The sequence below is a fragment of the Phalacrocorax carbo genome, chromosome 8 (assembly GCF_963921805.1).
Source record: "Phalacrocorax carbo chromosome 8, bPhaCar2.1, whole genome shotgun sequence".
In the NCBI taxonomy this organism is placed as follows: Eukaryota; Metazoa; Chordata; class Aves; order Suliformes; family Phalacrocoracidae; genus Phalacrocorax; species Phalacrocorax carbo.
The window spans coordinates 15,550,039-16,557,906 of NC_087520.1; the positions used below are offsets into that span (position 1 = coordinate 15,550,039).

The window sequence follows — 1,007,868 nt, forward strand, 5'->3', positions numbered from 1 at the left end:
AGTATCAAATTTAACTCCTGCTCTTGAAAAATGCCAGCGTGGATTCCCCACTCTCAGCCCATCATCACCCCATGCAAGATTTCTTCCTTGTGGGAACAATGAGGGAGGAAGACAGTATTAAGGAAAAGAAGGAATTACAGAATTAGCAATGAAGTTTATAGCAGGGAAACTACCCCGAACATATCCTGCTGCCCTCGCATAAAAGATAAATATGCACTAAAAAAACATTACACAGGGAGGGGAAAGAAGTGTGAACAGCAAAAATATGTACATGTGTTTTAAATAACTTTTTTAATTGTTGAGGCAGTAATACTTGGTTCATGGAACTGCAATATACAGAGAGGTGAAATAAATAGCTTATATATATATAATATATATAATATAGCTGGTTTTAAAATATTCCCTTATCATTGGTGTACTAGGTCATCTTGTAGTCACTTGAATGTATTTAGCAGCATTCTCCAGAACTGAGCATAATGCAGGATCACGTAGCCGTGACACCTTATGTCGTCAGAAAGGTTACAGAAGATCGATGCGTTGAGAACTCCATAGAAACTCAATCACTGCGGCACACACCATCTTGTCTTGGGCCAGCGTGCAGCAGACAATAAATAGATTACTGCAAAACCGGCACTTTTCAGGGTGGGGTCTCAGTAACTTTGGGAAAGAACTTTGGTTTTCTTTGGTTTTATTTATTTATTTTTAATAATTACCTTTTTTTTTTTCCTCTGGGGATATGCTTGAAAAGTTGTCCTTTCCAAAAAAAGCAAAATAAGCACCTGTGTGTCATCAACAACAAGAAGTCAATTAAATAGAGCAGTTCATTTTTTTTTCAAGTCACAATAAATCCCTAACAGCTTTTCCCCAGCGTTTGCCATCTAGTCTTTTATTTTTTTTATTTTTATTTTTTTTTAAACACAATGTACAAAAATAGAGATTCTTCCTTATTTTTAATGTAAAAATATTCCTCTGGTGCAGTTTTTTTTTTTTTGTGGTTTATTATTGTGACACTGTTTTTGTCTATTTTTAACTGGGGTTGGTGGGTCGTATTCTCTTAGTCCTCTTGGTGACTGTTGTGTACTTGAAAGGTTTCTGTATCTCCACTTGCCCCTTTGGGTACCTCTTCATAAAATGTACATCTTGCTGGTTTTCCCGGGTCTTGGGCCCTTTCCGTGGCCTCCCTTTTTTGGTGAATCCAACATACCAGCCTGAATATTTTGCAGACATCAGTGCTGTATAGTTGTTTTCTAGGACTTTTTCAATGAAGACACACTCCTTGCTGGTGCCATCAGGCTGAAAGAGGGGAAAAAAAAATCATTATCCAAATGCAAGATTAGTGACCAAAACCCAATTTGGCATAAATAAAATCATCACATCTGGACCTTGTTTTTGGTTCAAACATTGTTAATAGGAGCCATTATAAACATCAGCTGAAATAAAAATGAATTTTTAAAAAAGCACAAAGCATGAGGTCATAATTTCTTCTTTTTTTAAACACTCCTATCCAAGGAAAGAAAGATTTTTCAAATACAACAGTTAAGTTTATCCAGTCCAGCTCCTTCAACTGCAAGTTAAGAAAGACATTTAGCTTTGCTTTTTCCACTAGGAAAGGAGGATGAATTGAACTCACGCCAGGGAAACACCATACTTAATCAGAAAAAAATTTTAAAAATCAGAATCTTGTATGGGCCAAACAACAGCAGTGCCACTTCTACCGCTCTTTTGATATGTTTTCCAAAATACCTTATGGGCCTGCACCCGTAACTACCCAAATCCCACTAAAATCATAACTAAGCCTTCCCAATGCTTTAAAAACTCTCCCCCGCAGCATCCCATTCTCAACACCTGGCAAATAAACCGTGCATGGAGCTCCAGGGATGAACCAGAAGGGTGCTGTAGGCATCAAGGTCCCCACCCCCACTCTAGTCCCTGAATCCAACTAGCTATTTCAGAGCCGCATTGTACATCCCAGGCTTGGCTCCAGCTCATGTCACTGAGTGACATCATCAGTGGAAAGGGCTGTTTCCACACTACAGCAGCTCCCTGGATGGCCGGCATCCTGATGCGACTGCAGCTGGAGGGCTATGGGGCAGCAGTGTCCTCAGCCACCAGCCCCAGCCCAGCTCCACTGCCAGAGGGGGTGACACAAGTGCGTGATTTTACACCTCTGCTCTCTCAGGGTTGGTTTGTGTTTGGAAGAGGGTTTTGTTCCTGGTGGCAGGGGGGATGTGGTCCTTTCCCCACCTTTCTATCTCAGCCTAAAAGCAGCCACCCAGAACTCAAGTACCTGGCTTAGAAAACCATGTCCCTAAACAACATTTTTCCTTGCAGAGCGAGCCAGGATTAGATGCAGAACTGGAGGTCAGAAGCTCCTGAGCACGACTGCTGCTCCCGACCACCCTGCAGCAAGATGCCTGCCCTGCTGGGACTCCTTCCCAATACAGGGTTGTGCAAACCCATCTCCCTGTCACTGACATGTGCTGGTAGTTCCCCAGCTGCTCACCAGTTCGAGATTTTGGCAAACAGGCTATATTGGGTCTGCGTGGCAAGGTTTTGGTAGCAGGGGGCCTACAGGGGTGGCTTCTGTGAGAAGCTGCTAGAAGCTTCCTCTATGTCCGATAGAGCCAATGCCAGCCATTAGACCCGCTGCTGGCCAAGGCTGAGACCATCAGTGATGGTGGTAGTGCCTCTGGGATAACACAGTTAAGAAGGGGAAAAGCTGCTGTGCAATTGCAGCCAGAAGAAAGGAGTGACACCACATGAAAGAAATAGCCCTGCAGACACCAAGGTCAGTGAAGAAGGAGGGGGAGGAGGTGCTCCAGGAGCCAGAGCAGAGATTCCCCTGCAGTCCGTGGAGGCTAGTGGTGGAGCAGATATCCACCTGCAGACCGTGGAGGACCCCATGCTGGAGCAGGTACATGCCAGAAGGACGCTGGGACCCCGTGGGAAGCCTGCACTGGAGCAGGGTCCTGGCAGGAGCTGAGGACTCATGGAGAGAGGTGCCCATGCTGGAGCAGGTTTGCTGGCAGGACCTGTGATGCCGTGGGGGACCCACACTGGAGCAGTTCGTGAAGAACTGCAGCCCATGGGAAGGACTCTCGTTGGAGAAGTGCATGGAGGACTGTCTCCTGTGGGAGGGACCCCAGGTTGGAGCAGGGGAGGAGTGTGAGGAGTCCTCCCCCTGAGAAGGAAGGAGCGGCAGAGACGACATGTAACGAACTGACCACAATCCCCATTCCCTGTCCCCTCTATGCCACTGGGGAGGAGGTAGAGAAAACTGGGACTGAAGTTGAGGCTGGGAAGAAGGGAGGGGTGGGGGAAGGTGTTTTAAGATTCGGTTTTTATTTCTCATTACCCTACTCTGATTTTATTGGTAATAAATTACTTTTCCTGAGTCAAGCCTGTTTTGCTTGTGATGGTAACTGGTGAGTGGTCTCTCCCTGTCCTTATCTCAATCCATGAGCCTTTTGATATATATACTCTCCCCAGTCCAGCTGAGGAGGTGAGTGATACAGTGGTTTGGTGGGCACCTGGCATCCAGCCAGGGTCAACCTGCCACACAGGGATTGGAGATCTAGACTAACAGACCCAGAGCTGGACTCTGAATGTGGCAGAACATGCATCTTGGGATTCAAGACACTAATTTACACAGCACATGCAGCACTGGAGGGAGTTGCAGCATCACACAACAACATCTTTAAGTGGTTCAGCACAGAAGAAATTTTTCTTGCCTATAATCTTCTGCCAGAAAATGTATTTAGTCCTTTAATTGCTGAGTTACCGGTGCTGCACCTAGAACGTCATGCATTGCTGTGTGCACCAGCACTGTTCTATGTGTCAAAAGATATCAGGGAGTAGATACAGGCTCACTTCAGTCCTGGATGTTGTCTTAGCTCTGGGTGTTTTATGGATTCCAGACAGGAATAAGCACAGTATGGAGCATCATACAGGACTTAATCTAATGCTCAGCAAAGCCAAAGGAAGTTTTCCATCATAGTATTAGCCCAATCCAACTCCCCACTGAAGTCAAATAATGACCTTTTCAGTACTGCAGGCCTATGCCTACTGCTATGCTGACTATTAAACTCTCTCCATGCAAACTAAACAGTATCAGACCCTCTTGGTCTTTAGTCATTTCACCCATCCCATCCCAGGGGGAGCGGGGGGCAGGTAAGCCACAGCCGCATGACCAGCACAGCACCTGCAGTGATGGTCGGTCCCAGGCTGCAGCAGCTCTGCTCAGGGCATGACAGCTGGGACAAGGAGCCCAGCCCTGCATGCTTACCTCCCCCTCCCCAAGGCCAGGTCACAGAATCACAGGTGGGAAGGGACCTCAGGGATCATCGAGTCCAACCTTTCTAGGAAGAGCACACTCTAGACAAGATGGCCCAGCACCCTGTCCAGACGACTCTTGAAAGTGTCAACCACCTCCCTGGGGAGATTATTCCAATGGTGACTGTCCTCACTGTGAAAAATTTCCCTCTTGTGTCCAATCGGAATCTCCCCAAGAGCAACTTGTGTCCATTCCCCCTTGTCCTCTCCGTGTGACTCCGTGTAAAAAGGGAGTCTCTACCTTCTTTGTACCTGCTCCTTAAGTACTGGCACATGGTGATGGGATCCCCTCTAAGCCTCCTTTTCTCAAGGCTGAACAAACCTAGTTCTCCCAGCCTATGCTTGTACGGCAGGTCAGCCTGCTCTCTCCTAGAAGCCTTCCTAAAAAGTCCTGCACAGTCACAGCAGAGTTTGATGCAGTTTGTGGGAAGGATGGGGATCATGGGACAGGAGGGAAGCTCCCTGGGCTGAGCTGGCTCAGGCTTCCCTGCACCTCCGATCCCCAAATAACCATGTACGAACTACAACCAGAGCTGCAAGATGGGAACCATCAGGCACAACAACGCAAGTGGGAGTCACACAGGCAACAACAGGGAAAAAAGCTTCATCATTGCCAGCCTCCAAGACCAGCCATCCCTCCCTGGCTTAATACCAGTTCAATCAGTGCAACAATATGTGATGTTTATGTGTGGTAACACAATATGTGATTAATGCACCATCCTGCCTAAAGGTTTTGTTACCACAGGTAGGTCCCATTAAGACGACGTGAAGATCATGGCAACTTCTGCATCAAACATGCCAATCCAGTGTCCGTGTTCGCTATACATGCCCCTATATGGGGACTAAGCCAGCTCTGCCATAAGACTGGCAATCTCCATACCAGGCTAGGCACAGAGGTCCTAATTTTGTCATCTATAGTTGGAAGCTCACAAATGCTTTAATGAATGGCAGAACTGGGCAAAGCTCAGTGGTTCCAGTTCCTGGGGGGAGTCGTTCTCCAAGCCCTGGGTTTGATCAAAGCCACATGAGTGGGGAAGAGGGAAATCAGTCAACACCACGGGGTTCCACCAGGTTTCAATGGGAAGCCATAAAACCAGCCCCAGGTTTCTCAGGGTTCAGCCCACTACAAACCCTTCCCCAATGAATGGAGAATTTTTAAACAATACCATGGCTGAGTTTCAAATCCACCCAAACCCAGGTGCTGATGAACTGACCGGATCCGTACCACAGGGGGAGCAGGTAATTGGAAGGGCCATTTCCCCCACACTTGTGGAAAGGTCCTGGATTTGAGCCCTGACGTTGTTGCTAGGAGAATTAAGGTGTTTTCATGCAATTTGGGACGTTTCCGCTTGTACTGCAATGTCAGTTTCTCATGGAAACTGAAGGCTGGAACGAAAAGAAAACATGTGTAGGAGGGTGAAGTTATTCTATTAATAATAAAAATGTATTTACTTATACTTTCAAATTTGCCGACAAAGCCTAAGATGGAGACAGGAGGTAGAGTAATAACAAGGTGCAACTTCAGGCCAACCTCAGGGCTAATTTGAAGTAAACAAGGAGCATGAGATAAAATCACTTTGTTCTGGAAGAGGAAGAGCTAAATGATTTGATAACATGAAATTACAGCAACATTCACAAGCACCTCAAGATAAATCAGGATAAGGACCTCACTTCCCCAAACAGAGCATTCCTGTACATGCTAAGACATGTCAGAGACAGACAAATGATTGTCAGATACTTGCAAAATGGTTTTACAGCATCTGTTATAAACCCCAATAGAATAAATTACTTGCACACATTACCTAACGCCATGGAGAGCTATTAGGGGAAAAAGAAATTTATAAGAGTTTTCAATAATTTTTAACTGTCACCTTGTTTTCACCATATGCCTATCACTTAAGTTCTAATCATGTCCCTGTTTAAACAACAGCAAAACACTCATTGGGTCTGTCACCCATCCCCTTGCTCCTCCAAAGAGAGGAGGGTGGAAGCGAAAAGAAACACGGCTTTGGCCAAGCATCACTACCTGCTCCAGCCACCTACTTGCCCTTCCCCAGGAGCTCCTAGTGCAAATACTTGCTGCTGATACGGGGCTGCGTCCTCTGCCGCCGACATCAGCCAGGAGATGCTGCCAAGCCACATTTCATACATACTTAGCTGTCAGAATGCACCTTGCAGAGCGCTCACCCTTCAAAACTTGGAGGTTTATGTTTTGAACTGATTCTTTAAAATAAAGAAGAGTTCTTGAAAGCATCAGAGCTGTGCAGGAACCGCCCGGCCCAGAGCGATGGCACTGCCACATGGTGGGGCAGGACCCACACCCGGCCCCACACTCCCATCAGCCCCACAGATCAGGGATGGGGGCAAGGGCTTTGCAGCTCCAGCGTGTTCCACACATGCTCAAGGAATGAGCTGCTCCAGCATTTGCTCACTACCGTCCCACATCAACATCTCCAGCCAAGCTCCCTGCTCAGAGCAGGGCAAGAGCTGTTGCAGAGGCACAACTCTGCTCCTGTGAAAGGCACAGGCTCTCTTCAAGTTGGGACCTCCTTGTACCTCTGATGAGCCATCCCCAAATCACCAATTTTGCTCCTGGGATCTTCTGCCTGACTGTGACGGGGCCATGCCACTGCACAGGCAACAACTTGCAGTTCCGTTCTTTGCATAGAAATAATCCAGAGCATTTTTTGTTTAAACACACCCCTAATAGCCACGGGAAGATGCAGTTAGCCAGACTTCTGATATACATCTTATAAAATGCCTGATCTAAACACCACATTCCACAGAAACCCCTCGGGCATCACCCATGTCTGCACAGAGGCGAGGGAAAGCACAGCCATGCTGGTAAAGCTCGGGCAGCACAAAGCACTGGCTCAGACGGGACATCTCCGGTAGCTAGTAGCTGGGGACCAGCCCAGGACACAGTGAGCTGCTGCCCAGTGACAAGGCAGTGAACCCAAGTGGTCCCAGTCCCTTTACCAAGAAGGTTTACCAAGGCTTCTGCTCCGGAAAGGGCTATCTCGAGTGTGAGACTGTTCATACACCATGGGCCAATTCCATCCATGTGCAGCTGAAGGCAGTGGAGCTGAAGGAGCTGTGCTGGAGCCAGGGGCTCTCCGAGTGCCCTGAGCTTACCAAGGAGCAGCACCGGATTGTTTGTGCAGAGCATTTGGCGACAGGCTCTCCAGTATTAAACACGAAACATGTTGAACTGACACTAAAGCAGAATTAAGTGCCAAAGCATTTGCTGCTTCTACAATTACACTCCGGAGCGCTTTGGTGCTCCTGCTCTCCTTTTTATGACCCAACTTGGTCTTATTGTAGTTTGGCTTTCTCGTTTTAAGTTCTCCAAATGGAAAGGATCAAAGGACTCTTTGTTGTCATAGCAGGAGCACTCCTCCGAGAGAGGCATTACTGCCACTAACAGCTTGCTGCTCAGGGGGAATTCGCGGCAGCCTCTGTGCCACCAGCCTGAGCCAAAGCATTAGCAGGTGCAGCAGCCGCCTCCGCCTTCTCCCTATTAGCCTGCTACACTAAGCCACCTGAGCAGCTTTTTATGGGAAAGGGAGGCCAGGGCAGGTTTCCTCATTTATGCTTCACAAATCTGGCTCAGTGGGCACCGACAAATCCAAACTTCACTCAGCTTTTACGGCAACAATAAGCTCACGCAAGCAGCTCCGGTAACACCACAGTGTGGGGACAGATGCCTCCAAGACTGAAAGGTTTCTCTGTTTGCAAAGATCAGGGCACAAATTAATCCCTACAAGTGATGCTGTGTTAAGCTGTTGTTAGCTAAGCTTATGTTAAAACACTTCCCCTGCCTCAAACGACACCGCAATTAGAAGCTCTCTGGGTAAGGCGCCTGAATGCACTGGTGATGTGCTGCAAATAATAACAAACACCAAACCATAGGAAACATGTCTGTGACATCCCAGGAATGCCAGCTTGGCACAGGGGGCAGCAAGACTTGACCTTTCAAGTGAGACAGGCATGACTCTCCTGTCTAATTATCACCTCTCTGCAAGTTCAGACCCCAACTTCAAAGTCAAATTGTGAAGGTGCAAGCCCTCCATACAAGCAGGATCGCTTCCCTCTGCACAAGCCACTCCATCCCAACAATCCTAGAGTGGGAAAAGCTGCCGCTCAAACAAAAGTCTTCCAAGAGGTGTACGCACCTAGGTTTTTTGCAAGGAAAAACTCTGAAATGGACCCTTTCTGCATCCCTACCTCCACCTCCACAGACAGAGGGGGTTCCTGAGAAATGGCACCCCACTGTGCTGAATCTCACACCACCCCCAGCTGTGAGGTACACCCACTGAGCTCAGCAATTATTTCAAAGGCTTGCTGAAAATTTCCTTTGAACACTGGCACTGTTAGATTCACACACTGCATTATACAGAAGAAATACTGCCCCGAATTTCCTAAATTTTGGAGCAGTGACAGTGGGGAAGGCTGGGGTTTTCAGGAGATGTGCAGCTCAGGAGTCCCAGTAAGCCACACCTGAAGCATCCCCAGCTGAGGACCAAGGGCTGGTACACTGAGCATCACTGATAAGCCCTATAAAGCCCCAGAGCTGTTTTACACAGCATGTACCTAGTGACATATGATTTTCAGGAAGCATATTATTTCTCTGTGGTTTCGCACAAGATCAGGTCAAAGTCAGAGCACAGACTCACTCCACATGGCTTGGAAAAAAACAAGTGGAAGAAGGTAAGGCAGGAGCTATGTTAACGTCACAGCTCTTAGCACTGCCACCTCTCCCCCTTCACACACACAGCTTTTAAAGGTAGGTTAAAAAGTGTGACAACAAAGTGGGTATGGCACCTGCCAGATCCAGCAATGCTGTGGGAAATATTACCCCCTCACAATATGGCAAACCTGAGTGCTCTGGCCGCTAGTAAGCTGGGCCCAGCCACCCTCGCACACTTTACAGGCATTATCAGGACAGATCCATCATAAGCATCCTGATGTTCAGCATCCTGGATTTACGGCAAGGCATCCTCACCACAGAGACACCTCTTGACCCAAATGCACATTCTTCCCCCTAGACCAGGCTGTAAATCAGGGAAGCTGCATCTATAACTGCCAAGAGTTACTCAGCTTCATGTGTGTTTCCTCCAGCTCTCTGGCCTCTGAACCTGTACAATCCTCCGAGGAACATACTTAGAAGTCATGATGAGCAGTTCAATAAAAGTGTCTGCCAGTGCAGTGGAGAGGTTAATTACGTATATAGGACATCTAAGTGCATTCATGAAGCAGGGGAAGTAATATAAAACCCACGCGGAGGAGATTCTCCAAAGAGAGGGTACACCTCCATTCAAAGGCCCAGTTTCAAAGTAGCATTGCCCATTTTTGCACCCACCTGCCCATATGCACTGGGGGTATACCCCGTCTCTCCTGAGAGCATGCAAAAATAGGCATGGTCTTGCATGCATGGGATAGGACCTACAGGCTTTGCAGAGCCCTGTTCCTATGCTGGGCACAGCACAAGCTGCAAGAACCAAGGAAGGAAAAGAAGGGTTTAAAATTTTTCTTTCCTTGTACCTTTCATTCAAAAATGTCACTATTCTAACCAATATCTGTTCAGTAACCCTCACACTACCCTGGAACAGCATTTTGTCACAGGATTAAGAGGTGGATACAGAGATGAAAGGAGTGTTTCTGGGGATGAACCAAGCAAGGCTGTGGCTACACCAGGACATGCCTCCTAACCTAATCCTTCCATCACAAGCACATTGATTGCCAACAGAAAGGCAGGCCCATATCCATAACGGGGGCAAACTAGCTTCGCTTCATTTGGAAAGATATACATTTAGTTAATAGAAATTCCTAATTGCATCTCAGAGAACTATGTGTAGTTACTATTAATGATGAGAAACGTCAATCACTTTTTAAATGGAATTTATGAAACCAATAGAAGATTTAGGAAAATTTAATTTAAGTCAAAACTGTTGGTTTCCTGCAATAGGAAGCTACTGCTTCAGGAGATCTGAAACCACAGACAGGTTTCAGGCGTGACATCTGAGCAGATCTATGACATCTACTATTACCTGCACCCACCCGATCCAGTTGCATGTATGCTTCTAGGTGCTAACTATGGTAAGAGCTGTGAAGGCATATTTACCCATCTGTACAAAGCACAACGTGCTTGGTTAAATGCATTGCCGGGGTTTGCCGTGTTTCCTTTTAGAGCAGTCATTTTCAGCCTCCACCAAGACTCAAAGGCTAGTCCTGAACTGTCTATAAAAGCCAACTAAGAGCAGTAGCATATTTTGTGTAGGCTTAAATTCATTATATAGGGATCTATGCCACTATAGGAAAACTTAAAAAAAATGGTTAAAACATCAGGTATAGACAGTGAGTGGAGCAATAACACGGGACTATAACAGTTGCTGACCCCATCGCAGGTCTGGTAAATCGCAGGTTTATATGCATTAAACAAACATACACAATGACTTTTTAAGTTATTTCAGATGAGTGCAATCTCATTCTGCAGACATTCTGACAGTGACACCAGCTTCCCTGGGACAAGTTGAAATCAGCGGAATTCAGGACCAAGAAAGGCCATTGATTGTCTGCAGGATGGCATTAGTTCTTTTCATGTCAAATTAGACAAGGCTACATTGCTTTGTTGCTTGCTGCAAGTTAAATGCATCAGTGTATTTGCAGCATTTAGAAGAAACATCAAGATCAACAAAAATCACACTTGGGAGATAAGATGCTCTGAGGAAAACAATTAAATTCAACTTAATACAGGTGTCAGCACAAGACATGCAGCACACCCTCTCCACCCAAACAGGGTGAGGCATGATGAGGGCTCAGGACTCCCCTCTCAATAACTTTGATTAACATTTAACCTTAGAGAACTGAAATATTCCAACATGATACACAGCTTCAGCCACCAAGAAACACAGGGAACAGGATGTTAGCACCTTTATGGTGACACTTGCTCCTTCAACACAGAAAGGATTAAATTAAATTATCATGTAGCTTTCAAGAAGGTGGTATGCTTTCCCTGGAAGTGGATATAGAGCTTCCAGCCATGGGATAAGAAAAAGATTTAGAGGTCAAGCTTATAAGCTTGGTCTGCCATGTGAACCTTGACTTTGCAAAACTAATTAGAGAGACAATTGGTGCTTCTTAGGAATATCCAAAGGAAAACATGAAGTTTGCTAAAGAGGAATTGCAAGAAATCCATAAACCTGTTACACAGCTCTCTGGTGACCAGACACAGCCTGGAAATAAAGGCCAATTATCACATCCTCAGCTGAGCAACTGTGACTCCTAGCATAAAAACAATATCATGAAGAAAATTATTTTTTAAAATAAAAGGATATGGGACCTTAAGCCACACAAAGTATTGTGGCTGTGCCGAGAAGCTTAAGGTAACTGGAGGTGTTCATATATGGCTGAAACATGACTACAAGGACCTCTTGACTGCCTGGCCTGGCCTGTGAAATAATGTATTAAGCACCAGTCCAATCTCAGATGTTCCTGCTACTATCAAAGAAAGGCTCATAGGATTCACAGCTCATGTCATGCACAGCTCCTCTACACAGTTTGGTTAACACAAAACCTCCTGTCCTTGCTCTGCCTGAGAGGAACAGCATCCATCCAGGGTGCTTAGAAGACTGCAAGAACTAAAGGTAGCATAGAATGTCTTAGCATAGACCTTAGATATTCACATTATTCTTACAAGATGTTAGGTGATGTCCAACCAACACCGTAAATGTTCTGCCTCGCAAAGCAGCTAAATATAGATCCAACCCCAGCAGCACTGCATGTGCTTAAATGTGCTTAGTAATGTGGTCTAGTTGTGAAACTCATGACCTAAATCCATCAGACCATGAAGGTAAGATGCACACACAACAGTAACAACTGATCGGCAAAAGGAAGACATTGGTAAATGCCTCTGTGGTGGCATAAGCCCCCCTCTCCATTCAGTGCCATGAATACCAGTCTTCAGGCTCAGACAGCCTTCAGGGCTTTGGCATCCAAGCTTACATGCACACAGAGACTTTGTTAAGAATTGATGCAGTGTTTAACCATTTGTGAAATAAAAGGATCTTTGCCATATAATTACTTTTCTTCCATCTCCTCAACCTCTTGTGCAACACATGAGCTCAAGCACTGTCAGTATTTCCCATCCTCTCTGCAAACTCTCCTGTCTCTCCTTCTCAAGCCTTGCAGCCATTTAGTGTTTATCAGTACCCAAACTGCTCCCCCTCTTCTGAGCACACAGAACTTCAAAATGACCTCTGCTCTTCTTGCAACACCAAGATCAGCTGCCTGCTATCCCACACCACCACAAAACATCCAAACTCCTTCCACAAAATTCATTACCCACATTCACATCATTTTCCCCTCTCCTTCCTACCTCCAGAGAAACTTCTGTGCAAAGCACTGCTGTAAACAAATCATCACAAATACAGAACCAGGACAAGGCCCATTGCTCATAGCAAATATTAACACTGCAAAGGTCCAGTGAGCTCACACAAACTCCCACCACTTTGAAGGAACCACTGCAGCATCAGAGCCTATCCACTTTTGTGCCAAGGCAGCCTCAGTGCAGTAAACACTGGAAAGTAGTTTCACTGGGCTCAACCATGAGTGGCTTCTTGGGAATCATTACATGGCTCTGCCATCCAGAGTGAGGATTCCTGGAAAAGCTGGGGAACGCTCGGCATCTGACAGCTGCCTCTGCTCAAGGACAGGAGCCTTTTCAGCAGGGCTCCTGCTCGCCAGGTGTGCAAAGCCAGCACAACCATACCCACCTCAGACTGCAACATCTCATCCCTGTGCTGCCTACAGCTTCACAACAGAAGGCAGAGCCCTCACAGCCCCCAGGGAAGGTGCATGATAGGATCTGGCCAGCTCTTAGCACAATTACATCTACCGAGAAGTAACATGATAAATTATTGTGTCCACATACCCTGAAACAGCGTGATAACAACATCCCTACCATAACATCTAGCAACCCCTCCTTGGATAATTCTTCTGACACATTTCCAGCACTGTAAAGATTTGAAACTGCAACAAATGAACCAGCTGATACAAATTCCACCAGCATCCATACAAGTTTGAATGTGATGCTTCAGGTTGCTCAGCAATGGGAAAGGAGCAGCTGTGAAAGGTTGCAGTTTTACCAAAAGCCCCATGATATTTGGAGGCTGAGAATGGAGGAGGGCGACTGCTGATTTTAGCTTCCACTTCTGCTTTCAATTTGATGAGAATCTCAGCTTCTAAGTTTTCCGAACAATAACTCAAATTTTTTTCCACTGGTTGCAGGAAAAAGCCTGATTAGGTGAATGCAGAAGATTCTAATGGCTCAACTGAAAGAAAACTGGCTTTGTCATCTCACTGCTTTTAAGACCTTTACAATCCTGCAGGCCCTGATTCAAGGTTTTCAGACACTTGAGGCTGGTTTCCGATCAGGTCCCTGTTCAAAGTATGACAAGGTCCAAGGTTGCTTGGCTCCAGGTTCCACTGAGGTGTTTATCTAGATGACTTAAACTAAAACAAACTCACAGGGGAGCAAAAGCCTGGGAACAGTTCACTTTAAAAAAGGACCAATCCCACCCTATATGAAGAACCAGACTGCAGTTCAAAATGAGATCTGAGCAAGATCCAGCAAAAGCCATGTCAAGTTTTGCTTCCACATGAGATGCCAAGTCAGAATAGTTTATGGCTGAACATGTCACAGAGATCTGCAAAACACACGCTATTAAACCCGACACCCCACTAATTCTGATCGTGTTTTTGTTGCAAATTCAGCATTCAGCCCCAGAAATTGTTAGGTTTTACAAGCCCCTTTCAAGCAACCCAAATACTGTGCAACTCCAGGAGAATTCTGGATATACATCAAAACCTTGTGAAACTCAGAGTTCTGCCCCAAATCCAATATGCAGTTAGGCGTGGTTTTAAATATACAAGCTGAGGAGTGCAAACACCTCATCTACTGCTTCGAAGTTTCAAACTGCAAAGCTCTGAGTGCCCCTCTGCCCTTGCCACCTCCTGACATCTTTGCAGCACATTTGGCTGTTTGGACAGACCCTGGTGCAGGCAGGCACCAGGGAATACTCACTGCCAAATGCCATGCAGGACTTGAGCACATGAAGGGCATCAGGCTCAGAGCTCATCCCTCACTCTCCTTGTCTCAGGCTAACACAGACCCCTGGCTTTACATCAAGGCACTGTTTTCCCACCATCAGTGTTTGAAAGGTAGCTTTTCAAGAAAGCTCAGCCTTGACCAGAATCAACTGATGACAAAGCTGGTCCAGATACATTGATAAGGCTTTGGAGAACCCACCTGGTGTCTCCTGCCCAGGTAAGTCCCCTTGTCCTGCAAAGGGTGGCTCCCACTGAACCACCTAGAGCTCCTGTAACACAATACGCTCCTTCTCTTGTAAGGCCAGAGGTATTATAAAGGCCAAGACTGCATGCATGGGCCATAGCGAGCGCCTTCACTCTTTGATGCTGTCAGAGTTTTTTTAGCCAACTTTCCTGACTACACACACACATGCTTCAAGAAAACCCCTATTTTAAAGCTGTAATGTAAACAACCCCAAATTATTACTATCCCCTAAAGGCTACTGCTGGCAGGCATCAGTGATAAAGCTCTGCCAGAGCAGTCTGGCATCTAGCAACAATTTGTTTGTTGTCCTGCAAAAATACAGAGAGCCTTGCCATATGGTACTAGCAACTTTCTGGTAACATTAAGAAATATATTGGCTTGGAAAGCAGTTATCACACCAGAAAAAATCTTATGTCTCAGAGGCAGGTCTATGCTGTAAGCGGTATCAGCACAGCAGTGATGGTCAGGGATGGGGGAGAGGTGATGGTGGCCAGCAGAGCCATGCTACCTCCAGCCCCTGGCACAGATGACGTGCCCTTGGCACATCCACGCTTTGACTGGCAGAGCTTTTCTTCAGGAGCTGGACTATGCTCAAGGGCACAAGCTCAGCACTGCTTGTCTGCTTTGTGAGCGCCAGGAGGGCTTGAGCACTACAAACAGCGTCAGCAAAGCTGCCCCCAGATAGCACCTGAGTTACCTGTCCTCGAGCTGAAGCAATGCTTCAGCCATCTGGACAACCCAGGGGTCCTACCTTTCAACCAACAGCTTTTTCCCACTGTTCACATTAAGCATAGAGAAAGGAATAAAAAAACCCTAAACTCATTAAAATGCTTTTCCAAAAATAATGCGTATGTACCATAATGATTTTCTGAGAGTGTGTGTATACCAGGTCACTGAAGGTTTTTGAAAGAAAACCCAAGGAGAGATGGTGCAAGTCAGCATGTGGATTTGGTGGGAAAACACCTATTTTTTAGTATCACACGCTCTCAGGCTTGAATTCCTAGAAGGTGCTGAACTGATGTATTGAGCAGAGGCTGCTCAGGATACAACTTAATGGCTCTCACTTTCTGGAGAGCTGGCAGGGATGATACTTGTGATAGACCCCATTCCGTGGATCGCTCTTCTAACTCTGCCTGTTTCTGGAGTTTTCTCTGTATCCACATCCTACCTTGGAAGGACTCACCCCTGTTTACAGTGGTGAGGGAGTTTCCTGCAGATTCGCAGTGTCAAGATTACAGCTTCATTATGTGGAGCAGCATCACATGGGAGCACAGCACACAACTGACAGTTGCTACGCTGCCCCAACTCTACCTGCACTCTGACTCCCATCCCACCCTGAGGAGATGGCTCCAGCACTCACCACCTGCTTCTCCTTCCTGGAAGAGCTCAAGGAGTAACTTAACACACTGAGAGATGGACCTGTTCTCAAACAGAACCAACAGATAACAATAGAGAGAACCAACAGGGAACAATATTGCTGCTGGATCTGGAAAAGTTGTAATCCACCTAATGCCATGGAAGAACATTAGTAGGATTGCTCGGAGCATCTTTTGAAGAAATTTCTGGATCAAATTTAAGACATGCTTAACTCTTTGCCCATTCCTCTAAAATCTTCTGGACTACTTCCAATCACTACTTACCTTCCCTGCGTCTATATCTTGCTCTGAAAACTGATGTCTCCCTTGCCACCATCTGCAATAAGCAGCCTCTTCTCCCACTCAGCAGCTCTGCAGGAAGCCAAGGTTCATTCTCCTCTGCCCTTGGTCAGTTCAGAAAAAACAGGCCTATTCTCTCATCTCGCTTTATAGTTGGGAGTACAAAACAGTCCCATTATGGATACCTCCTATAACCTGAGCACTAGTGCCAACCAGACTGCGTGGTCGCATGGGTGGCTGCTAGAGAACCACGGGACATTGCCTGGCAACAGTGCCTGGGGATTAGGAGATGTTCTGATTGTCACATACCAGACACTAGCCTTAGCAGTGCCTAAATGAAGGGGCAGGGCTTTGGTCACCTTGTAATGCTGCTGACAGATCCAGTTTAAGCTTCACAGATCTCTGACCTCTTCCAGATGCTCTCCTGATGAGGGGACTGGGACAGGGCAGGGAAAGAAAATCTCCACAGCATCCTGCAGTCCTAGATAGCACAAATTTGCTGCAAGGACAGGTGCAGCAAGAAGAGTTAGAGGTGGCCAAGCTAATTATCAACCACCTGCTCACATCCTGGACTGCTATTCCTTGCTCTGGATACTTAAAAGACTTATCCTTGACAACCTTTTACAAACATGAAATCCCCACTTTATTGATGTCCTTATCTCAATGCATGAGATAAGAGAAGCTGGGGCAGAGAGAAAAACCACAGAAGGACTCCCCAGGAGAACCACAGTTACAAACTCAGAGCTCCTCTGAAGATACTATTAGCTCCTCTTCTCCTCTAACACTGAATTATTGCAAATATTCAGAGTTCTTGCGTTCTAGGTGACCAGCCACATGCCTTGTCACAAGTGGAGAAGTCACATTGCACCTCTCCTTGGAAGGAGAGCTGAACCTTTTAGAGTCGCCTTCTCCCACGTGTTTGTAAGAAGCCTGAGATAAATAAACAGTAATATTAAAGACAAAGAAGTTTTTAAGAAAAGCACCTGGTATTCCTGTTCTGAGTTTTCATATTTTAATCTCTCTCCTTGTAACATAACCCCACCATGTTCAGTGGTCCATAGAAAATCAGCAAAATCAGAAAACTCAGGGCCTACAACTTTTACATGTCCATACAGAGAGGCATCAAAAACCCACAGGCAAAAATAATATGGTTGGAAGGAAAAAAAAAAAAATTAAATCTTTACTGGGTGTTCTTCAACATAACACCAAGAATCAATGATGAAACACGATCCAATTTGTTTTCCCCAAGTGCTGGTCACCTTTAACAGAAAAGTCACTCCCTGTACAACACCTGCCCTGTCTCCAGTTTTCATAAGCAGCACGTAGAGCGTCGGTGACCTCAGCAGTTGCATGCTGTGACAATAAATAAAGTTAGAAGCCTGCCCAAAACACCTCCAAGCCCTTTGGCCAACATTGGCTGTGAACACTCATGGGGTAACAACCAAGCAAGGAGGAACACACAAGGTCTGGGGCTCCTGAGAAAGCTCCATCGGATGGCCTCCACTCAGAAAAGCTGGCGTAGGTGCAATTTCTGATAAATAAATAAAAAGATACAAAGGCTGCTCTTCTCAGCCCTGTGGGTTAGTCTGTTGGCCTACAACACAACTGGCTCCAAGGCGGGGAGCAAGCCCTAGCTCTGGAGCTCTTGCATTCGTCACCAGTTCCAGCTGAGAACAACAACAACCTGCTCCAGTCTATAATACCCTTTGTAGGTGATTATGGGAAACAAAAAGGGCTAAATTCAAAGCAGGTTTTCAACTGGGGGGGATCCAAAACTGCTGACTGAGGAGGAGAACAAAGCCAGATGGCATATACTGGTATTGTTAGGGATTATGCAGTGTAAGGCAATAGGAAATGAGCATAGAAAAAGACCCGTTTTGGTCCCATGGTTCCGCTCTTGCCAAATGAACATACCGGGGTGACCATGAAACAATCAGTTTATGGGTTTCATTTCCCTGAACCCCCAGACTGAACTTAAATATTTGTATAAGCCCAGGCATAACTTTTATCTAATGTTTTCCTTGGGGTTTACTAGCTGTTTAGAGCATTCAAGCTAAAAAGCATTCCCTCAAACTCTTGCCACAAAAAGAGCTGAAACTATGATACTAATTAAAACCACACTCTTCGGTATCAGGAAGACATGCTATTATTTTCTTCTTCTGCTCATGAGAAGCTGTTAATATGGGCAACGCGTCTGGAACATTTTCCTTCCAAATGCCATGCTCTGTACCCCCTCCTGCTCAAGTCGGCTGGTTTATGAACCTGTCAGCAGTCTGGGGTGGGAAGGCTCCCATTTACAAGAATAGATTTATTATTCTTTTTATAACAAATCATTTGCCGTCTTAACATTATGAAAAGCACATCAAGAAAAAAACAAAAGCTTTACGCTGCATGAAAGGTGACACACTAAAGAACTGTCCTACCTCGGTGCACAATGGGCCAAATCAAGGGATGAATCTTGCCAAAATACACTACATGTTTTGAAAAACAGCCTCTGACTTTGCCAGGACCCTCCTGGACACCCAGTGCAGACCACGAAGGGATGTGGGTTGCACTGTGTACCACTGCGGATCCACCCTGGGGTAAGGTCTATTAAAGGAAAAGGTATGGTTTCATGCCTATTTTACCCTATCTAATTAGGATATTTCTAAGGTCTCCATTACTGTGGTATCAGCACCTCATAAATATTAACAAAATTATCCTTATAACATTTCAGGGAAAAATGCCATTATCACATTTAAAGGACGGAAAACTAAAGCACAAAAAAAAACCCCCACCAAAAAAATTGAAGGCCCGATTTGTGTTCAGTGCAATATTCAAAAGCATCCATGTGTATCCTGGAGGTCTAAGTCCAGTTAAAAAACTAATTTCCTTGTCCAAGATCAAACAACTGTGTCTCATCCAGAGCAGTAATTGCACCGCAGCAGTGCAGGAAGCAGAGAGAACGAGCTGCTTTGGTCCAATCCTCCTGGAGCACCAATTTCCAAGTCTCCACTGATTTCAAGCAGCGTCCTGGATGCTGCCTGCTTTGCCAGCACAGCTCCGCAGTGAGTCAGGCAGGCTGCCACAACTAGCGGCCGCCTGTGAAAGATCTGGACTTAGGCTCAACACAAGCATCTGTACTGCTCACAAGGAAAACAAAAGTGGCAGGAGGAATCCTCTGGGGAAGGCACTTGTCCCACAAGTGTCACTCTTGGGACCACAAAAGTAAATAATGTTTCATCAGAGCAATTTTATTTCTGGTTTCTGTTTGGGAGCGTGGCTTTTGCTGCGTTGACGCAAAACAAAACTCAGCTTCCCTTTTTCACAGCCACAAAGATGCCAGATTTTAATTCCTGGTGGTGCAAAGTGCAGGCAGTGAAGGAAGGGGCCTTTGAAGGCTGAAATTTTTTTTTTTTTTTTTGGTGATACTTTAGCTTTGAGCAAGCTCCTGCCTGGTTAGCAAGCTTCTAGGTTCGCCAACAATACAGAAGAACTGCCTAAGTTACAAAAACAAGTTAATACATAGAAAATATTACTTCAGCAAAGAAGTTAAGCTAGATGGGTGAACACACTGTAATTTGTTACATGCTTCCATTGTACAGGGATCCAAAGTAATAAAATATTCCTGTAATGCTAGAACTGTGAGGCCCAGCCCCAGTACGATGTTCGGATTCCAGTATTAGCTCTGCCACACCATCCCCTGGCTCACCACTGAGAGGAGCCTTATGTTGCCTACCTCCCCAGCACAGTGCTCCACTTGCACTTTTATTTTGAATTTCACTCCAAAGAAAGATCAAGTAACAAAGTTATTGTGGAGGTGGCCACGACACTGGGATGCCAAGATGACATCTCACATCAATTTAATGCAACTATAACACACAAACCCACCCACATCCAAAGCATCATCAGAAATCCCAGGGCTGGCTGCAGAGATTGGGTTTATGGACGCAGGGGAGGGCTCAGAAGGGCACAAGCTGCCTTGCAAACCCCACATCCCCTCTGTCCTGCTTTTCATTTGAGGCTGACAGGCAAAGCTCGAACACATCATTACAGCCTTGAGGAGGCTGCTAAAGGTAACACTCATGTTACAAATGAATTAATAGGAAACACTTACCTTCCCCACTAGCTTGCCTTTCCTGTTCATGCAAAGGTAGAAGTCTGTCTCCTTCCCTTTGATCCGGACTTGACTGCCGAAAGTGTCTGTTTCCACTAGAAGCTGGGCTTGTAAAGGAAGAAAAAAAAGCATTTACCAGTGTGGTCCCATTAAGTCAGAGTGTGCAAAGCTCATCAGTCTCATTGTCCCATTACCTCTGCCTGAACCACACCACAGCGGGATGCTCTGCAAGGGAGCAACCCAAGGAACCACCCGGGGGCTGAGCTCCAGGCTTGGTCACAGGTGCAGATCTGACACACCTCCACTGACTCTTAAGTGGATGCTCCAGATTTAATGCCACTTTAGCACAGAACATACATAAACACACGTGTGCTCCATCAGTCCACACCAATCCCAGCACCCCATCTGCAATATAAAGCTCAATGCTAATGCTCTCCTTCACTCTGCAGGAGGGTTCCTGGAGGGCAAGAACATGGATTTTATTCTCATGAAGATAAAAGATTAGCATGACAAGAGTGAAAACCCTTTCCCCACAGCCAGCGGCCCTCAAACACTTCACAGAAGTGGTACAGCCACAGCTCGTTGCGCAAAACATAGCAGTGATCTCCTACAATCAATGCAACAGCTAGCAGAAGAGAAATTCGGCACTGCTTGTTCTGTCTGATGAATGCCTGCCCTGCAGACATCCTCTGTGTGTCTAGCTATGTTCCCAGGAGGACACTAATTGCTTTCTGGCAGTCCAGGCCTGTGACTCCTACTCTAGCTGGGAGAAATATGGCCAGCCTCATAGTGCCTCATATGTTTATTGAAGACAGAGCTGGTACATGGCTGGTACATGGCCAGGAGCCATGGTACAGGACAGATTTCTGCTGCATCTTCATAAGCCACCTGCCCCGTCACAACTCTATTTGCAGAAGTGGCTGAGCTGCCACCCATCAGCATCTCAAAAACCTAGACATGTCCGAATTCAGCATTTTATTCCATCTCTGATCTAAACATGAATTCCAGTCATGCTCGAGGTTCGGATTCCAGGAATTTCCCCAGAGAGGCACAAGCACACAGACTGGACATTTTGGTTCAGCTCCATCTCCGATATGCAGGGGGAGAAAGGAGACATGGTCGAAACACAATGCAAGAATGTGTAAGTGTCAGCAAGTGCAAATCCACGATCCTGCTCTGGAAACACTCACACTTGTAAGACCCGAGCCTTACCGTAGAAACATGGCTTTTGCCAAACTCTGGAGAATGTTTGATCTGTGCTGCAAAAAGTCACATTCTTTTTGGCATTCATATTTCAAACTTTAAAACCCTCTAAGAGCAAATATGTTCACTGTAAGGATTTACCATGGGGATAGAAATAGGAGTTTGTTTCATTTTAAACACATTAATATTTTTCCCACTTGTAAAGTCAGCTTTTGGCTTCTGCAGCAGTGCAAATATCACAAACCTTTAACTCACAAGGGCCCTAAATGGAGTTTTCCCCCTTGCAACTCAGTCACATATGAAAGTTCAGGGTTTTCTAGTTACTAGCTGCTTACATTTATTTAGACATATTTGTTAAACCTTTATCACAGAGGATATTTAAAGAATAACCTCTTTCTGACAGCAAGTGGGATAATGCCTGTATTATAGCAGTATATTACTTGCAATCATGCATAAATATGGATATTTATCTAAGTCTTTCAGAAATGCACCACAGTTTTAGGTATCTGTGATAGAGAGCAGCTTGCCAGTGACAGCCGGGTGCTGCAGGCTTTCTCTCCACACCTGCCAAGGTAGTATCGAACCAGTGACTACTTAAGTGAGGAAGGGCCACATGAATGAAAAATATCCCATTGGAGTAAGGATATAAAGATGAGCAAAGCCAGGATGGGGAGGATGGCACAGGGTCAAAGATGAACCTTCAAGGGCAAGATGAGCAACATGGTATATAACTTGGTAAATGCCCACTGCTTCAGTAAGTTCAGGGAGGCTGCTCAGATGCAACACAGCATTAATAGACAAGGGAATAGCCAAAGGTACAACTGTCTCTAAAGAGGCAACGGTGAAAGGTCTTCCCCTCAAATGAGCAGGGGCTTTAGAGAGGACTAACAGTCAACTTCAGACAAGGAGAGCAGCAGCCCTCACATGACGGAAGGTTATGGAGCCGGCACGAGAGGTCCCGAAGACTGTCACAAGGACCGCAGCCAACACCCAGAGTGCCAAGGAGTCACCCACAGATCTACAGTGTCAAAGCCACCCAGGCGCACAAATGGACCTGGGGCCACCTACCAAAGGGGTCAAGTGAGGGCTCCACAGCTTGCACACAAGCAAGAACAGGACACAGTAAGTCCCCATCTAAACTGCAAGGCATTCCCCATCCATTCCAGTCTCAGCACTGCGACTAAAGCTGCTAAGAGTAATGCTGAATATCAGATATGGATTTTGGCTGGCCAAAGTAGGAGCTAGTGTTGATAAAGCACTCCAATGTGAGAGCCTCGATCTGTGGTCCCACTGGACAGTCGGCACCCCGTACCTCTCTGACGCAGGTCCCCTCCAGCAGCCCACGCTCAGATGAACAAACATGGGGCACGCCGGCTCGTGTTCCCACCCCCTTGCTCTGCAGCCAGTATGAGTAATATCCAAGCTGATTTTAATTTGAAAAATATCACCTTAAAAAGATGCCGGTTCCCTGCTGTGAAAATTAAAACCATCTGGATGGAGTGATTTCAAATAATTAATCTAGGTCTCCTTTGACACTGCTACTAATTAAAATATGATACCTTCCTCCCCCTTTTTAAATAAAGAATTTAAATAAAGTTTAAAGATCTAATAAAATAATGTCATAATTTAGAACTAAATGGAAGTCACCTTTCCTGTGGGCTGCAACAGTTATGCCAGTGCTGAGATTCCTCCCAGGCTAGTGCCACAGCACAGGCCAAGAAGCAGCAGATGGGCAAGCACCCAGTGTGACACCCACACCAGTAAATATACTGGCATACATACTCCAGTGCCCCAAGGAGGCTCGCGAGCCCCAGAGATCATCCCTCACCCAATGTCTAGGAGTGGGGAGCAGAGGGAAACAAGCTCAACAGATGCTGCCTGCTCCCCGCTGTGATCCTACCTGCTGAAGTACAGGCCAAGGCCACCCATAGGTTCCTACTTCTGAAAAACCTGACTCTTAAGATGCTGGTAACATATTCTTATTTCTAAGGATCTTTCACCTCCTTTCCTACGAGAGATCAGTGTGGCTTTAGGGCTGGGTTCATAACTCAGTTGGCTTCCATCCTAAAGCACCCCTTACAGCTGATTCTCCTTTTTACAGCAGGCATCTAAATGGGGGAGGATTTGCCCCTCTCTCCCTTACATCGCTCAGGAGTCCAGACAGGGACCTTGGACAACACATCTAGTCAGCTATAATCAGCTGGGATTATCCCGGCCCTGAATGCTGCAACAAGAGTTTCTGGGTTATGGAGATGGCCCAGCAGAAGGGGTCTCCCACCCCACTCCTATGTGGCAGAAAAGCTCAGTCACCACCAACAGGATTTAAATTAATGTAAACTGGACTTGGTTTGCTGTCTTGTTTCTATGATAAAGAAGCTATGGCCACAATGAAAGTGCCAGGGAAAGTCTAAGAGAATTTCCATTGCGACCTCCAGGTAAATAAACCCCACCAAGCTGGAGCAGTGTCCTCACGGCACTCTGCTGCTCAGGACACCTGCCTTCCAGCTCCATTAATCCCTGGATACACTGTAGAGAGATTACAATCTTTTGTTTTCAAAGGCCCTGCACTCTAGCCTTCAGATCAGGTATTATTGTTTAAATTCTTTGACAGCTAGATATTCTGATATATTTTCCGGGGGGGGGGAGGGGGCGGGGGGGGGGAGGAGAGAAGCGCTAAAGAGAAAAGATGTCTTTAGAGGGTGAGATCTTCTGCAACATGCTTTTGCCTTATTGGCCCATTTAACCTAAACCTTCCTGAAAACTCCCACTGGAAGAGATTGGAATTCCTCACATGTCTAGGTGAAAAGGATTATATATATGTTGAAAAGCTATCTTCCAGCTAAGAAAACATGAAGTCAGGGAGATATGTGAAGGTGGCAGAAAATATGCCAAATTATCTTTCAGATATTTCCTGGGAGTGGGAGGACGGGAGCCAGAAAATCATGGGGAAAGAAAGGAGAAAGAGGGCACCTGAGAAGTGTGAAGTTTACATGTACCTATCACAAAAGCCTAAACGCCAGGCAGTTTCAAATAAATAAAGAGATAAAAGAGAAAACACAATGAAGGTGCAGAAGGACTGGATACTTCAAGTCTATCCTTCACTGCCTTTTGCTTTTTTCAGGTATAAATGCAGAGAAAAAGAAACTACAGCCATTTATGCTGCCTACCGGCATCTTGAAGCAGGCCAGCTAAAACATATTTCCTGGAGAAAAGGCTTGCAGAAGGCACCAAGATTTTGTTGCTTTTGTTGCACTTTTTTTTCTCATGCAATTACAAAGTTGGGGAAACTATTTTTGGCACTTTAAACCATTTCCAGTTAATGAAGAGGAAGGATGTACAGATACGCTGAGGCTGGGACCACAGTGTCTGTGGTAGAGAGCAGCTTTCTAGTTTAGTAACTCTGATGCTATGAAATGAGACAAAGTGCATTACCATAGTTCACAGCATATATTGCATCTGATGGGAGAGTAAGATTTACACTCTGGTAAGACTGAATCTTCCACTGAGAACCCCAGCGTGGCCAAGGGTGCTTAAAACAGTTGAAACCTGCTCAAACACAGCCTACTCCCTACCAAAACCATGTGAATCCCTTACATGACCACAACATAGGAGGGAATGACCCTGTCTCCACTTCACATTCATGACGTAATGATGAGGGAATAATGCCAAAATTAGGTAAAGTCTGGAGGGTCTAATAAAGCCTACAGACTATGAACAAGTGAGGCAATACAGGCTGCATCCTCAGGTTTTGTTTGCGTACTTATATATTCCTCCAAACTGTAGCATTTTAAATAGTTATATCCCATACAACCCAAGTCCCTTCTCAATTATTCAGGTCCAAACCAGGAGTAACCACAGAAATCAATGAGGCTGGTGCTCAGAAGGGCAGAGCTCTGACCCACATACCACTGCAATTAGGTCATCAAGTCTGTCTTGAGTGAGCATAGGATATGTAAGTCAAATTATTAATAGGGATGGTCATGGGGAGGAGGAGTAAGAGCACCTCCAAGATCCAGGCTCAGGTATTTTCTTTTTTAGGTCACCCCTTTGCACAAGCAAGAGAACTACCCAGTGTTAGAGAAGGGGGACTGCACAGGGAGTAGCGCACCCAGTCTTAACCCAGGCTTTTAAAAATGCCATCTCTCTAAATAAGGTTTTCTTTTAAACATTTAAACATCATATCTTTTACTCGGCCAGCTGATGTAGTTAGGGAAAAAGACATGATTTGAAGCTCATAAACCCCTCAGAGCGTCAACACATCAATATATGCCAAATGCCAAGTCCCCCAAGGCCCAATTTTGGGGCAGGAAGGGGAACAGGACAGAGGGCTCTGTGTGAACAAAGGAAAGGCTGCAGAAACCTGCCACCTGCGTAACAGCATTAATAGCTCTCAGGAACCAGACAGGTTAAATATTTGCATGGGAGACATCAGAAGAAAATCTATAATGCAGCAAAGACCTCAAAGGCACTTACACTGCAGCAACCTGATCTTGCAAATACTTTCACACAAAGGACTTCACACACATCGGAAGTCCCTCAAGTGCTGATAAAGACACCTACATGGGACCTACACGGACCCTTCAGGGTCCCACCTCTGCCACCAGACACATGATTGGACACGTCAGGAGCATGGCTTTGGACATGGAGGTGCAAGCTTCCCTCCTCCCCAAGGCTGTGTCCTCACCCTGCCTACCTGCAACCACTCCAAGGGCTGGATGTGATGGAGGAAAGTGCAGGATCCCAGCACTTTTAATGGAGAAATGAGGGCTAAAGTTCCTCTTTCTCATGTACTCTGGGACACCTTCCCTCTGGGTTTCACCTCTGCACCAGCTGATAGGAGCTTCAGTCTCTGGGAGATGCTTTCAGGCACTCTCATCTGCAAACAACCACCTAACACCAAGAAAGCATCCTGTCCCGTTTCCAGGATGCTGAGCTACCCCTCAGCACTCACTGGGCATGTCTACATGACACGAGGCCAAGACATGCAGAAATATCCATGCTGGTGCCAACCACGTCAGCCTGAGTACCCAGTCCAAGGCAGATGTGTGAGCATGACACACTGCTGGCAGGCACTTAATCTCATGGGGTGCACAGACTGAGATCTTCAGGTACTAAAATATCACTCACACACTAGTGAAACCTCCACTATTCAAGCCTGTCACACCATTACAGTGGTCTCACCTGTAGGGACACCCACCCAAAAAAATTCCACTACCAGTTCAGCAGTGGCTAACAAAATGCACCCAGGGAATGATGCTGAGCTGCTGGTGTTCCCTAGGCATCTCAGGGACCATCCTGGGGAGACTCTGCCTTCCCACCCTGTAAGAGATGTGTTGCTTATGCCAGAATGGCAATACTGAGGAAAAAAGAATTTTCTGAAACAAATGCCCACTCTGGCTCCTAAAGGATGGCAAAGCTTCCAGACATGGTCCCTATAAAATAACTCCATTCACCACATTTTGGAGGAAGCTTAAATGAAAATTTGTTAATTTGATGTCTTTGATCAGTCTACATGCACGAAAATTGTTTGGTAATTTAGCTGATGTAAGACCAGAATAAATAGGAAGGTAGATCTCACTGATTTTGCCCAACTTTAAGTTATTAAATCACAGAACCTGAGATTCTGTCAATAACAAAAACTAAAAAACATCTGAGGACAATATTAAGATTGTGAGTACCATGTTACTGGTCCAAGCCTGCACTACCCAGAGGCTGGTCATCGTTCACCCACGTGAAAAATGAATGTAAAATACTGTCATTCTGACACTGAGCCATTTGCACCCTTTTGGAGATCTAAGAAAACAGGATTAAGCAGCAGGGAATCAGACTTGGCTTCTTGCAGATGTTTTATACATAATTCACCATAAGAGACACTAAAAATATTTTGGCAGTTGTTTCAATGATGGTGAATAAGCTTATTTAGACAAGATTCAGTAAAACTGGAGGCAATAGGTTGTGTGCTTTAAAATCGCCTGGGCGGGGAGCAGCAGCGGACAAATTCTGCACTGGTCTTTGCCACCTGCACACTCGCAATGACTAAGAAGTAGGCCTGGAAAGAGAAACTTTAAAAATGTTAGCACAGAAATTCCTCTATCTCACCAGGGTGTCTTGCTGCCTCCAAACACAGCTCAAGTGGACAGTATTGCTACAGAGGCAGGAAAACTGCTTGACAAGCTGCCAGGCTCTGAGTCTGGAATTAGTGAAGGATGAGCCTCAGAAAAGTTCAGAAGCTCTGTAATGCTTGAAAAAGCAGCTAAAATGGAAAATAAAGGGCCGAACCCTGATGTCTTTGATCATTCTCATTTGAATAAACTCCTACTGACACAGTCAAGCCCAACAGACAAGGACTTCAGAACCTGGCCCAGGGTGCCTAGCTGAAATGAATCCAAAGCACTGGAAATAGTGTGAACCTTTCCTGTCCTGCAGAGGGTTAGAATTACCGCAAGAACAAACCCTGCTGAAATTACTTTGACTCTTCTTCCCAGTCTCAGCTGAACCCAAAAAAAATACTGTTGTACACAAAAATAACAATAAGCGGAGAATGACAGCTATGGGAACCCATGCTTCTCCAAAGCTGCTTTATTTGTCGCCAGAAGCGTAAGACAGACCACATTTACTATGAAGCACTCACCCACCTCTCTTGGGCAAACTGGTGGTTGGCTGCTCATCCTCAGCAATGAAGTAGGTGGTATGTTAGCACCACCATATCCTCTTACGAGGAGCCCCAAACACAAAAATCTCTACTGTTTGCCAACACCGTGATGGTTTCACATACTCCAAAAGTTAATCTATCCAGATTCCACTGTCATATACATGTGAGTGCTCCAAAATGGCGCTAATCAGGAGAAACGTAGAGTATTTGCAGTGTTAGATAAATTAAGATTATCAGCTGTGCCTGATATAAAATGATGCTGCGTTCTACCATGCAGGTTTTATTATTCTGTGCCCTCCACTAAAAGTTGAAGTTATGACAATTAATTTTATGGATAGGAATACAAGCACGCTCGTGCATTTTCTCAAAGGGCTCATTGTAACTCTCCCTTCTTCCAGCACGTCAAAAATATGCTAAAAATGTTGCAGAATGCTCCAGTATTTTCAATGTGATGCTTGTGGCTCTGGTACCCAGAAAAGCAGAGGCAGCAGCACAACCTACCAAATAAAATATTCTGGCACATGAGGAAGTTTCCTCTACGTTTTATGATTTCAAACAGGGTTTGCTTTTACAAATGGACGCAAATGCAGTTTCAAAAATATCTGACTTTTTAATGCTGATGCTTACTTTTGCCATATAAAAGATAACATACTATTAAATGAAGTATACACAATCGTCACACACTGATAAGAGTACAAGCGTGCTACTATTTTTGGGTAAGGGTTGAACGGGGTGGACAAGAACTGATCTTTTACAGCACCTGGGGAGACATATCCTCTGGAACCAACTGTAGCCAAAGCGAGTCCCTCAGGTGAAGCACTTTGGAGGAAGGTCCTCTGCGGTCAGTCCCTTTGAAAAGGTCTCTCCTTACAGACACAGCACAATTGTTTCAACTGTTCTCAGCGCGGCAGCAACAGAAATAACAAAATTCAGCTATCACATTAACTCTGCCTTTAGCAGCTTTGGTTTCATGTATTTATTTTTGGAAACACATTCATCACAAGGCTTTTCTTAAACTATCACCCCCAGTCCACTGCATAGCTAAGACTATTTGCTCACCTTTTACTGCATTTTAATTGCAGGAGAAGTTTTAAAGGTGGTTGGTTTTGGGGTTTTTTTTTCACATTTCTAGAGTCATTTGGGACAAAAGGCATCTGGCACTAGGTATTTAAATAAGACTTGTCAGAACTGTAAAATTAGTTTTATGTTTTAACAAAGGTACTTTAAAAAATCTCAACTATAATTCTGCATTCAAACTATAAGTGTTTGGATTAAGAAAAGGAGATCCCATCTTAAATCTTAATATATAAAGTAAATCAAGTACAGAACTAAGTCAGTCCTCATGAAGAACAGCAAAGGAAAGAGACAATATCTGTAGCAGCTTATTTTGGGGTATTCTGGGCTTAAAGAATCAGCATTGACAGTGTAAAATCTGTATTATATTATTTGTTCCTTATCCCAGTTTCAGTTTATCTAGAGACCCACACCACCTATAAAGCTCAGCCTCCTGCCCATGTTTCCATCCAAAGTTTTCTCAGCCCCTTTCTCTCCTCCCTGCACTAGAGTATCCTTCCCTCCTCTCCCCACCCTGGAGGGGTGGCTTCATGCATCCACAAAGGGGACAGTCCCTCAAGGCAGCGGGTGCCACGTGGTAGGTGAGGCTGCTGCTGTAGGTGCAAACTCTACCCATCCTAACACAGATAGGCAGAGCTCATTTAGATTGGAGGGCTCTTTGGCCAGCTCTGTAATCAGCACATAATTCACTTCAAAAGTCTTCAGACATACAAAGGACAAACCCCACTTCCAGCACTCACTACCCTGTGCCAGTGAGCACAATCCTCCTCCCTGCTGGGACACCTTGCTGCTCTCCTATTTTATCTCCTGCCACAATCTTTGGAACAGACAGGAGAAGGATGCTCCCCACTGCTATTTATACATAGCGGACATGAAATATTTAAAGGCAGCCCTGATGACCACATCTCTATGCCAAACCCAAGGAGCAGGGCTGTCCCTCATCTTTGCCATGGGAGGATGAAGCCACCTTCGAAACCTGCCACGGTGGCCAAGTCACCCCATGCTTGCTGACCACCTGAGCTCAGCTGGCCAGTTTTGCTGCACAAGGAGCTGCCAGAGCCCACAACACCCCTCACCACCAGAGCCACCAGCACAAAGGAGCCCGAGGACATGCCACACAACCCATGGGGCAAGAGACAGTCCTTGGCAAACAAAACCTTACCTGCAAGGGCTTTATTGCCCAGCATAGAGTTGCAGCCACCCTGGGACTGACCCATGGCAGAAAAGAGTAATTTCTCCATCCAGGACCCCAAAGAAGAAAAGGAACCAGCTAACTTAACTTAGGAGCTTCTGCACAAGCTCCTGGTAGGGAAAGCCCTCCACTGAGGTCATGAAGTGAGCAGAGACCCTTTGTCAATCGGGGGAGCGGGAAGGGAAGAGCCGCAGGTGCAAGCAGGCTCAGGCCAGCCTCCTCACAGAAACTGCCATGCTGCCCTCCCTGCCTCCCGCTGCCCTGACCTGGTGTTTCACTGCAGGTCCACCTCCGGTGTGAAGAGTTAAAGCTCATCCCCCAACAGGCACGAATGAAAAGGAGACAAAAAAGCAGGATGCTGGTGAATGACAGCAGTGGGTGGCCGATGGCCCCTGGCTGGCGTGCTCTGCATACAACAGGCACAGCCAAGTGTGTCTGGCACCAGACAATTATTTCACTGGAGGTGTGTGAGGCGGGAGCGCCGAGAGCCATTCTCACGGTGAAGCAACCAGCCATGTCAGCTAACAAAACCACTCGCCAGGAAGCATCCTTCTCCTTGCTCCCATCTCCTCACCAGTGTTTGGGGTTTGTTTTTTTTTTCCCGTGTTGTCCTTCCTGCTGGGGCATTTGCAGCTCTGAAAAAAAGGCAGGTCAAACATCCTCAAACAGTTTATTTAGTGCTTTCCCTCAGGTTTCCACGGCTTCCCTGCCATTTTCCTACTGGACTTGGGAGCGCAGCAGTATTTATGGGGTAGGGAGCTGACCCCTCGGCTGCGGTGGGCGAGTGCCTGACATTAAGTGCTGCTAATGCGTTTTGCATTTGTGCTTGGGGGCAGGAAATCTCAACTTCCAGTGCCAAGGGGTTAATTATAATTTATATAGCAAGATCTCAGGCTGTGGGTTTTTTTTTCCTCCAGCTAATTAAGAGGTACAATTACCTCTGAGAATCAAAGGGATATTTTGGTACCCAGCCCTTAGAAGCAGATTACAGGCACTTAAAACACAAGGACATCTTTGCTTTTCTACTCGTGCTTAGTTTTTTATTTAGATCATTATCAAGAAACTGTCATATTCCTGATTCACCATCACAATGTACTAGAGACCACCTATGAAAACCATTGCAATAGGGAAACTTATAGCATTCCTGCTTTCCCAGCGATTACCTACGTTTCCAACAACATGTTTTACTGATTCATCACCTGCCGCTCAGGGCTGTGGCAAAACTTTCTGCTTATCAATAAACAAAGCTTCATGATAACCTTGAGGTAGGTAATACCTAAACAGACCAGTCTGTACTCAGGCTGTAAGCCCAGGAGTACTTACTCCCAAGACAAGTAGCAGGTTGATTAATATTATTGCTGTATTAGTAATAATTATTACTAAATCATCCCAGGCAGCATGGCAGCCCCCCTGCATTGCCCTCTTCTGCCCAGTGGCCTAGTGAAAACAGTGGGGACCACTCATCATGCAGGCCTGGAGCTGATGGATAATTAGCACTGGTACTGAGGGTAGACACGAGCACGCAGCATGACTGGGCAGACAGGGAGGCCAGCAGGCAGCACCCATGGGACCCACCTCCAGCAGCTCCAGCCATGGGGATGTGCAGGGCAAACAGTGCTGGGCTCTGCTGGGCAGCATTGGGCAGGCTCACGTCCTGCCTGGGGCTGGGGGATCGCTGGAAGAGAGTCCATCACCTCCTGCAGTCTCCCTCCATTGACTCCTTGCCTTCATGTTTGTGCACAGGTTTAAGTTACAGGTGTCTCTCTCACCACTCTTGGAGGTGTTTGCTGATCCATTTGCAAAGGGTTAATGTAATTGAATATTCAGATGTAGGGGGCGGGGGTTGGGCTAAAGACAGCAAGAAAAGATTCTGGGGAACCATTAAAGTCCTGCTCCGGGGAGTCACTAGAGTTACACGCGCGATGCAAGCTGCAACCTCAGCTTGATTTGGCACAGGCTGAGCAAATACATCTTCTACCGTTCAGTATTTTTAGGGATGCAGTGGGCTATTACTCTCTGTAAAATTAAGCACTTAAGTTAGAAACTGATGCTGTATAATTGTCAGCAGACCACATTTGCCACAGGATCTCATGCATCTGCACCAGCAACATCCACCCTGATCCGAAACACAGCTAGAAGCAGACAGGAGGCTGGCAGCAGCAATGAAGACCAACCCTTTCTCTAAAGAGAGAGTCAGCATTAGGACTGAGAGGAACATCTGTCCACGTGGGTTAGAAATGAAGCTCATGCTGCCAAAGCCAACACAGGAGCTCAGCAACTGGTATCCAACATCAGCAACCCTCCATCTACAGCTTGATTACATCGTGGTGGGTTTATCGGGCTGCCCTTTGATGTCCCGACAGCGGCAAACTTGCTGTGTTGAATTTGCTGCAAAGCAGGAGGAAGCATACAGACCAAAAACATGCCATGTGAAGCATTTTTTTTTTAATTAGGAGGAGATAACGGAGTCAACACCTCGGCATGGAAAGCTGCCGACTGGTACGGCTCAGCTCAAAGGAGTTGAGCTGTATGAGCAAATTTAGAAACCTGACAATCAACACATCCTACAGGTATTTCCATCCCTTAAAGCTACTCTGATAGGTGATTGCCAGAGAAAGGGCACCTCAGTTGTCATAAGCCATTTTACAAGAATGTCTACAAAACTATGCAAACCTGTACTGAGCAGAGTGTTTCCAGTACTGTGGGAGTCACCATACAGAAGATTCCGTTTCACTGTAGGAGGCAAAGTACAAATCAGGAAGGCTTTCCTATGTAGAGGCTGAGAATAATCAGGGCAGAAGAAGGGATGGTATTTGTTAGAGGATTTATTACTGTGTACAGGGAGGCATCTCTCTCCTCATGCCAGGTACAGCACCGGGTGCTGGTGCAGGCAAGAGGCTGGGAAAGGACCTGGCTCAGCACTGGAAAAAGCAAGACAGGGATTACAAAACTGTTCCTTGTAGTCCCGACTTAAGCCATTAACCTGCATGACGTTCAGTGAAAAGGACTTGTAAATGCTTAATCAGCAACATGGCCAAGTTATATATGAAAGAAAAAGAAAAGAAGGGCAGATCCAGAGGGAAATACATATATACCAGTGTTACCTTTCCCTACAGCTTGCTATTTATTGAAGAAGCAGCAAAAGCTCCAGTGCACTTCAGAATACAAACGCTGACATGGAAATTCAGAGCCCTGAACCACTTCCAACAGGGAAAATATACTGACCGCAGTCTGTTTGGAGGTCAAACAAAATCAATAGCCTTTCTCTCCAGTCTGTCTCTAAACTAAGCTTCTTTCAAAGACATCCAGAGAAAATGGATCATCTTTTGTTGTCATGTGTGGTTTTGGGTTGGGCTTTTTTTGTTTTCTTTTTTTAAGTGGTCAAACATTCGCATAAGAAACTCCTTCCTCCCTCAACATACTGAAAGGATTGTATAGAGGTCAGAACTGCCCATCAGTTTTACTACACGATAGATGAGTTATCCAGTTCTGGGGAGGAAACCAAGTTGGAGGCTGCTTAACACTTGGTAAGAGAGGAAAAAATAAATCAATGTATTTCCTTGATCGGGGTAAGTTTAAAGCTGGTTGTCAATTAGTTCAACACAGTTTGCTGTTACAGAGCACAACAATTTAGCCCCAGGAGCTGAAGTTTGCTGCATTTCCTCAGATTGCTCCTGCTGAGAGAGAGATATTAGCTGCAGCCAGGTCAGGCACCGAGGAGGAGTGAGGCTGGAAGTCACAGCCGCTGAGTGGGAGCCAGTGAAAGGGAGCCTAACATCAGATACAGCAGGACTGGGGACTCCTTCCTTCCATTCAAAGTACACAGTAAACCAGATTTGTGTTCAGAAAAGAGTAGAGAAGAAAACTGGTATTGCACTGCTACATAGTGTGCCTCTCCACTCTGCAGACCCCACCTTTTAAGATAAACTACAGTTTATGTACCCTTGTGCAGATGGTATCATCTCTACAGATATAAGTGGGCCACCCCAAGCTGAGGGAAAGGGCAGGAGGACTAAAATGGTAGAAAGGAAAACTTTCGCCTACATCCAGTTTTTTAAAATAATATAAATCCTTAAAAATCTCAATACAAAAATCACAAGGAGAAAAGGGAGGGACAAACCACAAAAAGATAACTGCTAAGGGTCCAACTGAATGCATCCAGAGGAGAACCACTGCCTTCAAAGCAACGGATCATGGACAACTTTATCTGCCAGCTCTGTTCTGACAATCGGTGTTGAAAGACACTCACCAAATCACAAAATAATTTAGGCTGGGAAGACTTTCCGGAGGTCATCCAGCTCAAACCCCTGCTCACAGCAGGACCATCAGGGCTAGAGACCATTGCTCCTTAGCTGTGCTCCAGCTCCCCTGCAACAGGTTGCTCTTCCCACAAAAGCTGACATCCTTGTCTTGATTTAAGCATACCTAAGGGTAGGTATGTGGTCACTGCATTGGAGATGTGGCTGGAGAGGGAACAAAGAACAGACTTCAGCAGAGCAAGCTTCCTATGGCCATGACCATGACCACAAGCCTCTGCTGTCCCCGCAGCCACAGTCCACAGAGCCACACTGATTCACATTTACCTAATGGGCTGATGTTTACTGCTATCAGTACCTATACTAGCTATATTAAGGCTATTATATGTCTCTAGCTCCCCTTCCGAGTGCAGCACACGTGCAGCATGCCAGCACCAGCAGCAATGCGCATCCTGACTCATCTGCCACCCTGCACTCACATATGCCGCAGGAAGAAGGGTTTGTTCCACCAGCTGCCGTAAAGGGCACCTCGTTTCTGAGTGAACATATTTAGCATCTTCTAATTAGGATCTTAGCTTCTTCTTGTGCCCACACAGGTCTATAGTTCCAGCACCAGAAAATACTGGCGAAGCTCAAAACAGGTTAACAGCAATGGTGACCATCAAACGTTCACCCAAACTCATCATGGTTGCAAGAACAACCAAGGCTAGTAGCTAGAAACAAAAGTGCAATTTCTTTGCAATGCTTTTTATCTCCCCTCCTCCAGTCCTCCCAGGTGGAACAATTTACCCAGTGACTATACAGCTTTTACATTGGCTTGTTAGCACCCCCGAATTAGTGGGTGTAAAGTCAATATCCTTTTGCCTATTTACTCCTAATGAGTCACCAGTCAGAAACTTAACTTGAAAAAAAGGTTACAAATGCAGATGCAAAAGCAAATGAAATAAAGGCAAGAATCACCGCTGAGCAAATGTTGCACAAAGGCAAGGGGCTGGGCACACCACGCAGCACCCTACCATTGTCACTGGATAAAACCTAACAGCTTTGATTTGCCTCCCACCGGCTAAAATGGTTTGAAATGCAAGGTCTTAACAAAGGTGCAAGACACAGGAGGAATGGGACGCACTGCTGGGCACTTAATCTCCTTTCAGTCTCACACAGGAGCTCCAGGAATGGCTCTGCTGAAGTCGGTAGAGTTTCATGAGTGTAGGAAAGAGGATAATCAGGCCTCAGTTGTAACAGAGATCCAGCCCTGTGATCCCTCCGTGCAACCAGCAGAAATGTTATTTCGGATTTATGTTGAAGTTACCTTTAGGCAAGCTCCTTTGCTGCTGGAACCTGGGACAACATCACTGATTCCAACAGGACAAAACCAGCTTTCAGCAGCTGTGGAGTTCACCCTCTGCCTCAACACAACGTGCAATTTGAAGCTAGGAATCCAAAGCAATCCTCAGTCTGCTTCAGCACTCACCTCTGCAAAAATCTGCCAGAGCAGTAACGGGGCACGGACGCACTCTGAGCCTCGTGACTGTCCCTGGCCAAGCATTGAGGCCATTTGGACATTATAATTTTTAGATTTATCTGGTGTTTACATGCCATCCTACTCTTAGCCCTTCCCTGCTGCTTCTCCACATCGAGGTCTTCACCACCTCCAGCGGCTGTGGGTGATGTGCCCTGCTGCTAGAGCTCTCCGCTCACAGCCGAACACCCATTTCGTTTCCTGCTTGTCCTTCCAAAAGCACTTGAGAACATCAGGTACAAACCAAACCATACCAGCCATGCCAACTCGAAGCCAGGATCCCAAGCGTATGTCGCCTACCATATGCTCACAAGTCAATGGCTTGTGTCACCATCGTGCTGCTCAGGCGCGACATCCGCTCCTCCTCCATCCCACCAGCCCAGCTCTTGGATGAGGAACAGAAGCAGCTGAGTGGTATCAGAGAACAAGGACTCATCTCCATGGCACTACCTGGGGCTGGATCCTTCCAGACAGCACAGATGCCATCCAGTTGTGATCACTGGGAAACTGCTCATTGGAGGAGACCCAAAACTCATTACAGTTAGAAGAAGGCAGGGTCATGGCAGATGGCAGGATTTTTTTCATATTGCTTTAGGAAGAAAGGCACCCTTTTTGGCAGCTGCGAACGCAGAGGAGGAGACAGCCTTTTAGGCACATTTCAGCTCTCAATGAAGAGGGCAAAATAAATCTGAGCACTACCCAGTGATTCTTCAAGTTCAGCCACTCCAGGTAGCATCAAAGGACAGGCACATCCCCAAAGTGACTACACCAGAAGTCAGGGACACAAAGTCAGAGACATTTAGAAGGCCTCAGCTCCTATGTCGCCATAAAAGCATGAACTGTCTGTTACGGGCATTCAGAAATACTTAAAATTCTTCAGGGACCAAAGTGTGCAGTATTTATTGCTGGCAGGGCTCGTTAAAAGGGATGCTCACAGAGCGCAGCCATGCAACTATCTCCCTCCAACCCCAATAGCCCCTCTCTTCCTCACAGTAAGGAAAAATAGGGGTTTTTTTACTGGGCCTTCTCACTCCTGTTACTTCCAGCTTGCCTTCCCCTTCTTGCAAGCGCTGAGGCCGCAGACGCTCTACACATGTTCTCCTCTGCATCTGACTGGCAGGCAGTCTGGAAAATGCCAGTATTGGAACGGCCTGAATTCAGCGGTTTCTGAATGCTGATCGGACACTATTTCATTCAAGCCGCAGATAGTCATTTTTGGGGGGTATTTTCAGCTCCCTTTTTGGACTCTCCCAGATTTCCAAGTGCCGTGCATCAGCAATTTCTCCTCTTTGGAGCTTCATTATTTTTCACCTTTCCACCGAGCCTGAGGCTCAGTACAGTTTTGCAGGGGACCAGGCTCTTCCCTCTTCCAGACGGCCACGCAATGCTACTGGCGTTGTTAATGTTTGCTGTGCTCCACCTCGCAGCTGCGGAAATTCCTGACTATCTGGTTTTCAAAAGAGCTGAGGTGAAATCTGAGCGATTAAAGTGCCTTATTTTTTTATAAAGTCTAACACCTTTCTTGAGGAAACCCCAACCTGAAAACAAGAATGGTGTCTCAGCACCTAAAAACACCAAATAATTACTTCTAACCAGGCTACTGATGTGGTGTCTGTTACCACCGTCTCTTTTGCATCTCTCCATTTGCAATGTTTTTATCCTGACAGCACACCTACAAGGCGAGGGAATGGTGCAATCCTTGTTTTGGAGATGAGGGAGGGACACATGAGGAGATGGAGAGAATTAAATTTGTGCCACTTCATTACACATGAAGAGCAAAAGTCCTTCTCTCTCCACTGTCTACAGGGTCCAGCCCCAGTGTCCCACCACCTAACCTGGGCAAAGTGGATGGTGGGAGATGCTCCAGCTGAGCAACCTGGCTAACACCACCAACATTAAATCTCCAGCAAAGCAAGCTACTGACTTTAGGTCTCTCAAAGGGCAACTTAGTAAGATCCCATGTTATCTTCAAGCAGAAGTGTGCTCTTTACACACCAAGTTTTGAATTTCCCATCCTGTGTTTAATTAGGCATGTTCATAATAGAGTTAGCAACATTTTTCATTTCCTCCAAATATTTCTTGTGAAGGACAAATCTCAGTGGCCACTTGACAACATGCACGGTAATGAACACAAAAGCCAAAATTTACAAGATAATTTGCTGATGATTTTTTCCTTCCTCCTTCTCCAAAGTAAAAGCAATTAAAAAACCCTTTCAGAAACGTAGACTAGTCTATTCACAGGATACCTTTAATTGCATCCCAAGAACCCACTTCAATTCATGACTGGCCAAATGCTTAGATATCGGAAAACCTCAGATACCACAATACAAGGCTTGATAACAAACACTAACATGAAACAACTGCAGTAAACTCAAAGGCGTGCTCAAAGTGTGCACAGAATCACTTATGGCCTAGAAATATATTTAAAATTATTCAAACTTCTTCCAGAACTTCATCATAGAATCAGAATCATAGAATGGTTTGGATTGGAAGGGACCTTAATGATTATCTCCCATTATCCGCCAGGCAGTCTACAAATTTCAGACAAAAGTAATCTTTGTACTAATACACACTCTGCGTTTTCAGAGTCACAGAGGAGAAAGGGAAGCCTTAACTTTGTTTCTGTGTTATTTCATCACAGCCAGGGAAGAACATTTAGCAAAGCAGCTGCTTGAGCTTCATGGGAAAAAAACACATGATCACAGCAAGGCAGGAACAGATAATATCATATTGACCTGTCTTCAGGGTCCAGCATTCACATTTTCGCAAAATGTCTCGGAAGATAAATCACTATACTAATAATATTTGTATTGATTATCTAAACTGAAGAAGCAATCGACTCCATTGTCTCACTTCCTCTTAAATTGCTCACAGATGGGATCCTATTTCCTATTCTGCATTTCTAATGGCGACAGTTAAATCACAGCACAGAATTATATACACACACAAACTGTTAACAAAAAGCTTTTTATGACTTGCATGAAAATAAAGATTTTTTCACTTTGTAGCTCACTTTTCACTCTACACAGAAATTAAAAACGGCACATTATCAGCAGACCTCTAAATTACTTCTCCTTGTTATTTCTGGGTCCCTAATATTTACTGACAGACAAGCCTATGTTTTTCAAACCCTGATCAGTGCTTATGGAGACTTGAAGTTTGAACACAGAGGTAAAAGGTGATTTTTTTTTTTCCCCCCATGAAGGTCAAGGGTCTTTAAGCTATCTCAAGGTCCAGAAGCAGGGAAATCAAAAATCACTGCCGTGTCAGAGGAAAAATAAACAGCTTCTGCTGTTACTACAGGTACAAACCAGAGACTGCCTCAGAAAGCTGAACTTCAGGTGCAGAGCAGACCACAGTGGGAGATTGGGGTAGCAGCTATCAAAACCAAAAGTAAAGGAAATTGGCAACAAATACATTGTTTGAAATAGGTTTGTCATGAATCAAAAAGCAAAAGGCTTGCATTTTTCTTCCCAAACTTATCCTGCCTAAGCAGAGCTTTCCCCTACACTGGCACAGGCACAGATTATGGCAGAATAAAAAATGAAAATGTCTTAAATGTACAGATGGTTTGTATAAGACGCTTACAGCACATTTCAAATGGCTGCCGAACCTTTCAGAGTCGCCTGGAAGGTGAGGGCACCCAAGGCTCCTCGCTGCCTGGCGCAGCCTGGGAGCTCCAGCTCCAGCCGCCCCGCGCGTGGTTCAACAAAGCAGAGAGCCGGCTGCAGTGCTTCAGTTCATCCCCACACCTGCTTTCAAAGGAAAACTTCACCACTGCCCCACTGCTGATGAGAAGGGGAGATATTTTAAGGAAAAAAAAAAAGATGAAGCAATAGGGGATGTTGGGCAAGAAGGGAAAAAACACTAGAGCCACAACACAGCAGCTGGACGGCGAAGGCTTCTCTGGCTCGGGCCAGTCCCCAGGACCCATATGACTGTACAGCTGCCATGGTGAATGATCATCCCCTACGCTGAGGTCAGCTCTGCCCCCGGGCTAAGTAAGTGAAAATAAATGGTTTAGAAGATAAAAGGTCTTTTAAAAAAATTATTTGTCTTGTTGTCATGTCAAAACTGTAATGGGAAGAGACTGGAAGCAGCGATACGTCCTTTAAATAGGAAACAGCCATCCTGATGGTTCAGCGGAATAAATTACAAAGCAAATCACTGTTCATGTGGGGTATCAGGCTGAGCTGCACCAGGATCGACAGGCCCTTTACACATACCTGGTTCCTGGGAAGAAAGGCAGGTTTCTGAATGTCCAGCCTGTGTCCAGCTGTGGAAATACAGCTATATTTAACTAACCCCAGTTGCTACTCAGGCTACATCTCCCATCTTTCCCGCAGATTAATTCTGCATCTTCCAGCCACAATGAGTTTAGTGTTTTTTCTTCCTGATCTTCCCAGGAGAGGGATCAAAATTGATTTTAACTATTCTAGGAATGTAAAGGGTTAATCAGGTTTCCCAAGGCAGCTTGCTGTCAAGGTGCCAGAAATACTGAGGGGAGAGAATGACTTGCTAAAGATGGGACAATGGCGCTGGTATTTTGCATTTGTTTCCAGGCTTTGAGATAGAACAAATGGGAGTCATTAGTGAAATGAGTTTAGGGAGTTCTAAATTAGCTGTCAGGCTGCCAAACCCGAAGAAGTGCTATGTCAGCTCATTAATTCTGGAGAGCAGAGGATTACCCAAACCTAGGAAGGAATCCTGCAAAATTTAGAGTCAATTAAAAGAGGCTATTTTACTGTAATAATATTTTCCGCACATATTACACCTCCTCATGGAACAGAGCCCGCTTCTACCACAAATGAAATCTCTGGCAGGATGGAGTGTGGCTGATGTCTAGACAGCTGTAATGTGCTCACCATGGGCTTGTCCACTGGCACCTCCGGGAAGCCCCAGCTAGAACAGAAGGCAAGGACCACAAGCTGCGCAGCACATCACCCAGGCTGGGGTGGCCCCAGGAAGGAGGCACCTGTCTCCGAGCTCCTTGCTTTCCCTGTTCCACCCAAAAAAGCACATCTGTACAGGGCATGATGTTCCATACCAGGAATGGCCATGACACGTGGAGGTAATGCCTGGCATCATGCACGCACACCATCTCTTGAATTTGCTTCCCTCCTCGGTCTGCTGGACCCCAGATTTGTCAACACCCTGCCAGCATACCCATGCTTTGTTAACCTCCTCAAACCTCCTGTCTCAGGAGCATCTCCTAAGTCCTGAGCTAAAACCCACCAAACTCAGGGGGACTCTTCAAGAGGACTTCACTGGCTTATGGTCCATCCCACTGGGTGGCTGAAAACGCCAGCAGAGATGGGATGCTGAGAGAGAGAGATGTCATACTTGTGTGCTCCCCTTGCGTGGGGTATCCTCACACAAAGCCTCCTATGCTGTAGACTAGGTTTATAAACAAGAAGGTTTATAAAATAGATAAGGACCCAAGAGTTTTTTTTAAACTGTGATAGACTAGGTCAATGGACAAAATACCACTGGATAGCAACCTGGAACACACTGACTAATAATCTACCTACATATACCGCATCCCAGCTTTCAGGACACCCAAGCTCTCACTGCAAATAAAAGTTACCTCCACAAAGAGTGCAAGTCCAAAAAATCTCTCACACTCCCCTTGCCTCTCTCCTGATGGCTATCACTTCTCATCATCCCACAGGACAGCAGTAGCCAGGGACAAATTAAAACAAAAATCAGATGGCTGTGAAATACAAATGAGGCAAAAAATGCCTTCACCCATCCAAGAGAGCTCTGTCTCCCCAACTGCGCCGGATACAAAGATCGTGAACAAACAGGATAGAATGTCTTCTGCCTTTTGTGAAATGAAAATAAATGAAAGGATCTAAGGTTTCAGGTCACTGATCCCTCTCTTCCCTATCTGTACCATTTATCGGAGGTAGCATATAAAGGTTCCAGGTCCTTTTCTTTTTTTTGTCAGCACTTTAGTAGTTGGTTTTTTCTCCTTCCCCCTTTCATTTTCTGAATGAAAGGACCACTTAGGAATCTGTAAAGTAATAAGCTTATAACAGGAATATTGTTTTTCTGGGCCAGTGCAAACTCCTTCTGAATAGGTTGAAGGCATTAAAGTAAAAATGCAATCTGTAAATAGATCAGTCTTCTAATTAGTTTATAGTCTGTTAAGAGAATATTTTGCTCGCATAGATCAACTGTTATCTAAAGATCTCAGAGCACTTTAGGAACATCAATTAAGCCTTGAAAAAAATCAACCTTGGGAGATAGGTAAGTGTGTTTATATTAATTAGTTTTGCTGTGAGCTGCAGGCATTATTATTAGATTTAATTTAGTCCAATAATTGACTTATCTGTTAATGGATTCTAATTCATCTAAGAAGGGATCAAATCCATCTGATTAAAAGGATTACATCGACTCAATTAATTCTGTTAACTGACTTAATTTGCCATTTAATAATTTGACACATGGGGCCAGATCTCGGCCCCAAAGAATGCACAAACCAAAAATTACATACCAGAATTATTATGCCAGCAAAACTATGCATTGCAGGGCATGCATTTTTCCTTGATCATGGCATTTGTAGGCCTGGATAAAGCATTCAAGGGGACTTCCTCCAGCCAGATTGCCTCAGCCCTGTGGTATCTTCTCTCCCTGAACCAAACATGGTCATTTTGCTATACTCATGGTGGCTGCCTGGAAACGGGCAATTCACTGCCTGAAATCTGCCACCTCTCCTCTTTTCTGGGTATTCTCTTCAACCAAGAGGTGAGAAGTTTTACAGAAGTCAATAAAGCCTTGCAGTAAAACTAACCTCCCTTCAAAGGCATGACAACCCTCCAATGCTAGCCATTTGGAAGCTGTCTATGTGCGGAAAAAAAAAAAAGAGAAAAAAAACAAATTTAAAAAAAAAATCTCTTCACTTGGACACTGTTCTTCAACTAGTTGTGAATGCATGGGAGGAGAGGGGAAAGAGGTGCTAAAATGTTATTAGCTCCCCCATCCTTAAAACTGGCTAGTGCTAATTGCTGGTGATGAGCACTATGGACCTTAGCCACAGCCACCCCACTCGACAGAGCCTCCCACATTAAGGCTGAGTCTGCATTGCCCTTGCCTAATGTTTCCTTCTCTTAATGGCACTGAGTTGCTGGGAGAATTCAGGGCTGGAGCCAGCTCAGGGGCAGCTTTTCCCTCATCTCTTCCCTTTCCTCAGACATTGGCTCTTGCTCGTCCTCCCAAAGCCGTCCCCAGGCTGTAATCCTCAGGACATCAATCCACATCACCTCCACCATCATATCCCCTGTCAGTGGGGACAGGGTTAAGACAGTGGAGAAGCTGTGGGAGACTGCACCGTCTGCAAGGGCGACACAGCCAAGAAATAAGCTGGGCACTCGCCGGTGCTAAGCCCGGCTCTGATTCACTGTGCCAGTGTAAAGGCAGTAAAAAAGGGAATAAGAAAAAAAGGGCAGGAGGAAAAACAGCCATCTGCTGCATGAGAGGAAAGGTGACTTCCTTCAGTGGCAGATCCAACCAGCAAGATGGAGATGTGGATCAAAAGTCTGCAACTGTCGAGATCCTCAGACCTGGTTTAAGCCTCTCTCTGGTCTTGATCAAAGGTTACTCCATAATAATGCCTTGGGGGGAGGGGGTCCCAGCACATAATGAATCCTGTGTCATTGCCTTTGTATCCAGTTTTGGCTGTAACACAGATGGTTCTCACTTCAGTAACTCTGACATATCTCCCTCCTTCATTATCACAGCTAGGAGCTCTGCGTGGTCACATCCTGGACCTCCATGTCCCACCGCACTGTCTCCCCGATTATCATGCTCTAAGTGTTCCTGTGCCAAGCAAGATGATGAACCGATTTCCATAACCTTTCAATACGGCTAGGGATGGGAAGGCTTTGCAGCCTTTTATTAGGGAGCACAGGGGAGGGAGCAGGTGGGGGTGTCAGCAAATGGCCTACATGAATGCCAGCAACTAGAAGCAGAGAAGGTTTGGTGGTGAGCGGCGACACAGGCACCGGGGAGCTCCCCAGTTGGGAAATCTCCGGCTCTGCAATTGTGCAGCATTGACACTGGTCACAAGCATGCTCCTGTGCGAGGATATGTTGTTCAGACATGATTGCATATGTATGAAGGGGACAAGATGGGCTTTGACACATAAATTAGCACTTGTCAGCTGCTCACGGGCACACTTCCCTGCTGCACTCCACTGTAAATGCTGCCTTCTTTTATGGAGAGGAAAACTACATCACATTACCCAACAGCCACTGTGGGCAAGAGCTTTTCCTGGGAAGCCAGCAGTGAGCATGCAGCGACTAGTTTACATATCAAACCTGAAGAGGATGAATGCAACAAAATGACACAATAATTAGCAGGCAAGTGGCACTTTCCACTCCTGTTTTATCTGGAAATTTGGGAATGACAAAAGATAAGGTTGATGAGACCTCTGGGCAGAGCTTTCTCTGAGAGATTGGGTGACTCTACACAACAGCCATGGGAGTTCATTTCACACCAGCCAGATGCCTTCTAGCTGTCACCTCCTGTGGCACAGCAAACACTGCTCCTCCACCCATGTTGGCAGCAGCAGTAGCTGCCCCCTGTGCTAGGTATGGCGTGTACCTCGCCCTGCCTGAAGCTCCCTGAGGGAACAACCATTCCCATATTTTGACCTGCCATCATCATAGCCCACCTCCACCTCACCAGTGCTGCACACGAAGCCAGCTGTGCGTGCTAGCCAATGCATACACATCTTTGCAGCAATGTATGAACACATGGGGCTGTACGTCCATAGAAGAAAAAGGACCAGTTCTCTGAACATCCCTAAAATCCTTCCAGCAACCAACCTGAGCAAAAGCATCTCTGCCACAAACATCTCAAAATGTACCAGAATTAGAGTTTTTTCATAATTCAGCCTGCTAGCAGCATTTCTAGCATGTTGCCTGTGTGCAGATCACAAGGAGAATAGTTGAACATGCTGCCAGCCCGCAGGAAGTCCAATTATTAATGTTCCTGCAGAATCCACATGCTGCTAGATTCCACTTAAGCTCTGGGGTACTCTCAAAGCTCAAAAGTCTGCTTATTTTCAGCTCAAACCAATATCCCCCCCCACCTAGAAAGATGAGAGTGCTTCACTGAAGCACTGGATTCACCCAAACTCAAGCCCAGAGTTCATGGGGAAAGAACATCCCAATCACCCACCTGGATGTTGCTTATGAATTACACTAGATGCACTGTGACCTCATCTGTTGGGCAGAAAGATTTTTCTCTTCAAATACCGTCATATACTAATAAACTGGGGCATGACACTACTGTGGGAACTGCCTGCAGCTGAGAACCAGCTGACAGCCTGCTCCAACACAACAAATCCATGTTCTGGAAAGGATTTTTTTCCCCTTTTATCCTGTTCTTTATTGCTGCTCTTATTTTTCTCCCAAGAGGTTCTCAGCCCAACAAACAGGATTAAAGCCTTTGACCTGGAGTCTGGGGGATCCCAGTAAATATTCTTACCATATTTATCTCCATCTTCTCCTTTGGCACTGATCCTCCTACCGAGCACTTGGATGTGTTTCCCACTTGTCCTGCTGTAGAGCTGATAGAGCCGAAGCTGCTTCCTGCTCACGTCATCCCTCGCTCGTGTCTGGTTCTCCACGTGTATCCGAAAATCTACATTCTCCTCAGCAGCAAACATCTGAGAGCGGACGGGGAGCAGGGGGAAAGAACAGAACAGACCATGAAACAAAACAAGCATCCTGAACAGAAAGACTGCACAATAACCTGCCAATGGGCACGTGGCGCAAGAGGACTCTGATTTGGCTGCCCTTCACTTGACAGCCGTGGCCATGGTATCAGGCACTCAACATGTAATTCTAGCCAGAGCTGGCTCTCAACAATAAACCAAACCTGGGTTTTTACAATCAAACTGTGGGGGTTTTTTGAGTAGAAACTTCTACTCGGTCCTGCTTTGATTTAATCCTGGTCAGCCATGCTGGCCACAAATTAGCCTCTCCTTTGCATATGCATAACTTCTACCAGGCTACATGGACACATATGGGAGAAAGAGAATGAACATCTCCATTGCAGAGAATTTGTGCTTCACCTTCAGCAGCTGCACTGATTCCCCAGATTAACTGCAACGAAGAAGTCAAGGGAAAAAACTATTTATGCTGACATTAGCAGACTGGACACTAGCTTCGCACACACATAAAATCTACTACTATGAAAGTGTGATTTGTACACAGGCACTTTTCAGCCTAACTTTTTTGCCAGCTCTGCTTTTTAGTGAAGCCAACTCATTGGTCACCATCTATGGATGCACCTTTGTCTGCCTCAGCAGGACCATAGCTTGGGGAGAGATCATGAGGACGAGCAAGAGCCAAACCAGCATGTCCAGCCATGAGGCCATTATCAGCAGAGGTCTGATTGCTTGAGCCACTTCATCTGTTTTTTCTGGCCAGTGGATTAAATTAACCTTAATTCACTACAGCCTTGAAATGCTACCAGAAACCTTCTAACACATCTGCCCTTTTCTGGAGATATTGTTTCTTATCTTAACTGTTCCCTAAGACACACTGAAACAGGATTCTGGCTTTTGCTTCCAGAGAGTCATCCCGCCTTGCCCAAGGTCAGAGGACCAGACAACCCAGATGTTTTCAAGATGCCCTCCCAAAGGGGAGGCTGGGCAGCATGTACCCAAGAGCACTTCACACTCAAACGATACTAAAGCCCAGAAATCACTCCATGTTCTCTCCCCGAGAGTGTTTTCACCACAACAACCACACTGCCCACTCCAAATTCACAGATGGACAGTATTTTGGTGGCAGACTCCCTTCACAGAAACCAAAAGCAAAAGATTTTCAGGTGGCATACACATGAAACCACTGCACAGTAAGCAATTTTTAATTTGACTGCAAAAAAGACCATTCAAAGTCTACACTTTGTTGGTGAGCTCTAATGCCATGTACCACTTGCATGTAAGAGACAAACTCCACCACAAAGTAAGAATCACATAGGAATTTAATGATGCCTAGGTTTGGGACTGGTACAGGAATGACATTTACTCCTAGTGGGGTTACTACTTCTCTTAACACATTCCCACTACAGCCCGCTTGTCCTCCCAGCCTGCAAGCAACAGTGTCCTGATATATTGGTGTGGGGATGGAGCCAGCAATGCAAATGAATAAGGGTCAAGAAATCCTCGTTCAGGTCCATTCCAGGCTAAAACACATAAGAGCAAGTGGCCACAACATGCAAAACAGCCCTCCTGCATATGTCATTCCACACCAGCAAATATTTTGAAGCCAAATACTCCCTGAAAGTCAAAACCTCAAAAGAACTTTTTAGTGTTTCCAATTATGAAGTAGACACACAGATCAGCAACAGAAGGAAAACTTCAGGCAGGCAGTGCTGCTTAGCACCAGACCTTCACTAAGCAACCCAAACAAAAACATTATATTCAACACAGTAGCAACAGCAATGAGGTTCACAGGGATGTTGTGGGATCACCTTTGCTGCCCTTATTAAATGCTGGGATTATGCTATTTGAATCCCAAGTCCTAGGAGAGAAAGCAGTTTAACTCTCTTATTTTACTGTCTGAAGTCAGGAGGAAACTGCAGAAGCTAAATGCACAGGCCAAGCAAAAGGAGATTCAGGGCAACTCTGGGTCTAAACAGACATTCAAGGTGATGACAGAGGTGACAGACAAGAATTACACAATTAATCGTAGCAGTATTTCCCATTCTCAGAAAACAGCGCAGTAAGAAGCCACGACCCAAAGCTAAGGACACAAGAGGAGAAGCAGCAATGGCACCTGCCAGGAGAGCACTATGGGATGCTGATGGAGCTCACTGCCATCACTGATCCAGGCTCTGCTCACTCTCCTCTCCCAAGACACCACAGCTACGTCTAAGCACAGCAAGCAGGACTTGGCTTTTGACATGAATAATATTAATTCATTTTTTTCTTCCTATATCCCTTCTTGCTTTCTTTTCAAATGATATTGTTGCAAAGGATGCTAAACTACTAAAACCAGAGATGCTCAAGTAATGTTGACAGACTGCCTCATACCCAAAAAAGCAAGGCTACTTGCAGTTAAGATTCTGGCTAATCATTTTAAGATTTAAAACAGATTTTAAATCAAGATGACGTCACTACATTGCTTTCACCATATGTTAATGAATTTCACATTTTTCTAGGGAAAAAAACAAAACAGGTGGGATCTGAATTGGGGGGGAAGAGCAAGTTGCTTTGCTTTCTTGGAAACTTCAAACAGAAAAAGTCAATCTGTTTTCCCAAACATGTCTTTTAATTCTCTCTTTCAATAGTCTCTCAAGCACTTACACCACAGAGGCCCCAGCCCACAGCCGCAATGCCCAGGTGGGCTCTGGAGCACCCGTGGAGCCATCCTACGCTGTGGTCAGCTCCGATCATGGCACAAACCCGCCTGCGCTTGCTTGTCACAGTTCTCCTGCCCACGATCAGCTAATTAAGTATCTCCTCCCTTCACAAGAAGGGCACACTGCAGTCCAGAGGGATGTCGTCTCCTTCTCCCCCAGACGAGCACCTGGCTGGCATCACCCACAACCCCAACACCTTGTCTGAGCCCAGTGGTAGCCTGGCATGGGGATCAGCAGGGGGCACCAACCTCTGAAATAAAGTCAGCCCAAGCATGTGTCCCTCCATCACTTCTCAAGTAACAGGCCCAGCTCTAACCCAGGGAAAGAAATCCTGCAGGAGAAAAGTGCTACAGGTTCTCCTTGCAGCTGACCTGTCCCCTTGGTCAAGAAGCCGTGATCCAGAGGAGCAGTGAAACCACCAGGATTTAGCTGCCTGCTTAAAGATAAGCACACACTTAACCACTCTCTTGAAACAGGATGCTCTGCTGGAGTGTGGCCAAGGTGAATTAGCTGTGCCAGCCTGGGCTGCATCTGGCCCTCAGCAGAGAGTATCAATACGCTAAAATAAAATTTCATGCAGTGGTGATTTTGTGAGATAAAAACCTATTTGATCATTGCTGAAATCCATTCTCACAGTACCCCTGCCCTAAAGAGTACAGTCCCTTAGGCAGCTAACTTTACTGAGATAAGAAAGTTAATTTATATATACCATAAGAGAGAGACTCTTTCACAAATCTCAAAAAAATTAGTAACATATGCCTCTTTTGGTAACTGATCATCAACACTCACTCAAGAAGGTCAATTAAAACCAAGTCCATCCACCCCCAAACACATTTCTGTAACAATCACAACCACACAAAAATGAATGCAGAAATGTCTTTCAGTTCCAGCCCCACTTGAAAAATTAAGGGCTTCCACTTCTGTTCACCAAAGCAAAAGGAAACAGTTTTCTCTTCTTTTTTTTTTTTTAATTATTAAAATGTGATTACTGTATGTAAAAACACAATACACAAAATTACCACCTTTTTTTCTGGCCTTTCAATCTGATCATCTACGCATCCATGCTGTAGGTAGCAAAACCTACAGACTCTGGATCCAGAGTTAAGCACAACAGGTCCCTGAAATGAATGGCTGCTTGTACCTTCTAGCTTCTGACCAGCAACATGCCCTGTGGGACAATCTCTAGGGACAGGAAAAGGATTTGCTGTATTCCTTTGTCTCCTCCAGCATTTTGGTGAGATTTGGGGTTGTATTGTGGTCTATTTTGCAAATATATCCAACTTGTATGGGCCACTGTCTTTGAAGGACAACTTCGGCGTCTCAGGATAGCGGGTTTCATGTAACTCCACCTCATTCTTTGCCAACAGTTTATAGTCTGCAAAATCCCAGTCATTAAAACAGAGCATCAAATTTGGTTTCATTTTGATTCTTCCTCTCTTTTTCTTTTCAATCAGTTCCTCATCCATTTCTTGTTTGTCACTACATCTTTCAGTGATAATACACAGCTACAAAGGCATCCTACAAATACGGTTGGCAATACAGAGCTTATGCAAGGGAATAAACAGTGTTTCTTTTACAAAAACCCATCACCTCAAGCAACTGATGCATCAGAAGTGCCTCACTCCTGAAAAGAAGCAGCTGTCCCTCCTCTCTGTTGTACTTGCCCAATCATTCAGGGTGGGTGCATGTAGTCCTACCTCCTTTCCAAACAGCCACAGAAACCAGAAACATCTGTCTTCAAACAACCCAAGCTGGGAGATTGAGTGCTTTTTTGCCGAATGATTCTCAAACAATGAGTGGATTTCATTTTAAATGGCTTTACAATGATCCTTCAACTTAAAGAATGACTCTCCTATTTGTTAAATCCCAGATGGAGGGCGAGTGTAAGACCATTTTGCTGATGCAGCCTAAGGTTTCACCATTAAGTAATCCAAGAAACACTCAAGAACGGCAAAAGCCTCTGACAGCAGCACTGCAATGTTAGTCCTACACAAGCTTGTGTCACATCTCTGCAAACACTGATGCCTTATTGTGAATGGAACGGAAAGAAATCACAGCCTCACCAAGGTCAATGAAACCCTCACAGTGCCAAGCCATGTTTATGGGATTTGGCTTTCCATCCAACCAACCTCTATGCGCTTTGAATTTTCTATTTTGAGCTTTCCAGTAAAAGGGGATGTTAATCTGTTACTGTTCATGTCATAAAGCGTTACAGCATGAGATGTCCAAGGCCCACAGCATGGCCAAGTTAGCTGGGAGCTGGACTTCAGGATTTCCTGATTTTTTTGCTTTTTATCCTACGGAGCCTCCAAGCCTCAGGGGAGAGCAAACCACATGTCATTCCCCAAACTGAACTAGGAATACAAAATCCCTCTTGCTAAGGGCCATACCGACTGCAAAAGATAAACAAATCAAGCTATTCAAAGTCCTTTCAAACCCCATCTGATAAGCAGGAAATACTTATTACCTTTCAGCCATCAAATCAACCTAATATTAATGATTTTCTCCATGACCTTCTAAACACATGAAAGTTAACTCAATAAGGTCAACAAGAGGATATCCAAGACAGATCTCTCGCAAGTCCGCAAAGGCAAGTAACAAACCACTTTGCTTCTATGACTTTGGCAGAATTCCTCTATGCCAATTACAGCAGGATTTGCAAGCTCACCATGACAGCCATCCTCGACATACAGTGAAACACAATGCACTCCTTATTTGATGCTTTTTCCTCCTTTTAACTGCAAAGTCCATCCGTCATCAAGATATTGTTACCTTCAGGTTACAGAGCCTAGTTCGAAGCCAGACAGAAGTGGGTGTGCACTGCTTTGACGTGTGCACTGCTTTGGGTTTAGGAGCACATCTGGAAATTCGTCTAAAACAAAGCAGCTCCATACTCAGATGAGCAGCAGGAACCCAGAGCAAAGGGAGAGGGCACTTCAGAGTCAATCTCCGTGCATCCAACGGGAGAGAGGTTATGGTGTGACAGTGCCAGAATTGCACAAATATACCTAAGCCTTTCAAAATAACAGAATTTAGACCTTTGTTTGGGTGTTTATTTCTTCCTGCTATCAACAGAAAAATATTTTTTCCTTGAAAAATAAATATCCAAAAAGCTAAGTTGCACTCTCAGTCTTGGGAGTTGCCACCTTGGATGAAGATTGTGTAACCTCCAGGATGCACCATGAGAAAGGGCAACACAGTGCACCATGGAAGTGGTTGTTCAAAATGATGGAGGGGTGAGACTCCAGAAAAGACTCCACCAACGGTGTTTACAAAGTATTTCACTTGAAAAGCTTTTTGATTTTTTTGGGGGGTGGGAAAAAAAAATATTTCATTTGACAAGCATGAATGTCCTATTTAAAACCCAGATGCCAAAAGATCTCACTCCACAAGAGCTGTACTACTCTATAGCTTGTTCATAAATCAAGTCATGAACCATCACTTGTCTTTGCTTCCTTAGAAGGCTGTTTCAGAAACTGAAACACTTCCCTAATATTCTCTGCCTTAATTTTCTACCTCATATATTTACATCTGTTTATGCTTGTACCAACAGTGTCCTTCAGCCTGAAAAATACTTTCCCCCTTTGTGCTTCTCCTTGCTATGCATTCAGGCTATTCCCCTTCTCTGCTCTCTTCCCAACCTCCATTTCACAATGCTAAGAAAGGAAGCCAAGCACAAGACCACCTCCACCTCCCCTCCTGTGCCTGCCCTCATCGCAGAGGAGCTCCTGTCTGCACCAAGGATGGGTGCTGAGCCCTCCTTTGGCATGGGCCCATGCAGGAGACATCGTCCCATCATGGGGAGAAACCCAGAGCTCGTCCTGCTCCTGCAGAGATATGCTTTGAAATTGAGCCCCTCATTTCCTTGAATTGAGCACTTTCAAGTTGCTGCAGTACATGAAATTCAATGATGTTTGCTCTTCGTTTAAAGCACTTTAAGTGAAGTGGATGTAGGGATGGAGCTAGAAAGGAGAAGGAAACAGGGTGATGAGGGGGTCGAGCCTGCCCATCCCTTTGGATTTCAGAAATGTTAAACAAGACCCAAAGAGAAGACATTTCCAGGGCTTGGAAGAGGGGACATACAGCTCAGCAAGGTGACATATACTTGGATCCAAAAGCTGCTCTGCAAGCAGAGCCTCCTTTTCTCTGGAGAGCTGCCTGCCACTTTCAGAGAGGCCACATATTAAATCTCCTTGGGCTGAGTCAGACCTTTATGCTCTCTGAAACACACAGCCCCTGAGAAATAGGGCTATCGCTCAGCCAAACTCCCAAGCATCTCCCTGAGATCCTGCCCGCTTTCCAAGCCATGTACCACTGCCATCCAGCTCCTCTAAAGCAACATGCCCATCTACCTTGGATGGCAGACAACAGTGTTACTGAGCCTGGTATGAAACCATGAGGAAGGTGGGATGGAGTGCCAAAAAACTGGAACTTGAGTTTGAGGAAACAAATATTTTATGGCTCATCAGTTAGTGTTTGGCCATTTTCTAGAGAAAGATTACGCCGCCTTTGAGAAAACCAAATTTCTCCTTTTGATGATGGAGTGAGCCTTAGCCAGAACTGTGAAAATGCATCATTTGTGAGCTGGTGACATTTTAAACTTGTTCTACCATGGGAAATGGTTCAGTCCAGGGAAGAGCAAGGTTTCAGCCTTGATTAATGACTTTTAAAACAGCAGCTGTGCAATCAGAGGAAGGGAAGGTGCCTCCAGCCATTGCTGCCTGCCAGTGCAAAGCCCAGCACAAGAGTGCTGCTGAAGCACTGCAATGGAGTTCTCTTAAACAGACTCCAACACCTCCATCCTCCACATCTCCACCTGCATCTGCCCATTCTCAGCAATTCAGAACCAGGTCACTGGCTGCAGCCCCTAAGTCACTTTAATTACCATGAGCAACAGCAGCTCAGCAGCCTGTAAGAGGGAGCCCAACCCTCCAGTGTGCACCTTCCCCCCCCATAGGAGTCTCTGTCATGCCATGGTGCAGCAGCACCAAAGGGGCCAAGACTGAGCCACCTCCCTGCACCAAAAGGCATCTCTTTTCCCAAGGGACCAGTTCCTGCTACCTGTGCTAATCAAAGCAAACCAATCCCATGCATCTCAGCTGCAGGGGTATCTGCAGGATGCCACCTCTCGCCACAAGCTCTTGACAGTTTTGATTCTCTGGAAATACAATTCAGACCTTAATTCTTTTTCTTATTTTTCTCCAGCTGTGATATACCTTTTTGTTTTTAAATTCAGGGCTGGTATTATTTTACCACAGCTATCAATTAGGCAACAAGCAAGCAGGGCTTTTTCTTTCTTCCTTTCTTTCTTTGTCTCTCTTTCTTTTTAATGCTTGTTATATCTCTGCTATATACTTCCTCTCCACACAGAAATATCCCTTCAAAGCTTGATATTATTGAGCAGCTTTCAACCATGCCCAGCAGAGCCATGTATTCTCTGCATTTGTCTGGCCTTTGTTTCTAGGAATGAAATACCAATGGCTGAACAGTGTGACTTCATTTCACTCCTTCATTCCAATACTTGTTCTATTTCTATCCCACTGGGTCAAACTCACCTATTGTGAGACCTCACCGATTTCAATTACATCAGGGATTAATTTGTTCCATTGCGTTGAAGCTGTTAATACAATCCTTGCTGGCTCTAGATTAGAAAAGGCACGGTGGAGACCTCCCTCGCAGGCAGTGTGTTTAACAGCGGTCCTGATCTTCATTTTGTTCAGTGGTGGGGGGTTTTTTCCTTCCCTTTGTGCCCCTTTGCCCCTCTTTTCACAATCTTCCCCTTCCTTTCTAAATTGCCCTTATCAGAACTGGGTGGTCCTTCTGACTTCCACTGCAACTGGCAAAACGTTGCCTTCCAAAGCTGCTGCCCAGGGCTTGCAAGGGAGGTCAGAAGGTCCAATCCGAAGCCACCCGACGCCACGCAGATGTGACCACTCCAGCTTTGGCGCCTCATCTTTCCCAGGGTGATTTTGAAGGGTCACCGCAAGTCCCCCCATACCCAAAGGGATCTGCAGGTGCTTGGTTCTGCAGCTCCAACTGTTGGCTGACTGTCAGTGGACTGAGGTCTCAAGGGGAAAATGGAGATCCTCCATGTAGCAAGTGGACATGCTGAAATGTGCATTTGTCAAGTAACTCTGGTTGTCCTTTCTGGGGTTCCCAAACTGGGACACAAGATCACGACAGAGCTTTAAAATGTCCAGCCCTGTGGTCTTGTAGTACATCTGTGAAACTAGTTTAAGGCAATCTCAGCAATCCTCACCCAAAGTTGTCATTTATCCACATGATTTTTTCTCAGGAAGAGACACTGATGCAGGAAGACTTAGGACCACATGGGTGAAAAGCAGTTTAGCTTTGCTCAAGTGTTAAAACTCTGTCCCACAAGATCCACTGCCTTTCCATTTAAAAAAATCCAACCACATCTTAGTGAAACTATATTTTTAGGAAATAGTGTGATGATTCCTGAATAATATGAATGGGAGTTTCAAAAAGATTAGTAGGGAAAAAAATAGAGGGTATTAAATTAAAACCAAACAGCTCAACAAACAGATTCCTCCCTTACTTATGGAAACACACTAAATTTCCATGGCAGTTTCATGAGGTCACCTCAGGCTTCCATGAAGCATCTAAGTGCAGCCTGGGCTGCAGGAAGTTGCAAGCGTTAATGCCATAGCCGTCAAGCGTGCCAGACAGAAGTTGGATAGACTGGGTTTCAGGGCTCCAAATTTGTTCCTATGTTCAGCACCTGCTTTTCCAAAATGTACAAAATGTACAACATTCCCATCTACTACTGCACTAATTTTTTTTAATTTCTTTTTTTTTTTACTGGAAGAAACATAGGAATAAGCTGGACTAGTATCACCCAACTGTTTATTTAGCTCTGCCACTCACCTTAGACCTTGGCAGAGCCATCCAGGGACATCCAGTGAAGTGCCCATGTCCCCTCCAGGCACTGCCCCACCTGCCATCTCCCATTCCAGCCACCCACTCAGGTCTCATCCCCTTTGGTGCCTGAACAGCACTGCCTTGTAACTACATGGCCTGGACCTGGACTGTGTATGATCACAGCAACCCAGACCTTGGTGCCAGCAGAAATGCTTGCACCTCCCCAGGACCAAGACCTCAATGCACATATGTTGTCCTACCATGCCAATCAAACCCACCCTGAGACATACAACCCATGGAGAGCAGACAGGATCAACTCTGGAGGATGTGTTGCACTACCATAGCCTTCACCACAGTCCTGACCTGCAAAAATCACTGCTTCCACAAGCCTAAGCTTTCCAAAATATTCCCCTTTACAGTTGAAATCTCCCACCATGGTTTCTCCCCAGATGGTTTTGCTGGGGAAGAGCTAAGCTCCCATCATTGCCACTTCACCACAGTTATTTTCAACACCATCAAGTTCAATGAGGGCAAAACAAAACCCAAAACAATTCCCTTCCTTCCTGCTGTGCATCCCAAGAGGTGCATTTTCTGCTGGGGGCGGGGGGGGAAGGTTCAGTATTCATTAATTCCCCACATGCTCTGCTGACTGGTGACAACATCCCTCAGGCTTCACACACACCATGCATGACCCAGGACCGCTCCTCACTGCTAGCACCAGGACATGAATACTTTTCAGAAATAGTTTCATGCCTGTGTCCCTCCTCGCAACATGGGTATCGCTGCAAAGAAAACTGCAACAAGGCTTTGCAGAACAGCCCCATCCAACTTCTGTGAGATCACGGATCCACAAAGCTAGCAGTTGGATTCAGGGAGCTTGGCATGCTACAACTGCCTTCACTACCTTAAAAAAAATGTTCCTTTTCTTTATAAAGAAAATACTCCTGCTGAAATAAACTGCCCTGATATGCAGGAATTAAAACTATTCAACTCAAACTGTTGCAAGTAGTTGTCTATTAGTGTTTTTGAGCAGTTGAAACAGGCATTCAAGAAACAATCTCAAGAAGAAATGATAAAGTCATTCCAGCCCAAAACACATTAAGAGCAAACCTGGTCCCCAGCAAGGCAGCAGCACAGTAACCCATGTCTGAGCATATATCACCTGCACAGTGAGCCACAGAGGAGGTCCCTTTTGAAGCAGACCAGCAGCAGCCGCCAACTTGCTCCCAAACAAATTAAAAGCCTTTGCACAAAGTACCAGGAGCTCTGCGAAGGTGAGAAACAAGGGTGAGGGGGCTGCCCCTCCCCTATCCCCACTTGTCCCCTGGGTGCTGCCAGCTGAGCACACGGTTTGTCCCCATTGCCCTCAGCTCCTTGTCCGGTTTCACACGCAGTGGTGGAGCCGCCCAGCTTGGCCACACCAGTTGGATTGCAGCAGAGACCAGGGCAGTCCTCCCCGCAGGGTGCTCCTGGGACAAAAGCTGCAGGCACCCCCCTAAAAATACTTACCAGCAATTTGTTCATCTCTTCAAACACGAGCTGAGCCCAATTACTGGAAAAAAAAAAACTGCCAGGTTCAAAGCACTCCTGACCTTTTCTCTTCCCAGCAACTTCCTCCCAAAGCAGATGCTCCAGGCACAAACACATTTGGCCACAGCAGTAGGGCAGAAACCCCAAGCCCACTCCCCTGAAACCAGTCAGAGGTTTTCCAAACCCTAGAAGAAGGCAGAGTCATTCACCCCTAGGACTTACAACACCAATTTAAAGCACAGGCCCATCAGGTTCACGGTGACATCTCTAGTTGTTCTGCTCAACATCAGCCCATTGAGGACCTCCATGGAAACAGGAGCAGAAGCACAAGACATAGGAAACCCAAGCAATACTCAGGAAAACCAGAGACCAATCTCCCCGTAAAAGAAATAAACATTTGCAGTAGCACCACCACAGCAGTGATCCAATGGTTACTCTGGTAATTCCTTTCATCCCAGTCCCCTGACATTGTCCAAGGAACACAGAGATCCCTGCTCCCACTATAGAAAAGCAACCCCCTCTAGGGTAAAAGATGGCAACTGCCAAGCAGCACACACGTGTTCAGGGAAGGATTTCCAAAACACCTTTTTTCCATGCATTTGCAAAGGAAAAAAGAGATGTGGCTAACAGCTGTCTCCCTGGACAGCAGCTCTCAAGCACTGATCTCACGTAAAAGGTGGCTTCTCCAGAAGCACACAGCTGACTCAGCAGAGATGCCTGGAGACCCTATCGAATTATCTCATGCCACTTTTCCTCTGCTGAGTTTCTTCTCTGGAAACATTTTACTAAGTTCCAACTGGTCCCGCTCCTGGGGACCTACTCAGGTGTCACTGCTCACTCATCCCATGATTTGGCAGCCTCTACACAGTGCTGAGATACAAGAAAATGGCTGTGACCAAGGACAAGGAGGTTAATCCATCTAACAATAACTGGAGGCCAATCAGGGGATTTACTGAAATTGCAGGAGTCATTCCGCTGGGAGTGTTTTTGCTGCTGATACCTCATTTCTGCCTTGCATTCATTCCCACTACCTCCAGTTTTTTCTTGCCTGCTTTTAGTACCAGCTGACATTAGCTGTTTGAGACCCAAAATCCCTGCCATAGCTTGCACCTTCCCCTCCTACATTTAAACTTTGTCTTCTCCATCATTCAGCTGAGCATCTTTACTCCCACTACCTCCAACAGCACCGCTCTGAAGGGAGACGTTTGCAGGTTCAGGGCAAGAATCAAATCCACGTTATGGAAACTACCAAAACATCACTGGAAACTGGTATATACACAGCAGCCTCAACGGTTAAATCTTTCCTGCCTACCAGCCTGCCAATATTAGTATTGAGGGGGAAAAGTCCTGTCTCTCTGGGCTGATGTCTCTTTCAGAGCTTAATTACAATACCTGATGGCGATGTCCAGCGTGGGGGACAGCCTCTCACAGCTCTTCATCCTGACCCAGTGAAATAAAGCCTGTGACAGCAGGACTGGTGTTGCTGAACACGGCTGATGTATGGCAGCATTATGAGGTGTAACTGTGGATCTGCCCTTCCCCAACTGCCAGGCTGATCCAAAGCTTTTAGTGTCAAAACAGGAAAAAGTTTTACGTGAAGGAGATCTCTGCAAACTTCAAGCAATGATTCACAGAGACAGTGACTTCTCCTCAGGTCTAAAAACTCAACAAAATACCAACCAACACTAGGCATCTCCTTTTCTCCTTCCAGTTCCCACTTGTCAGGGATGCTGGAAATATGTAGTGACATATTCTCTGTCCTTGGACTTCACCCACCATATCCAAATATGCTATGAGATGAGCCCTGATTTGGGATACTGTTGGAAGAGCCAGGTGCACATCCTTGCTTTTTAAAAAAGTAAAGTACACAGCTGTTCCAAAAACCAAAATTCACAGAAAGGGGACAGAGGGGACATAAGATTCATCTGCCCCGTTCATGCAGGGGCCCAGAGATGCCCAGCGCTGCTGTGCCACAAGGAAGGCTTAAGTTGGAGGCTCCTGAACATGAAAGAGCAGGGAACTGGGACAACAGCACAGCACAATCCAGCAGGAGACCAGCTCCCAGGAACAAGACACTGGAGGTTTCCAAAGCCACTGGCACTTGTAAAAGGAAAGGTCACAGAGTAACTGTGTTGAGGAAGAGCAGCCAGAGTGAAAAGTGGAGTAGGCCAGCAAATTACCTGAAAATAAATGGCAATTTGTGAAATCACAGACATGGAGATGAGCACCCCCTTGTCCTTCAAACAGCTTTTCCCCATTTCAATTGGACACTTTCCCATCGCATTGCTGATAAGTTTCCTTCTCCCCAGGTTACCATGACCAAGCACCTGCAATATTAGAGTTATTCCTGCATAGTTCTCTTCCCATGTACATGAGAAGCACCTTTATTTACAGAAGTCTTGCAAGCTATTTCTGGAACAGGGCTTTCCAGAGATGACTTTGTTCAGTAATTCACTTATTTGGAACATAAGATGCAAAATTTCCTTTGTCTGTGCAAGGGAGATATTTTCTTTTGATCTTGCTTTATGCTTGCTCACCTTGCAAAACCTATTTCATGAACTGTAAAGGCAGGATGGAGCCCTCTGGATGTCCTCTGAACCCCAAATACATCACCATGGGAGCCCTCCTGATGTCAGAGGTGAACAGAACCAATTTCGATTTTGGAAATGTGCTCCTTATTTTAAATAAATCTCTTCAAATCAACTTACCCGTGAAGACCCACTTTTATTTAGCAAAACTGAATTAAAGTAATAATTAACAACCACCTTTTCATTTTCTCTCGTGTCTCCAGGGTGGCCCTACCTGAAACCACGATCTGAGATGTCACACAGTAACATGCTGCAGAGCTTCCAGGAATGATCAGCAAGACAAAATTTCATACCAAAACCATCCCCAGAGTAAGACCAAGGTGCTAAAAAATGGCTTAGAAATTCATGTTCAGTGAACAAAATGTATGTCCAGCTCCAAAAGCTTCAAGGGAAAACAGAAGAGACGGGAACCACCTCTGTTTCAGTGTCAGCACCCAAGATGCTCCTCATCAAGCCCGGCGCTCTCACAAGCACAGAGAAGCTGCCAACCCTTTCTCCCCATGCCCTGCCAAAGGTGGTCAAACTGAGGTCTGAGGGGCAGGTAGGCATGAAACCTGGGCATCCCCTGGACCTAGCCCAAAGGCACGTTTGAGGAGATGTATTCCTGCACCTCCCATTCATTAACACCCTCCCCAGAATGATGCTTCTGTACCATCACTGCTGCTTTCAGCCTGCAGCATGCTGCCATGTGTGGTGGCAGAGTCCCCTCAGCTACACGTGGTGATGTGCTGCAAGACCTGCTGGCACCATCCCAGAGATGAGAAAAATGGCTTTGGAGCAGTAACTTAGGACTGCCAGTCATGCCAGCTCGGTACCTGTTAACAGAAGGGTTGAGCATCTATTTGGCAGTCCCAGTTTCCCTTTATAAAAACCCTGCTGCCACAGTGTTCCCTTTCTGAGGAAGCTGGAGGATACTTTATCACTGCCTGCTCCTGCTTGCAGACACTAGTGGCTGATCAATTCTGCTTAAACAAGGTACCCCCGATGAAAACACCAGCCTGCTGTCTTGGGCTAACAGGCTCCGCAAGCATTTTCACTCTGATTTATCAACTGTGCTCCAGGCTGCTCCACGGAGCACCCACAAAATCCATCCGCCATTAAGAGAGAGCAATAAAAAAATATCCTGGCTGGGTTGGTCTGTAAAGGCTCTTCCTCCACCACAGCCAGCCATCACTCCATACTTGCCAACAGCCATGAAACTTTTCCTTCCCCAAAAGTTCGTTGAAATACATTCTCAAGCCCTATTATCTCTCTTGTTTATACCACACTCCCTCTATTATCGAGAAATCTCCAAGTAATTTATAAGCCCACAAGCTCCTGCGCTAACAGGGCAATAAATCACATTTATATACCCCGTCACCTACTGTTCAGAGGGCTGCGGTGCCGAGCCTGCCGGCCGCAGGGCCGGGTAAAGCAAAGCAGCAGGGAGCAGCCACTGCCTTCCCGAAACCCTCCACAGCACATGATTTGTTCAAAGAAGGCAGTTTTGTCCCGCATCAGCCACATATATCCAGCTGATGGATCCAGAGACAATTCCCACCCGTGCCCTACCTCACTGCATTTTGCCCACCCGACACCAATACAAGCACAGAAAAAAGAAAACCCTTTTTACAAAATCAAACCAAGGGAGGAGGATGTTTTGGGCTATTTTCCTTGAGGAAATAAGTTGTCCATCTAATAATCCCTAAATGGGCAGTGGGTTGTTGGGTTTTCAATGTGTGCCTCTGAGTCTCCCCTCACTGTGCCAGGTCGCTGGTTTGCTTTTCCACGGAGTTGCAAAACGCCTGAATAACAAGGTTTGTGCATGGAAGTGCTGACACAAACCTTAACTACAGCATCCTGAACATGATACCAGAATAAGGACGCTCCCTGTGTGGCCCAGTGTATGGATAAATAAAGCATTTCAGCAGCTAGCACCGACAGACCATAAACCTCCACAAGCATAAATACCAACAACAACCCAAAAAGATTAGAGGCTTAAGGGCAAGGCAGGCTGGGATGATTTAGAGTTGGGGTGGAAGGGTCATTATTGCTGAATAGGTGGGGTTGAGCGGGCCAAAGAAATCAATAAACCATTCTGCTCCCAGGGAATGAAGGGGCCACTCTAATTGTGCAAACACACATTTTCCGTTTGAGACTGGAGATCTCCAGTTCATCCAACACACATAGATATAGGGAACTCGCATCATCTTGCTGAGAAACAAGGACTTTATCCCAAGACATGTGCCCCAGGAGCTCCATCATTCAGGAGTGCTCAACTAAGCATCTTGCTGGGTATAACTTGCTGCTGGAGGCAGCTTCAGATGAATGCAGACACAGGCAATGTTCATCTCCAGCTCCATTAATTTCGTTTTTTACTAAGCTAATATATAGTTGGGATTAAGATCTCAGTTGCTTTCAGCATAACCATCAGGTCAGAGCTCTTCCAATGCCCAGTACTAGCAGCGTACAACCAATCAACAGGTTCTGCCAGCACCGGTTACCTTCAAGCACCAAAGACAAGCTTTGGGACCAACTTCACCCCTGATAAAACAACTATGTTTGCAAGTTGCCACACTTGCATCGGAGGTGGAGGTGGCCCCAAAATTAGCCACAACAGACCACTGCATCCTACAGCGATGATGGACACAAAGCTTTGCAGCAGGATTCCAGGCACACAACTGCTTAGCCACAAAATTCAAAGGTGACAAGAAATTCCTCCTTTGCCTCTCCTCTCTTCTCCTTCAGTCCTCCCCATCCCCAATTCTTCTACCTTTTTTCCCCACTTTCTTTCTAGGGAACAGAGCAATGAGAAAAGACACCAGCTTTGGAGAGTGAAGCTCATTTATAAACGGAATAAATACATACTATACAAATAAATAACTATTTGTACCTAATGGGCCAATGTACCTAAAAGCCCATCTCTGAGACATACCACAGGAGATCGTTCAGGGAACCAGCGGACAGTGGCAATGCCCATTATTCCTATGAAGATACCTGAGTTCACAAGCACATACAGGTGCAAATGGTGACAATCTTCATTCCTGACTAACCAGAACTGCGAGCTGATGCTGGTGGTAAAAGTACAGGATCCTCCTGCACGATCCTTTCTGTTCCTTCTGCATGAACAAGTCTCCTCCTCTGCTGCCTTTCCAAAGCTATATAAAGAAAATGCTCTTTACATCAGTTAATAAAACAGCTCAAAACCTGCCCAGGTCATGTCAAGCTTACTGCTTGCAGTTAACAGATTTCAACTTTACTTGGGATCCGGGGAATTTTTAGAATCAGTAATTTCATTGTCCCTCCAGAAGTAAATTCTTCAATGGTTTCACTGCAAAAATATTCCTAGGAACAGACAATTCTGCTGCTCATGTACTAAAGACTGCAGAGAAAAAAAAATAGATTAATACTGAGCCTTATCAAAAGCATGGCATAAACCATGTGTTGAATTTAATCCAAACCAAACTGTCAATCTGCCTTCAGGATCAGATATAACAAACGTATGAGCCTAGGGCCAGAAATGAAAAGCATGGTTTGTTTTCTAATAGAAGATTTGTACTGATCTCTTAGCTGCGCTCCTGCATGGAAATCTTTACACTGCAAATGCTGGACAAATAGGATCTCTTATCTTTATCTTCTGTTGAGCTAGAGAAAAGTTTCATCTGGTTTTAATTAATTTAGATTGCAGGTTTCCCATTTTCAGGGAACAATTCTCAGTTTTGGAAAATAAATCCTTTTTGAAACATTTTAAATAGGTGAAAAAGAGAAAGAGGATTTACAATCACTAAGTCACCTTCTGAGGTCTGGGCTGATGCATCTCCATGCAGATCTGGGTACCAGGAAGAGCCCAACATGCTTTGCTGCATCCATCACCAGTCACCAGCAGTGGGAAAAAATGTTGCTGTGGGGAAATTCAGTCCAACCATGGGAAACACGGAAAGGAGACCTTATGACATGAAGCTGGAGATTCCCCAACAGCCCTTTCTTTGAGCCACCAGCATTCGTGCCTGCAGCACTGGGATGCTGTAAAGCACTGTGCCTCAGTCCAGACATCCCCATTCCCCTGCTCTCCAAACATCCTTCTGCAAGGGGACCTGCAAGAGCCGGCCAGAGCCCCACAGGCACCTGGCAGACAAACGGTGCCAATGAAACAGTACGAACAGTTCCCTGTTTGGTCTGGGAATGCCTATAGCTCCTGTTTGGTCTAGGAATGCCTGTAGCTCCTCACCTCCCTGGGCCCACCACCTGGCTAACAGAGCAGCTTTGCTGGCCCTGTGTCAGAGTTAGCACAGATTTTCTTTAGAAGTGAAACCCGGTGACTTAACCTGATGTTGTCCAGCTTCTTGGCGTGCATGGTGATGGGGCACGCTGGGGAAATCAGGCTCACAGAAAGACATGAAAACTGCACAAATAAATTCCATTTTCTTGTTTGCTAATTCAAACAGTAATTAAATTCATATTACCTACTCTTTCAAACACAAACAGCACAAAAGCAAGCCCTCTGCCTCTCTAGCAGACTACTCCTATTTGTTTGCTCCCTCTCCAAATCAGCAAATGCAGCCCAGCTGACCCAGGAGCTGCAGCTATCACCATGGCACTCATGCTAGTGGGGTCAGGATGAGGATGATGCTGTCAGGGTGCCTCAGGGGCAGCCCAGTCCCATCCCTCACCTTGCCAGTGCTTTGGTGGCTCAGCTGCACCTATGCAGGTTAGGGGGACAACCCCAGCAAAGCACTGGAGCAGGCACCTCATTCACCACATTCGCATCTGCAGGCACCTGCACATCTCTAAAAATTCAAACCTGAAATCTAGCTGTCAATTTTGCCACAAATCAGTCGGTTTGGCTTGCAGGTCAGAAGAGTTCTTTCGCAGGGGCTGAGATAATGCTATTTCGAACTGGCAAAATAAGTACACAATATAACCAGGGCAGACCCTCCATGCCTGCTCTGCAGATTGGGGCTGGGGCTGGCCAGCACTGCTGGGCAGAGCTGCCCTTCCTCCTCCCTTCCAACCTGAGACGTACCAGTTTTGTTGGTCATTGAAAACCCCAATGTGAAAATGTGCACGCTCTCTTTTGCACTGCAAAGTTTTCCATCCCTGACTGCCCTGTGGTTATGCTGGCTTGTTGCACAGCAAAACACCCAAAACACAGTTTCACATCTCATTTTAGGTGAAGTTTGTAGAAGAACTGCCTGTTCCCCAGGATAAAAATGCGATGTGTACGTAGCATCGAACATTATTCCTGTAAAAAGCCCCAGCAATCAGACCTGCTGTTTTTCCTATTGATTGCTGGGGGGCTGTTTGCTATTCTGATCTCAGCTGGTTGGAAGTCTCCCCAATCACCGCAAGGTCGTGACCACGGGGTCAGAAACCTGCACTACATACATCATAATTTATTTTACAGATAATCAATACTGCACTGCACCATGCCGTCTTACAGTACAGCCTCACACTGAGGCACTGATGCTACTCATACAGGATTGTAACCTTAAGGCCTGGCAGCTTAAAGAGGTCAAAATCAGCTTTCATTTTATAGTTGGAAATCATGGCTGGAAGTAGAGTACACATCCCACTCGCTGTTAGTTTATACATTTGTATAACTGAGTCAAATCCTACCTATGGTTTGAATCCCACTTGGGAAAATAAACATTAGCATCTGTTCAGGTTCGTACCTAGCAATCCGACAGGAGAAGCCCAAGGAGCAGCACGGTTACCGGATTGCCCAGGGTTTGCAGGGAAGGAGGTGACCCCAGTCCCACCTGTGGGTGAGGGAGCCCATGCAATCGCAACATTGCAGTGCCAGCTTTCCAGACCACCCCTCTCTTCAAATGGATTAACAGCAACAGAGAAGCAGCGAAATGCCCTTTTATCAATAATGTCCTTCATCCCATTTTCTAATTTATACTCCCAGGGCTTCATATCTGACCATCCATGCCCATGGTCACCCAGCACACACACTGCAAGCCTAGTTATTAACCAAGCTTGCCACTGCTCCCTGCATTTTTCTGTTAATTCTGGATTTCTGCGGAAGAGTATCTCGGGGTATTCCAAAAGATACAACAGCTTTTTAACAAGCTGTCCTTAAAAATGATGCCAAAGATAGTATTTTAGCAGGAAAGGAAGGGATTTGAAATATGCAGGAGAAAAAAAAAACTGAGAGGAATAAGGAGTGCTGTAAATACCTTGTAGGAAAAGCAATCCGTGATTAATTAATTGCTGTATTCTGGTATTTGTATCCATGCAATATGCAGTTCCCTGGGACCTTCACCAAGGTCTAGCATTCATCAATCTCAATGTGATTTGGATTATAAAACATGAACAGAGGAATCATAGGGCACAGTCAGTCCCTCACCACTCTGCTTTCCCTCAGTGCCATCCCCCCGTTGTTTGCAGGATCTGGCCCCCACGTGGGGCTCTGCCTCCACGCAGGGCAAGCCCCAGCCCCCGCAGTCTGCCCCAATGAACCCAGGAAAGCACTGCCTCACCTTCCACCTCAGTGTGGAGCGAGCCTGAGGGCTGGGCTCTGCCTCATCTCCCATCATTACCAGCCACATGGCAGTGAGCAGGACCTGCCAGACTGTTCCCCACTGCCTGCTTTTTATCCCATTTCAACTGCCCCCCAAGGCAGGGGCTGCGATAACCCAACAGCCTCAGATCTTCCCCGTTTCCTCCCAGCTTGCCTCCAAAGCAAAGTTCACCTCAGCTGACATCACCAGTGGGTTCGACAGGCAATCACTCAGCTACAGCCATGAAGCAGGAGCAGCACCACTCTGAGACAGGAGCTATATGCAGGAGGATGCTGTTAGATGTTGTTATTGCACTCTAATACCAGTATGTTAAAGGCACTTTGGATTTCCCAGCAGCACGACCCCTTTTCCGCTGGCTGCAGCAGAATAAAGCAGATAACCTGATGAAAAATCAAATGCATGCAGTGAGCAGGGTGTAAGTGGAGTTTGGCAAAGGGCACGGTGCTGTGCCGGGGGAGGAAGCGCTGTCGCTACATGGAGAACACTGCCCTGTGGTTTAGCTTGAAATCCAGCTGTTCGTGTGGGCAAAACAGGCTAGGAGGTGTTGAAATGCTGCCTGGGGAGCCCAGCCCTGTGTCAAAGCAAGCTGACAAGCCCGGCACTGGGGGCACGAACCCCACAGCCTGCCCCTGGCCAAGCGGGGAAGATTGGCATGTCGGCCCCCACCCACCGCAGCCCCCAGCACGGCAAGGGGCTCGCACAAAGGGAAACACACAGACCATGACAGGCTAAGCCTCCTCCTTCCTCTCTCTGTTCCCCTTTCTTTCTCTTCATGCTATGGCGAGGCTGCTGAATGTCAATAGGAAAATACTTTGGCAGAGCCAGACAGTCTTTTTTTTTTACCTTCTTACTTTCCCTCTAGCTGCTTTGCTGGATGCCTAATCCTCCATGGACATTGGGAGAAGTACCAGGACACAGAAGCAACATACCAGGTAGGAAGCATAATGCACAGCTCTGTAGAATTTCTGGTTCTACCTGCTTTTATGGCACAGCAGGTGACCAAAACACAAAAACCCAGGGAAGGGAAGGAAAGAAAAAAAAAGGTTTGGACCTGTCAGGGTCGCAGATTCCCACGTGGGAGCCCCCCGGTCTCAGCAGCAGAGGTTGGGAAGGTCACTCTTTGCAGCAGAGCATCTCTCCCTGAAGCATCTTGGGGGCTTCTGCCTGCCAGCCCCATCAGGGCTGTGTGCTGGGCTCATTGGCAGGAGGGTATTTAGGTGCCTCCCTGTACCCAAGGTTTCCATCCCCCCCAGCACATGTGGCATGACATACCCCAGCCTTCCCAGGACTGGAGCCTAGGCAAAGGCCCTGGCAGCAGGTATCCACCCTCACATACCCCTGCCCAGACACACCCAGCAGCCACTCCCTTTTTTTTTCCCTTTTTAAATCATGCTGTTCACTGAACACGTTTTTCACTTGCTTTTATCACAACTGATATCTAAAGTGTCCATATCGGGGAAAATCAAAGTGAAAACAGCTATTGCTCAGTGAGGGTGGAGGGAAGAGAGGAGCGAGCATGACAGGTGTTTTCCCAGCTTCTAAGGAAAGGAAGAGACCCATAAAAATACTACCAAGGTTCCAGGAAATAGCTTTATAGATAAAAAAAAAATTATTTTCAGCCCCAGGGGAGTCTTTCTCTTGAGCTCAGACTCCCACAGCAGAGGGAGAGATCCACTCGTCCAGCTGACCAGCTTGGCGCTATCAGCTTACAGCAAAATCAAATATTCTGAGTGGCCACCTGAGTCCTCCCGATGCTGTTCATCCTACCTGACCGCCCAAAAGCCCTCAGCAGTCACCCCCGCCTTCCCCTTGCCAAAGGACCTGTCACTGGCTGCACCACCACACCCCAGATGCACCCACAGAGCTTGGGAATCATCACCTTTTGCCCGTTCTGCTCTTTTCTTTCCTACCTCAGTATGCTACGCCCAAGCTGCTCTACAAGCAGAAAAGAAGTGGGGTTTGATCAGGCATCCCTCCTGTGAAACCCAGCACTGCTCCAAACCCAGCACTGCTCACCTCCATCCAGTCTGGGATGTGCCAGCTGCAATAAGGTAAATATAACCATGATGCATACAGCTATCTCAAACCGAGGAAATCTGAACACCACACCTGCTATACCCTTCTATGTGCTCTCCTCAACAACGCCTGAGTCCGTTTCTCTGAAGCATCTCGTACACCTCTAGATCTTTGAAAAGGCAAACTACAATACATGCAGGTGTATGGATCAAACCCTCCAAAGAAGCAGCTCTGCTTTGCTGCCCATTGCCACAACACACTCAGAAAATGCCAAGCCCCCAAATGCTGAAGGAGTTCACGTTTGTTTCTGCCTCACTGTCTGGGATGGGAATTTGAAAACCAGCTTTGTCCTTGCAAATCTTCCTGCTAAACATGTGTTTGAGGGGTTTTCTGGCAGGGGACCTGTCCTGGCACATTGAAGGGCTGGGGACCATGGGAAGCAAAGGTAGCATGTGCCCAGGGCAGGCAGCCGACAGCCACCATGGGGGGCACAGGCTGCATACCCCCATCTGCATAGGAGCAAGACCCACATCTGCACTCACCCCATGCTAATCTGTCTCGCTTCTCCCATGGGAAAACCAGAGCGTGCATCAGCACAGGGCACTGCTGCTCAGCAGGGCCAGGTTTCCCTGCTCCAGCCCAGGCAACTGCTCCACATGCCTCCTCTTCCTCCATGAGCCTGAGCTCTCCAAAGACTGGGAGGCAGAAGCAGGGCGCGAGGGGCAGCTTCAGGACACAACACTTCATAGTCTGGTGCAATGAGTCAGCAGGGGGGAATAGAAGTCCCTTGTGGCAAGCAGCATGGTCATTTCCTGGAGAGCAAGGGGGTTTTAAACAGGAACAAATGATTTAATATGCAACCGAACCCTGCAGGTCACAGAGTAATGGAACCACACAAGCAGGCACTGCATCCACTGCCACAAGTCCAGCAGCAGCACAGACCCAGAGCCACGGACCATCTCAGCAACTCCAGCCCATGGTGGGGTCATGCACCTCATCAGCATCGCTGAGCATCTCCTCCTCTAATGAAATCAGGCTTTGCTTGTGAAGTTTCTCTTGTCTTCTCACTGCCTAATAATGAAGTTGGCTGAAATCAGAAAAACCAACAGAAAACTTCCCAGTCTTTCCCAAACCATCTTTGCCATATTTTGTCCTTCACAGCATTGCTTCTACAACCTGTGTGTGAGCGGCCTCGCATGAGCGCAGGGTGGACCAGCTCAGGTGGGTATTGCAGCGCAGCAGGAACCACAGTGAGACAAGCAGAACTCACTTCACACGTTTTCATGGAGGAGCACTACCTTCATCTGAGGGGGTTCAGACACCCTCACAGAGCAGGACTCAGTGGTCCCAGCCCAGGCTGAGCAGAAGTGGCAAGCACAGGATCTCCCGGCCTGGGAGCCGCAGGGCACCCAGCCCCTGCTGAGTCTCAGCACGCAGGGCTTTGTGCGAGGAGCGGAGCGGCATGCCGCATCAAAGTAGCACTTTCCCTATCCCACAGCGTGGGCTTCAAGGGCAATGCAATGATGCCCAAGTCCCTGAGTCTCCCCCCGGCAGCACATGCAGCCTTGGCTGCCATCTCAAGACAAATGCTCATGCCACCCAAGGAGGGTTAGGGCATGTGAGTGCCCAGCAGCAGGGAGGGTAGACATGCAAATAACCCCGCTGGGGCCACACAGTCCAGAATGCTGCCTTCAGTGCCAGCAACCAGTGCTGCTGCCAGGATGTCGAGGGCAGGGCAAGCAGTGACCCTTGGCTCAGCACTGCTTTACACCCGCAGAAGGCACGGCCAGGAGCCCTGGGACAAGGACCACGCTCTGGCTTGTCCACAATGGTGTCCCTGGCACCGTTCAGTGGCACTTGTGCCCAGCCAGCCTGAGGGAGGATGGCTGCGGAGGAGCAGACAGGGAGAGGAGAGGGAGGCGCTCAGCAGGCTCACGCCTCCGACATGTGCTGCACACAGCTTCGCCAGACCGCAGGATCTGGCTCACTGAACGTGTGGAAGCAACACTTCTCTGTCTCACTTTACAAAGCCCCAAACAATAACTGTCTGTCACTGCACAGGAGCTTAGAAGTAACATAAGCTCCTATTGGCATGGCGCACAGCAGCCTTCCTCCTACACAAGACCAGCAGATGTGAAAATGGCCCGATGCTGCCTTGAGCATTCCTCTGACCTCCTGTTTGCTTCTGGATCAGAATCCAAAGCTGGATCTTAACCTACAAGAGCCATAAAAGCAAAGGGTTTGGCCCTATGAGGGACCTCTTCATAATCTAAGACAGATGCACTTCATGTGCCAAGGTTTATGAGGGCAGGGAGCAGGCTGAGGCTGCATCAGCCTCTGCTCTACGGCATGGCTGGGGCAGCCCGTGCTGGCATCACCCCATACTCCAGCTGACAGTGCGCTGGAGGTGGACCAGGGGCATAAGAGCTGGAAGCTCTTGCAAACCAGGGCAGCACCCAAAACCTTGCATCCTACTGCTCAGCCTACACTGAAGCTGCCTCCAGCCCCCACCTGCCCTATTGAAGCGGGACCCCTGAGCTCCTGAGGTTTCAGGTCCTGAAACCTGATGTCCTAAGGGCCACCTCTGCTGCCAGAGCCAGCACAGCATGGGAGATCTCCTCCATCCATGCAAGGTGCTCCTGGAGTTTCTCACCTGCGTGCAGAGTGGGGACTGACTCCAAAGTCAAACCCGAAACCGCTGCGGAACATATGGAAGGAAAAAAGCACATGGAGGACAAATTATTCCTGGAAATGTGAAAAGGCAAGGGGAGAATTAAACTGAAGTATGATGAAGATAAGCGATAGAGGGAGAGTTTAGTAACCAAAGGTGAAAGGACGTCCCTCAGAACAACTTGCATAAATAATCTCTCCAGTGTCCCCAAGGATATCCAGTGTCTCTGCTGCCATTGGGACTGCAGCAACCCCAAGCAGCAGAGGAACTTCCCAAGGTTCAAGAGAAAAAAATGGGGCATTGCTGCCATGGGGGAAGGGACTGGAGAACAAGCAAGGTACAGGACTGCTCTCATGGCTGTGCTGGCGTGCAGCCTCCAGCAGCCATCGCCTCCACTCCAGCAGCGCTCCCCTCTGGCCTGCCACACGCTATTCACCAGTGTCCCTCGGTGGAAATGTCACCCAAAGGCAAAGCTCTGGAGGAGCCTGACCCATCCAGGAGTTTAAATCCTGCTCCTGAAAACTCCCGTCCCTCCAACCTCCCCGCAGCCCTAGCTGAGGAACACCTCTCCGGTGCTGCCACAACCCGCCCACGAGTGATGCTACACCTGACAGGGTCACCTATGAGCGGCTGCAGAGGTGGGCTCGGTGCCTACAAGAAAGCTAGCATACCACCTAATTGCAGCCAGCTTGCTCATCAATGCGCTGCAGTCTTTGTACATGAGTAGCTAATAGAAAATACAATACCCAAGGTATTTTGCCCCAGAATACCTCCAGCCCCAATGCATGCTGGTGGGCTTTTTACCTTTGCATGCACAGCCACAGGGTAACAAGTCAGCAGCAGAGGAGTGTAATTCTGAGATTAACATGTGGGACAACCTGCTGATCATGGCTTGCACGGGAGGGTAAAAGGCGGCCTTAGAGTGTAATCCATTTCAGGCACTCTTAAATCTCCCCAATACAACACAGAGCCCTTTAAGCAAAACTAAACAACTTCCTTTAGCCTAAATAAATATTAAATCTAAGTGATGCATTAATTTACTCTAGTTCACCAAAGGCTAACTCCTACCCAAACTGATCATTATAAAAGAAATCCTATAATCCCTTGCTCCCATTCAGGCTCAAAACATGTAATCCTGTGAATAAATCCAGAAAGAAAGTGTAACAAAATGGGCAATAAAAACTTACAGCATTCACATCTTTTCATCTACCATTAATACTGTAAACACTCACTCGAAGGCCCTTGAGTATGACTAATCTAATGTTTTGGCTCCCAACGCTAATCGCCGAAAGAGCTCGCCTCTCGGTGTAACACCCAGCAAGATCTGCCGCCCCTCCGGCCGCGACCCAGGACACCTCCTCAGTGCCCATCTGCAACAAAACCTGGCCTCAAATCCTGCAAAATGCTGCAAAATCAACACAAAATGGAGCAAGTATGGTTCTAATAGCACCAGAGCGCAGAGCTTTTTTTTATTATTATTATTTTATTGCTTTGGAAGCCTGCAAGCTCCAACTGTATAAATGCCAATAACTTCCCAAGTTTTAAGGCTGCTGAAGTAAGAGATCAGATTTTAGCAAGTGCTTTCCAGGCAGCCAGCCAAACTTTTTCTGATTCACTAAAAGCACCAAAGGGAGGGGGAGAGGGAGGGGGCTGGAGGGCTGATTAACTTCAGTTACCGCACAAGCACAAAAAATGTCTCCCCGCTGCAAAGGGTGCCGTCGCTGCGAGTCCTGCACAGCCTGTTATTCCTTGGGCTTGAAAAAAAAAAAAACGCACCGGAGAAATACAGCAAACGCCTTCCAACCGCAGAGTAATTTACAGCTGTGGATCCTCTCCTGCTCCGCCAAGGGGAGGCTCTGCTGGTGTTAGGTTCAAGCTGCAGTTTTCAGAGGAGATGAGAAAAAAAATGCAACTGCGGATTTTTTGGAGGGGTGCAGGAGAAGGGGATGGGGCTGGTTTGGGTTTTAGCTTGGCCAGAGGGATGGAGCCTCCTCCAAGGCTGTGGCTGTGCTCATCCAGGACCATCCCTCGCTGCTGTCGGGCATCTGAGAGAGGATGAGCAGGTGCAATCCTGACCAAAGCACCATGCAGGGCTGAAGGGGTGGCATGAGCGGCCCCCAGCTCCAGTGGGACGGTGGGCTGGAGCCACCAGGGCAGAGGCACCTGCTCTGCCCGGCCCCACAGGTGGGTCTGCTCCGGGTTGCCCTGCTAAAATCCCCATCCCAGGGAGGTGCGAGGCCCCAGGGCTGCTGGGTGGCAACAGCTGCCCCAGGACCCCCAGTCGCCATCCCCATTCCGCAGGCGCCTGGGCTGCAGAGCCTCGCTGCCTAGGGTGTTCCTCCAACAGCTTCATTCCTGCTGAGGCAGGATCAAAGGCAGGATCTGACTTGGATGGTTTTCTACTGAATAATGGGGAGGGAGCACGCAGCCTCCTTCTCCTGGCTAGGGAAACTTGTGTTTTTCAAAGTATCAGTTTTTGGGAGTAAGTTCCCTGGGAGGGGAAAGAAAAAAATTGAAAAAGGAAAAAAAAAAGAGGGCGAGCAGGAGAGCGCCTGCTCTTCCAAGGCAAGTGCATCAATCAACATTGTGCAAGGAGAAGAGTCCAGCACTCCCTCTCACATCATTAGCCAGGCTAATGCACTCCAGAGGATCCCGCTACGGCAGGCTACCGGCGCACCCGGCTGCGCCCCAGCCCGCACCCGGTGGCCAAGCACCCGCAGCGGCTGCGCTGGAGATGCCTCAGCGCTAGCGGTCATTGAAAAGGAGCTTAGCGAGAGGGGCAGCCCCTTTCCAGGGCCAGTGACACTCCAGCATCTGGCATGCGGATCACTTTAATATGGCTATAAAAACTAGAGGGGAAAAAAGTGAAAGCCCTAGCCAAAACTGCCTGGCACTCCGAGGTCAGCACGCCGCCTTTGTTTCTATTTTACAACCAAAAGTGAAAGAGGACAGAAAGGACACGTACCTGTACCTGAAAGCACAGCAGCAGGAAATGTAAACATCTGGAGAAGAGAAAAAAAAGCAACAAAAGATCAAATGATGCGGTAAAATGGTTAAAGTTGATTTTTTTTGCTTTGTTTTTGTTCGCAATTTTTTAAAAGGTGCAGAGCGATGCTCTACTTATAAGAAGGCTCGGGTCCCGATTACCACCTGATTGCAAGGAAAATGCAACCGGAGCCTCCAAAATGAAAGTTTATAAAAATAAAACCAATAAAACAAAAAAAAAATTAAAAATATGCCATAATCCTTACAGGCAAGTGCAGGCTGAGAGCAGTGAATACATCGCTGGGCGAGAAGAGGGGGGAGGTCAGTGGCTTCACGCTAGCGGAGTGCAGTCCCCCACCGCCGCCCTGACATGGGAGCGATCCGGCCGGCGAGCTCCGCTCCGCGCCGCTCCGCGCCGCTCCGCGCCGCCGAGAAGTTGTGGTACCGCCCGCTTTGCCTCCTCCGAGTGACTCGCTTAGGCATCAGCTCTCCTCTCCCCCTGTCTCTCCTCCTCCTCCTCCTCTCCCTCTCTCTCTCTCTCCGCCTTTGGGGGGGATGAAGGTGCTTATTGTCAGTAACTTCCGATCATCAGCAAGTGCCCCCCCGCCGCCCCCCCGGGCCAGCCCTGCGAGGCGGATAAAGCCTCTCCGCGGCCCCGCGCCCACAGAGCGCCGCCGCCGCCGCCGCCGCGCCCCGCTCCGCTCCGCTCCGCCGCCGGGCGCGGGCGGCATGGCGATGCGCGGGGCGCGGAGCGGGGGCGGGACCCGCCGGGCAGCCCCCGCGGGGCTGGCACCGCCTGCGCCGCCCGGCCCGGCCCGGCCAGCGGGGAAAGTGGATTTTGAAAAAAATTAGGAAAAAAAAAAGAGAAAAAAGGGGGGAGGGAGAGAAGCGAGCGGGGCTCCGGCCCCCCCCCGCGCCCTCCCCTGCCCGACGGAGCGGGCAGTGCCGTCGCTCGCCCAAAACGCGAGAGGACAACCCCCCCCTCCCGCAACAGACCCACCGCCTCCCCACGGCCGGGCCGCCGCCCCGCGCCCCCGGGCCGCCTACGCCTGTCAGCCGCGGCCGTCCCCCGCACCGCGCTCGGTCGAGGCGGGGGGTGGCGGGGGGTGGCGGGGGCCCAGCCCGCCGCACTCTTACCTCCGAGCGGGCGGGAGCACGTCCCGACCCCGGCCGGGCGGCAGCGGGGTCCCACCAGCCCCGCCGCGCCGCGGCCCCCCACGGGCCGGGGCAACCCCCCCCCCCCGCTGCCGCTCGGGCAGGGCCGGGCCGGGCCGCGCTGCGCCCGCCCGGGTCCATTAGCCCAGCACCGCTCCCACGGAGGGATATTTACACCGGGGTCAGGTTGTCGGGGTTCGCCCGGCACTTCCCCGGCCGGCGACCGCCGCTGCCCGCCCCGCTTCGGCACGCTTCGCCTGCCCTCCAGCGGCCGCTCCCCGCGCCGCACCCGCCGCCCGCCCGGCACGGCCCGGCGCCGCCGAAACGCGCCCCTGCACCGGGCAAGGCCGGACGGGCTTCCCCCTCCTCATTTTCTTTTAGGCAAAGAAAAAAATTCACACGCTGAGAGCGTGCGGTAACTCCTTCCCCGTCTCCGAAAGCTCGTTTATAGCAGACAAAATGCCAGGAACTGTTAACCTCCATGCATAGTCTAACTCTCTGAAGAGAGCCTAACGTCAGTTAACACCTTATTAAGTGAGAATATAACCATAGCTCATAACTCTGAGCTTTCCAAATTCTACACTCGAATAATGGCACACATCAGCACAGAGCGTTCAGCCCTGCAGCTCCCGCATCTGCGGGGACCAAAGCGCTCAATCCCCCTGTGCTCTCAGCCACAAATCAAGCAGCATCTTTAATCTCTGGAGTTCATCACTGGGCACCCTCTAGACACAGTGTTTTTCAGCCCATAGTTTCACACCCGAGAGACACAGAAAACATTAAGAAGTTTGAAAACCATGTCAAAGGCAAGTTCTTATAAACCCTCCGGCACTATTTGCTTATGTGATGCATCTAATGGACTTCACACTTCTGGTCTTATAGATCCACAAGTCAAAAAAAAAAAGGTCCAAACCACTCTCACTGATGCCACCACCATCAGTGGCACCACACATTCCCGACACAGCAGTCCCACAGCACCTTGCCACAGCTGAAGGCTGTTTCCAAGGGTGGCCAAGACCATCAGAGCCACTTTCCTGAGCCCTGCAAGTTGAGCTCACTGATGCCCGTGGAGAAATGGTACAAACAGAATTTGGGGACTTGCAGGATAAGAGCACTTAGCTTAGATGTTAAAATATTCAATATATTCCTCATCACCAATATCTATTTTTCCTCAAAGCAGTCTGGGTGGGGAGGAACACAGCCTACGCCACCTTGTGCTGTTGGGCACTGCTCAGTCACCCACAGGAAAGGGACCCTGTGGCATGGGGTCAAGCCCAGCAATTCCACATGCATCAGCCCATCACCCACTAAGTCCAGTATCTGCCAGCCAAGGAGGCCCTGCATAATGCACACAGCAGTTCTGCAAAGCCAGAAGGCAGTAATACCTCCGTAATGCTCGCAGCCACTCATAGTCATCTGCAAGCCTGAGCAATTGCTCCTTCTTGGCTTTCCTGACCACCAAAACTCAGAGCAATCAGAAAATTAATCTGAACTGTCTCAGAAACAGCCCCAGGGCAGGCATCATGCCCCAATGGTTTTCTTTGGCCCTCCTTAAGTAACTTTTTTTCCCTTTAATTCTTCTTTAGGCACAGATGCAAGGCTGTAACATTAATCTGCTGTAAATCACATGCTGAGGGAGAAGATGGTAGAGGTTGGCTGTGGGAAGCCTGCATGACCTCTCCTCCCAGCAGAGCTCCTGAAATGGCCACAAGGGTCTCCCACAGACAGACAGCACATCACAGACCACACCAGACCAAGGATGTCATCCTCAGCTGAAACCGGATTTCTCCTGTTCCACCAGCAGCCCATGTCACTTTTCTTCTCTCTTCCCAACCCCAGAGTTATCCTCGAGGAAGCAGGATCCATGCAGAAAATGGGAAACAAACTTGGTCCCCATCCTTGCTGTGATGGGGCCAAGCTGCTGCACTGCTACCATTAGCCACTAGGTTCATCCTGCCAAGCCTAAAAGCTCAACCTTTCATACAGGTGACATTTTGTGCCAGTTGAAAGCATTGTGTTTTCCTCCTTCCATGAGAAAATACTCAGCAACCATAATGCAGAAGTCAGGACGACTTGGTGAGGCTTTCAAATCCAAAGCATCTCACACATGACTTGCCTCCCTCTCCCACACGAGCAGAGCCTTCAACACACAGAGCACATCAGCTGCTTTATGTTACCAACACACGGGCTGGCCTGGAGGACCTCAGGGCTTCAAGTAGGACAATGTTTTACACTTGTGCGCCCCAGTGATGCAAACGGTATCTGAAGGAACATTCATGCTTTTGTACTGTGTGCCTTAGTAAGACAAGTCTGATGCAGAAATGCTACTGATGATGCACTGGATGGAAGGATGGAAGTTCCTACAGCCACCAGCACCCACCCCACCACTTCAGGGCTTTCCATCAAGGCAGCCCCATCACCCATCCCTGAGAAAAGACTCCTTAGACAGCAACTGATGGCATTGCCCAACACTCAACCTGGTCCAGGGCTGCTGCACCCTGATGGACGCAGCACAGCTAGAAAAGTAATTTGTGAAGCTGCTGCTAAAGTTTATAATCTCAATTCCCCCAACAGAAGGGAAAATTACAGCAACTACAGCAGAGCTGCAAGTTATACATGGAAAAACTCATCACAGGCAACACTGGCCCAGGCCATGCCATATGCCAGCAGTACAGCTGCCTCCCACCGCCACATCCTGGCTAGGGCTTGGGCTGCCAAAGGGACTCAATTTGCACAGAGCAAAAGGCACCTGGACACCTCAGTGAGAACTGCCAGGGCAACACCTGCAGGATTGTTTTCAAGACAGTACATTGGATTTTTCTTTTTTCAACTATGAAAACATTTCATTTGCAATCACAGACAAGTTTTTTATTTAAACTAGAGCCATGTTTTGTGCCTCAGTAGTCTGACAAAGCCCTTTATTCTTTAAAATCCCAAGAGTTACCTGGAGAATAATACCAATATTAAGTGAATCTCAGGCTACACAGCTGAGTCTAGAAAATAGATGAGGCAGCTCACATGTATCTGTGGAAAAACAGAACTATCACTTAGCTGCATGGTGTTATGAATGTGTGTGTAAGTATATATATAGTATTAAGAGCTCTGCACCCATGCTTATTGCTTCACCCTTGAAGGCTGCTATTTGATCTGATTCCCAACACAAACCCAGCCACCACAGCCAATGCCTACTGGAAAATTAACCCCTTTATTTGAAGCTGTGTATTTTTCATACAGCATACTCGCTGCAAAGGCATGTTCCTGAGAGCTTGATGTTCACGACATTTTATTAAGCAAGATGCAGGCCAGGTAGGATCTCTGCACTGCAGGGTGCTCCCTGGGATCTCTCAGGGTTACTGCCTTTCACTCACCCATGCAAATGCCTGAATTAAGACTATGTCTTACAGTGCCTCAGTGGCTTATTGGATTAGTAACTGCTCTTCAGCAGCTCAAATCAAAGTATGAGCAGGATGACCTTTCGCTTGTAGGGCTGTGAAGGTGCCCCCAGTGAAATGAGTTTCCCTTGCCCTGCTCCAGTGGTCCATATCACCCAACAAGCAGACATTTCACAGAGCATGAAGCCCATTCAATGGGGCCAAGGACTTAGCAGCATGCTTGAGTGGGAAACCTTCCCCACCCACTGGACACCCCTTTAGAATGTGAATGAGAAGCCAGCAGTAAAGGCTAGTGCAGGATCCAGCCCCGCTGCACCTGGCACACTGCGCTGCTGGGGCTCTTTCTCTTTTAGATCTGAGATTTAAAGGGGAAAAAAAAAAAACAGTCTGACTTTTTTTTACAAAGACCAAGTTCAGCTCTACATCTCAGCCCTGCCTCTGGCAAGTGAACCTGTGCACGGTTTGCTGCTGTCATCTTCTGCATCTCCAGCCTTTGGTCATTTCAATAAGTAGCTTTTACTGAAAATCAACTGGAAGATGATTTCTACATTTTAAACATTCAGTGAAAGGAAAGACAACTTTTAGAAGGGCTGTGGTACTTATTCTGGCAACTTCATCCCAAGGTAAGAAGGGAATTTTAGATACACTTGTGCCACGTAGCCTGGACAGGCAGGGAGGGGATGCTTTGCAGTTACTGCCATTTGACAGAACAGCCACCTCAAAACAACCCTGAACTGATACGCAGAAGAACACCACTACTTAAGCCTTAGCACCATGACATTCAGCCACAACCTTGCAGAAGGAACACAGTGAAGAGCAAACAGTGAGGACTTGGACTCAGCCAGCCACAAAGCACCAGGCTAAAGCCCTGATTTGAAGCACTGGAAACACAAAACAAAGCCATATATATAAAAACTTGCATAAAAATTCTGAAAGTAATATAGCAATTTGCAAGTCAGTGTGGTAGGTGGCAGCATGACCAACAGCCCTGCTGATACTCACATACAAGAGAAGAGAAGGAATGGCTGTACAAAAGATTAAAAATTCTAATGAAATTTCTAAATGAAAATGCATCCCGAGACAGAGCCCTGCAAACAACTGCATGAGAAAGGTGCTTAGAGTGGGGTAGATCAGAGCAGCCAGGAGCAGCAGAGATGGACAGCTTTATTCTGTAGCCCTCTTCAGCCCCTAACACTGCTAATATACCCTGCAGTGCTTCCCCCACATCATACAGGTAGCAGCAGCAAGCAGCAGCTTCACATTCCTGCATCAGCACAGTTTAACACAAGAGCGGCATGAAATGATCTGGTGTTTAGCAGTTTTGGTACTTCACACCCATGGCTGGTACCCAGCACTTGCTTCACCACGGGCCATCAAACAGCAGCTGCGAGGCTGGAAAGCTGCTGGGTGCTGGTGCTCAGCCCCTGAAACTCCCAGATTTCACTGCATACCAAAAGGCATAGGGAAGGCTCACTTATCAGTTAGCCTAAATTCCATCTGGAGTTTTTGCACACTGAGGTTTCTCCCTGGACATAAACAAACCATGCATGGAGGAATAAAAGCAATCCAAACCGTACATCGTCAGCTTTTACAATGGGATTTCACCAAGCCCCAAGACAGATGAAGAGCCAGGGAGATCAGCCCAGACCCAACGTGTCTGCAACCGCTCTGCTGGTTGCCTGGACTTTAAAAATGCATGGAGGCATAGGAAATGAACTGAAACACCAAACAAAGGCATAAATATAGTGAAAGCAGAAATGCTGAATTCCCACACCAAGCATTTGAAACAGAGCTTTCCTTTACTATGTTAAAAAAAAACCAAAACAGTGCTTTTGCTGCTGGGTGCCTCATGCTCACTGATTTTTTAGCTTCGGACTGTTGAGCTGTGCTTTTTAAGCCCCACAAATCAGATGCCAACCTGGAATACCTGAACCACACCATGCCATGCCAGCAGGGATGGCACTAAGAATTAGACACAGTAATCCTGCAAATACAGAAGCATCAATCCCATGTGGTGACCCGGGACCTGGGTGGGTTAGGGTCTTAGTCAACAGACCTGAAGACTGGCACTGTTGAGACAAATGTGGCATGACCCCTTCTTTTTGGCAAGAAGTATTTACTATTTAATAGCTGCTAGGAAGCCCAGCTGGAAAGAGGTGAAGGTCTATCTGGAGCCTGGGTAAAGACAACACATCCGTCATTCAGCATTAAGGAGAGAATAGCTGTAAGGAATGATCTGAAATCCCTTAATAGTGAGCAAGAGCTTATATCAGCACAGCTCCACTGGACGTTTCCCTGCCATGACCACGTGAGGCCACTTTTGGCCACCAGGAACTCCTACCTTGGAGAATGAAGACTGAAAAAACACATAATGCATGCCAAATATAAACATAAAATAGCAGAATAATGGAATAATATAAACACAAATAGGATATCAAGTATGGTAGCTTTCATTCTTTAATGAGAGGGGCAACAAACTGGGACAGCCTTCTGCAGACTGGACGGGGAGGGAGCTGGGGCAGGGCAGGGAGTCCTGGGATGACAGAGGTGACCAGGAAGTCCCAAAAGGTGCCACCAGCCAGCTCAGCACTGCAGACAGGCCGTTCCAGCTCCAGAGAGTGCAGGGATGCTCCCAAGAGCTTCTGCAGCCAATGGCCCTTTCCCGGACTTCTTGGGAACAGAGGCGAGCAGCACCTCTTCCAGCTCTAGACAATATGCATGTCTCAACCCATGCAAACGGAGAACCCAGCACGCTACCCTTACAAAGTAACAATACACAGAATAAGAAAAAACTAACAAAGCCTCTTACACAGCAGCCACGGTTTCAGGGTTTGTAAAGGTTTTTCTCTATTGAAATACCTCCTGAATGTCAATGGGATTTAGGAACTGAAACCTCAGACTCCTCTGAAAGCTCCAGGACACTCATTAAACAAATCTCAGTGCTTTATTAGCAGAGGAATGAGGAAAATGAAATCACTGAAAATTATGGACATCAAGCTAGAGGAGAGGCCAGTGGACTAGTTCTCCTGGGTAGCACACCTTCAGTGTTCTGAGCCCTTCAGCCAGTGCATGCCCCCACCCTGTGCCCCCCAGCATGGCCAACCCTGCTCTGGTGTCCTGCCTGTCCTGCACAGGGAGGATACCCATAGGCTTTCCTTGGTCCCACCACCCAGCAGCATTGCAGCTCCCCTCTGAAAGCATGTGGCAGCTGCTTGAATGCTTCTGAAGGAAGGCAAGAACAGGCAAACCTCCACAGACAATCCTACACAAACTAGTGGGAAATTCCACTTTCCAGCCTTCCCACTGCATTAAATCCTAGGGCTTGGCTTCTTGGATTTATATTCCTCCATGGTTTCATTTTTTCCCTAAAAAAAAAAAATCACAAGCTGTTAAGCTTCAAAACTTAATATTTCCTTAACTGGGAGCTTTTCAGCTTGACAGCTCTTAAACATAAAGCTCTTTAAGTGAAGTCTCCTGAATTAAGCTGTCTCCAGCAAATCACCATTTCAGCCCCCATCTGCAGAGCCTCCTTCTCTCTGGGATGAGCCATCCCTTCCCATGCCACCGTTGTGGACTCCTGCCCACTGCCTCTGCACCCCTCCCGGTACTATCTCACAGGCAGGACCTCACATGGAGGCTGCATGACCACACATGTCCCCAACAGTTGGCATGTGCCACCCCTGGGGCAGTTCAGGGTTGATGCACACACAGCTGCAGGCTCTGAACCAGTGACATCCTGGACCTCTCAATGCCCCATGTCACTGTCCTCAGTGATGGCACAACTGAATGAACAACCTAGAGCAACCTTGGTACAACTCAAGTTGGGTCTTGAGACAGACACAGGACAGCTGTCTTAAAACCACACTGAAAGAAGTGTTTCTACTAAACCTTCTGAAGAGGCGCTGTAGGCCACACCTCACTTTGGAACAAGAACTCAAAAATATGTAATCAGTGGGTCATCTTTGCTGTTTACACAAAAATATACCCAAACATGGCCTTTTTCTGGAAAACCAATGTCACAGGTCAGCAAGGGGACATCTTCAGGAGTCCCACTCTCCTGGGGCATGCAGAGGCATCTTGCAGCCCTACAAGCAGGTAAGGCTGAACACACCATCCACTCATGCAGGTACAGCATGAGGTACAGCAGCAGAGCAAGGATGGGCTTTTATCAGTTCTTCACTGTGACCAATATGATGGCACTAGCCTCTGATGTGCTCTCAGGGACACTCTGCCAAGCAACACAGAAGGAGGAATCGATTCATGCAGGAACACCATGTTTACAAGGGAGTTCAAGATTTTTCTAGAGACAGCAAGACTGACCAGGGAAGGACAGTGTTCCTCACAACAGCAATGGGTAGAAGACATTGGAGGAGGAACTGTTAAGGATCAGAAGACAGAGAAGAGAAGCCTGAGGAGCAGTGATGGACTAAGTTAGCAAGGAGAAGGCTGTGGCAAAATGTAGAAGTGGGAATAAGCTGGAAGGGACTATCTAGAACCATAAAGCTAGAAGGAACAAGCAGAAGCATCCCTCCTAGTTTGAGACCCTAAAAAAGAAGCCAAGATCCCCCATTCTTCCTGTCCTTCTGTGGCGTCATGAGATCACAACAGCTGAGCCCCCTTCATTATGGTGATCCCATGACACATCATTGCCCTTAGCTACGGGGGGGTCATTTAGTTAAAATCTATTTCCACATGGAAAATTTGAAGGAAATGCTTAGAAGTATAGGAAAAAGGGCAGGAAAGAAAGTCCTGAAGGCCAGAGGTGGCCTTATTACTTACTACATTGAAAGCTTCACCTATTAGCTGTGGTTGTCCACTGTTCTCAGTGTCCACACATACACATTTACACACAGGGAACACCTAAGGCAGCAGGTACTTTGGGCAGCAACACTCAAAGCAACGCTGGAATATACACTGCCTCAATACTGCATGATCTGTGTCACTAGAAGCCTCTCATTTAGGATGTTCTTTGGAAAGTATCACAATTATAAACTATGGGACAAATATAAGGAGTAATGGGAAGTTATATGAACCAGGCATGGATAAAGATGGTTACAAAAGTGAAATGCCAACTACCCTGACAAGCTGCAATATACCTTCAACTCTCCCTGCAGTTATTTCTCACGGAAAAAATCAATTAAAAACCTCAGGTTTAATTTGAAAATACCTTCAAACATTTATATCCTAATTGAAGAGGAACTTACTTTCTCTTAAATACCAGGTAAGTCAACATAATTGCATGGGTCTTAGCAGGCTCAGGGCCCCAGCAATTAGTTGAAGGGATCTTGAGTAAGACTGCAGGACCCTTCTAAGAAAATTGCCTTCAGTTTGACTGGCCCTAGTACCAGCAAATGCCAAACACTAAGTCTAAGATGAACCAGGTGAATTAACTCTGTGTTGAGTAGCCTAGTTATGCTCCCTCCTTTTGCCATTTGCTGTTCAAGTATGCCGATTTCCATTCCCTTGGCTAGACAAGTCTCTGGGCAGCAGCACATCGCTGCCTGCATGGCCACCTCTGTGGAAGTGGCAGGCACTGTTAGAGGTCCCCTGCTGAGCATCCCACTAAGCATCTCCATTTTTCCCATTCTTACTTTTGATCCTCAACTGCCTTTTTTAAAATTCATTGTCCTTTCTCGTTCTTTGCTTTGTCCTGGGATCATTTTCCTATACAGGATCTTCTGGCTTGGCTAGGGAGAGCTGATAGGAGTGGTAGAAGGGGAGAAGAAAGTTTCTGAAGAAGGTAAGGAACGGAGCAAAAGTCATCCCAATACAGCTGACCACAGACCATGCATGCAATTAGGAGAGTCCAGGGGTCTCCATGGGACTCATATCTTAATTAACATCTAATATTTGACTGATTTATTTGGTACAAATTAGGCACGGCTTAAAATCCACTTGCATAAGACAACCCAACAGACAGCCACTGAAGAGCTGCTCCAACACAACACACAGAATTGCTCCCAAAAGTGTAAATGCAGATAAAAGACAAGCAGCAAGTAGAGAGCAGGTGATTCCCTCCGCTGTCTGCAGTAGGAAGGGCAAGTCAGGCCCTTTCAGACACACCTCAAAGGCTGGTAACCACTTCCCCTGTGCCCAGTCACACAAGCCCAGCTCTCCTTCAGATTACAAGAGCCAGGACTCAGACAAAGCAACCCTTAATAAATACCAGATCACAAAACCTCCAAGCCTCACTCAACACAATCAATTGCACTTGCTGCTGCTTGCCAGGACCTACTGCCCATTAGACAAGGCCAGGGAATAAAGGCACTCCATCTAACACTTAGCTCCAAACCACCTGACTCAGTTGCAGCTCTTTCTACATTTCATTAGCAGGATCCAGTCTTTTAATTCCCTTTTGGGAAAACAGGAAGAGGACTAAGGATCTATGTGCTTGTTCCACAAGAAAAGAGTGAAGGAACAGTAGGGAGAGTTCTGGCTGCTGGTCAGTCTCCTTCCATTCAGTTGTAAGGAGGCAGGACATAGTTTGGGGTACCTGGGTAAGATTTCTAGAGAGGACAGAATGCTCCAGCATGAACTTAGCCCCTGAGGGACTGTCTGGGTGGCAAGAAGCCCAGAACCACCACCCATCCTGGCCCTGTTTTCCATTACCTCAGCCCACACACACTCCCTTCCACCCTCCTGCCAACCATGCTAGAGTCGTTCCTCTCCAAAGGCTGCAACAAGCTGAGCACAGGCAAAATATCAGAGCCCAGCACTCATCATACCACTTGGGCTCTGAGGCACCATTTTGGCAAGCTAGTTTCATTCACAGGAGCAAACAGAACCCTGAGACAGACCCCAGAGTGGCCACAAGCACTTTTCTTGAACACCCCAAGGAATAAGACACAGACCAAGACCTCCTGAAGCTGGAAAAGGGTGTTTTACTGCAGGACAGTATCCTTTTATCATCATCTCCTCTGAAACACTATGTCCAGAAACACCAGAGGCTTGGAGACAAAACAGATCCATGTGGAGCGGCTGTAGCTGCAGCCAACACTGTGCAGAGGACAGTGCAGCCACACACCCTGCATGATCCCACAGCCCTGCTCAGGTGAGCAGCCTCCCCCTTGTCCTGTGCAGGGGAACACCACCAGCTATCTATTCACCATAAGGAATGAAATGCTTATGGGATGAAAGCACAGAAAAAGCAAGGAACAGGAAAGGCAGCAGGGCGAGAAATTAATGGAGAAAGGAGAGGTCAAGGAACAGCCACTTGCAAAGGTATTTTATCATCCTGTAAAAGGAAGGTGAGTTGTTTTCCTATAGTAGAGAAAACTTGCATCTACATCAAATGCATTTGCCTGTGACCTCTTAAATAAGCCACCCTCAAGGACTACGACCACACAACCCTCAACATAGCTATCAGTATTACAGCTTTGTTGCAATCACGTATTACTACCATGATAAAAACATGTTTTAATTCTGCATTAAGCCAAGAACAGTAGTTCAATAAGGCACATTGTTATTTGGGATCTTCTCTTCAACAGGTATTTTAACATCTGAGCTTAAACTAACTTTTTTGAATTCAACCTTTGAGTCTCTGTTCAAAGAAGTGCAAGAACTAGCAGCTGCATGTGAATATCCTACAGGTTATGGCTGCAAAGCCCAGCAGTCCCACAGGAGTCATTGGATGGCCAGTCCCAACAGGAGAGAAGTGTTTGGAGCCATGACTGGCAGGAACAGGCAAGGTCTGTTCCTGGGAGGGATAGGGCAGGCCGCCATGCAGCCAGGAGCAGGGCAGACAGCCACACCGACCACTTTTCATAGCTAGAGCTGTAAGAACATAAACTGGCAGAAAACGAGTAAGCTAACCAGGACCAAGTTATCATTTTTATGCCATGATGCAGATGCCTCAAAAGACACTTCATGACACTTAATGGCAGCCTGACAAGAGATTTGACTTACTTTATACTCAGCTACAGCACAGGAATACATTTTCCTTTAGAACTGCCCATATGGGCTCCATCTTTACCCTGCAAACCCTGTGCTGAGAGTGGCTGTGCCCCACAGACCTGCTTTGGTCAGTGACCTATAAACAGACAACACCCTGTGCTATTCTTAAAAAACTTAATACTCAATATTTTATTGGCTAGATAACCTCTTACTGAAATTACTGTACAATTTTCACTTGTTTCAGCCGAAATTGAGGGCAATTTTGCTTAAATAAGCCTGTCTGTGCCATTAGCTCCATTTCACCAGGGAAATTTGCTCTCACTTGTGCATATGACATAATCTATTTACATAACCCCACTGAAACAGACATTTCAAACCCTTACACTGCCATTTCACATACTGCAGTTATATTCAAGCTTAAGTGAATCTTTGACACTAGTCTTGCACTGTGTTTCTCTACCATGCACTTTGCTTGGCTTTGTTTTTCCAAAAAGAAATATTTGCTTCTGGAGATTTGGTTTCCATCATGCCTAGAATCTCAACTATAGAAACAAAGATTTTTATAAGAGCAAACCTTAAATATTTCCAGTGATGATTTTACACACCAAATTACACATTCTGCTTCTATAACTACTTGGAAGAAAGAACATCCAGTAAAAAAACAAGAGACCCCAGGCCCAATTAGCACAACTGTTCCAGAACACCAACTGTGCAAGTCCTTCAAGTGGAAAAAAACCCCCAACCTGCTAAAGTCTGCTTTAATGGCTTTCCATCCTCAAAAAAGATTTTTCTGCTCTGGAAAACAGAAGCCAGTTGCATTAATTCTCACACATAGCAAGGATTAAATCAGTTTAATAGTTACCATACAACTGCTTATGTTTTAAGTATTCGTCTTCATACCATTACTGCAGTTACTACACATAGATAAGCATTCAAGCATTTGAAATGATACAGCATTTAGACAAGAGCATTGACGAGGAGTTCAGTGCCAGGCACGATATCTATGTTTTCCTTCCCCTTCATCTGAAGGAGCCCTTATACCTTGGCATTTCTACTTCATAGGACAACCAAGAATAGTCCAAAAACTTGTTTTAACTCCACCTTAGTAACATAGGCAATAATCAGAAAAGACCCAAGGAACTGAGACAGGACTACCTGCCCATCTGAGCTTTTGGGATTTGCTGGAGATTAGCTCCTCATCAGTCCCAGGAATTTATCCACTGGCATTGATCTTGCTCAGTGAGCTCTCTAGGCACACCCTACAGAATTCAAGCTAATTCTCTTCTCCACAAAACCCTCACAGGAGTCATATGTGAGACAACCTCAGAGACTGTAGACCCTCAGAAGAACAGCACAGCCAGCAATTCCCAAATCAAAAGTATTACATTTTACAAGTGGAGTCACAAGCCCTACCAACTCAGTTGTTAGAGAGAAACCATAAACCAAAGAGCAATGAAGCAGGTCAGAAACTGAGATGCAGGAAAGGCTGTTTTAGGCAATTATATAATTAGTGGTCACTTCCAGACAAGAATAAAGTCCCACTTACCACTTAAGTCTTCTCACCAATCATCTGCTCAGTAGCTGTAAAGCTCATGGAATTGGAGTGGTTGTTTTTAAAGTTGACAACATAAATGAGACTATCTGATGTGTACTGGGTAAAGAGAAGTAGCTAATACTTAGCAGTAGTTCCTATGAGAACTTTAAAGCTCTTATGTTCTGGGTTCAGTACGCAAACTACCCCCAACCCATAAAAAAGAAACGATAGTACTTTATTAAAATACTAAATTTTATTTTTTCCACATACATTTAGTCTCCCCACCATTTCCATTTGTCTGACCACCACTACCACCATGCCTTATCAAAACATTCCATACATACTTAAAATGAAGCTGAGGGTGGAGTCCCGTCTTTAAAAACTAAGCAGGCATTTTGGACAACACATTCTTGGCAAGGTAATCTGGATGACATTTATCAGACATGGTAGGGAAAGCTCTTTCAGCATTTGTAAAAAGGACAGCCAAATAATGGTTACAGAAATAAGACTGCAGATTTTAATGAACTGGTTAAACTGTTTTCTTTTCTTACAGAGTCTGTCTCCACTGCCAGAGAGCTTGAATGACCTGGAAGTGTACACAAGAAGTTAGAAATTGAAATCCATTTTTCTAATTATTTTCAGTCTACTATTGCCAGTTAACTCCAAAAAATATTGACATTAAATTAAAATTTAAAAAGCATTCGTTTCAGAGAAAACTCAAGTTCAAAGCAAGACCTTAGGCCCTTCTGCTAGAAGACTGTTATTCACTGTAAGTCACAATAGTAAGAATTCAGTGAAGGTAAGTGAGAGGATGGGTGTGGACCAGCTAGGCAAATATTGGCTGAACTCTGCCTACCCTGGCTAATGTCAGACCAACTCCAGTAGCTGAGGCTAACTGCTTTTAAATGTTCTTTCAAGAACCTATCAATTTGTCTATCAGACAAGTTTACTCTGAACCACTGAAGGAAGCAGGAAAGCATAAGGAATTCTGTCACTGGAAGAAAGTTTTGACTTACAGGAATCTTGATAGGGAAATCAAGACATTTTAGCCTAGTATATGTTGAATAATAACTAATTCAGAAACTTGCTTCCTGATACCACCTTTTGGCTTGCCCTCTTGCAAGAGTTCAGTTGACTTTGGGAGAAAGTTTAGTAAGAAAGCCATAATCTCAATCACAAAACAGCTCCCCCTCCCAGACACCCTCCCCAACAAAAGGCTGAACAGCAGACTGGCCTAGGTGGCCAAATTCAGCAGCAAGGAAAACCACAGCTCATTTCCTTGGCCAATATGGTGCCAAAAGGAAAATTCTGTGGGTTTAGTAAGCAAGAGATAATTTACCAACCATATAAAAGCTGGAAAAATGTAATAAAATATTAGCTTTCCCAACTTAGCCAACTAAACCCTTAAAACTGTTCCCATTTATTTAATTTGAAGTATTGTTTGTGGTTTGTAACCCTTTGAAACATACCAAGGCTTGTAAAGATTAAGAAGTGGAAAAGAATCCCCTAAGTCAGGTTATAAAAGTTTTTGGACTTTATCAAGTTCCAATAAATTCAGTTACCTTCTGGTCCTCCATCCTGAAGCAATTCTTAACATAGTTGGCAAATTTGGGCTCCAGCTTAGGAAGGGAAGAACCCTATTTTGAAAAAAGCAAGATTCAGCGTATGCAGGTCATTTAATTATTCCAGTAAATAACTCATTTATTAAAGCTTAAAACTCTTACAATACACATGGGATTTTACTGAATTCACCTTATAACATCCTGAACAAATCTGCTTTTAAACCATTTTCAAGACTTTTCTTCTCTGCAGTACCCAGGTATTACTCACAAGAGTGACTACACTAAAATGGCTGTACAAGCATCTTTGGTCATGCTCAAAAACTTAACAGCAAGCACTGACCACTTAAGATAACATTGTTTGTAGTCAACATTCATGCACTATTCAGACAAACTAGAACTAATTCTGTATTTATGGATTCTTACTACAGCTATCTTTTATTACTTTATTACTATATGATCTGTACTCTGATTTATTTATTACTTTATTACTATCCTACCACAGGTAGGTTTTTTATTGCAGCTCTCCAAAGCAAAAAAATTAACTGATCTCCCACCACCCTTTAAGACTCATTCTATTAGTTCTATCAATTTAAATAACCATTCTAGAGACATTTGCTTGTATTTTTGAAAAAGTCTTTGTACATACTCAAATGTACAAAGCAGATTCAGTAATTCATGGATCTAGGTTTACCTTCATGTCTTCTCCTATCTCCAGGCAAAATACAGCCCCACTATTTTAAGAGACATCAATTTACTTTCACATGCCTCATGAGTAATATTTTTCCCATTTTTCAGGTATCTGACTTGAAATATACCCAGCCAATTATGACAATACACTTAGCTGCTACTCAGCACATTGCAGAAGACAGCAATTTTATGTTCTAAGGAAAGAAAGCTCTGTTAGGAATACCTGAAACTGCAATACTGCGACCAAAAAGCTTGGATTTAGACAATGTCTTCTTACCCCTGGGTTCTGTCAAGTACAGATGCTTTTCTATTAACCTGTTGACATCTACTTACTACATAATACAGCAGCTCCACTCTAGCAGCTTTTTAAAAATCACTTCATATTTTATGAAATTCTTAATTTGCTGGCTGTCAGCCAGAAGTGCTGTTGTATGTGGCAACACACAACCCTTTTGCCTAAGGTATGTTCTAGCACCATCTTGGAATACATTAAATTAAGCTGCCTGCTATTGCTTCTACATATTTGTGCTTACACAGCATTTCCCAGTAAAAACTCTTCAGCAACAGGCTACTTGCCAGTTATCTGGTCTGCATGCTTCCCTCCACAGGGACATCTGTCTACCCTGAGCAGCTCAGCCACTTCTGCTTACGCTGCAGAAATAACACTAATCATGGCTCCTCTGAGTCATGTAAAAACCCACCCTAGCATCCCTAGATCCAAGAGGTTAGTTTGACCTAGTAGAATGATAGTATCTATCACTGTCAGGTTCATAATTTAGGGATATGCATTTCAATCCTGATCATAATCTGACTTTGGACACACTGCATTCACTCTATGCTGAAACACTTGCTGTCTTATTTTGCATTCCTGGGACAAAACTGCCTCAAAACATCAAGAATCTGAGAGGAAAATCATCCTAATTCTTTAAATTACTTGATTGCCAGTGTAAGGGGAAGAAGTTTATCATCTCAGACCAAACTAAAAAAATACCCCAAATTCTTCACAGAACCGACATCAGCGTAGTTTAGCCAAAAGTAAGTCTCCAGACAAGAATCTGGTTCAGTCACAAGCATACGATCTATAAGCATTCTCCTGAGCTAGTGAAGTAAAACCAGAACTCAATCTAGATGTCGAGTCCTCACTACCACCTATTCTGCAGTACATGTGTACTGAACTGCACCCCTAGCTAGCACACAGGTTTCCAAACTTGGCTACGGGGGAGAGAATTGCTATTACCTCCTACACGTTTACCCAACCAGCCTGTAACTAAAACACAAATTTTTATACTTAAATAGCAGCCAAGAAGAATACGCATATGCATAACCATGAAGTCCTAGTCAAAGCTGATAGCAAGCAATGCCTGAGTGACTGCTCTGTGACCTCCAGAAGATGAAGCATCCAATGAGGGGAGACTCAATTATCCCCAGATCTCCAGTTCAGAAAGCAAATGCTTTCAGGTCTTCAATGATTCACAAATGCATATCACAGGCACCTGTCTCCCCCTTCTGGAAGCTATAATGCCTTACAAGCATCCAGATATCCAAGTTGAATACTGCATTAAGACCAAGCAATTCCAAGGGTGTGAAGAACTCTGCTTTACTCTAGTTGCCTAAACTAAGATGTGTACACTAGTTAAGACAACTTAGAATAAGTATCACCCAAAGTGTGTTCTTTCTTTATTGTTTTGTTGTGGGGTGTTTTGGGATTTTTGTGGGGGTTTTTTGTGGTCACTAAGAAATACCAAATTACTAAACACCACTACTGGGGGAATACAAAAATAAACTAGGTGGTTTTGTTTCTCATTAGTACAGAGGCTTCTTCGTCCCAAACAAGTTCTCATTTCTCTAAGCTTCAACATCAACATACTCTGATAACAGCACAGCAATCAGTGACATGTAACCATTTCTTAAAAACACCTAATTCTTCTGATCTGTGGAAGTATAGAAGTAAGGCTGACAAACCCGAAGCTTCCAAAAACTCACCTTATCTACAGACGCCTGCATTTTTGCTTTGATCTCCTCTAACGACAGAGGGACTTTTGGTGTTTTTGGAGTTAGAGATTTATCCTTCTTGGAATCTGGAGTCTGAAAATTATTAATTTCATTAGGAACTTGCACATAAAGCTGGTTAGTATACAAGATCATGTTTTCTAAAAACAAGACTGTTAAAACCTACAAGAACTAGCTATTGCATAGATACTTCAGACAGTTTTCAAAAAAAAATCACAGAAGTTAAATTTGTGCTTCCAACACATTCCTCAGAGACAAGGAAAAGAACATTTAAGTTTGGAGTTACTACAGTTAGCATAGCTAGTATCTTAGACATTTGGACAGGTGCATACACAGCTTTCTCCCAACTGAAACGGAACTGAAAATAGCCCAAACATTCAGTGGTTTAGTTCACTCCATAACTGCAGCCAGATTAAGACATGCTTTAGAAGGTAGACAACTGCACTGCTTTTCAGATGCTATCCCCTGCCATCCATCCAATCCACACTAATTTTTGTATGAACCTTCCTTGCATGCATGTTTGAGTACATACAGCAAGGAAAAGCTGCATAAGGAAGCTTGACAACTACAAAGCAACTGAAGAAAACTGTTAGTTCTCAAATGGATCAGTTAAGCCAGACTTCCATATTAGCAGCAGCCCCCTGTTGTACTGCAGTGGCAACAGAGTGGGCACTCATCCCTTTGTAGAAGCAGCTACACAAAAAGAGAGTTGTATTTTAAACCATGGGATCACCGATACTCACACAGGACAGCATGTCTGATTTCACATCTTGGCTGTTACAGTTATATATTGATCACTGAAGAGTTTCACAGGGCAACATGAAGCAATGAAGAATATCCCCAGCATGCTTCATACTAAGATTCAAAAACCTAACTTAATGGTTAGTACATTATTTGAAGTTACCCTTAGGCAAGAGAAAACTAGGTTCCACAGTTTTACTCATTTGTCTTCACTCACTTTCGATTTAGATGCTGGTGTGGGCGGCTTAGAATCTTTTCCATTCTGCTTTGCCTTCTGCATATTTTTCCCTGAAGCCTCACGGACAGGCTGAAAAGAAAGCACTTAGGGTCATTTGCCATGAAAAACTGCTAGTAAATGTTAAGCTCATAAACATAATACTCAAGACTTAGTGACAAATACATGATATTTAAATCAAACAAAAACACGTTCTTATTGCCCATGCAACATTATCAATGTCCACTATTTAACCAAAAAGCATGCATGCCACAGGAACTCAAATGAAAAACTGTCAGTGCAACAAAATACATAACCAAGATCAAGTTTTGTTATGATGCCACACAACTACATGGGACCTCCACTACATTTTCCTTACATATTACCATGCAGACTTTTGGGGGCTGATATTGCATAAGACTAATTCTAGACGGCACTACAGTTCTGAGATCTGACTCAGTGCTACTTGGTTTTTTGTGGCTGTTTGTGTTTTGGGTTTTTTTTTTCTAATACAACCATTATCTCTTGTTTGGCATTTCATACAGAAATATCATCTGGGATGCACATGGGCAATACCACATGTATATTTAAGAACTGGATTCTTATATTCCTCTATAAACCACAGGACCATTTCGTTCAGCCACACTAAATTGATTATATGGCAGGAAATCTGCAGTTCAGGCCTTAAACTGTTCTGCACTATCACCTATCGAAATTCATTAGGACAGAGCAGCATATAGTGAAGTAAAACATTAAACGTTTGCTTCTAAACAGCAGGTATGTAAACAAATTCAAGCCAAAGCACCCAACTTTGAAAAAAATTACTACCTTTAACCTCCACAGTTGCTAAGTTGTCTTACAGTTTATTTTACCACCAGATGGCACTCAAGGGCTGATGTACTTTCACATTCAAGCATTTGGCTACCTAAAGTGAACTTGAACCTTTTCCAATGGGCTCACACATTTAGATTTTTTTCTTGAAAGTTAGGTTGCTAGAAAGACCTTTTTCACAGCATGCAGGACTAACTGAAATGGCAAAGCACAAGCCACATCTTTGAGCAGGATTTTGTTTGCTGCCCAATGGCCACATACAACATCATACCAGTCTGACAACTGCGCACATGCACACTGTTAAGAACCCAGCCACCCCTCTGCAGCAACATAAATAAAATATGGATTGGACATACATTCACACTGAAGTGTTATAATGTTCTATTAGAATTTCTTTATACAGACCAAGCTAAATCAAGAGCATCCCATTCACACATTCCAAATAGCTGTGCTTAAACTCATTGGTTTAAGGGACTATGTGCCCAATTACTGTCAGCCCTTGTATTAGTATCTAGTCCATTATGAAACAGAACACTGTGCAAAGAAGAGGACACTTCAATTAGCTTCTGCATTACAATAAATGCAGAGTTCAAACCTTAACAGCTATCTCATTTATGCAAGCACAGCTCACACACAAACTTCTGCTTTAGGGGTCTTCATATGAATCCTCAAAGACTCAAAATCAGGACAGTTAACTAGCACCTATTAGTACATTAAGGGGTGTTAGCACTTGCTCCCCCTGTCTGAATAAACTTAGCTGCAGATATTAAGTCCACCTGGTGTTATCACTCCAAGTTCATTGAACAGGCTGTTTAACCCTTGATGGGTGAAGAGGGTCACAATGTGCATATGTGCCACTTACTTTCTTCATTGGTGTTTTCATTTCTTCCTCATCATCCTCTAAGTCATCCTCATCACTACAATTAGAAAGGTAGTCACCATAACAAGATTCATACCCACAGCTTTTAACACATCAGAAATTAGTCTTCCCTCTCCACTCCCACCCCAGATTTTTTTTCATGAAGGTAGCAAGTAATCATCAAGTCTACCTTATACCTTCTTTTAACACATGGCAAGGTGTTAGGCCAAATAATCCGCTGTTAAAAACAGTTAAATGCATTCCTTTCTGTTTTAATACTGAAGGCACAAATCTTAGGACTTCCACTACTACTAAAGATACTCTAAATTTATAAGCTAATTAATTACATAAAACCAAGTTTTATAACCCTGTATAACATATTTGAATAACACTAACTTAGATTGCATTGTGAGATAAACTTTGAGGTAATTCTGTGTTTTTTGTAGCCAAGAAAAAAGTAGCTTGCTCACTTAAAATCCAGTTATGTCACACAATTCATATTCTGAAACAGTTAACCCTGTATTTCAAAATACATTATCAAAGCAAGAATACATACTCATCATCATCCTCCTCATCTTCATCATCATCCTCATCATCTTCTGATAATTTTGCCTTTTTCTTAAAAAAGATCAAGTATGTGAAGTGTAAATACCATTTTGACTTAAACAGCAACCTTGACCCAAAACAATTTGTGGCATAATTACAAGACCATCTTCCATCAATTTCACTAAAAATCAACAAGTTACAGCTGACAAGTCAAAAGCTACTGACAAATATACAGCCTGATCTAAGCACACAAACCTTTTCTTCTACACTACAGAGCTTCGATCAGCATTTAAACTCTTGCAGTACGCTGATTTTTACACTAGAATCTGCACAAACTCTGCAGACAGGTGCAGACTCCACAAAGCAGTCTTCATATTAAACCCTCCAGCAAAATTTTGGAAACTCTGTACTTAACTACACTTCCGTTATTTAGTATTTGTCAAGATCCATATACAAAACAATCCTTCCCCACAGATGTCAATAAACCACATACTAAGTAAATCGTAGCAAGCCATCTAACACCTTACTCCTAGAGGCAGGGTTAATAGAAAATTCAAAAGAAAATTCTGCAGACAATCTGATTGTAAGTATATATACCTGTGGTGTTTTAGCTCCTCCTCCACTTGCTGGTCTCTTTGTTGAAGTGTTCACAATTTTTGTATCATCTTCCTCATCATCTGATTCTGGTTCTTCCTCTAATGCTGATAAAATGATGGCAATATGTAAAAACCCACCTCATTTAACAATAGCTAAAACAAGACTGCTAGTAAGAAACAAACAGAAGAATATCAGCCACAACTAAATAGGCATGATCTTACTGAGGTGCTGAGCTGATAGAGGAAGCTTCCCACCAGCAAGCTAACACTGAGGTCAGCAACTTTTCCAGCTGACTGCATGCAGATACTACTACACTGAAATACAAAACGGGTGTATACCAACCATACACTGCCTTCTGTGCCATACACAGAAGGCATATAGTTAAGAATACAATTCTCTCCAGTTCTAAGGAGACACATTCAAGAGACCTTCTAGAGAGAAAGATCAGTTTCAAAGAATTTTACAAAGGAGAAGGCTGGTCCTAGCTTAGGGTGAGTATGCACTAAAAACTATTTCATGGGCAGTCTTTCTCACTCTCAACTGGTAAGCAAAAAGCTCACAGCTTTCTGCTGTGAGACGCTAATACCACCAGGAACCATCACCCATTTTTAAGGGGAGAAATTAGAACTAAAATTGCAAGGCTGACACACAACCCTTACGCATACAAAGCAAGAGGCAAGAAAAGGTATGCAAGCATTTCTCTGAAGTCCTTTGTCCTCCAGTTACCTCATGCTTCTGAGGACAGTGAATTGAAGTTTCAGAGGGCCAGTATCAGACAAACTACTGCTTCAGATACCAGACACATCACTCAAGTTCTGTTGGTGCTGACAACAGCACAGTCAAAGATCAGTAACTAGAGTAACACATACCTACGAGATGTTGACCGCTGACGTAAACGGGCCCTGAACCACATTTCAACCTCAAGACCACTGGTGGTGTGATCTCAAAGCCACCTAATGAAACCTAAGGAAAAAAGCATTGTTATTTATTCAAATATTAAAGGCAGTGTATGCTTAAACAGACAATTCATGCAAATGAAACGAAGAGCTCCAATATCTATAGACTCCAAGGCTAATACAGTTACTCCAAGTTTCCATTTGTGAATTCAGGGTCAGTAGGCCACAACAGGGTTCACTACACTCATTGCTTATCATAATTAAAGCACACTTCTCAATGCCAGACTAATCCACATTTGCTTCTACTCATCTTGGCAGCAATGTCAATTTGAACATTTTTCCATCACACCTACCCCCAGCATTCTGCAGCTCCACTTGTACAACATGTGCAACACTGCTTCAAAATTACATTCCAGATTGCAGGAATGACAAGCAGGGTGCCCTTAAATAAAGGGTAGCAGTCACCTTTTGAATCTCTCAAAGAACTTGGGACCTACAGAAAAACTAGATTTTTCTCATCCCAGGCTCAAAGAAAGCAACACAGGCTATAGATGCATCTGCTTGCAAACATGTACATTTGTATACATAGAAATGTCATGCATAATTACTATAAATTCTGTAAAAAAGCATAATTTGAACAAAAATCCATCATCTCCAGATGACTAGAGTAAGTCCACTAGGCACAAAAAATATATTACTATTTACCTTGCATTACTATACATGCTAAAACTGACACTTGTCTGAACCCACTAACCACTGTAGTTTCACTAAACTTCACTAAACCCTTTTTTAACTTGTCTTTCTCACCTAAGGCGCAATTTGTAGATTTGTCCAAGTTCCTGTACTTACCGTAGGCTGCACTGACATTTTCAGAGATGCCAGTACTACTTTAATAGGGTTGCCTTCATAGTCCAATGCTTCTGCTTCTACCACATGTAATTCATCTTTGGCTCCAGCCCCTAAAGTAACCTGTGAAGGAAAGAGTGCACATTCTAAGAATCTTTCCAAATATTCTGAGTTATTTTGAACTCACTGTTCTCTATCTTTCTCTATCTCTTAAGACTGAAGTTCATTCTTCTGACTGCCAATGACTCAGTTGCACTCCTTCCCAAGCCAATAGCCTCTCTCCCCGTAACACTGGCACTTGCAAGGTACAAGCCAAGGCATGTGTTTTGACAAGAGTGAAAAGGAGACCTTTTGCTATACTGGACCATTGCATTGAAATGGGTCAGTGACAAGTCCAGTCAGCACTGAAGCTGGCCCAAGGGAAGAAGTACAAACACATATCAAAAGGAAGGGAAACAACTGCTATCACTACTCCAGAATCACAGCCTTTATCCTCTCCCTTCCCACCATGTTTCATCTGCCAACTGCTTAACTATCACTTACACCACACACTTTTTGCTCAGTTGACATTCAGTGAGGAGTTAAGTCTTAACTGCTCAGTTCAGTACTGTCATTTATGCATATGCCTTCTGCACTAATTCACCAAGGACTGAGAGCTGCTGTCCCAGAGCATTTCAAGACTCAAGTGCCAGGATTCCTTACACCACGTGCAAGTCTGGCACTTTCTGAAGATTCAAAAACCATAGCTGCAGGGAGGCAAATGAGAGACTAGACAGGGGACAGGCCTGAAATTCCAGTTCTCTGAACCTCTGGCATCTGAGTCAGGATTACACATCAGGGATGTGAAAACCAGGAATCCCTGAAGTACTACAATTATTCCTGGGACAAGTGAACAAGGCTCTCTTGTTTCCTTTCCCAATGCCCATGAAAAGAAAGCTTTCCACCCTCCATGGAAGATGTGGGCGTAAACACTTCAGGCAGAGGCATACCATTCAAACTGCCATTCTCCAAGAGCTGAGTTTTAGGCACGCTATAATGACCCAGACTAGATATATCAGACTGAAGGCTGAGAAACAGGATACAGAATTCACTACTACTGGCAAGTTTTGTTAATGTAAATCTGAAGATGTTAAATTGCTGCTCTGATCTCACTTCTCAAATGGGTTAGCAACAACACATTATCATTCAGCTGGTGGGACTACCCAACAGGCCAAGAATTTAAGAGCATACCTCCACCCCAGTTACTCCTGTCATTTGCATCTGTTCAAGCAATACTATAGCACTTACTATAAATTTATTTACTGAGTGTCTGGCAAATATCCATTCATGCGCTTTCATTTCTACACTGAAGGTATGCATGCTGGCAAATAGATAATGAAACAGTGACCACCCCTCTATGTTCTCAGCTATCATTACTAAGACACCTACAGAAACCTTCATGCCACTTTTTACCTCTACATCAACCTCTCTTCCATTTCTTACCCTTTTTTCTCCCCACTTCTTTCTGTACCTCATACCCAAGTCCATCACCACATTTTCATCTTAACTGACACATGTGAGTCAACCTTTATACATCTACTCGTTTTATCAGGTGCACAGATCAGTCACCAGGTATTTGCTGCCTTCACACATCCTTCATCAACTCCTTCCTCTGCTTGCCAAGGCATTTGCTGTTCATGGCTATGTCTAAGATCTTCCAAGCCTCTTAGACATTTCTGGTTTGTCAGTTATTTCAACCCCCATTTCTCCTGTATAGCATCTTTTTTCTTTAAAAATATAGGTTGTTGAATTAAGACTTTTTCCCCACAACCCTAAAAACTAAGTACTGGGATGCATTCAATGTGCTTCATCACCCATGAAGAGTGTGCAGCATCAGAAGACATTCTACAGGTAACTTTCCAAGAAGAGGCTCTCTGGATAAAGCATATAACTCAAGTTATCACTCAGAGATTAAGTTCATCTGCATGGCAAAACATTCAGATATGAGAACTATCTGTATGAACTTGTCCTATACGTAGTTTACTGTTATATTCTTCTCTCAAAAGAAATTCTAATTAAGAACAAATTAGCCATTGTCAAGCCCAGGCTGCAATTTTCACAAAGTGCAAGCCCTGAAGACACATGACTCTCAAAACTGTAATGCCTATATTAAAGTGTTGTAAGTATCACTCTGAATAAGTTGGGAGAGCATTATTATGCAAGTCTCCCACAGGAAGCAATTTTGCTGTAAGTAACAACCCACAAATTTAAGGCTCAATTTCATTTCCAAGTACCATCAACATATCTCTTGGATTTCAAGTAAAAACTGGTTATCAACCATAAAGTAGAGAGATAGTACATTTCAATTCCTTGTCTGTGAAGTTGTGGCATATTATCTTTCTGCTAACCAGAAGTAACATGCTCAGCCCAGAACAAAGGTCTTGAAATAGTGTCTTGCTTGTGTGGCAGCAGAAAGATCTAAGGACACATCTAAGAACTCTCAGTGTACAGTTCATGATTTCCAGGAGTATCCTCGTCAGTGAGGAGTCTCTTAGATGAATTACCTGAATCAGAGACAGTGCTCCCAGATACATCCTTACAGAGGAAAGCACTAATGCAAATAAATCAAAACATAACCCCTCAATACACACAATTTCAACGTGGTTATTAGCTGCTTATGGAAAAAAAAAAGGACTGAAAACATGTTTGTGGAATATATGGAAAAGATTTCCAAAATAAGGGTTCTAATAAAGTCTACTAAAATGTGCCCATCCATGATTTGTATAAATCTATCCTCCCTCTGTGCTCCTGCAGCATCTGAGCTATTGCGTCAGAGATGTCAGAAGGTATGTTCCGGCCTTTAACTGTTTACTATACATTAATTAACCTACTGAGACTTAATATTTCAACTTTTGCAGCTTTGCATTGGTTGCTGTAAAGGACAATGCACTACTGGAGATTTTAAACTTTCTTTTTTTCAACATAGCAAATACTTCAAGTGACAAGGTACATTCCACTCCAACAGTATCTTATTATTTAAGAGATTCACACACTACTAAAATAGAAAAGGTTCAAGGAAATAAATTTAAGCATTAAAAACTCACTTCTCACAACATCGCACACCACTGATTAGAAATAAAAAACTAACAATACTTGCCGTTCTCAAAGACAACTGATGTTCATTTTCTTCATCATCTACTTTGAACTGATACTCCTTATCTGCTTTAAGCTCGCAGCCTGTGAAAAGACCATTTACTTGTAAGCATACCGATCTACTTAGAGGCAGGCATTCGCTAACCACTGATTATTTTGAAATTTACTGCTCCAAGGCCCCGAGCTTGCAGCGAAACCCAACGGCGCTGCAGGCAGACGAGACACACGTGGGGTGGGGAAAACCCCACGCGAGGCCGCGGCGCGCGGGCCGCCGACCGCGCAGCTCCCGCTCGGGCCCCCAGCCCCAAGCCCCGCCCGGCCTCCCCCGCGCTGCCCAGGGGACGCCGCCTCCCGGCACGCGGTGTAGGGGGCTCCCCCGTGGCCTGCGGTGAGCGAGGCCCCGCCGCCCCCCCCCCCACGTGCTCCACCTCCCGCCGCGCTGCCACGTGCTCTGCGGCCACCCGCTGCCTCGTGCTCCGACCGAGGAACGGGTGGGGAACAAATGCGGCCTGGGCCGGGCCGCACCGCCGCCACGTGGGAGCAATGCGCCACGTGGGGCTCGCGCCGGGTAACGGCCGCGGGCGCCGCGCGCCACCTGCCCCAACAAGCCCCCTCCCCCCCCGTCTGTCACCCCTCCCCGCCCCACCGAAGCGCGGCGCGAGGCCTACACGAGGCCGCAGTCCCCCATCTGCCTCGGGCCGCCTCCCGCTCGGCACCGCGGCTTGAGGGAGCGGAACGACGAGGCCAGCGGGCGCCGAGCTGTTACCGAAAAGGAAGGTCTGTGGACGCAGGGGACCCATGCTCTCCATATCCATGGCGCTATCCTCCATCTTCTCGGCCTACGGGTGGCGCGGAACGGGATGCAGCACCGGGTGATATGCAGCGCGGCGGGCAGACGCGCACTAAAGGAAGGCCTGTGCCCGCCCACTCCCAGAAATAGCCCGCGCGCTCTCGCGAGACTCGCGCCCCGGCCGCGCCCCCTCAGCCCGCCGCTCCGCCTCTGCGCACGCGCCGCCCCGCCCCTCCGCCGCGCGAGCTCACGCGGGGTGGGGGTCGTGAGGGCCGCCCTGGTGCGCGCGGGGGGCGGGGGGGTGGCCCTCACAAAATGGAGGCGCTAGGCGCTGCTCACTCGCAGTCACCGCTGAAGCTGCGGGCCCGTAGGACTGGGCAGGACCGCGCCACCCGCCCGCTGGTGGCTGGTCGGTCCCTCATGCGTGGGGCTGGCACAGTTCGCCAGCACGGCCGGCGGGGAGAGGGCAGCCAGCGCCGCCCGGGCAGGTGCCCGCTTGCCGCCGTAACCTGAAGGGACGGGCCGGGCGGTGGCGTGAAATGGCTGTCGCGGGAAGGGCCTGATGCCGGAGGGGCCAAGCTGCCCGCGCCCCTCGGGTGCCTCCCCCGGCCGGCTGGCTTGCTGCACCGTGCGAGCGAGGGCGAGCCGCCCTGCCTGGCGGTGAGCCGGGCAGGCTGCCCTGCGAGGCAGCCCCCCTCGGGAAGCCCTGCGCCCAGCACACCCGGCGGATCCCAGGTGCTCCGTCTCGTCCTGCGCGCCAGGGGCTTGCTGAGGGAGCTACGAGCCAAAAGGCTTAGTGCTGTGCCGAAGTAACAAATCCTAGTGAGAAATGGGGTGTGTAAGGACAGCGCGCGGCTTCCGGACCCGAGCTGTAGAGGAGCTCAGGCAAGGTGAGAAGGTGCATCTACCCATAGGGGAAGGCCCCGTTGCAGTTAAATGTACTCTCCCTGTTTCTCTACTGTGTGTGCCACGAGCTGGCTGCCCCAGTCAGCTTTGGTTGGAAAAAAAGAAAAAAAACCCACCCACCTTTTCCTGTCTCCATACCTATGAAGATAACCCGCCACTCTTAGTTAACTGCTCTCTATGCCACTGGGTTCCGAGGACCAGGGAGGAACAATATTTTGGGAAATCCGCTTTCAGCTGGTATGTGATGCAAGTGAACAACTCTTTCATGTCAATTGGCATGTGGGGCATCTGTGTGTCGCAACAGAATTGAAAGGGGGTTTTTTGTACTGAGACCCAGAAGCCCTGAAAAGGCTCACATGTGAATTAGAACGGATAGTTCCTCACTGGCGCTAGGCAGGGCACACCTTTGAGTTACTTTTCCAGGCTGTCCTTGTGTCCAGGGGCTGATGTGTAAGAGTCTTTGGTGCTGTATATTAGCTAATGTCAAAATTACTTTTACCAGAACACCCAGTCTTCAAAAATAAAAGTATATAGCCTCTTAGTTTTCCATCTCTCAATTTCAAGTGATCTCACATAGTTTTCCCATGAATTTGAAATGTGTAACTTGTATTCATAATACCTGCATTCATATTCATAAAGTAAGAACATTAAATTCTGGTGCTGAAAATGAGACAAACAAAGAAGCGATGGAGTGCTAAAATGGATCTTGTCTGTCAAAACATGGCATTCACCTTCTGCCTCATTCTCCCGCAAAGCTCACCCCATTGAAAAAGAATAAATACAGTTCCACAGCACGTACACATTGAGCTTATTTTCGACTGTAGTCTCCTATTTACAAGACACAACCAGTTTTCCAAACACAATGTGATTTGAGCCATGGGTTCACCAGGATACATCCCTCTACAATCCTGTTGACATTAAAGCAGATTGTCTACTGAGGTGTTTTCAAATGGATTGCCACAGGCTAACTGAAATACAATAATAATAAAATTGACTTGTGTGTGAAAACAAAGTATAGGAATGAATAGCAGTGCAGCTTACCAGGTGAGTGAGGACAGGATTTCAGCTGTTGTGAGAGCCCTCTTGTAGAGTCACGGGATAATTTCGGCTGGCAGGTACCTCTGGTCCGGCACCATGCTCACCACAGCACCAACATGGGTCATGCTGCGAGGGCTCCATCTCTGCAGTTTGAGTCAGTTTGCTACAGTGGTGCAATAACTAACCAATACCAGTTACAGCTGATCTGGAAATGCTGATACAGGTTAAAATCAGTGGGATTTTTTTCTATTCCTCTTCTCATCTTTCTACCAACTCTTCTCTGTACTTAAATACAAGATCACACACTTGTAGCATGTGGCAACAGTATTTCAGCAAAACCAGAAAAACTAACAATCTTTTTCTTTTTTCCTTCCTTTGCATTCTGTAGTAGAGACATTGTTAATTTGCAACCCGTGCACCACTTGTAAGTATAGAAATAACACCCTGATGGATGATGAAGTTAAAAAAGAGGAGAACAGAGAGATCACTTAAGCACTATGAACCACCCTTCCCATTTACTCCACTTAAAATCTCCCCAGGAAACCAGAGAAGGAACAGTGTTTTTTTCATTTTCTAACCTTTGGTTTGGTTTATTTCTTACTATCTTTAAGAAGCAGTTACTTCCTACTTAGTGGAAGAAGAGCGGCAGTTTGGCAATGCAGTACAAAGAAGGTACGTGCAGGATTTGTGAAGGTCAGGGGCAGGAAAACCCACCAGGTGTGGTAGCTGATGCCACTGGCAGGAGCAAGGCATCATTAATTGATTAGACATCTCAGCCAAGAAGAGCCGTACAGATGCAAATAGGATGTTTATTTGATTTGGCTTGAAAATGGGAACTAGTATCAAAATGTAAAATGAAGTTTTGGCATGACCTGAATGACAAACAGACTGGACCGGGAAGGTGAATACTACATGGTAATAGTAATAGACGCTGCAGCTGTTTGCATGTACATCCACCCGGTGTAATGCCAACAGGAGTACACAGCTACTGGGCAAAATCACTCAAAAAGCTGCTCCACAAGCGCTCAGCAGCTCACAAAGCAGATTGTGGTTACAGAAGTCCACCCAGTGCTGTTGAAGGGGAGCGGTGCAGCCACAACATATTCTTGTGTGTACAGAGTCACTTTTAATTCAATTACAGTCTTCCATTACTGAGGAAATAAATGTGGGAGGAAACAAAGGACAGACACAGAGAAGCAAAACGGGTAGGAAGTAGGAGATATATGCTTGCTGCATCTTGTTTGGCTCCATAGGGCTTTAGAAGGGCTGTCATACATCATGACATTTATTATTTCTGTCATGTACTAGGATGAGAAGTCCATTACAATATCGATCATTTTAGCTCTGCTCAACTCTGTGCTATGTAATACTCAGCATAGCTGAAAAAACTTACAAGTGATTTAGAAGTAGCTGTACAGGGAGAATTGAGGAAGAAATCGGAGTCAACATGGCTTCCCTTAATGGAATTCTCTTTTTAGTAAGCTTTTACGAAACTTAGGAAATCACATTTTAAACACGGTTAAAGCCACAGCACAGTTGCAGTCAAGCAATCACAAGATACAGACACAATAAAGATTCCCTATGCAATCTTAATTTACATGGTGACATAATGACATAGTCTTCAGCTCTGTTGCCCCATAGCTGTCACATAACACCTCCACTGGGCTCCTCCTCCTTTCACCAGTCAATAATTTCTGCCCCAATGAACTCAGGGCCAAAAATCTTAAAAGGCATCAAAACACTTACCCCTCCTTGATAACAAAAAGACCACCTGCAAACCTGAAAATCCAAGTATTTCAATTTAACCTGAAATAACCTCAGATTGCAATCATCAGATGGGAGAGCACAAGGGAGGTGCCAGCTAATATTAATATACCATTAGCAATAGCAGGAGGCATGGCATCACAACACTAAAACTTGAGATAGCCTGAAATTTCCCTTTTTCTTCTTTTTTTTCCTTAAATACTCTAAAAGCCATCCCAACAGACACAGAATCTAAATATTTTATATAAATGATCAAGCCTTGAGTATGGGATAATTAGCTCTAATTTAGAAATAATACAACATGAACCTGAATATAGGTCCCTTAACAAAAGGATGTCAAAGCTGTACACTTGGGGTTTTTTGCATGCAGCTGAGGTTCAGATACGGCTCTGCTCAGGCCCAAATGGGTGGTACTAGCTTCGATCTCAGTCAAGTGTTTGCAGTAGTATGCAGTAAAAGTTGGATTTTTGTGGTGGATTGGACCATATCAACAGGCCATGGACTACGATACATGCTAGGGTCAGGGTTCTGAGTGTCAGAGGAGCTAGATGTTTGAGTACATGGGTTAGCATTGCCACACTCTGGGGAGGGAGGGAGGAAAGAAAATAGGGTGTAAGAAGGATGCTTCTCCCATTGAGTTACACAGCCTGATGCAGGGATGCAAAGATGAGCTGTCTCCACTTGCCTGCCTTCATGAGAGGCATGTATTAGAAACATACCTTTGAAGAAAAGAGGGAAAAACTGTGTACCGGATACAATCCAAGGGGAAAGAGCATTCTGAACATTTTCACCAGCCCTTGCCAATAGTCAAGACAGTCCTTACCAAAATAGGGTCTCTGGTCCTTAAACAGGATATAAGCAGCAGATAAACGGAATTCTACCAACTTCTGATATTGTGCACAAACACTGCTTTGCAGCAACATTTTAGATCAATGTGGCAGATTGACCCTGGCTGGGTGCCAGGTGCCCACCAAATCACTGTATCACTCCCCTCCTCAGCTGGACTGGGGAGAGTATATATATCAAAAGGCTCATGGATTGAGATAAGGACAGGGAGAGATCACTCACCAGTTACCATCACAAGCAAAACAGGCTTGACTCAGGAAAAGTAATTTAATTTACTACCAATAAAATCAGAGTAGGGTAATGAGAAATAAAAACTGAATCTTAAAACACCTTCCCCCCCACCCCTCCCTTCTTCCCAGCCTCAACTTCAGTCCCAGTTTTCTCTACCTCCTCCCCAGTGGCATAGGGGGGACAGGGAATGGGGATTGTGGTCAGGTCATTACATGTCGTCTCTGCCGCTCCTTCCTTCTCAGGGGGAGGACTCCTCACACTCCTCCCCTGCTCCAACCTGGGGTCCCTCCCACAGGAGACAGTCCTCCATGCACTTCTCCAACGAGAGTCCTTCCCATGGGCTGCAGTTCTTCACGAACTGCTCCAGTGTGGGTCCCCCACGGCATCACAGGTCCTGCCAGCAAACCTGCTCCAGCATGGGCACCTCTCTCCATGAGTCCTCAGCTCCTGCCAGGACCCTGCTCCAGTGCAGGCTTCCCACAGGGTCCCAGCGTCCTTCTGGCATGTACCTGCTCCAGCATGGGGTCCTCCACGGTCTGCAGGTGGATATCTGCTCCACCACTAGCCTCCACGGACTGCAGGGGAATCTCTGCTCTGGCTCCTGGAGCACCTCCTCCCCCTCCTTCTTCACTGACCTTGGTGTCTGCAGGGCTATTTCTTTCATGTGGTGTCACTCCTTTCTTCTGGCTGCAATTGCACAGCAGCTTTTCCCCTTCTTAACTGTGTTATCCCAGAGGCACTACCACTATCACTGATGGTCTCAGCCTTGGCCAGCAGCGGGTCTAATGGCTGGCATTGGCTCTATCGGACATAGAGGAAGCTTCTAGCAGCTTCTCACAGAAGCCACCCCTGTAGGCCCCCTGCTACCAAAACCTTGCCATGCAAACCCTTGGCACTCCCAGGTGCTGTTTCCTCCCTGGGAACCATGACTCCAGGGTGTGTCTTACACACAGACTGCTTCTCCACGTGCACTGTTTTCTGGATATTTTTCCTGGAAAAAATTTGCCCTAAAAATCAACATACTCTGAAACTCTCCATGCCCTGCTGGTCCCAAAGATGAAACCATCTCCCAGTAAAAGGAGTAGTAAAAGTGTGGAGTTGGTGGGGCTGAGATGTCTCAGGAAGGACTATGGCAGTGAAGAGCTCCATAGCCATCTGCATGTAAAGCTGGTGAGGCAGACTACACATAACCTTTTCAGCTACTCTGCTCCAGCGATGCCAGATACCCTTGCCCCTTGAGCTTGTCTACAGTGCCTCCCCCTGGAATGTTGTTTGCTGCTGTGCACTACTACTATACCTGCTGCCAGCTCAAAATGCTTCTTTGCTTGTTAAACCCAATGAACTTGATCCCAAAAGATGCTCTGCAACACTGCAGCTGTGCATGAGCTCTGCTGACCACCTGCAGGCATCCAAGGCCATGGAGATGGGAGAGAATACATTGTACTCCACATAAATTTAGCCTCTTCTGGTGGTCACTTTTCACATCTACTTATTCTGCAGTACAGGGTTTAAAATATTCTCCCCCGTACCCCATGGTTCCTGCAGGCTCTGGGAAGGGGAGAGCTAAGGGTGGGGCTGCACTTGTCCAATTCCTGATTTTCCTGTGTCTGTTGTACTCCGTCTATATAGCTTCACTGTCAGAGCCTGAAGTGCGGGTCTATTTGATGTTTGGGAAGCATGTAAAACCATAATTTTGGGCAGATGCGCTGGGTACAAGTTCAGGAAAGTACCTCGTCTGAGCTGTCCTCATTTCAGGATCAACAGCACCATCTAGTGAGCCCAAATCGTCTTCCTAAATACCTGTCTGCCTTATCTCCCACATTTCATACATTCCCCCAGGTCTCCCAGATGAGGTTTGTCTGGCTTTGCCTATCAACGCTTTTCCTGCTGAAGAGTTCCTTACTAGAAGGTTTTGCGTGGTGGAAGCTGAGCACACTCAGCCACAATCACAGGCCTCTGAGCTGGGATGGGATGATCCAAATTAACTCACAGGGCAAAAAACATCACTGAGCTGTGTTCCAGACCCCATTTGGCTCAGTGAGGATCTTTTCTGCCATCCTGGACACGTCTCACAGCTTCCACATTCAAAAGAAAACTGCTCAGGGAAAGAAAATAATCCTCCCTTATCTTTCCCTTGGCTCTCTACTGTGTTTGACCTTACTCATCTGCCGTGTAAGGACCTCAAGCACACCAGTCAGGTCATGTTTTGTCCCCTGGATCTCACTACCATATGTAGCTGGTAATACAGATGTCAAGAGAGTCAAAAGCATAGCCAACATTATTTCTGGTCTTTCAACTTAGAGCAACAGGCAGACAGGCAGCTCCACATCTCCAGCATGCAACAAGCCCTTCTGTTCCTCTCCCCATCACCTCTCCCTGAAAAAAAAAAGAACACATAAAAGAAAAAATCTGCAGAATCTACACACAAACCTGCAGAGGCCGATGTCTCCTTAACATCCTGTCTCCTGCACTGCTGCATTTCACCTTCTTCACAGCAGTCTCCAGGGCCCCCATGCTGGGTATAAAGACAGAAGGATGTCATGTTGACAGTAGTATCATTTTGTGCCTCTTTTTTTCCCAGCCAGGACAATGTGCAATTTTCAACCATCTTCACAACAGCATTGTCTCAGTTCCTTGACTCTTCATCAGAGCACCTTGCAGGCTGAGGATGCTTCAGGGAAGGGAACAAAAAAAACCCCAAGGTTTTGACTGTTCATGGTAAGGAATTTTGATGCATCAAGTACCTCCTCCAGTCTCAAGGTGATGGCCAGGAAAACCATACTATGTAAGATATGCGTGGTGATCTCTTATATTTCTATTTGCTTATCAGGCTAAAACAGACCCCTGTTCCCAGCTTGTGCTCGGACACTTTTGGAGTCCAGGAATCTGGAGCCATGTGGTTACACATAAGGATCTGGATTGCAGCTCCCAAGTATGCAGAGACAAGCCTGGGAAAGGTCTTTCAAAAGAAACTACTTCAGAATCATGAAAAAGAACAAGATGGATGTTTAAAGCCATCTCCATAAATCAGTTACTCTCCTGGACTTTACTGAGCTTATCTAATGTAAGCAATAGTATTAAACCATGTTTCATTCTGGGTTATATTTGTCCAGCTGTGGAAACGGCATGGGGTTTTTAGCATTGCAGCAGTATTCCAGGGTGGTTTACTGACTCCTGCACATCAAATATCCTCAGTTCACCTTATATGCTTATATGTGTAGGTGCTTATATGGTTATAGGCTTCTGGAGGATTTTGGACAAAGATATTTACTGAACAAATGAACATTTATCACATTTTCAGACTACAGCTGTGAAAATTTTATGGATGAAACAATGGGCTCTGGTCTGATCACTGATCACAAATGTGACTTTAGAGGTGTAATACAAGCTCTATGATCTGTCTGAAGCACTGCAAAGGTCAAAAAATCACACTGAATATTAGGAATCACTGGGAGAGAAACAGAGAATACTATTAGGTCAGTGTATGAGTGCAGGGTACAACCACATCTTGACTACTTTAGGTAGCAACAGACCTGTTGTGAAAAAAAAAAAAACAAAAACCTAAAACACAAAGTAAAGGGCTATTCAATAACAAGAAGCATGGAGAACAAGAAACAACAGTCTGCTGTCTCTCCTAGTACAAGAAATAGTGAGCATAAAATGAAACTTGTAGGTGGCAGATTAAATTTAAAAAAAAGAAAAGGAGGAGGGAGATCCTCACCCAACACACAGCAAAACTGTGGAAGTCACTGCCACAGGATACTGGGCGCACCAGAACTGTATGTGCATTGGACACACACATAAAAGAAAAATCAAAGGGAGGCGTCATGGTTCAGTCCCAGTCAGCAACTAAACACCACGCAGCCACTTGCTCACTCCCCCCATCCCTGTGGGGGGAGAGAATCGGAAGAGCAAAAGCAAAAAAAAACTTGTGGGTTGAGATAAGAACAGTTTAATAATTAAAATAAAATAATAATTATTATAATAATGATTATAATAATAATGGTAATATAATAACAAGGAAAAGGGAAGAAGGGAAAACAACAAAAACACAAGCAATACAACCGCTCACCACCCACCAACTGACACTGCCCATCCCCAAGCCGCAATTGCTGCCTCCCTCCCCCAGCCAGCTCCTGCCAGGTAACATACTGGGCATGACATTACATGATATGGAATATCCCTTTGGCCAGTCTGAATCTGCTCTCTCATCTGTGCCCCGGGAGGGGCCCGGCTTCTTGTGCACCCAGCAGAGCATGGGAAGCTGGAAAAGTTCTTGACTAGTTCAAGCCCTACCCAGCAACAACCAAAACATCAGTGTGTTATCAATGTTGTTTTCATACTAAGTCCAAAGCACAGGACCATGCCAGCTAGAGTGAAGAAAATTAACTCTGTCCCAGCTAAAACCATGACAGGAGGGCAGGCAAAAGACACTTTCTCTGGCTCTAGATGCCCTTGAACAGTTTGGGTAGATATTCTGGGGAAAATATCACTGTAATCTTAACCTGCTGTTACACATTTCTTCCAGTCATGGTTGGCAGCCAGACACTGGGCTGGCTGAGCATTTCATCTGAGGCAAGGGACTCCTCAGCCCACACTTAATGCCAGATGTTCCAAGCAGACCTGCAGCTCAAGAGCCCTTTGACCCAGGCTTGACTCCGGCCCAATGTACACTGCAGTGCTGGTTACAAGACACAGATCCAGAATCAAGCTCAGTTTTGAGGCTGCTCACACACTGCAGTGGGGTTTCAGGTCTAGCAGCAGAGGTTTAGGATATTTTGGCTGTCCATTTCCATCCAGGCATATTCTCTGACAATCCAACAGTGGAAAACTGTTCCGTTATAGCAGGGGCTCCTAGATGCTTGTACTATCACCTACATTGGAAACCTACTTCAAATGTAGTCTCTATGTTTTACTGCTGGTGGTAATTTGCAGTAGGACAAGATGGAAAGGTAACATAATATCACATTATCATCTTGATGCTCCTCTCACAGTTTCATCCTATAGTGAGGAAAACTGATCCTCACAGCAGTTACATACAATGGCAAAGTTACCCAACTCCCTTGATTCCTGGATGACACAAAGGAAAACCGTGTAGACCTCCTGTTTAATTCTCTGCATTTCCTATACCAGTTAGGAACTCTGGTGATGAATGGTGCATGTCTGTGTGATCCAGACTTTTAAAAAGCAGGTGATGGGTAGGGTTCTTATGGGATGTTAGTTCTCAAAAGAACGTAGAACTTCCTTTACAAGAAAGGATTTCCAGCTTCCTCAGGAAGAAAGACATGATTTTTCGATACTTCTTCAATTTCATCTGAAATTTGGAAGCCTGAGTGCTAATAGCAACCTCAAAATAAGAGCTCCCATCTGTCTTGTACTGTACTTTTCAGACTTTGCTCTCTATTTGCAAATCTCTTACAAGTTGCTGCAGAGCTCTTTTTGCCAACATCTTTGCTTTGCTTTGTTAAGCAAAAACATTAACTGGTCTGACACAACCAGATGTACTGTACACATCTCAGCACCTTCCTGCTGCTGCCAGCTTGGGCTCATCAATATTATTTGCCTTCATTGTGGTGCCTTTTAACATTTAATTACAAACCAGAACTTGTCAGTCACTTTAGTTAGCATCTGCCATTTCTGTCACTTCAGCAAGAGCCCAGAATCCCTCCAGCTTCTTCCCCAACAGGGTTTTAAGGTGGGAAGGTCTGTCCCAGAACACCTTTAATAGCTAGCTGTTGACAGATCAATTAGTACTTGGCAATCCCAAAATTAGCATCGCCCGTGTGCTGTCACTGTCACGCTTGCAGGATGGTTCATCACTCTTGTACGTTCCTGTCTAGCAGACACCGCTGGCACATGGCAGGGACATGCCTGGCATGCCTGGACATCCCTCAGAGCAAGCAGCACATGGCTATGCTGGAGCTGAGCAGGAGACCAGGTAGATCAGCTCCACAAGGTCCACGATGGCAACCTTCTGTGCTGTGTCATGGTCATCATGGTATCCACCAACAGGTTGCGTCAGACCCAATCTAAAGGGAAGCAGTCATGATCAGCTGCAAACCCACAATGTATATGTTGGCCATAGGGGAGCAAAGGTCAACTGAGGGGGTCCCAATCTCCCACTTAGACCTGACATGCCTTATTGTCACCTGCTGCCAGCATCCAAGGTCCCTGTAGAGCCCTGGTACCTCCACTAGTCCTCCCGGCACCATCCCATAATGTGCCTTCTCCTCCCTGTAGTGCTGAAGGTTCATAGTCTCTGGTCCACAGAAGCTCTACTGATTTTGTTTTACAAGACATAGCATCATTGTAGACTTAAGCTTCCAAAACCAATAGATGTTAAAAAAAAAAATCACTTCATGTAAAGAAAAAAAGGATCAGATAGAACTTCATCCTCCAGGTACGCTAAATCTGTAGGCAATAGAGCAAGGATTATTTTGGCACTTATGTCTTGCTAATACATTGGAAAACACAGATCAGTTCTGCAGCCACATTTGTGCAGTGAGGCTCACCACCTTTTGTGGCACCTCACCAAGAAGTGTGTCACTACTTACTCAAGGTGCTTCTCAAATTCAATTAAGGACCCACACCAGGTGTTTTTCTCATCAGTGGCAATATGAATCATAGAATCATTAAGGTCAGAAAACATCTCTAGGATCATCAAGTCCAACTGTCAACCTACTACCACCATGCCTCCTAAACCATGTCCTGAAGTGCCACGTCTACACGTTTGAACACCTCCAGGGATGGTGACTCCACCACCTCTCTCAGCAGCCTGTTCCAATGTTTGACCACTCTTTCAGACCGTTTTCATCAGGGTTTTGGGCTCCGATTTTGCCATCAGGGAGGCAGAACCCTTTATTAACTAATGTGAAGGCTGGGAGCTCCCAGGGTACTCAAGCTAAGTTCATGTCAGTGCGTTTACAGGACAGGGACTCACATTTGGGTCTGATGCCCCCTCATAAGAAGCGTGAAGAAACAGGGATAAATAAATGTAAAGTGTTAGTGCAAGTGGATTTATCAGAGAAGAGGCATGAGCGAGGGCGCTGCATTGGAGATGTCTGTACACCAGAGGGCACTCTGAAATTACATATGTTGAAGGGAAAATTTATCGAATTAAATGGGGCTGGGAAAAGATGTAGGAGAGCAGGAGGAGTGGGGATTTCACCTGTAAACAAAGAGTTTTTAACCTGTATGCCACTACATAAGGGTAACATTAAAATATTAAAGCCTGTGTTAGAGAAACAATATTTTGCTAACAAAATAGTTTTGAAGTCTTGGCATCAGCATCAGTCCTTGCAGTGTTTAGGTTTTGGCTTAATTTATCTTTCATTTACCAAGGTATAACTTAGCAGCAACTTTGCTGGAGTCAGACCCATTTAATCAACATTACATATGGTCTTTTGGGTATCTTAAGCTGTTGCAGACGGCTCTTCTTTTCTGAAAAAAAACCCAAACAAAACTTCACAGTGCCATCATCTTTCCTGGAAAGCTATGGAAATATGGGGACTCGAATCAGGCAGGGAGCACCAGCAAATTCCTTAGGGTAAAACCTCGGTGCTCTCCAAGCAGCCTTGAATAAATAAATGCCCACAATTGCAGGGACTGCAGCAGCTGGACCTTTGCTGGCAATCTCACTGCTAGAAGGCAAAAGCAAATATACAGAGGACCAGATGAGCTCTCTAAAGCCCCTGCTTCCAGCCCTGGAAACACTCCCCTGGGGCACACAGCATTGCCACCCTCAGCTCTGCTGACATATTTCTCCTCTATCGTTATGCGTACAGTATCTTTCACCAGTGTTAGCATTTAGGATGATTTCCTGCTTGCACTCCAACAACATAACCCTGTAACAGCAAACCCAAAAATGATGTTTTTCGGCTAACACACCCAAAAAGCATTAAATCTGCAGGAAAGTGCAGGACTACCCAGTGGGTTCAGGCAAGCCCTGGAGCAGGTTGAATACTGCAGGTTTTCTGGGGAAGGGAATCCTGGAGGTGGAGGGATCTCTGTAAGTCAGTCCAAGGATCCCAGCTCAATAACAGAGAGACAGATAATAGCATTTGAACACTATCTTCTCCAATTCAATTGTATTGATTTATTGCCTGTCCAATGAAACCATCAAGTGTACAAAATGGTTAATCTTATATTTTTTTTCCTGCTGTCTTCTCAGAGGAGTGAAGTTGTAAACACAGACCCATGCAAGGGCAGTGGGGGAGAATATTTGACTTTTTTCAAGGCAGATGCTGCAGTGTGTCTATGCAAAGTGAATCCTGTTTTAGCACAGGGCAAAGGAAGGACAGAAGCCCTTCCTACTTAGGGCTCCCACTGCAAAGCCGCTCCACCTGAATGGTTTGGACTTGCTGATAAACCTCACCAGCGTCGCAGCGCTTGCTCAACCTCTAGGAGCCAGCAGGAGCATCAGCATCGCCAGCCTGGGCAGAACCTGCCCCAGCACCGCCCTGCCAGACCCCAAACCCAGCTGGGGGGATGCTGGACTATCTCCCTCCGGTTGATGCATGGGGCTTAGCAAGGCCCATCTGACCTGCACAACTTACCTAATTCAAAGCCTTACCAATCTAAGTGAGGGAAACAATATTCCAGCCCATACAAGCAGACCTAAAACATGCAGGAGTTATGCTGTTATTTGAAACACACCACTTCAAAATGGAGGGCAGCATGTCCAGCTGGGGCGAGTAGGTCCCTAGCTCCAGTGCTGGATGGCTGGGAGAGAAGGAAAATTATTCATTTTTTTAAAAAAGTATTTTCTTTCAAAATGTACATTTGCAATTAAAGGCTAAGTATGGTGTATATTTTATTAATGATGTGGGATAGTGAGGCATTTTAAAGCTCTTTTGTTTTGATGATTTCTTTTTTTGAGGAAGAGGAGGGGAAGGCATTGAAATGGAAAGCTTAACACTTATAATTTCAAAAATTTGGCTTATATTTTAGGTTCTGGTAACATGCAATTACAGGCACTTAGAAAGAATTCCCTTTTTTATACTATGCCCTAGAGCATAAAATTAAGAGGCCAATTCAGGCTTTGTACTGCTTTCAGAGGCAGTTTGCTTCAGCATAGATCAACATGGAGACTGACTGTCGCCTTTCTATTGAATTAGGTCTATATTTTTGACAAGTATGGCAGCAGTATCATCACTTTAATCACCAACAATCCATTGTGTCTCTTTATGCTAATAAATAAAACATTCTGTGTTAAATATTTCCCAGTAAGCACTTGAAGACCTGCAATCACCACTCCTTCTATATGTTCCCAAGTAAAATAATATAACGGTAATAAAATCAAATGATGTCTAGGAGTTTTATAGACAACTAATAGCAGTTATTGCAAAGTGCACATCAGATACCAATTGAAGGTTACATTTCTCTTTAATATAATATAGCATGCATATTTCACTAACTGTCTCTATATATCAACTAAATTAAACAAAATGATGATATCGGTCAAAAACAGAGTTCTTTAGGAGAGGGCTTTAGGCAGAAGAGTTTTACAGGAGCTGTTTTTTAAGAGTGGGAGCCTCTGGACCACTGGATGCAAAACATGGGAAAACCATCCAGAGTTACAGCGAAATTTCCAGAGAAACTGCCTGACCTCCCCGGCCAGTCTGTGCCCTCCTGAGGGCAGGGCCAGCCCTCTCCATGCGCTGGGGCTTTGTTCAAGGGGTGTACGGTGGCAAGGGTCTCACAACCATCCCAGAAATGGCTGGGAGGGATCCCCAGCCCAATACCATCCTCTGATCTGGAGGAACACACCAGTCTAAGACTGACTCCTGGAAATATAATTGCAAAGCAAAAATGTAGGTCTTAGAGGAAATACAACCAGATCAACAGTGAGCCAATGAACGCACCCAAGCATCCTGCCACATGTCATCCAGGGGGGCTCAGCCAGTAGGTCAGCCAGTGCTCAGGGATGGGCTCCTGCAGCTACCAGGGACACAGGGTGTACCCCAGGGACCCGCTGTCTGCACTACCCCACCAACTTCCCCTTCTCCCACCACCCAGGTTACCCTGGACTCCCCAGATCCTTCTCCCCCTTGCTGCTTGGCTCTCCCAGGGCTGTGCAAGCCCTGCAGCCCACTTTGCCACTGAAGTGGCTCCCACACCAGTACTAGGACCGTGCTGCAGTGTAGGAGCTCCAAAAGCATGCCTCAGCCTCGATCTCCCTGATTTCCCTGGCTTCATTCCCACAGTTCACTCTGGAGTTCAGGAGCCTTGGAGTCAACCTAAAGAAACCTTTCCTAAACTACAGATCAGCTTGTTGAGAGATTTTTCCCATCCCTGTTACTAATATACCTAATATATTCAGGGGGCCCCGCCTCAGTCAACATGAATTGTAAACCATTTCTCTAATCCCCTGAACAATACCCTTCCCCAAACCTTTTTTCTATCTTAATTAGATATTCTACCCCTTTGGTTTAAAATAGTATTTTATTTCACTTAATGATTTCAACAAAAAATATTAGGATTCCCCAAACAGACATGTTCCCTCTGAATTCTCTCATTCTTTTTTCAAGGGCTTCAGTTTCATCTTTTTGTTGCTTTGTCAAAACATAGCTAATTGACTGTCCTAAAAGTACAATTTTAGTAATTTCTCTCAATGAAGCATCGCCGCCTCCTCTATTAACACTGCCTAATTGGACTTTGAATCCCCAGCCAGTGACTTCACCCATGCTACAGGCCCAGATCACTGCAACAGTAAATATCAGCATCCCAGTTAAATGTAGGTTGGCTCACATTCCCCCAAAATTGGCTTTCTGCTCCTCAGAGTCCAATCTGATGTAATATTACATTAACCATCTTTTTTTTTTTTCTAGGGGAATTGGAGGAATGGAGGAGAAGCTGAAGCACAGATCTGCATTTCATCTCCTCAGTAAACGTGCGTTTGTTCCCCGGCGTCGGCAAGGAGGGAGCACTGCGGATCCACAGAGCCTGGTGGGAGACTTTACAGCCTCCCCAGCCTCCCAGCCATCGTTTCCAAGCTTGTTTCTAGCAGCTCTGACTCTGGAGAGCACACCAGGTAAGAAGATGGTAGAGCAAATCCCCATGGGACCCCACAGCTCCAGAGCGGTACCTGCCTCCCCGTCCCTGGCACATCACCTGGAAATGGATCCCAGGACAACTCTGCTGTGGGCAGCAGAAACCATTTCCCATTCTTGCCCCACCTTCTCCAGAATGCACGCTACATGGCATGTGGCTTTCAACCATCGAAGACTTTGGCACATAACTGGGAGGGCCAAAAAGGTTGACTGGCCATGCCACACTGCGTGCGGCAGCAGATCACCCCCAGTATTATCTGCAGTGGCTCTAATTATCTCACAGCATCTGCTATTAAAATGCAAGCATCAGGCCAAGCTACAAGTAGAAAACAGAAACAGAACTCATTGATGCCTGTAATAGGCTCCAAAGGCATATAACTCTGCATAATTGCTAATTGTTATTACTATTGCAGTTGATGCCAGAATTGCCCAGAGATGCCTCTTGCTGCTCACTTCCCTGCGGGATTTGGAAGGGCACTGAATCCCCACCACAACCAGCGGCGTTTCCCTTGGCAGAGACCCCCCATGGCAAGGGAGGACGAAGCCACCCCACAAGCTTGCTGACCCCTTTCAGAAAACATCAGCGCCTGCTGCACCAGCAGCAAAAATTGCAAGGGACAAAGTTAAATGCAAGTTTAAGTGTGAGATCAAAGTGCGTGAGGATTTACAAGGCACAGGCCTTTGAAGCCCCAAGCGCCAGACAAAGTGCTCCCTGCCACGCCATGCTCTGGCTTTCAGCTCCAACAGCAAAATCCTCTGGGGCCTAATGAAGCCACTTGACCTCTTGCTACCCCCATTCTCCAATCTGCAAAAGAGGATATTAACACTTCTGACATCCAGGCAGTCAAGGGGACTCAGATGGGTTTGACAAGGGCTGGCAGGCCTGCTTACAGTTTTGCTGGGGGACCCAACTGTGCAGCTTAAAAACACCGTAAGATACCCCATTATATAGGGTTTGGAGAGCTCTTTAAGATACAAAACCCTATCAAATGGGGTTTTTTCCCCTTTTCTGCTGCATACCTTTGCCCTTAGTAGGGATCAGCCACAACGTAAGTCTGTATTTCTGAAATGCACTGAATTTTCCATCACTCATGCTCAGACGACTCTGCCATCTGCAGTGCTCTGGGTGTGAAGCCCTTACAAATCCTACCAAGAAAACCCATTTCTACTCCGTACTTACACAATCCACTTACAAATTTACAGCCAGCCGATCACTCACTCCTCGAAAGAGCTTCACCAGGCTGCTTCCCCTTGCCAAAAGCCTAGCATGGAGGCACACAGTTTGAGCGGGGGGGAGGGGGTGATTTTTAGCCTGGTCTGGATTTGGTCCCAAGGAGATGGGGCTGTGCAGCACAGCAGAGGGCACTCCAGCCCACTGCACCCGCCCCGCTGAGCGGGAAGGGCTCCCCTTAAAAGATGTTGCTATCAGCTCTTTCCTTATTGCAGGCAAGTGCTCCAGCGATAAATGTTTTCTTGTAAACATGCCATAGATGGAGGTAGGAGCCAACAAAATGGAGATGCCAGAAGCTTTTTGTCTTCGTGATTTAGTTTCTTATTAGAACATGCTACTGGGAAAGAGAAGATATCATTGATAAGACTGACATTAGAGCCAGCCAGTAAAATTAAAACCCCAAGGACTGGACTGGCCCTTTTCTTGTCAGGCAGGAATACAGATCCTCTGCCAAACTAAGACTTTAAGATACTCATAAATGTTAAGGACGAAACTTTCAAATAAAGAAAGAAACTATTTTTGCTGCCTTCAGTTTTGGCAAAATAGTTTCAGATGCTTTAAAGGGCCTGGCTCTCTACCTGAGTGCTCGCCCTCCTGCCCCAGAAAAGGACCCAGCCCAGGGAGGTGCCAGCAGCTGTGGGCTTGGGGCTGGAAGCATCTTGTGTTCCTGCATCCTTCCAAAAAACTTTGGTCTAAATGATGGTAGAGAAAGCAAGCCTTGAAGCACCACAGTGAGCTTGTGGTTTTATCCAAAACTTGAAAGGGCATGTGCACAGGGTGCTAACAGATAAAACTAATTCAAAAGCCAGTTTCTCTTGACATCTGCAGGCTCATGGAGCTAGAGCAGGAGGTATCACAAAGTCTGAGCTCAAAGGTGCTGGGAGTTTTGTTCCTGGCCAAATCTCCAATTACTTTTCAAAGTGCAGATAAATGCTCTGATCTAGTCTCACTGGTCTTATTCTCCTCTTTCATTTTTACACAGAGAAAACCTAGCCCAGAAAACACATTTTTGCATGACGGTGTTTGTGTCTGGGTCCTTTATCTCAGGGCCCAGAGGGTTGAGCTTTTAAATTCAGCTGTCTTGTGTCCAGCCCTGCTACCAGCAGTGCACACCAAGGCTTCAGCTTACACCAGCCTTGCATGGATGGCCCTGCTGCCCATGAGCACGAGGCCAGTGTGGACAACAGCCGCCCCCTTGCACAATGCAGTTTGGCATCATTTGGGCTTCCTGGTGCCCCACCGCACCCTTGGTGCCCCTCTGCAGGAGGGTGCCTCAGGCAGCTCCAGGTCAAACAGGGTTCTGCTGTGAGCACGGGAGCCTGAACACTGCAGGGCAGAGCTCTGCGCATCTCATCTCGTCTAGCTACCACTTCGTCTTTTGAGAAGAAAGGGGGAAACAGCAGGTTGATGGGGAAATATGGAGCTATATGTGCACTGCTTACATATGGAGCTGAGTACTGCTCCTTGTTCTTGCACACTTTAGGGAAGTGTTTATCTTATAAATAAGTCCTTACAATAATCTTACAGCAAGCACTTAAAATAGTCTTACAAATAAGCACTTCTATATGTGTTCAATCATAAACACAATCCCTTGTGATGGGCCTTGACCCACCTCTGATTTTGCAGCACCAGCCCTGTGGCCACACACTGGGCCATGAAGGAGCAGCAGCTAGCCAGGCTCGCAAGAGGGCTTCCTTAATAAATTCTGATTAATAGGTAACAAGTTCCTCCTATCCCTCCTCCTTTCACAGCCTTTCTACAACCAGCAGCGCAAGGCTGCTTTGACATGTGTGTACCACCTGAGTCTTACACCAATGTTACATGTCATTAACAAAACATCAACCAACAGTCATATCTTAACGGGAAAAGTTAAACCTCTTTATGTCGTTAAATAAAGATACCTTGTCCAGTCATTAAGAAGTGATTAGCTTATCTAAGAAATAACAGCGCTAGTGCTGTCAGAGTGGCACACAACCACTAAAAAGAGCAGGGATCAGATATCACATTATGCTCATTATAAAGAGAAGAAAAGACAAGCAGAAGCATAAAATAGCCATGTGGACAGTATTTTGCTGGATTTTTTCTTTGCATGGAAAAGGCTAAACACATTCTGCAAAAGAGAAATCGGAGTATTGAAAAAATTCTTCTTCTGGTTTTATTCATTTAGTACTGCACATAGGAAGGCAGCACACCTGCATGCAGTCTTCCAGGTTGTGTGAAGCAGTGGCCAAATTCTGATAAGGACCGAGTTTCTTAAACCTAACAGAAATCCTTAAATTGCTGCACAGTCAACCTGCAGCACAATTCCAGATCTTGGAGTCTTTGCACTACAGAAGGAGCAAGGCAGCACAGCTCATCCCGCACACATGCCACTCGCCCCCTTGCCTTGGCCAAGTTCCCCCTCCTGCACAGCCACAGAAGCTCCTGAGCATTTTTGAAGATTGGGTACACTCAATTTCTTGCCAATTGTGGTTTCACCTTGTCACCACAGTCACCTTGCCCAGCCCTGAAGTCCAAAGATGCTTAATTTTCATCAGCAAGAAGCTAAGCACCTTTCCTGCAATTTCTACCCTATTTACCCTCCTAGAAATAAGGTTTACCTTCCCACTGCTATCCACCAGCTGGATGGTTTCTACCTGCATGTCCCCCTTCCCACCACATTCAGTGGCTTCCAGTGCACAGACTGGGCATCAGTTCTGCAGCAACCACATCATCCTTGAGCCCCATAAGGCAAGATTTATGGGCCGGCTGTCCTGACACCTTATGCATTTCACTCACAGGTTATATTTAGGAAAAAGCTCAAATTTCTAAGTCCAGGAGACAAAATCCAATATACCAAGCCAGAAGCTACCCAAGAGGAAGAAGCTGCAGCAGAAAGCACCAAAGCTCTCAGGTCCTTGATGGAGAGAGGAATCTGCTCCTACCAGGAGTGATGGCTGTGGCTGCTCTCCCTGCTCCCAGGTTTGTAAACCACATGCATCCTTTCTCATTCAAAAGGCAGAGAAGTGATGTTGTCCTTAGGATGCTGAATACCCAGACTGAAGTCCCTCTTCTGCTCAAATTACAACAGAAATTTGACCCTGTTTTCTGAAGGATGCCCTAAGCACTCATTGCCTTATAGAGCCAGTACCTTCATCTGGTGAATACAGGAAGTCCTTGCTCTGTGCCCACACGACCTGCAGACCTGCAAGGTCCAGTCAGCTTTTTTGGGACACAGGCACTGAGCACCCAGCAGATCCTACACCAGGGGCCACCCTACCACCCATGAATGCCATCGTGAACGCGGCTGAACGCCTGCTGCTGGAGCAGTGCTCAGCCAGCGTGCAGTTATCTGTGACAACGTTTGAAATCTGCAAAAATCTTGGTACTTGAGAGACTTTGGAGGCAGAAAGCTGGGTGCCTGGCAGTGTGAGGAACCTCCAGAATTAAGGGGGGGTTGTGAGGATCTCGATTTTTTGTTTAGGCTTAAGACATCAGTTTGGTGGGAACAACCGAGGTGCAGACACAGCTGTAGGCAGGCAGCACCTTGCTCCAACACCCAAAGCACAGAGCTGTGCTCCCCCTCCAGCCATGGCCAGAGACAACCCCCCAGTTCTGCAAGAGATGTGCCAATGCTGATGACAGACCCATCCTCTCATGCCACAGGTCAGGACATCACCCACAACAAAGTTTTGCAACAAAACTAAAGTACTGGCCAAATAATCAGAGGTCAAGACCTGCGTCTGAATGACTGGTACAGCTAGCAATATCTAGTCACTGCTGGGGGAGAAGGGAGGTGTTTTTCCATTTTTAACACTTGCATCCTTTTTAGATCTTTGTTTGCCAAAACCTAATATTAGTAGTGATGGTAGATCCCACTTTCCTTGAGGTAATGTCAGTTGTAATGCTTTTTTTTTACATAATTATAGTATTATTGAGGAACAAGTAGTAAGTGATAGTTACTTTAATGTAATATGAGTCAATATGTATTTATATGTGCTTTATGACTTAATCAATATTGCTACATTAGCAAGAATAAATATGGTGTTTCCTTTTCTGGCCTTGGAAAGAGCAAATAAGGAAGGAAATAAGGAAAGTCACATTATGAAGTTCAGGAATGAATAAAGTCTTTGTATTTCCCAGACAATTCAGTGATTCTTTGATATTCATTTATTCTCCAAAGCAGAGCAAGGACCTCCTGGGGCAGGGCAGTGGGCAGGCAGCACCCGGAGACTCCAATTGTGAATCTGGTTCAAATATTTCACAGGCAGCTCCCTAAGAGCAATTTTAAAAAAGGAAACAGGCCCCAGCCCAGAGTGTAAATCCACTTCAGCACCCCAAATCTTAAGATGAAGGGCTTTGCACCCTGAGCAAGGAGAGGTTTTACCACTGAAGAACAAGACCGCACAGTTCGCATTACCCCCATGCTTCTGCAACCAGCACCTTCCTGAGCTGCGCACAGCCCAGCACCCTAGCAACAGGGAATGAGAAAGTGCTCCTAATTTAATACAGCTGAACCCATTCACTGCCTCAAAAGATATAGGTTGTGACAGGCATGGGACTTCCATTTTTGTTATGGACAGAAACTTTTCCACCAATTGTTTGTACTGGGGTACTGGCCTCCCCCAAGTCAGCAAAGAAGCCCAGCTCCACCAGCAAGGCATTCATCCTACTTATCCTACATGTTTGTCCTACCATGGCAGACCTTTGGCTGGAGTAAACCCACTGGGAAAGGTCATCGCCAGCTCCTCTCTGCCCTTGCTGCCCCTGAGCTGGAGTTATGCTCCTGACTCCTTCTTGGGTACATACCTTGCTAAGGAGTTGTCTTTGCATGGTGCAATGCCATGTGACCTTGCTCCTGATGGACCAATGCAGGGAGTGAGAGACAGCACGTGCAAACTGAGTTTGAGCACCTTGATGGGGTGTGGATCAAGACTGGCTTCTAATATTTCCTTTGAGTATTCCTAAACCATACCAGAAGAGAGAAGCCCACTCCTATCAGTACTGCTGGAAGCAGGCAGCATCTGAGGAAAAAAATAAAGATCACAGCACTTGTTCCTGCCCCAAAATCCAAGCAAGCAGTATGTATTTCTACTCGGACTTCCAAGAACAATGGCCCTTCTGGGTGGAGCAGAGTATTTAGCACTTTTTCTTACTTATGATCTACCCTCTGGGATCTAATGAGAGGGATGCAGAGCAGTACTGGTCTAAAGAAACAGCCCTGGGAAGCAGCTTACAGTTCAGCCTTCTCTAATGGCACTGAAAATGGCTCAAGCTCCAACTCTTAAGGCTAATGATTCCAACATCACTTAAGAGCTTTGTCTTGAAGACCCCAGTGAGACTTCTAGCCGGGTACATTCCAGGGAGTTTAAGGCAGGATATTAATTTATATCATCGGACTAAAGACACTCAGATCAGGTCTTGGCAGTAAGTTGCCCAGCACACCTCCTGCCCACATGGCTACAGAGGGTCGCTCGTTTAGAAACCCCCTTCCAACTTTAGAAGACCTGTGTTTGAGACAGTCAATTCAGTGCCTTCACCCACCAACACTCACCTGACCAGCAGCAAGCAGCCCAACTCCACAAGACTCGTCCATCTTTGCTTCTGGTCGGCCCCAGGCTCAGCCTTTGGCAGAGACTGTCCCTGTGCTGCACAGGGCCGAGCTGCAAGGTGAACCTGAGATATTTGTGACTTGAGGTACCATTTGATGTGCTCCTCCAGAGGGATTAACCTCTGGAAGTTCAGCTGCTGCTTATTACTTCTGCCTTTGTCTGGAGCCAAGCCGGTTCTGTCCCCATCCTCCACCGTTGGCCTTCTGAGCTTCTCAAAATGGGCTTTTTTCCCAGAGCTGGGCTAAATATTGTGCCCCACAATGCTGAAGCTCCTGCTAGAACCACCTTGGGCTGGCTGTGGTTTGCATCTCCCAGGCAGGAGCTGCCTGCTCACATCCTAGTGGCACCAGCTGAATTAAATGCAGCCTCTTCACCACGGCAGGCTTCTCCATCCCCTCCCATCATACCAGGAAAACCCCCCATGGCTATTCTCTTGCCATTCTGGATTTACTCTGGTTTGTGTGGGGTCAGAGCCTGACCTTACAGATAACTGAGTTGGGACTCACATAAGGACAGGAGCAGGAAAAAAAATCTCCTCTGTCCACAATTTGAAGAGTTTGGCAGCATTTGTTTATTTTTAACGGATCACCGCCGCCACATTTTAGACCTTTTCCTGTTGTGATCGTTAGAACTTTTAACTGGATCATAAATCTTTTATTAACATTTGGTATTATACTAATTAAAACTGTTCCATATATGTATTATTAATTTCTCCAGCAATTCTTGTGAGGGTGACGTTTTTAGCTGGCTTAGCAGAATGCACCATAGTAAATAAGGAGAAACTCATTTCCAGGCAATTAGGCTTGCAGAAAAATAAGTTTCTTAATGGAGGGCATGATCATTACAAATTTTACCTAAATAAACAGGGTTTCTTAATGGTAACTCTTCAAGCTAAGTAAACAGATTGGTGTGGTAATGTCCTAAGCAATACTTAAATGTAACTGTTTAATAAATTGGTAAATTACTCATTTCATCTTAGAACAAAATGGTAATACTGTAGTAATAACCTAGTATATATTCTGTAAATATGAAGCATTATCACTTTAGCTCTGAAGAAATCACCACAGTGATATGTCAGCATTGATCTAAAACTGCAGCATTTTATCTCAAGTTTATTACCCATTTTTGAGAATCGCTGAGATTTTCAGAGCATAATGGCAATAAAAGAAGAATTTAAAAAGCGCTTAAATGTGCATAAGTTAATCAGAGGTATCCTCGGGGGGAAAAGGAAATTTGGTAAAACATGAATTATAAGCATCATTTAAACTTACTTTGGACACTAGAGATAATAAATGGCACCATAATTTAGAAATAGCTTTTAACATCAATGACTGTAAGTAGCACTTTACTGTTCATAAGAATTGCAAAGCAACGGTGCTGAGGCCAATTTTATTAGCCATTTTTTTCTTTATAAAAGCAATCCAACCATTTCCAAACTGAGCAGACAGGAACAAGAGTTACGTGTTAATATGCAAAATGCATTTGGGTTTTTTTTTTAAATAGCCAGCAATAAATTTACCAAAAGATACAGTCTGGAGACAATTGAATGATCATTGAAGAAGAATAAAGCTTCCTCAGAGTTTACATATTTGGGAAAAGCAGATGAGAGGAGGAAAAGGAGGGAGACAAAATCGTCCATACATCCCTATTTACTCGGGAATGTCGCGGCACTTCCGAAGCAAAGGGGAGCGGCAGTAAATCAGAGGGAGGCGGCACCAGAGGAACAAGGCTTCTCCTTGCTAACTTTTCACGACTGACAAAGCATCCGAGGATCACAGGGGTCCATACAATACCCCATTAACACGCCTCCTTTCCCAGCAACAGGATAGCCTACAATGCATCTTTCAGAGCTATCAATTATCAGCCCTCGCACCAATAAATTTTGGCCAGGCAGGACAAGAGCCCCCTTGACCGAGCGGCCGCACACGCGTTATTGGCAGGGGGGAGCTCCCTGGCTGCTGTGCTGTGGGGGATGCCGCATCCCATCCTGGCCCCTGGGGAGCAGCAACCCGGCCCCCTCAGTATCTCGCTGCAGTATCTTCTTCTGACACCCACCTCCCCCGGTGCCGTGCCGGTGGGCAGTGAGCAGAGCAGGCTTTACCCTGGTGGTGCCGTGCGTGGGCGCTCACAGAACTGGCAAGCATACTGAGCTCAAGAATTAAAATTTATTTTAATTGTTTTCAGACTAATCCTGTGACTCAGGAATAAGAGAGATTAATATTCTTGAGACTTTCTGTGTCTGAAGCATCCGAGATCCTTGACACATGAAGTAGCCCTGCTTGGCAGAATGGGTTGTTAACTCTGAAACTCAGGAGAAAGCAAATATCTATATTTTAATTATTTCACTCCTGGCCACTTTAGCATAATCAAGATCTAACTACAGTCGTTATCCCACATTGCCAAACCGACTCCTCTGTGCTTTCAGAGCTGCTGGGAGTCTCAGCTCTCCAGTTTGCCCCCCAATACTTTCTGGGATGTGATGTGGTTATGCACCATCCCTAAGAAAAAATAAGGTCATTTGTATTACTTCCTAGGGAAACAAATTCAAGCCATACTGGTAACAGACTGTTGCTAATTTTGTGTCAATGCTGGGAAGATTAATTCAACCACTAAAAGAACAGCCTCAGCACAGAAACTGAAGCTGTACAACAGAATATGTAAGAAGGAGGGAGCACCACACTGATTCATGAGAGCATCCTCTGCTCCAGGTCTTTGCCTTACCCTCCAGTGAAGCACATTTCCAGTGGGAGAGACCCCTCTGGAAGTAAAGAGAGAGGATGGGAGCACTTTTTGTTAGGTTGGACAAATGGAAAACCAGGAGGTGAAGCAAATCTGAATCTCCTATGTAGGACTCTGAAATGGCAGCATCAAGCAAACAAGTGTGCCACCAGTTCCAAGGGCTAGAAGCTAAAATTATAAAAAATGGCGGGGGGGGGGGGGAGGAACAACAACAACACCCAGAAAGAAACAAACAAAACCAACCCACAACCCCCCAGAAAAAACACCAGGAGCAAGACATATATTTTTACTGTGACTGTGATTAGGCACTTCAATTTCAAATCAATTCACCATCATCAGGAACGTTTCATTCAAGAGTGGATTACTTTTTAAACAACATCTCTTAACTAAAATAAGGCTTTATTCAGGAGAAATGTAATACCTGTGTTATTAGGCACTGAATTAAGATGAACTTGCCATGAAACAACTATATTTTAATTTACTCTTCATAAATAAAAGCAAACCCCTAAATACCTTTTAAGCATCTTTTTAAACATTCCTGTTTTTTTAAATGGCCATCTTAGAACACCAAAGGAAGGTACCAAAAAACTTCTAACACTGAGATTCCTTGAAATCCGGCAACACATTTTTAATTAGAGCACTCAAATGCTGTGCTCCATGAGTTGGGAAAGCTCAGCTGAAGGGGTGAATCTTGCAGCCCTTTTTAAGACTGGTTTAAGATTGGAGACTCAGGAGGACAGACTGACAGGCTTCCCAGAGATGCTGTGCCCCCCAGGAAGGTGCTGCACTGCCTTCAGCTCCCAGCAGCAGAGACTTCTATGAAACCAGATCTGCCCTACAGTATCTGGCACCAAAATGAGCAAAGTGGAGCTTGGCTTTTGCATGAAGACAGAAACATTTTCAGCTATTCTCTTTGCTTCCACATATTTTGGCTTGTCACATGAGAAGCAAGCCTACTATTTTAATGCAACTACAGAACCAGTATCTTTGCATTCAGGTGTGTGTTTACTCACTGCATCCGTAAGCAGTACAAACAGAAGGGATCATCTTCAGCACTGCACTTGAGTGGCACACAAAGACCATGCAGTGGGGGGAGTTAGGTGCAAGGCTAGCTAGTCAAAATATACAGATCGGTCTGGCCTCTTAGTGAAATCTGCAATCCCACTGCCTTTCCTGGCTCCCCACATACAGCTGTCAGCCTAGACAAGCATTTGTACATGCAAACAGGAAAACTAAATGCATGCAGTTATGAAGATGAAAACTCAAACCAGAAACGTGTGCTGAAGCATTTGGCAACAAGCAGGATTGTTAAATGGCACCCGTGAGCCAGATTTTCAGTAAATCAGAATGGGTCTATGAATGCTCCATCCCAGTGTACAAGTAAATATCAAAAAGCTCAGAAAACAGACTTGTACGGCAAACATCAAGACACGGTCAGTTCCTCATGCTACCCCAAATCAGACAGACCCTGTTGTTCCTAGCTGCCACTTACAGAGAGAGAGGAGAAAAAAATCCCTATCTGTTCTCCCTGAATTACGGCAGGGCCGATCAGAATTGAACAGCCTGAGTTTATTGGTCTTATTCTGAATTGACTTTGGCCTCTAAACCAGAGCTGACTGCTGCACAGATACTTACTTAGCACAGGCACAGGAGGCTGGATCCTCGGCTGCTTTCAATCGCTCTCAGTCCATTCACTCCCCAGCAAGAATGATGCCAATTCAGATCAAACCCTATTGTACAATAATGACATTCAGATAGCACAAGCCAAGTGCTGAGAGCAGCTGAGCTCTCCCACTGCCTGGTGGGTTCAGGAAGAGTTACAGGTGTAGGATTTGGCTTGGCTGCTTTGTTTTTTCCTCATCTATTTTCATACATGTTTGAGCCTTCCATCACACATTGCTAAATTCCAGGCACAAAAATTATCTTAAAACAGATTTATTTTTTTGTAATGAAGAAAAAACAAACATACTGCTCTCTAACCAAGTGAAGTCTACAAAAGGTAAAAGCACAACCCTTCCACAGCTACTTTAAGAGCCCCCCCTCCGATATAAACTCCAGTGGCGTGTGTCAACCCCTCACCCTACCTGGGCACAGCACACTGGCCACCCCTTCCCTGGGTTGAGGATGCAGCGAAGCATCCGTGGCGGCTCATGGCCCCGGGGGACAGGCGCACAGGCGGCCGAGCAGGTGGCTGTGCACGCTGCCTCTCCCACCTGCTGCCCCGTGCCGAGCTACAATGAACTTGTCAGGCCGTGCTATTGTCACTGAACACAGATGTCGGCTGGGCAGCCATCGCCCGCGCCCCTCTTCGCCCGGGTGTGCTCCAGCCACTCGCTGCGAGTCACTGGTGGAGCTGTTTTTAGGAGCATCCTGTTGTTCAGAGGGGCATTTGCCTGGGTTTCCTCATGCACAATTTCTCTTCTTTCCACCTACCTTCTGCTGCTGTTCTTGTAACTGCTGCTTTCTCCACTCTACAGGATTTTCAAGTCATTCTTGCTGTGTTTTAGTATGTTTGCTGGGTTCTGGCTTGCTCAGTGATATGGTGGTTTCACCACAGAGCTGTGCCAGTACTCCTATCTGATGGGACCACAAAACACTGTGCACAGAAATTACTCCCTTTCACCCCTCTGTGTGGGCTCACACCAAACTCTCTCCATTCCTAGGGCAGTACCTGGTTGCTTGCTCACATACTGCCCCGCTGCACTGTGGCTTCAAACACAAAAAGATTTCCAGCTGAAAGACCCACAGAGACCCACAGCAGAGCTTCGCACTACTCTGGACATCCCTGTGTCCCTTCCCCACCACTGTGACTCTGCACAGCCCTTCCCCTGCTCTCTCCCAGCTGTTCCTATCACTCCCACTTCCAGCTTTGATTTGTGTTTCCATTCCTGGCTTCCTCCCTCCTTCTCAGGTTTCTGTGCATGGACAGAGGTCTGGGATGTCTCCTCTTACTGATCTTCCCCTGCACCTCTCCCACTTGCTGGACTTCCATCACTCCCTCCCCTCCAGCCCCACCAGCTCTTGCTCCATCCACCCTCCATCCATCAGAGCTTTCCCGCATCACTCACCATGCCATGACCAACATGTCCAGAGTATGAATCACACCTCGCATGCATTTCTGCCTCTGCCCTGGTGATGGCCATAGCTAATTTTAAGTAATTAGAAGGAAGAGTCTTGGCCAGCAGACAAAGAGCAAAGCAAAAAACACCCTTGTAAAGAGGAGCCAACACTATGGGGAGGCGTTCAGTTTACAATTGGAAAGCTGCAGACTGGCAGCAGAAGCTGGCAAGGAGGCAGAAGTAAACCATGATGGACAAGGCTGAGGCAGGTTCTCTTTTTTTCCATCTGAGATAGTGAACAATGATTTGTGTTGTGCGCTTCGACCCGATTTCCTCTGGTTTAGCCCCAACTCATGGAAGTCCCACCTGAGCTGTAGGGCCACAGCCTAGATCTGGATGACGGACTGAAAGGCTCTGCTGTGGGTGGCATACAGAAGAGCGGACAACTGCCTTCGCAGATCTGTCAGAGTATATGGCAGAGTCACAGGGGAAAATTGGTTGTCCATGTGAATTTTGAAGAGCACAGAAAGAGAAAAGCTTGAACTGGGGAACGGGAGGTTTGTGTCAGACAGGACTTTCCTTTCCCTAGGAGCAGTGTGAGAGGCAATCACGCAAAGGTGGTTGGAAGCTCCATCTAAGGTTTTTGGACAACTGTCTGCAGTTTGAACGAGAGTCTTGACATGAAGAAGGGACACAGGCTGCTTTGTTTTCCCTGCCTTATTAAGTATGGCAGTGAAAAGAGTGCAGTGATTTTACCCCTACCCCCAGTACAGCAGAACTATATTCTTTCCCCTCCAAGCACTTGGCAGAGATTGAAACAGAGAAGGGCAACTTCATAAAGATCAATGTAGGAAAGCCACAAGCATGACAAGGCAGAAAAAAAGACCTAAAACCCTATGATTTCTACCCTTGACAAGTTTAGAGGAGAATCACATTTCAGGTCTCCAAAAAGGTCCTGCAAGTGTCTTTTTTCCTGAACACTTCATTTTTTTCCAGGTACTCCAGAATATTTCAGCCTGGAAGGGGTGGAAAAGGCTTTTTCCCTGCTTGGGCTCTCAGAGACAATCTCCTCTTGCTGCACGGAGATGTAGCACAAGGTATGTATGCATTGGGCTTGGTGACTCTAAAATGGAGTTTCAAAGTGAAGCTACTAACCCCTATGTGGCAAATTGGGCACAGAAAAGCCTCCTTACTCATCAACCCATGCTCGCCGTTGGTGTCCTGCTGAATAAAGGGGTCAAATTCAAGTTCAAAGCATTCCTGATGAACAGTCTGAGGACATGGGAACCTCCACAGCTCGTGACAAGCTGGAAGCGATGCTGGGTACAACAGCTGCTCCACTGGAGCACCGAAACAGCAAAGCTCCCCAGTGCAACGCGACAGCTTCAGCGAGCGAGTCCCCGACTGTGCAAACTGCTTTCAGAATCAATTACCCATCTCAGCCTCTTCTGGGCAAGATGCAACATCCCACTTTTTTTTTCTGCAACCCTACAAAAAGGAGACAGAGTGACATTAGGATGTCATTTTAACAGTAAAATGCTAAAGGGGCTCTTGGCTCCAGGCAGAGAGCAAACCTGCACCTGTTCAGAGAGGAAAGCTGGGAGCAGGGTGCCCAGCAGCTACCGAAGGACTGACTGAAAATAAAGGCTGAGGAACTGCACGAGACGAGAAAGGCACAGGCTGTGACCTGAGGGAGGGCAATGTGTGTCGCAGCCAGGTGCGGAGAGGCAACACGGAGACAGGGATGCCTGCAGAAGACACAGACACCATGAGGAGAAAGAATATTTCAAGAAACTCCAGGAAAAGCATGGCCAAGAACTGCTCTGAAGCTCTGCTCAGAAGCACAGATTAGGAGAATCTATGAAGCAGGGTGCAGGGCTGCAGTTCCCCAGACCTACTTTTAGATATCAGAACCAAAATGAGATGAATTACCAACAGGTCTCCGCTGCCTGTGAAGGAAGCAGCTCCTACACATCAACCCTGCAGATAGTCACATCTTGCTGGTGCACCCACCTGCCTGCCTCTGTGCAAACCTCAAGGTCATAAAAGACATAAGACTGGAAGTCTGACAAAAAGGCCTGAAGAAGCACTCTTTGTCTTCTTCCAGACCTGCAGCTCTATGACAGCTAAACCATCCTTGTCCTCTCCGCTTCAGCTCTGCTCCCAGAGCCAGTGCTGGGCACACATTTGGAGAAGACAGGCGAAGAGCTGGTGTGGAGCAACAGCACAGCCTGGAGCCTCTGCCTATGGGCTGCAGGCTGGAGGCTTCATCCCCGGCTGCTCCTGGGGTGCCTTTTGTCTGGACTTAGAAACATTTTCTGCTGTGGCAAAATTTCCTATTTTCCAGATTTCCAAGGAAAAGACAGCTCATGCCATGGCTACCCACTGCGATGGCACCCTCTGCTCCTCCACCCAGCCCCAGGCCCTCTTGTCAGGGTGCTGGTGCAGCAAGGGCTGCAGCACGCACCAAGCCCCAGTCAGGCGCCCTCAGAGCTCTCACTCCTTTCCCTCAGTCCAAGGGAAAGATTTGAAGGCTTCTTTAATTATTAACCGTTTTGCTTTGTTTTCCCTCTCCACTTGAGAGCACCGGCTCTTTGGAGGCCAGAGAGCAGCTTTACAGAGTGCCAGCCCTTATGGGACCAGCCATGGGACCGGCACCAGCCGTACCCACCCGCGGCTCCATATTCCCTTACAGGCTGCTCCCATTACCATTAATGGGAACGACATGTGCAGATGAACGAGAGAAGAGAGTCTAATGTCTTTATATTATACCACCAATTAAGTACTCGAGGTCATGTCCTCAGCTGATGTAAAGTAGATGAGATCCACTGGACTTAATGGATCTCTGCTGATTTACACCAAATGAAGAGCTGGCCCTCGCTTGCTTGTATTAAAACAGCCAAACCGTTCCAGCAGTCTTCGTGTTTAACAGCCTCATACTCTAGCCAGGCTTTGCTATCACTCCAGTCCATAAACCACAAGCTTTATTAACTTATAATTAGTTTTTCAAGTTAAGTTTCACAGCCATGTTTTAAGAACTGCTGCCCTTAGGGCAGCTGGGGAATTCTGAAGAGACTTGAAGTAGTGGGAGCGATGCAGAGAGCCATTGCCAGGCTGCTGGGAGGGTTCAACTCCTGAAGATGCAGGCTGTCTTTTTACAAATACGTTAGCACCTATTGTCCCATAAAAGCAAATGGGAGTTAAAGCACCTCAACAGGTTTTAAATTCAAGTCGAGGCATTTCTCTTGCAAACAGAGTTGATTTTAATGGCATGACCAGCCTCAAGGCCTCCCAGCTGTGCGAAGGTAAGCCAGGGTGCAAGTATCTGCCGAGAAAGGCACAGTATAAACACTGGGGATCGTTCAGTTCTGAAGTACCACCTGGATACCCAGAACATTTCTGCCACAGGGCAAGCAGGATGATCTGAAAGGACATACTGATGGCTTCCCTAACTTTTTTCCAGTTGAACGTAACTGATCATTGGGCAGAAAAATAGTGTGATGCTGGGCCACATCCTTCCCTTGTGTGCTGCTTCCTCTGGATACTCAGGTGTCTTAAACACACTAGCCCAATAAAGAGGATAAGCTTGAGAAGCATGCCGGATTAAATTATAAAAAAAATACTGTTTTTCCAGTCATAGTTAATTGACTCTCACATTAAAACACAACTTCCCAAACCGGTATACTTTAGCTTCAGCAGGCGTGTGTCTCACTCCTTTTTTTCCTTCTGTAACTGGGTTGATTAAAGAACATTTAGTGCATTTCTGCCACCAGAAGGAATAATAGCAGTGTGCTGTACAGAACTGGGGGGGGAATCACGACAGCCTACTAACACAAATGTTCTCAATGAGGAATGTAATATGGACAGCTCTTACAGAGACAGTTCTTGTGCAATAACTTAAACAGTACAGATTACTACTTGGGGAAATAAAAGACAACATAACTTTGAAACTTGAAAAGCTCTTTCTTCGTTGTAATCAATTGCAATAATCCATGTCAGTGATTTAGATGAAGATCAACTTTACCTTTCTTTGCTGATGACACAAAACTAAGAGCAATAAAAAACTTAAGTGCATTTGTGCACAACTAATGGATTGGATGTGGCATGTGCCAATGGAAGTCGGTATGTATAATGCAGCATACACTGGATGCCAAATTAATGGGATCATTTGGGCATTCTGGAACACTTGTGGCATCGAGCTTAAGTCATTTAAGGAGCCTGGCAAGGGTTGATGACCTTCCATTTTCAAAAGGCCGAAGAAGCCCAGTAATACTGTAGGCAAAACATTACAACGAATTCTATCCCCTCCATCCAGCTGCTATTTACTGCAAAGCTGAAGGACAATAAACTCAAGACAATGAGTCTGTGCCTGGTATCCACCATAAAATATATATAAAAATACAGATTCACCTGGACAGGGAGCTGGAGGTTCAGGCACACAGATGATGGATCAGACACTGCCAGTCATGCATGTGCAGTCCGACCTTCCTGCTAAGCTTGAGGACCTACACGGGGCTGCAGAGCTCACACCAATTTTCTATGGTGTCTGCTTCCTACCTGGATTAGTTCCTGAAGGAAGCCAGTCATAGCACAGAGGAAAACACATCTCACTGCCAACATATAACGTACAGATTTACCTGAAGAGGGGCATAAATTTGTTCAAACACCTTGGAAGAGTTAAAGAGCTGGAGACACGGTAATTTTCTCCCACAACCCCATTCCCCTCCTGTGCACTACAGCACACTGCTCCCAACAGGCCCAAACTAGGATGAGGCACAGGTACAGCTTTGCAGACCTGGCTGGCACAGGCACAGAAACAACTGGATCTAATCCCCATGGTCCAGCCATGGGACAGAGCAGCAATGGAGGACCCAGCAAACACCACATGCTGGTAATAATGAAGGTCCTGCTCCCACTGATTCTGACATGTGAAGGTGAGTGATGCTCCACAGTGAAGCAGAAACGCTCAGCTGGACTCCCAGGAGGTAAATACTTGGAAGGTCAGGTTGGAAAGTTCACTGAGGGTCAGCATGGTACCCTTGATGCCTGTATAGATACTCCAGGTGTTACCCAGAGATCTGCTGTGGAACTCCACAATCCAGAGGCAGATTTCACTTTTTTAAAATTTTATTTTATTTTTTATTTTGAAGGTATTTTGAAGAATGGCCTAAGGTCTGGATTGGTGAGGGTGTTTAGAGACCTCAGCACCCCAGCCAACTCTGGCCACCGCTCAGTGGAGCACAGCGCCTGGACATGCAACATCACAGCAGTTCACCAGGCTCAGACTGCCTAGTGCAGAGTGCAGCAACACATCACTCCTGCAAAAGTGCTGAAACATTAATCCGTGGCACCTTAAAGAGCATGAGACCCATCTCAAACATCTCTGCTCCATGATCCCCAGCATTTCCAGGTCTGGACACACCCTACAAAGGATGTGTGGATATTTCTGGATGCATGATGCAGAGATACCTTTAGGCAGCTAGCTCGTATTTTCCACTATGACTTGGAAGGAGTATTTTATCTCTTACCTTTAAACAAAATTCACAGGAATAAAATATCTAAATAACATTGCAGTTGTAACCTTAGCAGCAGATTTTTACAAGTACTGAAATGCCTAGAAATGCAGAGGACCACCCCCCAAAAAAGTGGGGAAAGCACATAGGTGCCAAACTGCCACCAACTGTACTATAGCCCTGCCCGTCAAAGCTACCTGGGTGCTTCCAGGAGGCAAACTCAGATCCTCAAAAACAAGTGGGCACCAAGTAGAAATATCTATTCTGCTGCTGTGAGTCAGGAAGAAGTTAGGAGCTTAACAGACTCGAGAGAGCAGGCAAGGGAAACACACAGCATTGAAGGGAAACGCCCCAAATAGCCTAAAGCAAATGGTGTGTACACCCCCTCTCCCGAAAATGCCCAGCTGCCCAGAAGGCAGATACTTTCTTCCACTCGGTCCAACTTGCTCAGGCAACACACGAGGAGGGATTCTACCAGTAGAGGAGAGCTATACAAGCAAGTGCTCACCTGGGTGAGTCACAGCCCTTAAATGACTCCTCATCAGCAGTGGTGATGATTGTGGTGCAGAAATACATGCTTCAAGGAAAATTCATAGGCGTGAGATGTAAATCTCAGTATGATTTATGTTAGGTATAAATGACCTAAATGATGACCCAGCTGAGCAAAACACTTTGGTAAACCAAGGTTTTGAATATTGTGTAGTTTGCATGTTTAATGGGACTGGGGCTTTCATCACGGAGTGGAGAAGGAGAGCTAATAACCCATTGATTTTAAGGCCCATTTGGGAAAGGAATTGCCTATACGGATCTGATCACCATGCATTACTTCGTATCATCTAATACCCTGGGCACGAAATAATGCTGAGAGATGCAAATTACAGAGCCATTTTTATCCTGAGAGGGATTGTGCCTGTGCATGCGAGTGTGGTACGGGGGTGCTTTGGGTTTGGGCTTAAAGCAAAGTCAGGAGGGACTCCGAGGAAACGGCTGATGCTGCTCCGCGCGGCTCTAGTTAGCCCAAGCTCTGCCCTGTGCATCCACCCACTCAGCTGCTCGGCCCTATGTGGGAAATCACTTACATACATGATTAAGCAAAGTTCAGAAAGTGATCTACCCAAAGTTAGGTTCCACTGATAATTTGATAATCCTTAACTCTCATTAATTTTTTCCATCCTTGTTCAGCAAACACGAGTTTTCCAGGGCTTAAAACTTCCAAACAGGAGGGAATGTGAGTACACAGCATGGGCTTTCCAGAGCGCAGGCGCATGGAAACAACATTTCACTTGTGGATTTAAGACTGCTTTGGAAAGATGATCCAAATGCTAAGAATTATCAATTTCATAGCAGCATCAACATATTACAACTCAGCTTGATCGGATGTGCAGCATCTTCAGCATTCTCAGACCACATCTCTATCACAAGACTCACGCTGCCTACGCTTGGATGACTCCCCCTGAATCAGCCGTGCTGCAATACGGTTGCAGGAGCTGCTGCTGCCCTCACGCTGCCTGCATGCCACTGGTCTTTATCCTCTGCTAAGTGGAGTGTTTTAAGAAGTCTCCCATGAAGGTAAAGGAGTGTTTAGTAATGAGTGGGAGGGTGGGAAATAAACCACGTTCCCCTGGCAACTAGCCAGAGCCCACGCTGCAAGAAGGCTGTTTCAGAAATTGGGAAGTCAAACTGCTGCCCGTACATGACAGCCTGACTCGAGTTGTCCACCATGCAGCCCAAGTGCAGTACGTGGACAGGACAATCAACAGGATCAGCACAACAGCCAGCCCACTCCCAAAAGGTGCCCTCTCCTCCACGGAGCACCCGCATCCCCCAGGATTTAATTCCTTTGGACGGAGAGGCTCAAACTGGTAGAGTCTAAAGTGCATGCAAGCCCCCATGGGTGGCTTTGTCTGTTGATGGACCTTCAAAGATACACAGCAGGGACTGTCGGACAACCCTGTCGCACCTCATTCAGGCTGGCAGGGAACACCGCTGTCATCCACGGAGGGGGATGTATTGTGTATTTGTTCCCACTGGGGTTTCCCCGAGGCTTCTCTAAACACTGGGTTTACCGGACCAAGTAATTGGAGGTAACCCCCACTTCTGTCCCCTTCAGCATGACCACTCGCATCCGTACCCCCGTACCGCCCACACAATCTTGTCTTACATGACGTGGATGCACGAGGCAGCCTCTCTCCCTCGTACTCAGCACATCTCAAAACCTCGAGAGCAGCTCCTCCAAAACAAAGACACCAGCAATAACCCTGGCAAGCCCAAGTGCGCAGCTCCCGCTACATAAGCCCCACTATTCGGTGAATATTCCAATGGCTGCAACGGAAGCTACTGTTTTCTGAAGTTCTTTGGAAAGTTGGCGCGCCCCGAGGCTCGATCCCGCAGCTGCAGCCCGCAGCACACCCCCCGGGCAGCAGCGGCGAGGAGCGCCCGCGCCCCGCCTGGGCCGTCACCGCCGAGCCCAGACCCACTTGCGCTGCTTTTAATAGCAGGGCTGTAAGCACTCTGTGGCTTTGCACAAGACCCTCGCCTGCCACGAAGCCGATTACTGCAATATGCAGCATAGTTTGCTCTCTGCAAATACACAGTTTCTGGCTTACAGCAGTTTGGGAAAAACTGCAGGGAAATCAGGAATGCCAGAAGCTTATGGTCATGGGATGCTCGGACAGTTAAAGAACAAGGCTGTCTTGAAAAACAATGCAGTTTGTAGATGTTAGGGGGTACAGATAAAACGTAACATCAAACGCACATGTGAATATGGACACCCGTTCATTGCAACCCCTTTGCATTATTCAGAGCTTGACTCTTCCACACTTTAGCTAACACGCGGACTTCTGGCTGTTCTGCATGCGGTACTTCGGCTTCTCCTCTCCGCCCTGCACACGGTGCTAATGCGGAGAGCAGCGCAGCCGCATCCCCAGCCGCTCTGCCCACGGAGCGGCCACCAGCAGGTGACAAGCCCAGCGCAGATGACCAGGGCGGGACCCGCGGCCGGGCTGCGCTGCGTGTCCCGCCGCCCGCCTGCGCAGGACCCCGCGGCGGGGCCGGCAGCGCCCGCAGACCGGCGGCTCGTCGCCGCGCAGCGAAGCGCGGCGGGGAAACGGACCGGACAAACGGGGAGAGGTTTGGGGCGATGCACAGCAGCAGCAGGGCTCTGCGTGGGGACAGTGACAGGGCCGCGCAGCGCGGGAGCGCGGCCTTTCCCCGGACCCTGTAGCCAGGTATAGATTTCCCCGTTGGTTTTGGTGGTTTTTTGTTTGCTTTTTTATTTTGTTTGTTTGTTTAATTCCCGCCAGACACCTCCCCTCGGTGGCTGTTTTCTAGCGCAGGCTGCATATTCCCGGCTGGTGAACGGTACCGGTCGAGCAGCTGCACGGTCCCAGCACCGTCACCCACGGTGTGACAGCATTTGGCCCTGCCTTTGGACCTCCACAGCCTTCCCCCGACAAACCAAATCCCGGCTACAGCCCGAGCCTGTGCCCTGGTACTGCCGAGAACGGGACTAGCTAGGGAAATATTTCCTTAATCCCTCACCCTGCGTGATTGCCTGCCCCTGAAATGCCCTTTGCCGTGGCCGGGCTGGGGGAAGAGAGAGCCCAGCACCAGGAACGCCTTTCAGCTTGTGCAGACTCACGGTGACCGGGCTGCGCCGCGCTCCTCCGCCGGGGGAGAGGCAGAGCCCCCGCCCCGCAGGACGCGGCCCTCCGCCGTCACGGGGTGCTCCGGCTCCGGTCCGCGGCTGGGGGAAACTCGCCTGCATCACCGCTGGTTGCTAAAAAATATCATTTTTGCAGCTTCCCCCCGTTGCTGGAGGACCGCGGAACTACACGGGAGTTTGTTCTTAAAAATAACCCTCCCGCAGCCAGGTTGTTAAACGAGCTCTGCTGCTGGCGAGCACGCGGGGAGCCGGCACCCCGGCGGGCCACGGCCACGGCCGCCCGCCGCCCTGCTGCCAGCGCGGGGGCGCGCAGCGAAGGCAGGGAAAACGAAAACCGTTGGGTGCCGGCCGGGAGGCGTCCCGGGACCGCGGCGCCGGGGTGGAAAAATGACCGAGGGCCAGTGGGCCCCTGCGCCGGCGAGGCCACCCGTCCCGGGAGGCGGCGGGCGCTGCGCCCCCCTCCCGCCCGGCCGCCCGCGCGGGGTTTCCACCGTTGTCCCAAACCTGAGGCTCTTCCCCGCCGCTTCCCTCCGGCCCCGGCGGAGCGACCGGCAGCAGCGCGTACCACCGCCCCCGGGGCCCCGCTCCGCGCCCGCCCGCCGCCCCAGGCGCCCCGCTCCCGGCCCCGCTCCGCCGAGCGACCGCGGCCGCCTCCCGGCTGCTGCCCGCGCCCCGGCCCCGGCCCCGGCCCCGGTTCTTCCCCGGCGCGGCGGCAGGCAGGGAGCGGAGAGGCGTTTTTAAAGAAAACGTTTATTTACACGTCTCGGCAAGTACAAAGTATTATACATGGTCTGTGTCAACCCCAAATCTTCTTTATTATGAAACATAAGGCGCTTTCTCTAGAGTCGGTGGCAAAAGGAGAGGGTGCGGGTGCTGTTTCGGTGCGCTAAAGCTCATCGGCTGGAAGGGTGAGGACAAAATGGAGTGTGGGTTTCTGAAAGGAGCCCTTATTACTACGGTGAATAAATTACAGCTGACATTAACTTCACCTGGGACAGATGGAAGCTACCGCTTTTCAGCTTAATAGGGTTTCCTAAGCTAATGAGTTATCACCGGCTCCACTTAGTCCCCTCCGCTAAGTGATAGGTAGGTATTTTTTTCTTTAGACTATCCTCAGAACAGGAAAAAAAATAGCCTTTTGTTCCAAAGCCAACACAAAATACCTATGTTCAGATTTCGATATAAATAATTGAGGTTTTATATAATTCCATATTAATAGTGCCCAAAATCTCGATGCATAAATAAATTAAATTATTAACACTTCTTACAAAAAGTGACATATTTCCCTTCCTAGTGGAACATCGACACGAATATACAAGCGGACCGCGGGGCCCCGCGACGGCAGCGCCCGGCGGCTCCGCTGCGCGCCGGCCTCGGGGAAGCGCCGCGGCGGCCCCTGCCCCGGCCCCGGCCCGGGCTCCGGCTCCGGCTCCGTCCCCGGCCCGCTCCGGGCGCCGGCCCCGCGGGCGCCGCTCGCCGCCTCCGCGCCCGCCCCGTCTGCGACGAGCCGCGGCCCCGGGGGCGGGGGGAGCCGCCGGCCCAGCTCCGCGGGCGAGTCCGCTGCGTGCCCGGGCTGCCGGGCTCAGACGAGGGAGGTGACCGGGGGGATCTTGGCGCTCTCCTCCTCCCAGGGCTGCAGGTTCTGCAGCGCAAACAGCGACGAGTTGTGCAGGCACAGCGGGTCGGGCTGGATCGACTCGTTCAGCGACTTCTGGAAGGCGTCGTGCTGCAGCTGCAGCATCAGCCGGCTCGCCTGCTGCCGCTCGGCCTCCCGCTCCTCCGCCGTCTGCCGCCTGCCGGGGGACACGCTCAGCCCGCGCCCCGGGACGCCCCGCCGGGGCTCCGCGGGAGCGCCGTTCGGGCGGCGGGGGGAATCGGGCGCCGCCGGGCCGCGGCGCGGTGCGGCCGGCGCGTCCCCGGCGGGCAGCGGGACAGCCGCCGCTTCCCACCGGGGCTAGGCACCGCCGGGTCGGCGGCGGCCGCTCGGCCTGCGGCGGAGGGGCCTGGGGCGGCGGGAGACCCTGGGAACGCCCCGGCACCGGTAATCCCCTGTTTCCGAATATTCCCGTTTTCCCAAGGTCCCCCCGTTTTTGTTTTGTTTTGTTTGGGGGTTTTTTTGTTGTTGTTGTTTTGTTTTCTGACTAATTCCCCGTTTTTCGAATAATCCCTCGTTTTTACGAATAATCCCCCGTTTTCCGAATGGGGGACTATAAAAAAGAAAAATAGAAAAATAAAAAACAATAATGATGATGATAATAGCACTATAGTAGCAACAATAATAGTAATAGTAATGATAATAACAACAAGTCACCCCCGACCACTGCGCGGCTGGCGCGGGGTGCTCTCCCGGCCGGAGCCGGGGCTTCCCCGGGGGCGGCGGCGGGACGGGGCGGCCCCGGGGGCGCGGGACTCACCGCCACTTGGTGCGCCGGTTCTGGAACCAGGTCTTCACCTGGGCGTCCGTCATCTTGAGGGACTTGGCGAGGGCAGCGCGCTCGGCCGAGGCCAGGTACTTCTGCCGGTGGAAGCGCTTCTCCAGCTCGCAGATCTGCACCCGGGAGAAGGACGTCCGCGGCTTCTTGCGCTTCGGCGGGGTCCGGTTCTGGTAGGGATGCCCGATCCGCCGTGTCACCGTGAAGGGCGTCAGCGCCGCCGCCGCTGCCCGGGTGGGAAGCACAGGGGTCAGCCCCGCGCCCGCACGGTGCCGGCCGCACCCCCCCGGGGCCGCGGCTCTGCCCGACGGCCGCCCGCCGCCCCCCGAAGGGGGCCTGGCTCCCCGAGGTCCCGCTTCCACGTTTCACCGAAGGGCTGCGGGGTCGAGCGGGGCCCAGCCGCCCCCCCGGGGCGCCCCGCCGCCAGCCTCGCGGCGGCCGCGCTCTCCACGGCGGCGGGAGGGCGGTTTTTCGGATCGCTGCGAGCGCGGGGGAGGGAAGCATCCAGCGGGCCGCCTTTGATTTTACTACTGGCATTAGCGATACTGTTATTTCGTTTTCTACCTTTTATCCGCCTTTCCCTTCGTTGTCGGGCAGCAGGGAGGGGGGTGGTGGTTGCGGGGGCGCGGCGCGGCTCGCCCGCTCCGCCCCGGCGCCTTACCTGTGAACCTGTCCTTGACGAAGCGCCTGCTGCTCTCCATCCAAGGGAAGTTGAGGCTGCCCAGGCTGGGCACGGCGGGCATGGCCGGGATGGCGCTGGAGATGGGCGGTGGCACGGCCCCGGGGATGGGCCTGTGCGCCGGCACCCGGATCACGCCGGCCGGGGCCAGGCTGAGGTTCACACTGTAAGATCCAGAGTCCTCGAAGGGCGCGGCGATGGCCGGGAAGGGGGCCGGCAGGGCCGGGTAGGGCGCGCCGCCGCGGCCGCCGGGGCCGCCCAGGAAGGTCGCGCCGTCGGGGCCCCGGGGGGGCGGCGGGGCAGCGCTCTCCTGCTCGGGGCTGTTGAGGATCTGGTCGATGCCGAAGCTGATGGGCTCGTGCTGGTGCTGGTGCTGGCCCTGAGCGCCCGCCGGCGGATCCATCCTCCTCCTCCTCCACCGCCGCCGCCGCGCACCCCTCCGCGCCCGCTATAAAGGCGCCGCCGCTCGCCGCGCTCCGCCGGCCCGGCCGGCCCCGCCGTGCGCCGCGCCGAAACTTTGCCGAGCGCGCGCCGCCCCGGCAGCCGCCCCGTCATCTCCTCGGGGCCGCCGCGCGCCCCGCGCCGCGTGCGCCCCCGCCGCCGCCATTGGCCGCCGCCGCCCAGCCTCTGCGCTCCCATTGGCTCCCGCCGCTCGGCACCGGCCTCGCGCCCGGGCGCGGGGGCCCGCCGCCGCCGCCGCCGCCGCGGTGACATCACTGGGGCGCACGAACAATGGGGCCGCGCGGCGGCGGCGGCGGGCGGGGGCGGGGCGGCGGGGGCGCCGTCGGGGCCGTCGGGGCCGGGGCGCGGGGCCGGGCCGCACGTCGGGGCCGCCGTCCCGCTCCCGTCCCGCGCCCCGATGGGCCGGCCCGGCCAGACGCCTCCCCGCCATCCCGCCGCCCCGCTGGAGTCGCGACCCCCCCCGACGGCCGCTCCGCCGGGTGCCCGTCCGGCGGCGGGGCTTGGTCCCGGCAACCCCGCAGCTGCCCGGCCCCCGCGGCCCCCGCGCTTGAACCGTGGGGCCGGACCGACCGCCCCGACGGCGGCGCGAAGCGGAGCGGCGGCCCCAGGCGGTGCCCGGGGCCGGGCGGGGCGGGGGGAGGCGGGGTATCCCCGCGGGGCCGGATTCCGTTCGGGCTGAATTTGCGGCCCGGCGGCGGGAGCCCGGCGCGCGGTCGCCGAGCGAGTTTGCAGACGCTCCCTGACGTCCAAATTGGACTACAGGCGTTAAAAATTAAATAACGTTCAGCCGCATTTACTTAGTTCCCCCCTTATAAAGGGAAATGAAAACAGGGAATAGAATTTCCCTGTTAATAGAATGTAATGGCATTTGATCAGCACCTGGCAGGGCGATCCCGGGATGCCGGAGCGGTGACGGGAGGGACTTGATTAGTTTTTAAACCTTAGGATTCAATTACTGCGACGCGCCGAGGCGCTCCGACCGCCGCGCAGCCGGGCGGGCCGGCCCGCCCAGCCACCGGCCCCGCCGGCCCGCCCAGCCACCGGCCCCGCCGGCCCGCCCAGCCACCGGCCCCGCCGGCCCGCCCAGCCACCGGCCCCGCCGCCCCGAGCCGCCGCGGCCCCGCCGCCCAAGCCCGTGGGGGCCGGGGGTGCCTTTCCCGCCCCCTTCCCTCCCTGCCCGGGCTGGAGCGCAGGGTCGGGCCGGGCCCCGACGGCCGCGGCGGAGCTGCCCGGAGCCACTGGCTGCCGCTTCCCGGTGCGGCGGGGGCGGCCGTCGGGGGGGACTCCCCGGCTCACTTGCACAGAGGGGCACCCCCCGCCCCGCCCGGCGGCACCACCGCGTCTGTTAAACACCCCCTCCCGCCCCGGGGAGAGCGCCCGGTGTCGGCTCCGGGCGGCGTAACCGGATTGTCCCCGCTCGGTGCGGCGGGTGCGAGTGGAGCCGCCATCAGCCGCCGCTATCCCGGAGCGGAGCTAATGGGATTGACACGATGCCGGCGTGACGGTGCGGGGTCGCCCGGCGCCACCGGGAACGGCGGCAGGACCCCAGCCCTCGGGGCCCCGCTCCGGCCGGCCCGGCGGGGAGGGCGGGGAGGCGGCGGGGCGGGGGTGGGAGGTGGGGGGGGGGGGAGAAAAGGAGGGGAAAAAAGAAACAGGCGACCGGGGGAGGATAAATAAATAAATAAAGTGACACCCAGTCCTGAATCAGGGCAGGCTTTGTTAGAGAAAATTGCAGCTTGATCTGCATAATGGGAACTCGGGCTGCCCAAGGCTATCTTTTTATTGCATGTGTGTCTGCTGTTATCAATTTTGTGAACGATTTCACAGGGAGCCTGGCAGACTTGAGCTGGAATAATATGCAAAGATGAGCTTTGAATAATGAATGATGTGCTTTTAAACCAATTCCAAAGTGTCTGTGATAGTACAATATGAAAAGGGGTGGTAAGTAATAGTATATTTAAAAGGCGCTAGTATGTTTTTATTACTATATTTAAAAAGATATCTATATTATTTTTGTGAAATGGATAATATATCACAGAGTCTTTGATAATCAGCTAAACAATACATTTTTCTTTGGGAAAACTCTCCCGGTTTTACACAGTTAAATATAGAGTATCGGCGTACAGCTTTGTAACGCTCGGCTACCTTATTAAATATTAACTCTATTTTAATATTAGCTTTTAAATTTAATATGTTGACGTTCTGCAGTTTTACTTTAATTATGTTTTATAATTAATAACCCGGGACGTATGGTATCCTTAAATGCAGCTCTCCCGCAGCCGCCTCGTCTCCCTCGCCCCTCGGCGGGCGGGGGCGCGCAGCCCCGCGCAGCCCCGCTCCGGCCCCAAAACCCCCCGCCGCTTTGCCGAGGGCCGCGTTTCTTTGGGGCCGGGCCACGCTGTCGGGCTCCGCTCCCCGCCCCGGGACCCCCGCCCCCGGCACCCCCCGCCCGCCCTGCGCGGAACGAGAGAAGCTGCGGCCCCGACGGGGCGGCCGGGCCCGGAGCCGGGTCCCCGGGTCCCGCCCCGGCACAGCGCGGCTCTGCGACCCCCAGCAATGACCGCGGCATGGCTATGAACCCACCCGCCCAAACCCGCGCTTCTCCGTGCCATCGGGGTGCCAGACCCGGCTCTGGGCTGGCCCTGCTGGGCGTGGGGGGCCGCGGGACTCCCGAGCAGGCACAGGGCACCGGCAGTGTGTCCCCAGCACCCTGTACCAAGGCAGGCTCCCCCAACACAGGGCCACAGCTGAGTGCAAAGAGCCCTGCACCCAGCAGGGCTCTGGCCAGGCACCAGGCACGGCACGGCACGGCACGGCACGGCATGGCGCGGCACAGCACGGCGTGGCGTGGCGTGGCACAACACAGCATGCTGTAGCCTTTGCATGGCACAGCATGGCACGGCATGAGGTCAGCCTGTGTGCCAGCTGCAAGCAGCCGGCCGCAGGGGTGCCTCTAACCCAAGCACGGGCAGGTCGAGCGGGTGCAGCACCAGTAGGACAGTGCCCATCTGGGTGGGGGGTGCACAGGCAGGCAGCCCCACAGGACTAGCAGGGCAGCCACCAGAGCCGTGTGGGCAGGGGGAGGCCAGGAGGAAGAGCTTTCCAGGGCGTGCAGGGAGGCTGCTGTGGAGCAAGAGGTGAAACATTGTCATTCACTGTAAAACTAAGACAGCACATTGTACAAGTATTAACTGAGATGTAGTGCCGAGCGCACCATGCTGGCAGAAAGAGGCACGGCGCTGCCACGCTGCGGAACGGCTCCTTCGGCTCTGGTGGGGAGCACAGCTGGGCTGGCTCTGCTGGGCTGCGTGGCCTGGGCCAGCATGGCAGTGTGGTTTCAGGGCATGCTGCACCCAGCCACCCGCAAAGGCATGGGGGACGCAGTTAAGAGAGGGGGAAAAAGTAAGTAACACTATGTGAAAAGAGTGGCCACCTCCCCAGCACCACTGGGCAGAAGGGACACCTGCCCAGTTTGTCACTGAGAGTCACTGGGGGCAGAAAAGCAGTGTCCACCTCACCTGTCCCCAAAACCCAGAGCTGTTCCCAGGCCTGGCTGCCATGGGGAGACATGGAGGGGAATGTGCCACAGCCTGCTGGCACATACACTCCTCTCCCCTGGGAATGTCTTTGCGCTTGAGACACAGAGGGCCCTGCAGGGAGGGTGCCCTCACAGGACCCGCATCCTCGCAGGACCCGCCATTTGCCCAGCAGCGGCTAATGCCACCGTTCAGCTCTTCAAGCGCTTCCTGTAGGATGGGGTAATAAAAACACGCAATGAAATGCACACTGACCCAACCGCAAATGCCTCTGCCTTTCCAAAGCAAGGCAGATCCATCACCCCTCTTCCACTGTGGCACCAGGCATTTCTGTGTCCGCATTTGGAGTGGGTTTGCCAGCAGTGACCCCAGCTGTGTCGCTGGCATGTGCTCCTGCATGCTGAGGCACCAACGTGTGCCGCATCCACGGCCAGGCCTGCGGGCTGCACCGCACAGGGAAAGAAACAGGGCTGCAGCTCTGGTAGCGGCAGCCATTCCGGGAAAGCAGAGGAGTGATGGGGACGGTCCTCTCTCCGGGACAAGTCCCAATGCCACGGAAAATTAAATCCCTGTTGGGAGGAGGTTGGCAGTGCCAGGATGTTATTTAGTGCCTGGGACTGGTGAGGACAGGGTGGTGGCATGGGCTGGTGGGTAGCGCCATGCAGAGGGTCTTCAGCTCCTTCCCACCAAGGGGCCCTGAAGGTTCCCCAAGGACAAATACAGTACACAGGAGCAAAGACAAATGGTCCCTGGTCGGACCAGACCCAGCACTGAGCAGCTGGAGACCAGAGAAGTGCCATTCCCCAGAGTGGCCTCAAGGATCGCTCCTGCCCCGTCATCCTCCCACAACCTTGGGGCCAATGATGGATGGCACAAAAGGGACCCATAGCAGCCCATAGATTTAAATCTGGCTGCACCCTGAGAGGGTCCCGTGCCACTCGTGCCAGCCCCGGCACAGCACAGAGCCCCCCCCAGGAGTGGGCTCAGCCCCATGGGCCAAGGAAGACGTGCAGCCCCAACGGCACATGCAGCATCCCTCCATGCAGCCCAGCCGCTCTGCTGTAAAGTAGCCTCAGTTAAATGTTTACTGTCAAAATTTAGCATGGGCCAAATGATCCATTACACTTTTTTGTTTTAATGTTTACCATTAATTATTTTTAAAAAGAGGCATTTTGTTTCTAAGGTGAGAGGGACAGTTCTCTGGGCATGAGACCAAGAGAAACCACTGTGGTGCTCCTCCAGTGTTTTCAAAACAGTAGGCAGCGTTTTATAATAATGGCCCGTTAATTGATGGTGCATTACTGTGCAGTTCTACTGAGCTGCCTAGCGCAGCCGCCCGAGAGCAGGGGGCTGCAGCGTGATTGACATTCTTGCAGGAAACCCAGGGGCAGGGCGGCCCATTCGCACGCTCGGTTGGGCTCAAGCAGCCGCTGTGAGGCTGCACAGAGGCCAGGGGGCTGCTAATAACCCCCCTGCATCCACCAAGGCTGCTCACATGTGGGCTGCAATGCTGTGCCTGGCTGGAGAGGAGAAACCACCCCAGAGCTGGGGACCCTTCCACCCCACACACTTTTAAACAGCCATAGAGCCCATAACTGCTGTTTATGCAATATAGGTGCTGTGGGTGCACCCAACCAGTCATGGAGGTGACCAGGAAGTGCCTCCACCATCCCTGGGTTTGTGGTGCCTGGCAGTGCCCACAGAGCTCATCCCAGGACATGCCAGTAGCAGCAGCGAATTCATCTCTGACAAAGCTGTGGAAATACAGGCTCAGGGTCTTCAGTGAGCCCAGGCAGTCAAGGGGCTGATCACACCCGAAACAGATGGGCACATGTGCTTCAACTGCTGCTTAACTGCTGCACTGGGGCTTTAGTCCAGCCGAGCGCTGGACCTCTACTGCCTCGAGGAGCTCCACGGAGCATTAGCCAGCCCACTGCATCTGTTCTGCTGCATTTCCACATTTCCAGCTCCTCTCACGTTGTCCCATCCCTGACTTTCTGGCTGTGCCGTCCTGTGCTGCCCACCCTGGCACCCTGTCCTGTATATCCACGTGTCCAGAAACTCAGATTTCTCTGAAGGCTCCTTCATTTGGGGCCTGGGACCGGTGATGGCTGCAGCAACCCTTGCCTGAGGTACTGCCTGACAGGTGGAAGCCAGTGCTTAGAGGAATAGGGGTTCGACCAGTGTCTGACCTGCAGCTCTGGTCTTCAGTGGCATCTTTGTGCTGTCTCTCCGGCTGCTGCACTGCCACAAGTAAATCCTGTTTCTTTAAAGGATGCTAATGTAATCTCTCACACATCAAACTCCTCTGTTTTCCTCAGACCCTCCTTTAACACACAGGAATTCACAGGTTGAGAACTGGTCTCTGTCCTTGGCAGCTTGGAAGTCTTGGGAGCCTGAGACTGCAGCAAGTGGCTGTGCTGCCAGAGCCCAGCACAGGGCTGCAGGAGGCACCGGTAGCTGCCTGTTGCTTTAGGTTTTGTCTCTTCCCATAGGGTGACAGAGAATGGTGATATCTTGCTTCATGAGAAAGTAGCAGCAACACTGAGGTGTTTCTGCTATAGCTCCTGCTTTTGGAAGTGGATCTTGGAGTGGGCCAGTCCTGTTCTCCAAAGCCTTTTCTAGATGGATATTGCTGCATAAACTGAACGCATTTTTGAGTCTTTTGCACATCACTGATAGCATATGATTTGTATGGAAGTCAGCATGACAGAGGACACAAAGAAGTTGTTCCCCAGCTGTAGCTCCAGAAGTAACATCCTTGCAGGGCCTGTGGGGTGACACCGGTGTTCAGGCCGGAGAGGGACACACAGGTGCTCTGCATCCTGGCACGTGAAGGAGAAGGAGGAGGGAATGGTCAAAAGCAGCCTATGCTCAGCAAGCTGCCACCTGAGCTCTCTGCCTGTACCCTCCAGAGGGGACACGACACATTGGGCAGGCAGGGGGTGGGGTGTGCACACAGAGACCCCTCATGGGTGTGGGCCACTGCAGCTCACAGGCCCCAGGACAAAGCCCTGCCACGTCCCAGTGATGGAAAGGGACCCCATTCCAATCCGGTCAGGGTGTCGTGCCTGCGGCTGTGCTTTCCCAGGCAGGCAGCTCGCTCCCGGGGAGCAATGCTGGGGTAGGGCACTCAGTCCTTGGTGCTCAGCAGAGCACAGCAGCAGTTTTTTGTCAGCCCACAAGGGTTAAATCAGCTGCTCTTTTTCTGAAGCAAGAGCTCTGGTGCTGTGGAGTGTAAAGGTCATTCCCCTCTGCCCTTCCTTTAGTCTCGGGAGGGCTGCACCTCTCCTGGCTCCAGCTGGGGAGAACTTCACCCCACACAGGCAGAAGGGGATGGCCGGGGGGAGCTGAGGTCCACCCTCATTAGCCCTCTCCCCATCAGCCAAGGTATATTCCCTGTCCCCCTCCACGGAGGAGCTCGAGGCAGCAGCCCCGTGAGCGGAAGCTGACCGGCTGAACACGGACGCAGATAAACCTCCTTGCACTCCCCATCCCAGTGGGTGGAAACAGTTAAACCCTACTCACAGAGCAAACAGTTAAAGGTGGCTCACAACCTCTGACAGACGAACGTGCCTTAGTGGTTTCAATTCACACTTCAAAGTGCATCTTTATAGGGTTTGGTAACCTTAACCACTATATTAAAAAAGCTGAAACTTCGTTTTAGTTCAGAATCTATGCATGCATCCATGAATGCCTGAGACTGGATGAGATGGGGAAGGTACGAGGAAAGCGCTGAGGAAGGAACCACCACGGAAAGGGAAGAGCGCAGAGAGGATGACGGGCAGATGCGGCTCCATTTCTTCCTGCAATTGCCGATAAAAGCAGGCAGTTGCAAAGCCGACAGAGAATGTCCCGGTACCAGGGACAAACCCTGAAAGAGGCATAGACATCTGGTCTCCCTGAGCAGCAGTGCCAGCCCCAGTTTGAAGGAGAAGGCTGGAAGGTATCGCAGGTCTGTGTGTAAACCCGGGAAAGCAGCCAGTGTTTCAGTGTGGCTTCCTTCTCTCTTTTATTCTTATTTTATATAACAACAAAGAGCTGCTGCTAAATTTTTCTACTAAATATGACTTTTGTTGAGCAAATTACATTAGGATGGATGCTGCAGGTATCCATTAAGGTTTATTTATCGTGATAGTGTTTGGATCTCACACTTATAAATAACTTATGTTATGGCTTTTGTTTGTAGAAATGTAACTTACATATTTTATTATGCTTTCTGTACAGCTCAAAAAAATGTTGTCAAAGAAGCACCTCTTATCGGCAGTCTAAACTATGCTACATAAAATCTACACTAACATTATTTTTTAATACGGCAAGGAAGCATGTTATCCCTCCACAGTTTGGAAGGTTTGCTGTCATCATGAACTCGTACTACAATAAAACATTAACAAGTCTGAGGAATTATTTTGTAAGGTGTGCATATACTGATGGTTGAGTTTCTTCAAAGGCTCCTTATGTGAGCAGGGCAAGGTATTACAATTTTGTGTTTTCCCCAGAAAGCTGACTTTGCCAGCTCTAGTGAGCAGAACCTGACTTGTGGAAGGCTGCTCTAAGGATGGTTTGCTCTCCATCACACAGGGGCAGACACTTACCTGAGGTTCAGCGGTTGGTGCTTTTCACTGTAAAAACATAAAATTCATCTGGGGGAAGAACCAGACCTATTTTACAGTCCCAAGTCATTTGCACTATCAGACAGGCTCACATCGGTTTCTTGAGATCAAATCACTCAGGGACCAAGCAGCGCCTCTTTTCTGACATTTCCCCTTCCATTGTTTCCACTTTTTTTTTTAAGGAAAAAACTTCTACCCCCCTTAAGGCAATTATGTCTTTAAAAAAATTATAAGGTATTACACGTGCTTTGTAAACACGAGGAAATTCTGGGCTGCACCCCCTTTGACAGCACCCTTTTAAATAGCTGACAGTAAAGACTCTCAACAAAGAATCTGGAGTCATAAAACACACTATTTGCTACGCTATCCATTTCCTAACCTAAACGCAAGCATATTTATATGGCCAGCTACTCTAAATAAGTTCCTGTTGTCAATTTTTAACTAAGGTTGAAATGCTGCTCAAACACACGTCTTTAGTTTGCCCAGTTTATAAGATGCTCTTCAGAATCTCACCTGTAAGTTACAGCAAGGGATGTTTTAGAAGGGAAATTTCAGAAACATACCTGAGTGGTCCGGGGAGTCAGTAGCCATATACTAAAGCAAGCCCTAAAGCCTGACTGCCAAGGTACGAGGGCATGTCCTCTCCTTTTCAATACGCTAAACTCCAGCTTTCAGCAGAGCAGCTAATTTACCAGTAAATGGGCTGGTTTGCGAGCAAATGCTGATGGTACGCAATCACTGTTTATTTCCACTGTATGACAAAGAAAACGGAGTCACAGAACCCATTAGCTTTCATTGGAGCTTTCAGTGCCAACGCAGGGAGCTGCAAGGTTACGGAAGGGTTTATAGAGCTGGAGAGAAGGCGGCACTGCTCGGCACCGAGCTCTGTGCCCATCAGCAAGGTGACACGGAGAAACCCTTCCCCAAACCCAGCTCACAGACCTGCACACGCATTCGTGAGTTCAGTTTTGCAGCTTTTAAAATCTGAGTTAACAGCAGAGATTCTGGTTTCCTTTAAGGATCAAAATTAGAAGTGAAGGACTGTACTAATTCGTACACATTCAATGTGATGATAACGATCACACACTTTCTGCAAAGTTTTCAAACCTCGGCACATAGCATTGGTCACGTGTAGAAACACCTCTTGAGTAACCTCAGTTGATTTTCTCAGGTACTCGGCACTCTTGGAAACCAGAGCCTTTAGCTGCAGATTAAATATTTTCTCCAGCTGAGCCTAAATCTAAACAGGAAACTGCTTCACAAAACGACTTCCTTTCAGATTTAGTTCCTGCAATTTAAAAATATGCATAAAAATAACACTTGCAAAGAAAAAACTGGAAAAAACCTGTAAGAAATACAGGTATGAACTTTGCCTCCCCATTGGCCACAATTAAAAATTCCCATCCTTATCTAGGCAGTTGTGAAATACTACTAAATACACAAATGTAAGCAAGCATGAAAACCACATGAAATCAATTATTTACATAAGGGGAAGAAAAAGGAAAAAAACCAACCAAATTCAAAACCAATACCAAAAGTTGTAATTGCATGTAATAGCTCTTCTACACGTCAAACTAATCGGCTTATTGCTTAAATAGTTCTAATTTTTGTTAGATCTTGCTTCAGTTCATTTGGGTATTTCCTCAGCCCACACAGTCCCTCCTGCCCACCACAGAATGATATTACTTGTTCCCCACAAAACCAGAGTGGTGAGTGTGAGCTTTGGACTGGAGGAGGGATTTTGCTCCGGTACACACCCAACTCTCTACGATCTCCAAGAGGTGAAGACAAATCTGCTGAATTTGCCATTTCAGGTGCGCACGTTCATCTTCATTGTGCCACACGGCGTCTAAATATGGGCAGTAAGTCTCTGTAACTTATCTGCTTTCCATTTTGTAGTAATGGATAGATTTTATTATTTTTAAACAGTGTGTTAACAACTTTATTTTCTTCTGTGTTTTTTTTTTTCTTCAATTTCCAAGGACCTGGAAAATATATACTTGTGAAACTAAAATATCATCAGTACTTCATTAAGGCTTGCTCCTTCATCTCTTATTTTATTACGTGCAACATTCTCAGTTTTCCTGCTATACTTATAGCCTAAAATATTCATTTTTAGTCTTCTACTTCATTGTCCACATTGTCATTAACCGCCAGTGCTGAAAAGAAATATATAACGTTTTGTAGAAAAATAGTAATTTTATTATTTCAAAAAGATGTAATAAAATTTGTACTGGCTTTCATCTCATTCTCAAACAAATATGACCTCAGAATGAGCTTGGAGTTTTTCACTGATGAGATATTATTTACTAGTATGTGTAGAACTGAGAATCATTAACTGATACATGTTTAGAAGGAATGCATATTTATTTTGTTCTTTGGTTAAGTACTGTTTCTAAACTGTTTCATAAAGATAAAACAATAGGATAATAAATTTTGATAAGAAAGGCTGAAAATGTTCTTCACACTAAGGCTGATTTTCCATTGCTTTCACGATTATAAATCTTTATGTTTAGACCAGAGATATAAAAAGGCAGAAGATATCTTAAAAAAATAGTTTTCAAAAGGGTCAAAACCCTATCTAACAATATAACAGGGTCCCAAAACTTTCAGAGTTGGTTTATTAGTTGGTGCTCTGTTTCCAAAGTCTTTGTCAACTCATCATATCTAAACTGCTGGGATCTGAGGCCCCTTCGCTGCGCAGAGCTTCAGCCATGTCTCTTCGAAAGACCGACATATTCTGAGTGAACCTGGGAAAAAGAGAACCCAGATGTTTGGTTAAAGGAGACCTGGTATGGAGAAATGTATTTCAAGAATCAATAAGAAGAATAACTATAATGTAAATTTTCAACTGAAAGAAAAACAGAGGAAAACTCTCAAAAAACCCCACCAGCTGCCCTCAAAAACCAGTCCTTTGAGCATGTAAACATGTATGGGCAGCATTATAAACCTAGCCGACCAACAGTGTGAAACATTTTCACAGTCAGCTGGGCAATGAATGGAATGAGAAACCTTTCCCTCTCACATGACTCAGAACACGTCCTTTCCCCCAAACCTCCAGCAAAGGGCTCTCTGGGACCTGTCCAGATGGTGATCAAGACCAGGCTCTCTCAGACTTACCTTCCTCCCTCTTGAGTGGTGTCAGAGTTCAACCTGTCTCTCAGTGAAACACGGTACCATCACCCATCTGGCACAGAATGAATTCACAAGAATATTCCCCAACAGTTCTCTACTGCAGGTGTAGGACGGGAAATCCGTCCGCTGTCATCACACCTGAGACTGAATGATGACTCTGACTCAGCTTGTACAACAGCCCAAATCTGATCTACTCCCTTGGTCTATCCTTATCTGAAATGAAGAGTTGAATTGCCATTTATCACATCTCATGTATTTATTTAAAAAAACTCCAACAACCAAAAAGCACACAAAAAAATGATTCAAAATGTCAGAAACATATTGCACCCTACATTTACAGTTCTTCAAGTGTTCTTTGGTTGCCTCAATGCTCTTCGCTTTGATTGTGTTAGACTTTGCTGGCTCACTATTGCGAAGCTAATATAGTTTCCTGAAGAACAGCTCCTTAGGGCTCCTTCCTGCAAAGGACTGGTGGACGGGTGGTTGCAAAACTGATGTGATCTCAGCAAAGGTCTCTTTGTAGGACCAGGGGTAATAATCCTTCCCGACTGCCTCCACTGTACTCTAACTTTATGGGTACATCTAACAGCAGTGTGGTAAACTGGGGCTTGCTCTGTGTGGAAATAGAGGATGCAATTATGAGTTCATTCTTTATTCTATTCAGACTTTTTTATGTTTGTGCTTATTTCCTTACTAATGGAAATTGATTTCTGCTCAGTTTTAAACAATCACAGTTAAAAGAAGCCTCCTGTTCCACAGAATAAATCTGAGAAGGATTACAAATCAAGAGCTGAAAACAAGAAAAGCCATCATATTAACTCATGCTGCTTGTTGGGGAAGTGATGGCTTAAAAGTCTTCCCAAGTTAGACAGGCAGATGCTACTGAGACAGACGAGCTGCTCGTTCGACCGAATTATCTCTATCCCCCTCACACCTGCACCCATCCCTCCCTGCCTGCACTTCCACAAAAGCTCTCCGAGAGCTTCCGCACCACTGCCCGCCTGAGAGTACTTCACAGCGCTTCGAGATGAAAATCCCCCTTTAAATCCACAGATATTTGAATCTAACGCGTGCCAAATCTAATATTTGCTGGCAGCCCAAGGGACGGAAGCCTCTCCATGCCCTGAACTGGGAGAGCAGAGACAGCAGAGCTGGATTCCTCATGCTGCCCAACTACCGTGCCTCGCTGCCTGCCTGGGGGTGACAGGGGAGCTCGGCCTCCTGCCGTCCATCCTCCCTGAGCCTATGCTAGATCTCAGAGTAAGGCAGCTCAGAGAAACTTCACATCAAAGTATGTTTTTCTCAGAAACCAATGTTATTTTAAGGACTTCTTGCCTTAAATAAATATAAATAGAGAGGGAACTAAGAAACTTTCTAGTTACAAGAATGAGTTTTACTCAGTTGTGTGGTTTTTTTTTTTTCTTAAATTCTGACAGACCGTTGAGTCAAATGACTCCCCTTGGCATTAACAGCTCTAAGGTCAGACTACATCCTACAGCCTGCCACTGTCAGCTCAGTTTTTCTTTGTTTTCACAGGCATTCTCCTCCTTCCCAGTGGCTCTCTGCCTTTTCCCCAGGTTTTCTGCTGATCCATAATACAAGTTACACAGAAAGTCTGTCTGATTTATTAGCACCATGGATGTGATCTCTGTGCTTCTCTGGGTTTGCTTCCAAATTGCCCTGTCTCTGGCTATCATCCACAGTCAGGCCATAAGGAACTTACGCCTTTAGTACCAGAATTCAACAGAAAAATGAAACAAAATGGTGGAGACCATAATTAACACAAAACTATTTAAGAATTAAACAAGTTCAACATAATTTTCACACCAACAAACAGAATTCATCAGAGAAATAAAATCACCACATGGTTTTAGCCATCGCTTCACTCCAAGCCCTTTTCAGTTTGTTCCAAGCTTTCCAGGAAGTTCTACAGTCTGGACTTAGATTGTGTCTCTACACTTTCCAGGTTTGCTTTGGTTGAATAATGCACATGGGAGAGAAAATGTAGCTAGCTAGTAACAAATTGTTAGTGTGAACATTAAATGTAGACAAACTTGCCATTTCTTTTGTGAAGGCTTCTATTCTACTTTTAAAATGAGGGCAAGGTTGGGTGAATTTGTTCATGTTAAAAACCCCCAAATCCTTGCCTCGTTTATCTACAACGTGTAAGTGGCCCCACTGGATCCCTTCTTGTTCTGGCATTTCACAAGCACTTGCTTAACCCCAACACCAGCACGAAAAGCCTCTGCAAGAGCAACAACACCTCTGGAGGCTGAAGCAAGTGTTTTATCAGAGGGGTTTAAGGCTGGAAAAAGGAATCTCTGAGGCTCACCTGCTGAAATAAGGCAGTTTTTCCCAAATGAAAATGCAGCAGCTGCAGCCTGGCAAACCTTGACTTTAGGATTAAATTAGCAAATACATTTCTGACCAAGAAAATACATAACTATCAAATGTTCAGGCTCTAACTGTGAAGTGTAGGGATGAACTCTTTGATAGGATTTTACCTTCCTTTCAAAAGGAACTGCAGTTTAAGGCTACTGGGAATACTTCCTATGTTATATTTTTTCCAGTTAAAGTTTCCATTTGTCTTTTATTCTTTCAGCTTATTTATGTGTTATGAACTTACCTGTCTCTGTTCTTTACCAAAAGGCTTTGCTCGACTCCCTCCATAAGATTCCTGAAGCACTGGTCAAGGGCTTCACGTTTGTTGTCAGGCTGGCTGGCTATCAAGGTTGCCCGTAGTTCACTGAAGTACTATGATAGCAAAGCACAGAATATTAAAAATGAGGTTTAAAAGTTTAAACCCAGAGTTACTCACCTACATCTGGAGCACTCTTGAGCAACTGTTTCATACGTTGCCCTCTGGGAGAGCAGTTTGGCAAACAGCACAGAGGTCCATCTGAATCAGGTTTCAGAGGCTGCCTTCCTGAAGTGTACCAGCTTCAGCTGTGCATCACAACTGAAGTTTAGTGCTAACAGGTGACATGCCACTTGACCAGTGGATGTTGATCACCTAACCAGTTCCAATACAGAAAGCAACCTAAGAGAGGTGGCAGAAACATCCTGGACTACTTCACGTGTCTTTTCAGAACGGTGCAAATCTGTGCACTTCACTGTGGGCTCTAATCACTTCAGTGCTGTGATGAGACAGACTCGCTTTTGCTTCTTTAGAAGCTAAGTAATTGATATGATTTTCTATACACTATTTCCATTATATTCTGGCAGGTTTATAGACTAGGTAAAATAGAACTTTTTATCACCTTAGAAGAATCTCGATTTAGTCTAGATATACTGAACAGAAGGGGACCTCCAGTGTTATCCACTACCCTGCTACTACAGCCAAGCAAGTCCCATAGTCCTGTTTAGTCTTTTGTATATTGGCTGTGTCAATCAAAGCCTCATGGCCTTGGGTGTTAAGCACAGTCATGGTATAAGCACTGATATATACAATTATTCAGAGGAGAATGAACCATTCTGATGAACTTGCACCCAAGTACCTGGCAGAGTTTCTGAGCAGTCTCTTCTTGCAGTCAAGAATAGTATTACTGGTATTCCCCAAATTTCAGATGTATAATTAGAGACCTTTTTAAAGGTAGGATGAAGATCAGTTTTTAGTATGCAAAATTTAGTAGACTTTTGAAAAGAATGTAACTTGTAGGGTATTGTACAAAGTGTCAGAAAGCACAGAAGTCTCTGGTTTGCTAGATTTTTTTAAAACCTTAACAGGTTTAAAGCTGTTTAAACCTTAAATAAATCAAATTAGACACAAAACTTTTCCATCAAAACTACAGTTCTCCTGTACACGTGAAAAAATATGGGATAACAAAAAGAAAATGTAGTAAAAACCATAGCATTCTAACAGTAAGCCCTGACAACTCAACAGGATTATAAGAAGTGTTTGCTTTAATGTCTGCTTGGCAAATTACTTGCCCTCAATCCAGTTCCTCTCAAACCAGAAACATCCTCTGTTACGCATCTTTGCTGACCACTGCAGCAGTACTGGAAGCAACGGCCGTAGCTGATCAAATAGCTGGGTCCCAAAATACTTAGGAACTCAAAACTGAAAATCACCTGGGAGCTGGTGTGAAAGATGAAATATCTGCCTGCAACAATCACATTCCCAGAAGCCCTGTCTCAAGGTGACAAATGCAGAGTTCAGTGTAGAGAAGGCTACAACCCCGAGAGCTTGTTTGGTGTCCACAAGTTGTTTTTAGAAAAGAGGCGCTCCAAGAACTACTTCTGTCAACACCATAATGGAAAGTATTAACAACATCCTCAAGTAACAGCAAGGAATAACATCTCTGCCTACCATTAATGAGTACAGCATCCCCTGGAAGACTCCCCCTTGGCATCACTGTTTCAACACTATGGAGCTGTTCTGAGCCAAGGGGTTCCATGGCTTCCCTGCTATAACATCACTTTTGCCGGTACACTCAGATGCCTGTGTTCCTTGGTTGAAGGACAACACCAAGGAGGGGATGTTGCTACATTATCAGGATATAGAGGGCCTTTTCTGCCAATCTCTTGCCACTAGGATTTAAATTAAACTTGCAGCAGCTTTTCAGTATGGGAACAGTGTCAGGAAGCACCTGTAACCACCCCATTTCATACTAGAGCTGATGCTGTCTCAAAAGATTTAGTGTAGTTTTAGGGTAGACTCACAGTACAGTACCCACTTTGGCATAATAACCCCTACTGGTGCACGCATGGATGAATCCCAATTTTTCTGAGTCCCCAAGCAAACCTGATTATGGGCAAAGAAGATTTCATTAAAACAAAAGAAGATGTGAACAAGCAGCAAAACATGGTAAATGTGTGGTTGCTCTCTCAGGAACTGTAGAGACAGAGACCCTACATGAAATAAAGGAACCCATTTCCAGTAAATAAACCAGCAGTACACTGAAATGAGCCAAGAAAAGATTACTTTTACAGCCATATATAAGTATGTGTCCTACTTTTTCTGAACACAAAATAAATAACCTTGATGCAAAAGGGGCAGTACAAATATTGTAAATTCTATTTCCTGTTCTCCACCCTTCCAAAAGAAATGTAAGCCATGTTCGTAAGTAAAGGCGCTTGTACATATCCATGTCTGCTAAGCAAAACACATAATCATTAGAACTAGTCTAATTTCAGTAAAAAGAATATTCTGCCAGTCACAAATTTATTCCTTATGATTTACAGCTCCATGGTTCTATCTTCAAGTGAAGTATTTAATTTCTTCTTATACTGAAGCATCAAAACCACATAATTAATATGTAGTCAGGCTAATACTTAAACGCTATAAATCAGAAGCATTATATAAACAAAAGTGTCGTCTTGAACAAGATTGGGAATGCACAAAACTACTTATTTCCCACTTTTATAATGATGCAGTGACTCAGAGCAGATAGAAAATGATTAGTTTTCCTTCCAAAGTAGGAAATATTGCTTCCATCTGTAAAGTATAATATTGTGATGTCATAAAGTTTTCCTAAACACTGAATTTGCCCTTATTCCCTCTCAATCATTTTAAAAGAACTGCTCTCTCTTATAGAGCTTGGATTTAAATCACAATAACACACCAAGAAGATGAATGACAGTGCTATTGGATATGGCTAAAATTGGATCCTTCAGCACAGGTGAATGATGAGACAGCGCTTCTCTTCTTGATATATTTTCTTCTTCTATTAGTTTCCTTCCATAGCTGGGATTTCAGTTTGAATTTTAATGTATGCGGTTGCTGCTAATCTTAGTGTCTTCTTTTTTTTCAAGCACCCTCTTATTGTATAGACAATTCATTCTCCAAAACAGTAATACACTGAGGCTTGTGACTGCCCAAGAGATAAAGCAATTCAGAATAAAGTTAGAGCTAGCTCTGAAGTATGGCAAATACAACAGGTCAATATCTTCAGAAACAATGCCTTGCCATAAAAAAATGCACACATTTAGATCAACTCGCATTCATTTACTCAGACGGTTTCCATTTCAGGCAATATTGTCTCTATTAAGTCACCAGGGAAACATGATGGGTATATCCAAATTCATAGTTTGAGATTTTATTGAAAGGGCAAATTGCAGAGTATTTCCTGGTTTACAGAATCTGCCACAGATGCACACAATCCAAATTGCAATCAATGCGAGTACTTAAGCGTAAGCACTCAGATAATACCCCCAAAAGCTAGTTGCTCCTGTGAAACCTTTCAGAAAAAGAAATTGGTTAACTATTTTTCTAGGAAGCAATTTTTCTGATGTGATTTCCACAGTGTTCTTGTTTCATATTTCTACCTAAAAGCTAGATAAGCTTGTATAACTCCTATTCCTGCTTAATTCTGGAAAAGTGAAGACATAAAACTTATTAAAAAAGGTTATTTATACACTAGCATGACCTAAGGTTGGGTGTAAAAGTTGGGGTAAAGTTTTGAGAGGACTATTCATCAAAATGAAGCCGCTCAGCCTCTCTGAACTAATCTGTGAAATACCTATGTGGTACATGAGCTGAACCTTACTCTCCACTCCTAATGTCAGCATAATGGAGCAAGGTCCCAAGGAAAGAGATGGGGGATTTGAAGGGCAGCAAGCAGCTTTGTTCTATGTGAGATAATTACTTCAACTATTTGGGCATGTGAAGGGTGAACCTGGTAGAATTTCTTAAATACTCACTTTCTCATTGAGAAGTATAAGTCCAAGAAGCGGCCTTGATACAGACCATTGGTTTCTGCAGTCTTCAAAAATGATGGTGTTCATTAGGATCGACATCATCTGAAATAAAATCAGACAGTTTACATGAATATGGGTATTGTTGTTGTACTGTGTGATGTGGTGAGAAGGAAAAATTAATGAAACCTTTACTAACCATGCTGCAATCACTGAGATTTCATATGCGCATGGTATTACAAAGTCATTCTTCCAAACAAACATTTCCATAACCAAAACTAGCAGGTGAAGAAAGGTAAAGAAAACAAATGTCAAAGCTCAGCTCTAAAGAAGTTGAAGTTAAAACAAATATGAATTGAGATTTAGAGCTATGTTAATTTAAGGTACAGGCTTTGACTTTACTACAGGGATTTGCCCCCTAGTCACACTACTTCTTAGGAGAGCAATACAGGTGCAACCAGTAATCTGTATTAGTTTCAGATTAACCCCTACCTGCTCTTCAAGATTCTGGTTTTCTCACATCCACCTTTCTTTAAGCATGACGCTGCAAGGCATTTGAAGGGAGCAGAGCACTCCCTATTTTGATGAAGGCAATCCCGATTACAGCAAGAAGTCTAGAGATCCATACCATTTCCACTGCAGTTACCAATCCAGCCTCTGATTTTAGATGTTTTACTTTACTTCTGTGACTTTCTTTGCAGAGCTCTACAGCAGGGATAAAGCCACTTCTTCAACTTTATAAAGCACTGAAATCTATCAATTCTTACAATTAAGTTCTACTGGCACCCAAAGTGAAGGTCACAATTCACTTTGCTTGTTGCCTGGCATGTAACCAGTGCCTTCAGCTAACACCACATGGCGTATTCTCCCTCTGGAGCCTCTTCTGGTCTTGCTGTGCCTCTGTACCTCTGGTGTGTCTAGCTAGGACGGGCAGGACTTATTTACGGATTGGTACAACTTTTGTAAAAAGAAATTACAACATACCTATAGAATCCATTTAAAGATAAAATGCTCTGTGATATCCTTCAGATACGTTAGTCCAAAGTGCTGAAGGCCGCAACATATATGAACATAGAAACATTACTTAAGGAGTGAAAATTTGTAAAATGTCACCAGTAAATAGTTTGACTCATGTTTATAAAATATCTACACCCCAAAACCAAACAAAGAGGAAGTACAAAATCATTAAATCCTTTCTTCTAGGCCAATGAGTAGCTATGAGCAGGGTCTCCAGAGAGCTGCCCCGCTGCAAACTAGCCTGTAAAAAATGATGAAGGCAAAGTCAAACAGCATGTTTCATCCTAGCACTACAAATCACCTGGAACAGAGATACCCACAAATTATTTGAGCTTTCAAAGTTAGGAACATACAGTCTGGTGTGGCAAAGGCCAACTCTTTACCTGACTTCACAGTTCGTATATCAGGGAAATTATTTTTCATTACTCATAGGACAAAACCAGTGCTATACTGCTTTGGAACTAATGCAAACAATTCAAGACTTCTGCACAAGCACTAATAGGGGCTTGTATTCCAAACATGAACAACCATTGCAACTCCTTATAATTCATTCATCATCAGGTTTTCCTCTCAGTAGCTTGCAACAAAGCCAGCTGTTAGAACAGAAGCATTTTTGAAGTAATTAAACAAACTCACTCAAGCTGTGATTTCAAGCACCACAACTGACATACCATATTTCTTAGAAAAAGTGCAATGCATGCTGAAAAACTGTCAATGTGATGCTTAATCTAAAAAAAGGCACGCTCAGTGACGAGTTCACAACTGACCCAGAGGGAAAATAGCACCTCTTCAACCCCCAGCTTTATGAAAAAAACTCATGAGGATGTCTTTAAGGTCTCCAGCCCAGAACTGCTATTAAATTGCAAACAATCTGCAAAACAAATATTCTAGGCAAGATTTTGGTGTAAATATGGAAGAAGACCAAAACGTCCAAAATTCACCTGGGAGACACTTATTTGTCTCTGTGCATAAGTAGCACAGACAGTACTGAAATAAGCAAGGACTATGATGAACATTATGATTCATAAAAACAAAGCCAATATAAAACAATCTACATAACCATAACTACTAATTTTGTGTTTTTATATTAGCCAACCAGGAAACAGCAAAAGCGTCCGCCCCCTCCGTCCCACCTCCAAGCTTTTCCTCTGACAAGACCCTACTGTCAAACATTTTTAATTCCACTTCTGACTCTAAGTGCTAATGAAAGAGAACCGTTTTAGAATGCAGGGAACACCACTGCATTCAAGAGTTAGCTAGGTCTCATATCTGGACATGTGTATGTCCATTTTCTTTATGGTCAACCCATTCCTTTCAATTAAACTAGACAGTTACCACACCACCAGGTGCTAATGCTTTCACACAAAGTTGCCTCTGTTTAAGGAACTACTGGGACTAGTGGTACCACTGCACTAATATGAACAAGGTTGTAACATATGCCTGTGAGCTCTCTGGAACAGTGAATAATGCCTCTCATGAAGTTATGTAAGTTTATTACTTGCAGAGGTGGGCAATTTGGAATCCTATTGTGTTGCCTTTGCAGATGTCTTAGACATCCCACTTCTTGCAAAGATTAAAAAAAAATAATCAAGGTGCATGGTTTGGCATTAAGAGTTGCACGCATAAAATCAGGGCAAACTTATCTACCATATCAAGATCTCTGTCAGAGGTTGTCAGGAGTGCATTACGGCATAGGAAGAAGACAATCAGCAATTACTGAGCCTAATTCCACCAAGATGAAGGGCACCAAAATCCATGATAACAGCCTTAAACTTCCTTTTCCTGTTTTCTGTGTTTCTCTCTCACTATTGCTGCTGCTTTGTTTTACTCTGTAGCTTTGGTTTCCTGGGCTACTTCTGTATGAGACTACAGCAAGCTGTTTGCATTCCAGATCTTTCTTTGTCTTACAGTGCTGCTGACACACTCCAAGAGAGATTCCACCCGCAAACAGGCGCCGCTAGGAGACCACCGCTGCTGGAAAGAACTCGTCTACGGGAGGCAGCCTGCACAGATTCATCTGCAAGGCAACAGAGCTTATCGAGGCACTACTTTGTAATGAAGCTTTGCCTCAGCAAACAGCACATTTACTGGTGATGTACCAGACTAACTCTTTCTTGGCAGAGATATCAGGCTTTCATTCAATTTCACTAATTCTCCCTCTCCCACCTCTCTACTCTTTTCACATAATATAGAACAGCTTCTTCCTACACCGACAAGTGACATCCGCAGCTTCCTCCTTCAGACCCCACGTGATCAGTGATTTGACTGTTGTAGTCAGGAGAAACAGGTTGACCCACACAGGAGAGAATTTCTAGATACTTGGCACACAGCTCCATATATATGCCCATTTTTGTTGCTCCCCTACGCTGTTCAGGTCATGAGGGAACTAAAACTCTTTAAGCTTCTGAAGGAGGCTCTGAAATAATGTGCCTTCTTCATATCTTATTTGCTGACACACATTTACATATATTTGTATTTATGAAGGCAACATGTACAGAAATGATAACCGCAATTTTCTGAAGATGACATCTTGCCCAATAACATCGACAAACGAGATGCATGCAGTTATCTGGCCAGCACTGCTGCCCCAGAGTGACCCTGCTTGCTCCCAGGCCATCAGCTGGACCTAGGTACCCAGTTCAGCAGCCAACAGCAGCAGCACTGTCTGCATTTTTATTTTACTTCTTCTGAGAACTGCAGAGCATTTCCCAGATGTTTGTTAGCTTCAAAGTGTGCCACTGAGATACATCAGCATTGCCATCACATTTCACAGAGGGGCTGATTGAGGAACAAAGTCTGCATGCAAAGCCACAGTGATACAGACTGAGCCTGGGGCACTCCCTCAGCCTCCTCAGCTCCTTCCAGCCATCACCAAATCCTGGTTGTGCTGTTGCTAGAGACATGCAGTCCCTCTTACTGGGCAGCAGCAGAAGCTTGTAGGGTTCAGGTGGACTTGCCCATATTTAGTGTGCAGATGTCAGTGGGAAACCTGTGCTATGTTACACCCTCCTTGCTCCACCTTTGCCAAAAGTCTCATCATCTAATTGGAGATCACAAAGTAATTCAACGGCAGAACAAAACACAGTACAGAAGCAGAATTGAACAAACATACAGATTTTTTGTTTTCTAGGTGGAAAAGACCCTATTGGTAGAGACAGAAACGTTTTGTTTCAGGAAAACGACTTCTCAGATCCTGCCACAGACCCACTGCAGTGCAGCAGCACTCCAGCAGCCGGAGCAGCTGCCTGAGGCATGGGGCAGACTCAAGTCCTCACGCTGAGACAGGCTGAAATCAAGGTCTCAAGGTGGGGAAAGAGACATTAAAAAGGAAGGAGTTGGGGGAGCAGATAATCTTATTTTCTACTTAGTTCAAAACAGCAACCTTGCATCTGTTCTCTTATCTTAAACATAGGGTATCACTTTATCTTGTTCAATAATGTTTCTCCTGACACATTTGTTCTTTACAAAAGGAACTATTGACAGAACAGGCAAGAATAAAGAACTGTTCTTCCAATAAATTAATTCTTCAGAGCCTCTCTCCCTTCAGAGCCTCTTTCTTTCTTGGGTGGGGGAAGAAAATGTTGGTCAAGATAACCCTCACTATGAAAACTGTTTCTAAAGGAAGCTGGAAAAGAAGCTGCCTTTCCGTTAAAAAGGCTTTTTTTTTTCCCTTGCTCTACGTTATCAATAGAGAGCACTTATATCATTGCAGGTCCCATAAATAATTTCTCTCTCCCATATGTTGGGATGAATGTTTTATTTTGCTGCAGCTAATCACATTTTAACATAAAGAGCGTTAACACCAGTGACAGCAGTATGTATTCCTTTACAAAAGATTTAGAATGGTCTCGGAACATACACAACTTTTAACCAAACACTTGGCTGGTCAGAACACTTGTTTTTCTCATTGAGATCTGAAAAAGACTCAGATTTTCATTGTTTAGCTTATGAAACTTGGTGGGTTTTTATAGCTCTAGCTTCAGACAGTCTGCTCTTAATTTAGGAGCTGTGATTACTAATTTAAACGTCCTTTGGAGTTCTCAGTTGTTTCATCATCAATTCTTCCTATATCAATAAATGGATCATCATTTACTAATAATATTAGGAAGATTTAAACGCTCCAAGATTATTAAATAACTTAAATTTTAATCTGTTGTTTTAAAATATTTATTTTACTAGAAACCCTAACTTTCAGACTGATATTTTCCATGTTAAAAGCTAAAATTTTCAAATGAAATAAGAAAACTAAAGCCTTTCTTGTGCAAGTGAGAACCAGCCCATTATTCCTGAACTAAAAAAAAAATATTTAACTGCCAGAAACAGCAAATCAGTTGAGATTTGCAATATATAAGAGTTCAAGAATCACACCTCTTGTCCCCCTGGCATTATGAACTTACATTAGACGAACACAGAATTTTAATCAAGTTGTTCCAGAGCAGTAGAAGCGTGGAAGGCTGGTGCTGTGGCTGACATGGGCAGCCTTGACCTCTGGCACTGAATAATGGGCTGAGTGACATTACAGCAGCTTTCCTTCTGGACACCCTCTCAACTCTCTCCCATCCTGTTGCTAATCCTCATTACGGGCACTGGAAGAGGGGAGGAGTTGTGGAAGAAGGGAGGGCAGGAGAGAGAGAAGAGGACATCAGACAGAAGGCACAGGCAGTCTGTGAAACCAGGCTAGTGCAACCACAGAGCTCTTTTGAACAGCCTTTCTGCTCTGAGCCTTCTAAGTTACCCTCAGACCAAGCTTTTCTTTCAGCCTATATAGCCTAGATTCCTCCAGATTTCTGTTCACAGAATATAGCATTTCACCCTATTTATACATACTTCCAATATATATATGTAAATAAGCATTAATAACTAAAATTTCATGATTCAACAGCTGAAGTTTAAAGAAGCTGCTGGAATTATAAAGAGGTAATAAATTGTGAGGGACCCAATCTCGTATGTCGATTTGGAATAGTTCAACTGGGTCTGTCTGGTCTTTTTGTTTCCTTTTATGAAAAAAATAAGGTATAAATGGCTGAAAAAAACCAATCCTGATGTCAGACCAAGGCATCTGGGTGACACACTGCATACCATGTACTAGTGTATGCCTGCAGCTGACGGACTGACATGATTTAAGTGCATCTTTCACAGGGTATTCCCACTGGTTGTATGTTACATCCTGCTGGGAGAGTCTTTTCTCCCAGTGTTCAGAAGGGATGGAAACAGGATGGCTGCAGCTATGAAAAAGTAACAGTTACAGAGAGTGTGGAGGTTGGCTTTTTCGTGGATATGTCTTTAGAACTGGCCAAAGGGCTGAATATGGGAGACTCAACTTGAAGTAGGTCCAAACCATGAGCCAGCAGAAATAATCATAAAATAAGACTGTACTAACTTATGGCAAACCTGACTTTGTAGCTGAAAGAGAAAGATGAGCACATACTCAAAAGCATACAGTTAAGATGATAGCTTAATGCTAACGACAAGCACCTGCAATGTGCCCATTAAATTTACTACATCAGATTCACTGCAGTCTTCTATTTTTTCACTGTTAAAACAAATGTTGTATGTTAACAGCACAATAATATAGACCAGTAGTGCAAAGTGGACTTCTCAAAACTAAGGCTTACATTCATAATTTCCTACCTTTAGCCAGTAGTGAACCGCCTTTCAAGCAGTCGAGAGGATCACAAAGCAGCTGTTGGTGTTATGCTAGGGAGTAACTGCGACACAGCTGGAACATGGGCAGCAGCTACCTCCCGCACACGAGCTGTTCACAGCGAAAGATTTTGCCCTACACTAGCACATTTTCAACCAGCAATTTCAATCTTTTCTCTCTAATTTGAGGGCAGATTCTAACATGACAGAACACATTATTTTCAAATTATCGTTGTATCTGAATTTTTTATGTGAAGGGCTATGATACTCGGTCCAGTCTCGCCTATCAAAACTGGGTCCATCTATCCTAAGGGAGACCGTGCTCCTGGGTGAGTTGGCATCCATCAGGGGTGGAGAATAGATGCCAGCTGGCTGGTACAGACTCACCTACAGTAAAGCTGTACATCTCATGGGATGGAGCATATTTGCCTAGTCTAAGGGTTGGCTACATTAAATACTGGAAGCGGAAGAGTTAACTGCAGCAACACTGAAGATGCCTGATGAATGAAATACCTGCTCTTTCTGCAGGGAGGAGGGGATACATTTCATTAATTATTACCTTCCAGGGTGTGCTGACTTGCTTCTGTCTGTGCTGAATTTCATGTAAACCCTCTGTTGAATGTCACATACTCATATGCTGCCTGAAGTGCTAGATTTTGTATTTGGATATCTGGTGTAGCTGACAGATGTTTACAAACTCATGTAATCTGCACAGCTTTTTTTGCCTATCCATCTGTGGTCCCTGATAGACAGCAAATTATTCCAACCTCAGGCTGGAATAATTTAAGATTGTGACATCAACCCTTAATCTGCCTTTTTTAGCTGGTAGCATTCAGAGATTTTCAGTTACAGATCCTAGAGTATAATTTTAAATTAACTGAAGCTGTTTATTTAAGATTCCACCATTTCTAAACAAGTGGCCATGACTATACAGCATTACAGCGTGACAGAACCATGATTAACCGGGACTTCTGGAACATACAACTTGTCATAATTTGTAACACAAACTTCAGGTTGCTTTAGTGTAGGAGAAGGCTGAGCTCTTTAAAAACCTCATAAAAAATTAATACACATTCCCTTCTGCTTTTAGCAGTATATGAAGAGGCAGCTAGGTTCAGGTCTTTGTAAACCCAGTTAGTCTCATCTCAGAAGAAGATCCTTAAGCATTTTTTCCAGTCCGCATGGTGAGAGCCTCTTTCTTGCACAGCCAGCACTCTTATCTGAGAGGTGACACAGGATGAAGTCAGTGTCTACTACCAGCATTTCTGACCAAATGATGAGTTACAGATTATTTAATCATCTTGGGAGGGGAGAACAGCAGTTTCACCTACACCAAAGCCTTCCAGCAAGTCTGTCTTCAGGAATGTAAACGGTCCTATGTCTAACTCTTTCAGTCTTCCCCTTAACTGACACTAGGACTTAAGAGTGTGCATCAACCTTAAATTCCTTCAAGGTGAGCTATCACTCCTATCTCCAGCTCCTGGGAAATTCACCGGTGCCTTCCCTTGTACCAACAGCTGGGGATTTTCAATGTTGCACCAGGATTTCAGCATAGGAATTGGGATCTTTACCTGCTGGATCATTAGTTTTCTGAAATCTCGATTACAGGAAGGCCTTCCAAAATGTCAGTCACATGAGAAGGGAAGATGAGGTCAGAAAATGCTATTACTGGAAAAATAAAATCATTTAGTCTAAAACCAATCTGAAGCAAATCTCAAATGTAATCTATAGAAATGTTCAAAAAATGTAACAAGCTGCATATGGAGGGAAAGGCTGAGCATGAGATGAGCTCTAAATCCTTCTTCCAAGGAACTTCAATGTATCTCAAACTGAGCATGTGTTTATCCCTGAATCTGAACTAGACTCATGCTGACGCTGAGCGGAAGTGTACTCAGTGCAACCCTCAGGGATGCAAACCCCACACGCCACGGAGCAAGTCCTTAAGCTGGGCTCAAGCTTGCACTCACCTGCAAGTCAAGTGCAGCCTAGCATCTATCACATAATCCACCTGGCCTTGCAGCAACACTAAGAGATTTGTAGATCTCTTTCACAACAGCCCTGATGTTGCTTGCCACAAGGCAGCTGGGATTTGCAGGCAGCTTCATTCAGCGTAGGCTCAAACCGCATGGATGTCTGCCAGCAGCAGACCCAGAGGCATCCCCCACACAGCAACAGTAACCAGTAGTATGGAGAAAATTGGAGCCAGGGTAATTATTTTACCCACGTTTACCTTAGTTTAGCACTGATAATGGAGATAATCATCAGGAACAGGGAGGCAGGCTGGGCCTTTAAGCCACACCTTGAAGGAAATCAGAGCAGAAGAAACCCAGAAGCTTGGCTCTAACCGCTGTTCAAGGATCATCCATAAAGCAAAGTGACCTACTCTGCTCTACTGGAGCAGAGCAGCGTACTAGCATAGAACATAAAAAAGGCTAATCCAAGTATTAATTACTGATTGCCTAACAGATCTCATTCCTCTTCTGTTTTCAAACTGTTCATAAATTGATTCTAATTTCTTCTGTAGAACAATTAAAAGTGTTTTTGTTATCCTGATGAACTGAACTGTAACCACAGCTATTGCAAATAAACATAAAAGACAGATGATAAAGATGGTAATAAGCATATTGCTACTGTGTCCTGAATAGTCACCAACACTTCTTAGTGAATATCATCTTTCACAACAACAACAAAGGATAAGAGCACAAGGCTATTTCATGCAGTCATCAAAACAAAATGCACTGAATATTATATTTCATACTAAATACATTACCCTGGCAGTTTGACACTCAACATTTCAATAGATATTGCGTCTCTCTAACATTCTGCCTGAATTTCTGCAGATGGACTTTTAAGTATCAATGGAAGATTACTTTACTTGTCACGCTAAAAAGATTTTAAAGAATGGTTGCACACACTTCATTTTTAATTTTTTTTATTTCTTTTTTTTTTAAAGGGAAACGAATCATGAATTCAGAAACAGAGTTATACTGAAAAGCCAAATCTCATGTTGTGTAGTAGTCCTTTGTTTGTAGTGCTCTTTCAATAGCTACACTGTCTCATCTCTGACATGCCCATCAAAGCACTGGGAGGATTTGCTGAAGTTAAACTAAGCTAACCTAAACTATGCTAAAATAAGCTGACATAAACTAACAGTTTTCCCAAATCTCATCAATCTGTTGTGATATTGGGATTTTTAAAAAATGTGTTTTATTTTAATTTTAAACTGTGCAGCTTCCTGGAGACATGTAAATATACAAGAACCTCAATTTTCAGTAAAAAAAACCAACAATAAACACCAGGGAAAAAATGCCAACAAACTAAGTTTCTGGATCTCATGATTTCAGAGGACACCCTGAGCACACAAATATATCTCAGGATCACAAACAAACAAAAATGACAGCACTTTATTAGCCTAGGAAAATTGTGGATTTTGAGGTTCCATTCCAGAGTCCTGAAAATCGAAAATCTTTCAAGATTAAGTGGGACACGTGTTTAATGCATGACAGTCATTAGAAAGTTTTCGGCAATTAAACAGCCCTCTTCACCTGACAAATACCTTTCCACGTGCTCAAAATGAACACTGACTAGGTCAGAACGCTGCAGCAATTGCCTCATCAAGCACTGGATCTCTACATAAGCATCATCTCATCTGCTATAACCTTTGATGGGCCACTACTGTCATATCCAACAGCAATTAAGCATCCTTGTAAGCCACTGCTATTCCAGAATTTTAGATTTGATTTTTTTAAAAATGGGGGAAGAGGAGGGTGTTTGTTCACTGAGAGAGGGTTTCATTACTCACATGGCAAATCTGCCAGTAGCAGATCATGGAATGGATTGTTACCTTTCCCTATCCATTTTGTAAAGATATTGCTTTCTTTCCAGACTGCAAGCATCACTTCTAACTGGATTTTGAATTATAATGTGAACTTTACAAAATTATTGGTGCTATTCATATCGCTAGTTAGATTCTATGGAATGACAATATTTTTTGCCCTTCCCCAAACCAGCACCTTTTAGTGCTTTATATAAAACAACCATGGCCAGCAGAAATCAAAAACGTTTCCAAGTAATGTAAAGTATTACATTGCACTGAGTAAACAAGGAATAAAACATTTTTATACTTCTCTTTAAACTCATATGCTTTTTGAAAATATTTATGCAGCAGGGAAGACACGAGGTTATTGAGAAATACAGCCAGTTCTTCTTTAATTGAAACATTTATGCTTTTTGTTCTGCTAGCAAAAAGCAATGAACAGTAATAATGCAAGATAAATATACAAGAAACTTATAGATATGATTGTAAAACAACATCATCCTAATGTTTTCATTTAATTACCCTGAAATGTATTCTATTTAATATTCATTACTCAAAAGCCAATTTAAAAGAGAAAGAGGTGAAGGGACTTATTCAGAAAGACGGACTGTCATTCACTGCAATAGTTATCTAATATACAGAAGTTAATAAAGCAGATTAATCTACAAGTCCCTTTAAGCCATCACTGAGTTTAGAACAACTGCCTCTTTGACCTCTAACCCTCCCGCTGTGCACCAGTAGCAGGTGCCAGCTGCACGAAAATTATGGCTGACGCGTTTTAAGGCAAAGTCTTTTCTTACTTTGCTTCTGACCAGCAGCTGACCCTGTAGGAACGATTGTTTCATGTGCTGGCCTAAAGGCTACATAAACCAGTAACTGATAAACAAAAGCATACATACACCAGCTGCCTAGCCTGAGGGCGCACATCCAACACTGACACCTCTAGCAGTTTGTGCTGCAAGCCGAATCGCTGCTTTTTGTTTCCATACATGAATTCTGTACAATACTTGTTACTTCATGGAACTAAACTTCTCTCCATCCCCAAAACTGTTTGTGTAAACTACAGCACAGCTTGGATGATTAAGAGGAGATTCCCAATTTGATTGAGCACCATTATTAAGAGCGTGAAATCTTCAGATACATCACTAATGATGATGTATTTTAACATTAAAAGTCTTGAAATTAAATTACTTGATTCACATGACAACGAATCACAACAAGGCTTTAAACAAAGCAGAATTAGAGAAGACACTAAGCTCATTAATTTTTTTGATTTCTTAATTGACAGCACTCACGTAGTGATAGCTATACATTTAGCAATATACTTGAGACTTGAGGCTGCTGCTGCCTTTATACCTGGTGCAGTAAGAAGTACATATAGAAGAGAAGTAACCATATTTTTCATTAAGATAAGATGGCTTTGACATAGTTATTTTGCTGATACAAATTACACAACCACAAAAACAATCAGAGTAATGATTAAACGCAGTTATGTACATGGGAGACTACTAGTGCAAATGTTAACGTATTTAAATGGGTTCCCTTCATTAAAAAAATTATATATGATATTAAACCATCAATCAAATCGAAACACTAGAGTCTAAATGTATTGTCACTGGTTGAAATAAATGACTTTGAGACTGAATTTTGGCTCACTCAATATGGTGCCTTTTCTGTTGCTTAGCCACCCAAGTCTCTGCTGGCTTGGGCTACAGCTGGTATATTTCCATCCCTTTCAATTAATAAAGAAAGTTATGATAGTATTGGATAACATTTTTAAATTGTGCTAAGAGGCTGAAAACAGATGTCCCAATGAAAATCCCTCTCACTGCTGTATCACATCTTTCAAGGCTCAAGCCGGCAAAAGCTGAGCGCTCTGGTCTGATTCAGCTGAGCCTTTAAAACACATTTAATTTTAAGCATAGGAGCAATCACACCTCTGGGTTTGATCTGCTCTTAAAATTAAGCATATGCTCACATATGTGGTTCAAGGTGCTCAGGTACTCAATGTCTTGCACAGCTGACCTCTGTCAGTACAATTCATATTCTTTTTTGTGATGTGCTTATATGCAAGTGCTTCTGCAGGGGCCACGAAGCATGCTTTATAAACATACTTCCTCTCCGTGTTTTTGTTTACTTCAATTACTGTGCATAACTCCACACTAGCTGTATATGGCACTGAGGTTTATCTGAAAAACAAAAACATCACTGATTTTACTACATAAAAGGGAAAAAAGTAAAGTAACAGTTTATAATACATTTTTATTTTAGTAATTTCACTTGATTTTTCATTGCAGCTGGCATCTTTACTTTCTGTTTTACAGTTGCCATGCAGTGCTGCTGTGCTGCTTCTCTTAGTGCACCTTCGTCACTTGAAGTTCTAAGTCATAAGCGCTCAGCTCCAGTGAGCAGCCTGCTGAGGTTTTCACCTGTCACTGTTAAGCCACGCATCCTCCTATTACCACAGTACTGCCCACCCTATCCTTGCTCCCTTTTTCAGCACTACCACACTCACCATTATCCACGCCCTCAAAGTTCTTTGTTCATCCACATACCTTTCCATCCACTTAGTGCAACGCTCCTTTTTTTCCTAGAGATCCCTCTCCAGCCCACGTACACCACCGCATTCCCCTACAGCAATAAACGCCAGCTCTTCCCACATCCCTGCCAATTTTCCCTTACTGCAGCGCTCCCCATCCATTGCCCCATAAATGCGGAACCCTCAGAAGGGCTCAGTGCAGGCACAGCCTTGTTCTATGGCCACCCAACCCTAAAACAACTGTTCACTTGAACAGTCCCCTGCTGTGGGCCCACCGGGGCTGAGAAGCAGAGCATACCTGCCAGCAGCCAGCCGGCCCGACCGCTGGCCAGGAGGCATGTGCCTTCTGGTTCCTGGCTGGCCGTGCCACGGAGGCATGCTGTGCCGCTCCACCTCTGGGCAGGCCAAACAGCACTCTCCGCTGCTCCTACACCAGCGAGCCAGAGGCTGATTTGGCTGCACGCTGCATCTTGGCGCGTGCACTGCACAGATCTAATCCAAACATTGGTACAACATTCAAACTTACAAAAACCCCCTCCTTATTCTTATCCACACGATCCTCCTGAAAACGATGCACCGAATGTAGTCACCATGCAATTCCCTCCCTCATTCGTTACGCCTACACCTAAGACACCTCTCCAAGGAAGGCCCCAGAAAGGAAGTGAACACTGCAATGTCATGGAAATCCTCTTTCTGTTCAACCAACCGTTTATCCCCTTCTACATCCAGCAAAGAATTATTTCAATGATGCCTACGCAAACAAAGTTCTTTACCTATTGTGTGTGGCTCTTAGGAACATTTGTCAGAACTGCGGGTGAAAGATGCTACAGAAGTGATTGATTTTTGGAAAGAACTAACATGAATAGTACCTTACCATAGCAAAATTGAACTAATAGCCTAATGTGTACAATTCAGCACGATAAGCATTCACAGAAGATAAAGGTAGCATCTGAAAAATTACACTGTAATTTATGAAGTGGGGCCAACATCGGCCTCACCTGACAATCCTGGAATAGGAGCATAGAAAAGTAGGAGCCTTTAAAAATTATTTATTAAAGTACCTATAACACAACATAATGTAACAGCAATAGTTGAATGTAATAAACTTAATACCGTTTTCCATCCGTATATCTCAAATTACTTTACATATGTTAATTCAGTCTAGTGTAAGACACCCATCATGAAAAGCATTTGTTTGCAGATTAAGCAGCTCACTCTGGGCAAAAAGAAGGGCCAAAGCCAACAGCAACTGTTACACTTCAAAAGGATGCTGTAAATTGCTCCTAAACATCAGAAAGCTGTTTCCTCTCTGTGTTTTCTATTGCTCCTGGCTTTGTACCGTCACACCTACCTATTAAAAAACCAGAACTGCTATGGGACATATGTAAGCAAACAAAGTAAGAATCAATAGGGTTTAACTGTACAACTCTGCTACTCTAGAGGCTGAAGAAGATGAAAGCCCCAGTCGTGGTTACACTCTTATTGACTGAATTGCGTAAGCTTACCAAGAGAAAAGCCATGAGATAACGCTGTTGCTGGGGGTCGAGAAGTCCCAGAGCACCCCGCGCACGGGGCAGCGGGGCGCGCACGGGGCAGCGGGGCGCGCACGGGGCAGCGGGGCGCGCACGGGGCAGCGGGGCGCGCACGGGGCAGCGGGGCGCGCACGGGGCAGCGGGGCGCGCTCTCCCGGCGGGCGAGCAGGGAGCCGGCGGCTCCACACCGCACCGCGGACGGCCCCGGCAGGAGGGACCCGGGCGCCGCTCCCGCTTGCCACCCTGCTCGGTGCCGCCGCGGCCGGGACGGAGGGCGGCCGGTGGCGGGGCGCGGCAGCGCGGCTCCCCGCCAGCCCCCGGAGCCCTCCCGACGGCAGGGGGCGGCGGTCCCGCCCCGTCTCGACCCGCTCCCTCTCCCCCGGCCCCGCCGCCGCAGCACCTACCCGCCCGCCGCGCTCCGGCGGCCGCTGCCTCCTCGCCTCCGGCCCGGCGGCCCCTCGGCCCCGGCCCCCCTGCCCCGCCGCCGGCGGGCGGAGCCGCCCGGCTGCCGCGGCGGCGGCTGTCCCCGCCTCGGGCCCGGGAGGGCGGGAAGCGGCGGGCGCGGCTCCCGGCCGAGGGTGCTGCCACCCCCGTCCCGGCGTGCTGGGCACCGTCCTGCAGGGGGGTCCGCACCCCCCCACCTCGCGGCAGGAGAGACCAGAGAGATTCCGCGTCTAGAGGAGAGAGAGAAGGGCAACGCGAGCCGTTGTGCAGCTCCGCGGCGAACGGTACGACCTGAGGCGGGCTATTCCTCAAGTCTGCTGGAAATTTTAATTATCCGACTACTTCCAGAGATCCAACTTGGAAGAAATGTTCTAACTAGTAAATAATTGCAGTTATCATTGCATCAGTTTAGTTTAAAGAGCTGACAAACCTCTCTAAACTCAAAGCACAATTAGTCATTAGGGTCTAGTTTTTCAGCACTGTTAAGCAATTTGTAACCCATTCCTTTTAATAGGGTTATGCATTACTTAACCGACACAGATGTCTTGAAAACTGAAACCGCTGGTTATGAAGCAGCAACCTTGTTCATTAGCTTCCATGATAGTCAAATCATCTATAAAACCAGTGTTTAATGGCCAGCCGATGAATAATCAATGTCTCACTTTTCATCTGAGTGTGAAAGTGAGAATAATCTAATACACCGTCCCCCTGGTAAAATGCGAGGCCTTGGGTTCCGTTTCTATTCAGGGCTGATTTATAACCCAATGGAAACCTGATGTAAACATATGATCAATGAGTCCCATCATTGCTGATAATAACCCCCAACCGGCCCACTCCCTCATCTCAAAAGCCATCCCTTTAGGCTATTAGTTTCGTCCAGCTAATCCTCTCTACTATTTCTGCCTGCTGCTTTTACCTTGGCCATCCGTTCAGTCCAGAAGACTCAGAAGTAATTTTATACGCAGCAGAGAGCGGGTGGAATTGATTTTTCACTCAGTGCTCAGTTCCCATCTGAATAATTATCAATTTTACTGCCTCATAAAGGGAAGAGTCAAAATTTCAAATCAATTCAAAAGAGCTTCTGAGACTACAGAAACTGTGCATGAGAATAAAGGTCAAAGTTGTCAGTGACCTCGGGAGATGATGTCAGATATTAGTACACTGAATAGTTGACATCAGAGGCACTCAGTATGATATGACTAGTGCTAATGCAAATCATATTTATGCTGACTACTAGAGACCAGCCATTAATATTTAAAGGAGTATGTGAAAGCCTGCATTCAAAATAAATATAACGTATTCCGCAGAATCTGAAGTTAATAAAGACAGATCACCGCCTAGTCATATGCTGTGAAGTGAAAGATTACTGCACATTAACACGAAGTATTACATCAAGATTGCCACAAATGCAAGAAAGTCCAGAGCCCCGGTTACTGTTTTGTCCTTTACATTCAAACCACTGTGTGCACGGTACGACACTGAGCAATCTGACATACCCAAATGCTGACTGACTTCATTGCTAGTTTCCATGAAAGCCCTATTAGGCAAGTAAAACATAAGAACATGTAATATGACAAGGGAATCATCATATTCTGATAATGATGTCAATAATAAACATCATTAATATTCTCACAATATGCTATATACTGCCAGGAACATATTAGCTACCATTAGTTACTTTTCACCTTCAATTAGAACAGTAAAAAAATGACAACAATAACTGCGGTGACTGTATGCCAAGCGTTTTCCAAATGACAGCGTACCTATTAGGGAAACACAAAGACGACCACATGAGTCATTTGCATTTTGTTAATAACTTCTGTTTTTGTTAAAGCCCTCAGACCTATGAAACACGTCTCCTGAAACGGCATCTTTGCAACTGCATTAGGAATCCAGAGATTCATGTAAATATGAATTTTTAAAATAGTCTAAAGAGATTTTAAGGGAATGTGGCATGGAGTAAATGTGGAGACATGCAGGCAGAAACTGGAACACAGTTAGTTCCACCTGAATGTGAGGAAACACTTCTTTACTTTGAGGTTGTGGAGTCTCCTTCTCTGGAAATATTCAAAACGCACCTGGACGTAGTCCTGTGCCCCCTGCTCTAGGTGTGCCTGCTCAAGCAGGGGGGTTGGATGGAATGATCTCCAGAGGTCCCTTCCAATCCCTGCCTTTCTGTGATTCTGTAGCTATGAACATCCTCACCTCCCCGTAATGTACTTGGGCTGGGACAAACCTGATGGAGCTGGGAAATCTCTCTCTAAGCAGTACAGCAGCCACTTTTCAGAAGCATGAGATTTAATTTCTATTGTATTTACCGTTAACAGAAAAAAAATCCCACCGATTCACCTACTGCAAAATAAAATATTCAAACTCTATAGCATACAGCCATTCAATTTACACATTTAATTACAAAAATGTGTGGTTCAATGCCACGATTTGTTTTTCTTCCTCCTAAAATGCCTTGGAGAGCTTTCCTTCCCACTTGTCTATAGAAATATATTGACGATCTCACGCACCTCTTTATAAGCAAAAATGAAACATCAAGTTTTAAGATACTGTTCAGCCAAGTAGTTTCTACGCTTTTCAGTATGATAAAAACATCTTCAGTCTTTGGTTGTCCTGAGAACATGGCTGAAGCTACTCAGGGCTGCATACCAGTGTAGGGAGGTTTGTTCTGTTACTAAATAGCCAATCCTACCCTGGTGTTCAGTACCACAAAAAAATTAGGAAAATTCAGAAATTTAATAATAGCCCATAGAAAAGACTGCTAATTCACCTGCTGTAGAACTTCTGGGTTCTGCTGCATGAAATGAAGCAATCTCTGTCCATCCTGTGAAATCTCTCTACATCTTAGAGTCTTCTTGCGTTCTTTAGAGAGGTGCTTGAAGAGGTAGGTGACAATGTAGTCTAAACTAGCGCAACAGCTGGAGGAGACAATTGTATCTGTGTAAAAAATGAAGCAGTTTTGAAATTGTTTCCATGAAAGAATAATTAATAATGACATTTTATAGTACTTGAGAGTTCAGCTTTAATAATCTCTTTGACATTAGGCTAATCGATACATTGACAAGTCTATTTTTGATTCATGAGCTGATTGGCTTTGAAGACTGCTTTTATTAACAAGCAGCAGTACTAAACTATGCTTTGAATAACTGGATAGCTCCATGTACTAAAGACCCTATGAACTCCAGTGAACTTCATTCACAACCGTGTGAATGTGTCTGCCCCTCTGCGTACTGGAAAGTGCAGGATGAGGGCTGACATTTTACTGGTATTCAGTTTCACATACAGAACGCTCCAGATTTCCGGAAACGAAAATTCTGTTTTCATCTGCTTACTGAAAAGTCAAGGTTAAATCACTAGAGCTGTTGTCCACGTTTTTCTCAAGTAGTATTTCACGTTCCTCTGCCCCGAATAGCTTACAATCAATGGCACGTGGCAAACAATGAACAAGGGCCATTAAAGGTAGTAAAAGGACGATTACAGAACAGCCACTTAGTCCTTTTGCTTAACTACTAATAATTCAATTAGGTTAAAGTACATTAAATATGGCTGGTGACAACACGACAGCAGTCGCGACCAAATATTCCACAAATGTCTCCAAAACTGAGAGTCATGACAGCAGAGGAGGATATTGTTGAAAAAAAAAGCAAAGCAGCAGCAAAAGCCACTTCATAGCTTTACTTACTGTTTCTATAAGTAAGGGAGATTAAAAGCTTAAGCCTATTTGCAGAGTAAATATGTCTGTCTGATTTATATAAGTTATTTTGTTGTTAGGTGTTGCCTGCTGTGCCGCTGCTGTGGAAGAGGATTCTGCTCACTTCTGTGCATCAGCATGATGATAACAGTGAACTGGTCCTTGGTTCTCATGCACACTCCTCTCATCTTCCTCTTGAAAACAGTGATGCAGGTGCACCCTTCCCCCTGCCCAGCTGCTGTCTCCTGGTCTGACACCTGAGATACTCCTTGGCCTCAAGACTGCGACTTAGACATTTAAAACTGCGCTGCTTCCCAAATCTGGTTCTGTAATCCTGGCCACATGTTTAAACAACTGCTGGTTCTTGCGATACCAACACCAACTGAAGCTCCCTGTATACATGCAGTGGTTTAAGCTGCTGGGTGCAAAGTTTAGCCCTAACTGATATTCTCTGCACTTTCAAACATGAGATCTGAATGAGTGGAGCATTTAGGACTCCATCCCATTGCCACTGACTTCAGCTAGAACTTGTCTAGGTCTTTTATAGTTCACAGTATTTATCTTAGATGGGCCACTGGAGTAAGGGATGTGTGGGGATTGCAAAAGGAATTAAACTGTTAAAATGCTCATTCTGAGGGAAAAGGGATTGAAGGATACAATTAAATGTACCTTGAATTCTTTAAACTATGCTAATTTGGAGGCCTGCCAGCCTTGCAGTGTTCATTGAAAAACATCCCTCTAGACATGGAAGTATTTTGATCTGTGTCTGTTTAAATCCTTAAAATCTGTGCTGACACTATTAACCCTTCACCGTCTAAAAACTAATTGTATTGAGTGTTTTGAAGCAAACGCTGAAGAAATATTTATAGGCAAAGAAGATACAAGTGGTCTCCTAAGAACTGATCTTCCAAAGCAACCACCTGACTTAGCAGCAGGAGTTGAGAGCGAGCTAACAGCTCACAGAAATGAGCTGGAGCTTCTTAACCCCGTCTCCACTGGACCAGTGAGCTTCCTAGGACTGAATTCAACAGGGCAGGACGTTAAGAGACATTGCTGGAACAAAGCTGAGTTCAAAGTTATGAGTCTTGCCAAAGTAGAGACTGCACAGTCTGGCACTCATTGTGTTCTCAACCAAAACAGTCCTGCATATAAACTAGAAATGCAATTCATGGTGGAATTGAATCACCATCAATAACAACAAGTGAGAGATTTGAAAATACATATTTCATAGGAGGGCTCTGCTGTATTTCTAAACCAGTGCTTAACTCTATTTCTTTTTAAATTGAATAATACAAAGTAAATCACTATCATCAGTTTACAAAACAGCAGTAGTTCTAAACATGCTGATACTGTACAAGTAGATATTTTACATTCGACAGTAAGTGATTTTAGCAGGACAGCAGACAGGTCTATGCTATCATTTGCTCATGAGAATCTGATATGAGTGTTAAGAGCTACTTAAATTTGCCCATAACTATATATCAAATATGCTTCCCTATGCTCATTTTTCCTTTTGATTGCACAGATATAACAGACAAGGAGTGTCAAGCAAAATCCCTTGAATGACTCTTCTGGGCATGTGGAACCTTGTGCTGGAGCAGAAAAGTGTTCTTACTAAATCTTAGCGAGACAAGCCAGCCAACCAAATAAACAGAACAAACAAGAGCGACAAGGAGCTACTAATTCTGGGCTATGGACAGAAGAAATGGGTGGAGATGATAGAATAAAGATAGAATTATAAAACAAACTGAGATAAAAACTTGGGATAATCAGGAAAAATGCAGTCAAACCATGTTTCTCACTTCTGGTCAACTCAGCTTTATCACTTGTGAACTAATCGTTTGCATCACAAAGCAAGCTGTGGTTATAGGAAATGCCAAAACCAGCTCCATGTGTGTCAGCACAGATCCAGTAACAGCTCAGTAGTATTGTCAAACAAAACTGAGCTCTCTGGACTTACTTGACGGTGAGGTCGGGGCTGGTGGTGGGCAGGCGACAAGGATGATGACTGTGGCACCAGTCACCATCACATTCAACTAGCTCTTTTGGTTTCTTCTTTGCCAGTATTCATTCATTTCATGTTCTGGGGACTAACTTTACACACACTTTTTTATTATCTGTGTGTTTTTGCCTTATGTAGGCAATTCCAATCAGCCATTAGCTCAAGTAACTGGAAGTTGAGTATGTATGTTCGAATGGGTTATACTGTTTTTTAAAAAAGCCAAGAAACCCCCCCACAAAAACTTGAGGATGCCTTTTGGTCTCAACAATATGACAACAGCATGCTGAAGGGGAATTATTTTTTAACAGTTTAATGATGTTGCTGAATCTCTCTGCAAATTAAAAGATTTTGTTTTGTTTTTCACATAAAGGCAAGGAGAGGGAGTTAAGTGGTATTTTCCTTGTCCGTCAATTCCTTACAGTTCAATACTGGCATTATTTGCCTTTGAGACTAAACCTGGAAAGTAAATGGATTTAGCAATTTAACATCTAAATTAGGCAGCAAGACAGAAAAAATGTTTTACTTTTTCCTCAATGAATAGCATACTATACTATTAATCATACAAGAATTAGAAAAGCTTTGCAGAGATTAGTGACAACATGCCAGGCAGACTACATTAAAAGGCTCTGATCCACTGAGTCAGCTGTGAAAAAGCCAGGTAAACATTTTAGAAGAGAACTATTGGAGTGTTTATCCTCGCAATAAAAGCTTAGATGAGGGCTTCCATTATAGCTGATTTACAGCTAGGTGCTTCAGAAGGAACACATATTCTTTCACAGTGTTTATAAAGCATGGAATCAAGCAAGGTATTTACTCAGCAACAGAATGAACACTCCTCAGAAATAAGGATTTGGAGAATGTTTATCCTACAGCTGACAACAATGAGAGTCTCAAAGGTTTCTACGTAAAGAGAATAGAGAAAAAAGTCAGATACTTTTTTCCTTGTGAAAGAGAAGTGATCTCCTGGTATTTAATTTTTAAAATAAAAAAGACAGCTATTTCATTTTTATAAACATTTCTGAAAATGACTTGTATGTTCTAATCAGTTTAAAACACAATTCCCCCTCAGATGGCTTATAGCCCTGAGCCCTACTATTCTGAGATGTTCTTGTGGCACTGATATAATTCAGCGAAAAAGGCAATGCTTGGATCTACTTACCCATTTTCCAAGGGCAGAAGGATGTATGAGACCAAGTAACACATAAGAAATAAATCTGTATTTCACTGTCCGACAATTGGTAATGCCCCAAATACCAAAATTTCAAAAGGGATAAAACATTTAGAAGAATGACTCTTACAAAAATGCAGTGACAGGTAACTAACCATTGAGATGATTAAAAATAAACACATTAAGAGCTATAAACTGGCTTAAGAATATCAGGCATTCCACCAAATAAAAGTTTTCTGGCAGAACATCCATGTTACTGAAAATTAATAATTCTTCATGATTAAGCTCCTAGATACCCAAACTGCAGAAGTTTAAAGCTAAAATTGGAAATACATACTTTTCTTACTCCTCCTCCTCACCTCAAGTGAGAGGTTAATGCTTTTTTGAGGAGGAGAAGTAAACATAACACATGAAAGCTGAAGGTTAAATACCTTTTACATTTTCTACTCTTTTACACGAACTCAAAATGGGTTTCAAAGAATGGTTTAAGTAAACTTGGTATGCTAGTGAATTATCAGAATGAATATATCCAGTATGTAAAATGGGAGAGATGTAATGTGGAGTGGTAACAGAGACCAGGAACAGGGCTTGCTAAACTGGTAGCTGTTAGTCAAGCTAATGTTCAGTACAATATATCCATTTGCAAACAATCAACAGGCAGATGCCCAGCAGAACCAGCCTATAGGTGGAAACTGCTGTACCATCATTGCAGCTGACAAAGCACTCAAAATATCTGGCAGAAGATGGATTTCAGCATTATATAATAAAATGACCTGAATACTACTTTACTACTGTTGCTTAGCTATTCAATACCCATTTTCTCTCTAAGAGTGGTTTCCCTCTTGCAGCAAAAATTGCTGAATGTGTTTAACATAGCAAATGCTTTGTGAGTCTCGGTGCATTCATGCATTCCTATGGGGCTTGACTGACACTTGGCGGTAATGAGAAACACCAGCTATTATAGAGTAACATCTATACACACTAATGTTACAGGTTGCTATTTTTTTCCTTAATAACCACCCTAATCAATAAATACTGCTGTAAGGTTTTGAACAGCTTCTCAGTCAAAAACTATACAAATGCAAGGCACTCCTGGGTGATCAGAATTTAACTGCACGATTTATCTTTTCTTCCCCCAGATGCTCAGTCTCCTCCTTCACATTCCAAATTACTTTAGGCTACCACCCCCCAACCCCAAATGTCTGGACAGTCATCTGGTAAAAAAGCATAAATTGAACTCTGCAAGAGAATGAAATAACATGCAGACTGCTGTATTTTTATCATTACTCCAAGTATGCTTCTATTGCACTGATTTGCCTCTAAAGTATATTCAGGAAGTACTAAATAACTAGTTTATTTTTTCAATGGATAAAGATACCTTTAAATTTCTCAAATCATACCACAGCTGTGCATAACAAGCATTATTCATACAACAGCTATGCTGATCAAATGAAAACAAAACCCCACAGATTCCTGTACACATATTAATACATATTACTTCCGAATAACAAATGCATGAATTTTTACTACAATCCTAGTACAGGCACATTAATAATTTTAGCAATTCTGGCTTGTAAGAAAGGACAATTTAAAAATACCATCTGTAAAAAACTACAGGTTAGATATTTAAAAGAACTTAGCTCCATTAACTGAAGTAGTCACATTCTTAAAACGTTCAAAAGCCGGCATCTTCCATTGTCACTTGATATTAATTTTTTAAGATACAAATGAATGTGCTTGTTTGAAAATCCTAGATAACTAAATATTTGAATTCTTTTTTTAGCTGAGTGTAAGTAATTCTTACCTACTGCAGTAAGTCCTTCAGATATTGAGGTAAGAATATAGATTAGGACATGAGGTTCTAGACTGGTAATGAAACTCATATGATCTTGGGTCAGACACTCCAAAAGTGGGTAATAAGACTGGCTTAGTTTTCGATATTGCTGAAAAAAAGAGTACACATTCATAGAAAAAACAGATATTACCATTGACTAATATTAACATTACCATAATAGAAAAATGGTCTTATATTTTTTAAGATGTGATAAATTCTAATTTAGCCATTAAATCAGAATATTGAGAGAGAGAACATATTTTCTTGTCTTCAGTAGATTTCAACTTTTCAAATTTACCATAGGATATAAACTTGCGATTAGTTTAAAATGAGCTCGGTATAATACAATAACGCTATCATGCTTTGACAATCAACACAGCTATCAGTCTAGTAAAAGCAGTATTGCATTCTGTCCAGGGTGTCAGTTTGACAGGATTACGTCCTGTATCTTACCTTCTGCAGGAAATGTTATTAAGATTGACCGCAGATATCCCCAAATCATCTCAGAGATCGCCTTTTTTTGTACTTAAGTGAGATCCTGTAACAGGATGTGCAGGCAAAGGCACTTGCTTGAATTCATTGGCCCAACCAGCACCTTACTTGTAAGGACTCTAATTTAGGGACTTTATTGTTGGATGGCTAGGAGTATGCCAAATATGCACACTTTACTATACAACCAATACACAGATTTTACTTGAGAGCAACTTTTCAGTTCCAAGGACTTACTTTATATGGCAAGCATAAATCTGGGTATTAACCTTTTAACTATCCCAAATTTGTCCCTTCCTACAAGAAAATGATAGTTCTGAACTAAAGTGTCATGAAGAAAACGTCACAGTTCAAATTTTGCGCAAGATCTGTTGTCTTCCCACAGAGAACTGGGAACGTGGTGTACTTTAATTTTAAAGTTTTAAATTTTGTGGGGAATACACAGTGACAATTTACAGATTGAAACTAATTGCAGAGTGGCTGAATACGTGAGAATGTTTTACAGTGCATGCAGGCAAACTAAATGGATTTGCAAGTACAGAAAAGAACAAAATTTTGCATTTCTCTTATGACAAGCCTAGTGAAAATTCTGGAAAAGCTCCTGTTTCGCAAGGCAGGCCCATCATACATATATTTTAAATGTTACTGTATAAATAAATTCAAGTAATTGAACTGAAAACTGCATTTGAGCTCTTCTAGTTCCCTCTGTCTCATTATAACAACACAAAGCCTGTGGTGGTGTTATTTCATATTTCACATAAAGACTCCCAAGATGAGTAATTGCTTACTAGCAAGTCACTGTGGGATACTGAAAGCAGCATTTTGACAAAGGCCTGAAGTACATTGTCAAAGTGGTTGTCCCCGTACAACTTGAAGACGCCAAAGCTGACATAATTTCCACATAAGGCAGATTTGAGTGCAGAGTAACAGATGGAAATGCCCTTGAGTTTCAACGGATAAACCTGATCTTTTGACAAAGTCCCAAGAGAGAGGATCTGATTACCTGTTTTCATAAAAAGAAAGAAAGAAAGAAACTTACATAAGCAGCTGCAAATCTAAAATATTTTGATGGCACTATCTAAACTTATTGTCTTTATTTTAATTACTTTTTGGAAGAAAAATTATTTCTGCATTTGATGTAAAAGATCTGTTAAGTAAGCATGACTAGATCTTAAAAGCCACCAAGGAATTATTACGCAAAATTTAAAATATAAGCTACGGAATTCCTGTCATTGATGAACAGCCAGATCATGATTGGGTCTATCAGCATGAATTCCTCAATCTGAACAGAGTTGCAACACGTGGTTTTATAGTTTCTCATGCGGCAGCAAAGCCTGGTTTTGATCCATTACCATGACAGTCTCTTGGGATGGTTGCTGATATACATACACACTAAATATATCCTGCAGCAAACAAATATGTCCATTACAAAAGCCTCTATTTTACCGGTCACAGATGGGAATGACTTTTTAATTAAAACCCATATTTATAATGTAAAAATTACAGCTAACAGTAAATATTTGTTGTTGCTATTAACAGGCAATAGTGACTTTGGATCCACTGTGCAGCAGCACAGTAGATCCCGCTGCAATCCTCTGTACAAATCCAATTATTCACAAGGCCCCATTACCAAGTTTTGTAAGTATCTTGTAATAATTTAACACTCATCTTCACAGCACCCCAGAGTTAGCTTGTCTTCACGACAAATTTTTTTTAACCTGAAGTAATTAATGAAAGTGAGCTAAAACAGTAGAATGAACACAGCAAAGATCAGGTACTTCAGTTCTACCATGAAGTAGCCCTACTAGGCTGAACCCATCTGATGTTGACCTTGGCAAGCTTGGCCTGCACAAAAACCAAGTGCCACACCTTCACCCTGTAACTACTCATCATTCTTGGTAATTTCAACTAGAGGAAAATAACACAAAACTGTACATTTTAAAAAGCATTCCTACAGACAAAAGCACCATAGTCTACAGATCAGATGCTCAGCTCGTTTGCTTTCAGTGTCTAACCTAGTTGTCATGGCTATGTTGACAACTTGGATCAAGGAGCAACGAGTGAACAGGACATTAACTATTCACATTTCCAAACATTGCCAGTTAGGAGAGGTAGTTATGACAACTCAGTTTTGCTTTTATAATAGGCAATTTTAAAATGCCCCTAAAAACTTGCCTGAGATAACACAGATCTCGTAGATTGTGTAGTATTATTTAAGACATACTGAGGCCTAATATTAACCTGGGCCTGTCTCTATACAGGTCTCCTTTGTACCTATACAAATTTCCACCTGCAAATCATATCCCTGCCTTATTTTAATTCTTTCTCTTAATGTTATTAATTACTGGCAATGAATAACTTACATCATAAAATTAGAAAAATGAGGGGGGAAACCTTGTTTCTAAACACCTAACACACCAAAGTATCACCTATTTGGTATCATTTGATGCAAAGAGGGAAAGACATAAGTTCCTGTTTAAAACACTGATGATGTTCACCACTTCTAGCAAGTACAAGGCAATTTATCCATCAGGTTGTAAAGGAAAAGTAGATTAACAAAAAAAGACTGGGAGTATTATCAGGGATTGCTAGGAGAAGTGGCTGGCGTCTGTAAGAAGCCAAATGGCTTCACTAGAATTATGGAGGGGAGGAGAGTCAAATATTAAGCTAGGAAAGATGGTCGTTTACAATCAAAATCAGCCCTCTTAATTAAAAAAATTATGAATTAAAATACAAAATGTTTTCTATATTGAAATGGTCATATCAGCACCTCTACTACCCCAAATGCTGTAGTCATGAACACAGTGTAACTGGGGAAGAGGGTACAATTCCAGTGATTGTTAGTGCATAGAAATTAATTCCAAATGATGTTAAATCTCTGTTATACTAAAAGTGACCGGCATCCAAAAGATCCGCTTTGACAAGTAAAACATAGCAAAAAAAGAATGCCTTCCAGTATACTTGAGTATTCATTTATTGTAATACTTTACATTACTGAGAAATTACATTTACGTAAAATTAAAGATAAACTCATTTCAGCTTCCTACAGTGCCCCATTTAAGATATCCCAACCAGTTCAGCTTAATTAGCATTAATCTTTTTGACAAGACCTAGTCTAGTTACTGAGGATCAGTGAATGTCAAATTCCGTGAAGAAAATAAAATGAAATACCAAATTCCGTCTGTGAGATAAAGTGGGCAGGCGCACACTATTTTTGAAAGCTGCTATGTAAGCAATGTACAATTCTTAGGGCAAAAACAATTCTTAGGTTAGCAAAAAGCTAACCTTATCCGGCCCTCTCCGCCATTAAATTCTCTGTAGAAAGTCTCTACTTCAATAACGCAAATATGTATCTGGCTTTGGAAATAAGCAAAGATAAAGTTCTGGATCCAAGAAACAAACAGCCTTGAGTTTACGGCTGAGCTCTGCAAGCACAAGATTGTGCAATCCTAGGTCCTTGAAGTACTTGGTGCAATATGCAACAACAGATGGAAAGAGCTTAGTAGTTGTCAACAAGGCAATTATGTACTTAATATGGAAATTAATTGGAAGTCGATGGAAAAAAAACGGATGATGAAGGAAAGAAGTTGGAAAAACCCTAGGAAACCCTTAGCATGGGAACAGGAATTCTAGGAGGTATCCACTAGTGCTGACCTCCTATCATTTTTATTACTTCACCCCCACCCCTCAAAAAAAAAAAATCACCCTTTAATTAAAACTTTAAATCCATTGATCAGCATAAAGCCTTCAGTACAGGAAGGCACAACCCCTGCTCCCTCACACTGCCTCACCCCAGGCAGGCATAGCAGAAGTGGAATTTGGTGCCTATCCCTTCTAATGAAAACACTGAGAAGAGTTTGGGTCTAGTGCAAGATTAAAAGCTGCATTTTGCAAGTGGACAGAGTCCACAGAGAACTGTTCCGTGTTCATGGACTCATTTTAAAAGGGCCTAAGAGTGGGAACAGCTGATTTCAAATGAGCAGCAGAGGTGAAAGACCACGCAGTGCCTGTTACCAATGCCCCAAGCCATCAGCCTATAATTCAAGTGATGCGGTGCTAGAACAAAGTCTAGTGTTTTAGCATTAGTTATTGAAAAAAATATGAAGTATGGTGCTATGCCTGACTAGATAAAAAAAGAATGATCTACTTGTAACATTTAGCACGAGCTTCAGGGGAATATTTTTACACACCATGGATACTACTGAACATAAACTAATTTACTGAGGTACTTGGAATCAGGTCAAGAACAACAACTCAGCTACTGAGGATAGGCGTACATTTATAATCCCTGCAGTGGAGGACCAAAATACAGTTTTATAAACTCCTACTGTTAAAAGAAACAATTTAAAGGAATTAAATCAACATAAAAGTGACCTTTGACATGCTGAATTTAAAAATTGTGTTTGAAATTCAGAGCTCCTGTCCAAATGAAAACTGTAGAGAGTAATCAGTGAAGTTTCAGTGTTACTACTGAGTTAAAAATCAAATAAAAAAAAATAATCTGACTTGCACCAATTTCTTCTTAATGTGGGAGAAATTGTATCACACAATCAAAATATACTGACTTTCAAAATTCTCAATAATTACGTTTAATACAACTTTTTGCCTTGCATTTGACAGCAGTGTCACTTAGAAAAAGTACAATCTTTCTAAGCCTCAGAGGTGATACAAAATTCTGACAGGAATAGGAAAAGAATTTTTAAAGATATTGGGCAAAACTACTAGAAAGGAAATAAGGGCTTGAATCTGGCCGACAATTTAAGCATTTCATTATTGAAAGACTACTTTGCACATAAACAAAAAGCTGGAAGAAAAAAGTGCGTGTATGCAGAGCGGGAATACAAAGCCAGCAAAAAAACAAACTGGGATGCTCTGACCAAAGATAACATCACCATGCCTCAGAATCCCACAGGCAATATGCACCAGAGCTCTTTGCACAGCTCATTCCCTCACTCCCTCCTAGATGTGGGAGCATGTCAGGACAGGCAGCTTCCCTTTCAGTTCTCCTCCTTAATTGCTTTTACAGTAGAAGCTATAATACAAAAATGATTACTTTATGGCTGAGTTTCATTTAAGCAGGGCTTGTTCTAGATTTCAGTCCAATAAACGCTATGTATAATAATACAACTAAATCATGTTTTAACATGTGTGAATTAGATGAAGATAAAAAAAGACTTTGGTGAGATTAAACAAAGGTTGTGAAAATTTATCACGTTTATAGAGGAAAAGTGTTTTTTGCCTTTTCCCCTCTCCTATTTTTATTATTCACCACTGCCCCATAAAGATGGTTTTGAATGTATGCTTTCCAGGCATTCAGAATGCTAGGGCAGTATAAAGAAGTAGCCATATATAGAAAATGAAAGGAAAACATGAATCATAAAGATGAGAGTGAGCTTCAAAAACTAATTTTTAAAGCTTCCACAACAACAAAACATGCATAAAATCTCTCAAATCAGCACAATGAGCATGCATAGTGCCAAGATAAATATGCCAAAAGAAACTGATTATGAAAGCTGAGTCAGTAATGAAGAGCAATATATTCTGGAACCACATCATGAAAGAGGATAGCAGACCAATGGCAACCAAGACCAGTGAGCACTCCACTTTTAAGCTAAGATGCTGATTATAAATACCTGTTCTACAGCAAGAATCACTTTAACCAAAATTTTGAAGAACTGTTATCTTATGAATTTGCTGGCACTGAATGGATTACCACACTAAGTTTTGAAATACATGTTCTAGAAGCAATTTAAAGCTCATTAGAAATAATTGTGTCTGACTACTGGAAAAACCTGGTAAAATTTAATCCACATCCAAATGCTACCTGGGCTGTGAGAACAGGAAATTGTTTTGTGCTACTGTGGCTAACCTCATTGCTGACCTTGAGCAGTAACTGCTACAACAGCTGAAAGCTGAAGCAAAATTAAAAACTTACATCAAAGTATATCATGACAGAATGTAGATAAATAAAAACAGCATATTGAAAATATTATTTTTATGTCAGTGTCCTATAATGAAAGGGAAGAGGTTTACTAAAATGTAAAGAAACCACAGAACAAAAATAGATGGTCCCAAGATGCACTGAAACATTATTCCTATACAACTGGGAGTTCAAAAACACAGAGTAAGGAGACTTGTACATACAGAATTAAAAGTGAAATATATTGGGGATGAAGAATGGTGGACTATACTATTCCAACTCCTTTCAATTTTCTCCTCTCAGTTGTTTATTTTAAAACACTCTATCACTCAGTCAGACTGGCTCTAGCCATAATGGACAAGACACAACATCCCTTGCCAAGCAGCTGCAGAGTCCTATCAAGGATAATTGACTATCTAAGTGCTTTTTGCATTCTGTGCCAGGCTTTACATCTTTTGAACATATAGCATTTGTAAAGACATCTTAGAATTGTCTTCAGCACTGTATCAGTATCAGTGATAAACGAGCAGAAGGACAGGTCACACTAGTACTACCCTAATCGCAAAGCTGGATCTGCTAAGCAGAATTCAACACTCGCTGAGATGCTAATTTTAAAAAATAAAAATAACTTGTATTTTAGATTTTATTCAGTGACAACTGAAGATGCATAGCATATCTTAAAAGTAGGCATTTTGGATTTTTTTATCCTTTGCACTCCAATATATGAAATCACTATATGCTAGTCTAGAGGAAAAAAGAGTGTATCTTTAGTCTAGATTTAAAGAGATTTCAGCATCCATACTGACAAGCGTCCACATACATTCACACCCTAGAAACACAGTTCTACTCTTTTCTTCCCCTTTTTATTTTTAGTCCAAACACATCTTACAGAACACAGAGATAGTAAATGGAGGTTCCATTCAGACATAAATGGACATCACAAACTTTGGCAAAATTTAAGATGGAGAGACAGTAACATGTTAGGTTACCAAATGTTTGTTGCAAAGTTATTCCCACGTAAACAACAGTACAGGACTTACACAAAACAAATCCACATATAAATTCTAGATGATTTATCACCTGAAGAAGGCCATATTTCCAAAGTATCTGTCTATTATCTCAAACTGCTTCAATCAGTGTAGTTCAGACTTCAGAAAAATCAACATTATGTCAGTAATCACCAGTGCACTGTGCTCTGGTGTTGGTGAGAATAATCACCTGATGCCGCCTCGCTTCATTTCCTAATTCCTTGTCTAAGTGTTGACAGGACAGAGATGTATTTCAGATCACATTTTTATGTAGCTATAGGTTCATATAGCAAGAAGACTCCCCGTGGACCTAAGTCATAACTGGAAATTTTTGTGTTTAATTTGGTGCAGGTGAAATTTCTGAAGACAATACTTTTACTAGCATTTTCTGAATATCATTACATGTGAGAGAGAAGAAGGAAAAATCCTGTTTTAAAAAAATATAAGTTTTGCTTACCAATATAATATATTGGTAAGTGTATTATACCAATGTATAATACAATTAAGCCATATTTTCATTTATTGTTTGTATGTATCTTCTAGAGAAGGACCAATTCCTTTCCTGGAGAGCTACTGAGCTATGGGAAGGAAATTCTCATTGTCCATGGCAAGGCAGATGGGTGAGAGGCAACAAGCAGAGTTGGAATTCTGGGGTTCAGATAGGGATTGCCACGAGGAGCAATTACAGCCACGTCTCCAGGTGATAGAAAGAACAACTTCTCAAGGATGAGAGAAGGTTGGGAGGGTGGGTTATGGCAACCCACTTGGTCAATGGATTAGCTGAAATGAGACTGAAAGGAGGGATCTTCCCACAAGGGCAGTGTGATGAAAGAGATGTTTGCTTCTATTTTTTCCCCTCTGTCTCATGTCATCACTTTGTGTTTTTATTAGCTTAAAAAGGCAATTATAGTATAGATTTCCATCATATCTATCTTGAGTTTCAAGTGCCTTTTTGATCAACTTTGAGGAGCTCACTATGAGCTGCAGGCATATAAAAGAGGTTTGGCTGACTTAGTAAGATAAATGAGCATATACTGTCTGTTGTAATCTCTTGACATTTACTGTGTGTCTTCTATTTTTTTCTCTAATGCTTCAGCCATAAAATCATGCTGAATGTGAGAATCTCAACTATTTTCAGAATTTTACATTACTTGCAGTAATGGTACAGCATAAAACTAGAAAACGGAACCCAAGGATTAGAAGGCATGTACGTACTCATTCTTTTAACTGAATCACTCTATTTTTCAGAACGTGGGGCTGGAAATGTTGCTCAAGAATGCCAAACTGAATTTTATGGTCATCACTTGGTTTACTTTTTTCCCTCCCCGATGTCTGCCAATATTACATATACTTAAAAGACAAATACACTTAAATTCATAGAACGCTGTGGATTAAAGTTTTCCTTAAAAGCACAATTTAGGTATTAAGATTTTCAGGAAGGCATTTGAAATTAATGCAAATTCCCTTAATATCAATATTTTTATAGGAATTTGTATGGTCAAAAGATCATACATAACTAAAGTAACGAACCCTTGTAACACATTTCCAAAAGAGTTATATCTTTCTGTACACTGGAATGGAAATCTCATAAACTAGTAATTGGCGATAAAAGCTAAAAATGTTAACAGCAATTATTCAAAGCTGATTAATTGTAGTATCTTGAAATACTTATAGTGGGCAATAAAACCCTCCCAGACTGTAAGCCAGTGACCACTTCAGAACTAGCTGTAGCAGTTTGAAATAGCACTAATCTAGGATGTTTATTACAGTGCCCCCAGCTGAGCCACGGTGATGGTCAGGCCAGTGCTGCCCATCTGTGGCAGAGCAGCTGGCTGTGCAGAGCCAGCTGGATTATCTGAAATCTCTGCTTGAAGCAGCCAATTCATCTGGCTGCACTGGGAGGTCTTTCATGTTGACTTTGCAGTGAGTCCAGTCCTGGAATAAATATTGGCAGTCACAGAAAACAAAACCTCGACAATTCCTCTCAATGTCACAACTAAGTAATGGAAAGGTCACTGATGGGACCCTTTCAGACACTGATGATAGTATGAATGTGTTTTAAAAGCAAAATGAATAAGAAACCAAACATACATATATTGAGTGGACGCTTTCTCCCATATCTACGTCTTTCCTTCACTTTTAGTTGATAGGTGATTTTAAATTTTTCTTTTGGAGAATGTTAAGAACAGTTCTCCTCTCAAACCTGTGTGGAGCAAAATGTCATCCCTCCACAGGAAAACAGTTGTGAAAGACATGAAAGAGAAGCATGAGAGAAAGCTCTTATGGTTGTTTCACTTCTTTCTGTGGCACACATCTCCAGATAGGTGCCACACATACCTAAGTATCTTTTGCATAATTTACAAAGAGGGCAACAGGTGTTTGGACACAGACTTCAACAGGCTCTATGGCTCCACTGCTTAGTTTTAATTCTTAAATCTGCACCTTCCTGAAATTTCCTTTTATGTGGCATAATTAAATTCTAGCACAAGCCAGAAAAATGTTGCTTGGTCCTATGTACAAGAGCTACCAATACTTTAGGGCTGAGAATTTTATGAACTACACATACACACCATAAAACCCGCAACTGAAGGCAAAAGGTTTCTTTACAAAGCATTTTTTGAACATGAATTAGGAATGAAGCAGGCTGAAACCAGCTAGTGTGGTTTACTCAGCAAGGTTTAGAGTTTTGATGCCAACAGCTGAGATGAATGTATGCCCAACAATACGGTATGTTTGTCCTAAATGCAGAAAGGATGGTAAAGGCTGACTGAAATAAAAAAAAAAATTTAAAAAGGAAACTATAACTGCAGTGGGATCAGGTACCATAAGACAAGTAGGGCTAAAGCATCATCATTATGACTACATTTGATTCTTTTTTTTAAATCATCAAAAGAAAGCTTATAGCAGTTAAGTACAAAGCCTAACAGATATTGAGCAGTAAAATCTAAACGTTTACCTTTTATCTTTTCATACACAGAAAACCTTATTTTGCTTAACTGTAATCACTCTAAGAAATTTACTTAAGAACATAGCTGAAAAATCATGCTAGCTTACTACATGGTATTTTTGAAAAAGAAACAGAAACATGATTTTGCAAGAAGCGAGAGTTACTTGGGTATCATTTTTTGTGTCATAAGTAAATGTTTTATGCATTCTGCATATACTGCTTCCATGCCCTACAGATCAAATGCAAAATTACATTTCAATTTTTTCTATACAATCATGTAACGCACGGTTTCCAGATCCAAAAAGCAACCTGAATGCAGTAAAAGCAAATTTGATGTACCAATTTTCTTTCTTTAAAAGTAAATGGACATTTATGGCCCTTCCTGGTCACACAAACGACAAATGAGGTTGCTCTGCAAAAACTTGATAATGCTCCTTTCAAAATATTTAGAAAGCAAAACTGCCAGGTACAAAGTTAGTTGTAGCGTAATATAAACTGCTGGTGTCAAAGACCTGTTGCAATTGCACGCATGAGTGGGAGTAGTAAAATGGAAGAACTTATTATAAACATTTTTTGACAGCACTCCAGGGTAAAGCTGTTATGGTCCTATTATGTTTTGGAACTGCTGGAATATAATTTGAATACATAAAATCAACCCACACCTATCAATCAGTAGTCTAGATCAAACACCTCATGAGTATTTGCGTCTTTGCTGAACTACATTTACAGTTGCTCGAATATAGACATTCAAGTTAAAAAAAACCAATACAAGCAACAATGCTACATGAATGACCCTGATCTATGAAAGTAAATGGACTCCAAAGGTCTGCCATGTAAGCTCTGCACTTTACAAAGGGATGGTACTGGCTGTAGCAAATTACAGTCCTGCTACGTATTCCACAAATCCATCAGTACTCAGGAATATGAACTAACAGGATTTTAATATCACAAGACAGGCAAAGAACAACACCGCAGAGGAAACATTAATGAATACCTACCATATGTACAAATCATTTTACTAGCTTCTCTGAAGAGAAGAATTCCATTTGGAGATGATACATCAAAATTTAAACGTTGTGATCTAAAAAATAACAGCAAAAATATTCAGATGGTCATCGAAGAAGAAAACTGCAATGGATTCATTCCTAAAACAAAAAAAAAATTTGCTGATTACAAAGTACAATTATTTGATAAACTAATCCTATCTTTCAGTCCAATAACATGTACTCTAGTTATCTCCATATGTTGCCAAAGAAACAATCCTATGACAAAAGACAAAATAATTTTAACCAGAAAAGGTGACAATACTTACACAGCTTTCAGTGATGGGTGAACATCTTGTGCCCGTATACAGTTCAGAAGAATACTATAAAGGTTCCATAATCCAAGTGGTTAAGCTAACTTCTACCCTGCTTCTGCATCTGTATAGCTTTTAAAAATAAACTAATCCCACTGGTTATTCTGCTACGTAAAATCTGTGGAAACCACAAGCCAGCTCTCCGAGTGTAACTTGTAATATGCTTTTTATGAACAATCAGACCCAAAGAAGATTGCACCATGTTGTCTTGCCTAATGCACAGGTATTACAAAAGCCAACAAGAACCACTCCGTTCCCACAATCTGGAAACACAAGAGAGTCCTTGGCAAAGTCCCTGTTGTGTCTTTCCACTCTGTCTTTGTGATAAAGAAGCCTAACTCCTAGTTCAGGCCTGTAAGTTAACTTTGAATATAGGTCTTAAGCTTCCAAGTAACATTAGCAAAACTTACCCTTAGTGTTTATTTGGACTGGAAGGGAAAGGAGTCATCACTGAGTGATATAAACCAGAGTACCTCCTGGCTGACCTATTTGGTAGTCATCCACTTTTGATCAAATGTGGAATCCTTGTATCACCCCTATCACAGCGACAACAGTAGGTGTCTATCTTTGCTGCAAGTCAAATTGCTTGCTGTCTGTGTCCCTGTCTGCAGGGTCCTTTGCTGCAAACTCTGGAGTAGATCTGGGTGTTTATAAATGAATAAAACGTGCCTTGTATAAAACATTTGTGTGTTCCATATGCACAAAATGATAATGGATGGCATAGGCAAAATTACCAAACCCAGCACATCATCTCAATATCAGAATGGCATAATGCACAATCTGATACTCTGTAACATATTTTAACCATGTCAAAGTATATTGTATAATGCGTTCTAACCTGTAAAAGCTAATGCAGTACACAACTCTTGAAAAAACACCATCCCAGATGATGTTTTCTAAAGGGAACAAGGCAGATTTTCTGAATAGCAATAGGTAGAAGAATAACATGAATATGGAAAGTAGCTTGAAGAGCTGTCTTTTGCATAAGATTTATTGTTCCAGTTCCTCTTTGCTTTTGTTTACCATTATTGGAGTTCTGTGTTTATGCTTTAACAATCTCCTCCTTGAAATAAGTTGCAGCACTATTAGAGTATACTGCTTGTGCATTACATCATGAATGAAAATAGGTTAAACTCTTCCAGGAATTTATTATACTAGTACCAGGATAAAAGACCTAATTAGCCTACACAAACGAAAGAGGGTGGGGTTACTGGAGTCACAGCAAACAAGTCAACACAAACAAGAAATGGGGAACTCTGCCTTAAGGTTTGTGTAGCCATTCAGGGATTAAGTGCACATCATACACAGTAGCATCTGACTGGGAGCCAGGTCTGAACTTCAAGGCACCAATTTCCTGTCACTAGATTAAACTAAACTTTTTTTTTTTTCAAATTTCAAATATTTCAACTTTTTTCCTTTTAAGTTTGATTTGCAAGGCAAAATGAGAAATTATGAGAACATACTTTTTCGCTGAATGCTCTAATTACTTTGGTCATGAAGATACCCAGCTCAGAGACTTTAACTATCAATTTTCATTTAAAAAATCTTTTTTTTCCCCTTGGGCAGTACACTAAAAAGTTCCAAGTGTAATGATAATTTCCCAAAATACATTGTTACATTACTTGTGGCAAAACAGGAATTTAATTCTAACTACTGCAATGTCAAGTACCGAAATAACCTCCCAGAATCTTTCTGAGGCCTTTTTGGTTGGCCCACAGAGAAGATTTTAGATGTGGTAGAAGTTACCTACATGCTGGTTATAAATATTGCTGTATTAGATACCATTCTTTCCTATTTTAGCTGGAAGAGTTGAGTTGCAAAGGAAACTGTAAAGGGAGTTGCGGTTGTACAGGCACATATGTATGCTGCTTGGCTTAAGGCAAAAATTCAGCCTGCAGCAAATCCTGACAGCAGACAATTTTCCGATACTTAATTATAGAGTCAGTATTTACCCCTGGTTAAAGCATAGACTTCCACTAATATTGAATATAAAATCACAGAGTCTCTCATATATATTCCTGCAATTAATCCTTACCAACTGATTTTGTAACATCTACCATTTTGGTAAAACAATACAATGACATTGAAAGCAGAGTTCTGCTTGTGAATTTTGTTCCAAAATACAAATGCAGAAGTCTTTGTCAGACATCACGAGGATAAGCAAAGCATAGAAAGATGGAACAGAGAATGCATAGCACTGCAGTATTCATCACTTATCTCATTCTCACATGCTTCTTACCTGTTTTGCATGAATTCTGCCATCAGCTTCAAGATAGGGGTTGTACACGCAGGTTCACGGTACCACAGTTCAATAGCTCTTTGCAGAACAGAAATGTATGCAGGGTATCTTCACCAAACTGAGTTAAAGAGTACACTGATAAAATAACATCTCGCAAAACAACTTCCTCAAAAACTGTACTAACCATTAGATGGGTGGGCCAGATATAGACCGTGGCAGCTCATTCTGACAGAGGGACTGCCAGAAGCTATAAATTTAAGCAAATCTCTGCTTAGAAGACTAAATGCTTTGGAAACAGCAATGGTTAAGTAGGAAATAGTTAACATACCAGAGCTGTAATGAAGGAAAAGGAAAGTAGTTTGTATATGTGAAGCTAACCCATAAGTACATATATAAAATGAGCTTGGATTTTTAATGAATGGCGTAAGTCACAAATGGCAATTTAATTTAAAACCACCACAAAAGGTACATATTAGGAAATCCTGGCCCCCAAATTTCAGTGCCACCTCATATATATTATATTTGCTACATAAATGGTTGGGAACAATTTGATTGCATGAAGTTGTTTCCAGATCATTCAAGAAGAGAATTCAGCCAAACGGTGTGTAGAAGATCAGCAAAGTTAGATTTTTAAGAAGTCTTTCAGGAGTGCTCATCAGTACCCAAGAGATATCTGTTCTTTTAAAGCAGGATTTAGAAGAATGCAATACAGGAAAAAAAAATAAGTTCAGTAGACTGCAATGCAACTTAAAAAAGAAAATTTATGAGTTACTGACTGTATCAAAATATTTCATGCAACGATTTGATATAAAGCTGACCCCTAGTTTTCCCAACAAGCTGAAAAAAAAAAGGTTTTTTGGATAAGAATGCAGACTGATAAACAGAAATGAGGTAGCACAGCCTGAATGGCAAAGAATTAAACAGTTTTTAAATATTGAACCAAGAGATTTTTAACTATACAATTTGCTATTAAAACATGACCATGCTAATCTACTCAATGGTTTTGTTTAATAATAAACTTATTTTTAATTTTTAACTTTGCTTCATATCATATCATTCTGCTTTATTTAACCACACAAGGAATAGTGACTATTCTTAGGAAAATGCTATTGCCTATTCAGACAATAAAGGCAACTATTGTACATCTTACAAAGTAGAATACAGGCCAAGCACTCAACATGGGATTGCAAAATAAAAGTCTGAAATACATAAAGGTTTACATCCTTTGAGGATATGTAGACACAGTCATGTCTCAGTTCGCTATAGCTCTTCTGGTGGAGGTTAGAGCCGTCAGACATAGCGCTACTGATGAATGACAGCGCTGTGTAGACAGATGGAAGGCATTCTGGCTACTGCTGTCCGTCTGAGCCATCTAAAGACCTGTGCATTTTTGCTGCCAGCTGCTTGAGGCGCTGCAGGCATAAACTATATACAGCAGAAGAGGCTGACATGAAATATACTTCTAGACCTTGTTCCTCTCTCCTTTATGGGGTTCTTTACATTTTAAAACACGCAAACTAGAGTTAAACATACCATGGAGAGTTATTGCATAATAAACTGGGATTTAAATTCAAATCTTACATGCCTACAATACCTTCAGAGGGCACAGATGATCCACATCCTCCTGTACCTTTGAAAATTCACTAATGCCAGTTCATTTTTTTCTCAGGTGGACTTCCAATCTAGCTCACTCTCAGCAGAGGATGGTCGTATGCTCAAAATGCAGCAGAATACATGTAAGGTACAGAACTGAACAGTGCTATTAATTCTACTAAGTCATGCCTCTTCCTTAGTGCTCCTCGTAGCATCATGTACACAAAAGGGAGATGTTGCAATGCTACAAAGCCCCACCGCGGAATTTTGCAGTGTGGAAAGCAATTGCCTTTTCAGATTTCACGGCAGAGAGAGTAACTTCACAGCCAAACCCTACAACCAAAATGTAAGTCAGCCGCATACCCGATATGATTAGCTATCTTAATTCAAAAGCTTAAGCACTGCGTCCACATTCATTGACAAGGAAAGACTGGAGACACTATAGTAAAATTTTACAAAAGCTAAGGTCAACAGGAAGGCTTTGGCAATTTATTATTTTTTTTCAAAGAAAGTGCAATAATAAGTTGGTTTTAAACAGAACATTATTTTTAAGTGTTTATAGCCACAAGCTTCAAGGAATCTGGCTAACTGATGAACTTAACCTGACCAGTCAGTTCAAGCTCAAAGGTATTAAAACTGCAAAGAATGATACTGAGGTTTGATTCAATGCAACTGGCAATAACGGCTATTACAAACAGATTACCGCTCAGGTAGCCTTGTTTCATAAGAAAATGTGTTCTTTTCTCTTACGATTAAGAAACTTCAATCCTACAGCTGTTTGTTAGGCTCTTTAAATTTTGTAGCTCATCTTGAATCCTTAAAACATATAAACTTTAAAATTCAGTTCTTCAAAAACAGAATCACTTGGAACAAGCCCTCTTATTGCTCCAAGTGCTTTTATTTTGTTAAGAAATAGGACATGAATTTGGATAAATAAGTAACAATAATAGTTGGGTGAAAAGATTATTTTGTTTGTTCTAGTGATCCACATCTGAAGCAGCATACGAGCAGACATCCGAATATCTCAGTCAACTGGAACTTGTAAATGACCACTAGGTAATCTAAATGACATATCACTTTTCTATAAACTTAATGTCTACGTATCTGTACACAGATATTTTTATACTGGCAGACAATTTCATGCACTCACACAAATACACTGTATGCTATCTAGCTGACTGCAGCTCTGAGTCAACCTAATAATTTAATTCTTGCCACCCATTTTCTCTTGCAACCTCCTCCTTTTACAGACAACAGAAGTCATTAAATACTGAGAATCAACTGGGAGGAACACAGGGAGAATTGCCTATGGGTTACCACCTAACTGTAAGAAACACTAAATGAAAGTAACAAAAAAGTGGATACTATCCTGAACTCATGATCTCCATGGACATATCTGACTGCGAGACCAAGGACTTCAGACTACAGTCTGATACTAGTATGGAAGAAAAAAGATTAAACATTCAACAACTTATCCAGGCAGTCCTGAAGCAAACAGCAGAATGAAATACACAGGGAGAATCATCACTGTTAAGAAAAACAGGTTTTGATTCTACTCAAATTGGTATACGTTTTTTTTTCAGGCCACACCTGCATGTTCAGGACTGACCTACAAATTATAGAGGCCACGTGTTATGAATACAAAAGGCAAATAAACTTTCCAAAGCTGTGGTACTGGAATTGTCATTGACAGCTTGACATATCAATATTTCAGGAAGAATAAATGACTTTCATATCCAGGCTTTTGGGTTTGTTTTTTTTTTGTTGTTGTTGTTTTGTTTGTTTGTTTTGTGATGTTTTTCTTCATCTTCCATTACCGGATACTTTGGTAAGATGCTACAGTTAACACCTGAAGCTGCTTAAAATATTTGGAAATATTTTAATTTAGTCTTTTGAGACATCAACTAATACAACTTTAAAACAAATTTTACTAGTATTATAAGTATTTTCTCTTCATCCCTTGCCAGAGGAAAACTATAAATCTTGTCTCAGCTGAATGAACGCCATTTATCATATTCATTTTCTTGTCAATACAATTATGAAAAGCCTTTGGCCTTTTTCCAAGGAGCCTGATTTGCTAGAGAAACTCAATTAGTATAAGCAAGCCTGCTACAAACAGCCCTATTTGGCAATCCAGCACAGCTTCATCATACCTGACGATTCACCTCTAAACCATGATCCTAATAACTCAATCATAATGGTAAAATACAAGATACAGTGGTGTCCCCCATGCGTCCCCTCCCCGGACCAAAAGGATTTAAAAGACATTATTTCTGCTCATTTTTGCCATCTACTGGACAAAACTTAAATCCTAAACACTGCAATCAGAAAAAAGAAGAATCTCTCAGGTGAGAGATTACTGAGTTTTATTTGTTTTGTTATGGACAGGGCTTAGACCCACAATATTCCCTGCAGTCATTTGAAATGTTTATCAGTACATTCTTCTACAAAAAATGTACAGGTGACTATTTCTGACAGTCTTCAATATAGAATAAGCATCATCTCATGGTATATTAGAAGCTTAGTCTTTTATCCCTTGCCTCTTCGTATTGTTTATTTATTGAACAAATGCAAGTAAATCAGATTTATTTTGGCTAATACTCTGTATTTGCCATTTTCAATATCTAAATACTAGGGCTTCAAACATATCAGAATAAAATCCGTTTGAAAAACTGCTTTCCTTTCCTATTAAAACTATTTTCTGATGATATATTTGAAACTGCAAAAGAAATATGTTAATCAAAGGATATTTAAACTTTAAATTATAAAATTGCCATATAACCCTCCCTTCTCCTCCCATTTACCTTTCTGTCTTTATATACAGTAAATAAGAGTTGCGATAATAGAAGCTTATTCTGCTATAATGCTTTGAACCAATACCTGGATAAAGCTGGACTCAACCAAATGAGGTGAAATCCACTGAACAGAAACATGCACTTAACCCTTTACAGCCAAAGGTGATGAGGAAAAATAATTTTGAACCTGGGCAAGAGAAAAGAAACTAAGAAGACCTGAGCTTTGAATTCCACACAGAGCTATACCACAATGTTGTTAAGACAGAATAATGAAATCTGAAAGTTGAAGGCTGGTTTTATTTATTTAAAATGAACTTAATTAATAAACTGGAAGGAATAAATTAAATAAGAAAAATAAGTTCAGGAAAGGGTCCGGAGGATTACATATCCTGGATCCTTGTATAAAAAAAACATCTCCATGAATGAATCCATTTCTTTCAAATGGAGAGGAGGCAAGCCTCTGTTATGTCTCCTCCTAAAACTGGAGATCACAGTTCTGCACAGAAGAGCATGATACTCATGCTGTATTAGGAAAAACAAAGTAAAAAGAATTTTAAATGGAAGCAGCAATAATCTGCTTTTGCACATCTTCCTGATTTTATTATTAAGTTTTAGGGCAACACAAGCACAAACAGTACTAATGAAGTTAAATGTACCCAATGGTGCCCACTAGAAAATGAGATGCTAATTCAGAGTCTGGCGTCAGTAGGTTGGTTTTTTTTTTCCTCCAGTCCTCTAAAACTGAAATTAAGGGATGCTTTCCACTGATTTTAAGAGAAATAAAGATTACACTGCTTTATTTTTTGTACTTTACTTTCTGCAAGCTGAACCTGCACATAGACAGAATCACTGTAGGCTTGTGAAGGTCTTAAATAGGGCTTGCTTATCTGAACGGTCATCAGGATCCTACTACCCACCACACAAGGACGTCAATCAGATCATACCAGGCTCTGCTGTAGAGCCTTTCAGTCCTTAAAGGCTAATTTCCTAGTTGCAGCTCGATATTGATGCATTCCTCTTTCTTAACCAGGAAGATGATTAGAGAGCAGTAGGGTTTAATTATTTACTTAAAATAAAAATATTTTTAAAAGCTTCATTTGTAGTAAAGCATGTAATTGTACTTGAATGATATTTCTTCTGTCCATAAAATAAACAAATACATAATTAACTCCCTCAGCTTCATAAGATCTAAATTAAAAAACAAATATTTTCATAGTTACTTCCCTATATATTTCAGCAGTTTGTTACTAATATGACTGTGTGCCTGAAGAGAGAATTACAGCTACTGTATTTATAAAAATAAAACATATTTCTCTATAGTATTAAGAAAATATCCATGAGTATGACTGTATTTGTTGGAATAAAAATGTATACAATATTTAAAGCAAATAAGCTCCATTATCATCACTATTGAAGAAAACTACAACCTAATGATTTTGATTTTGTTTTCAGATGTCCATTTTCTTCTGGATCAAGAAGACTGCAGGTGTTGCGGTATTAACAGAGCTGACATAAATAGAAAGTAACTGACTAAATTAAAGACATGATTCATACCAGAGAGAGAAATCTCCCCAGATAGCACTTGTATAGTATTTTTAAAGCACTTTTGATGTTAAACCAAATGTAGGTACATTGTGTTGTAGTTAAAGACACAACTTTTTTTTTTTTTATGACAACATTATGGATTTATGAAGGGAGGAAAACCACTTGGATATTTTTTCTAGGTTAGTAGTGTGACACAACAAAAAAGTGACCTCTCTGTGGTCCTTCCCAGTTAACTGCATGGTTGCCATTGTGCTGTAATTTTAGCTGATTACACATTAGTTCATTTAGCTTTGTTTCCTCTTCCCCACTGTGCCATACTATTAAACTAATGCAAGGGGCCTGGTATCCCTCTGTGCACAGAGCTGGTATTGTCATAGTGTAATAAGGATACATCCAGTCAAACAGCATGGTGTAGCTGGTCTTTGTGTTTAGTGCAAAGGCAATCCCTCGAAGATCCCTTGCCAGCCCGATCAACATACGCTGTCAGTGGGAAAGAGACACAGTAATTGATTTTCACGTTAGCACAGAGCAGATGGAGTAATAATCAGCCAATAATGACCACATATCTGATTTTGATTCATTAGTTTAAATGTCTCGCTCAAATCTTTTTTTTTTATAAAACACACAGAGATTCTTTTAACACACAAGATTTCCACAAGTTTTATACTGGTAACACTAGCAAAATGCTTTTGATTATTTGATATGCTCTCCTAATGAATAATGCAAATTAAAATGTAATCTATGAATACTGTGTATCAAAGTTTAAAAGTGCTTCCTGTATTAATATATTTAAAGTAACAATAACAATAAAACGTTAATTTAATCTTGTAATATTTTGAACAAGGTGTAAGACTGATTCTCATAACAAGCTACAATTAAGGTTGCACTGAGATTCCTATTGTACTATTATTTTAACGTATCTTTTGTGTGTTTTTTTTGAAGTAATTTTCCAAGTTAGCTTTCTTCAAAAAGTGACATTTTTGTTTACAGAAGACCATCCAAATATCTATGTTAACATCAGTTCTGAGGTGAATGTTTTCTCCCTTTAATGACTGAAGTGTGGCTTCAGATCCTTCCAACACAAATGCAGACAACATTTTATACATAGGTAATTAGCCCCTACTAAAGTGATGTTTTCAGGATAATTAATAGACATCAATAAGAAACAATAGTGAACAAAAATATTTTAATAATATAAACATACTTTTAAATTTACTTAATATAAATATTCTTTTTTGATAATTAACTAGTTTTAATAAATTTTATCCATGTGTGCGGGGGGGGGTGGTTGTACTTCCCACTCCCCTCCCCTCCCCTCCCCTCCCCCCAAAAGAGCACAGTACTGCAGAGGCTGGTAAAAAAAACCATCATAGAAGCATGGCAAAAAAACCCACAACCCAAAAACCAGTAAGGAGTTCTGTCTTTAAAACCAGAGTTTTCAATAACGTACCTCTTGGTGCTAACACTGTAATATTTATAGTGATGAGAAATACAAAAGGTAAGATTCACATATTAATTTTAACTGATCACATAAAGAGCAAATTATGGCTGACACATTGTTAAACTGCTAAATGTAATCCTACACAAGGGCTAATTTCTACTTTTCATATACAGAGCCATTCGTCCAACTGATTTGGATGGCCGCACATAGATTTATCCAAGGATAAATTGAGTTCTCTGCAAAACACTGGTGAGGTTGCTAGGAGTATCTTAATATTTGCATTTCCTTTCTGTTGTGCACTGAAATGGCCTGAACTTGCAAGATGCTGAGAGGTCTCAACTCTCATTAACTTTAATGGAACTCTGAAATCACCAGAGAGGAAGTGTTCAATACTGAGAAGATGCAATATAAAATTGTAACTTTATCTTTATATTCATCTGTATTTTCATACTTTGTGAGCTGTTTTGTCCACACAGAAAATAACTGTTTAGCAGACATGCTGGCCAAAATGTAAAGAATTAAAAGAACTTGGCAGCAACACCTATACTTCTTTCTGAAGGGATATAGAGACGCAGCAATATATACAAGGAAGTGGAAATCTTCCAGATTGATTTGGGTTCCTTTGCCCATTCTAGCCACAAAAAAGGAGACAAGCAAGACTGCATAAAGCAAAGGCTGGAGCAGAAAGAAGGGGAGCCACAGCCTCTGGCAAGCCTTGAACTTGCCTTAGTTTGAGGATGTGCTCGGAGAGCAAGAGCTCACCGTCTTACTGTGGTCTCTAGAACATGGATTAGAAAAAGACAACCAGCCCCAGCCAAACCCATATTCCTATAGCATGCTTATTCTGTCTTTATGAAAACAACTGGCTGTAAGAAAACGCTCTTTTGCAAATATCTTCAAGAAACAGTTTGGTTGTGAGACTTCATTAATAAAAGACGTGCAACTTTCTTTAAACTATGGTCCCAGATTTCTGGGAACCTACACAAACACCAGGCAATTTTAGACACCATTTGACCTGGAACTCTAAAGAAAGGAGAACAGCTACTACATAAACTACATTTCTTGGTTTTCTATTCTTTAAATTCAGGTAGTGTTATTAAAAAGCCCATACCATTAACCACACTGTGCTTAAAAAGTGACCTCTATCTTACAAGGCACCATAATATTCTTGTCCTGTAAAATCCCAGCAAACTCAGTGCTTTAGATATTATCCATTGGAACACAACTTTATAAAATAATACTCCCCTACAGTTGGCAAGGTCCAGACAGCCTATATAATAGAGCCTACAGAATCCTCAGATAAATCCTGATTTAGTCACTGGTAAAAATACCTTTAAAATCTAATAGGAGCAAAAATCACCCTAGATTCCATGCTTGCTTAAGTCACATTTAGTAAGAACCCCCCCCAACCCTAAAACGCCAAGACAGTCCAGTTTTAGTTCATCATGAGTTTTCAACCAGCACTTCTATGCATAAAACTTAGTAATGGCAAACAACATGATATGCTTATACATCTACTTTTTGTCTGTCATCCTGTGGGATTCGAAGTGCCTTGCAAACTTAACAGAGTAATTTGAAGAATACATGAAGCTACTGCTTCATTCATAACTGAACACCAGCCAGTTCTGGGGCAAAGCAACAGTTAATAACATCACCAGCAACTGCAAAACGACTAAGATGAGAAGTGAAGAACAGTAAATACAAGAAACATAGCAAGAGAAGCTTATCAGCAGTATGTGGGTTTACACATTGCTTTTCTTGCTAATGAAACAATTTTATTCTAATTTCGGTTTTGAAATATCCTTCCCTGAATGTCAGGGATAGGTTTACTGAAGATTAATTAAAACACAGCAATTTTAAAAACAAATTCAAGTGTTTTGTTTTGAAGTCCCAAAGAAGATTTTTCAATGGATTTTTCAGAGGAAAGGAGTTGAAGATTTAAATATTCACAGGAAAAAGCCCTGTGACTTGCCAACATGTGCCAAGTGTCTGACTAACACAATTTAAAACAGACGAGACTACTCACGCCACCCACCCCCAAAATGGGTCTTGTAATGGAAAGTCTGACAGACCCTTAACTATAGCGGCACTACTGGGTGCAGCTATAATATTACCCTCATAATTCTACTATATAATAACAACAAAGGAAAAAAAAGGTGAAGGGTCATTGCGCTTTGTCTTTAGAATTAAGATGGCTGTCTTCATCCTTACAGCATACTCTTAATTCTGGAGACACGTCTTAATAACCTCTAAATAGTTCCAACAAAAGAGCCGTGTCAGAGGAATGAGCAGGCCCCAAGGTGTTTCAACTGGAGTGTTTTCATCTGCCTTTATTGCTCTATCCCTCTCCAGAATTAAGGCAATAACCTGTGATAAATTATTCAGGAACTGCTACAGGGATCAAAGCAAAATCATTCTGTTAAAGTGCTGTTTGCAACATTTGGCACTTAGTGTGAAAACTTTTAATGTGTGCAAGCTGAAAATCAAGGATTTTAAATAATTTAACAGCATGGAGTTTCTACAAACCAGCTAAAGATAGCATGTTGCTATTTAACTGCTTTTTCCTCAGATCCTTTTTTTCATGCATTTCTAGCAAATCTGATGATGTCACAACTACAAACAAAGTACTACTGAGATTCTGGCTACTCGGCCAATACATTACTTAACTGGATTGTCAAGAGAAACCTTGACATTCTTAGAGAAAATTAGCCTGTTTTAATACTGGATATTTTTCCTATTAATATAAAAATGTGAAGAAGGAAGTAGCAAAAAAAAAAAAAAGACGACAAAAAAGGAAAGCAAAGCACATAATTACTTCAGCCATCTTCAATTATATTTGATCTCCCTGGAAAAGGAACCTAAACATATGTCTTGTATGCAGATTTAATGGTTACAAATGTATTTTAAAAAGAAAGAGCTCCCTTGCTGTGACTGTTTTTAAATGGTGTATTTCAGAAATACTGAAAAACTAGAAAAACCCTAGTCAGTTAGAAAGTCCTAGTAAAAACCACAAATTAAATGAATTTGGCAGTCCTGGACCATTTTCATAGTGATATTTTAACAGTGTCAACTCCCTGTGGATCAGAATACTAAGCATTTTATTGAAGAACTGAACTGTTTTTGTTTTCAGTACTTGCAAAATGAAGTACCTGAAAGCACTTTTGCATGTATTATTTATTCATCATGATAGAAAAATAGCTTTAACCTAATAAATTATGTTTAAGAGAATTTAGAGCAAAAGTTTTGTTTATGATAAAGCAACAGATTTAGTCCTTTATCAGTAGCTTAAAGCACCAAGTTTTCTATATACAAATTAGACAGATGGTGCTTACAGTAGAATTTACTAAAGGTCTGTCACAACAAATGCAGCCAAGCTGCATATTTAATCACTGCAGAACCTTGTCTACCTGCAGCTGCCAACTGCTAATCCAATTTCCCTGATAAATGTGGCAAGAGACACGATCAGCAATAAAGAGCATCTAACTCCATTTTCCTGCAGGGCGTCTTTTGATGAACATTTAGGACGGAAGCACGGAGTGCACTGCGTGGCCCTGGCTTGTGGCAGCTGCATGCATTTTGAAGACACAGTTCTCAGGTTACTCACTTAATTCTGCCACTATCATTATGTTGCTATTGATCTCAGTAGCTCTTGTCTACACAGCATTACTCTAGATGAAGCTGAATCAGGCAGTTATCATGCATCAAACTTGCTCAAAAGCCTGGAGATTTCCCCTTAATTACTTGTGATTTTATTTGCAAATACCGTTAAAGTGTAATCAAGCAGTCACTTTCCAGGGTCGTTAAGAACTTGCTAGTTTAGGAATATATCACTGGCACTCCATTAAAATTTCTCTACTACGATGGTTACAAGCAGACCAGACAGGACAACAGCAAAATTATTTTAATAAACTGAATCCTCACGTGAGATAGATACAGTTTCCTACAGAAAGGGTAATGCCATTGAATGCCCGCTTTGTTCTAATTTTTACGATTTATAACTGGAAAAATGTAAGAAATGAAACCAATACAGATGAACTGTGGCTATTTAATGAAAAGTTATTAAAATTAAACACATAAAGCAATAACAAATAAGAAAACCAGAATTAAGTAATTGTTGAAATAACCTTAAGTACTATTTTGTAAAAATACATTAGCTTAATTCAAGTGATTGTTGTGAACTGTGCATCTTCTGGTAATGTCAGATGTACTGCAGACCAATTCTTTACTCAATATTTCTAGCATATCTGTTTATTTTCTTATGAAATGAAGTGGATAAATATGGTGATGTAGTATTTAAGTTTCCATCATATTTTGAAATAGCAAATTAAAAATTACTGTTAGGGTTTCTTCAAAATTACCCTGTGTAGCTGAAACGAGCACCCCAGTGTGCGTTGCTGACTATTTATGCAGTGATGGTAGAAGGGGATCTCTTCAATGCAATAGTTCTCTAATATATTATCATTCCTGATGATGCAGCTTGTATCTAGCAAGTCTTTTTCTTCCCTAAAATATACTGTTGTTTTGACACAAACAGCTTGCTACACTTAAGGATTTTACTAATAAAACATAATGTTGTGTTAGATATTATGACTGTTGCCACAGCTGAACTGACTTGTCAAATCAATCCTAATATGGCTCCCACAGGCACATAAAAACCTTATTTAGCTATCAGTTATCCTAATCACTTTGTTCAGTTTAAGGGTGCAATACTTCAAGACCAGTTCCTATTTATACATATATGCCCAGCCATTTAATAAAGTCTTGATTTATATAATAAATTCTTGCTTGAAAAAATACTTCAAAGCAGCAGTGTTTTATCAAGTGTATTAGAACATGTCTACTCATGCCCCCAAATAAGTATGTTAATATATACAAACAGGATACTGGCATGGCAAAGGGGGATATTATATATGAAACAGATAAGCTATCACTGAAGACAAATTTGTCCCTTGGACTACAGATGGGGATCAAATGGGGTCACTTGATCTGCAAAGCACTGAAAAATCCCAAGGCCTTTATAAAATCTTTGTTCGAAGTTTATTTAGGACAGTCATTCGTAGTCTTTGTAGTTGTACTGTCTACATTCCTAGTTATATACTTATGTATAAAGGTATAAATATACATAGAAGTATACAGGTATACACATGCCAAGAGAGATAGAAGAGATGACAAGCTTGTTGCTAAATGCTTGCCCCACTATTAGTTTTTCCTATCAATAATTGCTTTCCCTATAATTGAAATAAACCTACCTTTGCTTCTTCTTGTTCAAAACTACTGTTGAATATCTGCGTCACATTTTCAAAAGAGACTGTGAGGGGGAGCATGAAATTCTCAAACTCATCCTCATCTTCACCTACAGGAAAAGAAACCAAGACAAACAGCAAAAGCATCACATCATATTGACGCTGCTCTTTGGGAGGGTCAGTCTCTTAGGCTTTTATAGAAAAATCTCACTGACGTCATTGAAACTTTTATATGACCTACAGGAACAAAAACCTGAGGTTTGATATATTTTTATTGAGCTATAAACAAAGACAACAGATTGTTGATTGCAAACAACTTGTATCCGAGACCGGCATGTCTTTGCATTTCACATCTTTTTGTTTTTCATATTTCTGTTAATCTGACAGCATTCGTTCAGTACTCTGGAAGAATATTCGCATAAGAAAGTCAAGACTCAACAGTTAGAAAATGTTAAATTTAAAACTGCAACAACAAATTAGATATCACACAATTCCCATGTGTACTTGTAGTATGATGTTTAAAATCACAATCTTTTATGATCGTATGCTATTTTTTATACCTCTTACCTCTTTAGTATACAGAAGGAAGCTGCCATGGAAATAAATTTGAACTGTGTTTGGGGTTATTCATGTGACACAATTGCCTCCTTTGTTTCACAAGGTGTGAATTTAGAATAAACATAACATGTTGTGGAGTAGGGGAAGAAGAGATTGTCTTGGTTAGACAGTTGAAAGATAACCTGGAAGTCTGGATTGGTTTTGTTTTGTCATGATGCTGAACAAGTAACTGTAAACAACAACTTCTTAGAAATGACAATTTGCATGAGGATTGGTACTCATGCTACTTATCTTTAGGCCCTTAATGAGGGCAGCTTGCCTCTCGCATGCAGATTTCCCTGGAGAGTAATTCAGAGTAGGAAGTTAATTTATGTTCTTTAAAGAGCTCTTTGCTATAGGGCTTCTCTCTCTTCATTGGCAAAGTCTGGCAAACTAAGTTGCAACTGAAGTGAGGAGGAGTCTCTTTGCGCCGAACTGGTTGTGCAAAGTTAGCATAACCTTTACAGTTTAGGGTCTACACTTCACATACCCATCTCTAAAATGGGCCTAATTCCAGCCTCTTATCTCTAGGGATACTGTGAAGACCAAATCGCTCACCCCAGTACAGCAGTAAGAACGACAGACAAGGCCAAGAAAAAAGGCCTGGAAGAAAAAATAGTCACAACAGAAAGCAAAAAGTGGACTAGCACATAAATCCAGGCGACAACATGGGGTGGGGGGGAGGAAATCAAAATACTCCGTAGCTTCTCATTAAGCTAGGATGACGTATATTCTGAACTGAAAGAGGCAAATACCCTCTGAGACAAATAATTGTGATCCTGCAGTTAAAACTGCCTCATAACAACGTAAATATTTACAATGGAGAGGAAAGGAAAGTTGCACAGGCAATCCCAATTATGTTATTTCCTCATTTCTGAATACTCGGCTTTGTGACCTGAACTGCTTCCCTTTAATACAGGGCTTTCCTGCCCAGGTTTGTTTTAAAAGCAAAGGAAATACTTCCAGTAACTTACTGCTACTGCACTGGTCAGACACAGTTACGGAGCCTTCAAATCGCAATCTATGCTTGAGTACTTTCTTAAAACTAGCAAAGTAACTGACCAAATCTGTGACTTGCATCCTGCACCTGCAGCAGAACGGAAGAGGGTGAGATACTTTGTGCTAGATTTCAAAGCGGCTGCTGGCAGCAATAAGATCTGGTAGACTTGGTAAAATCTGATCTTGTCCATCTTTGCCAGTCTCTTCTGCCATCTTCTCTGTTCCTTTCAACGGGAGTCAGTCTTTTTATTTGTTGTTTCTGGACCCTTGTGTCCTCTTCCAATTACTCAGAGTAACCCCAGACTATTCATCCAGCTTTTTGTTTCTATCTCCTTCCTTTGCCAACTCCAGATCCTCAGGCAGTTCCAATACCGCATTAGTTTCTGTGCTCCCAATCTCTTTGCTCGACCAGCATCAGTTTCCTCCATCCTAGGAGCTAAGCTATTTCTATATGCATTGCATATCCCGATGCTTTTCTCCTTTTTAATTGCTTATCAGATTTTCCTCAGAGCAAAATATTAATAAATAAAGACCAATCATTTAGAAAGAGTCCCATGCTGGTATTGTCCCACACCAGCACACAGACTAACGGAAGTCATTTGGATACTGCTCTATGCAGGATCAGGGCTCAATTGCCATTTATAGAGTTCTCAAGAGAAACCTGAATTACCACATCGTAGCACAAGTAATACTCCCTCTCATCTAGAGTGCTGCATATCATTAGAAGACAATCTCCACAAAGATACTATGTACACATCCAAACTCAAGAAGAACCCTTCTTAAAGGTAGAATCTCAAGCATACTTTGTTGAAAAGTTGAGAAGACCAAAGAACTACCAGAATGTCCGATGTTGATTGGGACCAACACTTCAATGCCAAAACAGCTAGTTCTGGAAATGGGGTAGGGGAATCTCATGTACTATTTCTGTTTTAAATTTCAGTGTAGGCAGTCAAGAAAGAATACACAATTAGAGTCCTACATAGTATTGCCCTATTAATAAAATAATTTATAACTTTTAGAAAAGCAACACAAATTACTACCTATACTTTTGCATTCCTGTACATGCCACATTCACATCCCACGAATAGTACAATATTAATAACAGAAGGAAGAAACTATCCTGAACAAACCTACCATAGTAAATTGTTCATTTTCTATAATTCAAACTATGCATACACATCCTTATTATGTCCTTTGAAAGAAAAGAGATGCCTCACTTATTGTAGATCTGTGTGTGGCTTACACCAATAGTGTTCTAAACCTCCTTCACTTGGAGAGGTTTGGCACTGAGCATGACTGCATATACCTGTAAGTACAGGACCCTGACAAATCATGCTGAATAGCTCCTGAAGGCATTTTCTACAGCTTAGATCTACTCCTTTTGGTAGTGCAGAAGAAAAGTGATTAACATCTATGAATCCTAGTAAAACTTTTATTTAAACATAACTTTTACTGTTGTTCTTGTATTAGTTTTGGTTACTATATACTTCACATAAATATTTAGTTTACTTTAGAAATCCTGGACTAAAAATCTCTGACAATATATTGCAATTTCAAATGCCAAAAACATTATTAAAAACACAACCTGGGGAACATAAGGAATTCAAAATCTTATTAGATTCCTATCAAGTAATTCAACAGAAACCAAAGTGCATTTTGAAGCAAATACCAATTAATATATTACTGTCCTTTCCTACAATTACATTTTGTGAGTCACCCACAGCACATTGTTCAAAATGTAAATATTTTAAATTTACTGTACTCAACTTATCTCTAAAAATATTTCTACATCAATTACTTAAAACAACCCTGACCATTAAAATTCACCTTAGTTTTGTTCTCATGTACATTGTTTATCATTCATATAAAAGGATTTTATATAAAGCTCTTAATTTAATTTGAAAAAAATCTCAGGGAGGACAACTGGTACAATGTTTTTTGTCTAAAAATGACAGTTTGCAGTTTGAAAATATCTTTTGATTCACAAGGTAAGAATACTGCCATTTAATGCTTGCAGAAACACATAGAAAGGACAGTTTGTGTACACCTTACTTTTAAAATTTGGATTCTAAATGCAACTTATACCTGTTTGTGTCTCTAGATGTGCTTTTCTGTCAGTTCGAACCCAAACACATTTATTCCAGCAGGAACACAAAGGACAACATGCTTTTTCCAGATGTTCCTAATAATTTCAGATCTTGTAGAGATGTTGATCCAGAGGAATCACAACGACCTCTATCAGCTTGTAGCCAGTCATAAATCACGTGCCTGCATTTTATCTGACATATATTTACACAATCTCTACTTTGAGATGTAATTTTTAACACCTGTGATCTTGTTTTTACCAAATTTTTTTTTTCCTCCCTGTAGGAAAAGTTACTGAAACTGCATGTGTAACCCATTTTACATTAGAAAATGTACCTATTGCTTATGTTATATGACACTGAGCCAGTACTGAATGCAGTTTAACTGCAAGTAAATGCAGGTCCAGCTCACAGTTGCCACTCTTTAAGAAAAAGCTGATAAATATGCTTCGGTCTTACCTCAGATTTAACTGTTTCACCACTGTTCAGCAGTAGACAGTACAGGCACCCATTATCAGCAAGAAGGGTAACAACCAGTGTTGGCTTATGACTGTCTGTGTCAATCTCTTCTGCACACATTGCCCAGTTAAGTCCTTGTATAAGGGTTGGAAATGAGTACACAAAAGACTTGCCTTATATTTTTGAAGGCCCTCAGCAGTGGCACCCCTTGGAACACCTACTGGCACCCATCCTCATGAAAGCAGTCTGTAAGGCTGATCCTCAGCAGACATAAGCCCACAACTCTGAATGGCCTCTGATCAGAACAGAGGCAATTTGAGACGTGCTGCATTCTTCACCATCCGTTTCTTTAATGTATGATTTGTTGCCAGTGTTCATTTTGACAAGCCCAGCCTTTCCCATTTAGACAATGGGGAGCTAAACATGCAGACAGAGTTCTGCATTTTACTTCATTGGCCAAGAGCAGCGCCTGGATTCAAAGTGACCAAGTCCTTCATCACATCCAGCTATTAAAGCGTGCACTGGGTTTTACATGTGTCTAACCTCCCTAAAAGGACAACTTAACAGGTAAGCCCAAGTGCACATTTAAGTACTTCTGGCTGAACTGTAGAAATCTTGTCAATGTTTTTTCTAAACTTGGATGGTCTTGTATATTGGGAACTTGCATGAATAAGTGAAATTAAAAAAACAGTCCCTTCTGCTAGAAGCTGGAAGGTTCTGGCATAATCACTATGTCACCTGAAAACTCCAAGTACTTACTCAAGCACTTAATGCTGTAAATCCTCATACTTTACAAAAAGTGCTCCTGTGAAAAAAATAACTTGCCTTGCATATTTCTCCAACAGAAGGCAACAAACAAATATAGTGTTATTGCTTAATGCCACAAATGTCAAAAGTTGATAGGCAGTGATTTAAATACCTACTGTAACATATTTATTGTACAATTAAACTGCTGTTTGATTGGTTTAATAACCTTAAGAGTTCATAGTATTACACAAGACAGCAAAGTGTCTCAGGGACACAGGAGGAGGTTCTTACCTAAATCTACCATGAGAAGACGAGTGAGAGCAGTGTAGAACACTGTCCGGCACCTAAGGTCGCTGAGGCTGTAATTATCACTGATGCCCAAGAATGGGAAGTGCTTACTCTGTTGAAACATAAGTGTATGAAAAGTTAAGTGCTCTACAAAATTTATTACACACACTGTTTTTTAATGTAATAAGAAACTTACTGTGTGATTCTGAAGCATAAATTTCACAGCCTCTATTTTCACAAGCTTTTTCAGGATACTATAAGTAGCAGGTATTAAGGAAAAATCAGCCTTGCAGCATTATGATTACATTATCAAGTTGTACAAACTTTCAGGAATTTTTAGTGAGAAAAAATAATCCTTACTGAAACCAAAACAAATGTACATTAAAAAATATCTGAATTTCATCTAGAAGTATGTGTCAAGGAGATATTCTTTAGAACATTAAAGACCATAATCTATTAATAATTAAAGCAATTTCTTTTCATGGCATATATTGTAGTCACAAAAGAAACAAATTAACTAAAGGACTTTTATAATTAAACAGAGAGTTTCTGATAATAAATGGTGCAGTTTTTCCCAGGTAGACCCATGTTATCAGCATGTAAAAAAAAAAAAAAAAAAGTGGTTTTGCAATGCCTGCGTTGAAGGCAACTGGCACTTGGCAATGGGACTGGCAGCATCCCTAAGCAGCTCTGAAGTAATGGCCTCAAAATCACAGAGGTGATCTTCCAGACCTGTCAAAAATTACATTTAATTTGTTTCAGTTACAACAGGTAAAATGCAGCTCATGCATACTAAGCTATGTTAAACACTAACCAAAGTATCTTCAGATGTATAAGAACTGAATGGAAATTTCTTAAGAACATACAAAATCTCAGAGCCAGAGCAGAGTCCATAACAAGGTGGTACAGCTGGGAATTTTGGATGTATCTATGGATACTTCCACAGGAATCACAGTTTCTTCAACTTTGTACAATATAAAGCCAATCTGACTATTGCTAAGCATGAACTGAAATCACCCACTCCGCAAACTGGCTAAATTCAAGCCAGTGACAGTTCAGACAGCAGGTAACTACAGTAGTACAGTGTCGGCCCCAGCCACCACACTCTGCTCTCAATGCAGCCCCCCAAGGTCTACTGGTCTGGTCTGCGCATTGGACTAGCAAAGCTACATGCCTGCTGGGCTGAAGCTCCTGGCCCTGGTCCAGCAGGATAAGCTTGAATCTGTTTGCCCCAGCTTATATACAAAGGCTGCTGGGGAGATGCACATTAAATGACACAGAAGCAACGTATTTCCTGGACTGCATATATCTGATGGATCACATATTCTAGCATGACTTACTAGGCAGTTACACCCGATGAAACGTAGTACTTTTCTTCAGGTTTCTTTTAAAAAGTACAAGAAATCGTAATAAATCAGAAGCTGTGTCTGCCAAATATACGTTACAGAAAGTTCAGATGGCTAAGACTTGTTTCACGACTTCAATCCTTTCCTAGCTGTGTGAATTACGAACATCTTTCATAGCATGAGGACACACTAACTCCCTGCCTCAGATGATTCAAACATTTGAGGTTGGGCAAAGGAGATAATACTGTGTATTGCAATAAGAGCCATGCTGACATCTTTGTGAGCTTTTGTACAGAGGTAACCGCTGCCAGGAGGGATGTTTGCAAACAAGGAGTGAGAGAATGGCCGAGGGAATGGCCTGGATTTTCTGACTCCTGCTTCTCCTTCAGTTGATACAAAAATTGCTGTATGACTCTCAGCAAGTCAGTTAAATTCCACTGTCTCAGTTCTGCATCTGTAAAATGGGGATATAAAAAACTTTGTGATATCCAAGTATACTAATACACTTTTTCAGGAATGCCACAATAAAATTCAAAACCCAGAAACATTCATAAGCACTGAAGGCATCAAATGAATGAAATGACTTACGGGCTTGTACACTCTACAATGACTATTATAAAAACAGGACTCATTAGTTTACTGAACACTGTTGATCCCTGGCATTGATAAAGTTCTTTAAGAAATACGCAGCATGACTGCATAATTTAGACAGTACAGTAGTGCCTACAGACCTGCACAAACACAGATTTTACAAATACCCATAACACTTCTTATTAACTTTTGGTTTTTTTTTTTTTTTGAGTGCTTGCTTCACTCTGCCATTCCTGCACATAACTGATTGAAGAGTTCAGTTACTTTTATGGGAATAAACAATTTCCCTTTTCATATTAAATTCTTTATAAACAGTTATAAGTGTAAGAATAGGTTTTATAGCTGCTATTGGAAAATCTCCTAATCTAGTTTTAAGCTGATGCTCCTTTGTCAATCTATAACATTTGACATAGCATTACCTGACTTTATATTGCAAAGCTTCATAGTTGGGTATTTTTTTCCTGTTACAAGGGAGAGCCTTTCATAACATTGTAAGGCTAACAAAGACATGGATAAAGAATTTCTGAGAGACTACTTTACCCCAAGTTATTGTATAAAATAACAATGAAACTGTAGTTATTTTGCTACAAAAATATACAGTGGGAAAGTTAATTATTAGAAAGAACTAAACATGCATGAGGGAGCACTATGGCTTCAACGACATAAAGGAATGACTAACATATTCCATTATGTAAATGAATTCAAAGATATTTCACAACTGATCAGCTAGGAGGGACATAATGATTTATAATTCAAATAACTGAGCTTTGAAATCAAATTGGGCTACTATATTTCGAAATATGCAAACCTGGAATAATTGTGAAAGTAATGTAAACCATGACACCAGCTCCAATCATTTGTTGCCTTTGTTGTTAATACTGTCTTATATTTTTATTTCCCCTGTTATATAGTACAGTTGCTGGAATTACGGTTTGCTTTTAATTCTAGATTATGCTTTAGAAGACTATTATACACATAAAAAAAGAAAAATACCAGTTTATAAGACTGTGTAGAAGCTGACTGACATACAGGAAAGTACTGAAATTAAATAAATTATTATTTTAACCTTTCAGGCTAGCCACAATTTAATCTATATCCAATACTGAAAATTGATCCACTGGATCCAGCTTCTTAACAATACACTCTTTCAAAGCAATATGTACTTAATGCCTTTTAAAAAAACCCTAATGTAATGTGAAAAGGCCAAAGTTTGCAATGCCAGGAAGTAGTTATAAACTACTTCATATGTTTGAAATAAAAAGTACTTCAGTATTATTATTAAAAAAAACTATTGGTAGAGTTTTTTATAGGAAAAAAATACATATCTTTAAAAGCCAAAATGACCAGTGAAATTGGGTTGTACATCATTTTCTGGGAAAAAGGAAAAACAGCCTCGACAGGTGTAATTTATCATTTTTCTGATTTAATACCAAAGAAATATATTAAAATAATAAAAAGAATCCTGAAATCCTCAAAATTTGTAGTGATAAATAGCCCTCCCTGTCTTTATTGCATTATGCCTACTAACAGAAATATTGCATGGTGGATTTTGCCAGACAAGGACGATTATTTTCCAATAAAAAGTTGCATATTAAATTCCAGCACAAAAGTGGGTGTCTAATACTTTTGAAATCTTTTACAGTTTGCCAGGGAACACAATTTTAAACTTAACTAATACAACATCATGGTGAGTGAACCAGCATTAAAGCTGCCTCTGTACAACCCCACCCCTTTAAGCAGAAAAGCTACTGTTATCAGAATTTTTGTTTTAAGTATTTCCATTGAAAAATAATTGAATAAATTTTTGTAATTTATTTTTTGGCTAATCTCTCTTTTTACTAGCCATTAAACATTTCACATTACTGTTTAAGATGTATATTTACGAAGGCAGTGCTGCTTTACATCCTTACTATGCACAGGGGTCTGAAACTGCTCTTGCAACAGTTAGCAAGTTTCTGCAAAGGAACTTCTTCAGGTGCACTTAGCTTATTAAATATCTACTTTTTCATCCTTTCTAGGTCCTGGTATTATTATATCCATTTCATGTGCAGAAACTCATTTATTGCAAATATAATTTGAGTAATTGCAAAACTAAAACTATCCAGACATTTCAGCTTGGAAAAGTATTATTTGCACCAATACTTTATACTGAGCTTCATTTCTGAGAGCTACTATGTGAAGACATGCCTTTGAAAACCTCCAGAAGACCATATGAAATGCTGGATGCTTGTTGACTTCAGCAGTAACATGAAAGTGATTATCTCAGCAAGTATACATACATAAATAAGCAAGCACTTAAAGTTAGGTGCACCATGTTAAATTTCTTGGTTATTTTGAAAGTGTTTTGAAGCCTACTGAGGCAATAAGCACATAGTATAAAAGAGGAGAGAGCTCATGAGTCTCTCCATAAATCTTATTAGTGAAATAAATGTCTCTTCTTCTGTTTTTGTCAAATTCCTTAGCAATGTTTCACTTTCAAGTCCTTTCCAGTCCTATTTCTGTGATGCCATGAGAACATAAACACATGCATATTTAAAATATCAAGTTAGCTGCTTAATGGTATTTCAAGTAAACATATAGAAGTACACATTGTATGATTTTCATTAAACTAAATTCACTTATGGAATGTGGAAACGCACACTCATCTTTCAACCCACGGAAATATATTAAAATTCTTCTTATATGATTAGAGTTCTATGCAGAAATAGAATTATACCAATTGTCATATTCCAGGTGCCTTCCCCTCTGCTTGTCTAACAATCTCCTCTAGAAAATTACTGAAAAGTTGTTTTTATTTTAAAATAGCAAAGGATTTCAGTATTGAATGTTTTCATGAGCTCTGGTGGTTTATTATCTGTCGTATACCTTTACATATTGTGTCACATCAAAACCAGCTACTACTTTTTTTTATATCTTGCTCAATTGACTGAAAATTCAAACAGCAGACATTCTTCTCCAACTTACAATAAGTAACTGAGTATTAGAACAAGATATGAAAGGTTTGCAACAGATAGCAAGTTAGCATCCATCATTTGGGTAAGAATTTCACAAAAATACTTGAACCTAGACAAAAATCCACATGCAAAGTCACGGCTGTTTTACCAGCAGTAAAAGCGACACTGACACAGTGAGGAACTTAGAATCAGGCAACAATAAAGCATGTGAAGAGGCTTGTGTTTAAAATCTAGTACATGCTTTGTATGTTAGTTGACTTATCCTCAAAGTAGAACAGTTCTGTTCTCAACTGCTAACAGAATCAGTCCTGTTCTCAATATTGTTAAACTCATCAGTTGTATTGACTTCAGGATTAGGAATGGGATAGATGACACTAAGCAACTAGCTATATGATTTCTCTTTTGTTGATAAGAAGTAGGTGGAAATGAGCACACCTTTTAAAAACCATGCACAGAAAAAGATGAACCAAGATGAATATTAATAACCTAACTGGTTTAAAAATTTGCCATACAAAACAACACAAGCCTTATATTAATTTTTACCTTATTATTTTCCAACAATATGTTATGCCCTATACAATAAAAAGGATATCCAACAGAAAGGTCATTTAGAAACTGAAGAGTTCTTGAAATCACAGGCTCACATCTTCCCCGGTATTTAAGATTTGTAACACTAGAATAAACAAAACAAAAGTGAGATAACACATTTTCCTCCTTTCGAGAAGTGCACTACAAAACCTCATAGTAGTAGCACATTATCCTACATACGTATTTCTGTGATACATCTTAGGATTTTCTATTTGAGATAGAAACTGCTTTGAAAATATGCCATCTCTTTTTCCTGAACAAGGGATTCAAATGTTTTTGTAACACGGTAACAGATACATTCATTTAAAAAAAATCCATCCTCTGTGATAATGAAATAAATTATCTGAAGCTTACCCCTACTTATATCTATCTTACTTTGCAACACAATATCTGGCCACTTCACTTCTGTAGTATTTATCTGCCCAATTCTTCACAAGATAAAAACAAATTGCTGTAAATTCTTCAGAAAAATTTCCATAGGAGAAATGAGGCACAGAAAAACTAAGGGCCAATTCAGAGAGCTACTGACATACCCAACTCCCAGTGAAAGTCTACCTTTTAGTTCTTGTACTAACCCCTATTTTTACTCTTCCCTACACCAAACACTTAACTAAAGCCAAAATACACATGGGATACTGCATTTCCCTAATTGGAACCCCTCTCAGACGCAGGCGTTTAGGAAGCATACTCTGATTAATGAACCAGTGCATACATTATGATATAGAATAATACCAGACCTATTATGAATCCTCTGGGAACACCACATAAAACAACTTACCATTTTTGACAGCAAACTCTTACAGTTAACCTTCCAGTGAAATCATGCAGCTAATGCCAGGCAATGATGACTTGCTCTACTACCTTCCAATAGGTTAAGCATGACACATGGAGCACAGAGGACCCTCTACAGCTTCTTCTGTACTGTGTGCAGGTCAGTGCAAAGACACCTAAGTGATTTGGGATGGAATCTGTTGTGTTCACCTACTAGATTTATTATGAAGTGAAGAGGTGGCATTAACCTTCAGAAGAAAGGGGTAAATTGAAGCTAGTAAAGTGGAGGAATGTAATTTTTTTTTTCAAGTGATGACTGGTTACAATAATAAGCTAAGAGTCACTGATCTTGCAGTCTGTCATTGCCTAGCTTTCTGGAATGTCATGTAGGCCAGTGTCAACAATCTTACTGGAAGTCCAAATGCCTGATACTTAGTGTTTCTGTTATAAACTCCAGGCAGTGAGTCCAAGAAGAAATTACTCGCCCCTCCCCCAAGTATCCCAAATTCATTTATCACGTAATTACACAGTGACCACTGGTAACTTTGTCTTGTACTCCTTTGAGAATCCAAGTTGGGCTGGTGAGCCTATAACAAGTTCCTCCCTCTTAGTTTCCTTCTTTGAAGGCAAGTGCCTTTTTTGTGCCCTACTCTTCTAGGACATCCACCATCACCCTCAATTGCTCAAAAACCCAAAAGAAAGTTGAATGCCCCCTTCCTCCTGACAGGGAGATAATGCTGCATGACAGATTCACAGCAGAATTTCTGGTATTGGGTTCATCTGGAGAGATAAGAACAGGTCATCACAGCCTTTTGAGACATAGCCCATTCAAAGAAAAAAGGCAGCATGACTTCCTGGCTCAGAAGCCCTGCACCTATTCCTGATCATGGTATCAAATTGCTAGGGTGTATCTCAAACTGCCAGGTGATCAAGAATAAATAATTTCAGATTTATATGCCTCAGTTTCCTTGTCTGTAGAATATTCATTATGATTCTGACTTTAAGCTGTCAGATCTATTGATGAAAGACCACAGCCTAAGCGGTATAATCAGTACCAGGTATTTATACCGTGAAGCAACAGGATTTCAATTTTGGGAACATAGAACTTGAAGAAGAGATGTTAAATGCCTTAAAATCAGCACTGATTATTGCTTTTACATGTTCACAGGCTAGGGAATATACTACACCACATAAACTAAATCTCTTTTTCAGGAAGTTATAAACTCAAGAATGCAGTTTAAAGCATCTAACTGTTTAGTATTACTTGCTCAGGAAAAGGCAAATAACAATGCAATTACCAAAGCAGTATTCCTCAATTTAGATTTACAAACAAACATTGATTTACTTTATAAAATCTCTGTGAAGAGCTACAGAGGTTCAGATTGCCTTAAAGAAATAGCCCATTCTAGCAAGTCCATAATTCACAGTTTATCCCTACTATGGGGAGCTCTGGAGATGTTTATAGTTGCACTAAATCCTTAACAAGTATATACCATACAAAGCAATAAAAATGAATTTGGACTATCCAGATTTGACATGAATATCAAAATCATAAAAATGTTATTTTGCAAAATCTTTGTCCTTCAGTAGCCAGATGTAAGACATTTAAAGAAAAACAAGAAGTCAGAGTGACAGCTTGAAGGGAAAATTAAAACTGTATAAGGAAGGCTCTCCATCCAACATTCAGCATACTTCTGTATACGTCTATTATTTCAGTTCATGGCTGTATATGGATGCTGAAAGATGGAGTAATAATATAAAAGCTAGAAAGTACTTGTGAGTGAACAGAGGCTGGAAAATTTCAATTATAATTGTAGCAATTCCCATTTCTGTTTCTGCCTTATCAATATCAGGCAAGATGAAAGACACATAAAATGTAATATTTTAAGAAACATCTACAAAACATTATAAGTATCTGAGAAAGTTTGTAAAGATCTAGAGAGGGACCTCATAATATAAAAAGCAGTTTTCCACTATGTAAGGAAGAGAAGCCAAGGAATGAGAGAGGAGAAAAATTTACAGCTCTTTGAGAAATCACAGCAAGACAGCACTTAAATCCAAGTGTTAGTGTCCTTGCCTCTTTCTCTCTCTCAAGTAGCTTATTGATTTAAAACATGAACTAAATGAAACAGACTCAAAGGAACCAATCATAAAGTTTCAGATGAGTCATGGAAAATAAGAGCTTCATCATAAGCTACACCAATGCCAAATTCACCAAAACATCTATGGTAGATGAGCACTGAACACATTTTAAAGGCAAGTACAAAAAAAATGGAAATAAAAAATGACGCAATATTTCCAATTTTGGTAACAATACGGGTATCAAAATACTGAACACACACACACCCCAAAAAAACCCAAAAAGAGCAACAGTAACACTGATCCATGCTGAAAAGCTATGAGAATATAAAAAGATTAAATGAAACAGTATTAAGAATCCAGTACACTTTCAAATATTGGCTTTTAGTTTGGCTTTAGTAAGAGTTTGCCTTCTTGCCTGGCAGAGAAGGACCTGGGGGTGCTGGCTGACAGCTGGATGAACATGAGCCAGCAGTGTGCCCAGGTGGCCAAGAAGGCCAACAGCATCCTGGCTTGTATCAGGAATAGTTTGGCCAACAGGAGTAGGGAAATGATCGTGGCCCTGTACTCGCCACTGGTGAGGCTGCACCTTCATTACTGTGTTCAGTTTTGGGGCCCTCACTATAAGAGGGACATTGAGGTGCTGCAGCATGTCCAGAGAAAGGCAACAAAGCTGGTGAAGGGTTTGGAGAACAAGTCTTATGAGGAGAGGTTGAGGGAACTGGGATCGTTTAGTCTGGAGAAGAGGCTGAGGGGAGACCTTATTGCTCTCTACAACTACCTGAAAGGAGGTTGTGGTGAGGTGGGTGTTGGTTTCTTCTCCCAAGTTATTAGTGATAGAATGAGAGGAAATGGCTTCAAGCTGTGTCAGGGGAGATTTATGTTGGATATTAGGAAGAATTTCTTCACTGAAAGAGTGGTCAGGCATTGGATCAGGCTGCCCAGGGAGGTGGTAGAGTCACCATCCCTGGAGGTGTTAAAAAAAAAAAGTGTAGATATGGTGATTCAGGGCATGGTTTCGGAGACATGGTGGTATTGGGTTGACAGTTGGACTTGATGATCCTAGAGGTCTTTTCCAACCTTAATGATTCTATGATTCTAAGAAGAAAAGAATAAAACCTTAGCTTCTAAAAGCTGCAACAAGAAAGCTTGCCAGCTTTCCAACCTCTGAACCATCTAGCTTGCTATGAGACTGTCTGTCACCATGACTGCTTACTAATGCAGTTCCATCAGCACAGCAAATATCCCTTCCCTTAATACAGTGACTTAGAAGTATTATTTTCAGAGGCTTTTATTTTTAACCTGAAAGCTAGAAGGGGAAGGTATATGGTTATATACTCCAATTATATTACAATGATTAGAAGATACTCCAATCTACATCTCTCTGGGAGAAGGGTTAACACATCAACAGAAGAATCAAAATACTCTGCATATATCAAGTTGTGATGATATTTGGGCAGGGAAAGAATCAAGGCAAAGATATCAATTTCCAGCCTCTTAAATCCATTTCATGACTTCCCCCCCCCCCCCAAAAAAAAACCCCATTCTACTGTCCTTAATTTCCTGTCCTGTCCTCAGTTTAAAATTTGGAGAAAGAAAGACCTTTTCAGACACATGGACTGTATCATGCTGCTCTTAGAAGTTTCATGTGGTGCACAGCACAGGACAGCTCTTCATACAGGATGTAGCAGTTCTTATGGCAGTGGTGGATGGGAAGTGATACTGCTGGAACATAGGAGTGGAATGCCCAGCTTAGAAGAGAGAACTGAAAAACATGTGGTGCAATTTAAAAAAGAAGATTTCAGAGGAGGAAGCAGAATCAGGGATGCAAGGCAGAAAAGCAAAAAGAAAGCGTAGTCAGCACAGAAAAGGGAGTGCTGAAGAATGAGTACATACTGTACAAAGAGAGAAAATCCATTTGGTCACAGGGATGGTGAGTACCTTCTCCGTTTACCATTGCATGCCAAGGTGCTCAAATATTGCTTACAGGTCATTTGTAAGTGCCCAAACAATTCATCCATCCTCCTTCCAGGAAGCCTTGAACCTCTTCTCTGAAATGTAATGGGCAGGTACGTTACCACAATAAAGCTGAGGAATCCCAGGAATGCCATACTACCTGTACATACGTAGGTTATTGTACCTCACATGTACAGAAGATTTGGTAATACGACAAAGAAGCAGCTGCAAAAGTTAAGTTGCTACTAGCCAGAAGAGATGACAACTGCTGCAAATCAGCAAGTTTGGGTGTGGTGGTTTGTTTGGTTGTAAACCATGTAAATTTAGGAATAGTCTTGGTCTCAAGTAAAGAATATTGCAAATATACTTGCATTATAGAAATCATGAAGTTAAACAACCCATACATTTTAAACAAAACTTTCAGAGTTGCTTAAGGTGTCTGCTATCCAATTTCCATTAAAGTGCAAGAAAAATGTACATCCCAAACCCCTAAAGAGACTTTGAAAATCTCTTCCTTAAGTGGTACTTAATTTTCAGTAATAACAAAGATACCAATTTGTTGGGAAAAAAAGCTCTGTATAGACATGTTTTAATTCTTTCTTGTAGATTATCAGAATTTACTATGAAAGCTCTCTGTGGCTCAATGACAGTGATTGGATATATACTTTTCATTAGAGCTGGACAAAGGTGAATAGTTAAAAAATGCACATTATGTCGTGAATAAAAGTGCCAGGTTTTAGTTTGCTATGATTCATGGAGTCATACCAGAACAACTGTACAGAAAAATATTCAGAGATCCAGATTTTTATATTTATGTATTACTTTAACTCTGTCACATGGAAAACATCTCTCTATATATGCATGTATATGTGCATCCACCATAGTGAAATAATTACAGCAGGGGAAAAAAAAAAAACAAAACAAAAGACCAAAAAAATCAAACAGCAATGTTTGAATATGCATCTTTCATTCATGTTTCAATTATTTTATCATGACCAAAATACTAAATATTTGGGCAAATATTTTGTGAATCTACCTCATGATAAACCACTTCCACATGAATTTGATAGTAATTGAAAGGAACAGAAGAGACTCATAAAATGTGAAGAAAAGGAAAGTTGCTTGCAGCCAAAATAAATACAAGACCCTTTTGGCCAAATGCCCAGGACAGGCTCAAGGAGCAGATGGGACTAAAACTACTCCAGTCTAGATGTTTTCTCGCCTCCTACATATACAGGGAAGGACCAAGGCAGGAAGGTAGCTGCTGCTAAAAGGGATGACCAGTGGAAGCAGAGGACTACTATTGGTTTTGGGTACAGTGCCTCATTCTTTGCTTGAAGAGTCCTGGCCTTGATCCACTTACCAGTAGGACAATAGGCATAAGAACATGTGACAGGGCTGCTTTGGGAGGAAGTAGGAACAACAAAGGTAGAGAACTCCGGAGAGATGGAGGAATAGTCTGTGCCTTTGAAAACCAATGCCTCAAGGCAACAGGCTAAGAAGAAGAAAGTCTAAGGAGACAGGCTGGGACCTTAAGTCATAATCCTCCAGAATCTTGTCATCCCCTGCAACCACAGTAGCTCCTTCAAAATCCCATTGCTCCCTCTTGTCTGTCATCACAATCATGTAACTCCTCCCAGCTTATCCCTCCCTTGAACCTACTCTACTGTTGCTATGATGCTGAACAGGACTGAGAAGATTTAAGATGCCTTGCATATTACAAAAAATTAATATGAGATTAGGTATTTTTCAGTTCGCCTTTCCCCTTCCACACATACACACCCTATAAGGTGATGGTCAAAGCAAGCAAAGACAGTGGGTGGTAAAAGAACTATCCTATAAAATTTCTGGTAAGACTGTGATGAAAACACAGCCATTAATGGATATTCTGACTACATAAAACTCCATCCCTTCAGAAATGATTTAACAGGAATTCAGTAAAAGGCACATTCATTAGCTTCCAATGAAAAGGTGATAAAAGGTCTAGGATCTGATGTGACAGTAGTACTTTAAACCACAGTCAGAAGGTCTAAAGGACACCTATTACATTGACAATCTCAAAACATTTTTGTACTTTGAAGAATATCTATTTCATACAGCCCTTAATCCATAAAGTGAACAGTGACTACTGCAGCTACTAGTAGCTATGACATGGGTATTTCAGATTGTTTTCTGTCAATGAAAGAACTCAGTGAGTTTCTCACCAACCCTCTACTGCAAAGCTGCTACTAATGAATTCAAAAGAACAGATTAAAGCCACATACATGGAAGTGAACTACTGAAAACAGAGATCTGGAAAAGCACAGCTCAATAGAAAATGTGTTCAAAATCTTAAGAAATCAAAGAAAAATGCCATTTATCCATCTAAACATTACTGCACTCACATCGGACTTCAGGAAACCAGAACACCCTGTGTCAACCAGTAAGTTATCACAAAAAGAGGTTAAGTCTCCAACAGCAGAACAGAAGACTAATTAATCACAGAATCACAGAATGGTAGGGGTTGGAAGGGACCTCTGGAGATCATTTTGTCCAACCCCCCTGCTTGAGCAAGTACACCCAGAGCAGGGGGCACAAGAACGCATCCAGGCGCGTTTTGAATGTCTCCAGGGAAGGAGACTCCACAGCCTCCCTGGGCAGCCTGTGCCACTGCTCTGTCACCCTCACAGGAAAGAAGTTTTTCCTCACATTCAGGTGGAACTTCCTGTGTTCCAACTTGTGCTCATTGCCCCTTCTCCTGTCATTGGGCACCACTGAAGAGAGCCTAGCCCCATCGTCCTGACACCCACCCTTTAGATATTTATAGGTATTGATGAAATTCCCCCCCACCCCAGCAGTCTTCTCTTCTCCAGGCTGAACAAATGCAAGTCTCTCAGCCTTTCCTCATAAGGGAGATGCTCCAGCCCCATGATCATCTTGGTAGCTCTCCGCTGGACTTGCTCAAGGAGTTCTCTGTCCTGGTAGATTATAATTTGCTTGATTAGCAATTTAATTGCTATGTTTACTCATCACACCAAGTATAAAATGCTTCCTGCATGCATCCTTCATTGGATCCTTTAATGGCAAAGTAGAAAGAAGTAACCTGACATTGCCTTTTAATCATCCCTTTGTGCTAATGGCAGATTGCGATAAGGTAGTTTCTCCAACACTTTCTGATTTGAAAAACCGGTTGCCATTAACCAGGCAACAATATTTTTTCACATAATGCTCAGCATTAACAAAACAGAAACTATACAGTCTCAGACACTGTTGTGCAGTTACTATATGAGAATACCACCACTTTAACAAGCAAATGCACACTAAAAATTCCCTAGTGTTTGCTTTTAAGCTAATGTTAAGGAACACTATATGACAAATTTCACCTACTTAAAGAAAAAAATGGATCGGCAGGGTAAGATGAGCAGTAGACTAGTGGCTTTCTAAAATAACAGCGTTGTTAAAAATACTGACTACATCCACAAGAGGAAAAGGCAAATGGTCTCACAGCCCTGTATCCTGTCCACTGCTGTTACGAATGTGCTAAGATTGTTTTCAGTAACCAGAGCACCAGAAACACTGCCAGACTGGACTGCCCCATCAGACCCTAGGTTTCGGATCATATATCAGTATGTTTCGATTTCACACCCAGATTTTCCAATTGGCATGCTCTCACTGGGAAGAAGCTAGTTTATTTCAATTGACACAAACACGAATGTGTTTATACAGCAGTTTCACAGCTAACTCTTAAAGCCACTGACTGAATTGTCCATTTCAAGCTGAAACATCCATTCTGTAAAATGAAACTGATCTTCAATCTAATCAATGAACAATTAAAGTTTTTACGAAAATACCATAAGCCATGAGGAAAGAGGAAAAAAACACAGTGTGTAATCTAAAAAGCAGCACTGATTTTTGCTTATGTACATAGTTTTCTTTTTAAATCTCCCATGTAACATTAAAACCCTATGGGTTTTTTTCTGAATTTACAGTACTTGTGCAAATATAGCCCTACCCAATCTAAACACATGTAGTACTTACCATACAACTTGTTAAATGATATACCATTATTTGCTCAATTGGCAAAGGCAACAGAGATTTCACCTCAATGACAGTGACAAGTAGAAAGAGAGAAGGAAACTGATGCATCTGGTCTCTAAACAACCATCCTCTTCCCCCCTTTTTCCTCAGTCATTCACGTTTCACTGTAGTTTGAAACAACAAAATAAAGTCTAGCTGTCTAGTACCACAACATGGACTGTCATGTGTTCCAGAAACTGTACAGTAAGTATCCATCAATATTCTTCCATTCACCACCCTCAATTTACCTGTCTTTAAAGCATACTCCAGATAAATATCAAGGTTTGATAGGTACTACTGTTACCCTAAGGCAAGATATAACACTTTTATAAGCATTTATGCCTTGTTTTTTACAGAAAAGTTAAGTCATATTAGAAAATTACTTTGTCTTAATTGCTACTATTTCTCAAGGTTGGTAGTCATGGTAGCAAAAGACAATCCATGTTTAATACTGTCCGAACGGTCATGGCTAACTTGGCAACATCAGTAGAGATATTTCTCCAGTAGGTCAAAGTCTACTGAAAGTATTTGCAGGTCTTATAAGTCAGATTTAGAAGACATGAAGTAAATGACAGGATGCAGCATCTTCTTCACTGTAGAATAGTGAGGTAAGTTACTTGCTTCTTTTTCTCCAGGCACACACAGAACTCATTGTCTCCTGGGGACTCCCAGATTTTTTTCAGTGGATATTCACAATTTTTCTGAGGGACCATTTTGTTTTGCTTCAAGAGCAAAACTGATTTTAGATGAAACTCTTTTGAGTCAGGAGAAACTATCAAATCTCATGAAGGATAAGTAATAAAAGACAAAATCCTGCTAGTTTTGCTGGCACCCAAGGAAAGTGGCTGTGGCAGAGGCATGAGAAAAAGGTAGTTTGTCCAGAGTAATTTTCTAGGATTATTTTTAAGAGCAGCATTGCAACACTTATCTGCCAGAATAACAGACCATCTTATTCTGCCAAATGGGCAGACAGCTGATAATAATGCCCTTTGTCTCCTTCAGTATGAGGTCTTAAAAATCCTCCTCCGTGAATCTGTTTAACTTGGTCAGTTCCCCACTGTAAGTTACCATGAAGCTTTGCAGGCAATTCCACTGACATCTGAGGGTGCCAGGAAAGAGAAGTGGGGAAGGATGGGGACTGTTTATGCCAGGCTGTCACTGTACATGAGTCTATGAAGACTCAGCTCTATTCTCCCATAAGCCATCCAGAGGTGATGCAGGCACTGTGGAGGACATATCCAGCTGCATGTGTTTATTTAAGGGCCTGCAGTACCTTCAGAAAATAAAATATGGGTGCTTCTGAAAATGGTTATCCCGTACTTCAAATATTTAAAATGTACCAAAGACATTTTTCTAGCAAAGAGCAAACTTAACGACAAAATAAAACTTGGATTTAATGTAAATGTTAAAGACAAAACAAAATACAAACAGAACAGAACCCAAGCACAAACTCACATTTTTGTCATAAATGTTTCCAGAACATGGTTGTCGTCTTTTATTCCTAAGACTTCTGACATTCGGGCATATACCTGGAAATAAACATTTCAACAGTAACATATTATAGATATTTATAAGTACCAACATTTTCATTTTTTCTAAAACTTCCCTATTTTGATTTTGCAGGACAAAAGTACAAGCACAAATGCCTCTCTATCCAGCCTAGCTGAAGCATTTTTAAGAGGTGGCTTATACATTCTCTGATAGTGTTTTGTAAATTTGGGATGGAGAGGTTTTTTACTTGCCTTGTATACATTTATTCCCACAAAGGCGATGTAAATTTTCCACATTAATTTTGTTGTTTACCTAACAATACAGTCTCTATTCAGAAAGCCTGTTTTTTAATAAAAAATTGCAAAGGGATGGAGAAAACATTATTCTGTTGGTCTCTGTCCTCAGTGGGATGTGATTCAACACTGTCCTTCAGCTTGCATTTGCAAGTTCTTGCACTGCCAGGCATAAAATCTGGTAGATTAGGTACTCTTTAGACATTCATTTTTGTGTTCTCAAAGTGAGAACAAAGGCTTTGGCAACGAAGTAACGTATAGTTGTATATTTTTTCCCTTAATTTCAGATCCAAGACATATATTACCAGCCACGTTGTCCCAGGACCCTACCTATCAGATCAAACTACTGTTATGATGCAGTAATGAACACACAAGACACATCAAGTACATTTTTTCCTTACTGTGTAATCTTCATAAAATACTTCTGTAGTTTTAGTAGCTGAACATTTAGTTTGTATAAAAACATTTAGCTGGGTTAAATCAACTTCAGAAACAGAGGGGAGACATGAACTGCAGTATTTCTCTACAATCCTCTGACAACTCACTTTACCCTGAGCTCAAGTAACTGCTACTTGCTTACGACTGGGCTAAATGCAGATCTACCAGTCAGTACATTTTATTTCAGTCATTCTAACCTTTAGTGATAGTAAAGCAAATATTATGGGTTATACATAATTCTTCTATTTGATGTGATCATGTCAAGTATCACTAAGGTCTGAAATGAGAGCACCAAGCCCAGCACTCGCAGCTCCAGTTACCCAGCGGTGAAAGCCTGGTGCCATCTAGCTGTCAATTTTGTTTGCTGACATTATATATTCCACACAAATACCAATGGACTTTAGCTAATTCAATACTTCTGTTACTGTACCTAAACTTGTTTGTACCAATTTCCTTTCTGCTAGTGATGTAATCCCATTACTTTACTTAAAAGCCAAACCAGCAGTATTCTACCTCTGAGGAAGTCAATCATAATACTATGAATAATAAATAATACAATAAAAATGGTATTTTCATGTCCCAAAGTCTTTAGTTTTCAATCCAAGCATAATAAAGGCATGAAGAGATAAACTTGCAGCTCTAACCAGAAATTGCACCAAGACCAAAGATAACTGAACTTGTAAGCTAACTTATACTTTAAGTGTATGAATATAATTTATTGTGACAAAATTGATAGTGAAAGCTCAATCTAGATATGAAAAGAATTGTAATAAACAATTCTTCAAACATTGCAAAATATTATGTTCACACTGTAAATGTGATGTTATCATTTAGAGTAATTACACATAGCAACAATATAGTCCAATACAAAAAAAAAGTCTTCTAATTTGAAAAGTAATCTCTCTAAATAGTGCACTGCTAAAATTCTGTAGAAGCTGCAATTTGAGCAAAGTTTAAGAATTTCTGTATTTGACAGGAGGAAAAGAGAAAAAGAGATAGCGAGGAATGTAAACATCTCAGCACACACACATTTATGTTAAGATCTCTCTGCCACGGAAAACCAGTTGGAGGAAGGGAGTGTGAGCGAGTGCATGTCTAGTAGCATTGTGCTCTGTTGTCAAACTAGGCTCTCCCCACATCAGAGTTTAACAAATAAAATACTAAAACAGCAGTCAGTGTTGACAAAGAGCAGTGCTTTAATCCACAATTATCGTTGTAACTCTTACTACTCCTTTTATCATCCATTAGCTTTGATTCCCATTATCCCATCAAGAACTGTGTCAACGCTTTTGTCCCTGGGGATTTCCCACAACTACTAGGATCTGACAGCCAAGCTTGAGTGCTAAGCAGGATCATTACCTCTTAAATCCACTTATCTGATCCACTGAATAGTAAATTGAAAAGCTCATTAACAGCAACAATCTGATTTGTTTTCACATGTGACAGGGTCATTTCAAGTCAGCATGAATACAGTGCTTGTAATAAAAACTACTACCCGTTTGGTAATGTGACAAATTGTAAGCTAAAATAAATGTGATATTTTAAACACCTTCTTCAAAACCATTTTCAAAACCAACACACACTCTTAGCACGTAAAAATAGAAAAGCAAACAACCCTTAACCACAACAATGAAACGCCCTTAGACTTTTAAGTACTATAAAAAATTAATGATAAAGCATTTTGGACGTATAATAATAAAAAACACTTCAACAACAAAGACCGTGCTACATATTCAAAAGGCGGAGAAAAACACTGTTGAAAGGGGTCATAAAAGGATGTGGAATTGCATGTGGAAATGATCTCATCTTCAGCTTCGTTCCCATCACAGAGCCATGAAGGTAAAGGCAGCCCAGGGCCTTGGGGGGGCCTCCGGGACCTCAGAGCCATACACCTACTGGGCTTCCTCCATTTAAGACCTCCTCTTCCTTCTTCCAGCAGGAAAAAAACCCAAGGCTTATGTTTTTAGTTCCCTCCAGACACTTCAAGTAAGGAGCAGGATAATTACCGTCCAGTAGGAAACAACCACTTTAAGACTTCCGGAAAACCTTCACAAAATCATTCCCAAATCCTTACAACTGCAGGTTTCATAACTTCCAAAACAAATCCTGCATCAACACGCGGCGCTACACAATCACACCATGATGTTACCAAAAATGTAAGCTTAACAGGAAAATATCCCATCATCACGATCTCATCCTTACAACAGTTATGAATGTAGGTAAAAAATCTGCAGAAGAGATAACATTAGGCTACAATGTTTGATGAGCTTCAGAGGTACAAGTACATACTCGAGGTCCTTAAATCAAACTCGGGCTTATACTGCCATCACAACCAATACCCACGTGGTGTTGCTGTATTCAAAGGTGACAGCAATGGTCATGACAGTGAAGAGAAAGAAGAGACTAGCAAAACACCTTCAACAATAATCAATAACAATTTCAAACACGTTAAAGCAAGTGTGAATGCAAGGGATCCAGAGATTCTTTTCTTTTGCCCCATTAGTACCATTAAATCACCTCAGTGGAATCAGGATGTTTAAGGAAGACAGCAGGTTCACAAGCTCTGGTGCCAGGGAATTCTTTATGACCTAGCAGATTTATCAGTGGTTCAAATTATGTAGGCATATACATCGCAACTACTTGAACTGTACCTGCTGCATTTCAAAAGGATGAGAAAATAAAATTGTGGAAGCAATGTTTCATAAAGGAAAGTACTTGTATGTAAATACAGTGCAAGAAAACAGAGAAATAAAATACAGTAATCACACTAAAACTTATTTCTCTGACTCCTCTACTCTTTGGCCCTAGATATGTTTAACTTGGCTTTGTCTTCTGAGGTGTTCTCTTTTTGGTACTATCATTATAACTTTGAAGAAGCTAATTATGTCAATTCTTAAATGTGAAGCAGATTACAGAACTGGGAAGCTCAGAATATGAGTTCCTAAAGGTTGTATGGCTATATAATGACAGTCACAGAAATTCAATAACAGCACTGTATGGAATGTACTCAAACGCACCCCATGAAACAAATTAAAACAGAGCAATGAATCTCTCACACTGTGCAAATAAGAAAACACAAGAAAATGTTGCTTTCTATATGTTTCATAAGAGCTATTATAATGAATTAGGATTTTGGATAATGAATCTTCAGAAAATTACAGTAAAGTTATTACCCGTAGGCACAGCGTAAATGCTTAAGATATTATAACTTCCTTGAAGCTCTCCAGGCCTTGCTGCAGAGAACTATTACTGCAACATTAAAGTATTTTGTCATGAACATTGAGGGCAAAACCAGACCTTAACCGTATTTACCCCAACCTGACAGAAGCTGAGTGAGGACAGCTGCTACAACCCAGCCTGGAGTAGCTGGGCTGGAGCACACGGGGGAGGTCGAGGAGAGCACCTACTTCCCCACTGTCTGTTTGGGAATTCACGCAATGCAAGGGAGACTACAGCAAGTTTCTGAAGCTGCCATCCCACCTCTCTGACTAATGCCCCTGTGTATCACCCACTAAAACTCCACACTAATCACAAATTTATTTCTCAGTGTCAAGTACCACAACACATTTAGTAATTTCTACTGCTTTTTAAATCAAAATCAGGTATTTGAGATTTTCAGCACTTAAAAGCTCCACTACAACACAGCGGAAACCTAACTTCCAAATCCCACAGACAAATTCTGAAAATCTGAACTGGATCCCCTAATTAGTATATCAGGGCGCCAGACTGTTCATCTTTGCCTTCTGACCAAACTAAGGGCTTAAAAAAAGCTTTGGCTTCTCTATCCTCTCCCTAACAGAGGAAAAAAACTTGGTCACTCATAAAAACTCATTTCTGACCAGCTGTCTTAAAAAGGTAAGATCTCAAAGCACCCTTATCTCAGTCTAAACCAAGAGAATGGGCTAATCTGTTGTTTTATAGTTAGGTCCCTAAATGAAAAAAAGTTCCAAAGCAGGCCATAAGAAATTGCCTCTGTTTCAGACAGGATCTCTGAAGATTATGTTAGGCTTTGTGCTACATAAAAAGCAGGCTGCTCCCCAATTCACTGCTACATGTGTTTGTAAGCAACCAGAGGAACTACACCGATTATATAAATCATATACTATCTACTGTTACCTATAAACCTAGCTTAATTAAAATCCTGCATAAAGCTATTCCTCAATTGAAAGAGACTTACTATAAAATAACATTTTAAAATTAGGCTATTGCTATAACAACAAAGCATAACATTGTAGGGGAAAGGGTAAATCTGCTGTGTGGCTCAGAGTCGTTATTTCCTTCCTAGTCTGTTGAAATACTCTGTCACCACAAGTTCAGGTAGCAAGAGGTATTAACAGTTTCCCACAAAGGCCGGTTTCCAAGCCCTCTTCCCCAGTCCCTTCCCTCTTAGCTCCACAGCAAGGGAATTCACAGGAGTCTGGGGTGCGGGCATGATTAACTCCCCACCTCTTGCTCCACAGAGTGCCCATGAGATGCCAGCAATAAACCTTTTCTTAAATGGAAAGTGATCCCTATTTCAATTGCTTTCGCTCAGCTTTTATTTACTAATATATTTATCTCTTCCTTTCTTAATTCCTGTTTTCTGAAAATCTTGAAAGATGGATGTACAATTCTGGTGAACTTACTATGGGAGACCTACTTTGAACTAACTGCTGATGTGGCATGAGAAGCATTCTCTGAAGAAAAAATAATAAATTGGTTTATGTGCTACATCTTCAGTTAGCCATTTGTTAAAAAGGTGCTTAGCTTTAAATGTCTTTAGATTTTCATTTTTGTTAAGCACCGTTAGAGATTTTTTTAAATTCCACTGTATCTTTTGTTCCCCTCTAGGGCTTAAAGTACAAATATTATAGTGAAAACTGAGAAATACTACTAACAGCTATTACTTTTTGAACATCATCTGGAAGATTTTTAGTTTTTGAAGCACAGTGCTGGCCTGCACTTTCCATCAGAGCTATACACTGCACTGCAGAGATTCAAACCATGTATGCAGTCAGGTATTTGCTTAACAAGAAGCCAAAATGTTGCTTTAAAATCCTCTGATGATTGAAACAAATAAATTTTATACAGATTACAAGAGTAGATTTCTGCCAGTCAGAAAACTCCAAAAGATAAAGTATTACAGGTTCTTCAGTAGCAGTAATCAACACTCTTACTTGCCCCTGTAACTATTAAAAGTGTCCAGCTTAATGTTACTGAGTTGCTTAGTTGTATCTAAATGAGTGGACCATTCAGCACATTTATGGGCAACAAACCTCAATGCAAAAGCATCAACATTAGTTTGGCACTTAAAAGCAAATAATAAAAATCATAGCTACTTATCATAGTTCTGAAATTTCTATATCAAAAACTATTCCATTGTACTGACTAACAGTACAATGCAGGTGTTCCGCATCTCTCAGGATGAAGCCTTAAGCATATGAAATTTAGCGATATCACATATTTTAGAAAGGTTTTGCACCAGGGTTGTACATGAGAGTGCTTTTGCACATTTATCCCACGGCATAAGGAGAGGTGTTACAGCCACCACAGCTAATACTAGCAATTTGAACAACTCTCTTTGGCAAGCCAGAAATAAGATAATTGTTCAACATAGGCTGGCTCTTCTGAAATACTGGAAGCATTGCCTGTAATTATAGACATCTGTCATTGCTAGCCACTCAGTAGTAACCCTGACATCAATATACAACTATAACACTAAACTGCCTGCAGGCACAGCAATGGAAGCCAGATACGAGAGGCGGGCAATCATCTGCCTCATCCAAACTATCTGTCAAAGGTTCCTAACCACAAATAGCTCTTACGTTTTGTATCCTTAGGATAATATGTTGATTTATTTTAGATCCTCTAATATTTACAGTCTAGGCCATCTACTAAAATAAAGAAACAAACCTTATGGCTAATGGAGGCAGTTACCGTTCAAAATCATCAAGGAAGGTCATAGCTCACTACTCCAATGTTAAACACTGATGTCTGCTTTGAACATGCACCTGTGTATAAACTTTCCCTCCTCCAAAATCATGCATGCTCATTTCCAGCTACAATGTACACTGATTGCTATTCTCTCATCAGCCAACATTTTATCAAACACCCCAAAGAGATATTTACATTTTGAACCTCAAGAGTACCTGTGCAAAAATGTGCACAGTAAGTTCCAGTATCCTGGAGTTCACTGTGTCAGTACGGAAGAGAGAGGTGCTCTGCAGAATTACCTTCAACTTAGTTTCGAAAAAGGAAGTGCATTAATGATATGAAGTATGGTTACAGATTAAATGCTTCATCAGTTCTCAGCAGGAAGCTGACGTACACTCTTAACCAAGAAATAAAGTTTCTTGAAATCTACAGATAAACATGGATAATTTCTTTTTAATTCTAAGCCAAAGATCATGCTGAAACCCTCAATCTCTATTTTTTTGGTCTTCATTTGAAAATCAATCTCAGAAGGGTCAAAAAAGATTGTAGGTTTAAACTAATTAGGAATTAACATCCTTACAATTATCATAATTTGTTATTAACAAAACTGAGATTTCTTAGTATGATTCACAACAGCCTCTGCTGAAGAGAAACTATTAATTACTAGACAGACAGTTAGCTTACAAGTGAGCTGCATTTTAAAAACCTCCTTTAAAATACAATTGCTAAATGCCTTACAGTGCTGTAATGTGAGACAGGTTCAAATCTTATTACTTCACTGAAATTAAAACCTAAGTTTTAATACTGTTCAAGTCGAACAATGATTCCACACTTTATTGCTTTTGAAATCCCTTGATGATCATAGGAAAAAATGCCCTCGAGAAAAAGAGACTCTGTTTTCGATAAACAGAAAATACAGTTTGCACTCTTAGCCTCTTTGTCATCACAAAAAAAGGATTTAATGCCAATTCTTTAAAAAAAAGACTTTTTTCACAAAATGTGCACCTTGTGTGCCATTTGTAAAATCAGCTCACTTTCTTTTATTTATTACTGCAGCGCGGCAAGGCAATAAAGCAGCTACTGATAGCTAATAAATTACATGCCTTTTAAAACAATTCTCCAGCTACAAAAACTTGTAACTACAAAGGCTTACATTTACATGGTACATCATGTGAAATGTCTATATTTATGTTCTGTTTAACCACATAAATAAAATCTGACCCTTTATTAAACAGCCAAGTATGAAAAAGGGGCTATGTGTGAAATTAAACAAAGGGTAACTTTTTAAGGCTTTTCAACAGATTTACATAATTAAACATAAAATGTAACAAAAAATTGGCCTCAGCAGTTCAAGTGCAAAGTATTCTTAAAACACATTATTAAGTGTGCCCTTCAAGCCACCTTCAGAAAAAAGCTATCATCAATTTTTTAATTATTGCATGATAGCAATGATTTACAGCTGAATCTAAAAATTACATAGGGTTTTCAATGATAATTGCAACATATTACTGTAATATAAAACAATAACTCTCCATCACATAACATGAAAATCAGGATTTGTATTTTCAATTAAACTAAATATCAAAGCTTTGGGAAAGCATTTTTTGGTTAAAACAGATTTAGAACAAAACTCCCCTGCAGTCTTGTACCATCACATATCTCTCTTCAAGAAATGCTTTAAATCCATACGTATCTATTAAACTCATTGAACTGCTCTTAAAATATTTTCTCTCCATGGCTGGCCCAGCAGTCATAGCTAATCTGCACAGACTGCTGAGGTGCATTGGCTTTTACTTTTGTACTGCATTATTTTTAGGCTGATATGCTAAACTATTTTCATACATTTGTTCCTTACAATTTGTTTGTCTCATAAATCATTAAACTAAGCATTACATTATTTTAAATAGTCTCTGTAACATCATGAATCTAATATTAATTTCCTTCACTCACTCTTATTTTTACAGCATCCGTGGCTTTGGTTTTGCTTTGCTCACACAACTTGCTGTAGTTCCAAAATGGCAGTTCTTTAATTAAGCATGAAAACAAACCTTAACTCCCCACTAAAAAAAATAAAAACATTTAAAATATTGCTATTCAATTTTAAGATAACAACCCATGACATGTGAGTAAAGACGCTACATGATTCTGAATTCCTCACCAAGCACACCACCACTATGACTATCAATCATTCTGAATGGAGATGCTGTGGGGCAGATCATTCAGTCTGACTGAGCATTGCTCCATGCAAAATGAGATGGGAAATAGTTTTCAGACTCTTTTCTACTCCCCTAACCCTAATCCACTTTTCCCTATGGTAACAAAAGGCTTACTTCAGTAATATGTGTTTTCTTGTGTTTTGCATGTCATCAGTGCTTAAAATATCAAGACAAAAACATTCATTATCTAAAGCAGGCCAAAACGAGGTTTAACAAACCAAGTGGCCAGGACAACAAGCAAAGCAAACCCCATGGTTTGCTAATTAAGGTCTGTCTGCTTGTGGGGATGAAATATAGGAGCAATTTTGAGATGGCAGAGAATGAAGAGTGAATGGAGCCTGGTGTGTCTATAACAGGAGACTGTCCTTTGCTGAACTTCAACGGGACTCTTAAAAACAACAGTTTGGTTCAAGAGGGGCTATAGATATATTTAAACGCAAAAAGAAATAGTGATACTCAGACACTGAAAATTCAACAACCCCTAATATCACCCAAGAATTTAAGCTAAAACACAGGATGCTGAAATCAAGTAAGAAGCTTAGAAGAAAGCAGCAACATGAACACTGAAGGTATTTGAGAGGTGTATTTTGAAGAGAAAGTTGTCAATTACAAGGTTTTATTGCAATTAAGCAACTATAAATGTTGTCAACATTTGAAAGAGCATATTATAAGTTAAGGAATTCCAAACAGACTGTACAGATAACATAGAAATAGATCCAACTCTGGATCACCAGCAGGGAATAGAATTATGGTTACAGGAGTATTTATTGAAAAGCTTACAAAACTAATAAAAACTAATGAAACTGATCAATCAAAATTGGTCAAGAATCTTGATCAATAATTATTCTCAATAACACCCGGGAAGTGTCAGACTTCATCCTTTCATGTTAAAGTCTTCCGGAAAAAAGGGTGACACCCTGAAGCTGCGCAGATCAAAACATACAGCCTAAACTGTCTTGGCTCTGACTGGAGAAACACAGGCTATCATTCAGGCTAAAAGTATGGAACAAAACAAAACAAAAAAAAGCCGTATCAACCAACATTTTAATTAGTCACACTAGAGTGAATACAGCAAAGGATACAGTGGTTCGTGTTACAGAGTCAAGAAGCAACACCAGATGACCTACCAGGCAGCACCTGAACAGCCAGATGTCATACACACACAACTTTGGGTTCTGCACAATTTGGAAGTGTGGCCTTATCATCTACATTCTTCATGCAGTCCTTCATGTATTGTCATCTTTTTACAGTATGACTGATAGTAATGGCCTTTAATAATATACAGAACAATATTTTGGTTAGTTTTGCTGACCTCTTAAGCAAACAAGATAATCAAATCTATGCAAACATGATAGATAACAGAACGCTGTCGGACACGACTACTCTCTACACTCAAAGAATTTGAAACACTTAAGCAGCAAAGCAATCTGGTAAGGCGTACAACCAAGTGCTGACTCACACTTAAGGGATATTGCAAAACTGATTTTTTAGCTCCAACAGCACATACATTTAGATGATTGCATAAAAATCTAAATAATATTCTAAATGTTATTACTATTCAGCAGATTAGAATGAAATTGGTTATTAAAGTCAATGCATAAACTAGACTGTGCTGTTAAGAGCCCATTCAAAGATGGGCTATTATATTAATGCTACTTAAATAATCAGTTCCTGGGTGTATTCTTTTAAATTTGTATTATTTTAGATTTTAAATCAACTTACATACAAAGTTTCTACTTATCTTGTGGTAAGCCACATTATTGTGTAAATTATATCTGTACAAATAATTTAATACTTAAATTGATATAAAAACCCTGCTTCAGAAATAAAACTTCTTCCCAGATGACTTCTTTCTCAATAGAGCTACATGCCTCAAGAAACAACTCATCTGTAGTGAGAATGCTCTGGAGAAATAATACGGAACCTTCCTCATGGCCTTCCTAACTGCAGTTCCTTTGATCCAAATTGATGCCAACTACCAACTCTTCCAACAAAGGAGATACAGATAAAACTTATGTGGAACAGATCACTGAAATACAGGTGTTTTTTTCCTCCTTGCTGCAGAAGAATGGGAAGTGGCAGAAAACAGACAGCTGTTTGCCTTCCTATGATGTTTAGCAAAAGTGCATTTAAAAGTCTCAGAGTACTTTAAAATATGTTCCTGTATGTGAAACAGATCTATACCAGGATAACATTACTAACAATTTGGCATTACTCTATAAGCGCACAAAAGCAAATGTCTGGAACAGCTCTGAATAGTCTGATAAAAATAATTTTGGGAGTATCTGCATACCTAATGAAATACGAAGTATAGCCCAAATGCTGTATGTTCTGCAAATATGATTTCAGGATACAGAAAATGCTTATGCACAAGGTAAGTCACCACTGACCCAGCCCTTACATTGTCTGGGTGAGGCAGCTGTATCATTGCTCTTTCACCTGTCAGACGCATGAAGATGAACTGGTTGTTCTGCCTTCTACTAATGCAACTAGGTATGAAAATCACATGCTGCTACACAAGACACTGACCAAGTCTAACACAAACCTGAACCAGACACTCCGGAGAAAATACTTATATGTATTTTTCTTTTAACTGAAAAAGAGATTTCCTTGGGGGTGGGGAGGAAACCCCAAATATTTTCCTAAATCAAGCACTCCACATACAAAACCAAGTCACAGTGCTTTAAATATTAAGGATGTCAGCATCTCCCATTTTTTGAATATGTTACACACAAGCTGAGGAAGCCAGGTGGCTCCTGTGGTGACTCCAGATACTATAAAAAGGAATATTCAACAATTAACAATGAATTAGCTCTTGACTTTGTTGTATGAAAGAAATGGAGCTCCGACAGCCTTAGAACAGCTGTGAATAAAGGAGACAGTTGGCTGTAAGGTGTTCCACTAAGTCATCATAAAGCATGTCAGTAACACTCAGAAAATGTTTCTCCCTTCTCTCACCCAACTTCATATTCAGTGCTTTTGGCAAAATATGTTCAAACAAGAAGAGTTTCCATACTATTACTTATTACCTATCTTCACTCATCTGTTATCAACTTGAAGACAGCTAGAGATTTTTTCCAGGGTGAAAGAGCTGCTATGATGGGTTATATTCGTAAGGGCTGTTGAAAGAAATTTATGAAATGTCTTAATTCTGCCATTTTAGTTACAAAACTATAGATTAAAATTGAGAGGGGGATATTTTTCTTTTTTGACCCAAACTAAACTCACACAGACTCTTCTCACATTATTCCCCAAATCTATTCCCACAGCCAACCTTATATTAAAAAAGGGGCCAAGACTTGAATTATGTACAAGTAACATGACAGTAAAACAGGCATGACTAAAAACCTCAATTCCAGCCTTATGAACTCCAATTCAAGTTTGCATGGCACTCTAAACCCCAGAGTAAGGAAAGACACCAAGTTAGGAATGCCTAAAAGTATGTGTGATTTCAACTGAGAGGGGACTGATTTTTAAGAAACATTTTTAAGTACTCTTTTCTCCTTCCCATCAGCATCACAATGTGATTTAAGACAGCTTTATAGGCTTTTCTTACCTTAACATCTGAATGTCTTTTAAATGAACCAATACTATACATCAGCCAGCACTGAACCCTCACAGCAAAAAGAAACAGCATGCTGGGCTGCATTAGGCAAAGCATCCCCAGCAGGTCGAGGGAAGCGATCCTTTCCCTCTGCTTAGCACTGATGAGACACACCCCGATTCGGTGATATACTTGTATTTTCTTATAATACTTACTTTTAAGGTAGTACTTTTTTAACCGTTATGAATTTTAAATTTAAATCACTAATGTAAACTCAAATTTAATTATATTTTAAGTTTTCGCTCTGAGAATTGTTTTAAAAACTAATTTACGTGCTAAACCTTTACATTAAAAATTGAGCCAGAAAAAATGTCAATATGGATTTTTTAGTAATTGAAGATACACACAAATAAGTAAGAAGTGGTTTGTTTTTTTTTTTCCTCCCCACTTTCAAATGTAGATTCACAAGTACAAGATTTTACTGGAGGATTAATCTGCATTTTCAGCTTTGTTGCATCACTGGAATGGCACAAAAGAATTGAAGTAGCATCACTGTATCATTTCAGAAGTCTGTGTTGCTAAGAATAAAGTGGAATAAAATAAAAGGTTATGGAAGCCTGTTTTTACATAGCTGTACTTTCAGGATTCCCCCATATGTCCCTGCTTCACTCTTTCCAGCACTGTCAGCAGGACGAAGGAACCGGCACCAGTCAGCCTTCCGAATGCCAGTGCCCAAGCCAGAGTGCAGGTACAAATCTTCAAATGGTACAGTGAAAAGACAAACCTATTAATACAACATGACACAAACCCCTCCCCGTCATACTACTTTCCCTCTTAATATCAGTCTTTACAACCAACAGGCTAATGGCATACAAATTCAGTGTAAGGGAAGGAAGGTAGGTAGTTCACTCTGATGTGAAGGAAACCACGTACTGCCTGTAGCCTATGTACACACAGAAGCCACATTAAATTGCTAATGGCTTACTTAAAATCTACGTTTGTCAAGCTCAACCTTTGTGCAAAATTTTTTCTTTTACTTCACAAGAAGTTTGGGTTTTTTTAATCTTTTAATCTTTATGCAATGTAGCTTTTAATATCTGCAGTGTTGCCTCTTTCAATCTAAATATGATCAAATTGGGGAAGATGGGTCCTAATAAGCCCATTTACTGTATGCAAGTCCCAACTACTGGAGCTGGTTAGAAGTTTTACAATTTTTCCCCTTGCAAAATGCAACTCCATCAGTATTAAAAGATTCATTGCGAATATCTCAATTGCCTGGAGAGCTGCATCAGAAGCCTGGTTTCCTGCCATCCCTCTACCGAGGCTAGCAAACTTGTCTTTTCCTCAGACTCCTTTCACAGAAGGCAATTCTGTTCTACTGTTAGATCTCCTATCTAAACATGTGTGCTGTTGTACGCTCTTGTACACAATTAGCTGTCTAAACTTCAAACATAGAGAGTGCCACTAGAGGGCTCACATATTATTATAAAGATATCACATCATTTCTATGCATTATGGAAATTTAGAGTCTGCATTATTCCATTACTAAAATTCTTTTAAACACAGAAAAAAATCACTGTTGCCAAATATGTTATCAGGCCATGGTTTAACTGAAATAGACTGAAAATGGTCAACAATCAATTGCATAGCTAGAGCGTTAAGTCCGCAGAGGATACCTGTATTTTCTGTGAAAAATAAACAGTTGCAATCCTTGCTTTCTGTACAACGCAATTCACTTCAAATGCAGGTCAGAGTCAGTGTCACACGATGTAATGCGATACTATAATAACACACTATAGGTAGCCTTACACACATAATGGTGACTTAATCTTGGTATTTTTTTAAAATGCAGGTTTAATTGGAACGATTATATTCAGTAACTACATATGTGACAGAGATGTTGTCTCTGAATCAGTTCATTTAATGAGAACCATACAGAACTCCAACCTGCAACACGATGATGACTTCCTGTACTGTGCTGTTAACTGTGATTTGAGTAGATGGTATGAAGTCCCATGGTGCGTCAGGCCTTAACTGACCAGCAACCTCAGTTTTCCACTTAAAAGGCCAACACCCAAAACAACTGCAGCAGTAGAGTAACCTCTAGGACTAACGTTACACTCCTCTCACAAGAATAAGAGAGGAGATCTAGCTAAACAGGAATCAACAGGAAGGAAAACAAATATATTATGAATGCAGTAGATATATACAACACATTTTTATTCCTGTCCACATTAAACTGTGCTCCAAGACAACAAAACCATGGGAATGAAATATATCTATCAGATATTAAAGGAATTAAGTTGAAAATATTTTGATGTCAAGTGATAGGCTCTAAAAAAGTATTTAATTTTAGCGCTAAACACCAGTACTGAACATTTTAGACAAAAGTATTAGTTGACAATGCATCCTGTTTGACTTAAAAATCAACTAAATAAAAATTAGGATTAACACAAGACTGCAAAACAAAATTAACAGTCTATGGCAGATGAATCCTCTATTGCACCTGTCCTCCACTGTGCAAAAGAACATCAGCCTGCCACTGATTATTTCTTTTTGACATGATTTATCGCCTACTATTCTTTAAACTTGATAAAGCAAATTAATCTTTGATTGCAGGAGCCACTGGAGGTTGTCATTAGTCATGTAGTTTGGTGAGGCTGCATGTGTTTCATTTACCAGTCACAAAGAAATGAAAGCCCAGCAGCCATCACTGGCTGCTTCAACCGTTTTCCTGATCCACCCAAGAGAAAAGATAACAGAATTCAGTACATGGGATTTTAAGCAGCTACTCTAGAACTGACCCACATAAACAGAATAGAGTACTTGCTTTTCCAGAAAGGGTGCTGATGCCCTAAAATTTATGTTCATAGGAAGAAAATAACTGTTAATGAACAACAATTTGATCCGATTAACATATATTTCATGCTAGCAGTCTACTGAATTGTATGAATAACAATTTTATGTATTAAAAGTGAAAATGGATTCCTTAAATAATTGCATACTCATCTAGAAGACATATTGGAAAAATCTGAGCAAGTCTAACAAACGTGCACAGATTGAATAAAAACCAACACCCCACCTTAAATTTATGACTAATGCCAGACTGTCCACATCAGATCCCTTAGCCCTCCTGCCCCAGTGCATCTTCAGCTGTCTTTGCAACCATGCTCAATCTTTCTATGTCCACCTCCCTCTGTGCCCACTTCCTCTCTTCAACTGGTGAGGGTGGCAGCACCTCAGATCAGGGACAAATGACAAATCTGAGTGATTTTATTGACCAGCCTTCACAGTATTGAGAAAAGCCATTCTGGACAGAAAGCAACTCTTTCAGATTTACCTCCACAACAGCAAAAGCAGTTAGGTCTGAAATGTGCCTGCAGTGGCCAGGCAGTGCCCTGGAGTGCACCTGCGAGTGAAACAACCTGAGTGTCATTTGGGGGATGTTGGTTCCTGTGTCTAAGTAACAAAAATGAAATATGGTACAACGCTTACCTGAGGAGATATTTCCCCAGAAAAGGTCAGTAATTATTTCAGTAAAAAACAACAAGAAGAAACAGTTGTCCAAATCTGAGAAACTGTCCCACACCAAAACGTAACTGTATGTTTGGTAATCCTACTTTATGAAGCATGCAACAAAAGGCTACTGGTTGCTACTCCAGATTATTAAAGGACACTTGTCAAAACATAGTTTCAGATACCATGTGGACACAGACATAATAAAGACAATATTCCTAAATTAGACAGTAATACAGTACAGTATGTGTGTTAAAAATTTTCCAGTTAATTTCTTTATATATCACTATATTGAACACAAAACTCAAACTGTCTTTCCTTCGGCATCTATTATAACTGCAAGTTCTACATTTTCAAGAAGTTCATTAACTGATGACACACAAAACTTGCTACTTTTGAAGCAATCAGAATTTCAACATATAAACCCCAAACAATTATGGGGCTATGCTGTCTACCTTCCTTAAGTTACATATTTAGAAAAAAGTAGTTAATGTGCTAGGAAGTTTGCAGAACCAGGAAAACAAAGGAACGTGATGAAACAACTTAGGGTGCACCTGATATTTAGTGTTGCCATTATTATTTGTATCAACACTTTATTACTGCAACTTCATATATTGAAGAAAAAAAAAACTCTCAAGCTTTCTTCCTATCTGCAGCTTGAAAGTTAAAGCTTTACAAATTGTTACAGGGTGCTTAATTTGATGCATTACTAGAGTTTTTTGTTTTTTTAACAGAGTAATTTGGAAGTGTTTATACAAAAACTACATTTTGCTACTAGAGATGAGTTTTGTATTCTAGAATTAATAGCACCAAGGACACACAACTACTCTAGGAAAAATCCTCAAAAACATCGCCACAGGATTCTCTGTAGATGCTTGAGAAAGCAGAATAAAAAGAAACAGTCACTTAACTGTGAATTATGAATAGTAGTTTCTCATATAAAAATGCATTTTAAAAAGGTGAAAACCTCTATATTCAGTAGACGTTCTGTTTTTTTCCTCAGTTGCACAGATAATTCTATGTTTATTTAACAGAAATACAAGTACAGTAACTTACTATTCATATATAAATACACACTTACTGTTTGGCTCCATTGAGAAGCTATAAATTTCATCTACTGAACATTAGCTAAAAAATTACATGTGTTTATCATCTGGATTATTCTCAGATTAATAGAGATAAATGACAAAACATAATCAGCACCAACTCTGCAACTTAATCATTGCATCTGAGCTATAGGAAACACTTAATTACTCTCATTTACTAGGTGCAATCTAATGAGAAGACATTAGCCAAATGAAAAGAATGCAGTACAAACAAACAAAATAGTTATACCATCATTAAAAAGAAACTCTGACAGTGCAGGTGACAGCATATGCAGGATAAATTACCATAATGTCCTAAATGCTGAGCTGTCAGCATGCTAATGCAGTGATCAGATACCCTGGGAATCTCAGCACTATAGCTGTCAGAATCAGGTATCATAAATCACCTCTCTCTACTGTACTGCTCATTATCACAGCTTTCTTATACATGTTTCTCAGCACAATTCAGAACAGGCAGGAAAGAAAGTCACTCTCATATAACACTAACACACAGCTGCTTTCAGCATCCTTCAGAATAGAAAGAGAACACTTTCTACACAGAAGTCTACGTGCTAAAACATAGACAGAAGTCTACCTGTGCCTTTAGACTCAGTTTCACACTAACAGACTAAAATATCTTATCGCAGATTCTGCCTTTTGCTAAGAACAAACTAAAACCATCAAACCACAGCGAAGGAAAGGATATTTTCCCCTACTTACACAACCACTTATTTTACATTAAGATCATTACTTGCACATATTTGTATCTTGGAATCTTTAAAGGAACACACAGATTAGGAAACAACTGAGCTAGAATCATACGTCCAAACATGCAGGTGTGACAGTTCTGCCTGCATGCATTCCCCATGTGTGCCAACTACGTGAATATAAGAAATAGCATGCTTATTTTCTTAAAAAAATATTTTTTATTCCTCCACTACATCACTGGAAATATAATGAAAGGATGAAACGAGGAAACAAAGGTATTTGTTTATGACTCCCACAGATAGTCCTACATTTAATGCTGGGTAATACATACATCTACTGAAACCATCATCCAGGCTAGGGGACAGCTAAAGAACATCTTAAAGTGGACCAAAAATTCACCAGAGGGGAAAAAAAAAAACCCAACCCAAAAAAACCAAAACCCACCACCAGTACCTTGGGCTATCGATATCTGAGCATATATAGGTTAAAATATGCTTTAAGATCTTTCCTTTTTTTACTCAGAGAGATGGGCAGATGTAACATATTCATGGCTCAAACTGGAGATGACTTTACTAGGTGGGAGGGCGACTGGCTGCTGTGGGAATCATGCTGGGCATGGCACTAAATCACGCCTTGAACCTCAGACACTAGTTATGGGATAGCCAAACAGGAGGCAATAATATGAGAACATATGGTCATCTTGCACCTAGTATCTCATAGCTTTGATAGCAGCAGAGTCAGAGTGAAAGAATTTTTAAGTCCTTCTATACAGCTTTTGAAGACCTGCATGTAACGTAAAAAACACTAGAAAGCAGATCTTGAGAACAGGGAACTTGCACTTTCAGTCAGTATCTTCTCCACGATGGGGTTTTATCTGATCTCTGGAACTAACTGAACCCTCAAATATTGCTTATGATTCTACTAAATTTTGTTTAGATTATACTAAGTTTGCATTACTCTAAATGCACACTGAAGTCAGCTGTACTACTAGAAGGGGACAATTCACAAACAGAATCTCATGATTTTTCTACAGCAATCTTCTACAACAGAACACAATTTTTTAAACCACACTAGTAACTACACTTCAAATATCTTAAAAATGATGACTTAGGATTGAAAAGTCCATTGTGAAGGAGCAAATAAAGATATAGTGCAGAGTTCTCATAACTGAATGCGCACACATCTGCACAAAACACTCCCCATTCACATTTTGTGAAGCATAAGCAGTTGGGTGGTAGCAACCACCATTCTGCAGGGGTTTACACAGTTCCCAGCACAGGAACACCCACCTGAATTGTCGATAAAGCCTTTTGGCCATACAGAATTACAAGTGGTGAGTAAATTCTTATTCACAGTATGGATGCTCGAGTTTAAGACTAGGGCTTGCTTTTCTTTCCCTTTAATAGGACAATGCTACTTTTGACAAAAGTTTGCTTCAGATTGTTTTACATAGCACAAAACCACAGCATCAGTCACAAATTTCTGGACACAAGGATTTATTTCCTTTTATTTCTTCTTCTCCTTTTTAGCGAGAAAAAAAAATCAGTGAAAAAAACAATAGACAATACTTTTGGTTTTCAATTGACCTTTCAGATTTGCCACGCTGAGCACTACAAGCATTCATTAAACTTTGAGAACTGAAAAGTTTCAGATACCTGTGGGTGGGTCCAACTGAGAGTTCTTATATACACACACATTCATCTTATCCTGCCTTTATTTTGAGAATCCAAGTCGTAAGTGAGAGAAATGCTAGAGAAAGTGCAGCAAGTTGGAAAGATGAAACTATTTGATCTATAACTGAGCAACCATAAATCACCCTCAGATTGAGGGGAGAAATGAACTTTGAGAGCCTGAAATGATAAATCTGAGAATTGAAGAATTTTTAGGTTTCCAAATGCAAGAGAAGAGATCCTATTATTAAGCAATCAGATTTTCAGGTATGTTAATTCCTGCTGATTTCCATGGCGTTAATAATGCTCATTGCTTCTAAAAATCAGACAAATGGGCTTTTCCATTCATGTATCTTAAATATTGCAGCAGAACCCTGATACAGAAAATAATGTTCAGATATGGAAGCCTACTTTGTATTTTATACACTTACACTTCTGGTGAAAACTCTTCCTGTTTCCTAATTAAGATGTGGGGGAAAAAATAAGCACTTTAAGGAATCCTGCTTATCCAAGATTTTGAGCTTGATTCTACACAAGCTAAAAAACAAACTGGAAGGTTTTTGTTTGTATAATGCAGATATCACCTATGTACAAATGCGTTTGAGAGGATAATTATTTTAAGACTGCATTTTATACATTATTCAAGCAACTCATCACAATATATTTTAGCAAATATATTATGATATCATTCATTTATCAGAAAGACAGAAGGAGAAGACAGAGAAAAGAATGACAGAGAAAGAATTTCAATAGGTAATAAAATATTTTTGAATTGGTTTCAAAGATTCAGAATTGAATTTGGGTGACATTTCCAAGCACTGGTAACTGGTAATTACAATCTTCTGAGAATGCTTGCATACAGCCCTTAAGAATTCTTGCTGGACATATAAAAACTTAACTAACAAATACTGATTTCCCTCAACAGACTTCAAAAACACCAGTTGCACAAGATATATCATGTGGTCACATACTTAATGTGTTTGTTTTAAAAAAATAGAATAAAACAAACCTCCCTGAATTTACTGCTGTCACCTCATACCCAACGCATCCCTTAATTTGCTCAAGAAATCCTGCAGCACCTTATGCAAATTGTAATACACTTCCACTAAATGACAAAGAGGACATAGCTGAAGTTGGAAAAATAACATTCAGAGTGGGCAGTGAACTTCTGTGGAGATAGCAGAGTATGAAAATTTACATCATTAAATCCCAACTGAAAACAAAATTAATTTTTTTTTTCTTTTAAGTAAAAACTTGTTACTTGAATTTCATAGTTCAGATGTTTTTCCTACATTGTACACAGGAGTCAGTGATTTCTTTAAAGAGAATGAAATACATGCCCCCCCTTTTCAAATGTAACAAGTAAGGATACAGAAAGAAATGTAACATTTTGAATTTATGAACCATGGACAGACTACTCTTACACAAGGTTCATACTATTTTTAAATAATACTATGCTTAAATTGTGGGCTGGTAAAAAAAAGCCCAACTTTATAAGGCTCTTTTCTTCTGAGGACAAATGGTCTCCTAAAGGCCCTTTACTTGTTTGCTGATGGACAGCCTTAATTAAAAATTTAACTAAAATATCTTCAAACCAGCGAACAAATCCATACTTAACAGAAAATCAAGTAAGGAAAGATTAAGGGAAGTTTCAAAAAAGACTGCTCATGCATGGAATATGGGTATTATTAGAAGGTAAAGACAATAACATGTTAAAGACTGAAAGTATGTTATAAGCCTTCTCAAGAAAGTAACATTTATTGCCTTTCAAAGATGACATATTCTAGTAATTCTGTGTTTATTTGTTTAAGTAGGTTTTAAAAATCAAATTTTCAGTACTAACAAGAGAAAAAAAGCAAATAAGAATTATTGAAGCACATGCTAAAAGTCTTCTATACAATATGGACATGTAACAGGATTTTTTTCTCTATCATAAGATATTGCAGGGGTGGACAGATAAATTACTGTCTATATTCATAGAATAATAATGAAAAACTACTCTTAAAGGGGAATCCTTCCAGATCTGTAAAACACTGGTGACAGCAGCAATCAACCTAAGAAAAAGCAGTCAGTCCTTGACTGATAGCCTCATTCATTTTTATGATGAATGAAGTATATTACAGGGAAAACAAATGTAAAAAGTTTGTTTAAAAATACTCCGCATATTCTTACTGTTCTGTGTAACAATAAAAAATTAAATCTAACCAGAATTTGCGTTGTATATAACAAAGTAGCTATAAAGCATGATAATTGAGTACCAACAGAAATAAATACATAAATTCAGTTTATCTGAGGAGAGTTGTAAGATTCGAAGGATAATAATCTCAAATATTGTTTTTAACCAATGAATTTGTTTAAAAGCTACAACAAATATATGGACTCTGAAGTCCCTAAAGTATGTAAAACTAGTTTTCCACAGAGGTGTTAAGCATTTGCAATATGGATCAAAATGTTCATATTAAAGTCTCAAAACATTGATAAAATTCTCTCATTTTAAAAAATGTGGATTTCTTTTTTATAAAATATTTCCTAAATCAGGTTTATAACCAATTTTTTTGTGAGCCCTGTTAATGACAGACACAGCACTTCCTGCAACCGTCTGCATATAATGCACAAAATAACGTGATATTAAAGCATTGAATTAGGTATTACTTATATTTATTATTCAATGAATCGTAAGCACTTTTGTTACTTTCTGAGGAAATGAGCAAATTATAATGTCTTTCTCTTCATAAGAAACCCTCTTTGGGCAACTATCAATTGAGTGTGACTGTAATTGATAACCTAAGCTGATTTTACATTCTGTTACAAATCCAGGTTCAAAAGGTTAATTATGGCCCGGCCACAGCTCATCCGGAAACATGAAGCTGCTTGCTGTATGCCTATTTAATGAAGATGTACTGCATGTATTACAGCAGCTCACTGACAAACGATCGGGACCTCTAACATCACTGCAACAAGCATTAACATTCGCTCTGTCAGTTTAACTGTCAATGTCGTCAGTTTACAACCCTGTCATTCTTTCATTCAGAAAATACATTGCTGTTTGCCCTTTCAGACACCTTTTGCTTCACTTTTTTGTTCTATTAAATCCAGGGATCAATAATAGTGTGTCAGTCCAAAAGGTGTTACCGATTAATATCCAAACAACAAAATTAACATGAGGAAGGATCAATGCTTTGCTACTTTTTCAGCCACCTTCCTCTGTAACACTGAATTTAACCATGCATCAATGTAGTCTCAGTGTCTTTTAATGATATGCACACACAATAAATACAGACTTTAAAGACATCTGAAAATTACCGCAACAAACCACTCATAAGGCAAGCAATGATATGATAACAAGCATTACACTACAAATGAATAAAGGATTTAATCCAGAAGACCAGCAAAAATAAGACATATTCCTGCATCCTCCACACACAAAACAGTTTCTAGTGCAGAAGAAAGAGGCTCACAATTTAACAAAAATCTAAGATGACAGAGCAGAAAAACAATACTGGACCAAACTCTTTTCTAACCTAAACAATTCTATGCTCTATGATCCCACTTAGCACTACAGTAACCGTCCCAGATCTTACACTTCTAGCCACACATCCCATTTCATTACTCAAAAAAAAGAAGCAAGCAGAAATTTCCTGCAGATGAAGAGTGTGCTTTTTTAGTTTTTCTTTCCTCGCAAACTGAAGATGAGGCAATGCAGTAATGTCATGGAGATCCTGAGCATCAAAATTACCTCTTGGGATGCACTGGAGAACAGTAATAGTATTTTCAAACTTAACTTATATTACAGAGCACAGATTAATAAAATAATCTTTTGACCTACTGTATTGTACTCCTTATGAAAAAGGCAATCATGGACAGTAGCTCAGAACGTAAAATAGGCAGTGAAAAAATAATGCCAGTCAGTTGCATTTTTCCAGCTAACTCAATGAGGATGTTCCATCTGCAGAAACACTACTACCTTCTGAAGAAGTCCTACCTTCTTTTCCTCTCCAACCTGAAAATCTTTGAGTTTGACATTATTTTAGTTTCATTTTCAGACGGAAAAAGGAGACAAAAATCTCATTAGCTATACTCTATATCCATAGATTCACAAGTAGTAACACAAGATTTTAAAAGGGAAATCTAAAATTAACCTCTATACCATTCAATCGTGTCAAATGGTTAAAGTATATAAAGACCTAAAATATAAAGAAGCGACCTTGTGGAAGCTGAGTACAGTGACTTACCAATACAGGCAACCACGTCACTTAATCCCTCCGTAAACAGCTCAAGCTTCATTTTTAAATCTGTTAATAATTTTCCTTTCATAAATCCTCCTCTGGGAGGATGTTCTGGAACCTTGATCTCTGGATGAGTAGAAACCATTTTTTAATTTCTAGCCAAAGGTTATTGATAGCCATATCCATTTGGTCCTGTGCCAACAGCATCCTTAGTTTAAAAAGTTCTTTCACCTCCCCAGCATTTTAAGCCCTCTCCCTTCCCTTCTCCTGTACATATTTATGGTGATCAATCATGTCCTATCTCAGTGCTCATTTCCACAGCTAACCAAAGCAGTAAGACAAGGCCTCCATTTCATGTTTATGACCTTTCTGCACCTCTATTCTATTTTGAATGAATCTCTCTCAAACAGACATAACTGTGGTTATGACAGAACCTCTGACATTCCCTGTTAAGATGGTTAATGTTCACGCATTTTTTACTTCACATTTGCAATGGGACAGAAAGTCTTAGAAAATAGATTGCCATACCTCAGGTGCTATGCAATTAAGCCGCTGGAACACAATCTTTTGCCATCATCTCACCATGCCACTATTATAAAGATAAGCCAAATGAAAATTCTGAACCTCCAGACCAAAGGAGGTGAAATTTTTTAAGATGGCATAATCACCATAAATGGATGTAAAAAGGAAAAAAAAAATTGAGAAAAATAAAGTTTGCAGCTTGCTACCGAGGAATTCAATGGTAAATCAATCCAGAGAAAGCTTATTCTTCTTTAGTAAAAAGACATGAAATTGTCAAAAAAAAAGCCAGTAAAGAAAATCCATATTCAGCATTGATATATTGAAGATATTAAAATGCTAAAAAGTATATGATGATGAAAGGTTGGAAAACATTAAGAGAAGTGCTTGCTATCCAGGGAAACCTTCCAAAAAGTCCAGACTTCTGGCCCTGAAAGAGTCAAGGTGTCTCTGGCCCAGAGTCAAGTATCCATGCGTTTCCTCTTAAAAAAATGAAAAAGAACTAGAGGCAAAACTTAAGCCTGTCATCACAGAGCAAGAATTCCCTGAATGTATAAAATCTACTACAAAGTAAGCAAAATTATCTACTTAACAATGGTGAATCTAGGACATGATCAGCAAAGCTACTTAACATGAGCTGAAAAGCTGGTATATTGCATGCATATTTCCCTTTCTATGCTTCTTTTCTGTGTATTATGAGTTCTTAAAAATAAGTATTTATATTTAAAAGCAAAGACATCTGCAAATAAGGTTCCTGTCCTGAAATATCACTGCCATTTCTGTTAGCTTAGAGATTAGTTTTATGTTAAATGAAAGTGCGACTGCCTACTGCCACCAATAGAGCCGTCCTATAAGGAAGATTTTCCGTATCTTCCATGCACTGTTCTCAAATCTGGGTACTCTGCTGACAGTTTGCTAGCTAGCAAGAGACAATATTAACGTACATTGCACACACCTTCACACCCACACTCTTCAAGCACGTAAATAATCCCACAGATTTTAGGAGCACTACAGCCATGCTTAAAAATAAGCACATGCTTAAGCAATCTGCTGACTGAGGTCAGATTTGTCAGTACCCTGCAGAAAGGATGCATTAATCTGATCTGGCTATATTACAGCTCCACCACTATGCAATACAAGGAAAAGCAGAAAGCTAAACGCAATGCAGGCAGAGACAGGCTGCTTCACAAGAAACAAGGAGGAACTGCTTTAAATGTTTTTCGCCACTCTGTACTCAATATGGCTAATCAATTGAGATAAACTACTGAAAATATTCCATCAACTTGTTGCAATAACTTGAGTTTAATAATCATTGAACACAGTGTAGTCAAACTACTGCAACCTTGTATCAAAGATCACTTCATAACAGAAGGTCTTAAGGGACGATTTTGTCTAAGAGTATACGTGGCATACTTAGATATTAGCATAAAACTACAGTCACTACAGTTATTTTCAATATAAAAGGTTGTCTACAAATCAAAATTAAATCCCCTTCACTTTATTCAGAGTAAATGGCTGCATAAGGATGCAAACAGATTAACTGAAAGCTTGAAAGTCAAGTTCTCAATTACTATTTAACAGCAACTTTACTATATTTGAATATAATTTACTGTATACTTAGCTGTTTTAAAATGGAATCCAATACTGTATAATAAAAACCCAAATAGCACAACAAATGATTGATGATGATGCAAATGTATGAATACTTGGGTCTGAATAGTGCTGTTTGTGGATATATTGCTAAATACTGTACCATTCTAGCGTCTAATAAATCATTCATGAAAAGCAAAACTATACGATTTGTTGTGCAACTGTTCAAAACCCGCATCATTTCTAAATGACTGCTGATGCAATGGCTTTAGAGTAGCTTTTATTCTGTTATTAAAAGAAGTTGAGAACTCTCACTTCAATAAAGCTATTTTTATTGACATGGGGAAAACAGCTAAAACTGAAAAAGTTATAAACAGCAGCCATTATAATGACAGAATAAAGACATGAGTTCATCGGTTTAAATATCAAATACACATAAAATTATTTTGCTGACCTACGCCATCCATTAATTAGCAATGTTATGAAGCAGCACCACATTTCTATATGTAAAAATACAAAACATCTGCATTATCATAGAGAGACATATACAACATCATCTTTATAATAATGATGAAGTGTTCTATTTGCAGTGGTGATTCATTGTGCTAGGGGAAAAAATGCTGACACTTTGCGAAGATATTTTCCCGTAAAAGGTTGAAGTCCTTAAGCAGCAAAAAACACCAACGTCCATCATCTTTAAACTCTATTGATTTCTGGTGAAGATTTAAAAGGCTGTTTACTTATTTCCCATCATTTCTGTCAGAGCTGTAACAGTTCTCTTCCCACTGAATAAACCTCTCATGATCCTCTTGGTGATTAAGGTCAGACAAAATGTCAAACTCCTAATGCTAAGTGCTTTCACATTAAAAATTAATACCAAATCACCAAGTAAAATCCAAACAAGAACTCAGACATGTAAACAGTACACAATAAGGATAATATTGACCATTACAAAAAAGAGCTATAATGCATACATGAACAAACATTTGGCAACAGGTAAGAGCACATTCTTTCACTTTTGCATCTTTAACCCCCTTTCTTATTTTAGAGTTATTGTACTATGTTTGACACAATACTTTTAAAAATCCTTTTTCCATTAAAGCCTGCAGTCATCTCCTCTATTTACCCCCAAATGCCATTTACTATATGACTGAAGTATTACAAGGATTTTTTTTATTTTATTCTGAACTTCATACAAGAAACAAGTATTATTTTTACAGCTGCTGCTGAATACAAAGCCAATATACAGGTAACCAAAAGACACCCAAAGAACCCGTAAACCAAACCCAAATTAATTGCTAATTATCTATACAGTATTTTAAGCTAGAAACCATTGTATGCTTGAATATATACATACATGAACAGAGGAATACAGAACACAGCTTCCCACGGCTTTTTATCCAGACTGCTGCTACTTCAGGCAACCAGACAATATTACTTCATTCATAAACTTATCAAGTTCAATCCTAAAACTAATTACTTTCTTCAACCTTTTAAACAGTTACTCGTATCCTGAGGAAAAGCATGAAATCAACATGTGTAGAGCCAAACTTCCAGGGTGATCGGAACCCTGCAAGTAACTACATAATAAACTGTGAAGGTAAATCTTAAATAAGGTAACCTGTTTTGTATAACTAACTCTGAGTTTATTTAAGCAGGTAACTTGAAAGTTTTGGTCCGGCTTGACAGTCTAACTACAGAAGATTGCTCTAGTTTAGAACACGCTCTAGTTTAGAATCCATTAACAACGTAAATGAGATGTTCAGAGACATTAGGATGAGGAAAGAATCTCTTTATACTCAGTGGGTTCTAAATTACAAAACTTAAGCCATTTTTGCTTTTGTAATGTTGTCTATAAGCAGTGAGGGACTGTTCAGTCTTCTCGTCTTTGAGTTCATCTGCCAAGCACTTACACAGTATTCCCAGCTTGTAGTGGAAATAGCTCAATTTATTTATGAACACATCTTACCTATATAACTATGCATGTATCTTGTGCACCTGCCTAGAAATTGATGAAGAAAATAAGAGTATTACACATGGATTTGCATAAGCAATATGGATTTCCTTAAGTCTTAGAAGAGTTAGCTCACTTATCAGCAAGAACAACTGATTTAAGGCAAGTCCTTGTCAGAGCTGTGCTATGTATACTGATAAGCTACCTAACGGTGCCTGCAATTTTACTGTACTGAAGGATGATAGGAGGTATGACATGATGTCCTATTGGAGAAAAAAAAAGGATGATTCTGTGATAGGCTTTAATATCAAGCTAGGAATATTAATAAAACACCATCAGTTTTCACCATAGATCATGAAAAATCACAATGCATAGTAAAACCAAAGTTGTTACTCTTTTAATTGATAACCAACTGGTTATCTTTTAAAATCAAGATAACTACATAGGTAATGATGGTTTGTCATATGCCAACTTTTTTTTTTTTTTTGCATTCTGCCTTGATCCCATAAGACTCTGATGGGCAGAGATGTCTGTGAAGGGTCACAAACCTGGAGTGTAAAATACAATATTAACACAAGTTGTTCACTTCATACGCTTTGTTTAGCGGATATGAAAACAAGAATAGATTATTAGACATGCTTATGGTCTGGCAGTGATATAACAGAGAAAATAGAGAATGTAGAGAACCTGTAAGATCTGCACTGGTTCTGTGATATATATTTAACAAGGAATTACATGTTCCCATAAAATACTCCTTGGGAAGCACAATGAGCATCACTCCTCTATGTAAGTGTGCTGAAATTCTGCAGCTGAAACTATCAGAATAAAATAATTAAAAACCTTGGAAAAAAAAAAAATCACCATTACTTTTGCTATACATTATGGATGGTATGTTAACAGCAACACTAACAGAACACGAAGTTTTATACATGGTTGTCTTACTATACACAATACAGTTGGATAAACATCTCGATTACAAATATTTTGCCTGTGTCACACCTTAAGAATTTGTTGGTCAATGAAGTGAAACATGCCTATTCAGAATACTGACTACAGTAATGAATAGCATATAACCCGAGTTAAACACAGTACACACCTCTCTTCATTATTACAACTTTAAAATTTGATCTGCAAATTGTATTCACCCTTGCTTAAAGATTAAGCATTACAGAATACAAGTAATTTTCATGCTCTATCCTAAGAATTTTAGAGATTTCAAGATCACTTCCTATATAAACATGTATACCGTTTACTATTTCTTAAATACTCATTTCAGATATCAACACCTAAATGCTTTGGGAAAAAACTTGCACTTCTGATCCAACTAAAAATTTTCCATTGTTTATACTTGTTCTCCTTTTTATTAAAAATAATAATTATCTAGCTATTAAAAAAATAACTACCCTGAATCTTAAAGGTTTTCAAAAAGTCAAAGAATCTTTTATTTCCTGCTTGTAAGGCCCAAATTTGTATACAAGGGGTGCTTTTGGTTTATTTCAGGGGGAGTAAAATTGCCTAATGAAATAATGATTTGTGTAAGAAAATGTTATAGTTTACTAAAAAAAGGAAATCTTTGGTAAGAATCTTTAAAATTACAAATATTAGTTGAACTGCTATAAATTCTTGCTACACTTTTTCTCAATATCCTTGCCTTCCATGATTGGCTAGTATATTGGTTATGATCCCTATCTCAGGATCATTTGATTTTATTTGTAAATCAATGAGTGTTAAATATAGACGTATAAATATTGTGCAGTGCAAAGATGACCTCCCTCCACTCCAAACAAGATAACCTCTATGTACAGAGGTACTTTCTTGCTCTCCTTCCAATCCATCATTCTTGTTTGCATAATGGCATTGATTGAACAAGAGCAGAAGAGGACATTTTATCACAGTGCAACTTGCAGTCTAGCAGTTAAAGCACCCTCTTCACGGGTAAGAGATGCAGACCTGACCCCTCAACAAGCTTACCACAAACTAAATAGCAGCCCTCCACTTCCTGGGGGACATATTTTAGCTGCTTACCTGTTACATACAAAAGGGAAGGTACAGAACATGCTGTGAGGTTGGGAAAGAAACTAATATTACAAGGATTTCAGTCCAAAAGAAATATCTACTGAGGATGGATCAAGAAGTCTAAATTTTGGCCTTCATTTTCACACTACACGCATTATGAAAATAAACTGCTGCCCTGCAAGACACCCTACTACCTTTCTTTTCCTGGCATTCACAGTCCTTGAAGCTTGCAAGTCATACTATGGTAGGCTGTGAAGACTTCTCAACTTTTTTGAAAGACTCAAGCTCCTGGTCAAATTTTCTAACAAGAGATTTAATGGCCTTGCATGACAGGGCAACATCACACAGTATTTTCAGCAGACAGATGTTCACATAGTCAAGAATCTGACATTTGGATTTTATTTGGTGGCCACATGATCTCTCTACTGCACTGTTGAGTACATGGAATGAAGTTTAGTGCTTCTTAATTAGAATATACTTGATGTTGATATTATAAATAAATTAAACCAAAATTTAAAAAACGTAATGGTGAATTTTTTCCAAAGCCACAGGAAGAAATTCTGTTGAACTGGTATTGTTCTGGTCCTTCAAAACTAACATAGAATTCCTGTAGTTCCTGGGGCATGAGGAATTCTCCTGCCATCATGAACAAGGAGACATGCTGTATAACAGGAGCTCCCAAAATCCTAAAGTGAAAATGCTGGCTAATCCTCAAGGTAGTTGTAAGACTCACTGACATTAATGAGATTTAACTGATAACGTTTGATACATAAGTAGAGTCTAGGGACGTGCTAGACTTTACTTTTTAAGTTTATTTTCATCAATCTACAGTAGTCCAAAGACTATTATATATTCTCAATATCTTGTTCTCAAAATCCTCTTTGAGACTTACAGCGAGCCGTACTAGTGATAAGTAGACATATACTTGCTAAAGGACTCTTCTTTATATGGCTGGATAATCAGGAGACGAAGAAAAGTAAAGCAGCCATATATGAGAAAGAATTAATGAGAATATGTTAGTTGATAATACCAAAGTTCTTGTTTGATACTGTTCTACTCCAAAGATATGCCTAACTTGCCATTCTGTAGCAGTCTTCTGTCACTCAAATAGATGAGACAGGACACTCATCTTCATAGCAGAAATTTATGCACGTAAATCTTAACTTTTCAAAGCCAGAATACAAACCTACACTCAATGACTATGCATACACAAAACAAAAAAGACTGTCCTTATTTCCTCACTGGATTTTCATTTGTCTGTAGAACTAAGTTTCCTACACTATTTACAGCAAACTAAGGTAAGAGACTGTCAAAATGAAAACTTCATGTGTGAGAAGAAACAACAGATTAATTTCTGCTTTTATAAGGGTGAGATTAATCTTGAAGGAATATAATTAAGACCACCTAAATTACTCTTCACTAATAACGTTTTGGCTTCCACACTTAACACAGCTTCAAACAGCTGCTCTCATGTACATTTTATATTAAAATCTTGTATGCCTTCTACAGATGTTTTGAAATTTCTTTTTTTTTTAGTTTTGTAAGGGAAATAGGAAAGTTTTTAGACTAAATTAACTGGAAGCCTTTAAGACCAACACTACTTAGTTTGAATGTGCAGTTTTCATCTACTAATGCAATTAAGCATATGCTTAATCACTGAAAACAGTGACATTTAAGTGTATTTGTGTTTTATATTATACATGGATAATTTACTGATCTGGAACCTCAAGGAATTATTTTACTACATAAAAATGATTTATGTTGAGTTTGACCCCATCTCTGAGGAAAATAAAGTGATTTTTCCTTCACTTGACAAACATTCAAGAGTCTTGAACCATATCAACTTTTCGGAAATTGTACTTTTCAGAAAAAAGTTATTCTACCTCACATTTCACAAATCTTTCTATGTCAAGAATTTCTTCATCATTTGAATATCTCAAAAATAGAAATGTGTTTTCCAGAGAGGAGTCCATTGTGAGCATTATAAAACTGCTGAAACTGTTTAAGTTATATATTGTAATTATTTTGGCAGAGCTAATACAAATTACATTTACAGACTAACAATAATAAAATTGAAGTACTAGTTAAATATCTAAAATAATTAAAGGAATCATTTTTAGCCTGGCATAATTAGCTAATTCACTTTACAAGCATTTATTAAAATGAATTCACATGTTATATTCCATAGGTAGTTACACAATAGTGTTTATACAGGAAAAATATAATGAACCAAACTCTTTGTATCCAGCCCTCCACAATTAAAACGAAGACTCCCCAAGTAATATCAATCTAGGATAGACTAATTAAGTTTGGTTTGATAACCATTCATTTCTTCTATTGCCTCTGAGCAAATTGTTTATTAGAGAAAGTTATTTTACACAAATCAAATCAAACTGGGTAAACCATTATATTTGAAAGAAACCTTAGCCATCAGTCAATTAATCCATCATTTTCTCCAGACACTTTTGTTTAACGAGCAGATCATATTATCAACAATTTAGATATCCTATGATTCAATTATGACAGAAAATTTATTGACAGCTTCTCTAATACTTTTGTTATGAATAAATATTAAATGTTCTCCACTTTTGATGAGCAAACCAAATACAATCATGTGTTAAATCTAATAGTCAAAACCTGAGTGACACTTCTAAATGTTTTAGAAAATATTTTAAACCAAAATAATTTAAATTCTTTTAAAAAAATAAAACATACCTCACAATTTCTAAGAAACAAGCAAACAAGTTATTTGATTTCCATTAGCTGACTAAATTAAAACACATATATAAGAATATTACCAAATATGTATGAAGAGACTTAACACAAATAAATGGCTTCACATAGCGTTCTGTAAGGCAAAAGGCATTATTATATAAAAATGGTATTACCACAACATAGAGACTCTTTCTGCAACTACATGAAGGAATTGATCCTTATGGATCCCTTCCAACTTGAGATATTCTATGATCCTATGAATTGCTTACATGTTAATAGAAATAGATTCTCCAAACCTAATACGAAGATATTTGCTGTTAGGAATCACATCTATTAAAAAAACAATTTGTGAGATGTTTATAATTACAACTGTCTTAAACTCAAGAAAAGAATTGCCTAATAAAGATTACTCCCAGAATAGTCAAGCCTCTTGACAGATATCTCTCTTTGAAGAAATAAGATACTGACTCATTTACAACTGAGCTAACCAATTCATGATGAAAGGACCAGAGGACAATGGAAAAGCTCTGCCTAAACTGATGTCCATTAAAGAGATAATGGAATTACGCAAACTTCTATCAATATATTAGAACATCATTATTACTTCAAAGTATTTTTCCTTGAGACAAGGAAGTTGCTTTTATAATGAGGGGGACTGTAAGTAGGTTTACAGCTGCAAAGGGAAAGTACTGCAGCTGAATATCAGAGAGCTAAGTACCCACATAATGAAAACACAGTACACACTTACTGCCTGTCAGCATCTGAACAGGAAAAACTGCTTAACAATGAATAAAAGAGTTGTTCACATGAACCTCAGACAAAAGCTCTTCAGGTCTAACGCATCCTATTCATAAGAAGCAAATGTGTTTTTGTATGTAGATTCCATATCAGCAGTATCTTCTGACCATTTCTTAACATGGAATGCTCTTATTGTATATATCCTAGTTAAAAGTACCTTAAATACATGTTTTATGGTCAAACATCTGTAAAATACAACAAAACCATAATTTCCTACCCTATCTTTACCTCCCTTCTATTTGGACTCCTTACCTCCATTCTATTTGGACTGGTATATAATAATGCATTGTGGTTTACAGACATTGCCTCTACTTTAAGAACTGAAATAACGTTGTGGATTTATGCCAAATGGAAGCATAAGAAAGGTCAAATGTACTTTATTAAAAAGCACATATTTCCAAAAACCCTGGCAAAAGTGATTTCACATCAGGTCACTTGCTGCCTCTCAGTAATTGCATACTCTACACTGATGGTTTCACTGGTATCTATTAAGAAGTCTAGAAGCCATCATGCAGAGAAATGGAATATTACTATTATTTTATGTTCTGAAACTGGAATTGTCAGGTACATGGCAGTACATTAACTTACAGTAAAGTTACTGTTTCACAGAACTCAACAGGGCTCTTCATGTACTTTAAGGCCTTTACTTCCATATAAATACAAAAGTCCTGATATATCAGTGCTGTAGCACACCTTCTAGAAAATGGGCACCTCAACAATATTTTTGTGGCAATAGCTGCTCAGGTATGAGGCATTCAACAGGAAGAACTGCGTGAGTTCTTTCAATATAACTCCCAAATTAAGATCTGTTGCTTTAATTGGAAACTTGTAATTAAAATTACAAAGTTATAAAATGAGTGAATGTATTTTAAACATTCCTTTCCAACAGCTGCACATGTGCCTGAGAACAGTAGTAGAATAGAAATAAATAGTAAAGAAGAATGATTAATCAACATGTTTTTTCACAAAACTGCTTGCTAGCAAGACAGTCACATCTATGGTAGCTCCCGCTTGCTTTCTTGCGAGGACGCTAGCAACTATGCAGTCAGGACCAAAAGCCAATCCTAAAAAGAAGAAACAGTACTAACTACACAGCCATACAAACTGCAATGACAACAGAAGCAAGACAGAAAAAGGGCAGAATTACCTTTCCAGCAGCAGAGTGGTTTTATATCAACTGAAATGGACCATGAAACCATACTGTCAAACTTCATTAAGTGTGATTTCTGGAGCTGACATCTACATCGATTCCCCTTCCAACTGATCCTATTTCTACCATATGTTCAAGTACAAAATTAGCTTTTTTAGCCAAATGAGACCACTTACCAATACCCAGAACTCCCTGCAGCGTAAGGTCCACTTATGTTTCTTACTGCAATTGTAAATATAGCCTATTACTTAAGGATAGGGATTTTTTTCGCTTTGAAAAACATAGCTTATCTACAAGATTAAACTTAAACCCTGACTGCTGCATGCATGGCAAGACTATTTAATGCAAAGTATGTCCAGCAACATTTGACTGAGTGCTAGAGATAAGTGAGCTTAAAAAGGGAAGACAGACAGGAAGTAGATGTATATTTGGACTATGCATCTCAAAGATTCGTTTTACTGGCAAGTATTTAGTCTCTTTTTTTTTTTAAAATAATAATTCAGATAGTTATTAATACAGTGAGAAAATCCAAGTAATAACACAGAGATTCATATTTATGATACAGAAAGCTCCAGATAGCTGCTCAGCAGATGAGAAGAATGAAGAAACTTCTGTGTGGACACAAATGCAGATTTATCTCTGGAAGAAGCATTGGGATATATGGACAAGGCTTTGTTTTGATAGCCTCTGAGAAGTTTTAACATTGCCTGTTACTTTTTTCAGCAATCTCTGCATGGAGATAACCAAGCCCTAAGGAGCCTGCCCTCCCAACACCTCAGCGTCCAAATGCTTCCAAACCCTTGCTCATGCAAAAATTCAGCTACTCATAACTTCCAGAAGCAACATGTTTCTACCTCCCTAAAATGAGAAACAGTTACCACATTTTGCTTTAATATTCTAAGTAGTCTAGATGGGAAGAACAGAATATTAATGAAAGATGGCACAGACTACAGTACAAATTTAGAAGGGTGTGAAGATTTGGATCCTTCTGAGGAGGCTATTAAAAAGGGCGGTACAACATCACTAAAGGATGTTGACACCTTCTTGTCACCATAACAGACTATTATGGCTTTTCCTCTTTCAGAACCTATCTTTGAAATCTCATGGTAACAAATGAGGAGTATGAAGATAAGCTTCCCTCTCTGAATGTCTCATGGCCAGAAGGGCTAAGTACCAGTCACGAATAAATAAGGAGGACAAATTTATTTTACTTTTTGACCTTGTCATGCCAAGCCAGATAGGTGAAAACACATCCATCTCCATCCTAAAACACCTATTTACAATCAATACTGCCCAAACCGGCTTTGCCAGGGCTTAACTACCCACTATCCTTGATGTGAGTTTTCAGGAAAAGCAGTGGGAAGCATACTTTAGGTCTCAGATAGCAAAACTTCTCTGATTAAAGACAGGAGAGAGAAATTTTTTGCTGTAACCTGCCATCTGGGAGAACCACCAAAGGAACGCAAGTTCAAGACGTGGACGTCAATGTGCCTGTAGTATTATAAATGAGCACACACATGGGCAGGGATTTAGAGAGTGGAGAACCACATCCATGTTACAGTTTGGACAGTGCTGAATAATATTCCTTCATTTAGTGATGATGGGGAAGGATTATCCTAGAAAACAGTGAGGTTTTTTTCTATGAGATCAACAGTCATTATTCTGTAAGCAGATTAACAATCAATTGAGCCTACCAGGAAATACAGAGCTAATCTCATTTTTTCACTTATCTACAGTAAAGCATATAAACACTTTTCTAAGAAGAAAATCCCAAAGATTATCTTTCTGCTCACAGCAAGAACGTGGCTTAATGGACATGCAGGTATTAAAAGAGGAAAGAAAATGCACTTACATTTCAAGGGATATGTCTCCCACAGAATGGGCAGACAAAAATTGCCTTCAGTTGGGTTGTCAGTTCAGTAGAGGTGACCAAGCTGAAACACTTTAATGATATGGAAGGACAGAGGTGGAATTGAAAGAATACATGAATAAAAGCTTTGTTATAAAAAAAGAACTTAAACAGAGCTAAGAGTATTTTGCCTTCACACTCACACAGTGGGGATGACAGAGAACAGCGTGTGAGAACACATACACCAATGTTCTACCTGTATGACTAACAGCAGAGGTACTGTCATTAACTGTTCTGGTGAGACCACACTATTTGTTTACACGATAGAGACACATGTAGAAATGCAGGGAGTTAAAAGGCTATGTATACTTTCCCTCTTTAACAACAAACACTCACAATGAAAATGTAACATCTATTAGGTCACTTACATGAATACATTGGTAAGAACTATACAGGAACTTTCCCATTATTGGAAAAAACCCAAAGAAAACATTTACTTCTGTAGAAGACTTGCTTACACAGTCAAAGCCTTATTCACACTTGCTAAATCTAACTTCTAATAAAAATGGGTCATAAGTCACCATTAAGTGACTGACAGGTTAAATGTTATTTTATTTAAAGAAATTTAGCTGAAAGCCTTAAGAAATCTCATTTACCTCCAAAATGTACCTACCTGATCTTGACCATTAGAAAAACTGTTGGACTGACAATGCTAAAATCAGAAATGTGTTTCACAAAAACAAGAAATCAAGCAGCTGTGCGTGGTAAGAAAGTTCTGAATAAAAATATATTTGACTCTAATATCTTATATAATCACTAATCTGACTTTGGCCTTCTGCCTAATTATGGTGTTGTCCAAGCTAATTGGAGTATACTTTAGAATGGTTAAATATCTACATGAACAACTGAATTAACATTTAAATACTCTCACTCATTCTGTTCTGTAGTTTTTATACAAAGAAAACGGTATGAAAAAAGTCAACATTTATAGTTTATAACTAAGCCTTCTGACCAAAAAGTTAGACTATTTTTCAAATAGAACATACAATGCAAGAAAATTGGAAATAATTACACATATTTATTCTCTCACACACTTTACACATTTATATTACACCAGCAGTAGAGTTTTAAAAAATTAGCTTTGCTTGTTTCTGTTTGTCTCCCAGTTCATTCAGTTCTGCACAGCTAATGGGACAGATGGTAATAAAGCTCTTGTATATAAAAGCAAGTATTAGTACTGCCCAGTGAAGTTAATTTTAAGCCTAATTTTAGATAATTCCTCCAAAAGAAATAGATTAAATGGTTGTTTTTAATAACAGTTACTAGAATCAACACACCTACTGCTACTTGAGAATTAAAAAAAAAAAAAAAAAAAAGAAAGAGAGTCAGGAGCACACAACTCCACTGATTCTTTGGGATTAACACTGGCTGGTTTATGGGCCTAAATTAACTCCAAAACTTAGAAAATTAAAGTAAACCTGATTTTTCTTGTAGCTGGAGAAAGTAACACCTTGAGCGTACCCTGCGATTCCTGGTGTTGTACAGTAAAGCCCCCAGTTCTCTCACGAGACTTAAAATTCCCCAAGTCCAAATTTAGTGTGTTTTTTCAAGATCAAGATATCATGAATTCTTTCACTACAGGTCCTAAAATTCCTAATGTATACTTTGCATCTGTCTGGAGAACTTAATCACTTTTTAACAGCTGATGTCTGTTGATGCAGTTTTTCTTCTCCATTTCTTTTCCGCATGATACAAGTGTGCATTGCTATGGATACCCTATCACCCACCCTGCCACCTCCACACTACGCCAGTACTTCAAAAGCTGTCAATCTGTCCCTGGAGTTGAAAGTTGCAGTGCATCTCCCAGGTTTTAAATGCTTAAATATAAAAGAAGGCCTATTTGAAATACGAAAAGGGTATGATTCATGAAATAAGGAAACAGTAACTTGATCATAACAAATATATTTGACCTTTAAAGTAGTAACAACAAACATTAAAAACACTCAAGTTCTCCTTTGCTGCCAAGTTTATTTTCCTCATAAGTTGTTCCCCATTATGCTACAATAATCCTTCATTATTCCACTACAATAATGCACAGTCTATCGTCTACCTATAGTTGTCTGGTGTCTATTTAGTTTTATAGCAAGCAAGCAATTTGAGAATATGGTAATAAAGCCTCAATCACAGTAATGATGTATGATGGGCTGTAATTTCTGTGTGCTAATGGTTTACAAACAGTATCACAATGATGACGGGAATCTCATTGATTCATTATATGAGTGCAATAATATCAAAATGACTTAATATAGATCACTATTTACTCATGCACATACTGATAACAACCTCTATATATTTCTATATACAGATATATAGAAATAAAATTAGTATTAGTCTTTCCACATAAAAGTTCACACGGCACAAAACATTTTGTGTTGAGTTTCCTAAATCAATGTTTAAAGTTGAAATTACTGCACTGAACGGGTTCTTTGAAAAGCAACCCATTGATTTTAATCTGCTTGAAGCAATCAATTACTCCCTGTCCTCTTTATTCCAAACTGTAATGAAAACTAAACTGCGTTGTCTTGAAAACTAAATGTGAAGATGATCATAAACAGAATTTAAACTCCATGGATTATTCATATCTACCCATTTAGATTTGCCATTTCCATTATGAGTACATTTGCCATGAGCATTTAATGGACATCTAAAAGGGAATTCATTAAAGCAGGAGCTGTTGGCAGCACTTACGGGCTTCAGACTGCTTTATGCTGGCCTTTAATAGCTCACTATTATAAAAGTGATATATCGTGTTCATCCCATTAGTAGTTTGCAGAAAGGTCTGTAAGACATAACAAATCCTTTTGAGTATTGTCAGAACCAAAACTAAATCACAGGATATTTTTTTTTCAAGCAGCATATTACAACTCCAACAATGTACCATTTTAGGTCATCTAAGCTTTGATGATCTTAGCCAAGTTAGAATTTAATGACCCTACGGACACTTTGTTCTGTCTTTAATGAAACACACACAAATTATTGATGTTGTCTCAAATGTGCAGATTTTTAAAAACTTGTTGTAACTACTAAGGTTAAGCATGCTTAAAAATGAAACATGTTTTCCTCAAAAGTATTTTCTCACTTGTTTTGTGCCAAAGTAGAGTCAAGGCAAGTAGGAAGCTTAGTGCCACCAACCTGTAGATGAAGACACTGAAGAGCAAGCAGCCACCTGTTTCCCTCCCCCTGGCCCTCCAGAGATGAACAGAAGGGATATATTTGCACAAGGTACTTGCTTATTGGCAAATCAAGAAAACAAAAGGCAAACTAGACCAAAGATGGACTGCCTTGTAATCAGCTGCTAAAAGTAATCCAAGGCTGATGATAGAAACACTGCTATGTATCATAGCTCAGTTCCACTTGACAGTTCTATATGCCTCTAAAAATAACATTATACAGTTTACCATCTAGGTGTATTCAAGCCCGTAGCGTTGAAAAGTGTTACTGTAATTAAATCTTTATAGACTACAAAGCAAACAAGTATTTGATTATTCATTGCTTGTTCACCAGAACCATTACCACCACCAGTCCATCACACTGAATACAATCCTGCTTGTTACCTTGTGCTCCCTCTGCTGACTTTCTAGTTGTAAGACATATTATATCTTTCCTAAGAGATGCTATTTATTTATGTGTAAAGAAAATGGTGGATTTCACAACACGTACAATTAAAACTCTCTACTTTTAAAAGGATTGCCACAAGGACTAATAATAAATATGACTCATATATTGTCTCTCTGATTCCAGATATTACTTTGCAAAATATGAACTTCATTTAAATCCCAGTTTTTTAGAACACCTTTTCTCCTTAGCTTCAAAGGGTACAGGCAGCTTTACAAAGCAGTCCTGGTACTATACTAAATTTAGCCACAGTACCATGACAGTCAGAAATCACTTATATAAGGGCTGTATAAACTGAAGTCAGTTGCAAATCCTATGTAGTTAGGAAAAAATCTCTCATGTGACAAAGACAATATCCACACTTTCAGCAAGCAACTTGTATAAAAGATGATGAGGAGGAGTAAATAAGTGGCATTTATCACCTATCAATGAATTTCAAAAGTGATTTACACAGAGCAACTAACTTTACATTGTTTGGAAATTCCTGATTAGTAGGAGAATAATGAAATCATTAGTATTTGGAGAGAATCCAGAGAAGAAGCTGGCCATTCTCACTTCACTGCATTTGAATTTCCAACAACCATAATTTACAGTAATTTGAAGGATAAGTTAATAAATATATCTGACTCAAAAAGCTACATACAGTAATATACTAATATAGGCATCTTCAAGGAAAGATAACAGATACCTGTATCTATGGAATAGGTATGTAGAAGGAAACATAATTGCTAGTGAATTATTTCCTCTGTGGCTGTTGTCTAGTAAGAAGTTCTAAAATCCCTTCCTTGACCTAGGAATGACTAATTGACTTCAGTGAGTTGGCACATGATTATTTTAGATAAATGTTCATGAAATCAGTATTCTTTTACAATTCACAGGATGTGTGCGTTTGTTTAAACACATAATTAGTTTGAAATTTTTTATACCAAATTCCAAGAAAATGTGGAAGTCTAAAATGGTAGAATAGATATATATGAGCTCCTCAGGTCCGTATTAGACCATTAGAAAACGTGCATCTGGGACTTACATCTCTATAACAAAAGATGGTGTTTTCGTAACAGCAAAATCAAGCAGTACATCTTATTCTTGTGCAAAAGAGCAGTAGATTTGGAATGAGTCTCAAGAAGTCTTTGAAGAGGCTCATTTGGGTGTGTGGCTGAATATGGGCAACAGTATACATGAAGAATGATATATTTGTGCTGCAACTACTAAAAGTGCTGGCATATCTAGTTCATGGAAGCTTACCTGTAATTCACCTTCTACAAGAAAATTACAAATTGTCATACATTCTACTTGGAAAGTTATGCAGTGCCCTGTATAGACAAGATCATGGACAGCACAACCAGAAAAAGTAGATGCTTCATTTTCAGTCCTGATCTCAGTTGAAATCATTGATTTCATAGCAGGCTATGAATACCTTCAAACGAGTCACATTAGTCAAAGACACAGAATCCAATATTCCGTTTGAAGGAAGAGCAGAAGACTGTATATTTAATCAAGATCATAGTAATTCCTAAACTTCAACATGTTCATGCTGTCAATGTATTCAAAATGGCTGCTGAGATGAGAAGGGGTTTTGAGCCTAAGCAGTTAGGCCTTGCAAAAACAAGTTCATGTCAGTGCCTTGAAAAAACTTTTGAAGAAACAGCCTTCTTCAAAATATCTATACCAACCCTACTACAGATTCCTAAACTGAAGTTGCTCATCTCTCATTGCTTAAAATAATCCTCACTGGCTTACCTTACTTGGATGGAAAGCACACTTAAAGACATTGACCTGTCACCAGAACCTTTATGAGTGGTCCTGGATCTGAATGTGACAAGCCAAATCTTCCCTAAGGAGAAGAATGACTCAAGGTAGGTTGGTTTGCTACAAGACCTTCCATCTACCTTATGAATGATTCAACATCTTGCTTCCGCCTCCACTTTTACGACAGTTACAGCTGTGGAGAAAAAAAAAAAACAACAAACAACAAAAACCATCCCTATCCTACTTTTTTTAGCAAATGACTGCTGTTGCACCTCAGTAAATACATCCACTGAGCACTGAAGCAAGAACAACTCTAAAAAGGATGAGAAAAATAGGTTTAAAACACCCAATTAAAATTCAGATGTCCATAAAAGTCACTCAATTTCTTTGCAGTGATCTCTGCTTTTCTTTTCCTCATCATTTCATTGATTACTTTTAATGACGGGAGCAAAAGGAATTCAGTTTCTGAACTCCCTGGGCTTTCTATAGAAAAAGCAAAGCTTAAAAGAGTAACCAAGAAGAACCTCACCAAAGCAACTGACTCAAATGAAAGATCCCACTAGTGTATTGGGGAAACCTGCACTTAACTGATGTTTGGACAGACATTTTGAACTGCTGGTTTCATGTGCTCTTAGCCCAAGAAGTCCATTGTCTCAGAAAAGTATGTTTTAGGGATTTCATGTGTCCACCATGTAATCAAAAGAGGGACTAAGTGCAGAAGCCAGAAAAGTTAAAATTAAGTTGAACCTTTCTGTCATAGACATTCTCCAATTACAGCATGAACCTTTAAATCTTAACTGAGAGGGGGAAATTCCCCTTCACAGAATTACCGATCATCTGATTACCAACTATCAAACAAGTTTATTTACTGTCTCCTATTCCTATTAGGAATTAACAGCTACTGTTTCTTCAGCGTTCTTAGATCTCTCTAAGCATAAGGCTGTCTATTGCAGTTTTGCAGACTAGTACAAAAATATTTTCAATATCTTAGAAATTTTAAAGTGCTGAAAAACTGCACTGAGTCACATTAAAGGTCTAGCAAATATCCATCTTACAGCTGATGACTAGTAAGTCCTCAAGACTGAAAGGCTATGGCTGACCTGCTAGTTATCAGGAAGCAATGCTGCTGAAAGCATTTGGAAAGATAGCTGTAAACCCTGAACCTCATCATGTTTGAAGTTTCATTTATTTGACATTAGTAACAGTATACACAAGATAGGTGGATAACAAATGATAAAAAAATTGGACTGTCCGTATTTACATTAATGGAAAAATGGCAGGAGCAAGCTAAAACCCTCTAAAATCAACGGCAGAGACATCAAGAAATGGTTCAACTCTTTTCTTCTGTATTTGCAAACAACTTCCCCTAAATCCAGTTTTGCCTCGAACATCTTAATTCACTGGAGTATATCTATAATTTGCTGAAAGCACTGGGAAAAGACAGTGCAGGCCTTATCAAAACATTTGGATGAGCCATGAATTGACACATGAATAAGCACAGGAATGCATGCTGGAAGCCCTTTCCTTGACTGTGCAAAATGCAGTTTCTGCAGGGATTTCTGTGCAAACTTTTCTTGGTAAAGTTATTTTCATAGAGATGCAAAAAGAAGGACATAGGTATGACACCTCATCTGTCTCAGAGTACATCCTCAGCAAGTTTGCAGATGACACCAAGCTGAGTGGTGCAGCTGACACACACCAGAAGGATGGGATGTCATCCAAAGAGGCCCAATCAAGCTGGAGAGGTGGGCCTGTGAGAACATCATGAGGTTCAACAAGGTCAAGTGCAAGGTCCTGCACCTGGATTGGGGCAACTGCCAGTATCAGTACAGGCTGGGGGATGAAGGAATTGAGAACAGTCCTGCAGAGAAGGACTTGGAGGTGCTGGTGGATGAAAAGGTGGATACGAGCCAACAACGTGCGCCTGCAGCCCAAAAAGTGAATTGTATCCTGGGCTGCATCAAAAGAAGCATGGTCAGCAGGTTGAGGGAGGTGATTCTGCCCCTCTACTCTGCTCTGGTGAGACCCCACCTGGAGTGCTGTGTCCAGCTCTGGAGCTCTCAGCACAAGAAGGACATGGAGCTGTTGGAGTGGATCTAGAGGAGGGCCACAAAAATGATCTGAGGACAGGAGCACCTCTCCTGTGAAGAAAGACTGAGAGAGTTGGGGTTGTTCAGCCTGCAGAAGAAAAGGCTGAGGGGAGACCTTATTGCAGCCTTTCAGTACTTAAAGGGGGACTACAGGAAAGACCAAGGGGTCATGGTTCTAAACTAAAGGAGGGTAGATTTAGACTGGATATAAGGAAAAAATTTTTTACAGTGAGGGTGGTGAAACACTAGACTAGGTTGCCCAGAGAGGTGGTAGATGCCCCACCCCTAGAAACATTCCAGGTTGGATTAGACGGGGGCTCTGAGCAACCTGATCTAGTTGAAGATGTCTCTGTTCACTGTGGGGGTTGGACTAGATGACCTCTAAAGGTCCCTTCCAACCTAAACCATTCTATGATTTATCATTTTACAGTAATGTGGATGTTTTCTTCACTGTGATAATCAGACAGCATATCAGGCCATTTACATAAGGCACATGAACCCAAGGGCAGGCAAAAAAAAAAACCCCACAACACTCCCCCCCCCCCCCCAAAAAAAAAACCCAACCACTCAACAAAAACCGAACCAAAACACCAAAACCAACCTTGATTCAGAAATATGATTACTTCATCAACCTGGAAAGTTTCCATATCAAAGGAACTGCAAAACAGAGGAAGTAGCTGAAGCCTCATTTAAATCTGAAACCCCAAAAGGTTTCTTATACTATATCCTGGATAAGACTGCTGCTGTTCTGCAGGAAATAGTCCTTAGCAATTCAGGTCCATTGACTTAATCTCTTCTAGAGGGAAAGTGATGTATTGCTGGTTAGACTGGATGGTTAGGTGTCAACAGCTTGATGAAGAGAGACGGTTTTCTGCACATGCTGCTCTGCAAATGCTTGTCATCCTTGTGTTTAAAGGATCGGGTCAACATTGATCATTCAATACAAATACTTGTAAACAAGTCGAAAAAGCATGAAAAAAATGAATAAACCGGAATAGGAATGCAAACTATGTAATCCTGTTTCATTGAAAGGAGTAGTGATATGAAAGGAAAAGGTAAAAGGAGAAACAGAATATTCTTTGCAATTCTGGATAATACCAGAAGTTGCACCTGTAACAAAACAAGCAGAAAACAGTCCAAGAGACTGACAGTTTACGTGCAATGTTTAACAGCGGTCAGAAACAGCTCTTTTTTGTAAGGTCAAAACCAACTGACCTTGAGGTCACAAAGAATGAAATTTTGTACTTTATCTACTCAATTATCACATTTGTTTCATGTGTAAAAACAGAAAATGTCAGTGCATAAAGCTACCTGGAAACATTATTACTTGGGTTAAATATATTCTCAGGGGAAAAAAACCTACAAAACTTTAAAATGAACTTAAGTTAGTGCTCTAGAACAATTCCTATACTGCTATACAAATCCATATTATCCATGTAAATCTAAATTGACAACACTATTCTAGAGGAAAAATCTAAAGGATCATTTTACTAATATACTAGTCACTGGTAACTAAATTCTTAAGTAATTTTGAAGAAAATGCTAAACAGCTGATCAGCTAACACCAAACAAAATACCTTTTAGCATTGCTGACCAGCGCAGACTATGAACACAGTACCTAAACAGATTCATGTATAATTCAACCACTATCAACAAGAGTAATCTAACCTCCTACGATTTTACTGTTTTGTTCTTTTTTTGACAGATGTACTTATCATGTGTTATTTTGCATATTTTCTCCTCTCTAAATTACACAGATATGCAATAAGCAATTTCATAATTAAGTTTAACCTGAGTCATAAAAATTGTGGTAGTCTAATATTAAAGAATTATTCACTCTGCTCTGAACTCTGATGGTTAATTTACTTACGGCAAGGTCTGGGAAATTAATTCATTAAGGTACTTAAATAATGAGGATATAAGGCCAACATACAGCAACAAAAGCAATATATTTTAGATGAGTAAGTCACAAGATTGCCTGGGTTTTTTTTTCCCCCAAGATGCCCTATCTGCTGTTTATTCGTTCTTGCTAAGTTTGTAGGGATATACAGCACAAGTGGAAAGGTCCAGCAGTTAGAAGTTACTCAGAGAGGAGAATCTGCTTGAGGTGAAATAACTGAATTATTAAACAGAGAACATAATCAATATAACAAATACAAGCTAGTATTTAGTGACGTGGACAGAAAACACAAGTAGTGTCCCTACAACTGAGTCCAGTCATCAAAGACAAAGCAGAAGCAGGTAAGCAAAAAAGCAGACATATGTGGAAAGCAAAATTTGAAACTACTTTAATAAAACAGAAAAAGGAATTATATTAGGCTATATCAGATAAAAATCACTAAGCAATGTAATAGCTCCTCTGTACTACAAAAAATTTAAATACACTTGCATTCAAAATAAGATTAAATATGCTGAAAGACTGATTCTCTAACATTTATTTCTTCCCCCCCCCCACCCCGCATTGCCTAAATCTCAATTTCTAAGACAGGTAAGCAAATTAAACAAACTAATGGCCATCACTCACATACCAAGGGAAGAGAACAGAAAATTAGTTGATGCTACCATGCCTATTTTTTATATAAAACCAAAAAGTGGAATAAAAGAGCATTTCATTATAGATCCAAACATCTCCACATGTGTGCAATTACTTACTAGTGACTTGGCTAGTTTTACAAGTGAACTATTCACCTAACTTCACAGGAATTTTCAGGTTCTTCTATCAGCATAAATACTAGAAATTTTCAGAAAGCAGACCAATGAACAGACTCAATCTCATTCCTCTTTAAAACATACTTGTAACATTATTAGGAAAGTCTTTTCCTTGTTCTCTTCTTAGCATGCAACAGGTTTTTTTGGTAGTTAAACTGCTATACTAAATTGTCTGAAATGTAGCTCTGCTACAGGAAAAATTAATCATGTTTGTAGCATTCTGTGAAATACTGTACCACTATTTTATCAGCATTTTGCTGTTACCACAGCTTCTCTCTTTTGTCACCTTCAATTTGTTCTGGGCACTTGCTATTCGAAAAATAGTACTCTCTCAAATCACAGATTATTCTCACATCCAAATAAGGCAATAATATATTTGCCAAGCACTTAAATCAATAATTTGGAGTGGAAGTAGGATTCGTTTTTAAGTCCGCAAGTGATGTTATCAATTCTGAAATCTTTAAATATTAGTTTACAAATATTGCTTATAGCTTAATAGCATCATAGATGTAACTTCAAAGATATTGGCTCTAGACAGTAATTATATCCTCAGCCTAATGTTGCAGTTAATGGACATACACATTTCAATGATAATTGCAATGCCTGAACATGATAATGTGCCTTTATTAGCAGCTACAAAATAAAGCTCAGTTACAGCCAAGTGCAGAATTGAACTCTGCTAATTATTTATTTTTAAGATTGCCTGATTTGTGTCATAAAATTCTAAAATAAAATAGCACAGCACTTAAACCAGTGCTTTACTTGCAAATATGTGATTAAATAATATCTACATTCATACAGGTTTTAGTTGTCACGAGCCATGAGCCAAAAGATAACAAATTAGTAAGATAAAGGTGTAGGTAACTGAACAACAAATACACTGCACTTAAGGAAAAAAAGAGGAGATTTTAAGGATTTCATGATTTTAAACAGCATTGCAAGAAAAGGAGGAAGACTAAGAGTACAAAGTGTAACATCTGGGAGAAGAGAAAGCAAAGCAAAAATTCCCAAGCAACACAGAAGACAGAAGAAAAACATATCGATTCATGCATAAAACAACCAAGTTAAAAATGAAAGAATTGAGGATATATAAAATGAAGAATACTTTACAACTCAACCTGATGAAGAACCTAACATTTATGACTCTGCAAAGTTCTTAGTGTTTGTCTTTATGTCCTGGTAGGTTCTTTGCTGTACAATATTTCCAAGTAATGAAGAAATTCAATACAGACATTTCTAAAAGCAGTTAAAGAACAGGCACAGTGTGTTGTGATTTAAAGTTTGCCACAGCATTTTAAATATGACTTGCTGTCTAGTCCCATGAATTAAAATGTCACAGATTCTAGCTCTCTTGGTTTTGGTTTGTTGTTTTAAGTTAAAAACAAAAGTTAGAAACAAAAAATTCTACACTGAGTACTTAAAGAATCCTTCAAAGTATTAGATTTCTTCAAAGGAAATCCAATTATTTTTCACATGAAACAAGATGGTTGCCGGTGCAAGCCGCAATCCAGAGTTTAAGTTAGTTTAAGAAACATTAAATATTCTCCTTTTTGCTCTTTAAAACTTTGGAAACAAGGTTTTTCTTTAAAGGTGTGACTAAAATCACCAGGAAAACACTTGTCAAATACTACACATATATTTGTCCATTTCAGTCTTATCTTCCCAGCATTTTGACCATACTGGAAGCTGAGGGTACATAAAGAGGCTTAAAGTCTCTTTGAAATTTAAGTTGGAACCTTGTAACCTCTTAAGCTCTGGAGCTAAGCATAACAACTTACTTCCTCTATTTTAAAGCTAAAAATGTTTAGAAGAAAAAGTCTGCAAAAAAGTCATTAATCAGATCTCTTAGGATGATTGTATCAGTTCTGCAGATTTGGAAAAACCTTGCAATACTGTAATCACCCATCACAATACTACGTACTTATTTTGATTTCTGTACTTAACAATTACATTCTATTTAATGCAGCACGGACCGTCAAGTGAATTTGGAGGCTTTTATGACCAGCACTATGCAGTGTTTCCCTCCCATCATTTATCTAGAAAAAACACGTACCTGTGGTGCTTGATACAAACCACGTTCTGTTTGCGACATTCCTTTCCTACACATACAACCACAGAGGAAAGGCTACACACTGCCTCAAAAGGAAAAGAATTTCGCAACAGCTGTTAAAGCTTTTCATCAGTACGAGATGGATCCAAGCCCCACTGAAGTCAATCCCTACTTTCTTTTCCTATATGAATTGCAAGGAGATTGGATGAAGACAGTGTGGTAGCTATGAAACAGAGTAAAAATGAGATTTGGCCCAGTGAAGTGAAAAATACCAGTGACAATATTTTTCTTTTGAAACAACTGTTCTTTATTCTTCCTAAAACATACCATAGAAGTAAGTTGCAACCAATTCTATGATGCTTCCTTAACAAACTCTAAATGTTAAACTTAAATGAGAGGCATTTCATGCAATCTGAAAAATATTCAGTTCAATTAAAAGTAATTGATGCATGGTGAAATAATTCTTCCCAAAGCTGCTGTAAAATCTTCAAAAAATAAAGCTACTTAATAATTTTCATCTCCTACAGGCTAGAGAGAAGCATTATTGCATATTAAAAATTGGAGTGTGGTTTTCCCAGAGGTAAAAGAAAGTTATTAAAACAACCTATTTATTGTTGATATAACTATCCATTTGTGCTACACAAAAAGTAACAATTTCAGTACATTAAAAGAAAAGCTAATTAAGGCATAATTAGTATTTTCTATGTTTTGATAATTAAGGGTTAGTTGGCTATTTCTTTTCAAATTTCTATTTGATGTACCCCAACAATGCCTTTAATGAGCAGCTAACACTATTGAATCCCTGATGGCTGAGGAGTTTAGTGACCACTACTACATTACTTTCATTTATCACTGCCTCTTTACCTATAAATTAAAGTAGCCCTGTAGCTATGTTGATCTACTTTATATCAATTTCTTCATCCATATCAGCTGAATATGTATGGCATTAACCTCATTTACTAGTTTGGAGAAGCTGAATTAAAATGAGATCTAATTTCTAGTGCACAGAACAATTTCAAAACTGCCTGCTAATTTCCAGCACCTGTCAGTGTTGTGATCTTCACCTCATCGTAATGAAATAAAACAGTATATATATTTTACAGCTCAGACAAGGATAATAATTCATAAGTGTTAAGATATCATTAATCATGAAGACGCTAGGACCCAGAATCTTTTACAAGACACACACAAATCAAGACCTTTTCTTGCAAAGATCCCCACTAAAGTCAGTGGGACTGCTGCAAATCTCTGCGTCTTATATTGTGCAGGGTGAAAAGTAGTCCCATTCTGCACAACTCTGTTGGTTTTGTTTGGTTGGTTTGTTTTGTTGTTTGTTTGTTTGTTTGTTTTTTGTGGTGGGTTTTTTTTGCTAGGTCATGCTTCTGTATCTTCAGGCAATGTAATCAAAGAAATATACATACTCTGAAGAAATATCAAAATAACGTAAATCAACAGAATACACATTACACATTAGAAGACAAGGCTGTGTCCAGTGGTTAGATGATACCTGGTTACATGTGGTTTTTGCTTTCAGCTACTGCAGCAACATATAGCAGGGAAATGGTATTTTTTCCTCCCCTCTAAACACACAGTAGTCTAAATTCTAAACCCTCCAGATATTTTTTTATCATAATGCAGATCTACCTCATATGCCAAGTCTATAATTTAAAAGCTTTAAAAACAAATATAGATGCAATCCTAAATGTTAATATAGTAACTTCTTTGTATCAACCACAGAAACAAATAAAATATGTGTAGCATACGGTATGAAACCCCATTTGCATCGCCCCACCGCACTTTATAGTCATGCTTCAACTTGTATTTGTAAAGGCTCTTCATGAAACATTAATCCATACTCTTACTTCTTCACTTTCACCTGCCCTAGATTGAAAAACAGACCAGCTTCCCCAGATTTCTCAACTGATGTACCTAAAGAAGGTGAGAGCTCTATCTCTTCATTTGTACATGGGGCTGTTTCCCAGAAACAGAAGAGCTGAATTCTAACTCCTACTTTTCTACCTTGTGTCCCTATCACTTTTACTTAAGACTGGGGAAAAAAAAAGTTAAACAGGGAACACCCTGTTGCCAGTGATCTTCACTTCTGGAGGTATCCCTCAAACTAGAGCCACCTGGTACAGATTAAAATTACCTCCAGACCTCCCTAAACAAATTCAGAGCTACTGTTTGATTAGAAAGAGCAGAACACAGAACCATTAATTGCTTCACAGTGGAGCAAAAGATTTTACCTAAATGCATTTTAACCAATAAATTACTTTTAATATACAGAACAAACACCAACCTTCCAAGCATAACTATTCCGGTTAAGATTATGGATGGGATTTCTTAAAAGTTTCTCTGCTTATAAAAGCTGAGAACAGAACTCCAGAAATGATCAGTAATCAGGCTCTGCTAAAAAGCATAGCACAGTCTCAAATACTTGCCAGTACTAATATTGTTTTCACCATGCCACCCTTATCTAACATGTGAATAGGTTCCAGTTTTGACCTCTATGTTTCAGGAATAGCAATAGTAAACTAAAGGGATAACTCTAGTTAAATAGCGCCACATGCTGTGGAAAGTAAACATGACAAGTACAAAATTAAGATAAAGTCCTTAAGCTCAGTTAGAATGCCACAAGAAAGCCAGGGTGTAAATCAGTGACATGACAGGGAGTTCTACACCCTAATTCTAAACTCTACTTAACACTTTTTACATTAATATTTTTAATGCAATTTCTTTCTCACATATAAAACCGCTGTAATTGTCCACTAAATAAATGCTTATATTTTCAATCACAAAACATTTAACAACTAAAACCATTCCCCCAAAAAACTGAAGATGCAAAGGAACAATAAAAAGCCTATTTCTGTACATTTTTCAAGAGCAAACTGTAAGAATAACTCTCAGTTGTATGTCAAGAGAAGTCTTCAACCAAAACCATCTTTTTTATAGAATCCTTATAAGCTGTACAGATATGAAAAACTGAACTGAACACTGTTAGAAGTGTCAGGACTCCAGATTATGAAGACCCCTTACTGTCAAACTGTTTTCAAGTTAAAGATATGATTCTAAGTTAATGTAAGAAATTTTAGTAATTAACATAACTAAGTTGAATTTCCCATGATATATTCGTCGGTAAAATTTATCCAACAAGTTGCAGTTTGATTTACTCTTGGCAATCTCTCACTACCAATTAGAGACAGAGAGCCAAATACACCCACCCATGCCATCAACTGCTGATCCAGCTGCTCCCCCAGGGGGTAGTTTGGAATAGATGCCGTTTGAACCACTCTAGGGAAGGCTACAAACCCCTCCTGTTGCTTTTTTTTCCCCTCCAAGGACAAATTTCTGAGGCATCTGGAAGCAGGGAAAGGTCCTGGCTAACAAGTCTTGCCTTTTTATCCTTGTTTAGCCCAAATTAGTGTCCCAAGTGCAAAAAAGTTGCGCTCTTCCTAGAAAGGTTGGACTAGATGACCCCTGAGGTCCCTTCCAAATTGGGATTCTGTGATATATTATCTGTGTGAACAAATACACTCTGCAACAACACAAGCAGCATTCAAACACAAGGAGACAACCTCAAGATCTGGTCTATCTGCCACAGCAAGGTAAAAACTTGCACGTAACTCATGACACACCTGCTCATTAAGTGACGAGAAAGCTCTAACCCACAATAAAAAAGGCAGCTAAAATACAGTCTTAGTATCCCAACTTATTTTTTGCACTTGCCATGGGAAGTTAGCAGAAGCGTCACCAGGTAGTCTCTCTAAACTGCAGGCTCTCCAGTGAAAGTCCCACCTGTGGCTGGATCACTAAGAGATCTTCCTTAGCATGGATAAATGAGTGAACTCATGCTTTGAGCTAGAAAAGGAGTTAGGCTCCTCTGCCAACTCTCGATGTTCAAAGATACTGCAATTCCTGTCACTCTGAGTACTCATACTCTTTTTCCTTTTCAAATGGCTGTAATGAGTTACTTGAATCATGCCAGGCTAAAATAAAATCCTCAAATAACAAAAAAATTCCTTATCGGTGGTGGATTGACATAACTCACAATACAAATAGAAGGGCTCACTTCCCCCCTAAGCATGCTTTTACACTGGCTAAGCCATAGCAAACAACCGTGACCATTTATAATAGTCTTATTAGGAAGCATGAGATTAGACTGGTAGGACTTCTGGTTTATTCTGTACTTTAAGGAAGAAGGAATTAAGTATATTCTGGACGTAAATCAAAAGCCCCCATAGCATCTCGGGTAGTACGTGCCAGTACTCCCTTACCGGCATAGTTAAAAAGCTTTCCCTAAGTCTTCCTTGCTATAAATTAAGCCAATTAGCATCCTATCTTTCCCTTGAAGGGCACTGAAGACGTCTGATCACTAGCTTTTCTAAAGCAACTCTTGATATCCTTGATTTTTGTCCTGTCCCCCCCCCCCCAATATTCTACTTGCTAAACTAAACCAAAGCAGTATCTTCTGCATCTTACTGGCATTGTTGTACTCTCCCATTTGTCTACAGTCTTCTCAAACGTATGGTGCCCAAAATTGGGCACATTATTCTAGCTGAAGCCCAGTCAGAACTAAATATTCAGAATTGAATAAGAAATTCCAGCACCTGAAACAATATTCCTACTACTACATCCACAAAGATATTTTATTTTACTTGTGTGCAAAACCAACACGTATGCTTGTGTTACCCGTTTGGAACACATTCTTAGCAGCAGCATTTTCTGAAATTATGCTGCCTGGTCAGAGATTCCTCAGTGGTATTTGTAAGTGGGAATTTTCATTCCTAAGCATGGTGTTTCACCAGCATTTTAAACTTTCAGGTTATTGCTCCAGCTTATGAAGATCTTTCTGAACTCAAATTCTGTCCCATGGGATCACATTTCCTCCCAGTCTAGTGTCACTTGGAAATATAAATAAATAATTGTATAGTTGTTATGTTAAGAATATTGGCAAAGGAAAAGCCTCATTCAAAACAGCAATGTTTTCTCTAATAAATAACATGGCTTTGATGTCAGGAATCAGATTTCACTGCAATATTACGCTACTAACAGTAGTGGCTATCAGTGGCACACTACAGTAATGCTCGAGCTACCACAGACAGAAGCTGAGACTACAATTTCAGTAAAGCACAGTGCAGTGCTTTTCCAGCCAACTTTTCTACTACCCTGCTAGCATCCAAACCAGCAACATGCCACAAAAAGATGACTCTATGAAGGCTAAGTCATATCATCATTAAAACAAAATATGTATTGATAGGCAAATACATATTAATAATGCTGTACAGTACCAGAGAATCCAGTCTAGTATTCAACGGAAATGAAATATATATTCATTCAAAGGTCTATCTGTTCCAAAAGACAGTATCTTGATGTATTATTTTTGTGTTGGAAATGCAATGCTACTAAAAGTATATTACAGTATCATGGAAGAGATCTCCAAGGTTTTCCTATTCTTCCTTAGACAGCAAGCCCCAGTGGACTGTTTAATAAGAATGCATTAATTTTCTTTCTAGCCAATTTTCTTCTTCTATAATGAGTTTGCTTTTATTATATGCACACTCTTAAGAATATGAGTTAATTAATGAATAAAATTTGTATATTTATACAGAAGACATTCTACAATTTCATTAGACTATTCAGTCTGTTTTTCTGTATGCAAGCATAGGATCACATAGAGAAATATTCTAAAAAACTATTTCAACCTGGCTGAAGCACGCAGAATTTCCATTATCCATTCTGTAAATAAAACAATTCAAGCAATGCTGAATATTTATATTAACGTGTATTAACTTAGTCATTTGATATATGTCTGATTTTTCTGCTTCCAAGTGTGAGCCTTTTTTATTGCATATTTGTAGATAGCTGCCAGCAAGACACAGTATCAGAGGATTTACAACTGTGAGGGTAGAATGCCATCTGCTGCTATACTTGCTGCTACAGCAGGATAAAACAGAAGAATCATGCAAGTGCTGCCTTCTGCCTTTCTCTTAACTGTAAAAATGCATACAAACATCTCATTTTGTTTTATTAAAAATTAAAAAAAACCCAACACCACTAAAACTGGGAGCTCAGATGCCTTTACACACAGCTTCTGTTATAGGATCTGGTGAAAATGTGATCATGGGATTCTATCAGTGCAAACGAGAGGCTGTTGTATCAGGCCTACTACAGCAAAACAAAAAAGAGTGTAATTTGACTGCAAAATAAGTTATACGGGTAGATTAAAAAAAAAGCACACTTTGAAAATGCATTAGCAACTCCATAGTTCATTGCAAGACTGGGAATGGAGTTTAGAAACACTCCTTGAACTGTTATGCACCATGAAAGCCTTGCAAAATTCCTACATTCCCAGTCTGATTACACACAAAACATGTCACAAGCAAAGGCAGTATGTAGAATATGATATATTACCAGTTTGATTCATGTCCACTTATTGGGGTGGGGGGAAAATCCAAAACAATAAAACAAAACAACGCAAAAACGTTTTCTTAAACTCATCCTACAGTTTCCCCCATGTCCTTTCAGTAAAAGTTAATTCTTTCTGTTCAAAGTGCTCTTCAATAAATCAAATGGAAACATTAGCCAGCATTTTACTCAATAATTAACGGTTTAACCTTACACACACAATGCAATTGCAGAGGCAGTCTTATGGTTATTCAAAACACATTGCTGAGCTGGATAAATTAATATGTATTGAATTCTGGTGTAGTTGGCAAATATTCAAGTTTTACTTTTTTTTTTCCTACTGACAACGGAGCTCCAGGTGATTAGGTATAAATAATACACTTCAGGCTTTTTTCCTTTGCTTCACCCACATACAAATGCTTCTTCCAGCTTTCTATAAAGATGGACATAAAAAGCTAGGCTATATAATCTCCTAATAACAATGTGTTTACATTGATAGGGTTTCTTCACACACCTACAACAAAACCCTCAAAATTAGATAGAAAGAAAATATAATCCAGGAATTATGAGTGCTGTACAGCCATGTTGCCTTTGAATTGCAATCGACAGGAGTTTTGCTAATAAAAATACCAGGACCATGAGTACATTTTTACTGAGTACCTTCTGTTACTTAGCATTAGAGCACTGCACCATATTCAAAAATAACAAATCAGCTTTGACAACTGAAAGGAACACATTGCTTTAATGAAAAAGTAATTCAGTATAGCGTAAAACTTTATTTTTAATATTAAGTGAGGAACTATTCAATAAAGTTGAAGTACAGTTCAAACCTAAAGGGATAAAAGAATTCTTGAGATTGGGACCATTCACCAGAAAGCAAGGATAGAGTACTACACAAGTAAACCCAAATCTCAGTCACTGTCACAATTCTTGCTAAAGATTTGCTTGGGGCTCCAACAGAATTCTTTCAGTCTTTCTTGAGATCAATTGATCTCATCTTACTGACATTCTCTTTACAACATCTATATTACGACTGTCCCCTACAGTTAAGGTGAATTAACTGCTGCTTTTTCAAAAATGCATCTTACTTTTCCCACTTCCCTATTTAAAATGCAGAAAAGCCATGTAATGTGAGAAATGCAGTGGAAACCACATAAATGAGTAACTGTCAAAAGAACAGAACTATTAAAAGAATAAATCTTGTGTACCCAGCTGTGAAATATAACACAATATAGCAGAACCCAGCTAAATGTTTCAAATAAAAAATTGAAATGCAAAGTATCCTAAAATTGTTTAATGAACATAGCTGTTAAAATATTAACTCCTCGCATGCCAAAACTCAAAAGCATACACGATAGGAAGCCTGCTCAGATGAACAACACGTTAATAAGTTATCTGTCTCTCCATCTATCTTTCCACCTAGACAATCAGCCACCAGCTAAGCTCAACAGCTTTTACATGTAAGATATATTGACAGGTCAATTTCTGCACAGGCTTTTTTCTTTAAAATGTTGTGGTTTACAGCAAATATTTACCTTTGAGGTGTGCTGAAGCTGGTCTCCCACATATGTTTTGCGGAACTGATCCAAGAACCACAGAATTGCCAGTTCTACTTTTTCATTACTAGACTGTGGTAACTGGGCATCCATCAAAGATATCAGCTGAAAAACTCTTAATGACAGGAAAAAAACCATTTTCAGGAAGAATTCTCAAATTGAACAATATTGTCACACCTTATTTCTTTAGGAACCCATCAGTCATTTTTTGTTTGCCTAAGTTTCTTCTAGGATTTTATTTTGTTTAGATGCTAATTATGCTAATTGACCATTAATAAACATAAACATCAACATAATGCTTTTCTAATTACTTCATCACTTGAAATTTTTTCGGATATATATGTTATACTGTGGTGAGTTTTTAAAATGGTTTTTTTTTATTTCTTAAAGCATCAATTATATGATGAAAGAAACAAAGAAATCTGAGAAGCATGGGTCTCAAACTGCAAATGCAAGATAAGAGCTGTTCAATTTCCCTGGAAATTGAAAATATTGTACTTAGAAATAAGTTTAAATATGCAGTATACAACACACTGTCTGCCTCACTTCTTCCCACTTATGTGTCTCCTAAAACATCTGAACAAACATATATTTTCTGACCTAAATCTTTACTTGGTATGTATCTCTATATTACCAGGACTGATTTCAAAGAATCAATTTTAGCCTATGTCAGCTATGAAAACTTAACACTTTTTTCTTTAAAGGAATTTTCCTTTATCTAATTTCCCATGTTCTTCTGCTATCTTGTCTTTGAAATCCTAATTCCCTAGCAATTAAAAAACTTATTCTCACCTTTTGCCAATTCTGAATTATATAGTCACTGGATTAGAAGTCAGTAGCTACTTCATCTCTAAGCCTGTATATTAAAACCTCTCACTTTTAATAAAAACATAGTAGAAGATTGCTAACACCACAGAGCCCCAGGGTAGATTAGGAAGGCAAGAAACAAAGCAGAAAATATAAGTCTTTTGTTTCATTCTAAGTTGCATACCCTTCTTCATGTGTTAGCTAGTGGATGTAAACAACAGGATCAAATATGCACGCCTTTGTTAACGTACTTGTGAGTGAAAACAAGCATACTTTTAAGTCTAGAGCCTTCTCTTTTATTTCAAGCTTTAGCCTAAAGATAAGTTTAAATTTTCAATGCTAACCAGCAGTTCCTCTGCACTTCTTCACCCACAATAATTAATATAAAGTAAGTAGTCCAGAAAATAATACCCACAACTCACAACTACTAAAATTAACACTGGTATTCAAGTATAATGCACAAATGAAAACAGGCAGGGGCACATCTAAACTCTGCTTATAGTAAGAGACATATTTGCCTTTAATCCTCTTCCCTTCCTCTGAAACATAGTTTTGAAATGATAGCCTTAACTCCTTCACTGCTTAGGATGATGAATCAGGAAAGATCAAAGACAGTGGAATGGTCTCAACCCACAGGAAACCAATATAGTCCTTGAGCACTCACCGTCCAAGAACTGGACAAAATTTGAGACATTTCAATTCAAAATATCTGCTGATACTAAACGTCATTAAAAAAATCAAAATAAAGAATTCAAAATAAGTCATACTTACCGACAGGATAGTTCTCCATCCATTGCATCATGTTCATCAGTACTAGTGTATGTTAATCGTCCTCCCACAAAAGTACCCACAAAATAGACAAGCCATGCCAGACATCCTAACATTTAAAAGAAAAGAACAGTTAATGATTATAAACCATTATGCTAGTACAATACGCTTCCATAAGGTATTAGCAGTTCTATAAGGTATCAGACTGTAGAACGCTGTCAAGAGAATGGTTATGTTTCTCCCTTTATCGTATTTAAAACCTACTCAGACAAATCAACTAACAAAAAATTCCTTGCAGAACTGACAGATAAACTAGAGCAGCCTATTAAGCTTGACTTGCTTATAAATAAAAAAGAAAAGAATTAACCTAAAATACAAATTAAGCAAACTCAGCCTGGTAAGATTAGATATACCATTAATCTACTATCCCTCACTTGCCTGCCACAAGTTACTTCAAGGCATGGAACAATTTTATCTACAGTGAGGCTGTTACATCTACTTATCATAGCATTAGGAAGTAATTGAGACTCACTATAACTGACTTGTTTCTTAGTTCTATTTCAAATAAAGAATTCCTAGTAATATTAAACTAGTATCTAAAGTGATTTGCACATAGAAATTATTTTTGTCATAAGTCCGACATATTCTTCAATAAAAGAGTTTGTAAACTACCACATGGTTTTGAAAGTCTCTGTGGACTGTTTTCCAACAGGGTTTGAAAGACAGAGCTCATCCATTTCAGGACAAGCTGTCATGCCTTCTGATCCTCCAGATTATTTAGCTGTCAGTTTCCACTAAAGCACTTACAGGATCCACTGGCAAAGTCCTTATTAAGAAAGTACAACGTAGGGACCACAATTTCTGTAAAACTACAGTTCCATAAATAACTCCTTGGGTTTGTGTATGTAATGTATCCTCCCTCAGGAAAGATGCAGTATTTTTCCCTAAAGTGAAGTAAAGACCAAAACCAAGACCTGGATAGCGAATTAACGTAGACCTGTTAAAACTTCAGGATACCTCAACTGAAACGCACCGAGACTATAGAACAGTATAGCTACTTTTAGACTCCACCTTCATTTGGCAAAATACACTTTGTAATTAATTAAAATTAATTGCTTGAAAATAACAACACAGCAAAGACAACTTTTAGTAGTTTCCATGTAAGTTATTATAAGTTACAAACAAGGTTTCTCAATAAGTGCTATATTTACATAAACTAGATGATGTCTTGCCCTCATTACTAGGATTCTACCAAGTGACAACCATATAACTGACAAGAGTGAAGATAATACCCTGCTGAATAAAGTGTCTTCTGAACACAATTTGAAGTTTAACATAAAGGATGAACTACAGATAAACAAATGAGGTCACATTATCACTGTAAAACAGTATTTTATTTTGGATATTTCTAAATATGTACCAGAACATGCACAGTATCTACCAAAAGTCTTGAGGTTTTATTTCATGTTTGTTTCAAATACCTGATAAACGACACGAAATTAAACTTCACTTAATTCCCTCATGTGTTGCATTGTTGTATTTTGAAAAACCCAGAACTCATAGCACTGAATGCTCTACTTCCTAAGCTCCTTCAACCAGGGATGATTAATAGTTCTGAGGTGTTTCAGGACCCTTATGGCCCGAATCTGGTGACTATACATCATAAATAATTTTGTTTCAGTACAGTGTGTTCTATATATTAAAAAAAAGCTGAGATCAAATATACATTAAAAGATAATGCAGAGTATGGAATAACATGCAGATGATTTCAACGCAAGTACAGGAAAGTATTCAGGTTTATCTTAAATCTCAGCCTTATTTAAAAAAAACAACACAGGAATATGTAACAGAAAATACTTTGTGACGGGAACAAGTGTTGACTTTTGAGACAAGAAAAGGTATATGAGGAAGACTTCCAAGTATCTTCTCATATTGTTACTGTTCCATGCCTAATAATCTGGAAGGACAGTATCAGCTGTCCTACAAGCAACATATTTCCCTGTTTCAAGACCTGCGCATCTTCACCCACAGAACACTTTCAGGGAAAACCCCCATCAGATACACTGCACATTGCAGTACAAACAGGTGTTAATTTAGGACACTAAGAGATTGCGCCATCATTAGGAAAGCACTGAGCTGCTGAAGTGTCTAGGAGAACAGACATAGTTCTAATAAATTTAGCATTAACAGCTACTAAAGAATGACCATTTGCAAAAAGCAACTGTGAAGTGTTGCTAGCTGGTTCAAGGAGCAGAGCCACCGCTTTGGCCAATAACCTTTTTAAAATAAAAACCTGTCTTCATTTTTACAAATTACAGTAACTCATTTTTAAGTACATAGTTATTTTTCTGATGATAGCCCTCTTTTCTTTGCACGATACCAATTAGTAGGTATGACTTCTTTCCCACTTTTATACCTTCACTATTTAAAATTTTCAGTGCGTTTGCAATTACTGAGGCAGACAACATCTTTTCTTTTAGAAAATAATTATTGCTGTAATAATCTGTAATTATGGTTTATAACAGCAATAATCCCAAAGAAATCAGTCATTACCATAGATCACGAGTAATCATTAACTACTGTTAATGACCCATTTCTTGGGGATTATTGTTTTAGTAAACCATGACCGCATCACTATTGATACAGAGAGCAAGACAGTATAATAAAATGAGATCCTAATATTGCATTAACTTATTTTGTAACATTAAAAGCCATTAAACATCTAAATTTAACTATGTATATCTAGGGGATATAACAGTTATTGTTCGATATGAGCACAAATGTTTAGTTTGCAGAAAAGAAACACAACATTTAAACTGCATCAAATGTTTTCTAATGCATAACAGCAATCCCCAGAGCACTGACACTGAAAGACTCCAGCTGACTGTTTCCCTTTGGCCCCCCATGACTGGGGAATGCAGTATAAATTCAGACTGCAGCTGGTCAGTGAAATCAGGACATTAATGAAAGTATCTTGGTATAGAATGACATTGGTATAGCAGCCAAATAAAAGTTGATAGGTGCATGGAAGAAAGTGGAATTAATAAAAAAGATGAGCAGGAGGTCTTATATAAATTAGTGAAAAAATGGCTCCTACACAGGGGAGAACTGGCATATTCAAACTGCCAACAATAGAACAGCAAAATCAATCACAGACATTTAATAGCATGCAAAGAAATAGCTGTATTATAGGGTAACCTGTCTCACCTTTTCAAAACAACACCATTTATCCATGTAAAGATGCAACAGCCATAAGATAACTATATTAGGAAAGAGCCAGTAGTTATAAAGACAATTTAAGTGAGACAACAGAGGACCAAAATAAGTATATGAAAAAATATCCCCAAAGTACTTATTATTTTCACAAGTTACGCTACAATAAATAACGCTTCTTGAAAATTAGCTAATTCATCTTAACAGAGCTGTATAAAATAAATTAAGGTTTTCAATTTTACATTAATTTTTACACACAGATAAATGCAAAAAGAAAAGTTAACATATTAATTTTCAAAAAATATTCATCAAGTTGCAGCTGAGTCCCATGAGGGCACCTGAGGCACTAAAATGTTGATTTTCAGAAATTAAAAGTTTTTACAGCTCTCATGCCTATAGTCTAAAGATGTATCAAGATGCTAAAACAAACACAACAATTGCCAACGTATATTATTTAATACAAAGGCAACTAGTGCAAATGTGGTGCAAGGCGACTTGGATCATTAATTCCTAGTTCAAGAAAAGGTCTACGTATATCTGCCGTAAGATCATCACTCTTTTTTTCATATGCAAGTATATGGTTTTTGGCACATAAAACACAGTCTAAAAATTAAATTAAATACTAACCTTCCTGAACTGTGATTTCTAATGGATTCCTACTAGAAGAGTGCAATAGTTTTTGGTAGTTTTGTGCATTTTGGTCAAACAACTGTACAAGAAGTGTACAGGTCTTTTCGTATTCACACCTGCTAACTGTACACAGTTGCTCCAGCTGTTGGAAAACTGTAGCTGTATCATCCAGTGGATCTTCTAAGCCATCTCTGGAATAGAAATAAAAAGTAACCACTTAGCCACTACTGCTAAAAACCTGATGCTGTTTTTCCATTCAGATCTTGAACAATCACTGAACTGCTGAACTACAAAAGCCTTAGCAGCTCGTGCATACAACAGACAGACATAAGATCTAATTTTATTTCCATACATACACATACACACAAACACAGAGCAGTATTCTATTTGTGCTTTCCTCTTAACAAGTATTTTGAAAAGCGAAGAAGGAAGATTAGGTTGGCAGTATGAACACAGAAAGGCAAAGTCTAAAGAACTAAGGTCTACTGTACCTGAACAGAATATTAACATGCAGCATCTTTCTTAGAGAATGATGGGAAGAAAGAATGGAATACTTCGTAGGAATGGATTTTGCATGTTCATCAAATTAAGCACAAGACCATGATACCAAAGCCAACAAGCAAGCTTCAGTAAAATTCCATGCAACTGCTTTATAAATCTTTATTTTATTCTGCTGTAAACAAGCTGTGACCCTATGGAATGCCTGTAACAAACAGACCAATAGGTCTTGCCATAAAGTGTAACTATACTCATTACACAAATCACAATAGGAAAGGTTTATTCATCAGAGGGTTACCCTTTCGTTGCACAGGGAACAATCAACCTACGGATAAAAAAAAAAATCCAAAAAGCTAACAAAGCTAACAGTGCTAACATCCAAACTTTGAAAGATATACACTGGGTGAAAATCCCAATGTTCAAGATGGTCTGAAACAGACCTTTTATCAGGTATTTACAAATATTTGAAATAAACGTTCTCCTCCTACTTTGTAGAAAAGCATCCTACTGTAGATGCCTTGTAGAAGGTGTTTCCCAGGGCTCAGTTTTGGAGTCAGTCTTGTTTAATACCTTTATCAATGATCTGGATGAGAGGATTGAGTGCACTCTCCGTACATTTGCAGACAACACCAAGTTGGGCAGGAGTGTTGATCTGCTTGAGGGTAGGAAGGCTCTGCAGAGGGACCTGGACAGGCTGGATCAATGGGCCAAGGCCAATTGTATGAGGTTTAACAAGGCCTAATGCTCAGTCCTGCACTTGGGTCACAGCAACTCCATGCAACACTACAGGCCTGGGGCAGAGTGGCTGGAAAGCGGCCCGGCGGAGAAGGACCTGGGGGTGCTGGCTGAACATGAGCCAGCAGTTTGCCCAGGTGGCCAAGAAGGCCAACAGCATCCTGGCTTGGATCCTGAATAGTGTGGCCAGCAGGACTAGGGAAATGATCGTGTCCCTGTACTCAGCACTGATGAGGCCACACCTTCAATATTGTCTTCAGTTTTGGGCCCCTCATACAAGGAGGACATTGAGGTCCTTCTTGGCATTCAGTGGCTCTGTTGAGAAGGACCTGGGAGTGCTGGTGGACAAGTTGACCAGAGCCAGCAATGTGCCCTTGTGGCCAAGAAGGCCAACGGTATCCTGGGGTGCATTAAAAGGAGTGTGGCCAGCAGATCAAGAGAGGTTACCCTCCCCTTCTACTCTGCCCTGGTGAGACCACATTTGGAGTACTGTGTCCAGTTTTGGGCCCCCCAGTTTAAGAAGGATTTGGAACTGCTTGAGCAAGTCCAGTGGAGAGCGACCAAGACGATCATGGGGCTGGAGCATCTCCTTTATGAGGAAAGGCTGAGAGACTTGGGTTTCTTTATCCTGGAGAAGACTGAGGGGGGATTTCATCAATACCTATAAATATCTAAAGGGTGGGTGTCAGAATGATGGGGCTAGGCTCTTTTCAGTGGTGCCCAATGACAGGACAAGGGCCAATGGGCACAAGTTGGAACACAGGAAGTTCCACCTCAATATGAGAAAAAACTTCTTTCCTGTGAGGGTGACAGAGCAGTGGAACAGGCTGCCCAGGGAGGCTGTGGAGTCTCCTTCCCTGGAAACATTCAAAACCCCACCTGGATGTGTTCCGGTGTCCCTACTCAAGCAGAGGAGTTGGACAAGATGATCTCCAGAGGTCCCTTCCAACCCCTACCATTCTGTGTTTCTGTAATTCTGTGAGGTGCTGAAGCGTGTCCAGAGAAGAACACCAAAGCTGGTGAAGGGTCTGGAGAACAAGTCTTATGAGGAGCAGCTGAGGTAGCTGGGGTTGTTTAGCCTGGAGAAGAGGAGGCTGAGGGGAAACCTTATTGCGCTCTACAACTACCTGAAAGGAGGTTGTAGTGAGGTGGGGGTTGGTCTCTTCTCCCAAGTTACTAGCGACAGAACAAGAGGAAATGGCCTCAAGCTGCATCGGGGAGGTTTATTGGATATTGGGAAAAATTCCTCCACTGAAAGAGTGGTCAGGCATTGGAACAGGCTGCCCAGAGAGGTGGTAGAGTCACCATCCCTGGAGGTATTTACAAGTTGTGTAGACATGGCACTTCAGGGCATGGTTTAGGAAGCATGGTGGTGTTGGGTTGGCGGTTGGATTTGATGACCCTAGAAGTCTTTTTCAACCTTAATGATTCTAAGAATCATTAGTTCCTCATTCACCCTTACTCAAACAGGAGAATAGCTATTCAACCCCCTAAAGGGGCAGAAGTGACTTTGCTTCCATGGTTCCAAGCTACTTATTTCTCTGTCTGAAGGACCAGCAGGATGGCTCCTAAATGGAGGTTGATATTATTGACTATACTGGTTTTTAAGAAAAATGGTCATTCCAGAAAACAGTATTTGTTTGCAAAGATATCAATTAACCTCCTTGGAGCAAACAGAAGAAGTCTTATGAAATCAGCTCCCAGACATCCCATGTTTCTCAAGAACGGTCTGGATGTTTGATATTGAAGTCTACATTTTATATTGCTGTCTACAGAAATGCCACAACTGATGATATTTATCCCGTAAGAGAATAAGACAATACCACAGTGGTATACAAATCACTCAGAGCTAGGAACAGATACATGCCAACAGCATTACCAAGACTGTTAAGAATGACACACCCTGGTAGAAAAGATGATCAGTACCTTCCTCATTTGCTCCCTGTTGGCTTTTTTCACAGATTAGAAAGCTCAATCCTCCACAACGTAACAAGGACGTCCAGAAAAATCTCTCATCAGTGCCAAACAAAGAAACTGCATTTTCAGTGCTGATGGTGATCCTGATGAAGACAACAGCACATTTCAATGGAGCTGGTCATGCCAGATGGTTTGACCCAGAAGCTCAGCCCTGCTGAGTGCTCCAAGTCTGGAAGCTGATACAGAATGTACCACTCAGTAGAGAAGAAAGCTGAGACATGAAGGTTCAACCCTGAGATTCCATTACAGAAAAGCTGAATGAGAAGATAAAGTGAAAATGCCAAAAGAAGAATAGGCTGGTTGAGAGAAGGCCCAGGAAAACTGGCTGCACCTGCAATCAGCTGCTCATCCTTCCCTGTTCTAGCACTGGAACACTGGAAGCACCCCTAGGTAGTATTAATTCCGGTTCTTGAGACAATGATAGAGAAGTTCACTATTTTGAACTGTTACGAAGTCAGCCTTTAACATACCTATGGTGATAATATAAGGCAAATAACACTAACTACAGCCTAGTCACTGAACAGTAAGATGACAGATTACATAATTTGCAGACATGAGATTTTGGCCAAGTTGAGACAAAAGGACAAATATGGTGAAGCTGAATGCGCTTCCTCACACAAACTGAACAAATGACATCACCTCAGTAATGTAAAATTGAAAAGGAAAAGCAGATGTGGCTTGTTCTGCAGTCCCATGGTCTGACAGGAGATCCTACCAGTAGGAATTCATATAAACCCTTTGAGAAAATTAAATCCCAGCAATCTAAACACTTTTTTCCTATTTGCTATATTATGGCGTAAACTATAAGGTCATTTACTTAAACTATTAAGAAGAAGATTTGAACTAAGAAACTTTAAATTGGCCAATTTCAATCTTGCCACTCTCTAGCTTGTTCTATTTAGTCTCACCCTTTCTTGTGCATGGGGTTCATTCTGCTTTCCCCCATTACTCTACCCTCCATGGCCCTAGAAAGTGACTCACTGAGAAAACATGTCACAGCTGAACAATATATTTAAGTTAGATAGTCTTAAAAAAAATGGGTGGGAGAATAGGCTTTTTCCAAAACAAAGGCCCATGAGAGGAAAATCAATTAGAATTTACATTTGATTTTGGCATCGATTTAATAAGCAAAAGGAGTAAAATTATATCAGCCAATTATATAATCTAAAGAAACTGCCATGGTAATCAGAACCAGTGTACATACATTTTAAACATAACCAAAGTATATTATGCCAGCAAATCAGAAAATTAAACATTCCGTATTACAGTTTTAAAGTTGCAATTACAAGTTTACCTTATAACTACAGGAACACATTCCAGTCTAGAAGTAATATAAGCTTTTGTTATCTCAGGTGCATATGTATCTAAGAGGTGGGGTTCTGCCGTTTTCACAAAAGGTACAGATGCTACCATTCTTTGCCACAGAGTTAGCAAATAATGAACACTATTTGGAGCGAACTCCCAGTGCTATAAGAAAACAAAACATACTTCTGTTAAAGCATCCCAGTGTGAAATTTTAGTTGTGAAACATGACACCTTTATGTTAAGTAGTCTTATTCATTCACGTAACTACTGAACTGAGTAGTTAGAACTGAGATATACTATGGCACACATTTCTAGAGTAGATCCAGAATTACTTGTAGGCATTCTTTCCTCCTTCAAGTGAAATCCACGATTCAAAACCCAGATCTAGGCCTAGATTCTTACACAGTTGTCCTGGTTTTGGCTGGGATAGAGTTAGTCTTCTTCCTAGTAGCTGGTATAATTCTGTGTTTTGGATTTAGCATGAGAATAATGTTGATAACACACTGATGTTTTAGTAGGTGCTAAGTAGTACTTACACTAAGTCAAGGACTTTTCAGCTTCTTATGCTCTACCAGCTGAGAAGGCTGGGGGTGCACAAAAAGCTGAGAGGAGGCACAGCCAGGACAGCTGACCCCAGTTGGCCACGTGATGTCATGCTCAGTATATAAAGCCGCAGAAAAGCTCGCTGGGGGGCCGCTGCTTGAGGACTGACTGGGCATCAGTCGGTGGGTGGTGAGCAACTGCATCATGCATCACTCACTTTGTATATTATATTATTATTATTATTATTTTATTTTATTTCAATTATTAAACTGTTCTTATCTCAACCCACAGACTTTCTCACATTTACTCTTCTGATTCTCTCTCCCACCCCAGTGAGGGGGAGTGAGTGAGCTGCTGTGTGGTGCTCAGTTGCTGGCTGGGGTTAAACCACGACAACAGTGCATGATGAGATTTAAGTGCTATAAAACAGCCATCCAGAAATCCTAAATGTTGAGTGGGAAACTGTCTACAGCCACCTAACAGGAAATGTAAAGAACAGAAATGCATCTCAACTTTCTTTTCTGTTCCAAGCTTATGGAGTTACCATTGGCAATTCAGGAATTCAAAGGCCAAAATCTTCTCCTAAAGCTCACTATCTTCAGCTGTTATCCTGAAGACCAGAGAAAGACTCTGGAGGAAATGGTAAAATAACAATTGTAGTATTACTCGAACAGTGTGCGTGCCTTTATCTTGGTGTGTTTCAAAAATAAATCTGTAAAATTTTTAGCACTCTGAGAATCTTGATCCCGTGATACGTGTCTTTCTCATACACATATGCATCCCTCAAAACTTTAGACAGTATTCCACATAGCTACTGAAACCAGCTCAGATGGGAACTTAGTACTCAGCAGCTCAGCATATAGGCAACTCTGTGTACACACACACACACACACACATATATATATATGCACAAAAGCAAACCACAAGAACCTAGCCAGTGTAGGCACTTTGAAGTTTACATGGGAGTGTAGCTGTAAGTATTTTGGGATTGGATAAAGGGTTTAGTTTGTTGGATTTTTTTTTTCCAGGGTGGGGACTAAGGCTGAAGGAGTAACATCTATCTATCTCCTACTTCAGTGGTCATTTTCATCTTTAAATCTGCTCCCATTACAAAACTTCATAGGAGGAGTGGGAACTAGCTCTAGAGAATTTAGAAATCTCAGATACATCACTGACAAAACATATTTTTACATAAAGACAAGCCTCACCACCTCCCCAAAAAACACCAACATGCAGAACCAGGGTCAGCCCTCTTTGTCGTTCAAGAGTTGAAGACTTCTGCATATATTCTTACCTGTAAGCTAGTAACAGTAAAATTTGCTATAAGTTGGATGACTTCTGGGTAATCTTTCACCATTACTAGCTCTCCTAGTTGATAGTTTGTCTTTAGCCGAGCCAAAAACCGACAGAATTCATGGTAATTACCCGGATCAGATAAACCCTAAATTTGAAGAAGCAAATTTTAAAAAGTTAACAGCTTAACCTAATAGAAATATTTAAAGCACTATTGCTAACTGGGTGACAATTCTATTTGCATATTTGCTTCGTTTTGGATAGAAAAGTCAAAGCAAACAGATGTCTGGCTGAAAGTGGTTTTGATAGAGTCAGTAAATTAATGAAGACTAACTAGAAAAACAAATCTACATCTGTTTTAGCATTTTAAATAAATAAAATGAAAAATAAAAAGATACCTGTGGATTTTCAAGTATTTGTTTCACTCCTTTGATTAGATTACCAAGATACTTGGCACGTTCTGGGTTGCTGAATAAAGATCTCCTTGTAGAAGCAAACTGAACTAAACAAGAAAGTGCCTGAAGAATAAAAAAATACTCTAAGATTAAAAAAATATAAACTTTCAGAAGTAATGTTTGGAGAAATACAACCTACTGCTGTATGTAGTACATTCTGTGGCTAAGGATTATTTTTGCAGCAATGTCTATATGATCATTGAACACCAATATGGCTCAGTTTTAAAATTTCCTTTCACAAGAGCTTTTGACTTCATCAAAATAATTAAGTGGATGTTTTCTATGTCGCTGAGTAGTGCTGAATTTGGGGAGGAAAGATTTGAATGCTTTCAGATTCAGAAATAAAAACTAGGGATGAAGTTCAAAGAAAAGACATTGTGACCGGGCACTGAGCCAGGGGACTCATAACATGCTAATACACAAAATAAAATAGGGTCTTTTGGACAAAGTACAGATGTAAAAAGACTATTTTCCATGATTACTTGAGTGTAAATCACTACATGTCACTTACTAACTGAGACAGCATTGGTGGAAGGGAATGATATAAGTCAAAAAACAGGTCCAAGGTCTCTGGCTCCAGGAAAACTACGGAAAAAGATAAGTTGGTTTTATCACTCTCTACAAGCAATAATTATGTATCCTTATTTTAATAGAATCATCTTCTTTTTAACAGAAACAATAAGAGTGAGATATCACTGTAGTTGAGAATAAGCTATGAATAGATAAAATAATTAGTTCATTGTACAATATTAAACAAAGCACTATTCTCTCTTCATCACATTTAACCTATCCTATAGCTCAACAAATACTTCCCTTAAACTGCAGATGATGCAATAGTTTGTCAGTTGCTTACAGAATGCTGTTCTGTAATACATATAGGTAAACTCATTTATTCAGTTTAATTAATTAATTACTAATTAATACAGTAAGACAAGACAGATCCCAGATACTAAGGATTAATTTAGTCTGTATTTAAACAAAAGTTTTTAACAAAAGTTCCAGATACTAGCCTGAAGTCTACAGACCAATAAACAGGAAAAATCCCCAAACTTTAAACACCAAGTTACCAATTCACCATGTAATCACATCAAATGAACTATAAAATTACCCTATTTTATGAAGGGGTAACAGCAGGGTAGAAAAAGTTCACCAATAATTCACAATTAAGTAATCCCACAAATTAAGTAACATTTCAAAGTTGTTCGATTTAGAAGCATTATTTTATATGAAGCCTTGTGTAAAATAAAGCATCATATAACACAGGTTGATTTCCTTAGGCACTCTTTGTGTTTAATGACAAAAGGGAGATCCATCCATGGACAATTTAATGTACCTAAACTAAAATCTTGGGAAAACCTACGCGCTTCACCTTCCTAGTGGGTCTTGGGAAATTACTGTCACTTGCCCAAATTCAATGTTTTGTCAGTATTCTCCTGCTTGCCATATATTCTTGCTCTTCATCCCTCACACTGCAATTAGAGGCTACTGTACATTAATGGAGAAGGAATGGAGTTATGCGTGGGCACTGATGAGGAACAGAATTGTTGAAATAAGGAGGAATATCAAACACTACAGAGTATCATACTATATAGGTAAGTCCCATCTTGGGTACGGGAAACTGTGTACCTGCTTTAGCTAGATGTAGCAGACTTCCAGTCAGACTCTGATTTTGCTAAGAGGCAAGATAAATTAGCCTACAAGGACCTCCATGCTGCTAGTGCTAAACTGCGTCCATTACCCAAGGTAATTTCATTAAAGCTAGCTTGGACATATTTATACCAGACCACAGTCTGCACTGTATGAGCCCAGAAAGTCAAACCTCTGGAGTCTAAGAATCAAGATGCAACCCTTCTGCTGCCTTCATTAACAAGCCCACATACTAGAGCAAACAAGCACACTAAAAAAAAAAATTCACACAGTTTTCTCATCAGGAAGAGGACAAGAGAAAACAGACATGCTACAAATGCTGTACCTCTTCAAGGTGTTCGTTTGTCAGGGGAGAGAATAGTACTCAGTGTCTAATTAGAATAATTTGATTTACTGTGAATATCTATGTTATAGACTACATTTATTATTTCTGTCTGTAAAAATAACAATAGGAAGAGTGTGAGAGAAATAAAAGACGACGTTTACCAATAACTCACCAGCAAAAAACTCTACTCCATATTAAAAATTATATTATATTTGCAAGTATTGTGACAAAAGTTACACAGTCCACAGGGTATAGACTTCAGACTATTAACAGTTATGATCTTTTCTTACTTGTTCTCCAGTTTGTTGGAATCTGCACAGTGCAGAGGTCATCTGCGGATTCATCAGCTGAATTTCCAATGAAATCAAAATTAAGACAATTTAATACAAGCTTCAAGAGTTGCATTGCTAGACTTTGTTGCCGTTGGTCCTGAAGGGTTACAGGTTTTGCCAAGAGCTAAGGAGAAAGAAATCTTGTTAGGTCACCTACACAGAACATGCTTTAAAAACAATTTAGAAAAGGAAAATATTTGGATGTAAAACTCAAAGTTCAGAGCAAGAGTACACATACTAAGAGAAAAATAAATCCTTCAACAATAAAAGGTATTGCTTTTCCTTAGAGGCAAGGTGAAACTCAGTATTACCACCTCAGAGACAGCTTCCATGTCACGTTAAAGCTCCCAGACTTATAAATAATTTTTAAAAGCCAGGTGAAATAATCCTTTTGGATAAAGTACTTATAAGGAGAACTTAGCGTGTCACTGATACTGTCTGTTAACACAGTGCTAATGTTTGCTGCAGAAATTAAACTCTAAGGTTCCATGTTCTTGTCTTTCAGTTACTCCAGACCAGTGTGGAGTATATGCCATATACATCATATGGGTAAAAAATATCTCAACAATTGGTTATTTTTCAGTTTGATGTCCAGGCTACTAAACAGTATGAGCTTCACAGTATGCGTACTCAAGCACCGTTCCTTTGGCAAGTTTAGAAAAACCTGGCATTAAAAAGCAATGCAATGAACAGTCTGTAATCCGAATGCAACTATTTACAACACCTGTTTAAATACAGCTGTCAGTGTCTCCACTGCTTTATAACCCCTGTAGTGTCAGAATAAAAAGGTACTTTGTAAGCAAAACAATCTGTTGGGATTTGGAAGTCTATACTCAACATACCGTGTAAGAACACATTTTTATCAATCCCCTTCTGTAATTATAATTTAAATAACATTTTATCTTAAAGAAATTACTACCTCAAAATGACACACACAATATAAAGGCACTGAAAACAAACCTAAAATTCGTTAGTCACTGATGCATAATTTTGTCTGGAAAAACAATAAAATAAATGCAAATGCAACAACTTTATCTAGTTCATCTGTTCCTTATTTAGATTCAAAGTTGCATCTCAAGTTCATTAACAAAAATGTTTTAAATTCCAATTATAGGAATTAAAGTCAACGGTGTTTCATGTCTCATTAACTTGATAATAACTGCTGCACCACATTAGAATTGACACTAAATTATAAATTTGGCTTTGAAATCAATGTTGAATTTCTGTATGTCTTGTATAAACATAACCTGTTTTGCCACCAATCCTCTCTGTAACTTTTAAACTCTTGGAATTATTTTAGTTATTCCACATTTGTTAGTTGAGTGTATTTTTCACTGTATTATAGACACCGAAATATTTCTAAAACCAGCTTCATATACTAAAGTTGGCATTATAAAGATACTAATTATAATTTTCTTATATTTCTGTCTGGAAATCTGTGTGATGTCATTCAGACAAACCTTTCAATGTATGAGACACTAAATAAGGACCTGTAGACCAGCTGAACCTGAAGAAAGCTAGGAAGTGGCTGCTGCACCATACAGGTTCTCACAACTACATTTATTGTTTTGATGTGTAATGGGGTTTACTATATCAAAGAAGGTTCTTTCAAAAATATCTAATTCTTCTTTAAAATTATGTGTGATTTCTCCAGTAATATGCAATTACAACACTGATTTAAAACATCCTGTGTACACTAGCAGAGCATTTCCTTTTTAGAGGTAAGGGCTTACACATTGTTTAATTACTCTGTATAATAAAAAAAATACACTGCCATCTGAGCAGTGGCAGCTGACCACATGTGCCCTTCAAACTTATTGCAAATGTGAGGTAAAACATGCTAGTTAGACTAAAAACATACTGTGAAAGAAATTTAAGCTAATACAGTTTATCTCCTATTTTATAACAGTACCTTAATCACGCACCCTGAGAATTATACCTCTAGCCAAAAAAGCAATTGCTACTATTATCTGCTGACCCACTCTCATGGCATCTGTGTTTAAATTCTTAGCTTACGTGCCTGTGTCCAAATTTTAGCACCCAATTAATTTGTTTTTCAGAAAAACAAAATAAGCCAGCACTCCCAAATAAGTCAAAGAAAAGAGATTAGGCAATTTTAAAAAAATAAGCTGCTCTCAAAAGTACAGAGTTGCTTGAGCTTGACAGGAGCAGAATGGTACCTCATGGTGTCACTTCCACTGCTATGGAAGGCCTTGATTAGCACAAAATAGAAAGTGCAAATTCTAGCTTTGGTCTCCGTTCAACCTACCTGATCCTGAGAGACCTAGCTTACAGCATGCTGTTCTTCACCACCTCCTGTCAAGGCTTTTGAGAAGCTGCAGCCTGAATCACCCCAAAATGTTACAGAAAGGATAAGGGAACTAGTAACAGAGAAAACCACCTTGGCCAGATTTGACTGTGCTGCCATACCACAAGATAAAGAATTTGTCTTTCTTCTTAGTCGCTCCTAGTTTAATAAATAATTCTTTTAGCAAATACTGAGATGGTAGGCCCAGCAAAATTGAGATACAATTAAATTAAGACAAACATCAAAAAAGAAGACAAGCTTAGAATTTAGATATTTCACCCTTTACGGCAACACATATAGAGAGATGGCACAGAGGGAAAGACAGAGAGAGCAAGAGAGGAGGAAGATCAGCATTATTGTCTTTGAATGTTTTCTTTGGTCACCTGAGTTTAATCGGTGCCATGTAATCCATTTAAATACACAATTCATCAATTCAGAAAATATTAAGGACTCAAACTGGGATAATTATGATGGTAACAATTTAGGTTCAATTATAAAAATCCTCACCTCCTTCAAAAGAGAGCACGCAAGCATCAGTATGTCCTTTAGAGAGGTGTCACGGAATGAGGTAGCTATTTTACGATGTTTTGCAGAAGGTCTTGAATAATCAACCTAAGAAAAGTTAGGACATAATAAACAATGCTCCCTTCTTTGCTAAACTAGATGATAGGTATATCTGGCAGATTAATTATTTTATACTAGAAATTAAATATAAATATAGGTCTTGACAGCTTCCTGAAGCGCCTCCTTTTTTCCCTTTAAGGCTATCTGTCCTTCTGGTAGAAAGGCCTGAGGAACTTCCTCAGGTTAAGATGTAGGCAAAAGAAAATCATTAGCAGAAATACAATTGCAAAAGTTGATCATTCAGTTTGCTTTACTAGTTCTAATGACTGTGACAAGAGAAACTTTAGCCCGTATCAGATATGGTATGCATCTGGTTCAGGCAGAGTCCCTACACTAAGAATTTCTTCTCTCTATGTATTTTGGCAGGCGGAGGAAGGTGTTAATCCCTTCATGTCTAAGAAATGTTTCTCCAATCATTTTTATGAAGGGCAGAAACATCCAACACTGCTTTATCAGTAATACGTACATCCCTTGCAGAAGGAAAAAAAAAACCAAACATGCTTACTAGATTCATTTCCTGAGTCAGTTCTGAGAGAATCATTACTCCTATTATATAATGGTCCACAGTGCCCTACAGAAAAAAAAAGATAAGATTGCTCAAACATCACAGCTTTTATTTAGTATTTTCCAATATTTCTAGAATCAAAAGGAATTTTTAGGCTGAGATATCCTAAGCTGTTTAGAAGACTTACATGCCAAATTCTATCATTATTAATAGAACTAGACATTCCAACTGCCTAATTAGATCTGAAAAAAGCCTCATCATAAATTTAAAGAATTGTATAACAAAACCCATCCGAAAAATACACTCTAAATAACCGCAATTTAGAAATTCACTATTACACATTTCTCAAAGGTCTGTTCAGTATTCTAAAGCTGGTAAGACAAGCAGCATGAAATTCAAACCACTAAAAAAAATTAAGCTATGCACAGATGAAAAAGATCACAGGGCACTCAGGAAAAAAAAGTTTTGAAATGCTACCTATGCAAAAAACCTAATTCTTCTCCCACCACAGTAATATACAATGGATTGGTTTGAACTGAATGGTATATTCCATCTCTGAGATCTTGTGTCTAAAAAGTGAGGCAGTACGTGTCAAATGTTTGCATCTGAGGGTACAATTGGATCATCAGTATTTAAGTTTCTTGGAACATTTCAAAATTCAGATACAATGCAGAATTTTGCATTTAGTTAATAAAATTTAGCTGTCTTCACTGAGCATTTGTAGAAAAATCTGCTTTGTTAAAAACAATTAAAACCAACTGCAGTTAGGCCTTGTCACTGAGTCGGGGGAAGATGTCTATGTCTACTTTCACAGCTGCAGTTTGCAGCCTCAGCTCCCCCAGTGTCCAAAAGAAGTGTCATTCTTGTCAAAATTTTCCTGATATTTGTCATAACCACACTCATTTTCACAACTCTGAAGATCACCCGGAGTTCAGCTAATGAAGAACCTGGCTACTTAGCAAGTGGCCTAACTTTTCACTGTCACCTAGTTTGTATTGTCATTTGCACCAAAGCAAATCAAAAGTGAAAATTTCAGAGAACTAGAACTCTCAAGCAAAATTTATATTGTTGTCCTATCTGCATTCAGGAGGATTAAACACCTTATACTGTAATTTGAACACAACTTTCTTTTATATTTCAAATTCTTAAAATAGTCTATACGAATATTCCTTAGACGACACAAACCTGCAAGAATGGAAAAATGCAACGTCTCCTTTTTCACAGGTCTGAAAACCTGTGTGTTGAATTATGAAGGAATTCAGAACAGAGCTGCAGACATAGCTGCTAATGTCTTTTTCTATATTAAATCACACTCAGATTCACACTGGATGAAGTTCAATCTGGAATGCTAATGCATATGTATTTGAAACCTCCATATGCTAATTATTAACATATATTAGTACTGTTTAGGGATTTTTTTTTCCCCAATTTTTATCTACAATTTAATTCACTAGTAGATCTACGGCTTAATTTTCTTTTCTACAGGAATTCTTAATTTAACTAAAGAAATCTCTTAAGAAGCTAAATTTTATACTTAAATCTCTATTTTTAATGAGCCACACACTAAAGAGTCACACTGCAATCATTTTAATAATAAATGCAAAATCCAATTACAGTACATTCATAAAAATAACTGCAATATGGTGGAGAAGTGTACTTGAGTTTGTTTTTAATAAACAGAATATTGCAACTTATCTTTTATTAGTCATTCCCAATGTAACTCAAAAAGTACATTAACTTGAATGGTATTGTAAACATAGTAAGACTGAAAAACAAATGAGAAACTCATTGACAAGAAACATGAAGTGTTAACTTGACATTTTCCTGTTGAGTTGCCAGGATCACCAACACAAACACACATCATGGATCATTTTGGAAGTAAATCTCCAAATAGCTTAATTTTTCTAGTTATTTTTTCCTCAAAATAAGTACTAGGCTTTACATTCACACAGACGCTGAGAAAGATTAACTCATATTAACTTTTTAAGCAGATTACCCATCTCCCAGAAAACTTTTAAAGAACCTTTTTATACATGTTAAATGTACGAAATAACATGTTAAATGTGTGAAATAACCAAGTCTGGCTAACAACTCATGACATCTAATCACTTTCTCCAAACTTACTTCACAGAGGATGCTGTATATCTTTAGCCACTGTGTCTGACAGTATTTACTCTAGATCTGACATGTAAATTTGCATAGTGGACAGTCCATAGCTGTGGCGATTCATAGCCAATGACTGCACTTTGACATTAGGAGAAATTATTTCTGATTTTCAAATACTATGTACCAAGATCACCTCTATACCCTGTAATGCATCTTCTTTATAACAGTGACCAATGCAGTAGGGGAACAGGAAATAATGTGGAAGGAAACGTAAAACAAGACCATTCCTGCCTCATCCAATTACTGGAGAGGGAAGATGCGTGATCCTTCCACATTCCTACCTAGAATGCATCATTTTTGTGATATGTTAGATCTAGACACATACGCTAAAACAAGCCAAGTTATAAAAACACTTTAACTTTATTATCTATCTCCCTACATTGTACACCATAATCCTAGGAGACACAGAATGTATTTTTTTTTTCCTTTCACTCCTCATTACATGTATGGAGAGAGAACATACATACGTGCAGGTATTGAAGTACCCACGCACACAAATATGAATCATCAATTTCTCATAAAGTGAAGAAGGAATGGGGCAAACAAGGACCACAACCACATAACAAATATATACACAGTGTCTTGCAATTTTGAGTACCACTATTCGAACTTTACACAAGCTTTCCTCAGTAACTTCAGAAGCAGGGGTATCTAGCGGTATCTGCTAAAGTGCCGGTGAAGTCCCACTGCTTAGACAGAAAAGCAACAATATAAGACCATAACAGTGAACACTCCAACAAACAGCATATAAAGGTATCTTTTTTGATCAACCCTCTATAACAGGCACTTGAAAAAATACATCTGAACTAATTCTAGAACTGAACAGTTCAGCACAATTTTAGCTGCCATCATTACAAGAATCACAATCAGACTCATGCTTTAAAACATTTCAGTCTTACTCTTCAGATGGTGCTGCACCAGTGTTTCTAACCAGGTAACTGGAGGTAACGCTATCAGAAATGTATCTCCACATCAGTTGAAAAAAATTAAGGCATTAAATAGAATGGCTTGACAACAGGGGCTGATGTTCTACAACCACACTATGAAGAAGTGCTTAGAAAAAAGAAAGCCAACAAGAAAACATGTCAGCTCTAAGAATACTGTGAGGCATCAAAATCCACAAACTCACACAAGTATCAAACCTGCCATTCACTGTAGGGCTATCTTCTGTTTAAGCAATGCTCTTCACACTTTTTCCCACCCAAGTATATAACAACTCAGTGACATAACATGCCGATCACCAGAAATGAAGAGGTCCAAACAGAAAAATATGGCAGAAGTGAACAATTGTTTCCTACCTGCAAAAATTTTTTTACATCAGTAATAACGTCTCTGAAGATGAGCTGATCTTTTAGTGCCTCAAACCATCCTAATTTTGTAATTTTAGCAATGACTTGAACAAGAGCTTGGATGACAAAAGGAGCCAGTTTGGGTTGAGATGCTACATAGTGCAGAATGTAATTTCCTGTAAAGAAGCATTTTGAAATGAGCAACACAATTCTTCTGCAAAGAAAATGAATTAAATGGTTCTAATAGAAACTTAAAGCATGGAATTAAATAAAAAACAACAAACCAACTATACTCTTATGGTTAGTATATTTAGTAACACAAAGCACATTACATACATGATCATTATTCTAGGACACATATGACAACAGTTTTTTAATTCAGAGAACACAGGCAGGTAAAACAGGGTAATTTTTCATTACAATCCCATATACTGGGCACTGATTATTTCACTATGTAACAGCAGCTCTCACAGCCAGCTCAAGATACACAAAAGTTTTTTTCAGACAAGAGTCCTTACTGAATGTTCTCAATTCAAACTAGAACATCCCCTTGGGTAATGCACATTGCAGCTGCAGAAATTCCTCTCTAACTAGAAGGAAGTTAACCTGTTCCAAAAGCTGTTGAAATACATAAAGTTGATTGAAGTTAATTTTTACGTGAAAGAACATTGAAATATTTTATCAGAAGTGGATTCTCGGCAACACATTTCATAGTACCACTATCCACAGAACTGATAAAACAGTGCAGATTTTCTAAAAATCCAAATTGAACCATACATTCCTCATGCAACGCCTTTCACTCTTCAGGACTTAACACGTACTTGCTTACTCTTTTAGGATATTGCAACTACTTTTAACATAGATCCTACAAAGTATGGAAAATTTTGTAGGATCTTAATCCTCCAAGTAAGAACTGCCCTGGAATGACTTCTACAGATGTTAAGAGCTGCTCATGAGCAATGTTAGATGTAAGTGACTGGCAGATGTACTAGCAGTATCTGCAGCTTTCATCCTTTACAACCATGAACTAAATCTCTAATGTCTTGTGGGACAAATACCAAACGTCTATCTTGACAAATGAGTATTTTTTTAAAATATGAAGTAATCTGAGCTAACATATTTATTTATTTTAATTTTGAAACAAGGAAATGTTATATGTGAGCTAATTGCAGAGAAATGATGAGAGCGCTCACAATCGCCTCTCTCACAATGACTACCTTATGAACAACAGGCTTGGTAAATGGAGGGAACTAGAGAAAAAACTGAATGGTTACTGTGCCAACATGAAGTTTTAGATACAACAACTATAACGAAAATTTAACCACAAACTTTACTCACGTATGTCAATCCTTTGTTCAATAGGCAATGGAGATGCCCTGCTTACAAGCTTAGATAGGCATGTTGCTGCAAGAAGCTGAGCATAGGATGTCTACAAAAACACACCAAAAGATATTATTCAAAAAAAGGCTAATTAAAGACAGGGACAATATGTCAAAACCTGATTAATAATCAATAAACCAAAGTGGTTATCAGGTGTTGGTTATGTTTGTTAAGTGTACCAAAAATTTACAAAAGATGTATTTTAGTAATACCTTTGTTTCATTATTAATAAACATAAATTACAAAGCACTAATAAAATACTGGAGACCTAAAAATATCATCCCCCTTGATGGAAACCATTCATCTAAGAATAATTTCAGTATTCAGTGGAGTTCTTTAATTTTGAAACCTGTTTTAAAATCACTTGATAATTTAGAACCATGGGATGATTACCATGGGTCCAGCCCTGGATTAAAGGTATTTTTAAATCTGTTTCCTCTTTTTCATTCTCTCTCTTTCTGAATGATTTGAAAAACACAACAAGAATTATACTGGACTTAGCTTAGACTATCAAATCTGAATCAACTCCCCCACCACTTTATCTAGAGTTAACTATGTAATTAAACATCAAAAATGAAACTGAATAATGGTAAGAGAATGTTTTAAACTAACAGACAACAGAGAAGCAGTTTAAGGATTTTTTAATACATTTTTTTTTCATTGTAGCTAATACCTAGAAACTAGAACAAGGTGATGTTCAAACATCAGGTTATACCACACTGTTTCCCAACACTGCTCTACAAGTGACACAAACCCTGATTAGATCCCTTCTGAAAGTACTGAAAGCTAAGATACTTTCCCTTTTTGTCCCTGACATCTCTAATGCAAGGTATTGTCAATTCTACAAAGACCACCTCCAAATGAAAAGAATTCTAGAATCATTTATGAAAATGTATACATATGAATATGTATTAAAAAAGGAAAGCATTTTGTCTTTAGTAGCTGACATGGTAATGACCAATGATTGAAAAATCTATGTGAGGTTCCACAAGCATGATTACATTTATGGAAAACACATCTTCCACATACTTACTGTTCCTCGTTCCAATAGAAGTTGGCATTGGCTAAGACATTCTGGGCTATCAATAAGCTCCAAGAGTACCTTCTCAGCTTGCATTCGCTGTGCTAGATCAGTTCCTTCATATAGGTGGTTACATAGTACTTCTAGTTCTGCCAGACTCTGTTAGGAAAGAACATAATTTAAACTTCCATGAAGACTTTTCAAACACTTAAAAGATTTCTTTAAATCTACATACTATATCAGTAACATGAACTGTTACCTATGCTAAGCTTTCCAGTTGATTCACATTTAAATTACCAAAATATAAGAGGCTTTCTGTGACAAGAAGCCAAAAATAACTTGAAATTAAGCTGCCATTTCTTATTCTCTCAGCTATCCAAGTTTTTTTTAATATGGCTCAATCCATCTGTTTTTCTGAGTCTTCAGATGGGAAGTCCATAGCTTTTTCAAAGAGAGATGAAAACATGGAGTACGGTGAACAGTTTGAGCTATGCTACTTGTAAAACTTCTGGCAAATTTATTTTAAAAGCTGTAATTACTCATCAAATTACTGCACCCAGAAAAAATCAGCATTTGTCTCTATCTGGTAATACAAATATCAGTGAAAGATGGGACAATTCAGAAGCTATAGTAGCAACAGAAGAGCTAAAACTCCTCTCTGCTTAGAAGCTGAAAAAGTTCTCATTGGTAAAGAAGGTGGGAGGGGAAGTATCTCACCTATGTGAGGGACATGATTTATATGTACTAGTCTCTGTCTCACAGGAGAGATGAACCCTTTGAGCACATTTCAGAATTATTATACAAACAGAAATTTTAGCATCCAACAGGTTCCTAAAGCCTATGAAACTCTCATCAAGAGCCAGCCATGTCATTAGAATGTACCCAGTAAATATTTGATGACTTGAGTGTGGCCTAGAAAGAAGAGTAAAAGAGAACACCCCGTATTTGACCAAAGTTTTGAGTCAAAATACTGTTCACCAGCCATTCCAAAAAGATGTTTTGTACTGGAAATAAAAGGTTTGGTTTAGTACAATCCAGCATCACTTATACTGTAGCTCAGATGCCTTTTAAAAATCCAAGACAGCAATAGTGTCTTTGGCAACCCAAGTACATTTGGTTTTGCCAATCAAAACATGTCACTTCCTAGAGACACGCTTCTTATCATTAAAAAAAAAATAAATCATGGCCTTTCCCCATTTTTTGTTGTTGTTGTGCGTATGGAGTCCCTGGTTTTGGTCACCTTTTTCTGAATTTCAATAACAACATTTTAAGAGTCCCTGATTTTCAGTGAAAATGTAGTCATGTACTTGTTCCTTTGGAGAAATTTTAAGAAACAACCATTTTATACTGCAATTAACAGATCAAATAAGCCCAAGATTAAGCTCAGCAGAGATATTCTTTGTTTTTGTTTCCCCTCCCCCTCCATGTTCAGAGATTGCAGAGGTAAAATAAGGAACAGGTAACAACCCCGCACACAATTTTAAAGGAACCAAGATCCATGGCAATTAAAGTGAAAATGAAGACTCATAAAACACAAACGTACACAATAGGGAAAATATAATACAACACAAAAAACACATAATTGGGGTAAAACGTGGGAATAAGGACATCTAGCAAAGATAGTCTTCAGACATAAATTACAATGCATCTTTCCGTAAGGGAACAATTCCAATACAATCCAAGAAGCATGAACCAAATTATCGCATCATAACCAGCAATGTTAAAGACCCTCCTTTATTTGATCTGAAATCTGACTTTCAAGTATGGACAAACTTGGCTACAAGTTTGAGAATAAAACTGGGATATCAACCCAATCACCAAGGTCTAAGTCATCTGCATACTAACTGGCATTAAATTAGCAAACCTCTGAAGGACATTGAGTGAAACTCACCATAAATTGTTAAAACAAGCCTGAACAAAAACTAGCTAATAATCGTCAAAGAAAAGTTGGTTTATTGGATATCGAGACTGATGGACCTTCAGCACTTTGAAATGCTTAACCTCGACCTGTTTGGTCTCAAGAGAATGTTATAATAAAGTTTCTTATTGGTAGATTTGAGGTATGGCCATAAATTGCTCAGAATTCTGAGACTGCAAAACAACTTGTTAGATGTTCTCTGGGCTGTATTTTATGTGTAGCACTGAGAAAACATGCTGATTTTCCTTGATTCAGAGAGTGAAACCAAAACATACAACTGGAAATCAGCAAATCTTGTGTATGACAGCAACTCAGCTGAGCAACAGAGATATTATTCAACTTTATTAAGGAAAAAAAAAAACTTGGAAAAACCAATGAGAAGTCAAAACCTAGCTCTCTATATTAGATGTACATTTTCTTCAGAAAACCAAAGACTGCCACAATCCCTTTTTTATTGTGAGACGAAACATTTGAAACTGATGCCTTCAGGTACCTCCTTTACTCAAATCCTTATCAACAGCTGAAAGGTGATTCCTAAGCAAACAGTGTCAGTGAAGAGGATCTAGCAGTTAGATGCTAGCTGCTTTAAGTGAGTCAGGAGTAGAAACAGACCTGTATAAGAAGTAGCACTTTTGATCACAAAGAAGTGTAACTTTTTCCAAGAAAGAGATTCACATCCTAATGAAAAAGGTTAGATACTGTGATTTTTCTCCCCCCCCGTCACTCTTTCATAGTATTCCAGAATAACCTAAATAAAGCTCTCCAGATACTTCTGGTCCCACCTCTCCAGCTCGCAGAAGTCCCTGGCAGCTCTCCTACTAGCCTGTGAAAGAGCCGAGGGCCAGAAATGCTGGGGGCCCGGCTCCGCAGCAACCCACCAGGCAGGCAGCCAAGGAGCCAAGCAAACTGGCAGGAAACCAGGTAGGTTCCTGATTAAAGTTTTGCTGACACTGACGAATTCCCACAGACATTTTGATTTTAATCAGCATTTTCTTACTGAAAACATTCTATTATGAAAGTTCCAACAGGATGGGCATAACTGCTGAAATACCACACTGTAAAAAGAAAAGCCATTCGGGTACGAGGTGGTAACAAAAGATATTTTAGTGGTTCTTTTAGGTGGCATGCCAGGTGCCCAAGTATTTAAATGCCTAAAATGGCCTCTCTAACAGTGTCAAAGACTGCTACCGCCGACCCAGGGATGCCCCAAGGGACTCCGGATGAATGCTTAACACCTCAGCAAGTGCCTTCGGGGGCCCTTTTCCCGCGCCCCCTTCCTCCGCTGTTTCAGACACAGTTTCAGTGGCCGAGGCTCCTCTCGGACAAGCCCCGGGGAGGGGCTGCCGCGGGTTTTCGGGGAAGCGGTGGCGTAGGGAGCTCACCGACGCCTGCAGGAACAAGTGGCAAAAGGAGAGCAGGTGCGGCTAGCCCACGCAGGCGGGGAGCAGCCATAAACTGAGCGTCCGAGCGAACACACGCTGCTAATGCGATGGGGAACGTGAAAAGCCCCCCACCCACGGCAGAGCAGCCGCCCCATACCCCCTCCAGCCCCGCGGGTACCGGCACCACGCGCCACACAGTGTGACAGCACCGCTCCAACTCCCACAGCCAGGCCAGCACCACCCGTGTCCGGCCCCGTTCTCCGACACCAAACCCAGCCCGCCGCTCCCGCCTGACCACAGCCCACCCGAGACCGCGACCTTGGTTCAGCACTCCGGCGGAGCCCGCCAGCTCCCGCTCGCCTCAGCACCGCCCGCCGCTCCCCGGACAGCCCCCGAGCACCTTTCGCTCCCTTGCCAGGGCGAACCTCCGCACTCCGCGGCCAGCGCGGCCCCACGCCGCCCCGCTCGCCCACGCCGCCCCGCGGGCTCCCTGGCCCCTCACCCGCGCAACTCAGGACAGACCTCCCTCCCTCCCTGTGCTCTCCCGAGCTCCCGGCCCGCCGCCCCCCACGACAGCCCCATGGCGGCCCCGTCCCCGCACGGCCGGTCGCACCCCAACGGCCAGGACAGGTCCCAACCGCCCCCACCACTCCGCCTGCCATGCCGCGCCGGCTGCACTGACCTGGACGGGCAGCGCCATCTTCCCGAGCGGCGCCGGGCGCGGGCAGCGGGGAGGGGCCGCGGGCCCGGCCAGGGCTAGGGGGCAGTGCCGAGCCGCGCCGTGCCGGGGCCGGGGCTGGCCGGGGCCAGGGGCGGGGCGGGGCGGTGCCGGGGGCGGCCGTTGGGGCGGGGCGGGGCGGCACCGGGGGCGGCCGTTGGGGGGGCGGGGCCGCGGCGGGTGGGGCCGGGGTGGGAGGGGCGGGGCCGCTGTCGAGCGCTGGGCCCTGTCGCGCGAGTGGTGAGTGGCACGGGCCCGCCGAGGCCAGGGCCAAAGGGCGCCATTTTGTCAGTGCAGGCACCGCACGGGCGGCGGTCCTGTGGCGAGTGGCTGTGCGCGGGCTTGCTTTCTTCTCCCGGTGCCAGCAGCCAAGTAGGGGAATCTTTCCTGACTGAAAAGGCCATGGTTTTCAGTAGTTACCGCATTTTGGTGCTGCTGTAAATCTATATTTGGCTTTGCACAATGCAGATTAAGGCAGTTTCCAAAGAATTTACTCTCAGATTGTGACAGCACCAGTGAAAGGAAAGCTTTCCTCAGTGAACGTGGGAGCTTCAGACCACAGAGTCCATGAGAGCTTACAGGAATGTTCCCATTTTACAGCTAGCAATTCATAAGTTGCATGGATGTAGTTCAATGTAGCATCAGTTTCCTACCTTTATAAATCAATAGTAAATGAATAGGGGCCAAGCCTTGATGCTGCTCTATCTGTGTTTCTTGAAAGGTCCAAACCGAAGCCTGTGGTGCTGAGGCAGTTTTTGGACCAGGGCAGCAGCCAGGAGTTTCATTCCGCTTTGTAAAGTGCTGGAAGGTTGCTGAGAGCGGAAAAGCCCAAGAATGCCCCTTCAGTCCAGAGACCAAACAGGTGGCACTCAGGTGGTTGCAGCTGTGTCCAAACGGATGGATTGCTCAGTTATCCCAGAAAGGGGGGAATCCCCCCTCCACGGGTGCCTATAAAGGTTTGAAGAAATTAAATCTAGAGGATAGAGTTGTCTCAGTTTCCAGCTGCATGAGATGAATCCCATTTTTGCTAACAACTGCAGGTAACAGGCAGAGTTTGCGATTGCGAACACTGAAATTAACACAGATATCTTATGTTGTAAGTTCAAGTACTGAAAAGACACAGTCTGTTCCAGGACATTCTTTCTAGGAATTAAGAATTAGGAATTAGAATTAAAGGAATAATTCAGGGTTAGTGAGGAAAACACACCATGTGAATTAGAGACAGAAGGTCAATACGGAGATTATCTAAGATAAGGGCACAAAGGGACTTGAACAATGTCTGCAAGTATCGGCATGGGAAAAACCTGTTTCAATGCAGCCAGCTTCTTTAGAGGAGAAGGTGTAACTGATTCTAAGTACTATAAACTGAACAACTTCAGAACAGAAATAAGCAATACTGTCAGTCCTCTGCTGGAACTCACACCCAAGGATGGTCATTCCCTGTCACCAGATCAAGAGTGGTCATTTTCCTAACAGGTGACTCTGTAGGTACATGAGCTGTCTTGGGCAGAAATTGGGGTTGTATGCTGTAGGTTACAGAACTTGTCACAGGCTGTGTGCATGTACAACTTTGCATCATATGCAATCAGAGAGCAACAAGCTTTTGTCACTAATTAAGAAACCTAAGAAAGGCCAAAGCAAGAGAAGCATCTCTGTATTCCTTGACCTGCTAAAGGTGAGCAGTGTGCAGTGGTGCTGCACAGCATGGAGCCAGAGACGCAGGTAAAACTCAGCAATGTGTATTGGTTTGGGCTTCACAAGACACTTCAGGAGTCAGTGGCATGGGGAGGAAGGAGGATTAAGTAACAATAGATAAAAGTGTAATGGAGGGGAGGCGGCAAGGACTGCTGCCATAGCTCGCTGTCAGCATTTATGAATATTACACCCAAAATGCTTGCAATTTTTGTTGGGCACACTGCTGTTTGATGTTTTAACACAGTAAGAAGAATTTTTGCCTTGACCTCCCCTGCTCTGAACACCATGGTGATCAAAAGTCCATGTCATTTTATTCTGGTTAACAGATGATACAGGGCCTGAGCAATTTGTGTAAAATTATTAATGTTTCCTTGCTGCTCAATCACCCCTGTTGCAAAAATTCCCATGTGGAGCCTGGTAGCCCCAAAGGAGAGGCCCAAAGTGGTAGAATTCCTCTGTAAATGGAAGCTGCCATAGACCTGTAATGAAAAAAATTAATTGGGTGTATTCCTAGCTGGATTCACCTTCTAGCAGCTGGTTTGAGAAACAGTAACGACAAGAAAGAGTATCTTGTACACGAACTATCACAGTTGAATGATGATACTGGTTTTGGCTGAGAAGGGGTTAATTCTCCTCACCATGGGGGTCGGCTACCTTTCCAGCTTCCCGAGCTCTGCCGCGTGGCTGGGGGGGCTGGGAGGGGCAGGGCCGTGGCGGGGGCAGCTGACCCCGACTGGCCAATGGCAGGTTCATTCCATACCACGTGACACCATGACCAGTATATTGAGGGGGGGCAGTGGCGGCGCGGCGCCGGGTCGGCGGGTGGCTGCGGCGCGTGCGGTTTGTTCCGGTGGTTCGTTCCCCCTCTCCCCTCCCTTCCCCCCTCCCCCGGGGCTTTGCGCCTCTCGTTGTTGTCCTTTACACTGCATTTCTATATTTGTTTCTTTTAATTTTAATTATTAAACTGTTCTTATCCCAACCCATGAGCGTTACCCTTCTGATTCTCTCCCCCATCTAACGGTGGGGAGTGAGCGAGTGACTGTGTGGGGCTGAGCTGCCGGCTAAACCACGACAGATACCATCACTGAACCATATGCTTTTGTCCAAAATACCTTCGTTGATTGTTGGAGAATGAAGCAAAATCAAAATGGGAAATAGCTTCAAATGGAGCTTTTTGTTTGCTTGCCCTCAGAGCTGACTCTGGTGGCTGGCACTTCAGAAAGTCTAATGGATCATTCTTGAAAAGCTGGCTCGGATTACCAAGTCTCCTAATGACTGCTGCAGTCCTGGAATACGCCTTAACCCAATTTTTCATCCTTTACCCTGTGAAGAGATAGAATTATTTATCTATAGCCATAGTCTAAAAGAAAACAAAAGTCACAAAACATACCAGAAGCAGAATAGAAGGGCTGGTGATACAGAAGAAAGGGAACAGAAAAGATTTAAAAGGAGAGCAGAGGGACAGATCAAAACAGAGGAATTTGCAGGACTGAGGAATAGGGAATGAAATGGTGACTCGGGGGTGAGAAAAGTCAGCCATAAATTATAACGTGCAAAGTTTGTGAGACTTTCTGATGCAATACAATTACAAACTGTCCGAAGAGCCAGAAGCAGCTTGCTGCTACAAGTCAAAAAGATAAGAGGAAGCTCTTGCATATCCTTCAAAGACCTTGACCCTGTGAGCAGAGTATCAGCTCTAGCAATTGACTGAATCCTGCTCTAGGTGACTGGCCATTGCCCAGGCTGTGCCGCTAAGCTATGCAATGACATGCAGAAATGAGGTTAATAAATAGTTCAGGAGCTGAGCATGAGCTATGGACAGCATATGTAGCTAAGTGTGAGCGAGAGCTTGTGGCTTCTACAGCAATAAGCCCTTTCCACCTTGTCTGGAGCAAGTGTGTTTCTTCTTAGCCAGAAACACATGCTTCCCTCTGGCCTGAGCCTCCTTTCCGTGTCGACAGATGAGCATGGGCAGAAGTTGAGAGCACAAAGCTTGTACAATGAGGTAGGCAGGGAACACTTGCTCAGCTGTGTGCTCAGATGCACGGTGCAGCCATGTCACTATTTGTACCTTATTTAATCATCAGTTGAATCATTTTTATCTCTGAGACAGCAGCCAGTTGAATTTTCTATCTGATTTCTGTCAGCTATAGTCTGATTACTTTAAGGGGAAAAAAATTGGTCTAGCTAAAGAATTAATGGATTCCTAGACTAATACCTGACAAAACTTCTGAGATTTAATACAGCAAGTAAGAATGTTAGATTATAAAACTACCCCAGACTATATCAGTCCTAGCCCAAAGGACAAATCTGCATTAAGGACTGTAATTTATTTAGGAACTTTTATACAGTTCCTTTATATTTACATGGGAGGGGGAAATGACACAGTGAAGATCTTTGTGTGACAGGCATTGACAGGAGGGAAGTTGTGCCATGAAATTCAGGCTTACTTCCGTGGAAGATAATGAAATTCTTGCCGTGTTCAGTGGAAGCTGAATTACACAGGGGTTTTAGGTCTGCCTCACTCAATACAGTACTGAGGCCTACCTGCAGTATTAATATACAATTCCAGCTCAAGTCTGTCTCATTTTCTGCTAGGTGGAATAAAACCAACTTCCTGATCTTGGATTATGTGAATAGATCTGTTGCTACAGGCAATGCATTCACAATTAGATCCATTCATTTGCCACGCTGCTTAGAGAGGGCTGAATCTGCTCCATGCTTTTTTTATTTAATTTTAAGCAACTTGATTAAAGCATATAAACAAAACCAGCCATTTCTGTTCCCCCAAAAATAGAACTGGCAAATATTCAGGGTATCAGTGTTCCTTCTTTGTTTTGCAGCACATCAGGATTTTTCCTAAAATGCAGTTTTCTTAAAGTAATGGCTGGTAATTTACAACAAATTATTATGTAAAAAATACAGAGACTAATGCAGTATATTTAATTTAGAACCCTTTGCTCTGGGAAGGTTAGGTTGTTTTTTTTTTTTAAATAGACGTAGTCCATCAGGCCAAACACTCACAGACTGGTATTTGATACAGTTCTGGAACACATTTTCTTATTCAAACATTCTTTTCTTTCTGTTATTCATTTTACATTAACAACAGCAAAAGGCCCTGAAGAATTCTGATTAATTTCTATGGCTAATAATTTCAAGATTATTTTCTGTGCCATGTACTACTCTGTGCCACTAAATTGCCACAATTTAGTGATTGGTTAGTAATCTAGTTCATGCATTTTCAATGCAGAGCACAATTGATCTTGAATATATGTCTGCAGATTAAATAATTCCATAAAAAATACCTGCTTAAAAAAATACACCGATTTGTACCAGGTAATTTTATGTTCAAGTTAATATATAGTCGATAAGCAAAAAAAGTTATTAGACGTATCACTAAGAAGACCAGGAAGAGCCCATAACAACAAAATTGGTAGTTAAATATGAAGCCATTTCATACTCCTAATTAAAACTAATTAATCTTTTCAATGACACAATGGCATGCTTTCTACTTATATGTTGACAATACTCCAGGAAGTCTGAAACAAAATAAATTATTCTTTGCTTGTTTGCTACCTGGCCCAAAATCAATAATACCTAAGGGCAAACACAGTCTGTAGGCAATCTCTTAATGTAATTCAAATTGAAAGGAAAAATCTGCCTAATGGCAAAAAAGCACAGAACAGCACATTAAAGGAGGAACTTGTGACGCGCTGTATATACATTAAAAAATCTACACAGTATGTGTATGCATACAGTGAGATTGACCTTAAAGCTTCTTTACCATAAACTTAACTTCGAGTTACTTCAGTGTGTGCAGTGATCACTACATGGTTTTGTGCATTGCATAAAGAAGACTGAACTTTTGTTTCCTTAGTCATTAATGTTGTTCAGTAATTTACTGCTATTCATCCGTCCTTAGCCAGTGGGAACTAGTAGGTGTAACTGCCTCCCAAAAGTGGTTTTGTTAGTTTAGTATCTTCCATCACCCGTTAATTCAGAGCCGGCCTTCATGTAATTAGTTAACAAAAGCAATTTGAGAAATTTTTCAGGGTGATCACTTCACACTTTGAAGTCTTGCATTTTTGAATTGCATTTCATTTGCTGTCTGGTTCATGCTGATCAAGAGGTGGTTGAGACAATCTGAAAAATGTGCATGTGTTCTGGAGGTTTTCAGAAAGAAAACAATGCCTGCTTTTCTGTCTGCTGTTTCCAGAAGTGTGGCAATGCTGAATGCACTTTATTTGGACGTAGTATAGATGGGTCAAATATAGGAGCAAGTCTTCGACAGTCTAAGACAAAGGACAAACACCTGGTCTGGTGTGCAGACTGCCATGTGTTTAAAGGGCATGCACTGAGCTACAGACCAGCCACCTTCTTTAGACTGCAGAAATGCTTGCCAAACATAATGCTGTTCAGAGTAAAAAAAAAGATCCTAAATCTTGAAGTGTTGCCTAGGCTGGCGGGAAGAAGATGACACTGTTAGGAGTAGTGCAAGAACTGCCACAAGAAGAAGGCAAAAGGTGTGCTCATCTGAATGCACAAAAAATCTTTTCTGGGTATTTTTTAGTATTGCTATTAAAACAGCACTTACTTGCTATAGATGATAATTGCTTCATATTATGTATAAAAAGTACACAAAATAACCCCCCAAAAGACAGATAATTTGCCCTTGATGAGACTAACCATGGAAAATTTCAAATAAGGATAAAAATCTTGCTGAAACTTATGAGAAAATGTGACCTAAGGAGATTAAAAACTGTTTTGCAACCTTCATAATTAGGGTTGTTGCCATGTGAACAATCTCTTGAAATTTCTTAGTATGTTATAGAAAAAAAGAAATTGGTACAAGGTAAAATTTTTGTTTAACTATGGACATTTTTGCTAGACAAACTAGAATGTTTGAAAGAAATTATAACATTATTTACATTTTAAAAATTAATACAAAATTTGATCCCTTCAGTATACTTACTAGACGGGTGCATGTTTAAGAATTTTATTTGACAGTCTAAATGCCTGGATTTACCACTGTTCTTATTTCTGGTAAGTAGCACAATACGCTTCAGCCGAAGTTGAATTTCAGGAAGATGGATACACAAATGAAAATGTCTGTTATCAGAGGAGCCATTTATAGCACAGAGACTGCTAGCAAATGTAACAGAATGTGAAAGGTATTGGACAACAGACATATACTAATTATTATTCAGAATTGTTTCAATTTTCGTAGTCCCCGGATTCATATTCTTCCTCATCTTCATCATCAGAATGGTCATAATAGTCCCCGTATTCAATGCTGTAGCTTGCACTTCTACTGCCAGCAGTAAATGCAAATGCAGGAGATGAGCCTGCAAGACATAATTGAATTCAAGTTAAATTAGCTGTAGATAGGAACAAAGAGGAAAATATGGCTTTGGATCTGTAGAGCAAGCTCAGTGTTTCTGAATCCTTGTTAAGTCATCTATTAAAAGGAGAGGGTTTTTATCAGATTACTTCACCTCATACTGTCAAAGTTCATGATATATGAGCAAATTTCTATGCCATTCACATTTTAAGATGTTGAAAATACATTTAATTTCCAATACAAGTAAACTACGAGTTCAGTCCTTTGCAGATCCTATGCAGCTGAAAATACAACCAGAGCCAATAAAGCTTTGAAAACCATTTGCTGAAACAAGGTCAGTGACAAACTATACCAGTGGAAAACTCCCCTAGTCCAGGGGGCAAATAAAAGACAATGCATCTTTATACTGCATTTGCCAGGAAACCCCTTTCTTCCCCAAGGAAGAAGGATGTTATTCTGCAGGACTGGGCCCAATGCAAAACAATAGTAAAGCTATTTCTTAGATCTTTCTAAACACTCCCATTAAGGAGCAACAACTGTTTCCTTCCTAACTTTTTGAAAAACAAACAGCTAAGCAGAACTGCCATGATTCAAAGAGTCACTCTGGTACAGCAGCTGTTGTTCTGGGTGCAGAGCTTTACTAACATCAAAGGACTTGTAGGATAAGGTTGGTGGAATAATATGTGTCTTGGCTGTGTGGCTATAATCCACATCTTTTTCTTTAATTTGAACCAAAATATTAAAATATTATCATGTAAGTTTTTTTTTTCACAATTCATAAGCATTTCTGACTTTTAAATACCTAGGACTAAATCATCCATTAGGGGATAAAGTGAAAGAAAAGCACACAGAGAAGTTAAAATATGGACATATTTAGGTAGTTTCTCATATCCTTCATTTGCTTTCTGACAAACCCACCCTTTGCAGCCTCCTTGTATGCATTTTTATATACTACACATCCCAATAAAAAAAATATACCATCAATGACTTTCAATCTTGCAGAGGCGTATGTTGCACCATACTTATTTTTGGTGTGGCAGATGTAAACACCTTCATCTGATTTTTTGAGGCCTTGGATCTGCAGCCAGCCTGTCACACCATACTTCTGAGGCCCACCTCTTGCCTTTGAGAAGAGAAAGAAATAGTTGAAATTAAGTAACTAGGCGACATCATGATATTTCTCAAAATAGTTGTGGCTGGATTAAACATCGTTACAGTCTTTGCTTTTTGTTTATTGCCATCATGCTTTGCTTTGATTCTCTTTGATTCTTCTGCCTTATATTTTAACACCCTACTGTCTCTGTGCCTCCAAGTTCATGCTTTCCCTGCTCTGCAAACTTCACTGCCCTTCACAGCGCTCTGATTCCTGGTCCTTCCAATGCTTCAGCTTCCCAGTGCCCCTCCTTTCTCTTGTCCCAGCACCACTTCTTGCTGCTGCTTCAAAGCTTTGCCACCTGTTCTCAAGCTCATAAATTTCTTCAGGATGAGAGTGGCAGGTGGTTCTGGGTGAGTTCAGGGCCAAGGGGCCTGACCAAGCTGGCACTCAGCATCCAGGTTTTAATGGATTGGCATAAGACACCATGGGCTTTGACACTTCCCGACAGTTTCAACTAGCTCAGGCTAAAGCCTCTTAAAGGGGTGGGCTTTCTTTTCCAAACAACATAAAACTTTTAACAAATGTGATCAGAGATGAGCTCATGCTGACTCTATTAATAAGATAGGGTAACAGGGTTCAGTTTAGCCTCTGAGGTGATCAGCATTTGGATGTAGCTCCTCGCGCCATTTTTTCTGAGCAACTTTTAAGTCCACTAATCCCTGTTGTGTTTATGCTGTCTCTGGAAACATTTCTGAATAAGTTAGGCTCTTAGTACTTTTGGTACTTTAATTAGCTTTTTGTGTGCTTTTTCTGCCCACCTTTTTGTTCAGGTTATGCCCCCTGTCCACTGCATCTTAAATTTTTTTGGTTGTGTATCCAGAAAGCTAGATTTTCCCTGTATTTATCTGCACAGCCTCTATTCATATTCTTGGTCCATTAGAGAAGGCATATGGATGCAGGCTTCAGCCTTACTGCAGACTGCCTGTACATCTGGCTTTGTTAGCTCATGTCCCCAGAATGTCATTTCCATTTAAAGACTAGCATTTTGATTTATGTAACTTTATCTCAAACTTTCAGGCAGTTTCTAGATTTACTTGAAGCCTATACTAATGCCATTCTACTATTTCCCCTCCCCAGATTAAAACACAGTGTCCTCCATAAAATGAGCAAGTTTCTTTGCTTTTGTTTTGAACGCCTCAGGGACTGAACCCAAATGGCAGGTATCCAGGAACAGCATCTTGCAAAGGAGAAGTTTAGATACCTGCCAGAACTGTGCTTCTGCATTGAGAGTAGAAAAGCAGTTGCCAACAGCCATCCTTCCCAGAATGCACCTTCCTTTAGATAGTAGCCTAAACAGATCCATTTATAAGTTCATTCAGTTTTTCTAGTATCATAGAATCATTTAGGTTGGAAAAGACAAATTTAAGATCATCAGGTCCAACCATTAACCTAGCACTGCCAAGTCCACCACTAAACCATGGCCCTAAGTGCCATGTCTACATGTCTTCTAAATACCTCCAGGGATGGTGACTCAACCGCTTCCCTGGGCAGCCTGTTCCAATGCTTGAGAACCCTTTTGGTGAAGAAATTTTTCCTTATACCCAGTCTAAACCTCCCTTGACACAACTTGAGTCCATTTCCCCTTATCCTGTCATACCTACTTAAGGAGAATCTTCCATCTTTTCTTTCCCTGAAGTGGGCCGGATGGTACCCTCCCTGTTACTTCTGCTTGGACTGCCAAAGTAGGGATCATTGCACTGACTGAAATCAGAATTCTTTATGTAATTAGAGGGCCCCTATTGGGAATCTGTTTATTTGTAACAGTATTGTATCCTGTAGGAGGAATTAGCTGATTAATCCCCCGACTTCTCATCCCAAACCATACAATGTGGGAAACTCAAGTTTTACCTGTACTGAGATGTGGGTGTCATCTCCTGGCAGAAACATATTATTCCCCTTTTTTTTCCATTCAAGGTGTGGCATAGGATAGGCTGACACCTCACAGCCAAAAATGACATCATTGCCTGTGAAATTCTGGGCATCCTGAGGAGGCGTAGAAATAACAGGAGCTGCAAAGAACCAACATAACGGTGCTTTAAAAGAGAGTGAGCAACAGAGACACAAACAAAAAAGCATATAACATTAGTTTCTGTTTTACATTATAAAACCAGTTTGCATTTTGCCATCTCACACATTATGAAGATTCCAAGCAGCTTTTAAAGCTCAGAACACCTTGTGTCTTATTAAAGGGTGAACAGGCTTTTTAAAAGCACTTATTTCAAAGGACCCATCTGTCCTTCCCTTGCACATGATTGTGAAACTTAAGCTGAAATTAAGTTTAATTTGTGTCCCACGAGCCATCATCGTGGACTAAACTCAAGGCCCACCAGTCTAACAGCCAGTACTTAGACCTTCAGAAGAAAGTACAAGAAATTCTGTAGCAGAACATCAGAAACTTGATTGTATGTGACAGTTCTTATGTTGCTACATTTTGCTTAGCTTAAAAGTTAAAACACCGAGATTGCTAGCTTGTCAAAATTTGTTTTCTGAGTACATCATTGCTTTGAACTTGCTAAAATCTTGTCCCCCTCTGTTACCCCCTGCAACAAGTTGCAGAATAACAGCATTAATGCATTTCACATTTAATCTCAATCGCTATTAATTTCATCTAATGTTCTTGTTATGAGACAAGTAATAAACATGATTGAAATCCATTTATTTTATAAAGTTTTATGTTTATTACAACTATTAGATTTATACTTATTTGTTTCCTATTGTTCTTTTACCCTCATCACCCTCCATTGTTTATTTATTGCTTCTGAATTATCCTCTCCCACTTTTTCCCAAAGAAAAAGCTGACGTTAACCACGAGAGGGAGCCAGTCCAGGGATCTGAAGACATTGGAAAAATAAACTATCACCTGATGCATTTGTACATGATTTAAATAGATATCCCTCTGTAAGCATGTAAGATCATACTGAATGTTAACAGAAGATGATGATATTTAGCAGCAGAAAGCAAAATAACATATTTACTGTTATCATAACTTTCCTGTTTTGGAGACCTCTGGTTTTTTCCTGATCTATTTCTCCTCAGCAAGAAATGTTTTTCCTTCTAAAGTCTGTTTCCTTTCTATTTTTAAAAATGAATGCATTTTCTGGGCCATTATACTTGTATTTAATTATTGCATTTATTTTTGTACAGATCCCAGATGCTCAGAAATAGAAACTTATGGAATAATTATTATATTTTTACTTGCAATAGTTGAATCAGTATTTAGGTACAGCATTTGTGGTTCAGCATTTGAAATTGTAGGAGCCTGTTCCAGGTTTTCAAGCAAAGTTTCTAATACATTTGTCAGTTTTTCAGGATTGAACCGTGCAGAAAATATCGAATGCATACTGATTAAAATTAACTGCAAAAAAATTATACAGCGAAGTACCAATTTCCCCATTTATGAATGCCTTATTAAACAATCCGGGTACTTGTCAAAGGTAAAATTTTCAAACTAGGATACTTAAAACTTTCAATGCTTGGTCTTTCATGAGAACTGTACATTCAGAATCTGTATATTATTTCAAAAATCTTGTCTTCAAATCAGCATTAACTGAATATCTTGGATGAGAAATTTTGTGTCTGTGAACTTATCACATAGGGTCTGATGTTAAAACATACTGAAATATTAACACTCTGTAACCACACTCCTTTTAATGATACATCCACTGTAGTTAAGCTTAAAGTGTAAAAAAGAAACCAAATGTCTACATTGACTCACATGAGTTCTTTAAATTATTCCTGTACAGAGACAACATGAAAAACTTTTTAAATAGGCAGATATGGACTTGTTAGTACTTTCGTTCCAGTGCTAATACAGGTGTCCTACAGATACATAGACAACACGGAAGTATTGCCAAGAACTGAGTCCTGCTTATGTGACTGCCCACAGCCGAGGCTCGGCTGTGCGAGGCTGAGGGCTCTGGCTTCACCATGCCATGTAAAGATGTCCATAGCTTCAAGGACATAAGGGTCTGAATTACAAATCTATGTTATAGCTGCTCACATACGAGAAATTTGTTTAGCACTGTCTACCATACACCAAGACAAAGTCCATGCTGGAAATACCCCCTCCTCTGTTAACTGTAAGGAGAATCCAGATAATAGCTCAGATGGAAATGTATAGATAAGGTCTGAGTCCCAGCCAGCTGAGTACTTCAATAGAGGTAGTTAAGGCTTTGCTGGACCAGGGCTGACAAGGACTGGAATCATGTGAGATCAAACTCATAGCAAGTAGGAAGAACCACAGTTTTCATCTAACCAAACTGCCTTTTCTGAATCTGAACACACAATAAATACTTGCATTATGTACTCAAACTTGAAGTGCCTCCAGAAATAAAACATGTCTCACAACACCATTTTGCTGAAGTAAATTGAAGTAATGATGTAGCATTTTAACAGAAATTTACAAACTTCATTTCTGAGTGTTTCAGATTTTGTGTTCAGCCAAATTCTCCCATGCATAGCTGTGTGTACTTTTTTTGCATAACCGTGTCTTTAGAAACAGATCTTTACTGTTGTGATAACCTGTCATTTTGATTCCTGGAGCAGATAAATTTTTCTTGATAGCTATAGAAAGCATTCTGATGGCTCAGTGTCTGGAGGTGAATGTGCAGTAGTTGCTTCTTTCCTTTTACAGTACCAGTCATGAATTATCCTTGTGTGCTACAGAAGACATATAAACCAGAAGCCAGGAAAAGTCAAAATACCGCTTCACCTTTCATAATCAACATTAACCCAATATCACACCAAACTAATGAATTAGATAAATCAATTTTTTTTCCCTTAACTCATATTAAGTTTTGCTAATCTATGTCTGATTTGATGAAAATAGCAGAAAATTTTGTGGATTGTTCATTTGTTTTTTACTTCAAAATTTACATTTATAATAAATTATGTGACACAGCTAAATATAAAGAGAATCACTTCTGTTACTTCATTAAATCAACAGCAAGAGAGGTTTGAATGTGAATGGGGATGGATTAAGTGTGGACAATCTGTATATAATCAGTGTACTTTGTAACCTTGGTAAATTATTAGATAAACGGATCAAAACTAGCTTTCAGGAAAAGAAGGGCTTTTTTTCAGTGTTTCTTTAAGGAGCTAGGCCTTTTTCTTCCCCCTTTTCTGGTGATAGATGAAAGATAAAAGGCTATACTTTTCTGATGAAAGCAGTTTATTGTTATTTATTTATTCATTGGTTGCTGTATACAATTAATCCATTTTGCATCAGTAGGAAACAGCAGATGCTTTGAAGGAGAAATAACAAAACAAAGTACTTTGAGTTGAGTGAAGGTTATATTTATAGCTTGGTACCAGAACCCCACAGTGTTCAGTGTTTTTTTCTCATGCAAATTGGAGCCAGCAGAAAGTGAGTGCCACAGCGAGGTTGCTACTCTTAGAGCCAGACTCCCTGTTCCTTTTGTCATCAGTTGCAGCCATGAAAACCAGTCTAAACCATGGTGCACTTTCACATGCCCACTCTGCTGCTTCAGATAGCTGTCATGGCAAAGAGGGGACTTGCTGGTAGACTCTCATGAGGGACCAAGACATGGTGCCTCTGTGGTAGCACCTCTGTGCCCTGCTGCTTGCTGAAAGGCCCATGCTTCTTCCAGGGTCTAAAACACAATCTACAAACAGCATGGTCAGCTGCTGCTCAGAGAGGTTGACAAGAGGGGCACTTGTGCTCACCACACCCCCCCGCCCCCGTGAGCCTGCGCCTACCTCAGGCTCAGGTGCTCTGCTGCATCTGGGTCATACATCAGCTGGGCACTTTCCTCAGCAAGAGCCAGGGAGATGGGCCCCATTTTTCTTGATTAACTCTGCACAGCACTGACATGGCTATGAACTTTCCTCCAGGCTTCTGTGCAATTCAGTAAGCTGAGCAATCCTAGGAAATGTCTCTGCATTTCTGGATAGAGGGTCCAGCCTTTCTGGGGAGCTGGGGAAGCAGTGGGAAAGCACTGGGGGGGGATGCCTGCATGCAGAACAGCTGAGCTCATTCCTCCTGCTTGGTGAGCAGTGTTATGCACCTCAGGGGTGATTGCAAGGCCTGGTGGATGACAACACCAGCAATTAAAAGTGATAGTACTTCCAAATTAAAGCTTTTTGTACCTGGCCAATTCTGTTTAATTAATTAGAGCAGACCATTGCTTTAAGCCTGTTTGCCTGAACAGCTACCTCTGCTGCAAAGTTAATATCAGTTGCTACTTGAGTGGCACTTCTAACTGAAATTTTCCTGAAGGGATTATGCTGCAAGAAGTAGTCCTATTTTAATCCCAAATAAGAACACCTACCCAAAGGCTAGCAGGCTTTCAGTCGTACTGTGGACTGGTACTTATTGAGTTTTCTGAATGTCTCTTTACTGACAAGCCTCAGTTCCCAACTTAATACCCTAATGGCAAATAAGGGATTCTTTAACTGATGTTTCTCTTGCAACTAGAGAAAAAGAAGTCTGGTATTAGCTGTTCATCACTTTACCTTTGAAGTATTCAATATCTAGTGTTCATTCAATATAAAAGCACAGCGCAGTCTAAATTGGAGGCAACAGATTGCTAGCAAGGAGTGGGTAAAATGCACCTGAATTACTCTCATATATGGACCTTTGCCAGAGGTGCAATTTTGGATTCCCAGAACTGTGACCCAATTGTGACCCAGAGACCTCTTCTACTTAGTTCATTTGAGAAAATATTTGATTAGCTTTAAAATAAACCAGTATTTTTTCATTCAGAAAACAAAAGCCTGTTCTTTTTTCCTTTTCATTTTATATTCATGTGACTTGGGTAAAAGGTGCCTAGGAGTAAATGCTTGTAATAATGTGAGGAATGGGAACAACATATGAGCAGGAGGCAGGATTCCCCCATACAACCCTGCTAAGAATTCTTCCACTGACAATCATTGCAGAGAACTGTTCATGCACTGTAATCTTTTTGGGGAAAATATTTCAGTTTGATTTTGCTCTAATTTTGGATTTCCATTTCATGGGTTACCTAGATTTTATGATGATTCTGAAATGTGATTATTTTGGACTTTTTTTTTTTAAAAAGAACAGACCTGTTAAGCCCTATCTTCTTCTGTTACCTCTACTTCACTGATTACCATATATGCACACAGGTGGATACACATATGCATACATACATATATATGTGTGTGTATATATGAATGAGATCTGCCTTGCTATCACCACTTTAATATCAAGTCAGTCTTCATAGAATAATAATTATTATGTCCAGTACTCCCAGACTACCCTATCTGTTTACCAACTCCCAACTACACATAAAATTTTTTGTAGAAAATATCTCATACTCTGCTTATTCAGACCAGGGCTAGTCTATAGATCTATGGCTTATTAATCAGCATGTGATTTAAATCCAGTAGTCTAATATGGAGGCTTATATCTTACAAGATTAAGTACCAGCTGCTAAACCACATGTTTAACACAAAGTAGTATTATAACAAAATAATGATGATTATAACAAAAATGCAGTATTAGTTCAATAAAGTTAGACTAGAGCATCTAGTGACACATCTGAAAATAAGAATCAGATCTTTTCTTAATTTGAAAGTGCCTCTGTACATGTTACCTGATTCACATGGTCCTTCATGCTTCATGCTGATATTTCTTTTTGTAGCATAAGCCTTGTTGAATTGACAGATATTGTCGTAGGTTTTCCCTTCAGGTCCGCAGATGCTCTCTTGAGACTTGCACACACACTGGGGTTCAGGGACTTCCCCAAACCTTGCTTTGTCAGCATCCAACCTGCACTCGAGGTTGTCGCCACAGTGCCCGTAAAAATGATTGCCCTGGTCCAAGTCACAGATCTGACCTTCCACATTCCCACATTCAGGACAGCAGCCGCAACGGTCCAATACAGTCCCAGCTGGACAGTCTTTAGGCTCAGAGCAAAGTGCCAAATCGCATTTTCCGCAACTATCTTCTTCCCTTAACAGCCTCCACCAACCTCGGTGGTACAAGGCAGGGAAACTCTGAGAAACCTGCACCAGTACTACCAGCACTGCTGTAATCATCGGGTGCTTCATCTTGAGAATGTAATGAACAAGCAGAAAAAGTCCTTGGAGTAAAGCCGGGGTGGGGAGGGGGAAAGAAAATAAAAGAGTGAGCTAGTGAGAAAAAAAAATCACAGTCTTTTTTTTTTTTTTTTTTTAGAATATAAATTCTACTGCAAACACAGGCTTTAAGAAGAAATTAGCATCACATTCCTAATCTGGAACTGATAATAAAAATGCATACAAACCCACTGGCTTTTCTCTAATGCAGTCTGGAATGCAAGTATTGCTTGCATAGAAACCAAACTGCCCCTTCTGACAGCTCAGTTGAAGCTCTCTGAAAAGCTGTTTGCTCAGTGACTCCTTGAGCCAAATTTGCAAAGCGTTGCTCTGCTGAAAGAACATTATATTGCAGCTATTGCAGAAAGGAGAACATGGTAAATTAGTGTAAAATGAAGAAATTACCTGCTATGAGCCTTCCCCCTCCCCCCCATTTGAAAAAGATGGTCACAGAAAGATAAACGTGGGTACAAAGTAGTACCCAAGATACAAGTACCCTAGAGCTAAGCCAGTGCTCTAGGGACTGGAGCGAGGTTTAACACCAAATTTCATCTGTTAATGATCAAGCTAGGGGGTTCTGAATTAACAGTTTACTTACAGGCTCTTTACAAGCAAGGGACAATCCAAGAGAGCTGGAATTGACTTTAAACTCTTGGATTTGAGACTAGAGGTAGCTAGACCCATTAAAGAACCCATTGGTCTCTCTACTTTTAGCTTCTTTTCAGTGTTCATGGGATAAACTTCTGCCAATTCAGGGAGATGGGTTTGCAGGGTCATATCTCACCAGGTGTTGCACTTTTCTTTGTACATGTCAGGATTTAGGCATGATCCCTATCATCCTACCTCATACCAGAAAAATCCTCTCCCTCTCAGTGCTGCAGAGGTTTCTTGTCTATAGACCATAGGCTGTGGTTACCATTGTTCAAACAACCTGAAGCTCAGTGGAGATACATCCTACTATCTGTTGGAGGTAGAAATGAAGTATAATGGATTTACAGACCCTGCAAGTATGGCTCAATAGCATGGGTCAAGGATCACCACTCCATGCAAATGAAACATCTTTGTACGTTTGTTAGCTTAAAATAACGCTACATGCATCACGTTTTCAAGACATACGTCTAAGACACTGTTAATAAGATGAAATAAAAAAGAAATCATGCTTTTTCTACAAGCAGCTTTTTCTACTCCTTTTATATTCATGGTGCGCAGCTGCTTACATAAGCTCAGTGAAAGATGCATTTTGTTGTACTAGCCTTAAGTTCTCTGGTCACGTCCACAAAGGCAAATCTTTTGGGTTGTATATTTACTTTCCTCCCCAAACATCTCCATGGCTCTTCCCAAGTTCAGATTCATACCTTCTGTACCAACTGAGATTACCTCTTGGTTTGAGTGAAGTAGCAGGCTGCTTCAAAATCACTTCCTTCTTCCAAACTGCATATAATGCTGTTTCCCTCTGGCCTGCATTGGTGGAACACTTCTTAAAGCCAGCCCGGAGAGACCTACAGGGCACCCCTTATTTCTGTGTGATGGCTGGGCTAATTCATATTCTGTAATGCATGTTTTTGCTCTGAACACAGAATCAGACTGTAAAGGAGTAAATTATATGTGTAATTGATACATTTAACATTGAGAGTCAAAAAAAAGTAACATCTTAATTTAATTGAAAATTGATTTCTTGTCCCAGCTTCTTATTCTGTTTGATGTGTTTTAGTTCACACTTCCTCATCAAATTCTAATTTGACATTTAGTTTTGCATTATAGGGTCTACTCATCACTGTCTATTTTATTATTTGTGCCTACAGCTGTAGGGGATCAGTTTCTAGAGGGCAAGGGTTTGCTAGGCTCATACAAGGTAAAAAAATATTTATAGTGGTGAAACAATATACACAAAGTCGAGCTAAAACGGAGGGGATGCAAGCCAGCACTGCTTCTGTTAAGGCTGAGCTTTGCCTGTCATCTTCCAGGAAATGTGTGATTTGAGGGCTGTAAAACAGCTGTATACGAGGAAATACCTCCTGTGTCCTGGCACTGAGGAAACCCATCATAAATATCCTAGAAAGCATTTTGGCATTTGTTTTATTAATGTAATCTGAGCTCTTGGTGGATGCAGCCTCTAAATTAAGAACTGGATATGCCTGTGGTCACGTTTGAACCGCTGCAGTTTGGCAGGTGATCTACAGCTGAAGGTTATTTGGCCAGTGATTCCTGAGCTCACCTGGAACAAATTGGGGTTGGAAGAGGTTAAAGCACCGTGGTATGACTTGGAGAAATGGCCTGATAGCTGCCTAAAATGTCTTTCATTAGCAAGCCAGCTGTGACAAGCTGAGAAGAGCATGGCTATAACTCTCCACGCTGGATGGATGTGCGGCAGGGTCAGAGCAAGGGGAAGAAAGAGGGAGCAAGGAAAGAGAGCAGGATGTGCAGCTGGGTTTGAAGCAGTACATCTAAAGGCATAGTCCCATCTGGTTCAGCAATAAAATATGCATTATTTCAGTATGAAACTTGCTTTGGTGGGTTCAGTGGAAAAAAGTGTTGGTTTTCATCACAAACCTTGAATGATCTTAATCCTAAATATCTCCCAGAACAAAACGCAAACAGCAGTGGATTAATGTCACTGGTGGAGCTGCAAAACAAGCACCAAAGTACACCGTCTGCTTTTCAGACACCATTCACCTAAATGTGGCCTGGAGAGCTGACAAGCAGTGCAGACAAGGCCTCCACAACCCCTCCAACGAGGGGAGGAGGTAAGCAGCTGCAGTGTATGAGGGAAGCTTTCTACCATCAGCTGTGAAATAATATTTTGGTGAATAATATCTTTAACAGGCAGGTTGAACAGCATTAGCGTACCTTTGATCTCAGCAGGCAGGATAGTGCTAGCCGTATAGCAATTTCCTTGCCTTTTCCTGGGTGTTTCCATATGGCATGACCAGTGCAAGGGGTTCTGCCACCATCTCATGGAATGGGCAGTACCTAAGTTGGATGATGGGTAGTGAGGGGACATGGCAAAATGGCACAGAGCTTCCTGTACCCTCAGACTACATCTTACACCAGGAAATGGGCATTGTCTTGCAGAATAATTCTTGTAAGTGAATTGTTAAGGAAATTGTATTCCTATTAATTTCCTGCCTTCTTGGGGCCCGGTGTTATGCTAAGCTGCTGATTTGTATTGCATTATTCTACTTTGCATGGTAATAGATAAGGTACATGGCTGATGCAATTTGAAATCCTATTGCTAGTGACTCCTGAGGTACTGCTCTTCCAGACAAAATGTGGTTCAGCTCTTTATTCTGTTTTTATTTCTGTCAATGTGAGTTTAACTTCAGTAAAGGTTTCTGAATCTGGCTTCTGCCGGATTTGCAAATCTGGTTCTTAGACAGACATGCAGAAACTCCGTGAGGAATAATAATGGCAAAACACAAAAATTCTGAAGTGTCCCTTCTACCTCTCTGTCCTGCAATGGCTCCTCTCCTTGACTGGGCAAAGTCAAGTTTGGAAACCATAGTGTTCTGTCTCTTAGGCTGTATTAAGTACATAATCTTGAGGCTCCTTTAGAGAGAGTAAATCTTGGCTAACTCAATGTGTTTCCATCCAAGAAATGTTATTTTTCTATTACATGCAGAAAAGAAGCATTAAATAAAATTAATGTTTAGTCTGTTATACTGGGTAATAGCAGACTACAGGTGGCTATACCTATTGGGTACATGCATTACCGGATGCTGTACTCCTAGGATAATTCCCCCCTTTTCCCACTCCCAGTATCCAGCATTGAGCTTAAGTTGAGGTGCTTGGCTCACCTGAAAACAGTATTTGATTCTGTAGAAATAAGTGGCAAATGGTGAAGATTAATGACAGGTGAGGCAAAAATGGCTGGATGGCATTTGCAGGTTCCTAATGGAACTGCTGACCGCCAGCGATACAGGCACAGGCAGTCCTGGGATCTCCAAACATTTCATTTTTTAGTGCCAATCCTATTTGCTGACACATTGCTTTCATGAATCTCATCACTAGTGCTGTAAGCACATGAAGTATAAGTTAATTCTACTGTAACTTGATTATTAAATCCATTAATCAAAGGCAGGAGATCCATAATTAACTTATTCTCCAGCATCAAGTAAATGATTCTGCTGTGAGCTTTAAGACAGCAATTGTTCACTAATATGCAAAATACAGTAGGGCTATTAGACTATAAGGCTCTGTAATTACATAATTAAATTCTAAATTTTGCATACTTTAATAACATATATATTTTAAATATTTTCTTTGTAAAGTTAAAATGGAGTACCGTTATTTTTGCCTTCTTTTTTTTTCTTTAAAGCTTTTACATGTAGTTTACCAAAAAAGGGGGGGGGGGGGAAAGAAGTTAGTTTCCTGCCTGAAAGTTGACTGTTTTCATATAAGGCTTTGGCTGGGCTTTTGGCGACTCACCTTAGACCTAGCTCCAGCAGTGGCTGACTATTGATTTCTTCCGTTTCACATTTCAGCATCATAATTGTTGGTGACTGGAGGCATTCGCATTTTAACTTGCAAAGACAGAAGGGTCTGCTAGCACTGTTCTGGCACCAAATGCTTGGGTTTGATTTAACATAGCCTTACTGATTCCTTTTCACAAAACCAAGTCTGGAAATCCCTTTCCCAAGCTAGTATTTCTTTTGAAGGGGCCAGATATTTCAAGGGTTCTCTTCAATCCTACTTTGCATTTCTGCTCTCCTTAAGTAGACAAAATTTCTGAAAGCTTCATAGTTTTACCCAGAAACACCCAAGCCTCTTGTCCTGTAAGAGGGAGGTGATACTGGAAATGTTTAGGGAGTCAGCAGTAGGTAATCGAGCATTCCTCTGACACCATTCTTTTGAGAGGTGAGAATTACAGTGGCATCTCAAGGGCATTTCCCCCCACGTGTCGTGTTCACGTTTCCAGCCCAGCAAATCTTAGTTGCTCATTTTAACCTTTCTTTATACACTTTAATTGCAAATGCAATACAGAAGCAATGGCCAGCATTTTTCCCCTTCCTCTTGAGGGAGGGGGGTGTGAAGGTTTGTTCACCTTCTGCCTTAATTTTGGAGAGATCTAATAGAAAACCATCCCCATGTTTTGTGCAGACCACGGTATTTTCGGATGTCATGTTTTACTGCAGCAGATGCTGAAGTTTAATGCAGGGTGAAACAATTTGTGTGTCAAAGGCAGTTGCTATCTACATCAACAGTAACACAGTAGAGCTGTCAGGTACCGCAGGGCTTCAAAGACACTGTAGCTTGGGGAAAACGTATCAGACCTCACCACATAAGAACAGGCAAAAAGTGAAGAGTACAAGAAAGTGTGTCTTGCACACACTGCCAGCTGGAAGCAGCAGGACAGAAATGGGGCAATGGGCTGGGGCACCTGGAGGCAGCAAGAAGGAAGGGGTGGGAGATACAGGTAAGGCCCTGGGATCCCAACCTGTCCCAGGGTTGTGGGTAGCACCCACTTACCCTTGTCACCAAGTGACAGATAGTATGAGTGTGAGAGTGGCTAGCAATGCCCGTGCCTGCCCCTTGCTATTCTTAACCCCTCTTGGGTGCAACTTTCAGCAGTGTGTTTGAAGACTGACCTGGTCCTTATTGCGGACCTGCAACAAACATTCTCTAAACATTTGGAGAAGGGCTGGAAGAGAAAAACCAAAAAACCGCAAGCCCAACAGGATTCTGGCTCTGCCAATGTTTTGAGGTGCTTCCACCTAACAAGGACTGAAAAGTAATATTGGCGCTGACCAGTGGCTGCTGAGAGCCAGGTGTATTTGTGTGTATCTGTCCCTCCCTTTCCCACCAGAGAGACAGTGAGAGGAGGCAGACAAGAGTAGGTTTAAGCCCAAAGGTGACGCTGCTGGTGCTACTAGTTGCCTGTACCAGCAAAGTTCTTGAAAAGGGCAAAACACAGTGTTTCTTGGGAAAGCCTAATCGAGAGAGGGAAATCTCTGAAACTTGCAGACAATGAATATAGAGTCATTTTTCTTGGCAGCCTTAATGTTGATGGATAGGACAGTTTGCCTTGTCCAGTTTATATAAGAGCAGCTGATATAAAATGACTTCATAGCTGGATATTTATGAGAAGTTTCATTTCAAATAATATAGTTTTTGCCTCTGGCAGTGCTGTGGTTTAGCCCTGTTATTACTGGGAACTAAATCTTCAGGATATTCTAACTATAACTGCAGGGCCTGTTTGATCTACCCAGCAAAGTTAATATTTTCCAAAGCAATGGAAACTTTATAATGGAAAGTCTCATTAGCAAAAACTACCTGTCCCTAAAAGCAGCCAGGAAATCAGGCACAGAGAGGAAACTTGTGGGATTTTTCCTTCTCCTTCACCTGCTTTCTCTCACACAGCAATACTGAAGAAAGTAATGTTTTCCATTACAGAAAATGTCCAGATAGACTGTAATGATCCTTCTCCAGAAAAGCAACTAGAAACCAATTTCTGATACAAAGCAAAATTCTTGTCTCTTGCAGCAGCTTGTCTTTGCTGCCTATGTATCTTGCATAAAATACTCTTAGCTCTTGAGGGAAATAGGATTCACTACTGGTACCAGGCCCTCCCCCCAGGCCAGCATTGCTCTGACATCTATGCAGAAGAGCTAAGGAGGGGGTACTAGTACCCCCACTGGAACTTCCAAGGTTGTTTTTTAAAGTGTGGGTCTTTCCTGGTTTGTGCCAGAGCAGTGGTATAAATGGAATATTCTCAAATGATTTGCTCACCCCTTTGGAGCATGCAGAGCTAAGGGCTGCAGTCGGTGAGGCTCACAGCCACACATGGTATTGGTAGGGCCCCTGTAGTCCCACAACAGTCTGGAAAGGCAGAATAGGACCTTCTGGAGCTGCCAGCTGAGCTGAAGCCTCCCTTTCCTCAGGCTAAACCATCAATCAGACTCCAAACCTTCTTCCCAAATCTCCTTCAAAGACATAATTAGCTCTGACCGTTGTTACAAAGGGAAGTAAGTCTGCAACAGACATAGGTTCAGGCTGTGAGCTCTGGTAATACAGCTTCCAAATAAGACTTCCAGAAAGCCTGGGCAATGGTGGTCATATCAAAATGTCCCTGCAAAGAAGCTGGAGAAGAGAGCAGGAATCTGCCTCCCACCACTGTGCTTTGGTTGGAATTGCTCCATAATTTAATACTTCTGACAAACATTTATGTTATCTGCAACCAGAAAGCTTGAAGAGATTCGCTGTGCTGTCCACCAGAGAGGACATGCAGGTTGTGTGTGTGGAAGGGCAACTTTGCTGGATGTAGACTGGGGTGGTTTGGGCACCCGTGAGTTATGCAGCAGTGGGAGGTGGAAGTTGTGAAAGAGGACAGGAGGAAGCTTCAGAGTGGATAAGGACAGAAAGCAATGCTTGAGAGAAGTGCAGAGGTGCAGCACTTACCCCTGAAAGAAGGGCTGAGTGCACAGGCATTGCCTCTTACTGTTAGATTTCCTGCTGTTCTCAGGACTTTGTGTGTTGTCTACAAACAGGACTGCAGCAAAGAATCCCGCAGATTGCCCCCTGGGCTTTCGGGCTCATGCCTCCAGTCAGAAGAATTAATCTCCAGACATTCATCTAAATACTTGGAAGTTAAAAAAAAAAAAAAAAAAAATCAAAAGTGGATCTCTAGCATAAATGCTGAAGATGACATTGTGCCTCTGCGAAGATGAGGCTTGTCTAGGAATATTTGCTACTCTTACTTTTCATTAATGCTTACACTTTTGGGGTCAGGATGAGGCAGCGATCAGGATGGGGCAGGACTCTGGGCTGGATTTGCCAGCTTCTAGAAGCCCAGCACCAGTCCTGGCCTGTTTACTATCCTGCTGTTTCTGAGGGTCACAGTAACATGGATAGTTCATGTGTGATAGATCTTAGCTTTGCATGTTTCTAAGAAAAGGCATGGAAGCTGAAAACTGCATTGAGGGGACTATGAATGAAAACTGTGAGTGAGCATGTGTTAAGAAGTAAAGGCCTGGGTCCGTTTAAATCAATAGCCAGACTCCCATTAACTTAAATGGGCTCAGAATTTCACCCTGCACTTTTAGCTTAGCCGGCTTCCTGTTTGAGTTGGCAGGGCAAATGTCTTTGTCCCTGTCCAGCAGGGTGTACTTGGGATTGTTTTTCTGCCCAGGCTGATGGAACACTCTTAGAAGTCACAGTCTATTCCAGCCGCAGCATGGCTAGGGATACCTAACACAAACATTTTGCATGCACTGAAAGTCGTAATGTGTTTGCATTAAATGCTGACTTATTTGTCCTAAAGTAGATGTCTGAAAGCACAAGCTGTCTTGAAGAGCTGGTCTGGTCTTACATTTGTCATTACATTTCATGACAACTGACACGAATCTAAATCTGCACAAAAGAGGACCTGGGGGTGCTGGCTCACAGCCGGCTGGACATGAGCCAGCAGTGTGCCCAGGTGGCCAAGAAGGCCAGCAGCATCCTGGCTTGTATCAGGAATAGTGTGGCCAGCAGGAGCAGGGAGGTGATCGTGCCCCTGTACTCGGCACTGGTGAGACCACACCTTGAATATTGTGTTCAGTTTTGGTCCCCTCACTACAAGAAGGACATCAAGTTGCTGGAGCGTGTCCAGAGAAGGGCAACGAAGCTGGTGAAGGGTCTAGAGAACAAGTCTTATGAGTCAGCAGAGGAAGCTGGGGCTGTTTAGCCTGGAGAAGGGGAGGCTGAGGGGAGACTTATTGCTCTCTAGAACTGCCTGAAAGGAGGTTGTAGTGAGGTGGGGGTTGGTCTCCTCTCCCAAGTTACTAGCAATAGAACAAGAGGAAATGTCCTCAAGCTGCATCAGGGGAGGTTTATTGGATATTGGGAAAAATTCCTCCACTGAAAGAGTGGTCAGGCATTGGAACAGGCTGCCCAGAGAGGTGGTAGAGTCACCATCCCTGGAGGTATTTACAAGATGTGACATGGCACTTCAGGGCATGGTTTCGGAGACGTGGTGGTGGGTTGGCGGTTGGACTTGATGATCCTAGAGGTTTTTTCCAACCCTTATGATTCTATGATTCTATTAAGTGACTACCTCAGCTTGTAGAAAATATCACTTAAATGGTAGCCATTGATGCTGCCAGAGTGGATTGCTCTTATTATCTCAGTAGACTGAAAAGGATACTGCTGTCTTGCTGCTCTCCTGTACCGCAGCACATTGCAAAGGTAGACCCACTCATGTTTGTGCTTCAGAGCTGGGGGTGGTGGACTGCAGGGAGTGAAAATGGCAGGACATCTCTAGGAAAATCTGAACTGATAGTATAAAACCAAAACTTACTGTCTTCTTGGGTGGGGGGGAGTAATCTCTATATTTAAAAAAAGGCACTGCAGGTAGGCATATGTCTCAAACTGGATAAACTTAAAATTCTGGACTGGTGGGAGTACTTGGTCCTACAGCAGTGATGAGAGTCATCTGCATGGTCAGACCCTACCTGTGGACCTTTAATTCCATGTTCTCTGAAATTTGAGGATTTGTTTTCTTGGGGTTTCAAACCAATAAAAACATAATAGAGTACCAAATTAATAAAAATTTACATGTTTTGTAATTTAGTGAAACTAAAAAAAACATTGAAACAAATACAGGCCATTTCCATCCAAATCCCTCTTCTGGTAGAGGTTTGGGTAAATGGAGGGACTCTGCAGTATGACTGAAAACAAAACCAGATGAATTCTGGATTTGCAGGCTTCCAGAGGGGCAAGTTCTCAGGTCATGCCTCCAGACAGTTCAGTGCTAAGCAGATGCAGCTGCTCAGCAGACCCAGCTGAAGCCCTGTCCCTGTAAAGGCCGGAGTCTGGACCTCATCTTGCTGGTACACCCTGAATCTGAAAATCCCTTCTGTTTCAAAACTGTGCCAGTATACACGTCTCTGCTTAGGATCTAGGACCTCCCTGTAGAGTACACTGACGTTATACAAAAGCCTGTTTTTGGAGGAGGAAAAAACAACTCTGTGTCTAGAACTAAATTTGCTTCCTCTTCTCAGTTCACAACTCATAACTGCTCTGTTCATTTAGCTTACTGGCAGGGTTGATCACTCAAATGTTAGCTCCCAAAATATGGATTTCTTGTTTGCAGACAGAAGTACCTGCACTGATCTGATTAAGAAACTAAGACATAACACAGATTTTTGTGTCCAACCAAAGCAGCTTGCAGTTCAATATTGTGTTCTGCTGGTGAATTTCTAAGCGAGTAAAACACAATTAAAAAGAGTTTAAAACCACAGGAACTTTGAGGAAAACTACAGTCTGTTTGAGACACAGATCTCAATAGGGTAAGGAGAAAGAAAGACAATGCATCCAATTATTCATTGCAGATTTAACACTCACCTCAGATTAACAAGAAGCCCATTGTCTGATTCCAAGTGTAACAACAGGCTGTAATTTAAAACAGCTTTTGCTCATTAATGAATAGAAAAGTTATTTCAGTGAGAATTTGAAGAAAACCTATGCCAATTACCAGCACTTAGCAGTCTTTCCTTGTAAAGACATGGCTTGCTGGCTGGCTGCATGTTGTGACACTAAATACAGTAAGCAAATGAGAGTGGTTTCTCCTACCAATTCAATCAGTAGGTTTGAAACGGAATTAACCTTTTAAAAATGCAAAGTATTCCTTACAGCAGATGGTAGCATTTACATATACAAATACCTCTTGGAAATCATAATGTAAACCACATGCTCTGAAACAATAGGATTCCTGGGCTGAACCTTTCATCCTCCTGAAAATGAAAAATAACACTCTCCAAGCTCAGACTGGTGGCTGCTGCAGCAGGACCAGCTCCTCCTTATGCTGGGGTGAAGTGAGTACAAGAAGAGTTAGGGGAAAAACAAGGGTGGGGGCATAGACGGAAGCAGGATAATGTTGGGATGTACTAAAAGGTGGTATTTCTTTATCACTCACTGCTACACTCTTAAGACATATATGTATTAGCTCTAGAGGAGGGCTGCAAATAGGCTGTGTTAGCCTGTTTTGCCTCCTCTGTAGCACAGCTCCTTCATATTTTAAACTGGATAAATTAATCCCCAAAATGCTTTATGCTGCTGTGGCTAGACTGCTTTTGGTCCCTGTGCTAGCTAGGGTGACTCCATAGCATATGATGAGGCTTTATATTTCTCGGGGTTGCACCAGATACAAGCATGTGTATCTCTTGAAAGTTCCTCAGGTTGCCTGACTGCTGCTCATTATCCATCATGCTTTTCTATGCTAATAGACGGTCATAAGCATTTGTCCACAAAGGCTTAAAGTGAGTGCAAATGTTCTTAAAAGGAGACAATGATTTCAGAAGCTGCAGCTTTAGGAAATACATGTAAGGAAAGGTTACAGCAGACCAGAACATCACTACAAAGCAGAATTACCTCAAAAAGCAAGTCAGTCTTTTCCTCCATACATTCACATTCTGCCAAGAGCACAAAGTGGCACCATAGTGGAATAATAAATGTTAGAGGTAACTCTGTCCTGTGGCTTGTCCAGATCCATGGTGTCGAGTTCTCTCATAGCCATAGGGCAGATGTGGTCAGTGGGATGTGAAACAGCTCCTAGCGCAGGAACCATCAGCCTAGAGGCTCTTTCAGAGGGTAGGCTGCTACTCAAAACCGCTCTGTTCCCTGTAGAGCCTATGCAAGACTGAACCCTTAAGCAAAACAGAGCTGTGTGCAGTGCTTTCCTGTGGCTTTGTTCTCATCTGCAGCTTACGTGTTACATACCAGGCCTATACGGGAAAGGCTGATTTTCAGTTGGTGTCTGTCAAGATATCGGGGCTTATTTTTGTACACCAGTAACACAGAAACTGCTCTGTGCTCTACACCTATCGGGATATGAAAGTCCCATCTTGAATTCAGTGGTGCTTCTAGTTTGCGTTAGACAAAACCTGAAAGAGACAGGAAGGACTTGGGATTGTGCAGTGTATCATCCTGACTGCTTTGAAGAACATATCTGGGCTCACGATGCTTATCTGTCACTGCCCTCTGCCTACTGTCGCGTGTGCAATGACAGCAACGCCAGTAATAACACCAGGCTGCTCCAGGACATCAGTGCAGCTAAGCTGACTTGTTTCATTGGAGGATGTATTAGCAAAAATTAATTTTGGTCCCTCTAACATGCCTGATGTACCTGAAGTAGGATAGAGGCTAGGTGGTTTGCTTACTTTGTCTGTTACGTTCCATATCAGGTCCTTGCTGAGCATCAGCTTGACCCCTGAAATGGCCTTAGGACAGCTCTATGTGAACCCCGCTGAGGGACGAATTAATATCTTGTGTTACAGCAGGGCTGTATAAGGAGACAGTCACATGGGAGGTGTATTAAAACAGTAAAGTCCATCAATGAGAGAGAAAATTATATGTAGGGGCAAATAAAGCAGGGGTCCATACTATCTAGATTTTAAGCAGTTCTGAAGTAAGATGGTTCCCCTCACCAAGGTGAACAGCTCTTTAAGAACATTCTCAGAAGGCATCTGAAAAAAAAAAACCTTCTTCCCCTACTACCTTCTATCCCTCCCTTCCTTCCTGATGTTACTAAAATGGACAATAAATTTGAATAGACAGAGCTGATGCTTTTCAAGTCAACATGCTGTTCGCTAGGCCGGGTCAATAAAAAAAATTTTGCTGCACAGAGGTATAACCTAGCAGCAAAGTTGTAATGAAAGCTGCATCTAATGAAAGCAAGCCTTGAGAGTGGCAGTCTACTGTAACGTACAAAGAAATTCCTTTTGTTAACGTTAACATTTGGCAGCCAGTGTAGAACATATTAGGGCATTTTAGTTGGATTTTAAAGAAAGAAATTGACACAGAAAGAAGGTAATGATTTTTTTAATAGAGGACCTCTCTGGGGGTTTGTGTTCATATCACAAACATGCACTTTATTACATTTTATGGAATGGACTTTAAATGCCAGTATATACAAGCCAACATTTCATTATTGGAGTTTCTGTTTATTCACTTGCCATTGTCAGTCTGTTCCCCTTTGTCTTCTTATGCTGCTCTTTGTAAAAACTGTGATTTATGAACATATGGTTTAGATCCTTCACAATATAGTGTGGTGAAGTGGTTCGATAAAGAGTTATTAAAGTAAAAATCTATAGTTTTGCATGATTTGCCCACCTTGTATAGGAACCCTCATTAAGAGACTCTTCTGCTAAGCAAACACTGCATGCATGAGACTGTAATATAAGCTACATGCTGAAAGGGCTCACTCAGCCAAAACTCCTACTGAATAGTAGCCGCTGCAGGCAATTACAGTTTTGCCTACATAACTGCAGGATTACGCCCTCAAAGTTATGAAAGTCGCATAGATCAAAAAGGCGGGTGGTGTGTGGGGGAAATCTGCCATAAAGCGTTCATTTTGAAATCAGGAAATAAAGACTTCCAGTAGCCTTAAGCTGCATAGTACCAAATGGCATTTGGTTTGCAAACATAAGTGTATGCGTGCCACATATTTAATTTATTTTTTTAAAAAAAGCTCTCAGTCCTGCTGATTGCAGGATAAACAAGGCTGACTGGCAGTTTCCAGAGCCCACTTAGAATCTGAGTTTCTGCAGAAACATAACACTGTTTCAGCCTAAAATAGAGAATGAAAGGCTGATAGAGGTCATTGTACCTCAGCCCACACATGGGTTTTTCACTCAGCAGCACTTCTGGCTTGCCACAGCTGCACAGCCACATAAAAGAGGCGATGACAAATTGGCCACTCTTGCATATAGCTGGAAAGGAACGAGAGCTGCTTATAGTAGTTAAAGCTGAAGGAGGCACTGTCCAGGATGAAAAATAATTTGTAAGGAAGACACGGGAGGTGGTAGAGTCTGCTCAATGGCAGCACAACGGGAAGAGTATAAGAGACGGGTTACAAAACAATTCTGCTGCCTATAGTTCGTGTTCCCAAATCTCTGAAAAAATTCAGTTCTACAAATAAAAAACCCTCCGTCTGTCTCAGGGATGGATAACTTCAGCAAGTGAGGATTACCTCAGTGAGTCTGACACGTATTAAAAGCAATGAGGCATACCACTTCACTGATGCCAGCAGCACCAAAATCACTGGTCTGGTACCACATCAGCCCCACGGCAAGGAGGCACCATGCACAGGAGCCGTTCATCTGTGCACAGCACACTGCTGCCTTCGGGTTCTCTTACTTGAACAGAGGAGCTATTGAGACAGCAATCACGGTCCCTCTGCTACTGTTATCTCTGGCAAACAAAGAATAACAGCTATTATCCTACATCCTCGTGGAGATCTAAACTAGAAGGTTCCAACCTGCTTCAGAGTACCAAGAAAATTTTGCCACATGTAGTGCTCTGTGGCCTGCCACATGCAGTCCTACGCACGCATCTCTGGCCAGGTGAGAAGCTGGATGCTGGAATGAAAAGCAGATATGAGCGCAAGAGCCCAGCATAGCCTCTCAGCTGAACAAGCAGTTGTCCAGAGTCAATGTTGCTAATGCTGAAGCACCCTTTGCATCATCTCGTACACCCCACACAGTCGTCTGCTCTGTACCTCAGGAAACACAACAGAGTGTTTTGTCCATGTTGGATGCACTGAGGTTAGATACCTAGATGCCCATGGGCAAGATTCCACTCCTGCTGAAGTAGGAGAATTAAGCAAATAATTTCTACTAAAAATATAGGTAATAAGCCCAATAAAACACATTGACCAGCATGAAAAACAAAGGGAAAAGCAACTTGGAGTAGTGGTCTACATTGCTGGGGTTCTGAATTGTGAAATAACCAATAATCCTGTGCATTTTGTTTCTCAAGACACATTTGATTTTCTCATGAGTTTTCATGGTCAAGTCACCGCAGTTAACAGTATCACTGGAAATCTCAATGCTTGTAAAGCTGATTTTCCGTTTATAGCTGGCAATGGAGCTGTTAAGGATGTTAGTGATATTGACTTCCTCCATTTCTTTAGTGAGTTCATTTGGAGGCCTCTAGGAAACAAGAGTGTAAAGTTAGTTTTAGGGTTTGTCTTCTCCTGCAGAGAATAAGTGCTGTAATGAAAAAGGAGACTGTAAGGATAAAGAGAAAAAAGCACAGCTTCATATATGTTCATCCCATTGTTCAAACATGCCTTTCAGCTGCTGCGCATTTTTAGGAGTGCCTGAAGTCCCCGAAATGCCTGTGTTTCCACCACTGTATTTCTAGAGGTGTTTTGAGATCTCTAAGCAAGTCTCACTCTGTCACTGAGCAACCCAACATCCATCTCCTACAAGACGTCCACCTCTTCACTTCTACACAATAACTTAATGGCTGGAGAACTCAGCATCAGGGTGGGAAATCTCTTTTCCCTCTGACAGGATTTGGACCCTCAATGACCGCTGGACTATAATCATACTTGACTATTTAATTTCTTGCACTAAAGCAGAGCACTTTGGACAATTCACTCTCTCTCGCATCCCCCACAGAACACTGCGGGGCTGATGTTTGGTACTGTCTCTGGGAAGGGAGGAAGAAGAGTTCAGCTTTCCTCTGGTAGAAGAAACTACCTTCCAGATCAGTGTTCTAATCAGAGTTACACTGGCTCTTCTTTGGCTGCATCTTGAAAGGCTCAGAGGTGCATCATGCTCTAACATGAGGTCAGCTCAGGGCTACAGACCTGATTCTAGTGGTAGGCCAAAGTACCTTCCTGTATGTGGTCCTAAGAATCTAACATGACTGTCAGCTAAAGCTGCTGCTCTTTCAGCTGGTATGCAGAAGTCTATGTCAGGGGCACAGCAGTCTAGTGCTATTCATGCATTCGTTGCACACAAAAATTAATTTAGTGACAGTTAGGAGAAGCAATTGTTACTGTATCCATAACAGGGAGACCATTTGTCTTATTCAGTTAACGGAGGACTAATTATTGTTGATCCAAGGTAACTAGGTTTATTAAGGTAGATCAGGCTTTACCTCTTGAGGTGCTTTAGCTGCACACTTTTGTGATGAGCTGTAGTGAGCCACTGCATATTCCACAAGAGCACCAAATATGAAGCTGAAGCAGATTCCAAGGTAAACGTCGATGGCCTTAATGAAACAGTTAGTTTTCGAAAGTGAACTTCGTGAGCCAATCATCAGAGTTGTCATGGAAAGCACCGTTGTTACTCCTTGGAAAGCAGAAAAGGAAAGACCTCTTTTGGACACTTTGGAAAAGGCTTGGCCTATTCTTCTGCACATGTTGTCACTCTATTGCTAGCCAGATAGAACATACCACTTCTTACCAAATCCAGGTCATCCATCAACTGAAATGATTTTGTAGTGCTATCTTCTAACTTCACAGAGGCTCTCCCTGCCTTTGACAACATGGCTCCAATAGGCACCTGACTCTTATTTTTCTTGCTTTTGGTAGAAAAATCCCACCTGCCCCTGCTGCCCACTCCAAAGCACATCACAAAGAACATGTGCTCTGTCCTCTACACTCTCGGCTGTGAATCTACCATAAGCCGTGGCCATACACAGCTCTGCAGGTGGGCAAGTGTGCCTGCCACAGTGTATCATCCATGCTTCATACTGCTAGCTGAACTCTGCCACAAGTAGAAGCAGAATGTGAGCAGACCATTTATCACTGAGCAGAGAGCTCAAGAAAACTACCATCTATCCAGGCCTCAGAGGCTCCCCTGCCTGCTTAAATCTTCTCCCTTCCTCAGGCAATAACTCACCAATGCAGGTTCTTGCAGGCACTGAATCCAGTGTGATCCAAAAAGAAACCCAGGACAACATGACGAGCAGAGTGGAGGGCACGTAGGTCTCCAAAATGAAGTAAAGGACATTTCTTCTCAGCTCAAACTGCAATATCAGTCGTGGGTAACTGCCTGTTCACAGAAGGAAGGAACTCAGTGAACATGAGATTCCCAAGGACACTTGAACTGCAATTGTGACAGCCCAGCACCAGCCCTCCAGCTGATTTACATCGGCAGAGCTGCAGTGAAATTGTGGGAGATGCATTACTTATACAAGTTGACATCTTGCCTCAGAGGTCTTACTTATCTAACATATCCTAGATGAGAGGACACATACGCACTGCACTGCTGGACAAGAGACATCTAAAACTATGTGTGGCTTGCAAAGGGGCTGCTTAACTTAATCCACATTTTATACCAGTGTCTTAACTCAGAGTAGAGAAGGGCTGATGCTATCATCTATTCGCTCATACTCAGCACGGCATGTTTTTCCCAATAACTGCTTTGAAGGGGTGTTGCCAAGTTCAGTCTTGTCTGATGGCTGAGAAATAAACAAAAGATTTTTCTCTCGGTTTCAGTGGGCTCTGGCTCACGTCCCAGAGCATCCCAATATCTTATCATCACAGGGAATTAGACCCCTATATTCATTAGTAATTTGTGATCTTTGGTAACTGTGTCTTTTTGTGCTCAGAAAAAATTCAGTCAACTTTTTAAAATCAGTTTGTCGTAATACTGACATAAGGGTTCTGGGGCTGGATTGCTAGTATTTTCAGGAGCTATTTCTGCTGTTTAAACAATAGTTCCCTTTGAAACACAGAAACAAAACCTATGTTGTTCATGGTCTGGGTACACTACAGTAAACAACAAAACATTGTTATTTTTAAAACCTGGTCGTTCTAAGGAAGTTTTGCTCCCTTTCATAGTGTCTGTGATTGGAGAGAAGAGTATTTACACTGATAATGAAAAAGACATTGAATTCTGATGTACAAAGGGATCTTATTCCATCATGAGAGAATTCTAATTTACAAACAAAAGTATATTTTAAAAGTTAATTTTGCTCTCAGTTACTGTAAACATGGCTCTCTGCAGTGTTTGTAGTCAGCACACCTGGGAGGAAGGGAGAATTTCTTCAGGTATGTATGGAGAAGGAAAGAAGTGGAGAATTAAAAAATAAAAAAAATTGAAAATCCATCAAGTGAATACAGTGTAATAAAACCCCATCTTTCTGTCGATTTCTGTCTTACAGAATATCCTGATTACAACTAATTGGATTTCACCATCTTTCTGTCCATCTCTTTTGGTAAGATTAAGATTTGCTAAAGACTTTGCTCGTTCAGGCTTGAGTCAAAAAATACTGGCCTGTAGAAGGGAAGGGAGGTGGGAGGGGAAATACTTGAGAGCTTTTCTTGTTTTTCCATTCACCAGTTTACCTGTTTCCTGCTGTGACTTTGAGACCAGGGTATAGTAACGTTCCACTGTGTACTGAGAGAGCCGCAACTTTTCTATGCCGTGGACAGAGTCATTTCCTCTCAACCACATGAAGATGACATCATTTTCATCATATCCCCCTAAGAAGAACATAAAAAACCATATTACTGTGGTTTAGCCAATAAAAGCCCAGCTATTGCCCTGCCCTGTCTCCTGGGATGTGGGCACAGAAACATGATCCAGGCATTTTAGGCTGGACAAAGACTCTCTTAATTGTGTCAGAGTATGGGTGGACATTGGCTGTTCCTTCACTGCTGTACTTTCAGTCTGCTGGTCCAGATTTCAACAGAACACATGCCACTGTGAGTGATGCATAACGTGCAAGGCTGCCGAGAACATGGGGTATTTCTGTTTTAAAATACATTACCATTTTAAACAGATTATATATTCTTGTCATCTGCAGTTTAATTACATGTAGCAGGATAAAACTACTGCAGCAATCAACACTCAAACATAGCCTCTTCAGTCATGAGAGGAGAGCAGGAGAAATGCAGTGGTTAAGAAAAGAGAATACAGATCCCATTGAGCCCCTTACCACATAGCAGAAGCACATTTCACTGAATTGTCTATTCAAGTGCTTAAAAATACCAGAAAAGGCATTTTCAGTTAGTCAACTAACTCTTGTTTAAGTTGCAAGTAGCAAACTGGAGCTGAGACGGCTATGTGGTTATGAACCAGGCTCTTCTGACTGGGTATGTGTTGTCCAGAAAACTTGCTAATAAAAGCAGCTTTTTCTACAAATCATTCCTCCTATCCCCAAAGGCTTTAAGTTATTGAGGACAAATAAATGCATCCGACATTTAGGTAACACTGAATTCCTGCCTCAAAACAGTGGGACAGATAGAATCATAGAATCAAAGAATTATTAAGGTTGGAAAAGACTTCTAGGATCATCAAGTCCACCCATCAACACAACACCACCATGCATCCTAAACCATGCTCTGAGTTGCCACGTCTACACGTTTTTTTGAACACCTCCAGGGATGGTGACTCCACCACCTCTCTGGGTGGTGGTGATGAGATGAGATGATGACATGAGATCAACAATTCAAGCAGTTATCAGTAAACTCCATATATGCTGGCCGAGTAATTGCCTCCAGGAATGTAAATGAAGGCATAACGACCTAAGGTTGGACTGAAGGACACCTCAGTTTGAGGGATAAAGGTGCCTGCCATTCACTTCAAAAATTTCACTTAATTTAGGAAACAAGCCTATCAATCTCACTAATTTGATTCTTTTATTAAGTGCCCTTCTTTGAGAAAATGGGTAGGAATGCTTTGATTCTGATAGTACCCTGTTCGTCGTGATAGAAGAAATAAGATGTAGTTGCAACTGTTTTTTATCTAATTGTGTTTTCTTATTAGACACAAATTACCAGAGCTTGAGTGTGATGAACTCCTAAATTAGGTGTCCAGGGTATGAATCCCTGCGTAGAATCCTAAGCATGTGACTTTTCAAAGTTTCTAAGCAGTTTTATAAATTGTGGTTACTCAGGAAAATTTTATAATAAATGATAGATTGTTGTTAATTCGTCTGGTGTATATTTAAATAGCATTATTTCTGGGCACTTATCCTAATGAAATCTCCAGTGAGCAATGTGCATGTAATTTCATTGGAATTACAGAGCAACTGAGCATGATGTAGGACACAATCACTTGTAAAACAGGCCCAAACAAGCTATGCTTTAGCAGAAGAGGCCAATCATTATTATTTCAGGAGCTATTCTTTGTAATAAAGTTAACCACGGTGAAGTAATATGATTTTAATGTGCAAATAATATGTGCTTCCCTAGGTGCTTCGCGCTGCAACCCCAGAAGTTAAAATCTGGTCTTTTCAGTATTGAGATTTTTGATGTTCCTTATTGTGACTTGAAGTGGGAGATGGTTGCTTGCTTGTTGTGGAGCTTCACAGACAGATAGAGAACAACAGCACTGCTGTTGCTGAGCTCCTGGGGAAAAGCCCTGTAGTGTCCTAAATTTTTCTGGAGTCTTTCCCAGCCAGCTTTGCCATGGATGAGTTTTTAATTTAACTGAAAGCAGAACTCACTGATTATTCCTTTTCTTGAGACTTCCAAGGCTGAGACCCCTCCTGTTGACGAGGGTCCTATCATCTGCATCACTGTAAGAGACGGCCCTCGTGGAGAAGCAAATGCCACAAAGTTGGGCTGGGCCTTAGTTTCAGTTCATGAGTTTGAGAGGCACGTTCAACTCATATTCTAGTAACACCATCTTATTACAGTGGAAGTTTGGGAGGTGCAACAGGTGGTAGATAGCTAAAAATGTGAAAAGTTGTTCCTTGCTGTACTCCACCCTATGCACTTACCCCACAAGTTAGTTTTGAAGGAGCTGTGTGTGCAACAGGGACCGAATTTGGAAAATCAGCCATTATTACTTCATCCTTTCTGTGCAAAATTGAACTCTCTACACTTTAATAAAAACATTATTTATTACCACTCTTTTTTATAGAAATTGCACAGTGACAGGAATGCTCTAAACTGTGGATTACAACACAAGCATTTGAAGAATGATGAAGCAAAGTTTTCTTTTGGACATTAGTGTTTGCAGGATTAAAAGTCTACCTGAGAAAGCCACTGTGATGAATGCAAATATTCAAGATGTGTAGTTACATATAAATAAACAAATTTAAACTAAAGTCAGTTTCTTCTGGAATGTTATACTTACAGCTTTCTAGCTGCAGTCTGCATGTTTGTGTGTCCATGGGATATTTTGATAAGTCCATGTTACAAGCAACAGTAGTAGTGATTCTGTAGGAAAAGAACGAACTCCGAAAGTTGCAACAAAAGGACATAATGAAATATCTCTGTTTTTCATAGCAAACTAGATGGCAAAGACTCTGCTCTGTCATTTAGATAATTGTGACCTATGAAATGAATGGACTGATATAATCTGAGAGAACCCTCCTTAAGAAGATATGCTCTCTGCAGCCACACTGATGAAAATGTAACTGAAGGAGGAATTTTGCTTTGCTGTGGTGGGAGATTTGGTGCAGATTCACATGTTTTCCTGTGCTACCGTTTGCATATCTTGAGAAGTCACCACTTGTCACCTGAGGTACAGTAACTACACTGCACACATCTGATGTGGAGGGTAAATGGGTCTTACTTTGCAGCTTTACTTTGCAGTTAAGGTAACTGGGACACAGTTACTGTGAGCTGAGAGGAGATGACACTGTATGAATTGCTAATGCAATTACAGTGCACATTTCTGCAGTACATGTACAAACATGCCTTTTGCTAAAAAGCACAAACCATGGCTACATGACACTGGATAAGCAAATAGTTTCCCACTGGCTGTTCAACTTCTACTGTTATGATATCCTCTCTCCATTCCTCCTTTGCCTCCATCTGACTCTGCTTGACTTGTCTTGGGTAACACCTAAACTTGTGAGCTTTCTGAGCAGGCACTGTGCTCAGGACACAGCGCATACCATGATGGGGAATCCTGATCCTCGACTGGCATTTCCAGGTAGCCAGAACGGGGGGTAATGGATCAGAAGAGTATGATCACAGTTGGCTTGTTGACCCTAAACTCACTACCTGTGACAGCTGGTATCTGCTTCATTTCAGCATAATTCTGGAAATCAGTTCTGAACCAGCAGCAGCAAAGTCAAAGGTTGGTTTACCTTAAGGCATACAAGATAGTGCCATTAGAGAACAATCTTATTAGGCGGTTCCCCACAGTGACATCGTGCAGGAAAGACCTTTTTGACTCCACAATGTATGTGTCTGGTACCCAGAGCAATTCCACTAGACGAGCATCTAGTGTGAAGCTCTTGTTGCCATGAAAGACCAACCGGGGGTCTGTCCAGCGCTGCCGCAAATATATAGTAGCTGTGTAATCCTGAGAAAGAGAGGAAAACCTGTGAGGATGCATGTTACAGTGTAAGTTACGCTTACACGGCATAGCTGGGGGAATGCCATGTGCAACAAGAGGCAGAACACGCATTTGTTCAACCTGTTGAAGCTCAGCTTCAGATGCATGCAGTAAATGTCTTAGATGTTCATCATAGTTTTATTTACTCTATCACATTTCCCATATACTTACACTCTAAGGTGAAGTGTTTCAGGACTAAAGATTATACTCACAGTACTTTTTTTTTTATATGAGCAATTATTGTAATTGATATTTTTGTGTACATTTGCAGGTAAGAAAATACATGGGAAGTGCACACATGAGGCCACTGTGCAAGTCACTGACATTAAAAAGCAGTCATAGTCTAGAGTTGGAAAATGACACACGTACTATAAATGTTATCGTGAAAGAGACATTGGTACTTTAGAGAAAAAGGTAAGCAAATCCAACCTGTTGCTTCACTGAGGTCTTAAAAGAAAACCCCAAACAAATTAAAAAGTGAAACTTGTAGCATCTTTTTAAATAGGAGTTTTGAACCTAAGGACACTAGGATTAACTTGAGTTTAGGCTGCCAAAATCTACTTGCAGTGACTGGAGTATTTTCACCGTGCCCCATCACAAAAGCATAAGGAGTACGCAGCTCTGAAGAGAAATCTTTACTGAGCCTTCTGGACAGCACAGGGCAATGTTGTACTATATCACTTCCTTCCCTATAGAGGAATAAATACAACTAAGTAATGCCTTTTATTTTCAAAATATCTCTGTCACAGACAGACTGATACTGGCAATTGTGTTAACAGCATGGAGTTGCTATGTTTTACCACAGATATGCTGCCTGTCTGTGGAGGATGAAGCAGTTCTGTTTCATTCCATCTATAATCTTTAAACGCTTTAAGAAAAAAGGTGTAAGTACTGGGTGTCAGCATTAGCTTTTGCAACTTTTAAAATTTTACTCTCAGCCTGCGACAGAAAAAATCATGTCAAACACTGCGCTGTTATGGCTTTCGATACAGTGAATTATAATAGTGACAAAAATGAAGAATCCTAATTGATTTCCAGCTTTTATCAAGGCACAGAGTAAGCCTCTGCAATGTTTTCCATGTGGTCGAAGCAATTTAGCTGGACCATCAAGAAGAAAAACTCCAGAACAGGAGCTATTTTACAAAGCCCTTTAATTAAGTTAGAAGTATGTGAAGAATTGATTTTATTGGTTCTGCTCCTTCCCCAAAATGAAGAGCTTTATCAAAGTTACAATATTTTATTTCATGAACATGTTTAATTTGAGGTGGGTGAAGGAAGAGGAAAAATAAAAAGTCAGCAGTGGTCTTGAAAATGGTGAAATTAAGTGTTGAAATTGTTCCTGACTAAACTTCTGACTGTTTGGACTGAAACTATTTGCTGAATTTACCCAAGCTGCTCATAGTTTTGGTCAGCCTGAAACAGCATTTTTCAGTGATCAGTGTTTGAAATCCAGCTGTTATCAGAAGTGGAGGGAACCAGACTCGTCAGTGGTGGGAAGATGTTCTCTAAATATTTGAAAACAGTTTGGGTTTTTTTGTGTGTGTGTGGTTTTTTTGTTTGTTTGTTTTTTTGTTTTTTTTTTTAATTCGGATGACCAGCCCTTTGAGCCTCCAACTGTGTTGCAGCTCAAAACCTCATTTCTCCTCCTTGGGAAGAAACCCTATCTGCATGCCTTCAGTCAGTGCCAGCACATTCAGTACCACACAGGACTGATTTTTTCCATTTCAAAGGGGCCTGATTTCCAGGAGGTGCTGAGTTTTTGATCAGTAGGACCTTTGGAGCCATCGCTATTTACTTACAAGCCAACATTACCATGGCAGCTACATAGTTTGCAGTATTAAATGAGCCCTGTTCTCATCACACCTCCGAAAGTAGTCAACAGACACAGAAAAGCAAAGCAGCTTGAATATGACAGTTAGTTTCTGTGCTGAACACCCAGGAATGACAAGTCTCTCGGGCAGATCCTACTCTTATCTCTTATAAAAGTTCTTTCACTTACCATATCGCTCTCGGATATACTGGAAATACTTGCAATGTCCAGACTCATTGCAATTTGAACAGGTTCTCCTGTGGAGGGAAAGAAAAGCTTAAGCAGAGAGAAAAGGAAGAGTGAAAGGCACAACAAAACTGTTCAGGATGCTGTGCAGCATGGGCACTGCTTGCGGTGTCTCATGCACACACCTCTCTCTGAAACTGCAGAAGCCCAAAGGGTCAGACACAGTTTCAGAGCATTAGGCTCACAAATAACGTCATGATCTAAAATAAAGTTTTCACTGTTAGGGAGCTGGAGTTTTGTATTTGGTGATGGTAGCAGAGAGCAATTATCCATCAGCACTAGCTATGAAGATCAGCAGTTTAGGTAAGCAACATTTCAGTGGCATTTGCTGAGGGCAAGCAGCCAGGGCCAGTTTATCCCTTGTCACCCTGGCCACAACACCTGCACAGTGGAAAGAACAGTGACCTTTATACAAAGTAGTTCTCACACACAGATCTCTGAGGACTTTCCACATGAAGCTAGCAATTGGCATCCCTGTTTCTCAGGGAGGAAAAACTAAGAGGCAGAGTAATTCGGTGGTTCCTGAGTCCATGCGCCAGGTAACAAACCAGAAGCGCAACAACCTTTGCCTCTTTTTATTTATTATATTACTGTTCTATTTTCAAACAAATTTTCAGCATTCAATTCCTGAGTCTTGGTAGTCCCCCATTTTGTGACACTCGCTCTTAAAATCTACCACAAGAGGGCAGCTCCTGCCCAGGAAATGTCAGAGCTGGGGGCTGGAGAGGGCCCACCACGTCCTGCCGCGGAATCAACAGCTGGCTTTGAGGAGAGGAACTGTTGTAGCAGCAGAAAGACACAAGCTTTCCCTTAGGCTGTGCCTGGCTTGTCTAATCCCCAGTCTGAATTTGGGGCTCTGAGTAGGGCTTGGTGCTTTCCAACACAGCCCTCTCTGCTTAGGTGACAGCACAGCAATGCCTTTCCTCGTGGGAGTTGATGAAACTCCTTTTCATCAACTAAATCACACAGTGCAAGGGACACAGTTTCTAAGTCTCCTTCCACATGGTTTTCATTTTGAGTGGGGTTTTTTGTTTGGTTTTGTTTAATTGTTTTAAACTGTTCCAAAATATATCTCATTTGCAAAATATGTATTTTTTTTGAAGTAGAATCATAGAATCATTAAGGTTGGAAAAGACCTCTAAGATCATCAAATCCAACTACCAAAGTAGCTGTCATTCATGTCCTCCGTCTTCTTTTTAGATGTTTGGACACTTGAAGCCCGCTTAAACTAATGACCAGGGGGTAGATTTGTGAGGACCCCACAGCCTCTGGCGGAGGTCAAACTAGTGTCCTGACCATTTTCATTTAACATTTATTGCTGTAGTAGGTGTAGGCTAGTGTAGATGCAGTTAATCTCCGTTACATAATTCAGAAGCATCTGTTCACTGATGTGACGGGATCTAAAAGAGCTTTTCTGTTCCTGCAAGAGATCTGACATTCTAGGCATAACAAGCTGGTAAATTTTGTATTGTCCCAGAAATTTGGGAAAGAAATGGTCAGAAAAAAGAAGCAGCTCAAAGCTGGCAGTAGCAGAAGGTCAGTCTACAGGAGCTACAGTGGGAAACATCCAAGTCCTGGTGAAAGCTGGTAGGAAATTTTTCTGTTGAGCATAGTTTCATTAATGGGTTCTGGCAGAAAAGCAAAATTGATAAAAATTTTCATAGCTGTTTTTAAACTTTCATTGATATTTTTCAGGTGCTGAATGTCATTCTGAGAAACCCTTTCCTCTGCAAGGGTGGGAGACCTGACACCCAAATTGGACTACAGTCTCAGGTAAGTTTCTAAATACTTGACTGTCCTTCAGGTGCTCCCTGCTCCGTAGAGTTTTGTGAGGGTTTAAAGCAGGTTTAGTTTGTGTCTCAGCATGAAGTGAAAGCATGTGTCAAAAATCAGCATTTCTGGCAAGAAGAACAGCTTTATTCCTCTATAGCCACAATCTACTAAATAGATAGACATGAACAAAAATAAAACAGAAAATCACAAGGGTCAGATTCTAAACAAAAACATGTACAATTAGAGCAGAATTTGGTACTCTGACAGGTCTTTTGCAGCAGTATTGAAGTTTAGAAATTCCCTATTCTTAACCTCATAGACAGACATGTTCTCATGTCCCACATGTGCATGCACAATCTATTCAAGGCAACAGTAGATACACAGAAAGGACGGCAGCCCTGGCTACTAGCTAATTTAAAAGGAACAAAACCTTTTGAACTGGGGCATCCTAAAGAAAGCTTAAAGCATGCTCTCCCCTCCCCACAAACCTTATAGACTGTTCTTCAAATGGTCAAATGTATGCAGCCAACATACCACCAAAATAGGGCCGGAGGTATTTGTTGTATCCCATGGTGAGGTTCTTAAATCCAGGGAGGGATGTTGTGTCACTGCCATGCAAGTCAGATGTGTGACCCAGGGAGCACCTCCTAGGGGCATAAATACATACTGTTACTTGTGGCCAGGCATGCTGGGCATATCTGCTCTACAGCTTCAGCTGTGTTTCCAGCTTGTGCTCAAACAAGCAAACAAACTGCATAAAATGCTTATTACAAATAGGGAGATCATTGAAATCACAAGCACTTGCTCACATTGTTTATCTTGGCTGAATAATTGGCACCTTGAAGAGGTGGGAAAACAGCAAACAACCTCAGCTGAGAGCTATAGGTTTGCACACATGGTAACTTAAGGATGTTCTTAAAATGTTCCAGACAAATCAAGCAAGGTCTGTATATCACAGGTCTTAATAATAACCTGCAATCTCCCCCTTCCCACTCATCCTCATACAGTCTATATAAGGAACACACATTTATTTTTCCTCCTGCTTATGACAGCCTGAGACAAATCTTACTGACCAACAGCACCTCCTCCCTAATTACTAGTCCCCTTAAGAAGTTTTCATCCTCTTTTGTTAGTGTCAGGCAGTGTCCCTACAGTACTGGCAGGATAAAACCTCTGAGTACACCGCAAGGGGAAAGGTAAAGCACTGAGTACTTCACAGACACCAACAAAGCTTTGCAGGCTGAATCACCCCTAGCTGCTGTACATACAGAGGATTCAACTCTAATTTACAATGTCAAAATTAATGATTTGTGGATGGACAATAAAGCCAGTACCTGACATTATGAGGCTTACAGATCTGTACCGTTATATAGACAACTAGAAGGAGAGGGGTTTTGGACTGTAAAAGGTAAGTTTTATGGTGCAGTGTCCCTGTGTGGTCAGGTGCTCACTTGATGAAAATTTAAATGAGTAAATTGTTAAAGAGTTTGTCACTGCTTTGTGAAGGGCTGAAGGAGGTGGAAGGCAGTGCCTCTGCCTCTCCCCAGAGCTTCAGGACCACTGGTCTATGGAGTAAGAAGCTTAGCAATGTAGTTACTCAAAGCTCTGATGATTTTTTTTCTTTTGTCCCCTTTAAAGCTAGGTTAGTGGTCCTTGGAGCTTTGCTGCAGGTTTTAGACCAAAAAGGGCCTTACAGCAGAACCGAACCAGTTAGTGCACAGTATAAACACAAATCATTCGAGAAATTTAGGACTTGTAGTTCCAGGGATGGTAATAACACAGTTGGGAGTCCTGTAGGGGACATTTCCAGCAAAAACTGCAAACTATTCTGGTCCTGAGCAGGAAATAAGGGGTTACGCTGTTCATGTACGTACTGTGTTTTGGGGACCTATACAGATTGCTCTCTTCTATGCCACATCCCTCACTGCACCCAGCTTTCTTTGGATGGGCTCAATAATTGGAAGCATAGTTTCCTTTTGACCCATGTTATTTATATGAAACTTAATGCAGATGTGCCCTGTAAACCAAAACAAACACTCTGCTTACCTTTGGGTTGGAAGGAAAAGACAGCAACTGAAGAAGCAAAAATATTTGCAGAACATCTCTGGAGATTATTTCTGTGTTTGCTTTGCTTGTCTGTGAAGCAGAAAAGAAAGGCAAAGTTTTGTGGTTTAAGAAAAAATATTTTAAGGGAAGGGGACAGGGAAAATAAACCCTGCATAGTCAGAACCACACACTGTGGGATGTTTATCACTCCCAACACGTAGTGGCTCCTGCCCTTTTTTCTAGCTTGTGTCATTTTCAGAACCGTGCTATCTTAACACTTTCCACATAAAAGACACTAGCAACAACTGAGGTCCTGAAGTCCTTGACAGCGTCACCAGATTTTAGCTGCCACTTTGTTTTTAGATAGGGCTTTTCATCTTTCAGCGTGGGATGGTGATTAGCTGCTGTTGAGAATGGCACCATGGGAAGGGGTTTATTAAATAGGAAATGTTCAGGCAGTTCCTAAAGACAGACAGACTCTGAAGCCAAGTGAGATCCTGCCCACATATGACAGATTCAGCATCTTTTAGTCCAGGGCTCCAGTAATCAGCTATGCAGAAATATTGCAGCTCTGTGCTCCATTAGCTTGTACCTGGGATAAACCCGTGCTATTAATAGTAACATAAAAGTCACTCAGCGTGCGGTACAGGATTAAATCATTCCACTTTAAATAGGTTTCGTTGACTTTTCTGGGAGTGGAACCAAATCTTGGCCTCTGGCCTGAGATCCCACAGGCTTGTGCTGGCCTTGGAGCAGGTGCCTTGATGGGCAACTATTAACTGTGCACTTCTCTGCAATTTTGCTCCCTGCCTGAAATGCTGCATCAGTTGCACACCTTTTTTTGAGTGGATGGATGGTGCTCTGCCACACACCTGATGTGCGTTGCCACAGCAAGCTGCTGCAGGATGGGCTGGTGAGTATGACTGCCACAGCTGCCAAGGGGAGATCTTTTCTCAGCTGTCATTAGTTTGAGCTGGAAACACAATACTGCTCAACCTGCTCTGCTACACTATTTGAAGTGTACCCCATGTGTCAGAGTTTTCCTACAGATACTGGCAAGATAACAACATTCTTGGATACAAGTCTTCCTCTTTATTATACTGTTACAAATTAGGAACGACTGTGCAAATCTTTAGTCCCCGTGCCCCTGGCACCAGTGAGAGCAAGATCCCAGCTTCAGGTTCAGTGCCTTTCGCATCATGCATGGCCATTAGGGCCTCAACTTCAAACCTGGCTGTTCCATAGTAACCCAAATATCAGGAGTTTTCTGCTTGCATTAGATTCTTCCTGCAGTAGTTTGCCACAGCCCAGAGGACACTCTGCCTTCTCAGCTAGTTTTACAACTCTGGTGCCATGGGACAGTGGGATTCCAGGCAAGGTGAACATCTTCGCCCATACACAGCCAGGAGAAACACCTGAACATTCAAGCGCCACAAATGCAGGGCATCCCACTGGAGAAAGGATGTTTTTAAAAATAAAATAAGCTCTAATATCTGTCCCAAATCTGAATGCTTAACAAGGCTTTGCACTTCTAGCCCTTTTACTAAACATGGTGTTCAGATGTTTCCAGATGTTACTGAGTGATCCTCACTATAATGTGATCATGCAGAACTACAAAGGGAATCATTTACCTGCTCACAGCAATGTTAGACCACAATTTTGGTGGGAAAGAAGAAGGATCAGTCCAGATAATTTAAAGAAGAATGTCTAGGAAGAAAGGATAATTCTACAAATTAGTATTTAGTTAAAGTGTGAAAATTTATGAACTTCAGCTGAGGAACACCTCATGAGCATCTGTTTCACACAAGGGCTGTGATCACTAGCATTTTGGTGCATCAGAATAAGTTTCTAAACAGTTTTATTCTATCTGATCCTCGTTACGAAGACATTATTTTGAAAAAAGCAAGACAAATTCTATTTATTTTGATGACTGACTAATGAATGGCGACCTCCTACGTGGTGAAAAGCTGCCTTGGGACCCTGTTGTGTCTTCAGTTAACGGAAGTGAAGTGCGCACTGCAATGTGTGCTACCACTTCCTAGTCAAGACAGTTGAAACAAACTAACTCAGATAAATTTATAGCCACTGCTGCCACAGACCTGAGCGAACTACACAGTCTAAATTTCTCTGTGACTCTGCTAATTCTTTGCCAAACAAGGAAAATCTTGTTTTCCTCCTTCGGAGGATGGCTGTGAAGATAATAAATACTTCAAAGACTGCAAGACAGTGAAAGGGAGATCTGTAAGTAACAGAGCAAGAAACTAGGCATACCAAAGTACTTGTGGGCAAGAAAAAAGTGATACCAGCGCCCAGAGCAGAATATATCCAAAGCATTTCTTTACTACTCAGTGTATCAGTTAATACACTGGCAATTCTGCTTTTTTAGCGCGAGAGCTTTCATCAGAGGTTACCAGCTTCATTGGTACAGTATACTGGGAAGAAATTATTGTAAGATTGCATGTAAGAGAAACAGAAATATGTTTCTCTATCCAGTAAAGAGTTTCAGATTACTGTAATAGGAAAAAAACCCCAAACCTTAACACACTTTAATTGGGACATTTTTTTGATGGTCAGTGAAAGCACCACACAGGCAATACCAGATCAGCAGTAGTCATGGAGGCAGTACTAATACAACTGGTGGGGAGATTGCTTCCAATGCCAAAGTTATATAGAAATCATTCATTATGTAGACTCAGAGATAATGAAAACCTTGAGAATATAATAGCTTACTTGCTCAGCATTGTATTCTCCCTATTGGCTGTGAAAATTATAAGAAGATGCAAGTATTGCAGTAAAATAGATCCAACCAGAGTCCTCTGTGGAAGCCTGTGTCCGCTCCCAGAGAATTTAATGAAAGAATGCTTCTTTGCACCAACCAACAACAGCAGTATGCATCTCCACTACAGCTCAGTCTATGCTTCCCCAGTTCTGCTTTATTCTCTCTCTGTGAAGGGGTGGTAAGAGTGAAGACAGAAAAGGAGGAAAAATCACTGGCAGCTTCAATAACTCTGTTTATAGAGAATGGGGTGTGAGGTAACAGAGATGTACACTGTCTCCTGATGGGGCCCGAGATGGTACCCAGGCTGCTTTGCACCACTGCCAGGGTAACCCATAGTGACAGGCTCCTTCATCTCCAGCAGCGATAAACTGTGATGAAGCCAGCAGGAACCACTGCAGTCCTGCATTACCTCCTGCTTCACCTCTGAAATCACCGTCTGTCTCTCACTGCACAGAGCAGAAAATTAGCATATTCTCGAATTTTCTACTGCCTGATGATATCCCAACACCAAGCAATAGAAGCATTTATGAGAGTCTAAAAAGCCACCCAGAGGACCAAACCCATATGACCAGTTTACTAAGCTTAGGGTAATAATTCACAAGGTCAGATTTTACTAGAGCCAAATTGCTGTGGCAGCAGAACATGCCACACAGGCAGGCATGCACCTCAGAGTAACACCTGGCTAGGGGAAGAGAAAACAAAATAAATGCTGAAATTAAAGCAGATTGCATTTAGTTTGCCCGTTTAGGTGTTGCCTCTATTTATTGCATAAAGTTAAGATTTTTATGATGAACTCAGGCATAATTTGTCTGTTCTATTTCCTTTGCACTGTGAAAGCTCTGCAGGAAACACCATATGCTGCTTGTGCTGTGGGCGGGGCTGGTTCATGAACACTGCTAGGCACAAGCGGTCCAAGGGCAGCCTGTGTCCCACATACCAGGTCCTTGGATAGACCCCTCAGCACCCAGGACTCCCTTGCACCTGAAACCTCAGCCTGCCTGAACCAAACGCAAGTGAGTCCATATCTGAAAATTTTATGCAGCCATTTTCACTGGGGCATTTTCACAAGTGCCCTGATTCCCAGGCCAGGGTTTGGTGGACATCACTTGAGGACACTTATTTTCGTCTCAGACAAGGAGAGATGTGGATTGTTTGGCTTTGCCGTGGCTTGGCTCTGCTGGAGGACCAGCGCAGCCCTGGCAGCAGTTTCACAACCTTTTCTCTGCCCAGGCCCAGGTGTGTTGCTCATTCATGGTCAACACGACCAGCACACAGGAATGGTGCTACAGAGAGAGAGTGGACAGAATCAGAGGCTCTGCTGTTGCTCCCTGTATTCGCTCCTGAGGAATAACTTTGCAGGAGAAAACATCACTATACCATCACCAGGAGTTTCCAGCTTCACGACTGACCCTTTGCTGCACCATTCTGTGCGGAGCTTTCTTTGGCCACTGACATGAATGCAATAGCTGGCAAATAAAATTACAAAATTGTGAAAGAGGCAAAAAGCATCACACACCCTGGGATCAGACTTCGATGGCTTTGCCAAAATATCACTTCAAGGTCAATATATTGGTTTATCTAGAAGAGGTGTTGAGTGATTTAAGAGAGATATAATCTGTCTTCCCTTTTTTAATACTTCTTTTTTCTTCTGCCCAGCCTGAACTGTGAGCAGTTGCCTGATCTTGAAAGATGACTACTTTGGGGATGTGCATGGGCAGGGGCTTTTGTAAGGAAAGGTTCATGGTGTGACAGCTGCTGTGAGAGTCAGGTATTTTGATGATTTATGTTGAGAGCTGTTCAAATTTTAACTTACTGACCAAACAAATCATTAAAGGCTTTCATTTTCAGTTGATCTAAAATTATTTGCCTCTCAATTTCCTCAACTGTAAACTTTAATGTGAAATAATTTTTTTAAACTTCAAAACTTGTTCTCCCCCCTCCCACCCCAATTCAATTGCTTTCTTTTTAATTTTTGAATGTTGAAAACCTATTTTGTCAGGCCAGGAGAAAATCTGAAGCGACTGCAAGGAAGAGAATGGAGTTAACTACAGGGAAACACTTCTGTGCAATATTTTTATGCAAGCTACTCTTACTGAAAACCTTAGTTATTTGACACTAAAATCCCTTTACACAGAACGAATCTCATTATTACAGAACTAAAAAGCTAGTGGGATCCTGTCATGTGTCAACAGAGACATGAGCTCACTCCTCGGCTGGTCAGGACAAAAAGGGATATTAGAGGCTGGTGGAGGAAAAGGGGGTGGGAGAACCTGGAAGCAGTGCCTGTACCAGCGGGTGGGTAATACTGAAATTAATTGTTTCTGATCTTTTAGCTTCAAAAATCCCTTGCTTATAATATTTGCTGACTAAAACAAGAAATTGAGAAAAGACTTCAAGTGTATTAAAGAAGAGAAGGTAAAACAAAGCACATAATTTTGGGTTGAAAGGAATGTCTCATATTGACTTAAGTCTTTCATGTGTTTGTATTCTGGCAAAACCTCAGAAAGTTTCTGTTTTGGTTGGAACTCAAGCTATTTCTGACCTGCTTGTTTCCGTGTTTGAGAAAATCTGAATTCAACCAGGTTGTTTAACAACTTGAAGGTCATTAACAACTAGGAAGTCACTATTGGCCCGTTTTTTGCCTGGAAGAGCAGGAGATGTATTTCAAAGCAGATGCTGTGGGAGCCCAGGCCCCAGAAAGGCACGTGCTGGCTGTGGTGGGATGCGACACCAGTGCCAAGGGCTGGATGCTCAGTGAGACGCCAACTGCTTCATTCTGCTTTTGATTTTTCCATTTGCCTTGAGTGGTTATCTGGAATCATGGGCAGTTAAACAGTTGCCCTCATGGTACTTGTAGAAATTCTGCAAGAACCTTTGTGAACTCCTGCTCCGGGTAAAAAATAAGATTCTCTCCATCCACATCACTGTCATTACATCACATGAAAAATTACCTCTCAATTCCAGAAATGGCAGGCACTGCTAGGGTGACTCGCTGAGGCCATAGCACACACCTACACTTGCTCAAGGCAACCCTCACTGCGTTTCAGTGCTGTGTAGGGACCAGCCCCACGTACGGGCTGGTCTCCTACAGCAGGCGACAGGGAGCTGCACCTGCACCCACAGGCCATCAGCAACTACCCAGAGGGAGTCCCAGGCTGCGTGGGACAAACCAACACTGGTAGCTTAAAAATACAAAGCCCATTCCTAATTTCATATGCGCTTTATACATAAGTAAGTGGCATGTACATTTATATACATAGACTTTATACATAGTACTGCTCTTGGTATGAAAGAGAGGGGAATCAGACCTATTATTTATGTGACACCCCATAAACTGCAGTCCAGATTCCTATCTTGTTTATTCCAATGAAAGTCAGAAGCAACTCCAAGATATAAGAAGGGTTTCTACATAACATTAGATTCAGTCCTTATGTAAGAATGTTAAAACCATGCCTGAGTAATGCATTTATGTTTTCAACATGTAAACTCTCATCCTTTAAGCTGCTTGTGGGAGGTGGCAGCTTATGCTCACATCTGCCCACCCAGCATGGTACACAGGTCTCTCTGCAGTTTGCAGGACTGAGTTCTTTAAATACCTACAGAAAGTCTTAAATTATATCAAAATGAAGGTTTCTGAGATTTACTTACGTGAAATAAATTCTTCCTCCAAAATGTCAAGTTTGGCTTCTGTTTGGTCAATTCATTTGCTCTAAGCAAATACAATGTACATAAAATCTATAAATCATCACACTTTTATACAGAAATTTGGCATGCTCCAGGCAGCTCTTTTTCTCCTGCACTAGATTCCTTAACTCTAGCTGTAATCTCAACTTGCCTGCAATTGTCAATCTCCCGTGGCTGCGGATCCGTGAGCTCACAGCTGCCTGTGCTCAGGCATGTTGGGCAATTATTTCAGGTTTCATTCACTCGGCAGACCTGCCCCTCGCTGCAGGCAGGGATCCAGGGCTGGGTGCAAGAAGTTCATCTTCCCTCCTCTAACAGGCAGACAGCTCACAAGCCCAGCAACGTTGCTTTCTATGATTTTTGCTCTCTACTTGCCAACCCCGTAGCTGTAACCCTATATATATGGTCCCTCCCACCTCAGCAGTTCTGCTCACTGAGTCTCCTCTATTGTGTATGTGCAGGTATTTTATGTGAGACGTAATTATTCTTGTTCCTATCAGCTGAGACAAGCATGCACATGATTAACTCCCTCGCGGGACACAAAATGGTGTACCCCAAGTACCTTCCGAACTGTACACACAGAGAAGAGGATAATGACCTTAGGTACTTGTTACATTAGTGGTAAACAAAGCGAAGGTGGATTACTGAAGAGCTTTACTGAGTGCTCTGCTCAGTTCTGGGTGTGCTGGAAGAGGAAGTGGGAAATAAAGGGGAATCGGTATGGAAAGATTCTCATGTGAGCAGAGTTTGGAAAGAATGAGTGTCGTTTAGACAGAAGGGAATTGGAGGGGCACAACGCTAAAATAAGACATTCATAGGGAAAATACATCAGATGTTTTGTTGCTGATTATTCTCACATTCTATCAGACTGAGGGCATGGTCGATACACCAAAAGGCTACAGCAGACACACAGCCACAAAGTCCACAGTGAACATGTGAAATTTTTTCTTCCAAGCTTCTAGGTAACAGGTAAATGTAAATTAAGAAACCTGCAGATATACTGGGCAATTTTGGATTGCTTTCCTCGGTCATCTTTGATGGCCACGACAAAGGGAAAGTTTCCCTTGTAGCACTGTGCTGGCCAGTCTTCATCGCAGTTTTCTGTACCATCTCCCGAAGCGTGCGTTGCAGGCAGACCCGCAGGGCTGTTAAGCAATGAACGTGATCTAGTCAAGCACTTGCTACGTGCTCTGGCCCACTCCTCCAGGAAGAAAAGCAGGAGGGACTTGCTGACCTCTCAGAGGAGGAAAGGAGCGATGGACGGAATCACTGTCTTCATTTTGTCTTCATTCTCGCTGAGCACCTGCCTCCTTGGAGCAGGTGGGTGTCGTGGTGCCAACCTCAGCACCACCTTGCCGAGGAGGGGAAAGGACCCAGAGTGGTTGAAGGGAGGGAGTGAGGGTGAATAGAGCTGCCAGTAGCTCATTAATTGAAGGCTTGACAACACACTGACAAATGATCATGTAAGAAAGAAGTATCAGATGGGGCCCCTGGGAGCACAGTTCAGACATAATCATTCATCTTACACATATATTAGTCTGAATTTCTGTAGGGCAGTGAAACACTCCTCACCACAGTAAGTTTTAGGGGAAAACCAGCCATGTGATATCTTGAATGCCTCCACAGCCCACTTTTCCCCCAGCACATTTATTTTGCTCTTGCAGGCAGTGCAGTCAAAGCTGCTCTGCAGCTGCATGCCCTTCCACACCAACGTTCATTTTTCCTTAGTAAATACTCAATATCCACAATAAAGCCATGCAGTTAGAAACAAAGGACCAGAATTTGACTCAGAGCAGAGTTTAGCTTTTACCAGATAAATGCTTTTACCTATTGCATTAAGAGGAATAATTTAAACAAGAATAAAAAATAACTAAAAGCCAGTGAACACCCAATAGGCCACTGCCACTTAGTACGAACAATTTAGGATTTTTAGAATGCTTTTAAAGATGTCACAATGCTTTGGCACGGCAGGGTTACCAGGCTGCAGTGACTGGCCAGCCAGTCCCCCATGTGCCTATTAACTATGTGACCTTGCAACCACAAAGAGCTTATTACATGGAAAGAGTCACCTCTGGACAATTATTAGAAGCAGACACAGTACTGAAAAAGTGTGACTTACTTGCCCACAGTAGCTGCCACTAAAAAAACCTGGATTTGAAACCAAGTGCCCCACATGCTGTTTGCCTTCGGCTTGCTCCATGCAGCAAAGGAGACACGTGCTGGTCCCAGGGGTCCCAGGAGCAGAGCTGTGGACCATCATAGAACCATGTTCAGACACTATTAATTTTACTGAAGTCCCTGCACTTAATGCTTCCCACCAACTAGGCGCTCTGTGGGTTGTAAGAAAACTTAAAAGCTAGACCACCCAGAATACCAACCACGAGGTGACAGACTTTGAAGACACCTCGGAATCCTTTCAGGTTTGTCAGCTCTTGCCAACAGTTTGGTGGCAGCTTTGCACCACTTGCTCACATCATCCCCCTTCCCAGGCCACTGTCTTACCATGGCTCGGTACCCTGAGCCTGGGCTGGGAGGGTTTCACCATGCCCCATCAGACTCTGCCTGGGCCTTAGTGGTCCCATCATCCCTTCCCTAAGACAGGCTTTACATAAATGTATTTAATCTGGATTAGTTTTTATGTTACCTTCTTTTTAAAGGCCATTCAGCATCAGGTTTTATAGAATCAGAGAATCACAGAATCCCAGGTGGGAAGGGACCTCAGGGATCATCTAGTCCAACCTTTCTAGGAAGAGCGCACTCTAGAAAAGATGGCCCAGCACCCTGTCCAGACAAGTCTTGAAGGTGTCCAATGTGGCCGAGTCAACCACTTCCCCAGGGAAATTATTCCAATGGTGACTGTCCTCAGTGTGAAAACTTTTCCTCTGGTGCCCAATCGGAAACTCCCCAAGAGCAACTTGTGTCCATTCCCCCTTGTCCTCTCCGTGTGACTCTGTGTAAAAAGGGAGTCTCCATCTTCTTTGTAGCTGCCCCATAAGTACTGGTACATGGGGATGAGATCCCCTCTAAGCCTCCTTTTCTCAAGGCTGAACAAACCCAGCTCTCCCAGCCTATCCTCGTATGGCAGCTTCCCAGTCCTTTGATCGTCTTGGTGGCCCTTCTCTGGACCCCTTCCAGCCTGTCCATGTCTTTTTTGTATCACGGGGACCAGAACTGTACACAGTGCTCCAGGTGTGGCCTGACAAGCGCTGAGTAGAGCAGGATAATGACTTCTTTCTCTCTGCTGGTGATGCCCTATTTGATGCAACCCAGCATCCTGTTGGTCTTCTTGGTCGCAGCAGCACACTGTTCGCTCATGTTGAGCTTTCTGTCCACCAGGACCCCCAGGTCCCTTTCCACAGAGCTGCTCTCCAGCCAGGTGGATCCCAGTCTGTGCTGCATAGTGCAACATGCCATTTAATATAGCAGTAAAACAAACAAGAATGTTTTTATATTTGGACTTTTCATCATCATCTTAAATCACTCAAAAAATAACATAAATATTCCCCATTTCTAAAAATAGAGAAATTAAGGTAGTAAGAGGTCAAGTTATTTGCCTCTTGTATCAATAAGAGACTATCTGCCAAGACGACAAGCCTCCTGCAGAACATGTGCTGACACCTCCTTGCTTAGACCAATACCTGATTTCACATCTCTTCAGGAAACCCTGAGCTGCAGCAAGACTGCTGTACACATGAAGGCATCGCGGGCTTTCCCCATGCTGCTCTCCGAGCCTGGGGTTGTGGGAGCAGCAGCCACCCTGCAGATTTGCACTCTATTATTTTTCCTCCTCATTTCATTCATACCCATTTACTCAGACCATGAACCCTCTCCCAGCTGGCGTGGGCATGCGGCCCTGTGGCAGGCACTGGCCTGCAGAGCACCAGCTTTAAGATAATCCTTCATATAAGCAATCATCGATAACTGCTAACCTACTCCCTAAAAGACACAGATCAATTGACAGGTTATTATAACCCCTTAAAATATTAATGCCCTAGCAGGGACACAATTTCACTGGGCCTAGAGACTATTCCATTATTAGAAATTATGCCCCAGCCTTAAATAAATTAACTCAATAAATGTCTTACCATGAATACAAATTCCTGCTTAGGGCTTGCAAATAAAATGATTTAGAGCTGTTCTCCAAGGAAAGATGAGGTGTTTAAACTTGCAAAAGAGGAAGGGCTACCATACTCATTAGTCTTTTGTTTTAAATGGGCTTCTTTTTTTAAAGTGAAAGCATCCCTTTCGGAAGGGAGGGGGAAATCTTTGGAAAACTAAGTTGTTACATTTTCTTACACTGGGCTGCACAGTTTCACTTCTGCAAATACACACATCTCTGCTCAACTCCGAAGGCAGCTCTGGGGCCGAGACCACACCAGCCTTGAGCAAGGGCTGCCCAGTGCTTTCAGCACCACAGCCCTGCGGGGTGCAGGGGGGTACATCAAAGGCTGCCGGGAGGAGTGGGCTGGTGCCCCCAGCCAGCAGCACTGCATTGCTGCCTGCTCGCAGCAATGCGTGGGGAGGAGGCAGAGGGTGCTGGCAGCCTGGACACAGGCCACCAGCTCCGAGAAAGCTAATCTGGATCCCTGAGACTGGAGGGAGCCATTCTGCCATTGCCCCAAGGTTGAATTTTGGCAAAAAGGAGCTCTTTTACTTGCTTCCTGCAGCCGTGACCGTGTCCTGCTGGTATTGCGAGGACATCTCAACTCCCAGGCAGTGGAAGCTGAGCCAGAACTGCCGACCAGCAGCACAGAAGCTGCTAACGGGAGTGCAAAACTTAGTTTGTGAAGAAATGCAATGCAGTGCTGCCTGCACTGAGCAGAAGCCATGAGCTGCTCTGAGGGCACGGAGTGCAGCAGCAGCCGCCTTTCAAACCTGAAAAACTGCTTTTATGCTCTAGCTAGCTCAGTTGGCCATTTCTTATTCAGGGTTAGATAACATAAGAAATGTTTAGTGTAACTTTTTCTGTAATATGCCCTTAATGATGAGAATAGATGCCAGGCTTGACCACTGTGCTACTGTTTTCTCACCTGGCCTCGGGTCACCTAAGGTTCAGGCCATACCACATAAAAACTGTGAGGCTTGACATGGCACTGGTTCATGCAGTAGGAGTCATTCAGCCTGTGACTCGCCATCTTCTACTTACATATGCCCAAAAGACCCCACAGTTCATAGGGTGTCTGTTAATAAAGCTTCAGCCTTAGCAGGTATTTGCAATTGCAACAAAACATAACGCATGTGCAAGACCGTTAATCATCCCAAGCCTCCTGTCAAAGCCTTTGCCCTCTTTGAATCAATGAATTGACTGTAGCAACGTGAAAGCCACTCTGTCACATTTAATTAGAGCTGTATTTCACACCAAAGGCCCTTGATGTTTCAAGAAGACTATTACAGCTTTGCATTCTTTTATGAATCTGGAGCATCAGCAGAGTAATACCTTGAGTGGCCACAGTATTTTGGAGAAGTGACACAGGCACACACACAGACAGACACACAGACAGACACCCCCTTTTCTGTGCATTGTTGTACTGCTACCAATGCATCACCTGAGAAACTGATTTTCTCAAGTGAGCACAGCCTGTTTTGCTCTGTCTATACTGTTCTTAAGAACAGACAGCCCTGGACAAGTAGTCTGCAATGTCAGGAAACAGATGTGTAGGTAGCACCCCACGGCTTGGTTATCTGCCTGGTAGCAACTGCCAGATGTCGCTGCCCGCCTATGGGATGTCCAGAGCCATGCCCATACAGCCAGAAGAGGCACACCTAGACCTATGCTGCAGCAAGGGACAAACACGACAACATTTCCCCAAAGGATATGCCTTGGCTTAAAATACAGTGTAAAGACAAACACATTCCTAAGACAGTGCAGGTAAACAGATGCCTTCTGCAGCTACTAATGAACAGGAATACCATAGGGAAGATAAAGTCTCTGTCTTTTCTTTGTGCTCAGGTATCGATTTGATGAGATTTTAATTTTTGGTAACCAAAGCACTGTTTTTTGCTGTTTAAGAGCTCACATGACTTTCTCAGTCCTGGCTTAAGAAGATCAGAGTATGCCTTGAAAATGGGTGCAATGTTTCCAGTTATTACTTTTCATTTTGTACACATATGAACAGTTCAGCCCTAAACTGGAAGATACACGTAAAAGACACAAGTCAGGATGAAAAAATAGCCACACTGATTCCACTGGACTGAATCAGAAGGGTTTGTAAAAGAGACCATAGATTCAACTTACTTGTTTTGCCTTGAGAGAAATTCCATCAAAAGCCACTCAAAGAGATACTTAAACACAGGGAATTTTACAAGCAGATCAGGGAGAGTGTCTTGGCAGCAGCCTTCTCCTCAGCGTCTCCTCTTTGCTGCATTGACTTTGCACTGGTACCTGTTGCATTCCCAGCTGATGCATCAGTGAGCTGTTGGACTGGTGACATGAAACACTCCCTGTCAGGAATGCTTGCTTATGTGCTGTAGTGTTTAACTACAGCATCCGAATTCGTTTCTTAGCACCCTTGAGGGCTGGGATAAATATAACCCCAGCTTTCACAAGTGAGAAACTGAGAGAAAGGGAGCGTGTGGGCAGGGAGAGGGGGTGCAGCCTGCTTGAGAATGAGGGGGAAAAGGCAAGGGTAGGAAAGAGCAGCTCCCCGTTTCCCCTCCTCCCACCTCACTGAGCCCCCACATCCCCAAGACTGGGAGCCTGCTGCTGTACCTGTGCTCCCACAGGGCTTTTGGGCACCCACTGGCGCCTGTGGGCACCACTTCCCAACCACTGCTCCCAGGTCAGAAAGATCCTGTCTGCCTCAGTTTCCCCACAGACCTCACATTTAGCCGTAGTATGCAGCCACCAGCTGCAGCTACCCCCAACACGAGATGCCCCACATGCTGGCCCCATTGCCCAGCAGCCAACCCTCATTCATGGACAACCCATGCAAACAACCAGCACAGGGCTATATTACATTTAGGGCCACCTAGCTCTTAAGATACTGGGAAAGTGTATCTGTGCAGTAATAACAAGTTTCAAAGCAATTTGGCAAAAAGTCAGGTTAGAGCAGTGACTTCCCAGCTCTGTGCAGCAGGTTGCAGCCTCGTGACATCCTGGGAGTGTGGCAGGTAGACGGCCACCCCCTCCGAGCCCCTGCTGCCACCTCCCTCCCATCCCCTGCACCTGTGGCTTCCTGCTCTGTCTCCAGCCGCCAGCCAGGCTCTGCTCTGCCATGGTGCAGCCTGTGGTGGTGCTTGCTGAGGCCAGCTGATGCGTTGGGAGATTATTCCTTAATAGGCTGATGTCTGTGCTAGTGAAATACCAAGGAAGGGAGGAATACATTATCAGCTCTGATCTGGCATCACAGCATGCTTGCTCCTTTGGTTCTGCCTCCCAAAAGCAGATTTAATTGCTGGGCTAGAAAATGCAGATAAATCAATCGTCATATACCACATTTATTTTCTGTAGCTACGTGTTGGGCTCCTGGCAGCTTAAAAGAGCAGTGACACCCACTCTTGCTACAAAGAGAGATAAAGATCTTGCCAAAGACTACCTGCAGCAAGGAGTGGTTGCCCAGTGCGCAGGCAGGGCAAGGTCACAGCTACAGCAGTGACCTGGAGCTGGACACCCCCACACCAGCAGTATTTCTGCCCCATTTCAGCATTTAAGGCAACCATCAATCCAGACCCATTGTGTAACTTATCTTTCTAGCTTTTCTTAAAAAATGCCTGAAAGACAGGCTAGAAAGAGGAGGCAGAAAACTGATACTGTGAGAAAATAAATGTCATTTTATACTGTAGACTTACTTACAGCAAACACCGTGACTTGATGATGGTGTCTACAGCAACAAAGAAAATAAAACACTCAGTCGTTACCAGTATGCTTTTCTTAGATGAAACGATAAAGCAAACAGAAACCTCAAACCAGCGTCCTCAGTCTGCACACAAACCACCTTCTGGTCCATGCTTTCCCGCCCAGGGTTCTGGGCCCTGGCTGTGCTCCCCAGCCCTGGCTGCAACACAGGTCAGCCATGACCATCAGCTGAGGCCTTTTGCCAGGGAATGACTAAATCCAGGCAACGACCCTTTCTTCCCACTTTCCTTTACTTCACCTTGTGTCTGATGTGAGCAGAGCAGGACACACCAACACCCTAGCGCACCACGCCTGTCCCTACATCACCTCTGCTCTGCAGTTTCCTCCTGTGCTAGGAAAGGGGCTTTAATGTAGAAGGTACCTTCCACAGCTCAGAAAACCAAAGGTCTGGGAGATGTGATTAGCGTGGCTATATTAATTACAAGGCAGATCCAACACAGCAATTTTTTCTTCCAACCTTTTCATGTGTTCTTGATTGATTAACTAGAAAACAAGCGAACAAACAGCCCTTTTCTCCCCGTGCATCAAATGCAATTCTCATTGCTAATGGGAATGGCAGGAGGAGCGGCCGGCCAGGCTGACCTAACACAGCTGTCTGCTGCAGGCCCTGCCCTCCCAGGGAGCCTGTTCCCCTGTCCTGGGCCTCGCAGCCCTGTGTCCCAGCAGTGCAGTGCCCTCCACGCCTCCCAGCCCAGCCCAGCCCCCTGCCGAGAGGTGCCTGCACACACTGCACCCCAACACATCACGGGACAGAGACATCCTCCAGGAAAAGAACAAGTTAAAAGGGGAACGTGAGCTGCTGAGCAATGTCACAGGTTGGAGCAAGCCTCTGTGTTACTTTGAAAAATTCCGTCACTGTGTATGCCTTAGCTACCCCCGTGAAAATGGAGATAATAGCTGCTCACACTGTCTCCTAGGGACCTCTAAAGACAAAGATTCATGGAAACATGCTTTTCTGATGATCTTCTCTTATTTTGACTCTCAGTTGTCAGGATTTGTTGCTCGTTTCTCTGGCAAACTGAAGGGTCGGGTAAGCCAGGTGCCCCATCCAGCCTTGGTGTGAGTCCAGGCTGCCCATGGATGCTGCCTGCAGCAGCATGGCATTCTACTCCAAAACAGAATTTATAACTCATGGAAGTAGTAGGTGACATCTAACCTTTTATCCAGTATTTAAAACCCTTGTGATGTGTGAGCGCGTTATGAACTGCCAATGAATGGAGACACATGGCACGGGGGAACTGAGCTGCAGGACAGCTGCACATCAGCATGGTTTCCTCGGCCAATGTGTCTGCGCAAGAGCAGCCGAACACACTTGAGCAGCTCTGAGCCAGCCTCGCAGCAGCTTGGTGTCCAGCACTCTGCAAAACCCTACCCGATACTGTAAATTATTCATGGCTAGGCAGGTATTTGTTGTAAAACATATTTCAGGTTCCAGCTGCTCTTTGAAAAACAAGCAATTCTAACAACAAATTCTCTGTCACCAATACTGTCTTGTTCTTAACAGGTCTAACGTGCCAATACTGCTGATACTTGAATGAAAGAAACATTTCAAGTAGGAACAAAAGTTCTGGACTGGTACCAGGCATTTTTTTTTTCCAGTCTGAAAACCCATTTAATTATTTCCATTATGACACTGCCCTTTACAACCTGAAAATGTTATTTTATCTATGTGCACATCAGCACCCAATGTTCATGCCTAGATTCTTGTACAGTTTTCTAACATCGCTTTAAAGAATACACTTTAAAAAGTAAAAAAAGGTCAGTGTAACCTCTTGTCAGATGCAAGAATGGGTTTGGGAACAGACAATTAATTGGACACTCAGTTTCAGGTGCACAACATTTTGTTATTATTTCAGCTTAATGCACAATTGTGGTTTAATCTTTTGCCAAAACTCCTACCTGGTATGAAGTAATTCCTTTCTGCTTCCTAACATTAAATATATATTTCATGCATGGAAGTGACTTCAGCTGTCAAAAGCTGGGCAGATATTTTAACTGGCACTAGACTAGGATCTATGGGAAAGTATTGCTTATTTTTATGTTAATAGGATGAAATACACTCTGAGACAGTAGTTCAGATCAAGACGTACTTACCAGACAAGCTGTAGCCTTGTTTCTGGCTTGCATGTTCATGAAAAGGAAAGTTATCTCTGTTGGTAGTGCAAGTATTTTTGGAACTGTTCCAAACACCATAAACATAAAAGAAGCTTAATTAAAAGATGTCTTGTTTTTGTTTTTGTTGTTTTTAAATCAAGAACTTACCCTGCCAAAGGATCTAGCCCTATATTGTGTTATTTTGTTTTCTTTCAAGGGCTGGGGTGGTAGTGGGACATTTATTTAAGAAAAAAAAAAAAATCCAAAATACTTGGATGAACACTTTAAATTACAACATGAATGCTTTATGATGCTTTCCAAACGAGATGGCGCTTATCCATGGGATTCACCCCCTCTGCAGCACAGCAGTGTCTCCACTGGAGCAGCCGTAATTGCTCAGTGGGGTGACGATGGAGTAGACACCCCCAGCACCTCTGTGCCTCTCATGAACCACTGCAGCAATGAACCCGATTCAAAAGCTTTTGGTTTTTCATTTTGTCCCAAACAGTCGTGGAGAGCTGACATGGGCACACTCCAGTATTTTGCTTCTGAAGTGGCTGAATGTTGGTTTTAAGGAGACACTCAAGAATAATAGTTCTATTCAAGAATAACTATTCAAGAATAATAATTCTTGCTTTATGTTATTTTGGAGCTGAGGAGTCCTGCATAGTGGAATACATTAAATTCACCTTATCCACATGGACTATGAAAGGAGCAGTGCACGCTACCATCAGATGAGTAAAAGAAAGCAGATAAATGTCTTACCTGGAGCTCTTCCCCTTCATTACATGCTGAGTCCCAGTCCCACAGCCGCTCACCTGAGAGGAGCTCCAGCACAGCAGGCACGGGAACTGCTCCCTTGGCGAAAAGCCATTCAGGTACACGCGTGTCAGCTGCGTCGGGCCCAGGTGTGCATGCGTTTGGTATCTCCATTGGAAAGGACCTCTCTGAAAAGCTTACTCATAGAGCACTTAAGTAATTTCCAAGATTAATTTCCAAGGAACGAGTATTTTCTGCTTTTGGGTGAAACAAAGGGAGGTGGTAAAATCACCTTGAGGTTCACATGGGTTTAGCTTTATATTTAGCTTATAAAACAGAAGTCGTAGGTTTGCCAGCAGAAAGACAGCTTTCATCACCTAGAATTGGTTGAGGCTTAGCAATCTTAAAAATGCCTCAGCAATAGGCAGTGCAGTACAGAAACATATTTTGTGTTTAAAAATAGTCTCAACTGTTGTTGGAAGGGATTAAGCAATGTTTTCTTCCTTTATCAGCACAACATAGCAGTGCGGACAAAGTAAAAGGGTAGCTGTTGTTACTCTGTGAATGAGGAAATATTGCTTTATCTCATTTACTGCAGCCAGAGGTGAAACATTAACTTAGCTTTGAATTATGATGGGATGTAAAATAGCCTGAACAAAAAAACTGCTGGGCTTTCATTTGAGGGCATGAACTTACAGGTCTTCAAAACTGAGTTTATGTGGTATGACAACACACACCTTTCATTTTACTGAAGTATTCACTGAAATGTTTATCTTTGGAGTAGATTATTTTGAGCACTGTGGAAATAAGGAAAAGGAAAGAAATGTTATATAATGGAGGTTTCCCAAAGGACTATGAAAATATTTTAAAGGGATATAGAGAAGTAATTGCAGACTTACCTTTAGTTTTGCATTTCAAAAGATAAAGAAAAGGTCTTAACAGCATTTACATAGCTCATTACATGCTACCTGCAAAGTTCCCTGCCCCGTGTGTGTGTGATGGAGCTGGCGTTGGCTTCCCTTGTGCTCTGGGTTGGAGCCAGATCCATGCTCCTTGTGCGTCTGGGATAAAGTAGGTTTCAGGCCACTCCTTCTCAGGGTCATTCTTGACCTTTAAAATGTGTCACCGACATATACCTGTCCCCCAGGGAATGCACACACCAAACCAAAAGGGAAAATTAAAAAAGGAGGAAGAAATTGGTCATTTTTGCTCATGTGATTATTTACAGTTTACATTTGTTACAGTATAAAGTACCTTCGTCCCTGGCACAAATAAAGTAACAAGTTCCCATTGCTGAAAATCATTGAAACACTTGTGAGCTGATGGGGAACATGACCTTTGGCATGACACTGATAATATCTCACAGAGATGATGTCTGGTGTCCTTAAAGACCCTATAGCGTATATAATGCTACATCTACGGTCACGTCAGACCATCACACACCCCTGAAGAAGTTATGTGGCACGTGGAAAGATACTGACCAGTGTGTCCCCATGGGACCATTGGCACCCAGGTGTCCTGGCAGAGCCCCAGCACCATTGTCAGAGGGAATCTGCTTATGTTAGGGCTGTATATCTGCCTGCCAGCAAATGCGTGCACTATACCAAAAAGGAGATTGCTAAGAGGAGGAATAAAACTGACATCATTACTCATTAAACTATTTACAATTTATTTCTGTTCCCGCATTACAGTAGCTACCCACTGGAATGAAAGCAGCTAGTGAGAGAAGCTGCACCACCACTAACCCAAAATATGCTGCGCAGTTTTTGTTTCAGCCTGGCAGCCCTGGTGAATTGTAACCATCGTTCAGAGTTGCTGGATTGCATTACATTGTACGAACGACAGAGTGACAGCAGTGTCCCCAGCCGCTCCCGCCAGTGCCTCGGGTGCCACCTTGGCTCAGGTTAGCTGGCTCTCTTTAAGTCTTGCCTGCTAAAAGGGCTTTGGGGAAATTAATAGCTACTTTGGGAATGCTGCGCACTCTTCTCTGTAATGTCCTACAAAGCACACTCTTGAGACAGAAACCTGATGGCGTGTCACATTTGCAAGGGAAAATTTAACTCTAATAAAGATTAATATATGGGGACTCACCACCACATTTTTTCTAATTGCCTTTCATTAACATTCTCACCAACCTTGAACAAACAACACGGCCTTTTGTTTTTCTGTTTGCGAGACAGCGCCTGTATGAGGCATAGCCAGCTCTTGCTCTATAGGAACAACACATTTTCACTGTAGACTCCTGTACTGAGGTACTCCAAACTCTTTGATCCCCAAATGGCCTCTGATCTGTAACGGCCTCTGCCTAGAGGAAAAATCTGCTTTGCAAAGTTGGAGAAACACAGCGTGAATTATTTGTGGGTGAAACAAGAAAAGAAATTATCCTTTCTCCTCTGTGAACACCCTCCCGCACTGGGGCCATCCGCACAGCAGTCTGGGAGCTGCTGCCTGGGACTTGGCAACAGGGTCGGCCTTGTGCTCCACAATCACGGTGTCTTGCCTGGCTCCTCCCTGGCCAACTCAGCTCGCTGCACTTTCACTGAGGCCCCTTGAAGATGTTTTTCGGGACGTGGGTCTTCCTTATGGAACAGGCAGAGGGTAGAGTGCATTTGTGACAAAGAAAATAATAGTACGTAGAAAGGAAGGGACTTGTGAAAGGCCAGACAGACTTATTGTCCGATTCTCATGTTGTTAAATCAGTCCCCTACAACTTTCCAGCAAAAGCCTTATCATTTCTTCTTATACTGTTTTGCTGTCACTCTTCCGATCCTCCCTCATCCATTGCTCTGAAAGCCAAAATACATTTTCATAACTGCCCAAGAGTCCCTATTCATGGCCAAAGACACCACTGCACTGGCAGGCCTGTTACTTCACCTGACCATCAAACATCAACAATATCCCAAAATATCCCCAAATGTTGGGAGACTCGGCTGCAGATAGCAGAGGGCTGCTCTGGCAAACTCAACACGAGCAGTGCAAGTAAAGGAGCCTTTGAAGGCTGTTTTATTTTAATGAATGACACTTTGCTGTTAAGAAAAAAACATTGTATTGGGAAATTCAGACTACACTGGCGTGTGGTGATATTTTCTGGACAATGTTGGTGACTTTAAAAATCTATTACATCATCACAATAATGCCAGTACTGGATATTTTGCCCAGCTCCAGGCAGAGAGTAGGAGAGCACTCAGAGGTGCCTCGAGCCATAGGATGGGTGCACCCTATTCCCCATGGAGATCTCAGACCATTTGCTTGTTTCTGTGCCAATACCCCAACGTCTCCGTGCCGGCTTCTGGGTTAATTCCCGTGGGTGGAAGCTGAGAGTTTGGGAGAGCTGCAGTGCTGCCTCTCAGTGAAAACAAGGAAGAAACCCTCACAGCCAGAGCCCAGGTGCCCATATATCAGTGCACAAAAATACCTCGAGAGTGAAACCATAGACCAGCCAAACATCTATTTCTCCCCTCTTTGCCAAGTGCCAAAAAAAAAGCCAAAGGAGAAAAATCCCAGCACGGGGAACAGGTTTGACCAGTTTTGTCACATTTTTGTGCTCTCTCTGCTCTCTAACACAGACCCAGGCAGGTTTTGTCTATCCCTTCCAGGCTTTGTCAGTACAACGAGGCACCCCTGGCCTGTTTCCCAAGGGAGCTCTAGCCTGCTGCCATTAACCTTCTCCAAACCTCTACAAGGCACCTATTTACTTCATGGACCTGTCCTTGGAGGGAAGGAACAGCTAACGCACATGACCTCATCCAGTATGGGACAGGTTGGCTTAGTTCCCGGCTCTGTCAAAATTAGCTCCACAATCATATGGCTTTTCTCAGCTCCTACACAAATGCAGGCACAAGGCACCACCTCCCAGCCTCACTGGAGGCTCTGGAGATGCACACAGGAGATGGCACAGTGTTCAGACGCTGTCAACATAGAGGTCATACAAGTATTATAAATCCTGCACCAAACCCATAGTAAAGCTACAGTAAAGGAACAGTACGTCTCTCCTTGTCTATTAAATTTTTGAACATGGCTTTTACTGTATCTAAAATTACCTACAGGTCTCTGCAACATCACACCAATTTCTGCAATGTTCTTTTGTTGCGCTGCTGGGCAGGGCTGCCTGAGCCCTGGAATATCCTCTTTGCAGGCTGTAATAGGATTTCTGTTCCAAATGGAGATTAAATGTGCTCTCAGAAATGTGAATTTTCAAGTTCTGAAATTCTGCTTTTGGGCTTTGAAGCTGCCAAAATCTAGACCATGTTTTCCTGGTTTTGGCATTCTTACACATTACTTTATGGCATAGACTAAGTTTGCATTGCTACAGTAAGACACAAACTAAAAGCTTAAATATTCTGTTAGTTTTAATTTATTGCTAAAATCACTGCAAGGCATTGATATGATTGAAACCTCTTACCTTCTTTTCATTTCAGAGTCTCTTGTTTGCTTGCATCCAGCTGTTTCATTTGAATACAAAAGGAGACTGATCTAGAAAACAGTTCAATAACTTATTCATAGCAGATGTTCTTAATGATTTTAGCATTATGATATCACAGCTTAGTGCAAAATAAAATAAATATAGGGCAAATTAACTACTTTAAGATAATTTTTTAAAAATCTGAAACAAAATTGAGAACAATTAGAAGTATTTTTGCAGCTTAGTTTGGTGTAGAAACAAATGGGTTTTTCCAAAGTGTATTACAAATTATCAATTACAGCACAATTAATTCTTCTCTCCTATCAGTGCAATGCTCACTTACTAAAATTCATGTTATTTTTCTTACATACAACTATGATTGGTAACATAATGGTGAATGATTTTCCACAGCAGCTCATGCTGTGTGAAGGAAATATGTCTCTTGTACTACTTCACGTTCTGAGTTCTCTAAAATTTAAAACATGTGGTCAGACAGAATATACTGTTGACTTGACTCCTTGCATATTGACGTTGTTATATATTTTCAATTTATATTGATTTATAAGTAAATCAATAAAGTAATTAGAATCAAAATCATAGGATAAGTTTCTGTGAAAACGTCAACAAAGTCAATCTTTGATTTTTTTTAAATCCACACTTTCCAATAACTTACTATCCTTCTGGAAAGTTCTGGGCCAGCACTAACTTTTCACAGACATTTTAACAAAAGAGTTGACTGTACATTAGTAGCAGCAGTCCTTCCATCTCTGTCCTTTACATCAGTGTACACACTCCTTGGCTTTCCCTGCAAATATAAAGACTAAATATGTACTAAAAAAACCCAGGAAAGTGGCAACATGGCTTTATCATTCTTACGCCCCCTTCAGTCGCAGGCAGAGGAACCCGAGATGCGGCTTGGGTTTTGGAGACAGTGTGGACATGGTCGCAAGAAAGCCTGTGGTGTAGGGAAGGATGGTCACAGGGTTCCGTGAGGAGCGCTCAGGCTGACCAGAATGGCTTCATTCTTATATTTTACCTGGATTCCTGGCCCTGGGTGATGGTAGTAACCATCTGGGCTAATTTTCTTCTGCAGCTAGACCAGATCAGAACTGATTCCTACGAGTGAAACATTGCTTTGTTGTGCTGCAACCCTGTTCCCATTCTCCATTTCATGGCAGCTGGCTGTGGTTGCAAATCCCAGCAAGAAATAACTTTAAAGGTGTCCCAGGTTTTAAAGGAAATAATCCCCTCTCCCCACTACCAGAAGCATTGCCAGCCTCTTGCAGAAGCCCTTGTCCTGAATTAGGGGCACAGTTTATCCTGGTACCACCTTGGCTTTTCTACAGGCCTCTGCGTGCAGGACGGGGAGCTGCCGACACTTGCCAAATGCAACCCCAGGACAGGACAACAGATGAGTTCCCAGGGGGATTTCACAAGCAAATATGGAAACTTATTCTGTGCTGCCAGGAGGCACCTCCCCCCTTTGCCCCCCAGTGATTCTGAGTCCGTACAATAACAGAAGGAGAAAGACAGACTTTCCTTTTACAAGACAAAAAGGAAAGTTTAAACAAAACGTGCTGGAAATAACCACATCACTTGAGGATCTAGAGATCTGCAGTTCATTTCCCACCTCTTGGAGAGTGAGTGGGACAGGTCTCCTGTTTGCAAAGAACCAGCCTCTCCCGGCAAAGCAGTAGGAGTAGGTCTATTGCCAGCTCTCCAATCAATTAGAACATGCAGGATTTCTGCTTATGCATCTCCCACGCCTTATCCCATACAGTACACACCTGGTGTGATGAAAGGACATAACATTTTGCTTCAGTTCCTCTTCTGTAAATTAGAAATAATTAATTTCCCCTAGATTCTGTTCTTCAAAGTTCATTTTCCCTACTCATAGATACATCTGCTTTTTAGACATATCTTTAATGACTACATTTATAAAAAAGTATTACACAGCCCTATTACTTTAATTAGTTCTCAAAGCCAGCTGTTGCAGGTATGAAAGTGGTTAAGTGAGGACTATGTGACACCTGACGTCTCCTGCCCCTCGGATAATTAGATGTGATCCATGCTGGAATCTGCCAGCTCTGTTGGCTGGCCCTGGCTGCGCACGCCAGGAGGGATCCCGGTGACATCTAGCGTTCCTCGCGAGAGCCCAGCAGGCAGCACATGCCGCAGCACACGCAGCTTCCTCGCTACTCGGTCAGATCCTATCTTCTGAAATCCAGACACCTATTTATTTGCTGCACAAGCACAAGTTATTTAAGCAGGAGATGTAAATTATGATAAGGGTAATTATTTTTTAGAGAAACCAAACCCATTTTCGTAGCTGAAAGACAATGCATGGGATAAGTGCTGCTGAGAGGGCACCTAACGTTAATTCTGAGAAAAGCAAGAATTGTTATTGAGACAGCTCCTGTTAGCTAACCTGACACCAAGGTCTGTGCTATGATGAGATACAAACAGTATTAAAAGTTATCATGGTAATATTGAAAAAAAAAGGCACCATAATTTAGAGCAAACAAGAGGTTGCTCAGTCCCATTTGATTATTATACTTTTTTTTCCCAAAGCTAAAATCAGAGTAGTACGCATGTATACAGGTATGATATACCTGGATTTTTTAAAGGTGAACGTAGGTGAATGGTCTAGACCTTTTATGTACATACATATTTATCTTAACATCCCTTTTTTCTTTTTTAAAATATTTGAGAGCTATCCCACAGCTAGGTTATTTCAGGGGCTGAAAATGTGGCTGACTCTTCTTAGAGAGCATCTGGTATATATGAACAGGAGAACCCCATGGGGGGGTGGCTGTACCTGACCCTTTCCATCTAAACCACCCTAACTCTAACTCCTGACTTGCAAGATGCACATTTTTGGGACAGGATTTAAAGCAAGAAACTGCCACTCGAAACCAGTATGTGCTTCCCTGTGCTGTGCAGACTGCAGTGACCGTCACCCGGACACATAAGGAAGGACGCATCACTGCAGCTGGCCTCAATGATGTTAGCTGAAGACAAGCAAATATCAGGCTTCAGCTGACACCTGATTTCATTGTACTTACTACATGGGTAGTTTATAAAGGGATGTCTATCCCTGGCTGGCCTGTTGTGGTTGATAACCTCCCATGTAAACCCAATGATTTAAATACACTGAGGATTTAATATCACTATTATCAATACCTTGCCAATTTGTTTTTACTTTAACTGCATTTTTATTATTCTTTAACCCTTAATTAGTGTCACACAGACAATTAGCAGCTACATCTTCAAATTTGTCTGGTCATTTCTGTTTATTTTTAATAACATGTATTTATAAAGACTTTCTTACGTATTCCTTTCATTTAGCCTAAATGACTGAAGACCATGCTAGACACGAGTCACCTCGTCTCATGGCCTCATTCACATCCTCTGTACTTGTCTGCTGTCACTTTATTGCCTGTCACCAGTTTGAATTTGCTTCACAAATTTTAAATAATTGAGAGGCACATGCTCTGGTTTCAGACAGACTGCAGCTTCAGGATGGAAGGCAGGAAGGTAACAAGCTGCCCTCTCTCCAACAGGAGTGGTCAGATCCATTTAGGCTTGGACCTCTCAGAGTTGATCCCAGATATTTGGCTTTAGAGCCGATGATAATCTGGGATTTCTTCCCTTAAAACAATTAGTTAAATTAAATCTAGGTTGCAGACCAATGGATATCTGTTATCCCGCAGTGCTCCCAGGTACATCCCACTCCAGCAGGATACAAACCTCATTTTCCCCAGCATGCTGCGTGGTTTCTCCATGTTTCTACATCTCACATGCATCTTCTGGCGCCAAATGCAAGAGAACTAGGTAGCCAATAACTTCTACTTGTGCAGAGCTTTGCTGGACCTGCATGGATAAGCAAAGACTACAGAATTAATCTCACAGTAAGTAAAAGCTATCATTGCATTCAAAAGTAACCTCTTTCACATGCTGAGTTGCAGCATGTGCCTCAGCTTCACCCTACTATGCTCTGGAGAACATTCCCAGAGGTGCTGTGGGGACAGCCTTTATTGCCAGTGCATACCTGCCCTCTGCCCCACTGTCCCTTCAAACCATCAGATGCAATGCTCCAGACCATGTAGGCAGCAGGACGAGGTGATCAGCCTGCAATGGTGATGGGCTGAGAATAAGATCAGATGTGTTACTACCTCACAGTAGTAACTAAGGCTTTGGACAGCCACTTGGGCAAACCTGATGCTGAAAAATGAATAAAAAGCATAAGCACATGCCGGTGAGCCAGTGTCTACTTTGCCTACCAGCAGCTGGGTGCACTTTGGAGCTAGTGAGGCAGCTTCAACACCTTTTCCTTGCAGGGACAGCAAGAAGTCAGGTTTGGCGTTTTCCGCAGGGAACCGTCGTCTCTTCTGGGCAGGCTGGTGCCTCGGTAGCAGAGGTGGCCGTCCCCAGGCCACTCGCTCCCTGCCTGCGCAGCCACGAGCTGGCCGGGGGGAGTGGTCAGCTGGGCAACACAACCTCTTTAGGCACTGGAGTGAGACCACTACCACGTTCCACACAGACATCTTTATTTTCACATTTCTGCGCGTATGCAAGAGAATATTCTTTTTCCTGGGATGTGCTGGTTGATATATTATACCCTACAGAATGGAGCTGAGCAAATTTTTTTTATGTATATATATGTACACACATATATATAGTCTCGCAAAATTTCTTCTGCATTTCTCCCTGTGTCAGAATGTATGTTTACAACAAACCAGAGCTAAAGGGACACTGTGAGGCTTTGTTTTATTTTTCTTATCTCTAAAATAAAATAGCGCTTGCATTTTTCTTCAGTTTGATTGCCTGTTCTCCTGGTTATACTTAATAAAAATGCTGAAGAGAAAAGACGCCTACAAGCTTTCGATTTTTACTACTTTCAGATAGTATCAGTGATGTAGGCGGAATATTTTTGAACTCTTTATTTACACAAGGGCCAGACTATCAGTTAAGTGTATGTCACCGCACCAAATGAATCAGTGATGCAAATAAATCATTAGCAAGTAAATGTTACACTCACAGCACAGTTCAGCAGTTTGACAGCCTCTATGCAGACAGCTATGTGTTTATAAGAGTCCCGCTTCTAAAAGCTTCCCTGTAAATTTTTAACCTGACAGTGTCCCTTAAGAAAAAAGTACCTACTGGGCTTAAGAAAGGACACCCTCCTATAGATATTTTCTTTTTATTATTAAAACCATTCAACAAAATTTAATACAAATTACCATTGGAGAATAGCATTTGTGAAGCTATGCATTGCTGCTCCATTAACATGGCTTTAGTTATCACAATTTATGTTATTTGCACATTTCCTTAGGTCTTTCATGGCACTTCCATTAAGGAGAAAAAACGGTTGTTACCCAGCTGCTACCATCTTATCAGAGGTCAGACATGGACACAAAGATGTTTGTTTTCAACATGTGTCACAGTCAGGCAATGCCACAGTTCTGCCCACAATGCTTGAACCTTAGGATATCCACACCCTCAGGTTTATATTGACTTGTGATTACTCACAATACTGCAATGCATTCAAAGTAATAGGAAAACAAACATCGACAGTAACAGGCACATTACTTTTTTTTTTTTGCATTATCATTAAACACATTCCTATTTTTCAACAGATTGTTGCCTAAAACGCATGTTAGAAAGGCTTTTTTTTTAGAAAACACTGGCATGAAGATGCAGACTGACGTTTGTAACTAATGAAACAGTCAGACTAATGATTCAGACGTTATTTAAACATTCACAACTTTGAGAAAATTTGCACAGCTGATAGCACTGACAGATAGTCTAACTGTAACTTAGAAGTCAGCACGGTAACTACCTTCCCCACACTGGCAGTAGGATTTATGACGGTATGAGATTAGAACAGCATACTATGTTTTATTTAGAAAGCTGTAGTAGTAAGTATTCGCCATAAATATTGCAAGCCCCATTTATGAGCGATGGGAGGCTCTGCAAGTATACGAAGTAACATTCACGGAAAACATAAAAAACAAATGCAAAGACATTTCCATGCAGAGTGTGATTCTCTCACAGTCACTGGATCTCTGTCATTTGTTGGCTGGAGCACACAAGCCATATACACATATGCTGCTCATGGAAAACCCAGAGGCCTTCTATGCACTGATGTATACCAGCCTCTGGCTGATACCAGCAGGATCAGAGACAAACACAGGATAATAAATGATTTCACAAAGGTGACGACTCTGCCACAGAGAAAATTTACAATTAGAGCTATGTGAAAATACAACTGTTGTGTGTCACTTTGCCAGTCCTCCTATCTCAGCTACAATGGACTTCTTGGACTTCAAGTGGAGCAGAGAGGTAGCAACCCAGGGCTGAACATCAGGCATACGACCGAAATCGAAGCCAGTTACGCCTAAAGGGCAGAATCAGGACTAGTACAGCTTTCAGCATCTCCCTCTCTGCCTAACACACCCTCATTGTTACTGGGAGCTGAAAAGGAGATGCCAAAACTGCAGGGTCACTGATGGTAGCCTGATTTCAGCAACACACTTAAGCACGTACTGAGAACAACATCCAACTGTTTGAAGCATGCTGCCAAACCGGGGCCTTGCTCAACAGAAAGCAGTTATAGCCCCTGACACAGGCATGCCTGCGCCACCCATATAGCGCTTCTGCTAGTGGAGACAGAGAAAATGTATGTGAGGCTGAGTTCATCACAGTAACTCCAGAAATTAATTTAGCTTCAGGGACCATGGTGTCACACAACTAATAATTTATTTTGAAAAGGGCACATTCAAATTTTGCTAACTTTTCAGGATGTAGGTCCCATCTCATCAGCATGTCGGGAGCAACACTGTTAGAGGAGAAAGGCACTGTGCTAACCCAATGCAAATGCTTGTTTTCCATTATCTTGACCACCTTTCCCTCAGCTGAAGTTAACTGCTTAGACTGACAATAGGCAGATACTATTTTGGCAGGTTATTCATATATTAAATTTGGCCATTTGCTAAAGTGATTGCAGGAAGAATCAAGAAGGAACACTGCAAACATTGTGCATCATTTCAGCTACAATGGATGTCTTTATCAAGTGCTTATTAAATAATAACTAAATAGACAATACCGGACAACAGGAGGAAAAGGCTACTGTCACGGCATCACATCAGTTCTGTGAATCACAGCACATTATTGGAGTTGCTATGCTCTGCATCGTTGCTAGGAAGGAATTAATTAATGGTATCTATATGAAAGGCTAGACACTAGAGTGTCATTCCTGTGTACATGTAACTTCCCTCACTTGAGCAGCACTTTTGATGACAAATGGCAACTTAAAGGAATAAAGTTAAGACTACATAGAAGAGTACGGAGGAGCACAGGGGAAAAGGGGAAAATGTCCTGTCTTGGGGAATAAGCATAGCATTACACTAGTACTGATCAGACCTACTTCTATAATGAGGAATACTTCAATAGATTAAATTTTTATAAAATATAGGGCTACAGAAATGAGGCATTCTATATATTTTTGTATTATAAAAAGCTTCCACTTACATAATTTTTAAAATATATCTTCATTGCTATCAGTATATTTGTAATATAATATATCTAATATAATAAAAATATATGCTTACTGGATGGGAGCAATGCTGCACTATGGCAGGGACTCTCCTTTCTGTGTGGTTTGAGCAGCTGGAAATGTTGGCTGTTTCCTCCTTCCCTTGGTTTCTCAGGCATCAGCTGCCTGGAGACTGTGATGGCATTCTGGTGTGTTAACTTTCCTAAGAGTCCTCTGCAAAGCAAGCTCTGACATGTTCCTCAGCTGATAAATAATCTACTGGGCAAAATTCAACCTTGGTGTAAATTCACTATATGATTCTTTCTGTTTTACCTATTAAAAAAACCAAACTCCCAAACCAATGCTCTATTTGGCATTAGTAAAGAAATGGGACTTGTACAAATCATGCAGTTGCCTTGGAGGAAACAAAAAGATTTTTCTACGGAAAATGTTTAAATTACCCAAAGGGACATATGGACCTGGCAGCTGATTCTGCGATTCTAAAGTGGGCAAGATTTTACTGTAACTTCCAATGGAAAAATACAAACACTCAAATGATGAGTCTAGAATGCGTGTGCCAAACTACATAGGAAGGACCGTAGCAGATGACCACAGTGCTGCTGGGATGCACACTGAAGAATCACATGGTGTGATTCACATGGTGTGACACATGGTCACACCATGGGACACATGGTGGTCCCATGTGCTGGGACTGCAGAAGGTGGCTGGGACTAGAGCAGGTATTCATCTTCCTGTACCAGCCCTTATAAAATGCCCAGTCTTGCAAGAACTTACCATTGTTGAGCAGGATTTGTTCTTTAGTTTGAAAATTTATACATGCAACTCATATTGTGCTCCTTTCTGGCTCACCCTGGCATGAAGATCCTCTAGTTAATGTGTTCAGGAAAAACTCCACCAAACTCAGCGTGGTGGCACCAGTGCCTGTGAGAGGAAAAGTGGGATCTCTGCAGAAATGGAGATATTGGCTACACAGCCTGTCTGCTCAATGTCCTAGGTACATTTACTGTTCATTTTTTACAAATGACCCTGGTAGATTCTACTTTTGTCAAAGCAGATTAATGTCAAGGCATTCATAAAACATTTTGCCATATGGTAGTATGGACTGAGCTTTTCACTTGCAATAGATGGCTGAGTAAGCTACCGACATGTGCTATCGTATCTAATCAAGCTTGCTAGATTAAAAGCAGGACTTGTGCCTAGCAAACAACGCTGTATATTACTCATTGAACTTTGAGCAGCAGTCGTCTCTTGTCAGGTTTTATTAAAATATTCACATGCTTCCAAAACGAAACAAAGCTCCACCGGCACCTCTTGGGAAGAAGAGGTGGGATTGGTTGCATTCAGTTGCCATTTGGTTGGAGATGTCATACAAAATCCTCACACACTGAACATGGCTGAATTGTAAAAAGCTTTCACCCAGAAAGGAGGTCTTTGTTACACAGAAAGTGTCTGACTCCTCCAGCGCTCACCAGGCACAGTTACATCACATTCTCAAAGAGCTGTAAGGATCGCATGATGTTGTCGTCCTGAAAGCAAAGAGAAGACATTTTCATAAAACCAGCACTGACAAGCACGACTTGTAACTTTGCATGGCACAGGAGGGGTTCTGCAGCTGCCACTGCAGGCAACAGACTTGCTTTCATAAAGCTTTTCATTCTTGATGAGCTGGAACTGATTCAGTGATCAGGTCCTGATTCAGGTAAGCAGTTGTCTCATACTTTGGTGCCTTGGTTGGTTTGAGGCATGCAAGCACAGGATCTTTGCATAAGCTTGACATTCAGCAAGGGCTGCGCTTTACTGAAGAAAGCAAGACACCAGCATTGAGCTCGTGACTGTACTGAGCCCTCAAACTTCAGCCCTTAACTGCATTTCATTGACCCTGAATATGCAAATATGCACTTAGCTAATATGCTTCAAAAGTGCGAACGAAATTGCAGGTTTTGAACTGATAAGCAAGCTGCCTTGAAGGACCACTTCATTCCAGAAATACAACCAGCTCAAACCCAAAATACATGCCATCTCAGCCTCTTGGAAGTTCCTAGATCCACATGAGAAATTTGGAGACAGACAAGGGAAATCCTGGATTGTTTCTCATGAATTCTCAAAATTCTACTTCAAGGTAATAACCAGAGTAATATTAAAAAACATGATGATTCCCCCCCCCCCCCCCCCCCAAGAATTCAGTTATTCCAAATGTTGAATACCTGTTTGCCTGTAGCATGAAAATCTGTTGCATCTTATTCCTCTATTTTATTTTGAGGCTGCATCCATCTATCTCACTTCTAACACAGTTTGGTGGGTACTAGCAGAGGATATTGGCTTGTATGGGAAACACATCATCCTCTCCAAAGCAGTGCTAGGAGTTCACTAGCCATCAGCCATATCCTCAGAAATGGAAGAGGTAAGTACTATAGTGCACTTTGGTTTCTTTTTCATAAATTAAAAAAACAAAAAACCACCAAAACACCTTAATGTTACAGGGCTCACTCCTGTCTGCCAGGAAAGCACACATGACAGTGCATCAGACTCTACAGCTCCTAGTGCAAGTATGTCAACAGAAGGAACCAAACCTAAACTAGGGCAGAGCATTAAATGAACTCTAACAGTTAAAAGTAAATAAAGGTGCTTCAATACTGAGACCACTAATCATACACACGCATCCAGCCTGAAGGCAAATTATGAATGTAAAGAATAATACACAACAGAAATGATCTAATTAAAGATGAGGCCAAAAATAAGCTAAACAATCAGGAAGGACCAAGAATGAAGTAAACCTTGTATTATGTATCTGCAAAGAAGGATTTTGCCTCCTGAAGTTCCTGACTGAGAAGTAATCTGGATGTTTCCAGAGCCAGACTTAACACAGAAACAGCGGGAAGCCAGCCTAGCCCTCCACAATGAGCATCTTCCCATTGCTCAGGTACGGAAGTTGTCAGTGCTGTCTGACTGCAGAACAGGAAAGATTTTCCAGGGAAAGTAAAATACACAGGAAGGCTGGTATGCAAATATTTACACCAATATAAACTTTCTAAAATGCAGATGCCATTATTGTACTGATTAAATATTAGAGATATCTCCAAGCAAACATTCACATAGTTAATTACAGTGCAAGACAACAGACACTTGGCCAACTGCATGTCAATGCAGATGCTTGTCTTTGTGCCAGTGTTAAAAATACCAGCAAATATTTATTACAGCCAACCTAATATATGGAATTTGCAAGAGCAATCTTATTTCCAAAACAGAAAAAAAAAAAGATTGCTGTGATGACAGCACTTGCTTTTAATATTTGGCTGTGAAAACATCAACTGGTTTTATAATTCAGTGCTGTAACTACAAGATTTTTAGAGACCTTTGGCTCTGGGCAGTTCCAGCAACACAGTACCTGCTAATGACATCCAGAGGCAGCACACAGAGACAATATCAGCCTCTTAAAAAAAACAACCCAAAACCAAAAAACCCAAACCAAAAAAAAACCCACTAAGGAAGGTTGAGGGCATTATGAGCTTTCTCTAGAGTTATCTGCTTGTCTACAGAATCAGGTACTGGCCACTAGCACTGGTAATGAAGAGGCCCTGTCCCATGATTTGCCTGACCCTACTTCCCTATTCAGTCACAGACTTCACAGAACACCACCAGAAACTCAGTCTTGAAGCTGGCTATTTCACAGAGGAAAGGAAACGTGGAATACTGAACAGCATCTTGTTTCAAATGGAGTTTGTCCAAAGGGAAAGCAAGTGCTGTAGCATGAGCTAGACCTTTCATTGTAGTTATAATTTTGTCCTTACCTCCTGACACGATTCAATAAACTCATCTAAAGTTACAACACCATCTTTGTTTTTATCCATTTTCTGCAAAATAAAATAAAAAAAATATTTTTGTTTCCACAGGTAACATTGCAGTTAAAGTATAATATCTTATTTGATGCAACCTCAATAAACCCAGGGCACTTTACAAGCTTAGATTACAGACTCAGCATCATTGGATAAATTTGCCAACTGCTAAGGACTTGTTTACTCTGGTATTTGGAGCACTTTTGAGGTCATCTCCAGCTATTCCTTCCTTGACATACACAGCAACCTCTGCCCTTATTACATCGTTTATTTATTCACTGCCTCACCAACCAGCACCCATATTCCTCTCTCTCTTTACGGGCAGTTGAGAGAAGCAGCACAGAAGGACAGCAACACATGCAGAGGCTTCAGACTTGCTGGATGGGGCACATCCCACTGCAAAGGGTTGGTCTAAGAGATAAATGGGATACCCTGGAGTCAGGAAATCAGCAGATACTGGTAGGCTGAATGGCTGCTAGTGTTTATATTGGAATATATAGCGGGGCATAGGATTGAACTTGAAGCTAAACTTACAGTAAAGTATATCAGTGCATAGCTCAAGTGTTAAGAAAAAAACACATAAAAAATCAAGTACCTGGAAGAATACTTCTACATGCTGCCTTGGAGCATCTTCCTTGAGCACTGGATATGTGTACTTTCCCATCATATCATAAATTGCCTTTACAATATCCATCATTTCCTGCAGTAGTGGCATGCCAGCACAAACACAAAAGGGAAATTAATAGAAATGATAGCACATTTCTTCCTTTTACTACCCTTCACCCTCCTATTACAGAACAGCACGAGGATGCCTATACATGAGCACGAAGACAGACCTACCAGCATATACAAGTTCATCTATAAAAACCATGTGCTTCTTTCTGACTGTGCCATGACTTTGCCATAGCCGTGTTAGAGGTGCCTGCAGTGCTCACTTCGCTCCTCTGGCCAGGCGGCACTGCAGGACGTGTGCTCTGACACAGCAGCTGCTGGGGACGGTGCTGGGCTGCAAGCGGTATGCTCGGCCTGAGCACTGTGGCGCCAACCTTGTCCCACAGCCTCCTCCTGGGCCAGGGGCCAGCTCTTCTCCACACCTTGCACAAACTGCCACACAACTCCATGACCAGTAGCAGTAAGCACAAGCCCTCAGGTATGCACAATAATTTTTAAAAGATAGACCGAGATGTATTTGCAAAATATTCTGGTTGCCGTGCTCAAAACCAAGGCTTCCCACAAAGGGAACAAGCAATACCAGATAGGAAGATAAAACCAGATAATAATGCAGGATTTGGGAGTGGTGTTGGGGGCTTGTAGTTCTTTGGGTGAGCCCACGCCATACCTCCCCAGAGCAGCCAGAAACCCCTTGTGCCTCAGCCACCGAGTAGCTATTGTCACTGTCACTCTCCCCTTCGCAAAGGTTGTTGTTCACAGCTGTAACTAGGATTTTGCTCCTGGCTAAAGCAATCCATTATAAGCACTTAATATAGGGAAATACATCTACAAAATCATGCAATATAAGATCACTGTGCACTTTCGACACAGATAAATGCTCAAGTGCAGTCTGATTTGCATTTAATTGGCTGCACGCAAAATTAATTGTGTTCGGCATCAGAAACCAGACAGCTGTCTTCAGAAATCAACCACATCTGTGGGAAACAGCCTTACCTCCTTGTTTATATAGCCATCCTTATTTATGTCATACAGATTAAACGTCCATCTTAGCTTTTCATGAACAGTTCCCCGCAACAGAATGGACAATGCCATCACAAAATCCTGGTTCAAGGCAGAGAGAGAAATGTGAATTTGCATAACATCCTCTTCTAAGTCACCTTCTGCAGGAATGGAAGCTGATGCTTTCTTAACCCCAGACCCAGAGTGCTAGTGAAGGAGGAAGAAAATCCAGCATTTTCTCTGTGTCCACCTTGAGAGAGACAGAAAGATCCCAAACTCCTTTAACACAGGGAGCCTCAGGTTTTGTTCTCTGGCAAAATCTGTCAGACTTGACCAGACACGATTCCCACCACTAATTACTCAGACTGGAACACAGCATTTTAATTGTAGTTTTTGTTTACAGTAAAGTTATTGCTTCTAATACCTTTGATTTATTGTTTATACTGCATGGTGGCTCAGGCATTGTAGGCAGCATTGCTACAGGGATTTATTAGTACAGGCAGAGCTTCAGGCTAACAGAGCTATATGATTCCTGATACCTCGTTTAATGTATTTATTCTTCCTATGTTATCTCCATTAGCTCTGCATGGGGCAGTGCATCACCTCTTAGAAACCATTGTCCCTTTTTCCCAAGGCTCAGAGGAATTTTAATTTGCTGAACAATAAAAAAAAAGGGGGACAAAACACTTGTGTTTGACAACCACTAGAGAGACAGCTTTGCCAGGAAGGAAAGCTCAGCTTTTTTGCTGCGTCTAAGTCTGTTTAGGTTTCTGGAAGTCTCTAACTACTGAGTAGCTGCCATATGCAAAAGTCCCACTGCAGCCATCTCTACAGACACACACATATACATATTGTAACTTTCCCATTTTACATTTGATAAATTAACTGATTTCTCAGTCTTACCTGGAAATTATTGGAGTTCTTAGCCATTTGATGACAAAGGCAAGACTGCCTATGATGTCTAGTTTTATGATCACAGTAAACTGTCGTCAGAACGATGAAGTTTATCCTTTACAGGTGTATGAGTTAACAAATCCCTTTGCTGCACTCCAACTATGTGCGTGGGCTTGAAGGATGGCTATTTGTAGCCACAGCAACAAGCCTTTTAGTTAAAAGGTGGATTTGGCTTCCCTAGGAACTAAGTACCTGAGATGCTTGTTCAATATATCAAACAAGCTAAAAATCCTCCATATTCCAGGAACATACAAATGTAACCCTGCAATGCATGATCACTGAAGAAGATATACAATGTACTGGCTTTTCTTTGACATCCAAATTATCTGTGCAAATCACAGGATGGGAATGTCCTCGACCTCTCCTTTCTGCTACATAAATCTCTGCACTTTCTCCCCCTGGTGCTGAATAATATGATCTGTATGTTTCCTTAGTGAAAGAAAACATGCAACTTCATCTTCATAAGCTAAAGTGAAGCAGATTTTAAAATATCAACTGATTTTAGACTGAAAACTCTAGCCATAATCCAACAAGTCCTACTAGTTTACAATGAAGAATGGATGGAGAAGCTTAAAAACACAAAACTGAGAAAGAGACATCTAAGGAGGAACAAAACAATTACCTCAAACTTCACGGAGCCATTTTGTGCAGTGTCAAATGCATTAAAGAGATAATGTGCATACATACTAGCATCTGAAAAACACAAAGGGCACTGATTGGTACAACAGTTCATTATACAGTAATGGCTCCAAACAACATTAATGACCTTTATTTTCCTTATATTCCTCCATATTCTATGACCTAGTAAATAGTAACATGGACTTGCATATTCCCCACACCCGCCCTTAAAACAGCTTTGTAAAAGTTTTTATTACAGTAGAAATTATCTGGATTATGGGGCTGCCCCTGAAAGGAAGAGAAAAAAAAACCCTCCCAGGAGGGTCTCTGGAGCAAATGGAGTACTAACTCCGGTGGGAAATGCAACAAATGTACCAAACAGTGTTTGCAGCATGTGTGCTTCCTTCCTCTACCTTCTGCTTTGTGTGAGATACAGCAGAGATCACCAGGGACTGTCCAACTTCAGAAGGGTCTAGCTCCAGTAACCTGTGTTTGTCCATGACTTAAAGAACAATCTCATTTGAGGCATATTTTCATCCTTTTGAATCTTAAATTGCTGGTTTTAGAAAAGCTTTCCTATTGGGAAGAACAGTTTCTATAGCCACGTGAAGGATGGCTGTTAACTGGGAAAAAAAGTAATGGTATGGAGAAAAATAATCAAATAGGTGTATGACCCAATGACCGTCACTGGCCTGTTCGTCACTCTGGAGGCAATTCACATGCCTTTCTGTATTACTACAGCCCAGCTTTTCAAGATGGAAGGAACTGATATTAAATTCCCTTAATTATTTCGTTGCTATTCTAGCAGCCATGCACTTTTTTGTCTCTTCTATTCTTTGCCTCTAGCACACAGCATTAGTCAAGCCTGAGTCTTCATACTCGATATATGGGTATTCAGGTGAAGCCCGGTGCCCTGTGCTATGCAGGCAGTCAGGTGGAATGACCCAGCATCTCTACTCTGATCTCTATGAAATGATTACATATTTTCACATGTTCCAAATCCAGGAAAGTGTAACAATGTGCAGAAAAATAAAATAGTTAAGTTACTGTCATCCATAAGGATAGAATACACTGGGCAATAGGAAAAAATAAGAATTTCTACTACATTTTTAAGAGAAGGATTCTGAAATGGAATCATAGAATCATAGAATCATTAAGGTTGGAAAAGACCTCCAGGATCATCAAGTCCAACTGTCAAGCCAACACTAGCACGTCTCCTAAATCATGCTCTGAAGTGCCACGTCTACATGTTTTTTGACCACCTCTAGGGATGGTGACTCCACCACCTCTCTGGGCAGCCTGTTCCAAAAATAGCTCCAGAAGAAAGCCATAGACTTACTTATGGGACAGTCCTACTAAAAACTAATTAGGCTAAACTAAACAATGAACTAAAAATACTAAACTAGAGATCTTATTTCAATAAGGTATGATGTACATTAAGAAATAGTAGATCATTAGGATCATTTGATGACAGATTAGCAAAAACAAAAACCTGTCAAGGATAGGAGCCCTATGTAACAAAAATATCACAAGCCTGGGATGACACTGTACAAAGTTTTTATAATTCAGAGTTACTTTACTACCTCTGGGATGTGCAAGTTAATCTGTACAGAGAGTATAAAAATGAAAAAGTCTCTGAGATCTCAAAATCGATGACTAAGGTTATACACACTGTTTAGAAACCAAGTGAAAGAAAACTGTGTAAAATATGAAATAATATCTGCTGTTAAGCTGAGTTACTATTAAGCTTGGTTGCACTACCATTGTCATTAACCAAGAGAGAATCACATTTCAAGGGACTGGGACACAGGAAAAAAAGAAAAGGCAAGTCTTTGTCAACCTCAGTAGAGAGGAAAGAAGTTATCTATCCATGAAATGATGAAGCTTCTGTGCCTGATTGTTTTTCACACATGGGAAGGAAAGAGTCACTCAAGGTGTGTCACTTAAAGGAGTTACTGCAGTTACTTGGGGTAACTGGAGTTTCTTGGACTTTCTGGAACGTAGGTTGAAAACACAAAACACATCCAGAAATACATTAAGATAATAAATACTTAAATTTTTGCATACTTGTTAAAAAAATAAATAGGCTGTTTACTTGATTACTTTTTATAACAAAATGAAAGGCAACCACAGTAGGAAATGATCAAGTCCATACTGCAATTGAATGTAAACTTTTTATAGGTCTAAATCTTTGAGGTCGCATGCATTGTAAAACATTAGCATAATGTGTTTTATTTTCACATTTAGTTGAAAAACCTCTTGTTAATAACCCTCTTAAAGTAAATGCACATGCACACATACATGCAGAAACTTCAGTCATCATTCACAATGAGTGTCTTCTGCAGCTACTACGGAGCAGGACATATTTGGAAAGCCTCAAATACTGAATGTTTTACTAAAAAGCCACTTAAACCCATGACTCATTTCTTTCAGTTTGAGAACAGTATCCCCACAGAACATATCCAGTTAGAAGAACATACAGATTCTCAATATATTTAAAAGGCAAGAACATACATTTTTTGAGAGGCTAATACAACGCTTTAATATTCCAATACATGATATGACACTACCTTTGTTATACAAACACCAAAAATTATAATTTCAGGTAGCTAGGAGCTCAGACATCAACTAAAAACTGCTTTAAGAATTTTAGGGAGGTTTTGATTAATTTTCAGGCCAAAATGAGGTCTGGGACTCTTCTGTGCTAGATACTACATGGACAGCAGTCCAGCAGCAGGGAAATGAAGACACACTGAGGAGAAGTGATTTAGCTTTCTGCCATCCAGAAAGCCAGTACAAAAAACAGCATCAATCCTCAGTTTCTGTTTTGGAGTTGGAGAATGAAGAGCTGGCAGCTAGGGGCAATCTTTAATGTGGGTTTGTCTATATTCTTGTGAAATAACTCTTCAAAGGGCCTAACTTGATTTTTTTTTACCATGATGTTTGTGTTTCTGTTTAAGATCCTGCAAAGCTTAACCTCAATTCACATTTCTTGCACAGATTATCTGAAGTAGTTTTGCAACCAGCTGGCAGTAATGAATGTTAAGGCATGCTTCAGTAAACCCGACAAAGTACTCTGCTTACCTCCATGAGGAAAAAACTGTGCATAGATCTGTTTGAAAGTCTCTTCATTAACAACCCCACTAGGACATTCCTGTTGGAAAACAACAACAACAACAACAACAACGAAAAAAAGAGTCAAGGAAAATACCAGGTCTTTAAAGGTTCATTTGCAAAACTCTACAAGCCTGAAGAGAGCAATTAAACAAATCACATTCTTGTTCTTACAGTACTCTGGATTCACAAAATGTACAGCTGAAGAAATTAAAATAATTCAGACTGCAATTTCATCTTAAGCGTCTCATGGACTTGGTTCACCATTATTAAAATTTTTAACAGTGTTTTCAGCACTGTTTAATTACTGTTTTATAGGATGACCTAGAAAGGCAGCTCATGCTTTCTGTCATATGAAGCTTTCATCTAATAATTGCAAATAACACTACTGCCAGCTAACACTTCCCTGTCCGATGCCGCCAAGTATATGAATTCATTAATCCTCAGCAGAAGACTGTAGCCAAATACCTTATACCAGCTCCATGGAGGCTAGCAGTACATACTATACTTATAAGTCCTTACAAACAAGCATTAGTATTAGGCTGAAAAAGGTTAGATAATGTTTAATGTTTTCATCTGCTCAGCCTTCTGTAAACTTCTGAGAAGCTAGACTGTGCCCATGCAAGTTTTCTAACCTGGCAACCAGTGGGGTTATTTTATTTTTAAGCTCTGGTGCTAGAATGTAAGGCATTTCATTTCACTTTTGGCTGCTTTCAATAGTGCTAATACTTAGGAAGACGGTGGCAGATTTTCTGCCCCAAACTTTCTGACCTACTAACTAACACTGTGGGGTGGCATTCAGGAAGGGAAAAGGGGATCCCTGCCTGGAGGGCTCACACTTGCTCTGCTACAGCCAAGCAAAATCCAATCCGTTATGGTAGTTTGGGGTAGGAGGTACTCACTGGGCACGTTTGCAGAGTCTGGACAGCACCCGTGAAGAGGAAGATATGGCAGCTATGAGGAGCTGGGCCCCCAGGAGCTTTATCCTGTAAGTGATCTGAGCCAAGATCCTCAGTTCTTACCCATCAGGATGTGGGACCACAGGCAATGGAACAGACAGGTGAAAAACAGCACAAGAACTGTCTCCACATTGTGAATCCTGTTGCTTACTCTCGATTCTTTTTTTAAACTTAAATTACTTGGACAATTCAATAAAATTCAAGAGCAAATTTAGCTTAAAACTATGGTGCTTTACCACCCCCTCCAACAGCTCAGTGCTGTCATAATACGCATCCATGTATCACAGAGAACCTCAGGCACTGCTATCTGACTATGTGAAGTTTTCACTTATATAGAATATTTCCCAGTTGATGACACTCTTCCTCACAGATTTGCCTATCAACCAATTTTGAAAACTAAACCAGAGCAAAACAATTAAATTACCATGACACTGATCCCTTTTCACAGAGCACAGGATTATAGATACAGAGAAGTTAGCTTTCTCCCACATTTGGAAATACCAGCTGGCAGAGACACTGCCAGTCTCTCCCCCACTGCAGTCATTTGACCCCATTCACAGCAATTTAAATTCCTCAGTCCCAGTTGAGGCAGTGCGTCACATGGAGGGAAGAGGCAGCATGAGCACTGCCACTCCTGGCAGAACATGCTGGAGATGGATTATTTGAGTAGGTTAACTCAGAATCTCTTGTGAAACCTGTGCATGTATCTTAGTTGGATGCTTATGATTAAGTTGAAGGCCAGATATGGGATCAAGAAAGTTCATCAGTTACTGGTAGTAACTGTTTTGCTCTTTCTGTGTTGCACTATGATTGCTGTCCCATTTTAATACAGATCCTTCAGCAAGGAGTTTCACAGATCTATAACCCTTTGCACAAGGAATTACCAACTTTCAATTTTTGGGACCTGACTCCTACTATCTTGCCTGATAGCCCTGAATTCCTGTGTAGAGATAGAGACAGCAAACAGTTGATCCCAACATTTTTTTTCTACCTGCCACTTGTGATTTTGTAGTTCTTCTCTTCATTATCTCTTCTCCAGGCATCCGACCCTAAGAAGCATGAAAGGCATCAAGCATCCTTTGACTATCCTGTCTCTGCATCTTTCTATTTCCACCGTACCCTTTTTGAGACGGCAGCCCAGGACTGGAAGCCATGTTCAAGATGCCGGTACACTGTTCATTTGTCCTGCAGAATAATGGTGTTCCGTCCCTGTTTCTTTGTTCTTTTCCTAATAAATCCTAATCAGAATTATCGGAGAAATGGGATGCAAACTGTTTTTCAGATCTTTTCAATAACGCTAAGTCTAATCATGGCTAGTCTTCAGGCACCATATCATATTTTCCTCCTTCTAAAGTAATGGAAATTCATTTAAGAGTTCATTCTTCTGCACTAACTCACCTAGTAGGCTCATGCCTCTGTGCAGACTGAGATGTGGTGGTAGCACAAGCAAGCTTAGGGATGAACAGAGATGAGTTTGAAAGAGCATGGAGCTGCACAGCCTTTACATCCAAACACACTACTGCCATGTTACGCTAGCTGGAATATGCCTGCTACATCACAAGATGCTGTTGGGGTGGAACGCCCCTCCCCAGCCCCCAATCTCCCTATAATTCTGTGGTTGGCCTGGACCTGATTAAATAGCAGGCTTGGGAGTGCGTGTCATGGCCCTAGGCAGGTTTGCAAAGAAGGGCAGAAGCCAGCACTTCTATAGTTACTCATTACCGACAGCCTTCAGCTGCCATAAATGCATACACTTACTGTCTGTTACACCCCACTCTGCAGATCCAAGACAGGCAAATGCTTATTCTGATAGCATTACAGGTTGTTGATTTTGAGATGAGTAATCTTAGGAAGTCTACAAAAAATCCCTTTGAATTGGTGACACAAAAAGCTGGAGGAAGGTTCAGGTCTATGACTTATTTATTGATGAATTCTTTAGATACCTTTTAAGAACAAAAAGGACTTTGACAAGAAATTCTTCCACCATGAAAAGCCTATAAAGGAAAAAAGGCATTTTTTTTCAAGCCTCTGATCTGCCAGCATCACCTGCTGCTGATGTACATTCACTAACCACGGAAAAGGAGAGAACAAACAAGAGAAATCACTTTATCCTGTGCAAGTCACAGAAGGAGAGCAAGGAGGGGTACTTCAAGTGACATCAGAGGCAGCTCCTTAATCACATACCCATTTGCTATTGAAATTAGGGTGATTAGATCTGAGTTCCTTCCTCCAATGCAGAAGAAATCCTGGTGTGTTCTATCCACCGATGGTCTTCTACTCAAATAGCAATTTGGGATAGATTTGAGCTAAATAAAGGATAATTTGTTGCTTGAAAAAAACCCTAAAATTATCTTTTACTTTATGTCTTCATAAAGTAACAGTGGACAGTGGAACTGTCCTTCCACTGGTTATTTTTAAGTGTCCCAAATAAAACCCAAACCTGGCACTGTGGTCTTGACCTCACTGGGGCCACTCCTTCTCCAACGTCAGTGTTCAAGGCTTGTTCCCCAGCAAGGGGATGAAAAGACCAACTGGACTATCTAAAGCCAGTGGCTGCAGGACCAGACATTGGCTTTTCATTTACAGATAAAACTAACAAAGCTTTCTAATTCTGTAAGGCAACATTCCTAGTTAGAAGAGTATCCTCAAAACCATCCAAAGCTCCTAATAAAATAGACATTGCCTTGTTTCTTTGTCATGAGAAAAGTGGTTACTCTTTCATCTATTTGTACCCCTTCTAATAAGCTAGAAATCATTAAAAGAAGAATAATTAATAGAAGGTAATAGCTACTATAAAACTGTTCTCCCAAAGTTCATGTGTAGCTGTACGCTTCTACAGGAGAACTTATCTTGGGCCACATATCTCCGGGACACAGGGCTCTACCCACCCTGGGGACAGTGATGCACAGACATCAATATGATGGATACAAAATGTCCGTTTATTTAGCTGCGTCACACGCTTATGTAGCTCTTGCGCTTCCTGTTCCTGCCACTCCTATGGGGAGGAGTCTATCTTTCCGTCACATCCCATGATCTTCCGGTCGCCGATCCCTGTCTATTCCCCTACATTCATGTTTCCTAAACCTGTAATTTAATGTATATTAAATAAATAATCTGTTATTTATTTATCTATTAATCATAGATCAGACCAAGTACCCTACCAACAGCCATTCTTGGGTAGAAATTTCACTGGAGTGCCACTGCTCCAAGACCCACACTGGGCCTTTGCAGAACTTCAGAGTATTTGACCAAGTTGTCATTCTTTTTAAAACCCAGACTAGCACAGCACCTAACCATCCTTTCCAGCATAGTGCTACTGGCCAAGCACACTAAGTGAAGATGTGTTTCTTTCTCTCATCTTGATAAATACAGCTATTATCTTCACTAAGAACCATCACTTCCCATGCTTAAATATAGTTTAGAAATGTAGGGACTGATCATTATTTTCACTATACCTTCCACAATGCTGTATTAATAGCCCTTGTTTACTAAAAGCCCCAGCCCACCACTAGCAAACCTGAGAATGAAGTTTAAGTCTGTGAAGGGCAAGCACAGAGGAGAGGCAGCTGCTGCAGGCACTCTCCTTGCAGAGGCAAAGTCTCCTGAAGCAGTTTTGGCCATTGTGCCTGATTAAATTTTCTGAAATTCCACATGATCCTTATTGCTTCTGATACTCCATCTGGAAGCCAAATGAAAGCTTGCATCAAACCTCCAGGAGTGCTGGGGAGAGGCAGTGCTGACATTGATCAGCCTGTTTAGCTCTCTGTAACTGTATTGCTTTCAGACACATATGCTAGTAGCAATTCATTTGCACTTAATTGATCACAATTTTGTTTTTATATGAGTCAAATAATGCTCAGGAGGCCTCATTAGTACTACAGTATAACTTAGTACAGCTGACTCAAAAGAAATCTCTCTTGTGACAAGGAGCAGGTAAGCTTAGTATCAGTTTAAATTCCACTGAAGACAAAGGTTTACTTATTCAAGAAAAATTTCTCAGCAGTATGAAAAAACACAGTCCTTCACCATAACATTCATAAGGCAGGGGGATAGATTTCAGGTAAACCCCTCTCATTTCTTTAACCCATGAATTCTTTTAAAATGTCCAACAAGAACAGTGAAGATTTTTTTTGTATTGTTGTCAAGCACAGAAACAACCCCTCATTTTCAAAAAGCTAGCTGTCGAGCACTGGCATTGACAGCATAAGTCACGTGCATGAATCCACCCTCTCAGACTTCTTTTAAGATACTAAACCACAAAGGAGCTGAACCCATGTTAAAAAAAGAGAAAAGAACCCAAACAACAACAATAAAAAAGAAAATAAAACAAAGGTTGCATTTGCTGTGCTTTCTTCTGCTGGAATCAGAAATTAACTTCATTGATTGCTTTCAAAGATGTGCAATGTGGACAAGAAGGGATCAGCAGCAGAACTGAAATGGGGCTAAACATAACCTGCCCATCAGACTGTTCTCAGGTAACTTGGCCAGAACATGAAAAAGAGTACTTGAGGGGTCATGTTTTGCTAAACCAGAGGTATTAAGTTAGCCGACCACAGACAGTCTCAAACATATTGTCCTTCAGATTCCACAATCCAAACTTGTGTCTTTAAGTGTTCACACATCCCACGAATTTTGTTGCTTTTATTTTGTTCTTCCAGTTTGGAGCTATTTTGGGGATTATTAAAGTATCAGAACATTTCTACCTTGCTCTTACTGCTTGCTTTTGTCTCCAAAAACCTGACGTGTTACAGATGATTACATCTTATACCACTCTCCATTACAGATTTGCTAAAATATGCACACTAAAGAAAGGTATGAGTGTCTCCAACAGGTCCTCACTTATTTGGGTTGTCTGTTTTCTGATTTATTATCAGAAAATTATCCCTTGCAGCTAACAATCATTTCCCCTGACAGCACAGAACCCCCCTGAACTGAGGAAAAAATCCCATAAAGGTCCCAATGCTTTTAAATCAATGCACTAAATTCCAAAGTATGTAAGTCATTAGAAACATAGTCTGAATGGGAGGTATTGAGTTACTGAGCTCAAACCTCTGTAGTTGGTCAGTTTACTAGTCATCAATTTATCAATTTTAATCTTAAAAACAGCTTCTTATTCTCCTCCCTCCCATTCTATAACCGTTCCCCAAATTTTTCTCCTCTGAGGAGTAGAAACTTTTCCAATTCCACCTTATGCCTATTGATGGCCAGTTTGTTGCTGTGCCATTACTGCATTTCAGCTCAAACAATTCTCTCCACTGATGTATTATAGACAGAAAGTATCACATTTTATTTTTGTAAAGCTAAACTAAGGCAAGATCAATCAGAGGTTATGCTGGTTTTTGACATCTCTGTTACCTTGCTTTTGCAGAACCGCAGCCAAAGCAATCAGGCCAAATGCCTTGTATTAATCTGGCTCAAGCCTGACAGCAGCCAACTCCAAGGTGCAGAATAGACTATTCCACAAAACACAGAATGCACCTTCGGGACAGAGATAACTGCTAAGATAAAAGCGGACTTTTGGTCCTAGCATCAAGAGATGTTGGACAGCAGGACCCTTCCACAACTTGAAAAGAAAGCGGAATGCAAAGAGAGAGGATATTTGGCCAGGCAGCAAGGACACTGGCCTGGTTAGCGTGCTCTGCTTCTCTGGAGTGGTAAAGGGTCAGTCTGAATTTGGTGGAAGCCTCCACCAGTCTGGTGCAGAAACACCACACCTGACCAGTATCACACTGGGAAGATACTGGGAAGGTTTGGAGCAATTGGGGAAACAGATTTCAGAGATTAAGAAAAAGCAGGAATAAAAGTACTGAGAATTAGGACCCTGGTCAGCCAGGGTGCTAGTCTGGAGGCTACCCCAGACTGCATTGAACTGCCTTTGGCCAAACACCATCCATGTTCATGAACATCCAGCCTTCAGCTCCTGTGCCTGCATCCAGGCTGAGCAGGGCCTCTTCTCTCCATGTCCATTACAAGTGCCTGTAAATGGCCCTGTGATAATCCAGGTGTTGCCTCATGATTAAACAGGACCTGTGTAATCACTCAGAGCAAGCAGTAAATACAAGCCAGAGAGAGGAAAATTACTGCATTCCCACAGGGATTTTGAATCTCCAGATGGCACTGTAACATCATCCCAAAAAGCAGACGGTTCAGTACAATAGCAAATATGGTAACAGCTGAATCAGTTTGCCTGCTGTGCATAATTACCTATCCCATTGAAACCATGATTTACAGGCTACAAATGCTAAAGCTGCTTTCATTTCAATGTAAATCTTAGATATTAAGGCTTCACACACATTGTGTGCAGAGAAGATGGAGGAAAACAGACTTTGTCCTAACAACCTTATACAAAGCAAGATCTTGCCAGCGATCCCAAATACCAAGACCTTCAGTGAGGTCTTAGGAAAGGGTTTAGGCCACAAGTTAAATGCACTTGTCTGTCATTATTCTTGCCCTGGGAGATAATGCCTCCATACTGCAAAGTGATAGCAAAATTGGGAGGGGCAGAGGTAAATGTCAGACCTGCTGAGAGAACTGCAAGGCTGCCTCTCTGTTTTGCATAGTAGATGCTGGCAGCGCCAGCTCCTCTTCTCAGCATGGAGCAGTGCTCTCCCACGCAGGATTCCCACCAAACACAGCAATACAGAAAGCATTTCAGAGATGTTAGCAAAACACAGCAGTTAAGAACTCTCTGAGTTTAGTCTCCCTCCGTAGGCAGTCGTGTCATATTATACTGTACGATAACTTGTCAAGCTCCCTCAAAAGCTATATGATTTCTTGCTGGCTGTCCAAAGAATGAAGAGGTTTCAGAATATCAGCCTTCAGTGGTTAGAAAACTTACATATGAAATGACCTCCTATGTGCAGCAAAGGCTGTACAAATATAACACATGCATCAAACGGAGAAATATAGAAAGCTGAGCTATGCCTTGGCCTGCTTAGGTAAACAGTGAAATAAAGGATGAAACCACCAGACTCCTTGGAGAAGTCAAATATACATTGAAGATGTGATTCAATCAAATTTCAGAAATCTGTCAAAAAGAGAGGCCCTTCACAATGTCCAGCAGATTTCCCTCAACACTACCTGTATTTATGGTAGCTTAGCTTTCTTTTGGCAAGTTTTTACCCAATAGAGTTGACTTTCTGTATTTCTCCAAGAAATTTCAGCATTTCACTCTGACAGTAGGTGAAATGCTGGAGCTGGCCTGCGAGACAACTTAAAAACCACAGTGTTTATTGAGCTGGCTTTATACTGATGTATTAATCATCATAAAAATATCAGCTGGCACGAACCACCTGGTTGACTAAATCCAGACCCTCAGGCAACCATGTAATGAGTATTCATTCTTTAAGGCCCATAAAACATCTGCTCCATGTAGCTTCAGAATTCCCTGTTTCTATTTATTATGATGAGTCCCTAAGAGGCAGCAGCAGGTGACCTAGAAGCTGAGGCTCATGGAGCCACAGACTCCCTACTACCAGCAAGGGTATAGCTGGAATGGTGGTTCACATCATAGACAAGCATGGTGCTGTTCTGTTCAGGCAGTCATGCCAACTGGCATGTTTCCTGCTCTCACTTAAACCTGTAGTTTCTCTCTTTTCTCCTCAGTCTTGATACCTGTTTACTTTTGATTTCTTTTTGGCTCCTGCCACTCCAGCCTTATTCCCTATTTACACAGGACCTTATAGTCCTAATGTGCTCTAATAACATCCTGCTACAAGAAGATGATTTCTCCAGCTATAGAAAGGATAAAAAAAAAACATCCCGGGCAGCTAATCACAAGCAAACAGTACCACTCGTATTTGAACATGAGGAACTGACAACAAGTCAATAAGTAACCATAAAAACATTTTCAGGTTATCTTGAAGTACTGGCACTGAGAAAATTACAATGTTCTTACTGACATTTGGGGAAAAAATTTAATGAGACTATTATGTGCTGAATATTCACCCAAACCCAGTTTTAGGCAGATTACAGTGTCATAAATATTAGATGGAGAGACAGATTGTTCTCATTTTTGCTGTGGTTGGGGAGATCTAGCACAAAACTCCTAATGTTTAGCAAGGGAATAATACAAAATGCAGCTGAGCAGTTGAGGCTGGTGGGGGACATACATACTAGACTTGGTATTGTTCTTACATTTTTAAATCCTCTGTAAAGCACTTGAAGTTCTCTTTTAGTGAAATTGGTTTGCGCTTCAAGCTGTTCCAGTCCTTCGGGTCTATGGCACACTGTAGTCATTTCTAATTCATCTTCAATTTTATCTGAAAGAGAAGACAGGAAAATATTTATTTTGGTTGTTACTTTTGCTCTATTAACATGATGGATAGGACAGACTGGATTTCAAGAGCAATACAGAAAACAGAAACCATCAACAGGACTGATCTGTATAACAGTTTTCAACCTCTTGAAAGCAAAATAAAAGCCATATGAGTAAAGCAATAGCTCACATTTCTTACTGGGCTGCCAATTAGCTCCCCATTCACAAAGCCAAAACTGGTGGAGAACAGAAGGGAAGGCATCAGATAGGTTGCTCCAAAAGGCAAGACCAGATATTTCTTACCTAAATATTGAAATAGCATGGAGGAATAGGCCTTTCAAAGTACTAGCTTTAAAAAAAAACTGTGCAAATATAAGTGAGACAGCAGACATGCTTAAGCATATTAGACAGTGACATTATACTGAGGGTAAACAGTGAGGGAAACTCTTCTGTGTGCTAACCAAAAAGCTTGCTATGGAGACACTAAAGGTCACTTTAATTGTAGGAGAAATTCAAAAGATACCCACAGTTCCTGAATCTGTAATGAATCCAGCCTGCATTTACATGGACTTTTTGGGGAAACAGATAAGTAATGAAAAATACTTATGTGCATTTTATTCAAGAGATCACTCTCCCGCAAGGAAGAAAAATACTTGAGACATAACACATCCTGTATTACCATAATCTCACCTCTTTTTTGATGCGTGCTTTACCTGTCAAGCCCATTTCTCCAGCAGTATAGATAATGTCCAAATATATACAGATGCTTAGTGTACATCAATTTGAGATTCTTTAAACTTCAAGGACCAGATGCAGGTTTCAGCTCACATGAAAATCCTATCTACATCCAAAAGTTGCTTTGCATAAAAACTAACACTCCCTTTGTTATCAAAACCATACAACTTTTGCCCTATAAAAAAGTTTCAGTTTATTGTGCACAAATATAATGTAGTAATTCCTGCTGAAAGACGAGGATTTCACAAGAAATGTGCAAGGAAATGGAGTCACTCTGAATAGACAAAAGGCATGAATTCAGAGCAGACTGGCTCAGTGAAAGAACAGACCGGAATAAAGCTATCTTTTAATAAACTAATTAATTCTGTACATATATATGAAGGTTATTACGGGACAATACACGTAAGTGAGTGATAATGGTTAATTAACACTGGTTCATTGTTTTATTATTATTAAATTGGGTTGAACTATTGGTGAGTTTGGGGTGAACCATCCTCCTAATCCTCTGTCTGGAGCTTCAGTCAGCATTTGTGGGGCTTAAGCAGTGATAATACATGCCTAAATACTGGGTTCAAGGTCCCTTCCACAGCAAGGAAATAAAGGTAAAAGACTATTATAGCATGAGACAGGAGAGTATCACAACCATTTACGATGCAGAAGATATTACTGAACGCTGGCAAGTGGCCCCAGAAAAAGCCTGACGGAGACACCTTCTCCACACAAAGGGAAAATGAAGAGTTTAGAAATTATAGCTCCTGTTAGAAGAAATGGACGGAAAAGGATATCTGGTACAGGAAAAACAATTGATAATGTGAAATAAGGGGGAAAAGCCATTTTCTCTGAAATAGACATGCCACAAAATGAAGGAATGTAGAAGCAGCTGTGGAGGGAGGAAAAAAGTAGGGAAGGAATTCCTTACAATGAGGGAAGAGGAATGAATGAAAAAAGGAGAGGAAATCAATTTGGAAAGGAGCTGAGTTAGGGAGACTCATCACTAATCCATACATTGTATAAGAAATACCATTTTGTTTACCTTTGCTTAACCATAAGTTACCTAAAACCCTTTACAAAACGCACGTAACCCCAGACTCCTTCCCCTGTGTTTCCCTGCTGTTCTCCAATGCAATAAGCAGTTTACACATGACCTTGACAGTAATTTCATTTTTCCATAGGAAGCCAAGCATTTTGTGCTGTGCAGTACATAGGCAAGTTAGGCTCTGAGCCTTTCTCTTCTCTGTAAGCAGTTAAACATGCCCAGCTTTTCACTGACGTTTCCTATAGATTGAGTTGCTCTGAAGTTATTTAGAACTTCAGTTAATGTAAAATACAAGGGTAAAATACGGGCCATCTAGTCTTTATATCCTATAATATACAACAGAAAGGAAGGAAAAAAAATAATCTATGCAACCTCATATAAACGATGAGGCTAGTGAGGGAAGCCAGCCTGTTGGATTACTCTCATACTTGGTTTTATTTACTTTCCTACAATGTGGCTGCTCATATGGCTTATACAGAGGCAGGAAAGATCCAGCTAAGAAAAGCCATGCTCCTTGCAAAAGCATTTTGATATGACTAGTTTTTTGTGGCTATTTTATTTGCCATATACTTCTTAAGCAACCAGTTTTCCAAAACACTTAGTGGAATTTGTGTTAGTAATTAATGAAAAAGGTCTCACTCATGGAAATGTTCCTCTATAGCTCCATGCTAGCTTTAAACAAAATCTGCAGAATTACAGCTCAAAACTCTTAGTTCTTTGGCTTATCTAGGTGTCCTTCGTATGAGCAGGCCTAAAATTAGGGTCTTGGAATTATTTTTTCAAAACATTCTTGAATAAAATGTTACTCAGTGAACATTGTAATTTAATGACGATATATTGTCTTTTGACAATACTAGCCTCAATGAGTCGTTATTTCAAAAGAGAGTAATTAATCTTTTTCAGCTTGTCCTGCAGGAATACTTTTTTCCAGCAATCAGTTCATGAGCTTTGGTCCCATGGGGTAGATATTTTTATATTAAAAAGAATCCAGATTATTGTTGTAGATTTGATTCTACTTATGCTGAGAAATGTGGTTTGTTTCTTCATAACAAACTGCAGAAAAGAAATTATGAAAAATTCTTCCCTCTCTAAGGGACACACTATTTTTCCCTTCTGTTCTCTATTCCAGAACCAGCATTAACCTCTGCCTCTGAAGAGGATCTCACAGAATCACAGGTTGGAAGGGACCTCAGGGATCATCTAGTCCAACCTTTCTAGGAAGAGCACACTCTAGAAAAGATGGCCCAGCACCCTGTCCAGACAAGTCTTGAAAGTGTCCCACGTGGCCGAGTCAATCACTTCCCTGGGGAAATTATTCCAATGGTGACTGTCCTCACTGTGAAAACTTTCCCTCTTGTGTCCAATCGGAAACTCCCCAAGAGCAACTTGTGTCCATTCCCCCTTGTCCACTCCATGTGACTCTGTGTAAAAAGGGAGTCTCCATCTTCTTTGTAGCTGCCCCTTAAGTACTGGTACATGGGGATGAGATCCCCTCTAAGCCTCCTTTTCTTAAGGCTGAACAAACCCAGCTCTCCCAGCCTATCCTCATATGGCAGCTTCCCAGTCCTTGGATCATCTTGGTGGCCCTTCTCTGGACCCCTTCCAGCCTGTCCACACCCTTTTTGTATAGCGGGGACCGGAACGGGACACAGTGCTCCAGGTGTGGCCTGACAAGCGCTGAGTAGAGCAGGATAATGACTTCTTTATCTCTGCTGGTGATGCCCTTTTTGATGCAACCCAGCGTCCTGGTGGCCTTCTTGGCTGCAGCAGCACACTGTTCGCTCATGTTGAGCTTTCTGTCCACCAGGACCCCCAGGTCCCTTTCCACAGAGCTGCTCTCCAGCCAGGTGGATCCCAGTCTGTGCTGCACTCCCGGATTATGTTTTCCCAGGTGCATGACCTTACACTTCTCCTTGCTGAACTTCATAAGGTTCTTGCTGGCCCACTCTTCCAGCCTATCCAGAGCTTCCTGCAGAGCAGCTCTCCCTTCTGGAGGTCTACTTCCCCACTCAGTTTGGTGTCATCTGCAAACTTCATCAGGCTACACTTGATCCCGTTATCTAGATCACTTATAAAGATGTTGAATAACATTGGGCCCAATATTGATCCCCAGGGGACTCCACTTGTGACAGGTTGCCACTTTGAAAAGGAGCCATTTATCACTACCCTTTGGGTGCGGCCTGTCAGCCAGTTCCCCACCCACTGCACAGACCACTTGTCTAGGCCATAACACATTAATTTCTCCAGGAGGAGACTGTGGGAACTGTATCAAAGGCCTTGGAGAAGTCTAGGTAGACGATGTCCACTGCCCGCCCCATGTCAACCAGGCAAATCACGTTGTCATAGAAGGCAACCAGATTTGTCAAGCACGATCTGCCTTTAGTGAAGCCATGTTGGCTTTTCCCAATTACATGCTTCATTTGACTTGTGATGGCCCTCAGAAGGATTTGTTCCATAACTTTCCCAGGGATTGAAGTAAAGCTGATGGGCCTATAGTTACCCGGATCTTCCCTCGAGCCTTTCTTGTAGATAGGGGTAACGTTTGCCTTCCTCCAGTCCTCTGGGACATCCCCTGTTCTCCATGACTCCTCGAAGATTATGAAGAGTGGCCTTGCGATGATGTCAGCCGGCTCTCTCAACACCCTCGGGTGGATGGCATCAGGGCCCATTGATTTGTAGGGGTCAAGCTCCTGTGGTAACTCATATACTAACTCTTCCGTCATTGATGGTGGGTCAGTGTTTGGATCAACCGGCAATTTCATTCCCAAAGCTTGGGACCCGACAGTGATGGTAAAGACAGAGGTGAAGAAGGTGTTGAGGACCTCTGCCTTTTCAGCATCATTGGTGATTGACTCTCCTTTTCCATTTAACAGTGGGCCTATGTTTTCCTTCTTTTTCTGCTTATGGTTGACATGTCTGAAGAAACCTTTCTTGTTATTTTTTATGTCTACAGCCAGTTTCAATTCAAATTAGGCTTTTGCTTTTCTGACTGCATCTCTGCACACTCTGGCAATGCCCTTGTAGCTCTCGACAGATAATCCTCCATTTCTCCATCTCTGGTATGCTTCCCTTTTGGATTTGAGTAGACCCAGGAGGTCATGGCTGAGCCATGGGGGCCTCTTGCTCCACTTATTTCCCTTTCCTTCGTAGGGGATAAATTGGCTTTGTGCTTCCAATAGAAAGTTCTTGAAGAACTCCCAGCACTCACTAGCTCCTTTGTCTTCCATGGAAGCTTCCCATCGAATCCCTCCCAGTTGAGCCCTGAGTGAACTGAGGTTTGCTGTTCTAAAATCCAGAACCCTTGTCTTAGAGCTGACCTTCAGCACACTCAGCAGGATCCCGAACTCCACAATATTGTGGTCGCTGCAGCCAAGGCTATCACTAACCGAGATATTACAAAGCAGGCTTTCTCGGTTTGTGAATAGCAAGTCCAGCAGCGCCTCCTTCCTGGTTGGCACATCCAACATTTGTATCAGGAAACAGTCCTCTATCCATTCCAGGAACTTGGTGGATGACATGGAGCTGCCGTATTGTTCTTCCAGCAGATGTCTGGGTAGTTAAGTCCCTCATCAGGACCAGGTTCTGTGGGCCAGAAGCTTTCTTTAGCACCCCAAGTATCACTTCATCAGCATCGTCATCATGGTTAGGAGGTCAATAGCAGATGCCCACTGTGAGGTCCTGCTTGGAGATGACCCCTTTGACTTTAACCAAGAGGCATTCGATAGAGCAGTCGCAATCACCATAGTTGACTTCAATACATTCAAGGTGTTCCTTGATGTAGAGTGCAACTCCTCCACCTCTTCTACCCTGCCTGTCCTTATGATAGAGCCTGTAACCGTCATTGGATCTGATGGTTCCCTGTGGTTTAATCCTTTCATTTGCTTCCTCTTCCTTTCCCAAAGGAAATATTTTGAAACTTAGCAAAAGAACTTGTGAAGCTTCAGATCTGGCCGAGGGAGCACTGAAAATGACACCAGACCAACAACTTCCCAGTAAATACACACTAAAAATGTTCCTTCAGTGAAACACACTCTGATGCAACAGAGCAGCCCTAGGCATTCCTTGGAGCCTCACTGCAGAAAATAAATTCAAGACAGACTTATTGTTCATGTTGTCTATCGCTTGCCAATGAAGAGCTATTTTCTGTGGTGTTTCACAATAATTTATGCTTTAAAAGACAAAACTTATTTTAGGAGTAACTATTTCACATTAATAGGCCTCACAGAGCAAACATTCCCTCCCTTGTGTTCATCAGATATTTACATTCAAACTTTTCTCAGTTGTTATCCCATATTCAAAGATTGCCCTTCAGCACAGCCTCTGCTTATCCCTCCTCCCTTCCTGGTAAAATCCTGCAGTGGGCATAGCACAGACCTCAGAGCTGGAGGGCACCTGCAGCTGGAGACCCAAGGACACAAACTCTCCTTTTCTGTGCAAATCTATTGTTTCCAACTCAGAAGTCCCCACCCCCCCCGAAAAATTTTGTTGTCATTTGTTTCCTTTCAGTGTTTTCTCTTCAGTCAGCTCTCTTAAATCTCTTTCTTCCGTTCTCTGACACTCTCTAAATTAACCACAGTAACCTCAGTGGCAAAAAAGGAGATTGTCACTTCATTATCTGCCCTTGCCTTTTATTATATATATTGTATTTCCTCTTATTTACATTTTCATTAGCACACTGGCTCAGTCCCTCCCAGCTCTTCAGAGATGTCACTGTATGAAACATGAGCCCTTGCATTTATAAACACTGCAATTTTATTAAACTGAAGCTCACTTTATGGCAGTGAGGGCAAGCAAAAGTGTATATACATAGATACACACATGCAAATGTAAAGCTTTATTAGGAAAGCATGATGCTAAGATATTTTATCTCACGTCACATTTTTCTTCAGTTTTGCCTTGCTTACTTTCTGAACACCCTGAGAGATCTTAGTGTAGGAAACAGGCATGCCACTGGTTTGAAGTGAATTTTCTTCTCCTCCGATTTGCAAGTGCACAAACAGACCTAGGGCCTGACTGCAGACAGTGCAGGGGATGTGTGTGGTCACCTCCCCAGCTCAGGTGACACATGTGACCAGCTGAAGCAGAGCTGAGATACAGCTGTTGCTTAGAGCATCCCTTCTGAGCTGGAAATAAGCCCTGCCCTGCTCAGTGGAGGCACCCACCTCAGGGTCTGGGTACCATACAGCTGAATACTGAGCACTGCACCTTAGCAAATACATCCAAAGTTATTATCCTGGATCTCAAATAACAATCTCTTCTGTTGGATTATCTGTCCTTACCACTTAGGTGGACTCAGTAACTAAAGCAGGAGGTTTCTCCTGCTTGCAGGTACTGATAAATGAGAAGTTTGTGGTTTTTTTTTGTTTTTTTTTTTTTTTTTTTTTTTTTATCTCCAGTACTTGTTGAAATCAGCCCTGGATTATTCCCTTCCATGCCAGACAGCTGCAGCGAGCTGTGTCCTAGGCTGAAGATCACTTGCACTGTTTAGCTGGAGCAGAACACGCCTCTGCATTTGCTTAGCTGTTTTTCTAGCAATATGTTTAAAACTGGAGGAATGAAAAGTAGCACTTTCTGATTTAGAACTTGCCTCGGGTCATAGTTTGATGGCTGCTTTAACAGCCATCAATAGCCCAATAGCCCAATCAACAGCCATCAACAGCCCAATAGTACGGGTCTCGTAGAAACACCTGTGGTAATCTTGCTCCAAAGTAGGTCCAGGTTATAATAACTACCTAATTTTGCATTTTCATGCAAAACATCATCTCTATTTGCTTAGCCCATATGATAGGCACATTTTATATATCAGACAAAATAAATAGTGGCTTACCTTTACAAAGAAAAACAATCACAGAATCTGACATACTTGCATGCACATGTGTATTTTATGGATTGTTGCTAATGAAATATATTGTATTTCACTTCTCTGTTGCTTGCTCAAGAGCAGAGACTGAATTTTCATTAGGGTAGATCAATATTTTAACTGAATACGCTTCGGAAAGTTCTTAACAAGGCTTGGTTTATATACCCTTTCGTATTGGTTCTAATTTTACCTTTTGTTATCTTTACAACTTGAAGATTTCCATACTTAGACTGCCTGCAAATGGCATGGCCCTGTGTTTCACTGCTGTAAACTTTGCTGAACAGAATTTTATTTCTCCAAGTGAGAAACTGGAGTAATTTAAGCCTATTCATGTAAAAGCTATCTTGTACATCTACATGCCTACGGACAGAATTGATTAATCATTGAGGAAAACACATTTTTCAGCCACAGCTGGGTACTTCACAGAACCAGGCAGAGGGACTCAGTCCTTCCCTTACCCATGGTAAAGACAAGAAATCTATTGATTTTGAAAGAAGACAACCTGCTCCAATATTTCACTTTTCCAGATCTTTCCATTCCATTGGACATATTTATCTGCCATGTTATGGAAAAAAACATTGTTTCATTGTCAATTTATCTTAAAAATACACATGTAACACAATGAACATCCAGGACAGTTGCAGGAACTAAGGCATTGCCCAGAACCAGTTCCTAAACCTGCGACGCCCGTTAGAGACCCAGTCCGTAATGTGCCAACACTATTGGCAGAGGGCAGACAACGTGCCACAGTCAGCACTTATGTCTTCTGTTGACAGCACATCTTCTAGTATTCACTTTAGTGACCCATTTCCATACAAAACCACCTAATCAATATTCTTCAGATCCAACAATCCTTTCTGCAGAAATGGAACAGATTAAGTTGGCCCCAGACAATGCCAAAGTGGTATTTTGTGTACAATGAAACAGGGAAAAAATTGTATGTTATTTACCAGCTGCTTTTCCGGCTCTGGTTTTGAACAGCCATCAGGCTGAAATTTATTAACCTGCCCGTCCTTCCTCTTGCTGACAGCTGCCTCTACAGAAGCAACATCTTGCACAAAAGCACAAGTGAGCCAAACTCATTTGTGAAACACAACATCAAACACCTTTCCAACAGCAGCCACCTAAAATACTGCAGCATTTCCAGCCCTCCAACCTATGTGCCTGGCAAATGAGCTATAGTGATGCCTCATCGTATTGTTAGGGCTGGCCAAGGACAACCCAAGGCCTAAAATGTAGTTTAAGGGGAGGGTGTAAATGATGATTTAATAAAAATGCAAATGAACCTGTCCCCTGCTTCCAATGGCTGCAAGGTGAAACTAATGCCAGGCTCCATGGCTAATGGGAGGATTTTGAGAGCATGCTGCTTATAATAAATTCACTTTTTGTTAAAGAAAAAAATCAAGATGTAAAATAGAGCTAATGTGCCCAATGTTAATTGTAAAACTGACAAGTATTAGATGAAATGGGTAATTTTACAAATACAGCAGAAGATTAAATTATGTGCAAGAATTATTAGACTGCATCTTATTTTTATTAAAAAAACACTAGCTGTATTTTAGGAGCAAGAATCTGAAGAATAGTTAATCCACAACATCTTTGAAGTTAATCTCCAGACAGAGTACTTGCTTGGCCAGCTCTCATAGGAAATAGATCCTGCCTGTGGGAAACCAACTGCAAATACTTGAAAATTTCATGAAGAGTAATAACTAAAGGCCCGAGTCCACAAATGCACATGACAGCAGAAAGGTGTAGGAATAGGAGTCAGGCAAGAGCTGTATTATTTATGCAGACCCCGCACATTGGCCTCAGAGTTCCCTTCATTGGCGTATGTGGGAGCTGTAGGAAATAGTGCTTTTGTGAAGTCCTTTGAGGTCTGTGGTGCCAGATCCCTGAGGCAAAGGCAGCTACCAAGTACAGCTCCACTATCTGGAACAATCAAAATATTTCTGTGCAGTTCCATGTGCTTCCACCAAGACAAAAATCTGTTAGCCTTGACCCCAGTGACCCCATCTGGCAAATACAAATCAACAAGACTAACAGAGCAGATAACGAGAATCCTGCGGGCTTGTTCCCACTGACATTGCCAGAATGACAGCTCAGACAGAACTTAAACCCACATATCTGTACATCTGTGAATACTAAAAAAGGGTTAACTAAAATCAGCTGATCGCAAACATCAATTAAAAAATGGCACCAAGATACCTACTGAAGGATCAGATATTAAACTCATTTAACTGAACTTGAGAAGTCCTTTATTAATGAATTATTATTAATATAATTTCCTGGCTGGACAGATCAGCTTCTAAATGAAAAGAACTCTCCAGTCAATAAAACGAAAACAAAACAATGACTCCTTATTCATCCTCTTTTCCTGAAATTATTATTTGACTCTTTCAGCTCCATTTTCCCCATTAAATCTGCAATATCAAATTCATTACACAGTCAAGCTTAATAAGGGTGTTCTGCCTGCGTGAACTGGGAACACCAGTTGCAGAGAAAAGCTACTTGAAAACCCAACACTGAATAAAATTCTGAGATTAAAAAATATAATAGAATTTTAAAATTTTTTGGCTAAGCTTTGCAATGACCTATACAAAATGTAATGTATACTTTCTTCTGCCTCTATACGCCTTTAATTAGTTTCACAGTTGTGCATAGGGAAATTAGAGCAAGGTTATCTCTGAAAAAGGAGGTGCAGGAATAGTCTGAGGCCACAGGTACCTCCAAAATGTGTTTCTGGCACACAGCTATCATCAAGTAAAATTATTTGAACCGGAACTACACAAAGTCAAATTTGACTTTAAGTGTTTCTGCAGACACTATTAACTTTACACATCATTAGAAACAGCATTGCTTTGGCTATTCCCAGAGGAGGAGACAGCAGGGTGTCCTTCCAGTGCACTGGACCTTACTTGGGACAGCATTTTCTTTTCTGTTTTCCTCGCACCTTCCCACCTGTCTGTAGCAACATTTATAAGGGAAGCTACTTGTCAAAATGGGTTGAAATCCACTGAAAGACTGCTGGGTGCTTCTCTGCTTTTCCATGGGGATGCTGCAGAAAATGTTCTTTTGAGACAAGTGCTTTTCTCCAAGCAGCTGTTCAAAGGTGAATTTGCAAATAAACCTCTCTAGAAGGGTTAGAAAATTGCTTCACTGATGATTTTTGGAAAATTCCCACTGATGCTATCTAAGAACTTTACACAGAGAGTACCTGAACTGCTAAGTACTTGACGTAGCGTGTCCTGCGATAGAGCACTGCACAAACAGAAGGACTTGGAAGTTGAGTGGAAGCTCAACCTTCATCAGAGAAGACTCGGATGCTCCCTAGAGCTGCAGCCTTGCCCAAGAACTAGGCAATTTTCAAGTACGTATAATTTTGTTTGCTGCCATTGTGGAAATAAACTTAGCCAGGTGGAACCTGTTTCTTGGCTTAAGAAAACTTTTGCTACAAAAATTATATGACCAATAGAGTCAAACTGGTTTAAATTTTACCTCTCTGATACACGTAAAACCATCGGGCAGGGTCTAGAAAAAAGTAAGAAAAAAATTTAACAAAAAGAAAGTGACAACCATACACAACTTTGTCTTTTGTTAATTTTAAGGTGACATTGGATAGGTTCTGCAAGTGCTGTGGGGTCCCCTTTCCCAGGGACTGTAAGATTGTTTCCAGGTGTATTTTATGTGGGTTTTTTTTTCTGAATTGCCTCTGTCCCTTACCCCAAGGGACAGGAAAGGAAGTCAGAGCTTGCTGTCCCCTGCATGACCACAAAACTTGGGGCAGCTTGTGAAGGGAACCACACACGCAGTCATGCGCACATGCAAGCATCCATGCATACAGCAAGACAGCAATGCAGCAGTCATCCTAGCAACATTAATAAGGGACAAGGAGAACTTTGCATGCAATCTTTGAAGTCTGCCAAGGGGCAACAAGAGGGGCCCGCAGCCTTCTGCTTCCTCTCTGCAGCTTAGTTCTTTGACAGCTGTAGAAATAAAAAAGTGATTAGTAAGAGTGAAGAAGACGCAGGTGGTCTGGAAGACTCTAACTAGTGCTCTTTGCAGCCACTTCGTTTGCAACATGGTCATTTTGTACTATCCTCACATCCCCTGGGAGAAAATTTCAGTAGCAAAGTAGGTTCAAAGTAAAAACAAAGCAAAACAATATTATTCCAAATATATGTACGTGGCTTCTCATGGCATCAGTCTCTTTTTACTGAGAGAGAACTGGGTACACAATATGATCTGCAATAACCTGCAAAAGGCACATGAGTTTTGGTCAGAGTATTACTATCTGTGGCTCCCTGGCCCTACCTCCAGCCCAAGCAGCTCCTGCCCTCGGTCCATCTGTCATCACCTATTTCCTTCGTTTCCATGTAGTCTGTGCTTCCAGCTGCCCAAACCTTCCTAAATGCCCTCTCACCACTGTCAGCTCTACAGTATCTCACTTCTGTTCCTGCTGCCTGGGAAGCACCCGTGAGCCCACCTCGTTTTGTCTCACACACCAGCCAGCACATTTTGTCCCACAGATGGTGCATCTATATGCCCCCAATGGACATGAGGATCAAGTAGGCACCAAAACTGAGCAATTCTGACTGCTGTGTGTTTCTCTGTAGAGAGAGTTACATGAAAAGCAGTGCATAAAGACTGTCTAAGCTCACACTGCACGTGCTGCACTAGTCATTGTTTTTCCATGAGTAGACAGAGACCTGAGACCTTGCTCTTCAGCTAAATCTTGCAGCAGCCCATGTCCACAAAACCCTGTGGTGCCCCTGAGCAAGCTGTGACCAACTCAGTGCCTGTACCTGAAATCTTAAGGCTGAGAAATTCCATTCTTTAAAGCAATTTAAACAAACCTCATGCTCAATACTTTTCCCTTAAATAGAAAAACGAAAGTTCAGAAGTGAACATGCATTTTCCTTCTGGCATGACAGAGAATGTGACTTACTCACAGTGCAACAGCATTAAGCTGTTGGAGGGGTTGAACCTTCATGTAACCAGAGTGGCCTCCATTACTGTCACTCTGAGCTTTTACTGTTAGAAATTTAGCTTGCTCTTTATGGATCTTTGGGACAGGATGTTCAACTGGTGCAGCAATACAGCGAATCTAGTCTCAATTGGAGAATTTACTGATGTATCTGGCTGCAGACAAAACCGGCAGATATAAGTATCAGAACATGGCTTCCCAACAGCATCACCTATGTGCTGAGAAAATGCCTGGTCAGATAGTACTGCTGATTTGTGGTGTTTGGCCTCGCTAACTCTGGTTCAGCTGTTCTCAACCTGAGAAAGGAACAATTCAAGGAAAAACCAAGACCAACGCAAGAAAACCACAGCAGATGCTCCAGTTGGCAGCTGCAGTGCAAGAGCAATGGTGAAACTGAGCACAATCACATGAGATGACCAATAACAGAATTGAATCCTGAATGACTGACTACTCACACAAGGATGTCATACATAGATTTGCAACTAGAGAAACCTCCACACTTTCCCCTTTTTAACCGAAACTTCAAGAATACTTCCAAGAGAAGCTGGTTTCAAGAGCAAAGAGCCTACAACGAACCATGGATTTAAACTGTATATGTAGACCACAACACACACTAGAGACAGAGCAGTACATACTAGGACCTTAACTGAAAGCACAAAAAAAAAGGTAGTAAAATTTAACAAATTCTGCTGTACCACTTGCACTGTAATCACAAAACTTTTTAACCTTCTCAATCCACTAAGATAGGTTAGCAATAACTATTCAGGTTATTCAGGAAACTATTTTGTTTCCTTTTTAGCCTGAAGAAAGATGAAGGAAAACCAAACACAAACCTTGCAAGTACCAAAATAAGATGCAGGAAGCAGAGATGGAAAAATGGAGAAAAGAAAGATTGAATTTGCAGCCACATAACCCTGTTTCAGCAGTGACATGCTAATAAGATGTTTATATTTTCCCCACATCTGCATGGCAGCATTTTTTTATTTGTGCCCGTGCCCGTGCCCAATTCTCTGAAAGTTCAGAAAATATCTGAACAACAGTGGATTTTATATTGTTCCAGTTGTGCTGGCTGGTAAGCCATTACGCACCCAACATTAGCGTTTGAATTTGTTCTTATTATCTGAGAAAATAAACATGACAGATAGTATTTATTTCAATGCAAAAAACAGTCTTCTTGTAGAGCAGGATTCTGGTACAAGGTTCCTTTTTGTCTTACCTTTAGGAAACCAGAGTGCTGTAGGGTGTGATGGGACATTGATCTGGCCAGAAATACATCTGCCTTTCAAAATCAGAAGGCAGGTTCTTTAGACTGTAAACCAGACTAATTGTTTGTTTAATAGAATGAATTTAAAGGAACTCGATGGAATAGACATAAAACGGCTTATGCACAGGTCCCTCACTGCCAAACACACTGAGGGGATGGGCTCTTCACTCCAGGATTGTTTTTGCCAGTTCCATTGTTTTCTCAGTTACAGGAGCCCCAGCACAACCTCCCTGCCCTCAGGGAGAAATAAATTTGTTTCATAAACATAACAGAGTCAGTGGAAAAACTACCATCCTGCAGTTGTGTCCCATCTGTTATGAAGGAGACAAGTAAAATCCTACAACAGGAGCTTCTTTGCCCTTGGCAGGCTCTAGTTAGGTCAGTTGAAAAACTTCCTCTAATTATGTGATCTGCTGCTTTTCTGGGTAGTTGCGGGGAGGCAGGGGGAAGAAAAAGATCTCGGTACCTGCTTAATGGCAGTGCAGGGCAAGCTGCACGCTTGCTGCAGCGCTGGAAGAAGTAAAGACCCCTCTTGCTGCATGCTCCCAGGCAGAGCTGCTCCAGCTCCACACCTTGCAGAGAGGGTTGTTTTCTCTCTCTACAGACCTGAGCGGCACCACCTACCTGTCTGCTGAAGGTACCACTGGCTGGTAATGTCGAGCTGGACAGGGTTCCCTATTTCAACCGGACACCTCCACCCCACCTCTCCTGATTTGTACAAAGAGCCTGTCAGGATGAACAGCCTTTTGGTTTTTATGAATACTTCAATCTTACTCACTTCTGAGTGATCTCATAAGCAGATCAGTATGAGCACATTCCATTTCTTAACATTACTCCTTACTGTTTAAAAAGCTCCATTTCCCTACATTGTCATAACACAGCAATTTATGCCACAAATAGAGCTTCACGTTACACTACCCATGCTGGAAAGTGAAAAGCGTACTCTTGATTATTTTCATGCTTTGTAAAAAACATAGTACATCACTTAGCATTGAAACAAGATATCGGAATGCTGTTTGGTAACGCACCAATTCCCAACTGAAAAGAAATACAAAATGAAAAATATTTACATACTAACTTTTTGTATAGTTGGGTAATTTTTGTATGGTTTGTTAAACAAATGTATTTCCTGCAATACATACATTTTACAGGCCATGGAACCTGGCAGCACTTTCCATTTTATTCTGTTAATATGAAATTGTGAATACATTCAGCATCACTTCTTCAACTTCAAAAACCTCTGCACAGAAGACAGCTCTGGTTGACATAGAGTCACCTTGTGAGAACAATTCTATTTTGTGTGGTTTTTTTGGGGTTTGTTAAGGGCTGTCTCCCCCAAGTACATACAATTTTAGTTCAATAGATGGGCATATAGCTTGCAGTCTCTTAGGTTGGTGCTAGTTTGGACACAGCTCTTGGCAGTATCTAATGAGTTAAGAAACGTGGTCATTCCCACAGTAAAACCCTAGAACACCTCCCTGAATACATCTTCAGTGGGTGGAGGGGCTGGCGTGTGCCGAGGGGCACAAACACCATGTGCAGTGCAGTACACACACACTAGGTACTTTAGGAAAATAGTTTTTACTGCTGCAAATCATCTGCATCATGCTCAACTTCAAGAGCTCAGGCCTGGGCTGGAGTTAGGGCAAAGACATTGCCTAGAGCTGTGTCCGAACTACCACCATCACTGCTTTTGTGTTTTGCAATGTTTTCTGCTGCTTTCCAGAAATTCTTTGGCTGCCCTGACAGCACTCCAGGCTTCAGTTTGTACAATTTTTTCCCAACCATCAGTAATGAACTTTACAGACGAGGAGATTCTCTACTCTGTCTCAAACAGAATTTTATATCTACAGAGGCCCTGAAAAAGCCTGTCTGAAGAGTTAATCCAAGGACAAGCACCCACAATCAATCTGTGTCAAACATCGAGTGGCACTTAACTCATGATACAATTAAACTGTGGACTGCAAGGGGAAAGATGATGAAGCATTTTCCCCACTCCCCCCCCCCAAAAAAAAAACCCCAAACCCCAGCACTCTGCTCCTTCTCAGATGCCCTGCAGCAGGAAACCACAAGCCCAGGAAGAAAATCCTCCCAGCACATTAATGGCCTCACAGTAGAATTCACAATAAGTCATTTCCCTTTAGGGGAATCAAAGAAACAAACATTAGAATATATCATTCCCCTGAAAGCGGAGTTTTGCAGAACTTGCAATTTTTTTGCTGGAAACACAAAACAGTTTATGCAAATTAGTTCTTACATCCTTAGCAGGAAATGGACTGCAGGGCCCAGCTATTTGAAAAGGTGAACATCTAACATGAATTGCAACGCAATCTGAAAGCTATCTTGCCTGATAGCACTGATAGCTTCTTTCAACCTCCTAGTCATGATCATCAATAGCATCAGCAGTGTTATTTGCTCACAGTAATGCATTACAACCAGGAGCGCCATTTCACAGCATTCAACTTACAAATCTATTTCCAGCCCTGCCATACAAATTAATTACATCTCAGTAGCTCTCTGGTAGAACAGGAAGGAATAAAGGCAATTTACTCATCAGTAAAATGGGAATAATAACACTTAGCATCCAGACACACTTTCCCAATGCTCCATGCGAAGTCCCCTCAACTTCACTGGCACTCAGTTAATGCATCTCCCCTGTTACTGATGGGTCTAACTTTGTACTTTGGTTCTGTGCTGTTACATAAGACAAAGCTCCACTCCAGTTACAGCAAGGATTCTCCCGAGACTTGACTTTTATCTAGGTCGATATTTAGGCAGTGCTTAAAGTATTTGCTTCTAAACCACTCCAAGTACTTCAAAGAACAATCTAAGGAATGCAGCCAAGAATAACAAGAGTGATGAAGCTGAAAAATGATGAACAGGAAGAACTGATGGCAAGCATGCATTTGATTAAATAAACATAAAAACCAGTGACTCTTTGAAAGAGGTGCACCAGTTCCTTTTGCCATATCCCAGAGCTACTGGTAGTAGCTGCCAAGCTTCCTTTGACTCTAGCACTAGTATAGCAAATCAAGTTTAATATGGCTGGCATTGTATGAAGACATCTATACATCAATTGCCTCATCCTGAAAAGTGGACATGTGGCTGCCCAAGCAAAGCAGCAGACACCTTTCCTGCCATGCTCCCTCACAAGGCTTTATAACAAAAGCCATGAATCAGCCATTTGGAAAAGTGGGGTCGCAAAAAAGAGGTGGACTCAGGACTGGTACAACAGGCAAAAACCCAGCTAGAAGAGAGGGGAAATCACTTAGTCTACCATAGCAGCATTGGCTTCAGAGAAGCACAGTGAACCCAAGGGAACAGCGGTCATAGAATGGTTTGGGTTGGAAGGGACCTTAAAGATCATATAGTTCCAACCACCCTGCCATGGGCAGGGACACCTTCCACTACATCAGGTTGCTCAAAGCCCCATCCAGCTGTTCCAGTGTCTCACCACCCTCATAGTGAAGAATTTCTTCCTTATATCAAATCTCAGTCTACCCTCTTCCAGTTTAAAGCCATTACCCCTTGTCTTATCATTACATGACCTTGTAAAAAGTCCCTCTCCAGCTTTCTTGTAGATCCGCTTCAGGTACTAGAAGACTGCTATAAGGTCTCCCCTCAGCCTTCTCTTCTCCACGCTGAACAACCCCAACTCTCTCAGCCTGTCTTCATAGGAGAGGTGCTCCAGCCCTCGGATCATCTTCACGGACCTCCTCTGGGCTTGCTGCAACAGCTCTACATCCTTCTTATGTTGGGGGCCCCAGAGCTGAGTGCAGCACTCCAGGTGGGGTCTCACCAGAGCAGAGTAGAGGGGCAGAATCACCTCCTTCAACCTGCTGGCTACACTTCTTTTGATGCAGCCCAGGATACAGTTCACTTTCTGAGCTGCATGTGCACATTTCCAGGTCATGCTGAGATTCTCATCAATCAACACCCCCCAAGACTTAGGTCTGCTCTCAATCCACTCTCTGCCCAGCACATATTTGTGCTTGGGATTGCCCCAACCCATGTGCAGAACCTTGTACTTGGCCTTGTTGAACTTCACAAGGTTCGAATGGGCCCACCTCTACAGCCTGTCAAGGTCCCTCTGGATGGCATCCCTTCCCTCTCTGTATCGACTGCGTCGATATGGCTTGGCGTCATTGGCAAACTTGCTGAGGGTGCACTTAACCCCACTGTCCATGCCACTGACAAAGATGTTAAACAGCGCCTGCCCCAATACTGACCCCTGAGGAACACTACTTGTCACTGGCGTCCACTTGGACATTGAGCTGTTGACTGCGACTCCTTGAGTGTGACCATCCAACCCATTCCTAACCCACTGAGGGGTCCACCCATCACATCCAAGTCTCTCCAATTTAAAGACAAGGCTGTGGTGTGGGACAGTATCAAATGCTTTGTACAAGTCCAGGCAGATGATGTCAGTTCCTCTTCCCTTATCCACCAATACTGTAACTCTGTCGTAGAAGGCCACCAGATTTGTCAGGCAGAATTTGCCCTTAGTGAAGCCATGCTGGCTGTCACCAATCACCTCCTTATTTTCCAAGTGCTTTAACATAGTTTCCAGGAGGATACACTCCATGATCCTGACAGGCACAGAGGTGAGACTGACTGGTCTGTAGTTCCCTGGGTCTTCCTTTTTTACCTTTTAATTAATTGGGGTTATGTTTCCCCTTTTCCAGTCAGTGGGAACTTCACTGGACTGCCACAGCTTCTCAGATGTGATGGATAGTGGCTTAGTGACTTCATCCGCCAGTTCCCTCAGGACCCACGGATGCATCTCACCAGGTCCCATGGACTTGTGCGCTTTCATATTCCTTAGGTGGTCTCAGACCTGATCTTCTCCTACAGTGGGTGGTTCTTCATTGTCCCAGTCTCTGCCTTTGCCTTGTGTGACTTGGGTTGTGTGGATTGAGCGATTGAGCACTTTCCAGAGAAGACTGAGGCAAAAAAAGCCATTGAGTACCTCAACCTTCTCCATATCCTGGGTAGCCAGGTCTCCTGTTTCTTTCTGGGAACCTTCCTATGAACCAACGTGTAATGTGGTCACTAATCTTCTTTCCAAAGGTAACACCACCAGTTTGTCCTGAGTTGTCTGTAGAAGCAAGCTGAGCAACCCTGTGTGATTTCCAAAAAGGAGAGAAGCATTCATGATAGAGGCAGGTTAATTCTGTGACTAGGCGTGCTCCTTTTCAGGGACTTTTGCCTGCTCAGGCTCTGTAAGAGAGCTTACATTATGGAGTGGTTTCTGTGCTGCAAAATCAGGTGCTCTCTAGATCTGGGGCAGGTGCTGAACTCCAGCTAGCAAGAATCCTTTGCTGTGCAAGCTAGCAGCAGAACTAAAGCCAAGTACCAATCCTGTCTGCAGATCAAAAAAAAAAAAAAAAATCAGTATTTAAAAAAGCTGCAGTTCCTGGCACTTCAGAGTCTAGCACAGTGTCACCTGGCAATAGCCTTTCAGCATTATTCTCACCTAATCATTGTTCCTCAATTCTATCAATCTATTCAGACTTTGTAGGATTTTCTTCTTAGAAAAGGTGACACATAAGAATGTCTGTCTTGGGTCAGACAAAAAAATCCGTCTAACCCAGGGAAGGCAATAAGACGAACAGAGAGTGATACTCCTGAGAGTCCCATCCTGGTCTCCAGCAATCTGAGCTCAATTTCCCAGTCCAGGGCTGATGTCTTTGTACCCACAATATGCACAGCTCTTGAGTAAGTTTTGGGCCTATGTACTTTCTTAATATGAACAAGTATAACATAACAAGCTTACCTGCTGGAATAAAATGTAACCTGGATAGAACTGAGCATCATCACAGGCAACAATAATGTTCATGGCTGAGACATTTACACCACTCAGCTGGGCTCACAGAGGATAATTCCCCTTCTGGAGTTTGACTTGATCCTGGCCTCTATCAGTTATATTAGGAATCCTGAATTCAGGGTCCCACCATTGCACAAATACATAGTAAGAACACCTCCTACATCAAACGTTTGTCATCTCAGCACTAAACATAGCATAAAGAGCATTCTTCCCATTTTAGCTGTCAAGAATGAGTCCTCAGCACAGAGCAGAGGAGCTTTTCCTGCGTGCCAAGGCTGTGGCATGCCTGGGCAGCCCTCACTCCAGAGTATTTGGTTTACAGCTGCCCATCTGTCAGGAAATTTGCTCACATTCACACAGGGAGCCTGGGACAAAGCTGAGGTTACTCTGAGATACCTGCAGTCACACCTAGGTAGAGGAAAAAATCTGTTGTTAAAGGTCATAATTTGTAATCTAGTGGTTTGTTGTTGTGGTGGTTTTTTTTTTGTTTGTTTGTTTTAATTGGTCCTGGATAGAGGTGAAGAACAGGAAATGGAAAAACATTCAAACAAATCCTATTTCCTGAAAAATTACTGTCTGGCTAGCTTCAATGAAATGTCCCATTCCCCTGACAGTCTAATAGCTGGAGACATGACAGGCAGCAGCAGAGGGGTAGCCCCAGCTTCCAGTGAGGGGCACAAAGACCCATATCCCAACAAACATCAGTTTTGCAGAAGACCCATTTCTTATTAATGGGTAATTAGCCCAGCAGCAAATTCCTACCACAGCTATTCACCGCATTAATCTAATAGCTTGAAGATATCACTATACTTTCACTAGACTAAAATTTAGATCAGTAATTACTGCTTAGGGAAAAAAAAAGTTAAATTGTAGAATTCTCCCACACTGTTTTGGTAAGGTGCAGAGAGGGCAAATAAAGGATATGGAGGCAACAATCTCCTCAACAAAGCAGCACAAAGCCACTGGCCTTAAATGTGTTCCCCTAGCTTGGGAAATGCAGGGTGAGCCAGAACAAAGGCAAGATTTTGATTCTAAAGAAGGGAAAAGGAAAATCATCAAACTGTGATCCTTTTTTTCAGAATAAATATCAGAAACTTTTCAGAGGGCACCTAGTAAATGAAATAATCATAGGAGACTTCTGAATTATAAACGAAGTAACTGAATGTATTTTTTTTTCTTTTTTTGGAATAGGTTATTCATCAGAAATACCTCTGATAAGCCAAGACAATGCATTACAAATGGACTTGTTCTCTCTGAGAAGAATTACTGCTGCCAATAGGTTTTATTTCCTCATTGAAAAGCAAATCAGACACTTCAAGGTGCTGATTTATTACTGCACAGCTTTCTATGAACATTGGTTTGCTGTAGCTTTGAGTTATAAAAAGGCTTTTAGAAGAATAATCGATGAATATATAATGTGGGGGAATCAAACAATCAGAAATAGTAATTAGTTCAGTGCCTAATTCAAGGATTTGTTATCATTATGTTATTACAGGAAAACCAGAATTTTCTATTTGTGCATTCCTGCAGGTTCTAACTACAGTCTAAAACCAAACTTGTTTTCCCCCTCGTAAGCGCCTTTTTTGAACAGGTGGGATTACATATACTTGGTACTGGCTGCAGAACCAACAAAAGAACTAAGCAGCCATTTGGAAGACGGAGGTGAACAGACAATGGTGCAAGGCCAAACACACCTAAACTACAGAAAACCCTTATAATGGACACTCTTAATCACATACGTGGTGTTTGAGGTCATGATTGCAGAGTATCACAAAGCTGCAGCCTCCCCTGAGATTTCTTTATTCTGGACTGTGACTTTTGACCTGGAGGGAGTGTGTATGTGCATGTCTACGTGTGCGTTATCTTCTCATCAACAGCCTTGCTGTGCCTTCCCAAAGGCATGCCTCTGCCCAGTCGCTGCAGGCTGCTGGTGGGAGTATCTAAATGCAGCTGCATGTATGAAAGACTGCCACAGCAGCCTCCAGGTGAGGACAACCAAAGCCCAAGGGCCAGATGCTGCTGAAGGCTGGTGCTTCCTGGTGGGCGCTCCATGGCCATGAGCATGCCAGTAAGGGCAGATGGCCTGTCTCTGTGTCTGAGTGTGGGTGCATGGGCAGCTTGGGCTGAGCTCCCAAAGAGGGCACTGAATCTGTTTGGAATTCAGGTTGTTTTGTGGGAGATACAACTCTCTTCCAAAGGTGACATTCCAGATTAGGAAAATAAATTAAAAAAAAAAAAAAAAAAAGAAAGAACCAACCTTATTTTTCCACAAAATGGAAGTTTTAACCATGATTTAGAAAACTTCAGTTTGGAAAAATCTTTCAAATTTCATTTCTCAAAAATGTCCACAGTTCATCATGGTACAGGCAGAAGCCATCTCCACCTGCACCATACTTGTAGTCAGTTTGCCTCAGTCTATTTACAGTGCAGTGGCTCCAGGAAGCTTTTTCTCTGTTAAATTACGCAGTTCCATAAATTTTTACTTCATTCCTCAGGAACTACCCAGTGAATGAGCAGAGCTATAGCATATGTGTGCTCACAGCCAGCCACCTACACTGGAATTCTGCATAACAGAAATTTCACTATAAAGAGAATTAAAATTAGTCTACTTTTTATTTAGGCCTTAAGTTGTTTGTGTTTTTTTTTTTTAAAGGAGCCAGTTTGTTCTTTAAAATAAAGATTTGTGTGTGGGGTTTTTTGTTTGCTTTGTGTTTGGGGTTGGTTTTTATTTGGGTTTCTTTGTTTGTTGTTTTTTTTTTTTTTAAAAAAAACCAGAAATATTTATTTTCCTAAGATGAAAACATGTGTGTGTTTGTTCACATTTATTAAGAAAAAAAAGAAAATAAGATTTTGTTTGTTTGTTTGTTTATTAACATACACATCACCCTGTTTGGAAACAGCAGTGTGTACAATAGAATTTGCCATATAACTATAAGGCAATGCTGGCATTCCCAGCAGGAGTGAATTTGGGAGCAATTTTCCTCCTATAATAGCAGACAGGACAGCTCACCACCATGATATAGCCATTCACCTGTGCAAAGCCTATAAAAAGTACAGATTGTTTCTGGTCCAGGCAGAATTGAGGGGTGAAACAGTGCTATTAAATACGCATACTACAGATCACATCCAAACGAGGCATCACCACCCAAAAGGATTACTTCTTCCCACTTCACAGAACTGATGTTTAAGTTGAGCAGATTGCTCCAAAATGTGAGGCATAATTAAGCAGAATTCAAGTACCAATTAAGCTCTATTTGCACAGTAGAAACTGCTCAAAAAATATTGTTCCAATACGCATCCAGATTTTTTCAGTAGGACACGAGAAACTTCACTGAAATGCATTTGCTTATGTCAGAAGGCTTTCCACTGAAATACACAGTATGCAAGTGCAGGGGAGCTGACAGCACCAAACCTCGGTTGCAGCTCTGGGAACGGAGAGCTGGCAGTGGGCATGGGCTATATTTCTTCAGATACGTTGTTAGAGGGTGGCACCTATACCTCAAGCACTTGAGTGGATCTGATCTCAGGCAATATATGGAAGCAACCAATAGTGCCTGGACTTCTTTTCATAAAAAACAGTTAGCACCCTATTGCTGGTTTGCCAAGAAGCTGAACAAGAAGTGGGTCTTCAGAACCTCAATGTAAATGGACAGTGCCTAAAACACCCTTCTGCCACTAGTGTCTCTTTAAATACAGCCTCCTTCCTCCTTCCTGACTCAGAAATAGAGTTGCTTTAAGTCCCTATGTATTAATTCAAATTCTTGCGCTAAAGTGTTTTGAAAACAGACTGCTATAAATCAGGAATTTGCTTTCATATGTATGCAGCACTGAGTGCATTAAATTGTGGAGAAACTTCATCCAAATAAATGTCAGCTCCTGTGTTAATTAAAAAAAATAAGAAAAACCCATCCAACGCACTCGATTCTTTGGAGTTAGTAAGACTCCAGTGTGAAAGCAATAATTTCTTTCAAGATACCTAACAGAGATTTTATTTGCTTACAAATAATCCTTTTTCCCTTTTGGCAAGGCTGTACCTGGCCTGTGGTGATGCTTCCAAGAGTGGCTGTTTCGGTCAACTTGCTTGGCCACTGAGCTCTCCCCATCATCCCAGTTGCTCTTCGCCCCTCACCTTCCTCTGTGCTCCTACCTCCAAAGAGGAGCATGGGTATCCTTCAGGCTGAGGGCAGGCTGTTTCTCGTTTTAATCAGCTCTGAGCAACTCTACAGAAAGGAAGAGGTCCAGAGCAGCTTCACACACCCGCTCCTCCTGAGGATGGCGAGCATGCGCTGGGCTGCTCTGCAAAGCCTCATCAATCCACGGCCATGGGTACAGCAGGCAGCTTCCAATTTTACATGGGGTGGAGCAAATATCACTGAAGCATTTTGATCCAGTTTTAAGTGTTCAGAGAATTAGTAAAAGACCATTCAAAACATCTCCCCCTAGGAATGAGACAGGAGTTTTACTAAGAATTACTAAAAAGTGATTTCTTTTCATTAAGAGGCGACGCTGTAGCACTCAGGGAAGTAAACCACTTCCAGCTAAGCCTTCCCTTTCAGTCAGGAGTTCAGGTCTCCCTCTCATTGCTTGGCAGGTTACAGTGGTCTGCTGAAACCCTACAGGTACCCACTGAGCTATTCAATGCAGTGAGAAGATCCCTTCTGGAAGTGCCCTTAGCCACTTGTGCCTTTCTTAGAGTGAGCAAACAGAAATACATGCACAGTCTGAAGATGAAAAAGATTTTCCATATGTTTCTATGTCCAACTGAGAAGCATAAAAATCATGGAGGGGGGAGGACAAAAGATTAGACACATTGGTACCAAGCAGTAAGCAACCCCATAAAACAGGAGGTGAAACCCAAGCCTGTCACACATGTGGTGGTAGACCCCTCTATGGTCAATATACCAAATACACCAGCACCATATACCAAAGCAGCCACAGAACTGAGCTAGACCTCCCTAAACTCCCATGCAGGGGTCAAACCACAAGCAGTTACCTGCCAGACAGCAAAGCAAATATGCAGGGAGCTGAAACACCAGCAGACAAGACAGGAAAGTTTCAAGAAACAGACAATTTCTGAAACTTGGCCCAGCTAGTGGTGCTGGGAACCTTAAAACTTTGTTCCTGCTGCAAAAGGTTAATGGGACAAGCACAAAACCGGCTCCCATTTTTTTGTCTTTATTCTGCTTCTCCTGAAAGGGCAATAGGGACTGCCACAAGGCTGAACACTGTACGATACCCCCTGCCTAGGATGTAGATGCAACCAGCTACACACTTGATGAGTTGCCATGCAATCAAAATATGTAATTATTTAAAACATTGCCATGCTAAAGTTAGAAGCTTTGAATTCCACTAATTTGTCTAAGGATCTTTCTGCTCCTGAAACATTAATTTTTAGACTGGAAGAGGAAACCATGAGGTTTACAGCTTCCCAGGCTGGGGCCTGGCTCTGATCAACCCCCCCTAAAAATACTGGCAAATTCAGGGATCTGGCCTGTTTTCGGAATACCACCAACAGAGAGTGATTTGAGGCTAATAAACATCAGTGCTTGTAAACACTGGAGCTGTTCTGGTTGACAATGTCTGAGGACTTCTGCAGGCAGAAAACAAATACACAATTGAGATCATGACCACTGCCAGAATGCAGCTTATTAAATTTTCATGCTGACTGTCATTACTTTCATTTAGCAACACAGATGTGCAACCAGGATGAGGAGATATAGTGCCTATGACTACTGGGAAATGGCTGGCAATATGAGAAAGATTTGGAAACCAGGCACTTGGAGAAAATGCCACTCACACGTGCAGTTATCAGCTCTTACCAGTGACTTGATTTTAAAGAAGGCATGAAAACAGTTTAATAAATTAGGTTTCATAACCAGGATCCTTCCGTTCTGTTTCAGGGAAGTCACATAGCCATCCACAAACTAGTGAGAAAGACAGGAGAGCACTGCTAAGAACAGTTTTTTAAAAGAAAAAAAGAAAAGGTCTAGGATCTACCTAGGGAAGCCTAACCTGTCTGTGCAAGTGCCCCCTCCTATTTATTTTAGGGAGAAATAAATATTTAGCTTGAAATATTTTAACAGGAGTGTGTGAAGAATAAAGAACAAAAATGTCTCTTTCTAAATGCTTCAGCTTTGATCTTGTAATTTCAATTCCCCTTTTAATCATCTACAAGAAATTTAATAAAGCTTTGGCCTAATCCCAGAATAATACAAAAATGCAGAGTTAGAGCTTTGCACGGTCAAAGATGCATAAAGGGAGCCTCTGTAGCTGGGGTCTGTGTGTGCTGCCAGCCCTGCTCCAGCAGCTGGGAGTCTACCCTCCTGCGCTGGGGCAGTCACACCAGCCCAGAGGTGTGAGGACAGTCTGGCACCTTCACCTTTCTCTTCTACTATTTATGCCTAAAAAAAAAAAACCCCACTGCGGAGTACTCAAGCCCAGCAGCAGGTGCAAGTGCATGGCACTGCAACAGACCCACACAGAACCAGGGTCAGTGCTATGGATACAGCCACTTCCCCTCACCCCCTGTAGAGACCGCGAGTGCCTGCTTCGCTTCCCAGTCCTGCTGCTGGACAGGATCATGGACCATTCCAGCATTGTTGTCAGAAATGTGGTGGACATAAAATGGACAAATGAAATGTTCTACTCTTTCCACAGTGTGAAATCTCATTTTAAGAGAGAAAGGATTAATTAAGTAGTTATATTAATTAGGACTTAATTAAGATACATTTGGACATGCATCCTCAATTCAAGGTTCCCATGTGTAGATTTAAGAACCATAGGAGAGGGATTAAGGTAATGTTAATCATGTTCCACTTATATTGGCTATTTAAATAGCTATCCCTTTCCAATTATGAGCATCTTTAACTCAATTTCTTCAAGAAAAGCAGCCTTACCCTCAAATTCTCAAGGATGTTCTTCAGCCAAAATAAATGTCTCCCCCTACACTGTAAATTTATTGAAGCCAAGTGAAATGATTCTGGATTTCAAAACATGGCATGTTGGAGTAGCTCTCTTGGGGTTCTTCCAAGTTTTTTAAAACAAGGAGACAAGCAGGCAAACACAGGCTGGTTAGTATTCAGACAAGTGGTGCTTCATGTCAGTGAGAAGTGGTTCTGCAACAACGTGAGAAGCTGGACCACAACTCTCATATTGAGACTTGTGGTCATGTTAACAATGTGCCCATGTTAATTTGGCAAATCAGCAAAAAAGATGAGCAAGTTTCAACATCCCACCAGAGCAAAGCCATCTCTAACACTGCCCTGGGGCCAGTGCAGGGATGCGCCCTCAAAACCCAGGTAGGCTCTTAGAGAGCTCAAATTATCAGCCTCAGGTCACACTCTTCTTGTTCCTGCCACTTTAATGCCCTCTCCACTTCCCTCCATTTTACTGCAGATAAAGGTAAGTCTCCTGCCACAGGGGCACACATTGCTTTGGCACAACTTGCCTGCTCTCAGAAGCACTGTGAAGGCTGATGCTGCTCATAGGAACTCATTTCAGGAAGGAGAACAGAAAGCACAGCTGACTGCTCTTTACAGACTGTATTAAAATTATTTTTAAAAATCTGTTTACAATATTCCAAACACTTTTCATTTAATGGTGATCTAAGTTATCACTAATAGCATAAGTCAAAGAACTTCAATTGTTCTTTTTTTTTTTTAACCTGGCCATGTCTCTTTAAAATGAATGCTGTTTTTGCACTTTTTAATTTCTATAATTTAAAGATGCATGGAGAGGAAAAAAATAAGGACTTGTTTTCCTTTCTGCTGCAATGAGAAACCACATTTATTTCATATAAAAATTTACCACCATTATTTATTAGCTGGCAGAAAGCTTCTGGGTAAAATAAAAATTTGGTACATAAAGCTGCAGCTGCCTGAGGAGTGGGGGAATTAACTGCAATGAAACTGGTTTAAAGAGCCCCATAATATGACTTTAAAAATACCAAAAAGAAGGGAGTAGAAGCAAGAGCAAAAAAGAAATATTATTTTGGTAAATCACAAAATATCATCTGTTCTTTCTGCTAAACTCTCATATGAAAACAAAAGGCAAGTTTTCTTCTCATCTTTACATTTAAAATATAAATCTGGAAGGAGCATTTTCTCCACATATACTAATATTGCACCTCTTCACAAGTAGCAGTTTTGTCTGATGAGGATTTCTTCCTGAGTGGCAGATTTATTTATTCCTAGTTTAGAGACTTTTGCTGGTCATCACACAGGTCAGCTCTTTAACCACAACGAACCTCCCAGTTACTTGTTCCTTGGAGATACAAGAAGCACAGCTCACAAAGCTTCACTCAGGAAAATAATTCCAGTAGCATCTAGAAATGGAATAATTTCCATTTGCAATGCAGTGGCAGGACTGAGGAACATCAAGAAATTCAGTTATGGGGAGACTGTACAGTCACTTGTGTACTCAAACCTGCACCACAAAAACAGCCCACAGCAGGGTATCTCTCTCAGCCAGCTGAATAAGGCAAGCAGTGGTGCATTTCACTTATTAAGGTATTTTCTTCAAGATACCTGGCTGTATCTAGATTTGTGGATGCTTTTTTTGTCTTTAGCATTTGGTAAACAGCTTTGGTGCAAGTAACTTATATGAATTGAAAGTCCTGAGTGCAACAGCTCTATGCAAGATTTTAGAAAGATTTACAGCACTCAAATTCAGTTACATTATAAAAAAAATTTTTGCACTTGATCAAGAAAAATCATTTTTTTCACATGCTGAATTGATCACGCATGGTAGGTATACCTGCTTAAGCAGAGGGGTTGAACAAGATGATCTCCAGAGGTCCCTTCCAAACCCAACCATTCTGTGATTCTGTGTCTGTAACCTCAGACCTTTGTATTACCTTGTCAGACAGGCTCTGCGGGCAGACTTTGCTGTGCAGCCTGTACTGTGGTGTGTCCAGCCTGCTACATGGCCTCAAGGAGCAAGGAAACCCTGGCACAAGGTTATTCATCTTCACCTCTTTAATGTATAAAATTCAGGTCACAGTATATTTATAAAAGCCAAAAGACGCTATTACTATAGAGTGCAACTCAAAGACCCAACAAACTGCTGGTTTCTTTTCTGGCTACTCAGCAGCTAGCCAGAGCTTTGCATTACTGAAGCCACATATAGGATCACCTTCTAAGACTGAAAGATAAGCTCCCAAACTTCACCCTGAAAAAAATCTGCACAGCTGAGTTATTAATTTATAACCAAAACTCACCAGACAGGATCACCATGTTTTAATATTTTTGTTCCTGAAGTAAGCTTTCTCCTTCACTTTTTCCATACGGAAAACTGCTCAGGTCCACAGCAAATAAAGAAAAAATAAAGTATGTGCCCTGTGTATGAATTCCAGCAACATGCCAGCTGATAAAGCTGGCAGTAAAGTGTTCAAAGTACAGATAAGCTTGAAAAAAAAAGTAAAAATCACTTCATTGTGATGAATCCTGGTGCATGATACTACGGGACAACACAATGATTACATGACAAGCAGAATTGTATTTAGATTATTGTTGCAAATGACATCCATTAAGCACCACGGCCAGCCCAGATCCAAACATTTTCCAAGATAAACTACACTTAATTTCCTAATTCTTTATTATAATCAATATTAGATATTTCTATTTAGTTCACCATACAGCCCAAATGTGACTGCTGACACAGGTAGAAACAGCCCAAACCTGTCACACAGTACCAGTAAGAGGGAACTGCACAGGCAGTGGAAGCATGGACAGGTATCTTGGGAAGAGTATAGGGACGCTGCCTGGTTGTACAGGGATGGGGTCAGGAAGGCCAAGGTGCGTCTGGAGCTCAGTTTGGCAAGGGATGCAAAGAATAACAAGAAAGGCTTCTATGGGTACGTCAACCAGAAAAGGAAAGTCAAAGAAAGTGTACCCCCCGCTGATGAACAAGAATGGTGGCCTAGTATCAACAGGCAAGGAGAAGGCTGAGGTACTCAACAACTTTTTTCCCCTCAGCCTTCACTGTTCACCTCTCTCCTCACCCCTCCCAAGCCGATGGACTGCAGGATGGAGACCAGCGGGATAAAGCCCCTCCCACTGTAAGGGAAGATCAGGTCATAACTGCCTGGGGAACCTGGATATACACAAGTCTGTGGGACCTGATGAGTTGCATCCCAGAGTCCTGAGGGAATTGGCTGGTGTAGTTGCCAAGCCACTCTCCATGATATTTGAGAAGTCGTGGCAGTCAGGTGAAGTCCCTGGGGACTGGAAGAAGGGAAACATTGTGCCCATCTTTAAAAAAGGGTAGAAAGGAGGACTGGGGGAACTACTGTCCTGTCAGCCTCACCTCTGTTCTTGGGAAGATCATGGAACAGATCCTCCTAGAAGCTATGCTAAAGCACATGCAGGACAGGGAGGTGATCTGAGGCAGCCAGCATGGCTTCACCAAGGGCAAGTCCTGCCTGACCAACCTAGTGGCCTTCTATGATGGAGTGACTGCATCAGTGGACAAGGGAAGAGCTATGGATGTCATCTATTGGGACTTCTGTAAGGCCTTTGACACAGCCCCCCACACCATCCTTCTCTCTAAACTGGAGACATATGGATTTGATAGGTGGACCGTTTGGTGGATAAGGAATTGGTTGGATGGTCACATCCAGAAGGCAGTGGTCAATGGCTTGATGTCCAGACAGAGACTGATAACAAATGGCAACCCTCAGGGGTCCGTACTGGGACCAGTACTGTTTAATATCTTCATCAATGACATAGAGGGATCGAGTGCACCCTCAGCAAGTTTGCAGACAACACCAAGCTGAGTGGTGCGGTTCACATACCTGAGGGACAGGATAAGCTGGAGAGGTGGGCCTGTGAGAACCTCATGAGGTTCAACAAGGCCAAGTGCAAGGTCCTGCACCTGGATTGGGCAACCCCCAATAACAATACAGGCTGGAGGCTGGGGGAAGAAGGGATTGAGAGCAGCCCTGCAGAGAAGGATGTGGGGGTACTGTTGAACAAAAAACTGGATGTGAGTCAACAATGCGCACTTGCAGCTCAGAAGGCCAACTGTACCCTGGGCTGCATCAAAAGAAGCGTGGCCAGCAGGTCAGAGGAGGTGATTCTGCCCATCTACTCTGCTGAGACCCTACCTGAAGTGCTGTGTCCAGCTCTGGAGCCCTCAGCACAAGGACATGGAGCTGTTGGAGTGGATCTAGAGGAGGGCCACAAAAATGATCTGAGGACAGGAGCACCTCTCTTAAGAAGAAAGACTCAGAGAGTTGGGGTTGTTCAGTCTGGAGAAGAGAAGGCTGTGGGGAGACCTTATTTCAGTCTTTCAGTACTTAAAGGGGGACTATAGGAAAGGTGGGGGCAACCTCTTTAGCAAGGCCTGTTGTGACAGGACAAGGGGTGATGGTTTTAAACTAAAGGAAGGTAGATTTAGACTGGATATAAGGAAAAAATATTTTTACAATGAGGGTAAAAAAAATGGGCAGTAATCAATGGGCAGGTTAATGGCTGAGAAAGCTGGAGAATTTGAGAGTAAACTAGCTGGATAACTTTGTCCAAACTTTACTACACAGTGTTAGATGTAGCTCGGTTATGACCAGCACTATGCCAGCTGATGCTCTCCAGCACCACTCTCAACAGAAAATGGGAATTTATAACGTACAGGGAGAGCTCAAAGGGACAGGTACTCTTCTCACTAATGTAAACCAGAAACAAGTAGAAGTCAGAGGACTTCAGCTAGAGTCAATGAAATGCAAAGCAGGTTTTAAAATAAGACCACATTATTTTGCACTTATTCAGCAACACTGATTATTATCATTGTTATCTGAAAAGCAACAAAACAAGTTGGTATCCTGACACAGGAACCCCCTTTTCTCACGGCTGAAGCACTGGTCACTGCTCTCACCATTCTGGACCTGAATGGAGAGGGTATGTGGAATTCAAGAAGGGTAAAGCCTCTGTGTGAGCTCTGCATTTTAAAGTGGTTCTGTAGTCCATGAATACAGAGCCTTGCATACAGAATCTATTTTCTATGCTATCAACTATTTTAGAAAGTTTACAGTGGTGTTGATATTGCAGAGTTCTTTGATTTAATTCTGAAGGAGGTACAGTTTCAGGGTTTCCGAAATGAATGTCTTTTGGCATCTTCCAGACAGCTAATTGGTACATATAAATTTTTTATATTATTACAGAGTTTTGGGGCTATGAATTAAGTTTTCAGCAAAAGCAGATAAAAATGGGGGAGAGGCCTGGAAGAACAGATATATATGCTTACCCACAAGTAGTCTATATTAAAATCATCACACCCTGCCAGAGAACATACCAAGATTTTCAGTCATTTATCCGTTAACCTGAAACCGAACACTAGCTCCTTTTGTGCTGCATATACCCAATCTGCATAGCTGCCATGCCTCCCCCAAACTCTATTACGGTTCAGTAGCATGAGAAAAGCTTGGATTATCATCTTGCACCTCAATATAAATGTGAGAACATATTTGACACTAACAGAATTTAAGAGCTTCTGTCTGAAAAGTATTATACATTGCAGGCCTTACACAGACAATATAATTTTTATTTTTTACTGTTGCTTCTGTAAAACTGTTGATGCAAGGGAAAGAAATAGGGATGAAAATAGTGCTCTGAGAAAGCTTAGCTGGTGACAAATAAAATAATCAAACTGATAGTCATTGTCAGAGTATTGTACTTCCAGAATAGGATGAGAAGAAAATCAAAGTAAGCTCCATTCTGGCTTCAGACAAATAATTCCCTGAACACTTTTATCAGGCAAAGAAGTTGCATCAGGAATTTATCCTCATTACCCAGACCTTACTGACGCGACTGGCTCTGTGACAAGTCAGCCAGAAGGACAGTGCCAAACAGAATTAAAACCCAGATCTTTTCAAGCCTCACCCTGAATTTCACCTATCAGACAGCATTCCGAGTTATATGCCCCATTAGACAGTAGGTAAATACCATAAACAGCTGGAGCAGATGTATTCCGCTAGTTTGTTTGGATTTCTAGATTTGATAAAAACTATTTTAATAATTGCTCACTAACAGAGTTCTTGTTCTACTCCAATGCCTGCTGTGTAGGAGGAAGTCACCACATTAGATATATTAAAGCAGACAGAACACAATATTGTACCATCAGTACATGCACTAAGTTACCTCCAAAATGCACCGTAGTAAGATCAATGTATTGTGACAGCAGATTCGAAGGCGTACAAGAAGTTGCCCAATTAAAATTAAGAGAAAAATTACATCACCCTGCCAGGGTTGGTGTGTTACAAAACCTGAAGGCATCTGAAGTAGCTGAGAGAGCTGGAAGGATCAACAGAGATACCTGAATTCCTTCCAAACAAAACTGGATGACATTTCCACCCCTTCAGAAATATTCTGAAGTCTTCTTCAAGTGTAAGGTCCGGCACCTGGGGAGAAACAACCCCACGCACCAGTACAGGTTGGGGGTGACCTGCTAGAAAGCAGCTCTGCTGAGGAGGACCTGAGAGTGCTGGTGGGCAGCAGGTTGGCCATGAGCCAGCACTGTGCCCTTGTGGCCAGGAAGGCCAATGGTATCCTGGGCTGCATTAGAAGGAGTGTGGCCAGCGGGTTGAGAAAGGTTATCCTCCCCCTCTACTCTGCCCTGGTGAGGCCACACCTGGAGTACTGTGTCCAGCTCTGGGCTCCCCAGTTCAAGAAAGACAGGAAACTACTGGAGAGAGTCCGGTGGAGAGCTATGAAGATGATGAGGGGACTGGAGCATCTCTCTTATGAGGAAAGGCCGAGAGACCTGGGTTTGTTTAGCCTGGAGAAGACTGAGGGGGATCTTATCAATGCTTATAAGTATCTAGAGGGTGGGTGTCAAGAGGATGGGGCCAGACTGTTTTCAGTGGTGCCCAATGACAGGACAAGGGGCAATGAGCACAAACGAGAACACAAGAACTTCCACCTGATTATAAGGCAAAAATCCCTTACTGTGAGGGTGACAGAGCACTGGGACAGGCTGCCCAGAGAGGTTGTGGAGTCTCTTTCTCTGGAGACATTCAAAACCCACCTGGAGATGGTCTGGTGCCCCCTGCTCTAGGTGTACCTGCTCAAGCATTGGGGTTGGACGAGATGATCTCCAGAGGTCCCTTCCAACCCCTACCATTCTGTGATTCTGTGATTCTCCAAAACCAAGCCTGTCCAAAGGAGTTTTGCAAGAGAACATTTAGATAGACTTAGTGTCACAAGATGGCTTCCTCAAAAAGCTTGCCCTTGCACTGCTGCTCTCCATCCACTCCAGTAACAGCCCAATGCTTCCTAATCACCTTCACCAAAGGATGGCTACATTCAAGTGTAGCTCAAAACTCAGATGTCCATTCTAACCCCCTGCAATGTAAAAAGCTTCACTGCAAGGAAATGAAACCTCTTGGCAACCAGATAGCTTAGATTTTCATTTAACACATCTTCAACTTGTGTCTCTAACTTGCCAATACATTTTAATTAAATTTATTGGCAAAGATGTGCTTCACAGAAGATTGTATCTATCCCCCTGAGGATTAGTAGATAAGGACAATTAGAGGTTAGACTGGATCCTTCACATCTGCTGACACTGTGCAACTTTGCTGCTGTGATATATTTGAAATAAAAAATAATCTTCCTGCGAAAATGAAATTTTTCCATGTTATACTTAAAAACTCTGCTTTAGCCTTCAGAAGGTTTGGTGTTTTTTGATTACATTGTTTTGGAAACACTCTGCCTGCTAAACAAAGTAACCTGCATGGGACTAATGCACAGTCCTGCCCAAATCCCCATCATCTAGCTGCTCTTCCATCCCAAAATACATGAGAGAAAGCTCTAGAAGGAGAAGAGACAATAAACAGTAGGAGAACAGATGACCATGCTCATCAAGTGTACCCAGTCTGATCTGTACCGATCAATCACAGACACTATGGCATCAGCCAAGCAGCCTGACACCTGGTTCAGTAGCATTTGGGGAATCTCTAACTTCTGTAGCCAACACTTCTGCAGGTTATAAATTAAGAATAGCTTCAACTGCCTCTCAGAAATAAGCTTTGCACAAGGAGAAACTCATATTCAATAATGCTGCTATTCAGTTTAGAAAATGCTATGGATATATTTTTCTTAACCCACATTAACTTTTCCTTAAAACAAGGATCTGCTTTGCAGGCACTACATGCACCAATGTCTCTACCCTTCTCCACACTGACTGCATTTACCCCAACTGCAATTTCCTATGCCGTGGATCCACATGTACAAGTGCATCACATGACATCAAATCTTGCCTCATGCATGCTGTGTTTCTGAAGTGACAGAAGCTACTAAGGTGGTTTGGATGCAGCATGTTACAGTCCACAGTCTCTCTTGCAGCTCTAGAAAACAGCTAAAGCATAAGATCCCTCTCTTTAGAAATATGATAGAACAGCTTATCATCTATGCCTTTTATCTTAAAAAAAAAAAAAAAAGAAACCAAACAAAAATAACTGCAGTGAAACTGAGGAAATCCATCAGGTCTTATAAAATTCTACTTAATTTCTTTTAAAATAGTCTACAGGATCTACAGGATATTAACCTCTTTTAACATCCTTCTACCCAGCAGATAAAGTGATGGATTTAGGGAGGGAGTCTGAAGGGAGAGAGGCAAGATGGAAGGGAAGATATGTAAATAGATACAAAACTCATGTACTATTGCATTTTTATATACATGGGGAATTAACCGAAGCACAGAAGTCGTGGAATTATGGTGTGTGATAGGTTAAAAGTTTTGCTGTAGTATATTGGTATATTCTTTTTGCATGCCTACCATGTTTTTTTAAAAAGGCCCAAGTAGTCCCCTTTGAAGTTATGCTTAACAAAATAAGTAATTAAGATAGTTATCTAGCTGATTCATCGCTATCACAAAGGTCTGCACTTTTCAAACCATTAACAAACTTCTAAGTCAGCTCAACACCCAAGTTCTTCAAACACTAACACAGAAAGCAAAGTAAGCACTTCTAGTTCACCAAGTAGTTTACTTTTTATCTCCCACTCCAGCACTCAGTCTATCCCACTGAAAACACATCCCTTTCTTCTCTTGGCCATCTGCTACAGAATTTCATGGAGGGCACTTCTATACTTTCAGTCATGCTCACTCCTTTAAAACACTTAAGTGTAGTCCACCAAGCTTGGGTCTTCTGTTGGTGGCAGATACTTTGATTTATTAAAACATGTGGTTTATGCTTTCAGAAGGATGTTATTTGTGTCAAAAAACAGCAACGTCTTACTTCACTCCTATGTCTTTCACCACTACACCCTGATGCACTCTCTTCACCAGAATATGAATGAAAATTAAAATAGCGTTTCTTAGTCTCTATGCTGCCACAGGTAAGTATTATGCAAATCTACTTTTTTTTCTGCAGTACTTTGTTGAAGAAGGGTCTGGTGATGCTGAGATGCTTTCTGAAGAGAAAGGCTTGCCATCTTGCACACGGAACGACTTTTGTAAAAACGGACTAAAAATGAAATTCATATCTATTCAAGCAGAACTGTTAAAGCTGAAAGAGAAACACAAACACAGAATATATCCTAAGGCATGACTGATTGAATTACACCCCTGTGACAGTCCCACAAAATGTTATTGACCTCAGACTGAATGCTTGCATAGTTGATTACTAGGGCAGGAATTATAAAACACAGGTGGTGTGTTTTTGTCACATAAAAGAGGAGGAAGGACATTTTCTCTCTTCTCGGTATTACAGCTGTCCTGAAGGTACCTGTTAGTAATTTTGGACAGACAGTGTGGACCCCCAGAGTCCCACATCAAAAATCCAGAGGCCAGAATTAAACAGCCATGGAGTGATGCTGTTCTTTAAGAGCTATACCAGCAATTACAGAACATGGGCAGGGGGGCAGTGCTAGCCAAAGAAAACAGTGTGAGCCAGCATCCCTTGCTTTCAGACATATATAGCGTTACTATCTAGCTGTAATCAACACAAACCAGGAGTCCAGACCAGCTGCTCCTGTACTGCCATGCGATGCCTATAGGGAAGTGACACTGCACCACCTTTTTGCACCACACAAGAAAGAGGAGGGAAAGAAGAGAGCAGTATCTCAGCCAGAGTCTTTAAAAGACAATCTAAAACACAGGGCTGTGTGGGACATCTCCCATCATATACTCATCCTGTTTTCCTTCCTGGCTTCCCAGGACTGGCAATCACTGTGTTTTCCCTACCTTCAGAAAACTGGGAGACCAAAGGCAGGACCTTCTTTTTTGTCCTGGTAAGGACAAATAGCTGAAGGAGAGGGAAGGATTACAGGACCACAAAATTTTTTCATTTTTCACTTCAGTTCTTGGGAAATACTGGAACAACCAATGATGCATGCTTACAAGTGTGGGTCACTGAATTGTCAAAACTGCAATAGAATAAAACTGAATTAATACAGGACATCTTCCTGCAGAGAAGAGAAACAGAGAATGCATTACATCGTCATCTGATTAATACTTTTTGGCCCTGCCTTACATCTCATTCTCCTCTGCAAGCTGAGGAAAAGAATGGTCTACAAAACTGCCATGAGGTAGATGGCAACTGGCTAGATAGCTATTCAGAGGGCAGCTGTCAGTGATTCAGCATCAAAACAACAGCAAGGATCAAGCAGGATGCCACTGAGATCTTCCATGGGTCTAGTCATGGTCAGCACTAGATTTATTACTGACAAGCTGGATGATCAAACAGAACAGGTATCATCACATTGGAAAGGACTGCAGGAGATCTTCACAAATTTGAGAAAAGGCCTGAAGGTAACTATAGGGAAGTCAGTAAAGATAAATGCAAGGGACTACAAGTTTGACAACAGAATAAACCACACAAATACAGCTGGCCAGGCTGGAGATCTGCACATTACCGTGGGTCGCAAGCTGAACGTAAGTGACTGGTCTTGTGTTGCTGCAAAGACAAAAAGCTCTTCACCAGAAGTACAAACAGGAATACACTTTGCCAGCCATGTGAAATAATCCCTCTGCTGTGCTCAGTGGCGGTTATGTCACAGCTGCAAGACAGACGTGTATTAACAACAAATCCTTCAGGTAAGAGCAATGAAAACAATCAGAGGCTAAATCACATAACAAACAAGGAAAGACCAAAAGAATTAGAGTTATTTAGAGTAGCAAAGAGGAACTTGAAATAACGTAACACTCTTTACACGGCTTGTACAAAGATAAAAGAAAACATTTGTTCTCCCTGTCCATTGGTACACCTAAACCAAAATATTTGTAATGCATTTGTCACACTGACACAGACGGGTATAACCCTGCTTTGAGACAGGAGGATGGACTAGAAGACGTCTTCACCTTCCACGTCTACTTCCCTGTAATTTTATGAAGCATTTACATACTTTTCCCATAAGACCTTTTTCCCCCAAAACAACAGTTAAGCTACAGGTTTGGCTCTGACCAGGTGAGTATAATGCCTCAGACAGACTTCCAGTGCAAGTTATGGGGTGCTTGTGGGGTATTTGCACCTACTGATGCTAACCTTGAATTTGGAAAGTAAATGCTTTTAAGTAACTGAATTAATTGTTCTTTCTCACTCAAGGAATTTGTTAGATAACAACTACGGAAGTTTTACAGTTTCGGCATTATTGAGTATCCCTGAAAAAAGATGTTTTTACTGAATTGCTGCAAATGTTAGCAGCTTTCTAAACAGTTCTTTGCATAAATTAGTACAGAAGGAAGAAGCTGATAGGCTCTAATTCAGGATCAGTACCACAGTTTATTGTTTTGCTCTCTCTTTTCTTTTGGAAAAGTTAGAAAATTCAATACTGTCACCTGTGAACCGGGAAAATATGATTCTGTATGTAGAAGTGTTACAGGTTTTGGCAATAGTTTTAGTAATCTTTTTAATAAAGATCAGTATTTGTGGATTTGGTTTAGGAGACATGATAATCTGCACTTTCCACTTCTGAGTACTTAACTCTCCCATCTAGAGTGTCATACATATAATGTGAGCATTAACAGAGCTAGAAAAGGGGTATTGCATTAATTCTATCTTAATAATCAAATAAAACCAAGCTCCTGATTGTTTAAGCAGGAAAGCACTAATCACTGTAAGCAAGGAGGCACTAAACACTTGCAGGGAAGTCTCTGGACCAGACTATGTACTAAAGACAAAGTAAATGTTCAAGAAAGCCTGCATGGGAAAGAGGACCAGCTAGCAACTTCGACATTACCTTTTTTATACACATAGTTTGTGACAGCCTTGCTTGAACACAGAAATTCAAGTAAGCAAAAAGAGTAGATATTAGTACTAAGCTGGGAGGGTGGGATTGCGCTGGGGAGAGAGACTAGAAGAGCAGAACTTCAGGTCAGGTCATAAATTCTATAAAGCAGTAACATTTATAACCTTCTGACAAAAAGCAGAGGGACAATAACATGACAAAGCTTAAAAGACAGGGTAGCATTTCAGATCAACTGAGCCAGTCAGCACAGCTTTAGTCCTTCAAGGGCTGTACCCTGCTGTCATATGGACACTGGGTTTGAGAACCCCACAAACCTGATCACACTGTAAGGGTGCTGGCAAGGCCCTACAGGGTAGCAAAAAGAGGCAAACCAGCTGCTGCAGTAGCAATGGAAACAGTGTATGTATCTAGATTAAATCTGAAAGCCATGGAAGTGTGACATGAAGAGAGGTAATTTGATAAGCCCCAAGAAGAATAAAAATTGGTATGCACATGCACAAACACAGGTGGCAGTTTTACAGAGACACAAGAGAACACCAGACAGAGAGCTGGGAAACATGAGAAGCTTTACTGCAGTGTGAACACAGATGAATAAGACATTGCTATTTCAAGAGAAAGGTCAGTAGTAGACCAACCATGATAAACACCAAAGTACAATCAGCAGAGTAGTGCAACATGCTCTGGGAGACACACAGCCATGAGTAATTACAGCTACTAGCTGAATCACTCCATGGATCCAGAGGGTTGAAGCAGAATCTCTGATGCTAAAACAAAGCCTTTCTAGTTAAAAGGCTTAAACTGTCTGTCTGAAAGAGTGCTGGACACTGAAAGCTTCAGCGTTAAGACAGCAATGCATGAACAACTCAAATTCAGTTCCTCGGGGAGTGGAATGACTGCAATTAATCCACAATGTCGAAACCTCTCCCACTCCTTAGCAGAGCTGAAGCTGAGAGAAAAGCCACAGACCTTCAGAAGTGGCTGTCAGAAGCTAATCTGAAGAGACTCCTTAAGCACTAGCAGATGCCACCAGGCCTGGGAAATCAGAAGATTATGTGCAGCAAACAAAATTCACTTCATCCCCAACTGGGAGGCAACAGCTGAAGCTACCAATCTTCAGGAGCTTCTGCAACAGGCTGTATAATGAAGTCCAGGGGCCACCTAATTACATGAGAGTGGAAATTCAAAACTGAAAGTGCTGCAACAAGTTCAGAGATTTCATTGCAGGAAACCTGTAATAATTAGTTGGAACAACTTTTTAAAAAGCTAAACAGAAACAGATTATACATCCATTTAATGCACTGCCCCAAATTTAAACGGGCAAAATCCTATGCAGAGAGAACACAAATAAGATATCAAAAAAAAAAAAAAAAAAAAAAAAAAAAGGAACCGTCAAGTTAATTTTGGCTGCACAACCCTAGTTTGGTCCTCTCATAGTTTTGCCATATGGACGTGAATAATATCCTCATGAAGCAAGACCATGCTCAGAAGTATTAAGACTAAGCAGTAGGAATAGTTTAGGCATTTATCTTTTGACTGCTTCTCTTTGTAATGTGGGACTTTGGTAACCTGCAAGGCAATGTGTCTAAACAAGCTGAATATTTGCAAGTGTGGTACACCTATGCAACCATGGACATATGAATACAATGTTACCATGATACATCCTTGGGAGGGGGGAAGAAAGAAAAAGCACAAGGTTCTGAAATTGATAATCCATTACAGGTTTGTTGTTTGGGTTTTTAAGAATATATTTTTCCTGCCATATCTCAAAGCCAAGGTCTCACCACTTCCAGCTGAACAATAAATAATTGCATAAACTCACTCAGACCAATTTTCCATGGAAAACCTGAGATCTAGTGGAGATGTTAGGATTTAATAGTTGCAGTAAGAACCATAGCCCAAAATGTTGATCTGCCAAATTGATTCAGTTCCCTACATTTGCATGAACAGGAAAAAATAAAAATTTTGCACAGAGTGATGAAGACGTGGGCCTGCTTATGTACACCACCACAGCTTATGCACAGCTTGTGGGCTAAAAGCGTTCAAATTCACACTGCAGCAAGATATGGAAGTGGATGGGGCTGAGAGGGAAGGGGGAAAGACTACTGCACCCTCAGTACTCTTCTGCAGATGGGAAATGATCCAGGATGGCCTTGTCAAAAAATTCCTCATAGCAAAACCACTGATACCTATAACATAATTCGTTACATGACTTCATGTAGGACAGGAAAGAAATGTACCACCACGTATGCAGATGACCACATACAGAAAAGCAAGAGGAAAGTTTATGAAAGGTTAACAACATCAAGATCTCTGTCCCGGATCAAACTATGCATGCTTTCAATCAGAGTTCATAACACACAAAACATCCACTTTTGCTTGCAAGGAGCAGTCCCTAAAATATAGCAGTCATAACGGTAGAGCCAGTAGAAGGCTAACTTCACCTGAGGAGGTAAGAGAATATTTTCACTTCACTGGCATATTGCAACATATTATGTTCTATTATACAAGTAGCTGGGGTTTTCAGAATTGCAATTGAGCAATCCTTAAGGATAACAACTGTTTTCCTTAAAATATTAAGGAGCCTTAACTTGAAAAATTGTATAGGTCCCTGCCTTTCCTATTAAAAAATTGTATAGGTACCTGCCATTTCCAGGAATTTTTACAAACATTTTATTTTTCACTCCCTTGTGTTTAAAGGTAAAATTGTTTCGTTTGCTTTGTATTCTCAGTTCATTGCAGAAAAATGAGAAACAGACAAACAAAAAAAACCTGCAAGCAGCATGATCCAGCTAGCAACTGTCATCAGGTATACTGTTTATTTAACAAAAAAAAAAAGGCAATTAGTGTTGGTGGGAAAGAACAAAAGAGAACTGCATCAAGGAAACCGAAAGAAAAAGGATCCTACAGTGAGAGTAACTGAGGATTGGAGGATGCAGTGTGCAGGCTCAGGTGCCTGCTACCCTGTGCTTCAGGGAAGATGTACTGTAATTATAGATTGTATTTTTATAACACCTCTCATTCGAGCCCTTTGAAGAATATGAATAATAGTCATTCTCATCTTCCCTGTGAGGTAAAAATAATTGAATGAATATAGCAAATGGAGGAATTAGCATAGTGGGGAAAGGAACTGGACTCTTGTATCTGTGTACTGCTCCAAACTCTGCCAGCACTGATGCTACTGAGGCACTTCAGAAGTGCCTCCCAAGCACAGCATCCTACACACAGGCTGCCCACACTGCTTCACGGGGCCTGAAGTTACCCTTGGCTGATGGCAGAGGTTCACACCAGCTCTGCCTCTGTCTCTGGACAGGCTGGGGTGGCAGAAAGCAAATATATGTTTTCTGCCTTTGATGGTAGAAAAAAAACCCATCATCTGTACAAGGGTTGGAGTAATTGGACAGAAATCCAATTCAATTCCAAGAAACTGGAAGGATGTAAAAATGTGCTGATTCAGCTATAATACAGCCTCTGCAACCATGCAGCATTAGTGGGTTAAAACCAACATTTTCAGTTCCTATTACCTCATAGCTGAGCACCTTGAGAGGGGATACCCCGGAGAAGGAGGAGATTCCAGTTTTCAGTCTGCTTAAACCTCTCCCCTCTTTCCCTCTCTCTAAAGCAGGTCTGAAGTTCCCATCTGAAGCTAGAGGAAAGAACGTGGTCTCACAAGAGATTTTATATAAGAATATCCCTATTCCCCATTAGGATTAATCAATACCTTATTAAGTGATGAGAACAAGCCAGAATATACATCTCACAGCAAGGTGGCAGTATCTGGGCAATAAATATAATTGTAGAGCTGGGCTCAGCGAGCCAGAGCAGGAACCCTGGTCTGCCCCTTGTGCAGAACAGATCTCCTCTTCAGAGGCTTTAACCTTTATGTACTATTACTTCAACCCATGCTTAAACTCATGAATCAAGTCAATACCAGGTATGAATTGCCTTAGGCTATTTCCAGCCCAGCACTTGCAACAGTACCACAGGCAATAATACAATTTGAGGTGAGCAGTTACCAGACAACTTCTTTGTGGTTACTTAGGTTCTGAACCCAGGCAGAGTTCCTGCTTCAGGCTTCATCTAGTTTTGTTCTAAGCTCAGCTGATGACAAGTAAAGACACTATGAGTAACAAGCTTCTACGCCTGAGGTCTGGATTACATTAGGGGTTACTTGCTACAACAGTAAATGTCTATCGCCTCTCTCCATATAACATCACGTGCTGGACAGACCACATGAAAACACCTGCTCTGAGAAAGACTTGGAAGCAAGCACTTACTCTAGAGAAGTTACAGGGAACTGGCTTTAAGACCCCATCTCCATTAGCAATCATATTACAACTATTTCCTCTCAGTGGCAACTGAAATCTACCAACTGGCAGTATATTTTTAGCATACTGTCGAATTATGTAGACACATACAGTAGCAATCTCTGAAGCATCTGGAGATAGCTGATCATGAAAAATATTTTAACATCTACCTCTAATCTTCTGTCATAAAATATGTGAATACAACTAAGGAAAGCAGGCTTTCCTGCATTAAAAAGATAAATGCCTGACAATATACTTGATGGTATATTTTACTCTATTTATATTCAGGGTTTTGTACACTGCCATAGCTATTGCTGAATCAATACTTAACTAGTTCAAAAGCACAATTCATATTTGCTCTGGATCTTTCTAATTTGAAGAAATATGATTTATTAATGCTTCAAGGGTATCTGGAGGATGGATGGATGTTCAGCAAAGAAGTTGAATTAAAGGTAAACCCATGAAACAAACGTACAGCCAGAATTTACTCTCACTTTACAGAGAAGGTTTTTGTACAAACTTATGGTTGGAGACCAAGGTTTCACCAGATGTTTCCCCAAATGACGTGCAATGCATGTCATTTTTTGTGGATGCATTGTTACACTTAAGAAAACTGATTTTCAACTCTCAGCACACCCTTTTGGATGTAGTTTTGTGTGGCTTTTACAAGCTGGGAACTAACCTAACAAGACTGCCACAGCTCTCTGTCAGAGCACAGATTGGCAGCAAGGACACAGCCACACATGAAACCCAAAAAGAGAACAGAGAGGGAAAACATAAAGCAACAAGTCATCAACATTTCTATATCTATTAGGTCACAAAAAATTGCCCCATGCTTTGCAGAACTTTTCTCTTTAGTTAAGCAAATTTTGCCTCTTAACTGTACCTAGACACTACCCCCACCTCCTACCCCCCGTTTTAAGCAAATGGGAACATTTTAATTAATAATTCAGAAAACTCAAACAATTGGCAAAGGCTTGATCTTACTGGAGCTTTTCTGTTTGGCTGAGTTTTAGGGGATCATTTCATACAGACTTGCTTCCCCTGTATTTCAGGTGGAACAAAAGAAAACAGGAAAAAAAAGAGAAGATTCTATTAGTTTAATATTTTGTTTAAAAATGCTCAACAGTTTTAGGTTGTGCTTGGAGATTAAATCTGCCACTAATGTCTCTGGTTTTAGTCATTTCCAGTCAAAAACCGGAATGAACTAATAGCAAGAATGGGACCTCACCTCTGGAATATAACAGAGAAAGTAGAATTGAGCAAACATGCATTCAGCTGTAGCGAGTTCTAAAATTTCACATTTTCTAAATTACTGGCTACACTATTTCCCTTTCCATAATTACTTCTTCTTATATTAGACTAATGAAGAATCAGCACTCAGGGTTTTTGGTTTGGGTTTTTTTTTTCCTTTAAACAGGACAAAGGAACACTCTTTAAAAGCAAGCCTATTTCATCTGCAGAAGACAGAGTAATTCTAGTTCTAAAAAAAAAAAAATAAGGGTATAGCCAATTTCAGTGTTTTATTCTGGTGTTATTACATACAGCCATGAGAAAGCACATGGAATGTCTAGATGTTTATAAATAAAAAGCAATGATAATTTCTAGTGAATATAAAGATGCTAGAAATATTTATGTTGCAATATAAGCAACCACTGTACCTTTCCCATCATTGCCACCTGACACAAAGAAAACAGTTCAAAGCCACCTTTAAAGATTTTTCAAGTAACTGAAATCTGCATTACACTACATAAATGACCACATGCATTACATTTATGTTACTATTTACAAATCTCAGTGATTCTTAGCACAGGTACAGAGTCAGAAGGGAAAAACAAGCTCATATAATTTATGAGTAAGAAATAAATATATCTTGGCCTCCAAGCGAACTATTTCACAGCCAGAAAAAAAAAGAATTCCAACAAAACTTATCGAAAGATAAAAAGGTTTATAGTATCATGCTCCTATTCAGTATCAGGTAATCCATCAGCAATCAGGAACTATGTGTATCAGTAACTGACAATGATCCCTTACAAAGAGTTAAAAGAAATGTGATACTCTTCTACACTTGTTCAGATTGAGTGATTATCAACTGATGACCACAAACAAAATGCGGCCAGAGCTGTTCAGTGAAGGCAAGTTGGGACTATTTGCTCATTTAGTCTTTAAACAGACAACTTTCTCACCTGTCACATATTTGACTTTGCTAGGGAACATTAGGGAGACTCTTCTGGGGAAAGCAATTGCTTTGAAAAGAGCAGACACTGGAATTGCTGTAGTTAGATCTGGAAAGGAGGCATAAAAATGTTCTTGCAGTTAAACAGGTAGCAATGCAATTGCCTCAGCATTTGACTTCACATCTTATTTCAAGGTGAGCAATTCTGTTGCCATTATTTAAAATTAGTTGTCATTGTCAGATATCTTAATTTATTTACAATTATATATGGACTCCAGTGACATTCTAGGAGTAAGCTAAAAGCTCCCTTGATATTAGTTTTGTAATAAGGAATATTAACATTCATGTAATGACAAATACATGACAATTTATATATTCTCTTAGTTTAAATATTTTATTTAGGCCAGTTTTCATATTTGTTCCAAATCCTGCAGGAGGATTTCTAGGATTACGTGACAGCACTGATTTTTACAGTAGCAAGGTTAAAATTCCATCTCCTTTTCTTGCTTTTAATATTATCCAGTAACACATATTTAATATATAATTTTCCTCTACTTTTATTCAGTCTTTCATCAGCCTTAGCTTACCCATATATTGAAGATAGTATCTGAATGAAGTAAAATATTAACATAAAAACCTGTGTTATCACTGCTATTTCCTTTGCTACCTAAGTTTGGCACAGTTAGTGATCAAAGCAAGAATGCATGCAGTGACTTGGGGGTTCCTTTGTTTAAAAAAAAAAAATCTCATTTACTTCCTAAAGAAGTTATCTTCTTTCAAAATTCAGCGATACCTACACCCCTTTAGGAATAGATACTATGATCACCAAAGCTCACTTGAATGTTACAACGCTTATGCTTTACTCAGCCCGGAAAATCTTTAAGAAAAAGAAGTTCATTAACATTGGTAAGATGAAGAGAGACCAAATCTTTCACTTCAATACATGAAAACAGAAATTTCTCCCTGGGTTATTCTGCTTCCGGTCACTTTGCTGAAGTGTCTGGAATAGCAAATACAGGGAAGTTTTGTTTTATTCACATTCATTCCACCCTGTGTTTAATCCACAACTGTCACAACAGAATTGTTTCAGGTAGCCGTATGAAACCATGCACTGAACTATCAGCTGTACTTCTACTATCTCAAGACAGACTTTCCTTTTTTCAGGCTGGTACTGATTTATTTTCAAGAGAGAAAGAGATTTAACAATATGAAAAAATAAGGAAATTGGCTGAAATACTACACAAAGAAAAAAAATTTCAAGCTTCAGATTCTCTCTGGCTATCGCAATATACGAAAAGCAAACAAAAGCATAAAGTATAATTCCCTCTTTGCAGCCAGTATAATTCTTAATAAAGTGAAGACAATATTGAGAATCGGTGGAATGACAGACAATGCTTTCTCTCCCACAGCCTATCTGCTACTTACAGTGACTTTCCTGAAACAGATTTAAATAAAATTAAGGAGGAGCTGAAAAACTTGGAGGATCTCTTACCATCTGACAAGTCAATTAGCCCGAGGTAGTGCAAAAGTTTCAGAGAGGAGCACACCACCACCACAATCCCTAGAGTCTGGAGTCCCTCTGACTCGCCTTTAGTCCACATCCTTTAAGGCACCACACAGATACCTACTGGTGTGCCTGCAAACAACTGGCAGACATCTAAAGCTGAGAAATCCTGCTCGAAGCTTTTCTTCCTGCTGCTCGACTAAGTATACAGCACATTTCCCTCTGCCCCCCCTCTCATTTTCACACTCCCTCTGTTTCTCAACCTCTCCCCCTATTTCCAGCTCTCCTCTCCCCTGCCTCTCTCTTGTTTTTCCCTTTATTTTTTTTTTTTAAACATGCAAGCAATTTCTTCATTTAAGATTAATCTGTGGTTTTATTTTCTTTCACTTCAGGATAATTCTCTCGAGAGTTTATTCTGCCCCTGAACAACATAGCACCGTGCTGCTAACCTCAGCAACATCTCACAAATTTCTTTTTTTCTTCAAATATCTATGATACCAGTCAATTTTTGCATTTGGGATTTTCTCAGTAATCCTGCCAATGCAGATACTTTTTGTCAATGCTTCTGTATTTCATAAGAGAATATGGCATATTGTATGGGAGGAAAGGGCAGGTCTTTACCTTTCCTAATTCCACTCCCCCCACCCCCTGACACACTGGGATATACATGAAAACATACTTCCCACATCCATGTGCATGCCTGTATAGAGCCCAGGATCTACACAGCAATTCTGTTAGCAAGCAATATCTCCAAACTCTGTTCCTCTGGGTTAGCTGCTGGCCAGCAAAGAGTGCATTTTGCTGGCATTTAACACATACCTAGAACCAGTGTGCACCAGTGCTGGCCTGGAACACATATCCTTTGCAGGCAGCTAAGGAAGACAGACAGATACACTTTACACTTGTTCATCTTTACAATATTTCACCAGGCTGCTGACATGGGGTAGCACTGCGTGTTGCTCTCAAGTTAAGTCAATTATGTATTTCTCCATTATCACCACAGATGAGTAAACACTTGGCAGGTTGAGTGTTTTATCAGGATGGCAGCTGCAAAATTGCAACACTAGTAAAAGCCAGATTTTTCAAGCATGCTATTAGTGGAGGATGGTGGTATGCCCCATGTGGGATGTTTAGAGAACAGAGTGCGCCAATGACTTTTATTTTATGGGAGTCAGAGGCTGTCATTTTCCCCACACTGTTCCCACAACTCCCATCCTACACCAGGCAAGCGGTAGTTCCCTTCCCCACTGTCCCAGATGAGCAGGGCAGGCTGGCTTTCACCCCGCCATGCTGCTCCAGTAACATCTTCTGATGCTGCCTCTGCCTTAACATCAGCTGCAGAACCTCAAAGGGATTTTGTATATCACATTAACTAAATAATGCACTTGAATTGCTTGGACAAGTTCATATTAAAGCCAGGTTGGAGGTGCAGAGTACTCATACATACTTGAGTGATCAAGTCAACAAGTAACGAACGCTTAAATTGAATTTGAGCTTTGTTTCTGTATGCAGGTAGCCAAGGAAGAAATCACACTTACAAATATGTTATTCATGAAGGTTCTCTGTCATTGGCATCTACCTATCCAGAGCTCAATGGTGTGATATCAAAGCCACTTCTATTGATGAATAGTTTAGAACAAAGGATTCTTTTATTTTTTTGTATTCTGTAGCATCTGCCATATTTGGTTTCCATTGCCCTGGCTGTATGACTGGCCATGATGCCTTATGGTTCATGTTTCCCAGATTAACACATTCAGCTTTAAAACTATCAAGGAACTGAAATCACTGCACTGTCAAATCTCTCCCAGGCAAGGAGAGGAAAATTTGAAGGAGAAACATGTGATGAACCAACCTCAAAACATTTAGATAAATTTCTTGGTTTACCACATCCTGCTTCCATTAAAAAAAAAAAACAAACCAAAACCAAACAAAAACACAAAAAACACAAAATAACAAAAACAACCCACAAAAATACCCAACCACAGACACCATAAAGAAAACAAAACCCAAAAAACCCCTGACAAACCCACCCACCAAACACTAAAAAAAGCCACGAATAAAACAAAACAAAAAAACCACCCCCAACCAACAAAACCCCACCACATTAAATTTGGCCAGGCATATTGACCATAAAAATAACCAGGTTCCTTCCTGTCTAGAGAAGAGATGTTTGACAGATTTACACTGTTTTCTCACACCCCCCAAGTTAATGGATTTTAAAGAGTGCACAGAATGAAAGAGCCCACCTACTCACCCATTCATTCCCAGGCACATTATTTACTTGCAGATACATCTAATCAAAGATTCTTTCCAGCAATTCCCTCCTGAATCCTCTAATTACTGCAAAACAAGTGAAACTAAAAAATTATGACATGGTGAGCAATGAAACTCAAGAAGCCTGGCTTTCTACGGGTATGCTTTGCAGTTCTATGGTTCTCCCACCATGATGTCCCACCTCTGCATCTTCTAAAGCCCAGCAGCAGCACCTTAGCAACAGGTGCGGGGAAGGGCATGAAAAACTGGTAGTTCCATTGTTTGTGTTACTGCAATTTATGCCAAGCCTAACATTTTTTATTCTTTTGGTGTTCCTGATATAAGCAACTGCAAAAGGACATTGGGTTTCAGTTCCTATAGTCCTCGTTGCACGAAGACCTCATGCCTACTGGAAGCCCAGACTCCATTAGACAGTATATCTAATTCTGTCGAGCCAAATAATGATTCTTGTGAGGTTGAGGCTGTTTTTAAACAGGCTCGGAGGAAATGTTGAAAGATAATTTTTCCATTGAGAACCTTCAGGCTGGTTTGAGATCACCTTGAACCCAGCAGTTCTTCCTGGGTGCTGTTCTTCTCTCTCATTTCCCAAAACCTCCCTCCTTCCAGCGTTTGACTCATTCTTCACCTGCTCGTTACTACCCTGAGAACCAGAATTCCTTATGTTAGGGATGTGTTGGTCTCATGTTGTGCTAACTTTTCATGGAAATTGCTGTTAGTTGCGTGACAGCCACAGCACCAGGTCGCTCCATCCATTCAACCTTCCTGCTTGGAAGCCACATAGTGACCTACCATTATGGCATGTAATTAATTTAAAAAAAAAAGAAGAAAATTCAGCTTTCTGCTGCTATTTAAACATTCAAATCATCAGGAGTGACTGACTAGAGATTTGGCTTATCTCCCTTATGGGAGATAAATCCTATGTACCCAAATGCTCATCTGTGTTTTCGCCACTATAAGAATTAATTTAAGTAAAAGATAGCATCTTTCCTCCAAAGCTCACCTCCCAGCTTGGCCTGTTAGTTACAGCAACAGTCATTCTTTACTGTAGTATTGAGCTAATGAGAAATTGGTTCTGTGATTTAAACTGAAGAAAGGCTACTCAGTTTAGTTCTCCGATAGAAATCTGCACAGAAATAAATGATCACCAACTCGTAACAAGAGGCAGAAATATTAATCAAGAGTTTGTTAGGTATTGTATTTGACTCACTCCTGGAGCAATGAGGAAAAACTCAAACCAAAGCTAAATAAATAGGGGGGTTCAGAATTTTTGGTTTCTACAGAATAAATATTATACAGCCGAAAAAACATTCTACGGGTCTGCAGCAGCTTTTGGATCGATGCTTCCCAAACCTTTGTAAATCTGCTGCAAAATACATACTGTTATCCTCAGAGAGAGTGGCTCAAGGGACTAAATGGTTTTAACTAGAATCACACATAAAACAAATAGCACAAACGAGAGTGCCTGGTTTTCTACTGTAGCCACTGAACATCTGATTTTGTAGAACGGAAACTGGAAGAACATTTTTCTAGTTATATACAGACAAGATTAAGCTCACCAGTGATGCAGTAAGCTTTTTTTTTTTTGCCAAATCCATAAAAGGAGGAGTGTAAACAGCCAAATGTTTGAAATACCAGATGTCTTAGTAATAGAGATAGATGTTGTTGCTAATGCCTAGCATACATATCTCGCGCATGCAGCAAAAGGGGTTGAATGCCTCAATTAACTGTGAAAAAGGTTTACATTGGGTATGCACAAAACATGCCCTCTGGGAACATAACTAGGAACTTTATAAAAATCTATCAAAATAACATGTAATGAAAGGATTTTATGTAATAGAAGAATTGCTATGATGATTCATATAAATGATTTATGTAATATATAATCAGCTCTTAAAATTGGTTGGGGTAAAAAATACTTCATATGAAGGTACAAAAATCACAGCGAAACAGAGAGTAATATTCCCCATAGCACAAGCTTCTCCCAGTGTCCAAGCTATTTGGAACACATTTATGATTTCTAATAGGAGGATTTGTCTCCTTGCTTGGTTTTGAAACAAATGCAGCATGACATGCTCTTGTTACCCACATCTTTAAGAAAACTCCAGTAGTATTCTACAATTAGCCTAGTATAAACCCCTAAATATTACATTTTTTTACCATTTTGATTGAATATGCCTTTGCTTTTGTGTTATGGTAATGAATAAACGGGAACATCCAATTGATGCTTCCTGCACAGTTAATTATTTCAAATATCTCTAGAACATCTCTGTTTATGGATCTTCTGATACTTCGCAGTCCTGAACACAGCTATTGAACAGCAGTTCTTACACAGCTGTTTTCCATATATCTATTTTCACTGTAGATCTCTGAGGCTCTTCCACTTCTGTTGTATTTTAGAAATGGTGTAATGAGATCACAGTATTACAAGTGGCTACAACATCAGAAGTATGAAATTACTAATCCATACATATTTATCCAACATTATTTCTTTTGTGCATGCATAACGTTAGTGGGTTTTACTCTGCTGTTTTGATTTTAAGCTAAACAAACCAAAATGAAAACTGGGCCTTTCTCATGAGTGATTTTAACTTACCTGGTCCCAAGCAATGATATTAATGGCTTAAATTGCAGCTTTTAATCACCTTGGTCAACAGTCATTCATCTGCCCTGTTCACCACAGGTGATTATGCCCCTTCAGTGTTTCTCAGATTTCTTTGGATCTGACTAGCCACAAATTGTACTGTCTGCAGGTTGTGTGGAGAGAAAACCATTGATTGATAACTGCTGACTACAGTTTCCAAAAAAATTATGCTATGAGCAAATTAGTAAATCTGTTTTTTAAGTAATTGATGGTTTAGGACCCCCATGATGAATTTCCAGTTAAATTAACAGCCATTTCGTGACAATGAGCTCGGGGTCCTTCCAATTTGCACCACTACAATTCCACCCTGACCCCTCTGCCTGCAAATTAATTTGGCTTCATATAACACTTGTGTTTCCAACAGTTATTCACCAGCTAGGAATGGTTTTGGAAGTCCTGGCTAATTACCAGTTATTATTTTTGTCACTAGAGATACATTCTGTATAATGATAGGTGAACCACAAATGTCTCATTAGTTGGCTTGGATAATACAGAAATTTGGATGCTTTCCTGTTAGTGCTGCACAGGGAGCTGGGAATAAGGAGCTCGGTTCCTCAGTCTGCCATTTCCTCGCTGTGTGAGTGCAGGGAAGTAACTGGCAGACGAACCCGTGTCCTGACATAAATTGCTCTGCTATAACAAAACCAGTTATAATGCCATCAAAAATTTCCCTCTTAATTCAATTCTTTTGATGCATGTGAAGGACCTACTATCTTTGTTCTACCAACATCTCCCAAATTGCTGGCAATGGTATGATGTTGTTGGGTCTAAGGACCCATGGCCAGTTTATGCAGAGAAGCAGAAGAACCCCATATGCTTTCCCCCATAAGAGGACTGTGTTGAGCTAGTGATTCTCAGCCTTCTGTGAGCCGATTATCACAATCCACATCGCCAACTTTGAAAAATGCAGGAATATCTTTGAAATATGCCAGAAATCCAATATATCATTACTGACTTTTTCTAAGACAGTCGGAGGTACAGCCAAGCACATCCTATCTTGATGTTACCACAAACTGCTGAATGGACTTGCTTTACTCCAGAGCCTATGATGGCAAAAGCTGTGAGTGTTAATGATGCACTCACAGGTCAAAGTTAAAGCAAGCCTCTTATCAAGCTATAGAATGTGAGAAGACCAACAACTAATGAAGAAACCATGTAACTTGCAGGACTAACTTGAAACACAGTTTACACACACACACACTCTCTGTCTGAAATTGGGTAGTACACAATTGAGGTAATATACAAGTAATGAAAGGGTAATAAGAACCTCTCCAAACTATTAAATAACACTGACAGGAATTCAAACAGGCTCTATTGCACTTTTTCCTTCTGTTTAACTGGTTTTCACCTATTCCTCTAGATTTTTATTTGTAAACCAACATAGTTGCACAAACCACAACAGCAAAACCAAAACCAGCAGCCTCTCCTAAGATCACAGATCACTATCACACGTGCATAGTGCAACGGCTGCTCTCAAGACTGACCCAAGAAAGTTCTCCAGCATTGAACTTGCTCTCTTTTCAGTGGTGGTGTTTAGGCTGGATGAACTGCTAGCAACTGCTTAATAACCTTGGCTGCACTAGAAAGGGAGATAGGGAAAGGCTGCAGGACTTTGCTCATTGTCCTACTTTTTAAGCAGACAACAGAAGTTGAGGAGGACACATGCTGTGAGGAAACGAAGAGTAGGGGAGAGGAAAGTTAAAAGAAGCAGTAACACAAGAAGGCATTTCAAGTCTGAAATAAGGAACACTGGACCAGAGGATATAATGTGAAGGACAAATCTGGGAGGGACTGGGTTGGGGCCATGTACAACCTGAAACTGCACAAAAATATAAAACCTGATGTTTCAATTATACTGGAGGTTCATTCCCCAGATGGGGAAAATGGCCCTGCACCAGTCCATGCAGCCAGCCAGTGCTGAGCCCCACATGCAGCTGAGCATTTCCCCTGGAAACTATACTCAGAAGTGAGCAGTCTTCTCATCAGCAAATATATGATGGCAGTAAAGAACAGCCAAAAGAAGCTGTTAAAAACCACAACAGCCAGTAAACACACAGGATTTCTGCCACAGGCAAGAGGATACGTGACCACTCACTTGTGGCACTGGTGATTACTGTTCAGGTTCTGGAAGCAGTTAAGAGGCATAAAGCTAAAACCCTCTGCTATCAAGTCGGGCTGCAGTGATTTTCTTACCATAGGTGGATTTATCCCCATATTACATATTTCCCATGGGCATCAGCTTGTCACAACTTCATTCCCAGTTTTAATAGACGTGATGATTAACGATGCAGAAACTCTGCTCTCAGACTTTTTTCTAAGATTTTTTTTTCCAGATTCATATTGAATTGAGTATATGACAATGACAATGAACAGGAAACTTCCCTCCCCCCCGCCAAAGACTTGGTAGATCATAAGTTTCCATCACAGAAAACTGATGCCTAGATGAATCACAGGTTAAAAACAAAATTAAACTAATTTAATAATCAATCATACCCAGTTATTTGTCATAACCACATTTATTATTTACAGTTTCTTCACTGACAAGTGTTTTATCTTTCCAATGCATGTCAACTTGCTGTAACTGCTAAGATGCTCCTTCTGACCAGGTCTTTTGCATTATTAGTAAAGGAAAAAACCCTGAGGGATGAAGCCAGTGAAACCATTCAGCACCACATATGCTTTAGTACTCTCACACTCCTCTCCCTGATGGATCTTCTCTTGACATCAGTCACAGCAAGAGAATAAGGAGGTGGCTATTGGGGTTTTCACTAAAATTGTGCAGAATCTACTGGTGTCTCCAGGCACTTCATAATTTTACAGAAGTGTTAGTTGGAAGGAATACCAGACATCACCTACTCCAACCTGCTGCCCAGAATAAGAGCTGTTTCACTGCCAGTGCAGCACTTGCCAGACTAGTAAAGACTTTAAGACCTCCAAGGATAGCGAGCCCACTGCCTCTGAGACAGCTTATCACGCCAGTGCTTCATCTCTCTCCTACGGAAGATGTTTCTTCTAATGTTCAATGTAAAATTTGAATGCTGCCACTTGTAGCCACTGCCTCTTCTGTTATGAAAATAATTCTTTTCCAACAGTGCACGCACAGGGTTACCTATAAGCCACACGCCTTCTGTCTGATGTGTCCAGCTTTTACCCACAGGAAAAAACATACAGGCTGCTCTTTGCAAGGCAGCATTTAAAGCTGATGCTTTTGAGCATTTATTTTTTTTTAAGAAAAAACCCCTTGAGCATGGACCAAGTAATTTTGCTGCAGGTTGTTCTGCTCCATTGCTGCCATCCAAAACCTTTTAATTATCCCAAGAAGGGCTAGACTAAGGCCAACAGCACAGGCTCTTCCCCATCTCATCAAAGCACTTTCAACTTAAGTTGCAGAGAGTTTAGTTTCCTAAATCAATAGATAACTTTGACTGGCCTGCTATTTTAAAGTTCCAACTTTAAAGTGCATAGAAGAAAGCATTTTCTGAGAGGGAAACATCAAGTCTATCTTCCAGTGCAGTCTAATCAGCAAGCAAGGAAAGTGCTGGTTTGGGTCGTAGCCCTGAATGTTGCACATCTGACTGCAGAATAGGATTAGAAATATCAGGAAAAGTAAAACACATTTTGGCAACATTTCACACGTTGTCTGGCAACTCAAGACTTCATATGTGATTCAGTTCATAAGAACATGCGGTGACAGGAGGGTGGCTTTGTACCTCTAAGATCAGCGGGATTTTGCACTAATCTTGAGGGCAATAGAATTCATGTAATCATGAAAAGATAGTAAAGAAATGTAGCACTTCTGGAACTCTGAGAAGTTTATAGGAACAGTTACAAATTTGGAGAAGGAAGAAGAATGCCAGAAGCCTGGCCTTCACAAGGCCCTTCCATCCCTCCTGAAAAGCCATGGAACTACATTGAGTGCCATAAGATACATCTCTGTTGGTGACACCTGTGCCAGGCAACTCACTCCTTTGTCCCATTAAAGGCCTGTGTAGTTATTTAAGGAGTGTACTAAGGAATATGATTACATTTCCCATCATTCCACTATGGTAACACATGTAATTTAGTCAGCCATAGTCATTACAGCTCCAGTGGTCCCCAGTCAAGCCGTTGTCTTCTTGCCCATTATTTACCCATTTCCCTTTACTTTTAAGTAGCAAACTGAAAAATCAGTCTGCTTGGTGCATTTTTTTCCTCATGCTCTCATGGAATATTAAACTATGCTCTTATTTTTGCATGAGAATTATGCAAAATATAGCCCAGTAAAGACAATCTTGTACATTTTATTTAGTTAAAACACATGTATTACAAGGTTAAGCACTAAACACTCTCCACTTTGTCTGTTATATTAAATGTTGTCTCACCACTTTTCATGCTGTTCTGGATTTCTTACTTTTAAGTGGCCTCAAGCAATGAATACATGCACACCGTTTTCTTAATAAGCCTATATTTCTTTCACTTACTGATTTGTTGTATGAGGAAATACCTTTAAATAGTCTCATTGACTATTTACTGGCATGTCATCTTCATTGTATCATCTATGCGTTACTTGCACTTAAGGTTTTATCATCTGTAATTTGTATTCCTGTTCTCCCCTCAGCTTGAGAGAATTGATTAGTTATTTGCATAATTATTTCACAAAAGATAGTCCCACAAAAATAGGGCTACTACTAGATCAGAGTAATAAATTCATTAAGGAATTATGAAACTGTACAAAAGTAACCATATTTTAGATGCATCACAGTAAATTATGAAATAGTACAAACCTAACTATTTTAGATACATCATGGTCTCAAATCACATCACCCTGAAAATGTTTGGTAACCTGGGCCAAGTAGCAAACCTCTCAGTAATTAAGGCTTTGCAATGAACCAGAAACCAAGAACAAAAAAGTAAATTTACAAAGCCAAAGTCTGAAGTTAAACTTTCTCAAGAAATAATATCAAGTTTGTAAAGTATGACAGACAAATAAATCCTAAAAAAAGCCATTTATGCTGTAGTTCTAAATACACAGAAAGTAGGAGAACTTTTGGAGGGATCTCTGAAAAGGGGAATGGTCTTGCTTCTGCCAGCACAGCTCCAATGATTAGGTGCATGACAGCAGTAACTTGCACTCAGTATAGGGGTCAGCTCTCCAGAGTTTACCAGACTACCTCTGATTTATGAATTATAGTTTAACTGCTCCTCTAGTGGCACCACTATTTAAATTCTGCTTCTGGGCACATACAGATAGGCTGACATTCACGGAAATGCAAAGGTCTGACCAACAAAGCACTTGAAGAGCTGCAATAGAGGTACATGTGACAGAAACTATACTTAGGATGTTAAAGCTAAGCAGTAGCCCAAGATAACCAACCTCCTTGAAGCCTCTTCCCTTAATTTTGTCTAAAAATATTCCATTACCAAGCAAGCAGTATCCTCCTGGACAAAATGTGCAGCATACAGCTGGATAGACACATAATGCAGTGGGTGAGCAACTGGCTGATGGGTCAGGCTCAAAGGGTTATAATATATGGGGTCATGCTGGGCTGGCAGCCTGTCACTAGTGGGGTTCCACAGGGATCCATCTTGGGGCCAGTACTCTTTAATCTCTTTGTTAATGACTTGGGTGCAGGACTTGAAGGAATGCTATGTAAGTTTGCAAATGACACAAAACTGGGAGGAGTTGTTGACACTCTGGAGGGCAGAGAGGCCCTGCAGAGAGATCTAGACAGACTGGAGAGCTGGGCAATCACTTACCATACGGAGTTTAAGAAGGGCAAGTGCTGGATTTTGCACCTAGGGCACGGCAACTCTGCGGGTACAGACAGATTAGGGAATGATAGGCTGGAAAACAGCTCTGCAGAGAAGGCCCTGGGGGTTCTGGTCGATGACAAGTTGAACGTGAGCCAACAGTGTGCCCTGGCAGCCAAGACGGCCAGCCGTGTCCTGGAGTGCATCAAGCCCTGCATTGCAGCTGGTCGAGGGAGGTGATTGTCCGACTCTGCTCTGCATTGTTGTGGCCTGACCTTAAGTACTGTGTGCAGTTTTATGTGCCACAGTACACGAAGGATATAAAGCTACTAGAGAGTGTCCAGAGAAGGGCCATGAAGTTGGTGAAGGGTTTAGAGGAGAAACCGTATGAGGAGCGGCTAAAGTCACTTGGTTTATCCAGCCTGGAGAAGAAGAGACTGAGGGGATATCTCACCATGGTCTAAAGCTTCTTCACAAGGGGAGGAGGAAGGGCAGGCACTGATATCTTCTCTCTGGTGACCAATGACAGGACCCAAGGGAATGGCAGGAAGATGTGCCAGGGGAGGTTTAGGTTGGGTATTAGGAAGAGGTTCTTCCCCCAGAGGGTGGTGGAGCACTGGAACAGGCTCCCCAGGGAGGCAGTCACGGTGTCAAGCCTGACAATATTCAAGAAGCAATTGGACAATGCTCTCAGACACATGGTGTGAATTTGGGGTTGTCCTGTGAGGGACAGGAGTTGGAGTTAATGATCCTTGTGGGTTCCTTCCAACTCAGGTCATCCTATGATTCAATGAAGCTGGACATTGGTGTTGGAGCCATCATTCAACTCACTCCCACATTGCTGCTACTAGTCATACAACAATGGAGGACAAAAGGGAAACAACATGGCAACGGCATACGCTATCTGTACAGGGGAACTGCAAGGTCAACAAGGGAAAAAGAGTCAGCCTCAGAGATAATGTCTTCAAGAAAATGGGAGATCAGGAATAAAGTAAAATGCTGAAAGTACATCAAAAGATATGACATGCATGAAAAAAGCAGTAAGGAAAATGAAGGTGTCAGGAGTTTTGTGCAAGCAGATTTACATTCACAATTTAGGCTGAAATTCAAGGGCAAAAGCAAACTGAAGTAGTTCTGACTATAATGTCACACCTGGGAAAGGGCAGCACAGGTAAAACAATGATTTGTACACAGTGCGTCCCAGGCCTGTAAATATGCATACTTGGGGTGCACTATGTATCATGCACACCTCAGCAGTTTGAATACTTCTACAATAACCCATACATGTATTACAGTTGCATTTCCATGGTTGAAAATAGTATCAGAAGTATTGCTGGGGGTGTGTGTGTGTGAGGTAAATTTCTTCAAAGTCCTCAAATCTGCAACTCAAAGCCAAATTTTTTTTCCAAGAAAGTATAAGGCACTTGAGAGTCAGCTCTTGGTTAAAGAAACATACTGTTGTGGTTTAGCCGGCAACTCAGCCCCACACAACCACTTGTTCACTCCCCCACCGTCAGAATGGAAGAGACAATCAGAAGGGTAATGCTTATGGGTTGAGATAAGAACAGTTTAATAATTAAAATAAAACAACAACAATAATGCAATGAAAAAGAGAATAACAAGAGAGGTGAAACATGGGCCGGTGGTGGTGGGGGCAATGAACAACAAACCCAACAGCACGTGAACGCAGCTGCTCACCGCCCACTGACATGACGCTGCCAGCGCCCGAGCTGCAGCTGCCTCCCCGTGCGCCAACTGCCCCGGTTAATGTACTGGTCATGGTGTCATGTGGTATGGAATGAACATCCCATTGGCCAGTTGGGGTCAACCGTCTCGGCTGTGGCCCCGTCCCTCCTGCCCAGTGGCAGAGCACGGGAAGCTGGGAAGGCCCCTGGCTGCTACAGGCGCTGCTTAGCGATGCTGAGCCTCTACTTAACAGCGACTAAAGCATCAGCATGCCATCGGCACTGTACCAGCTACAGTGAAGACAATTAACTTTATCCCAGCCAGAACCAGCACACATGCATCTGCATGAAAGAGTTTGTTAGATCTTATTGCAGAGGCACTTATCTGAAGCATCAGAGCTGACCATCTCTTGGGCTGATCCCAGGGTCAAACAGGAAAAAAACAGGCTCCAGTAAAGAGGACAGAGTTCAGTGCATTTTAGAATCTTGGGACTGGAGGGTTTCTTCCTATGTCTGCAGAAGAATAGCAATTACATAGGCTCCTACCATAGAGCTTTCCAAGGACAGTTACTATACTGTAGGACAATGCTAATGGTGCTGTGAGCAAAAGAGTTTACCCTGTCTCTACACAGATACAAAAAATCATCACACGCTCATTTACAGATATCATTTGTACCATGCCATTTCTTAATAAAAATTGAATACACAGCATACAAGGTATGAAGATGTAAGGCCAAATCCCATTGTGAATTGTGCTAGTCCAGTTCCAGTGTCAACCTAAAGTTTGGTCAGTTCAAGCACAAGAAGATCACTGCTCTTCAGAATATTATAACTGACTATCCAAAGTGCTTTTTAAAGAAAAGTTGATTAAATATGTCCATATCAACTAAATGGATTTTTCATGATGGTCTGTAGTTTTCATTGGAGATTTTAATAAACCTACTTAAACATTCCTGTCAATTTGTTGATTGGAACACATTCTAATTAAAGGAAAAGACTATGATAGAGGGTATACTTTCCCCTCCCTCCCCACAATTTAATTAAACTACAGCTTATTAATTGCAAGGTACATTCTTGTGGAGAAAGTGCAATGCCTAATTGCCATTATTAAACTAAATATCAGCTTGGATACATCAGTGGATGCTTTGGTGCTGCTCAAATATATCATAGCTCAGGCCTAGAGGGTAATACATTTTGCTGAAATGAAAGGGTATTTCAGTTGTTGGTACTTATTCTGTTCAGAGTTCTTTCAGGCAAAAAAACCCCACCCCAAAATCTAACAATTATGCCAAGTTATGTCCGGGGGTATTGGAGATGATAGTTTAGTTAATCTAAAACACAAAACACTTCTCAGTACATTGAAAAAATCCTTGGCTGGAGCTTTCTCTATCCTTATGTATTTTACATTCACAGAGAGTAGCTAATTATGATTAACTCTTTTGTTAATCATCAGGAAACCATGCACTACCATAAATTTGTTGTCATATAAGATTTATCCTCCAGTTACAGCTTAAAAATTTTGAACAAATGTATTGTTATGAATTCTAGAGATATATCTCTAGATACATCTCTGCCATTTCCAGAGAGGAAAAAAGATGGCACAACATCCAAGCACTTAACTCTACTCGATAAGAAAGTTCTGAGTAGTATCGCATTTCCAGCTGGCCTTGAAAATTGAAGGATGCTTCTCTGCAGAAAAAGAAAAGCATGCAGGAGAGACATTTGGGAAACGAAGACAGGCAGACATTCCTCCAGTTCTGGCAGATCATGAAATCAGTCTGCCAGTCTAGGCTCCTCGGAAGAACTTTGGTGATGTAAATGTAACTTTTTAAGCAACTATATGAAGGTTTTGTTTGCCTGAGGGAAGCTAGATGATCTATGCTGAAAAAACACCCTGTTTTCTGCCCTCCATTTCCACTCTTTTGTGTAATATTGGTTTATGAGAAAGGCAGCCTTTACAGACTGGCCGTCACCTACAACTGAATTGGAACAGAGGCTCAGCTGGCATGATTAGCATCTTTCTGCATAGTTTCACTATTTCAGCTGTATGGGCTACTTACAAGGAGGACTGTTTTTAGATTAAAAACACATGAGTGCATCTGTATCTTAAGGCATCATGGAAAACCCCATATATCATGATTACCATTTTTAGGTAGAAAAACCCATAAATATATTCATGAATGTGAGGCTTTGTGAGCCTAAACACTGTTTGCAAGACTCTCAAATCATCCAGTTCTACAAAATACACTAATCATGATTCAGTTTCTAGCTCCCATATAATCGGAACAGGAAAATGGAAAAACACTTGATTTCACACCTAAGCACAAAGGCAAATTGGCATGGATTCTGCTAAATAATTTATCTGAACAGGAAAGAATTTTCTAGTGTCTAGTTTGTTGCCCAGATTGAAAAACTAAAATCTTTTGTGCTAACATGCACAGAAATTTGATTCCTGTATATTTCTCCTGAATACCAAGTAGGCAGTCTGTAGCTTTTAGAATATAAGCACCAGCAAACATTTCTTCAGACCTGGGTATAAACTATTTTCCAGTGGGAGACAGAGATATCTATCTTCCTGAACAACGTAAGAGTGCCTGGAGAGTCAGTTAAGAGAGAAATACCATCTTCTCAAATAACATCAACTCAAATCTACTAAAAAATTGCACTGTTATAACTCTAGAAAGAGAAGGTGAAGTAAGCATATTTATTCAGTACATTCAGTTCAGTTTGTACAGTAATTGTGCTCGGAGGGGGCATTAGACAGCACATAGACTTGGAAATGCCATACAACAACCTTAAACTTTAAATGCCAGCTGAGGATTCTGTTATCACTTGTTTATGGCAACGTTAACTGCACAGACAGTCAATTGACTTTAATGGCACAATGCCATTTCAGGGGGAATTTACTGTGCCACAAAAGCTGAACCAACAAATCTTAAACAGGGGCTTTACTTGAAAGGAAAGCTGTGTCACACACAGGTGAAGGACTGCAGCTTGCATCATGATGAATTGTCAAAGCTGACCTTGAGCCTTCAAAGGAGCAATTTCTTCAATACCTGTCTCCCTTGGTGGGCTGAAAGGAAAGGATGTAGACTCCCCCTCTCATAGCCAGGCAGCACCAGAGCAGGATAAGCTCTTTGTGCTTTGTATCATAGACATACACAAATAAATCATAAGGGCATCAGAGATCCCACTGTATCTTGGTGGGGGCTGGCTGTAGATACACCAGAACTAGCAATATGACATGGATTGGAGGTACGTGATGTCTTTTTCTGCATACCCATATTCTGCCTGACTGTCCATAAAACCCCTATACCAATAGTTTGGCTTTGGGGATAGCGCTCTATTTCTATCCCCTTTATTTTTTTTTTTTCTTGGACACATTTAAGTCAACATCACTTTGATACTGGAATTGCATTTTCTCCTTTAATGTTCAATCTCGCTTAGCTGCAGTATTGTTCTGTGTCACTGCCACTATGGTACTCCTCAGTTACTGCTGGCTTGTCACTCACATATTGCTTCAAACCATTAACAGCATTTAACTAATAGGTGGGTCAGTGTCAGCCCTTGCGTGCTCATAAGAGAGTCCCTAACAGCAAGTCACAAGAAAAAGAGAGAAAAGGTGGATTTTAACCTGGTACTTCAGAAATCTGGTTTCTCTGCTGGGGAGTTGTGAAACCATGGCCAAGTGACAGAGACCAAGATGACCCAGTGTGTTCGGGGGCCCAGAAAGGAGGTGCACATCTACTCTGAGCTCTGTGCTTCGCTCCCTTTTTTAAGCAGGCTGATGGCACTGCATCAGAGGCATCTTATGAGAATAAATGTGCTAAGTGCTGTGAAACGCCAGGAAGTTACAGTATGGGGGCATTTAGAGAGTCTTGAAGCAGGGTTAATAAGGTGATACACAGGTAGAGGAAAGGGCAATATGAAACATACAATACAACTAAATGAAGCCATGAAACATCCATTAGTATCAACACAGGCCTTAGCCCAAGAAAATAACTGTATGTCACAAAATCTTAATAACCTCTTTATATGACTTTCAGCACCTCAGACCTTGGCAAATCACTGCTTATTTCCTCACAAGCAGCCAAGGACACTTGTCTTCCAGGAATTTATTTGGGATAAGACTAGATCCTTTCTCCAAGTCTCCTTGACACAATTTTGAAGCAGGTTTCTTGAAAAATAGTTTTGCCCTGCTCCACCAAGAGGTAGGAAACACATATTTTCAGTTCACTCCATTTCAGAGACTGTCTGAACTGGGGTCCCCTTTATGTAGTGGTGCTCAGTAAGACATCAGCTGCTGGGCATGTTGTGACTTAGATTTGCTGTAACTTTAGGGGAGGCATAGACCAACATTTCCATTTTAATAAAGAAATCAATTACAAAAGATGCCGTCAGGGGAAGGTAGTTCCAGTAATGGGGAATTAACAAGTTCCTGTGATTAGCCAATTAATTATCTTGAATCTAATTCATTAAGAAGTTGCACGTTCTCATTTCATTCAGTTGTCCTCCTGGCCTCCACTTTCCAGCTAATTCTAATTGCAGAAAAAGGTGGGAAAGGTAAGACCCAGCAAGAGATGCCTAGTTCAACTGCTACACAGTCCCCAGGAACACTCCCTGAAGCTGACCCACATTGCACAGCCATCCCTGCTCCAAGGAAAGCGGAGGGACTCAGCGCCTGTTGCCATTACACAAAATATGGATAATTTTAAATAGTAGTCTGAACATGATATCGAACTACTGATGAACCAGCCCAGATCGAGGCAACACCTGGCAGCACAAACCTCTGTGCAGGGTAGCCCTGGTGTATCAAAACATTCAGGATTCACTATCTAGAGGTGTTTTAAAAGCTTCTCCAAGACCCTACTCTGCCAACACTGCATACACTCAATCGTTGGCAAAACTCAAGGACAAAGGGACAGGTAGATGAAGCCTTAAGTCACACCTTTCTATCTGCCTGTCATTGGATCCAAGCCCAAATATTAAAGCCTGATGTTTTTAAAGAGCATAAAGAGCAGCACTTCAGCTCTGCCTGAAAACTGCTGATGGAGAGGGACTGCTGAATTCCCTTTCACAGCAATTTTTTCTAACATTACTAGCTCAGCCCTTTGCCTCCGTTTTTTCTTAGCATCAAAAAGAAGGAAAATCACAAAATGCTTGTTTTGCTTTCATTTCTGATTATGAAAACCAACCCACAAAATCTGCCTTAGCCTCTATCTGTTAACTAAGAAAACATTCACTGGCTGCATTCTGAACCTGCATTGCCATTTGGTCTTCATTATAGGATTATTTCTTGAGAAGCAAAGCTGACACAAAGGTCTCCATTTCCCAGCTACAACAAAATGGAAATAAGTCCTGATAACCTCGCTTTGTAGTAAGTCTTCGGATATATTTGCCAATTCGAGGTGATATGGTTTGTACACAATGTTATTTAAATGGGCTTTAAATTTATATAGTGCATAAAAATTAAGTGGCCAAGAAGAGGGAGAAAGTGTCCACACAACCCAGGAAATAAACAAATAGCTGCAAAAGGAAAAAGAAAATGGGCAAATTCTTTAGGTAGAAATTCATCTTATGCAAATACCAACCAGGAAATAAGTTACGCTACTATTATAGAGCTTTCACCTATAGCTTTGGAATATTTTACCTAATAAGGAAATTGAGAGAAAGCAAGAGGGCATTTCCCAGAGCCCTGGAGGGAAGCCAGGGCCAGAGACCAGGTTTCCCAAGTTTTGAAACAGCTTAGTTTGGTACATTGCCTTTTTCCCACTGTCTCACCTGAACCCCTTAATTCAAATTATTCAGGCTCAGGTTTATACATGACTTCATCTTCATTTTGTTCACTCTTAATTTTAATGCTGTTTTCAATGACTTGTTCACTAAAGTTTATTTATCTTTTGTTCCTAAATCCATTTTAAAAAAATCACTGATTTGAAATCTTCACTACTCCTCAGCTGCTGTTGAACAGTCTTACCCTTTAGAAAGCTTCAAAACAGAAGAGACAAATGAAGAATATGGGGGAGGGGGACGGCAAAAGACAGGAGGAAAAAGTGAAAACTGAATAATAAATCAAGGTTAAAGAAGAAAGAAGAGAAACATTAGCATGGATAAACTGGCTTTTATCTATATGTGCCAACCAAATTTATGTTGATTATTCTTTTAACCCTAAATAGAAATGCCTGCCTTTGTTACAAGAAAGGTGTCAATTTACGGAACCAACCTCGAGGAAAAATGCAGTTCAAAGCCAGAGAAAAAAGTTAAAAATAAGGATATAGCCTGCTATAGCCTCAAAAAGCATCTCAAAAACCAGGGTGGATCTAAAGAATTTATCTACATCCAAATATTTCTGGATGTAGGAGGAGCACAGCCTAATGTCAGGTACTCCTTGTTTACTCTCCTGCAGTTACCCAACAAGAGTGATTCTGCTACCCCTGCAGATGATACTGGGCATAGACAAGGACAAAGCAGAAGCCAGCAGCAGGTTGTCCCAGTAGGATTTCATTTCAAGGAGTAATTTCATAAACCCATTCAAAATTCTGCTGAACAAAGATCACTCTTGAACTCAGACCTGAGCAGGACACAGGCAGGGTGCAGCTCATTAAAACTTATGGGGTAATTCTTGAGGTCCTTTGCTTTTACTCAAGCAAATACCCAGGAAGCCAGTTTCTCTTTGCAGGGAGAAGAAAACATAACAATCATGAGGAAAACAAAACAAAGAACTGCACAGAAGCACTAAGGCTGCAGACTGTTGAAAAGGAAATAAACACTGAAGGAGAAAGGAGTATTATACTTGCATCTCATGGCTGAGCGTTTTGTTTGTTGAGCTAATGCAAAACCCACACATTCTTCTCGGATCAAGGAAAGGTTTAACTTCATTGGGAAGCTACTTGTTTGAGTGGAAAAAAGGAAATAAAATTTGCAAATTCTATTTTCTCTTCAAAAGACTCTTTTGGAGTGAACTCTGGTATAATACAGGAAAAGCACATAAGTGGATTAGCAATAACGATTGCTTTAACAATAATGACAAGCAAATACTGCATTTATGCCGAGAACTGCACCAAGACACATCACCCAGAGAGCAAGCTCACTTCATTTCAGAGGACGACTGAGACAGCTAACAGACACATCAGCAGAATAACAGAGTTGCCTTAAAGACAAACTTTTGTACAAACTACTGGATATTATGTGTCCATGGGTTGTTTTCTTTTCTCCCCTTGGAAGCAGCAGCAAGGGCAGTCAGAGGGTGGGAGGTATACTGAGGTCACCCTTGAGACAGTACAAGGTGCATGCTTGAGCACGGGTTGAAGGGGATTTTACCTCCCATCTCAAACATCCCCAGTCAATTTTCTAACCGTTTAGGTTTTGTTTAGGAGAGCTGTCATGCTTTGCACCAAATGTACCAGACCAGTCATGCCTGTGGGGTTTAAAATGGTAGATTCAAATTGGAGGAAATTTGGCAAAAAACCCCAAATGTACTTGTTATGCACATCAACAAGGTTTCTGTTATCTGCTTTTTATTAAAGAAGATTAGAGAGAGGGAGAGAACACACACTTCAGGAGGAAGTTATTTATGAAGATAATCCAGTTGGGTATTCTCAGCACTGTTACAAAATGTCTAAAAACTGGTCACTTTGTTTATATTGATTTGGAATTTCCTGTCTCCCAAACCATCCATACACACCAAGATGGAGTAGTTATTTCTGTTCTGACATTGAATACATCCATTCACTGCAAAGTTCAAGAACACATTCAGAAAAGAGTAAGTCACCTTTGGGACAGAGGAGAATTCTCTTGCCTTCATTCCTGAACCTGCATGTATTTTTGGGTATCCCCAGTAAAGAAGTAGATTTAAACAGATTATTTCCTTAAAATGAGGCAGACTACTCTCTCAGGCCAGGTCCCCCCCAGAAGTCTGGATTTTAAGTGAAATCTATTCCACAATCCAGTGGTTTTCAGCACTGGTTTTAAACTAGAGCTTCAGAAGCATGCAGTAAAGTTATATACATACCTATAAGTTGCTTATCTGAAGCCACACTAAATACAACTTAAGCCATAGGAATTTTAAGCCCACTTTACATTAAGCTGGACCCTTGGCTAACACAAGGTAATGCACTCTTTGTAGATGCAAAAAGATATTTTAAGTCCCTTTCCAATAACATTTTTTGCTGGTACCATAAAAGAGACCTTGAAAAGCCATGCATAATGCACGGATATTATGCCATCAAGATTCACTCAGTAATGCATAAAGACAGAAAATTTTAATGCATCTTGATGCTCAGAATTATGCTGGATCACTTTTCTAAGATCATTTGTAATTACTGCCTGCAATGACAGCAATGCCTGCAGTGTTTCTCCTTCCAGGTCTTACTGCAAGTCATTCCTCTGATTTTTTCCTATACTATCCTAGGAAAGGAAGGAGAGGGGAAAAAAAAAAAAAGGCAAAAAAAGCGCACATGTTCCAGGAAGACTTTCTTTTTTCTTTCACCAGTACATCCTATGCTAAATTCTCAGGCAATGATATTTTACTCCAGCAGCTTTACACCAAACCATAACCGCAGAAAATTCATTCTGGACTCTGAGTTATAATCAAGAACATAAAAAGGCAGGTTACAAATAGACAAGGGTGCTAGTGTGCCTCAAGTGATGAGCTCCAAGAAAGTAATTTGAAATACATAATTTCTCACTACTCAGGAGAAAGCAACAATTTTGAATTGACACAGAGGTAAGCAACCTGTAACACTAAGGAGGCATTTACATTTGGTGGTCTATCCGGAAAATCATTCAAGGGCAGGCACTTTATAAGAATTTCATTAATTATGTCCAGCATCAATACAAATGGACTATTAATTCATGTATTTGGAAAACATTACTTTTCCTTTTGCATAAAGAATTTTTAAAGTTCTACGTAGAGAAAGAGTAAAATAGCTGTAGCTGAAAAGCTCAGTATAGCAGATTTAATAATCTTCACTCAGATACATTATAAAGCTATTGAATGTCTGCCATTCAGGTAATTATTGGAGGTTTGCCATATCTTTTACTGTCTCCAGGCCAAGACATGAGGAAAAGGAGGGGGGGGACACCAAAAACAACAACAAAACCCAAAAACATTCCAACACACAACAACCAGGAGAGGAACTTAATGGATCCAGCCAAGGAGCTTTTCTCAGTAATTACGTCTGACTGAAAAACTGTCTGCTTCAAAGAATAGAAACCTGAAGCTTTAGTAGTAATGAGAGATCTCAAGTTTCGAATTAACTGAAAACAAAAGTACCACACATTTCACATCTTACATTCTTGTCACACATAAACCCCTGTTTTCAAATTACTCCCTGAAGGACTAATTTGTGCATGACATGATGGAGAGGGGGATGGGGAATCTTAAAAATAAAACAAAATAAATCCAGTGCTTCAGGAAATACAGTTTGGCTTGTCTAGAAATCAGGCTGTTTAACTGACCAGCTAAGTACTTGCCCAACTTCAAGTGCAGATGTATACTACCTTTTATGCATGCCTTCATGTGAGAGGAAATAAACCCAGACTCACCATGAAGCAAATCAGCAAGACTATTTGAATTATATGTTTTTCTACACGAGTAATATGCTGGAGCTGCACACAGCTGGGGAAGAAGCCTGCATGGCAGAGGGCTAACTCCTGTGCAGGTTTTTTTCACCTGCACATGAACACCCATTCGCCTCATGCCTCTGGGACAGCATAATCACCGCCTTTAAGGAGCAATTCTGTTCTTACAGTTGCCCATGCTGTGCACTGGGAATGAATACTGGGAGTTTCCAGTTGAAGCCAGAAGGCCCATAGCAAGAGACCTACTGCATGCACCCACCATATAAGAGAGTCTGCCCACAGAATCCCAGTCCACCACAAAAAGTTATCCCTGCCCTTGATTTCTGTGTGCAGAGACCTATCCTTCACTTTCACTGAGGCTGGCAAAGCAGAGCTAAGGGATGGGACCTGGGGGTCTCCACAGAACCAAGGAATCTGGAGGACACCTGAGCTCAGTGGAGACTGGACATTACAAGAGTCTCAGACAGACTGACCTACTTTCAAGCACCTGGTTGTGAAATTTACACTTGGTGGTCAATTTGCATTTGGCAGTCTCAGTATCGCCATTAACTGAAACAACACTTCAGAACAGCAACAGTCTTTGCACCAATTCACATGATGACCTAACTTGATCTAGTTCCCAGGTTTTCAACTTCTATCCTCTTTTTGCAGGTTATTAGGACACTGTCTGCCAGCATTAGAAGTGGCAGAAGTGGCATTACTTACATTTTCCTGCTAGATAAGACTTCATGCAGAAAGCAATCTCACAAACAAAGAATTGGGAAGAAGGAGAGATAAATGCTTCCTACTAAGCTGGGCTGCTTACCACACCCCAAGTGAGGAATTTAGCCCATGAGCAAGCACAGGAGAAATGCCCATACTGCATCAGTTAGTGACATACGCTAATGGGCCAGGTACATACTTCAGAGTCAAAATGTTCATCCTGTTGCAGGTGAAGACAACATCTTCATGTGGCATCTCCCTGCAGCCTGGTGTTACAGGGTGCACACTCTCTGCTAGCGACACTGGCACTACTTAAACGCCCATATCTAGTTAGCAAAGCTCTGTACAGCACTGGCCACACATGCCCTGGTGTGCTAGATAGTTCCCATGGGGTTTCAAAAGATGCTACACCTACTCGCTGCTGATGCTGACAACAGGAACTGCTTGAAAATTGGTGCTGGAGTCACTGTAGACCTGGGAGACAGACAAAACACAAAGCAGATGCCCCTGTTGGACAGGAGCACAGAGCTCACACCATTTCTGAAGCAATATGCTACGCTTCTGCAATGCAAAACAATATGAAAAAAGTGGTGTGAAAGAAGAGGTACCAAGGTCATCCAAAGCTGGAATCATAACTGGATGTCAATAAAGAAGGGACAGACAATGCTGCTTTGAATTCCAAAAGGGGAGATAAAGGCCTACTCCTATCCCCAAAGAGCAGAGGTAAAGAAATGGACAAAAATCAGGATGGGAAGACTGAACTCAAGACAGGGCATAAATGAGGGTATACAGACATACCACTGATGAAAACATGACTGTTGGTTTCTGCAAATCCATGCAAGAGAGTGGGTTATGTCAGAGACTAACTGAATATGACTGGATTTAGATTAGAAAATTCTGTATCCATCCGAAATTCTGGATTACAATTGAAACTGTAACAACAGCATTGGCTGGGGAAGGAAATCATGAAGAACGGCATTTTCTAGAGCATTTGGAAGCAGCTGCTGTTTATAGGCTTTTATAACATGACACTGAGAAGGAAACCTCTGCAAGACTCCAGGGCTCTGAGTGATCACTGAAGAACACAATTCTTCCACTGTCCTAAAAAAATCTGACAGTTCACTATTGCAAGTCTAATTGCTTGTACATTCAGAGATTGTCATCAACCTGCCACTGGATCACAAACAATTCTTTTTTATTGGAGAGGAGCTGTAACATACAATTTCTTCTTCAAGCTAGGCAGTATTGTTATTTAGATATGATTTTTTTTCAGCGTTTCAGATCTCATGGAAGAGCTCCAAGGGGACCATAAGCCACACACACACTTCAGCTTAAATCTGACTTTACAAGGTTTACAGCACTAAACATAAATTTTCCATGCTGTTGAAGATGGCACTGGTAAGCCTTTTCAAAGAACCTTGCTGAAATACCCAGGAAAGTCTGGGCCAGGATATTTCCATGCTTGATCTCTTTGCTGATATTATCAGCAAGACGCATCACATCCAGCTGTGGAAGCAGATAGAGAAGAGCTCCCCAGCCAGTGACAACTGGAGTAAGACTGCCTTATTTCACTGATGGTAAATCCAACAGTTATTGTCTGATAATGACAGAGCCAACATTTAATCTATCTCTTACAAAGGCAATCAAAACCAGGATGTCTGTCTCTACTATGTGTCCAATGGAAACAATAATTATATGCAGAGAGGGCAAATCTCATTCCCCATTATATGCAGCAGCAGTATAATAGAGGTTTGTAAACTTTCTTTACCCCCTCCTGGAATGATCCTGAAGTCACCCCTAAACTTCTCATTTCATCAGAATAAACCAGGAAAGCTTAATTTATTCCAAGATAAAAATACCATTCACGTTAAGAGACCCAAGCTCTCTTCTCCCCTCTAAGTACTTGATTTTGCAGTTCCACCACCTCATTCTTCTAGTGTAAGATTGAGACATTAACTTTTTTTTTTTTCTTACACAGAATCACAGAACAGTTGATGTTAGAAAGGTTGCAAGGCACCGCTCAGAGGATGGTTAACTACAGCAGGTTGCTCAGGTTAGTTTACAGTCACGTTTTGACTGTTTCCAAGGATGGAGACTCCGCAACTTCTCAGAGCAACCTGTTCCAGTGTTTGGTCTACAACCTGCTAGAGTCAAGAAGAAACCCTCTACTGACTTCAACATGTAGTGAGTTACCTTGCACAATCCTACTCATTATTTAGGCTCATAGATACTCTAGAAAGATCTTGGAGGTTTTCTGAAATCAAGTGCTTTTATACTCTGCTTCATAAGACAGCTTGATGCAGTGGTAGGGAAACAGTACATAAATCATTCAGAACAAGCTGGAGCAAAGAACAAGCTTGATGTCTGTATATTTATCAATTTTCCATGTCTCATTTGAAGACAAAAACCGATGTAAATCTCTCTGATATGCTCTTATCATTCACAATTTAAAAGCAGATAAATTCAGTATAAAATAGAAAACAGGTTATCTAGGTACTTTGACTTTAAGGACCTGTATTAATATAAAATAATAAGACCTTGGCTTAAGACCAAGTTAAGGATCATTGTAGTAACTGAATCACTCTTTAAAAAATAGTAGAAAGGCTACACAGTTTATATAATCATGTCATGAAAATTGTGTTTTCAGAAAATTGAAATGATGCTGTTTCAGCTAACTAAAAAAAACCTCCACCAGCTTTTCATTATCTAGAATCAAAGCCTAGGGAAGTGTTTTGGTGCTTGGAAGGCACTACTTTACTGGAAAGGACAGCAGAAATAAAAAAAAAAAAAATCAAAGAAAATCAGTACTAAGGAACAACCAAATTTTGCCAGAGCACCAAGATTTTATCACCCCCCTCTACATTTAGATACCTAAGTCTATAATAATGACAAACACTTATCGAAAGGCTTTTTTGCTGTCTGTGCCCCCCCCCCCCCCCCCCCTTTTTTTTTCCCCAAGTTGTCCTAGCTCACACTGATCAATGCATCAGTAGCATCAGAAAAAGCTGAAACATAGTGGCTAACTCCAGGCAGTTTGGATGGAGAAAGTGAATTCTCTAGGGGCAAAAGTGACTTTATGCCCTTTTGCCTCTGTTGACAGACTCAGGAAACAAGCACAGGCTTGTATTAGCCCTGATTCTGGCTGATGAGACCATGAATCTAAGGCAATCTGTTTCAAGTTTCTGTTGAGTCATTATACTAATTCTGTTCTCCAGACCTTAAGGAGGGAATGAATTCTACTATTTTTAGCAGAAAGATACTATTGTGGGACAAAAATGTTGTTTAAAATGTTCAAAACTGAAAAAAATCTCCATCACATTACTGCAAGCTAGCTCCTTTCTTGTTAGGCTCAGCAAAGGCAGCAGTGCATTAAATCACATACTACTGCAGACATAGCATGGAAAGAAATGGTGCACTTTCATTCCTTTGGCTTGCCATATTTAGCAAAGCAATCATGTCCACATTTGAAGACAGGAGTTATCCAGACTTCCCACCCTAAATGCCCCACCCTAAATGCATTATATTCCTCCCAGCTCCTATTTTACAGGGAGATTTTTGGATGAAGCGTTTTAACTATCTGCTTTATCACAGCAGTGTTAATAAACCTTATAACCTTGTGGTAAAACTTATATTTTAGATATGATATATATAATATAATTAATATAAAGACCTTATATTAAATCTGAAGCATGGATAAAAAACAAGCGTAGGAACAAGATTTGGGGAAGAGGGATAATGAAGGCATCCCAACAAGACTTGACAGTCTGTTTGTACAGTTGTTCATTATTCATTTGGTATCCTGTGAGTGCTACTGCACAGCATTAGTTCTTTCCCTAGTTACAAACCAAATGAAAGTGGTATTTACTAAAGGGATGATGGTTTAATTAAAAAGAAACCATTTCATAACAAAGACACAGCCATGAGAAGCAATTACACAAACTTTCAGAGATCATTGAAAGATGTGGTCAGCCCTTTTAGCAGGGAGGCTCAATTTTGGAGTCCTTCAGCTAATTCTATTAGTCAACATGCACTTTCTTACAAAAGGCGAACTGTTTCACTCATAGAGGACTGCTACGAAGAAGTCAACATTAAGCTCGTCATTTCAGTATGGATAGCTAGTTTATCTTTTTCTCTTAAACAGCTAACATACGCACAATATTTTAAAGAGGTCTTTTAAGTGTTCCACCTCAGCATGTTCAAGTTAATTATTCCATAACAGTCAGGTCTCAGAAAAGAAATATACTCACAGTAGCATGATTAAAATTCAACATGATAACTGTTCCCAGCAAGTTGTTGTGTGTGGTGGGTTGACCCTGTCTGGATTCCAGGTGCCACCAAGCTACCCTGTCACTCCCCTCCTCAGCTGGACTGGTGAGAGAAAATGTATTGAAAGGCTCGTGGTTGAGGTAAGAACAGAGAGAGATTACTCACCAATTACTGCCATAGCAAAAAAAGGCTCAACTTGGGGAAATTACCTTTATTTATTAAGAATCAAATCAGGCACGGGTAGTGAGAAAATAAAAACTAAGTCTTAAAACACCTTCCCCCCACCCCTCCCTTCTTCCCAGCCTCAACTTCAGTCCCAGTTTTCTCTACCTCCTCACTAGTGGTGCAGGGGGACAGGGAATTGGGATAGTGGTCAGTTCATTACATGTCATCTCTGCCACTCCTTCCTTCTCAGGGGGAGGACTCCTCACACTCTTCCCCTGCTCCAGCCTGGGGTCCCTCCCACAGGAGACAATCCTCCATGAACTACTCCAACATGAGCCCTTCCATGGGCTGCAGTTCTTCACAAACTGCTCCAGCGTGGGGTCCTCCATGGGCTGCACGTGGATATCTGCTCCACCACTGACCTCCATGGGCTGCAGGGGGACAGCCTGCCTCACCAGGGTCTTCACCACAGGCGCAGGGGAATCTCTGCTCTGGCTCCTGGAGCACCGCCTCCCCCTCCTTCTTGATTGACTTTGGTGTCTGCAGGGCTGTTTCTTTCATGTGGTCTCACTCCTCTCCTCTGTCTGCTCTTGCACAGCAGCTTTTCCCCTTCTTAACTACGTTATCCCAGAGGTGCTACCACTGTCACTGATGAGCTCAGTCTTGTCCATCAGCGGGTCCATCTTGGAGCCAGCTGGCATTGGCTGTGTCGGACATAAGGGAAGCTTCTTGCAGCTTCTCACAGAAGCCACACCTGTAGCCCCCCCAATACAAAAACCTCGCCACACAAACCCAATATGTAGCGCTAATTGGATTGACAGAGTTCAGTTCTATTGTTTGCTGAGGGAAAAAGAAATGAGACAGTATGAGAAAAGAAAGACTGATCCAGGTAGCTATATATTAGATACAGGTTTCACTCCCAGGTTGCCTACTCACCTCACAAGCAACGATGGACAAGTCACCTGTGTCCTCAAGCAGCTCAAACAAACTTAGATTCTGACAACCACTTAGTGATGGAAAATATTACTCTGATCTTCACACTCACAGAAATTTTGCTAAAACCTTCACTAAATCAAAATGGACTTCTCAGCTTGTCACAAGAATGCCACAAAAACCCAAATGCACCGAGATGCAATAATGCCCAGCAGGCGTGAAGATATGAGTATAATAAAAAGCAGGGTATGGCTTTAATGTAAAACTACTAGCTACTATGGCCACAGACACTATAATGAAGACAGAGTTTGCGTGTCTGACCCTTTACCTCAAACCTGATCTACACTCGATCTTTTTTTTTATGGATAAAGATCTGTAGCTTCAGCCCCAAGTTGGTGGAACAGAAACTTGCTGTTTCTCTCAGCAGGTCTCAGCTATTGGTTGCACACATTGGACCTGCAGACCTGAACTTAGAGGGTCCTTCTGCAGGTCTTTATCATCTACATGATAAAGGAAAAACCTAGCAAGGACATAGGTCTGTCTGTGAGGACACAAATATTACACCTTTGTCATCAATGCATTGCTGTAAGCAACCTGCCTAGGCAATAAATTAACCTCATATTGTTAGGGTGAAAGATTGACACTTGGAAGAAGTTTTAGAAGGAACACAAGGTCCCTAATTTAATCCTTAATCTGCAGAAAGATTCTGAAATCCACAGTGAGAAAGGCTCTTAGTTTCAGCTGTTCAAATACAGGCTACTGTGCACTTCCACCAGACCCGAAGGAAAGCTGCAGTCATCCCACACTGTGTCAGTAGAAGTTAGCCTCTGCTTCATGTCTTTTTGGAGATGAACTGGCATCTAACAACTGTGGGATGGAAACAGCCAACACATCTTTAAAAAAAGAGGATTTGGAGACAAAAATCCTGAAAATCCTACACCCCGGTATCAAGTTGCTGAGCAGTCTCTTCCCACAGAATGAGAATAAGTATGTATATCAAGGAAACTGCGTTTTAAAGATTTGCTGAATCAGAACACACCAGAAATTAGTAGACTCAGTTGAGCAGAAGACATGCTTTATTTCATGCAACATTATTATTGATTTTCTTGAGGTCTATAATTCGTTTGACTACTGAATTATTTTATGGCACAGAGATGAGTTTAAATTATTAGGTTTTCTGGTACTTTTGGTGACAGCTGAACAGAGGTTTCAGAATGTTTCCGTCCATTGCTACAAAAAGAATAAGCTTTGATTTGCCTTCTGATCAAGTTTGTACAAAACATACATTGAACAAAGGAACTTGCATCTTTTGAGGGAAAAGAGAAGGCATGTGAACTGCTAAGAGAAAATGGAAGTGAAAGCTCTAGAGATTAAAGGTCTTTCACTTATCCTCAGAGTAGTCACAAGAGCACGTCTGTGCTGTGTCTCCATCCACAGCCGCTACCCTGTGCCAGCCCCACTCTGTGGTGCCTTTCACAACATTTATATATCTGCTGTCTCTGAGCGATCTGTTACATTATATGGGAAAGAGGTTTTGGCTACCTTCATTCAGATGCAGCCCTTTAATGAAAAAGATCCATATTGACTAAATTGGTGAAGCAAATTGAGGACAGATTTTAAGACAGCGGTCAGGTCACTGAAATCCATCCCCCACCTTGCTGCACAGAACACTTACAGGATTTGCTCACTTTCCTTCCCTTCTTCTCTGACTGAAAACTCAAAGTGTATTTTCCTTCACAGCCTTCTGATAGCACATGGCTACGTCACAGGGGTTTTCCTGTCAGTTGCTGTACCAATAGGAAAATAGCAATTCACACAGACCACAGCTGATGGTCACCACATGGCCGTCAACTAACACTTAGAAACCAATGAGCCAGGCTCTATGCATGCACATTCATCACAGCCCTTAGAAATGGCATTTGGTAGACAGTGATCAACTAAATTGGTATTCCAGAGTGAAACCTTTCCACCACGTGAAAACCACAATTATGATTTACTACTCTCATCCTGTACAATATGTAACAGGCATTGATGCATGTGGAGAATTTACCAGCTCAACCACAAGCCATGCTAGAAAATAGTAGGTGCAGCTTTCCCTGCATTGTAAGTATGCTTTGAGAAGTGCTCCACATTGCAAAAGTAAAAATTTTAAGTTAGGAATTGGTCAAGCTGGCAATTACCTGCAGAGTCAGACAACTAGAGGCTGCTGCCTCCATTGCCAGTGGTGCTCAAGGGAGCAGCTGGTGGTGAGGTATCACCACAGTGGGTAATGACTGAGCCGGCTTATACCAAATATCAGGAAATTAAGTGAAATTCTCATAAGTTACTTTACATACTTAGTGGAACATGTACTTTACACAGAAAATCATGCAAACACATAAAAGCAGTAGTGAGTTGTCTACCCACATTGTTTATGTTGTGTGCATCTTGGCTAGAAAAGCAATTCTACTGTTATACTCATCTCTGGATGTTCAGGAGAATTTATCACACTCTTGAGTAGCCAAGAAAGAGTTTTGCTTGGAGATAACTCTGCTGCAATGTTTGCAATGCTATTTGCAGGGAAGCTTTCCTTATTTTGCTCAGATCAACAAAACAAAAACCTTGTATAATTCTGAAAGGCCCTTTGGTCTAAAAATATTTAATGGGTTTTATACGCACAGCAAGGAAAACCCAAGAATGGAGATCTTTTCCACCCCCACAGTTGTGGGGGAGGGTTCAAATGTCAATTGTCAATAAAACATCTTTAAAAACTTTGGTCAGTACAACAGTCTGAAATTCAAAAGATAAGACTTAATTCTGTACAGGAATAAACAGTGTGATATATTTTAAAATGGAAGTTTAGGGTTTGCTTTTTTTGATGTAAATTCTCATCAGAAGCTTAATTCACAAATACATTTCACAGTTCATTCATGCTGAGAGGCACTTCTTATCTTCTGAACCTCCAGACTGCTGGGCTGAACAAAATGTTGTCAATTTGCTTTTAACTATTTCAGTGCGTTACACAGAGAGGAAAGCAGAATGCCAGAGGGATTTCCCTGATCCAAGCAGCAGCCATTTAAACTGGGAAACCCAGTAAAAATCCAAGTCATTCCATCTTCACTGCTATTTTAATCTAAATTAATCAGCTCAGTTTGGCCATTGTTAATTAAGAGTCTCTTTTCTTCCTGGAAATTTATCTACCAGCTGTATGACCATTTCAGCTGTCGTTAAAAAAGTTAAATGGCTTACTGTAAGGCAGAGATCATAAAGCATATTACAACTCTACCTCTTCAGAAACTTAAAGACAAGGCCTGGGTATTCTAGAGAAGGACAACGAAAGATTTTAAGCAGAGACAGAAACAGAGCAAGGACTTTCTCTTATTCTACTCAAATTTGTCAGTCTTACATAATACCTAGCTAATCTTGCAAAAGCAATGGATTTGATGGGATTGAGAAAATAAGTCTATTTTTACCACAAATTTTTGATCTAAAAAATATATTGTTTACTTTTGCAAGGGATGACTGTGCAATGAGGTTTATATTGCCTTGCTCCCTTGCCTTTAAACCTCTGCTACATTCTTTGTGAACAGAATAAATAAACAGACCTTCAGTATTGTTGCTCACAGTAGTCTGCTGATTTATAGAGTGGCTTATCCAGCTCTGCTTCCTATCCCTGCTACAACACAGTTTTTTTGTTAGGACAATGCATTAAGGCCAGTTTTTCCAATCAGCTGTTCTCTGCAACATTAAGAAATCATTAATTTCCTTATGAGTGAAATCATGTAGTTCCTTCCAATTTGCATGGTCTTGTAAATGTAATTTAATATAAACATCTCAGAGATCCATCTGGATATTCACAGAATAAACCATGTATAACCAGTTAATGATTGTAAAGCACTTTTAAGACAAGAAGTGGCAAATGCTCTCATCTAACTGAGCACTTTGTTTAAACTTGCCAGGGGCTCTAGCAACTGAAGCTCCTTGCCGAGTGAACAAAATTGCTAGTTTCTCTATTAAAACATGTAAATGAGACTCTAACACAAAATCATAATGAAGCAAGGAACAGAACCAAAATATATATAAATTTTGGGAAAAAAAAACAAACCGAAAAAAACCCGAACAGGGGGAGGGGAATAAATCCTGAGCACTTTTGCTGGCAAATGCCACAATGATTAGTCTTTGGACTTTTTTAAAAGTAGTCATATGCTACATGAATCTCAAATAGCAAAGTGGTAAAAAGACATTTTTGTTGAGAATGGCATTTCATCAGGTTCCTGGATAACAATAGACACTACTAAAATACTGGTTCCTTTACAGTGTTTTAAGAGGTAGCTACAACAAAAGTTAGACTTGTAAATAAGCACTGAAGAGGAGAAATTGTATTTCTTTCAGGTACTTCCTCCAGAGGTGATGCTGTCATGGCCATCTCCAGCTCCTGCCCCATCAGCTGCTGGTCTGGTAAACCTCTAGACCTGTGCTGGGGTTGTTCCCAACTGAACAGCATTTGGGACACAGGCCAAGCCCAGGCTTGACCTACACCCACTGCAGGCTCAAAGGCTTAAGCTGGCCCTTGAGCTGCATCAGGGAGGAAAACACACTCATAGGTCCATTTTGTTATGCTTCTGGGCAAAGGCTCATAAAACTAAGCCAGGACACATGCTGTTTCTGCAGTGCAAGTCAAAACCTCTTTCAGCTCCAAAAATAACGCCATTTAAGGCATTAAAGTCCTCTACAAAGGCAAGTGAACATTTTATCTCATGCCCTGGGCCAGCAAAAGTGAATGTTCTGTCTACCAGAACCAATGAACTTCAGATTTCTTTGGGGCCCACTTCAATTTTAAGTGCTTTTACTTAGCTAAACCTCTCACTTTTTAAAAAATATACATGCTCTTTAGCACACCACATGGACACTAAGATCACACACCTCTTTTGTCTTCATCCAATCAATAACTCTTTATGTTGTATTATTCATTTACCCATTACACAATATTTCTGTCAGTTATCTGTATACCACTTGTTTTACATATTCTATGAACACACAGGCAGATTTGTGTGTGTTTATGAAGTTCCTTTATCTTAAGTTTATTTATTCCCCCTTCCTTCCAGCAAGACACAAGGAAATCCTCCTAACCAAGAAAATGTCAGTCTTTCAGAAAAAGAAGTTACAAAGAACAAATTCAATGCCCAGTTTGCTGATTGTCAGTCCTCACCTCTCTTCTGTCTCTCCAAAACTCTACTCTCCTCCCACTTCAGAGAGGGGATTTTAACAGATGCTATTGATTCCTGTGGACTGTATTTTATCATGGCAGCCCACTTCCCTTATCATCCTTTACACTTCAGTTTTACAGCCTGAAGCCTCTGTCTGTATGCTAATATTTCCCCAGGCATTCTTCTTTTAAACTGTTGAATGGAGACCTAATTGAAAGCAAACTCAAAATGCTGAAACCTTATTCTGTGTTCCCTGTAAGAAGCAACTACAACAATGCAGATTTAAATGCTTTGAAAGCATGGACTGGATTTGCCCTCCAAGGGATGCTCTACACTAGGACTCTGCCTTGGAGCAAGTGCTGACTTAACAGGGGACATAACTACTGGCACTGGCTGTACTGCAGCTCAGCATTAACTGTCCTCACTGCTATTATAACCAACTGACATAGTCCCTATAACCCTAATCCACCCTTTCATGAACAGCTGCAACCAAACTCATCACAGCTTTGGCCAAGCCAGGGTCAGCCCCATACCGCTACTCCTTTTACACAGCTCTCTGTAACCATCTGCTCTTTCCAATGAGCCTTTCTTTCCACCAAGGATATTGCTTTTCCTATTCATGGGTGACACATCAACAGTGGCAGGCAGAGAAAGTGGGGATGGTCTACCTCCAGCTTTTCCAGGGGATTTCTCCAGCTCAGTCCCCAGGGGCAATAATGAGGCCTCCCCTCCAGATCCTGTCCTGGAGCAGAACTCCTCCGCTGCCCCATCAGCTACTGTAAGCACCATTCCATAGTATTTTCAGCAGGAGAAAAATTGGAGTCAAGGTCCATTTCCAGGTTGAAAACATGATCTCTGTAGTACACAATGAAAGCAATTAGGCAATTTTTTATATGACATATTCACAGGAACTAGCTTATTAACATTTCATTCAGTAGAGGCAAGGTAATTAAAAATAACTCTAATTAGCAACTTTCTATCTTCTTTTCTGATAAAAGCCCAAATAGCCAGGAGTTTATAGAATAAGTCTTTAGATAAGATGTGAAAACTCACAATATAGTTCCAAATCACCCAGTTCATTCAAAAGACATCTGTTCTACAGCATTAGTTTTTTTCTGCTACAAACAGAATATTTTGACATATCTGAAACCACACAGATATTTGTGAGCATGCACCTTTGACTTAGTTCTGATTTTTCTAGTGACACAAAGCGGTAGTCTCCATTCTCTGACCAGGGCCAAGCACTAAAGGAGGGTCTGTTAACAGAACTGAGGAACCATTTTTGCTCTTTTTAGATTATTTTAGAACAGAGGTTGTACAAACATGATTTAAGAGTTTAGGGTGGAGAGGTCTATCATACCCAAGCATCTTAGAAATGTATCAAAAGCTTTGATTAGATTAGGATATTCAAACCACAGTATTAGGATATTCAAACCACAGTATTAGGATATTCAAACCACAGTAAGGTTAGGCCAGACATTTTCCATTTACAAGCTTGTTTTCCTGTAGCTCATCAAAAAGCAGCTAACATGAATAATGGTATCTAGAAAAACTAAGATTTATGACAGTATGAATGGCAATAGCTAGAGCTTGTCTTAGCCAGTAATTCTGACAGATGCATACAGTGCAAAGTGCAAAATTTACTCAAACTTCATGTGGATGTAAATGCTGATGTTTATTTGATAAAGAGCAATATTTTAGACAAACTTGAAGTAAGAGAAACAAAGCAGAGGAAGGAGCGTACATTTAGACATGCATGATTTTAACAGTTGATCTAAGGGAAATAGAACCAAGTTTCCTATTTTTAAAATTTCAGTAACATTTTAATTGTCATGATTCAGCAATGGTTTAAAAAGTGTTAATTTCAGAGCTTATACACGCACACCTTTTTCTTAAATGTTTGCCTTCTCTTTCCAGAGGGCAGAGCCATGGGAACTGTTGTTGGTGGTACAGACAACAAACTCTTCCTTCTCTGCTTCAGGGAAGGAGAGAAGACTTACAGCAGCTCCTATAAAGTCACTTGGTAAAGATCCTCCTATTCATCCAGCTCAGTGCCAGCCTCCTGCTCCATGCATGCTGCATCAAGGGTATTCAAGGATTCATGTTCTGGGTGTTTGGAAAGGCTCTCCTCATCCTGCCTATGATTAAAGAAGCCTCTAGTAGCTGATCAAGACCACAGGATGAGCATTACTGAGAGGAGCCTACTGGACATCACAGATACGTTTTACTGTCCTTTGTGCCCACGAGCCCCATGCCATCTGGCATAGACATGCTGACACACCTGCCTGCACCCGCAGCACCTGAGTGCCAGGCTCTGATAGCACAGGGGCTGCTTGGTGGGAGAGCTACAGCAGCCCTGGCCTGCCAAGAGCTGCAACAGCAAGGTCCTTCCTCTGTGCTCAGAGGGAGAAAAAGAGCCAGCCCTTGCATAAAAAGCAATTATCACTTTAAAAACAAAAAACCAAACCCAAACCTCAACTACATTCAACTCAGTGTTTATTGCTAATCATTACTAATACATTTTGGGTGCACTGCATTATAATAGCAAAGCCATTCAGTATTCATGAGGGCTGGGAACATAGGCTGAAGACCCCACACACTGCCTGAGAAGGATGCAAACACTGCGGCTCCTTTTAATGAGGATGTTTGGCTTTGTGCCCCAGAAGCAGAAAAGCAAACTATTCTGTGTGCTACAAAACACTCTGCTTGTTTGTGCAGCTTGGAAATCTTCCTTGGAAACTGCACCACATTTCTCCTTCCTGAAAGGTTGCTCGGTGGAGTTTGAACAGGACAAGGTGGCTTATAACAACACACACTGCCCTGTGGACACTAGTCACTTGCCACCACACCAGAGGTCTCCCTTATCTTCCCCTGGAAATACTGGAATAGGGCATTATCTCAACTGATGTAATAAAATAGGAACAACTCTCATCCTCCAACATTGGCAGCAGGGCCTGACAGCCATTTTCCATAGACCAACTGACCAGTTCCCCCTGCTTGCAAGCTCTCCTCCTGCCTGGAAGTCATTTGCCCTTTAAGCTGAGAATCACATCTTTGGGTTGATTTCCACCGGCCCCATCTTATTCACTGCACTAAGCTCAACCAGGCCCTTGAGCAACAGATCACCTGCAAGCTACAGTTCTGCACCCATACACAGGCTTCCAGAAGTCTTGTCACATCTCTCCAAGCAAAGTAGACCTGCCTGGCTAAGAACAGCTCAGGAAAGCTGGTGCAAAGACTCTGTCCCAGAATTCCTTCTGAAGTCACCAGATCTAAGTGTTATATGGCAATGATGTCATTACCCTAAATGTGAATTAACAGGCTCATGTTGAAAGTTAGAGAGGAAGGATCCCCTTTCTGCATTCATTCCCAGTAACAAGCTTGTGCTTTAGTTTTATACACCGTGATTCTCCAGGGAGATCCAGAAAGGACTAACATATATTTAAGCTCTATAGCTTTCCCAAATTTACAAGAAAAGAACTATGTACATACCATCATATGATTTCCATGCTCTCCCATCACTTCTGCTTTCCTCATTTCATTTACAGAAGTGCCAAAGATAAAAAAAAGCCTCACTTGGTGTGGAAAAGACAATTCCAGAAGAGTTTGAATTCTGCTCCTGCTAAAACTCCACAGCAGTGACCAAATACCATGCCTTCAGGAAAAAACAAGTGTCACCAAAACTAGCTTCTGTGATCTGACCAAATATCTGCTTTCTAATTACTGTATCCTGAGTGTCTATACTTTTAATAACATGAGGAATACTCTGTAGCTCTGTTTTAGAAAGTGAAAGATCGATCTTGGGTCATTTTAATGCAGTCTGCTCTTGGCTATGATATTGCTTCACTGACAGCAATTAACTAAGGCCAGCCGTATAATTTACCCCTTTTTAAATTACAGTGTAGAAACACTGCATAGAGGAGCACATAAAGTGCGTGAGATTTAGCAGTGACCTGGGAGCTCAATCATTAAGCACACAAGGGGGCATATTCTCTTCACTCTGAGTGCATTTCCCATTAATGTTAATAGCACATTGAGAAGAAAATATAGTCCATAAACTTTCATTACTCACTTTCTCCCTTGCTCTTTGACAAAAGAGTTGCTGATGCAGACTCAGAGGGAGGTAATACATCCACTTCTCTCTATGCCAGTGCTATAGAAAACCAGAAAGGCTTTTCCTTGCAAGTGCAGACACTCCTACATCTCCCACTGTGGATTTGGTTAAGTCCTGCTTTTAAGCCATTCAGTTCCAGTCAGTATTTGAGTGGCACTCACAGATACACTAACAAACACTGCCAGGAAGGACAGTCCTCTTTCTTCCCTCCTCACCTGCTGTCTTCACACTCCTGTGCCCTGCATTACACCAGCTGTGGTGCTTGTCTGGTCCCTTGGAGACGCAATTCACCTCGTCAACTGAGCAGAAAAATAAGAATTTCTCTTCTAGCCTAGCAGAAAACTTGGGTATATCTAAACTTCTTCTCACTGTCAGAGAGGATAATTTTTTCCACCATCAGCTGGTATCCTGGTGACGTTCCAAGTGTATAATTATTTGTGGCCATCACATTCCCATAACACTTCCCTGTAAGATAAATCTTTTTTATTTTATGTCCCAAACGAACTATGAAAGAGCTGCCACATGTCACTTTTCCAGTGGCCAAATGTTGCTGATGGATAAGATAGCTGTGAACAAGGAAAAATACTGGCCCAATAAGAAGAAAAATTTCAGGTGTTGAAATGTCTGCTTTGGGTATCATTACACAATTCACACACAAGTGGGAGATCTGGTAATTTTTGACAGGTATGAGGGACCTGTAATGGTGAAGTTGTGACAGCCTTTCAAGGAGAAGCATTCAGCAGCAAAGGCAGTTATGGGGCAAGACAGTCAGCAGAGCTGTAGACAGAGCAGCAGCCTCTGCCAGCAAGGGAAGAAAAATAAATTTTGGGAGGGCTCCCCAGGATGAAGGTGCCCTGCCTCCCACAGCTCCCTGGTATGCCAACAGCTGCCGTCAGAGCTCAGAGCTGAAGCTGTCATCCTTGAAGCCCAGGGCTGGGCAGGACACTCAGTGCTAGCACAGGAGCCCTATTTGCCCTGGCTGGACAGCCCATTTCTGCTCCCTGCTCATCGGTCTCTGCAGAGGAATGGGAACTGCAGGCAGAGGGGCTTTGCTCCATGGTGCTTCTGCCAGTTCTGCCCCTCTCTGCACCCCTGGTTCACCTGTGCAGTTACACAAGCTCCCTGCCACTCAACCCAAATTTTTCACCAGACTAAAACAACTGGCAAGTCTGTTTACAACTTAATAACCAAGTAAAGAAAAAGCAACATACAAAAAAGCACTCAATATACTATAAAAAATAAAAGGTTTGGAAACTTACACATGGAAATCTTTAGCTTGAAAACATCTGGAGAAATAGCCTACTAAATAAATGGTCTTACTCAAAAATAAATAATACGAACATACCTCAAACAGCTCTACTGCATCTGAGCATTCCCCCAAGCCATTCAAGGGTGCCAGGGTGGATAAACATTGCACTTACCCCTTTGAGCCTTTTCCCTTTTGCCTAATATCCAGCCTTCCTTGCATTCGCACTCAGCCCATGTGCTCACCTAGCAGCAAGAGACACTCCTAACAAGGGACCATGTTTCACACAAGCACATGCTTTTCAAGTGGAAATGTTGCATAACAAATGAATTTCAATAATAAGACTAACACTATATTAGTAAACATAACTCTAACATTTAGCAGAGGAATATAAACATCCCCAGAACACACTCACCTCGAGACAGATGCAACAGATGCCTTTATTAACCTGGAATATATATCACAGGTTTAATGGAAACAGCTGCACCATAAAGAAGGCGGGCTGAGTTATGGGAGGTTTGCTCCCTGGCAAAGGAGGTTTCACCTCAACAAGGCTCTGCTTGCAGCAGCTGAAGCTGATCAGAGACCTGGGCTTGGGGATGCAGAACTGGGGTAGCCTGTGAGCAAGCTCTCAGTGCAGGTGTCCCCAGTGGTGCACTTCTTCATCCAGCTGCTGTCCTTGCAAGCAGGTGCTGCCAGTCACTTTGTTTTGCCATTAGGCAGAGCCCCCATCTCCCTAAGCAGGGGCAGCATGCCGAGCTGCTCTGCCCCCCTTTTCCCTCTCAGCCAGCAAGCACCAGCCTGCCTGACCACAGAATCCTACTAGTGTGCATACATGACACCTTTTCATTTTAGTGGGGTCTCACACTATATGAAAAGGCAAAATAGGTTCTATTGAATCAAAAGCTTTCAGCAGCTCACACTTCAGTACAGAAGTGGAAAGCTTTATGGAGGTAACATTTGCTGTCCATTATCACACACAAATTCCTCTTAAAATTCACCTGCTATGCATGAACAGGTGGAGAGTGCTGACACTGACAGGCATGTAAAACCAATGCCTACATGAGCAGTTTTCATATTAAGCAGGTCCTCAGAAACACCAATAAACTAGAATGAGCTGGTGAAGTCTGGTGTTGAATGCTGGGTGCTTTTTTTTTTTATTTTGAGGGGATTTTTTTTCCTAATTATAGGTCAAAAATAGTTGTTGTAATGAAATGACTTTCAGAGCTACTGAAATCCATAAAATCTCTGAAAGGTTCAAGACTTCAGAAATCCAGGTTATTCCTTTTCAGGCCTAGCTTTAACATGGATCATTTTAAAAAATAATTTTATTTTAGTTTCTTTGGCAGCTTTTTTAGGAGACATTTCATAGTCTATCCTGACACTTGATCATTCAAATCAGCGTTAAACCTATCACTTTCACCACCAGTACATTTACTCCAAATTGGAAAGTGAGCATCTTATATATTTAATCACTGACCATAGTCCTTGTAAGGTGATGCTTTCACTTGTAATACAGCACATGTGCTAGAGATAGACTGGAAACTACTTTTAAACACTCAGTGTTCTCTGTGATAGTATCAATGATCAAAGGTGCAGAGAAATTTTACTTATAAATTAATAAACCAGGTTTTAAACCACAGATATGGAGCAACCAGAACCAGGAAGCTCTCATTCGTGAAACATAAATCAGCATTTTCAATTTCTTTTCCCACCTAGCTAATCACAAACAGTAATGAACCATGGACAAAAAACTTAATGGCTTCTTGGGGAAAAAAATCAATGCCAAATTGGCCTATTTAACCAATTGATAGTGATTGCATAAAAAACATTATCTAAACTTCAGTTTTCTGACTAATTACTGTAAAAGGGAAGGCATGAAACTAGGAAAAAAAGGTGAATGAATTAATGATATTTTTATGGAAAAACCTACAAGGGAAATTGAAAAACCTCATCACAGTGATGTTGATATTCCCAAGATTTTCCAAGCTGTATGAATTTTTATTACAAATCACTCACATACAAATATTTACTTTCTTAGTAGACATTCTTCCTTGAATGAATGCTAAAGTGTGTACCGAAGCAGAAGGTTATAAGTTAATTGCTATTGTAATTTCTACTCAATTATTGCCTACGCTAAAGCTGTCATGCAGTAAAGGCGAGAGAGAGAAATACTACCACTAATGGTGAATTTCCTGGCTTTTATCACAGTGTCAAAACATTATCATTCTGTAATCACAGGCTTTCATGCAAAATAGCTCAAATGGCAGCAAAGTCCTGATACAAAGCAGTTTTAAATATCAGCTTAGTGATGGCAAGGAGCAGGATTAAGCACTTAAGCACTGCTTAAGTTTTTAGTAAGCTGTTACTTAGAGGAACTCCCAACCTAAGCGTGGGCCAACTTTTCCATTACATGGGGAGACAGGCTCCTCCAAGGAGCTTCTGAATAGCTGTGCTCTGCATAGGCAGCAGGAGGGTGGTGGGAAAGGAAAGAGGAGGACTGATTCTGTACACAAGCATGCTGGTTTTGGCTGGGATAGAGTGAATTTTCTTCACATTAGCTAGTATGGGGCTGTGTTTTGGATTTGTTAGTTCCTGCTGAGCAGGGCTTATACAGAGCCAAGGCCTTTAGTGCCCCTCACCCCATCCCACCAGCGAGGGGCTGGGAGGGGACACAGCCGGGACAGCTGACCCCAACTGACCCCAGGGATGTCCCACACCATTTGGTGTCACACTCAGCATATAGAGCTGGGGAAGAAGGAGGAAGGGGGTAATGTTGGGAGTGATGATGTTTGTCTTCCCAAACACACCATTAGGTGCGATGGAGCCCTGCTTTCCTGGAGATGACTCAACACCTGCCTGCCGACAGGAAGGAGTGAATTAATTCCTTGTTTTGCTTTGCTTGCGTGTGCGGCTTTTGCTTTACTTATTAAACTGCCTTTACCTCAACCCACGAGTTTTCTGACTTTTACCCTTCCGATTCTCTCCCCCACCCCACTGCAGGGGGGAATGAGTGAGCGGCTGCGTGGTGCTTAGTTGCTGGCTTGGGTTAAACCACTACAACAGCGAATCTGGCACTTCTGTCTGATGGATATTCACTGCCATGAAGCCTTTCCTGGAGTTCAGCTTCAAAGTTTGGGGCACAGGAATCCTGGCATCCATGAAGATCACACAAAACCAAGTTTACACTGCTTTCGTGTGCCTCAGGTTTCTAAACCCAAGTTATCCTTGGAGTGCTCTTGCTAATAGACATCAGGGTTGCTCTCTGGCTTTGTGAGTATTAAAGCTGTCTCTGTTACATGATGAACCCTAACTAAGGACGCTGGAAGAGATCTGGACCAGAGTACTTCTTGGGGTGAGATACGTTCTCCTGGGAAGGGGGAACACACACTCAAATCCCACTTTGTAAAGAAGTAATTTCACCCCTAAACCAGACCAGTGTTCCAACCTGTTGGGAAAGGATTTTCCTCCTCAGGCTCAACAAATCTAGCTCATGGTTTCCTTAGCACCTGCTGAGACTCAGCTCTTACTGTTTTGTGAACTATCTTAACTTCTAAAATAAGCTCGAATGAAATGTGTTGCAATTATGTCACTTCTGTAGTTTATTTTTGGTTAAAACTAGTTATTTAAATGTGTCAAATTTATGAATAACTTTGACCATTCTGCTGCATAAATATTTCAATAGATAAAAATTCTACACCAGTTCCACAGCTGAATTCATCAATTCCTTTCAACCTCAGTGCCATGCTTTCTGCTCTGTCACAGTTCAGCCCGGGAACAAAGTAATCTGAGACACACAGAGAGGGCAGGCAAGAAGACATGATGTTAATGGATCATGACAGCAAATAATGACACATCAATGTATTATTATATTAATACATCCACAGGTACCCAAAGCTGCAATCATTAAACAGCAGCTGAATCTACCTATCCAACTGCACATTGATTGCACACCTTCAGATATGGACATTTTTGTACAGCATTTGCAAATCCCTGAGACAGAATGTCAGATTAGCATTTGTTATTTTTAATCACATTAGGCAAGCACGCATACTTACCATACCTCTGCTCATGTAACCTTCACTCCACAACAGGAGGTTCTGCACCTATTACAGACCTTTGTATGTCTCATTAGGATTTGATTTCTGCAGAAACCACTGGTGCTCACAGCAAAACTTCACCAAGACACAGGCCCTTTTCTAAGAAGCAGTGTTTATTATAGATGTATTTATATGCCTCAGCAGCTCTTTCCCCTTAAGTCACTCAGACATGATTCTTTCCCTGGAAATTAAGCATGAAAGTATGGGAAACTATTCACAGCTCGATGACTGCATTTCCTTATGTCTGCGAGCCAAATTACTAGGAGTGGGTGAATACACAGAAAGCTCATTTACAAATTAGGCTGTTAGAAAACTTGGATCCAAAAAGAGGCATCTGTGTGTTCTCTGCCTTACAAATACTCATGTTAGGTTGCCTAAAACTGTGTTTTTCTTTGGGTACTGGGTGATATTAATGTACAAAGAGGTTTTCTTAGACACTTTGTCTAGAAAAAAGCACAGCCATTTATAAATAATAATTTCTTCTGATTCTGAAATGTCCAAAGAATATCACAGGGTCAAACCATCCAACCATTACCAGACTTCCTAGTCCTGGAAACCAGATCAGGAGGGGAGAGTATGCAGGACTGTACAGTTCCCAGACTGGGTGTTGGAGCATGTCCAATATTGACCATTTTTCCTTTGAATTTCAGGATAAGCCTCCCCAGTTAAAAGGTAATGATAACAGAGGTGTGTAACTGATACATTCCCCCACTGGTCTTACAAGCAATACTGCAGTTTTCAAAGTACTTGCTGTAGCAACAAAGAAAAACAAACCTCACAAACCTAAGAAAAGAATCCAGCCAAATGGCTGAAGTCTTGCATTAAATCCAGCTAAGAGGCAAACTTCCAACAACTGTTAATTTATGGGGCTTATAGCAGTGACTACCAAATCCTCTGAGCACTCTACACACAGAGATTAAAGCCTTCCAAGCCAATGTGAGTTAGGGCTTAGTTACTAACTCATCAAAATACATGGAACTGACATGGGTGAACTTCCTTGTCTGCTTTCAAAACCCCAGCTTTTATGTTTATGCTCTACAGCTTTTACACATGACTCAACCAACATCCAGGAATCCAAGGTTTTAGACTTTTTTTCTTCACTTAGGATCAGATTTTGTCACCAATACCACATGTATTACAGATTATGGCAAGACGAGTAGCTGGAATCAATTTTTTCATAAGAGCCACTTCTTTGTTTGAATTAATTCTTGGAGTAACAAATAATTTACTTTACCATTAGAAGGCATGACAAGCACCAGAACTTGCAGCAAGTCATCATTAAAAACAACAGATGTTTTATGCACACTATTGAATAAAATTTAAGCCTAATATATCTGTGTGAAAGCCAGGCTTTCACTGAGAAAACAGTAAAATATATGTCCAATTGAGAGGGTCTCCTGTATTTTGCAGGTCTATGCTGGCGGTATATACTTCCCCAAATTATTATCTTTAGAGATAAACAACAACAGAATCAAAATATATATTTTTTTGTACCATATTTTTTAAAGGCAAAAATCTTTAAAGGCATAATTTGCTGTTAGTTTATATTGTTAGAAGAGCAGGTATTTTCATTTAAAACTTTATAATGGGAGAAAGCCAAATAGCTTGTTATGGAATCCCCTACTGATCTCACGCTTATTTGGTTTATAAGCTGGTGTTAAGCTTTGCCCTACAAGCTGAATCCCATCACCTGAGAAGCTCTCAATTCTCCCATGCCTTCTCAAGTCAAAAACAGAATCATGATTTGGGGATTTTGTTGATGTGGAATCATAGATTGCTCATTTAGAAATTATTACAATACAATGAATATCCCATTATACATTTTTCAAACAAAAAGTTTTCTGGTTAAAAACTAAGACACATTATGAAAAATACCTTGCTTTTGAGGAAAACAGCAGTAAACTTTTCAATTGGGAATTTTGGGAATTAATTTGGAAAAACTGAATATTCTTTCCAGCATTGTAGCAAGAGTTTCACATTATTTTATGTGATGTTTAGGTCTCTAAGTTTCTGATGAGCACTGACATACAAAATCCTTATATTTTCTTTAAAATAAGGAAAACCATTGCTATCCAGAAACAACTGAAAACCTCTTCAGCTTACCTTCTTCTAGATCAAGGCTTTTTTCCACTGTATTTTCACAGGCTCCTTCCAGGGGGGATATCTTGTTCTCCAGGCCCCCTCTGACCTGTCTGTCCACAGGCCAGCCTGGGGTGAGGGTTGTCAGAGCTGCTCCCTGTGCAGGAGTCTTTCACCCTTCTCATTTCATCCTACCAAGAGCCCAAATTCTTCCCAGGACATACAGCAGAAGTCATTTTTAAATGAAGGACATACAGAAACCAACATGTCTGTCAGTGCCTTGGGTGCCTGTGCCCAGACACTAGCAGCAGACCTGCAGGGCCTCTGTGAGGAAAGGCCCGGGCTGGCCAAGGCAGCTGGCTCATCATGTTGCAGCTGGCCAAGGCCAACCCTCCACAATTAGAGAAATTCAGCAGTTTTTGATGAAGAGGTAGGATTGTGTTTCAGTTTCCTCACAGCTGGTGTATTTAAGAACAGCAAAGAGAAGGGGCAACAATCTCCTTACATATGTATTCAGAACAATGTTTCCAGTAACAGGTAGTTGTTCATACTACTGGCCCAGTTTCACCCCAGCAACGAAAAGGAAACAAATGCTTCCCTGATGTTGCTTACACCCATTTGGATACTGCTGTTAGGCTTGATCTCCTGTCACAGGACTCTCCCTCTCTCACAGACAAAAAAAACCCCAAAACCCTATAGACCAGAATTTGCCTTTCCAAGTGAGTTCTTGCCCAGCAGGAGACATCAGGCATGCCTTCCTATCTTGTTCAATTCTTTCTCATGAATCAGCAACTGGAAATGTACCACCTCAGCGCAGACAGCAGGCTGGACTGTAACCTTTTAAAAATTCTGCTTTTAGTTAGTTGACTCATCTTTTTTACACAAATGTTGCCAGGACTATAAATTGGGGAGAGCAGGAAACGCTCATCATGTTGCAGAACAGCAGAAAGGTCACAGCGGTCCCTGCTGGTGCCTTAAACAGGTACTAGAAAAGACATGAAAGGTAGATGCAATGGCAAAGCCTGCAGCAAAGGTGGAGAATGACACTTCAAACTATTTTTTTGACAAGTGGTGTTTCAGTAAACAGAATCATTCCTGTCTGAAAACATGCCATGTGATCTTCCAGCACGAGCCCTCTTTGCTCTGCTTGCCCTCATGAGCCAGCAACAGCAAGATGAATTCCTGTGTGGTCAGTTGTTGTACATCTTCACTCATGACACAAACAAGTTCACTGTTAAATGCCTATTCCTCAGTGATTTACCTTGGCTCTCAGGAAAAAGAGATCCAGTTATGTGTGTGGGAAATCTGAAGTGCTGAGACAGAACATAGCACTGCAACAAGCCATGTCCTCCACCCAGCCTTGTCCCACCACATCGTATGAGGGAATACAGACCTTTTACACCAAATTTATAGGTGTTCTTCCTAGAAAGGTTGGACTAGATGATCCCTGAGGTCCCTTCCAACCCGTGATTCTGTGATTCTGTGACTTTGAAAATACCAGAAGACCCTCTGACTCTGAGAAAACAATGCTATGGAGAGGTGTGGGTAAACTAACAGGGCAGAGACTATCAGGACTAAGCAGGGAACAGATTTTGCATTTCAACAGCTGAAATACAAAACTTCTGATTTAGCTAAGGATTAATCTAAAACCCTTGGCTTGAATAAAAAAGAAGTGGATTTGGGGGTTTTTGTTTGATTAAAAAAAATAGTACTTTAAGTATTTACCATAATTGTAATTTCCAAATCATTCTTTAAAAGTCACTGTGAAATGGCTTAATATTTTCAAAAGCCATCTATTCAATTTTCTAGTTGTCCTGGTTTCAGCTGGGGTAGAGTTAAATTTCTTTGTAGTAGCTAGTATGGGACTATCTTTTGGAGTCTTGCTGGAAACAGCGGTGATAATGCGGAGATGTTTTGGCTGTTGCTAAGTAGCGCTTACACTGGTCAAGGACTTTTTCAGCTCCCCGTACTCTGCCGGGTGCACAAGAAGCTGGGAGGGGACACAGCCAGGACAGCTGACCCCAACTGACCCAAAGGGATATTCCATACCATACGGCGTCAGGCTCAGTATATAAAGCTGGGGAAGAAGAAGGAAGGGGGGACGTTTGGAGTAATGGCGTTTGTCTTCCCAAGTAACTGTTATGCATGATGGAGCCCTGCTTTCCTGGAGACGGCTGAACACCTGCCTGCCCATGGGAAGTGGTGAATGAATTCCTTGTTTTGCTTTGCTTCCGCGTGCAGTTTCTGCTTTACCTGTTAAACTGTCTTTATCTCAACCCATGAGTTGCCTCACTTTTACTCTTCCGATTCTCTCCCGTCCCACCAGGGGGGAGTGAGCGAGCGGCTGCGTGGTGCTTGGTTGCTGACTGGGGCTAAACCGCGACACTAGTCAAAAACTATTTGCCTGGTACTATCTAGATTTGTAAAACTATTGTGAGTCTCCAGCTGATACTTAGGTTTCACTTCAGGCTTGGGACAGTGCAGGGCAAACCTGGCTCCACTGAAATGGTCAACAGTTGAGCAAGGGCGTGGAGGCATTAAGGTGGAAGCAGCGAGTAGAGCAGCACTGGCAGATGTACAATAACACCAGATCAGTGAAGTTCATTTATTTCTATTTTCTTCACTGTTCTTTAAGGACCACGGTGTCATAAAGGGCTATAAATTGCACTTTCCTCATTGTAATTTCAGTGTTTTCCTGCCATGCATGCTCAGGAAGGACAGAAGCAAAAATATGCTCCTGAAGTATATATTTACAGTCCCTCTGTTTAATGCCACATTAATAAAGGGCTCAGTTTAGGCTTTGCTGATATTTTAAAAGAACATACATTAATTCTATGAATTACAGGTCACATCTTGTAATATATTTAGAATTGTTCAAGACTATCCTAAGAAACCAAGGCATTTAATTAGAAAAGAAATTACCTTAGTCTCTTTATGAGCTTTTAAAAAATCTTTTAGAATCTATCTGTGTGTTTAAGCTGTATGAATATCTTCAGAAAACAAGTATCTTTTGATAAGGTAGAAACAATTTCTCCAACTTTATATATATATATATAACAATGTAAGGGGGGGTTTTTTGGCTGTCAAAGACACATCTATAACTTTGGGAACCTCAGCTATTCCCTAGTCAATGGCTTTACAGCACCAAGACGGTTGTGAAAGCTTATTTATGGCAAAGCATCGACAGGTTCTCTTTGACTTTGCACAGAAAAAGACAGAATTGATCTGGCTATTTTTTTTTTCCTGAAGGAGAGTTGAGACCTAGAGAAACATTTGATCAAGAAATTTCATAAAAGGTAAAAAAAAGCTACTGAAAATTATCTTAAGAGCAGTATCACACAACCAGCCCTCACAACAAATACTGCCTCTGGTACATGACGCTCACCTACCATTTTTGTAATATGTGCTGGAGAATTTTACTTAGAAAATTTCAAAGGTGACAAACATTTTATTAGCCCACAGTTAAATAGCAAATTAATTGGAAAAAAACATTAAATCAAATAGTATCTTTCAGAAGGTGCCCAGAAGGTCTAATCTAGAAGAATTGAAAGCATCAATGGAAATGGAAGTTTCTTGTCCCAACCTACATTTGTAACTAGGCCTAATTAAATCACTTCAGAAGTGGAGAACTAACTTGAGTGTTGAATGCCCATTTTCTAACATCTTAAGGTCAGTTTAAAAGTCAGCTAAAACTTTTCTGAATATCTAAAATGTATATCTATAAAATTTAAAAGCTGATTAATTACTTCAGCAGTTTCTGCACAGGACCTATACTAGCTTATACATTACATCAGTCAAATCATTGCAAATGATAAGCGAGCTCAAAAGACACGCACAATTTTTGTTAATAATCTGTTCAAAATTATATTTAAAGAAAAAATGCAAGACTTTCATGGGGCCAATTAATTATGTTATGCACAACATCTTCCTAAAGATACAAACAATATTCATTAATTGATTTCCATATATGCATGCAACTTATGTTTGAGGGAATATTTTAATTTAATTAAGCTCTTCACCATTGAAAGATGTTAGTGTAATCTTAATGATCTAGCAGTGAAATTGGAAATGAACCACAGACTCATTTAGACTGTCAAACACATATTAAATGGAATAATTTGTAATTCCTACGATTTGAGTTGGATACACATCATTGACCTTTAGCTGCAGCATTGTATTTCTTTACCAGTAATCTCCAACACTCAATAGTCTCTCAGAAGAAAGCCATATTACATATGTGTGTCCTGCATCATTCAATTCATCTGACAGTCTCCCTTATCAGACTGTGCTTTTAACTGCTTACAGCTGGGATTTTTAAAGATACATGCCTGCATCAAAATGTCATGGAAAAAAACAGAAATTGAAAAAAGTATCAAGGCAAAAAAAGCCCATATGTTTTTGATCATGGGTAGGGTTAAAATACATTATTTTCTCTGAAAAAACTCCTAGAAGATTAAGGAGGCAACATCTTGCTGTGCACTAAAATACACAGAACTGCATGGGGAAGAAAGGATGGATTTGCTTATGAAGTATTTGCTCAGGGCACTAAATTAAAGCTCTGCTAGTGCATATAATTATAATATTTTCTAACCTTCTGAGAGCCTTGCTTTACAATTTATGCAACTTTTGTGTTGCACAGCACATGTTCACACAAATGTTACAGGCTCTTAATAGCAAGGTTCAGAAATCAAACACACTTCTGAGGGCACCATAGCCTTCATTCTCCTGTCTCAAACTTATGGAGCCATTCGCTGCTGGGAGATGCAGGTTTCCTCATGCCCACCCCAGAAGGTCCCCTGCTTTCCCTTCTATTCCCTCACAAGGTGGGCTTTCCCCATGACCTCTATGCCTTCCATCTCCCAGACCAGACTCTTCTTTAGCAGGTCTTCCTACCTGAGAGTTCCTTCTTCTAGGTTCTTACTTTGATATTGCCTCCAGTTTAGCTCCTTAATTTAACTACTGGCTTGTTCTTAGCCATTTAAATCCTCAGTCTACCTCCTCCACTCCCCCCTTACTCCCACAGCTCTAGGAACACCTAAAGCTAGGAAACCCCTTTCTCTTGTGAGTTATGCAGGCTTTCCTTCTCCCCAGTCCCAACCATGCATCTACACTTTTCCAACTGAAGCAAGAAGTTTTGCCTGTTGTCCAAACTGGCTATGATTATGGCAGTACTGAGCCCAAGATAAAGAGGAATGTCTAATGATTCACACTCAGAGCTTTGCTACCCATACAGCTTACAGCTACTCCCTGAGTTGCAGGAACTAAGCCTCATTGCTAACACAACCCTTCATTGCAGTGCAGCTGTCACAGCAACAAGCATCTCAGGGTGGGTGCCCTCACTGACTCTGAAATACATCTTAAGTATCTCAAGTCAGACAGTCCAAACATAACCCACCTTGAAACACAGCACCTTTGTCTGAAAACATAGCTCTTCACTTTTAAAAGGTGTAAGTGGCATAAGGTTTTCCAAAATGGAATTGCTACCCAGCTTCAATTCTAATATGCTAAGCCTGAGTATATAAATTCTCAGTGAGTGAAATGATTGACAGGATTTACAAAGTATGTTAGCTCTGAATTACTGCACTGTCTCATGGTTCAAAGAAGCAATTAAACTTGATACAGTTGGGAGAACAAATAATCCCAAAGTGGAAAGCACGCTTTCAGTTTTCAATGTAAACAAAAAACCAAAAAACCCACAAACACACGCACAAAAAAAAGAAAGCAGCCATAAGAATGATGTGGTAACATACAGATCTAAATCACACATGCTGTTTCTGCTTCTGTATAATTTTGCTGCATTGCTTAATAGGAAAAATTTGAAGTGAAGAGCTGTCACCCACTTCCACTGGACCTGCATCTCATCCTTTCTTACAAATTAGCAGAACTGTAATCCTACAACTATTACAAGTTTTTTAAACACTTAAAATAGGCCATTTATTACTTTCCACCTTTGGCCAGCAAGTTAATTCTGCAAATACTGCAAACTGATTCCAGTAGAGAAGAGAGAGGTTGGTAGTTCTTTGGTATGACCTTCTCTATTTAGAAGGGTTTTCTTTGCAGCAGAAATTTGCCATCACAGCACTAGTTCCAGCCACCCTGCCAGAATATCCCATTTCCAGCCAAAACATCACATCTGTATTTTTGAATTAACCTTCTCAGCTTAACTGAAGGTCACTTCATTTTCTCCTTCAGCATCATTTAGCCATTTTTCCTCACAATCCCCAGAACCTCATGCTTCTTCCAGTTCCTGCCATTTTTCATTTTCCTTCACATCTCATCAAATGCTCTTTCAGTTTTTTCACATTTCTAGTCAATTCTCTCCTAACTGATCTTCTGGTTTCCTGGTTCCTGTAGGCCTTGGCTGAAGTTTTCCCTCTACTTATGCCATTCAGGATGCAGATGGTTGTACAAGCTCTTCTCTACCACTGTAGAGTTAGTCTTGAAACAGGCCCATGCACAAAGGCTGCACTTCAGATCTGCACACAGACATCATTGCCTGAGAGTGAAACATCCAAATGTGCACTGCCTGGTGTGTCCCCTGAGGGCAGGCTCCCGTGTCAGCCTCCACCACAACCTGAGTGTCCAGACAGAGCCGTGAGACTCCTTGTGTGCAAGCCCAGTGGTCCCTTTTCCTTTATTCTCCCTGACAAATCTCCAGAGTCAATGAGGACACCACAAGCTGAGTTCTTACCTGCTCTGCTGCTACAGGAAATCTCTTGGTCCAGAATACAGTAAAGAAACTCAGTGAGTGTGGGTTTTTTAACATTTTCCTATCATGAAGAAGATCAGCTGGTGATGTATCCTACCCTTTTTGGTTTCGTGCCGCCTTCTAGAACAGGAAGTTTCGCCAGAGACTTCTTTTCAGCTAGGAGCACCTATTGACTTCTACCATTTTCTGGTACAGGATGGCAGGTCTGATAAAAAATTTAAATGGTAACTATTTGACTGTTTCAAAGTAAAGGAAAGATTTGCTAAAGATATCCCCAAAGTAATTTTGGATTAATTTGTTTTCTTGTACTTCAAATAAAAGCATGCTTTTATAGTAATGTGTCACAGAGTTGAGAGTAAATGTCAGCAAATCCTATAATGAAGCCTGCTGTATTTGCATATGCAGTTAATACTGCATATGGTAGCATTCAGTTAGTTATCTCTTTAAACAGTGTTCAGTACTCTGCATTTCAAGAAGTAACACACCATGCAAAGCTTTTGAAGTGCTTTACAAACATATTTCATTAATCTTCAACAACTTCTTGAGGTGCGCACTATCATCCTTATTCTACCAATGTGTAAAATTTTGCACAGAGAATTAATGTACAGTTTTTCAAAGGCATTTAGTGCTTAATGCTTAATAAGGCTTAAAAACCTGGTCATACATCAAGGTTCCAGAAGGAAACAGAAAATGTCCAAACACTAGCAATAGAAACAACAGAGGCATGGGAATATTCCCACATGAGGAGAGATCAAATAGAGAAAAGCTAGTTAAAAGAAAATGAACGTATGGTGGAGGAGGCATAAGCAACCAGAGCACAACTTGCCAGTGTCTCTTCCCTCTTCATCATGGTTTAACAGAAAGCTGCAAGTGGAGGTGCACTCAAATTCAAAGGCAGGTCATTTAAAAAGGAAACAATACTGCATATAGCTAATGCAAACCCATGACCACAAGACCTCTGTAGGGCAAGAAAGGGCTGGGGCCTGGGCCAGACCCTGGGGGGACAGTGCCAGGCACAGGGTGAGGCAGAAGTCCCCACCCCAAAGCTTGGCAGTAGCATGTCCCCTCCACAAGGCTGTAGCTCTGGCTCAGGCTCTCCACAAGCTGCAGAAGTCAGCGTGAGCAGCAGCTCTCAGTGAGCTCCCCTCATCACCCTGATCATGCCTGTTCCCTCCGAAAACACTTGTGCTCCAAATAAATGCATCATGCCTTCCTCCTCCATCACCCTGCATAGGATACAAACAAAGCAAAGATATACCATTATGTTTGCTAAAATATATTGCTGGAATCAAACCTGCTTTAGGTGATTAACAAACACTACACCATGCAGTGTTTGGAAAGTACCCCCCAGATGAGCATATAAATTCACAGCTCTTGGGAGGATTTTATACTTTTATTTTTAACCCTACCACTTCTCTTGCACTGAGGTTTCCTGCTCCTGCCCCTGCAGCTGTCACCATAAGAGTCATTAGGTCACCAAGGAGAAACACTTGAGATGACTGATGGCATCTGTGCCTTTCAGAAGAATAGTAGGAACAAAACAGGCTTGCAGCCAGGGCTGAGTGGCCTGCAGTTTGCAGACAACCTTCCCAAGTGCTCTGAAGAAGGTAATCTGGCCTGTTGTCACGAAAGTTGTAAGGCAGGGAATTATTTGATTGCTGAAAGCATGTGCTTCCTGAAATCAACAGGAAGACTACCTCAAAGATAAACATCTGAAACCCATACTGTAGGAGAAGGTGCTAGCTAGGTTAAAAAGAAACCTTGGTTCCTATCACAGTAGAGAGTTTAATAATCAAGACTGCCAAATTGGGAAGGTAAGGGGAATGCAGCTTTTTTGTGTGTGCGCATGTGAAAAAATAACCTTGAGCAACAAAGACAGCAGCCTCTAGGAAGTTGTAATATGCAGATGTGCCTGGGAAAATCATCATATTGCCAAAAAGGTTGTCAAATTCAGTAGGTTTTTTTCACATAGGATATGGAAAAAGCCAACTAGAAAAGGGGTCATCCAGACTGGATTATAACCAGAAGTATGAAAACTGATAAAATTGATGACATAGGACTAGATTCTTTGATAGGGAAGGAGGACGTTACACGATACTTAGATAAGCCAGAGGTTTTGAAATTGGTTGGGCCTGATATAATTAATCCTTAGCTAATGCAATCTCAGGGCTGTTAGCAGTTATTGGCAACCCAGTGTTGAAGAACAGGGATGAGGTGCAGAAAACTGAAAGAAGATAAATACATTTCCTGTCTTTACAAAAGGTGGAGGATGAGGAGATGGGGAATTAGATATATATCAGCTTAGCTGCAGTTCCTAGAAACAAATAAACCCAAAAAATTGTTAAGCAGAGGGAAAATCACAAGAAAATGAGTGGCTGCCCAGTTGGATCTGTTCAGAGTAATTGGTGTCAAACCAATATTGTTTCCCTCAGTAGGAAGACAATAGATTTTGTGTCACATCTTGATTCCTCTAAAGCTTTCACAGTATTTCATCTCACTTTCTTGTATATCAGCTAAGAAAACACACTCTGGATGAAATTACTAGGGGGTGGATGCAGGACTACGTGAAAAACTACTCAGAGTAGTGTCAAAGGTTCATTCTCAAAATAGAAGATAAAAAAACCTGAGCCTCATGGGAGGCTGTCTTAGGTCTGGTATCAGTCATTATGAATGGCAGATGAATTAGTGTACTTACTAGATTTGCAAATAATACCAAGCTAGAAAAGGGGGAAAATAGGTTGAAGGTCAAATGTATATCTAAAATATATCTTAAATGTTCAAGTCTGAAAACAAACAAAACCAGCTTCTATTGAATAAGAACAAATGCAGAAATCTATACTTATGCTGGAATAATCATCTGCACAAATGTAGGGCAGGAAAGAATTTTACTGGTATTAGAGCTCCTTAAAAAAATTCAAGAGCTATAAAGGATCAAAACCCATATGTTACAAAAAAACAACCAAATGCTATCCTAGAAGTACAAGCACAGAGGTAGCTTGCAAGACAAATGAAATAGCTCTTCTACTCTTCTCCACACTAACAAGGCCTCAGCTGGAGTACAAGATCCAATTTTGGGTCATGCACACCCAGAAAGATAAAAGCCAATTAAAGAAAGTCCAGAGCAGTGAGAATGATCAACAGCCTAATAAGACCTAAACAAACTGTGGTTGCTTAGGAAAGGAGAGACCAAAAAGAGATGGCTAGTACACAAAAGACTGGTGCAGAGGATGAGGTTAATCTATTCTAAATGTCCTTGGTGGATGAGAGAAGTAACAAACTTCAAGTTTAGCAAGGAAGAATCAATTTGGTAAAAGTAAAAAACTTTCCACTAAAGAAAGTAACAAAGCACTGAAACAAATTGCCAAGAGACTGTGAAGCCTCCGTGTTGGGAGGGTTTTATGAACAAGTCAGAAAACAGCTGCCAGAAGCAGCCTTGGGGCAGATATATGGATCAAATTGGGTCCACAGGAGTCTATGCTATTACAATGTCTCTGCTGCCTTATGCCCACACTGCAGTCTCCCAGCTCGCTTTCATACAAACCATGGGAAAATAGTCGAAAGCAAACACATATTCTGTATTTGGTATGTAAACTACCTAAAAAGGATATCTTCCCCTTTCCTACTGAAGCCCTTCCACACCTTAATACAATGCCCTAAGTGCTATACATACCTGTAGATCTTAAGGGATGTTAAGAAATGGGATAGATAAAATTCCCAGCAAGAATGTGCAAAGTCACACAGAAAGTCAGAGCCAGAGCAAATAACACTCCTTCCTCTGGCTCAAGCACCCTTGCTGTTGCAGCTGTTCACTCTCCCCTCAACTATTTTAATATGGATGTACAACATTCATTAACCTTTCTCACCAGACCAGAAAACTAAAATCCAACTCCACTTTCCTGAGCTGCTCAGGAAGTTACTGCTATCTTGTTCCCATGCATAAATTTAGACCCAATTTAATTTTCTGGACAGTAAATTGTTAATTATCAGAGTTCAGGCAATGGAGCTAGATGTTACAGAATTACAAGCTCTGTAACAGCTAGCTGCCACAGTCTGGGACACGTCCATCCTGACTACCCTCTGCTAGAATTAGCACTCACTTTACACCACAGAAAAACAAGCAAACAAACAAACAAAAAACCAACAAAAATCCCCCAACACATTTCTACACCTCTGGGCCCAGTTCCCCACACCATATCTTAACACAAAACCCGGCTCAGCAATGAATTGAATTCTCTGTGTTCCTGCTGGTGCACCCTGGGTCACACTCCTGGGACACATCTGGAGGCAAATTCTTTCTTCTGCAGCATGGGCTGCCTGCTTCCTGAAACTGTCATTTATTAACAACCTCCCTGCTACTGCACAGACCTAGAATTCAATGCAGTGGTAGGGTTCTCCTGCTTTCCTGGCTTTTGCTATTTTACTAAGTTTGCCACAGAAAGTCCTGCATGTATTCTGGAGAGAAAATCCTCTATGGCGTACCTGGTGGCCTATGACTAGAAACAGCTGGATTTTACATCAGCATTGTCCTTTCTCAGGTCCCCTTAGCTGTGCTCCTAGCGAAATCTGGAGTCAGCCAGTAGAGCCCCTGGGTGCTGACTCTGTGCTCGTCTATTCCTCCCACCTCCCTTTTCTATTTCCATTGCCTGTGTCCTGGTTTATGGTGGAGGGTGGCTGCCATCCTGCTTCACTTTACTGGGAGATTTCTTTATAATTTGCATGCATGTGTATTTGCGTAATGGCATGCTGCAGAGTTCAAAGCCGTTTTCTCATTTTCAAAGTAGTCCCTGCGTGTAAGTTGTCTCAAGTCTGATGTGCACCAGGCTCGTATTTTTGTTCTTGATTGAGTACTGCTGCACTATATTCTTTTTAAAACTCTATCTATTCTGGGAGAGGTGTATAATTTAATATGTTCAATAGATTTCTTGTCAGGCATTCATGTACAGCTTCCTTCATCTTGCACTCAGATGTCTGATTTTGCACAGTAATTGGATCTGCTGCATTTGTGTTTACTTTTATGACCTGCGTTAAAAATGTTGCTTTTTTAGCCAAGAACTATTAAAGGACTTGCCGAAGCCTGAAGTAACCAACCATGTAGGTTTTCTGACACTTACAATGTTAGTTTTCAGGCAATTCAGAATCCTTTTTACATAGGATATTAATGTACAAATTAATATAGCCTGAACACTACATTAAGCAAAAGCTCTTTTGTACAACAGGAGCTGTGGGCATGCAGTGTAACATTATTAAACTGCTCTATGGCTAGATGCACAGCCATTAAGCATATTTGCAGTGGGCCAGCTCCAAGTATCAAGCAGAGACCAGGGAGAACACCTTTGCTCACAGGAATTGTGCTAAAGCAGCCCATGCCCAGGTAGAACTGGCCTCCCCATTGAACGCAAAATAAAAAATCTGAAGATATAGTGCAGGGGAGACCTTCAAAACCTTCTGCAGGGACAGAGCCAATGTCCCAAGGAACTTAGAGCCATGAGGCTGATCTAGGGCTGCAGAAGATAAAAGCTGTAAAGATGAGTGCTGTACGACATCTGAAGCCTAGTCACAGGTAAGGAGAGAGGCCAGGAGTAATGATGGCTTAAAAGACAGGACTTTAGGAAATCATGCACAGGGCACACTTTTTAATTTGTCTCTGATGTTTGCACTGGTGGTCATCAAGCTTCTCCTACAAGTCCCATCACATTTATTTTCTTTCTTCTTTATTTTCTTTCTTCTTCTCAACAATGTGCGCATGTTGTATCTGGGGCTGTCGTCTGTGCTCAGCACTCATGGTAGCTGCTTTCAACCTTTTCCTTTTGTATTTAAAAAGCCCAGCTGGGAGTTCTAGGCAGCTGAGCTCAAAAAGAATCAAGAAGCAAAAGTGCAAACAGCTGCAGGGAGCGCTACTGAAACCCTCAAAATGTGGAAAGGAGCATAAATGCTCCAGTAAAGCCTGCTGATTCACTGCATGTTCATGCAGGATGCAAACCTGCCAGCAGTGGCTGCACTCTGTATGGCAATCGGGATTGGCTTGTTCTGGGCAGGACCGACCACATGTTTCTCCTGAAGCCTTCGCAGGAACAAGCTGGTGGTAGGAACTTGGTTCTTACAGCACTGCCCACTATGTGTCAGACTGGTCTGCACGGAGTCTCAGCGTAGGATCCTCAGGTTTTAGAAACATTAAGAGAAAAATCAAGGAAAGCAAGTGTCCAGCGGTAGGTAAGGGACAGCGGATGGTGAGGAGATGGCCAGTAACAGCCAGTGCTCCTCCTGATAAGGAGAAACAAGCCAGCATGCAATCCTGCTAGGAAATAAACTTAGGTCAGCAGGAAGCAAGTGACATGTTCATGTTCCTGGGAAAGAAAAACAAAGAAAGCAATTACTAGAGCTATTCTTACTTACAAAGGGGAAAAAACATCATAGGGTATGGTAAAGTGTGCTGGTTTTGGCATAATCCACCATAAGCACTGGGTGGTGCTTAGCTGCTGGCTGCAGGCGTGCAGTTATGCACGACATAAGGGGATCAGATAAGTGATAGCATGGGCAACAGATTCAGATCTCCCAAGTTGCAGTACTGTGTAATGATTGGCTTTTATCATCCTAGTAAGCTTTCAAGTTATATTAGAGCGATAAAGCAGCTCGCTTGCTGTCCTAGACCTGATGCCCCTTGAGTTACAATGTATCCCCTCCCACCAAAAGAAAGCCGCAGGATGTGTCCACCAGCTGCTGCTTATGCAGACATCAGCCTGCCTTGCCCATGAACATCAGCCCCACACAAGGAGGCCCTTAAGGACGGGCCATGGACAAAGTGGGAGAGCAGAAGGAGACCTCTGGTCTGTAACTTCTCTTTGGTCCACTGAACTCTGACTTGTCCATTCCCAAGGCTGTATTTAACCTCCTAAGATGCCATAGAAGCACTTTTCCTTCAGGCTATTTCACTCCTGTGGGCTCCCTTTAACCCTTTTTTCCAGTGTGGGAAGATACCTCCTGAAGTGAGATCTTCCTCTTGTGTTTATTGCTGGGCTGCCTCTTCACCCTATGCTTTTTGCTTCATACAAGGCAATGATCCTCCATCCTCAAAAGATAGCTCCGATTCTCATACTGTGTATAACCCTGTGACATCTGAAGGGACTACAGGATATCACCTCTGAGGCAGAAGAAAATTACTTACCTACATTTTTGATGAAATACATTAATTCAATGTATAGTATGCAAGGCACTACAAATTAGTGACTGTGTGTGAGCTCAAAGCATTGAAAAATGTGCAACAGAAAGCACGACATTTTGACCTACATGATAAATGAAAACTAAGATGCATCACAGTTTTATGGAGTACCTCTTCTTTTTCCCTTCCTAAAATATGTATGCTGTACAGTAAGATTTTCACAAGAATGAATTGGGGGAAAAAAAACCACCCAACTTTCTGAAGATGTCAGAATTAGGCCATCTCAATATTGTTGGGATGTTTATTGAATTCATATTTTTCCACTTCATCAAATGACACAGTAGAAGAAATTCTTTAAGAATAGTAACAATTCAGAAGTCAGGACAAAAGGCAAAAAAAGGGGACAATTTCAACAACTGGTAAAATCCTTTGAATCCTGGAGAACTGAACTGTGAAGCAGTTTTAAGCACAGAAGCATCCAGTTAGGACAAAAGTGGGTCAGATGTTTAACAGAAAAGCACAGAGTAAAGCTAAAAGTTTTTTCCACTTCACAGTACAGCAAACTAGGATTAAATAACAATCCCAAAGCTAGAGGTTTTTGAGATAGAAAAACAAAATTGACATTCTGTCAATATGAACTTGGTATTAGTAAGTAGAATCCTGTGAGTGCCCCAGAGTGATGATGTCCATCACAGTGGACTCTGTGGGAATTGTGGGGCCACAGAAGCTCCCCGAACCATTCAGGAAGACCTGAGATGATGAAGCTGTAGGGACAGGCTTTCATATAGGCTCACTATATCTTGCATCTAATTTCCACCTGCCTTGTCCTATGGTTGGAATTTTTAGTGATACTTATGTGCCCTTGTGAATGGAGGTAGAATGCTGGCATGGAGCCATGCACCATTACCAACATATGAACAGCAGCTCCACCAATGCAACAGCTCGCAGTGACATTCAGAGCTCACCCTTTCTTGTGCTGATAAAATTTCCCCTGGGGACACATATATACTGGCAGTTGCTGCCTTGTAATTCTCATATTATGTCTCATAATTTTTTGAGACCAGTTAGGATGATAAAACCTATGCTGTTCCAGCTGTGAGCTTCTTTAAAATTTCCCAGCTGCTTTTGAGCTTTAAAATGCTCCCCTAGAGCCTTCCAGGGCACTGCCTCCAAGGATCTCCAAGAACTCTTATGCTCAGTGGCATCATGTACCACCATGTATTTGTAAAGACAAATATTTTAGTCTAGTTAGGATAAGAGTATGCATCACTAGTAAGCCTCAGTGTCTGCAGCACCAAGCCTGGCTGTAGCTCAACAGCACAAATCCACTCTTTACCTGTAACTCAAGGACCTTCTTGGTCTCTGGGGCAGATGCAGTTTATACAACTGGACCATGAAGTTTTGTGCTATTTGTGAGGCTTTTTTATTATTACTATTATTTTTAACTCCTTTGTTGGGTGTTTAGGCAAAGAAGCTGCCTGGTATGCACTTAAAGGACAGTGTACCAATTGCTCATAGTCGCAAGACACTAATGTAGAAGTCAAAGAGGTTGTACATGCTTCTGACTTCTCGGGCACAATGAAGCAGTGCTTAAGCATGGCTGAGGGAATCTTTTACAGATTTTGTCATGTTGCAGCTTATATAAATCTTTTCATATTCTACAATTTTAGTGAATATAGGAAACAATGTAATTACTAATGTGAATGTACCAACATCTCAGAATTCTTCTCTCAGTGAAAACACCAAAGAAATTAAGTTAAAAAGGTTCGGGAAATACTTCTTTTCTTTACAAGAGGTCCAATCTGAATCATGATACAAGTGAACTTGTGGTTGCACAAGCATATTTAAAGGCCCATGAAACAGGCCATTTCACTAGCTCTCAACAAAACGACTCCTCATCCCCACCTAGTAACAAAGGTGAAAAAATTGTTCTGCTTTCATTAAAAAACAAACATAGGCTCCACTGGGTATCACAGCTATTCACAAACAATGGTCACTGCAGTCCACCTGCAACTAAACCTACTACAAGCTAAGCTGAAATAAATTTTTCAAACCGTTTCATTATCTCATGAGATAAGAATATAGGGTGGTTTGATCATACCTCCGTTAAGTAGATTGTAGAAACTCTTTAAAATGTTATTTTAAGGGCCAATAAGTAAATCTTACATTGCACCAAAGCTGCCTTTGCCTTTGAGCAAATAGCTATGCTTATAAAACCCAGCTGAACAACTGGACTTTATATACAGCCTCCTTTCTTGTCTACACAGATAATTTTCCTGACAGAAATGTTGATCAAACAACACTTGAAATGAGGGCAGTGATCCTTAAATCAAAGTGAAGAAAAAGCTGCATGCACACTACACCTGGAAGCTGTGTAAATACGCTCACAAAAATCAGAGCCATAATACAGCATTTCTTGTTTCAGGAGAAAACCTGCATGAAGAACAGCATGAGAATTACACATTATTCTTACAGCAGTTTTGGGTTACTGTTTATTCCCTTGCTTTTGCACAATACACTGGATGAGCTAACTTCTGCCCTGGCTTCTCTACCTAAGAGACACAAGGAGATTTGATCATGCAGAGCACAAGCATACGCACTGTTCCTCACTGGACTGAAACCTTCAGCATGGAATTAAGGAGGTGTGAAAAATGAAAGGGCCTTGGAATTCTGTTTAAAAAGGGTCCCGCATGAATGGGACAAAAAGGGCCCCACACCTTCAGGCTCCATCTCACAGCCCAATGGTGAAAACTGCTTGGGCTAAGATGGGCAAGCTACCGATCTGTGCAAGGAGAAGCCTGTATGTTTAACTAGAGGCAGTCATACCAGCCCAGCGCATTCATTAACCTTGGGTCTTTAACTGACATGTTGTGCAGGTGGATACTATCTTTCCAAGAGACAGCTATTTACAAATGCCCTGGGTGGAGGCAACTCTTGTAAGGGGCTAAACACCCTTCCAACTAAAGGATCCAAAGGAAGAAACTAAAGTGCTGATGCCTGGTGGTCTTGGACTTTCCCCAGATAACCTCAAACCGGCTGCACCCTGTGCCTGCCGTGAGTCTCAGCCACATGCTGCAATTTATCATGGCACATGTAAGGAGCATGATCACAGTACGAGACTCACCAGACAAGCAGGTTTCCAAGATACAGTATAGTGTTTTAGTGTTGCATTTCAGGACAAAAGAACACTCAGTACTGGTTAAAAAGCCTGCTTGCCATATGTGCTGCCAAGATCCATTGGGGTTTGTCTTGTTACCACATTTGGCCTTCAACTACAACTTACCCTTTGGTCTCCTCTGATATGTGAAACAGGTTATCCCCCACTTACATTTTTTCTCCCTCCACTCTCTGAGCTGCCTGACAAGAGGATTTAAGGCACACCTAGATGACATGTAAGAAACAGACTTTATCTCTCCCCAAAAGTAAATCTCATTCCTATCAGAATTATCAAGTCCTCTCACCCTCCTTGCTAATGTCCTCTATCTAGGATGTTTGGTAAACTGAAATAGCAGCTGATATAAACACAGACTGTGCCTGAATAAAAATAACATTTTTGCTTGGTATAGAGGAAGACCAGGAATGACAGCAGTATGCCAATGAGGGGAATTAATTCCACTCAGACACTGTGATACAGGACAACACTGAAAAATGCATTCAGAAGACAGAATTTTTATAAAGTTTTTAGTAGTTCCCTTATCTTACACAGTAGCAGGTGTCAGGGAAAGACTATTCTTGCCCATCCTGCTCTATCTGCAGCGTACGCTCCTCCCTACCTGAGAGAAGAGGTACATTCTTCTCCTCTAGCCTGCTTTGCTGCCTTCACCTTGACAGCTGATTAGGAATTACACACTAAGACAGAATCTTGTTTTGTTACTTCTGTGTCTGAAGGAGTACACTAACCATGAGAAAAGTGCAGCTCAATATTTACCTGGAAAGCACCAAGCACTTTCAGTGGGAAGATTTTTCAAGCGTAGGTGATAAGTAGAGATGTAAAAAACCCAGCTGATATTATAAACCAAGAGCAACATAAGATTAGCGGAAAAAAAGTTCGGGTCCTGTTTCTGCATTACACCCAGCAAGTCTCCTGTGACGTCTCTCATCCAACTTCTAAGGAGTGAATTAGATGATCGCTATGATGAGTCTGTCAGTGGCGGCAGAGCAAAGAGGGAAGGTTATTACGTTCACAGCAGTACATAGTAGCACATACTTAGCAGATTCATAGGGTTTAAAGTCTAGTGATTTAATACCTTTCCATTTAAAAGTTCTGAGTATTTTATGGCCAAGGTTAAGCTTAGGGGAAAGTGAATCTGTTCATTACTTTTAACTCCATTTTACATATGACTAAATTGAGTACAGAGAGAAAAAGACACTCTGTCCAAGCATCATCTTTAGCAAGTGAGAAGAAAACCTCTGACACACTCTTGTCGTAGTTAGGACATAGAAAACCATGCAGACAGTAGGAAGCAAGCTTATTTCTGTTCAGGAGGTCCTTGTGGTTTGGTTATCCTGTGCCCACAAACAGTGGCACAGTCCTGTTAGCTTACAGGAGTGCACAAATGCACAAATGATTTGCAGGACAAAGCTCCTCTGTAGGTATGAATGATTTCTAAAGATTTCATCAGCCACTCAGAAAGACAAGAACATGCAGCAGGTAAAAATCCTTAAGCTGGAACAGAAAATTGATTATTTGCTACGAGCAACTTATACTGAGTCCACAGCTGAATGGTCCACCCCCAGAAAATGTTCATTAGTGACACCAAATAACACCACTCAAACTGCCCATGTGTAGATTAATGGTGGTAACTTGGTGCAGACAAAAGCAGAGGTGCTGACTAAGAGCTGAAGGCTCTCTTGAAGGCATGTCGTGTGTCATGCTGTGGGCAAAGAAGTCAGTGCACACCAAGTGCATACCAAGTACCAACACATATGAGGAGAGGGACAGCAAACAACCGTGCTGTAACTGCTAGGGTAACACAAAGAAAACATTGCAGCTCTGATAAGAGTTTCCTTTCAGCCAGCAAGCATGCAACAGCTGGCCAGCTCTGCTGCCTTTTGCAAGTACAGTATGTATCTCATAGTTCGCAAAGGCAAGTACATACACAGAGTTGTCCTGTTTGTTATGCTGGAAGATGCTGTTTTGGCTCAGCCTACCCACAGCCAGTCCCATACACTCAAGGGCGGCCCACTGAGCTCATTCACAGGCACTGGCATGAGGAATATTTTTTTATAGAGGAAGAGCAGTCACAGATGGGCCAGATGGGGGATCAGCAAAGGGAGAAATCTGAGTGTGGGCACCAGAAAATACAAAATCAGGCCTTGCAATCTATTCTGTGACCATGTATTTCCAGCAGTGCCCTTGCCTTTTTTTGTATAAAAGTGCTAGCGTAGTCCAAAATGTCCTGCTCCTGTTCACACACTCCATCCAGTTAGCCACGCGCAGAGCCATGCATACTGCAGCACCATCATTCACACCACTGCATCAAGAGCACTGCAGCTGGCTTTTATGCAAATCCCTTGTCCAGCATCCAAGAGCTGCCAAACAGCCAGGCCAAAGCAAAGCAATGTACAGGAAGTGAGGGAGGGCCTAGTCTTAAAAAAGGTGCCTTCTTAAAGAAAATAAAGGAGGAAAATGAAAAGAAGCTAAGAGATTTGAGGAACAGACAGCTAAAAAGTTCAAGATTACACACTATTGGCTCTCCAAAAAGTGGGAATTAATATACAGGTATTAAAACCAAACTAAAACTACAAGGTCCACATGGAGATTTGAACTTCCACTGTCAAGTGAATCATCTCATCGGTCTGCCTTTCTCCAGAGAGCCTTAGCATCCCTTCCCCTTCCCAACACAGTGCAGCTGTGCACTGTGCATTGCAGACACTGTATAGCTTCTCCTGTGCGATGCTCACAAGAATAGTATTACCATAACATCTGTTGTCACTACACAGGAAACACCTAGACATCCTGCCTTTCACAGGGTAACTGCATACACTTAACACCGTATTACACCCTGCAGGGAGCAGTTTCCACGATAACTGGACCCCAGCAGTTTGAGTCCTCTGCGCTTACGATGTGAGTGCTGCTGACCCATGGGGTTCTTCCCTGGCTTAGAGGTGGCTGCTGCTGCGCATGATGGCACAGTATCAAGGCTGAGTATGAGCTTGGCCGCGTGTGTAGCAGTTACATGAAATCAGCATGCAGGGATGGCTGTCAGCAAAGATGACTCTCTGCAAAAGGCCAAAACTTTATGTATTAAATAATTATTACAAATAATTACTGCAGAGGTGGTAGGAAGGACAGAATATGCTAGAAATGCAAGTCACAAGACAAATTCTGGGAGAATGCTGGGTGATATTTCAGATCTGTCAGTTCATGCACTGTGCTGATTCTTGGTGCAAATTACTCACATTTGGTCTGAACCGGCCTACAATGAGCTTCTTTTGTCTTTAACAAAAGTGGTTTATGCGCCTGAACATTTATTCAGTAGCTGAGAGATAATATAAATCAGTCACACCATCAGATTACTGTACTTTCCAGTGGCAGAAGAGATGGGAATTATGCTAAACAAAAAGAAAGCACAAGTTTGGCTTTTAACAGCCCAGAATGAAATTTCAGTTTGATACTCCCTGCTAAGTCATGGCCAGTACAGGAGTCTTTGAAGAAGTGTGGCTCCTCATCACTAAGTGACAGCCAATCTCACATCTCAGGGAAGCTGGAAGATGTCTCGTGGTCTGTTGGGAGAAACTCCACTCTTTCTCTTTACCCTATAACAAATTCTGGCACCTCATAAACCACAGGCTGAAGCTGAAAGGCAGTATTTTTCCACAGGAACATCTAGTGTTGGGCAGCTGCTACAAAAACTGTTCTCCGCTGTATTTTAATACAAACGGATCAGATGAGGAATGGCATAGGAGGATTTTGGTGTTTTGTGAACTTTTGTATGTCATTTCAAAAGCAGTTTTGGATACAAACAAAAGCTCAGTTAGGAAAACTCTGAAATCCTCCCCTTCACTCAGTTAATGACAGGTGGTTTGAGCTAGTACTTTTGCAAAGTAGTTGATAAATTTGAGTGCTCCACATGATGTTTAGATAGAGGCGCTTTCTCAGTAGCACGAAGTCTTCTCAGGTGGCTTTCTTGTCTGGAGGTACACAAATGTTAGAGTAATAGCAAAAGGCCAGCAAGAGCTGACAACTTGAACTCCACAGCTAACACCCCTTTTTAGTGACAGTGACCTTCAGAAGAGCATATTCATTACTGTCTGGGAAGTTGCAGAGTTTCAAGAAGTTTAGCCCGTTTCTGTCCATGGTAACTCTGGTCCTCTTCCTCCATTTAAAAATGCATAGATTTTAGATTTCATATTTGTAAACATCACTTTGAAAGTCTCTTTATAGATAGTACTCGTGAATTTAAATAATAATTATGGTGACTCCAGCACATAGACAGTATGTTAGCAGTGTACTTTTGTAAGCTGTTTAGTATAAACAAGGTTCGCAACTGTTTCAGGAAGCTGGAACTGCAGCTATGAGTTATCCAGGCCAAAGGTACCTGCCAGCTATTTCAGCTGTTGTTTGCTAGCACTCCATATGGTGTGCTTGAGATTAAGTGTGCACCTTTCTACCTCTGTATGTATCCAAATACCTGTTTTCTCGTTGCATAATGAAGCGTGGCCTCAGAATTTTTTTTTTTTTTTTTTTTTTTTGCTAGGATAACCCACACTTGAGGAAGCTACACTGTACTGGCAACATACATTCCTACATAGCATTACCTACATAGAATTACTCTGTAAGTCATACAGGGTCAAGCAGGGCTATTAACATCAATAGAAGTTAATAGCAGTTAAAACTTTTTCTCGCTAGAATATTAAGTATAATTTCTTTGTATAACAACCAGCACACAAGCATTAAGAACTAACCTATTGTAACAAACAGTCAATAGTCTCTGCTGGAAAATAATGAGTGACAACCTCATTCAAGCCATCTTACCATTAAAACAAAGCAAGCAGTAGATTTCACAAGGACAAGAGCTTCATTAAAGTATGTGTATGCTGTATGTTCTTACACAAGGGTGGACACTGCAGAAGCAACTGCAATGATGCCCTCATTGTGTACCTGTTCAAACTACAGAGTCTAGATATGTCAATTTCACCTGAAGTTCTAACATCTTCATGTAAAATCTACTTTATCCCTTTTTCAGTGTAACTCACAAAGTAACCCCAATCTCCTGCTCATTATTTTAATATAAACTTCATCAGAAAACAACTAGACATCATTATGATTCGCTCTGAATTACTGAAATATCCCAAACTTTCTCTTTCCTTAGGGGTTAGTAGTACCAAATGTACAATTCCCCCCTCATGACATGAGTATAGCTCACAAGTATGTGAGGAGACTGGGCACCAGGAAGATGCAGCTACCCAAACCCCAAAAATGCTCCCCCCTAAAGTTTCCTTCTTTGGTGCTTTTTTTTTTTTTTTTTTTTTGTTAACCAAGTTGCTAAATAGCATCTGCCCTTTGAATGCATTCAAGCAGACAAAAAGGTTCCAAAAAAAGCAGGTGCTCAGACAGACCAATTCATACAGACTTCGCTAGAGCTGGAGACAGGACCAGAGACAGGAAATTAACTGTACATCGGATACCATATAACACTTTTCTGTGATAGGACCACAGACTTCTGAAGGCTCACAAAAGCCAGAATAAATACATTTTTCTGTTGGCACTCTGTCTTGCTTGCACAATATGATCATCTCAATAGACCTTCCAAAGCTAGAGCATAAAGCAATTGCTAAACAATCTGTATTACTGTCCTAGCTTCAAAATGCTGTGCAACAATTATCAGATGGCACTTCTTAATTAATCCAAACATCTAAGAAGTTAGGAAAAATACTCAAAGTAGCAGGAAGTAGGAGAAATAGGTACATGCATGAGAACTAAAATAAAGCAAACAACCGATGAACCAAAAGTTTTATAACATTTTTCCTCCAGTAAAGCACTTGCTACTAGTCTCCAAGGTTGTTTGAACCTGGTACTAAATGTTATCAAGTAATTAATATGAGGCCAGCAACCTCGCCTTTTCCAGGTTGTCATGAGCTCTGAAGCAGAAAGGAATAATTGTTCGGTACCTGTGGGTAGCTGAAGGCTATTTTAATACCTGCGCACTTCTAGCTTACCATGAAAAACAACTCTCTAGTTTCTATAAAAAGCAGCTGTTCAATGTATATCATATTCAGGAACATTTAGGAACACTGTAAATCTGCTCTTCCTATTAAACAGTGAGGCTATCTGCACAGACATGTTTTGATTTATAGAACTCACTGTCTAAAAGTCATCCCCTCTGCCTCTATTTAATATTTCCATGTTTATAAATGAATTACATTGTTTATAAAAACAGAGAGGTAACAAGAATTAAAGTATCTTTAGCAGTCAGCTCCTTCAGACTACCTTTGACAAAGCATGTTTACATTTCAGTCAGTAGTTCCTAAAATATACACGAAACTAGAGAGCAAGACCAGGCAGATTTGTTAAAGATAAATATTCTGAAAGAGGGTTAAACTGATTATGACAGAAACATTCATCCAAATAAGCTCAGTAAGGGTTTTGGATTTTCTGTTAATAATAGCTAAGAATAAGCCATGACACTTTAAACAATTAGAATAAATTGAGAAGTTACAATGATAAACTTACTAAAATGTAAACCCTTCTTTCACTCAGAGCTTCGGGATGCAAACTGTTTACTAAATATACAAATTTGTATTTAAGTTCTTGAAACAATCTTCAACATAGACAAAGAATGGTTTAAGATTATGTCACATTTATTTTCAGAGCTGCAATGAGAGCTACAATACTATATCGACATATAAAATGCATTTCATTGCCTAAAGAAAGCATTTAAAGTTATCTCAGCTACTATTCAGCTCCTCCGATACTCAAACACTGCACATGCATGTACAGATTAAAGTATAATGCTCTGCAGCAAATGGCTTTCAGAATAAAATATTTTCTATTTCTTAACATCCTACCTTCATAATTGCCTTCTAGGAGACCCAAATGCTCAAGTGCCTTCACAAATCCAACAATTATCACCAGTACAACAATCATTTCCAGTCCCTCCAAGTTCATCTTGAAAAATTATTCATGTAAAAGCATCTTTTCTTAGGGAGCGTCCTGACTTCAGAGTTATACTTTAATTAAAAAGCCCTCCTAGTCCAAGACATGCCACACAACCAGATAAATACAATTCTAAAGAAGCCCAGCATATTCCCACCATAAAACATTTCCATTGACAGCAAGATGAACGCAGGAATGTAAGGAAGTCAAATCTTACCATGTCTGCATCACTTGCCTGCATGGATACAGATGTTTCAGTCTCTAAGGCAACAGAATATACAGTAACCACTTTGTTTAGCATTTCCTCTCTGTCACAGCCAAAATTCACCAAATCTGCCTGATATCTAGTAAAATCTGATGCTCCTTTTTCACACCAAATCAGAGTTTTAGAGAGATCCCACAGTTTAACAACACAGAGGAAAAAGTCCAAACACATTCTTTGCTTGATACTAAAGCGAACTTCAGAAAACTCAAAGCAAAATAATTTCATTTAGAAAATGACCTATTGCTGTATTTCCCTGTTGAGTGAAATACAATTACAGAAGGTTATCAACATGTTTGAGTATCTTGTTTTCCCACACTGCACACATATTTTACATCAAAATCAGGAATCCAGTAAAATATTAAATATGGTAAGAACAGAGTTGTTAGAGGGAAGTCAGTTTTAAAGTTTGAGGAATATGTGAGAAGAAAAAGCCGTTCCCTCTTGCTGCACAGCCCTGGGGGCCCTGTGCAGATGGTGAAACAACTGCCCTTGGTGTAGGTCAGCTGCTGTTCCCATGGCTGTTTCCAGATGAGGAAAGGCAAGAAATGCCATCAAGGGACACAGTATGCCCATGGCCAGAATAGCGTGCAACTTACTGCTCTGCCTCAGGAAGCACTTTTCCAAGCACTCAGAAAAACTGAAACTGTTTCCAAGTCCTTGGACCTGACAGGAAGAGATTCTCTGAAGGACCTTGTTGTCACCTGAGCACCTTAATATCAGACCTCAGCAAGCACTTGTCTGTCCTTTTTACTTACCTTCACTCAGCTCTCTCTCTCTGTATTTGCAGCCAATTTCAGACACGCACAGAATTAAAAAAAATACCAAACCAAACCAAAATCCCATATGAAAGTCTGGCTACTTGTTCTGGTAAGTTTTGATTATTTGGCCTGCAATGGCTGCCACTCCTGTGCACAAGGTCACCTACCACACTCGTTCTTTTAACTCATTTTGGGATAATCTGACTTTGCAAGTGAGACATATATTTATAAATAAAAGTCTAAACTTATGTTAGTGTTGTAATTATTATAATATTACAGTAATAATACTCAACTGAAAGACTGAAATCTGACTTGTTTTCAGTTATTGTTTTTTAACCACTTGTGTACTTCTATCTTTAATATTTTCTGTTAATGTCTCCCAGGATATTCTTGTCAAGTGGCATTAAGTCCTTAAATGATGTTACGAGGACCTGAATACCAAGGCCTTCTGTACACATGCTAGCTTATCCTCCTGGAACTACAAAATGGACCCATATACAGCAAAATCAATCCCACAGGCTCTTTTGAAAGCTGGTAAATGGTTTTCTTATTGACTTCAACAATGCTTTGCTGTGTTGCAGGGTGTTGCAAGAGGCCTGAATGAAGCTGTTTCCCACACGATTATTCCAACGTATTAATATTTTAGAGGTATTCCTTCATTATCAATATAATTAACATCATCAGTATCCACAGCTTTTCTCAGGTATCCCCATTCAAAATAAATCTTATACTTTTCACTGTCAAACTTCATTTGAGGATCTCACAACTCTACCAAATTTCTCATTGAGCCTGAACACCCCTGAGTGGAGGTTAAGAATTTACTGAGGTATCAAATCCATTTACCATGGAAATGAAATAATCTTTGAGACAGTCCAGACATAAGGTATTATAATTTACAACAATAAATGTTTTAGTACAGAAAGCAAAAGAAACACTACCTAATGGAAATGGACTGGGATAGAGAGTAAAAACAAGAAAGTAATTTAAGCATAATTTTGGTTAAGTTTAAAACCTCTGCCTCTACGAAAAAATGACATGAGCTGGGTGATGCCAATAAGCATTAAAAATTAATTTTATTTCTGTTTGGAAAGGGGATTTCTTACAGTCCAGTGCACTTGTACCACTGTTCTGATTTGTTGCTTTTCTCAGCTGAGCTGCCAACACAATAAATTAACACATATATAATTTCTTTTTCTTGTAAAAAAATCAATTTTGTAGGAAATAAAAGATGTTCCACATAAAAGTTTTTTTTATATAAGCTGCATTTCCAGAGCAGCCCATTTGCTTGACATGTTGAGGCATCCTCCCTCCCTGCTTGGATTCAAGAGGCAAAGTCGAAGTTCTGCTTCAGCCTGTGCAAAGCAGAGAGCTGCCCTTGCTCAGTGCCAGAGCTCCAACCGGGGAGGGACTCTCACACCCCCAAAAAGTAGATAAGGGACTTCCACAGACCCTACCTTCCTCTTGTGACGCTTTTGTTATTGAATTCTTGGTTGCTCTGCACCCTAATTCATGGAAGCTATTTGAAAAGTTTCCTCTTTTTTTAAGACAAAAATGCAATTTTTAAACATCAGAGTACTTCCCAGCTGTTTTCTGGCCAGCCCAAGCCACCAGTAATAGTGTCACTGGGGAGAGAGAAAGAAAGAGAAAGAGAAAGTAAAAAGAACTTACTCAAATATACTCCAATCAAAATTTATTTAGCTTGGTCGAGCTGACAGAACAAAGCTGCAGGCTGTGCATTTCATACTAGTTACTTCCTCATAGCAATATATCACATTTGTAACAAACTCTCAATATGATTTTCAGTTGTTCTTTTTTTGAGCCTCAGCAATTCAATGTGAAGGAAAACACTACTGTCAAGTGAGAAACACAGGAGAGTGTTCTAGGAGGAAAATATCCAGTTACTGCTGATCGCAGTACCCGATTATCCATTCACCAATCTACATGCAGTGAAATGGTGGGCACCGCTACCTTAATTTCTGCGCTCTGTTCAAGGAGGAAGGCTGAGTGCCTGGCCAGCAGTGTGCTGCAATGCCAGTGGACTTCCAGGCCATCACAGTGCACGCAAGGGACACAGAACAACAGGAAATCAAACTCTGCTTATCACTACGATATGCGCACAGAATCTAGCATTCTTGGGAGTTCATTATGTATGGATGCTAGCCCTAAGTATCTGCTTAATTAGCATCTGCTTTGCAGTTAGTTTTCACAGCATGAGGTAAAAATTAAGGTGCATGAAGAACAAAAAGGAGAATGAGGAGAAAAACATCAGTTAAAAAGAAAGCCAAAGTACAGACAGCTGTTCTCTAGGCAGACTCCCTGGGAGGTGCTCACATACAGTGCTCTGGTGTTAGATAAAGTTTGAACTGGTGCAGAACTGGGCATCCATGTGGGTCTGGCAGGTAATGTGTTGGGTTCAAGGCTGGGGACCACACGGATAAAGGGCTCGTGCCAGTGTCCTCACCATGCTTGTGAGAAACATCACCCTTCCATTCCCAGCAAACAAGGAGAGATCTCTAAGCTAACTCACACGTGCATAGAATCATTTAGATTGGAAAAGACCTTTAAGATCATCAAGTTCAACTGTTAATGTAGCACAGCCAAATCCACCACCAAGCCTAAGTGCCACATCTACATGTCTTTTAAATACCTCCAGGGATGGAGACTCGACCGTTTCCCTGGGCACCCTGTTCCAATGCTTGACAACCCTTTTGGTGAAGGAATTCTTCTTATTATCCAATCTAAACCTCCCCTGGTTCAACTTGAGGCTGTTTCCTCTCGTCCTATTGCTTTTTACTTGGGAGAAGAGACCAACACCCACCTCACTACAACCTCCTTTCAGGTAGTTGTAGAGAGCGATACGGTCACCCCTCTGCCTCCTCCAGGCTAAACAACCCCAGTTCTCTCAGCTACTACTCATCAGACCTGTTCTCCAGACCCTTCACCAGCTTCATTGCCCTTCCCTGGACACAATCCAGCACCTCGATGTCCTTCCTGTACTGAGGGGCCCAAAACCAAACACAGTAGTCAAGGTGCGGCCTCACCAGTACTGAGCAGTGGGACACACTCACTGCCCTGCTCCTGCTGGCCACACTATTCCTGATACAAGCCAGGATGCTGCTGGCTGCCTTGGCCACCTGGACACGCTGCTGGCTCATGTTCAGCCAGCTGTCAGCCAGCACCCCCAGGTCCTTCTCCACCGGGCCACTTTCCAGCCACTCTGCCCCAAGCCTGTAGCGTTGCATGGGGTTGCTGTGGCCCAAGTGCAGGACCCATTACTGAGCCTTGTTGAACCTCATAAAACTGGCCTTGGCCCATTGATCCAGCCTGTCCAGATCCCTTTGCAGAGCCTTCCTACCCTCAAGCAGATCAACACTCCCACCCAACTTGATGTCGTCTGCAAACTTACTGAGGGTGCACTTGATCCTCTCATCCAGATCATTGATAAAGATATTAAACAGAACTGGCCTCAGTACTGAGCCCTGGGGAACCCCACTTGTGACCAGCAGCAGGAATCAGGAAAGCAATCAGGACAGCATCAAGACAGTATTATTTGTTAGTTAAATTTTCCTGTACAGTTACCCTTAAGGGCACATCTAAGATTTGACCCCACTGTGTCAGTTCACAGTCCAGATACACTGTTCCTCTCATTTCCATCTGTCATTCCTCCCCTACACAAACCTCTTCTTTTCTTATCTTTTTTCTTTAAACCTTGGAAACTGGGCCAAGTCCAGAGAGACAAGATGACCCATTCAGCATCACAGCAGCACTCTGATTAGGGTAGCAACCAACAGCAAAGCCCCTGATATTGCCCTGCTCTGATCAAGCCCAACTGTCCTGACGGCCTCAGAATTATATCTACCAACAGCTGAAAACAAGGCAGACCACTGCAGAAAGCCCCCACAGCACCAATGGGGATCCACGCAGGGATGGCAGCAGCACAAGCAGAACTCCAGACCTTCCCTCTGCTCCCTGGCCTCTTCTCCCTGGTCCTTCACTCCACACAAGGAATAAAGAAGGGGACAGTACCAGCTGCAATGTGAGACTGTTTTGCAAAGTCAGTGTATTACACAATTACACGGCTAATTCAGGACAGGGATTCCCAAGCTAGTCCATATGCTTCTGCTCCTCAGCTCTTATGTTGCCTAGCTCCTCTAGACAGTAACCAGTTTCTCAGCTGAGTCTTGGTGCAGCAGACGCTGGCTGATCCATCATTTTATTAATAGTATGATTACAGTATAAATATTTCATTCTGTGCTGTGTGTAGGAGGCTTCATTATGCCTTGGTATCTTTGCATGCGCATCCTTTTTAAATACAGCTCTGTTAAACTTATGGCAAATGTGTCAGTTCCAGCTCTTTCAATATTTCTTTTGACGCTCTCAGTATTTTCTCAAATGCTAATAATGTTAAATACCAGGCCAATTTATTCAGTGAATAAAATCCACATCCAATAATATAATTTCTTTTATAATACAGTCATACAAAAGGATGCAGTGAGAATTTAATGCAAACGGGAATTAAGTCCTTGAAAAAGAGAGCTGTCATTTTCCTACTTTATGTGCTATATAATGAAACAGCACAGTAAGTATTGGTTAGTTGGCCAGGGCAGTATTTTCACATTTCAGTGTTTCACAGATAAACTTTGCCACACTCTTGTTTTGTTTTTTTTAAAGTGTCCTAGTCATAGCCTTAATATAGTTAGTGTCATATTATTTTTTTTTCAGTGTGTTTACAATGTTCTTAATATAGACACTATTAACAGTGTTCAATGTTTTAGTTCAGGAACATACACCAGTATGAAGGCTGAACTACACTTTCCACACAAGCAATTGCCACATTTATGTTTGCTACTCCATACTAGAAAAGGCAGTGCAAAGCACTTGTAAAGTGTGTTTCAGTCTTCCCAGCCCCCAGGGTCTGCTAGCAGCTCATGCTGTAATACTTCATTTTTACAGTTCTCTATTTCAGGACCAATGTGGGGCTTTCTCGGTTTAAATAAATGATAAAATATTAAATTAAGACATCTCAGATAGAGATTTAATTTTCAGGAGAATGCTGAGGAGAAAATCCAGCTTGAGTCACTTAAAATATAACACTTTGATTATGGTTCAGTTATACCAGTGATCTCCAAAGTGATTACGAGGCACGCATTTAATTCCTAACAGTTAACATCCATACTAAATTTCTAGTTACAACATCATTCATTTTTTAAAGAGGCTGTTTAAAGCTGACTTAGAAACAAAGGTCCGTGGTTCCACATGCACGCTTGCCAGATGCCTGCGTGCTTGAGAGTGCATCTGCAGCAAGAGAGTGCAAAATCAGCCGTGAGCAAAAGAGCAGCAAACCAGCACTAAGAGCTGCTGTGGAAGAAAAGCTGAGAGGCAACAGCAGCAACATCACCTAATGCTTAGTAATGCATTTCATGAACAATTTCCAAGGGTGCGGGTATATCATGGACCCAGGATACAGGTGGAGTACGGGATGCATGGTGTGATGAAGCGACTTGGCTAAGGTCATTGAACCTGTTCTGGCAGAGCCAGTGGTGGAAAATGAGGCTCCCAAATCTTTCTTCAGTACCTTTTCAACCATATGAAGCCATTCAGCTCTCATGGATTTAGCAAGGAGGATGGATAACACCAGGCACAGAAAGAAGCTGAACCTTTCACATTACAACAAATTAATGTGTAAAGGTGACATGAATGCCTCCTTGTGTAAAATTTCTTTTTTCCTGTCATTTTAGATGAAGCACGAAATTGAGGTTAAAACAGACAGCCACCACAGGCTTGCATAGCTGTCAGGGGTATGTGCTGTTTGCAAAAGCACTGCTTGCAGAGTCTCATTGCCTTCCTGAAGGGTTAGTCAAATTGGCTACATCATACTGATAGGGCGTTAGAGAAGGTTCAGCTCCCTTAACTGAACGGCAATGGAGAGCGTACCAGATACCTAACCGCAAATACCACAACTGTCTTTTCTCTGCTGTAAGAAGGAGATAGGGGGTACTAATGGTATGAGAAAAATACCCATATGGTGCATATCAGAGCAGGGGAAAAATAAAGCAAGTTTTCAGAATTTTGGTGAAATTTTAGTTGGAGAATTTTTCTTCTAAGCAATCCTCACAGCAGAGAGCAAGGCTTAAAAGGATCTGCCAGCAGGAAAAACCTGGAACATCCAGCATCTGAGCAGGCAGTCACCTGTTTGTGACAAGCAAAACCATGTTGAATATTCACTGCACAAAACTCTGTCCTCACCACAGACAAGGCTTAAATGTGTTACTCTTGTCATTACATAAATGTGTACAAAAATCTGTGAGAAGGATCCCCTTCACTGAAAGAGCTGGACCAGGGAAACATGCAACTCCTTTGGTTTTCTTGGATACACAATTTTTTTCCTGCTTTTTTAAAAAGTCTAAAAGTATCGCAATTATCTTTAATTTGCAACAGGAATTTCCTAGGGAAGAGAGTCAGTGAATCAGGAGCGTGCTCAACTGTGAAGAGGCACCACTGGATTGAACCAACCCTGCCTCAACAAGCAGTGTATGATACCCAGGAAAGGAAATATTTTGCCTTTTTCACAATTCAGTCCCAATTTGCGATATCATACAGGAAGCCATTTCAAGAAGCTTTGCTGTAGAAAAAAAACCAATGTATCTTAGCACAACATCCAGACATAAAAAAAAAAAAAAAAAAAAAAAGTATTTTTAATCTTAGTTACATGAACCTCTTACTGGCCTGGTCTTAATTTTGAAAATTAACAGCCCAGCAGTTAAACCCCATACTTGGCTTGCAGCTGGATTGTGCAGCCAGCTGTGTGACCACTGAAGCAAAACATCTGATGATGGCTGCAGGGACCTTGCCACATTCTCATCCCAAGTACGACTCATAGCCAGACCACGATGCCTAGCTTCTGCCATTAATTTTTAAAACTGTGTGGTAGCATTAGTAGGCCAGCTTCCTTCACTTTTTGAATTCTAATTATAATGAGAAAAAAACCCCTTGCCATGTTCAAAAGGAAAAGGTAATTATGCTTGTAAACAAAGAATCTTGCTAAATCTCCCATCTTAAGTATCAATTTCCAGCAACAAACACTCTATAATCTAAAGGAGCTGCTATCTGTTGCATAAAGAGGCGAGTTCATTCTGGTCATTGGCCATGCCTACCTATTTTTTTCAGCTGTGGCCGTAGTGCTGGGTATCAGCTCAGTGAAGCTACTCTTTTGCTGTTCTCATGTCTGCAGCCACTGGGGAGGTGGCAGCAAACAGCACCCTCTGGGCTCAGACCACAGTACAACTTCTGCCTCCCAGTCCGTACGTGAGAGGTAACTACAGCTTAGCAATGCATGTGGTGGTAGGGGAGGAAGGACCTCCTTCACACCACCACCATCCCTGCCGGGCACCTCCTGAGGGCATGAGGGGCAGGACGTTCACTCAGCTCTCCGCTTACATTCCAAGGTCTCTATTCCTGGGAGGGATGGCTACACCAGGTATAAGCTTGTATTCAAACTTACCTTGTACAAAGCGTTGATGAGAATCAAGGTCATGTCTACGGTTTCTATCTACACCATTATGAGTAGCAGAACTAGGGCCTGAAGCAAAGGTTCTGAATTGGGCTAAAAATTAAGTATAAGTGCAATATTGTGGCACATTTTCAAAGACTCAGATATCACAATGCATTAATATGGTTTTGCATGGAAGTCTCTGGTTCCTTTAGATCCATATCTAAATCTCTTTACATCATTTAGAAAGCTTTGGGACTCAAGAGACCTATTGAAAACCTCCTTTACACCATACTTTGACTCATTTAGTATCTCCAGTTGCTGATGTCAAAGGATGGAATTGAGTTACCCACCAACATTACTAATGAGCTGTGAAAGCACTCTGCTATCACCCAGTCAGCTATGAAACTTAATATTTAAAGTAAGTATTCAGACTATATGTTCAACCCTAGTATTCAATCAATAGCTTGAAAACAGATGTAACTTCAGCATTCTCATTAGAGGAAAACACTGCAAGAAGCTAGCCCATGAAATAAAGCATTTCACAGCAATGTATAATGGCATAACACCATTTCTAGTGGTTAAAAGTGAACAGGTTTGCAGGTGGAAATGGTTCTTTCTTGCACAAGTTCGCACATCAAACAGCTAGAGTGAATCTTAACACAAAATAAACATCACAGGAGACTGAAAATTGCTTACAAGTAGATCTAGCCATGTGATTCCTCAAAGCTGATAGTTGTTCAAAGCACTCTGCATTTGATTAAAGTTTGTCCAATTTATGGCAGAAGTCCCACACTGTGGAACTGTTATCACAAGAGGTCCTGCCCTGGCCCAGGGGATCTGGGAAACCCAGTCTGCCCAGTGAGACTGGTATTCTGGACATAGTGGTGCTGGGGAAAATAATGAGAGGATAAACCACTGAGTATCTGAGAATCTCTTGGTTCAGCACGTCTCACAAAATATGTTGCTTTTGGTGTAATTTTAAACTGGTACCAAAATCAGGACTGCAAAAATAACCTGAGAACCACCGCCTTTGTTCCGCGTCCAGATCCACTGCAAGTCCCTGATGATTCATTTTTATCATAGAATCAAAAATACCACTTCCTTTTTGAAGGAACCAAATCTTAATCACTGCTTTCTAAAATAACAAGTTTAGTCAATATCATGTCAGATAACATATATTAAGAGCTTAGGAAGGGTTATTTATTAATGGAAGAGATACTATATTTGTTTTGAAGCAGCGTTGTGAAAGACACATCTCACATTTGAAGGCAGCCTGTTACGTTAGCAGGTATGTTCCTTTAATCACAGCCCTGAACAAACATTTAAGAAATGAAGATGCAACATGCTGCTTGACAAGTAGACGGTGCATAAACTTACCTAGCTTGTCTTACGTATGTAAGCACTCATTTCTCTTATAGCATTTTCTATTAGACTTGCTTAGTAAGAAAACCATTTCTAAGTTACTCAGTGGTGAATTTTTACTTTCTCCCTTTCTCTTTTCAGAAATTACAGCTGTAAATTGAGCTATGTGGAAGGTATTAAAGTATGCCCTCTGCAGCTTAGCAGGTCACAGAAATTCACATCCTGGGCTCACAAGCCATACAGTAATTGCACCACCATGGCCCTGGGCAGTTTCCAATGGCTCAAAGCAAGACTCAAGCTGAGCAGCTGATCCTGTACATCACCAGGAATGACAAGGTTGCATCCACAAGGCTGCTAGAGATGACTTTCAGAGATAGATTAAAAAAATAAATATTTATGACTTGACTCAGGAAAAGGAGTTAACTGTCTATTTATATTTAAAGGGCATAAATATCAAGGAGGGAAAGGAATTGTTGTGGAGGTTTACAGAGCCTGACTGAAAATAAAAAGGTGAAGCAGTGCCAAAGGAAAGTGCAGGTCTGACCCTGATTTTGTATACGGCAAGATTCCCACTTAGACCCACAGAATTTCACTGCTAGAGTACTCTGTATCAGAGTTAATGAAAATTTCCTAAAATATTAACTGAAATCTGCACTCATTAGCTAAGGGCATGAACAAGGCATTTCACTGAGACCATTTACTCTCTCAGAGCATTTTCAAAGGGCTGATTCATCTCTTCTTGTCTTGTCCCAGTCTGTGCTGGGTGTACTTTGAAACATGGAAGCATGCAATGGAGACACTCCTGCAGATGCCTGAACAGAAACCCAGGGAAATTAAGGACCTTGTTCCACGCAATACATATCAACACATGTCCTTACAGTGTGGGGGAAATCTGAATGTGCTGTTTGATCTTTTTCAATACAGATTAGCAGATACCGTGGGGGCCTGATAACAGTGACACCTAGTCTTTATGAACATCAAATAAAAAGTGTGTAAAAATGGTCAGAAACCACACGGTACACCTGTTTTACAGAGGAACTGTAGTTGGGTGGACACCTGCAATAAGACAGCAGAAAAGCAAAGGGATTTTAACCCTAAGACCACTGAGGCACTCAGTTTTCAGGCTTATGTCTTCCCACAAGGGGGAACTGTGTAATGTTATCCAATTTCCTAGAATTCATCCTTAACAAATAATTGGTCACTCTAAAACCCAAATAACAGCATTTATTCAATTCCAGATAAAAAAACAGATTCAAAAAGGTTTATAAGGACAAAGGTGACAAGAAAGGAAAAAGAACCAGATTTAATTTTCTCATCTCCAAAACTGAATTCAAAAGGCTTTAGAGATCTGGCAAGCTTCCAACTGTTGTGTAACCCGACAATGGTCAACTCAACATGAGGAGGAATTGCAGGGATTTTCCAGGTTCGCTTTTATGACAGTTTTTCTTGGTGATAAATTTACCCTTAAACTCTCCCACTTTCTTACGGATTGATTAATTCTTAACTAATTCAAAAGCAAATTCTGCTTTCTCCTCCCAAAGCATTAGCTGGCCTCAAATCTTTAGAGGTGCTAATAACTTTCTGGTAGGTCAAGTGCCATTCCTGGTCTTTACTAAATTATTAGTGGGCTGTAAACTCAGAGTGAAAATATGCTTTTGATTTTGGTAAGGCAAAGTTTAGTACTTCCATACACTGTGCTTATATTTAAGAGACATATCAACAAATAAACTTTCCTGAAGCATGTAGATAAATGCATGAGGCTCATTGACACTTCTCAACTCAGAACAAATACAACAAAAACAATCACTTTGGGGCAACCATCTCTGAGAGATAAAGAGAGACATCTAGCAGATCTAGAAAAACTACACAGAATTAGGAAATCATGTTTTGCATGATGGTTACACCATAGTGGGAATTTATTAACCTACTAAACTGTTTATGGCTCAAACAAGGAGAGAAGAAATATCACAGACCTATATAGACAAAAACTATGAAGAACTGCACACTGCATTTAACAGCAGGGGATAGTTACAGCAAGAAACAAGTTACTGATGAGACACTTGAGCGCACAAAACCCGATATACTCCAGCCATGGAAAGGAACAGATGTATTCTCTCTTAAGGCCCTTCTGCTTGAGAGAAAATTTAAATGGATTGAATCATGGGGTTAAAGTCATAAGTTAAAAGCAGGACAAAGAAGCTGATATTTTACATGCATGAGTCTATCTGAAATTGAAGAATTTACCTGTAGTCTGAGACTTCACAGACAGGCTGCCTTACAGCCACACTTCCCAGCCACAAGACGCAACACTTTGCTTGATGTAGAGTATTTGTCTTTTCACTGTTAAGCACTTTTTCAATAGCAAAATACTGCATTTATTGAGAGCAAAGTGTTGGTGATCCAGACACTCATAACAGCTTGAGTGGCATGAGTGAATGCATAGCTGTGCTCAGTCTTTTCCATTTTTACAGGAAATAACATTATGACTGAAGTAGAAAGCAGATGGGCAGTAATCTGATAGTTTTCAAACATCACAGTTACGTATCTGTTGGTTGTATGGATGCTGCCATTGCTTTGGCATATAGGAGTCAGCGGCACAGAAAACATTTCTTACATATGTTATTTTCCATCTTTTTTAGTAGTGATAATTTCAGACAATGATGACAGAAAGATGCTGAGACAGGAACCCACCTGAAGACGAAGCTGAGCCAGCAGGATTAGCAAATCTAACAAAATCAGAGGCTACCTGATTTTGTATTACTGAGGGGAGTCCATGGGAAAGGAAGGCACTATCACAAGATGTGCAGCATTCTTATTATGTCTTAACATCGTGAGGAAAAGTTGCACCAGGAACACAAGGTGCCAGTTTCATTCTCCTCAGAAGACTAGAAGTAATCTGTGAACTAAATATATGCTATCCCAATATAGGAAGCCTTTTTATCCCCAGAAACTTTAGTGTAAACCTAGTCCTCCAGTGAATAGGACTAGTGAAGAGTACTATAAATCTAAACTATGCTCAAGACAGCCACAGATATTTGCAATTTCACATTGCCACAAACACCAGAAAAAATGATTCAGGACAAAACAGATTTGCTTCTGAGTTTGGCAAGAACCAAGCTGTGTCTATGTTCATGATATGGCACTTAATATACATCTGCACACTAACAAGACATTATTTTAAAAGCCTGGTAACTCTGCAATATATAAATGACTACTGAGCATTCAACCTCCTCCTTGGCGAAGAAAATGTTTGAAGAACAGATGGCGAAATGGGGTTCCAATATAAAGCTTCAATTTTTACATAAATTACATAATTTATGTTAATTTACATAAATTACTTAACAGTAATCTTAAGGAATCTTAAGACATGCTCTGTCTTTCAGACACTTCTTATTGCCAGAACCATGTTGTGGATTTCAGAAATAGGTAGGTTATCCAGACACCCTGATGATGTATCATTTTCCATCATCATTACAAGCATCAGCAGTACAGAGAAACAAGCAACTCAGGGAGAATTCTTTCATCAGGATTTTTTTCTGACACAAGGGAGATGTTGTTATAGCAAAAGGAATACTGGGAAATAATGTAAAACAGTGCAGACAAAACCAAATATCCAGAAAACAATAAAAACAACCCGTTTTTCTCCTCCACAGTCTGTTTCACAATAAATTTATGCCATTTAACTCCAAAGCACTAAACATGTCTACTTCAGGTGTTAAGTCATTTGGTTGCAGATAGCAGTTTTGTTTCAGGGGAGATAAGCTTCTTTCTCAGCTACCGAATTGCACCAGAAACCCAAGAGCATCCTGAGGTTTCGCCTGGGTTTTTACTGAAGTTGGTTGCTTTATATTTCAACTTAAGGTTACAGGCTAAAGCATTTCCCTTCCACATTACTGCTCCTGCAATGCCCATGAGAATGGTATCGGTATGATTTTTCACCTAGAAAGGCCTCAGGGAGTTGACTGGCATTTCAAGGACCAGAACGGCTGACCCTGCTTAGAGGAGATTTAAAATACTCTGTTCTTCAGCATCTTGCATCATGTTGATGCTTTCAAGACCATGCCTGCCAAATATATAAAACTACAGTAGGAAAAGCATGAAATTCTGACCCTATGGTTAAAGCTGAGCAAACAGTTCTATCAATTAAACAGAGAAGTCATATTCCATTTCATTCAAAATCAGCCGAGTTTACACATTATCATGAGCAGAAGCAGTTCCCTAGCCTGTGGATACTTGGAGAACCCCAGCAAAAGAAAAGGTGTAGTAAACAGAACTATGGTTAAACTACCATTGCTGCTTTATCTGGGCTAGTGAGTACCGTTTCATTTCCAGAATTGCAAAGTTTAAAGAATAAGTATACTTTTAATCTTACAATATTTATTTTCTTCTCTTCCCAACCATATTAGCAATTTCTCTTGCAAAAGTGCTTAGCAAGCTCAATTAATTGTTAAAAATACCTTTTAGGGCACATCGCACTCACTGAAATGTCTTGCATTATGCTTTGCCTAATTAAGTAGGCAAGACTGAAATGGAAGTGTCCCCTGAACCCTGCAAAGCTCCTCTACTAATCCCAGAACCACAGACAAACACATTTAAGAGAATGCTTTAAAATGTATTTTTAAATGTGTTACAGCTCTGCACTCCATTCCCCCAAGATCAGCGCAAAGACCCCGAACAAGCAGAATTCTCTTTATAAACAAACATATTAAACATAAGAAACTTACTCATTTTTCATATTAAAATTGCAAATATCTCAAAAGACAGAATACACTCCGCCCTTTCTATCTGCTGAACTTCCTTCTTGCTTTTCCACCGGTTGTATCCCAGTATTGTGCCTGATCAACAGCCTAAACACAAGCCTCTCCTTCCTGCATTTATCCAAGAGCAATAGGTTCTGACTTGTTCCCCTTCTCTACTAAGACAATGACAAGGAGGATTTAAACATCAACATAAAGGTATAAATCACATACTAAAGGCTGTCACACTAGATTTCAGAGTGCAATACCACAATCAATCCTCAGAGCACAGCCCACCAGGTGAGCTGGAGTAGATGCTTCCCATAACAATTCTCTTTCCTATGAAGGACTCCTACATACACACACTTCCCAATGCTCCTTGCTTCTCAGCCTAGCAAGGTCTAAATCAAGACTGCAGCTTTCTATAGATGCCTCACAAATGAGTTATTACTGAAGATGCCTGCCAATCCTAGTCTTTCAGGTTTTAGGTTCCGTTGTGTTTTAAGGCAGAACATTTTTCTTTGTATATTATCATCAGCCTGTGGGCAACAAAGGAATACTACTCATTATGTGAGTTTTACAGAAGAGGTGTATTTTTTAAAATTAAGTTCTAAAGCCTGATGGAATCTGCCATAGTGCTGAGGTTCTGAGATATGCTGGGGTAAGCAATGGCTATATATGGACAGCAGTTTCAAAATCATTCCTTTTTAACTCATCTCCTAAACCCCTCAGCGTTGTTTCTGCAGCAAGCATAAGAACCATATCTCCTGAATATTAATGTTGACTTCAGTGGATCTGCAGAAGGTTATTTTTTTGTATATTTCTTTAAATTTTAGCTTCTTTCCAAAATTCTGCTTATAACGTAGGCTACATCAGATTTTTGTTTTTAAGGCTTTAAGTTTTGATTTGTCAGTATTCATATTCACATCTAATAACTTTTTATCTGCTTACTTCTAAAAACCCTCAAAAGAGGCATTTATACATTTCAAACAGAAACGCTGAAATACAAGCTTGCTTTTTATTGCAATGAGACATGACTGACAGTATTTTCACATCCAACCCCTCTTCCATTAATAGTTCGATAGTTCCTTAAAATAAGAGAAGTACTACACAGCCTTGTTACACTACAGCATATTTATTCCATTGATAATGCGCAATATGCCTGGTTTAATGGGATGCTTATTGCTCTTGGAGGCAATGAATAAATTATTTAAAGAGCGTGGAGGCTGCTCCATGTGCAGAACTCCCCAAGCAAAGGTTGATGAGGGCATCTAAGGAGTACAAAAAGGGGAATACAGCTGGATACTTAAGGTATGTGCTCAGTATGTCGTGTTTGAAAAGGCACTGAACTACCACATGTCATGACAGAGTCAATGGTACACACACTCATTAGAAGCCAACCAACTGCTGCAGAGGAAAAGAATCTGCTCACTCACGTTCTGGCAACCCACCTGATTTCAAAAGCCAAAAATGGAAAGTTGGAATCAAAAGGCTTCAAAAGTGTCAAACTTAAAGTGTAACCCTTCTTATTCTATACCAAGTGCAGGATGCAAGCTAAGGTATAAAACTGGTAGCCAGAAGGTGGTCAGAAGTGGATGTGAATGCATATTGAGGATGTTATGTCTAGTATGTCCAAAAAGACAGGAGAGCATGACCAAAATTATTGTAATCTTTCAGAAGAAAAAAATACAGCAGCTACTACAAAACTACAGGTCATTCAGAGATAGAAGTATAGCGTATGTGAATCCAGTAACACATTTTGCTACCATCTCAGATCTCAGCTTCATTCCAGAAGTGAGGCACTCACTAGCATGGGAAAATGCTCTCTTATTTCATCCTCAAAATGGTAGTGGTGATATACCTGTAAAGAACATACGGCCCCTTTTCTCAGTTGATAAAAAACATCCTAATATCAGTCAACAGAAGTGGAAAGTTAAAAAGCCAAGCATAAGAAGATTCTTAGCATTCATATAAAATTCTGCTGGCTAATCTGAATAGTAATTGAAATGAGATAACCAAATGCATAAAATCTAGTGGTGCAGAACTAATCAATGAATTTGAGGACAGTGAGTAGCTTTTACAGTGTCCAGCTGAAATATGAAAAAAATCTGTGTTTGGAAAGTGAACAACTTTAAGCTTCACAAATGACTGCAAGAGAAAGTGTCTTGTGTACCATTTTCTGTGTATTGATCATCAATATCTGTCCTGCAATTAGAATTACAATAGCACTGTTCTGAACAGATACCGCAACATGATCGTACAGAAATATTGCAAAACATATTTTTGTTACTGGTACATGAATAGGAATCAGAGATTAGGACAACAGAATCCTTCGTGTCGTGGTTTTCTAAAGAAGCCACAGTTTGATTTACACAGATAACACTTCAAGAGAAAGCCAACACCAGAATTTGACAAGAGGTGAATTTAATTGTTCCTGGAGACAATGGGAGAAGAAGAGAGGAAGAAAAATTCAAAGGAAGTAATTTTCAACTCTGACACAATAAACGTGACACCATCTCAATGGAGTCTGCTCATTCCAATGCAAGGAAGCTTGCAAGGTTAAGAGGTTTCTTACTGCTAGCAGGAGTTGTCACAGAGCAAGGGTTAGGTAGGAAGAAAAGCATGCCGGTCCAATAGCAGTATCTTACTGACTTATAGCAAGATCTTATTGCCAGGTGATTAATAAAAGATAATCAGTTCTGAACGATCCACAAAGTAAGCTTTTCAGCATTGACCTGCTAACTTGGCCATATTCAAGAGGAGGCACTGAAATTTTTATATCTGGGAATCTATCATAACTAGAGAACCCATTTAAATGACCAATGAAAAAATATTATAAAAAGCTGTATTACCCTTTAGAATTTCAGTAACATGAATATTTCATATTATCTCCACCCATAATAATTCTCAATAACACATTTGTTCTGTGGCATTCACATTTAACATAAAGATCATATTCTGTCTGCGTAGCCATATCAATCTGCAATTATGTTATCCATTTCATTTTCATTTTAATTTAAAGTACTAGAGCTCAGAATAAAGACAACACTCTGACCTTGTTAACAGGCTAGGACAGCTTGAAGAAGGCTTACTTTGCTTACATTCCCAAACTGCACAGTTCAAACAGATCAATCCAGACTTACCTGAAAGAAAACAAAACACAGATTTTGGGTTACAGCTTCAAACTTAAAACTCTGTCACTGAGAAGTAAAATAAATAACAGATCCCTGAAAAATTTCACAGTACTTAGAGTTGAAATAACTTCTTGCAGTAAAATGAATTATTTATTTGACTGCATTTTTTCCCTAGCCCTTAAATAATCAACGTAGCCCTTTGCATGCTGCTAATTTAATTACAAAAGGTTGTGTTGCCAAAAGGCAAAACATAATATCTGTTGACTTTCTTCTTATTACAAAGTACTGTTTTGTCTGTTCATATAGTCTTGCCCCCAACTCCCAGCTTTCCCTTCCCCTGCTGCTTCACAATGCAGCAGAGAATTTCACCATTGCTAAAAACAACACGACTGAAGGACGCGGAAGGACAAGCAGATTCTTTGATGATCTGAACGCGGGGATTGAGTGCACCCTCAGTAAGTTTGCAGATGACACCAAGCTGGGTGGAAGTGTTGACCTGCTGGAGGGTAGGAAGGCCCTACAGAGGGACCTGGACAGGCTGGATCATTGGGCCAGAGCCAACGGTATGAGATTCAACAAGGCCAGGTGACGGGTCCTGAGCTTGGGTCACAACAACCCCATGCAACGCTACAGGCTTGGGGACGAGTGGCTGGGGAGCTGCCTGGAGGAAAAGGATCTGGGGGTGCTGGCTGACAGCTGGCCGAACACGAGCCAGCAGCGTGCCCAGGTGGCCAAGTAGGCCAATGGCATCCTGGCTTGGATCAGGAATAGTGCAGCCAGCAGGAGCAGGGAGGTGATCGTGCCCCTGTACGCAGCCCTGGTGAGGCCACACCTCGAGTACTGTGTTCAGTTTTGGGCCCCTCAGTACAGGAAGGACATTGAGGTGCTGCAGCGTGTCCAGAGAAGGGCAACAAAGTTGGTGAAGGGTCTGGAGAACAAGTCTTATGAAGAGCGGCTGAGAGAATTGGGGTTGTTTAGTCTGGAGAAGAGGAGGCTGAGGGGAGACCTTATTGCTTTCTACAACTACCTGAAAGGTGGTTGTAGCAAGGCGGGGGTCGGTCTCTTATTCCTAGTAACAAGCAATAGGACGAGAGGAAATGGCCTCAAGCTGCACCAGGGGAAGTTTAGGTTGGATATTAGGAAAAACTTCTTCACCAAAAGGGTTGTCAGGCATTGGAACAGGCTGCCCAGGGAAGCAGTTGAGTCTCCATCCATGGAGGTATTTAAAAGAAGGGTAGACGTGGTGCTTGAGGATATGGTTTAGTGGTGGACTTGGCAGGGATAGGTTAGCGGTTGGACTCGGTGATCTTAAGGGCCTTTTCAAACCTTAACGATTCTATCATTATATCATTAGGAAAGATGTTTTTTGTACAATTTTAATTGAGCTTTTAAATAGAAGAAGGGTAATAAGCCACCAGCCCCACAGTGGACTTCTCTTCCTACAATGGAAGCAAGTGGTTGGACCCCAAACTATCAAGTGGAGTCAGCTGAGCTTTTATCACAATGCCTTTACATCAGCATCCCAGCAAATTTCTTTACAGGAGGAGATTTGGGTGAAAAATATTTGAGAAACATTTTTTCCATTTGCCAAAGCACAGTAAATTCATTAATGGTGGTTTAAAAAGCATTAAAAAGGTGGAATTTCTGTGTTGTGGTATAGCCATTAATGCATTTCAGAAGAGTTGGTCTAAAATGAAGTAAAAAAGTGGGAAGTCTAAAGTTAAGGATCTCAGCTACTGCTTTTTGATGCTAGAATCATTGACACCACTAACTTGTGGACCTCCTCATTTTGCATATAACTGGGCTGCTGAAATTACTGAGCTAAAACACTCAGTTTCTATTTTTACTTTAATATCTTTGCATGGAAAGCTTCCTAATACCATGCTTAGCCAGCTGTGGAAATCCAGGTGTTCAGCTAACATAACATGACAATGAAATAAATTTTTTAGAAAAGATTTTGGGACAAAAAATACTACACTTAGATCCAAGTATGTGGAAGATAGAGCCAATCAGACCAATAATGGTATTTTGCTATACACTATCCTTCTGCTATGAAGACAGCAACTTAATGCAACTGTTTGTAGAAATGTTGGCATAAACTGATAAGCAGTTTACTAATAAAGACAAGTCAGCAGAAGCCCATGATGCCTGATGTTACTTTGGCCATCCTCCACTGAAAATACTGTTTCACATTGTTCTCTTGCACACTTCCAAGGTATTTTTCCTTCATTAAATTCTGAAGAAATTATAAGATTCAGCATGCCACTGATGGCATGCCAACAAGTACATGGACTGGCTGCTGACGCTATATAGGAGACAGTCTGTTGGTGATTTTGCTTATAATATCAAAAATAAATATTATCTGCCATTTTCTGAAAAGGAGAATGTAAACATTATAACCTCAAGAAGCATTTAATGACCTAACAAGCTTGTTCCCAACTTCCTGCTCTGTATCTTCTCACCATTGCTTTCACAGCATGCATGTGGGGCCATATTCTGGTTGGAAGTTGCTATGCAATTCACATTTCTGTTGTTTCTGTCTTACATCAACACAGAAAGCAAGATATGTGCAAGAATCCACAAAGCAAAGGGTTTCTTGGAAAGTGGGGCAAGAACATAAGCATAGGCAAATCACTCCAGCAAAGGAGCTCAGAGAGGATGCTGTGGTTGAAAGGGCTCTTTGAGAAACAGGGAGAAACAAACAGGAAAGGGTGGGTTTATACCTCTTTGCTACAGACTCAAGAAATAAAAAAAGATGAAAAAAATAAGATGAAATAATATCAGGCTAAGCATTCTATCTCCATTTGGCGATAACTCATTGTTTTCCCCATTATAAGAGCTATAATCATTACCTAAATGCAGGAGATACGCTTATATATACACACAGATAGACTGAAAAATAACTGACTTCATTCACTGTTACACAGAACCTGGTACTAGTAGGTTCCGCCAATGTTGCCTAGACAAATATTGAGTAATAAGTAAAGCACAGCAGGAGGATAGGAAATGGGATACTTTTTTGACCAGATGGACATTCAGTTCGGAATAGTATGGAAAAGGACATCTGCTTCAGCTGATATGAAAAATGAAATATATTTAGACATAATTTAGAAAGCACTGGAAATGCTTGCCTAATGTGAATCGAACCTTTTAGGATACAAAAATTTAGGATGTGTAGCCTTAGTTAAAGAGATACAGAAGGACTTCAGATTAAAACACATTATTTTCTACATTATCAGCCAATAAAAAAATGTATTTGTAGGCTATCAGAAGCATCTGAAATAAACAGTCTCTCAGAAGCTGCCAAATCCAGGATATTCAAATGCAAATATTACACACTACAACACAGTAACTTCATGCCCTCAAGATCTCAGCATCTGCAGAGGCACCATAGCAGCTGGAAGGGAAATTACTCCTTTACTAACCAGCACTGAGCTCCCCAGGTGTGAGGAAGCACAGTCTGTTGGTTGGGCTAGCAGAGATGTGACTTTGGGTAAGTCTAACTTGCTAAAACTACCACCACCCCAGTACTCCATGCACAAGGAAGAAAGTACTGCCTTGTCCTGAGAGGTGCTCTGATGTAGTCAGCCAAGTCATGAGTGAAAGGTAAACCTGAAGGAATTTATCTTATTCTTTTGCTCTTTCCAACCATCGACTGAGTTTAATTTACCTGCTTTAAAATTTTACCACCACACTGCTGATTCAGGCACTACCGTCAAGAGGCTACTGGAAAAGGCCCGCTGGAGCCGCAGGGTCTGGCGTGGTCGCTCGGACAGGTAACCTGCTGGCAGAGCTGTGTGGAGAGTCACGGGCAGCACCACGGAACAGACCAACCCGCCAGGACTGTATTTAAACACTGCTGGAGAACCCAACCCACATAAGTAACTGGGAAGGAAAATCCAATATAAATCTCAGAAGCATCTTATCCCCACCTGGTGGCATTGATATAATTGTCAAGAAACAAAATCAAAAAGCCAGCAGTCAGCCTTCGCTCGGAAACACCATTTTCTCCAAACTGCACTTCGATCCTAATGTAATGGACGTACTCTACTTGGTATTTGTCAAACACTGACAATTAACAGCACATAGAGTTAAAGCATCCTCAGACTCCTGGTGTCCAAACTTAACGAAGGACCTAGCAATCTTTTAAACAGAAAAACGCCGTTGCAGCTTTCACTATTTAATCCACACCTTTCCCATGCTGCCGCTTTCCTTGTACCTGATAGACTTGATTTAATGCTGAGAGATCGCAGGATACTGCTGCCCTCTGCTGTCGCTATTTCACAGAAACTGAAACCCTGCGCTCCGCACCGTCAGCCCAGGAACACAAGTAATGAATATTGCAGGAGGAAATAGAAAAATGGTGATAACTTTACAAATGTAGGTGTATCTCTACGAGTAATTCTCCTCCTGAATAATGACCCCAATTTGTGCTTTACTGACTTTGCACGTTAACACTCAAAATTTCAAAGGGTCTATTTGGACAATCCTACAATAACCTTATGTCACTGTACAACTAAACTCTGATGTTTGCCTGTGCAGTCCTTAAAAAATCTTGTCGTCCTTCCTACAGCAATTTGCGTTTGTGGCCCAATCCTCAATACACACACAAGAGCAAATATGCCTCAGTGGGTGACAGCAAACAGAGAAAAATTTGTGATGTGTTTCTAGAGCACACATAGGTCCACACCTCCTGGAGCCGGAGCAGAGCAGCCTGTTTGCCCAGCTGAACACAGGGTGACGTTAGCGGTCAGCGCCCCGGGGGGCCTTGCTGAGAGGGTGCTCTGCCCCTGTGCCGGGCCAGGCAGCAGCAGGCTCAGCATAGCCAGCAACAGGTAGCAGCCAGAGAGGAATGTGGAAGCCAGAGCCAAGAAAGCTGCAGCTGAGAGCAGCCAGGGCCTCTCTCTTTTTGTTGTTGTTTTATTTTATTTATTTCCCCAATGCCAGCCAATGCAACCCCAGATAATGGCAGGAAACAGCTAAAAGGCAGAGAGCTCAGTCCCAGCGCAGCTCTGGGTGCCACCAAGCTGGAGCAGCCAAGACTGTCTGGCCTGCAGCCCAGGGAGGTGCCAGCTCCAGTCAAGGCCATCCTTTAAGGCTTATTTCATACCACAACATTGCCAGGCTCAAAGGCAAAGTATTTAAAACTTTCATTCAAATGAAGTCAATGCATGTTAAAACATGCAAATATAGTTATAAGCATTCCATCTTATTTGCATTATTGAATTTCTGCCCTTAAAACTAACTACTGGCAATGGTGTGTTGAGATGTGATAAGAATATCACGGTGCCTCTCCCAGCCACAGGACACCTCCTGGACAATGTTTGTCCCCGCAGCAGCAGGGTTTAAGTCAGAGGCTCTTCTAGTGAGTATGGAAGGGTAATGGTCACTGGGAAGAAAGGACTAAGGTCAGAGATAAGAGGGATATAGTGGAGAGAGCAATGAAATATAAGAAGTTCCATGTGGATGGGAACTAGATCAGGCTGCAAGGAGATGATAGGGTAGCTCTTGAAAATGAGGATGTAGGAAGAAGATAAAGAGGTGAAGTCCAGAATGAAAAGAGAAATATACCAAGAGGCCATTTGTGCCAGAAGCTGGCAGCATCCACAAGGTCCCTCTATGGCTTTTGCTCCTAGTCCTCTTTTGTCTAGCACAGCACTGAAATGACATCCAAGTCAGGACTACTAAAAATATTTGTTGCTCCCTTACTAAGGAGTATCCTATACAGCATTTTTCTCTCCTTCTGGGAAAGCAGAAGATTACATGAGGTAAGGACAAGACAAGGTACTTAAACAGAACAGTTACCTGCCGACCAATTCCTGGAGAAGAAATAGACCTTTTAACCTGAAGTCAGAGGATGGTGGTACATTGCCTTCTGGCTGAAACCAGCTACAGCAGATGCCTTGATCTTACCTTCTTACATAACATAAAGCATACACTTAGCATCAGTAGGGACTCTGATAACTGCCCGAAATTATAGGCCCTGCACTGCTTAATATTGCCTCGTTGGAAAATTGCACCCTTAACACTCAAGCCTTCTTTCTGTTTTCATAGCCAGTTTAGGAAAGTAACTCAAAACCAAACTGCTTACTCAGATACGTACTTCTGTCCCTGAGCAGTGCAGGTCTATCTTTAAGTGACCAGTGCCCAGGTATCAGGCTCATTCTGACAGTAGCACTTGAGTATATGTGCACTGCATTTCACAGTTTTTAGGAGGAAAGTAAGAAAAGCAAAAACTCCTCGTTATTAGAAAGTCTGCTTTATAAACTCTAAGATATCTTCCAGGTACAAAGAAAGCATTTGGAGAGGGGCTCAGGTTTTTTCACAGCATAATCCACATTGTAGGTGCTTTCTTAACAGCTTCTCTCTATTTATGACTAGATTGACAATCCCATGAAAGAAATCATAACTACAAAGATAAGCAGCTTTGCATTCTCAGGGCTGTTTTATGAAAAAAAAAACAACCAAACAACAAACCCTATAGTAATATAGACACCTTCCAGAGTAAATTACCAAACATTTGCCAGTGGCATAGGCAGGCACCAGACCTCCAAACCACAGAAGCAATAAATTGTTAATCTGCAGCAAACACATTAAATATTTGGCCAGTGTTTTGTATTTCTACTTTCAATTTCTTTGCATTTCCCAACAAAACTTATCCTGTGATAATTTCCTTTCAGTCTTATACCTCCTAAGGATATAGAACTGTTACCTTAGGTATAGTTACACATGGTAATGTGATATTTTAGTACCCAATACATGTATATGCAAACTGCGCTTGGCCATTGTCACAAGGATTTAAGGCCTTGTGCCAACTGCTCCAGCATATGAGAAATGAAGCAGCTCCTAGCTAGACAGTCCATCTCAGGGAACCTTCTGTCACACTAGAGACAAGGGATCTACAGTCAATCTCTCACACGTCCCCCATGAAGTCATCTTTGATGGCAGTTATGGCACAGTCAAGTTAATGATCAAGACCCCGCAGGCACCCTCTTCTCATCTGTTCTAAACTCAGAATAAGGCCGCAAGGATCACCCCCCACAAATCCCAGCTTTTATGCAAGCACAGCAAAGGAGCTTCTTCCTTGCCTGATTCCCTCAGAATTAACTACTCATAACTTATGGGAAATGAGGGAAATTTTCTCATTTATGTCCGATCTCTAACACAGCCAGTGAACTAAGCATCTTTAGCTTTGAGGGCACTCTGTGCAGCAGGAACGGAGAAAAAACATCCTGAAGTCCAGGAACTACCCAGTTGAAAGGGTACAGATAGTATGAAAAACACAGTTTATCTTAGCATTACTGAATACCTGCTGCACCAAAGACAAATTGTCACAGTGCAAATACTACAGGATGGGTTTTATTCCACATGGTTAACCCCATTTAGAAAAGCATTCAGGCATAGGGGTATTCCCACCTCTACTCAGAGCACTCAAGGATATATTTAGCTTTCTGGTTGATGACATCTAAGCATGTGCATAATTACTGATTTGGAAATGCTGCGGTAATGGATAACACAGAAAACCCTAAGTGAAAGCAAGGTCTTCTGAAAAGTGAGTGGCTAAACTGAATGAGCTACACCCCTTGTAACTGCTAGGTCAGAACATTTTGTGGACTACCCATCCATAAATTAACACATTTCAAACAAAGCCATATAGCTCCCAGCTTTATGGTACTAAAGGCTGTCCTTAATATTGCTTTTATTCAATGCACACAAACCAAGTCTTTCATTAGCAGCCAATAATTTACAACCAGTAGAGACAGAAGTGATTGGAGACTGCAGTGCCTGGAAACTCTTCCTCCTTGGACTGAGCCAGAGGATAGGAAGAGGGACTATACCAAAGAAAATCCCGTACAAGCCTAGTGAAATCCATATCATTGAACTGTGCCCACAACACATTTTTTGGATCAACATCAAACATTATGGTATGAAACACTTCATAGAAGTACAAAAATGCATCTGGGGAGCTCTGGAGATGGAGTCCCTCAGGTCTTCGGCTGTACCAACGAATAGACAGGGCAAAGCCTGTCTGTAACACTAGCTTTTCTTTTACTCTAGTCCTTATCTCAACAAATGACCCAAAAATGTAACTTTCTGTTACAGATGTGAGAAAAAGTGTTGAAGTTTCACTTTGTCCAATCATTCTCAGACATTATTTTTGCCAATATGCAACTAAGGAGATTCCAGTCTCCTGAAAACCAGAAAAGAAATAAAAACTAGTTACCTGATGATTTTCATGTTGGTTTTGAAAAACATTTTTTTATAAGGAATATTTTAAAAGAAAAACAACCAAATAAACCCCCACAACTTTTTCCCTTACCCAGATACCAACTGCAGCCCAATCTACAGTGATGTTTGTGGTTCTGAGAAACTGAGAAATCCTCTTTTGAGTACATTGCTCCCTTGGTTTTGTATGATGGTTTAAAAAGTCTTAATAAGCAGCCTGAGATTTCTTACCACCATTTTTTCATTTCCTGTGTTATCACAGGCAGTTGGCATAGAAGCTGATAATCTTAACAGACTGAGAGAAACATTTTATAAAGAGACTTACAGGAGCTAACCTATCTCCAGTGAATTGATTTCCACTTTCAGTTTTCTATAATCTCGAAGGCCATCCCCATTGCACACTTTTGGGCAGCTCAGATGATGTGAAGTGTTCTGTCATAATAGCATCGAAGTGAGAAAAAGCATTAAATCTCCTCTTGGGTACATAGATGTTTAAATGTGAAGCTTCTGAGGGTTTTAATTTCATTTTCTTTTTTTTTTTTTTAAGTTACTGTGCAGTAGCTAAATCATTTCCCCATTTTATGTGGTTTGTACAGCCTCATTTCAGTAAGGTTACTTTACAACACACTATAGATACAATTCAAGGCACCAAAGACTGAGGCCATCCCGTGCTCACCACTCACCAGTGTAACTCACCCAGTGTCCCTCTTGCCTGCAAATCCCACAGCATCCTCACCCACACTGCCATGCTGAAGACACTTGGATGCTGGCCCAGCACAATCACTGCTTTGCCTCAGGTGGAGTATAATTATGCCAGTGGCTAGGTGCAATCAGTAAAAACAACTGGATGTGAAGAAATGTGGAAAACAACTTTCTGCATCACAAAATGATGGAATAGCTCTCAAGCACTAACTCTAGCTATCGCTGCAGGAAGGAAATGAGAAAAAAGCTAGTGCCAGGCAGACAGAGACAACAGAGGCAGCTGGTTAACTGCATTAGCAAAACAGCTGGTCTTGAGCACTTCCATTTAAACTTCTGTGAACAAATCAGAAGCCAGAAGATTCTCTTCTTCTCTGCTGTATTGGGAAATACAGCTCTAAAGAATGAAGCATGGTTTTAAAAGTGACACAGCACACAATAAAAGGGGAATAATTTGGATATCCTACCAGAATATTATTTTAGTCCACCCACAAAACTGACTCTGGAGTGAAAGCAGTGCTATTCCCATTAGTCTGAAAACACGAAATTCGAGCTGTTCTCTGCCCTGCAGGGATGTGGGCCAGCATTGTTTTACATTTAAAAAAAAAACCTTAAAATTATCAACACTTCAAAAGTTACCGGGGGGGGGGTGGTGGGGGGTGGTGGTGGAACAAATGAAAATCCATTTATGTTTACTAGGTTGGGCCAATCTGATCTGTTTCTGACTGGTACCAAATTCAATAGCTAATTCCAACTTAAAAGATAAAAACAAGTAAAAAAATTCCAGCGTTCCGGCTTCCATTTTGAAATTTGAAGAACAAATTTGGCTGCATTTAACTTTTTACTTTAACTGTTTTCCCCAAAGTAGGGACTCTCCTACCCTAGCCCTTCAGTGAATTTCTGGTCAAAATAAAATCTTATTTATTGATGGTTTGCTTTCACTAGTAGAATTTGAATCTGTCATTAGATGTCTCTTGTCTTAACAAGAGCTCCACAAAGCTGGTATTCTAACAGCCATGTGCCTCTCTGTTTGTCCAGCGATCAGCGCATGCAAGCCGGTAGCTACTAACAGCATTTTGTTATGCTTTGCCATACTTCAGGGAAAAGCCACAAACCAGATGTTTCAGAGATTGAGCCCCAATCTTACACCCTACAGCCCTGATTCTTCTGACATCTGCACTCTACAATAGCATGAGCTTATTATTCATAAGACAGGTATTGTGTCTATTACTGCTGCTTTTTGGGTGTGTTTTGATCCTCCGTACAGCTCACTCTCATCACGAAAGCCTGCTGGTTTCACATGAAGTTGAAAATGGTCCACCAAGCCAGAGGGTGGATGTTTTCCATGATGAAACAAAATCCCAATGTAGTAAAATGAGACCCCTTTCACTACTGCCCAATCTTCTAGTGTAATTCATGTGAACCAGAGCCCACTTTAACCACCTTTTTCTCCTGAGAGTCCCTGGGAATGGTCTAGTGTCTAGAAGAGCTGGATGCCCACCTGCTACACGACCAAAGAGGGCTGTCCACCCAGCATACACAGCCCACTAGCCCTCTCCTTGCCCCCCTCAGAAAGATCCTCAATAAAGAGGAAAGACTGGACAACCCTACCACTAGAATAGGTCTTAGGCCTCCTGACAGAGCTGATGGGACGCTGCCACTCTAGTTCTTTGGGTGGGATCAGAGTGCCTTAAGCTCCAATAAATCTCTCCCTGCAAACTAGGGCAGCAGTTCTATCTCATTCCAGGTGGTGAGAAGAGCAGAGACTGGTTTCTCTCCTCCAGGGACAGTGTGACAGGTGGTGGGAGATGCCCTGCTTCTCTTGTTCCGCATCCCACAGCACATCCAGACATGTCACAAGGCCTTCTTCCAGAAACACAGATTCCCAAGCCTGATAACTGTTCTTTGGGTGCTGATGTCCATAAGCTATAGCAATAAAGTACCTTAGGCTCTCCTTGGATTTTATGTCCAGGTATATCCATTTTTCTCTCCAGAGAAGGAGGCTATTATAGTGATCAGTAGCTTTCACACAAAAGTCCTGCCTTTTGCAGGGGTCTCTGCAGATACCCTGTATTGTAATGACATTAGGAAGTATCCCAATGAGTCCTTGCTTCCCAGCAATGTTAGAAGCGCTCATTCTCTATCACAGATGGAAAACAGCCCATGCTGCAAGAAAGATCACTGCACGTGTTTAGGAAAAAGGCATGAGCACTCTTTAGCTAACTGAGGTCTCTGTGGCTCATGCAGGAGCAAGAAGTAAAGCTCTCTTTTCTGAGCTACATTTACCCCAAGGACTGGCTAGACTATATACAGACACCAGCATTTTCATCTCTGCAGAGCTGTCACCTTTGGAGAAGAGGAGCACCCTGCTCAGATAACTCCTTTCCTTTTAGAGAAAAAAGGTTAGCAGTAGACTAAAAGCATATTTTTCTTTATGTATAGGATGCATTATCTTAGTATGCTGAGCTGAATCATAGGCTGCTAAGTGCTCTTGGCATTCATATCTGTGGCATCCATAGCTCCATGCATGAATTACAGTGTTTTGTACTGGCAAAGATGGGCAGGGGGGATTGGAACGGGGGCATTAGTCACAGTGGAAAAATAGCACTGTGAGACGTGATCATCTCTCGCACATTTTGAGGAACATGCATTGAACTACTGGTTGTTACTTTTCAGTGGGAGGTATTTCTACTTTTCTGCCTCCAAAGCAAGCTGTTTGATGCTATGCAGAGCCTTTTGCATAAGTCCAATAAAATTTCAAATGCAAATACCTGAAATAGGATTTTTATAAAATAGAAGCACAGGGATTTGCACATTGAATACCTCTAAAACAAGAACAGCTAAATATGGAGATCTGGATACAGCATTTAAACTTAAAATCCTATTTCAGGGTGTAAGCACAGAATAATATCCCTCTGTAGAGGTAAGACAGTATACACAACACTGGTGATTTGATATCACTCATTAGGAAGAACTGTCACTTCATATTAAGGATGAAGTAGTCAAACCAGATGTTTTTTTTTAAGTCCAGTCCTAAATTATTCTGCAAGGTCAGTGGAAGCAGAGCTAGGCCTACATTGATTCCAAATCAATATTTGCATGGCAAGAAAAGAACCTGTGAGAACAGAGGGAAAAAATGAGACAACCCATTTTTGTAGGGTTAGAGAAATGCTTGGGTAAAGCAAATTAAGGAGAATCATTCTCAGCAGCATTCTAAGATGAAGCTAAACGCTGGTGATCCCCGCTTTGGGCAGACTAGTGCACAGAACCATGTGTAGAAATCCTTTCAAATCCAAGGCTTCCAGCCATACTTTTCTGCCACAGACCACCCTGACTGCAGAAGTGTCCCCTGACTTTCCAAACGCCATGAAGCATCCCTACCCCAGCACCAGAAGGTATTTCTTCCTCTCAGACTCTCACACTGTGAGCTCCTGAAGCTCTTGCGTGGTCAAGTGGGCATCACATATCCTGCTGCCTTCTGGGTATTTGGAAGCAATATGCCACTGTCCAGGGCTCTGCATGAGCGGTCAACCATGTTGGTGACAAGCATCAGTACAGCCATCACAACAGAGCTTTTCTGTTACTTCAAAAACACCCTTCGCTCAGGTTGGTAATCTTAAAAATATAAAAGTGTATTTAGACCACACACAACAGGCACAGTTAGAAAAAAGATTTGCAAAGACAGAGGTGCTAAAAAGGAAAGAAAAATAACACTGGAGCTACTTCACACAGCCTCATACTCAGAAACCTGCCTTTCTTTCTCATTCATCAGCCCCAGAACTGTAGGCACTCACCTCACCCCAGGGTCTAGGCTTGTCCTGGCCAGCAGCCTGCACGCCCTCCCCAGCAGGCTAGTTTCCATACTCCATCCCTTTTCAGGGTTTGCCTGACTTGTCACCCAAATGTCCCAAGGGTTCATGAGCCTTCAGTACATCAGAAAGCGGTTTCAACACTCCTGCCTTCACAAGGACTGCCCTCCCTTCTTCAGAAATAAGAATATCCCTTTGGCAAACAGTCGTCAAGTTCAGGAGTCCCACCTCCTAGTACATTTGTAGTATATCAAGAGACAGAATTTCTTTCTCATTCAAGTGAGGCAATGGGTAAGTCTCTGCAGAAAACCTTTTCATACGCTGAATTTATACTTTGCATCAACATGTAAATTGAAACCATAGTTGGCATTTAATATATGCAGCTCATCAGTAGGTCTTGATTGAGATCAGACAATGGCAACCAACAGCTCTCGGAGGGAATGGATTTGAGATGACCCCCATCAGGTCCTTCACTACCATTTACATGTGAATGCAAAACACACAGCCTAATCAGCAAACATTTTCCCAGTTCAAGCTTTTCTGATGATATATTTTAGGAAGTATTCTCTCACCCGTTTAATCAGGCAGAGGTGATGCTCATTTGTGACTATATTTCAAGAAGACATTGATCTGCTGGGATGGGTAAAAACCTTCCTGTTACAGCTGATGCAGAATGGAAAGACCTATCCAGCCACAAGGGATGAATTCTACATGGTGTTTTCCAAAGCATTCCATGTAGTTACGGGTGAGTCTGTGAACCCCCTTTGTGAGCTGCCTCGTGGAGAGCCAGGCTCCAATGGGAAGTGTTGCCAAATTAATTCTGTAATGCTGTGGACGGTACTTCAAGCTACACACATTACTGAGCTAAATTAATTTCTGCTGTACCTGACCTGCAGCTGAGGAATGTTGCTTACTGGGCAGGGAAGAGCTTGTTTGTTGGCTCTATAAAATATTGTTACTTAAGCAGTCCAGGGAGCTCCTCTGGCAGAAGTTCTCTTTCCCCTGAAGGGTTTTCTTTCTGACTGGAGTTATTGATCCCTTTGGCTTTAGACAGGAAATAACCAGTGCATTAGCAACCACCAAAATTGTCTTCAGTCCCTAGGGACTGTTACCTGACATGTCATTGATTTGAATTTTTTGAGCTGGGAATGTTGTTAAACTCTTCTCTGATAAAAAGCACAGTGATGTGCAGTGTGTTCTACATTTGACTTTTTTACCTGAAGTTTCAAAGTGTGTGTGTATTACTTTTCAAGCATGTCTCAAACAACTGTTGCTAAGTTCTGCTACAAAGCAGTGCTACTTCATTTAATATGGAGGAAAACTCAGTCTGTGCAAAATAGACATCTCCAGCTCCAACATGCTGGGTTTGCTTTCTTAAACCTGCTGCTACAGAGGGAATCATAGCAGTTCAGAGGCTGATGTTAGATTCCTATTAGTGTACGCTCCTTTTCGGAGACATCTGACTTCAGCAGGCCGTTCTACCAAAAGATTGTATAGTACCTGGTAAAATCTGGAATTTCCCACACACTGCACTGCACTACAGTTCTGTATTTACCATTTACGTACAAAATAATCGCTCCTGAAATTGTATCATGGTGCTTCTACATTCACATGTTAATCTAAGCCTGGCTTCACTGTCCAGTGATGCAATCACAACAGCCTGCTCTGAATTAAACACATTATTTACTCTTATTCAACCTAGGTGTGGAATAGGAGCTACGTTTAACTGGTGACACAAACAGTCACTACTGAACCTTGTGCTCTGCTTCCAAGCCCTGGAATGCAGTAGCCCCTTACCAGTGTTATTGTCAATACAGTGCCAGAGCCAAGAGGAATACGGATCCATTTGGTAAATGTACCTATGACTCTCATCTTACCAAATACTGCAATTCCTTATTAATATAAAAGGTCAAAGCTGTTGATGTCAGCACAACATAGCAGAGTGTCCAAGCGTGTCTATGGATGCCTCAGTGTGACAGCAGATGTGCAGCTGGATGCACTTTGGGGGTGCAGTGCCTACGTTACTTGTTCAGCAAATCCATCCTGCTTGGATTTGATTCTGATGTTGTATGTAAAACCAGAACAAAACAAAAGACCTGCGCCAATCTGCCTGCAGCATTAAACCGATTCTTAGAGTTTTCTGATGAGTATCTCAAATCTAAACCAAGAAGGTATTCAGTTGTTTGATCTCTTTGTAGGAAATAACTTCTAAATTTTTTTAACATGACTCTGCAAAATGGTGATGTTATCTGTCCAAAGTGAATTTAACAGGCAGCTGAAGCATAGGGGAGAATCAAATATCTTTATCACGAGCAATCACAAGCTACATTGAGAACAGATTCCCAGACAGCTGATCAGGTGAAAGCAAGGGTTTTCATTTGAGGGAGACTACTAGGATAGTACCAGGGGTGCAGAACATGGCCATAGTCTTGGCTAGGAAGGGATAAATTTCACAGGTGTCCAGCTACACACACACACACACCCCCCGCCCCCAGCCCTACAACCTCCCCACCCTGGGAAATTGTCTTAATGGATACTTCTGAAAATGGAAACTGCTATGCTCATGGCACAAGTTTGCTATGGGAGCTACCTGCTGGATTCCAGGAAGTGCCTAGGAACCTGGCACAGTCCCGTCACAGTTTATCAGTATGCCAGTATTGTGAGGACAAAGGAGGTAAACACTTCTCACATGTGGAAAGCAGTGAGCTTTCCAGCAGAGTCCTCTCCCTTGTTTTTAAGATTGCACATATTTTCACCAATGATACTGAAGAGTTTTGCTCTAACTTATCAGTACACAACTCTGAATCCATGACATTTGCATTGAAAACATCCCACTCGAAAAATGTGTGATTAGGGTGCTAATGAAGTGCTCTCTTGAGCTGCAACCTCATTTATGGAGAACACGAATCCATTAAAAATAGCTTAGCTTTCACAAGGACCTGCATGACCTCCATAGTAATTTCAAATTCATAGAGCAATTTAAGAAAATGCTATTAGCAGGACATGACTACCTCGGCAAGACACAGCAACATCAATACTAAACCACAGCAAGGGCTCAGAAGGTTCGTAATCAACCCAGCTTCAGCATATCTGGCTGAAGCTCTCTCTTCTAGTATTGATGACCAGTATTGGCTGAGTCAGTGTAGTTCAGACTAGCAATAACTATGTTTTAGAGATCTTCCCTAGCAAGGTCATTTACCAATTTACTGACGTTCTCAGAATCAGCAAATTGACCGCAATTTTCCCATCTCCATATTTTATGTGAGAAGTAATGTGAACTTTTTGAGTACAGACTGGTCAAACTTAATTCCTGGTGAAAGAGTAATGAGCTGGTTACAGTACAAGCCTCCAGATCTTCAAATGTTGATATGTGAATATTGTTCGTGATTTTTTTTAAAACAGAAACTTTTCCTATATGTAGTGTAATGAAACAACTTAGAATAATCAAATCATTAAGGTTGGAAAAGACCTCTAGGATCATCAAGTCCAACTTGAATCTTAGCAGCAGGTGCCCTGTATTTAAAATACCATTGTGATGCCTCTACTATGATGCTGCACAGATGCCTTGAAGTGACATAAAACCAAAAGGGAAATACTCATAAAAGCAATTTCACTTTCTTTTACAAAAAGAAAGAATTTTTACACAATATTTTGTAGACAGCAATAATATAATGAAAAGAAAAAAAAATTTGGTTTCATTTACATCTCACAAAACCTGTTTCCACTAGCCAGCTGCTTCGACCAAATCTACTGTAGTCTTTTTTTTTTATTGCTATCCTCGGTTAATGTTAGCATATTGGTAAACAATTGTAAGTTCAAGTCAGCAACTAAAAAAAATGAAGTGTTGTCGTATTATGCTACCTCCATTAATAGACAGCAAAGTGCTGTTAAAATCCAGGCTAAACTTTGGCTTTCCTCCAAGATCAAAAAACGTCCAGTGTAGCTTCAGACGTGTAACACTAGATTGCATTTTTCATACCTATCTTTTTCAATGTATGCATTATTTTAAGTCTCCTTATTAGTGAACAGTTCATTTCCATAAGCACTTAATTTATAACCCTCATCAGCAGGCTTAACAAGCCAAAGCCAATACCCCATTAAGCCCCCATTTCATGTTCCCCAGGTTTACACAGTAAACCTCAGTAGCCACAATTTATTTTCATCTCTTAATAAGTTGATAATAATTCAACAGTAATTTCCACTTGTGCTGCATTATGGAGTTGTAAACATTTATGGAGATGTTAAGATATGGCCGTCAAGAACATTAACATGCAGACTTTTACCTCTTATGCCATTTCCCCACTGTTGAGGCATTTCTGACTTCCCTGGTAAAGCACAGGCAGGAGGTGCAGAGATGGTGAATGGTTTGTTTGGAGCAGAATGAAAAACAAGTTCAAAACCAAAACACATTCTTGGCAAAGTATCAAATTTGCTTTCTTTCACTGAAAAGGGCATAAGACGCCTGGGGAGGACAGGAAGACTGTGCTTGTCCCAACCAGAGCAACCCCTTCCCAGCCACTGCCTCCTGCTGCAGGCAGAGATGGCAGGAAGACGGGTTGGGGATGGTCATGCCCCTGGGCTGCTCCCACTGCCCCCATGGCACTGTGGGGCCCCCCGAGTTCCTGTGGTCCCTGTCAGTACACATTCCCCAGCCACATGACCAGAGGGGCTGCAGCTTGGGCAAAAAGCTGTTAAAAGGTGTTTTGGAGGGAAGTGCTCTGCAGTGGCCATGTATGGTCACATGGGAGAGCAGCAAGGCCCTACATCAATCCATCCCCCTGACTAACTGCTAAACCCAGCACTGACAGCAGCCCCCGCGGAGGCAATTATCCTCTAAGCACGTAGTTAACTTACTGTGTCCTGTGCTGGTTTTGGCTGAGAAGGGGTTAATTCTCCTCACCATGGGGGGCTGGCTACCTTTCCAGCTTCCCACGCTCTGCCGCTTGGCTGGGGGGGCTGGGAGGGGCAGGGCCATGGTGGGGGCGGCTGACCCCGACTGGCCCATGGCAGGTTCATGCCATACCATGTGACGCCATGACCAGTATATTGATGGGGGGCAGTTGCGGCTCTGGGGTGGCGCGGCGTCGAGTCGGCGGGCGGCTGCGGCGCGTGCGGTTTGTTTTGGTGGTTTGTTCCCCTCCCCCCTCCTTTCCCCCCTCCCCGGGGTTTTGCGCCTCTTGTTGTTCTCCTTTACACTGCATTTCTGTTGTTGTTTCTTTTAATTTTAATTATTAAGCTGTTCTTATCCCAACCCACGAGTGTTACCCTTCTGATTCTCTCTCCCATCTACCGGTGGGGGAGTGAGCGAGTGGCTGTGTGGGGCTGAGCTGCCGCTAAACCACGACAGTCCAAAGCGTAAATGGTGTGCCGTGGAGGTGCGGTGCTGCACAGCGATGGCTGGGGAGGGATGTGGGAGTACACCTCCCAAGGTGGCCATCCCCCAACGCAGGGGCCACTCGTATCTCTAAGCGCTTGGACACACATGGCCAAAGCAGCCAAGGTTGTGGGAGCCTGGCAGCCATGTCACACCATTACCAGGTTCATTGAGTAGCTTAAAAACTGCTTCACCCTCTCATGCAGCAGCCTAGCATGGGGGTGATGGCATAGACACGCGAGTCTACAAACACGAAGCCTCAGTTGCCAACTCTGCTGCAGTGTTTTTGGGCCTACACAGCAAAATGAGGGTTGGCCTGTCCATCCCACATCATATCACTGGCTACAGCTTGCCACAACCATCTTGCTTTTCTCTGGTTTTTTACTAACAGGAAGGAGAAACTCTGTCACTGCCTGAGAGCATCAAGCAACCTGCTTTGGGAAAAGCTGCTTAGAACAGCTACCAGAGATTTTGGGCTACATTTTAGAAGTTTCTCAGATTTCAGCTAGTCTGAGACACTGAGGGTCCCCCCGCAAGACATGTAAAATTAACCTGCAGCAAACAGGCCCTTCTGCACAAACCAGACATACCTGCATTATACAGCTATGGCAGTGGTATCTGTTATGATAGAAGGCTCCTTAGCTTGAAGCTGAAGGCAAGAAATATACCTTACTACACAGCCAGCATGTATCTAGCCAAAATGAGCTCCTCATCATGTGATGTTACAGGGCAGAGGAGGGAAGTCCGTGGAGGGGGTTCATTTCTGAAGGCTTTTTAAACTGCTTGCCTGAATCCAGTGAAGAGGAAGGAAGGATATTCATTTTCCTTCAGGTCTTTTTTTCTGCCCAACTCAAAGTGATGAAAGATTAAAATCTCTGCAGCTAATGAAGGAAGAACAGAGAAATTAAGCCTACTGTCCTATATAAGTGCTGTTGGCATCAGGTTTCTTGGGCTCAGCCATCTCTTTCCAAAATCAAATATTGTGTTCCTCAGAAAAGTTCCAAAGATTCCCTTTTAGCTTCATACAGGGTGCGAAGCATTGAAACTTTGATAATCACTATGCTAGAGAGATGGTTTTTGTTTTCACCTGGCTTATTTCTCTTTTATTCTAAGCCCTTATTAGACAGAATATAACATATAAAGGACTTTTAAAGCTTTGGGCAAGTCTTTGAATTTACTTCATCAGTTTAACTTCCAGAAAGTCTATGCAATACATCAGCAGGCACTGGGAGCTAGAAGACATCTGGTCATCCCCACGGATAAAAGTCACCCAGAAGCATAAGATTTTAAAACTTGTTTTGAAACAAGTGTTTTTAAAATCTTGCTACTTGGTTAAGCACTGCACAACTTGCAGCGAGGGCCTTTGTTAAGATTTAGCAGGATATAAATGTTTATTCCAAGCATAGAGGAATTGCCACTACCAAAACCACTGTCTTTACATGCAATTAAACTACCTTTCTGCTCTTACAGTACCTGACAAATTGCATAGCAACCACAAGGATGACTCATGGTTTATAACATTATGTACAATATTCTCTAAGTTATTTAAATGTCAAAATGAATCTACACTGAGCATTCTTAGCCTTACCCTCAGCCAAGTGGTTCTTAGACACAGTAGATTGATGAGGAGATTGCACAGCTAGGAAGCAACCCCATAACCCAACAGGTGTCTTTTCAAACTGTGTTTTTAAAAATTAAGGAACCTGACAATAAGTTGCTTCCTCTCTGCAGGCTCTTTAGACCTTCTTATGCAAATTAAGATATATTTATATCCTGCTATGAAAAAATAGAGATTGTATAAAGAATTATATTGAAAGGCTACTCCCCTGCTTAAACTCTACCGGGCTTTTAAAGGTTAAGACCTAACCTCAGCTCCTGTCAGCTCACAAGCTTCAACAAGAAGTTTGAAGCAACATTAATCAGCATGAAATAATGAGGCTGTGAGAGGCAGTGTGTGATTTCTTTATTTCATCTTAATTATAATTTAAAATTTTAATGTCAGGAATTTGACAAGTATTCGAGCAAGAAGAATTATTGCTTCAACAGCAGTTAAGGTCAGGCAGAGAAATGTGCTCAATCGAAAAGCGATGAATTTGTCCTGTAACAGCAATGCAATTCAATTTGTTCTGCTCTTGACAGTAAATGGGCTGGTTCAGAAGCCCAATGCTCCTTCCAAAATATGTGTCTCTGGTCTCCAGCCTGAAGCAGACCCTACCACAAGGCCAATTTTAGCAAATGGCAGGCTTTGGGGAAAGAAGCATCCAACCCCACCCAAAGGGAATATGGTCCTATAACACAAGCAGATATGATTAGTTTGCATTGCATGGACATTTTCCTGCAGCATGTCATGACGTTGGTATTGCTGGTAAAGAAGAGGCAGGGAAGGCGCTCTCAGATCTGACACCGGGATTTTCTCTCTGATTCCTGGTCTCACTCAGCTGGAGAGTAAGGCCAAAAGTAAGGTCTTATCCCTGAAGAGTTAAACTGGAGATGTCTCTCCCTCAGTGGGAGGGCATGCCAGCATGTGGCCCAGCCTTGGCAGCGGGGGCAGCACAGGTTTATGGTTTGGGTTATTCCCAGGACTGGGACTCTTGTCCCTCTGACTGCAGGAGACGATTACATATGCGTGAAACTGTGTTCCCTAAAACATGGGATACTTTGACAGCATGGCCTACGGCCAGCACTGTTCCTTGGACACTTGGGTGGATGGAAAGCCAGTGTCACACTATCTCCTTTCTCTCCTTTCTTCACTTGCAGCACATCACACTCCCTAAGCAATGTATAACGTCTTACAAAACCTCTTATTTTGACTGTAAAGTTTCCAGGCCAGAGTTACAGCAAGCCCACATCCACTTGCTTGACAGCTTTCACAACAATAAATAAATTCCTAAAACACAGGGATCAGATTATATAGGACATCTTAGGCTGCTGGGAGGACGACCAGGCAGTATTGATCCAAGAGATTTAAAAGAATTAGTAGAAATTAAAATGAAGACTAGAATGAATCACTACCTAGGTAATAGGTTTACTTGAGAAGATCATCCAAGCTTTTTAGAGAGAATATCATGCCTTACAAGTTGACATTATTAGAGACATGACAGAGGCTATCAACAGAGGAGAAGCCCCCCCCCAACAATCTGTGAAGTACTAAAAGAAAGAAAACAGTCATATGATGGCAAGTCTCTGCACAGCAGAAGAGACTACAATTTCTCTGGAAGTAGATTTATTTTTCATATAATAGCACCTTTTTGAAATTAATTTTTATAGGCAGGGTGATTAATAATAGAGGATGGAGTAGAGCAGCATTATTCCCCAGTAGTGCTAAAGAAGAAGCTGCCACAGTAGATAGGCATTACAGTGTGTACTTAAGCAAGGCTAATAAATGGGATTTTTAAGAACAAACCTTCTCACAGTGAGTTCCTCCAAGAATGAATATGAGCAGGAAACCAGTCTGTTAACTCAATTAGTTGTAACTGCATTTATGCCACTAACCCAAGACAAGAAGCCTTTGCTTTGATGGAAACCAGGTTTATATCACAACAGCTAGTATGATGCCAGGCAGAGAGTACTAAAGCTAGTGGATGCAGCAGGATACCTGTCTGACAGAAGCTAGGAACAGAACTTCAGATTGTTCCTGTAAGACCAGCAGAACCACAAATAAGCTCATTCTCCATCTTGGCAATACCCTAAAACATGTTTTTCGCAGTGCCACCAACATGGCCATGAGGCTGCATTAGTAAGGTTTCAAACCATTTGACATATATCATGTACTTCCTTAATTCTTACTTATACTTACATTAAGGAGCTAATCTATGCAATTTGCACTGAAGCATATTAAGAAACATCAGATTCATAGTGGAAAATCACTATCCCTCTTTTAAAACTGCCACAACACAAGCTGTCTTTTCACAAGGCGAACAAAAGTCCAGGGCTGCAAAGATCTTGCACTCAAGGGAGAGGACAAGCCCAGATTATTCTAACACAGCCAGTTCTCCCCAGGCTGGTGCCAGTTCTGCCTTCAGAATCACCAACTGATGAGCAACAGTGGGAATGTGGACCTTTCCATCATGTTAGACTTTCAGAGCAAGGGATGTGCACCTGCTTAAGGTTTAAGTGGATATCTGAATTATCAACATGAGGTTGAAAAGACAGAATTAGATTGGAGTGAATGTCATGAGTAATTTGAGTGTCTCATTGAATCAATGAATAGTTGAGGTTGGAACGGACCTCTGGAGCCAAAATACTTAATGGAGGATTAACTGGCATAGGTGTATTTGTTTACCATGCAACACAATCCCCCCTAACAGTTTAACTTCAATGTATAGTGAACCGATGGGTTTGTTTTCCAAATACAAAAATTTTTCCTGTGAATTTCACAATCAAACTCAGAATCAAAACCCAGCCCTGACTACAAAGCCTATGTGCTCACACTCGAATTCAGCCAGCCCAAATTTGGCTGTAGCCTCCCTGCCCATGTCTTTAACAGCCAGAAGCCAGCTGGCAGCAAATCCTGAGCATGGGGACCGATGAGAGCCTAACTACACCACTTACTGTGCTGCTGCTTCTGCAGCTGCCTCACCCTAATGGCACTTGTTTGCCGGAAGGTGCTGTGTGTACAGGTCTAGCTCAGGAACAGTCCCAGACCTGCTATGGATAAACCACAGAGAAACATCTGTGAAAAGTTTGTAAAGTGACAGATCACATCTGTAAATGTGACTGCACAGTTCTTGGGCTATGAAGATCTATTTTTAAAGGCTTTTTTTCAATACCTTGCTTCTGAAAAACATTATCTTGTGACCACAACAGATTTTGCCATTCTGACCCGTTGTACTTTCAACAATTACTCTTGCAGGTGACAGTCTTCCACCACCCCTTAACTGAGACGCTTGAAACTTAAATAGCCAGCTTTGCACAGCTGGATATAGGAAATTTGACAATAAAAGCAATGGCACACAGGGTCTGGTGTTGAAAACCCCAGCAGAAAAGATGTGCACTGGTACAACAGCAGGGCCGACACTAGGTTAAGGAGCTCAACACGTTATACTGAGCCCTCACCATTTAAGAATGCCATTTGAAATAGGACAACACAATGGAATAGCCATCTGCCATTTTGTGCCTTCTTCTCATTGTTTTATGTTCAATGAATAAATGCAGCCTCCTACTGTACAACTTGGAGGGAATTTCAAAAAGTTTAGCAAACTGTCCTGCAGATTTCATTGAACTGACACAGGAAATAGTTCAGATATTTTACAGGCACCACAGGAAAATATTTCTTAAGCATAGAGCACTTAAGCTGTTCTATTTTCTATACAATTGACTGATGTTACTGTTTTGACAGGACCAAACTGGCTTGCTTCTGCCCATTTCCTCAGGTGAGTGCAAAGGCCCTGCCCACCTGGAAGGGGAGAGCTTTGCCCCATGTCTGTGCAAGGAGGTACCTCAGGGCATGTGGTGAATCCCACAGAGCCAGCACTGCTGTTGCATCCACGCTTTCAGATTTGGAGTGGTTTGGGAAGAGCAATGAAGGATTACTTCTTATTAACCTTGGACCTAAATCTAGTGTAAAACAACTGTCATTTGCAACAGAAGTGGTTTAAATGAACCCTCAGCATTAATTCCAGCAGGCTAAACTCATACACAAACACTCTTACTTCTCAAGGTGTTCACTGAATCTATTAGATGCCCCATTTACTTGCCCCTGGCCCTCTGGATTTTAACCTTGCCCAGCCTGAATTGTACCAAAGACCATTCTAGCTCCACAATAGCTCTAAACACAAGGCAGCAATAAAAGGAAAATCTCAAATACATAAGACTGTGATAAAGATGTAGCTGGAAATCTTTCTTGAAATGCTTTCAACAGAAGTGGTTCGTACAAAACTACTGAAATCATATGATGCTTTAATGTATTTTCAAATTATTTAAGAGGAGTTTCCATCATACTGATTGCAACAAGTATAGTAAATACCTTCAGGATTTTAATACTTATTTTCCTAGTTAAGTCCACTCTTTGTGTGCCCAGTAGCATATAATAAGCAATGTTTTATGATCTAATCCCCAAAGAAATGCATTTTTTCTTTCTTTTTTTTTTTTTTTTTTTTTTTTTACTAAGACTGTACTTCAAAGTGAGCCATATTCCCTTGTCACCTAAAACCCTGGCTGTAGTTCTTGGGGGCAGGGAGTGATTTATATTTGAACAGCCTTCTCTCATTTTTTTATCTAAGAGCAGTACAGCAGCTCAGCCAACGGGGCCCAGGATCCACGCTGGGATGAGAGACAGCAGCATAGAGGAGCCACAGCCATGGTTTGGATACCAGCCATCTCTAGGTTCGGGAGGTGTAAGGTGTGTGGCAGGGGAGGAGGACAGTGCGTGTGGCTTGGGGGACCTCTCCACAGGTGTAAAGCACCTGCAATTGCAGAGAGTGTGGTGTTTGGCATCACATGAAAAATTTAAAAAGCATCTCCAAAAGCTATGAGGTTTAGGTATTCCCAATGCAGTACAACCCATGGTGTATCAGAGTAATCCTTGTGTTTTATGCCCTTTGATCCGGTTATGGCTCTCCTGTTATTTTTAAAGTCATCAACCATGAGATAAAACATTGTTTGTTTAAATATAAAATTACTAGTTCCCTTATAGCAGAAATTTATGGAAAACAAGGCTTGCAGGGCTGATTGAATTTGAGCTATTAAAACGATTACAGATTTATTGATGAGGGACTATAATGTGTTTGCATTAAAGAGACAGAAATTCCAGTGAGGCTTACTTGTTAAGGAAGTGAGTTAACGTCTGTATTTAATTATATTTTTTTAATAATCTTGTTTATTTTTTATTTGGCTGTTAACTTTAGTTCCAGCAGTGAAACGCCTGCAAATGAATTAGTAGGTTTCTATATGGCAAATTATTTACGTTGTCGGTATTTTGAGTTTGAGATAGGAGACTTTAAAACATGCAGGAAATTAATCACTTAGCTTCCCTCCCCATATTCTTTGTAGTGTAACTATAGTGAAAAATATTGAAGGAAATCACTGACAGGTAGATATTTGATTGAAACAACTTCTGTGCAGAATCACCTACAGATGTCAGTGAGCAAAACGTTACAGATGTGCAAAACCTACAGCCAAGGCAAAAGCTTCAAAGAGACACAAGAACATGTTAAACTGGAAACTTTTTGTCTTTCCCTGGAGATTACCCTTTCATGGGGTAGAAAACATGCGCTGCAGAGACCCTGGGAGCTGTACAGACATGAATTTTAACATAATAGGTAGATGGTAAAGTCAACCCAAACTAGGAATGGATAAGAAGAACCACAATTTGCTTATTTTCAAGACTATAAATTGTGTTACGGGACAAGGAAGGACTCAGAGCAGTGCCTGCCTAAGTGACACTGTGCACATGAAAAAAGACGTGCATATAATTAGCTAATACCTTGGTGTAAATATCTTTTGCACATGGAAAGAAGGTGTAGAAAATAGGAAGATATAGAAATATTTTGGCGCACTTGCTATTTTGTGAAGCTGTTCTGGTAATTTAGCCTTCCACTTTTCTGTACTTCGCATACATGGATGTTGATGAAACATGGTTCCTTCCCAGGAAAGGTTAAATAATAGATGTAAATAGCTTAAGAGGAAAGTATAAATCCTGTCATTTCATTTAAAATTACATGAAAATTGAGACTGGCCTAACTTATGTGTGGAAAACCTTGCCTCTTTTATAAAACTGCCTTCCCTGGAGAAGCAGCAGACTGGGCACCTCGCAGCACCGGGAGCTCGCATTGCCAACAGCTGTAGGGAAAGCTCAGAGCCTGTGTGCACCCTTATATCCAAATTATCGCCCAACAGTCTCAGCTCTGGAATCTGGAATGTTAACTCCCACAGTGAGATAAACCTTGTCCTCATACTGAAGGCAGGACAGTGAAGGCAGCTCCTTCCCTTGGTGTCTGCCTGCATTTTGCCAGACGAGGTCAGCAGCACCCAGCTACACTGAAGTTTCCCACCAGCATCCACGCATAGAGGCACAATTACATCTACACAAATCTAAAGTTCCTTTTGCCAGTTCATCTTATATGTTTTAGACCATCTTTATAGTATCCAGACTTGCCCTGTCCAGGTCTGCAGGAAGTACAGTTTTTGCAGTCTAGCTTGTGGCATGGACCACAGAGAGAGCAATAATTCTCATGCACTTAAGCACTCTTAAAAAATCCTTAATTTTATTCAGAATCTCTTTTTGTGTCTTTGATCCTGCCAGAGTGGTTTACTACCCTATACAAGCACGGAGCTGTCAGTAAGAGGAAGCACAGGGGTGTTGGAGAGGCAAAGCAGGTTACAGCTGCTGTAATATTTGTGATGTGTGTTTATGTTTCAACAGGTGCATGCATTTAAAGAGCAGTTTGCATTGGGCCTTACAGATCTGATTATTTTACACCATCAGGTATAGTCTTAAAAGCCTTTCTCATTAACTAGTTACTGTTCTTCCTGTTAGCAAATCTTCTCGTACTTCTTATTACTTGACCTGGAATGCACTCACTTGATATGCTTATTTCCTCAATTTTAAGATAACAATTATCTTTTACAAATATTTTCCCTAAAACAAAACCTTTAGGGCCACTGAAACTAAATTTAAGCACCTTCATGGCATCCCTGCACAACATACCTGGAGAAACTGGCCTACCTTGACCTACAAATCTCATCCCTCCAGGGGCTTTCTTCTTTTTTCATTGCCCTTTGCAGCAGAAGCGCTGGGTTTTCCCCAGAGGTACGACAGCTCCCTGGAAGGCCACCAGCAACACAGGCAAAATAGACAGAGCTCCAGGACAGCCCTGCCTACTAAACTGTTTGATTCCTTTAGCTCTGTCCTTTTTTGTGCACGCAGGCACATGCATACATACTGAGCATCCTGAAACAGGCACTGAAGTAACTGAAGCATTTTCTTCTGTGCCTGTGTAACTTTACAGTATGGCTGTGCAAATAATTAGTGTTTGGATTGCTGCCAGGGAAGAAAGAAAGCGAAGATTTCAGCTTGATCTTAGTTTTGGTAGAGCTAAAATGTCTCATTCAGTCCGGAGGGAAAAGTTACTTTCAAGCACTTAAAAGTGGCTGGAAGCGTCGCTCACATGCTGGAAGAGTGGGACAAGCCAAAAACGCTCCTGCAGCCCTGTGATCAGAGGCAGGTCTGCCCCTCCATCTCTGGCACCCTGACCAAGTGCCCAGACCAGAGGAGTTTGCAGATTCTTCCCCAGACCAACTATTTCAGTAGGTGGCAGGTACAGCTGAGACACACTGGTGATTTACATGAAAAAGCATTAATATGGCTTTTAAATTATATAGATTATGCTATAAAATGCAGATTATAGACCCCCATGTGGTTGCTGAAATTAAATGCTGCCAAAATTACTTCAAGAATTGCCTGTTGAGTTCATTTTCAGGTCTCTTCACTGCTTCTTACTTTCAGTTATATGTATACAAATACCTATATATGTGTACAGACAAACATTTCAAATACCCTAAATTACTTACAAGAGACAGTGAACATTTTATTTTTCTGCCTATACAGTCCACAAGAAGGTGATGAAAAGAACAGGGACTGAGAATTATGTGCCACAAAAGAACACATCGTCTCAGATTAAGACCGCTCCAGCTGAGTCCTGATGTCGGTCTTCTCCAAAGGCAGATTTAATTTCCCACTGGCAAGCCAAACCTATCCAAACCAAATGTCTATACAGAGACTCCTGAGCCCAACGGCAGCTTTCGAAGGATGGTCTGGAGCTCTCAGAGTCCCTGCACGTGCCAGCACAGCCGCCACCTCAGGCTGCACAGGAGCCATTTGCTGCCCTTGCAGCTCAGACCACTTCTGCACATGCTTAAAGATGCTTTTAGAGTCGTCAGCTTTTACAGGGGGTTGCACACAAAAGGCACAAGGGTGACTGGGAAGACTAAGTAACATCTGCTGCAAGAATTTATGCTCCTAACACCTTCGAATGCTTTTCAAAATGTTGACAAAATATCTTGCCTGTAGAGTATCATCTCAGCTGAGATTTCCATCTCAGAGAAACTAACCCTTCCCAGCCAACAAACGTTCCCATCTTTCCTGCCTGCCTGGCATGACCAAATGCACCCAACTGATGTCACAGAAACTTGAGAGGAACAAAGTGAATGACTCCACTTGCTCGTACTGTTCATCACATTAATTTCTATCCTTTGCTGACCCGCACATCATGCCCCATGCTGCCAAGTCTTTTATCACACTCTGAAACCCAATTTTTTAGTAATTAGGCCAAAGGTCCTCACTGCTCCCTGAAGTTGCACTCTTGCTTATGCCCTTGCCAATAATAAAAACTATTTTTTGCAGTACATTTTTTTCCACTGCATGAAGCCATAGATTTAACCTTGTTAGAGGCAACTAGTTGCTTTTGAAGGATACTGTTTTCTGCTGTTCAGACCAAATGAGATGGGACATATCAACAACATTATCACTGAGCACAGGATGCCAAACTGCTGTTTCCACTGGGAGGCACGATCTTGAAAGTCTTCTTCTGAACCATCAACTTAAGAATTAAACACCAAAACGCAGACTGGGCTGTTGAAATGTCAGTGGAAAACTAGAATATGTGGTTTGCAGGTTGTGGATTATCACTGGAACAGTAAAATAGGAAAGGGTTTGACAGTTATGATTTGCTCCTTATGTGCTGACAATATGGCTGGTGCTGTAAGAGAGAGAGGACCGCTCTCTGCCTCCTCACATTTACAAAATAAAGAGTGCAAAAAAATAGTAATCAGAGAAGACACCCACTCAGTAGGAGATCTCAGAGCTAGCTGTAAATCCCTTTCCTTGTGAACTGCAAAGGTAATGACATGATGTACGCAGATTAGTACTAGTGAGCCTCAGAATAGATGGGTTTTCAGAAGGGATTTGACTAATGAGTAAGTGAAACTCTTCTGGCAAAAGGAGTTAATACCTAAAAAGCAATGCTTCAATATTTTTTTAAAGCACATAATTCCTTTTATTTATTTCTCTGCAAATTTTTGGTATTTTTGTTATCTGCAGTTAATAGCAAAAGTCTGATCCAAACCTGCTCATAGCTGGCTGGAAGGTGCAGTGGGCACCCTCTACTCTGGCTGGATGAAGGCAGATGAAGAAAAGGGAGTACAGCACTGGGTCCATATGCTGCCACGGTGCAAAGCTGGCAGAGGAAGGAGGATTAAATGCTCCAGCAGCCCATGGGCAGCCTCTGGGACTGCTGTGGCTACTGGCAGGGGCTGGGGGTTCCGCCTGCCCTGGGGACAGAAGGGTCAGAGCTTGCCTTGCAGCTGCGCTGCACAGCATCTTCACAAATGAGAGTTAAAGCCACATTTAACTACCTGATTTATGAGAGCACATCATTTGTATAGCTTAAGGGGGTTGTAAACAAGGAACTTGTTTGCACCATATGGTGGGGGGAGCGCTTGTGGTCTTCCCCTCCAAACCTGCGGCTGGAGCATCATGGTCTCGTAGTTCAGTTTGGTTCCTTGCATTTCTTGTTTTAAATTCTTTTTTTCCACCAGTCTTCCCTGCATACAGTGAGGATAATAACATAAGAGTCTTTTCTGCTAATCTTGGATCATGATAAGTAATTATTTTTAACTGTCTCCTCTTAGAACAGAGACAGAACAAATTCTGCCCATTTACAGGTGGGCCAGGTTTGGGGTTGTGGTTTCTTTTTTTCTTGTTAGTCTGTTTTTTTGGAAAGGGCCCAGTTGAAGAGGATTCCAAGGCAGGTGGAGTTTGATGTAGTGTAACATAAAGGATGGGTTCAGCCCCACACACAGGCCCTTCCCCAGTATGAACAGCAGAACAGATGCTTGGAGCACTCCCTTCACCTTACACCAACGAAAATCTAGACAGAAACCCTAGCGTTTCCCTCTTTGTATGTGCCTAGATACCTAGCGGTTTTGTTCCCTGCACCAAAGCAATAGCAAATACTAAATCACAAGAGGTCAGAGGCTATCGCCATGGCTGGGGTATCCTGCTGAGGTGTTACAAATCCATGAAGCAGAGTTACCCTGGTGCTAGGCATGCCAAGGATGCAAGCAAAGCTGGACCCCCACTAGCATGAGTTGGACTGGGTCATGCCAACAAAACCTTCAGAGTCTGCAAGACTTGAGAAAAAACTGAGCTAAGATCTACCAGGAAAACACAGGCAGCTTTTACCTGAGGCAAGGGAGCTTCGCAGCCTGCCCCAACTCAGTAAGTTTTATCAGTGGGGTGCAGTGCACAAAAGCTGCTCCATCAGAGATTGTTTTTCCCCATGACTCACCTGCAGCCCCTGCAGCAGTCTCCATCGTACCCACAGCAGCAGCAGACAGGTTACTAGGGTTTTATGGCAGCTGTGTTTTCCCGTAGCTCATATGTATTAAAAGCTCAGCTTACTGTAAATCCTCATAAAGTCTGAACATGGACCCTACTCTCTCAGGACCCTGAGGTGGGTAACTACTTAGGAAAACAAAATGTGCAGAGAAGAAGGTTTCAGCCCATTTTATCCATCTTTCAGGATGGGCAAACCAACCTCTATAGTTTGCACAAACCTTGCATTGAAGCACTAAAACACAGTGACATTTGACTTCCCTTACTCCCATTGCATATTGCTTTTCCTTCTCCTACCACTTGGAGATGAAAGACCAAAGGGCCACGCAGATGGGGCAGGAGCAGCAGTTGCTGGGAAGGAACAAGCAGTGGAGCTTAAATCAACTAAAGGAGGCCAATGGCAATTAGTCAGCAGCACACAGCAGGGCCACAGTGTCTTACCTGCAAACCCCCCAGTGCACACGGCTATTTTAGGTAGAAGCTTTTAAAAGCTCATCTGTGAAGTCAATGAACTTTAGTTTGAGATGGCTCCCTCATGAGGCAGCGCCTGGATTCTTCAAACAAAAGAACAGCAGAAGATTTCTCTTTCACCACATGAAGTTACATCCCTTTCTACGTTTAACTCTTGAGTAGACCAATACCTTTTTCAATCGCAGCTGGGGAAAAAGTCACGCCACACCAAGCATGAAAGACCAGGAAGGTTCCAAGAGACTCAGGCTCCAAGAGACACACTTCTCTACATAAAACTCCTTTGGCAAAAGACTGTTAAGTTCAGAAACTGTCTGAAATGCCGATTTTGTATCTTAATCTGTAAGATATATCTTTTAAAAATAAATCAATGTTGTGCTACTGAAATCTGGTCAGCTAAAGGCCCTGAAACGTGCCTCTATACCAGTTGTCCAATGCACCAACCTCCTACTCTGTCCCCACTGGTAGCTGTAAAGGCCATAATCAGGAGAAGACAAACTCCTGCCCTGCAGTCACTACTACCTCTGCCAAGAAGGATGCCAAGCATGAGGGGAACATGTAACGGCCTCAAGCTGCGTCAGGGGAGGTTTAGATTGGATATTACGAAAAATTACTTCACTGAAAGAGTGGTGAGGCATTGGAACAGGCTGCCCAGAGAGGCAGTGGAGTCACCATCCCTGGAGGTGTTTACAACATGTGTAGACATGGCACTTCAGGGCACGGTCTAGGAGACATGGTAGTGTTGGGTTGACAGTTGGACTTGATGATCCTAGAAGTCTTTTCCAGCCTTAATGGTTCTATGATTCTATGTATTTTCCAGCATACATTGGATATACACTGCCAACTTATTTTTTATAAATCACTAACAAATAAGAGGGAAGAACCTTCCAGCAGCACAGGCAGGGAGTGTAGAGTATGAAACACTCAAGTAGGTGCCAATTTTTCTCAAGATAAAGTAAACACCATATGGGACTGTACACAAAGCATCACCTTGCAGCTAGAAGTAGGTCTAGTAGGAAACCTTTGGCCACAAAAAGTGCCAGTTTAATCAAGCCCTGAACCTGCTGAAGAGCTCTGATATCTGGGACATGGGGAGAGTTCTGCAACTCCCATTGAAATTCATGTTCATGCCAAGAGTGCCCAGAGGCTTTCAGGTTTGTGAAAATCTGGGTTTGTCTCAACTGAAATAAATCAACTCCCCCACCCTGAAATCTAAGAGTTTACATCTAAGAGTTTTAAACTGGAAATATCTGCTACCTGTTGCTATCAGCAACCACAGTATGAGACAATCAGTATGAAACCTGCTGTGAAAATGCATGGAAAATACAAAAAAAAAAAGAAAACCTGGGCATCTAAATTATTTACAGAAATCTGCTTCTGTTTCACTAAGCTGTGACACCCAGATGAGAACAGGAGACAGAACTGCGAGAGTAAGGCTGTTCTCTGCAGCACACGGACCACACGTTGAAGGATCGCTCTAAATCCGCATTGAGTGCACAGTAATTACGGGAAGGCAGCATGCGCCTGCATTAATTGTGGCAGCCAGCCGGGCCAGAGTGATTCACTGCTGTTCACAGAGCCGCTGTCACTGGCAGACCAGGAAAGCCTTGAGCTATACACAAAATTAAGCTCTTGCTATAGGTTGCTGCTTTCAAAGACATTTCAAAATAAAGTCCCTGTAAGCGTAAATACCATTTATTTCCCCCCTGACGTGGGCAAACCTTTTTCATTAGGACATGGGTGTTAATGCTACCTTGCAAGCATGGCTTGGAATCCAAATATGGCTCTTAATTGTTTAAGAGAGGGTGGAAGAGATGGAACTGTATTAAAAATATTTATTGTCTGTAGTAACACAGAAGTCTCCTGCAATCTAGCAGTTGCACGATACATCTGTGGTCCTGTTGTAGAAGGAAAAAAACAAAGGTGCTTAGAAAAAAGTCTACATTTCTAGGTAAGCAGCTGCAGAATGAAATCGAACTAGGATGGAAAATGTGAAAGAAATAAGACAGAAATTATAACATACTATTCTTGATCGGCAGATATAAGTTTTAAATTATATTTTGATTGATGATTTTATTTCGCTTTCTGTGTCTTTTTATAACAACCAGGTGATTAAAAGCCAGAGGAAGAAGTTCTGCAGGCAAATCCTGACATGATTCACTACTGGAAGCAGCTTGGCTGCAGGACTGGTGCCCTGGGAGCCCAGCATCCACAGCAGGACTCATGCCACTTGGCCTGGCTGCCCCATGCATTGCTCAGCCTTATCCCTGCTTGGGGGGCACTGCGGGAGGGAGCATTTGGGGTGCAGCACCCCACTTCCTCTCTCAGGCTGTGCCACAGGTTCAGTCATTTCAGAAGCACAGCTAAAGCCAAGTTTTAGGCAGAAGAGTTTATTTCCATGGCTTTCTGCCAGCATAAGCCTCAGCCTGCCATAGTGCTTCTTGCAGCTCTGCCCAATGCCTCACCGGTGAATGCGTCTGTACCGGCAGTACCTTAAAGAAGACTTATCCTGTGAACCAGTTGCTAAAGTTTCACTTACACTTAAGATTTGTGCAGGAGTTGAAGGCCCTTGTGGTTTCTATTCATGGCATGTTTTAGAAACAGCCAAATTAAAATCCTTATCATTAAGGAGCTGATAGCTCCCGTAATCGCAAGCATCATTCTGTATTAGCTGGAGGGAGCAGCATGACTCACTGGCTAACAGAAGTATCTGTGCATAAAACAGGAAAACTTCTAACCAAAGAGGATTTCCTAAGCCATGAATTACTTTAGAGAAAGGACTAATTTCAAATAAATTACTTATATAATTTGTGCTGTCAATAAAAAACTTTCTTCTAAGTTAAGAGTCTTCTTGCCGTGTACTGCTCTGAATTACCATCCTGGCTGACCTACAGTGCATCAATTCATGATTCAAAAGAAAAATTTTCCCTGAGGGATGAGTCACAGCTCTCTACTGTCCTTCACATTTCCCTTTATTTTCCACGAAGTATATATTTTAAGAGTTGATGAGTTCAACAATTGATATGTTGATCCATTTAACCAGAATAATCTTAAAACAAATATTAAAATATTCTCATTTAAGGCACCTGTCCCCTATGTGGCTATGTTGCTCTGTGACAGAATGATCTGTCACTTGAGAGAGAAAAGCCAGGAGGATACAGAGCTAGAGAAGATTTAAACAGAATTTTCAGAAAAATAAAAGGAAAATGTACGAATAATTGCAGCATGCACTAAAGGGTTGGCTTGTCTCACAGAGTTCATTTCATGAAGACTGCAGTGCCAAATTGAGGTGGTTTTGCTCTAAGAAGAGGCTGCAACATGAAGCCAGCCAGACAACCAATTTAATTTAAGTGGTGACAGGTCACAGCCCCGCAGGAGAGCAGCTAGGCCACTGTCAAGCCTGCTGCAGCTTCAGAAAGAGCTCAATTTACTTTCAAGCTTGGTCCAATTTGGAGAATTTAGCTCAAGACTAAAATTAATAAGCAGTCTGGCTGGACGAGCTGACTCTTCTAACCTCAGGATTGCTTAGACCAAGGTTTAATAAGAACCTCAGATGTCTCATTCAAAAAATTTATTCTAACATTGGGGATTTTTAATGTAGCCACGAGCTGGAACATCCAGTGTCCGCTACCAGAATTTCAATACCTTCTCTTGGTTCCTGTAGGGCTTCATATTAAAGAAAGTTTATTTTTAATGTTCTGGAGTCTTTCTACTTCTTTCTCCTTAGTGTGCAGCAGTGCATGGGAGGGACACAGCCCAAACCTGAGCAAGAAGGAGAAATCCCCCAGGTCTGCAATGGGGACAGCAGGACTGGGCCTGGGTGCAGGACGGGGAGGGTGTCCGGGCAGCCCCGTGGCCCCTCACCCACCCAGCACCCAGTGCTGGAAATCATGGAGAAAGATGAGTGGCTAGAGCAGTTCTGGTGGTGGAGTTTAGTCTTGGAAAACACCTAAGAATGGAGAAGAGAAATGCAAAACCTGCTGACGTGGCCAGGAACACACTGCACCCGGGAGCAGCAGAAGGGCAGCTGATGGCACATGCAACAAGGAAGAGCGCATGAGTCTCTCTTTGCAGCCTTCTTGCAGTCAGATATCTATCAGTGCTAGATTAGATTGTTGAAGCAGTTTGAAAGAAAGGCACCAGGTTTTTCTGTTATGACACATTGCCTTTCAATTGGCATTTAATATGAAACGGAGCAAAGACCTTGTTGGATGGCTGTAGAGCACTGTTTTACTTGAAAAAGGGAAAATTATAAACTGATTATCGAAACTTAATCGTGAGATGAGTCCTAGATGATCTGTTACAATTGTGAAGGAGCCAGAAACAAAAGCAGTCTGCATGAAACAACAAATTATGAAAGGAAAACAGCTCTCAAAGTACAGGACAAGTGAGACCACTGAAGAACAAGCAAGTGAAATTAAAGCCCTGGGTTGTTGCACACAAAACCTGAAAGACAGAGGGCACATTTTTCTGAACAATTTGCCCCATCAGACTACTACTAAAAGGAGCCATGGGAAAACCAGGCATTCCAGCTGTGCATCATCACACTCCACTCCCTGTGTGTTCATTTCAATAGCTATTTTTTTCTTTGTATGAGTTCTTTCACCTTTTTCTGGAAGGACATGAGAGATCCTGCCTGCCCTGGTCCAGAGCAGGAGCAGTAGCTTGGGTCTCTCATTCCTAAAGCTCGTACCATGCTGTCAGCAATGCTGTTTCCTTGATAAGAAGGAACAGCCTCATTAAAGACACAGGATTTAAAAGGGGCAAGTGGCTTGTGAGGCTTTGGCTCAGTGAACCAGATGCTCAACATCAACCCTGAATGTCAGGCTTAGCCCAATATAATCAGAATTACTGGAGGACAGATGCCTGGGGGGTTCCTAAAGAACCACGGCTTGTGGAGTGCTTCCATGTAAAACTCAGAATAATCTGAAGAAATAGAAAACTGAAAGATTTGGTGGTAAGGTATGAATTGATACCTTCAGCTGGGCATCCCTGCTGACAGAGCCTGACTCCAGCAGCTACCACTGCAAATTCCCTCATGTGACACCTTTATGGAAGAGACATGCCCATTAAAAGAGAGTAGACACTTGGTAAGGAATACCAACATACCAGGAAAAAGCCGCAGTTTGATATTACAGGAATGGAAAGAAAAAATCATACACTATTTTACAATATTTACAATAATATTTTAATAACAAATAACTAATAATAAATTATTTTAATATTTATTATTTATTATTGTTTATATATTTTATATTATTTATAATAATAAATAATATAATATTTTACAATATTATTTGCTCAAGTGGTGTTCCCCAGGGCTTAGTGTTGGGGCCAGTCCTGTTCAATATCTTCATTGATGATCTGGATGAGAGGATTGAGTGCACCCTCAGTAAGTTTGCAGATGACACCAAGCTGGGTAGAAGTGTCGATCTACTGGAGGGCAGGAAGGCCCTACAGAGGGACCTGGACAGGCTGGATCGTTGGGCCAGAGCCAACGGTATGAGATTCAACAAGGCCAAGTGACGGGTCCTGAGCTTGGGTCACAACAACCCCATGCAACGCTACAGGCTTGGGGACGAGTGGCTGGGGAGCTGCCTGGAGGAAAAGGATCTGGGGGTGCTGGCTGACAGCTGGCTGAACACGAGCCAGCAGCGTGCCCAGGTGGCCAAGTAGGCCAATGGTATCCTGGCTTGTATCAGGAATAGTGCAGCCAGCAGGAGCAGGGAGGTGATCGTGCCCCTGTACGCAGCCCTGGTGAGGCCACACCTCGAGTACTGTGTTCAGTTTTGGGCCCCTCGGTACAAGAAGGACATTGAGGTGCTGCAGCGTGTCCAGAGAAGGGCAACAAAGTTGGTGAAGGGTCTGGAGAACAAGTCTTATGAGGAGCGGCTGAGAGAATTGGGGTTGTTTAGTCTGGAGAAGAGGAGGCTGAGGGGAGACCTTATTGCTTTCTACAACTACCTGAAAGGAGGTTGTAGCGAGGTGGGGGTCGGTCTCTTATTCCTAGTAACAAGCAATAGGACGAGAGGAAATGGCCTCAAGCTGCACCAGGGGAAGTTTAGGTTGGATATTAGGAAAAACTTCTTCACCAAAAGGGTTGTCAGGCATTGGAACAGGCTGCCCAGGGAAGTGGTTGAGTCTCCATCTGTGGAGGTATTTAAAAGAAGGGTAGACATGGTGCTTGAGGATATGGTTTAGTGGTGGACTTGGCAGGGATAGGTTAGCGGTTGGACTCGGTGATCTTAAGGGCCTTTTCCAACCTTAACGATTCTATGATTTTATGATTCTATGATTCTATATTGCATATTCAGCTTCCAAAGGCTACATCCAAGCTAAAAATTCCCTCCTGGTGTCACTTCATATCAACTTGCTTTTTAAAAATGTCCCTGCTCAAGGGATGTACTGAAAATTTGCCAAGTCCCCAAAGACAGGGTGGCCCAAGAAAAGAAGCAGAAAGCTTGTATGAAAACCCAAACTTGCCACAGGAGAGTGGCAGCACAACAGCAAAACAAAGCAGCCACCCTTTGGGAAGTAACATCCAAACCAGACAAAATGCTCTGGGAAAGCAACCAGGATTGGTTCCTGTTATGACACGCTCACTGATTGTCGTTATTAGTATTACTGCTGGAATGCCAAGCTCTGTGCGGGAGAAGCCAAGTGTAAGGATGGATATGGATTTTGCATACGTGCACAGTTACAGCTCTCAAAATGAAAAGAGGCATTGCTGCATGGCCCACAGAAAGTCAATGAGCAGCAAAGATTTTCAAAACATAAAACTTGAGTAAGACGTATTTTGTGCCTATAGATGCACGTTAAGGATTAGGCATCACTCTGGATCTCCAACCTGTAATGGCGTGCCACCCAGCAGTCACTCAGGGACCATAACAGGCTTGACCCATTTCCTCTGGCCCCATTCCCTAAGCAGGAGCAGAGGAGAGAGCCGTTGCAGGGTTGCCAGGCTCGTGCCCCAGCCCTGAAGTGCAGTAGTTCCTTCTGCATGGAACTGCTTTTGTCCAAAGTCCTTACCTGACACCTAAGGCCTGTTGGCAGCATTTCCTTGGCACCACTGGTTATTGCACATTTTCAAAGAGTTTCAAGCGCTCTGGATGTGAAGTCGCCTTGTAACACTCAAACCAGGACTGGCGATACCAAGGCAATGCAGGCCAGTGGTGCAGGGCTGCGGCACCCCAGAGCCTCTGTGCTGAGTATGGTGTCCAGCAAGGAGGATCTTTTTGGTTTTCTGTCTTTATATTTGGGCCTCACAAACTCAGGGGTTTAAATTTAGCCCTCCCACAGCTTGCAGTGGAGCTGCATGATTTATCACTATGTGGTGGTCAGGATATTTTTTTCCACATCTGCTTTGGTGGAGATGTCATTCCCTGCACTGTTAATGTGGAGCGGAGACCAGCTGCCTGTGCTATCACACAGTGCTAGCACTGAAATGCTTTTCCAAGTTTTAAAACAGAAATCAAAACAGCACACAAGAGCTCTTGGGCAATCTGTGCTCTCCCTGAAGCCACTGTAGCTGTTCCTGCTGTCGGGAGAGACCAGCTGGACAGTGCCGGTGCTGGCCACCTTCCCGAGGCTTGCAGGGAGTACAGAGTCTGCAGGCTAAGGTGAGTATGGCTCTCCAGGACCCTGGAATGAGGGAAATCCCAGGAAACATCAACACCTCTGCAAATTCCAGTGCTAGACACTAGCTCCTTACTCCTGTATCTCCTTCTTCATCTGGGCAGGGAATCACAGCCATGCAGGAGCAGGAGTCTGGCTCAAAGCACATGAACAGCTAGCTACAAAAGTACCAGGACTTTTATATATACCCAAAATGATTTATTCCAATTCTGCTATCATTGTACAACCAAACATCAATTCTGAATTTGCTGTACTGTTAATTAATGACCAAATACAGTAGTATTTCTTCTCAGAAGCAAAAATATATGGCTTTGTAATTATTTATGCTTCAAATTATCTCAAGTGTACGGAGAGACCATCAGAAAATAGCAGTGCTAATACTCTGGTCCAGCTTTGCAAACATCACAGTTATTATCTAATTTTAAGATTCTTCCATACTGAATATTCAATGCCCCACCTTACTACCTCACTGAAGATGCAGTGGTCCAGCTCTTGGCAGCACAGCCCTTAGTGGCACTCCACTGATACTGAACAGTATGGCTTAACTTTCTGCCTGGCTGCCCTGCGCACGCCAACATACTACTGAGAGAGTTTCTCCAGAGCCTGTTCTCCCCGTGAGCCTGCATCATCCACATTCCCCTTAAGCACTTGCAGCCACACACTCCTGAGACCTCCATGGCCCTTCATCTCCCGATGAGTATTTGGGGCTCCTGTGAAGTCCAGCTCCAGGCTGGCTACTGACTCCCATCACAGCAACCCCTTTTTCCCTAGCAAGCATCACCACAGGATGGTCTTGCAGCTCCTGCTAAGGTATATTAGGACAAGGAGACTTTCAGGCATTTTTTTATAGGGTTCTCCCTCATGGCTTATCCAGGCACATTCTTATCTGTTAATGTGGCCTCTTCCAGGCTAATTACAACTCAACGTATAAGACAGTCTCATTAAGATCTTAGCTTAGGTTGGATATTTATGTTCTCTGTATCCCCAGCAAAATTCATAACAAAATTGGTATCAGGCACAGACATGCCTGTAGATAAAAGGGCATATTCATTCCCCTCAGCAGCAGACAGGTAATCACCAGAAGCTCCACATATGAAGGCTTGAACTATTTGTGCCCCACACTTAGGGGAATTACGTGCCTGGTTCCTTAGTGTTAAGGCTATAGAAACACCTCATTGCCTTTCAAAAATCCTGCCTTCTTTTTGGTGCAAATACAAGATTTAGCTGCTAGGAAATACAAAACATTGTCTGAACACCAAGGAGTGGGAAACATTGAGGTTTTGAATTAGAACAAGAGACTATAACACTATGAATACTTCACTGCTGAGAGCTATTAGGGACAGAGCAGAGGGAGCTGGTGAAATCCTACTGCTTGGAAGTGTTTGTAGGGGGAGAAGTGCACAGGAGAATATTGCAATGGAAAATAAGAGGCCAAACTGAAGCGTTGAACCTTTGACCAGGTTTCCAAGGAAGAAGTTCAAGATTTTAGACTTTGAAAAATTCTTTGTAATTACTGTGACACCAGTGAAATAATATGATAATTGGTTGCTAAACCATATAAGAGTGTTCTTACTCACAGGAATGTTACTCACCAGTTGAGTAGTCTGAAGAGTATTTAGAATAATACTCATGATTTTCAGCCTTACACAAATGAAACTCCCCCCCCAAACTTCACACTGAAAACTTTATTGTTACCTCTCTACTGATGCAGCCTGAGATTTGAGAGACCCACGCACCGAGCACAGACATCACCAGGTAATTAGATGACCCATCATTGCAGCAAACAGTCAAAAGAAAACATCCATGGACTAAGAGTCTCTCTCCTGTGAATGCTTAGTAACAAAGTACTGATTTCACTGAAATCAACTGATTCACAAAATAACAGGGAAACTGAAAAGAATCTGAAATTAATAATTTAAGCGGTTCCCTTTCACCACAACCATTTGTGATAACCATATTACATGCCAAATTAACCATTTGGCATGTAATCTCTATCATCCCAAATACTTGGCTTGCCTGTTTAATTCACATCCAGATCTGGCAGTTGTGCACACAAGGAGAGAAGCTTTGGGAGTTTTTTTCCCAAATTTTTTCAGGGAAACAGACTATAATGAAAAATATTCAAAGAAGCACAAAGGAAGCAACAACAACAAAAAAAGTGCTATGAGACGTTCTACCTTTTTAATGCATTTTTTCCCATAAAATGAAAATTCTGTTTATTCACTGCAAAAAAATAAGAGAGATGATTGTGAGTCAAAAAAAATGTTGAGAAGTTACCTGGAAAACACAGACTGCAGTGACTAAATGGAATGAGACCAGGAACTGAGCACATGTGCAGTAGCCTACAGCTGCTGCGAGGATGCCTGGTGTCATGCAGGGAAATGAAACAGCAGAGGTTTTGGGAGAGTACGCAGAGAGGGGAGGGATAATTTGCGCAGAGGACTACACAACTCCATTCACTCTGAATGCCCAGATAATGTAGGTCAGGATGGGAAGGGATTACAGCAGAAAGCATTTCTGCTTCCGTTTCAAATCAATTATCATAAAACCTGTGCTTTCCATGCACATTTCTGCTGGGTGTTCCTGATAGTTTTGTTTACCTTTATAAGAAAAGTCAGTAAAACACTGTGAGAAGGTGTAATCCTGGATGTAGAGGAGTCACCCTGACACTCCCATTCTCCAGCAAACCTTGCATACTACACCACCTCTGAAAGCCACATCACAGCAGGCAGTACTCTGGCCAGGCAGCGATCAGAGCTGGGAGTTGCCCTGGCTGTGCAGCCCCAGCCCTTGAAGGACAGCATCACTGCCTGCAGACACGTACAGCACCTCTGCAGCCTTTAAACCAGACAGTTGGGACAGGTCAGACACACACACCTGGTATACAATACAGACTTTAAGCCCTTCTTCTTAGTATAGTTCAAAGAGCAGCAGTAAAAGCTATGGTGCATCAAGGCTAACTGGAGATTAAAGACTCCAAAGCAGCATCTACCTGGAACATTAAAATTAAACTTCTCTATTACCAGATCATTACAGAAGAGGCTTTACCTGTACAAAAAGGGAGAAGCAATCTGACTGGCAATACTGGATAATGTGCAGTGGCCAGCCAGGGACAATCATGTGGGTGAAGAGGATACAAAAAATTCTTTAATAAACTGAAAAATAGTTTCACTGAAAAATGTTGTTCTTTAAGTGGCTTTCATTGGAGGTGAAAAATAATTTGTTAGCAGAAGTAAAGGCAACAAGATTTGTTGCAAAAGGCAGTATCTTTTGGTAGACCAACTGAAATAATCAGCCCAAAACAGGCAAGGGATTTGAAGTGTTCGAGACTCCAGTTTTTGCTTTTGTTTGCTGGTTACATTGGTTGGTCTAATAAAACAAGAGATTCCTCTTTTCAAACCTTGCCACCTTGGATCATCTTAGTTAATGGCAGTAGAATCTGCTCTTTTACTGTTTGGTATCATGATTGTCCGGGATGTTAAATTCTGTTCTACTCTTACTTTAAAGGGAGTAATAACCATAGCTTATTTAGCCTGTAGATATTTGTCCAGGACAGAAGTCAAATTTTTCATTAGATTTCAGTTGCCACAGTGTATATACAGAAAAAGGTAGCATTTTACTGGCTGCATTCACTTTCCCTCCCCTTCCACACATACTAGGTCAGCAACAGAGGTGGGTGACTAACCAAACCAGAAGGGCAGCGATTTGGCTTCAGTCAGAGCAGGGATTAAAAAAGGCTTCTACTTAAGCTGTAGGAGAAGGGTGTTAAGTCTTGAAAACATTTGCATACCTCAGACAACGTATTGATACATTAATAAAGTTCAGCACAGGTATGTTTGGCAGTGCTGAGCTTGGCAGTGCCCTCCTTGCGGAGCAGAGAAAAAGGATGGATCCTTCTGGATTATCAGGTTAAGCATCATCTGGAGAAAACAGACTCCTGTCACAGCCTTTAATAATGATCCTTTTGAGCCACCATCAATCTTTACTCCTCATTAATTGAATTTGCTGTTTAGCTGATGGTGCACTGAGTGAGCCTGTAGGCAACACAATCCTTTTTCATATATTCTTTAAAGACACAGAAACTCAACTGTACATGGTATTACAGCAGGCAAGCAGATAACCCCTTGTGACTGCACTCTTCATGCGACTGATGTTAGGAGACTGGATGGGAGATGAAGGAAAGGAGCAAAAGAATGGATGAAAGCAAAGTAACGGGATTCTGCCTGCAAACTGGCACCAAAAGAATATTTGATATTGTCTGTTAGCTGTGGTGACATTCCCCCTAGTGACAAAAGAACCACACACTCCCCCCACCCTGAATCTTTTATTAAACCTCAAAAAAACAAAGGAAGCCTCTGCTCTAATGAAAAGGGTAAAATTTAATGGTGCTTGTCAGAAATGGGAAGTTTCAGGCAGACTGGCTGGTACCCAGCATTTCAGCCATTCGCTAAAGAGTGGGTCCTCCCAACAGGTCAATGGGAAGTGGCTGGAAGACCTGATTCCAGGATCTGAGGGGCTACACACACTACCAAGTAAGTGATACTGTATGTCCCAATAGTCACAAGGCGAAGGCTCAGTGATGCTGGAAGCATCGTTAGGGTAGTGAAGGAGGACCAAGCTCTGTGGATGCCGATAAGAAATACTTATATTTGAAGCCTTTTCCCAAATGCAGCACAGAGATACCTGGGAGCTGCACCACCTACATGTGCAGTGTAGGTGATGAAAATGTTTTTTAACTCATCAGGAAAAATGCTTTTGTGAATGAAATAGGAACTTCCACGGAATAGCTCCATCTTCTAGAACTCCTCATAGCTACAAGCAAAACACAAGATCACAGTTTTTCAGATCAGTAGATGGGTATTCCTCTTTGATTTTCCTTGCTTTCTATACCAGACAGAGGTTTTTTCAGAAGGAAAAAAGATTCAGAAACATTTCCCAACTATTTTTTGTCTTAACCTTATGCTAGGAAAAGAGCCAGCTATTTCCAATCCTCTATAGGAGAATATAAGAGGTAAAATCTTCTGAAACAATACTGCCTACTGTCAAAAGCACATGGGGCTCTCAGTTTACAGGCATTTCGCAAAAGAGTGAAAGAAGAGAGAATTCAGCCAGTGGAACCCCTCCATAAGCCATCTGGGATCCCTGGCAGGTGCAATTCCCCGACCTTCGCATTCACTGCCCCTTGCTGCTGCTGCCTCCCTCCCCAGCACCTGCAGCCCCCTCCTACCCAAAGCAGCAGGGAGGATATAGCAGCAGAGATGATACCTCCTGTCAGGTAATTCTGCTTGGCTTTCAGACAAACCAAACTTCCCACCATGACTGTAGCTAGAGTACACAAAGACGATACCCAGCAACAGCTCTTCAACAACCAACTCCATACAGAGGGAATACGGGAACAAATCCCTTTGCACTTAGCCCTGTAGTTTCCTTAACTCTAATGTGGCTCAATGCCAATACCTTCAATAACAAAAAAGAAAACTCCCTACAAGAATAAAAGGTAAGGGAATACTCTATAAATAGTCTCCTAGAGTAACTCACATTTGTACAAATCATCCCCCGGATTGAGCAGGTATGATGCTCAAATCTTTGTATAACAGTAAAGTTCTCTTTTGTTGTGTAATCAAAGGGAACTTTTTGTTGTGTGCAACAGCAGGAATAGCAGAGATTAGCCCTGACTGCATGCGGCTGAATATGAACAATTCTAATGCACCCCATCCTTCCTATATATGGTCAATATTGCTGCAGATCTGTGTCCTTCCCTAGCCTGAGATTCCATTAAATATGTGTCTATTTAAGCAGCCTTTTTTTTTTTTTTACATGAACATAGTGTGGCAAAATAAACTTATTGCTGCATAAAGATGATCTAGCACAAAGTGAAATTAGAAGAGTGTCCTAAAGGACACGTTCAAGGCCTGTAAATGCTAATACTGTATTTTTCACAGAACTCTGTTTGAAAACTTCTCTATGAATATTCCAGGCATGATTTCTATTACAGCCACATTTCCCCACTCAATTGCTGGATTTCATTTCACTATGAATAAGTAACTATCCAGGGATTTTTGGCAGCTTAGTGTTGTTCTAACCCGTTGCTCTTGTAATTAGCTGCAAATGTTGTTTTCGTGAAGCTGTATTCTTCTTGATTTATTCTAAGGTCCCCAGCTATCTTCTATACTTAGCCTATTATATTAATGCTAGGGAACATTAATATATAAATAGCATTAAAGTTGCAAAAAGCTGCTGCCTGGATGTTTTGCAGGTACATCTTTGAAAAGGGAAGGTTTTAAAAATACTCTATATGTGAGGATGCACCCAATCTCTCTCTTCTGGAATGTATTTGTAGCTTGCTATTCAAAAACGCTGGGTTTTGCTCCATAAGTCTTTCAGGCAGAGTGGCTCAAGATGGTGGAGCTCATGACATAGACAACGATCATATCTTGGACAAACGGGGTCTTCCTGAGAGACTGTCGGTAGCCATAGCATTACACTTGTAGTTTCACCCTTTTTAGTTCACATCCTATTTTACCACCTAAATATCACAGTATCACAGAATGGTAGGGGTTAGAAGGGACCTCTGGAGATCATCCCATCCAACCCCAATGCTTGAGCAGGTACACCTAGAGCAGGGGGCACAGGACCATCTCTGGGCAGGTTTTGAATATTTCCAGAGAAAGAGACTCCACAACCTCTCCGGGCAGCCTCTTCCAATGCTCTCTCACCCTCACAGCAAAGTTATTTTTCCTCATATTCAGGTGGAACTTCTTGTGTTCCCATTTGTGCCCATTGTCCCTTGTTCTGTCATTGGGCACCACTGAAAGGAGTCTGGCCCCATCCTCTTGGCATGTTCCCTTCAGATACTTATAAGCATTGAGAAGATCCCCCCTCAGGCTTCTCTTCTCCAGGATAAACAAACCCACGTCTCTCAGCCTTTCCTCATAAGAGAGATGGTCCAGTCCCCTCATCATCTTCATCGCTCTCCACTGGACTCTCTCCAGTAGTTCCCTGTCTTTCCTGAACTGGGGAGCCCAGAACTGGACACAGTACTCCAGGTGTGGTCTCACTAGGGCAGAGTAGAGGGGGAGGATAACCTCTCTTGATCTGCTGGCCACGTTACTTCTAATGCACCCCAGGATACCATTGGCCTTCTTGGCCACAAGGGCACAGTGCTGGCTCATGGCCAACTTGCTGCCCACCAGCGCTCCTGGGTCCTCCTCAACAGAGCCGCTTTCCAGCAGGTCACCCCTAACCTGTACTGCTGCATGGGGTTGTTCCTCCCCAGGTACAGGACCTTGCACTTGCTCTTGTTGAATTTCACGAGGTTCCACTCAGCCCAGCTCTCCAGCCATTTGCACTGATTTGTGCAGTGATTTGCATTTCTGTTTAGCATAGATGTCACTAGAGCGAACAATTATATTTTAAGAGTGCTTATGGAAAGTACTGAAAATATAATATGGGAAAAGAAAGTTGAGCAAGACATTGCACTGTCACCGAGAACAGGGTGAATATTGATCACATTGAATAACAACTGTGCCAGTGTTAAAAAATTACTGCACAGGTGGACTAAACAATAAATAAATAAATCATAAAGAGAAATTCAAGCTCTTACCTTCCAGACTTGAGCTCAAACATTCAGATTGCCCATTGCCTTACTTTCCTTCCCATGCTAACAGCTTAAGTCTTAGGGCAATTTTATTCAATAGATCTTGGTTCAGTATTAAGTTAACACTGTCCTATACAAGGAAATATTTGCAAATGAAAGGAGAGATCCCATTCATGTTCTGAGAGCGTTCTTAAGATCCGACCATGACTGTCCAGGTCTTGCTGGATGGCAGCACAGCCTTCTGGTGTATCAGCCACTCCTCCCAGCTTGGTATCATCAGCAAACTTGCTGAGGGTACACTCTGTCCTTTCGTCCAGGTCACTGATGAATATGTTGAACAGGACTGGACCCAGCACAGACCCCTGGGGAACACCACTAGTGACAGGCCTCCAACCAGACTCTAACCCATTGATCACAACTCTCTGAGCTCTGCCGTTCAGCCAGATCTCTATCCACTTCACTGTCCACTCATCTAACCCACACTTCCTAAGCTTACCTGTGAGGATGTTATGGGAGACAGTGTCAAAAACCTTGCTGAAGTCGAGGTAAACAACACCTACTGCTCTTCCTCCATCTACCCATCCACTCACGTCATCCTAGAAGGCTATCAGGTTGGTCAAGCATGAACTCCCCTTGGTGAATCCGTGTTGACTACTTCTTTTCCTCTACATGCCTGGAGATGACCTCCAGGATGAACTATTCCATCACCTTTCCAGGGATGGTGGTGAGGCTGACTGGCCTATAGTTTCCTGGATCCTCCTTCTTGCCCTTTTTGGAGACTAGAGTGACATTGGCTACCTTCCAGTCCTCAGGCGCCTCTCCTGTCCTCCAGGACCTTTCAGAGATGACAGAGTAGCTTAGCAACAGCATTCACCAGCTCCCTCAGCACTCATTGGTGCATCCCATCGGGGCCCATCGATTTGTGAGGATCCAATTTTCTTAAATGATCTCTAAACCAATCCTCCTCAACCACAGGGAAGTCTTCCTTTATTCAGATTTTCTCTGTCACCTCTGGGGGCTGAGATGCCTGAGGGCCAGCCTTAGCAGTAAAGACTGAAGCAAAGCAGGCATTCAGTGACTCTGCCTTCTCTGCATCCTGTGTCAGCTGGGCACCCACCCCATTCAGCAGCGGGCCCATGGTTTCTCCAGTCTTTCTTTTACTACTGATGTATTTGAAGAAGTCCTTCTTGTTATCCTTGACATGCCTTGCAAGATTTAGTTCCAAGTGGGACTTGAACTTCCTCATTGCATCTCTGCATACCCTGAGAATCTTCCTATATTCCTCCCCAGTGGCCAGTCCGTTTTTCCACATACTATAAACCTCCTTCTTCCATGTGAGTTTTTCTAGAAGTTCTTTGCTCATCCATTTTGGTCTCCTGTCTCTTTTGCTTGATTTCTTCCTCATAGGGATGCACCGATCTTGAGCTTGGAGGAAGTGGTACTTGAATATTGACCAGAAATCTTGGCCCCCCCACCTTCTAGAGCCCTCACCCGTGGGATTCCTCCAAGCAGGTCTTTGAAGAGGCCAAAGTTGGCTCTCCTGAAGTCCAAGGCTGTAATCCTACTTGTTGCCCTGCTTCTACCACACAGAATCCTACACTCCACCATCTCATGGTCACTGCAGCTAAGGCTACCCCCAACTCTCACATCCTCAACTAGACCTTCTTTGTTTGTTGGTATAAGGTCCAGCAGCACATCTCGCCTTGTTGGCTCCTCCACCATCTGCATCAAAAAGTTATCCTCAGTGCTCTGCAGGAACCTCCTGGATTGTGCGTGCCTCGCTGTGTTGCTTTTCCAGCAAGCATCAGGGTAGTCGAAGTCCCCCATGAGGTCCAGGGCCTGCAATTGTGAGGCTACTTCCAGCTGCCTGTAGAAGGTCTTGTTGACTTCCTTTTCCTGATCAGGTGGCCTGTAGCAAATGCCCACAACAGTGTCACCCATATTTGCCTGCCCCTCAATTTTTACCCATAAGCTCTAAACTCATTCTTCCTCCACCCCTAGGCAGAGCTCGATACATTCCAGTTTCTCCCTCACATAAAGATCAACTCCCCCACCTTGCCTTATTGGCCTGCCTTTCCTAAAAGGTATGTAGCCATCCATGACAGCATTCCAGTTGTGTGAGCTATCCCGCTATGTCTCTGTAACTGCAATCACATCATCACATCACATTCTCAGGACCACATCAGCCTGGAAAACTGTTTTGCCCAGAAGGAAGAGCTAATGATTAAGGAGTTCTGACTTTGGCCTTTGTCTTTATTGGCACCTTATTAGGAGACACCAGGCAAGTACTGCACTTTCTGGCTACATATTCAGAAGCATTCAGAATGCAGACAGCAATTACACTGTGGGGTGGAGAGGTGGGCAGGGAAGGATCTCTCCATCACTCACAAGGGATCAAGAGAAGGGTTGCTATGGGCAAAGAGCATTAATCCAGTCCTGACTATGACCTCCCTCTATGAAATTATATAAAATTGTTATTTAAGGACTAATTAAGGTAAGTTTCATGAGTGCAGCCCTGAAATTTCCTACTACCCAACACTGGAAAGGCCCTGCAGCCCAGGAGAGATGGGAAAACAGCATCCTTCTAGATTCTTGCATCAGGTTACCAGCAGCAAGAACACAGCCACCGAAGAACTTTCTTCTTGATTTAGTCCATTGTGGCAGGAATGAGGAAATGCACTATATCAGTTAAATACTGGGTTACAGCTTCATTCTGGTTTTCCTTTCAAAAAGGCCAGTGACAAACCTGCATGAACGGATTCATTTTATAGCAAGAACAACTCCAGCATCCCTCGAGGTGATTGCTGGGCAAGTGCACTGAATCAGCAAAAAGCCTGGCGCAGTCCCTGCTGCTGTGACGTGCAATGTGCTGACACTCAATAGCGGTTGGTTGACTGCTCTCCTTGCCATTTGGCAGTTGCCTAAAGTCACGGGAAAGTTGTTAGACCACTTTAATTTGTAAACCTATTGATAAGCATTCAATTTTAATGAAAAGTTACTGCTGAGTAATTCTGGCAGATGAAAACTCAGCTCATTGTGCATCTAATTTATTCAGTGCTAAACGTTTGCCTTTATTTTCTTTACACACTGAAAAGTCATATTTGGATAAAAACTCTGCATCTCAAATAAGACAGTTCTTTAGAAAGGTAGGCAAATTTCTATGTAAATTCTCGTCTTTGTGTTTCACATAAAACTTTGCTATATCCTGCCAAGATGGAAATGGAAGGTATAGGTTGATCCCGGTGCCTACATACTCATAAAACCCATTATGGGGGAGATAATTCTCATCTCTACCAAACCATTTTAGCAAGTGCAATGGCAGTGAACACTGAACAAGATCTTACACGACCCCACAGGTAGGGGAAGGTTCTGGCTGTGCTGATGGATCAGGAGAAGCCTGGCTCTGGCATCTCTGGGTACTAAATTGAGAGAATTTGTGGTATCCTGCAGTGTGACCACCACAACATCTTAACTGGCCATCAATCTATTAACATTACACACAACATATGAATTGTAGTAGCCAACAGAATGAACAGACAATTTCGGCGCCAATAGGGAGGTATATGATGCCTTGTGTCCCAGTCCTGGTGTGCAGCACAGGGCACGCATGCCTGTGCATGGACAGGAGCTGCCCTGCTCACACATACTGCTCCCGTGCACACTCCACTGCAGTCAGTGGCTTTTAACACACAACAGGATAGGTGAAGAAATCTGATATAGGACCTTTTAGCTGCCTCTCTCAAAGAAATATGATTGAAATAGGACAACATTAATATTTCCCCTGCCCAAGAAAAACAAATCCAGTTTTGCAAGCACACTGTACCATAATCCTTTGTTTACCAGTGCTTTCTTCTTCAACTGGCAAATGTAATCCTGAGCTGAAGAGATTCTTCAATTATATCAGTTTCTGAATGACTGACTAAATCTAACAAAATGGAGAAAAACCTGCCCTATCGCAGATCCCTGCACAATTGTATAAGGAATGTTTTCTGATTTGTTCTATCTCTACTCGAGGATGCTGACCCCTCTTAGGAGACCAGCAGTGAGGAGGCAGCATGCTGCAGCTGGCAGCTTAGCTCCTCCAGTCCCTCATTGCTATTCATGGGCTTTTATAATGCTATTTATACACAGCCACTCAGTGAAGTTTGGGCATGTGTCCCTTACAAACTTCACCTGGTTTAAGCAGAAAGCTGTACTCACGGGAAAAGGGAGGCAACCCAAGGAAAGTGTAGCTGTAATGTAATTGTTGGATGTTTATTTGCCAGAAAATCCCTAAATGGTGATATATTATTACATGATGTGCCAGCCATTAGCTCAACTCATCCCTCTGTTTTACAGGAAGATAAAGCACTGAGACTTCCATAGGAGGGAAAGCTGGCTCAGAAAGGTCAGCACCTCTAACCATTAAGCTCAGTACAGAACAAGCCAGCAAGTCCAACTCCTACCCCGCAACACCACAGAGCTCCTGCCAACATAACAGCCCCAGCCTAGCAAAGAGCTCGGCACACAAACCACTGACCTTGCACCAGCATCAGCATAACACCCTGTCAGAAGATACTTTGTGGAAAAGCCAATGTTGAGGACTTTTCAGTAGTGTGGAGAGGGGACTTTGCTACAGCCCCCCCTCAAAAGTAAGCCAGTCTCTTTTAAAATTTATTTTCTTTGTCATCTTTTTTTAATAAAGGAAATTTTTCGTGTAATCAGAATAACTGGAAGACTTATAAGGAGAGATGGAAAATGAGGCAGAACATCTCTTTACTATAAAGGGTGAGAAACAGAAATAACACTTAGTAAAGTGGTCTGTTTCTTTCTTTTTTTCTCATGTTGGCCAAGGTTGTGCTTTGGAGAGCCCAAACACTTTGCAGCAGGCAAACACTCTGGGGACACGTGCTCCCCCAACCACTGCTAGGATGGAGCAACCACCCAAGCACAGGGCTGATTTCCAGAGATTGTCTCTGCAATGGCAGTGACACTTTTAGCTCAAGCAGCAGCTAAAATGAAACTGAGACAATAAACAATTGCTCTACAAAGAAAGATACCAATGCTGGGTGGGAGTGAGCAGAAAAAAATGGGGTGATGGGATGCAGAGAGCCTGTGCTGGGAGTGCTTTATAGGCTGGAGGAGAATATTTCACTTTTTTACTATTTCTCATGTTGAACAGATGTGCACAAAACTGAGACAACAGACAAAATCAAATTTGTTCCTCTCTGAGATTCCTTTCACAGTCTTCTAAATGCAAATACCTGAGTTACCACCTTTTTTATCTGGTGTGTCTGTGAAATGAAAACAAGGCTTTCTGCAGCTTTTCACTGTCATTGTTTTTTTGCTTTTGCCTTTGTTGTGAATGTTTCTGAATGGAAGGTAACAAGTTACAGTGCTGCAGAGAACACAGTTAACAGCCACTCATTCTGTGCAGGCAAATAAACCAAAAGCTTTAGGGTAGAGAATGAAAGCAAATAAGGAGAGAGGAGACATTGTGCTTACATTCCTCTCACGTTTAATCCCTTGGTGAACTTAGCCGACATTTGGTACCAGTTTGCCAATACTTTGCTTTTATGGTTGACTGATAAATTATTAGATTTATCTGATGCCTAGCAACTACAAATTAACACTTTGAGACTAGATTAATTGATATGGTTTAATTTCTCTGTTGTTTTCTTCTAAACAACACAATTCCAGAGATCCGAAACCCCTCCTGCTTAGAATGAATAATATTCTTCCTCTCTGCTCTTGCAACAACACATAGAGGAATGAATGTTTTTGCAACATGTTTGTATCCATTCAGATTGTCACAACTGCATTCTGCATCTGAGAGTGCCCAAGGTACATGATTGACTGTCCCGTCCTTTAAAACATGATCAACTTTGTGAAACCAATCAATGGAAGCTACTATGGTGGAGAAAACAAGGGAGGCTTTTCTCAAAGCAGGTCATGTACAGTTATTTTATTATTTAATGCTTTGCTACTAGTAAAGCAATTCTGAAAAGTCTCTGTGATGAGCCCTTCCTGGCAATAGCTCATCTGGTTGCCAAACTAGCTTCAAAGTAACATCCATAGGATTAACTATGGAGTCAGTAAGTATAAAAAGAGTAGATACAAGGAGACATATGACATGCAAAAATAAATCACAGACACTCCACTGCATTAAATCTTTGTAATAAATTGAAGCGTATGTGGGGCTGGGAGCAGTCTGTTAGTGCTGCTGCCTGACACTGCCCGCTACAACATGCTCTGCTCACTGTTTAAAGTTAAAACTTTATAGAATTTGAAAAATCCGTCAGCCTAATTTTTTTGTTTGTTTTGTTTGGAAGTTCAGCAATAGCAACTCAGCTACTTTTGTAGGTGAAGCTCCAAAAAAAACCACCGTCTTTTTCTTTTATTAAAATAATTGAATGATCTCTTTGGCTGCTCAGCTGGGGCTTTTCCTTTCCCTTGGCTTCTGATGTATTTCTCCTCATCAGACCTGCATTTCCAGGATGTACAGCCAAGGCTGCAGGTTAATTTTGTACAGAAAACTTTCATTCTGGCATCACTGTGTTTTGAGTGCTTAACTTGGCAACATTCACGTTCTCTGATGGGAAGTACCTATTTGCATACAACAGAAGATCAACATGAAGCAAGTGTCCCTGCTAGAAGAACCATCATGTAACAGGTAACATAAATCACACTTGTTATTTAGCTATTACAGCCCAAGTGCAGCTCACAATAATAAAGGAAGAGCACTTTCCCAATAAACCCAAGGATAATTGAGGGCTGAAATGTTGCTGACTCAGCTATTTGGAGCACAAACACAGACTACTTCAGATAAACTGTAACCAGTCCATCAAGACCAAGCATTACATGCTGCAGACCAAGTCAGTGGAAACAGCACAGGAATCTCTTTAGAGATATTGCTAGCCTCAAAAAAGTAGTGCTTGGGAAAACTGGTGTGAATGCTTACCTTCAGTATTCATGATTTTTACAGTTGCAAACCCACCTGCTGTGCTCCCTGTTATGCAGGATGTGTGCCCTTTCATTGACAGAAGGAACATTCATAGCAGTGATCCATATAAATATGGATCACTTAATCCCTACTAAGATAAACAGCCATATGGTGCCAGGGAAAAGGTGGTAATTTTATCTCCCTTGTTACTTTTGCATTTTTACGGCAGATGCTGCTGGATTTCCTTGGAGGAGTTCCCATGAGCTCAAGTACGAGGAGCAACCCATGAGACATGGCATGAGGATAGACACTTGTGCTGAGCACCCGGAGCGTGCTGGGGGACTGCATCCTGCCCTGCCTGCTCCCACATCCATGCAAATGAACAAGCGCAGCCTGGCTTTAGACTATCAAAGAGGTCTCGGGTGAGGCATGGGAGTCAAAACCTATCTCTGCAAAGGTACCTCTGTAAAAGGCACCTTGCTTTCAGTCACTCCAGCTGGGAAATGCTCTTCTTAAACTCTGTGCCTACAGCCATGGGACAGACATGAGCCATGCGTGGCTGCTTCCCTCCCTGCTGCCCAGGGCAAGGAGGAGGTACCGGCTGAACACACTAAACATCGCGCTAGGGCCCATGATAAAGCAAAGTATACGTAAACAAAGCAACAAGGTAAGCTACATAAATAACCATTTTAAAGGTCCATGTTTACTAACAGTCACAACCTACTTACTCCTTATATTTGGCATAACAAACCACACTAAACTTTCAAAATATTGTTCTTTTCCAAAACGACGCCCAAATGCGATCCATCCAGCAGCATGCAAGTTCCTGGCAAACAGGGATTTTATCTGAGGGAAAAAGGGGATTGCTGGTGGGTGAATATTTCCTCCCCCTCCAGGACACGTGCGGTGGAGCTGCCCTTCACACCCAGGAGCCAGAGTTTGCTCCGCGTCCCTGCTAAGGCCAGCGACAGCCTAGCCCTGGTCAGAGGCTGCACCAGAGCCCTCCTGCGATCCTGGCCCAGAGAAATTATTCTGTGCCTCTCCAATGTTGTCAAAACAGTTAGCAAATAAACAACTAATAAGAAGAAGTGGAAGCAGCATTATTGAACAACAGATTGCAGAACTGTAAATGAGATTCATGGCTGTATTACTCACAGTCATCTTATTCTGTCTTCAATATTTTAATTCAATGACATAAGCACGATTTTACTCATTGCAAAAAGCCATTTGGGGGGATGCTGAATTGTTTATTGTTTAAAACGGCCAAACAAACTGCTTGTCAAAACAGATTTTAAATCTTAAAACAGAATCTCAAGTAATGAAGTGCAGTTTAAAAGACTCAGGGTGTACCCTCCACATTTTGAACTCCTTTCAAAAAAAACTGGGCAAAGGAGCTGCTTTTGAACGTTTAACTCCCAGGTACTGGTTCTTCTCAGAGCAGTCATGTAGCTGCACACTCTGCAGTGCCCCCATCTTCTCCCATCCCATCCCATCCTGAGCAACAAGGGCTCTCCAGCATCCCCAACACCCGCCTGCAAGGCACACCTGAAGTCTGTGCTGAAACCACGGGCAAGTTTTTCTGCTTGACCCATCTACAGTCCCTGACTTTGCAGAAGCATTGGAGTATCTTAAACGCTGATTGACTGGGTCTGAGGGATCTGACTTTGCAGAGGAGCTGCCTGAGTCATTTTTAGTGTGTTGGATTCAAACACCAATTTGCTGGGCTTGGAACCCCAGCACCTAAGTAATAAGATTTAAAAATTTTTTTTTTTAAATCTTTCAATATTTGTTTCCCTCCAGGACTGAGTTTCCTATCTAAACATGGGTTAAAGCACACTCTGGTCAGCATTCCCACTGGAGGCTTCACACGCACTTAGGGAAGCTGCTGCCCTTCCCCAGGCTGCTGATAGGGTACAGCCAGCTGTGGTCGATGGGCCAGCTACTGGTGTTCTTCAACAAAGGAGTGGGACACAATGCTGTGGTCAGACATGGGGCAGTGTTGTGATTTAACCCCAGTCGACAACTAAGCCCCACACAACCACTTGTTCACTCCCCCTGCAGTGGGGTGGAGGAGAGAATCAAGAGTAAACTGAAAAAACTAGTGGGTTGAGATAAAGAAAGTTTAATAAGTAAAGCAAAAGCTGCACACACAAGCAAAGCAAAACAAAGAATTCATTCACTCCTTCCCGTCGGCAGTAGGTGTTGAATAATCTCCATCACATGTAGCGGTGACTTGGGAAGACAAATGTTATCACTCCCAACATCCTTCCCTTCCTCCTCCTTCCCCCAGCTCTATATGCTGAGCGTGATGCCATATGGTGTGGGACATCCCTTGGGTCAGTTGGGATCAGCTGTCCTGTCTGTGTCCCCTCCCAACCCCTTGTGCCCCCCAGCCCCTTGCTGGTGGGGTGGGGTGGGGTGAGGGGCAGGAAAGGCCCTGGCTCTGTGTAAGCCCTGCTCAGCAGGAATGAAAACATCCCTGGGTTATCAACACTGTTTCCAGTGCAAATTCAAAACATGGCCCCACACTGGCTACTGTGCAGAAAATTAACTCCACCCCAGCCAAAACCAGTGCAGGCAGACACAGACCGTGCAGTTAGACCAGAGCACAGCATCCTCTGTGCATGGTGCTGCTGGTGGGCAGCAGCTGCCGCCAGAAAATACCTATCCCTAGTGCAGCCCCAGCTAAGCCCTCACTCACATGTACCACACCGCTGGCATGCAAATGACTCCCTGATAATTGCCGTAGTTGTCTCAAATCTTGTTACAGAGGCTAATATAAACCACATCTAATTCTTATTACTCACTGTGGCCTTGAACCAAATGACTGTAACAGAGACTAATGTAAAATGAAAGCAAAAAAACCCCAAACTGTCATAGAATTTTGCATAAACTACACCAGAACACAATGCCGAACCTCTTAATTTCACCAAATTCAATTAACACCCTATTGTTTACAGCAACAGTTGGAGATAGCCCTCAAAGGACCAGTAAGTTCATGCAGGCGGTAGGTGTCTATCTGGTTCCTACACTGAGGAAATGCCAGGGCAGAAATGTTGGTCACATATAGTGCTTTAGACAACTACTGAGTGTCTTAAGGCATGCTGCATGCAACGTTGTTAACCTGAACAACAGTCCCCAGCCGCATCATACCAAGATACAGAGCAACTGGATGGGGGAATACTTGACAGCAACCTGAATCAGCCATGGGGCCTGTCTTTTTTTTGTTATTATTTGGGACCGTCCAGAAACTGTATGTGGCTTTGCAGTACCGTTCTGATTAATGCTCATATCTGTAATATTTGTGGTTTATTATTCTTACACTTTATGTCTCCAGATGCTGAGCTTTATGGTTTTGGAGATTTGAGAGAATGGACAACACCCACCGGCAGAGCGTCTCTGCCAGGAGTGCGATGGATGGCGGGAGCCCTTCCCACAGGACATATGCTGGGGGGAAGGATGGAAATCTGCCCCCCGGAGCATGCAACCAACAAAAAGCCCACCAGGAGCTGCACTGAGGATGTTTGACATAAAAACTGAAGATCAGGAAATCAGAAGCTCTGCCACATCTCCTCCCTGCAGCTTCCAGAACTCTGAGAGTCTGCAACATCCCCACTGTAAGGGTCCATTTCTTGCATCCACTGCTGCACATCAGCACTGTACAGGAGGCCCAAGATGCTCTTTGAGCAACACTTAAATTCTACATCCCTGTTTAAACATTCATAGGATATTACTCTTTTTAAAGCACATTTCAGGCCAATGTCTATGAGTCCATCCAAAATAACAGAAAACCTGGATATAAGATGTCAGTCAGGCTTGCAAAATTGTCCCCAGAAAAATCCCAGGATCAGCACCAAATCTGTTACCAGCTTTTTACCCTGCGAGCAATTATTCTGCAAGCTTTCACATCTGTCATTTTCAATTTTATTTAGTTATGATTGCGAGAGCCATAAAAGAAACAGGAAGACTTTAGCATGAAACTGATTCCTGCCGTTTTGAAGACTGGTCAGGTAGTAGAGACTTGATTAAACTACAGCTCTCATATATTTTCCCATTTCCCTCTTGTTACCTAGCTAAAGTTTAAACATTGTTAGTAAAGAAAAAGGAATGAAAAAGAAAAAGGTATTTCCCTGAATTTCATTATCAAATAATTTACTTTTCTGCTATGAAATGATCATGTTGATGTTTACTTTGTACCACAAGAGAATAAGGATTTTTAGGAACACAAAAATTTATGTCAAAACCATGCAGGGAGATACAAAATTACAAAGCTCTCCATCAAGAGGTTTTCACACCTAAGAAAACATTAAGCAAGAGGTAAAAGACCTGCAGGTATACTTGAAAAGTCATGGCAGTCAGGTGAAGTCCCTGGAGACTGGAAGAAGGGAAACGTGTCTGTCTTTAAAAAGGGTAGAAAGGAGGACGCAGGGAACTACTGTCCTGTCAGCCTCACCTCTCTTCTTGGGAAGATCATGGAACAGATCCTCCTAGAAGCTATACTAAGGCACAGGGAGGCAATCCCAGGCAGCCAGCACGGCTTCACCAAGGGCAAGTCCTGCCTGACCAACCTAGTTGCCTTCTATGGTGGAGTGACAAGGGAAGAGCTATGGATGTCATCTATCTGGACTTCTGTAAGGCCTTTGACACAGCCCCCCGCAGCATCCTTCTCTCTAACTGGCGACATACAGATTTGATGGTTGGACTGTTTGGTGGATACGGAACTGGTTGGATGGTGGCATCCACAGGGTAGTGGTCAATGGCTCAATGTCCAGATGGAGACAGGTGAGGCATGGTGTCCCTCAGGGGTCTGTACTGGGACAAGTAGTGTTTAATATCTTCATCAGTCACATAGACAGTGGGATCGAGTGCACCCTCAGCAAGTTTGCAGATGACACACCAGAAGGACAGGATGTCATCCAGAGAGACCTGGACAAGCTGGAGAGGTGGGCCTGTGAGAACCTCATGAGGTCCAACAAGGTCAACTGCAAGGTCCTGCACCTGGGTTGGGGCAACCCCCAATATCAATACAGGCTGGGGGATGAAGGGATCAAGAGCAGCCCAGCAGAGAAGGACTTGGGGGTACTGGTGAACAAAAAGCTGGACATGAGCCAACAATGTGCACTCGCAGCCCAGAAGGCCAACCGTACCCTGGGCTGCATCAAAAGAAGCGTGGCCAGCAGGTCGAGGGAGTTGATTCTGCCCCTCTGCTCTGGTGAGACCCCACCTGCAGGGCTGCATCCAGCTCTGGAGCCCTCAGCACAAGAAGGACATGGAGCTGTTGGAGTGGATCTAGAGGAGGGCCACAAAAATGATCCGAGGACAGGAGCACCTCTCCTATGAAGACAGACTGAGAGAGTTGGGGTTGTTCAGCCTGGAGAAGAGAAGGCTGCAGGGACACCTTATTACAGCCTTTCAATACTTAAAGAGGGCTTATAAGAAAGATGGGGACAGACTTTTAGTATGGCTGTTTGCTATAGGACAAGGGGTAATGGTTTTAGACTAAAATAGGGTAGATTTAGACTGGATATAAGAAACACATTTTTTACAGTGAGGGTGGTGAAACACTGCAACAGGTTGCCCAGAGAGGTGATAGATGCCCCATCCCTGTTCAAGGTCAGGTTGGACGGGGCTCTGAGCGACCTGATCTAGTTGAAGATGTCCCTGCTTAATGCAGAGGGGTTTGGACTAGTTGAGCTTTAAAGCTCCCTTCCAACCCAAACTATTCTATGATTCTATATTAAGAGGTATGTAAAATTAAAAATAAATGAGTGAAAACTATTTTCCTTCTTTTCCTGCATGCAGAAAGAAGTCATGATCTTAGAGTCTGTATTTAGCTGGATGTAATGTTTCTCCTACTCTATAGATAAAGCTTTTGTACTAGGGGGCTTTTTGGACCACCATGGCATAAAAGTAACAGCTGTGATTTAGCATCACTTTTTGACATGAAGGAAACGGTTTGCCAGTGTGGTCCCAGCATCTCAGCTGCTTGCCTGTATGAGCATCCATCATGAGATATGTCAGAAAGAGCACATGTTATGCCTTGGGGTCATTTTGATCACAAATGCATTTTCTTCCAATTGGTTTCAGACTATTTTCTATTATATGCCAAGTCTTGGAATACCATTGGGTTCAATTATTGTCCAAGAAACTGGAAAAGAAAAGAACTGGAGCTGGAGGTGACAAGAGTGCATATTGGGGACTGTGTAATAATGTGGAAAGCATTTTGTTTGAACTCTCTAGACCAAAGGCCTTTTATTTCTAAGTATGAATATCAGAAATCATGAGCTCTTCAGCAGTGGTGGGGAATGGGAAAACTAAGAACAGCCTCAGGTGGGACATGCTCTAGGAATATTTTAGAAACTCTGAGGGGAAAAATAAGTACATCCTGCACCTGGATGAAAAATTGTTCATTGCCAGCCCTACTTGGAGTGAGGAGTTAGAGAAAGCTCTCTCGCATCTCCAGGAGGAGGCCGGGCCAGTTGGGCTGTCTGGTCATGCAGGCTGGACATGTCAAGAGAAGGAAATAACATACAGAGAGCCAGCAGCGAGGGCATGCTCCTGGAGAAAGGTATTACAGAGAGGAGCTCTCACACACCCTGCCAAGTGCTCTAATCACTTGGCTAATGGGCTTTGGTTGGGGAGAAGTTATCACCACCACATGCTAAAAAAGCACCTGCCTCTCTGCTATACTGGATTTATTATAAAGGCTTGAAAATGAAACATTGTTTACATGACAAATGAACAATTCCACCATTTTCAGTAAACTAACTGACAAAAACCATTGCCCCACTCTGCCCACCCTCTGCCTCTCCTGCTTGTTCTCTGCACACATTGCCTTTGCTGTGTCTAGAGCTCCTGGGAAGTGCAACTCCTTAAATTCACTGTAGTTAACTCACTTGACACCAATCGAGAATTTAGTCTTTAGACTGTGATTTTGCTCTATACCACATAGAGTCAGTAAAAACTTCAGGAGGTACCATAATCTCCCCCAAAACATTTCCTGATCTTGGTTGCTCATTACTCATTCATCTCACTTGCTGCATAGCTGATGAATTTCAAAGCAAAACCCAGCCCATTTTCCATGGAGAGAGGATGCTGGAATATCATTTCACAATGACACTGGACAAAAAAAGGCCATTAACATTAAATTATCTGCTCCCAGATAATTTCCCAGATGAATCACCATAAAAGACACTAAAATGGTCTCTTGGTCTTTCTCTTTGCATAACATTTCACTGTACTGAAGACTTGAGGAGCTGTAATTCATCAGGCTTTTATCTGCATCAGGGGATTGTTTTCAGCAGAGCCCCTGGTTATGGGAGAAGCGGCAAGGCCAAGTTTGCCAGGCTGGACGATTAACTTGTAAGTGGCAGAACACAGGTCATGAATCCCCTGTGAGAGGAGGAGGCTTTAACAGAGTAGAGCGTAGCTGGGTGCTAGTGATACCCCCAATCATCTCATCTGGGCAGCAGTCATGTTTTTTCCTTTGTGGATGATTATTCATCAGGAAAGGACATGGCACAGCATGGCAGGGCATGACCAGTCCCAGGCACTGCGCAATTGCATAGCTGTTTGCAACGCAGAGAGAGGCCACCTCTGTCTGTCTCTTGAAAAAGACCTAAGCCATCATGGTAACTGCAGTGATTGGTATAATATGGTTTTTCCTGAGTCAGACTTTTGCCTGCTGTGCTCTTCTCCCCACCCTTGAAGCCTGTGCCAGTCCCCTCCCCACCCTGCTCCAGCACTGACCTCCTGCACAGCCCCAGACACCCTCCCAGCCCTCCCCATGCAGCTCCCACTGAAGGCTTGGTGACTGCCAGTGAGAAGGGTGTCAACAGGGCTGACTTCCCAGCCAGACTGAACCCAGGCCATGTCCTCCTGCACAGCAATGACCAAAACACAGAAGTAAGCCAGCCCCGAGCCAGTGCTCCCCGTAGCATGCCTGCTGTTATAGTGGGGTGAGGTTTATTGCACTAATAACCTCTGCGTGCTACCTGTCAGCCCAAGAACACCTCCCAGACCACAACCCTGTGCCAAAACAGCCCTATGTCCTTTTGTGACTGGCAGAAAGGAATTAAGAAAACTAGGTCTTACCATCCGCAGATAGACGTGGAAATAATTAAAGAGGATAACTGCCACGACAGTGGGCTCCACATCACGCAAGAGGAACAGGCTTAATTATAATCTCCAAGGCAATGCCGAGCACCGCTGGCTAAACACACCCTGTGAAATTCCAGCTGCCTCCTCAACAAACAGATAGACACACAAAATCATTTGCTCCAGAAGCATGTGTGCGGTGGTTTTCTTATTCAGGGTAACAAGATTGCTACAAAGTTTACATATTTCTGTTTACTGAAAAATTTGGCCAAATCAATAGTTTGTAACAAAAGAAAGTAACACAACCTGTAATAAAACCAAGTGATAAATTGGTATTTGTTAAAGAAAAAAAAGATTTGTGCAATTCATTATCCTAATAGTCTTGCACCTAACGTGATTTTAGGTGGGGAGAAGTGACACAGTGACAACTATTAAAAGAGGGCTTATCAGATATTTTTTTCAGTGTCCAAACTGTGCTGTTTGGCTCCTGTGCAGACATTACAGACAGCCAGACCCACAGAGGCAGGGTGGCCCAGCTTCAGCCTCAGCCAGTACAACACCAGGAACCTGGCAGCAGGAATTCAGGTGTCTAATGACGGCTCACAGCCCCTACACCTGCCAGCCACCGAACACTGGGAGGTTTGCTACCCTGTGCTAAGTTTTGCCACTTTATCCCTGTGTATTGCCAGTACCATCTGGCAGCAGCTCCTGCACTCCAGTTTCTGTGCAGTTATAAATGGATCAGAGACCTGTCAGGCTGCCAAGTGAACCATCATTATCATTCAAGATATCATTTAGCACATACTCCACATGGCAGTCAATTGCTTGCGTTATAATCACCTCGTAAAACTGTGACTCCATAGATATAATATCCCTGCGAGACAGTCTTTACCTGTTACATTAAACTTACAGATATTTAAAATGTCAGATAATCTTTCATCTGAATTGCTCTGCTGTCTAACACAGTCAATCAGCCATCTCCGGCAAGCAAGTTTTGGTTCTCAGGAAAGAGGCAGGAGGAAGCAGCTTTTCTGCATTTGCTCACAAATGTCCCATTGGTCTTCAGATGCAAGAAACTAATTTTGTTGTGTGTAACCCTGAGTCCTTTGTATACTACACTGCTAAATTTGAAAGATCCTCTTTTGAAGACAAGGCAGCTTGTCACGGTGCAGTCTTCTCTTTTATGTTACCTTCACTTCTAGTATTGTGTGATAACCTTAGTTTTAAAGTAAAATTATGCTAAAAAGATATAATATTTGTCTGTGCATTTTTTTAAAAAGTGGCTTTCTCTGTTAGTATTTAGACTATCAGAGCTAGTGTGGTTAATAAGCTGAGGAGCCTGATTTATTACCTACACCAGCTTCCAGAGGGGACAAAGCAACTCCTGTTTCCTTTTTCCCAAAAGATGACCGAGTACTCAAGGAGGTGAGAAATGTGGCTTATCCCTCCTCCAGAGCCTCCCTCTTTCTTCAGCCAGGATTACTGATCTCTCTGGTATAAGTGTAACCAATCTGCACAAACGTGCCAGCCCTGCCGCCCAGGTTTCTCTCTGCTCTCAGGCAGCACAGCAAGCAGAGCCGTCGCACCTGAGCACTACCAGAAGAGCAGAGCTGGTCTGTAGCTATGCCCAGAGGCCACAGCTCTGTGTAAAAAGTCTCTTTCTACATAACAGGTACCTGCTATGCTGGATTTATTACTTGGCTACACAGCCTGCTGACACAGGCAATACACCACAAGCCATGCTCCCTGTACATAGCAGCATTCACACAAACACTCCTACTGTCCTTTGGGACACTGGCCCCTGCAAGGTCTCCTCATGCCTGTGCAACAGCTGTGCCCAAGCCTCCTTCTGATTACTGGGCAGGGTCACTGTTTTCAGCTCAGCCACCCTTGCCAAGCCTATACAGATGCTGCAAACCTTCCCTTCCCTGCTTTCCGGGGTTTTGCCCAACTCCACTCATTCCCCGGGTGTGTAGCCAGGACTGAACTAACAGCCCTAAATCTAAGCCTGGTGAAAGTTAGTGCTACAATGCAGAGCTAGCCCTTGGCACTTGCTGTCACGAGATACCAGTGCCACTTCCTTTGCTTAAAGTTAGAGTAGAGGAGGTATTACAAACAGCAAGAAAAACAGGCTTAGAAGCAATATTGGTATTTATAAGAGTTGAACTCTAATCCTTGAATGTACACCTTTGATAGCTAGGTCACACGCAGCATATTGCAAACCCTGACACTGTGCTCCAAAAGCGGTAGCACTGTCCCCTATGACAGCCAAGGCCACCTTTTCCCCAGGCACTGTTAGGAGATGGCAGCTGAGACAGACGTACAACTCCTGAGACCAGGAGGCGTTGTAAATTGGGCATTCAGAGTGCAGCAAGGTGCCAAGCATGCCTGCAGCATGCCCAGGGCCTCTCCAGCAGCTGAGGCAGACTCCTGTGTGCAGCAAAGATTCTTCCATCATACCTTGCTCCCCTGATGCTTAGCAGGCATTTCATTTATATTCCCCAGAAATTGTAGAAGGAGCCATCCCCGCCTCTTCCATGTAACTCAGTTTACTGATAATTGTGTTTATTGCTACCATGCTGTCGTTTACATGTCTTTGTTATTAGATTGCTTTGTGGGGAGCTGGTTTAATACAACATTCAACACCTGGGTTTATACTACTATGTGTGAGCATCAAAAGGCCAACCCAAGAGACACATGGTACGCTCTTGTCCAGCTTCTCTTCCCAATTCCCAGAAATGCTTAATCAAGTTAACATCTCACTGAGGCATCTCCAGATCAGTTCCTAAGGGTCTCTGTGCCTTTTTTATCATGCAAAACGTTTCACATTGGCCACAAGGTTGTTATGGCAATACAGGGTTGTACATTTGGACAAGGAAAAGAAGTCACATGATAACTCTCAGTTTGAGACATACAGGATGCAATTTCAGAGGACTTTGGGAAATCATTTGCGATTGTGCTCTAAAGCAGAAACTGTGTTTAGAATGAGCACTGGAGTTGGGCAGGCTGGTCTTCTACCATCAAACTTCCCCTAAAGTTAATGAAATCCAGGGACATTTAAAGAAACACATCAATTACTGTGTGCACATTCAGGACTTGTACTCATGAATGAAGCTGCTCTTTGCGTGAGCACTGGCAATTTACAAAGGAGCCTGTTGTTATAATGTCTCCAGCTCATTTTGCAGGTGGCAGAGGCTCAGCAAAGCCCAGCCTGAGCATCTGCTCAATGTCAGGCCATGCCCAAGGTCCCACCAAACACCTCTCAGGCTGAATGAGGCAGGTCAGCTGCATTATTTCCAATGGAAATAACATGGGCTTTGTTGCCTTTAAAAAAATCAGAATTAAGAGTTTGACATGCTGTGGTCACAGCAAACCAGTGTAAGAGAATATAATTTCCTTTCTGGAGGACAACTGCTATGTCCCTGCAGCAGGGTCAAAGTCACCTGACTTCAGTCTGGGGAGACCAATCTCAAGCAATGTATTTCTAGCTCCCTCTTTCTCTACTTCTACACACACCTTTCAACCAACAAGATGATGAATAGTATAGACATTCACACACTGTACCGTCTCAGAGTAGCATCATCTATTTGTTATGAGAAATAACAATTTTCCTATATGCCAAAACAAAACAAAAAAAATACAGTGGAGTGACAGTTCTCCTCCTCCTCCTCTTTCTTCCCAGCATGAGTCAAGCACTATTAAAGACCTGTACACTTCAAGTACTAAATTTGACTTTCTATTTCCCATTGGCAAGGTACCTGGGAAGCTCCAAAGCCAGTCAAGAGAAGCCACCAGACACAAGGATTTAGCTCCAAATTTTTGTAAGTACTCTCAAATTGAGCTGGTGTATAAGCACGACCCAGCCTTTACAGCCATTCCACTCTTGGATGCCAATTAGCACTTCTCAGCTCAACACCTGCTTCCTACAGGCAATGTCGAAACCTCCCATCTCCCAGCCATCCCCATTTGCTGCATGGTGGTCTCGGCCAGATGCAGCCCAGCAACCTGATGATGCAACCAGCCACCAAACCTCTTAGCTATTTGTTTGCATCTTTTTAGCTCAGATCTGTTCTGCTCTGCACACAGGTCTAGATAAAGCTTACTGCGCTCCATCCCTCCCTCTATTTTGAGCAGACAGCTCCTGTGAAGTGCAGCAGAGCAAACTACAAAAATCATTGTTACAAGAGTCATGGGATAAGCACAGCAATCTCACACCCAGAGTCTGTTGTCATTTGCACCGCAGCAGTGTACTGCAGCACTTCACTTTCCCAAGCCCTAATGAGGCAACACGTGCCCAAGCTGCCAAATAACCTTCAGCTTCTTAGAAAGGGGTCCAACCTCTGAACATGCTACTGAGAGCTGCACCTTTACATACAGAATGTGATATAGCCATTTGTGCTCTCTTATACAAATCCTCTATAAACACAAGGAGGGATCAACAGAAGGAAGCAACTCCATTGCGGCTGGAGGATGGCTCCTACACCATGTTTACCTCACAGCTCTTGATAGCACGGAGTGACCACAGCCCTTCCACCACACACGAGGCAGAGGTGCTGTCGCTCTGAATGTGGGAAAGCACAAAATGAATGCTCATAACTATAAGCTTTTCAAGCAAAGTAAAGAGAACCAAACCCTGACAGCTGGATTTTTAAAAAGAAATTTATCTTCTGGTGTTTTTTCTCCCTCAGAATATTCTGGAACAGCTGCAGAATACTTTTAGCTTTGGTTATACTTTTGTTTTAAATTAAGACTGATCTATTAACAGTGATACTGTTGCTTTAGTTATCATATTCTCCAACAGTAAAATATCTCCTATGGCTGTATCTTAACAGACAGGCCTTGAACATTGTACACAATCAAAGAATTAAATAGCACAGGAGATTTCCAAAAATTTCTCTAAGCACTCTGGGAATGCTGAGTTTTCAGTGCCACAAAAATTCCTCTTAAGTTATGGAAACATTTCCCAAGACGATTTTAGTCATGAGATTGGGGCTATATTGCTTAGTAAATTCATTTCAAAGTAGGTGAATTTCTCCAAGTGCAGAAGTACTACAGGTGACTGCTCCTACTGCCAACAAAACCAGGGCCTAAGGAAAAAGGAAAAATATTGTTATCAGAAGTAGTATATTTAAAAATTATCAGCTCAGTGCTCAAATCTCCACCATATGAGAGATATTTCAATCACAGAAGTGCAACAGGTGAGGGACTGGGCTTATTCCTGGGACTGCAGCAGTACCAGCACCCACATATTACCTCCAAATGCAGACTCAGAGCTCAGTAATGGGAAAAGAATGATGTTTGGTCATTCAGATCCTGTGGGAGACATTAATATTAGCTATGACCAGCCTTACAGAAGCCGCTACTATGTGCTTGAGTAGGTGCTCTGTAACAGATTTTATTAATCTTGATGCTCAGTTCACACTTCATCTTGCATGTGTTAAAAGAAGGGGGGAAAAAAGCTATTCTTTATCTTTTCTGAGAGCTTTGTGAAAGTAGAATCAACACAACATAACAGTAGGACTTCTGGAAAGGATTAGAATTAAATACAATTTGCACAATGTCAATGGGAAATTCCAGGCATGGACCATCCAGCTCAACTATGGGAGCAGCAACTTCAGTTCCTCCACTGAGCACACCACCTCAGCGAAGCAGAAGCTAACATATATTCTTGCTTATTCAAATATTTAAGTATTGACACTGTTCAAGTCCCTGGTAGAGTCTTCATTTAATTGGTAATGTTCTTCCCAAGGGACACATGGACTGGAGCCACACATCCAGTACCTTCCTGGTAGCAGTGTTTGCTTTGTTCCCCTGCATCATTAAGCAAAAGAGGACAGCAGTGATAAACTGCTTTTAATACTTACCTATACTGGCTACAGAGAAGTTATTGTCAGCTAAAATAATTGACAACTGCCACTATTCTTGATGGTGAGCTCTTTCTCCAGAATGTTTTAATCTTACTGCGGTCCTTGGCACACGCTGCAGAGTTCTTGTCCTGGCTTTTCACTTGGGATATTTCTAATAATTATTATGCTTATTTATGGTGTCCCTGAAGGAGGACATATAAGAACCTTAATAGTAATGTACTAAGAAAGTTATTGTAAAGCTCTGTAAAGAAGATTTGGTCTTTGTGATAACCCTGATTTTTGGCACAGAGTGGACATAAAATTAACTTCACTAGACTTCACTGCCAGAGTCCCCGGAGCACTGAGCTGGGACAGCAACCTCAGGCCACCCGCACCCCAGCTGCAAGAGCAGCCTGAAGGCTACTGAGGCTCACACAGGGGACAACCTGTCCTCACCACTGGTGGGAAGATCAGGATGCAAAAATGTCTCATCTCTCCAACAATAATCCCCAATTGCTTTGCAGATGAAGCAGAGGGTGCCATGCCCAAATCTCCATCTGTTTGATGGAGCTCTGAGGACATTCTCCATCCAAGGGATCCCAGTACACGCCCATCTCACCAGCTAACTGCCAGTCCCCTCACCAGTAAGACTGGGATCCTGAAATTCAAGTGTTGGAGCCCAGTGGCAGCCCCAGCTATTTAGCTTGTCTTAGCAGAGGCAGGAGTGGGCAGGAGCGGTCAGGAGCCAATGCTCTGGTGGGCACGAACTGCAGCTTACGAAAGTCCTCCCGAGGGCTCTTAGCCCCCATACCCCACGCTCTCTGTACTGCTTCGGAAATCACTAAAGCAAGTCAAGATGCTCCTTCCCTAAAATGAAATTCGACATAAATAGCTATCTGGGTCTTTGTCAGCAGCTCCTTGCTTCCTCCTGCCCAGGGGCAAAGTCATAAATAAGTTTCTTGCTCTCAGGAAATGTGACAGTTATTATTCAATAACTGAATTATAGGCTCATTCTTGGAAAGGAATAACGGCAGGCAGAGAAGGGAAGGGATGGTAACATTTTACTTCACAGTAACTGAAGTACCTCAAAGAAATATTAAATCCATGATAGGAAACACCGGTGAGCACTTTGTACTTTGGCAACTTTCTCTCATTTTGGTATTACTGCTTTCAATTTTTAAAGGTGTTTGTGATGTATAGAATATAGAATAGTAAATGCATTAAAAATGCATTTCCCTGTCACGTTGTGTCTTTATAATGTGCTTAGGAGTTATGGAAATCGAGAAGGCTGGGATCTGGTGGGAGGGGAGGGAGTGCGGGTGCCTACCGGGGCTGTGCCCCATGCCCATGCCACCTGCCCCCTCCCTGGAGGCCGCCAAACTCCAAAGCAAAAACTTTCACTTCAAATGCAAAACTTCAAGGTGGGAAGCAAGGAGCTCACCCCATTTTTTCTTGTAAAAGAAAGGATGTGCAAGAGAGCCCTGAGATCATCATGGGACGAGGCGTCCAGAAATGCCTGTCAGCTGGAGAGACAGTGCTAAAAGTTGAGGCTTTGTCCTTGAAAGACAAACCTGGAAGGAGCTGTGATTGCCACTGTGGCACACTCATTTCTCTTGTTGGATCCAACTTTTGCCTGAACGTATCCAGGCAACAGGAGTCCTGGATTCAGTAACAGCTGGCCAGCCCAGGGCACAGGGATGTGTGTAGGAGTGGGGAGAGATGGACCCGTACTCCAACGCACACAGGGTCTGTCCCACGTCACGCCTTTGGTTCATGAGTACGCTCACCAAACAGCACACTGATTCACTTGGGATCTGCAGGGTTTGGTATGTTTAGGTTCATTCATCATGAAAAATCTGTTCTGTCTTTACATCTCCCTCAGAGGAACAGCATCTTACACCACAATAATCACCTGCCTAGAGTGCCAGCGTCAGCCTCCCAGCATGCTCAGCAAAGCTTCGGCTTCTCTAGGTGTCTGAACCAGGTTCCCTGATCCCACCAATGTCCCTGGACAATCAAAGCCCATCTGTGGGGTGGGGTGGGGGGGACCACAGACCCCTGCACCCACCTCCCACCAGCCCCCAGTAATGTGGGGATCTGCATTAGGAGTTAACAATTCAATGACAGGAGCTAAAAGCGCACAATACTGGAAATACTCCTTTTGCAGAAACAACAAGTAGTGTGTTATGGATCCCTCCAAACCAAGGGCTTGTCCTGGGAGCCCTTTATCAAAGGCACTTCCACCCTGGCTGGTAGCCAGCCCTCCCAGCTGAATGTATAAATACCGGGCAGGCTGTGTGCACCTGCGGAGGGAAACAACGCAGCATCTGAACTCCTGAGGAAGGTGTTATCCTTTATGCTCCCATTTAACTTCTGATTAACAATAGAGTCCATGACTTCTACAGCATCTTTGTAATAAGTCAAGCTGTTTGGAAAGAAATAGGCCATGCTAAAGTTCTTACTATGCATGGAAAGAAATGGTCCAGCATCAATGAAATGGACAGCAAATTTCCTTATGCACAGAAAATGATCATTGCTTTAGATCAGGAAATAGCAACAGAGCTAAAACTACATGATGACATTAGTTGTGAAGTGATCATTATGGGGAGAAGGTCTAATAAGGCACTGCAGACAGTAACAAGGAGGTAGACAGCTCTTGAGCTAAACAGACTTATTCAGACAAAACAGCTTGACAGAGAAAGTAGGGAATGAAAGTGTAGGAAAGTTATGTCGAGCGCTGCCCTACTACTGCATGCTTATTAGCAATTTGGAACAGCAGTGAATCAAACAATATCAAACACCACTTTTTTTCTTCCATCAAAGACTGTCCTTTTTGAAATTCAGAGGCTTTCCAATAATTAGTTAGTATATGTTTCTCTTTTTATCCAGTTTTCCCCCTCCCCTTTAATTTTATGGTTTTCATTTAGGTCTTTCCTTTTGGACTTTTTTTTATTCTTTGTAATTTCTTTTGGAAACAGCACAGCCTAAGGCATGATTTGCAGCTCTCTTCATTTAAACACATGGACACACAGAGAAATGTGTACTAGCACATTAAAAAAAAAAAAAAAAAAGGAGGAAAAATCAGAAAAATAACTTTCCAAAAGGAAGGCAGGAAAAAAGCATTGCGCTTTACATCCTATCCTCTCGGAGGTTTTAGCCCAGTCTATTCTGATGTAGCACACAGAGGACAGCGGACCCGTGCCCTGAGTAAGCCAGATGAATATTGCGTTCAGTCACCAGTCATGGTCTGTATCATGATGTATCCAGCGCACACACTTGCACGTAGCCCCAGCCCTGGTGCTGTTTTGAGTTTTCTGGTTTGTTCTCCTTAACCTTTTTAAAATTTCTCTTTTAAAATATAACAACAATAACTTCTTCAGAGGTAGATTTTAGGGCAACGTGTAAATGAAAGCACAAATATTCTGCATCCCATTGCTGCCCCTTGCCCTGCAGTGCCTGGCAGCACAAGGAGCCTGCCTGGGGCAGTGGAGGAGCACTGGAGCCCTCACTGCTCTGGAGATGTGGGACCTGTTCCACCGCTGAACCTCCTGGGGTAAAGGAAACCCCACATCCCTCCAGAGCCCTGTCACTTGACTTGCACTGGGTGCTCTCCTAATCACAGAGAAGTTGAAGCAAAACCAGGGCATTTTACGGGTCCTTACGTCTGATTTTCTAAAGGCATAAAGCATACAGGAACTAAGACCCAAGTCCCAGAGTTTGTCAGGAAGACTCAAACTTCTAAATCCTTACAGCCCTTCTGAGAAGAGACTTGATTGCAGGTTTGTGAAGGGTTTTAACTACCTAGTGCCACAGCCAGATAACCCCATACCTCCCGACAGAGGTATGTGCCTAAGCCTGGGGGCAGGGCTCTCCCTTTCCCTTCCAGGTATATTTTTCTATGATTTTACCAAGTGCATTTTCAGACTTGACTAAATCTCCCCATTTTCATAGTGAAATGCAAGAAACAGGATCCTTTTAACTTGGAAACCTCACCAATTGTTCTGTGCTTTTCGGATGGGAAAGTAACAGAAAAATTAGTAGCGCCTGGGTCACATGGAAGTATTTTGAAGTGTCAGGAGCCTTTTTGAGCATTACTAGGTGCATTTTGCCTGAGCTGTGCCTTGTCCGTCTCTGCTGCCAGCTCAGCTGACTCCACAAAAGGGTGGCATCTGTATAGCTTGGAGTGGTAGAGGATAACCCCTGCTTCAACGTTCCCTGTCCCCCTGGACGTGAGAGCCAGCTCCTCCGAGACAGCATCCCTTGAGAGAAGCACTTGCTCCCTTGGGACGCTGAAAGCCATCCCCATAGAGCCATGGAGCTCAGCTCCCACATGCCACATCTGGTCCATTTCATAGCAACTTGTGCTGCATCTGGGTCTGTATTTCTATTCCCATGAATAATGCAGAAGAGCTTTTAGTGGAAACAGAGAGAATTATTAATGGTAACAGTAAAATTATTTTATCTACACAAGCTGGAGACAGCATATATAGTCTATCAGGTACATTTAGCCTGCCACAGAGATTAAAACCTTTTCATTAGAAATAGCATCTAGAGCATTATGAAGTTGGAAACAACATCTTGAATTGATCTGCCATGATAAGAAAAATGCTTTCTTCTTCATCTTCTGCCCTCTTAAGCTCTACTAATTTAGTGGAAACGGAGTTTCACAGCCGTCATGAAGTCCCTAATTGCGCTTTGCATGCTACCTGGGTTCCCAGGGCAGGGAGAGGAAAGTGCTGCTCCTCTCAGAGCAGTGTGTAGCTGCAGACCTAGCATGCTTTTCCTTCGGAGAGGCAGTGAGCATGCACTGTACCACAGTCAGAGTTCCAAGATAAATTCCAAAAATAAAAAAGTCACATCTGAAGAGAACCGCCTCCTTGGTCACAAGGGAGATAAACTGGATGGGAGCAGCAGAGGTGTAAATCAATGTGATTGGTTTGACAGAGAGATTACAGACAGCAAATCCTGAGTGGCAGTGTAGAGGCAGACAGAGTACAGTGGCCAGGATAAAATAAGCAAAATATCTTGGGAATTGGAATTCAATTTTTTTTTTTTACAAGCTGAAATGAATTAACTTCATTTTCCTGAGAGACTGCAGATTGCTTTCATGCAGCTTTTGCCACCCGCTCCAGAAAAGACATCCCTTCCCAAGCCTGTTTTCTCTTGAAATGATGCTGCTAATCTGTTGCAACAGTTTTTGTGCTGTAGTGAGTACATCCTCCAAAGGTATTGCTTTGAGCAAAAGAAAATATTAGTAACGTCAGTCATTGGAAGAGTTTAAATATCTGATTAGGCTAGCTCTGAGCCCAGTCCTGCTGATTTTCCACCTGCCTGAGAGTGCAAATTCCTGGCCATGCTTGCTCACTGGATAAGAGTGCAGTCGGAGGCAGTGTCAAAACCTCCAGGGCCCCGCCGCTCCTGCCCTCCCACGGGTCCCAGCCCTGCCTCGGGCCCTTCTCTAGAACAAATTACAGGCACTGGCCAGAAAGCAACCTAGAGCTGAGAAATATATCAGCCTCCAAGCAGCTAAGCTTACGTTTTAGTGGGCCCATGCACAGCAATAAGTGGGCTCCATGCACAGGAGTTCCAGCTAATACCAATACAATATTAAAAGCAAATATTTTGGCAAAAGTGTTAATATTTAGCCAAAATGACAGTAAAGCATGTCATTTTTATTTTCATAATAAAAATGAACCTCTGGGAAGTTATTTTATTTTCTGGAAACTGCATCTTCTCTTATGAAAACTGCTTGAACAGGAAATCCTCAGCCAGCTCTCCCAAAGTGCCGTTAGTCAGTAACACCTTGGTGAGCGTCTTTGCAAAGCTGCAAGGGGACCATCTTTACAGTGATATGCAAATCAGGTGTTCCATTTCCTAAATTCATTTATTATATATTAAATTCACTTCCAACAACCCCCTCCCAGACACAGACCGCTGTGTTTCTGTTAGAAGCAGTTTTCTGCCTTTTCCATCAGCTGGGAGCTAATCAAGCAGAATGATGACTATTCGAAAGCCAAATGGAGGAAAAGTAAGTAGAGAAGCACAGAGTGTGTAACCTTCCATGGCAAATATCAGTTTACTTATCAAGCTGCACAGCTATTTGGAAATAAACTAGTTCATCTGTGGTGAAGTTTTATTTCAGGCCTGGGAAGAAGCTGAGAAGCTTGGCTCAGAGTCCTTCTCAGTGAGCTGAGTGAGCTGAGGAGCCTACAATAGGTCCAGGAGGGCTCGGGCATCGCTCAACAGCAGCATTGTTGAATACTCCGATTTCTTTGGAATTTGAAATGCCTCTTCAAAGCTCTTGCCTAAAATCTTTAAGGTAAGTGTGGGCTGAAAAAGGACTAATTATCTTAACTATATTTGTAAGAGAAAGGAATTTATTGTAATGAGAAGCACCGGAGTGGAAATCATACAAAGAACAGGCAGTTTTAGCAGAATATTACTACACCTAAAGGGACATAAGCAATAAGAATGGATGTGCCTGGGAGATTTTTGGGGTTTCAGCAACTTTAAGACATCCAGGACAAATGCCATGATGAAAACACAGCCTGGGAATGGAGACATCCTTTCACAGCCAGCTAATTCCGTAACAGCTGCAAGGCACCCAAGGGAACCAACACAGCCTGCCCCACTGTCCCAGCCCCACAGTGGTAACTGCCGTCTCCCACTGCCTCTGCTCAGCAAAGCACTTGGACACATTTCGCACCTGCAACATCAGTGAGACTGAAACATGTTTAACTGCATTACTGAAATGGCCTTCCAGTACCTACGTGGCATCCACAGCCTCGAATCCCCTTAATTAATATATTTAATAGGCAATTAAACAAACAAAATGGTTTCTGCTCCCTCCTGAAGTAGAGTTTACAAGTTGGGGCTGAAGGTAAAGAAAACAATCCCATACTGCAGCAACACACAAGTCTTTCTACCCACCCCATGTAATCCAAGAGGCACTTGTAAGCCTTCCTTAGGACTAGAAAGGGATTTTATGTTTCAGCTGCTAGGGTTGTGCTTAACTGGGTCAGTACCAGGTTCAGGCATGAGGCCGTTGTAACCCAGGGCTGATAGCTTATGCTGTGGAGCACAACCACAACCTCATGCTATACATGGCTAAGGGCCAGGCCTGGTGCGGATAGCGCAGCGATGCCCTAATACAGACACCTGCAGCGAGCAATACTCCCCCTCGGTTCTTCTCCAAAATAAGCCAACCAAGTTGGTCTCTGAAAATATCTGTTTCTGAAGGACTTTTCAGGGGTAAGCTTAACCAGGGTATCTAGCATTTAAGCACTTTGCTAGTGTCTGTGAGTCATCCAAGCTCTTTCTACTCAAAGGAGAGGAAAAGCATATGATTCATCTCCTACTAAAATTGGTGCCCATGGGAGGTGGGATGGAGACTTGCGTGGAGCTGCCTCTTTCTTCCAGGGAGCTTCACCGAGAGCACCTGCCTCACTTGCCCAGTCACAGCTCAGAACGTCTACATTGTTACTTGATGCAAGACTAATTATGCAGAATGAATTAGTATAGCTACCCCCAGTCTTTTGAAATTAGTAATGAACAGCATGGGGAACCAGGAATAAAATGAAATAACAAGGCGGCGGCAATTAAAAATCCACCTATGTTTTAGAGGTGAACTGGAAAAAGTTTAGCACAGACCTCCCTCTGCACATGCAACTGATGGGTAGAGACAGAAGTCAGACAGGCAAAAGTCTTGTTTTTGACAGCATCTACTTTTGAACCTGGTATTTTGACTGCTTTTGAGCTAAATTCAGTGGAAGAGATCAAACCTCAGGCTTCAGTAGAGAAATATGAAAAAGCAGCTATTTCGTGAGGAGGGACAGGCTCAGAACCAAGGTTAATTTAGTCATGGCCCAGAGGTGCAAATTCTGTGCATATCTCTGAACTCCATTAATACTTCAAAATGCTTTCTTGCTCCTTGTTTTACTCCTGTGAACTGGAATACAGCTGGATTAACTCCTGGATCAACATTACTATGTCTGCTCCTTTAAGGTACTGCTCCCCGGCTTGATGGCTGACCTGGGCCCTCAGCCAGGATCTGGGCGACAATGGGGCAAATCCTGGGGCAAATCAAGCAGAAACAGATTCATACCCATCTTCCACAGTACAGCTGCTTTCTCTGCCCACAGGCCTGCTCTGCATTTTATAAATCTAACCATTTTACAGAATTTCTCAATTTTATCTGAACACAAAATTAATTTGAATGCTAAAACCTCATCATTCTCTTTTCATACAGTCATTCCTGTACTTAGAAATATTGCATCCTGACCCCTTCCCTCACAGCAGCAGATATTGCCAAATTAAAACCACACAGTTGCTGGTAATGGTGCTAATTATTGTTGTTAATGGTAAAAGTAACAAGATGATGATTAAAAAGTATACAGAATTCAGTGTTACTTTGAATTGCTTTTAAGATCGTGATCACAGAATCACAGAACGGTAGGGGTTAGAAGGGACCTCTGGAGATCATCCCATCCAACCCCAATGCTTGAGCAGGTACACCTAGAGCAGGGGGCACAGGACCATCTCTGGGCAGGTTTTGAATATTTCCAGAGAAAGAGACTCCACAACCTCTCCGGGCAGCCTCTTCCAATGCTCTCTCACCCTCACAGCAAAGTTATTTTTCCTCATATTCAGGTGGAACTTCTTGTGTTCCCATTTGTGCCCATTGTCCCTTGTTCTGTCATTGGGCACCACTGAAAGGAGTCTGGCCCCATCCTCTTGGCATGTTCCCTTCAGATACTTATAAGCATTGAGAAGATCCCCCCTCAGGCTTCTCTTCTCCAGGATAAACAAACCCACGTCTCTCAGCCTTTCCTCATAAGAGAGATGGTCCAGTCCCCTCATCATCTTCATCGCTCTCCACTGGACTCTCTCCAGTAGTTCCCTGTCTTTCCTGAACTGGGGAGCCCAGAACTGGACACAGTACTCCAGGTGTGGTCTCACTAGGGCAGAGTAGAGGGGGAGGATAACCTCTCTTGATCTGCTGGCCACGTTACTTCTAATGCACCCCAGGATACCATTGGCCTTCTTGGCCACAAGGGCACAGTGCTGGCTCATGGCCAACTTGCTGCCCACCAGCGCTCCTGGGTCCTCCTCAACAGAGCCGCTTTCCAGCAGGTCACCCCTAACCTGTACTGCTGCATGGGGTTGTTCCTCCCCAGGTACAGGACCTTGCACTTGCTCTTGTTGAATTTCACGAGGTTCCACTCAGCCCAGCTCTCCAGCCATTTGCACTGATTTGTGCAGTGATTTGCATTTCTGTTTAGCATAGATGTCACTAGAGCGAACAATTATATTTTAAGAGTGCTTATGGAAAGTACTGAAAATATAATATGGGAAAAGAAAGTTGAGCAAGACATTGCACTGTCACCGAGAACAGGGTGAATATTGATCACATTGAATAACAACTGTGCCAGTGTTAAAAAATTACTGCACAGGTGGACTAAACAATAAATAAATAAATCATAAAGAGAAATTCAAGCTCTTACCTTCCAGACTTGAGCTCAAACATTCAGATTGCCCATTGCCTTACTTTCCTTCCCATGCTAACAGCTTAAGTCTTAGGGCAATTTTATTCAATAGATCTTGGTTCAGTATTAAGTTAACACTGTCCTATACAAGGAAATATTTGCAAATGAAAGGAGAGATCCCATTCATGTTCTGAGAGCGTTCTTAAGATCCAACCATGACTTAGGATCCAATATAAAGCAGCAAGTTCTATGTGGACACAACACTGAAAAAGCTTAATGGAACGAAAAACAACAAGCCCCTCCAAAACCCAAAAAATAAACCAGAGGATGTATTTCCTTGGTAAACAGAGGAAAGTTAATAATTGGTATATCTTTAAAAGAACTCAACGGTTTCATGCTTTGCCATCACATCCTTGCCATGCTAACTCAGTAGAGGAGGTAATAAAAAAGACGGAATAACAGTATGAGCAAGGCAAGGTATGTATTTTGAAATCTCAAATGGTTGTGGTTTCAAATAGATCATTCTTATTTCCTAATTACTTTGACTTGTTTGGATTTATCTGGAAGACTACATAAGCGGGGAGTATAGCACAGCGTGCTTGTGCTGCAAAAATGAATGGGGCATCTCCTCGGTCCCTGGAGCACAAACTCCTCTAACTTGCCAGCACGTCCCAATGACTTGGCACAGATTTCCTTACAGAAACTTGTTTAAACAAGAACAGATATTTGGGGCTTTTTTAAAGGTATTTCTGAATCAGGGTGAGAATTCTTAGTCATGTGCTAGCAGGCATTTATGGACGGACAGACCAAAACTCTAAGGAACCCTCTATTCTCTTGAGGATCCCATTCAGCAAGCAGAAGGAAACAACATTTAGAAATGTACTTTTAACATTAATTAATTCACAATGAACTCTGCTTGGTGCGGTAAGAAACAGTAAGAAACAATCCCTGATCAACTGGCTGTAACCCTCAACATACAAACAAAAATGGCCCAGCAGCACAGTACTCCAGCACAGGAACAGAGGCGCAGTCTCTCCCAAAGTGCACAACCTGATACAGGACAAGCTGATACCATCAAAGCAGTTCACTCAAAGTAAACTTCAATCAAAGTAGTTTTTGGAAGGTTCCAGCTTAATTTCTTTGGTTTGTCTGCCTTAGCTCGCAGTTTATATCAGGCTGCTTCTCAATGCAACCCAGCTGTTCTCCTACAGAAAGGGAACTTGAGATAAAACAACTGTTAGAAACAGTTCAAACCTATGTTCATTTTTTTCTAAGTTTGATTCAAGACCTCAGACAATGAAATTAACAATCATATTATTACTTTATTTATTACCTCAGAAAGGAACAGTTTTGATCAAGTACAGCCCATTCTTTTTAGATGTTACAAAGCAATTGAATTAATTTATAAAGGATTTCAAACTGTCAGTACCAGATCTAACATAATAATTTCAGATTTGAAAAAGACAGATAACATAACTTGTCCCCCGCCAAATGTGCATACATTATTGATTATTCCAAAGCCTCATGAATCAGGTAATTTGTAATCATTAAAAATTAAAGAGAATGCTGCTGCATGGAAGACAAGAAGGGCAAATTTTGCTCTTGGCTCTATTGCTGTTCCCCTGCAGTAGAAATGGAACCATTTTATTGCATCACAAGAGAAAGAGAAGTAAGGAACATTGCCTCTCTGCGCGGCAGACAACTGCTTAGAGCTGCTCAGGTGGTACTTCCCAACGGGAGACCACAGGGCAAAGGATGTCTCAAGCCTTGCTGAAAGACCCATCACAAAGCAGCCTCCTATGTTTAAGCACAGAGCTTAGAGCAGCTCTGCAAGCCAGTCCGTGTCGGTTGGCAGCCTGCAGAGACGCCCCTGCTTTCCCTTTCCCTTCTGCCCTGCATTTGCCTCAGGAACAACCTTCAAAAGATAAAACACGGCCACTAATGTACAGGACATGTATGGACTGTGGTCACTAAGGACGTTTATGCTGTGGTCACAGGATGAGCTGCTGTGGTCCTTTATTATTTCCAAGCAGATTTTTGCTCAATAGCAATTTAATTGTTTAGCAAATAAATGTAATTTTCACAAGTATTCCTGGCCATATTTCATAAAAGCACTGTGGTTCTCCAGCACAGTCGGTCAAACCTTTCCAGTGCCTGTCCCCACCTGCCTGTGCACACAGCAGCTGCTGCACCAGTCATTACCAACTCCATAAGTTATGTAGGTCCTGGGAATAATTAATTTTAAATTCTCTCTTTGCAGAACAAACTGTGGCAAGGACCTGAAATCACAGTCACATTATCTAGCTATTTGTGAGGCCATCCCAATAATGAAACACATGTCCCCCTGGAAATGGTACCAGCTCAAGAAAAGGCTTTTAACTGACATTTAAATGTCAAGCTACTATGTTAAATGTTATGGGCATTTCATTGCTCAGCCCAGGAGAAGCATGAACACATCAAAAGCTCCTTAATAATTAACCTTATTAAAAGTACAGCTTTGGCACCTGGAAAGACAACTACAGATGACGTGTTTAACCAGGGCTGATGGATACCTACTTGATTCAGCTGCATGAATGCAAGCCCAAACACATCTTCAGCAGACCACAGGGAATCTATCAAAATAATTATTTCAAGGATAATAAATTCATTCTTTCTGAAAAAGTCCAATTTCCAGAGTTATATTGATTTGTTTTGCTTTACTTGCTGTGAGCCTGCCCTTATCCTACTGGTATCCTACCGGGGCCTTATGGGATAAAGCCAAGCGAAAACTTGCTCGGTTCATCTTAAGAGAGAGTAGTAACTCATTGTCCACAGCTGTGTGCTTGCTGAGAAGACAGTCAGCAGTGCTACTCCATTTACAGTCTACATTTATCTGAAATGATCCATTAGCCTTGTACATGTAATTCAAAAAGGGTACTAGCAATAATCTCCCTGAAATAAAGGAATACACTGCAGTCCAATAAATTCTTTAAAGGTAGAAGAGGAATTGGTCATGCTCGGCAAACCCAACAACATGTTTTTCAAAGCTGCAAAAACAGGCTAAATAAAGGTATGCATAGATAACAGATGTAAAGTGCCAAAGCCACCAAGAGATCAATGAAAGATTCAGATCAATTTCGATATTTGAAATTCTCAAACCCATCCCCAGAAAGCCTGCCATGGCTGTTAGAGTGGATCACAATAACAGTCATACACATATTATTTGCTAATATTTGTTAGCATTTGTTAATACTGCTCAGTCGTTTCTGGGAGTGCATGTAGCATGTCAAATTGCTAATTTTAATTTTCATTAGTCAGAGTGGTGTTATCATAACTGCTGGCTAAAAATACTAATTTCTTGAGCTCATCTAGAACTCAAGCTCAGCAGGCTACAGCAGACTTTCAAGATACAGCCACTGGTGTGGGAGATGGGGAATCAAGCTCTGGAAAGGGTAGGCTGTGTGGCATTGATCACTTCAGTCTCCCCCCTCAGAGAGAAGCTGCCAGTATCAGGGGGAATCATAGAGGGACAATCATCAGCATGTTTGCACTCCTCTAACTACCCTCTGATACCTTCTGCCAAGGTGGTTCGCATCTAAGAAATAATCCTGCTTCCTTATCCATGCCTCTTTGGCTTGACAGCTAAAGTGATAGAGGATACAAAAACACACCAAGGTCCGCAGCCAGCCCAGATGCCTGTTTCTGTAGTGCAGAGGCTGTGATACCAAACACCTCTCCTTCCTTCTCCTCATTCTGATGCTTGCAGTCTCAACCAGGTCTACAGCCTTTCATTAAAAACATATTAACAAATACCAAAGATTGGGATGTTATCTGAGAAAGCAAGCTGAGTTTTTCCTGTCCATCACTACCAGTACAAAAATAATGAAAACACAGAATATAATTAAGGCATCTAATCTTCCTAATCTCCACTGCTATGCAGATGTAACTCCTTTCAAACTAATAAGAGCCATATATGTATGTGTTATTGGTTGAGATCCTATGTGAAGATTATATAGTGATTAAAGAAGTCAGCTAGAAAAAGGGCTTAACTGATATTAAGAATTATAAAAAGATGTAACAAATTACTTGGTACCCAGCAGGTGACAGTTCTCCCAGCAACATGTGATGCTCATCTCAGAAATGGCAGAGGTGCTGAATTTTAAAACTGCCTCCAGTATTGTCACAGATAAATGATCATATCATGATGAGCACTGAACCATGCATCACTGGGGATGTGAACTCAATGCATTCTCTACTCCTTTCAGGAACAGAATGACTAATTTCTATATATTGTACGAGGTTGAAAAGTTATGGAATAGTCTTTATAGTAAGAGGTCTTTGGCTCCTGGGATTCATTAAAATATCCTTGCATTATAAGACAGCTGAATAGCAGCACAAACCAAGAAATTTAGCAAATTTACCATGGAGTTTCTTTCAATAGCAGGACTTGGCAGTTGTCACATTGACAGAGTTAATGAAATTCGTGGCTGGGGCAGAGAGGATCACATGGCTGCCATCAGCCATCATCTCAGTTTTGACAAGTGAGGTAGGATTATTATTTTGTACCTGTGCCCAAGTGGATAATTGAGCTGTAATTTTAATGATTATGCTGATATTATTGGGCAGAAATGCCCAGAAGATTTATATAATCCATGCATACACATCACTAGTTTTCTATGTTCTGGCTTTCTTATGGAAATATCCCATATGGAAAGCTATATGTGGTCATTTAGGTCTCTTCGAGCTCACCTACAAAGCCCCTGTAGTAACACTTGTAGCGCTCCTGCAGACTTGCCTTAAGGCCTAGCTTGTGCCCTGGCTTTTCTTTGACCTGAGCAGAAGAAATTGGTCCTGCCTTCTTCCACCCGTTTGTTGAGCCGAAGGATGTTAACAGGATGCTTCAAACGCTTTGCCAGCTTTGGACCAGGGTCTCTTCCGTGAGGAGCTGGCAGGGGAAGTGCATCCCCCCGTGCAGAAGTAGGAAGGGAGGAGAAAATACAGGTGTTTGCCGAGGGTGCTTTTGCTGCTTTACGTACTGAAAGTTTAGAGGAAAAATGGGTTCTGCAGAACAATATTGCACTTAATCCTAATAGGTACAGCAGTTGGAGTAAGAAGAGCAGGACCTTTGTGTCAACCAAGCTGTTGGTGATTCTTTTTTATTCAGGTTAGGGCCAATGTGGCATGTAAGCCCTTGATAGTGTGACTGCTACCTTCTTGCTCTTACCTGGCTTTCTATTAAAATTACCACATTACATTCCAACTCTGTGCTCAGTGTAGCACAGAAGGAGCTAACACAGTGGGAGCTAAAGATTTCCTTCCCTGCAGGACGCCTTTCTATGTTTTGTGCAATAATTCATGCTTCTCTCTCTAAAACCTTGGTGGAGAAAAGTATTTAAAAGGAGACAACAGACCCCTTGTTGCTGATGCTGCTTGCAAGACCTATGATCCCGTATGGCCCCTCTGAACCAAGTGAGGAGCTGTTTGGGGTGGGAGCGTACAGCATCCCTCCACCAACCCCCTTCCTGACAAGATAATCCTGGTAGGAAGTGGGTATTTGCCAGACCTGATAAATAAATTCAGTAAAAACTCAGAGATGCTACTGTTAATAATAGTTTCTTTTTCCCTTGGTCAGCCTAATTTTCATCACACTTGTTTTCTTAATGCTTATTAGCACTCTTATTTCTTTTAACAGGAAGAGGTTTGCTCTTAAACAGCAGTTAGAGACTCAGATTTTCCCAAATTGCCTTCTAGCGTGGCTATGTTGATGCCTTACGTATGGAACACCTTTCTCTATTTTATTCCACAACAATAAAATGACACTACAGAGATGTTTTATTGTTGGCCACTCTGTTTATGATGATTCTCTTGTTACAGGCAGCTCTGGCACTGAATTACAACTGTCTATTAGAAATTTCTCTTCTTTTAGAATGAATGCCTTTGAATAGCATTGGAAAGTCCTGTTCAAAAGACAAAAGAAAAAACCCAGCCCTTTTAAGAAAGGACAATCGACATTTTTTCCTTTGTTTATCTGTTCAGGACTACTTCAGGACTAATTAATTCAGGACTAACATACCTTGATAAAAATATTACAAAATTAAAAGAAACATAGTTTGCTTAACATTAGCATATGTATTTAAAAAAATAAAGCTACAAACCAGTCCCAGTATTGACTGCATACGTCTGTCTTAATTTCTAAAGAATATGTATCTTTCATTATAGAAACGCAGTGGCAGGCACTAATACTTGAGGCATGTAACTAGCTTACATATAACTGGATTTGATAGTAACCTCCTGTATCCAGTCAATAAGGCTGTGATGTAAAGGCATAACATCAAGCTGGTAATAACACTTTTTTACTCTCATGAAGCCACAATTTCAGTTAGATAAATGTGATAATTAATTATACCAACTGCAGAATGTATATTATGATTTTAGCATTTTAACAGAATGTTTTAATTAATGGTTAAAAAGCAACTCTAGCACTAGGGGCACTCAAGCTTCAGGTGCAGAGAGCACTTAGTTTCTGCTGAAGCCAACAATGCCTGATTCCTGTCAGCAGCATTTAGAGCTATTAAAATTTTGACCTTAAGTGTCTTAAAGTTTATATTCTCAAATATAACTTATGAATTTCCCCCCCCAACCTTACAAAATATGGTGATTGAAACAAATTGTAAATATCCTGACAAATGAATACAGTAAAGCTACCTGATGCAAGCGTTGAGGAGTAATCACACTATACTTGTAATCACAGCAGAAATATTTAAGGTATCTTGGTAAGTCCTGCGCCAGTTTTGTGGCTACAGTATTTTGTCCCTGCTTGAATTTTGCTTATTTCTGTCTCCAGTAACAGGAAGGAAAAAATATTGATTTTACAATGTGCTGTCTCTGTTAATCCACTTATGTATCCATTGTGCCAGATTCTGCACAATCAGTCCTTTTCTAGTAACATGAGACTGGAGCACAGTGTACAGAAGGAAACAGAAAAGCTCTTTACTGTGCAGGCACCACATCACTGGCTGAGATACCTTTAAATGCACTGGGATAGATCAGGCTGCAAACGGTGGACATGACTGCACTTTGCCTAAGGTCCATTAGATATATGGATGATATTACTAAAAAAGAGGAAGATTTTCTTTTTCATATTAGCACAGTGTAGGTTTCCTCCATCACCAGTCCGACCAGCTCCCAGGCGTGCTGTTCAGCTGCAGTGTTTCTCTACAACATGACAGGTGAGATGGGGAAACTTGGTCTGTCAAGGCTCAGCCCCTATTCTTTGGCCTCACGTTCCCGCCTTGGAAATATCCACCTTCTCAGTCTTTAGACATTGCAAATGACCAGAAAGAAAAAGGAAAACTGTCCTGATTTTCTCTAGAAATGAGCCTTCCAGGAGATACCCTTCTCTGTGTGCCTCTCCGTCATCTCTCTGTAACAACTTCTGCACATTCTAGCTCAGTCCAGCCAATTTGATCTGCTGGTGGGGAAAACAGGAGAAGAGCCTCAAGGACAGTTAAACTCCTACAGGTCCCATGAAAACAGGTAATATATGAGCAGTAGCCAGAGGATAAACTTCCTACAAGTATCTCGATTGAAAGAAGAGCTGCAGCATCAGAAAATATTAGAGACTTTGTGTAACAAACACATGGCACAAAAGTTGTGGCCAAAAGCAAACCTCTGTTTGGAACAGCCCCTGCAGCACACAGCCTGAGCAGTTAGTTTTTTAACCTGTTGCAGGTTTGTGTGGCCATCAGACAAACAGCAATCTTACCTCTCCTGAGTGACAGTTCCTGCCTTGCTACTAGCTCCTCCTCTGTGCTGGCCCTAGCCCTTGTGCAGGTGGATCCTGCCTTTCCTCAGGGGCATGTGGACAAACAACCAAGCTAAGTTTTAACACAGAAGACCATTATCCAGAGGAGGTGGGAAAAACTACTGCTTCTGCTTTACCTCCAGACTAAGAATTATAGGGAGTACTGGAGGTAAATAACACTCATCTGTACTTAGGTTTTGGTTTTCAGTCAATCTCATTTGAATTTTTAAAGGACCCTGAGCTGCACTGCAGAGTTACTGAATTTGGCAGATAACAATACCGGCATGAAAAGCTAAACGCAAAGCACACATCTTCGTTTCAGCCTGATCAATGGCAATTGCATTCCTCGGGATCCGGAGCCTTTCGCACACGCAAACCTTCCACTGCTCTTAGTGCAGAAATGCTGCCTGTGATGAGGGTGCAGGTCCTGCTTCCAGCTCAGGAGAGTAAGGTACAACAAGACAGTGGAGCAGGGTGGGCTGCTAGCACAAACAGAAGAACTTAAATGACATGTGTTTGGGGAGCAAAGACAACCCAAGTGGTAAAAGCCACTGCGCTGTTCACTGGAGAACAGAGCTTTCTTGAGTTGGAGGCACCCTAGCTTCTCTGGGCACAACACAAACATGGGACTTGGCTGCCACAAGAGGTTACTGTATCCTCAGGTAGTCTCAGACTCCCTAATGATCTCTAAAAACTAATGAAGTTAATGACCAAGACTAATAAGAAGCTAATGATTAATCTGAGTCATCAACAAGGCAAGTCAGGAGCTTGGCATTAGAAGATGAAGCAGCCTGTCTGGTGAGATGGACACTGATAAACTGACATTCTGCACACCCCTGCACTACTGTGTCGCACAGAACCCCATTTGAAGCTCACAAGAAAGTTAATGACATAATTATTTCTGAAAGCTTTAAAGATATTAGAAATCAGTCTCTGTGCTAGAAGGTTAAGGGGATCCTCAATGTACTGCTTAACTGGTAGAAGTTGTCAGAGCTCCATGGGACTGTACCCAACTTAATGAAGCTCTGACAGTTGCCAGCAGTTGACTATTTCTCCCTTTGATTCCAAAACCAAAAAACAGAGAAGGAATAAAACACTCTGGAAATTTTGCTGGGAGAACAAGTGGGTGCAGGTTACAAAAATTTGGGGTTTTCTTTCCATTTGATCTCAAGGCATCTGAAAAGCCAGGGTGTCTGGCAGGTCTCGGCATCAGGTAGCACCTACTCTGCTTGCAAAGATTCAGTTTTGGTTTTACCTCAACTGAAAGACCACGCAAGCTTCCTGCAGTCAGACTTGGTAACTGAGGCCTTTATTCACACCACAGAAACCTCAAACATTAACAGAGGGGCTTGCTTACCATTACTGCCTATTGAAAGATGGTATATTATGTCTTGTTATACAAAAGCCCTTTCTGTCTGGAATCCACTATTTCTGGCCTATTTAACAGTGTACTCAAAGCACCTCTTCTCATTCAGCACTCTATCTCTCTGGTACGCATGTCACTAAGGGAACTGTTTATGTTAACCGCAAACATTGGGAATGATGTTCCCTTCTGCTACCTGAGACCAGTGCAAGTCAGACAACCTACAGGTGGATTTAGAGGACCAGGAATGAGAGCTGGAACTTCACAGCACCTCCCTCCCTGCACCTGGGCCAGGCAAGCACAGCCAAGACAGGCTCACCTTCCTGCTCTGGGAGGGACACGCTCTGCACAATGTGGCCTCTCCCAGCTAATCCTGTGGCACAGATCCCTGGCAGAGCTGGCTCACATTTTGGTGAGGTACTTAAAGTGGGCAGAAAACAGGGAAAGTTTGAGTCATTAACATAACATCATTAACAAAGTCAGGAAAATAAGTGTTATCATTTTGAGTTCTTACAAAAATTCAGTCCTATATTTTTAACTGCAGGTGTAAGGGGTCTCAGATTAGTGCAAAGAAGATGTGACCGTATCTGGCTACTATCAGAAGGAAAGATCAAATTCTCTCCCATAATAGAGATCATGGACAATCAAGCAAGTTTTGTTCTATACATTGATAAATTCTGGGTTACCATACTGAGCTGCCACCAACGGGTCCGAGACCTAAAACGAAACGCTCCACAAGGAGCTCTCAGATTTAAACAACATTCACTGTGAATCATCAGTTCCTCTCATTACCCTGTTAATCGTTAAAAAGAATTCGGGAAGAAGAGATGGGTGTAGAAGAAGGGTGCTGTATTGGGCTGTTGTACTCCAAAGCACAGAGAGAGAGAACTATTCCTGACACAGTGCATGTCTCTGCTCTTTCAGCATTTGCGTAATTATAGCCAAGTCTTTTGAACATTCGATGCATCTCTCAGAAAATGAGACATCCACATATTGTGGCTTAATGAAAAGAACTGAAGGAAATGTACCAAATTATTGGTTAACAGGCAGCTGCTTCATAAATGCTTTCTCCCATCTGTTTTCTCCTCCTTATATCAGCTCATTCAGCCTAATGCCTATAAAATGCTGAGTACAATGTTTCAGGGCTTCTCTAAACTCTCCTGTCAGGGCTCATAGGCGGCTTCAGCAACTGCATCCTTGATTCGGCAGCTCCTGCTGCTGCACATGTGCCGGGCACGGTCAGGAAACATGTGCTTTCACGCAAACACATTGTGAAGGGGCATGCTGAGAGCAGGGACAGCTAACAGCACCGTTAATACCAAATAATAACAAGATTTTAAAAACCCTATTTTTTTGAGTTAATTCAGACTCTAAAGCTAACAAACCTGTCAATACAGGGTTTAGTTCTCCCACCTTTCTCTTAAGCTCCCTCATTTCCATGTAATCACTGAGTGATTACATTGAGCCATGTAAAGTAAATGCCGCATTTGTGAATGCCTCACACAAGTCTGCTCCTGGGAGAGTCATTAGACTAAATACTTTGTTTTGCAGACCGATAACATACAGAAAATTCCCAGCAGCACAGCCGGAGAAGGTTTTTCTGCTCTCATGTGAGACCTCAGGCATTAGCCACTGGTGGAGGACTGCTGCTGAATTGACAGGATTAATAATCTGATCCAATAAGATATATTCGTTTGCAGCTTTTTGAACAACATGAGCAGCAGCAAACAGATGTGGAATGTGCCATGTCCCAACCCATCCAAAAGATCTGCCATGGAAGCCCTCGTGCAGGAGCAGCTTGGTGGTGAGGGGTCTGGGCTAAGGCTGTCTCAGAAACGAGCCTGCTCCACACCTGCTCTGCTCTCCAAATTGTTGCTTATCTTCCCTGACACCATCTACCTGCTGCCACACGTGGTATTAAGATCAACAAACATTGATAAGGGCCAAGTCTGCTTAGACACAGGGATGTCAAAGGGATCAGTGGATGGTGGCTACATTGGGTAAAACCTCTTCTGATCTCAAGATGATTCTTGAAAATCATGACCAGACAGGCAGCACATTGTCTGAGGAGGGGAAGATGCTTTTCTTTTCCAGCTGTGCTTTACCACTCACATTCAGGGCTACATCCTGTCCCACTGATCCAGCTTAATCTAATTTAAGAGCAGACAATGGAAGTCAAATCCACCCAGCTCCCCGAGGAGCACGGGAGATCAGGTGTTTGCAGAAGTGTGAGCAGTGAAAGCCACCAGCCAGCTTCTGTGCTCCCTGCTGTGGAACTCAGCCCAGTAATCTGGATAATATCAGCACTAATTCCTTCCTAATTTACCAAGCTAGCAAACCTGCAGAAGCAAACAGGTGTGTGTACTTGTTTGATTTTTTTTCCCTCTAGCAAAAAGGGTGATTATATTTCTTTTCATTCCAACTACAGCTGCCATCATAAAATATTCAGTCCAAGCCATCCAGTTCCACATTACAATTACCTGCCAAAAAATTGCTAACAGATCTGCTTCTGCCATCAACATGAAGCTAGCTAATCCTCTGGGAACCTCTTTTTAATTAAACACCTAATACAGTATTATAAACAGTAAAAATATGCACTGGTCCTCTATTAAGAATGTGGCTTGATTTCTGAAGTGCACCCCATCAATTCAAGTGTAATATTTACAATGGCAGCAAATCTTTAGAGCTTAATATTTCAGGTAACAGTTTTTTTAGCGATTCTATTAAGAGAAGGAACAAGTGAGTGCAAATAAAACACAAAATCCTAATTCAGCTTGATTGTTTACTCCAACCTTTGGTTTCCCTTCTCAGCTGCTTGCAGTGACCAAGCAGGTGAGTTCGGTGTGCCAGCCCCAGGCCTTCCCCCACCACCCCCGGTCTTGATTGGTAGTTTTAACTGGCAGCATTCACCTAATCTATCAAGGTATCTTCCAACCCTCAAAAAACATGGCAGGAGATGTGAATACCTTATGTAAAGCAAATTAACATCTGTTAAACTCTGGCACTGTAGCATTCCCATCTCTTCTTTCCTTTGGTCCATCTCTCACTTCCATCTCAGTCTCACAAACAGCCAGTCCTGCTACTGCAACCTCAGTGTCACCAAAACATCTTCGTGGACCCTCCATCACAATCAAATTGTTATCACCTACTTACCTGGTGGGCTTGGAGTGCACCTCTCTACTTGGTACATTAGAAGAGCTCCATAAATATTTTGACTGCAGGGATTTTACTAACAAGGCTGCTGCAGGCTGTTGTTTGTAATACCTAGGGACACACACAGATTCAAGGGTCAGTACTGAGAGCATCACCCTCAGTGTCTGGCTGAGAGGAGACGTAAGGAGCCAGACCCGTTTAACGTCCCAAAGCAAGATGAGAGCACAGTCCTAGGGACCTCCTCTCCACAGGCATTCCTGGCAATATTATCAAATCCAAAAGTCCCAGGAAGAAACCAGAGGTAAAGGATTTTAAGGATCAAACAACACAACCACTGATGACAAAGGATAGCTACCACAATTAAGACAGACCATCTATAAGAATTGTTATGCAAAAAGCTTATTTTCTGGTGAAGAGCACAGCCCAGTGCGAAGTCAAAAATTATTAAAAAGCCACGCAAGCCAATCTGGTTATTACTACAGTAAGGATTTGAACGAATAGCAATGTTAAAGAAACTTCTGTGTGTTGAAGGCAATTCACCCAGCATAATAAAACCTAATTTTGAATGAAGAAGATGTACAACCTAGGCATACCAACCTCTGCTCCTTGAAAGGAGGCACATTCCTGGCTGTGAATGTGTTACTGTTAGTCTTAAGGCTCTGAGGTAGATGGAGTGAGATTAACTCTCATCCTCTGATTGGGAAACCCAGCTCCCAGTCCAGAGGTGGAATTTTCCATTCGCGAGCTGACTTCACAAACCATATTTTCCTGGCATTTTGTAATCAAGCATTTCATGCACCTGGAGACAGAGAAACAAATGGGGCTGAGAAATCCCTTTACTCTCAGCTACTCCAGAGCAACCTCCACAGTGAGTGCTTTATGAAGTGTGGCAAAGGCGGGTTCTCCTTTTTCCAGAACAGCAAATTTCTAGAGCTTAAGCCATACCTGTGATGTCCTAACTGGAATAGGATGTTTAGTTATAATGTTGCATATACGCACGTAATAATCAGAATCTTTTTTCACTCATTTGGAAGAATGAGTTGCAGAAACAAATCAAGCTGTCAGAGAAATGACGACATCTCCTGTCTGCTGATAGCTAAAGCCACTTATTTCTGATTCAGTTCACAGGTGCACTCATGCATCTGTCACTGAAACCAATGAGACTTAAACTCATAGATCCCAGTATAAATTTATGGATTGAAACGATTCTGGAAAAGCGTTAAAATACCATGAGGCCAAAGGCTGTCTGAAATCATATTCACATGAAGTAGCAAACATAGCCAGTGTCCCTAAGCCAGGACAAATAAAAGTACTCAATAAAAAATAGAGGAAAAAGAAAATGTCAAGGGAAAATACATTATGATGGCATTTATGTTTATTTCTTCTAATCCAGATTTCAACTTTTGCACAATTTCTCCTAAGTAAGACCAAAACAAGCTGGCTTGCAATTAAAAAGGTGCTATTGAATGCATTCAATAAAAACCATCTCAGCTCCTCAGATACAGCCTGTTCATAATGCTAGAAGTTAAACACCAGAAAGCTTTGCAGAGGGGCTCATGCTCATAAATGATACATGACTTAAATTCATACCACGCTTAACAATACTCTCTCTGGACGATCATCCAACATCCAACAGGCTTGGCAGTGCAAGAGTTTGAGGCAGGTTTGCAGAAGCCACAGCTACTGACTTTATTTGATACCAGCTTCTGGGAGTTATCATTTGGAGGGCAGGTGCTGTGTGAGACTCATCTGACTGCCAGCCCAGCCCTTACATCACTTCAGGGGCTGCCATTACTGTCACCTTGGTGCTGGACAGGGTCAGCAGCATGGGCAGCAGTGATCTCAGCAGCATGCCATTTTTCTTAATGTGCAAACACCTGGTACAGGGAGCAAGGCAGGCACACTAGACCACCTCATTCCTCCCATGATGCAAGGACGTGGCACTATCATCTACCTAAAAGCAATGTAAAGAAGGAATTAGCTACTTCTTGTTTCTTGCTCCTTCATTATAGATACCTTTAAGAAATACCATAAATGTCAAGTTCTGTTTTCATGATGGGGTTTTCAAAGGGCCATTACTAAAGCGGCAGATGTCTTGGCTTCTCCAAGGAGATGAACCTGTGAGAGATCAGCTCGCTTTCCACCTACTTCTTATTCCACAAAACATTTGTTCACACATGGCTGACCCAAACCTTGCAGTCATATATAAGCAACCATAGCAGTGGGCTGCCCATGGGGTTACACTCAACCCTGCATCCCACTGAACACTCCCCTCTCTTCCCAGTGCACATACCCGGCTCAGGCCCTTCAGCAAGCAGCTCTCATTCCCAAGTCTTCACTACTGGTTACAGGTTTCTCTGGTTCATCTATTTACACACAGACTGTAATGTCTGCAGAATTTAGGAGCTACTTCCCACCTTTGTTCAATCCTCAGTGTCATGATCTCAAAACGGAAGAACAGTTGTAATCTTTTCTGTTGGTATTTGTTTCTAGGAAGAAATAAATTTTTTCAGTCCTTTTTCCACAGCACCTTCATCCTGAATGGCAGCCCAGAGCCAAACTGGTCCCATGGCATTGCACTGCTGTTCCTGGGGACAGCCGAAGAGCATGTGAACTGGAGAAAGGTGCAAGGCAAGCAGTCAAATGTACCCACCAGCCACTGAATTGCCATGATCTACGGTGAGGATCAAACAGGCCCAAATGCCCCAAAGCATTTGTTAGAAGCCTTTGTTGCTATTCTCTTCCCGCCCTCAAAGAAAAACTGATCTTTCAGGCAGACAGAAGAAAGTACTTTTAGGCATTTTATATACATTTTTGTTGTAGTTAAATAAAAGTGAAGAATAAATGGATCTGCTTAAGTCAATATTGGACCAACCTATGGAGCATGTAATGGATAATCATATTTATACTGGTGTTATCTTGGTTGATTGCATTACACTAAGACTGCGTATCCTACCATTCTATTTTAACTGCTGTATAAAGAATCATGCTGTCTGCAGCTGATGCCAGACAGAACTTGAGAGAGTAGCAAAACACCTGTTCAGCTGTAATGCTAGCTCTCTAAAACATGTAGTATTTAGTAACAGAGATGTCTACCAGTCCTCTACAAATCCCAGAAAGAACCTTTGTAATTCTTTTTATATTTATTGTTTATGGAAATGAACACACAGGGAAAATGTACACAGAAATAAATAATTCATCAATTAACAAAAAAAGAATCCAGAAGAATTTAGGTCATAAATATAAACTTCCCTGCCCTCAACACACTGAAATCTCTGTTAGGTTCCTTTTAAGCTTCAGCAAAAGGAAGGGACTGATATCTATTTTACCAACCTTATAATTTTCATTAAGTTATCAGTCCAATAAGAACTATGCAAAACTTGCAGAAATCATCCTGGTTTTGCATTTACCATGAGAGACAGTAGCTGTTTCATGTGCCACGACAGTCCCCAGGCACTAGGGCAACTCCTGATGATCGCTTCTCTGATGCTACAGGAGCTCATGCTGAACCACAGCAATTTGTAACAACCAGATGTTGACGGAGGGCAATGATAAAATCCCTCCAAAAATCAGTAATAATTTAAAGGAGGGTTTCTTACTAATATCTGTAACTTTTGGTGCTTTTTCAAGCTTTAATGGGAGCAGATTTTTGCACGAAAACACAAGGAAAGCCAATATATGGTTTTACCTGAGCCCTTCCCTACTATTTATGTGCATCAAATAAGGAGAATGGCAGGTGCCTCAATGGGGTCAGGCCACAGAAATAATGTATAAGTTATACACAAATTGATGCTCTTGATTTTGGTCCAGGATTGTGTGCTGCCTTTTCCTGGTAAAAGAACGCTGACTTTTCTGCATTCAAACAATGATCAATTATTTAAATCCTTTGTCTAAAGCAAAGCATCGGGGGGGGGGCGGGGTTTGAAGGAAAAGGGGGTGGGAAGGAAAGGTGTTAACTTCACTGTAAACTTTTTCCTTCAGTCAATGTCTCTACAAAAACCAGAACAGCCCTGCACTCACCTCTTCCTGCTATAAGGACTCACTATCTCCAAATAAGCTGTGTGCTGTACAGCTAATGCTGTTGTCAGTTAAGTATCCCAGGTCATGTTATAAGAACAAGTTTTAAAATTAAATTTTCATTAAATTAATGGGTATTCTACAACAGGGATGAGGGGATACACAAGCCTGTGTCTGATTAATAGCAGTCAAGAAAAAACCAGCTGTGATTTTCTAGCAAAGCAGCACTGTTATGACTCTTGGGTCCTATAAATAATGACCTAATTCAGTCTACCCTTCCACTTGCAGATCAGGGCTATACCTACAGCATGACACAACATGCGGACTGTGGGACAAATGCAAAAGTGACAAAACGAGCTCTGGATCCCGACGCCAACCAGTCACACAAACATGGAAATGCCTGCCACAGCTGTTAACCACATAGAAAATTAATGCTCCTTTGCTCAGCAACAGTGCCTTGTTAACCCCTGCTGTCCCTGTCTACTTAAAACCAGTCTGGACACTTTCACACTGGCTCCACAAAGCGCTGTAGTTTTCTACAGTTTTAGGAGAGATGGTTTAACTAGAGAAAGCGTCTGTGAGTGGCTGTTCTCCCACCTGTACAGACCAGTTTTCCCAGACACTGAGGCCCAAGAGATCACAGCCAGCCCACTCCTGGTGTTCCAGCACAGCATGGCATGAATGTCACCCAATGTGACCCAATGCAAAAGAGAATTCCTAAGTTTTCTATTTGGACATGCCTTCTCATTAAGATAAGTTGTCTTTCATCAACTTAGCTTTTGAGGATGAAACTCGGTTGCTACTCTGGTTTCTGTATCACCAAAAATTTGTATTTAATCAACTTCAGGAAACAAAAAGCTGTCCCTTGCTTCTCCCTGTCAAACTAAGCAAGAAAAAACAAACTTAAAATCCCCAAGCTCTACCATCACCAACACAAAGTCCCATATCTGAAATTTTATGCAAAGCCGTTCTGGCTGCCCTCCCTTAGCTGAACACTGTTGGGATACACATTTACAAACCAGACTTTAATTTTAAACCCAAAGAGCAGTTGTGACTTCTCTCTGCCTCTGAACTCCGCATGATTTTCTAAGGTGGTAACACCTAACCAGTGCAACTCCTGCAATTCTTCCCAAGGCAATTGTCACACAGACATGAATGTCAGTGTCCTGTCTGTAACCCAAGCCTAGTTTTCCTGTTTCTTGGAGAAAGTTAAATATATGGGGCACTGTACACATTTTAAGCACCACTCTTTAACCAAGTGAAATATTAAAGCCAAAACCAATTCAGTGGCAGGCAGTAAGCATTGGGGAACCCTGCCTTATCTAATTTGCTGTCATCTGCAGTAATCTCCGCTATTAATATTACCATGAAGAACATGTCAAGAGCTTATATTCATCACTTCAGCATGGTCATTCAGGGAATGTGTGCCAGCAGGAGTGATTACTCCTCTTCCCTCCTCAACCTCCGGTCTGAATATTGAAACCCCAATTGCTGTGCAGCAACCAACATAAAAATAACTAGACAAATGGTAGTGTATTTGTGTACTGCAAGGTGCACTGCCATCAGAGTGGTGATAAATATTCAACTGAGCTTGAGGAGCATGTGGGAGTCTAACTCCTTCCAGGAACAGCTGCTCATCATCAAATGCAGGATGCAGAGCTTCTGTAGTTCCCAGTCACAGTATGGACCCAAAGGACAGAGACAGACCAACCATCGCCCCTCATCTGCTTTATCATTTGCCTCTTTGGTTTGTATAGGCAAAAACGGTTAGAAGATGAACAGACCAAGGGGTTGTCAAACTCACACAGTGTAGTGAATTTCTGCTTCCCCAGGGACATGTTCTCTGCTAGAGTCACTTGGTGTCACAAAGGTCACACAACTGGGGAAGAACAAGGAACAGAGAAGGCCTAGGTCAGAGGGGTTGTGGTGGCACAGAAACAGCTAGTACAGAGGAGGTCTCACTGGCTACAACCTCCTGAGACCAAATCCAGGTCTCATGCCAGCTTGGCTGGCAAAGTCTCCCGTCTCGTATATATGGTTATACTGACTCAATGGTTCAGGAGAAGAAAACTGGGAGGTGATGGAGGGCATCGCAGGTATGGCTGTGCCGCAAATGAAGGTGTACGTTGTGTCAGGGGAGACATCCCTGCCCTGGCTTTTGTCTGGCAGCACAGATGAGGAGAACAGCAACTGTAAGGACCCAGGTGCCACCACATGCTGCGAGAGCCCTCCAGGGGCTCCCCCCCAACTCCTCATTTCTCAGCTATTGCTGGAGTCATGCTAACAAGACTGCGTCTGCAGACACCACAATAACCTCTATTCACTCTGCAGACATACTGACAGTGTTTCAAATCAGACACTAAGGCCTTACCTCACACCTTTCTAAGTATTAAACAGTGCTGCATTTTCTGACTTCTCCTCCCAGTTAAACCGTCACTTCCTACAAAGTATACTTTTCATTTGATCTAATTTAATCTTTCTATTCCTTATTGAATTCCCTGATCTAATAAGATAGTAGCACCTTATAAAGCACAGAACAGCAAACGGCAGCTAAATAACGTTGCTATTATATCAAGGAGAAGTGAGACATGGAGAAAATACTTAAAGATGATGAGAAGAATATGTCTAAAGCTCTCTTGGCAGCAGAGCGGCTTACTGTACGTCAAAAATCTTGGACAATATGCCCCATGCTGGGGGGCAGAGGGAGGACATTTTCCTGGATCAGTTGTAATCAGAAGCATCCTCTGCCAGCTTGGGCTCTAGCGCTGGTAGATGGTATTTGATGCTCTTCAGCACTAACGTAGCTGGTGTAGGGCTGGAATGAGGACTTGGAAATCCAGTTCAGCGTTATCCATCTGCTTTTGGATATAATCCAAAAGAAATAACCCACTGCTTATCTCATAGAGAAACCACACCACTGCGCACTAACCCTATCTTTATCAGAGTGATTACACAAGGCAAGAAAACCCCCAGAAGGATCCCAGCTACAATTAATTGACATCTAAAGGCCCTCGCAAATTGTACTTGATGCTTACTGTACCCTTAATATGTTTTGCTGTTATTAGCTATGGTCACTGATTTGTTGCTGTTACTCAGTCTAATAAATAGCACAAAGTATTTTATCCCTTCAGCCAGAGCTGGAAACCACTCAAATGTAGTTTTAAGAGATCAGAATTATGTTGCAGAGTGGCAAAACACCAATCTACTAGAAGAACAGTTGTTAGAAGGGATGGAGAGCCCCAGCAGCACCCAGGCAGCCATTAACCTGCCTGATACTCACAACACAGCTCACCTTCCACTGCCAACGGCAAATCCTGTACTGTTGGAACCAATATGAAGCCTAATCACTAGTCCAGGAAGATCTTAAAGTTTTACGCAGAGAAAATGCTGAACTCCCTTATGGGTCACACAACAAGGCAACTACCAAGCTCTCAAACCTGGCTAGACATCACTGTCTACATATCACAAAGCACAAACACCATCAGAGATTAAGAGAAATTAAAAAAAAAAGAAAAAGGCATTTAACAACTACCTGCTGCGCTTCAACACATTTTTGAATACAGCCTTCTTGGTTATATATTTTTTTTAAATCTTCAATCTTCATTTACCAATTTGGATTAATGACAGATTTTGCAATACAGAGAAATATTCTCCAGAAATGTCAATACTGAAGCTCATACAACCCCTGCTATTGGAGCTGACTACAGTTAACAGTGTAAAAGGTTACAGGACAGGCTATGAAGACTTAAAAGTTAATACAATTATTTATGAATAAAACTGCTATCTTAAGCCTCAAGAAATCCTTTATTACTGCAGATGTGCCCAGCCATCCTTCCACCATTCTTCAGATCCCTGCACCCTGTGCAGCCGCCTCTCACACCAGACCAGCTGACCACAGCGCCCTGTGCCTGTCAGATGCAGCACAGGGAGATGCGCTCACCACTGCACTGGTGCACTGGATGGGCAAGGTTTGACTTTGACCTGCTCTCATCCTGCACCTTGCTGCAAGACCCAGTTATCGGACGTGCTTCCTCTTCGCTCACATGGCCTGGACCAGATCTAAAAGCGAAGCCACTGAAATACCAGGATTACAGGTAGGTGCCTGACCAGCTGGCATGGGCCTATGGCCACTCTCAGCATGGCAACTTTGGCACTTGGGCATTTCTGAGCTGACACACAAACACCTCACCTTGCCCTTTTCGGAAACAAGATTGCAAGGAGAGAAAGCCTTAACTGTGCCATGTCCCCATGGGGATCCCACCATGAGCAACAACTACAACATAAAAGCAGGAAAAATCAAAGCAAACCAGAACCCAACCATATGGTCTCTGCAGACCATGAAAGAGATCCCGGTTTGTGCAAAATGCTTCAAAGTTCTGCACTGTTTTCTCATGTTTTGATATTTGGTTAGGGTTTTTTTTAGCATTTGGGCTTCAAGCAAATCATTCAATAATGAGAAGTCAGCACAGAAGACACTCAACTCTTTGCTGATGCACTCTAATGCTAATCCATGCATTTATTATGCACATTAAATAATTTTTTTCATTCACTTTTTCATTGTCTGCCTTTTCAGCCTAATGAATGCATTAATCTGTTTACCACCAGCAGCAAATAAGAGTTTGTGGGATTTTTTTTTTAAATTACTCCATACCACTACCCCACACTGCAAAACTTCTAACCACACCTCTTGCTGACATTGATTAGGTTCTGAAGGGTTTTAATTAATAATCATTATAGGTCTGAATGTATCCAGAGGGTTGAGATGGTGAAAGGGGATTAGTGCAGCTAACGTGTGTTACATTCCCTTGATGAAAATGAATCTAAAGAATAATAAAACCACAAGGTAGGCTGAACCTTCATACAAGATGCCTAGTTTTGCACATTTTTCACATCAGACATGAAACCTCTTTTCTGGGTGTGGGGGTTTTTTTTCTTTTTTTGTTGGTTTGGTTTGGGTTTTATTAATTTGATGGCATTTGGTAGTATGTAGTGCTTAGGCTGCTCTTGAGAAAAATGTGTTCTCAAGTCCTCCCATAGCTATTTTCTCCAGAAGATTTTAAATGACTTTCCTATCTTTATAATGAAAAAAAAAAAATTACTATGAAGCTGAGGCTGATTAAGATACTTTGTAGTGTAACAGTAGACTCAGAAAATAATCCAGAAATTTTCTGGTTTGGGTTTTTTGCTGTACTACATAGTTCAGAAAGAAGACACCCAAAAAAGACAATCATAAAACCTGCAGGATGAGTTTCCAGAATAAGAGACCTTTCACTGACTAATTAACTAGAGATATTTTTGCTCTTTGCTTGCCATTGGGACAGCATGGACCAAAGTACATCCTTTCTTAGGGTTTCTGAAAAAGGACATGCTAGTTTTAAGGAGGGAAGAGAGAAAGAAATGATCCCCTCAAAATTATTCACACCAAGAAATGAATGCCACATACTTATTGATGGCAGACTGGCTGAGATGAAGGATTGAGACGATGGACTGGGTGCCTGTCAAGCTCCCTTCTCCCAGACAAGCTGGGCCAGAGAGGCTCCTGCCAGCTGCCCACAAGGGCTGCTCTACTCTCCCTGGGAGCAGAGCACAGGTGCTGCAGAGGGGAGACCAGCATGGAAGAAACAATGTGGGAAAAGACACCTGAGATTAACTGAGATCTGTGTTCAGAAGAATTTGAGAGACTGTAACACTGGGCAGCAAGTGGTTTATGAGCATCGTAGTAGGCATCCCCCAGTACAGCCTTTTTCCTTTCTAAATAATTGCCATATATTTTAATTATGTTTTTTATTCAGTCCTTTCATTGACATAAAATGCACTTATCTTGCTGTTGGTATCAGTGGCTCAGGGATGCCAATCTGTATTACAATCTGTAGGGCTTCTCATCAATATGGGATTTAGGTACACAGTGAGATGCTGGCAGACAGGCTGAGGATGTGAACAAGTCAGCAACGTGCCCAGGGAACGGCAGCATTTGACCCTCTCATTATTGTTTCATATTCTCTTCTGCAGAAAATATCAAACAGCAATTCACTGGGGGAAGTGCAATAATTTTTCAGATACCACATGAAAGAAATACCAGTCTGGTCTGCACTAGATTATGCCGGACAATATGTAATACATTCCTCGCAAGTTATGACATTGATTCATTCCTTGTATAGAATTTGTTCACTGTAATCAATGTATTATGTGTTCCCTGAAGGCCCCAGACTTTTCTCTCACCTTTATTGATCAATGGTTTATAACTTTGAAACTATTTGCAAAAAGTGGTTAATGTAACTTACTTTCTAGTCTTAAAAAGAGCATAAGCAATTAGGGTGCATACAGCAAGCCCCTGCCCAGCCAGGAGTAAAACTGTTGGAACTAGGTAGCATTATCTGATACATTAGCCTATATTTTAGCACAGAAAACAGTAAAAGGTTGCATCAACACTCAACTGAGGAACATTCATCTCTCTGAAATCACTCTGTAAAATATAGAGGATGGGCTAAGAAGAATTAATGGCTACTGCAAAATCTCTTTATAATCTTTAGAAGAACTGCATGGAAATAACTGGGAAAGTGTGATTAAGACTCAAAAGCGATGGCATAATTCTTGGCTTCTGCAAGACAACCAAAGAATTAATAAAAGCTTGCAGTTGTTGGGGTGGGAGGACAAAGGAAGGTGAGCTGAACAAAGACTAGGAGACATGCTTCATGTAGCTGCAAAGGTAAAGATGAGACTGAAGCATGCACCTGAAAGTAGATAAATACCACACTCTCAAACCTTTCAGTAATTTCTTAAAACAAAGTAGTTAATAGGGTTGCAGTCAGTAGTAGAGGTCTGTATACCCCATTCCTTCACCTAAGGTCTATGCCACAAAGAAATGGCAACAAACCCTCCAACAACCTCACATAGATAGCTGCTTGGCAAAGCTGGCAGCTACTGGAAGAGCCTGAATGAAGGCAGGGGGAGGCAAGCAGACAGAATGCCTGACTCAAGACAAACATGGCCATGCCGTGAGCTCTTTAAAAAGCCTGAACATGGAAAAGAAGTTGCCTTAAGTCATGCTAAAATTGTTCTGTGTAAAGCTGCTTCATTTGCTCTCTTTGCAGAAGGGCAACAATTTATGGACATTTGATTCACATATGAAACAGGCACAGTGACATTGCCATAAACTGTTGTAGGTTAAGAAACAACAGCCTGCATCTAGGTAGCATTTTCAAATGTGATTAACTTCAAGGAATATATGCTGCAATTGAAGAGTGATAATTTTTTTATGCATCCCAAAGAGGGATGTTTTCAATTTTTAACAAATTGAAAAGGTAGAAAAAATTTATTTTGCTGCCCAGGATTCCAAAATTACTTTAGAAAAACACAATATGTTCGTAGAGTAATAGCCATTTAGTTGAACAGTCATTTCTACTTCTAATTACAGATAAGCAGGATGAAAGTGATCTCTGAACAACAGTGTTCACAATTATAAGAGGGAGGAGTGAGAGTAGCACAACGAAAGCAGCGTAACAGAGAGCCTGAAGGTGTGAGAGAGCACACTACCTTGTTTTAGGGAGTTTCTGTCTAACTTGGGTCCTAACCCCAATGACAGCTTTCAAACGCCATGTCACTCCACCTGAATGATCATAGAAAACACTCAATATAGATGTCAAACATTAAAATTGCCCCAAAGTGAGGATTCAGCCTGGATGGGCTTGGTTCCTCAAGCGGACCCACAGTCCAGGGCACTCGGGGAACTGATTCCAGTCTGGATTCAGGTGGACTTTTGCCAAGGCTTCAGGCATGTTATATTCCTCTTGGTTTTATAGATGCTTTTTAATGCAAATGCTTTCTAATAATATTCTAGTCTTTTAGGGCCCAGTTGCCAAAGTTCACACTGTGTGTAGGGAGTGGATATCAAGTTGGTGGCCTGAAAGCCCTGAACCTGCACTGCATGGAGCTTGTAATGCTACCAAGATATCCCCCAGGGGAAAAAGCAGGAGACTAGATGAAATTATCTAGAAAACCCTGGTGCAATTTGGGAAGTCCAGTAGTAGACTGTGAATGTTTTGAAGCTTCTTGACATCTTATCTCCCCCTCTCCGAACACACCGTACTATCAGAGCAGGGCTGCAGTGCCACATGCTTTCAGACAGCAAGCACAGAAAATTAAGGTTTTAAGTGGGAAGAAGAAACAGAAGAATTATCTCTTTATGGACAATACTTAAAAAGAAAAAGGCATGTTTTGACAGAGGTTGCAGTTACACTGGAACTGCTTCACCTAGATACTGTATTAACTCTGCCCTCAGGAATTCTGTTGATTCAAGAGAAGACAAGCAGCAATGCGCTTGCCCCTTTGCAGTGCCCCTGTAGCACAGAGCTTGCCTTTCATTCTCACTGAGGACAGCAAACAATGTGTGTCTTTAGCAGTTCTTCTATAAGTGCAATTTGATGATGTGTCAGACTAACCTGGGGGCTGCACTGGCCCAGGTTTCCCCTGGGCTCACAGTTATGGAGACACAAGGTGTTTCCAGAGCAGAAGGGGACAGTTGCCTCTCTCAACAAGAAGCATCCTTCACCCTGGGAGCCCTCATGGGCTTCCTCCTGCAAAGTGTACACAGTTGGGCCAGCAAGATGTACTGCTAGCCTATGGATCTCCTGGAGAAGATAATCCAGGTACTGTTGTTGCACACCAGAAGCACAAGAACTGGGCTTGGGCTTTGCCTAACTAAAGCCTTCTAGACACATGGGACAGGGCAAGCAGCCACCCCACAACATGCTCCCACTAGTACCTGGACCTCTTTGCCCTTTTCTTCTTCCAGGTAAGAGAGTGCTCAGATCGTCTCAGTGCTGCTTCTCCACCTCAGAAGCGCCATGAAGAGGTGGTCTATTGCCCCAAGGCTTCTCCTCTGATAAACCTACATTATGATATAGTTTAAAAACAATAACAACAAAAAATTCAATCCAGTGCCTGGAGGAAAAAAACATCGTAGCCTACTCTCACAGATCGTATGAAAGCATGACATAACCATCATTGATCTAGAAGAGTACAATGCCAGGATCTCCTCAAAAGATCAAGGTTTGTTGATTTTTTTCAATGAAAGTGCTTGCAAGCATAGCCAATCATATCCCTACAACAGCCTTATATTTCTTCTGCTGTATATATATCAAAAATTCTAATTCTAAATATATTTTCTTTACAGATATGTCCAAATCCCCATAGGGAAAATTAGTCATTAACACAGTTCACTTTATGTCACTAGAATTACACCGACGTGAATAAACACCACTGTGTCTCTAGCAAAATGAAACCATTGGAGGAAAATCCTCATCTAAATAGAAACATCTGGTACTTTTGCATTCAGTAAAAACACTGGCTACCCAAAATCTCACTTCATGCACTGCTATGTAGGTCTTACTGTAGTATGTTCTGTTTTCAACAAATCTAAGATCATTCACCAAAAATGAGTTGTAAGTTTGGAAAATTGTTTTCCAAAACAGCAGTTTCCTGAGGTCCAGAGCTTTGTCTCCTACCAGGCTGTACCCACATCAATTTCACTAGTTTATGAGCTACTAAATTACTAGGAGAAGTGAAGAACCTGAGCCTGAGAGAAGCACCAGCATCATCTTCCACATGCAGACATCCTATAAACTGAGATTTGGAGTCCAGAAAAGAAGGGACTGCAGTCAAGGCAGCAGATAAAGATGGCTGGAGCACACTTTACAGAGAAGATGAAGAACATCATCACCAGATAATAAGGTTACAGAAACTGATGACGAATCAACTGAGTTGAAAGCAAAAGCAGGAGCAGGAGGATTTGCTGGAGAATTTGCTTGTGCACAGGAGTACTTATTTCTTTGTCTGGTGTTGTGTTGCCTAGGAAGTCAACTCAGACCACAGATATGTGGCATGACTACTTTTTAAGAAAATCATAGTGCAAGTTACCATACACATCAAAGGAGTAAGTTATCATAACATGTGTGGTGGAAGCCAAAGCAACTCTTCTTGAAAAGATAATAAATCAGTTTAATACTAAGGTAGAAACTGAGATCCAAAAACTGCCTTCACTTACACACACATTTACATATAAGGGCTCCCTTCCCACAATGCATGCCATGGTTTTTAACATCATGCTTCTAAGACTGAGGCATACGCAAGGATCAGGGGACAGCCAACTGCAGTAATAAATGGGACTATTTTGGTCTTCATTTTTAAAGACATTCAACACTACCCTTTGTTCAGCTGACCACAGTAGTCATTGCTAGGGTATACGGGTCACGGAACTTCCATGGGATTTTCTTGCCTCATACTCACAGGGATGCACTAATTACAATGGTAAAATGGACTTCTCCTAGGGAATGTCCCTAAACCAGGAGTTGCAGGGTCTTTGGGACAATTGCATCCTTTTGACTAAAACCAGAGGCTTCTTAAAATTTAGACCAAATAAAACATGTTTTTTTCATATTTTGAGAACTGAGATCAGTTTGAGCATTTACACAGAAACTGCAAGAAAAAGCCATTCCCTGAGCCTAACATTTCACATATACAAAGTGTTTCTGGTTAGAAATGAGTGCTTGTGATGCACCTTCATGCTCCACGTCTAACTGTGAAATTACTTCCCACTTTGGCAAAGCAGTTGCTAAGTAAGGAATCACATGCAAGAGAACCAATGGTTCTCTAACAGCTACAGAACGACATAGTACTGAGTAATAAGCATAGTACTAAGCAGAAACTATGTCAAACCATTAGTAAAGTGTTCAATACAAGTGAAAAACCCCCTATGTTTTACTGAAATTGCAGGCTTAACTGATGGGTTTTTTGACTTTTTAAAGATACCCAGGTCAGGTTGTGCTGAGTTTTTTCCAAAGCCTCTCAAAGCTTACACACCTTCATATTGGCTTGCAGCCCACTTTGCTTTGAAAATGAAGTCTCTTATTTGAGTTACTACCTGAACACTCAACCCAGCTGAATAGTGCCAAATTTGGAATGAGTCAGCAAGCAATCACCAGTTGAACAAATAATTGAGATTCAGCTGCCTCCAGAAAGAGGTAATTTTCCTACACACACGTAAGAGAGCTGTGTGCCACTCTGACAGACAGCCCTGGTGTTCAATTAGTAGCTGCCACAGTTACTAAATGAGGTCCTAAGCAAGTCACCCTACCTCACATTTCCAATGGCAAAGAGAAATGGTTTTTATTTGAACCACTAGTTCCTTAGGAGCTTTAAAACAGATCATTTCTGTACTGGCCACAAAAGAACGATCCCAAAGGTTAATGTTAGACACTGCTTTAAAAGAGAGAAGTAAAAGCAGTAAAAGCGACGGTAACGCTTAGTAACAAGCAGAGCAGCTACCTTAGGGACAGGGAGACACATTTCCGTACTTACTAACCACTGGTAGCACAAAGTGGGGCCACAAACATCCTCTATCACATCAACTTTTTGTTTGGGATTCATTTTTCCTGTTTTGCCCATCAAAAATTTAGGCATCAAGTCTAAAGAATAGTTAGTGAAGAGCAATAAGCAATTTATCCCATTTTCTCTTTGACAGACAGATTGTCCTTTGGAGAGATGGATCACTCCCCATTGACTGTAACTGGGCCCTAGAGTAAAAGCTGATCTAAACATCTACCTTTCAGCCAGCTGGAGGTAGGGGAAATGAATCATACCATAGGTGCTTATACACATACTACAGAGATTTTAAAAAAAAAGAACCAAATGGCTGGCACTTAGAGGTTATAATCATTTGGGGACTGCTGCAGGTGCACGCTTTATGTTCAGGTGATAGATACTTGTCTGAAATTAGTACCTAACATTCAATGCAAGCCTGAATGGATAAGACCTCCCAGATGTTAGAGACAGTATAATTTTGAACTAGAAAGGTAATTCTTATCTAAAGCCATGTTCAAATAGGGTCAGGAGATCAAAAAGCCCTAAGGTCTATGTTTAAAGGACACTTACTGTAAAAGACAGCAATGGGATGGGTGCAGTCAACTGCAACAGCACTTTGTACTTTGCATATTCTAAGGGAGATTGATTTCCAGGTTTGCTGGTGCACCAGTGACAAAACAGGCAGCCTTGGGAAGTGCACGTGGTGGATAAGCCCTGCACTGGGTGAAGTGGGGCCGGGCAGAGTACCCTGACTTCCACACACTGCAGTGATGGTAACTGGGGTATAAGGAAAGCACCTGGAAAGAGTCATCTATGCACATTTCACCATTCTAATATGTAATGACAAGTTGATAAAACAAGGTATGAAAAGGATGTAAACAAAATTACTACAAACAAAAACTAAAAACTACAGTAACAATGAATCAAATTGACTGCTACTTGGGTACTGGAAATTAGACCTAGCTAGCACTCAAAATAATGAAGAAAGGTCTATTTTATCCATAAGGATTCTCAGAATTAATGCACTAAAACAGAACTCTCCACACCTCCTCAAAAGGCCAATAACTCCTGCTTTACCACACAGGCTCTGTTCTTCTTCACCAAGTTCTCCAGTTTTTGCCAGTGAACCATGACTGAAAACAGAGTAGCTTTCCCTGCTCTGTCCTCCAGTCTCTTTCTCCTATATGCTTAGGACCGCTGATAAGAAACTGAGACTTTTTCTTTCACGAGGGAACAAACCACAGTGCTGAGCAAGGGCTGTTGCAGCTGACCTAGCCCACAATCTTTACTTGCTACTGATGGTCTTTCACCATGGGAGATTTGGGAGAAGCCATATAGGCTCCAGTTTATCTTCTCTCCTGCTGCTTTTCCAGATCGTCAAAAGCAGAAGGGTAAGCACAGTTCCTGATCATCCAAAAAGTCAACTACAGAACCAAACCTTTCTTCATAATGAGAACGGCAGCTGAACAAGACAGACAGGAGGCAGCTGATGACTGGTGTCAAGCTGAGAAGAAAAGCTGTGATTGCTGTCAATCTATGTTGCTCAGATGATCTATTACTTAGTGGTTCAGACAGCATCTAAGTACTAAGCAATTCAGCAAGAAAGGCTTTCTGGCCCCCAAATCATATGACTTTAAAGAAACACAGATGCAAAGCACATTTAAGTGAGGGGAAATCTTGATTTTAGATCTAAATTTGTTTCTGATAAGGTATTTTCAACTCATTATCTGGATTCTGATGTGGCTTTTGAGTACTGCACTGTTATGAGTAGTAACTAAGGCACAGGAGGAATAACTAAAGAATTCACAGCAAGTCGACTCTGCAGACTACAGCTTGTTTAGCAATTACACAACATATGAAACTACAGGAATTTAAAAGCAGCAGTGTCTCTTGGAGTCTTATGCAACAGCTCGCCTCCAAACCCAAGTCAATAAAATTACAAGTCAAACAGGATTAAACAAGATTCACATGTCTGTTCTGCACTGATTATAAGCTCACTCCATCACTCCCAGGGAGTTTTACTGATTGACAGCATACAAAATAATTAAAGTTCAGAACTGACCCGATAGTCCTTGTTGACATACCTGTTATGAGATTGGTTCATTACCACCTAACCTTTTTTCTTCCCCCCACTTGGACACAGTAATGAAAGAAAGATGTATTTCAGAAAAGAGAGACTTTAGTATAAGAAGCAAAGTGTGGCAGGGTTTCACCTGTAGCTCACTTCCAAAACATAACCCCCGAAACAACTTTGCAAGCCAAGGCCAATTTATGTCACCTTTCCCAGCAATGACAAAGAAGCACCAGAGCAGACATGACACATCTTATCACGACAAGGAGAAAGAAAGTGGGCTGTGCAACTTTGTGCCCATGCCCTGACAATCGCAAGCTGAGCCAAGGACAAAAAGAACTAACCCCACCGGTTTATAGCTTTCCCGCAATGAAAACTTCACACCAGTTACTGCTAATAGGGTGAGTTCTGTCATTCCGGGCCACTGTCTGTAATATTTATTAACTGGCCTGGAACAGGGTAAGTATCTGCAAATTCTTTGTTCAGAATCCCTCCATGAACTAAACACATTCTTTTTTTTTTAAATTGCCATGGATCTTTAGATACTTTAGGATGTAAGACAAAAATTTTGAATTCTTTTGATTAGCAGCATAGGATGTCTGAAATGTTCCTTTTTCTATTCAGTTTTGTAGCCAGTGGTTTTCACAGATTAAAAATGTGCTTCTATAAAATACCTTAAAATATTTCCTTAATCTTTCTTCATTCTACTGGGAGCATCCCTTACATGGTCACATTCAACTGCAATTCACCTGAAGTTCCTATCTGCTTGTGTTTCTCCATTTGTACCAAAAAAAAAAAATAATTTAAAAAATCTGCTGTCTCCTGGCCTAGGCTCACCCTCTGAGCTCTGCCCCACATGGGGACTTGAACACTGAGGCACTCAGTGTGGCTTCTTGCTCATGACCACTTGACCTCAACACAGAATTGTAACTTTTGCACACTGACTTTACTCCTGATGCGAATGCTTTGATGTAGTTTTCCTGAGCATCCCTGACTACAAGGTTGTCCCTTGCCTCGTGCTAAGGCACATCCATACAGGCATATAAAGCTTAGTCTGCTCTCCAGTTGAGAGTTTTCCAAGCTTCAGCCCATAGATGGAATGATGTGTCATCTACTAACGGGCTTGTGAGCCATCTGATTACGTGGGAGAGTGTTTGAACATGAACACTTCTGAACCCCACCTCACAGGGCATAGGTGATGCGTGGACAAGATGTAATGAGGAGGGCCAGCAGCCTGTCATAGCTGTGTTTCTTCCCCATGCATCTGGTGATACCAGGATGCTTGAATGGCCTGGTCGGAACATATTAGATAGAAGAAATTAAGAAGAGAGTCTATTTAAAAAAAACAAACCATCTGTACAACAGCAGAAGTGTTACCATGTACAGGGCTGCAAAGGAGTTCTTGATAAGACTGTAGGATCTGAAATTAAATACAGTTGTTAAGAAAGTGTTTGGAGGTCTGTGAATGGCAGGGCTATCTTTCTGTAGATAAATTTGGAAGTTTCTATATACATACCCTCAAGCTACAGAGTGCATAGCTTTTAATCATAATTTTAAACTTAACCCAAAGATATCATAAAATCCTGCAGCTTTATGTTAACATACAACATACAAACATCAAAGTCATAAATGATCCTACTTAACAGTTTTTTGGGTTTTTTGAAGTGCAGTCTTTGGCAAAGGTTTTCTGGTGTCAACAACGTTATTTATAGTTACAAGAACAGAAGAGTGTATGCTGACTTCTGATGGATGCGTTCTGAAAAGATGAAGCTACAGGGAGGCACAAGGCTAACACAGCCACAGGGAAAGACCTGTTTTGCTGGTTTTATTAGGCACCAGTGCTGGAGAATGAGAGAGTTTGAGAGCTTTGTGTGGAAGGCTTATGGGCACCAGAATTTGAAAAATTCCATTCAAGCCTCCCATTTTCACCAGGGCAAAAGTGTCAGGAAAGATATTCAACAAGGAGGTTGGTGAAGAATAGTTTGCATTAGTGCTCCTTTCTGGACAGAAACTCTGTTCTTTTGAGGAGGTGAAGGAGTGTCTGAATAGTTTCAGGGAACTATTGGGAGGTATTTTTCCAAACATTAAACTTTGATGACACTACAGGAGGTACACCAGAGCTGAGATTATACCAGTCCCTAGGATTTTATTCTGAGCATGCCTACAGACTGACTTCTTCTCAAAGCCCATAGGTCAGTCATCATCTTTGTGCTGCTACTGAATTGACTTGGTATAAAGGTATCCTTCAGCATCAGTTTTTTTTTCCCTGTAACCAGGAGTCACAGCATATGTCAGTAATGGAGTTGCAGGCAACAGAAAGATGCCTGTAGTAGTCACTGTTGAACACCTTATTTGGGTGTTTGGGTGCTGGACTTCACAACAACTTCATATACATCATCCTTTTTTATTCCCAAATAGTCCTGGTACCTCTCCTCACTGTAAAAGGAATTAACCTTATTTTTTCTGAACGATCCTACTCTGTTTTACAGAGAAGAAAACAGAGTGTACCATAAGCCAAATTTTTAAATTTATTTAGGTACCTGAAAAAGCAGATAGGCACCTGCTTGGATTTTAAGATTTGCCAGAGCTGGTTAGGTGTTCAAATGAGATAAAAGGCAACTGAAACTGCTCAAATACTTCTAGGGAAAAACAAAATAAAATGAAACAAAAACAACAAACAACAACAAAAAACAAACCAGCCCCTCCTGCCCAGTGCCTGAATATCTATATAAAAACATTTTGGATCTAAATCTGTTTGATCACGCAGACCTAAAAGGATTTCTCCATGCTCACAGAGGGTGTCTGCAGCTCCCCAGGGATCAAAGTCCCCACCTCAGCTGTCTGAGCCCATCCATTCCCAGCTGTGGGCTCACAGTTCACAGCCATAGCCCCACGGCTCCGCTGCTGCACTTCAGCCCGAGTCAAGTGATTCAGTCTGAAATGCATCAGGGAGCAGAGGTAGCTGGGGATAGACAAAAGGACATTTTCCTCAGGGGACCTTTAAACGAAGATCAGAGTTTCCACAGGCAGCAAATCTGCTCTAAAGTATGTCTCAGCTTTTATTTTTCTTGAGAAAAATACGAAGAGGAGAAAGGCAGGCAGCCAGAGTAGCCTTTCATCACTGCCATGGCAACCAGCACACACAGTAGGACTTTGGGGATAACGCCAGAGGGAATCTTTGCACAGAAAGCTTAATTAGTCAGCTCCGACATGGGAGGTTACCTGCCTCTCTCAAACCCCTGCCCCAAAGACAAACAGGCTTTTGCTGGAGACCCCGACAAAGTTGCTGTCTCACAACACTCAGCTGCACTGGGCTGGAGCTGCCATCAATCACAGCTGTTGCAGAATAAGTTGCTATAAATTGAGCAACTGGCCACAGACCAGCTGCACTGCTTTATTTTATTTTTTTGAGACACCATATTTGGGAGTATCACTTTTTCTAGAGATTAAGTTCTGCCAAAGTATCCAAAATAAGTTGATGAGTTTCTGCTAGTGAAAGCGTTAATATGCAGCCCATCTCTTCCCTGTGAAGGGCTGAGGCAGGCTGAGAAGTTGGAAGAGAGATAATTCACCATGGGGGATTGGGAACTTTGGTGCAGATCGTATTTTCTGAAAGCAGCAGCTGTGAGTGGCCAAGCTTCCCGCAGACAAGGTGCCACCCACATCCTCCCTTGCTGCTGGCGGGGATGGAGGCAAAGGCTGAGCACCGCGCAGTGAGCGCACACCCATCTTCTGCTGTGCTGGGAACCCGAGTGCATCCTTCTCAATGGACTGAGCTGTTTTTTCCCCCTTCATTGGTGTACACAGCAAGAAAAGAAGTCAGTCTGTCATGTCCAGAGGTTGGGGGGGGAAACCCACACTGAATCTCAAATCCTAACGCAAAACAATCAGACTACTGGGAGTTAATCATCTCCTAAGATAAAGCGTTGGAAGGGAACTCTGCAATAGCGCTCCTGTATTTTTCATCCAACCATAAGCCAAACAGTCACTTTATTTCAGCAGGTAAGAAAACCTACAGTGAAACAAACTAGAAGTGCAGAGCTTTTTTCCACTTTAGTTCACAACATACGACCACTGCAGCTGTGCCCCTTCTCCTCCTCTTTCCCCCGGGGCCGCTTGGCTGATGTGCTGGGGCATGACCCAGCATCACCACAGCAAATGCAGCCACTGGCAAACAACCAGGGCAAACTCGTCCCTGAAACCTGTGCTCCCTTTAGTACCCTAAACTATATCTGTTGAGGCAAAATGCTCTGATTAGCAAAATTAAAAATTAAGGTGGATGTTGTATTGAAGACCAATAGGGTAAACCAGACTGGATGAAAAGGGCTGAGGCTGTCAGCATCAAGGTGCTGCAGATAATTACTTGAGCACTGCAATGTCAAGGTGACCTAATGAGATACACAAGCGGTTGCCCAGTAGGTGAAACAAGTTGGGTAGGGAATAACTGATTGTAAGAAGGGAGAAACATGAATAAAGAGCCAAACGACCTCCAACAAAGACAAAATGAGTGCTAACTGCCCATGGTAGATATATCACAGTAACATGCACAAATTATTTACTTAAGTAGTTTTTGATCTCACATTAGCTTTCAGTAAGATTTTCTGAAATATTTCCCCTTGACTAATTCCATTTTAATCACAAATACCTATGGAACAGAAATACATAGAACTGAAATCTCATATCAGTTCATACCATCATGCAATCCCAACTTTCATTCTTGTTTGGCCCCAAGCCCCAAATTCACAGCTAAGCCTGAAAATCAGTCCAGATTGTAACCGGGCTACCTTCTGTCTATGTCTGGCTGCAGGTTACAGACCTGACTCCATTCTCCCTTCAAGAGTCCTTCAATCACAGCTAATAGAGTAAAACCCAAGGGGAAAAACAGTTCTGTATAGTTTTCTTCATTGTTTAAATGTTTCAGCTGTCTACAGACAACCTGAAAATAAAGGAAAAGTAAGAGTTAAAAGGTAGCCATTCCTGTGACTGTAGTTTGTTTAGTATTTTGCCTGTGACAAAGTGAGTTTCTGAGACAGTCACTTTTTGGCTTCAGTTATATTTTTCCTCATGAAGTGTCCCCTGTATTGCTGGCAAAGAAACCCCACAGTTAATTAGCAGCTCTACAAGCCATCAGTCTTATGAAAAATTGCCAATATACTATTATTGTTATACCACGTTTTCCCAAAAAAACGCTAGTTATGGTAGATTTTTAATTCTGAGCATTCTTGTTGGCATGTGCAAGAAGATGTACTTTTAAATAGATGCTCTGGAGCATCTCAGATATTCAAGTACTTCTGCCTGCAGGTTTATAACAGCCTGGGAAAGGGGAGAAGTGCTACACAGACAACAGCGACAAATCAGGCACAAAACACTCAGAAAATTGTTTCTCAGGAGAGATCATTCAGAAATACATTAGGTCTCCTCTCTAAATATTTTCTGGATATGTGACTGAGTAGGAAGAAGGGAAGAGACTGAAATTATTTTCCTGGTCTGGCTAATACTGATGAGAATAATATTTTACCCTTTTAGAGTAAAGTATAAACTTACCTTGCTAAAGGTGGTATTTGTAAACTTTTGAAAATTCTGTGGAAAACAGGCAATAAGTAGTCACTGCACAAGGATTTCATATCTAATATATGCCTGGTTCTCTTAAGTCTAAGGGAATCATCTCAGGACAAGACAACACAACGCAGAGTTTGGAGGCCAGAGGTGCCCGTCAGGTTCAGGCCAGTCCCACCTGCCTGGGCTGTGGGGAAACAGGTAGCTCGGCAGCAGGAGCGAGCAGAGGCTGACAAGAACCAAAGTTTGAGAGATGAGAGAAAAAGGACTCAAACTTTGCCTGTCTGTGTTTTATTTATTGGCAGATTACTTTTTTCCCCTGCTGTTTTAGATACAATGCACCTGCCATCACAAGAAAGCACCTTGAACATTTGGTAGCAAAACGCAATTGTCCTTAACAGAGACAGCACCAGCCCCAGCTGAACTACGAGGGAGCTCAGGCACTCCGAGAATGCACGTCCACCCCTGCATCCCCTACCGCTGAACGCACTACATACCCTGTGCTTTGTACTAGAGAATATCTAAAGAAACATATAATGCAAATATGTACCCAAAAGTTAAAGCAACACAGCAAGCTACAGATAATCTACTGGCTTGTACTGTGTACGTTAGCAGCAAGGTATATGTATATATAACTCAGTTTAAGGATGGCAGATGAGAATATGATAGATGTACGTCCCTGGAGTGTACAGCCACCAGCCAGCAAGTGAGAAGTGCAACCACCAACTACTGAAAACACACAGCTGTGTGGGGACAGGGAGACACATCAGCTACAGCCATTAGTAAATCCAGGCAGAAGCAAAGGGCACCACAACCCTTTTCTCCGAGTGCTGCTGCACGCTGACCCCTGCCCACACCGTCTCACCCCAGCTCTCCTTGCCCTGGCTGTGCTTTCCTCTGCTCGCTTCCCGTGCACTTCTGCCTCCATCAGGAAACAGGACAGGGTTTAACCAATTTAATGCATTAAAGACTGCTATTGTTTCTGGCTACATCATTATTTGGAACTGCAATCTTTTCTAGATATTAATCACTCTTTTCCTAGGCTTGCAAGCTCAGTCAATGTTAAAGATCAAATATCTGCCTGGCACACGTTTGAGCTCTGACAGGTCTATTTATAACCTCACGAACAAACTATCAATTACAAGTGGTCTTTGCCGATGCTAATCGAGTTATTTGTTAGCCTTGGGTATTTAAATATAATTAGGATTCTTCCTAAAGCTGCAGCTAGTGGGAACCTCATTGTATCATCTCTATGTGGAACATAATATTATTTAAAATGAAGCATGAAAAATCTTGAATACAATTTAAAAAGAAAAATAAAAAAGGGAAAAGCAGATTGAAAGTATCCCAAGTCAAGACGTAATTTTTATGTCGGTTCTTTGAATGATTCTGTGGTTTGACGTTATTTTAAACCACAATTCTGGATCCCACACGTGCCTGTAACATTACATAGAAAAAGGAGTCGGAGAGCTAGGAAGGACTCGCATTCACTTTACAGCTCCAGCGGGAGCTGCCTTGGCCACCAGTGAGATGCCACCATGTCCCCATGACCTCCTGGGTCTCCTCTGCATGCCGGTGCGCCTGCAGGTGGCTGTGGTGGAAAATGCATGTCTGTGTAACAGTATCTGCCAGGGATGCACTGCCCAGTGTCAAAAGGTTGGACTAGATGATCCCTGAGGTCCCTTCCAACCTGTGATTCTGTGATTGCCACCTTCCCACTGCCAGCAAAATGAACAAAACAAAGGATTTCCCCCTTTTTAAGGGGAAATTTAGAATGTAAGACGTTAAGAAGGAAACACATAATGAAGTGTGATAAGTTGGTTCAGATCTCTGCTGGGATTCTACAAACTTTTGGAATTTCTTTTTACAGTTTGGACAAAAATTCAACTTCAACTCAGTACACTTGTGGTGGAGATAAACTTTGGACATGGGATGCAAGTGAAGACATTCAAAGACACGTTCCTGAGCGTACCCTGGGCCTCAGACAGAAAACTACGAATCAAGTAAAAGAAGAGAGAAAAGCAAGATGTGAGCTGTGTAAGGTGGTACATTGCAAAAGCTATTGTTATTTCCCAAGATACCATACAAACTCAGATCTAACCAGCAGAGAAACAAGATAGATGTTCACAGAAACGTAGCTCACTTATAGCCCCACACAGCTGCCGAGCAGTACGGCACATGGAGGAGCACTGCTGAGGACAATGTTTGGTTTTGACCCTGTTGCAGCCTCTAAAACGTTCCAGTGAGTGAGACACAAAAGCCCAGCATTAAAAACAGCCCTAAAAATGTTTGGGTTTTTCTCTTTTTTTCCTTTTTTAAAAATAAATGTAAATTATTTCAAAAATCTGTTTAAGGACCCTGGCACTGGCTTAGAAAGCTTGCCAGCTTAGCAGGGTGGGGAAGGTGCAATCTGTATAAGCTGACAGAAAGACTCCCTTTGGCTTCAGTTGGTTGGACCCAGTCCCTTATATAAATATAGAGCAGCAGAATTAAATAACGATGGGATCAAAAAACATCGCACAAGAGTGGGGAACAGACTGCCCGGAATATAACTAAAATAAATTCGATTCAGCAGATAAAGCAACCAGATGACTTCTTACAGAATAGTGGGGGACCGAGTGCCTATTTTTTGGTGCGATGATTACTTTACTCACTTGTTTGTTTTGTATAACTGTTGTCTTTCCATTAGCAGGTCCCTCCTATTTAATTTCAAAGGGTTTCTACAATCTAATCAGTCTGCAAAATGTTTCTGAGCCCAGGACAGAGGTGTGATTACAACCATTGTATTGCTCTGAATTACATCTTTATGACTCTGGCAAGTCAAACTGTGGTTCACGGAGCAAAGAAAATTCAAAAATATTTCAATTTGTTCTTTGCTTATAGAAAGTTCAGAGGAATCTGAATTACTGCACCAGACACGAATGTTAATAGACCAGTCGTGAACTGTTATAGGCTGCTGGCAACACGCTGCACCGTGGCAAACCCTGCTTCATTTGAGCACAATTGAGAAATATAAACTTGAAGCTACAGAAATGTCTGTTTCTACTTTTATTTGTAGCTTAGCTAGCAAAGTACCTGAAAATGGGGCTGTCCTGGAGGGGGAGGTTGACTGGTGTTGCAGACCCTCCCAAGCACTTCCTGGGGTTCATGGCTCTCATCCTGGGTCAGGCTCCTAGAACATTCAAATATGACTAAGCGTCATGGCCCCAATCTATTGCACATGTCAGATGTGCCCTTTGGGTCTCCTGAAAAGCCCCTGAAGTGGAGACCTGCTCCTCTGCATGAGAGCTCAGCCAGGGTGCTGGCGTGGGCATACAGTTGCTGCTCCCATGTCCTGAGCAGAAGCAGCTCTGCGCTTTGCACTCACACCCTGAACATCCAGATGTGAAGTCATGCAGCTAATGGCCAGTTATGAGATGTGGCATAAGTTTTCGAAGAAGCATCACAACACGAATCTGAAGCAAAGACTGAGGCAGACCCCATTTTCCAATGCAGATGTTATTTACCTTAGCAGGAAGAGACTCCTTTCTCCTTGCTCGAAACCCATCTCATTCACCCTTTGCTGCCTACCTTGCACAGGAGGTACAAGACATCCTGGCCCACCAGAGTCCTAGTCCATCCTCACAGAGAATGCTTCACACACACCGAAGAAAATAAAATGTGATCCTGTCACTTATGCCAACAAGGACTTTTAACCTGGCTGGACAACAACTGCCACACAGCTTCCAGATATATGGTATTAAGTAAAGGTTCTTCTAATGCACCCAAAGCTTCTTTATATCTCTCAAAGGGAAATTATGCCCATTTCATTACTGGTGTCCTAGACATTACTGTAATTCTTAAAGTCATTGTTAAAAGCCTACCTGATGACTGCAGCACCATAAATTGTCACTCAATGGTGCATGAGGCTCCCTCCTCCTGTTGCAGCACCGAGCAGCAATCCCGCAAAGCAGCTCCAAAATGTCCTGTTAAAAGGAGCTCAGAAAGGGCAGAAGGAACCAGCCGGACTCTGCAGCTTCCTACATACTGGAGGAAATTCTGCTTTTAACTTAACAAGGGCACCAATTTAAATCTACAGGTACAGACATATACTGGATCAGCCCAAATTCAGATGCATGTAAAAGAACCCAAAATAACTGGTTAGGGGAGCTGGTTAGCAGAGCTAACCAGTGCAATGCAATTTTATCACTCCTCATTAATGTTAATCACCCACAAAAAAAAGGGAGCAGGGCAGAAGTGAGGCAGAGAAATCACATTTGACGGCAAGGCGCATTATGTTGGGAGATTTTTCTTACCTGGCTTTCTAGTAATAATTTGGTAAGATCAGGATTTCCTTAATAGACTTCCCCCTTGTGGTCCAGCACAGCTGTATCAGAACCCTATAAACTGACAACTTCACCACCACTGGACAGCTTCAGTGCTCTCAGCCCTACTTAGGAGACCAACACTTCTACCACTGAATGTGCTCTGCAAAGCTGAGACCTGGAAAGAGTTAATATTTCCAAGGACTGTGTTTTAATATAAAGTTAAATACATATCCCTAGAGTTCACAAAGCCTTTACCCCATGTCCACACCCCTACAGGCAGCACCTGTAATGTACATTTTGACTGAAGGGAAAATTGACTCTTTTTAGCAGTTATTCTGCCTCCTCATTCTGCAGAAGCCATGGTTGTGATTTTAAATGCATATTGAAGCTCCATCATATGAATGACAATGTATTGCCAGATAACAGACTTTGTCCTTTCTGCTTGGTTTTTGACAGTTTAGGATACCTTACAATGGCACGATAAGAAAATAATTACTACACAGTCATTTCATCAGAAGTTCAAAAAATGCCAGAAGAAAGGTGTCTGTGCAATACTATTTGGAATCTGCATATGCCTTATGGAGTAAACAAATATTATTCTTAAGTAGGGCCCTGGTTTTATCCCTCTGGAGGGACGGAAAAGCTTTAGGAATAACCCCCTGGGCTGTATCCAGTGAGGTTACTGTCTGTGGGAATGTTGGGTACTCCCCCGGTTTAGGAGTGAAAGGTGAAGAGGGAGGAAGGAAACTGCAAGAAAAGGAATAGATGGTCTCAAAATTGGATAACATTATTCTCCTGGAGAATGGGCTACACAGCTCTTGTTAAATCACTAATTGCAGAAATAGTCACTAATTGCACGTTCATCATTCTGTGCTCAGCATGAGAGGCTGGGACTTGATTTGTAAAATGTTTAGTACTCAACAGCTCCAGCTGAAGTTGATGTGAACTGTGCTTTGATCCCCTAAAGCACTACAAAACAGGGAATAACTTGAAAAGCGATGCCATGGTTGTTCCCTCTGCGTGCCCAAGCACTGGCATGCTGATGGTCCATGTGATCACAGCCTCACCGCACTGGAGTGCTGTCAGGATAAGTGCATTTGGGCTTATAGAGACTGGGTGCTACAGTGATGGACAATTCAGGACAGTGAATCTCATTACCCACTTACACTTTTGGAAAACACTTTTCTATGGCATTTGTGAGACTTCAAACTGACCATTGACTTTGGAAGTTATGCTACAGATACCCTGACCTATAGACAGACACATTAAACATACCAAAGACTTTCATCTCCAAACAATATACCTCTAAGCACAGCATCCTGTGAAGTTAACAAACCTCTCATGGGCGTTTTGCTGCTCTACAGAAATCAGCATTAAACCCTGTCTGGAACCTGCTCCAGGTTAACCCTTGGCTGGCAGCTCCTGCAGGTGGGAAGAAACACTCTTCACAGATGCTTTCTTCTCGGCAGCATGCTGATTTCTCACAAGCCATTAGAACAAAACTCTCAGAATAATATTCCAACCTTGTGTTAACCACAGTGGTGGTACAGCCTTGAACCAACTGCGAAAGCGTGGGCACTGCAGACAGAGTGATAAACTGGGAGAGAGAGTCTGTCACCTCTTTTAGCAACATGCAGAATGTTTAATGCATTTCCAAACTACAGACGGCATTCCTCTCCTCATCTGCCTTCCCTTATGCAGGGCACACAGGTAGGTGTTTTATCTTCACCAGGTAAAAACTGAAGCATGAGAAAGCACCTTTTCAAACAGAGAGAGCTTTCACTTGTTATACTTCATATCCCAAGTTCAGTATGTGCTTGTTGTAGTGACAAAGGTCAGAATCCTTGCCTGGGAACATAGCTGGGATATATTCCTAAAGGATTTGGAAGAAATTATGCCACAGAGGAACCAAAGAGGGTGGCCCACATTTCTAACACATACTAAGCTTTTATACTGTAGCTGTAATTGAATAATAGATAAAATCCACCTCCACACAGGCTGTTACTGAGCTAGGGCAGTCTGTCAAGCTTTAGGGACAGGAGGAAGGTGCTGGCTGGCTGTGCAGCCACTCACCTCCACCGGGTACCCTGGAAAGGGAACCAGGAGAAAGAATTGTAGAGTGAAACTGCAAAGCACAAGAGAAAGGAAGAAGGTGGGAATGTTTCCCCGTTCCCTTAATATATGTCACAAAGCATTTCACCATCATTTTTACTAGATTTTGCAGAATACTGGTATTCTTTTCACCCACTACCAACATATCTACTTTTTTTTTTTCCCATACAGATGAATCTGAGGATTTTTGGAATATGCTTCTGTCCTTCAGGCATATTTTTCAGACTCTTTCCAACCTCAACCAGCAGAAACGTACTTCCCAGTCTCCGAAAATACCCACCATATTTTCCTAGTTCTTTGCTTTGTTCCTTTATTTCATATAAAGCTACAATAAATATCATGCATTTATTAAACTCACGGTGAGCACCTGAGAGAGCCCTGTTGTCATGGCACCTCCAGGGACTTGCCATGGTAAGGGCAGAGAGGCTTCTGCTAGGCAAAATAATAACTGTTTTAAGGAACGCACATTTAACAGACTGACATGCCTTAAAGCACCTCTGTCCCACTGTGTAAGGTATTTTTAACTAAAAGCTGAGTTTGTGTAAAGTGGATGTTACATACACGAGTAGTCCCTACATGCTTGCAGCACAAGCCATCTAGTGACACAGTGGTCGAGCAGAGCACAGCTAGGATGTCTTTTTAAAGCTGGTTGAAATTTGGTTTTAGTAAGAGAGCTGTTTACCAGTTTTACTTTTAAGTCAATCTCCAAAATTTCTAGGTTTGGTTTTGTTTTGTTTTTAAGAAAAAAACTTTCTAGATTCAGGCGCAAAAATACAATTTCAGGCTAAAACATACCAGAGCAAGCCTTGCCTTTTCTGCAGAGAAGTCCATAGCTGGAAGCTGAAATTTTGACGGGGCAAGAGAAGATGCAGGTACAAGTCCCATCCTGCCTGCTTCAAAATGAGGTCTCAGCCCAGACACTGCCAGCCCATTTCTCTGGTTGCCTGACACACTCACCTTTCTCCTTCATGAAAACCTGGTCTGTCTTGGTTTCACCCTTATGTGGAACAAAAGGAAACACTGCAATTTTATCAAATCCTGGTCTACAACTGAACAAGTTTCCCACCAATCTTCTCTGGTTTACAGGTCTTTTGAGATGGGATGGTTTGCATGTGGAGATTTACAGGACACAAATTAGGGGGAAGTGACAGTGTCAAGCAGAGTCTTAGGAAGATCCTACCAGACAGGGCTTAGCTGTGCCCACCAGCCACTGCCACAAGCTCAACCAAAGAAAGAGCTACTCATCACCTCTTCTGCCTCCTCCCCCCAAAGATGAGCAACTCCTATCCAGAGCACACAAGAGAAAGCCAAACCCTCTCAAGCTGTGGGACTAAAGCCTACTACTGAAGTGAAGAGCAGTTCACTCACTATGTTTGAAAAAATGGATTTCACACTTTCCCAGCAACAAGGTAAGAAACATAAAACAATTTTTTTGCCTTGTTGATATGACATATCCTGCTCCTCTCTAATAGAGTTGAGGTAGGAGGCAGCCCAGCAGGCTCACCAGCCTAAGCCTGTTGTCTGCCCAGTGGGCTGGCATCGGTAGCACAGTTTCAGGACTATCTGGGAGTACAAAGCTACTGGTAAAAATACAGGATGACTAAGAAGCAAGTGGCTTCTCAGACACAGTGCAGGTTACAGGCAATGAGCTCCACAGGGAGCGACACAACTGACACTTCCCTGGGTTCTCCTGACACGAACAACCTTTGATTCTCATAGAGAGATGTACAATTACAATTACTTTATGAAAAAAATGTGAAATATATTATTAGAGGCAGGAAGAGATAGCGCTGTCACTATGCAACACAAATTACATAAAAAGAACTTTATTACACATCTCTGAAGCTTTGAATATTTGCAAAGACCATCCACTGGTTCTATTAGCTGCAAATTTGTCAGCACTGAAGTCTCTGAAGAACTTCATTTCTTGACAGAACTCAAAATGTGCAGTGCTTTTCTTAAACCCACCTACTCTTATGTTTCAGGCTTAAGTTCTTCCCTGGTACCGGCCACAGGTTCCCAAATGCAGAAGGCTTGTGCACTTCCAGCCCATCTAACAGCACCACAAACCTGCTTCAAAGGCTGCATCTTCCAGATGATTAAACACACTGTTGCGTGCCTAGACATTTCCCAGGTGCACTCACAAGCTTTAGCCAACAAAATCCAAGTCTGCTACATATTTTACTATTATTAACAGAGCAAGTTCAGGAGCTCCAATGTATAGGTGTGTTATCCAAACTGCCCCTAACCCAGCTGAACTTTTTGCTCCCTGACATTTGGAGTATGCCAAAATACTTGCACTGCTTTTGGAGGAAACACTGAAATCCATTTCAAAAGAAGCAAAATTACATAGGAACATACGTATTAGATGAGACAACAATGAGGATAGGAAATGCTCGGAACACTTGGAATACTCTGGGAACAAGGGAAATACACAGATACACCTTTACAGGCTCCAGCTATTTGTGACTCAGGGACTTCTTGACCTAGAAGTTGCTGTCTTTGTACTTAAGAAAGCCTATTCAAACACACAGTGTACTTGGAGTTTCATTCTACTGTGGAAAATGTTCACCTAAAGCAGCAGCTGATGTCTGATGTAGAGAGCAGGAGGACATGCAGTGTCATGCAGTGGCCTTGAAGCTCTCATTTGCTGTCACTTGGTGTCCCCATGTTACGTGAACTGGACGCCAGCTGCACTGAACAATTCCCAGACTAAACATCATCTCTGAACATCACAAGCCAATTTGGTGAGACAAGTCAAAAGGAAAAGTCTCTGTCATCTTCAGAATGCTATATTAGGCATGTAAGAAACTGTAAAATTAAGGAATTAATTATAAGTATGGGAAATGTCAATGCCATGAGTGATTATATTGTAATTATGGAGAATTAATTTGTCCAATCATGTACAAAGCCGGAACACCAAGTTCCTCCACTGAGGTATTAGACCAAGTCAGAAAGTTATGTTTAGGAACTGCTCTTTAGGGATAAAATCCAGCCCAAAAAACCCAGCGCACAAAGATTTTATACCAAATGCAAACCGCATAAGCCCCTTTCAGAGGTTTAAGTGATACAAAGACTTTTGCACTGGCACCCAGCTGACTCCCTCCTGGATGGGCCTTAAAACTCAAGCAGTGCAGAAAATACTTTTCAACAGGTTATCACAGAGGGAGGGTTGTAGGAGGAATTAGTCTCAAGTTCACTACTAGTTTTGTTTTGTTAGATACTTAAAATCCCATTAAAAACCCAGAGTTCCTGCAGTGAGGAAGAAACCAAATCTGCGTAAAGGTGAAGCTAGAAGCCATCTGAACATTGCACAAAGGGATGGTGTGGAAGGAAGCAAGGACAGAAACACGAGCACGGAAGAGAAACTTGGCGTGGAAGGGAAGCACAGCAGTATCCGCAGACATCTGCAAAGCGGTTCACAGTTTTAGAGTGCTTTGAACCCACAAGCCACTCAATACTGGCCCATGGAGGGAACTGCAATGGCAACCAGGGTCAGAAAGACTTTGCAACATTTTTGGTGATTGCTGTGCCTTGCTGAAAACAAATACCGAATCTAGGAGGACAATGGTAGCTGAGGAGTGGGATCCTGGGGCTCACTCTTTCTCAGGTGTAATCCACCACCTTTCCTCCAAACCACCCACCTCTGAAAGAAATCTCTGCTCTCCTGAGGAGCTGCACAGTGCCAGAGCAACAGGAAGGAGTCACAAGTTCCCTCCCACAGCAGGAACAGAGGGGTGGAAAGAGGAGACAGAAAAACATCCAGAGAAAGAAGAGAGGATCAGGAATACAAAAGGGCAGAAACGGAGGAGAATCACATGGCAGGGAAAAAAAGTAGAAATTTTAAAAGAAGCAATTAGAATAATCAGTGCCAAAATTCCTGGAGACCAGCCCAGAACTTTGGCAGCAGGACAGCACACTGGCAGAATCTGCATCAGGAATAACTTCTTCACCAGCGCCCTTTTATTATTCAAAATACAGCACTTTTGAAGCCAGAAAAAGAAGACTGGAAAGTATTTTAAGTGCTTTGTTAAAGGCCTCCAGAGGTGCCTCATGCAGATACAAGCTCACTAATCCTATAGAAAAACTGCAAAGCCCCACCTGTAGGGTGACACCGAGCGTTTGCTACAGCACGGAAACCATCCCACCACCCAAAACGCTATTTTACCAGCCCATGACCCATTTTCTGTGTCTACGTGGACAGTAGCATAACCCTGTCATCCTCCACAGCATCCACAGAGAAGTTTCCTTCAGTTATTTTTAGCTTTGTGAGAAAAACTGTGAGCCTTAATGACTGAAATAGCTGTCTCCGAACTGCCGAGGAGATCCCCCAGTTCCCTGGGTTTTGCTGCTTCTCCGGCTCAGCAAGGGACAGCGAGGGAAGGGAAACGGTGCTGCACACACTACACATCAGGCTAAGCAAGTCAGGATTTTTAGGTACGCATCTCTGAAACCACTGTTTAAGATAACTGTGCTAGATCCTGAGCTCCACAGCCTACCAGGGACCAAAGCTGAGGGATCTGGATTACAGGGAATCTTTTCTTGCACTAGCCTAAGGATGGGCTGTGTGAGTTAATTTTTCCCTATCTATTATAGCCATACTTAATCATCAAGCCATGGAAAACAGATTAGCATCCACCAGAAGCACAGGTCATTCCTGTGCCCAGGCAGCTGCCGATGCCGCAGAGCTCCTGCTGCTGTCAGTTTCTGTCCCCACCTGTCCCATCTCACATGGCTTGTGACAACAATAGACCTCAAGGTTTCTGAGACCCGAACTCTTTCTTTATATTAGGGTAATACAATAGTCCAGGCTGCATCAGTCACTGCCTTTCTGGAGAGTTCCTCACTTCTGGTACATGAGACAAAGCACTAAGAATAACACAGCGTGAAGAGTAAGAATAAGCAAAATGCCTATCAGAGGGGTCACTTCCTTCTCCAGCTGAAATCAAGATCTCAGAGCAGTTCTACAGCACATAGATTTCTAGGGTCTGATCCAAAAGCTCTCACTGACTGTTCTGGGATGTATCCTACCTGTCTGCATGCTTTTACAGCCTTGTTCAACACAAGTAACTTGTTTCCCTGCCTTTTCTTGGCTGAGCTAGACAGACATTCAGATTCCCTTTGCCATCTTGATAACATTACCTGCTTTCCTTTCTTTCTTTCTCTTTCAGCATTTTCCTGTTACAAATTGATCCAAAACAACTCTTCCTTTGACTAAGACTGGTGAAAATACAGAAATAATGTCAATAATAGAAAGTCATACCATTTTGTTAACATGAAAAAAAAAAGGTCTTGTTTCTTCCTTGGAGGAATTTTGCATGCATCCATATGGAATCATTACGTTGGCTTTCTATAATACTTGTTTCTTAGACTGTATTTAAACTTATAAACACATATAAACCCCGATGAGGCAATCCTGACTGTCCCAGCAACAGACTAATGTTGCACCTAAAAAACCAAACATGGGGGTGCTGCTGACAATAGCTTGTACACTTGTGTTCACGGAGATGCAGTCCCTTCTCAATGAATTTTCAAGACCCCTTCTTCATTCTGGTCCTAACCTCTTACCATGCTGCTTAAAACAATGCCGATCTACACCAGGGATATACAGGGCTGTAACTCAGGCTGGAACTTCTTGACCTTCTCAGTCATTTCAGACCTGGATCCCAACAGTGGCTTCCTGAGGCAAGTTAGCCCTGGGTATGGCAGTGAGGGAGTGAAAATATGTATTTTGCCAAGGGCAAAATCCTCATTCCCTTATATTCTTTTCTTAGCTTGTCCCTGAAGCTCAGGAAGTAGTGAAACAGTGAGGACAGCCTATCATACAAAGCAAAACTTGGGACTAGATCTTAGACTTCTTTTTAAGAGTTTAATAAAGTGAACCTTCATCTTTTGAAGGCTTAATCACTTGAGCTCAGGCAAAATCTAATCTGCTTAAATAAGGATGAAAAGAAGTGGAATACTCAGAGATAGGATGGGTACTTCTGAAGTTGGGTAGCTGCAAATTTTTCTCAATACCGATCACTCTTATTCCTGCCATGCTTGATCAAAATAAAAAAAGAAAAAGCTACAAAATAAGACAAAGATTCAAAACATTTGTCACCATAAAGGCTACATTACAGATAGACCAGGTCTTTGGATGAAGGCAATAGGGTTTTGGGGGTGTTTTGTTTTTAAAACAAAGAAACCTGCTTTTGACTTTATAAATTTGTGACCTTAATTCAATCATCTTTCTCTGTAAAAAATGGTGCAGTTTCTAAGCAGCACATAAACAGCTTTCTGAGTGGTACACACAATGATCTTGCCGACCTCGCAGTGGTACCAGGCAGCTCACCCCATGCCACTATCCCTAAGGCCATTAAGAGCAGGGATGGTATTTACAGCCTCAGGCAATGCAGTTGCTTTGCTTAAGGTGTGCCTATGAATGCATCGTAGTTTGGCAAGCAACAAGGGAAAATGTGTGCCCATACATCCTGTCATTCCAGAGGCTTTCTCTATAGCATGCTGATCAAAGAGCTGTAAGGTACTTATATTTAGCCATACTAAGTTATAATCCTTTTAGGGAAGCAGTCTACAATTTATGCCAAAATAATTTCTTGAGCATAGGTGATGACTGCATTTGGCACAAACGATACATGAAAACAGCAAAACGGCTGTAAGGTACGATATCCCTGTACATGCCTAAAAGTCAGTGGAGAAAGCCAACAGCTTTCAGTGCGTTCACCCATACAGCGAACTGCAGCCCAGTTTTGCCAAGGCCTGCAACAACAGGATGGAAGAGTACAGCCAGTAATGAAGTGGTCCAGATCCTGGGGAAGGCAAGTGAGAAAGAGCAGGGTTTGGAGTTGGGAAAGGAGGTGCAGGTATGTACGAAGAGGCAGAGCAGGAGCCCTGTAAGTATCCTGTTGCAGAAGATAGTTTGATACTGGACAAGTTCAAAATAGATTTCATTTAGTGGTTTAATGACCCTTTTATTTAGTGCAACTTGCCTGGGCAATGGCTAAAGCTTTACAGCAGAAAATCAGCTGAAAAATCTGCCCCTAGAAATACTTGTCAAGTCTTTGGAAAAGCAGGTGGTACCAAACTCCTCAGGTTTCCACAGGTCTTTGTGAATCTGTGAGGTCCAGTTCAAAGCTTTCTCAGAGGAACACTGATGGGAGTTTCATGCATGCGACGCAACTGCATTCACCAGCTAGAAACTCACCACTGAACGTGACTCTGAATATCTACTGCTACTGGATTTAGTTACTCCAACACTTGGCTTTTAATGATATACTATTTGCTTGTCACTTGCCAAAACAGTGGCTCCCTCCCACTTCCCTACAATAAAACAATCCAAACTGTTGCTGCTGACAATAGACCTAATATTTGCAATTAATTACTGAAAATATTTTAAGTTTTGTGGATCCTTCAGTGAAAGATGACAATTACAGAGAAATTTACAATATAAGGTGTGAGTCACAGTAGACAAAATTCCTTGGAGAGCTGGTATCTACAGATATTTAAATAATTCTGTAAATCATATAGACATTGTACACAGAGAAGCTCTTTTAAAGTATCTGATATGATGATTTCTGCCTCATGTAGGAGAAAATGGATATATCAGAGTGAAGCTGTATTCCTCTTCAACCCTGCACAGGAGCCAAGGCTGATGTTGGGTGATCTATCATCCCACACACTTGCTAAAACTCCTTCAGAAGACAGTAGCAGTGTGTGCTCAGTTGGGCTGGCCACACTTTCTTTTTCCTTTGGCCTGTAGAAATGAAAAATGTCTTTTTGAACAGTACCTTTCAGGGGGAGAAAACAAAAAAAAGACATATAGAGTTCAAGAGGTTTGAATCGAGGATGAATTTGGATTCTCCTTTTTGCCCTCTTTTCCACGAGGGAAGGAAGATATCAAAACATGCTTTGTTTTATACCAAGTACAATATTAGCTGTAATAAAAAATTATCTTTAAAGTTGCACCATAATTTTAAAAGTTTCCATATCTTTTGGTACATTTCTGTGATCTGTATTAAGAGTTCAAAAGGACAAAACCCTGTCCTACTTCTGCCCGCTACCCTTGCACAGAAGCACATGTCCTATTTGGCTTTAAAGGAACTTGTGAAAGCTGCTGGAGGGGAAGCTGTCAAACAAAATACATTTTTACCCAGAGGATGAGGACCACACTGTTTATTGTTAAAGTCTCTTCCTTGCTTTCTAACTACTGTTGTTGCAACACCTCTGAAAAAACAGATGCCTGGGGCGCCACTCACCCCCCTTGAGCAAAAGAGGGTTTCCATTGCTTGAAATTGAAATATATTTACAAGCTGGCTACTAAATAAGGGCCCTGTGTTTCCCACACATCTGTAAGTGATAGTGGTGGTATATGGCCATTCACGATGACCAACAGGGAATGGGACGCTGCCTTTCAGGGCAGGTGCCTTGAGCCAGGAGAGCCATTGGTGGGTGCTGAGCAGCCTCTGTGCAGTTGGGTACAGGGAGAGCAGCAGGAAGAGGAGAGCCTGCATGGGCAGGGGCTGCAGAGCCCCCCCCCGCAGGCCTTCTCCCAGGGAGATGGTAAGAAAAAATCCCTTCCCAGCCCTCCGCAAAGACCTGAAGGAAGCGGCAGACGAAAATTTCGCTTCCACTCCTTTAAGCAGGTTATTGAAACCGAGGGGAGCAAGAGCTTGTAAATTAACCCGTATACTCATCTTTTCTGCCCTCCTGCAATACCAAAGTGTGCAGCTCCAGACTAAATGGGAAGGGACTCACTGAAGAGAGGTGCATCTGAGGTAGAGCCAGGCCCGAACTTTCCAGGCTGAATCAAGCTCCACGAGACTTGATGAATTTCTGGACAATTAGTTCATGCCTTCAAACTTTTCTCCTAGACTCAGAGGGTGCTGTAAAAGGCAGGCTAATGTTTTTCCTATAGTTACTGAAGTTTAGAAGCTGAGGCTCAGGGAAAACAAGACACGTGCCAGCTTGAGATGTTCAAATTGAAAATCCTGCATATGTTCCAGCTGGGAAGGAAGGAGCATTTGAGGACTGGATTTTAAAAATCTGCATTTCTATTTTATGGAGGTGGTAAGGGTGACTAATTAGAGCCCTGCAAAAATAAGGCTATCCAACTTATTTACAGTGTTCCCCTACACTGCCATGTGTCAGCAGGTTTAGCACCCAAGACTGTTCGCCAATAAATCCCTTCTGTAATGGGATGTCAACAGCAAACTGTATTACAGCGAACATCAACAGAAAACAGTAACACAAGTGATTTTCCTCACATTTGTGAGCAGTTTCATTCTGTAAATATCTCCTTTCCTATTGCAGTCCAATAAACATCTCTAAGATGGAAGCAGAATGCAGGTGAAAACTCATTTCTGGTGTTGAGACTGAACTTAGGAATGTAAAATCTCTACAGTCATTCCTCTAAATTCTCTTTAATGCTGCAAACATCTTACTTATGCTTTAGATTTTCTGCTTCAAAGCTACACAAGCCTGCCGAGACTCCAAGCACGTGCACTTCGGCTGCATGCTCCAGGAGCGCGTGTCCCAGAAATGCATATGCATGAAAAAAAGAACCAAACAGCAGGGAAAATGTTTTGCTCCATTTTCTGGAATGCCTATAATGAAAACAGAGGAGGGAAAGAGAAAATTTTGGCAACATGTCCACATTTATGTGGACCGTGAAATGCAAATCAATTTGAAGCTCTTTTAGTAGTACAAGAAATATCCAGACAACGAATGCGTTGTTCTCTGGGAACCAGACCTAGAAATCACCTTAATATTAACTTTGTTAGAATTTATTTAAGTTGTACTCTGCGGTCTTCTCTGGCACAGACACTAACACCTCCATCTCTCTCTGTCTGGGCTGCTCTCTCCCTGCTGCAGGTGCCTTCACACCACCTTTCACAGCAGCAAACAGGTTAAAATCCAAAATGCTATTTACTGAAAGATCAGACTCAGAAAACGAGGGAAACGAGAAAAATAGAAAATGTACATTAGTTCACCCTGTCACTTAGCTCGAGGTAACTTCAACTTGACTAAAGGTACATTGCCCTGAATCAGATTAAGGAGACATTTCAGATTGCACACAGAATTGAAAACGTAAGGATTTAAGCAGTTACAGCTGAGTTCTGTTCACTCTGAACAGTATTTAATGGTAAATGGCACAGAGATCTCAGGAAGGTGATGCCGATTTCTATGCACACACGGCCCAGCCTGGCCCTGTAGGTTCCCAGCTTTCTCTGTCCGTTCCCACATCAGGACAGACTCAAATATTACCACTTCTTAATGACAACACATGTTCTCGTTGGCGCCCTACATCCACTGTGCACACCTATTCCTGGTTTCAAAACATCACTGCAAGAAATCCCTTCCCCTGTGTGACAGGCACCTCCTCCAGCAGTTCAGCATGCCCGGGAGCATCTCTTACCCACCTCCCATCTCACTTTTCCCTCCAGACCTGGTGCAGGACAGCACAGGCTCTTACGACACCGGAAAGGCAGCAATGGGAGACGGCCAAGCTGTTCCACTACAACGTTGCTTAACGTGCCAGTATTACGAGAACCACCACACTATCCTGAGCTCCTTCAACTACAAAGGATTAAACTTGTTCATTCTCTTCTGTCCATGTATCTGGTAAGATACACCAAGAGGTGCAGACAAAATGAACTCTCCCAAACTGTTGGAAAGGATCATAATTTCCATGACAAGATGGGGAACAAGCATTTACCTGGCCACTTTGGAAAGACACTTATGCTTGCAGCTATCTGTATTGGGTTTGTGTGCCAAGGTTTTGGTAGCAGGGGACTACAGCTACTGTGAGAAGCTGCTAGAAGCTTCCCCTATGTCCAATAGAGCCAAGGCCAGCCGGCTCCAAGACAGACCCACCGCTGGCCAAGGCTGAGCCCATCAGCAACAGTGCTAGTGCCTCTGGGATAACATAGCTAAGAAGGGGAAAAGCTGCTGTGCAAGAGCAGACAGAGGAGAGGAGTGAGACCACATGAAAGAAACAGCCCTGCAGACACCAAGGTCAATCAAGAAGGAGGGGGAGGTGGTGCTCCAGGAGCCAGAGCAGAGATTCCCCTGCGCCTGTGGTGAAGACCCTGGTGAGGCAGGCTGTCCCCCTGCAGCCCATGGAGGTCAGTGGTGGAGCAGATATCCATGTGCAGCCCATGGAGGACCCCACGCTGGAGCAGGTGCATGCCAGAAGGAGGCTGAGACCCTCGGGGAAGCCTGCACTGGAGCAGGGTCCTGGCAGGAGCTGTGGACCCGTGGAGAGAAGAGCCCCCAAACTGGAGCAGATTTGCTGGCAGGACCTGTGACCCCACTGGGGGCCCACGCTGGAGCAGTTCATAAAGAACTATAGCCCGTGGAAAGGACTCATGTTGCAGAATTGCATGGAGGATTGTCTCCTGTGGGAGGGACCCCAGGCTGGAGCAGGGGAGGAGTGTGAGGAGTCCTCTCTCTGAGAAGATAGGAGTGGCAGAGATGACATGTAATGAACTGACCACAGTCCCCATTCCCTGTCCCCCCTATGCCACTGGGGAGAAGGTAGAGAAAATTGGGAATGAAGTTGAGGCTGGGAAGAAGGGAGGGGTGGGGGGAAAGTGTTTTAAGATACAGTTTTTATTTTCTTATTACCCTCCTCTGATTTGATTAGTAATAAATTAAGCTAATTTCCCCAAGTTGAGTCTGTTTTTCCCATGGCAGTAATTGGTGAGTGATCTCTCCCTGTCTTTACCTCAACCCATAAGCCTTTCAATACATTTTGTCTCCCCAGTCCAGCTAAGGAGGGGAGTGACAGGGTGACTTGGTGGCACCTGGCGTTCAGCTAGGGTCAACCCACCGCGCTACCGCAGCATCAGGTAGCCTGTCCGCAGCACTGCCAGCCTCCTGAAGCTCAACCCTGAAACTACCAGCAACATCATATCTGCTAGTTGCTGGCAGAAAACAAAGCAGGTGGTGACATTACAGAAGACAACAGCAACATCCCTGGGACGTGCTTTTCAAAAGTGGCCTTTGTTATTCCAACCATCCTATCGCTGTCACATAACAGCAGTGATTACTAGCTGAGTAAGACCAGAGCATTACTCCACAGAGAAAAGCTTCTGTAGGTGAATGCTGTGCCAGAGTAGCTGCCCTTCACCACTGGCAACAGCTGCAGCGAGCTCCTGGGCCAAAATCTCCGTCTACGGCGAATCCACATGTACAATATCTACCTTGTGTGGTACTCAGCAGGGTGGTATCTGTGCTGACACTGGAAAAAAAGCACTCACAACATGAAAAACGATGCCTTAGCTTTGACCTCTGACTCTCCTAAATCTCACGTGCTTGGTAGCTATCTCATAACGCTTTACAAAATACAAAACTAAATCAGAGCAAGCAGGAAAGTGACAAGGTATTAATTTAGGCAAAACTCTATGGCTGTAACAGTTGTTGCACAAAAAAGGTCAGCAAGCCGGTGAGGAGGACCAAGGGTGCCAAACCTCACACTAGCAAATGCAGAGCAGCGGGTGCTGCACCAGAAGGCTGTGCTGCCATGCAGTGAGACCTGGATGGGCTGGAGAGCTGGGCCGAGGGGAAACTTACGAAATTCAACAAAAACAAGTGTAAGGTCCTGCACCTGGGGATGAACAACCCCACGCACCAGTGCAGGTTGGGGGTGACCTGCTGGAAAGCGGCTCTGTTGAGGAGGACCCGGGAGCGCTGGTGGGCAGCCGGTTGGCCATGAGCCAGCAATGTGCCCTTGTGGCCAAGAAGGCCAATGGTATCCTGGGGTGCATTAGGAGTGTGGCCAGCAGGTGGAGGGAGGTTATCCTCCCCCTCTACTCTGCCCTAGTGAGGTCACACCTGGAGTACTGTGTCCAGCTCTGGGCTCCTCAGTTTAAGACAGACAAGGAACTACTGGAGAGAGTCCAGTGGAGAGCTATGAAGATGATGAGGGGACTGGACCATCTCTCTTATGAGGAAAGGCTGAGAGACGTGGGTTTGTTTATCCTGGAGAAGAGAAGCCTGAGGGGGGATCTTCTCAATGCTTATAAGTATCTGAAGGGAACATGCCAAGAGGATGGGGCCAGACTCCTTTCAGTGGTGCCCAACGACAGGACAAGGGGCAATGGGCACAAATGGGAACACAGGAAGTTCCACCTCAATATGAGGAAAAACTTGCTTACCTTGAGGGTGAGAGAGCATTGGAAGAGGCTGCCCAGACAGGTTGTGGAGTCTCCTTCCTTGGAGACAGTCAAAACCCACTTGGATGTGTTCCTGTGCCCCCTGCTCTAGGTGTACCTGCTCAAGCATTGGGGTTGGATGGGATGATCTCCAGAGGTTCCTTCCAACCCCTACCATTCTGTGATTCTGTTCTGACAGACACAGAGCTGGCGCCAGGTCACAGTGAAAGCACAGATAGAATCAGCCCCACCTCATCCTGCCTCAGAAGTTCGATTTATAGGGCAGCGAAGCTCTTTAAACAGACTGCTTTACGTTCACGGCTAACAGGGCAGAAACACACCCATTAAGTAAATGACTATTACTTGTGCAGGCTTCTGCCAAGAAGCACCTCTTCACAGAAACACAGGGAGGTGATCAAAGGCTCACTCCTTGCTTCTTGTTCTTTCAGGAATTCAATGGAGTTTGAAACATTCTTGCAGGTGAAAAATATTACCAGATATGTAAATGCCTCTAGTATTTGCTTATAGTTGTTCAGCTATTTTTTCAAATATAATTCAGGCATATTAACTGCAAATACAGGGCCTAACTATAAACCATGTGGAGCATTTTAGGGCACTTGTCTCCAAGTGGGGACATGTTCCTCAGAAATGCCAGATGCAACACTAAAGCAGAGAAGCAAAGCTGCACCTGCGCTTCCCAGCTCTGCCAGGGCCATTAGCTTGGCCTCAGCACTGCTGGAGCCCCAGTGGAAAGTGAGGTGAAAGCATCTGCACAGCAGGTTGAAGGGGAAGCAGCCGAGGCAGAAGAGGAGTGGCTTTGTGTTTTCTGAGTGATCAGAGCCTGAGATGCCATTGTCAGTGCGAGAATCACAGGGCTGAGTTGCTAACTTCACACCCCAGCAGCTTCTACAGAAAACTGTCTGTCTGATTTTGATCTGGATGAAAGTTAAGAAAAAATATTTGCCAGCTAATTTCCCACTATCAATAATTTCCAGGGAACAATTCTAAAGGGACACAATTTTGCTAAAAACAAACAAGGCAAAGAGATGTGACAAAATTCATTCCAAGCCAGAGCATTTCCAGGTTCCAAAACATTTCACAAACTCCATGGGGTAAAGGGAATTTTCAAGTTTGGACCACATTTTTAGTCTAACAACTAATTTGCTTCATAGGTTTTACAAACCAGTAGCATACAGAACAGGAGAGTGCATTTGCTCCAACAGATACAGCACCACAATTTAACTTACACACCATTCACCTAGAGCTGAGTTGGGCTGCAGGAGACATTCAAACAGGCACATGACTGTGTTCTCTCTTGTGCGTTGCTGAACAGCAGCAACAGCCAGTGACCAAGGAAAGCACACAATGCTCTGATTTCCTGCAGCGCGTGAACTTTTGAACTGCAAGTACTTTACCTCCATCAACAGTCACGACACAGGGAAAAGAAAAGGCAGCATCAGCTAAAAAGAACAAATGCAAATGTAGCTATGTAAAGTGCTATAGCTGATGGCACTGCCCAGAAAATGCCTGATTGGAGAATTTCCTTTGTTTGACAGCATACTTTGCTGGAGGGCTGCAGTGAACCACGTGCAGCCGAGTGCTCTATCGCGGAGGTGATTAGAAATGATAGGGCAGTAGCTCAGCTGTAATGTCCTCACTCCTGCCAAGTGGAAGATGCCAAATTACTGTTGGAAATAGCCCCTTTTGATGCCTTAAATGGAAGGCCTGGAAATGAGAAGCACTTTCCTGAAAGATCAGTCTCCGGTTGTTTTTCTGTCCCAGCACCAAACCTGCTCTGCTTGCAGGTCTGGTGCTGTCTGCACAGACAGGAATGGACCTTGTGGAACCAGATTTCCTTTGCAGAACTGCACACATTTGCCTTCGCCCTTTGTTCGGTACATAAAAATGTCCACCCAGGCAGGATTTTCCTCATGCCCTAATGCAGCTCTTTCTCTAGTTGCCTGCAGCCTGGCTAATTCTGTACACACAGGACTGCAAACTAGACCTGCCAGCTCCCATGTTAAAGTATCAGATAAAAACAAACACTGTGTTACAGGGATTCAGATCCACACAAGGACATGCTTTCGATTCCTGGAACGTTAGTGTCACAGTTTGGTGTCACGTCTGACTCTCCCAGCAAAGCACGTAAACTAGTGTGCCAATTCAATTACACTGGCTTATTAGGATTAGCAGACAGCAACCCCCTCTGCACTGACACAAAAGTTTCCTGCCTCCCATTTTTTAATGTGCTGCTTCTAGTTCAGACGACAATGCGCAGGTCCCTTGAACTATGAGGATTACAAATGCAAAGAGGAGCTGATGCTCTCTGCTGCATCAGGGGGTTCACCTGCATGGGATGAAAGAGCTTCCCTAAGGGAAATTACCCTTCCCTGCAGAAGCTGTGCTGGCTCCCAACATTTTGCAGCCAGGGAGCTAGTAGCGTTATCCTTCACATGGCTCTGTGTGTATCCTACAGAGAGCAAGCCTCAGCTCATGCAGTTTGATGCGCTAAATCAGGGGCCTTGACTGAGGTTTCAGCTGATAATCAAAAAATCTATGGGTCTGACATGTAGCATTGCTCACTAGAAGCAAGCAACAGCAGCCTGGGAAAATGTACCTGAGAGCTCGGCCCCGAGCTGCAGGCAGGCAAAGTTAGAATTGTTGTCAAAACATTCAAGCTCCGCTTCTGAAACCACGCTCTAACTGTCTAAATCTTGTGAACATGGCTTCTTTCATCCATATTTTCCTGCATATAAATTTGACAGGCAGAAACATTTACTTTGCTGGAACGCTAAAAGCGCCTGGCATTCAGTACTGATCTCTGGCTCGCTGTAATTCAGCTCCCCTTTTCGAGGTGACACTCTCCCTTTCCACTAAGGACTTTTCAGCAGAATGATACAGGCATCTCTCAGGTTTCCTAGAAACCTGCCTCCAGCAGCACAACATGCATCCTCACAATCATGTTCTCCATTAGCTGTTCTCAGCCACAATCTAAAACGTCCTGTGCCTACTGATTGGCTTTTAGAGACTGTATCTGTGGCCATCTACGGAAAATCTAGGCACTTCCCAACCGGCCACCCACAGAACAAGCTTGGGGGGAGGAGGGTTTTCATGGAGCAAGAGAAAAGCAAACACTGGTGTGTGTGAAGAGCTTCGGTTGTTGAATATGTCAAGAAAGTAATGTTTGGATTGAGGAAAGCCAAACAGATGTAGCAGAGCTCTGCCAGGAAAGGATGGCTCTGTTATCCAGTTCATATCTTCCTTAAAACTTCCCTGCACCACTGCCAGGCCAGCTCCCCTCCTGCCCAGGCTCCCTCCCCTCAGCCCTCCCTGAAGGTACCAGTGCAGCCTCCCAGCCTGACAGTCTGCTGGCACACAGTCCTCCCCTGCCTCCCCACCAGCCATGCTTCCTCCCTATGAAATTCGCCTCATTTCTGCTGAGGTTTGTTTAAACTCTTCAGACTATCCCCACCACACCCTCCCTATCCCTAGCAGTACCAGCACAAGTTACATCCCCATTTTTATGAAATGCAGTTAGAAATTAACTGATCCCTATCCATATTGTATTCAGTCCAGACCAAAAACATCACCCCACAGTCACGGCCACAAACACAGATTGGAAATACCTGGGCAGGGCTTCCTTCATTTCTAACTCACCTATTTTGAAAACATTGATACAGTTTACATTTTTAATCATTTTTGGTTTTTTAAGTGTAATCCACCTTACAGTAACAGTTATTCCCCTTCCCTGAGGCATCTCAAAATTAATAAAAGGGGAAAAATTAAATACCTTGCTTAGAACTCAGAATATATTTTGGTCAGAAATGCTGCTCTGGTACCATATAACTCTAACCTGCATTTCCCAGCTGGATAAGACCCCTGCCATGCATTTTGGTGCCTTCCTGCAGAGGAGGATATGGGCTGCCTAGAGCATCCTGCACCCGCTGGGAAACACCTCTCAGAGAGAAGTGCAAAAGTTTCTTGTCTTGCAAATAGCCACAGTGTGAACAGCAGTATAACTCAGAGACCCTGAGCTTTCTGCATCACTGTGCCACTACGTTCTCTGAGTAATGATTTTGAATAAGAAACATGGCACTTGACATAAATACCCAGGTCTCTCCCCTGCCACAATGGAGGGAGTACTTTAGCAGTTACACCTCTCTATTCACATCTAAAACTACAATAAAATAACAAGCCAATAAAGTGTTCTGAAAATGTTGGTGAATAACCACAATTAATATAAATTTTGCTTAATGAAATATTTCACCTAAAAAAATCATTTCAATTTTGAAAAATTTGTAAATCTTCAGGGTGTTTAATAAAGCTTAAATAAATATCAAAATAAGTGACTGTAGAAGAATGTTAGGTTTATAAGTGGAGAAATAAAACATCTTTCTTTTTCCCCTCACATTTGACCAAAATCAGCATGAGTTTGTAACTTGCTTTGGTTGATCTTGGTCTGCTTTTTTATAGATAAGTTTTTCCTCAAAAAATGTGTATAGCCCTAACTGACTCCCATTTACATACTCAGTGACATTAACCACTATAAAACTGGGAATGGGCCAAACCTCTGCTAATTATTAAGTTCCAAACTTTTTCACATCTATAGTGTTAAACATTTACATTTGTAACAATCCAAGTGCTTCCTAGTGCCCATTTCAAACATCAGACATCCAGTAATTCACACCAGAAGGGCTCACAATGGTAAGGTTGGAAGGTTACCAAGGCTGGAAGTTAAAAGTTTGAAAATATTTTCTGTTTTATTCTTTTGGATTATTGTGGAACAAAAAGAAACTTCAAAGCACTACAGCCTACTGGCATACAAAGCTGAAGTCTTTAATCACCTGTTTTGTGGTGGGATTTCATGGCTGTGTGTGGATGTGCTGCACTTTAAGTGGCACATATTACCTGTACCCAAGGGCAGGAGATAAGCACACATGTATGCTAATGCAACATAACATATAACACACTATATAATGTACTTTCTGTCATCTATTTTTTCTTTATTCCAAACCTCCAAGCTGGGTCTGACTAGGGCATTTCAGGCAGGCGCTGTATGCCTGTGGGAAACAATGAGGGACATGCATAGCTTATTTTAATTTAATCAGTGCTATCCACTCTTAAAACCAGCTATTTGAGATCCTACTGCCAGGAGCTGTATTTGTAGGGAAACAAGTACAAAACGAAGTAAAAGGCAAGGGAAGAAATTGAGAGCTTGTAACTGCACAGGAGCTAAAGAAATTTTGGCTGAAAGATGGGGGGGGGGGGGGGGGGGGGAAGGACAGAAGCCATCACAAGTCTGTAAGTCCTATCCACCTCTAACCAAACCCCACTCTCATGCGACCTCTGGCACAGGGCTGCTGAGGACACCAGAAAGCAAGGTGCAACAGCTCCTGCACCTCTGTCCAACCCGTCACAGGTGCACCCCAACCATGTGACCATGATGTTTAGCTAATTCAATGCCGAGCAGCCTCCCATGCACCTCTGCACTTAGAGAATCCACAGAGCTTCACACAAAGTGGTATATTCTGACGAACACTTATCGGTCATCACAATTTTTCCAAATTGCTTCTGATTGAGTGCTTACATCAAACACTTTTGTTGCTGAGTGCTGTTCTGTACATCCATTACAAAGACAATTCCCTAGAACAAACTGCCTGTCAAACCCTCAGTTTTCCATGCAGGCAGCCGGCCATGTACCTGACCTGCCAGACTATCAGATGACGATGAGAAAAGACTAGGGAGAGAAAATGAGATGTCAATGTCATGTACTGGCTCTTGTGCACTGCCAGGAGAAACAGATTCAGCCATTTCTTCCATTCACTCAAGCATCTGCAGGTCTCTGACCACAGGAAAGATGCTGCTCTTGCTCTAAAAAGAAAATGTTTGGGGAACTGAGATCTTCTCTCTATTAACAAAGTACCCAGGACACAGGGCTGTATGGTCCAAGTCTTTAGGACACACACATTTGTTTACAACAGTGTCAGGCTGTCCTGTCGGGTTTCTTTGAGGAGCAGAAGCAAGAGAAGGGCAACTTTCAAAGCTTTTCTTCAGGCCAAACCTGAACAGATTTTTGAGGGATAAAGGCAAGTCTGTCACTTCTCCCAAATGAATTTCAAAGGCCTACTGAGAATAAAGATGCCATAAAACAGCTTACAAAAAGTTATTTTGCAACCGTCCATAGTGGGCAAAGTAAATACCAGCTCCCCTGCCCAAATCTGTCATCTCTGTTCTGCAGCTGTAGGTCTAGGCCTGAACAGGACTGATTCCTTGAAACACTACTGAGCCACTTTTTCTGCTTCTGAGCAGAGAAGGAGATTGTTCTAGTGCAGGGCACTGAAAGGGCACAGCTGTGACTGGCAATCTTTGGAGCTCAGTCAGGTCAGTCAGATATTCTTATGAAGACTGATGAGTCGAGAGATGTTGAGTGGTTTCCTGGTAAGTAAAACAGTTGAAGAACCAGCTGGTCAGACACAAAATCTGATGCTTTTGGACAATAAGCCATTTCAAAGCAAACTTTTTTTCAAAACAAAGTCTAGAAATTTTTCACTATAAAAATGGCACAACTGGACATTTTAAGCAAAGTGAATTCCTGCTGTGAGCTCTTACAAAATTAAACAGCTGTGCCGGGCTCATCATTGAGAGTTTAGGTTTGGGTGATCTTGGATCAAAATCAAAATGTTACTCACATTCAACAGGCTCGGATTCCCAACTGAAAGTGGTGCTGCTTTCTGCTGGTGCTGTCAGGGTAAGAGCTGGGTCTATAGCTCTAAGCCCAAAAAGATTCAGGTATTGAAAAATATTTAAGTTCTTTTCTCTTTTTTTTTTTTTTTGGGGGGGGGGGGGGGCAGGGGCAGAGAAAAGAAAGAGCAAACATAGCTAATCCCTTATTCCTTGATTTTCCTTTCTACTGTAACTGAATTTGACCACAAATGGCAATGTAACCATCCCCACTGCACGCTACCATGGAGGTACAGAAAGCAGTCAAAACAAGAAATTCCCCCTGCTTAAGCAATCTGCTAATCTGAACGTTTCCATGACGAATATGGAAATGTCTGATTCTAGCCACAAATTTTGTCATGATTGGCTGCAGACTGTAAAAACACATGAAAAATCTCTATTTCTGCAGCTAGTGGAAACCAGAGATGCACTTGTGCGTGCATTATCTGCTGTGCTGGCCCTCTGCCTTTTAGTGTTGTTGGGGGGGGGGGGGAAACCCCAAACCACAACTCATTTATTGTTTTATTGCTTATGTTTGCTGGAGGTTATACAAGCAACTTGAAATTCTCAAGTCCATCTTAATCTTCTACCTAAGCACTAACTGCTAACATACTAAGAGAGGAGCACTCCCTCTCAGCTTTGTTGGTGTTTGTTACATACTGAGCTCTTAATGTTTTTTCCTGTTCCCAGTACCCCCAAGCTCTTATATCTTCAGGGTTTTTAAAGTGACAGCAATCCCAGAGTCAGAGGGTGGATGAGTTTGGAAGGGACCTTGGAAGACTGTCTCATCCAATCCCCTCCTCAAGGAAGGGTTAACTACAGCAGGTTGATCAGGACTGTGTCCAATTGGGTTTTGAGTTTCCCCGAGGACAGAGACTCCACAGTCCCTTTGGGCAGCCTGTTCCAGTCACCCTCACAGTAAATTTTTTTTCTTATAGAATCATAGAATGGTTTAGGTTGGAAAGGACCTTTTGAGGTCATCTACTCCAACCCCCCACAGTGAGCAGGGACATCTTCAACTACATCAGGTTGCTCAGAGCCCCGTCCGACCTGACCTTGTGTGTTTTCAGGGACAGGGCATCTGCCACCTCTCCAGGCAACCTGTTCCAGTATTTCACCACCCGCATAGTAAAAGGTTTTTTTCTTATGTTTAAGCGGAATTTCTTGTGTTTCAGTTTGTGCCCATTGCCCCTTGTCCTGTCACTGGGCACCATTGAGAAGAGCCTGGCTCTATCACCTTTACTCCCCTCCATCAGGTGTTTATACACTCTGATAGATCCCCTGAGCCTTCTCTGCTGCAGGCTGGACAGCCTCAGCTCTCTCAGCCTCTCCCTGTATGTCAGATGCTCCAGCCACTTAATATTCCTCATGTGCCCTCAGTGGACTCAGCCCAATAAAGTGCCATCTCTCCTATACTGGGGAACCCAACACGGGACATGGCACTGTGTATGTCTCACCAGTGCTGGGCAGAGGAGAAGTATCACCTCCCCTGACCTGCTGGAGATGCTCAGTCAAATGTAGCCCAGGAGGCTGCTGGCCACCTTTGCTGCAGGACACTTTGCTGGCTCACAGTCAGCTTGTCCGCCAGGACCCCAGGAATGCTGCGCAGCTTTGCTGGTCTGAGGCACAAGCAAAACAAACATGGAAGAAAGATGCATTATCTTTTGCTAGGCCAACTCAGAATGCTGGAAAAGTCAGACAAGAGGAACCCCAACAGTGAATGAAGTTAAAATGCTCTCAGCTGAGGAGATCAGAGGAAAAAATTTCTAATGAAATGTACAAAAAAACCCAAAACTGTGGAACTGCCCCAAGCCACTACCAAAGCAAACAGAACAAATCTCAGTGTCGCTATCCAGGGACACTGCAGCAACAGGGAAAGCTTCTGCAGTTTTACTGATAGGACTGCAAATCTAAGAAGTAGAAATCTTTAGAAATCTTTATCCCACAGGACAGGGCAATATGACTCATAACCTGCCTAGACAAAATGCCCAATTATATTGGATGAAGTTTTCACATTCAAGCCAATCAAATTATCTCCTTCCCTACAAACCCACAACACTGTCCACTGCCAGAGAAAAGGTCTTGCACTTGATGGACCACTGCTCTCAGCTTCAAGGCAATTTCTGTGCTAGCCCTGCCTTTATTGATTCAGGCTCCCCATTTTCATTAAAACAAGGAATTAAATCTTTTACTCTTGAACAGTACTACAATATATCCTCCAGCATTGCTGTTTGCAGCTGGAATAACTGAACTAGCCACCAGTCCCATTGCCAGGGCTCCGGACCTGGCCACGAGTGGGGTGTGAGGGGGACCAGCGCAAGCAGGCCCATGTCCTGCACTGAAGCTGGAAGGGTTCAGCATGGGCTACTTGAGCCCACTCTGCCAGGACCCACCATGTGCTTACTGATACTAATTGATCTCTGGAAACTCCTTACTTTAGACATGACCTCTTTATTTTACCTGTTCTCAAACAGGTTTTTGCTTTTAGTTTATTACACCAAAGATACATAGCTTCAGATACTGTGTGAGCTGCCTAGCTAGAAAAGACTGTACAAATTGTCTTCAAATTACTTGGAAGACCACATGTTTACCAAGAAAACAGTGCCTTTGCACACTGCATCTCTTATAACTATTTCCTCAAGCCCTTGTTTTAGCAGCAATATTTAACTGCTACATAAATCCTGAAATAGTCAAATAAACACATAAATATAATAAATAATAAGATAATAGTAGATGATAATCTAATAATAAAATAGATAATAAACAATTTATAAAAGATAGACACAGTGATAGCAAATGGAGCAGTTACACCTGGGCATCATTAGCAAGGTGTGCCCTCTGGCACAGGAGGAAACCCCCAAAGCAGGCTGCATCAACAACCACACAGCCAGCACTGGGAAGAGTGATCCTTCCCCTCTGCTCAGCACTTTTGTGAGCACATCCAGAGTGTCGCAGTGAGTTTTGGGCTCCCCAGTACAAGACAGACATGGATACACTACAGCATTGTCAGCAGAGGCCACCGGGATGTTTGGGGGCTGAAGGAGATGCTGAGGGAATGGATGGGCAACACTTAAGAATCTGTCATGTAGTGGTGATCGACTTCCTCTGACTACTTAGCTCACAGACAAAGAACAATTTCAGATTGTATTCAAGCCCAGCACATATTAGTGTTTCTTTGCTGACAAGGTAAAGTGCTCACAAGTCAACGTAAAACACACCAAGCAGCCCACAGGCACGTGTGGCAAAAATGCCTCCGCCACTGCTGTTTGGAGATCTGGGGGATCCTCTTGGCATTGGTCTAAAGGAGCACCTGCAACTGGCTGAAGTCAGCTGAAACCAGCAGCGTTGTTCTGTAATGCTCTTTCCTGCCAGGTAAATAGTGACTAAAAGGTGTGAAATTCTGTACTGGTTTTGAAAATAGCCAAGAAAATCAGAGGATTTTCTTCCAACTTGCTCTTTCCAACTAGGTGTCCTACTAACCAGCAACACCACATGGATAATGCATCAGAGCCAAGAGGAGATAAGTCTGGGAACACAAGTTTTGATAAATATAGCTGAACAACCACTGCCAGGAGGCATCAGCAAGATTGAATCCCACTGTAAGTGTTCAAATGTGTGACCAGATGCTGTATTTTTACTGCTCGTGAACTCCAACAGAAAGCAATTTCTTCCATCCACTAGAGAGTTGAGCCAATCACAGGACAACAAAGTAGCAGAGAACAGATACATTCAGCCAAAAATTTTCTACATTTAGTGGAAATCAGATCCAGCTCCCAGGTTTCTGGCAGGTGGATAAGACACCCCTTGGTGTCACAGCAGCCACCATGCCCAGCACATCACGTTCAGCTCTCGTGTACTTCGCAGTGCCTAAACACAACTCTCTCAGCTTCAGGTGTGACTCAATGCTTAGACAATTAGAATTAGACAGTTATGCTTACATTTTAAATAATATCATACACATCCCAGACGATTGTACAATTATGGTTGCATTATAATAACACAGAAGGGTGAATGGTAAACCATGTAAAATTTTACCCTGCCCTACCTGTCTTGTACCAGGAGCACAGAATTTTACACTTGGTCACAAACTAGGCAGAATCAAATCCCCTGCACAGCCCTTCCCCATTTATCCTTAAAGTGATTATTTGATGTTTCATATTTCCTAAGACATGCTTTAATTTAAATTGCTAGAAAATGCATACCAACTTGCAATTCAAAAGTATCCGTATAAACCGAGCAACAGATCCAGTGGAAATAGAGACCTACCCTAGAAATACTGGGAGACTGTTAAATGCAGAGGTTCTGGCAGGGAGTATTTCCAAATAGCAGAAAGACTTGCCTAAGTTAGAGTCTCGCTTTTTGTTTTTTAAACAATACTCATTCTGTACAGCACTGATGTGCCCATGGACAGTGCTTTCAACTTTCTGCTCAGCAGCACCCTGGAATTTTTGAATTAACCCTGAAGGAAACTGAGCAAAGCTCAAGCAAACACTACACAAGTGAGACCTCCTGAAGAATCAGCATCTCACAGCCAATATTCTATGGATTTAAGGATCAAAATCCCTGGGATTGCTGCTTGCTTTCTCATTTTTCATCAGCTTCTCCTCCTCCCCTTCTTTATGAAAACATCCTAATTTTTTTCCCCTCTTGATAATATTTATAAAACACACATCATTAGTACTGCACACTTGGTGTTGGATTACTGGATGTGTAACACTGCCTCTAACCATACTTTCTGAGAAAAAATGCTACAAGGTATTGGGAAGAATTTGCTGTTTTATTCCCCTCTCAAAGGGTTTACAAAGCATGGGATTTGGGAATAAGCAGGTCTCTTCTGCAAGTGCCCTGCATATGGAGCCACTGAGTTTCTCCTCCTCGTACATGCCTGTATGAAGAATTACAATATTTCAGATGCTTTTCACCCCCCAAGCCCCTCCACAGCAATTTCCTTATGCCCACACGTTTCCTCCACCACCTTGCATTCCACTCTCCTTCACAAATTACACCTCACATAAACATTGCTGGGTTACTTGCAAGTGGCACATGTTCATTTTCTCCTCCCTTCCTAATATAAATTTCACTCCTAGCAAATATATAAAGGGACAGTAAAAGCAAAACAGGAGGTCTTACCTTTTGATGGTCTTCTTTGTTTCGTTTGTAGAGAAGAGAACGTACCCATTACAGCACCCATTGCAAAAGCTACTTGTGAGTTTTTGGGGAGGATTTATTTTGGCTGGGGTATTATTTTTTTTTTTAATTATTCTCACCCCAACCCCCCCACCCCCCACAGCCAGTGAACAAAATCTGTGTGAAATGCCCCCAAGAACAAAACAAAACAGAGGAAGTCAAGAGAAGAAAGAAAAGAAGAAAGGAGGAGGGAAAAAGCAAAGCACTGCAGCTCAGTGTTCAGCAAGCGTTAAGCTTTGAGGGTTTTTTTTTTTTTTTAAGTCAACACACATGCACTGACTCACAGCCGGCTGCACTGTTATTATTCAAAACAGCTCCCCATCAAAATTTAAATGCTAGGTAGATTCCCTCAGACCAGAGCTAGCAGCAGATGCATCAAAATATTTACTGGAGCACAGCCACATAAACACACAGGGTAATTCTTCCTCCCATTCCCTTATGGCTCCAACCAGCAGCCTGTAGGTCTAGCGAGGGAGCATCAGTGCATCTCTTCCAGTAAATACTACACTGGAGTCCTGTAGACATGTCGAGGGTCTCAGGGGGAGGCCTGGGCTTTGGGATGGGTACCAATTTGGAATGAATGGAAATCTGAGTGGGAAACGGTAGCGAGTGAGGCATCAAAGCCGCAGCTGCACAGACTGCATGCTCCTGCTAATCAAGAGTCTGACAGAAAGGTAGGAAGCAGAAATCCCTAACAGTCTTCTCAGGCAGAAAAGTCAGGGGAAAATACATAAGTGCAACACAGGAAAACAGAATATTTTACCACAGTCCCTTTCCTGCGCATTCCTTCTCATGCACCAGAAGCACATGCAAGACAGTTGTTAATAACTTATTTTCCTGCAAAGTATGTATGTGCACATCCTTTTTAAAGGCATTAAAACAACAAACTGTTGAAACAAAATTCTGCAAATGCCAGGTGGCTCGAAGGAGGTAGGCAATTTCTGGCATTTTGTTCAGTTCTTTCATATGTCAAAAAATCAGCTATGCATCTTGTTAGGTTTTCTCAGAAAGTGCGATAGCAAGTGCTCAGGTACAGAAAGAGTTAAAGATACCAAGGCAGCCATAAGAACCAGAATTAATTTGCTATTTGCACATGGTGACTGAGATTAAGGCAGCATCTGTGCCAACAGTGTATTTGTCTGAAGAAATTCATTCCTACACCAGCAACCAAAGCACCTTGTCTCAACAGGTTTCCCCAGCTTCCCTGTAACTTCAGAGTAAAGATTTCATCAACCACAGATCCCAGAGCTCCCAAGATCAGCAGCTGCACAGCATCAGTGTCCCTGGAGGTAAAGCCCCATGTTCCCTTCTGCTCACACGCTGCTAGCAATGCTATCTTTGCATGCACAGGTGTACTTGCATCCCTCGTGTATACCAGCAAAGAGCTTAGAGTTAGTTGCTAGTCACAAAAGACATTACACAAAACGGGGTTTTTACCTTTTGTCTTGTTTTAGGACTCAAAATACAAGAGTTAAAAAGTTTTTCTGAGCAATGTCTGAGGTAAGGTCGTGTTTAGATGCCAAAATCCTGAACTGAAATGTATCATTTTGCAGGCAGGTGCAAAGTGCCCAAGACTTGGGGCACACAGTGCTTCCACTGTCATTATGGGGGAGTCTGTCCTGGTATGTGCAATACCTATTCCCCCCCACCCCAGATTCCTCCCCCAGGCTGGCCCATGGCTGTGGCCCTGCAGCCTGTGGGCTAATAGGCTTCTCCGGCCACCCGGACCCAGATGGGGGTCTCTTGGATTACGGTGATCTCCACAAACCATTGAAAAGCTGCATGCGATTCTTAAGCTCTTTTTTATTTAAATATTTGTAATTCTTTTATGCATATTTTACATCTGTTTACACATTAAAATTAGATAGGTTACAGCACGCATGTGGAAAACCACCGCTCTTGGTATTTGTGCACACATCGAAGGCTGGAGGGTGACCAGAGACTGCGGCAGATGTGGACTCACATAACAGTGGCTGCTTCATGCCACAGTTGCTCAGATGAGAAACCAGTAGCTGAGGACATGCCTGGATGTGTCATTTCTAAGGCAAACAGTGATCAAAGAGAGATGGTGGGCCTCCTGTTCGGCAGGCTGGGTTTGCACCTCCTGTGCCACCTCAGTGATGCCCTTACTGGACACAGATGCCATGACAGAGCCTCCACGGGCTGAGTGGTCATCCCTAGATCAGGCTTTCACCAGTGGCTGAGGGCTGTGGTGGTCCTGCCTCCCCACAGTAGGAGGTCTCAGTGCCACCTCTGGACTTGCTATTAGCATCAAGACAGCTAAAAGCAACAGCTGCCACTGGGATGCTGTGCTCCCCTGCCCTCTGCTCCCAGGCATGATGTCTCCAAGATGTCAAAAATGGGAACCTCCTCAATCTAGGCAAAGTTGTCACTAGCAGGAGTCAGTTAACTGCAACTCCTGTCACGTTGTGCACTCGCAAAACCACACCTCAGTTGACTCAAGCACTGGGAAGGTCAGTGTTGTGTTTGACAGTACTGATGTATTAAAGAGCTCCAAAGTAAATGGTTGCAAAAAAACTACACGGATTATCATAGAATCATTTAGGTTGGAAAAGACCTTTAAGATAGGTTTACGGTTAGACTAAATTAACACTGTCAAGTCCACCACCAAACCATGACCCTACGCGCTACATCTACATGTATTTTAAATACCTCCAGGGTTGGTGACTCAACCACCTCTCTGGGCAGCCTGTTCTGATGCTTGACAACCCTTTCAGTAAAGAAATTTTTCCTAATATCCAACCTACACCTCTCCTAGCACAACTTGAGGCCATTTCCTCTTGTCCTCACTTGTCACTTGGGAAGAGACTGACACCCAGCTTGCTACAACCTCATTTCAGCAAAAAAGCATCTAGAAAGTAGCTAGTTTCAGGATTCCTCCTGGCATTGGCTGGATCCCAACCACGCAGAAAGAGATTGGCCTAGGAGTGGCAGATTAGGCTGCCCATATGGTGAGATACCCTAGAAAAAATTAATTTAGCACGATAAAAATGCACCCCTGATGCTGCACTGTTGTTTACTTGAAACAGCATGGTATATGAAAGCGGAGGGCAAATGCGAATATTCGGTTTTCTTCAAAACTTGAAAGTAAAAAAGATTTGTCTTGGCTGGAAACCAGTACTGACAGATCCCTATGAAATCATGGGGATAAATGGTTACACACATTTTCGTTTGTATGACTCAAATATACAGGAATGGGGACAAGAGGAGAGAACACATCTGTGCCTGGGCAGATGAGCACAGAATCCCAGATCACCAGTTCAAAAGCAACCATTTTCTCTCGCGGCCAAAAGTCAAGACCTCAGAGGAACAGAAGTATCATAAACACTAATGAATTTGGTTATTTGCAGCAGCGGGCAGGAATTCTCTTTCCCCAAAGGTGACTATCCAAATTTATCAACCTAAGAGATAATACTTGAGATGTAGTAAGTGCTGACGCTCACTCTCTGAGAAACAATATTTTTTAGAGTATTTCTTTCAGAGGTAAGATGAAGACTGAGCTCTGACAGTGACGGTGAAATTCACCATTCTATCTGTGTGGGTACCTAAGCCAGCATCCTGGGTAAGAGCTGCTATCAGAGGATCAAAAGCTCCTCTGGGAAAGGAGATATTGTACTGAACCTGACTGTAGCCCCCAGTATTGATTTCCAGTGTCCCAGAACCCAGCTGCTGCTCACTTCCTAGTGCAGTGACAAACCTCAGCTGCATGCTGTGGAGCTCTCTCATGGCATGATCCAGACAGAGCTCTTAAGAATTTGCTTGAACAGCTGAAGGCATGTGCTGCTTCATAATGCCTGTGCCATGCCTAAACCCACCCACATTCCGACTGGAAGTTTACCCAACGGGTGACTGACTTGACCATCCCAGGAGTCACTAAGGAGGGGAGAGCCCCTGCAGGAAAGGGCCACGAGCACTTCGCGCAGGCAACGGGCAGACACACACTGGGCATGCATGGACACAGCAACACATGAAAAGCATTAGTTGGGGTATGCCTCTGCCCCAACACAAGCCTGTGCACATACATGACCAAACACTCAGTGCTGGGTGCTGATCTCCCAAGCTAGATCGGCAGGGCAGATGCGTCATCACTAATTCATCGTTATTGTCAGCCAGCGATTAAAGCCCATTCCATCCTTTTACCACTACTACATACTGTATTGTAATAAATTCCATGTACTAACAAAATAATGACTGAATACTATTCACTGACCCTTCTCCTGTTTTCTTTAAGCCTCTAAACTCTATACCACTGTGTTTAATAAGTGAGACAAACATCAGAGCAAAGTAGACAGACACTGGCAGTGATGTAGGTGCTTATTTGTTGGATGTAGTCAGAGGTTTGGTCAGAATAAGCAGTTCATTATTTTTAATAAGTGCCAATATAGCATCTTCAGTTAGGGATATTCCTGATATTGCTACAGGATGGAGAACTCCTGGGAGCAAAGTCCCAGGATTTGGTACAGCTCTGCTCTCTGACACAGGATCAGGTCATCTTCCCACTAAAGACAACGACTGGTGTAAAATGGAGCTGGACCACACTTGGGTTACATCTATCCTGAACTAGGCATTTCTGGCATTTTTGTGGATGTATATAGGAAAGTAGAGAGGGAGGGTGGTTTTTTCATCATGTGGAACTACAGACCTTGCCAGGAGAAAACACCCTCCCTAAGCACAGTATCTAGGGAAGCAATCTCTGATTTATCAGCCATCCTCTCCTGCAAGGCAAAGCTGGCAACATTCATCTGTGGACTAGCAAGGGAATGCCTCAGACACACCCAGATTTTAAAACTTAAAGCATTGTTGAAATTCATTCTGATATATTTTTTCTATCTCCCAAAGAACAGCAATGAGCATTTGCGTAACAGGAACACAAATAAAACCTGAAAACTGCCTGTTTATAGCAAACCCTTGTCATTCACCCTGTATCTAACAGCTTTGAGTGGTTCCAAGTAGGTTCTGCTTTAAAAAGCCTAAAGCTAGAAGCAACCAATTCCTTTTCACTTCTGAGTATTTTAGGAATGAGACCTAGGCAGCATTGGCCAGAGTTTCCTTCTATGTGCTAAAGACTAAAGGAATTTCATCTTTCATATTCCAGTAACTAACAGCTGTTTCAGAGAAGATTTTATACTTAACCCATGAGGAGCTATTCACTTTAAGACAGAGGTGACTTTGTTTGCCTGAGCAGCTACTGTTTTTCTTGAGGCCGATATGTAAACAGAGTCCTTCTGACAAGCCACTAAGAGCATACAAGTAGCAGACCGGGAGCACGTGAGCACCAACACAGAAATGCCAGGGATCCTGCTTTCAGCTGTGTCCATTCAGCTGTGGCCTGGTCAGATGTGTGTAATTGAGACCCATGGACACTGGCCCAATTACCGCTCAGTGCTCTGGCACAAAATTGCCTCCAGCCATGGCGACAAGCTGGGTCCCCCCAGCAGCACAAATATTGTTGCTCTACAATACTCTGGGCATGGATTCCCCCATGAGGGTTGGCAGCTGAGGGTGAGCGGGAGGCATGAATTTTGCACCAATTGCACAGGCACTGATAGGGCACCCCCCTTGCAGAAGCTGCCCGTGCACCACGAAGGCTGCCCACAGGCTCTTGCCCTCTTTTCCAGCTCTCTCCGATTTTTAAAGCAGTTTATGAGACACTGAGGCTTGGCTATCGGTGGGGGGGTTAGGGGAGGGAATCAAAAGCAAGTGGGAAAATGTTCCTTTTCTAAGAGAAAGAAATGACAGTTTCTGTTGCTTAGCAAATTTTTAACCAGTTGCTGTCCTCAGACGTCTGTGCCAAAATATCCTCTGCCAAGCGCTTTGCATGACCCTAAGTCCAAAGCTCCACAGGAGACCTGGCAGGACCCCTTCTGAGGCACGACCTGCCCAATTGCTGGAATCACTGCATGCCTGGGGCTGAGGAGTTACAAAGAGCATACCTACCCCACCATGCCAGAGCACTCCGGACATTCCCCCAGCACCACTGAAGGACTCATCCTTCAGGTCATCCTGGTTCTGAGGCTCCCAGCAGCAGCACTCCACAGAGTCGCAGACCAACTAATGAAGACCAAGGTGCAAAAGCATGATAGGAAATGAATAAAAATAGCCCCAGCTGGATCCTGAAGTGGAAGAATTCATCACCATCATGACCACATGCATAGTGCTTGGGGTGCTGACAAGACTCCACAGTGCAGCCCCCTCAGGACTTGAACCCACAGGACTCCGAGAGGCAGAAGAAAGACAAGCACACCATTTGTCTTGCAGTAGTAGTCATTGTCTTCCTTTTCTTTATTTCTCTGTTGTTATTAAAAATAAAAATAATTATTTGGTTAGACTGCTAAGGTTTCGGTTACACTAGCCAATACATTTAAGGGGTGTTTCTTTACTACAAATATATATTATTAACTTACTGAAATTGTCCCAGTTCAAAGCAGGAAGGCAGACAGCTAAGAAAAGTCTATCCACTGAACAAACACACACAGCCACCACAAAGAACTACAGGGATAAATTGAAACACCATTGGACATTCTGCTCTGCCACTGGAAACCAGCTTGATCACAGAGGGACCAAAAATGAGGCAGTTTTTGCTGGTCTATATCTGTAAAAAGTGTTTGGGGATCTTTGTGGGTCATCATTTGCCTTTTTATCAATGTAAGGACATATTAGGTCTTCCTTCTCTAGATTTTCACCAAGTCAGAATTCACCATGTATGCATTTTTTTCCCTAGCACCTATTTTTCGGGAATGTTTCTTCAAAAAAAGCAAGAACACACAAGAGCCTAATTTCATCCTCTTTTTCTTCACTCACGAGCCATTATAATAAACGGGGACATTTTCAAAGAAATCTTTTTGCTCTCAGTAAGGACAAGGTAGCAACACAGTAGCTATTAAAAGATTCATTACTGTACCTCTACAGGCCCAAAGCAAATTCTCGTGATAGCTAAGCTTTGCTCGATCTCAAAAGCTAGAGATCCTCCCTTCTATTTTGATAGAAATATATTTTTCATTACATGAAAGCTAGTGAATAATAATGCTGAAAAATCAGATGGAATAGATGAGGCTTCAAGCTTTGGGATAATGTAGATTTTCATGTAAGACACTGACAATATTAAAGTGTTGGAAAGCCACTTGCTTTCCAGTCTATAGCAAATACAGCTATGCAGAACCAAACAAAATGTGATTGTCACTTAATGCCACCAAACAGGTAACAAAAAGCCAGGCGCCGAGGTCTAAGCAATAAGGGGTGCTCCTCCTATTTAACATCCTGAGAAGGAGAGCAAAGAACGGAGCTGGCATTTTGCATCCTATTGTTCAGGGCAAGCAGTCAAGCACCAGTCTCCTGAAATTGAGATCAGATGTCCCTGCTCTGGCCTGTCTTCTTGCAAATACCAAAACAGACCACCACTGCAGCTGCACAAGCATATGCATGGACATACATGTTTGTGTACTTAAAGAAAAAGAAAAGAGAGCAAGGTATTGTTCTGCTTATATGAGGCAGCATAGCGAGACCTGAAAACAAAGCTACATTATTGTCTGCTGGTTGTTCTTTATTGCAGTAATGAAACTGGGCAGAACTCCACAGAGCAGACCTAATGTTTGCCCTAAGGATGTCACACTCAAGAGATAGCCAAGAGCTCAGGAAGGGAATACTTCACATTTCTAGTGACAACTTCACCAAAGCATGAGGTAGATACAGGTTTACATCTTTGGTTGGACTGTTTCTTCTGTAAACAGGGGGAGACTGTTTCCAGATAAAACCCTGAAAGAATAGGAGAGGGAAGAAACCTGGGCAAAGTACTTGCCCAAAGGGTGGCATGAAGAAAGGATCGAGAGATGCTGTGGGAGCATCGAGCGGGGTCATCCTGGCACATTGCTGCCAGCAGGAGGGAGCAAATGCTGACAGATGGGTAGCAGGACACTGTGCTGAACCCTGTAGAGGTGATGACAAGAAACTTCAGCTAGGCATAAGGCAAGAGAGGCAGAAGATGATCAGAATAGACTGATAGCGTCGGTGTGCTAAACTAAAAAGGAAGATGGTGAACAACAGTGATAAGAATCCGGCTGGTGAAGGGACAGAGCCGAGGAGAGGCCAGGAAGCAGGAATAGGAAATGGCTGTGCTGCTTCCCAAAACATGAGGCTTCGGCAAAGGAAACTGTCAGTAAAAGGTGGGGTTTAGAGATAGGGAAACAGATAAACTGGAAGAATTTCATAACAGCATCCATCTGGGAGGGGAAGAAGGATGGGGATCAGTCCTGAAACCACACTGCAGAGCCACAATGCTTAGAGGAAGAGCATCTGACACAGCCAAGGAAGCCTGGGAGGAGGCTGCACGCAGAGGAATCGAGAACTGTAACCTTTTGTTCTCAGGATGTCATTACAGTAATGCCTGAGGATGAAAAACTCACATTTCAGTAATGAAAACCATCTATTACCCCATGAAATCTGTTTGAACACTGTGCCAAGTTAAGTCTTGCCTTTCAAATTTATAAAATCCATACAAGAGAAACTTCAAGATGGTTTGAAGCAGGAAACACTGAGGAATATTAGCCAGAAACATTAGGCCACAGAGAAGGCTGAAAAGCAGGAAGCTTTGCAGCTGCACTGCATCAGCTTCACCAAGAGTTAATGTCATTTGAAAAGTAGTATATGCATGTGAATGTAATCTGTTAAGGCATCTCGCACATACAGAATGAGATTTGTAAAGGGAATTTTGGCAGCCAGTGGGAACAGAAGATCCCAGAAGTCTGTTCTCTTTGCAGGAAGAGGGACCAGGGCAGAGATGTTGGAGCTGCATCACACCATGTCCCACAAACCCTGATCAACGCTGGCCTGTGTAAATGGAATACAATAACCTGGCTGCCAGATAGGCATCTAGTCCCCCTCCCTGCGATGGCACTGGCACCAGCAATGGCAATATTCACAAAATAGGCACTTAGCTGCTAAAAACACCACAGGGAACATCAAGCAGCCAACACTAAGTACCAGGTACCTACACAAACCCAAAGCTCAGTAAACAACCTTTTTATCTCAATACATAAACATTTCTATCCTATCCACAGTCTCTCTGAACATTACAGAGGAAGCATACAGCTAAAGTAACAGGCTCAACATGCCGTACATTGCAACCAAACGCAGCAAATGATCCTGGGACAACCTGTCCTGGTCGTGTGCATGATGACAAGGACATCTCTCCCAACAGCTGGGCCAGGCAGTGCTAGAGCACGGCACGTACATGCTCCCTTGCTCACAGACCCAGCGTCAGCTTGGCACTGTTTGAACTTACAAACTAAGCAAGCTGAGCGACAGACAAGAATTCAATGGTGTTTTCTTCCCAGAAGCATTAGAGAGAATATGTCAAAACTATATAAAGAACACGAACAACAAATGTCAATCCAGGTCAACAGCCAGTTTTATTTCTGTCTGGTGACAATGGTCAAAGAAGCCTTACTGAGAAAGAAAAAGCAATTTTTAATTATTTGGTATTTCCATGGATGACTGATAAACTGACTCCAAACAACTGAACAGTGAGTTCGCTTTGGGGAGAAGAGGGTGAAGAAGACATTTAGAATATCTTGGATCTCTCCTTTCCTTTTGCTTTAGTGCACTTCAAAGAAATGTGCTGAACTAACCACGTATAATTCAGGTCATTGAACAGATGCACATACTGCTGGGTAACTAATGCGGATACTTAACCAGCTATTTTTGTTTCACATTTCACTTCTCACCATAGGGGTATTATAAAAGAGAACAAGAGCAGCCATTAGACACCCCTAGGTAAGTTCAACTTGTGTCAAGTGAAATCACATCAGGCGAAAAATATGCTAAATAAAATGATATTCAGTTTATACAGTTGTGCTGTTTCATTCTGAATGTGCTAGGAATGCACAACAGGCACGGATGTTTGCCTGCCCAGGCCCTGATAGAAGATGCTCTAGAAAAGTCAGAATTTTTAGTTTTCTAATTACTAATGGCATCATGCTTTCACTGAAATGACGCACAACATTCATTGCATCATTTCATAACTTTCAAAATAAACATGACTTTCTTAATCAAGATTCATTATTCTGCATTTATGTTCTATGCTATAATCTTCCCTCCTGGGAAAAAAAAAAAACCCTGATAGAATTATTCTACTAAAATGTTTGCTGTTTGAAGCTGGATAAAACAATGCATTAAAATGGAGATTAGCTTGGCAAGTTTCATTAAGATAAGGTGAGCACCAACACCTCCCAAACTCATCACATCCCGAGCACCAGCCAGGTTTGTGTGTGTCTGAATTCTCTGTCCTGCAAATGCACATCTTCTGATGTTCCGAGTGTACAACCTGCTTGCAGTAAATTAAGAGTTTGTTTTTTATACAAAGGTGCCCCTCAATACATTAGCATCAGTCTAGCATATTGCCTGGGAATATTTTGATTTGTGTTAATGTGTATTGAACTACACTATTTTTGTGCAAGGTGGAGCAGACTCTTTGCTGCGGACTGGACATAAGCAGGCTTTGAAGTTAAGATGTGGCACCTGCCCTGAATACCCAACAAAAGCCAGATTATATCCAATCCTCCGCTATAGCTACAGCAATCCCAGACAAAAGCAAGCTTAGGAAAAAATGTCAGATGTGAGCAGGGCAATGGTTTACCAGTATCTATGCAAGCAATCACAGGGAATCACATCGTCCCTATGGAAACCTTGAGGTCTGTGACATGTGCAATGATTTCTGCCAGCAGTTAATATACAAAGATTAAATTGCACCAGAGGATCATACTCCAGTTTAAACATACAAGTAAATGTAACATTTACAAGTAAAGGTAAATTAAGTGGAACTGGGGGTGACTGAGAAAGTAGCGTAGTAGTGGGATCATTAAACTGAAACCTCCTTACCACTGGACCTATGGGACAAAATCAGGTTTTGTTCTATGGTGGTTTTCAAGAGGAAAAGAAAAAAAAAAGAAAAAAGATTATTATTTCCAGTAGCTTTGAAGTAGTTAAAATCACTGACATGGTGCACTTTCACTAAAGACTTTTAGGATTGATTAAATCCTGAAATCATAATAGGACCCAAATCCTTCCTACCTTTGACCCAAGGAAAACAACAGACTTTTTGGAAAAAAGGGTTTGAAAAATCTGTTTCTTAACCAGATAGTTTTAACCTACTTTCAGTTGCATTATAACATGTCCGAAAGTACATAGAACTATTAAGATGTGAAAAATACAACCCTAAGACACTCAAAAAATCTTGACAAATTTAGCAGTTTCTGTATTTTGCAGAGTATTACCTGTTTTGGGGAATAATTGCAGTGTCCCTGTAATGTGTGTGTCTCAGCAGTACCAGTGAGTATTTCCATCTTAACTTTGTTTATGTGAGAGAATTCACAGTAAGGTCACAGCAGATAAAGAATGCTTCCAATAAAAGGGATATATGCCATTCCTATAGTGCTAGCTGGTGGGCTGAATTATATTATTATTACAATTAAATAAAAACTTTCCTCTTGATACAGAAGTGCTCCCCAAATCACATCATCAGTGATAGTTATTTTCAAATTCTGTCCAACACACCAATCCAGATACTCTGTGGAGTTATTAACTAATTAAAAATATTCCACTTCAAGATGTACAAAGGGTAGGGTGGAGACAGATCTGACACAAACTGCTGCATTACTTCCATTGCTGGCAGCACACTGGTGTGTGCAACAACCCCAACCTCAAGTGCAGATATTCAGGTCAGAATAATTATATCATTTTTAATTAATCCAATCAAGGGTATCTTCAGAACTGAGTATCAACACTTTTTGGAACATGTCACCTTTAAGGTGTGAGCTGAACCAGCTGTGCTGGCAAAGCAGGATTTCTCTTAGCCACAGAAGGGCTGACAGAGAAGCAGTGTCCCTGCTGTGCTACCAGGGCCAAACCCTCAGCTGGAGAAGAGGATCAGGGCACCCTGCCAGTAGAGGAAGCTATGCCAGTATCACATGTACAAAGAAGTCAGTCCTATGTTTCAACACCTCATGCATAGCCACACAGACTGCATGTACACCAAGAGTGGCACTAATCTTCTTTGGACAAAGCAAACATCTACCACAGCAAACAGGCAATTAGCCAGTTGTTGTCTAACCTGTTTGCAAGAACACCAAGCAAGCCAGTGTTTTACTCCTTTGCTGGACAATGGGCAAGTGATTAACATTCCCACCGATCCCTTCCTCAGTAAAACCCAGCTGCTAATCCATAAAGGGCAGGGGATTTCTGCACCTCTGCAGAGTAACAGGGTGTAACTGGGAATGCCTCTCAATGGCAGAAAAGCTACGCAAACCTTTGCAGTAACACAAAGGGTACGTTAAATAGCTGCACAACTACGGCATTGGCAATTTTCTCATGAAGCTGACGAATAGCTTCTCATCAGGCACAGATCAGTCAATTCCAGTCAGCCTTTTGTTTTCTTTCCAGGTTCCCTCCGTTTGGCTTCTGCAGAAGACTCATTCCTTGGCTTAGATTTCATTCTTGCCAAAGGAATGACAGTAAAAAAATTAACAGTGAACATACAGGAAACAAATCTTCAGCAATCGTCTTTTTGTGAGCTATGAAGATTGTCATCAAGATTTCATTAATCCACTGGAAAAGGCCCTGGCATAAGCCAGCCATCAGGATCTAAAAGATGCAGGTTGGTTCACAGCAGTGGCTCCTGTGTGCTGGGCCTGGGGAGTGGGCTCTGCAGGGCCCCAAGGGCAGAGGAGTTCCCGGCTGCTGCTTCTCTGTCTGCACCATTGCCCTCCCAGTTTACAGAAGCCCCTGGAATGAACTGGCTCCCCAGCACAGCCAGTTAATACAAATTGCAAGTTTGTCTATGAACAGAGGCAGAGAAAGACAGGCAGACATCAGCTTCAAATTAAATGTGCAAACCCTAACGGGAAAAACACAGAAAAGTATTATGCATGAGATTATCATTTTCCCAATGACATTTGAACTACAGAACCATCTTTAAAACAGAAATACATATTACCTTCTCTCCTTTATGCATCTAGAAAGTTTAATATTTTCCTGCCCTTCCACATGGCAAGATAAGAAAAAGTCAAAACTCAGTACTAGAAAAAAATGGGAATAAAGGTCCACTGTTGCTGATCTTAGTGGAGTCACTGGCTTCATTGCTGTAACATACAGCAGTAAAAAAATACTCAAAGTCACTTTTTATTCCTGCCATGAATATCAGCACTCCAGGAGCATAAATCTGAGACTCACCTAACCACTTACAACAAACACCTACCAGGATGCACTGACCTTTTCTAGCCTTCTAATATGGGGCTGACAATCTAAACAGAGCAGTGCCACATAATAACTAGGAGTTTTTTCCAGTGATGGGAAGGGAAGGGAAGGGGGGGGGGAGAACAACCCAAAGGAAAAAAGAGATCCCTCTTGCACCAGGATTGGCCCAATTCTACTAGAATATATTTTGGGGAAAGTCACAATGACAGTTTCACAAACTGCTGAAATTTGAGCAAGTGTTAAACAAAGATTGAGCGTATTCTGTATCTTTTTGGCATGAGTCTTCAACGTTCACTCTAAATATACATTTGTGGGTAAGAAAATGATTAGTTAGTTATTCTAGTTATTCTTCTCCCTGCTGCCACTTACACGAAGACGGAGACTCAGACCCAAAATTGAAATTTAGATTACACTTTGCCAAATACTTAAGATATACTTAAACACACATATAGCCATTGTTCTAGAAACTGGATACAGAAAAATACATGTATACGCACAGCTGCAGGCTTGCCCTAGTAAACAGTTCTTGCACAGACGCTCACACTACTAGGCAGTGAACGTACCGGTCTGCTTGCATGTTTACATATCGACAGTACTGCATAACTTATATACATGGAGTTTGTACCTAGTCCAAAACGCCTGAAGAACCTGTCCGTAACTCTAAGTTAAATTAGAAGTTTAACCTAACTAGCCCCTCATCTGAATGATGTATAGATCCCAAGAACGGTTCTTTCAGCACTGAGCTGCTATAGAAAACGTGCTTGCATCAGGGCTAAGCCTGACCTGCTGCTGAAATTCTCCATTTGAAATAAGAGCCAAGTCCAAAGAGGCTTTCCCACTCATCTCTACTTTGCGTATCAGCTCAATGGAATAGACATTATAAAGTTACAACATGATACAGTTTGCGGCAGAATAAAAATATAAAAATAAAAATGAGTGATGAAAAGCATTCCTCAATTTAATTTCTTTTCATGTTGGCAAATAAGCAAACCTTTCTGGCTGTAAATACATGCTGGTTAGAGAACTGACGCACCGTAAATCTGAAACATTGGGGCTTGTGTTCTGGTTGTTATATAGCCATTCAAAAGCAATTTCTCCATTGTTTCTTGATTACAAATATTTGTTAAAATTATTTTTCATACCTTCCTGTCACAGGCAAAATAGCTGTGCCTAGCATTTAAATGATGGCATTCAACAACCTTGCTTATGCTAATTGATACTAAATATATTAACAAGGCATGGATTAGCATAACATAAGTATTCACACGTGAAAATGACTGGTCCAGACAGAAGCATGAGAGATCAGCAGCAGCTCATGCATTTGAAATTGTTCCATCAGTACACCCAATCCAACATTAATAACATTTAAAAAGGGATGTCATATATTAAATGTGCTGTGCCATGTCACAGATAAACCTGAAAAAGAGCTCACTGCTTTGGCAATGAGCAGAAAATCTCTCCATTGGAAGAAGTTACAGAAATTCATGGGCAGTGAGGGTAGAGACTAACCATTGCTGAGAAAAGCTGTTTTCCACAAAAAGCTTACATGCCCTGTCCCTGCAAGATGGTGACCACAGCTCAGAAGCTGGGAGCGGAAGGGGCCCAGCTCTAAAAAGCAAACTCCATAAGCAAACATACCATTACAGGCAGCAAACTTGAAACAATTTAGATAAAGTCCACTTGTGAATCAATGCCTCCATATTTCATATGCACTAATACCGATTCTGTCCTCCTTTATTTACTAATTAACATCCAAATGTCTGACACTATCTCGTGCTCAGTCTAGTCTAACACTAGATCAGGTCCCTATTCCTGGCATTTACTAAGCCTCAGTTGCACTCTGTGTCCAAGGTCAGACAGCAATAAAACTGGTATTCAACATGTACCAAAGGCAGCTGAAAGAAGGAGCTCAGGGCTGAGCTGAGCTGTAGGGCATCACATGGGAGGATGAGCTAGATTAACAAACCTATCGGGTATTTTGTTTAAGCCAGGCTTTGCCTTTAGCCTCTCACAATCAGTCATGCCCTCAAATGGTAGCAGCACACTAAATACTGAATTTGGGTGGGGAGAGCAAGTGCACACAACGAATGAAATAAAAAACAGGAGGAGGGTTAAAAAACTCTTTTTAAAATTTATTTGATCCTTGGCCCGCTAGAAGTTGATTAAGCATCACTTCATGAAGGTTGTCTTCCTGGAGTGCTGGGAAGCATCTGACAGATCCTGGGCAATCGTGATTTCCTCTGGTATTTCCTCCGGTATTTCCTTCTCTCCTCATGGCAGGATTCTGTCTTTCTGGCATATGACCTCCACCTTGCCAGGTGAGCACTGAGGTTAAGAATTCATCAAATCCCTCTGAGAAAGGTCTGCTGTTTTTGTCAATAAATTGCTTCTTGAAGCCCTGCTGAATTTTTCAGTGACTTCTTGCTCCTTCTGTGCCTGAAAATTAAGTTCTTTAACTTTTTCTGCAATCTTTTCTCCTTTCTTTCAGCTTGCTTTGCAGTCTTCTCCTACATTGTGCTCAGTGTTGCTCTTTGATCTTCTGATCCTTCTTTTGTAATTACATCAGTTGCCTCCACTAACCCGAACCTTCTGAAGCGGTTTTGGGAGGTTGAATTTTCTCCATGATTAAAAAAAAAAAAAAAGAGACATCACCGAACGATTCTTTTAATCGTGTGGTTACCTGACTCAAAGGTACAGTGCAATTTTGGGGTAGAAACTTGGATGTATTCTGTACTGAATGACATGATCCTTTTCATGTTTATTGCAATTCTGTGCATCTAGTACTTTCACAAAAGCTCTTGGCTGGTGATTCTGAAGCCAAGACAATAAGGATTTACTGAGAAGTACCTCTTGAAAATAGACAAACTACAAAACTAGTGGGATAAAAATAAATAAATCTGTTTTTCAAGTATCAATACAGACACAAAAGACCGGGTAACATAACTTTAGGCCAACTATGTGTTGAGAAAATGCCATGTAACTCTATTCTTTTTGAACTAGTGTCTTTATTAAACAAATGAGATGTGGGTATCTGGAGGAAACTGATTTGAGAAAGTCACTGCTTGAAGCATTAATATAAAGGCTGTCCTGATGCAATACCCTAAACAGCACTAAAACAGGAGTAGAAACCTTATCTCAGCGATAAAGGGCTGAAAGGATTTAAGACTTCTTCCAGTTCCTCCTTTTTTTTTTTTTCTTTATATACATTGACTTCGTAAAACAGGGAATTGGTTTTTTACAATACGACTGATTCCCCCCGCCCCAGCTGCAGCTGCCCCTCCAGCACCACTCAGTGCCCATTCTGCTGCGCACAGCCGTGGGCACCCAGGCTTCTGCACGCCTCGCCTTGAGATAGCTCTTGAAGACGAAGTTGTATAAAACACTGTTACCACTCCTTCAAATTCAACTCCAAAGGACACCTAAACCTCCCCTTAATTTCCATGTGGTGTTGCTTTACAGTGAGTTTTATTAGCCTGCCAGGGATTACAAACTGGAGCTCAAGTTAACAAAACTCGCCAGCTTCTAATATATTTACACTGCATGATTCAAACATCAGTTGGTGGTGTAGCAGCTCTCACACAAGCTAAATTAATTCTGTATAATTAATACAAGCAGGGATGGCTCAGGTTAACTCAGCAACAAAAACATAGCCCACAGGACAGTTTACATGAACGTGCTTCAGGCAAGGAAATAAGTAAAACTCTTCCTTGTGGTTAAATGAGTGGGTTTTTTTTTTTTCCTCAGGGAGATTATGTTCTGGCCTTGAAAATACCACTGAGATGGTTAGAGGACATGTTAAAGGGACATGTCTGCTCTTCTTTTCAGAGAAAGTGGAAAGGCTGACTTGTGGCAAGAGGGGAGGGAGTTCTTGTTCGGACCGAGCCTGACCCATGGTGCACTGCCTGCCTAGCGAGCCTGCACACGGGCATCCAGAAAGGCAAAGAGCCCCTGCATGATCTTGTAGGAAACCACAGGAACACAGGATTAATACAATCCACTGTTGTTTTGAACATGTCAGTAAAGGTCTTCCACATGCCCTGCTTCACCCTCCTCAGCGTACATAGGCTCCTTGTGTGGTAAATGCTGTTTTTCTTGGCTGCCAGAGAAAAGACTGAAGTCTTGAGAACCGCCTCCCCTCCAGGCATGCTGGACACAACCAAGGATTGCCAAGCAGAAGCATTTCAACTTTCCAGTGAATACACTCTTGACCAGCAGTAATACTGTAACAAGCTGTATTTTTACTCTTGATTGCATATGTAATCAAATATTCACTCTCACTTTCTGTTTAATGATGGTGACTCCAAAGAATCCAAATTGCTGTTTTGGTTATAATATTTTCTAATTGTTTCCCTCGGGAAGTGGAAAGACTTTAACTAGATGTTGTATCACGTCTTCATCATAACTTTGAGGTAGATAATACGCAACTTCAGATGTACTACAATTAGTCCCTGCAATTAATACTTCCCTTTCATTTTTTGCCATTAATATAATTTTTCTGACAGCCTAGTTAAGTGCTGTAACCTGCATTTATTCCATCACTGATGAGCTATTGGACAAACCAGTACAACAGACCAACATGTATTTTCTATAGTATTAGTTTTTTGCTGATTTAATTGCAAAATATCTGGACTTGCTGATTATGAGTTAAAGACCATTCCAGGTCCAGGAATGCTGGGATCAACACATCCAGTAGGGCAAGACTGCTACTGCACAAGGGCTGTTAACTTTGCCTACGTGTTTTTAAAATTGTCACTTGCATTTTCTCGAACTTTATTTTCAATACAGGAGACCTATGTTGGGTTGCTACTTGTATCACTTATCCAGACCAAGCTGAATGCATGAACAAGCAAATAACAGATACTGCCTTGCTTTCTTCACTGCACAAATGACAACAACAAAACCTGCCATGTTCATAAAAACCAAACCTAGATTTATCTCTGTGATAATCTGTCACAACATAACACTTCATCTCAACCCCCCCAGACCCCAGGTAATTACTCTGCTAGCTTAGACAGGTTGTCTCTTCAATCCTTTTGTCTTTATGACATCAGCTTTTAGCCAGGTAACAATCTTTTTAGCTTATTAAATAGTAATGATGTAGAAAAGCTCAATAGTTCGGGACAGCTTCTTGGGAAACCACCTGTATCAGAAGTGCAGGTGAGGGGAATGGAACAGCCTTGATCAATACAATGAAGGTGCCTATCAAACGCACCCAGCCTGTAGGCCCTTGCATTCTGTGACTCGTGGATCATGCTTTACTTTAGGTTCAGTCCTGTGGGATACTCAGGACTGTGTTCTGCATCATCAGAGGATAATTGGATAAAGACAGTCCTGAGGTCATTCACTTGAGGGCCTTTCATGCATAGTAAATGCTCTGCATGACAGAAGAGACATACAAGGAAGACAGGAGGCAGCCACTACATGTGGTGAATGCTGACAGAAACCCTTGTGCTGCTGGGATAAGGATGCAACGCAAATGTACGCACTAAGACCACACCAGCCAACTGCCCTGGGTTTGTTGGATCCCACTGACCTCTTCTCAGGTATGATTAGGCAGCAGCCTAGACCTGCATTTTTCAACTGACATATAACAAAACCGACATTCACTACTAGTCTTAGTTCTAAAATCCAGCTGAAAACTCCTTAAAAGCAAATTTGAAGACCTTTAATGATAAAACAATAACGAATAGTTTAGATTTACAGAAGCTGAGGATTAACTAAGCCTAACATTGGTGCAGTGCAACTCTGGCACATTATCAACCTCCAAAACAAGAAGGGCTGCATATCCATCCATCCAACACTGAATTATCTCTTAGATAAACTAACAGACATACAGCAAATTTCTTATCCCTGAATAACTGCATTGCTGCCAAACAGTCTTCAGGGCTTGCGGAACAAAGTAGCAGCAAACTGCAAAGCCAACAAGGTACAACTAACAGCCTCCTACAACTAATCACATCTCAGAGCAAAGGGTAGAGAGTGTAATTCCTGAGCAAAGAAACCTGGAAATTCATCAATTCTGACAATTCTGGTAGCCAGCAAAGGTGGGTAGTTCAAATGTTATCACGTTAGAGACTTTGGACAGTATAATTGGCCTGACTATAGGACATACTTTTGTGGGTGACATATTAACACAAACACAATCACCTCTCAGACAAGTACTCTTAGAAATGTGCTGCATTTTTCCTCACTGACATTTCTACATGTCAGTCTTCTCAGAACAGCAGCATTCTTCAGTGAAACATACCATAATATATAGCTAATGCTAGAACACTTTTCAAAGTTAATCATATTTGCAAATAAACACAATTTGTGAATTAAGCTAGCATTAAGAAATATTTTACCCAAGTTACTTCAATATGTCACTACTAACACCCTATTAAAAATATGCTGGCATGGTTACTTTCTTTTCTTCCTAAACTTTAGTCCCTGCCAGTACACAAGGCGCAGGAGGGCTGCGCACATACAATTTCTACTGAAAGAGTGGCACAGGACAGCGTATTAGAGAGTCAGGAATGCTTATCTCAAAATATCTTTCAATAGAAATCAAAGCATACAAGAACCAGAATCACAGTGCTATCAGCTTCAGCATCTGTATTTGATACCATAAGTCAGTGTGAAAGCTCCACAGGAAAACTCACGCTATTCACCCCATACCAATTCTCTGCTGAAGTTTCCCCATCCTTATGACAGTTATTTTTTTATTACTTGACCAGCACTTTTTAACCGTGCTCCAGAAAGACAGCAGTGGCAGTAGCAGCCATGGCATGCCCACAGCAGAGCTGCAAACAGTGGCCACAGCTCTGCTAGAGACATTTCTGTCCTCCATCCCTTCTCCCCTCAGTCCACCCCTCCTTTCTGGCCATGGATATTTCTGCAGCAGGGCTCTGCAGAGCACTGCCTAGCTCCAGGGGTCTAACACAAGGGCACTGCATGGGGACAGCCTTGGGCTCCAGCACTCAGCATGAACGTTATTTTTATGTAGCAGCTTCTCTGTAATTATAAAAATGTCAGCTCAAAATTGCATGGCAGAATTTCAATTCATTTTTAGTTCTGAGTAAGATTATGGTGGCTTTTTAAAAGTTCACTTGATATCAAAACAGCCTAGAAAGAGCAAATGTAATTAAAATCTTCCAGGAACATTGTGGTTGATTAGAAGTTTAATCACCAGCAGCCAGTGATGGAAACTGCAAATACCACCTCCACTGTCATCAGAAAAACAACTCGGCTGCTCCCAGCACACAAAAATCAGCTCCTGATTTGATCATGTCTGTATTTTTATAGGTTATTTATTATTGCTGTAAGCATATGGAATTTTAACCATCTGCCATAAGTACACCATAGGGCACAATAAATGGGATATACAGAACTGCAAACATTTATTTATGTAATTCCAAAGAATTCCTTATGAGGTGTTTGTGCTGAAAAAGTTTTTGACTCATAAAAACTTCACGCCATAGCTGATGCTGACCAAGATCCGAGTTTGCAGCCAGTCAGCAAGAGACTTAAGTATCATGTAGGCTTCACGTATGTGTCTAGCTCCTTTTTAATAATAAAGATTGCAAGGTGACTGCATGGCCCTCAGGATCATTATGACTTTCAAGTTATCTAGGAAGATTCCTACTAAAGAAGTAGCTCAATAGAGTCAGAAGTCAAACGTTTGTTATACTTTTACCATTCTTAAAAAAGAAAGGACAACGCAACTAGTAATTGAACCACTGAAGCTACAATAAAGAAAAAGCAAGCTCCACGTGCAGTATATGAAGGAAGCAGAGGGAGATCAAGATCATGTCAGATTTTACCATCCAACTGTTATAAAAATATAAGTTTCATTCTTTCCCCCTGATTTTCCTGTGAGCTTGCAGTGTGGGTGCACTGCCTTGCAATACCTGAAGGTTTCCAAGGATAAAACAAGTTCTCAGTTGACTTTATGTCCTGAATGAATAAGACTGAATGACAAAACCAAAAGAATCCTTTTTAAGCAGAGTTACATCTGTGTCCGCACAGATTCACAGTGGGTAATTTCACTATTAGCATGTTCTTTTTAAAATATGATTTTTTTTAAAACTTGCTACTTACACACATTTTAGAAAATCCAGATTAATTCTCCCCCCTTTTTTTTATTAAGAAGCCTCTACTTTCAAAGTAGCATATTTAAAAGTATTTCATCACAGCATGACCATAATCTCACATTAATGGCAAACTTTATCAGCTGTTTGCCACTTATGCTTCTGCATACCAGATCAGAGTAAATTTGCTGGCACTTCAGTGAACACAGCCTGTAAACCAATGGGAAAAGTAACCTTAAAACAGGAAACAAATAAATTTGAATTTTGATGGTCACCAGCAGCAAACACAAATTCTTATTAGGTCCTACTGGGGCTGTGTTAGGTATCTGTAATGCTGTTGGACTTCTTGTTCATAAAAATCCATTCATGTTTTAATAAGCATAGTTATCATGCACTGATTACTGATAGCAAGCAATAACACTTGCTCTGACATTGATTCCAGGTCAATCAGAAGAAAGTTTGTTATCTTGAGGATGGGGGGGCGAGGAAGGATTGGAAATAAAAATACACTCTATAGTTTTCAGGGGAAAAAAACCCAAGGTCATTCTGAGTGTAAATTATTACTCATGGGTAACAGGAGACATTGCTTATGGGAGGGTGCCTACTGCAATCCTGCAGCCTTAGCTCTACGTTACAGAGATTCTATAGCCACACAGAGAATTTGACAGTAATTAAATCTGAATTTGCCCCGTAGGTGTAGAGGTGAGGGGTTATCTTTTCTGTAGAGCTGCATGGAAGAGAAGTATTTATTAAAAAATAATTTCCCAATGAAGGAAACATCAATAACTCTTCTCAATAAACTATTCACCCTGTGCTGCTTTTTGACAGACTAGGAATCACAAACTTTGCATGGAGCTTTGCCTTAAACACCAAAGCCAAGCCCCTACAATTTGCAATCAAGTTGGGTGTCCTCACCCAAACTTGACAAAGACACCAAATAAAGAGGAACAAAACACGTGCCTGCCCTCAGTGTGTTCCTTGCACTAGGACAGTCCAAGCCACTGTTTAAAAGGAGTTAATGCCCGGCTCAGAAGGAGTAGTTTCAGACACAGCTGCCAGAATTACAGTGGCTTTTTCATAGCCCAAACACACAGAATATTCGATCTGCAGTGAGACATCCAGTGAAAGCATTTCTACCCTCTCCTCAGTGTTACATGTGATAATCTTCCTTTAGAAATACTAACTTTTTTTTTCCTAAAATGAATCACTTCTTAGTAGATATTCCACTCATTTTTCTAATGGTCATTCATGCCTTTTAAATTTCCCTCTCTTCATTGGTGTTCCAATGTCTTCCAATTTAGTATCATCTACAAATTTCATTAACGTCCTGTTTAACACATCTTCCCAATCAGCAATGAACTTGAATCAAGTCCTGCAATTGATTCTGGCAGCTCTCCACAAGAAGCCTTCCTCACATCAATGCACTGCCTTTGTGTAAGATCTTTCAGCCAGCTGTCAGTCCACGTGGCCGTATTCCTATTCAAATCAACTGGGACTTTTCTTTTATTATGAAATGGAAATCTGAATGAGGAAATATCAACTGAGTTATTAAAATCCAAATATATCACATTAGGTGCATTTTCTTAATCCACTGAAGCAGTTACAGCAATAATTAAGTGAAAGTAAATTGGACAAGACCATTTATAGGTAAAACCTCAGAAAAGAGCACTGGGGAGCTGTTAAAGCAGGTATCTGAAGAGAGGAAATATTTTTAAAATACAGAGCAATCCAGCTAAACTACTTCAATATCATCAGCCATGCTAGACTAATTATTACTTAAAATAAAGAAATAAGAGGGAGACAAGTATTATTAGTTAGACTACTATGTGAAGACCCAAGGTGGATCTGGGGGAGCTGTTCCTCTGATCCAAGCAGTGGGCATGGCAGTCTGAGTAAACACAGCTACTGGACAGACTTTAGTGGTGGAAAGCCCAGATCAAGTAACCTCCTGACTCATTACTTGTACATGCACCCAAGATTTGGAGCCATTTGTCACTGTCGAGAGAAATCACTGTTTGACCCTGAACACCTCATTTAATTTCTTCAGGGCTCATTTGCATCCCAGCTGTTTAATATGTTACACATTGTGGTGCTTAGTGGTGGAATTGACCCTCTTTACTTGTATGATGTGCAGGCTGCGAGTTCACCAGGCAGGGATACAAGCAGGGGGTCAAACCAGCTTAAGCACAGCCCAGCACAAATGCACCAAACTGAGGTCTGAAAGTTTAGCATCGTTTGCACAACATGCGCACAAATGCATAATTTCTGCTAGAAATACGTAGCCACGGTTTTGTTACCTGAGCTGCGCTGCTAGAAGAGCACAGCACAGAGGTGACAGCGAGAGGGAGCATGGCTCTGGGGAGCCTGCTAGCTCCAAAGCTCTTGCTTACAGCTGGCTTTACCTATCCTCATGATGCTGCAGTTGATTTCAGAGAAGTGTAATATAACCACAAGCCTTAAGGGACTTAGAGTGGCTCCTCATGATTGGGTATCCACATTTCATAAACACCCTAAAATATTTAACAGAAATTTTCCCAAACAGGAATTCCCAGAACATGACATCAAAAACCAAACCAGCAGTTTTGTGAGGCTCACAGCCAAAAGATACCTCATAGTGATCTTTTCTGAAGGAAGATCTTGATCATGTCTTGTTCTGCCACATACAGAGTCTTTACCTGGAGCACTAACTCTGGGCTTCCTCAAGTTTTGCATTGCCCCATTGTGCAATAATCACATAATCAATGTTATTTTACAACTCTCTTGTTTTTAGCACTTAAAAAAGCATGTCTTGCTCTAATATGGTCTGCTTTCACTCAGAGCTAGCACTTTGGGAAAATGCTAGAAGCACTGAATACTAATAATCAAAAAATATCTGAATATAAGTGGTATCCAGGCTGTCAAGATATGCTAACAAGTGCTGATTTTGCATCAGCTTCCTCAGAAATTAGACTTAGGTTTTGAAATATATCACTATGCATCCTACAGTGGTATTAGCAGAGCCTTAAAACCATCAGACCTCAGGGAAGACTTACAGCCAGTTACTTGTTAATCAGTTTAGGACCTGACTTGGGTGCAATCCAGGCTTATATTATTTAGTACTGACATATGCTGAGTTGAAATTTTTTTAACATTTCTGCCTAATTCCTAAGGACTCTAACAAGCGCATTAAATATGAGCCATTAAATTTATTTTGACTTGACTAGGTTGTCTTAATAATTAAGAATTCTATTTAGATTAATACAAGGAAATCTCTTGACATATATTGCCTTGCAGCACTGAAAAGATTATGGGAAATGACTGTGTGTAAGAAGGCTTCTCTTTGAAGTACAGTATTTGGGTGGAGAGAGCTTGAGCAATGCCTGTGAGGCAAGCTTCACGTTCAACTGCTCAGGCATGTATTAAAACCATAAGGTTCGAGTACCTATTGTGTTGTGAGTTCAACCGCCCACAAAACGACAGCGCTGTCATCGTGCTGCCAGTCCACCAGCACCTTTTCCCTCATGTACATGCTGCGTAACGGTGGCCAGGTGAGGTGGTTTCCCTTCACACAACAGTTCTAATGCTGCTTCCCAGAAGGGACCATTACCAGTATCCTTGCCATGGACACCCTTTGTCTTCCCCCTTGCTGCTTCCCCCCACATTTTCAGCAGACAGCTGCTCAAAGGAATCACTCCTCTCCCGGCCCAGTAGCTACGAATGAGCTGCTGTCCCCTGAACCTCGCCTTGCCTCATAAGACTTGCATCAGAAGAGCAAATGGGTTTTCATGACTGCTCTGAAAAGAAGTCAAGATGCTTTCACAGATGGAAGGAAGCAAATTTCAGATAGGAAGTCCCTCAACAAGAAGCTCTCCATCTCCGATGAGTAGCTCAGATACCGGCAATAGACACATAACTGCCCATGAAGAAGCACGGAGACTTTGCATCTATAGAAATGCAAAAGTGGAGATAATTTATTTTCCAACAGAATAATTTCAAAATGCTGTTGAAAACTTTATGATACCTTAAATCAGGAATGAAAATTGCCCTCTGGCTCAGCTGGCATTTTTGTCTGAAAGCAGCTTCAGCGGAGAAACTCCACAGACGTTCTTCATGATATTTAAAGTGGATGCAGAATCCAAATGGTTCATGGGTCTTTTTCTACACCCACTTAACATTACAGATTTTGCCCAGTAAGGTATATTAAAGATTTCTTAGTGGCTCTAAGCATCTAATTTCTATTCTCCTCCCAAGTCACATAGAATCCTTTAGCCAAAGTTACAGGAGATGTGTTACTTTTCTACAACGCAGCCCTCGCTAGAAGTGATGTGGTACCTCTCTGTTTGGGTTCGAACTATACAGACTTGAACATCAGGAGCACATACAACCAGTGTGGTACCTCTTTCTCTGTCTCATTTTCAACGCCTTTCTCTCCATCCCAAGAAAGACTCCCAAACTCACCTCATTTGAAAGAATTGCCTACCTTAGATTACAAAATAAAACTAAAAAACCCAGCAAACATGGTCCTCTTATACACACATTCTAACCATTTATCACCCACCTCCATGCAATATGACTCACAGGATCTCATGGAAGCACCTTTTCTTTTTTCAAAGTTGTTTTTTCCACCTGTTTTTCCTACAGTCTTTTTGAACTTCTGTTTCCCTTTCAATGAACATACTTTATAGTTCCCCCATCTACATCTCTCCCCAGACCCCACCTGTGGTAATCTTCCTCTCTTTCTATTGCCTTCAATTGTCCTGCTGAGATCTCAGTATGGACTTCTCTCCCTAGGTAGGTTTTCATCTCATTTTTCTTTCTTCACACAGAAAACATCCTGTCCCCCCAAACTCATTCTTTCTAGTGCAAGAGAGCATTTCTTACCTTGATATAGTCTCTTCCTCACTTTGATCAGTATCTGCTACTTTATTTCCATCTGTGCATCGCACCTACAAGCTCTGCCTCTGTATTTTGCTTTGAACCCTGCCAGCAGGTACCGGCTGGTGGGCGAGCCAGGGGTGTTTGAAAGGCCTGCAGGAACTCATCAGGAGTCACTATATTGCAGAGGACCACAGTGGGGTCTCTCCTCCCAGCAAAGAGGTGGTATCTGCCAGCTGCCTCTTAACTGGGTCCTTCTGCTGCCAGAGCCACAGCTGGTGAGCTGCCGGCTTTAGACTCAATGCTTCACCTGCAGGTAATTTACTCTGAAGACTCTCACTGGTCTCTGAATTGAGGATCTCCTTGGTTCTCTCTTTCTTTCCTGAGTACTGGGATCTAAGTCACCTGTGAGTTAAACACTCAATTAACCTTGCAGGAATCTCTTGCTAGACTAAATCAGGTAACTAAAGCCAGTAATAAAATTACCCATTCCAATACTCACATTAAATTTTATAAATAAAATTAATCATCAAATCAAAGGCATCAATTACAGATTTTAAGAAAGTATCAAAACAACTCAGATACTACATTAGCCTAAAAAGGACCCAGCAGTGATAACTGATCTGACAGGAATGTAAATGTTGGCATTGGCAGAAGTAGTAAACTAACAGAGGCGGGGTGTTCCCTCCCTACCCACATAGCTGGTCCTTTCATCGCAGCAAGTTATGTGCCAGACTCCATCTGTGCTACTGTTCCTGACTGCCTGCTTGTCGTCCCAGGTTTGGGAATGGCCTGCAAAACTATGTGCTCCCAGCAGGGACTGAGGCAAGGCTGGTTCTTGTACCGCTGGTCCTCCTCCTTGCCTTTCTTAAACATGTTTAAGAAACTTGTGTTTCTTAAATAACAATCTTTCTTCAGCCATCCACAACCTTCCCTAGTTGTCTTGTTTCTTCATAGATTGTAGATAACTGCCTCAGTTGCTTTGATTCACGTTTTCTGCACCCTCCAGCAAATCCCATCGGATCAAATGCATCCACCTTCTTCACATAGTCCCCAGCCTGTGCTTCTGTGGCTGCCTCTCTCTCTCCCACCTCCAGTGGCATGCAGGGGTGGCTGGGAGGAGGCAAAACAGGCATTGAGAACCACAGTCTTTCCAGTATCATCTGTTGCTGGGTGTCTCTGCCAGCCCCCGGTGCACACAGATTTCTGAACACAGTTTGCAGAAAGCCTCACCCGGTTGGTGGGGTGACCTGCACAGACCCCACCACAGCAGCCCTGCCCCACACACCCTCCCTCCTCTGACTGGCACCAGGGACCTCCCTGGGCTTCGTACTGGAACTCTGTGCAGTCCGAGAGATGCTCCTTCTTCATCATAACATGTTTCTTTCTACACTACAACCATTACAGCCCCTTAATGGAACTAGTTGCTATTAAACCGAATTAACTTCTTCAATAATTCAGCCTCTCGCCATTTATTAACCTAACAGTGGATTGTATGTATTAATAATATTAAAAGTTACTTGGTGTGAAACCTGTTTGGTGTGCCCACAGTTAGGACATCATGTGTGCTCCCTGAGCACGTCAGGTGAGCTGAACTCTCCATCTCAGTTCTCTCAGCCCCAGCACATCCAGAACACTGGGAACACAACTTCCTCGAAGTACTATGATGTTTATCGGTTACTGGAGATCAACTTCTAAAACCACTCAACACACCTTTCCCCGTTCCTTCACAGCTCTGCTGTCTTTTTCTTAAATGTTTCTTAAATGTTTTTCTTAAATGTTAGTTAGAATGCTGATCTTCAGCTGCATAGGTGGAACGCCATCTCTGTCGGTCTGTTTTAACAGTTTTTTTCATCTACAGCAGAAAAAATTGGCACTGTGAAGTCATTTACAAGGCACCACTTTTTACCCTGCTCCAGGGATAAAAGCATTGAACACAAAGCACACGAAATCCAAGTCACTGAAAATGTACACCACAACAGCTTCAGAAAGTATTGAGAAGTTGTGTGCAGCAAAGATGCTTTTCAAAAGCACACACCTCATTGCTGAAATCATGTGTATGAGGCAGAGGCATGAAAAATTATCAATATTTCTTTCCCAAAGCCATTACATAGATGAAAATAAAAATATTAACATGGGAAAATTATTTTCCCTAAGCCAATCTCAAGGCATGTGAATCAATTACAAAGAGCTGTTTCATGTTTTAGGAACGCGGCAGAGGGGTAGCTGCACACTTTCTCTTCTATCTGGTTTTACTTCTCTAATTAAAAACTTCAGATGTGCACAGAGATGTCACTCGGCTCCCACACTGAAGCAGGCTCTGTGTGGCTTGGGGGTATTTCTATTATTATTCCAAGGCAGCATTCTCAAATCATAGTTTTTTGGATGACTTTTTCCATTTCTTACAAAGACTTTCAGTGTCCCCAGAAATAAAAAATTTCCATGGAAACACACACCCATGAGATACACGTGGCAGCTTCTGAGTTGGTATATAAGGCACTTGGCTGCTGTAGCCCTTCTCTGCAGAATGGAATCGCTGGTTCAGTCATTACTGGTTCTTTTCTCCTTCCTAACATTTAAGCTTCTAATAATTTTGGACTAATTACACAATTGGGTCAGCCTATATTCCAGCCTTCCATGACATTACACTTAATAGCTACAAAAAGAAACCTAGGACTTATTTCTTATAAACATTTTCTCAAGTTTATTTTTTTAAGACCTGTAGTTTTGATTTTACTATGCTTGCTTCATAGGGCAAATTTGTTCCTTTCATTTTCTTTAAAGGTGTAAGATGACAGGATGTGGTATTTGACAATGCAAATCCCCCTCTGCCTGCAATTTGCTCTGACTGGCTGCAGCCTGTTACGGGATGGAGAAGCACACATGCCGCGCCCATACAACCTTCCTCCTCATTACTGCTGTTCAGATCCAGTAGGTCTTGAAAAGGACAAGGAAAGCAAGTGAGAGAAGAGACAGGAATTGAGAGAGAAAGACGAGGAGAGAGAAACAGAAAAGCTTCAACCCAGAAGACCCTGTTTCTGCAAAAAACAATCAACTGCTCTCACAGGCCTGACCTCACCTCCCCTTTTTGAGCAACAGCCCAGCTGACAGGACAGAATCAAACTTGTTGCAGTGAAACTGTTTCTTTCTCTGCATTTTTAGGTTTCATTTCTAAAATGAACACCTTTAATTAGGAAGGGAAAAATAACCCAAAGACCATCCATCATCTTCCTCCTACAGTGGGTATCCTGAGAGCATGCCCCCAGTGCAGCAGCATCCTGGAGCGGAGGCCAGGCAGCCGTCCACCTCCACAGGCTTCCCAGGGCACCTCCCCACAAACTCTGCCATTGATTTTTCTCAACCTGCGATGTGCTCACAACCTGAGGGGCTTTCATAAGCAATGCGATCATGTTCCCCCAGAAAGGAATTGCCAAACCACAAATAGCAGCTCTGAAAAATACTTAGCCACTTTTGAAGCTAAAAAACAGTATCTCAGTGTAGCAAAAGTAAAATGTAGAGTGAAAGGTGTCACCCTCAGGAGTCATATTTTTCCAGCTATATCAGAATAGGATTTTTTTTTTTAATAAGTAGATTTTATAGGGCAATAAAAAGGAATAAGCACCACCAAGGAAAGGAGTAGTTCCTAATTCAGATTAACATCATGTGCATGCATGTGAAGTATCCTGACACGTAAATACATGTTGTCCTAGAGTACAGCGTTTGAGGGGCAGGACACAGGATCCCCATTCTGCCTTTTTCTTTATAACAACCTCAGCATGAAATACTTTCCTCTGAACTATTTCTCCATTTTGTCTCAACTTGGAAATTCTTTTCTTCTGGAGGCAAAATAAAAGGTTTATTAAATCTGTGTAATCCAACTATATAAGATTATATTACAAGTAATGCTGTTTGTAAATGTTACACATGAAAGTGGGTTTTTTGATTAACCATGTTATAGGGTTCAGATGACCCTAAATTACTACTGTTGCATTTAAAGAGGACATTTAATAACTGAAGAAAAAACCTCTCTTGTTTTACTGATGAGTAACAATATTTTCTCATCTGTTGAAAAGTTGCTAAAGATTATGTTAATTTTTCAGTGGGTGGAGTAATGCAAGGTCACAGCCTTAATTAATTTTAAGGGAGAAAACCCACATAGATTTTATTTTCTTTATAAGTGAAACTCACATAGTTCAGTGAAATGTTATGATCAAAAATACCTAAATTTACCAACATAGGTAATCTAGAAAAAGCAGCAATTGTTTTCAACCAGTTAGTGGTTACTGTACAGAGAAATAAGACATTTAACTCAAGTTTCTGATGTGAAAATGTTTCTGGAACTTCTTTTTTTTAACCTAATGCATTTGAGAACCAAAAACATTTTCTACGAGGAAAAAAAAATTTGAATAGCATTTTTTTGAAAGGCATAGGTGCATCTTTAATAGTGTCTGTGGTTTGGTTACTGGATACACATCTAGCCAAGGAAATTCCTCCCAGCAGAAGCAGAGACTCACGCTAGGCTGCAGGAGGGGACTCACCTGCTGTCATTTCAGGACGCTTTCAAGGTTTTCTTCCCTCTGCCCTCCAGCCTCCCCCAGGCAGCTCTGCCAGCCTCTGCGGGGGACAGCTGAGCCAAGCTTTGCACGCTTCTTCCACAGGTCCTGCCAAGGGCAGCATTCTTCCTGCTTGATATCCCATGGGTTGCAGCATACACCGTGCTGGCAGGAGGTGATGCTATTCCCACGTTCCCTGCCTGAGGCTACAGCACAAGCTCTACAGAAGCACTCACTTCTCGCCTCTCCTCCACCACTGCCAGTCTCAAATCTATCAGTCAAGCAGCCACTCAAACCCAGCAAGCCTCAAAACCACCACAAGTCCATGCACACAAAGCCACCTGGACCCAGTTAACACATCACATTGCCTTCTCACAACATTTGATATCCTGGAAAAGACAAGGTCTGGAAGACACCATCCTCACCTTGCAAAAAACATAGTTCACTCTGCTCTTTCCAGCGGTGTTCAGAGTTAACATGCTCTGGACAGACATGGTATCTGCAGCAGATAGGTTAGCTGCACCTATGCATCCCACCAATCTAGGGCATCCACAGAGAGCAAGAGATATTTGAGTCCCTATGAAGCAGGTGTGCACTATGATACATTGCAGGCAGACCTCATCCCATGCACCAATATGTTCTAGATTATTTTCCTTTCTGTCTCATAGGATGGGAAATCCAGCTGATTTGGGGCCCTCCTCCAAGAGGGCAATTGTCTGCTGTGCCCTCGGAAGTCAGATAACTCCTCTGCGTTTCTTCCTTCTGCATTTCATGCCAACCTAGTGTAAGCAATTCCAGTGGAAGGAGTTTCTGAAGAGTTTACCTTTTGCCACTTTCAGCATACCATGAGGGAAGGCTGCCAGGCCCAAAGTGCTGAGGCTCCCACTTAGTGCCAACAATCCAAGAGATGAACGTCTACATTACTATGGGGCACTGCAGACAGTGAATGCTGAGACTGCTCTACCTTCACTACCCTAGAAATACCCCTCAGGGCAGAGACTATGGGGGTGCAACTTGCCAATTCCACAAATCACCATAAAGTTGCCCATTTAGTTTTCTTCTTGGGCTTAGAGCTGGAAAATAATGTGAGAGAAAAATTGCAGGTGTCAAAATTCTTCCTGCCGGCTCTATTCTTTATTGTTGCAGCAGATGCCCTGCTGAAATTATCCTGATATTGTTATGAAGGCAGAGCTGGAAAGCAGAGCACACTGTGCCAAGAGGCACTGAGTTTTGCAGGGGCACATCCTCAGGGAACTACACGCAGGATACCTCTCCCTGCCATCAGCCTGCCTAAAGCAGGCTGTGCAAACAAGGTTTACTGCCCTCCCTCTCCCTCTGGAAGAAGGCCTGCCAACATAGTCAATTAACCCTTTCCTAAAAGTAAAGAAACAACTCCTGCCTTACGGATAAGTAAAATGTGGTGGTGCAGGTTTGTTAGCATTTAGAAGCAAGCATGGGCAATCAAAGCAATTGGGGTTAGTGATGGGACTGACACCAAGAACAAGGCCTGTGATGAGGCAAATAGGCAACTTTCCTGCCAAGGGTCCAGCCGAGCTCTTCGAGGGGTCATGTACAAACACATACGTTAACTGAAAAACACCAAAATTCATACATTCTCCAGGCAGTGTATATTCACGTTATAATGGAGTTTGAAAAATTCTTCCTTATTTTGAGGACTTGAAGAAAAAAAAAAAGAGAGCTGGTAAAACATACATGGAAGCACGGAGATATGCATCTTTATTAACATCTCCAGGGGAGCAGGAGGAACTTGAATTCAGAGCGGCAGTTCGGATAGGTAGGAGCAAAAGGCATAATACCTGGGAGTTGCAAGTGATGGGACTGTTACTTCAACTTTCCTCTTTTTTGGCTATTGGATTTGGTGAAGGGAGAAGTTGTTAAATAAAATAAAAACCACGACAACAATGAAAAACCAACCCACAAACATTTGCTTTGGTATACAGAAAAGGTCATACTTTCATGCTGTCAAACCCCTTCAAGGCTTCTAATCCTGCCATTGATGTTAGAACCTGAAACAGCAGAGCTGGGTTCTTGGCTAGACTTTGGGAATCAAAATAACTCTAGGAATTTACTGACATTACAGCCAGCGGGGTGAGCTAGCAGAAAGCGGTGTCTGATGTCCGTCTGTACCTCCTCTTCATCAGGAGACACAGAAAGGGGTTTGCCCTAAGGAAAGGCAAGTGACAGAGTCAAGCACTGACTTTGCATAGGACAAATGGAATTTGTATTTCCCATGGGTGGGCAATAAAAGGCCAGAGAGGTAGCTGAGTTAATCGTGTCTGAAATTCAAATGACATACACAACACTAGACTTTAAATAACATTTTCAATTAATGTCTAAATATACAGTGGGTTTTACAATGAAATTAAGTTACTACAAACACATGTTACAGTCAGCTGAACTTTTTATGCTCACAAATATATATGCAGTGTGACTGACGATATAGCACACTCACAGATTAATGATATAATCTATTATTTTTCTGACTGCTGAACACCTCACACGCAGCTCCCACGCATGTGTTGCACACCGGGAGACCATCCCGCGCGCAGACACAGGGAGGCCTCCAAGGAGGCTACAATGGCACGCAGCTGAGAGCAGAGGATGTGCAGAAACCAGCTTGGGGAGCACAAGCATTGAGAAATGAACAGAAAGTGAAATACTGAACAAGCTCAAGCTGCCAGTCACTGAGCAGCGCCCTGTGGAAAAAATACTGTGTAATCATGTAGCTGAAGGCTGTGTCATAATGCAGGCTCACAAGGGAGGGAAATAGCATTGCACAAACAATATTAATTCTGTCCTTCTACTTCAGAGCACTTGACATAGGTAAAAAAAAGTGCTCACAGTGTATTGTATAACATTTCCTCTTTTAGGAAAAGAGGCAAAAATCCCATTCTGTGCGACTTGAGGAGGATCTGCACACCATAGCACATGTCTCTATCACTTGGGCTGAATGTCAGATTACAGAAGGACACGAGAGGCAGGTAGTTATCCCTCTGTGGACCAGCTGCTCTAAAGATAATATAATAGCAGGTTAAATGTGTGTTTGAATAGCTCCATTTTACATATGGAACAGATACAGATCCAGGCACAGTGGAATTTTCTAAGAGACAGAAGGGTATTCACACAGGTTATCTTTAGCCTAACAAGGACGCTCTCTCCAGACTCCTCTCCACAGCTGATGGTCAGAGCCTGGCTCTGGAGGTTGATTCACAGCAGCTAAATTGGGCTCCTGCTCTCAGTCCCTCTCCAGAGGGGCTTGCTCATCCTCCACTCTCTTTACAGAAGACCCTGGAGAGATGAGCCTCACCAGGCTGAAATTAGCCTTTGCAAATACCTTCCTGTATCTAAGCAGCACAGAGTCATACTGATCTCCGAATTCACTGCCAGCAGGGATTATTTGCATTGTATCATGTTGGCAGGGAGCTTTCCTCAACCAGTGGAAACACTCAGCTATATCTCATCTCATCTCAGTTCTTTGCTATGGCAAGACCCCCAGCCACAGGCAGCTTCTGGTCTTCTCTGGTCGCAGTGTGTGACATATAGGTAGGCTATTCTCCTGTTGACCAAAATACTTCCAGTCTTCACTACCTATTCTTGACAATGAAAATTGTCTTCCTAGATACAATGATTCTCATATAAACCTCCAAGCCTCCAGTTTTGAGCTTGCCTGCTTTTAAGTTGAATGAAAAGGAGAAAGAGTTGCGTTCTTAGCTTGAAGGCCTCCAAAGATCAGAAACAGAGATTTTAATTATTTCTTTCTCAGAGAACATCCAAGGGATAGAAACCGCCCTCTTGTCCAGTGCCCTACAGTGACTAATCAAAAGAAAAAGTAACACAAGTAGATGTATGCAGACACTGTTTGCATGGGGTTGGGTCTGTTCAGTGAATTAAGGCAGACAGCCTGATGTGCCATTCACTTCATGCGCTTTGTATTCATGCGTTTTTTACAATCTTCACTTCAATTTGACTGGCAGGCTGATTTTTTCTCCCTCTTCGTTGGCCTGCTCCCCCCACTCCTCCAGCTTAGCCAGGCAGTACTGGAAATCAATAGTTACCCAGGTTTAACACTGATGTTAGTAAGAGGATGACAGAAACTGCAGTATTTGATACTCTCACGTCAGGAAGTTTTAGCCATTTTCCAAAAGAGACTCGGCTGGTTTAAGCTGCTCCTTTAAGGAGAACCAGAGAATTGAATTTGGCAGTGGAAGGTATCAAATGCAATTCTGTTAGGAAAGTTAATGAGAGTTCACAGGCAATAACTCATTTGTATGGCCCCAAACAAGTCACAGAGATCAAAATATCTTTCTGTATATAGTAGAAACTATTAAAAATCCTAGAGGCTTCCCATGCTGACAGCTTCTAAAAATTCAAAGAGGTACCACACTAGAAGCAGCAGAATCTGTATTTAAAATATAAATATTCTAGTCCTGTATTGCTCATAGGAAAGGCAGTATGGCTTATTATGCAGCAGACTCAACATGCAATGGAGTTTCAAAGAAGAAAAAGTAACAGCCCCTTCCTCCTGGCTCAGCAGCCATAGCAAATTAAAAATATTAAACTCTGTGAGAGGCTCCATGGACTGTTTTTAAAGGTCAGCACTGGGCATAACTGCCTGGGGTTTGGGGCTTCAGGAGTTTAAGATGATCCTCTACCCTCGTAGGCGCCATGGGAAACAGTAGAGTTGCCATCACCAGATGATTGGCTGGTGGCATTTGTACAGAGAACTGGCAGGAGAATTTCTGGTAAGTGATGCCTTATCATTCATCTGAGGTTCCCCCACATGGAGAGAAGTATCTTAACTCCCTAAGAGGACACTGACAGAAAAATCCAAATATACCCCAGATTTTTAACAAAAGATAAAACATTCCTTAAAAAAAAAAAATAATTAAATGGACACTGAAGCAGGGCCATGCCTGTGTAGATGAACTGAATCATTAACATTGAACAAACAGCTGGAAGGCTGTTTAACTTAGCTGTGCTATGAAATAATCAAATACATAACCTTTACCCAATTGCTTTCTGCAGGTTCCACCTTCTAGCAGTTTTTGACAAATGAAGCTGACAGGGAGCCTTACACCAAACTCTGAATCTGTAGCTCTGCAAAGTACCTTTCCCCATTGCCTTGCCGAAAAAAAGATCCTGATGTGTCTGCAGTGAACAGCCCTCTCTGACAGGTATGGCTATAGAGCTTTCCTGTTACTGTGTGCCTCAGCCATAACTATCAACACAAATTATGACAGCATTAATCTTCCTCTCTTGCTTAAAAAGTATGATTTGTCTCAGAAATGAAAAGGGAAAGATGACACCCCCAGCTACCAGAGCTGATTGTTCATAACCCCTCACAGACCCTTAGTTACTAGAACTGCATGAAAAAGCATAAGGAAAGGTAGATTGGATTGGAAAAGGAAGGAAGGAATTTGCTTTTGCTCTTTTAAATTCACCTGTCATTATTACTCCATGGATAAATAACAAACATAATAATCACCTTTTGGGATTTTCTAGCACAATTTAATCTGTCACTCTAAGGAAGTGCACAGACCTCTCCTGAAACTCACTTTATTTACTCATATTCTATGACTGTTACTAAGAGGGACAGTTCAGTGGCATGCCATCTCATGTCATAATTTACCTCAATTATTATTGCATACACTTAACTGGCTTGTTTCTTTCCTTAATTTCACGTTAACTGTTGCCCGGCTCTTTCTGTCCAGAGGTAATTTTTAAGATCAGAATTTTCTGAGATTAAGACCTTCCTTACAGGTAAAACTGCCACATCGCCTGTTTACCAAGTATTAAAAAAACTCAGCAAAAATTAATGTGGGAACAAGAAGAATGTTACATAACCTGAAAGCTTGGCATCTTATTACTGAGAAAATCTAAGAAAGTTTAGGAACAAGGCTGAGAAGAAAACAGGCAATGAACACCAAGCTGACAGGATACAAAGCATGCTTGTACAGAAAATTGTACAACATACAACTATACTTGTTTTACCAGACTGGTTAAATAACCCACAATTACTGGCATATGAAAGATTTCTAGCATTGCAGTCTGATGCAGTACAATATATTTTCTCTCATCTCTCCTCTTGTAATTCCCACAGCAACAATGAAGCAGCAAAATCTTAGCAATCTTGTCTGCCTTTGCATGCATGCACACATCCCCAGACCCCCACCATAGCCAGCATTTCCAAAAGGGGATGAGCAATGGATTTTGTTTGAGACACGAAGTCACATTACACAAAGAATGGTAAGACAGATAAATCTAAAAATCTCATGTTCGGCATATGAGAATGACAAGCTAAAAGGAAAAAGTAAGCTTTAGTTGCACAAAGGCTTCCAACGGGCTACATCTGGAAGCACAGGTATATCTAACCCAGCGACACAGGCAGGCGTGTAGGTCTCCTCATGTCCCCAGAGTGGTCTGGCTGTATGCAAAGAAACAAATGAATCTTGCCTTACCTACAAACCATCAACTTGTTTCCCTTACAGAACAACAAGATGAAGAAGAAAAATTGGGTAGTTTATCCTCTGTCAGCTGCACCAATTGGTTCATTAGTTGCACTGGCTCCCGGGAAGCCAGAACTCCTTCTGCAATGTGCATTCACAGAGTTTTTAATCAGAACTTATCCCTCCCCCCAAGCTAACTAGCTGCCAAAGAGTGGGGGGGGAAAAAGTTTTCATGAAACATAAAAGCAGCTCATCAGAACCTCTCTTTTAGAAGGAAAAACTGCTGAAGTCCATTCAGGAGGCAGGAGCCACTTCTCCAAAACAGCGACCAGAAGCAAGGGCACAATTAATTATTCAGCAACAAAGACTTGCGATAAAACCTCATCTCCAGATGGATGCTGACCACTTAATGCAGCTCCTAGCATGCTGTTCATCAAACGTACGGCTCATCTGACCTCAATTAGTATGGCTCTCTTACAAGTTACTTCTGAGAAACTATTCCAAAGTTTTGGAGGAGCTGTGAACAAAGGGCTGTAATAATAAAAGTTAAGATTTATATAATCCTCTGTAAGGTCACTTTGACTATGCAAAATTAGGAAAACCATTTCAGAACATACCCAAACATTCATGCAAAGGTTTGAGCATCTCTTCAGCTCCTGTGTCAATGCAAGCAGTTTCACTATTTGTTCATAGCAACTGCATGTGAAAATAGTCAGGAAAAAATCCTTGATATGACTTGTGAGGCAAGTAAACACATTAACATTTTTCTTTGGAAAAATCTGGTCCGCTATGGCCACTTTTGTCTTAAGTATGAACTTTTTAATAAATGAATGCTAAAATACATAAACCGACAATCTGTTGCTGAAACACTACCATCTCTTAGAAAATATTTTTTTTCTTTATTTACAAAAAGACAACTCTGTAAATACTTATAAGAGAGTGCCGATACAAAGTTACAGATTTTACAGAACTAGGGCAGAGACTGAAAAACAGTTTGACTGCCTGACATAACACCTGTAACACTACCATGCCAGCAATTCAATATCATTTTCCTACCTGCCAACTTGCATCATCTATTCACACCATCCTGAGCATCCAAAAAACAGCCTAACAGGCAAAACACAACATCGGCAAGCTGAATTCTGATACAGGAATAAAAGCCCCACTTTACTGCCTCTCAGTAACGTTGAAAATAGTCATCTCATAATATGTATTTAAATCTTTATAACAGCAAAATGGTGTTCCCACCATCTAGGATGCAGGTACGAGGCAAAGGAAAGCCATTAAATTCATTCCCAGCCTATCCAATAACATTCCTCCTTGCCAGGCTGCAAGAGCCCTGCATAAAGGACCATGAACAGGAGGTGACATTCATCCAAGAGTTTGAGAAGTTCCTCGCTGCTGTCATCTTGGCGGAGTAGAAAACCAACATGCTGCTCCTTACTCCGTTCTGGTGGGATTTACAGCTCCAGCTCAGAGCACCTCTGACCTTGCAGGGTAAGGGCTAAACCAGGCAGCAGGCACCACTGCTGTGGAGGCAATAGCACAACAGCCGTGCAGACAAGTACTGGCTCTGCACAAAACTTCAGCAATCATTTATTTTTATAAGTTCATGAAAAAGAATATGATACCATTACTGCAAGAGACATGAGGGAGCAATGTGAGCCTGCATTCATTGGGCTAAGACATCTTTTCTAGCCCTGAGACATAATACAATTTTTTTGTGTGTAACTACTATAGAAAAAAGATATGATAAGGGTGATGCTGCTCTGACCACTAGCTATCAGAAAAAAAAAAAAAAGATGAAAGCCCATATTCAAGAGGCTTGCAGCAGAAATGCTGAAGTACTGCTGGAAAGGTACGGCACTGCCAAAAATGAAATCGCTACTCACCAGAACATTGTGTGTGATGGGCTGCCCAGGCATTATCTCACTGGCCAGAGAAGCTCGTGAAGGCAGCCCCTGCTCGTGCCTTCTGGCTGCAAGCTCAGCAGGCTCCTGCGCTACTGCCGAATGCTTTAGAGGAAGCCTATCTTGCAACATGCTGGTAAATGCAGATTTCTGTAATTTATCAAACATGCAGCATACTTGCTCATTTAACACAGACAGCATCCTGATGCTGCTTCTACCCCATCAGAAAACAAGCTATCAGTGCATTTTCTGAAATCTGCTTTCAGTTGTGAAACAAAATGGTGAAACAAAAGATACATTAATTTCTATAATATAAACTCATGTTTCCACTATTCAGCCGACCTTCAGAGAAGATTCCCTAAATACGTGAACTCTCAAGTTTCAACAGACCCTGAGAGACCAGCACATTTTTTAAATCTAAACCACATGAAATTCACAATGTAAACTAACCGGTTCATTTCTGCAGTTTTAGCTAAGCTCTGTTTTGAAGTTTAGATGACATCTCAAACCAATACTTAGTGGCTTAAGCCACAGAAAGAAAAATTAGTATTTTGGGGACAGTACCCATTGTCACCAAGAATTGCTGGTGTGGCACAGGGTCCAAGGTCTCACTGTAGTTGCTGAAGGAAAACACATATTACATTCTAGCTTTTAGATATGTTTTGATACTCATCATATCTGACACCTATTATCATTCTCTTTATCACATCACTAAGATGGTGAGCATAAGCTGCTTCCCACGGTACGCCATAGCAGGGACTCACTGATGGGGATAGGGACCACATAGGGACAAGAAAATTGTTTTTCTTCTCAGATGTGTCCATGATATGTACACTCCAGTGGACTGGAAATTGCTACGTTGCCCAAGTGAGAAGCAAAGACATGGAAAGGGAGATGAGGATATCATAGCGATTAAAAAGCAGAAGAGGAAATGAGAAGCAACAATTTGTCCTGTGCAAATCTGGAAACTGTATTTGAGAAGGCGTATCTCACTTTTCATATTAATGTTGATATAAGCTGGATTCACTCTCTGAAAACTGCTCGTCATTCCACTGATGCTATTTTCCACCCCAAAAGACAGATTATTCAGGCCTGTCCATGTCAACAAAAGCATGATTACCCAAAGGAAGGTAATCTTTGTTTTTTAATGCTAACATAGTTAAATCAGCAGTAAGTATGACTATGCTATTGTAAATGTGACTTAGAGCAGTTGAGCTCAACAGTCTCTCGCATGAGAACAGATACACTTCCAGAAATGTGGCTACACTGATACAATTGTATCCACCACAGAGCTATTTTATTGTCTTACACTGGAGGAGAGTTAAAGCAGCACAATCCTGATGCCTCCACGTCTGGTAGTGCTGGCAAGGGAGAACCAGGAGCAATAACTGACATTTGAGATGGCATGCATTAACACTTTAAAGCTTAACCGATATCTTCAGTAGTATCAGCAGCCCTTTAAACATCCACAGAAAAGCTGGTCAAAGTTAGTCATCTTCAAAACGTCTCTGGTGGCATGACCTCTTCCAGCTGCCACCAACTCCTTCTGAACTGAAGAATTCTTACCACCAAACAGGTTTTTGTTTCCAGATATGAAGTAAAGGAAATGCAACCAAAGATTTGCAGAAACAAATTTAATTGTTTAGGCCAAGCTATTGCCATCATACCTCTTTACAGAGCAGAGAAGGCATCTGAAATCTGGAATTTCCAGTACCACAGAGTAGAAATGGGCACAGCAGCAACTACAAAATGAACTGCAATTTCTATCGACAAACCAGAGCTTTGGGGGTTTTCCCAGGTCTCCTCCCTGTACTTACTGACCAGAACAGATGCTTTGACAAGTCCTTAGCACGCTGTGGTAAGGCAAGCAGGATCCAACACCTTTAAGGCAAACTCAGAAACATATCTTTTATTATTTACTCTGTAGATCTCTGGCCTATGAAAAGCAACTCAGCTGCCACCTACTACAGCCATGGCCCCAGGCCCTTCTACTGCCATTGATTATGCACTGGCAGGTATGCTCGTTCAACCATCTTTCTGACCCTGTAGCTTTTTGCAGAGAGGTCTTGACCATTCAATGCACAGAGTGGTTCAAACTTTTTGGCAGCAGCCATGGACAGAACGTGCATTTCATTCCCTACACCTTGCCCTCAAGCTTCGTTTTCCCCCATTTCCTTACAACAAAGTTAACATCACCACTTTTTTCACACCTACTGTCACACCCCATCCCTTGCTGGCGCGAGGAGCAATGAAGAGCAATGAAGAAACGTTTGGCTGTTACAGGCTTTTATTAAGGCCATACTCAGCAAAACTACAGGGAGATTGCTGACAGCTTTCACCCGTCAGTGCAGACACAGCAGCCCCATGCAAGTGTAACAGTCCCATCTGTCCCCGCTGCGGGGCTGCCTCGCAACACACCAGCCAGGTGCCAGTTTTCACTATTCATCCAGCCGTAACCAGACTAGGCTGGCAGCCCTCTGCTATTTGCACATCTCCCTTCCTTTTATTTTCTTTTTGCTGGTAGGCTTGGGTTTTGGTTTTGGTTTGTTTTGGTTTTTTTTTTTGGGGGGGGGGCATGGTTGTTTTGTTTTGGTTTTTTTTCTTTTTTTGGGGGTGGTGGTGGTGGTTATTTTATTTTTCTAGAATCACACAGTGGGGTACATCTCTTTGAGATGAGTCAGAAACAGAAAAAATGGACAACGTGCAAGATTCTCCCCTGTGATTCCAGTGGTGTGAAACGGTGCAAATTTCCTCTGAGAGATCTAACCATGTATTAAAATTGAAGCTCAGAAAATAACTCACCACAGCTGCACAGGAAAAGATCATGCAACCCATTAATACCTGCCTCAACATGAAGAGAGATGAGAGAACATTACCGCTTACATATCTACCATGAGAAATCAGTGCTCCCAGTCTGAAGGAGCTGTGACACAAAACACAACCAAAAAGCACATTTGGGGAGAAAAATGAGAATGCAGAAAAATGAAGATATTTTATGAATTCCTCTTAGGTTGCTAGGATATTTTGAATGAAAAATAATTCTAAAATGTAAAGATTGCCTCTGTATATTCCAGTGAAATACCCACACTTTTTTTCCTGCAACTACTGTATCCATATTTCCTGGTATTTTAGTCAAAGCATAGGAAAAAAAAAATATTTAGAAACCCAGAACTCCAAAGAAAGCAGCACAGTCCCAGGACAGCATTCCTCACTACTTCCAAATTTTCCACCCACGCTTTCAGAAGTGCCACTCCATCAGAAAATCAGTTATTCTCCAGCACTGACCCAAAGACAGCTGCTTTGGGTGAGGCACCCAGTGCATTCCCTGCTTTCAGCTGTCATGGAGCCCTCAGAGACTCAAAGGCTGAGCATTACAGAGTGGGGCTTCTAGGAACACGTCACTGTAGTTGGCTTAACTGAAAGAGGTAAGCTGCCTACAAATGACTGACTCAATGTTTTGTATGTTAGCTATTATGCATACCATATACAGCAAGTAGGAAAGCTGCATCAGGTTATAGTTCTAAACTTAGGGAGAGAAAAACATACCCAAAACCATTTCCAGCCTGTAACTTTTGATTAATTGGTTCTCTTGGCTGTTGTACATTGATGTAACACCACTGGTTTCAAAGCTGATCTCTTCCAGTTAAGAATATGACCATATGATCCAAGAATGATGACTTCCCACCATCTCCTAAATCTCTGTATTTCTACCTATAGATACACTGAAAATAGCAGTATTTTCCAGTTGGTAGGGTACTGAGAACAGACTGGTATTTTGCCAGCAGACAATGACAAGAGCTCAGAAACAAATATCTTCACTTTCATTTCCCAGTGACAGACTAACAGGTACCTGACACACCAGGCTTCCTCCCTGCCTCAACTACTGACCTATGCTGAACCACCAATACTGCTCATCACCACTACTTCCCCCATTTCTTGACACACTCACCACTGACAATTGTCCCAAAAAGCCCAAGTACCTATTTCTCAACTTAATGAGGGAGCACAGCGTACACTGCTTCCTAGAACGTACTCTGACCCTAACCCAGGGGACTTACCTGTTCACAGGGGCTTGGGGACCATTCACTCAGTGATTTCCAGACCATGCCAGATGCTGTAAGGAGGGTGGCAGCTTTGGTGATGGGAATGCCCATCCCCACAGCTCATGTATTAATCGCTATCATCAATACTTTCCCCCGACACTTAGCTGGTAAAAAATTTTTAAGACTTTGACATCTTAAACCACAAACTTGTTCCTTCAATGTACCCATCACATTTTATTTTGTCTCAAGGTACTGATTTACATGGTATCTTTGTCAAAGTTGGCCCTGTGTGCTACCTGAGCCGTACAGCGGGAACCTCGCAGAGGGACACTTTGCCTCTTGGAGGGTACTACGTTTCACATCTCAACCACAGTAACAGCTCTATAGAAACATCAGATCCTTTATTTTAGGAGATTTAGAAGCAAGTTGCATCATAATCTTACTGCTGCAGAAAGGTTATAGAGTAAGAAGGACAGGACTGAACCAGATCTCAAGAAATAAGCAACATATTAAAAAAAGGAAATCAAGACAGCTGAGTGGCATTTTATTTCTGCTCTATGTCCTTGTCAAGATAATTTACTGAGTTATTTAAAATAGTTCACCATCAAATTCTGCATTAATCTCCTAACCTTACTGTTCTCCAAAGAATTACAAAATTCATTATTATGGCTATTGAAACCAGTCCTGTAGATGCAGAATTTCAAAAGGCCTGGATAATTGTATAACTTTGAGCATAACTAGTTATGCAAGAAGAAGTAATGAGGTCAACAAAGTATCGTGCTTTGAGGCATACATTAGAGGGCTCAGGAAGGAATTACACTCTGTGTACAGCTTTGCAAACCTGGCTACACTTTTTTTCTGAGACAGAAGATAACCGTCTTCTGTAGGAGACAAGATGAGAGTTTGCTGCTCCTACACATTATTCTTCTGGGTCAACTAACCACTAAATCCCATTATGTTTAGGAGGCAACACATAGGAAGGACAAGAAAATCCCAGCTGGTGACCTCCTTTGTTAAGGAAAAGCTGATTTACAGAAATACATTTAACTCTAAATTTTTTTTTTCAGTCAGCTGCTGTATACCATCCCACTGAGGCTTGCTAGATACCGTCTAAGGTTTTCTTTAAACTTCGTTAAAGTATATCCTATGGAGCTTTCCTGCTCCCTGCAATGTTGTGTTGGTGGCTACGCTCATGCTGACACTTTTCAGCTCTCTGTTTGGGAACAGTAAAACAATTGGTATGAAACAAATGCCTTGGCCATGCAGAGCTGCCACAGGGCTGGGGGTCAGTGCTGGGGAAGTGTTCTGCTGGACTGACCCACAATTGCCCGCGGGGGACTACAGTCATGTCCAGGGACAGCATGCTTATTTTTAGATACACTTTGATATAAATGTATATATGTATAATACACGTTTCCACATTATTGGCCCTTTTTTTGTCCCCAGCTGTAACTATGACCTTATACAACCCTTGGCTGAGAATGCTTTGGTCAGGACATTACATTTTTGTGAATACTTTTAAAGCTTCAAACAGACCTGATACCTTGTCAAAGATATCTTTCTTGGAGCAAACACCTACATAAGAAATTATTTTAACACAGATAATGAATGACAGAGATGACAACAAACCAAACCACTTATTTATCTGCAGACTCACTAGCCCAGCCAGTCTACCTGGCACAGGGGCTACAATTCAACTCTGGTCCTTGCAAAGGCTTCCGAAACTTATCACAGCAGCCACGGAGCAAATCTATCCTGCCGTGTGAGAGCAGATCTTAAAATGATAAAGGCTTTCCATGAAAGACTGTTAAAACAGCCTTTGGTGCAAAACTAAAATTATCTAACAATTGGGCATCTTTCGTAGAAATTATTTGTCTCTTTCTTCCACTGAGGAAAAAGCAAGCATGCAAACAAGGAAAAAACAGGTAGGAAAGAGGAAAAACACACACAAAAAAGGTCAAAACTCAGATACTTAAGTTTGGTCAGACATGGACCTTCTTCATGAAAGATTCTACTAGGTTTGAAAAATACATTTGAGGGGAGAAAGGAAGGCAAGAGAAGCAGCAGCATTTTCTGACCTGCTCTATTAAAAAGAAACTATTCCGCACACAGAAAAGCCCCTCCAGCTCTCAGTGCTGCTGCTCCCCTGGAACAAAACAATCCCATGAGAAAATTTGCTAAGCCAGAGTCCTTCCTCAGCGCAACATTCATGTGAAGGTGCAAAACCCTTTGTACAGCTGTGGAGCTCAAGTATGAGGCTTAACCTTAGTCTTGAATGCAAACCTGAAGTTATCATTTTTAGTTTGGTGGTTTTCTTGCCCTCTCCCTCAGCCCTGAGTTAGTGTCTTTCCCTCTTCATCCGGTCGCAGTGACAGGATGAGATAGCACTTGGTACAGAGCAGTAGCCAGCTCTGCCCTGCTGCTCCCAGTAGCAGCTCTCCACTGTGCCATGTCAAATTAGGAGAAAACTTATCAGCAGAGTGCTGAGTGCTCAGGAACACCGCTCGCCATCACTGCCCGTGGACCTCACAGGAGCTAGAGCTCGCAGGCAAGTGACACACATCACAAAACACACACTTATGAACTTCAGTGCTTCAGTAATGTGCTGACAAAAGCCTCTTTTCCAGTCCAGTTAGTGGTTATACCACTAATGTCCAACCAACTGCTCCTTATTTGCCTTGCTTCCAAGGAAAGCAGTGGTTCTCCCAGGATGGCTGAGGCGTTGCACACTGCCGCAGCAGGCTCCAAGGAATGGCAGGTTGTCAGGGAACCCCTCTAACATGGTGCTTGTATCTCACTAGCACACACCCCTGTTCTCCACACTTCATGAATCTGCTCAAAGGAAACAGAAGGGAAAAGATGGTTTCCAACCTTGCCATCAGAAAAGGCAACCTCACCTTCAAATCTCTTACAGGGGAATGAAAAGAGGCCAGCCCTGCACATGCATATACCAATGCTCTTCAATAAGATGCATGCAGAATAAAGATATATGGATATATTAAACCAAGCAGAAAACACCACAAAAGTTCATTTCCCTACCTATCTATATAATGTTATGTAGATAGATTAATGGTTCTATATTATATAGACAGATGAAAGTATTATGATCTAACTTCTCCAAGGTCGGCCTTCTTGGGCACCTACAGGCACTTTTATTCCAGCCTGCACAAACTTTGCTTGGTGCATGCGGCAGCAGCACTCACTGCTTTATTTCAGAGAATGCAGACTGGGTGTTAACATGTGGATTGTGGGTTGTCCATAAATTCATCTCAAGCAAGGCAAGCACTTAACATCATTAGGGCAGAGAGCAATATTTTATGCTGATATATTTTAGTAGCAGAAACTTGAGTTTTTAAACACTTACTGGGCAGAAGGAAAAAGAACACATGGTTCCAGCCCTGAAAAAAGGGTAAGTCATGCCAGAAATCAGGTGGCTTCACAGCCAGATCCCAGTTACTGCAGACTAAATGCCTCGAGATACCATCACTGCGGGACGACCCCTATACTTATTGTGTGGTTCACTGTTTATAGCCCCAGTGCAGTCACTCGTGGTTAGGGAGGTCTTTCCCTAACTGTTGTTTGTTGAATGATCTGTGCTAATTTAACCTAATTATCCATTCTGCTTCAAATCTGAGTACAAAATACAATGCAATATTATGGTGGGCCTAGAATATGAGATATCAGTCATTGTATTAAACAACAGTAATGTTAAGCTAAAGAAACAGTTTTAAATGCCCAGATGACTTTTTTTTTTAAACTGATGGTATTTCAACAGTTTTTACACTATCTTTCAGAAACATCATTAAAAGACAATTTCGCTTTTTTTCATGCAAATCTGGAACTTCAAAGAGAATATAACAGCAGCAGTGAAATAAAGATTTGGTACAAGCAAGAGTTTTGCCTTCATGGATGTATAATCTAAACTGCCAGACTTTTGGATCATTTATGATACAAAACATAGTCAGTAATAATTGTGTCCCTGAAGACACCTACTAATTTGTTTTATTGCCTTTTTATTTTTGTCCCCTTTCATTTTCTGAAATATAATCATAGTTCAGTGACTTCGTCTGCAAGGAATCCAGCAACAAAGCTTTTGCTGTAATGATGTACAACAAATGAATCGCAATTCCTTAATCACCCTGTTCCCTTTATTGTTGCCTCATCGGAATTGATGGGTTCCCAAAAAAATTCAATTATATTTGCAATTTCTTCACAAAAATTACACCAATAAAGAACTGAAAGCATAACGGTCCCTACACTTTCTGAAAATTAAAGCAAAAATAAAAAATAATCATAAGTTACTGCAAAAATATAGAGCATGTTTTCAGACATCAAAGCTTTCTGCATCCTCAGAGGAAGAAGAAATGGCACTGAAGACCTATGGGTTTTTTTCTGCCACGTGATGCTACATGGTGCACAAAAGCAACTTCTCCCACTGGAATAAGACCAAGGTGCCATTACAAAAGAATCATGACATGAGATTGGAATTACAGTAGGGTTTTTTTAATTCCCATTTTAGACTTGATAATAGCTAACAATATACTCCATAGCAAGAGGAATCAACATCCTGGATATAGAACTGCCACACAAACAGCCAGAGATGTGTGGCTGCAGGGCCTCACGTCTCTGGCTGAAGAATCATCTTTAAAGTAATTTCTTAGTATTTGCATGGAAGGAAACACTTGTTCAGGCATTTTTTTTTCTTCTTATTGTCTCTTGCTGTCATGACGATGAGAACAGTAATGGAATTCCCCTGTGCTGCACCTCAGCAACTGCCTTTTCTGTTGAAGGACACACTCTTGCCTGATAGCTTTGATCTTGCTTGTGAATCTTTTTGGTTCAGAGCATGTCCCACGCCTCGTTTACTTCGGTATTCTCATGAGATCCCAAGATAAAAGGCCAGCTTCTGTCATACCCTCTAAAAGACTTTCTGCAAGCCTCAAGGGACATTTTTTAAGCACTTCTAATAGGTCTAGTGTCCCAGGGCTTTTCAGGAGTGAGCAGAGATCCAGCCCCCTGCCCCATCCCAAAGCAAATCACTCCAAAGAGACTGAACAGGCTTGGCACGACCCACAAAGCCCGTCAAAGGCTTGCAGAGTGACAGCCTCATTCTAGAGCACAAGCAAATGCCACACAGCAAACTCCCTCAATCTGCTCAAAAGATAAAATGAGACACCTGTTCTCCCTTTGAGATAATAATCTTTAATTTCAACCAGTCCATTTTAATATTTTGGGTTTCCAGTCCACATGCCCAAGAGTAATTTGCACATAAAAACTGGGCAAGCAGATGTTGCTCCATGTGATCAGAGCACACGTATGCTGTTTGTGCATATAAATTACGTTTTTCTATTCCGAGAAAATCAACACACTAAAAGAAAAATTATTTATCTCTAGGCAAGTCAAGAGACATCAAGACTAAATATTAAATCATGCAACTAACTTTAAAATCAGGGGGATCTTACCAAATTTATCACATTAAAAAATCCTTACCTGAATTAGGACCATTGTACTTAAATTGGATGCTAATATGCAATTCTTACATTAAGACCACTTGAAAATTTGGCTAAGGAGCTAAGACCGTATCCTGATCTTACTGAAGCTCTTGTAAATCTACCCACCCCAAACAAGTTAGTCTAAATTTTCACCCAAGGAACGTTAATTTTGACCCATACTTGTGTCAGTTTTGTTGGAAGATATGCCTTTGAGAGGACAACTCTGTCTCTCATTTCATTATCTATTTCTTTTTTAGGGGAACAGTGTAAAATCCCACCAGTCCAAATTTCAGGGTATTCTCTTCCTGGTGGGAGAGAAAAAGACTTTACACACATTGATATAATTACTTCCCATAAGCTCTATGCAAATCCAAAGCTTTCATTTATGGGAGGTGAGGAAATGTTGTGCTTCCAAAGCAACCACCCCAGATTTAATTTTACAGAAGCAATTAGTTTTAAACTTGAGACCAAGATAATTTAATTATTCTCCTAAGACACAGCAATGCTCCTTTAAATATATGCACAGGCATTTACATATTATATGTACACTAGAATAACAGTAATTAATGAATAACAATTTGCAGTTTGCTCTCATTCTTTGCATGGCTTTGGCATTCAGCCCTGTGGGGTCAGAATGTACCCCCAAGGGCAGAGGGAAAGTAGCAGAAACTGAACTGTGCTGAAACTATGAATGCTGCCCAGTTTCTCATTCTACAAATCCATCAATACACCCAGCTCCTGCAGCTTCACACAGAGCCAAAATTCAAAGCTAGAAACCAAGTGTTGGGAGAGGTTTGCACAAAATTCTCAGATTTATAACTGAGCCTTTTTAACATTCACATTCCTGGTAAGAAAAGGTATGACGATACACAAACTTCCAAGCAAATGACAAGTAGGCAGATTTTAAGGAGGAGCAGGAAGGATCTGGGGGACCCAGGCCTGCTGCCCAAGAAGCTTTAAACTGATGGCACAAGTAGCTTAAAACTTACTGAAGAAGTGCAGTAGGAGCCAGTCCCAGACCTATGCAGCAGCAGCAACTTTAGGTTCATGCCCTTTCAAAAATTGTATGAGGAATGCCAGCAGTAGGCTAACCCCTTCGTGAATGATAATTATTTAACCCATTCTGGGCAGAGTGAAGTGATTTGCCATTGCATCTTTGAGAAAATATCAATGTCCCATTCAAATACATCTCAACAACTTTGGTCTTATTTTCAGATTTCTAAAAACATAGCTATTTCTCAAAGGGCTTGGATCCCCACGGTCCTTGATCTCAATGGCAGCAGCTCAGGCCCCTGTGTTTCCAGTCACTGCTGAGGACCACCACCTCCCACTGTGAGCAAGTTCACAGGGAAGAACAAGAAATAAGGAACGCTGATTATTCCCACAATTTACTGACATGGTAACTGGCTGGAGATGGGGGAGGGCACTCCAAAACCAGAAGGGAATGGACGTGTGTAAGTCAGAGAAACACCCTGAAGTCTCCTCATGCATATGTGGTTTACAAAATGGTGTTTTCGCCCAAGATTAACTTGCATGATTAAAAGCAAATCTCTCATCAACCCCTTTTCATTCCTCCCCCCTCTGTGGTGATGCTGCCCCAGGTCCTGACTCTGTTGGTTCTCAGACTGACTTGACTGGAAGAAAAATTTTCTGCTAAAAGGTAAAAAAAACAAACCCTGGTACTCATGGAAACAGATGGTAACTGCCCATTTTTTTCTTATTTCTCAGGAAATTTTTTCCTTCTACCTTTTCCTCACCTATTGCAGAATCAGCTGAGTACTTTCATCTTCAGATCACATTCAACTCCCAGAAGGCAGAGAAGTGTTCAGAATAGCTCACAGTCAGCAAAAATATAAATAACCTGCTCTTTTAAGATGACCAGCAGACTTCCAGATATATAAGAATCCATTGAGAGTCTAATTATATAAAACTGGTTTCAAATGCAATACCAAATCTGATATAAAGATACCAAAATGAGTATTCAAACACAAAAGTAGCTTTTTTTACACTCATGGGCATCCAATCAGGCAGATAGTGTGATTATATTAAAAGAAGTTAGGTCTTCTATATCTGGTAACAAGATAAAATTACAAAAAGTACAACTCCTCGCTGGTTTCTTGGTTTGAAATTTCAGTGAAAATATTTAATACACAGGGTAGTTTTCAAAACTGACTTGATTATAGAGGACCTGCAAAAAGAGGATCTGTTCTCTTATGTGTATGATTACTTTTGTGAGAGCATGCCTATTTTTGCCCAGTTGTGTAAATTAAAGGTGTTGCACAGGAAGACTACACATGCACATTAACAATCCGAATTAATGTCAATTTTTGCGGCAGCAACTTCTCACATGTGAGATTTTGTGCTTTGTTGTGCACAAAGTGCGTGTGCAGACCTGCAGAAAGCCTGTAAACCACTGAATAGGTTTAAATGCCCCTTGAGCTCCCAGTCCAGCATATCTACTTTAAGGACCTAACTACAAAGAATATAACAGCAGAGTCAAGTCATTTCACTGTGACTTCCATAATTGCACATAGATTTCAAAGAGTTGTTATTTAAAATTACCCTTTTGTCATTTAAGCCCCAAATACTGCTAATAGCAGATTATACTTAAAATTGCTCTAACAGGTCTAACTCCCACACAATGAACATTGCAACACAGAATGGGAACCCTGGGAGAATTTTTTTCCCAGGTAGAAAAATTTACACTGTGAAGCTGCACAAAGAAAGAGAATAATCAAACATTTTTACATGGAATAACATTTTCTCCCAATAGAAGTCTACTTAGGGAGTAGCCTAGCAGAATGAGGTAGGGGATTAACCTATATCCCTTCAATTTCTGTTTTGGCAAGGCTCTTTTTTTCTTAGCTGACTATTCAGTGGCAGTAGGGAACTTCACGGCAGCAGGATAAGCAGCACCAAAAAAAATTATCTAAATTGTCCTGGGACTTTCCTACTGTGCTGCTTCTGCATCATTCCTGAAGGTTTTCACCTTCAAACTTGCTTTTACATCATGAAGGTAGAGTATTAAATCAATTTACCTCCCTTTTTTTTTGCTACCATGCCTCACACACTTGTAAATAAGCACATACCTTCGTATCTCCCAGTAGGCTCTGTCTTTTACTGTCTTCTGTTTTAAGTTCCCTGTCCTCTGCCACTTCTATGATACTACACACCTTTTTAGCAGATGAGAATTACAGTTTTGCATGATTCTTTGTAAAATCCTAGCATAGAAATCTGGTTGTAGAAAAGTGACCTTGGACAAGTCTAAAATTATTCTCCTCTACATGAAATCACCTCTTTAAGAATTGTTTCTATCAATCTTGTCTATCACCCCAGGAAAAATGCCATTTATAAAAATCCTATGAAGATAACAGCAAAACTATTCATAGTTATTATATGTTATACTATGTGGAAAAAGGAATATTTGCACTTGAAACCGACAGTTACCTATTCTGGCACCTGAGCCTCCACGCACCACAGTTGCCATAGCTTAAAGTTACACGGAAGTACCAAGCAAATATTAATAAGGCAGAAGAAAATTTGAAAAAAAGACATTTTGGCATATCCACTTTCCCCATAGCAATTATTTGCTAAGAACATTCGCAAAAATATAAGTAACCTGTGTTACTATCCTCCCCAGCATCTTCACTGGACTGTTCCCATTTATTTCATACTGGCAATTCTCAAAAATATATTACTTTATTTAGTTCAAAACCTCTGAGAAGGCTTATCCTCCAGGTTTGTATAAGCTTCTTCCCTTAACAACATACTCTATTCTTTGAAAAATCCCAGTGTAACTCCAGGTTCGGCGTGCTTCACTCAGGGGCTAAAATAATTTACTGCAGTGTAAATAGTGTGGCTAGTGAAGCTACACTCACTCTGTGGGCACCTGCCTTATATTGTGCTCATACAAATGCATACTGCAAACCACTGCTAGAAAATTCTCTAATTCTCAAACGCCATCTTTAGTTGCTGCATGCAGACCCCTCAGCAATAAAAATGACACTTTTCAGCAATGCTCTTCCTTTACTCCTGTACAGGGGACATTTGTTTCCTCACTCATGGCACTCTCGCCACCCCTTGCTGCCACCATCCCAGTTATTACTCTAACTCTACTGATCTCCAGTGTCCCTTCCCTTCTGTGGCACAGGCATCACCACTCAGGGCAGCTCTGACAGCCTCTGCTGATTGGAGAGTCTTAAATCCTCTCCAGGACCCCTACTTGACATGTTAGGTGGCAACTCCTAGGCAGCTTGTAGTCTGACAGCTCAATACTTTTAATTCTTGAATGACCAAGCTGCCATTAAGCATGTGATGCAGAGTGTTTCCTACGAGGGAATTCCAGGGGCACCTACTCAGTTGTGTTGATAACATAACATGTCCAATCTCAAGCAAAGACTGTTCAGGTTAAACCAGATTCAAGATCAAATAAAGAGAACATAAACAAAACTCGAGAAATCTGTCTGACTCTGCCTTGAACACACAGACATGGTACCTGTCCATGATCCCACTTGTATAAATATTTAATCCACTGCAGGCATTTGCAGAAGTTAGACTCAACATTTTAAAACTATTCAGTTTCCTGGAGCCCTTCAATAGTTCATAGAAAGGGGCACAGGCTACAGCTCAGAGATACTGGTGTGAACCCAGGGTCTAACTTTCATGCATTATAGCAGAAATACATCCATTTTCAATATTTCTATTTTTTCCTTTGAAAGGAAGTAAGGGTAACTACCTGAATATTAGATTTCCCATTATTTCCTTAAAGATACTTTAACAAAAAAGTCACCTCTGGTCCTTGCCCCAAGCTAAAAGAAACTATTTAGTTTCCCTTCAGCTGATTAATCAAGTTCAACTTCACCTTTTACAGATTTTACAAGGTAGAACATCAAAGAACAATGTTCCTCCTTTTCTGTGTGTGAAAACATTAGTTTTTCCTCACATTTTTACCAGGTACAATAATAAAGCATACATTGGTACAGCACTTTAGCCAGAACTGGTACAGATGCAGAGAAACATTTCAATATCATTTACAACAAAGAAAGATTCAAAAGGATTACCTGTCATCCAAGACATGAACGTTATGACAGTCAAAACCACACAGTTATAAGAAAGTGTTCTTGAACCATAAAAAATAGATTTCAATTTTTACTTACACATGCATTCACATTTTATCTTGAAGATTTAGATAAGCTGTTTTAAAAGATGCATGTAATAAAACCTGAAGGCAAAAATGGTTCAGAACTAATCTTGAACTGAATTTTGGAAGCTCCTGGATTTGAGTTTGCTAATACACCCAGTACAATGAATACTTCTGCATACAAATAACATTGTGGGCTATCGATAGCCCATCCCAGGCTAAAAAAAAAGAGAGAAAGAGACAACCTTGAAGCAGCTCCATAATTGTCTTCGCTGTTGACTAGACCCTTTTCTCTTGCTATCTCTCTTCTTTACAATGATGTGGTCTACATTAGTAAGAGAAAACATAAGAGTTTTAAGAGTAATTATCTGAATCAAGAAGAGATGTCATGACCTCGAGCTGCAGAGACTGCCCAATACAGGTAAATATGCTCCACAACATAGACAAAACACCCATTTTCAGGACCCTGTCAGTATTACCACATGCCAAACATGGTTTGCACTATATTGTCTCAAACACAGACATCTCTCTTGCCATGATGAAACCTTACACCCATTTCATGCAAGATAGAAGATCACTGCAAACTACAGAAACACCCCAGTGACTGATCATTCCAATCAGAGATCACCCCAGAGAGAGATATTTCACATTTCTGTCAGGAGGACAAAATGCAAGCATAGACCTGCCATTAGTCACCAACAGACCTTTTCAGTACAATAAAAATCTACCACTAATAGTCTAATCACTAAAAAATAATCTGGCTCATCACTGCTTTCTTTTTGCGTGAGTTAAGGTGTAACAAGATGCATATTCAATCAGACTGAGTTGCCATGTATCTACACCCTCTCTCTAAATATAAGTTCCTTAAGGTCTCCTAGTTTGGAGTGAGACTACTGAAGAAAATCCAGCAGGATATTGCCCTTCTCATCTGTCTCACTCTCAAATAATTCAGTCTATTACCTTCTAGAAAATGTGAAGCAAATAGACCAGTAGACATGAACTGATCAATAACTGAAGTCAGGGCCTGATGTTCTGGAGGGAATAAATCAGCCCCATTCCATTCATGGTTGAGCTTAGCTTTTTCTCATCCACTTCCACAAGGAATGATTAAATTCACTACAACCCAGGTCCAAAAAGAGCCCAGCACATAGGAGCAGGTAGCAGCAGCAGGTTTGCTGTGTGCGTAACAACACAGACCTGAGATGGAAGAGCCATCCCATAGCTACACGGCTATGAATGCAAACCTTAACATGACTTTAGGCATGGATCAGAGCAAATTTAAGGTTGTCATTAGAAACAATCTTCTTGAAAACCCAGGGTACTTCCTTGATGACAGCTTTGTGTGAATTGCAATAAGAAAGTATCTTCAGCAAATGTTTTCCTGTCAGTGTTAAAGCCTAAAGTTTGCAACACCATGTTTGTTCTCTAATCAAAGGTGAGAGTTTACTTCCAATGTCAAAGCTGAAAGAAACACAAGACTAAGCAAGCAATTTACAGAAGACAGACGACTGTTGAAGTCCTTTTGCTCTTAATTAGTGAGATTTCAAAACCAAAGGGAATTGTGCCTTCACATTTCACCCAGAACTTAGCTGAGATTTACATCTAGTCTCCTTCCTGGAACACATCTAGAAGGAAGGAGGGAATTTACAAGGAGACAACAATTTACAATATTTGTATTTTAGCGCTGTCTCGCCCTACTCTTCTGAGGAAGTCTTTCCTGGTTTTACCACAGAATACCTGGCTACTCCAAGGCATCACATTATATGCTGTAATATTTCTGTAGATAGCTACTGTGCTGTTGAAGTTGTCTAAGCTGTAAATGTAAATGGAAAGCTAAAATCTTGGAAGAAGAGATGCAGACATTGCTACGCATTGAAACTTTTACATATTTTTAAATCAGCCAGTGTCTCTGTATCAAATATAATCAGAAAATGTTTTACATATGATGGATATCAATAAGCAATGCTTTACTCCTTACTAATATGCAATAACAGGCAGGTAAAGAAGGATTCTCAATATTTCCTTTAAAAATTAAAAAAAAAATTAAATTTTAGGTGTAAATGACCATGCTAGGAGGCACCTGTCCCCTTACAGCGTATTTTCTTGGCAATCACTAAGAAAAAACATTCAGGCAGCACTGCAGTATGGGGCAGGGAAGACTGCATCACCAGCAACATTAAGCAATTATTTACATCTGCTTGGCGAAGGTGTCTTTGCAGCTCTGTGCTTTGCTAAAGGGAACCACAAATTTGCAACCAGGTAGTTTTCATCCAAGTTAAACGTTTGAAATAAAAATTGCACCTTGTACATGCTTAGGAAACACTAGTTACAGTTAATTAATTCCTGTGTTTATATGTTCTTCCACACCAGATGGCTTGGTGAGCCATTCAAGCACTCCCAAACAGGACATCTTTTGGCAAGTTCCTTACAGAGACTGGACACCACTGGCAGTTTGGCAGCAGCTTCGTACCGCTATGAGCAATGAATAAATAACACTGACACGCTCAGGTGTTCTTCTGTTCCAGGAAACGTGCTTCCAGCTTGATAAACTAGCTTAGTGAGCATAATAAAAAGGCAGATCGAAATGGGCTTGGACTGGATGTTTATCCGTAACCTCAAAATATGCAGTCTGTCTCCAGTAGAAGCCATTTCCATGGAAATTCCAGCAAGATGCCATTACAAATGAATAGTCTGGTTTCAGATCTAACTACAACTCAAAGTGAGAAATCACTTTGGTGTGTGTGTCTTCTGTGTATTCCACAGGAAAATGATACAACCATTTCACAGATTAAATGGCATGTACCAAGATTTATATTAAGCCTTTAAAATGTTCTTGGTAAAGGTGACTATCAGCTAAACTTGGAGAGCACATAAAGGTAAAATAGGGCAGAAGATTGAACTGTCAAAAAGTCAGTGTTCTATAATTTTTCTGTGGAAAACTCAAATCTATGTCAGGAAAAAAAGGACTATTTATGCAAATAGCTGTTGAAAACAGTCAGGAATTATTAAAGAGAGAGGAGTTTCCTCCAGCGAAGCCATCCATTTTGCAGGTTTCTGTGTGCCTCTACTCAGTCTCCTCTCATATGTTTTTCTTTTAATCTTTAAACTGAGAACATCTACTTATTTTAAGTCCTCTGCCACACAGTTACATATGCTGCTTTGCATTCAGCAGAGGCCACTGGGAAGCTGGTAAATGATCTTCCTGGATTTTTTTTCGTATCAGGAGCAGGAAGAGTAGTACTCGGGGAGGACGACACGGGACAACTAAAACAAAACCCCACAAACCAGTTGTTTTTTTTTTAATATTCAGGCTGTAGAGCTTCATGGAACTTCCCATGAAGTCAGAGTGACCTTCTCTGTTAAATTTAACTGATGTTAGATCTGGCCTTCATTGAGCATGAGCAAAAGTCTGCCCCAGCTAGTTTCCAAACATCTGTGAAAGGGGCTTCCATGCTGAAATCGGTACCTCCAAATAAGAGTGCCTCAAACAACAGCCCCCTGCAGCAAACTGAACAGGCTGAATTCTTTAAAAACCTCTGACTCATGCAGCAGTAAAAACTCGGCAGCATTACACCCAGAGTTGGTTAAATATTTATTGCCTGGCAATTTTATCCCTTGATTACATATTATCCAATAAGAGATCATAATTACAACAAATATGTATATAGCTTATGGTTTTCATGTATGTACGTGGGTTTTCAACAAGCTGAAAAATCTCATATCCAGCCAGACTTACTGTTCATATTTAGACCAGGTTTATGCACCTTAATTGTAATGTGTCCCAGGAGTTATCTCTTATTTCATCACTGACAATGAGATGACTCAGCACACTTCCCCAAACAATCCCATATGGAGAATATATGGCTGCAGCTGCAGGGTCAACCTCGGTCACAACTCTACTGCCTGTGGCCATAACCTCGTCTCTTAATGCTTAAGAAATTGCCTTTTCATAACTCAGTTCTTGGGATATCATACAACATATTCAAGAAGCAGCAGGAGATAAAACAGAAACAATAAATGATGCAATACTTTAAGCTTTACTATCGCCAGTATTTCACATTAACTCATCTCAGGATACGGCTATGATCTCCAAAACAAGAAGATGCCAGTCACAACGACACTGTGCGCCCAGCTAGCCATCCACTAGGAAGAAGAACGACACCTTAGTTCTTGCATGTTGCTGCAATATTCAGACTAGAGAAGACAGCTCCTGCTGTGCTCCTGAAACCCTACTGGACTATTAAAAATGCAGTTACTCCATGAGGATCATCAGGACTGTGTTCCTCCTGGCGGGAAACGTAGAAGCTCAAACTTACTTTAGGCTGTGCAGTTGGCAGTGAGCCCCACCAGAGCCTCCTGGGGTGTGAGAAGGATGTCCCAGACCATCAATGCTATTGAAGGACAGAGCAGGGTAAGGACAGACAACCAAGAGAGTATCAGGCATCAGAGGAGCAGAACAGAAATAACTGGTTCTCTAGGACAAAGAAAGGGAGGTTTGCACTACCAGAAAGCAGTTTCCCTAACGCATACATACATAGCCAGAAAAGCGTTTCACCTTTGCAGAAAACAGCACCATGATTTTCTTTTCCAAACCGAATTCTGAAGCAAATAATATTTCCCTGGTGGACAGCAAGTGTCAGTCAGCACTTCCAGCCTCAAAGAACTATCACCCAACTAAATTTGAGAGTACTATAGTCCTTCATTACAATTTTTATTCTCCAGCCTTCCAGCTTCACCTCAAAAATAATTTATGAGCTTTGTGTCAGATAAAACCTCCCTTCTTTTAAAAGGAGTTACACCCTTCTGCTAAGAAAGCAGCACTGATATGGGTCCTTTGGTTCATTTCTTTTTGTAACATTCACCTCATACACATCTCTCTTGACATATAACTAAATTAAGTGTGACTGAGATGCTTATGATTACTGGATCCAGTTAAAAGAATATGAGACCCTGGGAGCACAGAAATCTCCATGCACTGAGGCATCACCTCCCTCTTCTTCTACTGTCTGAAACTGGAATAGACTCTGATTGCATTAAGAGAAGATGAGACCTCCAAGCAAAGTTTTTAAAAGTGAAAACCTGAGGGAAGGGGAAAAAAAAAAAAAAGGAAGGAAAAAACCCCAACCCAAGCAGTTGAGCCTGAAAGAAAAGAAACAAGAAGTGGAACAATTAAAGTTCCCTAATAGGTAACAATCGCCAGTGATTCAAAATCCTAGAACATTTAAACAGAGCCCTGGTATCCACAAGGAAGGAGATGGACTCGAGCACAATGGAGGCACATAGAAAAGAGTGATTTTTTTCTTAAATACTGCCCTGAAGCCCTGAGGATATTGATCTCCTAAATATCATTCAAGTAAACCAGGACGAGAAGGCAAGCTATTAACCTCAAGTTTGCAAGTCTGAAAAACATCACAATCTGAAATACACCTGTTAGGAGATGAAAATTAAAGAGGCTTGCAGAAGGAAAGAGCATGCTGAAGCATTTTTGATTGCTCTTAAATTAACAAGCCAAAACAGAACTGTGATACTTGGGCAGCTTTCCTTATAAGACAGTGACTGTGCTCAAAGAAGAGACTGCTGACAAATACAAGTTTACAGGCAAGGCTGTTTCTGCCTTCAGAGAAATCATATTGTGTTGAATGAAAATGTTGTAGCGAAAGCAAGGTGAAACTAAACTGGATGCCCACCATTTAGAGAGGAAACTGAAAAGCAGGTCATAAGAGTAAGAATTCAGAAGAACTTTCGCAGGCCAAAAGGCAAGAGAAACACAAAAGTATTGCAAAAGATACAGCAGAAGTACAGCCCCAAATAATCTCCAGCATTTCAAAAACACTGTACCAAAGCTACAGAAATCACTGCTAAGAAACATGGAGCCCAGTAGTAGCAAATGTAAAGGAGATGACCACACAAGCGCACTGCTAGCGCTGGAGGGGCAGCACAGGGGGCAGCCAGAGGGACTGCCGTCAACACTCTGTGAAAATAAGAGCTGAGACAAAGCCTCAGTACTCTCAGCAGATGATGATACAGCATTATTTGATACAGCGCTTTGAATTACATGTCAGCACTTGTGGTTCAACTTGAAAATGTTATGGAAATCTGAATGAAAAACCTTATATACTGGTGAACCCAAAACTTTAATGTAAGGACAGTTCCTATTGAAAGACGGAATCGAATACAAGCTACAGTGGAAAGTTAAAGATGTGCAGCAAGGTTTGTTGTAATTACAGGGAATATTAGGATTAAAAGTATATGTAGCTTTGGGCTTGGTTCAGCAAAAAGACACTATGAGAGGAAAAACAACTACTCGGTCCTCAGAACAACGTAGAATACATTTACAAAGTCACAGGCAAACATAAAACCCTGCAGAACACCATGAAGGATAGTAGGACTACAAAAGCAGGACAAAGCCAGCCCACACCAACTCAGCTGGAGTTTGCAGAGCAACCTCACAATATACACACAGAGCAGTGCTGGTGGTATAATTACTGCTTATATGCCACTAATTTCTTAAAGATAAGACAAACAATGCCATTTATTTAAAAAGGAACATGGTCTCAAAACCCTTCAAGCACTTCTGAACATCTCAGGTCATTATTACCTCAGCATAAATACAGAATCACAGAATGGTAGGGGTTGGAAGGGACCTCTGGAGATCATCTTGTCCAACTCCCCTGGCTTGAGCAGGCACACCCAGAGCAGGGGGCACAGGAACGCATCCAGGCACATTTTGACTGTCTCCAGAGAAGGAGACTCCACAGCCTCTCTGGGCAGCCTCTTCCAATGCTCTCTCACCCTCAAGGTAAACAAGTTTTTCTCATATTGAGGTGGAACTTCCTGTGTTCCAACTTGTGCCCATTGCCCCTTGTCCTGTCGTTGGGCACCACTGAAAAGAGCCTAGACCCATCGTCCTGACACCCACCCTTTAGATATTTATAGGAATTGATGAGATCCCCCCTCAGTCTCCTCTTCTCCAGGCTGAACAAACCAAAGTCTCTCAACCTTTCCTCATATGGGAGATGCTCCAGCCCCCTGATCATCTTCATAGCTCTCTGTTGCACTTGCTCAAGCAGTTCCACATCCTCTTAAACTGGGGGCCCCAAAACTGGACACAGTACTCCAAATGTGGCCTCACTAGGGCAGAGTAGAGGGGGAGGATAACCTCTCTTGATCTGCTGGCCACGTTACTTCTAATGCACCCCAGGATACCATTGGCCTCCCTGGCCACAAGGGCACATTGCTGGCTCATGGCCAACCTGCTGTCCACCAGCATTGTCAGGTCCTTCTCAACAGAGCCACTTTCCAGTAGTTCAGCCCCCAACCGGCACTGGTGCATGGGGTTGTTCCTCCCCAGGTGCAGGACCTCGCACTTGCTCTTGTTGAATTTCATCAGGTTCCCCTCGGCCCAGCTCTCCAGCCTGTCCAGGTCTCGCTGGATGGCAGCACAGCCTTCTGGTGTATCAGCCACTCCTCCCAGCTTGGTATCATCAGCAAACTTGCTGAGGGTACACTCTGTCCTTTCGTCCAGGTCACTGATGAATGTGTTGAACAGGACTGGACTCAGCACAGACCCCTGTGGAACACCACTAGTGACAGGCCTCCAACCAGATTCTGCTCTGTTGATCACGACCCTCTGAGCTCTGCTGTTAAGCCAGTTTTCAGTCCCCCTCACTGTCCACTCATCTAACACACACTTCCTTAGCTTGTCTGTGAGGATTCTGTGGGAGACAGTGTCAAAGGCCTTACTGAAGTCAAGATAAACAACATGCACTGCTCTCCCTTCACCTACCCAGCCAGTCACACCACCATAGAAGGCTATCAGGTTGGTCAAGCATGATCTTCCCTAGGTGAATCCATGTTGACTACTTCTGATAACCTTCTTTTCCGCTACATGCCTGGATATGACCTCTAGGATGAACTGCTCCATCACCTTTCTGGGCGTGGAGGGGAAGCTGACTGGCCTATAGTTTTTCCCAAGTCCTCCTTACTGTTTTTGAAGACTGAAGTTCCATTTGCATGTTTTATATTTATCAGACACAGCAGTTCATGCTCTGTACACCTCTCCTAGGCTTGTGGGAACAGGATCTCAGTTCACTGTCTTGTTTGCAATTTGAAGATTACGTTTATACACGAGTTTTCATAATGTCAGACCAGATCCTCAGGCTCAAATGAATATAAACCAGAGACTTTGATATGAATCATCAAATTTACTCAAACGAGACACCTGATGTAACCAATTCAAATACAGTCATGTTACTACAGCAAGAAGTAACATTTCCTGTAGATGCCAAAACACAGCCTGCAAAAGGATGTCATTGCGAACACTTATGCAAAAAGAAGCTTTTAGTGGTTTTAATTGGTGTTGGATTTGTACTTTGTTTTCTATCATGGGTGTGAACGAACCCAAAACTTCAAAACAAAATTCCACTGAAATTAATGAGTTCTGCATGACAGAGGCTTACTGAGCTGCCATAAGAATCAGAAGAGTAGTTGGAAATTTCACTGAGGTTCAGATTAAAAGTTAATAGGTTTCAGTGAACCCAACTATTATCACTGATGATACCAAGCTGGGAGGAGTGGCTGATACACCAGAAGGCTGTGCTGCCATCCAGCGAGACCTGGACAGGCTGGAGAGCTGGGCCGAGGGGAACCTGATGAAATTCAACAAGAGCAAGTGCGAGGTCCTGCACCTGGGGAGGAACAACCCCATGCACCAGTGCCGGTTGGGGGCTGAACTACTGGAAAGTGGCTCTGTTGAGAAGGACCTGACAATGCTGGTGGACAGCAGGTTGGCCATGAGCCAGCAATGTGCCCTTGTGGCCAGGGAGGCCAATGGTATCCTGGGGTGCATTAGAAGTAACGTGGCCAGCAGATCAAGAGAGGTTATCCTCCCCCTCTACTCTGCCCTAGTGAGGCCACATTTGGAGTACTGTGTCCAGTTTTGGGGCCCCCAGTTTAAGAGGATGTGGAACTGCTTGAGCAAGTGCAACAGAGAGCTATGAAGATGATCAGGGGGCTGGAGCATCTCCCATATGAGGAAAGGTTGAGAGACTTTGGTTTGTTCAGCCTGGAGAAGAGGAGACTGAGGGGGGATCTCATCAATTCCTATAAATATCTAAAGGGTGGGTGTCAGGACGATGGGTCTAGGCTCTTTTCAGTGGTGCCCAACGACAGGACAAGGGGCAATGGGCACAAGTTGGAACACAGGAAGTTCCACCTCAATATGAGAAAAACTTGTTTACCTTGAGGGTGAGAGAGCATTGGAAGAGGCTGCCCAGAGAGGCTGTGGAGTCTCCTTCTCTGGAGACAGTCAAAATGTGCCTGGATGCGTTCCTGTGCCCCCTGCTCTAGGTGTGCCTGCTCAAGCCAGGGGAGTTGGACAAGATGATCTCCAGAGGTCCCTTCCAACCCCTACCATTCTGTGATTCTGTAATACAGGTTGTGAGTTTCATAAGTATCACAACCAACCAAAACCACAAGCAGAACCTCATATAAAGAAAGAGGTAGCCTGAATTTCTAGGAATACAAGACTGGAAGCGGCTGTGAAAATGGTGTGTAGATGATGGCATAACTGTGCCTTCTTGCTGCGTGAAGCAGGACTCTGACTACCTTCCTTACCAACCTTGATTTCATTTGTTTATAACTTCATGATGAAAGGAGCACAAGAGAAGTATATTACTTGGCATCCCCCCTCTTCGTAGCAGAACTGTAGAGGAAAACTGCTGGAGCTCAATAGAAGAAATTACATGATCATGAAGTGCAAAGTGACAAATCACAGAATCCCAGTTTGGAAGGGAACTCAGGGATCATCTAGTCCAACCTTTCTAGGAAGAGCGCACTCTAGACAAGATGGCCCAGCACCCTGCCCAGACAACTCTTGAAAGTGTCCCACGTGGCCGAGTCAACCACTTCCCTGAGGAGATTATTCCAATGGTGACTGTCCTCACTGTAAAAACTTTTCCTCTCATGTCCAGTTGGAATCTTCTCAAGAGCAACTTGTGTCCATTCCCCCTTGTCCTCCCCATGTGACTCTGTAAAAAGGGAGTCTCCATCTTTTTTGTAGCTGCCCCTTAAGTACTGGCACATGGGGATGAGATCCCCTCTAAGCCTCCTTTGCTCAAGGCTGAACAAACCCAGTTCTCCCAGCCTATCCTCATATGGCAGCTTCCCAGTCCTTGGATCATCTTGGTGGCCCTTCTCTGGACCCCTTCCAGCCTGTCCACACCCTTTTTGTATAGCGGGGACCGGAACTGCACACAGTACTCCAGGTGTGGCCTGACAAGCTGAGTAGAGCAGGATAATGACTTCTTTATCTCTGCTGGTGATGCCCTATTTGATGCAACTCAGCATCCTGTTGGCCTTCTTGGCCGCAGCAGCACACTGTTCGCTCATGTTGAGCTTTCTGTCCACCAGGACCCCCAGGTCCCTTTCCACAGAGCTGCTCTCCAGCCAGGTGGATCCCAGTCTGTGCTGCACTCCTGGATAATGTTTTCCCAGGTGCATGACCTTACACTTCTCCTTGCTGAACTTCATAAGGTTCTTGCTGGCCCACTCTTCCAGCCTATCCAGCCTATCCAGATCTTCCTGCAGAGCAGCTCTCCCTTCGGGAGTGTCTACTTCCCCACTCAACTTGGTGTCATCAGCCAACTTCATCAGGCTACACTTGATGCCGTTATCCAGATCACTTATGAAGATATTGAATAACAATTGGCCCAATATCGATCCTTGGGGGACTCCACTTGTGACAGGTTGCCACTTGGAAAAGGAGCTATTTATCACCACCCTTTGGGTGTGGCCTGTCAGCCAGTTCCCCACCCACTGCACAGACCACTTGTCTAGGCTATAACGCATTAATTTCTCCAGGAGGAGACTGTGGGGGACTGTATCAAAGGCCTTGGAGAAGTCCAGGTAGGCAATGTCCACCGCCTGCCCCATGTCAACCAGGCAAGTCACTTTGTCATAGGAGGCCACCAGATTTGTCAAGTGAAGTCCATGTTGGCTTTTCCCAATCACATGCTTCAATTGACTTGTGATGGCCCCCAGGAGGATTCGTTCCGTAACTTTCCCAGGGATTGAAGTAAGGCTGATGGGCCTATAGTTACCCGGATCTTCCCTCGAGCCTTCCTTGTAGATAGGGGTAACATTTGCCTTCCTCCAGTCCTCTGGGACATCCCCTGTTCTCCACGACTCCTCAAAGATTATGGAGAACGGCCTTGCGATGATGTCAGCCGGCTCTCTCAACACCCTCGGGTGGATGGCGTCAGGGCCCATTGATTTGTAGGGGTCAAGCTCCTGTAGTAATTCATATACTAACTCTTCCTTCACTGATGGTGGGTCGGTGTTTGGGTCAATTGGCAATTTTGTTCCAAAAGCCTGCGACCCTACAGTGCTGGTAAAGACAGAGGTGAAGAAGGTGTTGAGGACCTCTGCCTTTTCAGCATCATTGGTGATTGACTCTCCATTTAACAGTGGGCCTATGTTTTCCTTCTTTTCCGGCTCATGGTTGACATGTCTGAAGAAACCTTTCTTGTTATTTTTTATGTCTACAGCGAGTTTCAATTCGAGCTGGGCTTTTGCTTTTCTAACTGCATCTCTGCGCACTCTGGCAATGCCCTTGTAGCTCTCGACAGATAATCCTCCACTTCTCCATCTCTGGTATGCTTCCCTTTTGGATTTGAGTAGACCCAGGAGGTCATGGTTGAGCCATGGGGGCCTCTTCCTCCACTTATTTCCCTTTCCTTCGTAGGGGATAAACTGGCTTTGTGCTTCCAATAGAGAGTTCTTGAAGAACTCCCAGCACTCACTAGCTCCTTTGTCATCCATGGAAGCTTCCCTTCGAATCCCTCCCAATTGAGCCCTGAGTGAACTGAAGTTTTCTCTTCTAAAACCCAGAACCCTTGTCTTAGAGCTGACCTTCAGCACACTCAGCAGGATCCCAAACTCCACAATATTGTGGTCGCTGCAGCCAAGGCTATCACTAACCGAGATATTACAAAGCAGTCTTTCTCGGTTTGTGAATAGCAAGTCCAGCAGCGCCTCCTTCCTGGTTGGCACATCCAACATTTGTATCAGGAAACAGTCCTCTATACACTCCAGGAACTTGGTGGATGACATGGAGCTGCCGTATTATTCTTCCAGCAGATGTCTGGGTAGTTAAGTCCCTCATCAGGACCAGGTTCTGTTGGCCAGAAGCTTGCTTTAGTGCCCCAAATATCACTTTGTCAGCTTCGTTATCGTGGTTAGGAGGTCAATAGCAGATGCCCACTGTGAGGTCCTGCTTGGATATGACCCCTTTGACTTTAACCCAGACGCATTCGATAAGGGTGCGACTGCTCTATCACCACACTGCTTGGCCTGACTTACTCCCCTGCTGGACATGCTGGTGTGAGCGTTTTCGTAATGGATCCCACCCCCCAGGTCCTTCAGTTTAAAGCCCGCCTCACCAAATTAGCCAGTCTACTGCTGAAGATTCCCTTACCCCTTTTAGACAGATGGATTCCATCCCTCCCTAGCATGTTGTCATCACTGAAGAACACCCCATTGTCATAAAAGCCAAACCCCTCACAGTCGTACCAGCCACGTAGCCAGGAGTTGATGTACATTATGCTGCCCTGCTTGGCAGCGAAGTGCCAGACCACAGACAGGTACAATTAGAGGCAGATGAAAGTCATCCAGAGCAGCAGACAATGACATCTCTGGGGATGGTTCACAAAAGTATGTTTTTCTGGGACCTCCTCTGGGCAGCTGGGTTGTTTAGCCTCTCACATGAGCTTTCTGATCTCTCCTGGCAATAATTAGCAACTTTGCGCAAAATTTTGCAGATGAGAATGCTGCTTTCTCACTTTTCAGTCGTGAAATTCCTCTTTTCCACCATGCCCAAACTGTGCAAAAATGAACGAAAAATAAAACAAATGTGGCAAGTCACGAGCAAACCATCCAGGGAGCAAAGCACAGGCACAAATCCACAGAAATCTGAATCTAGTTAGGCACATTGCTGCTTTCTTGCACAAGTAGGACAATCTTCTCCCTGCTGTTCTGGCAGAAGGGAACCACAAAGATTTTCCATCAGCAATTTTCCACAGAACTTGTCATTCAGACAATTTTTTACGCTCTAGAAACACACAGAGAGATTGTGGTTGCAATACCCTACTGGATGCCTACATTTGGCTGCAGGGCACAGGAGTTCCTGCTGTCTCCAGCTGTAACCAAGGAGCTCATTACCTGGGGAGTCAAGGTTTACGCAGAATAGGCTCAGCTGTCCCCCAAGCAAAACTGCAGAGCTGTCTGTAGTATTTGCTTTAAGTAAACAAACATATACCTATGAATTATTATACAATAGGTACAGACAGGTGTTATTTGCATGGTCAGGAATATTTCCAACTTCTAAGTAATCTTTAGAAAACAAAAAAGAAATCCCAGCAAAAAAAATGGGGAGATTCCGATTGGACGTGAAAGGGAAATTTTCCACATTGAGGACAGTCAACCATTGGAATAATCTCCCCAGGGAAGTGGTTGACTTGGTCACGTTGGACACTTTCAAGAGTCGTCTGGACAGGGTGCTGGGCCATCTTGTCTAGAGTGTGCTCTTCCTAGAAAGGTTGGACTAGATGATCCCTGAGGTCCCTTCCCACCTGGGATTCTGTGAAACCAGGCCATATATTGCTATGTCACCTGCACTCGTGTTCATCTCATTTTTAGCACCTAAGACCTCCTGCACTGTCAGCATAGTTTCTTATTGCTGCAGTAGCGAGAAAAATGTAATTCATTAAACAAAGAACTTTTACTGACAGTTGTAATGCACGCTGGGGTTTCATGTTAAAATACCAGATCAATTTGATTAAGTATATATTTTTATGACACGTGTCAATGGAACACAAGCACTGAAATGCAAAAAACTTCAGAAATGGCTCCCACCTAAGGCTTGATGCAAGAGCATTTACAGCTAACAGTCACAACATCAGCAGGAACATCTCCCTGGTCTGGCAGGAGCAGAGAGAAGTGCACATGTGCACATGTGCCCTTTTTTGTGGAGGGTGGGAGAAAAAGCATATTGAAAGCCAACCTCCCTTCAGATGCAACAATTGAAACGTGCTTCTCAGAGTTAGTCTTGGACCAAATCAGGCCCCTGATCCAACGTGTCCAGACTTCCAGAGTGTCAAAAACCAATCTGGAAGATTTGTTTTTAAGAACTGTACATAAAGAAGTCTTGATCCTGGCATTTGGGAGTTCTGCAGATCCTCAAAAGTTCGGTACGGATGACGGTCAATGCTGCAAAATTCAGTAAAGTCAATCTTCAACTATCACAAATGGAAGCTTGAGCAAGAGCAACAGGGGCAGGCTTGACTTGCTGGGTCAAGGCAGCACTGCAGCCATCACCCTAGCACACTGCACTGTCCTTCCCAGAGCTACAACTGGCCCCTGATGAACAGCCTTCCTCCAGTTGCAGATGAAAACAATTCACATCTCTCTAGGAACAAGCTGCTACTGCAAACCATGCTGTATAAAAAGATTTTGCTATTTTTTCTAACTAATTTTAATAACTATTTCAGTGTAGCTATGCTTGTCTCTGTCCATTTGCGTAATAAGAGCGGTGTGTATATCTGCTGATGGGGACAATGTAAAGCTATATTTGGTAATTTGTGCATTCACCTAACAACTTCAGTGTGCCCAATTACCAGTATGTTGTTTTATGTGAGAACATATCATATCTTTATTTTTGCCAATGCAGGAGGTGATAGCATATTTGCACCTCTGTGTATTGTGAAGCGGGATGCTCCTTCACAACTTAATGGAGCCACATACTTGAGAAAATGCATCATACAAAGTGGTTTTGAATCTTAACACCAAACTCTGCAAGCAGGCCTCAAAGAAACTAGCACTTTAAGGATACGGAAAACAAACCAAAACAAAAAGCAAAACTTCCACAAACACAGCTCCACAACTGACAAATACATTGGACCAAGGTAACATTTGAACTGAAGAATTTTGCTTCTCTTTTCAGCTGAGTCAAAACAGTTTGTTTTAGGAAGGCCAAGTTACTTGGCTCTGACTCACTGCTGCTCATCTTTTGCCAAAAGAAGTGGTTGTTCGGGAGGGCGATGGTCTCCCAAAGGAAAAGGCACATTTGCACCCTGCAAGAACTTGCCCCAGAGCAGACTGTCAAGTGCTCCATGCCCTGTGTGGAAAAGGTCCAGGAAGTTTAGTCTCCTATAAGTAGAGACAACTTATCAACTGAATTCTCAGCAAGGCCACAGAAGTGTAATTTCCACCTTCACCCCTCACATCACCTGCAAACTGTCAAACAGGCCCTTTGGCAAACTCTGCTCAGCAGCCTGAGAAAGCAATCTCTTGATTATCTCATTCACTGGCTTAACAATGGATTTGATGCTACCGTGACGCATATAGTCCTTCGCCTCCAGACAGACCTGTTAGCACCACCAGGAACGTGGCTGGCATGCTGGCTTTCTGCAGAAAAACTTAAATTATGTATTCTTTGGGAAAACAAGTCTAAGGCATAAGTGGACACAATAGGATGTGTTTCTTCCTAAGAATGGTCATTTGGGTTTTTTTTTTTTCTGAATACAGTCCCACTGATCATATATATTTTTTTAAAGGAAATAAGTAACATTTGTTTTCACTACACATATGAATACATGGATAAATGCACACATTTGTTTTTAACCTGGTTGGGCTATTACATGCTAGTTAACTGTGGTAAATTCAATAACTGACGTATAGTCTTACCCTGCTGCAAAGGACATAGATTTTTATGTAACGTATCTCTTATTTGCTGTAGTTTAAATAGAGACAGAAACATGGAAACACAAGAGTGAAAGAGTTTATATACTGTGATAAGTCTCAGGTAGGCAAAACTAATTAGACTAAAAGGAATCAGAATAAGGAGGAGTCATCAGAGGTGCCCCTGAGAGAAACCAACCAGGCCTTTTATAATATAATCAAGGCTAAAAAAAATTGTGACCCCCAAGAGAAAAAATAGGTACATCTGCTTCTGTGATATTTATAAATGCTTATTATATACTCAGAATAAGGAAGTCTGAGCTGGGACCTGTTCCTTTTACTCCAATCTCAAGTCAATGCAGATGCATTCCCCAAAGCCCTGTTTACATTGCTTCAAACCCAAGTCTACCAGTGATGTCCGAGGCCACAGTTACAGCTCTGAAGCACCAACACATCAGATTTATCTCACCTATCATTGTATTTCAGTCCTACATGAATTATTCATTAAATATCTACATTGCTTTCAAAAATAACTATTATATTTATTACTGCACATCAAAAATTTCAAAACAGTTTTCTTACAATCCAGTTAGACTCTTATTTGTGTAGAGCAGATCCTTGAACTCTCTGTTCCCAGCTCATGTTCAGAGAGTCAAAATTTACTGTACTTTCCAGAGCTATGAAGTGTTAGAAGCTTCCCACAATCACTCTGCTACAATATCAAACAAATCAAAGGTGTCTCAGATCTCTGTAGTCTTAGGTCTTAAACAACAGCAGGTGGAACACTACAGTTTACAAAAAGTCTTTAGATAGTGTTAGGAGGTATCGCATCCTGAGGTTAGTGTTTCACATGCTTGCCATATAATATTTAAGAACAGGTGAAAAGAAAAAACCTCTTAATATCTTAGGCTCCGCAGCTACATCTTATTTTAAGCACTATGAAAATTTATGTTCTCTTAGACTGGCTAAACTTAGCAATATTTAAGTGAAGACCATTCATTCTTTTTTCAACATAAGCTTTACTTTTTCACTCCCAGTTTCTTAATCCAGGTTAACCCTAATACTCAAAATTCCTTCTACGTAAAAAGGTCTCCTTGCTTTGAACAATAGCAAATTCACCATGCCTTTGATTTAAAAACCATCTCCAGATACTATTGAAATTACTTTTTTTTCAGATGCTAAAAGGCATAACAATAACGAGATGTCCTGTCTGAAGAAATAAGAGTATGTGCTGTTTGATTTAAATAATTATCTAAATTATTATTATAATAATCACAAACATTCCTGTGAGCCTATTTTGCCAGCCCTTACTCACACTGGTATTTGTTACAGTTCAGTGCAACACATGATCCACTTCCAGTGCCATAATTCACCACACTGAATCCCATGATTTTAATCTTCTGTGGCAAATACTGTTAAATACATGCTCTTGCTTACACATGGTAATTTATTTGGAACGTTGTTATAGGCTGATGATTTCAGACTAGAATATCTTTAGAAAAGATATTTTTCTTCTCAATTATAAGATCAACTTTTTCTTAATAAGAGATGTTTTGACTTCCAGACCCAACATGCATAACTTAACAGCCATGATTATAAAATTCATTCTGCCTTCCTACTTTTAAGTGTAGGGGTACATACACAGAAGCTCAGCAAAAGTTAAGCAGGTAGCACATACCAATGGCACCGTAAAGCTAAACTAATAAATGCATAGTCTTGAAGTTTTCCCACAAGAATTAAAAAAATCCAAAGCGACAAACATGCTGTATTAAGCAAAAAGAGACCATGTTTTCTGTGGGTGCTCCAGCTCAGGGCAACAAAGTCTTTTTTGGGAAGAAAAACAGTCAGGCTTTAAATCCCTTCTTTGTTCAGCACTAAATGTTCCCTCTCCCAGGATTCAAGATCAGGCTGTTTCTGTGTGGAAAAGCTTACCTTAAAAGAGATGATAGAATCAATTTTCTCGTAAGTGGGTTTTTCAAGGTTTTGTTTTGTTGTTTGGTGGGTTTTTTTTTTTCCTTCTCTAAATGAGCAGCTGTTGGAAGTTGCTTGACTTGCTGGTACCAGTACAGGTAGCAATGAATGAAGGAGCAAAGAGTGGAGATGGAAGTCAATGGTGCATGAAATATGCAATGTATGACAATGCTGAACATCACATTTTTCCAGCCTACTCAGGGGAGCAGCAGTTTGCCCCTGAGGGGTCAGTATACTCATCAGAAAAGACACACCCATGCCAGCAGCACCAGTTTACTGAACAAAACTGTAACAGTGACTCCTCGTCCTACTCCAGGACCAGATAATCAGCAGCCTCCAAGGTGGGGCAGAGGGTACAGGCAAGTGGCAAAGGGAGAAAGACACAGGGAGGCAAAGTGGTGGTGGATGGACAGAGAAGACAGGGCAGATGAGGAGCCCAACAATAGCAAGTGAGAGCTGAAAAATAAAGCAGGGGAGGAGGAACACTGTATTTAAGGTCTGGAGCAGAAAAGAACTGGCACCAGCACGAGCAACTGTGTTTTAGCATGAAGGAATGAGGGTGATGTGGAAATGGGACCATGCAGTGGGGCAGAGATGTACGTCAGCTCACCAGGAACAAGTCACTTCAGGCATCAGGAGCTATATAACCACACAATAGCATATCACAGATACCCAATTGGCATCTTAACTCTATGTTGTAGGCTGACCTGACTCCATGTACAAGCGTCTCTCTAGCAAAGCAGAAATGTCTTAAACAAGGTTTACAAGTTCATCTGCATTGGTGGTTTTTATTCTCTTTTTTCCTGACTCATTTTAATTTCTCTTCCTCTTTAAGCAGCATGGTGTTTAACATTCAGCTTTTATGTGTGAAATAACTGATCACGTCATCAGACAGAGAAATACTCAATTGTATAGTTATAGCTGATAGACAATAATTAAAGATAATGCTCAGAACATGATGCCAACTTAGTGGGAATCAATTTAGTTTCAGGAAGTAGCACTTTTTAAAATAAAAAATAAAATTAAGAAAAAGAAGAGGAAAGGGCCAAAAGGGGGGGAAGCAAGATAAGAATATATGAAGAAAATATGCAAGTCTGTGTAAGCAAAATTTGTTTAAAAAGTGATGCTACAATTTCAAAACTAAGAGAATATGAGGAGGAAAGGAAGAGAGAACCAAAATACCTTTTAAATCTTAAAAGCTAATTTACTATGCAAACAAATGAAACCATGTATCAGCATTTATTTGGTCCTGTCCTTTGCCATACAGTTTAAATATCTCACTCTTGCAGACTTGTATGAAGATGAAAACCTGAAACATCTATAGGATCTTCAGCACTACAAGCGTCTGCTGCGTGTAACCTCGGGTAAAGCACTGTGAAGTTGCCCACAGAGCTCTTTTTTTTTTTGAACCTGAAAGACAAGTCCTACAACTTTTTATTAAATTAGATACTTGGTTTCTGAAAAATCAGCACCATCTCTGAACTGGGCAATGTATAAGTGCGCAAAGAGGTGCTCACACAGCTCGGAAGCAACCTATACATGAGAGGAATCTATAGGGGACACTCTCCACTCAGATTATGTTCTGCCCTTTCCTATCCAAGGCCTGATTTGTGGCATTAAAACATTTCACAGAAATCATTAGCAGGCTTGTACAAACTCTCCTCTTCCATCAACTCTCAGCCAATATTGCTTCCAAGCAAACTATCAGGTATAGAGAAATCACACCTAGGGATGACTTAGGAAGTTCAAAATAAAATACAGAACAAGCTAAATAACTGCCAAGCAATGGCTGATCAAGAGTTCATAAACTCTGTCACCTTTCCTAAGGTACTGCCCACTATCTGATATTCAGAGGCAAAGAGCGAGAGGGAATGTCTAGTTATTCCCCATTACAGCATACCCCACGTCTGCATGTCCAGCAGCATGGGCCATGTTGCAGTGTCTGCTCAAATTCAGAGGGGAGAGATGGGACACAACAGATCCAGCTTTCAAACATAAGTGAGACACTTAAAAATCTAGGAGATTTCAATATGCAGAGCTACATATCTTTAAGCTACCTATTAAGCTGGTTTGACTTTCCTTTTATATTACTTTAAAAAAAGTTGGCATTCAGTTTTACTATTTCTTCCTGCCTTGGCAATACCAATTCTGTTAGATGCTGAGGGCACACTGGTGTTGAAGACACACAGGAGGCCCAAGGGACACGGCAGACTCCTCGGATCAAGGATTTCAGCTTTCAGCTGGCTGGGAGCCATCGCTGCCTCTCCAAAGACCAACTACCAACACAGGCTCCTCTGCCAGGTTAAATAACACTTTGACCTGTGGCACCACTGCATCAGCTGGCCTTGGTGAAACCAGCACTGCCCAGAGGCTGCAGGATGGGGGGGGACGTGCGGGATGTGGGGCTCCTGCCCACAGCTCCATGCCAGGATGGAGATCCCAGAATTGCCAGCCAGTGGTGCTGACCAACTGGGAACAGTAATTACATGGCTGTCTTTAATTAGGTTTTGCTGCATATTTCATCTCATGCATCTGGGAGGCAGTGTCCTCAGAGGAAATGCATTGTGTGACGTTCAAAAAAATAAAATTTACCAAGAATAAAGCAGTAAGACAAAATGCTATCAGAGGAAGCTACTACAGGTGATACAGGAATGCTTTCAGGAAATCAGCAGCCTGGTAAGATTTGCAAACTAAATATCAGCACCGTGGTACAGAACTAGAGAGCTAATGGGTTGTATATTTGCCTCACAGAAAAAATATTTTCAGTAAAGCAGGGAAGTTGCATATATACATCTGCTATAAATATTTAACAACTCCACACCAGCTTGAAACAAGCAAACTCAATACACGCATTATTTTGAACCAATCCCCATTTCCCGCGGTGCAGACACAGGGAACACTACCCTCTGCTGTAGGAAAGCTCGAAGTGCCTGCCCAGACTGCACTGCCGGCACAGCCACCAGCTCCAGGGAAGCCTCCGGACGCCGTCTCCCCCTCACCCACGGTGAGCACACCGCTGCTTTCCCCAGCGAGTCACCCGTGGCCCACCCAGGTCGTCGCCCTGAGGCTGCTGTGCAGGGTGCGACGTGCGGTGTGTGCGGGGAGCTCCGAGGTCCCCACGGCTCTGGCACAAGCTGTGCCCTTAACTGGCCTTGCAGCTGCGCTGCTGCTGCCTCTCGCTCTGACAGCAAGGGATTGCTCCTTGGTTTTGATATGGACTATCAGAGGTTTTCTAAAAATAAGTGCATTGAATGAAATAGCTTAAAGTGTGTTTGTACTGAAATATGCTCACTTAGGCCTTTGTTCTTATATTAATTTATAATTTATATTACATATAAGTGATTTCCAAGTTGTGTTCAGTCTTTTACTACCCTTTCCCCATGCCACTTTGTATTCCCTGCTCAAATCACAAAGTGATCTGACCCAAATATTTACTTCCTAGAAGGCTGAAATATAGTTGTTCCATTGCATTCAACAGCCTAAAATCAGAGCCTACAGCTCAGCCTCTGCCCTAAAGAGCCCTGGCCAGGATTGCTGAAGCATCTCTTCTTCCAGGGTACCTCAGCTTGTGCTGAAGGGTCTCTCCTAACCACTCAGGCACCCTCTTCCTTACATCAGGACAGCATGCAGACAGCAGAGAACACTTACCTGCCTTACAAATGCAAGTCTGAAAAGTTCCTAACTGCCCAGGCTGCATTAGGGATTAGCTGAGAACCAGATACTACATTGCCCCCTGCAGCAGTGTATGTGCGTGCTCACAGTAAGCGAGGAGAAATCCAGCTCGAAAGGGCAGACGTAGTCCCAGTCCCCGGGGCTCCTCTGCAAGAAGTTGACGCTCTACTTGCAGCCCTGAGAGTGCAAGATGGGGAGGATCATCCCATGTGGCACCGATGGGGAGGCAGGCCCCTGAGCATGCTCTGCTCCCCTTCAGCAGTCATACCTGTCTGGCCACATAGTGAATCACAGAATCACAGGTTGGAAGGGACCTCAGGGATCATCTAGTCCAACCCAGCTCCCTTCCCTCCGCTGGGGAAGCACAACTCAATCCCACTAAATATTTGCTCAAAAAGAGGTGAAGCAGAAAGGTTTGGACCTGGCTTTCAGCCCACTAACTCTGAAAATTCAACTACTGTGCCCCTGGTACTGCTGCTGCCAATTTAGCAAAAAAACCCCAGAAGTGCCTAGCACAACTTTATGGGAGAAGGGTGATGCTTTCAGGTTTAGATGTTTCCAGTGAATTTACAGCACCCCTAGCTGCACTTCTCACAAGAAAGTAAGGCAGCTGGACTGCAGAAAAGGGTTTAAGCCTGGGGTTCTTTAGTGAGAAGATTAATTTATACATTTCAAATTGCATCAATACAACCTCAGTTTACGTTTTGCCAAGACCAGATTAGACAGAGCAATAACAACTCAATCCATTCAACAAACAGGACTATAGATACGGAGCTTTGCTGTAGCACATTAACACCTTCAACCAAGGACAAAAACACCTACGAGCTGAGACTGCTAGGGGTGCTGGAAGGACATGCGTAAGCAGGACCCGCAGTAGTAGCCAGTATGCACTCGTGTCAAATGAAAATGTGGGACAGAAGAGAGCTCTTGCTTGCACTGATTCATGTCCAAGCTCCAGAGCAGGAGCTTAGGAGACCTCTGAGGTAGCCAAATTCTATCTTTCATGCAACTTAAGATATTAAGTCATGTTATCTAGTAGTCTGTTTCTCTAGCAGCTCCCACACTGAAAGCACATGAAACTCCACACTTTACACAGGTTGGAGCAAAATGAGATGTCACCAAATCTTTCTGAGTGTAAAGGAGGTGGGGGAGATACAATCAGCCTAGAAATCCTTTCAAAAAAATCACACTACTATGATTGTGCACACTATGCACAAAATGCACATCTATTGATCTTGATTACCCTAAATCCTCTCCACACGGAAGTATCCATCACTGCACTGCTTTCCAACCACTGCAAAAGCCTGAAAAGCCTGCTGGCTTATACACAGCTCTGTCCAACTGCCCTCAAACAGCAGCATGGCCCTTCCTGCATGTCCCTTTTCCTCACAACCCCAGACCACAGTTCTGAGTCTCTCGTGTTCAATGAAGACAAGAAAACCTCAGAATACAGAAGTTACCCAAAGAAGTGTTTGCATCTAGAATAAGGCATCAAATTAACCTATTAATACTTCAGATTGAGCACAGGGAAGGTATTTCATTGGGTAATACATAATAAAGCTGGGGAAATTCTTCCCACAGCTGTTGCAGGCTATAAATTAATATTGTTTCAAAAAGTGACTGAAAAGAACCTTATGAACCAAAAAGAAAAAAAATACCCATTAAGTCTTGTTCAATTCAAAGGTCTTACTTCTAGAGTTCAATAAGTCTCTAGGTCACTGATCTCTAGAGATTAGGAGTTTATTTAGGGAAGTAGCTGGATATGCTTGCCATGCTCTAACAGCCTTGCCTCGGCACCCGATACTTGGACCACCTAAGACAGACTACTGAGCCTAATGGGCTTTTGGGCTATCCCAGTACAGCAGCGCTTGTGGCCTATTAAAAAAACATTTTAGGGATTGCACAGTTGAAAGGAAATTAAGAAAATTATGCAGCTGCAAGGTTTCTGTGAAAGCAGGCAAGGGTTTTTCTAAGTCTCAGCCTTAGGCTTTATCTACAGAGAACAGTGAGTAAATGGCACTTGAATTGGTTTAAGAAGTGGCTTAGTTGTTATGCATTACACCCACTTGTTCCTAATGCTGATGGTCTTTAGCCAAAATGGAAGTAGCCTTTGCTGGATTCAGTTTATTTTATTTTGAAAGTGAAGTAAAAGAAGGAGAATTATGGGTACTTGAATACTGAGAACGAATATCAGCAGGTCTAAGATTTAATGCTCTGTAACAAATGCAGACTGACTTCACACAATAGGTCAGCATACCATAAAAAGAGCTGACCCAAACTAGGAAACTGAGGCAAAGGTCTGGAAAACAGCTGCTTCAGGGCCCAAAGTAATAGAAGAATTATGGCCACGGGAACGGAGAATTTCCCAGGGGAGAGAACAAAGGCTGGACAAGTTGGGGGGACCAAGCTGCCCTCCTCAGAAACAGAATTCCTGTGTGACCATTTTAATTTTCCACCTGTAACACAGAAATTACAGCATTTCCTTCTGTCGCAACACTCACGCAGAGATGACCTTGTTAAAGATTGTAGCTGTAGCTTTTGAGCCTCTTACAAAGATCACAAACAGCTAAGGTAGACCCAATGAACTTCAACAGGGATTTTTGGAACTTTCTTGCAACTACTATATAACAGCTTATCTGAAAGACTCAGAACACCATCATTCAGACTCAAGCAAGACGTCTTCAGACAGGCAGTTCTACCACCAGGAAGGAAAGAGTAATTATGTGTAGATATCTGTGATACCAGAGTACACCCTTTAAAGCAACTGCTGCTTAACTAGGCTGCTGTAGTCTTTTAGCAGAAAACTAAGCTCCTAAAACTAACAGGCCAGACTGTACATAGCTCAATTGTTTTTTAAACACTCTTAAAACAGCACTGCAAAGCAAATTATAAACTTAAATATCCAGAATTTCATTCATTTCCTGCAAAACCAACCCAAGTCCAGAAGGTTAACGGAATGACACTTCCCCAGCTCTGCTCCAAGAGAGCAAACCCAAGCTCCATGCTGTGGAGGCTGAAAATGAAATCAAAGATGCGGCACACCACAGGCACTGCTACAGCTCTTTTGCTTATGAGTAAGGCATAAACTAATAACACCCTTAAATGATTGCTGTATCTGACTATGAGAGTGCTTTTTAATTCTATTATTTTTCATTCAAGTTTCATTATTGAAGGAAGAGAAGCAATTAATGGGAAAAGATAATAAACAAAACCCATGTAGATAAAGAATCACCTGTGCTCACTTGATCCATTGCTGCAGGCAAATTAGATAAGAGGAGAGGCAGGCAGATTTTTCTGAGGAATATGTTCTATTGCTAGCTCAAAATCTTAAAAATCAGGCCTTGAATGTATTGAAACAATTACTATAATAAATAATATTCATATTAGAAATACAACACAGTGCAGTATGCTGTCCTCTTGCCTACCCATCCCCAGCAAAAGCCTAACAAAGGGTACTAAATGGTTTTAAACCTGGCTGTGAGATTTGGGTCTTTTTGTTGGAGATTTACACCAGCATTTGCTGAAGATACGCTTTCTGGCCATGGGCTCATTTCCTTTGCTCTGTCTCTCAGCTTCTACATCTATGAAGTCAAAGTGACAACCCAGAGGCCACCACTGGAAATAAGCCCTGTCCTTCTAGCTAAATGGTATCGAGGGGCTTTTCCAAAGTAACACCCCAAGATAGATGCACAGCAGCAGAGACGGCAAACTCTTAAGTCTTCAAGCTGTGCCACGGCTATACTTCTGTCATGCTGCCACCTCACCTAGTCCTAATGCGTGCAGACCGCACACGTCTCCTTCGCACCAGCCCTCCTCTCAAACTCTAGAGACCATGCATGCTTTTGCAAAGCTCTTTCTGATGAGAAAACTTGGTATTAATTCTTGGTATTAATTTACTGTTTAGGAAATTCTGTAAATAATAGAATCCTACAATGGTTTGGGTCAGAAGGGACCTTAAAAATCATCTAACCCAACCCCCCTGCAGTGAGCAGTGACATCTTCAACTAGATCAGGTTGCTCAGAGCCCCGTCCAAGCTGACTTTGAATGTTTCCAGAGATAGGGTGTCAGCATCTACCACCTCTCTGGGCAACCTGTTCCAGCATCTTACCACTCACACAGTAAAGAATTTCTTCCTAATATCTAATCTAAAATCTACCCTCTTTCAGTTTAAAGCCATTACCCCTTGTCCTATCACTAGACTCCCATTTTTCCTGTAGGCGCCCTTTAAGTACTGGAATTCTGCTATAAGGTCTCCCCAGAGCCGTCTCTTCCCTCGGCTAAACAATCCCAAATGGTGCCAGAACAAAAAAGTACAGTCAACCTATTTATCTAGGGCAGAGTATAGGGAGAGTTGAAATACTGCTTAATGACTGAATTTGACATTGCAGAGAAGATATTCCAGCAAAATCACAAGCAATTACTTCCACCCCACCTCTCCCCGTTATCTTGTACCAGCAGCTTTACATAAATACTTGCAAAAACGTACGGAGGATTGCTGATTATTTGAACTGGTGGGTGAAAGTAGAGCACTGTTAGGACAGCCTGGTAAGGGTTAGGACTTTGGCAGACTATGCATCGAATGGTTTTCACAGCATTTGTCAATAACCTCTCTGTTCACTGCACTACAACAAGGGAGGTGGGACCTGCAACAGGCATATCCTGCCTGCTTACACAGCTTTAAACCTTCTTTCTGAATTCAGTCGACAATATCTGTGTTGCTCAGGTGATACCAGCACTGTGCATGCTTGAAAGTGCAACTTCCAAAGAGTTCAGTTTGCTTCAGTAAAGTAAACTACTATCAAGCAGCAAATTCAGAACAGAAGCAGAGATTCCCCAAACAAATAAAGACAGACTCAACATTCACATGCAGCATCCATAATAATTCACAATTATTCATTAAGCATGCACAAGCACCCTGACCATTTCTGGGATTGAATTTAGCTCAAGCAAATTCTTAACACTGTAGAATTTCTCACTCCACAGAGGCCAAGAGCTCTTTTCTGAACACAAATTTGGGAAATAAATTATTTTTATGAAATGCTCCATCATGGAAATGGAAGCAGAAATTACATTTTGATTGCCATAAATGCTATCAATTATTTATCTCCTGTGCAATGGTTACAGAGGCAACTGCTGTATTTTAAAATCATCATGCAGAGAACATGAAACATTTATTTAAGTGGTTGCACACTGCAGAGAGCTTGATTTAACCAGACTTTATTGCACTACTCACTGGAATGAAGACTGGCAGTTTGGTAGTCAGCACTTTTCATGGAAGCTTAAGCTCATTCAGAGCCACTGAATGCAAACTTTTTACACTGACAATTAAACACATATGCAGCTTGGCACAGCATGACCCAGGCAACTGTATGCAAAACTGAGAAAAAAGACCATTTACGAAAAAGAATCACAACTGTGCCCAGAAGTAACACAAAACTTCCAAAATCCAAACTACAGATAAAGAGAGAAGACAGGGCAAAAATCCCATCTTACAGCCAAGTTCTTAGCACATCCAGATTTCACCTCAACCGGGAAAGTCTTGGTTTTGGTCTCTCCTAGTCACTTTTTATTATTCTGTATGTTCTGTTTACAACCCTTGTCATAATTTTGCAAATTACTTGGGACTAAATTAACTGGACTAGACTCCATTATTTTCAATACTGCAAATATATATTACCTGCCTATTTTCCTGCATTATTGGTGCATTATTTTGTTTATTTTTCTTTGAGACTTTATAAAACGTTTTTAACCCTCTGAATTAGCAGATCTGAGGATGAGACACTTAATTAGTTTACATCATTTATCCAAGTAGCAGTACAGCACAGGGGACCTGTGTCATACACAGGTTTGTATCCCTTTGCTAGTGCTTCTGCTCTTGAGTACTAAGTATCAATAACTCATGGTTTGACTTTGCATCCTGAAGGGAAAAGCTGTGGGTTACACAAGCACAAGCCTCTGTACACCCAGACAACACGCAAATGTTGCTTAAGTCTTCAGCGTTCAGTTCTGGAGACCTTCACTTCAGGTTTTCCTGTAGTCAATTTTTCCGCACATGCCGTTTTCTTTGTGAAAGTATCATCTACTGCACCCAGGAAGAATAATTCTAAGAATCAAAATGCAAACACACTCTGCAGGTGACACACACTTAGCACTTGGAAGACTGCACCCCAGGCACCAAGGAGAACTTTCTGTTCCTCAAAGACTCCATGCCAGACAATGTGCCACGGTGCCACCTGGTGCCACTCAGTTACATTATGCAACCACTTTTTTTTAGAGCAAGGAAATAATATGCTTTTGCCATGATTTTCAAACACACCACTGAATTGCTATTTGAGATTAAGAGACTCCAAGTCACCCAGCAGGTTGAGGATGCACACAGTATAGCATGTCTATTATATTACCAATATAGAAGAGGAAAATATAAAAGCTACATGTGCAAGACAGACTGCAAATGCAGAAACTGAGATTGTGCTCAACAATGAAAAATAAAAGGGAAACGGGCACCTTTTGGATGAGATGTCTTCTCTTCTGGCCCAGTCTCCTCCTTTTTGCATTTACACAGTAGACAACAAAAAAAAGGAAGAAGAGTATCTGCAACTCCACCAGTTTAGATAGAAATTAAAATAAGTGGCAATGAAGAGAAACCCCTAAATTTATTTTAGAGAGAAGTACTGTTTGAAAGAGAACACACAGTGATTGCCTGAGGCAGTCAAATGACCGGTTGAGTAAAAGGGGTTTTTTAAAACAAAGATTTCTGTCAGATGCCAGCGCACACGGAGCAGTACTCCCTCGTTCCACCGGAGTGTGCTGTTTGTTTGCAATAGAAAAATACCAGCTCTTGGCTTCCCGGGGCTGCAGGTAGCGCTGCGATCTCCATCCCTCGGTACCCCGCATGCTGCTGCCTGGATCTGCAGCACCCCCTGCTCTAATGCGGCTGTCTGTGTGTTACAGATGTTGGCAGGATTGAATCAGCTGCTCTGTTGGCAGGAGCCTGTATCATCCCAGGCAGATCCCCTTGCTCTGAACTCAGCTACCCTTGAGGCTGACGGAGCTGGTGAGTGCTGTGACACTGCCGCAAATACAGACCTTTCCTTTTGCTTGCTTATTCAATAGTTCCACTCATTAGCCATCGTGCAGGTTAATTAAAATAGAAAGCGTAGAGGGCAACGGCAGCCTATACTTTGACTGAGGACTGTAAAAGGTCTCAAGTTTGCTTCCTTTCGGGGGGGAGGGGGGAAGAGATCAATGGTGTTGCAAACATTCAGTGGATTCAGTGGTTGAATAACTTTGCCTTCCACAGCAAATATTGAGAGCCAAACCTCCAATAGGGCAAGCTGGTCTTGATTCAATGAAGCCAGCACAGGTTTATACCACTACAGGCTTTGAGCGTTAGGACCCAATTTATAGCAGCTGTTGACACAGAACACAGTCAATCAGGAGGAAAACAGCAGAAAGGAGTAAACTAAACCTGGATATCAGAACATGTATTCTCTCTTCATAGTATACATTAACAGGAACTGCTCTGTATAGTAGCAGAGAACTTAAGGAAGCACTTAACATTTAAGCTAAGGAGAAATCCTATCACCAACCTTCCTCATTCTTTCACCTATTACTGGTAATAAAATCATCACACTTCTGGCACACATCAGAAAGAAAAGGGACCATGGTGATTAACTTGCAAAGTTCTGCCCCTGTGACCCGAGAGCATCCTCTTAACAGACTTTAAAGAAAAAAAAAAAGGCACTTGGGTTCAACTTCAACAGCTGCTGCAGGAGTCAGGATGCTGAAGTAAAGCCAGGACAGAGACAGTAAAGTCTCAGTTGATTTCCACTTGCAAATTACAACATAAGAGAGACCCAAAAAGACCTTGCACAGGAGGGTAGAAAGATCATTTGCTAGCTCTCCTCTTCACTTATTTCAAATGAGCAATGAGAAAAGTAGTCAAGGAAGCCCAAGGCTTTAGGCAAAACACTTGATGCATTTTTTGAAAGGGAAATTACACAGTGGAGCAGCAACGCAATGAAAATGGAGACATGAATTTATCTGAACTCTGCAGTAAGATTCTGTATCTACTTGTTACCTTCTTTTACCTATTCCATCCTCACTTTTCAAATCCCTCACAATTCAGCCTCACCCTGGAGAATAGGACAGGCTCCTACAGCCATGCCATCACAGCTGAGAACCCCTCCCTTCCTTCTGAAACAACAGCAACTTGGCTGGTTCTCACAGCTCCAAGGACAGGCACTGTGTGCACTGTAATGCCCAGGTCTGCAGAAATGCAGACAAATGCCTGCCATGCCTGAGTGTGCCTCACAGGGCTGGTGCTCTCCCTGGGACCCCAAGGCTGTCCCTGGTGAAGATGCTGAAAAGCAGCTTAACTCACTTGCCTGGGGTGCTGTGTGCGCCCAGAGCTGCTTCCCTGCCACCACCACTGCTGGAAGAGATGGGAGCCTGGCTACCTCCTCACTGGCATGGCCATATCTGGGACATTTCTACTTCACAGGATGATGGGACAGCAAGGGAGCTCCAGCCCTTTCAGGAGACAACCACCACATCCTCTTTCTCTCCCCAGCAGGCAGTGATAGGGGTCACAGCCTATGTGTAAGGGAAGACACATTCAGTCTTACTTGAACAAATTCAAATAAAGAGGACAAGGCTTCAGCTTCTTCCTCAAAATTACCCAGTAGCATGCCATGTGGCTATAAAACAAACTGACTACCATTGGTTTTTACTATACTGTATATAGTGCATACACAATGAAAACATAATCTACTGCCCTAGCCCACAGAGGGGACAATTTGTTTCTGAGATGAAGTTCGCTCACTAATAATGGCTGGCAGCAACTGCTGCTGCTGTCATAATGATAGTGCTTTCTTATTTTTATGTCTCTGTTCCCTACAACAATCTAGGTGCCTCGCTGTGAACTAATGCTACCATCCAATAAAACATTAAAAAATGCATTAAGTACAGCACCATGCCAAAAGCTACTACTACTACAAACAAAAGTGTCTAAATGATCCTGTTTAAGAGTCTGGAGCATATTAAGGAAAACATTTTTCTTGGTCACATCATGATGTCCACCACACATTCCTCACTGAAAGCCTAGGTTGATGAGGTCAGGAGCAGGTCCCCAACAGATAGGGACAAAGCAAAATTTTAATCTTCATACCAGTATAAATGGCTAGGGGCTCCTCTAGTCCCAAGCACTGCTATGGATCATGTATACCTCCCCATGGTCCCTATATGTTGCACTCCCAGAGCAGATGTAGCAGCAGCTCTTTAAAACTGCTGCTGCAAAACTTCATATATGCACTCTTAAAATGTACAGCCAATATAACAAAGTACAATAAAGTGTAACAGGGTAACAATTTTTCCTCTGTAATCCTCCGAGACATAAAAGCAGCCCCTATGCTGAGAACATTAATGAAGGAGGGAGATGTTACTTTAAAAAAAGAGCAGCTGCATCTGTGAAGCTGAGTGCAGAGATGACTTTGCACTGCCCATCCTATGAGCAGGGGGTACTCCTAGTCTGGACCCTGTGTAGCTAAATCGGAGCAGAACTGAGCCCACCATTACATGGTGCATTGTTAGGCCACAGCACACAGGCGTTTCTACTGATCAGCATTATTCCCCCGTTGTCCCATGCCTACCTTTTGGTCACCACAGAGCAAGCTTTTGCATCCCACAGGATGTTAAATCTTTTGAGGACAGTTATTAGCCCACATCCTCCAAGAGAGCTGTTGTGAGTGCCAAACAACAAGACAGCACAGCTCAATCCGATCCCGACACGCCTGCAGCAGCCCCCAGTGAGGAGTCAGGCTCACCCTGCAGAGGGGGCTGCCCAGCATTCAAAGTGATTTTTCCATCCTCAGGGTGAACCTCCACGGCTCAGCCAGACCAGCCTAAGAGTCAGGAATGACTTGCCTGTGATTCTCAAGTCACATACAGCTCAGAAACATGAAAGGTAAGGCCTATGCCATAGCTGTTTCACACAATTAACGGCATGGCTGTGCTTGATAATCCCTGCTGCCATCTGTCAAATGGCTGAGGCCAAAGCCAGCTGAGTCTTAAACTGACAGTCTAGCATTATCCTGAAACAGGGCAGTGGCTCTATTGCAATAAACTGAGACAGCGTTCCTGGGGTACGTGAAAATGGAATTATACTGTACACCACACAAAGAGATTGTGGTGTGCTGTTCGTAACCTAGGGGTTACTGACCAGGAACTCCACCAACTGTGTGAGCATGAAGCACTAAACGCTTTCAGCCTCTGAAAAATCCTGCTGTTTTCCTATCCAGTCTTAGCCAAAGCAGAACGTGCAGCTTCTTGTAAAGTCAGCTGCCGATAAAGCAACTTTCTGAAGAGCTGTTTTAGCTGTGTGCAGGAAATGAAGCAGTGAGAAGCCGGGATACAGGAAGTACCTTCTCACTGTAGTCTCGACTCACTGCAGTTCTGATTCTCTCCAATCCCAGGGCAGAGATATGGACATCAAATGCAGGTAACAGCACAGACAAGCTGGACAGAAATCAGAAAGGGTGATTTTTGTATTTTGTTTTCTTTTCTAGTTCTAGTCCTCTCTGTAGATTAACCACCATGCAGGTTAGTTAAAATAAGTAAACAAAAAGAGTGGCAGCTGACAAAGCAAAGCCACTGTCAAGTCTGACCGCACAGCCAGAGCCTCAGCTATTTCCCTTAGCTGGGGACAGAGTGTTCAGCCAGAACCAAACACTGCAACCTCAGCACTTTTCTTGTTTTTTCCCCAAACAAATATTGAAATTGAACATTCAAACTCCCTAGTGTGGCTTAAGGGATACATTTTTTTAGCAGATTGATAATTACCATTTTCTTTCTGCACTAATACATTATTAGAAGGCTTAGAAATACACAAAAAGAGAAGAATTTCCCCAAGGCTATATTAAATATAAAATCCATTCATTAAAACAGAATACACTTTGTATTACAGACTGCACTTGGCAACAGTTCGCTGTTGTGTTCACATTAAGATATCTCTTCAGAAGTACAGTAAGTTTCTTTAGAGGATGTGTTAAAAGACACTGCCCCAAAGCTAATAATCTGCGGGAGGGGATCCCATCACTACCTACTCTGAAGTATCTATTAAAAGTCCTGAGGCATAGTTATTTTAAGAAAATGAAAATTATTTCCACGCTATTACTAATAACATTCTGACACTTTGATACATTCCTGTCTCCAGAAAGCTCTTGCTCTCTCTGGAGGGACTGTCAGAAAAGCAACTTCAGACCTAAAATCTCCTGTATTGCATATGCATTGGGAGAACTGCAGCCATGGAGTACTTAGCAAGTATTTTCCATAAGAAACAGGGTGAATGCTTGGGATTAGCTCAGAACACATTTATCTCAAATTCCTGAAAATGATACTAGATATACTGGTATTCTTTTAAGAAAGATATGCAACTTGGCTGCTCACATTTCTTTTTTATTATTATTATTTATAATTAGAGTATAAATGTTTGACAAAGTATTTCTTTGCTTGACTGTGGAGGCTATTTTTTAGTTTAAATGATCAGGCTGCTTTTTTAGGAACTGGATTTATCACAAGCAAAGGGAGGGAAATTTTGAAGTATCCTTGCTAGAACAGGCTACAATTGCTAAGGAACAGTGTCAATAAACTTAAAAAAGAAATCCCTATGGTTTAGATCCCCTGATCTCATTTCTATTAGAACCTATAGATAGCTCTTGCTATTAAAGAATATTCCTCTCAAGGGGGCAAGGTGAGGTGGCCAAGAAAGCAGATAATTACAGGATATCAAGGCAGGAGCTCAGGATGAACTGGGAGAATTCCCATAGCCAAACCAATAGGAGAAGTGACTACTACTGACTTCCAAAGCAGACTCTGCATTTGGAAGTTCAGGCAACAGTGCTACAGAAGGCAAATGGCCTTCTTTAATGTTTGCTGGGACTTTCAACTTTTGGTGCCGGTTAACTAAACTACTTCAACAAAGACTGCTACAGCGAGGCTAAGCAAGACTAGCGAGCCCCTGCTGTGACAGTTCTACTCCCCCAAGGTCTTCCCCCAAGTCGGTGGGGGCTCAGGGAGCTGAGCATATAGCCACAGATCCTGGACAGCCATCCTGCTTGACTCATGACATTTCACAGTTCTCCCTGTGCAAATACAAGGGAAAGCCAGCACTATGTAAGTAACATAACATCTAATGTCTGCAAGTAATAACCTAACTTAAGCCTGTAGTAAATGATACTTAGAATTGTTTAGAAAGAAATGCAAACCTTTAGAGGGTCTTGGCCCAGCTTCTTAAAAAAATAAGCTTTATACAATTCAGTAGCTCATCCCAGACCTCTTGCCCCACACGGCCAGTTTCAACTAAATTTGACAGAGAAGTGATCCCTGAAACGATAATCACCTTCCAAACATCAAGAAAACATATGAGTAGGTAGAGGTGAGGTGCCACATTAATGCCCCCACATAGGGCAAAGTTTGGTCATTGTCATGAATCAGGAAACCCACAAAACAGGAAAATATGAACACTCCAGTCACAGGAAAAACTTAACTTTCAAGTTAGACACTACCCAGCCCAAACATGAGAGGCAAAACTGTATGAAACCAGGAGATGCCTGCCACTCGGGGAACTACTTGCCTGGTTTCATACTCTGGTAGGGTCTATGGGAGAAATCAAACTCTACCAACCTCTGCAGGCTTAAACTCAGCTGTACAGAGTCACCAGAGGGAAAATTGTTTTAGCTTCATCTCAAATGGTCTCAGCTTTCCATAAATATGGTAATGTTGTAAAGCACAAGGTGGATGAACACCTAATGAGACTGATTAAATCAGTGGTTAAAAGTGTTAAAGCATTGGGCTTCACAACAGAAGACCTAAGTCTACTGGTTTAATATTAGCATTTCAGCAGCAGCACAGTAGTGCTTGCAGTGTCCAGCTGTGGGAAGGAGGCCAAATGCCCTGAGCTGGCACTGGGATCCCAGGTGCAGACACCAAGGACAGAGGCTGGAGAGAGGCAGTGGTTGCCCAGACACTAAGGAGCAGCAAGGCTGAAAGTCTCCTTAGCGAAAACTGTAGATGGCGCCCAAAAGCCAGGTGCTATATTACAGCCAAGCAAATCCTCTTCGCAGCCTTATTCCACAGGCTGTGTGCCATTGCATGGGTCACTTCTGCCAGCACTCTGTTGCTTCTCCAACAGCTTGCCTTTCTACCCAAGTATAGCAGCACTTAAATACCACACTAGAAAAAGGGCCACATCCAGACACCAGCTGTTTTATGGTTTTTCTTTTACAACACTGTTATTCATGTTTTCCTAACAGGGTATTTCAAACAAGGGGGTGGGGGGGAGAAGACTGAATTGAAGCAAACTTCTACACAGAGTGTGAAGAAACCACACAACAGAGTGGATAATTGCTCTGCACAGCTTCTGCCAGCTAGGGGAAATAGTCTTCAAATATTTACCAGACCATGTTAGCACAGGAAGCTGTCTAGTACTTTTGCTCACTATATCCTGAAAATAGATTACACTTATTTCTTCACACTATAAAAGTGGTAAAATATTTTCTTTCAGAAAGTACAGGTTCCAGATTTGCTGGTTTGCAGATTCTTGCATTTGTCTCTCAGTTGCAGGTGACAGGAAATTTGTTTCCCAACACAGACACTAGAGCTGAAGTGACACTTCTTGTCTCATTTTATGAAATTACAGCAGTAACAAATTGCTCAGCTGGATCACACCCAAGAAAATTTTTCCTTTAACTATTAGCTTCACCACAGAAATATAAGTTCAGTTTTCCAAAACCACTCAAATTTAGGTCAAATTCAATACAAAGTTCCAGCTGAAACAGTCCCATGAACCGTAAGAACAACCGGAAGAGACACGTGAAGAACTGGGTGGTGCCTCGCCCTGTGCTCAGCTCTGTTTTGCACAAATACCTGCATTCACAGCACCAACTTGGGAAAAGGGATTCCTGGGTCCCAGCCCTTGTTCTGACAAAGACTTATTTCTTCATACAAAAGTACATTTAACATCTAAGAACATACAGAGAACAAGGCCTCCCATCTCCCTGCCTAACAAACTTCGGCTCTTGGCTGTTCTAAAAGGTAAGAGGGGAGGGTTTGGGCACTCAGAAGTATACCTCATTGCACTTGGGTCTCTGCATCCTAAATGTATGCTGTCAAACTCCCTACAATATTTGGTAACCCCCTTTTCCAAATGTTTCACATTATTTCTGTCATTTATTCTATACATGGTCACAGTAAAACTCTTTATTCTGAAACAAAGGAAGACTTCCTTTTAAAATAAGAGAATTTTTCCAGCATTATATTTGGCAAGTAAAATGCAAAATTAACATATTTATTCTAGTCTAAAATTATTTCTCATTTGCCAACCCTGGGTACAGCTGTGAAACTGAAAAGCCTTTCCATAGCCCTAATCATGGCATCTCCAAAATCATGGTGGAGTGGGATCAAAACCAGAAGCACATGCCAGAATTAACGCAGTGAGCAACAATCACAGGAATTATTTTGTTTGCTTAAGTCCTGCTTCTCCATAAGAGCTCAGTAATTTTGGTAATCCACAGGCTCTGATGTAATTTCATTTTCTCTCATTCAGGGTCATTCATATGTTCGACAGCGTCATGATTTAACCCCAGTCGACAACTAAGCCCCATGCAGCCACTTGTTCACTCCCTCCGCAGCAGGATGGGGGAGAGAATCAAAAGCGTAAAAGTAAGAAAACTCGTGGGCTGAGACAAAGGCAGTTTAATAAGTAAAGCAAAAGCCGCACACACAAGCAAAGCAAAGCAAGAAATTAATTCACTCCTTCCCATCAGCAGGCAGGTGTTCAGCCATCGCCAGGAAAGCAGGGCTCCATCACACATAATGGTGACTTGGGAAGACAAACATCATCACTCCCAACATCACCCCCTTCCTCCTTCCCCCAGCTCTATATGCTGAGCATGACGCCATATGGTGTGGGACATCCCTTGGGTCAGCTGGGATCAGCTGTCCCGGCTGTGTCCCCTCCCAACCCCTTGTGCCCCCCCAGCCCCTCGCTGGTGGAGTGGGGTGAGGGGCAAGAAAGGCCTTGGCTCTGGGTAAACCCTGCTCAGCAGGAATGAAAACATCTCTGGGTTATCAACACTGTTTCCAGCACAAATCCAAAACATGGCCCCACACTGGCTACTGTGAAGAAAATTAGCTCTACCCCAGCCAAAACCAGCACAGTCAGAAATAGCTAATAAGACACAAGGAGGGTAGAAATTTGGCCTAAGTACCATCAGCAACACTTGGGATAGACACATCAGTTTGAAAAGATACCAGATTAAGAAGAAAAAGCTTGATTTTGTCTTTTTTTTTTTTCCCCCCTCTTTTTCCTTAAACTGCCTTTTGCCTTGTACTTTTTCCTTAAAAGCCATTAATCTTACAAATCATGCTTTCGCTTGAACTGGAAACTATGAACTTCAGAATCAAGTACCCATTTGTTTTAGCAATAAAAAGCAATAGAAGCCACAAGACCACGATCTGTTCCTGTTTTACTCTCAGTAAATGTGCAGTGTGTAACTTGGAAGTGCATTCCAAGTGGTGACTGCCTGGCTGCCTGCACAGACAAAGCCACACCACAGGGCATCATGCCTGTCCCATGGCAGTCGGCAGGGAATCCCATGCAGAAGCGTCCTCAGGTTTTCCCCACTTTCTTCCCAAGGGCTCACAAAATTTTGCATGCATTTTTAAATAATATGGATAATATCCTTAAGTGTTCTATGTATTATATCAGCACCACAAGTAAACCATGTCCAACTTGTTTAACTTTTCCTTAGCGATGCAAGAATGCAGGCAGTCCTTGCTGGATGCAGATGGCACATGAACTCCCTGTGCCAGAGAACACTCTGAAATCTGCCCTTAATCCCAACTCCCACAGTCCTTGGGTCCTTGGGAAACTCTAAGAGAAAACTGAACACAGCAACTTTCCAGTGTTTAAAGGGCAGGACTGCTCACCTGGCATTCATTCTGCACACATTGCCAAGTTGTTTTCATGCATCTGAAAGAGGCCTTTTACCCCAGCTGGTGCAAAAAACAATGGAAAGAGCAAAGCAGTGAGCGATATCTTACTCCTGCAATCCTAAGGCTTTCCAAGGACTTGTGTGCAGATGAAGGTGTTATTTGGTGACAGGTAAAAGGACACACCAAGCAAACCTTCTCATTGGTGTAATTTCTCTTTTATGCATACATATTAAAACTCTCAAGATCAGATCAGAAACAGCCACAAGGACAAACTCAAACTCCCCTGGAAAAAGCACTACATCCTGCCCTATGACTTTCCAAATGCTGGGTTAATCACTAATGCTTAACAAGAACAGATAAACAAATGTATCAGTTAAAAAAGCTCTCAGTCCTACACAATGTATATGCTTTCTGATGGATGCGGGTAGGCCTAATTTGATCTGAAATCAGATAAAACTTTAGAATTTTTTTTTCTTGATCCAAATGAAGACAAACCAGTATTTCATTTTACAGACAAGAGAAAACAGCTCTGTTGCCAACACAACATCTCCCACTGCTCTCAGGGCAACAGTCAACAGAAATGACTGAGTGATCTGCATCCTTGGTGATGGCCAAGACAAGGCACTACAAAGGACCTGGTGTACGGTGGGCTGCGGCAACTACAAAGCCTCCCTCAGGGATGCTTGTTGCCGCAGAACTGCCTGAACAGCAAACGTGGCATCACTTGATGGTTTTGTCCATACCAGTCTCACATTCACATGGGCCGCCTCCGACTACTGTGCCCTGTCCATTAGGAGAGGGGAGTTGCCAGTACCATGTTTGGGTCACAACCTATTTTTGTCTCGTGGGCATTAACTAAACTTTAAAGAAAGTAGTAGTGATGAAAAGGCATAAAGTTTTATGTGACCCGAAAGAACAGAGAAAAGCTGTTTGATTCCCTCACTGTGCTCTCAGTACCTAAAAGTTATTATAATGGCTTTCCAAAAGATAGTATTTCAGCAAACTGTACACATAGATAAATGTTATCATAAGTCTTATCACCAAAGGCCAATACAACCCTGGAACAGAATTCCTCAGAAAATAGGTTATGAGAATCAGTTTTAAGAAATATGACAGTTTTCAGCCCCTCCTTCCCGATTTCCAGGGCAGTAGCATCCAACCCACAACTTTACAAGTTTTGCTAGGCTGACAAAAGAATTAAAGTAACAACGGCCATTTGGAAGAGCATAAAATGCAAAGAAAGCACTGGGGTCTACAGAACTATTTCTATATAGCATCTGGCTCCCTTTGCAAAGTTTGACATTAAGTCTGCAGCTGGACAATATTTCAGTTTATTGCTCTGTGCAAAGCCTCACACGAAGCTTTTTGGAAAAGGCAACTATTAATTAGTTCTAATGAGGATACAATTTGCTTTCAGCAGGCTTACTTTATTGAAAACAGCGGAAACAACTGAGCTGAACAACAAAACAAGCTGCAATTAGAAGCTGAATGTCCACTGGCCCTAGAGCAACATACACAGCTGACGGCTAATGACAAATTAATCTACATCTCCCATACTAAATTTTGACTGTAATGTAGAGCATGGAAGAGGTATGATATGTAACCTATCAGGCTTAAACTTCTCAACTGAAAGTTGATAGGGGGGGAAAAAACCCTCAGAGCTATTTTTATTCCTTGACAACTCTTTATTAGGAGCTAAAACACATCTGGAAACTGCAGCAGTTGATCTGGGAGGCAATCAGGAGCCTGTTACCTCTTTGACATCCTCTGACACTCAGAGATGTCAGAAGTACTTCCAAATGCTGAACTCAGTGCTGTGTGTGGAAGGGTACTCGGTTAGGTAAATTACTGTTACATACACAACTGCAAATTCCTGAACTATTGAAGACTACCATATCAGAAAGGAGCAGGGAAGTGGCAGAGAGAAATGCTTTAGATTGCTGGTGAGGATTAGCACACCAAAAAGGTCTTTACAACAACAAACTGACTTTACTTTTTCCAGATGTCTGGTGTCCAGGCCTATATTCAGGTACTGTTCTCTGTTCCTTGCCACCACACAAAGCAGCCTTAAACTAGACCTACCTGTAGGGAGCAGTGATATAGGTGATTTCCAGCAGCATGTGTGCAATTTTACACTCCATTTTCCTGGGACTCAGACCCAGGAAAGTGAAAGGACATATATTCCTTCTCCCTTCAGCGCATAAAATACATGTTCTTCTGAGCTCAGATTTATAATCTGTTAACACTTTGCCATTTCCCTTTCCTCCTTCATCTCTGCAGTCTTTCATTCTCTGCATTTCTTTCTCTTATACATTTGCCAGTCTGCAATCATTTAACGCATTTTGATGTGTGTGGGAGCATGTACACATTTGTGTGCAGAAAACAAAGGGTGGAGAACAAAAGCTGAAAACATACCTGGAAGCAAGGCCCCCACCCAATAGCCTTCAAAGGTTAGTGGTGGAAGAAGAGATAGACTAACCTGAGGAGGGATGTGGGCAAGGACATTGATGTGCTGGAGCATGTCCAGAGAAGGGCAAAAAAGCTGGTGAAGGGTTTGGAGAACAAATCTTATGAGGAGAGGTTAAGGGAACTGGGGTTGTTTAGCCTGGAGAAAAGGAGGCTGAGGGGAGACCTTAACACGCTCTACAACTACCTGAAAGGAGGTTGTAGTGAGGTGGGGTGTTAGTCTCTTCTCCCAGGTTACTAGCGATAGAACAAGAGGAAATGGCCTCAAGCTGCATCAGGGGACGTTTATTGGATATTGGGAAAAATTCCTCCACTGAAAGAGTGGTCAGGCATTGGAACAGGCTGCCCAGAGAGGTGGTAGAGTCACCATCCCTGGAGGTATTTAAAAGGCATGTAGATGTGGCACTTCAGGGCATGATCTAGGAGGCATGTAGTGTTGGGTTGATGGTTGGACTTGATGATCCTAGAGGTCTTTTCCAGCCTTAATGAATCTATGATTTTAAGGACAGAGAAGGGCTCTTGAGGACTCCAGAGGAAGGAAGATGAGAGATGTGAGAGAGATGGGGGGAACAGGATGGGACATAATTGCTGAACCGGGACTCTTTCTTACTCCATCTTCCTGTTCAACAGCCTGTACTGCTTTGGTAATAGTTCTAGGATATTTTACTTCCAAGGAATCAGCCAATTAGTACTCTAAATATATAGTATTATTTGTTACCCTCACTAATCTCCTCTAGACTATTCCTGTTTAAAGTTATCCAATATGATTTTAGAAGAATATTTAATTCATTAGACATGGCTTTAAATTTTCATTTTACCTTTTCTATCCTTGTAGTCATTTCCCTTTCCTCACTTCAGTAGCTCAAAACACAGAAGCAGATCATTCATTCCAACCCCTATGATTTTCATCCTAGGATGCCTTTAACTGTATTGAGTTTTGAAAAAAACTTTGAAAGACACAGTTATCTCAGAATTCTTATCCCCTGGAATATCTCAGAAACATGCCTGTATGTCTGGCTTAGTTTCTTTGGTGTCTGAAGATCCTTTCTACCCCCAGGTGATGCTGTTTGCATCTGGAAAGGCAGCAGAAAAGACACCAACAGAAAACGTTTGACAGATTATAGCTCAAGGCTATAATCTATTCCAGTAGATCTGTACAGGAAGCCTAAAAAAAAAGGAAAAAACCACAAAACCAAAGAAATCTGATTCCAGACATTTCCACACATGCTTTTTCTCAATAATACTTATTTTGCTCCACAGACTTCTTTCCAGTAGAGGTTAATACATCAAACTAATACAACAAAGGCTTTTTCAGTATCTCTTGACCTTAGATGATAACTACACTGAGTTGAACACAACAGCAATTTATATTCCTCTCCAAATGCTTTAATGCAACAAGAACTATTCTGATGCTCATTTCCTGAAACGTGGTTATTTGTGGAACTCTGTCTGCTTGGGGAATACCTTAGTCAATTTAACTTCTACATGCAATCAATATTAAGATTTTAAATAGCTCTTACTGTACCAAGGCGACCTTATGCAATCCAAAAATGGAACCAAAATGGGAAAAATAAATCAGGATTTAACAAAGATAAAGCTGTATAGACAGCTGTACATGCCCACTTCAGTGAGAAAGGAAATGCTACACATCAGAAAACAAGCAACACTGAAGAATATTAAAGTGTAAATTTCCTTAGCATCAGTGAATCAACCTTTTCCAGTACTCTCTTCATTCTGATATTTATGAAGCATGTTGTTTTGAGAAGCTAGAAGAGCCGAGGCTTGACCAGTCTCTCAAATTTTGGTTACAAGGATACCCTTGAGTCAGTCCATCCACCAAAACCCAGTCTCCCCTCCATATCACAACCTACTACTTGCCTTCTCTTAATCTAGAGGTCACAGAAGCCAGGCAATGAATCCTGCAGCTTACTGTTTTGACTGAAAATTAACCCTGCAATAAAACAAGTAAGTGGAAAGATCCCTGACTTGCAACGTGCTCATGGAATCTTTAGATGTAATGCAGAGCAATGACAGGAAAATACTACATCCCCGTTACATCAAAGGGGAATCTTGTCTGTTGTGCTTGGCTGCTTATACAGTTTGCATCAATTTCCAGGACTGGGTGAAGAATGAACTTTGAAGGAGATTAGATACAGAGAGTACAAAGATGGGTTTGGATGCAGAGCTCTGAAACGACAAAGGGCCACTGGGTCCTACCAAGATCCCTTGCTTTTTCTTCTTTGAATTCTCCAAGCTTCAGCCTAATCTAATCCATAAGGTTCAGTTTGTCCACATTTAATGCCTTCCATGCTTTTAAGGTGTTTGGCATCGAGAAATAGAATTGTTAAAAAAAGTCAATTAATCAAAAAACCACAAAAGACAACCCTGGAGAGACTAAATACCCAGTACTGCTTTTCACTTAAAAGGTTCAGTTAATGAAATAGCTAATTAGAAAATACTAAGAACACAGGAGATGATTCCCAGTTTTCACCACAAACTTTGAATGCTGGAAGGGCAAATCTTGTACTCATCCTAAATTATTAATGAAAATTCTTTCCAGTTTTCTGCAATACATACATAAAAATTTAAATAAGGGTTGTCTGCATTGTTTTCTACTCATTTGTTCTACAAAAGCTTTTTGACTTACACTAGGCACTGAAAGAAAAATACATTCATATATTTAATCTGTGAACCCTACTTTCAGAATGGCTTTGCCACTGTTTTTATGGTATAACAGCCTTTATGGTCTAACATCAGTGAAAAGTCCCACCAGTTTACAAGTTTTGAAAACTCGAGACACTTTCTAAGGAAAAGTATTAGTGCATGAAATTAAACTACATATAGAATTGTTCCACTTGAAATATTTGAACATCACTTATTTTATTTGTGATAATGCAGTTTCTTCCCATTTGCAGTAAAATAAATTTTGGCCAAGGAACAAATGGCATGAAAACCAATTGACTAAGATGACCAACATTTCCTATACACTAAAACGGAAATCCTGCTCTCAAATGTTTTCCAAAATGATTTGTTCATTGTGGCTCTGATTTCTTCAATGGCCAGTCTCCAGTTGAACTAACCACTTACAAATTTTGAACCCGATATTCAACTGACATCAGTTGAAGTTTGTTCCAGTGAGTTCAGTGCCTCTATTTAAATCAGTACAGCCCAGTCTCCTTCTGAACCCTAAGTGCAGTGACATTTCAAATTCAACTTTTTAATAAGTAATACAGTCTACACTGTCTATATTGTAAAGTTACTCTCTACTACATTTCTGCCTTAACCTGTTGAGTGACAGATTAGTTGATAAAATTTAAAAGGGGGAAAAAAAGATAAATACATCTTCTAAATAGAAAATAGGTAAGAATTTATAGTGACCAAGACTGTTAGGGGACTGGAGGCAAACAGCTTGGTACCTAGTTGCAAATAGACATTTGAGCATTATGCCCCTCCCTTCCACACCAAATACCATTTTATTGTTGCAATGTATGCCATCAACACATTTTTGTCCCTCTCACTTCCTCTCCTCAGAAAGCTGCCTTCTGATAATGGATATGTTACATATTCATGTTCTTTTGTCAGCTAAAAGCTGCTACAAGAACCATGAAAGGCATTTGGTTACAATACTTACAAGGTCAAAAACCTCAATGCAGGACTAAATTCCTCCACCATGATCACGTTTAGATTAAACTGCTTCACCCTGTGAAAACCAGGGCTTTTGGGGGAACGCCAAAATGCAGTGCCAGATGCTCCAGGGAATTCAGAAACTTGATGGCACCCAGCCCTGGAGCTTATACATCCCTGAGCTGAGTAGATGATGAGGAGTCATTTATGGTTGCAAAATGAGGACACTACTTTTAGCATACTATAACCCTTCCTTGCATCTGGCACTAAGACCTCACTGGGGGATACTCTGCTTCATTGGGTGTTTACAGGCCAGGTACTGCAGGCAGTTACCACAGGTGCTGTCCTTATTAACAAAGTATCACCAGCAGCTGATGTTAAAGCTAGCCATCCCTGTTTAGTCATCCTGAGCCTACTGCTGTCATCTGTCATGAAACAGATCTGTTCTTTTACTAACTTCAACCCAAACATTGCTTGTGGGCTTCACGTGCTTATTTCATCTGGAATTGCACTGAAGAACCCCCAGAATGTTTTTCTTACCACTCCATCCACATCGGCATACAACCTCTCCCCCCCTGCAATCTTTTGAACTCTGAGAACGACAACTGTCTTGCACTTTCAAACCAGAAAGTTCCTTATAAAGCTCCAGCATCTCTCCCTGCAACAACTGAAGAGTTATCAAGGTCAAGCACTGAACAGTTTTTCTGCCTACAAGTAGCAGGCTCTCCAGGAGGCTTATCCTCTACAATAGCCTCTCTCATTTACAGCATAGATTTGGCAACTTTTAAGTGTTTAATCAGATGCTGATCCCACTGTTTTTCTGACCACATACATATAAGCAGGTTTTGAAAGACACAAAATTTTGTAATTTTGAAAATGCAATATTTTATTTCCCTTTTTGAAATAACTTTCTCTTACATAACAATACAAAGTTTTACTTCTTGTGTCAAATAAATTATTCAGCTTAACTTTGTTTTGCAACATCTTAAACTGATGCACATTGAAAAGCATATAGTATCTCTCCGTAAGCTTATAGTATCTTGCCTATTTTTTCAACCAGGAAAGTAATGGTTTCCCTACATGGTTTTCCATTGCCACAGTATCAACTGTTAGAAGCAATGCTCTGAAGAAAAGCCAGACATGAGGTCTGGGCTCAATGTGCAGACCTGTTGTTGGAAAGTCAGAATAGAATAGTCATTTATTCTCTCTGCGTTTCAGCTCCTGTAGCAAAACTAATAATACTCTCACTGTCCCATCTCGCCTTTTGAGTTTTTTTTTTTTTCCTGAAAAAATGCACAACATCCAACATGTCATGGTCTGTCACAGTGAGGCTACAATAATAGAAGCATGAATGAGTGGTATATGCATAGCCATTTGCTGTACTCAGTAGCTGAGAAACAGGTTAATTACCTAATGTAAAATCTAAGGCTCCTGTAATAGTTTCAGGCACAAGAAAAGATCCAGTGCATTCACAAGTAGCCCAAGTAAGTTAAAGGCACAATGCAGTGCTCCCTCATCCTACAGAGTTATAACAATAGTTCAGTGGCTAATCCAATGGAACATTTGCCTGAAAGCAGCTTCTTATACACTGCCCTGATTTACATGTGACTACTGTAGTTGTCTGCACTGCTGGCTACACGTTTACATGTTTTCATGCACTGGCCACAACCCTGTACTTCAAAGCTACAGTATTTTTACAGCAGTATGTCAAATGCATAGCTTCACAGCATTAGTTGTGCAAGTTTATCCACATTTGCTTAACTCTGAAAACACTGAAGACAAGCTTTAGAATTGAAGACAATGCTTCCATAAGGACATGCTTTAGAACTGTGGTAATATAGATGTACAGAACACACTGAAGAATTTTTCTCTAACAGTTAAATGATATTGAATCACATGGCAGCTGAATATTCGGGAAAGAAAATGCTTGAATAAAACATACATGATCTCTCACTCTAGAGCGATACCATCGACATAAAGTGTCATCTATAGTTATCAATATTAATGAAAATTAGCAACGATTAGTCAAGGACATCTATTCAAAGGTTAAAAGTTGTTTTGCTTGAATACATTACAACCTGAACTATTTCTCCTGGGAAAAAAACAGGAACTTTTGATTGAAGTACTCATTTCACATACTAAAGCCAATATAAGCCAGGAAAAACCCAAACCTCAAAACCACCCAAAGTTAGGTCTATTGAACGTACATTTAGCAAGTTCCACAGCCTTCAACTCCTGTATAACACTCAGTATCTAACCCAGGGTAAAACATAAATCTTTGTTTGAAGGAAAGAAACTGCTGCTGAGAACACAGGATAATGTTTAGTAAGTTCAAGCTCTGCCTCTTGCATTGAGGCACAGTGCAGACCTGGACAAGATAGCTAACACCTCAGTGGAATTCATCCTTTCTCTCCTGTCGCAGCCAAAACGCATCTAAACCAAAGGACATACCAAAGCAACATACTAGTTCAGAGAAGCTGCTACCCCATATCTACAAGAGAGAAAGCATCCTGCATCTAACCTATATTACAGTACCAGAGAGCAACCTGACTGTAAGCCCTCACTGCTGTCAGACTTCTAGCTTTATATCTACAAGCCTCTCATGACTGCAGAGTATACACTACCAAATGCCTTGGAAAGAGGAGGGATTTTCACCTAGTAGCTGTCTCAGCTCCCAACACGTACAGACCTACCAGACACCATAGATTCACAGATTCAAAGAATGCCCTGAGTTGGAAGGGACCTGCAAGGATCACTGAGTCCAGCTCCTACCCCTGCATAGGACAGCCCCAAAATTCACACTATGTGTCTGAGGATGTTGTCCAAGTGCTTCTTGAATATTGTCGCAGAACAGACCAAAGCATACCTAACCAAATTTTTCCTAACAGACTTTTCATATAAGTAGAATTCATTGAAGGGAGGAGAAAAAAAAAAAAAAAAAACAAAAAAACAAAAAACAGAGAACACCAAGAAATCAAAGTCACAGAAGCTTGCCATTCCTGAATTTGCTTGCTGATGTTCAGATAAAATACATATATGCATTGATGCTATAGAGCCCTCACAGCAGATAAGGCTCTTGACAAAGGCCGTGACAAATAAGTACATGCCTAACACACTGTACACCCTGCAAGTTACTAAACACAATTCAGGAGTCACCATCCAGCTAAGCTCTCAAACAAAATTACTCCAGTCAATAAATGCTTCCTTGTAGCAAACAGCTTTGCAAACTGCACTGCAAATTCACCATGTTCATCCCTGGTGGAACAGCCTGAGCCTCACCTCTTGTTAAAGTTGCACCTCATTGCTTTTGGCCCTTCCTTTCCAGAGCACCATCAGCCCTATTTTGGAAATATAATGCACTTAAATTGTCTGTTCGCTGCTCTTACATGGTGGTTAGGGTGGGTGAGGAAAACTAAGGAAAAGACTCTGCTTTCCTCAGCATAAGTTGCACAAAGCTACTGTCAAAGAAATCACTCCAGGGTAAGTTTTGATTTCTAAAACAAGTCCACCTTGACAGCTAAGTCCTGGTTTGCTTGTTTAAGTCTCAGGCCCAGGAACAAGCGACTGGTTCTACCAGGCTGCCCTGGCTGCGTCTTTGCATACACGGCTGTACCACAAGTATGCTGGTGAGCTGTGAATCTCTCCCGAATCTCCCTTGTACCTAGATGACATCAGCTGTAACAGTGCATGCTGCTTTTATTGTAGCCTTTCAAGTATAATATAAAAGAGGATAAATTTGGATGAGCAGCATCTAAATTACAATCTGAACAGGCCTGCTGGCATCTTGCAACCATGTGTTTTATAGCTGCTTGTCTCCTCACTTATAATTGTTATTTAGACAGGAAAAAAACCCCTCATTTATTAATTAAATTATTCCTGTTACTGCTTCCCCATGAACAGGCTTATTCACTCATGTAGCTACAGAGACCTTGAATAAGCAAGCTTTGCCTGGTTACCTAAAAGAGGAAGGAAATTTGTATTTCCCAACTTGATGCACAAGGGAGCAGGAAGGTTCACTGACCTCAAGTGGCACATTGCCACTCTGGGGGGGACATGGGGGGGGAGACGGGACACACGACGGGGACACGGACACAACAAAAAAAAACCCAAATAATTTAAAAAAAACCCACAACATAAAAACCCACCACCCGCAACACAGGGTGGCAGATGGACCTAGGGCACAGAGCTCCTGAATTAGGAGGACTAGAACCAAACTTGTCCCCAACCCTTCCTGGTCTCCTTGTGTCCTGAGTCACCCATTGGTAGAAATGGGATTGTCACAGTTACCCCCTTGGTAAAGCACTAAGAAGTAACTCACTGAACAGCCCAAGGAGAGTTGTTATTGCAAATCATTTTCCACCACTCTGAGCTACAAATGTGTGAAGACAGGCCACCATAACTGAAGTTAATGGAGCTTTTTATAATTTTTCTTTTCCTCTGTACCCTCCCTTCTTCTTCTAAAAGGATCAGGTTTAAAGATCCCTGTATTCTGGGTGAGATTTTAGCCAAGCAAAACCAGACAGTTGTAGAAAAGGTGTCTGCAGAAGAGGCTGCAGACAACAGGGACCATGCTAGGGCAGTGCTCCTCAGGAGGGTGCTTCCCCATGTCCCCTCTCCTGCACCAGTCACAGCAGGTATGGACAGGACAGACACCAGTATCAACTTCCAGGAACGCAGGGAGAACTTAGGGCTGCGCTGTTCCTCTTCCCTCACAGGAGGAGATGTTACAACCACCTCTTCCATTTATAGCTTTTGTAAAAAGAAAACAAAACCCCAAGCCCCCAAAACCAAAGCACTCCCCTGGGAAAAAAAAATTACATCAAGCACTTAGATTGATTAGTTTTTTACCAAAGAATGGCAAAATTTCAACAGAAGCTTTGAGGCCAGGCAATATACTCTCAGGATGGGCAAATATGCTGGAATCTGAGACAAAAAAAAAAGCTTTTTAAAAAGTTGTTTCACAGTTATTTGCACTTTCTTGCACCCAAACATCAATATTTAGTAGTTTCTTAGAATTTCCCTTCTGTTCACAGTTAGTTTTACTTTCAGTTGCCATGTGCAGTACAAGGACATCATATCAAGATTTCATTTCAAGTACTTGAGATAAGTGATTTAGCTCAATGCCATACAAACATTAAGTCAATTACACTTCCATTCACCTGTCCAATTTTTATTGAAAGTCTTTTATTCGTTCGACCATAAATTACTCTGTGTGCATTTGAGCACAAAGGGGTTTAAAGTATATAAACACAAAGATTTAAACTAATTTAGCCGATACTATACAACCATACTGATATAAAATTAAGACTTAAATATTTCATTTTCAGATGATGGAGATACAGTTTTAAAAAGCTGAAACAGACAATGGTACGCACTAATAAGATTATAATTAAGTTCTAATTGAGTAAATATTTATGAGACTTTTGCTTATCAATTATGTACATCAGAGCTTCAAAGCAACTTAATGGAAGTTCTTCCTCAAACTGACCACAGACTTTCAGCTGAGGAACAAGCATGTTCTTAAAAAAACAAAGCTGCTGGTTTTTTCCCCTCAGTGAGACTGATCAGCAAAATACAAGGTCAATGGTTGAGTAAATTTTTACCTTCAGCAGTTAGTTTTAGAAGCAGAGTTGATCTACTTATTTTACATTTGGCTTCCTATTTCCTTACACCAATATAAAATGCAATTTGTAAATATTAAAAATTCATACAGAAAAAGTAATCGTTATAAAAATTGTATTAAGCATGAAAGCATTAACTCAAGATATTTAGTCACTCAGTGAGAGAACAGTAGATGGTACACCTTTTTCTCCAATTCTTTTAAGAGGGCAAAGAACCCAAAGCACAGGAGGGAAAGCCAACCAATTCGATGAAAATAAAATTAAGTGCATTGAGAAAAATTCCTTGCTTCTGATGCCACGTCCATTTTAAGCCAGTCCCACCAAGGTCAAATACCCGAATCTACTCTGTATAGTGACGTGTAAGACACAGCAGGAAGGGTGAACATCAGGCTCCCCAAACCCCAGGGCGGTCCCAGGCAGCGCAGCTGGGTGTCATTCCAAACTATGTCAAGACAATGGCAGCCTCTGCTGCAGGGTCCCATGGGTACAAATAGGCTCAGATTAGAGACTCTCTGCATTCAGTTTGCTACTGGGTTGATGGCTATTTCTTTTATCCTTTATAGCCAGTGGTTTTTTTAATCCATTCCACGTGGTCTTGCACAAGCCTACATCTGTGTGTTTCTCACTGAATAAGGCAGACCAGACAGAACAGGTGGAGGGTGATGAGATGGATTGCTGTTCAAACTCATCCCCAGCTTTTCATCAAAAGGCAAACATTCATACCAACCCATAATAAAGCTTCTGACCTGCAGAGGAAGACCTATAACTTCAGCCCCTATACTCCTAGTGCCTGTACACCTTTGTGGTGGAATTTGAAGATAGTTCTCCAGTAGGAATTTCCTAAAGCAGAAGCAGTAGGGTTGTTTGCTAGACGAGCTAAGGAGAAAACTGATGCAAGGCAGACACCAGAGTTAGGTTGTCCTTCATCTCCTAAAGAATAAATACTTGCACAACTTTTGGTCCCAGAGCAATACTGTGTGCTGAAAAGTCTTTTTGATCCAAGCACATAAAGCCACGTGGAAGATGAGATAATATGCCTTTTCATTTCTATTGAGATGAACCCTGCCACAAAAAAGCCTGGTTTTGGAACAGAAGGACTGGATTACTGTTTGATAGGGCCTGAACAAGAAATATGTTTTTGTTAAACTTTTAGATGTTGCATACTGCACATATTCTGCATTTAAGAAAAAAAAAAAAAGAGTGCTTCTGACATCTAATTGGAACAGCTGCACCACAGAGGGTAAGTTTGCCTGGATAATTTTGACAGATTAATTTAATGCCCTGCACCCTCAATGTAGAAACAGAAAAGATAACATAAATGTGTTCAACTGAGACACCGATGGAATGTTAGAGACAATTTATTCTTCCAGCTCTGTGTTAGGCTTTCGGTACCTAAGCAGGAGAACTGCTTGCACCTTACTACCTAAGGACTTCTTTCATTTCCAGAAAACTGGGAAGAAAAAAAACAAAACAAAAAACCCCACAAAACCAAACACACATACACACACACAACCTCCCCCCCCTCCCCCCCCAACACCACCAAAAAACCCCAATAAAACAAGCTAAAACAACCAAACCAAAACATACAAAAAAACCCAAACCTATTCATGACTTGCCTCTTCCTAATGAAGAATTCTGGTTTTATCACCTGCCAGGACAGTCCCAGCTGAAAAACACTCATTGTGTTTTACACACTTGGCTGGTACTGCTGTATTCTGGATGACATTGCCGAGGCTGTCGTGACAGTTACCTGCATTCCTGTCAAGAAGCGTACAACAATCGTGGACTTCACCAGATGGAAGAATAGAAACCCCCAACTAGGGGTCCTCACTGTTACACGCTGTGCTGTGCTTTTAATCCTGAATAACACTACAATATTGAAACTGCACAGAAATTCTACTAGAGACAAGAAGTTTTAGTTAAAGAGCATATATGAACTGTATCAAGAATTTTTTTCATCTAGTTGATTTTACAAAAGAGGTCTACTATTCAAATTTCCTTCTTGTACACAGAAAGGCATGCATATATATTAAAACTAGATTATAAAAAAGGAAAAGTTTACTGTAAGAGTATAGCAAGTTATTCTATCTTCAGCAATAAATAGTATGAAAACGGTCAGAGACAACAGCAGGGTTGTTCTTTCATTCTTATGAAATAATGAAAACATCAATTTAGTATACATCTACTTTCAAAACTTATTTCTAACAGCACATACTTTAATATTGCTTAAGATGGTAAGTTTTGCAACATATACAGAATTTTAAATTGATCCTGCTAAAAGTACTTATATAAGAAAATAAATCTACATCTAACCCACTTGGATGTTCATGTGCTTACTAGAATACCAATATAGGAAAAAATTAATAAATAAAACTTTTTTTCCTAACTATCTTTGTGAAGAACTGTCCTTGCTTGAAGGAGCCTTGGGAAACTCTTAAGCAAGCTTGTAATACTCTCAATATTATTTCTTCTGAGCGTATGTGGCAAAGGGACACTCACTTTCCACCAATTCTATTCATGGAGATATTAAAAAAATTAAAAACAAAACAAAAAGCTGGCATTGCCATGTTAGACATGATTCTATTTCCTGACTAAAAAGACCTGCAACTCCACAGAGCTAAACCACTTGGGCCCGGTGCCTCACTGACACAGCTGCACTGTTTTGGTTGTAAAGCAAAGCAAACTCTAGCTAGGATAGACTTTTTTCTTGCAGCTGCTCTACTACACAGCATACCACATCTTGAGCCAGTAGAAACACCTCCTAGCTTCTGCACAGTACACTGCCATTTTGTATTCTGCAAAAATTTTAAGGGCCAAGCAAATTTAAGAAATGAAGGACAGGTTTAGTAAAATCTAATGTTGCTCACAGCATATTGCTTGTTGTATAAAGTGAGAGACTGTAGATGACATTACAATTACTCAGTACTGCTGGTTCCTAAAAAAGGAAGGACCATACCCTCGCACCATATACGAAAAACATTGCTATACGAGATAGGATCAGTTGTGTTCAACTCCAAAACAAAAAGGAAAGCAATGGAGCCCACACCATGCATCAAAACTGCTCTGCAAGAGCATGCATCAGCACATGCATGAATGCACTGATCGCCCTCTCCTCCCCTGTGCAAATGGACACCTTCTTTTCCTGCCTGAACTCTTTTATCCCTACTGATATTTTATAATTATGCTTGCTTTCTAACAACTCATTTCCTGACTTTTCTTTCCATTTGCTTTAAAATGAGAGCGGAAGAAAACTAGGCATGTTTTCACAGACATGCTTAGAGATACTGGCATACATTTCACTGCAAAAATCTATTTTTTGCTTCTTTTGATCCTCAATAGATAAACTATTCTAAGAATATTCTTAACATAGGCTAATTTTAGAAATACTGGCTAGCTGGCTATTTTCTTGAGAAATCTTTGTCAAGTAACACAGATGGTTAAAATAACAGCAATTAAGAATGCATGAACCAAATCATACAGAGCTCAACCTTAATAACAAGCAAACTCAAAAATATTACTTCAGGCAATTCAATTATACTAGAAAGCATTATCTGCACAATTCAGAGACTAACCTAGTTTCGAGTTTCAAAAGCTATAACTTTTACAAGTTCAGGAGAGCAGTGAGCCATGTTTTAACTACATGAAACCCTGTAGGTTTCTCCTCCTCATGAGGAGGTTTGTTTGAAATCTTTTCCTTGTCAGAGAGCCTGTTCAAAGATCCCCAAGATTTGAGACGACAACAATTTCTGCATCACATTTGTCCTAGAATGACCTGGTGTTTTCACAGTATAATTTGTTCCTTAGTTATATCTATGCTGCATGAAAATCATCTCATAAAAGTCCAAGTTGTGGAGATTAAAGAAATAACTTCATGTAAGTGTTACATGGAGCAGCCTGCTTAGGAAGGCTCAGTCTCAAAATAATTTGACAAAAGAACGTCTCCAGGGGAAACATAAGTAGTGAAAAACGGAAAACAAAGACAAAGCAGAATAAACTACTGTGAGATTTACTGAGTGTGGCAGATGTTTACACATCTAAGACTCATTTTATGTTATTGGTATCCATTAGCACTTTGCTCTTTGAGGAGGGTATGTAGGAAAACACAATCACCAGTAAAGCAAAGCAACGTTTGTGGGTTTAAGAGGAGGAAGAAAAAAAGAGCCATGAGATGGGGGAAAGAAGAAAACAATGCAAACAGAAATGACGCCAAGACATCTTTCAACATCTGTTTTATAGAAGGGATAGCTGCAATAACAGAGAAGACTTCTGATTAATATTAGTCAGGCAGCTTTCACGAGCATGCTTTTTGACCTTAACTGATAGGCAAATCCATCTTCTTAAAATAATAATAATAAAAAGATACAAACATAATTTCTTTAAAATTGCTTATTTTAATCAATACAAATTAATGGCCATTACAAATATAACTAAGTTATATACAGATTAGGGGCCAAATTCTCAGACTCCATTCTGCACTTGAGGATTGAAAATCTTTAAAATAGATTAAACAGCTTTCAGAATCACTCTTTTCCTTAATGTCTGAAGTAAGCATGGCAGAGAATGTTAAAAAAAAAAGCAGCGTATAGATACCTCTGTACTACAACTCAGCAAAGAGGAGTTTTAAAAGTATGACTGCTTTGCACTGAAGCTAATAACTTGTGCACACCCAGTGGGTTAAAGACACAACCATTAAAAAACTCTCCCAATTCCATGGAGCTGTTTCACAGAGCCTGCTCCAACCTACTGGTTCATAACAGCTACTGTCACTAACTTGGGGACCAGAAGAGTAACATTTGCTCAGCCAGGTTGCATGCGCAACCCTATCTGTAGTGGTGCTCGTGGTCAAGGCAAGAGGAATACTACCTTGAGGAGAATGTCCCCATTTTCTGAATTGGACAGTGGCCATCAAGGCAGGTGATGAAATGGAATAGCACAGGGGTTATTAATAATAAAGAAAGTTTCCACGCCTAACTGTGATCCTAACACCTGAGAATTTTAATAATGCTTGGGCCAGATAGGAGGGTATTAGTAATGAACGTCTCATTGACAAGAACCTCCTAAAAGAATACAAATCAGTAGGACTTCAAGGACTAACAGTGGAAACATTCCGCTACAAAAGTAGGTGTGAAGACAAGGGAAGACCACAAATCAGTCAGCAGTGATAAAAGGGAACATCTTGGACCAGCGGTGCCTAAGTACAGAAACTGGGGGAAAGGTAATTCTGGCAGAGGGAGATTGCAACCATCGACTCAATTAAGGGACAAAAGGACTACTCCCCCGACTCCTCTTGAGCATGTGCAGTGAACTAAAAGTCACACTGTAGCTTTAAATTTAAGCAAAGATACAGACCAATGGAACAAGAGGATGCTTAGTCAGGTCTGATTATATATTAGACAGGCGTGGAGTGCTAACTTTCAAGTACAAATATAAAAAATGAACTCCAGTAGGTATGCATGCTAGGAGGAATTATCCCCCTTGCATCTGGCGCTGTAATAAAAGAATGCTTGCTTTCTAAAACTCCAAAATTGAGTCTTGAAGTATTCTTTTAACCAGCTTTTACAGCATTACAGACAACTCCATGTAGCATGCTGTGGCCCTGGAGGGGGGTACTGCAGAAGTGCGTCCCTCAACCCCATCCTGTCTGGGACAATGTTTGAGACTCAAAGAGGCTACAGAGCAGTTTTCTACCTTGCCAGGATCTCATGCAGTCCAGTTCATTAGGCATTCTCCAAGCATCCTGAGAACCTGGGAGGAATCTAATATTGTGTTATAAATGTTTTTGGGGAATTTTTCCTGCTAGCACAACCTTATAGCTTAGCATCATCAGCACACAAAGTAACAGCCAGTGACTGATTGTGTTCAGTGCAAATCATACTCTACAACAATTACACCACCTTTCCTTTCTCCCAATCAATGCATTTGCAAAAGGAAAGCAAGGCGATATTAGAACTACACTACAGCTTATATAGTTACAGCCAAGTCAATCCATCTTCTTGCATGCTCTTTTCTGTTATATAATAATTTTTCAAAGATTAAAAATAATAAAAAAAAGAAAGAAAACACTGTGGACTGGACTCTCTGACCATCTCTACAGCTAGCTGTCTCAGCAAGTACCTAGAATCCTTTACCTCTGGTAAATCCATTGTTTCATCAAAGGACCAGCACTGCTAATCCCAGACATCAAGGCAATCATTGACGTATCAGTTACATGAGCCAACCAGATTTAAGACCTCATAACTAAGTCAAGTGACCATGACAGTAATTTATAACCCTTGAAGTATTTAACAGGTCATCACTGGTCCAGGTAATAATGGGGAAGGAGTATTTCTAGTTGCTCTTTTTCATAGTTGAATCCACTCTTGAGGGGCAGAACACATCTGTGTCAAGTACGTATACTCATCTGAAGTCCTGGCTGTGCTCACAGAAAGATACCATACTTCCCAAAATACTAAAGGCACTGTGCTGCTCTAGATACAGGTACCAGATATAAAAAGATATCCTAATCTTCCTGTACTGGTTGCCATTCTGTTTGTATTTTCCTCATTCTACCTGAGTTTTCAAGCCACTTAGGATTTGCCATTCTCAGTAATTAATAAAAACACCATCAACATCCCTCAGCAAACTTGGTATTTTTATTGCCTGCTCCACCCCCATGCAAATCAGTTTGACTCAGTAAAATTCATCCTGCAAGCCAAGAACATTCTTATAAACCAGGAGAAATTCAAATCTAAGGCTGTAACTTTCTCAGGGAAAAGTCAAGTCAGTAAGAGGGGGTAGTGGAGGAGGTAATAAGACTAGTATTTTGCATTTGCATGTTAGGGGAAAAAGTAATAATAAAACAATCACTTCAGAGTGCTCCCAAAACTCAGAGATCTGTCCTAAACAGGTTTTGGAAGTGTTTTCCCCATATGCAGCTTTACTATTTTCGCAGAAAGAAAACAGATCTTTACAGCAAATGGCATAAATCTAAACATTAGTTAGAATTGGCTATTAGCAGCCATCTGTACAACAGATCTGTTCCACTTACTGTGGGCAAAGATGTGATCTCCAGTTTACCCACAGATAATCCTCAAAATTGGGTTCCCTTTCTCAGCTGATGGTACCTGGCCACAGCTCTGTATCTTGCAGTTACACAGACTGCATTTGTAATAGAAAGACTTTCCATCAAGGTATGTAGCGGGCAGTTTGCCTTGCAATTGAAATGGTTAAAGAGAGAAGCAAAATTTAAAAGGTTACACATATCAAGACAATTCCTGAATTCACATTGTTGCCCCCATTCTTCACTCTAAAGAAATATGAGAGACCAAGCATGTACCATAAAGTTTGGCTCTACAGCACAGCAGAGAAGGATCAAGGACACGCGCTAAGCCCTGAAGTACATGGAGTGATGGATGACAAAAGTTTTAAAGTATTTCAGCTTCTTATCTACCTCTTTGCAGTACCCTGTGTAATAAAAATCAAAAAAGCATCCATTTCCAAAAGCTATTCACAGACTTTGAGATAAGCAAAGCTCAGCGTGGGGTGTGATCTGAACATGTACTTATGGAAGCATCAGCTTTCAACAATGTCTCAACAGATTTTCGTTCCTGCTACTAATCTTCCTAGCCAGATGATATCCCCACAGAGTCATGATTACTGAGCTCCACAACTATCACAGGCATGAAGAAGGATCCTGAATATTGCTCCTCATTTCTTCTGATCTTTCTTATCACCCTCTATTTCCATCTTCAAGTAAACTCTTCTCATATTTTCTTTCCCATTTTTTTTCCTTTGGTCTTTTTCCTGTTTCTCAGCAGAACAGATAATGACATTAATGACATTACAGGAGAAACGCATCTCTGCCATTCTGGATCCCATATACCTACAAATCATAACAGTTTGGTTCAGAATGCCATGTGTTCAAGCATAAAAAAGGCCTAAAATTGACTGCTAGTAGAAATAAGAAACCATTTTCCCCAGTTTGAAGTCTGTGTCGTAAGAGAGAAGATGTGGATGTAACATTACCAACACATGCTTTATTTCGTCATAGAAATGATCCTTCACCACTTAGGTTAGTAGGCTGCAGACTAACTCTTTTCAGGTTGAAGTATGTTTGCTATTAAATAAACGTGTCAGAGCACATTTACTTGCAAACCTTTACTGAAGACCATTGGCAGGCTCAGTAGCCATGATGCGTACCAACATCCTATCTCCGTCCTGCCTTGGAGGCATCACCTCTTCTAGAACTTGACCATATGTATTATTCTATTGAGCTTCCCCCTTGCTGGTAACTTTTGTCTATGAAAGACAAAGGATCCAGGATGTTATTTCCAAAAATTCTCTAAACCTTAATAGTCCACACCAAACCCCAAAATTCATGCTTTCTCTTACAAGCTTACTTCTGGTGTTTTCAGTACCCCACTAGGATGCTATTTAAATGAGAAGATGTTAAAGAACTCAGGTTTTCCATCTAAGTTACTTTCAGGAGAAACATCACAAGATTTGGTCTATTTTCAAGTTAGTGTCAATCTTTCCCCCTCTTCCCCCTTTCCCCTTTTAAAAAAGGACTGTTCTGAAGAACTGCAGAAAAATGAAAGCAGTCCAAAGTCATCAGAAGAGTCACACTACCAAGCTCTGTGGACCATGACGTATATTGAGAAAAGTCACAACTTGGACGGTGAACAGAAACATATTGATAGGAAATGCAAGAACAAAAGGCAAAATCATGACTCCTGAGATGGTACGAAGTCTGGGAAAGCTCTTTTTGAGGGACTCAGGAGACTGACTTCAGTCTCAGAAGCAAGTCCAATAGGCTCAGTGTGAATCTGGATCTATCCAAAAGTTTGTTAATGTCAAAAGCAATGAAGAGGACTAAAGGAAACTAGAATATTTAGCTCAAAGCATACCACCTGTTTTGCCCAACAAAATGGCTGGCATAGACCTTTTTTTGCATGCACAAGCCCAACATCATTGAACACAAAGCTGAAGTAGTTAATTACATGCAGCCTGCCTGCCAATGCTTTGAAAGAGTCTTCCTTTCTACACGCAAAAAGGAAAATAGTAGGAATTGGAAAACACTCCTTTTTCAGAGCACCTGCTGAGGGTACAAAATATTGTCTCAGCACCCCTGCTATAAGTAGAACGTAAGGAAACTGGAAGGGACTAGGATACATCTTGTGGTAACATAATGCAGGCAAATGAGACAATATGTTAGAGCAGCTGGATATTGTGTCATAAATTCTTGGCATGCCCACAGTTTTAGTCCCTGTGCTGTCTAGGCTCTCCAGCACCGGTCCAGTGAGCACAGCCAGAGTTCAGATTTTTAAAAGTTTGGATGCATTTGCTTTTTGGCCTGTGGAAGAAACCGGCAGGACATCATATGAGAAATTCAGGCCATTTTATTATTTAGGCATCACAGAGGTCTTATCAGGTGAACAACAGGCAGACTCAGGTATGTTCTGGATCATGAGCACACAATATGAATACAAGTTGTAACTGTCCCTTTATCTTCATTTCCATTACAATCATTTATGGATCATTTTGATGTCTTGAACTTGGCTCTAAAATCCTACAAGAAGCTTGCAAACCCTGCAAAAAATCCTGATCAATTCTCTTGCCTGTTCCTATAGATAAACACCTGCCAATTTCTGCAGATTTTGAAGTGGTTTTGGGTAGCATGTCCTTAGTTATTTCCAAAATAGTTTAATGAAGAAAGTATGGAGATGTTCCCATATGCAGCTCTTATTCTGGCATAATTACCTTGGCAGGAATCTGATCTTGTTAATTCAAATGCAAGATTAGAAAACTTTTTATATAAAGGGCACCTTATACACATTTAGTACCAGACAAAAAAAGCCCAAGTCATACACAGGAAGCTTATCACACTTCCTGCACCTACCATGTCAGTGCCAGCAATCTGTAAGCTTTTTGGAGAGCACCTGCATCAAAAGCAGGGTGGGGGACGGGGAGAGAGGAGGAATATAAACACATTATTGGCTCTCATTTTCATAAAAAGTCTGATTAGCCTCAAACAGTTTACAAAGTAATACTTGATGATTATTTGCAGTTTGAGAACTTTGTTATCACCCACAAGAACCAGGCAGCAGGCTTCGTTTATTTTATCTTGATGAAACTGTTGAATAATCCTGTTACAGAGAACCATGACTTATCAGGTATGCCCAGAACTGGTACCTGAGCACTGTGGGACAAATTCTAGTCATATAAACACAAAATTGCACCTGATATACCACAAACACTTAGTCTATCCTCTCCTGTGTCACTATTCACTATTCCTTTAACTTCTCCATCAGGCAAAAAAATGCCCATGCCCATATATAGTTGGAAAAAAGACACTACAGACATCAACCAACTAGAGTACTGGTTTGTGGCTTTGTTCCCTACAGTTTTCTTCTTCTCAGCAAACCTGAAAGAAATGCTACAGTAACAAATTCTTCTCGGTGTCAAAAATTTGCTTCAGTTGCTTACACCAAGTTTTAAGTGGTGTTACTTAAGGTCTGCACAGGCTGTCAGCATACATCCTCTTGCCACTGAAGTCACATCCTGAAAAACCTTGTAGAGTCGAGAAGGAACAACATTTTTCTTTTTATCTAGTATTCTTTACCCACCCTTATATTTTAAAACATTAACAAAATCCAACTATTGTTAGAGATACCATCATCCACCCCCCCAAAAACATCCAAAAGCCAAGACCATTGACCTGAGGCCCAATTAAAAGCCTGCTACTGCAGATTACCCATATTTCACACACCATCCCCATGTGCACTGCAGTTTTTCGTAACTGATCACACATATTCAAAGTTCAGGAAGCAGTTTTCACTTTTTCTTTCCTTTAGCCTGGGAAAAAAGCTTATTCACCTAGAAATTGAATGAGAAAAGCAACAGACTGAAAGAACCTGAGGGGGATAAAATAATTTTGCTAAGAACAAAGAAATCCAGGGGGAGTGCAGAGCAGCTGAGCAAGTACAAAGAGAGATAACAAAGATTAAACATCGCCACTGTTTATGCCCTAAAGTAGTGAGCCATAGCATTTCATCAAGAGATTTCCAAATCCTGTAAAATGTCTCAGAAGCTCCTATTAAATTGCATAGCACAGTTAATGAAGTTCACTAATGAAGGGCTGGTATTTACAAGTTTGTTTTGGGTGGAAATGGTGTGTCAAGACCAGTAAAAATTTCAGAGAATGAACTTGTATTTTCATAAGTCTTAGAAAAACTCTACTGAGAACAGTCGTATATGAACAGTTGATATTTTAGTTTGGAGGCTGAAATAATATGTTTGATTTGGATTTATTTCCCAAGGCCAAGCAGAAAATCTTTCTTTCTTAATTCAAAGCAAAATTTTGGGCAGAGGTCTTGCAGCTTTGCAAGTCCACAGACATCCTCCTATTCTCTTCAATTTTATAATGTGACAGATGAGCATATCTCAATTTCTCATTCATGCTGGGGCTTTTCTACTTCACACACAAATAAACCCATGGTGGGGGATCTCTCTGGAAAGAGGAAAGTATCCATATTCTATGAAAAGGTCAGTGACTTGCAGCTGGGATAGCAGATTTCCGATGTCTTCTCCAAGGCACTTTATATCACAAAAAAAAGCTCCCCTAGGGATGCTGGGAGGGATAACTTATTCCACCATACTCTATAGCTTAAAGGTTCGGGAGCTGTCCCAAAATTGCTTTTGGTTCCAATACCGTCTCTGATTTAGGCAATCAGTACTGTGACCTGCAAATAGTTTTCACATATTCTTGTTTACCACACTCTAATTAGAGCACCATGAGATACAAAAGGGGATGAGAAGAGTAAGAAAAGTAACTTTTTCGCATTCACCTCCATTCCACTGCAAGCAAAAGCAGAATACATACTATTGGGTTCCCGTTCGCCAAGTACTCAATTTTTAAGTACAAGAGAAACATTTCACTCTACAGAGAACTCTGCTCAGCTGCAAAGGTCTTACCTCATAATCCTCCGCTTTACAAGAAATTGAGTCTATAAAACCAGGCTACGAATCATACAAGCATCAGCACTCACTGCATTTGATATTGGGGGTGGAAAATACTCAACCTGAATTTATAGGAATAGAAGAAACGTCCTTACCATAGTTACAGTTGCATTTGTGGTTAAGAGCAAGGTAAACCAGGGCAAAGCAATTCACACCACATCCTAGGACAGATGTCATTCTCAGAGGTTTGTTAAACATAAAAAGCCCTCCAGAGAACAGAACATCCCATCCTGAAGGAAAGGACATTCTGGAGCATTTAGACCCTGACAGTTCAGTAATTCTTTCTTTCCATCTGTATTTTTAAAACAAGCAGAAAACCATACCATACCTCCTAAATGAAGCACTCATTGCTTTCACTTCTAGCAAAGCCTCCTGGTATTGCAGAACCTCTTTACCTCTACAAGTGCCAGTTCCTGCAGATGGTATGCACAAACATAAAATTCCTCCCAATGGTCACAGGTTTCTATCTTGATTCATCAGTCCATTCCTTCTCTGCAAGGTCAGCATCAATAACACAGAAACCAAGAAACTAAACGCCAACAGTGAAAACAGTAGGGTCCAAGGGAGAAAACACACAGTTAAAATAAGGAAAGCTGAAAGTTAAGAGTAAGGTCTGTTAGTTTCTTCTCCCCACAAAAAGAATTGGTGCTATTTCCTCCAACAGCACACATTGTATTCACATCTTTGAACATTGACAATTCAGCCTGAGACAGCTGGCAAAACTAAAACAAATTTCAATTTTCTCTACATTTACATGTAATCATTGAGAGGAGGAAGAATTTACACATTGACGCACATTTTTACTAATGAAAGGGAGGTCAATATGGTGAAATTGAACCTATGCAAGCTGAACCAGCTCCATGCAGGTTTTGAGGTACGCTCTCAAACCTTCCCAGTGGGGAAAAGATGGATAAGAACCCAAGGCAGGAATCATTTGTGTGCAAATATAGTCTCTATATATATGTATATATGTATATATTTCCAACAGAATATATGTCCTAGTGGTCCAAATAATTTCTTTTGCTCAGATTTCAGTCTGCTTTTCTCTCTGGGAAACTTAAATTTGCACATAGAACTCATTTTTGCTCTCTGTGGGAGAGTACATGGGTGTTGGGTATTTCCATCAGCTCTTTTTTCCCTTTCTCTAAGATGCCAACACATCCATGCGGCACAAGAACTGTCTGCTTCACCACAGGTTCTAGCAACCAGAATCCCACAGTGCCAGGTGCTGCACCAAGAGAGGCCTGCATTAAAACTAGGGGCAGAAGTGACACTGAAATGGCCAAGCATCATATAACCTTTCACCTTCACCTGCTCTGAAGAATTGCTCCTCCTGCCCAATATTTGTGCCTCGCCTTGATATTTTGATCTTCAGTTATCAATAAAGAAAGCAAGCAAAAAATTGTGCTAGAAGGACAAAGACCAAGATGACAGAAAAAAATGCTGCCAACATGACCAGGAGGAAAAGGTGGAGAAGTCTGAAAGTTACCTCTGTATCTGCCTCTATTCTGCCAAGATAAGAAGTTAGGGCTTCTGATGTGTGAAACAGAGAATTGCTAGGAAATGGTCTAAGTTCCTGCCATGCATTTCCCTCCAGTGCTCCCTTCCCACGATCCTCACACAAAGCAGCCAAGGCTTTTGTTTCTCTACATCAACACAGATTAAGTGTACTTCATCCAGGGAATCCACGAAAATACAAATCACAAACTATGTTCCCCTGATCTGCCACGTATGTCAGGCACTATTCAGCTGAGGCCTGCCACAAGTCATGGAGAAGTCCAGTGACAGGTGGTTGTAGTAGTTGCCTGCATAACCTCCTCTCTTACCAAGGCAACATTAATGATCTCTGCTGTTAATGGCTCACTTGAGTTTTTAATCACAGTGGAAACTGCTCCATACGCCTAAAACTTATCTGCCGTTAACTTCTTGGGGCAATGTTACTTTGAAATGGATTAAGCTTCCCCAGGTAAAGGAAGAGCTCAAAAGTAATTATGTTACTTTAATGAAAAGTATACAGTAAAGCACATAAAACGTCTGGATATTGGGACTGCACTCCAAAAGGAAATGTAAATGCTTCAGGGAACATAAGATCAATGATATTTATAGGCGACAGTCTCATTTACAGTAACTTTCTGCAACAAAATAATAATGTTAAGGAAAAGAAGATTTACTTTCATTCCATATATCAGTCTGACTTTGGGCAAAAGAAAGAAAAAACAAACTGTGAACTCTTCTATATAGAACAGGTATGGAATGGAAACAAAGGCCATTTCATAATATACTTCCATTCCAGAAAAAGAAGGAAGGTCACCCCTTTCACCACTATATTTTGTATCTTTTTTCTGGAGACTTCATAACTCACCGCAGCAAGGCTGATACATTTACAGTTCTGTTTATTTTGGGAGTATAGGAAGCTGAGAGTAAGCGCATCCCCTCTCAATCCCCCTTTCCCAATACAGGAGCGCAGTAAATGTGTGACAGCAGTAAAGGGTGTCCACACCCAGGCATAGACAAACAGGTAGGAAGCACCTCACACCACCTGGCTCATGGTAACAGCAGCAGCAGCACGTCATGGAGCAGAGCTCCCAACAAAGGCAGCAATGGCATCAGGGATCATAGCAGGCAGCAACAGGCTCCTCCAGCTGTGGGATTTCAACAGGCAGTTTACATGGACCATACCAACTGCCCTGATTTCAAAGTATTATTTGATAAGCAACAACAAAATAATACCTATGGTATATGCTCTGATTATTTGGTAATGTTTACGTCTCCCAGCATGACCATGTCGTACCTGCATACTATATTTCATACTTCATTGTATTAGAGAGTTGCTGTACTAAGTTTGCAAGTTCAGGAAAGGCTTTAAATTTGCTCCATTTTGTAGCTAACCTGAACATGAGTTCCTAGCAGCTTCTGTTTATCTGAAATCAGATACTACTCAGTCTTTGCATAAAAGTTCTCATCAGCATCAACTGTAGGGTGACACTCATTACATGCCGGAAACACACTTTCAGACAAACACAGACAACATCAGTTCCTGACTAGACTGAAAATTTGTTATTCAGGTTTGCTTGCTACTGTCAGTACAGTTAAGCATAGAATAGTGAGATAGCACAAGTCACTGTGACAGGTAAAAGCACTAAGGTGGAAGAGGCCATGGTCTCAGAGCAACCTCCATGCCTCTCCTGTACTTCTAACTACAAACTGGACAGAGCACGGTGCAGAAACTCAGCAAACCCAGTCATCCGATTGCCTCTCACTTGCTGGACAAAGGCAGTTATCTCCTTGTGCCCATCTAATAAAGCAAGGATAAACAATAATGACCTCCCTTTGTAAAATAGTTTTAAATTCACAATTGAAAGTTCTATACAAGGTGGTGTGAGTTGTTTGTTTTGGGTTTTTTTGGGGGCTCCTCTATCTAGAATAACATCATTAAGATCTGATTGCACATGGAATCACAGAATCATAGAATGGTTTGGATTGGAAGGGACCTTTAAAGGTTGTTTAGTCCAACCGCTGCATTAAGCAGGGACATCTACAACTAGATCAGGTTGCTCAAAGTGCCGCCCAAGCTGACCTTGAATGTTTCTGGGTAAACATACAAGACACAAGCTGAGAAAAGAGCATATGCATTTACTCTCTGATTAAAAACCATGCCCTTATTCTCTGAAATCAGTTAGTACGTAACCACAGAGGGTTGGATTCAGCAAACAGTTAAGCATCTTCTCTAACTTCTGTTTCAAGACACAGTAGTTAGAGTTACAGTAAGACAGTAACTTACTTAAGAAGTCTTACCACAGTGTTGTACCTGTAGTAAAGCATAACACATTGCAGGGAGGCCCATGATGGCACAGCTACTTTTCACTCAGGGAATTGTCACAAGTGCAGAGCCACCACATTGTGAAGTTGGAGCCTAAACAAACAATTCAAAATCCCTACTTAGATATTTATGTGACAAGTTCTGAGGACTCCCTCAGCCCTCATGGAACTGGTGAGTTATCAGCAAGTCCAGCAAACAGTTTGTTAATTTAGTTACTCAGAAGGAAGCAGCTGAGTCCTAAGTTTGCCTGTGCCTGATTTAGACATGCCAACGCTTAGGACATCCTCCTCCTCCTAACTTGCATAATTTTTAATATGTGACTGTTCCTTGTTCAAGAGCCACAGCTTCTCTTTATGGTGCCCATTAAAAATTACAATGTACTACACTATGAATATGTTTCTGTTAGGAAGGGGGGAGCTAATAACTTTGCGGGGCTTTCTGAAGATCCAAACAACTGTTCTCATTTCACAGCTCACTGATTCTTCAGAAGCACCAGAAAGTCCTGGAAATAAAATGGCAATACTTATTAAACTGGCTCTCACAGCCATTAAGTTTTTCTATGCTTTAGCATGAAAACAGCCCTTATGGATGATCAGTTTAGAAGAATGGAATAAGCAGTTCTAACCAACTAAAAGACACTGCTTTCCCCCCCCCCCACCCCTTTCCCTTTTTAACTACTGAACTGCTCTTTACATCAGAGCCCAAAGGGAGTTTGCAGTTTGCAAATTCACATCACTTCTGCTTGCCTACAGACACTATTTATATAGTCTGACTAAGGTTTCCAGCAAGATCCTGCTGTGACATAGGACAGCCTAATGTGTAACAGGTACCTGCCAACACAAAATAAGTTCAATTTATGTGATGTCACAGCAACAAACTGTTCAGTGGCACATAGGGTAGAACCAGACTCTCTGGAGTTTCAAGGAAGCTCCAGAATCACAGCAAAGTCAGTCTGATTCCTTGAATTAACACATACCTGTGATGACTGGGACCTATCAGGTACCAAAGGGAGCCGGAACAAAGCATTCTCCAATGCAGATGGTCCATAAAGGACAACAGTTTGAGTACGCACTACACAGGACAACACAAACACCAGAGTCTTTTCCCCTACCAGTACTTTAATGTTTACACTCCATTAATATTTTTATTTACAATACAGAACTACAAACCTTGTACGCTACTGTTTACAAAATTTCTCTTTCAGAGCCACATGCCTTCTATCCCATGTTTTTTATTCTGCTAGCACTTAGAGAAAACTCCTCAGAAATATTTATCTTAATTCTCTTTAATTTGTCTGATAGCTTCTTACAGTTCTGGAGACTGATAATTGTAAGAGTAGATACTTCACTAACTTAGCCACGGCAGTTTTTTCCAACTTGTAGCATTGCTTGTTTCTTAAAGAATCATGGAAAATTATCCCTCAAATTTAATTTAGTTTGGCCTTAGCCAAAGGGTTTAATATATTGGAATAAAATAAGTGGGAGCAAAACATAGAAAAGAAACTTGTTCACATTCAAAACAGAGTATTTGAAGTTCAGAAAAGCCTACTCCAACAGTGTTTGTCTTCCTTTTTCTTCCATCATTTATAGTCAGGGACCAAACATTAAAACAGCACCTCAAGCAAGGCTTGGGAAGGCCCTGCAAATTCTTTTATCTTGGCTAGAAACTAGTGTTTGCAAAAGAATCTTAGACCAACAGGGATACTGCCTTTAGCTCCAGCGGACCCTTACTGGCCTTGAGTTGTTCTGCCACCCTCAAAGAGCACTCTCAGAAACTCGGCCTCTCCAGCAGTGACCCCACACACCTGCTCAGGGTCAGTATAAAGCCAGAAGTAGTGCCTAGCCAGTTATGTAGCTTACAAATAAAGAGCGAATTTATGTCCCAGCAGCAGATCCTCCTGCAGAGGCTACAGGTGGCCCTATGCTCCTCAGACCAGGGAAATCCTCCCTCGAACAAGCAGGTGTCCCACCATGATAGCCAGGAGCAAGGCTAGAGGAGAAGTGACTACTGCAGCTCCTGCAAGGAAAAGGAGCACCAGGATAAAAGTGCATGGTGATTTCAATCACTGGATAGTTCCTTTTTCCTCCCTCCCATCAAGCTGGAAAAAAAAATATTTTATGTGATTTTAATAAGACAGGGGCTATTTTAGACTGTAATACAGATTTACAGTTTATAATACAACAAACATTTGGTTTGCCATTGATACAGCTCTCAGGCATACACATCATTTGGTAGAGGTCAGTGACACATCAAAATATCCCAAGGTTAGAAGTAGATATCAGCACAGCACCTCCCTTTAGCACACTCACATTATTCTGAGTTCTTTCTCTGAGAGCCAGTGGCCACCTGGACCTGCATGTCTACAGTGTACATGAGAGGAAAAGAAACAAGCAAAAAGTAATGTGTAGCACCAGACGTAGAGCATAGCTTCTGTCCAGTCACATAAATCACCAGTGCACCTCAAACTGAGGAACTTGAAAAATGTAATCTCTGTTTTGCCTGTGGAATCCACAAGTTTTTTGTTAATTTTGCAGTAGAATTCCTTAGTGCAGCAGTTAAGAATTGATCCATGTGTATTTAGCTGTTGGAGTTAAGGACAGCAGGCAGAAAATACACCCAGAGCTAGAGATTCATGAATTTCAGGTCAGCAGGGGTTACTTTGTTTTCTACCTTGACTCCTGAATCACACAGCCCAAAAATGACTTTTAATAAATGCCTCATTAACAGCATGACTTCTGCTTGAGCCAGAGCCTGCATCTTTGAAATACCCAGTCTTTTTTCCTATGTATCAAAAGTGATTGAAAACTCCACCCAACCAGATCAAATTTTATCTGGGAAAAAGCTTTGCTCAGCAACTTTTTCCAGTCTTCATATGTCATTCTTAAATTTAGCTACATCACTTCTCAAATATTAAAAAACGTCTGTGATCATAAATCTTCCCAATCTAGATGATAGTAGCAGGCTTCATCTTACTTAGCTTTAACTGTCTACCGGACGGTTATCTAAAGCCAAGTTATTTTTGTGTGCTCTCTTCTGCATCAATAATAATAGAAAAGGTCCTTTTGGGGGAGATTCATCTGTTATCCTCAGACAGCATGAACTCTCTGAACATGCCAACTTCAAATCTTTTACCAAAATCAAGCTTAAGCTGAAACAGCTAATTATTAAGTACCTAAAGCAGAGTGGAAGGGAGCCTGCCCTTGTTTACAATGCTCGGAAAACTCTTAATGCTTTTACTGGATTAACTCATTTCAGTTCCTTTAGTCTCCCAATAACAGAGTTTCCTTCTCTCAAAAAAATATTATTTTAGCTCTTCTCTGAAGCTCTGTGCTAGGAGTTACCTGATTATATGTCCCAGAAGCAGGCTTGGCCTTTTGGCTAGAGGAACATGCTGGACACCGAACATATCTATGGCATAATGGATGCTTTGTTCTTGTCTATAGAGCTGTAATATATGGTCAAAGTTTTAGCATCTCTTGCATCCAAACTGACCAAAACTAGTGGCAACAAAGCATTCACACATCGCTGTTAAAACCTCAGGTATTAAGAATTAGTTCCACTGGTCATTGATACAGTCAGTTCCTTAAATCTTGCCCAAAAGATCTATCAAGACTTCTAAACTAAAAAGCTGTACAAAAGGAGTCAGACCATAGCTTAAGACAAAACCAATGGGATATGTAGTAAAGGGTCCTCCGAGTATGAGAAAACTCAGTCTCTTCAGCTGTAGTTGGTCTTAGTATTGTGGCTTCCTGGTTTTCAGCAATTAATCTCAAAAAGGACAGTGCTCTTTCATACCTTACCATTTATGGTTACAGAAAGCTTCATAACAGGGGAACTAAGTCAGGAGTTCAGCTATAGCAAAGCAAACCCAGAGAAGTACAGGAAAGGGGAAAAAACCAAACCCTTTTCAGCTCAAAGTTCCATTAATATCCCAAGTCTGTCATGTAACAGAAGTTTTTTCATCAGAGAAAGAAGCATTTCATCAAAAACAGTAAGTATATTTCTAAGCAACTGTTTTTCCTGGGGAGCATGCAATAGATTTAGGTTTTGAAAAGTACAGTGTTTTTGGAAGCAATGATCTTTCTAGATCTGCAGCACTATGGAGGACAGCCCATGTAACCCACATGCTACAGAAAAGTTGTGTCCTCTTCTGTAACTGGAATCAACCTGAAAATTATTAGCAAAGGTAACAGTAATATTTTCACAAACAACAGAATCTTAGGAGTCCGGAGCCCATGAGATCATAGCTGTTATTTTAATGGTAAAGACACTTTTACCCTTAGGGGTTCATGGGTTTTCAGCATTTCTTCAGGGGCTGTGCTTGTCTACCTCTAATTAAGTTAGAGACAAACTAGGCACTTGAACTCTTTCAGGCTTCCCTGAAATCTACTCTTAAATTGATTCATTCTGTGCAGCTCTGTACTGCACAGAATTCAATAGAAGCACTCCAGAAAAACCTCAGAATTGCTGAACTGAGCAAGTAATTTTTCTTTTTCCCTTTTTTTAAAGACCCACCAAGTTTAAAAACTAACAGAATTACTCTTAAACAATTGCATAGCTTTTTCAGCAAGAAATCTAACTTAATTCACTCTACTGTCACATCAGGTAAACAGTTCATTAATAAAGCAAAATGATACAGCATATTTCATAAAATAAATGTAGCTCTATCATGTTACACAGTCAAAACATTGCTGCTTCGGATCTGCAAGACAGCTACATGAGTACACAACAGGATCTTTTCTGTGCACAGAGATTCAACATCACCTTATTCTGTAATACACAGAGTAATTGTGGTCCCAGCTGCACAGTTTGCTTTTTAAGTAACCGGTTCTCACCAACTTGCAATGAACAAAACTGGTGCTCCCTTGCCCCAGTATGCCTGACAAAGGCAGCCCTGTAACCAGCAAGAAATGCATATAAATGTTAGGGTAGGAAACGGAGGGCAGGGACAAGGGAAGCAAGTGCCAACCCAAATGTCATTTTGACTTCAGGCCTATTGTCCAGGGTGTAAACAGCAGGGCAATAAGCAAGAAAAAGATGAGGGCGGGATTGAAACAGAAAGGAAGAATCTAAGCAGTGTTAATACACTCACTGAAACATGTAAGCAAGCGTGAGTGATGAAACTAATTCCACTCAGACAGTAATAAACATGTAAGCTGTGCAGCTCTGCCACAGTAGCATAACCAGTACAGAGCTTGTATTTATAGATCTAACACTTATGGTTGGCTTCTGGTTCCCACACAGAGTACTTGGCCAATATACTGGCAACAAATACTGTGTTCCTCATACACAGCCAGCAAAGCCAGCAATTTTTATGTTGTCTGCACAAGGTGTCTTGAGAATAAAACCAGGTGACTATTAAGTTGACACTTGATAGGAGAAAACAAAAGGCTATTTTGCATGCAGAGGCAGCAGAGACCAATAGAGACGAGGACTGTTTAAGAAGTCCTCTTTGCTTTAGATATGGGGATGACTTGCCTTGCCCTTGGTGTGACATAGTATAAGCACTTGATGCTTACCTGAAAGCAATACATAAATGCTCACTGGAAATTCAGCATACAGTGTAAGACAAACCAGCTCAAAAAAAATTACTAGCTCACTGTTAATATTTATGCCCAACTTAAATTTCAGAGGAGGGTTTAGCACCTATCTACAAGCAAGTGAGAAAAATTCATCAGTGCTACCAATACTGCCATACCCAAGTTAAGAGCAGCCTGGAATAGCCTGAGAGAGGTCCCATCTGAACTCACGGAGGTCACAGCACTGGAAACGCCGAGAGATGGGGCAGGAGGCAGAGAATTCCTACCAAGTATCAGACATGACTACTAATCAAAACAGGGGACTGTATTCCAAACCTGAGCAGATGGCATCCCTAGGATTATCACCAGCAGCTGTCAATGCAGTGATTATACATTGAAATTGCACAGCTAATGTACTGTATAATTTAACTAGACTGAAAAAGAAGATTAGGGAGAGGGAAGATTATGAAAAGATTTGGAGCTTATATTTTCCTAATAATTATGGAGGCACCCCACAATCTTCAGTGCAAAAGATATATTTAGATTTGCTGTTGAAGGATGGACTAAAAACCATGTTATACACTTGAACATCTTCAAATTCAAATAAGCTCAGAGACTTCCTGGGCCAATCAAGTCCTCTGCAGTGCTTTATTTTTTAAAATATTTATTTTGTCAGAGGAAACAATTAGCTCTTTCAACAGTCCTCCTAATATTCATTGACAGAAAAGAATAATTTTTAATCTGAAAAAAATAACCTTTTAAACACTGGGAAAACTCAATAAATATATTTTTCTATATGTACGTAGTATTTCTTAGTCTTGAAAGCCAGGAAATGCAGGATTTTCAGCACAAGAACATAAGAATATTTATATATGTAAATGCACGTGGAGTTTCATTCACTGACTTGGATTTCTTCTTAAATTGTTCCGCAAATGGATGGTATTACAGATTTTTCTGGTCTTCTAAATTTTAAAGCATAAAACAACATAGCAGGAAGTACGTATTTTTCATTTTAGGGACCACATTTACAGCTAATCTGTTACAGCAACACAAGAGTGATTTGAGCACCCCTGATTTACACTGCCTGAAGACCTAGCTGGTTATTTTTTATGTTTATAGAAGCACTCAGTGAGATATTTTTAGACCAATCTTTCTTGTTAACATTCTCTGCATAATTCATATGTCCTTATTCTCTTTGAGGTGGAGCAGACATCTGAACTGGGGGAGCAGAAGCAAACACGATCACCCAGCAGCCCCCACATGCAGAGAGACGGGGTCAGGCAGCCAGGCTGGTACCAGGATAGGGATCAACACTGCACATAATGCTTGAAAAACCCTTGGCCACTTGTGAAAATTTCCAATTTACACAAATGAATTCCTTATGTGTCATGAAGAGGTTGTGTGGCAGTTTAAGATGATTAGGAAGTATGAGCTTACTGGTACTTCCGTTGCATATGTGACTGACATTCAAGCAGACTGATGGGGCAATTACATTTCTTATTCATTCTTTGGTTAATAGTCCCACAGTTCTTGTTTTATATGTAAGAAGAGGTCTGATCACCCCACTATTTCTCAGCACAACTGGGACAGTTACGTAAACATTATGGTTCATCTAAAACTCAAGATATTAACAGCACTAGGCCACCAGAAGTTTTCTACAAGTCATGGTGGCAGTACCAATCTTATACCTTTTCATTTTCCCACAGAACTAACCAAGGATTAATCACTGTTACTCTGTGTAAGAATTTCTTGCTAACAATGCAGGTTTTCACTTGTTTACCATTAGCTTGCCACTGTGTTAGGAGGAACTGGCACTCAGGTACCACATGGTCTCAGGGCTCGTGCTCCAAGACCAACGATACTCCTTTATTCCATTTTCCCCCGACCAAGCTGCACAATAGGTAAAGGAGAGTCAGTTTAATATCAATTGGTCTTAAGCTGCAGTGTTCCAATATTCCAAATATTTTGGAATTCTTTGGGTTTTTGTGAAAATAGTGTTTCCACTTTCCCCCCACAGAGGTAAAAGAAATAACAGAAGTTTCCAAGGAACAGTCACTACCAACATTTACCCAAGTTTCCTTGTGGGGTGCACATGACTCTGTGCATGGTTATACCCAAGCTGCAGGCACAGCATGAGCACAGTGACAGTGCTTGATGCCAGATGTTCTACTTATAGCTCCATAGACCTAGAGAAACACAAATACAGCCTTAAGAGCATTAGCTCACATTCTGTATTAAATGCCGGTAAACAGAGAAGGTTCATCTTATGGCAATTTCCAACTTAAGATGCTTCTTAAAATGCCTGCGGATTATGCATGATCATCAGTAAAACAATTCCCTTCAGAACACTGTATGCAAAATCCACAGTGGATATTGATATTTTATTTCAAGTGGAATTAAATATGGAACCGGACAAAATTCAGTATCCCAACAGCAATAACTCCTTTTGCTCCTGGGGACACCCAGAACAGACTCATTTTTATATTATGCGCTACCAACTTCAAATTATATACTTTAAAAATTCTGTAACTAGTTCCGTCTTATGCTGAAGAACTAAAGCTGTTTTACTGTCCATAGATTTCTATATTTTTGTTGTTAATAATACTAACATTCGGGTGTTACAGTAGTCTAAAACCAGTAGCATTTCAATGTTCAAATAGTTTTTTACTTTGATCATTAAACAGTCAAAAGCAGGCACTTTCACCAGTGAAAAACAGAACTAACAGGAAAGAAAACAACATTCAGATTATGTTCACATTCTTTCTTTCAAGAGCTGATGGTGCCTTTATATCTTCTTTCACCAAACTCAGTGTTGCCCCCCACCCCCAGTAACACCACAGCTCTGCCAGCCTGGGGCAGCTGGAGACCATCTACTCACAGGTAACCTGAAGAGCCTATTTGCTAACTTTGGCTTGTGCTTGTCTTATACTGTATCTAAACTTAAGTCTAGGTATTTGCTCCATTGCTTACGCAAACATAGGTGGATTTAGGCAGAGACCACACCATCCTGAAGACTAGCCCATAGGGATATACACTAAATAGTCACACACACCTGAAGCCGAAATCCTGAAAACGCACCAGCTACTGCATGAAGCTATCCTTATCAGGACTGAAGGCTGTTTTGGCATGTATGTAACATATTTTCCCTTTCTCCTTCTGCTCTGCTCTCCTCCCGTCTCTCAGAAAAATCCACACAAATCTTGCCAGTCTCATCATTTGCCATAACTATGGCTTGCACCACATTTTCATGAAAAAACAAAACCCCGCAAACCTTCAGCTACAAGCTCTCAGTGCAACAGGTACTGGTGATGGGTTAAACTCTCAGTGACTGTTATGGCTCGTTTATATATTAATCCTATACATCAGTCATACTGATCTAATGGCATACAGATTCACTGCAATTATTTTCAGATTCTCTTTATCAAAGCATTAGCAAGATTATTTTAAATACTCTTTTTTGTCAAGGGAGTGGGGAAGAAATGCCAGTCACTCCTGAGCTCAGGTTCAGACAGCTCTGCCTAAGAGCTCCCCCCATGTTACAGCAACACCAGCACTTCACATTTAGACTCTCCTGCTACTGCCAGCAGCAGTCCTGACCTGGTGCTTGTGGTGAAACGATAGCAGTTGTAACGGCTGCATTTTCTAATCCTGTTCAATTGTGTTTGGTGGCATCATATTTCTTCTGTCCAGAAAAAGCAGCTTTTCTCTGCTATTTGGTCAGACATCCAGTTTTGAGCATCCCCGAATGGGCCAGGCCAAACAACAAACATGCAGAAGGCAGAACTGGGCATCTTAAATGTTAAATTTTAAATTATTTCAGCTCTTTTGAAATAAGACAACATTTCAAGACTAATCCAGAAGAAAACGTATAATGTAAACAGGATTCTATTGTGGGAGGATTTTCCCTTCATGCAGCCAACACACAACAGAATATCTCTTAGTTCAGAGAAGGAACAAAATAGACTGAAATAAGGCTGAGGACAATTGGGCTGTTACAGAGCTCTCCCAAAAAGTAACCAGGTTTCCCTACCCCATCTCCTAGCCTCCCCCACAGACCTATTTTTAAAGTACTATATGGCAAATATCAGAAAGTAAAAAAGGAGTCTACTGATAACAAAAAAACAACTTTTTTTTTAAATTCTAGTTTTTGCAAAAATGGGACTGTTCCTGCATGGGAGACTTTATATTTCAGAAACCTGTTACACAACTGTGATACATGTAGCCAATATTAATCATATCTTCCCTTTCCTTTCTGTATTTTATTTTATACCAGAAAGAGATTGTTCATATTTCACAACTCTAAACCATGTTGGGAAAAAAGCTGGTGACTGCACAGAAGCGAGGGGAGACAAGAGCCCTATGCCTGGGACTGGGAATGGTTACATGCTCTGTGATGATGTACTTTTTGATTGCGATTACCATTGTACCATTCTACACTAGAAGGTAATAACAATCACTTGGTCAGGAATACAAAGCTACTACTTTTTCCTGTCAGCATCAAATACAATTATGAAGGGAGTGCCAAAATATATGTTAATACTTTGTACAATAAACAAACAATATGTTCTTGAAGACCTCATAAGAGTTTAAGACAGAAGAAAAGAAAAAAAGTGAGCCAAGAAATCATCAGACATTTACAGGTAAGCATAGGAAAGAGGGAATGACCATCTTCAGGGCTAGAATGTAAACAGACTAAACTGAAACATTTACTATGAAAACATGTAAAAAAACCCACCACGCGTATCAAAGCTTGATAATGGAAAGCCAAGTCTTGCATAAATAGAAAAAAAAATAAATAAAGCAAGCTTTCCATGCACAGGAGGGTGTGTTGCTTTTAATAAAACCATAACAACTTGAGCAACAGAAGTCATGGTAAAATTGTTCTGTTGAGAATCTGTATCTTACCTCCAAATCAACCATCATTGGAAACTAGCAGCTTCAACAGCCCAATCTACCACAGCAAATGTTGCAGACTACAATGAATACTGAAGAAGTTACTATTACCCCCATTTTTGTTTCATTTTCCAAGTTCTACCTCCACACACAAAATCAATTTGAAAAAAAAACCCCAACCAACCCAAAGTAAAAGAATGCAGCTCAGGTTTTCATGTTTGAAGATTTTGACAGAAAAAGCAAGTACATTCACCTCATTCTTCTTGCTAAGAGGACCTTTAAAAGCAAAAATGTTTCAAAAACTTTACCTTTAAAACAGAGTAATTGACTTTTTAATATGTCTTTTCCAGCCTTCTGATTACACTACAATATATACTTGCATGTAAAAAGATTAGTTTAAGAACTGGAGTGAGACTATTTCTTTACTTTTTTGTCACCTAAGTATACTGCTGCAAGCAAAAACTTACTGTAGTATCAGCTGAAGAGTAACTGTTGAGAAAAAAGCAAAAAATGAACTTTTGCCAGACGAAATCCTGCTACTTATTCATGCAAAAGGTCCACGTAATAACGAAAAGGGTGCAAGGAGGAAACACAGGAACTGAACTGAGTTCTGAGAATTTTTGGATTATATTCCTCAAAATATTTCTGAGAGATCAAAAGCTCCACTCTGCTCAGCCAGATTTCAGATAGCAAGATCAAGCTTTACCACCGTACTGAACTTCAGATATTTACTACCAAACATTAAAATGCATAGCAATTTTTCTTTCTTGAAAAACTCTTGAAGCTGATTACAACTGGGGTTAGAATCTGACTTCAAACCACAGAATACGTAACAAAATACAAAAAACCTCTTCCCTGCACTGCTTTCCTGTGGCAGTGCTTCACCAGGCACAGCCATCAAATCAGGGTGGGCAAAGGGGACCACATCAGGACTGAGCAGCCATGAACTCTACCCATGCCACCACTCGCAGCTGGCACACAGAGATACATCTCCAGCATGCGACTTCATAACAGAGACTGCCAATGCGTTTAAAATCAATCCCTTTTGTTTTGTTTTTGTAGCGTTTGGACAGCACAAACTATATGCAAGGTACTTAAAACCAACATCAAGGACAAAGTTCTCTGCCCAAACAGCAAAGGCTCAGAGGATGAGGATATCTTCCCTTATCCCTGTCTACAGGTGTGGGTTAATCTGACAGCCTCAGGAGAGGAGGTTATGCTGTATCACACTGAAGATACACTGGAAAGAAATCCTAAGGTACTTGCAACACAGATTAATAGTTGCTCTCTGCTGCTAACACCTTTGAGGAGAAGGGGCAATAGTTTTTAAGCCAAGCAACAGAGTAAGAGTAGGATTTGTTCACCTTTTACACATTAATGTTCGTGCTTAGACCAAGGTATTTTTAAAATATTCCAGAAATTACAGTTTTGGATTTTGTTTTAAACATTGCATCAAACATTAAGTTAGTACTTGTTAAGCAACTATACTAAAATGAATATTTAACATTTATGAACATTTAAAAATATGCAAATATCTAAGTTCTGTATTTCTTGCACTGGTCTTCAACTTCGAGATTTACATATTTTTAAATGTTCATCAATGGTAAGAAATAGTTTATAAGCATCACAGGAGAGACCTGAAGGTAAAGAAGGTCTTAAGTACGAGCACGAATCCCAATTTTAGGTCTAATTTTAGGTGTGTGACGTGAAGCAGGGAATGAAGGAAGGAAGCAGAGAAAGGGGAAATGAGGGTACTGTTGGGAACATGATGCACATTTCAGACAGAAAGGAGAAACAAAACAGTAATTTGGGAAGATAATTGCCCAGAGAACTCATTTGTCTTCGGTTTGGTCTGCAACTGTTTCCAGCCAGCCTGGCACCAGAAACCTGGACTGATGGAGAAGACAGTGGTGCTGTAGGAAGCACCTGTGTAATACAGAGTACTGGGCCAGGTGTAATGCTGGGTATTTTGTGTGGTAGAGGTCTCTTGGTCAGTTGTTTTAGGGATCTCTTCCCCACAGACTGAGTGAAGACCATGGGTGGGACAGAAACGTGGGTACACAGTATTCATTCAGCTTTAGAGGTGTGGGAAAGATTGGGAAAGGGGAAGTAGTAGGATATTATCCTTTTGTTTCTGCTTGGGAATCAGCAAAGAGCTCAACATTTTCAGGCTTGCTCCCTTACAGCCAGAAGTGCTCCTATGGGTACACTGTACCAAGGAAGGTCAGGTTCAGTCCAGTTCCAAAACCATGAGTATTTCAGAAGCCTTATTCCAGCTCAACACTGAGGGGAAATAAAGCAAAATTCAGATCTTGAATGCCCAAGACTGAAGCAGTTTCAGAATTCAAAACCAAACACGCTCAGACTACAGTGTTCACCTTCTTAAAGAAATCATATAGAGTTTCACACTGGGCAAACCCGATAGCATAACACACTTAAGCTGATGAGAATTTTGCTAGCTAATGCCTGTCTTTATAGTGACTATCTCAGGGAAAGCTACAGACAGTGAAGTGGCAAAGCAGTTGTTATGCACTGTAGATTGAAACAAGAGTCTTGTTCACTGCAAGAGGAGGTGATTTGCTGATTTCCTACAATTTCCATTACTGCGAGTATAAGCCTTCAGGTCAGGAAACATCCCCTTTCTGCCAGTTTCCAGCTTAAGACACCTAAGCATTATTCTGTGTGCAAAATCATATTGCAGAAAAGAAGCTGTTATGAAGAACAACAAAAAAAATTGAGTGCTTCAAGTTCAAATAACATTTCCACTGAAGACTAAACAACTTTGCATTATTACTAAAAGTCAAAATAGTTTGTGTTATGAGGACAAGTAGGGAGCCTCCAACATCTATGCTTTCCTCTTATTTGTCTACATGCTACAATCAGAGATGCACAGTGAAGCGATTTTGTTCTCCTGTGCACTAACAAGCCAGTTGTGAATTTCTACACAACTAACGCATTTCTGCTATGGTGGTGCCTAGAAGCTCTGTTAGGAATCCAAGCTTGGCACTGTAGTATAAAGCGACAGTCCCAAAGACTGCAGTTTTATTTCAAACACATATTATTGGTTTCCAACAACATTACTCCAACCTGTAAATCTGCAGACTGGGGGCACAGACACACTGACAAAAACAGGGAAGCACGGCAAATGGGTTATAGACATAAGGAAACCAAGATGATCTCCAGGGATGCTAGCCAAGCCACAGATGAGTGTGTCAGTACTAGCATGTTTGTGTTACTAATCTGACTTAACCACAAACCCTGCATTAGAGTATCCATTATAATGGATCACCTTGATTTCTTATTCCAGTGCTCGTACATCCCAGGCAAGATGGAGAACTCTAAAGTTAAAGCACAAATAGAAGAAATTGCAACCAATTTCAAAAAGCAGCAGACTTTCCCATGCTACTATGACCCCGGAGGAACGCAGACCAGTGTCATTCTAAGCAGACTCTACGCCCCAAAAGGCCTCCTCTTTGCTTTCCTTTGGCCTACACTCATGTTTACTGGTGGATGTCTGATTATTGTTCTGGTAAAAATTAGTCAGTATGTTTCCGTTCTTTCTGCTTGGCAGTAGAAAATAAGTGTCTTGTGTAGATTGTTGCAAGATATTAAAGTGCCTTTGTTCTGCCTGTCTTTACCTGCATTTTGTGACACTTAATATACCACGTATCAGTCCAAGGGCAGGCATTCCAGAAAACTGAATGGCACCCACTATAGATGGCATTCCATTACATGAGTACAAAATATAAAACTGAGCCTCAAGAATGCCTGCAAATACCTTGTAAGAGCACAGATTGAGTTACTATCTATTTTTTCCTTGGGTTTTCTGAGGTACCATTGCTTTACAGAGCTACAATTCAAGTTAACTACTGAACTCTTGTTCCATGTTTTAGACAGGGTCCTAATTTTCTGTCTGGTTGAGACCAGTTGGTGTCAGATCCATCTACATTGTTACTGGCAGACACACCCTTTATATACTTCATTACTAATACGGTATGCATTCATGGCATATTCTTCTGGTCTGTCAAGAAAAGAAGTTTTGTTATGGTCCAAAGAGATATTTGTTATCATGGATCTCTTTGCATTTGGGAAAGCAGAGGGTGAAAACCATGTGAAAACAAAATACATACACACAGACATTACAAAGTTTATGCTCTAAATATCTAACACCAATTGTATAGAATGAAATATATGCATGAAGTATAAGGTATGGTAAAGAAGCGTATACAAGATGTAAACTTTAGTATTTACCTCAATCTTTGCCTTGCTTTACTTTGAAACAGGTATACAACTCAAGGAAGGCTACCTGCCTGCCATTTGCATATTATAAAACAGTTAAGGAAAGGAAGTCATAATATAAAGAATATGATTATACAGTAGGGAACATCCATGATGTCTTACTAAATACAGTAATCTAATGTAACCACAGAAGTCTGCATGCTTAGCACAAAGATACTTCACAATAGCACCAATACTCTTAGGAAAGCTCTGATGCATGTATAAACACATTTTCTGTTCTCTGAAAATAACTGTTTCTCTTGGCCAGTTTTCAAATTTCTACTGGACACAGGAGGAACATAAGATACTTCCTGCATGCTGTATTTGGCACTTAGGACACAACTAGTACAAGCTTTTTCATTACATAGCTGATGAACCATGTAGTAGCCATCACTCACAGGAAAATTTCAGGGCTAAGATGCTAAGCATGCAGACTTCTGTGGTTACATTAGATATAAATTCATTAAATTGTAGTAAAAAAATTCTCTATTGTTCATTGTAAAAAACAGGAAGGCTGAAATATTAACCCATTACATGTATTTTCCCCACATTACTAACGAAGCATGTCAGAATTTGCTTTTCATGATGATCAGCAAATAAAAATTACACCAGGATAGCACAAAACAGCAGTTATTAACATTAGCAACACTTCTTCACCATGCAGCCTGATACCTGTTGAAGCTAATACACTGTACTGGTACCAAATGAAGTGAACAAGCAAACCATAAATAGACAGAAAGGTTTATTTAATAGGCTCTTTCAAAACTCTACTTCAAATTTTGCTTTTCAGCAGTTTAAAGAGTCTCTAGTTTGCAAACTAGAACTTGCTCATGACTACTCTACACTCACTCCAACAAATTAGTAGCTCCCGCCATCTTGCTCCCCTCTCAGTTCAGCAGAGGTGAATGTAGGCGGGACATCGCTGTACCTTCTAGCAGTAGTCCCCATTGCCCCACTCTCTCATGAGTCACTAACTTGTCTCTGAAAAGCTTAAGCTCTTGATCTTGCTAAGCTCAGAACTCAGCATGAAGCATGAGGACCAGGAGCTCCAGCTCCTGACTCCCACCTTGACTTCCCAAGACCACCCCTAAAGCCACACCCTGCTCATCTCCCCACTCACAGTTATCCCTGACAGCAACAGATGGATACTTATTCAGAGTGCAAGCTGCGTTTCCAGATTTCTCTCTACTAAAAACAAAGCAAGTCAATTATTACATGAAACCAGTTATTTTTCTCCAATGTGTACGCTTTGCAAGTACATGAAGAAAAACCTTACACAAATTTTGTTCTCTAATAAAGTAGCATTTATTTGGGCAGGAAATTTTCCAGGTGAAAACAGCTGGTGCAAGGGAATAAAAAAAACACACACAAATTAGGAAACTATTGTTCTGGACTCTAACCAAATTCAGCTTTCTCTCTTGCCCAAATGAAGTAGGGGTCTTATTCTAATGTAGAAAACAAACACAAAAAACATATAGGCACCACAGAAGTCTCTTGTTTTTAAATAATGATTTGTCCACATATATGGTGCTGGTTTTTCTACAGTTCTGAGAAAGTTTAATATTAAAGTCATAGATATTCTTTCCCCTTCACTTTCACTTACAGTTGAAACTGTTTTAGCGGTCTGCCAGGTTGCTGAATTACTCTTGAGCTTTTGTAAACATTTTTCTATTCTTTTTCCATCTGCAAAAGTTGTAATTCACTAGAGAGTGAAGTTTTAATAACACACTCTATGCTTCTTACAGCAGCACACAAGGAAGCTATATAGCCTTTAGGGGTTTTTGTTTGGTTGGGTTTTTTTTTTTTTAATATTATTGGATTATGCCATCAAGTCTACAATAAATCTGATAAATAAAATGCTATTTTTCTGAGATCTAGCAAAACACTTAGAGGCAGTACTTCCATACAGGCAGTGACCATTGCAGTGACAGATGTACACAACTCACTTTCTCAAGGCAGAGTAGATGATCAAGGTATATATAACAACATTAAAACTCCTGCCAGGGGAAAAGAAGTGACAGTACAAGCAACTGGAGATTAAATTCATACTTAAAATCTGTTTGACTATATGTGGCTTTCACCAGGACTGATGCTTAGACCACAGCAATAGTGCTTGAGTCGATGAGAACATGCAAGGAGCACAGGAAAAATGGGGACAGATTTTAGACCCTGATGGATACTTTAGTTGTGCAGGCCCTTTATACATCTATATGAATAATACTGTTTTGCTGAAACTATTAAAAATCCTTTTTTTCAAGTGCTGGGCACAGACTCTCAAGAGTAGTTTTTCTTCTTGATGCCAAATAAGGCTTGGACATGGTGATTCTACTGTTGGAAGATTGAAAAGAACAAAAGCTCTGGCACTATCCACAAGGGAACTCATTCTTCCCAGGCAAAAAAACCCAACCCACCACACACAAAAAACCACACCAACCAATTGCAAAAGGTTGTGAAATGAAGCTTATCTCATGACTGGGAAGATATTTTTCTGGATGAGGTAGATTAGCTTTTAATAAGATCACCTTTCTATGACTCTGAGGACACAGCAACAATGGCAGCTTAAGAGGAACCTATGGGGGGTTGATTCTCTAAGAAGCCACCTGTGAGTCACTAGCATGTCCTTAATGTACATAAACAATAGCAGGTACCTTCTGGCTACCTCTGACAGTTTTAAGTACCATGCTAACTTGTGCTATTTTTATTACCTGATCCTTGAAGCAGCAACAGAGCACACTGCTCATTTCCCCCCACCTAAATTACTCATAAACAGTAAAAATACTAAAAATGCATTGGGGGGGTGGGTGTGGTGGCTGTTGTTTAATTCTCCTGGAGCAAGTATTTTTTGTACTGCGCTGCTATAAGACTTAAGTATCAGCTTTGATGAATATGTTATATTGGGGAGTTGCAATATTGGATAGTTTCTCCTTGGTGACCCCAAATCTCCACACTCAAGCGTTAACAAGAAAGGAAAAAGACAATGAATGTCAGATAGAGATGGCTGTACTGAACTTCCATGTAAAATACTCAGAGAAGTACAGATTAAAGTATCTATTGCTATGCTCTACTAGAAGAAATAGCAATGAAAAAAAACACAACTTGTCAAAGTTGAAGGACAAGCTGTTCTTTCAAAGCTTCCCAAAAATATCTATACATCTCTTAAATAAATACAAGTAGTCTCACCACACCCTACACTTCTTTCCCTAGAAGTGTCATATGGCATTTGCACAGAAATTAACCTGTCATATGGGTAAAAACATTCACATGCTGCCATACCCAACCAGCACAGGTATGTTCCCTTTTCTGTTTGATCACCTATCTCTATCTATAATAAATTCTAAAATCTGATGTTATCTTTGCTAGATATGTGTTACTGTAAGTGCCTTATCTAGGAAAACTAACATTTAAAGATGTACTTTCTACTTCTTACCTCTTATAATTCCAGGCGGATTTTCAGAAAGTTTCAGCATGCTGAACAAGTTATTCTGCATTCAGCACCAGGGCAAATAAGAGCAGCACCTGAAAATACTTCAACTTTAGCAAAAAGATAACTCAAGATTAATATTACAGATGGGGGCAGGGGAGAGGGTTGTTTGTAAAGCTCCAACTCTTCAGTATTTGTACCACGCTTGAAACAAGACAACCTGAATGAAGTAAATATTGGCTGTTTAGTCCAATCAAACTCAGGACTATTCTTCTATAAACTCTTTGAATAATCTTTAAATAATCTCATTCATGTGCTTTAAAGTCTAATACAGTTTACGGCCTCATTAAAGAGGTGTCTCCAAAAAAACCTCAAAGATATAGGTTGAGCAAGAGAGTCATGTTTGATGCACCGATTGGTTTATAGCTTGCTAAAGCACTGCATAATTTTCTCTGTGCTGGAACACATCAAGATATTGGACATGCTTATTTGTAAAGTAAATAAAGAAAGAAATCTTGACTGATGTTTTGGACACTGCTCTGGATAATCATGTAACCCCTAAGTCAACAGGGCGCTCTGTCTCAGCAGGCTGAAAACATATGACCAGTCTTTAAGCCTAGCCCGCAGAAAAAAGTTATCACCTCTTGACTCATGAAATAGTTGCAGTGAGCAAATGCCTTCAATCAGTCTTATGCTATATAGAATGACAGAAAGATGATGATTGGACAGGCCTCAAAATTAAATTACCCTCTGATTTGTGGGGAGGAAATCCCCACAGCCATGGTCAAATCTTGTATACCAAGAATAATGTGAAGACTAAAATACACAGCTAGGCTGAAACAGATAAACAATGTGAGTAAAATTATCTGGCCTGTCTGGAGTTTTGGCATCAGTTTTTGCCCTTACTGCGCTTTTTTTTCCTGAAAGAATATATTAAACTGATTATATAAAGTGTTGGGTAATTAAATGTTTGCTGCCTTTATTAAACATACTGTTGATTTTTTCTATGATCCTGAGATCAGTACAGGAGTAGAGGAACCAACATCCTTTTATCCCTATCTGTCAGTAGTTGGAAAACCAGGGAGTTACAGCTGTAAAACCTAGATGTTTAAAAGTTCAAGTCTCCCTTGGTTAGCTAAAGGTGAGGGAATTGAGCTGATTCACTGCTGACACAGATCACAGCAACAGCTGATCAAGATTCCTCCTTCTCCAGCTCTGACCTTACCACATGAAACTTTTTTTCCTTGACCTTGACATGTGTCCTGGTTTCAGCTGGGATAGAGTTAAATTTCTTTGTAGTAGCTAGTATGGGACTATGTTTTGGATTTTTGCTGGAAACAGTGGTGATAATGCAGAGATGTTTTGGCTGTTTCTAAGTAGCACTTACACTGGTCAAGGACTTTTTCAGCTCCCCATGCTCTGCCAGGTGCACAAGAAGCTGGGAGGGGACACAGCCAGGACAGCTGATCCCAACTGACCAATGGGGTATTCCATACCATATGACGTCATGCTCAGTATATAAAGCTGGGGCAGAAGAAGGAAGGGGGGATATTGGGAGTGATGGTGTTTGTCTTCCCAAGTAACCGCTACGCGTGATGGAGCCCTGCTTTCCTGGAGACGGCTGAACACCTGCCTGCCTGTGGGAAGGAGTGAATGAATTCCTTGTTTTGCTTTGCTTGTGTGCGCAGCTTTTGCTTTACCTGTTAAACTGTCTTTATCTCAAACTATGAGTTACCTCACTTTTACTCTTCCGATTCTCTCCCCCATCCCACCAGGGGAGAGTGAGCGAGCGGCTGTGTGGTGCTTGGTTGCTGACTGGGGCTGAACCACGACAACATGAAAGAATAGGTAGCCCTTTAAAGGGATACTTGCATGTTTGTTTTGGGAAGGGTTGGCACTATTTTTTTTTAAGCCTTCCACAAACGCATGTTTATCAGACAGACTGTGAAAACAGAAGTGAAACTTGTATGAGAAATTCTGTATCAAGCAATTAATTCAGAATACAGCATTGAGGAAGCTGCATAAAGATATACATTAATAGAAGCTTTAAAACAGCTTATAAAAGTTTTAGTCTGCCTTTCTACAGATAAAAATTTGAGAAGTCTCCATTGTTCCATTTATAGCTACTGATGTTCCCCTCTATAGCCACAGAAATGGTTCTTCATGCCTCACTAGTGGACAGGAAATAATTCATTGCCTTCTCAGCTGCTTTCAGTAAAGCAATGGAATAGCACCAATGAATACAACTGTTAAAGGTGTTAAAATATTAAACAATCAATCAAATTACCTGAATTTGAATAATGTATCACTTACTCTTCAGAAGTAGCATATTAATGTGGAGACTCAACACACTACGCAAATTCAAGTACACCCCCACACCTCAAGAAAAGGATCTGGGGTTCTTTACAGTCAGGTAAGCGCAGTATCTATCGATTGATTCTTGCCTAAAGAACTCCATCCAAGGAAATAATTTAGACTGGAAGGACAATTTGATTCTGGCAGGACTGAGGTTATGGACCTATGCTCTTGTGCCCTGCTTGCATCCATAGACCATTTTCAACTTCCCAATATTCTTGCAGCATACTTGAGCTGGCCTGAGAACATGACAAAATTGCCCAACCAAGTGTAACGGTTCCTGGCAGCTTCTATTTTGTAAAGTTGTAACAGTTCTGCACTCAGGAGTCTTCCCCAGAGAAGCACAATATGCTGCCAACATCACTCAAGTAAATGCTCAGCACAAGCTTAGAAACTGATTTATACAAGGTGGCTTTGTTCCCCCCCAGAACTGCCACTTGCAGGTTTTCTGCATTCATACAGTTCCCTAAGCTTGTCCTACTGTCTGTCCTTTAAGCACAGGACCTCTTGGCTTTGGTCTTAGTGTAGCAAAGTGTATTAGAAGATTGAGTTGGCCATTGTAGATGAGGAAAGTGAAGTGAAATTTTGGCTCAGAGGTGAGCCATGTACATAAGCTGTTCAATACTGTGGCTCAGCCTGCAGTGTTCTGAGGCACCAGCTCAGGAAAAGCCATCCCTTTTACAACACAGTGATGGGAAATAACAGTGTCAACTGGGCTGTTACTGCTGATTTCAGCAGAAGCATCAAGTATTTAAGTGACTCATAGCTGACTCATTGACTCAGTGGCAGCTTCAGGCCAGGGCTGCTGAATGACACCTCATTTTTACTATAGGTCCAGGAGGCACTGAATGCAGATGACCAAATCCCAGTCTTTGTCACATCAACCTCACAGAAGTCACATACTAAACTAGGTTCAAAAAACCACAAAACTATTTTAGTTATTAAAAAGACCAAATATCAGTTACTTTGCCAGGGTATTTAAATATGCACTATATACCTAGCAATAGAGAAACTATTACAGAGAGATATAGAGATCACACAGATTGGATGAGGCAGACCAAAACTGAGAATATGATTTAAGGCAGTGGAGTCAGGAAACTGTTGGAATAATATCACACTATTAGTCTCATAAATGAGGCTTAATGTAAGAGGATAAGAACCAGATGCTTCACCAGTAGATATTACTACAGCATAAACGAATTAATATAGTTGGCAACATGCTTATCGACTATTATATCAGTTATTATTGAAGAACAGCTAAAATGTATTTAATGTCAGCAAGCATGCAATGCCTCCACAATAAAAGTGTTCTGTTTCATTGGGGTTTTTTCCAAACATCCTATACACAACACTGTGCCTAACAGCAAACTGCTTTCAAATGATCAAAATATTTTGCCTGGACTAAAGAGCACATGAGCACTCTGGAGGTTCTGGAAATCTTCAGATTCAGTTCGTCAGAACCATAGGTCTGACCTTAAAGGTCATGTAACAGCTTCACCAATACACTCCAGCCTCAGAAATGTACTCTCACATGGATGAGGAAAAGAAAGAGAGTACTGCACAAATCTGTCAAAATGAAGGACTCCAAAATGCAAATAAGAGATAAAAAAGCCTTGAAAAAGAGACAACAAAAACCACAACCAACCAAAAAAAGCTCCGTCCTATTGGTATGTGTTCATTTCCAAAACATTCCCCTATATTTTAGGAGAGTTTAAAGCAATTTGGACCTTTTCGGTGGTGGTTGTTTTGGTTTGGTTTTTGGGGGGTGGGGGGGGAAGACCCTCTCAGGCAAAATGACTCAAAAATATATATCTGTCACACAGTAGACATTTCCAGTCACATGCTGTGAAAGGAATCAGCAGGCCATGGAGATGACTGACACAGCTGTGGCCTGCTTCTCAAACAAGCCACAGCTGATGGTAGTCTGGGTACCCTATGCACAAGAGGACCCAAATTCCAGACTGCACTGTGTAAACATGCGGTTGTCAACATGGGACACAATAACTGATGTTCTCACAGTCCTCAGCCACTTCAAAAAAATTCCTAATAAATGTGGAGCTCCTGTAGTTTCACAGCCTCTTTAGAAGTTCAATGAATGGATCAATACAGGAAGTCTGATGCCCACCTGGTTCTTCACGGGAAAGCAGGATTTCTTAAAAGTTATGAATAAAAACCTACAGTAGCTGTTTTGGAAAAAGATTAACAACATGCTTGTTCCATTATTTTATATTCTGAAAGTCAGCACTGGTTAGGTTCATGTTTGCACAGAATTTATCTACATGGAAATGCAACAAATCACCCATTCAGCTGACATTTAAAGTCTCTCAGATGGTGTTGAGAGCAAGTTTTTATACAGCTTTAAAATATCAAGACTCTACAGGAGGGTAGTATAGAAGAATTAAATTTAAAGATTCAAACCAATGACACTTTATGATCGCAAATTATAATGGTGTACAGGAATATACTTATGCCTATTAAGATCAGAAAAGATATTTCTCAAAGGATAAAGATTAATTCAAAACAAGAAGAATCAACAGATTAAGTGTAATTCTGTTGCCCCGTCTTCTCAACTCAACCTAATTCCATGTCAAAATCAGACACTGGCACCTGATTGAAGTAGCCAGGAATATGAATTCAGAAATCAAGAATTTATCCGACTGCCAAAAATGAAGGTACAAATCCCAGCTGTAAGGATACATACATGTTTTTTGCAACATTCAAGAGCTAAGTGACTAAAAAACACACAATTAATCCCATGAGACCATTCCTGTGCATATCACTGTGGTTGAAAGAAACAATTCCATACAGGAGACCAGTAGCATTGAGCAGTCTACATCTACCTTGTATTTCCTAGTAGCTGGAGATATAACCAAAACTGGTGCCAATCTAAGCTGCTGCTGCAAAGCAGATGTGCTTTCTCCCACGTCCTACCCATGACAGACTATATCGTAACACTATCTAGAAGCACATTTGCAACAGAAAAGGTCAAAACCAGATTAAGGTATTTACTTTGCTGGAAGTGGCACAGTTTAGGGGAAAATACCAACCACAAAACAAACAAAAACCAAGGAAATAAAACCAAACACACACAAAAACCCCAAAACCAAACCCACCACACTCACCAGATACTCCACAAAATCACTGACAAACTGAGGAGAAGAAAAGGTTAGGAAAAGGATGAAAAATATGAGAGTAAAGTTATCACTAGTGAACTACTCAGATAAAAACACTTTGGAAAGCTAGCTATAAGAGCTCAGACATCACAAACAGAAGGAAAAAACAATCTCTAACACCCCACACACCCCCAAATACTACTAATTTTTGTATGATACTGAATATTAACACATGTTCTATGAACAGTCGTGCTCCTAATCCCAATTTCTGTCAGTTTACTTCACTGACTGTAAAACCACAGAGTCCCCAGCTGCGTACACCACCTAGCCAGAGCAATCTATCACCAGATTCAGCTGATAGTAGAGCATATTTAAATGGATTTTTTTAAATGGACTTTTAACAGCAATTTCAACTGTATGATATTTCTTTACTTTGGTTATAACATGTCAGGTACAGTAGTTTCAAAACAAAAACTAATAAAGCAGCACTGCACCTACTGTTTCCAACATATCCCCTAATAATGTTTTACTAATGAAAACACAAGTGGGTATTTTCTGAGTGTTTTGGTGTGGGCCTTTCCATGTTTGATTTTTGAACAAACAAAGCTGATGGTTGGGGGGGTGGTGGGTGGTGGCATGTATTGGTTTTTTGGGTGGGCCGAGAGTGGGGAAGAAGAAATAATTTCAAAATTGGCTCATCTCTCAAACAGTTGGGCTTTTTTCCATAATTTTTTCTATTATCTTTCTGTTCAGGAAGGCTAGGCTAGTTGGCCTATACATTCTCTTCCCCCCACACCGTGTTACAGATGCAATAATTGCTCTTCCCAAATTTTCCCTGTTCTCAGAAATAAATTCTAACAGGTAAAAGTTTGCACAGATCAAGCAAATTGTGATTTTCGGACACTATGAATTCAACCTTGTCTGACTTATTCAAACATTTTTAAGCTGTTTTTGCCATCTGTGCTTTTCTTTCTTTTTGGCAATTAGTTGTGTGAAGCAACAAGTCAAACTGTTTTTTGAAGGCTAAAGGAAGAATCGGCCATTACTTCAGCCCTGAGCCACTCAGCACTCATGATCCTTGTCTGTCTTCTTTCTCATTTCCAGTGTATTTTTAGAATCTTTTATTGCCACCTCTTAAGTCCTTTGCCAGTTGTAATAACTCATTTTACACCTTGGCCTTTCTGATCTCATCCCAACATCCTTCCACTATTTAATCTGGATTCATCATCTTATGGTGTGGATCTTCCCATACAGTCAGGATTGTTGCCTGCCCTTTCCAGTGGTAACCAGCTTTCTTAATATTATCTTCCTAGAAGACTACAAATTATCTTCCCAAGCCTGCTGAAATCTCTAAGCCTGTTATTCTCATGCTGCTACTGCTCTCCTTTCTTCACATACGACTGTCATTTAAAAAATGCCTTCACCTAATAGAGCCACCCTCCCTCAAGTCCATCCTAAAATTATGCAGTTCTGAAGAAAAATTATAACACTTGGTTTATTAGTAAATTCTTTACTTTACCTGCATCTAGTATTATCTATTGTGCCATAACATTAAAACCATTGCCTAACTGACTGATATAAAGAGCTCTTTATGACCCTGAATATGTATATGGCCAGTAAAAATACTGACATTTGAAGACAACAAAACATAAATATCAAAATAAAGCACATATTTCAAAGAGATCAAAGATATCTACAAATACTGCAGTCTGACAAAATAAAAACTTAAGGGCTAAATAATACAAACTGATGTTCAGCAATCTTTTTGGTTTCATAATGAGAAAATAATAGCATCCCATTCAACAGATAACAGAGGACTACTCTCCTGACTGAACTAAGAGCCTCAAGATCCAGCCAGCACGCAACTAAGACTGAAACTTTGACTCCCTTATCTGTAGTGCTAAATGTAATGCTTACTGTTTGAATATGATAGAATGGTGTCTGAATATTGCCAGTAGCAATCCTTCAATGTAGCAACATATTTACACAGATAACAGTCCACACACACACACCTCCCAGTCCCTCTGCACCTCTCATCATGCAACTACAAACAAAACAGCAACATTTTTAGCACAAGTTACAAGTGGGCTGTAAGGCACATTTGGTTTAAATAATATTAATTTGCTCTCCAGTTCGAATAAAACCATGACCATGGTTGAAGAGGTAGGCAGAACTAATGCTGAGTTTCATCAGAGATTGAAGAACACAGTCTGTACTTCAATACTTGTTTTTAATCATGAAAACAGTAGGATTTTTTTTTTGTTTAAATGCAGCTTTGGCAGAAACAAATGGGACTCTCACCTTCTCAGGCAAGCAGGGTTGGGGCTATATATTTTTTGCACTTATTTTCTTCTTTCTGCTCTAAGTCTTTCTTTTGTGGGGATCGCTTTTGAACGGATTTCTTGTTCTCACTTCAATGACCTTCCTCCTGCACAAAGCATTTCATAAGGAAATTCAAGCTATAAATTCTACAAGATGTCTACAACACCATTCAGCTGTACGTAAAGAAAGTAGCTGAACAACAGGTGCACACGAAAGAAAACATAAAATGAGAGAAGTTTGTATTTTACATGACCATTCTTAGTGGTCCTTGATAGAAATGTATCATTTCACACTTAAAATTTTACCAATTCTATTCCAGTTTTGCCCCTCTGGTCTTTTACTCTTCATTAAAAGAAGAATTTAAGACACAGTCATCAAGTTAAATTTAAATTAAATTAAAGTTAGAAAACAAATGAAAAAATTAAAGTTAGAAAAGCCCTATCACATCTAATTAAGAGAATAAGAAAAAAAGAGTTTAAATTTTTATAGCCTTCACCCACATATTACCATTTCAACAAGACCCACCTTACTTCAAATCTCTTTTGAATATAGCACCAGTGAATCCCACTGAAACACCCCTCTAATACCCTACTCAGTAGGAAGGGGCATCAACAATGTGTATCAGCCAAAAGCAACGCAGCCTCCTTCCATACAACTAGGATTATATTTCTTTTGTAACAGAATGGTAGGGGTTGGAAGGAACCTCTGGAGATCATCTTGTCCAACCCCCCTGCTTGAGCAGGGACACCTAGAGCAGGGGGCACAGGTACGCATCCAGGTGGGTTTTGACTCTCTCTGGGGAAGGAGACTCCAGAACCTCCCTGGGCAGCCTGTGCCGCTGCTCTGTCACCCTCACAGGAAAGAAGTTTTTTCTCATATTGAGGTGGAACTTCCTGTGTCCCAACTTGTGCCCATTGCCCCTTCTCCTGTCATGGAGCACCACTGAAAAGAGCCTAGACCCATCGTCCTGACACCCACCCTTTAGATATTTATAGGAATTGATGAAATCCCCCCTCAGTCTTCTCCAGGCTGAACAAACCCAAGTCTCTCAGCCTTTCCCCATAAGGGAGATGCTCCAGTCCCCTGATCATCTTGGTAGCTCTCCGCTGGACTTGCTCAAGCAGTTCCACATCCTTCTTAAACTGGGAGGCCCAAAACTGGACACAGTACTCCAAATGTGGTCTCACCACGGCAGAGTAGAGGCGGAAAGCATTTCCCATGTTTTCTCTTCCCCAGAAAAGAAAACCAACAACTACTGTACCTGTTCCATGTATAACAGATCAACCCAATTAATTAAAATGCACTTTTCACTGAAGCAAACCTCAATGCCTGTCATTAATCATTACTATTTCCACATTAAATCTCAACTTTCTAATCTTTTCTGTATTACTGCTATAGTGTCATTTGAAACATGATATTACTGCATGGGTTTAAATTCTTCCTGTGATACATCTTCTGACAGGCATTTATAAAAAAAGATCACCGAAAAAGAAAATCCTGCGCAATACCATTAGGGCAAAGAGCCAATATGCAACATACAACCCCAAACTTTGCTTTTCTAAGGAAGTAGCTGATATAATTTATATCTGGGAAGAAAAGTTATGATAAACATTTTCCCCCATAATACAAGCCATAGCATTTCCATTTTCTGTTTTTGCATCCCATAAAACTCTCAGATATACTACATGCAACTGGTCCTCTGCTCAAGAAATCAAAGCTACTCTGAGAACAATCTACTGCTATAACATTCTCCAAACTTTTATTTCTTAATCACTATCAAACAACTATCTCTTGATAATATGGTGCTCTTGAGAATCAGGAGATCTTGGCCTCTGAGTCAAGTCCTATCTGATCCTGAGAAAGGAGTTAATGAGGGCACTGTCTCTTCATCAGGCTGCTGAATCACACGCAGTTCTGAAATGGTCCATAAAATGCTTAAGTATGTCAACAGGTTGAAAGTTATCTGTCCCAAAATACCTAAAAGCCTGATCACTGGAGTACTCCAAGGGCTGAATCCATGTTACAGGCAATTTGATCTAACAACTTTTCCTGAGGGGACAGACACACCTCTCCCCTCTTCCTGTGTCCACAGTGTTTTCTTATTGAGGTTAGTTTTAGGCCAGCCTACCTCTTAATTTAAGAGAAGGGCGCCATGCACCGGTACAGGCTGGGGGCTGAACTACTGGAAAGTGGCTCTGTTGAGAAGGACCTGGGAGTGCTGGTGGGCAGCAGGTTGGCCATGAGCCAGCAATGTGCCCTTGTGGCCAGGGAGGCCAATGGTATCCTGGGATGCATTAAAAGGATTGTGGCCAGCAGGTCAAGAGAGGTTATCCTCCCCCTCTACTCTGCCGTGGTGAGACCACATTTGGAGTGCTGCGTCCAGTTTTGGGCCTCCCAGTTTAAGAAGGATGTGGAACTGCTTGAGCAAGTCCAGCGGAGAGCTACCAAGATGATCAGGGGACTGGAGCATCTCCCTTATGGGGAAAGGCTGAGAGACTTGGGTTTGTTCAGCCTGGAGAAGACTGAGGGGGGATTTCATCAATTCCTATAAATATCTAAAGGGTGGGTGTCAGGACGATGGGTCTAGGCTCTTTTCAGTGGTGCTCCATGACAGGAGAAGGGGCAATGGGCACAAGTTGGGACACAGGAAGTTCCACCTCAATATGAGAAAAAACTTCTTTCCTGTGAGGGTGACAGAGCAGCGGCACAGGCTGCCCAGGGAGGTTCTGGAGTCTCCTTCCCCAGAGAGAGTCAAAACCCACCTGGATGCGTACCTGTGCCCCCTGCTCTAGGTGTCCCTGCTCAAGCAGGGGGGTTGGACAAGATGATCTCCAGAGGTTCCTTCCAACCCCTACCATTCTGTGATTCTGTGGCATTCAACGGACTTAACACAAGCGAAATATTAGCTTTCAGCATGGACTTTAAACACATACCGCCACTAAAAAACAGCTTAATATTTCCCACAGAATCCTGGGGATTTCTGCATTGACACAGAACCTTACCTCTCACCCTAAGGTAGGCTAATTAGGAAAGTAAGGACCCACTGATCTCTCCTTCCCAATACACACATATTGCCAAAAATTCAATTACTTTAAGTTAGCAGAAGACACTATCATTAATCAAATAGATGACTAGGAAAAGGCAATCAATCAAGTCCTGCAGAAGACTGGTGCAACGATTTCAGTCAGACATTAGTTAGCTCCCTTGACCAAAGGCTTCACAGAAGCAGAATCTTAGCTGTTAGATAAACACATGATGCTTTACAAAGCCCAGTAATATAAAGGCAGCCATTAGCCTTCATTTCTCAAATCAGCTCTTGCTGGCTGGTATCTTGCACAATTTCCTTCTTCATTCATTCTGAAAAGCAGCATGTAATAAGCCATCCTGACATGCATTTATTAGGTGCTCTTCACAGCACAAGTGCTGTTAAATTGCTTCCTATGCACCAAACTTCTCACCATGAATATTTTCAAAGTGAAAATTTGAAGGTTTTTCAGCTCTAAAAACTCAAAGCCTAAACAACGTATACTAAATATATATCGCAATATAGTCTCATTGTGATATAAGGTGAACTTTGGTAGAAAGAGAATTGCTGCAAACTAGAGTATAGGACATGTAGTCTCACAGTATTTTAAGCTTTTTTAAGACTGAGCCATTTGGAAATTGGGCTTTTAAAAAAAGTATGAATATAAATAATTGCACATAGCACCAAATAAAGAACAAAGTGTTTTAAGAGGTGGACTGGAATAAGTTATTTGGCCTGCATAACTTGCAGTGTTTGCTATTTGCATACTAGGAAAATAACAGCATTTTTATATAGAATACCACATCCTCCTTTTTGCACTTGCTGGACAGTGCAGGAATAGCAATGGGCATCCATTGACAAGCACAGCTCCATCCTACCCAAAAGTCAGGTCTGGAACAAGAGTTCTTTCTCCCCGATCATTCATGATTCAGTCAGAGATGCATCAAACACTAGCTACCGGTAAGAAAGGCACATCCTCAATACCTTAAGCTGCAGCAAAAGATCCTGTTCAGCAGTTGGGATATTAAGAAAGTATACTTCTCTCTTCCATCTCCTGTTAGCATGTTGCAGGAAAGCTGGACAGCAGGCACACTAACACCTTCCAAGGACTGCAGTTGCCAGGCCAGGAGAAAAGCAGGGCCTTTTAACAGCATGCAGTGCTGAGTGTAACTTAGCCAGTTAACACTGTCTTCCCAATACCTCCCAGCAGGCATGACGACATAAGCAGCAGATAGGTTTTCATTAAAATCACTGAGGATACTAGGACACTTACAAGAGATTTGCATTTACGACATTTCATTTTGGATAAGAGAGGATGGTACACTCTAAAAGTTTATGTCCAAGTTTAATGAATTCAATAAAGTGTCATTAACTTTTTTTATTTCTTGATTTCATTAGCTGTTCAAATCTTCCTGTTGCAACAGAGCCTAGGAACCCCATGCAGAGACCAAGAGGTCCCCCATTGGAAAGATTAGCATAACAAGCTTTTTTTTTTTTCTTTTATTACTACACCAAGCAAGTGACTTTTGATACATAGCTTGATTATTGCTTGAACTCTCAATCTGCTCAGAATTATGCCTCTCCAAGATGTGACTGACAGGATGCCAGAGGTCTCAATGATCATCACACTACTCTTCCCGTCTCCATAGAAGGGTGCAGTGCTGCAGGCACGAACCTCCAGTACAGCAGTTTGAAATGTCATTATTACCTGGTCAAACCAATCCAAATATTGCTTCAATCTGAAAATGGAGTAGTGCTGCAGCTGATACCTATGTACACGCAATGACAGACCTCAGGGGAGGATCACAGCTACACCACAGTCAGCAAGTTTTAGCCCAACATACCTGTATACCACTGCATGAAGCTGCTAAGTCTTCTACAAATTTCTTCACATGTGATTCATTTGCACCTGTAGTGAACTTACTTCAACAGTTAAGCTGCTTCAGATACACAGCCAATACTAAATAGCCTGTTTGCAGTCTTTTTATTTTTCTTATTTTTTAAATACATTTTTGAGCTGACTCAAGTCTAAATGCAAGGTCTTGCATGAAGGCTTATCAGCAGTATTTGTGACATCTTCTTAAAAATTTTCAGACTATAAAGAAATTTCCAAATTATAGTAGAAACAAACATAGCATCATCATCTGTGATGGATAAAGTCATTACAATATTTCATACATTTAAAGGAAGGGGCGGGGGGGGCACCTTCTTTCACCTCTCAACCTGAGTAAACTATGACAGATATTAAAAAAAGATGTCATCCTTATTTCTATTACTGACATTATGAAATTTTGTCTTCAAATACAGATTATGCTCAAGTCATACAAGAAAACACACCTCCTGGTAAGAAACCATCAGGGAAATTGGCTGAAGTTTTAACTCATTCAAAAATCTGGTAGGTGAGAGAACAGCACTGAAGCAGGAATTTCTGTCCAACCCACTTGTAGCCATGAAAAAAATAAAAAAACCCAAAAAACAAAACACCACACACCCCCAAAAAACCACATACCAACTCCAAACCAACCACCACCCAAAAAATAGGGAATTGATAATATGTAAATATGGTGCTTGTTTATGGACTAATGGAAGACACATGAAAGGATAAAACAAAGCAGTCAACTATGAAACCAGAGCTCTAGAAGAACTGTGACTCTGGAATCAGGTGAGAGACTGCACCAAGTCCTCCTTCAATGCCAAATCAACTTCTCCCTCACAAACTACAGCTGTTTGGAGAAGATTCCCATTAAGTGAACATCTGAAATTTGCTGCAATTTTATATTCTGAGCAAGTACAGGTCTTAGCTGTCTAACCGTCCACCCAAGAGCCATGCTGTACAGTTGTACCCTGCACAGCTCTGAGAAGAGCAGTCTAGGGTAGGTGGGAAGCGGGGGGCCACTCAACTTGCACTTCACTGATGCAAGGGAAAGTTGGTTCATAATGTACAGCAAACAAATTAAAAACCATCAATACTCATTATAATTAAGCATCATATCTTCCCTGCCAAGTGGCATGAGACAGGTTTTCCTATAAACCCTTCTTAACAAATGAATTCTGTGCAGGGGCACTAGCACTTTTACAAAAATCATTAGAAGAAAAGTCTCCAGCAGGCAGTCTTCTTGGCTTTCTCACATTAAGTTACAGGTAAGACATGAGGCTTTGCCATTTCAAACTCAGGGATTGAGAATAATGAGGAAGTTAAATTTTTGTTCATGCTTTACCTGGAAGATAGCAACCAAGACAATTTTGTACACAGAGGACTTGAAACTGAGCATAAGTTTAAGCCATTCTTTAGTTAGGACAGGGTCTTCTCCATTAAAATGTAGACACTGACATCTAAATTATTTCACTTCCCTAGCCTCCTCCTTCAACACCTCAAAACCAAAATATCCATTTTATAATTCTAGCAGCATGAACATCTCATGCAATTGGAACACTGATAGTGAAAATTAAAACTTTAATATTGTGCAAGCTGAAAAAGTCTGAGGATATGAAGCAGTATTTTCAGTGTGATATAACACTGCAGCAAACAAGAAAAAAGCATAGTCATTTGTGATTATTCTCCAGAAATCAGGACGAAAAAAGGAAAAAGCTCCTTTTTGAGATTCTATCCCATGCTGTTGCATGCCAACTTCAATTCCTACACAGAAAACGGAATGGAGAATTCTGCGTTGCTGTGCTTCCATGCAGAAAAGCCAGTTGACTTAAGCTGAACAAACAGTTTTTACATGAAGGACTTCAGAAGGGATAATAAAGGTAGCTTACCTTAATTGTGTTATAGTTCACTACAGCTCGTACATCACCTGGAAACAACTCTGATCATTAGTCTATAGAAACTGCGTTCCCCTCCTGAAAAACAGAGCAACAAACTTGCTTCCAAGGGATAAAAATCCTACCTAAAAGCTGCTTCACAGAATTTTATTTGGCATGGACAGGTTTGGGGTTTTTGTGTCAACTTTGTTGTTGTTAAGAAACTCATAGGGAAGCCCTTTGATCTCTGAAATGCATTGTTTAATATTAGTGTAATATCATAGCAGGGAAGAGACATTTTAGTCAACTTGCACCATAACAACTGCTTGCATAAAATATTTGTTTGCCTGGTTTCTCCATGCCTTTTCAAGCTTACAGTCCTTCCTCCTCCTCGGTTCTTTATGCAACTTTGTTCTATACTTTCAGATGCTGCCTCGTCATTATAGCATGCTCCATCATTTAGAGATGATACGACTTCTGCTTTGGCTGACTGGTATGCCTATACCAGTTTACATACAATGCCACTGGAAAGAGGAGTGAAAACCACAAAGATTGCCAGCAAGTGCATTTCTAGCACTGTTTTGTTTAGATTTAGCACTTTTTTTGGTTTAGATTACCTAGATAATCTGCATCCTACTAAGTATTACTATGAAACAGAAGGAGCAGTTCAGATGTTTGCGATAGGAGATGGTCAAATCAAGAAGTATATCAATAGACTGACGATAGCTTTATTTATCAGTATTAGAATCAAAAAGAAGAGAGAATGCGAAGAGACATTGCTGCGAATAAGTGGGGAAAAAAAAAAAGTCCCCTGCAGCACAGGCCTGGCAGAGAGAAAGACTTAGCAAATGCCAACTGCAAGATTTCCAATCATTATCTTCCTGATAAATTAAAAAAAAAAAGCACAAAAAACCCAGGACCTTTACATAATCTTGTTTAAAAAGAAAGTTTTGCATGAAAGACACAGGCTTTTCATACCATTCTCTCTCTTTCCCAGTAAGGGAGATTGCCCTTAGTTCAGGATTTGTCACAAGAGGCAGTCAGAGCCTCTCGTGTCTCAGTTCTCCTCTTCTATTGTGTTGGCAGCCCACTCTGCTGCCCCATCACTGCTGCAAGACATTAGTTTTTTCAGGCTCTTAGGCCGGAGGATGTTCCTGGCTCCTGCATAGCATTTATGTTCTCTTCTCCAGCAGCCTGAAGCCAGAAGGTATGTCCTCTGTGCAACCCTGTATGGCTTAGGGACAGGGGGGCAGAGAGAGCTGGGTGCACAGCACGTTCACCTTTTAAAACACTTATCAGCTCTTACCAAATCAGCATTTACTTCATTATAGCTCCCCCCAAAAAAACCTCAAGACAGTAGCTTCTAATGATACTTTGCGTAGTCCTTGTAAACAAATCAGTGTTCTTGGCTTCCAGTCCCAGAGCAGCTTCACCCCAAGCAGCTCAGATTACATAGACAAGGCTGCATTTTGGTGTCCATTTTTTTGAAGCTACAGTTTTAAAGCCAGCTTGTTTTCAAAACTTGTTTAGCTACTTGGGTAGGTCAGTGGGAATTGTTCTAAGAAGTCTAAGGCTGCCAACAAAGGCCAATATTTGCAGAAGAAGCAGCATTTTTTTACTGGACTCAATTACATTATTGCAGTAATGGAATTCAATTTAGCTTAATTCTCTGCATTTATGGCTCTTCATTAATGCCAAACACCATGAAATAAAAGGAGTATTAATGTAAGCTGGCTTATGAGAAGGTGTTTTAGAGCCACATAGTTTTCCAATTCTGAGGCACAAGTCCATGTATCTTTTTTTAGTTCTTCATACTTACAGCATCAAGTTCAGAATTCAGGGCCCAGGACATGAGGTTTTAGACTATTCCTTCCCTTTGTACTCTTACAAACAGCTATTGCAAGTTAACTCAGATTTTGTTTCTTGGTTTGCACAACACAAGGCATTCCTATGGCAACATCAGCAAGTTCAATTCATAAAGAGGAATGGATCAGCTTGCAAGTGCTATTTGTGTATACAGTACTAGTATTTTAGTTTGCTTTGAATTTATCTGACTGCCAACTACTCAGTGCTTTATGTATGTACTAACATCATATACAGGTATTTGTTGCCAAGAGGTTACTATCAACATTTGCCATAAAGAGCATGTTAATGTAATACATATTTAACTTGTTTGGAAATATATTTTTAGAAAGTCGGATGGTGTATGAAAACATGGACTACATTACAGCACCACTGCAGCCTTACAAAAGGATATCAATGGGAATAGACAAGATACTGACTGCAGAAATATATACAGATAAAAGAAAGAAAACCCATGGAGAATTTGATTTACACAGCACACAAAAAAGTATCTCAAAGTTCCAGATGTGAAAGCTCTATTCCAAACTGGTAAAGAAAAGTTTAACAATTAAGCTAAAAATACATGTACTTGCCAAAATAAAATCATTACTAGGAAGACTTAACCAGAATGGTGTCACACGACCTCCTTCAGAAATTCACTTTCTACTGATTTTCTGCTTCCCAAGCTACTTCCAAGTCAGACTCTGAGGGTGAACAGTTGGTTTGGTGCAAGAAGGTAACTGAGCCACTCCAGCAGTTCAGTACAGAAACATGGTGCTTATTTATGCAAGCTGTACATAGCTAAAGCCTAGTTGTGGAGCAGTTAGGAAGTGAGATAAATACATAAGAAACTGGACTGTCCAAAAACAAGGGATGTTCCACCTTAAAGAGGGGGTCAGAAGGGGACCCTTGGAAAGCAACTGCTTTCAGATAGGATACATTTTAGAAACAGATGTTATAGTGTCTTCCCCTTACATTTTTGACCTGAAGTGTACATTGGGAACCTCCAGGATGAAAAGGGCGCTCAAACTGAAAGAACAGCCAAAGTTTAGTCATTTATAATTTTGTTTAGTCCATTTGCCTTCAGAACTAACACATTTCATCTTAGTTGTAGCCCAGAGAGGGCCACGTGACACAAAAAGGTTGAGGAAGTTGCTGGTTTTGCATTATGCAAAGACAGAACCAAATGCCTTTTTTTCCCCCCATGGGCCAATCTCAGGTTTTAGTTTTATTCTCATTTTGTCAGTTAACTTATAAAGAGGACAATAGAGCTAAATTATAGCTGAACAACTGGAGGAGAAAGAGGTAAAAAAGGAGTAATAGATGGAAAAGGTACAGTTAAGTACTTAAGAACACTGGAAGGAAACATTTCAGTTTACAGAAAAACAGGTTTTATTACAAACATCAGAAAGGGACAATAAGTGACAGGCAGAGACACTTCTGGCCAGTTCACCACTTCATACAGTTTAATGTATCCTGGCTCGAATGCAAAGAATAGAAAGTTGACTAAACTCTCAATCTCTGCCAGATATGGCCCTTGAAAATAGCATTAGTGAAGTTCATGAGCAAGGACAAAGGAATCCAACACCTAAACATGCTTTGCTCAACAGGAACATTTTCTGTGTGCCATTCTGCAGATTCCCTCTATGTCTGTGAGCTGGGTACCTCCTGTTTCATCTAGCAAGCAACAATAAGGACTGTAAATCTAAAGCTCATTTTATACTACAGCTAGGAGAACCACCTGCAAAATTCTATTCCACACCCATTTCTTAAAGGTAAAGGGTGTTTTGGTAGTTTGTTCTTTTAGTAAAGTAAGCACTTACAGGCCTTGTAGCCATACTGTAACATATACAGCATTCCTTTAAGTGTACCAGAAATTTTTTGTCCTTTTTAACTAGAGAACAAAGATTTTATTAAAACTAAAAAAAACCCAAAGCTAACAACAAAACCCTACGTATCAATTAAACAATGTCTTGCCCAGCATGAACACTCCCTACTTCATGAACTTCCACAGCTCCTCACTGGGCTTCTGGGACAATTTTCAGCTAATTTAGAATATTTAAACCAGTCCAAATGGTCATTAATTTACCCCAGGAAATACATTTGAGATTTATCATTTTAAAGTGCAATTCACCAGCTTATTTCATCTGAGGAAACACTACTTCAGACATCAGCATGGAACATCTCTAGACAATATATTAGGTTTCTGAAACACAATGCTAAATTTTATTTTCTTCAGTGACAGCATTTACCCAATTCTTCATGTGGCATTAAGTACATGATTTATTTTCATATTACCATGAAAATGTGTGTGTGTTTAAAATCTACTTTATATATCTCTATATGGAGAGGGTCAGAAATTTCAGTCAAACACAAGCTTGAAATAACCAAAATCATACTCACAATAATCTAGAAACTCCTCTGAAATATCTTATTCCTTCTCTTCCTAAGATATTTAGAAATACCCAGCAGTTTAGACATGTAAAATGATTTACCTAAAGAGAGACCAGTTTTTCAAACATCTATCCCTTAGGACCTATAACAGCTGACAAAGGATATTAAAAGGGATGAAGGCTTAATGAAATTACACTGTCCTTTTAAAGTATAAACCCAAGATTCTTGTATTTGGGAAATATATATACTTAACAGGCATATTATGCTTTTCCTGGGATCACATTTACAAAAACTTAACACCTGGAAACAGCAAGTCAATTTTGCCAAGGATAATGTTTCTTCTCTAGCAGGACATCAAGTGCCAAAATAATAAAGTCAGATCTTGAAGTGCTGCACAGAGCTATAGCACATCACACATGTTGGATACCACACCACTGTTTTTTAAAGTAGAGCCCCTCTCCTGACAGATCAATCCTCCAGTATTTGTGTTGCTCCCAAACAGAAGAGAAGTACACCTCCAATAAACATCTACCTGTCTTTGGATCCATAATATCAAGTATTTATTGTTGGAACAGGCTTTGATGCAATATCACCCAGCTTTAAGTGTGGCTGTCATGAGGGATACCATCAGAAAACACATAGCCCAAGGATCAGTTCATAATTACCACCAAATCACCACTTAGAGCAGCTCAAGTTTTGAAGACTAGTCTGTATTCAGGTTATTCTCCTTAGCACAGGAAAATAGTAACCATTAGGTCATTCTCACAGATTATTTTTTATAAGAACATAGCCTTCAACTAGCTAAAGACTGATTTTAGCTGGGCTGAAGGAGATACTGTGAACGTGCTAGAAACTCCAGGCTTTGCCACTAGGCCTGTTTGTTGCTACAGCTATTGACCAGTCATTTTACAAAATTTCTTACAGCTATTTTTTATATACAACACTGCAACTCTACAGAGCATTTTTCTTGGAAAGCAGATCAAAAACAAAGGAAAGACACACTGCATGTCAAATTCATTGTTTAACTCCTCTGCAGATAACAAGCTCACTTATAAGATGAAGTCTTTGGTAAGTCTCAGTCATTTTAAACAAAAAAAAGTAAACCTTTCACATAGAGGTCCTGAGCAGTAAAGCTTACTATAGATTCCAAGACAACTTGGTCAAAAAACTTACCCTGAACATTGGTTATAATTCAAGTAGTATGGGGGTTGTGGCTTACTGTTGTTGCATCGACGGTAGAATCACGTGGTATTGAGCCATTAAGTGCAAAGCAAGTATTTCTGTATAACAGAAAAAGATTGCCTTTCACAAAATTATCTTTCTGTTTCTGAGTCTTTGTAAAGTGATTTACCCCCCAACTTGAATTCAGTAGGATTTAGAAAGCCAGTGTTAAAAATAAAACCCAAAATGAATATTCTCAAATGATCTTTACAGATTTATGCATGACAAGTCACTTTTGGTATATCAACTATAAACAAACAAATAGAAACCATAGAAATAAAATCTTAAGCAAAAGTTTTTCCTTACAGAAACTGATTCAGAGCCTCATCCTCGGAGGTGAAGATTATTAAAAAAAACCCCACAGGTTTTTTCTGTTACCTGAGGTTATCCAACCTGCAGATGATGTGCTATGGAAAATGGAAACCATAACAGAAGACATCAAGTTCATTCTGCCTCCCACCCCCACCTTGCACATATTGCATCTCAATTCTTATGCCTTCAATATAGACATCTACTTTTGTCACACACCGAGTGCGTGGCAAAGCCAGGTAAGTCTGAAGATGGACTAAAACAATTAAGCTCCTACAAAAGCATTAAAAAAATGCTAAATTAGGCTCTGTAAGACTGGCACCACACTGAGTGTCTCTGAAGAGAGAGAGAGAAGCTTGAGCAGGCTCCAGCCCTCCACATCCCACCCTTGCAACGCAGAATTAATTCCTACAGATGTACATTTTCACATCCACATCACCCCTTACAGTCTGAGTTACTGTGTCCATCTGAAGCAATTCTTGGTTTAAATAACATTTCCTTGCTTCTGCAATTTGTTGTATGAAGCTAGACCCAATAATATTTAGTAAGCATTTAAGGCTTAATTCCCCTCTCCACCAACTTCCTAAAAAAACCCAGAGACCGTTAAAACTCATCTTAGCAATGCACTCCCTTTTTCATGCTTTTATAAAGTTTATTTGCATATTACAGATTGTCAGGGAAGTTAGTCTAATATTGCCATTTCTTCCTCTTAAAGAGACAAGCGCACAGCTTATCACAGCTGCCTTCACAAGACAGTCTGTGGTCTTGATGTTTTACCTCTCCATGAAATACTGCAAATATGTTCAGCTTGTAATGATGATTTTGCAGAAGTAATGTCCATAATGCAAATGCTTCTCCTGTTTTCCTATATTTATGAGAAGACAGAAGACTCTCAAGCAGCAGAATTATTTCCAAGATGAACACAGGGAACAGCACCAGGTAGTAACCTGTAAATTCAAATGCCAGCCCTTGATGCAAACAACACTTCTTTCAGTTTCTGAAGAAGCGAGTAGCATCACAACAATTGTATGTGACCTTCCGAAAACTGAAAGGACCTTAGTTATCACAGCTCACCATGCTGCCAATAATGATCACTGCAGCATCCTGAGTTACCACATCTGCACTATGGATTACATTTATACAATGCTTTTACTCATTGAATCTCAGCTTGCTTCTCATGAAACAAGCGGTAAAATTGCTTTCAGAGCATCATCATAAACACACAGTTCAACAACTGGGGGAGCTTGCAGATGTTGTCAGAGCCAATTCAAGAACTCCCTGACATTTACGAGTTTCCCTAAAATACATAACCTAAAGAACTGCTACCCCCCATATGCAGAGGATATGAAAATATGGGATTTAAAAAAAAATGAAAAAATACATCACAGCAAACAGACCTCAAGTAGGAAATCAAGAAGGCTATTTCACTTTTTGTGTCTCTGTCAGCCTCAAGTTTACTTAGCTCCCCCTTGGTTTTTTGTTTGGAAATGTGTTTTAATTTTTGCCGGCCGCCTCTTAGACTGAATCCAGATGGTTCTTATTCAATTTTTATCAACAGTCAGCTGCAGTTTTACTACTTCAGGGTGGTGTGACAGCCGCCATATTTTATACTATCAGGTTAAGCATTTTGATGTAGAACACATCACACTTATTCCTCTGAAGTAGTGTTTAACCACCAAAATGTAAATTATAAAAATCTCTCACACTTTATTCCCAGTTTATTCCAGGAACTCCATGCAACTGTTGGAATGTTGTTGGACTGTCAGAGGCTGCTGCCGCCAATGAAAATCATCACTAGCTTTTCTGTGCAGTAGTAACAATGCTTTTTAATGGGTAACCATGAAGGAGTTGTGAATCTAAAAGGCAAAAACCACACTGTACCTTTCTAAGCATTGCTATGTATGATTTAATTATTCTTTGAAGGACAAATGATCTATTGTGTGTATAATTTACCATTTATTATCATGAAAGCAGAGATTCAATCTGCTAACAGCGACTCGTGTTTGTGAATAGTTATGTTAAGGGTGTGTATTTCAACAGATAACCTATTCAGATCTCAATATTTTCATCTACTCATTTTATCCTCCAGTTCCCTATGTCAACTGATAACACTGGGAATTAAGAGAGTGGGAAATTGTTGCCTAACTAACCACAAAGCTTACAATGTTCCCCTGCATTGATACCAGAAGCAAGATAACAGGGCCCTCACAGTCCTTTTTTCTGAGCCCCACTGGCACTACATACAAATAATGAAAAGTACTGTCTATTTGTGAAGTAGTGGGAAGAGTGAAAGACACACATTAGAAGCACTTATTTAACTGGACTACTGCCACCCTCCACCTCTCCAAGCATCATCCTCCATTACCATCTTTCCAACTGAACATACAAAAACACTTAAAAGAATGATATTCCCAGTAGCGTGGTTTTCCCAGATGCCTATTACTAATTTCATTTGTAGCCACCACACATTTCTAATCTAGACTTGATAATGCACGTTACCATTGTGAATTGCTGCTTTAATCATAAGGCATTATGCAAACATTCACCTGAGGCATACAACATTTTGGTAATAAAATCCACAGATAAGACAATATATAAAAAATAAATAGCATTTATACCAAAACTATGAGGCTGTAGACCAAAAAAATCCAGAACCTATCACCCTCGATAGAAGATCATGTGGAAATACAACCAATTCAAAGACATTTTTAAAACTATTTTTCTGATGAAGACTAACACCTTTATTGCAAGGTCTGAAAGCATCACAGACAATTTCAGGCAGGCAAGGTACTGCATTACTTACATTGCATTCAGGTGAGTTTCTGTGCAAGTAAAGCTAGATCCACAGAGACAAGTAATGCACTTCTCTGGATCCTTACCCTGAAGTTCACTTCTGCTAGTCACCCTCTCAAGTCATCAAATGGATATTTTTAAAGCGTGATACTCAGAAGCCCATAAAGAAAAGGAAAATAGCCCAGCCTCGTTAGCATGAAAGCTGCAAGAGGGGCAGAGAAAGGCAGAGCAGTCCCACATAGTGCATCAATCACACATGCATTCCAGATCTGCACCACTGCTATATAATCTTCTCCCTTAAGCTAGAACAGTTTCAGCAGAACAGCTCCACTCAAACCCATGAAACATGATCACCCCTACCCTGTCTGATTCCATAGATTAATTTTGCTGTTGATGTGGGTAAAACTTTCTGGGCTTCAGTTTTGAACTAGGGCACCAAAAATCTTTGTTTGGAGTTCACATGATTTTCCTCACACTTACCAGCAGTTCTGGCACATCTATTCATAACTAGAAGATGAAGGAAGTAGAAAAGAGTTTGAGATCCCCCATCTGCTTTTCTATGTAGATTTAGCCTTCTACATGCCTCATTGCTCAAGTTAGTAAAGCAGTTCCAGTATAAGATGGTTGCTGTTCCACTGAGTCAAACACACTGTACTCCCTTCATGATGGATGTATTTGTTCATTACATCTTTTGTTGCTGTACGCTTCTATGGGAGAACTTATCTTAGGCCGCATATCTCCAGGACACAGGGCTCTACCCACCCTGGGGACAGTGATGCACAGACATCAATATGACGGATACAAAATGTCCGTTTATTTAGCTGCGTCACACACTTATATAGCGTGCGCTTCCTGTTCCTGCCACTCCTATGGGGAGGAGTTTATCTTTCCATCACATCCCGTGATCTTCCGGTCGCCGATCCCTGTCTATTTCCCTACAATCTTCCATTACGCAGTTTAAACATGAATCTAGCTGAACTAACACAGAAACAAACATCTGATCTTCCAGCTACAAGGGTTTACAAATGGCAAAAGAAAACACCATCATATCATATACAACATAGAAAGCATTAGAAAAATATCATGCCGTTATTGCACATCTGAAAGACAAATTTAGCTAGTAGTTGAAGGTGCCGCTCAAAAATTTCAACGGCAAGCAAGTTAGATCCTTGTTCTTTACTAGATTTTTAAATGCTAGGGACAATTTTCAGATTGAAATATATTAAAATGGTGTTAAATTTTCCTAGATGCAATTATGTAAATTATATAACAAGGATTTTCCACACACACAATTTTAAAACTCTATTTTGGCTTTACAAGATGAGCACTTCATCAAGCCTGTGGTAGCAATTTCCCTCTCACTCTAATGTGGAGCTACTGCACCAGGTCTCCCATTTATAAAAGAAAGCGTTAATCATATTTTTAACCTCAGACTACTTTACTTCTAGTTATCAGTATTAAATATACTCCACCCATGTGCCCTGCAAGCCCAATGTTGTGAAACAGTCATTACAAAGAATGAAATTAGAAGTTAAAGCCAGCTGAGAAGTGAAAGTCAAATTATATATGCATGCTATTGGTTTTTAGAAAAGCTGTGCAAATGTGGAAGAAGTTGGCCATGAATATTCATTCCAATTAGATCAGGAGTTTAAATGCTGCCATAGTTAAAATCTTCCCATGCCTGCTTTCCATTACATTACCATTTATGAGCTTTATTAATCAGATTACAACAATGAAAATAAACGTCCAACAACAGGAATCCCACAAATACTATCAAAAAGAAGAGTCAGGAAAGAGTTTTGTTTGCATCCCTAAAAATGGGATTCCTGCTCAGGAAACCAGTTAGCTATACCATGCACCCAGCATGGAGCAAAAACACCACTGCTTGTTTTGCTGCTAGCACCAAGGTAATCAACATCTGAAAACACTCTACAGACCAGGAATAATTCATAAAAATACATAAAGAATATAGCCCAAAGCAGAGTTGACTTGCAGCTCAAGACTAGTTTCTAGGCACAGAAAAAAAGACAGAGAAGTGTTACCTTATTGTCACCCTTTAGTACAGTGCTATTGGAGATAAGATGTAGTTTTATCTCCCGTAAGTTAAAATTACACTTGATGTGCTAATTTAAGCTAATTTTAGGGTTATTTAATACATGCTACTATCCACTTGTGTCAAGCCATCTTCAAAAGTTATCCATTTAAACTTAAATCCGTTCATTAGGTGGATAATAATAGGGTCCTTTAGGTCAAAATATACTGCGGCATGTTCATTTTGCACCATTTTATATGACAAAACCTATGTGGCAAATTAGCATATCGATATAGCTAAAGCATGAGCTAAGGCATTTATACCCATTTGACAGCAGCATACTTCCTGTCTAGCCCACTGATTACGAAAAAGAAAAAAAACACCAAAACCAACCAAAAAGCCACACGCACAATAGGATACCAAATTTTCATAAATTGTTGCAATGTTATAGAATCTAACATGATTACTTTATTGCTTTTTAAATTTGGGTTTTTTTTTTTGTTAAAGAATCTGCAGATTATCCATCATTTATGCAAAAAAGAAAAAACCCACTGTAATATTTTCTCTATAGAAACTGTCTATTACTATAGTCCTGAATGCAGACTCGGACAGTTAAACTGATATGGCTTGTATTTTTCAAACATATTCAGAGTAGAAATATCACAGTTGTACCTAATATCAGTAGTTTAGATGCCAGAAGATAACCTTGTTTGTCCACTGACATGACATCTAACTACACCCATGATTCCATGGTATTTCTTGCTATCAGACATGATATACACACATACTTATTGAAGAACAGTACTAAAAAACCCTCCCTGAGAGTTTTGCAGAGGATACTTACCTTCTGGGGCTACAGCACAGCAAACAATGAAGTTCTTAATGAATTTCTAGCACACATGCAGCCACATGTTTGCAGAGGTACTAGTTTCTAGAAGCAGAGGTTTATAAAGAGCTTTAAAAGGAAGGCTAGAATATTACCACTTGCTCTCAGTTATTAAAATCCATCTTGCTCCTGATGAAAGCAGAAGTAGAATGCACATACATATATTCAGACTGCTCAAGTAGTGCAGCCTTTGTGGAAAAGATTTATTTGCAGTTCATTTTTCATAGACATACAAACATGTGTAATGCACCATACAGAGGTGTATTTTGCTTAGTGGCTCAACAGTTCATCAATATGGAGAAAATATAACTAGATATGCTGGCTTTTTACAAAGCGAAACAAAAGCCACAGACACACCACACAAGAGTTCCTACCAGCCAAGCAGTCAAATTGGAGATCTTCGCTGGGTAGGGTTAGGACCAGGTACTGGACTGTGAAGCATCTGTAGTTGTGGACTCTTCTCTAAGATGCACAATGAAGACAGTTCTTCTGCCCCTCATAGCGGCAGCCCCTCTGTAATAGGGATTTACACTAGCATTTTATGTACAGAAAGTCACTTTTCAGGACCATTTGGAAAACGTGGACAAACTCTAACCTCACTCTCTAAGAGCACATTATTCACCTAACTTCTGTAACAACTTTCCTTATTAAAGAACATTTAACACACTCAGAGAAGTTTTATAGAGAGAGAACTGACACAAAAGAGCTTTTACAAGAGCCCTCTGAACCCAAGCTTCTCTTCAATTTGAAGGCAATAGCCAGAATTCGAGGGGTGAAGGTGGGCTAGAGAGCAGCAGGAGTACCAAAATATCTTTTTATATGTCACACAGCTGCAGGAACCCTGGCATTGCCTGAACAACTGCAATGAACCTTCCTGTGTCTAGGGCATCTAGCAACATTTACCCTACTCTTGTGTTTTTCCAGAGGCTGAAGTCATGATGACAACCTAATGCAGTGCCAGTATTTTCCAAAGCAACAAGATTAACTTCCACTGAGAGGAGGCAGAGCCTGTGTATGACTAAAAGGCACGATGTGATACCTGATACCAGCTACAGAAGAACATACGGCCTCCTCTAACTGGAGCAACATAGTTAAGTTTTGAAATACTTGGACTACTTCACAAATAGTCTTAAAACTTGCTATACATGATTAGATAGAAGGGAATCTGGAGGCACTATATCCTTGAATAGAATAAATATGGGAAATATACTAGAATTAGTTTAGTATCAGTAAGAATTATGTAACCAAGCCAAAAATGAACTGAGCATGCCCAGAGACTGAGTTCAACCATCAGACACTGTGATTAAGACTATCGACAACCACCAGAGGATCCTGAAAGACCACCAGTGAACATGAAGGGCATGCATTAAGGATGTTTGCATATTAACATGTTCCAAGAAGAGCATGAATAGGGTAAATATTTCCTAGAAATTTAATGAATATATATATTTTGATTGCATATAACCCTGCAGTAGAGCAACTTGGGGCACACACTAGGTGGAGTGATCCCCTGTGCACCCGGCGCCGCAATAAAGAATGCCTGCTTTCTAAAACTACAAACTGAGTTTTAGAGGGTTCTTATATTCGCCGACTTACGATATCAGATGCACTTTCCTTACCATCCCACAAAACATCTCAGAAGAGTAGCTGTAATTTGAATTCATAAAGAAGCAGCCAAACAGACCACATTGCTGTAAAACATTCAGAATACTTTTCTTTCGTGCTTGGGTAGGCTGTGAGGAGAGCGAGACATTTGAAGACTTTATCACTGCAGTGGAACAGATAATTAGGCAATTAAAACTATGAGAAGTGGACAAATTACCAGTTCCAGATGAATTGCATTGCAGAACAGAGCCGAAGAGCATTTTAACAGCACAACTAAAAGAGTGGCAGCTCAGGAACAAAGGTGAAAGGGTAGTTAATTTGCAGAAGCTTATCTGTTTTTATAAAGGAACATTTTGAAGGAGTTGGTCCCTAAAATAATCTTGCTTTTCTTGTGTTGACAATTGGAACATATTAATAGAAATCCAAGAGGTCTCATTCCAGCTTCATTTTTGGTCACTCAGCGAGGCCCTCCTGTACTGTTTTTAATGACATTAGCAATATCTTCACACTCACACAAAGGCTTGTTATTTAATCAATCTCCTCAATAGGAAACCTCCAAACTCATCATTACCTCCCCTACTTGCTCCCAGGACATGGACGATGAGCCACCATGTCACATACCACAGTAGAGATAATGTGAAAATGTGAAAGAACACCCAAACCTCACACAAAACTTTTCCCCACCCCCCCTTCCTCATTTAAGACAACTTCAGTGAAGGTGCTGCTGCTCACACGCTGTCCGTCACCACAGTATCTCACTTCCAGAAGCCTCTTCTGGACTTTTCCCTGCAAGTGCTGAACCCCCATCCAAGCAAGAAGGAGAATAAGGGAGTTATTCTGCTCCCACCAGCTGTAAACAGGCATGCTTCTCCAGGCATGTTTTCTTTAATATAACTCACTACACAATGCTCTTGGTGGAAGAGGCCTTCCACCTCTGCTGCACAGCAGCAGTTACCTCTGCTCTGTGACTAAGGTTTTCCAAAGAAGAAGGCACTAAGAGGGAAGCTGGCAAAATTTGCTAGTCCAGCTCTGCAGAGGTACCAGCTAGGAACCTGTTGGCTTACAACCTTGTAGATTTGCTACAGCTGCAGATTTAAATCAGGATGTACCAAACAAGCTGGTGACCACACAGTGGTACCAGGTGTGCTGATTCCCTTGCTGCCAACTGCAGGGAGAGGCTGCTATCTCATCACACCCTGTTGCTAAAGGAAAGACTTCATAGCTGTGGCTCAGGCAGTCTCATTTTATTATTGTAAATAATCAAGGGGAAAGAAAAATGCTATTATTAAGACAAGCATAAGCCACGTAATGCAGCCAAGGATTACATCTCGAACTGGGGAGTATCTCCCACTGCAATAACCCTCAGAAAGATAGAAGTGTAAGAAGAGAATGAATCTTGTGCCCCACAAAAGATTTCCCTTGCAGAAATCACATTCTGTGATTTTCCTTGTAAAAAGCATTTAAGGTAAAAAAAAAAAAACAAAAACAAACAACCCACCGTTAAACAGTATGAAGGAAACAAGGCAGGAGTGGGATGAAGAACACAGGGGATATTGCTTGAACATTCAAGAGCATGTATATGGTATAAATTAAAAACCCCATAATCACAGCAATATACAACAGTTTTTGGTTTTACATGCAGAAGTTTTCCTAAAAGAAATACTAAACAAGCTCTGGAATAAATGTACAGACAAACTTCAACACTTATTTTTTTTAACTCAACACTCTTGAGCAAGATTTCTAATAATTTTCTTTCTAGTTATAAGTTTCATAGGTAATGACATGAAACATTTATTTTAATTATACCAGGTCTTTGATATCTATGCAACAAATTCATGCACATGTTTTATTCCTTCCTGAATCTGGGTCTTCCAGTTCAAAACATAAGCAGCTGAGTATTAAATTCTTTGAACCCTAGGAAGCCATTCTTAACTACTCCAAGCTCTTGAAATGAGACATTGCCATAGGAAAGATGTGGGTAAAACTCTATGATACCATTGCATTGGCTGCAAAGACAACGACAGAACAATGCTGGCATATTTCAGAAGAAAGCAGGGGAGGAAACATAAGCCTTGGACGTCTTACACTCTCATTTCTAGCTCTCCATACAGTGCTATACTACTGTCACACCCAAAAGTTGATGCATCCTTTTGCCAAAGTAAGACAAACAGTAGAGGCACAAGGGCTGCTTGAAAACACCCCATTAGCTGAACAACTCTAGATGAGCACATGGGGAAGCACCACCAGAACACAGGTTTCCCTTGTCTTAAGAGGAACTCAAGCAAACTGCACAAAGTTTACTGTCAATCACTTGTGACTATAGCAGTATACACCCTATGTTCCATTACCTCCTGAAAAAAGCACAGAGTACACCAAAAACACCATACTGACATGCTGTAGAGGATGAAGTCTTGCAGACAGCATCCAACCACTACCTTCTCTTCCCTACCATAGTAGTAAGTAATTTCTTTCACTATATTTTCTTCTGTGAATTTCTCTTTTGACAGATTGAATAAGTTTCCCCATTTTCTAGAAAACCAGACTGCTTAACATTTCTTGGCATTTTCACATTTGCTATTTTAAAAAGTCACCTCAGCCTGCTTTTGTTTATCCTAAGAAACAACTTAAACATGAAAATTCATACAGGAGCACACATGCTCCAGACAGCCAACAGAACCACACACCTCCAAGAATTCTAAACTTCACTGAAAAATACATAAGGCTTTTTTGCTCCTTGACTATGAACACATTAAAAAAAAGCTTGACTTTGTTGGCTTTTTTTTTTACATGCATCATAACAGAGACTCTTCAGCCTTATACAAATCTCTCTGCTAATAATTTAGTCTGAACTGTATTATCAATTTCAAAAAATCACATTGCCTCCAAACACACACACACAAAACTTGGAGGAGTCCGATCCTCATCTAAATGTTGCCCACATTTCAACAGGCAAGCAACAGTCAGGCATAATGTTGCTCACTATTGTCAGGAGTTCCCAAACAGATCACTAATTTAATCGGCTGCCATAGGTGGTGCTGATAAGTGTCATTATGAAATAATGAAATAATTTAACAACTTATCTCAATGCACCATCACAGGAACTACTAGATTTACAAAGAAGAATAGAGGATTTATTTTGTTATTTTAGTGAAAAGCACGGCATAAATTGGTTTGGTACTCTTCCACCTGCATGTGGAGAGGCACATGGCGTGGAGGTGGCAAGCAAAACTTAGACAAAAGGTACTCAAATGCATGCAATAAGCAGCGACCTAGATTTTGAACCAAGGTACACACATGCGTCAAACCAGCAGAAACACTGAAGTAGAAAATGACACAGAAGTACCGATTACTGACAGTTATGAAGTCTTTCAGTTTTTGAAGCTGCAGGTCAATTGCCTTCAGAACTACATCTCCAAACACACCGAAATAGCCCACCACAGTTGCAAACTATGGCAGATTGACAAATACAGGTTACAAACTACACAAGTTAAAAACAATTACATAAGGCTTTACAGCATAGCTCCAATCTTCACTGCACACAGCAACTTCTTTCAGAGCAACCAATTCCCAGAATTAAACCATAACACCGCTGAAGAGACAATAATGAACTCTGTCACAAGCCTCCTCAAAGGCTACAAAACTTCCCCTACAAAGCTACGAGCACAGAAGAACCGTATAAACTAAAATATTTCCTCTTACCTTTGCTGAGAGTGCCTGTGATGAGCTTAAAAATAGTCTGGGCAAATTTGACAATCCCATGCTTGCATCTTTTTGAACAGCCACTCATGGTTCAAACGGGTAGGAAGGCTCTCCTCTCTTACAAAGTCCAGGAATAACAAAAAAAAAACAAAACCACCAAACCCCAAAACAAACCAAAACCCACAACAACAAAAGTGCGTCCTTCACAAAGTTGAGATGACAGTTTGTGCAATGCACAAAACTCTGCTTTCATGCACTGAGCCCCAGCCTCTGCACTGAGGTTTGCCTCTCTGAAGCTACTAGGAAAGAATGCAGAGGAGAAATTCGCATCCCCTTTTCTTTAAAGGTATAGCTCTCTGCTCCAGCCTCTCAGCTGTTAAAGTTGCTAAGCACAGCCAACACCTCAGTCAGGCAGGGAAGGAGGAGGGGTTTGCTTCACCAGGCTTTGCAGCCTGCCACGCCGGGCACTGCTAATGCAGCAATTAATGCTGGAGTCACAGGGTGGTGACTGCTGCAAACAAAAGAAGCTGCTGTTTGAAGACGGTTTTCTTGGTGCTCTTTTCCAGCTGATTTCAATTAAGTTGTCAATTTTACTCTCATCAGGCCCAACGGAACCAAAAAATAACACTTTTTTTTATATTCTACCAACACTATCTTGCGCTTTCCATGTAGAATGCTGCAGGGTATTCCTTAGCAAAACCTGTTAGAAGTAGGAAAGCGAATCTGCAACCGGCAAAAGTCTCTTTTCTTTTAATTTTACCAGCTTAGATGCTGCTCAGCTGGTTATTTGCTCAACGCTCAGGGATGTGCTACTCAGCCTCCCAGAGCCTGCTGGGGCTCATGCTCACACCTCTGTGCAGCTCAACACTGCTTCAGACCCTTACTTTCTGTACGCTACCTCACGTTGTGCTCGCCCGATGCTCACAAGGCTCCCTCTTACTGTACTGTGGAGTTTATCCCCTAGCAACAGCCACAGCTCTGGCTTCTTCGATTCAGTCAATTATTTCTGCGTGCCTGGAATACTTTGAATAAAGCAGCAAAGCAGAAGTGCCTCAGAGCTTCTGACCCCACCAGAGCCCTAAGCAGAGTCAGGCATCTTTAGGCTTTAATTCATGCCAGAGTCCTCTTAGGTGTCTTTAAACAACCCTCAAAATGCAGTATATGCTTGTCCCAGGGTGGGTTAGAAAGCAGATTGCCTCAGACTTCTGCTCACACCCAGCTGCCACTGGTTAGATGACTTGATCAGCCCCGTCTCTGACAAAGCCACCTGGAGCCAGCCATCATCTCCACGCAGCAACAGCTGAGCCCTCTGCCTTTACTGAGAAACAAGTACAACAGACAGCTTTTCACTTCAGGGAACAACGATAATCCCCTACACTCAGGGAGCACTAAACTGCTTTACAGTATAACTTACATCCCTCTCAGGGAAAATTCAGGGCTTTGCCAGATATTTCACCTTGGTGTGAGACAGGTGACTGTCCGTCCTTCCTGGCTGGAAGCACCCTCCTCCTCCCTCACATTGGCGCCACCACTCACCTCCTCCTCGGGCAGGGAGCCACCGAGCACTGTCCAGAAAGGCTTCGCACCACTTCGTTTTACCTCAGGAAAAGGTACTTTGGCACGTAAAAAGAGACATACAGACAAAATGTTTTCAGTAATAGCCACTGTCAAGTTCATGCCTGGGCTGTCACCCTCCGAGCTGAGCTATCAGACACTGGGTATTTTGCTGCCCTCTGACTTCCACTGAGGTGCCTCTAGCCTTAAACACCTAACACTTAATTTCAAGTTTTTTTCTGATTTGATTGTCCTCAGCTGAAAACTTCCAAAGAAAACAAAGGAAATTTTCTATATAAAGCAGGAACAAGCTCACAAAGATGGTTGACCCTGGCTGGCAAAGGTAGCAGGAGGCCGCCAGGCCTACCACCAGCCCCGCACATACATCCCTCGTGGCTGCAGCCTCCACCTTGGGGTTGTGCTCCCACACCACCTTTCTGGTAAATTTTTCTGTAAGTTTCTCATAAGCCTTTGCTCTTTCCTTTATACGCTCCACAGGTCCAAAGTCAGACAGCCAAGTGTTCAGACACTGCTCTTTGAGACTCTGGGTGGTAAGCACTGAGGCCACCCCTCCCCAAGGCACTGTGGGCAGAGGAGAGGAGTGGAGTCCCTGCTGCCTCCAAATCCTCCCCGCCTGGATTTCAGAAAATACCTAAAGGTCTTGTGGTTCCTGCCACCATTCTTGGCTTGATAACCTTGGCTGACTACACAAAATGAATGGTAGATTTGTGGAAAACACAGTGCTAAGTAACTCCTTCATGAAGCCATCTCCAAGGCTGTCCTTTACTCCCAGAGATCCAATTCAAAGTTGGAAATGTGATTTTTCAAAAGAAAAAATAAATTGTAATAAGGCAGTAAAATGTCAATAGGGAAATCAAGGAGTCAGCAGGCTATGAATTAGTATATCTCCCTATCAAAGTTTTGCAGCATGTTTAATTGAATTGATATATATACATCATGATATAATTTGGGAGGGGGTAATGTAGGACAATGGACATAATGAGTGCTGGGAGCTGTATTAAAGGAAGTTATGGAAACTGAGAGTTCTTACATAGTGGGAGACACAAACTACGTCATATCCCAGACAGCACTTTAAGTTTCCCTGGCACTCCAGTTTCACACAGAGACTGAGACTTTCTCTCAGACATCCATTTGCCTCTTTTGGCCCATATCATAAAGGAAAAAATGGGTCAAAAGGAACACAAAATGTACGTTAATAGGAGATGCAACAGATTCAGTAGAGTGGTAGAGAATTGCAACCCTGTAGCTCAGGGAATGCCGGATTTAACCAAGCTTCCAGCAGAAGTTTCGGCAGTCAAAAGGCCCTCTAAATGTAGCCTCCAACACTGACAATCCTAAAAAAAAAAAATACTTGGACACAAAGATATTGTGAAGGACCTCAAATTACTCACTGCTGTTATCTGTGGGAAAGTGAAGGCAGCTTATTCTGGTTGCAGGCAAATGTAGGCAATCTTCAGTAAATGACTGAGAACATCTTTGAGAAACAAAGGTGTTATGTCCCTGTTTCATAATGGCCATTTCAGACTAGAAGATGAGTATAGAGAGATAGTGTTTCTGTATATTACTAGAAGTCTGAGGAGGTCAATCAAAGGTAGAAAGGCATACAAAAGTTATTCAAAGAGAAGGTTGTGATGTGGGGGGAAGTACTTTTCTCTGAAGGCTTTGATATAATAAACTCCAAAATAATACACAATATGCCCTCTATTTTTATACGGATTTTCAGCATGCTTAATAAGGGACTACGGTAGTTACACAGCATTCAGAAATGTGACTGGTTCACTCATACCCATACGTAGTTTATTTTTCTGCAAGTAAAATTTGAGAACACTATATAACAAGTTAATTGACATCCCAAAGATATATAAGAGCTCATTGTAGGAAACTGTTCTTTCATAATTTGCCATTCAGTATCATGGTACAGGTGGGAGAGAGGTAAAAATATTCTCTGAGTATTTAAGACTCTCGTGAGCTAAGTGCAACCAGTGGTCAGCCAGTATGGTTTCCACTGACATAAAAGACAGCTAAACCTATTTGCATTGGGAGAAAGTTTAATACCATCACTTGAAACCACACAGTAAAGGCTCAGGAATAATCTCTAGAATAGGTATGAACAAATAAGACTGTGAACTTGGATGCCCTGCTTTCTTACAGCCCTCTCCAGCATAAAGGGAATATCCCTATTCTTCTGTGGGTACATTAGGTTTGGAGAGAGCAATTCCAGAGCTAACTGCTGCCACGGGTGTCAGGGTATAGCATTCATGTTTCCCAGTTCATCCCACAGACATTGTCATCATGCTGTGGAGGCCAAAAAGGCAAAGGGGATGATGGCTAGGATCAGTATTAGATCCTGGGCACCATCAGAAAATACATTCTAGTATTTGTATTTTTTAATATTCTTTTGCTATGTTTCTGTTATTTGGCATCCTGGGAGGCAGTTGTCAACTGGTTGGGTATTTGGTCTGGTCTTATCTTTGGCTGCAGAAAGACTTTTGCACAGAAGTCAGAAAGTTCTCACCCTAAGAAGGATAATCCAAGTCACTCCTTTTCCCTGTGGTTTGGAGAAGTGTGTCATTGCAGAAACTACCTCCTCTCAAACTCCTTCCCAGAATTTTTCTTTCTTCAGAAGTTTTCCCATGTCGGTATGATGCACTGTTGCATTAATCCAGTAAGAAGGAGTAGGATCTTTCCTCCTGTACTGGAAATAGTTTTTAGTCTCCACATACTAACCCTGAGCCAGGTGGTCCCTTATGTTCCTGATTGCCAACACTGAATGCTTGGCTGGAGCATACCACAGATGCCTGCCCAGCCTCTGCACCCAGCTCTCCTTCCCGGAGAGGAGAGGTATGCAGATGATATGCGCTGAGTCTCACCCAGACAGGGAAGCAGAGAGGTGCCAGGTGTTCTCTTAGGTCCAGAAGTATTGTCACAGACATACTGTATCATCTTCATTGCGCTCCCACAGGCATGGCCATTTCAGGATAGACCATAAATGAAATTTTAATGATCTCTTTGGAAACAAATCTAGCAAGTGCCTGTACTTGCTCCTACTAGCTTTGTCCTAATTACATCTAGATTTGAGGTAACTTAACCCATCAAGAACCATAGTTTTATTGGTCCCTAAGAAAAGTATAACTTTGAGGAATAGCTTTGAAAATTGATCTGCTTAATGAAGAATTGACACCTTACTTGAATACATATAGCCTGTGTGTAGAGCTCTCAGCATGCCATATCCCATGCCATTATTATTTGCAATAATACCAGCATTAATATCGAGCATTTTCCATGTATAGAAATTCAACTACATTGGACTCCCAAGAAAGTTTGTACTAATACCTGCTTTTCAAATTTGGTAAGCTGACATACAAGCAGATGGACTCACTTGCCTATGATTACCAACAGCAAAGCAGTAGCAAGTTTAGAATCAACGTCTCCTTCGTACCAGCCTAGCACTTCAGCAGCAGTGTCCCAGCCCTGGTATTATCTTCTCCACTGGTTTCTGTCTTTGCTGCCAGGCAGTTAATGACCATACTGCATTTTCATTCACTCTGTAATTCCAGCTAGTATTACCAATCAGAGCCTCAGGAACATTGCATGGAGATTTCCTCATCATTATAGATCTTGGGGTTTTTTTTATGGCACAGTAGTTATCTCCAGACTCAGGCAGCATTCCTCATTGGAGAGAAATGTATATAGATAGCAACACATTAGTATTTTCCACAAACTGTCCACTCAAATTGGATCATCTGTTTATTTGATATCTCATCTGTCAAGTATGACTAATTGTTTATTTATACAGAAATCTAGAGGAATAAAGGGTACTTATGAAAAAAACCACACACTAAAAGGGGCTTTTTAAAGTGCAGTGAGAAAATAAGAGAATCAAGGTTTGGGTAAAAAACCTGAAGTACAGGCTTACATATACAGAGTGCACACAAATTGAAATTATAATTCTGACTTTTTTTTTTCCCCAGGAACAGCCTGACACCTTGGACTTGGAAGTCCTCCAAGCAGGTGGTTCATCCCTGCCTGTGGAAAACCACGTTAACTTTGTGCAAAGCTTTTCCCTACAGAGGTGGCTGAGTCTAGTGTCTAGATCGTTCTTTGCAAGCCAGGCATAGCTCTGGCCATACAAGCTTCCTGCAGTGAAATTGGCTGAAGTTCCAGCACTTGCACTATTCCAGCCCTGGACTTCTTAGAATCATAGAATCATTAAGGTTGGAAAAGACATCTAGGATCATCAAGTCCAACTGTCACCCCAACACTACCATGCTTCCTAGACCATGGCCTGAAGTGCCACATCTACATGATTTTTTAACACCTCCAGGGATGGTGACTACCACCTCTCTGGGCAGCCTGTTCCAATGCCTGACAACTCTTTCAGTAATGAAATTTTTCCTAATGTACAATCTAAACCTGCCCTGATGCAGCCTGAAGCTGTTTCTTCTCGTTCCATCGCTAGTAACTTGGGAGAAGACACCAACACCTACCTCACTACAACCTCCTTTCAGGTAATTCTAGAGAGAAATAAGGTCTCCCCTCAACCTCCTCTTCTCCAGACTAAACAACCCCAGTTCCCTCAGCAGTTCCTCATAAGACTTTTTCTCCAGACCCTTCACCAGCTTCGTTGCCCTTCTCTGGACACACTCCAGAAATCTGATGTCTGTCTTGTACTGAGGGGCCCAAAACCAAACACGGGATTTGAGGTGTGGCCTCACCAGTGCCAAGTGCAGGGGCACAATCATTTCTCTACTCCTGCTGGCCACGCTATTCCTGATAAAAGCCAGGATGCTGTTGGCCTTCTGGGCCACCTGGGCACACTGCTGGCTCATATTCAGCCAGCTGTCAACCAACACCCCAAGGCTGTAATGTTGCATGGGGTTGTTATGCCTGAAGTGCAGGACCCAGCACTTGGCCTTGTTAAACCTCATACAATTGGCCTTGGCCCATCAATCCAGCCTGTCCAGATCCCTCTGCAGAGCTTTCCTACCCTCAAGCAGATCAACACTCCCACCCAACTTGGTGTCGTCTGCAAACTCACTGAGGGTGCATCCAGATCATTGATAGATACTAAACAAGACCGGCACCAACAGTGAACCCTGGGGAACCCTGCTCATGTCTGGCCACCAGCTGGATTTAGCTCCATTCACCACAACTCTCTGGCCTCAACCATCCAGCCAGTTTTTTACCCAGTGAAGAATACACTTGTCCAAGCCATGAGATGCCAGGTTCTCTAAGAGGATGCTGTGGAAGACAGTGTCAAAGGCTTTGATAAAGTTTGGGCAGACAACATCCGCAGCCTTTCCCTCATCTACTAGGTGTGTCACTCTGTCATACAAGGAGATCAGGTTGGTCAGGCAGGACCTGCCTTTCATGAAGCCATGCTGGCTGGGCCTGATCCCCTGGTTGTCCTGCACTTGTCTGGTGAGCTCACTCAAGATGAACTGTTCCGTAACCTTCCCCAGTACCAAGGTCAGGCTGACTGGCCTGTAGTTCCCCAGATCCTCCTTCCAGTCCTTCTTGTAGATCACAGTCACATCAGCAAGCCTCCAGTTGTCTGGGACCTCCCCTGTTGACCAGGACTGCCGGTCTCTGTACTCTTTTTGAGTTTCCTGCCCCTTCTTCCAGAAGTGGTAGACTCCCATTTGTTTCCTGAGTGCCAGCAAAAGCTCCCTGTTCAGCCAAGTCAGTCGTCTTACTTGCCAATTAATCTTGAGGCATTTGGGGACAGCCTGCTCCTGCGCCTTGTCACTCTTGCTAAAATATACTAGTAACATCATAATTCAGACTGTAATGAGTCTGAATACTTTTTCAGGCTTGAATAGATTTGAATACATGCAAGGTCTAAAGCAAAATGGTGCTACACAACATCCCTGAAAATTACACAGAGCTTCTGTCAATAAAAAAAAACCAAACAACCAAACACCAAACTCAATATCTAGCCAAACACTGTTTAGTTTCACAGCTCTTGGCTATGGGAGCCCAGGAAGCACTCCAGTGACATATCTTCCCATATCACATATGTGTCCATAGGAAATTAAATGCAGCAGGAGAAGCAAAGCCACACAGGCTATAAAAAAATTATCCACAGGGAAGTGAATTCGGCTCAGTAGACAAACTTGATGGTTTAACATATGAAATGCACACTTGCTACCATGCTTCAGCAGTGAGGGGGATGCCAATATTTTAAATGAGGTCCTGCTTAACTTCCACTTTACTCCTGTATTCTCAGGATAGTTGTGCTATGGAGGGGGGTAAGACACACTCTTCCTTTGTTCTGTCGTTCAAACTCAATCACAGTTTGCTTAACCATAACTAAGGGCAGAGGTGCTACTTGGCAAATACAAACCTTCCTAAAGAGCAAACAGCAGATACCGAACATAGTGACTGGAGTCAGCTTGTAAAGCAGGGAGTGGGGAAGGGTGGTAATGGTCTTGCCCTTGCACATAGGTTAGCAGGAGGTGAAAGCAGCTTCCATAGAAAGACATCCGCCATCCAGAAAAAATGGTCTAGTCCAAAGGCAGGAGATTTACTTCTCATAAGTAAGTGCATAAGCTCCATGGATAAGTCAGCCTTGGCAGAGGTGATTGCAGAGGACCAAAGTAGGAAGAAAAAAAATTAAACCATGCTTCCCTTCACTTTGTTGGCAATATCTGTCAAAGGGGTCTCCAGACTTGTAGGCTGGGAGTGTTTACATTGAATCAGTGGCTGCTGTTATGCCTCCCAGCTCCAAAGATATAGAAGCATGCACACATTCATTTTTAATTTATAATAGTATCAGAGCATGCATGAGCTTGAGATGTCCCTGAGTGAAGAAGGAGGAAGACAATGGCTAATACATTAGCTGTGCTTCAGTGGTTTAGTAGGACAGGTCAGGAAAAAAAAATGAAATAACACTGATGAGAACATCAGCTGGAAGAACAACTATGGCAGTAAGGAGAGCATAGCTCCTTCCAGAGGCACTAAGTCATGGAGTTTCCAAAATGACATTTCCTCAGCATTTCAATTTCAGGGAAAATTAGAAATATTCACCCTTCACCCTCCATTCCTCACATACTAGATTTTCGCTCAACTTTGGGATAGTTCACTGATGCATTCACTGGACTGGAGCCGGAATATACCTTCACTAGACAAAGTGTTTTCTTTCATTACATTGCAGTAATTATCTCAGACAGAACTCATTGAAAATACTCTTTCCATTTCTTTTATCTTGTTATAAAATGTATTTAATAACACATACCTACCTCATACTTATTTTTGGCATCCCAATAATCTATTTGCCTCAATAAAATAAGGTTTAATGACTTGGCACCTGACAGTTTTATGACAAACTGTCTTTAGCTTGGCGCAGGCATTACGAAGCAAAGTACCTCCAGCCAGGCTTCTTTCTAAAGTCAATGATCTTGTACTACTTTTTACATTCTGCCCATTCTTGAGGTGTAGGTGCATTAATTTATGCAGCAGACACTGAACTTCACAGAAATTAAGAGATTATATGTTTGTACATTTTAATGAGCTATAACAACTTGTTCTAGTTCAGAAAAATAAATTCTGGTGAAAGCAAGACGACTTACATAACTGAAATCAAGCAGGATAGGGAAGCATAGGTCATACTTCCTGACTGATCTCCTTTTACCTTCACCAATTTTTTTTTCTTTAGGGACGAAACGGGTGCTGAAGCTTGTGAGCAAACAGTTAAGCCCTTTCCCAACTAAATCATAATTGAAGTGAATGAAACTCACCTATAATTTTGAAGCTATCATTCTTCAGTTAAATGCAGGGAACAGCTGTGTAAAATTAATGTTTCAGCTGACAATAAGTAGAAGAAAAAAGACTGTTTACAACAACTCAAGACAATTGATACAAACATAGCCTTCACAACCCTTAAGCTTTCTTTGTTTTCCTCTTAAGAGAACATGCCCAGCCTACTTTGGCAACCTTATAAAATAATAGTTTCAAAGTAAAAAAATTGAAAGTTTGTTTTTTTTTTTTTGAGGTTAAGAAAGGTATTAGAACCCTTATGGAAATATTTTCTTGATTTGAAAACTTCAATGTGTATCAATATCTGTCTGATCTTGTGAATAGGTTTATACCCCTTTCAATTACATTTTTAGCAGAAGTTTGGGTGTGTGTATAACTTACATGGTTGTTAACAGCCTAATTCTGATAACGATTAAATGACAAATCTCTAATAGATGGAAAGCTATAAATAGCTTTTGGACAAAACCACCATTTGAAGAAGTGTGTCATATTTGCCCTGTAAAGAAAAGCCATGAAACAGTTATGATAGAGCAATAAAATTCAATACAGGCTACTATAAATTGAGTGTATAATTTGTGAATTTGTAGACAACTGAGTATGGGGTTTTATTTTAAGTTTTCCATGTCTCTTGAAAGTTCCACTAATAAAAATATAATGATACTTTTATTATCTTGTTTAAAATTTATCAGCCAAACAGAGTAGACATAATATCCTGGAACCAGCAGATTAACCATATGCGTATGACTACAGTATAATCAAAAGTCTGTCAATTATACTCAAGTGAAATCTGTTCATTTGGGCAAATCCACAAACATTTATAAATACTCAGCATTTGGAAGTTCAGATTCATTCTATAAAAAGGTCAATAATTAATTAAAAGGGTAGATTCATAATATTAATCATATTGGCTTTACACATGATCCTTTTGAAGTACATGTTCTTCTCAACTGCAGGCTTTAGAAAAATACATCAAGGGAAGAAATCCTGGCTCAGCTAACAATGACAAGCTATCTATTGTTTTGAATGAATGTAGGGTTTCATTCCTGATACTTAAACAGTTAGAGAGGGAGTCTGCTGTTTTCTACTTATTGTAACTCATTTTTCTGCACACATGGTACAAGAGGTAGTACTCTAACCATCAATAGCCTTTGTTCATAAACCCCACATAACAGCTGCCCTTTGCTCCTCTCTGATTGCAATGCATGGTAAAGCCTTGTTACTCTAGTTTTTAATTGGGTCTTACTGGTTTTTATTTACTCTGCTTTTTAAAATGTTAATTTATTTTTTTAATCCAGTGAACTCTGATCGCTAAATCTCAGAACACTTTGGAAGCACTAAGAAGGTAAGTGCCAAAAAAGATGGTATTTTCCCTAGCTGCCAGGTGAAGACCACTGGTGTCAAAAGGCTGACATACTCAGTTTCTTGCAGTAGCAAATGACAGAACCTATATCACAGTCCACTACTCTGTCTACTAGTTAGACTTTGAGGAAAAGAACTAGTCAGTCACTAGATGCAGGTGATTGAGAACCAGCATCCAATTCCAAACAGCCCAGCGATGTGATATGCCAGCTGGCTCATGGACTGAGAATAATTTCCCCCCACTTTTCTTTTGTACTACTTTATATTCCACGTGCACTTTCAGGCACTCCAGCACACGACAGGTACTGCTGAGATTCTGAAAGTTTTGAAAGTAGGTGATAACAGCTTACTTCCATGAGTTCCTTCATGATCTGCCAAATAGTTCTCCAGCTATTGCAGCTAAAACACACTCAGAGGAGTGGGATGCTTACCTAGCTTTTTTTGAGGATGCTCAGCAACAGTATTCTGAGTTATTAAGCACCATACTCCTTTATCAGTACCACAAATATCATTACTTCTTTATAAAAGCAACCAACCCCCCAAACCAGCCTTCACACTGGACTTTTGCAAGGCCCTAACGGTCTTTAAGGGAATGCTCCTTTGTACATCTGCCCATACTCATTACCTGAATTAATTTAGAATAATGTGAACTTTGCATACTTGTCAAAAGACAACTAAGTTGAATACTGCAGGTCAGGAATCAGAACAAGAGAGCTTTTTGTCTTAAGGACCTTGTGAATCAAAGCAGCATGCTGGGGAAGGGCTGTCAGGGTTCTGAGCATTGCTATTCATTGTGTGGAATTTTTGTTGCTGATTTGTTCTGTCTCAAAGCTAATAATATGAAATCCATCTGAAATTAAATATAAACTGTGCATTGCATAAGCTTATCAGCACTATTCTGAATTATACCAGCCAGAAAGAATTTAACCAGACTAGCCTGGGTCCAGAAATATGTGTACTTCCCATTGCATCTCAGATTTATTCATGATTTTATTTAAACTCTACAATAGCTTATGAGAATTTGTAGAAATAGGGAGAACCTCCTGTGCAGTTTTTACATTTCCAAGCCTTCACAAGAGCCCAGAATTATATGTGGGAAGCAATCAAAACTTCCCTGAAGATTACTTACATCTAGCAGCTTATGGAAGACACACTTTCACCGCCTCCATTCTTCACAGATCATGACAGAGGCATTTATTTGCTGGCAATCCAAACAGGACTGTCTATCAGATTAGTTTTGCTATGAGGCCAAACCAAGGTATGAATAGGTAAAATAAACAAATGATTGGAAGGAAAAAGGGTAACTAAACTCAAAGTGGCATACCTAGCAAGAACAGAAATTTGTACCTGGGGCAGCTACAGCAGGCAGGTCTCTTAGCTCCCAGTCCAATAACTTCTGTAGGACATCTCATCTCATGAGCAATAATGTCTTTTCCAACCCCACATTTATCTTATTTGCAAGGCTTTCTGCAGCTGGTAAATTTAATCTAAGCTGTAATGATCCCCTCCTAGTTAATTATCAGCTAAGAGGAAGTGATGGTCCAAGGTTACTTCTCAACACACCCAAAGCAACCATTACTAGAGCAATAAAACACATCCTCTTATGCCTTGGTATTTTATTAATAAGCACTGCAACTTACCTATACAATTAAAAGGGAAACAATGTTTTCTTCTGCATTTAAACAAGCTCAGTCTTTCAGAATATGTTTATTGGTATTATATGCTGTTCCCACTGTGTGTTATGCCATCAATTCCAGTGTCCTACAGTACCGCTTCTCAATACACATGTACCATCCAGGTGGTCCATGCTAGAACAAGGCTATAAAGGCAGCCATTTACCCAGCAACTCTAGGTCTGAAAGATAAAGATCAGATACTTTCAATTCAAGAAGTAAAATTTCAATTTACCACATTAACTGTTCTCAAAAACAAAAAGCAGAGACTATGGCTTCTTGCTAATTTTAGACACACTTTAAACCCTCTTCCCCTCCTCTTTCATTCACTACAGCAGGCTTTTCCTCATTATATACCTTCCCATATTGCCACTGTGTATTAGGAATTATGGTGGACTAATATCAAGACAAACAACAAGCCTACTAGTAGGAAAAGGCTGACCTATTGCAGCTGTCATTCTCCATCACTTCTGGCTGTGGATCCCAGGAATCTAAAAGCTTCCCTCATCCCCCTGGGTGAAGCATGTAAGATTTGTAAGAACTATAGCTGTTTCAGCAGTTAAAAGATGATGAAATAACTGATCTTCCAGACCTTACTGTCTGTACATGATTACATGAGTGTCACGTTCACCAACAATGAGAAGTCCCCCTGACTTTCTGCATAACACAGATGGCAGAACTTGGTTGCCTCACTGAGTCAAGCTCTTTGTGGTTGAGTAACAGAAAACCTATCTTACCCCTTGGTAAACTGTTCGTGTTGCAGAAGTGGCTCCAACTCAGAAACTGCTGGGTGAACTGCTTCCATGAGCATTGCTGTTGGATGCTCTGAAAGTCAATTATAATATGCTATACAGGAAAAGCAATGGGTGATATGTTTTTGTTTTTATCCTATTTTTGTCACTCCTATTTTTGAAATCAATTAAAGCTGTTGAGATTCATCAGAGGCAATAAAATGACAGACTCGGTAACAGCAGGAGAAGACTGAGAGAATACCTACCTCTCCTGCAGCTGTGCAATCAGCTTGAAGACAGACTAAAAGAACAGCCACAGGAGCTAGGGAGAACTTTACTGACGCAATGCAAAAAGAGATCAGGAAGTTTTATATACTGTAAAACAGACAGCCTGAAAAAAAGAAGGATAATTTTTCTTTAATTTTGGTTCTAAAATCAGTCAGCAAGCCTCAGAAGGCCTAGTTCTTTTACTATCCTCAGACAACTATACTACTATCTTACTGTTCTTACGAATTATTTTAAAAATTTTTCTCCCATGATTTTCCTTATTCTTTACAAATCCCCTTCTGTGCCTTTCCATGGATCTACTTTGAAATCCTAGAGTTGCTCAGACAGCTGCTTAACAAAATAATCTGTTTTCCCAGTTTGGCATTCTAATGTCAATGCAGAACATCTAGGTGTATTTTCTTTTTTAGCTTCCTGTCTTCTAAAATTGTATACGCAATCAGCCCTTAGGCCACTATTTCAGTGTTGTCACTGCTACAGACTAGCACAGATGCATTCCCAGATATCCAGAGAGGTAGAAATAACTGCAATATGGTTTTGATTACACCCTGCTCTTCACCTAACAGGGGTAAGGAAAGGTTGAAGTTTTATAGAGCCGTCAGATCCATCAAAGAAAAAGCAATAGTTTTTCAAAATGCAGCACCCATGGGCAAAGCTTGTGAATCACTGAGTTGAAAAATTCAAAGCCAAATTAAAAAATACTAAAAAAATCCCACTGCTCAAAACATTTGCTTTGTTCTTCATTACTAGCCAAAATTCCCGATCATATTTTTATGAGTGATTATACAATGACATATCAAAGGATTTGCTTTGGTCTTAATGTCTCCTAGTATTTATACCCAGCCTGAGGCATCATACTGTCAGCAATGTACCTGAACAATGCATGCGCTTACTATAAATTATATAGTAACTTTAGTCTGATCTGTATCAAACCAGCCAGACATCTGCTATCCTTTTGTTAAAAGATGTAGGAAACACATTAAAATGTCAATATTTCCACCACAAAGGCAAATTTGGATCTATAGCAATCTATGGTCATGGTCTTCCTATTTCAGTGACCAAGCTTTCAGGTCAGTTGAACTAGGCCAGACGGTTGAAACCTGAAAGTTGCTACCAAGCATGAAAATATTTAGGAGGCAGGAACTTCTGGAGTAAATACCAGCCATACTTAACTGGCAAAGATAGACTTGCAGTGACAAAGCAATTAGAATAAAAACAATTGTTGGAAGACTTCTGATTGTAGGAAATCTGAGCTTCACTGACTAAGATTGGCCCTATATCTACTTGTCTAACACCACTTTTCCTTTAGATAGAGATGATGGTTTTTCAGATGCAGAAACACTTTTAAATAGTTTATTAACTGTACTTAATTTTGAAGTTAAATATGCCTTTAAAACAGATAAGTTGATATTTTCATTATAAACTAGCTAAATAAGACATTTAAACATTAACTTTTGTCAGAAACACTTTCTGAAATGGAATCAATGGCTTTTAAGTTGCCCCTAAAGTATAGTCTCTTCTAGCAAATAAATAGGTCATTTTAAAGTCTAGTTCCTGGTTAATTTTTATGGAAGAAAATTGACAGTGAGATTAATACAAGGTTTGACTAATGTGTGTCAAACAGGAGCTCTTGCCCTGGACTGTTTGACTATCCCTAAACTGATTATAAAATACCATTAGAGCAGGGTAGTCACCATGTCACACTTGTGGTAGCTTACACAGTATAATATCAATGACAGTAGAGAACCAAGTTTCCTGCATGAACAGAAAACAAGGAAAACTGTCGGCATTTTGAGAAACTTGCTATTAAGTTTCCCAAACAAGGGAAGGTAGGACTGACTAATCAGTCCCTAAAAGGTGGGCCTGTGGCATCTCTGGGCCTCTGTCCCTCTCTGCAAAGACTTGGCGGAAGTTTTGCCTGATCTGGCAGTAAATTAGAAGTTCACACTCACACACCTATTACCTCATTCACGCAGCTAACTAGAAACTCACCAGGATTTTAATTTTCATATTAAAAGCACAAGCACCCAGTTGTATTAAGAGGTGCTGAGGTAAACAATGTTTTCCAATCAAAACTTGTAGATTTTTGTAGGACCTTAAGACCTATGACATATGCCCCTTTCACCATACAGGATTAGAAATACATGATCACTCACATCTGCTAGTTACAGCCTTTACAAGACAATTCATAATCGTGCCACTACTGAAGTGCAGTGCAGTATTCGGTGCCTGATGCTTAGTCTGCTTCAGTATACCAAGGCACACAGGAGTAGGTGTAGTTTCAAGATACACGCCTGAACTCTGAAATCTTTGAAGGTTTAATAACCAAATACACAAAACATCAGCTCTGTGGAGCAAAAAAGTCTTTATATTGCCCAACTTCATCAGATTTGAGGGGCTAGGACCCAGATTCTGGCACTCTCCCTGTGGGTCACCATAGCAATGGCCATTGGGTAATCAGCATTGTGGCACTTAGGCAAAGGCAGGTGGCAGCAGCCCTTCAGTGTCAGTTTCCCTCCCTTGCAGATGGGGTAGTTGGCTGCAGCAGGGTTCAGCTCTCAGGACATCATACAGAGCATGTGTTGCCCAAGGAACAGAAGGTAAGACTGATGTGGGGAAGCCCTATGCTGGTTAGATCTAGCAAACTAATTGGCTGTTGCGCATAAAAGCTGATGGCTGTACATTCAAAGAGCACTTTCAGTGGAAATCAAGCCATAAAAATAACATCCTGCAAGGAAAAGAGAAGGATGAGTATAAAAGCAGAGGTACTCATGATTTTTCATGATCCTGACATATTTTAGAGTAACAGAGCTAGTCATGATACGCTATTTTAATCTGACACATGATACAAAAAGATCTCTCTCCCAGAAAGGAATGATTCTAAGCAAGATTTTACAAATGTGGTCCAAATACTTGCAAGAAAGGATTATAACTCTGGTCCCACGCTCTTGAAAAACTCTTGAGTTTTTTTTTTTCCTGCTGAATGTTCCTCCTCCTGTAAATTCATACAGTAAGAGATATATTCAGATACTTCTTGAGTTTGTGTGTGTCTGTGCCTAATTAACCCTGTGCGTTTAGCCATTAAGTGCTTCATTTCCTCTATCCTTTATGAGTCTCTTGAGAGCAGTTTAAACCCAGACTGTTGTATTTTAATTTGCTTACATACATGGTTCTGCAGGGTAAAACAAACTGACCTCAAGCTGGTTTAGTTTGCCAGTGGCTTTTTGTTGTCTTTAAGCCAACCATGTTCACCAAACAGAACCTGCCTTTGGCAAGTTGCTCCCAAATATTTTATTTCAATAGTAAATACACCTTTTGCCCCAAACCTGATGTTAAATACTCTAAAAGCCAGGGAATGCATTTTATATTTCAAAACTGAATACTAATTGTACATCAATAACACCTACAAGCACCATGCACTTTTTTGTACAGGTACAAAGGAAAGCCTGGCAATTCTTACCTCTGGAGTTTCCCAGTTTGTCTCTACAGGCTGAACCCTGTGGGGGCCCCCTCATATGTACAAGCACAAGGGCTGCGACTGACTGCAGCTGCCCTGGCTTGCAGTTGGAAAACTTGTGAAGTGAGAAAAAGTAAAATTGTTTCCAATGGAATCAAAAGCAAATTTCCAAATAGCTTGAAGTGCTTAAGTACTGAACTGCAGTTTTGCTACCTCATTTATTAGAGTACAATTACAGTGGCCTGGTCTGCCCCAGTTAACACATTGTATCCCAGAATAACTCTCTCACTACGGGAAAAGAAATATTTCTACCAATGTAAGTCCAAGATGATTCCCACTGTCACCATTTCTGTTAAGTACAAAGTGACACTAAGTCACTGCCTGTAAACTGCCTGCATTAGCAAAGTTTCTAGGTTTTTGTAACATGGCACAAATCTCTTCAGATGGAAAGGTGTCTTTATCCAGGTCCTAATCACGTAGAACCTTTTCCTTTCTACTTAGAAAGTTACAATTTTGATATGTTCTCTTCTATGTAGCAGGTACATTGGTTTGTAAAGCTCTTTACAGTCCACTTGGATGAAGCTCACACAACTCCTTGTGCTTTCATATGGTGATAAAGGGCTGCCCAAGGGGTTCCAGTGTCTGTCTCTCACATGGAATAATCAGTGTCAGATGCCTGCATCAAATTAAAAGGCCAGAGAAAGGAAAAAGCAGGTAAATTGCCAGACAAAACTACTATGGAGGAGTTAAATATATTTTGTTCACTACTCCAGATCTTGAGCCCTTTTAAATGTGTAAAAACACTCAGATCTGCTGGTCTGGTTCATACATTCATCTGCAGAATATATCTCCACAACTCTAATTTCCTCAGGGTCTACCATATCATTCTCTCTCAAAAAACCATGGGAAAGTAGTGTTTGCAAAGATGTCCCATAGCAATACTGTGCAAGAGTAAGTTGCTCTTTTGACTAAGTCACTACAGTAGTAATCAATAAATATGTGTTTCTAAGATCTGCCTCAGTCTTTCAGTATGGCACTCAACGGCACATGAGGTTCTGTAGGGAAAATGAAATGGTTGCTGCTACAAGGAGCCCACCAGCCTAAACAGACAAGGCTACAAGAAGATAGGGGAGAATTGTAGAAAAGGAACCTCAATTTCCTGCCTTAAACCCCTAACATTTCTTCAGTTATCATTCCTGTTAATTCAGACTGTAAGCTCTAAATCCAGGACTAATTTATTTATACTAGAGCTAAGACAATGTAGTCTCAATTTCAGAGGAAATTACTGCTGCTTTGCTACAGAGTATGAAAAAAGAGTTTAGGAAAAATAAATTGTAAACCATGAATTACTTATATATTCATGATGCGCTTTCAAAACCTCAAATAAATGGATGTTAGGACTTTTATTCACATCAAGTTTCAGATAAGGCCTCTGTTATATCTACATTAAGCTTATTGCTTCACCCATTGAATCAGATTAATTTTCACCCATGGTGTTAAGATTTGGCTCCAGTTAACAACCTATCTTTAGAACAGGTTCTTAAACGTTGTTTTAACTTTGAAACCCAGAAATAACATTTTTCAAAAAGCTTATGATCAAGATTTACAGTTCTTGGCACCTACCCTGGATGGCAGATTTTAGAAAGAATTTAGCACATGATATACTAGGTGTCACCACCAATTAAAGGCCCATCAATAAAGCAGAGATATGTAAAGTACTCAATTCCTATATGTTTAAGGCAATAGGATTTGGTGCATTTGTGCGTATCACCCTGGCTAATACTGGATGTTCTAAACACAGATTTTGAGGGAGAAAAGCTAACTGGTTATGTTTTATTAATACATACAGTTGTTTAAGAGTGGTTAGTTATTCTACTATAAATTGAAGCCTTTCATTAAAATGGGTCAAATATTCTGTGGTGATACTCTGACAAACTGGTTTGTCAGAGCTGTGCTCCACCATCACATATTGCAGTTTCTGGATTTGATTTTCATCCTAGGCACTTTAAAGAACAGAACGATTCACATCTAAACACATTTTAGGCTGAAGTAGGCAGAGAAGTCATAATCTGTCAATGAATTCAGTGTTTCAGCCCAAATTAATATAGTGTTCCCTTCCGAGTTGTTTAAAGCATTCTGCATTTACATGCATCTGAATTTGATTGGCACTTGCAGATCATCCTGTCACCTTCCTGTAAGAATCTAGAGCAGAACTCTCATTCTGATGTCCTTAGGTAGATGTCTTGTGTAGGCAATCCACTCACCTGTGAATGTGATCTTCTCTGCTTACTGCCCTGAACTTAAATACAGTAAATATATGTCCTCCTTTGGGGTGATATAAAGCACGTTCTCTCATACCTAAAGGGACCACATTGCAGAAATAGGGAAGAGTGGGTAAACTTTGCATTTATAATATAGCCAGGTGATTTCCTTTAAAATGAGCTCTTATGCATCAGGCCAGGGTTTCAACATTTTATATAATAATTCAAGCAGATAAGGCTCTGATTCTTTCTGTTCCCTGCTGACTTCCAGCACAAGACTATTTTCTGGATAAGCCTGTTACATGAGTTCAACCAGCACACCGGATATATTAGTTGTTTTTTCAGATGATGCAGCAGTAGAGATAACTAGTGTCCTCTCTTGAACTCAGTAGCAGTCTAATGTTTTAGATGAAGAACTTTCTGCTCTTTCAGAAGCAGAACCAAGCTGCACCTTGCTTTGACACTAGACCAGAGTCAACAACTTTTAAATGACTCAGAGTACATGAAGTGATTTTCTATATAAAGATATAACTATCCATATTGAGTGTTGTAAGCTTCAGGCTATCATTCACTTCATCAGCTCTATATGCTTATGCAGGAGAAGGGATTTGTCAGCCTGTCCAAACTCTGCCAGTTGTTTAACCTATGTACGAATTTGTAATCTATCATTGTTTTCAATGTGTCAAGCATAAGAGATCATCACAAAAGAGAGAAAAAAATAGAGGGTTTTTCATAGTTCTCTGAAGGTTTATAAAATGACAGTTATTTCCTTTGTTCCATCTCCCACTTGGCTCAGACTCAATAGTATGACAAATCTAAGGGGGAAGATGTTTCAGGATGCATAGTACAATTATTTTCAAGAATCCACAACACATTCTGGGAGTACCATGTATGCTGGCTTTGGCTGGGGTAGAGCTAATTTTCTGCACAGTAGCCAGTGTGGGGCTGTGTTTTGGATTTGTGCTGGAAATAGTGTTGATAACCCAGAGACGTTTTCGTTCCTGCTGAGCAGGGCTTACACAGAGCCAAGGCCTTTCCTGCCCCTCACCCCACCCCACCAGCGAGGGGCTGGGGGGGCACAAGGGGTTGGGAGGGGACACAGCCAGGACAGCTGACCCCAGCTGACCCAAGGGATGTCCCACACCATATGGCGTCATGCTCAGCATATAGAGCTGGGGGAAGGAGGAAGGGGGTGATGTTGGGAGTGATGATGTTTGTCTTCCCAAGTCACCATTATGTGTGATGGAGCCCTGCTTTCTTGGCGATGGCTGAACACCTGCCTGCTGATGGGAAGGAGTGAATGAATTTCTTGCTTTGCTTTGCTCGTGTGTGCGGCTTTTGCTTTACTTAAACTGTCTTTATCTGAGTGAGTTTTCTTACTTTTATTCTTCTTATTCTCTCCCCCACCCTACTGTGAGGGGAGTGAGTGAGTGGCTGTGTGGTGCTTAGTTGCTGGCTGAGGTTAAAACACAAACCCATGATACTGTAATCAAAAGCTTTCAAGCACCACTAAAGAGCTAACATGATAAATCCCAGGGGGGTTGTCTAGAAGGAATTGATCTGCAGAGAAAGAAACAGTTTTGGAGTGCTATGTCATTTCATTATAAGCAGCTTACCTTGATCTGTATGGTTACCAAAAAAAGGTAAAGTTAAACCTAGCAGTTGTGCTAACAGCTGGTCTTTGCATACCCTGCCACACACTGCCAAATCACACTAATGGTAACAGTTACTGAGGAATTCCCACCTTTAGGTCCTATTATCCAATTTTCTAATATTTATTCAGTTGGGAAGACATGATTATATTAAAGAAAATTTTCCCAAAACTGTGTGCAATATCAAAGAAATAAAAAGTGGGATTGTTAGAATAACATTTTAAAAATTGTAGCTTCTAGAAAAAGGAAAAACCTAAGACCTTCTGAAGGTTTCAGAACCATGTACAAAGGGACTACATATAGCCAGGACCACTGAGCCTGAACGATTTGACACTAGGAACATGGTAGTCCTTTCAAGTAGGTTCTTCTGACAATTTTTTGAAAGTCGTGTCATCAGAATCTAGTCTAGATAAACATGCATGAAGGGCAAAATTGATCTTGCTTTTTTCCAGAATGTAACATTTCTTTTTCAAAAAGAAGCGGCATATTTTGTATTCTAAAAACCCCCAAACACACTATAGCGAGATGTTAATACTTATGTTCTTTATACAATTCCATTTGCTACTACTGGTGGGATGATTAAAAGCAAGGAAGGTGCTTGGAAGTAGGGATGTAACTGCTGCCTTGTATTCTGGCAAAGTCATCTGCAGGAAGGAATTATGTATCTGCATATGATGGTGTAGCAGGAACAGCAGGAAGAAGTTTAAATGTTGGAAAACACACCTACCTTAGGTAAAGGCACACAAGGTGCCTGATGTATGTAGAAGTTTGAGTGCAACTTCTGAGAAGTTGCAGGAGGCCCTCAAGAAGATAACCTATTGCACACAGCATCCCTCACCCTTCGGAGTGAATAGGGAGCATCGCAAAGTGCCAGCTGCAGAGTGTGGGAACAAGCACAGGGACATTATTTGCTGCTGTTCGAGACCTGCAGTGTAGAGGGAATTAAACATCCCGTAAAAATAAATAAAACTGCATCAGGAAACCAGTTCTGCAGCCAACTGCTCTTCCTAACTAGAGGAATGGTTTTTGCCAGTAGCTTGGCTCAGCATTGTAATTGGGAACTGCAGGGAAGCTCACTCCCTAACTTTGTGGTAATGCAAGATCAACAGTAGTCTTCCTGACTACTTATTAGATAATTTGTGCTGTAAATAGAACAGTGTGCAGGGACTGATCCCACAGCTCAAACAAAATATTCAGTTATCAGATTTATCCACTCTAGATCTATCCATTAGTCAGCAATACACAGCTACTGAAGAACCCATTACTCACAAAAACCCCTGAGAAAACATGCATTCACATGTATTATTGTAAGAGACATCACTGCAGGGGAAGCTGATTATTAGATCAAAGACTGTTAGTACATCTTTAAGCACATCGCATCTTTACAAGTGAAAGAAATACACTCTGAGCCAATCTAGCACAGAAATATACATTCCCACTGTTAATCTCTTTTCAAGTTAGGTGGAATTTGGTATAGACCTATAGATTTCAAAGAAAATTTCCACCTCATCTGGACTGATTAATATGTTCACTCTTCTCTGGATTAGTTAGGTTAGTATAACTGCCCCAAGCTTGTGCAGGAAAAACAACCAGCTCAATAACTAACAAGTTGACTGAATTTAAATAAGTTCAAGATAACAATTTAAGCACTGGCAACAAAAAAAAACAATACCATGACATCTCTCAAAATATTTTTGAAGCAGAAATCAGTGAAACTGCAACAAAAAAATTTTAAAATACTAAAGCTTCTTTGTAAGACAAGCAATAAAATCTCTTCATGCCTATTGCATAATTTAATTTTATTCCTCCAGGCTAAGCCAGTCACCTCAACCCCTTGAAAGCCCATGAAGAGAATTGCATATTTCTACAGGGCAAATGAACCCAGCTATCTTCCAATGATTGCATTTTAGACAATAACTATTGAGTAAAGAAACAAACAAACATGAGGTGACTCTCTCTCTCCATTTCCTAGATACCACTTGGAGATTAGGTAAGACAGATGACTAAAGATAGGTGAGCTAAAGCCAGTCTGCCTTGATTCATTATTGAATATGATTATTCCAACCTTAATTCACCCAGTGGAATCTTTACAGTTCACCATGGTGTACATACCCCAGGCCAGTACAAGTAGAGCATGTTAATGCAAAAGATTTGTTGATGTGTTCTTTAAAATTAATTTAATATATGCTTACCCACACAGCTGAACAATGCTATTCACAAGTCACCTTACAAAAGAGCAGTCCCTGTTTGGCAGAGCTGTCACTGTTGAGGGAAGCAAGTGCACGTTTCAATTACTTTTTCTCCATTTCTTTCCTGAAGAAAGGGTGGGCATCTGTTGAATACTGCTGTCTCTGGACTCTTAAGCCACAGGGTCCCTTCTAAACTCTGTCTACTTCAGAAGATTGATTCTGAAGACCTCATCACCTTTTCATCCATTTTTGCCTCACCAAGTCATTCCGTTGGCTTTCCCATTTCCTTCATAAATTTTTTCCCTTGCTCTTTGAAATAGTGCCTCGCTTACTTGAGCACAACACTATTTCTCTGCTCCTTACAGCTGCCCTTCCATATTGGGATTCTTTCTTAATTGTAACTATAGGAGCTGTTTAACAAACAGGTTTTGCACTGTGATCCAAAATGTTCACTTGCCTACTCTCTCTTCTGTTTCCTTCTTTACTCAGTAGTCCTGAACAGAACATTTTGTCTGTGCCTCAGGTAAGGAAAAACCATATACTGCTGTAGAATGTAGAACACAGGCAAACATCACCACTACACCCGCCAAGGAGCTGTGGGTCTGCACTCAATGTCAAGGGAAAAAGGATTTTAGTTCCACTCATTGATAAAAGTGGTACATAACTCTTACCACGGTATTACAAGGCCAGGGACAGGCATTAATCAGCTAGATAGGCTGACTTAAATATATTTGTTTCAAAAATTCTCTGAAATTAATTGGAGTTTTATAGTTGACTTCAAAAGTGGATCATACCTCCAATTAGAAGCAATTAAAATATTCACCTGTTATAACAGGGATTTCATACAAAGTAAAAGGCATGTTTTACTGGATAACATATGTTTAAATAATGTTAGGTAAGTCCTTGGGGAAAAAAAAACCCTGTTACATTTAATCTAGACTTTTATTAAATAAAAATAGTAGCTCATTTTCTTTACCTTTTCCTATTCCAATAAAAGCATAATTTGAACAAACTTGTCCCCCATTTCCAAGTGGCAAAATGTACTAAATTTTGTTAGGAATATTTGAATGGGTAAGAAGATGATATAATTTTACCTTGTTTTAAATAGAAAGAATTTAGATTATTAAAGGACAAATGTATACACGCTCAGTCCAATTCTGAATGAAGTTTTCTCAGGTCTTCCTATTCATTCTTGTAAGAACCAGGACAAAGGCAGCATTACTCAGTATCTGAAGTCACACACTGACAGAGACTGATTTTGTAATCAGCATTTCAGTTTCAAAATAGCTGAAACTAAATTGCATGCATAGTGATAGGAACTGCTTGGAACAAGTAAGTTAGAAGTGTCACTAATAGTAGTCATGATACACTGAATATCTAACTAGTGCAAGACACTAATGGTAAGGAAATAAAAGAAAGAATGAACATTGTATGATTGCTTTAATTTCCATTCAGAATACTGGCAGCCTTTTGACTGGATTCATTACAAGATAAATTGTCCTCCATTTATAGCTTCCAGAACCTGCTAATAACAAGGTATGTGCCAAACTTGTTTGGTAGGAGGATAGAAGGGCCAAGTAACATTCCCAGTTCCATAGTGGTGATGTGCAGCTCATTTGCATCCTTTTAGGGAATTAGGTATTCTAATCCAGGAACACTCATTTAAACTAGTTACAGCTTGTTATTATGCAGAGCCTTAAATCTGGAATACATGCAAAGACAGTCACAATATGGGAAAAACCCAAGCAGACTATACTAAGTGACTTTAGTAATGAGATCGCCAAGTAACTCTGTAGTAATACTAACTTTATATTCTACTTCCATTAAATAATCCAAAGTAAATTCTTCCCTTTCCTGTCGTCAAAATGTAAATTAGTAATTTCCATTAGCTAAAACACACCTGCTGAGTCTAGCCTGTTACTGTCCTGCTGGGATTATAATTAGGAGTGAGTGAATTTGACAAGGAAAGGCTCGTTACTTCTTACACAAATCAATTTGATTTCAGCATTTCACTTGCAAATTTCCAGTGCATTATTTTGTCTTACTGACAACAGGGTGTTATAACAGATACAGTATCTTACTGCTGCATAATGTCTTAGGATCACTGTGTGCTTACTTCTATATCAATCACTTATAATTAGATACAGAAGTCTCGAGTCTTCTAAAAACCTTTGGCTTTTAAAAGCAGAAAAATTACAAGTCCCTTTTCCTGCTATTAGTAGAACAGCATATTTGTCTCATTGTAGTCCTCCTGATAGAATCCCTACTGCAGGTCTGCTTCCAGTCCAGTGTTGTTATTAAAAACCGATGTTGATGAGACACTTCTAGCTATGGTTTTTCTGAAAAAAAAGTTAGTGATTACAGAAGATATTGTTGTGCCCAAGTGTATGTGTCCTAATGTGCAAAGCGTCCAACAGAGGACCGATTCTTTTACATCTGGCATCCTGAACCATGAACCTAATTTCCAACACCACCTCTTTCACAATTTTTTTTTTATATTTTTACAGACGGATAACTGCAGTAATCAAATGGGGACTTAGGCAGCAAAGCTGAAGCTTTGTTTGAGCCGACCTATTAGTACAATCCTACAGAGGCTACAAGAAGGTCAGTATTTATATAAAATGAAAACAACCTGTGAGCCACTCCATATGCTTCCCACAGACTAGACAGGTAGCAGACATAGTAGTTACTTCTACTGTTATGACAAGTTTGTGATCTGGAAGATCAGCATATAAGTCAAAACCTAGAAAAGTGTCCTGTAATATCATGCAGTTCCTCTCAGTCTCAGAACACAACAAACAGGATGGGATTGCAGAAATGCTTTGCCCATCTTAATTTGGAAGGACAAACTGCAAAGTTTCAACTGTTTCCTTCAGGAAAATATTCCAGCCATTTTAAAACTGGTAGAAAAACATAGACCTTAGGAGTCAAGACTAGTTGACATGTTCATTTTTTTTTACTACATACTTGATAGATTAGGCAATTTTTGATGCCATCCTTACTGCTGGTAAGTGTTTTAAGTTCTTCTTTTATCCTGGCTGCTGCTTGTAACAAAATCTGGATTTTGTTTCACAGTTCAAGTGAAGCTTGGCATCGTCTCTAGTTGTAAATAAAAAAACTAAGCCTTGTTAGTCATCGCCCCTATAGTCTTCAGGGATTTTCTTTTTTTTTTAAACTCACTTTAAATTGTGCCTCCTGTCATTATCCATTTGAGTTTTCAATAGCATAATAAACAATATTCCAAGTTCTCAAGTGGAATAACAGAGCATAAGTAAACTAAGAAAGGGACCAATGCCGAGTAATCATGTCTGCTTTTAGAACCAGTTTATGTGTTAGCAGTATATAGTGTCTAATCTTTACTATTAGAGAGTTCTGATTTTAACCTAGAAAAAGATTCAGCTCATCACAATAGATTTATGAGTAACTAAACATGGAGTGACTATAAATATTTATAACTCCTCCATGAGTGACAAACTACAGGCTTCACATTTCAGAAGTGTTTAGCAACTGTTCATAGTTTGCTTCCACTGTTCTGAATATCTTCATTAAAATGTTTTTGTTATAAAATGCTCCACAGCTTTTAATGGCTTCAGTTAATACCTACCAGTAAGAGAGATACCATAACAACTGACGAAAACACTGAACAGTGACTTAGCGTTTTCAGTGTTTAAAGCCTGAGGTGGGCACTTTCCTGTTCCAGACACTAAGCACTCTGTACTTGCATGCTTAACATGGATCATACATACCAAGACAGATTTTCAGCCTGAAGTCCACAATAAAATGACTTAGTGTAACTCAGAAGACTTTAGTCCAGCAAATAGCAAGCTACATAAATGAGTTTTTACACATTTAAGTACATTTTAAGCGTGCTTTCAGATTCTGTTATTTGAGATGTTTGGATTCTCATCTCTACTGCAAAGGTCAAATTATTTTTTTTTATAAAAATCAAACGCTCTAAACACTGGAGCTTAAAAGGAGAAAGATTAGTATTGTAAGGCTCATAATAAAACTGAAAAAAATCTGATAATACAGTTTTCACCACTTCAGGATACAAACCTGCATACTGGAAGAGTTTAACCATGTTTTACAGTATTAAGAGGGGAAAATGGGAAATAGACTTCCTGCACAGGATTTATGAAAGCTTCTAAGCTCAGAGCACAAATCCTGCTGATTTACATTTGAAATCACAGTGGGTTCTTTTCTACATGCAAAAATTGAGCTCCAGATAAAACAAGACCAGCCATAATTCGGGGAATTCACAAATGAATTAGTCACAGTGTACATTTGCAACAAATACATATATGTTAGAGTTCCCAAAATAATGAGTAGTAATGGAGTGTTCTGTACATGTCCTTTCTGCTGGTTATCAACCAGAGCCACCAATGTCCTAGGTACCTCCGTGAGTGACTTGGTGTTTCAGTGAGGAAACTCAGCAGGAGCTGGGGAACTCAAGACCTAGCATGATCAGTCCTGGAAATTCAGTCCTCCCATGATGAGGACATTGGTGGAACCATTTCGTAGATGACTGATCAAAAGCTGAAGACATTTATCTGATTTCATCCATGTTTAATCTCCTGCTCCTATCACTAGATCACCCAGCTTCCTGCTGTAATAAGTCTATTACTTTTTTGGAAGAGGCCTATGGCAGGCTTGAATGACAGTTACTGAGGTGAGAAAGTACAGTGTTCTCAACTGCAAACCTGAGAACATCACTTTAAAGTACTTGTTTTTTAAAGAAACTAAGATGTTTGCATAAAGAAAGCAGAAAGGAAATCAGGCTTAAACTCTCACACAGTTTATACTTATGCTGCATGTAAATGCATCTTTGTAGAACTGGGTTTAGTCTTAATAGTTATAAATAGAGATTACTAGTGCAGGAAGGGAGTAAGGAAAGAGTAGAGCTAGGCAGAAGTTCTGTATGGAAAAGGCACTAAGTGTGCTGCTCATAACAGCAAGCATGAGAATAGATAAAAAGCAAACACTGGACCGAGTACAAACCATAGACTGCAACAACCTATTGCCTCTAGCTATTGTATGAAATTCTCAATCCTGAAGGTAACACACTTGGATCATAGAGTGGGCAAAGAATATTCTTAGAACAAACTTCACTGCAACAAACTTTCAGAGGGTGGTTTCACCGGGGGCCAAGATATCAGCTAACATGTATTATCGAGCTTAAGTGATTTTCAGCTTTCAGTAATTACAGCTTCAGTGCTTACTGAATCCTTATTGAACTTTCTACTTACCACTAGTATTTTAATTCTGTGATTGAGACCATCCATACTGCAGACCATAGTAAGCCTGTAAAGCCATTCCTCTTTCTCACAAATGAAGAAGGCAGTGTAGCCTGATGAATTTTGCTGATGACACCAAGTTGAGTGGGGAAGTAGACACTCCAGAAGGGAGAGCTGCTCTGCAGGAGGATCTGGATAGGCTGGAAGAGTGGGCCAGCAAGAACCTTATGAAGTTCAACAAGAAGTGTAAGGTCATGCACCTGGGAAAACATTATCCGGGAGTGCAGCACAGACTGGGATCCACCTGGCTGGAGAGCAGCTCTGTGGAAAGGGACCTGGGGGTCCTGGTGGACAGAAAGCTCAACATGAGCGAACAGTGTGCTGCTGCGGCCAAGAAGGCCAACAGGATGCTGGGTTGCATCAAATAGGGCATCACCAGCAGAGATAAAGAAGTCATTATCCTGCTCTACTCAGCGCTGGTCAGGCCACACCTGGAGTACTGTGTACAGTTCTGGTCCCCGTGATACAAAAAAGACATGGACAGGCTGGAAGGGGTCCAGAGAAGGGCCACCAAGATGATCCAAGGACTGGGAAGCTGCCATATGAAGATAGGCTGGGAGAACTGGGTTTGTTCAGCCTTGAGCAAAGGAGGATTAGAGGGGATCTCATCCCCATGTGCCAGTACTTAAGGGGCAGCTACAAAGAAGATGGAGACTCCCTTTTTACACAGAGTCACATGGGGAGGACAAGGGGGAATGGACACAAGTTGCTCTTGGGGAGATTCTGATTGGGCACCAGAGGGAAATTTTTCTACACTGAGGACAGTCAACCATTGGGATAATCTCCCCAGGGAAGTGGTTGACTCAGCCACGTGGGACACTTTCAAGAGTCATCTGGACAGGGTGCTGGGCCATCTTGTTTAGACTCTGCTCTTCCTAGAAAGGTTGGACTAGATGATCTGAGGTCCCTTCCCACCTGTGATTCTGTGAAGGCAGCACAGCTGAAACAGCACAGAAAGGGAAAATACTTCCAAAGGTTACCCTCCTGCTGAGCTAATAAGAGAATCAAGCAGTGGCCAACTCCCAGCAATCTGAATCCCTGTGCAATCCATGGTCTATAACCAGAGCTATGCACCTCAACATTACTATTGAAGTTATAACCAACCAGCCCTGTCCAACCTTGGCAATCACTGGGGCTCAGAAATACTCAAAATAGAACCTCAACTTCTAGACATCATTAATAAGCCAGTGCCTGCCACCACTGATCTCCTCAGAACATAAGAATTCCTTGTTAAGAAACCAGGTGCCTCACTTCGTGTACCCAGCTTTGAAATTTTGGGACCAAATCACTCTCCATGCTTTCCATGCAGAGTAACAATCCCATTTATCTAACAAGGGACACATTAAGGTGAGTACATACAGACATTTCACAAGGAAGTCTGATCTCCAAAGGTGAGAGTATTAGCACTACCCTTTCTTTCAAGTATTTAAAAAAATGCATAGTTTCCCCTGGCACTGAAGTAGTGCCTAGAACTCATGTGCTCACCTCACAGGGACAACTGCATTCCAAAGTAAATAGTAAACTAGCTTATTTGACTATATTTCCAAGGAGACTTAACCTTTACAGAAAACAAGTGGATGATGAACAACATTATGCTTGTTGCAAAAGTGACCATGTGTTATGATAATAAGAAAAATGTTCAGCTGCATGAAAATAATCTTCCCCCTGAGATTATTCTATTGAAGTTTAATGTTTGTTCTATACTTTCTTTTCAATACAGATCATTTGTTCACAACACTTCAGACCCATAGAGTCATCTGTTTTTTTCCCCTTTAATGTGAAGGCCTCGCTAACACTGCACTCCATCCCCATTATCAGGCTTACTGCATTAAGCTGCTGTTCATCAGCTCTCAACAATGGGAAATCTAATTCAATTTCTTGCCATATTTTCATTTTCAGAATTGTTCTTTTGTGAAGGGTGAAGTTAAATTTAGATTAATTTTGTGTCATTTACAACTCCTTTTAACCACAGCTTATCAGAAACTACCTATAAACAGATTCAAAATACTTCTGAAGTAGGCCTATCTTACTGCATTCAGCCTAGTAAAGGCTGTTGGTTTGAAGGCATCTGACTTGACATTGAATTCATGTCTACTCAAAGCAACCTCTCATTCACAGATAACAGGTAACAGAAGGTAAAAACAGAAGAACAGGACTTGAATAGGGGAAGGGAATGGTGCTCCTCAAGCCAAAGACAACCATGGCTATACAAAGCTGGCTCTAAGCATCTTTACACTCTCTTTTTCTACTGGTTGCTCAGGGCATACCAGTATCTTCACACAAACCAGAACAGCCACACTGTTACCTGTGCTCTCGTAAGTCTATTGCCAGGCACTGTAGTGGTAAATTGATGCACAGCAACACCTTGCCCACATAAGAGATGCTTTCTTACTCAGGATAAGTAACAGCAAAATGGATTCCTGACTAAATATGCATTGAATGCTACCACAGCGCAGGAAATACCTGGTTTAATAACTAACACATCTGTACTGCAAAATCACAAATTTGCATAATTGTTCAGATTTATACGAAGCAATGACTAATTCTGGAAGACAGTTAATGTGCTGGAACTCAGACTACATGGCTTAAAGCTGCTGCTGTGCTATATGCTTTCTGTGTGACCTTGGTGATAGTCTGTATTATACAGGTTCTTATACCATGCTCATCCCTCTAACAGCCAAGTACCTTCCAGCTCACCCACACCTGCATATTTGCATTAGCAAAATGGAAAGGTTAAAGGAACAGATCTTGCACCCACACAGTACAATGTTGTCTATGACAGTCATTCCTAGAAAATTAAATTGTTCGGGAGAAGTTTTCAATTCCTCATTTGTAAAGTGTAAATTAGCCTCCTTTCTCTTCTCGATTTAGCTAGTCATGCATATTACAAGGTTTATAAAAGGATAGAGCTTGGTGTACTTAGTCTCACAAGCCTGCACTAGGCAGCTGTGGGGGATGCAAATTTATGACACTTCCCCCAGCACAAGAACAGCAGTGCTTCATATACATGGAATCAATCATAGAATGTCCTGAGTTTACATGCAAGATACTTCAGTAAAAATGTAACATGTCTAAGCAGACTGAAATGCCTAAGTACTAGGTGGATCTTGGGATCCCAAGAAGATTCTATAACTTCTGAAGGATCTTTCCATGAGTTATCTGTGGTGAGAACTGTGCCTTTAGGAAGTGGCTGCTACATTAAGGCCCATATCTCAGTTGCAGCAAAGCAGTAGGGTAACAGAAAGCTATAAAGGAGATATTTAAAGCATCATTGTGGCCTAGGTGGAAATAGACACTATTTTCTTCCCTGCTACATTTTCTATGTGTGTCCTCTTTGCACGCAGAGCTTGCAGGGGAAAATAAGTGTAATGAAAAATATTGGTTATGCAGACACTTACGTTCCCCATGCAAGATTTCCCATCACCTGATCTCTCACCAGTAGCTTATTCAGCAAATTAGCTTTCTCTGTTACAAGACTCAGAGAATATGACTTACTTATGTAGAAATAATTAAATTACTAAATGTTATACTATACATACCTTATTCCCCAACAGTTTGCTTTGGAAAATGGTGATATGCCTGGTTGGGAAAGGAAAGCTAGAATCTTTCTGTCAAAGATCAGTGTTCAGACCTGATTTAAATTCATGAATAATTCTGGTATAATAAACACTGGGAAATGGAAGTACTGTGGCTCAAGACACGAACATAACTAACTCTGCCTCAGAAACCACTATGCTTAAAACGTGATTTGCATTCTTTCCCAGTTTTAGCTCACTTACTACTTCTCATAAATAAAAATATTTACCTTAAAACACATTGTAGCCATGGCAAAACTGCTCCCATATGTTACATTACAGAATTAAGGGCTGATTATTGGGCTTCCTCTGCAGAAATATAGCAAGTATCCCTGGTAAGCAATGCAGTTACCCAAAGTGTGTGCCCATTTAAAATACAACAAAGTTATTTTGTACCTCTTTCAGCAAATGCTACAGTAAAATGAATACCTATAGTCTACATTTCTTTTTCTCCTTCCCAGCCAGCCTTCTCTTTATATATTCCCCACATGGGAATGATTCTTACCCTTTGAGAAGTCTCAGGTGATTTTTATTCCTTTCATCAACCCTTTCAAATTCTAAATACCCAAAGCCATATGTGAATTGGATCATGCCCAGCCTCCACTACAGTGCTTTTTCTACCCCACTTCTCCCAACAATTTCTTACTACAATCCTTTACCCTATGAATTTGGTGGAAGGAGTTCAGAGTTCAGGATGTAGTATTAACTGCTGGAATCAAAGTATTTTTAAAGTTTACACAGTACCTTTATTAGCAGCAAAGCAAGTATAGTCCAGCTCTAGCCAAATTGCATAGCAATCCCCAGCCTGAGTCTTCCCATGCCATCCACCCAGCTTTGGATCAGGCCCTCTGCCACCAGACAGTGACCCATAAGCAAAAGGCTCAGACCAACATATAGCACTTAAAGCAAAGATTAAGTATTTCAAGAGAACTGAAAAAGATCATGTCCCAGTGAAGATATGAACTGATTTGGACCCTCAGTTTCTGCAGTTACTGCTCATGATTCTGCAAACATTTGCCCCAGAAGTGCTCTTTTTTCCTATCCCTGCAAAAAGTGACCCTGTATGCTGTACAGTAATTTTATATTACCCCTTAGAAGACAGTGTATTAAGTTTCTCATTTTTCTGAAGAAAGTATTTCTTATGTCATTCAGGCACATTTTAAGAAATTGCATTTTTCTGAACCTCACACAGCTTTCTGCTTTGCACATGGCTTCAGGCTGGAACATCTCATCCCACAGTAGATGAGCCTGTCATGCCCTGTTTCTGCACCAGTCAGGGGCGGGGGCTTGTCCCTCTTCTCACAGAGAAATCACAGAATCTGTCTTCATAACAGGGACATTTCAGCAGATCAGTGGTCATATACCCCTGTAACAGATCTGGCCCTGAGCTTACCACCTCCAGTTCTACCACTCATAATCCAGTTTCACTTCCTTGTGTGAGAACTGCTTCTGGGAACCTTTTCCTCAGTAACTCTACACACACAGCACAAGCAGACAGGGTGTCCCTGCTGCCCTCACCACCTCAAGACCTGCCCTCAGCAGAAAGCTGTTTTCCCCACCAACATCTCCATGTTACTTCTGCCACACACAAACACACCAGCTCCTTCTCCATGTAGACTTAAACGACATTAACCTGAGCTCTGACATTGAGCCCAGGGTAAGAGAGCTTGACTTGGTTCACGGCCCCAGCAGCACACTACTGCCTTTATTTATTTAAAATGAACTTCTGCATTTAGCAAAAATGGCCTCAATAAATGTTGAGATTTAAGAAGCTGGAGCCTGAAGCTAAAAATACCTAGATTTTTATTAATATACAATTAATACATGCTCTCCTGAAAAGTAAATGTGATTATACATGCAGCTTCAGTAAGACAGATGTTATATTAACATAGGTCTGAGTGGTGGTGAGCACAAAAGGGAACCTGAACTCCCTTTGTCAAATGGCTTCTCTTGTTAACCTGCCCACCCACTAACACGGGCAGCCAAAGCACGTTCTGGAACTATGCTGTCCATTAGATTCTCAACATTATCCAAAAGCAGTCGGCAACTGGCAGCTGTTCATTTGACTGAGCAGCACAAGCACTTAGCTTAGAAAGTTGTTTACCTGGGATATGTGCCATGGAATATATCCCCTATTTACTCCTATTTATAGATATTTATCTCCATGTAAATAGTAACAATTTTACTTTAGAAGTGGTATCTGAGGAAAGGCCAAGTAAATTCAAGATTTGTATACAGATCCATTTCCAGGAGCCTTAACACAGTATTAATCTCTTTACAGAACTTCATGCTGATCAATAACGGTTCTGCCTTGGCTGGATTACGACAAAAAAACCCATCAATTCACCTGATAACCTCTGGAAGGCTGCATCCGTATCACAGAACACATTAAAACACAAAGGTAGGCCTGTTGCTGCAGCAGTACACAAAGGTGAAAGGAGATACTTTCAGTATATTGCCTAGGGAGAGAGGAAAAAAATGGCCCCAAAGCTACTCCAGATTAGATTTACAGGTCATTTGCTTTGGGGCAGAGGAATAAAGGAGATCTCACCCTGCACCTAAGAAGTTTTAGTCACAAGTTTTAGGAAGGGTTTTGAATTTACTCTTTTTACTAGAGATATTAGTCTCATTTAACCTGCTTCTCATCTAAAACCACTCAAACCAGTAAGCAAGAACAAGCCTGCCTAGGTAAATGAGTACCTGGTTCTACCAGGTCATAGTAGGTACCCTGACCACATCCAGTCTCACTTGGGCTGGTCTTAAGAAAAGAAGCTTTGAATTTTTCATGCTGCTGCTGAAGTTCACCTGTCAACCAAGGGACTGCAAAAAACTTTCCATAGCAGAGGTACATAGCCAACCTTTAACAGGACTTTGCACAAATATTCAACCAGTCTGGCTTAATGAGGTTGGACAATATGTAAGAAATTCAGTAAGCACGGTCTGGCAGGTATAACAATAAGCATGTCTACAGCCTATAGAAGGGAAGAAGTACAGTCCTTCTCATGGCCACACGTCATGGTTTTAGCTGGGATAGAGTTAATTTTCTTCACTGCAACTGGCATAGTGCTGTGCTTTGGACTTAGTATGAAAACAACATTGATAACACACTGATGTTTTGGTTGTTGCTGGGTAGGGCTTGTGCTAGTCAAGGACTTTTCTAGCTTCCCGTGCTCTGCCGGGTGCACAAGAAGCCGGGAGGGGAGGGGGCACAGCTGAGAGAGCAGATTCAGACTCGCCAAAGGGATATTCCATATCATTTAATGTCACGCCCAGTATGTTACCTGGCAGGAGCTGGCCAGGGCAGGGAGGCAGCAATTGCAGCTTGGGGACCAGAAGCATCGGTCAGTGGGTGGTAAGTGGCTGTATCCTTTGTGTTTCTGTTTTTTCCCTTTTCCTTTTTATTATATTGTCATTATTGTTATTATTATAATAATTGATATTATAATTATTATTTTATTCTAATTATAAAACTGTTCTTACCTCAACCCACAAGTTTGTGGTTTTTTTGCTTTTGCTCTTCCTATTCTCTCCCCCATCCCACAGGGGTGGGGGGAGTGAGCGAGCAGCTGCGTGGTGTTTAGTTGCTGACTGGGGCTGAACCACGACACCACAGCAGCCAGAAAAGTGACAGCTACAATCAGAAAGCAGTTATAGCTGCAGAGTTGTGACACAAGGGATGTGGAGTCCCACTCCCTACCAGGCATTAATAGCTATAGAGCTTCTCAATTGGAGTTGCACCACAGGCATGCAGCTTGTGTGCACCCAGCTGCATAGGATGCACATTTCATCTCTGTCATCTTGCTCCTGTATGCTTTATGCTGTTCATACATGTTATACAGCAAGGAAACAGATTCATACAATTCCTTACCTCCATTCCTTCTTACCTACAGGGGAACTAGTTCAGCTCTCCAACACCATTAAAACAGAGCAAGTGCTGGGAAAGAGAAGAACCATCCAGCAGTCCCACACACACTTCCTAACTGCATCAGGGAGCTTATCCTCAGGTTCACCCCCCAGAAACTATGAATATTAGGAAGTCACTAATCTTAAAGACCATCCCTAAAGTAACACGACAACCTGAGTAACAGCACTGAGCAGCCCTTGATTATAATTAGAGCAACCCAGACATTCATCATCTCCACTTACACACTATGTCAAGCCTCTGACTGATGCAATGAAGAATGGAAAGCAGAAACTTTTGCTGGAAAGCAAAAGTACTGGAAACAAATATTATCTTACCTGGGGAGATCTCTCTCTACCCATCAAAATTTTCAGTGACAAACATCTTAGTAGAGTCCTGAGCTGAGCTTAAATACAGTCCCAGACCATGCGCAGGGTGTGGGTGGAGGCCCCAGGTGAAGCCAGTCAGGGCCATTAGGGCATATTAGTGCCCTCAGAAAAGCCTGAGACACAGGAACATAGTATACAGGCAAATAGTCTTGAGTGATCCAAGGACAGATTTCTCTAACAAAGAACTGGGTGAAAAGTAGAGCTAAGTCTTTCATATTGGCATACAAGGGAGACTTCTGCTGGCAGAGCAGGTGTTTGCAGTCTCCTGGTATACATTCATTACTTCTGTATCCAGACATGCTGTATCATGAGCACTCAATTTGAGTGATATAATGGGTTGGAAAAATCTATTAGCTTAAAAATACTGTTTGAGCTAGCAGCTCCCTGTATGGAAGACTACAAGCCTGTTTTCAAATATGGGGCTTGCTTGCCTTCTCTTTAACTTCTGTGCTAGGCAGACAGTCCAAATACAGTGGTATGTGGTGACAGTAGAAGACAGTCCAATCTATATGACACAAGCAGAGAGAAGGTCCTTGGATGAAGAGCTGCTACCACTGAAGGCAAACCACCTTCTCATGTGTGAACTCTTGCAAGCCAGAGCATGTACGCCAGAAATCACATCTGGGTGTGAGACTTTCGTAGTCACCAGAACTTCATCACAGTCCAGTGTGGTGAGCAGAAGTGTCCAGTAGGATAGTATAAGGACAATAAGAAGGAAAATCTGTTTACAGAATCTAAGATCAGTGACACACTGTGCCATTCTATAGCAAAAAAACCCAAACCCCAGCCTACATAAAAGACAAATAAGTATAATAAAGAGCAGTTCTATTTTTTCACAGACTTGCTATCATATATCCAGTTCACACAAACATCCAGGAGCTTAACGAGGAGTCTTCTTTATAGAACCTGAATAAATTAGAAGTGATATGGGATGAGAAACAAGTGGGAGTTTTGCAGAATAGTTAAAAATAGACAGTTGTAGGAAACTTTCAGCACTTACTGTGCTAAGTAGCAGACAATTCAGACACTTCAGTGTCTGCCTTCAGCTTTCTTCCAGTGTCACAGCTTGTTATTTATAAGTCACTTATAATAAAACTACCTGAAACTAAAGTCTAAACTCTGCAATGTATTAAACTATACAGAAGATAACAGTCAAACTGTAAGAAGCACATAAAAGAAGGGTCAACTTTCTCTGGGAAATAGGTTTTTAATTCTGTAAGTTTGAATCCTAAACACGAAGTAGCGCATACCCTATCAGCCAGAACAAGATAGTGAAATGAGATTAACTGCACAGTAAAAATGAAAAGGGTTCCCATTTTTTTTCTGGATGATCCATTTTGCCTATATTATAATTCAATGTACAGTCTGAACTGGCATTGCTGCCAAAAGAAACAGCCCAGACTTCCCCACTGACTGAGCGCCAGATATTTTTCTTGCTATGCTATACCTCCTACTCTGGGCCGGCACAGCCACTTGCATAGTCATTCAGCAAAGCCATATCCGTGAAGAGCTACAGTCTGAAACTAACCATTTCTTCATTAATTTTTGTTAGATTAGCTAACACAGCCAAATCCCGGATCCTGTTTCCTCATGTGGTCATGACAGTGCTTATGCTGGCGCAAGCAGAAGCAACACAAATACAGAACCCAGGGGTTGGGAAAGGACCACATCTTGCAGTTGCAGCACCAGCTAATGCTGTCTTGAAGTCTGTGTGAAAGTTCAGCAGTCACGGGTCATCCCTCTGGGGTTTGGAGATTTCACACCATTGTAGCCAGTGAAGGAAGCCCAAGTCACATCCCTGCACTGCTTTGGGCAACAGACACTCCTGTTCCTAGAGACAGATGTGTTGTATCACTTATCAACCAGCAGCAAGTTAAGATCTTACTCTGACACTGCCGTCACCTTTAATCAAATCTTGGATGAGACACCTAACTGATTAGGACTGCTCCAAATGGATAATTATTTTTGATCTCTGCTGACCCTCCTTCATAATAAGGCAGAGGATTAAAAAGAATGGTTTCTAATGGTCCACTCATAGTATTATACATGTATACAGATTAAATGATATGCAAAATGCATGTTTATGAGAAAAAATACCTCTCACGAACACACTTTATTTTGAACATAAAGTGACACTGAAATTTTGAAAAGCATGGGGTGTGAAAGAATTCAGCTTCTTGGAAACTCTGAGTGATTCATAGGGAGGAATACAAATATTGACAACAAAACCAACACTAAAAACAAAACTATACCCGAGACTATGTTGGTTAGCAACAGTTCTCCTAGAACATCTGTGCCTCCAGGTTTAGATGCATTTAAACTACTGGTTCAGAAGCCCTCAGGAAATTTACATAGGAGGAAATGTTCTGGCATTCATGGGATGGTGTCTTCTCTGTCTGCAAGAAAAAGCATGTGCTGCAAAGATGAGAATGCTAAGCATTTCTCCTGAGTCCCAGCTTCTTGCTTTTTCTGCTAGGAACACTGCAGAAATAAAGGAAAGTGCCAATAGCACCACTGGGTTGCAAGTGTAACTGAAAAGCTGAAATATCATTGTTTTCATCAAAATGGTCTCATGAGTAATGTATTTTCTCATCTGGCATGAAATTCACTCTCAGAGTCTTTCAGGATTGACAAAAATGTTTCCCATGAAGGTCTGAAATGAACACATATCAGTGTATAAGTTGTTGAAACTTTTTTCTTTTTCTCAGCATTACAAAATCACTACTGGCTTTCTTATGGCTCAGTAACCTGTTGAAATATTTTGGTAATTTGAAATATACTAGGATTGGAATCCAAGTATGAGTTTGGGTATGGACAGGATGCTCTGCAATTACAAGATTTGGTCCAGAATTTGACTCTGAATTAAATGGCAATTGTTTTCTTCTCTATTGGGTGTCAAGCCTTCCTTTGATGGGTACAATGAAAAAATTTGATGTTGTTAACCAGTGCAGATCTGAGCTGAAAGCAGTGTAAACTCTGCAAGTTCTAGAAAGTTTGCTTTGTTCAGGTTAAGAAAAAAACTGCTTGTCTGAATAAAAAGAAGTCACTTACAATCTGAATGTCAGAGCCAATAAGCTGTTTATTTATGTCAATACTTCACTTGACAAAAATAACAAAATAGGTTGAGTTAAATATATTTAGCTGTCAGAATAGTTGGATAAAATTGAAATACTGCTGTTTAAAAAAATTAAATAAAAATTATAATTTTTTACTGTTCAGTTGTCTTTGCTGAAAGAGAACACTTTGAATTTTTTTTTTTTAATAAACACATACCCAAAAAGGCAAAGCAAACTGAAAGCGTACTGCAGAAGCACTGAAAGGGAATACCCCAGGCTTCGGCACCATCAAGGGAGAACAGCACGTCCGGATGCTGATTTCCAGTACCAAGGGTGAGCACGGCAGACCAGCCCTTGTCATAGTTTGCACAAATGCCTTCCATTTACACTCCTGGAAGCTCCTTTCAAAGCCATACTCTCAACCAAAAAAAAAAAAAGAAGAGCAGCTATGGCTTACACGTATTTTACCCAACTGCAGTGAAAGCTTCTTCTCCTTGCAGCTTAGGATAACTTTTAACTTCAAAAGCACCATTTGTGATAACAAGAGTACTGAAGTGGGCTCCTAGGGCCTGCATGGCAGCCCTGGGGCTGCGCCTCCTCATGGCATGTGAGGGTTCAGCCTGAATGGGGGCCACTGCTCAGTCAGCATCCAGTTAACAAGCTGTATGCAACCTCAGATACACTGCATAATTACAGAGCCATTTATAACCATTACCAGGTGCCATTTCATAGTAAAGAAATTAAGTGATGCTAAATACTCCCCAGTAGCTACCTTCAGCATTGTGCAACAGGCAGTATTAGCCCACTCACAAACACTGACTCAAAAGGGTTTAAAACAACAGATTTCTTTCAGAGAAAGAAGAAACCACACCAAAAAAACCCGCAATCTGCTAAGTCCAAAGGTAAGCAAAACTATCATCCTTTAGGGCATACTTTAGCAACAGTCCTGAACTCTGCCTTTTTCTCCATCCTTCTGAGTGGCTGCAGGGGTGGGCCACCAATGGCCACTGCTTGGCACCACCATCTGTCTGCTGCTGATCACGTCACAGCACCTTCCACCCTGCTTTGGCCTTTCAGAGGAAAACCGGGGCATATAGGACCCAAGACACAGAAAGGAAACGTCCCTAGTTGGATTCACTTTTTTCCTTTTGTCTTCCATTCCCTTCTTTTATCACTTTATCCAGGGACTCTTTTGTTTACCTCTTTTGACTACAGCATCGATAAAGATAATCTGAGCCTGATCACCTCTCCTTACATTTAGACCTAAATAGCAGGCTTTTACTCACCAGAACAGCAACATTTCACCTTGTTTGAATTTTATTTTTTAAGAAAACTGCAAATGATCGAAGCAATTGCCACTGGGTGAGGTCTGGCTGTACAGCTGACATGTTCCCACAGCACAGCACAGCCCAGTTCTGCAGTGATGCAGAGGAGGCAGGAGTGTCAGGGATCAGGTGAGCGCTCGAGCAGACACTGTTACAGCAAAAGGGAGCTGCACTGGTGATAGAGGGCCTTGAGGGGAACCGGAGCCCTGCAGAGCCCAAGGCCTTGGCAGCTGCCCCTGGCAGCGGTCTTGTCCGGAGCTGGTGGGAGGAAACCTGTGCTTTTGATAGCATAGGTGGGAAGGGCCCGAGCAGTTACCCCAGACTAAGTGGTATATTTCTAACTTTCTTCATCTTCACCTTAAATAACTCCAACGTCTCTGTCCAACTTGGATATTCAATTACAAAACCTGTGTGTTTGATGGTGGAGTTCTGTACCTGGAAGACACTGTACTAAAATGGAATATTCAAAACGGAACATTCTTTCCAGCTGTCCTTTTGGCCCACTTAGCTCCCTTCTGCATCACAGCACAGCTGGCATTGCCTGGCAGTTTATGAACTGAGCTGTTGAATAGCACTGAACAGTCCAAATACTGGGTAGGAGAGTTCTTCAATCTGCAATACCTACTTTTTGAGCTTGCAGCTGCTTTTCTTATTAGCAGAGCCTCCCACAGGTCATGAGAACAACCAATTTCTGTCACCCAAAGTTACTAAGCTTGCCTCCTTTTTCCTTCCCTCATCTCCACTTCCTTCCCCAGATAAGCAAGTCTCTCCTCAGTAGGCATCCTCCCTAAGGGCTGCTAGGTGTTCTCCTCCGTGTTTGATTGCAGCATCTCCAGACAAACTAGACACATTGTGCAACTTATGGCCCTAACAGAATGGAACAAAATATGGACCTGAAAAACACTACTCATCCTAGAATACCTCTAACTACTTGCCATTTTTTCACAGCACCTTAACAGGTATTTGATTCTCTGTTTTTTGAATAGAGTTCAGCTGCACTCTAGTGGCTGTATTCTAGGATTTCAGTAATTTCGGAATTGCCTAAACTCCATATTTCCACCTACTCAAAGTAACACAATTCACTAGCAAGGGAAAATATGCTTCTTCAAGTATGCACATTTTTGATTTTCCACCCAGGAAAATCACTGCTGAGGGCTGAGTTCAGAAACAGTATGCAGATTTTTTATTTTTCTAAATTGGATTTGAAGCCAGTATCACAGACACAGTTTTATTCAAACCATATATTTCAGATGCAGGTAGGTTGTTTAGCATGTACCTCAACTGCTAGTCCCATTGAAGGGCTATATATGTCCCCCAAGTATCAGATTTGTACAGTGTCAGCAATTCAGTGTCCATCCCTGTTCTCAAAAATAGCAGTTGTTAGTGCTTGGGGTCGGTCTGTGACTCAGCCACTAGGTGGTGAGGAAGACTCATAGTTCCATTCCTACAAAAGAGCTTTTCAAAGTTGGCAGACTCAGTTTTGGGTCTTGTATTAATGCACAGACATTGTAAAGTCAAGGTTAACACTCGACCACAAGAATTAAGGAAATAATGGATAAGAATGTTTGAGGAGTAGAAGGTGTGGCTCAGTGATTATTAAAGACAGCAAGGAATATATAACAATACCATGGTGATTTTTAAAGGGTATAAAAATGAAAGCTTTTTTTCCATGTATTATAGATAGTTTTACAGCTTGGCAATAAGGCATGCCATTTTAAAAGAGGAAATATAGGCTGCATTGGTAAATATTCCCAGGATAAAAGGAAGAAAGTACCCAAGTCTTTTAAAAACAAACTGGGCAGGGCAAAAGAAAAACTTCTCATAAAGATCTACCTTGCTTTGGGACTGAGACAAACATGAAGACTAAATTCTATGAAGTTTGAAATTTTTGCTTTGTTCTAGGAAAACTGACATGTAACCTGAGCTATTCTAGAAAAACAAGCCATTCGGGAAGCTGTTCAAAATAAGCCCTTGACTCCACTTAAAATACGGTGCTGTGGGACAGAACACCACCAGAAAGAGGTGAGAGAAAATGGAAAATATTGAGGTTCTTTGAAGGCAGCAGAATGTGGGCAGTGTGAATTTCCCTCCTGCAGTGCCTGAAATAGTTAGACTCTCACATTTTCAAAGACCAGTCACCAGACCATCGCTCCATCTGAAAGAACTGTACCATTGCCAGCTGTTGTTTGAGGAGACACATTTTTTTATGTGAAGGTTGTATCACTTCAGGCATCAACTATAAAAGACCTAATTCTATAAAACCAGGAAAATAAAAGGTCACAGCAGAAGAGGTATGCAGGTGGTAATAGTTGTAATGTCGAAGTTTCTCAGCATTTTAAAATATAAGAACTTAAAATCCATTTCATGGAAGATTGCCAACTGAAGTATAGAACAAATGATACTATGGAACAGACGTATCTTATGCTGCCTACTTATTGTGTCTCATTTCTTGCAATTAAAGATTAAACTACTAAGATTCAAAGCATTACCAGCAGACAGATAGGATTGTTACGTCTGAAATGTATTTGGTAATCAATCAAATTTCTGCATGTGGTCTGTCAAACTTGACATTCTTCCCCAGGAACTCTCTGTGGCCCTATCTGTTGGCTGCAGTTCATTTAACTACCTTAATGCTATTCCTGCAGTCATTCTGTCTTCCTCCATAAATATCAGATGTGGTTGCTTCCCAGACATCCTCCCTTACTATCCTACCCAAATCTGACTAGCAATTCTTGCATGCGGGCTTGCACAAGTGTGGACATTCAACTTTTTCTGTCTTGATTTCCTTTCTTGGTGACCACCAGTGTTGGAATTGCCTCTCTGAGCAGAAGACACTGGAGGCAACAGGAACACGTGGGAGAAAGTGTTAATTCTGGAGGTATCAACAGTGACTCTGACGGGAGAAAGAGAAATAATAAACAAGTGGGAAAATACGGGAAGGGTGACCAGAAGAACAAATAAGAGAGTGAGGAAATAATGTGGGGTCTTTTTTGCAGGATCAAGAATTTCCTGTTGTGGAATATGGGATTTGACACATTGCCTTTCTGGGCCACAAAGACAGACATTTAAAAGCATCTTTCAAAACAACTCTCTGCAGTCTGGGATTGGGGGCGATGACTCATGCACGGTTATTTGTGAGTTCATCAACATTTTCCATTGATATGTTCAAATACATACCTAGGTTGAAAATGCAATTTAAAATTGTTACGCTAATCTAGCAGTGTATCTGAAAATTCAAATGTAGAAAATACAAAGTGGTGTTTCCTCAGCAGGCCTCACTTGGCTACCACATCCTATGTGTTTATCACATTACAAAAGAAGTTCTAGTCAAAGCCAAAGCGCAAGTGTCTGTGCAGCTGCGTTTTGCAAAATGCATGAATTATGCATGTAGCTGTAAGGTACTCACAGTAACATAGGCAGGATCCAAGCAAATAATAATGATTAGATAAATGTGTTAGAATTTCTGTGTTAGCTGCTCTCTAGGCTAGGTTTACTTTAAAGGTGACTGCTTTTCTCCTATCACAGCATCAGCATGAATGATGCTATGATTCTTCTATAACTTCATCAGAATAAATTTTGACCAGGCTAATTAGTTTTATATTCGTACAAATAAGGAATAACACAATTGAAATTAGAGCTGCTATGCTGGATTTGGGATAGAAATTGGATTAAAAGGTAATGAAATACTGCAATAGAATGAACAATTAGAAATAGCACAGGCTTCTTCCTGTCTCTGAACTGTAAGAAACTTTTTCCTCTGTTGAAAGACATGGCATGTGATTGCGTGTCTGAGATGTATGCTGTGTAATCTCCCCTTTGCCACTGCTGATAACGCACCATCAAACAGCTTCTCCTTTGGGGATTCTTTGTCACAAGTTAATTTAGCCCTGTTTCGTCCCCAGACCTAGATTTCCAATGAAGGGGTGATATTTCAGTGATGCTGTCAGCACATGCCTCAGATGATTCATACAGGTTGTTTCAAATAAAAAACCATAAAACACAGCTATATCATGTATTTGATAAATGCTACTCTGTTTAGAACAGCTGTTACAGCAGTTTAGTTTTAAATGCCATGCTGCCATCATTTACCAACAGTTCTCCAGAAAAAGTAGGCTACTTTAAATCAGACTGTGAATTTCAAAAGGAAAACCCTTACATAAAATACTAGAGACTTGTAGATACGATCTCAACTACATGCACTCGTATGCAACGCACTTGCAAATTACAGACTGAAGGTTAGGTCTTCAACGACTAGAAACAGCGAGAGTGACGCACTTCATTAGAAAGAAGAGAAACTTTACCTTCCAGTGCTTCGAACTATGCATCTATACTTACTAATATAGGAAGCTCACAAAAATACCACCTTTTGTGCAATCAACTGGAACAGATGTGAACAGTGACCCCAAGCATTCATACCAGCAGAACTTTGGGAGGAAGCTCTGCATCAAGAAAAGGGGGAATGGACATGGTGCATTTTTTTAGAAAACAGACATATTTGGAATTACTAAATGTAGTCTCACCAAAGCGCCCTACAGATAGGATGGCATCTGAATTGGCTATACATAAGACATGTAGTCTATCATGTCCCTGTGGTAATATTATGGCTCTGTGGATTCTTTTTCAGGCACAAAAATCCTCATTAGAGGTAGCTGAGAAATGGAGTACTGAAACAATGAGAATGTAATAATTTTTCATCTAATCTTGTCCATTTTTTAATTTCACTGAGAGATTCTTTATTTGAAGGAATGCTGACTCTAATTCTGTCCCTGATTCATGCATACCTCCTTATGTACAACTCCAACAATAACATTTATTGTTGTGCATATCAAAGAAAGAAAATGTGACACTTCAGGCAGTGAGGTGAGTTGAAGAAGTTTCTCTTGAGTGAATGTTTCCTTCTTTGGGGGGGGACTTGCCTTGGCTAGACTTGCACAAAAGCAGTAACCAATACCTGTGCAGATAATATGCCAATAATTTTATACTGCACAGTGTGTAAATATGTAAATATTTATATATGTAACTACAAGCAAATAGGGTCCGTAGGAGCTTACTTATATGTAGCAGGCAGAACATTTTCAACCCTTTGCTGTGCTTCCTTGTTTACTTATTTATATTCAGACAAAGGAAGTGGTAAGGCTGACTAGCTGACAGCTTTTCTGAGAAGAGACCATTTTGTGTTAGAGGAAGCAGTATCTCTCTTGGATGTCCTAACAACGTAGCTCTAAATTTAAAAAACCCCAGGACTTAGACAGAAGAAGCTGGGCATTAGGCAAGGAATTATTGGACACCCTGGAGGTGGTCACACACAGGGAATAGATGGCTGTTTCACCGATAGTACTGCTATGAACGTTCTCTAACTGCCTAGAGGAGAACATTTACAATGGATTTGCGAAACATTCCCTACCGTTCAGATGTGGTTACATGGAACCCGGATGACTTAGCAGAATATTTTAGGATGGTAAGTTTAACTGTGCTTTGTCTTTGTACGATGGAGGAGCAATCTACTTAACATTGTTTGTGCTGAATTTATGTGTTTCTATAATGGGCAAATCTTGCTGCAAAACTAAAAGCAAAACCACTGCCAATTAATAAGCTGAGCTAAACTGGCCAGTGAAATCTATAAATGAATCTCAAAAGTGTGTTTTAAATTGGGTATAAGAGAAACTCATGGCTTTTCAGACAAAATAGACACTTTCCTACAGCAACTGTTGATATAACATATTAACAGCTGTAGAAGGCATTAATGTGTGAAGATTGCAAGCTTTCTAGGTCTACTTCAATGAGTTTCAGAAAGGAGATTTTTTTTAAAAAAAAAAATTGCTCACAAATGACCCTCTGAATGTTTTTGCCAATTACATCCGTGAGAACCCAGCCAAGAACTTAACAGCTGTGGATATAGGGACTCCTAATTTTTTTAGGCTCAGTTGGAAAAACCGTTCGCCTTTTGGTTTGACTTCCCTATTCTAAAAATCCTTGGGCAAAATTTATGGCTCAATATTACTAGCTACTCCTTTTTTCCTGCCACTGTTACTTCTTCTGATGTTTTCCTGTGTGACTAGCTAGGAATTTCTGGTTCTTCTGACAACTTTTTCTCTTGTAACAATCTATAAATTTAATTTTACAATGCAGAGAAGTTTCCACACTGAAGAAATCGTTTGAAAGGCAATACAGGAATTCACTGCCATTATATACCCTCTGCACAGCAATGCTGACACCTTTGTAATTGCCCAGGAATGTGTAACTGAGCCAATTTTACTGAAATTTCATTTCTCTGTGTTCTCTGTAAATTGCTCATTTTTCAAGTCACTTCAGAGATAGTTCTTGCTCCATCTCCCTTGCAACGGAACATGTTCTTCCCAAAGTCCAAAACTGTCAGCCTGGAATTTAACATTTAGATCAATCAGAAGATTTGGGAAGATTTTCAAGTAACGCCAGCATAGCTGGTTAATTTTCAAATGAGCTGTCAGAGTAGACTTTGGAAACCTGGAACAGTTCAGGCTTCATTTTGAAATAATGTGCCGTTTATTGTTTCAACAGCTCCTATAACTCTATAAGAGTTTTCTTTGGGGAGTTGAGGCAAGTTTGATACTGGAATGCAAATCTAGCTAATAAAGACAAGCAGATCAAACACAAAGTCTATGTCTACCAAATCCCCAGAGAAGTGAAACTGCCAACTACTTGCAAACCTCTAATTTTAGGGTGCAGGGGTTAGTAGGCACAGGAAAGTGAAACGAAGAATTCAAGATGGAACAGATGAGATCATTATCAACAGGCAACTTCAGACAAAGACGAAAAACATTACAACGCTGCTGCATGGTGCTTTGGATCACCATTTCTAAGAGACTAAGAAGGGAAATGGCTTCCTGAAAGAGTTGATAATGATATTTTTAACCGTGATAAAAGGATTAACTCTAAGTTCTACCATAACTGAATGGGCCCGGTTATATTAATTTTTGAGTACCTCCCCTCTACTGATCCAGATACCCACCAGGACAGAGATAATCTTGGCATTCCACTGCTGGGGAGGTGAATCAGGGCAAAAGCTGCTTAAGGACCTCTAAGAAATCTGTGCAAGACAATAATGTCAGACTGTCAGCGAGCTCTGGGTAATTGCCGTAAGTGACCAGATCTTCTCCCCGGATAAACTCATGCACTTTCCCTCACACACACCATTAAAGCGTCGAATGTTACACCTTAGGAATGCTTTATTTGCATCTGACTAATATATTTTGCCTGCAGCCATATATTCAGAGTCCAGGATTCAAGTCCAAGAGGGATAAGCAATTTTTTTTCCTCCTAAACTGAGATAATTGTGGGATGATTTTCAAAGGAAAATCACATTCACAGCTTCTCTCACCTGAAGTGATTGGTCATGACACAGGGCAGTGGTAAGATTTTTGTCAATTTGTTGTTAGCTTACACCTTCATATTAGCAAAATTCAGTGAGCATATATGTCAGTAATTTATCTAACAATACTATGATGTATTATTGGCCTGAATAAAGCCCTCAGTTCCTGTCAAATAAGAATTCTTCATACTTAACAGTAATAACATCTATTTATTTTTCTAGGTGCGTTAACATAAAGCCTATGTCAAATCAGATTAGGGAAGGACCAATAAAGAACCAAATCTCCACATAATTTCTAAAGACTTACATATTTTTTTTTTAGAAAAAGCAAAGGTATTCACATTTGTAATATTCCTAGGGTTATATTTAATAGCTAAACAGTATTTTTCATCAATTACTTTAAGAATGAGATTAGATTTCATTCACACTGATGTGTTCTACAAAGTGTTGCAGTTGCTCACGGCTGCATACAGACTTGGGCTGGTAACGTCATGATAGCACTCGTTTTATGAAAGAGACATTATTTACAGGTTTAAATCCTCAGTCTGCACAAAAGTCTTAATCTGCACCCAAAAATATTCAGCAGAGTTAGGCCTGTTTCTGCATATGAGTAACTGAATTTGGGTCCTAAAAATATTCTCAGCTGTTCAGATATTTTCAGGATCTGTTCTCATGCAACACCAAGTTACAAGATTGCTCCCTAAAATTAATAAAAAGGATAATTTGTCAGCATACCTTTCATTACCTAAAGTTTCAGGCAGGACTGGAGCTATTCTTCTGTCTTGAAGGCTCCAGAAAGTCTGCCCACTCTTTGGGTTCCTTCTGGTATGGACTTGATCAACTTGAAACAAAAAAAATGCATTCTAGCCAGATCAAAAATATAAGCTTTGCTCTTACATTATGCTATTACTGTTCAAATAAAAAAACCCCTTAAGACGCCCACTGGAAATATTGAAGACTCATGTCTTGCTAAAGGTGAATAGTTTTTTGGAGGTTTTTTTTGTTTGTTTTTTTTTTTTTTTTTTTTTCTAGGTCCCCCACATTACTGTTAAATACTGTTCAATTTTGCTTGGTAGGACCAGGAGCTTTCTTTTCTTATGTACACGATCAACTTCTAAAATGCATGTCCTTGTCTTAGATGCTACTGTAACACATAATATTGTGGAAGAGCTTTCCAAGTATTATAGATAATTTCCAGGATTAACAATCAATATTTCCATCCAGAAGAGGAAGCTTTTCGATCACAACAATGAATTCAGCGACTGGGATCAGGGCTTCAATATTCCAAGATATTAAGGTTTTTGCTCTACTTTTTTCTGCAACTGTTCATCCCAGTCAGTACCACAGCTATCCATTTTCCAAATATTTCTTGGGCCAGGCAACTGTAAGGTGGTTTTTAAATGTGAGGAATTACATGTTCCTAAATAGATGAAAATTCTCAAGCCTGCTGAAGAATCTTTGACTTAAAAATCCATGTTTACAGAACAAAATGAGCCATTTGGACAGGCTCTAGCATACAAAGGGTAACTTGAATCATCTACTCAAAGCTAGCCATATCATTAAGTGTCTTAATCCAGTATTATAATTAAGGGTGCAATAATCATCTTCTTTTCATTGACAGTTAAAGTATAAGGACTGTGAGAAAGTCGTGAGAAAGCACAGCATAAATGGACAAAGGTTTTTGGTAAGTAGAGTTGTAAAATTCCTTCCTATAAAACTCCAAGCAGGTGATTGTTATCACTCCTCCTTACTTAGCATTGGCAGATGCAAAGTCCTTAGCTCACAGATGGTTATTGAGGTGTAAGTATGAGGTACTGAGGTATGAGTATGAGAAGTAAACATCATTGCTAAAATCAGCCAGGCATCTTGCTTTAAATATGGGATGCTGGGTACCCAAGCATGTTGTTTAATATAATATATTTTGTTATTTTTAAACTGTCAGGGAAGTTATGAAACCACAATCTTGTCTTGAATTAATCTCTTCCTTTATAGGAAGTGCCTGTTTTCAAATACTAACTACAGAAATCTCACATTTATTAATTGTACTCTTCTACTGACACAGACCTGGTCAGAATGACTGGCCTTCTATTGTAATCACTATTTCAAGCCTCTGTAGTTATATTTAGACTTCTGCAGCAATACACAAAATCAATGAACTTTAAGACACCAAAACTAGTAAGCAAGTTCCCACTGGGTTTAAACCAACATTGCTCCAGGCTTTACCAACAACTTGGCTTAACTTGAGAACAGCTGTCAACTTCCATTGACAAAGCTGCTGTTTTCAGGTCTTAAATACACATCCATGAAGACATGTAAGGGCTTTTATTATGGCTTCATTTTACTTCCATTTTATTTCCAAATATTAACTATTCTGTTTTCCCCAACAGTAGTCATTCTGATCACCTGTATAACTAGTCATAGTAGGGAAATCTATGCATACTTCCTCTAAAGCCTTTGTAATTTTTATTTACTTGTCCTAATGTACCAAGCTTTTTGACATTTCATTGAAGTGTGACATACAAATTTTCAAACACCTTTTGTAGGAACAGGATATTACACCTCCCTCCTACTCGGTGGAGTCAGAGTTATTCAAATGTGTGTCATAGGATCGATCCTACTAATCCCTAAGAGATTCTCCTTAGCTCAAGCAGTAAGGATCTGTGGCTCAAGTGGGAGTTCTGGCTCTGGAAGCAATATGAAATTCTGGAATTTTGTGAGGTACAAATAACAAGAGCAGTATCTGTGTGATTCCTAAGTGATTTTTGTAATTTTTTATTATTTCCAGAGTGTTTCTGTAATTACATCGCACTTCTTCAGAAGCATCCTAGTAGAGTCAAGGGATGTTTTTCTATTAAATAAGCAAGCAGCTGCTCAAGTCTGCTGATACTTTTTTTTAAGCTTTTGACCTACTTGTCAATCATATAAAGCAAAAAGGTGTGACCTGTTAAACAGAACAACAAAAGAAGACTTTAACTGGACTATTCTACAGTACAATGCAATCTTGAAATAAAGTTGCTTCCCTATATGAACGGTTTTTCTAAGAAATATCTTTTTACATTTTGTAAATTCTTGGAAACCGCCAAATTACATTTGCACAGAAGAAACTGTTAAGATGAGTGTTTGCAGATTTTGTATCTATTGTCAGATCTATATGCTAAACCTGACTGCAAAAATGTTGCTGTCTTATTCATCAGAATAACATGCTAATTTCAATGTCACGTTTCTGTATCTACTGGCTACTGCAAGGAAAGTCCAGTTGAGATGTAATAGGAATAAAACCAGAGGGATTCCATGTAACTTATTCTAATAGATTTCTATAATATTTAAAACAGCAACATGTCCCTTTCATGAGGCTTTAAACCCATAATATTTGTCAGGTTCATCACCAGAACAGAATTCCAGAGAGAAGCTTAAAAAGTCTTTAGAAAAAAATTATGATACTTCAGTAAATCCTGCAGGAAATTTCCATAAAGGGAATACATTTTTCTGTGCTTCACTCCTGTGAGTACTCCCAGAGGCAAAATAGTGCTGGAAAACACAGAGAGGATTTGTTCTGTTCTGAAAATAATTGATAGCATTTTGAACCAATGTGTAATTAAAACTCTCTTACTGTTGGCACTAAGAAAGAGAGAAAGAACCAGACTATCATCCATGTTCCAAAGAGGGTTTGCAAAGCTTGTGATTAACTAAAGAAAACACTTTCTCAAAAGTTTTCATAATGCACTAATCTGTCCTAAACTTGGAGCTGCACGTGATAGAAGAAGAGAGGGGCCGAGCCTCTCTGCAGGAGCATCCGTAAAGCTCTCAAGACTTAGCACATCTCAGCTCAGGTCAGGAGTAATCTGCAATCTCATTGCTATGTTATGGTTGAAGGGGGAAGAAACGGTCTCCCCCCCCATACCAGTTTCCAGATTTTTGTTAGGTTTCCAAGGCTGCTCTTAAGTCCAATGAATTTTTCAGCTACACCTCTGCTAGAACATGGGATTTTACATACACTGTGATCTTTCAGATAAATTTCTTAGCACAAAACTCCCCTCTACTCCAGCAAATGGTGCTCTATTTTAAAATTTACAGTGTTACCCTGAAACTTTGCAATCATGCACAACTTTGCCTGATTTCACCATGCAGGCATGAAGGAATTCAATATATCTAGCATCTGAAGACACTTAAATAGCATAATTTTTAGCTGTACTAAAAGATGTGAAGCAAAATAGCATAAAATCAGAATCTATTTTAGAAGTTTGCCATCCTTACCAGGAACAGCTCTTTACAAAGGGCATTTCATTGCATGGTGCTTTAAACCTACAAGTGTTTAGAAAGGCATCTGAAATATTATCTTCTTTTACATTCACTGTGAGAAGCATAATTCCAAAATTGCCAGGAATAATGCCACTGATGAGGAATTCAAGCAGACCACGCATGTTCTGTTGAGCTCACACCCATAATCAGTAGCACAGGATGTTACCAGGATGTAGCTCCCTATTAATTGTTTGACACTGTTCACTGAGATGAACTATATTGTCTCAAGCCTTCTTTAATAATAAATACATAAAGGATATGGTTTCCTGTATGCTAGGTGATGATGTAGTACAATGAAATGCAATATCCAGAAAGCAAGAGAAAGAAAAGAAGGGAAAAAAAACAAATAGAAGACCTAGAAATAGTTCTGGAATTTTTTGGTTTAGTGTCTGTTCACCTGCTGTGGCTTAAGTATCTCTGACGATCTCTAGGGAGGAAGCTGCTGCAGAAGTGGGTTTTATTTCCAGTTCTTTTGAGAAGCAGAGCAGGGATGGATTTTAACCTTGCCTGTAAGTCAGTGTGACAATATAACACCAAAAGAACTGGATTAGATCCCAAATCAGAAAAGCAAATGACTTTAAGTTTGCAAAGAGTCCCAGTAATTTGATATTAATGCTGGAAGAATGGCTCATGTGCTTGTAAACAAATTTACCCAACCCTCACCTCGTAAGAGCTGGTTTAAGGTTTTACTGCTCTATACAGACCTTTTTAACAAGCTATCTTTAAAACATTCCTGCTACAGAAATACTTCTCTTTGAAGTCAGACATGATTATTTTGTCGAAGTCCTTTGTGTGTAAACAAATACACATGATGTTTATTAACCTCCTGGCTAGTTTAATACAACTGGCAGCAACATAAAGTAAAAACCAACATCCAGAAAAACAAACAAAAAAAATAGAGAGGCTTTTCAATTAAAATTGATTCATTTCTCTTATGAGCCATGGGATGGGCAGGCAACGTTATCTTGCATTGCTTCTCTATGCACTTGATGTTCCTACCATTTGAAACTTTGTGCCACGTTTTTGAATATGCAAACTTCTGTAAGCCACAGGGTGTTCCATGTACAATTTTGTGATATATACCATGTGTTTCCTTTTCAGAACATGTCTGAAAATGATATTCAGAAATTTCCCAAACTCAGAGTGCCGTAAGTAAAGCCAAATCAGTTTAACATTAAAAATAATCTTAGCTGGTTTGCAGTGAAAACTTATTGGAAATATCAGGCAAATGATTTGCAAGTGATTAGTTAGAGGCCTGTTTATTGCACTGCACTGAGAGAAAAAGAAGGATGTTCCATAATGAAAAGCAATGTTGTCACGACTGCTCAAGCACAACGATGCAATACAAAAAAGTTGTCTGGGGGACGTTCTAAAGAACTCGTCCATATATTCTTTGACTGACAGCAGCTACACAAAGGTTAAACTTTTTTGCGAGTATTACCTTCGAAGTATGATTTAACTGTTCACTGCTTAACTGTTGACTTAAAGGAGAAAAAAAAAAAGGTCAGGTATGTACACAACAGTTGAGGATTTCAAGCAATTTTCATCACGTGCTTTTCCTTTAGGTAGGTGTTAAAGATAAATCAGTCTGGAACATTTTATTCAGTTTTAAATATCTTTTCTTAACTCCTGTGGATTAGGCCTTGAAAAAGTTTTGCATGTATCTGAATAGCTTTCATATTTTCATAGAAGTTACTAAATGAAGAACAATATTCCCATTAAATCAATACTGAGTAACAGAGAAATTAGCTGCTTCTAATATTTTGTGGTGAAAAATGAAGGATTTTATTTTGCTATGAGTTGCCTGGTACGTATTTAAGCTGGAAGTTAGAAGATTCCTAACCATGAGACACATGGACCTCTTCATGGCCTTCTAGACAAAGTAAGGAAGAAAAAACAACTAGAAGGAACTCAAGTTGTTCCAACATGGCTGCTTCTTGGTGCTCATTTCCCAGCTTCAGACTCACTCCCTTTATGAGTATCTTGATTTGGCTATGGGAGATACAGTCTGCTTTGCCTTTTCTGATGCATCAGAGGTTGTGTAAGAGGTTTGGTGAAGCTAAGAATACTGAAAAATTTTTCAATTCCTGTGTGGTCTGTCACATTCATGTGCTCATGGGTAAGCTGGTGGCTAGATCTAAGGGCAGAAGGATACCTCTGTTAGGATCAGATATGCAAAGACTTGAACTTGAAAGCCTTGGACATTACATGTTTCTTAAGATCATATCTATATTTTCACACAATAGATTTCCCAATAATAGGGATTGGTAGTGTATGATGAGTTAGTAAGGGTGCCTAGATGCTATAAAAAAAAAGATGCCTGAATGTCTCAGCATTTTTGAAATTACTGTCAATTAAAAGTATAATTTTAACATTAATTTAACTATGGTTACTGAGACTGAGGGACCAGTAACTTTAGCAGGGTTCTGCTGACCCACATGTACTGACAACAAAACCCAGAACTTGCAAATAAGCGAGGTTTGCAAACCACAGCCTACATCCATACAGATCTGAGCTAGGTATGTGGTTTTACTAAATATATACGTTTGAGCAAATCTACTGATCAAGTTTTAAATAAAATTGTGCCATTTCTTGCGGATGATTTTGTGGCTTTTACAAGAATATTTAAGTGCTATATTTTGATTCAACATGGAAGCCTTGCTGTTATTCCCACTTACATGCGCAGTAGAATCAAAGGTCTAGCTCAGGTACTAGCTTCCAAAGCAAAAGGCAGAGTACAGCTCCACTCACTGTTTTACTTTCTGCCTTTCCTTTAGGCAAGAGGGAGGTAGAAAAGCCACTTGGTCTTTGTCAGTTCTGTGTTGTAGTTGAACTGCTCTGGGTGGACATAGGGAAGAGGGAATGAAGAACGATTCTTGGACTGGTTTAAGGCTCCAGTTCAAAAGGCAGTACTTGGACACATGCTGAGCTTCAGGCACTCCTTCAGGCTAAATAGAGAATGCCACCACGTAGTATTTCTACCTGAATATATACATTTCTATTTGAAGATACAGAGTATCAGCTTTAAATAACTTGGTAAAAATGTATTTTTAAGAATACTAACCATATCTTATGAATTTAAGCATAGTTGCCACTATATGCCTATCTGTTCCATAGATCTGCTATGGCAACGGCGAACGGTCTCTGAAGACCTGATACTGCATGATTACATGTGGTAGACCCAGTCTCTAGGTTCCAGACCATGACCTCTTGTTCACAGATTTAGTGGAAATCTATGGCCCAGGAGACATTCAGCCATTATCACAAAGTTATCGCATTGCCCTTTACCTTTAAGGAGCAGGAACATTTGGGCTAAGGAATCTATTGTTAGGAACACCTAGAACATACATTTTCTCCCTTTTCCCACTGAGAAATTAAAATAAATAATTGCACTGTGACCATCAGCTTTAGAGACCAGGTTATCATGAATGTAGCTGTCATCCTAAGTAAACGATAGCATCATGGCTGACCTAACAATTTGTTCAGTTATTAATGGAATTATAGAATTGTTTAGGTTGGAAGGGACCTTTAGAGGTCCCTAGTTCCAACCCCCCGCAGTGAGCAGGGACATCTTCAACTAGACCAGGTTGCTCAGAGCCCCGTCCAACCTGACCGTGAATGTTTCCAGGGATGGGGCATCTGCCACCTCTCTGGACAACCTGTCCCAGTGTTTCACCACGCTCACTGTAAAAAATTTTTTTGCTTATATGCAGTCTAAATCTACCCTCCTTTAGCTTAAAACCATCACCCCTTGTCCTGTCACAGCAGGCCTTGCTAAAGAGGTTGCCCCCATCCTTCCTATAGTCCCCCTTGAAGCTTAGCTCAGTTGCAAACTGTTTTCTGCACACATACGCTATGCTTAACACTTGTCATTTTTGTAACAATACAAAAAACTGTTAAAAAACATACTGTTATGTTTTGTGTTGAGCTCATTTGTATTCTTGTACTTGCTATATCTTATGAAAGAACCATTTAAGTTAATATTAATACCACAAGGTTAACATACACACCTGAAGCTTCTCAAACAACACACTGCATCCTGAAAGAGTAGATGGTACACCAGTGAAACAGGGAAGGGATATGGTGTATTTTACACAGAGCAGACATTGAATAACTGTCTTAAACACTAAATGAAACCTAGACTAATCATGAGGGTGTAATTAACATTTCGATAATAAATCCAATGAAACAAAAAGCCAATATACAGCTTAAGGACACAAGGAGTTTTCTTATTGGCCTTTATCACTATTGGCGGTCACAGAAGGTCATAAAGATTTATACTTGTGGATAACAAAATATTTTAAAGCACATTCAACAGAATGGGCCTTACTTAATGTGGTTAGAATTAATAAAAAAGAAAAAGCGAAGATCTCATTCAAAATAACATCGATGGTTGGTTGATAGCTGAACCATGATCTAAATCCTGAAGATAGTCTTTGCCAGTCTGATTGTTTACTATCTTGAGAGAAAACATTTCCAGTAAGTCAAGTTACTGATACAGGCTGTTGATCCCTTTGGCTATCTTCTGTGGCAGCTTGCTGGCAGACCTGAGATTTGAAATTTTCAATCTTTGTCAGAAAGCTTATGGCATATCCCATAGCATTTGTGAAAATTTCCAGTGATAAAAAGAGAATCATTGCATAAAAGTACATAATTACATCTGCCAGTTCAAACATGGTAAGTGTGCTGAGTTCTGAATGGGACACACTCATACCCTACAAGCATGGCACAGTCTGAAAGTTGTTCTACTTTCAGGAGAGTCACAGAGCAAACCTAAAAATTAAGAAATCTTTGGTGCCCTTCTCTCTTAAAAAGGTATGCCTTGGACAGAGGTGAATGTGTGTGCACACATGCTATCTCCGATGAGATGCTAAAAGTTGTTGAAAGGTTTAGAACATAACTGATATTCAGTCAGTTTTGAAGCCAACATAATAGTATTGCATCTGCCCAACAGACTATCCTCAAAGGCCAAACCAAAGACTTCACTACAAACTATGCTCTTGACAGCGTTCAACATGTAACTATGCAACTTCCTGGTCCTACAGGACTTTGCCTTCCAACTCTCTCACCCATCTTAAGTCCTTTATCCCAATACACATAGATTGGATTCTACTCATGACAACAATATCTGCAGTGAAGCCAACAAAAGCCAGTTTTGGAGTACTGCCTTGGTGGTTGGTCGTGTGGGGTTTTTTGTTAATTTTCAACTTCCTGCTGGTTTCAAGCTAAGCGTCTGGTGGAGGAGGTAGAAAGAGAAGTCTGAGTAACATTTTCTGCAAGTGCTGTTGCCTTATCCTCTCCTATCATCCACTCCCACAACTCAGAAAAAGCAGTGTGGTTTTGGTATTTCCTTCCTCACATGGCTACAGACTCAGCTGCTCGGTGCACCAATCTTCTGTAATAATGTTGCTTGTAAAATGTTACCATCCTAAACTTTGCTCACTTTTAATAACCTCCCTGAGCCATTGGATTGAAACATTTCAAATAAATTTGAAGTAAAATTGTAGACACTGTATTTTAAACAGCAAATTATTAATTTTTTGGCAGCAAGATAAGATGAGCAACTTTTTCCTTTCAGTTTTTCCTCAAAAAACAGCTGGTGTAAATCCTCATTGCAGCCAGCCTAGGTTTAGTTCAGAAAGCTTCCAAACACTCAGGTCTCATTAATACCTGTGGAAGTCTGAACTAAGAGAATTATTAGCTCTAAAACCAGTGATATTAATTTTACTTCTTTAGCTGAAAATAAACAAAATATTATGAAAGATCCTTCCTCTACCTCTTCTACAACAGAAAATAAGCCACACACATGTTCCGTAATCTACTTCTCAACCAAGTGCACTGTTGACCCCAGAACATTTCCTGATGTTTCACATGGATTTTATTATTCACATAGTAACTTCCTTAACACCTGCAGCAGAAGGAAATTTCTTGTGTGGAGGAGTGTTGATTGCGTGGGAAAGAAGAGTTCTATGTCTATAACTTGGCATTCTTCTTGTTTTATACAATTTGCTTGGGTAGCGATGTCAGATTCAGACAGCTGTAATCCTTAACATTTGTGCATGTGCTTATTTCAAACGGGCCAAGTATGACAATATTTGCTTCAAATCAGAAAACTGCAAAGTACTGTCTTAAAAAAGAAAAACCCCAAAATATTATTCCACTGCCTATTTTCATACATTGTATCCTTGAGTACTTATCCTTAACTTTTTCTGACAGCACGACCAAACTGATCTGAAATTGCTTGTTCTCTGATACTTGCTGGCAGCCTGATCTGTCCCCATTGCACTTTCCGTGATCAAACAGAGCAAACCTATTCCTTGAATTTATCTTTTAATCTGAATTACAGCAAGGTAAATATTAGGAAAGCAACAAGGGCAACGGAAGAGAGATTCAAAATAAGAGAAAGATTTTTAGCATGGTTCAGGATCAAAACAAAATAGCATCGGTTTGTTGGCTTTTTTCCCAACATTAGATTGCTTGAAAGCTTGTCTTCCTAAAGTCCCAGCCCAGAAGAGCAGTTAGATAGGAGAGAGATGCCCAAATGTTGCCATTTGGAAAAAACTAGGGGATTGCTATTGCTGAGTAGCAGAAAAAGGCATGAAAGGAAAAGAAAAACATAATAGAGCAGTAACTGCCTGGCCATAAAAAAAAAGATTTTACAATACTGAAATAAAGTTTGATTAGCCAGATCTAAGATGTATGGAAAATAATTCTGCACTAACAAACCATAAATATAAGATTTTACAGAATTTAGAATCTGAGATAAACAGACATATTGCGTTCCTGATTTTTTTAATACTAATTTTATTTCCACAATTACTGTCTCTGGTACACCTAAATAATACAAACCAGAAGTAAAATGGGATAATTTAACCAGATGTACGTAACCAATTTCCTTTGATTGTCACAGGACTTTCTTGGTGGGACTTTGCTTGAAAAGAAATATTGAGAATTAAGAATCAGACCATGACTTATCATAAGCTTTCTTTGAAATGAAAACATCCTTTGAAACAAAACCTTTATTTGAAACAAAATAATCATAGAGGCAAACTTCATGACTAGCAGAGCAGGATTCTGTTGCTCTCAGTGGACTTAATTCTGTTAATCTCAGTAATGACTGTCCTGCAACCTCAGAGCTGTTCTCAGGGAGTCAGTCAGTATAAAAACTCTCAGTCTCAGATGTCTGTGCTGGATAAGGATGACAGCAGTATTAGCAGCAGAAATGTACACTTCTGACTAAAATTTTTATCAAGATTGCATTTCATTGGTTGTTATTCACCCTACTGCTGCATACAAACTACACGTGAGTGATGACAAACACGTCACCTTGGAAAAATCTCGCTAGACATGCAGCTATCATCCTCACTGGTTCCATGAATATTTCTGCCCTGCAAATGTCTAATAACATGGAACTAAATCAACCTTTTCACCTTCTTTACCAGAGGGACTCTGGATTAGGTATATTTTGGTTGCAGAGGGAGGGAGACAAAAAGAATAGAGAGTAGGCACAGGGTACCTTTAATCCCTGCTTTTGCAACCATAGCTTGGCAGAAGCTGTTTCCTGAAGCATTATCTGCTTTTTCCATGCAAAATAATACAAATACTATCACCATTATTTAAAGCAGCGTTGTAGGGCGTGATGTCTACCACACCCAAAGTTTCTAAGGCTTGCTGGGTTTAATATTTATTTTTAAACTTGATCCAACAATATGGGGTTTTATCTATGTAAAAAAGTCTAGTTTTCAGTTGAATATGCTATAGTGCAACTTTGCAATAAGATGATAAATTCAATATTCTTACCACATAGTAGATAATAATTCTGAATTACCAGATTTAATTTAGTAAATATTGAGGGAAACAGCTAAGAAAATGATTGACAAGTTTCAAGGAGGTTTTTTTAAACTATTTTTGTATTTCTTTTAAATAGAATTGTAAGTAAATTAAGTCAAGAAATAAACAGAAATGAAGGGAGGCTATCTTTCTTCCCAAAACGGTAAGTAAAACAATTCTGCTTTCTCTTTCAAAGCTTTCACATGTATCTTTTCTGGACTGTTTTCCATTTGATCAATAATACATGGGTCAGAGGGACAGCCTGGAAATGATATAAAATAAAACTCTGTTTTGTTAATGTAATCTGTTGAGAAGAGCAAAGCCTGAGCCCTCGAACACCCTATGTCTGCCATGTCCAGAACCAAGTAACAGATAAATTTCATGCAATTTTCCATGTGAGTCAATTAATCTTTAGGAATGCTATAAAGCCTAAGCAAATACTATTGCATTAATAAATCATCAATAATGCATTTCACAGACATGTACATCATTACGCTCTTTAATACTTTATGACTTATTGAATATCATACTCTTGCAACAGATGAGCAAAAATTGCAAGCACATTGCATGAGAAAAGAAAAATTTATATTTATATACAATGAAAATCTAAGTCTAGTCTTAGATAAAAATCGTAACATGGTTTCATATTATTTCATAACATGATTCTACACCTTTTCGTTAACTAGCGTTCAAAACTAGAATTGAAAACTGTAATGGATTCAGTAAAGCAAGTTTCTAGTTTCAGGACTGGGGCCTCTTGTAAATATGTTTACTGAGTCCCCTTGTTTCTAAACGCTCGACCTCGCTGACTTGAATTTTTTCAAGACAGTTTAGCTTATATTAGGATCCTGCATGTGAAATATGAAGTAGTGTGTTCTTGGCATTTTTGTGCAGAGTTAAACTCACCTATATAGACTTCATTCTACTGTTAGAGCTAACTATTACCTTTATTCACAGTAGATTTTAGCATGCTTCAAATATTTAAGAATTGCAAATGGAAGGAATTTATTTGTATCTTTGTTGTAGGGCCCAAACACAAAAAAGTCCTGAAAATCCAGGTAAGTGTGTACTTGCAGATAGTCTCTAACAATGAAAAGTGTTTAAAATTATTAAAATATTAAGTTAATCCTTCCAGATCAGAGTAAATGGGCTTGGGGGAGTGGGGGTTGGGGCAGGAGGGGATGATGACAGGACCCAAAACAACAAACAGGAAAAGATGAGAGCATGAAGAAGTTGCAAAAAAGAATAGAGTAGTTACAGGAGAACAAGTAAAAGAAATATTTTTAAAATAGAAAAGATGGTGAAGAAAGGCACGAGCAGAGACATTTACATGAGCATCCCCAAACTGCCCTTCTTTAACCCAATACATAGTATCAGTGCTCATATATTTCTGTTCCAACATCTCTGCTGCCTGCCCCTACTCCTAGCAGCACCCTGTATTACAGAGGTAAGCTTCTAGATGTCTGCTGTGTTCTGAATTTTTATTTCAATTATTTTCTTAATAGGCCACAAGCATTTAAAACTTCTGCAAACTACTGTGTTCCCCCGATCCTACTGAAATTAAAGAACCTTTTGATATGAAAGCTAAAGTAGTATAAAACAGAGATAAGAAGTCTGCTCATTCTGAAAGCATTATACTTCAAATTATATTTAAAACTGAAGTGTAGGACAAACTGAAGTGACAGCACATATACCATCTCATATAAGGATAACTATGCTCTTAGTTTTGAATCAGAATGTTATTCGTAATACCTTTCATGACTGACTGACTGCCTTTGAAAGACCTACCTTGGTCCTGTGACATAGTTTTGTGGTTCAGAACTGATCTGGGACTTGTGTCCTTTTTGTCAAGTTACATCTTGACAGTTTAAAGTTCTACATGCTAAGAAGCCTGTCATTATGCTTCTTTATGCAGGATACAGTCAAGAAGACGGTGGCTGGTCTTCATTTGTGAGTATCAGGATTAACAAAACCTACTGGTTGAATGGATTACCTCTTCTGTAAGGTCTATCATTTCTTGCATTATCTACTTTGGGCAGCAAGGATGGAGTGAGCAATGGCAGGGTGTGTTAGGATGAGGAGAACGAGAAGCAGGAGCATGAATGATTGGAGTAGCTGCATACAAATTTCTTCACTGAGAAAAGGGTCTCCCCAGTAATGCAAGACAGAGCTTCAGAATGGCAGTCCTATACTGCTGGCTCAAGTAGAAGCTCACAGCCTATGACTAGGTCTCCACAGAACCTTAGCTGAATTTTATATATCTATTTCAAGCTCTTAAAAGGGTGGCTAGTAAAGGAAAGGTTGCTACGTTATTCAATGGCAAATACTTGCCATTTTATTCTTGAGAGTTGGTTTGTTGAAGAATCTAGCTTTTTGAAGCCCGCTAGACTGCAAAAGTTCCTTTTGCCTTTTGGCATAGAAAATGCATCGCTAAATGTCGTTAGATGAAGCATACACAACTCAGCTAGATAAATGAGTAAGCTGACTGATGCACAATCTGGGTTTATGAGGTTCTCTTACATTGACCAGTGCCAATGGTTTTTTGCAAAAAATGGACAGGCATTTAAAAAAAAAACCCTTGCTACTAAGTCTGCAGGAGATTTGCTGCTATTTTAGGAGCACAAGAGGTAAAAGTTACTGCCTATAGAGCACTCTGTATGTCAATACAGAGCTAGTCTGGAAATTTCAGCCAAGACACCAATGAAAAATTAAGTATTCTTTTTCTTGTAAGCCTTGGCAGATTGCACAGAAGATGTGTGCAACGACCACTACCATATTTTTGCTGTGATCTCACTAGGTCCTGCAAGTCGTATGAAGCTGTTTTGGTTTTGGTCAGTGGAAGGCACCAAGGTCCATATCAAAGACCTCATTTTTTCTGAACCATTTTTAAAAAGTTGAGTTGCAGGCTGTAGAGTACATGCTATTAAGTAAGAATGAATGCCAACAGGCATCAGCTGCTACTCCAGTGTTTCTAGGAAGCACTGACTTTTTTGCTGGTGCCTTGTCTGTTACCTAAAACAAAGGCACTGCACATTTCAATAAGCTATCACCTTATCTTGACCTTCCACTGCAGTTACTGTTATGAAATTATACTAATTTCCTTTCTTAAGCTGTAGACTGCTGTATGCATTAATAAAATGCTGCCTCCTTTCTCCATCTGATTTCAACAGAGAATTTTTTCACTCAAACTGGTTGTAAAAGCTTGATATCCTGCAGAGTGAAAATTACCATAGTGAAAGGCCACAAGGAAATTGCACTGCAGTGTTTAGTATCCTGTTACCACATCCACCTTTTATGTACATTTGCCAGGATGAAGAAGATGATGACTATGAAAGCCCTGATGATGACCAGGAAAAGGAAGATGAGGCTGACTATGAATCACCAACAGAAGAACCTGAGGAAGCAGAACACGACAGTGATGGCTATGAGCCACCTCCATCCAATAACGATGAAGCACACCACAATGTCATATTTCCTGCCAAGTCTCTTGCAAACAACACAGATTATATAGGTAATTACTAAAAATCAAGTGTTATTAATAACTTGTAAATTATATTTTCACAGATTATCAGCCAGATTTTAGGTGGCTGGTAGTGGAATACATAAGGTGTTAAATCAACAGTATAGCTTATGAACAAGATTCAGTGACACAAACTTAACTGCACGTTGGTGGCTATGTTACTTTTAACGCTAAATTTCCTACTTCAGACAAGCTCTGTTGAATTAATATTAGTTTTGTTTGATGTGTGCATTATTTGGCCTTTGGTTTGAATCCACTTGTAATTAAACATATGAGTATACTGTATTAGCTTTAGTAGTGCAGTCTTGAACAGAGCAAGTTGTCACAACAGTGGCAAAAAACTCCAGTGAAAACTGGGAAAAGAACAAGATCAGCTTTCTCTGCTTGTCATTTTTTAATGCCTGATTCTTCCGCAGCCTGCAGTTGTGGAGTCAAATACAGGAGCCCAAAACTGCTGTTTAGACTGGCTGGTGTTTCACACGGTCACTGTACTGCAGTGAATGAAAATAAATGGTGTGGGCCAATAGACTATCAGATGGAGTCACCTCACCACGAAAGGGACAGACAAGCCTGTAACTCCCAAAACAACATTGATCATAAAGCAACTGCTTGCTATATATAAAAACAATGTCTTTATGGTATATTAACTCAAGTATGCGGGCTATTGTAAGGGCTCTTTTTCATAAACATCTAATGAGAATAAAATAACCATACTGCTTGTGTAGTTGCTTAGCTTTGGATTTTTGTTGTCTTTAGACAGACCTCCAACATCTAGATCTTCACATCAGCCTCCAGTACCACCCCAGCGACCTGGCCCATCCCCAGTACCAGCCTCATTTGGAGGAAGAGGTGTTTCTGTACGTTTCTTTCTTAACATTTCATCTATTTCCTTTGCTAGTACCTTCTTAGAAGTCCAAGTGTAATCCCATTTTTATTCAGATAGTGTATGTAGAGGAAGATTTTCAGCCATCAAAATAGATATGAACTGTTCAGGTGGTCATTTTTTCATTGAACAATTATATTTCATGGGACAAACATATTTCACATTACTTGACTGTTTCTTTACACTGGAAATTTGTATCCACCTGTGAATGCCTCTCCCATATAAATTATAGATTTCTAGTAAATCCCTCTTTGTTTCTTTAGTGATATTTGTAAAAAGAAAAAAAAGGCTAAGTCTTTCCAAGCTATACTGCTAGCAATTGTCCAACTGAATTAAGATGATGTAAAAGCATAAGGGACTGTATAATGAGAATCCTGATTGATGAACCAGGTTTTTTCTTTTTTCTTTTTTCTTTTTTCTTTTTTCTTTTTTCTTTTTTCTTTTTTTTTTTTTTTTGTGTGTCCTGTGAATACTTCAAAACTCAAAGCTATTGTGCTGTTTACAACTGGCACTACAGGTTCACTGTATGCCAGAACACATGTACATTAGACCTACTCATATACACAAATAAAAGTAATTTTAGGGTGCGATAGAGAGACTTTTGGTCTGACCCAGTGTCATAGTACATATACATAAAACACATAGGACTCTTAGGTGTCATGAATTCTTAAGACTGCTCTGGGTTTTTGGAATAAGAATGATCATGGGAAGGCATTTGTCTGGAGAAAACTAGGATTAGATGCAAACATCTTTCACAGCTGCTGATAATACAATGCTGTTTGACCTCAGCTCTCCCAGTAACAAAGAACAGACCCCTGTCCCCCTGCCTCATTCAGCAACAGTCAGTAAATAGTCTTAATGCATATTTCTCAACTACAAATTTACACCCACTAATTTCAATAACAGTTTTCAAAACTAACACCTGCTGCATTGAAGTGGCAAAGATAGAGCAGCACTGTTGAAGCTCCTGTTTCTTTCCTTTGACAACACTCATGCCCTCCCTCAAAATATCATCCCACTAGAGTATTTCTTGTGAGATGAAATGGATGGAGGCAATTCAGGAGTGGTAATGGCTCCTATCCTTCCTGTGCTGATCACAGACCTATTCCTTGTGCTGTACCGGAGACAAAGATTGGCAGATACGGTGTGGTGGGGTTAATATACGAAAATTAAAACAGAAAGGTGAAGACACACTTTAACCACATGTAAAATATTTGTTTTAGCTGCCAGCTTTTCCTCCTCCACCAAGCAACAGTGACTTGAGTAGAGACAAAAATATCAAACCTTTGAAACGTAAGTACAGCTGGTTTTCTCTTTGTAAAGCTTTTCTCATGGGCTATTTAACACCTAACTTTTGCCAATATCTCCTCAGTTCCACTCTTGTCTACTATTTATACAGAAGCCTCACTTTTTATTCTAAGAAGTAACACCAGTTCATGGCTATGCAACATAAAGATATATTGACCTGTATTAGCATATTATCTTACACAGCTTTTGTGTTTAGCCCCAGCTCCTTCTATAGACAGAAGCACAAAACCCCCACTGGATCGCCTTGCTCCACCATTTGACAGAGAAAGCCCAGGATCAGGTCAGTGTTTGCTTATGCTAATATCATGGGGCTTTTTTAATTATTCAGAATTATCAGTTTGAATATCGTCCATGCAAAAGAACAAAGCTCAATCAAACGTGCTGTAATCCAGTCCCATCCAAGGTGACCTGTTTATGAATAAATAATGTGAGCTGTATTTATAAAGTGAGAGGAATTGTATCTAGAAAGTAGCAACCCTAGCTCAGGACTAGTTGAACAGCAAGACATTATGAGATCCCTGTGCAATAAAGGTTTGATGTAATACTTAAGTGAATGAACAAGGAAAAATTTAGTAGGTTAAAAGAGGAAACAACTTTTGCATACAAAGCTAATCAAACTCTGCATACATCATTATATGTAATTTGGCACCGAGACTTAAAAGAATACTGACAGCTGAAAAAACAAAGGGAAAAAAAGGCATTTGTTTCAGACCTGAAAACCATATTTTACAAAGAATCTAAAGAGACTATTATTTTATTTTTAAATTATTTTAATAAATATTATCTGAACACTTTCATCTGTTATGTAATTGCATAAAAGTATCCAGTAATTCAAACCTGAACCATAGAAAATAAGATTATAAAACATTCCTCTGAAAAATTTTAAATTTTCCTTCAATGAGAGATACTGCAGTTCTGCCATCTCTTGTAAAGCCAAAACATTTTTCTGGCTTACATTGCAGGAGACTGAGTGCTTCAATCTGCAAAATTCCCTTTCAATGATATGCAAAACTTGTTCATTTAATAGAAAGTTTAATTATTATCTTTAATTTTTTCTAAGTGTAAGCTTTTACTATTTTCAGGGAGGAAGCCAGGTTTACCTGAAAAGGTAAGATCTTTTTTGTTGGGTGCTTATTGATGTTTGCCACCTATTTTGATACACTTACACATTCTCTTAACTATTCCTTGTTGTTTTACAGCCTCTGACTTCGCAGCTAAGGTAAGAGTTTTGCCCCTGGAATGAGATTCTCTATCCCGGTATTACCCAGTTATTTCTTAGTAAGCAGCTTTTTGCCTTTATTTCACCATCCTGCTCCTGCTTTAGATCTCTGGGGGAACAGCTAGCAATGATGCCAAAACCTCCTGTCCCACCAAGTGACAGATATGAAAGAGGCAATCCGTCTCCTCTAAGGAAGCAAACCCCTGTAAAGTAAGTGTTCATTTAATTGAAATTTAATAAAGGATAAATTAAATCTAACAAAAATATGGATAAGCAACACAGGATAGTAAAATTTACTGCTACTGTGTGTCAGCAATGTCTTGCAGCTATCAATGTTTTGCTTTATGACTATGCATGGATGTGCTCTCGGCTACAGAAAAGTGTGAATGCAGAAAAAGTTCTCTCGCCAGTCATACCTGGAACAGCCATTACATAGGGCATGACTCACTTCCAAATTGCACAAAGAAATATACAAATCATGTGTTTTCAACCAGACCAAGTTCTTGCTCTAGGGAACATTCTTTCATGAGTTCTATTGCTATTTTTTTTTCTTTAGGATATTAGAAAAACAAAGCTTTACTTTCCTACCATTGATTTTACTAGCCTGAAAAACTCCTTCATAACAGCAAACCCCATTCTTTAGCAGAACTAGACCATTCTCTAGCATTTTCTAGATAACTTGTGGGCTGAACAGTGTGACTGATATTAAAAGAAAATAAAAAAGTAATTGATATCTGTTAATCAGCCAGGATAATTCATCAGAGAAACGAAGACTGGAAGGCTTATCATATGCTCCAGCAATGTTGCTAAGTACTATAAATGAGTTCAAGACTTGAAGTCTAATGTTTCATAATTGTAAAAACTTGTTTTAAGCTCTAATTTTATAATCAATTCATCAGACATTTTCTTTGTTGATAGAATCAAGATGGGCTAAGGACTACCATAATGTCTTAGATTATGGCTGAAAAGTAGAATCGTAGATATTTTTATGTAGGGGAAAAAAATGTTTCTGCATTCACTGGGTCTGTAAACTTACTATAAATTCATGTCTTATATGGCCTAACACACACAAAGTGAATGAGTAATATTCCACCTATGATTCATGTTTTGTTTTCTCTGTTTCATTTCAGGCAGGGTTGGCCACAACACAAAAAAAATGAAGTAAGTATGGTCTCAAAGCAAATATTTAAAGGTATAGGGAGTACAATAAAATGAAGTACATGTATAAATTAATAATAAGTTATACTCATGGATCTTTCATAGAACATAGTTTCTTTTTAAACAGTTCTTCTACATCAAGCTCTATTTATTCCCTGAGTACTTTATCTTACATAACAGGAAGAATAAGGCCAGAATTTTTTTATGACATAGGAGAAGTGACTTTGCTTAACACTACGTTTTAGGGCTTGGGGTTTTTTTCAGCTTAAGCTGACTTAAGGATTTCACTTTCAGATAACTCTGAGAGCCTACACTCTCAGAAGAGTGAGGAACAAGGCAAGTTTACACCTGCTGAGAGCTTCTGGCTACTTTGGGTCAAGACCCATTATGGGACATCTACCTCGGTGCTAATTTGTAAATAATAGCTCACCTTAATGCAGGAACTTTAAAAATTATTTGGTGTTTCATGAAGACAGAAACCCCAGCATTATAGATAAAAGTGACAGTATAGATATTAGAGTTCTTGTATACTCAAAATTCACCTACTTCCATGTTTTTGTTTTGTAAAATATTCCTAAGAACTGTGCTATAATATGTTGCTAATGTTTATTTTTTTTTGTCTCCCCAGGAAGAAGACGACAGTAAGTATTTCTACAGTGATTTTTAAAACTTAAAGGCCTTCTTTGTCTTAGTTCTAAAAAAAAAATTTAAAAAAAACTTTCAGAGTTGTTTCTTTAGAGAAATTTCAAAAAGTCATGTGGTATCTTGACTGGTTGTAGAATGCTTATAAAGTACCCCATGCAGATTTATATATCGAAGCTGCAAAAGAGAGGAAATCAATAGCTAATAGCTTCCTTCAGTCAGCCAGTTACAAGACAGCAGGATTTCTTATTTTGAAACACATTCATTTTAGAGATTTGTGATCTGCACGCAGCAGCAAACAGCCAGGCATGTAAGCCTGATATTGCCCCAGTTTTCAACAAAACATTCAGTCAAACCCTGCTGGTACTTGTCTTCTGTGTAATGTTATTTACTCTAATGAACAGAAGCAGAACTTGTTTCATGTAATAATAGTATTTATAAATTACTTCAGAGTCCTGGTTCCTAAAATGAAGTTGGTAAAGTGATGCCGTAAGAGAAGCAGAACATTTGGCCAAGTGTCTACAAATTATCACTGTCCCTAAGACTCCATACAGAATAGTGCTATTGAAGCTGTGCAGGGTGCAGTTAATCTGCTGATGCCTGAGGACACGGCAGAAAGAGTGTTTTATTTTATGCTGTTGTTTATGATATGGGAGAAACCTCAAAATGGAATGAAGTTCAAAAAGGTAACCTCAAATCCACTATTTAGAAGCAAAGTAACAGAGAACACGTGGTTACATACCACCTTCAGCTCTACTGCAGTTAAGGTATCTGAATTGTGACTTATCCAAAACAGAAGTTAGAAAATGTAAATGTTGCTCAAACCTGTTGCAGTTTATTTTTAATTTTAATACTTAATTTTAAGTTCTCAGTTGACCATAGGAGTTTACAATCTGTAACTAACATATCAAGGACTTTTTACAGAACAGTTTTTACTCCATTATGTTTAGCTAATTAAACAGAAGTACCTCATTTAAGAATGTCCCTTCTCTTCCTCTCCACAGCTGCACCCCAAAGACCAGTGCCACAGCTATCTTTGCCCCCATACAGCTCCAATACATTTCCATCCAAATCTGTCAAGCCTCCACCTAAGCCAGGATCCAACAGTATGCCTGGTGCAGAAAGGTTTGTTCACCCATTATTGTGTCATTCCTTTTGAATCACAATCTTTTTGCAATTTAGCAAATAATAGTATATACGTGGCTACAGGGTTCTCAGGCAAACACAAGGTAACTACTTGAAAGAGTCCATTATTTTTCAGGCTATACCCTTGCCTCAACCACATGCTTATTTGTGTTGTTCCTACTGTCAAGGAGAATCCTCATATAATTGCAGATCTGTATTCAGTGAAGCAGATAGTGTCCATCAGGCAACAAATGAAAAAATGCAAAACTCTCAGCTTTATGTCAAGGAAGTATTTTAGGGCCTACATGGTACAATGCTTCCATTCCCGAGACATCTCACCTGTTGCCTGCAGGATCCAAAAGAATGACAAGCCCTTTTGGGAAGGGATCATCTTCTCCTAGAAAAGTATGCAGGATGTAGGTCAAAAAGGGCCTTCTTTAAAAATATTCTGCATACTCTGGGAGCTTAAGTGCTACAGCTGTGACTACTAATAGCTTCAAAACTAAAAACCCCCACAACCTTAGTTGTCTAGAGTTGAATCTGAAAGAATTTCACCACCCTTCCACTAAATTTTACACTAATGGTTAATAATTCCTATTTAAAATTGTGAACCTTGCTTCAACTATGATTTTTTTTCTAGCTTAAACTTCCAAATATTAGATTGTTATTTCTTCATTTGCAAGATGGAAGAGCCCTTAATTAGATTTGGATTTCTGATGTAGTGTGCAACAGTCTTAGCCTTTGATGAGCTGGGGTGGGCTCCTTCAGTATAAGTCTGAAGTACATTTTCTAATCTCTTTATTTTTTTAATGGCTCTTTGATGAATTCCTCCCATTTACCAGCATCCTCTGGAACTGCTGACACCCCAGTAGAACAAATATTGCAGTAGCAATAGCGAGGTTATATGCAAATATGAACTATTCCTATGATGAACACTTCTGCTTATATTCCAACACCACTGCCAAATTTTGCTATAGCAGAGGCCCCCATTTGGCTGATACTCTCCCATGAATCACAAGTCATGATAAGGTGGTTTTTTTCTGCAAATATAATTAACATATTCATCCCAGAGCTTTTTGTACAGTTCATTTAAGCAGAAGAGAAACATGAACTGTAAAGGAAAATCATGCAGGCAGTTTGTTCCCTATCTGGTGAAAAAAAAAATAAAATTGAAGATTGAGACTCTTCATTTTGAGAAGTTTTGGGTATGGGTTCTGGGATAAGGCCATAAAAAGATATTGTAGATTTTCTAACAAAAAGCATAAGAACGAACACAGGAGGGAAAGTGTAGGCACATGGAAGTGTTATGGTGCTGTGGATATGAGTTCTGTGCCACTGTCAGCTCATAGCTCACAGAATCACAGAATGGTTGAGGTTGGCAGGGACCTCTGGACGTCATCTGGTCCAACCCCACCCTGCTCAAGCAGGATCACCTACAGCAGGCTGCCCAGCACTGTGTCCAGACAGCTTTTGAATATCTCCTAGAACAGAGACTCCACAACCTTTCTCGGCAACCTGCTCCAGTGCTCAGTTGCCCTCACAGTAAAAAAGTGTTTCCTGATGTTCAGAAGGAACCTCCTGTGCCTCCGTTTGTGCCCACTGCCTCTGGGCCTGTCACTGGGCACCACTGAAAAGAGCCTGGCTTTCCCTTCAGGTATTTATATGCATCGGTAAGATCCCTCCTGAGCCTTCTCTTTTCCAGGCTAAACAGTCCCAGCTCCCTCAGCCTTTCCTCATACATGAGATTCTCCAGTCCCTTATCCCATTAGTGGCCCTTTTCTGGACTCTCTCCTGTAGCTCCACACCCATAGTTGCAACTTTAAGGATGAGAAATGGCATTTTCATCAACAATGTTATAGTAGCCACAAGAAAAATTACTCTATAAGTAGAACCCCACAGAAAGAAGCATCTAGCAAGCATTCCTGTGCTTCCTGCTTCAGGGGAATAAAGTAGTCATCCCCTGTGAAAACTCAACAAGCCGAAGTAGGTTTCTGCATTGATCCTGATACAGAAGTCTTGATGGTCCATTACTGATTCCCTCTACCTTATTCCCAGATACTGAGCTTCAAGAAAACTTAGTGGTGGATCTACTTGTATAAAAAGGAAAACAAAAAGATGAAAGAGAAGGCTATCCTTATCCTGCAGAGGTCTTAAGAGGATCTCACATTCTGTAGGACAGGCACGAAGTCCAGATCAGTTCTTCAGAGCACATAAATGTTTTATAGCAATGTTGTATTTATACTGACTACTTTTTTTTTTTTTTAAACAGTGCTAGAAACCTGTCTTCAAGTGGCTCACTACCACCACGCTTACATCTAGGTTTGTATCCTGCATTCCTGCATTTTTTGTACAAAAATGACTGAAAGTTGAAAGGTGGCTTCAGTGCAGTTACTCTTTTTTTTTTTTTTTCTTTATGGATGTTTCTGTTTGAACCGTGAACAGAAAACTATCAAGTTCCTGAAAGGCATCTTGTGTAACTTACTTAATCTGAATCTAAGATGTTTTTTTCCCCATGAAGTTTGGGCTTACTGCCTAGTTAAACTATCGTCAAAACTTCATATAAGCATCTTTTTCAATATAGCTAATACTACTGAGAGCTGAGCAACACTACCTGCAAGTCACTGTGGTATACTAATACTCTTGAAAAAGGGAGAAAACACTTTCCATGTGAAATATGCTGCATATTTATCTCGTCATAACAACTAAAAAGAAAGGAAGCTTAGAAATCAATTGCTCTGCAAATAATTTTTCACATACGGTAACAGCTGCCAATGCCTTAGTGATATTTTTTAGTTTCTCCATGCTAAGAAGGCAAGGAATGCAAGGAGACAACATTACTTCTGTCTAAAGAAACTGCAGATGCTCTCAACTGAGAAATTGTGGTACAGAAGCTAAACAGATGTAACCTCTATTTCAAGTTCATCTGATTTTAAGGAAACCTGAACTGCAAGAGTTCAGTTAAAGTCCCTGTGCAGCACGGATGATTTAATGTGAAGAACCTGATTTCATACAGAGCCCTAAATCTGATTTCAAATCAATTCAAAATGTCTCAGTATCAGAGTGATATAAATCCTTCATGACTTATTAAATCAAGATTGTACACCCTGTATGCAATCCACAGATTAAATTATTTTCCTGGTTTTAACCTGGTTTTAATTTTTTTCTACTTTTATATCTTTGAAGGCAGCAACAGCAGATCTCCTTCAAGAGGCGTAGCTGACATGAGACCTCCATTGCCAATTCCTAGCAGACAGACTGCTCACCAAACGAACATGGAGGACGATGAGGTACAAAACATTACAAGTATTACCCATAACTGCTAAACACAGCAAATTTTCTGATTTCAAGAGAGAACATTTTTCAAAGTTGTTTTTCTAGTTAGTAGTCACTGTCAGGATGTTAGTAGGTACTTTCAGTTTCCTTTTCTGTGTCAAAATTTAGAGCCTTATTTTGTCTTCACCAAGAAAAACAACAGCAAAACCCCAGTAAAACAAAATAAGAAAAATACTTGTTTGCTGGATTATTTGTTTTGCAAAATTGCCTTCAACTAGCATTACATATTCAGTTCTCCTTCCACAAAACCTTGGTGGGTAAAGAATTCATACCCTTTAAGTGCATTTTTGTTTCACATTTCTTTAAATATGACAAGTTTAGAGGAAACCAGTCCTGTTGATAACACTGCTTGGCAACCATACATGGTATGTTCACAGGAAGTCTGCATTATTGTCTTAGATGATAGTTAAAAAATAAAAGTAAAATATACAATTATTTTTTAAAAAAACTCAGAGAAATTAAGGCAACGGATGCTAGTGTCCCAGGCAGACAAAAGAGAAAATGTCACTTAAAATCTATCTCTTACTGAAAATATTTGGAAATATGTTTTCCTAGCTTACCTGCAGACATCTTATAGCTAGGTCTTTAGTATTTTCAAATTTATCCAAGTGAGCAAATAATTTTAAGATCATTTAGTGCTACTTCTATACCAGTATGATCCCTGAAGCTCATACCTTCAGAGATTCTGCACACAAACCCAAACATCCCTCACATTCAAATTTCTCTCTACTTACTTGTATGTTGTTAACATCACAAGCTAATTCATTGACAGCTGACTTTCTCTTTTATCCTCTCTCACAAAAAACATAGGACTCACTAAACGATGAATGGTATGTTGCTTATGTTAGTCGGCCAGAAGCAGAAGCAGCTCTTCGAAAAATAAACAAGGTACTCTTTAAATCATTGGTGATTCTTACCATCTCCTAGCTAGATGTCCTTGCAGTCATATGGGAAGAGTGAAGGTAAATAACATGGTATGGTTATAGCCTCAATATAGATACTTAGAGTGAGGGATTTACCTTGAATATCTTTACCCACATAAAAGTTACACATGTAGTCTAAACCAGCCATGAAGGCTGTTGTTTTGCATAGTCCAAGAGAATAAATTATGTGTCTCCAGAATGCAGTTCCCCCTCGCCTCTCTTAGGAGGAGAGACTTGTTCTCTGGAAATAGTTCTCTGTCACCAGTGAGCAACTTGTTGTAAATTCCAAGTTTTAGATAGCTTGAATTAGATGAGATGGAACCCCACAATTTTCTAGGCCATATTTACCAGCAAAAAGAAGTACAGATTCAAACAGATGAAACCCAGGCTTAACTGTGCGTGTGGAGGTGAACTAACTTGGATCCCATCACTGTGGGAAATCTGTTTATTCTGTGGTGCCTCACAGCACATGCAGTGAGCTGAAGATGACAAGTACAGCATTTCAATGACTTGTACTAAGGTCCAGCTTATGAGATTACAATTCAATGCCTTTAAGAAAGGGTGTTTCAATGGAATACTTGTTAAAATACATCTGAAATGACAAAAAGCACACAGAGAGTGAGACAGTATCACTGCCTTTACCAAAATTACAAAGACACTACCATTATTTTAGGCTGCCTGTAAATAAAACTCGCATACGAACTTTGACTGGCACTTACCAGAAATGAACTGCTCTTCTGGTTAAAATGACATGAGGTTTGGCCTTTGGTATTTTACTTCCTCCTTTAACAGAATCTCTCCCTCATAGAACACCATTCCTCCCTTCCCTAAAAATCTACATTTGTATCAGGCAGGAAAGTTTTAAGTAGCACATTGAAAAATAAAATATTTGAGAAATTACCTGAACTCTTTAATAGTGCCGTTTCTCTTACTAGGAGGAAAGAGATGTCAGAAAGAACAAACACTTAAAAGCATGAGTTCTTTAGTTAAGCTTGTTATACTGATCAAACCCCAAAGTGATGTTTATTTGTCATCTTTCATTTTTTCATCTTTCAGGATGGAACATTCTTGGTAAGAGACAGCTCAAGAAAAACTGCTACTCATCCATATGTACTGATGGTGCTGTACAGAGACAAAGTATACAACATCCAGATTCGTTACCAGGAGCAAAATCACATATATTTGTTAGGAACTGGCTTAAAAGGAAAAGAGGTACTATGTGTTTTTCACACTATTTCCCTTCGTCTTAAGGTATCACCTGTCTAAATCCTAAGTGTCAGGCTACTGAACCTGTTACTCTAGTGGAATTCTGCTTATTGTCTTAGAGTTATTCCTGATAGAATAGGTAACTGCTGGAAGTAAAATCAGATTCCCCTGATTGCACTCAGGGAATGAAGGGATAACCTTAGAATGCAGCTTTTAGAAATCCATATACCTGGTTAGGGAATGTTTGTTTACCACTAAGATACCAGATAAGGGAATATACACTTGAGAGCAAATCCAAAGCTGCCAAATTCATTATTCCACTCTACTCAGCGCTTGTCAGGCCACACCTGGGGTACTGTGTACAGTTCTGGTCCCCGTGATACAAAAAAGACATGGACAGGCTGGAAGGGGTCCAGAGAAGGGCCACCAAGAAGATCAAAGGACTGGGAAGCTGCCATATGAGGATAGGCTGGGAGAGCTGGGTTTGTTCAGCCTTGAGAAAAGGAGGCTCAGAGGGGATCTCATCCCCATGTACCAGTACTTAAGGGGCAGCTACAAAGAAGATGGAGACTCCCTTTTTACACAGAGTCACACGGAGAGGACAAGGGGGAATGGACACAAGTTGCTCTTGGGGAGATTCCGATTGGACACCAGAGGGAAATTTTTCACACTGAGGACAGTCACCATTGGAATAATCTCCCCAGGGAAGTGGTTGACTCGGCCACATTGGACACCTTCAAGAGTCGTCTGGACAGGGTGCTGGGCCATCTTGTTTAGACTCTGCTCTTCCTAGAAAGGTTGGACTAGATGATCCCTGAGGTCCCTTCCAACCTGGGATTCTGTGATCCTGTGAACTTTACTGCTTTGCTCCCAGACTGTTGGTTTACCTATGTCCAGCAGTACTGCATCGGATTTACTGTCACCAGACAGCCTGGTCAGCACATGCACTGCAGTTTTGATTGAGTCAGAACTCTCTGAATTTATCAGTCACCTTTTTTGAACTTTCATGTGCAATCATCATGTCAAGCAGAACGCCAACTTCATATATTGAACAGGCCAAGACTGCATAAATTAATTCCACAACACTGCTGTAGGTCGTACACACACTAGATTAGAAGTTATTGAGCTACAGATCAAGGCAGGAATTAAAACAGCTTATCTGATAGTATTTATTGGACCTTATAAGACTGCTAAATATTTAGAGTTAAAAAAAACCCAAGCCTTTTGGTGTTACTAACTACTAATAATTCTGACATTTTTACCATAACCTTCTCACTTTTTCTACCCCACAGGATTTTTCTTCTGTAGCAGATATCATCGATTACTTTCAAAGAACACCTCTTCTTCTGATTGATGGAAAAGACAGAGGTTCAAGAAACCAGTGCATGTTAAAATATGCTGCAGGACATATTTAAGTAAGACCTTAAGGAAGATCACGTATAGCATCAAAGCCTACTGAAGTTTGTAAACTTCAGGATATTTCCTTTTTCAGCAGACTAAAATCATGAAGTCATTAAAAATCCTTTTAATTTTAAGGAAAAAGGACAATGTTATTTTTAAATTATGCCTTAAATGCAGTACTCTATAAATCTGCTTTTCCTACAATGTGTTTATTACTGTCCACTAATCATACAGTACATGAGAATTTTTTTCTTCCAACATATGTATATCTTCTTGAAATGATTTCCATGCCAAATTAGAGTACCCATGAAATAAATACCAATACAAGTCTCTGCTTTCATAGGAGAGAAAAAAAAGAGTAAGCTATTTTTCAGATCAGAACTGCAGCAGCAATTATGTTATTTACAGTCAAACAGAGTAGACCCAAACCTTGTCAAGGCTGACAAGTAGACAAAAGACAATAAAAGCCCTTTTTTTTCCCCCACAGTACACTTCCCAATAAATCTAACTTTGGCCACTTTTATGAAAAGACTCTGACCTGGATCCTAAAGACACCTAGGTTTCTGCAACACCAAAAAAAAACCCCAACCCTGGATATGCAGCTGCCTGTCCACATCTGTCTAATTCAGCTATGAAACTGTCTTTGTTCACAGTTTTTTAGAAAAATAAAAAATCTACAGGTATCCTATTCTCTCTGCCATACCACTGACAATTCATTGATGACATGTCTTAGCCCACAACTGGGAATTATGTATCTCCTAGGATCCTCTAACCTCACTCAGAAACAAGCTTTTCTCCCTTCACACAAAACTCTCTTCAGCTGTGTCTTTCTGACTCTAAATTAAGCAACTAACTTTTTTATAGGAGACAAGTCAACGAGATTATCATCATGTGGTTCTTAATTGGCAGAACACGCCCAAATCTCTTAGAAAGCAGACAGACACAATCAGGCTAAACATAGTTCCTCTTATACAACTGCTCTCTGTTTTTACTGTATTTTTCCACGAAAAACAGTAATGTTCTCAGTTCTAAAATATAAGTTGCAACTGAGGACCACTGAAGCACACTATATCGAGAGTTTTTTCTTCTCCTTCATTAAGTGGGATTTATCCAAGTCTTTGCCTTGGTTTTCTAGTAACCTTTGTTTTCTGACAAGACCTTGGTTTGATAATGATTTTAGACTGTCACACTTTCTTTCCTTTAAAGCCATTTGTGTGTATATCACTTAAAACATCTGAACCAAAATTCAAGGCAGAAAAATATCTTCTGTGTTATCTTCATGTAACAGCTTCTCTGATAAGATAATCAGATTTCACAAACAATTTTATCTCAAGTATATATGTTTTGTAAATGTTATCTTCCTTTCTAATACATTTAGTGAAGGGCTTGAATTCAAAGATAGCAAATTTAATTTCCATGCAACTATGAGTCAAAAGACAAAGGATTAAAAAGTTAAAAATTATTCAGCCGAGAAAATCTGTTTCTAGTCCAATATTTTAGGAAGGCTCACTACTAATCTTGTGACAGAAAAGTCAGTTATAAGGTATGTTTTTCAAAAAATGCTAAAATTAAGAACAACATCTGCCCTGTTACCACTGCCATGTTATATGAGCTGGAGGTTGTAATTCTAGTCCATTGTAATGCCTTGAAAATTGTGATAACCTAGAAATGCCTCCTATGGAATTGTGTTTTATTTGTTTTAAATCATCTCATTAGTGAAAGAGAAATACAATGTAAACCAGCATAACAAATTATAACACTAATTATTTTTTTCAGCAGAGAGGGTCTTGATTATTCAGATAAACATATTTTCCATATCAATACAAACACACACCAACATTAAAACATATCCACTATTAAAGTATGATTGAATGTTAATTGTTATGAACTACACAAAAATACTGGCTACTCAAATTTTGGGCCAAGAAGATTTCAGGATAGAGTATTTAGACCACTAACTCTTTCTTTCTTTTGAGCTAGGTGCATTAGAAAGTCACTACAGAAACTAGAATGAAAGTACTTTCGGTTTTCCAGAGGTAATCTGCTGTTTGGCCCCCTTCCTCAGCAACATTTTTAGAATAAGGAAGGCAGATCAAGAGACAATTTGCAGTTCCTCCTTTACTGACTATTTCTTATCCCATTTTCCAGAGCACAACTGAGATAAGAGAGCAATGACTTGAAGTAATTTAAAATCTTGTGTCACTGTTCCAATATGTCTTTGTTTAAAGAGAGACAACCACGCTGGAAAAGCTTCATGCCCAGTTTCTTAACCTTTCTAGTTAATGAGATCAGTCTTTCCAGCCCTAGTGGGATTAATTTGGGAAATTTGGGTTGAAAAAAATCTCTCAAAATCAATAACCTACTTAAAGCATTTTTCCACTTCACATTTTCAGTTTAAAATAAAAATAGGCTAACTGCAGGAAATCGTACTATTACTTCACAGTTCAAACTGAAGCACTATTAATAGAAGATGATGCATGAAAATGGATGCTGTTACTTAATCTGTCAAACTCCAAGTTTTTTCTTCAGCTTCTCTTAAATCTTTCGCCTTCACAGGATGGTTGAAATTCAAAACAAGGTCACAAAGGAGTAGGTGGCTTTCCACTGAAAGACAAAGTGCAAAGGATCATCATGGTATTTATTGAATGGTAGATGCTGCGGGAATGGCGATTTATATACAGCACTCGTTGAAGGATTCATCTATCAACTCTTTCAAAAATTTGAAGGACTGCCTTGTTTTGTTTACTTCAAGAAGGTTAAATAAAGTTTGATATTAGCACACTGGTAATATTTCTATTAGGAAACTATTACTGTCCTGCAAAGGAATGACTTTGACTACCTAACAGATTTTTCCCATGGTTAGCTAACATGATTCCATTTCTATGTAACTACTGTTTCATTAATTTGTCAAAACAAAAGAGCAACTGAATTGTTTGATTAGATGAAAAAACAGTTGTATGACATGGAAAACACAAGCCATTCACAACTGCACACTTTTTAAGGTAATGCCTTAAACAGCTTCCGGTTTAGCTGGATGATAAACTCAGAATTACCATTTAGTTTCTTCAGTTCATTGGACATTTTGTGAATATTTTTAATTGCAGCTTCAAGGTTAAACTGCTCAGCAGCAGCAGCATTTTTGAATGACTGTAAGAAATAGAAACAAAACATAACTGCCAGTGTATGTATGATCCATAAACTCATCATAACTTTTATTAATTTTATGGATTGAATTACTTCATGAACTTTATTAAGTTTATGAAACACAAACTAATAATAACCTTTATGAATTTTTATTTGGTTTTCTAAAATAATATTTTAACTAAACTGTCCCCCCCTTTTATAATTATCTACTTATTATGGCAAATTGCAACTACTGAAGGCAACTACTAAACACTCAGGCTTTATTTTTGTATCTGTTCCTCTGTTTCTATTTTTTTTTAGCAAACAACTGCAATGAAATTAAACATACGTAAAATTTCATCTCCTCACCAGCATTTTTAAAATTTTTGTTTTCGACCTCAGAATCTCAATGAAAATTAATCGTCAGGTAATATTTAGTCAACCACAAGATGGAGCTATTGTGAGGTTAACATGCATAACAGAACTTACTGTCACTATTAGCACTGAATGTTAATGAATCTGCTAACACCTGCCTGGGAACATTTGTGTCTGTATAGGCAATTATTTTATAATCAACATCTTCTTGCTTATTTTGGAGATCATCTTCCCTCCCTTTAACATTGTATTTAAAAAAAACAATCAAAATCTGGAGACAATTAAGACTAGAAACCATCTGAAATTAAGTATAATTTGAATTTTTAAATTTATACTACACTCTTTTTTAGAATTTATCTTTTTAGGACAAATATTAAAGAAACTTGCACATATTTTTTTGGCCTAGTTATCAGCTCTCTATCATTCAGAAAGTCTAAAAATAAAGCCTGAATAAACTCTGGGCGATTCATAAATAATGCTCACTTTGCAGAACACCTCAACACATTGAGAGTTATGACAAAAAAACCTAAACATACATTTAGCATAGATTCTTTGTCCGAGTCTCTCTTCCCTTCAGACAGTGGCTTTGCATTGAGGTCATCAGCCAGGGCCAAAGATCCTAGAAGGAGAAACCCAAAATTATTATGGAGTAATATATGTATGTATATATCTCATATCAAATATGTAATAACATTTGATAAATATAATGATTAGACCTTGTTTTCATTAGTGTTATTTGAAAGTAGAATCTAAGGGGTTGAATAGCTTTATTTCTTCTTGAGGAAATTTTTTTGTTGTTTAAATCTTGGGTTTTATGTATTTTGCTTTATTTAGAGACAGTGTTTCAGAAATTTTTTAGCACTTAAATGTGGAACAACTAACAGTGGATTAGCATATTTATAATAGTGATGAAGAATTCCCCAAATAATTTTTTTTATTATTTTTTAATAGAAAACTTTATAAAAGAGCTAAAAAGGCAATGCAATTGCTTTCTATCATCAATTTATGAAAGGAGAATCTAAAGCACACACATAAAAAAAGTGTTGAATGTCTGCTGGTCAGTAACAGAGCTGAGATTAAATACCAGATCCCTGGGCTCTTTCATCCCCCATTCTCTCTCCTTTCTTTCCTTACACGTTAGGACACCCTCAGGTAAGTGTATGACATCCCTGGAAAGCTGTTTCAACACTGAAAACAGGAAAAAAAAAGGGGATGGTTATTTTACCCTGGTTTTGTGTGTGTTCAGAAAGGGTGTTATTCAAAGTACCCTGCTCTTAGGTAAAAGGGCAGAAGAAAGAGCTCCTCCCCCGAACTCGCCTGAATGAGCACAAAGCCCTCAGTGGGGCTGGCGGGTGGGAGCAGTGTCCTGATCATCATGAAGCACCTCCCCAGGAGGGCACCAGCTCTGGTGCCCATGTGGACCACCCTGAAGCCTGTGACGAGGGAGCCCCATGGGGCTTGAGGATTACCCCGTTACCAGCGGCTGTCCCCAATGAGCAGTAGTGCAGGAGGGGAGCCTCAAGGGAAGCCTGAAATGCAGTGATGGCAGCTACCACACAGGCTGGTCAGACTATGGTGACAGCGCTCTCCTGTTCTTGGGGGTGCTTTGTGGCTTGCGGAGAGTCAAAACCATCAGCACCCAACCCCTACTGGCATGTGGGCGTATAAAGCCTCACACCTCCCGGGATACTGGTGCCCAAGGCCCTACTTGCAGTTGTAGCCTGCAGGGATGGTCCATCCGCTCTTGAAGGCCAGGCTCCTGGTTGCCCCCGTTCCCCAGCATGCACAGCCGGTGCAAACAGAAAACTCGCAGGACACCAGATACCACAGGGTGATTTTGCTCCTCCTCCCCTGCTGCCACAAAGGCAAGCAGGGCTGTGCCTGAGGAAACCGCAGCCTGGCTGACCTCCAGTGCCTCAGTCTGCAGGGAGGCAGCAACACAGCCCTTTGCATCAGAGGTGAAAACCACCAGCAGGCAGCGGAAAGAGCTGGTCACTCCAGTTCAGCACTGGGAGGCTCCAATCCCCAGAGCGCTGCAAACAGCTCCCGTGGCCTGGGGCAGGCAGCAGCCCACACAGGCAGAGGGAAGGCAATGCCCCCATGCACAGGCAGCCCTGCTGCTTCGCCGCCTTCTGCTTTGCTCAGCAGGGAAAGCCCCATGCTGCATCCCTCTTCCAGCACATGAAATGTCAGTAGTTGCAAGAGCCCTGTAGGAGTTAAGACTTTAGGAGTGGGAGGTAAAAAGTAACCACAAATGGTGCAAGAGCTGAAGAAGAAATAGAGAAGAGACTGAGGTGTCAACGGGGGAGAGATGAATGTCGATTTCCCTTCATCCTTTGAGGACCTGCCTGTGGAACGCTTATTGCATGTTGCAGCAACTAATTGATAAGCAATCAGTTCCTTTTTGTCATCGATTTAAATTCACATGGAGTAAGAGTAATATACCTAAGTACAACAATGATCACTGCCCTTAGATGCACATATCTGACTTGAGTTGGAATCAACATAAACTGCTAAATAGTGACCTGCAGTTGGGAACTGTCCACTTCTTCCCCACTGTGTGCCCCGTAGTACTTGAAGCCAATGACACCAAGCAAGGGAATGGCTGTCAGCACTTTAATTTAATGCAACCACTTCTCCTGCGCTCATTGTTCCTCTGTATTTTGAACTTGCTGTTTGGCACCAGTGGAGGAGGGTTACCAGTACCTCAGAGGAGAGTGGAATTACTCCGCTGGGCAGTAGGGGACAGATGGACAGAGAAGTCAGCTGCCTGCCATTTACTTACTCTTCCATTCTCTGTCTTTTTCAGGGGTGTGCTTTCACAAAACTTCTTTAAAATAAAGCGTTCTAAATGTTTTGTGACTGCAGGTGAAGCTAAATTGCAACTCAGCATAGCATTTTCTGTTAAGGCACAATTAAACCATGATTCAAAGAGAAAACATGATATGTTGCTTAGATTGTGGGGCTTTCTGAAAATGAGAAATGCAGAGCAGGAAACACTTTACACACACACTAATTCCTGTACTATAGTCTTTCGGTTTAAAAGGTCTTGCAAGGACCCCAGTGCAAACAAGCTAGCTGAGCCCTTTCTGTATGCCTCTAAGGAGAAAGTCCTCTGTGGTTGGCAGCGGCTGGTGATTTTGCTGGCAGAATACCGGTGTATAGGTGTGTACAAAGAAAATATACAACAAGGTGTTTTTATATATCTCCTATATATAAAAGAGTATATAAAATTGTATATAAAATATATGTATAAAAAAGTAAAACAGTAGCCTAGCAAGTTCCTGAGAACATTTATGTTACTATAACCAGAAGATATTTTCTTGAATAAACTCTAAAGGAGAATGCTTAAATGGCTGCCAGGAACGAGGTTAGCAGAGGAAGCTATAATGAAGATAAACAGGCACTTGCTTTACTGTATAGATTGCTAGGAAAAACAGGTGGTGTGTCCTAGTATGGTAGTAAAGGAAGGCAAAGATATAGCTGACCTCAAGAGAAGAGAATAACCAAGTAATTGGGAGTTTTTCAAGACATGGGAGACAGTTCCACATTGACCTCTGTTCAAATATTTTATTTGAGTTTACTTTCTACATTTGCTTTTCTTTTCCACATCCTATAATAATGTCTCACATTGTACCTCAATTCTTCTGTGAACTAACTGTAGAAGAAAAAATAGAATATTGTAACCACCAGAAAATTACATGCGAAATATGTACAATAAACTGAGTTGCCAGAACTAACTGGATAAACCAAGTAGAGTGGTTCTTAAAGGCAAGGCCTTTATAAAAATAATTTTCAATAATATGAGATATTAACAAGCAAGATGACCAAGAGTGCAGGAGGTTGATTGTGCAAGGCATTTTCTTTTAAGCAGGAAAAAAAAGAGAATAAGAGATATTTAATTTCTACAGTCAAATTTACTTGGAACTGAAATACCTTCTGGATTTCTTTATAAGGTAATATGTCAAAATGAAAAATTGAAATTAATAATTTAAATTATTAAGTTACACCCCTATGTGAGGAGCGTTCTCTTAAGTGTTGCTAAGAATTTTGCATCAACATGTCAGTTTACGAGCTGAAGTTTCAGCTTTACTGAAATAAACCTCCAGGTTTATGTGCAGATACATGCAGTTGAAGTTGATTGTAACTCTGATCTTGGGCTGGTCTGGCTGTGGCTACTTTAAGACATGCCTCCCTGGAGTCTTTCTGAGAACACACTCAGTTATGGAAGGTGAATCTCAGGTAAAGACAGAATTACTACCAAACCAATTCTCTAAGGAGAGAAGAAGATCAGGAAGACTAGAAATATATTTCAGGTCATGAATTTAGGATTATGATGTGAATCAGCAAGCACTGCAGGCAACTAAACCAGTGCAGATCACTTTACAGAACTGCCTGCCTCACCTCTGCAGCAAAATTACTCTGAATATAATTTCAGTCAAAAATAAAGCAATTAAATATACAACCACTGAACAGGAGGCTATCAAAATACAGGATATCCAAATTTATTTTTCTGTATAATCAGACAAGAAGTAAAAAGAGAGAGACCGTGATCTCATGTTGTACCTCACAGTTATAAAAATATTTTAAAGAAATTATTCTAATGGGAGGTAGAAAAAAATGTACTCACTTCAAAGACAAACAGTATTTTAGTGAGTGACTTAATAAACATTAATAGAGTCTGTCTTTTAAGGAAAACATATTTACAAACACTGCAATACATAGGGGATGATATCAGGAAATAAACTTTTACTGTTTATTAACTATTTGCTGTTACTTTAAAAGCTTTAGCTTTCATAAAATTTTCCTAGTGGATCTAATAGGAGAGTTTCAATAGGAAAGTTTCAATGAATGTTATGAAACTTTCACATCAAAAGCTCTAACAAAAGAGGAACTGCTTTTTTACCATTGCCTGAGTATAAAAAAAATTATTAATCCAGATTGTGAGGAAAGTCAAATAGAAATCAAAGCAACACAGACACACAAAATCACGCAACCCCAGGATATGAGGGTTATTTCTGATGAAATAATGTATTTCACAAGCTTTAGAGCATGTGTAAGATTTTCACTGATGAAAACTGGTAAATACTGAGGGCAATAAAAAGCCTGACCGGATCATGGTAGAAAACAGTAAAGCAAAAGCCAGACTTTGTCTTGAAAAGTTTACAATCCAATTAGCTGAGGCAACGAGTGACAGGTAGAATAGATTGCTAAGTGAACTGACTCGCCTTAACACCTGCTCATGAACAAGGAGGATTAAACCCAGAGTTAAAATATATATTTGTGACATAGTATATTGGGTTGTGAAACTCCTTTGCTTGAGGAGTTTTCAGCCAGAAAACTTCAAGAAATTATATAATACATAATACACTTTTCTGAGAATATTTTAATAATATTTGATTAAGAAAACATTAAAAACACTAGTTTCCACCTACAGAATGAAAACCATTACAGCATTTCACAGCAGCAATGTAATTAAGTCTGTGTTGCTCTAAGAAACTGACTATATTAAATGCATATATTTTATAAAAACCAAACAACAGTTCAGACCATGTAAAATCCTGCACTTAGTAAGTGCTTGTCTGCATACTTAAGTTTTCTGATTGCTGTATGCATAGCATTATCAGACTTAGAGGCACATATCATTGCCTTACACTTTAGATACCAATTTTCATTTAAGGAGACCCTGAACAGCAGAAGATTATAGAAGAAAATAGCTGAGGATCTCCTTTAATTCTTTCACTACACTGGGCAAAGAACTAAGAAAATGCACAGTGGCATCTGAGTGGAGGATGGACATCACTATATAGAACCCTGTTTCCTTCTGTTGTTAGACCAGTAAATATATTTCTGGTCAGTGCTATGTTTTTCAAGGTTGCAGCACATCAGGTTTTAACATCCCAGATGTTCTTGTCTTCTGTTTGTTTGCATGGGCAGTTTAAAATCTAACATTAAATCTTACAAGGTGCTTCCCATTGCTCTGAAAATTTTTTCTGAAAAATATTTTAAACAATAAACAGCAGAAGCTTATGCTTTGTAGATACTCTGGAAGGTCTCCACTTGGTGTGCTGGAAGATTTTTTTATGTGATAATAGGTTTTACACTCTAGCTTTTAAGTAGTTCTTAAATGTAGGATTTAAGATAATTATATGGGATGCTAAAGGTGTGAATAATCAATGATTGAAGGCAAGTGGTTGTACAATGCTAATACAGATAGAATCGTCTGTTGAAACTGCCTAGTTGGTGTGAATAAATTTTATGTAAAAATAAAGGCATATTTCCTGCAGCTTTTTCCTATATAATGTTTACAGTTTTTTAATAAAGTCAGGTGATTAGGTGGTGAATTTTTTAAGAGATAAACAGTAAATATCAATCAGGTTCTGGTGGGATAGTTTGGGGAATTAACCATAAATGTTATCCTTAATGGAACTTTGGGGGATTCACAAACATTTTTGCTTTCTTCATGATCCATATGTCATGGAAAGGGAGAATTACTCATGAAAGCAGAAGTCCTGCTTGGCATGCATAGTCTTAGCCAATGGAATTTGGAAGCACAGCTAGTCTTGTAGGGCTGTTTAAAGTGAAATTCAGATACATCCAGGAGTTGGGTGGAAGATTTTCAAGAAGCATTCGGGAACTCCTCATGCTTTTTGGATTTCACAATAAAAGTGATTTCTGATGTTACCATATATTTTTCCAATTCATAATAAAACCGTTGAAATGAAATAGGGCTTCATAGCAACTGTGAACCTTCATTCATTAGCATGCAGCTACCTAGACCTGTAGAACTATATCAGATTCTAGTCCTTATATACATTTGCATATACTTCTCTACATCCTTTCATGTACCACATGCCTTTCAGTAAGATTTTTCTCATCCTCACAGGGAAAGTAATTTTATAAAGCAAGGAATTGTGAAATTGCCTCCAGATCCTAAGAAACCAGTGATTCCAGATTGCCTTCTGGAAAATGCTGAGCCTTTTTCATTGAGATGGCATTGTTTAATAACTCAGATTTTACAGATATCTTACCACAGAGCTGTTTCATCTTCCTACATTCTCATACCAGTAACAGCATACTGCCTGAAATACTGTAGAGAGTATGCTGATATCACTAAATCAGGTTTATCATTTGCTACACTGCAAATTATCCCTTCTTCACTTAAATTAATTTAATACTATAAACTGTAATGGTTAGAAACACAATGTAGATATTACAGCTTCTTCTATTAGCTGTTTCTATTGTAATTATCTACATTATTTTTCATTTGCCAACTTCCATACATTACTACATGAAATAGCCTGTAAGCATTAGAGGTATAGAAATGAGAATTAAGAAGAACAAAATAATAACAATCTGCTCAGGGAAATTCTATTATTATTTTAAAATTACAGGATTGATTACTTTTGTTGCTTTATCAGATTTCTTTTTTATTAACTCATGAAATGGCCAGTAGGAGGCACAACAAAAGATCCTGAACTGATTCCTGTCTCAGCTGTTTCCCTGTAACTAAAGTTTTTCATAAATTGGCTGTCTGGAATAAAAAAACCACAACAGACATAATTTTTTTCAATGATGTGCATGCTGTAAAAATACAACTGTGCCACAAATTCCACACAATGCGTTCTCAGTAAGTATTACAATCTCTGAAAATTGGAATGGTAGAACTACAGAGCAACAAAAGGGAGGCCACCAGAGGCCCTCCTTCCCACAATTAAAACACATCAGGCAAAAGTAAATTGAAAGCAGCAATATGCTTGGCTGAAAAGGTTGGTGATTTAGTCCAAATGTGAACATGACAAGTATGTAATAGATGTCTGATAATTAATGCCACTGCCTTAATACACATTGTATTAGCTTCCCACTCAGTGATATTGTAATCCTAGGGGGAAGGGATGTAGCAAAAGGAAGGAAGACACTTGCCGAAGCTACTCATACTAGGCTCTCTCTATGCTGTCAGAGTGATTATCCCTCACAGTGCCATCCACAGTAGGTAATTCAGGCTTATTCAAATAACCCCAAAGAAAACCTTTTCCTTTCTGTTGACTACAGTGGCAGTTGAGAGAACTGGATCTCCCCTTACTGAAGTTAGCTTTTGATGAATACAGGTCTTTTGTCACACACAAATGTGCTTTGCTGTATTTTGTCTGTGTTTACACTGTAAAAAAATAATCTTTCATCCAGGTTGTTTTCTTTATTGAACTCAGGAAACAGCATCAAGTTTAGAGGACTGCTGACTAACACGCTGTGAATCGCTAGTCTTTGATTACAGCTTTTGCCTTTATCTTGTGGAAAATCTCATATTTACATACCCCAGTTGTGTCTGTGTCTGCACAAAAATCATCATGTGTTTACTTGGATGAGCTGCCATATCATACATGCAGACATGGACAAAGTTGCATTATCTTCTGAAACAAATAAGTAAACGGAAATAGTAGCATTTTGTTCAGATTCTTTTATCAGAAGAGAGAATGTGTGAAATTAGTTATTTTAACTGGAGTTTAACAGTCTTTCAAATATGAACAAGACTGCTCTGAAATAACTATGACACAAGTTAACAAGTTATTAGCTGTGATCATTTTGTGGCAACTACTTAGCATCAAAGACTAAGATCTCATCTCCCCACATTTGCATGTCCTGGCTTGAATTTCTCACAGTATGACAAAGGCCACATTTTGTTAAGTTAGGACAGGTACAAATGCAAATGTTAGCATGAAAACTAATATCCAAAACAGAGCATAAAAATAGAACTTATTAACAGAAATAAAAGTCAATATTTATGTTAAAAATACTTTCAGTGAGAGAGAGAGGAACTGGATATGTGACAAGTGGAGAAGGATACGTAACATACCTGTACAAAGGCAGTAGATACAACTCTCATCACTTTTCTGACCCAGTATCTGAAACTCTGTAAGCTGAATCACATGCTAGGGGTGCTGTACCTGCATGTACATGACTTGGCAGAGGAGGGAGTGTGGAAGAGAAGTAACAACAATGGCCTCTGTCCCTCTCATGCATTTGGCACCTGGTATCATTAAGCAAGAGAGAGACTGTGCTGCTGCATGATTAATGTTACTGAGTTCCAGGTGCTGACTGAACAAACTTCACACATAGTGTACGAGGCCTGGCAGGTCTAGATGGGAGCAAAGATGAAAAACTTAGTTTTGCCTGAGCAATGAAGTACGTCATATTATTGTTTCATTTTACAAGGATGTCAACATGAAAAACAGTTGAAATAAGACACAGAAGAGAACTTTAAAAGTCTAATCAAGCTTCAACTCCGTACAAAGGATAAATGGACTCATTAACATCTCAGAAGTCTGTCCAGCTCACAGACCAACTAAGTTTTGATAATATCATCCTCCCAGTATTATTTCATACTCCACTGATGAGCTTTAATAGACAGATAGTGTTTAACAAATGCTTCTACATGTCAAAGTTAAGGTTTCTCTTGAGGTTCCTCACATATCTCTTTGTAATGTTATTGATCATGTTTCCAAAAATGGGAAGTTAGGTCCTTCTCCCCATTGCTTCATCACAGTTGGTTTATATCTAAGAAAGTCAATAACTACTAACACTAAAATTATGCTTCTTTTCAGGGTCTGTCCTGTTCAGAATAATTTTACATTTTTTCTCTAATAAAAACAATTTAAAATGTACCATCAAACTACATAAGGGAAAGAAAAAAGAACTCAAAACCCCTCAAAAAGACAAAAATGAGAATTTAGAAGACCACTCCAGGAACCAGCCTGAGAACTGATAGTTTCTCCTGTAAACTCTGAATGGGTGAAATCTCTTATGACATGACTAGATTTCTTTGGAACCACAGAGAAATTATTTTATGACAAATCAGGCACATTTAAATGCAGCAAAATGTCTATGGTTATACATAATACCCATTCCTGTACATTCTGATATATTAGCACTGACATTTAACCACAGAAATGTTTCACAATCATTTTTTATTATGCTCATTTCTCAAGAAGTTTGGAAGCTAGATAAATCATAAACAGGATCCATGTAATTTGGTTGCCAGACTGATGGATGCTACAGACACATGCTCAAATAGAATCACAGCACAAAGAAATGGTAGGTGCTTCCAGTTCCCACAAATAATGCAGGAGCTACCTTTAGCTATAAGTAAAGGAAGTCCATCCTAACATTTGCAAACTGAACAAGAAATAACACCATATCAAAATTTAATGAAGTGTAATGTGGAATAAGGTGGTCAAGAGTTATTAATAGCGGACAAGATACTTGTCCTATGAATCCAGGCATCCTTTCAAAGCCCTCATCTGTTTCTTTCCCTGCACATGATGGACCTGTGTATCATTCCAGGAGGGCAAGAAACAGATTCCAGTCATCATTGGGTACAAATTATGGCATGTTAGCCATACCAACTGCCTCTTTGTTTTCTGTAACTATTTCAGCTGTGTGGTGACTCCGGTAAACACACAAAAAATATTTTCTGCTGGAGTCTACTGGAGTCACCCTGCAGCTGTTATCAATAAAAATATCAATAAAAGCTTTTTCTTGGGTTTCAAAAAATCCAGAACTAATTAATGCCTACACACTGTACCCTCTACCCTCATCACAGATACTCTAAAATCAAGAATGTCTAGATCCTCTGCAGAATTGCATATTATCTGAATGCTTGCAATCAAAATACCCTATTCCAGACCAGGCAGATGCTTTAGTCACCCCTCAGCAGGAGACAAGTCCATTTCCTGAACCTTCATAAAGTTACACTCTGAGGTTTTCTCCCTTGATATTTCAGGTATACGTCTGGAAGTGTGTCATAATATTAAAATAAAAGGGTGTTCTATGTGCTATATGTATATTATATTCAGACAAGACTTGCTTCCTGAAATTAGCTAACTCAGTTACAACCATCAACAGTAGCAGCAATGTCTCCCAACTACACGCTTGCATAAGGTTAGTCATTCAGCCTTGGAGAGAGTATATCACAAAATAAAGGGTGTGTTGCTAGAGTTGTATACCCCCAAATATTTCCAGATCCATGCACTCTTATATGCCTGCAAAGACTGAAATTACATGTCCAAAGCCACCCCCTTTTCTGCTTGGCTGTCACTGAAGATGCAGGAAGTAACTTGCAGCAAAGAATTTTTGGTTCAGCCAGAAACAACTTGTTTACAAAAACCTGGATTAGGCTCTGTATGCACCAAGAAAATAAAAATGCCGATTGGAAATGGATCTTTAGATGCCAGTTTGACAGTATGTTATTTTTGTTCCTTTCTTCCCCAAGCACTTGAGGAACTTAATATAAAATAGTTTAACTTTTGAGAGTTCATAGACATTCGCACATAACATTACTGGACAGGTATTACACCAATTTCCTAATCCATTCACATTTTTCCTCTGCACAGTCTGCAGAAGGTATGAAAATAAAGTGGGATTATTTCTTTATGCCTATAATATTGCTTAATACCTCTTTTGACATCTCTGGGACATGTAAACCACTATTAGTTTCCTTCTAAAGTTAAATGAGAACTACTGAAATTAAGTAAAACAGCAATGGTAATATTCTGACATTCATTGCCAGTTTATGTATAATATTGCAGGTTTTTTGATGTGGACAATTATAAGGCCTAACTCTAAATAAATAAGTAACCTACGAAATTAAAAACTTCTTTATCTGTGTAAATATTTACTTTTCCTGAGCAAACTCATCTCAATATTTTATTCACACAATCCCTCTTTAATTTTAATGTTAATTAGTATCGCAAGACATTTTCTTGTGAATTTACACTCTTGCAATGGAGATTATAAAAAAAAATGAGCAGGTGAAAAATAAATTGTTCACTGCTGGTCAGGCTCCCTATTTGTGGTCGTAATGAATCCATAGGTTTTCATTACAGAACTGCAGAGGTTACTGTGCCTCTGCTTAGATTTTCTAGCTCCCTGACAGTGTCATCATGCCTTTTAACACATTTTACGTTTTGTGTCTAGTCTCATTTTAGGTTTCCCAAGCAATTCTTTCATGAGTATATTTTACAATGTACTCCATTCTGCATGCTCTACATCCTGCATCTACAAAGCTTTCCTGAAATATACTTCTGAGGAACTCTGTGCTACCAGTTACTGGTAAGCAGGCTATGTATGATGGGACATATATTTAGTAGTATATAAAACAAAAGCATTTTTATTGATTGAAGGTTTGTTTTTTAAAACACCACAGTAGATTGAAAGTAATTACAGCAAGTTACAAATGCTGCAACAGATTCAGCCACCTCTCTTTTCAGGTAATCAGGACAGCTGATCAAGAATTTTTTATAAACTTTCCTCCTACATATTCTGTTAAAAAGTGCAGACTCAGATATAAACTGTTCATAAGACTGAAACAACACCTGTGAATCTGAATTTCAAAAGCCAGTCTCCACTTGCCATCTTTAAAGTATTGCAAGTAAATGCTTCCATTATTCTGACATAAACAGTTCCCCCCCCCCCCCCCCCCTTTTTTTTCTGTTTTGGTCGTGATTTGTCTAGTCATTACTTTTTTGGTTAAGGTTTTGAATTTTGGTCCAATTAGACCAGATTTTTTTTTACAAACTTGAGAAATCAAGATTATGACATTAATTTCCTTCATTTGTGGTGACAGTCCTGCATTGCGACATTGTGACATTCATTTCCTGCCCAGCAACTTTCCTCTCTTCAGAAGGCAAGACTACAGATTCCATGGTGTGTGCTTGTATTTTTATTTTCTAAATGGAATCACACAAAGACTACAGATAGTGTCTGAATATGACTTAACAAAGATCTTGCTCTGCTAACTATTGTTCATTTCTGTGTCTCAGGGAGAAGAGAGAGAGTACAGAGCAGATTCACACCCACCCTCTTTTCACGAGGAGTAGGCAATGTAACAGCCAAGCAAACATCACACAGCAGTCAGGTCATTAACATAATTTTTGCCACAGGATAACTAATGCTTTTAAGAATCACCCAAGCCCAGTTCTACTTCTAACAAACCTATCTTATTCTTGCACAGGTGCGAGAGGGGGTGAAAAAGCCAGTGGTTGAATTAGGAAATGGTCCAAGAAGCCATAAAATCTCTTGACTTGAAAACCTATGGAAACTAGTTGCTGTCTCGAAGTGGAAACCTGGACCCAGAGCACGACCCAGACTCCAGCCTGAGCTTTGCCTACGAAAAGAGACACCTAGAGGGACCTTAAGGACATGCCTCAGAATCCAAGCTCTGCTAAAGAGTGGAAGAACTGGAACTAAATCTGTGAGAGCACAAAAACAGTTTTCAAACAGAAGTACTAGATTTTTCTTTTTAGCTTTATGTTAGTGAAGATTTGAACACAACAGAAGTTTTGGCCTTTAAGGGCTAAAGTACTGCATCATTTAATCAACCGAACAGTTAAAACCTCTGTATGTCTCTAAAATAAAAAAGAAATTCGGAATAATAAGTACCATGGCATAAAAGGGCTCTGCTTAGATAGTTACATTGGTCTGGTACATATCCCTCAGTAATTTGCACAGTAATTTTTATGCCTTATCATATGATCAGAAGTTGTGGTCTTAGCCACCTTGGCATGGCTGATACCAACAACTGACACTGAACTTTAGGACCATTTCAGAGTCTCTGCTCTGTGCTCATAGCCACATGCCTCCACTGAAAGACATGAGAGCATTTATTTTCTGGAGAAAAATTATGACATTTTACTGCCCAAGCTTTTTGTAACACCTAGATTATATTGCTTCAGTGGCTGCTTTTATAGCTTTTTCTTCTAACAAGAACTTTCAATGTAAATGTTTTTTAAAAATATGTAAAAACAGTAAGGAGAGAAATTTAGAAGTTTAAAATCCCACGGTGAATTATATTAATCATCATATCGCATCAGAGCAATGTGCATTTTGTACATAGTGTTCACCCAGGAGGTGGTTGAGCACTGGAACAGGCTCCCCAGGGAGGCAGCCATGGCACCAAGCCGGATGATATTCAAGAACTTGGACAACGCCCTCAGAGACATGATGTGAATTTTGGGGTTGTCCTGTGCAGGGTCAGGAGTTGGACTCAATGATCCTTGTGGGTCCCTTCCAACTCAGGACATTCTATGATTCTATGATTCATATAACAAAACCTAGCCCCTCTTGCAAATCAACCTTTGGGGAAGCAAAAATTCATCAGTTCTCTGATACTCAGTGTTTTATTATTTACTTGTTGGTTTTACTCTCAAGAAGTCTGCCTCCTAACTTACACATTTGTTTTTGATAACTGTACCAGTGGAAAAAAAAAGACTAAAAGTGCCATAAAACCAGTCACATATAGAAGTATGTAGTCATTCCAAAATAAGGAGGTCAGTTTGCTTCACCAAGATGATTCATGTAGGGTTGTTTTACTGCTGCCTTCTTAAAAGTCTCTCTGACACAAAGGTCTATCAGCAGGTGAACATTACTGCATAAGTAGCATGGCCTTGGTCACTTTTTGAAAAAGCTGCAAGAAGCAACTTTCATGCCATTGGTCATTAACACTTTGATCACATTAGCAAGGATTTGCTGGCAACTGCTGATGCAATAAAATATATGTCTGATAGGTCTTTTAAACACTTCGGAGGTAGCCTACTGTGCCTAATCAGCTTGGCATTGCCCACTGTTGGAAAGTGTTGCATGACTTATCACTTGGCCTAGGCACTCTCATCTGATTAAATCCCTCTTTCCCTGCTGCTGGGAAGCAGAACTGGCAGCAATGAACTTCAGTCTAAGGTGAAGCTTGATTGTGAGTAAGAGCATGAGTCACTGATGCATTCACACCTCGTCTCTGCAGAGTTTGTGAGCCTAGCAAGTAACATAGTGACTGCAGGGTACAGTAGCTGGATGAGTGACATACAGTCACTTTCAACAAAGCTCTGTAACACCTGTCAGGTGGCTAAAAATTTTGGACAGTGCAAACAGCTTGTGATGTGAACATTGACCTTGCTAATATGCCTAGTAACAACCCATTTAATTGTTTCCAGAAGGAATCAATCTGAATAACTTCAGTAGTAGGGGTAACCTGCCAGTAAAATGTGACTCTCTATCTGAGGTCAAAGAAAGGCTGAGCTATATCAGAAATAACTGAATAATAAAATGTATTTGAGGAAAAAAAATCCATATTTAACTATGATATGGATATAATATGGGACAGCAGAACAAGTGAGTCTTAAGGTGATTTCAGATGATCTTGCTCGGTTTGAAAAAATACACTGTTTTAATTGTGTATGTGGGTGTACATAAAATATGATGCACATCACTCAGGAATACATGTGCCAGTACATATGATGTATTAATAACTAGCAATTCTACTGTTCCTATTCATTTGTCTAAGCTTTAAGAGTGTGACCAGTCAATGGAAGCACTTTTAGATGTTAAAATTTGACTGCATCTGAAATTATTCACTCTAATAATACAATGTGGATAGCTATGCGAGCAATGAGATTTTGGGCCAGAAACAGAAGGTATGGCAGTCTGGCTCACTGTGACTCTCACACAGGAAAGAAAAGGGGTTGATTTGATCTATGGATGTAACCTTTTCCAGGGATTTCAGGGAAAAAATTTTCAGCAATTACGTTCTTATTCTGGTATTCTGCATTTTTTTGAAAGCATGCTCACAATAGTGATTATTCCCTCGGTGTCCTCAATAAAGAAAGTAAGAAAGAAAGAGAGGTAGGTATTGCCTTTTGTGACAGCAGGAGAGGTTAATTAATTATACTTTTTAAACCTCTCTACATCAATGCATCCAAGATAAGATAAAATGAAACCTCCTTTAAAGCAAGTCTACCATCTGAAATGAACTGTATAAGGAGCATATTTCCTCACTCAACAAATTTCTCCTTTCTTAAATTTAGAACCATGTCAGCTCTTTGTTCATTAACATAAATTTTTCCTATTTTTGTTCCCTGCAAAGCCAGCACATAAACTGGATTTTGTGCCAGCTTGTGCATCACTGATAGTTTTAATTATTTCAAGAAAACATTTCTACTCTAGTGTCTTTATTGTTCATTATTCGTAAGCTGGAAAGAACTCAGTGTAGCTCTTGAATCTCAAGTTGGCAGGCATAAAATGGTCTTGTTTTGGAGCTGGTGAGACAAGCAGTCTGGATTCCTGTGGCACAGTCAGGGCAGAAGCCCATACTGCCATTTGAGACTTAGTTTTACAGATGTAAACTTTGACAGATCTAACACAATGCTTGTGAATGGGAGATATCAAAATGTCACTCAAAACATTATTTCCTTTCAATTCCCAAACTTGTCCACCTCTTGCTATAGCCAGTACTGAAATAATTCAGTGACATAAGCAAGGCGGTGCTTATTGTTAGCAATAATGTGTTTAATATCCCCTCCAGGAATGAACTCATGAGAAACTGATCATATGAGCTTTCAAAACCAATATAATCAGGAACAATAACACAAACCTCCCAGCAAGGGGCACTGTTTCACTAAACGTCCCTCACCACCTATTTTATGTTAAAAAAAGAAGTTATTTTACACCTCATCCATTTAATATGAAACATAGAACTACACATAACTCACAAAAATATTGAAACTTCTTTCCCTTTCAGATGAAGGTAATCACTCCTATTAAAGCATTTCTGCTTATTTTATTCCTCAGTCAACATCTTGTCAGGTATAGCACATGCAGTTTGACTAAATTAAGATATACTTTTGAAAAATGAGAATTTATTTATTCACAATTGCTTGGAGACTTCAGAGATAAATAGAGGTGTATATATAACGGATGAACTATATAAAGGATGAACTGTCAATAAATTTGTGGAGGCCATTGGAAGGTGTTTAGAGACAGGATTCAATTTAAAGTGTGAGTTTGATATACAAGCAAGTAATAAATCCTTTGTATGTTAAACAAAAACAAAATTAGGAGACATTCAGCAGATCCTACTTTGGGGAGTCTAGAAGTAAGAGTAAACACAAATCTGAACCAGTGTGATGCCATGAAAAGAAAGCCTTTGGAGATTTTGGTCTTTTTCAAGACTAAGAGGGAAAAAAGAAAAACTTCAGTCATTAAAATGACAGATTTTCCAAGGCAGTTATAAATATGAAAAGCAAGGCACACTTCATAACAATCTATTCGCAAACAAAATATCAGTACTAGATTTGGTATGTTTTGTCTCAGAAACAGGTGACTACTGAAACCTTGCGAATGTGTAGACGTTCTTTCCAAATTAGAGTACATGCTGCAAGAAGGGCCATACAACTGAACTCAACAAACTTTTAGGCAGAACAAGGCTGCTAGCAGGAGCATACCACTGAAATGTTGTTGAAGAGCTGAAGTTTTATCTCACGTTTTTCTTACCTTCTATTATCTCTGGGGCTGTGGCTAGTACAGTCAGATCTAGCCTACTCTCCTTTACAGAAATATTTTCTTCCAGGTAAACATCCTCCTGAGAACTTCAGAAGTTTCTGGGAAATGTGGTTGCCTTATTTTTAGGCTACAATTTCTTCTTTTCCTTATGATGTTTCTTGGCTGTTTTTCCTACACTTTTGATAAAGATATTTGTAAGAAAGCATTGGATAAGGACTTTTCTATGTGTCTTATTTAATGCATTTGAGAATTTGGGGTTTACTCCGAGGAACAAATGAGTATGCTAAACTAATCAGAGTGCTTCTCCAGTAGTTAAATGCAGCAGACTTCAGAGGTATTTGCCCAAACATCAGCTGGGAAATGAACTATGACCTTACTTCTTCAGGCGTTTAAAATATTTTAATCTTTCTAAGCATTTTGCTTTTGAAACAAGGAAGATGAGGTAAGTAAAACAATTGTCCTCTTACCTCTCTTAGCCTGAGCAGCCAACCAGTATCCTGCAGACTGTTTAGTTCCGGGCAAGAAGGGAACGATGCAGTTGGGTAATCCTTTGCAAAGACATAATGCAGAAGCAATGTTAGACAGTTTCTTTGCCACAATTTCTGACCTACCTCATACTTGGCTGTAGGGCACTTCCTTCCCTACTCTGCTTTCACTATGATGTAGAGCTATGCTATCAGTAGTTTTCCAGCCACCTGGAAGACTTCTTTGCTGCCTTCTCTGAGCATGTTTCACACACCTTGACAAGTCAGGCTAGGAAAGAAGGCCATGTCTTGGATGGCTATAACTGCTTCCTCAAAAAGGCATTATGATTCTATGATTCTACGATTATGGTTCATTTACTCCTGCCTGTAATATTGTGGTGCGGTCACAGGTGAAGTGACAACTAGGCAGCCTAGAAAGGCTGCAGGTGGAAGTGGCTTTTAAAGCTTTCTAAATGGTCAGAATTTGGTCAGTTCTGGGCCCAAAAGACAGACTGGGTGAGGAAGCAGAAGACTGTGCCTGCTTTATACAAAAGAAAATTATATTTTAATGAGGTCTTCTCTTTCTTTCTCTCAATTTTTAGCATTATGAGATGCTTAGTCTGGATTTCTGACATCCTCACAATTTAGGATGCTCAGATAAGGAGCTTCTTTTCATTTTAACATGAAGCTTCCATACTATATGCAGTCAGGAAGTACTTTGATGGTTTCAAGGTTAAAGCAACTGTTGCAGTCCTGTTTCTGAGGTGTGTTCTAATTTACGGTATGTTGCAGAAGTACCGCCACAAACAATTGTAAGGGCATACTATTAATGTCATTAAGGCACAGTAAGTGGATGGCTGTTACATTGACTTTTCTTCAGCTATTTCTACTTAAAGGAACACATGAAAAATGTATTTTTTTGTTTACTTTTATAGCTGTCTACATAAACTCAAAGAAATGAAAAAGTGCTATATACTTTTCACATGCTCAAATCTATCCAAATCCCTGATGACACTTAAAAGAAGACTTTAAAAATCACAGGAGGAAATCTGTTGTTTCTCTACTATTTCCTCATCCAATATGCTCAGAGACATAACAATGTGAATTTGTGATGCACTTTAACCCAGCAACTGCTCTGCACCAGGATTTAATGTTGTACCTCAGTTCCTGCATGCATGCCTATACCTCTTCAGGAAGACTATAATTTCTTTTTCATTGTAAATGGATTGCCTGGAATAAGTACATGACACTTATTTTGTAGGCAGAGAAGGTCAATAACAGTCTTTACAGAATCTCTCCATAAAATGTGAAATAAATAATAGTTTAACCTCTTATCTCTATTATCACACTATCTTTATTTATCATTTGACTTGTGTAAAGACAAAGACGGGTAATCCAAAAGGAGCAGTCACAATAGAGGCTAATGACCTTCTTTTACAAGAACGTAGATACCAGTAGGCAAAAACCATTTCAGCTTCAGCATCATGCAAAGGGCTATTTTGCAAAGAAACACTGTGTGTTAGTTGTTGAAACTTTTTTGTGCGTTCCCCGAAACAAATTACACTATTCCGAATATTTTCTTTTCTGTGCGGTAAATAAAGTCTTTCGTGTTGACAATGCTAATATTATATTTTAAAATATATTTGCATTTGTGTTTTTTGTAACTTTTTATTGCATTTTATAAATCCCAGAGCAGAGACCTACTAAGCTCACTTTGAGAAAGCCCCGTTTCTTGGGATAGCATCATGCAGTGACACAGGTGATCATATGGCATTTCAATATGGTTTACTGGTTGAATCTATGGGAAAGTTATTTCAACAAGAATTGTGGATATGAGATGGAGTACAAGTCAGGAAGGTTATTTTTAAGTGGGTTTTTTTTAGTTTAATAATTTAATACGAATAATATTCAAGGGTGAATATTCTGAATGCAAAGTAATCCTAAGATATTTTAGTCTAATTAGTGCTTTAACTCTACCAGATAATCATGGGAAGGATGGCAAGGGGGGCAAGAAAATAACTTTATTAGTATTTGTAATTCTGGGATTTAGCAAAGCCACTGTGGCATTGACTAATTAAGATTTATTTTTAAGGAAGAGTTATGCACATTTTGTGCTCTAACTAATAAATGCTTTCTAATGCATAAAGATATGTGTGTGATTAAGTTTTTCCTTATTTTTACATTTTAGTGATGTGTAAGACAGGTAGCCGAAAATTCTCTTCAATCCTAAGCCATGTACCTAGAAAGGTAAAGTTCATTTTTATTTACAGAAATAATGATCCACATCTGATGGTTATTTAATTTACTCTTAAAAATACATCCTCTTGTTTAAGAACACCTTAAAAACTCATTCATTTCATTTTTTAGTCTCATTTTTCACTAAATGAAAGAATCAATTTCTAGATAATTTTTAAAGATTTTTTCTTCCTCTTCCTACTTCTTAGTGTAGGGAATATGAAAAGAAAGCCACAACATTTCTGGGAATGGAAGATTTTAATTTTCTTTTCAATTAATCAAGGAATTTGATACCAGTTCTGTAAATGTACAGAGTGTGTTTTTCTGTCTTAGTCTGATTAGTAAGAAATTATGACAGATCTCGGCACTGGGGGATACTTCAGTGACACTTTTTGAAAATGAGGCCTTGGAAAAACATTGGCCTTCTGAAATGGAGTCACTCAAAATTGCTAGTCTTTTTTCCACCACTGTTGGCTTTGCAATTTAGCTTTCTGTTTCTCACATTTTCATTATGTGCAGTATTTTGTATATCCATCCTAATAAACTCTGTTACTTGGAACAATGTGGTGGAGAATAATTCAAATCCTGAAAATGCAAATCTAGCACCAGAAAAATGGATTAAGTAGTATGATAGAATTTGAAATGTAAATACTATGTCTTTCCTGAACATTAAGTTTAACTGAATAAAGGAAACGGACACTTGTAAGGACTGACAAATTCAAGCTAGCATTTGTATCTGTAAGCAAGTGATTAATAAAGTGTGTGCACTATGAGTGGAGATTGAACATTGGTGCCTTTGGAAGCAATGCACAACTACCTTTGTAAACATTTTTACTCATTTTTGGACAAATGGTCAGCTGGAGGAACCTTAGGAGTAGAAGAGTGTCCTTTCGGCAGGGCCAGCAATTTTTGTTTTTTTAATATGAAAATGTACAAGTGGTTAATTTGTTTGTGAGTGAAATAGCGAAGCCTTTCTACCCAGTGGATTTACTGCAAGATTATTGCATTATTTCTTTGAATTCTGAAATGGAAGAAGAAAAGATTTCAAATCATAGCAGCAGCCAGATAAGTGTGACCTTAATTGTCATATATATGCAATATCAATATGGAACAACTTTAAAGATTTATGGCTGTTTATTCCTGTGTGCTAACATGTGGCTCAGAGTAATACACAAAGGAATTTGGCTATAAACCCAGGAAAATATGACTGGATTTCTACTCAGTAATCACTCTTAGTTGCAGGGGAAAAAAAAGATGGTGCTATTTTCCTATTCTTTTATTGGGAAAGGGATTTTCGGGGGAAAATACTACTTTGTATATAGTCAGAGGAATTCAAGTAATTATTTGTTGTTTAGAAACATGGAAGACCATTGTGTTGTCATTTCATTGCAAGTACATAAATCCCATAAATATGGAAAATGTACCCCTGAGGAAAACAAGTATCCTATTTCCATTATGCCAAACAACTTTCTTGACAACTTCAGACCTTTTGCCAAACAAGATTTTGGCAACATAATGCTGCAGATAATCATTATAAGGCCACACAATTCAAACTAGTTACCTTTCTTAAATGAACCATTTCTAGCAACTAGGAAGTAAGAGAACATGAGGCAAAATGTGTCTTCTGTATTAATCCGTTTGTTTCATCGAAGGTGAAGAGAAGTAACTGCAGGTAGACTTTAGCTGGCTGTGATTGCATACATACAGTACATAATTCCATTTGTCATAGTCTCATGACAACTGGAGACAAAAATATAATTGCTCAACACATTCAGAATACATAACAACAGCTCATGACTAAATTCTGCTCTCCTCCAATTTAAAGTCAAAGAGAACCACACATTTGGATTTCAGTGCAAATTCAATCCTCTTAATTTAGCCCAAGTTCCTTCTAAGTAATTTTGGCAAATACAGTTTCTTTAATGATTCTTCATGAGCAGAAATAGATACAGAAATCAAGACTCATGAAGTCCTAAGGAAAGCAAGATTTTGCTTTAATACTTTAAAGTTAATTTGAAAATTCCCTGATTACCACTGACCAAAAGTGCTCAGGAGTTCTGCTCTGTGATATAAAAATAGTTATCCTGGTTTTAGCTCAACTTTCTTTCAAATATATTTATCTGAAATTTTGGTTAAATTTGCAGCCCCTAAGACAAACAAACAAGATACTGATAAGTAGCAAAGATTGGGTAATATGAAATTGGACGTAACCTTAATTTTCTCTCAAGGTCATTAGAATTGTTATGTTGCAGAAAAATAATATGACCCATTTCTTTATTTGAAATTAATTACAATATTTAACATATTCTGCATAAGCTACTAGAAAAGGTCATCTGGTGTCTGTGTAGATGGGATTCTTTTGTAACATAAGAAATGTTAATAATGCTGATCCTAAAAACAAATGGTTTCAAAAATGTCCCAACTGAAATTTGAAAGTTACTATGAGTATGTGTTCAGGTTTCCACTTATATGCTACAGTGTTGCCTAATCACATAACAGAATTGTTTCTGCTCAGAAGCAGCCATCAACTACTTCAACCCAAGCCTTCACGCAAAGTATTAATTTGCTTTGCTGCATAATAGAACCAGTTCTGCTACCATCGCCAAGTGGTGCTGTGCATTGCCTTAGAAGGAGATATGAGATAAATTTCAGCAGAAGCAGTGCTAAATTTAATGTCTAGCTTCTGATTTTGTTCAGTAGCATCTTTGTACATCTGAAATATGTGAAATATTTTTTTTGCTTGTTAGACAACAGACCACATTTTGTTTTGCTAAGAAAGCTTCTAATTTATGCAACAAAACCAAGGGAAAGGCACATTGGAAGTGCCACTTGTGTTAGTGTAGAGGTGTCTGAGATGGTGGATAGAATCTAGCCACAGAGCACAGTGAACAAAGCTAATTTTATCTTGCTTCTCAGTAAAGTAAATTAGTCTTCACTTTCTCTGTAGGTTTTCAGTGCCAGATAAGTTGATCCAAAGATGGTTCAAGATCCCAGCAGTATGTAACATACTGTATAAATAAAAAAAATGGAAAGATCTGTTCAATTTGACCTGCATTAGTTGCCCTCTATTAATTATCCACAAGCCAGTGCTGTCTTTCTGTGAGTTTCCATCCGCTAACAGAGCCATTGCCAAACTGGGGCTCTGCAGCACTACAGCATGTCAGCTGGGAGCCCCTCAGGGAATCTATGCTCAAGAAGTGAAGTTGCTCTAGTGTAGAAGGCTGCCATGCAAGTCTACTAAAATCAAGGTAAAGCAAATAAGAGCGTTTAAGGTGTGTGCTACTATCTCTGACAAAGGCAAGGAATAGGGACACTTTTCTTCATACAAAACACTCATCTTCTTCTGTTCAGCAACCGGAACAACTTTTGCAACATGATTGCCCTTTTATTTGCCAAGTTACGTTAGTTCCCACAGACTCATCATTAATCCATACAGGGTCATAACAGTACAATCTGGCTTTACAGTCCACTGAAAATTAGCCTGAATATCTACTGAATATTTTTAATACTAATTATTTCAAAATTACTATTAACCAAGTTACTTTCTTCTGGAAATGCATGTAAGTGCTCTGACATACTTTTATGCATTTATTTCTCCACTTTCTTTTTATCCCTGCCCTCCTAGTTAAGTGGATGCTGCAATGTTCTCACTCTTTTGGAAACTTCCAAAACATGAAGCAATCTCTGAGAAGACAATGAACAGCACACAGCAAAACCTGAACAAATTTCTATCCTATTTCACAGAGTACTAAGTATATTGCATTTTGAACTTCCAAAATTTAAGATAAACCTGAAGCATGATAAGACAAACTATTTAAATATCAAAGCCCGCTTTTGCCGAATTCAAAATATAAATATTATATTGCTCGAGAAGACTGAAAGGTATTTTGTGCTTTTCAATGTAATAATAAGATTTCCTTAAAAATAGATCAACTTCAAATGTCTTTATCTTTAGCATACTGGTACTTTCCATTATTTGCATTTGCTAGCAACCTTTTTGTCCTTCCAGGAGAGAATGCTTGTGCTTATTTACACAAAATAAAGATAGCTTCACTTTGTAAGTTCAATATTTTGGGCAAGCAATAATATACCAGTCTGCTAGCCAGTCTTAGCAGGAAATAGTCCTAGTGCTAATCACAAGATGATTTGTGGCATCAGCTCATTTTGAGAAGTTTAGCAAACATGTTATCTCTAGCAACAGGTCTGATGTAATGTTTATGAGTTCAGTCTGTCCTGTTTTGCCATTGTTGGCCATACACTTGTTAACAAAACAACCTTTTTAGGTTGGTCATCGTGACCTTCAGAAGGTCACATACAGATTAGGTTGCATCATCTAATTTGAAACATACATTTAAAGAGAAAGCCCTCATGCAGTCAAAATATTTTCCTGAATTTAAAACTTTAAATCTTACTTATAACAAAGCTTGAACAACATTATACCAACAGGAAGCTTTTAACTGATAATCTGACCTTAATGCAAATAGGTTCCATTTTGTCCAAATAACGAATATGGCAGATTATCTATATGATTGCAAATGCTTATTTAAAATTATGCTTAGATGGCCATCTATATTTCTTTAGTTAAGGACCACTACATGTCCTCCAGGACTTTTGAGCCAAGGCTGACTCACAGTCACAGAGGGAAAATTGTGTGGAGAGTCAACTAGAAGGAAAGAAAAAAATATGCAGCCTATAAAATATATTTCTTCAAGATTCTGAAAAGGCATCAGGTTTGTTAGTCCTCTTTTTACACTCAACACATTTTTTGTCTCAAACAGTGTCTTTAAAGTGCTTAAATTGTTACTACAATCATGTCACTCACATTTTTTTCCCTTTAATCTCCAGTCTTGTGGACTGTCAGTTCAAATTAGTTCTTTCTAATCTGACACTACCAACACTGCAGGCTGCAGTGATTCGATCACCTCTGTGCTGGCAAAGGGTCTCTGCTTACATGTCGCCATCTGGAACCTCATAAGAAATGCTGCTGATGCAATGGAAAATTAATCCAGCTCCCTATTTCTTAGCTGAGTTGGGTCAGTGGGTCTATTTTTTGAAGCAATGTTTCTTTAATGCTTTTTCTTCATCTGAAGTAAGAAGTGCTAACTGAATATGTACATCATGAAGATCTGACTGATAAGGAAGTACAAGTTGTAGCCATTTTAAGAGTAAAGCAACACTTCACATTTCTCAGTGCTGTATAAGTACAGAATATTTATTATATGGAAAGTCACAACTACTCCTCTCATGCCTCAGTGCGGCAGAAATGAGCAAGAAGCCATAGGACAAGTACTCAGTGTTGGGGCTGGTCCTGTTCAATATCTTCTCTGATGATCTGGATGAGAGGATTGAGTGCACCCTCAGTAAGTTTGCAGATGACACCAAGCTGGGTAGAAGTGTCGATCAGCTGGAGGGCAGGAAGGCCCTACAGAGGGACCTGGACAGGCTGGATCGTTGGGCCAGAGCCAACAGTATGAGATTCAACAAGGCCAAGTGACGGGTCCTGCGCTTGGGTCACAACAACCTCATGCAACGCTACAGGCTTGGGGTGCTGGCTGACAGCCAGCTGAATGTGAGCCAGCAGTGTGCCCAGGTGGCCAAGAAGGCCAATGGCATCCTGGCTTGGATCAGAAATAGTGTGGCCAGCAGGACTAGGGAACTGATCATGTCCCTGTACTCAGCACTAGTGAGGCCGCACCTCCAATACTGTGTGCAGCTTTGGGCCCCTCACTACAAGAAGGACATTGAAGTGCTGGAGTGTGTCCAGAGAAGAGCAACAAAGTTGGTGAAGGGTCTACAGAACAAGTCTTATGAGGAGTGGCTGAGAGAACTGGGATTGTTTAGTCTGGAGAAGAGAAGGCTTAGGGGAGACCTTATCACTCTCTACAACTACCTGAAAGGAGGTTGTAGCAAGGTGGGGGTCGGTCTCTTCTTCCTAGTAAGAAGTGATAGGATGAGAGGAAATGGCCTCAAGCTGCGCCAGGGGAAGTTAGATATTAGGAAAAACTTCTTCACCGAGAGGGTTGTCAAACATTGGAACAGGCTGCCCAGGGAGGTGGTTGAGTCTCCATCCTTGGAGGTATTTAAAAGAAGGGTAGACGTGGTGCTTGAAGATATGGTTTAGTGGTGGACTTGGCAGGGATAGGTTAGCGGTTGGACTCAATGATCTTAAGGGCCTTTTCCAACCTTAATGATTCTATGATTCTATGATTCTACTCTATTCAAGATCTTCTCAGCAGCCTCTCTAATTACCTCCATAGACAGAAACTTCTTTCCAGGACAGTCTTTTTTGGCTTGTGCAAATGTATTTTGGTTCCTCCTACCTTTTCCTTGTGGTTAAGGTCCTCAGGAAATTCCTTCATTACCTCACTAGGAAGATGCCACGACAGCTTAAGGGAGAACATATAATACTTTTTATTTGCTGTGTACATCATTTTTGTCTCAGCTGTCTGAAAAGTAGGGGTTCCAGGTCTACGTATAAAACAACACAGCTTAACTCTGTGTCTGGACATCTGAAAGGGTTAGAGTTGTGCTACTTCAGAAGCAATGACTATACAGCAGCAGAATGAAACCAAGTAAAACAAAATATTCCATTTCCAAGAAACAGAATCTGAGATGACAAATCCTATAACTTACTATTAGTAATTACATTTATCTAAGGATTACTACACCAGTGTAAAATACCTTACGTTAAATAAAGCCATAAAAACAGTTGCATAAGAAATTCTAGTAATGTAATAGTGGCTGCTTTCAAGCCTACAATGTCTGCAGACACTTCTTCTATCAATAAGACCTCCAAAACATGTGACAAGCCCAGATAATCTGCTGAAGTCTCATTACATTGTCTTTTCAGCTGCATACATCTTTGTAGATGTGTGCTTTTACAGGAACTTGTGCTGAAAATAAGAATTTTGTACTCATAGGATATCTACATATATTTCATTTAAAAAATATATTTGGCCTGTCAAGATCAAATTTCTTTTTGTTTACACTCCTCAAATTCTGAGACAGAAACAACTTGTTACTAGTTAACAATACAATAGTACTTTACGTATCATTTGTTTCATACTCTGATACAATTCTCTAGTTTGGATATAAAAATGCAAGGATAAGAAATCTTATTTATAATTTAGAACAAGAGTGAATATGTAAGTTTTTGATGAAACTGGACTTTGGCCAGCATTTTTACTAAGAACACTTTGTCTCCCACCTTGTTCAGTATCAACTCTGGAAAATGTGTGTCCTTACTGAATATGACCCCTCTGAATCAGCAGTAAGCATTGTTACTGAAGGTCATTTCCTCTTTCTTCACAGTTTAGTACCAATCCAGACCAACCTTGTTTAGCCTGAAATCAGACAGTGTCAGAGTTCAGGGTCATATGGCTTCAGGCAAAGTGAACAGGGCCTAGTCATTAAGCCAAATGTTATGTATAATTCAGTTTTAAAAGAAGAGTAATATATAAAACAGTACAGTTTATAGATGCTGAGTTCACAGCTGCTGCTTTTGTTTACTGATACATATTTCTACTGCATACAAAAGCTTGAGCTTTCCTGTGTTAAGGCTGTAACACACTAGTTCAGGGAAATAAGATACAGATGGAAGTAAGCAGAATAAAACAGGTGAAATGTAGCACATAAATCTACAGATACTTTACAGCTCCTACTAAGTGTGTACCTACGTTTCATGTCAGATATGTTTTACCAGGATAACAGCAGATATGAAAACTAAGCATGCACGAGCAATGTCCCTATCCAATGTTAATTTCACAACAATGAAAGGAAGACTACGAACTTTACAATAGGACTTTCCATGAACTTCTGGAAACCAATAAAACAAGTATGAATTTGCTTCAGTCCCAACAACAGCTCTACAACAGCTTTTGCATGTGAGATGTCTAAGCAAATTTTTAACTTGGAGTATCTTGGGGTACACAGAAAATCTGAAAAGCGCTGCTCTAGAGGTTATAGGCAAAACATCATCAAGAGCACATTTAGCTTACAAAGTTATACATTGACCTGTCTGCATACACATTGTCTCAAAGAAATTTCTGAAGAACTGAGCTGCTATTGAGACACAAAATATTGGATAGGTATTTTTAAAAATGCCTATTTGTTACCACTTCTCATCATGTCCCTAGTTCTATTTCTGAGAGTTCTTCCAGAAGTTTTGCTTATAAAGAAGCTCTGCATTCTGGGCATGCTCACAACAATATTCTTAAAATTTATCCCAGAACTGTGGATGTATCAAATTTTATTGTTTTGAAAATAACTTTCACATCTGTACTACAAAGCGCAGAATACTGTATCTGCTCCAGAATATTTACCCCAGGTGTTAGGTATGATTGTGCAAGTCTGGGTTGCCATGGCTATATTCTTGTAGGTACCATGTTTGCATAAGAGGAGTGATGCTGCTCACTCTGGAAATGTTCTGGACATGGCTTAGCCCTGAATGGGCAGAAAAAGGCCACCAAGGTTCTACTCTGCTTAACAGCAGTTTGAAGCTGCCCTTTTTTGTCAGAATTGGCAGTTTTTACAGAAATTGTTTCAGATGTTAGGTGTTATTATATTAAACATCCAAGATTCTTTTTTTGACAATTCAGCAGCCCTAAAGGTCACTGTGTTTGGATAAACTGTGGTGGTACATTGTCCCTTTTGAGCTTTTTCTCATCTGACAGACATTGAAAAAGTCTCGCTAATAGTGTGTCAAGGAGTCTAATTTGTGTGACATTATGTAACACTTACCAATGTTAGTTTCATAAAATAGGAAAGTACGTAGCTGTGGATGGTTCCAGACATCCATGGTCACAGTGGGGACAATGAACAGAGGAGGACCACTAAGGAAAACTGTCTGATGAGCTGAAAGATCCTTCCTTGTTTAACCTAGCAAGCAAACGTTGAAAGGAACAGAAACGTTACTATAGATAACATCAGGCAGGAGAAGACACATAAGCCCAAGGAGAACATTGGCTTAAAAATGATCAGGCAAAATAAAGCTGGAAATCAGAAGAAAACATGTGAAATTCAAATGAGGGGCTGAGCACTCTAGTAGACATAGGGGTGAAAACCCTTCTAGCTTTAAGATGGAGCTTGAGCATAACATGGCTGGCTGCAGTAGAGTAAGACTAGACAGAGTCTGTTACAGTAATCTGTCCCTACTTGAATCTTAGAGGTCCATGAGCTGTGCACCTCGAAGTTCAGGACTACAGGGAGGTGTTTTAGTGCCTGGGACACCTCCTCTGCACCCGCTTAACATTTTGGGACTTCTTTCAGATTGAAGTCCCTCTTTGTCAAAGTCAAATTTGACCCTAAAAATTCTGCAGTCTACAATGATGAAGATGTAGCCCAGATGTAATTGGCAAAGATAGACTGTCTTGTTAGAAATTATGCAATAGGAGTGGGACTAGCAACAGGCTCAGGGTGCCTTTTTATCCTCATTATATCTCCCACCTTCTCCTCTGCCACAGTGATGCCAGTGGCATCACGAAAAAGGGACTAACAGCTCTAACGCCCCCATAACTTACTTTCTTCTTGCATCAGAAATAGTGTGGCCAGCAGGACTAGGGAACTGATCATGTCCCTGTACTCGGCACTGGTGAGGCCACACCTCCAATACTGTGTGCAGCTTTGGGCCCCTCACTACAAGAAAGACATTGAAGTGCTGGAGTGTGTCCAGAGAAGGGCAAGGAGGGAGTGTGTTCAGAGAAGGCTGGGGAAAGGTCTGGAGAACAAGTCTTCTGAGGAGAAGCTTAGGGAGCTGGGCGTGTTTAGCCTGGAGAAGAGGAGGCTGAGGGGAGACCTTATCGCTCTCTACAACTACCTGAAAGGAGGTTGTAGCGAGGTGGGGGTCGGTCTCTTCTCCCAAGTGGCAAGTGCCGGGGAGGTTTAGACTGGAGATTAGGAAAAATTTCTTCACCTAAAGGGTTGTCAAGCATTGGAACAGTCTTCCCAGGGAAGTGGTTGAGTCACCATCCCTGGAAGTATTCAAAAGACATGGTTTAATGGTGGACTTGGCAGTGCTTGGTTAATGGTTGGACTTGACAATCTTAAATGTCTTTTCCAACCTAAATGATTCCATGATTCTATGATTCTTTTTATCTATTACTCCCCTCTCCAGTAAACAGACCTTTAAAAAGAGGACATATGAGAGCAACATCACAAGAGAGATGGGAGGAAGCTGAACGTAAGTCTTTTCTCTGTTCAGGATTTATTTTGCTATAATTATGCACCAATATCCTAGGGCATGAGGACATATGTCAGTGTTTTCAATTTGCAGGTCTCTAAGAAGCTACAAACAACACAAGCAAGACATGCTGGAGGAAAGCTGCTGAAGAGCCACGTTGCCTTGAGGAAAAAGGCATACCTATTCTACATTAGTGAAAGGAAAGAGATTGTATTCAGTTAAGCTCTCTCCACATTAAAAAAAAGTAAGTTTAATTTGTGAAAAAGAACAGTGTCAGTAAACAGGATTAATTTTCAAGAAACTTATGGGTTTTGTGTCAGCAGTCCTGCTTTTCAAATTATTTCTAAATACATTATTCCATACTTGAAATAAAATTCTGTCAAGTTCTTGGGTCTTTTGGGTTTGGTTGTTGTGTTGGGTTTTTTGTGCGATTGCTGGCCTTATCAGGTATATCTTGATCTGGAAATAAGCATTTGGTAATTTAAAAGTGAATGCAAATGTTTGTCTTTCAAACAGGCAATATGTGAAAAAGGAAGTGATTTTTCATACTTACTTAGAAACACTTCTAGGTCATTTTTACTTGGCTTTTTTCTTATTTGTAGTGGTGTTTACTCATTAAATGTGCCAATCATTACAGAGATAATACAAAAATACTTGAAAATATGTATGAGAAAGTACATTATGTAGGCTTGGAAATTTTGCATACAAAAAGACTGGCTAAGGAACATTTATATCTACTCTTGAAAAAATAAATACATGACCATTGCCTATTTTAGAGGTTTTTTGGAAGATACCAGCAAAGGTCATTGGCTTTCCTTTTATATGATATTAAGAATATATACTTCTCCTATATTTAGTAACACTAATCCGATTAATAGGGATGTTTTTGAGGGTCATTGGCATTAGTCATTCCATGGATATTTGCTCAGTGAAGTACAATTGCTAGTTTCTAGTCAAGGCAGGCAGACTGGAGATGCACTACAGGGACCCAAGATTCCTGTTTGAGCAGCTGCAAAGGAGATTTATAGTGCAAAGGCTAGCATTCATTTTGTCATTGCTATAACAATTGCCAGTCATTCCCACCCTCATTGCCAACAAAGTCTTGTCTGCCAAGCATCGCAGCCAGCCTGAAAGAAGCTTCACCAAACGTTGCACTGGCTCAGAGTCCCACTCATGTTAATGCAGCTGAGGCTCGAAAGGAACCCTTAGGGACAGTCAGCAAATATTTTAAAACCAGATGGACAAATGGAATCCTTTGCCTCTTATCAAGGCAGTAGAAACTCTGTCAAACTTTCTGCCACTAGAAATCACTTCCAGCATACCTCGGCTTCTAGCTGCTATCATTCATCTTCTCTAGGAACCCCCTGAAATGGCACAGGCACTCTGGAGCAGAAGGGGAGAAGACAGATGGCTAAAATGCCTTCTCATATCCTGTCAAATCCCAGCCTTACAGTGGCACAAAAACACATGGGACCTAACCAGCTCCCTCCTCTTTTGTTCCAGTCTGTTTGTCTCTGATGAAGACACTGTACTATAAACTGATTCCCAGAGCAATGAAAAAAAATTAAGCAATTAGGCAACCTACTTCACTTAATTGTATTCCCACAGTTGTCCATCTGGTCTCATATTAAAAAATTCATTTAAGAGAGACTATTACACAGAGTCACTCCAGTAACTTTCCTTTTTTTTAATGTTAAAAAAAAGCCCCAAACCTCTCAGAGTCAGACTCTATTCTATATAGATGCTAATGCTAAATAATTATATATTCTGTATATTCCATATTCTATATAGCAACCCTATTTCTAGTCCCAGCCATTGGCACTTCTGTACATGTTCCTCTAGATCTTTTGATGAGTTAAGGTGAAGAAATGAAGACAAAAACATTTGCAACGAGTACTTGCACTCCTAGTTCATTTTGGAACATCCATAACACAGAGATGGCTTTGAAATGCTCATACCTAATCTGCTTATTTCCATTAAAAAACAAAACAACAAGAAAAGTCTTTTTCTTTCCAGTAACTGGCTAAAAAACCCCAAACCCAAAACATATATTATGCAACCTCAAGAGGGCAGCACGGTATTTCAAGAATCACCTTACAAAAAGGTAAAAATGCCTTAGCATAACAACAGGCTCTAATGACAGCATAGAATTAAGGTTGTTGTAAACATGAATTATTAAAAAAAGGCAAAAAATAAGTTAAGTCCATGGCAGAATCATTAGCTTACCTGTTTTGCTGCTGTCCATGTAGTGCCACATGACTCACAGTAGCAGATGATGCAGGATTGCAGTTTCCAGATATATGTCCCATATGCTGTAGCAGCTACATCAGCATAGACCTCAGTGCTAGTTCTTCCTTAACCAATACCTATTATGAGCAATATGTTCAAAATTGTGATAGCACTGTGTCTAGGGCAAGGAACAGCCAAGTTCTGTGATAATGAAATTCTTGCCTGCAAGCGGTAATAATTCTCTTCATGCTTTTAAATGATACACACAAATTTAGGATTATAGGAACACTGACTGCAAGGTGATCTCATGAGTAACTGAGTACAGTTGCCTTCTATGGCACCGTGTCATTTTGTCCTTTCATAAAAGTATTATGTTCTGTCTTAAAATTAGATTTTTTCCTTCTCACTATGTCTCTTGGAAAACTGTTTCAGAATTTCTTTGTTCTAACGGACCTTATATAAGAATTCTACTCCAGAGTTACTCTTAGACAACTTGTATCTTTTGGTTCTTGTGTCAACATTATCTTTTAGCCCCTACACTGCCTCCGTTTTGCTGAATTAAACATTTTTCTGTCTTTTATGCTATGACAAAACCCTCCAATTCCTTGATCATTTTAGTAATAATTCTTTCTGCCTGTTCCCATTTTAATCTCCTTCCTTGAGCGTATATGCTAGATAATAGCTATATTCCAGATGAATAATCCCCAAATCGCAGGCCTTAATACTTCTTCAAGTCTATTGGAAATTCATCATGTCACCACATGTGCCTTTTATAGCACTGATGAGTTAGGGATGGCAATGTTAGCATGCATGCTGAAGACCTGGAGGAGGAATAGACTTGAGAGTTAGCTGCAGGTACAACCTCCAATTCTGCCATTACTGTGCAACAGTTCAAGCCAAACAAGACTGCATCTCGGGTACCTCATTTTAGAATGGTGATAATACCCACCCATGCTACTATATAACTCATAGCACAACTACAAAATTACATAGAAATCTAATACATCCTATATGTCTTAATAGCATACTTTTCAGCTCACTAAAGTAGTAGATCTGCTGTAATTCTCACAGTGATCTGTCCAAGGTCAGCTAACAGCATTGATACTAGTATAGCACTGCATAACTCATGGTAGTTCACGTATTATGATAATTTCTTTTTTCAAGTGAGTTTTATAAAACAAAACCTCTCTCATTCCAGCACAATGCCTTCTGGAATTATTCTTAAATTGGAGTGATTAGTTTCATCATAAATCCTGTGTACTAAGAAGAAAATTTCTAACAGCACTTTTATGACCACTGTTTCTCAACATTTCTCTCTCCCAATTGTAGTACATTGCAAAATAAAAACTAATTTATTTCTGATTTGTTTGCAGGTTATATTTTTTTGTTAGCTTTGGGTTTGTTTCTGAGAAAGTATTTGACCTGAAACACAAGAGACTGCTCCTGGCATCAGAGAAGTGTCCAGTGATTGCCCAATGGAATAATCAGCAACATTTCTCATATAATCAGGATCTCATACTTGTTATCCATCCCAAATGTATCAATTCTTCCCAAATTATTTGTACTAGCACTGTGTGTTTTGATCCTGAAGCAAATTATCTATGTCTGGGCCAATCCTAATGGGGGATATTCAGATAGCACCAAAACACTACAGTACTTGTGTTGGCAGGACTTGAGTGAGTGCTAAGACCTGCCTAGAGACATGCACAGGTCATATGTGCATGTCTGGGTGAGATGTATTTACTGCCCTATCAGTCAGAATTCTATTAAAGACAACTTTGTGTTTGTGACTTGGGTGGAGATAAGCAGTGCTACAGGGGAAGAAGAGCTACCACACTCACTGGCCTTATGCTCACATCTAGCAATCATTTTTTCCTATGCCTGTGAACATGGAATAACACACAGCGAAACAACACAATATCCAGGGTATCTGGCATTGCACAGCATCCTAAACAGAGTAAGTTTCATTCAGTCCTTGGCCTAGGAGCTCAGTGAAGCTGGATCTGAAACACACAGAGGTCTGCAAACCACTGAATTTGAAAAAGTGTTCAAGGAAGTGGTGGCAGATATTTTATCCCCTGCATGCTGTGTATTTCAGCAGCTACCCACAGTTAACACAAAAGAAAATGCAATAGCAAGTTACTCTTCGGACATTCTTTGTTCAACAGATAGTTTGCAAGCTCATTTTGTCTATCAGAACCTAAACTGCCTCTTCTCTTTCTAAGTAGGGATTTGTCCTGCTCTCCTAAAGTTTATTTGGGGAATCTGTTCTAAGACTTCTGCATTTCAAATAACAATCCGATTAGATGCTCCTGATTTTGCAAGTGATTTGATGTGAAATAAAGCAAACACAAAAAACCTTCTGGACTGAATGGCCTTGCAGCTGAAAAGATAAAACATACCAAAGATCAAAAAAAGACCTATATTTTCATGAATAACCTATACTGCTCTCTAATCCAAGTGGGCTCTGCAATTACATAATTCCTAAGAGTTTAAAAGTAGTACTGCTACATGCCTGGAACACTGATTCGTTCTGGTACTGTTTAATGCTACCGCTTCTTGTATTGTAGGGCTTGTGCAGATGCAACCTACAGCCTTGTCTACGTTTAGCTGACTTCTCATAGAATCCTGATTCAGAGATCAGTTTTCTTGCAGAGAAGGAGGAGTACACTCACACCTGTGGATTAGTCCTGGCAGCTTTCTTCTAGTTGAGAAAGGAAAAGAGAGAAAGTAACAGGCTGTGACTCCAGAATATATCACTAGTTCACACCTGCAATGCTAGAATACAGCTCCATGAAGGTCGGAAAACTTCAGCTGTAAAAGTTTCTGGTATCTTTTTTTGCTAGATGATCTCTATATTTCATTGTCCCAGGTACCTAGCAATATTCAATTACACAAAGAAAGGAGCCACATATGATGCCGTTTGCACACATGCAATTATATTATGGTAGTGAAAAAACATGGGGGTTGGGGTTTCCCAGTACTGGATACTATCATCATTTATCCTGTTGAGAAGCCCGCATACCATGAGCTTGGTCCTGCACTTCTTTCACTCCCCTAACTCCTCCTGAGTCAGATTCAGGGTGTAACCATTTTCTGTTGGACAAAGGCAGGGATAGCAAGGCTGTTGAAAGGCAAGTTATGTCTCCCTCAGTCTCTTCCCCAAGACCCAAACCTGGAAAAGGTTAAAGGAGATGGAAATCTGCTTTGACACTTGCCAGATGGCAAAGCTTAAAAATGTATCCTCTGAAAAGAAATAGCAGAAAGACATGCCTCTAGTCACGTTTTCCTCCATTCCCAACACAAATGCTGTACTACAATTAGTGTTTCCTCAGGACTGGATTCACATTCAGCCTTCCCAGCTGGAGAATCCTAAGTACTTTCTGCTCAGTATGTAATGTTTCAAACATGCATTGGAAGAAGAGCAAAGCCAAATCAACCCCTTTAATTCCAAATTTATTCCCTTCATTCCAAATGCCTGGACTGTACATCCATCCATGCCCCCCCACCCCCAACCCTAAGCTTTATATAACCACAGTGTTTACTTTGTTAGCAGTTAGCAGGTTTTACACTGCATTATTTATTACCTTGATAAAAATCAATGGATTGTCACTGGGTCTGAAATTCACTGAAAAAACATGAAGTGAGCCAACAAAAAATGCTTTTCACACTTGAGACAGATATTCGGTGACTCCTTTAATATATACAAATATGTTCTGATCTTTGTGGTATTATTGGGTAAAATTAATTCATAAACTGAAGGCTTATAGAAGGCGAACAAGATCTTTGGCTGGATGGTGAAAGAGATAGTAAACAGCTTTTGCACCATGCTCTCCAAAGACTGAAAGCAATATACCAGCCCAAAACTCTCCAATTCTGAAAGCACATCAGAAAAGGAGATGGAGAAAAGTAGGCTCTGAAACAAAGATCATAGGGCAGAATAATACAGATTAACAAAATTTATGTAGGTGTCCTATTTCTTAACATGTGTTAAGATTTCTATCATTGCTGATGTTAATAATTGACTTGAAGTACAGTGAGAGTTAGATAACAGCAGGAACGTTCAGGCCAGGAACTCATTTCATTTTCCAGTGGTGTGAGGCATTGGGTAATGGGGAGATGCATAAACTCATTTCAGAGATGATCTTGCTTCACTGTGTTACATCTTGAGGAATTTTATACTGTCTAGAAAGAGATATCTGTTTGTGGCACGTAATAGGAGGTGTTCTTCAGAGAGCGGAAAAAGGAACAGGATGAGAATCTTGTGTTCACGAAAGTGAGGAATTAATAGCAAAGCCCTGAGTCAGATATAAGCTGCGTGGGTATTGTGCAAGCCTCATCACACAGCACTGCCATCTCACCCCAATTTATGACCTGGAACACAGCAACTTTTACAGCTTTTAGCTGGAGCTGCAAGTTGTACTGAAGTGTACAATGATTTTATAAATACAAAGGAAAGAAGTAAAGCTCCAGATTTCTTTTGCTCTTCAGCCTAGCTCAAGTATAAGCTCAACAAAGTCTGATGACACACTGCACCTCCTGAGCCTGCAGATCACATTTCTGGCATTTGAGTTCAGGGTTTAAATACAGCCACTCTATTCCCTGAACTCAGAGCACACATGCAAGCCAAGATTTGTTCTCTAGCACCAGCAAGTACAAGTAAATGAGTAGGAACACCTTTAGCATGGGTATGATCTGCACATTCATGTGGGAAGGCCATATTTTCATTTTCACCATCACATCTGATATGGATAACATTTTTAATGGTCTCACAGAGTGCCAGAAAATCTCAGCCCGTACAGATTGCTGAGATCACTGTCCTCTGCCTACAGCTTGCCAGCCCCCAGAATTCACCAGATGGGGGGAGTTCAGGCTTTCACTTCTCTTCACACTGCCAGAGTCCCTGCTTTCTGGTTCATATGACCAAAAGCCAGCTTAAACCAGAGATGAACCTACTACATAATATAACAAATGGCTATTGCTCGTATTTGTCCTGTGTGTTCTTATCTTACAGTTTGCAATTAATCACCACCCTGGAAATCAAACACTAAGGTATTTGTACATTCCCTTTGAAAATACATTTCAATTTCCTTTTACTTGAACTGCCCTGTCCTTTGTCACACCTGCTCAATGCATCATTCTGCATAGCACACACTATACGTAGCTGAAGAGTCTGATGACTCATGCTAGAGAGGGAACATAATCACCATAGAAAGAGTACAAGATTGAAAGGTGTGATGCAATTAAATATAGAGAGATGTCTGTTATTAGCAAATAATCACATGCACATGGTGATGATAGTTACATCATGACTGAGGATTAGGTAACATGAAATTCTCTTCAGCGTGCGACCATACAAGCTACATGAGTTCCAAGTTTGTGCTAAGCACCAGAGTCATGTACAGGAAAACTGTAAATCTGATCCCATCTCTGTGGTATGTACACATTTTTTGATGCATGTTAGCTTAGCCTTTGTGATTGTTGAAAGCTAGCTTATTCTCTTCTATCTGGAGTTATTCTGCTCTTTGCAGAGAAGATAATTGGGAGAGGCTGATTTTACGGGAATAGCAGTGCAGATTAATTGGTCTGCTATCTAACATTTATAGGGAAGGTTTCCTTGGTTTCAGCATAGCTCACAGGTACAGTTGAAGGCACAGCTAGGTTCTGTGTATTGCCATTAAGCTTAGAGTACTCATTAGGTTTTAGAACATATACCTTAGATTCCCAAAGCCATCCTGTCCCTCATCATATAACCTACAGGGATTGCTCCAGATCGCTTCATTACCTCCCTCAGGTCATGATGGCTTTGTATCTTTTGGTTTTAGTACTGAAATGGTTTTGCCATTCTGTGATGTATTTCTATTATGAATTTAATAAGTTGTATTTTGCAAATATGCAAACAGGTGGCTCTGGAGATTGCTAGGCTTCCATGTGTCTGAAGGACAGCCACATTATTGCTGGAAATAGTCTCTGCTTATTTGTTTAAAATAACTTGATTTCTAAACAAAAAAAGCCTGAAACAACTGGGCATGCTGAAAGCAATACTCGAATCCTTACACACCCTAAGTCTATTCAGTGAAATCCTTGTCACAAATGCAATGTCATGTCCAGTCTGAGATCATCTTGTGATCAGTCTCAAACTTCCATGAAGGAAAACAGTTTTAGCAGTACCAGAGCTGAGAAAGATCGGCTTCTTACAATTTCACGGACTCACTTCAGTCAACAATTGTTGATCAAAACTTCCATGAGGATGGAAGAACAGTGGCTCTCTGCTGTGTGGATTTGGCGATGCCTGTAAGTAGGCACAGCGACTTTCACCTGTCTTGAGACACTCTTGTATGTAAATCCTCCTTCCCTTTTTCTCCTTGTCAAACAGGGTGGAACTGGCCAATATGGTTCAGAAGTTATAAGGACAAAAGTCAGAAAACAAAAGCAGCATGATCAAATAAACCCTGTTTCCACAGAAAATAAGGCTAAAAATAATCTATTGTATTCCGGAGAGTCTACTTTGTTGTGAGGAAGCTAAAAAAGCACACATTTACAGACTTACACTCGTGTATTACTTGTATTAATGTGGTGAGAAATACCATGTCTCCTGAACCAATACAAGGATTGAGTCTGCCGAACTTGTATTATGAAGGAAGGAAAATTAACTAATATTTTATTCAAAGTTTTACTGGCAGCTTGTCTGTTCCGACGATTTAATTTTTATTTACACTGAAACCGACATGCAAGAAGATTGCAGCCTGTGACTCCCAAGGGAGCAGCTATGGAATTTTTGCATTCTGCAGAATGTTATGGGTTGGCAAACGTTCCTGTGTGCTACACAGATCACTTCAATCCCATGTGTTTATCCTATAAACAAGAAAGTGCTCCACACTGTTGTGCTAAAGAAAATAGCTGAAATCTAAAGCAGCTCAGTCCTGTTTAAGCTGTCCCCAGACACACTGCCTACCACGCGGGTTTGTTTTTCATTTATTTGTTAATGAAAGCTGGCAGCAGATGCTACACTTTTATAGAGCACATTAATCATTGAAAGAAAACAACATTTCCACTGCTCTGGCAGCTCCTGTACTACACATAAATAAGGCCTGCTGCTTTCCTGTTAACCCTGTACATAATGTAGAGTCCCCTAAAGCACTGAGTTTCTTTGGAATAATATATTTCTGCTGTAAGACTGGATGCCTAGTCTGGATTCAGGTAAGATCTGAAGCCATCCATCTGGCTTCTGATCCAAAATTCAACTTGTGGCAGTAAGTACAAACAATGTGTGACAGGTCCTTGGATGCTTTTGAGAAATAAGAATGCAATCTTGATCCAGTTGCTAGTTTTCACAGAATAGTAGTAAGAACAACAGCTTTACACTACTGGTTCCTGTCATTCATAGCTATATTATAGCACTCACAACAGCATGTGCTGAATGCCTGTAGGGCATTAGGGAATTCCCTGTGCATATGCCATATATACCCTTGATAAACTTATAGCCACTAGCACATTCACTTGCTCATCTTGTTACAGGGTAACATGAGGGGTATGTAAGTGCACAACTTACCAGAGATCTAATTAGCCCTTTAAGCAGGCCTTTTCTTTTCCCCACTCCTAGTTTACAGGTTATGTTATTAATGGCTCCCTTGGGACGACCTTCTCTCCTGAGAGCAAGCTACCCTGCACACACTGTTCTGACAGAAACTGATTACAGCTCAATACTGTACCTAAGAGTTCCAAACATTTAGATTCATAGCACTTCTGCTAATTTGTGGCATGCAACAGAATTACAGCACGCTACCTGTGGGGACCTCTCCAGAAGGTAGGATGGCACTTTTTAGGTAGGGTAATGGGTCTTAAGTGTTAACAAATATGACCTACTCTCTTCAGCAAAGCTGCACTACAGCAGATGATAATTTTAACCTTTATATTCTCATATCCCCACATTTAAAGCTTTGACCGTATTTTTGAGGAAAAAGAGTAAATCAGCCAAATGCAGTTCATGTGGCTGTGGAGGTATCAATCCAAGACCGAAGGAGCGATCAAGTACAGGCTACTTTAAAAATATTTTACTGATCAAATAACCTGTTATTCATATATAGTTTCTTTATCTCCTGCAACAGAAAAAAAATCCCTAAGGCCTATCTATTAAACTCTGCAGAGACATCAAGGATAAATGTAATCCTCTTTGTGTCTCTATTATTGTATACTCTAGGTTACACTGAAGGGTGTACTTGCCTGATGACCAAATCATTTGTGCTGCAGAATTACGGACAATTATTCTAAGAGTTCAGTATTACAAAGGAGATGACAAGCAGTCATTGTTGGAGGTCTGCACATACTAGTCTACAAAGAACAAATCACCTCAGAAGTCTCTACGATACAGAATACTTCACTGTACTGAATTAGGCATTACCTTCCCCCCCAAGCCTAGCTTACAAATTACTTTCTTAAATCAGCCCTAGGAGACATAATCTGAATGCAGGTCTTCATTAGTTTCTGTAATGAATTCAGTGCAAATTATAAATATACCAGGTAAATTAGTTTTACTCTGGTCTACTTAGGAGCAGGTCTCTTAGCTATATGCAGCTTTATTCACACTTCTTCCCTCTTTGCCCACATGAGTACAATAGCAGAATATAGACTGGGCTGAAAAAACAATGGTGGGATGTCTGGGATGTCACAGAAGCAGAACATTGCTAGCAGGTACTCTTTAGTTCTCATGGCACTTACTGTAAGCACAAGTTTCAGTTTCTCATTTTAAACACCTTGGCAATAGATTCCCTGATAGATGGAAAATGCAGGACTTGTTCATTGTGCCTGCTTAGTAGTTAAGTTCATATCTCTCCAGTAGATAGTGCATTCTCCAGCCTGAAACAGGTGTTTTCTAGTAAGAACTAGCCTAGTCCAGCTTGGTGTTTACATGAATTTGTGTGCAATCTCTAAGTTCGTTATTCTTCAAGTTATATTTAGTTTTCCTCTGTCCTGCAGGTTCACCCTAAAGGTGTAAGTTTATTGTGAACAGTATTTATTAAATGAAAGATAGTGACAGCTGCAGCTCCTAGATTAATAAATGATATTTGATTTTGTTATTTCTTCCTACATTAATGTTTTAAGATCTGCAAAGAAAATATCCCAGATGAATACAAGTACAAATACTGATTCTCTTTCTTTTTTAGTTCCTATGTTCTCCAGCACAAGAAAATAGTTGGGAGCGATTAGAAAGCAATTTCTTAACAATTTTTAAACTAATTTTGCCACATTCTCACTGAAACCAAACTGTTCCTGGTTTACTGATGCCAGTGCTGAAGAAATTCCTTCATATCAGATCACAAAACTTCTGTTATTATTTGCCTGAATTGTTACCTAAGAACCTTAAATATACTTGTGGGAAAGGGTCAGTGAATTAGATTTTAGACTCACAAAAAAATTTCAAAGACCCGAGGTAATTATGTCACTATGCCTGCTGTAGCTTCTCTTTGCTTGCCTAAGGCAGGCAAATCTATTCTTGCTGTTATGAGCTAATATTAGGGACCTCAAGTAGCAAAACTTAAAAAATATTATTCTGCATGCTTAAAGACTTTGGATGCACAATTTAATATGTTTTATAGGAGTCTGATCATTGGAAAAATCAGTCACCATCTAAGGGTCTTAAGCAAGGAATTTTTCAATATTCAGGGTCCTGGCTTCACTATTTTGCTCTAGCTTCCTGGAAGATTTGAGTTTTAAGTTTTTATTTCTGTCTTCCAGATATCTGCAAAGATTATGAAATTCAGACTGAAGCTGAAAGCTATGTGATGAATACGTAAACACTGGGTCTGGCTCACCTCCACATACTGTTCCTTTGAATAATATTTTTTGAAGTAATAACTTTTTTTTCTCAGCTAAATAGATATGAACTGTTGACAGAGAAAAAACAGAAGCATCAAATAAGGAGGTACTGCTTTGTACAGGTACTTTTTCTAGTGAAATCTATACAGTAACGTCTGTGTTTCTGTCCACATTTTCTGGGTACATCCTGAAGTGGAAAACTCATACCCATGTACCCATGATTACAGAAGGTGCCAGGAGGCTCTTCAGAAACTTTCCAGTCTATCATAAAAGAAAAATACTTTTTATGCAAAGAGGATGCCATTACTTCATAACAAACAACACTTTAACACAGTGACTTATATTTCCAAATCTACTTGTCTATTGTCAGTCATATGTAGAATTACTGTTTATATGGGAGCAATAGTGCGGCAGTACTTTGCAGTGTAAATGTTTCAATTCTGATGACCATACAAGACATTAAAACGGTATAGCAAGAAATGACAGCAAGCTACAAGGAAAGAAGATGGAAAGGAAAAAGGAAAATGAAACCATCTGTGATGCATTTTATGATCTACCATGATACATGTTCGTTAGCCTGTGAACATAGAGGATACGTTTTACATTGTTTCTATTTACAGGGCACATCTAAGTCCATTCTAGCCAATGGAATTTATCCTTAGTATAAAGCAGTGTACGTCTGGGGTAAAAGAACTGGGCTATTAACTTCTGTTCATGTTAGACTATAATTGGGAGACAATGTAAGCTTGGGTTTGCCAGCAAACCCCATGTAATTATACTTACTTTTTTATAAAATTTGTTTATAAAATTACAAAACAAAACCCAAGTCTATTCTTTTACAGTAGACTGTTTGGAGCCCTTGGAAATAACTTAAGTCCTCTAACGTGTTTGGAGAAGAGTAAAAAGGAAGAGAGGTCAGGGAAGAGAAAGAGTGAAATTAGGATATTCATAGGTTTGCTAAACCAGCTTAGAATATTAGCTTTCTCTTCCAGGAAATAAACCAGAGCTAATTGTTTTTAAGCTCTTCTGTATTGTGTCTTTAAGCATTGTGTCTTTAATTATTGCACTGTGCAGTTAAAAACTACTTCCTAAGTGAATTGCCTGATCTTTTTATGGTAGATCTGTTTAATTTTTTTTCCTTTCTTTATTAGCTTTTGCTTCAATAGATACAGCTGGAAAGTTCCGTCCTTGGTGGAATTAATTTGTAGTCAAAATACAGGGTAGCTGGATCAGTAAATATGTGAGAATATGAATGTGTGCCTTATGGTTGCAACCACAGAACTGCTAGGTTATCATGATCTCTAACTACTGATGACTTCTGCAAGTAAGATGGTCTAGCAGACTTGTATGTGTTAAAATAGCAAATCACCAAATAGATGTCAGCACCAAAACAAATAAAATAAGAGTAAAGGAATGGCCAGGACAAAAGTTACCTAGTTAACCATCACAAGCATTTGCTTTTGCTGCAGACCCCATCCACAAAAGGAACACACTGTTCTGCAGCATTTTAGAATGTCTGGTTGAATCAAAATGCACAAGCACATAGCAGGCTGACAGTCCAGAGGAAGACATATTTACTTTTGTCATGCCATGCTTTGGCATTGCTTCAGCAGTAATACCCAACGTCTGAATGACATTTAAAACCAGTAGTGCCTTGAACCTTTTATACCATAACCCCAAGACAATACACTGAAACACCAGTCAGTTTGCAATTAGAACACCTATCAGAAAAATTTGTTGTGCAGAGCATGACACAAAGGCCTGAATTTTTTGTCATTTTAGACTCACAGAAACATAGTCTCATTCCTTCTGAACCTTTCCCTAAGTATGGATGCTAGCACACACATCAGAGGCTGGCTGCGTAGAGATGGATTTAGAACAATGAGTCAGCCTCTCTGCTTTAATAAAAAAAGAAACAAACTTGTAAAAATACTCAAGTGATTTTTAGTAAATCAGACAAGGTTATACAAACAAAATACAATAGCTGTGTGATTTCACTAAAGCCAATTACATCTAAATAACCACAGTACAGCGGTGTGAACTGTTCTTTGCCAGTTACTTATTAACCAATCTTCATTAATCATAAAAATGTTTTTACATGATTCTTGACTCTGTAACTGCAATCTCCCAACCAGTGTTTTGCTCAGGTTGCCCTAGTCCAGCTACTATCCCTTCTTTCCTTGCTAAGATATTTTGCAATAGCAGCTGATGAGAGGGAGTTACAGAAAGAGGTTCTAGGCTTATACTACAGATAAAATCTCTTCCAGATTAATCTCAATGTCTCAGGTTGTTTTGTTTGTGTTTTTTATTTTAATCTTAAATCTTATAATTAGAGATGAGAAAAGTTTTCACTTACAAAGAGGGAGATCAAAACATATTTTATAAACCTTTCATCAGAACGTTTACCACAGTTCATTACCGGTGGTAATGTATTTTATAATACTTTCCAGGGTAAGTACAAAATTAAAAAAAAAATAGAAAAGCAATTAAATACATTTCATTTGTTGGAAGGACTGACAAACAAAACTGAGCAAAAGCAAAAATCAAACTCTGCATGAAGCTGTTTCCCTATACATCATACCCCAGAATAAATGGAAAAAATATTAATATATTAAAAATGTTGGAATCAAACTCAATTAATCCCAGGACTGCAAAATCTTTCTATATGTAGCAGCTAGCATTCCAACTTTGTGCTAGGTTTTATTCCTTTCAGTCACATGATACTATTCAAACCTCTTTATATACAATGGAACCAATACTTCTAGAGAGACACAAAAAAAAAATAAATGGAAGGTATTGTATATGAATTAAAGTAATTCAAAACAAAGCCAGGAATAAAATCTGCACGTGCTAACAGTCTGCATGCAAATAACAAATGTGTTCAGTGCTCATGCTCCTGATGCCATTTTTACTTTTGTCTACCTCCTGTTCACTGCAATGACTTTGCAGTTGTATCTGTCTATGAAAATAATGGTTAACGATCACAGAAGATAAATCCTAGCAGGTGACGTAACTGGTAATTTCTTAGGTTTCAGGATGAAAAAATGTTAATTTAGCCAGAAAAATTTGTGTGTCTTATTCATCATTCATTCTAGGTATACATGCATGAAATTGAGGCAGGTACAGTGATATAATTAGGCCAGGTTATAATTTCATTGCAGAAACATCTAAAAGGAAAAATCAAATGGAAAGAATCATTCTAAGAGTATGTCAGATCTTCCTTCCTCAGCCTCATGCTCCCCAACTCAGACAACAGGGGAGGCTTCAGCCACAGGAAGCCCTAGATCTCATGAGAGCTGCTGAAGACAATCAGCATCAGAAGCTTCACACATCTGAATTACTTCCTTGCAGCTTCTTGGAAAAATCTTTCAAGTCACTAACACCCATGACAGCTGAAGAAACATCCTCTCCCAAAGGACGAGAAGGTTTACACATTACAGAGGGTAAAACTGTCCAACTTTACCATCCATGATGATACTATCAGGCAGACTTGGAGCAGGGCTAATAAACTGCATGGAGACCACCATAAAGTCAGGCTGGTCAGTGATCCACTGTCAGCAGTTATATAAACAAGTATAAACCCACTTGTGTCAGTCCCACTCAGTTTTGCTTGTCCATGGAGTTATATTGTGTGGTTGAGTACAGAATCTGATCCTGGAAAACCAGACATTTATTCCAAGAAACCTGCCTTCTTGCTTAGAAAAGCTGTAGATAAAAATTAAGATTCCAGGCCTAATGAGAAACATTCTGATTGACAGTGGAAATAGCCCTACAATGCTAATATTAATACCATGCTAAACTGATCAGTGTTTATGTCATTGACTTGTCTATATGCTGAGGTCAACAGTCGTTTCTGTAATAACTAGAGAAAAGATCATGTAGTTGAAACTTCGTCCTGTTACTTAAGTGAAAGATCAGGCTATGTCCACGATGGATAACTAATTTATTAGGATTTTTACCTGTGTGGTTCAGAGTAGAACTTGACTCATCGACATAATCAACTTGTATCAATCACTAATCACCTTGCATTAACACTTAATGAAGTTACATTCAAGTATATTTAAAGTGGTGATTTAAATAATACTGGGAGGCACAGCTTTCCTTAGAGCTATTATGGCAACTATAACAGGCACCTGAAATGTATTCCTCAAATTCAGCACTTGAAGTCTAAAATATTTAAAGGTGGTCTTTTCCCCCCAACAGACACATTCTTCTTCAGCAAAAGCAGGAATGCCAGAAGCTCAGCCTCAAAGCTTGCTTAAACTATCCTGCCCTTTTCTTCTCTGACCACAGATTTTTGCTTGCTGCTCTTAAACTTGCAGATAGGCATGGACAACATGATGCTTATCTTATAGGCAGGAGGTTTGGCAAACTGCCTTTCAGAGTCCAAAACAGTCAGTCTTCTGTGGATTGGTCAGCAGGACACTGCGGAATATAATGCCTGTTTGGCCTCTCCCCATGCCCTAGTATATCAAGGTTTAAGCTTCATTGACTCCAGTATAGGGACCTTAATCAAGATTTTTCATGCCTCAGAGAACAGTACAGCTGCTAAACTTTCTTTAATAAGTGCTTTATAGCTGGGGAAGCTGAACAGGAATTACCTGAAAAGAGATGACTTGCTTCTGGCCTTATTAAGCAGCAATTTATTATAACTCAAGTTGTAACATTGTTTTGCTCTAACATGAAAGAGGAATGCTGGTTAGCTAAATCACTGATTCTGTTCCAGTCATCCCCTGCATTTTCTCTTGCAGTATGGGTTTGCTTCAAATTCAGGAAGCCAAATGCACTGTGATGCAGTCCTCTGAAGCAGATGCAGGCATCTTCCCAGGACTTACTGGCAATACGGTCTTTATAAAGCTCACCTTGAGATTTCATAGCGTTTTATTTTAAATTAAATTAATTTCCTATGGCCTCATTGAGCCCATGTTGGCAATGTTAACAGAATATTCTGTTTAAAAAGACAGAGGTATAAGGCAGGTGATAACAAGTGGCTATGCTCTGGAATTTCAGTCAAGTGGCACTGAAGATTCTTCAGAGGAAAATATTTTGCCTTTGCAGACTAGTTTTATTGTAGTACATTATTAAAAATTCTCTTACTAAAGAACAAACACTTTTTCTTAAGGGGCATGTGACTGGTCTCACTACAAAATTCTCAAAGGAATGGGCATATAGTAAGCATGACTCAGCATTTAGTAACACTACGCATGCACTGTGCAATATGTGGGCTGTCCAGTTAGCCTGCCTTGCCACACCCATTTCCGTAGCATTATACAATTACTATTTTTCAGAAAACGCTAGGTTTTTATTCTAGCTAAAGCTTTCAGATATATACCTCAGTTTCACCTAGGGGGCTATCGATAGCTGTACTTGCAAATCAGCAGCATGTTTCTGTCAGACTCTGCAATGAACAATTGTCATGGGATGGCTGCGTGGGCACTCTGCTCCTGAAAAAACTCTTACCATTACCACTGTTTTAAAAAAATAAATTCCTATGGTATTGAATCCAGGAGTAACACTCATGCAACAGGATGTCATTATAGCAGATGCTGCAGAAAGAAAAGTTTCAAACTGAAACACCTTGAATGAAAGTAAACACTTAATCCTAAGCACCTATAGAATACAATGGAAAGACTGGGGTTTTTTTCAATAGAGCTGAGCATCATCAACTGTTTTAATTACTTTCGGCCTCCTTATCTTACCACCATTTAATATAGAAGAAAAACTAATGTTTTTTTTTTCTTGGGGAAAAGCTTTGTGGGGAGATTCTTACTGTAAAAGGACCCCCTTCTTGTATGAGAGATGCTATACAATAAATAATCGTAGACTCATTAAAGGTTATCAAGAAACAGAATGATGGCCAAAACAGACCTAAAATAATCATCAGTTTGAAGCTACAGCAAATTCTTACGAACCTGAAGGACAGACATTAATCTAAGGATATCCAAGGAAAATTTTGCTCTTTGACAACAATAGCAAGACACAAGAACTAATAAAAAATTATAACTTCATCCTTTCTGATTTCAACCAATTCTTAGTTAGAGCTTTAGAGGGCTAAGAAGCCTATAGTATTGTGTCTTTGAGTGATCTGAAGCACAACTACTTCAGATTGGAAGCTGTTGAGTGCTGTGCCAGCCCTTGAAGAATCTGATGGGATCCCAGGCCCTGTCCTACTTGTCTCTGCAGATGTTGCATAGCATTCCTCTTACTATAGAGTTCAAGCAAATGATCTCTGTTATTCCTTCCACTAGCCAGGACAATGAGCAGCCCCTGATGAGGTAGAACAGAAAAAGTAATTCTTTTCCAGAATGGGACATTTCCACTCAGTTAAGGATGGGCCATATGATAAGGTTATGCAGAGGAGGCACACTCGTGTTAAAACTTGAGACTGGCTATATACAACTACCTGACTCCTGATGGAGGAGGACTGCCAAGCATTTCTCATTAGTTTAAAGTTCTTTGATGTTCTCAGCTTTTGTCCTTTGAGATTAGGACCCTGTTGGAGGTACACTCCACAATGGCTGCAGTGCATTACCTCTTTTTTACTTTTACCCTCCTCCTTTTCCTATGCAAAGACAGATCAGGGATCAAGTTAAACACATTATTTCCAGTTGGCACATAGAGCAAGGTAAAAAAATCAAACCATTGTAGAGCAAATGTGTGCGTTTCAGACTCAGTAGTCTGGAACTGTGGAACTATGAAGAGGAGTTAGGATGTGTTGAATATGTATGATCATCTGCATTTACATCTACCTTCTGCCTTTTGTCTGAAAGGCTGTTGCTCATCTCATCTCTGCTGATTTTATGAGAGAAGGGATCCCTTGAAATGCATGCAAGTGCAAGATGGTGTGCCATTCAGAAGAAACTCAACACCAAGACCTGGATGGTAATCACATCTCCCTTTCTCTAAGGCATTGTATGTCTGCTCATGTACCATCGCCAGTCTTACTATTTTCTTAGAAACAGGTTCAAAGCTTCCATTCGGGCCACAAAGTTAAAAATCTTACAAAATCTGCCTATAATGAAAATATATAAATCTTTCTCTTGCAAACTGATCATTAAGACTATTCCCACTGTTAGCAAGATCTACGGTTGGTGAATACTGGCTCAAAAAGCTAATTCACTTAGAGTCCTTTTACTGTACTTAATGATTGCTGAAAGTCTGGAAATGAGAGCAAAAATAGTTTATTCTTTATTCAATATGAAATCACCTTGATTTATAGTCCTGGAAAATTAATAAAATGCCTCTGAGACAGACTAGCTCTGCTGCCAGGCTTCCATAATGTATCTGCTTTATCTGCTGACTTGTGCAGAAATGTATTAGAGAATAGTACTTCTGCTTTCAGTGCTGCATTTACTGTAAATTTGCATTCTTCCAGGAAAATTCTGGCAGACATATTTAGCATCTCAGATCTGACTTCAGCAGGAGTACTTAGCTATTATTGCTTCCACTAATCTTTTTTGAAAGAAGACCTAGCAGTTGAATTTGATGCCTGGGCTGAAGACACAGACAGGACCTATGCAAGATGCTGGAAAAGCAGGGGAAAAATCTCCTCCCCTTAAGATGCAGATCCCTATAAACCATTCCTTCTTCTGAGCTCACAACAGAGGCAGTGCCCAAGATGCTTCTTCCATACCAGGGTTCCTCTTTCCATAAATCACAGTGCCATCACATGCAGGCAACAGCCCTTACTCTCCTGTGCAAAGTTTAATTGGTTGTCAGATTTATCCAATTCTGCCTAACAAACAGCTTCCCAATTATCTTATATTTTATTACATGCCACAAATATTCAATTAAAACTAGCCCAAATTCTTGGTTATTCGTGATGATGTCATATGACACAGGCTTCACTGCCAGTCACAGACTAAATGGCATACTTGATAGGACCTTTCACAAGGGTGCCAGTGAGGCAAAAAGTAGAACATGCTATTTTCAGACTTTAAAGCTTTAGGTAGATTTTCTTAGCAAACTATTAATTTATTGCTCTGCTTTATTCTGTTTCCTTATGATCTGACTTTTCTCTCCTGTGCAAGTCTGTTTTATCCTTCAAAGGGGAAGCATTGTCAAGAACGTCTACATCCACACAGTTTACGAAGTAGATTTATATCCAAGATATTCTTAATATAAATGTGAAAAGTCACCATGTTTCTAAGAAGGCAACTTAAAAACTTTAGGGAGGATTAAATGCAAGCTCTGCGAGACTGGAACTACTGTTTGAATGGAGAAAGCATCTCCCATCACCATCCTATCCACTCCTACATTACTGAAAATTGTTTTTAGAATCAGAGAAAATCCGTTTGCTGACTTTCAAATAACTACTCAATAAGTTAATCAGCAGCCAGTAACAGCATACAGATTCTAGAATAAGGAACTGACAGTGAAAAAGGAAGTCAAGCACAGTTGCTGCAACATGTTTTGCACCCTTAGCTTTATAAAGTCTTAGCCCTTAAAGCTGGAAATGTTAGTTATTTACTACTGTGTCATGTAATGGCTATATTGGTGAGTCAGAAACATTTTTGCTAATATCTCATTCATTTTCACTGAAAATTCTAAACACAGCCAAAACAAAAGAACAACTGGAAAAGTTAATAAGCAATAAACTTCTCTTTACTACAAAATTCTTGAAAAGTTGTCCTTCTGCTTGCTCACAAATCTAGATGAATACACATGCACAGTGACACACACAAGTTCAGCCTGTGTTTGCATGTTTGCAGATCAGTTCAATACTACATGATCTTTATCAGTGATATTATGAAATATCTTTGCAGACTTGTCTGTGACACACTTCAGAAGCTGCTGAAATAGGTTTCTGGTTGCCAACAGGCTTATCTGTTATCTTTTACCTCTGAATAACAGAGCAGGGAGTCTATTATCTGTGTTTTTCACAGTCTGAGTTTTTAAGTACCATTTTGGACAGCAAAGATATAAAGCAAATTCTTCTGTCTTTTTCATTCCTCTAAAATAACTGCACTCTCTCCTTGGAGCTTATCTGAAAGCTTGTAACTGAAATAATGCATATCTCAGGAGAAAACAGAAACTGTATAATAAAATGCATATATAAAAGGATCTGAGCATCCTCACTCTAATGCACTATTCAAAGAAATTGAAATGAAAAATCTTTTAACTCTTCCTCACCTACCTGCACTAATAAATCCTACACATGCATCAATATCACCATATCATGCAACTTCGCTTCAGGTGCACCATCAGATGAATCAATGCTTCTCCTCCTAAGTGAAGAACTGATTTCAGAGAAAAACCCTAGCTCCTGCCCCTTGTAAGCTAGGGGACATTGTTACTAAGAGGAGGGGGCACAGAAGCAGGGTCTCACAGGATCCCACACAGACAAGAGCACAGCAGGGCCTGACGACTCCAGATGCCCAGCTCCACACGTAGCTTGCTATTGCACCTTGACCAGGTCTGCACTGAGCAGCAGCCAGCTGTGTCTGAGCACCACCTCACTGGACTTTACGGTGTTCAGAACATGTACTGATCTCTAATGAGCAAACACTGACAAAATATTTAATGTTTCCAGTGCCTCATAAAACTTCAAACCGTTTCATAAATTGCTTTCAATTTCTGTCAGCATTTTACTGTATTTTCATCATCCTACAGCAAGAGCAAACCTTATATCCATGCTCCACTTGAATGAGAAACACTAACCTCCACTTCCTGGGAAGGTACCTGGGATTTTGTTTTGAATAAAGAGTTTTCTAATGATTAAATAAACTTCCGAAAAAAGCACAGGAAGTCCGTATATTCCCCTGAATTTGAATGCAACAGAAAGCCGAACCACAAAATGGCTTTTTTCATATTTCAGAAATATTAAATTGGACACAAGCTATATAATTTATAGTGTACATGTTTAATTTCCAGAGACTCCCACAGATATTACAGGCAAATGTTCAACTGCGTCAAATCAAAATACCAAATACTGGACCATTTAATTTGTTAATTGATTTTCAGAGGTCAGGGCAGTTTGTAGCTTGCTTTGCCCAGTTGTAAGTTTCTTCTACCTAAAGTAAGATGTAGTTCTGACTCTATTAGTTCATTATGCTGTAAAACAGAGAAAGAAGAAATAGAAGAGACCAGTGGGGGAAGCAAACATTATCAGAGTTGACTGGAATGTTAAATGAGTTTTCTCCCAACATCCTGTGTTCAAGAGCCAATCATTTTAGTAATAGGAGTGAAGTAAATTATAGAAATTTTGTTCTTTAAGGGAAATGTTACCATTTCATTTTTTTAAAGATGCTTCAGACAGGAAGGAAAGAATAGCTGCCAAAGATTAATTCTGAAAGACCCACAGGGGAGTATAAAAAACCTACACATCCAAGCTCTTGGCATTTATTATCATAACTCCTCTCAAGAAAGGTACAAACTGTTTAGCTATATTGCATGTTTCCAATACAGAATGCATAAAAATTAATTAATGGAATAAGCCTCTTGGCAACTGCTTTCTAGTTAATCCAACTAGTTTATTTCCAGATTGGTGATCTTGCTTTGTACATAACTACATTTTAAAATTATTTTTTTTCTCCATATTGCTTCTAAATGTCTCTTTTTTTAACAGAACAGTACATAAAACCAGGCTTCTTAGTTCTTCTGATACAAATTTTGATCAATATTTAATTATTTTAATTACTCTCAACTACAAGTGCCCATATTCTGGAGTTTCATACCAACTTTCACTGTGGCTGTCATTCAGATTCCTCTGAGCCCTTTGTTAACATCTACAGCAAATCAAAACGGATTTTCAGATTTTTCCTTTAGTCATGCAGAAGTGCTTTCTTTTCCTTGTTGCCAAAGACATGTTTAAAAGATGTGATACTTCCTAACTGGGGCAATTTAGAGCTAATACAAAGGCAAGACATGAGTTTGTATTCACACTACAGCCTAAGAAACACAACACAGAGGAATAAAGTTGTTACAGGCCACAGCTGAACATATTTTAAGGGTTTTTTTGGAAGAAGTATTCTTCCTTGTGCTAAACTGCCGACAAGAAAACAAAATGCTAAGCAGAAAAAGCAAAGTGCTAAGCAGAAAATATGTTGTCTCTTTATTTGTTACCCAGAAATATTGGATAGAAAATACAAACCCACTACCGTATACAAAAATATCCTGCTAGTGCCGAAGGATATTAAAATGCCAGATATCAGACACATCTGTGTCGCTCCTGGCCATTCTGGCTGAGAGACTGACCCACCTTGTGGCTCTTCATCTCCATTGGAGATCATTGCTCCTAACCTCTATGTCAAACATTTAAAGAAACAAAGAACAAGTTTGTGAACTTTAAAGTTGTGTTGATTACTGAAAAAAATATATAACTAGAGAGAGTAGGTGTATATTTGACTTATTTTACTAAAAATTCAAACAGCTATCATCATTTCTAGTCATGAGTGGAGATAACTGAAATTTTTGGACGCACAGGAAAACACGTAGAATACAAGATGTGACTTGAAATCTTATCTCGCTTCTACTGATGTGCAGGGATGCCCACTGGCTTTAATAAGAGTAGGGTAGGCTCCTAAAAGCATCTCTCTTAAAACATGAATGCTCACCCTACATTTCACAGGCTGAATATAGCTCCATTACAATGCTGTTTCACCAGCCTGTGAAGCTTTAGTGAACAACACCAGGCAAAAATGGGAGCTGCTATCAAGAAAAATATCATACAGCCCACTTCCTTTCTACTTCCTTTAAGTCCCAGGTAATTAAAAAAAAAAAAGAAAAAGTGGCCAAGTACAGACAGCATGACATATTCTGATGATGGGTGCCATTTGGAACACATCAGACCAGCTGATGGTCTGATCATGCAGTAAGGAAAAGACGAACAATGTAACTCATCTGATCCCTAGAATAAGACAGGTCACCAGTCAAGATGGATAGGAATGGGTAGATTAGTTCAGAATAAGCTGAAAAGAAACCTAGAAATATTTTATTCAAGCAAAGTCCCTAATTAACTTGCCACAATGCCAGTTGTCGGGAAATAGGGATAAAAATGTTGCTGAAGGCAGCACCAGATGGGTTCTACTTCCCAAAACTTAACGCATTGCTACAGACAGGAGTATAACTACAGAATATATGGGTCTTAGCTGTAATTAATATACAGCAGCAAATAAAAGGAAGTTACCATTTCAAATGTGCTTTTTCATTAAAGATTTGAACATTTCCTAGTACTAAGCACTACAGCAAGATCCAGTTTCTTCTTTTCAGCCCTCCAGTGCCATATGTGACTAACAACAACCTCGTAATTATCCCTTACTATTTGTTTTTTACCCTTTTTGTTACATCTTCTCTGCTTTTTTAGAAATTTCATTTTTAAATTACTGATCTCACTGAAAGCCTTGGTCTTGCACTGTGATCATGTTATTGTTTGCTTTACTGTCAACCACTTTGACTAGCTGTGGCATTATGAACTCTCTGAACCTCAGCGGAAGCACCTGTAAATCTGTCAGGGTTAATGGTCTCACTGGCTGGTGATTTCACTCCATGCTCTCTCAAAGGCAGTAGGGGAGTCCTGCAGCCTGACCTCCATACCCATGCTGCCTGCCAAGGGAGTGGGAGGGAAGAACGACATATGGATAAGGGAGCTGGGCATGCTCCTGTGTTGTCAGTAAACACTGCCTGGAAAGTGGGCCTGCTTTATAGCCCAGATTAAAGACTAAGATAGCAGCTGGCTGTGATGGAGAAGCCTTCTGAGGGGAACTGCAGGGTTTGCTTGGGGAAGAATGTGCCAGGGAATCAGGCAGCAGTTGGTACAGAGAGCTGTGAAGTAACATTGGTCTTGGGGTTGTAGCTGAAGGTTGTAATATGGGTAGAGAATTGAATTAATGACATACTCTGCTACCATTACAGCTGTGCAACTGCTCAGTCACTGCACAAACTTCCCTACTGCTTTCCTGCACAGCTGATCATGCATCTGAGCCTCATTTGTTGTAGTTTCAGCTCCCTCCGTAAAAATTATTTCTGAGGGAATACATGCAATAGTAACTGCAGCTTGTCTAGGTGAGTCCAAATTAGCACAGTGTTTGAAAGCAGTCTCCAGCTGTTTGGTATTCCATGGTGCTGTGGTTACATTGCTAGGAGCGTTGAAACAAGCTACTTCAAAATAGCTGGAAAAGTCTACACAAATTGCAGCACGTAACACCTCCTGTCTCCACTATGAAAACAGCCTGACCCAAACCAGTTTGGGTATCCAAAGAAAAGCAATATGCAATACATTTCCAGGCAAGACACTGAAAAGGCAGTGCAGGTCTCAAGCTGCCCTTCTACTGAAAAGATGACCCAGCCTGATTGGAAGTGTGGGTGCCAGTGGCACTACAAGTACAGGACATGTCCTGCATGGCATGACCTCCTGGTGGAGCATGATCTCAGATATCTGATCAATTGCTGGCTTAAGCCTCAATTTATTTTGTGACTTCGGTCATTTAAGTCACATACTTTGTTAGTTCATAACTTGCAAAATTAGATGGTATTGTATAGGAATGTTGAGAGAACAAAATCAATTAATGATTCTGAGATATTCAACTGGTGGTGCAGTGGGCCATCTAGTTAGACAGCGACTAAAAAGTGTATGAAGCAGGGTCTTTTCCAGCAATTTCCAATTCATACTTTTTTCTTACTTTGCTTTCTTACTTTAAGCCTCATAAAAGTTACAGTCTTTCAAGCCTGAAAGTGATAAATGCTGCGATTCACACATTTCCTCTTTTTTTTCCTTACCTGATGTTTCTGGCTAACGTACCATCAAATATCAAGATATCCAAAATGAAATACATGCTTAATTCAGCCACAGGTTCAGTGTTCTCATTGTCCTTCTCAAGACAGTTATTGAAAGCATTTCAGAGAATACTGGCATACACTGTTGCCACCTTTTTTTCTTTCTTTTTTTCTTTCTTTCTTTTTAACTTCTGTTGTTGTTAAAGTAGCCCAGCATTCACATCTTCCCTGCATCTTAAAAATTCTGAGTGAATTGCTTGCTGCACCTGGCAAGGCTAGAAAAGCAAACTGGTTTTAACCTTATTTTCTTTTTATTTCATATTGCACTGCAGACACAATGCACACTTTCCTCGAGGATCAGTACGTATCACACCCCCACTTACACTTACTACCTCCAGGAATAATGTTTCTGAAAGTAACAGAATCAGTCTGAGTTTAAATTCCTGTACAGCATGAACCCCAAGCATGGTCTGGCTCTTAGCATAGGAGCGACAAAGGCGATTCAACTGTCTTTTGTTCATTTTTGGTGTTCCCACAACAAGAAACTAATTTCATATGCAGGGTCAGATACAACACACTGGTCAATAAAGGCATCCAAAAATGAAACATAGATCTGGAATCTCTTAGCTGGGACACAGGTATTTGGATTTCATCTTTCAATAGCCACACCTTTCTTTATAGCCCCTGACTTCTGTGCTCCTAGGAGCTGAGGCACTACCTACCTACTGTGATTTTGAGAAATAATATACTAACAATTACCATCTTTTAATGTCATATGCATCTTATATGAGGTTGATAATTGGAAGACAGTTGTTTGCCCAGGTAAAAAAGGAAGTAAACTTTAAAAAAAAAATCATGCCAAAACCAAAATTAAAAAAAGCACCTGTGAGTAATATCTGGTGTTTTCAGTGAGTAGCAGAAATGCAACCATAGTGTAGTTCTCACTCTGTGCAACTAGCCATTTCATACACACAACTGATTTTGGTTTAGGGGCTGTATATAGACTATAGTTCTTTCCCCTACTGTATTATTGCTAAAACTTATTGGCAAGCTAATATTAGTGCAGAGCAGAACCTTTCCATAGCATATGGTGCTATCTACAGAAGTGTTGTTTTTCTGCTACAAATGATCAATCCTTGTTGCAGTCACTTTGTGGGTCCACTTAGAATTACAGTTCAGAGAGTGTTCACTTCTGGAACTGAAAGGATTTTGTTAAGTAATATGAAGATCAGCAACTGTCCTGACTGTTTTCCAAGGCAATTTTCCTGTCTTGACTGCTGAAGTAGCCAAAACCGTATCACCTTTTCTGGAAGATCACAAATGTGTATCTTTAATAAAACTCACTATACATGCAAAGCTAGATTTGGCAGACTTTATCATAAATTACAGTAACTCTCTTTTACATTTATATGGAGTCCTTTATCCAAGCAGAAAATTGATTGATCTTTTTCCCCGGTAAACAACCAAAACACCCGCTCTCATGATTCCACCACTTCTATCAAAAGAGACTACTCAGCAACAGCTGTTCAAACATTTGTTAAATCACTTCACAGCAAATAAAAACATGGTGTGGTGTGCCTGTTCCTCATTTCAACTTAACTGTAGCAATATTTAACATGCACAAAAAAACATATGCTGCACACACAAGTATTCACAAAAAAAAATATATTTCATCTTAATCAACAATATCCTGCAAGTCTCAGAGGATACAGGAAAGTTCCATAGGTAAGCAGCTTCTAAAAGGCTGAGAGAGATGAATAGATTCATTCATCCTAAAACCTAATTCCTAAGAATGTGCACACAGGAGTCCAAACAATCTGACTTTACATTTTAGTGCCCAAAGGCTGGGCCTGATTCTGTATTTATTAATTTATTTTGTATATATTGTAGAACCCACTATCCACTAAAAATACCAGGATTCTGTTGTGACAGATGCTCAGCAAAGAGTGAAAAGAATGCCCAGCTCTATCACGTTAATGTGAGAAAACAGAGACATGAAGTGACTTGCTGAAAGAAAATAATCTATAAGGTCAGGGAGCAAAATTCAAATTTTCTGACTTTTCTGTTAATGCCCAAGCCCCTGGACCCTTCTGGCTACCCAGATGTGTCCTGATCTTCTAGAATTTCTTAGCACTGCACCTTTCAAGTTTAGACAAGCAAATTTGAATGTTTTGTTTTAATTACTGAGCTCTGAGTAAGGCAATCTTTCTTTCCCTGCATTTTCTCCTTTCCTACAGGGAGCTTAGCAAGAATTTTATTAATTAAACAAGAAAATAGGTCATCATCTTAATTTGCTGATGCCTATTTCTATGCTCCTGCTCCAGGACCTCAGAGCCACACTATACCTCCTGGAATTTGCCAAGAGCGATGTGATCAGCAGCCAATCCCGCTCAAAGCTGAGACTGCAAACACACAGTCTAAATGGGCTGCAGCTTGGCAAAATGTCAGGAGCCATGTTACAATTTTACACACAGGTGAAAGCTGAAGAATCCAGGCAGCCTGTTCTTGCAAAGCTGTGTTCAGTCTCATTGATAAAGACCTAACACAGCCTGCTACGCATATAAGGAAAATGTATAGATGCTGTCACATAGCACCACAGGACTACAGCGCCTTTCTCAGGACTGTTCTGACTACTCACCCGGTGTCTTTGCAGAGTCCATCCCTCTTTTTTCCCCCTTTGGAGAATTTTGTCTTCTCCTTATACACTTAGTGTCAAATGACAGAAATTTCCAAATCTTTCCACCTTTCTGTCTTCTTCTCTGAGAAAAGCACAATGCACTGTATTCATAAATTTTAACACTGCAATAAATACCCTAGTCAAGGCTGTATTTACTACTTACACCAGATGTACTCTTTCAGCTACTCTGGCTTACAACCATCAGACAGCACTGTCACTTAGGCACCTCTAAAACAAGGAACTGAATTCCAATAATTCGTCTAAGCCCTCTCCTCTCAAAAAAATCTTTATCTGGCATGGAATTGGCAGTCAGTTGTTTTATTTTTATACGCTGCACAGTGACATAAAACATGCCATGTTAATATTGGTGCAGACATGATAATGTGTGCCTTGTGTTCTACACATTCTCAAATGATGTTAAGAAGATACAGAGACCAAAAGTATCAATAAAATATAAACATTATTAATATTTTCTATTTTATAAAGCATTTGCAAAAAAGCATGTATCTTTCAGGACAACTCAGTGTTCTGAATCATAGGACCCATCTTACTTTTATTGCCATCCTACTGAACACAGGGAGATCCCTCTAAGTGCCATTGCTCCATAGAACAAAAGCTGGAGGAACAAGCCCCTTGAGGTATCATAAAAATGTTTGAAAATTAGTATATAACAATTGAAAAAGCAATACCCTTAAGTGTTTTAAACACTGACTTGGACAATACAAATGTCACATATTTATTAGTAAAGGTTGCTCTTCTACAAGATCAGACCATAATAAAGGAGATTCTACAGCTTGGCCTCCTTCAAAAAACCTACACAGAACATACAGCTGGAAAACTGGGCCTCTCTGGACTGCAAGATTACCCAGGAATTGCTTGCAAAAAATATACAGAGAGCTAACTTTAGTTTGAAAGGCTGAACCCCCACTCCAAGCAGTTTGAACAAATAGCTTCATTATGAACTTCTAGGTCTTATGCTACGTAGGCACCAGGCAAGTGCTGTAAAGTGATGGAGGAATATTCCTGTTGGCCAGAATGAAGGTTTAGGATTAAGTTTTGACCCTTGCTGGTAAATCTCAGGGAAATGTTAAATCATATATAATGTTCAGTCCCGCAACTGATGAGGCCCTATGAAAAATTCTGCTGATTCCAGTGGGTTTGGGATGTAATAATCAAACTCTCTCTTTCAGTGCTAAATTGAGATACTAATATTAACAGTCTAGGGAAAAAAAAGTTTAAGATATTCAAGTAACATATTGTGTTGAGTTCTAATGCACTATTAATGCACCAGTCCAAAAGCAAAAATTGCATGTGAGAGGAGAGTTTTCAGCAATTTAATGATGATTTTGCATCCCAGTGAAGGAAAAAATAGTTTAAGTGCTACTGGACAAATGGATGACAGCAAACCATAGTTGTAGGAAAGTTACTTTCACAACATTTAAAAGCTCTTTCATCTTGCTGATTGGTAATTCTTTCTCTCAAAATCTATAAGAAAAGTAGATTACAAGAAAAGCCAAGCATCCAGAACAGGCTTGACTCAAGGAAAAAGAGGAAGCCCAGGAACCCAGCCTAGCTGTTCGGTAAACTTGGGTTCCATTTGGCTTCTGCAACTTTAAATATAATCTATAAACTAACAAAAACCCTAAAATCAAAAGGAGCTCAAAACTATGTATTTAATATCAGGATTTACTCATCATATAATTTCTCTCTGGCTGCTTCACCACACCCATCTTGATTGTCTAAGTGTTGATGTCATGTAACCTCAGATTTTTTAATGCCTTTCTCATAAAAAGACAACTTCAGTAAAATCTCTGAGGTTGAATCATGTTTATAGATAAAAGGCAAAAGTATAAAGGAAAGCATCAACCCCACTAAGCCAAGTGTTGTTCTCATAGATATCTGTACTGTGTTTACAGACATCATATTGGAAAGTTCTTTGCAAAGCTCGCTGGCACTTACAGGAGAAAAGCAGTTGTACCTGTTCTGCATCCTATAACCATATTTAGTGAGCCAAATGCCACAGGAGTTCCTTTCTTTCTTTTTTTTTTTAACTTTGTCTAATTAGATATGCCTATGCTGCTTTTCCCATCATGATGTTCTATCCTTGAGCTGAAGAATTCAGCACATTGTTCAGGACTCCCTGGATAGTATTGTTACTGGCTCAACTTGTACAAAAAGTTACTGCTTTTCCAGAAGTTTTCTGATGAAAGCACAGTATTCCTAAAGCATAGGCTCCTGAAAATAGATAGCACAACTATTGCATATGAAACCAGAAATCATATATAAGACACTGCAAACAGGGAGTTAACAGCCTGTGAAACACACTCATTCCCTGAGAGATGGACAGGACAAGGAAATAGAATTACTGGGTTAATTAGAGTTTTCAGGAAGCAGATCTGCTAAACTAGGAGTTCTGTCCAAAATAAAACAAAACAAAATCCCTCAAAGAAATAGAGGTTGTGAAGAGGTTAGTGAAAAGTCAGTGTGTCAGCAAAGGGAAGCTTTCCTAAAAGCATATTTCAAATTTTGCCCACAAAAAATTTAGACTATTTCAATAAGGTTATGCACTGTTTTATTTTTCAGTTAAAGTCCAAGAATCAGATTTTAAAGGCATTCTGTTTTCACCAATTGCTATGGGTTTTAAATGCTCAATGTTTCAAAAATCCCTATTTGGCATATTAGTTACAGCCTCAGTTCAGAAAATGAAGAATGCAGCCATAGCACATGACTAGCTTGATTTAAGCATATAAAAGAGCATGATTTATTTGGCTATTAGGATAAAGGAATAGTCTTTTTATTGAAATAATTGGTTTTGTACCCACAGTTTCTGTTCCTATATGGATGCTAATTAACCCATTGTTGAGTTTTAATAATTTTGTAATTTCAGAGCTTTTATAACTGCTAATATTTAAGGAAGTAGGGGAGATGAGGTTGGCAGTAGGAGGACAGATTGCTTATTAGATTTAAATGCGTAGGTGGGGAGACATAAACAAGCCAAACAAGGCTTTAGACACATAGGTTCAACTTGTTGCTATATTTTTCCTTCTTTAATTTTCTGTTTATGCTACTTTCACTTATAGAAAGTCACAGCATTTTTCAAGTATCAAAACTAATTTTAAAAGACAGGATTCCAACATGAACACATTACAGAGACTGCCAACGCAGCTGTTACAAATAGCACTGGAGGGAAAAAGTGTAATTGTGTGGAATGGGTATTTTAAAGCATTTAGGGCTGTTATCTCTCACTGGAATTCACTGTGATTAAATTCTTTCGAACCGTCTTGAAATTATAAACCATAGAATATAGTATTTATCTATTAAAATAAAAAAAGAGGAGACATGACCCCTTTTAAGACCATAGTGCCATCTGTGACCACTTAGACTTTGTTATAGAGCTATTTATTCAGTTTACAGTGTGTATTTTGAGTGTATACATAACATAAGAAGTAGATCTCATGAGTGATACAAGTTTGTTTCTGAGGACTAGGAGAATGTGATACTGGAAGTTCTCTATGAACTGTCTGAAAAGGTTTTCTGAAGGGATTACGAAAGCTTGGCAGGGGGAAGCTAAACAGAGAAACGTGTAAATGTAGTTTGGCTGTCAGCAAAGACCAAGTTGATATCACCTTTTATATTTCAAGATCTCTATCTATTTAGAAACTCCATTTCTCAACCTCTAGTTTGCATGTCTTTGACAACCTTCATTCAAATCATATGCAAATACTAAATGTGTTACTGTTAGGGGTAACATGAGATGATTTCTTATTCATTTAATCGGATTAATCTGTTAATTCCAGAAGACTGCACTTTTGAATTATATCGATATTTGCATTACCAGGAACTGGGAGTCAGTTAAGCATGTGGTTGGTTCAGCTTTATGGAGGGCTATTAGAGGGGTTTGAATATTTTGCATATTGAATGTAGACTCCTTTAGGATCTCTAAGGAGACTGCTCACTTTGTACTCTTCCCTCAGCCGCTTATGGCCACTGTTAGAGGCAGGATACTGAGCTAGATGGACCACCAGTCCAAGTCAGTGTAGCTTATTATACATTATACATATGTTTCATGTATAAAGACCCTATATGATATTTACACTCTGTAGTAGCAGGTCCCTGCTTCACACCAAAGATCCTCCATTTGCCGAAAGACTGGAGTCATACAAGTATTGTTAAGTAGCTGAGTTAGCTGAAAATACGAGGTGAATCACTCTTGCCTCTCTAAGCACAGCACTTTTATGCCAGAAGTATCTTCTATTTATGTGTTTGATAAACTCACAAAAGCATGAAGTTGTTCTAGCCAAGATAATCCCATTAAAAGCATTCTCAGATCGGCTGCAGAGTGTGTACAAGGAGCTGCACAGCTGTAAGAAAGCTCAGAGTATGCTGGTTGCAGCATGTCCACAACCTGAGAAGATGGGCTACACCCCTGAATGCGCCACTGCATTTCCATAAACATCCATTGTGTTCTTTCAATTAACAGTATATTTTAAAGTTGAAAACCATGAACACTATGCTTGGAACATTCAATTTAGGAAACTGGGAAAGTGTGTTCATCTCCTGCGGCTCCTTTTTCTCTATGTTCTTCCTTAATAAGGCCTCAGAGTTTCACAGCCACTGAAGAATTCAAAGAATGCCATTAACAAAGATACCACCCTGCTAATTAAAACTTAATACTTGCTCTGAAAGAATTCCATAGCAAATCTCAGGTCTTACACACAGAAACTGCTTTTGAAGCCATAATATTAAAGCTTTCTGTTTTCCAGATGATGTCTTGGCCTTTCTTTTGCCTTCTCATTCTTTGTCCAATAATTGCTCCATCACAATCATGAGACTGAAGGTTCCTGTATTACTATTCTTTCATCAATTATAAACCCCAGTTCTTGAGTTTTGGTCTCAAAACTTTGTTCTCTTCTTGCTGGGTTGTTCTTACAATGTGGCTATACCTGTCTTTATCACCGTGAAAAGGAGAAGGGAAAAAAGGATTAAAGGGCACAAGGGATGAAATAAACTGCTGGAAATTGCATTCACTTGGGGCAAGGAAAGATGTGTTAATGGTTGAAAAAGAGGAAAAACCATCAAGAGTAGTCCCCAAACACTTCACCTTCTTGAAATTTACGTATTTTCTATAATTTTCTGTTTTTCTGGACAGAGAGATGAAAACTGCAGCTCAGATTTGTTTTCTGTGAGTTGTCATACATAAAGACTGTGAACTGGAAGTCTGCTTAGAGCCCCAGGACTGGCAGGAAGCCCAAAAAGTCTTTTGGCTACCAACAGTGAAAATGCTCCTGCATTCGCCCTGAGAAACAAACGTGGGCACAACACCTGCACGTAGATATTTCAGGAATCCTATCTCCTTGCTTCAAAAATCTAAGTCATACTTCGTTGTTAACTTCAGGAGGAAAAACTTATTATATGTGTCATAAAACTCCATTTCCTTGAATACAGGAGAACCAAATAGCTCAGAAGTCAAGCACAACCTGCTCAGAAGCAGCTGCTTTTCCCAGAGTTTACTGTCTCTTCCATCACAGACAGATGTAGCTGTAAGCAGTAAAATTCAAGGCAACCCCACAGGATCAAGCAAATTTTTTGCACTGAGTTTTGCCATGTACCTCTGTGCTTTTGGACAGCAGTCTTATGCCCATAGTAGTGCTCCAAAATATTATTTAATGACCCTTGCTTTTACACCAAAAGGAAGGGAGCTCACCACCCTGAGCAGCAGTAACCAGGTTTTTAACTGAAAAAATCTACTTCACAGCAGCTGTGAACATGCATAGCCTGCTCTGTCTGTATTCAACATTATGGCAGCTACGTTACATCCCCAGTCTCTGAACACAAGGAGGATGGCAGAAGACGTAGGTATGACTTGACATCAGTAAAACATTTTCATGTCACTTCCAGTATGCGTGCACATCCCACTTTCCCGCATATCCCCATCCAAATGAGATTAAAATACTATTACAGTCATTGATCTCTATTTACATGAAATAAATGTATCCCACAGTATTTTTTTGATACATGTGTCACAGCTTTTTGGCACAAAACACATATTTTATGCCTATCTGAATACAAAAGGGGACTGTAGAGAAAAAAAAATTGGTAAATACAGCCATATTTGAATTCTTTGGTTCTGCGGATTGCCACAGAAGTTCCAGTTCTCAAGGCTTCTCCAAGCTTACTTAGCTTTAAGACTTTAGAGAAGGAAAAGAGTGTGAAATAACTAAGCCTGGAGCTCAGAAACTGCATCTCATTTCAAACATTTTCTGAAATGAAATACAGCATACTCCCAGGTCCGCAACATCTTGTCCTAATTTGCAATGCAGAGTTTTACAAAAGCTTAATAGAATTAATGTTGAAACAGGCAAACTCTACAAGAGGGAAATATGACTTAAGATTCTTTTTCCCGTATTATGAAATACAGGACTCCCTCTTCCAATCGTACCCTTACCATAGTGCTGTAGGTGATGATGCTGTAAAATGTGAGGAATTGTAGCTTTTTTTTGTTTGGGTTGTTTATTTTTTTCTCCTCCAGGGCAGCAAACATTCCTTACTAATATCTACAGTGCTTCAAAGTCCTTAGGTGCAGTCAGAGTACCAACACCAAGTTTTCAAAATGTCTGCCTTGTGCAAACTGAGAGCGCTGAGATTCCTATACAACAAGGGTTCAACTACTTCTGGTTTCTGAGCTTTGAAAGCTGTCTCTGCAGCCTATGAAGCTGGTTGATACCATCACAACATTTGCAATCTAAATTCAAACCAGAAGCGCTAAAAAGAGATATAGAGTCGCTGCACTTTTGTTTAAGAAGAATTTAACAGCACTAGCTGCGCCTGAAAAGCACTACTCAACTCCATTTAAACCCCACTAGAGTAAAGCCCAGGTTTTGCTCACACTTGCTCTATAAAAGTGAAATGAATAACTCCAATGTTTCATTAATTTCATAGGAACAGCGTAATATTAAATGAATACAAGTCTATAGCCTAGAGCGCAGGATGCAGGCGCTGTACTGAGGGCTTGGCCAAGATTGAAATCAACCCCTTGGGAGCATGGGAGCTCTCAGTTCCCAGTGGAGGGGTTTTGTGAAGGGAAGGAGGACGGCACCTGGACAAAGCCGCACCTGTGAGGAAATTACTGCAAGGAAGGCGCAGCAGCAGAAGGAAGACGCAGCTTAGGGATATTCAGAACAATCTGCTCAGTGTTGTGCCACTGATCACTCAGCCAGCAGCACAAATACCTTTTTCTTTTCCCCTGTCTGACTTGCTTTTTCTCCCCTCTAGCCAGGAACTGCCACATTAAATAACCACTCCATTGTTTGAGGCATTCTATGCAAAAGGGTGGTTTTAGAGGTAGAGGTTTCAGGGGCATTACCAGCCTCCTGGTAAGACCCTGGTGAAAGGCAGGGCTGGCTCTGTACCTCAGAACACGCAGCTCGGCTCGGAGGGTTGGAGCTGGCGTCCTTTCTGCTCCAAACCCGGCGCCGGGGGACACTGGGGGGTCCCGGGGCAGGATCTCGGCTCGCTGTGGGGAACCAGCCACAGGCCGCGCGGGAGCCTGTGGCGGGAAGGCGCGCTGAGCGCAGGCGGCAGCCCCGGCTGGCTGAGGGGAGGCTGCGGCCGATGGCGGCTTTGCTGAGGAGCCGGCCGGGGCTGGCACGGCTGTGCCGCGGGGCGTTAGGAGTCGGCCGTGGATTTTCCGCGGAAGCCTTACGCCTCCCGTGGCTGCAGGGGTCGCCGGGTGGGGGGCGGCACCCGACTCCGTCCTCGGGGACATCAGCAAACCTGCACAGCTCGGGCAGCATTGACAGCACCCGTGTCACTGCCAACAGCAACCGCTGTGACAGAGATACCAGAACCTCCCTGGAAATCTATTCTAGCTGTTTGCTACTCATGCCATTTTATTTATACATATATGAAGGGAGACATGGGTTTGGTTTTGTTTAGGGTTGTTTTTTTGATTGGTGTTTTTGGTGTTTGGTTTTTTTTTTTTGAGAGTTCAGCAGAATAGTGCCTAAAGATTGACACAGTGTTTCGGGTGAGATCTTACTTCTCTGCTCTCATTTCCATCCGGCCGAGTTTGAGGTCTGCCTTCCACAGTACTTGCAGTCCCCCCAGCCTTGCTGCAGTCCAGTTATGGGACGGTTACTGCCGTTTCTGTTACAATGGTAATGATGCCCTGTCAAAAAGAAGGCAGACTGGTTTAGCATGAGTTTTTTTCCTAACAAATTCAGGTTAGCTCTTACTTTCACTTTAAAGTGTCTTGCATTTGAAAGCTAGGTATTTGCTAGGACGGTCAAAGATTTTTCTTGGAATTCAGTTTAGCTGGCTGACTTGTGAAATATTTCTCCTTTCCCTCTTGCTTAAAAAAAAATAGGAAAAAAGCATATCCTTTCCAGCCTTTGTAATGCTTCAGCCATTTCATGTCGTAACCTAGAATAAAATGTGTCAGGTTTTATTAATTTAATGGTTCATCTTAGTACAACCTAAGTTGATCTTTCTTCAGGTTAGCCAGAGTTTTTCATATTTGATCTTCATATTTTCTCCTGAGAAAAAATTGCTGAGCTTTTGATAACAAAACATAATATAACCGAAGACCAGACTGGTATGCTTTGAACAAGAGAACCTCTTCCAATGTGATATTTTTTCCTGAGTGTGGGGAAGGGTTTCTCACAGCTGCAAGCTGTAGTAAACCATAGCAACTCCCACAGACTTCAAATCTTAGTCTTACACTGCCATTGTCATGCTGTCCATTTCATAATAAATGTCCACTAGTTTTGTTATACCAGTGTTCTTTATCACAACCTCAGCATTTTGGCTTCATGCAAACCAAAGGAACTAACTCAGCAGCTGTAATCCAGCTTGCTGGAAGAGTGCTGTAGTCAAAATACCGACTGCAGAACAAATGGATTAAAAATTAATACAGGGATCCTAAAGGAAAAGTGAGGTTTGCAAGGGAGCATACCATGAAGGACATAAAATGTGATCTAGGCTAGAAGGGAAGCACTGGCCTTTCTTCATCACGTAACATCAGATGCAGAAAAATTACAAGCAGACTTAAGATGTAGAACGGTGTGAACTGTTCACAGTATTGAAATGATGGAAATCTGAGGAGATAATTGTGTTTTGTTTATGGACTGATAATATCAGTAGTACAGTTATAAACATGGAATACAGCCTATTTTTTTTGAAGGATGGAGAACTGGGAGTGATAAGAGTTAAAAACAGCAAGACACTTGGGTTTAAAGCATAACAGTGCAAACGACCAGGAGGAAGTCACCAACTAGTAATTTTTCTTGTTATCCCTGATCTACAGCAGCCTCACCATCTGTTGTTTAGGTCTAAACAGTTCAAAGTCAGACTGTACTTTTCCTGAAATACTGATTTATTTATCTTTTTAATTAATATCTTCCTTCAGCATTCCCACACAGAACGCAAACATTTGCAGAGATAGACAGACCTGTTTCTGCCCCACCTAAATTGAAAAACATATTAGTAAAAACCAAGTACATTCATTTTAGCATTTGTTGACATGTATGTCATTTCTATGTTGCAGCAAAATTTGTATTGACTTTATCATTAGGGTTGCCTCTCTATGCCGTGCTGTAACTGGTGGTGGAGGAAAGGGATTTCCAAAGACTGGCTGGGCTAAAACAAACTGGGGGGGATCAATCAATCAATACTTCAGAAACTTGGACATATATTGGGCAAGTTTTGATTCGCCTCAAAGAAGTCAGGGTGACAGTAAATCCACTACAAAACCATGCATGCTGAAAAAAAGTAGAAAAATCAATCCTACAGACAAAACCCCAATAAAAAAAAAGCACTTGCCTTTTCACTTAAGACTTAATTTTATGCTACAGAACTGATATCATGACCTCATTTTAAGTAAAGCCACTGCCTTAGACAATGAGCCTTGCAAATTTGTTTGCAAATACAATTCATAAGGCCTACCTTACCTTGGCCTCTCTGATAACTTCTACCAAAGGGCTAGTTTTCACAGTCAACATGGGCTTTTAATCAGAAGATTTCTACAGTCCCCACAAAAACTCACATAAGCTTTACGAGGCTTATAGCTGCCTCCTTCTGCGTGCAGGGTAAGGCTGTGAGCCACTTTGACCTGCACAGGAAGCAAGTCCACGCTGCAGAACACATGCAACTTCGTAGTTCTCTGTTGCCATCCTATCCCCTAGTGAAAGTTCATCATTTCCTTATAGCTTGCTGTGCAGCAAAATTGACGCCTGGCCAACATCAATCTTAAAATTCATAAGAGAAAGACAGACTTCTCTCTAGTGAAGACAAACTCAGTCTGCTGAGAGCGTGTCAAGTATTCACAAACTGGCTTTCAAGGAATGGTAACATTCATTTGACTCAGTTTCCTCTATACCAAATGAGCCATATCAAAAAAAACCTGCCTGACTGCCAGTAAATCTTTAATTTAAATTTCATTATGAAACTCACTAGCTGTGACTGGAAGAGGTAATTGGAAGCATTATCTATTATGTTTAAAAACGCAGTTTGAGGATGCTATGTGTAGTAGAAATTCCACGTTTAATCAATGACCTGAAACAATTTTCTGAAAAGGATGAGAAACACAGAACCTTCTACAACCTTCACCTCTTTATATTGCTTGGGAGATCCAGATATCTAACGCAGGCGATACAGAGAGAGTATCTCCTAGATTAGAGTAGCATGCCTGAAGAGGCTTGCCCTCTCCCCACTACCAGAAAGTGGCACAAAGAAGCCAGTGACAGTAGCCACACCCCAAAGAAGGCATGTGGAGCAAACATTGTTCTGCACTGACACGCTGGCAGCAGGCTGTGCAAGGGTCACGCAGCTCTTCTGAAACAGACTTCCCATGTAGGTGATTTGGGCAAGCTTAGATTTCTGCCTTACAAGTTCCCTTGGCCCTGATCTATGCCTAGTCAATTCTGTTTAGATATGTGAGCCTCAGCTTTGACTGGAACTTCACCTTGCATTGCTTCTAGGTAGTTTAGACAAATTAACTTTCTCCTGTGCCAGCTGGTTTCTCTAAACCCAATGCTATCTCACTGGGGCTTTGTGTGCTATAACATTACAATGCCCTAAGGCAGGATTAGGCCAGTTGTTTACATATAAACATGTGGCACACTCCACCTGTACAAGTGTTTGTTTTTGCATAGCTAGCAGATAACAGGGCTGTAAATGTTATTGCTAAATATTATAAACACAAATCTATGATTTTTTCCCCCCAAGAATTCAGTTTTGGACCTGATTCTGATCTCACTTTTACCAATTTTAGGTGAATATAGCAGGACCCTGTGACTTACGTGTGCATGAAATTAGGGTAAAACTCTTTGGTTGGCTTTTCAATAGCAGTGATATTGCTTGTGAGGGTTTCTTTGTTTTAACATTAAATTTTTTTAAAAAAAAATTATTAGGTCATTTTTCAGCAAGATCCAAACATAAATTATTAAAATAATATATCTGCTTCCATAATTTTCCCCTCAGTGCCTTATTACGTCCCCATCCCCCCCAAAAAACATGACATTTTTCTGATAGGGTTACAAGAATGACTATTTCTGGTTTTCTCTATTCTGCACATTACTGGGTTGTGTCTTTTTCCTGAAAATGTCTCTATCTAAATGGCCATTAACACAGATACTTTTACTTATTGTTTTTCCTTCCACAGATTCAGAATTCATCCTTCTCCATCTTGTTTCAAACTGCCCAGGATTTTATGAGGTAATTTCAGTACTGTCACAGCACACTTGAAACAAAGTATCTAAAATATGTGATTATGTTTTCTTATTCATACTATTAACATTTTGTACCATTTACATAATTTCTTAAGTTCCTGTAAAATTAAATAAAACATACACCAGAAGCTCTATTTTGGCAAGGATAATCAAAAGTCTTGGGTGAAAAATCTGAACTACTTGTAGAAAAAACACATAATTTTTGTTGATTTTGTTGCTCAAAATATACCAGTGAAAAGTTGAATTTTAATGTCTTCATGGGCCTCCTACAGGAAAAAAAAAAGCATACGCAGACAAATGGGAAAGGCAAGTTTATGAGACATATTTGCATTTGATTTCAACCTTAAATTGCACAAGAATTAGAATCATTACTGCACTGTTGAGTTTTCTGTCTTTCCTGACTGACTTTCAAATTTTGTTTCCAGTTTAGCTGCAAAACCCATCAGCAGTATTGCAGTTGCACTGTGCAAGGGTTTGCTCTTCTGTTTGTACCTCTGGGCGCTAGGAAACCCCTTTTCATACATGTTTCCTTTTCATTAACAGTACATATGGGGATGGGATATCACGTGCTTCTTCGTATACTATTATGAGTAGAAGGTCAAAGGCTTTAAGACCTACAATAATTTCAACTCAAATATGTCTTCTGAAGAATCCATTTCAAGACAGGAAACAAGAAATAAAACTGAACACAACAAATATTAACTTCATAATGGTTTTAGGTTGTTCAGTCAATATTAAACTGATAAAAATAATCTAAACAGAAGTAAATTATTTCAGAACACAACTTTACAGATTTATAAAGAGATTTTCATGATGAAAATAATGCATAACTAAAACAGTGTTTATTTTTGCATGCTTCACTGTAATTTTCTACATTCTAAGATCATTAATATGCATGATCATATCTTTTTGTGCTTGGATTCTGAGGTTGCATGTGCTGTTTATGTTTGTAGTGGTATAAAAGGTTATTTTATTTGAACGTCCAGTGTCTTCACTTGTTGTTACTTAAGTGATCTTCTATTACAGAAGTGCTACAAATTGCATGGTAACAGAACTGATGCGGTCACAAACTATATGCCATAGCCACTGGGAAATTGCAAATGCAGTTATGTTTGTATCACCAACTGAGCCAGTGAAAAGCCTCTTTATAAATGTGCATCATCAACATGTGAGGAATGTCCTAACGGGATTCAGCTATTCCATAGCTCTTCTGCTTTTATCCTACAACTAGTATGTGAAACATATTTAATTAAGGACTATAGTCTTGCAAAATGCACCTGTTATACCATGGCAAGTGTAGGGTGCACCCGTTTACCAGCACAAATCAGAAGTAACTGCAGAATGATTAGTGCCAGTTAAATTCTGGCCCATTATAGGAGTGCTTTCTAACTAAATAATGACAGATGCAGAAGGTTAAAAAGAAGACAGCTCCTGCTGAATCTAAAAATATCTATAATGATGTTAAAATACATATACGTATTTTGTAATTAAAAGTCTGATGTAATCCTTTAAAGAGCCATCACAATTCAGTTTAAGTAGGTCCGTTCGCTGGAAATTCATGTTAACTCTTTTCTGCAGAGAAAGTAAGAAGGGGTTATTGTTTCTTTAGGGGGCTGCACCAAGGAGATAATTACATGCTGTAAGATATAATCAAACAGATACAATAAGGAGTCTAGGGCCAAGCGGGATGATGATGTTTCTACTAATGCCTTTGAGTGCAGTACAGGGAAATGCTTTGTGTTACAATTTTTATCCAAGCACGTAATAACCCAGGTATGCTATGTCCTTCTCGTCCTCTCTGTGTCAGCTGTCATGGTAACAACATTGCTGTACAGACTAAAAGGGAAGGGATTTTAAAGACTCTTAAATGGGAGAAATCAACAGGTAGGCCTTGGGGGATATGTTTCGGGATAATGGGGTCCCACAATCAGAAGTGGGCATGGCAGTTTTGAAATCTCTTCAAGATCTCTAGCACAGCCTTGACAATTGGAAAAGTCATTGAGAATCGTTCTTACTTTCAGACTGTTGGTCTGCAAAGCATTTAGATACTGGGTTCATAATAACGTAAAAGGCTTACATGAATGAATGGATTTTAAATTTTTCAGAAGAATAATACCCACTATTAAGCAGAATCCATAGCATTAGTGAATTGTTTTTTTGTGATATCTTTTGAAATTGAGATAATCCTTCAGAGGAGTGTTAGTCAAATCACATCATGTCTTTGCCTTTCCCAGAAGGAACACTTACTGTTCAGAATGCCTGCTAGCAATACATGTCAAATTTAGAGATCTCAGTTCTAAATTTCTTTCAGTCTCATTTCTGTTCAATGCATGTTGAGACAAATAAGTGAACCAGGACCATTACTTTAACATTAGCAGACCATTCTCTTGCTACTCCAAGTGATGCCATATAAACCCTGATGTACCACACATATGGACCACACTATTATGTACTGCTAAAAGAAAGTTAATCTGATCCAGAACTATTGTATATAATTCTGAGAAATTCCGAACAAAATCTTACTCCTCTAAGTTCTTTATTGTATCTAGTTGAACACCACTATGAAGTGCAATGGTTCCTACAACTCAGACTCATGACTGGAAAACCTCAATCTTCTGCTATTGATGATCCTGAATCCTTCTAGACAGCAAGCAGCAGAAAAATGATAGATTTCCCTGTACTGTCCCAAGCTACTCTATTGAATAGACAAGAGAAGCCCAATTTGGGCCTTTAAAAAGATGCCCACAGCACAAGAAAAATCCCTGTTAATTCTCACATTACATTTCAAACTTCATTCATGCAGGCTGTGCCAACTTACTGCCTCACCTCCAGTATGTCCACTCATTCCAAACCTCAGTTTTCAAATCAACAAAATGCAAATAAATGCATAATTTGCAGGAAATTTATATTTTACAGGGAAGCCTAATGAAGACAATTTTATAAACAATTTTCTTTCCTTTGGAAGCAAAACACACAGTGGATACAAAGGGAATAGATTTAGTCTACAACAATTATCAATTAATGAAATCCTAGAGGTTCCCAGGCTCTAGAACTCTGCAGAAACTCTCGGCAACATAAGTGGGTGTCAATGCATTTCACTGTGTGGCGTGCAAGCAGATACATTCACTTTACTTCACAAGCCTACTTTAAATCTGTAATGCGGCTTCAGCTACACTGGGAGATAATAACCAGCAATTGGCAAAAGCCTGCTTCCAGGAGTAGTAACTTCTGGCTCTTTTCACCAACTCTGATGCAGCTTCATAAGAAACCTTTAAAACTGGGCTGTTCCATTATCTGTCTTTAATTACACATGTATTTAATTTTAATTTGTAAATGGCTCATTTTCTCTATTGTATCAATATAATTATCCCACTCTCTTATAAATAACTGAAAAGTCCAAAGCGACAACAACTCCTTTTCAACCCAAGTGTGCATCTACATTACATGGTTAAAGCTTGCAAAAGACCCAGAGGACAGAGTAAACCTAGAGTATAAGCTGTTCTGATATCAGGCATGAACCCTCATTCAGTGTAAGTCGTACTCCTTTGTTCATCAGCTTTGGGAAGAAGTAATGAGCAAGTACTCAACTCAACAAGGCCAAGGGCAGGGTCCTGCACCTGGATTGGGGCAAACACTGGTATCAATACAGGCTGAGGGATGAAGGGATCAAGAGCAGCCCTG

The 1,007,868-nt window shown here is 41.4% G+C and overlaps 10 protein-coding genes and 2 long non-coding RNA genes across 25 annotated transcripts; 5 read left to right on the forward strand and 7 right to left on the reverse strand.

The window, feature by feature from the left end:
* Positions 1 to 272: 272 nt before the first annotated feature.
* On the reverse strand, positions 273 to 74,630 carry FGF18 (fibroblast growth factor 18). The gene is made up of 5 exons (XM_064458899.1): positions 74,159 to 74,630; positions 73,873 to 73,909; positions 45,829 to 46,009; positions 20,438 to 20,544; positions 273 to 1,293 (listed from the first exon to the last, which is right to left on the reverse strand). Exons 1-5 carry the CDS (start codon positions 74,188 to 74,190, stop codon positions 1,027 to 1,029), a joined length of 624 nt encoding a protein of 207 aa, XP_064314969.1. The 5' UTR covers positions 74,191 to 74,630; the 3' UTR covers positions 273 to 1,026.
* A 13,467-nt stretch (positions 74,631 to 88,097) lies between these two features.
* On the reverse strand, positions 88,098 to 101,708 carry NPM1 (nucleophosmin 1). Of its 2 annotated transcripts, none has more exons than XM_064458902.1 (11): positions 101,554 to 101,708; positions 100,792 to 100,871; positions 97,659 to 97,778; positions 96,783 to 96,876; positions 95,914 to 96,017; positions 95,327 to 95,388; positions 94,774 to 94,825; positions 93,084 to 93,173; positions 92,099 to 92,200; positions 89,429 to 89,503; positions 88,098 to 88,452 (listed from the first exon to the last, which is right to left on the reverse strand). In XM_064458902.1, exons 1-11 carry the CDS (start codon positions 101,615 to 101,617, stop codon positions 88,414 to 88,416), a joined length of 882 nt encoding a protein of 293 aa, XP_064314972.1. In that variant the 5' UTR covers positions 101,618 to 101,708; the 3' UTR covers positions 88,098 to 88,413. The 2 variants fall into 2 exon arrangements, with proteins under 2 accessions (XP_064314972.1, XP_064314971.1); XM_064458901.1 differs by having other exon boundaries at positions 94,774 to 94,828.
* Positions 101,709 to 140,492: 38,784 nt separating this feature from the next.
* On the reverse strand, positions 140,493 to 142,724 carry TLX3 (T cell leukemia homeobox 3). Its single transcript, XM_064458123.1, has 3 exons — positions 142,304 to 142,724; positions 141,625 to 141,868; positions 140,493 to 141,003 (listed from the first exon to the last, which is right to left on the reverse strand). The coding sequence occupies exons 1-3, from the start codon at positions 142,722 to 142,724 to the stop codon at positions 140,793 to 140,795; spliced, it is 876 nt and encodes a 291-aa protein (XP_064314193.1). The 3' UTR covers positions 140,493 to 140,792.
* Positions 142,725 to 143,053: 329 nt separating this feature from the next.
* LOC135314610 (basic proline-rich protein-like) lies at positions 143,054 to 145,659 on the forward strand. The gene is made up of 3 exons (XM_064458166.1): positions 143,054 to 143,527; positions 143,729 to 144,398; positions 145,052 to 145,659. The coding sequence occupies exons 1-3, from the start codon at positions 143,054 to 143,056 to the stop codon at positions 145,657 to 145,659; spliced, it is 1,752 nt and encodes a 583-aa protein (XP_064314236.1).
* A 6,820-nt stretch (positions 145,660 to 152,479) lies between these two features.
* LOC135314730 (uncharacterized) lies at positions 152,480 to 165,251 on the forward strand. The gene is made up of 3 exons (XR_010374193.1): positions 152,480 to 152,794; positions 159,604 to 159,688; positions 163,631 to 165,251. It is a non-coding gene; the product is annotated as an uncharacterized LOC135314730 (long non-coding RNA).
* RANBP17 (RAN binding protein 17) lies at positions 153,281 to 316,362 on the reverse strand. Of its 4 annotated transcripts, XM_064458903.1 has the most exons (29): positions 316,240 to 316,362; positions 315,411 to 315,563; positions 312,270 to 312,416; positions 311,195 to 311,285; positions 309,866 to 310,032; positions 306,402 to 306,467; positions 305,780 to 305,884; positions 302,923 to 303,088; positions 301,172 to 301,245; positions 300,604 to 300,723; positions 300,207 to 300,353; positions 298,359 to 298,531; positions 293,852 to 294,045; positions 290,015 to 290,120; positions 288,416 to 288,551; positions 231,967 to 232,040; positions 221,661 to 221,734; positions 216,367 to 216,437; positions 216,174 to 216,282; positions 211,003 to 211,106; positions 204,704 to 204,792; positions 198,380 to 198,487; positions 195,782 to 195,864; positions 185,677 to 185,891; positions 184,370 to 184,508; positions 178,475 to 178,641; positions 160,710 to 160,808; positions 156,694 to 156,821; positions 153,281 to 153,682 (listed from the first exon to the last, which is right to left on the reverse strand). In XM_064458903.1, exons 1-29 carry the CDS (start codon positions 316,255 to 316,257, stop codon positions 153,586 to 153,588), a joined length of 3,420 nt encoding a protein of 1,139 aa, XP_064314973.1. In that variant the 5' UTR covers positions 316,258 to 316,362; the 3' UTR covers positions 153,281 to 153,585. The 4 variants fall into 4 exon arrangements, with proteins under 4 accessions (XP_064314973.1, XP_064314974.1, XP_064314975.1 ...); XM_064458904.1 differs by lacking the exon at positions 315,411 to 315,563 and having other exon boundaries at positions 316,240 to 316,361; XM_064458905.1 differs by lacking the exon at positions 316,240 to 316,362 and having other exon boundaries at positions 315,409 to 315,453.
* Positions 316,363 to 321,907: 5,545 nt separating this feature from the next.
* On the reverse strand, positions 321,908 to 332,819 carry LOC104040592 (kazal-type serine protease inhibitor domain-containing protein 1). The gene is made up of 5 exons (XM_064458907.1): positions 332,717 to 332,819; positions 332,045 to 332,533; positions 326,316 to 326,476; positions 324,290 to 324,434; positions 321,908 to 323,315 (listed from the first exon to the last, which is right to left on the reverse strand). Exons 2-5 carry the CDS (start codon positions 332,499 to 332,501, stop codon positions 323,185 to 323,187), a joined length of 894 nt encoding a protein of 297 aa, XP_064314977.1. The 5' UTR covers positions 332,502 to 332,533; positions 332,717 to 332,819; the 3' UTR covers positions 321,908 to 323,184.
* A 12,496-nt stretch (positions 332,820 to 345,315) lies between these two features.
* On the reverse strand, positions 345,316 to 367,302 carry GABRP (gamma-aminobutyric acid type A receptor subunit pi). Of its 3 annotated transcripts, none has more exons than XM_009509347.2 (10): positions 367,031 to 367,302; positions 360,417 to 360,506; positions 358,905 to 359,017; positions 356,541 to 356,608; positions 354,291 to 354,508; positions 353,330 to 353,412; positions 350,590 to 350,727; positions 349,139 to 349,291; positions 348,393 to 348,586; positions 345,316 to 347,434 (listed from the first exon to the last, which is right to left on the reverse strand). In XM_009509347.2, exons 2-10 carry the CDS (start codon positions 360,470 to 360,472, stop codon positions 347,120 to 347,122), a joined length of 1,338 nt encoding a protein of 445 aa, XP_009507642.1. In that variant the 5' UTR covers positions 360,473 to 360,506; positions 367,031 to 367,302; the 3' UTR covers positions 345,316 to 347,119. The 3 variants fall into 3 exon arrangements, with proteins under 3 accessions (XP_009507642.1, XP_064314979.1, XP_064314980.1); XM_064458909.1 differs by having other exon boundaries at positions 366,844 to 367,302; XM_064458910.1 differs by lacking the exons at positions 360,417 to 360,506; positions 367,031 to 367,302 and having other exon boundaries at positions 358,859 to 358,933.
* Positions 367,303 to 387,184: 19,882 nt separating this feature from the next.
* On the reverse strand, positions 387,185 to 686,140 carry KCNIP1 (potassium voltage-gated channel interacting protein 1). The gene is made up of 8 exons (XM_064458911.1): positions 685,452 to 686,140; positions 408,833 to 408,957; positions 399,708 to 399,777; positions 396,628 to 396,698; positions 395,046 to 395,153; positions 393,976 to 394,080; positions 393,336 to 393,398; positions 387,185 to 391,073 (listed from the first exon to the last, which is right to left on the reverse strand). The coding sequence occupies exons 1-8, from the start codon at positions 685,510 to 685,512 to the stop codon at positions 391,026 to 391,028; spliced, it is 651 nt and encodes a 216-aa protein (XP_064314981.1). The 5' UTR covers positions 685,513 to 686,140; the 3' UTR covers positions 387,185 to 391,025.
* KCNMB1 (potassium calcium-activated channel subfamily M regulatory beta subunit 1) lies at positions 635,875 to 818,247 on the forward strand. Of its 5 annotated transcripts, none has more exons than XM_064458915.1 (4): positions 635,875 to 635,884; positions 813,992 to 814,164; positions 815,677 to 815,872; positions 817,922 to 818,247. In XM_064458915.1, the coding sequence occupies exons 2-4, from the start codon at positions 814,028 to 814,030 to the stop codon at positions 818,186 to 818,188; spliced, it is 600 nt and encodes a 199-aa protein (XP_064314985.1). In that variant the 5' UTR covers positions 635,875 to 635,884; positions 813,992 to 814,027; the 3' UTR covers positions 818,189 to 818,247. The 5 variants fall into 5 exon arrangements, with proteins under 5 accessions (XP_064314985.1, XP_064314982.1, XP_064314986.1 ...); XM_064458912.1 differs by lacking the exon at positions 635,875 to 635,884 and adding an exon at positions 808,036 to 808,197 and having other exon boundaries at positions 814,001 to 814,164; XM_064458916.1 differs by lacking the exon at positions 635,875 to 635,884 and adding an exon at positions 808,036 to 808,193 and having other exon boundaries at positions 814,001 to 814,164.
* Positions 818,248 to 899,285: 81,038 nt separating this feature from the next.
* Positions 899,286 to 934,374, forward strand: LCP2 (lymphocyte cytosolic protein 2). Of its 3 annotated transcripts, none has more exons than XM_064458919.1 (22): positions 899,286 to 899,593; positions 903,105 to 903,167; positions 906,884 to 906,930; positions 913,710 to 913,775; positions 914,639 to 914,670; positions 915,528 to 915,562; positions 916,922 to 917,123; positions 917,889 to 917,989; positions 919,239 to 919,308; positions 919,520 to 919,603; positions 920,406 to 920,431; positions 920,523 to 920,542; positions 920,648 to 920,752; positions 921,673 to 921,703; positions 922,329 to 922,341; positions 923,347 to 923,467; positions 925,737 to 925,786; positions 926,651 to 926,754; positions 927,611 to 927,688; positions 928,780 to 928,935; positions 930,222 to 930,344; positions 932,887 to 934,374. In XM_064458919.1, exons 1-21 carry the CDS (start codon positions 899,516 to 899,518, stop codon positions 930,342 to 930,344), a joined length of 1,605 nt encoding a protein of 534 aa, XP_064314989.1. In that variant the 5' UTR covers positions 899,286 to 899,515; the 3' UTR covers positions 932,887 to 934,374. The 3 variants fall into 3 exon arrangements, with proteins under 3 accessions (XP_064314989.1, XP_064314988.1, XP_064314990.1); XM_064458920.1 differs by lacking the exon at positions 922,329 to 922,341 and adding an exon at positions 902,622 to 902,780 and having other exon boundaries at positions 899,516 to 899,593; positions 921,673 to 921,714; positions 923,345 to 923,467; XM_064458918.1 differs by lacking the exon at positions 922,329 to 922,341 and having other exon boundaries at positions 921,673 to 921,714; positions 923,345 to 923,467.
* An 18,958-nt stretch (positions 934,375 to 953,332) lies between these two features.
* On the forward strand, positions 953,333 to 968,876 carry LOC135314573 (uncharacterized). 2 transcript variants are annotated; one of them, XR_010374087.1, is made up of 5 exons: positions 953,333 to 953,373; positions 953,803 to 953,861; positions 963,961 to 964,026; positions 964,120 to 964,270; positions 967,629 to 968,876. It is a non-coding gene; the product is annotated as an uncharacterized LOC135314573 (long non-coding RNA). The 2 variants fall into 2 exon arrangements; XR_010374086.1 differs by lacking the exon at positions 967,629 to 968,876 and having other exon boundaries at positions 964,120 to 967,583.
* The last annotated feature ends 38,992 nt before the right edge of the window (positions 968,877 to 1,007,868 follow it).

What these genes read in the sequence shown, in the direction of transcription:
- KCNIP1 (XM_064458911.1), bottom strand. Translation starts at nt 685,512, where the DNA reads ATGGGTGCTGTAATGGGTACGTTCTCTTCTCTACAAACGAAACAAAGA. An exon ending in TTTACAGAGGATTTAAAAAT is followed by an intron (nt 399,778 to 408,832) that starts GTAAGAACAATA and finishes GTTTTCCAACAG; the next exon opens with GAATGTCCTAGTGGGGTTGT. An exon ending in TTATTGAATCGTGTCAGGAG is followed by an intron (nt 391,074 to 393,335) that starts GTAAGGACAAAA and finishes CTTTGCTTTCAG; the next exon opens with GACGACAACATCATGCGATC.
- NPM1 (XM_064458901.1), bottom strand. Translation starts at nt 101,617, where the DNA reads ATGGAGGATAGCGCCATGGATATGGAGAGCATGGGTCCCCTGCGTCCA. An exon ending in AAATGTCAGTGCAGCCTACG is followed by an intron (nt 96,877 to 97,658) that starts GTAAGTACAGGA and finishes TTTTTTCCTTAG; the next exon opens with GTTTCATTAGGTGGCTTTGA. An exon ending in CAGCGGTCAACATCTCGTAG is followed by an intron (nt 96,018 to 96,782) that starts GTATGTGTTACT and finishes TCATTTTATCAG; the next exon opens with CATTAGAGGAAGAACCAGAA.
- LOC104040592 (XM_064458907.1), bottom strand. Translation starts at nt 332,501, where the DNA reads ATGAAGCACCCGATGATTACAGCAGTGCTGGTAGTACTGGTGCAGGTT. An exon ending in TGAAGGACCATGTGAATCAG is followed by an intron (nt 326,477 to 332,044) that starts GTAACATGTACA and finishes GGTTCTTTGCAG; the next exon opens with CTCCTGTTATTTCTACGCCT. An exon ending in ACACCCACATCTCAGTACAG is followed by an intron (nt 324,435 to 326,315) that starts GTAAAACTTGAG and finishes CTCTTCTCAAAG; the next exon opens with GCAAGAGGTGGGCCTCAGAA.
- LCP2 (XM_064458918.1), top strand. Translation starts at nt 899,516, where the DNA reads ATGGATTTGCGAAACATTCCCTACCGTTCAGATGTGGTTACATGGAAC. An exon ending in TAAATGGACAAAGGTTTTTG is followed by an intron (nt 903,168 to 906,883) that starts GTAAGTAGAGTT and finishes TTTCCTTTTCAG; the next exon opens with AACATGTCTGAAAATGATAT. An exon ending in CCTCTGACTTCGCAGCTAAG is followed by an intron (nt 920,543 to 920,647) that starts GTAAGAGTTTTG and finishes CTCCTGCTTTAG; the next exon opens with ATCTCTGGGGGAACAGCTAG.
- GABRP (XM_009509347.2), bottom strand. Translation starts at nt 360,472, where the DNA reads ATGTTCTGCAAATATTTTTGCTTCTTCAGTTGCTGTCTTTTCCTTCCA. An exon ending in GCCTGCAAGAACCTGCATTG is followed by an intron (nt 348,587 to 349,138) that starts GTGAGTTATTGC and finishes CTGCTTTCCAAG; the next exon opens with GAGTAACAACGGTGCTTTCC. An exon ending in CAGCTAAAGCACCTCAAGAG is followed by an intron (nt 347,435 to 348,392) that starts GTAAAGCCTGAT and finishes CTTGTTTCCTAG; the next exon opens with AGGCCTCCAAATGAACTCAC.
- TLX3 (XM_064458123.1), bottom strand. Translation starts at nt 142,724, where the DNA reads ATGGATCCGCCGGCGGGCGCTCAGGGCCAGCACCAGCACCAGCACGAG. An exon ending in CGTCAAGGACAGGTTCACAG is followed by an intron (nt 141,869 to 142,303) that starts GTAAGGCGCCGG and finishes CCACCCGGGCAG; the next exon opens with CGGCGGCGGCGCTGACGCCC. An exon ending in AACCGGCGCACCAAGTGGCG is followed by an intron (nt 141,004 to 141,624) that starts GTGAGTCCCGCG and finishes GTCCCCCGGCAG; the next exon opens with GCGGCAGACGGCGGAGGAGC.
- LOC135314610 (XM_064458166.1), top strand. Translation starts at nt 143,054, where the DNA reads ATGGGGCCGCGCGGCGGCGGCGGCGGGCGGGGGCGGGGCGGCGGGGGC. An exon ending in GTTTGCAGACGCTCCCTGAC is followed by an intron (nt 143,528 to 143,728) that starts GTCCAAATTGGA and finishes TTTAAACCTTAG; the next exon opens with GATTCAATTACTGCGACGCG. An exon ending in CGGCGGGGCGGGGGTGGGAG is followed by an intron (nt 144,399 to 145,051) that starts GTGGGGGGGGGG and finishes CCTTAAATGCAG; the next exon opens with CTCTCCCGCAGCCGCCTCGT.
- FGF18 (XM_064458899.1), bottom strand. Translation starts at nt 74,190, where the DNA reads ATGTATTCACTGCTCTCAGCCTGCACTTGCCT. An exon ending in TGCTGTGCTTTCAGGTACAG is followed by an intron (nt 46,010 to 73,872) that starts GTACGTGTCCTT and finishes GTCCGCTCTCAG; the next exon opens with ATGTTTGCTGCTGAGGAGAA. An exon ending in AAGGCAAGCTAGTGGGGAAG is followed by an intron (nt 1,294 to 20,437) that starts GTAAGTGTTTCC and finishes CCCCTCTTTCAG; the next exon opens with CCTGATGGCACCAGCAAGGA.
- RANBP17 (XM_064458903.1), bottom strand. An exon ending in TGACTCAGGAAATGAATCTA is followed by an intron (nt 305,885 to 306,401) that starts GTAAGCATGTTT and finishes AACTTTTCTTAG; the next exon opens with GTTGATTATTCAAGACCTTC. An exon ending in TGAAGGACTTACTGCAGTAG is followed by an intron (nt 178,642 to 184,369) that starts GTAAGAATTACT and finishes TTTTTTACACAG; the next exon opens with ATACAATTGTCTCCTCCAGC.
- KCNMB1 (XM_064458915.1), top strand. Translation starts at nt 814,028, where the DNA reads ATGTTGGGAAAAAAGCTGGTGACTGCACAGAAGCGAGGGGAGACAAGA. An exon ending in GTACCATTCTACACTAGAAG is followed by an intron (nt 814,165 to 815,676) that starts GTAATAACAATC and finishes TTGTTTTTGTAG; the next exon opens with CGTTTGGACAGCACAAACTA. An exon ending in CACTGGAAAGAAATCCTAAG is followed by an intron (nt 815,873 to 817,921) that starts GTACTTGCAACA and finishes TTCTTATTCCAG; the next exon opens with TGCTCGTACATCCCAGGCAA.